Source organism: Cetorhinus maximus, chromosome 4, assembly GCF_964194155.1.
Source record: "Cetorhinus maximus chromosome 4, sCetMax3.hap1.1, whole genome shotgun sequence".
NCBI lineage: Eukaryota > Metazoa > Chordata > Chondrichthyes > Lamniformes > Cetorhinidae > Cetorhinus > Cetorhinus maximus.
Genome location: NC_135882.1, coordinates 78,692,244 through 79,707,823, shown reverse-complemented (window position 1 = coordinate 79,707,823; position 1,015,580 = coordinate 78,692,244). Strand labels below are relative to the sequence as shown.

The following is a 1,015,580-nucleotide window of genomic DNA, read 5'->3' as shown; positions in this document are numbered from 1 at the left end:
TTTCAGTATCAGAAAGCTCAGTGAGAACAATACGACCCCAGAGCCATCATTTGTTAAGATCATAAATGTGATTTTATATTCATACAGTTCAAAGAGATGAAACGGATGAACATAAAATACTTTTCTTCAAGGAGTATTACGGAACTGAACCGGGATTTTTTAGGAAAGGGAGATAGCACAGTCGCCGTACAAATCTTTAAAACAGGGTAGGGTGTGGAAGAAATAACGTTGAAAGGTAAATTCAATTCAGCAGCAGATGAGGTAAGGCAGGGCGGGACAAGGCGATATTAGTGAGGTGAAAATAGGCGGTCTTAAGTGATTGCTTGGATAGTGACCGGAAGCTCATCTTTGTGTCAAATATGACACCAAGATGCAAGAAATGGGCACGGTTCTTAATAAATAAACCTGGTTTCACGAAAGTGGGGAACAAAGCAGACATTGTACTAAGGAGTGTAAAATATTCAATGGGACATACATCGTGAGGAAGGAACTATTAAGGTGCTTAACATCCTTGAAAGTGGATAAATTACCAGGCTGGATGAAATGCATCATAGGTGGCTAAGAATTGCAAGGGAAAAAATAGCAGAGCTTCTGAGCATAATGTTCCAATACCTTCTGGCTACTGTATACAGTACCATTGTTTAAAAAGAGAGGAAGGGATAACCAAAGTATTTACAGGCCAGTCCACCTTGGTCATGGGCAAATTATTGAAAAAAAATTCTGATACACAGTATAAATTGTCATTTAGAAATGTATGACTTAAGCACAATGGATTTGTTAAGGGAAAGTCTTGTCTGACTAACTTGAATTTTTTGAGGGGGTGATAAGGGTAACACATCTGATAGCATCAACATGGATATTAGCAATGCCTTTCACAAAGTCCCACATGACAAACAGGTCAGAAAATGATAAATGCATGGAATCTAAGGGAAATTAGCAAGTTAGACCCAAAATTGGCTCAGTGGCAAAAAGCAAAGCATAATGGTCTACGGGCGTTTGTGAATGTAAGATGGTTTTCAGTGGGACAGAGATAGACATTTTTAATCAGTAAGAGAATCAAGGGTTATGAGGAAAAGGCAGGAAAGTGGAATTGAGGATTATCAGATCAACCATGATTTCATTGAATGGCGGAGCAGACCCGATGGGCTGAATGGCCTACTTCTGCTCCTATGTTTTACGGTCTTATTGACTCAGTGCTGTGTCACTTGCTGTTCATGGTATATTTTAGTGATTTAGACTTAAGTGCAGCGGGCGCAATTAAGAGGTCTTCAGATGATACAAAAATTGGTAATGTGGAAGAAAGTTGTGGACTGCAGGTCAGGTGGGCAGAAAAGTGACAAATGGAATTCAATCTGGAAAAGTGTGAGGAAATGCATTTGGGGAGGATAAACAAGACAAGGGAACACACAATCAATGGGAAATGTAGAGGAACAGGAAGCTTGAAGTGCACATTAGCTTGTATATAGGATACTTTATTAGCTAATGCATAGTCAAAGAGCAGGGACGTTATGCTAGAACTGTATAAAGCACTTGTTGGATGTTATGACCCAGCAGTCAGTAAAGCTGAGTTATTTAAAAATCCCAGACGGAAACTTTAGACAACTGTCATAACCTAGATTTTTAAGTGGTATGTTTAAGATGCAACTCTAAATTCAGGAATCAGACCACCAGTTCTTGAGAGGTTTTATTTTAAACTAAATGAATCATTTTATTAATTTGCACAAGTGAAATATATACACATGGCTACAAATTACTACTATCATAACTTTTTTAACAAATTCCCAAACTAATCTTCATTAAGGCAACAGCAATCAATAGATTTCTTAAGCAGACACCCAGGCAAGGCATTTTCATCTTACAAATTCAAAATGAGGTTCCTTTCACTTTGGTTTCTTGCAGACACAGTGGTAGGCTTACAGTTGCTTTGATCTTACATTGCCTCTACCCTGCACACACAAAACTGCTGCCTGTTATACCTAGCACAGTTCATTGAATGTTAATTCTCATTGTATCACCAGCCCTTTTGAACTCCACCTCTTCTAACAATAAAACCTCTTTCATAGTACCAATTTTATTATTAATAGAAACATATTGCTTGGTCTCTGCTAGCTAGGTGCCAGATTTCACCCCACTTCTTGAATGCTCTATTCAAAAAAAATGCAAACACACTTACCTCTCTTACATCTCAAAACTAGTACACATCAAAGCACCCAGACTAGCTGGCGTTAATCCAATTAAGACACACCCACAGACTAAACCTCTATTTTAAAAGAAAAATATTTTCCAATAATCCCTTAATAGCTTTGTAACATTGGACCACAGCTAAAGTAATTTTAATCACTGCGTTACAGTAAAGATGTGGTTGCAATTGAGAAGGTCCAGAGGAGATTTATGAGGATGTTGCCAGGAATGGAGAATTTGTCTCTGGGGAAAGATTGGATAGAATGGAGTTGCTTCCTTTGAAACAGAGGGGCTGAGGGAAGATAGGATTGAGGTGTATAAAATTATGAAGGGCCTAGATAGAGTGCATAGAAAGGACCTATTTCCATTAGCAGAGAGGTCAATAATTAGGGAGCGTAGATTTAAAGTAATTGTCGGAAGGATTAGAGGGGATTGAAGAAAGATTTTTCACCCAGAAGGTATTGCGGATCTGGAACTCTCTGCCTGAAAGGGTGCAAAAGGCAGAAACCCTCATCACATTTAAAGAATATTTAGATAAGGTCTTGAGGTGCCATAACGTACAGAGCTATGGACTGCTAGCTAGAAAGTGAGATTAGGCTGGATAATTCTTTTTCGGCTAGCATGAACACAATGGGCCAAGTGGCCTCCTTCTGTGCTGTAAGTTTTAAGAGTTTCTATGTTATGACATCGAGGTTGCAAATAGTCTGGTTCAGCCTCATCAGAGTTGCCTTGGAGAAGGGTAGAATTGGTGGTTAGGAACAGAGTTTCTGACAGGGGTTGAAGGCATGGCTTCACTCTGCCCAATATTTAGTTGGAGGAAATGTCTGCTTATCTAGTACTGGATGTTGAACGAGCAGTTTGACAACTTAGAAACATTGGAGGTGTCAAGAGAGGTGGTGATGATTTAGAGTTCTGTCAATATATGTATATATAGAAACTAACAAAAGGTCATCAACCTGAAACATTAACTCTGTTTCTCTCCACAGATGCTGTCTGCCCTGCTGAGTATTTCTAACTTTTTCGGGGGGGTTTTTTCAGGTTCCCAGTATCCGCAGTATTTTGCTTTTATATGGAATTAACACTGTTTTTAGACAATGTCACTGAGGGGCAACATGTAGCACGTAAATGAGAAATAGAATAGATCATCACGGGACACCAAAGATAATGGTGAAGGAAGAGAAGCCATTGCATTTGATTTTCTGGCTATGAACAAATGGATAAGAATGGAACCAGATAAGTGCAATCACACTCAGCTGGATGATGGTGGACAGCATTAGACGAAAATGGTGTGGTTAACCATGTCAAAGGCTGTGGACAGGTTGAGAAAGGCAAGAGAGATAGCTTACCTTTGTCAACGACATATAGGATATCATTTGTGACTTTTATTAGTGTCATTTCAGAAAGGGCGAAAGCCTGATTGGTGGGATTCAAATATGGAGTTGTGGGGAAGATGGGCACATTTTGGGACACATTCAAGGACTTTGGAGAGGAAAGGAAGATTGAAGATGGGGTGGTAATTTGTAAGGACAGAGGAATCATAGAAAATAGGAGCAGGAGTAGGTCATTTGGCCCTTCGAGCCTGCTCTGCCATTCAATATGATCATGGCTGATCCTCTGTCTCAGCACCATGCTCCCATTCTCTCCCCATACCACTTGATGCCTTTAGAGTCCAGAAACCTATCTATTTCCTTCTGAAATATATTCAGTGACTTGGCTTCCACAGCCTTCTGTGGTAGAGAATTCCACAGGTTCACCACCCTCTGAGTGAAGAACTTTCTCTTCATCTCAGTCCTAAATGGCCTACCCCATATCTTGAGATTGTGGCCCCTTGTTCTAGACCCCCAGCCAGAGGAAACATCATCCCCGCATCCGGTCTGTCCTTCCCTGTCAGAATTTTATACGTTTCAATGAGATCCCATCTCATTCTTCTAAACTTCAGTGAATACAGGCCTAGTCAACCCAATCTCTCCTCATACGACAATCCTGCCACCCGAGGAATCAGTCTGGTGAACCTTTGCTGCACTCTCTCTATGGCAAGTATAGCCTTTCTTAGGTAAGGAGACCAAAACTGCACACACTACTCCAGGTGTGGTCTCACCATGGCCCTATACAGCTGCAGTAAGACATCCTTGTTCCTGTACTCAAGTCCTCTTGCAAAGAATGCCAACATATCATTTGCCTTCTTAACTGCTTGTTGTGCCTGCATGCTGGCTTTCAATGATTGGTGTACAAGGACACCCAGGTCCCTTTGTACATCAACATTTCCCAATCTATCACCATTTAAATAATACTCTGCCATTCTGTTATTCCTTCCGAAGTGGATAACTTCACACTTATCCACGTTATACTGCATCTACCATGTATTTGCCTACTCCCCCAATCTGTCTAAATCGCCTTGAAGCCTCTTAACACCCTCCTTACTGCTCACATTCCCACCAAGTTTTGTGTCATCAGCAAACTTGGAAATATTACATTTGGTTCCCTTATCCAAATCATTGATATATATTGTGAATAGCTACAGCCCAAGCACTGATCCCTGCGGTACCCCACAGGCTTATAGGTTATGGCATTTCAGGTGCATAATCCAAATATTTTTTTAATATGATGAGGATTTTTGCTTCAACCATCCTTTCAAGCATTGAGTTCCAGATCCACACCATGCCCAGGAAAAAAACTTTCTCCACAACTCCCCTCAAATCCTGACAATTACTTTAAATCTGTGCCCCTTGGTATTGACATTCCTGCTGAGAGAAATAGGTCCTTTCTATCCACTTTATCTAGGCCCCTCATAATTTTATACACCTCAATCGAATCTCCCCTCAGCCTCCTCTGTTCCAAAGGAAACAACCCCAATCTTTTCTCATAGCTAAAATTCTTCATTCCTGGCATATCCTCATAAATCATCTCTTTACCTGTTGGGCATGATGGGAGGATGGACCAGTGTGTCAGGGAGGAACGGTCCCTTTGTGGGTGGGGTGGAAAGTGAGCACAAGGGTCCTACCTCTGAGAATAGCTGGAGCTGAGGAAAATTCTCCAGAGGACTGTGGCATACTTTATGATTGTTCTCTATAGTAATAAATAACTTTAAGGCCTGAATCTTCTGGTCGGTATGCGGGGGCGGGCCCCGTATGCTGAAGGGTAAAATGACATGCAGTGACGTTGGGCGTGCATCCCGATGTCACCACGCATCATTCTGATCTTCAGTTCAGCGGGCGCGCACCAGAGTCGGCTGACCTTAAGGTTGGCGGACAGGCGAAGAACCAAGGTGGCCTTCACATTTCTCATGAAACCTCATCCATGGACGGGATGAGGTTTCATGAAGGCGTTATAAATGAAATAAAATATTTTATTGAAATACATAAACACATCCCAGCTCATGTGACACTGTTGCATGAGGGGACATGTCTGAGTAATTTTGTTTTCTTTTTCGCAATGCTTTATTCTTAAATTAATCTCTCTGAGGCAGCAACATGCGTCAGGGAGATTTCTGCGCCCTTTCACGCGCATGCACACAGGTAGTGCTGAGCACTTCTGGGTGCGCGTCACGCTGGGCGGGCCTTAATTGGCCCGCCCACATAAAATGGCTGCACGCCCGCCCGCACGCACCTGCTCCCGCCCAGCCCACCCGATGGGGAGAAAATTCTCCCCTAAGATATCATAGCATATAAGAGATTCTGGGGGGAAGGAGGAAATAAACCTGAGTGTATACCATACATAGTTTTAAGCTATAGTGTTAACTTACTCATATTTGCTTTGTTCAATTTGTTCTATATATTTAAAAAGAAGTGAAATCCTGAGACGTACTTCTATTGATTAAAACAAGGTGTTCAGATTTCTATTTAAATGTTAATGGTCCCTAACCAGATCGTAACATTATGCCTCTGTCAATATAATGTTGTAGTAAATGCACAACTTCATCAATATATAGCCAGTATATAATTTTTAAGTCATAATTTTCTGCCATGCTCTCCCAGCCATTGTCACTTGCTGCTGCAAGTTTAGGGGTGCTAAATCAGCTCTTATGTCCAATCAGCAAGCTGGCAGTGTCGCAGCTGGTGTTGAAAGGCAGCCAAACAAACCCTCTGAAATATGGAAGAGTGGTACAGTACTTCAGCCGGGAGTGTTTATAAAATGTACGGAATAAATGTGAAATCCTCTACTACTGAAGCTAATAATGAGTTTTATCAAGTACATTTTATCTTATTCAACATCTTGGTCAATTAGCATATTAGAATCTATTATTAGAAACATACAATAATAAATCCTTATGATATGTATTAAGTCATCAAGTAGGACTACCAATAAATAAATGTTCTGTTGATATTGACATAAAGCTGCACTTCAAAAAGGTACATCTCTGCATAATATAAATCTAGATTTTACCATGTTCAAGAATACTTAATCTCCTGCTACAAACAATTCAAAAAATAAGCACCAGTACAGGGATTGAGTTACACCCATTTACATATGAATCACCACCATATGAGCCCATCTTGTGTAGAGGACATGGTATTTCCATTACTAGATTGGTGGAGAAATTACCAAGGGTTACAGGTACTACAGGACTGAAAAATCAGCGAAGAGGTCAGTGGACAAAGAGGCCTGTAGTATGTAAGGGTGTTCAAGCGACAGATTATTCACATTATTGTTGGTCAGAAGCATGACATGGTTAAAAATAACAAAATCTGGACAAATCACCTGAGATACAAACTGTAATGGAACAAAGATGTGTCATAATATGCCACTGAAAAATATTAAAATTAAGTAAGCTTTGAAATGGCTTACTTAGTCCAAAATTACTGTACTAGTCCCATTTGCTTTTGTAGGTTCTTGACTATATGGACGAAATGTTATAAAATTGTGATGGAATCATAAGTGAATCATAAGTAAATTTAGAGAAGTACAGGCATTAATTCATACTGCTCTGGCAGAGCTGTGTAGTCAAGGATGGCAAAACTTGAGGAAAGATTGAAGTCAAATGTAAGAAAATCAGACATTCATCAATCTGTCCCCAGTTAGGTTAATGCTAATGCTAGGGTGTTTGCATCTTCACAACATCCACAAAGGTCTGTAGATTCTGGTCAATTAGAGCATCCAAAACTGAGATTTTTTTGTACACTAAGGGTATTAATGGATATAGAACTAAGGCGAGTAAATGAAGTTTAGGTACAGATCAATCATGATCTAATTGGATGGCCAAGGTGGCTTGAAGGACTGAATGGCCCGTTTCTATATAACATCTAGATTGACATCATCTGAATAATATGTACATGATCCAGGCGTGGGACATGCCTGTGAGTGGGAGCTCTCCTGTTGATGGCCATGAAATTGCATGCTGCTGCAGAAGTTGCAACTTGTGCTTCTAATTTCCATTATATATTGGTTCATATCTCTGTATGCTCCCACACCACTACCTCTATCACAAGGACAGCAGACACATGAGAACAACTCCATCTGCAAGTTCCTCTCCAAGCCAATCACCATCCTGACTTGGAACTATATCGCCGTTCCTTCACTGTTGCTGGGTCAAAATCCTGGAACTCCCTCCCTAACAGCACTGTGGGTGTACCTACACCACATGGACTGCAGCGGTTCAAGAAGGCAACTCACCACCACCTTTTCAAGGGCACTTAGGAATGTTCGACAAATGCTGGCCTTGCCAGCGACACTTACATCCATGAAAGAATAAAAAAGAACAAGGTCACCTATGTCAGAGGAGTTCTCAATCGGGGAAAGGGAATCCCCTCGAGCAGACCTTTAATTGCCAATGCAGGGCAGGTTCGGATGTGGGTGGGGAGAATGCCACTGAGTCGAAAACTCACCATGATCCCACCTAGTCCTGCCTCCACTATCATCTGGTGTGACATCAGCATTGCACCTGCAGGAGATGAAAGACTGCATGTAGTGCTGCATGTAGGGGAAATAGGGTTCCAACTTAGCATTGTGTAGATCATGACAATTGATATATAGGTGACATCGATTTAACATAAGTGACAGTTCAGTGCCAAGTGGCAGTATAATGCTTTCACCAAGTCTCTTGGCCTCTCTGCGTCTCCATCAGCAATGGTGCCACCATGTCGATGTCCATGGCATCCTCCTCCATCTCTGTTAGGCTGGCCATGCATGCAGCTCCGCCCCCGCTTCTCTGTCACTCCGAGCAGCTATGAGCAGAGTTAGGACTATGAGGAGTTAAGTGACTGCTAAGGATGCAGGTAAGACGTTTGAGGAGGGTGAATGTGGAAGGGAGAGCAAGAGGGCGCCAGATTGTGGGTGAGTGTTAGTGCTGTTTGTTGAGATGGAGACTTGAGGAGCCTGGGAAGAAATGATTATGTGTGGTAGCACAGCGTGCAGCTCTGATGATAGCTGAATGGAGGACTCTGAAGAGGACATAAGGAGCCTACAAAGGGACATAGACAGGTTAAGTGAGTGGCCAGAGATCTGGCAAATGGAGTATAATGTTGGAAAGTGTGAAATTGTCCATTTTGGCAGTAAGAATAAAAAAGAAGCACATTATCTAAGTGGTGAGAGATTGCAGAGCTCTGAGATTCAAGGGGATCTGGGTATCCTAGTGCATAAATCACAAAAGGGTAGTATGCAGGAACAGCAAGTAATTAGGAAAGCTAATAGAATGTTATCATTTATTGTGAGGGGAACTCAATATAAAAGTAGGCAAGTTATGTTTCAGTCGTGCAGGACACTGGTGAGACCTCATCTGGAGTACTCTACAGTATTGGTCTCCTTATTTAAGGAAGGATGTAAATGCATTAGAAACAGTTCAGAAAAGGTTTACTAGACTATTACCAGGAATTCGTGGGTTGTCTTATGAGGAAAGGTTGGACAGGCTAGGCTTTTATCCACTGGAGTTTAGAAGAATAAAAGGCAACTTGATTGAAACCTTTAAGATCCTGAGGCTGTCTTGACAGAGAGGATGTTTCCTCATGTGGGAGAATCTAGAGCTAGGGATCCCTGTTTAAAAATAAGGGGCTGCTCATTCAAGACAGAGATGAGGAGAAATTTTTTCACTCAGAGTCGTGAGTCTTGGAACTCTCTTCCTCAAAAGACAGTGGAAGAAGAACCATTGAATATTTTAAGGCAGAGATAGATAGATTCTTGATAAACGAGGGTGAAAGGTTGTAAGGGATGGGTGAGAGGCTATAATCAGATCAGCCATGATCTTATTGAATGGCAGAGCAGGCTTGAAGGGCTGAGTGGCCTATTCATGCTCCTAATTCGTATGTTTGTATGTATGTATGAGGTGAGAGAGAGATAGCTGCCAGCTGAGAGTTGCAGGGCAGTCACCTTGCCAGACCTCAGAGATCATTGAAACATTTATGGCACTGTATCCACATGTTCTGCACAACACTCTGCTGCTCACATCCTCCAAAACATTAAATCAAGCCTGTTTGGAGAGACTGGCTGGCCTCCACCAGCTGTCAACTAGAAAGAGGACATCTCTGCATGACCTGATTGCTTCTAGCATTACCTCCAGGGATGCATTTATGAACTGGACGGGGTAGCTTTCCCACGATTTCCATCTGTTTTCCTCCCCTTTTGTGTCTCAATTAGTGAATCCTATTGCATAGTTCTGTCAGTGTTGTCATGGTCTCTTTTAATGCACTTGGGCAGGACAAACAAGGCATGGGAATACATGATGAATGGTAGGACCCTGGGAAGCATCAAGGATCAGAGGGACCTTGGTGTGCATGTCCACTGGTCTCTTAAGCTGGCGGGACAGGTAGATAAAGTGGTTAAGAAGGCATATGGGATACTTGCCTTTATTAGCCGAGGCATAGAATACAAGAGCAGGGAGGTTATGCTGGAACTGTATAAAACGCTGGTTAGGCCACAGTTAGAGTACTGTGTGCAGTTCTTGAATCAACATTACAGGAAGGATGTGATTGCACTAGAGAGAGAGTGCAGAGGAGATTTACCAGGATGTTGCCTGAGCTGGAGAGTTTTAGTTATGAGGAGAGATTGGATAGACTGGGGTTATTTTCCCTGGAGCAGAGGAGACTGAGGGGGGACATGATTGAGGTATATAAAATTATGAGGGGCATAGATAGGGTAGATAGGAAGGAACTTTTCCCCTTGGTGGAGGGATCAATAACTGGGGGCATAGATTTAAGGTAAGGGGCAGGAGGTTTAGAGGGGATGTGAGGAAGAATTTTTTCACCGAAAGGGTGGTGGGAATCTGGAACTCACTGCCTGAAAGGGTGGTAGAGGCAGAAACCCTCATAAAATTTAAGAAGTATTTGGATATGCACTTGCAATGCCATGGTATTAATGGAATGCAGTTGAAGGCCTGACCAGTATCGTACCCCACCATGCCCAATCATCCATGCCGCCAGGAGATTGTCACGCTGGTCCAGAACACGTCTGGACCAACATGGAGTGCAAATGTTGGCACTTACCTGAAGAAGGCCTGGGGCAACCTACGGAGATCAAGATGGAGGCCTTCAGCGACTATGGACCCGTGGATACCACATGCAGCAGTGAGCGGGTGGAGCATCTTCTCAGTGCAGCAACTTCCAGGAGATGGGTGTACTTGGTGCAGCAGTTTCCAGGAGTTGCACCTTCAAGCAGCAGGTGGAATGCTGCAGGAGACACTATTGGGCAGCAATGGTCTGTGCTGGGTGGGTGGGAATTAGACTGGGAGGAGAGGAATGAAGAGGTAGGGCAAGTGGGGAGGCCTAGAAGGGGCGGGGAGGTTGGGGTGGTAGGGAAAGAGACAGATGCTGCAGGTGTCATCAAATGGGTATAGAGAGGGAGGGTGGGTTGGGCCGTGCTGGAGTGCGAGGGGTGGTTTGCAGGTATGAACGGGCATGGGGGGCGGAAACAGAAATGAGGAGCAGGAGTAGGTCATTCAAACCTTCGAGCTTGTTCTGTCATATGAGCACGGCTGATCCTCTATCTCAACTCCATATTCCCGCTTTCTCTCCATACCCCTTGATGCCCCTAATATCCAAAAAATTATCAATTTCTTTCTTGAATATACTCAGTGATCCGGCCTCCACAGCCTTCTATGATAGAGAATTCCATAGGTTGGCCACCCTCTGAGTGAAGAAATTTTTCCTCATCTCAGTCCTAAATGGCCTGCCCAATATCCTGAGACTGTGGCCCCTGGTTCTGGACTCCCCAACTATGGGAAACATCCTCCCTGCATCTAATCTGTCTAGCCCTGTTAGAATTTTATACGTTTCAATCAGATCTCCTCCCATTCTTCTAAACTCTCGTGAATACAGGCCCAGTCAATCCAATCTCTGCTCATATGACAGCCCTGCCATCCCTGCTATCAGCCTAGTGAACCTTCGCTGCACTCCCTCTATGGCAAATATCTACTTTCTTAGGTTGGGAGACCAAAACTGCATCTCCAGGTGTGGTCTCACCAAGGCCTTGTATAGCTGCAGTAAGACATCCCTACTTCTGAACTCAAATCCTCTTGCAATGAAGGCCAACATACCATTTGCCTTCCTAATTGCTTGCTGCAGCTGCCTGTTTACTTTCATTGACTGTACAAGGACATCCAGATACCTTTGTACATCCACATTTCCCAATATATCACCATTTAAATAACACTCTGCTTTTTTGTTTTTCACACCGAAGCGTACAACTTCACATTTATCCACATTATACTGCATCTGCCATGTGTTTGGCCACATACACAACTTGTCTAAATCGCCCTGAAGCCTCCTTACATCCTTCTCACAATCCTGCCCAGTTTTGAGTCGCCAGCAAACTTGGAAATATTGCATTTGGTTTCCTCATCCAAGTCATTTATATATGTCGTAAATAGCTGGGGCCTAAGCACCGATCCCTGTGGTACACCACTAGTTACCACCTGCCATCCAGAAAAAGACCCATTTATTTCCACTCTCTGTTTCCGGTCTATCAATCAATTCTCAATCCATGCCAGTATATTACCCCCGATCCCATGTGCTTTAATTTTGCCCACTTGCCTCTTAGGTGGGACCTTATCAAAAGCTTTCTTGAAATCCAAATACACCACATCCACTTATCTCCCTTATCTATTCTACTGGTTACAACCTCAAAAATTCCAATAGGTTATTTAAGCATGATTTCCCTTTCATTAAATCCATGCCGACTTTGTCTAATCCCATTAATGCTTTCCAAGTGTTCTGTTACCACGTCTTTTATAATAGACTCTAGCATTTTCCCCACTACTGACGTCAGGCTAACTGGTCTGTAATTCTGTTTTTTCTTTCCCTTCTTTTTCAAATAATGGAGTTTCATTTGCCACCCTCCAATCTGTAGGAACTGCTCCAGAGTCTATAGAGTTTTGGAAGATAACCACCAATGCATCCAATATTTCCAGGGCCACTTCCTTTTGCACTCTGGGATGTAGATTATCAGGTCCTGGGGATTTTTCAGCCTTTAACCCCATTAATTTCTCTAGCACCATTTTTTTACTAATATCAATTTTCTTCAATTCCTCCCTCTCACTAGACCCTTGTTTCCCTAACGTATCTGGGAAATTATTTATGTCTTCTTTTGTGAAGGCAGAACCAAAATATGTGTTCAATTCTTCTGCCATTTCTTTTTCCCCATTATAATTTCCCCTGTTTCTAACTGTAAGATGTTTGTCTTTGCTAATCTTTTTCTCTTTACATATTTATTGAAGCTTTTACAGTCAGTTTTTATGTTCCCTGCAAATTTACTCTCATACTCCATTTTCCCCTTCTTGATCAATCTTTTTGTCCACTTTTGCTGAATTCTAAACTGCTCCAAATCCTCAGGCTTGCTGCTTTTTCTGGCAATTTTATGTCTCCTCTTTGGATCTAATACTCTCCCTAATTTCTTTTGTAATCCATGGTTGAGCCACCTTTCCTGTTTTATTTTTGCGCCAGACAGGAATGAATAATTGTTGTAATTCATGCATATGCTCCTTTAATATTAGCCATTGCCTATCCACCATCAACCCTTTCAGTAAGGTTCCCCAATCCATCACTGCCAACTCGAGCCTCATAACTTTGTAGTTCCCTTCAGATTCAGGTTTCAACTTTTTCACTCTCCATCTTAATGGACAATTCTATCATTTTATGGTTGCTCTTCCCCAAGGGACCCCACACAACAAGATTGTTAATTAATCCTTCCACAATACCCAGTCTAGGATAGCCTGCTCTCTAGTTGGTTCCTCAACGTATTGGTCTAAAAAAACCATCATCTACACACTCCAGGAAATCCTCCTCCACAGTATTGTTGCTAGTTTGGTTAGTCCAATCTAAATGTAGATTAAAATCACCCATGATTACAGTTGTACCCTTATTGCGTGCATCTCTAATTTCCTGTTTAACGCCTTGCCTTACATCTCTATTAATGTTTGGAGGCCTATAGACAACCCCCACCAACATTTTCTGCCCCTTGGTGTTTCTTATCTCTACCCAAACAAATTCCACATCATGATTTTCCGAGCTAATATCCTTCCTCACTATTGTATTGATTTCCTTCTTTATTAACAGTGCTACCCCACCTCCTTTCCCTATTTATCTGTCCTTCCTAAATATTGAGTACCCCTGGATGTTCAGTTCCCCTCCTTGGTCACCCTGCAGCCATGTCTCTCTAATTGCAATTATATCATAACCACTTATATCTATTTGCACTGTTAATGCATCTACCTTCTTGCGAATGCTCCCCGCATTAAGATACAATGCCTTTAGACTTGTCTTTTTAACCTTGTTAGTCATCTTCGCTTTATTTTGCATGATGGCCCCATTTGCTTTTCACCCTTGTTTTTTATGCTTTCCACTTTTGTTTCTTATTTTTCTGTCTTTCGTTTCTATCTTTGTTTCCCCCTCCTCTGTTTCCCTGTGCAGGTTCCCATCCCCCTGCCAATCTAGTTTAAACCCTCCCCAACAGCACTAGCAAACACCCCACCCCCGAGGACATTGGTCCCGGTCCTGCCCAGATGCAACCCGGAAGAGGGGAAAGGGCTTCAGAGGGAGGGGTCTATAATGTCAATTGAGGAGTCCTGGGGGGCATAATCAAGGAATTGATGATAGGAAGGGATGGTGAAGTTAAAGGGGGCAGTGGGAGCTGGAAGGGTGAGGTTTCGGCGATGGCGGGTGAAGGGACACAGGTTGTTGGAGGGGACCTGGAAGGAGAAGTGGATTCTAGGGGTCAGCAGAATGCGGGACGGGGGCCAGATCTACAGTCATGGGGGTGGGCTCCTGGGAAGGTAGGGGACTTTGACATTCACCTTCACAGAAAGGAGGGCGATGGGGGAGGGTTGAAGGGTAATGGTGGGGTGGTGGTCACTGGTTATGGGGGGGGGTAGGGTGTGGGTGACGGGGGAGGGGTAGAGGTATTCAACTGGATGCTGAAGGTCATGATAACCATGGCTGCTTCAAACTTTGTACAGACTTGTAATGGAGTTGGGTCATTGGGGATGATACAAAGTATCTCAACTGGACAACTGAAGGGGGATGCCAGCATGTAGTACGTACACTGCTAGGGCATTGGGACAGACGAACATGTGAAGGGAAAAGAACGTGTGAAGGATGTGTGCAGGAGACTTCTTACACATGGTTTGCAAGGGCCCTGGCAAATACCTTTGCTTCCCTGCACATGCATGATTCCAGGGTACATGACCCAGGGGGTGTCCCTTGGAAGGTGTTGGTGGGGGCATTGTGCACACACTTAAGGACTACATAGCAATTAAACCACATCAGATATCATTTAAGTGCAAGTGGACTATATTTACAAAAGTGTCATAAGATTAACAGAGTGCACCCATGCAACCACATGTGAAATCAAAACTTCTTAATCTTTTGTTCGCCACCACTTCTTCTAGGTGCTCCCCTGATATCCGCAGCAAGGGTGGAGGCAGCCTGCTGACCACTTAGCCCAGTGTCTCGGGGCTTGGCAGCTGTCCTCTGGTGACCCAAGGCCTGGAGAGCCCTGGTTTACTTTGGCTGTCCTGCTGTGGGGCAGTTGCTCCCTCTGTGATCACAGAGGACAAGGCTGAAGGGCTCATAGGCAAGATGGATTCCGAAGGGCCGGACACCCTCAGGGAGTCCTGAATGGAGGTCCAAGTGGTGCCCAACAGCTGCTCCTCCTCCCTTTAGGTGCTCTAGAGGCCCTGCCAGACTCCTTGAGGGGTAGAGGAACCTAGAGGGGGATCGAGGTGCCCCATTCCCCTCTCACATAGCCACTGCAAAAGCTCATCCATGGTTACAGTGATGGAGTGCAGGTCTATGCACATCTCTGGCAGAATCTGCTGGACCAAGTTCTCCATGGCATCCACCGCCCTCCACATGTAGACCTCCATGCATCCACAGGTTGGAACCACTTCATCAGAGAGCAGGTGGATGGATTTCCCCACCTCACTTACCGCTCTGTTAAGGGCCTCTGCCACCCCTGTCAGTTTTTCCCCGCCTCTTGTTGCCTCTCCAACACCTTGTGCAGGGCCGATGCCAAAGGCTCGTCATTGGACATCGCAGATGCCTCTTTACCAGCAGTCCTTTGAGTGCCAATGAACTCTGCTGACCCTGCTGCAGACACATGTCTGTGAGGTAATCACCAGAATTGGAGACCCTTCCTGAAGGGTTCTGGGGCAGCACCCTCCATAGCAGTGAATACATCAGCTTTTAAGGATAAGGCTCACAGAGGCATGTCATTAGCAGTGCTTGCTAATGCCCTCAATGCCTGAGCCCATTCACCTTCTCTCCACCTCTCCACCAAAACAGCATGTGAGCTCTCTGTGTGCAAGGGTCAGGGACCCACAGTGGCCTCTCCATCTGCAGACTAGATGGATTGCAATGGAGCTATGAGGCATCACCTTATCGTGTTGCCATGAGGACCGTGTCCCCTGTATCATTCAATGAGATGAGTGTGAGCAGTTGAGGTTTCACTAACCTTGGCAGACCGGATTAGGTTTTTCATGTGTCTCCTGCATTGCAGGCAGTCCTATGGCACCCAGGTATGACAGTGGGGCGTTCGCCATCCAGTTAGCTCCACTGCGCAAAATGGTGGGAAACTCTCGACTGCATAATTAATTAGGCCAATGTCGCACAATATGGTGCAAATTCCCACTGGCCTCCGCAGTGTCTGTTCCCGCCTTCCCCCCACCCCACCCGCCCCAACCACTGGCTTTAGCCCGGAATGGAAATTTCCGCCCATTGGCTTTCAGCATTTAAAGATTATTTCATATAAGTTTCAATATGTACCAAATTTTCATTTGTCCTTTCACACACATTCACTGTTTCTCTGGAAATATTCAACATCCACATGTGCAATGGCACATATTTTGCACTTATTTATTGTGTTATGCTATGTGTAAAATAAATTGAGATACAAAGGGGGATTTTAACCATCAAAAATGGCTGGATTTGGATCAAATGTGATGTTAAATCTGAGCCCCAAACCCACCTGCTCACTGCCAGTTTTAACAGAGTCGGAATGGGAAGCAGGCAACAAACACACTCCCCGGAGAGTGGTTGCTCATTTAAATATTTTAACTAGGCTGTGTGCTCAAGCACTGGGCTGAATATTACCGGGCATGGACGGTTCCCCCGTAATATGCAACAATTCCCCAGTGATTGGATACCCGTATTGTCACATCTAGGAGATGATATGGTTTGGAGTCAGGCCTTCTGCTTTTGGAGGCAAACCCAAGGTGGCAACAGCAGCAGGTGATGGTGAGGCAGACAGGGTAGAATACCCACCTCCATTTACTGAGACATTGGCCCAGATGTAGGGATGAGTTTCAGGCCCTCAAACCCTCCCCTCTAAACCCTCTCACTCCCATGCCCCCTCATAACTCCCATTTATCCACCATAGTCACTCACCCAGTGTCCACCATGGGAAGACCTCAGGAGCCATGTGTTCAAGATGGTCATTAAAAAAATTAAATTTATAACAATCTAATAGAGCTGTCATTCAAACACGTTATGTACTTAAAAAAAACTCTCATTCAAAAAACCCAAACAGACTTCACGTGGTCATTTTGTTGTATAAACAAACATCTATTCAGAATCCACATCAAAGACAGGAAATACTTTTATAACCTCCTAAAACTGTCAAACTCTCTACACAGCCCCCAGCTGTGATGTGGTTATGTGGCTTTTGAAACTCAGCCAAGCATTCATAATTGACTCATCTATCATAATACATCATTATAGTCTCAGACATTGTAGTCTATTGAAATTGCAAAAACAGAAGGCTTTGTTTTTTCTAAGCTACACCAGATGGTCTGTCGATTAATGCAGTCCAGCAGGTGCAGACAGTGTTCTTTCAATTTTATAGCGCTGGGGATTTAAATCACTTCAGCTCATGACACTTAGAGTTACCAAGCAGTGTTTTCTACATTCTTGAATGCATAATAGCACTTTTCCCAAACGGAAAGGTGCTCTAATGCATCTGAACATTTACACAATGCTGGTACATACAATTGTCAACTTGCATTTGCAGGACAGAACCCTATAATCAATCACTGAAGTAAAATCAGATCTACCATACAATACATCATCAAACTATTGGAATTAAAAGAACAGAATTTTTTTGCATTTTAAAGCCCTTCAATGAAAGAATTCCAGGAGCAGGTGGCGTTTTTTTTTTGGTTCCTTACTTGGGATTGGGGTTCCTCCATGGTTCACAACTCCTGTGAGGTGCTGTGACCCATGTATTCTTACAGAAAGGGCCTGACTCCACAAAGATTGTGGGGAGTGTGGTTGGGCTGTCCGCTCCAGCAACAGAGCCGACAAGGGTAGAAGTGCTGCATGCAGGCTGGCTACCCACCCCCATGTCCTGTCCTCGCAAAAATAGCTGGAAATGGCAATGTAGGCAGGACTCCCGGAATCTGATTCTGCCCACCATTTTTAAACGGCTTCCACGTCAGCCCAACTCGGTGAAAATGTGGGACTAAATTTTTTTGAATGCTGAACAATTTTTCCTGAAATATCTTTCAGAGATCTTCATGAATCCACTTATGAGGCTGCTATGCATAACAAACACTGCAGTTCTGCAACATTACAATTGTTTCCAAACACAGGCAGATTATTTTTAAGTGAAACTGTTTAAGTAATATCGTTTCCAGTGATTGGATGCTTTACCATTCATTTGAAAATGCAGCTTCAAAGCTTATTTTAAAAAAAATTTTCTGACCCTTTTTGGAAATTTTACTTCTGTAAGCATGGATGATAAGACGCTCTGCCAACACTTAGGCTACTGCATAGATCTGTGTTAATATTCGGACGTTTTTAAACACTTGGACCTGAATTTTGTTGATTGGGGCAGACAACTTGACATTGGCAGGAAATGTGTGTAGCCAGCATGCATGGGTGGCTAGCAAGACTTCCCCCTGAATTTTATGGGCGGAAGTCAATTAAGTGGCTGCTGTCAGGGCTGCCATCATATTAAGGACAGCAGTCTGACCCCAAGGAGTGGTGGCCACTGCTGAGGCAGGTGGGGGACTCTGCAGCCTGCAGTAGGCAAAAAAATATATATTTTTAAAAATGCAGGGCCGAGGGCTGGAGGGGAAATGCCTCTGGGGATATCGTTGGTGCTGTGGGTCAGCCTTCTCTGCCCTCAGCCCCCTCTTTGCTTTAAAAAAACCATCCACTCCCGCACCCCCGGCTGCCATTGGGAGGCCACCTCCATTTAGCTGGTGGCTGCTTCTCATGCGGCAGGTGGGTCATTGGCAACAGCCCCATTAAATGGCCCCTAATTGGGCCTTTATTTATGGAAATTAACTGCTATCTGGAACAGGTGCCCTGTCCAATTCTGGTCCTGCCGTCAGTAAAATTCTCAGATAGCAGGAAATCGTTGGACAGCCAATCTGATATGGCTCCTTGTAATTTTTATCAATCTGCCTCTTCCCTCCCTGCCTCCTGGGGGGGTTGGCAAAAGCCCTTGTTTTATGTAGTTTGATATAGCCTCAATATTTCAGACTTAACTAAAATTACAAAGGAAACATCCATCCTTGTTGAAGACAACCAATATATATTGTATTGTCATTTATTTTGACAATGTTATAGATAGTCTTAATTAAGCAGGCAATTTCTCTTGCAATACAAGGAGTTTCCATTGAAATGCAAATGAAGTAGATTATTATTTAACATCACAATACACTTACTACAGCAGTCTCATTGTGGTTTTGTAAATAGCTTAAAAATTGTAATGTCAAAATTTCATTTAGGAAACCAAGTATGTTGCTTTTACCAACCATGTAATATCTCACCATATTGTGCTTTCCATATAATTTGAAATTTCTTATCTCCGCATATAAACGTTTCTTTATTTGTTCAAGAGATGTGTGCATTGCTGCTAAGGTCAGCAGTTATTGCTCATTCTTAATTTTCCCTAGGAAGGTGGAGGTGAGCCACATTCTTGAACTTCTGCAATTTGTGTGGTTTAGGTATACCTAGGCAGGGAGTTCCAGAATTTTGACACAGCAGCGATGAAGAAAATACAATATATTTCCAAGTAAGAATGGTGTGTGACTTGGAGGGAATTTGCAGGTGATGGTATTCCCATGCACTTGCTGTGATTCTGTAGATTCTGATTCTCCTTCTAGGTGGTAGAGGTTGTGGGTTTGGAAGGTGTAGCCAAAGGTTTGGTAAGTTGCTGCAGTGCAACCTCTAGGTGGTACACAGTGAAACCATGGGACACTGGTGGTGGAGGGACCGCGTGTTTAGTGGAGGCAGTGTCAATCAAGCAGGCTGCTTTGAACTGGATGGTATTAAGTTTCTTGAGTTTTGTTGGATCTGCACTCTCCAGGTAAATGGATCCACAAGCAGGTAATTCTCATTTATGTTCTCTTTGGCTGTCTGCAGAACCCATTTCTCTGGGTCCCTGCACTTGGGATGCTGCCCACAGATACATGTAAGAGCTTAGAACACCCCTGAGTTGTGCTTTGTAGCTATGGGAAAGGATTTGGGAAGTCAGGAAGTGAGTCACACAGCTCAGAATACCCAACCTCTGACCTAGTCTTGTCACCACAGTATTTATGTGAAAAGTCCAGTTAATTTTCTGGTCAATGATAACCACTAGGATATTAATGGTGGGGGATTCAGTGATGGTAATGTTGCTGAATGTCAAGGGGAAGTGGTTAGACTCTCTCTTGTTGGAGATAGAGATTGCCTGGAACTTGGCTGGTGTGAATGTTCCTTGCCACACAGCAGGCCAAACCTAGGTGTTGTCTAGGTTTTGCTGCATGCAGGCATGGACTGCTTCACATTGGAGGATGGAATGTGGTGCAATCATCAGCAAACATCTTCTGACCTTATGATGAGGGAAAGTCATTGTTAAAGCAGTTGAAGATGGTTGAGCCTAAGACCCTGACCTTAGGAACTCCTGCAGCAATATCCTAGGGCTTTGATGATTGCCTTACAACAAACTTAACCAGCTTCCTTTGTGCTAGGTATGGCTCCAATCAGTGGAATGATTTCCCCATGATTCCCATGCACTAGAGCTCCTTGATGCCACACTCAGTCAAATGCTGCCTTCATGTCCAGGGCAGTCACTCTTACCGCACCTCTGGAATTCAACTCTCTGTCCATGTTTGGACCAAGGCTGTAACCAGATCAGAGTCGAGTGGCCCAGGCAGAAGCCGAACTGAGCAGGTTATTAATGAGTAAGTGCCACTTAATAGCACCATCAACATCTTCACTTTGCCGATGATGGAGAGTAGACCAATAGGGCAGTAATTAACTGATTGGATTTGTGCTGCATTTTGCAGACAAGAAATACCTGGGCAATTTTCCACTTTGTCAGGCCAATGCCAGTGTTTTAGCTGTACTTGGCATGAGACATGGCCAGCTTGATCAGTAGTGTTGCTGCTGAGCCATTCTTGGTGAAGGACATTGAAGTTCCTGACCCAAACTACATTATATAGCCTTGCTATCCTCAGTGCTTCTTCCAAGTGGTGTTCAACATGGAGAAATACTGTTCATCAGCTGGGGGGGGGGGGAGGCGGTAAGAAGTGGTAATCAGCAAGAGATTTACTTGCCCTTCCTTGCCTACCACTACTGCAATTAACAAAGTCCTTTAAAATATCAAGGTACACTTTAGTCTTCTCTCCCAGTCTTTCGAGTCATTATCTAATTGTATCACAGGGGAAGATGAACAACCTGTTCCCATGTTGGTGTGAACTGAATATTTGGCGTTACTAAGTGTTGCTGGCAATCAGAGAACGTTTACAGTAAATGTTCAATTAATGTTTCAGCCTTTGCATCCTTGCTGCAAGGATAAAAATAAATATAAAAAAATTGAGTATTTTACTATTTTAATTGGCATTTCTATAGTGGAAGCGGAAAGCAGTAACATTTTCTGCAATGGTTCTTAATCTTAAGTCCCTTTGACCACTTGAGAAGTTTTTATAAAATAAACTTGTTCAAAAAAATCTGATTTTCCACCTGTATTTTGCAGCCATTCTAGTAATTACACTAAAAGTATCAATGAATTTATTTTCATTTTGGCAATACACCATGGAATATGATGGTCTTCTTCACCTCATTAATAAGATAAGAGAGGAATAAGACAAAGTATGTTCTTTTCATTGATACTTGTTTGAAAATTTTAAGTTCTTGAGAATCATTTGTGACAATCCTGTCTGGATTCAGATGTGTTCTTAAAGCTTTACTATCCAGAAACATTATAGGCCCGGATTTTGCAGTCACTGATTAAGCACTTGGTGCTCAAAGAAAGCTGCCCACAAATATCCAGCGACCTCTATGGTGTGGAATCCCCTTTCCCTACATCAGTCTGAATCTGGCGGCAATTCAAGGGGTTCTCCAGTTTACAACAACAGTGATGTCATCAAACTGAGTAAGCAGCCAATCACACTGAAGTATTCTCATAGACTCCATAGCAGGAAGTAAAATTCTTAGCTAAAGTTTTACAGAAAGCAAAATAAATGATTGGGACAGAAACATGGGATTAAGGTAGAAGCTGAAGAATCATAAACTTTAAAAAAAATTAAAATGTGATTTTCTTTAACATAACAGATAAATTAGACATTCCATAAATATAGCTTTTCAAGGACAGTGAGGCTGTTCATTAGTAATTATGAACTTAGTGCATCATCAAAAATACAATTACACTTCAACCAACAGGATGTAACTTTTTCAAGAGTTTTGATAGTGTACTAATGTACTAATAGTCTCAAGGGCAATTAGGGATGGGCAATAAATGCTGGCCTAGCCAGCGACGTACACACCCATGAACGAATAAAAAGGACACGTTTTAATCAGTTCAGTGATTAGGACTTGTCTGCACTCTAGAACGGAGTTGGGGAAAGGGAGGAACTTCAACAATGCACCCAATGAGGAAACGTACAATCACAAAGCAACTTCTGGATTTCTGCATATAACTGTGCATGTCTGAGCTCTAGGACTTGCTGTCAGTTTCAGAGTAATAATGATGGTGATGTTAGCCTTCTTCAGCATTACAGCTGCAAGTCCAGGCCGTAATTTCCAAAATCTTTAATTAGACAATAATCCATACAGAACTCCACGTTGTTATGATTTGGTGCAACAGTATATTTGAAGATTGTGGTGATAAATTTTTGCCATTTATGGTCACCAAAATACTTATTTAATTTATTTTTAAAATAATTCATTGTCGCTGGCAAAGTCATCATTTATTGCCCATCCCATCTTTCATATGAAGAAAACGTATGGATAGAGATATAAATCTATGGTCAATTTAGCTTATTTAAGCAAAAAAGGTCACATTGCAAAATGGTTTGTATTAGTTTAAAAAAACATAAATCAGGTGGTGATGAATAGCTCATCTCAATGGGCATTTCTTAAGAATATTGTTTGTAATATTTTTTACAGCTAATGTTGTTTCTGTACATGTGGGTTTAATTAGAGATTCTGGCAGCAAAAACCCATAATATCCAGTATCTCGCAGTTCAAATGCAAATGCGTAGGGAATGCCATGTTTATAGGCCCAATCCATAGAACTACCAGAAGTGACATCTGAAATGTAAAGGAGAAATGTATTATTAGAACTTACATTTCAATGTATATCACAAGATATTTATGGATGAAGATGACCATTTGTCTCATCTGAGTTCATCCGTCCAGTAAGTCTAACATCCTCAAAATGCTATTTTTTAATGATTCCAAGGATTTCACCACCAATGCACTATGCAGAAGTCCTTTCCTTTTTTTAAAAAGTCACTGTGTCTAAACAATTTCTTGAGATCAGCTCTCAATTTACACCATAGGAAGCCATTCCATCTATCATGTCCGTGCTGGCTCTTTTCTTGTGCTATCCAAAAATAATCCTGCTGCTCTTGTCTCACCCCATAGCCCTGTACCTCTCTCTTTTTCAACTATTTACTCAATTCTTCTTAAAGGAAACAATAGCTTCTGCCTCAATCACTCCATGTGGCTAAGCATTCTTTGTTGTAAGAAAATTTCTCTAATCCTTTCTCCTCACTGTCTTACTATTACTTCTAAATTGAAGACCTATATTTACTGACACCCAAACTAGGGGAAATAGTGTCTGGAATTTTCCGGTGTCATGGCAGGCTTGGCACGGGGGGCGGGGTGGGGGGGAGGGATGGAGAATATGACACGAAGGCCAAAATTCAGTTTTATGCCGTCGTGAAACTACTTTGCTAATCATCTGCTCCACCCGTCAATGGCGGGCCACATTTCCCACCGCCGCACATCAGGAGCATCATTTTAATACATTTGCATCTAATTATATGCCCTGCTCACTGGAATCAGCCCCCCACATCAAATTTATCGCTCACGTGGCCATGCACTTGGAAAAGTTCGTCAAAAGTGAGCAGTCTTCTGCAGCTGAGACTGTTCAGCTGCAGCTCCATTGACATGCTTGGAGTTGGGCCTCTGAAGCTTTTCTGCCCACTTAAGCAACGCAAAAGCATAAAAGTGCCACCAAATGCTATGAAGTTTTCATCCCTCGGGCACAGATTGCAAATTAATGTGCGTTTTAAGAGGCAGCAGAGCAATTGGCCAACTGGGCAAGTAGTACAATCCCCTTGTGATAGGTGGCCATGGTGCAGTCACTGGTAGAGGCACTCACAGCCCCTTGCAATGTTTTTATTAAAGTGTGGACCAATATCCATTATAGTTCAAGCTAACAGCACAGACTTGCAATTCAGGTTAGGAGAATGCCTGTGCCTGAGCTGAGAACACAGCATGCAGTCCAATGGCCGAAGCTGCCGCCAATCGGTCAAGTGGAATGGGGTGAATGTGGGTGGGGTTTTGGACAGCCAATGAGCGCACTACACGCTGGACACCTAAGTGGTGGGTTAGCACTTTCCTGCATGTGTGAAGGGGCCTTCAGACTTAACCAAGAGAAGCTCTTAGGACACATGTGCTAACCCTCCATCTCTCACTTTGATCCTGCAGGAGGACAACATGAGGATCATGGAACCTGGTGATTCAGCAGTATGCCTCATGGCTTTCAGAGATCAGAGAAGTAGAAGCAGAGAGCGGCGGAAGCACCTGGCTCGGTAAAGGGAGGAGCACCTCCCTCAAGATGAAGGGCCTGCAGTGTGTGCAGCTGAAGATCCAGAGTGAGCCATCACTCATAGGCGCCCTGCTAGACCCAGGGTCTACAGACTACGCCTGTCATTCCTGCAGATGACAAGGAACCAATGCCACCGAAGACTGTGCATGTCTAGGGATCTGGTCAGTCACATGTGCCACCTGCTGCAGGATTTGGTGCCATGGGGACATGGAAGGCATCTGCTGCCAGTGGCCATGAAAGTGACTGCAATGCTCAATTTTTATGCCAGTGGCTCCTTCCAGGGCTCCACAGGTGACCTGTGTGGGATCTCGCATGCCTCCAAGCACAAGTGTATCCAGGAGGTCACGGATGCCATCTTCACAAAGGCACAGAGCTTTGTGCATTTTGTCTGGGATCAGGAAAGCCAGGAAACAAGAGCGCTGGGATTTGTGCAGATATCTGGTTTTCCACAGTTGCAGATGCCAACAACTACATTCATGTGGCACTAAGATATCTGTAACAACAAGCAGTCAACTATGTCAACCGCAAAGGCTTCTACTCACTGAATGTTTAACTGGTGTGCGACCACCACAAACACATCCTGTAAGTCTGCACACAATTTCCAGGGAGCGTCCATGACTCCTATATCCTTAGCAGGTCTCAGATCCATGACATCTTCCAGCGTCCAGAGAAGCTACAGGGTTGGCTCCTTAGGGACAAGGGAAGACGTGGCTGATGTCACCCATGTAGCGGCCTCAGACTGCAGCAGAGTGACGGTACAACGAGGCTCATGCTGCGACCCAGACTTTGGGGGAGCAAACTTTTTTGAAAATGAGGTTCCAGGTCTGGTGGAACACTGCAATACAGTCCCCAGAGGGTGTCACACATCAGCCCAGTGAGTGTTAAGCCAGACCATCACTTTGATCTGAAGGTTACACACTGCGCAGAGAAGAAGCCCTGGACTGAGACACTTGCCTTTATCTTGTGCAGGAACCAAGGTTTCACATCTGTGTGACACGAACACTGTTCATCATAACAAGGAGCCATAGGCAAGGAAACATTCTTGGGAGTTTATTTACAATAGTGAACATTCTGTACAAATGATTAATACCCATGCCCAGGCTGTGCAGCTACACCTTCTTAACCTTCCTAACCCTGCCACTATGTTTTGGTGCTCCCCCAATCCACAGCGGAGGTGGAGGCAGCCTGCTGACAGCTATGTCCTGTCTATGATGACCTTGACGGACGTCCTCATGGAGTGTTGAGACCTGGAGGGTCCCGGCCTGCTTTCGGGGTCCTATTATGTGGCAGTGACACCCTCCTCGGCCTGTGGAGCTGGAGCTGCTGGGATCACAGGAAGAGGGCATTCGGATGGGCTAGACGCTCCCGGAGTCACCTAAGTGGATGGCCCTGGGGTGAGCATCTGCTGATTCTCCTCCCTATGGGTTCCCGAGGGCCCCTGGCTGACTCCTTGAGGAGAAGGGGAAGCTGGAGTGAGATCAAGCTGCCCCGCACCCCTCTCACATTGACACTGTTGGAGGCTAACAATGATGTCAGCGATGGAGTTCAGCCCTTGCAATGGTGCAGGACCGATGTCCTAGGCCTAGGTCTCCATGGCGGCCGCCATCCTCAGTGTTGACCTTAGTGCATTGGCACGTCAGCACTATCACCCCAACCTGATGGTGGACGTACTCCTCTATCCTGCCTTGCAATCTCAGGAGTGCAGCAGACATCCCTTCCTGATGTTCCCGAGCTTGCCTTTGCAGCTCCAGCAAATGAGGTATGACCGAGTCCAGAGGCTCCTCATCTGACTCGGACTCAGCAGATTTCTGGCCTCCAGCAGTCCTCTGAGTGCTGGAAAACTTGGAAGTCCCTGCTGCCACAGACAGTGCGGTGTGCTCACCAGATTGTGAGCTCGAGGCTACTTGAGAACTAGGTCCCACCGAGGTGTGTGTCTCTGCGCTGTTGGAGAGTGTGGGTGAGCGCTGTGATGAGTCTTCAATTAGGTTGTCATCAGATTCTTCTTCCAAGATGCCTTTGGGGCTTGAGATGACGACCTGGGTTGTGGACCCCCTTGGCTGTTTCCCAGATGTGCCTTGGAAAGCAAGGAGAGATAATTAATGCATGGCGGGAGACTGCGGAACAGAGGAACTGAATCACAGTATGGTTGTCTGATGGATGTTGCACTGTTGGATCCTCACTTGGTTGAGCACCACCGACCTCACTGTCAGCACAGGAACAGTCCAGATCACTACCGGCCGGTTGGAAGACTCCATTTCCAAAGTCTGTGAGGAGCAAGTCAGACACTTCTCCATCAGTCTGCGACCTCTCCCTTTTGTTGTGTGCTAGCTTGTCCTGCAAGACAGGAGATGGGGAGAGTGTAAGCAAGACACCTGCCAAGCCCGATGATAAGGATGCCTGGCATGTGTGCGTGGTGAGTGGTGCAATGGACGGGATGAGGACACGATCCGCAAGGCTAATGAAGGTGTGTGTGAGAGAGTGAATGGTGATGTCCCTGGATCTGGCAGTGAGTGAGATCCCTGTGGATATGTGATGGGTTTGTGAGTGTGTGAGTTGAGAGTGATGAGAAGAATGACTTACCCTGGCGGAACAGAAAAGATCATTCATCCTTTTTTGCACTGGGTGGCTGTCCTCTTTTGCAGGGCTTTGACACTGACCACTGCTGCCACCGCCTCCCATGTTGGATTGGTGACCTTGTTTGTTGGTCTTCACCCAGAATGGGGATAGAGGACTTCACCACAGGCCTCCACAGTATCCAGCAGGTGTCCGAGGGAGATGTCACTAAATTTGGGAGCAGCATGTTTCCTCCCTTTGTCAGCCATGACTTTCCAGCAGTTTCCAATGCCTTAGAGAGAGCTAGCTCTGTGCAAAGGCGCCCTTTAAATATGGTGCCCAGATTATTGAAGGCCTGCAGTGATGGCGGTGGGGGGGGGGGACAAATCAGAGACCACCCGGCTAGCGATCCGCTGTGTTTCCCAGAATCCATTGTTAATGAGGCGGGAGGCACCAGGAATGAGACAATACGGCGCAAAAAGCCGCCATTGCGGCCAGTGGGTAAAACATCCTTTCTCCCGCCCGTGTTTTGTGCAAATCTGGGACAATTCCGCCCAGTATTTCCTTACTGCGCAGGAGAACTGGAAGGCTGCTAATGTCATGCCACTATTCAAGAAGGGAAGGAAATAAACCAGGAAACTATACAACCTAACTGTGGGAAGTTATTGGAACAATTATCAGGGATAAATTAACTTTCATTTTGAAAGGCAATGAGCAATTAAGGAGAGCCAAGCAAACCATGTCTGACTAACTTAATTTACATCTTTAATGAGATAACAGAGAAGGCTGATCAAGGTAGTACAGTAGATGCATATATGCACTTTCAGAAGGCACTCAACAAAATGATATACAGGTTTGTTAAGAAGCTAGGAGCTCACAGAATTAAGAGAAAAGTGGCAGTGTGAAAGTACATAGAATAACAAAAATGAAGGCCATTTGGCCTGTAAGCGTTTATGCTCCACTTGAACCTCTTTCAATTCTTCCTCATCCAAATCTTCCACCATAGCCCTCTATTCCCTTCTCCCTCACATGCTTATCCAACTTCCCCTTAAATGCATCTATGCTATTCACCTTATTCCCTATGATTCTCACCACTCACTGGGTGAAGTGTTTCTTCTGAATCCCCTATTTGATTTCTTGGTGACTATCATATGTTGGTGGCCTCTAATGTTCTTCCCCACAGTATAGAAACAGAATTGGCGTAAGTGACAAGAAGCAAAGCATGGTGGTGCATGGAGTTTTTCAGACTGGGAGGTGGATTGCACTAGCGACCCTCAAGAGTCAGTTTTTGGTCCTTTACTCCTTACCGTTTTTATAAATGGCCTAGACTCAGGTGCAGAAACTAGCAGATGATATGAAATATGTCAACATAGTAGATAATGAGGTGAATAGTCACAGGTTTCAGGATGATGAAATGGATGGAAGCATGGTAGATAGAGTCAATGTGGAAAAGATGCACTGGGAAGGGACTAAAATGGAAGAACAGTAAACTATAAATGGGCAGAAAGTACACCTATCCTTAAAGGTGGTTAAAAAAGTATACAGGCATTTGGGTTTATAAAGACAAACATTGAATATAAAAGCAAACAGATCACACTAGAATGTTATAAACCACTAGTTTAGCCTCAGTTGGCAATCTGCAACCCATCCAACTTGAACCAGAAATGGATCCAAGGTCCCAGAAATCTGAAGGTCTTCATGTGCCATTTCTCCAGCTACACATTACCTATTTTATCCCACTATTTCTATATTCACTGGTGTGTGACACCATGAGCAATCCAGAGATGGCTATCTTTACAGTTCAGTTTTTTAACTTTCTCACTAGCTCCTGAAACTGACCGCAGGAAATCAACCCTTTTCCTTCCTATGTCATTGGTTCCAATTCTAACGCTGAATTTTGGCTGGTCCGCTTCCTCCTGTTCAAAGTGTTCTCAGTGATATCCTTTAGAGAAGCAACACACCATGCAGGACTCAGGTCATCAATTGCAAACCTATCCAATCCTCAATGATTATTGCATTTCTGGATGATGCCGTAACCCCTATGCAGTTGTTTGCCCAACACTGCCATGCATCTGCTCTAGACTGTACTTCTTCAGGGTATCATCACCCTTACTGGCATTCAACACTGAAAACCGGTTTGAGAGTCACACACTCCCAAAGGATTCTTGTGATGCCTGCCTCTTCCTACCCTTCTGGATGGCCACTCACTTACTATTCTCCTGAGCTCTCTGTAGCTGCAGGGTGACCACCTCCTGGAATGTACACTCAAGGAAATTCTCAGCCTTGTAATGAGTCCACCTGCTCCTCAAACTCAAACCATGAGCTTGAGCAACTGGAGGCATTTCCTGCACATTTTTCTTTTATTCATTCATGGGATGTGGGCTTCGCTGGCTATGCCAACATTTATTGCCCATCCCAAATTGCCCTTAAGAAAGTGGTGATGAGCTGCCTTCTTGAACCGCTGCAGTCCATGTGGTGTAGGTACACCCACAGTGCTGTTAGGGATTAAGTTCCAGGATTTTTACCTAGCAACAGTGAAGGAATGGCAATATATTTCCAAGTCAGGATGGTGAGTGGCTTGGAGGGGAACTTCCAAATGGTGGTGTTCCCATGTGTCTGCTGCCCTTGTCTTTCTATATGGTAGCAGTTGTGGTTTTGGAATGTGCTGTCTAAGACATCTTGGTGAGTTCATGCAGTGTAGATGGTACATACTGCTGCCACTATGCGTCGGTGGTAGAGGGAGTGAATGTTTTTGGATGGGATGCCTATCAAGCGTGCTGCTTTGTCCTGGATGGTGTCAAGCTTCTTGAGTGTTGTTAGAGCTGCACTCATTCAGGTAAATGGAGAGTATTCCATCACATTCTGGACTTGTGCCTTGTAGCTGGTGGACAGGCTTTGGGGAGTCAGGAAGTGAATTACTTGCTGCAGGGTTTCTGGCCTCTGATCTGCTCTTGTAGCTAAAGTATTTATATGTCTAGTCCAGTTCAGCTTCTGGTCAATGGTAAACCCTAGGATGTTGATGGTGGGGGATTCAGTGATGGTAATGTCATTGAATTTCAAGGGGCAATGGTTTGATTCTTTCTTGTTGGAGATGGTCATTGCCTGGCACTTGTGTGGCACAAATGTTACTTGCCACTTGTCAGCCCAAACCTGGATATTGTCCAAGTCTTGCTGCATTTGGACATGGACTGCTTGAGTATCTGAGGAGTCACGAATAGGCTGAACATTGTGCAATCATCGCTGAACATTCCACTTCTGACCTTAGGATGGAAGAAAGGTGATTGATGAAGAAGCTGAGAATGGTTGGGCCTAGGACACTACCCTGAGGAACTCCTGCAGTGATGTCCTGGACCAAGATGATTGACCTCCAACAACCACAACCATCTTCCTTTCTGCTAGTTATCACTCCAGCCAGTGGAGAGATTTCCCCCTGACCTAAGTTTTGCTAGGGTTCCTTGATGCCACACTCGGCCAAATGCTACCTTGATGTCAAGGGAAGTCACTCTCACCTCACCTCCATGTTTGAGCCAAGGCTGTATTGAGGTCAGGAGCTGAGTGGAACCCAAACTGAGCATCAGTGACCAGGTTATTGCTAAGCAAGTGCTGCTTGATTGCACTGTTGATGACCTCTTCCATCACTTTATTGATGATCGAGAGTAGACTGATGGGGCAGTAGTTGGCCAGGTTGGATTTGTTCTGCTTTTTGTTTGCAGGACATACCTGGGCAATTTTCCACATTACTGAGTAGATGCCAGTGTTGTAGCTATACTGGAACAGCTTGACTAGGGGTGCAGCAAGTTCTGAAGCACAAGTCTTCGGTACTATTGTTGCAATATTGCAGGGCCCATAGCCTTTGCCGTACTCAGTGTCTTCAGATGTTTCTTGTTATCAAGTGGAGTGAGATGAATTGGCTGAAGCCTGGCATCTGTGATGCTGGGGACCTCCGGAGGAGGCCGAGATGGATCACCCACTCGGAACTTCCGGCTGAAGACTGTTGCAAGCGCTTCAGCCTTACCTTTTGCACTGGTGTGCTGGGCTCTCCCATCATTAAGGATGGGGAGCCTCCTCCTCCAGTGAGTTGTTTAATTGTCCACCACCATTCACAACTGGATGTGGCAGGACTGCAGAGCTTAGATCTGAGATCCGTTGGCTGTTGGATCTCTTAGCCCTGTCTATCACTTGCTGCCTATGATGTTTGGCAAGCAAGTAGTCCTGTGTTTTAGCTTCACCAGGCTGACACCTCATTTTTAGGTGTGCCTGGTGCTGCTCTAGGCATGCCCTCCTGCACTCTTCATTGAACCAGGGTTGATCCCCTGGCTTGATAGTAATGGTAGAGTGGGGGATATGCCCGGCCATGAGGTTACAGATTGTGTTCGAGTATAATTCTGCTGCTGCTGATGGCCCACAGCACCTCATGGATGCCCCGTCTTGAGTTGCTAGATCTGTACGAAATCTATCCCATTTAGCACGGTGGTAGTGCCACACAACACGATGGAGGGCATCCTCAATGTGAAGACGGGACTTCATCTCCACAAGGATTGTCCTGTAGTCACTCCTACCAATACTGTTAAGGACAGATGCATCTGTGGCAGGCAGATTGGTGAGGATGAGGTCAAGTATGTTTTTTCCTCTTGTTGGTTTCCTCACCACCTGCTGCAGACCCAGTCTAGCTGCTATGTCCTTTAGGACATGGCCAACTCAGTCTGTGGTGGTGCTACCAAGCCACTTGTAGTGATAGACACTGAGGTCCCCCACCCAGAGTACATTCTGTGCCTTTGCCACCCTCAGTGCTTCTTCCAGTGGTATACAACATGGAGGAGTACTGACTCATCAGCTAAAGGGGGTGGGGTGGTACATGGTTTCTCACACATGTTAATGAGAGATTTAAAACTTGTTTAAGGGCCCCATAGTATTAAGGTTTGTAAGGGTCAATGTGTGGGACTGTGTAAATCGCACCTTCCATAATGATGAGGTAAGAGAACACATGACTAGGAGAGAAGAGGGAGTATGTTCATCATTGTAACACATAGTCATGGATAGCTGTACATAGTTCAGCTGTATAAAATAAACCAGCTGCTGTTTGAACATACCAACATCTCAGTAATCTTTCAAAAGTTAGACCAACCAATATACAACATGTTGGCAGTGGTGATGGACCCCAAAACACTGAAAATTCAACATTAAAGAAGATTAAATGTCAGACCTGTAAAAGTGGCACCAAAACTGCAGAACCCTGTAAGACATAATTGAAGAACTCCAAAGCTGCTCCATAGATGAAGTGGAGGCAGCAAGAGTCAGAAAATCAATTTTCAAAGTCATTCATGGCTGCACCATAGCATATGCTGTGAAGAAAATTCTGATTCAACAATCGTAGGCTTTGAATCAGAGAACCAAGCAAAGATCGTGGAACTGGTGAGTAACCCTTAAAAAGGGTAACAATCGATTTTAATGGAGCACTGGGCAGGCAGCACTGGAAAACCAGATCCTGAGCAAGGACGGGATACAGGTCCAAGGTCGGCGTCGTTACATCTGGTGACTGTGAGGCAGCATAAAAGAAAAGGTGCCACAAACATTCGCTGATCCAGGGGAAGGGAATGAAGAGATTATTGAAATAATGTAAAGCAAAGCAGTTGTAACAGTTTTGCAGCATTCAGGAAATAAATACCAAGTCTAGCTGAGAGGTCCCCGAAGGAGAGACAGTGACCGTAGCGGGACTCAGTGAGAGGCTGTACAGCATGGGAATGCTTTAAATACTGGAAGGAAAATTTAAAATTTCAGGTAAATCACCTAAAAGCTTAGAAAAGCCATGGATCTGCAATTTATGCTACCTGAGAAGGTTAGACACATTGGAGGACCAAATCAAACTCAAAACTGGGTACTTGGGAGGAAAAGATTCTTGAGGTTCCGAATTGCTTCAGGATTGGAAGCTGAACAGGTCAACACATTACTTTCCTCCATAGGAACAGTAGTAGATGCTGTTATTGCAGGACAGGGCATCAATGAGACCTCTGATAAATCTGAAGAAGTCTTAAAACCCTTTGATAACTATTTCAACCTGAGGAGCAATAACATTCTGGAAAGAGCCAAATTTAACAAAAGGGCAGAAACCAGACGAACCAATAGATGCTTTTATTAATGACCTTTACAGGCTGGGTGAAGGATATGAGTATGGTGACCTAAAAAGAGAATTAATATGAGACCGCATTCTAGTCAGTGTTACTAATGAATCCCTATCAGACTTATTGCAATCTAAGGAAGACCTCACCTTCGAAAAAGCACTGGTAAGACAAACAGAGGTCTGTAAAAAGAACAGGGCAATACTGAGAAGTGAAGATAAACCTTGGCTCAGGAAATCTCCAGTGACCATACAGTTCTTTAAGCCTAGGAATGCAAAAACAAAAATCAGAAAAGAAGGTATAATTGGAGGCAAAGTACAACACGCCATAAAACCCCACCAGCGCTGTGGCACCAAAAAGAACCACAGGTGCGAACAGTGTCCTGCAAACTTGCAGAATCTTTCTCTGCAAAAGAATTGGCCATTTTGGGAAGACGTGCTAAAGTAAAACCTCTAACTTCGCAGGTTTCAAAGAAAAAGTCTTCATGCATAAGACTATTCTTCAAGTTGAAGAATTTCTGCCAGACGAGGAACAAAAATATTTCCTGACTGAGATCAATGACCTTAACCATGCATTCTGGAACACAGATATATATGTCAATGGACATATCATCGACTTTAAACTAGATACTAGAACGAGTGTAATGGTTTCATCAGACAACGAACCATGGCTACCAACCTATTGCCTGCAGCCAACGGAAACCCAGCTACACAGTCCAGGAGGGATTGAACTAAAAGTCAAGGGAAAGTTACAGGCAACACTTTAATACAAGGGAAAACAGATATTGGTAACATTATATGTTCTACAGAATCAGGAATTCTTTCTTAGACCTCAATCTTATCAGGAAAGTGGATGAAGTCAATCAACAAGAACCCAGATGTGACTTCAGAAAAAACTTCCCAAAATTATTTACAGGTCTGGGAAAACTTAAGACGGAATATAGCATTACTTTGCAAAGCGATGCTAAACCTGTGTGTCTTTTCACACCTAGGAAGATACCACATCCACTAATGAAACAGGTCCAACTACAGCTGGAAGAAATGGCCAGGATGACAGTCATCTCTCCTGTCACTAAGCCTACAGAGTGCTGCGCTGGAATGGTTCCGGTTTCTAAACCTAATGGATCCCTTCACATTTGTGTAGAGATAACTCAACTTAATAAGACCGTAGCGAGGGAAATCCATCCAGTTTCCTTACTGGATGAAAGCTTGGCGAAGCCAAAATTAGATGCCAACAGTGGCTTTTGGCAAGTGCCTTTGGATGAGAAATCAAAATTACTAGTGATCTTCATATTCCGTTTGAGAGATTTTGGTTTAAACTTTTTTTAATTTGGTATGACATCAGCATTGGAAATTTTCCAAAGAACCATGTCTAACAGTCGACAGGGCCACAAAGGGGTAATATGTCAGGTAGACGATATCTTAGTCTATGGTGAATCTGCCGAAGAACATGCCCTGAGGGTTAAAGCAATTTTAAACCACCTGCAAGAAGATCTGACACTTAATGAAAGTGTGAATTCTCAAAAACATCTATAAGGTCTGACACTTAATGGAAGTGTGAATTCTCAAAAACATCTGTTCATTTCTTGGGGCACATTGTTAATAGCAATGGCATAATGGCAAACCTGCAAAAACAAGAGTCATTAGTGAATTCCCAATCATTACTTCCATCCCAGACCTTCAACGATTTCTTGGTATGATTAATCAGCTGGCAAAATCCCTGCCTAACCTAGCAAAAGTTACTGAACCCTTAGGGCAGCTATTAAAGAAAGCCCAAGCATGGTGTTGGGATGCACATCAGGTACAGGCATTTCAAAAAGTTAGATCCATCTCTACCGACCACAATTGCAGCCAACACCTCATTCTACAGGGGTGGGGGCAGTCCTTTTTCAAGACCAACCAGATGGGTGTCATAGCTAGGTTTACTGTGTGTCTCAGGCATTGTCTGATACTGAGAGAAGGTACACAGTCATAGAGGAAGAGGCTCTCTCAGTCACACACACACAGGGGAGTTCTTGATTATATCATTGATTTAAAGGTCATCATACAGACAGACCACAACCCCCAGTTTCTTTACTTGATGAAAAAGAACTTGCCAGAATGTCCCCTGAGGATTCAGAGATTCCGATTGAGATTAATGCTCTTTGCCTATGAAATGGTATATGTCCAGGGCAAGCTGCAAACAACAGCAGACACATTGTTCAGAGCCACCGTTGACCAACCTATACAACAGGATGTTAACCTCAATAATGAATTGAGTCATATTTTCAGCTAGTTGCAACATGATTGCTGGCAAGCTCAAAAAAAGTGCAAGAAATTTGTCACACGCAGGATGAGAAATACATTCGCATTCACCAATACTGGACACATGGTTGTCTGTCCCCAGCAGTGTCCCAGTGGTACGGTGATGAAAAACTACTTCCAGCAAAGGAAGCACTTTACCATGGTGGATGAGTTGCTGGTATATGATGAGAGGCTGGTGATTCTGGTCTCACTTCGGCCAGAGAGCTTGGAAAGAATATACCAGGGCAACATGGGTATCACGAAAGAGCACGGGATGTCTTCTGTGTGAAGGGAATATCGCGATCTTTCAAAGAAATGATTTCTCAGTATCACGTGGGCGCAGTACACAGACAGAACAAAGGGGAATCCCTTTATCTCAATTCAATTCCCATCCAGACTGTGGAAATGTCTGGGGATGGATTTATGTTTAATAGAAAAGCCTTCTTTATTGTCATTGATTACTTCTCCAGTTGGATCGGCATCAAACACCTATACACTATGACCACTGAGACAGTTATTCGGGCTTTAAAGAGAATCTTTGCAACACACAGCATTCCAGACCAGGTTGTCTCTGATAATGGTCCATAAGTTGCCAACAACTGCTTCACACATGTTGCAGATAGCAATGGGTTTGTGTGTAAGAAATTGAAGCCTTTAATAAGCAGGTATTTTCTAGATTTTATGGGATCAACTAAACAGCCTTGATTCTCTCTCTGGGGAGAGGATTTCTAAACACTTTGACCTCTAAACAGTCTTAGTTTAGACTGCCATGTTGACATTCCTAAGCTGGCAGGATAGCGTTTTGTGCATTCCCTTATCTATGCAAGTGATTAGAAAGGGCCAGGATATGACCCACAGCAAGATGTAAACTAAAAAGCTGACCTCGACCAGGGTGACGAACAAGGGAGGGTGGTAACCACCCTGACGTTTTGAGTACCTGTCCTGTATCCATTGGTCAGAATAGTTAGATAGATGATTGGCACTGGGTAAGCTGCAAGCCCCCCAAAAAAGGGTATATATATTGGTGTCATATTGGTGGCAGGGGGCTGAGATGCTGGTGAGGCGGCAGTGCTCACTGGGCAGCTGCCTTCTTCAGGTGGAAGATGGACCAGGGGAGAAAGATGAAGTGAAGAGTTTCCTAACACTTTGACTAGAGAGCAGAATGTTGTTATCACAATCTCCTGAGATCAACACACTTTAAGAACCGTCCATTTGTCCTCCGGATTTGATAAACTGCTCTCAACTGTTACGAGTTGTATACTTTTTCTGTAAAATTAGTTAATGTATCATATCTAAATTCTTGTTTCTTAACAGACTTAATAAACCATCTTAAAATTACTTATGACAAGTCAACTGCCTATTTAGGTATCTTTGGGCCTGAACCCAGAAATCATACATGTGCATCTCACAAGTTCCCCAAGATATCCCCAGTCCAATGATGAAGTCGAAAGGAGCATCCGAACCATCAATTCACTGCTAAAGAAGAACAAGGATTGTCCAACTGCACTCCTAAATCACAGGTCTACTCCACTGCAATGTAGATTGGTACCATCAGAACTGTTGATGGGCAGAAAGCTCTGAACACAGATTCCCATGCTACCCAAAAAATTACTTCCAGTGCTAGAAGTCCAGGACTATCGAAGAGTTCAAGAACAAGAGCAGTCCTATCAAAAATAACGGCTTACAAGTATAACCAAAGGTACCATACCAGGAACCTACCAGGTTGATGGAAGGAGAAAAGGTATGGGTACAAGACCAGGGGAAAGAAGGAGTAACAATCCAGAGAGATGACGATCTACATACTTCAGAAGGTACTATACATAGAAACTGGAAGAATCTTATTTCTATTCATGAAGGAGGACAATCAGTCATACATTTGGGAGAACGATGTTGAGTCAAAAATTAATAAAGAACCAGATACTACAACTCTCAATGAAGACTATCCAAGTCAAGAAAAAGGAGTTCAAAGAGGGACTACTGATTTTCTATCTGACAAGAGCGCAATCAGGGAGAGTTGTGAAGCCTCCTGACAGATAAAATCTTTTATGTTAGAGACTTCGGGGGAGATGGGGTAGTATGTAAATATGAATATAAAAAGTATGGATGAAGACTTGGGGGGAGATGCCCTTCTCAAGGGCAGTTAGGGATGGGCAATAAATGCTGGCCTAGCCAGCGACGCCCACATCCCATGAATGAATTTTTAAAAATGAGGGTTTGTAAGAGTTAATGTGTGGGACTGTGTAAATAGCACCTCCCATAATGATGAGGTAAGCGAAAAAAAGATTAAGAGAGGAGGGGGAGAATGTTCATGGCTTCAGCAGTGTAACACCTAGTCATGGATAGCTGAGCATAGTTCAGTTATATAACTGAACCAGTGTTGTCTGAAGTCTCAGTAATCATTCCGAAGCTAGACTAACCAACATAAAACAGGCCCCTGTCTGAAACTGATCAGAAACAGCCAAACATTCTCCACTCAGTTTTCTGGTTTCTTCTACAGCCCAACCAGCAGTCCTTAAAGGAACTACAGGAGGCCAGAAACCGAAAGATTTTTTTTTCTCTCATCTTACTTTACCTTACCATTACTTGCTGGCATCCATCACTCCTATATTCTTCCTCTCCCTTTAGGACCTTCCAGGGGGCCTATAATTTTTTGTTTAGTGTCGTGCAAGTGGCACAAAATATCATTCTCCTCAAAACTACCTCATGCACTATCAAGTCCACTTCTACAGCCATCAAACAAAGGGTGAGGTACTGGTTTGCTCTTCCATTTGCCTCACTCTCATGGCAACACATCAGATTTCCTTTGCCATCATTTTTGTTGATCATTTCTTAGCCTTCTTGACAAAGGTTGCTAAATGAATTGAGACAACCTTTGTTCCTTTTCAAATGCTTCCAGAATTTATGTTTCACTGTAGTCTAAAATTCACCTTTAATTGTTGCATTCCTTATAAATTTCGCATACACAATTGTTGACTCCCATCGAGCACTCTCTGTAGTTGTCCAAAGCCACCCTGAAAACCGTGCTAATGAGCCAGCTATGAAAATTTGAGAACAACAATGCACTTTTATTTGAGTTTGTCTAAAATCAGCTGATAACCCTTCAAGTCTGAACTGCACCATTATTTATTTTGCAACAGGTATGAATGGGACTAGAAGACAGAATAGAGGTGGTCGACAAAGGAGAACTGTTGGAGAAAAAAAGTTTGGAAGGAGGGAGAGCTGGTTGGTGTTTAATTGTAGACTTTTATCAGAATGAGCTGCTTATTCGCTGGTGACCTTATGTGTCTGGCATTTAAAAAATACATTTTACATTTTGAGCATTTGTAATTTTTGTTTTTTTAATTTTGTATGCATCTTTCCTATATCTTTATTGACATTTTATTTACCCATTTTTAATTATTTTTCAATGTCTCCACAATATATTTAGGTATCACTTACCAGTTCTTTAACTTCCTAAATTTTCAAAAATCATTTTTGTTGATCATTTACCCAGTTAACTCCACTTTACAACAGCTGTTGGAATTCTTGATCCTTGAAAGTTACCTGTTTTTCTTGTTCCCACCTTTGTTTTGTTCAGACCTATCAAAGCGCTCACACAATCAATTTTGACAACAGCCCAAACATTAACCTATCTTTTCCCCATGGATGCTGAAGAACCTGATGTGTATTTTCAACACTTTCTATTTTTATTAAGGAAATAGTCACTATGACTATTCATAACTTTCAATTCATTTGACGTTATACTCGCTTTTGTATTACTTTGGTTAGAATTATCTATTGTACACGTGATTGCGCTTTTGTTCCCTTGAGCCCAATTCAAACATTATCAATTTTAAAAACTTACACAAAGTGCTAGAAGCCGGCCCATATTTGTATTTGATACCATACGCTGAGTAAAGAGCATTGACAGCACTAAATGCTACAGATTCCTGAAAAATGAAACAAAAAAGTAAAGCTTGTTAAAGAATTTTAATCTCAGTTGAATAAAAAGCCTGCATTGTTTGGTGAAGCTGTTAACATCAAAGTAAATCACAATGAGTGATTTTAGGGAGCACCATATGCCATATAACTCATTAAATTAATATAATTTCAATTTATGGGGCTATACACAAACAATACTTTAATCTTGTTTATTTTGGTTCCATTATTTTGTTTTAGACAACAATTCATAAAGAGTGTCCAATTTTGTAATCATTTAAATAATTTGACTATTTCCATACTAAAATTATTAGTTTCTGATTTTTTTGTAAAAAATCTTTGCAATCAATAACTGAAACTCACACTGCCATGTGTATTTTTTAAAAATAAGTTCACATAGAATCTAAAGTTCAAAATTTCAAAGTATACCCAAAAGACGAGCTCAACTCACCTCTAAAATGTTGCTTATTAATTGGTAGTACATAAATTGAAACTCACTCTGTGAAATCTGCAATGAACAAAGGATGACTAAAGTATCACTGAAATGTCTACTTTGAAGCTTCCAGTCGATGTTTTGTTGCTGCAGTATACGATGGATATTTAATAGTGGAGCTTAAGCAACTTATACTGGCCAATGTATGCAAATATTTAATCTATAAATATTCAACCTCAACTGGTGGGGTTATTCACTCTTGAAATACGCTCTGGCCCAAATATTGCTGCTGGAGCGGGTTCTCAAAAACAACAGAACAGGGAGGTTGAGGCTGAGCTGCTGTTTATGCAAGGCAATGGGTGTAGCAATGTAAATTAACTATCAAGTTATTGTGATTTGTAACTCAGGGCGGAATCGTCTGGTCCCATTGGTGGTGGGTGTCATGGTGGGCATGAGCAGGCTATATGGCAAGAAGGCCAAAAATCGGTTTCACGCTATCGTGAAACCAGTTCGTGCTCGACCACTCCACCCGTCAATGGCGGGCCGCATTTCCCACCGTTCAAGATTGGGAACTTAATTTTAATGCATTTGCATCTCATTATTATGCCCTCACACCAGAATCATGCCCCGTCAAATTTACCATTCAGGCCTGTGAGAGTTCAGGACAGCATGCTTCACGGCTGCCTTTAAAAGGTGTGCACCTGGTGAGCTGAACTTTGAGGGGAAGTGCACACAACCTTGTGCTGCGACGGCACGAGGACCTGGCTGCGGGGGAGATGGAAGAGCTGCACGTCTTCTCCGATGAGGAGGACGTTGAAGGGGATAATGGTGATGAGGTTCTCGAAGGCGAGGATGCCGGTGATGAGGCCATTGCACTGGCCAGATGAGGCAGGAACACTCAGGAGGCCCTCATAACATTAAGATTCATGGACGATGATGACGAGATGCAGTGGAGACAGTCCTGGCATCTTCACCTTGCATCTGTGAACATTTAACTCCTGTGTGGCTGATGGCAGCGCACATACACTCAGTGCCCAGGCTCATGTCATGGAGACATAGCGGCGGCCCTAATAGTCGCTAGATTCCAGGAGGGTGATGACCACATGCAGTGAGGACACTCCATAGATCTTCACATTGCCTCCGTGAATGTCTGACTCCTGTCTAGCTGAGGGCAGCTCGCTTGTATTCTGTGATCAGGGTCATATTATGGAGACTCAGCCATGGAACTTTAAATGCACCTGATCATTTGTCAGCCTTCAGCACCTGTCCCATTCAAGAGCACACTGTCACCGGACCAGCCCCACCTCAAAGGCACAGAGAGACTGACGGAACTCTGTGACGCCTGCCCACTCTGGCAGCAATGACAGGCACCATTGAGGTGCAGGCATCACTAATGTGTCCAGTGAGTGTGAAACTGGGCTATCATTTGTTCTGAAGGTTACAGCTGCACAGGGAAGAGGCCCTGGACTGAGACACCTGCCTTAGGAACCAAGGTTTCACATCTGAGTGACACGAACACTGCTCATCATAACAAGGAGCCATGGGCAAGGAGACCTTCTTGGAAGTTTATCTACAATAGTGAACGTTATGTACAAGTGATTATCACCTGTGCCCACGGTGTGCAACTACATTTTCTTTACCCACCCAGTGTGGAAAGGGGTGCCGAGAGGAAGGAGGACCTCCTTGTGAACTTACTCCTGGGCCTGGCCAAGTTGCCCATTAACAGGTCCAGGCAGCAGGCGATCAAGGGGGCTGTCCAACCCGACTGTCTGCCCGTCTTCCGCAGCTATATTCGTGGCCGATGTCCTTGGAGAGGGAGCTCGCGGTGACCACCGGCACCCTCGAGGCCTTCCATGCTTGCTGGGCACCTCGGGGACTGGGATGTTTTATCAACCCTTTTAATCGCATTTTGGTTTAATGTTTGTAAGTTTCCTTTGAATTTTGTCTTTTGTTTTTGCAGTTTCCTTTAAGGGGCTGCTTTTACTTTGTCCCTGATTTTGTTAATTTAGTTTAATCAAAAGAGTTACATTTTCTTTACCCACTCAGTGCGGAGTGGGGCTGGGAGGGGGGAGGACCTCCTCGTGAACCTGCTCCTGGGCCTGGCCAAGTTGGCAATTAACAGGTCCAGGCAGCAGGCAATCTAGGGGGTTGACCAACCCAACTGTCTGCCCCTCTTTCACGGCTAAATTCATGGCCGGGTGTCCCTGGAGAGGGAGCACGCGATGTCTGCCGGCACCACTGAGGCCTTCCATGTTCGGTGGGCACTGTGATGTTTTATTAACTCCTTTAATCACATTTTGATTTAATGTTGGTAAGTTTCCTTTGCATTTTGTCTTTTGTTTTTGCAGTTTCCCTTTGAGGGGCTGGCTTTTACTTTGTCCCTTGAATTGTTGATTTAGTTTATTTGTTTTGTAACAAATGAGTTACATCTTCTTAACCTTCCTAAGCCTGCCTGTCTTGGTGCTCCCCTGAAATCCACAGTGAGGGTAGAGGCAGCCGGCTGACTGTGACAGCCTGACTATGATGACTTCGGCATGCGTCCTCTGGAGGGCCAAGACCTGGAGGGCCCCGATCCTTGCTGTGGGCCAGCTGCACCCTCCTCAGCTTGTGGAGCTGGAGCTGCAGGGGTAACAGGAAGAGGGGATATGGATCAGCTGGGCAGCCCCGGAGTAATCTGAGTGGATGGCCCCGGGGGGTCGAGCTGCTGGTCCTCTTCCCTATGGGTGCCCGAAGGCTCCCGGCTGACTCCTTGAGGAGAAGGGGAAGCTAAAGTCAGATCGAGCTGCCCTGCACCCCTCTCACGTTGACACTGTTGGAGGCTAACTATAGCGTCAGTAATGGAAGGCAACCCTTGCAGCAGGGCAGTACCAATGCCCTGGACCAAGATCTCCATAGCTGCTGCCATCTTGCCAGTGTTGACTTTGGGACATTAGCATGCCAGCACTATTACCTTGGACTGAAGGCGGACAGACTCCTCCATCGTCCCTTGCGATCTGAGCAGTGCACCAGACATCCCTTCCTGATGTTCCCATGATTGTCTTTGCAACTCCACCAACTGAATGAGCACCAAGTCCAGAGACTCGTCATCTGCTTTGGATTCAGGAGATTCATTGCCTCCAGCAGCCTTGTGATCCCAAGGCTGCTCTACATCTAGGTCCCACCGAAGTATGTGTCACTGCGCTGGTGGAGGGTGTGGGTGAGCACCATGATGGGTCTTCAATGGTGCCGCACTCAGGGTCCTCAGCTGAGGTGCTCTTGGCACTGGGGCCGGGACTAAGGTTGCCTGACGTGGCAGATGTGCCTAGGACAGCAAGTAGAGATTATTAGTGCTTAGCTCATATTTACACACAGAACAGTGGGCTCAGAGTAGCTTTGAGATAGAGATGATGTGGTGCAGGATCCTTACATGGCTGTTCACCGCCGAACTAACCGTTACAGGAACAGCCCACATCCTCTCTGGTCAGCTCCAATGCATGACTCTGGAGCGGAGTAAGGACCTTGATGTCTGGCACTCCACCCCCTGTCTGGGACCTCTCCTACTGATTGTGTGCGATCTTGTCCTGCATAAAGACAGGTGGAGGGAGTGTGAGCCAGGTGCAAGCCAGGCCAAATGAGAAGGATGGCAGGCGTGTGTATGTGCTGAGTGGAGCCATGGACAGGATGAGGAGGCAGTCTCCAGAGGAGATTAGGCCTGATGGAGATGTGAGGGTGTGTGTGTGAGAGTGAATGCAGATGTCCCTTGAGCTGGCAGTAAGTGAGATGCCAGTGAACATGTGATGGGCTTGCGAGTGGGTGAGTTGACAGTGAAAAGGTGGTTGACTTACCCTGGCAGCACGGATGAATCATTCATTCTTTTTCTCCATTGGATAGACGACCTCTTGTACGCAGCATTGGCACTGACCACCTCTGCCACCGACTCCCAAGCCAGAGTGGTGAGACTTATGGGCTTCTTGCGGCTAGAGTGGGGGTACAGGACATCACGGTGGGCTTCCTGTCATGAAAGTATAATAATTCTCATAATATGATTGTGATTTATTGTAAAAGTAGGTTAATAGTGGGGTTTGGATAGTTTCTCTGTGTGTGTGGAATTTAATTGAATTGGATACAGCTGGTCTGGAGGCTTTGACTCATCAAAAGAAGCTAGGTTTGAAATGCTAAATACATAAACATGGCTGAAATCTTAGAACGTAAGGTGAGGAGAATTTGCTTTTTTAGATAAATCAGGGCAGTTTGAATTTCGAAGAGATAGCAGGATGTTTAACCTAGCCAGAGAAGCTAGGCCAAGCAATGTGTTTATTTTTCCCAAAGATGACTAACAATATTAGCACCATGAAAAGACTTATATTATGAGATACGTAAAGTTCAAAAGAGATATGGGAACAATAGAATTTACATTAAAAGGGAGAAACATGTATAAAGGAGAATGAGGCTATGTGTCAGGGAAGGCATTGTAAGATTTTACAGAAGTATGAGAGGTCTCCAGTATTTGTGCATTAAGCCTGCTGTCTACAGAAACAGAAGCTGGGGAAAGCCACTATGAATTCTACTGTCCAGGGTATGTGTTGACTTGCCTGGATCTGTTTAAAATCTATTTGTTTTCACTGTTGCCTTAATGGGGGTATAACTGGAAGCCAGATTAATTAAGAGTTTTAGGAGTTATTATAATAGTAATTTGTAGACCTATGTATGTGCTTGAAATCTTTTCTTTTATTAATAAATGTTTAATTTAGTTTTCTAAAACATCTCTGAACTTTTGGTGGACTTATTACTTCTGAATTCAGGGCTTGCATTTCAAAATAAATACAAATTGCAAAACTGTTGTGATAGCGTGATCAAGTTTCCCTCATGGATTTGCTCCAGCTGGCACATATCATCTGCCACGTCATAACACTCCACAGTGTCCAGAAGGTGTCTCAGGGCTGAGTCACTAAATTGGGGGGGCCACACTCTTCTTGGCTTTTAGGCCATCTTTTCACTGGAGCAGTCCTGGGCTGCAGCTGCGTTTAAATATGGCACCCGGCGTGAGGAAGCGGCGACGTAATGGTGTGGTGGGCAAATTGGAGGCTGGCCACCGACGTGTTTCTTGTGACTGCATAATTTATGAGGTAGGAAGAGGATGATGCGGAGTGAAATCCACCATCATGGCCAGCGGGTAAAACATCTTTTTTCACACCAACTACCGTACTTAGTGCAAATCTAGGGCAATTCCCTTCTCCTCTTCATCTGCACTAGCTGGCCAACTTGCACTTTAGTAACAGCATGTGTTGTGAACCCACCATTTGGGGCTTTGTTTATGCAATGATAATAATGCTTTATTTTCCATAGATTCTCAGCACTGATTACTGTGGCCAATGTGTATTGAAGCAATTGATCAATTTATAAACCATATGCTTTCAGTTTTTAACCAAATAGAAGTAACTGGCATTTTCCAATCATCTTTAATGTCACAATGCACTTCACAGCCAATGACTTTTGAAGTGTTGACAAAATAGGCCCACAATCAGTAATGACCAGTTAGTCTGTTTTTGGGGTATCAATAATAAATGTTGACCAGAACACAAGGAGAAGTCCCTGCTCTTCTTTGAATAGTGTCAAGTAATATTTTACACCACCCGAGCAGGCAGATGGCATCTCGGTTAATATCTCATCCAAAAGGCAGTGCCTCCAACAATGCAGCCTTCCCTTGGTACTGTACTTAAGAGCCAGCTTGATCTATGAGCTCATTTCCTGAGTAGGGTCTGAACTTTCTGATTGAGAGGCAAGAGAGATACCACCCTGCCAACCTAACATTGAATGTTTAAGGGTGGATTTGTTCATCATTTGTAGGGAAATCATAAATGAATATAAAGAGGAAAATTTTCACATGATTTAAAACTTTTTACAAAACAGAGTACTTAATTTTCAAAGATGGCATTTCAGAATAAAACCGATGCTGAAGGTTTACAAAGATATGCAGAGCAAAACTGTCTTATGAAGTGACAGCACTTTATTGCCCATCCCTCCAAAGGTCACAGTAGGATTTCTCCTTGAACCATTGCACTCCCTTGGTAATGATGCTCCCATGAAGGGACGAAATTCCATATCCATGACCCAAAGATGATAAAGGACTGACAGAACATGTACAAGTCAGGATGGCATGTAACTTGGAGGCCTAATACTCCAATAATATTGCTGTTCTTATCCTTCTTGATACTGCAGCTCACAGGGCTGGGAGATGCTATTAAAATAAGTATTAATTCCTGCAGTTCACAGTGTGCCAAAGGTGGAGGAGATGACACTGAGTTCAGTGGATATATTGCTGGTCAACTTAACTGTTATACAATCTTGCTGCTGCTGTTTCCTCAATGCACTTCATGGATGCATGATTTTAATATGTGGAGCTCTCCTTGTTCTGTCTCACTTAACATGGTGATAGTGCCACATTAAAAAATGGAGGGTGTCTTCAATTTGAAGATGAGAATTTGTCTTCACAAGCAACGTACAGTGGTCACTTCTATCAATGCTATAATGGACAAATATATCTGCAATAGCGCAGGTAGGTTGGTGAGGGCAAATGGAAATAGGTTATTCCCTTGTGTTGATTTCCTCACACCTGATGCAGACTCAGACTGGCAGATATGTTCTTCAGGACTTAGAAGTATAAAGTCAGTCCTGCATATTTACATGCTTGTTGTTGGATGACTATAATGATAACTTGTACTTATAGGAAGCTTTTAATGTAGTAAAACATCTTAAATGGGTTCACAGGAACATTATGGCTGATATTGAGCCACAAAGGAGATAGTAGACCTTTGGTCAAAGAGATAGGTTTTAAGGAGTATCTTAGAAGAGGAAAGAGAGGAAGAAAGGAGGAGAGGATTAGGGAGGAAATTCTAGAATTTAGGACTTAGGCAACTGAAGCAAGTCCACCAATGGTGCAGCGATTAAAATTGGTGATGTGCAAGAGGCCAGAATTGGAGAAGTGTAGATATCGGAGGACTGTAGTGCTGGAGGAGATTAAAGAGATAGAGAGCGGGGAGGCCATGGAAAGATTTGAAAACAAGGATGAGAATGTTAAAATTGAAACATTGCTTAACTGGGAGCCAATATAGGTCAGCAAATACAGGGATAATGCGTGGATGGGATTTGCTGCATGTTAGGACACAGTCAGCAAAGATTGGGTGACCTCAAGTTACGAAGGGTAGAACTTGGAGACCGAGCAGGAATGTGTTGCAATATTTAAGTCTATGGTAACAAAGGCATGGTTTGAACAACAGATAAGCTGAGGCATTACAGAGGTGGAAATAGGCAGACTCAGTGATGGTGCAGCTGTATAGTTGGAAGATCATCAAATATGACACCAAGGTTGCAAACCGATAGCTGTTGTCTTTCCAATACTTAATTTGAGGAAATTTCTGTTCATCCGATACATAGGAACATAGAAAATAGGAGTAGGAGTAGGCCATTCTGCCCCTGGAGACTGCTGCGCCATTCAACCAAATCATGGCTGATCTTCCACCTCAATGCCATTTTCCTGCACTATCTCTTGATGTCATTAATATCTAGGAATCTATCAATCTCTCTCTTCAACATACTCAATGACTGAGCCTCCGCAGCTCTCTCTCTGGAGCAGAGAATTCCACAGATTCACCACTTTCTGAGTGAAAATATTCCTCCTCATCTCAGTAATAAATGGCCTACCCCTTATTCTCAGATGGTGCCTCCTGGTTCTGGGTTGGGATGGGGGGTGCGTGGTGAAGAGACTCACGGCCGGTGGGGAGGGGGGTATTTGTGTGTGTGTGAGAGAGAGAGAGAGCAGGAGAGAGAGTGAGTGAGTGAATGTGTGTGTATGAGAAAGAGAGAGAGGCAGAGAAAGTGTGTGTGTGTGTGTAATTGACTGTGAGAGTGTAACAAAGTGAACAGGTTTCAACAAGAAACAAAGAAACTTTATTACAGAGTGCTTTTCAGGTGCTACACACTCGATCAGGACTCCTGTCAGGAAGCCCCACCCCCAGATTTGGCCTAGTTCCAGGGAACAGAGTCGGAGATTGGAGTTCCAGAGAGGTTAGTATAAAAACCTTACCTCGGGGATTCGCGGCCTAGTTCCAAGGAGCAGAGTCGGAGGGCGAAGTTTCAGAGAGGTTAGTATAAAAACCTTACTTCGGGGATTCGCGGCCTAGTTCCAGGGAGCAGAGTCGGAGGGCGGAGTTCCAGAGAGGTTAGTATAAAAACTTTACCTCGGGTCTTTTAAAAAAAAATTAAAAGTGGCGTCATGGTAAATCTGTTATCTGATTGGCTGGTAGAGAATCTACACTGAATTTGAAACTAAAACATTGTTAAACTAATTAAACCAAATAAATTAATCACTTAATTAATAAGTAGAGGGTATCTAGACCAGAATCAGGGGATTACTGTTCTTAGAATTTAGCATTTATAGTAGAAATCTTGCCCTAGGGATACATATAGTTAATAATGAGTCAATAAGCAGTTATTAGATTTAAATTAATTTATTAAATAGTTCTAGACATGGCAGTTGCTGGGGTGAAGTGCTTCACCTGTGGGATGTGGGAAATCTGTGACGCTTCAAGTGTCCCGGACAACTACATCTGCAGGAAGTGTACCCAACTGCAGCACCTCATAGACCACTTGGATCGGTTGGAGCAGCAGTTGAATGCACTTAGGAGCATTCAGGTGGCGGAAAGCGTCATTGACAGGAATTTTACAGATGTGGTCACACCCAAGGTACAGACAGATAGATGGGTGACCGCTAGAAGGGGCAGGCAGTCAGTGCAGAAATCCCCTGTGTCTGTCCCCCTCTCTAACAGGTATACCATTTTGGATACTGTTGGGGGGGATGGCCTATCAGGGGAAATCAACAGCAGTAGTCAGAGTAGTGGCACCACGGCTGTCTCTGTTGTTCAGCAGGGGGGGTCAAAGCACAGAAGAGCAATTGTCATAGGGGACTCTATAGTCAGGGGCTCAGATAGGCGCTTCTGTGGTCATGAAAGAGACACCAGGATGGTATGTTGCCTCCCTGGCCAGGGTCCAGGATGTCTCTGATCGGGTACGGGACATTCTGAAGGGGGAGGGAGAACAGCTAGAGGTCGTGGTACACATTGGTACTAATGACATAGGCAGGAAGAGTGACGAGGTCCTGCAGCGGGAGTTCAGGGAGTTAGGCAGAAAGTTAAAAAACAGGACCTCTAGGGTTGCAATCTCAGGATTACTCCCTGTGCCACATGCCAGTGAGGCTAGAAATATGAAGATAGTGCAGCTGAACACGTGGCTGAACAGATGGTGTAGGAGGGAGGGTTTCCGATATCTGGATCATTGGGATCTCTTCCGGGGCAGGTGGGACCTGTACAAGAAGGACGGGTTGCGTCTAAACTGGAGGGGCACCAATATCCTGGCTGCGAGGTTTGCTAGTGTCACTCGGGAGGGTTTAAACTAGTATGGCAGGGGGGTGGGAACCAGAGCAATAGGTTAGCAGGTGAAATAAAGGACTGGGAACCAGTGAATATGGCCAGTAGGACTAAGAGGAAGGGCAGGCAGGGAGAAATTACTGAACACAGTGGGACTGGGGGTCTGAAATACATTTGTTTCAATGCGAGAAGTATATCATGCAAGGCAAATGAGCTTAGAGCTTGGATTAGTACTTGGGACTATGATGTTATTGCTATTACAGAGACTTGGTTGAAGGATGGACAGGATTGGCAGATAAACGTTCCAGGATTTAGATGTTTCAGGCAAGATAGAGAGGGATGTAGAAGAGGTGGGGGAATTGCACTGCTGATTAAGGGGAATATCACAGCTGTATGACAGGAGGACACCTCATTGGGCTCATGCAGGGAGGCAATATGGGTAGAGCTCCGGAATAGGAAGGGTGCAGTCACAATGTTGGGGGTTTACTATAGGCCTCCCAATTGCCGGCGGGAGATTGAGGAACAGTTATGTAGGCAGATTTTGGAAAGATGTAAAAGCAATAGGGTTGTTGTGGTGGGTGATTTTAACTTTCCCTATATTGACTGGGAATCACTTAGTGCTAGGGGTTTGGATGGTGCAGAATTTGTAAGGTGCATCCAGGAGGGCTTCTGAGACAATATGTAGATAGTCCAACTAGGGAAAGGGCAATACTGGACCTGGTATTAGGGAATGAACCCGGCCAGGTGGTTGAAGTTTCAGTAGGAGAGCATTTCAGGAAAAGTGACCATAATTCAGTAAGTTTCAAGGTACTGGTGGATAAGGATAACAAGCGTCCTCAGGTTAAGGTGCTTAATTGCAGGAAGGCTAATTATAACAATATTAGGCAGGAACTGAGGAATCTAGACTGGAGGCAGATGTTTGAAGGCAAATCAACAACTGACATGTGGGGGGGCTTTCAAACTTCAGTTGATAAGAATTCAGGACCGGCATGTTCCTGCTAGGATGAAGAATAAGCATGGCAAGTTTCAGGAACCTTGGATAACGAAGGCTATTGTGAGATTAGTCAAAAAGAAAAGGGAAGCATTTGTAAGGGCTAGAAGGCTGGGAACAGATGAAGCCCATGGAGAATACAAAGAAAGTAGGAAGAAACTTAAGCAAGGAGTCAGGAGGGCTAAAAGGGGTCATGAAAAGTCACTGGCAACCAGGATTAAGGAAAATCCCAAGGCCTTTTATACATATGTAAAAAGCAAGAGGGTAGCCAGGGAAAGGGTAGGCCCATTCATGGACAGAGGTGGGAATCTGTGTGTGGAGCCAGAAGAAATGGGAGAGATACTAAATGAATACTTCTCATCAGTATTCACCAAAGAGAAGGACTTAGCGGTCGATTTGTCTCGGGAAAAGTGTGTAGATAGCCTGGATCATGTTGAGATCAAAAAAGAGGTGTGAGGTGTCTTGAAGAATATTAAGGTGGATAAGTCCCCAGGGCCAGATGGGATCTACCCCAGAGTACTGAGGGAGGCAAGGGAGGAGATTGCTGGGGCCTTGACAGAAATCTTTGTATCCTCACTGGCTACGGGTGAGGTCCCAGAGGACTGGAGAATGGCAAATGTCGTTCCATTGTTTAAGACGGGTAGCAGGGATAATCCAGGAAATTACAGGTCGGTGAGCCTTACGTCAGTGGTAGGGAAATTATTGGAGAAGATTCTTCGTGACAGGATTTACTACCATTTGGAAGCAAATGGGCATATTAGTGAGAGGCAGCATGGTTTTGTGAAGGGGAGGTCGTGTCTCACTAACTTGATCGAGTTTTTTGAGCAAGTGACAAAGATGATCGACGATGGAAGGGCAGTGGATGTTATATACATGGATTTCAGTAAGGCTTTTGACAAGGTCCCTCATGGCAGACTGGTACAGAAGGTAAAGTCGCACGGGATCAGAGGTGAGCTGGCAGGATGGATACAGAATTGGCTTGGTCATAGAAGACAGAGGGTAGCAGTGGAAGGGTGCTTTTCTGAATGGAGAGCTGTGACTAGTGGAGTTCTGCAGGGATCAGTGCTGGGACCTTTGCCGTTTGTGGTATACATAAATGATTTGGAGGAAAATGTAACTGGGCTAATTAGTAAGTTTGCAGATGACACTAAGGTTGGAGGAGTTGCAGATAGTGAAGAGGATTGTCAAAGGATACAACGGGATATAGATCGGTTGGAGACTTGGGCAGAGAAATGGAAGATGGAGTTTAATCCGGACAAATGCGAGGTAATGCATTTTGGAAGGTCTAATACAGGCAGGAATTATACAGTAAATGGCAGGACCCTTAAGTGTATCGACGGGCAGAGGGATCTGGGTGTACAGGTCCACAGGTCACTGAAAGTGGCAACGCAGGTGGATAAGGTAGTCAGGAAGGCATATGGCATGCTTGCCTTCATTGGCAGGGGTATTGAGTATAAAAGCTGGGAAGTCATGCTGCAGCTGTATAGAACCTTGGTTAGGCCACACTTGGAAAACTGCGTGCAATTCTGGTCACCATATTACCAGAAGGGTGTGGAGGCATTGGAGAGGGTGCAGAGGAGGTTTACGAGGATGCTGCCTGGTCTGGAGGTTATTAGCTATGAGGAGAGGTTGGAGAAACTCGGATTGTTCTCACTAGAGCAACGGAGATTGAGGGGCGACTTGATAGAAGTTTACAAAATGATGAGTGGCATGGACAGAGTAGATAGTCAGAAGCTTTTTCCCAGGGTAGAAGAGTCAATTACTAGGGGACATAGATTTAAGGTGAGAGGAGAAAACTATAGAGGAGATGTGCGGGGCAAGTTTTTTACGCAGAGGGTAGTGAGTGTCTGGAATTCGCTGCCAGAGGCGGTGGAAGCAGGTACGATAGTGGTGTTTAAGAGGCAGCTTGACAAATACATGAATAGGATGGGAATAGAGGGGTATGGACCCCGGAAGTGCAAAATGTTTTAGTTGATGGGCAATATGATCGGCGCAGGCTTGGAGGGCCGAAGGGCCTGTTCCTGTGCTGTACTTTTCTTTGTTCCTTATTCAGATTGCCCACGCTTAGGGCTCACTGGTCAGAGCCTTAACAGAACATCATGTGACCCCTGATAGACAGCAGAAAGGGCTAAACCCTCAGTTACCACAGAGAGAGGGAGAGCGAGAGTATGAGAATGTGTGTGAGAGACAGTGTGAGAGAGATAGTGTTTGTGAGAGACAGTGTGTGAGAGTGTGTACGAGAGAGTGCATATGAGAGCAGAGTGCGGGCGTGTGTGATTGAGAGAGGGGGTGAATCTATGAGAGTGTGCGCGAAAGAGAGCATGTGAGAGAGAAAGTGTGTGTGAGAGAGAGAGAGTGCGTGTGAGAGAGAGAGTGCGTGTGGCTGAGGGAGAGTGTGTATGTGTGTGTGTGACAGAGTGAGACAGAGTGTGAGAGAGTGTGCGTATGAGAGAGAAAGAGACAGAGAGGGAGAGTATGTGTGTGTGAGAGAGAGAGTGTGTGTGTGCATGTGAATGTGTGTGAGCGAGAAAAATAGTATATGTATGTGTTTCTGAAAGGGCGTGTGAGAGAGAATGTGCGAGAAAGAGAGTGTGTGCGAGATAGAGAGACAGAAAGAGAGTGGGAAGAATTTTCCCGTCGGCAAGCGGGGGTGGGGTCCACTCGTCGACACGTAAAATGACGCGCGGTGACATCGGGCGGGCATCCTGACGTCACTGCGCGTCATTTAGATTTTCAGTTCGGCGGGCACGTAGCTGACTCAGCTGCGCGCCCACCGAACTGTCAAGGGCCTATTAAGGCCTATTAGAAACTAATTAATTCAATTTAATGAGCTTCCCGTCCAACCTTAAGGCTGGCGGGCATGCGAAGAGCCCAGTCGGCCTTCGTGTTTTTCATGAAACCTCATCTACGGGCGGGATGAGGTTTCATGAATTGTTTTAAAATCTAATAAAAATGTATACATTCTTTGACATGTCCCAGCTCATGTGATAGTGTCACATGAGGGGACCTGTTTTAAAAGTGTTGAAAACCTTTATTTAAAACTTTAGCATTGGTACAAATCTCCCTGAGGCACCTCTGTGCCTTGGGGAGATCTCTGTGCTCTTTCGAAAGAGCGCAGGGAACCTCTCAGAGAATCCCCCCCCTACACCCGCACAGGGAGCGCTCAGTGCTTCCGGGCGAGCATCATGCTGGGCGGGCCTTAATTGGCCCGCCCACATGAAATGGCGGCACGCCCCCAATTGGAGGTGCCGATCGGAGGCGTGACCGCTCAAGCCCGCTCCCACTCATCCCCCCAACGGGGGGAACATTTTTCCCAGTGTGTGTGTGTGTGTGTGTATGTGAGAGTGTGTGAGAGAGTGTATGTGAGAGATTGTGTGTGTGTGTGTGTGTGTGTGTGTCTGTATGTACGAGAGTGTGTCTGTGTGTCAGTGATAGTGAATGTGTGTGTATGGCTCACTCCCAGCCTCAGGACTCTCACACCCTCATCTCTACACACCAACACATACTCTCACAGTGGATGAAAGTGAGAGTGAGCACCCTGAGATTGGGAGTGAACCGGACACACACACTCTGACCCTCTCACATTCTAATGGTCATTTTTATTAATTTTTCATTTTAAAAAATTATCAATTTATTGCTTTGCCATTGTTTTATTTTTGTTCAGCAATTTGTTTCTTTTGTTCATCCATCAGCTTTTTTTGGAAATTCATGTTTAATATTGTGCCAAACCTTATCTTGACAAAATTTGCTCATTGGTCCTTTGAGGAGAAAAAAAATGGAAATTTAGCTCCCCCACGCAAATGGTTGGACAAGCCTGCTCTAGAGAATAAAATTCCAGTCTCCTCAATCTCGCCTAATAGGACAATCCCGCCACCCCAGGAATCAGTCTGGTGAACCTCTGTTGCACTCCCTCTATGTCAAGTATATCCTTCCTTAGGTAAAGAGATCAAAACTGTACACAATACTCCAGGTGCAGTCTCACCAAGTTTCTGTACAATCGCAGCAAGACATCTTTACTTATGTATGCAAATCCTCTTGCAATAAAGGCCAACATACCATTTGCCTTCCTAATTGCTTGCTGCAGGAGAATATTAGCTTTAAATGACTCATGAACAAGGATACCCAGGTCCTTTTGGACATCAACACTTCCCAATCTCTCACCATTTAAGAAATACTATGCATTTCTGTTTTTCGTACCAAAGTGGATAACTTCATATTTTTTCACTTTATTTGTATCTGCCATATTCTCGCCCACTCACTTAGCCTGTCTAAATCTACTTGAAACCCCCTTGCATCCTCCTCGTGACTCATATTCCCACCTAGTTTTGTGTCATCAGTAAACTTGGAAATATTACATTTTGTCCACACAACCAAATCACTGATGTAGATTGTGAATAGCTGGGGCCCAAGTATTGATCCTTGCTGTACCCCACTAGTTACGGCCTGCCAATCTGAGAATGACACATTTATTCCTACTCTCTGTTTTCTGTCCATTAACCAATTCTCAACCCATACCAGTATATTGCCCCCAATCCCACGTGCTCAAATTTTGTTTAATAACTTTTTGTGTGGGACACTATTGAAAGCCTTCTGAAAATCCAAATACACCACATCCACTAGTATCCCTTTATCTATTCTGCTGGTTACATCCTCAAACAACTCCAACAGATTTGTCAAACATGATTTCCCTTTCATAAATCAATGTTGACTCGGCCCAATCCTACCATTGGTTCCTAATGCCAAGTTATCACATCCCTGATAATAAGTTCTAGCATTTTCCTGCTACTGATATTAGGCTAACTGGTCTGCAGTGCCCCATTTTTCTCTCTCCCTCCATTCTTAAATACTGGAATTACATTTGCTATCTTCCAATATGCAGGAATCATTCCAGAATCTATAAAATTTTGGAAGATGACCACCAATGCATCCACTATCTCTACAGCCACCTCTTTCAACACTGAGATGTAGATCATCAGGTCCAGGAGATTTACCAACTTTGAGTCCCATTAATTTCTCCAGTACTACTTTTTACAAAATTCTTTCAGTTCCTCATTCTTGCCAGTCTCTTGGTTCTCCAGTACTACTTTTTACAAAATTCTTTCAGTTCCTCATTCTTGCCAGTCTCTTGGTTCTCTAGTACTTCTGGAAGGTTTTTTGTATCTTCCTCCGTGAAGGCCGATACAAAGTATCTGTTTAGTTTCTCTGCCATTTCCTTATTCCCCATTATAAATTCTCTCCTCTCTGCCTCTAATGAGCGCACATTTGTCTTTGCTAATCTTTTTCTTTTTATATACCTAAAGAAGCTATTACAGTGCATTTTTATGTTTTTCGCTAGTTTATATTCTATTTTCTTTATCAGTTTCTTGGTCCTCCTTTGTTGAATTCCAAAATGCTCCCAATTCTCAAGCTTACTACTTGTTTTGGCAATTTTATGAGCCTCTTCCTTTTTTTAAATTCAATCTTTAACTTCTCTTGTTAACCACTGTTGGATCACTTTTCCTGCTGGGGTGTTGTGCCTCAAAGGAATGTACATTTGTTGTAAACCATATATTAATTCTTTAAATTATTCTTGCATGTCTACCGTCATTTCTTCTCATGCAGTTTCACCAATCTGCCACAGGCTACTTGCCCCTTATAACTTTGTAGTTTCCTTTGTTTAGATTTAAGGTCCTAGTTTCAGATTGAACGATGTGACTTTCAAACATAATGGAAAATTGCACCATATTATGATCACTCCTCCCTAAAAGCTCCTTTATAGTGAGATTAATTAGCCTTTTCTCATTGTACAATACTAGATCTAATATAGCCCGTTCTCTAGTTGGTTCCTCAGCATACTGTTCTGGAAAACCATCGCGTATATATTCAGGAATTCGTCCTCCAAAGCATTAGTGCTAATTAGCTTTACCTAGTCTATATGTAGATTTAAGTCACCCCATGATTATTGTATTACCCTTTTCACATGCGCCATTAATTTCCTAATTTACATTGTGCCTTACATTACCATCACTGCTTCGTGGCCTGTAAACAACTCCCACCAATATTTGCTGCCCTTGCTGTTTCTTAGCTCCACCCAAACTGATTCTACATTTTGATCTTCCGATCTAAGATCCTCTCTCACTAATGCACTGATTTCATCCTTTATTAACAGCGCTACCCCATCTCCTTTCTCTTTTTGCCCCTCCTTCCTAAATGTTGAATATCCTTGAATACTCCCAGCTTTGGTCACCATGTAGCGACTTCTCTGTAATGGCAATTAGATCATATCCTGTTTACTTCTATTTATTCCGTCAATCCTTCTATCTTGTTGCGAATATTGCGAGCAATCAGATAGAGTGCCTATAATTTTGCCTTTGTAACATTTTCTGTATTTATTTGATGCAAGCTTTTGTTTCTGCTGCCTTCCAATCTTGCTTACTACTTTTCTTCCTACCATTAAAATCTTTATTTCTCTCCTATCTGAAATTCCTCTCAGATTCCTATCGCCAGCCAAGCTCGTTTAAATCCTCCCTAACAGCACTAGCAAATCTCCCTTCGAGGATAATGGGTCCCCGTCCTGCTAAACCTGTCCTCCTTGTACAGACCCCACCTGCCCCAGGACCGGTCCCAATGTCTCAGAAATCATAAGCTCTCTCTCATACTATCTCTCTAGCCATGCGTTTGTTTGTTCTCTCCTCTTATTTCTCTATTTACCAGCACGTGACACTGGGAGTAACCCTAAGATAACTGTCTTTGAAATCCTGCTTTTTGGTCCCGTTCCTAGCTCTCTAAAATCTACTTTCAGGATCTCATCCCAACTATTTACAATCTATATTAATGACTTGGATTCAGGGATAGAAGGTACTGTAGCTAAATTTGCAGATGACACCAAAATAGGTGGGAAAGTAAGTTGCAATGAAGAAATAAGAAACTTACAACTGGATATGGACAGGTTAGGTGAATAGGCCAAAATTTGGCAGATGGAATTTAACGTGGATAAGTGTGAGGTTATCCATTTTGGTCAGAAGAATAAAAAGGCGACTCATTATTTAAATGGAGAGAAACTTCAGAATGCTTCAGTGCAGAGGGATCTGGGTCTCCTTGTGCATGAATCGCTGAAGCTAGAATGCAGGTACAGCAGGTAATAAGAAAGGCAAATGGAATTTTGGCATTTATTGCTAAAGGTATAGAGTATAAAAATAGGAAAGTGTTGTAGCAACAGTACAAGGCATTGGTGAGATCGCACCTGGAGTACTGTGCACAGTTTTGGTCCCCTTACTTGAGGAAGGATGTAGTTGCATTGGAGGCGGTTCAGAGGAGGTTCACTAGATTGATTCCAGAGATGCGGGGCTTGTCTTATGAGGAGAGATTGAGCAGTTTAGGCCTATAAATTAGAATTTAGAAGGATAAGAGGAGATTTAATTGAGGTATATAAGATGTTAAAGGGGATAGACAAAGTAGATGTGGAGCAGATGTTTCCCCTTGTGGGGCATTCTAGAATGAGAGGCCATAGCTTTAGGCTAAGGGGTGGTAGATGTAAATCAGAGATGAGGAGGAATTACTTTTCTCAAAGGGTCGTGAATCTGTGGAATTCACTACCTCAGAGTGCAGTGGATGCCGGGACACTGAATAAATTTAAGGAGGAGATAGACAGATTTTTAATTAATGACGGGTTGAAAGGTTATGGGGAGAGGGCGGGAAATTGGACTTGAGGCTGAAATGAGATCAGCCATGATCGTATTGAATGGTGGGGCAGGCTCGAGGGGCTGAATTGCCTACTCCTGCTCCTAGTTCTTATGTTCTACCTTTGTCGTTGATACCAATCTGCACTATGACCTCTGGCTGTTCACCCTCTTCCATAAGATTGTCTTGCAGCCACTCAGTGACATTCTTGACCCAGGCTTCAGGGAGGCAACATCCTGGAGTCACATTTAGGATCACAGAGACATCTGTCCACAACCCAAACTATTGAATTCCCTACCACAATTGCTCTTCCAGTGTTCTTCCTTCCCCCCTGTGCAGCTGAGCCATCCGTGCTGCTATGGACTTGGCCCTGGCTGCACTCCTCTGAGGGACCATCACCCTCACCAGTAATCCAAAATGGAAAACATGTTAGTGAGCGAGATGGACTCAGGGGACTCATGTATGACTGGCCCAGTCCTCCTAGAATGTCTGGTGGTCACCCATTCCCTCTCTGCCTGCATTCTCTTAACTGTGGTGTGACCACTTCCCTAACGTGCAATTCATGTAATTCTCAACCTCGTGGATGCACAAGTGACTCCATAGACCACGGGAAGCATCCACGACTTCCCACTTGTCACAGGATGAGCATTCCACATGGCCAAGCTACCCTGCCATGCCTTAACTTTACTTGACTTTACAGACTACTTCTTATAAATGGGAGACTAGAAAGTAGAATTACTCACCAATCAGCTCTTTGCACTGTGCCAACATCACTTTTTATTTGTGATGTGATGTTTCTTTCTCTGCCTGTGCTCTGCTCCCACCGGTTGCTTTTTATGCCCTGCTCAGCTCTTGCTCCTTCCTGCCGCTCTCCAATTAGCTAATTACTTATTTTCTTAATGATTTTTAATTAATGCCTCTCCTCACCACTACTTAATGTGCTACTTTAAAGCTACCACATTAAAAAAAAAATAAAACAGCAGATTCACCAGCTTCTTAATTCCCTTCTGCTTGCGTCTCTTAATTAATTATAAGGTAGCTACTTAAGGGTTATTTAATTGTTTTACATTTTTCTAATTTTCAGCCATTTACACACACTCCCAAACCGCAGCTGCTCACCAACCATCTAAATTACAGTTTTCCTTTGATGTCACAGTTTGATTTTATTTTTCCAAACACAGTCAGTTCCTGAAAGCTCTTGATTTTAGTTGCTCCCATGCAGGTCCGGATCCCTTTCCACTCACTGAAGGTAAGTGAAGTGAAGGACCCAACTCCCGCCTTCTATGTATCCACTCCCAATTTTAGCTGTTCCCATGCAGTCCAGGTTCCTTTCTGTTCCCTGAAGGTAAGTGAAGCTAAGTACTGGATGTTTGACAAGCGGTCTGATAATAAAGCTAGACTGGATAAGTTGAAAGTGGTGATGGGGAAGTAAAGCTGGATGTTTTTTTTATTTGTTCATGGGACAGGAGTATTGCTAACTAGGCCAGTATTTACTCACATTCCTAATAGCCCTTGAGAAGGTAGTGGTGAACCATCTTCTTGAACTGCTGCAGTTCATATAGTATAGGTACACCCACAATGCTGTTAGGGAGGGCAAACCAGGATTTTGTCCCAGCAACAGTGAAAGAAGGGGTGACATAGTTCAAGTCAGGATGGTGTGTGATTTGGAGGGGAACTTGCAAATCATGGTGTTCCCATGCATCTTGCTGCCCTTGTGCTTCTAGATGGTAGAGATCACAGGTTTGAATGCGCTACTGAAAGTGCCTTGGCAAGTTGCTGTAGTGCACCTTATAGGTGGTACACATTGCTACCCCTGTGTATCGGTGGTGGAGGGAGTGAATGTTTAAGGTGGTGGATAGGGTGCAGATCAAGCAGGCTGCTTTTTCCTGGACAGTGTCAGGCTTCTTGAATGTGGCTGTGGATGTGAATGAGTGCACTCATCCAGGGAAGTGGAGAGTATTCTATCACACTCTAGATTTGTGCCTTAAAGATGGTGGACAGTCTTTCATCAGTCAGGAAATGAATTACTCGCTGCTTAATTCCCAGTCTCTAAGCTGCTCTTGTAACCACATTATTTATATGGCCAGTCGAGCTAAGTTTCTCATCAATGGTAATCCCTAGGATGTTGGTGGTGGGGGATTCAGCGATGGTAATACCAAAGAACATCAAGGGGAAACGGTCAGATTCCCTCTTGTTGGAGATGGTTAATGCCTGACACTTGTGTAATGTGAACGTTGCTTTCCACTTATCAGCCCAAGCCTGAATGTTATCCAGTCTTACAACATGCGGGCATGGACTGCTTCCGTATCTGAGGAGTTGCGAATGGAACTGAACATTGTGCAATCATCAGCGAACATGCCCGTTTCTGACCTTATATAGGAGGGAATGTCATTTATGCAGCAACTAAAGATAATTGGGTCTAGGACACTAATCTAATGAACTCTTGCAGTGATGACTTGGGACTGAGATGATTTCCCTCCAACAACCACAACCACTTTTCTTTCATGGGATGCAGGCATCACTGCCAAGACCAGGAAAAGCAAACATTTGTTGCCCATTCATAACTGCCCTTGAACTCAGTGGCTTGCTAGACCATTTCAGAGGGCAGCTAAGAGTCAACCACATTGCTATCGGTCTGGAGTCACATGTAGGCCAGACTGGGTAAGGATGGCAAATTTCCTTCCCCAGAGGACATTAGGACATCTTCCTTGTGCTCGGTATGACTCCAGCCAGTGGAAAGTTTTCCTCATTCCCACTGACTTCAATTTTACTCGGGCTCCTTTATGCCACATTCCGTCAAATGATGCCTTCATGTCAAGGGCAATCACTCTCACCTCACTTCTTGAACTCAGCTCTTTGTCCAAGTATAGACAAGGCTATAATGAAATTTGGAGCCAAGTAATCCTGGCAAAACCCAAACTGAGTATCAATAAGCAGGTAATTACTTAGTAATTGCCACTTGGTAGCATTGTTGAGACACATTCCATCAATTTGCTGATGATTGAAAGTACACCGATAGGGCAGCAATTGGCCGGAATGGATTTGTCCTTCTATTTGTGGACAGTGCATACCCGGGTAATTTTCCACTTTGTTGGGTAGTGTTGTAGTTACACTGGAGCAGCTTTATTAGGGGCACAGCCAATTCTGGAATTCTTCAATTCTTCAGTATTGCAGCCTGGATGTTGTCAGGGTCCATAGCCTTTCCAGTAACCAGTGCCTTCAGCTCTTTCTTGAGATCATGAAAATTGAACCGAATTGGCAGAAGACCTGCACCTGTGATGCTGGGACCTCAGGTGGAAGTCGAGATGGGTCATCCACTTGGCACTTCTGGTTGAAAATGGTTGCAAATATTTCAGCCTTGTTTTTTGCACTGATGTGCTGGGCTCTGCTATCATTGAGGATGGGGATGTTGGTGGACCCTCCTCCATCAGCAAGTTGTTTAATTGTCCACCACCATCTAGAACCTGATGTGGCAGGACTGCAGAGCTTTGATCTGATCTGTTTGTTTTGGGATCTCTTAGCTCGGTCCAAAGCATGCTGCTTCTGCTCTTTAGCATGCATGCAATCCTATGTTGTAACTTCAACAGGTTGACACCTCATTTTTAGGTTGCTTGGCAATGTTCCCGGCATTCCCTCCCCCACTCCTTGTTGAACTAGGGTTGGTCCCCTTGATGGTAATGGTAAAGTGTGGGATATGCTGAGCCATAAGGTTTCAGGTGGTGGTTGAATACAATTCTGATGCTGCTGATGACCTACAGCGCCTCATGGATGCCCAGTTTCGAGCTGCTAGATCTGTTCTGAATCTATCCCATTCAGCAGTGGTAGTGCAACATAAGACAACGCCCTCAGGGTGAAGCCAGGATGTTGTCGCCACAAGGACTGCGTGGTAGTCACTCCCATCGACACTGACATGGACAGCTGCATTGTAGATTGGTGGGGGCAAGGTCAAAGAGGTTTTTCCCTCTTATTCCTGGTTTCCCTCAGCAGCAGGCAGAAGGTCCAGTCTGGCAGATATGTCCTTCAGGGCTCGACCAGTAGTGATGGTAACAAGCAACACTTGGTGATGGACATTTAAGTCCCCCAGCTGAATACATTATGTGACCTTGCTACCCTCAGTACTTCTTCCAAGTGGTATTAAACATGAAGGAGTTTTGATCAGATGAGGGAGGGTGGTAGATGATAAATGGCATGAGGTTTCCTTGCCCATGTTTGACCTGATGCCATGAATCTTCATGGGATCCGCAATCAATGTTGAGGATTCCCAGGGCCACTCCCTCCTAACATTATACTACTGTGCCATCACCTCTGATGGGTCTATCCTGATAGCACAACAGAATATACCCAAGGATGGTAATGAAGGAATCTGGGATATTGGCTGTAAGGTAATGATTCGGTGAGTATGACTATGTCAGGCTACTGCTAAAACTAGTCTGTGGGGACAGCTTCACCAATTTTGGTACAAGTCCCCAGATGCTAGTGAGGAAAACTTTCTGGGGTCAATTGCGCTGTGTGTACCTTTCTCATTTTTGGTGCCTAAGAGAGTTGGGCTAGTGCTGGTGGTGAAGGGGTGGTGGGGGAGGGTATGAAAGGAGCAAGGGGGGTTCGGGGGTGGAGGGAATGAGAGCAGGGCTGGGAAGGGGGCTGGGATGCAGAAAGGAGCAAGAGCAGAGCCGGGGTGGGGCGGTGAAAGGAGTGAGGGCAGGGGAGAGAAAAGGGCAAGAGCACAGTCGGGCGGGAGCCAATATGAGAGCAGGGCCTGGGGGAAGCCAGAGCAAGAGTGGCGCCTGGGGGGGGAGCCGGAGCAACAGCCGGGCTGGAGGGAGCCAGAGCCAGAGCTGGGGCAAGGGGGCTGGAGTGAGACCTGGGCCGGGGGGAAGGGTGGGGGCGGGGAGGCAGACTGAGAGCTGGCCCAGTGGGGAACCAGATGGAGAGTGGGGCCTGGGAGTCTTTGTGCGTGAGGGAAAGGAGAGAATGTGTGTGTGGAGCAGAAGCAGAACCTGGAGCAGGAGAGGGGCCTGGGGACCTGGAGCGAAAGTGGGGCCCAGAGTGGAAGCATGGTCTGGAGTGGAAGCGGGGTCCACCAGATTGAGAGTGTATGTGTGCGCGTATTTCTGTGAGAGAGAGAGTGACGAGATTGTGTGTGAGAGACAGAGAAATTTGGGAGTGTGAGAGAGGGGAATGTGTGTGTGTGAGAGAGAGGGAGGAGGGTGTGTGTAAGAGGGGGTAGAATATATATGAGAAGGGAGAGAGTGTGTGTGAGAGAGAAAGGAGAGAATGTGTGTGTGTGTATGTGTGAGATAGAGAGGGGGGACAGTGTGTGTGCAAGAGAGAGAGGGGGAGTGTGTGTTTGAGGGAGAAAGAGGGGAGTGTGTGTATGTGAGAAAGACAGAGGGGGCAGTGTGTTTGTGAGAGAGAGGGGTGTGTTTGTGTGAGAGAGAGAGGAGAGTGTGTTAAAGAGATGGGAATGTGAGAGAGGGGAGTGTGTTGAGAGAGGCAAGTATGTGTGTGTCTGTATCTGTGAAGGAGAGTGTGAGTGAGAGAGGGGGGAGTGTGTTTGTGTGTGTGTGTGTGTGAGAGAGAGAGGCAGAGAAGTGGGGGGGAAGCGTGTTTATTTTTCATTCATTCATGGGATGTGGGCTTCGCTTATTGCCCATCCCATATTGTCCTTGAGAAGATGGTGATGAGTTGCGTTCTTGAACCGCTGCAGTCCACATGGTGTAGGTAGACCCATAATGCTGTTAGGAAGGGAGTTCCAGGATTTTGATCCAGCGACAGTGAAGGAACGGCAATATATTCCCAAGTCAGGATGGTCAGTGACTTAAGAAGGGTACTTCCAGGTGGAGGTGTTCCCATCTATCTGCTGCCTTGTCCTTCTAGATGGTAATGGTTGAGAGTTTTGGAGGTGTTGTCTAAGGAGCCTTGGTGAATATCTGAAGTGCATCTTGTCGAAAGTACACACTGCTGCTACTGTGCGTCGATGGTGAAGGAGTGAATGTTTGCGGATGTGGTGCCAATTAAGCGGGCTGTTTTGTCCGGGATGGTGTTAAGCTTCTTGAGTGTTGTTGAAGGTGCATTCATCCAGGAAAGTGGGGAGTATTCCATCACACTCCTGACTTGTGTCTTGTAGATTGTGGACAGGCTTTGGGGAGTCAGGGAGTCATATTTTACATGTCCCTGCTCATGTGACTCAGTCACATGAGGGGACGTTTTCATTATTTTAAAATTCTTTATTTTTATTGATAAAAATCTTCAGCTCCCTCAGGGAGCTCTTACTGCATGAACTTCAGCCCTTGCACTCCTCCCGCCCCCCACCCCCCTGCTGCAGTGCTTAACACTGCAGCATGTGTTTTGCGCTGGCTGGCCAACTGCAGTCAGGGCGGCAGTCTGTTTCGCTGAGCCCACCTGACGATTATGTGTGTGTGCACATGTGAGAAACAGACAGACATCAGGCACCTCCCCAGTGCCTTCCTGTGCCATTTTATTTATTTATTGATTCCTTCATGGGATGTGGGTGTTGCTGGCTAGGTCATCCCATCCCTAATTGCCCTTGTTCAGAGGGCATTTTAAGAGAGTCAACCACATTGCTATGAGTCTAAGGATGGAAGATTTCCTTCAAGGACATTCATGAACCAGATAGGTTTTTACAACAATCAACATCATCAGGCTTTTAATTCCAGATTTTTATTGAATTCAAATTTCACCATCTGCCATGGTGGGATTCGAACCTGGGTCCCCAGAGCATTATCCTAGGTCTCTGGATTACTAGTCCCGTGACAATACCACTGTACCATCACGTCCCCCAACCTCCCCCATTTTGCTAGCCTTCCTGCATCCCAGCCCGATCCCAAGGGCCCAGAAAATTCTGGCTGATTATTTCCATTAGAGGGGGAGTCCAAAACTACGGAATAAGTTTAAAATAGTTACTAATAAATCCAATTTCTTTACTCACACAATAGTGAGAATGTGGAACTCGCTACCAGATGGAGTGATTGAGGTGAATGATATAGATGTACTTAAAACAAAGCTAGCTAAGTACATAAGAAAGAAAGGAATAGAAGGACATGATTCTGGGTGAGATGAAATGAGATGGGAAGCAGCCTGCGTGGAGCATTAACACTGGCAGAGACCAGTTGGGCTCAGTGACCTGATTCTGTGCTGTATAATTCTTGTGGAATTTTAGTTTTGAACATGGAAGAGTATTGATGAGTGAGAGGAGTGGGGAACAGAAGCAGCCAGTAACCAGCAAATCATTTCCTTGGCTTTGTTCAACCTGAAGCTGTGAAGTTGATGGAGTCCAGAGTCAACGTTGAAAACTCCCAAGGACACACCCAACTGCGTATACCATTGTGCTCCCTGTGGTGAGTCTATCATGCCATGAGTTCAGACAAACCCAAGAATGGTGATGGAGGATGTCAGTTGATAGATACAATTCTGAGAATATGATTATTTCATGCTGTTGCTTTATTAATCTGTGGGACAGCTCACCATATATGGGCACCAGTCCCAAAAGTTTGTAAGAAATAGGTATCTTTAAGAAATGGTGTTTTATTTTAAAATTGTACAAAACTCTCATGGAACTAGCTGGCACAGCATTTAATTCTCTTTCTCTGAACGAAACAAACAATTCTAAGGAGTCAGGGACCAAGACAAGTTAGAAATAAAGGTCACAAAGATTGCACTCCCAGCATTGAGGTCACTAGACTCTCAAACATTCCTGAACCAATAGCAGAAAGTTGCTGGCACCCTGCGTACCCCAATGACCTCAAGCCAAGGTGAAGAACAGGGGGTTTGAGGTGACCACCCTCACATCTTGGGTACCTGCCCTATATCCATTGGTCAGAAGGATTTGAATATGTGATTGACACTGTGTAAGCTACCAGCCCCTAGAAATAAAGTGCTCTGAGACAGGGGGTAGTCCTTATCAAGTGGCAGTCCTCACCAGGCGTCAGCCTTCATCAGATGGAAGATGAATCAGGGAAGATGGAGGAAGACCAGGGAAACAGTTCCATAACATTTCAACTAGAGAGCAGAATGGTGTGATCACAGCTACTGGGATCAATTGCACTCTGTGCCAACCATCCATTCATCTTCTGGGATTAGTGAACCGCTCCCACCTGTCATGGATTGTATACATTTTATTTAGCTATTAGCCTATTTAGTGAATGCATCATATCTAAACTGTTACTTCTTAATCTTAAAACCACTTATGAATACTGGACTAACTTAGGTATCTATGGGTCTCGAACCCAAAACCTTACAAGTTGTAGTCACTTCTCCTTGACTATGTCCTAATGAAGTTGGTTGGTTCCAGGTCTGAAATCACATCTCTTTTGAGATGCATTTCTTTAAATAAGTGTAGACAGGTGCTAATTCAGCAATGCTCAAGGTGTATTGGAAAATAACAAGTCTTCAAAACCTGTCTTACAGTCTTGAACTTTTTAGGCTGTGGCATTCTACTCTCCCTATTCCCTCTCCTCTAAACTATTTAGCACAAATGATAGTTCCAAACCTATGCTGCCATCTTCACTGAAAGATTCCTTGTTCACTAGATTGGCGAACGACCCATGTTCTGCTGAGCCTCACAGCAGTATTTGCTCCCTCTGGGGCTTTTACAACAGTTTCAACTCTGAAATTAACAGAATGTGCAAATCAAATAAATCCTATGTGAATTTACATGCTGCTACATTAATTATTGCTTAATAAGTAATCAACAAACAAATTAAATGTTAGTTTAAAAATCAATGCATTAAAATCTATTACTCCCAAGAACAATTATGTAAATATGTTGTATAGAAACTGAAACTATCTGGTAACATTTAGAGTCAATGAGTTTAAATTACTAATTCACGTTAATTCTACTTACCACACATTTGAAATTGGGAATGAATGCATCCTTGTAGGCGTACGGATACAGTAGCATTTGTGAATATGCATGGAACGAAATGTATGCTTTAATTTGTTTCTTGTGTTTACGTAGGAAAGTTACAACAGCCTTTACTTCTGGCTCAGATTCTGGCACGGGTCCACAGTATGTATCAGAACAAGGATGCAAGGAAGCACCTTCGCCTAAAGAGTTAGGGAAAACGTTATAAGTAAAAGAGATAAACAGAAACCTGGGAATGATTAAAAGGCATTAACTTTATTGAGGAATTGTGATGATGCCATGAGCCAAGGGTCAAGCAAAAGTTGCAGATGAGATGAATGCCTGGAAATCACTCCCATATGTTTAAAAATGAAAGAGAAAGTTAACTTAATGGTTCAAGTATAACCCTTCATCAGAATTCCCACATTTCGATGTTTAAATATATGCTAAGTTTGTGGGGGGAGCGTGCATTTTACTGCATTTTTAGGCCCCGTTTGTTTTATTGGTGGTGGGTATCATAACAGAAACAGATGGCCAGAATGCTTCATGTTGTTGTTGTATTATGATATCCCTACCAAAAGAATAATGATTGTGATGTAATCATTGCAAATTTATTATGGAAAAACTTACACAGCTTTACAGAAAATAAGGCTAATAAGTAACTTTTATCAAAATTATAAACACACATTGCAAATATAATAAAATGCATTTTGCATATGTAAATAAAATTCGTTTTCAATTTACTTTGGAGATTTATTTTCTGGATTTGCATTTGTTTTACCCTCTTTCGCTTTCCTACTTGCAGTCCACTTTCAGTTTTTACTTTTGATTTAAAAAGGAAATATTTAAAAGGAAATTAAAGGCTAGTTAATATATCACCTGTCCTGCCAAAATTTGTTTAAAGTATTTTACAGGATTTTATTAACATTGTCAAAGCATAAAGGTGACTTTTTTTGGGTGACGGTAATTTTACATTGCTGTTGTGTCAATTAGGAAATAGAAGACTTGTCTTAAAACCATGTCTACAATATTTCCAGCATGTTCAATTATTCTGCTAATTCTGTAATTTAAAAAAATGGGCATTTGGGTAAAGTGGTGGTGAGCTTCTTGTGTCCATGCATTAATATGATCAAAAGAAAGAAGCCACAGAATGCTCATAAGAGACAAATGGATGACTAAGTAAGGCCATTCAAATATCATTAATTGATATCAACTTTCATCACACAATGAGATTTTTGACGCAGTGTCCAATTAGATAGATAATGGAAATGTGGTAGATGTAGTGTATATGGATTTTCATAAGATATTTGATATGGTATCTCACAAGATGCTTTTTAGAAAAAAATAGGTGTATGAATCAGGACGAAATATAGTATCATGGACAGAACAGGCTGTATTAGAAACAACACCTAGGAAAAACTGATATTTCTCAGGCTGGAAAAAGTTGAATGTGGTATGCCTCAAAATCATGAACAGGTGATTTGGGCTTGGGCATGTGAATTTTGCCAATGATACAAAAATAGGAGATTTTTTCCAAACAATTAGGAGGACTGCAAAAGATTCCACAAAAGCAGCAAGCTTAGCAGAATTGGCAAGCAGGCAGCAGATACAATTTCATGCAGACAAACGTAAAGAAATTATTTTTGGAAGATGAAAACAAGCAGTGGTAGCATGCATTTAATGGAAACATGTTGAAGGATGTCAATGAACAGAAAGACATGGGGTTCAAATATATAATTTCTAGAAGTCTAATTGCAAGAAGAGTGCGCCATAAATAAAAGCCGGTAAGATTTTATGAATGGGGTATACAGTTCAATAGTGAAGAATTTTGGACCAAGACATTGATAGATGTGATGAATAATTGAGGCCCCACTTCAGATCCATGCACGACACCATGAGTTACATATTGCCAATTAGAGTACCCTGCCCATTAGCTTTACTGCGTCTCCTGACCTTTGAGCCAAATTCCTAACCAGTTCAATAATTTGTCTTCAATTCCATGGGCTTCAACTTTACCTAACAGTTTGTTATAAGAAACTTTGTTAAATTCCTTCTGGAAGTCCATATAAATAATTTCCACAGGCATTTAACCAGCTTAGTCACTGCCACAATATTTAATATTATTGGAAAATATTTTTCTTTTAAAATAGAGGTTTAGGCTGTGGGTGTGTATTAATTGGATTAAACCAGGTAGTCTGGTTGCTTTGATGCGTACTCGTTTTGAGATGTAAACACAGAAGTAGAGTGCATTGAATAAAGCATTCAAGAGGTGGGGCGAATTCTGGCACCTAGCAAAAGCGACCAAGCAATGTGTTTATATTGCTAATAAAATTGGTACTATGAAAGGGGTTTTATTGTTAGAAGAGGCTGGTGATACAATGAGAATTTACATTCAATGAGCTGTGCTAGATATAACTTCAGCAGTTTTGTGTGTGTAGAGCAGAGGCAATTGAGATCAAAAGCAGCTGTAAGCCTCCAGCTGCCTCCACAGGAACCAAAGTGAAAAGAACCTCATTTTGAATTTGTAAGGTGAAAATGCTTTGCCTGGTGTCTGGTTAAGTCTATGGGTTGCTGTTGCCTTAATGGAGATTAGTTTGGGAATTCGTTAAAAGTTATGATAGTAGTAATTTGTAGCCATGTGTATACATTTAACTTGTGTAAATTAATAAAATGTTTCATTTACTTTGATATAAAACCTCTCGAGAACTGGTGGTATGATTCCTGAATTTAGAGTTGCATCTCAAACATAACACTTAAAATTATAGGTTATGACAGTTATTTAAAGTTTCCCTCTGGGATTTTTAAAAAAATAACTCAGCTTTACCAACTACTCGGTCATAACAGTCACCTCTTTAAAATAAAACCATCAGGGCTTCATCGGGCATGACCTCCTTTGCAAATCCATTTTGGCTCTGATCAGCTGAAAATTTTCAAGATATTCCATTACCCTTAGTTAGTCTCTTGTTAATTCCCGACAGAGCTGTTAGGCTAAGAAACAATAGAGATACAATTATACTACTGAGTATATTCCAAAGGCCACCGTCCAGTAGGAAAGATATAGAGGAACACATTTACAAGAAAATTACAGAGAGATGCAAGAGCTATAGAATAGTTGTAATGGGATGATTTCATTATCTGAATACAGACTAGGATAGTAATAATGTAAAGGGCAGGGGGGGTGATATGAAGCGTGTTCAGGAGAATTTTCTAGATCAGTATGTTTCTGACCCACTTTGGAAGGAGGCATTGCTGAATCTGGTTCTGGGGAATGAGGTGGGTCAACACTTAAGGGACAGTGATCATACTATCATAAGGTTTAGGTTAGCTATGGAAAAGGTCGAGGAGCAATCCAGAGTAGAAATAATTAATTGGGAAGGGCCAATTTTAATGGAACGAGAACGATTATGGTCCAGATAAATTGGAATCAAAAATTGGCAGGCAAAACTGTAATGCAACAATGGGCTGCCTTCAAAGAGGAGATAGTTCAAGTACAGTCAAGGCACATTCCTACAAGCAGGAAATGTAGGACAAACAAATCCAGAGCTCCCTGGATGACAACCATAATAGAGAGTGAGATAAAGCAGAAAAAGTGTGCATATGACAGATGTCAGGTGGATAATATAACTGAGAACCAGGCTGAAGAGAGAAAGTTCAGAGGGGAAGTGAGAAAACAAAAGAGAAGCAAAGAGAATGGGAAGAAACTGGCAGTTAACATAAACGGGAATCCAAAAGTCTTCTATAGGCATATAAATGATAAAAAGGGTGGTAAAAGGAGGAATGGGGCCAATGAGGGACGAAAAAGGAGATTTACGAATGGAAACATGGGACATGGCTGAGATACCAAGTGAGTACTTTGCCTCTGTCTTTACCAAGGATGAAGATGCTGCCTAAATCATAGTGAAAGAGAAGGTGGATGAGACACTGGATGAGCTAAAAATTGATGAAGAGGCAGTACTGGAAGGGCCATCTGTGCTTAAAATTGTTATGTCACCAAGGCCAGATGAGATGCATCCAAGGATACTGAGGGAAGTAAGGGTGGAAGTTGGAGGCACTGGCCATAATCTTCCAATCCTCATTAGGTACAGGAGTGATGCCCAAGGACTGGAGAATTGCAAATGTTACATCTTTATTCAAAAAAAGGGGTAAAGCTAAGTCCAGCAATTAAAGGCCAGTCAGTTTGACCTCAGAGATGAGAAACATAATTTGGGACAAAATTATCAATTGGACAAATGTGGATTAATTAAGGAAAGCCAGCACAGATTCATTAAGGGAAAATCATTTAACTAACTTGCTTGAGTTTTTTGATGAGGTAATAAAGACAGTCAGTGCGAGTCAGGCAGTTGATGTGGTGTACATAGACTTCCAAAAGGCATTTGATGAAGTGCCACATAACAGGCTTGTCAGCAAAGCTAAAGCCAATGAAATAAAAGGGACAGTAGGCTGAGTGAAAGGACACAGGGGGTAGTGATGAATAGCTGTTGCTTGGACTGGAGGATGATATACAGTGAGGTCCTAGGGGTCAATCTGAGGACTCCTGCTTTTACTGAAGTATATTAATGACCTAGAGTTGGGTTTATCAAATAGCAAAATTTGTGGATGACCCACAGCTCGCAAACATTGGCCAGCATTTGCTGTTCAGTGTGCAGGGGCGGGCCGCGCTCGCTGACGCGTAAAATTACGCGGTGATGTCGGGCGTGTGTCCCGATGTCACTGCGCGTCATTCCAAACTTTCGTTCAGCGGGCGCACACCGGAGTCGGCTGCGCACCCACCAAACCGCCAAAGGCCATTAACAAGGCAACTGAACTAATTGACCGGGCTGCCCGTCCAACCTTAAGGTTGGCAAAGAGCCCAGGCGGCCTTCGCATTTTTCATGAAACCTCATTCACGGGTGGGGTGAGGTTTCATGAAGGGTTTATTAAATTAATAAATATTTATTAAACATTTGATAAACATGTCCCAGCTCATGTGATGCTGTCACATGAAGGGACATGTGTAATTGATTTTTAACTTTTTTTATTTTGAAGTGTCAAATTCAACTTAATCTCCCTGAGGCAGCTCCATGCCTCAGGGTGATTTTTGCGCTCTTTCGCGCATGTGTGCGAAACAGCGCAGGCCCCATCTCTCCTTCCTCCTCCTACCCGCACAGGTAGCGCTGAGTGCTACCGGGCACGTGTTATGCTGTGTGGGCCTTAATTGGCCCACCCACATAAAATGGAGGCGCGCAGCCGATCACAGGCAGTGATCGGCTCTGCACCCACCCGCACCCGCTCCCAACCAGCCTGCCCGACGGGGAGAAAATTCTCCCCTTTGTGTATTTTGAGGAGGAGAGTGATCAACTTCAGGAGGATTTAGACCGATTGATGGAATGGGCAGACAAGTGTCAGATGAAAGTTAATACAGAGAAGTTTGTATCATGTTGTATCTCCTCGTTCCTCTTACCAAAGGGTACAATATTGAAGTGGGTGAAGAGGAAGAAGGACCTTGGGCTATATGTACACAGATCATTGAAGGTGGCAGAGCAGTTTGATAAAAATGGTTAATGAGGCACACAGGGTCCTTGGCTATATAAATGCAGGCATGCAATACAGAAGCAAGCAGGTTATAAAGAACCTGTACAGTGCTCAGCTTTGGCCTAACTGGAGTATTATGTTCAGTTCTGGGCACCACACTTGTCAAAGCATGTGAAGGCATTAGAGATGGTATAGTAAAGATTCACAATAGTGGTTCCAGGGATGAGGGTCTTTCAGTTAACTGAATAGATTAGAGAATCAGGGCTGTTCTTGAAGATAGGAAGATTTAAGACGAGATTTGATAGAGGTTTGCAAAATCATGAGGGGTCTGGACAGACATAGAAACATAGAAAATAAGAGCAGGAGTAGCTCATTCAGCCCTTCGAGCCTGCTCCGCCATAATCTCGCTCTCTCCCCATATCCCTTGAAGCCTTTAGAGTCTAGAAATCTATTTCCTTCTTATATCACAGAATCACAGTGCAGAAGAGGCTCTTCGGCCCATCAAGTCTGCACCGACACGTGAGAAACACCTGACCTACCTACCTAATCCCATTTACCAGCACTTGGCCCATAGCCTTGAATGTTATGATGTGCCAAGTGCTCATCCAGGTACTTTTTAAAGGATGTGAGGCAACCCACCTCCACCACCCTCCCAGGCAGTGCATTCCAGACTGTCACCACCCTCTGGGTAAAAAAGTTTTTCCTCACATCCCCCCTAAACCTCCTGCCCCTCACCTTGAACTTATGCCCCCTTGTGACTGATCCTTCAACTAAGGGGAACAGCTGCTCCCTATCCACCCTGTCCATGCCCCTCATAATCTTGTACACCTCGATCAGGTCACCCCTCAGTCTTCTCTGCTCCAACAAAAACAATCCAAGTCTATCCAACCTCTCTTCATAACTTAAATGTTTCATCCCAGGCAACATTCTGGTGAATCTCCTCTGCACCCCCTCCAGTGCAATTGCATCTTTCCTATAATATGGCGACCAGAACTGCACACAGTACTCCAGCTGTGGCCTCACCAAGGTTCTATACAACTCCAACATGACCTCCCTACTTTTGTAATCTATGCCTCGATTGATAAAGGCAAGTGTCCCATATGCCTTCTTCACCACCCCACTAAAATGCCCCTCCGCCTTCAGAGATCTATGAACACACACACCAAGGTCCCTTTGTTTCTCAGAACTTCCTAGTGCCATACCGTTTATTGAATACTTCCTTGTCAAATTACTCCTTCCAAAGTGTATCACCTCACACTTATCAGGGTTAAATTCCATCTGCCACTTATCTGCCCATTTGACCATCCCATCTATATCTTCCTGTAGCCCAAGATACTCAACCTCACTGTTAACCACCCAGCCAATCTTTGTGTCATCCGCAAACTTACTAATCCTACCCCCCACATAGTCATCTATGTTGTTTATATAAAATGACAAATAATAGGGGACCCAGCACAGATCCCTGTGGTACGCCACTGGACACTGACTTCCAGTCACTAAAGCATCCTTCTGTCATCACCCTCCGCCTCCTACTACTAAGCCAATTTTGAATCCACCTTATCAAATTACCCTGTATCCCATGTGCCTTTGCCTTCTTCATAAGTCTCCCATGTGGGACCTTGTCAAAGGCTTTGCTGAAATCCATATAAACTACATCAACTGCACTACCCTCATCTACAAACCTGGTCACCTGAAAAAATTCAATCAAATTTGTTAGGCATGACCTCCCTCTGACAAAGCCATACTGACTATCCCTGATCGAACCTTGCCTCTCCAAGTGGAGATAGATTCTCTCCTTCAGAAATTTCTCCAATAGTTTCCCTACCACTGACGTGAGACTCACTGGCCTGTAGTTCCCTGGCTTATCTCTACAACCCTTCTTAAATATATATATATTCAGTGACTTGCCCCCCACAGCCTCAGTAATAGAGAATTCCACAGGTTCACCACTCTCTGAGTGAAGAAGTTTCTCCTCATCTCAGTCCTAAATGCTGTATCCTGAGACTGTGACCCCTTGTTCTAGACCCCCCGCCCCCCCCAGCCAGAGGAAACATCATTCCTGCATTCAGTCTGTCCTTCCGTGTCAGAATTTTATATGTTTCAATGAGATCCCCTCTCATTCTTCTAAACTCCCATGAATACAGGGCTTGTGGACCCAATCTCTCCTCATACAGCAATCCTGCCATCCCAGGAATCAGTCTGGTGAACCTTCGCTGCACTCCCTCTATGTCAAGTATATCCTTTCTTGGGTAAGGTGACCAAACCTACACAGAATATTCCAGGTGTGGTCTCACCAAGGCCCTGTACAGCTGCAATAAGACATTCTTGCTCCTGTATTCAAGTCCTCTCGCAATGAAGGCCAAAATACCATTTGCCTTCTTAACTGCTTGCTACACTTGCATATTTGCTTTCAGTGTTTGGTGTACAAGGACACCCAGGTCCCTTTGTACATCAACATTTCCTAATCTATTGCCATTTAAATAATACTTTGTCATTCTATTTTTCCTACCGAGATGAATAACTTCACATTTATTCACGTTATACTACATCTGCCATGTATTTACCCACTTACTTACATTGTCTAAATCGCCTTGAAGCCTCTTAAATCCTCCTCACCACTCAACATTCCCACCAAGTTTCATGAGCAAACTTGGAAATATTACATTTGGTTCCCTCATCCAAATCATTGATATATATTGTGAATAGCTGCGACCCAAGCACTGATCCCTGTGGTACCTCACTAGACACCACCTGCTATTCTGAAAAAGATCCATTTATTCCTACTTTCTATTTCCTGTCACTCTTTAATTGTCAATTTTTCATTTCTGTTATTTTGCTTATTTTAATTTTGGTGAGCCGCTGTCCCTCATTCAATATTATTTTCCGTGAGATTTCCAACTTGCTGATCTCTTCCTCAACTGTAAATACTAATATAAAGTAATTATTCATCATATCCATCATTTACCTATTTTTCCATTGACAACCTCATTGTTATCAGTTTTCAAGGGGCCCATATTGCTTTTGACCATCTTCACTTGCCTAATTATAAAGATTTAGCATGGGTTTTCATATCCCTTGCAAATTTTTCCCCATACTCCTTTGCATAGCTCCCATCATCTGTTTTGCTTTCCTATGTTGTTCTTTGTATCTTTTCTATTTGCCAGGTTCCAGGCTACTTTTTGTACTTTTGCGAGCTTTTCCTTTTAGTTCTATGTTGTCTTTAGTTATAACCTTTTTCGTTATCTATGGCTGCTCTTTTGGCAATTGGAGCTCTTGCGCCATAGGGATATAAATTGGTTCCGTATTGCATCAAATTCTTTTTGAACACCTCCCACTGACCTTCTGTTGTCTTCCCATTTAGAGGACTGCACAGTTTTGGATGCTTCGTTATAGAAAGAATATTAAATAGGAACATAGCATAGGAATCTTAAGCATGAATTCACAAGTATAAAGTCAGTGATGCCAAACTGCAGTTATGAGAATGGACTTCATACACTAGGGGCAGAATTTTCCATCTGACAGGGGGGCGGGGGCACGCAGGAATGGGCGGCGACCAGGTCTGTGCCGCCATTTTACACGGCCGGGCCAATTAAGGCGCGCCCAGCATGTTTCATGGCTCCCGGGAATAGCGGGAGTGGGCGGGCAGCAGCGGATCGGCAATCACCACCGGGTCCAATGGCGACACGGTGGCCTGTTTAAAGGGCAAGCTGCAGCCACTCCAAGGCTGCTGTACATGGCCAGAGGTCGCGGTCAATGCAGATCCAGGCTGGCCATGCAGGAGGATAGGGCAGGTGGTCAAAGTGCGCCCCGGTTTTCGGATGAGTGCCTTGTTGCCCTCCTCGAGAAGGTGGCAGCACGGCAGGAGATGCTCGTCCCCCAGGACGGGAGGAGGAGGAGGCCCTCCCACATGACAAAACGTGCGTGGGAGGTGGTAGCGGAGGTTGTAAGCTCCCACGACGTGCTGCGGCACACATGGATCCAGTGCCGCAAGTGCTTCAATGACCTGCTGTGCACGGGAAGGGTGAATAGCATGTTGGCATCGTTCACTTCACCCATCATGTAAGCTTCTTCCCCCCTCCCCCGGCACCCCACCCATGCCTGGCTGGCCTGAATACAATGAGTCATTGACGGCATGTGTCCTTAGCGTGGCGGGCCAGCAGATATTCCCTATGCATTGGTCAGCCTGAGAGGGTGGTGATGAGATGGGTTCTGCACCCACAGCATGTAGTGGACTGAGACCCACATGACTGTGGTGGGGGCAACCTGGAGGATCTGCATCCAGTCACAGTGCTCGAACTCCAGGACATGTCGAAGTCAAGGTGATGACATGCTGGGAGGGGGTCTTCAAGGTGGCATGGCACAGATCGATCTGCTGCCCTCAGTGATCCACGTCATTGTGCCTCCTTGGTTAAACTGTGTGCTCGCAAGTGTGATGAAGGCAGCATGTGGCTGGGGGGAGGACACACCTGGCATAGTTGAGAGTGTTCAGCATCAGTGGGGTAAGGATGCACTGGTCCCCTGCAATGGCCAACTGGGCTTGGGGTGGGCTGGCCACGAGGAGATTTACAGTATAAGTATCACTTATCAATGCTCTTTTCTCATTTCTAGGAGAAGAATTCTCACAACACCGCTGGGAAGGTGAGGACTGGCGGTGGGCCAGCCCAGGTAGCGCTGCTTAGCCACTTCGAGCAGGAGTCTCTCGACCTGGAGAAGTGCCACGCAACCAGGTCCACCGGAGCCAGAGAGGCTGGGGTTCCACGGGCAGGTATGTATGGCCAGCACTCACATCACCAGTAGTCTCCCAACAGCCATGGCAGTGCTGATTGTTGAGTGAGTGACGTTACCAACATGGCTTGCTCATTGCGTATGGAATGATGAGCACATTATGATCCAGGGGACATGCATGTACATTGACATTGTCCGCACGCTAACTGATTGAATTTCCTTCCTTTTCCTTTCAGCATCAGTGGCGCAGGGCCAGAACCCGGAGCAGCAGGGGCCCCCTCTGACACCTGAGGGCCATGAAGTTCCAACATCACAAGCGTCTCACCATCTCTGCCAGGCAGGCACCAGCACAGATACTGGCACCTCGGTGGGCATCAGATCTTTGGCTAGTGCCCCAGGGCACAGCGGTGAGGGCACTTCACAGTCGCTGGAGAAGCTGGTGGAGGCAGAGAGTGCCCATGGCACCAGCAGTCAGAGGACTGCATTGGCCCAGGCATATGCTCAGTCCGTGGCTGATAAGCTCTGGAGTCGTCTGTGATGCAGCCAACTCATGAGATGCAACCGGGTGTGTGAGACCACCTGGCGGAGATACATGGGGCTGTGCTTGGCTTGGTGTCAGTGGTGGAGTCTACACAGACTGTAACCAATGTATTGAGCCTCATGCTTGAGCGCCAAGCTTCCTCCATGGAGAGAGCGGCGACTCTCAAGGAGAGGCAGCTCCAAGGACAGGATCAGGGGCTCCTGGGGTTGCAATTGGACCTGCAATCCTTCACAGTTGCATTGACCTCAGGTGGTTTGGGCACCAGGTCTCCCACCTCGGTGCCCATCCATCTACAGTGAGCAGGGAGCGCCAAACGGACCTCACGCGGCGGAGCAGCTGCCTGTCGTCTCTGTGGGTGCCTCTTAGAGCACTCCGGATGAGGCTGGCAGCTCCTCCGCTCCTCTGTCAGTGACCACGGCACCCAATGAGGCTGCGACGTCTGGGGAGATGCCAGCTGCGGAGCTGGCAGCCCCCTCCCAGGCGGGACAAGCACAGGCTCCATGGGCCAGAGGATGTCTGCCAAGGTCATCGAGGCCAACTGGACAGTAGAGTGAGCAGGCTGTCTCAGATGCCAGTGCCAGCGAAGGGGCACCACAAAGATGTAGCACCTGCAAACGTAAAATTAAGGCACCTTAGGCACACCCTGGGTTCATCACTGGTGGTTTCTTGTTGGCCCCATTATGAGTTCCTTCTGATTGTGTTTGCAGTGTGACACTATTTTATTTGTGTTATGTTAAGAGACTTTTCTGAAAGCATTAAATTAAGATCGTAAAACATGGCTGGGGGTGCCTCTTTTCTTGGCCAGGTGGATGGATTCCTGAGATGCTATGAGTGATTTGTGTGTCATTGACATTTATTGACTGAGCCCATCGTCAATGCTCCTATCCTGACGGATTTGGCACTAATGTCTCCAGTATTGAGGCTGCAGCCCAGGCTTGTTTTGGAGCCCATATGTGCTGTGCTAGCTGAAAGTTCCTTGGATTAGAGCATCCCGGGTGTCCCTGCCTCCCTGGAGTAGTCCTGGGTCAGCGTCTGCCCCCTCAGCATTTCCCTGTGCATGCTCATCCTCGGACTCACTGCTGGACTCATCGTGTTCAGCCGCAGCCGCTCCATCTACATCATCTTTGTCCACAGCGTTCCCCCTTTACAGCGCAAGATTGTGGAGAGCGCAGCATGCAACCACTATCAGGGACACTCGATCTGGGGGGTACTGGGGTGCGCCCCTGGAATGGTCCAGGCATCGGAAGCGCATTTTGAGAAGAATGATGGTTCTCTCTGCCACAGCCCTTGTGGGGTCGTGACTTCTATTGTACCGCTGCTCAGCTTCTGTTCTTGGATGGAGGAGAGGCGTCATCAGCCACCTTCTGAGGGGGTAGCCCTTGTCACCCAGCAGCCATCCATCCAGCTGGGCTGCAGCACTGAAGAGTCCCAGAACCTGGGAGTGTCTGAGGATGGAGGCATCATGGGAGATGCCTGGGTACCTTGTATAGACTCGCAGAATCTGCATCCTGTGATCACACACTATCTGCACGTTCATGGAGTGGAAGCCCTTCCTGTTGACGAAGGCACCGGGCTCACCTGCTGGCACCTTGATGGCCACATGTGTACAGTCTATTGCACCCTGGACGCGGGGAAGCCAACAATCGCCGCAAAGACTCTGGCTCGTTGTGTCTGGCTGGCCTCGTCCCAGCAGTAGTGGATGAAGGTCAATGAATGCCTGAACAGAGCATTTGTGACCTGCTTGACACAAGTGATTGGGAGACACCGCAAGGATCACCCGCCGACCCCCGGAAAGAGCCGGAGGCATAGAAGTTGAGGGCAGCTGTGACCTTTAGAGCCATGGGCATGGGGTGTCCACCCACACGTTTACCTGAGATCTCAGGCCCAATCATCTGACAGATAGTGTTGACTGCCTCCCTTGACAAACGGAGCCTCCTTCAGCATTGCACCTCAGACATATTGAGGTAGCTGCTTCACCGCCTGTATACCCTATCAACAGGATAATGGCATCTTCTGCAGCCCCTTCTGCCTTGGACTACCTCTTGGACCTGCACCCCTTATGTCTGCGCCTGTCCTCCCAAAGGTAGCTCCCCTGGAGGCTGAATGTGCACTCCTGGCCTCCTCCCCCTTCTTGCCTTCCCTTCCTCCTCAGAGGAGGTGCCTCCAGTGGAGAGATCACCTCCCATTTCCAGGTTCAGGGAGGCTTCCTGAAACCTACAGGCCCCAAAACAAATCCTCACTGCAAAGTGCTGACCTGAAGGTTGAGTCCAGTCCAAACAGCTGATATGCATTTTGAATTTTTCCAGCTCACACAGGCAAGTTTCAGTAACTTTTGCACAAGAAGTTTTAAATTTGTAGAATAACGACCCAACTGAGCCCTCTTCTCCCACTCGTGGATGAGGTTCATTCAAATTTCTGCTACCCGCCTGCCTGTTGCACCCATGCGACAAGCCGAAGATCAACGGGCACCACAAAATCCCCGTCAATTGGAGCCTCAAGGGGCCGTTCATTAATGGCGAGTGCACAACGGAGATCGTCGCACGCCCGCCCACCGAAATATCACGATGGCGCGCCGTGACGTCAGAACGCTCGCCCGATGTCACCGTGTGTCATTTTACGTGTCAGCACGCGGGTCCCGCTCCCTGCACATCTAACAGAAAATTCTGCCCTAGAAGTAATTCAGGGGAGCAAAGAAGGCTAAAAGGAGAATTAATAGAGGTTTTTAAATTATGATGAGTTTTATTATAGTGAATAAGAGGGGTTGGGGAAGGGGGCTTTGCTGTTAATCACAGACCTAAACCAGAAATTAACAGTGAGACAATACTAGGGTAAGTACCCAGGTAGGTATCGCACACCAGGCCCAAGTCTCTGACATTGACCTCAGTGTTCCTTAACAGTGGCAGGAGATTGCATGGCAGGCCAGCTAATGCTCACAGCATCTCGGTGTGCATGTGCATTCAACAACAACTATTTATATAGCTCCTTTAACATAATAAGACCTCCCATGGGGCTTCATAAAGGCATTATAAAACAAAATATGACAGGTGTGGGGGCTACAAAAGAAAGATACATCGGCAGATGACCAAAAGCTTGGCCAAAGAGTTAGGTTTTAAGAAATGACTTTAAGGAGGAAGGTGAGGTAGAGAGGTGAAGAGATTTAGGGAGGGAATTGCAAAGTTTAGAACTCAATAAGCTGGAGGCACAGTCAATGTCGGAGAGATTAAAATTGGGGATGCTCAAGATGCCAGGATTAGAAGAGTGCAGGTATCATGGAGGGTTGTGAGGCTGGAGGAAGTTACTGAGATAGGGAGGGGCAAGACAACGGAAGGATTTGAAAGCAAATATGAGAATTTTAAATCAAGGTAGAGTTAAATCGGGAGCGAGGGCAGGTCAGCTTCAGACAGCAGCCAGGGAGAGGGATGGAGTTGGTGGCTAGGGAACTGAGATGTGGGACCAAAGACAATGGTTTCCCAATTTTTAATTATGGGCAATATATTCTCATCCAGAACTGGATGTCAGACAAATATCTGACATCAAATTGGAGAGGGTAGAGGGGTCAAACCAAGAGGTGTTGAGCTAGAGCTGGATGTCATGTGGAAACTACGTTGAGATTTTGAATACTGGTACAGATGAATGACTGTTTTGGCATTGTGGCAGGGGTAGAAACCTAATTGGAGGGATTTAAGCATGGAGATTATGAGGCAAGAAAACCTTCAAGGACTTTTGAGAAGAGAGGGTGGCGGAGAGGGGGACAGTATCAGCTAACATAGGAACCAGAAGGGAGGTTGGCTTGTCAGCATTTTGTGGGCTAGGGTCGAGAGAGCAGGATGTGGGTCTCATGGACATGATGAGCATGGAGAAGGCATTTTCATCAATTCACTCCTGGAATGTGAGCATTGCTGGCAAGCCCAGCATTTGTCGCCCATCCTCAGTTGCCCTTGTGAAGGTAGTGAACAACCCCTTGAACCACTCTAGTCCATCTGGTGTAGGTACACTCACAATGGTATTAAGGGAGTTCCAACTTTTTGACCAAGGTGGGAGGGCCAGCGACTGGCAGAAAGGAAATGAGTAGGAGGGAGGTGGTAAGAGAGAGAGTCGCCGAGCAAGAGAAAAGTGACAAGTGGGCCGCAAGAAAGACAAACGAGGGCTAGAAGCAACCCTTGGCCACATAGTGAGTACCATTAGAGATGGTAGAAGTCCCTGGTTTGGAAGTTGCTGTTGAAGGTGCTTGCAGTGCATTTTGTGAATGGTACACACTGCTGCCACTGTGCATTAGTAGTGGAGGGAGTGAATGCTTGAAGTGGTGTATTGGGAGTTGATCAAGTGGGCTGTTTTGTCCTGGATCATGTTGAACTTCTTGAGTATTGTTGGAGCTGCAGTCATCCAGGCAATTGGAGAGTATTCCGTCACACTTCTGACTTGTGCCTTGTAGATGGTGGACAGGCTTTGGGGAGTCAGAAGGTGAATTACTCACCGTAGAATTCCTAGCTTCTGACCTGCTCTTGCAACCACAGTATTTAGATGGCTGGTCCAGTTAAATTTCTGGTCAATGGACATTGATGATGGGAGATTCAGCAATAGAAGTTCTACTGAACTTCAAATGAAGATGGTTAAATCCTCTCTTATTGGAGATGGTCATGCCTGGCACTTATAGAGTCATAGAGTTATACAGCACAGAAACAGGCCCTTCAGCCCATTGTATCCATGTTGGCCATCAATCACCTATCTATTCTAATCCCATTTTCCAGCACCTGGCCTGTATGCTATGGTGTTTCAAATGCTCATCTAAATACTTCTTAAATGTTGTAAGCATTCCTGCCTCTACCACCCCCTCGGGCAGTGTGTTCCAGATTCCAACTGCTCTGGGTGTAAACATTTTTCCTCAAATCCCCTCTAAACCTCCTGCCCCTCATCTTAAATCTATGCCCCCTGGTTATTGCCACCTCCGCTAAGGGGAAAAGTTTCTTCCTATCTATGCCCCTCATAATTTTGTATACCTCTATCAGGTCCCCCCTCAGCCTTCTCTGTCCTAAGGAAAACAACCCTAGCCTATCCAGTCTCTCTTCATAGGTGAAACACTCCAGCCCAGGCAACATCCTGGTGAATCTCCTCTGCATCCTCTCCAGTGCAATCACATCCTTCCTATAGTGTGGTGACCAGAACTGCACATAGTACTCCAGATGTAGCCTAACTAGCATTTTATACAGCTCCAACATAACCTCCCTGCTCTTATACTCTATGCCTCGGCTAACAAAGGCAAGTATCCCATTTGCCTTCTTAACCACTTTATCTACCTGTGCAGCTGCCATCAGGGATCTACGGACATGTACACCAAGGTCCCTCTGATCCTCTGTACTTCCTAAGGTCCTTTGTGTATTCCCTTGCCAAATTAGTCCTCCCAAATGCATCACCTCACACTTCTCAGGATTAAATTCTATTTGCCACTGCTCTGCCCATCTATATCATCCTGTAATCTAAGGTTTTCCTCCTCACTATTTACGACGCCACAAATTGTCAGTGTCATCTGCGAACTTAATGATCATACCTCCTGTATTCACGTAAAAATCATTAATGCACACTACAAACAGCAATAGTCCCAGCACAGATCTCTACAGGACACCACTCGTCACAGGCTTCCAATTGCAAAAACAACCTTCGACTATCACCCTCTGCCTCCTGCCACTAAGCCAATTTTGGATACAATTTGCCAAATTGCCCTGGATCCCATGGGCTCTTACCTTCTTGACCATTCTCCCATGTAGGATCCTGTCAAAAGCATTACTGAAATCCATGCAGACGACATCAACTGCACTACCCTCATCTACACAATTAGTCACCTCCTCGGAAAATTAAATCAAATTTGTTAGACATGATCCCCCCTGACAAAGCCATGCTGACTATCACTGATTAATCCCTGCCTCTCCAAGTGGGGATTAATCCTGTCTCAGCATTTTTTCCAATAGTTTCCTTACCACTGATGTTAGACTCACTGGCCTGTAATTAGCTGGTTTATCCCGACTACCCTTTTTGAATAATGGTACCACATTCGCTGTCCTCCAGTCCTTTGGCACCTCTCCTGTGGCCAAAGTGGATTTGAAAATTAGTGTCAGAGCCCCTGCAATCTCTTCCCTTGCCTCATATAGCAGCCTAGGATACATCTCATCTGGGCCTGGGGATTTATCTACTTTTAACCCCGCTAAAACCGCTAATACCTCCTCCCTTTCAATGCTAATTTGTTCAAATATATCACAGCTCCCCTCCCTGATTTCTATACCCACATTGTCCTTCTCCATAGTGGACACAGATGAAAAGTAATCATTTAAAACCTCACCTATGTCCTCCGCCTCCACGCACAGATTGCCACTTTGGTCCCTAATGGGTCCTACTCTTTCCCTGGTTATCCTCTAGCCCTTAATATATTTATAAAATGCCTTGGGATTTTCCTTTATGTTGCCCGCTGGTGTTTTCTCATGCCCCCTCTTCGCTCTCCGATTTACTTCTCGGTCTCCTATTTACTTTTTTAAGTACCCCCCTACACTTTCTACACTCCTCTAGGGCTTCCACTGTTTTCAGCCCTCTGTATCTGCCATAAGCCTCCTTTTTTTCCCTTATCCAATCCTCTATATCCCTTGACATCCAGGGTTCCCTGGACTTGTTGGTCCTACCCTTCACCTTTACAGGAACATGTTGGCCCTGAACTCTCACTATTTCCTTTTTGAATGACTCCCACTGGTCTGATGTAGGCTTTCCTACAAGTAGCTCTCCCAGTCCACTTTGCCCAGGTCCTGTCTTATCATATTGAAATCAGTCTCTCCCCAATTCAGGATCTTTATTTCTGGTCCATCTTTGTCCTTTTCCATAACTACCTTAAATCTTACAGAGTTATGGTCACTATCCCCAAAATGCTCCCCCACTGACACTTCTACCACTTGCCCGGCTTCATTTACTAAGATTAGGTCCAGTACCATACCTTCTCTTGTAGGACTTTCTACTTGCTGGCTCAAAAAGTTTTCCTGAATGCACTTAAAGAATTCCACCCACTTTGAGCCTTTCACACAAAGACTATCCCAGTTAATATTGGGGAAGTTGAAATCCCCTACTATTATTACCCTTTTACTTTTACACTTCTCTGAGATTTGCCTGCATATCTGCTCCTCTATCTCCCCCTGACTGTTTGGACGCCCAGCAAAGTGATTGCCTGCTTTTTTTTTTTAAGTCCTACCCATATGGCCTTATTTGAGGAACTTTCTAAGATACCATCCCTCCTGACTGCAGTAATTGACTCCTTAATCAACAGCGCAATGCCCCCTCCTCTTTTACATCCCCCCCTCCCCCCGTCACACCTGAAGATTCTATACCCTGGAATATTGAGCTGCCAGTCCTGCCCTTCCCTCAACCATGTCTCTGTGATAGCAACAATATCATATTCCCATGTGTTAATCAACACCCTCAATTCATCTGCCTTACTTGTAAGACTCTTTGCGTTAAAATAGATGCAATCCAGCCTTGCATGATTCCCTTATGCCTTAACAGGTCTATATTTGCTCTGCCTTCCAGACTGACTTAGTTTCTCTTCTATAGTTTCCCTTCCTTCCATCATAAGGTCAGAAGTGGGGATGTTCGCTGATGATTGCACACTGTTCAGCACCATTCGTGACTCCTCAGATACTGAAGCGTCCATGTCCAAATGCAGCGAGACCTGGACAATGTCCAGGTTTGGGCTGGCAAGTGGCAAGTAACATTCGCGCCACACAAGTGTCAGGCAATGATAATCTCCAACAAGAGAGAATCCGACCATTGCCCCTTGATATTCAATGGCATTACCATCACTGAATCCCCCATTATCAACATGCTGGGGGTTATCATTGACCAGAAACTGAACTGGTCTAGTCATATAAATACTGTGGCTACAAGAGCAGGTCAGAGGCTAGGAATAGTGCGACGAGTAACTCAACTCCTGACTCTCCAAAGCCTGTCCACCATCTACAAGGCACAAGTCAGGAGTGTGATGGAATAATCCCCACTTGCCTGGATGACTGCAGCTCCCACAACACTCAAGAAACTTGACATCATCCAGAACAAAGAAGCCCACTTGATTGGCACCACATCCACAAACATTCACTCCGTCCACTACCAATGGACAGTAGCAGCAGTGTGTACCAGCTACAAGATGCACTGCAGGAATTCATCAATGCTCCTTTGACAGCACCTTCCAAACCCATGACCACTACCATCTAGAAGGACAAGGGCAGCAGACGCATGGGAACACCACCACCTGGAAGTTCCCCTCCAAGTCACTCACGATCCTGACTTGGAAATATATCGCCGTTCCTTCACTGTCGCTATGTCAAAATCCTGGAACTCCCTTCCTAACAGCACTGTAGGTGTACCTGCACCATGTGGACTGCAGCAGTTCAAGAAGGCAGCTCACCACCACCTTCTCAAGGGCAACTGGGGATGGGCAATAAATGCTGGCCCAGCCAGCGAAGCCCACATCCCAAGGATGAATAAACAAAAAAGCCAAAAAATGACTGGGCCTAAGACACTATCCTGAGGTACTCCTACAATGATGTCCTAGGGCTGAGATCATTGACCTCTAAAAACCACAAACATCTTTCTTTGTGTTATGTATGACTCCAACCTGTGGAAGTGTTTTCCCCCTGATTCCCCTTGACTTCAATTTTGCTAGGGGTCTTTGATTAACTCCTCAAACTTGTCTTTGGAGGTGAGGATGGAGGAGTTAGGGACAAGGAGTTAGGGACAAGGGGTTTAAGAACATGGTTTGCAGTACAGAAAAGGCAGCTATCGTTGTGAGCAGTTTTTGCAGATACAGTCAGAACTTGGTAAGACTTTATTTGGTGCACCTAAATCCGATGGCGAATGGTTAAAGCAGCTTTCCACTATATCTGTTCAAGCTTGTTCAGTTCTCATTTCTTGAGTTGTGAGGCGCCAATTAAGTGAGACATTGACAGACTGAGTTTTTACTGAAAAGAGATAGGATTCTAGCTTGAATAGGCATTCAGTACTGAGAGAGATTCCATGATTCTGCAAGATTAGGCAGTTAACTAAGGACTAGTTCAGGTTAATTAAATCTAGATTAGAAATATGTCCCTTGACATTGAGGATGATTTGTTTCTATTCTGGTTGGATGGGTTCTGAGATGGCTGGTAACAGACTCTACCAAATGCAAGGCAGGTGTTGCTTGGAGGGTAAGGTAAATGAGTTATTTGGAGGTCTGTGCGCTCTCTCCAACTCCTCGATTTCGCCTCTGTGTGTTCATGAAGTATTTTGGTGTGTTTGGTGCCTTCCTGAATGAACCTTCTCCATTTTGATCGGTCACAAGCAAGGGACTGCTTGAGTTGGCGGGGATATTTGACCTCTTCAGGGATGCTTTGAGGACATTCCTAAAGTGTTTCCGCTGTCCTCCTGGGACAGGGCCCAGGAGAGTGGGGTGCAGCTAGTACAAAACACTTGAGCCCAGAGGCTTAGGGTGTTGTAAAGGGAGTTAGTCCAGCTTGAGGCCGGCTTATTAAAAAAATTGGAACTATCAGCCTGATAGTTCCAATTTTTTCAAAGTTGGTCTTTCAGGTCAGTTTCACTGAGTTGCTGCTCTACTGTCAGCTTGATCTTCGGGCGGTTTCATGGTTCCAATTTTTTAAAGCCAGTCAACCACAAAGCTGCACAAAGGTCTAACTGACAGCAGAGCAGTGATTGGATGACCAGCAGTCGGGGGAAAGATAGAGCTCTCCTCCAATAACAGATCCTGCTTCTCCCACTTGTGCAGTGGCCTCCAAAATTCTTCTAATAACCTTCAGTGACGATAAATTATTTCTTTATTTAAAATCAATTACTCCAGGATTTATCAATTCAACTCATGGGAATAAAAGAAAACAAGGGCAATCAGAAAAGGAGAATGTACATTTAGAGATGGTAAGGCAAAGGGAGAGTGGGGTGGGTGTAGAAAGAGGGAGAGGGAGGGTTGGGATAAAGCCTCTGCCTACAATCACGTTGGCCATGACAAACTAGAAGTGGAAAAAGGTTAATATGGAAATGTGTGCAGGGATGAGTGACAAAGCAGCAAAGGTTTCTTTGGCTCTCCGATTTTGCAGGTATTTTTTGGGGAGAAGGTGATTAAAACAGCTGGAACTGAAACTAGTCTGGTTTAAGGTTTTAATGGAAACCTGTCTGATTATGGTTTCAAGGGAATCAGATAAATAATTGCGTTTTTGAACTTAAAAATGCATTAAAATAGAACTAATATTCTTGATGAACCAGCCCTAGGGCATGTTTGCATAATGGTGTTTCTGTTGACATAATTCCTTGCACACCTATTATACATCACTGGGGTTTTCAGCAGCATCAAATTCATGGGCCTAAAAGGTTAAGGCCACCATGCAGGAGCCTTTCAGCTGCACTGAACGACTTGTGATGACATCTTTCAGGAGGCCAAGAAGAAGCAGGCAATGAAAGAACAGCAGGGAGTCTCCGCTGGTAATGAGGCCAGAGCAGGCCCAAGGGAGCTCAGGCTCATGCCAGGCCAGACCCGGCTGTCATCCACATCGCAGCAGGAGCCACTCCCAGGGTATTGGATCTTTGTGTCTAGGGATACTGAGTTATCTTGAGCGAGGTGAGTGAGTGCTGTGTCAATGTGTCAGAGGAGGGAGGAAGGAGCTTAGGCAGGAGCAAGTGAATAGGATCGTCCCCTCTTTCCTTCCCTCCCTCTTTCCCTTCTACAACTCTCTAGCAATGAAACAAAGCAAGCTGCAACATGGAGAGGGTCTTTCTTTTCTATACAGAACAGGTAACCAAAATATATAAAACAAAGCCTGAGAGGTTTTCTTGCAATTTGGGTTGCAAATATTGAGTCTTTCCCCCAAATTTCAATTTACTCTCATTGTGTACATATGGTGCAATGTACAGGATATGCTAATGAGGCAGTCACTAAAATCAGTGTTAACGTCTGGAGTGTTATAAATAACTAATGGGATATTTTCTTGTCAAATTAATAATATTGCACGATGCTGTTAAACTAAAATTTGTACTCGCTGGTTAGTTTAATAGTCGCAGTGGGATCACCTTTAGGGTACACACAAAGTAACACTGCATTATATCATTGCTGCTCTTAATATTAATGACAAAGAGTGGCAACCATGGTGTTGTGAATGATCACACTGAGTTCAACCAATAGACGTTAGGAAGATATTTGACACTGTTACACATAACCAACTATAAAAGGCTCTAGCCCATGGGACAGGAGGTAAGGCATGACTGAATTAGTAAGTGGTAAGTTGATAAACAACGGTGAGTAGTAGTACATGGGGATATGACTGGGTGGCAGCCATTTAGTGTTGTGCCACATGGGTCGGAGCAGGGATTGTTACTGTTTAAAGTTTATTGGAGGAATCATCATGCCCAAGGTGTCTAATGATGATTATCAATGCCCACAAAATGGTAATATGCTAATGCTTCACAATAGCAGAAAAGTCTAAAGATTTGGTAGATATTCTAGACCTGGTATTGTGCAACAAGATGGGATTAATTAATGACCTCAGGGTGAAGGTGCCCTGAGGTAGCAACAACCATAATATGATTGAATTTTACATTCAGTTTGAGGGAGAGAAGAGTGGGTCTGAGACAATGTTTTTAAACTTAAATAAGGGCAATTATGAGGTCATGAAAGCAGAGCTGGCTAAAGTGAATTGACAAATTAGGTTAAGGGATAAGTCAATAGAGATGCAATGGCAAACATTTAAGGGGGTATTTCAAAGTACACAGAATAGACACATTCCAACAAGTAAGAAAAAGTTCAAGGGAAGGACATACCATCCATGGTTAACTAGAAAGGTTAAAGAAAGAATCAAACTTAAAGAAAAAGTATATAATTGTGCAAATATAGGCGGAAGGCCTGAAGATTGGGCAGAATATAAGGAACAGTAAAGGCTGACTAAAAGATTAATAAGGAGGGAAAAATTAGAGTACTAGAGAAAGGTAGCCAGAAATATAAAAACAGAAAGTAAAAGTTTCAATAAATATTTTTAAAAGAAACCAGGTAACAAAATGAGCACTGGTTCTAGAGAAAGTGAATCTGGAGAGTTGATAATAGAAAACAAGGAAATAGCAGATGAATTGAAATTGAATTTTGCATCAGTCCTCATTATAGAGGATACAAGTGGCATCCCTGAAGCAGCTATAAATCAGGAAATGGAAGGGAGGGAGGAACTCAGGAAAATTACAATCACCAGAAAAGTGGTACTGAGTAAATTGTTGGAGCAATGGGCAGAAAAGTGCCCGGGTCCTGATGGACTTCATCCTAGGATCTTAAAAGAAGTGGCTAGTGAGATAGTTAATCATTGGTTTTAATTTTCCAAAATTCCCTAGATTCAGGGAGGGTCCCATTAGATTAGGAGATAGCAAATGTAACACCATTATTCAAAAAGGGAGGGGGACAGAAAGCAGGAAACTACAGGCCAGTTAGCTTAACATCAGTCATAGGGAAAATATTAGAAGCTATTATTAAAGAAGCTATAGCAGGGCACTTGGATAGGCAGAGTCAACATGGTTTTGTGAAAGGGAAATCCTGTTTAACCAACATAATGGAGTTCTTTGAGGAAGTAACATGTGCTGTGGATAAAGGGGAACCGGTGGATGTACTGAACTTAGATTTCCAGAAGGCATTTGATAAAGTGGCGCATTAAAGGTTATTGCGGAAAATAAAATCTCATGGTATAGGGTGTAACATATTGGCACGGATAGAAAATTGGCTGGCTAACAGGAAGCAGAGTGTAGGCATAAATGGGTCTTTTTCAGGTTGGCAAGATGTAACGAGTGGTGTGCCACAGGGATCAGTGCTGAGACCTCAACTGTTTATAATTTATAGAAATGACTTGGATGAAGGGATGGGTGGGATAGTTGCCAAATTTGCTGATGACACGAAGATAGGTAGGAAACTAAGTTGTGAAGAGGACGTAAGGAGGCTACAAAAAGGTATAGATAGGTTGTGAGTGGACAAAGATTTGGCAAATGGTGTATAATGTGGGAAAATGTTAAATTGTCAATTTTGGCAGGAAGCACAAAAGGGAAGCATATTATCCAAATGGTGAGAGATTACAGAGCTTTGAGATGCAGAAGGATCTGGGTGTGCATGAATCACAGGAGGCTAGTATGCAGGTACAGCAAATAATTAGGAAAGCTAATACCATGTTATCATTTATTGCGAGAGGAACTGAATACAAAAGTAGGGAGGTTATGCTTAAGTTATACAGAGCACTAGTGAGACCACATTCGGAGCAGCGTGTGCAGTATTGGTCACCTTATTTAAGGAGGGATGTAAATGCATTGGAAGGAGTTCAGAGAAGGTTTACCAAACTAATACCTGGAATGGGCAGGTTTTCTTATGAGGAAAGGTTGGACAGGCTAGGCATGTTTGGAGTTTAGAAGAGTAAGAGGCAATTTGATTGAAACATATAAGATCCTGAGGAGTCTTGATAGGGTGGATGTGGAGTGGATGCTTCCTCTTGTGGGAGAATCTAGAACTAGGTGTCACTGTTTAAAAATAAGGGGTCGCCCATGTAAAACGGAGATGAAGCGAAACTTTTTCTCTCAGAGGGTCGTAAGTCTTTGGAACTCTCTTTGAAAAGGTGGTGGAAGCAGAATCTTTGAATATTTTGAAGGCAGAAGTGGATCGATTCTTGGTAAGCAAGGGGTGATAGGTTATTGGGGGTAGGTGGGATGTAGATTTGAGATTATTAACAGATCAGCCAGGATCTTATTAAATGGCAGAGCAAGCTGGAGGGGCCGAAAGGCCTACTCATGTTCCTTGTTCGTATGTTCGTAATATATGTAGTGTTCACAGGCAGTTAGAAGGCTGAACAGGATGGTGGTATGTATAGCAATATATAAGTCAAGAATGGTAAATTGAAAATTAGAACTGGATTTGTGAGAGAGGATAATCTCCTATTTTAAAAAGATCAAGTTGTTGCAGAGAAGCACAGGAGGGATATTAGAGTAATTCCAGAAATTCAGGGGGCAATTTTAACACCCCAAAAGAGTGAGTTTCATTCAGGTGGGATGTTAGAAGTCTCAAACCAGAACTCAATCCTCCCACTTCGGGTTTTAACAAAGGAGGAACGGGGACAGCAGCCATTCTGCGCCTCAGAGCCATATTGTTCATTTAAATATTTTAATGAGGCTGTACATCTCAGATTTTACCTCCATTTTAAATTTAACACTGTTCAACTGGGTTCCAGCAGCTGAAGGGGGGGCGAGGACTGCTTCACCCAGCAGGTATGTGCCTTTCCAGCATTGTTTGTAGGCAAGGAGGAGCAGAAACTTTTCCATCTGGCCCATCAACCTAACCTATTTCCTCTCCTGTTGTTCCCCCACCATAGTGATTTGATCTCCACCGCCACCCTTCCATCAACAACTATTTCTCCTGAAAACTAAGATAAAAGCAAAATACTGCAGATGCTGGAAATCTGAAACAAAAACAGGCAATGCTGGAAAAACTCAGTAGGTCTAACAGCATCTGTGGAGAGAAAAACAGATTTAATGTTTCGAGCTCTGAAGAAGAGTCATAAGGACCCGAAACATTAACTCTGTTTTTCTCTCCACAGATACTGCTACGGCAGATGGTGGAATTTGAACTCAATAAAAATCTGTAATTAAAGTCTAATGGTGCCCATAAAACCATTGTTGTAAAAACTCAACTGGTTTATTAATGCCCTTTAGAAAAAGGAAATTTGCCGTCCTCACCTGGTCTGGTTTATGTGACTCCAGAGCCGGAGTAATGTGGTTAACTCTTAAACTCTTAAATGGCCCACACAAGTCATCCACTCAGTTGTAACAAACCGCTAAAAAGTGAATAAAAGGAATGAAACTAGATGGCCCACCATTTGCACTGGAAACGACAACAGCAAACCGAGCTCTTTTGAACCTGCTTACAAACACATGGAGGCTTGTGCCAAAATTGGGAGATTTGTCTCACAGTCTAGTCAAGCAACAGCCTGGCACAGTCATACTCACAGAATCATACCTTACAGATCATGTCCCAGACCCCATCATCACCATCCCTGGGTATGTCCTGTCCCACTGGTAGCACAGGCTCAGCAGAGATGGTGGCACAGTTGTATACAGTCAGAAGGGAGTTGCCGTCGGATCCCTCAACATTGACTCCGCCCCCATGAAGTCTCATGACATCAGGTCAAGCATGGGCAAGGAAACCTCCTGCTGATTACCATGTACTGTACTGCACCGCACCCCCCCCCTCCCCCTCCCTAGATGATGAATCAGTGCTCCTCCATCTTGAACATCACTTAGAGGAAGCACTAAGGGTGACAAGGGCACAGAATGTTCTCTGGGTGAGGGACTTCAATGTCCACCAAGAATGGCTCAGTAGCAGCACCATAGACCAAGCGGGCCGGGTCCTAAAGGACATAGTTGCTTGTCTGGGTCTGCAGCAGGTGTTGAGGGAACCAACAAAAGAGAAAAACATACTGGGCCTCATTCTCACCAACCTGCTGGCCACAGATGCATTTGTCCATGACAGTATCAGTAGGAGTGACCATTGCACAGTCAGTCATTGTGGAGACGAAGACCTGTCTTCACATTGAGGATATCGTCCGTTGTGTTGTGTGGCACTATCACTGTGCTAAATGGGATAGGTTTCAAACAGATCTAGCAACTCTCGACTGGGCAGCCATGAAGCCCTGTGGGCCATCAGCAGCAACAGAATTGTACTCAACCATGATCTGTAACCTTATGGCCAGCATATTCCCTACTGTACCATTACCAGCAAGCTAGGGGATCAACCCTGGTTCAATGAAGAGTGCAGGAGGGCATGCCAGGAGCAGCACCAGGCATACCTAAAAATGTGTCAACTTGGTGAAGCTGCAACGCAGGACTACTTGCATACCAAACAGCATAAGCAACAAGTGATAGACAGAACTAAGCAATTCCACAACCAATGGATCAGATGTAAGCTCTGCAGTCCTGCCACATCCAGTCGTGAATGGTGGTGGACAATTAAACAAATCACTGGAGGAGAAGGCTCCACAAATATCCCCATTCTCAACCATGGGGAGCCCAGCACATCAGTGCAAAAGATAAGGCTGAAGCATTTGCAACAGTCTTCAGCCAGAAGTGCTGAGTGGATGATCCATCTCAGCCTCCTCCAGAGGAGCCCAGTAAGACAGATGCCAGTCTTCAGGTAATTCAATTCACTCCACGTGATATCAAGAAGTGGCTGAATGCACTGTAAATTGCAAAAGCTATGGGTCCTGACAATATTCCGGCAATAGTCCTGAAGACTTGTGCTCCAGAACTTGCCGTGCCTCGAGCCAAGCTGTCCCTGTAAAGCTACAACACTGGTATCTACTAGCCAATGAGGAAAATTGCTTAGGTATGTCCTGTATACAAAAAGCAGGACAAATCCAACCTGGCCAGTTATTGCCCCATCAGTCTACTCTCGATCATCAGTAAAGTGATGGAAAGGGTCATCTACAGTGCCATCAAGCAGCGTTTGCTTAACAATAACCGGCTCACTGATGCTCAGTTTGGGTTCCACAAGGGTCACTCAGATTCTGACCTCATTACAGCCTTAGTTCAAACATGGACAAAAGAGCTGTACTCCAGAGGTAAGGTGGCAGTGACTGCGCTTGACATCGAGTGTAGCATCAAGTAACCCGAGCAAAACTGGAGTCAATGGGAATCAGGGGGAAACTCTCCGCTGGTTGGAGTCATACCTAACATAAGGGAATATGGTGTGGCTGTTGGAGGTCAATCATCTCAGTTCCAGGACATCACTGCATGTGTTCCTCAGGTAGTGGGCTAGGCCCAACAATCCTCAGTTGCTTCATCAATGACCTTTCTTTTATCATAATGTCAGAAATGGGGATGTTCGCTGATGATTGCACAATGTTCAGCACCATTCACGACTCCTCAGATATTGAAGCAGTCCATGTCCAAATGCAGCACGACCTGGACAATATCCAAGCTTGTGCTGACAAGTGGCAAGTAACATTTGCGCCACACAAGTGCCGGGCAATAACCATCTCTAACAAGAGAATCTAACCATGGTCCATTGACATTCAATGGGATCACTCAATTCCCCATTATCAACATCCTGGGAGTTACCATTGAACAGAAACTGAACTGGAATAGCCATAAAAATACTGTGCCATAAAAATACTGTGCCTACAAGAGCAGGTCAGAGGCTAAGAATCCTGCAGCAATTAACTCACCTGCTGACTCCCCAAAGCCTGTCCACAATCTACAAGGCACAAGTCAGGAATGTGATGGAATACTCTCCACTTGCCTGGATGAGTGCAACTCCAACAACATTCAAGAAGCTTGACACTGTCCAGGGCAAAGCAGCCCACTTGTTTGGCACCACATTCACAAACATTCACTCCCTCCACTACTGAAGCACAGTGGCAGCAATGTGTACCATCTGCAAGATGCATTGTAGAATCTCACCAAGGATCCTTAGGCAGCACCTTCCAAACCCACGACAGCTACCATCTAGAAGGACAAGAGCAGCAGATACATGGGAACACCACCACCTGGAAGTTCCCCTGAAAGTCACTCACCGTCCTGACTTGGAAATCTATCATGGTTCCTTCACTGTTGCTGGGTCAAAATCCTGGAACTCCCCCACTAACTACTGTGGGTGTACCTTCACCACAGAGATTGTAGCAGTTCAAGAAGGCAGCTTACCACTACCTTCTCAAGGGCAAGTAGTGATGGACAATAAATGCTGGCCTCACCAGCGAAGTCCACATCCTGTAAATGAATAAAAAAAACATCTTGTCTCTCTGCTCCCTTCATCCCTCCTCTGTCATCACCAGCCGTGGCTTCTGACCTCCCCCGGATTTTTCCAATCTCCCGCCATTGTTCTCTTCCCCCCACCCACCATGCCCTCAAACTTTCGATTTCCCTTGTAACCCTGGTTTCCCACCTGGTGTCGATGGCCTATCTGTCCTATAGCCAGCCAACCTATTAACCTGGCTGGCTGTGGCCAGGAACAGAGAATAATATATTAATGTGGTCCTGTCTTTAAATTCGGCAGGAGCCAAGGGAAACTCCTTCTTCTGGGTTTCCTGAATGCAAAGCTGTGTAATTTCCCCTCCCCACCACCCACCCCCAACCCCCACCTCCCCTTAAATATTGGAACCTAAGGAACAGAGTTATAAAATGATGATAGTTCACTTGGGACATTTCTTTCTCGAAGAAAGGCTGAGGTTTGGTTTGATACATGTTTTTAAGATTATAAGGATATTGGAGTTGGTAAGTTTTTTTCTGTTGTATATGCAATTCAAGAACAAGGACCTGTGGGATCAAACAAAAGATGAAAGAATTGAAAGTTCATCATGTCTTTTATTAATAGGGTGATAACTATTTATAATGGACCACGGACAAGAGTAGTAGAACAAGAAACTGTGATGGTTTCAACAAGGGACTCTTCTCAACAAATACCATTCATGGTTATTAAACTTAGAAACTTAGCACTAGGCTTTATTTCCAGAGGGTTAGAATTGAAAAGCAGGCAAGTTATGCTGAACCTGTACTGAGCCTTGGTTCGACCACACAGAGTACTGCAAGTAATTCTTTTTGTCATCTTATAAAAAGGATTGAGGGGCACTGGAGAAGGTGCAGAGAAGATTTACAAAGATGATACTGGAAATGCACGGGTATATGTACCATGAAATGATTGACAGGCTGGATCTCCTTTCTCTTGCAGAAAGAAATCTGAGGTGACCTAATAGAGGTATTTAAAACGCTGAAAGGTTTTGATAGAGTGGATAGAGAGAAAATGTTTTCTCTTGTGGGGAAGAGCAAGAATAGAGGCCATCAATATAAGACAGTCACCAAGAAACCCAATAGAAGGTTCAGAAGAAACTTCAAAATGATGAGAATGTGGGACTCACTACCACAGGGAGTGGTTGAGGTGAATAGTATAGCTGCATTTGAGGGGAAAATCGAGGGTTATGTTATGATCCCCAGCTGAGGTTACCACTGGACAAACCTGATCCCAGGGTGGAACCCAGTCTGAAAGATCCTAACTTTTATTTGTTTGCTTAGATACATGGAGAGGGTCGACTGAACAGAGTCCCTGGAGTTAGCTAATGAACTTTCAACAAAAGCATAAAGTATTTATTAAACAAGAAGAGATAAACCATACTACAATACTCATTCACCCACAACTATACCTTCAGAGATATATAGAGATTTGTAAGGTTAACACAAATTACAAAAGCTATCTAAGATTCTAATGTTCACAATAAGTACGCAGTAAGTAAACCAATTGCCAACCTATGGGCAGACATACCACACTCTGAAACCAAGTGACAGGTGCTACCCCAGACAGATGTTATGGATTTCTCCTCAATTACCCCCAGATGCTTGTTGCACCATGAGCCAACCAGTCTCACTGAACTCCGCCTTTCACATGAGGGTTTCCAATCTCCACTTTCCAAGAACTTGCCTTGGAATCTTCTCCCAAACCAATGCTTTCTCTTAGAAGCCTTCCATGAGGGTTCACTTCTAGGGTGTTGAACTCTCCTTCCCGTGTTCATCTCTCCTGGATTGCCACATCCATTCAAGCTTTCTTCCATGCACTCTCTCTCATGGACTCAGCTGTCAACAGCACACCACTGCTTCACATATCCATAGCAAAGAGTTACAGACCTTCAGTTGCCTCTTTGGACCTTCTGACTTCGCACAAGCCTTTATATCGCTTTGACTCTGGCTCCTGCAGCTTGGAGCTTTAAGCTTGGAGCCTTTCTCTGCCCCTCACTCTTAAATTCACTTAACAGGACCTTTCCCAGGTTCCAGTCCTTCCTTTGACTAGAAGGTCTGCTTGGGACTTTCTCCTGTTCCATTCCCTGAATTCCTGGGGACTTTCTTCTTTAGCTTGGGACTGGCTATCTGTCCCTTTAGCTCCAGTCTCTCCCTGGCAGCTACTTTCAACCAACTTTAGCTTGGAACTGGCTATCTGCCCCTTATAGGCTGCTTCTGCCTGGCAGCTGTCTTCAAAACTGAACTCAAAAACTACTGTTTCTAGTTTCTTGTGTGTGTGTCAGTGGGACTGACCTGCCTCTCTGGACCCTTGTTGCTAAGCAACAGCCCAGTTTTTCTACTCGTATTTGCTTAACTTCTCTTAAAGTCATAAACTCTCATTAGAAATGCAGGCACTTTTTAAAGTGAAACAAACCCAACTTGACCTTTCCTTAACACAAGAAATACAAATCAAACTTAAACATTAAAGCTAAAACTCATTCCTAACACCCACAAATACCAATATAACTTATTTAAACTATCTCTATTTCCTAACAGGTTACAGTAATAGATTTAGATGAGAAAAGATGGGAGGAGGCTTTAGTGGAGCAAAAACACACATGGGCTGGTTGGGCTGAATGGCCTGTTTTTGTGCTGTATATCCAATGTTATGTCTATGTAAATGCATCTGGATAGTGTGTGGGCAATGGATAAGTAAGTTGCATGGACCAATGATCTATTCTAGCATGAAACTATTAATATGTATGTCATAGTAATTAGTGGAATTCTTATCTCATAACATTTATTAAGACAGAACAGGAATGAATAGAATTCAATGTTTGAACTTACCACACCACTTGACCTTCCAATTACGGTTGGCATCAACTCCATGACAATTGAAATTGGTATTATTAGAACGTGTCTTTCTCCAGAAACGATCCTAAACATGAAGCAAAATTATTCACATTTCAAATTAAAATGATCAAAGTTCAAATTTCTAAAGAACTTCTCCACTTTAATTGTAATGACTGATAAAATAATATGTCACTTGACTATACAGAGCCATGTGATCGCTTTGTGCTACAGCTCTGCCCAAATTTTCTTTACGTAATTATGTGGCTAAAAAAAAAATAAAGTTTACTAGTTCTTTGAATTTATTAATTAATTTATGAAGTCGTAGACCTGTATGAGTTCAAACTGTTTGCTTAGAAAAAGGACAACAACTAGAATTGGAACTAATCTTTGGAAGACTTGCTTTAAACAAAACATGATTCACTTACGGTTGTCCAGCTATAATGGTATCCATCTACATTAAAAACAGGCATGATGTAGAAATACAGTTGTTTTAGAAGTCGTCGCATTGCAGGGTCATTACGGTATGTTTGCACAGCCTTACACAGAAAAAAAAATTAAACCACTCAGATGCATTTTATAAAATCTGATGTAATTTGTAACTGTAAGCTTGCACTGTGTATGAAGTATACATTTATATATATTATCACAGAATGACTTACTTTACTATGGCTATTCCCATATAAAACTATGTATTTTATATACCATTCAATTGTAAAGTCAAGAACATCTGTGAAAACAAGGATAATTTAAACTACTTTATTCTTGAGGCTAGATTGAAGGCTTATAACATTACGCTAACAAAAGTTGTGATAAGAGGAACAAGGAATAGGTGCTTTTCAGCTGGGAACGGCAGCCACGCTCGCAACAACTAATCTACAATGTTTTGATGATAATTTCACAGACAGAAATGTTTTATGCCTGCCTCCATAAAATCACAGAACTGGCAGCATGTTTCTGGGATGATTACCTGGATAGCCCAAGAATTCTGCTCAACTTGTCCTGATAATCTCAATCAGATCTACATCTCATGAAAAGTGTAGCTTCTGTTCTGGACCTACATGTTTGTGGGTCTTATTAATTCACAGTGTAGAACATTTTTCAAAGAAAAACACCATTTAAATTTTGAAGCAAGCACAAAACCTCTAATTATGTCAGTTTGAAAATATAAATATTCTATTATTGACACCTGTGAGAGAGAAAGAAACAAAGACAAAATATAGAGAGAATGGCTGACAGACTACCTCTCTCCTTATTGTAATTTGATTCTTTTTCTAAAAAGTGGGAGTTTCCACAAGGTTGCACCAAATCTTTTCCATGCAATTCGCCCAATATCGGTCTATTCAGCGCAAAGGATTGAGAAATTCCAAGCACAAATTGTCTCCATAGCAAATCGAGTTTCCGCAATCTTTTCCATAAATTTTTAAAAAAACACGCTAGAAACATAATTAAACTGGTCAGATTGAATTAATAACCATGGCAAGTTGCCTGTGGGCCTAAGGAGGCTCTTAAAATTAAGCATTTTGTAAGCGCAAGTGCTCTAATGGGCACCTTTTAAAAAGTAAACATTTTAGTTTACTAAGAAACTGACTACTGTATATCAATGAAACCAATAAATGGTTCTGTATAGTTTTTTTAAAGACATTTTCATTTATTTAAAATTAGTCACTCTCAGGTGGTGGACTAGCCAGTCTTATTAAAAGCACTAATTTTTTTGTGATAAAACAATTTCAGCTGCATTAATAAAACTATACAAGGTTGCTACTACCAAGTAGGTAAAGGATATTTTTTACTGCAAGAAAAAATTATGTTCTAAAACCCTGCAGGATTGAGCAGGTTCAAAGACATGCAAATACGTTTTGAATAGAAAATTGAAAATTGAGAGGGAAATATAATAAATTTTGTTCTTATATTTATTTGGGGGATGAGCGCCGCTGGCTGGGCCAGCAGTTATTGCCCATTCCTAACTGCCCTTGGGAAGGTGGTGCTGAGCTGCCTTCTTGAACCGCTGCAGTCCATGAGGTGCAGGTACACCCAGAGTGCTGTTAAGAATGGAGTTCCAGGTTTTTGACCCAGTGACATGGCAATATAGTTCCAAATCAGGATGACAAGTGCCTTGGAGAGGAACTTGCAAGTAGTGGTGTTGGCATGTGTCTGCTATCCTTGTTCTTTTAGGTGTTCGAGGTCATGAGTTAGGGAGGTTCTGTCGAAGGAGCCTTGGAAAATTGCTGCAGTCTTATAGATGGTACACTCTGTCACCACTGTGCATCAGTGGTGGAGGGAGTGAATGTTTAACATGATGGACAGGGTGCTGATCAAGCAGACTGCTTGATCCTAAATGGTGTTGAGCTTGTTGGATGTTGTTGGAATTGCACTCACCAAGGCAAGTGGAGAATATTCTATCACAGTCTTGACTTGTGACTTAAACATGGTGGACATGCTTTGAAAAGTCAGGAGAATAGTTATTTGCTGCATAATTCGCAGCTGCTGACCTGCATTTGTTGCCACAGTATTTATATGGCTGGTCCCTTTAACTTTCTGGTCAATGGTGACCCTGAGGATGTTGAAGCTGGCGCATTTAGTGATGGTGATGGTTGAATGTCAATGGGAGATGGCTAGATTCTCTATTATCGGAGATGGTCATTGCTTGGCACTTAATATTACTTGCCACTTATCAGCCCAAGACTGAATTTTGTCCAGATCTGCCTGCATGCGAGCACGGAGTGCTTTAATATTTGAAGAGTTGTGCATATTATGAACATTGTACAATCATTACAAACACCCTCACTTCTGACCTTATGATGGTGGGAGGGTCATCGATGAAGCAGTTAAAGGTGGTTGGCCCTAGGACGCTACCTTGAGGAATTCCTGCAGTCATGTCTGGGACTGAGACAATTGGCCTTCAACAACCACAGCCATCTCCCTTTGTGCTAGGCATGACTTCAGCCAGTGGAGAGTTTTCCCTCAATTCCTATTGACTTCAGTTTTGTTAAGGCCCCTTGATGCCACACACAATTAAATGTTGCCTTAATGCCAAGGACAGTCACTCTCACCTCTCCTCTTGAATTCAGCTCTTGTGTCCATGTTTGGATCAAGGTTGTGATGTGACCTGGAGCAGATTGGCCCTGGCGGAACCCATACTGAGCACTGGTGAGCAGGTAAATGCCGCTTGTCAAAACTGTCAACAAGACCTTCCATTATTTTGTTGGTTAGTTGATAGTAGACTGAACTGCAGTAATTGGCTGGATTGGATTTGTCCTGCTTTTTGTGGTCAGTACATAGCTGGGCACTTATCCACATTGACAGTTAGATGCCAGTTTTTTAAATAGACTGGCGCAATTTTGAGCACAGTTTGAGCTCAGATTGCCGATTGTCCCAAAATAGAAATTCTACCCTAAAAGTATGTTGAATAATAAAATTAAACAAAGCCACTTTGATGTAAAATTATAGGAGATAAGGGTAGGAATGGGAGGTAAGAAGGGAAATGGGTTGAGGGGAAAGACCTCAGATGTAGAACCTATCCTTGAGGTTAGTGAATGAATGGAAAGCTCAGGATAATGTAAGAGGGAAGAGAACAATACAGGGATAGAATGGATAATTTAAAAAGAGAAAGGTAAGGATGGCCATCTGAGTGTGTAGGGGCAGTAATGGGTGTGTGTGTGTGTGTGTGTGTTTGGACAGTAGATAGAGGAAAGGCAAAAGGCAAGGAATTTCATAGGAGGAAGAAGTGACAGAAGAATGAATGGTGAGGGGGGGGATGGGAAAGGAACCACTAACCACACATTTTTCTCCAGAACATGCACTGTAAAATACACTGTTGATGGCATATTTCTACATCGCAACACAGTTGGAGCACATGTACAGTCCTGTGCATCTCATTATAGAAAGAATCATGGAGCAGCATTAAAAATACAATGTAGATTCACTCAGGTGATAACAGAGATCAGAGAATATAGTTCCAATGGGAGACTTCAAAACTTAGGCAATATGTGCTAGGGTGAAAGACATGGAATAGGTGGATAAACTTTTCAGTAGGAGTACTGTAGATAGCAGCCAAAAATCATCCTTCATGTTGGAACCAATGCTCTAAGCAAAAGTTTGTTTGAGGTACTGCAGCGAGAGTTTAAGTTATGTGTTAGATTGAAAAGCAAGACCTGAATAACAGATGACTTTCATCCAAACTGGAACAGAACAAATGTCTTTGAGATTAAGTTGAGCAGTGACAGGATTTGAATGAATATGGCAGAGTACTTCTGTAAAGACTAGGCTTGAGGCTAGAAAAAGCAGGATAAATAACAGTGGCGGAAGAGAAGCAGAAGGCTTAGCTGAAATTAATAGTGAGAAAATATTACCAGCAAAAAAGGAAAGTGTCTTTGGGCTCATGAGAGATTTAAAAAACTGTTGTAGAAGGAACAAGGGACATCAAAAAGCTAAATGAGAAAGGTAAGAAAAAGAGAACGAGGGCCAACATTCCAAAAAAAGTTAGGATGAGATAATAGTAGGTATGTGCAAGCAAAGTAGAAAAGCTAGAAGCACCATTAAGTATGGATATGCTATAATAGCAATTGCAGAGGCTTAGTTTAGGTTTTGACAGAGGAACTTAATATTCCAGCAAGAATATATTCAGGAGAGATAGAGGGATGGAACTGTGAGGTGAATAGCAGTAATAATCAAGGATTTAATTATAGTGCTAGAATGTAAGGATGGGCCAACAAGCTGAAGGTGCAATTTAATGTGGACAAGTGTGACGTATGTATCTTGAGGTAAAAACAAGGAATAGGAATATACATTTAAAAGAAAGACACTTGAGGCTGTGGATGAACAGACAGAATTATGTGTTCAGAAGATAATTCCTTTAAAATGTTGGTGCACATTATAAAAATGATCAGTAGCATTTTGGATTTTATAAGCAAGGGTGTGGAGTGCAAGGATAAAGAAGTAATGATGCATTTATACAAAACCATTGGTTAGACCACAGTTAGGGCATGAGTGCATAGCTTTGGATGCTCCATTACAGAAATGATATTAAAGCAATAGAGCATGTTCAGCTCAGCTTTACCAGGAAAATGCTAAATATGGAAAATTATCGTTGTGAGGACTATTCCCAGTGGAGCAAAGAAGGTAATCAGGAACGTAAATAGAAATTATGAAATTATTAATTGGGTGAATAAGAAAATACTAGTACTGGACAGTATATAATGAAGAAAGCATTTAAAATTAAGAGATTAGGAGTAATTTATTTGCACAGGTGTTTATTGGAGAATGCAATTATTTGCAGCAGGGAGTAGTTAAATCAAAGAGCCTTTCACCACTCACTGAGGCTGCCATTGAAGGCTGCGAACGCAGGGCATGTTCTGGCAATATCACTTGTACTGAAACCCAGAAGTTGCAGTGCTCTTCAATGGGCTCCGGAGGAGTGCACATGCTCAGTCCTGCCGTTTGGATGTTTGAAGTGGCAGGGACCGATAGTGGGACAATTTTGGCTATTTTCCCCCAGCATGCATGGATTTTTACAAGCAAGGAGTGATTCCTGATAATCACAGATACAGCAGGTGTTAGAGTATGGTTTTAGATGGGAGAGGGGATGGAGAGCGTGTTGAACCTGTTACTTGGAGATGTGTTAACCTGAGTAAACTCCAACTAAATATAGAAAAAGAAATTAACCCCAGCCTTTTTGATCAAAGTCATTGCAGGGCTGAGTATTAATCGAGGCAGTTCTGCTGTGTTTTTCACCTCCCATCAAGCGCTGAGTGATGTTTCCAACATTGACAAGACTGAGGAACGGGGGAGCATGGGTGGGCGAAGCAGGGTGGGAAAGAGGAGTTAACGTCACCTGCCATAATGTTATAATATGCCAGATGGTAATTGACAGGCTGACCAAATCCCAAAGGGAAACTTGGGGGAGAATTTTCCTCCCATCGGGTGGGCTGGGCAGGAGCAGGCGCAGGCAGGCGCGCAGCCGATTGCCGCCCACGATCAGCTGCGTGCCACCATTTTACATGGGCAGGCCAATTAGAAAGAGCGCAGAAATCTCCCTGAGGCACGGAGCTGCCTCAGGGAGATTATTTCAATTTTTCATAATCAAAGTAAAGAAAACAAAATTATTCAGACATGTCCCCTCATGTGATAATGTCACATGAGGTGGAACATGTAAATTAATTTTAATTAAAAATTTTATTAAACTTATGAACCCTTCATGAAACCTCATTCCGCCCATGGATGAGGTTCCATGAAAAATGTGAAGGCTGCCTGGGCTCTTCGCCTGCCCGCCAATCTTAAGGTTGGACGGGCAGCCCTGGTAATGACTTTAATGAGAGGATTAATGGCCTTAACTGGCCTTTGACAATTCAGCGGGCACACAGCCAATTCTGGTGTGGGCCCGCCGAACTGAAGATCAGAACGACGCGCGGTGACATCAGGATGCACGCCCGACGTTACCGCGTGTCATTTTACACGTCGGCGAGCAGGGCCCGCCCCCGCGCACCGACCAGAAGATTCAAGCCATGCGATCACAAGGATTTTGCCATTTATATTTATTAAGAGAAGGTATATACACTGAAGTCAGAAGTAAAGCGTCCACTACCATCTTTGGACATTTTAAAGATTAAATTAAAACATTTATTAATGAAAGAAAATAAGTTAAACACACAAGCTTACAGTTATACAGCTAAACTTAGTCTTATAACATTTCCCAAAAGATATCTACTTAACCAGACTCCCAACTATATACCCCTTTCAGGAAACAGTCCGAATAGATTCTTAATCTATAAAAACATCCAGCAATATTGCCACAAGCTCCCACTGTTGTCATAAGGAAGGTATTTCACAGCTTCTCTCTCCCTCTCACTCTTTTTCACAGGGCTATTTCACACAGTCTACCTCTTAAGATCTCACAGGGCCACTCCCCACACAGCTTTCTATCTTTCTTTAAATATATTTCCTCCCTTTTGATTTGTAAATCCCACTGTTTCATCCTTGCTTTGGAAGTTAGTTTTCCCGGAATATAAAAATCTTTCATGTTGTCCTTATGGCCAGCACTGGGGGGAAAAAAAATGTAATAACTTTGCCTTGTTTATCTTGCCAGTTGTAAAATATCTTATCATGTCCCTTTGAAAATCAAATAACTTCTCAACGTATCTACAAATGCAAATTCCATTCACACTGCATCTGCTGAGACTTCATCTTAGCTCACCCATTTCCATTTCAAAATGCCTGTTTTACACTTAACCCCATTGATGATTGAAACCTTTCAGTCTGACCATCTTTACTTTAATTAAATTAATCATACAAACACACACACACACAAAAACCTGTTTCAGTAATCGACAGTAATATTGGGAAAAAATATTTCCTTTACACCTCCATCCTTATGGACAATGAACTGTCATAATTCTAAAAGACAGTTTCATTTTCTCAACCCATTTCGCATTATTTACCATACTTACCTCTATACACAAACTATTACAGTACTAAGCACATGCATTAACATGACTAAACAAGGCCTCCATATCAACAGAGATCATTCCAGTCAATTGTCCATGTTTTAAATGCCAATTTCCTTTGAACTTTAAACTCTTGACAACGCACCTGCAACTAAATTTTCTCGTCCAGCCACATGTATAGTCTGTAAATTAAACAGTTGCAGTAATAAACTCCATCTGAACAGTCTGGCACTTTGGTCTCGAAATTTGACAAGAAATTTTAAAGCATTGTGGTCTGTAAACAATTGTTTCTGAAGAATTGCTTGCAACATAAACCTCAAAATGCTACAACACTAACACCAGACCTAGAGTCACTTTTTTGATGGATGAGTATTTTCTCTGATGTACATTCAGCTTTCGTGAAAAATATCCTACCAGCTTTTCAATTCCTGCTTCATTCTCTTGTAACAACACAGCACGAATACCCAAATCACTTGCATCAATTGCCAACTTGGCATAATGAGCCAAAACTAGTGTAGTAGTCAACACAGTTTTAAAACTGTCAAATGCATTCTGACACTCCCATGTCCATTGAAATTTCTTGTTCTTTTTTAGTAGTTCAGTCAATGGAGCAAGCACATTGCTAAAATTTGGTACAAACTTCCGATAAAATCCACTCATGCCTAAAAATCTCAAAACTTCCCATTTTGTTGTAGGCACTTGGAAATTCATGATGGCTTTTACTTTTACATCTCGTGAGGCCACCTGACCGGGTCTAACGGTGTGACCTAAATATGTAGTTTGCACTTTCACAAATTCACTCTTAGCCAAGTTCACTACCAAATTAGCTTCTTGCAGTCAATCAAACAGTTCTTTCAGATGTTGTAAATGCTCCTCCTACATTTGACTGAAAACTACCAAATTGTCAATATAAACAGCGCAATTGCTCAGTCCTGCAATTACTTTATTTGTCAATCTTTGAAATGTTGCTGCTGCATTCTTCATACCAAATGGCATAACTTTAAACTGATATAGTCCATCTGGTGTTACAAAAGCTGATATCTCTTTCGCTCTGTTTGACAAGAGCACTTGCCAATATCCTCGCAGCAAGTCAATCTTTGTGATAAATTCTGATTGTCCCACTTTCTCAATACAATCTTCCAATCATGGAATAGGATATGAATCCACTTTTGTCACTACGTTTACTTTTCGATAATCCACACACAGTCCTTGTGTTCCATTTGGTTGCAGTACCATCACAGTAGGTGAACTCCTGTTACTGCAACTAAATCCCATAATGTCATTCTGAAGCATGGATTTGATTTCTTTTTGCACTTGAACTAATTTTACTGGATTAAATTTAAGGATGTTGCCTTATTGAAATTGAATCTCCCACATCCACAGCATGCATAGCCAAATTTGTTCTTCCCAGCTTATTCCCACAAATAGCTTTGTGTGACTGCAATTGTTTTTCCAAATCATTCTGACACTTGTCTGTTGAAATGGAAATGGGTGAGCTAAGATGAAGTCTCAGCAGGTGCAGTGTGAATGGAATTTGCATTTGTAGATACGTTGAGAAGTTATTTGATTTTCAAAGGGACATGATAAGATATTTTACAACTGGCAAGATAAACAAGGCAAAGTTATTAAGTTCCCCCCGCGCCCCCCCAACTGAGTGCTGGCCATAAGGACAACATGAAAGATTTTTATATTCCGGGAAAACTAACTTCCAAAGCAAGGATGAAACAGTGGGATTTACAAATCAAAAGGGAGGAAATATATTTAAAGAAAGATAGAAAGCTGTGTGGGGAGTGGCCCTGTGAGATCTTAAGAGGTAGGCTGTGTGAAATAGCCTGTGAAAAAGAGTGAGGGAGAGAGAAGCTGTGAAATACCTTCCTTCTAACTCAGCATCACTTTTAATTTTTTAAGTACCCCCTCATTGTTCAATTTAGTTAGAGGAAAGTCAATTTCAGAATCCTTCATTTCTGCCTCCTTTTCCTTATCTGTCACTACTAATACCTCCTTATGGTTACCTTCCCTGTCAAAGAGAGAACAAAGGAGATATCAGCTTTTGTAACACCAAGTGGACTATATCAGTTTAAAGGAATGCCATTTGGTATGAAGAATGCACTTGCGACATTTCAAAGGCTGACAAACAAAGGAATTACAGGTCTAAGCAATTGAGCTGTTTCTATTGATGATCTAATCGTTTTGTCAGATGTGGGAGAAGCATTTATGGCATCTGGAAGAATTATTTATTCAACTACGAGAAGCTAATTTGGTGATGAACTTGGCTAAAAGTGAATTTGCAAAAGCGCAAGTTATGTATCTAGGCCATACCATTGGACATGGTAAGGTGGCTCTGAGAGATGTGAAAGTCAAGGCTATCGTGAATGTTCCAGTGTCTACAACAAAATGAGAGGTTTTGAGATTTCTGGGCATGAGTGGGTTTTACGGGAAATTTGTACTAAATTTTAGCTGAGTGGTTGCTCCACTAACTGAACTACTAAAAAAGAACAAGAGGTTCCAATGGACACTGGAGTGTCAGAAGTCATTCGATAGTTTGAAAAATGTATTAACTACGACACCAGTTTTGGCAGTACCCAATTATGCCAAGCAATTTAAGTTGGCCATTGACACAAGCAATATACGCATTGGGGCTGTACTGTTACAAGTAGATGACACTGGAATTGAAAAACCGATAGGATATTTTTCATGGAAGCTGAATATACAACAGAGAAGATATTCAACGATCGAAAAAGAGACTTTGTGTTTGGTGTTAGCATTGCAACATTTTGAAATTTATTTTGCAAACAATTCATCAGAAACAATTGTGTATACAGATCATAAATCCTTTGAAGTTTCTGGACAAATTTTGAGACAAAAGTGCAAGACTTTTCAGATGGAGTCTGTTATTATAGCCATTTAATCTACGGATTATACATATTGCTGGAAGAGAGAACCTGTTTGCAGTTGTGTTACCAAGAGTTTGAAGATTAAAGGAGGATTGGACATTTTTAAAACCCTGGACACTGAACTGGAGTGATTTCTGTTGATACCAAGGACTTGAGTATGTATATTGTTATGTTAATGCATGCATCTGGTAATGTAATAGTGTAATAAATATAGAAGATAGTGTGAGATGGGTTATTAAAAAATAAAGCCGTCTTTTAGAATTATGACAGTTCATTTTTTGATAGGAAGGGGGATGTCATGAAGCTATTAATGTATATAATGTTATTGGGAATTATTTTTTTTAAATAGAGATTTAGTCCACGGGTGTGTCTGCATGTGTTTTATTGGATTAAAGTGAGCTAGTCTGGTGCTTTGATGTATAATTTTGAGATGTAAACAGTAAGGTAGAATGCATTTGCATTTTGTTGAATAGAACATTCACAAAGATGAATGAAATCTTGCACCTAGCTAGGAGACACCAAGCAATATGTTTATATTACTAATAAAATTGGTACTATGAAAGGGGTTTTATTGTTAGGAGAGGTGGAGTTCAAAGAGCCTAGTGATACAATGAGAATATATATTCAAAGAGAAGTTCCGGGTATAACAGGAAGCAGTTTTGTGCGTGCAGGGTAGAGGCATGTAACATCAAAGCAGCTGTAAGCCTACAACTGTCTGCAAAGGAACCAAAGTGAAAGGAACCTCATTTTGAATATATAAGGTGAAAATGCTTTGCCTGGTGTCTGCTTAAAGTCATGGGTTGTTGTTGCCTTATTGGAGATTAGTTTGGGAATTTGTTAAAAAGTTACGATCATACTAATTTGTAGCCTAATTTGTATACTAATGTGTATATGTTTAACTTGTGTAAATTAATAAATGTCTCATGTAGTTTGATATAAAAAACCTCTGAAGAACTGGTGGTCTTATTCCTTAATATTGAGCTGCATTTCAAACATACCACTTGAAAGTACAGGTTATGACAATTGTTTAAAGTTTCCCTCTGGGATTTTAAATAACAGTCTTTACCAACTGCTGTGTCATAACACTCTTATCTGCACTTATCTTTATCACTTGCTGTGTTCCTTAGCCAACTCACATGCTCTGCCCATCTTTCTCTGAATTTTGTCACATAATCCAGGAGTAGTTTCCAAACCTTGACCCACTAGTTTCTCCTGAATCAACTTAAGTGGTCCCCTTACTTCATGACCATAGACTAATTCAAAAGGACTAAACCCTGTCAATTCTTTAGGGACATCCCTAATAGCGAATAACAAGAATGGAACCCCTCGATCCCAGTCCTGTGAGTAGTCTTGACTACATGCTCTCATCATAGTTTTTAAAATTTGATGCCAGCTCTCTAAAGCACCTTGTGATTCAGGGTGATAAGCTGATGATTTAAACTACTTTATCCTCAGGCTGTTCATTACTTCCTTAAACAGCTGCCACATGAAATTTGAACCCTGATCTGATTGTATTTCTTTTGGTAACCCATTTCTTGTAAACAATTTGGTCATCTCCTCCACTATTGTCTTTGCTGTAATATTTCATAAAGGTATTGCTTCCAGAAATCTGGTGGACTGTACTATCAGTAAGTATTGATTTCCACTTTTGGTCCAAGGGAGGGGCCCTGCACAATCAATCAGGACCCTGCTAAAACATTCCCCAAATGCCTGAATTGGAATCAAAGGTGCAGGTTTAAACACTGCTTGAGGTTTTCCTATCATCTGACTTGTGTGACATGTTCTACAGAATTTGATTACATCCTTATGCAGTCCAGGCCAATAAAAATGTTTTTGGATTTTAGGCTGAGTTTTCCTAATTCCTAAAAATGTCCAGCTATCGGAATTTCACGAGCCACTCTTAATATTTCATATCCATATCCAGATGGAATTATTATTTGATGTACTGGTGCCCGCTTTTCATCTGCCGGAATATGAGACGGTCTCCATTTCCTCATTAACATATTATTTTTAAGGAAATAGCATTCTGGAATACATTCTGCCTCTGCTTCAGAATAAGCTGTCTGGTATAACTGCTTTATTGATGGATCTTTCTGCTGTAATTCTACTAATTTCACTGAGCTAAACACTTCAGCCTCACTTTCTTCAACCTTCTCTTCCTGCACAATCTTTTCAAAGACAGATCCAGCTAATTGAATGTCAGCATCCTTCCCCTTTCTTTTAGATTCTTTCTCTTCCTGTTTCAACCTGAGAGTTTGTGATCTCATTACCACATGATTTGGAAACAATCCAGGATGCTCTTTCTGCCACGTCTCTATTGATTGCGTTGCCGCTGGCTGCTTGACTACAGTAGGCATCACCAATATTTGTGACCCAGATATATCATTATCTAGGGTAAATTGGACCCCTGCAATATGCAATTTTTCCACTACTCCAACTATCACCTTGCCTGTTTTCAATCTACTTTTTAAATTACCTTACACAACAGACTATATTTAGTATCTCCATGAATTCCATTTATTACTACTCTTTCCAGCAATACCCACTCTGGACAACAAATAGCACTATCCCATAACATTAACGGCTGACTAGATCCTGTGTCCCTTAAAATTTTGATATATTTGGCTGCTCCACACTGTACACATGGATAGACTTTCCCTTCACATACAAAATCTTTAAACATTTCTGTAACCTGCCCTTCAGAACTTCCTTGGGTAAATTGTGAACATATTCCCACTTCTATACCTACCACTGATTCTTCCTGCACCATCTGAACACAAACCATTGTTTCTTTCTTGCCTCTGGATCTCAGAACCCACAGTACTCTTATTTCCAGGACTTTTCTGTGTTCCAACTACTTCAATAGGTTTTCCCTGTAACCTCCAAAACATTGACTTCGTATGCCCCACCTTATTACAATGGAAACATATAAGTTTTCGAGTGTCACTTCTAACCTCAGCACCTTCCTTTCTGGTCTAATGGGAAATTTCGAGAGAATTTCCAGCGGTCGCTTCTCTTCCCTGACTTCCTCTTACCTTCCCACTTCCGATCCTTCTCCGATTTAAATGGATGATGGAAAGAAAGATTTAGATCTATGGGTGAGCTCATAATCATCAGCTATCTCTGCTGCTTGCCTTGCCATTTTAACCCTCTGTTCTTCCACGTGAACTCTAACTACTGAAGGAAGTGAATCTTTAAAATCTTCCAAAAGGATTACTTCTCTAAGAGCTGCAAATGTCATCTCTACCTTTAATGCCCGCATCCACTGGTAGAAATTACTTTGTTTTACTCTCTCAAACTCAATATAAGTCTGACTAGGCTGTTTCCTTATATTCCTAAATTTCTGCCTGTACGCCTCAGGAACCAACTCATATGCACTCAGAATAGCCTTTTTTACTGCATCATAATCCACAGATACTTCTTCTGACAGCGATGCATATACCTCATGAGCTCTACCTATCAACCTAGATTGTAAAAGCAATATCCACATTTCTTGTGGTCATTTCATTTGCTGAGCTATCTTCACAGATGAAACAAAGAACACCTCTACATCCCTTTCTACAAACTTCAGAAGAGCCTGTACAAATTTAAACATCTCCCCACTAGCTTTTGGGTTGAAACCATTTGTTTCACCATCAGAACCTTCCTCAGCCTCTGAGGTCTCTTTTTAAGGTCCAGCTTTTTAAGCTGGCATTCTCTTTCTCTCCCTTTTTCTCTTTCCTCTATTGCTAACTTCTCCAGTCCCAACTGCCTTTCCTGTTTTCTTTCTCTCTCCTGCCTTCTGCTTGCTCCCTTTGAAATTCTCTCTCTTTTTCTTTTGCCTCTAATTCAAGTTTTTCATTTCCATTGTTTGTTCAAGTTTCTTTATTTGTAACTGAAGTCTCACTACATCCAGCTGTGACTTACTAATTTCAGGTATCCTTTCCAATTTCAAATGCTATGCTATTACTTCAATTATGTCTGCCTTCCTCAGTCCCTGCGGTTAATCCTAACTGCAATTTATCAGCCAATTCTGTTAACTTAGCCTTAGTTACTTGTTGTAAACCAATCAGGGTTACATCTTCTACTCTCAGAAAAGTCTTAGCAATCATTAAAGCCATTTTTGCAGTTTAACCGCTTTAAAATCCCTCAACACCAACTCCTGAGTTCAATGTTCTTCTCACACTCGTAGCCTTCAGATTCACCAACTCCAAGCCAATCAAGGAATTTTAAAAAAACCCCGCATCAGCCCCCAATTTTGTTATGATATAGGAGATGGTAATTGACAGGCTGATCTAATCCCAAAGGGAAACTTGGTCAAGCTATCACAAAGATTTTTGCAACTTGTATTTAATACGAGAAGGTATGTACACTGAAGTCAGAAGTAAAGAGTCCACACCACCTTTGGGGCAGAAATTTTCACTCAGCGGGCAGGCCTGCACCCAACCCGCTCGAGCATGAAATGATGTGCGTTGACATCGGCTGAGCGTGCCAACGTCAATGCGCAGTCGTGCGATAGTTTGGTCGGTGAGCGCGCGCCAGAGTCGGCAGCGCGCCCGCCGACAATTAAAAGGCCTGTTAAGGCCATTAAATAATCAATTAAATTAATTTTTCTGCTGCCCATCCGACCTAACAGTTGGCAGGCAGGCAAAAAGGACAAAGTGGCCTTTTCATTTTTTGGAAACCTCATCCATGGGTGGGGTGAGGTTTCCAAAAGAAAATAATAATAAGTTTTAAAATTTAATTAAAAACAAGTCCCTGCTCATGTGACAGAATCACGAGGGGATACGTTTCATTTCATTAAAAAAAAAATTTTTTTTTCATATCTTTTCATCTCCCTGAGGCAGTTCCGTGTCTCAGTGAGATGATACAGCGCTCACTCACTTGCACGAGTGAAATTCATGCTCGGCCTGCTTGCCCTCCTCCCCCTGCCTGCACAGGCAACACTTAGCACTGTCGCTCGCGTTTCACGCTGGGCGGGCCTTAATTGGCCTGCCAGCGTGAAATCGCGATGCAGTGCCAATCACGGGCGGATTCCCGACCACCCCCTGCCAAGCAGCCCCACCAAGGGCAAAATTCTGCCCTTGGAGATTTTAAAGATTAAATTAAAATATTTCTTAACAAAAAAGAAGTTAAACACACAAGCTTACAGTTATACAGTTAAACTTAGTCTTATAATAGTTCCCAAAAGACTTCTAAACTAGACTTCCAACTACACGCCCTTTTCAGGCAACAGTCCAAATAGATTCTTAATCTATAAAAACATCCAGCACTATTACTGCAAGTGGCCACCGTTGCTATAGGGAGGTATTTCACATCTTCTCTCTCCCTCTCACTCGACAATGGAACTCTAAAGCTTTTAATAAAACCTTGCACTCTGGATCAAATCAGCTCTTCTCAGGGGTGGTTAGTGACTGCTTTTTCACAGGTCGATTTCACACAGTCCACCTCTCAAGGTCTCACAGGGCAACTCCCTGTGCAGCTTTCCATCTTTCTTTAAATATATTTTCTTCTTTTTGATCTGTAAATCCCATTGTTTCACCCTTGCTTTGGGAGTAACTTTTCCCAGAATATACAAATCTTTCATGTTGTCCTTATGGCCAGCACTACACCCACACACAGAACTACAGTTACACACACCCCCACACACACACGATAGAAAATGTTTGCGCCAAAATGCATAGCTCACTCGAAGAGTTGGACAATCAGATCCTCACACTCCTGGTCCTGCACAGTTTGCAGCTGCTCCCTGTCCAAGTCTATAGTTAGGTTCTATCCATGGCAAGTTTGTGCAGCACATAGCTGCAAATCTGTCTAAAGGGGCAGTGAGGGACTAGGTATGAAGGAGGAGGCTACCAAAGCCTGAGTGAAGGCATTAAGCAGAGGGGAGACTGGATGGACTGGCGACTCAGGATTGTCTCCCTCTGTGTTTCTGGGTTTCTCCCTCTCAATGGTTAGGGTCTCTTTGGGTCAGTTGTGCCAGTCTCTCCCTCTGTCTCATTCTCTCTGGGTCTGGGCCTCTCACTCTGTCTCTCAATGTTTGTCTAGGGTTTCTCTCTCTCTATGCATCTGCTGTTTAAGTTTCTCTCTCCCTCTGTGCATCTGAGTCTTGATCCACTCCCTCATTGAACTTTTCTCTTTCGGGGTCTGATGTCCATGTCTCAGTTTCCCTCTGTCTCCTCCTCTCAGTCTCTCCCTTTTTGTATCTGTCTCAGTGGCTGGAATTTTCCAGCCCAATTGGCAACAGGCATCATGGTAGGCGGGAGGAAATGATATGGTGAGAAGGCCAAAAATCAGTTTCACACCATCGTTTGCGATCGTCCACTCCATCCGTCAACAGCGGGCCACATTTCCTGCCGCCGCATATCAGGAACGTCATTTTAATACATTTGCATCTAATTATAAACCCTGCTTGCCAGAATCATCCCCTATGCTGGATCATCTGGGCACGCAGGCGTGATTGCACCCCAACGTGTTTCACAACTGTACTTAAGTGACGTGCTTGGACTTCGAGTTTGTTTGTCAATCTTGTTTTGGGCAGCACTCGCAGTCATCAATGCCAGGCTTTGCAGGTAGCACCACATCACTTTTAGGGGGGCTCACGGGAAGGTCTCTACTTCGCTGCAAGGTGAGGGCTGTGCTGGGGAAGGGGGTTATCCCAGAGTGTGTGTGAGGGCACATATTGATCTGTGCAAGTGGCCTCAATATGGTGAGAGCTGAGGAGGAAGTCTCCAGAGGAGATGAGGTCAGGTGGGGATGTGAGGCTGTGTGTTAAAGAGTGAGTGGTGATTTCCCTTGAGCTGACAGTGAGTGAGATGCCAGTTAATGTGTGATGGCCTTGTGAGTGTGTGATTTTAGAGTGATAAGATGACTTACGCTGGCAACAAGGATGAGATCATTCATCCTTTTTCTGCACTGAATGGCCGACATCTTGCGTGCAACATTGGCATTGACCACCTCTGCCACCGTCTCCAAAGCTGGAGTAGTGAGACTGATGGGCCTCCTGTAGCCAGATCAGGGGTAAAGAACATTGTGGCAGGCCTCCACGGTATCCATAATATGCCCCAGGGATGCGTCACTGAATTGTTGGGCGGGGGGTCTGCATTCTTCTTGGCTTTTGGGGCCATATCTTCACGGAGCAGTTCTGGGCTGCAAGCATCGAGAACTGTGAGCGCTGCTGCAGCTTAAATATGGCGCCCTGTGTGAGGAAGCGGTGAGCTAACGGCGTGGCGGGCAGATCGGAGGACGCCCACCAGCGAGACGGCGTGTTTCCTGTGGGTGTATAATTAATGAGGTGGGGATGGAATGATACAGTGTGAAAAACTGCCATTGAGGCTGGCAAGTAAAACCACTTTTTTCCCAACCGTTACCACACTTTGTGCAAATTTGGGACAGTTCCACCCAGTGTCTCTGCTCTCTCTCTCAGGCACTGTTGCCTTAATTTTCACAACGACGGAAGGGCTCAATGCCTTAGCTAAAATCGTGCAAGAGCTGCGATTATGGAAGTCCTGACCCCAATCCCGGCACCCACCATTTACATCGGTTGGAGTGGGGAAGGGGAACAGGGCCAGGTTGTTGTTTGCATATTTGTGGTTCACTAAAACTGTAGCTGTCTTCAAACAGATGTGCTTTTCATTAGTGGGATGTCCAAAACACAACTTGTGGGCTTCAGACTTTTGAACAAAAGGTCTAAAGCTGCCAAAGTTATTTAGAGAGGTCCAGGTGCCCCTTTGGAAGAGATAAAGTTTCCCTTTGGGACAGGTAAGGTTTCCCTTTGGGAGAGATAATGTGCCCTTTGGGAGAGGTAAGGAGTCTTTTGGGAAAGGTCAGGTGCCCCTTTGGGATTGTTAAAATTAGACATGAATGTACATAAAAAGTGGATAAACTCAGTGGAACTGTCAAACTGCCAAGGCATTTAAATCCCCAAACTATATATATATATATATATAGAAAAAAAAGGCCTGCAGTTGAAAAATAAATCAGTACTTGCAATTTCAATAACTGCCTGTTGATATAAGTCTGAGGACTATCACTATAGGATTAATACTGCGTGACTGATTCCACAACCTATTATTACAGTTGGGGGGAGGGGGGTTGTAAGTTCACAGTTTGACAATTCTTGGCTACAATTTGTGCCTTCTACTATGGCGACTGGTACAAAATACTTGTTCAAAGTCTCTGTGATTTCCATGTTTCCAATGATTAATTCCCCAGTCTCACCCTGGAAGGCACCAACGCTCACCTTCACTACTATTTTCCACTTTATATACTTATAGAAGCCTTTACGGTTTGTTTTTATATTTCTTGCTAGTTTTCTCACATACTCTAATTTCTCTCTTTTTTTTTAGTCATCCTTGGCTAGTTTCTAAAATCTTCCCAATCTTCTGCAGCATTGTACATCTTTTTCAAGTTTGTACCATTCTTGACCCCTTTAGTTAGCCGCAGATGGTGCATCCTCCTGGTAGAGTCCTTTTTTCTCAATAGAATATATCTTTGTTGTAAATTATGAAATATTTCTTTAAATGTCTGCTACTGCTTTTCAGCATCTTACCTTTTAACATATTTTAACATTCCAATTGAGCCAACTCTGTCTTCATACCCTTGTAATTGCCTTTATTTAAGACACTAGTTTCAGACTCAAGTTTCTCACTCTCAAACTGAATATGAAATTCTAACATGCTGTGATCGCTCTTACCTGGAGGATCCATTACTATGAGGTAATTGATTAATCCTGTCTCATTACACATTACCACCTTTCTTACAAGCCCCCATTATTTCTTGATTTATACTCTGCACTATAGTGTAGCTACTGTCAGGCGGCCTATAAACCACTCCCACCAGTTACTTCTTTGCTTTGCTACTTCTTATCTCCACCCAAAACTGATTCTACATTTTGACTCCTCGAACCAAGATCATTTCTCACTACTATACTGATCTCATCCAAAATGTCAAAAACGCTCGAAAATTCAGGTCCCAGCTATGATCCAGCACTTTGCAACCATGTCACTGTAATGGTTATCATATCTTCTTCCTGTCTCAATGTTTAAAAGATAACAGTTTTTAAAAGTTTAGAGTTTTAAGAAGTTTCATAACTCTTTAAATTAAAAAAAAATCACCTGCCTTTGAGCTGAAGACACGCCTCAAGGGGCGTGTCTTTAGCTCTTTAAGTCACTAGGTGGGATGGCTTCACCAGCAATGCACTGTGCTGAAAGACCTTACTGTTTTTCAAAAGAACACAAGAGATGGGAGCAGTAGAAGACTGCTATGAGCCTGTCGCGCCTTCTCCGGTATCCAAAATGATCATGACTGTTCTTGGGCTTCAATTCCACTTTCCCTCTGCTCCCCATATCCTTGACACCCTGACAGACCAAAAGGTTGTCTCTCCAATCCTTCAATATAATCAACAATGGAGCATCCGCAACACACTGGGGTAGAGAATTCCAAAGATTTACAACTCTGAGTGAAGAAATTTCTCCTCATCTCTGTCCCAAATTACTGACCCCTTCTCCTGGGACTGTGCCCCATTTTCTAGATTCCCCCACCAGCAGGAACAACTTCTCAGCACCTACTCTGTAAAGCCCCTTCATAATCTTGTAAATTCAATGAGATCTCATCTTATTCTTCTAAATTCATCATAGGACAACCCCCTGATCCCAGGAACCAATCTAGCGAAAATTCAGTGTACTGCCTCCAATAAAATGCACCCTAGGAAACTAATACTGTACAATACTCCATTTGTGGTCTTACAATTGGAGCAAGGCTTTTTTTTATTCATTCAGGAGATGGGTGAGGAGGGTTGCGTCGCTAGCTAAGCCAGCTTTATTGCCCATTCTTAATTGCCCTTGAGAACTGAATGGCTCACTAGGCCATTTCAGAGGGCATTTAAGGGTCAACCACATTGCTGTGGGTCTGGAGTCACCTGTAGGACAGGCCAGGTAAGTATGGCAGATTTCCCTCCCAAAGGAAGGACATTCATGAACCAGATGGCTTTTTACGACAATCAGAAATGGTTTCATGGTCTTTTAGACATAATCTTAGAATTTTAATTCCAGATTTTTTATTGAATTCAAATTACACCATCTGTCATGGTGGGATTCGAACCCAGGTCCAAGAACATTACTCTGGGTCTCTGGATTACTAGTTCAGTGACAATACCGCTATGCCACTGCCTCCCCTAACTTCCTTATTCTTGTACTCCAATCCCATTGCAATAAAAACCACATGCATTTGCCTTCCTAATTTTTTCAACGTTCTTTCATGGGATGTGGACATCGCTGGCTAGGCCAGCATTTATTTCCCATCCCTAATTGCCCTTGAGAAGGTGGTGGTGAGCTGCCACCTTGTTCCGTTGCAGTCCATGTGGTGTAGGTACACCCAAAATGCTGTTACAGAAGGAGTTCCAGGATTTTGACCCAGTGACAGTGAAATAATGTTGATATGGTTCCAAGTCAGCATGGTTTGGAGGGGAACTTGCAGGTGGTGGTGTCTCCATGCATCTGCTGCCCTTGTCCTTCTAGGTGGTAGCGGTTGCGGGTTTGGAAGGTGCTGTCGAAGGAGCTTTGGTGAGTTGCTGCAGCACATCTTGTAGACTGCACACTGGTCTCACTGTGCATCTGTGGTGGAGTGAGGGGGTGTTGAAAGTGGCGGGTGGACAATAAACTTAACTGCTTTGTCCTGGATGGTGTCGAGCTTCTTGAGTGTTGTTGGAGCTGCACTCATCCAGGCAAGTGGACAGTATTCCATCATACTCCTGACTTGTACCTTGTAGATAGTGGACAGGCTTTGGGAAATCAGGAGGTGAATTATTCTCTGCAAAATTCCCAGCCTCTGACATGCTCTTGTAGCCACAGTATTTAAATGGCTTGCCCAGTTCAGTTTTTGATCAAAGGTAACCCCCAGGATGTTGGTAGTGGGAGATTCAGCAATGGTACTATTATTGAATGTCAAGGGAGATGGTCACTGCCTGGCATTGTGTGGCACAAATGTTACTTACCAGTTATCAGCCCAAGCCTGAATGTTGCCCAGGTATTGCTGTATATAGGCATGGATCGCTTCAGTATCTGAGGAATCGCAAATGGAATCGCAAACATTGTGCAATCGGTAGTGAACATCCCCACTTAACTTATGATGGAGAGGAGGTCACTGATGAAGCAGCTGAAGATGGTTGGGCCTAGGACACTACCCGAAGGAACTCCTACAGTGACGTCCTGGGACTGAGTTGATTGACCTCCAACAACCACAACCATCTTCCCTAATGCTAGGTATGACTCAAACCAGTGCAGAGTTTTCCCCTGACTCCCATTGACTCCAGTTTTGCTAGGGCTCCTTGATGTCACCTTGGTCAAAAGCTACCTTGATGTCAATGGCAGTCACTCTCACCTCACCTCTTGAGTTCAGCTCTTTTGTCCATGTTTGGACTAAAGCTGCAATGAGGTCAGGAGCTGAGTGGCCCTGACAGAATCCAAACTGAGCACCAGTGAGCAGGTTATTGCTGAGTAAATGGCACTTGATAACACTGTTGATGACCTTCCATCATTTTGCCGAATTCCTTGCTGCACCTGCATACTAACTTTGAGTTCCTTGGATAGCACACCCAAGTCTCTATGAAGATCAATATTTACAAGTTGCATATCTTTTAAAAAATATTCTGCTTTCCTATTCTTACAACCAAAGTGAATAGCCTTGCACTTCCCCACGTTATATTCCATCTGCCATCTTGTTGCCTGTCTCTTAACCTGTCTATATCTCTTTGCAACCTCTCTGTGTCCTCTCCACAATTTACATTTCCATCTTGCTTTGTATCATCAACAAACTTAGACACATTACTCTCTGTCTCTTTGTCTAAGTCATTAATATAGATAATAAATAGCTGAAGCCCCAGCACTGATTCCCAGTAGCACTCCCATTGTCACAGCCTGCCAACCTGAGATTGCCCCATTTATCCCTACTCTTTGCTTCCTTCCTATTAACCAATCCTCTATCCATGCTGCTGCATTATCCACAACTCCATGAGCACTTATCTAGCCTATTAAACACCTTATCAAATGTCTTTTGGAAATCCTGGAATACTACATCTACTGGTTCCCCTTTATCTATCCTATTAGTTGCATCCTCAAAAAAACTCTAATAAATTTGTCCAACATGATTTCCCCTTCATAAAGCCAAGTTGACTTTGTGTGATCATACTATGATTTTCTAAGTGCACTGTTAAGACTTCCTTAATAATAGATTCCAGCATTTTCCCGACAACTGATGTCAGGCTAACTGGCCTGTAGTTCCGTTTCCCTCTCCCTCCTTTCCTGAATAGCGGTGTCACATTTGCTAATTTCCAATCTGCTGAGACTGTTTCAGAATCTAGGGAATTTTGGAAAATCGTAGTCAGGTCGAAGCCCATGATGTAGGCCACAAGGTCCTGGTGATTCATTGGATTTTAGTCCCATATTTTTCTCAAGTGCTTTTTGATGCTGATATCAATTTCCTTAATTTCTTCCCTATTCTCCCAACACTCGGTCAACATCAGAAATGCTGTTGCTTTGCTGCTGATTGCGATATCTGGGCCAATAATTGTAGTTGCAATAATAATGCAGTTTTGTAGATCCATTCAATCATTAAACAAAACCAATGCTTCAAATCAACTCTTAAACACTGCAAAGAGAAAATTCTGATAATCTTAATTGGTTAAGTGCGAATACTTACTTCTTTGACAAACCATTGACAAAAAGCTGGACCAATCCATTCTCTAGCATGAATGCCACAATCTATCCATACTGCTTTCTTAAAAGAATGTGATCTCTTGCCAAGCTGAAATCAAAATTAAACAGTAAATGCTCAGTTTGACTGATGACTTCAGTATTGTAATAGATTTGGCAATCCGAGTTAACTACCTGAAGAACAAAGAGAGGTCGTCCTTCATAGGATTTTCCAATGGAGAAAAGATGAAGGAGATGAGAATGTGATTGATTCATCTGATGCATCCAGCTTTGAATCTGAAAAAAAGTCATTAAATTATTTAAAACTTAAGCCACAAAATAAACTGTTAGATTTTACACAACAGATTTCAAAACCTGAGGATGTGGAATAAATAGACACATGATCCTGACTTGTAACTTCTCATCCTGACATTCAAGAATTATATTTTCATAACATGCATGAAATATGCAGAACACATTAATAAGTGACTGAAGTTCAAAAGACAGTCTCAAATCTGATGCACCACCCTCAAATAGTTGACAATTAGCAACCATACAGTTCAAACATTTATTTGTACGGCTAAAGATGATACAATGTTCTTTCTATTCTCTGTATGATGCCAGCTGACAACTGTTGTCAGACACTGCCTAATACAGGCTTACACCACAACTGAAACACATATTGCTGCATTAAAATTATCTTCAGCAGAGTCAGAGATTTGCATCAGAATTTCAAAACCGTTTGTTCTCAATTCAGCCCATTGCTACTCTTAGGCAGATGAGAATAGATGACAGTTGACTGGAGCTCTCCCCCTGCAAAATGTAGGGTAAATTGAAATTTTCATGATTGCAATAGATAGAGCTTTTTTCAGGATGGGTAACAAGGAACATGGGAAAAGACTGGGTGAATGGAGTTGAGATAGAGATCAGTCATGATCGAATGGAATGGTCTATTCCAGTTCATATGACATGCTTTGGTCAGGAACAAACAAATGTAAACAGACAGTATGAGAATGTCCAAAGTTAAAGTCTGGGACCCAATGGAGGTGTGTAGTGGCCTCAGCTGTTAAAAGTACATACACTGTGGATCCAGTATATCCGCACTCGGGTATAAAACAGTCATAAATTGATGAGAGAATGAAATAAAACTACAAAATTAATGCTGATCTGAAACCTCTCTCCAAGGGCTTGTTGGGTGGCATGTTGAGTACAATTAAAGGTAATCTCTCATGGAATACATTCAAAATAAAATACCATGTGGCACTGTGGTATAATGTATTTACCAAAATGTTAGCAATTGAACTGTGGAATATAAACAATGTTTTCTAGCATTGTTACCTGCCATTGAGAACCTTAAACAATAAATCTGAAATAAAGTTTCCATCCTATATTTATGCATATGTATCAAATAAAATTTTATGAGATGTTGGATTATAGTTCTTGAGATTCGAAGTTTCCAACCAAAATGTTGGCTCACGTTAATTAATTTGATTGAAGAATGAATCCTGATCAAGACACCAGGAAAATTTAATGGTCTTAAATTTGGGCCATGGCAGATTAATGCCCACCTGAGCCACCAGACAGGTTGGTGAGATATGTGTTTAACACCTCATCTGATTGTCTGAACTTCTAGCAAAAAGGTGCTCCTTTAGTACTAGGATGACAACCTGAATTATGAACTCAAACTGAGATATGATCTCAAACTGATAATCTTCTGACCCAGTACTGAGAGTGCTATCAACTAAGCCAAGCTGATGTGAAGCGAATGTTAGCTAATTGATGACAATTTGAAGATTTCAGTTGCCTGTCATCTTTATCCATAACATATATATAAAATATATTTAAAAAAGATGAAGGTTGACCTTTCTTCCTTTCCTGGATGCATTGGTGAGATGGAGTTCCATTGATATTGCAACCTTCCGGTGCCAAAACAAGTGCCCAATTTTCATGTATGAGCCATAACAGCAAATATCAACTGGGTGTTCAACTCTGGATGGGGGCTAGTTAGCTCAGTTGGGTAGATAGCTAGCGTGTAGTTTGATTTGTGTTCCAGCTGAGGTAGAGTTGGGTCCTGCCTCCTTGCCTGCCCTGAGTGTGGTAGGCAATGGCAAACCACCACTGACAAAAAGTGTCAAGAAAATGGTTTAGGACGAAGCACCAGCAGTCAATGAGCCAAAGACTTGCCTTTGTGCAGAACACATCTGAATGCATTCAACTCTGGGCAGAAATCAATGTCCAAATATCCTCCCCTGTAAGCAAATTTGCGCACTTCCAGTGGAGGTTACTGGTTCAAGACCATGGGCGGAATTTAATGCCCTTCTCCAAGGCAAGATTTGTGGTCAGGGGAGGGGGGGGTAGGATGTGTGGGTAGAGAGCCTACAACCTTCCACCCTACTGTCAACTGAGGCTCTTAAGTGGGCATTAATGCTCCCGGTATTCAATGCTATTCAACCAGTGGTGGGTGGGGGCATGTCCTGACCAATGGAACTGGTTTTGAAGGTTGAGTGCTTTGATGCTGGGAAAGTTGACTTGGGAGAAGATGCTGCTGTTGGACTGCCTTTCTTGCCACAGGATTTGGAGGATCTTGGTACTTCTCTAGTGCTTTGAGGCGCTTTCTGTAGTTGTCTAAGTCTCCAAATCATATCCGAGTGTGGGGATCACTGCTGCAAATCTAAGAAAAACACAAGGAACAGCACCAAATGCTAGACACGACCTTTATCAACCTCATGGAAATCTTTGACTATGTCAACCATGAAAGCTTAGGGAGTATTCTCCTCAAATTTCGCTGCCGTCAGAAATTTGTCATCACCCTCCACCTACTCTATGATCACATGTAAGCCGTGATTCCTCACCAATGGAACCACCACATAAGACCATAAGACATAGGAGCAGAAATTAGGCTATTCGGCCCATCGAGTCTGCTCCGCCATTCAATCATGGCTGATAAGTTTCTCAACCCCATTCTCCACCTTCTCCCCATAACCTTTGATCCCCTTACCAATCAAGAACCTATCTATCTCAGTCTTAAATACACTCAATGACCTGGCCTCCACAGCCTTCTGTGGCAATGAATTCCATAGATTCACCACTCTCTGGCTAAAGAAGTTTCTCCTCATCTCTGTTCTAAAAGGTCTTCCCTTTACTCTGAGGCTGTGCCCTCGGGTCCTAGTCTCTCCTACTAATGGAAACATCTTCCCCACGTCCACTCTATCCAGGCCTTTCAGTATTCTGTAAGTTTCAATCAGATCCCCCCTCATCCTTCTAAACTCCATCGAGTATAGACCCAGAGTCCTCAAACGTTCCTCATATGTTAAGCCTTTCATTCCTGGGATCGTTCTCGTGAACCTCCTCTGGACCCTCTCCAAGGCCAGCACATCCTTCCTGAGATACGGGGCCCAAAATTGCTCACAATATTCTAAATGTGGTCTGACCAGAGCCTTATAAAGCCTCAGCAGTACATCCCTGCTTTTATATTCTAGTCCTCTCAAAATAAATGCCAACATTGCATTTGCCTTCCTAACTACCGACTCAACCTGCAAGTTAACCTTAAGAGAATCCTGGGCTAGGACTCCCAAGTCCCTTTGCACTCCAGATTGCTGAATTTTCTCCCTATTTAGAAAATAGTCTATGCCTCTATTCTTCCTACCAAAGTGCATGACCTCACACTTCCCCACATTGTATTCCATCTGCCACTTCTTTGCCCATTTTCCTAACCTGTCTAAATCCTTCTGCAGCTTCCCTGCCTCCTCAATACTACCTGTCCCTCCACCTATCTTTGTATCATCTGCAAACTTAGCCAGAATGCCCTCAGTTCCTTCATCTAGATCATTAATGCATAAAGTGAATGACTTTATATGAATCATAAATAAATAAATAATGAATCACATACCCTATATCTCAGTGAAGACTAGATTCAAACAAGCCTGTCATTGCAACAACCCTCTTCTCCATCTTCCTCACTGCAATACTGCACCTCACCTCCAGGAAATTACCCACTATCGTGGAGATAATTTACAGCACAGACAGGAAGCTGTTCAACCTACACCGTGTTCAATCCAAAACAAAGATCACTCTAACTTCAGTCACTGAGCTCCAATATGCAGATGATGCTTGTGTGTGCGCCCACTTAAAACTGAACTCCAGGTCATTGTAAGCTCCTTCTCCAAAGCATATGAGAAAATGGGCATTTCATTAAACACTAGAAAACTAAGGTCCTCTTCCAACCAGTGCCCACAGCACAACACCTCCCCTCATCGATTAAGATCAACAGCAAGATCCTAGTAAAGATGGATTATTTTCCATATCTTGGGAGCTTCCTCTCGACAAAAGCACAGACAACAAAATTCACCAACACCTCCAATATGCCAGCTCAGCCTTTGGCTTGTATTTGAGGTCTGGGATCATAAACCCGATACTGAGGTCATGATTTTCAGGGCAGCAATGATCCCTGTGCTCCTTTCATCTAAAGAACAAATAAAACCACTGTTAATAGTTGTTGTGGCTTCATCTACATACCTCTTCTAAAGAATGATAGACTTCATAGCTGTAGAGAGGATTTGATCGGCGCAAGCGAGGTCTGGAGACACTTTGCATTTCAATTAGTTCCTGCAGATCAGAAACAAGGATCCTAAAAAAACAAATGTAGACAATAAGTACTTGCATTTAAACAAACTGCCTCCAAAAATTTGCAGGATATGTTTCAGACTGTTTCGCAAAGATTGTGCCTGCTGGTGCCCTTGGAGTTTGTGGAGTCCATGAGAGGGAACTTAATTTGCATGGACCAGGTAGGCACAAGTGTATGTGTGCATTTATCTGGCACCAGGCCACCAACTGGGGTGGATTGCCAAGCTCTCTACCCTCAGCTGTCAGCCATGTCCCTTGGCCCCTTGAGTATTTGGGCAGATCAAGAATTAAAAACAAGTGTTAGCAGTCCCCTCCACCAACCAAACCCCCGCCACCCATCTCAGCTAACTGGACAAAAGGCTGACAAGTTCCCTGGACTTGAGGCCTTGAAAAAGTGGCTGCAGGGATAATGGATGCATTAATTGTGATTTTGAAAAGTCATTCAATTCTGGGAAGGTCCTAGAAGATTGTAAAACTGTAACACCTCCTTTCAAGAAAGGATAGAGATAGAAAGCAGGAAACTATAAGCCAGGTCACCTAACATCTGCCATGTCATTAGGAAAATGTTAGAATCCATTATTAAAGAGGTAATAGCAGGACATGTAGAAAATCATAATACATTCACACAGAATCAACATGGCTTTGTGAAAGGGAAATCATGTTTGACAAATTTATAAGAGTATTATGATAATGGCAGGTTGCCAGGTTGACAAAATCCACAAGAGAAACTTGGCCTCGCTATCACAACAGTTTTGCAATTTGTATTTATTATGAGAAGTTTTGTGCACTGAATTCAGAAGTAATGAGTCCACTAATACCTTTAGAGATTTTAAAAATTAAATTAAAACATTTATTAACAAAAGAATAAAACACATACACAAGATCACAATTACACAGTTACTTAATATTATAACAATTCCCAAAATTCCTAGTTAGCCAGACTCTCAACTGCGCACCCCCTTTAAGGCAACATTGCAAAATAGATTTTAAATTTATAGCAACAATCCAGCAAGAACCCACTCGAAAATGGAATTCCAAGGGCTTTTAACACAACTTTGGTTATTGGAACAGCAGACTTCTGCAAAGTGGCTAGAGGCTTTTCCCCCAAGCCTTTTTCACATGGTGTATCTTTCAGATCTTACAAGGCCACCCCCACACAGCCTTCTATCCTTCTTTAAATATATTTTTCCCTCTTTAATCTGTAAATCCCATTGTATCCCCATGTCTTTGGAATTTACTTTTCCCATAATATAAAAATCATTTATGTTGTCATTGTGGCCAGCACTTTTGGAAAAATAAATAATAACCTGCCTTATTTATCTTATTAGTTGTAAACATCCTACCATGTATCTTTGAAAAGCAAGCACCTCTCCACTTATCTTAAAATGCAAATTTCACTTACATCCTAGCTGCTGAGACTTTACCCTAGTTCACTCATTAGCATTTCAAATGCCCTTTTACACCTAACTCTTTGGATAATTTTAACCTTGCAGTCTATCTGTCTCTAATTTAATTAAATCAGCCACATAGACAGAACCATTCACACACACACACAAACATAAGCCTACTCTACAATACCCCATAATAATATTATGAAAATATGAGTTTCGTGACACCTCCATCCTGATGGAAAAATGAACTGTCATAATTTTCTCAACCCATTTTACATTACTTACTATACTTACCTCTATACACAGACTACAACATTACCAGGTGCATGCATTAACATAACAATCTATACACATCCTTTGTATCAACAGTCATTTTAGTCCTGTGTCCACGTTTTAAATGTCCAATTTCCTTTGAACTTTAAACTCTTGACAATGCATATGCAATTAAATTTTCTCATCCAGCCACATGGATAATCTGTAAATTAAAGGTTGCAGTAATAAACTCCATTTGAACAGGCTTGCACTTCAGTTTCAAAATTTGTCCATAAATTTTATAGGATTGTGGTCTATATAAATAATTGTTTCTGATGAATTGCTTGCAATATAAACCTCGAAATGCTGCAAAGCTAACACCAGACCTAGAGTCTCTTTTTTGATGGTTGAGTATTTTCTCTGATGTACATTCATCTTCTGTGAAAAATATCCTATCGGCTTCTCAATTCCAGTTTCATCTTCTTGCAACAACACAGCACCAATACCCAAATAACTGGCATCCACCACCAACTTAAACTACTTGGCATAATTAGGTACTGCCAAAACTAGTCAACATTGTTTTAAAACTGTCAAATGTATTCTGACACTCCTGTGTCCATTGAAACTTCTTGTTTTTTTTAGCAGTTCAGTCAATGGAGCAACCACACTGCTAAAATTTGGTACAAACTTCCGGTAAAATTCACTCATGCCCAGAAATCTCAAAACTTCTGGTTTTGCTGTAGGCACTGGGAAATTCACGATGGCTTTTACTTTCATATCTCTTGGAGCCACCTGACCATGTCCAACAGTACAGCCTAGATATGTAACTTGCGCTTTTGCAAATTCACTCTTAGCCAAGTTCACCACCAAATTAGCTTCTTGCATTCGATCAGTTCTTTCAGATATTGTAAATGTTACCCCCACGTTTGACTGAAAACTATGTCATCAATATAAACAGCACAATTGCTCAATCCTGCAATTACTTTGTTCGTCAGTCTTTGAAATGTTGCAAGTGCATACTTCATACAAATGAAGTAACTTTAAACTGATATAGTCCATCAAGTGTCACAAAAGCCAATATCTTTTTTTCTGTCTCCGATAATGGCACTTGCCAAAATCCTCACTAAAAGTCAATCTTTGTGATAAACTCTGATTGGCCCACTTTCTCAAAACAATCTTCCAACCATAGAATAGGATATGAATCCACTTTTGTCAGTGTGTTTACTTTTCGATAATCCACACACAGTCTTTGTGTTCCATCTGGCTTCGGTACCATCACAATAGGTGAACTCCAGTTACTGCACCTAAATCCCATAATGTCATTCTGAAGCATGAATTTGATTTCGTTCTGTCCGTGAAATAACTTTACTGGATTTAATCTTTAAAGATGTTGCCTTATTGAAACTGAATCACCCACGTCTACATCATGGGCAGCATTTTGCTCCTGTCAGGGGTGTTGTGCGGGAGCGGGTGGGCGGATTCCTGATCGGTGCCCCCAGCTGGGGGCGTGCCGCCATTTTACGTGGGCGAGCCCATTAAGGCCCGCCCAACGTGACGTCTGCCCAGAAACGCTGTGCGGGCGGGGGTGGGGGGAGGGATTCCCTGAGCCAGGAATGCGCGAAAGACCGCACAGATCTCCCTGAGGCAAATTGCTGCCTCAGGGAACTCGGCTCAAGTTTGAAAACTTTATTAAAGGGAGAAAAAAATATTCCTGACATGTCCCCTCATGTGACACTGTTACATGAGCAGGGACATGTCAATTACTTTTACTTAAAAAGTTTATACACATTTTAAATCCCTCATAAAACCTCATCCCGCCCATGGATGAGGTGTCATGTTTTTTCTGAAGGCCACCTGGGCTCTTGGCCTGCCTGCCAATCTTAAGGTTGGACGGGCAGGTCCATTAATTGGGTTAATTACTTTTTTTAAAGGCCTTATGCAGCCGTTGACAGCTCGGGAGTCATGCAGCCGACTCTGGTGCGCGCCTGCCGAACTAAAGATCAGAATGACGCGTGGTGATGTTGAACAGACCCAGAAAGGTGATCAGTGGTATACAGTCGGGAGAGAGTTGCCTTGGGAGGCCTCAACATTGACTCTGGAGGCCAGGAAGTCTCATGGCAGCAGGTCAAATATGGACAAGGAAACCTCCTGCTAATTGCACCTATGGCGCCCCCCCACCCCCCCCACCGCCTCAGCTGATGGATCAGTATTCCTCCATGTTGACAACCATTTGGAAGAAGCACCGAGGGTGGGAAGGGCACAGAATGTGCTTTGGGTGGGGGACTTCAATGTCCATCACCAAGACTGGCTCGGTAGCACCACTACTGACTGAGCTGGCTGAGTCCTAAAGGAAATAGCTGCTAGATTTGGCCTGTAGCAGGTACTGAGGGAAACAACAAGAGGGAAAGCTCTACTTGACCTTGGCCTCACCATTCCAGCAGTTGCAGATGCATCTGTGCATGACAGTATTGGTAGGACTGACCACCATACAGTCCTTGTGGAGATGAGGTCCCATCTTCACATTGAGGATACCCTCTACCGTGTTGTGTGGCACTACCACCATGCTAAATAGGATAGATTCCAAACAGACATTGCAATTCAAAACTGTGAGGCAATGTGGACCATCAGCAGCAGCAGAATTGTATCCAGCCACAATCTATAACCTCATGGCTCGGCATTTCCCCAATCTACCATTACCATCAAGCCGGGGGATTAATCTTGGTTCAATGATGAGTGCAGGAGGGCATGCCAGAAGCAGCACCAGGCATACCTAAAAATGAGGTGTCAACCTGGTGAACCTACAAAACAGGGATACTTGCATGCCAAACAGTGGAAGCAGCATGCAATAAACAGAGCCATGCAATCCAACAACCGATGGATCAGATCTAAGCCCTGTAGTCCTGCCACATCCAGTCGCGAATGGTGGTGGATAATTAAAACAACTCACTGGAGGAGGATGCTCCATAAGTATCCCCATCCTCAACAACGTTGGGAGCCCAGCACATCAGTGTGAAAGACAAGGCTGAAACATATGCAACCATGTTCTCCCAGAACTACCAAATGCATGTTCCATTTCGGCCTCCTCCTGAGTACCCAGCATCACAGATGCCAGTCTTCAGCCAATTTGATTTGTTCCAAGTGATAGCAAGAAATGGCTGAAGACACTGTATATGGCAAAGGCTATGGGCCCTGACAACATAGCAGCAATAGTACTGAAGTCTTGTGTTCCAGAACTAGCTACGCCCCAAGCCAAGCTATTCCAGTACAGCTACAACACTGGCATTTACCTGGCAACGTGGAAAATTGCCTAGGTATGCCCTGTCCACAAAACGTAGGACAAATTTGACCCGGCCAATTGTCGTCCCAATAGCCTACTCTCAATCATCAGGATAGTGATGGAAGGGGGTGTAGACTGTGCTATTAAGTGGCACTTGCTCAGCAATAACCTGCTCATTAATGCTCAGTTTGTGTTCTGCCAAGGCCACTCAACTCCTGACCTCATTACAGCCTAAGTCCAAACATGGGCAAAAGAGCTGAACTCCAGGTATGAGGTGAGAGTGACTGCCCTTGACATCAAAGCAGCATTTGACGGAGTGTGACATCAAGGAGCCCTTAGAAAACTGAAGTCAATGGGAATCGAGGGAAAATTCTCCACTGGTTGGAGTCACAAAGAAGATGGCTGTGGTTGTTGGAGGTCAATCATCTCAGTCCCAGGACATCACTGAGGGTAATGTCCTAAGCCCAATCATCTTCAGCTGTTTCATCAATGACCTTTCTTCCACCATAAGGTCAGAAGTGGGGATGTTTGCTGATGATTGCACAACATTCAGCACCACTCACGACTCCTCAGGTACTGAAGCAGTCTGTGTCCATATACATCAAGACCTGGACAATATCCAGGCTTGAGCTGACAACTGGCAAGTAACATTCATGCCACACAAGTGCCAGGCGAAGACCAACTCCAAAATGAGTGAATCTAACCATTGCCCCTTGACGTTCAATGGCATCACCATTGCTGAATCTCCCACTACCAATATCCTGGGAGTTACAACTAGCCATATAAATACTGTGGCTAAAAGAGCAAGTCAGAGGCTAAGAATTCTGTGGTGATTAACTCCTGATTCCCCAAAGCTTGCCAAACATCTACAATGTACAAGTCAGGCATGCAATGGAATACTCCTCACTTGCCTAGGTGACTGGAGCTTCAACAACACTCAAGAAGCTCAACACCATGCAGGACAAAGTAGCCCACTTGATTGGCATCCCATCTACCACCTTAAACATTCAGTCCCTGCAGCACCAACACACAACGGCAGCAGTGTGTGCCATCTACAACATGCTCACTTACAGCAATTCACCCAGGTTTTATCGACAGCACCTTCCAAACTACCACCTAGAAAGACAAGAGCAGCAGATCCACGGGAACACCATGACCTGCAAGTTTCCCTCCAAGTCACACACCATCCTGACTTGGAACTATAGCGCCGTTTCTTTACTGTTGCTGGATTAAAATCTTGGAACATCCTTCCAAGCAGCACTGTGGTTGTACCTACACCACATGGACTGCAGCAATTCAAGAAGGCAGCTCACCACCACCTTCTTAGAGGCAATTCGGGATCCGCCATAAATGCTGCGCTCGCAAGTGACGCCCACATCCTATGAACGAATAAAAAAAAGTCAAGGGTTATCGGGGAGCAGGCAGGAGCGTGGGGTTAAGGCCATAATCAGATAACCCATGACCTTATTGATGGGCTGAATGGCCTACTCCTGTTCCTATTTCCTATGATCACCACAGGGAACTTAAGAGTAGGTTCCAGAAAGGGAAGGTGAAGGCTCTGCAGTACCCCATAACATAACGTAACATAAAACATAATACTACATAGTAACACCTCTTTTCCCTCTCATTTGATTCCCATTACTAACCTGAAGGCCCTTATTTCAGCAAGGCCTTCAGCAGGGCATGCATTCTGATCCTTGGGAAATTTTATGCCCTTAAATTCCCAAGATGGCTCTTCTGGTGCTGCACCAGCATCACCACTGCATTGTTTTGACCTTTTTTTATTGGCAGGCTCCCTCTTGGCAATCCTACAATGTATTTCCAGTGGCTGTCAAACGAGGGAAATGGGCTGGGTTAGGGTGGATTTAGATGCAAGTGCTAAAGTCCTATCTTCCCAGAATCCTACTGGAAGAGGTGAATGATGACCAGAATATATTTTGAAAATGCAACAAAAGCAACCAAGAAAATTAAATAAATCACTATAAAGAAGTAATTCTCCTCACAAATCAATATTCCAGGCATGGAAAGGAGTAGAAACGCATTGGTAGTACAGGTTTTCAATTGCTGCATTTTCTCTTGCTACTCAATGGTTTTACACATCAGTCACTTTGACAATTATTTCAGCAAATGCGATCCAGTGAAGCTCAATTATCATTATCTTGTAATTACTTGCAATTATCATTTTTTTTAATGCTATAATTCTTTTCAATATAGGTCCCTTTGTTACTGTTTGGGCAGCATATGGGAATGGACTAGAGGTGGGGGAAAAGAGTAGGATCACCTAGCCCAATTCACTGTGTAAACCTTTTCCATTTACCTTTTCTGTTACCAACTTAAGATGGACTGCCAGACATGATTGAGTGAAATTGCCCATAACTTCTAGACTGCTGCCAGGTCGAGGTTCCCTGAAGTAACCATTTTAATGACAATGTTATAATGAAACAAACCCAATATTAAATCAAATTTAGGTGCCAAGAGTAGCTTTATTTCACAATATTAATACTAAACTACATTTCTTTCAAATGAAAATATCTAATTTTTATAACTTTTTTGCACTGATTTACTCTATTCTTTGTTGGACTACTTTTTTTTTATTCGTTCATGGAATGCTAGGCCAGCATTGATTACCCATACCTAATTGCCCTTGAGAATTGAGTAGCTTGCTAGGCCATTTCAGACTCAACCACATTTCTGTGGGTCTGGAGTCACATGTAGGCCAGACCAGGTAAGGACAGCAGATTTCCTTCCCTAAAGGACAATACTGAACCAGATGAGGTTTTACAACAAACAACAATGGTTTCACGGTCATCATTAGACTTGTAATTCCAAATTTTTTATTGAATTCAAATTCCACCGCCTGCCATGAATCAGACTCGAACCTAGGTCCTCAGACCATTACCTTGGGTCTCTGGATTATTAGTCTGGTGACAATACCAATATGCCACTGCCTCCCCGATCTAACAGATATGCCATATATCAACTGTTGTAACCTTTTATTGAGGAAATAAAAAGAGAGGGTGTTTTTATATTTCACTACTTTTGGCTGACTTAACGTGGGTTTTGCACAGCTGGGCGCAAGTCAAATGTAAAACTGTCAGGACTGACCAAGACCAGCAACACTAACGTGGATCTAGCATAACATAAAGCTGCATTTAAAATGCTTTATTTCACTATATTAATGAAGAATCTATTTTAGAGATGATACCTCTATTGAAACATTAGTTGAGCAATGGTTCTGGAGACACCAAAGCAAATACTTCTCCCAGGGGAAAAATAAGCCAATTAACAAGACTGCTGTTTAGTTGTGAGGCTAATGCCTTTTGTGGGGTGGGGGGTCAACCAGTTACAGTTCATAGAAAAGATTTCTTTAAAAGCAATTGCTACAGTATCAGGAGTGCAGCTGCATTCTGAAATTGTTCTCTAATTTGAATGCAGAATAAAGTCAAATTTCTACATTTAGAACATCATTTTTTCTAGTTTTTATGGAATAAAATGCTGAAGCTGTATAGTGCTGTTCAAATTATACCTTGAGAATTGTATTCAGTTTTGGTCAGACACAACTAGCCTATCCAAGCCCTGGAAGAAACTTAGTGCAAAGAAGGGTCATGAGGTTTATCCTTTATATCAGAGGATTATGTTATGAGAAAAGGTTAGAAAACTCAAACTGCAGTCTGGAAAGCAGGTTAATGAGAGGGAACTTTATAGAGGCATACAATATACTAAATAAAATAGAAACGGTCAATCTGAGGTGTTTCTGCAAAGTAAACCACTGCTACTGGAAGGAGGACATAGGTACAAACTAGCAAATGGCAAATTTAAAACTAATATCAGGAAGCACATCTGCATTCCAAACGTAATTAATAAATGGAACGGTTTTTCAGGTAGGACAGTGGAATCATTTAAGAAACAGATGTTGTGATGGGAGATTGCGGGTTTCTGTGAAAGAATGTACTAGATGGGCCAAATGGATTCCCTAGTCTGCAATTATATTTGTATTTTGTGTGATCTATATTCCTATGGCCATCGACATACTTTAATTTTGAAATTATCTTCTTTGGAATGAGGCTGAGGCAAAGAATCTTCATGTCTTTCTGAGGAGTGAAGAGGGTAAAATTGCTCTTTTAATTGTGGTAAAAAGATTGGGGAGGAGTCCAAAGCAGGATTCAAAACTTATTCATGAAAATTAACTAGAGGAATTTCACTCCCATAGTGCTCCTCTTTAAGAAAGCAATGTGATCAACATCTTTAGAGAACTATAAAATTGTAAATTAATTGATAAAGAGTTTATTCAACACCATATTTCTTGAACTTTTCCTTATGAAACAATATACTTCAATTGGAAAGGAGGGTACAAAGTTCCCTTATTTTCTCCCCTATCCCTCTGGCCTTCATGAGTCATTAGCAAACTAGAACTAACAGGGCACCTGCTCCTCTGATCATACCTCTATCTGTTCTCTCTCTAGCAGCAGGATTCTGGAAAATGTGAACCATTTTCTGTATCTTGGGAGCTCCTTTCAATGAAGACAGACACAGACAATGAAATTCATCATTCGGCCAACTGAGGAAAAGAGTATTTGAGGACCAGGATCTCAAGCCTGAGACTAAGGTTATGGTTTAACAGGCAGCAGTGATCCACGTGCTCCTATGTGTTTTGGAGATTGGACAATTTACAGCAGGCACTTAAAAGCACTTGAGAAGTACCTTTAGCAGTGCGTTTCCAAGATCCTCCAAATCCAGTGACAAGAAAAGTGGTCCAACAGCAATGTCCTCTCTGAAGCCATCATGCCCACCATTGAGGCACTAATCACTCAAAATCAGCTCTGCTAGGCAGGACATGTCGTTCATGCCTGACACCAGACTCCCAAAGCAACTTCTGCTTGAAACTCAATCGTGGCAGGAAACTCCCAGGAGGATAGCAGAAATGCTTTAGAGGTATCCTCAAAGCATCCCTGAAGAGATCAACATCCCCACCGACTCACGAGAGCCCTCGGCTTGTGACCGATCAAAATGCAAAAGGTCTATTCGTGAAGGAACTGAACACATTGAGAAACTTCATCAGGAATATGCAGAGGCGAAGTCTCAGAGGTTCAGAGAGTGCACAGAAACCTCCAAACACCTCATCTGCCTGAGCCTTCAAGCACCACCTGCCCCTCATGTGGCAGGGTCTGCAGGTCGTGCATTGGATTTATCAGCCATTTCAGAACCTGTTGAACTGGAATGGATGCAAGTCAAACTCAATCTTGAGGAGCTATCTAAGAAGAAGAGCAGGAGTTCTGTTTACTCTTTCATTCTGCTGCCTCTCCTCCTTGAAATTAGATTTCGAGAATGCCCTCATTAAGAAACAACTGCAATGCTTGAAGCAACTTATTAATTCAGAGCCTAAAAGGGTGACTATAAGTGATATAAAATGAATAATATCCATTATGCACAAATAAGAACAGGATATAATGATTGGGCTCACAGCCTGTTTTGCAAAATTGTGTATAAGTGATCAAGAAAATTTTAATTCACTCTCTTACTTTTCTTCACTTCTGAGCCTAACAGTACATGAGTCAATCTTCACTTCTTTACATTTCTTATTTCTTGATTGTTTTACATCCAGCAGTTTGAGGTCTGGGTTGTTTCTGTAACAAAGCCCATTTTTCTGCAGACAGGTGGTTAGCCTGAGCCATAACTCCCTACCAGAAGAACCGGCTAGTTGCGATGTGGGATTGCCCCACATATGGGAACATGGGTTGTATAAATAGAAGTTTAGAGTAGAAACGCAAGGAGGTTAAGCTAAACCTCTATGAAACATTGGTTGCACTGCAGTTGGAGTGTTATGTCCAATTCTGGGAACTTTATAACGGATATCAAGCCCATAGAGTTACTAGACTGATACCACGGGCCAAGGAAGAATCTTGGATTGTCCTCCTTAGATTACAGAAACCTAATGGGAGATTTAATAGAGATGTTTGTATTTAAGAGGAGTTTAAGAGTAGATAGGGAGAAACTGCTTCTACTGGCAGGGGAGTAAATAACCAGAGAACATAAATTTAAGATAATTGGCAAAAGAACCAGAGAGTCAAATGAGAAAGATTTTTAATTTTACACTGAATTGTTACAATCTGGAATTCACTACCTGAAAGATTCAATAGTATCTTTCAAAAGGAAATTGGATATATACTTTAAATGGTGAACTTGCAGGACTCTGGGCAAACAGCAGGGAAGTGTGTTGAATTGGATAGCTGACAGGCAGCTAAGGGCCTTCTATGGTCCTATGACATGCCCTGTTGGATGTCAACCCAATAGCCATCGACCAGAACTTTCTAGCTCGCCAACACTGTCTTGAGCGGGGATAAAATCTGTTGCCTTCTGACTCAGAGGTGAAAATGCTACTTCTGAATAAGGGCTCATCCTTCAATTCACCATAGTTCAGATTTTAACTACACTGCCCCATTGGAATGAAGCAGATTTGGGTCAATGGAATATAATATGAGATGGTCTGACCCAAAGACAACTCTTTAATGCCATGTAGGTTAAATTAAAATCAAGGGTTAACGCCCAAATTAAACTGAAAGCTTTTTGGGTATTTTTCAAAATCCGATCATTGTCACTTTCACAAAGTCCAATACTGGTTGGTCATTAGCTTTCAATCAAACTCTTGAATTTTGAGAGAGAATCTAAACAATACTCAATTTAATACTGTATACATGAATAAGTCCTGCTTGAAATATGAGTGATAGTTTCAGACTGCTCGTATGGCTACTATCACCTTACAATTACAGATACAATGTTTTGGCATGTGCGACCAAATTGAATGGTCTTTCAGTGTTCCTAAAATGATCTTTCATATTCTATGTGAAGAATGAATTGATTTTGCATGTAGGTATTTATAGCAGATAAAGATCAGCAAGCAGGCAAAATTCATTAGACAATCAAGGTTCATGGCAAGGACAGATGGCAATCCATAAGAAATATAACAAAGCCTAAATTACCTGCCAGCTAACACTGAATTTGCAACTAAAATATATACAGCACAGCACCTGGTTCAGATGAGCAATGTGTGAAATTGGATGTTTTTTCTAATGGAAAATTCAGATTGGTAAATGGAATTAGAATGTTTGTTGCTTAGCTCTTTAGAAATGACATTGTCAAAGCTTGAATGGGGGCATCACTTCCACTCCTTCAATCGTGAAAAACTTAACTCTACAAATTTAGTTCATAATATTAGCCAAATATTTAATACAAATGAACAAAGGAGTACAAATATGTGTAATCCTCCCACACCTTCAAACTCACCATTTGCCATAAAGCCTTATTCTCTGCACATTATTCACTTTTGCTTGATCTTCACACTTCTCTTCCTCTAATATAAATCAGGGCCAATGCCATCTCCTGAACTAGTTTTGAAAGCCTGAGAGGGATTTTCCATTTTTGTTTTTCCATGATTGGCCTTGATTTTTAATCTGATTTTTCTCTTCTCTCTTGAGATTACATGGCTCCAGGTGGATGGGGAGTGCAGTATTGTGATGTATAAGGCATCACTACTGTGGGAGACAGGCTGGATAGACCAGTAGGTCATTCACTGTGTGTCATTTTCATATGCTTGTATGTTCATATTTTCACACCTGTCAGCTTTTTTACAAAGAAAACTCTCTACATTTTCTACATATATTCCCTTCTCACACATAGGACAGGATTTTCCGCAGGCTTCAGCACTGCAATGTTAGGACCAAATGGGGGTCCCTATCCCGCACTTACCGACAGCAGCACCAGAGCAATATAATAGCCTCCTAATGGTCACTTCCAGGGGAATCCCAATTATGGCAGCATCAGGGGGCTGACAGCCCCACCAGAAGAGCTGCTGAGACAGGTAGGTGACCTTGTGGGTGCCTTAAAATAGAGGTGTCCTCAGAAGCATAAAAATATTTAAACATTTCAGAGGGGAGAAGGTTGCAAGCTCCTTGGGTCAGAGAGAAAATCCCTTGCCTTGGATTGTTGGGGATGGCTTTTGATGCCTACCTTCGTAATAGAGCCTCCAGTTCTGATAGTGCAGCACCACCCCCGCCCACCCCTCCCCAAACAGGCGCAGGAAGGCTTCCATCTCTAAACTGGCAGTCTCCCAATGTGGCAGGGGCCACTCAACTGCAGGTAAAATGCTGGTGAGACTGGAAAATCGGTCCTAATTGGGGCCTTAATTATCTAATTTGGCTGCCTGTCTCAGTGGGGCAGGCAGCCAATCCACATTCTTTCCCATCCCTGGGTAAGTTCCCCGCTGGTGGGAATGTGTCAGGGAGCCCAACAAGGTTCCCCACTATTTTCCCAGCACCCTCTGCCCTCGCCTCCAAGCCCACCACCCTTTTTAGTGCCTGTAGGAACTGAACTTAAAATGCAGTACTCTACTATCTATTGTGCCTGAATTTGCTGGAATGATGCAAGCTGTTATTTTTCAGCTCACCATTCATACAGATATGTACGTTGTTATTTACTGGAACCCCAGCCCATCTATGGCATGGTGAGATCAATGACGAAATCAGTGACCTAGTCAACACGAGCAATGGTTCACCTCGTAGACAAACTACATGGCACTATAAATCGCTGGGAACAGATGCTGAAAGTCAGATAAAAGCAAAATACTGCGGATGCTGGAAACCTGAAACAAAAACAAAAATTGCTGGAAAAACTCAGCAGGTCTGACAGCATCTGCGGAGAGAAAGACAGAGTTAACATTTCGAGTCTGTGTGACTCTTCTTCAGAGCCAAAGAGAAATAAAAATGTGCTGAAATATATACTGTTTAAGGGGGGGTGGGACAGGTGAAGCTGGATAGAAGGCCAGCAATAGGTGGAGGCTGAAAGCCAGCTATAAGTTAGCTGCAGCTTCTAGACAGTTAGTTACACTTTTAAAAATAACCTTCTTACATGGCTGTGAAAAATAATCTCTGATGTCTGTACATCTGCTTTGGGAGTGCTTCTCTGATGTTGAGTTGACATGCAGAATCATTAATTGACATTGCAGACAATTAGTTAATTTAGTGAGTGCTAATCCTTCCTGATGAAAATAATAATCAGTTCCAAAAGCTGAGCCTTCAGCAGCGTGTCCATCTCAACAATAGCTCCCTGGAGAAATCTGTGGAAGTTGATGGACCTATTTTTTGGCTGTGCAGAGACATATGTTTAATGTAGTGAGATGCCCCGAAGAAGTATAGTGTTGATGAATGCTGGTCCTTGCAACTGATTGGCTGATGTTAGAATGATCTCCAAAGCCTAACTGGAGGAATCTGTGAATAATTAAATGGTGAAATCATCATCTCAGTCCAGAGGCATCGTTGCAGAAGTTCCTCAGGGTAGTGTCCTGGGCCAACCATCTTTAGCTGCTTCATTAATGACCTTCCCTCCATCATAAGGTCAGCAGTGGGAATGTTCTCTGATGTTCAGTAACATTCGCAACTCCTCAGATACTGAAGCAGTCCATGTCCATGTGCAGGAAGACCTGGACAACATTCAGGCTTGGGCTAAGTGGCAAGTAACATTCGCATTATACAAGTGCTGGGAAATGACCATCTCCAACAAGAAAGAATCTAACCATCTCCCCTTGATACTCATTGGCATTACCATCCTGGAGTTACCATTGACTAGAAATTGAACTGAGCCAGCCATATAAACACTGTGGCTACAAGAGCAGCTCAGAGGCTAGGAATTCTGCAGAGAGTAATTCAGCTCCTGACTACCCAAAGCCTGTCCACCATCTAGAAGGCACAAGTCAGGAGTGTGATGGAATATACTCCAACAACACTCAAGATGCTCGACACTATCCAAGACAAAGCGGCACCCCATCCATTAACTTCAACGTTCACTCACTTCACCACTGATGCACAGTGGCCGCAGTGTGTACCATCTAAAAAATGCACTGCAACAACTCACCAAGACTCTTTTGACAGCATCTTCAAAACCCACGATTACTACCACCTAGAAGGACAAGTGCAGTAGACACATGAGAACATCACGTGCAAATTCCCATCCAAGCCACACACCGTCTTGACTTGGAATTATATCACCATTCCTTCACTGTAGCTGGGTCAAAATCCTGGAACTCTCTTCCTAATGGCACTGCAGGGTGTACCTACATCACATGGATTGCAACAGTTCAAGGCGGTGGCTCACCCCCACCTTCTCAAGGACAATTAGAGACAGGAAATAAATGCTATTCTTGCCAGCAACGCCCACATCCCGTGAGCGAATAATTAATAAATAAATAAATAACTGAAGATGCCTTCATTGCTACTGACAAGTCCCTGTGAGGTGAATGGTAGTTTTAGGTCTTCATGGAGCATCTCATATTGATGGCCAATTGCTTCTTTATGAAAGCATGGTCTGTGCTGAGTAGCTCCTCTGATAGATGCTATTCATTCCCCGTACACTCTGAGAGGGAATTAGTAGCAACAGGTTCAGTTTCTGGCCATGGTGGCTAACGCAAAACACCTGTTCCCTCTGCTCTCCAGATCATCCATAATAATATAGATCAGGGGGAAAGTCCAGTGGATAGGCCAGGGGATAAGTAATGGTCAAAATAAAAGCAAAATACTGTGGATGCTGGAGGTCTGAAATGAAAACCTAAAGTGCTGGAAAAACTCAGCAGTTCTGGTAGCAACTGCGGAGACAGAAGAACAGATTTAACGTTGAGTCCAATATGATTTCCAAAGAGGAGTCAAATTGAACTCAAAACAGTTTCTCTATCCACAGATTCTGCCAGACATGCTGAGATTTTTCAGCATTTCCTGATTTTATTTCATTATAAATAAGGTTTTCACTTTTGTTTTATGCAGAGAAATAGATGGTAGCCCGGAAATAATTGACTGCAGAGATAAAAAGTACATTGGATGCCAAAGCTGTCAACTACAATATAAACTGTCAAAAATGAGATTTAGAAAAAGAAAAGACTGCTGGGGTGAGGTTCTACAGCTTTAGTGGTCCTTCTGTTGGCCTCCAAGGCTGAGTGTTATGTGTCAGCCATAAATTAAATCATTGCCAGGTCATTGACTCATAGAATGGTTACAGCACAGCATTCAGCCCATGTCTGTGCTTGCTCTCTGAAGGAGCAATTCACCTAGTGCCAGTCCCCCACCTTCTCCCTGTAGCCCTGTGCATTCTTCCTTTTCAAATAATCTAATTCCCTTTTGAATGCCTTGATTGAACCTACCTCCACCACACTCTTAGGCAGTGAATTCCAGATCCTAACCATTTGTTGCATGAAAATTATTTTCCTTATGTCGTCATTGTTTCTTTTGCTAGTTACCTTAAATCTGTGCCCTCTCATTCTTGATCCTTCCACCAAAGGGAACCATTTCCTCCTATCTACTCTGTCCAGAGCCCTCATGATTTTGAATACCTCAATCAAATCTTCTCTCAACCTTCTCTTCCCTAAGAAAAACAATCCCAACTTCTCCAATCTATCTTCATAACTGATGTTCCTCATCCTTGGAACCATTCTCATAAATCTTTTCTACACCTTCTCCAATAACTTTACATCCTTCCTAAAGTGTGGTGCCCGGAACTGGACAGAATGCTCTAGCTGAGGCTGAATCAGTGTTTTATACAAATTTAACATACTTCCTTGATTTTATACTCTATTCCCCTATTGATAAAGCCTAGGATGCTGTATGCAGTATTAACTGCTCTCTCTACTTATGATTGCTGCACTTATGCAGCCAGGTCCCACTTCTTTGGCACCCTCTTCAGAAATGTACCCTTTATTTTATGTTGTCTCTCCATGTTCTTTCCACCAAAATGAATCACTTCATAGTACCCTGCATTAAATTTCATCTGCCACTTGTCCGCCCATTCCAACAACCTATGTCCTTTCGAAGTTCTACGCTATTCTCCTCACAGCTCACAATACTTCCAAGTTTGGTTTCATCTGCACATTTTGACATTACATTCTATACACTAAGGTTTCGGTTATTAATATAGATCAGGAAATGCAGGCGTCTTAACACCAAGCCCTGAAAAACTCCGCTATAACCCTTCCTACAGTCCAAAAAACAACAATTTAACCTCTGTTTCCTGTCACTCAGCCAGTTTCATATCCATGTTGCTACTGTCACTTTTATTCCATGAGCTCTAATTTTCTTACAGGTCTATTAGTGCATCGCTTTATCAAATGCCATTTGGAAATCCATGTACACCACATCAACAGCATTGCCCATATCAACCCTCTTTGTTACCTCATCAAAAAACTCAAGCAAGTTAGTCACACACGATTTGCCCTTAACAAATCCACGCTGGCTTTCCTTAATTAACCCACATTTGCCCAAGTGACAATTAATTCTGAAACAAATTATTTTTCCAGAAGCTTCCCCACCACCAAAATTAAACTGACTGGTCTATAATTGCTGGGCTTATCTTTAGACGCTTATTTGAATAAGGGTGTAACATTTGAAGCTCTCCAGTCCTCTGGCATCACCCGAGTCGAAGGAAAACTTGAAAATTATGGCCAGTGCCTCCACAAATTCCACTCCCACTTCCCTCAATATCTTTGGATGCATCTCACCAGACAAACTGGCTGCAGCTGAATAACTGCATAAATCCAACAAACTGGCAATGAGAACTGACTTTCAGCATCTTTGAAGGAACTATATAATGACGAAGCAAATCAAATGTACCAGTAAACAATGGTGCAATGCAACTCATCGAGTGCAAAAGCTCTGAAGGGTCATACGAACTCGAAACATTAACTTTGTTTTTCTCTCTCCACGGATGCTGTCAGACCTGCGGAGTTTTTCCAGCATTTTCTGTTTTTGTTTCAGATTTCCACAGTATGTTGCTTTTAACTCATCATGTAATTCACTTAATCCATCATTACACAGAAACTTTATGTATTAACATTGGTGAATGCCATTATTACATCATTATTATGGCACAACTTGTAGTATATTCAGGACCTGTATCTTCTAATAGTAATAAAATATCACAGAAATGTGGAATGCATGGGGCTAGATTTTGTTGAGTGCTGGGAATGCAGTTGGACCAACTTCTACCTGACTACAACACAGCTGAAATCTCACTCCATCTTATTAAAGTGGAGCTGATTTCTTAGTGTAGATTTGGAGCAGTAATTCTTCTGTTGGGAGAGAGGAAGGATGTTGGGCAGTTGCTGGAGTGTAAATTTGCGAATCTATGATCCAGCAAAAATGCTGTGCTGCTCATACCAGGAACCTCTGCCACTGACCGTGCTAGAGTATGTGAAATCTGAATGAAGTTTCCCAATTTAATTATCCCAAGTTTCTTCACAGCTATGGAAGTATCTTGGCAGTTGTTATGTCTTGTGGTTCCCAAAGTTTGAAATAATCACACTTTTAGATGCAAGTACAGAAGCTGACATCAAGCATTTTTTTTCCAGCTCTCACCATGTACTGCAGTATGATATATTGTTATTTCAGTACACAGTGCAGTAGTGAGTGATGTGGCATCCCAGATACTTACGTATACATATGCATAATATAGTTCCTAACTCTTTTCAAATGAAATAACGATATAACAGCAGCCATGTTGTGAATCGTGCAAAATTGAAGTCAATGTGAATCGGGGGAAAAAGCTTCACAGGTTGGACTCATACCTAGCACAACAGAAGTGGTTGTTGCAGGTCAATCATCTCAGCCCCAGAATATTGTTGCAGGAGTTTCTCATGGCTGTGTCCTAGGACCAACCATCTTCAGCTGCTTGATCAATGATCTTTCCTCCATCACTACAGAAATGAGGATGTCTGCTGACGACTGCACAGTGTTCAGTTTGAATGGGAATGCCTCTAATAACGAAGCAGGCTGTGTCCACTTGCGGCAAGAGCTGGACAACATTCAGGCTTGGGCTGCTAAGCGACAATTAACATTCACATCATACAAGGGCTAGACAATGACCATCTCCAACAAGAAAGAATCCAACCATCTCCCCTAGACTTTCAATAGCATTACCATCGCTGAATCCCTCTACAATCAACATCCTGCTGGGGAGGGACACCATTGACCAGAAACTGAACTGGACCAACCATTTCAATAGTGTGGCTACAAGAACAGGACTACAAGGGCTGCAGCAGTTCAAGAAGACAGCTCACCATCATCTTCCAAAGGGCAATTAGGGATGGGCAATAAATGATGGCCTAGCCAGCGGCACCCACATCCCATGAATGAATAAAAAACAACAGGTCAGAGACTGGGAGTTCTGTCGAAGGGTCATGAGGACTCGAAACGTTAACTGATTTCTTCTCCACCGATGCAGCCAGACCTGCTGAGTTTTTCCAGGTAATTCTGTTTTTGTCTGGGAGTTCTATGGTGAGTAACTCACCTCTTGAATCCCCAAAGCCAGTTAACCATCTACAAACCCAAGTCAGGAATATGGTGAAATCATCCAACTTCCCTCGATGAGTGCAACTCCAACATCGCTCAAGAAGCCCGACACCAAACAGGACAAAACAGCCTGCTTGTTTGGTACCCCATCCACTACCTTAAACATTCGCCTCCTCCACCATGGTGCCGGCAGTACCATCTACAAGATGCCAAGGCTCCTTCGACAGCATCTTCCAAACCCCTGACCTCTACGTCCTAGGAGGGCAAGGGCAACAGGTGCACAGAAGGACAATAACCTGCAAGCTCTCCTACAAGTCACATATATATAGTCAGGATGTTTCCTGTGCCATAACGACTTTATGAAACTCTATGAAACATCTTGCCTTGGAAATATATCACTATCCCTTCACTGTCATTGAGCCAAAATCCTGGAGATCCCTCCCTAACAGCACAGTGGGTCTACCTACGCCACAAAGATTGCAATGGTTCAAGAAGGAAGCTCACCACCACCTTTTGAAGAACAATTTGGGATGGATAATAAATGGTGGCCTTTCCACCAACACCACATCCCACGAAATAATAAAAAAAACTCTCAAAGTTGGCCAATGCAAGGCCCATGCTCCTCCTGGTAAAATGCTAACAATATGACTCACTGCCACTTCTAAAGGCACTCACAGTTTAAATGAAATGAATTTTTCAGTTAATATACATGAAGGATCTCATGCGTGACCTGCACACTTTGGGCAGAATTCTCCCATGCCTCCGCCAGTGAGAGCAATGACGGCGGGAGGTGGGGAGAATTTGGCGGGAGGTTCAAAAATTGGTTTCACGTTGGCGTGAAATTACAGCAAGATCTTCCGATGTTGCCTGACATGGTGGGTTGGGAATCCCGCTGGAGGCTGGCATGAGACCAATTTACATCCCGCTAATGGGATGCAAATGAAGGCCCGACCAGAATAGCCACCCCACGCCCGATTTTCTGTTACGCCAGTGGGAAAACACACTGGTCCAGAATACATCAGGGCTAGCGTGGCATGCAAAAGTCGGGACTTACATTGAGGGCCATGTTCAGCTCGATGACATCAGAGGAGAAGATGATGATGAAGGTCTACTGCTGCCAGACCCTGGAGGAACACGTGCAATGCATGGTGGGTGGAGCCTCATCCACATGGCTCCACCGCAAAGCAGCTTTCAGGAGGTGGGGGGAGATATCTACGCAGCAACTTCAACTTTGCTGAGGTTTCAGACTTCCAGGGTCTTCGGCACAGGCTTCAGCATTCTTCCAGGGACTTTGGCATGGACGGGTACAGGTGGGCGGCGAAAGGGTGTGGGGTGGGGGGAAATGTCTAGGTTTGAAGGTGGGGAATTTCCAGGTGAATGTGCTCAAAGGGATGGGTCAGTGGAGTCAATATCTGACTCCTGGGGAGGTAACTCAGGTTGGGCATGGTAGGGCAGGATGGTTAGGGTAACAGGGGGCAAAGGGAGCTGGAAGGGTGGGAGGGTGAGGGTTCAACGGTAGCAGTAGAAGGGGTGGCGAGGGTTGTTAGTGGGGACACAGAGGATCACACAGAGGGTGGGAAGGAGAAGGTCGGGGAGGTCATTGTAGATGGGGATGGGATTCTCCGGGAAGAAGGGAACTTGCACATTCACCTGGACTTTCCGGAATGCAAAGGGTGCGGCCTGGAAGGTGATGGTGGGGTGTTCGAAGGTTATGCCAGGGGGTTGATGGTTGTGTGGGAAAGGACATAGGTGACTGGGAACGGGAAATGGTGGGGGAGCTCATAAAAAATGTCATGACTATCATGTTGGTCAAATCGAAATTGAGAGGAGCCTTGTGTTGGACAAGCACAGGTGCTCCATAGGAATGCAGTGCATGCGGAGATGCAGATCACTTCAGCTGGACAACTGAATGGGAACACCAGCAGGCAGGATTGAAAGTGCTCAGGACCAGTGAGATGAGTGCAATGAACGAAGGCTCCATGTGCACGGGAGAGTGCTTGCACGAGGCTTCGAAAGGCCCTGTCACAGACACTTCTCCCTCCTGTATCACTCGTGGTCCAGCTGCATGCAGCCGAGCTCCCAGTGTGGGGTGGGGGAGACCTCACGAAGCCCATGTAATGATGCTGAAAGAAAACAGTAGACATTATGCAGTGAAAATGAATATAATTGCAGATTAATCAGTGACAATATTGTGTTCACCCGTGCAACCACTTGTGATAAAAATCTCGTGATTTTTCTTGGCCTATCACTTCTTCTAGGTGCTGCCCTGTCATCCGCAGCAGGGGTGGAGACAGCCTATGGAGTTGTTTGCCCTGTTACCTTTGATGACTTCAGTGGTTGTCCTCTGCACTCAGAGATACGAGGCCTGGAGGGCCCTGGCTTCCTTTGGCAGTCCTGAGGGCCAGCTGCATCCTCTGCGGTGACAGAGGACGAGGTTGACGGGGTCACAGGCAAAGGGGAATCAGAGGGATCTGTCAAACTCAGATTCCTGAGTGGATGACCCAGGGTGTCCAGCTACCGCTTCTGCCCCCTGTGGTTGCCCAAGGGGGAGGGGCACCTGGAGGGAGGTTTAGGTGCCCCATTCCCCTCTCGCCATGCCACCGCAGGAACTCACCCATGGCTACCACAATGGAGTGTAGGTCTGCGCGCATCTCCAGCAGAAACTGGGTATCTGTTAGACCTGGGTCTCCATGGCATCCGTCATCCTCCCCATGGAGGCCTCCATGCGCGCACAAGGGCACCACTTCATGAGAGAACAGGCAGATGGGACGCCTCCAATTCAAATGCCGTTCTGTTGAGCGTTTCCAACAGCACTGCGTGATGTTCCCCACCTCCAGCTGACTCTCCACCATGTGTTTGAAGGCCAATTCCAGAGGCTCGTCAACTGACTCGAACCTTACAGATTCCTCTTCCTAAGAGCCGGGGAGCTCGGCTGAAGCTGCCTCCTTCTGCTGCGGACATGTGTCCATATGATGGCCACCAGACTGTGAGACCCTTCCTAAACTAGTACTAATACCCACCGAGGTGTGTGTTTCTGAGCTGATGGAAGGTGCAAGTGACTGCTGTGACATCACTACAGGTGTGGAGCTGTCTTCTTCTGCTCGCTCCTGGCTCATCTCTGGGCTGGGACTGGGGCTGAGGCCTGGTAGGGAATCCTCCTCAGGCCTTGATCTCTTCCTGGAGACTTCTGTAAGTGAGAGAGGAGAGTGCAAATGACAGCAACAGCTGCTTCCAACAGGGAGACACAATCGATTTTCAGGTTTGCATTGAATAGTTGAATCCTTACTAGACGGATGCCCAAGTCCGAGCTCCCCATCGCCAATTGCTCAGTCCTGCTCCACTCCTGTGAGCTCAGATGCCCTCTCCCCAAACTGTATGAGACCCCTGAGAAATGGGCACCGCGCCCTCCCGTCTTCTCACATGCTCTTCGGTTGTGTTGGATCTTTTCCTGCTCAAACAGAACAGCATGTTTGAGAGGAGCTGCATGTTACATAGATTGGCGCAGTGGAAATTGGTTCATTTATCATACCACCCCTCATAAGATATCCCACTTTTGTGACAGGTCATCACTGGTGCGAATTGGGCAGAAGAGTTGTGGACCAGCTCCCTCCAGAGTGCTGAGCACATCCATATGCAAGGGGAAGGCTCAGACAGGCGTGCGATTTGTGGAGGTTGCTGGTTCTCTCTAAGGTGGCTCCTCCCCTTCCTCCTCCACCCCACTTCCATGCAGTGTTCCATGTCTGCTGAAGGGTGAAGGTGGCAGAGTGGTCACTCCACCACAGAATGAATGCATTGGAGTGGCGTTGTGTGGTAGGACATGCCATTGCCATTGCACCTTGGACCCCAACATATTGGAGTCTTCATGGTTTATATGAACATCTGATGAGACTTACCTTGGCGGAGTGAATAAGGTCGATTATCCTCTTCCAGCACTGTGTTGCCGACCTCTTGTGCACCGCCTAGACAATGAAGGCATCAGCTACCTGCACCCATGCAGCGTTGGTATCCCTGCTTGGCCTCCTCTTCCCATCAGGCAGGTAGAGTACATTCCTGCGCACATCGACATGGTCCAGGAGCACACGCAGGGAAGTGTCACTAAATTTCTCAGCTGGGCCGGCGGATGACCTTGCAAACAGCTCTGCTTTTGGCTTGACATTGTGGATGCTCTTGCGCCTTTTAAGTATGGCATCCGGATATGATGGTGGGGCATGCGCCATCAAGTCCGCCCGCCAAATCCCCAGATGCATAATTAATGGCATCGGGGCCAGAAGATAGTGGGATTTCTGCCATCCTCGCAGCAGGAAACATTTCCCATCCCCGGCACGGGACTTAGTCCCGGATGGGAGAATTCCGCCCTGAGTCTTTTTCCAACAGATTATTATGCCATCTCCTAAGACCTGAGACCAAGGTTGGTGGCATGAGGCTCAAATAAGAGATAGCATCTGCTAGTCTGCAACAGGCAAAACTTGAAAAAGCTGCTCAACAGCTTTGGAAAAGATGACAACTCAAAAAACAACATGCAACTGAGAAACAGTGCTGAAATAAGGCCAATGACGAAGATACCTGTTCAAGACAATTAAATTCCTCTTTAGATCACTTTGGATTTCAGAAATTCTTTTATTATTTTGGCATCACGTTCTATAATTCAACTTTTCTGTTCTTTTGTTGTGCTCTTTCTTTTCCAAATAAACTTCTGATTTTTTTTGTCCAGTTGAAATTCAGCTTAATCATGCGTCTCTGCCAGTTTCTACTTGCATGTGCTGACAGAGCCCCATTTTTTTCAACCCATGTGACCTGTACCAGTTAAATTAAAGATGTTAACACATTCCAAAACGGGTGGATCCAAAACAAATAAACACACATGTGCTGCACAGTATAAAGAGAAAATTGCCATTGAACAAATTATATTCTGTAACCATTATGTTAATCCCTGATTTGTATAAGTTTTGACAAAGTTTTGGTTATGGTTGGAAAATAAGAATGCAACCAAGCAAGGAGAGTTACATGGAGTTGGAAAATGGAAGAAAGGCATTCAAGAACAACATGGTCAACTGGAGTTAAAGGCTGCAGAGAGGTGGGAGGGAAAATGTACCACAGTTATAGGATCTCATTTGTGACTGATAGGAACTATTTCAGTGCTGTGGCAGTGGCAGAAACTTGACTGGAGATCGAGATTCAAATGGGGCAGCTGTTACCAAGGATAAAATTGGTTGAGTGTGGGATTTTTTTCAGGGTTTGTAATGATAGCAATAATGAAAGGAAAGGGTCAGTATCTGAGGAGAATGAACCATTTACAGTGTCAATGAGCATGGGGGCCAGGAAGGGAAGATGGAAGTCAGCAGTTTAGTGGGAATGGGGTTAAGTGAGCAGATGGTGGATACTTTGTACTCTGCCAAAGGATAATAGGTGCAAGTTTTTGTGCACAATCTCCCACACAGCAAGGTCATAATTTCCTCAGTGCCACTAGGAGAGATGCTAAGCCAAGGTGAATCATCTGCTCCATGGGAAAATGAGATATATACGAAGGAGGGACAAACAAGACCAGTCAATTTGTCTTCTGGCAGCTGGTTATAAAGCCATATTGTGGAAAGTATTGAGAAAATTGGCCTGCCCCCCCCACCACCCCACCCCAACCCCACCCTGATGGGGATATGATGTGTTACGTAGAAAACCCTGAAAATGAGAAGTACAAAATAAGTTACTTTGTCCGGACAAGAATATGCAAGCTTAAAAGATAAATTATAAACTTACTTAAACTTAATTCCAGTTTGAAGAAGTGACCAAAAGAATTGTTGAGAACTGCTTCTGGATACATGTATATCTACAACAACACCAAGTTTAACAGAAGGGACACTGCTGGGCTGCCATAAATCCACCTGTAGGCAGAAAACAGCTTGTAATTTTTATGCATTTCGGTTCCAGTTGTAAAACAATACTCTGTTATATAACAGTTCTTGTGATGTATTAATGGATTGTAGTTTATTTAATGATGCTTAAAATGCATGGTGATCACCTTGAAAATAACCTGACAACTCAATAAAATCACTTCAATGGGAACAATAAGCTTCACTTTAACAGTGCATCATCCCATCCTTTTAACTTCTGTGGCCACCTTTACATTGCTGATTACATATGAATCACTATTCATATTCCCTGCTCAGTCAGTCTCTCTTCATTTCTCCTGTTAGCTTTTTAAAAATGACTTTAATTTAAATTGCCAGTGGGATAACACCAGGCCTTACAGGAGTTACCAAACTCAAAAGTGTGACCAATAGATTATCAATAAGATGGGTTCAGATCTACAATGCTTTATTAAAATGTCTGTCCCTGTATACAATATGCTAATCAACACATTCCATTAAGTAGAATAGAGTTTTTTTCCATTGGTGTAAGATTATAACATATTCAACATTAACATTAACAAAATTGAGTGGGCAATACCTATTGCCTATGTTCTTATAATTTCTCCTGTGAATAAGTTTAATAGACATGGCAGATTAGATTTGCATTAATGGTGCTTGAGATTGCTAAACCCACGTTCAGCAAATAACAAGTAATGGAAAGCTAAAAAATATGCTGCATTCACACATCATGCTAATTTCACAGGAATTAAATGTCTGTAAAGCACCAGAGGAGTGCAGCCAGATTTTAAAGAATGAACAGAGCACGAGTTACTTTATGGAACTCTCAGGAGGAGTCTTTTGGTAAACACAGTTGCATGGGTGTTGCAGGATCAATTTTTTGTTGCTGAAAGATTTGAAGGAGCACAATCAGGGTCAGCAGGAAACCAGGGCCCAAATACATCTACCTAACACAACTGAAATAGCAAAAATGTGCCTGTAATTCAGTGAGGAGCAGAGTATATGGAACCTGTGCCTCAACAAGAATGTTATCTCTGCCCTGGGGGCAATTCTTGAAACTGGACCTGCAGCCAAGAAGCAACATATGCTCTTGGTAGAAATGAAAGGAATCGTAGCACTAGACTTCTGTACCACTGAGTTGGCCTAGGCACCAAGCAGATGCCTTCAGTTTACAGTTCTGTCATCTAACACAAGCCTCTTTTCACTACATGTACAAATAGATCAAATTCAGCACAAGCATCAACTGGACAGGTACACAATTTTTTCATTCTTCCGATACAGTTGAGCACAATCTAACATTGATACTCTGATTGCTATTTTTGCGCATTGTTATGAACACTGAACACTGAACGTTACATGTGCTAAAATGATCGTTTTAACTTAAGGTGAAACAGAATGCTCTTAAAACACCTTAGCTTAAAAGCATATGCATGTGATCTGGTTGGCATCGGGTGAGAAACTTGAATAGAAACCCATTGAAGTGTTGGGTGCCAGTTCTAACACCTTTTCACAGTATCTCAGAAAAAGGAAAGATGCTGTTTGAGAAACAGAGACAAACAAGCTACTGCAGTTGGGGAACTTTTTCTGTTAACAAGCAAGAAAGATGCTTGAGAGGGTTAGGTTTCTGTTAAAACAAAAGGAACAGAACACATAGAACTCTTGAAGATTTAAGGAACGGAGAGTTGCCGAGGTTTGCATTGCTGGTGGCAATCAGATTTGAAAAATTCGAGCAGAAAACAAAACAATTGCCAAACGACACAAAGATTTGAACTGGCATGGCAGGGAGAACTGAACATCCGCTGGTGAGCTGGGAGTGACTGTGAGAAGGTCCTGTAATTCTACATTTCTGCCAGAAGCGTGGCGCATGGTGAAAGGATTTCACAAGGCACAGTTGATTGTTAGTTAGTTAGTCAATACGAAAGTATCTTTTCTTTATTTCTATGTATTAGTTGCCTGTTAAATAATGTTTGATCTATGTTGGTTTTTGGGCTTTTTTAAAAGCAGTAAAAGTTTTATAAAGTGAAATCTTGTTGTTCGGTTCTTTCCGTCGGGTCATTGAGAAATTCATCTCTTTTTAATGGTCTCTACGGGAACACTGGGGGCTTTTGTGGGATTGAACCCAGAGATTGTAAAACATGTACACTGCAATTTTCCAGAGTTTAAACAAACAAGAATACACATTTACTTTAGTTGCATTCAGTGAGAAGTCAACATGGCTACTTTTAGTACTGAGGCATTTTTGTGAAGAGAGGGCCCACCAGGAAGACCATAACGTTTTTAAGGTAAGAGGAGATGCAGTAATGGCAGATGACTATGAGTTGTCTCACAAGCATATTGGTAACAAGCCTTTGTTTCAAAACTTAAGAGAAACTGGAGATCAGAAAACTAATTTTGGTGGGGAATATAGCCCGAGGGAGGAAACGGATCCTCCTTGGTGGGGGTGGGGGGGGGGGGGGGTGTGGAATCGAGTGTTGGGGGTGGGAGTTTTGTGGGTAGTTGGTGGGGTGTGGGGGGATGTTGAGGGGGTGGAGAGGGGTCGGGAGGATGTGAAGGGTAGTCGGGGATTGGTCGAGGGGGATGGTTGAGGCAGTAATTGGGGTGTCCGAATAGGGGTCAAGGAGGGGTCAGTGCCATAGCTACCCAGGAGTTAGAGGTGGTTTCAATCCTTCTAACTTGTCCTGGGTAACTATTTTCCTAAGAGCTGGAACCACCTGAAGTCTCTGATTTAAATTGAGTATCGGATGATTCCCAGTGCAGGATAATTGCTCATTGGAAGTTTAAACTTTTGTTGCGTGGGGACCTCCACGGGGTTCGCCAGCATATCTTCTGCTGTAACCCTGGAGTACGACTCCCCAGGCAACAGAAGTTCTGGGTCAATAACTTTATATATAACTACTGCGACAATTAATGTTTCAACTAAAGATGTGTCCAAAGAGTGAAAAACTCAGTTGACTAATTTTAAAAGAACTTTGGAGCATCAGGCTGAAAAGAAAGAGCTAATGACAGTTGGAGATGAGTTAAAGGTGTGGCAAAGCAGACAATAACAGGGCTCAAAGTTAATGATGCAAGGAATGCTTTGAAGGAGAGTGGAAAAGATGAATCCATTGCTGACATGACAGAACTGCAAGGAAAGATACATGTTCTTGAATGTAAATGAAAGCTTCACAATGATGAGGCAATTGCTCATGAGAAAGGAATTAGACAAAGCCTGAACTCAATGGAATGACGAAAAACAAAAAGAATTTTTTTAAAATTGTGAACCGAATAAAAAGGAATACTTCTCTTCGCTGAATATGGAAATAATCCTAGGGCAGAAATTTCCCCGTTGGGGCGGTTGTGCAGGGGCGGGCGCGAACCCGATCGGCGCCCCGATTGGGTCCGCACCGCCATTTTATGTGGACAGGCCAATTAAGGCCTGCCCATCGTGACATGTGCCCAGAAGTGCTGAGCGCTCCTTGTGCGGGTGGGGGGGGGAATTCCCTGTGCTCTTTCGCGTATGCGCGCGAAAGAGCGCAGAGATCTCCCTAAGGCACGGAGGTGCCTCAGGGAGATTTGTTTCAGTGTTAAACTTTTAAATAAAAGGATTTTTAAACTTTTAAAACGTGTACTCTCATGTGACACTATCACATGAGCTGGGACATGTCAAAGAATAAATGTATGAATTTTTATTAGATTTTAAAACAGTTGATGAAACCTCATCCCGCCCGTGGATGAGGTTTCATGAAAAATGCGAAGGCTGCCTGGGCTCTTCGCCTGCCCGCCAACCTTAAGTTGGACAGGCAGCTCATAAAATTGTGTTAATTAGGTTTTAAGTGGCCTTAATAGGCCTTTGACAGCCGACTTGGCTGTGCACCCACCAAACTGAATATCTAAGCACCTTGCAGTGACATCAGGACACCCACCCAACGTCACTGCGCGTCATTTTACGCGTCAGCGAGCGCCCCCCCACTCACCAATGGGAAACTGCTGCCCAAAAGTTCTTAAAACAGCTGAAGAGGTTTTTACTCAACAGAAAAATGAAATTACTGCACAAAGGAGGCTGTGCCAAATCCTTAAACCTGTGTCCCCTGAAAAAGAAAGCTGAAGGGTTAAATCATGAAAGAGAATTTAAAATGAAAAATAATTCTGAATTTAAACAGAGTGAGATATAATGGTCAAGGCAATCCTGAATTTAAACAGGATGAGGTGAATTCAACTGTTATGCAGGACAATTTGGATATTTATGAATATATGAAACCGGAGCAACAGTACAGCTCCCACTTTCCCCAGTACTGGTGCCAGTGCCCCACAAACTGAAACCCACTCTCCCACACCAGTCTTTGAGCCATATATTCATCTCTCTAATCTTATGTACTGTATGCCAATTTGCATGAGGTTCAGGTAATAATCCAGAGTTTACAACCTTTTGAGGTTTTGCTTTTTAATTTAGTGCCTAGCTCCTCATACTCTAAATACAGAACCTCTTTCCTAGTTCTATGTATGTCTTTGGTACCTACATGAACCATTTCAACTGGATCCTCCGCCTCCCATTGCAAGTCCCTCTCCAATCCTGAGCAGACGTCCTGAACCCTGGCACTGGGCAAGCAACAAAGCCACCTGGACTCTCGCTCTTTGCTACAGAGACCAGTGTCAATCCCCCTCACTATACTGTCCTCTACTACCACTATATTCCTTTTTGCTCCCCCACTTGATTGGCTTCCTGTACCATGGTCAGTTTGCTCATCCACCCTGTAGCCCCAACTCTCATCAAAACAATCTGAGAGAACCTTCAACCTATTGGACAATTGCAGGGGCTGACACTCCTGTCCTCTGGATCTGTTTCCTGCCTCACTTGCAGTCACACCCTCTTGTCCCTGATCACTGACCAAATCAAAAGACCCTATCCTAAGTGATGTGACTGCCTCCTGGTACAAAGCAGCCAGGTAACTTTCCCCCTCCCTGATATGTCTCAGAGTCTGCAGCTCAGCCTCCACCTCGATGTCTCTGAGTCGAAGTTCTTTGAGCCATAAACACTTAGCGCAGACGTGTTGGCCCTGGATCACAATGTTATCCAGGACCTCCCACATGTTACAGCCATGACACATCACCTGTCCTGCCATCCTTAATGTGTTCTAATTAATTACTTAATTATATTATTCAATTATTTATGTTGCATTTTTATATATTTTATTAACTTTACCACCAATTTATATACTATTTTAAACCTTAGGAATAGAATAGACCTTAACCACTTTTGAGAAATTCACCAAACAGCCAGCTCCTTTCCCTGTAGTAGGATAAGAACCAACTCCTACGGGGTGAGGAAGGTAAAAAGCAAAGGAAACGAACACCTCCTCCACCCTTCACCAAACTCCCCCACTCACCAAACTCTCAGGTTTGCACTCAGTTTCTTCAGCCATACTTGTTTAGCTGCTTGAAACTTACTTCACAGATTTGGACAAGAAAAAATATGCAGACATTAAAGAAAATAGAGATCAGAAATTATAACTGAAAAGAGTGGTTCAGAGTCTGCCGAATCTAGAGAGTAAGAAGCAATATTTCAGGGGATTTCTCCTTGGATTCCAATTCACAGCCGGAAGTACCCAGAAGCCAGATGGTTTGTCAGCAATCTGCAATGCAGTTCTTGACAAGTTAATCAACCAAACAAATTGTAAAATCTTTGGCTCATTATGAGTACTGTCCCGAGATCCAGACTGTGCACAATCTAAGACAGATTTTAAAAAGCGACATGAAGAATGCAAAACCACAATACCGTCTTTTACTAAGGAAATGGAAATGCCGTTAAGGCTACTCAAAATGAAAAAGGAAACTTTTTGTGAGGATTAAAAGATAATGAATCAACCAGTGGTAAAATAAAGTCTCATTTGCAAGAGTTGGGATTCTAAGAGCTCATGCAAGATGGATTTTAAATCCAAATTGTCACATTTGGTTGGTTTTGTTATAGGTTAAGCCTTATGGAGTTGCCAAGACAGAATGTTTTAAAAGAGGGAAAATGTTAACTGTACTGTTTGAAGGAGAATTGCAAAGCTGAATCCATTTCTGACACTACAGAATGAAAACTTCAAAATGATTTCAATCACTCTTGTTAGAAAGGATTTAGACAAAGTTCAAACTCAATGAGAAGTCAAAAAGCAAAAATAAATTTTTTAAAATTGTAAATTGAATAAAAAGGAGTATCATGCTTTCTTACGCTTTGACATCTGCCAGAAGCAAGGAACATGCTGAAAGGGTTTCATAAGACATATTTCAGTTGCATTAGTTAGTTAATGTGAAAATACCTTTTCCTTAGTTCTATGTATTAGATTCCTGTTAAGTGACAAATGATTATGTTGATTTTACTTTAGAAGTCTTAACATTTGAAATCCTGTTCTTCAGTTCTTTCTGTCAGTTACTGGAAAAGTCTTTTTTAAAAAAGTTATCAGTCTCTAAGGGGATCAGAACAACATATAAGCCGTGCCTTTTATTAACAAAATAATTAGTTCCCTTAACAGTGAAATACTAAGCAACCAAATCATACAAGCTAATGCTCAACTATGAGCATGTGCACATATCTTCAGGAAGTCAGAGTTCCCAACCAGTTCAAGGGAGAAGACAGAATTCAAGGTCGGCTCTTGGATTGTTCAATCCAAACATCGCACGTTCTGCAGAATCTTCAAACTTCATAAGGAAGGGCTATAATGATGGACATTTGCAGAGCAGAAATATAATCTAACAAGTCTTTAGTTTGTCAAAATAATTCTAATGTTTGGTTTGCTCTTGTAATATCTTGCAGTACAATCCTGGATGAGCTGGCAGAGTAACTGTTGAAAACTGCATGTTACACAGCCACATAATATTGTCACTGAAAGATGCAAAGGGATCTTTGCTGAACAATGAGCTACAAGAAGACAGGTTCCAGGAAAAGGATAGTGCAAAATGTGTATCCCCTGTGCTATATAAGTCACTGTGCTAAATGACAGATGTTTGACAGATATTCAACACCCATGAGGCCTGGACGCAACACTTCTACAAATGGAAGCTATGAAAGGAATCCTTGGGCAACAATTTTGTTTTCATTCTGAACTGTTCATTACCGCAAGCTACTACTCAAATGTTTGCATGCAGCTGAAAAACAGCTAGTGGCAGTCAACAGTTCAGCATTAATTTAGCATTTCCTTCCATCCTATTTTTAACAAAAATGAATAAGTTCTTTGCATAATGAATAAAATGAATTTTTTATTTAGTATTTCATTTCTTTACACTGACAAGTGCCACAATATCAGTTAGAGCAATAATAGCTGATCAGCCATACAATAATATTTGAAGATGCAATGAAACCGCTTGAAAGGCAATTTATAAATTTACATAATTAATTTAACTGCAGATTAGAAGTGGAGTAAACATAAATAAAATTGATGGGAACTTCCTCACCAGTGTATAAAGGAGTGTAGCTGATCTGCTGCTCCCAGATTCTTGCAATCTCCATCCACTCTACACCAATAACTCAGATAAGATTGTTGATTCTGCTTCTAGGAGAACAAAACATCCAAACTGATCTGCAAAACTAAATTAGAATCTAGAGCTACCTATTCATAGCGGGAGTACTGAAGCAATCTTCTGCCAGGTTGCCTCCATGTCAGCACTATTATGCAGCCATACGCACTGATCTGCAAACTTACACTTCTTAAAGTCAGCAGGCTCTTTTCATTTCTGTGCATTCCTGTCAGCTGTGTTCAAATGTGGCAAGACAAACAGTGACAAGAATTCTATTCTGGCAGACAACAATACTTCAAGAATCATGTCTGATCAAAGGCAAATGACAGCTGGAGGCTGAATTTTGAAATGTAGTCTTCCTTTTGGATGGCTGGATCATGAATTACCCAATGCCAGCTATTATTTGCACTCACATATAAGTATATACACTTATGTATAAAAAAAACTTGAATTTTAAACACATTTGCTGCAACACACTGATTTAAGTTTGCAACTATTTTTAAAGCATTTTAACAACTCACACCACTTAATTAAAATAATACTTGCATATTAGGCAGAATTTTCCCTTCTAGCTGGCTGAATACTAAAGGTAATTTTACCAAAAAATACTCAACTTGAGTAAATTAAATCTGTAACACTGGGCTTGCTCTGATTAGAATTTTTATAATACTATTATCTGCACGCATTTGCAGTAAAAACCTAAGCTATTATTAAGGAAAAATGCAATGTGTATAAACAACCAATTTGTCCAGAAGTAATGCATAATAGATTCTTTTGTCTCATTAAGATCCAAAGACTTGAGTCAACTTAATTTTAAAAATATTCTCATCAAATAAAGAGTTTTGCAGTCAACAGGATTAATTACACATGGACAATGAAGTTAGCAACAGTTTTGAAGGGCTGCAGAACCAAACTGCAGGGAATAGAATATTATTATTTAACCATTCAAATTACTTATCATAAGAAATGGGAAGAGTAGGACATTCGGCCCATTTAGCCTGCTCCGTCAATCAATAAGTTCATGGCTGGCCTGGTTGTGGCCTTAACTCCACTTTTCTGCCTGCCCCCCATAACCATCAACTATCTGGTAAATCAAAAATCTGTCTAACTCAGCCTGGAATATATTCAGTGACCCAGCCTCCACCGCTATCTGTGGAAGAGAAAGCCCCTCAGAAGAAATTCCTCCTCATCTCCATCATAAATGGTTGACCACTTATTTCTAAAGTTACCTAGTACTAGATTCCCCTATGAGGGGAAACATCCTCCCAGCACCTACCCGGTCAAGCTCCTTCAGAATCTTACATGTCTCAGTAAGCTCATCTCCCATTCTTCTAAATGCCAATGTTTATAGGCCCAAACTATTTAACCTTTGCTCGTAAGATGACCCCTTCATTCCAGAAAACAACCTAATAAGCCTTCTCTGAACTGCTTCCAATGCAAGGATATCTCTCCTCAAGTAAATAGACTAAAACTGTACACAATACTCTAGGTGCATTTCTCACCAATGCCCTGTACAGTTGTAGTAAGACTTCCCTACTTTTATACTCCATCCACCTTGCAATACAGGCCAATATTCCATTTGCCTTCTTAATTACTTGCTGTACCTGCATGCTGACTTTGTGATTCAAGTACAAGGACATCCAGATCCCCTGCATCACAGAATTTCTCTATTTAAATAATATTCTGCTTTTCTAGTCTTCCTGCTAAAGTGGACAACTCCCACTTTCCCACATTATACTCCATCTGCCAAATTTTTGCCAACTCACTTAACCTATCTATATTAATTTTGTTAACCATCCTTTTGTGTGGCACTTTGTCAAATGCTTTCTTAAAATCTATATAGGCAGCATCCACCACATACCATTCATCAACCTTCTCTGTTAGTCTATCAAAACAAGTCAGTTGGATTAATCAAGCACGATCTTGCCTTGTTTAAACCCATGCTGGCTCCCTTAATTAACTCAAACTTCTCCAAGTGCTACTCCTTTCCTTATCTACTTGTTAAAGTTCATACTGTATGCTTGTATATTTCTTGCTAGTTTTCTTTCATGCTCCAATTCTCTTTTATTTTAGTCATTCCTTTGATGGTTTTCTAAAATTTCCCAAATCTTCTGTTCTACCCCTAATCTTTGCAGCATTGTATGCCTTCTATATCCAATTTGATACCATTCTTAACTTTTTTAGTTAGCCACAGATGGTCCATCCTTTGTGCAGAGTCCTTCTTTCTCAATGGAATATATCTTTGTTGAGAGTTGTGAAATATTTCCTTAAATATCTGCCACTGCTTCTCTACCATCTTACCTTTTAATCCATTTTCCAGTCCGCTTTAGCCAAGTCTGGCTTCATACCTTCACAACTGCCTTTGTTTAAGTTTAAGAAACATATCTCAGACCCAAACTTCTCACCCTCAAACTGGATGTGAAATTCTATCATGCTATGGTCACTCTTTTCTAGAGGACTCTTTACTATGACGGAAATAATTTATTCAGTCTCATTACATATTACAAGTTCTAAAATAACCTGCTCCCTGGTTGTTCTAAAACCTGCCCCAAGTGCTCATCCTCCAAACTACCTTTGCCAATTTGATCCATCCAACGTATATGAAAATCTCCCATGATTAGTGCAGTACCTTTCTTACAAGCCCCCAATATTTCTTCATTTATACTCTCCTACTGTGTAGCTACTGTCAGGGACCTATGATCTATTCCCATCAGTGATTTAAAAGCAAAATACTACAGATGCTGGAACTCTGAAATAAAAACAAAAGTGCTGAAAAAACTCAGCAGGTCCTGCAGTATCTGTGTGAAGAGAAGCAGAGTTAAAGTTTTCAGTCCAATTTGACTCTTCTTTGGAACTGAAAAGAGGTAGAAATGTGATGGGTTTTATGCTGTTGAAAAGGTTGGGGAGATGGTCAGGTGCAGCAAAAGGAGAGGTCAGGGATAGGTTAGAGGGCAGGGGAGATTAAATGACAAAGATGTCATGGAACAAAAGGCAAATAATGTGGTAATGTAGTAGTAAAGGAAAAAAGCATTGGTCCAGAGTAGATGTTAAATAGCAGAATAAAGGCCAGTGCTGTCTGAAAGCAAAACAGGACAACAAGATACACACTGCAGGCACTAGATAAACAAAATAGAAAATGGGGAACAAGATTTCATGGTCTGAAGTTGTCAAACTCAATGTTGAGTCCAGAAGCTGTAAGGTCTGTAATTGGAAGGTGATGTGCTGATTCTTGGTTCAGGAGATTGTTATAAAGTGCTCTGCCCAATGTAAGAGAATATCCTGCCTGTTTATTAGGAGCTGACTGCTGAGAGGATTGGGTGTCATACCATTGGTTTTGGAGCCATAGTCAGATTGGAGGCCTTCATGGGAGAGTCTTCAGGCTATGCTTATCAGCAGCTTCCTGAAGCTCTGCAGCCTTGTTCTCCTACCATTAGTTCTTCAACTCTTAGTTCAGCCTGCAGCCTGCATTTTGTTGACAGTATCTGGCTTTTCTTGCTGGTGATTTTTTGTGAGGTATGTAGGTTCTGTGAGCAGTGTGCACATCATCTAGTAGCTTAGTTATATCTTGGTTGTTCTTGTCAAACAAATCTGGTGCTTCTGTTTGATAAAGGACATCAAATGCCATGCTCTGAGTGACATCCCTTAACATCTTCCAAGAATCTTCAATGCCCCTATTACCTTCGGGGATACCAGCAAGCTCTATGACTATTTTTTGTTCCTGTTCCTGTCTCTTGGTTGAATCTTTCAGTATTGTTACATCAAGCTTCCTTTGTGGTTTGACTCTTGCGTCATAGTGCTTTAGGTGCTGTATTCAATGATATGATGCTCTTGACAAGCCAATGGTCTGGCCAGTATTCAGCACCTTAAGGTAGAGCACATGTCCTCTGTCATATAATAATATCGTCCAACATGTGCCAATGTTTAGATCTGGGGTGCTTCCATGTTGTTTTCAGTTTATCAGATTGCATTTGTGATAGCAAGGTCAAACTCACCGTATTTAGAGAAAAGAAGCTAGCAGTTGGAGTTTACTCTACCAGGCCGTGTGTCCCAGTACTCTCCTCCATGCATTACAGTATGTAGCAACACAGCCACTGAAACCACCTAGGATGATGAGTTTGTCTTGCTATATTTCTCCTCTGATGATCCTACTGAGATTGTCGAAGAATGCTTCTTTGACCTCATGTGTGTGTGGCATTGCTGGTGTACAGTGCTGATGTGTGTTATTTTGCATTCTTTCACAGGATGTGGGTATCACTGGCAACACCAGCGTTTGTTGCCCGTTCCTAATTGCCCTTGAACTGAGTGGCTTGTTAGGCCATTTCAGAGGGCAGTTAAAAGTCTGTGGGTCTGGAGTCACATGTAGGCCAGGCCGGTTAGGGCAGTGGATTTCCTTCCCTAAAGGACATGAGTGAACCAGATGGGTTTTTACAACAATCATGATAGTTGTCATGGTCACTATTACTGAGATAAACTTTCATATTACAGATTTATTAATTGAATTTAAATTCCACCAACTGCCATGGTGGGCTTTGAACCTGTGCCCCCAGAGCATTAGCCTGGGCATCTGGATTATAAGTCCAGTGACATTACCATTACTACGCCATCGTCTCCCCTAAAAGCATACTGTTTTCTAGCAAGACTCATTCAATGAACCATGAGTTGGTCATTGATAGCTTTGCAAAGTGAGCAGCTATGTCAATATTATGCCTGCCCAGCATTCTGGCTATGAGGATAGTTCTACGCTCTGGTCTTGCATTAATGCTTAGAAGTGTTCTGATGTTCCATGAGCTGAGTATCATCCAGGAATTAGTTGACTTTATCTTTATTTTCAACTGCAGTGATTGGTGCCAAACCAGAGTGGTGACCTGGCTGGTGCAGCAAAAGAAGGCTGTGTTTAGGGTTTCTTTTCTTCCCCTTCCTGAGAGTGGGAGAGCAGAATTGTACCTAAAAAGGTCTGATCTGTCACCTTAGGATAATAAAACTCCACATCTGCCCAAGGACACCTGTATGCAGTGTTATGACTGAAGACCGCCAGTAGCTTCCTCTGCCTGGTCCATCATCACTTTCCCCATCACCAAAGGTGGTCTGATGTGTTGGCTGATGTTTGTGGGTGAGGTTAGCACAGAGCAGCTCTCACTCCCTCATTCAATGCAGCTAATACTGCACTGGTTGCAATGTGTGCCATGACCGCAGCAGCTGAAAGGGTGCAGGTTTTAATTTTAGGAGTTGGCCTTCTCCTAGGTGAGGTGCTAATGAAGCTGGCAAGTCTCACCTGCTCTTTCTACATCTCCATCCAATCTGTTGGCACTGTCAGCCGGCAAAGACTTTACTACTTGACCCTTAGCTGGGGTTTTAAAATCAGAGTTCCCTTCTGCTAGGTCGGCTGCCAAACAAGGCTGATGAGCCCCATATGCCCAGAGCTATCTGGTTCTGAGGTGCCAGACACTCGTCTACGCACCTCTGCCCACAGTTCTAAACAGGGATTGGTATGTACACCCAGCAACAGGGGTTTTATTAGGAGAGGCTATTTGAGATGCTGACCATATGGAACTTTTATAGATGAAGACCTTCTCAATTCTCCTCACTATCCCAGCCCTTCCTAACCCATTGACTCCACAATTGAATGAATTCAAATACATGATAAACCATGATTATAAATAGAACAATATATATTGTAATCTGAAAGCAACTTTATTTTTAATATTCCCAGTCAACAGCAGAGTTTGGAATACGGCAAAAAATTCATGAATTGTCTCGGTGATCACTAGTCCATATCATACTTAATTGCTTTGTGAAAAAAATTAATTCACCATATTAAGACAAGAGCTTTAAGGCTTGCTGATGGTCAATGGGTAAACACACTGCATGACATAATCTAAATCATATACCAATCTAACGATATACTAAAATCTTGATATTTCAAATCCTCCTTGTCTTCATCTCTAGTTTGGTTTGAATTAGCAGTTTTCAAATGAGCAGAGTGGTAGGGGCTGAGGTATTACAATTGATTCCATGTTCCCTAGTCAGGCAGAAAAATAATAAGGTCTTCTGCATTCTGGAAAAAAAAACAAATTCCAACTATCAAATAGTAGCGATATTAGTTACTGGGCCAATCACCCAACATGTTGGTGTGTAATGCTGCACTACAGAAAGACACAGATGTGCTCTCATGTTGTCATAGGTAGCTCTCAATCTCTTCTAATTGTACAGAGATATCTATGAAAAAAAAGTATGACATGTCATTATCGTGCACACCCTAATACTGACTCACAGGCATTAAATTCTTATCCAGTTTCTGAGTCTGAGATATGTACCTAAATGGGAGACAAATATCTCAACTAAAATAATAGTGGAGGTAGGATGGGCAATAGCCAAAACAAACTGAAATGATTCCTATTATTCACTCAGAAGGATTATACCATGATGGTTGTTAAACTGGCTCCTCTCACAAATACAATGACGTACTGATGAACGGTTCCTTGTCATATGATCATAAAAAGGTGTGAAAAATTAGACTGGAATTAGCTAGAATTATGAGAGACAATGAATTACCAAAACTTCAACACGGTAATAAGGGAACATATAAATTTTATCCCATTCACCATTTCTCTGTGGCTATAGTGTGTATCATCTATAAGATGCATTGCAGCAACTCAATAAGACTTTTTCAACAAACCTGTTCCTTCATCATCGCTGGGTCAAAAACATGGAACCTCCTCTCTAACAGCACTGTGGGAGGACCTTTGATCCACAAACTGCAATGGCTCAAGATGCTGGTTCACCACCATCGTCTCAAATGCAATTAGGGATGCGCAATAAATACTGCCCTTGATGTCCATGCCCTGTGAAATCAAATAGAATTGGATATCTATCTTCTAATAAGGAGGACGTGTCTTAACTTTCAGTCGCCCCAGCAACCATGCCATTTTTTTGGTGTGGGGGGGGGAGGAGGAGGAGGAGGAGGAGGAGGAGAAGGAGAGAGAGAGTGAGAGAGAGAGAGAGAAAAGGGAGTTCCAAATTTCCAAAGTCCCATATGTGCCCATTTCCTGATTTTGCTCCTGTATAGCTTGGATCTGGTTTTGAGAGTTAGCCCCCTTGCTTTGGAGAAGACCCAAGTGTGAAACTATGTTCAGGGACAGAAGATTACAAGTTTGAGAATTCTCTTTCTATATGTTTGTGCGCTTTTTTACCAAGATCCCTGCCAGTGTTACGCACTTTCATATAAAATGTGAGAAAGCATCAATTAGCATTCAAATCCAACACAAATAAGATGGCAATGTGAGATTCCCAGTTTCTCCCACAATGCATACAGTGCACTAAGTTAGTCCAATTATACTGGCATTATAGGGCAGCCAAGTTCTTGGCCAGTGACCCCTTAACACTACAGGGTGGTATTATGGCACAGCGGATGGTAAATGCCTAGCTGCTTAAATCCCAGAGGGAAACTTGAAACTGCTGCCACAACTGATTTACAATTTGTATTTTATCTCGAGATGCGTGCCTTGAATTCAGTAGTCATAAGTCCACTGAGTCTTAGGGTTTTTTTTACAAAACTAAATTAAACATTTATTAATAGAAGAAAAGATTTTAAGCACATACACAGGTCTACAAATTACTAATATAACTCCTAAATCCCCTAATTCATCTGACTCCCAGTTACACCTCCGTTAAGGCAACAGTAAAAACAAATAAATTTCAACAGGTCCAGGCAAAGAACACAATACCCTGGACAGTGATATTCACAGTGAGTTTTCTTAGCTTCGGTTCCTGTAGACCGCAACTTGATGCTGGAGGCTGGAGGCTTTTCACAATTGTGTTAGAACTTAGAATTCCTTTTCCCTTATACACAATTTCATCTCCTTTATACATGTTTCTCCCTTTTTAATGTAAATTCCATTGTTCCAATATGTCTTTGCAACTTTGATAGTAGTACTCATTATCTGTAACCTTTAGGAAAAATAAACACACTGTTTGGCTTAGCTTCTTATGGCTAGGTGTAACATCTTACCATCTCTTTGAAATTCAAACTAACCTAATTTATCTCAAAATGCAAATGTTCTCCACACCTCACATTCTAAAACTTCAGCCATGTTTACGTATTTAGCATTTCAAACCTAGCTTCCCTTTTGATAACTCAAAAACTCAGGCCATCTGTCTCCAATTCAATTAAATCCCCCCACGCACATCCACACAGAGAAACTAATCCAAACCCTGCTATTAACCTACCTTTACAATAAATCACAATAATATTCTGAAAATTATTATATTTTGATGACAGGTGGACATCTTTCTGGTGCTATTCATTTTCAAGCTATGGGATTGCTTTTAGTGTTCCTCTCTCACTGCATTTAATGGAAAGGAACAGAGGATAGAAACACTTGCATTTATAAATCACTCCACAGCATTACTTAGAAATGTTTCAAAACACTTTACACACAATGATTAACTAAATATGACTACAGCAGCCACCTGTGAACAAGATTTCAAAAACTGAAATGAGATACATGATTTGTTTGGTCAATTGTTAGCCAGTACAGAGAGCTTCCTGAATTCCTGCAATTAGTACCACCCCAGAAGAAGGTAAGACCCTGATTTAACGTCTCTTCTGAAGGCTAATGTTTCGGTACATTGAAGAACAAAGCACCCTGTTGATGGACACTCCCTTTGCTGCCATCGAATCTGTGGTCATGCTATATAAGAGGGAATGGAATAAGCTTTCTCTTCTCTATTATTTTTAAATTATGAGCTTTTCCTAATAGTGTGAGTGAGAATGAACTGTGATTTAGGATTGTCACATCAGTTGTAAATGGTGTAACAAACAAAAATAAACTGTTGAAAAAAATGCATGTAAAGAAAGCAGAGCTGAAGAACAAATGTTTCCTTGTGTTAACAAGTGAGAAATGAATGCCACATGATATGATAAGATTTGTGTTTTCCTTAAAAATGAATGAGATTAACATAGATTGATTTACTAATAGTTGTTTTACTGATTCATTTACTGTTCTTCCTGTATGTTTGAATGGAGGTTGTTCTGGCATCTGGGTACGTTCCTCAATATCTCTCCATTGCGCAGAGGGAACAGGCAGTCTAGGAATGAGGAGGCGACTTCTCCTAACCATGCCCTCTGCGGTGCCAACCAGGTGGGAGCGAGGTTGGTCCTCGTTCTTTCTAATGACGGTACCTTTTCTCTCGAAATCTTTAATCCAGACCTTGTCACCTTTCTTTAATTGAGGTAAGTGTCTGCTGCAGTAGCTTCTGTTGTAGGCAGAAACTTGCTTCTGCCTGGAAGGCTGCTCTCTTGCTTGGATGACCTGATAATCCTTGGTTACCAACCCTAGTATGAGTTTTTCGGCAGGATTGGAAATTGTGTGTGGAGTTTCCAGCCTATCAGGAGTTTGGATGGGGACAGGCCACGTTGTGAAGAGATAGACCTGTAAGTGAGCAGTGCTGCAGGGGGAGTCCTCATTTTTTTTTTCAAGAGGGCATTTACTGTGCAGACATTTCTTTCAGCCTCCCCATTTGACTGTGGGTATCTCGGGGAGTTGGTCTGGTGGTGGAAGCTTGGTGCGGTGGCAAAGTGCGTGAAATACTCATTTGAAAATTGTGGGCCGTAATCATACATGACCTCATCCGGGATGCCGTGGCTCACGAACATCTCCTATATGTCTTAATTGCTCCCTCTGTGGAAGTTATTTACAGTTGCTTCACCTCAACCCATCTGGAGAAGTAGTCCACCACTATAAAGAACCACTGCTGTTGAAGACAAACAGCCAAGCTTTTCCATGGCCTGGTGGAAATTGTGTGGGGATGAGGGGCTCTCTTTTGTTCATGCCTATGTGACACACACACCTGGCAATTTGCAATGGTGTCTTCACTCGCCTCAGAAATGCCTGGCCACTAGACAGCGGATTGGGCCATGCTCTGCACTTGGTGATGCCCAGGTGGCATTTTTGAAGGATCTCTGGCCGTAGGGAGACTGGGTAGACCAGGAGGTCATCTATAATCGTAAAGTGTTTTTGTTGTTCGAACCAGGTGTTTATGTCCCTCCTTTTGGTGTCTGCTGAGGCCATCCTTGTTGGCAGTATCTATGGATGCAGGTGCACTTCTCATCACACATTTGCTCCTGGCAGATCTGTTGGAGTTTACATGTGGTCGCTGACGGGTGTCTCCTTGGCAATTGGGAGTATGTTTCCAGTTGTTTGATGAGATTGATGTCTTGTTTTGTTGGGATCACTGTGGTCCTTGAAAGTGAGTCTGCTGTTGCCTGGTTTTTAGCTTGGATGTATAGCATCTCATAGGTGAACCTCATGAGGTGCAGGCAAAACCTCTGGATTCTAGGAAGCATCTTTGCTAGCTCCTTCTCATTCAATAAGGAGACTACTGGCTTGAGGTCCATTTTGATTGTTACCTTGAGGCAGACGATATAGTTTGAAAACTTCTCACATGCCCACGTGACTGCGAGTGCTTCCTTTTCTTTGACGGCATATTTCAGCTCAGTGTCTGACAGCCCTCTGGATGCGTAGTACACAGGTCGACGACTTCCATCAATTTGTTCCAGGAACAGGATCGCTCCCAGGCCTGTGGACAAAGCATCACCGCAATGGTGGCGGGCAGGGCTGGGTCGCGATAGGCCAGAATGTCCCTGGAGAGCAGCACTGCCTTGATGTGAGTGAAAACTTGCTCTTGATGTGAGTCCCAGCAGCATGCTTGGTCCTTCTTAAGTAGATGCCTCACGGGTTCTGTGATCAGTGCCAAATTCGTAAAACATTTTGCTAGCTGGCTCACCATCCCCAAGAATTACTGGAGGTCTGGGATGAGGATGGGGTTGAGAACTCGCCAATAGCCTTGGTTTTTCGTGGTTCTGCTGTGGTGCCTTTATTGCTGATGATGTGGCCCAGGAATCGAATTGATGCTTTGAAAAACTTGCATTTGTCATTTAGTGTCAGCCCTGCTTCCTGTATGTGCTCTAAGACTGCTGCGAGTCTCTTGTCATGTTCATCCACCATTGCATCATGAAGCAATACATCGTCCATGTGGCAAATGACCTCCTTGAGGCCCTGCAAAATGGCCGACATTGTACGTTGGAATATTTCTGGGGCTGACGTGATTACAAACGGCAGGCAGTTAAAGCAGAATCTGCCAAAGGAGGTAATAAATGTTGTCAGCAGCCTGCATTCTTCATCAAGAGGGGGCTGCCAAAAGCAGTTGGTTGTGTGACTGGGGAGATGACTCCCATGTTTGTCAGCTCATCCAGATGCTGCTGCACCTGCTTCAAGAGTGGGTGGGGGGATCTTACCCGGTGTGAATAGGCACACGGGTTCAGCATCCCCTCTGTGTGATCCTGTATGCGTTTTCCAGTCGCCCCAGGCCTGTGAAGAATTTCGGGAACTCAAATTTGTACTTGGAGCCAGACCATTGCTGGTTGACCTCAATCTTCTGTAACAGGTTAAATTCAACAGAGGCTTTATGGCTTAGTATTGAACAGCCGCTGGTTGTAGATCACCAACAGGGTCTCATGGATTGCTTTATTCTTGTATCTCAGTGTCACCTACAGGGTGCCTTTCACTGGGAGCTTTAAGCTTCCTGCCTTGTGGGTGGCGTCAGCCACTGGGTTATCAGCCATAGTTCTTTGTCCGACAGGACTGTTACGCTGGCTCCTGTGTCTAATTTAAAATTTGTTAAATGGCCATTGAATGAAACATCCGCTTTCCAAAATGAGAAGCCAAGATCTTTGACCTCATCCAAGAAACAAGGTCGCGTGCTTTCTGGGCTTGTAGTTTCAACCTCGTAGATAATCTTGGGCCTTGTGTGTGTTTCAGAGTTTCTGTCTTGCACAGTTTGCTGTAATGTTCAATCCTGTTGCACTGGAAGCATTAGGCTGAAATTGCAGGACATTGATCTCACCTGTGGGAGCTCTTTGCTCCATAACGTTGGCATGGTTGATCTGTTGGCTGGTTCAGGTTTATCTTTCCCTGGCCTGGAGTGTCTCTGTACCTTTGTTTCTTCACTAGCTGAACTTTGGGTTGGCCTCTGCACCATGGTTTATTTTCCCTCCGTAAAATGGTTCTGTGCTGCTCACAGAGTTCAGGTGCCTAACTATCAGGATTCCCTTTCCTAGGGTTAGATCTTCCTTCGCTTGCATGAGGTCAGGGTGTATCATCCGCTATTTCCACCGCTATTCGGTCTCTGGTGAGTTTAGATTTTAAGACTCCATATTCGCAACCTTCTGCCATCCTGTACGGATCATCGATGAATGAATCGACTGGTTCCCCTGGCTGTTGGGTTTCTCTTATTGAATTTAGCTCTTTCGAGTATTTTGTTGCTTCTTAGATTAAAATAAAGGTCAAATGATTTTAGTACCTCTTTGAATTTTGCGGATGATTCATCAATTCCCTGTCATGCAATAACGCTGTCCGCAATTGGGCCTACCAAGTAAAGCAGCGCGTTAACTGCTCTTCTTCTGACTTTTTGTCGAAATCTGAAGTGAAGCTGTATCTTAGGAATCTTTTCCTCCAAAGTCTGCAATTTTATTATTGATCCCGGCCTTGGATTAGTCCAAATTTGTCAGGAAGTGTAGAATTCTGATCCGCGGCTAAATCTTTTAAAGTGTAAGGTCTGCTTTAAGAGCCTTTTGGATTTCAAGATGACATCATCATTCAGAGACAAAAGGATTTCCCGCGCTCTGCTACAATGGCAATCACACTCAACCTGAAAAGATTTTCAACAATGGCTACCTGGAATGGCTGCCTTCAGAGTTCTCTTGCTAAACATTTATGTTTAAAGTTGTGAATTCGTCGAGTCCTAGCTTTTGCGTGCATTTAGCTGGATTTTAAAATTTGTGATATTCTGGATTAATTAATGAATTAACTTTTCCATTTCAGAGCAAACTCGGACACGTGCCGCCTCAGGGATCGGGTTTTTTCAAACTGCATTACTGATGCTGAACTATTTAAAGATTTCTCAGGATTTGCTGTAGCCTGGAGTTTTAAAAGATTTAGCTCATCATGTTGACTCTGCACTCTGAGATTTGAAGATGGATTTCCAAAGGAGCTGCAATGAAGTCTTCTGCTGCACTAAGGAGTTTTAAATTTCTTCCTTAAGTTTCCAAGCCTTTCTTTGGAGCTTTATCTTGGTGACTTTTCCTCTGTGCCTCTGCTTCTGGAGCTTCTTTTCAGGTCAGGATGCTTTGTTGAGTTTTTTCTCAGTCTCCCAATATTTTAGTTTTTCTCTGCATTTCCTGCGAGGTTTTGGATTTTTCACAAGCTGCTATGTCGTAGGGTGTTGGTTACATCTCGGAAGGTTTGATGAAATCTTCATAGTCTTTAGCAGGTTAAATGTAAGTCTTTATAAACTACTAGAATGATTTACAAATATACAGTAAAGGGTACATGCTAGGAGCTGTCTCTGTGCTTAGGTCTGCACACAAAGTTCAATGCGGAGTAATGTGAGGTCATTCATTTTGGTAGCAGGAACATGAAGAGACAATATAAAATACAGGATACAACTCTAAAGGGGGTGCAGGAGCATAGAGACCTTAGTGTATATGTGCGTAAGTCATTGAAGACCGGTTGAGAGAGTGGTTAATAAAGCATACGGTGTCCGAAGCTTTATTAACAGGGGCATAGAGTACAAGAGCAAGGAAATTAGGTTGAACTTTTAAAAGACACTAGTTCGGCCTCAGCTGGAGTATTGTGTCCAGTTCTAAGTGCTGCACTTTAGAAAGATGTGAAGGCATTGGAGACAGTGCAGAAAAGATTCACGAGAATGGTTCCAGGGATGAGGAACTTCAATTACGAAGAAAGATTGGAGAAGTTGGGACTGTTTTCCTTGGAGAAGAGAAGGCTGAGAGGAAATTTCACAGATTTATTCAAAATTATGAGAGGTCTGGACAGAGTAGATAGGGAGAAACTGTTCCCACTCATGAAAGGATCAAGAACAAGGGAGCACATAGTTAAAGTTATTGGTAAAAGAAGCAAAAGCGATGCAAGAAAAAGCTTTTTTAGCCACCGGGTGGTTAAGATCTGGAATGCACTGCCTGAGAGTGTGGAGGAGGCAGGTTCAATTGAGGCACCGTTATTTGAAAAGGAACAATATGCAAGGTTACGGGGAGAAAGTAGGAGGATGGCACTATGTGAAATGCTCATTTGGAGAGCCGGTGCAAACACAATGGGCTAAATGGACTCCTTCTGTGCCATAACAATTCTATGATTCTGTGAATAAATTTTAAAGGTGCCTAATTAAAATAGTTTTAGAAGTACGATGATTTGAGTAGTTCTAAAATGTAAGCTGCATGTCTGAACAAACCTTGCTGTCAAAATAGGACAGGCTCTTAAGGTGCAAGTACCAGTAATTAATAACTGCAGCTTTTCAGCAAGACCAGCAATTGTTATTGCTTTAAAGGATCGCTAATAAACGTAACAATGGTAGTTTTTGGTTCAGTCCAGACAAGGGCAAGAACAGAAAAAGTCTTTACAAAATTTTGATTGTACGAAGGAAATACCTATATAAAATTGAGCTCAAGATATTTAAACTTGCCCGATAAGCAGCAAAATCAGAGCTTGATTTGGTGTGGACAAAAATGACTGGTCTTATTGAGTCAGATGACCAGTATGTTTCAGAATTACAGGATTTTGACAGCCAAGCACAAGAATAGAAAACAAGGAGAAGATGTGTTACTTTGTTTAGGCAAACAATAATGCTGGCTATAGGCTAACACCTATAAAAAAACAGAACAAGAAGTAGACAGAGCATGCTACTCTGTCTAGTAACCTCGCAGGTGATATATAATCTTGATTGAAATTGTAAATTATTGCACTGTAATGTTAGTTTCTGCTCTGTGCCAATAAAAGGTTTGTCGTGACCGTTTGGTATCAAGGTTGAATTCTTTGGCATTTGATAGCAATGAGGTCCATGAAGCCCCACTCATAAGTTTTCTCCATTAAATCCTTAAATACAATGTAACCACACAAAATATCATCTCTTGAATATTAATTCCTACAGCAGCAGTGTGCACACCAATTACAGCTGAGACCTGGGGCCTGTGCCATCTGCTCCATGGAAGGCTGCAAGAAAAATTCAAGTTGCTAATGTACACGGGTTAGCTTAAACAGCATTTTCTTTCTATTTTCAGATTTTACGAGGTCCGGATCCTGAGGTATTACAGCTTGCGCAGATAGCGAGCAAGGTTAAGGCCTATAAATTCTTACTCTTCTGCTAGTACCATGTTTATCCTCAGATACGTACTATGCCTCGGCCAATGTTGCTTCCTCAAGCTCAATAACTAAATCCTCTGTGGTGGTGTAGCTGACGGTTATGTGATGGGGTGACAATGGGAGTATATTAGTGCTTATGTGTCCAACAGGTCGATGTGACGTGTCTAGTATGTGGGTGAAGAGAGTTAGCATGCTTCCCACTTGTGTGTGTTAGTCTACTTCTTATTTTCAGCTGACACCGCTGGCTAGCAGCAATGCAAAAAGAGAGCTAAATGTGTAAGTCTCTCCCTGACAGTATTCAGCCTCACCATCACTGGCAAGTGCGCAGTGCCTCCTTATAGCGACACATGAAAACTGGGTCCCCTATGGCCCCAGACGAAAGCTTTAGGGGAACTCAGGGGAGGTTTGGTCCCCAGACATGTAGTATGCAGGCCCACCGGCACGTGGACACATCCTGGCTCTCATGAACCGAATTCCCAGCTATGGGTGAATAGGTCCAAAGCCTTGGGAGAGTGGAAGGCTAAGGGAGTAAACCCTGACAAAAGATCTGGAGTGGAACCCAAAGGTGGACTGATGTCTAAATATGTTATCTTTCCAGCAACTCCTGCAACCAAGCTGGTGCCAAACATATAGCTTTGCATTCCTTTGGACTCAACCGTGGAGGTTGACAGAGAACCCTGACGTTTGGGCAGCCCAGGGTCCCTGTAAATTTTGCCCACACTTGTGCCCTGCAGCGACTGACAAGTGATAAGCCCAATTCAACTGGCGCAGAGAACGGGTACTCTGATGGTGGGAGGGACCATCACGTCCCACTGGTCAGCCACCGGCCACCTCAAGTCAGGGAGACCCTGATCAGTAAGGTGTTGACCTGCATGGTCCATTTGCTTCAAATGAGTGCTTGGAGATCAGTGTCTCTGCTCAAGTGGATGGAATCCATTGCATCAGGCAAACAAATGAAACAAACAAGAAAGAAAGATGCTGCTGACTCGATTGGCAAGCTGGAACATCAGGACCATGTGCACAGGATTGAGGGATGACTTGCAGCTGGTCAATAATGTGCACAAGACAGCTGTGATTGTCATGAAACTTGCTTAGAGTAGATCACTGAAAGGAAAAATTACATGTTTGTCTTTTTTTATTCATTCATGGGATATGGACATCGCTGGCTAGGCCAGCATTTATTTATTTATTATTGCTCAGAGGGCATTTAAGAGTCAACCACATTGCTATGGGTCTGGAGTCACATGTAGGCCAGGGCAGGTAAGGCTATTAATTCCAGATTTTTATTAAATTCAAATTTCGCCATCTGCCGTGATGGAATTTGAACCCAGGTCCCCAGGGCATTACCCGGAGTGTCTGGATTACTAGTCCAGTGACAATACCACTACGGGGAAGAGTTCAGAGGAAACACATGAACAGGGTGTAGGCTTTACTGTAAGGAACTCACTCCACTCAATGATAAAACCACCCACAAGCATTTCAAAATCCGTCTCTCAACTCAAACAGGACTAGTTAACCTCATGAGTATCTATGCTCCAACACTGTGTTCTACTACTGAGGCAAAACACCAGTTCTATGAGGAGCTTGACACTGCTATCAGCAGAATTCCCAAGTCAGAATATCTTCATTTATTGGGGAATTTCAACACAAGAGTGCGCATGGACTGAGGGGCATGGCCGCCCTGCATCAGATATCAAGGCCAGGGAAAGATAACTATGGACAGAGACGACTTGAGCTTTTCTGCTACCACAAGATTTATATAACTAACACCTTCTTTCAGAACAAATCATGCCACAAGGTGTCATATTGACATCCAAAATTAGGGCATTGGCACCAGCTGGATCCAATCATCACCAGATGTGACTCAACAGCATTCTCGACACATGCAGCTACCACTGCACTGACTGTGATACAGAACACTCCCTGGTGTGCACTAGGGTGAGGATGCAAACCTTCAGGTTTTTCATTCAATGCAGAAATGCAATCCTTCTTTCAACGTCAGCCATACTGCCTCCCAGATAAAAAACCAACAGTTTCTCAGCTTGATTGAACAGGAGCTCTCCAGCACTCTCAGACAGAGCGCAGAAGTGAAATGGAACATACTTCGAGCCACCATCTACAATACCACACTCTCAACTTCTGGGAAGCAAGAGTGGAAAAATGCTGACTGGTTCGAGGCTAAAATCCACGTGACAGAATAAAAACAAAGTGCTGGAAAAACTCAGCAGGTCTGGCAGCATATGGGGAGAAACACAGTTAATGTTTCATGTACAACATGAGTCTTCTTCAGAATGTCAAATTTCTGAAGAAGTGTCATATTGGACTCGAAACATTAAGTTGGATGGAATTTTCCATACCCGCTAGCAGCAGGCATGATAGGCGGCATGCGTGGGCAATATGGCATGATCAGTTTCATGACTATAGTTGGTTCAGCCCGCCAACACCGGGCCGCGTTTCCCACCAACGATCGCCGAGGAGCTCATTGCAATATATCAGCATATAATTAAAAGACCAGTCCGCCAGGGTCTTGGACCCCACCAGATCGTCCATCCACGTCAGAGGAAAAACACGTCAGCGTGTTTCACACCAGCGCACAGGCGGTGGTGATGGTGTCTGGGGGCAACTGCTGCCCAGCCTCGGAGGCGGCTATTGCTGTTGTTGGGGGTGAGGGGGGGGGGGGAGGGAGGGCAACTGTTGCCCAGGAGTTGATGCTGCCCAGGCTATAATGCCCTAGACATCATAGAAAGCCTAAAAACAAAAAGCTAAAAGCTACTGCGGATGCTGGAAATCCAAAACAAAAACAGAATTACCTGGAAAAACTCAGCAGGTCTGGCAGCATCGGCGGAGAAGAAATCAGTTAATGTTTCGAGCCTTCATGGCCCTTCGGCAGAACTGAAGCATAGTTAGAAGAAGGGAGAAATATAAACTGGTTTGAGGTGGGTGGGGGGGTGGGGGGGGAAGAGAGACATTGAGGGTGTGGTGATTGTGGAGATGAGCAGATAATCAAAAGATGTCACAGACAAAAGGGTCAAAGAGGTGTTGAAGGTGGTGATATTTGTCTAAGAAAAGTGCTAATTAAGAATGGAAGACAGGATATTCAAAGTACAGCTCTAGTGGGGGTGGGGTGGAAAGACTAACAAGCTTTTAGTTTTAGATTTAAAAATAATGGAAATAGGTGGGGAAAGAAGAATCTATATAAATTATTGAAAAAAAAGCGGCGGGGGGGGGGGAGAGAAACGGGGTGGGGATGGGGGGGAGGGGGAGTTTAAGATCTAAAGTTGTTGAATTCAATATTCAGCCCGGAAGGCTGTAAAGTGCCTAGTCGGAAGATGAGGTGCTGTTCCTCCAGTTTGCGTTGGGCTTCACTGGAACAATGCAGCAAGCCAAGGACAGACATGTGGGCAAGAGAACAGGGTGGAGTGTTAAAATGGCAAGCGACAGGGAGGTTTGGGTCTTTCTTGCGGACAGACCGCAGGTGTTCCGCAAAACGGTCGCCCAGTTTGCGTTTGGTCTCTCCAATGTAGAGGAGACCGCATTGGGAGCAACGAATGCAGTAGACTAAGTTAGTCCCCCATCCACCTTAAACCAGTTTATATTTCTCCCTTCTTCTAACTATGCTTCAGTTCTGCCGAAGGGCCATGAAGGCTCGAAACGTTAACTGATTTCTTCTCCGCCGATTCTGCCAGACCTGCTGAGTTTTTCCAGGTAATTCTGTTTTTGTTTTGGATTTCCAGCATCCGCAGTAGCTTTTAGCTTTTTGTTTTTACCTTTGTGTTTAATTGACTGCCACCTCTCTTCAAGAAATGCCCTCTTTGAAGAAGTACGGTTCTGTCCTCCGACAGGATTCCCGACTGTCTCTTCTGCCCTGCTCACCTTCATTGCTTTCCATTTCTCTCCTGGTGTTTGACAAGGTGTTTACTAAAACCCGCTTTCACAGCCATATCTCCTTTCTCAGTGACTGTCTCCGTCTCCGACTCACCCCACATGGATTTCAACTGAAATTCCATCCCTCTTGTTTCGAACCCACCCAGGATTACAGGTATCTCCGGGACATAAAACGTTTCTCGGACTGCTGTTCCCGTCGCATTCTGAGATCCACACTCAGTGCCATGCGCCGCCATATGAACACACTCGACCTCTCCCTCCAGCAGCACCGCCGCACCCTTTTTCAAAGCTGCGCGTGCCCCCAGTTTCATTTTATTCTTCGCCTCATCCATCGCCTCAACAAGAAACTTTTTCTCTTTCTCTCAAGTGCTAAGGAACGCAAGCTCCAACAACTCATCGACTCCAACACCCATCTGGGACCCTCCACCCCTGCTTGTCCCTCCGTCCTCACCCCATCTTCCAATCCCAGCCCCAGCCGCGTATTCACTATACCCCCTGACCTTCCCCTCTCCGATGCTGAACGTTCAGTGCTCAACAAAGGACTTAGTTTCATACCCTTACGCCCTCATCTCAATGAATTTCGGGCTCGGCATGATGCTGAACTCTTCTTCCGCCGTCTTCGTCTCCATGCTCACTTCTTTGGGCAGGAGTCCTCTCCCCGTTCAACGGATCCTTTTACTCACCTCCAATATTCTCCCTCCACTTGGACCCCTCCCTCTGGATTCTTACCTTCTCTTGATCTTTTCATTGAGAACTGTCGGCGTGACATTAGTCGTCTCAATTTCTCTGCTCCTCTCACCCATTCTAATCTGTCTCTCTCTGAACTCACTGCACTCCGTTCTCTCAGGTCCAACCCCAACATTGTCATCAAACCCGCTGACAAGGGTGGTACTGTTGTTGTCTGGCGCATTGACCTCTACCTCGCGGAGGCTGAGCGTCAACTCGCAGACATTTCCTCCTACCTCTCCCTGGACCATGACCCCACCACAGAACATCAAGCCATTGTTTCCAGGATTGTCACTGACCTCATCTCCTCTGAAGATCTTCCTCCCACAGCTTCCAACTTGATGGTCGCCCAACCTCGGACGGCCCGCTTCTACCTCCTACCCAAAATCCACAAACAGAACTGTCCTGGCAGACCGATCGTGTCAGCCTGTTCCTGCCCCATGGAACTCATTTCTCGTTATCTTGACTCCCTTCTCTCTCCTCTTGTCCAGTCCCTTCCCACCTACATCCGTGATTCCTCTGACACCTTACGTCACATCAACAATTTCCAGTTCCCTGGCCCCAACCGCTTCCTCTTCACCATGGATGTCCAATCCCTCTACACCTCCATCCCCCACCAGGATGGTCTGAGGGCCCTTAGCTTCTTCCTTGAACAGAGGCCCCAACAATCCCCATCCACCACTACTCTCCTCCATCTGGCTGAACTTGTTCTCACACTGAACAATTTCTCCTTTAACTCCTCTCACTTCCTCCAAATAAAAGGTGTGGCTATGGGTACCCGCATGGGCCCCAGCTATGCCTGTCTCTTTATGGGGTATGTGGAACATTCCTTGTTCCAGTCCTACTCCGGCCCCCTCCCACAACTCTTTCTCCGGTACATCAATGATTACTTCGGTGCTGCTTCATGCTCTCGTCTGGACCTGGAAAAATTTATTAATTTTGCTTCCAATCTCCACCCCTCCATCATCTTCACATGGTCCATCTCTGACACTTCCCTTCCCTTCCTTGACCTCTCTGTCTCAATTTCTGATGATAGACTGTCCACCAATATCCATTACAAGCCTACCGACTCCCACAGCTACCTCGACTACAGCTCCTCACACCCCGCTTCTTGTAAAGACTCCATCCCATTCTCTCAGTTCCTTCGCCTCTGTCGCATCTGTTCTGATGACGCTACCTTCAAAAACAGCTCCTCTGACATGTCCTCCTTCTTCCTTAACCGAGGTTTTCCATCCACGGTCGTTGACAGGGCCCTCAACCGTGTCCGGCCCATATCCCGCGCATCCTCCCTCACGCCTTCTCCTCCTTCCCAGAAACATGATAGGGTCCCCCTTGTCCTCACTTATCACCCCACCAGCCTCCGCATTCAAAGGATCATCCTACGCCATTTCCGCCAACTCCAGCATGATGCCACCACCAAACACATCTTCCCTTCACCCCCCCTGACGGCATTCCGTAGGGATCGTTCCCTCCGGGACACCCTGGTCCACTCCTCCATCACCCCCTACTCCTCAACCCCCACTTATGGCACCTCCCCATGCCCACGCAGAAGATGCAACACCTGCCCCTTCACTTCCTCTCTCCTCACCGTCCAAGGGCCCAAACACTCCTTTCAAGTGAAGCAGCATTTCACTTGCATTTCCCCTAACTTAGTCTACTGCATTCGTTGCTCCCAATGCGGTCTCCTCTACATTGGAGAGACCAAACGCAAACTGGGCGACCGTTTTGCGGAACACCTGCGGTCTGTCCGCAAGAAAGACCCAAACCTCCCTGTCGCTTGCCATTTTAACACTCCACCCTGTTCTCTTGCCCACATGTCTGTCCTTGGCTTGCTGCATTGTTCCAGTGAAGCCCAACGCAAACTGGAGGAACAGCACCTCATCTTCCGACTAGGCACTTTACAGCCTTCCGGGCTGAATATTGAATTCAACAACTTTAGATCTTAAACTCCCCCTCCCCCCATCCCCACCCCGTTTCTCCCCCCACACCCCCCCCCACCCCCCACTTTCTTTTCAATAATTTATATAGATTCTTCTTTCCCCACCTATTTCCATTATTTTTAAATCTAAAACTAAAAGCTTGTTAGTCTTTCCACCCCACCCCCACTAGAGCTGTACTTTGAATATCCTGTCTTCCATTCTTAATTAGCACTTTTCTTAGACAAATATCACCACCTTCAACACCTTTGACCCTTTTGTCTGTGACATCTTTTGATTATCTGCTCATCTCCACAATCACCACACCCTCAATGTCTCTCCCCCCCCCCACCCACCCCCCCCACCCACCTTAAACCAGTTTATATTTCTCCCTTCTTCTAACTATGCTTCAGTTCTGCCGAAGGGCCATGAAGGCTCGAAACGTTAACTGATTTCTTCTCCGCCGATGCTGCCAGACTTGCTGAGTTTTTCCAGGTAATTCTGTTTTTATCATAGAAATCCTGCCTGATATGGCAAAGCTGGAAATAAAATGAACACTGGAGGAGCTTAGCAAATTGACTCACTTGCCATGGACAAAGCTCCAGGTTCTAATGCCACACCACCTGAATTCATCAAGAACAAGAAACCAGCGTTCCTGCAGAATCTGCACTAACTTCTCTATCTCTGCTGGAGGGAGGGGACAGTGCACCAATATATGCATGGTGCAAAGATTGCAACCTTGTACAAGAACAAGGGCAACCACAGCGATTGAAACAACAATCGAGGCATCCCCCTGCTGAGCATTGTGGGAAAAGTGTTTTGCTCGTGTTTCCGTCGTCAGACTGCAGATCCAGGCTGAACGCATCTGCCTTGAATCCCAACGTGGTTTCAGAACTGGATGATCTGCAATTGACATGGTCTTCTAGGTCCGGCAGCTGCAAGAGAAATGCCAAACCCAAAGGAGACCACTCTTTATTGTCGTCATCGATTTCACCAAGGCAACCAACCATGAAAGCAGAGGTGGTCCATTTAAGCTGCTGGTGAAAATTGGCTGCCTGAAGCTGCTCAATGTGATGACCTATTACGAAATAGAGATAATTTAAGTCAGCTATATGTGTATTTGGGCGTGTTAAGAATAAGGTATATCTTTAAAGTTTAAGTTTAATTTGTATTTCTCTATTTGTGTATTAAGAAAAAGTTGAGTTTTAGTTTCACTTCAGAAAGAGGAACTTGGGATTTAGTTTCATTTTTGAGGGAGACAGCAGGTCTAAAGCTGTTTGTATGCTTGCATTTCTAATGAGTTTTACCACTCTTGGGGAGAAATTAAAGCAAAGACTAGAGTAGAAAAAACTGTGCTGTCGCCCAGCAACATGGGTCCAGGGAGGAAGGACCCACCCACCCCCACACAAACACACAGGAAAAACAGCAGGAAAAACAGCAGTTTGAGTTCAGTTGGAAGAAGGTGCCAGGACAGGCAGGACATGAAAAGGAACCGATAGCAAGTTCCAAACTAAAGAAGTTCCAAATCAAGGGGCGTGGAACAGGAGAAAGTCCCAAGAAGACCTTCTAGTCAAAGGAAGGACAGGAATCTGGAAAAGGTCCTGTTTAGTGAAGTTAAGAGTGAGGAGCAGAGGAAGGCTCCAAGCATCGAGGGAAGAAAAGCTGCAGGAAGCAAATTTAAAGCGAGAGGCCAGAAGGTCCAAAGAGATGGCTGAAGGTATGTAACTTGTTGCTCTGGACATGTGGAGCAGTGGTGTACTGGAGATGGAAGCCCTCATGTGAAAGATGGAGTTCAGTGAGACGGTTGGCTCATGGTATAACTAGCGTCTGGGGAGAGTTGGAGAGAGATCCATTGCATCTGTTTGGGGTGGCATCTGTCACCTGGTTTCAGAGTGTGATGTGTCTGACCACTGGTCACCTATTGGTTTACATGGACTGTGTGCTTACTGTGAACATTAGAGTATAGGATAGCTTTTGTAACTTGTGTTATCCTTATAAACCTGTATATATCTGTAAAGGTATAGTTGTGGGTGAAAGAGTATTGTAATATAGTTCATCTTTTCTTGTTAAATAAATGTTTTATTCTTTGTTAAAAGTTCATCAGCTGACTCCTGTGACCCTGTTCAATAGCTATTTTCAACGTATCTAAACAAAAAATAAAAAGTTACGATCTATCAAGCTGGGTTCCACCCTGGGATCAGGCTTGTCCAGTAGTAACATCAGCTGGGATCATAACATTTTTCTTTCCATGACAACATGACAGGTAAGGTCAGCTATGACTATACAACATTGGAACCCTTTGAGATCTGCAGCAGGGGTCAAACAGGGTTGTGTTGTGGCACCTATACTCTTTGGGCATATTCTTCACTTTGCTGCTGTCATATGCCTTCAGATCATCCACAAAGGGTGTCTACTTACATACCAGAGCTGACAGAAAGCTATTCAGCCTTGCTCATCTGAGATGCAAGACAAAGGTGCACCAAGTCCTCATAAGAGAGTTCCTCTACACCTATGAGGATCATGTTCAACAACAAATGGACAGACTCTCCTATGCCTGTCAAGAGTTTGGTTTGACCATCAGTATCAGGAAGACAAATATCATGGTCAAGGATGTTGCCATATCACCATCTATCGGCATTGACAATGTGCCACTGGAAGTTGTTGATACCTTCACTTATCTACAATCATCAGCAACCTGTCAATTGATGCTGAAATCAATACACAAATTGCAAAAGCTGTTATGTCCAAGCTGAGTAAGAGAATGGCAAAACAGTAAACTGACCGAGAACTGCAGGTCTGCATCCTCAGCACATTCCTCTAAGTGGCGAGACCTGGACAATATATGCTAGGCACTGCCTAAGATGTAACCTTGGCATTTCTTGGCAGGACAAGTTCACCAACTCAGAGGTCCTGGAGCATGCTAATTCCATCAACATTACTAAGCCAACGACGTCTGTGCTGGCTCAGCCATGTTCATCAGATGGATGATGGCTGCATTCCCAAATACCTTCTATATGGTGCACCGGTCATTGGGTCACAAGCTCTTGGGTGTCATATCTCCATTGCCAGGACACCTGCAAGCAAGATATGAAGATGGCAAACATTGACAGTGCCAATTGGAAGATAGTTGCTGATGGCTGTGACCTCTGAAGGCTGGTTGTTTGGAAGGGTGTTGGAAAAGGCAAGCAAAAACAAAAAGCTCAGGTGGCTGAGAAGGGGGCCCAGCTAAAACAGAGGCCAGTGAATTGTGCACCTTCTCAGTCCACTGTCTTCCTCTGCAGCAAATGAGCCATACCAGGCAATGCTTAACTCAGAGTTGACTACCACGGCATAAACCAATTTCCAAATTACCTAGCCTCAACAGCTTTTTGAAAAAGAAAATCCCACATTTCCATTACTTTTTGTGTGAAGGAATGCTTCCTGTAATCAACCCTAAACTGCCTAGCTCAAATTTCCAGGTAAAAGCAAAATACTATGGATGCAGTTAATCAAAATGAAACATTAACTTTGTTCTCTCTCCACAGATGCTACCTGACCTGCTGAGTGTTTCCAGCTTTTACTACTAATTTAAAGGTTTATGCCCCTTGTTCCGGATTCCTCCATCAGAGGAAACAGTTTCTTTCAACTGACTCTATCAAGTCCTTTATACCATCTTAAACACATCAATTAAATCACTCCTCAGTCTTCTATATCCAAGGGAATATAAGCCTCATCCATGCAATCTGTCCACGTAATTCCATGTTGCAACCCCAAAGTGATAATATCCTTCCTGAGGTGCAGTGCTCAGAATTGAACACAGTACAAAAGATGAGGTCTAACCAAAGCTTTACATTGCTGTAAACTAATTTCCACTTCTTTATATTTTGTGCCCTATAAGTATGGATACATGAATTTATAATGAAAACAACCAAAGTAAACATGCTACATTTTAATTACACCCTCCTGCCAAAAAATGATGATATTGAGCCTCAGTTTTGCATCTTCTAGCTCTTTAGTATGTGTTGCAGAGAAGCTCCTATGCGCCAAACAAATCTATTTATCTGCTTCTCAAAGGTATGACATTTAAAGATAAATCTATTATAGATTAATATACTGGATTGGTCACACTGTTTCATTTCAAAATGCCATGAAGACGCTTCTATTATGTTACGTACAATATCAATTTGCCTGTAGGTGACTCCGTGATGGAAATTTTCTTAAGTCAACATTAGTGACATCTCCACAGCTAAATTAGTTAAAAGGCAGGATTAAAACAAAGTCTGGTAAACACGCATGCAATTATAGGCTTGAGCCAAATGGTGCCCCTATGAATCAGCCAAAGGCTTTGAGCCTGTAGTACTGTCAGCCATGTTGGTATATGTAAGAAAAAAGACCTGGAGGAAATTGTACAATTAATTTAAATTGATTTGAACTTCAATTTTCACTTTAATTATATAAATACAACTAACCCTTTTCATTATCTCCTCCAGATAGTGTGCCCTTGCACCTTTCAGCTGTACGTTTCCCTGTTTCATCCCCCATTACCTGTGAACCTGACTTCAATGTGTCTGTAGCCTATATTAGTGCCATTCTGTTTCTTTCCCTGGATTCATGTGGCTGGACAGAAAAAAAAGAGCCTTCCTACCCAGTGCAGTTTTTAACTGTGGTGTCTGGAGAGGTACTCCATCTCTCCCCTTTTTGCTTCTCACTGTTTTCCCTTACTCTCTCCCATTGTTTTCTTCCTGCGTCCCTTGCCTATTACACTTCTCCCACCTCCTTGCTTCACTTTCCTCCTGATTTCTCTGCAGTGTTACAATTAGCCCCATTAACCTCTAACACTTCTTGGCCTGGGAACAGCATTTGGCCTTAGCTATATGAGATTGACTAGTAATAAAAACAAAATATCTAAAAATAAAAACAGAATATCTGACATCAAAATGGGGAACTGAAATTGAGCCCCATTCCAACTATCTCCCATCCACGAACCCTGCTTCGCTCCACTTGATCTCAACTCCCTGTGTGCAGCACCGTAAATGATGGACTAACATATCTAATTTATTTATTATGATTTTCTTTATTTTGAGCTTTTAAAATATATATTATGTACACAGGATAAGGTTCTTTTTATTATCATGCACTGTGATCAAGTCTGTCTCTTAGCTCATTACTCAAATTAATAGTAGAAGCTCAATACCAATATTGACAGATAGTTTCCTCTTAAGGATTTATTAAAACAAATATGAAAAATTAGCTACCTACCTTGACCTGTTCAATGATGTGCTTTAATGCATCCACTTCTTGTCCAGTTTTTGGAACTAATCGAATTACTTGATCTCTAGCATGTTTTTTAAAAAAAAGCAAGTTTTATTTTCTTGTAAATTTCTCTTCAAACAGGCAGAATATCAAAGCTTTGCTAATCATGCGTTACCTTAACAACAACATTTTGACTTTTCATTCTTATTATTAAATCTATGATTTCTGCAGAATATATCTACTTCCCACAACGTAATTACTTAATTTAATCACGCAGAATATGGACCATTTCTGGAGATTATAACATTAAATTTGGTTTGGCCCCTATTTTTTGCTTCATTGCAACCCATATATTACTATAATTGGTGATTAATGGAGTGTAAATATGGCCAAGGATCACTTGTACTTGATATCTGCCCATAACACCCATTTCCATTGGTCATTGTGACAAGTGCAGGAAGTTCTCACCAGAAAGAGACTATTACTTCCTGGTTATAACAGAACAGAGTTGATGACATTTTGACACCCATGTTTTTCACAACACCTACACAAGATCATCATCAAAAAGGGCATTCAGGTTATGAAGATACAGATTTAAAGGGACAGAGGAGGGGAAATATAGTCTTTGAAGACAACTTTGTAAACATTCTTGTGCTTTTTTTTTAAACCAATTATTGCCTACTTTTGCATTCAGATACATTTGGGAAAGGCTTTGTGAAGTTGTCATTTTTGCTTATGTCTTCAAATTTGCACAGTGGGTTTTTCTATAAGTTATAATCATGGATGACGAGGATGATCAGCAACAGACAGGTAAGGTTACACAACTGTTACACACTGACTGAGACACAAAAGAAGGGTACACAAATGGGTTTGTCCCATGAATTCTATGTCCCAGCACTCTGGTTTAAAAGGAGACACAAACAGAGTTACACTGCCTTTGTAATCTGACTGGCATCCAAACTCCAATACAATTATGGCATTGTGAGTGGCTGGGAAAGGCATGTGAGCTTTTCATTTTAAACCTCAGGTATATTCACACAAGAATTAGGAACAGGAGTAGGTCATTCGACCCATTGAGCCTGCTCTGCCATTAGGTAAGATCAGGACTTATCTGATGGTGGCCTCAGCTCTGCTTTACTGTCTGCCCCCCATAACCCTCGACAACAAACTAACTCAACCTTGAATATGTTCAATATATTCCATGACTCAGCCTCCACTTCTCTCTGGGGAACAGAATCCCACAGACGAACAACTCAGAAAAAACTTCTCCTTATCTCAGTCATAAATGGGCGACCCCTAATTTTTAAACGATGTTCCCCAGTTCTAAACCTTCCTTCAGCATCCACCCTATCAAATCCCCTCAGGATCTTATATGTTTCAATTAGATCACCTCTCATTCTTCTAAATTCCAATGGCTATAGTCCCAACCTGCTCAAACTTTCCTCATAATTTAACACCATGGGCAGCATTTTCTGGCTGACGTGCGGGTGGCAGAGCCCACACGTCAGCGCTTAAAATGTCGCGCGCTGACGTTGTGCGAGCGTCCCAACCTCAGAGCACGGCATCGCTATATTTAGGTGGGCAGGCGCGCTGTGCAGCGGGACGCACACCCGCCATTAATTAAAGGCCTCGTTAAGGCCCTTAACTTGCCAATTGTCGATGATTTTGAGGGGCCCGTGTGAACTTCAGCTCAGCGCACGGGCCCAACGGGCAGGCGGGTAGGAGATTTTTTATTAAAACTCATGCACTGGCGGGGTATGTGGGCTCAGAGGGGTTGTTCATGGTTTTCATGAAGTATTTAATGCAGAAAGTGTTTTAAACTTGCCTGTGCGATTGTTACCAGTTCCAATCGATTTCCAAGAGGTTTCTGTGTACTTTGAAGCTTCAGCTGACCAGTCTGCAGACAGTTATCTTTACCGGCCTGCAGCTTTCCGGAGGTCTCTATTTAGCCTGGGTATGGGTTCTAACATCGCCATTGGAGGCAGCTCTTCTGAGGAGGAAGGGAGGGATAAACTAAGAAGGAGGCCAGGACTGGGCAAACAGCCTCCAGGGGATCCACCTTTGGGAGGCCAGGCGCAGGCACAACGGGCGCAGGGCCAAGAGGTTGTCCAAAGTGGAAGGGGCCGCAGAAGACGTCACTATCCTGCTGCCAGGGTATACAGGCGGCGAAGCAGCTACCTCAATAAGACTGAAGTGCAGTGCCGAAGGAGGCTCCGTCTCTCAAGGGAGACAGTCAACTATATCTGTCAGATGATTGGCCCTGAGATCTTCCCTAACTGTGTGGGTGGACACCGCATGCCAGCGGCTCTGAAGCTCACAGTTGCCCTCCACTTCTATGCCTCTGGCTCCTTCCAGAGGTCGGTGGGAGATCTGTGCGGTGTCTCCCAATCAGCTGTCCACATTTGTGTCAAGCAGGTTACAGACGCTCTGCTCAGACAGGCATTGACCTTCATCCACTTCCACTGCGACCAGGCCAGCCAGACACAGCGAGCCAGAGGCTTCGCGGCCATTGCTGGCTTCCCCCGTGTCCAGGGTGCAATAGACTGTACACATGTGGCCATCAAGGCGCCAGCAGGTGAGCCCGGTGCCTTCGTCAACAGGAAGGGCTTCCACTCCATGAACGTGCAGATAGTGTGTGATCACAGGATGCAGATTCTGCAAGTTTGTGCAAGGTACCCAGGCAGCTCCCACGACGCCTACATCCTCAGACACTCCCAGGTGCCGGGGCTCTTCAGTGCTCCGGCTCGGCTGGATGGTTGGCTGCTGGGTGACAAGGGCTATCCCCTCCGAAGGTGGTTCATGACGCCACTCCGCCATCCAAGAGCAGAAGCTGAGCAGCGCCGCAATATGAGCCACGGCATCACAAGGGCTGTGGTGGAGAGAACCATCGGTCTTCTCAAGATGCGCTTCCATTGCCTAGACCGCTCATGGGGGCGTACTCCAGTACCCCCCAGATCGCACCTCTCTGATAGTGGTAGCATGCTGCGCTCTGCACAATCTTGCGCTGGAAAGGTGGGATGCAGTTGACGATGAAGACCTTGACGCCCTGGATGAGGCTGCACATGATGAATCCAGCAGTGACTCAGAGGATGAGGAAGCACAGGGCAATGATGAGGGGTAGCACGCCGACCGGCTACTACACCAAGGAGGCAGGGACACCTGAGACAATTTAATCCAACGAACCTTCAGCTAGCTCCACACACATGGATCAGCAGGACCAGCATTGCGTGGTGCTTCCGTACGTAGCACTTAGGTGCTACATCTTCCACCTCATCAGCTGCACTTGGTGCCCAGAACATCTCCCACATTGCGAATGACCACCCGTGGCCATTACCGCTGTGAGGGCTTGCAGGTCAGAGCGTAACCCAATCAGAAGAGTCTCCATCCGATCGAAGCCCCTCTCCATAAGAGTCGCCAATCGGAGGAAGCGTGAAGCTCTGTCCTGAGGTTCATGCCTTCACTTACACTCTGCCTGGACTCCTCCGTCGCAGAGACCAACTGAAGCATACCCTCATGCAACCCTGCCAGATGCAAACGCGGTTCCTGCCGCTTGTCCTGCAGCTGCTGCATTGGTGAAACTCCAGAGGCACATCATCAGTGCCGGACCCAGCATGTGCCTGGTCCCCTGCAGCCCTCCGGCTGCTGGCGCCATCGACACTCTCTGTCCCTGCCATCTCCTCCAGCGATTGTGAAGTGCCCTCTCCACTGTGATCCAGGACACGAGCCGACGTTAAGTTCCCCACCCAAGTGTTTGTCACTGTGCTGGTGCCTGGCTGGCTGAAATGATGTGCTGAAAGTTGCACGTCTTGGCCCTCAGGTGTGGAGGGGGGACTCCGGTGGTGATGCTGAAATTACCAACAAGGACAGTGCATCAGTTAGCGTTCAGTCAGTTAAACCTTTCATCCCTTTCCCCCCCAGCCTCATAAGTCACTCACCCTTCAAGACCCTAAGGAGAAGAACATTGGTGGGGTGGAAAAGAGTCAAGAGGAGGCCCAAACATTAGACGCGCATACAGACAGGCTGGTCAGATGGCCTCAGGATAGCCACATGGCATGTTATGTGCCATTGGAGTGGGGAGAGTGCAGAGGTACCTGACCTGGATGCATGCTGGCCTGGATCATTGCGGTGCTGAGGAAACATTGCAAACACTTGCGACATTTGCCGTGGATCACAGGAGATTGACCTGGTGGCATTTATTTAAGTTGAGTGCCATGAGATTCACAGGTGAGGTGCTGAGGACCTTTTGGACAGATTAATGTGGGGCACACTGGCTGAAAAGGTGATGGAGGTACCAACCCCCTAAGATGCAAAACGTCTTTGGCTGTACAGCAGCGATGCCATGGCGTGTTAGGCCATGGGGATAGTGGTCACAAATGGGATAAGGCGACTTTGGAAGGTGCTGGAGACGCGCATCCTCAAGGGGACGAGGGACATTTGTGTATGACCCACATGTCATTGTGTCTCAGTCTCTGAATGAGCCGTGTTGCAGCATTAACGATTACAGCAACCATCAGTGGTTTGGATGGTGGGCGGACAGAGTGGATGGGGCTGCGGACCTGAAATATCTGGCAGCTGTAACCTAGCCTCGCTGCCAACTGCCGCCCTGGCCGCCTGCCTCCTCCCCAGCTCCATGGCCTGCTCCTCAAAGGTTGTGAGGTGATGGAGCAGGGCGTGCCCACCTCCAGTCCTCTGGCGCTCCCTTTGTATGTGCTCAGTTTTTGCCTGCAGAACAGAGAAGAGGATTTATTGGGGCTGAGCACTCATGTACTCTGCACGCGCACGCCGCACCCCAACCACAATGGCCCATCTGAGGCCTCCAGCGGCTCCTGTCCACACTATTGGTGATCAGTCCCCAGAATATAGTACGGCTGCTCCCAACCCCCTCCCCCAACAGACACCTTGGACACTTTCGGCGTCCATCACTTTGAATAACAAAGTCTTAGCGCTCATGGCAAGGAGGCGCAACTAGGTGCGGCACCGAAGCCAGCACATGGCTCTTGGCCACGACACCTTGAGGCTCCCCTTCCACCATCTCATCACCATCAATATGACATGTGTTGGAGTTCTGAGTTTGTGTCTAGCAGCCTCCCCTGCAGGTTGCCCCCAGACTACTCAAATGCCACAAACACCAACATATGCTGCGGGGAGAACCCATCTTCTCATCAACCACTAAGGCTGATGTAAGCATGGTCAGTACCCGTTTGCCCACCCAGCATGCGCCAAATGCCCAATGCAGTAACGACAGCAAGACGTGGGGGGTGGGGGGGTGCTCAAAGGCTAAGGCTACCTTCTGGGTCAAATGCCCAAGGCCAACATGGTACTCGCCCTTCTAGTGCTCAGCAAATTATTGAATCGTTTGCGGCACTGCGTTCTTGTGTGCCACACATCATCACGGGCGCTTACTGCGTCACCCACCTCCTCCCATGCTTGCCTGGTGATGTGGGGTTCCTCCTCCTCCCATCGTCTGGATACAAAATATCCTGATGGCTGGGCACCTCTTGGAGGAGGACAGCAAGGCATGCATCTGAGAACCGAGGGGCACAGTGGCCCCCCACTGGCCTCTCCTGCAGCCTGCCCCCCTCCTCCTGCTCCAGCTCCTGTCCTCTGAGAGCAGCCTCTCTCTCTTAGAGTGGCCATGGTGCACTGCCTCAATGAGGCTGTGTGGCCAGTCTTTATACAGACTGCCGGTTCCCCATTGGAACCGGCGGTCTGAACACGCCCGCCTCTGCGACGATTTTCCCATTCTACATGGGAGTTGCTAACCCACTGGGCGGGCCTTAATTGGCCCACCTGCGCAAAAGGCGACGCAGCCCATTTCGGTGGTGGCAATCGGCTGCCCGCCCGCCGCCGAGTCAGTTGGGCCCACCCGCCCATCAAGGTCAAAATTCTGCCCATCATCCCAGGAATCAGTCGAGTAAACCTTGTCTGAACTGCTTCTAATACAATTGTATCCTTTCTTAAGTATGGAGACCAAAATGATACACAGTACCCTGTATACAGTCTCACTAAGGCCCCATACAGCTCTAGCAATGGTTCCCTACTTTTGTATTCTATTCCCCTTCCAATAAACACCAACATTCTACTTGCCTTCCTAATCACTTCCTGTACCTACGATTCATGTGTCAGGACACCCAAGGTCCCTCTGCACCGTGGAGTTCTGTCTGCAGTCTCTCTCCATTTATATCCTCTTGACAACTTGCTTTCCTACCTACCTTAGTGTCATCAGCAAATGAAGCTACCACACATTCGGTCCCTTCATCCAAGTCACTGATATAGATTGTAAATATAGTTGAGACCCCAGTTGTGCACTCCATTAGTTATAGATTGCCAATCCGAAAATGATCCATTTCTGCCTACTCTCTGCTTCCTGTTAGCTAACCAATCCTCTATCCATGTTAATATGCTACCCCCTACACCATGCACTTATTTTGTGTAGTAACCTTTGATGAGGCACCTTATCGAATGCCTTTTGGAAATACAAGTACAACAAATCTACAATTCCCTTTTATCCACTTTGCTTGTTATTTCCTGAAAGAACTTTTATAAATTAGTCAAACGTGATTTGACTCTGCCTAATTGTATTATGATTTTCTAAATGTCCTGCTACTACCTCCTTAATAATGCATTTTCCCTTTGACAGAGGTGAGGTTAACTTGCCTTTAGTCTCCTGCTTTGCCTCCCTCCTTTCTGGAACAGAGGTGTTGCCATTTGTGATTCTCCAATCCGCTGGGATCTTTCCAGAATCTAGAGAATTTTGGAAGATCACAACTAAATTCATCCACTATAGCTGCAGCCACTTCTTTTAAAGCCCTAGGGTGCAGGCTATCCGGTCCAGGAGACTTGTCAACTTTTCGTTCGAATAGTTTTCCCAGTATCTTTTCCCTAGTGATTGTGATTGTCTTAAGTTCCTCCCACCCTTTTACCTCTTGATTTTTAAGTATTCTTAGGATTCTCTTAGTGTCTTCTACAGAGAAGACAGACACAAAATAACCATTTAACACGTCCTCCATTTTCTTGTTTCCCATTATTAATTCCCCAGTCTCACCCTCTGGGGAACCAATGCTCACCTTAATTACTCCTTTCCTTTTAAATACTTATAAAAACTCTTACTTTCTGTTTTTATATTTCTAACTAACTTTCCTTCACTCTAATGCTTCTCTTTTTTAACCATTCTTTATTGGTTTCTAAAATCTGTCCAATCCTTTGACCTACCACTAATCTTTGTAGTATTATATGCAATGAACAATTTCTGAACTGGAAAATCAGCCTGGATTTTGTTGAAAACTTGGGAATCGAATTTGAACCTATGACCTTCCGACTCGGAGGAAAGTGTGTTAGGCTGACACTTAACTATGTGAAGGGGACTAACGTTCATTAAGAGTAGGATTGTGGACTTTATAGATATATAGTGCAACTCTGAAATACAAAGGAAATCATACTGAATTTGGTTAGGCCGCTGTTGAAATATTCTGTACAGTTTTGAGCAAGAATATCAGACGCATGGAAAGGATACTGTGAAGATTTGCCAGAATTATATCAGAAATGATAAGTTACATTTATAAAGAAAGGTTTGAATAACTTGGGATGTTTCCATAAATGGAACTGCTCTTATTGAAACAATTGCAATCACTAACACTTTAGACTTGGTCCTCTTGAACTAATATAACTTGCACATTTCCTTTCAAACATCTCTGCAATATTATCTTGTCTAAATTCAGTATGTTTTACAAAATTTACAAAAATTTCTTATTTGGTGGTGTTTGGTGGTGGGGTCATGGTCCGAGGGTGGTAGGAAGAAGTGTCTGAGAGTTGGCGCTCAGCCTCTGCGAGGTAGAGGTCAGTACACCAGGAAACAACAGCACCACCCTTGTTGGCAGGTTTAATAACAAAGTCAGGGTTGAACCTGAGAGAACGGAGTGTAGCTAGTTAAGGGGAAGACAGGTTGGAGTGGATGAGAGGAGCAGAGAAGTTAAGACGCCCGATGTCATGCCAACAGTTCTCAATAAAAAAAGATCAAGACCAGGTAAGAGGCCAGAGGGAGGCGACCAGGTAGAGGAAGAATACTGGAGGTGGGTGAAAGGATCTTTTGAACAGGGGGAGGACTCCTGCCCAAAGAAGTGAGCATGGAGACAAAGGCGATGGAAGAAGAGTTCAGCATCATGCCGAGCCCAAAATGAGGGCGTAAGGGGATAAAACTGAGTCCTTTGCTTAGTACAGAACATTCAGCATCAGAAGGGGGAAGATCAGAGGGTATGGTGAATACATGACAAGGGCTGGCATTAGATGAAGGGATGAGGTCAGAGGGACAGAAAGGGTTGGAGGGCGTTGGTATCAATAAGTTGTTGGAGCTTGTGTTCCTTAACTCCTGAAAAGGAAGACAAAAAGTTTCTTGTTAAGGCATCGGATGAGATGAAGAATAAAATGAAACTGGGGCAAGGACAGCTTTGAGATAGGGCGAGTCAGTGCTACTCGAAAAAAAGGTCATTACATATTACCAGATCTAAAATAACCTGCTCCCTGGTTGGCAGATCCTGTTCTAAGAAATTGTCCCAAATATACTCAACTTCATCTTCCAGGCTACCTTGGCCAATCTGATTCATCCAATCTATGAGAATATTAAAATCACTCATGTTTATTGCAGTACCTGCCTTGCAAGCCTCCATTATTTCTTCTTCTATACTCTATCCTACAGTGTAGCTATTGTTAGGGGGCCTATAAACTACTCCCACAAGTGACTTCTGTTCAAGACATATCACAAAGCTATCCTATGCAAAGTGCATCAGGAGTGCCAAAAAGGGCAACTCTCCTCACCCACCTCATGCATTATACTATCCTCTTTATGGGATTAGGTGTTTAACTGCTCTGTTATCTATCCATAGATTACTTTTCATGACTTCACATTGTGCTTTTATTCACTTTATTTATGCCTCTTCATCTTTCCCCTCTCTCCCTTCATCCTGGGTAAAGGTTGCCAACAAGTTTAATGTCCAAAAACGAAGAGCAGAATTTTACCGTCGGCGAGCAGGGGGCAGGACCCCCTTGCCGACACGTAAAATGACACGGGATGACGTCAGGCGGAACCCCCAATGTCATCCCACCCCATTTAAATTTTCAGAAAGGCGGCCCGCAGCAAAATCATCTGCAGACCCGCTGACGTGTCAATGGTCACTTGAGGCCATTGACAGGATCAATTATACAATTAAAGGACCTGCCCATCCAACCTTAAGGTTGGCAGGCAGGCCAGGTGCCCAGGCGACAAATAGATAAAACACAAAACCTCATCCACCGGCGGGATGAGGTTTCATGTAGGGTTTTTAAAAGTTTAATAAAGTTAATATGTAAATTATGGACATTGTCACATGAGGAGGACATGTTAGGGAATTTTTTTTTCTATTTTTCGAAGTGTCAGCAGTCTCCCTGAGGCAGCACTTAGCCTCAGGGAGATGTGTGCTTTTTTGTGCGCATGTGCGAAAGAGCACACTCTCGCTTTTGGGGAATCCCCCCTGCCCGCACAGGAAGCGCATAGTGCTTCCCGCCGGACGTCATGCTGGGCGGGCCTTAATTGGCCCGCCCATATAAAATGGCAGCGGGGCCCGCTTGTCCAGCAGGGATCGGCTCCCCGCCCTCCGGAGATTGGGTTGGACCCACCCGCCCGACAGGCAGAAAATTCTGCCCTAAGAATGTTTGCTTCCTATATGGCCACTTAACTTTAAATTTTAGCACCATTTAAATTTCATCTAAAGTGTGATTAGGTGTGATAGATGTTGCATTTGATTTTTTTTAATGTTCTGCATCAAATGGGGCAGGTAAACCTCTTATGTGAATAAAAGCAAAATACTGCGGATGCTGGAAATCTAGAACAAAAACAAAAATAGCTGGAAAAACTCTGCAGGTCTGACAGCATCTGCAGAGAGAATACAGTTAACGTTTCGAGTCCGAATGACTCTTCATCAGAACTAAGGAAAAATAGAAAAGAGGTGAAATATAAGCTGGTTTGAGGTTGGGGGGGGTGGGGACAGGTAGAGCTGGATAGAGGGCTAGTGATAGGTGGAGATAGCCAAAAGATGTCATAGACAAAAGGACAAAGAGGTGTTGATGGTGGTGATATTAGCTAAGAAATGTGCTAATGGAGACATTAAGGGTGGAAAGCAGAACAAGCAAGGGACAGATAGCCCTAGTGAGGGTGGGGTTGGGGGATGGGATCAAAATAGGCTAAAAGGTAGAGATAAAACAATGGATGGAAATACATTTAAAAATAATGGAAATAGATGGGAAAAGAAAAATATATATAAATTATTGGAAAAGGGGGGATCAGAAAGGGGGTGGGGAAGGAGGAGACAGTTCATGATCTAAGGTTGTTGAACTCAATATTCAGTCCGGAAGGCTGTAAAGTACCTAGTCGGAAGATGAGGTGCTGTTCCTCCAGTTTGCGTTGAGCTTCACTGGACCATTGCAGCAGGCCAAGGACGGACATGTGGGCATGAGAGCAGGGTGGTGTGTTGAAATGGCAAGCGACAGGGAGGTCTGGGTCACGCTTGCGGACAGACCAAAGGTGTTCCACAAAGCGGTCACCCAGTCTGCGTTTGCTCTCTCCAATATAGAGGAAACCACATTGGGAGCAACGAATGCAGTAGACTAAATTGAGAGAAGTGCAAGTTAAATGCTGCTTCACTTGAAAGGAATGTTTGGGCCCTTGGACGGTGAGGAGAGGGGAAGTAAAGGGGCAGGTGTTGCACCTTCTGCGGTTGCATGGGAAGGTGCTGTGGGAGGGGTTGAGGTGTAGGGGATGATGGAGGAGTGGACCAGGGTGCCCGGAGAGAACGATCCCTGTGAAATGCCGTCAGGGGTGGTGAAGGGAAGATGTGTTTGGTGGTGGCATCATGCTGGAGTTGGCAGAAATGGCGAAGGGTGATCCTTTGAATGCAGAGGCTGGTGGGGTGATAAGTGAGGACAAGGGGGGCCCTATCATGGTTCTGGGAGGGAGAGGAAGGTGTCAGGACAGATGCGCGGGAGATGGGCCGGACACGGCTGAGGGCCCTGTCAACTATCGTGGGTGGAAAACCTCGGTTAAGGAAGACATGTCAGAGGAACAGTTGTTGAAAGTGGCATCATCAGGACAGATGCGACGGAGGCGAAGGAACTGAGAGAATGGGATGGAGTCCTTACAGGAAGCAGGGTGTGAGGAGCTGTAGTCAAGGTAGCTGTGGGAGTCGGTAGGCTCGTAATGAATATTGGTGGACAGTCTATCACCAGAAATTGAGACAGAGAGGTCAAGGAAGGGAAGGGAAGTGTCAGTGATGGACCACGTGAAAATGATGGAGGGATGGAAATTGGAAGCAAAATTAATACATTTTTCCAGATCCAGACAAGGGCATGAAGCGGCACCGAAGCAGTCATCGATGTACCGGAGAAAGTGTTGTAGGAGGGGACCGGAGTAGGACTGGAACAAGGAATGTTCCACATACCCCATAAAGAGACAGGCATAACTGGGGCCCATGCGGGTACCCATAGCCACACCTTTTATTTGGAGGAAGTGAGACGATTTTAAGGAGAAATTGTTCAGTGAGAGAACAAGTTCAGCCAGACAGAGGAGAGTAGTGGTGGATGGGGATTGTTTGGGCCTCTGTTCGAGGAAGAAGCGGAGAGCCCTCAGACCATCCCAGCGAGAGATGGAGGTGTAGAGGGATTGGACGTCCATGATGAAGAGGAGGCAATTGGGCCCAGGGAACTGGAAATTGTTGATATGATGTAGGGCGTGAGAGGAATCGCGGATGTAGGTGGGAAGAGACTGGACAAGGGAAGAGAGAATGGAGTCAAGATAGCAAGAAATGAGTTCCGTGGGGCAGGAACAGGCTTACCCGATCGGTTGGCCAGGACAGTCCTGTTTGTGGATTTTGGGTAGGAGGTAGGAGCGGGCCGAGGTTGGGAGACTATGAGGTTGGAAGCTGTGGAGGGAAGATCTCCAGAGGAGATGAGGTCAGTGACAGTCCTGGAAACAATGGCTTGATGTTCAGTGGTGGGATCATGATCCAGGGGGAGGTAGGAGGAAGTGTCTCCGAGTTGATGCTCAGCCTCTGCGAGGTAGAGGTCAGTGCGCCAGACAACAACAGCACCACCCTTGTCAGCGGGTTTGATGACAAAGTCAGAGTTGGACCTGAGAGAACGGAGTGCAGCAAGTTCAGAGAGAGACAGGTTAGAATGGGTGAGAGGAACAGAGAAATTGAGACAACTGATGTCATGCCGACAGTTCTCAATGAAAAGATCAAGAGCAGGTAAAAAGCCAGAGGGAGGGGTCCAGGTGGAGGGAGAACATTGGAGGCTCTTATGTGTACCTGCATGCATCAGAGATAAAACACAAAAATAAGAACTTAAAGGAAATAATTAAGGGATGGAAATCTTGAACGACCTTATCTTTCAAATAAGAAACCTTTTTGTAAAACATGCTGAATTTAGGCAATGTGCACAAGACAATATTGCAGAGATGTTTGAAAGGAAGTGTACAAGAGTTAGTTAGTTAGTTAGTTAAAGAAGACCAAGTCTAAAATGTTAGTGATTGCAACTGTTTCAATAAGAGCAATTGGGAAACATCCCAAATTATTCAAACTTTTCTTCATAAATGTGACTTATCATTTCTGATATAATTCTGGTGAATGTTCACAGTGTCCTTTCCATGTGTCTGATATTCCTGCTCAAAACAACACAATATTTCAACAGTGGCCCAACCAAATTCAGTATGATTTCCTTTTTATTTCAGAAGTGGCACTATATATCTATCAAGCTCAGAATCCTACTCTCAACGAACATTTTAGTCCCCTACACATAATAAAGTGTAAGCCTAGGCTCAGTGTTAACACACTTTCCTCTGAGTCAGGAGGTCATAGGTTCAAACTCTATTCGAGTTGTCAGCAAAATCTAGGCTGCTATTCCAGTGCAGTGTGAAGGCAGTTCTTCTGGCTTCCTGGACAATGTTTATCTTTCACTCAACATTGCTAAAACAATAGTCATCATTGTGTTGATCTCATTGCTGTCTATGAGATTTTGCTATGCATAAATTGGTTGCCAAGTTTCTCGGCATTAGGACCATATCTACACTTCAAAACACATTTCATTGCATTTAAAGTGCTTTGGGATGTCCTAAAGTTATTAAAGGTGCTATTTAAATCTACGTAGTTTTTCTTCGGCAGTATTTCCATTTTGAGGCAAATTACACTTGGATTTTATTATTGAACCAACTCTTGATGTGTTACAAAAATGCACAAAGTCATTGAGCAAGTGTTTTTTTTAAATATAGCACACATCAACATTATATCACTGGGCTGTCACAGAAAAACACAAGTTACTAAAAGTGAGAAGGACTGAGTAAGAATTCCAATTCGTATACTGTTTTTTGTTGCCAAATTTGCCTTACACAGGTCAAATGTGACTATGAAGCCAAGAAGCAGAATGCTTTGAAGGCGATTTGCAATCTCTGGAGAACTGCACCAGCAACTTTACAATTGAATTTGCAATTCAAAGGCTTGACAAATATGCTGAGCATCAAAAGATACACTTAGGTTCAGTCATGTACTGAAAATGTTACAAATCAACTGATTTGCTCTGAAGCCAAATTAGCAACCAGTTTTTCATCCATTATGCTTTTTACAAACTTTAACATATTTGGCATGAGGGATATTAGTAATTATCAAAGATTTCAACTTTTGGCTGGCTGGTCATCCAAAGGGATGGGAGGTCCATTTTGACAGTTAGGCCAAGTACCTCTCACAGCTTGCAAAGAGGGTGGTGGGTTCAGGGTAAGAGGAACATTCCTGACCCCACAAAAATAATTTCCTACTTACTTTTTTTTGGGGCCACTTGCTCTTCACCACCCAGGCCACACCGCTGAGAAGCATGTGAAGCACATGGCATCCAGCGGCCTTCAAAATTCCATTGATGTACATAAGACCCTGACTTGCATGCCAGAATAAAGTTCCAACCTTATTTCAGGCAGGCATCTGGCCAGAAACCAGAGGGTTAAGTCCAGCATCCATTACCTCCCATTCCACTGGGTGGACCAAATTAAAATCTGCACTATCTGCCTAACTTTATTCCCATCTCGGAAACAGGCAGAAAGTTGCTACTTATCATTTAGGTTGGAAATTAGCTCTACCACAATTGCACCCTCCAGACAGCCAAATCTAATATTTCCCACAGGTGAATAACAGATCTGTTTACATAGGCCATTTATTCACTGAATCTAGCCATCTGATAGTAAATTCAACTAAGAATCAGGTGTAAATAGAGATGATGCCAATTTTAGTTCATCGCAATTGAAAAATGCACGCATTCACTTCATGAATTTTGATGAATTTTATATAGTGCATAGGGTCCAAGTTAATTCTAAAATCATTCCATTACATATTAAATGGAGCCTTCTGTGCCACGTGGAACAAAATGTGACCCACCAAAGTTTCTTAAGCATGACCAACAGCAACAGTCATCCTGTTCATTCTGATCTTGTTAATCTGATCTTCCCTTGCTTCCCTGTGTGAGCCACTTTAGCACAAATGAATTCAAAGTTTCTGATTTTGTTTCCTCAAAGATTGTGGCTTCACATATGCCTGACTTTCATGCATGTATCCAATTGAGTCACAGTGTAGTATAAAGAACCCCAGTAATTTTAAGACACTTGCAGCCCTGTAAAATTGAAAATGCTGGAATTCACAATAGATAAATCAGTATTTATAAAAGGTAAAAAACAGGTTATTGGCATTTTGGGTGTGTAACTTTAAATTCTATACTGAAAATGTCAATAATCTGGTGTTTTCTCGACTATCTTGGTGCACTTTGTTTTTCTTTTGGCTGTTCAGCATTATCATTCTTGATCATTTGTAAGCAACACTACCTATTTTTTCTGAATTCGACTTATTGTTTTCTGCCTGTGTCTCCTTACAATTTCTATGTTTACAAAATGTACTGGACTGCAAGAAATTATTTTTGGGTGGGGAGTAATGAAGAGGAAAAATTTGTATTTATATAATGCCTTTGGCATACAAAATGTCCCAGAGTTTTTCTTAAAATTTTGAAGTATAATCATCTTTGTGTTAATAGTCCTTTGGTAGTACAGAACTTGAGTATTGCTGAAAAAAATTGACTTTTTAGTCAAAGCTTTAGGTCTTGCACTCATCAGGACAATTCGCAAGGGTATCAATATAAGGGAAACAACACATTTATACTGGACGAGAAGAGAGTGCTGACTGGCTGGCAAGTGGACTTTGATTGGTAGAGGCATTGTCATGGAGAATGCACCAGTTGATAGTGACTGACAGTTAATTACCAAGCATTATTTGAAATCTAAATCAGGCAGCTTGACCCTGATTGGCCAAGGTATTGCACTGGGGAATGAACCAATGAATGGCTGTCACTTATTTTGTTTAGCTGAAACAGGCACGATGTGTGTTACATATTCTGTCTGTCTGCAGAAAAAGAGGGCCCTGTGTATTAATAGATGTAGCTTCCATTACACGCAAATGCGCCACACTGCAAACCCGGCTGACAATCTTAAATTGGTTGTCAGTGTAATTTTTAGCACACTGAGGATTATTTAGCAAATGTTGTCCAATCGCAGAATCACATCTAATGTTGGACACTGTTTTGAGTTTTGCAAGCACGGGCTGGTTGGGTACAGTCTGTACCCTGCCCATTGCAAACAGTGGAAGGCACATGTTGTTTGATACAATCTACCAGCCTTTAGGATGCATGACCTACATACCTAGCATCACACTGGCACTGAAATTACTCATGTGCGTGATAGGCAGTACATCTGTTTGGCTTGATGGCAGCATCCTGTTAGTGGCAAATACCACTCATGTTGCTACAATATAGTAGCAGTGTGAAACAGCTAGTTTCACCTGTTTCTCAAATTTCTGAGATACCTTGCCCTTCCAGGGTAATCTGATGTAAATTGAGCACTTTTCAGGGCCAAAGCAAAGGCCTTAAGCTTGTTCATGAGTTTGCATGTTATACAGTGCAAAATGATCTGATCAGGGCAGCCATTATTCTGCAGGATGCCTTTGATGCTTACCTTCACCGTGTTGGAATTCTTACCGTTCCACATGCTATAAGGTTGGTCATATCGGCAACCTCGTCGATAGGGCCCGAGCCATTTGCCCACCATGCAAGCTTGATGATTAAATAAGGTGCATCAAAGGCATCCTGTGCGATAATGGCTACCCTGGTCAGATCATTCTGCGCTGTATAATGTGCAAACTAATGAACGGGCTTAAAGCCGTCACTTTCGGCCCTGAAAAGTTTAAGGTTAGTCTAGCCATTTCTCCATGATATTACCTCTACCAGAGTCCTATTGCCAACCATTCAGTATAAATTTGTTGCTCCCCTTATATTGGTATTCTTGCAAATTGTCCTGATGAGTGCAAGATGAAAAGCTTTGACAAAAAAATCTTTTTCAGCAATACTTTTGTTTTAGGTAAATGTGGCAGACAATTTGCACACAAGGATCCACAAACAGCAACTGAGATAAATGACCAATCTATTTTGATAATGTTGGATGATGGAGAAATTTTAATTAGAGCACTGACAGAACTTCCTTATTAGAATAATGAAATGGGATCTCTTATGTCCATTTGAAGAAGCTTCAGGTTTTGGCTCAATCTCTTATCTGAAAGGTGCGCTGCTGATAATGCAATATTCCCTCAGTACTGCATTGAAGCGTTAGCCTAGATTATGTGCATTAACCCATAACTTTCCAACTCAAATGAGTGTTCCACTGAGCAAAGGTGAAAAAATGTAATGATGTTACTATTCGATATAGGAACGGAGGAGGAAATTTGATATCAGAGCAGAAAGTATTTGCATGGTAACATTGTAGCATAAGAGTCAAAGTAAATGATAACAAACAATAATCCTTAAATATGGATGTTATAACGAATCAATTAAGAATGAAACCCACCAAAAAGTTACATTTTGATGTGCCTTTATTGTAAGGAAACATACCAAGATTGATAGGGGGGGAGGCGGTGGGCAGCGGCGGCGGGTATGATGGGTGGTGGCAGGGGCCAGAACATGATACCAAGAAGAGCTGGGGAGTTGATAGAAGATGTGGTCAAAGACATAGATTTTGATACAAAAGCAAAACACTTGAGATGCTAGAAATCTGAAATAGAAACAGAAAATGCTGGAAATACTCAGTCAGTCAGGCAGCATCTGTGGAGAGAAACAGAGTTAACATTTCAGATCAATGAAAGGTCATTGATCTGAAACATTAACTCTTTCTTTCCGCAGGTGCTGCTGATCTGCTGAGACAGTTTTTGAGGATGTTTTTGAAGATTAGAGGACATTTTGCAACATTGAGGGATGTGCAATAAGGATTCCAAAATCTAGGATACAAGTACCAAGTGTCTACCACTAATGGTGGTGCAGAGGGTGAAAAGGATGCACCACAGAAAAGAATCACAATGGCAGAGGATATCAGCTTGAAATATAGGACCAAGGATTTTCCAGAGGTAACGTGGAGTGATTTGTAAACAAGGATAGGATTTAGGATAGACAAGGTTGAGGCTAAGGGTTCCCTTTCTCTCAAAAAAATGAAAGCCAAGTGGTGACTTAATCAAGGTCTTTAAAATTCTGAAAGGTTTTGATAGATTGGTTAGAGAGAGAATGTTTCTTCCTGCGGGGAAGATGGCTTTGAGTGTCAAGAAATTATCATATTTTTCCTATTGTGGGATATTTTAAAGCAGGTTTATGTGTGTGTGGGTGTATGTTTCTATGTGTGGGGGTAATTTAATTAAACTAGAGACAATTAGACTGCAAGGTTTAAATTATCAAAGAAGTGAGGTGTAAAACAGGTGCTTGAAATGCAGACGAATAAAGCTAGGGTGAAGTCAGCAGATATGGTGCAAATGAAGTTGCATTTTTAGATAAGTGGGGAAGTGTTTGATATTCAAAGGGACATGGAAAATGTTTACAACTGGCAAGATAAATAAAGCAAGGTTATTACGTTGATTTTTCCCAAAAATGCTGGCCATAATGAGAACATGAAAGATTTTTATATTCTGGGAAAAGTACCTTCTAAAGGCAAGTTGAAACAATGGGATTTACAGATCAAAAAGGGAGAAATATATTTAAAGAAGGATAGAAGGCTGTATGAGATATGGCCGTGTGAGATCTTGAAAGGTGACTGTGAGGCTGTGGGAAAAGCCTCTAGCCACCCTGCAGAAGTATGCTGTTTCAGAAACCAAAATTGTGTTACAAGCGTTTGGAAGTCCATTGTCCAGTGGGTGCATGTAATAAAATTGCTGGATGACTTTATAAATTTGGAATCTATTTGGACCACTGCCTTAAAGGGGATATATAGTTGGGAATCTGGTTAAGTAGAAATTTTGGGAACTGTTATAACTGTAACTGTAATCTTGAGTGTGTTTACGTTTGTTCTTCTTTTGTTAATAAATATTTTAATTTAATCTCTAAAATCTCTAAAAGTAGTAGTGGACTCATTACTTTTGACTTCAGTGCACAAACCTTCTTGTAATTAATACAAATTACAAAATTGTTGTGATAGCATGGCTAAGCTTCCCTTGTGGACTTGGTCAGCCCAGCAAATACCACCTGCCATATCATAACACGAGTTATGCTCAATACAAGGTAGTCACCAAAAGATCTAATTGGGAATTCAGAAGAAACTTCTTTACCAAAGAATGGTGAGAATGTGGAACTCGCCATCAGAGGAATTGGTTGAAGTGAATGATAGAGATTAATGTAAGGGGAAGCTAGGCAAATATTTGGCGGAGGAGGGAATAGATTGTTATGATGATAGATCAGAAAAGATGAGAGCATAAACACCGGCATGGCTAGTTGGGCATTGGTTTCTGTGTCATATGTCCTATGCAATCCTATGAAACATATTTAGAGAAATCCTTTTGTGCAAGGTTGCCTGTTGGGTACTGTGGCTTGCCATGGTCACATGGAACATGGTGTCATGAGCATGCAGCTGAATTGGCGTGGATTTTGATACATGTAAAAGACCCAGCCACTGTAAAAAAATAGAAGAGAATAATTAAAACTTCAGTTTGCAACGTTTTGCAGGACATTGACTACTGGGTCAGTCATTACAGCTTTGAATATGCCAGTACTGGTTTCTATGGAGATGAAGGCAGATTTAAGAATAAATTGGAAATTCTTCCAGTCCCAGTGGCAGAACTAGGAAATTGCCAAAGAGTTAAACAAGAAGCCTGAACAAATGATAGTAGCAACTGTGTTATCAGTGCTAGGGAAAAGGTGCTATAAGATGCACCCTGGACCTCAATGAGGAGCAGAAAAGGTGGTCTTGTGAAATTTTGGAGGCCTCATGAAGACCCACTTTGAACCTGCGTCTGACATTATTTATGAACACGACATGTTCAACATTAGAGCTCAGGAAGAGGGGGAGAATATTGACAGTATGTGACTGCACTGAGACATCTAGATGAATCTTGTGAATTTGAGCAAATGAGGGGTGATCTGCTCAGAGATAGGATTGTCTTAGGAACAAGAGGTCCTGCCATGAGGGTATGTCTACTGAGAGAAGAGAAACCTACTCTCAAGAAAGCTATTGACATGTGCAGCAACTTTGAGGTGGTTAATCATCAGCTGAAGAATGCTGATGGGGGAACTGAAGAGGCTTTGAACGATGCAGAGAGGCAATCCAGGCCTTTCAAGCACAAGACAATGGAGAAAAGGAAGACCAATTTACTGAAGAACCAGCAGAAAGATCAAGGCTAGAATGTAAATATTGCAGAGAACACCACCCAAAAAAAAAGGGAAGCATGTCCACTGTGGGGAAAGCAACGCTCTAACTGCACCACGAAGCTAAATCACTTCGCACACAAGTGTTTTGCAGGAAGGAAGGAAAGCAAGCCTATAAAGATGGTTGATGGAGAGATGTCAGACAACGATTCAGACAAATCACTCTACACAATAGAACAGGTTAGCACCATCAATTCTCATGGTAAAAAATGATTTGTGACTGTTGGAATGATAACGACAGAAGGACAGCATCGAGTTAATGTAAAGTGTCAGCTAGACACTGGTTTTATGTACAAATCTTGAGCTTCATAGAGCTGTGTGAAGTTTTCCAAGATGGTGACCTAAAAATGAAGCCATCGAAGGTAAAGCTGAGGCTACATGATGAAATAATGCTCACCCCAAGAGGACAAATTGAGCTGAGAGCCCAATGCAATGGAAAGAAAGAAGATCTACAGTTCCAGATAGTAGACTTTAGGCAGAATCCTCTCATTTCGGTTGGGCCAAGTCAAAAGCTTGGACTGGTAACCCTCCAATTACCAGGGGAGATTTGCAGTGTTTCGTATAGCACAAAGACATCGACTGCTGAACAGATCCTGACAAATTACAAAGATATCTTGAATATCTACCTGGTGAATATCATCTTGAAGTAGATAAGGGCATGAGACCAACTCAGCATCTTCTGATGAGAGTTCCAGCTGCCCTCTAGTTCAGCCTGAAATATAAGATAGAGAAGCTTGAAAAGATGGGACTAATCAAGAAAATGACAACTCAAAAGACTAGATTAGCAGTATGGTAGCAGTGGAAAAACCTGGAAAGCTGACAGTGTGCGCAGATCCAAGGGATTCCAATAAAGCTTTGAAGAGATCTCACTAACCCCATGCCAACCATTGAAGAAACTTTGTTGCATCTTGCCCAGGCAAAGTTCTTTACGACCCCAGATGCAAAGGATAGCTAGTGGCAAGTGAAGCTGGATGAAAGCACCAGTTTTCTAACTATGTTCTGGGTGCCTTTTGCAGGTGGTTGTGCATGACCTTTGGCATTTCTACTGTTTCAGATGAGTATCCACACAGACAGCGTGAGATAGTCCAGGAGTGGCAGCGACCACGATGATCTGTTAGACTATGGGTGTGGAGAAACAATGGAAGACTTCGAGACCATGATCAGAATCTAGTGAGACTGATAGAGAGCTCACCAGATGAACCTGAAGCTGAACAAGAAAATACTGCAGCTGAATATGACTGAAGTCAAGTACATAGGTCACGTACTGACCGCAAAAGGACTTTGTCTTATCCTGGTTAGAAACTTCATAAAGAGTACGGGAGGGAGAGGAGGAGACAATTGGTCAATGACAGGTGAGTAAATACTTTATGTAAAGTTTAAGGTATGTCAGTGCCGCTCGGCCATGTGGAATATGCATCTTATGGGATGTGGGAAGTCGTGCAGGCACAAATTGCCCTCAATGACTACATCTGCAGGAAATGTCACCAGTTGCAGAAACTTGAGCTCCAGGTTGCAGAACTTGAGTGGCGGCTGGAGTCACTGTGGTGTATCTGCAAGGCTGAGGATTACGTGGATAGCAGGTTTAGCGAGGTGGTCACACCGCAGCTAAGAAGTACACAGACAGAGAGGGAATGGGTGACCACCAGAATACCTAAGAGAAACAGGCAGGTAGTGCAGGACTTCCCTGAGCCTATCTCGCTCTCTAAACATTTTTCCATTTTGGATAATGGTGAGAGAGATGGTTCCTCAGAGGACTGTAGCAAGAGTCACGTTCGTGGCACCATGGGTGGCTCAGGTGCTCAGAGGGGAGGAGGAAGAGTGGAAATGCTGTAGTGGTAGGGATTCCACAGTTATGGGAGCACACAGGGGTTTCTGTGGCCATAGATGTGACTCCAGGATGGCATGTTGTCGCCCTGGTGCAAGGGTCAAGGATGTCACAGAACTACTGCAGGACATTTTTTTGGGGGAGGGTGAACAGCCAGTGGTTGTGGTCCACATTGGGACCAATAACATAGGTAGGAAAAGGGATGAGGTCCTGAAAGCAGATTTTAGGGAGTTAGGAAGAGAATTAAAAAGCAGGACATCAAGAGCAGTAATCTCAGGATTATTCCCAGTGCCACATGCTAGTGAGCATAAGAGTAGGAAGATTGAGCAGTTCAACATGTAGCTGGAGAAATGAAGTAGGCAGGAGGGCTTTAGATCTCTGAGGCATTGGGATTGGTTCTGGGGCAGGTGGGATCTGTACAAGAAGGATGGGTTACACCGTAAAAGGACTGGGGTAAATGTCCTCATGGGGAGGTTTGCTAGTGCTGTTGGGGAAGGTTTAAACTAGATTGGCAGGGGGATGGGAATCTTAGGGGAAATTCAGTGTGCAGAGGAGAAAAACAGGCAGTGGGAAGTATTGAAGTATCAAGTGATAATGAGGATATGTCAGAGAGTAGTATCAAGGTAGATCAAATACTTGGGGAGTTTGATAGAATTAAGAGTCAGCTATAGTAGGATATTAAGTGGGGTCAGAATAAGGGGGAAAGTAAAAAAGCCCAAATCAGGGCTAATGTGCATTTATGTGAATGTACGGAGTGTGGGTTAATAAGACTGGTGATCTGTGGGCACAGGTTGACAATTGGAACTATGATCTTATTGCTATAATAGAGATCTGGCTCAAAGAAGGGCAGGACTGGGCATTAAATATTCCTGGGTACAAGGTGTTTAGGAGAGACAGGAAAGGAAGAAAGGTTTTGGGAGGTGAGGGAGGGGGGAGAAGAGGGAGTGGCAATATTGATTAAAGATGGCATTATGGTACTAGAGAGACAGAACGTCCCAGAGGGGTCAAGGACGGAATCTCTTTGGCTAGAGAGAAGGAATGAAAAAGATACAATAACATTGACTGGTGTAATATATAGACCACCAACTGATGGAAGGAATGTGGAAAAACACATTTGCAAGAAATTATGGAGAGGTGCAAGAATTATAGAGTAATTATAATGGAGGACTTCAATTATCCAAATATAGACTGGAATAGGAATAGTACAAATGGACTAGAGGGCCGAAAGTTCCTGGAACGTGTTCAAGATAATTTTCTGCTGCAGAACATTTCCAATCCAACGAGAGGACATGCATCTTTGGAACTGGTTCTGGGAGATGAGTTGGGCAAGATGGATCAAACAACAGTGGGAGAGCATCTAAGGGATAGTGACCACTGTATCATAAGGTTTAGTTTAATCATGGAAAATAACAGTGAATAATCCAGATCAGGAATAATTAATTGGGGGAAAGCCAACTTCGATGGGATGAGAATGCATCTGAGTTGAGCAAGTTGGAATCAAATGTTGGCAAAAAAGATGGCTGAACAATGGACCACCTTCAAAAGAAAAAGTATTGCAGTCAAGGTATATTCCCTTGAAAGGGAAAGGTAGGACAAATAAATCCAGTAAGCCCTGCATAACGAAAGAAATAAAGATGAAAAGGAAGAAGCGTGCATATGACAAATATCAGGTAGAAAATACAATGGAAAATCAGGCTGAATATAGAAGAACCAGAGGGGAACTGAAAAAAACTAATAAGAAAAGCAAGGATAGAGCATGAAAAGAGGCTGGCAGTGAACATAAAAGGGAATCCCAAGATCTTGCCTAAGCATGGAAATAATAAAAGGGTGGTAAAAGAAAGAGTAGGGCCAATTAGGGACAAAAAAGGGGACTTGCATGTGAAGGCTGGAGAAATAGTGGAGATGTTGAATGAGTACTTTGCATTCATCTGTCTTTAAAAAGGAAGAAGATGCTACCAGGCCGAGGTAAGAGAGGAGGTAACTGGTAGACTAGAAGAACTTACAACTGGGAGAAAAGAGATGTTGGAAAGGCTATCTTTACTTAAAATAGTTAAGGTACCAGGGCCGGTTGAGATGCATCCAAGGGTACTGAAGGAAGTGAGAGTGGAAATTACAGAGGCACTAGTGGTAATTTTCCAGTCTTCCTTAGACACAGGGGAGGTTCAGGGGACTAAAGAATTGTGAATGTTACACCCTTGTTGAAAAAGGGGTGCAAGGATAAAGCTGGCAACTACAGACCAGTCAGTTTGACCTCAGTCGTAAGGAAACTTCTGGAAACTATAGAACGGGATAAAATCAATAGTCACTGAGACAAGTGCACAATAATTAAAGAAAGCCAGCATAGATTCATTAAGAGAAAGTCATGTTTAACTAACTTGCTGGCGAGTTTGAGGAAGTAACAGAGAAGGTTGATAATGGAAACGCTGTTGATGTGGTACATGGGTTTTCAAAAGGCATTTGATACAATGCCACGCAACAGACTTGGGAGCAAAATTCTAGGTCATGGAATAAAAGGGAAAGTAGGCACTTGGATAAGAAATTGGCTGAGTGATAGGAAGGAGAGACTAGTGATAAATGGTTGTTTTTCAGATTGGAGAAAGGTTTGCAGTGGAGTTCCCCAGGGGTCCGTGTTAGGACCCTTGCTCGTCCTGATATATATTAATGACCTAGACTGTGGTGTGCAGGGCATGATTTCAAAATTTGCAGATGATACAAAAATTGGAAATGTTGTCAACTGTGATGGGGATAGTCTTGAACTCAAAAGGACATGGACATTTTGATGGATTAGGCAGACAAGTGGCAGATGAAATTCAATGCAGAGAAGTGCGAGGTGATTCATTTTGGCAGGAAAAACATAGTGAGACAGTATAAAATAACAAGAGAGACTCTAAAGGAGGCGTAGGAACATAGGGACCATGGTGTATATATACATAGATCATTGAAGATGGCAGGGCATGTTGAGAGAGCTGTTAATAAAGCATATAGTATCTTAGACTTTATTAATAGGGGCATTGAGTACAAGAGTAAGAAGGTCATGTTGAACTTCTATAAGCCATTATTTAGACCTCATCTGGAATACTGCATCCAGTTCTGGGTGCCAAATTTCAGGAAGGATGTGAAGGCATTGGAGAGAGTGCAGAGGAGATTCACAAGAATGATTCCAGGGATAAAGAACTGTAGCTATGAGGATAGATTGGGGAGGTTGGGACTATTTTCCTTGGAGAAAAGTAGGCTGAGGGGAGACTTGAGGGGTATTCAAGATCCTGAGTGGTATGGACAGGGTAAATACTGAGAAACTGTTCCCACTCAAGAAAACACCAAGAACCAGATGGCACAGATTCAAAATAATTGGCAAAAGGAGTAAATGTGATGTGAGGGAAATTTTTTTTCACTCAGAGGGTGGTTGGAGTCTGGAACAAATTTCTTGAAAGGGTGTTGGAGGCAGGTTCGATCGAGGTATTCAAAAGGGAATTGGCTTGCTACCTGAAAAGAATGTGCAAGGTTACGGGGATAAGGCAGGGAAGTGGGACGAGGTGGAATGCTCTTTCAGAGAGCCAGTGCAGACTCGATGGGCCAAATGGCCTCCTTCTGCACTATAAAGGTACTGTGATACTGAGAAGGTGTGAGTTGTAGCAAAGGTGCAGCAATAAATGGATGTGAAGGCGGTGCAACAATTTGTTGAATTTGTGAACTACTTGGCCTATTTCTTGCCCAATTTGTCATCAGAGTGTGAACCTCTACATAAGCTCACTGCTAAGGATGTTCAACGCTTTCGGGGCACTGAACAAGAACTAGCTTTCACTCGCATCAAACAACTAATGATGACAATGGCAGTGCTGAGGTATATGGTGTCACTTCTAAATGATATCTCTGCAAATGAAGTAACATCCTTTGCTGATGCTTTGGAGCAGATAGAAGTGGTTTGAGAAAGATGTTTTTAAATAGCTTGTGATCAGATTCTTCCATCGCTTTGTCTCTCCTAAACAGGTACTGATTAAAATGCTCAGAAGCAAAGGTAATAACCAGGCACTCATTCTCAATCTGTGCAATGTCAACCAACTCACCCTGCAATGTAATGCCAATGAAGCAGGAACTTGGAGCGACATGCTCTACTAGCCAAACCTGAGTAGTGAGATTGAGGACCACATCAGCCAATGCAATGTTTGTAATGATAATCAGGCTAAGCAAGTTAAAGAGCCGCTCATGCCTCATGACATCCCAGACAGACCATGGGTGAAGGTGGAGTAGACCTCTTCACTTGCTTTGGAACTGACTATCTCGTCACTGTCAACTACAATTCAAACTATTCGGAGGCAGACAAGCTGACATCAATGACTGCCACTGAGATTGTAAAATGCCTGAATGCACACTTCAGTCATCATGGCATTCCTGAAATTGTGATGAGTGACAATGGTTCTCAGTTCACCAGTGAAGAATTCAGGCATTTCATGAATGATTGGGAAAGTCAACATTACACATCACCTCCACACTATCCCCTATCAAATGGAAAGGCTGAGGCACTGGTGAAAATTGCCAAAACAATCATCAAAAAATCAATTAGATCCAGCACAGATGCGTACAAGACAATCTTTGAATGGTAAAACACACCTAATGAAGTGGTTTAGTCCAGCGATTAATGCCACATTGCGCCCAAACTACTCTTCCAATAGCTAAAAAACACTTGAGCCAAAAATAGTGACAGAAGTGAGACACAAAATCAAGTGAAACAACAGAAAGTCAAATTTCACTTTAATCAAGTGGCCAAATCATTGCCAGAGTTGAGAGTTGGAGAGCCAGTCAAAGTGAAAACATTCAATGCACTCAACAAAAGTCAGCCACTTGGCAACTTGGAAGTTGTGTAAAGCAGTGACTCCTCAAATCTACAGGGTGGAAGTGGATGACCAGATATAGTATCATAACTGCAGACATGTACATGCAACCAGAGAAGCTGCTCCTTCACAGCAGACAGCTGATGAGGGATTTTGGCAACTGAACAAGGAATGGAACGACCATCAGTCCCAGAGGTCAACTGGTCCCCAACAAATGCAATGGATCAGCAGCAATACTTGCCACAGTCACTACATTCCCTGGAGAGGCATCATCACCCTAGGAACCAGCAGACACCAGATTAACAACCAACGATCCACGTATACCATTAGAAGACCTGAATGCTTTAAAGATTATGTATGCAATGAGTGCGTAGAAACGGACAAAATTGAGACAGACTAGAATGTTCACCGTGATGACTTTCTTTATAGACCTTAACTTGCAACTGCAAATGATAGTTAATGCAATGTGTTTTATTTATGAAAAGGGGGATGTTTGGATAAATGCCTTTGCGCACAGTTGCCTGTTGGGTACTATGGCTTCCCAGAGTCATGTGGCCTCTGATGTCATTCCTTTGTGAGAAAAGCATTCAGGGAGGAGCCATTTTATGCAGCACATGGAACAAAACCTATAATGTTAAAATCCATGTGCTGTAGTACATGGAACCAATGGAGGCTGGGATAGGTCAATAGATGAGCAGTATTACAGTTTGGGTATTTTTCTGCTGCCCAGCCTCATATCTTTCCCATGTTCATGGCCAGTTAAAGTTTTCACAAGTCTTATGAACTGAAACTGCATCCTTAAACACTCCTGTCAGCACAGCCCAAGTCACTGAATCATAGAATCAAAAAGCACAGAAGGAAACTTTTCAGTCTATCAGGCATGTCAGTTCTTTGAAAGAGATATACAATTATTCCTCCTACCCTGCATATACACTTCTGCATAGCCGAGCAATTTTTTCGCTCAAGTATATACAATTCCCTTTTCAAAGTTACAATTGAATCTGCTTCCACCACCCTTTCGAGCAATGCATTCCAGATCATAAATCGTTACGTAAAAAAAATCTCATCTCCTCTCTGGATCTTTTGCCAATTATCTTTAAAGTCTAACAAGTTTAAAAATTAACTCAATTTGGATTTCTGTAGAATTGTTTACTGCAGAATCCATGGGGTTTCTATTGTCTTCTCCCATCACCTCAGAAAGCAGAAAAATAATACACAGCTAGACCACTGCATATAGATTAAAACATGCCCAGGTTTTAACCAAAAACCGAATGATCAACAATGATCAAACTTACACTTCACACAAACTGGGTTGCTGTTTAAAAACACAGCACCCATAACATTATAGATCCACACATATTGTTTTAAAAGCTGTTTCCAATTATATATACTTAAGATTTATTTATTTTAGGATTCCTATACCACCCCAACGCACAAAAAAACACAAGGCAAAGAGAAGACTGAAGATTGAAGAATATTCCTAGGCTTTCATAGTTTCTTACTGTGTGGGGGCAATTTTCCTTTGGTAATGATATGACAACAGCTGGTGTTAATTGCTGCACAAACCAAATCCCAGAGGGAAACTTGGCTTGCGGGCCACAACCTTTTTTTCATATTCTAATAACAAGAAGTTGGTGCGCCAATCGCAATAGTAAGAGGTCCAGTCACACTTTTGGGTTTTTTTTAATTAAAAGTAAAAAAGTTTCATTAACAAAAATAAAAGAAAACTTAAGTCATTAACACATTATTCTTAATGTAATAACATTCTGGAATGCAGAGATTACACAATGAAATTGGTTTCACTAAGCCATGGATTACTTTAATTAATATCTTATCCTGCAACAACTCTTCTGGACAACAGATAGCACTATCCCATAACATTAAGGACTAGCTAACCCCAGCATCTCTTAAAATTTTGACATCTTTTCCTACTCTTTCCTCTACACACGGATATATTTTCCCTTCACAAATAAAATCGTTAAACATCTCTGCAACCTGCCCTTCAGAACTCCTTTTGGTCAGCTGTGAACACATTCCCACTTCTTTAGCTACCACTGATTCTTCCTGCTCCACCTATGCACAAGCCACTGGTTTTTATTGCCTCTGGATCTCAGAGCCCAGAGTACTCTTACTTCCAGAACTTTTCTGAGTTCCAATTACTGAAATCGGTTTCCTGTTTAACCTCCAACAACATGACCTTGTGTGCCCAACCTTATTACAATGGTAACATCTCAGTTTTGTCCCTTCAACTCTACTTTCTATCTTTCCATCTGTAATAGATTGGTGTCCTTCAGCTTGATCGGAATTACTAACTTTTTTACCATCACTAGGTTTTCTAAATCTCCAACTTTCCTGCTGATTTTCTGTAGTAACCTGATTGTAATACACCTTTAAAGACAGGTATTGTAATGTAAGATCACACGATCTTAATGCCAGAGTAGCAGAGTAGCACGGGCTACCTCTATGTGAGAGTCTTGAATTAGTCACTGATGAGTGAAGACAGAGTTTTATGTTGTGAGCACACAAGTATAGTTGTAGAGTTTAGTTTATAAATAAACAGCATGTGCTTATTCTAGCAACAATCTCCTGATGTTCTCTGTCTCTGTACCGACTCAGTCACCCCAAACAAAGCATGCAATCGGGATCCTTTAGCCCCAAGGGCACTGGATCCAGCAAACTGATGAGAGTAAAGGCACGAAGAAAATGAGGTAAGAGCAAGAAAAACAAAGGAAATCAGAAGAACTGAAATTGGGTAGTACCTCGCATGGTAGTTGTAAGTAAAAGAAAATTTCTTCTGAGCGTTGAAGTAACCCCCAAGAGCATGCCGCAATTTGCAAGAGTGGAGCCATTCGATCCAACCTCGGATGACTGGTCTCACTATGTTCTTCCAAGCGAATGACATTGTGGGGAAGGAGAAGAGGCGCGCGACCCTTCTGTCCATGTGTGGGAGTAGGACAAGTTCATTTGGAATCTGTTGGTGCCCAGTGTCCCAGACTCCAAAAGTTTTGACGATTTAGTGAACCTCATAAAGAATCATTACCAGCCCAAGCTGTTGGTGACCATACAACCGTTTAGACTCAACTCTAAGAATAAGAGCTGCGGGGGAGACAGTTGCTTCTTATGTGGCGAGTCTGAAGCAATTAACTGAACACTGTGAGTTCGGTACTTCTATCAATGATATGCTTAGAGATCGTTTGGTGTGCAGTATAAACGAAAATGTGATTCAGAAGAGATTGTTGGCTGAAACAAATTAAATTTTCAGAAGACGTTGGAAATCTCTCTTGCAATGGAAGGTACAGTGCAAGAATCAGAAGCCATTTAAGGAGCGCAAAATGGCACCATCCTCCATGTTGGGTGGGGAGCTTCAACCAAAAAGAGCGCGAAAGTTCAGAGCTTTGTTCCAAAGCGGGAAGCAGCCACCGCTAGCAAACAAATTAAAAAGGAAAACTTGGCAGCAAAAGTATGGCATTATAGTAACAGAAATGGAAGTAGATAGCCCTATGATAAAACACAATTTAAAAAGATTGAATGCTTCTTCTGCCATAGATATGGATACCTCAAGAGAAATTGTAAAGATAGAATCAGGCAAACTGTCAGACAAAAGCAAAAGCCCATTGAGATAAACAGCATTGAAAAGCCTGAAATAATAGATGCTGATATCTATTTGCTATATAATTTAAAAGTAGGAAGATCAGAGCCTATCCATGTAACAATGAGAGTCCTATCAGAATGGAGATGGATACTGATGCAGCTACTACGGTGATCGGTAAGCATTTTTTTCAATACCCGAAGCATGGAACACATAAGCTGAATTTAGAAGAACCTGTTGAAAAATTAAAGACTTACACAGGAGAAGAGATACAAGTCCAAGGGTGTATGTAAAGTCATAGTAAACTATGAAGGTCAAACAGTGAGATTACCCTTGACGGTAGTAGCAGGCGAGGGACCTTGTCTCCTCAGACAAAACTGGCTGAAAGAAATTAAACTGGAATGGAATGAAATCTTCCAACTAAAAACTAATGGGTTTTTACCCAAAACTACAAAAACATGCCTCAGTTTTTAAGGAAAAGCTGAAGAGCTACAAGCAAAAATTCCTGAAGATCCAGAGGCAATACTAAGATTCATGAAGGCAAGACCAGTACCTTATGCAATGCGGGATAAGCTAAACGCAGAACTAAACAGATTAGAAAAGCTGGGAGTGATACAATTGGGCAGCTTCAATTGTACCTGTTCTCAAACCTGACCGAAGCATTCGAAAATGTGAGGACTGTAAATCAATATAGTTGCAAAATTGGATAGACACCCCATACCTAAAATTGAAGATTTAAACTGGCAGGTGGAAAGGCTTACATGAAGTTAGATTTGAGTCATGCCTACCAGCAATTGGAATTAGAGCAGGCATCCCAAAAATTTGTTACCATAAATACACATAAGGGATTGTATCAATACACACCTTTACCATTTGGCATATCGTCTGCTTGAGCCATATTCCAAAGAACCATGGAAAGCCTGTTATAGGGTTTGCCCCATGTTGCAGTTTATTTGGATGATGTTTTCGTGACTGGACTTACAGAAAAGGAACATCTGATGAACCTGGAAGAAGTTCTGAAACATTTTTCACAAGTTGGAGTGAGATTGAGAAAGGAAAAGTGCACATTCCAGGCAAAAGAGGTAACTTACCTAGGTCACAAGGTCAATTCACAAGGCCTACATCCAATTGAAGAAAAAGTGAAAGCAATTAAAGAAGCCCCTGGACCAAAGAATACATCCAAATTGAAACCATTCTTGGGGATGATCATATACTATGGACGCTTCTTGCCTAATTTACCAACAGAACTGGCACCATTGTATTGCTTGCTCAAGAAAAACTAGAGATGGCCATGGCAACCACCACAAGAAGCAGCTTTCACAAAAGTGAAACAGTTGTTACAGTCATCTAAACTTCTAGTACATTTTGATCCAAAGAAGGAGTTGATATTAACATGTGATGTTCACCTTATGGAGTAGAAGCAGTGCTTTCCCATCGTATAGATGTTGGATTAGAACGACCTATAGGTTATGTGTCAAGAATGCTTAGTACTGCAGAGAAAAAGTACTCAAATTGAAAAAGAAGGCCTGGCGATCGTTTTTGATGTTAAAAAGTTTCATCAATATGTCCAGGGTCGTCATTTTACTATCATAATGGATCACAAGCCATTATTAGGACTATTCAGTGAAGGCAGGGCTATACCCCCTATAGCCTCAGCAAGAGTAAAAAGATAGGCATTGATCTTGGCAGCTGTTGAGTATACTTTTATTCATAGATCCGGAAGTCAAACTGCAATTGCAGATGCACTCAGTCGTTTACCCTTGCAGGTAAAAGATGAGGATGTTCCAATTCCTCAGGAGTATGTCTTGTTATTGAACTTCCTGGACTCATCACCGCTATGTGCTAAACAAATTAAAGATTGGGTGAACTGAGACCAAAGTGAGAAATCAAGTTTTTTATGGTTGGTCACAAACACAAGAATCTAATGAAATGAAACCGTATTTCCAGAGAAGATACGAGGTAACCAGCCAAAAAGGTATTTTACTGTGGGGAGCTCGTGTGATTGTTCCTCCAAATGGACGAAAGCCATTGTTATTTGAACTTCACAGTGCATATTCCGGAATTTCCAAAATGAAGGCAATAGCACGTATCTATATGTGGTGGCCAGAAATGGGTGGAGAAATAGAAAATCTAGTGAGAAGTTGTATGCAGTGTCAACAAGTACAAAAATTACCTGCAACAGCCCCACTACACCCCAGAGAATGGCCAGGAAGACCATCGGTATGAGTACACATCGATTATGTGGGGCCTTTTCTGGGAACAATGTTTCTCCTTATCATAGTTGCTCATTCGAAATAGATGGATATATACGAAGTAAGTTCACCCACATCTTCAGCAACAATAGACAAGCTAAGACAAAGCTTCGCTGTAAACGGATTACCTGAGGTGCTAGTATCAGATAATGGAACAGTATTCACAAGTGCTGAATTTAGCGGATTTACAAACCTCAAATGGTATTGTGCATGTGAAAACAGTTCCATACCATCCTTCTTCAAATGGACTTGCCGAGAAAGGGGTTCAGACGTTCAAATCTGGTATGAAGAAATTGTCTGGAGATTCGTTAGCAACTAAATTAGCACGATTTCTATTCCATTATCGAACCGCCCCTCATTCGACAATCGGTGTCACACTTGCTGAACTGTTAAAGAAGCGCTGTCTCCGATCGAGACTGAGCCTAATTATGCCAAACTTGGGAGGGGGGGTGGTAGGTGGGGAAGGTAGAAAGAAGGCAGGAAAATCAGAAAATGGAACATGATTATCACAGTTGGGACAGAACATTTAAAGTAGGAGAGAAGGTATTTATGAAAAATTTTAGAGAAGGACCAGCATGGTTGTTCGGTGAAATAAGTGCTATAATGGGACCTCTTTCCTATCATGTGAAAGTCGAAGATTGAATAATAAGAAGGCATGTGGATCACATACAAAGTGGAGAAACCAAATATCCAGAGGTGATTCCACCAGTGTTTGAGACTGGATCAACATTTCCTTGGTTGAACTCAACCAAGTACAAATGTATTTGAAGGGCCGATTGTACCTGAAAGAGTCAAAGAAACAAATTTACAGCTATCTGCTGTAGAACCTGATGCTCAGACGACTTTAGTAAGGGAGACTCCAAAACAAGCTTCAGGAGCTGTAGAACTGATATGTTTTACAGGCATAAGGAAAACCCAGAGAGGCTGACTTTATAAATAATTGAACTGTGTAAATAACTTGATATATTGAAAAGCTGTAAAATGTATTTTTCAATAGAGGTGGAGGGATGTAGTAACCTGATTTGTAATACCTGGAAGTCAAGCATTGTACTGTAAGATCACATGATCTTAATGTCCAATAGCAGAGTAGCACAGGCTACCTCGACTTGAGAGAGTCTCGAGTTAGTCACTGATGAGTGACAACAGAGTTTTATGTTGCGAGCACACAAGTATAGTTGTAGAGTTTAGTTTGTAAATAAACAGCATGTGTTTATTTGAAAAACTTTCTCCTGACGTTCTCTGTCTCTGTACCGACTCGATCACCCCAAACAAAGTGTGCAACCCGGATCCTTTAGCCCCAACCAAACCAAGGGCACTGGATCCAACATGTTCATATGACCCTTTTCCTACACTCAACTGCTTGTGTGAAATGTCAGACATATTGGCTAAAACAGCAGTGTTCCTGATCTTTTTGTTTTGTCTTTCATCTAAATATGCCTTACTGTTTACTGGAATGCAATTTCTAAATTCTTCCATAATCATAACCTCTTACATTTTCAAAAGTCTTATCTAACTTTAATGCCCTGGACCACTGATCCCAGATTATTTCTTTTTCTCTTGCAAATTCTACATAAGTCTGATTAAGTATTTTCCTTAAAGTCCTAAACTTCAACTGATAAGCCTCAGGGAAAGCTCATAAGCATTTAATATTGCCTTCTTTACTATTTCATAGTCTGCAGACTGTTCCTCTGATAAGCTTGCATACACATTCATTGCTGTACCTGAAAAACACTCTGCAACATGATAACCCAAGCATGCCTTGGCCAATTAAATTTTGTAGTTATATTTTCAAGTAAGGTTAAATATCTTTCAACTCCATCCTCTGTAAATTTAGGTACTAACTGCAGATTTTTAGTTAAGTCAAGCTCCTCCAAGGAATCAAAGTCACTATTTGAATCACTCTATTTCCTTTCTTCCTTCACGCTAACTTTCACTGTAGACAATTCATATTGTCTGGCTTCTTTCTCTCGGTGAAGCTCCCTATCCTCTCTCCCTCTTGTTCCTCAATTGCTAACTCTCTGAAGTTCAAGTTCAAGTTTCGCACTTCTATCTCTTGTAATCTTTTCTTTTCCTGCTCCTCTCTTTCCCATTGAAGTTTCTTTATTTCTAATTATTTTAATCTATCCTTTTCTTTTCCAGTTTTGTCATTTCTCTTTCTTTCTCCTTCCTTTCTAACTTGAGATTTTCTATTTCTCTTTCGTTCTCTTTCTTTCAATTCAATTCTTTTCAGTTCCATTGCTTGTTCAAGTCAAGCTTCTTCATTTGCAACTGAATTCTTACTATCTTCAGCTGTGACACATTAGTTTCAGGTATCCCTTCCTCCAACTTTAAATGCTGGGTAAGTACTTTAACCATATCAGCCTTAAGAAATCCCACTTTTATCCCCACCCTCGCTTTCTCTGTTTATTCTTTCAACTGAGTTTTAGTCAGAGATTTCAATACTCCACAGATACATTTTCTACTCCCAGAAAAGTCGTAGCAATTGACAAAGCCATCTTGTAGTCTAACCACTTTAAAACCTCTCAACACAAAACTCCTGAGTCCACTGTTCTTCTCATACTCGTATCCCTTGGGTTCACAAACTCCAACCCCATCAAGGAATTTTAATCATCCCGCAAAGAGCCCCCAAATTTGTTATGACCAAAGCCAGTGTAAATTGCTGCGCAAACCAAATACCAGAGGGAAACATGGCTTACAGGCCATGACCTTTTTTTGTATTCTAATAACGAGAAGGTGCCAATCAAGCTGGCTGCTTTGTTTTGTATGGTGTCAGGCATCTTGTTGTTGGAGCTACACTCATCCAGACAAGTGGAGAGTATTCAATCACACTCTGGACTTGTGCCTTGTAAATGGTGGACAGGCTTTGGAGAGTCAGGAGGTGAGTTACTCGCTGCAGGATTCCCAGCCTCTGACCTGCTCTTGTAGCCACAATATTTATATGGCTAGCCCAGTTCAGTTTCTGGTCAATGGTAACCCCGGGGTGTCAGTCATCAGTTATTAATTTGATGAATTCCACAAGATGCAGGAGTTATAAAACATCCACAGCTTCCTTGCCAATAACGGTGATGTAGATCTCCTTAAGTATTTTGCAAATATTCATTGCTAACCCAGACAACCCCCAATCGTATAAAACAACTTTTAAAGCTAACCATGTGAAGATATTCTAGATCTTAAGCCAGTATTACGATTGAAATTTTTTAAAATTGCGCCTTTCTCACAATTTATAACAGTATTCAAACCCCTAGATCAAATTGCCATCATAATCCCTTTCAGGTATTCATGTAATGATTAAACTACAGAAATTAATTTACATTTCCACCTAAACATCTACATATGCTTTTACAGAACTGTCATATGTCAGAAAACTGAGCACCTGCGAGATACCAAAGAAAATATAGAAAGCTGAACCACAACTTTAACAGCGCTCAGAAAATAAAATACTTACCCGTCATACCGATTATTATAGAGTAAGGTTTGTACGACACTTCGTAAACTCAAAAAAATTACTGAAGCGAACATTAGAGCGGCCATTGCAAGTCGTGCATTTCCCTCCATGTGAATGGGAAGCTGGAGGCAAGTTTTTTAAATATGGATGTTAATTGCCCTGATATTTAGTTTTCAACTTTCTTTTTCCGACTTGATTTCCGAAGTCAATTTTCCAGCAGCGCAAATATGCAGAAGTGGGATAGCACGACAAAGAATTGCTTCAGCAACGAGAGCAGCAACTGGAAGCAAAGTGTGAAAGGCGGGGGTGTGTTTGCAAAGTGGAGACTGGGCGGCTGCACGTGACCCAGCGGCTGCGGCTCGAGCTCCGCAAAGCGGCGACTTTGAAGAACGAGAAGCGACAAGACTGGGAGGAAGGGGAGGCTCCTTCTTCTGCCTGTCACACAAACAGAGATGTGCAAGGGAAGAAGAAAATAATAAAAACCTATTATAGGTACATGTGCTGAAACTCTCACTGGGGAGTGTGTTGTGTCTGTTGACCTACTTCAGTGACTGGTGGAAGATTTGCGATCTGAAGCCAAGTTCCAGCTGCGCGGCCGCATCAGGGCGGCAGTAGCATTATAAGGATGAGTAGATGTGGGGGTTACAGACTGAGTCGAGGTATCAGCTGTGGCTCAATCCATAGCACCCTCGCCTTTGAATCAGAGGGTTGTGGGTTCATGTCCCACTCCTGGAAAACCAAGAGCTGTGATTGTACTTGAAAGAAGTTGCAATCTGTGACTGTTGGTAACTCAAAAGAGTTCCTGGAAACCAAGAACTGTGAATGTACTTGAAAGAGTTACATGCGATCTGTTGATAACTCGAAAGAGTTACAGACTGAGTCACCCGAAGATGACCCAGACGCGATATATGAATTATTAAACATTGTTTTAATATACATTCCGTAATTTCTGCTGGGAAAATCTCATCTGAAGCGTATCCGAACTAAAAGTGACCCAATTCTTCGTTGAAAGCTATAATATTAAATTAGATAAAAGCAAAATACTGCGGATGCTGGAAATCTACAACAAAAACAAAAATACCTGGAAAAAATCAGCAGGTCTGACAGCATCTGCGGAGAGGGATACAGTTGACGTTTCGAGTCCGTATGACCCTTCATCAGAACTAAAAAATATAGAAATGAGATGAAATATAAGCTGGTAGAAGGGGGTGGAACAGGAAGCAATTAAATTAGATACCTGCCTCCGAACGTTTTAAGTAAAAACAAAACATCAAACATCTTTCTAAATAAAAATTTGGCCCTAGACCTCATGACGTTGAACATTTATTTACGGACACTTCACATGATCATGTGAAATTCCTTTGTGTAAAAATTAAATCCATCGATTTAGTTTGAGTTATTGAGTCATTATAACAGCGAAGGAGGCCATTTGGCCCATTGAATCTATGCCTCTTCTGTAGGGCAATCCAGTCAGTCAATTCCCCCACTCTGTACCCCAGCCTGCAACATTATTTCCCTCAAGTTTCCTTTTGAAATCATTGTATTGGCTAACTCTTCCCAAAAGTGTGGACAAAGCAATTTCACACAAACACACTGGTATATGAACATTTCCACGTGTAATTTCAAATGTTAGTTCCCTATTAATTCTCTTTTTAACACAGTTCAGGTAACGTCAGATGGAGTTCAATGTGGGGAAGTGTAAGGCCATGCATTTTGGATCTAAGTATGGATCGGAGTATTTTCTAAATAGTATTAATCTAGGAACTGTGGAGGATTAAGGAGTATAAGTGCAAAAATTACTAAAAATGATTGGATAGGTACAAAAAATAATTTCATTGAGTAATATAATGTTGTCCTTTATTTCATAGGGTTTGGAATGCAAGCAGGTGAAACTTATATTACATTATGTGAAGTTCTGGTTAGACCCCCCTTTAGAGGACTGTGCTCAGTTCTGGGCACTTTGCATTAGGAATTTGGCTTGGGACTGTGCGGGCAGGGGGCGGAGGGTGGCGGCTGTGCAAATTGATCAGAATGATACCTCGAGCTAAAAGTGTTACATTACAAAAAACAGTTTTCATATACTAGGCTTCTATTTTCTTGAATATATAAGATTAATATATAAAATGATAAGATTGAGGTGTCACATGAGGATTAAAGGAGTTGGTAGAGTAGAGAAAGAAGGGAACTATTTGCTCTGATGGGAGAACCCAGATTAAATGATGATACCTTAACATTAGAGCTAGGTTATCAAGGGATGATGTCAGGGAACACTTCTTCACACAATGGGTAGTAGAAATTTGGAACCCTCTTACTCCAAAAACTGTTGCGGTTAGACTAATTGAAAATATAAAAACTGAGATTGATAGACTTTTGATAGGCAGGGAAATAGAGTGTATTAAAGATGACAGAACCAAGGTAAGTGGACTGAGTTAAGTTACAGATTAATCATAATCAAATTGAATGGTGGAACAAACTCAGCGGGGTAAATGGCCTACTCCTATTCCTGTGTTCCTACCCTAGGCTGCTGACCAAGCGGGACTCAGTATTTTTTTTGCATAAACCGTGGAGTCTTCTGTCCCTATTTGGGTGGCTGTTGTTCATGTGTGAACCCAAAAACTTGAATGTTGTCACTAATAAAACATCATACTGAGTCCCATGCTGCCTTCACCTGCTCACTTCCCATTGGAGCCATTGAATAACAATCACCATCAGGAACTTTGATTCATAGCTTTAGGCCATTGAGTGCAATTGTAAAATACTTACTGGCTAGCTGGCAGAGTAGGGATTGATGCAGAAGCTGCTTATCTGTACGTTTGTGCTCTAATATGGGCTTTGCATTTACCAATTGAACAATTGGGGCAAGCAAAATTTCTTGTTCAGATGAGTTAACTAATAACTAAGATAATCAGTTTTCCTTTTTTCTTAGAAATTTCACAATGTTTTAGCCAATTTCAGTTACATGAAATCCAGGTTTTACCATTATTTTAATTTTTTCTTTTTATTAATAACTGGTCATTTCAGAATAATATTGAGTTTAAAAAACCTAATGTGGGGCATTAGTGTTCCATCCTTGATCTGGCAGCTTCAGTGTTATTTAGCAGGGAGCTTGAACATTTCCACTGTATCCCTGTTGAGGTAAGGAAAATAACATTTATTCCAGAAAAAGCACTATTATCAAAATCTTACAAAATATAAGTAGGTGGATTTTGTTTTACCTTTTTTGCCTTAATGGTTTTGATTGACAAAATCAACAAAAGAAAATTCATTTGGGGCATTTTATTGGTTTAAGCCTAAATACAGCTAATAAAACACTGGTTATAATTTTTACTCTGAATAATCAACCATACTGGTCTTGATAATATTTAAACCTCAAACAAGGCAAACAAAAACAGATTATCTGGTCAATATCTTGTGTGCTGATTTTAGCATCGAGTGATGGATTACACATTATTGTAGAATCTAGATATATAAAGTCTTGCTGATGCTGATGGTCAAATCAATCTCTTTACAGGTATCAGAGAGTCTGTCCATTTGCTGAGGGTGTTCCTCAGTATGGAGTTGCTAGTGTGGCATTGTCAGTGTAGAACAACTGTCTGAGGAATTGCTGCACTTTTTTCTTGGATCTTAGGCAAGAAAGGCTGAACAGCTTTACCATCAGTTTTGGTGTGCAAGTAGACACCCTTGGTAGATGAACTGAAGGCATATGACAGCAACAAAGAGAAAATGCCAGAAAGTGTCGGTGCCAGAATGCAATCTTGTTTGACCCCATTGCAGATCTCAAATGTTGTCCCATCCTAGCTGGCCTCACCCAACATGTTGTCACGGAAAGAGATTACACTGAGCAGCTGGGAGGGCGGCAGATTTTCTCCAGCAACTTAAAAAGACGCCTCTAGTCACATGGTTGAATGCCTTGGTGAAATCGATGAAATCAATGTATAGTGGTCTCCTTTGTCAACGACATTTCTCTTGCAACTGCTGTACTTAGAAGATCATGTTAATTGCTAATCTTCCAGTTCTGAAACCACATTAGAATTCTGGATAAATGGGCTCAGCCAAGATCTGTAGGAAAATCACAGAGATGTGCAAGAACAATAGGGTGGGTGATATTAGGGGGCCAATATTAATAGTGTTAGTGTAAAGGATAAGGAGGGAGAAGAAGTTCTGAAATGTGTTCAGAAGAGCTTCCTTGATCAGTATGTTTTTGGCCCAACTGGAAAGGAGACATTGCTGGATCTTCTGCTGGAGAATGAGCTGGGCCAAGCGGAACTAGTGTCTGCTCAGGGGCACTTGGTAAGAGTGGTTCACCAAGGTTCCTTCGACAGCACCTTCCCAACTCATGACCTCTACCTCCTAGAGGGACAGGGCAGCAGATGCATGGGAACACCATGAGCTGCAAGTTCCCCTCCAAGTCACACAGCATGCTGACTTGGAACTATATCACCATTCCTTCACTGGTCACTAGGTTAAAATCCTGGAACTCCCTTCCTAACAGCAGTGTGGGTGTTCCTACAACAAATGGACTGCATTAGTTCAAGAAGGCAGCACACCAACACCTTCTCAGGGGCAATTACAGATGGCCAGTAACATCCACATCCTGTGGATTAAAAAGTAAAAAAAAAATCATGTATTACAAGGTTTAGACTAGTAATGCAGAAGAGCAAGGAACAATCTGAAGTAGAACATCTAAATTGGAAGAGGGCTGGTTTCAATGGGATGTAAATGTATCCAGCCATGGTAAAATCAAACCAAAGACTGACCGGAAAAACTGTAACAGAACAATGGATGATCTTTAAGGAAGAGGTGCTTCAGGTACAAGGTACGTACATTCCAATAAGGGCAAGATGTAAGAGAACCAAAACCAGGGCTCCTGAGATGATAGGGTGAAAGAGAATATGGTGAAACAAAAAAAGATGGTGTATGATAAATGTCAAGTAAATTCTTCAAGTGAGAACCAGGTCAAATACAATAGGTTGAGAGGGAAAATGAAGAGGAAAATAAGACTGGCAAAGAGAGAATATGAGAATAGGATGGCAGTCAATAGAAAAGGGAAACCAAAAATCTCCTAAATAGTAATGAGATAGAGTTGATGTGTGTCTAATTAGGGGCAAAGAGGATGATATATGCTCACATGCAGAGCAAGGCTAGGATACTTAATTTGTTCTTCATATCAGTGTTTACTGAGGAGGAGGAATCTGACAAAATATCGGTAGAAGTGGAGATAGTACAAGTAATGGATGGGGTGAAAATTGAGAGGGAGGAGATATTTGAAAGGCTGGTTATGCTTAGAGGGAATAAATCACCTGGTCTGGATGGCTTGCATCCCTGGTTGCTAAAGGATGTGGGGGGGCTGCAGAGACATAATCTTCCAATCTCCCCTAGATACAGGGGAGGTGCCAAAGGATTTGAGACTGGCAAATGTGATACCTTTATTCAAGAAAGGACGTAAGGACAGTTCTAGTAACTATGGGCCAGTTAGTTTAACATCACTGAGGGGGAAGGTTTAGAATCAGGGAAAAATCAACAGGTACTTGGAGAAGTTTGAGTTAATGAAGGTTAGTCAGCACGAATTTGTAAAAGGCAGATCATGCTTGACAAGTCTAACTGAATGTTTTGATGAATTCAAAAAGAAGGTTGATAAAGGGAATGCTGTGATGTCATCTATATGGATTTTGAGAAAGTGTTTGACAAAATACCACATAAAAGGCTGGTTAACAAAGTTGAGGCTTATGGAATAGGAAAGTCAGTGTCAACATCGATAAAAAATTGGCTTAAGGGCAGAAAACAGCGAGTTCTGGTAAATGGTTACTTTTCAGACTGGTGGATGGTAGACAGTGGTATTTCCCAAGGGTCAATGCTAGGACCACTGCTTTATTTGAAATATGTAAATGACTTGTATATTAGAATAAAGAGTAAAATTTCAAATTTGGTGACGATACTAAACTTGAAAGTGTGGCAACAGTGAGGATGATAGTCATCGACTGCAACAGGACATAGATAGGCTAGAAAAATGGTCAGACAAGTGGCAGATGGAATTTTATGCAGAGACGTGTGATGTATTTTTGTAGAAGGAATAGGAAGAAGCAACATAGACTTAATGGTATAGTTCTAGAGTGTGCAGGAACAGGGAGACCTTGGGGTGCACGTACATAGATCTTTGAAGGTGGCAGGGCATATTGAGAGAGTAGTTAGTAAAGTATATGGGTCTTGGCTTCATAAATAGTACAATAGCATTGAGTACAAAAGCAGGGATTTTAGCTATAATGTTAGGTTGGAGAAGCTAGGATTGTTCTTCTTGGAGCAAAGGAGATTGAGGGAAGATTTGATAGAGGTATACAAGACAGGTTTGGATAAAGTAGACAAGGCAAAACTGTTTCCATTAGCTGATGGTACAAGGACTAGGGAACACAGATAAAAGGTTTTGGGCAAGAGATGCAGGGGGAATGTGAGGAAAAACTTTTTTATGCGGTGAGTGGTAATGACCTGAAACTCTCTGACCGTAGGTGGTGGAAGCAGAGACAATCAATGACTTCAAAACAAAATTGGATGGGCATTTGAAGGAAATGAACTTGCAGGGCTACAGGAATATAGCAGGAGAACGGGACTGATTGGATTGCTCCACGGAGAGCTGTCATAGACTTGATGGGCTGAATGATCCTCTTTCTGTGCCATAAACGACTTTATGACTTTTTGGTGATAAAGCTAGGCTCCAGTCATCTTGAAAATTTGGCCATATTTTCATTTGCAATTATCTAACGAGTCTCACTGGATGTGTGTGCACATGTGTGAGCGCATATATGTGTGAGTGCTTAAAAACCTGCCTGATTTTAATTTAATTGAAATTAATGGAAATTAATATTAGGAGGTTTCCAAAGCAATTAGTCAGTGCCTCCAAGAGAGAAAACTGGCAATATTATAGGGTTAATTTTCCAACTTAGCGCTCCTGTGAAGTCATTCTGGATGGAAAATAGCGAGGTGTGTCTGTGCAACTATCAAATATGCATTCACAGTGGGTGGACTGTGCACACAGGGCACAGTTGGAAAATTTACTCCTGTGTTTATTGCACACGTTAGCAGAAGCCACAATGTCTTACATGTGCTAAAACTTTTGTTTTACTCCTCATTATTGCATCCTGGAAGATCAACGAGATTATGTTTTGTTCTGCATCATATTTCTTCATTGCAAAAATTTACAGAGAAGCTTCTAGAAATAACTCCTGTTTTCCAGAAATTCCAATGAAGAATTTGTTTACAGATTGAGCCACAGGAATGTTCTTGCAACAGTAGCGTTTTGAGCTCTGGTCTTGCATGGATTACCAGCAAGTAGCCAAGCAGACTTGGCTGACTGCTGTACTGAGTTCTGGAACTAACTCTGTCACAGGTCTAAAGATATAGTCTTTCACCTATATCAGACACATCCAACCTTTTGCAGCTGGCACCAACACTTATGTCAAAACCACTGAGTGGACCACAGAAATAAGAACCTCGATATATTGAAAATTCAACATCCCAAGATTCACTATAAACAAAATGAAAACAGGTCAGAGAGCATCTGTGGAGAGGGAAGCAGAGTCAACATTTCAACTTGATGACTTTTTATCCAAACTGGAAAAGGTTAGAGAGAGATGTAGTTATTTTAAATACAGAGTTGGTTGCAAGATGGCTCCTGGGCAATCAGTTCCCTCGGGAGCTCCTCACTCTGCACTTCTATTTGTACCCATCTGCTGCTCTTTATTCCCATAAATTCTCTCGTCTGCTGTTTAAGTTCCCCCAATTCTAAAAGTGGGTGCACTTTAGCCCAAGCTTCAAGATAACTGTTAGTTTAAACAGCCTGTATATCTGTCCCTGGAAAAAACCTATCCCCAATTCACTTATAACTGTGCTTTTAAAATCCCAACAGTTGAGCATCTGGTTCTCCATTCACTTCAACATTTCTGCACTTATTGATATACTCATCTGCACCCTCACATCCACCCATGATGTCCTAGCCTTTAATAAAACCATTACCCTCTCTCACCCTGACTTTCTCCCTGGTACAGCCCTCATATCTGCTCCCTTAGGTCCAAGGGAAGCAGACTTGAAAGGATATGGTGGCCAACTGGCTTAGCCATCCACCGCCAGATCTGGCTGGACCACAACATTATTGGACCTGCTCTTGTTTGTTCACAATTCAGGGATCATCCTGGAATGCAGTAACTCCTGGCTTCTTTCTTCTACTGCCAACTATCATCTTAAACCCCTCTCCCGTCTCGCCTCCAAACTTTCCTCCAACAATAAGCATCAGGATTTCATTGACTTCATTGCTACTAAGATCAAGACAATCCGATCAGCTGCCTCTGCCGCATCCCTCCTTTCCTCTAGCCCATCTGACCAAACTTCCCCTAATGTTCCCTCTGCCCTTTCTCTCACATCTTTCTCTAGTTTCTTTCCTCTCTCCCCTCATGCCCTCTCTGATCTTCAGTTTCCTTGATCTTATTCCCATTAAAGCAAGCCTGATGTATCCATTCTCAAGGAAGGTCAGAATCTGCAACTGATGTGTTCTGAATCTGACAGTACGGCGGTATATTCCATTATGGAGAATAAGTTGGGTGGCAAGAGCAGAAATGAGAGTAAAATGAGGGCTCAGGAGTGGGACGGTTGGCCATGTATGATCTCGTACTGTTCAGCTCATTACATATGCACGCACAAGCAGCTCGGTGGGGGCACGCAGGAAGTCACCGTCCCTGCCCTCACCTCAGGGGTTGAAGGTCTGGTTGCCATATTTAAAGGGCACCTGGACAGCCATTCACTCACTGCAAGCCAGGAGCTCTAGATTATTCATCCAGAATGTCCCAGAGCAAACAATGTGTGGCCACACCGTTCAGCAATGCCTCCCTTCAGGTTCTCCTGCATGCTGTCCAGGAAAGGCAGAAGATGGTAGCTCATGTTTCCCAGAGATGGCAGCAGGAGGCCCTCCTGTGTGACCATGGTGGCCTGGACAAAGGTCACAGCAGGGGTTAGTGCACACGGGGCCCACAAAAGAACCATACAGCAGTGCAGAAAAAACATGAATGATCTGATGTACTCCACCAAGGTAAGTGGCATTGTCTATTCACTTTGAAGTGTCACTCATAAGGGCATCGAGCAGTGTAAGTGTATGAGTGCACAGGGATGTCAGGATGTGTTATGGAACTCAGCAGCAGATGGGAAATGTGTACTGAATGTGTGACAGTCACTTCATGCTCTCAATGTTCTATCAGTTGCAGTAATCAGTAATACTATTAATTTTTAGGTTTCTATGTTGGTTTGAATGAACATTTATGGATTTTATCTTGATCACCTTTTAAATAGTTCTCTTTGAATTTCTGCTGGTGAGAAAATTTACAGTTAAGGCAAGCTGGGAACAGGATGGCAGCTGTTGGCAAAGAACCAGTGTTGATGGCTTGCTGACTTTTTGTTAGCTTTGAAGAAATAAACAAAGGGTTTGAACGCAGCAGCTTGAACTTAGTATGACACCTTGTCTTTAAACAAGAGTTATGAGTTTTAATAGGTTTTGGTTTGCTAAATGCCTTAATTAATTAACCATATCTGTAGGAAAGAACATTTACATTTTAAAAGAAAAGCATTTATTTCCTGACATTATGGTAGGAATTCTTAATAACATTTGTTCTTAATGGTTTTAGTATCCATGGGAATGGCTTAAAATGTGGTGATGAGAATTGTTTACCATAGATTGTATTATTGATTAGAGGATGTAGCATTGTTTGTAAAACTGTTATGCACCTACAAGGATGTGTCATTTGTTCACAATGGAATGTACTTCTGGGGACCATGGAATAAGAGATAGATATTTGCCTTCAGTCCACATGACTCTAGTTATAGAGGTGGGGTGACATCAGATGACCTTCACCCTAAGCCAATGCAAGAGATTAATTTGGACTATTTCCAAAAAAGGAAGAGGGACATTCAGAATTAGGGATAAAAATTGAAAAATCAGAGTCTTCATTGGCACAGGTTTACCATTGCTTCTGTGGTATGATTCTTGAGACACAGTTCAACATAACATCACTTCAGAGACAGAAGAAGAGAGGCATTGCTTGTGCTGGCAGCCCTTAAGGGATCCTAGGGCCTTAAGGGATAAAAACATTCCATGTTGTTTTCACTGCTTTTTGTTAAATATGTGCAACATCTTGCTTAATAAATTCTACTTGATTGATGAAAAAACAGCTATTCATACCTTGATGGGTCAGGCACAACTGAGGACACCATTGTTATAAATTAAGAATTCGGAACTTAGTTATTTTAAGTAAAAGGGTTTTATACCTCAAAAACCCTAAAAATTACAGAACACCATGCTTGTTAATCACTTACTGAGGAGGGCTCAGGACCTGGCATTGGCTTGCATGCTCCTAAACTGCTCATGCACCCATTGGGATGGCACTCATTCCTTCTGTCTGTCTGCAGGACAACAATTCTTACAATTAAAGGGAGTAGACCAAGACCAGTGTCAACATGCCAGACCTCAGAGTCTTCACCATCTTTGAAGAGGAAGCTGCCAAACTAGTCAGGGAGGTCCAGGACTGTGCATGCACCAAAAGTAAGACAGGGCTCCCCTAGCAAGCTGGCGAGGATGCCTTCAGTCAGCAGTTGTTAGATGCATTGATAGAGTGAGACATTGTTTTAATAAGGGAGGCCTGCTTAGGGATCCACAAAATGTTTCTCTTTTCCAATCCAGGTACAAGCAGGAAAAAGGGGATCAAAAGAACTCACACGCCGCACAGCTCCAGCTCCAACCCCACCTCTGAGGATGATGCCTCATCATCCTCAGAGGATGCACCATCACAGCATTCAGCTACACCCTCCACCAGCACAGAGACATTCAACTCAGTGGTACACATTCCAGACCAGGCTCAAGGTCACAATCTGATGAGCACATGACTGTCAACAGTCCATAGCCGACAGGGAAAGTGACAGCTGAAGTCTCTGACACTTTAAGGACTGCAGGAAACCAGGCCACTGCTGAGGCCCATGCAGATGCTAAGTCTCTGGACTCAGCCATAAAGGACATGTTGGAGATGCAGAGATAGGCAGAGATGCCAGAGAATATGTGCAGACTGGGCCGAAGACTGGAAGAGTCTGTCCACATTGTTGTATGTTGCATGTTCAGGAGGCCTCATGAAGAGGCCCTGAGTCTTGTATTGTTAAACATTAAGTGTTTATTTTAACACTTAACTATGTACATATATATTGGGTATAGCCCAAACTATGAGCTAACTCCATGCTTGCTTCTACACAGGTCTCTGTCCAGTCCACAAATTACCCTAGTCTCAGGTCATGTGTCTCTTTACATCACATTGTGGCTGGTACAGTTTTCCAGTCCTACTTTAACCCTTGCTAAGCCATACACCCTTATACTACATACATTCTGTCTGGTGCCATGGCTCCAACATGCATGTGCTTGACTGCCTCCATGGAAAGGGTGGTGACTGTCTTGGAGACCCAGGTCCAGTAGAACTCACAACGGCTGCCGTATATGTGCTCGGACCTGCATTCCGTCACTCTAGCCATGGGTGCAGTGCAGCAGTGGCTAAGCGAGAGATGGATGGGGCTTTTCATCCTCCCTCCAGTGCCCCATCTCCTCAAGAAGTCAGGAAGTTGCTATTGCACACCACAGGGAGGAGGAACACCAGCAGGACACCCAGGAGCTTCATCACAGGCCACCCTAAGAATTGACCTGTTGATCAAACTCTCCTCTGCCAGTGACCCCATCACCTCCAGCAGGTGAGACTGAGGAGGGCACATCTGCACTTGTGCAGGAGTCCCTTTGCAGGCTGGGGACACCTGCCAAAGTCCTCACAGTCAACAGGGCACAACAGTCAGCAGGCTGCCTCCACCTCAGCTGTAATGTTGGCGCTGCACCTGTAGTGTTAGTGTAGGTTTAGTGCTAGGAAAGGAAAGATAAAGAAACATTAAGGGCATAAAGGTGGCACAGGTATATAATCACTGTAAATATCAATCACAATTTAAATCTATATTTAATTGCACCATGATTATGCTTGTTGTATTCTCATTATGCTGCTAGTTGCCTGAAATGATCGTGTGCACATAAGGGCATCACACTACATTCCTGAGCACCAGTGGATGATGTGGGCCTACGCAATCACCATTTATTATCTCACATCAATAGTTGTGGAAGGTATGAGGATCCTTAACTATGCAGGAGGCATTCTTGGGCATAACTGTTGAAGTTGAGGCCTTAGTAAAAATCTGGTCATCCAGCAGGTACTGGTTAGGATCCCTCTCAGAATGTTTTTGAGCAGCTTCTGCAGCCACTGCCTCTTGCTGCTCCTGCCATTGCTGTTCCTGGCACTTGGCCACCCTGCGCATGAATACATGCTGTTTGGATACATGCATGTGCATGGATACATGCTGTCCAGATTGGAGTCATGAAAACTATCTCTGCACATGCTCCCTCAGACATTATTGAGTTTCATTCCAAAATGCTCAAGACACATTTGGTAGACCTTGTCCTTCCCATCATAGATGTAACACCCTCCCCCTTATCTGTAATATTATCTACCTGCTTCCAACCCGTCACTCACACTGGCCATCCCTACCTTGGTCAAGGGGATATGGTCTTCAGCTCGAGCTTCACTGCTACTCCAGACCTTGCTAGGATGACACTGCAATGAGGTTCATGAGTTACGGAGGAATGCTGCTGTCTTGGGGGTTTGACCACAGTGATGAGAATGCATATGAGCATGGTTCTTTATCTAGTTGACCAGTGGTTATTAGAGTGCCCCTTTACTTGGCTCACAGAGCACAGCAGTATCTCTACCCAATACTGAAGACCCTCCTCCCGCTTTGAGTCCTGGGTCTCACCATGGGACTGCGTTGCAACATTGCAAGTAAAACAAATGCTGCACATCTTGTATCGATGAAGCTCCAGCACCTTCCAACCTTCCCCTGTCACCCACCAAGTTCCCCCTATCTTCCTTCACCAACACCACATTATTCTTCAATCTCTCCCATGTTTGCCTTGCACCTCCCCCACATTACCCTTGATCCTTTAATACTTTATGCCTTCATCTCCGCTCTCCCGCCTAAGCCCTTAGCCATCGAAGAGCACATGCCAATTTGGACCCTGAACCCTCCCATCTTCGAGGTCACAGTTAACCTGACTTTTTTATGACCACCCCCATGAAATTCTACCTGACCATGACCCTGCCTCTCCCACCCTACTGGATCTAACTCCCCCCTATCATCATCATACCCTCTGCCTCTCAGCTCCCTAATCTTAAGCCCTCAGGACCAAAACCTCGACATCCATGGCCCCACCCTTTAGACCAATGCCCGCTTGCCTTATCCCTCCTCAGACTATCCCTCCCCGGCCAGCCCACACTATCCCTCCCCAGCCAGCCCACGCTATCCCTCCCCAGCCAGCCCATGCTATCCCTTCCCGGCAAGCCTGCGCTACCCCTCCCCAGATAGCCTGCATGATCCTTGCCTCCCTTGACCAACCATTGCTCCACCTTTTCCCGCTAATCCTTCCACCTTTGCCCGGCCACAGCTGCACCCTGCCCGCATGGGTATTGTTACTGGACTAGTAATCCAAGGACTCAGGGTAATGCTCTGGGGACCTGGGTTCGAATCCCACCACAGCAGATGGTGGAATTTGAATTCAATAAATTGGAATTAAAAGTCTAATGATGACCATGAAACCATTGTAAATTGTCATAAAACCCCATCTGGTTCACTAAAGCCCTTTCAGGAAGGAGATCTGCAATCCTTACCTGGTCTAACCCACAGCAATATGGTTGACTCTCAAATGCCTCCTGACATGGCCAAGCAAAAGGATCAGTAGAATCAAACCATGACAAAATTTGGGTAAGGAATGAAACCGGATGGACCACCTGGCATTGACCTCGGCACCAGAAACAACAAGGGCAAACTCAGCCATATCAAACCTGCAAAGTCCTCCTTCTTAACATCTGGGGGCTTGTGCCAATATTGGGAGAGTTGTCTCACAGACTAGTCAAGCAACAGCCTGAGATAGTCATACTTACAGAATCACACCTTACAGATAGTGTCCCAGACACCCCCATCACCATTCCTGGATATGTCCTATCCCACCAGCAGGACAGACCCAGCAGAGGTGGTGGCACAGTGGTAGGGAGGGCGTCCTCAACATCAGCTCCAGATACCATAAAGTCTCATGGCATCAGGTCAGACATGATCAAGAAAACCTCCTGCTGTTTACCAGATACTGCTGCAACCCTCCCCCCCACCCCACCCTTCAGCTGATGAATCAGTACTCCTCCATGTTGAATCCCACTTTGAGGAAGCACTGAAGACAGCAAGGACACAGAAACTCCTCTGGTTGGGGGACTTCAATATCCATCACCAAAAGTGGCTTGGTAGCACCATCACAGCTGGCTGAGTCCCAAAGGACATTGCTGCTAGACTGGGTCTGCAGCTGGTGGTGAGGGAACCAACAAGAGGGAAAAACATACTTGAACTCATCCTCACCAACCTACCTGCTGCAGATGCATCTGTCCATGACAGTATTGGTAGATGTGGCCATCGCACAGTCCTTGAAGAGACAAGATCCTGTTTTCACTTTGAGGTGACATCCTCCATCATGTTGTCTGGTACTACCACCATGCTAAATGGGATAGATTTCAAACAGATCTAGCAACTCAAGACTGGGAATCTATGAGACACTGTGGGCCATCAGCAGCAGCAGAGTTGTACTCAAACACAATCTGTAACCTCATGGCCTGGCATATCCCTCACTCTACCATTACCACCAATATCAGATGATCAACCCTGGTTCAGTGAAGAGTGGAGGAGGGCGTGCCTGGAGCAGCACCAGGCATGTCTAAAAATAAGGTGTCAACTTGGTGAAGCTACAACGCAGGACTACCTGCGTGCCAAACAGCATAAGCAGCAAATGATAGACAGAGCTAAGCGATTCCACAATTAACAGATCACATCAAAGCTGTGCAGTCCTGCCACCCCCAGTCGTGAATGGTGGTGGACAATGAAACAACTCACTAGAGGAGGAGGCTCCACAAATATCCCCATCCTCAATGATGGGAGAGCCCAGCACATCACTGCAAAAGATAAAGCTGAAGCATTTGCAACAATCTTCAGCCAGAAGTACCGAGTGGATGATCCATCTCGGCTTCCTCCGGAGGTCCCCAGCATCACAGGTGCCAGTCTTCGGCCAATTCATTTCACTCCATGTGATCTCAAGAAATTGCTGAAGGCACTGGACACTGAAAAGGCTATGGGCCCTAACAATATTCCAGCAATTGTACTGACGACTTGTGCTCCAGAACTTTCCACACCCTTAGCCAAGCTATTCCAGTACAGCTACAAAGCTGGCCATCTACCTGACAATGTGGAAAATTGTCCAGGTATGTCCTGTACACAAAAAACAGGACAAATCCAACCTGGCAAATTACCAGCTCATCAGTCTACTCTTGATCATCAGCAAAGTGATGGAAGGGGTCATCAACAGTGCTATCAAGTGGCACTTGCTTAGCAATAACCTGCTCACTGACGCTCAGTTTGGGTTCCACCAGGATCATTCAGCTCCTGACTTCATTACCTGAACTCCAGATGTGAGGTGAGAGTGACTGTCCTTGACATCAAGGTGGCATTTGACTGAGTTTGGCATTAAGGGGCCCCAGCAAAACTGGAGCCAATAGGAATCAGGGGGAAAACACTCCGTTGGTTGGATTCATACCTAGCACAAAGGAAGATGGTTGTGGTTGTTGGAGGTCAATCATCTAATTTCCAGGATATCACTGCAGGAGTTCTTCAGGGTACTGTCCTCGGCCCAACCAGCTTCAGTTGCTTCATCAATGACCTTCCTTCCATTATAAGGTCAGATAAGGGCAGAAGTGGGGATGTTCTCTGACGATTGCACAATGTTCAACACCATTTATGACTCCTCAGATACCGAAGAGTCTATGTCCAAATGCAGCAAGACCTGGACAATATCCAGGCTTGGGCTGACAAGTGGCAAGCAACATTCATGCCACACAAGGGCCAGGCAATGACCATCTCCAGCAAAAGAGAATCTAACAATTGTCCCTTGACATTCAATGACATTTCCATTGCTGAATCCCCAACTATCAACATCCTGGGGGTTACCATTGTCCAGAAGGTGAATTGGACTAGCCACATAAATACTGTGGCTGCAAGAGCAGGTCAGAGGCTGGGAATCCTGCGGCGAGTAACTCACCTCCTGACTCCCCAAAGCCTGTCCTCCATCTACAAGGCATAAGTCAGGAGTGTGATGGAATAGTCTCCACTTGCCTGGATGAGTGCAGTTCCAATAACACTGAAGAAGCTTGACACCATCCAGGACAAAGCAGCCTGCTTGATTGGCACCCCATCCACTAACATTCACTCCCTCTAGCACTTATGCACATTGACAGCAGTGCGTACCATCCACAAGATGTACTGCAGCAACTCACCAAGGCTCCAAAGACAGTACCTTCCAAACCCATGACCACTACAATCTAGAAGGACAAAGGCAGCAGACACATGGGAACATCACCACCTAGAAGATCCCCTCAAAGCCACCCACCATCCTGACTTGGAAATATATCGCCATTCTTTCACTGTCGCTGGGTCAAAATCTTGGAACTCTCTTCCTAACAGCACTGTGGGTGGACTGCAGCGGTTCAAGAAGGCAACTCACCACCACCTTCTCAAGGGCAATTGGGGATGGGCAATAAATGCTGGCCTAGCCAGTGACACCCACATCCCATGAATAAATAAAAAAAGTCTGCCTTCTTTCCTCTCATTCTCCATGCAACATGCACTGCCACCATCCAGTCTCAAGCATAGGCTGGCATTTACAGATATTGCCCAAAAAGGACAATGCAGCAGCTATTCATTGGTGATCATGGAAGAAGTCTACCTCACCAGTTGCACGGCACTTATATGCAGTCATAAATGTGAACATCCAAATTTCTTGCTGGTGGAGAGCTTAATTCTGGCGATCTGTCCTTTTAATGAGCATGCGTGACATACAAATGCATGCAAAAGGACTTCCCGACACTGTCTGTTGGGAAGCTCAACCTGCCTTTGAAGTCCCAAGAACTTAATTGCAAAAGTTCATCCTGCCATTGGGAAACTGACTTTTGGCTTCCCGTTAAATTAAGCTCCCCACTCACCAAGCTTCCTGCTGCAGGTGGGTCCAGAAGACTCCAGCCTACATTCCAGTTTATTTCAAAAATATAAATTTCTTGAATAGTCAATTGTCTCTATTTTATCAAATTTTATATATTAAGAGACTCTGGGCGGGAAAAGAATCAATAACTCTCTATGTGTTGGCTACTGTGCTCTGACTCCTTCCTTGCTTATCCTCTCACCTGCCATTTCTAAATACAGTATGTGGACATCAAATAGACTTTTGGCTCATGGCCATTCGCCCTGTAATCTCTCCTTTTATACTAATAGTGCCTTATTTCTTTCAATCACTTGTTTCAACAGGTCTATTAAGGTGAAGACTGAACATATTTGGATGTTGCTGCACTGATCCAGCTTGCCAAAATTGCACATTTCAACCTTCATTGGCAGCCATGCAGCAGGCATCCATCACACACTCACCTCAACTGTTTTACAAATCTTGCCAACTATCAGTTAAAAACCAAATTCTTCAGTTAGTATCCCCTGTCTCACTAGATTCCCCAAGAAAATTTCAAGAGTAATTGGACTGCTGTTCTGAAGGCCAGACCTGCTTTCACAATATTTCACAGAGTAGTCCCGTCAATCTAAATGTATCATCATTTAGAGGCACCCAGAGAGAACAAGAACAGAGAAGGTAACAAACAGCAGACTAGTTTTCCTGTTTCATTAAGCAAGTGGCCCTCCAGCTTCTAGCTCACTAGAAACCCACCAGTGAACAATAATCTGATAAACATAGTCGCAGTCTGACAAATATGTCACTCCTGTCTAACAATAATGTGGTTGATTCTCCCTTAATTAGGGATGGACAATAATAGCAGCCTAGTTATCGACACCCATACTCAAACCCACCGGTGCAGCTTTAACAGAACTCCCTATTGTGTGACTCTAAAAATGAACAGCATCAGTTCACCACATAATTTGCCACAGGAGGCAATTGGCAATTGGACAAAACATGTCTGGAGGAGTTGAAAATGACAAAAGCAGAATCATTACCAATAACTGCTGTGCAAAAGAAATGAGATAAATGGTTTTGAGCTGAAATTGTTGAACTCAATGCTGAGTCTGGAAGGCTGTAAAGAAAGATAACGTGCTGTTCCTTGATCTTCTGTTGAACTTCATTAGAACAGTATAGGAGATCAAGGAGAGAGAGGTCAGATTCGAAGCAGGACGGAGAATTAAAATGACAAATGAACAGAAGTTTAGGGTCACTCTTCCAGACTGAAAGAATGTGTTTCACAAAGTGATCACACAATCTGCATTTGGTCTTCCAAGCATAAACAAGACCGCATTATGAGCAGCAAATATGCCATACTAAATTGAAAGAAGTGTATGTAAGTTGCTGTATTCCCTGGAAGGAATGTTTGAAGTTCTTGATGGGGGGAAGGAAGGAAACAAAAGGACAGGCGTTACATAGACTGCGCTTGCACAGGAAGGTGCCATGGGATGGGGAGGAGGTGATTGAAGAGTAGATCAGGTCATCGTGGAGGAAATGGTCTTTTCAGAATGCTGAAAAGGGACGAGAAGATGTGCTTGGGGGTGGCATCATGCTGCAAGTGACAGACATGGTGGAGAATGCTCCATTGATTGTGGAAGTGGGTGAGGTTGAAGGTGAGGACAAAAGGAACTCTATTTAGTTCTGGGAGGAAGGGGAAAGGGTCAGAACAGCAGTGCGGGCAGTAGGATGGATACAATCAAAGGCCCTGTCAACTACAATGGAGAGGAATCTGCGATTGAGGGAAAAAGGAGACATTTTGGAAGCACTGGTATGGAAGGTTGTATCATCAGAATAGATGCAATGGAAATGGAGAAACTGGCAGAATAGAATATAGTTCTTGAAGAAAGCAAGATGAAAGGAAGTGTAGTCAAGGTAGCAGTAGGCTTATAGTACATATTTGATGACAGTCTATCCCTAGAAATGGAGATAAAGAAGCTGAGAAATGGAAGGGAAGAGTCGGAGTTAGACCAGGTGAGGGTGAAGGTGGGGTGAAAATTGGAAGCAAAGTTGCTGAAATTTTCTAATTTAATACAAGAACAAAATGGCACCAATACAGTCATCGATGTACCAGTAAAAGAAGTGAGGACCGGGACCTGAGTAAGACAGGAACAAAATATGTTGGACTTATCCCGCAAAAAGGCAGGAATAGATAGGACACACATTGGTTCCCACTGCCACACCTTTAATTCAGAAGAAGTGAGTGGAGTCGAAAGAGAGGTTGTTTGATCTAAGAATAAGTTCAGCCAGGTGGAGATGAGTGGTGATGAATGGGGACCAGTGAGCCTGTTTAAGCAAGAAACGGAGAGCCCTCATACTATCCTAGTTGGAGATGGAGATGATTGGGATTGGGTATCCATAGTGAAAAGGAGATGTATAGGAACTGGAAACTGTTAAAGTGGTGGAGGGTGTCAGAAGTGTGGCAGATGTGGATGGGAAGAGACTGGACCAAGGGAGAAAAAAATCGGCTTGAAGTAGGAAGAAGAAAGACAACAGTTTGTTTTGGAAGCTGTTTGAGTGCAGTTGGATCTGAAAGTAGCTGCTAGGAGAGACTGGAGCAAAGGGGTCAGATAACCAGTCCCAAGCTAAGGAGAACCCCAAAAACCAGAAGAGTGGAAGAGGGGAAAGTCCCAAGCAGGCTTTCTAATCAAAGGAAGGACAGGTACCTGGAAAATGTCCTGTTAAGTAAATTTAAGAGTGAAGAGCAGAGAGAAAGGCTCCAAGCTTCAAATTTAAAGAGACAAAAGCTGCAGAAAGCAGATTTAAAGTGAGAACAGCTTGCAAGAGGAAAGAAGGTCCAAAGAGACAACTAAAGGTCTGTAACTCTTTGATATGGGGTAGGAACAGGCTGAAATGCCTTGGACCTATCAAGACAGTCTTGTTTGTGGATCTTGGGAAGAAGGTGTTATGATCCCAGCTGAGGTTATACCTGGACAAACCTGATCCCAGAGTGGAACCTAGCTTGATGGATCCTAAATTTTAATTTGTTTGTTTAGGTACATGGGGAGTAGCTACTGAACAGTCATAGGAGTCAGCTGATGAACTTTTAACAAAAGAATAAAACATTTATTGAACGAGATAAGATAAAGTATATTACAATACTCCTTCACCCACAACTATACCTTTACAGATATATACAGATTTGTAAGGATAACACAAGTTACAAAAGCTATCTTATATTCCAATGTCCACAGTAAGTACACAATCCATGTACCAATAGGCACCACACCACACCACACTCTGAAACCAAGTGACAGATGCCACCTCAACCAGATGCTATGGCTCTCTCCTCAACTCCCCCCAGATGCTTGTCACACCGTGAGCCAACCAGTCTCACTGAACTCCCATCTTTCACACGAGGGTTTCAAATCTCCTCTCTCCAAGACTTCACCTTGGAATCTTCTCCTAAACCAATGCTTTCTCTCATATGCCTTCTGCAAGGGTTCACCTCCAGGGTTTTGAACTCTCCTTTCAATGTTCCTATTCCCTGGATCACCACATGCATTCAAACTGTCTTCCATGTACTCTCTCTCACTGATTCAGTCATCAGCAGTACCACTACTGCTTCACATGCCCATAGCAAAGAGTTACAGACCTTTAGTTGTCTCTTTGGACATTCTTTGCTCTTGCAAGCTGTTCTCACTTTAAATCTGTTCTCTGTAGCTTTTGCTTCTTTAAATTTGAAGTTTGGAGCCTTTCTCTCTGCCCCTCTCTCCTAACTTCACTTAACAGGACCTTTTCAAGGTTCCTGTCCTTCCTTTGATTAGAAAGTCTGCTTCCCCTCTTCCACTCCTTAGCTTGGGACTGGCTATCTGTCCCCTTTGCTCCAGTCTCTCCTGGCAGCTACTTTCAAACCAACTGCGCTCAAACAACTTCCAAAACAAACTGCTGTCTTTCTTCTTCTGTGTGTATCTGTAGGAGGGACCTTCCTCTCTGGCCCCCTGTTGCTAGGGAACAGCCCAATTCTTCCACCCTTGTTTGTTTACCTTTTCTTTAGGAGTCATAAAACTCATTAGAAATGCAGGCACCTTTTCAAAGTAAAACTAAAACTCAATTTGACCTTTCTTAACAAACAGAAATGCAAATCAAACTTAAATTTTAAAACTAAAACTCATTTTAACACCCACAAATACCAATATAACTTTTTTAAACTATGTCTATTTCCTAACAAAGGTGAAAGGGAGACTTTTAGATTGAAGGCTATGGGGAAAAGATCTCCAGAAGAGATTCGTTTTTTGTCAGTTTGGGATGTCATAGCCTGATGTTTGTTGTTGGGTCTGGGGGATGTAGGAGGAAGTATTGGAGAGTTGGCCTCCACATTGTAGAGTTTGGTTCACCAAAAGACAGCACCACCTTTGACAGGAGTTTAATGAAAGTGTTGAGGTTGGACCTGAGGGAACAGGGTGCTTCAAATTCAGAGAGCGGTAAGTTAGAGTGAGTGAGCAAGTAGACTGGAAAATTTGAGACAACCAACGTCTCAACATGACCATGCCAGTAGTTCCCAGTGAATAGATTTAGAGAGGTTAAGGGAGCAGAGGAGGGGTCCAGGTGGAATGAGAATTCTCAAGTTAGGAAAAAGTGTTTGCTGTGTGGAGGAACAGTTCTGGGCAAAGAGGTGGATATGGAGATGAAGGCGATGGAAGAACTCAACATCATTCTGATCTTGAAATTCAATGAGGTGGAGATATAAGGGGGTAAAGCTGAGGCCTTTGCTGATGACTGTTCATTTGGGTGAAAGAGTCAAAAGTCAGTGGAAATCCAATGGGGTGGTTGGAGGGTTGTTGGGGTGGGGAGCACAGCCGTTGGGATCAGAGGAAAGTGAAGGTGAAGAACGATTCAGAGGGTTGTTGCTATCCAGAAATTGTTGAAGCTTATGGTCATTGGCACCTGAAGGGAAGAAAAGAAATTTTTGTTAAAGTGTTAGATGAGGTGAAGGATGAAGTAGAACTGTAGATCAGGCCAACTTTGAGATAGAATGAGTCAGTGCAGCTGAAGAGAGAGATTGGGAGCATGGTTGTCGCATGGAAGTGAATCTCAGGAAGTGGCGAGAGCATTGGTTAAAGGAACACAATATCTTTGTGATATCTGAAATTATGGGTGGATCCATAAAGTTTGAAATTTCAGTCGGAATCCATATAGAATAAATTAGTGTTAGAGGCTATTACTGAGGAAAAAGATGTGGCTATAAAAGCAAGTTTTGATTTATATTTGATCAAATACGAGGAGATGAATAAGGTAGAAGAGACAAACCTGCTGAGTATTTTCAGCATTTCCTGTTTTTATTTCAGATTTACAGTATCCACAGTATTTTCCTTTTGTAACACTGTAAACAAAAATATGAAACCATCAACACACAAAAATCGAGACCCTACCTATACACACAAAAGCTAGACCAATATACACAGCAAATGCATCATCACCTAAAGACTTCCTTATACACACACAAACATAGACCCATGAGACACTTAAAAAATTGAGAGCCTACCCAAACAATTCCAAGCTCTCTCCCACTGTCCATGCTCCCATCCTTATTCCCCTCTGCACCTCTCCCCACAACTTACTTTTATTCTCATCTTTTCCTGCCCTTGAACTTGAATGCTGGGAAGGTACAACCTCAACTTATCAAACTTCCCAATCTGGAGAACTAATTGACAGAAAAAGACAGTCTTTGGTCTCAGTTTATCAATTAATGAGAAGGCTTTCCTTGGCTTCTATACAGAATTTTATAGGGTTTTAACTAAACTGTGTCCAGCCTTCACTTCTCATATTAGATGCAGAAAACTAAATTCAACTAGGTAGTTTCAGCAGCAGTGAAACTACTTAATGGCTGAATTTGATCTGTGGGCCGCACATTGGATCTTTTCATCTACAAATTCAATTCCCTAAACATCTCAAGCGTGTGTGTTTGTGTGTGTAGATTACCGCTGGAAAACATTTTCCCATTCGACCTATTCCATTTAATATGCCTAAAGTACACTGTGGGCTGAACTATACTGAGCACCAGATTCCTCGTTTTCCTGGCTAAAAAATCAGAGGGACGGAGCTGGCTGAGGGGAACACTGGCTGCCCCACATAGGTGGCGGCCGTTCCGCCCTTCTGGATCACAAAGTTCTGCCTCAGAGAGTTGTTGACCAATCAGAAGCCGGCAGCTCTCCAGCACTTTGGGACAGAGGCATAGGCTGGGTCTCAGATTTGGACAAGTGTTTGGGGGTTTTGCTGCGACCAAGTGAGGTGGATGGGGTCTGGGATTTGAGAGGCCCAGGGAGGGCAACTTGGGGGTCGGGGGGTGGGGGTACTTTTGCAGGCCCTCCAATGGGCCCTGGGAGGCCTTTAAGGAGGGTCGCCCCCTTTCCCACCACCAGTCTGTGCAAGGAAGCCTGGTAGCTGTGGGATAAGGCCTTTAAGTGGGCATTAATTGCCCAACAGCTGGTAAAATTGCAGTGGGGCCAGGGGCGGGCAGGTAGGTGGCTGCCGGGCTGCTTCTTTGATTTTACGTTCCCCCCATCTTCAAAACCCAACCTGAGAGCGTAAAATCTAGCCCTGTGAATAATTATGTAAGTGAGCTGACTTAGAAAAATTGCACATTAAAGGCCTCTTAAAGTTCTGGCAATCTTTTTACTGGTTCTTAATTAATTTGTAGTCCACTTTACTGGACACAAAAATGAATTCCAAAATTCCAATTAAACAGCCATGTTATTTGAATGTATGATATACTGCATTGCTAAAACTCAAAACCAGAGTATCATATTGACATGTTGCAGTGTACAAATGGTAGGTAAGGTTTTGGGCGATGTATCTCATGGGCATTGTAAACTTCTGTAACTCATTTTGGTCATTTTGTGTAAGTACTTCTTATGTGGCTCCAGATTGAATGCTTTTTGAAAATCCAAATACATAACTGGTTTCCTGTGGCAACTTCAAAAAACTCTCATACAACCTCGAAAAGATTACTTAAGTTTTCGCTAAATTGTGCTTTAACCATTAATTGTACTTTTAAAATTTAAATGTTATTTTTAGCATTTGTCTGATATTTCCAAAGGAAAATGAAAGTTATAATGTGCAGTAAGCTACATATTTATGAATGTAATTGAACATGTGAAAAATAAAATAATCAGGGGTTAAACTCATAAATAATTATGTCACATTTTGTTTCAAGCTATGCTTGAGACACCTTCTCTTGCTGAGGACAGATATACTAACAGATATACTATGATTGAGGGCCACAATTCCAATTGCCTGCTTGGGGGCCATTCTCACAAACTGACAAAAGCAACTCAAGCAGGAGCAGGTGGAGTGGACTTCAATTTAGGTCGATTTGTTATCAACCTTGTTCTCTCAACCCTTTTCCATCATATCGGAGTTTCTCTTTCAAAGTATTTTTTCTTTATCCATGGTTGCTTAAGGTCTTGTGTGTTTGGGACTTCAAAGTGAAACCTGTCTGCATTTGGGCAGAGGTTCAGAATCTTCAATTTCTATTGCTTGCAGGCCCTTCAGTATTTCAGATGTCCAATGTTTGTGATGTTTTGAAAGTTGTCCTGTCTAGGTCTAATATTTGTTACAATCTCTTTAGAGATCAATAAACTAAAAAGAAAGGAATCCCAAAACAACCCTGACGAAAGGAATCGATGGATAAGATTTCACTTTTTTAAAACTTCTACTGTAACAGTCAAATCCAAAATCAACATAAAATTAAGCAAGCATTAACAGACAAATGGTACTTCACTCTAAAAGATTATTTGCCCTTTAAATAGTGAATACAACAAAGATATACCTCACATAATTACAAGCACTCGCTTCACTTCTTGCACAAATGTGGAACCATGTGCAATCTTGCAGTCTTTGAAACTCAGCCTTAGGTAAATATGATCTCTCATTTTTCCTACTCATTGAGTTTGACCCTTGAGTCCCTTTCATTGGCAGCTGTATTCTATCCAACAAGGGACATGCTTACGAACTGTCTCTCTTACATCAGTCCCGGTGGTATCGTTTTCCAGAGTTCCTTTTCAACCAACCAAACAACCAACAACACCTGGTTCTTCTGGTCCTTTGATACAAAGCCTGAGATTTTCACACCACTTTTAGGATCCAGTCCCTTTTAATTTGCTCATACCTTGCTTCCCTAAGAGATTTTGGAGTTCTATTTTTTCTTACTGCCAAACAGAAAACTGATCTTTTCATAGGGAGCTTTGCTTGCTCCTCCTCAAATGAATTCTGTGTTCTGCAACTGTCCTGCTCCAGCACAACAAGTTGAAACATGACACCATCCAATTAGCTTCAAAAGGGATATCTCACAATTACAAGTTTTTTTCAAAATACAGAGTTCATCACACACCTCTAAAATTTAGTGAGCAGCTGTTTGCTGTTCTTATTCTTGCTTCAAGTTGTCTTAACTTGGGAAAGTGAAGACTTAGGGAGGGGTGCCTGGAGGACCTTAGTCAGAAGTAGAAGGGAAGAGTTGAGGATTATCACATTTTAATTATTTTAACCACTGTTGTGACAGGAACAATGGAACTTCATTAGATCCAGTCCAAATGTTGCAATGAATGTTTAAAAGAGATCTGCTGACCTTATGGTGAATATTTCTAGCCTAGACAGTTTATTTCATTCATCATTTTTAAAAATAAATTAGTTAAAATAATGGATAGACAAGCTTGATAAAATGATAATTTGGTGCAGTTGATCCTAAGCTTTAATTTACTGTTCATGATTGTATGATAAGTAATTATGTGCCATGAAAAGACAGTCATACAAATGTGTCCAATATCACCACTGAATTATTATTTGCTCCTAGCAAATTGCTTTTCTCACAACAGAAAGCTTATAGATGCAGAATTTATGTTCTATAATCAGAAGAAAAATCTACTTCTCCTTCCCTTTGCATTTTTATTTTGTTTTATTTGGGGAAAGCAACCAGCATTCACTGTTACCTCTATATGTGGTACATTTGAGATCAAGAAATCAGAATTAGTAATTATCCTGCTGCCACCTTCAGGTCCACCAACACATTAACAACTCCATCACCACACACACATCATAAATGTTTTTATTTCATTTTGAGTGGATAAATTGAAGCAAGTGGAAAATGCCATAGTCGGGGAGCATTTTGGGAATAGTGATTATAGTATTGTAAAGTTTAGATTGATTATGAGGAGAATAAGGAGCAATCTAAAACAAAAATGCTTAACTTGAAGAGGGCTAATTTCAGCAAACTGAGAAGAGATCTGACCTGGTAAATTAGTGTCAAAGACTAGCAGGCAGAAACATAATGGACATATGGACAAACTTTAAAGAGAAAATGTTTTGGGTAGTCTAGATACATTCCCACAAGGGGGAAAGAGAGAGCAAACAAAGCCATAGCTACCTGGATGACAAAGAAGAGAGTGGGATGACGCAGAAAAAGAGGCATGTGACAGATGTCAACTAATAAAAGGTCGAATCAGGCTGAATATAAGAAGTACAGTGCAGAAGTAACAAAGGAAATGAGAAGGGCAAAGAGACAGTACAAAACTAAATTGACAACTAACATGAAAGGGAATCCAAAATTTTTCTCTTGGAATATTATCAGTAAAGGGGTTGGGACCAATTAGAGGCCAAGTATAATCTATTAGCAGAGGCAGAAAGCATGGCTGAAGTACTAAATGAGTACTTAGTATCATTTGCCAAGGAAAAGAACTTTGCCAAAGCTATTGTAAAAGAGGAGGATGTTGGGATACCGGATGAGAAGAAAAAAGATAAAGCGGAGGGACTAGAAAGGCTGAAGGTGCATACAGTGGATAAGTCATCAAATCTGGATGGGATGTATCATACATTGCTGAGGGAAGTAAGAGTAAAAATTACAGATATGCTAGCCACAATCTTCTAATCCTCCGTAGATACAGGGGTAGTGCCAAAGAACTAGAGGATTGCAAATGTTGGATTGCATATGTTGCACTCTTGTTGAAGAAAGGGAGAATGATAAAGGAGAAGGTAAAGGATAAACCTAGCAATTACAGACCAGTAAGTTTAACATCAGTGGTGCTCTCCTTTAAAAACATACGGGTGAAAATTAACAGCCACTTGGAAAAACATGGACTAATGAAGGAGAACCAGAACAGATTTGTTAAGGGCAAATTGTGTTTGACTAATTTGAGTTTTTTGATGAGGCAACACAGAGGTGGATGAGGGCAGTGCAGTTGATATTGTCTATATGGAATTTCAAAAATGGCATTTGATAAAATACCATGTTATTGGCTTGTTAGCAAAATTGAAGCACATGGGACAAGAGGGGCAGTAGCAGAATGGATGCAACTTTGGCAAAAAAAAAGAAAACAGAGATGTGATGAATATCCGTTTTTTGGGCTGGAGGGAGGTTTACAGTGGCGTTCACTAAGGTTCAGTATTAGGACCACAGCTCATTTTGATATGCATAATGATTTTGACTTTGGGCACAATTTCAAAATTTGTAGATGACACAAAACATGGAAGTTTAATAATAGGCAGATAATGATAGGCTTCAAGACGATTTCGATAAGCTGGTGGATTGGATGGACTCATGGCAGATGAAATTCAATGTTGAAAAATGTGATGATAAACTATATGTTTTGGTAGAAAGAATGAGGAGAGACAAATGGCACAATTATGAAGGGGGTGCAAGAACAGTGAGACCTGGGGTGTTTGTGCACAAATCTTTGAGGATGACATATGGGATCCTGGGCTTTGTAAATAGAGGCATAGAATACAAAAGCCAGGAAGTTATGCTAACATATATAAGAGACTAGTTCAGCCCCAGCTGGAGTATCTGATTCTAGGCACCACACTTTAGAAAGGACATGTGATTTTGGAAAGGGTGAGGAAGAGATTTATTAGAAAATTCTAATAGATCCCAGGGATGAGGGATTACAGTCATTTGGTTAGACTGAAGAAACTGTGATTGTTCTCCTTAGAGTAGAGAAGGCCACAAGAAAATTTCATAGAAGTGTTTAAAATCTTAAAGGGTCTAAATAGAGTAAATAAAGAAAAACAATAGCAGAAGGGTTGATGACCAGAAAGTACATATTTAAGGTCAAGGAACCAGAGGCAAAATGTATAAAAGCTTCTTTATGCAATGAGTGCTGAAGATTTGGGATGCACTGTCTGATAGGGTGGCAGATACAGATTCAACAGTTGACATCAAAGGGGATGGAATAAATATTTGAAGGAGAAAAAATTGCAGGGAAAATAACAGGTGAGTGGGATTAACTGGATTTCTCTACAAAAGTGCTCGTGCAGACTTGATGGGCTGAATGGCCTCCTTCTGTGCAGTATTTTTCAATGATTCTAAATAGAATATCTAATGCTTTGAGATGTATATTCAGCTTCTCAAAGCCTAGGTTGTGAGATTTTTCCCCCTTCTAAGATGGACAGTAGGATTGAGGAGGCAATGGAAAACCAGTAAGCAACGTATTTAAAATATGTTTTTAATGTAATTGTATCAAATAGATTGGCCTACATTGTGCTAAAATGGATATGACTTGCCATTAAACTTGAAAAAAATACTACCTGCAAAGATTTAGCAGGCGCTGTGGCATAGATTTCCCCTATTGCAATGCCAATTTCATTCTTACACCATTTATAGGGGATCTTGGTGTCCAGGAACAGTGAAATCATCAAGTAGGCTCATCAGTCTATCAGATTGAGGAATGCTCACCAACAACAAACCAGTAAGTAAAGAGCACAGATTATAATTTTTAATCATTTTACAGGAAGTGGAGAATTGATTAGAACATACATATGAGATTACAGTAGAAACTGGAATATCATTAATTTTACAAAAAATAAAAAATAATTTTTACTATTTTAAAAAATCAGGAAATTTTGAATTGCTATTCTGAGGAAATTACATCTCATGCTTGTAAAATTAGGTTTTCAGGGCCAGAGGGGTTGTACTGCTATGGTTATGACTTAGTACATTTGTAAAAACTCAGTGACACCTCATTGAACAAGGCCTAACTTTTTCAATGATTTATACAATGAGAATAATGTGTAAAAGTTGAGGTCCATATTGGATCATCGACTGGATAGTGGTGAAGTGGCGGTGTTTGCCAGAGTGGCTCTGCTGCACAGAAAGAAACGAACTTACCTATTTGATTGGCTGCAGGAAGAATTCCAACATGGTCAATGTTGAGAGAGACAATGAGGTTATAAGACCATAAGACATAGGAGCAGAAATTAGGCCATTCGGCCCATCGAGTCTGCTCCGCCATTCAATCATGGCTGATAAGTTTCTCAACCCCATTCTCCCGCCTTCTCCCTGTAACCTTTGATCCCCTTACCAATGAAGAATCCATCTATCTCTGCCTTAAATACACTCAATGACCTGGTCCCCACAGCCTTCTGTGGCAATGAATTCCATAGATTCACCACTCTCTGGCTAAAGAAGTTTCTCCTCATCTCTGTTCTAAAAGGTCTTCCCTTTACTCTGAGGCTGTGCCCACGGGTCCTAGTCTCTCCTACTAATGGAAACATCTTCCCCACATCCACTCTATCCAGGCCTTTCAGTATTCTGTAAGTTTCAATCAGATTCCCCCTCATCCTTCTAAATTCCATCGAGTATAGACCCAGAGTCCTCAAACATTCCTCTTATGTTAAGCCTTTCATTCCTGGGATCGTTCTCGTGAACCTCCTCTGGACCCTCTCCAGGGCCAGCACATTCTTCCTGAGATATGGGGCCCAAAATTGCTCACAATATTCTAAATGTGGTCTTAGCAGAACCTTATAAAGCCTCAGCAGCACATCCCTGCTTTTATATTCTAGTCCTCTCGAAATAAATGCCAACATTGCATTTGCCTTCCTAACTATTGACTCAACCTGCAAGTTAACCTTAAGAGAATCCTGGACTAGGACTCCCAAGTCCCTTTGCACTCCAGATTTCTGAATTCTCTCCCCATTTAGAAAATAGTCTATGCCTCTATTCTTCCTACCAAAGTGCTTGATCTCACACTTGCCCATGTTGTATTCCATCTGCCACTTCTTTGCCCATTCTCCTAACCTGTCTAAATCCTTCTGCAGCCTCCCCACCTCCTCAATACAAGTGTCCCTCCACCTATCTTTGTATCATCTGCAAACTTAGCCAGGATGCCCTTTGTTCCTTCATCTAGATCATTAATGTATAAAGTGAAAAGTTGTGGTCCCAACACTGACCCCTGCTGTCACCAGCCCCCATCCTGAGAAGGACCCCCTTATCCCCACTCTCTGCCTCCTGCCAGACAACCAATCTTCTATCCATACTAGTACCTTGCCTCTAACACCATGGGCTCTTATCTCACTGAGCAGCCTCCTGTGCGGCACCTTGTCAAAGGCCTTCTGGAAGTCCAAGTAGATAACATCCATTGACTCCTTTGTCTAACCTACTCGTTACCTCCTCAAGGAATTCTAACAGATTTGTCAGGCATGACCTCCCCTTGATGAAACCATGCAAACTTTGCCCTATTTTACCATGCACTTTCAAGTATTCTGAAATCTCATCCTTAATAATGGACTCTAAGATCTTACCAAAGACCGAGGTCAGGCTAATCAGCCTGTAATTTCCCGTCTTTTGCCTCCCTCCCTTCTTAAACAGTGGGGGTTACATTAGCGATTTTCCAGTCCTCTGGGACCCTCCCTGACTCCAGTGATTCCTGAAAGATCACCACTAACGCCTCCACTATCTCTTCAGCTATCTCCTTCAGAACTCTGGGGTGTAATCCATTTGGTCCAGGTGATTTATCCACCTTCAAACCTTTCAGTTTTCCTAGCACCTTCTCCTTGGTAATGGCCACCATACTCACCTCTGCCCCCCAACTCTCTTGAACTTTGGGGATGTTACTCGTGTTTTCCACCGCGAAGACTGATGCAAAGTACCTATTCAGTTCCTCCGCCCTTTCTTTGTTCCCCACTACTATGTCTCCAGCGTCATTTTCCAGTAGCCCAATGTCCACTTTTGCCTCTCTCTTACCCTTTAGATATCTAAAAAAACTCTTGCAATCTTCTTTTATATTACTAGCTAGTTTACCCTCATATTTAATCTTCTCCCTCCTTATTTCTTTTTTAGTTATCCTCTTTGTAGGCTTCCCAATCCCCTGGCTTCCCACTGCTCTTGCATTGTATGCTTTCTCTTTTAGCTTTTATGCTGTCCCTGACTTCCCTTGTCAACCATGGTTGCTTCATCCTCCCTTTAGTGTGCTTCTTCTTTCTAGGGATGAATTTTTGGTGTGTCTCCCAAATGACTCCCAGAAACTCCTGCCATTGCGTTCCACTGTCTTTCCTGCTAGGCTCATCTCCCAGTCAATTCTGGCCAGCTCCTCCCTCATGCCTCTGTAGTTGCCTTTATTCAGCTGTAATACCGTTACATCTGATTCCAGCTTTTTCCTCTCAAATTGCAGGGTAAATTCTATCATATTATGGTCACTTCCTCCTAAGGGTTCCTTCACCTTAAGCTCCCTTATCAAATCTGCCTCATTACACATCACTAAATCTAGAATTGCCTGTTCCCTGGTGGGCTCCACCACAAGCTGCTCCAAAAAGTCATCTCGTAGACATTCCAGAAATTCCTTTTCTTGGGATCCACTACCAACCTGATTTTCCCAGTCTACCTGCATATTGAAATCCCCCATGATCACTGTAACCTTGCCTTTCTTACACGCCTTTTCTATCTCCTGGTTTATCTTGTGCCCCACATCCTGACTACTGTTCGGAGGCCTGTACATAACTCCCATTATGGTTTTTTTTACCTTTGCGGTTCCTCAACTCTACCCACACAGATTCTACATCATCTGACCCTACGTTGTTTCTTGCTATCGATTTAATTTCATTTCTTACTAACAAAGCAACCCTACCCCCTCTGCCAACCTGCCTATCTTTTCGATAGGATGTATATCGTTCGATATTTAGCTCCCAGTCCTGATCTCCTTGCAGCCATGTCTCCGTGATGCCCACCACATCATACCTGCTAATTTCAATCTGCGCCACAAGCTCGTTTACCTTATTTCGCATACTGCATGCATTCAGATACAACACCTTCAGTCCTGTATTTCCCGTCCCCCTTCTCATTGTCGTCCCTTTATCTGATGTGCTTGAAGTTAGATTCCTAGCCCTTTCCAAACACTCTGTCCTATTTTGTGTTCTGGAGACTTTAATAGCATCTCCTGGGCTCTCCTTTTCAGTTTTTTCATAATTTTCCATGAAGTTGAATCCAACACCCCCACATGCTAACCTGCTGCTTTGTTTCCCATTAGTCATACTTCTTGGAGTTTTACCCTTCCCTTCCCCCCCACTTTCTAGTTTAACGTCCTGTTGACTACCCTATTTACCCTTTTCGCTAGAACATTGGTCCCAGATCGGTTCAGGTGGAGACTGTCCCAACGGTACAGATCCCTCGTGTTCCAATACTGATGCCAGTGCCCCACGAAATGGAACCCCTCTTTCCCGCACCACTCCTTTAGCCACGTGTTTACTTCCCTTATTCTCCCGTCCCTATCCCAATTTGCACATGGCTCGGGTAGTAATCCGGAGATTATAACCCTTGAGGACCTGTTCTTTAATTTAGTTCCTAGTTCCTGATAATTCCAAACAGGTCCTCTTTCCTAGTCTTACCTATGTTATTTGTCCCGACGTGGACCACAACAACTGGCTTCTCCCCCTCCTTCTCCAATATCCTTTCAAGCCGGTCAGAGATGTTCCTCACCCTGGCACCGGGCAGAAAACATACCATGTGGGACACTCGATCCTGCTTACAAAGGATGCTATCAATTCCCCTAATTATAGAATCCCCTACAACTACCACATGTCTTTTTGCTGCCCCCTCTTGAATGGCCTCCTGTGCCACGGTGCGTGGTCAGCTGGCTCATCCTCCCTACAGCCCTGTTCCTCATCCACACAGGGAGCAAGTACCTCGTACCTGTTGGACAAGGTGAAGAGCTGAGGCTCCTCTGTTCCTGAACACAGGATGCCTCTACCTACCCCACTTGCAGTCACACCCTGATGACCCTGGCCACTGACCGAATTTGAGATACTTAATCTACCGGGTGTGATCGCCTCCTGAAACAAAGCATCCAGGTAACTCTCCCCCTCCCGGATGTGCTGCAGCGTCCGGAACTCGGACTCCAGCTCATCAATTCTGAGCCGGAGTTCCTCCAGCAACCAACACTTGCTGCAGATGTGGTCACTGCGGCTCGCAATGGGATCTGCCAGCTCCCACATCATACAGCTACAGCACATCACCTGTCCAGCCATCTCTACTTAGTTAATTAATTTATTAATTAGCTTTGCAGTGTTTTTTTTTCAAATTTGGTGCAGATTTCCTACCAACCAATCAGGTCACAGCTTTCCTGTGACGTCACTTTTCCAGTTTTGGCTTTGCCGCTCTGGTGGTCCTCCCTTCGAGTCTGCTCCCTGGAGACAAGGCCGTGAATCCCCGAGGTAAGCTAGATTTATACTCACCACTCCGGTGCTCCTCCCTCCGAGCCTGCTCCCTGGAGACAAGGCCGCGAATCCCCAAGGTAAGCTAGATTTATACTCACCACTCCGGTGCTCCTCCCTCCGAGTCTGCTCCCTGGAGACAAGGCCGTGAATCCCCGAGGTAAGCTAGATTTATACTCACCGCTCTGGTTCTCCTCCCTCCGATTCTGCTCCCTGGAGACAAGTTATCCAACATAGTGGATGGCCTGTGAAGCCTGAATGACATCATGTCCCTTGGGGTCAGTCTTCAGCTCAATCGTATAAGGTAGCTTTTGTAACTTGTGTTATCCATAAAAATCTGTATATATCTGTGAAATGGGTGAAGGAGTATAGTAATATAGTTCATCTTTTCTGGTTTAATAAATGTTTTACTCTTTTGTTAAAAGTTTATCAGCTGACTCCTGTGACCCTGTTCAGTAGCCACTCTCCAAGTGTCTAAACAAAAAATAAAAGTTAGGATCCACCAAGCTGGGTTCCTCCTCCATGGGATTTGGCTTGTCCAGTAGTAACATCAGCTGGGATTGTAACAATGGACATTGAAGTACATGGTAACCAGCAAGTTTGACCAATGCCATGAGACTTCATGGGGGACGGGGTCAATATTGAGGACTCCCAGGGCAACTCCCTCCCACCTGTATACCACTGTGCCATCACCTCTGCTGGGTCTGTCCTGCCAGTGGGACAGGACAGAGCCAGGGATGGTAATGGTGGTGTCTGGGACATGATCTGTAAGGTCTGATTTGATGAGTATGACTATGTCAGTCTGTTGCTCTCAGGGTAATCTGTGAGACAGCTCTCCCAAGTACAAGCCCCCAGATGTTAGTAAGGAGGACTTTGCAGGGTTTACCCTAGATCCTTTTTATTGGATTTTTAGGCCATTTCAGAGTCAACCACATCACTGTGGATCTGGAGTATGATGTAGGCCAGAGGTAAGAATGGCACATTTCCTTTCCTAAAGGGCATTAGTGAACTAGATGGGTTTTTATGACAATCAACTATGGTTTCATGGTTATCATTAGACTTTTCATTCCAGATTTTTATTGAATTCAAATTCCACCATCTGCTGTGGTGGGATTTGAACCTGGGTCCCCAGATCATTATCCTAGATTTCTGGATTACTAAACTAGTGACAATACCACTTTGCCACCGCCCATCCTAGAACAGTTATGACACTTTCCTCTTTGTGATCCTCTTTCAATCATGGCAGTGAATTATGAAGAACTGCGAAGCTCAGAGTATGGCTAGATAGTTACAACAAATTGTTAACTGGTTCAAACAATAATTTCAATAATATGAATAAGAATGGTGTAATTACATAATTCTACTAATATTTCTAAAATTTAGTTTAACTCAGTATTTCAATGCAAATGAATGCATTTTTGATAACTTCTATTTAACCATTGAATGAAATTAGCACCTTCTGTTCAGAGATATTTCTTTAGTGGAGCAGAAAAACGCAATGAATGTCCCGGTAACAGGCTTTTTGGTGCATTAAAGGCAGCCTCTCTAATACTCTAATGTCCCATTATACCTTACAACAGTGATTTGAATATTGTGATATTTTCATCTCTACTACCCTGCCTGACAGATTATCACCCCTCGAATAAACCAGGACATCCAAATATGTCTGCATTAAAATTAGTTTTCACTAATTTCGTGCTTAGCTGACTTACGCCTGTGATTATCAGCCCTTTCCATCCTGGAAGAATTTTTGACAGGCAGTGAAAGAGAAAAAGGACTTGGCCTAACTGGATCCTGCTCCAAATTGCACTCTTGTCTATCCAAATGATCACTTTTCCATCCCCAGCCACCTGGAATTTTTGGAGGAGTTAATTTTCGCAGAAAAATGCGCCAAATTGTGGAATGTGACCTCCAAAATCCATGCAATGGGCAGAATTTTCTGGCTGACGTGCGGGTGGCGGAGCCCACACATCAGTGCTTAAAATGTCGCGTGAGCGTCCCAACATTAGCGCGCGGCATCGTGATGTTTCGGTCGGCGGGCGCGCTCAGCAGCAGGACGCTCGCCCGCCATTTATTGAAGGCCTCGTTAAGGTCCTTAACTTGCCAATTGTCCAGGATTTTGAGCGGCCCGTGCAAAATTCAGGTCGGCGCACGGGCTCAGCAGGCGGGTGGGTAGGAGATTTTTTAATAAAACTCATGCACTGGTGGGATATGTGGACTCAGAGGGGTTGTTTATGTTTTCCATGAAGTTTTAATTGCAGAAAGTGTTTTTAAAGTTGCCTGTGTGATTGTTAGCAGTTCTCATCGATTTCCAAGAGCTTTTTGTGTACTTTGAAACCAGTCTGCAGACAGTAATCTTTCTCGGGCCTGCAGCTTTCCGGAGGCCTCCATTTAGCCTGGGGATATGGATTCTGACATCTTCACTGGAGGCAGCTCCCCTGAGGAGGAAGGGAGGGATAGAATAAGGAGGAGGCCAGGACTGGACAATCAGCCTCCAGGGGAGCCGCCTTTGGGAGGCCAGGTGCAGGCACAAGGGGCGCAGGGCCAAGAGATTGTCCAAGGTGCAAGGGGCCGCAGACGACGCCACTATCCTGCTGCCAGGGTATACAGGCGGTGAAGCAGCTACCTCAATATGACTGAGATGCAGTGCCGAAGGAGGCTCCGACTCTCAAGGGAGACAGTTAACTATATCTGTCAGATGATTGGCCCTGAGATCTCCCCTAAATGTGTGGGTGGACACCCCATACCAGCGGCTCTGAAGCTCACAGTTGCCCTCCACTTCTATGCCTCTGGCTCCTTCCAGGGCTCCGTGGGTGATCTTTGCGGTGTCTCCCAATCAGCTGTCCACACTTGTGTCAAGCAGGTTACAGACGCTCTGTTCCGATGGGTATTGACCTTCACCCACTTCTGCTGCGACCAGGCAAGTCAGGCGCAGTGAGCCAGAGGCTTCGCGGCCATTGCTGGCTTCCCCCGCGTCCAGGGTGCTATAGACTACATACATGTGGCCATCAAGGCGCCAGCAGGTGAGCCCGGTGCCTTTGTCAACAGGAAGGGCTTCCACTCCATGAATGTGCAGATAGTGTCTGATCACAGGATGCAGATTTTACAAGTCTGTGCAAGGTTCCCAGGCAGCCCCCACAACGCCTACATCCTCAGACACTCCCAGGTGCCGGGGCTCTTCAGTGCTCTGGCTCAGCTGGATGGATGGCTGCTGGGTGACAAGGGCCATCCCCTGCGAAGGTGGCTCATGATGCCTCTCCGCCGACCAAGAACAGAAGCTGAGCTGTGGTACAATAGGAGCCACGGCACCACAAGGGCTGTGGTGGAGAGAGCCATCGGTCTTCTCAAGATGTGCTTCCATTGCCTGGACTGCTCAGGAGGCGCACTCCAGCACCCCCCCAGATCGCGCCTCTCTGATAGTGGTAGCATGCATGCCCCCTGCACAATCTTGCGCTGGAAAGGGGGGATGCAGTTGACGATGAAGACCTTGACGCAGTGGCTGCACATGATGAATCCAGCAGTGGCTCAGAGGATGAGGAAGCACAGGGCGATGATGAGGGGCTGCACGCCGACCCGCAACTACACCAAGGAGGCAGGGACACCCGGGTCAATTTAATCCAAAGAACCTTCAGCTAGCTCCACACACATGGATCAGCAGGAACAGCATTGCCTGGCGCTTCCACATGTGGCACTTAGGTGCAACACCTTCCACCTTATCAGCTGCAACTAAGGGCTCAGTACAGAAACATCAATGTCCACTCAAACACTCATGATATGTCTGTGAAAAAGAAAAATGCACCACAAAGGAAACACCCTCAGCCATGGTCAGAAAAGTGGACTTTATTATGTCCAAAAAAAGTACACATACTTCTCCATTCCAATAAGAAGAATTTTGTTCCCTATTCTAAGGCCAGCACAAAATCACCAGTGACATACCTGTTGAGTGCCTAACGTGACTTATGCTTACGTTTGCAGGTGCTACATCTAGGTGCTGCCCCATTGGTTGGAGTGGCTTGTGAGACAGCCTGCTGACTCTGCTGTTCTGTTGGCCTCGATGACCTTGGCGGGTGTCCTCTGGCCCGTGGAGCCTGTGATGGTCCCACCTGGGAGGGAGTGGCCAGTTCCGGAACTGGCACCTCCCCAGTTGTCGCAGCCTCAACGAAAGCAACGTTGACTGGCAGAGGGGCGGAGGAGCTGTTGCCCTCATCCGGAGCACCCTGAGAGGAGCTCACAGTGACGACAGGCAGCTGCTGCGCCGACATGAGGTACCTTTTGACCTCCCTGCTCACTGCAGATGCATAGGCACCGAACACCGAAGCTTAGTGCCCACAACATCTCCCACATTGGGAATGACAACCCGTGGCCAGTACCGCTGTGAAGGCTTGCAGGTCAGAGCATAACCCAATCAGAAGAATTTCCATCCGATTGAACCCCCTCTCCATGAGAGTCGCCAATCTCTCAGTGGAGGAAGCCTGAAGCTCTGCCCTCAGGTTCATGCCTTCATGTGCACTCTGCCTAGACTCCTCCATCGCAGAGACCAACTGAATCATACCCTCAGCAAACTCTGCCAGATGCAAACGCACTTCCTGCCGTTTGTCCTGCAGCTGCTGCATTGGTGACAACTTCAGAGGCACGTCATCAGTGCCGGACTCAGCATGCGCCTGGTCCCCGGCAGCCATCCGGCTGCTGGCGTCATCGGCACTCTCTGTCCCTACCATCTCCTCCAGCGATTGTGAAGTGTCATCTCCACTGTGACCCGGGACACTAGCCGATGGTAAATTCCCCACCGAGGTGTTTGTGTCTGCGCTGGTGCCTGGCTGGCTGAAATGATGTGCCGCAAGTTACACATGTTGGGCCTCAGGTGTGGAGGGGGGACTGCAGTGTCTATGGGCGCAGCGATCTGGTGGTGATGCTGAAATTACCAACAAGGACAGTGCATCAGTTAGCGTACAGTCAGTTCAACCTTTCATCCCTTTCCCCCATCAGCCTTATAAGTCGCTCACCCTTCAAGACCCTAAGGAGACGAACATTGGTGGGGTGGAAAAGAGTCAAGAGAAGCCCCAACCATTAAACGCACATGCAGACAGGCTGGTCAGATGGCTTCAGGAATGCCACATGGCATGTTATGTACCATTGGAGTGGGGACAGTGCAGAGGTACCTGACCTGGATGCATGCTGGCCTGGGTAGTTGCGGGGCTGAGGAAACATTGCAAACACTTGCGACATTTGCCGTGGATCACAGGAGATTGAGAGGTCACATTATTGACCTTCATTCTATTAGGAGGGGCATAGACCGGGTGGACAGAAGGCAACATTTCCCCTTGGCGCAGGGATGAGTTACATGGTGGCATTTGTCTAAGTTGAGTGCCATGAGGTTCACAGCTGAGGTGCTGAGGACCTTTTGGCCAAAGTAATGTGGGGCACACTGGCTGAAAGGGTGGTGGAGGTCCTAAACCTCCTAAGATGGAAAAAGTCTTTGGCTGTGCAGCAGCGATCCAATGGCATGTTAAACCATGGTGATAGTGGTCACAAATGGGATAAGGTGACTTTGGAAGGTGGTGGAGACGCGAATCCTCAAGGGGACGAGGGACCTTTGTGTATGACCCACGCATCAGAGTGTCTCAGTCTGTGAATGAGCAGCGTTGCAGCATTAACGATTGCAGCAACCATCAGTGGTTTGGATGGTGGGCAGACAGAGTGGATGGGACTGTGGACCTCAAATACCTGGCCGCTGGACCCCAGCCTTGCCGCCCCCGGCCACCTTGGCCTCCTGCCACCTCCCCAGCTCCAAGGCCTGCTCTTCAAAAGTTGTCAGGTGCTGGAGGAGGGCATGCCCACCTCCAGTCCTCTGGCGCTCCCTTTGTATGTGCTCAGTTTTTGCCTGCAGAACAGAGAAGAGGATTTATTGGGGCTGCTCGCTCACTCTGCACGCGCACGCCGCACCCCAACCACAGTGGCCCATCTGAGGCCTCCAGCGGCTCCTGTCCACACTACTGGTAATCAGTCCCCAGAAGATAGTATGGCTGGTCCCAACCCCCTCCCCCAAGGGACACCTTGGACACTTTCGGCGTCCATCACTTTGAATAGCACACGGGTCTTAGCACCCATGGCAAGGAGGCACAACTAGGTGCGGTGCCGATGCCAGCAGATGGCACTTGGCCACAACACCTTGAGGCACACCTTGCACCATCTCATCAGCATCAATATGATATGTGTTGGAGTTCTGAGTATGTCATGCGGCCTCCCCTGCAGGTTGCCCCCAGACTACTCAAATGCCACAAACACTAACATATGCTGCAAGGAGAACCCTTCTTCTCCTCAACCACTAAGGCTGATGTAAGCATTGTCAGTACCTGTTTGCCCACCCAGCGTGCGCCAAATTCCCTATGCAGTAACAACAGCAAGACATGGGGTGGGGGGGCTCAAAGGCTAAGGCCACCTTCTGGGTCACTGTGTGCCAGTGCGCCGCACATCATCATGGGCACTGACAGCGTCACCCACCTCCTCCCACGCCTGGCTGGTGACATGGGGTCCCTCCTCCTCCCATCCTCCGGATACAGCAGGTGCCGACTGATAGACACCTCTTGGAGGAGGACAGCAAGGCATGCATCAGAGAATCAGGGGGCACAGTGGCACCCCGCTGGCCTCTCCTGCAGCCTGCCCCCCTCCTCCTGCTCATGCTCTTGTGCATACAGACCTCCCTCCCTCGCTACCCGAGTGGCCATGGTGCACTGCCTCAAGCAGGCTGCCTGGTCACTCTTTATACAGACTGCCGGTTTCCCATTGGAACCGACAGTCTGAGGCCGCCCGCCTCTGCGACTATTTTCCCACTCTCCATGGGAGTCGCTAACCCACTGGTCGGGCCTTTACTGGCCCGCCCGCGGAAAATAGCGGCGCAGCCCATTTCAGCGGTGGCAATCAGCTGCCCGCCCACCGCCAAGTCGGTTGAGCCTGCCCACCCGTCAAGGGCAAAATTCTGGCCAATGTGTGGGCAATAGGCAAAATTCTTTTTCAAAAACAGAAAATGCTGTAAAAACTCAGCAGACCTAACAGCATCTGTGGAGAGAAAAGAAACAGAGTTAACGTTTCGAGTCCTTATGACTCTTCTTCAGAGCTGCTATGAAGAAGAGTCGTAAGGACTTGAAACGTTAACTCTGTTTTTCTATTTCTCCACAGATGCTGTTAGACCTGCTGAGTTTTTCCAGCATTTTCTGTTTTTGTTCCAGATTTCCAGCATCCACAATATTTTGCTTCTATCTTAGGCAAAATTCTTTCACTACTGGTCCCTGCCGCTTTAAGCATCAGAATGGCGGGACCAACAGGGTGGCTCCTTCGGAGTCCATTCAGGCATAATGCACATTCGCCCTGGTTGGGAAAGGAAAATCTGGGCCATTGATTATGTATTGATTGCATCTGCAAGGACTACAACGGCACACAAATTCTGTACAGGAGCAAGGACAGTGTTATGATCCTTGGCCAGACTCAGGGTCGTGGGGTAAAATCCAGTTAAGGACTAATAACATTTTCTTTAAAGTAGATAAAGTTTGAGTTACAAGATGCTTACTAAGTGAATAAAACCAGAAGATTCCATGGGTTTTGAACAAACAAAAATAAACTTTACAAGTTAACAGAAAGGTAAAACAATTCACAATATCTATCTTATATTCTAACACTCATGAAAAGTATGAGGTACATGTGAATTAACATGCTAAACTGTGGTCGGACACACCACACTACACAATAGATGACAGATGCAGCCAAACCCAATTCCATGGATTCCTCAACAAACCTGCCCAGACATTTGTCAAATTGTGAGCCAACCAATCTCACTGAAACTTCGTCTTTCTCACGAGGGTTTCCAATCTCCACCTTTGAAGATCTTGCCTTGGAATTCTCTCCAGAAGGCGCTCCCACTTGGATGGCTTCAACAATGACTCACCTTTCAGGTTTTCAATCTGGCTTTCTAAGATTTCTTTCCCCTGGATCTCCAAGTACACTCAAGTTTCACTTTCCAAGCACAATTTCAGATCTTTGGCCATTCCAAGCCGAACACCACAGCTCCAAAGGGGTACCTTTGCTCCAATGGTCTGCAGCACGGAGTCACCAAACTTCAGCTGTCTTCTTAGATCTTTAGGGTTCCTCCCATGTCTAGTTCACTTCAAGTCTGCTCCCTGCAGCTCTTTCTTGGATTCAGAGCCTATTACTCCACTCCTTTCTTTTAACTTCACTTAACGGAACCTATGTCTGTCCCTTGGCTTTGTCCCTTAACTGGGACTTTTTTTGGGGACCTCCCCCTGTCCCCCTCCTTGGTTTAGGACCTTCTCCCTGTCCCTCTCCTGTGTCCTGCTCCCTGGGACATCTACAAGATGATGGCACTCTGTATCAGGTCATCTGACCTGCCTTTCCACACTGCTTTCTCTTTTCCCTTCTGCACAGGTGTGCAGGACCAGTCCCCAGCCTGAAGAATGTGAAAAAAAATGAGCTGTGCATGTGTGGCCATTTCCTGGCCAGTGCATACTCAAGAGATCAGAGGTTCATCAGGATCCAAAGTTCCCGACCTACAAACTAAAGAAGGTAAGTATTTGAGTTTCATCTCAACAGCAACTTCCAGATATGTGTAAATGCCAGAAATTTCTGCCAGTTTTACATAGAAATGACGTAAATTTTTTGACACTTTTACCATCAGTACAACTACAAATTTCAGTCCATTAAGATTAAATAGAATGAATAAATGTTGAAGTAACTTGTACAGTGGGGAGAAGAGAATGGGGAAAATAGGAAAATAGAATGTAGAGGACTTAAAGACAACTTTAAATAAAGATAAAAAACCTAAATGTTCATTTTAATGGCTAAGTTTTCCATTCGGCCTGATTTGTGCTATAATGACCACAGGGAGGCTGTGGAACAAGATTAAAGAAAAAATTAGCATTATCTCAAATGTGGATTGAAGTAGCACCTGTAGTCCTAATGCTAAAAACTACTAACTCTATAGATCTGTGGGGATTACTAACTGGAAGTAAACCTGTGTATAGAGGATGTACTTTTACAAATATGGAAGATTTCTTTACAATACTACCCAGAGGCACCAGAATGAACTAAGTTTGTCAAATGATTACCAACAGATAAAACCACTGATATCTCCCAGCCATATTTTGGTCATCAGTACTCACTGGGGGACTCTATCAATATCATATTCTGTTGTATCAAATCTTGAGTTCAGCAACAATATTTCAAACAGTCATGAATCTATTATTTTTAGATCTACACCAAATAGTTTATTTTCTCATCAACATTGAGTTTACAGCTCTGGTTTACTATCGTACTTGATTTTAGTTCCATTTAAGTTCACAACTATCAGTATGGAGTTACATCGATCACCATATTGAAACAAGCAAGAACAAAGAAACTGCCGACAAAAGATGTAGTGAAATAGCATTTATTTTCACCCTACATCAAACAACATACTCAATAGTGGACTGCAATATTGCAAAGCCATCACACAAGGCTGTTCTCATATAGCTAATGGATTCCTTCACCCAAGCTGCTATCTTGTAGTGTGCTGCTCAGCATGGTCCACAATGCTTACATCAATGCCTGATGCTTAGAAAGCATTCTTTTTTTAAAAGAAAATGTTCCATGAGATCCAGATTCCACATTTCCTCATTTTCTGCCCATGCACTTCCCTATAGCTCTGTGGAATTTATAAATCTAAACCAGTTTTAGGGAGAGGCAGGGAGACAAACAGTGACAGAGTGTGCTGTAAAATACCAACATGACCAGATCTTGGTGGGTACTGGCTAGGTTTCTTGTGGCGCCTAGACAAAGAGAAGTGGAACACAGACTAATTTCAGTGGAGTTCAGTGCTATTTACTGTTCCAGTGGAGCACTTACCACAGGCTGGAGGTTGGGGAGTTGCTGCTAGGGGAGTTGGGGACAAGGCGAAGTGACCTGCCGAACTGTAGCAGCAGCAATAACTTTTTTAAAATGCTCACTTCATGATTCTACTCGTTCTTGTAATGCAGTTAATTCTTATGTGCTCAACTGCATTGCCAAAACCAGCTTTTGAATTTTAATTCACCCGAAGACCATTTGCACCTCAAGAGATCAGGGCAAACAAGTAGCTCTTGTGCCCAGCTTTGCTCAGGTGGTAATAGTAGGAAATATATTGTATGATGTATTTGCCTAAACTGTCAGAAATCCTACCCTTTCCATTCTGGCAGAATTTTTGACAGGCAGTGAAAGAGATAAAGGACTTGGCCCACCTGGACCTTGCTCCAAATTCCATCCCTATCTATCCAAATGACCACTTTGCCATCCCCAGCCCTCTGAATATTTTGTGGGGTTTAGCTTTCATGGAGAAATGCGCTGAATTATGGATAATGAACTCCAAAACATTGGTGAAACTTTTGGTGTCCCAGGTGGAGGAAAACAGAATTTAAATGAACGTGTAAGCGTAAAAGCAATGGTGTTAGTCACGGGCTGCTTTGGATTTATGTGGTGTTTTTGTTTTGTCAAATTTTCAAAGCCGTTTATTATCTTCTTTTAAGAGTTCTAGTTTGGCAATGCACGTGACTTGGAAGGGTAATCTAGAGCTGGGTGGCGAAATCATAGCTTTTGTTGACAGACTTGGCCCTCCAGGTTAAGCTAGCTAGCCAATCAATAGTGTTTCAAAGTACTGTGGACTTGCCTTCAAGCCTCCCACAGAAGCTTAATTAAATTCCAATCTCCTGTTGCTATGCATTTCATTTCGAATCCGAAGAGATGCTTCTTACTTCCTCTAGGGTGATAGTAACTGGATGGCCATTGAAAACTGACAAATCTGGATTTGAGCTCTGAGTAGGATAACTGGTACTCCTCCCAAGCATTGTGGTAGCAAAACTTATGATAAAACACTTGAGCACATTCTTCCTGAATACAACATCAGTACATGCTATATGCCATTAAACACTGGTTCCACCAGATGGAGGTGTGGAGCTTCAGCAGTACAAAAACAAAACTACCTGAAAAAACTCAGCAGGTCTGACAGCATCTGCGGAGAGGAACACAGTTAACGTTTCGAGTCCGTATGACTCTTCAACAGAACTAAGGAAAAATAGAAAAGAGGTGAAATATAAGCTGGTTTAAGAGGTGGGGGTGGGGAACAGGTAGAGCTGGATAGAGGGCCAGTGATAGGTGGAGATAGCCAAAAGATGTCATAGACAAAAGAACAAAGAGGTGTTGAAGGTGGTGATATTATCTAAGGAATGTGCTAATAGGTGACATTAAGGGTAGAAAGCAGGACGAGCATGGTACAGATAGCCCTAGTGGGGGTGGGATGGGGAAAGGGATCGAAATAGGCTAAAAGGTAGAGATAAAACAATGGATGGAAATACATTTAGAAGTAATGGAAATAAGTGGGAAAAGAAAAATCTATATGAAATATTGGAAAAAAGGGGATTGGAAAGGGGGTGGGGATGGAGGAGAGAGCTCATGAACTAAAATTGTTGAACTCAATATTCAGTCCATAAGGCTGTAAAGTGCCTAGTCGGAAGATGAGGTGCTGTTCCTCCAGTTTGCATTGAGCTTCACTGGAACATTGCAGCAGGCCAAAGATGGACATGTGGGCATGAGAGCAGGGTGGAGTGTTGAAATGGCAAGCGACAGGGAGGTCTGGGTCATGCTTGTGGACAGACCGAAGGTGTTCCGCAAAGCGGTCACCCAGTCTGCGTTTGGTCTCTCCAATATAGAGGAAACTGCATTGGGAGCAGTGAATGCAGTAGGCTAAATTGAGGGAAGTGGAAGTGAAATGCTGCTTCACTTGAAAGGAGTGTTTGGGCCTTTTGACAGTGAGGAGAGGGGAAGTAAAGGGGCAGGTGTTGCACCTTCTTCGGTTGCATGGGAAGGTGCCGTGGGAGGGGGTTGAGGTGTAGGGGGTGATGGAGGAGTGGACCAGGGTGTCCCGGAGGGAACGATCCCTGCGGAATGCCGCCGGGGGGGGTGAAGGGAAGATGTGTTTGGTGGTGGGATCATGCTGGAGTTGGCGGAAATGGCGGAGGATGATTCTTTGAATGCGGAGGCTGTTGGGGTGATAAGTGAGGACGGGGGGACCCTATCACGGTTCTGGGAGGGAGAGGAAGGTGTGATGGCGGATGCGCGGGAGATGGGTTGGACACGGTTGAGGCCCCTGTCAACCACTGTGGGTGGAAAACCTCGGTTAAGGAAGAAGGAAGACATGTCAGAGGAACTGTTTTTGAAAGTGGCATCATCAGAACAGATGCGACAGAGGCGAAGGAACTGAGAGAATGGGATGGAGTCCTTACAGGAAGCGGGGTGCGAGGAGCTGTAGTCAAGGTAGCTGTGGGAGTCGGTAGGCTTGTAATGAATATTGGTGGACAGTCTATCACCAGAAATTGAGACAGAGAGGTCAAGGAAGGGAAGGGAAGTGTCAGTGATGGACCACATGAAAATGACACTTCCCTTCCCTTCCTTGATCTCTCTGTCTCAATTTCTGGTGATAGACTGTCCACCAATATTCATTAGAAGCCTACCGACTCCCGCAGGTACCTCGACTACAGCTCCTCACACCCCACTTCCTGTAAGGACTCCATCCCATTCTCTCAATTCCTTTGCCTCCGTCGCATCTGTTCTGATGATGCCACTTTCAAAAACAGTTCCTCTGACATGTCTTCCTTCTTCCTTAACCGAGGTTTTGCACCCATGGTGGTTGACAGGGGCCTCAACCGTGTCCAGCCCATCTCCCGCGCATCCGCCCTCACACCTTCCTCTCGCTCCCAGAACCATGATAGGGTCCCCCTTGTCCTCACTTACCACCCCACCAGCCTCTGCATTCAAAGGATCATCCTCCGCCATTTCCGCCAACTCCAGCATGATGCCACCACCAAACACATCTTCCCTTCATCCCCCTGGCGGCATTCCGCAGGGATCGTTTCCTCCGGGACACCCTAGTCCACTCCTCCATCACCCTCTACACCTCAAACCCCTCCCACGGCATCTTCCCATGTAACCGCAGGAGGTGCAACACCTGCCCCTTTAATTCCCCTTTCCTCAACGTCCAAGGGCCCAAACACTCCTTTCAAGTGAAGCAGCATTTCACTTGCACTTCCCTCAATTTAGTCTACAGCATTCGCTGCTCCCAATGTGGTTTCCTCTACATTGGAGAGACCAAACACCTTCGGTCTGTCCGCAAGCATGACCCAGACCTCCCTGTCACTTGCCATTTCAAAACCTGCTCTCATACCCACATGTCCGTCCTTGGCCTGCTGCATTGTTCCAGTGAAGCTCAATGCAAACTGGAGGAACAGCACCTCATCTTCCGACTAGGCACTTTATAGCCTTCTGGACTGAATATTGAGTTCAACAATTTTAGATCATGAACTCTCTCTTCCATCCCCACCCCCTTTCCGATCCCCCTTTTTTCCAATAATTTTTATAGGTTTTTCTTTTCCCACCTATTTCCATTATTTTTAAATGTATTTCCATCCATTGTTTTATCTCTACCTTTTAGCCTATTTCGATCCCTTCCCCCCACCCCACCCCTACTAGGGCTATCTGTACCTTGCTCGTCCTGCTTTCAACCATTAATGACACCTATTAGCACATTACTTAGATAATATCACCACCTTCAACACCTCTTTGTTCTTTTGTCTATGACATCTTTTGGCTATCTCCACCTATCACTGCCCCTCTATCCAGCTCTACCTGTCCCCCCCACCCCCAACCCCACCGCCCCCACCTTAAACCAGCTTATATTTCACCTCTTTTCTATTTTTCCTTAGTTCTGTTGAAGAGTCATATGGACTCGAAACATTAACTGTGTTCCTCTCCGCAGATGCTGTCAGACCTGCTGAGTTTTTCCAGGTATTTTTGTTTTTGTTTTGGATTTTCAGCATCCGCAGTTTTTTGCTTTTATTTGATCTTCAGCAGTGGTTTGTTGCATCTCTGCAGTATAAATGTATGTGCGCAGTGAACCATATATATATATGAACATGTTTTGAAATACCTAGCTTCCAGATTACACTTTGCACCATCTTTTATCACAAGCAGCAGAGCTTCACCAGTTATCTGATAGACACATGCCTTCCATAGATGGAAGAGCTACACGGCTTGGAATGTACCAGCACCATGGCATTCTAGATGTGCAAATTCAATCATCTGTGCTAGGCTGAGTTGTGACCAAGTACTTACTGCAGACCCTCCTAGGCAAGACTTTGGCAAAGATACCTGCTTGTCATGAGGCTATCGAAGATGGTTTTGAGCAAGGGATGGTAACAGGTGCTGTTTTTGTAGACCTGTCAGCAGCATACGATACAGTGAACCATAGACGTCTCCTCTGCAAGATCCTAGAGATGACAAAAGATTTTCACTTAATAGAGCTGTTAGAAAGCATGCTTCAGAATCACCGGTTCTATGTTGAACTAGGTGGGAAGCGCAGCAGGTGGCATATTCGGAAGAATGTTCTTCCTCAGGGAAGTGTGCTTACACCGCTGCTGTACAACATCTACACGAATGACCAACCTATAGACGGTGTCACACGCCGTTTTATATATGCTGATGACTTATGTGTCACTGCCCAAAGCACTGATTTTAACACCGTGGAGTAAACGCTTTCTGAGGCCTTGGAGGGTCTAACATCCTACTATGAAGAAAACCACCTTCACGCAAACGCATCAAAGACGCAAGTTTGTGCATTCCACCTCAGAAACCGTGAAGCCAAACGCCAGCTTAAAGTAACCTGGCGTGGAGCAATACTGAAGCATTCCGAGCGCCCTATCTACTTAGGAGTCACCCTTGACAGATGCCTTACCTTCAAGAACCACATCGAAAAGACAAAGGCAAAAGTGAGTGCACGAAACAACATCCTGAATAAGCTCACTAACACAAAATGGGGAGCAAGCTCTAAAACGTTGCGAACCAGTGCACTTGCTCTTTGCTATTCCACTGCCGAATATACCTGCCCCGCATGGGAAAGATCTACTCATGCTAAGAAGATGGATGCCGTTCTGAATGCAAGCTGCCGACTTATCACAGGTTGTTTAAAACCAACAAACACTAACAGCCTACATATCCTGGCGGGTATCGCTCCCCCTGATATAAAAAGAACAGTAGCCAGCAAGAAAGAGCAACTCCGTCAAACATCAGATGAGAGGCACCCTCTACATGGTCATACACCTACACCCAGCTGCCTAAAGTCAAGGAAGAACTTCATGAACAGTGTTGTTCCATTACAATCAACCCCATTTGAAGCCCGCATCGCCTTGTGGAAAGACCGGCTCGAACAACCCCCAGCGATGGAAATTCTACCGGATGAAAGCCTTCCCCCAGGAGCTAATTGCAACTGGGCAACCTGGAAGTGCCTTAACAGACTTAGGACTGGTGTAGATTGTTCAAAGGTGTCACTAAGCAAATGGGGATATACAACCAGCCCGACAACTTGTGAATGTGGAACTGAGCCACAGACTATGCAACATCTTCTGCAATGCCTATCGCTAGGGGAACCCTGCACTGTTGCAGATCTTGCCGAATTCAACAACAAGGCGCAAAAATGTGTCCAGTTCTGGCTGGGCCATGTATAGACTGTCCGTGGACACAATAAGAAGATGAGGCTGGCTTCCCTGAAGGGTGTTGGTTGATAGGTTAGTGTGAGTTGGAGCCCTTAGTCCAGGCAACTGTTTTCTGTTTTGTCACAAATTAGCCTTACAGCATGGTCCTAAAATGAAAATATGATCTGAATGACTTGTCATTAATGCTTAGTGGTATGTTTGAATACCAATACACCGTTCCCTGTTGGTTGAAATGTATATACATTGTGTGATGAAGAAAAATAGATTAGCACTAGCCAACTAGGGTAGGCTTGACAAAGCAGTCTATGGTCAGGATGTAGGTGAATGTGCAACTGTGCTCACCTTTCCTGACCTGGTTAGACCATTAAAGCTTTACCTGCACTGAAGCCAGGAGTGTGGCACAATGTTTCTGCTACTGACTTCCTTGGTCACCTTCAGCCATGCCATCTTTGTTACAGCAGCACATTTCTTCCTCCCACAGCTGGGGAAGAGTATCTTTCTGACTCCTCACTGTACCCAATAGTGCTTCAAATGATGCATCGTTAAATTGAAGTGCAGCCCTCAACTGTCTTGAATTCATAATGAGACTTCTCCCTCTTAGTTCTTTCATTGGTTCAAATACCAAATTCTCCAAATTCCATATCTGGATTGGCTCTTTAAATACTCGTAACCCTTGCACACCCCCCACCATTACACCTGCTCTCCTACCCCCAACCTGACTCTAAATGCATCTTGAAGTTATTATCAGCACCATACTGTCAATTGAACTATAAGAAGATTGAAGACAGGTTATTCCCATTTCAAGTGAAATGAGCAGTTGGATAGATTCTCAAAATGATGTGTACAGAAGCAACATAATCCGTAGGCAGAAAGGTGTCAAAGGAAGCAGAAAAAATGATTTTACATGTAAGGTATCAAACATATAAGCAGCAGTGTTGTGATCAGGGAAAGATTTGTGTGCACATAGCCATGGTGTGAATAATTGTACATGAATAGTGGGGTCAAATTTTACAACCAAAGTTCCTCCATCTGGTTCGAATAGTCTATTGTTACAGGAAAAGCTTGATCTGGGGTAAATTTAGCTGGGGAATAGGTCTTCAAGGCCTGCAGTTTGCCATTGCAAAGGAAATTGTGATAATAGAAAAGTGAGTTAATTGATCACACTGGTGCAATAGACACTGGGTAAACACTGATTCATTTAGGGGTCTGCTGCAGGGGACGCACCAAAGAAGGGTGGCCCTAAATGAAATTGAATATTACCTCCAGTAAAAGCACAAGTGCAGCTGCAGTAGAGGAACATTGCTTACTAGGTCATTGTTGTCACCCATCCTTCATACCTGACTGCAAATGAGGAACATGCTAAGATGGCCTATTTCCACCTCCATAATATCATCCTGTCTCAGCTCATCTGTTGCTGAAACCCTCAGTCATGCCTTCATTACCTCAAGACTTGACGATTCCAATGCATTCCTGGCTGATCTCCCACATTCTACCCTCCATAAGCTTGAGGCCATCCAAAACTCTGCTGCCCTTGTCTTAACTTACAGCAAGTCCTTATCGTCCCTGCACTTGCTGACCTACACTGGCTCCTAGTCAAACAAAGTCTTCCTTTTAAAATTCTCAACCTTGTTTGCAAATTCTTCCATCACCTCGTCCCTCTCTATCTCTGTAATTTCCTCCAGCCCCATAACCTTCTGAGATATCTGCTGTCCTCTAGTTCTGGCCTCTTACGCATGTCTACTTTTAATTGTAACAGCATTGGTGGCTGTGCCTTCAGTTGCCTAGGCCCAAGCTCTGGAGTAGCCTACCTACACCCCTCCATCTCTCTACCTCATTTTCCTCCTTTGACAATCCTCAAAACCTGCAACCAAACTTTTGGTCATCTGACCTAATATCTCCTTATGTGGTTCGGTGTCATATTTTGTTTTATAATGCTCCTGTGAAATACCTTGGGGTATTTTATTAAGCTGCTATATAAATATAAGTTGTTGATATTGGTATCAGGAGCAAGCTCCATTATTTTTCAAAAAGCATCTTAAGGACAATAAATCAAGCATGGTGGCACTTGTTCCGGGGATGGCAGGGCTGTCTTATGAAGAGAGATTGGGGAAACTGGGCTGTATTCTCTAGAGTTTCACAGAATGAGAAGTGATATCATTGAAACCTATGAAATACTTAAAGGAATAGACAGGGCAGATTCAGGTAAGATATTTCCCCTGGCTAGGGAGTCTGGAACCAGGGTACACAATTTCAAAATAAGGGGGAAGCCACTTAGGACTGAGACAAGGAAAATTTCTTTACTCAGAGGGTTGTGAATCTTTGGAATTCTCTACCCCAAAGGGCCATGGAAGCTCAGTCATTGAATGTGTTTAAGGTAGAGATTGATTGATTTCTGATTAACAATAACGTAAATGCTTATGAGGATAGTGTGGGTAAAAGGCATTGAAAGGTCCGAGGAATACTCTGGTACAAAATTTCAACACTCGGAGTCCAGATGCAATATTCAAGTGGTTCCTTTATTACGCATACGGGGAACAAACGCTGGGCAATCCAGGCGCTTCTCCGCCGAGGTTCAAATGAGCACAGTTTATATATCTTTTATTATCAGTTACAACTTAATGGTATTGGTTAGACAAAGGCCACAGCACAATGACCCCCGGTGGGCTGATAATTGTGTTCTTGTACAGCAATTGCAGTGCAGAGACTAGGCATTGTCTTTTTTGAAGATGGCTATCAGACGGTGCGAAATGGCCTTCCCCATTTCTTGATTTAGTTATCCCATGTCCCTGCCCATGTGTCTCCCATTTCCTAATTGCAAATTTACAGCTGAGCCTTTTGTACAAGTTTTTAGCTTTCATGTAAGGCTGTGATTGCCTGTGTATGCTTTGGTGCCTTAGCTGTTGGTCCTGGCTAGCACTTTAAAATAAATCCAAATTTTCTGCATCTTCAGCATTGAAGTGTTCAATCAGCCATGATTGTATTGAATGGCGGAGCAGGCTCAATGGGCTGAATGGCCTTCTCCTGCTCCTATGCTGCTATGTTCCTATATAAGTTAGGAACTCCTGGAACTATTTGATTCATTGTGTAGATATATTGACCATTTGCATGCATATTTTCATTGTACCAAAGCTGAACGGAACACTTTTCTTGAAGATGGTTGCAATATCTGAGAAATAGCAAACAGATACTGGGGCATTCAGGTTGAGCGGATCCTCTGCTAAAAGATGTTTCACAATGGCATCAACAGCCATGGTTGCAGAGAATAATTCTATTATCCTAAGAACCATCCAAGGTTTCTTCTAATAATGCGGGCACCTTGGAGTGCCTCATAATGACAGCATCATAGCTGCTAGATGACCATAATGATGTTTTGATGGCCAGGTGCTATTTGAACAGTGAGCGCAAATTCATTCTACTCATGGAAGGCGGTGACTAATCTTATTTATGCAAGTACCATGTGCAACAATTTGCATCCACAGAAACATTGCTATTGGGTGCAAGCTGTGCACTCATGTCCAGCTGAAGCTTCCTTTCTGCAAGAAAGTTGACAAGGGTATTGTCACTTGCAAACATAGTGGTTGCCATTTATTTGACATATGTATACACTGTAGACTGTTTGATCTGGCAGATGTCTCTGTGGTGTCTTGGAAGGTTCCTGAATTGTAAAAGTTTCATACTATGGTAACCTTAATTTTTACAGGAAAAACCAACTCTGATCCAGATGTGTGCAGGTGATGATGCAGCAGACAGCACAACTATGGCAGCCTGCGTTGTAAGGAGGTGACTCTTTGATATGTCCAGATTCATGTACAGCAGTCTATAACTGTTGAATCTGGGGTGGTGGCATGCATAATCAAACTGCTTGGTTGATCATTGTATCTCATGAACTGCTCTTTTCCATTTAATTCAGCAGCTTGTTTAGAATCCTTCATTTTAAAAAATTCATTTATACAATGTAGGTGTCGCTGGCTAGGCCAGCATTTATGGCCTATCCCTAACTGCCCTGGAGAAGGTGGTGGTGAGCTGCCTTCTTGAACTGCTACTGTCCATGTAGTGCAGGTACACCCACAGTGCTGTTAGGGAGGAAGTTCCAGGATTTTGACCCAGTGACAGTGAAGGAACGGCGATATATTTCCAAGTCAGGATGGTGTGTGGCTTGTAGGGGAAATTCCAGGTGGTGGTGTTCCTATGCATCTGCTGCCGTCTTTCTAGATGGTAGCAGTTGTGAGTTTAGAAGGTGCTGTCTAAGGTATGGCATGGCTTTAAAGCCAGCAGCAGCAAAGAATAATTAAGCAAAGTATTGGCAATTATGGGCCTGAATTTCTTGTATGGTCCCAGTGAATAAGTCTCTCTGTCAGCAACATTGTCTTAAGATTACTTCTCTAGTTTGAATAGCTGGGATGGTGTGGAGCAGTAAATCCAGTGAGATTGCTTTCACAGGGCTTTTTGCTGGAAAGGTCAAAGGATGCAAGGTGGAACATCAACAGAACTTTCCCTTTTCAGGCTCTTACCTTTGAGGTTAAACTGTAAAAGGCGTTTCAAAGTATGGTAACCTATCTAGAGAGATGGTCACGTTTCTATCAAAGCAGGGGTTAAATTCCTTAGATAGAGGTAAATGAGAGAATGGATGGAGTTTGCAAGTGCTATTGGACCTGTGAACAAATGAAGGGCTTGTTTTGTGGCATCAAAAGGAATACCAAGATAAGGGTTTACTGGATGGGCATAATTCACATGATACAAGCCAAAATTGGGAACCACAACACACCCAGGGACATAGAATGCAATGCGTGGATAAACCTTAACCCTTCTTTAGCATGTTGTTATGATCAGGTGAGGAGGGGTAGAATGGTTCCCCTTGTTTCCCCTTCTTTGTTTGACCGCAACAGGGATTTCTTTTAAAAAATATGCTTGCCAATTCAGTTAATGTTTAACACTGTTTACATGTTGTGACTGTAGAAGGCACAGAGAGACAGGTTTCCTTACAAATTTCAAAAAAGAGGAAGATGTTCATTGTACTTAACCCAATTTAAGTAAAAACAATAAAAACATCCGACTTTCACACACGCACACTTGACGTTCACACACACACACACACAAAATAAGTTAGAGTGGGAGGAATGATTAAGTGATGTTTTAAAGTCTGATAAAGATGAAAGTTATACGGATCTCGTAGGCTGATGACTTGGGTGGCTTCAGAGTGAGCTCAGTGGTCCCTCAGGATTCAGCATCGAGGCTGTTTAAAGATGTTGACAGTCGAGTTATCTTCCAGAGACACCAGTGGCTGCATTGATTTCTTTAAATATCTCTGCCTGTGGCATGTGTATGTCAAACAACAGGCAGGGTTCAAATTTGTCATTTGGATGGAGGGAGAGAGAGGGAAGGAAACCCACATAGGGATCTTGCCAATTCAGCATCTTTTCTGCTTCTGTCTGTGACATGGAGAAAATTGTTTCTTAAAACACAGAAGAGGGTTAGCTGACTTGCCACATGATCCCTTCTTTCTAAATGACCAGTGACCTAAATATGGTAATAGCTAGTGGATTCTAAGTGTAATTTGATTAGACCATGGCTGGGTGAATTATTCTCTTGGCCAGAGTCCTTTGCCTGAAGTGATTTTGGCTAATGCTTGTTCCTCAGCTGAGTCTGCATGTCCTGTGAATGGCTCAGATAGTTCATTCACATTCTTCTCAGGTGATTATTGTTGATGTGTTCCTGCAGGCAGGTTGGCAATTGCTTTGGAATTTGTCAGGTACTGTGATGCAAATGTTAAGCCATCTTAGAAACTGCAGTTGCCTCAGTCTTTTTAAAATTCAATCAATGGTTTTCAGCCAGTAAATACATAAAGTCATTTCGATATAAAGTATGGCTTTGTGACAATGCCCCTTTATTGCAGGGAAGATGAAAGGTATACTTGCGCTAGTGTATATGCATACAATGTGACACAAGTTCTCCTCCTCCTTCCCCATGCTATTGCTACACTTTCGTTTAGCCTTGTGCCTCTACGTATTTATATTCAGCTGCTGTTCCAGTTTTGTTTTTCATCAGGCCCTTAGCCAGAGCAGCAGATGGTAACCCTATTGGAAATTCAGTGCACTGTCCAAAAGGGAAGTGTTGAACTGATGTCCCTTTTAAATCTAATGTAATTTACTTGATACATCAATGCTCTGTAGACTGGCTGATCTGGCTCATGTCTCCTGCAATGACTTTGATGAATTTAGTACCATAAGAGCTTAATGATTAAGTAAGCTTCAAGCTACAGAAAGAGCTTTGTGATAGAAGTTTCCTCCAGGCCATCGTGGAATAGATGGCATTGCTCAGTGAAAGCATCATTAATTAAATGGAAGCAGCAAAGACAGATTTCCTGTGACATTTCCAGTGAATAATGTTAAGATCTGTTAAGACCTTCCAAACCCATGACCACTACCACCTAGAAGGACAAGGGCAGCAGATGGATGGGAACACCACCACCTGGAAGTTCCCCTCCAAGTCACTCTCCATCTTGACTTGGAAATATATCGCCATTCCTTCACTGTTGCTGGATCAAAATCCTGGAGCTTCCTTCCTAACAGCACTGTGGGTGTACCTACACCACATGGACTGCAGCAGCTCAAGAAGGCAGCTCACCACCAACTTCTCAAGGGCAACTAGGGATGGGCAATAAATGTTAGCCCAGCCAGTGAAGCCCACGTCCCGTGAATGAATTTTTAAAAAATGAGGATTGTGGGGTGCTAGTGAGTCCAGACAGAATGCTTTGGATATCATCACACATGCACTTACCTTATAAACTCACCTTCCTCACTTGAATTTTAAATTACCATGGAAATCCCAGAAGGAATTCTGACCCTCAGCACTTTGTTTGCTTCAATTTCAGTTCTGTGACGACAGTCAAATGATTCTAATTGGGTGTAATGTTCGGGATGTCCTGAGGTTATGAAAAGGTGCTATATAAATTCTTTCTTTTCAGTTACAGCTGGAGTAAAATCTTGTAAAAAAAAATTACTATCCAAAATCAGCACTTTCCACTAATGCTAATACAGAACAAAATGCAAGTAAATATTGACGTGCATTTTTAAAAAGTCAGTTTAGTATTGTATTGACTTCCAAAATAAATCTAGCTTTAAGTATCCAAGGCCAGTGAATGAATTTATGTGCCCATTTTTGGCTCTCGGTTTACCATAACATTTCTGCAGTTATTGATTTACTCAACCACACCCTCATCCCCACCTTAGATGCCTTAGTCCCCTTTAAAACCATTACACTCTCATTCTGGCTGTTCCCCCTTGTACGGCTTTCATCTCCACTCCCTTAAGTCCAAGGGACACAGACTTGAACAGAAATGGCAGACTTCTGTTTTAGCTATTCACCCTGAAACCTGGCTAAACAACAAAATACACCATCAGGTCCTGCTCTCTTGCGCTAAAAACGCTCACTATTCCAGGATCATCCTGGAATACAAAAATAATCCCTGGCTTTTTTTCTCTACCATAAACCGTGTTCTCAAACCCCTCTCCCTGTGTCCACCACCTTACCTTCAACAACAAGTGCTAGGAGCTCATGGATTTGTTTGTCACCAAGATTGAGACCATCTGATCAGCTACTTCTGCTACATCCCTCACTTTCCCTAGCCCACTGGGCCAAACTTCCTTTACGGCTCCTTTGTTCCCTAACCTTCAACTTGTATTTGTGTTAGCTGTGATTCAGTTGGTAGCACTCTTGCCTCTGAGTCACAAGGTTCTGTGTTCAAATCCCACTCCAGTGGTTGAGCACAAATAGCTACACTGACACTCCAGTGCAGTACAGAGGGAGTGCTGTACTGTCTGAGGTGCCTGTCTTCCGGGTGAGATATTAAACCAAGGCCTGATCTGCATGTCAGGGTTTGGTTACCGACTGATGCTCTCAGAGTCTGAAGCTATTGACCAGTGTTAGAATGAAGTGAATATGTAGACAGGAGTTGTACCCTACCAAAGAAGAAACTTGCCTTGGCATACTGTCGCTACTGAACAAAAGTAAAATCAGAAGCAAAGTATTTTGTGAATTGGATACTGAGGAAGATTTGGTTTCATGGATGAAATTTACCAGAAGGATCAGGCATGGTCAGACTTTAATGGATTTCAAAACTCAGACAGTCATTCTATGGAGGAATGTATCATGTTCTTGAACAGACTGTATAAAAGATTGTAGCAGTTCAGTTTGGAGATTCCTTGTTCAGTGCTAACATTTAAGTTGCTTGATTGTGCTAAGGTGTTGCATATGGACAGGCCTCAGGTCTTAACTGGAGTTCGGTTCTTGGAAAGCGATTCCCTTTTGGAGCAGATCTCTGCTACTTTGAAAAAATTTTTGTGGAAGCAATCATTTCCAGCAGCCTTGTTAACACAAATGGGACATTCCGCAGTGTTACTAAGGATGGAGGACTTGATAATTGTGGTATTTCAAGATCGTCCAGACACTGGACAAAGGCACTGGTGCAAAGGAAGAGTTACAGCAAGAATAAAGATGAAAGCATTTTTAGCAGATCTGGATATGATAGAAGACAACAGGAGCTGCAATAGTTGGCAAATTAACCCCAGGAATGCCCAGGGAACAGTTAACAGATGTTTCAAGTGTGACTCAAAATATCATTATACAATGAACTGCCCAAAGTGGAAAAGCAGGATTCTTAAAGTGACACATGACACAGAGACTTCAGAGTCGAAGAGTAATGATGATCTGTCTGAAGGAATTGTACAAGTCACAAGAAGCTTTAGTATGGTGATAAATGTATTAACCGCAGATTAATTTCACTGTGTGATATTAGATAATGGTTGGACATCAAAAGTGTGTGGAATGGATGTTATCTAGATTCACTGGGTGTGAAGATGGACATAAGGTCAGGGTGTATGAAAGTTCCACTTGTTTCAGGTTCAGAAATGACAACACATTGAGGTCACAAAAAAGAATGGTGATTCCATGCAAAATAGCTGGAGTAAGCCACTTTATTAATATTAATGTAATCTCTAGTGAGATACTTTTGCTATTAATTACGCTTTCCAGGAAAAAGGCACAAATTAAGCGACATGGAGCATGATAAAGCAATTGTTTTCGGCAAACTGCAGATCCACTGACTTTCCCATCAGCATTATTATATCCCCTTAATAGAATCTTATGTTTCTAATCATTACGTTATAGAAGTATTTATGGCATCAGATGACAAAAATCAGAGAGAGAAAAAACAAACCATCTTAAAGCTGCACAAACAATTTGCTTAATCTTTTCAAAAATTACAAGTCTTGCTAAAGGATGGGAGTGTAATGATGAAGAGTATATCAGTCTCATTGAAGAGTTGAGTGCAAAATGTGAAATATGTAAAAACTATTGGAGGACAATGCCTTGTCCTATTGTAATCTTTCATTGCCATGTGACTTTAATGAAGTAGTGTGGGACAAAGACGGAAATATTATCGCTTTTTATTTTATAGACGTGTTAACCAGATTTAGTTTTTCTACGCTAATAAATGGCAATGACAAAGGGTGATTGTAGATAAAGTCATGGAGAAATGGAAATGGACCGGACTTGGGGCACCAGCTAAGTTCCTAACTGATAATAGAGCGGGATTTGCCAATGAAAAGTTTAGAGATGTGTGAAAACCATGAATGTTGTGGTTATGAATACTGCAGCTGAAACTCCTTTTAGCAATGGACTCTGTGAAAGGAATCACATGGTGATCTATCAAATGCTGCATAAAATCTTAGCAGATCAACTAAATTGCACGCCGACAACTGCACTGGCATGGGCGGTTCATGCAAAAAATGCACCTCATGAAGGCTGGAGGATATAATCCCTATAAATTGACCTGTGGGAAGTGTTGTAGGGTTTTGGATACTGTTTGGTAGATCTTAATGAAGTCCTCGTAGTTTTAAGTAGATTAATAAAAAGAATATGTACGTATGTACAATAAAGATTTCAAGCTAGGAGCTGTCCCCATGCTTGCTTGTGCACGTGGCTCTGTCCAGCACTAGGCTGACTCCTAGGTGCAGGTCATGTGTTCTCTTCCATTATGGTGGGTGGTACTGTACTAGGTCCCACATTAACCCTATATGTCCCAGACATGTACTACAGGAGAAATCCCAAATTACCTTCTCTGCTGGGTGATAGCCCCCTGCCCTAGAAGGGATTACAATTAGTTCCACTTTTTCTACACATTTGAATGCTTTATATGCAGGGAGAAAGGCTTTCATCAAGGTGGCATATTGGAGAAAATTTGGAGAGCTCTAAGGTATTGCATAAGACCATATGAGGTAGACTAATTCTGGGGATATGTTGTATTACAAAAGAGAACGTCATAAAGAATGGAAAAGTCCTGCTAAGGTAATAGGGCATGATGGTAAAACAGTGGTTATCCAACATGGTAATCAAATGATTAAGGTTCATTCCTCATGGTTAATTGGATTGATGACAAACTATCAGAATCGGAACAGCTAACAGAAGACAATGATGCACCCTGTACCTCACTCACTCATGTATTTTGCGATGTCAGTCTTAAGGAACTGAAGACGTTAAATCAGGGGCTGGATGGTGGTATGCTAAGTGATCATGATGCACAGGACAGGGCTATCACATCCAAAGGCCAAATGCCTAAAGTGGGGATTCTGGTGACATATGTTCCAAAAGGGTACAGTGAATAAAAGGAGGCAACTGTCATGAAAATGACATAATTTTCATAATATTATTGTGATTTATTGTAAAAGTGGGTTAATAGTGTAATCAAGTTTCCCTCATGGATTTGATCTGTCTGGCACACATCGTTTGACATGGATTAACAGCAACTATTTTGGGATGTGCAGGAAACATTACTGGCAAGTTTAAATATTGGTGAAATGTTCAAGATGATGGCCAAGTGTGAGGTCCTTGGACTGGCAGAATGGGGTAAAAGATTGGAAAGTAAGAAAGTGCAGTGTAAATTCTGACAGTGGCTCTAGTGACTATTGCGTTAGAAAATTATTACATACTGGAGTGTGTCTCTGATCGCGTGAGGGAGAGTAGTAGTCCCAAAAAAAAATTAAGTGCCAGTAGAGACCACAGCTTGAATAGAATGCACATGAAATGGCATCAGAACAGTCTCACGATAGGACTAGAAGCAGAAGTCCTCATGACCATGAAGTTCTGGTGGCTGCCAATAAATTAGGGCTTAAACTAATAAGAGAGGGAAAACAAAGGGAATTAGGTAGTTGGAAGGAATTTGGAATTTATTCTGAAGTTCCAGATGTGGGGGACAGTCAGCCTTGTCACATAGATGGATTTGTACAGAAAAGGTCCTTGCAAATGGAAATTATAAGACTAAAGTGAGTCTAGATTTGAAGAGCGACTGAGTGATACAGATAGTTTCAGAATTGTCCACAGCAGGGTAAGCAATCCTGAAAGATTTTGTATATCTCTTTTGGCCCCATATTAGTGGGAATGTAGATCAATTGACATAACAGCCATGTTCATGCAGGGTGAAAAATTTCCGACAAAAGTGTATTTGAAGTCACCTAAAGAGGCAAGTAATGTAGTATGTAAACTAAACAAATATGTTTATGGCCTGAGTGATGCCTCGCAGATGTGGGTATTTTTTTTGTGAGATCTGTTTTGCTGAAAGTAGGCTGTGTTTAACTAAAAGCAGTCCTGCAATGTTTTATTGGTATCAAAAAGGGGATCTTGCAGGCATATTCATGATGCAAGTTTATGATTTCTTATGGAGTGGTAGTGTGGAGTTTGAGAATGTGTTGTTAATAAGATTAAAGTGAAATTTAAGATTGGAAGTCAGGCTTCAGAGGCTTTTATATATATTGGTTTAAACATTGAGCAGAATAGGTCTGGAGTAACTTCGAATCAGCAACCTTAGTTAGAGTGTGTTACTCCTAACCCAGTTAATTGTGCTAAAACATCACAGAAAGATGATAAAAGCAAAATACTGCGGATGCTGGAAATCTGAAACAAAAACAAAAATAGCTGGAAAAACTCAGCAGGTCTGACAGCATCTGTGGAGAGGAATACAGTTAACATTTCGAGTCTGAATGACTCTTCATCAGAACTGAACAGAAAGATGATATCTCATCTAAAGAAGAAACAGAACAGTTGTGAAGCTTGATTGGTCAGTTGAATTGTTTATGCACTCAAAAAGACCAGATGCTAGTTTTGATGTATGGAACTGGGTGCTACAATGAAGCACCCTAAATTCGAGAATGTTTTAAGGGCAAATAAAACATTAAAAACATTAAATATGGAGAAATGTGTACTTAAATTTCCATCCTTGGGTGACCAAAAGAACAGAAATTAAGTTATTTTTGGTGATGCTTCTCATGCCAACCTTCCTGATGGGTATCCAAGTGCAGTGGATTTCATAATACTTTTGGTGGTGAAAATGGGAAATGTTGTCCCTTAGCCTGGGAAGCCAAGAAAATAGTGTTGGTAGTAGTTTGGCTGCAGAAACACTGGCTGTTGTGTAAGCAGTAGATATGGGATTCTATTTGTCAAATATTTTGGGAAAAATTTTATGCAAGGGATGTGCTGAAAGTAGTTTTCCAACTGAATGTTACATAGCTAATCATTCAATCAACAAAAAGTGTAAGTGAAAAAAAGATTAAGGATTGACTCTACTACCAAATGTTAGAAAAAAAGGAAATCTCCAAAATCAAATGGGTTAAGTCTTCAATTATTTGATTGCTTTAAGAAAAGGAGTGCTTGCACCAAGAAGTTATTGGGGGCCCTAGAAGGGGGGCATCTTCTATTGTAATACTTTATATATAGAATATGGAAAATCATTTTTCTTAAATTTGTTTTGAAGTACCGTTGTGAGCATTAAATGTTAAGTTTTAAAAAGGGAATCTGTTAATTGTATAAATTAAGGGTAAGGATAAACAGGTGGAGGGCATTCATTATTTGAGCACATATAAAGAGACATTTACCATCACTGGAGTGGTGAGTAGGGTTAGAAGCTATCTGTTTGTAGTGTTTCACTTTGTGAAAAAAAATCTAAATTAAGTGAAGACTTCTGAGCTCCTCCTTCACCAAATAGATGTTAGAAGTTTAATACATCTCAGCATCTTCCCTGTCAAGCCCCTTAAGAATTTTGTACATTGAAATTCGATTACTTCTCATTCTTCTAAATTCTGAGAGCATCAGCCTTGCCTACTGAATCTCTCTTCATAGAACAATCCTCTGATCTCAGGAATCAGTCTAGCGAATGTTTGTTGCACTCCATCTGAGGAGGTTTATCTGTCCTTAGTTAAGAAGACTAAAACTGTACATAGTATTCCAGATGTGGTCTCACCAAGGCCCTAGAGAATTATATTAAGATTTCTGCACTCTTATACTTCAATCACTTTGATATAAAGGCTAACATACATTTTGCCATCTTAATTTCTTGCTCTACCTGCATGTTAACTTTGTGATTTGTGTACATGGAATCCCAGGCCTCCTGAATACCACCACTTCCCAGTCTCTCACCATTCAAAAAACATTCAGTTTTTCCGATCAAAGTGGATAATTTCACATTTCCCTTCATTATATTTAATTTGCCATGTTCTTGCCCTTTCATTTAACCTGTCTAAATCCTTTTGCAGTTTCTTTGTGCTCCCCTCAGAGTTTGCATTCCCACCTAACTTTGTATCGTCAGTAAGCTTGGGTGCATAACACTTGGCAATCTCATCTAATTCATTAACATAGATTGTAAATAGTTGAGGTCTAAGAACTGATCCTTGTGTGTATCCTGTTAGTTACAACTGCCAACCTGAAATGACCCTTTTATTCCTATCCTGTTTCCTGTCCATTAACCAACCCTCAATCCATGCTAATATATTATTCCCAATACAATGATCCCTAATTTTGTGTAATAATCTGAGAGGCAATTTATTAAATGCTTTATGGAATTCAAAGGATGTTACGTTCACTCGTTTCTTATTGATCCCATTAAATGCACTCTCAAAAAACATCGGAAGGTGATGGTGTAGTGGTATTGTCGCTGAACTAGTAATCCAGAGACCCAGGGTAACGCTCTGGGGACCTGGCTTCGAATCAGCAGATGGTGGAATTTAAATTCAATAAAAATCTGGAATTAAAAGTCTAATGATGACCATTAAACCATTGTTGTAAAAACCCATCTGGTTCACTAATGACCTTTAGGGAAGGAAATCTGCTGTCCTTACCTACATGTTAAGGTAGACATGTCCACATGCCCAAACCCACAGCAATGTGGTTGACTCTTAAATGCCCTCTGAGTAAGGGCAATTAGGGCAATAAATGCTGGCTTAGCCAGCAACACCCACATCCAATGAATAAAAACTCTAATAAATTTGTCAAACACGATTTCCCTTTCATAAATCCATGTTGCCTAATTACATTATGATTTTCTAAGTGTCCCATTACTCTCTCTGTCCTCAAGTACCAGGCCCTGAAAGAGTGTTGGAAACCATGTACTTCTGTGTTGGTCTACGGTTATGCCTGGCAAAGCACTGCAGTGGTTTGCTGTTGCCTTCTGCAGATGGCTGACCAGAAATCTTTCCACTCTTACCAGCTTCTATTGATGTATGTTGGAAAGATTTATAAGTTGACACTCAACCCATTTGGCTACATTATGAACATACCTTTCTTGAACATCAAGTCCTGGAAGGGGACTTGAACCTGGAGCTTCTGGTTCAGAGGCAGGGATGCCACCAATTGCGCCACAAGACCTTAGTGTCCTGTTACTATGTCCCTAATAATAGATTTTAGCATTTTTACCGACTACTAATTTCAGGCTAGCTGGCCTATAGTTCCTCTTTTCCTCTCTTCTTCCTTTCTTAAATAGTGCGGTTACATATTCTTCCAATGCATGAGGACTGTTGTGGAATCTAGGGAATTCTAGAAGATTAAAACCAATGCATCCACTATCTCCATAACTATCTCTTGCAAAACACTAGGATGCAGGCCATCAGGTCTGGGGATTTATTGACTTTGAGTCTCATTAATTTCTTCAGCACTATTTCTTTAACCATTCCAATTAGAGTTCCTCATTCTTGATAGGCCCTTGGGGCTGAATTTTATGGCTGACTGGAGCTGGATGGCAAGGGAGGGGGGTATGGACAGGCCATAAAAATGAGCACCGTTCCTGGTGCATACCCACCCCTGCCCCTGCTGTAATTTAACAATTAGTGGCCACTTAATGGCCTCCTTCCACCACTGCTGGGATTTTACCTTTGGCAGTGGGAGGCCAGTGCTAAGTGCCCAGCCTTCCCAATGAAACCGGGTGACCAGGCAAGAGGGAGTGTCCTTTCTGCCCCTGTGCCAATGAGGCCCCTCACCGCACCCTCCCCCTCCCCCTCCCCCCCACATTACCCTCCCACCTTGCCCTGTTAACCCTTGCCCTTATATGTCCCTTGAGTCCGAGCTAGCCTGGCAAAATCGAGACACTGAACTCATTTTCAAGTCCAGCTTGAATGCAGATCACTTCTCCCTGGGATGCACTGCAGTTCCAGCAGTGGCCACCATTCCTACTGGTGCTGTTAGGACCAGAGAGTTGCCAGCCATTTGATTGGCTAGCAGCTCTCTGAGGCGGAAGTCTCACCTCAAGCTAATTAATGACTCTATGGCTGTTAAATAGCTGTGGCGGATTCTGCATCTAGTGTAAACATCAGCAGTTGGTTTTGCACTATTTCCAGATTTTTTTTTGTCTTCTACCATGAAGACAGGTATAATGCATCCGTTCAATGTCCGCTGTTTCTTTATTCCCTACTATAAGTTATTTTGTCTCTGGCTCTATCCCTTCCTTTTTACATACCAACAGAACCTTTTAACATGTGGTTTAATGTCTCTTGCTAATCTACTCTCCTATTTACTTGTCCTTTTTTAAAATCAGTTTCTTGGTTATAATTTGCTGACAGGTCAGTGGGGGATGGTGGGGGTGGGGGTGGTAAGCTTATATATCCAATTTCATGACATGTGTTCAAAAATTCATAATAGTTGAGGTTTCAAAAGAGACTGTGACGAACCTTGCAATACACCATAGATAATATCCTTGAAACTTCCTGTTATGTAATTAAATTGTGTTAGAAACTGTGACACTTTGTGTTCTTGTTTGTTTGGTACTTTGCTTCAGAGTCATAATTGAAGACTCATCCATCTATTATACTGCAATTTTACACCAAAATTACACCATACTTTAATTTTTTAAAACATTTGTAATGATGGCAGTGAGTTAGTTATCCTGCCATAAACAGTTAAGTTGCGGAAACAGTGCTGTTCAAGTAATTGTCTGGATGCTAACTTCCTTCACTAAAACGAGCGAGGAGAAAGCAGTAGGAGTGATTTTCTGAATTTTATAAAAATGTCAAGAAGGTGGTTTGAAAAAGAATCAAATACTTGACTGTGCTACAGAGGAAAGAAGTAATTACTTTCCAGAGCTATTTTCTTCCTTTCAGTGTTAGATATCCACAAGAGGGCAAAAGATTTACTTTGTAATGCCAATAGTTTTTTTATATTTGTTCATGGGATGTGGGCTGGCTAGGCCAACATTTGTTGCCCATTCCTAATTGCCCTTGTTCAGAGGGCATTTAAAAGTCAACCACATTGCTGTGGGCCTGGAGTCACATGTAAGCCGGACCATACAAGGACAGCAGATTTCCTTCCACATTAGTGAACCAGATGGGTTTATACGACAATTGGCAATAGTTTCATGGTCGACATCAGACTTTTAATTTCACCATCTGCCGTGGTGGGGTTCAAACCCCGGTCCCCCAGAGCATTGCCCTGGGTCTCTGGAATGCTAGTCAGTGACAATACCACAATGCCACCGCTTCCCTATTGCTCATTAAATCATAGTCAAAAAGCCATTCCTCACAATTTCCATATTTTCATCAGTTTATAATTCACCAAAATAAAACTTAGACTACCTAAATCATCTTGAAAGATAGATAGCTTTAAAAAATCCATACAATTCTTATTTCATATTCATAGTGGTTAAACCTAACAAAATATATCCTATCCATTAATAGTGTGTTCTGACAGCTTATATTTTTCAGCGCTTGTTAATTTGTATTTTACTTCCTACCCACCCCAAACCCACCACCCCCGAACCCCAACCCTCCCAATCCCATTTTGGGAATAATTTGGGTAGTTTTATTTATTGAGGAGGGAAAATCCAAAGAATTAACTGAATAAAAGATATATTATCAGACCTGCTTGGACCACATCAAGGGGTATCAGGTATCACTTTTCTCTGCCAACCCTGCCCACTTACTCCAGGATCATTTTAGAGAGCAATGATAATCCTCAGCTTGTTTTCTATACCGGCAGCTATATTCTGAAACCTTTTTGTCCCATCCCTTTCACCCTCACTTTTAATAACCGGCAACTCATAGACATCTTTGTCACTAAGATCAAGGATCCAGGCTATCCATACATCTGCTTCTATAGATTCCATATTTCCTCTCAATCGTCAAACCAAATTTCCCACCTGCTTCCCCCTGCCCTAGCCCTGTTTCTGCAACAGATTTTGAAACCACTCTTGATTTGCATAAAAGAAATTCAGCCTGTCCTTGAATGCTGCCAAGACAAAACTTGAATAGCAACCCACAGCTGGTCAGCCAAATATTGCACATCCCATATATGTTGAAGGAGAAATTCTGGAATATGTCAAGCACTTTCCATACCTTGGCAGCCACCTCTCTCACCATTGATGGGGGGGATCCAACACTGGGTCAGTTGTGCCAGTTCAGCCTTCTATAAACTATGGCACTGAGTGTTTGACAACAAAGACCTCTGCAAGTCAACAAAAGTTTGTATGCAAAACAGTTGTCATCACCATACTCCTGTACTGTAGTGAAACCTGCACTGTGTATTAGAGCGACACATGGGATTTCTCTAGAACTCTTATCTGCAAACCCTTCACTGCATCCTCCGGATTCAACGTGAGGGCAGTCGAACAAATGCTAGTGTCTTTCCTGAAGCCAGGTCCACAAGCATTCAGGTAAAACTCCTGAAAATTCAGCTTCAATGCACTGGACACTGTGTCCGGATGGCTGAAAACCGTCTTCCCTGCCAGGTCCTGTTTTCTCAAGCCTCAAATGGCCAACATTCCAGGGGGGAACAAAGAAAACATTTCAAAGACTTATTGAAGCTCTCCTTGACATTAATGACCAGGAAGACCATGCTACCAATCGTTCAGAATGGCAACAACTTGTCCATCAGGCTGCATCATACTTTGAATTCCCCAGCTTATGAAGCAGAGCGACAGCAGAGAAGGAAAGAAGGGGAAGTAAATCCTGCACTCCAGATCCCACTGCCTCATGGAACATCCTGCCCCATGTGCCCAAAGATATCCGGGTTGAGAATTGGCCGTTCAGTCACAAGAAGACCCATGGCAGAAACTCACAACTTTGAATAGCCGTCATCCTTGAATTGAGGGACAACTTACTGATGGCTGCATATAGGAATGGAGGTCCCCACTCATTTAACCTTCTAATAATGTGTGAAGAGAAAAAGAGACACCTGTTAAGGGGAGAGAGAAATTTTGTCAACGGTATGGGGAAAAAGTGCCCCATTGTGGGGAGGTCTTGAAATTGGCTCTGGGTTTAATGCATCCATGTTATAAAACACAATGGTGTAGATTTTCCCGTGGGGTGAATTTACTGTCAAAAAGGAACCAAAAATGTAATTAGGCCCTTCAGTGCAACTCCAATGAGAATCAGCTCATTTTTCATCAGTACATTCTTCATACACTGAGCTATAACGTCGATCATTTTGAAGAAGTTTGGTAGCATCCCATGAGACTACCTGGAAGTTCATTCTATGTCTTTATCATTCTTTAAGAACAAACTTTTGGCATCAATCTTAAATTTGCCTTCCACTAGCTTGAACCTCAGCCTCCTGTCCCACTGTCAGAGCTTGGTTTACCTTTTAAATATTGTTTATCATCTTAAATATTTCAAAAGCTCACCTTTCAGTCACCTCTAATCAAAGCTGAAATACTTGCATTTATCCATTCCTTTCTTTGTTGTTTGGCTTAGTTGCTGCCATTTTCACCACTGAACGGAAATAGGAGCAAGAGTAGGTCTTTAGGCCCTTTGAGCCTGCTCCACCATTCAGCTAGATCACAGCTGATCTGCTACCTCAATGCAATTTTCCCACACTATCCAAATATCCCTTGATCTCTTTAACATCTCAGAACTTGGAATACATGATTTAGGCTGGCATTTCAGGGCAGTACTGAAGGAGTACTGCATTGTTGGATGTGTCATCTTTCAGATGAAATGATAAGTCTATAAATGATCACATGACATCACTTCAAGAAGGGAAGGAAGTTCTCCATGTGCTGATTAATATTCTTCAGCCAACCAATACCATAAAAATCAAGTTAATTATTAATTTATCTCATTTCATATTTGTTGAATTTTTCTGTGAACATATCGATTGCTGTATTTGCCTCCATAGTTACAGTAACTACATTTCAAAATTAATTAATTGGCTGTGAAATACTGAGATATTCTAAAGCTCCTGAAGGATGCTCTATAAATGCAATTTCTTTCTTCATTCATGTTTTGATGTTGAGGATCAATCTTTTCTCCATACTGCCTTCAAAGCTTGAATAGCCCTTGTGTCCTGGTGACCAGAAATTTGCACAATACTTATTTGCAATTGATAAAAGAACAATAGATGCACCAAATACAATATTGAATAATTCCAAAAGGTATTAAAACTTGCTGTGACAATATCACATACAAAAGAACAAATCATTTCTTTCACATGAAACATATAATGTTGCTATGCCATCAGAACTTTGTTTGCTTGATTTAATGAAGTAAATATAAAACCATCAATTCAAATTTCATTACAATCAGATAAAGTTACAAACCAGCAAAGCTTCACACAGATGAAGCTGTTTTGTATTTATTTTTGCTGTTAAAAGATTTGTATTCATACATTCTTCTCCGAACTGAGATAAAACTTAGAACCATAGAAAGTTTATGGTACAGAAAGAGGCCACTTGGCCTATCGTGTCAGAGCCAACCAAATAACGAGCCACCCAGCCTAATCCTACTTTCCAGCATTTGGTCTGTAGTCCTGCAGATTATGGCACTTAGGTGCATATCCAGACACCTTTTAAATGAGTTGGGGGTTTCTGCCTCTACTACCCTTTCAGGCAGTGAGTTCCAAACTCCTACGACCCTCTGGGTGGAAACATATTTCCTTATCTCCCCGCTAATCTTTTTACCAATCTATACTAAATCTATTCCCCTTGGTCACTGACCTATCTGCTAGGGGAAAAAGGCCCTTCCCATTCACTCTATCCAGGCCCCTCACAATTTTGTACACCTCAATTCAATTTCCCCTCAGCCTCCTCTGTTCCAAGGAGAACAACCCCAGCCTGTCCAATCTTTCCTCATAGCTGGAATGTTCCAGTCCTGGCAACATCCTCGTAAATTTTCTCTGTACCCTCTCTAATGCCATTATGTCCTTTCTATAATGAGGTGACCAGAAATGCACACAGTAATCAAGTTGTGGTCTCCATATGCCTTCTTACCAACCTTATCAATCTGTCCTGATAATTTCAGGGATCTGTATACATTCACTTCAAGGTCCCTCACTTCCTCTCAGTATCCTCCCATTTATTGTGTATTACCTTGCCTTGATTGACCTCCCCAAATACATCATCTCACACTTCTCTGGGTTGAATTCCATTTGCCACTTTTCTGCCCACCTGAGCAGTCCAGTTCTTCCTCCTCTTAAAAAGTAAACAGGATACAAATCACCTTCAGTTTAAAAAAATTTTGGAGTCTGTTTTGACCTGCACCAATGCACACAAACGAGGCGGTAATGGAGTTAAAACGTTGGTGCAATATGTTTGCGCTTGCATGATTCTCGCTTCAATCTTGACTGAGGTTAGGACCCAGGTGGCTGTAATGAATAAAAAATTTAAGCATGCTGTGATTCAGCTATGAAGCTACCACTGCACAATGTCAACTGTTGCAGCCAGACCTCAAGCCGACAGTCAGATGTTGAATAATGTGTTGCCTGCAGCTACCACGGTTACGATCGCTCTAAATCTTTTTGCCTCTGGCTTATTCCGGCTGCAGCATGTGATATGGCATACTGAAGGGTCAGCCCCTGCAACACCATCCCTATGGACGGCAGGAACCAACATGCACGGGCTCAGCTTTGCTACCATATAATTCTTCAGCAAAATACAGGGAGTGAGTAATTGCACTCATATTTCCATTAAAGCACTCTCCATGAGCCAGCAGCATCACTAAACAGGAATGCATTTCAATTACTCAAGGTCCAAGTCTTCAGTGATCATTCAATGAAAATCATGCATGGATGTGTGTGCTTTCTGGGGAAGGTCCATGATGCCACCAGGCTCAGTCCAAAGTGTCATCACGCTTTCAACTGCAGAGCAAGTGCATGGGTGGTTGCTGGGAGCACGTTCTATGCTCTGAACATATGGATGATAATCCTGTTAGATCAGCTCTCCAGAAAAAAAACACACCAAACAGAGTAGCAGCAGTGCCCATGCTGTGATAAATTGGTGTTTGGTGTCCTGAAACAACACTAAATTTCCTTCATAGGGAGTCCTCCAATACAAGCCATAGCAAATTGCCTGCATGTTGGTAGCATCCTCTGTATTGCATAATATTGTTACTCACAAAGCAAAAGTGTAGACCTTGACTATGAGAAAGCTGCACATGACACCAAGGAAGAGAATGCTGAAGAGGAATGGGATGACTTTCAATAGCACCCATGAGTAATGGGCCTATAGGCAGTGATTTACATGAAGTTTTCCCTCCCACAAGATCTGCCAGCAACAGTTCTCTTCAACATCTTTTCCACCCTCCTCAAATGAAATCAGTGCCATCCACCATTTACATGCTACCTGAAACGGAGGGCCAAACCTTCTTCTGGGTTCACAAAAATCTGACATGCGACTTGCAAACTACACACCTGACCCACATGTGACTTCACATGGCATTTTTGTCTTTTCACACCAGGTTAGGTGTGAAGTGCAGTTTGTGAGCTATGCTGGAGTGCATGAGGAATGTAGGTGTAGGAATGGCCTGGTTAGAAGGCCTGCCTCAGTTCTCCAACATAATATTCCTGCTTCCAACAATGTTTAAAGGCCCTTAAACCTCACCCCCCCACCCCCATGCCTGCCTATGCCCCGTCAGATCACCCATGTCACCTCCATACTCCCATGTACCCTCCATGCTTTGTCAGCTCACTCATGCCACGCATATATCCTCCAGAGCCACTCACCCAAATACACTATGTACCTCTCATCATCTAATAAAAGCCTTCATATCACTGCTTCTGAGAAAAGGTATGCATTCTGCTATGTGAAAATAACATTGTAATATTTATAATCCTTATATAAGTGGCAAGATTTCAGTGAGAGGGGCTATAAAAACGGTGAGAGTTCGGTGAGAGGGGCCATAAAAGTGGCAGGAGTTTGGTGAGAGGAGCCAAGCTGTGCAGCCTGTGGACAGCCAGAGGCCACGAATGGAAATAAAAATCGAGGTGTGACATCTCAGGGAAGCAGGTAGGTGACTGGCTGATGAGAATTTCCTATTTATCTAATCAAAACTAAGGAATTTCCATCAGGATAAGTAGAACATTTACTGAAATAATAATATAAGCACAAACAAGACTAGATGGATTGATTAAAAATTTAATTAAGAAAATAATGAATTACTTAATTAAAACACAATAAAGATGGCAGGGCAGGTGATGTATTGCAGCTGCAATGTGTGGGAGCTTGTGAATGCCTGTGTGATCCACGGTAAACACATCTGTAGTAAATGCCTGCAGCTTGAGGAGCTTCAGCTCAATAGTAACAGGTAGTGCAGAGGGTATAGAGAAGGAGGAACTTAGAACAATCACCATCACTAGAGAAAAAGTACTGAGCAAACTATTGAGATTAAAGGGTGACAAGTCCCCAGGACCTGATGGCCTACATCCCAGGGTCTTAAAGGAAGTGGCAGCGGAGATAGTGGATGCATTGGTAATAATATTCCAAAATTCCCTGGATTCTGGAAAGGTTCCAGTGGATTGGAAAAATGCTAATATAACACCCTTATTCAAAAAGTGGGGGAGGCAGAAAGTAGGAAACTATAGACCAGTTAGTTTAACGTCTGTCTTTGGGAAATTGTTGGAATCCATTATTAAGGAAGTCGTAATGGGGCATTTGGAAAGTCAAAATGCAATCCATCAGAGTCAGCATGGTTTTATGAAGGGTAAATCGTGTTTGACTAATTTGCTAGAGTTCTTTGAAGATGTGACAAGCAAAGTGGATAATGGGGATTCTGTAGATGTAATATGTCTGGACTTCCAGAAAGCCTTTGATAAGTTGCTGCATAAAAGATTAATACACAAGATAAGATCACACAGAGTTAAAGGTAATATATTACCTTGGATAGAGGACTGGCTAACCAACGGAAAGCAGAGAGTCGGGATAAATGGGTCTTTTTCTGGATGGCAAGCTGTAACTAGTGGGGTGCCACAGGGTTCGGTCCTTGGGCTCCAACTATTTACAATCTATATTAATGACTTGGATTCAGGGATAGAAGGTACTGTAGCTAAATTTGCAGATGATACCAAAATAAGTGGGAAAGTAAGTTGCAATGAAGAAATAAGAAATTTACAAATGGATAAGGACAGGTTAGGTGAATGGGCCAAAATTTGGCAGATGGAGTTTAACATGGACAAGTGTGAGGTTATCCATTTTGGTCGGAAGAATAAAAAGGCGACTTATTATTTAAATGGAGAGAAACTTCTGAATGCTTCAGTGCAGAGGGATCTGGGTGTCCTCGTGCATGAATCGCTGAAAGCTAGTATGCAGGTATAGCAGATAATAAGGAAGGCAAATGGAATTTTGGCATTTATTGCTAAAGGAATGGAGTATAAAAATGGGGAAGTGTTGTTGCAACTGTACAAGGCATTGGTGAGACCATACCTGGAGTACTGTGCACAGTTTTGGTCCCTTACTTGAGGAAGGATGTAGTTGCATTGGAGGCGGTTCAGAGGAGGTTCACTAGATTGATTCCAGAGATGTGGGGCTTGTCATATGAGGAGAGATTGAGCAGTTTAGGCCAGTACTCGCTAGGGTTTAGAAGGATGAGAGGAGATCTAATTGAGGTATATATGATGCTAAAGGGGATAGACAAAGTAGACGTGGAGCAGATGTTTCCCCTTGTGGGGCATTCTAGAATTAGAGGCCATAGTTTTAGGCTAAGGGGTGGTAGATTTAAATCAGAGATGAAGAGGAATTACTTTTCTCAAAGGGTTGTGAATCTGAGGAATTCACTACCTCAGAGTGCAGTGGATGCCAGAACGCTGAATAAATTTGAGGAGATACAGATTTTTAATTAGTAACGGGTTGAAAGGTTATGGGGAGAGGGCAGGAAATTGGAGTTGAAGCCGAAATGAGATCAGCCACGATCGTATTGAATGGCGGGGCAGGCTCGAGGGGCTAAATTGCCTACTCCTGCTCCTAGTTCTGAGGTGGAGGCTGGGGTACAGACATTGCGATTCATCAGGGAAGGGGAAAGTTACCTGGATACTTTGTTCCAGAAGGTAGTCACACCCCTTAGGACAGGGTGTCCTGATCTTGTCCTTGGCCAGGGACAGGAGGGTGTGACTGCGAGTGAGGCAGGTATGGAGACCAGAAGGTAGAAGTGGAAAAGCCTCAGCCCTTTTATCCAACAGGTTTGAGGTTCTTTCAGTTTGTATGGATGAGTGTGGGGCTGCATGGTGGATGAGCAAACTGATCATGGCATAGTTATTTAAGTGGGGGCAGTAAGTAGGAATGCAATGATAGTAGGGGACAGTATAGTTAGGAGGATAGACACAGTTGTCTGCAGCCAATAGCAAGAGTCCAGACAGCTGTGTTGCCTGCCTGGTGCCAGGGTTCGGGACATATCGGGGCTGGAGAGGAACTTGCAATGGGAGGGTCAGGATCCAGTAGTTGTGGTCCATGTGGGTACCAATGACACATGACTAGGAAAGAAATTTTACATAGGGATGAGCAGGTAGGGGCTAAATTAAAAAGCAGACCCTCAAATGATTATTACCTGAGCCACACTAAAATTGATGTAGGGCAAATAAGATAAGGGAGTTGAATGCATGTCCCGAAGATTTGCGTGAGAGAAATGGGTTTCGATTCATTGGGCACTGGCACCAGTATTGAGGAAGTGGAAGCTGTAAAGTTGGGACAGCCTTTACTTGAACTGTGCTAAGACCAGTGAACTGGTGAGTCATATAACTAGGGCAGTATATAGGGCTTTAAACTAATTAATGGGGACAAGAGATCACATGAGGGACAATGTGGTAAATTAAAGGAAAAAGACAAGGCAAGAGAGCAGAGTAGCAATGAGTAAGGACAATCAGAGCATGGTAGGAAGGGACAGAGTGTACAAATGTAATAGTGTGACAGTAGATAAGGCCAGGGTTTGCAAAAATAGTAAAAAGTCAGAGCTAAAGGCTTTACATTTGAATGCCCATAGCATTCATATTAAAGCAGATGAATTGTCAGCTCAAATAGAAATAAATATGTATGACCTGATAACCATTACCGAGACATGGCTGCAAGGTGACCAATGCTGGGACATAAATATCCAAGGCTATTTGATGTTTCAGAAGGACAGGAAGCTAGGAAAAAGTGCTGGGATTGCTCTGTTAATGAATGATGACATTAGTACAATAGTAAGAGATGACCTTGGGTCTAATGGTCAAGACGTAGAATCAGTTTGGGTAGAGATAAGAAATAGCAATGGGAGGAAGTCCATTGTGGGAGTAGTTTATAGGCTCCCTAACAGTAACAACACTGTAGGACAAAGGCAGGATGAAAGAAAGAATACAGGAAGAAATAATAGGGGTTTCTAAGAAAGGCACTGCCATTATCATGTGTGATTTTAACCTACATATAGATTGGACAAATCAGATTGGCAAAGGTAGCCTGGAAGATGAGTTCATAGATATTTTCAGGACAATTTCTTGGGACAGCATGTTCTAGGGCCAACTAGACAGCAGGCTATTCAAGACCTGGTAGTCTGCAATGAGGCAGGATTAATCAATAACCTCAAAGTAAAGGAGTGTCTATGCAGCAGTGGTCATAACATGATTGATTTTTGCATTCAGTTTGAAGAAGAGAAGAGTGGGTCTAAGGCTAGTGTTTTAACTTAAACAAGGGTATGAAGGTGCAGCTGGCTAAGATGAACTGGGAAAATAGTCTAAGAGGTAGGTCGGGAGAAATGTAGTGACAAACATTTATGGAGATACTTTATAGCTTAGCAGTTCAGAGAATGTTCATCAGCAAAGATACATTCCAGTGAGAAAGAAAGACTATAGGAGACAAATGTACTATCCATGGCTAACTAAGGAAGTTAAAGATAGTATCAAATTGAAAGAAAAAGCATACAATTCTGCAAAGATTAGTGGCAGGTCACAAGATTGGACAGTATTTCAAAACCAAAAAAGAATGAATAAAAAATTAATGAGGGAGCAATTAGAATATAAGAGAAAGATAGCTAGAACTATAAAAACAGATAGCAAGAATTTCTGCAAGTGTTTCAAAAGGAAGAGAGTAACAAAAGTGAGAGTTGGTCCCTTAGAGGATGAGACTGGGGAATTAATAATGGGAAACAAGGAAATGTCAGAAGCTGTGAACAGATATTTTGTGTCTATCTTCACTGTAGAAGACACAAATAATACATGTAAATCAAGAGACATAAGGGAGGGGAAATGTAAAACAATTAGAATCACCAGGGAAGTGCACTGAAAGAACTATCAGAGCTAAAGACTGACAAGTCACCAGGACCTGATGGACTTCATCCTAGGGTCCTAAAAGAAGTGGCTGCAAAGATGGTAGATGCATTGGTTCTAATTTTCCAAAATTCTCTTTATTCTGGATAGGTTCCATCAGGTTAGACAATAACAAATGTAACACCTCTGTTCAAGAAAGAAAGGAGACAGAAAGCATGTAGCTAAAGGCCAGTTAGCTTAACACCGGTCACAGGGAAAGTGCTAGAATCTATAATTAAGGAGGTTATAGCATGGCACTTGGAAAATCTAAATGCAATTAGGCAGAGTCAACATGGTTTTGTGAAAGGGAATTTGTGTTTTACTAATTATTAGAGTTCTTTCAGGAAGTAACATGGATAAAGGGGAACCTGTGGATATGGTGTACTTCCAGAAAGTGTTTGATAAGGTGCCGCATCAAAGGTTACTATGCAAAATAAGAGCTGATGATGTAGGGGGTAACATATTGACATGGATAGAGGATTAGTTGGCTAAAAGGAAGCAGAGAGTAGGGATAAATGGGTCACTTTTGTATTGGTAAGTGTGACCAGTGGAGTGCCACGAGGATCAGTGTTGGGATCTCAACTATTTACAATCTATATAAATGACTTGGATGAAGGGACTGAATGTATGGTTTCTAAATTTACAGATGACACAAAGATGGGTAAGAAAATAAATTGTGAAGGGGACATAGAGTTTACAAAGTGATTTAGGTAGGTTAAGTGAGTGGGCAAAAAAATTGGCAAATGGAGTATAATGTGGGAAAATTTGAACTCATCCACTTCAGCAGGAAGAATAGAAAAGTAATATATTATTTGAATAGAGGAAGATTACAAAACTCAGCTGTACAGAGGAATCTGGGTGCCCTGGTGCATGAATCACAAAAAGTTAGTATGCAGGTACAGCAAGTAATTAGGAAGGCAAATGGAATGTTGTTGCTTATTGCAAGTGGAATGGGAATATAAAAGTGGAGAAATTTTGCTATAATAGTATAGGATATTGGTGAGACCACATTTTGAGAAGCATACACAGTTTTGGTCTCCTTACCTGAGAAAGGACACAATAGCATTTGAAGCAGTTCAGAGAAGGTTCATTCAATTAATTCCTGGAATGAGGGGGTTATCTTATCAGGAAAGGTTGGACAGGTTGGGTCTGTGTCCGTTTGAGTTCAGAAGAATGAGAGGTGATCTTATTGGAATATTTGAAATTCTGAGGGGAATTGACAGGGTGGATGCTGAGAGGATGTTTCCCCTTGTGGGAGAGACGAGAGCTAGACTACATAGTTTAAAAAAAGGGGTCTCCCATTTAAGATGGAGATGAAGAGAATTTTCTTGTCTGAGAAGGTTATTAGTCTGTGGAATTGTCTTCCGCAGAGAGCAGTGAAGGCAAGGTAATTGAGTATTTTTAAGGCTGAATTAGATGGACTGTTGATTGGTCAGAGAGTCAAAGGGTATGGGGGTAGTCAGGAAAGTAGAGTTGAGGCCACAATCACATCAGCCCTGATCTTATCAAGTGGCGGAGCAGGCTCGTGGGGCCAAATGGCCTACCCCTACTCATAATTCATATGTTTGTATTAGCTTGTGTCAACAAACCAGAAACCACATCAATGGGACAATCTGTTATTACAACTTCTTGAAATTGTCATTCATTCTCAAATGAATGGAACACTACTGTATTTTGAACAATAGGTTAAGCAAGCTGCTTCACGCTGCTACTATGCAGTGGCTACATGAGTGGTCTTTTCCACGAACAGGGTGATACCGTCAGTACGTAAAGACATTCTGTCTACCACATAATTGAGCAATGTCATGTATGAATTTCAGTGCCAGTGCGAAGCCAGGTACATAGGTCATATGTCTCAGCAACTGGCTGATCAAATCAAATGGCATGTTCCTTTGGTTGTTCATAATAGGCAGAGCACAGATCAGCCGCACTTGCAAAACCCAAAACAAAACATCTGTTAGATGTGATTCTGTAATTGGGGAGCATTTGTTAAACAATCCTGTGTGTGCTAAGAGCTCCACCAACAACCATTTTAAGATAATCAGTCAAGCTGATAATGTGGCTCATTTATGCTTGCTAGAAGCGACATATGTTCATATGCAGGGACCCGTTCTCTGCAAACAAAATTAATATGCTTAAGCCTTGCACCTTTGTAGTTTGAGGAGCCATATGGTTCCCTGTCACTTTCTCCATGGCAACATCTTGGCCAATCAGAGTCGACTTGCCAACTTATCAGTGCCCTTTTCTCCTGTTGTATAAATTGCTGTGATAATTTTGTAGGGGTACATAAGTACAAAAATTAATTAGACAACTAGATAGATATGTGGAAGGGTATATAGGTACACAGCGGGCTGGGAGCTTAGTGTAAGGGTGGTACAAGGTTGAGGCGTTTAGAAGATTAAAAATATATTTAATTCAAGCTTAATTCAGAAGCTGCTCAGACCCAGAGAGGAGACTTGAGCAGTTTAGCTTCACAAGGCGGCATAACCACGATAACGTATGTAAAGTAGAAACTCGTTTAGCATACAGATAGATAATTGCTGCGAATAGGAACCTGTTTGCACTCACAAGGGACATGGTCACTGTAATGTGAGTGCAGCAGGAACTTGATTAGCTTTACAAAGGAAATGTGTACTTCAACCGGAAACTGGTCTAGTCTTCTTAAGAGGCATCGATACTGTAATTGCCTAGTACTGTTTGTGGTCATGTAACAAGCTGGATACCTGAATAGCAAGCACAGTTGTAAAGTGTATAAATATGTAAAGCAAACTTTGTTCGTTGAACAGTCTCTGTTGAGCTGTATTGCCATATGCATACTGGTAGAATAAAGTCTTCATCTTCCGCAAGCATGACCCAGATCTCCCTGTCGCTTGCCATTTCAACACGCCACCCTGCTCTCATGCTCCCATGTTCCCTTGGCCTGCTGCAATGTTCCAGTGAAGCTCAACGCAAACTGGAGGAACAGCACCTCACCTTCCGACTAGGTACTTTACAGCCTTCCGGACTGAATATTGAGTTTAACATCTTTAGATAATGAACTCTATCCTCCATCCCCACCCCCTTTCCAATCCCCCCTTTTCAAATAATTTATATATATTTTTCTTTTCCCACCTATTCCCATTATTTTTAAATGTATTTCCATCCATTGTTTTATCTCTACCTTTTAGCCTATTTCAATGCCCCCCACCCCACCCCCACTAGGGCTATCTGTCCCTTGCTCGTCCTGCTTTCTACCCTTAATATCCCCATTAGCACATTTCTTAGCTAATATTACCGCTGTCAATTAAATCACTCTTTGTCCTTTTGTCTATGACATCTTTTGGCAATCTCCACCTATCACTGGCCCTCTATCCAGCTCTACCTGTCCCCCCCCACCCTCCCCCCCTCCCTTAAGCCAGCTTATATTTCACCTCTTTTCTATTTTTCCTTGGTTCTGATGAAGAGTCATTCAGACTCGAAATGTTAACTGTATCCCTCTCCGCAGATGCTGTCAGACCTGCTGAGTTTTTCCAGGTATTTTTGTTTTTGTTCTAGATTTCCAGCATCCGCAGTATTTTGCTTTTATCTTCGTCTTGTTGGGACATTTAACTGTCTCCGAGTCAAGTATTGCTTGATACATTACTACAATTGCCGCTCCTGGCAGGGTAATCTACATGTGGCTGGAGAATCGGATGACCAGATGCACCAAGTGGGTGAGTACCTTTACTTACCACCCATAATAGGGTGTCAGTCTGTCGGCTGGATGAACGGACCACTGAGATCAAATTTGGAGACGCCAGGGTGAAACAAGACAAAGGGGTAGCATACAGAACTGAGAGCCGCTGGGGTAGATTACAGTCATCACAGGACAGGTAGGCCAGAATCATGGGGGTAGATCAGAGCCGTTGTGTAAAATGGGCGAGAATCACCATAGGGCAGGGGCCAGAGGCAAGGTATGGCTGAGAGAATAGGAAAGGGCTATACAGGGTGGTGATTAGTGAGAATTTGGTGACATGTCAGGGAACGACACCTTTAGTTGGGAACCTGAGGGGTCAATAACTACATTTCTGGTGGATGTTAGAATGAAACTTATAGACAAAATGAAGAAAAAGGATTGGAATCCCAGAGACCCACCGGAAGTGCAAAGGACCTGGTGGGATGCACAGCGTAAGGATAAGTAAAGATAAGGGGATGGTGATCATAATTAGTAGTTACTTGGAATTGAGGAAACGGGTATGAGAGCTTACCAACAAGAGAACCAAAGTTGGGGCTATACAGGCACCTGGACCACGGTTCACGACTATAAAAACAACCTTGACTGGACTAACGCAGACAGGGAAGCCGCGCAGTGTGACAGTGACGATGGGTGGAATTCACCCCCTCCGTACATCGGGCCCAGTCCCATGGCACTGCCAATGGGCAGAAGCTGTATGGACATGACCCCAATAATACGTGAACAAAGATGGGACGGACAGGATAGTGTAGTACAAACACTTGCGAAACACATGCCATTCACCCTGGCCGAGAAACAGATGATAGGGAACGAGTTGCCCATCCCAAAGCAAAACCATGCTAACACTGAATTTTGGGGCACAGCTTTCATGAGGAAGATGTCCAGGTCTTGGTCCGGTCCAAAATACCCAGACTCCTATGGTTAGAAATTGACAATTTGATGACTAGTGGAAGGTGGATAAGCATAGCTGGGTTAAACTCCTGGGGCAGATATCAGAGATTTAAACAGCCAGTCAAAGAAGGACTGGGAGACCCCTGATCCAATTGATTGGTGGTGATGGGGGTGGCTCAGAATAAAGGAGAAGGGGCCCATGAATATGCTAAAAGGAAGCATACTGCATATCGTGATTTTTTTGGGTTTAAATAATTGTAGCTGAGATGATCTTGTATTTCTAAAAATGTTGAAGGTAGGGTTAAGTGGAGTGCACCAAAAGGTTCTAGAGTTGGGCATTCCAGTGGGACATGATTTTATACCAGCAAAAAGGTAGCGGCTGTGAGTGGTTCAGCGGCAAATTGCTATGTGTGTGGAAAACCAGGACACCTGACCAGGAAGGGTGGTACGACTAAAGGCGCTAAGGGACTCCATGCAGTAATTGCCGAAAGTTAGGGCACAGGGAGGTGGTATGGAAGGTCAGGGACCCGTCAGAAGGGGACAACTGAGATCCCCCTGACTAAATCTAACATCATGGAAATGATCAAACTGGCATCTCAGAAGGAGGTAGCTTCAGCCCCCAGAAGCGATGACTGAGGGGATCCTAGGATGTTTGTTGACGCATTGTTAGGGGGCCGGCAGTGCAGAATGTTAATAGACACCACAGCCTCAGTATCCATCACCAATCTACCATTTCCGACTGCTGAGCATTATATCACAGTATCAGGAATAGGAGGGAAATCCATAAGAGCATATCAGAGCGAAACCACCTTGTTAGAAATAGGACCCCTCATAACCCTTGCATACCTCTGGGTATGCCAAACCACAGAAGGAACAGTGTTAGGGATAGACCTCCTGAGGGAACTTGTGGCGTTAATCAATCCAAAGGGGAGCCAAATAACATGGCCATTGAAAAGGGAGCTGAGGGTCCATTGGTGCCCCGAGGACAGGAAATTACATGGAATGGCAGACATAGCCAGCCTCCTAGAGGTGGACTGGGGGGCGGTGAAGAGGACATGGGGCCTGATTTGCCAGCAAGTTCCCGACGTGTGGGCACTGGACGAGCAAGATTGTGGGTTAGTACGGAGAGAACCCATATTCGTCAGAGGACCAGCTCACAGGCCACGTAAACAGTACCCAATAAAGACTGAGGCCCACCAGGCCATCACTACGACAGTCCAACAGTCAGTAGAAAGTTAGGTACTGGGACCCACTACTTCCATCACCCACTCCCCAGTGTGGCCAGTGAAGAAGCTCAACAGGTCGTACCGACTGACGGTCAACTGCACCGCTCTCAATGAAGTAACCCCGAAAGATTTCTCCATCTTAGCCAGCCCCACAATTATCTTTCATGGGCTGACACCCAAGTACCAGACCTTCAAAGTGTTGGATATAGCTAATGGGTTCTGGACAATACCCCTGGCCAAGGAATCCCAGGAGAAATTTGCATTTACCCTAGATAACCAACAATACAGTTGGACTCGGGTGCTCCAGGGATTCCACAACAGCCCGGCAATATTCCACCTGGTCATGAGTAGCATCATAGAGGCACAGGACTTAACCCCATATGATAGCATAATCCTAGCCATAAACAAAGATAATTTACTTATAGCCTCTGCCACACACATTGGGGCAGTAATAACCACTTTGGAGGCCCTGGCAGGTGCCAGGTTTAAAGTCAACCCCAAGAAAGCGCAGATAGGCCAGGCAAAACTTCAGTATTTCGGATACGGCAGAGCAGGGGAAGCGATCTATGTACGTAGACCAGAAGGAAGCGATCAACAAGATGCCCCGACCGACTAAAGTACAAGGGGTAAGGAACGTTCTGGACTTTTTAACTATTGCCACAATTTTATTGAAGGCTTCTCACACATAGCTGATCCTATACACAGCCTGGTAAAAGGTGGGTGAGTAGCCATGTACCCCATTGAGTGAGGAGTGGACCAGGAAGAGGCATGAACTCGCCTGAAATGAGCCCTCACCACAGCACCCACCCTAGGGCTACCCAATAAGGGGAAGCCATTTAATTAATTCACTAACAACAACAGTGGCTATTATAGTGCAGTGGTAACCCAGGTACACAGGAATTGAATGAGACTGGTAGCATAGTTCGCTACAAAGCAATCACCTGTGGTTTCCTGAACACCATGGTGAGTGGCAGCTATCGACTGTGCCACATGGGCAGCCCAAGTGAGTAAACGCATTGCAATGACTGGGGAGATTATCTTACATACGGGTGTCGCTAGACGCATTGCCAAATTTAAAACTGGTATTCTTATGCTTGTCCTGATGAGTGCAAGATGAAAATCTTCGACATGTCTCTTTTTTCAGCAAAAAAAAGAGAAGTTGGGATGGGTATAAGGCCATTAAGAGGGGGTCAGGATAAAATCACAATCAATCAGTGACAGAAATGGCAGGAATATTAAATAATATTTTGCTTCAGTATTTAACAGGAAGACAGATCAAATAGGCGTGGCATCAGAAGATTAGATTAAAAGTTAAAAAACCACACTTAAAATAAAAAAAGAATAATATTAAATAAACTAATTAAACTTAAAGAGAATATAACTTCTGGTCTGAATGGGCTGCAAACATGCGTTCTAAAAGAATCTAGGGAAGAGACAGCAGAGGCACTATTCCACATATTTAATAAGTTGTTTGGAAAAGATGCAGTGTCAAAAGACTGACAGATAGCTAACATTGTACCTACATTTAAGAAGGGAACATAGGAATGTAGAAACAGGAGTAGACCATTGAGCACTTTGAGACTGTTGCATCATTCAATGAGATTCTGGCTATTCTGTGACCACCTCCAAGTGCCCATTTCTGCCCCTTATCCATTAGTATCTTTGAAAGATTTTTGTTACACAATCTCAGATTTTAAATTAACTATTGGTCTCGCATAAATTGCCATTTGTGGGAGACAGTTCTAAACTTCTGCTACCCATTGCGTTTAGAAATGTTACCTAATTCAGATACGGAAAGGATATATTGTCCTTAGAGGGAGTGCAGCATGTTTAATTTACCAGAATGATACTGGACTCCAAGGGTTAAATTTTGAGGAGAGATTACACAAACTAGGGGTATGTTCCCTGAAATTTAGAAAATTAAGGTGTTATTTGATTGAAGTTCATGAAAGATCTGGCTCTAATTTTTCAGCTATGTCCCTCAGTTCTGGATTTCCAAGCCAGTGGAAATAATTTCTCTCTATTGACCCTATCAGAGCCCTTTAATATCTTGAAAACCTCAATCAAATAACACCTTTTAGGGAACATACCCCTAGTTTGTGTAATCTCTCCTCATAATTTAACCCTTGGAGTCCAAGTACCATTCTGGTAAATTAAACATGCTGCACTCCCTCTGAGGACAATATATCCTTTCCGTATCTGAATGAAGCAATACTTCTACCCCTTGTATTCTCGTGCTCTTGATATAAAGACCAGCATTCCATTGCCTTCCTAAAATATTGTGCCCAGAAATACTCACAGTACTTCTAACCAAGGTATTGTACAGCTGAAGCATGTCTTTTACGTACTTTGGTTAGTAGAAATCTTTCAATCCCAGGTTTCAAATTTATAATTGATCTAGCATCAATTGTGGAAGAGAGAAGCATCTTTTGTCTATAGAAATGTTTCCTAATTTCACTCTTGAAAGGTCTGGTTCTAATTTTAGATTATGCCCCCTAGTCCTGGACTTCCTAACCAGCAGAAGTAGTTTCTCTCTAGTACTCCATATGCTACCCATAATATATTGTAATCTTTGAATAATTCATTCCCTAACCTTCTAAATGCCAGGGAATACAATCTCATAACAGCTCCTTATAATTTAACCCTTGAAGTGGAGGTAACATTCTGGTAAATCTATGCTGTGCTCCATTCAAAGCCAGTATATCCTTCCCAAGGTGTGGTGCCCAGAACTGCGCACAGTACTCCAGGTGTGATCTACCTAGGGTTTTGAATAGCTGAAGCAAGACTTCTGCCCTTGTGTTCTAGTCCTCTAGACATAAAGGCCAGCATTCAATTAGCCTTTTTGATTATTTTTTGTATCTGTTCAAGACATTTTGGTGGTCTATGTACCTGGACCCCCAAGTCTCTTTGGACCTCCACAGTTTCTAGCTTTTCATCATTTACAAAACACCCTGTTCTATCCTTTCGAGATCTGAAGCGGATGACCTTACATTTTCCTATATTGAAAAGCATTTGCCACAGTTTTGCTAATTCAATTAATCTCTCAATATCTCTTTCTAATTTTATGCTTCTATCTACATTGTTTACAATGCTACCTTTTTTTGTGTCATTAGTAAATATTGATAAGTGACTTTCTAACCCATCATCTAAATCATTAATAAATATGGTGAATATTTAAGACTTTAGTACATATCCTGTAGGATACCACTAGTCACATCCTGACAATTAAAATACCTGTCCATTATCCCTATTCTCTGTTTCCTGATGCTCAGTCCATTTCCTAACCAGATCAATAATTTGCTTTCAATTCCATGAGCTTCAACTTCAACTGCCTTTAAATGAGCGAATTTATGAAATGCCTTCTGGAAGTACATGTAAATACCTCCATAGGCATTCCTGTATCCACTATTTTAGTCAAAAGGGAGATACAGCATGTCCTGGAAACTACAGACCAATTAATTTAACATTGGTATGGAATTCCTGCTAAAAGGAGAAAACAGAAAAATATCTAGAAACCAAAAACATAATAATGTATAGCCAATATGAGTTTCAAGAGGAAATGTCTTGCTTGACCAACCTTATTGACATCTTTGAAGCAAGTAGACAAGGGTGATGTATTAGATATAATATATCTAGATTTCCAAAAGGCCTTTATTCAGGTTCCATATAGTAGACTAATGAATAAAGGTCAGAGCATGTGGAGTCAAAGGACAAGTAGCAGAACGGACAGAAAGCAGAGAGTAGGGATAAAGGGTTACAGATCAGAGTGGCAGAAGATCTTGGGGATCATGGGTCAGTGCTGGCTTGTTCACAATTTATATTAATAAGTTAGACTTTGGAACCCAAAACACAACTGCAAAATTTGTGGGTGACACCAAATTGGATGGAATAGTCAACATTGGACAGAACTGGAAAAAAATTACTAGAAGATATCAATACATTTACAGAATGGGAATATAACTGAAAAATGAAGTTCAACATATAAGTATGAAGTATTACCCTTACGGCAAAAGGAATTAAGGAAGTCACTTATTGCTTTGAAAATGAAGTAAAGGAGTAAAGGGAGTACAGATACAAAACCACTAAAAGTTGTAATACACGTCAGTAAGGCCATAACTAAAGCAAACCAAGCACTAGGGGTAATTTCTAGAGGGAATGATTTGAAAAGTGGAGAAGTTATACAAAGGTCGTATCAAACCTTGGTTAGACAACACTTGGGAGTTGCATATAGTTCTACTCACCACTTTATAAAAGGATAGAGGCTCTGAAGGTGAAAAAAGGATTTAAAAAGATGATACCAGAACAGAGAGGTTATTAAGTAAGCACAAACAGGCTAGGTCACTTTTCTCTTGAAAAGAGAAGACTAAGGGGTAACCTAATAGAGGTCTTTAAACTTAGAAACCTTTTAATAGAGTACACACACAGAGAGTGTTTCCACTTATAGGCAAGAGTAAAACTTGATGTTAACAATATAAGATACTCCGAAGAAATTAAATAGAGAAGTCAGAAGAGTGGTGAGAATGTGGAATTCACTACCACAGGGAGTTGTTGAGGCAAATGGCATAGATGCATTTAAGAGGAAGCTAGATAAGCATATAAGGAAGAAATGTAGACAGTCATATAAACAGAGTTAGATGAGGAGGATGGGAGGAGGCTTGTGTGGAGCATAAACACTGACATGGACAGTTTGAGCCAAATGGTCTGTTTCCATGTTTTATACTCTACATAATATAGTTTTATTCAAAATAATGCCAAGTGCTGAAAGCTCTTTGATAACATAGTTCATCTGATGGCCTCACCAACCTCTAGAGATGACTTGGTGTCGTTTTGAAATTCTACTGATCAGAGATTATGAAATTCATACGGCTGTGTTAGCCTTAAATGCTATCTAATTCACTAGCGAACGATCCAGCCAGTGTGAACTTCATCACGTCATATAAATTCAAGAAGTCACAATGACAATGAAATATGATCTATTTTTCCATGACTTATCTTTCTCTCATTCTTTAGCATAACATTTTCATTCCATTTGTTTCTTACTCTGTGATGGTGATTTTTTTTTTTAATACTGATCAAAATTTAGGCATTTTACTGCTGGGGAAGGGAACACTTTTTCTTGCTTCCATTTAGTGTCAGCATCAAAGCCTTGTTCTCTTTTCGAGAAACGTGTCAACTCCTGGTTTCTCCACAAGTCTTGTGAAATATTAACTTTCAATTGTCCTGGTCTTCCTTATTATCCTTTATCCCAGAGTTACTCCAATCTCTTTATAATGTTCTTTACTTTCACACTAGTGAGAAATAATATCTGATAGTCCAGTTATTTCTAAAGGAACAAATACACTGTTTTCAGGGAGCTGGGAGAAGCCAGGCTTGCGTGAGAGCACCTCTACTCTGCAGGTGGCTGAGCTTGAAAAATGTTGCTTCCCTGGTACCAGGATCAAGGATGTCATGGAATGACTGCCGGACATTCTTCTGGGAGAGGGCGAACAGCCAGAGTATGTGGTCAACGTCAGTACCAATAACTTAGGTAGAAAGGAGGATGAGGTCCTGAAAGCAGATTTCAGGGAGCGAGGAAGGAGATTAAAAAGCATGGCCTCAAAAGCAGTCATCTCAGGATTACTCCCAGTCGCACATGCTAGTGAGCATAGGAATAGCTGAATTGAGCGATTGAACATGTGGCTGGAAAACTGGTGTAGGCAGGAGGGCATCAGATTTCTGAGGTATTGGGACCAGGTCTGGGGCAGGTGAGACCTGTACAAGATGGAAGGGTTCCATCTTAGCAGGACCGGGACTAACATCCTCACAGGGAGGATCGCTAGAGCTATTGGGGAGGGTTTAAACTAGATTGGAAGGGGGATGGGAACCTGAGAGGCAGTTCAGATTGGAGGGAAGCAAAACTGGTAACACGAAGTAGGAAAGTAGTAAGTGTAATTGGAAGACAGGCAGAGAAAAGGCAAACATCAAATAGGATCAAAATGCAGGATAATGTGAAAAAGGCAGAATTAAAGGCACTCTATCTGAATGCATGCAGCATTTGAAACTAGGTTGATGATTTGAACGCACAAAGAGACGTAAATGGGTATGATTTAATTGCCATTACAAAGACGTGGCTACAGGGCAACCAGAATTGGGAACTGAATATCCAAGGATGTGTATCATTTAGGAGGGAGAGGCAAACAGGAAAAGAAGGTAGGGTAGCACTCTTACTAATGTACTGATCTTGTTCCTTATTGAGAGGATCTTAGATCAAAGGATCGAGATGTAGAATCAGTTTGGGTACAGCTAAGAAACAGCAGGGGGCAGCAAACATTGGTGGGAGTTGTTTACAGGCCACCAAACAGTAGTGGTAATGCAGGGCATGGTATTAATCAGGAAATTAGAGATGTATGTAATGTGGATAATACAGTAATAATGGGTGACTTCAATTTACATGTAGACTTGATAAACCTAATCAGCACTAATGCTGTGGAGGATGAATTTCTGGAGTGTGTACAAGATGTGTTTCTGGACCAATATGTTGAAGAACAAACTAAGGATTGGGCTGTTTTAGATTTAGTATTGTGTAATGAGAAAGGAGCCTTCACGAAATAGTGACCATGATATGATACAATTTCAGATTAAGTTTGAATGTGATATAGTTCATTCTGAAACTAGGGTCTTAAATCTGAACAAAGGAAACTATGATGGTATGAGGGGCAAGTTGGCTATGGTGGATTGGGAAAATACACTAAAATATTTGACAGTAGATAGGCAATGGCTAATATTTAAAGAAGTACTACATGGTCCACAACAGATGTACATTCCTCAAAGGCACAAACACTCAAAGGGAAAGATAAATCAACTGTGGCTAACAAAAGAAGTTAAAGATTGCATTAGATCAAAGGAAGTGGCTTATAAGGCTGCCAGAAAAAGTGGTAAGCCTGAGGATTGGGAGCCATTTAGAACCCAGCAAAGGAGGTCCAAGAAACTGATAAAGAAAGGGAAAAGAGAATATGAATGCAAGTTAGCAAGAAACAAAGGTGGACTGCAAAAGCTTCTTTAGGCATGTGAAAAGGAAAAGATTAGCTAGGATAAATGTGGGCCCATTACAGCTGGAGGCATGAGAATTTATAATGGAGAATGGGGAAATGATGGAAAAACTTAACAATTATTTTGTGTCTGTCTTCATGGAAGATGATACAGAAAATCTCCAAGAAATACTAGGCAACCAAGGGAAACTGAGGGACTGAAAGAAATTAGTATCAGTAAAGAGGTAGTACTTGAAACATTAACTGGCTTGAAGGTTGATAAATCCCCTGGACCAGATGAGCTACATCCCAGAGTGTTGAAGGAGATGGATACATTGGTGGCTATCTTTCAAAATTCGATAGATTCTGGAGAGGTTCTTTCAGACTTGAAAAGTAGCAGATGTAACCCAGCTATTTAAGAAGAGAGAAAGAGGGAGAATGGAGAACTACATACTTGTTAGTTTGACATCAGTGGTAGGGAAAATGTTAGAGTCTATTATAAAGGATGTGCTAACTAGGTACTTAGAAAATAATGATGAGACTGGGCAGAGTCAACATGGATTTATGAAAGGGAAATCATGTTTGACAAACCTGTTGGAGTTCTTTGAGAATGTTATTTGTAGCATTAAGGAGAACCAGTACATGTGGTGCATTGGATTTTCAGAAGATTTTTGATAAGGTCCCACACAGGATGTTAGTAAACAAAATTAGAGTACATGGGATTGGGGGTAATATACTCACAAGGATCAGTGCTAGGGCCACAGCTGTTCAAAATGAATATGAATGATTTGGACTTGGGGACCAAATGGAATATTTTCAAATTTGCTGATGACACAAAATTAGCTGGGAACGTAAACTGTGAGGAAGGTGCAAGGGGGCTTCAAGCAGACTTGGACAGGCTAACTGAATGGTAAAGAGCATGGCAGATGGAATATAATGTGGATAAGTATTAAGTAGGAAAAATAGAAAGCCAGATTACTTCTGAAATGGTGAGAGGCGGGGAAGTGTTGGTGTCCAAAGGGACCTGGGTGTCCTTGTTCATGAATTGCCAAAACCTAGCATGCAGGTGCAACAATCAATTAGGAAAGCAAATGGTATGTTGGCCTTCATTGCAAGGGGATTCGAGGACAGGAATAAGGAAGTCTTGCTGCAGTTGTATCAGGCCTTGGTGAGACTGCACCTGGAGTATTGTGTGCAGTTTCGGTATCCTTGTCTAAAGAAGGATATACTTGTCATAGAACAAGTGCAATGGAAGTTCACCAGAATGATCCCTGGGACGTTGGGATTGTTTAATGAGGAGAGATTGAGGAAACTGGGCCTGTATTCTCTAAAGTTACGAAAAATGAGAGGCGTTCTCATTGAGACTTACAAAACTAAAAAGGTTGTGATGGGTTGATGTAGGTAGGATGTTTCCCCTGGCTGGTGAGTCTAGAACCAGGGGAGACAGTCTCAGGATAAGGGGCAGGCCATTTAAGGCTGAGATGAGGATGAATTTCTTCACTCAGAGGGTGGGGAATCTTTGGAATTCCCTACCCCAGAAGGCTGTGAAGGCTCAGTCATTGAGCCTGTTCAAAGCAGAGGTCAATAGATTTCTAGATACCAATAAGATCAAGAGATACAGGGATAGTGCGGAAAGATGGCATTGAGGCAGATCAGTTATGATCTAGTTGAATAACAGAGCAAGCTCAAGGGACTCAATGGCCTACTTCTACTCCTATGTATCTTTGGGTGGTGATTAGGCACGTAAACCCTTCTGCATTGATAATATGTCCGAAGAACTCATTTGCCTTTTGACATAAGCAAAATACTGTGGATGCTGGAAATCTGGAACAAAAAAAAAATTGCTGGCAAAACTCAGCAGGTCTAACAGCATCTGTGGAGAGAGAGACCGAGTTAATGTTTCGAGTCTGTATGACTCTTCTTCAGAAGAATTTTTGTTTTTGTTGCCTTCTTTCGATATTTGTTCATTGCGATGTATCAAATCACAAAATGCATATTATTTTCCATATAATGCACTCTGTTGTGAAAATGACTTGATATATGGAGAGCAAGAAACATATGCCAACATCTAAAAGGTTTAACATGATAAGCATGCAAATCAACAATTGTGTTCTTGATTTAAGCAGGATGTCATGATCACCACAGGAGGCTTTAAAAAAATCCCTTTTAAGTTACTTGTCGGGGGACGGTTACTCAGTTGCCTAAATGGCTAGCATATGTTTCAGAATGACACCAACAAAGAGGATTGAATTCCCGTTCCGGCTGAGGTAGACGTGGGTCCTGCCTCTTTGCTCTGTCCCTGAGAGTGGAAGGCAATGGCAAACCACCACTGACAAAAGCTGCCAAGAAAATAGCTCAGGGTGAAGCATAAGCAGACAATGAGCGACTTTGAACAGAACATACATACCAAGATAACTTACACCAGTTTAATTTCCATTTTGTTTCTTCAGCAATATTTCTGTGCTGTGTTATGTGGCACAATGTAGCAGCCTACTTTAAATGGAATATTTATATAAATATAAAAAATGACCTTACCTGAATTCGCAGCAATTTTAGAATGTAAATTAGTCTGTTGCATTCAGAATCTAACTGATTCTAAAAATGGCATACTTCAGTGAAAATGCAAAATGTAACTGATGCAATTTAGTACATGCCCAGTGTTGCTACTGATAATCTTCTGGGGAAGGTAATGGTGGGGGAGGGGAGGGAGAAACAGAATACAATACTGGCTAAGTGCTTAAAGTATTTCAGGTTGTTTTATCAATAATGAAACCCAGTCAACTGAAAATTTTGACAAGTTGCTGCTTTAATCTTAAGGCAGCCATTGGGAGGTGTCACCCCTAGGTTGGACAATATTTTAAGTTTTCAGTTTATCAGGCTTTCAAATACTTAGATAAAACTAATATTTCTGTAATATATTCAAGTGCCAGGTGTCCCTTTATTTCAGGAGCAGGACATTTCTGAAATGAAATCAGTGCTTCAAACTATTACTAGCAATTGCATTTGTTTGGTACCTTTAAGGTAGAAAAAAAATCTAAGTGCCTCACAGAGGCTAACCTTAAATGTAAAAGGAGGAACTGCATAAGAATTATATTTCCTCCTTTGATACGAGGGTGGTGCCAGAGAACTGGAGGGTTTCAGATGTTACACCCTTGTTCAAAAAAAGGTTTTAAAGATAAACCTAGAAGCTACAGGCCAGTTAGTTTAACCTCAGAGGAAAAGCTTTAAGAAACAATAATCTGGGACAAAATGAACACTCACTTAGACGAATGTGGATTAAATACAGAAAGCCAGCACATATTTGTTAAAGGCAAATCATGTTTAACTAACTTTATTGAGTTTTTTGATGAGGTAACCAAGAGGGTTGATGAGGGTCCCCGTAATCTGGTTGATCTGGTGTATGTGCACTTCCAAAAGGCATTTGATAAAGGTCCACGTAATAGGCTTGCCAGCAAAGTTGAATCCTATGGAATTTAAAGGATAGTGGCAGCATGGATATGAAGTTGTCTGAGTGGCTGGAGGAAAGTATGCAGTGGTGATCCCCAGAATCGGTACTAGGACCACTACTTTCCTTGATACATATTATTAAATTAGACTTGGGTGTACATGGTACAATTTCAAAATTTGCAGATGTCACAAAGCTTGGAAGTATTTTGAACTGTAAGATGGGTAGTGAAAGGCTTCACCACAGCCTCTCAATGAAGTAGCACACCCACTGTGTACTCAGCTTGGTGGCCCTGGCAAGCAGCTGACAGCTCAGGGAATTGGGTCCACTGGCCGTTAAAGACAGAATCCTTGATTAAAACACAGCTAAATGAGATTTTGAGTATTGAAATACATTATTTAACAGATGCAAGGGAGTTCCCCACTTGCCTTCAAATACACCCAGGTGAAAGCCAGAAGAGGGTGGGATGATGTTGGGTCCTGACCAAATGTCACTTTTAGGGAGTTTAACATCCTGCACACTCCCAAACCCTCCTTCCCTTGCTTTGAAAATTCCATCCCCTCCTCTCAATTCTCTGCCTGCAATAGGCCCACATTTATCTTTACTAACATTTTCCTTTTTACATATTTATAGAAGCTTTTACAGTCTGTTTTTTTACTTTCCTCACTAGTGTAATTTAATATTCTATTTTCTTTTTCTTTACCAACTTCTTGATTTTCTTTTGCTGAATTTTAAAATGCTTCTAATCCTCGGGTAGGTAGCTTTATATGACTCTTCCATTGATCTGATAGAATCCGTAACTTCTCTTGTTAGCCATGGTTGGATCACTTTTCCTACTGGATTTTTGCACCTTAAAGGAATGTAAATTTGTTGCAAACCATGTATTCATTCTTTAAATGCTAGACATTGACTGTCTACCATCATACCTTTTAATGTAGTTCTCCAATCTACCTCATCCAACTTGCCCCTCATACCTTCATAATTTCCTCTGTTTAGATTAAAGACCTTAGTTTTGGATTGAAATACATCACTTTCAAATTTCATGTAAAATTCTGCCATATTACGGTTGCTGTTCCCTAAAGGCTCCTTTACAATGGGATTATTAATTAGCCCTTTCTCATTGCACAATACTAGATCTAAAATAGCTCGTTCTCTAGTTGATTTCTCAACATACAGTTCCAGAAAAACATCACGTATACATTTTCGGAATTTGTCCACCTTAGCATTACGGCTAATTAGGTTTACCCAGTCTATAGGTAGATTGGAGTCTCCTATGATTACTGTGTTATCCTTGTTACATGCGCCTCTAATTTCCTAATTTATACCGTGTCCTACTCCACTACTATTTGGTGGCCTATAAACAACTCTTACCAAAGTTTGCTGCCCCTTACCGTTTCTTAGCTTCACTCAAACTGATTCCACATCTTGATATTCCGATCTAAGACCCTCTCTCACTAATGTACTGATCCCAACCTTTATTAAAAGTGCGATCCCATCTCCTTCTCGTTTTTGTCTATCCTTCCTAAATGCAAAATACCCTTGGACTTTCAATTCCCAGCCTTGGTCACCCTGCAGCCACGTCTCTATAACAACAATTAGATCATACCTGTTTACTTCTATTTGTACCTGCAATTTATCTACCTAGTTGTGAATGCTGTGTGCATTCAGGTAGAGTGTCTTTAATTCTGACATTATCTTCGCAATTTCTAGCCTTAATCGCTGGCGCACTCTTATGTTTGTCTACTATTGTCCCTTCTTGACACACTCTGATAACCATTTCCCTTATTACTATCCTGCTGTCTTTTTACTTTATGACATCTTCCCTCACCTCTACTATTTAGTTTAAAACCCTCTCTCCTGCCCTAGCTATATGACTCACCAGAATACTAGTCCCAGCACAGTTGAGGTGAACACCATCCCAGCAGTGCAGCTCCCACTTTGCCCAATACTGATGCTAGTGCCCCAGGAATCGAAACCCATTTCTCCCACACTACGCATTTGACTCTCCAATCTTATTTGCCCTATGCCAATTTGCTTGTGGTTTAGATAATAATCCAGAGATTATCATCTTTTTGGTTCTGCTTTTCAATTTACCCCCTTGCTGCTAAAACTCTCTGAGCAGAGCCTCCTTCTTGGTCTTACCCATGTCATTGGTACCAATGTGGACCATGACACCTGGATCCTGCCCCTCCAGCTTACAAGTTCCACTCCAGCCCAGAGCAGATGTTTTTGACCCTGGCACTGGGCAGGCAACACAGTAGTCTGGACTCTCGCTGTCGACTGCAGAGAACGGTATCTATCTCCCTAGCTATGCTGTCTCCCATCACTACCACATTCCTCTTCGTTTCCCCCACTTGAATGGCGTCCTCCAGGTGATGCTGCCAGACCTGCTGAGTTTTTCCAGGTAATTCTGTTTTTGTCCTTCACCTTTAATTTATGAATGAATTTTTTTCCAAACCTGTTGAAAAAAACACTTAAAATATCTTGAATCATGGAATGGTACAGCACAGGAGACCGTTTGGCCCATCATGCTTGTGCTTTTGGAAAGAGCTATCCAATTAGTCTCATTCCCTTCTCTTTCCCATAGCACTTTTTTTCTCCTTCAAGTTATCCAATTCATTTTTGTAATTTACTCTTGAATTATCTTCCATCACCCTTTCAGACAGCACATTACAGATCATTGCAAGCTGCAATGACTCCTCCAATTCTTTTTCAGTTACTTTAAATCTGTACCTTGCCGATCCTTCTCTCACTGGAAATCCTATCAAAGCATGATATATAAATGCGATTTCCCCAATAAATTTAGTTGATCTTAAAATCATGCTCTGATAAAGATTATCCCTCCTTCAGGTTTCTAATTTTTATGACATAATCCCATTAACCTCAGAAATCTCAACATTTTGGGCGAAAGATAAACTGTTCCTCCTATAAATTTAGCAATGCGAAAGATTCCCGGATATCCCTGACATCTTCCTCCAGTTAATGTAGGTTCAGTAGCCCCAAACTAGGATTGAGAGCAAGTTTCATGCAAACATTGTATTGGGTAAGGGTTTGGAACGTGGACATGTCATGAAACGGGACTGTATTCTGAATGACATGTGTCGCACGCTACAGTTTCCAGGTTGTTTTCCTTTCCTCTTTCCTGATACCACCAGGGTCACATTGGAAGTTTTTGATGAATGTGTAAACATAACAGTGCCTTTCCCACAGCTTATTCCATGTGGCTTCTCCCTGCAAGACGGAGCACCTACCGAGCCCCACGCACTCCCCGACTCGCCTGTTTCCTTCAATTATTCGAGTCTCCCAGCTCACGGAAAACAGCCGTACCGCCATTCCTCCTCCTCTTAAAACATCAAACTGTAAGTCGCCGAAATCCGAGGAAAATATGTTTACATTCCCTCGTATTGACAGATTGATCCCCCTCAAGTGACGAGAAAAAACATACATTTTTTTAGAAGGAAACGAAGCGGTGGTACTTCGGTGCGAGCTGCTGGCAATTGAGTGAATAAAAAGGTATCGCTGAAGTAAAATGACTGAAGAAAGGTCGGAGAGTAAAGGGGAAATTAGTGGCAAGGATTTGGAGAAGCAGCTTCGTCTTCGAGTTTGTGTTTTGACAGAAATTCTGAAGACCGAGAGAGATTACGTAGATACACTGGAGTTTCTCGTCTCCGTAAGTTTACGAATACTTACATGTTTACTTTTTAAACCATCTCTAACTTGAACACCTCTCATGGAGCTGTTTTAGTTACAGCTGTATTGATGTGTATTTTTGTCAAGTTAGGAGTAGCATGAAGATCTTCAATGATTCATTGCATGAAATTTGGTTCAAGTTAAATGATAGCTTGCTCGAATGTGGGGTGCTATTAATTTGTTAATAAGCCACGTGAAAGTTAATAAGTCTAGCTGGACGCTATAATTATATTATTGCAGTCTTTAATGTCAATTGGCGAAATCGTTGGAGTAAAATCTGTCACGTGTTTAATTTTGCCTACATGCTAAGTATAACAATGTGAATGAAAGTGGAACCTTTTGATCGTTTCTGAAGACCTGCCACCCACACATTTTAAGTGTTGCAGTAGAAGTTCTGGAGTAACTTTTAAGTCCAAACATGTTGGTCATCATACAGCAATACCTGAAAACTGCAATCTATATCCAGGGCATATGGTGGCACAAACTTCTTTCTTACTTTTTTGAGCGCCAATTAAATTAAATGCTCGATTTGGTCCGGGTTTTCTTGCTGTGCTAGTTAAGGTCTTGTGCACCGTTTCAAAGCTTCTAACAGTTGCATTTCTGATTGCTGTGGCTGGCGTGGTGCACAGCTTCCCCCATGTGATTAAAAGTCCTAATCAGTTTTATAATTCAGAGCAGCAGCCTTGCTGATCCACATTATAACAATGTAGTCTGCAGAATAAACCAAGTTCAGGTGCCTTTTAAGAAATAGCGAAAATGACAATGTTTTATCAGCAGAAACTGTGCAGATGGTGAGAAACTTTGCACAGTACAATGAGTAGCCCTGCGGGAAATGCTGGGAAAAGGCGATTTGGCTTCTCTGTGATTAGAGAGGAAATGACGCGAATCCCGGGAATTTGGTGCCTATTTATATAAACTTTATTTCCTGATTTAAGGGAGCCCCGAGGGAAAGAGACCAGACAATAGGCTGTGAAATGGTTGATATCCTGAAGGAAAAATGCAACAAAACAAAAACGATTTTTTTTTTGGAAGCTTTTAACTGTTTCGTACATTTTAGAGATAACATGGTCAGCTTTTAACTGTTTCGTACATTTTAGAGATAACATGGTCAGTTGAATAACATTCATATAGTAATAACTTTGCAATTTAGGAAGCCATGTGTAAGGTGGGGAAGGAACCGATTTCCAACCAAAATGCTCAGTTAATGAGAAGAGATAGTTTAGACATTCCATGTACATTGTTAAAATTGCAGTGTTAAACTAGCCCATTCACAAAATTAACATTCATACTTGGAAACTGACGTGGGCAGGTACTTGCATATCGTGCTACAAATAAACCTGATTGAACTAATATGAATCTGCTATCAGGTTTATTTTCTGATATCAGATTCATATCAATTCAGTCAGAAACAGGAATGAAAACAAAATGCTGGTCTCTGCAGGTCAGCAGCACCTGAGGAGAAAGGAAGAGACTTAATATTTCAGATTCATTACTTTCAGGCAAATCTGGTTACTTCTCCCGCTATAAATGCTGTAAGACCTGAGTATTTCTATTATTTTCTGTTTCCATTTCAGATTTCCAACATCTGCAGTATTTTGCTTTTGTAATTGGAAACAGGATTTAACTTATTTCAGAATTTGGATTGGATAGGCAATCTTGCCTAGCCAATCAGGTAACTTGGTTTTGTTTTAGAAACTTGCGAGATATAACTTTTAATTTTAAGAAGTTACCTTGGCACTTGACTCCTGTTGGTTTTTCATGGCAAATTGCCATGACCATAATTATAATGGAAAATGTCAATGTAAAATTCTCATTGTAATTAGACCCACCTACCAGTGGTGGTGCCAAAGCACCTAAGCTTTGTGTCATAGCTTCTGAGCCTATATTGCAGAGAAATATTTCATGCAACTTTACTTTTGCTTCTCAAATTCTTGTGTTTTGCTACTTAAATATAATGGCATAGAACTTAGGTTCCCCAAGGGATTGTACCCTGGAGGTACCCCAGAAGATGTACAGGGAGATGTCCGCCCCCCCTCAAAAGTCCTCATGTGAGGACTGCACATGAGTTTCTCAGGAAGTTTAAACTTATAATGGGCAATTACCCGAAACCTGGAACTATTTAATACTCCGATTTAAATTTCGAATGGTTCTGACTCTCTCTTAGCAGAATAGTTACCCAGGAGAAGTTAGAAGGATTAAAACCACTTCTAACTCCTGGGTAACTATGGTACTGACCCCCCTCAGACCCCCTGGCTACCTCCTCAACCACACCCTCCCATTACACCCCCGACTACACCTTCACTCCCAGACCACGCCACCAAAACCCTGACTACCCTCCTGACCACCACACCTTCCCAACTATCACCACCTCCCCCCAACTAATGCTCCCACCTCCTGACACCCCCACCCCCTGACCACCCGACTGTCCTAACCATCCTAACCTCCTCCACCCGACCCTCCCCCTCCCAACCACACTAACCCCTCCTAATGTCATTAAAAGGAAGCATGGCTTCACTCCCCTGATGTTGCTGCCTTGCACAGGAAGGATCCCAGAGCTGTTGCACTGCACATTTCTTAACAGACCTGGGAACGAATATCAAGTGAGAAATGTGCAGCTCCTGATCGAGCTAAGTAAAAAGGAGCAGAATGGCAATCTGACAGCGATTGCAACTCCACGGAAGTTCTGGACCAATATATGAAAATAGGCACAGCATGTATGAACATAGTGATGGGTGAATTATGTTTGCACTTCCCCTACTGCCAGTGCACAGTTGCAGCAATGTGTACCATCCATAATATCCACTGCAGAAATTCGCCAAGCCTCCTTTGACAGCACCTTCCAAACCCGTGACCTCTAAGGAAAAGGGAAGCAGATGCATGGGAACACCACCATCTGCAAATTCCCCTCCAAACCACACACCAACCTGAGTTGGAATTATATTGCTGTTCCTTCACTGTCACTAGATCAAAACCCAGGAATCCTAACTGGGTGTATCTACACCACATAGACTGCAGCAGTTCAAGAAGGTGGTTCACACCACCTTCTCAAGGGCAATTAGGGATGTGGGAAGTTACTGAAATCTCTCATCAGAGATGGAGTACTTGAACAAGCGTGAGCTGATAAAAGAGAGTCAGCATGGATTTGTGATGGGTGCACCGTGCCTGGCTAATCAATAATTGGGCTTTTGAGGTGGTCACTAGCATAGGGGAGTGTCTATATTGTTGTCTCACAAACCTGCCTCCATGGCGAAACTGGAACCAGCAGCGATTTTCCCTGGGTTGGGGCCTTAATTAGGGTCTGCCGTCCAATTAGCTGCCGGGACATGGGAATGGAACCGGGCTGCTTCTGGAGCATGCAGGCTGAAAGGGCTCCTGTAACGGGGCTCTGTAAGTGTCCCTATATCTAAAACTGGAGAATTGCTGATTTCAAACCATGTTGTCAGCTAATCATCAACATGCATTATTTCCTTGGTAAACTCCGTCCTGCCTTTCCCAAACTCAGTATCCTAGTGAATATTGCTGTGCATCCACTTTGCTGGAGGTTTAAAGCAAGCCTTATGTGTAGGACATCACAATTGCCTCTTCCTGTGTATATACCACTACATGAACTACTACTATTCCCCTTCCTGCTACCTTCAATGGCCCTTCTACCCTTTCCTTGTTATGTACAGCTCTAAGGAAGGTAGGTAGCTCACCATCTTATTCCATGGAACTAACCTTCATAAAGTTTTCTTCTCTCCTGACTCACCTCCAACTTGCTGCACATCTGCCCTCACTGTGTCTGAAACTCTTTCGAGTTATCAGCAGTCACAGATTGCAACTCTTTCGAGTACAATCACAGTTCTTGGTTTCCAGGAGTGGGACATGAACCCACAACCCTCTGATTCAAAGGCGAGGGTGCTATGAACTGAGCCACAGCTCCAAAACCTCTGAAAATTGGGCTTATGTTCATCCTTTTAAGTAACCTAATTGGCCTGTTAATAGGCATGAGTCAGTTCTGTGGCCTGCTCACTCCCCTCCTGACGACCGAAACAGAAGTGGGATTTCAGGCTGTGCGATGTACTGGCCATTTTTTTTCACAGAATCACACAGTGCAGAAGAGGCCCTTCGGCCCATCGGGTCTGCACCGACACGTGACAAACACCTGACCAACTTACCTAATCCCATTTACCAGCACTTGGCCCATAGCCTTGAATGTTTTGATGTGCCAAGTGCTCATCCAGGTACTTTTTAAAGGATAAGAGGCAACCCGCTTCCACCACCCTCCCAGCAGCGCATTCCAGACCGTTACCACCCTCTGGGTAAAAAAGTTTTTCCTCACATCCCCCCTAAATCTCCTGCCTCTCACCTTGAACTTATGTCCCCTCGTGATTGACTCTTCAACTAAGGGGAACAGCTGCTCCCTATCCACCCTGTCCATGCCTCTCATAATCTTGTACACCTCGATCAGGTCGCCCCTCAGTCTTCTCTGCTCCAAGGAAAACAACCCAAGTCTATCCAACCTCTCTTCATAACTTAAATGTTTCATCCCAGGCAACATCCTGGTGAATCTCCTCTGCATCCCCTCCAGTGCAATCACATCCTTCCTATAATGTGGTGACCAGAACTGCACACAGTACTCCAGCTGTGGCCTCACCAAGGTTCTATACAACTCCAACATGACCTCCCTACTTTTGTAATCTGTGCCTCGATTGATAAAGGCAAGTGTCCCATATGCCTTTTTCACCACCCCACTAACATGCCCCTCCGCCTTCAGAGATCTATGAACACACACGCCAAGGTCCCTTTGTTTCTCAGACCTTCCTAGTGCCATGCCGTTTATTGAATACTTCCTTGTCAAATTACTCCTTCCAAAGTGTATCACCTCACACTTTTCAGTGTTAAATTCCATCTGCCACTTATCTGCCCATTTGACCATCCCATCTCTATCTTCCTGTAGCCCAAGACACTCAACCTCACTGTTAACCACCCGGCCAATCTTTGTGTCATCCGCAAACTTACTAATCCTACCCCCCACATAGTCATCTATGTCGTTTATATAAATGACAAATAATAGGGGACCCAGCACAGATCCCTGTGGTTTGCCACTGGACACGGGCTTCCAGTCACTAAAGCATCCTTCTGTCATCACCCTCTGCCTCCTACTACTAAGCCAATTTTGAATCCACCTTATCAAATTACCCTGTATCCCATGTGCCTTTGCCTTCTTTATAAGTCTCCCATGTGGGACCTTGTCAAAGGCTTTGCTGAAATCCATATAAACTACATCAACTGCACTAACCTCATCTACACACCTGGTCACCTCCTCAAAAAATTCAGTCAAATTTGTTAGGTATCACCTCCCTCTGACAAAGCCATGCTGACTATCCCTGATCAAACCTTGCCTCTCCAAGTGGAGATAGATTATCTCCTTCAGAATTTTCTCCAATAGTTTCCCTACCACTGACGTGAGACTCACTGGCCTATAGTTCCCTGGCTTACCTCTACAACCCTTCTTAAATAGCAGAACCACATTAGCTGTTCTCCAGTCTCCTGGCACCTCCCCCGTGGCCAGAGAGGAATTAAAAATTTGGGTTAGAGCCCCTGCGATCTCCTCCCTTGCCTCCCTCAGCAGTCTGGGACACAAATCATCCAGACCTGGAGATTTGTCCACTTTTAAGCCTGTCAACACCTCCAATACCTTGTCACTCCCTATACCAATTTGCTTAAGAACCTCGCACCTCTGTTTTGGCACAATCTGGGACAGGAAAACCTGGACTCTGTGTTCAGTTTTGGCACTGGATCTCAAGAAAGATATAGCGGCCTTGGAGGAGTATAGTGCTAATTCACCAGAACGATACCATGGTTAAATTAAGGGAACAAGTTGCAAAAACTTGCTTTGTGCTTCTTTGAATTTAGATGTTTAAGGAGTGATCTATTCAAGGTCTTTGAATAAATGGTTAAGGGTTTAAATAGGGCAGATACAGAGAAACTATTTCATCTGGTGAGGGATTCCAGAACAAATAAATATAATCTAAAGAAACATAGAGCTAGGCCATTTAGGAATGAAATCAGAAAGCATCTGGTTATACAAGTAGTAATGGAAGCCTGGAACACACTTTCCCCCAAAAGACTAAGTCAATTGAAATTTTCAAGACTGAATAGATGATGGATCTTTGTTAGGCAAGGATATTGATTGATCTGGATCAAAAGAGGGTAATTGAGGTATAGCACAGCCATAATTTGATTGAATGGTGGAACATACTTCAGGGACTGAATGGCCTAATCTGTTTCAGTGTCACTACATCAGTAGATCTTTGATGGAGGCTATTATATCCCAGACATTCCAGAAACCCAGTTCAATAATGACATGGAGATGAAGATATTTTGTGTGGAAAATCTGGAAATCCTTTTGATTGGCGCAAGTGACATAAGAGAAGGAAAACTAATTGTGGGTATCTGCTATTGACCGACATGTCAGGAGGAGGAACTGGGCCAAGAATTTTGCAGTTAAATAAAAGAACCTGGTGCAGGGATAGAAGCATTTATTATGGGGGACTTCAAATTACAAGAAAAAGATTGGGGAAATTATAAGATGTGCATTGTTGGATCCCAGACTCATTGTTGGATTGTTTATGTGGAACAGTAGTCAATGAACTGGCATGACTAGTGACACTATTGGACCCGATGTTAAGTAACAAACAGGTGGTAAGCAACCCAGAACAAAAACAAAAATACCTGGAAAAACTCAGCAGGTCTGGCAGCATCTGTGGAGAGGAGCACAGTTAACATTGAGTCCGAATGACCCTTCAACAGAACTAAGTAAAAATAGGAAAGAGGTGAAATATAAGATGGTGTAAAGGGGGGGGGGGGGCGCACAAGAAGAGCTGGATAGAGGGCCAGTGATAGGTGGAGATAACCAAAAGATGTCACAAACAAAAGGGCAAAGAGGTGTTGAAGGTGGACTCAAAACGTTAATTGTGTTCCTCGCCACAGATGCTGCCAGACCTGCTGAGTTTTTCCAGGTATTTTTGTTTTTGTTTTGGATTTCCAGCATCCGCAGTTTTTTGCTTTTATCTTAGTGGTAAGCAACCCAGATTCAAATATGAGTGACCACAATTAAGGTGAAGCTCGAAGGTTAAGTTTTTGAAAGAAAAGTGCATTATTACCACAGTAATATTCAGAGAGCAGATTTTGACAGGATGTAATGTAAGCTAAGGAAACTGACTGGACAGTACTGTTAAAGGATAAAAAGGCCAGGTGAAAAGCTCTTGAAATACTGTCTAAAGCTACACATAGCACAATGTCCTGAGATCAATAACATGGTAAAAGAGGGGAGCTAAAAAAGAGTTGGAGGTTAGGGTGGCAGGAATATTCTATGCTCACAGAGGAGAGCACCATTAGTCATCCTCTCATCCTCGCTGAATTTCAGGGATAGATGAAAATCAGAGAAAGCAGTAAAAAAAATACATCACCTGAAGAAATCAAAGGAAGATAAGACATGAGTTTGGATGGCTAGCAAAATTGGTTCTTATGGTGAACCAGCAGAAGGCATTGTCCAAGGAGGCAGTAGAGAATAGATTAGCTATTTCAAAGTGTGAGTGATGAGAGGTACTAGTATTTGAGACTGCAGAGTCAATTAAAGTGCTATATTTTTCCATGTTCTTGGATTTCTCTATGGAAAAGTATACATTGTGTTTTGGCAGTTTTGACGTTTTTGCTGCAAACATAGTCCACTGCCTCAGGAATGTAGCTTTTCAAAGGAACAGAACTCATTACTAGGAAGCTATCTTGTAAATTCTGTGAAGGTAGGCTGTCATTTTTGACTGACCAATGACAATGTCTGTAAAATCTGAACCCAGTTCTTATGGTGGAGTTGTCCCACCTACTGTGTTTCAAGGAGGGGGTCGATTGGTGGCTCTGTGCTCGTGCAGAGAAATCTATTCTGGAGCTTCCTGCTAATTCTGCAGTTCTTGTTCTATTAATATAGAAGTGAATACTTGAAGGCTCTGTGGAAGTGGATTCAACCTCAGTAAGTTTTCTGTGTTCGAATGCTGGTTCCTGTTCAATATTATCAAAAGTGAATTGTGGTGTCTTATTATTTTGTGAACTGTGAAGCTGTAACTTAAATGTTGTAATTTAATGGAATCTCCTTTGCTAATTGATCTTCTATAAGTGTTTAACTTATACTTTTAATAAATCTAATTTCTAAGTTATAGCCATAATAAGTGTGATTATTTTCTCACTATCCGAAGACTAAAGGAACATGAAACAGGTTATCGCATTTCCAGCAACCTAGACAATGCTTCATTACCAGACTATGCATGAGTTTGGTTCATAGGGAGTGAAATCTCTTTTATGGACATGTTATTTGGTACTGAGCATAAGTAAAATAGCTGGAGAGATTCTGAAAATAATATCTCTTTTATGTGTGTTCTCCTGACAACTCAAATTCCACCTTCTAATGCTCTGGGGTTGATTGTATTGCTGTACACAAATCCCTCATGACACCAGTCAACCTCTTCTGAACCTCCTAGAACTGATGGGGCAGCAGGATGTAGGAAGCCAGGTTTGGATGGTCACAGTTTTAGGCACAGAGAAGGCCTGATGACAAAGAGCTACTATCTCCGTAATCACAGAAATATGCATTCCAGTTGTTTTGATGGTTAATTGCTTCTCACTGATATGCACAGATGTCTGTTAAGTTCAATGAAGGATGCAAAGCATTGGAGGGAAGCAAGATGCCGCAACAATTGAATATGGTTTTAAGGAGCAGTGTCCTTGGCAAAAGACGGGTAAAAGGGCCAAATATAACATTACCTACTATTGGCATGATCAAGATCACTTCAGTAACAGGTCCTGTACTCCTATTTGATCTATTTTATGAATATAAAATATATTTTTGCAATCTTTCTCATTTAATTATATACACTACCTTCTATTCAGTTGATGTTAGCCAGTCATTGTGATTGCATCCCTTCGAGTTCTCACTTCAATTAATACAATAGCCACAGACACCACAGACACTAAAAAAAAAATGGGGACTCTTCCTGCTGCTGAATCCCAGCCATCATCAAGGCTCTTCTCCTTTATTCATTGTTGGCAGTCTTTCACTCCCTGTGGTATGAGTGCACAAAATACATGTCTGTTAATCATCTGCAGTGTTTTAAACATGGCAGCACAATGTGAATTCCCTCCCTCCCAATGTTGGTAAACCAAGGACCAGTAGCTGCATTGCTCTAAACCAATCTTGCATATACAATTAGAGCCACTTCAGGAAGAAGCAGTGGATTAGCAGCTGGGTCACATGCCAAGTATAAGTCCTGCCATACCATTATCTCACCGATTTGAGGAAAATCCAGCCTAATAATTTCTGCATAAGAATAAGACTTCACACTGAGCATTAGTAGGTATGCTGAAAGGAAGAACTAGATATCTGGATAGGACTATTTCCTGAATTATCGTGGCCTCCAAAACTTCACTATGCAGAAAGGCCTTGAGATTGACATGCCAGAGAATGCAGAGGGTGAGGGAAAATGAGATGGTGGACAACTGAATATTGGTTCTGGGAAGAGGAACAATCATAGCAGCTGCAACACCATTAGGAGAACTATAATTGAGATTTACTCAGGACATTTTCAGTGAAACCTAAACCAGTGATGGTCAAAGCATATTTCCCTCCATAGAGAAGTTCCATTTTGATCAACAGGCTTTAATTTTAAGTCCCTCCATTTCTGCTTGCATGAAACAGTGACTGGAAAACATAAAATCACCACTGGCGTTAGAAAAACAAATATAAAGTCTGTTCAGCATTTACAAGGCACTAGTCAGGAGTGTGAAGGAATACTTTCCACTTGCCTGGATGAGTGCAGCTCCAACAACACTCAAGAAGCTTAACCCCATCCAGAACAAATCAGCCCACTTGATCAGCACTCCATCTATTAACATAAACACCCCCTCTCCCTGCGACTGACACACAGTGGCAGCAGCGTGTACTATCTACAAGATGCACTGCAGCAACTCAGCAAGACTACTTTAACAGTACCTTCCAAACCCAAGATCTCTACCATCTAGAAGATCAAGGGCAACAGATACATGGGAACACCACCACCTGAAAGTTCCCCTCCAAGCTAAACACTCTCCTGACTTGGAAATATATAGCCATTCCTTCACTGTCGCTGGGTAAAAATCCTGGCACTCCCCAACAGCACTCTGGGTGTACCTACACCACATGCACAATGGCAGCACACCATCACATTCTCAAGGGCATTTAGGGGTGTGCAACATATACTGGCCTTTCCAAATGATGCTCACATCCCATAAAAGAATTTTTAAAAACCCTTTATAATAATTCAACAAAACTTGTTATTTATATAAACAATTTTCACTCTGCCAACCATTGACGACTTTTCTAATTTTCATGACGTCTTAAGTGCCAGTTTGGGTTCAGGCATCTGGGATACCAAGGGCTGTTCAGAAGTACTAAGAATGTCTTGGGATGGAGATGACTGTACACCGAGCTGCTTAGTGCGGAGATGGATCCAGAACAGTTTGTGTATTTGGCATTGACTCATCCTCACATTGGCTGCGCTCTATTTCTTCCGCTTGTGAAGACATCTGGGGGATGCTGTCCAGAGAGATCTCCAGTGCAACTTTGCTCAGGGAAAGCCACCTCATCAGTATGCTGTCCCGTTATCCTCCCTTGGCTGGAAATGAGATACTGGTGAGCTACAGCCTGAGAGAAAAGGGTCTTAATGGAAGCACTAATATCCCTCAAATTACTGGAGTGGAATTGTGGAGGAAAACTGTCCTACGTTTTTAGTGTATTGCCTCCCTGTCTATTGGAGATCACTTATGACTGATGCAGTTGAGTTATTAAATCCTAGATGGAAACTTTAAACAACTGTCATAACCTATAATTTTAAGTGTTATGTTTGAGATGTAACTCTAAATTCAGGAATCAGACCCCCGGTTCTCGAGGTTTTACATTAAACTAAATGAAGCATTTTATTAATTTACACAGGTTAAAAATGTAAATAGACATGGCTACAAATTACTACTGTCATAACTTTTAACAAATTCCCAAACTTATCTCCATTAAGGCAACAGCAACCCATAGACTTAACCTGACAAAGCATTTTTACTTTATGGATTCAAAATGAGGCTCTTTTGACTTTAGTTCCTGTGGTGAGAGTTGGAGGATTACAGTTGCTTTTTGATCTGACATTGCCTCTACTCTGCAAAGGCGAAAACTGCTAAAGTTATACCTACCACCCCCATTGAATGTTAATTCTCTTTGCATCAACAACCTCTGAACTAAACCTCTCTAATAATAAAACCCCTTTCATAGTACCAATTTTATTAGTAATATAAACATATTGCTTGATAGCTGCTAGATAGGTATCATTTTTGACCTCACTTCTTGAATGCTCTATTCAAAAAATGCAAACGCACGCTATCTCTCTTATATATCAAAACTTGTACACATCAAAGCACCCAGGCTAGCTGAAGTAAATCCACTTAAGACACACCCACAGTCTAAACCTCCATTTAAAAAAATTTTTTTCCAATAATATTATATACACTAATAGCTTCATGACAATCAGACAAGGTAAATAACTAGAATTTGGAGGTGACAGTGATCGTATGACATTGCAGGGATTAAATTGGGTTATGTTTCAGCTGTTCTAGATGTTAATTGGCCACCACTAGTGTCTAAATAATGTCCCAGATATGTGTGTGCACTTTCAATGGGAAGTGTGTGGGACACCATCTTGGAAAAGGTGTTTTTATCCATGCACCTAATGAAAGTCAGCAGCATGCAGAGCAACAAGACCATATCATGAATCAGTGAGCAATGTTCATTTTAAACCACTGTTGCCATTTTGGTATTCCACACTCACTCAACATTAAATGGCATGAAGCACCTCCTCACCATGCCCCTGCAGTGCTTTTTAAAGGAATTATCAAATGTTTTCATATTAGTTGTTGAATGATTCCTGCTGATTGGTGCATGTTTTTGGAAGTTTCCTATTCTTGGTTAAAGTGTAATTACTCTACAGGGAGTGGTTTGGCTGGTCTTGGAGTACTTTTTGTCTCATTTAAAATATTGTGCTGAAAGATAATGCTTCCAGATGTGGCTGGTCTAGTATGGCTTGTTCTAGGGATTGAAAATAACTGGGAAAATGAAGAGAGGTCATGGAGAGTAGGACAAGCTGCTTCAAAAGACAGAAGGAAGTGGGGAGAAGAGCACTGAGTTGAAGCTATATCCCTGGAAGGTCTTCAGGGAGCAATTCTCTTACCTTAATTTTGGTGATAGCCAATGGACGAGATGTTTTCAGTTCACAAAATGGCTTGTAACTGATGTATGTCAACTGCTGCAGCCACAACTGCAGCCTCAAAGTAGGGAAAGGACACCATAGTCTGCATTTGTTAAGGTCACTGTGGCTCTTAATTTTTATACCTCTGGCTCCTTTCAGGCTATTACTGGAGATTTATGCATGATCTTGCAGTTTACATTGCAAAGCTCTATAAGTGAAGTCATTGAGGCTCTGTGTACAATGAGAAACACATACATCTCATTCTCTCTTGCTACTGATAAGCATAAGGCTATGCACAGATTGCAGGCTTCCCTATGGTGCAGGTTACCACTGACTGCATGTGCATTGCCTTCCGTGCTCCTCGTCTGAGTTCAGCCATTTTAACCAATAGTAGGGGTTCTACTCCACAATGTGCATCATGCAGATTAATGCCCATTATCATGGCAGCAACTTTCTATCTGTAGTTGTCCTCTGTTCCACCTATAATTTGAACCAGCATAGCAAGCCAAAAGCTGGCTACTGGACAACTAGGGCAATGCCATCATGATGTGTCTCGTGACTCTGGTCAGGAACCCTCACACATGTACACAGCAGGCCTACAATGAGAACTGTGCTGCCACTAAAATCATCATTATAGAGCACACAATCAGCTTCCTCAAGCATTGCTTCCACTGCCTGAAAGAACCCCCTTAATTGTCTTTGTTCAGCAGAAAAGTCCTGTTTAAAAATAAAAAATAGTAACAAGGATAAAGTTTTTAAATATATGCAGGGTTGGGTTTCTATTGCATGTTGGAGGAACTCAACAGTCTATTTACACAATTAACCTTAGTCAGTTCTAAGTAATTACCTTTCAGTTTAAGCTTCTTGTTTTGGACTGGAGTATTTCACTTTCACTTTCAGACTTAATATGGAATTCAGTTGTAATATGATCACTTTTTCCCAGAGCATCTATTACTATTAACCCTGCCTCATTACACAATGTTAGATCTAAAATAGATTTGCCCCTAGTTGGTTGCACAATGTGTTGCCTGTTTGATTTGTCCACATTCCAATTATTACACTACCTTTGTTACAGCTGCAGACTTTTGATGAAAGCTGTTTGTGCTGCAGTTGGTGCTGTAATTGCACGCGACATTGGCAATTAGGCAGTGCATCATGGTGGGTTCCACAGGTGCACTGATGGAGATGGCCACATGTTCTATTATTGAAAAGGATGGGCTCCAAGCTCTGTGCTAAGTTGGAGCTGGACTTCTCTGTGTTCCTTGATATTGTGCGCAAGCTTCCCAGCAGACTTCACAATGAACCAAGCATTTTGTTGTGTACATCATCAGCCTTCTTCTGTAGCTTGGCTCATTGAAGTCATTATCTGAATTCTCTGTAGCAAAACAAGTATGCAGCCCCACTCTTTGGTGAGTTGGCACCTGTGCTATCCTTTTCCCCTGTTGGGGAAGGAGGTATTTTCAATGCAGAGCAGTGAATCAAACTCTTTCGAGTTATCAACAGTCACAGATTGCAACTCTTTCGAGTACAATCACAGTTCTTGGTTTCCGGGAGTGGGACATGAACCCACAACCCTCTGGTTCAAAGGCGAGGGTGCTATGAACTGAGCCACAGCTGACACCTCCTGTTGGGGAAGGAAACAGTTAAAGGAGTTCAATTGCTAATTATTAGTTAACAACCTAAGTACCCATTTGGTTGTATAAAGGAGGTGTCAGCTGTGGCTCAGTTCATAGCACCCTCGCCTTTGAATCAGAGGGTTGTGGGTTCATGTCCCACTCCCAGAAACCAAGAACTGTGATTGTACTTGAAAGAGTTGCAATCTGTGACTGTTGATAACTCGAAAGAGTTTGGCTGTATAAAAGGGATAACAGGTGAGAGTAGTTCTGTCTGGGAAGTTTTATGACCAGCAATAAAACTCTGTCTTGGGTTTGGTCTTCATTTTTAAACAACTGTTGGTGCTTAACAGTGGTAGTAGAGGATGATTGTTGCTTGTAAGTAAAAGCTTAGAAACTAAGCTTTCTTTGGATAAAAGACTATTTGGAGTTAACTTTAAAAGAGTGGTTTGGAGTCACTCAAAAAAAAATGGCTGAATGAAAATGTAAAGTTTCAGAGTCTACCCTTAGTGAGGGATTTCAATGAAGTTGTGCCGATGGACTTAAAGGTGTGGGATAAAGAAAACCCATCGATGTTTTCTGAGAGTGAAACCTATGAGCAATGGAAGAATGAAGTAACTATGTGGACACAGGTTACAACTTTGCCAAAGAAAAAAAACAGGGAATGGCCTTGGCACTTTTGTTATTGTACTAAAGCAAAATAAGATGCAAAGTATTTTCGGAGTTGGAGCCACGAATGAAGGTTTGGAAACATCATTGATTTAGTAAGTGCTTACGCAGCATGGTCTGATTTTGACAAACTTAAAAAGCTGGAGGATAGTTCCATAGAAGATTACATAATGGAATTCCGTAGTCTATATGTAAGATTGGGGAATTTATAGACAGAACTTTTGCAATCAGTGCTGGCATTTAAATTACTAGACTATGCCAGAGTTTCGAATATGGACAGGCTTCTGGTCTGATAGGAGTTAAATTTTCAGAAAGACGCACACTACTAGAACAGATGTCAGAAGTTCTTTTTTTTAAAAACAACTTCTTGAAAAACATTCCTTTCCGGCCGTGTTCATGGCGCAAATGAGTCAGTTGGTGTTAAGACAAAAAATGGAGGATGCAATGTTAACGGGATGGTGAGGTCCTCTTGAAACAGGATGCAGGCGTCAGTACGAAAGGAGATTTGTAACTAGAAACAATGAGGACAGAAACAACTTTGACAACTATGGCAGGAGAAAAGAATTGAGGAATTAAGACACAAAAATGAACCCCAGAAATGCCCAGGGTGTGGTCAATCGGTGTTTTAGATGTGATTCAAACTACCACTATGCAATGAACTGTCCTAAACGATATGTGTTCGAAATTAAACATGAGACAGCAGACTCAGAAGAAGTTGGAGATATTGACCAAAGAGAGGGCCTTGTATTAGTTACAAGAAGTTTCAGCCTGGTGATGAATGTCTTGGTTGCAGAGTCCTTCAATTGTGCGGCGCTAGATAGCGGATGCATGTCCACAGGCTGTGGAATAGGCCGGTTAAAATGCTACCTGGATGCCTTAAATGACAAGGATTGATATAGGGTTAAAGAATTTGAGAGTTCCACCAGTGTTGGATTTGGAGATGATAATACTCTCAAACCTTTAAAAAGGGTAGTGAGTCCCTGTAAGATAACTGCAATCATTTCATCAGATGTAGTGACTAGTGAAATACTGTTACTGTTGAGCAGGCCATTGATGAAGAAAGCACAAATTAAGCTGGACATGGAGAACGACAAGGCCATTGTATTTGGAAAACCTATGGATTTGCAGTTTATGCAATCTGGGCAGTACTTTATTTCCTTCAATGAAACCTAACTTTTCTACTAAGGAGATTGAAGAAGTGTTATTAGCGTCAGGGGATAAGAATTTAGAAGACTTAAAGCTAATTGTGTTAAAATTGCATCGACAGTTTGCCCACCCTTCTTCACAAAGATTAAAAAAAAATTGTAAGAGATGGAGAGTACACTAAACTTATAGAGGAGATAAGTGATAGGTGTGATATATGTAAGCAATACAGAAGGACACTGTCACGGCCGTTAGTGAGTCTACCCTTAGCGAGGGATTTCAATGAAGTTGTGGCGATGGACTTAAAGGTGTGGGATAAAGAAAAGAACATTTTTATTTTACATTTTGTAGATTTGGCAACAAGGATTAGCCAGTCGACAATCCTATTCAGTAAAGGAAATAATTGTGGATCAGGTAATGGAAAAGTGGATTGGGACCACCAGCAAAATTCCTCACTGATAAAAGGAGGAGAAATTTGCTAACAGTGAGCTCTGGGGTATGTGCAAAAACATGAATATAACAGTTATGAATACCACAGCTGAAAGCCCTTTTAATAACGGAGTGTGTGAAAGGAATCATGTGGTTATAGATGAGATACTTGTAAAATATTGGCAGATAGACCAAACTTTAACATCAGCTGTAGCATAGGCTGTCCATGCCAAGACTTTCCTACAGATGGTTGGGGCTATAGTCCATATCAGTTAATTTTTGGTAGAAACCCAAAAATTCCTTCAGTCCTGAGTGACCATCCCCCAGCTTGGGAGGGAACTATGATTAGCTCTACCTTTTCTGAGCATTTAAATGTGATACACGTGGGTAGAAGAGTGTTCCTTAAAGCTGAAGTTTCAGAAAGAATGTACGACCATTGGAAACTATCTTCAATCAGGGAGACATGGTATACTATAAAAGAGAAGGACTTAAATATTATAGGTAAAGATGGTAAAAGAATCATTTTATAACATGGGAACCAGGCTATTCGGGTACACTCATCGAGGTTAGTTGGCGTGGACTACAAATTTGCGGGTCTGGAAAGGGTTGTAGGAAGCATGTACTTCCCATACCCACATGTTGCATGATTGTGAGGACCAGGTAGCTGAAGTTGACAGGGTATCTGAGGAAGGAGACAGTAATTCGCACAAACAAGATGAGGCAATTTTTGTCCCAGAGGACAACTGCCGAAAGCTCGCACTAAAGTTACATACTTGCCAGAAGGGGCCAGTCAATGAAGGGATGCAATGATTGTAGGTAGAGTAGGGAAGGGCACTGGAAAATATAAAAACTGGTTAAATGTCCGAGATAATGGACAGGAGGTTAGGCTTATAGATTGGGAACATGAAGTACAAAAATGGAAGGCACAGAAACGCAGTTTCCGTTCAGACAGTAGGTTTAGGAGTGAACATGCCTCTAGGAAGAGATCGCGAGCTGTTGAAAGAACATCTATAAATGGGAGAGGGAGATCAAACAGTAACAGTCCGGAGCGTGATAGAAGGCATGATAGAGGGCACAGCTTAACAAGGTCGAGGAATGTGGCACAGACTGGTAATGCTACAAGGAGCAGAAGTCCATGTGATCGAGAAGTCTTAGTAGCTTCAAACAAATTAGATGATGAATTAATAAAGGATGCCAAACAACAAGAACTACATAGTTGGGAAGAATCTAGGGTATACATAGAAGGGCCAGATAGGGGACAACCAGCTCTGCCTCATAGATGGATATGCACGGAAAAGGTGCTTCCTGATAGGACTTGTACCACTAGCCTAGCTTTAGCTTTATGAGGGTTTGAAGAAAAATTGGGTGACTGGATTATGAGTAGGTTCACCGATGGCAGGAAAAGTTATGGTGAAGCCTTTTCTTGGCTCGATTAGTGACAAATGCTTGGGACTGTTATTCCATTGATATTAAAGCTTCTTTTTTGCAGGGACATCAAAGGGAAGTTTTTCTCCATCCACCGAAAGAGGCACCAAACGCAGGAGGGGCTCTCTGGAAGCTAAATAAATGCGTGTATGGTTTAAATGACGCCTCCAGAGTTTAGCATTTCTCAGTGAGGTCAGTTTTGTTAAAATTGGGCTGTTTTCAGTTGGAAGCATACTTGGCAATGTTTTATTGGCACCATGGAGGGGAACTTGCAGGCAACTTTATGATGCATGTGGGGAGGTAGCAGCGAATTTGAAACGGTTGTCATTAATGGGGTCAGAACAGAGTTTAAAATTGGAAGTCAGGCTCCTGGTGCATTTAAGTACACGGATTGGAAATCAGGCAGAGCGGATCACACGTCCTTTTTACATCAGCAATCCTACTTGGAGAACGTCAATCCCATTGCAATTAGTTGTGGCAGGGCTTCCCAGAAAGAGACGGTGGCTTCTGAAATAGAAAAAGAGGAACTCTGAAGTCTAATTGGGCAACTCAATTGGCTAAACAAACAAGGCCGGATGCCAGTTTTGACGTTTTGGAGTTGTGCACTAAAATGAATGATCCCAAGATTGAAGAAATCATTCAGGCAAACAAGACATTGACAAAATTAAAAATGGAGCAGTGTGTTTTGAAATTCCCATCTTTGGATGATCTTAGAAAAATGAAACTGATTGTGTTTAGTGAATTGTCTTATGCAAATCTGTGTGATGGATTTTTGAGTGCAGGAGGATTTATAATATTTCTCATGGTGGGGGGGTGGGGGAGAAAGACAAATGCTGCTGTTTGGCATAGGAATCTAAAAAGATACGAAGAGTTGTAAAAAGTATGTTGGCAGCTGAGACTCTCGCCCTTGTTGAGGCGGTAGATATGGCATTCTTTATATCAAAGATATGAGCAGAAACTTTAAGTGGAAAAGAGTATTTAGGAACAGTACCTATCGAATGTCTTATAATAAATTGCTTTGGGGAAAATGTTCACTCTACAAAGTATGTTAACGAGAGAAGATTGTGAATTGACATTGCAAGCTTAAAACAGATGCTCGAGAATAAGGAGATTGCCAAGATCAAATGGATTGATATCAGCTACCAATTATTTGACTGCTTCTCCGAAAGAGGAGCGAGCTCCAAAAAGTTATTAGAGATCCTCAAAAAGGGACATCCTTTTTCTTTAAGGCAAAAAAAACCCTCTTTTTTTTTTGTGGACATATCTATACATGTGTTTTTTTTAAAAGAGGGGAATAAGGTGAATATATCGAATGAAAAAATATATATTGATTTTTTTTTGTGTGGTTATCTAAACTTATGGATTACTTTCTTTTTAAGAAGAGGGGAACCTGTTGGGGAAGGAAACAGTTAAAGGAGTTCAATTGCTAATTATTAGTTAACAACCTAAATACCCATTTGGTTGTATAAAAGGGATAACAGAGGAGACTAGTTTTGTGACCAGCATTAAAACTGTCTGAAGGAGTCTGCCTTGGTTTCAGTCTTCATTTCCAAACAACTCTTGGTGCTTAACATCCCTTACCCTGTCTTCTACACACTTTTGCTCAGAATGTCACACCATGCAGATTCCTTCTCTATACCAACTTCCTAAAGTATGCCCTGTCAGTCTCTGAAATTGTGGCTGCAAGTGTAAGACTGAGTGACTGTGTGTCTCTTCATCACTGTATTCTTCCTGTTCTCTGACTGGAAATATTCTGGTTGTTGGGTACCTGAAATGAGAGGGGCTGTGGTGAGCATGAGGTGAAAGTAGGAAGTATGTGCACCTTTTGAGGCAGAAGAGATTGTGGGATGAGGGAGAAGTGGAAATGAGGAGGAGGATTTGCCATGCAGAGGGCCTCCACAATGCCCCTTTCTATAATAGTTTGCACTATTTCCTCCATCAGGGTTAGGAAGTGTAGACACGCTTGTCCTCCTCTTTGTTGCTACCCCCTGTAATGCACCACCACCTTCTGGGGAAAAAAAGAGGGAAGTATGACATTGAATGCCTTGCAGTATGTTTAGCTGATGTGGCTGTCATGTTTGAATAGCTGCATCTGTCTGTGTATTGGCAGGTGGGTGATGGGGATGCTGTGACTCGAGCAGTATTGATGCTCATGCTGCATTGGTAGGGTATTCCATTTGAAGATTGAACTCTTTCACCTTGACAACTTGGGTCAGATTGATAAGTTTGTTCCTGCATTGTATCCATTCTGTAGGAATACCCCTGGTATTGACCTCCACCATCATGTAGGCTTGAGCCTTATTTACGAGGTTGCCAAAAGGCCAATCCCAACGCTTATATTGACCAGTGAAGGTAGGCTTGTGGTAGGTAGACAGTAGTAGAGAACCCATTAGTAGATTTCTCAACTAGCATTTCTCAACTAGCATATCGAGGAAAGGAAGCTGATTTGACAGCTCGATTTCAAAGGTGAACTTGAGCGCAGCATGAAGCCCAAGCTGTATATCACGCAAATACATGAATGGGCCTACTTTTGATCTTGAAACTTTCCCAGTCTACCTCAGATTACCCTGTATTTAAGATTATCAGCCAGGCATGCAGCGTGGCTCACTTGCGCATGCTAGGAACCATGTATATTCACACACCGGGCCTTGTCCTTTGCAGACAGAAGTAGCATGTCCATGCATTGTCTTTTTCAACTAAAAAGCTCAGGAGCAGCCATTCCTTGGTTCATTCCTCCCGGCAATGACTTAACCAATCAGTCAACCTGCCTGTTTTGAATTTGAATCAAAGCTTGGCAGTTACCTGTTCCCTGCTGCATTCTCCACGGCAACGCCTTTACCAATCAGAGTCCACTTGTCAACCAGTCAGCACTCTCTAATGCAGTATAAATTGTTGTCCCCTTTACTGTTGGTAATCTTGTGATCCGTCCTGATGAGGGCAAGACGAAAAGCTTTGATAGTGTCTTTTTTTTTTCAGCAGTACTCAAGTTCTGTACTACCAAATAACTATTTCTCCCACTGACTTCTGATGAAAGATCCTTGAGATGAATCAGTAACTTTGGGCAGAATTTTGCCCTTGGTGGGTGGGCGGGCCCCACCGGCTCGGCGGCGGGTGGGCAGCCGACCCCTGCTGCCGAAACGGGGCCTGCTGCCATTTTGAGTGGGCGGGTCAATTAAGGCCCGCCCAGCAGCTGCCCGACGGGAAGCGCTATGCGCTTCCTGTGCAGTGGGGGAGGGATTCCCCAACTGTCAAAGTGCGCTCTTTCGCTGAACAGTGTCAAAAGCTTTGGCACAGTCTGACATGAGCCAGAGCTGGGTTTCCTACTTATTTTCACATATCTCCATGAGATTTCTAGCAAAAGCATAATGTCAGTTGTACGCTTTCCAGGAATTAAGCCAAACTGCTCCTCTGCTACTTCTCTGTTCAACAGGGGGGGGCGGCTCTGCCTCATGCATGATTGATGTTATGACCAGGACAGGAGGAGTGCACAGTTTGTCCAGCTCCACTACTCCACTGGTCATACCAAAAGTGTAAATGTTTTATTCACTCACCAAAATGGCCAATCGTTTACTTTTTCTATTGTTAGAACCAGAATAAGAGACTTTAACCAGACTTCTTTCAATAAACTCAGAATGATTGATTTATTGTGAAACAAAACTTCTTTTTACGAAACAAGGTGCAATAATGGTTAACATACAATTTGTAATCTGGAAGTGTAACTATATACCCCTTTAAATTCCAACACACATACACAAAGGACCAAACAAATAGGGTCTCTGCAGCAATTGGCGTTAAAGGGAAAAAACATCTTTTGGCCAATGAGAAAACTTTATGGAAAAAAGGATAATGTTCAAAGGGTTTTAATGCTGTCAATCTGGTGTACCTGTTGTGAAGACAAATTGCTGGTCCAGTAGTTGTCTGGAAGTTCTTTCCAAAGGAGCTTGGGCATGAAGGAGAACTTTTTAAAAAATTCATTCACGGGATGTGGGCTTCGCTGGCTGGGCCAGCATTCATTGCTCATCCCTAGTTGCCCTTGAGAAGGTGGTGGTGAGCTGCCTTCTTGAACTGCTGCAGTCCACGTGGTATAGATACACCCACAGTGCTGTTAGGAAGGAACAGAATGAAATAAATGTCTTTGAGAATTCTCCCTCTCTCTCTCTCTCTCTCTCTCAGCTTCTCAGGTTTTGAAGTACAGGTGAGTTATACTGAGATGAGGATTTCTAGTTGGATACTGATAACTACACTGAATTTTAGTGGAGACGGGGAGAGAGCAAGTTGGGCAACCTTTTTTTTCAGTTGTTCTCAAAAATGAGTCCAAAAAACAAGTTCAAAACAAAAACTCATTTCAGTCAGGTGGTTTCTAGAAAATCACCAGGGCCTCGCAGCCTGAAAATGGTAGTTCCTATTTCTCCAGCAATTAAAGTTCAAGTAAACAAATAGTTTTTATGTCCTAAAGTACCTTGTTGGTCAGTTAGTTGAAGTGATGTGACTTCTTGGAAAAGGCAGTTTGCTCACAGTCCAAAGTGAACTTATAACCTTTTTTTAAAAAAAGCTCAGGTGAGTTCCCAAAAAAGCATCCAAATACTCAATGTCATTCCAATTTGAAAAAAATATATAGGTTGGGATTTTCTGCACCAACCCCCTCGTCCTCCCCCCCCCCCCCCCCCCCCCCCCCCCGCCCCATTCCGTGGGACCATAAGATCCTGCCAGCAGGAGGGGACGAAAAATCCCACCCACCGTTCTTGGAGATATGTATTTATAACACTTGTATGTTGTTTTGGAGAGTTCTGTGTGTCTGCTATCTAGCCCATTGTGACCATCTCAGATATAGTCCACTTGCAAGGCCATTCACCTGTTGTCCATATCTCATTAATAATCTCTTTCATTACATCTACCATTGTTTCACCTCCCACTTTCAGTGTTTCTGACTGGTATCTGACTTTCCACTCTTGATGTTCTTTATGGCTTTTCTTATCTCATCTTTCAGTACCTCAGGTTCTAGTTCTTCTTTTAACTTCTAATCTTGGTTTATCTTTTCTGCATGAAGCTGAAAAAACGTCCAGTACACTTATGGGTATGGAGTGTTGCATGCTATGGATGCAAGAGTTAGACTTTTGCAGAAAGAGGATGAAAGGAGAACAGCTTTTTGAAATGTGGTCATGGTGGAGGATGCTATGAATCCACTGAATGGACAGAAGGGTAAATGAGTGGGTTGATCAAGAGAAGAAATTTAGGAATCAAAATGATTGGAAAGTACAATTAGAGAGAGAAAGATAGTCAAGTATGGACATTGGAAACAAAGATCTAACAACCTTGTGCTGGCAACAACTGAAGGAGAAATTGAGGGTAAAAACAGAAGAGGAAGAAGAAAAATTGGATGAATGGATAACAATGAGACGTGGATGGAGTGAGGCTTGAAGAAGCCAGAGAAGAAGCAAGATGATGCCAATGGCCCCACTAAGGCTATGATGAAAATAAATGTACGAACAGGATTATTCCTCTATTGGTTTAAAAGGACTGCGCACACATTCACAAGCATGTCACACTCATTGCAAAAGCTACAGCTATTATTTCCGAGCTGAGTAAGAAAGTGTGGAATAACAGCCACCTGATTGAGAACATTGAACTGTAAGTCAACCAAGCCTTCATCCTTTGTGCACTCCTGTACTGTAGTGAGACCTGGACAAGGTATGCTAGGCAGGAGAATGGGCTGAACAGTTTCCGCCTTCGCTGTCTCAGACGTATCTTTGGCATTACTTGGCAGGACAAGGTCACCAGCTCTGGAGCTTGCCAATTCCATCAGCATACACACATTGCTAAGCCAACAATGCCTGCGCTGGCTCAGCCACGTTCATCAGGTGGATGACAGGTGTGTACCCAAAAACCTTCTGTACGATGAAATGGCCACTGGATCATGATCTGCTGGGCATCCATACCTCCACTACAAGGACATCTGCAAGTGAGAAATGAAGATGGCAGATTCTGCCACTGACAACAGGAAGGCATCGCCAACGGCTGTGATCTCTTGAGGCTGACTGCTGGAAGGAACATTGGAAGAGGCAAGCAGAAAAGGAAAGCTCAGCTGGCTGATGAGGTTCTCAGAAAACAGCATTAAATTCTGTACCTTCTCAGCCCACTGTTTCTCTGCATCAAATGCAGCAGAGATTGCCATCCCAGAGTGGGGCTCCTGAGCCACCAGGCAAGCGATGTTTAACAGAGTTGACCACTGCGGCACAAACCATCATCTCGTGAGATAGAACGCTGCCAAGAGAGTACTCGTGTTCCCACCAAATAAAGCTCCAGATGTCTTAGTCGTCAAAATATTGCTGATTTTTTATTATTATAGTAGCAAAAAAGTTGGTAGATTTCAGACAGGCCCTAAAGAAATCAATGAAGCTCTAAAATTTCCAAGTGACAAGATCAAAAGAAATTGGAGTATTTTTTTATTTGTTCATGGGGTGTGGGCTTCACTGGCTAGGCCAGCATTTATTGCCCATCCCTAATTATCCTTGTTTTTGGAGGGCATTTAAGAGTTAACCACAGTGTTGTGGGTCTGGAGTCACATGCAGGCCAGAACAGGTAAGGACGGCAGATATCCTACCCTAAATATTAGTCCAGTGACAATGCCACTATGCCACTGCCTCCCCTATATTGTGGCAGCATACTTTTGAAATGCACCCAGAATAGGTCACTGGATGGTATGGTATGCTAGCAAACTGTTCTGTCATCTCTAATATCTAAGCTCAAATTTTATTAACCCTGGCTACAATGGCACTCTGAGTGATACCCCAAGTTGTTTGTGGGTATGAATTCACTGGAAAAAGATGAGTGGTGTGGAAAGTGGAAAATTTGCAATAATCTGATGGAGGATCTTGCATATGATTTGTTTCCCTGTACTGATATTCTAATCCTTCAATAATACAACAACTTTTAAGTTGTACAAACAAACAGGAATGCATCAAACAATCAATGTGTTCGTCTTTATAATCTGTGATAGGAATAGGATTACCCTTTTGCTTCTGGTTTACAAAATTTCCTGCATGGAATAGCAATGAGATTTATTATTTTATAACAGCATGCTGAGATATTACCTTTTATGTTGGGACTGCATTATAACACTGTCATTGTCATGTGTACTCTGCCCAAAGGCAGGTCCTTGGCCCATCGTCTGCTGATGCTTCACCCTGAGTTGTTTCTTTGGGAGATTTTTGTCAGTGGTGTTTTTCCATTGCCTTCCACCCTCAGGGAACAGGGTGAGGTGGCAGGTCCCAAGTCTACCTCCAGCTGGAACGGGAATCGAACCTGTGCTTTTGGCTTTATTCTGAACCACGTGCTAGCCATTTAGCGAACCGAACAAACCAGCCCCCAGATTATGATATTACTGATCTGGAAATGTAAGATGTTTTGAAGTACTCTTGGTGAATTGAAGTTTCAGAATAAAGATGTTGAACAACTGAGGAAACGCTTCCTGATGCAGGTAAAAAAAAATTAGTGTATATCAGCTCTCAACACGAGGAAAGGGTGCCATGAGTAGTGAGAATGAACTGTAATCTTGACAGAGGACTTTTCAATGCATTTTGCATTGGAGTGTTTATAAACCACATTTTAAAGATTACATTATACCGTACCCTCATTCCTTTTCCTCCAGCCACTCTCCTACCTCCCCCTACCTTTCTCCCTTTCGTCCTCTTTCTTCCCTGCTTGTTTTCGGCATCTTGGCTGTCATAGTTACTTAAAACAAGGTCAAATTAATCTCTGCCCTCTGACCCTGCTTAATTTGAAGATCTTATTTGGGTCTTGACTTGCTCTCTTTATCTGTGTGTATTGTCATAAGAGGTCATATGTTTTGAATAAACTGCTATGACTAATTGTTTGTTTATGTAGCTATAATAGTTGGAATTTCAATGATAATCAGAATGTGAAACTTATTTTGTCTGTCAAGTAGATTAGGTATTGTCACTGTTTATCTTCAGCTTAAATATTTAAAAATGTCACTCTTAATGGTATTTGGATATTTATGTAAGCATCAGGTCACACCATGTTTCTGCCTCCTGTTTTGGATGAGCTACAGGCTCATACAGTACTGTCTGTGTCTAGTTGGCTGTTTTGAAGTTTTCCATGAGCAGTTCATTTATCTGCAGCATTTGAGCTCATTAATAATTGGCACTTTAATGAGATTCCACCACAAGCCAAGCTGCATTTAAGCCTTTTGTCTGAACAAAGACTTTCGGAGTTTTTTTTCTAGGCTCTTACACTGGTTTACATATTTTAATAGCTATTCCGCATTTGAATTATGCAGCACTTTGATGGGTAAACATCACTGATGTAAGGAGTATGTTGGCGGTTGCAAGCTCATATTGTAAAATTACAAATGCTGCTCTGATGAAACACTTAAACAAATCAATATTTTAAGGGACACTGGGGCAGTTCTGTCATTGATGGTGGCTGATAATCTGATTTGGGCCCTGGATGGTTTGATGAAAGAAAGTATTAATAGGAGGTTATGCATGGGATTTATGCACCTGTTCCTGTGTACAAAGTTAAAACATGAAGTGACTTAGTAAACAGAGTTATCGTGGGAATTGTTTCTAGTTAACCTATAGAATGGCCAGACTTTATACTGGGTAATGACTTGGCAGGCTTGAAATTCTTAACTGGCTCTCTTGGTACTTTCGGAGATGCTGAGGTGAGAGAAACAGATTTTGCAGAAGGAACATCCTGGGCTGTTCCCCATTTGCATAGTAACTAGAATCCAAGCTCATACTGCCAGACTGAATGAGGTGAAAAACAACTAGCCCAGGACCGAGAAAAGTTAGTATCAGAGATGCAAGAATGTCCATGAGGAACTAGGCTCTGCTAAAGAAAAACTGATCAGTGTGACGAACCAACTTTCATGCACGAAAGATTAGTTTGGTAATGAAAAACGGGAACCGGTGAGGACACTTGACCATCAGTCACAGGAAGTAGAACACTTGAGCGAGGACTTGAAAGATCTAAATGATAAACTTATGGCATTGGAAGCTCATTAATAACTGGGTACTTTAATGAGATTCCACCATAAGCCAAGCTGCATTTAAAGCTTTTTGTCTGAACAAAGACTTTCGGAGCTTTTTGTTTTTTTTCCCAGGCTCTTAGACTGGTTTAGATATTTTAATAGTTATTCCAGATTTGATTTATGCAACACTTGTTGAGCAAACGTTATTGATGCAAGGAGTATGTTGGATTAGAAGCTCATATTGTGAAATTATAAATGCTACACAGGACTTCCCAAACCGTGAGATGTGATTTTGAGATTGCGAGCTCCGTGGCAGCAATGGCCACCGTGGAGCTCAAACTGATTCTTGACATCTGTGAGGCCCCTTTAAATCCTCTTTTTTTAGTTGGTGGGCACTGCCTGTTGGACTACTCTGTGAGGCCTGATTGCTGCTGCAAAAAAAGCCTGTAAAAAGGCAGGTGGTTTTTTTTTGTAGAAAGTCTATTTCTAATCGGGATCGTCTTGCATCAATAATCAAGAAGCTAATACATTAATAATCAGAATTATTTTAATTATAGTGCTACTGCATCAATAATCAGGATCCTATTGCATTAAAGTTATTCGTTAATTGTGTCAATAATCAGAATGCTATTTCATTAATAATGTATTTGGACTCATTATTAATCTGTACTATTTTTTATTAATCACTAACCTATTGCCTCAATAATGAGGATCCAATTTCATTAATCAGAGTCCTCTGACATCAATAACCAGGATCCTAATACATTTATTTTTAATCTATCATTTATTAGAGTGCTATTACTTTATCGTTCAGGATACTATTACACATTCAACACCCCCCCCCCTCCCAAACCGCCCTGTCAAGAACTAGCTCATGCCCCCCGGTCAACATCTGAAGCCTCTCCCCAGCTCAACAGCTGAACCCTCGCCTCCCGTTCAACAATTCTTGTACCCTCCAAATTTATTCACTCTGAGGTCACATGCATTAAAATGGAGTCACACGGAAAAAGTTTGGGAAGCACTGTGCTACGATAAGGGCTTTTTTCATGGTGGTGACAATGGAAGGGAAGAACTAACTGAACTTGGGGACTTAGGAATCATCTTGCCTTGTTTAGGTTGGTTATATGGTTAGAGTGTGTCCTCAGAGCATCCCTGAAGAGATCAAACATACCCGTGGACTCCTGGGAGATCCTGACTTGTGACCAACCAAAATGGTGAAGGCTCATTTGGACAGGCTCCGAACACATTGAGAGACTTCATTGGAAACATGCAGAGGCAAAGTTGAGGTGTCGGAGGGAGTGCACAAAGCACCAAATAATTCATCAACCCAACCCTTTAAGCACCACCTGCCCAGCATGTGGCAGAGTCTGCATATCGTGCATTGATTTTATCAGCCTTTTCAAACCCATTGATTCAACTCTGATTCAGAGTGGAAGCAAGTTATCCTTGATGCCACGATACTGCCTAAGAGGAAAGTGTGTTACTGTTTTCTGTTTCCTGTTAGCACGCTCCCCTTTCTGAAGGAGTATTCTCTGGTGGTGTTTTATAGATATGTCCATCAGTTACTTCATCTATCGGTATCAGTAGCCCTATGCTCCCATCATGGACAGCTCACAGTTTATAAATTAATGTACTTACTTGTGTTGCCACTTTTGAAATAGCTTAGAAAATTTTTATACTAATACCTATATAATTTACTAAAACCATGGTGTTGTTTCTGTCTTTGCACCTCCCAATCACTTGCTCCGGAAACCACATTTCCAATTTATATCTTTTTTTATTGTAAGGATAATTTTCTGCCATAATGTTTTGGCAGCAGTGAAATAATAATCATTGGCCTAAAATTGGGCTACCTGACCTCAAAATAACAGACAGGACCTGTGTGTACACTTCTGGTCAGAAGTGTGCTGAGCATTATATTAGGTTAGGACAAATGAGGTGCCCTCTGCCTATGCCTGAAGTAGACAACAGAAGTTTTCATAAGCATTTAAGGGGGTCTAACACCAGGTTGAGTTCCCATCTCATAGGATGGTTTGCCCTAAAGCAGCCAGTGCCATCATGGGCGGCATTCAGGGCAACCAGGACTATGCAACGCCTGCAATGAAGAAGTTAAGTATTTTAACTGAGTGGGGATCGGGGCTAGTGCTGATTCCACAATCATTGATGTTCCTAGCCTCCTTCCAAACCTTGATCATCCTCCTACACCGTCCCCATGATTCCAGGCCCTTGACCGGACCCACAGCCCTGAACGCTTGGCTTGACCTGTGGATGCACATATCTGATGTAATTGGGTTTCTTCCTCTCCTCCCTTTTTACCATGCTGGTTCTAGGATAATGAGGTCTGAGATCCAATATCTGACTTGATCAGCCTGGCACTGCTGAGTACCCAAAGATGGGTCCTTACAAATTTCTCGCCAATAAAATCTTCTTCAATAAGGAACTTAATTATGATCTATTTTGAGTAGCTACTTCTTGTGACTGTAAGAAACACTGTTGTAAGGAACTTGGAGAATGTGATTGGAGGTTTCTGAGGGTGGGATTTTCCGCCCCTGCCCACCTTGGATTGTTCAGTCCTGTTGAAAGTCGGTGGACTTTGGCTGGGCTGCCGAATCTCTTGCGGTGGATCCTGCTGCCACAGGGCCGGAATATCCGTCTTTGTTCCTTTGTCTGTGACATCTTTTGATTGTCTGCTCCTATCACTGCTTGCTTGTCCCTACTACCACCCCCGCCGCCCCCACCTTCTCTCCCCCAACCTTAAACCAGCTTATATTTCACCCCTCTCCTAACTTCACTCAGTTCTACTGAAGGGTCATGAGGACTCGAAACGTCAACTCTTTTCTTCTCCGCCGATGCTGCCAGACCTGCTGAGTTTTTCCAGGTAATTCTGTTTTTGTTCCGGAATATCCTGGCCTGGCCAGCCTGAGTTTCTATGAGAGAATAGGCCAACTGGTCACCCTAATTTTTCTGAATTCTTTGACGAAGATTGTGTGCGTGTGTCAACTATGTAATCTAATAAGTGTAAAAATGTTCCACATAATGCATGATTTACAGGTTAGAATAAAAAACCCTTTATGTAATATTATGCATTGTCACAAAATTTACAATAATATTTCAGGTTTATGATCTTAAACATTTACCACAAACTGTTTGCTTTCAGCCTGATTCTGTGCTCTCCTGATACTAGGATATTACTAAATTCTACCAAACGCTAGGAATTTGAAAGAAAGAGATTACTACCAGAGCCTTTTTCTGAAAAATTCCAATAAAGTCCTCTAGCTAGGGTTACCTTCATGATTTAATTCTTGGATTTTTCTCTGGATGCTTCCATTACTACATATGTTTCTGCTATTGATAGCACGTATGTCAGATCACAACATAATTACGGATCAATAAGGTTACACAGGAAATCTTAACTTCTCTGTCTAGAACAGTTAACAAACCTTTTGTCAAATGGTTTAATAATCATTGACACCCACATCTAAATTTTAGTGCTTAAAATACCTGGACTAACTTTTATTTTGGAGCCCTTTCTTTTAGCTTATGTGGTCTAAATTATTAAAAAACACTCCCCTCTCTTGAACATGGCTAGCATCCACTACCAACCTGAGTAACTGCAGGTCTGTCTGGCTTTCTTCCTACCGTTCTGGATGCTCCCTCATGCACACTGCCCTTGAGGTGAGACAGCCAGCCCACTCCTGTGCTGAACGTTTGGTGCCTGCAGTATGCTTCTGCCTCCTGGCTTGCAAGCAAGCTTGTGGTTTTCGATCATTTGTGTACTGCTCAACTATTTCACAGACCTCCAGGAAAGTCTGTACCGACCCCAGTTTGAGAAACACTGATCTAGAAAGATTCTAAAGGGCCCTAACTGCAGCTCTAAAATGTTTCATTTCAATGATTCTTTTTGGTTTTTGCCTCCACTGTTCCGTCCTGAAGTCTATTTCATGTATTTTCACTCTGCAGAATTTCCAAATGTCAGTCCTAAATCTGTCTGTACCAAGCTTGAATCTTGAACCCCCTTGTCCTACTTTCACAATTTTCTAGATTAGGAGCCATACTAACTTGTACACCTCTATAAGATGATCCCTCAGATGCCCCTGTCAAAACTACGTTTTCTGCATCTCACCCCATAACTGAGACCTTTCACACTAGGGGCAGGGTTTTGGTTTGGGACCTGAGTGTCAGGTTCAAATAAGAGGTTCAACCCTGCACACTGTGTGGGGAAACAGTCACCCCACAGTGATTTTCCCTGAGTTGGCTAATTAGTGGCCAGGGGGTGGGTTCGCAATCCAATTAACGATGGCAGATGGGGTCTCAAAGCTGGAGGGCGAAAACAAAGTGCTCCAGCTGAAGGAGCAGCATTCTGCAGTTCAGATAAGAGAGAGAGAGTGCCTCCATCTTGAGCAGCCTTCTCTGCAACTATTAAAAGATTTAAACTAAAAAATAGCCTCAGCCGCTGAACCCCAGAGGTTCCGGTCGAACCTCTCCACAGCATGGTCTGTGGCTGCAGCAGTGGCCAGGCAGGCAGGGAGGGCCTCAAAGCCTGCCTGGCGTGCTGGCCCTCCCCTGTCTACTGCTAGGAGGCCCCCTGCAGTCAGATGGTTGAGTCCCAGTTTCCCAGTCCCAAATTCCAGTTGGCCTCTGACAATTGGCCTTAATAGGCAATTAACTTAACTTGATTGGCTACCCATTGTGGTTGGACAGCCCTTCCAATCCACATCCCACCTCTGGGAAAATGAGTGGCAGGATGGTGCCAGCAAGCTGGTACACCGGCAGGTGGTGTGAATTTTCATGCCTGCATTCACCCCATGTGGGGACAAAAACCCAGCACCAGAAATCTGCCTCATGGCTTTTCTTGGTATTGGCCCAGCCCTTGAAAAGCTCCTTTTGTGTCTCAATGATTAGTACTGGGCACAGTCCTGAGGGTGTAGTCTGACCAGACCACTGTACTGTTTGCTTGTCTTCCTCTGACATCTAATGTTTTGGCTACAAAGATCAACATTCAATTGGCTTTTTGCTGCTTTTCATTGGGTGAACACATTGTGTTGAATACAATTAGACTTTTCCTTCCAACTCCATTCTAGCTGTTTTGGTAGCATTCATGCAGCATTTATGTTGGCTAGTTCTGTTTCCGATGCAGTGTTTTACACGTCCATATTAAATGTAATCTGCCATTGTTCTGCCTATGCATTCTGTAATTTTTGAGCTACTGCCTCCAATTTCACCACCCCTCTGAGTTTGATATTATCTACAGCATGGAACAATTTGTATTGAGTTTCTGAATTCATGTCAATCACAGTTGGGCCCAGCTTGCTATTAAGAAATAAATGTTAATTGTATTCTAATTGTGTTTAATCATATGCAGGTGATGAGCAGTAATTGTGTCCTCTGTAAACAGACGCAGGCTAAAACTGTGTTTGTTGGGTTTAGGAGGTGTCTGCAAAACTCTGAATACATATAATCTTGTATAAAAATTGTTTCCAGTTTTATCCTTCATTAGCTGGCTTTCTGGAGTAGAACAAGATGGCAGAGATTGGTTGCCTGAAGATGAAGATTGGAAGCTAAGAGAAAAATAATTCTGAGCGAAAACTACAATTCTAGCAGCCATTGTGAAAAATGGCAGAAAGAAACTGTAAATTGTTGGGGCATTCACTACCCTCCGATGTTCTCTGAGAGTAATATGACCAGTGGATAAATGAAGTGGATACTATATGTGGACACCAGAAGAAACATCAGAAGTGAAGTATTTTGTGACCTGGCTGCCCATCAGTTGGCTAGAGATGAAGGTTTGGACCTACAATTGAAGCTCTTGGATAAAATTTACAAAGAAGATGCTTTGTTAAATGCCTATGAGGCATGGTCAGATTTCGAAAAACAGGTGGTAAACTTTCTAAGGATGCAGCTTCCACTTCTTACTCACACCACCTGGACTGCAGCATTCAAGAAGGTGGCGGTGAGCCACCTTCTCGAGGGCAAATAGAGATCGACAACAAATGCTGGCATTGCCAGTGACGCTCAAATCCCATGAATGAATAAACAAAACCTCATCTTTCACAAGGCTATTTTATGCTAAGAGGATGTGGATTGTAGGAACTCTCTGCATTTACATAGACCCTGTGTATGGTTGGGTGTGCCTTGTCACATTATGTGTACCCCCCAACCTATCTGTGGATGTGGGGACTAAAGGGTGGGATTGGGTTCTGGAAGCATGAATACCTGGTCACAATTTTAAAAAAAAATATTTGTAGTGGATTCCTTTTTAAGAGGGCTGTGGGATACACCTACAGATTTTTCTGGGGAGGAGGGCCTATCACGGCACTGCAGAGTTTTTCATTGAGAGCACTTACTACAGCAGCAACAATCATGTTATGGGCAAAGGAATTCAAAGTGCAGAACTTCCTCTGAACCCAGAAACTTCACTGGGAGTGGAAATGATCAAGATCATTGGCACATGGATTTTTGGGGCCAATAAATCTGCTTACATGATTGTCATATTAATGTTCCTGTTTAAAGAAGTTACATGTATCTGAGAGGAGATCAACTTCTCCCCTGAAATATGGCTAGCAAAAATGTAAGTTCATGGAATTAGAGGTAACACATCTTGACACGGATAGGGAATTGGTTAGGAGGTAGAAGGCAGAGTAGGGACAACGGTTATAACCTCCAGTTGGCAGGATGTGACTAGTTGCCTCCCCTATGGAACTGTACTGGGACCTGAGCTTTTCACTAAGAATAGAGAGGAGTACAGTATATCCAATTTTGCTGATGACACTGAGTCAGGCAGCACTATAAGTTTATACAGATGGGAGCAGAAGGTTCCAAAGGAACATTGATAGATTTAGTGAGGGGGCAAAATGGAGTTCAAAACAGGAGGTCTGAGGGCATCTGCTTTGGTCCTAAGAAGATAAATCAGAGTATTTTCTAAATTCTAAGAAGCTAGGAATTGAGGAGCAGCGATTTAGGGCCCACGCACAAAAATCACCTAAATGCTAGTATGCAGATACAAAAAAACATTTTAACAAGGCTAATGGAAAGTTTGCATTCCAATTTCCTTGCGATAAAAGCAAAGGAGTGGAAGCTATACTACATTTGTAAAAAAGCTTTGGTTAGACCGCACCTGAAGTAGTGTGTTCAGTTCTGGGCACTGTACTTCAGAAAGAATTTATTGGCCTTGGGAGGGGGAAAGTGCAGATTCAGAAGAATGATACGGGGGCTGAAAGTACTATTTTATGAGGATAGGTTGCGTAAATTAGTCCTATATTTCTTTGAGTATCAGAGATTAAGGGTGATATAATTGTTATGCTGAAGATGATTCAAGGATTTGATTGGGTAGATAGAGATAAATTATGCCCTATGGTAGGGGAGTCCAGAAGAAGGGAGGCATAGTCTTAAAATTAGAGCTAGACCATTAAGGGGTTATGCAGGAGGCACTTCTTCACACAATAGGGGGTGGAAAGCTGAAACTCTTTCCCTCAAAAAAGCTGTTGAGGTGAGGTCAATTGAAACTTTTAAAATTAAGATTAATAGATTTTTGTTACCTCTATTTCCCATAATATCTTTACCTAAAATCGGTAAATGAAATTAGCAGAGAGATCAGCATGACCTCAGCAAATAGGCTCTAGGGGTTGAACTGCAGACTCCTGCTTCTATAGTCATACAATAATAGAAATAATCAAATAGTCTATAACTAATTGGGTATAAATGGATGTGTAAATGTGTCCCTGGGTTCCAAGATTTATTTACAGAAGAACCATCAATGTTTTGCTTAAATATGACCTGTGTCTACACATTTCTCTCTCTCTCTCTAGATTTTAAAGTATATGCTATCTTGAACAGTTGATTATTAGTGACCTGTTTGACAGGATGGGATTTCTAGTATTTACCAAACTGGAAAAAATTAGCACATAATATAATATTTAAACATAGATGTATTTTCTCATCAGAACTTTAAGAGGAGGTGATGGCGTAGTGGTATTCTCACTGGGCTAGTAATCCAGAGACCCAGAATAATGCTCTGGGGACCTGGGTTTGAATCCTGCCACAGCAGATGGTGGAATTTGAATGTGGTAAAAATCTGGAATTAAAAGTCTAATGATGACCATGTCAATTGTTATTAAAAATGTCTTTTATTTAAAAAGCATTAAAAATGTCTTGAGGAAGGAAGTGCTTATCCTTAAATGCTCTCTGAAATGGCCTAGCAAGCCACTCAGTTGTATCAAACTGCTACAAAGCCTCAAAAAAGAAATGAAACCGGATGGACCACCTGGCATCGACCTAGGCACCAGAAAAGACAATGGCAAACTCAGCCTTGTCATCCCCATTACTAACATCTGGGGGCTAGTGCCAAAATTGGGAGAGCTGTCTCACAGACTAGTCAAGCAATATCCTGACATATCCTCACGGAATCATATCTTATGGCTAATGTCCCAGACACCACCATCACCATCCCTGGGTATGTCCAGTCCCACCGGCAGGACAGACCCAGCAGAGGTGGTGGCACCATGATATACAGCCTGGAGGGAGTTTCCCTGGGAGTCCTCAACATTGTCTCCGTACCCCATGAAGTCACATGGCATCAGGTCAAACATGGGCAAGGAAACCTCCTGCTGATTACCATGTACCACCCTCCCTCAGCTGATGAATCAGTGCCCCTCCATGTTGAACATCACTTGGAGGAAGCCCTGAGGGTGGCAAGGGCACAGAATGTACTGTGTCATCAACAGTGCTATCAAGCGGCACTTGCTTAGCAATAACCTGCTCACTGACGCCCAGTTTGGGTTCTGCCAAGGCCACTCAGCTCCTGACCTCATTACAGCCTTGGTTCAAACGCGGACAAAAGAGCTGAAGTCCTGAGGTGAGGTGAGAGTGACTGCCCTTGACATCAAGGAACCCTAACAAAACTGGAGTCAATCAGAATCTGGGAGAAAACTCTCCACTAGTTGATGTCATACCTAGCATAAAAGAAGGTGATTGTGGGGGTTGTTGGAGGTCAGTCATCTCTGTTCCTGGACATCACTGCAGGAGTTTCTAAGGGTAGTGGCCTAGGCCCAACCATCTTCAGCTGCTTCATCAATGACCTTCCTTCCATCATAAGTTCAGAAGTGGAGATGGTCGCTGATGATTGCACAATGTTCAGCACCAGTCACAACTCCTCAGATACTGAAGCAGTCCATGTCCAAATGCAGCATGACTTGGGCAATATCCAGGCGTGCTGACTAGTGGTAAGTAACATTCACACCACACAAGTGTCAGGCAATGACCATCTCCAACAAGAGAGAGTCTAACCATCACCTCATGACATTCAATGGCATTACCATCACTGAATCCCCCTCTATCAACATCCTGGGGATTACCATTGACCAGAAACTGAACTGGACTAGCCATATAAATACTGTGGCTACAAGAGCATGTCAGGGGCTAGGAATCCTGTGGCAGATAACTCACCTCCTGACTACCCAAAGCCTGTCCACCATCTACAAGGCACAAGTCAGGAGTGTGATGGAATACTCCCCACTTGCCTGGATGAGTGCAGCTCCCACAACACTCAAGAAACTTAACACCGTCCAGGACAAAGCAGCCCGCTTGATTGGCACCACATCTACGAATGTTCACTCTCTCCACCACTGACGCGCAACAGCAGTGTGTGCCATCAACAAGATGCATTGCAGGAATTCACCAAGGCTCCTTTGACAGCACCTTCCAAACCCATGACCACTACCATCTAGAAGGACAAGGGCAGCAGATAGATGGGAACACCACCACCTGGAAGTTCCCCTCCAAGTCCCTCCCTGTCCTGACTTGGAAATATATCGCCGTTCCTTCACTGTTGTTGGCTCAAGACCCTGGAACTCCCTTCCTAACAGCACTGTGGGTGTACCTACACCACATGGAATGCAGCGGTTCAAGAAGGCAGCTCACCACCACCTTCTCAAGAACAATAAATGCTGGCCTAGCCAGCGAAGCCCACATCCCGTGAATGAATTTAAAAAAAAAAAGATCTGACTTAGTGTTTCCCAGTAGGTTTGATTTATGAATTGCAGTTAGTAAACAGAAATTCTTTCACACTCTACCTTAGTTTTTAGTCTCTAACAGTAATTATTCTATCATGGCAACAGCTTTTGTGGAGGAAAATTTGTGGAAAAAAATCCTGTTTCAAACTTGAAATTACAATAGTAAGAAAATGAAATCTAACTTTTTGTCATGTTACATTATCAATGCTGCATGAAAATATTATCTGATGTAGACTGCTTTGTCTAATGTTGGGTCTCTTTAAGGTGGATGCATGTGTAATGAGCAGCAATTTGGAACATACACCTCGCAACAGGGAGATTGAGAGAGGGGTCAGGGCTAAACGTCAAACCCAATGGCAAAAAGCAGTTGTAGAGAGCAGAAAAAAAAGTGCAGCGAGGGGGAGCAGCGAATGCAGGAGAAAGGGTTCTGGATTGAAAGAACTGTGAGCTCGAGGGGGCTGAAAAGGAGGTGTGTCCAGAAATGAGCGGCAAAGGGTGGGAGGTGAGGAGTGGGAAAAGTCCTCTGAACCCCAGGAAAGACTGAGCTTCAGAAGCTAAGAATGCTCCCAATACACTGGCCAAGGTTTATGGGCAGAGACTTGGCAAAATCCCCCAGTAACTGGTTGGCCTGTATTTGGAGTGGCTGAGCCGCACGAAAGTGATTGTGACCTCAGAGCATCTAAGTGCTTGCCCTAGGAATTAGAGCAAGAGTCAAGAGTGCTTCCTATTCAGCAGAGCTCCGTGGCTCAGAACTCAACCTAGTGTCAAATGGCCCAGAAAGTCTGACAGCAACTGAAGGTTACAAACCCAGTGGGTATGACCATATAAACACACACAGTTTGGGGTGCAGTTGATCCATGGGTTTAGTCTCAGTGACGGTTTGACAGGAAGCCTAGGAGAGCTGGAGGCAATCTTTACACAATTTTATAACATTTTATTTATAGAGATACATGTTACAAAACATGCACCTCCTAACCCAGCCATCACATTTTAGTCTTTTCCTATTTTACAGAAGCACAAGTTAAGCTGCAGTTAGTGCACATTGCTTATGTAGAATAAAATACAATTACCAGATCCCCTTCTCTCTCTAAATAAAAATTAGACTTTATAAGTGCAACCAAAATTTCAAAACAAATTAAGACAATGACGTGTTTATTCTGTATAAAGCATTGCATTGTGGGACAGCCACTCTCGAGGACCCCTAACAATTTTCTTTGTACATGCACTCCTGTATGAAGAAAGTCTATTTTCCCAGCCTGCTTTAGACAATTCTAAGGGGAAGGTCGGTGAATGAGCAGTGGTAGATTTAAGCAGATATTTCATAACACTCAGCAAAAATTTATCCCGGTTAAAAAGAAGGATTTGACGAGAAGGATAAACCACCCATGGTTAACAAAGGCAGTCAAAGAGCATATCCAATCAAAAACTAAGACATACAAAGCAGTGAAAATTAGTGATAGGCCGGAGGATTGGGAATTTTTTAGGAACCAGCAGCAGATGACTAAAAAGCTAATAAAGGGGAGAAAATTGATTATGAAAGTAAATTGGCAAGAAATATAAAAACAAACAGCAAGAGCTTCTACGGTTATATAAAAAGAAAGAGTAGCTAAAGTGAGAATGCGACTGGAGAATTGATAACGGGGAACAGGGAAATGACAGATAATTTAAACAAATATTTTACATCGGTCTACATGGTGGAGGACACTAGACAAACATCCCAAAGGTATCAGATAAGCAAGGAGCTAATGGGAGGAAAGACCTTGTATCACGAGGGACAAAGTATTTGAGAAACTAATGGAGCTAAAGGCAGACAAGTTGCCAGGACCTGATGACCTACATCCAAGGGTTTTAAAGGAAGTGGCTGCAGTTGATCCATGGGATATAGTGGAGGCATTAGTCGAAATATTCCAAAACTCACTGGATTCCGGGAGGGTCCCAGCGGATTGGAAAGCTGCCAATGTGACACCCCTGTTCAAGATGGGAGGGAGATAAAAAACAGTAAACTATAGGCCAGTCAGCCTAACACCTGTCGTTGGGAAAATGCTAGAGTCCATTGTTAAGGAAGAAATAGCAGGACATTTAGAAAAGCTTAATGCAACCAAACAGAGTCAACATGGTTTTGTGAAAGGGGAATCATGTTTGACAAATTTTCTAGAGTTCTTTGAGGATATAACAAGCAGAGTTGATAAGGGGGAACCGGTAGATGTAGTGTATTTGGATTCCCAGATGGCATTTGATAACATGCCACATAAAAGGCTTTTGCACAAGATAAGAGCTCATGATGTTGGGGATAATGCATTAGCATGGATTGAGAATTTGTTAACACACAGTAAACAGAGAGTCGGGATTAATGGGTCTTTTTTCAGGTTGGAAAGACGTAGCTAGTGGAGTGCCACAAGGATCAGGCCTAGGGCCTCAATTATTTACTATCTATAATAATGACTTTGAGGAGGGGGCAGAGTGCAATGTATCCTAATTTGCTGATGGTACAAAAATAGATGGGAGGGCATGTTGTGATGAGCACATAAGGAAACTGCAAGGGGATATAGAAAAGTTGACTGAGTGGGCAAAAGCTTGGCAGATGGAGTTTAATGTAGGAAAGTGTGAGGTCATGCATTTTGGTAGGAAAAATCAAAAGGCAGACTATTATTTAAATGGAGAGAGACTCCAAAAAAGTGCAGCACAGAGGGACCTAGGTGTTCTCGTGCATGAAACACAAAGTTAGCATGCAGGTGCAGCTTGTCATTAAGAAGGCAAATGGAATTTTGGCCTGTATTGCTAGTGGCTTGGAGTTTAAAAATAGGGAAGTCTTGTTACAACTGTACAGGGTGTTGGTGAGGCCACACCTGGAGTACTGTGTACAGTTTTGGTCCCCATGTTTAAGAAAGGATATACTGGCATTGGAGGCAGTTCAAAAGAGATTTCTGGGATGAAGGGGTTGACTTATCAAGAACGGTTTAACAGGTTAGGTCTTTATTCATTAGAGCTTAGAAGAATGAGGGGTGATCTTGTTGAAAAGTACAAGATTCTGAGGGGAACAAAAACAAAAATGGCTGGAAAAACTCAGCAGGTCTGACAGCACCTGCAGAGAGGAATACAGGTAACGTCTTGAGTCCGTATGACTCTTCATCAGAACTAAAGAAAAATAGAAATGAGGTGAAATATAAGCTGTTTGAGGGGGGTGGGACAGGTAGAGCTGGATAGAGGGCAAGTGATAGGTGGAGGCAAAGAAGAGATTGCCAAAGATGTCATAGACAAAAGGACAAAGGGGTGTTGACGATGGTGGTATTAGCTAAGGAATGTGCTAAGAATTCTGAGGGGGTTTGACAGGGTAGCTGTTGAGAAGATGTTTCCACTACTGGGGGAGTCTCAAACTAGGAGACAGAGTTACAGAAAAAGGGGACACTCATTTAAAACTGAAATGTGAAGGAATTTCTTCTGAGGGTAGTGAATGTCTGGAATTCTCTACCTCCAAGGGTTGTGGAGGCTAGATGACTGAAGATTTTTGAAATATCGGGAGTTGAGGGCTCTGAGGAGCTGGCAAGAATGAGGAGTTGAGGCCTGGGGCAGATCAGCCATGATCTTATTGAATGGCGGGGCAGGCTTGAGGGGCCTTATGGTTCTACTCCTGCTCCTATTTCTTATGTTCTTTACGTTCTTTCTGTAAGACAATCTGACACTAGAACATTAAAAAAAAGGAACAGAGGTAGGCTCTTTGGTGCCTCGAGCCTGTTCTGCCATTCATTGCGGCCTTAACTCTATTTTCCTCCCTGCCCCCCCTATAATCTTTCATTCCCTTGTAGATCAACAATCTGTCTAACTCAGCTTTAAATGTACTCCATTACCCAGCCTGCACTGCTGTCTGGGATAGAGAATTCCAAAGATTATCGACCCTCTGAGAGAAGAAATTCCTCCTTATCCCTGTCTTAAATGGAGACCCCTTATGTCAAAACTGTAGCTTTAGATTTCCCCATGAGGCAAATCATTCTCTCACCATGTACCTTGTCAAGCCCCCTCAGAATCTTATGTTTCAGTATGATCACCTCTCATTTTTCTAAACTCCAAAGGGTACAAGCCCAACTTGCTCAACCTTTCTTCATAAGACATCCCCTTCATCCAAGGAATCAACCTAGTGACCCTTTTCTGAAGGGCTTCCAGTGCAAGTATAACCCACATTAAGGAGACTAAAACTGTACACAACACTCCAGGTGTTGCCTCACCAATGTCCTGAACAATTGTAGCAAGACTTTCTTACTTTTATAGACCAGCTCCCTGCCCTTGCAATAAAGGCCAACATTCCATTTGCCTTTCTAATTACTTGCTGTACCCACATGCTAACGTTTTGTGATTGATGACTTGCATCCACCCATGTAATTTTAGCGATTTCCTTTCTCTTCAGCATTTATTATAAGCCAGCAAGGTCAATCCATAACCTTTTCTCACTCACACTTTTTCTAAAGTGTATATTGCCCCACAAAGAATGATTATCTACATAACATTCACAGATTCAGTATGCCCTTGTATAAATTCTCACTTAAAATATTTGAAACATCAGATTGTTGATTTAAAATTATTCCAAACTCCACTTTGCTTAATATCTAAACCAATATATTTATAATCCCCAGCAACCTGACTCCCAATTTTAAATACTCTAATCTTATTAATAACTCATTTCTTAAATTCTGCAATACCACCCGTAAGAAATTATCTACCATCATCATGAAAATGCCTGAAAGTCACCCCTTATGTAATCAAGAACTGCTGTCAGTTGAACGCCATCTATTTTCAGCAAAACAGATCTGACTGACAAATACCATACCCTGGAACAATCCATAGATGCACTTGATTCGTTTCCATAGTGTTTTTTCTGTGTCTAGTGCCTCTTTGGATGATTTCAGAAATACCTTTCTCTGAAAAGTATTGCCCTATAGAAATAAGGTTTTTATGTCAATTGACCTGCATCCCCAGGAATGTGTGGCCAAAGAGGTAAAAAGCTTTTCAAAATTACTTTTCCAACTGAGTGTAGCAAGGACTTTTTCAGTTCAAATCCACCAATGTAACAAAGCTGGTTGACCCTTATCTGGTACCTCAGAATAAACTCCATCTCTTTCAAACTAGATAACTCCCTTTGTTTTACATTCCTTATTAGTTTATCCTCAAATTTATTGACAGCCACCAAAAATTTCACAATCATGAGGACTCCTTCCAGTTCACTTGTGAAACTGTTCTGTGGTCTGTATTTCATTATCTAATCCATTCAAACAATGGGTTCCACTACCACTTCTAAATCTCTTGGGATTACAACTACTGAGATCCCCCTCTTCCATTTTCCCAACTCACTATCACTGTTTGCACTGCAGCTTTTTACTTTCCACTCTTGACCCCCATTTTTTCAGACCATGCACTTCACTTTTTGGCCATCAGCCTGAACATTCAATTGATTTGTAAACTTGCCATCAGCTTTTCTTGCATGCCCTACAATTGCTGCATTGCTCCATTCATTGGACCCTCCCTGGAATATATATCACTCGAGCACCCAGAATCACAGAATTGTTATGGTAATGAAGGAGGCCATTCAGCCCATCGTGTCTGCATCGGCACTTTGAGAATTTTAACTTGGTGCCAATCTCCTGCCTTTTCCCCATAACCCTGCACATTGTTAAATGTCTCATCCCTGGAGCCATTCTCATAAACCTCTTCTGCACTTTCTCCAATGTGTTCACATCCTTCCTATAGTGTGGCACCCAGAACTGTACACGATACTTAGCTGAGGTCTAACCAGTGTCTTATATAAGTTCATCATAACCTTTCTGCTCTTATACTCTGTGCCCTTATTACTGAAGCCTAGAATACTGTATGCTTTAGGAGCAGCTCTCTCTGCCCGCCCTGCCACCTTTAAAGACTTATGTACATATACACCCAGGTCTCTCTGCTCCTGCACACCCTTTAGAATAGTACCCTTTATTTATACTCTTTCCATGTTCTTTGTACCAAAGTGTATCACCTCACACTTCTCCGCATTGAACTTCATCTGCCACCTATCTGCCCACTCCGCTGATGTCCCAATACCGACCCCTGGGAAACTCCACTACAAATCTTCTTCCAGCCCAAAAAATACCCATTAACCATTAGTCTCTGTTTCCTATCCCTCAGCCAATTTTGTACCCACGTTGCTACTGTCCTTTTATTCCATGACATATAACTTTCCCCTCAAGCTTGTTATGTGGCACTGTATCGAACACCTTTTGGCAGTCCATTTACACCATATCAATAGCCTTACCCTCATCAACCATCTCTGTTACCTCTTCAAAAAAATTCCAAGTTAGCTAGACACGATTTTCCTTCAACAAATCCATACTGACTCTTCCGAATCAATCCAAATTTTTCCATGTGACTGCTAATTTATCCCGAATAATTATTTCTAGAAGTTTCCCCGCTATCGAGTTAAAGTGATTGATTTGTAATTGCAGGGCAGATCTTTACAACCTTTTTTGAACAAGCGCGTAATGTTTGCAATTCTCTAGTCCTCCGGCACCTCCCCCGAATCCAGGGAACATTGAAAGATTATTGCCAATGCCTCTGCAATTTCCACTCTCACTTCCTTCAATATTCTTGGATGCATTTCATCCAGTCCCGATGCCTTAACAACTTTAAGCACCAATACTTATCCAATACCTCCTCCTTATCAATTTTAAACCCTTCTGGTGACTGGGTTTCCTCCTCTGTCACCATGGCCTGGGCAGCATCTACCTCATCGGTAAAGACGGATGCAAAGCATTCATTTAACACCTCAGCTATGCCCCTTGCCTTTAAGTGTAAATCCCCTATTTGCTACTTAATCGGCCTTACTCCTCCTTTTACCACTCTTTTACTATCGATGAGCTTTCATAAGTACACATTTTTTCTTAACTTAATTTCTATCTCCTTTGTTGTTCAGGGAGCTCTAGATTTGTTTGTTCTACCCTTCCCTTTTGAGGGAACATACCTCGACTGTGCCCAAACCATCTCCTCTTTGAAGGTAGCCCATTGTGTTCAGCTACTGTTTTTCCCACCAACCTTTGGTTCCAGTCTATCTGGCCCAGCTCCATTCTTGCCCCATTGAAGCCCGCTCTCTGCCAGTTGATTATTCTTATTTTGGATTGACCAATGTCATTTTCCACGGTTACCCTAAACTTTATGATACAATGATCATTGTCCCCTAAATGTTCCCCCACTGTCACTTGACCTACTTGGCCCACCTCATTCCCAAGAACCAGATCTAGTAGTGCCTCCTTTCCTTTTGGACTGGACACATACTGCTGTAGGAAATTCTCCTGAATACAATCTAGGAACGCTTGTCCCTCACTGCCCCTGACACTACCACTATCCCAGTCTATATACGGGTAATTAAAGTCCCCCATTATAACTATTATATGATCTTTACACCTCTCTGTGACTTCCTTGCAGATTTGTTCCTTTTATATCCTTCCCACTAGCTGGTGGTCTATATATTACACTGAGCAATGTAATTGCACCTTTTTATCCCTTAGCTCTAGCCAAATCGATTCTGTCCTTGAATCCTCTGACACATCCTCTTTCTCCAGTACTGCAATACTCTCCTTAACCAAAAACAGGACCCCATCCTTTTTTCCCTCTCCTATCTTTTCTGAACGCTTTGTAACCAGAAATATTTAACAACCTGCCCTTCCTTAAGCCAGGTATCTGTTATTGACACATCATAACCCCACAAGGCAATCTGTGCCTGTAAGTCCCCAATTTTATTAACTATACTCCGTGCATTCACATACATGCACTGATTTAGACTTCATTACCTCTCCCATACTCTGACTCCATCTATTAACTTACTATTCTCTATTTTAGTGCTATCTGCCTCTCTCAGCATTCCGTGCACCCTGATATTACTTGCTAACACTCTCTCCTGGTTCCCACACTCCTGCTGAGTTAGTTAAAACTTTCCCCAACAGCGCTAGCAAAATGACTCTGGGCAATTGGCCTGTGGATGTGATAACTCTGTCCTTTATGTCATGATCACTCACATCATTATCCAGCCCTTTAAACTGCTATATTCTGTTCTGCAGAATCCTCATCATAAAATACATGAACATTTCAGGTGCCTCTTTCACTGCTATCAACTGCTCAGAGTCTGAGATTTTTGTAATCAATTCAGATTACTCATGAGGCATTAATTTAACAGTTTGACTCTGCTAAGTACTGTCTTACTATCATAAATATTAACTTAACAGGGCCTTTCCATTCACTATGAACCTTTCTTTCATAATATACTAAATCTCCTTAATTGAATTCAGTCTCAGATATCTTATACAATGCCTAAGTGCTCTCCAAGTATTTTTCAAAACCTCAGCCTTAATGAAAGCATATTATGCCCCTGCATGTAAAGCATTCAGGTGTGGAGAAAAAAGTGAACTAATTGCTAGAGCAAGAGGACTATCACACAGTAGAGAAAGCAATTTTAGATTTTGCCGACAGACTAATTGGAAGAAACTATATCCTCCAGCCATATGGAGTGAATTCTTTGCCTCAACTTGCAGTTTGGTTGATCAGTTAAAAACTTTATGCAGCTGAAACGACTTTCATCTGCTGAGAAATATCCCAAGGATACAGCAATGTTCTGACTGGGTAAACTGCAGATCAGTTGACTTTTCAAAAATAATCGCTATATCATGCTCCATTCCAAATTTAATTTATGCCTTTTACATAGGTTTACTCAATAGCATCCCTCTAGAAACTACAGTAATACTCATAAAATGACTTAGCCCAGCTCTTTTACATGGAATTACAACTTCTTCCTTTTGACCAAAATATGTTGTCATCACTAAACCTTAAAGCAAGTAGTCCTTTATATTCTTTAACTTTGCATTGATCATTAATACATAGTGAATCAGGGTAACATTTTACCCAATCTGTTCCACGTACTGTTGGCATACATTCACTATCTAGTACTTCGCAGTTAAAGGAGTCTGCTTCATTACTGGACTCCTTCAACTATACAGTACTTGATAGTCCAACTTCAGCACTTTTGAACATTCATCTCACTTAAGTGTTTTACTTCTGATTTTATGTCGTGTAGAAAACGACAATGCCAAGGCTATACCTTGTTTTCTCCTTGGTAAAATACCTTTGTTCACATATGCATTTCTTTCTTTCACTGGTCATATCGGTTAGACATTCGGAATATCAGAGAGTAAACATGCCCCAAGAATTTATTGGTTTCTGCCAGGTTCCAGAATGGCCAATGGATTTTAGTTTAACGCTGATTTTTCTTGTCTTAGTTTTCAACCTTCACCATGTTCCACTATCATGTTTAAATCTAGAAAGCTGAATGGTGAAGGATAGAACTGGAGCTTAATCTTTACACAGTTTATAGACTTTTATTTGCAGAGGTGCACAAGAACATGCATGTCCTAATCCTACTACCAGTTTCAACCTGTTCCTATTTATATAAACCATAAGTGCATCCCCAGTTAATTCCCACCTGTATAAAATTAAATACAATTAATGTGCAATTAACAATGAGCACCAAAAGTTTTTGATGGATGGGCTTATGATGCAGATTGGGATATTGATCATATATATTGTGCATGGCCAACGAAATCCTACCTTTAACATCGACTGTACCTAGCTGGAAACTGCAGGTCTAATTCAGGTGTCTAAGCAAATGGATAACAGATGGTAGACAGTGTAGGTGAGTTTGACTTCACTGTTTGGCAAGATGAGTGGATTTTCTAGGTTATTTATGATCCCAGTCCAGTCTAGGCTTTCAAGCCAAGTGCATCATCCCAGTTCATTTCATATTTCACCTACTCTCATGCAAGTGCGAGCTCTTGTGTCAGGAAAATGGAACAAACAATCCAGGTATTTTATGTATGAGGAGAGATGGTTTGGGGTGCGCAAGTGGAAGGGTGGATTGGAGCTTGCGAGCAGTGGAGTGGATTAGGGCTAATGAGCAAAGAGGTAGAACTGTTAGAGGAGTGTTGGATTAGGATCAGTGAGAGTTGGAAGTAGAATGAGACCTTCAAGGAGTTAGGAAGGATGGTACCTTCTAAGCTGACTGCAAGTGCATCCTCGCAGAGATGTGGAATGTACTGCACAAAGAAATAGACATGCTGTTCATGGTTTCCTGAAAGTTCAGTGACTTTTAAGCTGCCCATGGGCCAAAATGTGTCATGCTTAGAGGAGTTCACAGCCTGCCCAGTAAAAAGAAACATTCTGATGACGTTCAGAATAACCAAACTTTTGAAGTTGTGAATAGAGCAGATGGACCACCCGGCATCGACCTAGGCACTGGAAACGACCTGATGGCAAACTCAACACTGTCGACCCTGCGAGCCCTCCTTAATAACACCTGGGAGCTAGTGCCAAAATTGGGAGAGCTGTCTCACAGACGAGTCAATCAATAGCCTGATATAGTCATCCACATGAAATCATGTCTTACAGATAATGTCCTAGACCCCACCATCACCATCCCTGGGTATGTCCTGTCCCACCAGCAGGATGGACCCAGCAGAGGTGGGTGGCGCACAGTGGTATACAGTTGGGAGGGAGTTGCCCTGGGAGTCCTCAACATCGTCTCCGTATCCCATGAAATCTCATAGCATCAGGTCAAACATGGGCAAGGAAACCTCCTGTTGATTACCACATACCGCCCTCCCTCAGCTGATGAATCAGTGCTCCTTCATGTTGAACAACACTTGGAGGAAGCACTGTAACACTTGGAGGAAGCACTGAGGGTGGCAAGGATGAAGAATATACTCTGGGTGGGGAACTTGAATGTCCATCACGAAGGGTGGCTTGGTAGCACCACTACTGACCGAGCTGGCCAAGTCCTAAAGGACACAGCTGCTAGACTGGGTCTGCAGCAGGTGGTGAGGGAACCAACAAGAGGGAAAAACATACTTGACCTCATTCTCACCAACCTGCCTGCCACAGATACATCTGTCCATGACAGTATTGGTAGGAGTGACCACTGCACAGTCGTTATGGAGATGAAGTCCCGTCTCCACATTGAGGATGCCCTCCACCGTGCTAAATGCGATAGATTTCGAACAGTTTCTAGCAATTCAAGACTGGGCATCCATGAGGCGCAGTGGACCATCAGCAGCAGCAGAATTGTACTCAAACACAATCTGTAACCTCATGGCCTGGCATATCCCCCACTCTACCATTACCATCAAGCCAGGGGATCAACCCTGGTTCAGTGAAGAGTGCAGGTGGGTATGCCAGGAGCAGCACCAGGCATACCTAAAAATGAGATGTCAACCTGGTGAAGCTATAACACAGGACTACTTGCGTGCCAAACAGCATAAGCAGCAAGTGATAGATAGAGCTAAGCGATCCCACAACCAATGGATCAGACTTGAGCTCTGCAGCCCTGCCACATAAATAAAAGGGCATAACTTTGTTAGAAACGTGCATCTTGTCTGAATTTCATAAAAGGTTACAGGAGCAAAATGATAAAAAATAAAGCTGAACATTCCAGTTTAGTATGCATAGATTGTGCAGGCAGAAAGGTTGGACAGACTATTACGTGACCTTTGCTTTGGAATGTATAACGATGCCTACAAAAAATTGAAACTCCATTATGCTGTTGAATTACCCATCAATTGGGAGTTCTAGTGTACTGTTGGTCAGTTTTGATCCTGGGGCTACTTGTTGCTCAAATGCATTGACTCAGTTTGCGTCAGTTTTTTCTCATCATAGTTTAGCTAAGCCACTGGGTTTAGTTGAGATACTGGATACTGGATAGAGCATCATGTGGTTGGAAAGCACTCTTGTGTGTCTGTATGTGAATTAGGGCAAAAAGACCACTAAATCCTGGCTGAATCAGTACTTGGTTGATGAGCTACCAGCCATTTAAAAATGGAGATGATCTTGGTCTTGACCACATCATTGTACTTTTGATTCCTTGCTTGTGTAACCAAATCTCTATTCTATAATTGTCCTGGGAAAGTCAGTCCTAAACCATTCATAAGCATTGGCCATTTATTGGGCCTGATTCAAATTGGATTATATTTTGTTAATCTAGACAGTGGCAATTACTGCTAGGGTATAAACATTTCAGAACTTCCGTAATGATGAAAGGGTAGGACCACCTGAGAAATGCAGAACAGTCTCCTTATTAATACTGACTACTGGCAAGTGAGATGTAGTTCTCCAGGTAGTCACTTACTCTTTGTTTTTCCTTTTTTTGAAAACTCAGGTGTTGGGAAACCGGGAGCTAAAGTAGGTCAGTGAATGTAGGGGGTGGATAAGCTGGGCTTGGTATGGAATAGGATATGGGCATCAGAATTTTGCATGAATTTATGTTATTGGAGGACAGAAGCTTGGAAGCAGGAGAGTATTAAATCATTTGAGTCTGGAGATAACAGGGTCATGGCTTAGGGTTTCAGCAGCAGGTGGGCTGAGGCAGGGTTGGCATCTAATAATGAGGCTAATTTTTGTTTACCACTAATAGGTCTCAGAATTGTGCTTTCTGAAACAGAGCTAGTGTGATCCGACACAGTATGTTCCTGGCCATGCTTGATTTTAACACACATCAATATCAATTGCCAGCAGACTTAGAGTACTGTTCACTGGCTGCAGCAAGAATTGCAGTATGGTCAATTTTTGGGAGAGACTACGAGCTATCCAGCATGGTGGATTGCCTGTGAAGCCTGAATGACATCATGCCCCTTGAGGTCAGTCTTCGGCTAAATGGCAGGTGAGTTTTTTTTATCGCAATTTTAAATACTTCTTTTACTTTGTTTATGGGGATGTGGGCATCGCTGGCTAGGCCAGCATTTATTGCCCATCCGTAATTGCCCTTGAGAAGGTGGTGGTGAGCTGCGTTCTTGAACCACTGCAGTCCATGTGGTGTAGACACATCGACAGTGTTAAATTCTTCTCTTACCCTGACTTGCCCTCTTTCTGGGAACCACGATAGGTTTTTCTTGTCCTCACCTTCCATCACACCAACCTCCCCATCTCCCAATTTAATGGATCATCATTTTTGTCACCAAACTCCCCTCCATTTCAGCATTCCAATGGGACTGTTGGCTCTGTGACACTCTCCTACTCTACAGTCACCACAACACCTACTGCCTTTCCTACAGCGCCTTTCTATGCAAGTGCAGGAATGCAACACTTGCCCTTTTACCTCCTCCCTTCTCATCCAAACACTCCTAAGTGAAACAGTGAATTACCTGTACATCTTTTAATTTACTATATTGCATTTGCTGCTCATTATGTGGTATCCTCTACTTTAGGGGGACCAAATGCAGACCAGGTGACTATTTTGTGAAACATCTCTGTTTAGTCCTCAAGCATGACTCCGAGCTTCAAGTCACCTGTTATTTTAATTCTCTGCCTTGTTCCCACTCTGTAGCAGGCCAAGGTCAGATAGGTCAGTGTTTCAGTGAAGCTCAAACAAGCTTGAGGAGCAACACCTCATCGTTTAATTGGACACTTTCTATCCTTCTGGGCTCATCATTGAGTTCAACGATTTTAGGTCATAATCTCTGACATGTTTTGTGTTTCTTTGCTGGTTTGTTTTTTCACTCTTGTTTCTCTCTTATTTCCTTTAGTTATACATTCGGACCTCAGCTATCCTGCCAATCATTCTTCCTTTATACACATTGTTTGTTTGTTTCTTTATTTGCTCAGTTACTACTCCCTTTGGCCTTACAACATGGGCAGGATTTTTGGGTGGTTGGGCAGGCACAGTGGGCGGACCCGGGAGCAGCTGGGAAATGGTCCGCCGCCCGCAATCGGCCTCTGACTGCAATTTGACGCTGGCTGGCCAATTAATGGCCAGCCAGCGTGAGGCACAAGTTGAAAAGCTCAGCACCGCTTGAGTGGGGCTAGGAGGAGGGCGAGCGCTGAAGTCTGCGCAGGCGCGGGAGAGCACGCAATGAAAGTTCCCTGAAGGCAGAGAGCTACCTCGGAGCTGAAGAATTTCAAGATCAAAAATAAAGATTTTGAAAATCTGAAAAAAATGTCCCCACAAAGGACTCGCTCATGTGAACATAAACATAATAAAAATGATGTCAAACATTTAAAATTTTGTTTTATTTAATGTTGGAAACCTCATGCCACCCATGGATAAGGTTTCCTCAAAAATGCAAAGGCCACCTGGCCGATTCTCCCACCCGCCAATGTAAGGTTGGACGGGCAGTGAAAAATCTGTCTTAATTAATACTTTAATGGGCTTAATAGGCCTCTTTAATTGTCGGCGGGTGTGCTGCCGATTCTTGCGCGTGCCCACAGAGGAATTTTGTGCGAGTGTGTGATGACGTTGAGACGCTCGGCCGACGTCATCGCGCACTTTTTTATGCCCGATTGGGTCGGGCACGTGTCTGCCCACGGGATGTAAAATTCTGCTGCAAGAAACCTTTTGTCATTTAATCTCTCATGTCCTCCACTTACCTTCCCCTTTGTTCCTCCCACCCACCCACTCCACACCCATTTACTTGCTCAAACCTATTACATTTCTTACTTTGCCCAGTTCTGATGAAAGGTCATCAACCTGAAACTTTTTCTCTATTTCTCTCTACAGAGATGCAGCCAAATGTGTTGATACTTCCAGTATGTTTTGTTCAGGTTTCCAGCTTCCACAGTGTTTGACTCTGTCTTAAATCCGTTCTGTCTGTTTATTAATACTTCAGCCATTGGAAACAGTTTCTTATCATTTATTTTTTAACTAAATAATTCATGATAGTGAACACCTGTATCAAATCTCCTTAGTCTTTTCTGCTGTAATAGAACAACCCCAAATTTTCCATCTTATCCACGTCATAGTAATGCCTCACCCTGGAACCATTCTAGTGAATCTCCTGCCCCCCATTCAAAAGTCTTCATGTTCATCCTAAACTGTCAGGAAGGGGTCCAGGCTCTGTAGCCAGAGAGACAGAGACAGATTGGGAAAGGAGAGAGAGAGAGAGAGAGTGAGAGTGAGACAGGCGGCGGGAAAGGAGAGCGAGAGTGAGACAGGCGGCGGGAAAGGAGAGCGAGAGTGAGACAGGCAGCGGGAAAAGAGAGCGAGAGTGAGACAGGCAGCGGGAAAGGAGAGCGAGAGAGAGAGAGAGAGTGAGACAGGCGGTGGGAAAGGAGAGCGAGAGAGAGAGTGAGACAGGCGGCGGGAAAGGAGAGAGAGAGAGAGTGAGACAGGCGGCGGGAAAGGAGAGAGAGAGAGAGAGTGAGACAGGCGGCAGGAAAGGAGAGAGAGAGAGAGAATGAGACAGGCAGCGGGAAAGGAGAGAGAGAGAGTGAGACAGGTGGCGGGAAAGGAGAGAGAGAGAGTGAGACAGGCGGCAGGAAAGGAGAGAGAGAGACAGGAGGTGGGAAAGGAGAGAGACAAGCGGCGGGAAAAGAGAGAGAGTGAGACAGGCGGCAGGAAAGGAGAGAGAGAGAGAGACAGGCGGCGGGAAAGGAGAGAGAGAGAAAGAGAGACAGGCGGCGGGAAAGGAGAGAGAGAGAGTGAGACAGGCGGTGGGAAAGGAGAGAGAGAGAGAGAGAGTGAGACAGGCAGCGGGAAAGGAGAGAGAGAGTGAGACAGGCAGTGGGAAAGGAGAGAGAGAGAGAGAGTGAGACAGGCAGCAGGAAAGGAGAGAGAGAGTGTGAGACAGGCAGCGGGAAAGGAGAGAGAGAGAGAGAGAGAGAGTGAGACAGGCAGTGGGAAAGGAGAGAGAGAGAGAGAGAGTGAGACAGGCAGCGGGAAAGGAGAGAGAGAGAGAGAGTGAGACAGGTGGCGGGAAAGGAGAGAGAGAGAGTGAGTGAGACAGGCGGTGGGAAAGGAGAGAGAGTGAGACAGGTGGCGGGAAAGGAGAGAGAGAGAGAGAGTGAGACAGGCAGCGGGAAAGGAGAGAGAGAGAGAGAGAGAGTGAGTGAGACATGGAAGCTGTGCTACTCAGGGCTTGTTTGGCTGATTAATGTTATCTCATTTCCATGTAGATAGCATTTCTGTTAAGTTTGGTGATTCATTTTATTTTGCAAGTTATTCCAGCTAGGAATGCACATTGCTGCACAAGTACGGTACTGTATTTCAACTTGTGCATTGGTTTTTCGGGCAAGAAATGTTCGAAGAGATCTAACTCTGGCTTTACCATTGAATCCTGTGGGAACCCATGATTCACATAAAAGTGTTTCACTTAAAAGTTGCGATTTTCAGGAACACAACCACAACTTATAGTGAGGACTTATTGCAATTTAAAGTTGACTTGCCAAAAATGCCTGAGTCTTTAAGAGCTCCCTTCCACATAATGCTGAACTTTAACATCCATTGTGAATGGACTGAATTAACACTGGGTTGGACTTTCAGCTGAAGATTGAGAATCCTTACTTTTACAAAAAGGTTGTTATTTGTATGCCAAGTGCATGATTTATGAAGCTCTTGAGCAATCTATGTGACAGCACCACACAGCAGTGTAAAGCATAGCTGAAAATTTGTGTGGGAGTGGGTTTCAAGTGGCGATTGGATGTGATTGTGGAATGTGAGATTTCCTAGTCTCTGCACACCCGATTCATGAGCATTCTCATCAGTCGGAAATTTTAACACTAATTTTGATACGTTTTTCTCTTTTTTGCTTCAGCCTGTCTTGTGTTTGTTTCCTCCTGTGTCTATTTGACACATTCCTTTTGTGATTGACTAAATTTGTAACATTTTAAAGCTAGGCATGTATTTGGAAGCATTATTGTCTGAGTGTCAGTGCTTTTAGTCCCAAACACAAATTTCTTTCTCCTTTGCCACTAAGTCTATCAGTTCACTGTGCCAGGCTGAATCAGACAATTCGGTCTGGGTATCCTGTTCAGTCCTAAACATGAGTTTTAAATCCTACATCCTATTGATCAAAAAAACTGCTTTTACACCTCCACAATGTGGCCTCCTTCACTCTGACCTCAGCCTCACCATTGAAAGCTTTATACATCCTTTGTCAAGTCCAAATTTGATTTCTCTAATTCAATCCTTGCTGTTCTCCCATCCTTGACTGTAAACTCTTGTCCAATGCTGTGTGGGATGTATCTTGTTCTGCACTAAGTTCCTTCACACTATTCTTGCTGAAGTACACCAGCTCTTCCTCTCCCAAAACAAATCAAAATCTTTGGCATTATACATAGATCCCACCATGGCATTGATCCAACAGATCTCTGCAACTTTCTCCAGCTCTGTATTGCCTCCTGAATGCTAATTTCTCTGACTCCGGCCTTTTATGTATCTGCCCTCCCTTTACGTCAACATAGACAGTTGAGCTTTCAGCAGTTTTAGTCCTATTCCGTGGGTAGCCCGACTTTTTTGTTTTCATCTCTGCACCTCTTTCTCCATCTTTAAAACCTCTGCCAAAACCCCCAAATGAACTAAGCTGCCAGTTAGTTTTCTAAATCTCTCCTTTCCTCGAGAGCCTCAGTGGTCTCCCTTACCCAACAGTGGATGGCAAACTGCAAGACATTGCAAATATCTTGAGGCGCCAGCCTCGAAGGAGACAGGCATATAAAAGTTCAGGGCCATGGCCACCTTCACAGGCACTGGCAATATGGTCCTTCCCCTGCTTTGAGGTTGTTTTTGTGGTTACAGCAGATGGAAGATTTCAGTGAGGGTGTCCTTCCTGAAGCACAGACATCTCGCACATTCCTACCTGAACCTCCATGAGGAACAGAATTGCTCTGTGAACATGCTGGCTGGATATGGCCTCCTCCTGAGAGCCCTTCTCACCCTTGTCCTCCCTCTTTGAGCAACTTGACCTACTCTGTATGCTCTAAGCCTCTTCTCCCAGTCATCCTGTAGTCCAAGGGGAATGCCAATTACGCACCCATGTCTAGGAGCAACTGGTTTGTGCAGAAACCTCGAAGTCGGGGCAAAGTCCTTTAGCGTGTGCCATAGCATTCCCCTGTAGCTTTTAGTAACTTTAAAGAACTCTAGAAACCTCAAAGGCTTATACAATCATAGCAACTGCCAGTAGAAATGAATGAACAGCCAACCAAAAAGAGTTAATAATCCCCTTAAGTTGTGCTGGGGTGGAACCTTCCCTCTGCTGAGCGTATGATTAAGGGGCGTCATTAGTTGGAGTGTTGAGCTCCATAATCCTAGCGTTGGCGTCAAATCAGGGTTTCATGTTGAATGATGTCATGATCCACCTACTTTGCATATATCCAGTGGATGACCACTGCACATGTACTAACGCCCTTACTAACGTGGTGTCCGGTGTGGCTCCAGAAGTGTGCATGTGCCACAGGCATCATTTTGGATCTCTAAAGACCACTTGAAGAGTCCAGTACTCATCTGAATTTGGCAGTTTGTATATTTCCTCATAATTGAGACCATTGCTATCTGGAATCAACCTTTTTGGCACTTCTGTGCATCGCCTCCAGTATTTGAAAGTCTTCCTTTTGTCTCAAGGTGGAGTTGGCTCCCAGACGCAAGGTACATCTTGCCTAACGCACTGTATAGTTTGATCATATCCTCCTCGTGCTTAAATTCAATTGTTTGGCAGTGTAGTTCAATATTCTGTGAGCTTCATTAATTCTGTGTTCCATTCCTGGACATCTTTAGCATTGACTCTATTGAGACTCCTAGATCTCATTTGTTTACTTTTGCAACACTATTCATGGAGTATGTGTATTGCACACTTTCCTTTCCATGGTGCAGTACCTTGCATTACTGTTCATTGATCTACCTATGTACATATTTTGTTTAACTCACTCAGTAATTTCTGAGCTAGTTCCCCCTCCTTCCTTCCCTTGTTTGATATCATCAGAAAATTTGACCACTCAACATTGAGCTTCTGAGTTTATGCCATTTAATATAAATGATTCAACACTGATTCATAGGCATTTAACTCACTAGTTTTCACACCCATCTTGTCATAACTCCTATGGTGACATAGATTCAAGATAAATGGCAGAAGGTGTAGGGGGGACATGAGGAAGAACTTTTTTACGCGGAGGGTAGTGGGTGTCAGGAATTCGCTGCCCAAGTTGGCGGTAGAGGCAGAAACTAAAAAGTACCTGGATCTGTACCTAAAGTGCTGTAAGCTGCAGGGCTATGGGCCAGGTGCAGGAAGGTGGGATTAGAAAGGGCACCTGGGTGTCCTCGGGCTGACATGGACAAAATGGGCCGAATGGCCTCCTGTGCTGTAGCTTTTCTATGGTTCTATGTGACTGCTCATTGGTTTCTACCCTTCACCTAGTACTTCATCCATTCCTGTTCTTTGCTCTAATTCTCGCAGTGTTCTCCTCCAGAAAGTCAGGATAGAACTGAAGTAAATCTTTACACACTTTTATCAGCATTTATACACAGAGATACAGATTACAAACATGTAGCTCCTCACCCATCAACCACAATTTTAGTCTGTTCCTTCTTATAAGGGCACAAGGTAATCTTCAGTTAATACTCGCAGCCTTCATTCAATTAACAGCAATTAAAATATAACTAACGTCCAGTGTTGAACTTGACTCATACAATTTCATGCAGGTCAAATGCCATTTGGAAGTCAAGGTATAAAATATCATTTGGCCTTTCTACAATTCACTAGGGATGCTACTTCAAGAAATTTGAGGCAACAAGTCACTTACAATCTTCCCCTTTGAATTCATACTAACTGCTGTTTATTTAGATTATTATTTATGTATGTTGCTCAAAGTTACTTCTGATAATCCATTCCATTATTTTACATGGGATGGAAGTGAAGCTAATGGGCCTATTGTTGACTGTGTCTGTTTTATTCCCTTTTTGAATACTGTTTTCAATTCACTGCCATCTCCTCAGTGTCCTTTGATTCGCTTACCATTGTTGTCAAAGCCTCAATAATCTCTGGCATGCATTTTTCAGAACTCTTGGAATAAATTTCATTTGTTTATCTTAACTCCTTTCAACCCATCTAGGATTTCCATCTTATTTGTATTGAAATCATTTATTTTATTCAGGCCATCTCTGTTTGGAGAGGGGAAGCCTTCACATGAATATTTGGAGAAAGTAATCGTTCGGGATATTAACTGTTATACAGTCATCTTCAGTTTTGATTATTTTAAGGTTTTCACTTATTTTCTGATTCTTTTCTAGGTAAGCTACAAATTAATCCTAGATATTTAGGTAAATGAAAAAAAACTAGGAGAAAATAATCTCGAGGAGATTGGGAGTGAGGACTCAAATAAATCTGCATTAAACGGGTAAAGAAACCTAAAATCATGAAGGATAGCTTGGGCAATTCTGGAATTTGGAGCAGTAGAAAAAGGGGACATGTCAAAGAAATTCCCTCATTATTTGCACCAGCTGCCTTCTCTCCCCCTCTTGACCAATTGTCCTGTAAGGTTTTAAACTGCAGTGGAAAGAGAACAAATTGTACCCTGGGGCCTGACGCTGAAGCAGCGATGGACTGAAGTTGGGCCTGATGCTGGAAGAAGAAGGGAACTTTTTTGATGTTGTTACTCTGCACCTTTGAGCATTTGCTGGTAGCTGAATTGGCGGTATAGCTGATCTTGGTGCTTCTCTGCATTGAGTTTTAGAAGCTGCTGTGTGACAGTACTTAGATACCAGCTAGTCTCAAAGTTGAGCAAGACTGTCCTTGTGCCTTAAAACCTACAGTCTTTACTTATAGTCACATACTGCTGAGCAGGCAATGGTTAGAAGAACATGAGCTAAGGAGAAAAGCCGGTTGGAGAAATTGTACTACAGAGAGTGATGGAAACTGGGGCAACTCTTAAAAACAATTGGAAGGGAGGGACAGAATGGAGAGACGTACTATGGAGGGGGTTTGTGTTAATGTCTTGTCAATTATACTGTTAAGGTTGAAAGAAGCAGGTGATGGGTATTAATTGACTTTGACCACATACAAATAGGGGATAGCTGGGATACTGGGGGAAGTGGGAGGAGAGCTGTGAGATTGAACAAGTCAATAAATACTCTTGATAAAAGAAAAGCTCTGTATCTTGATTTTGGCTTCACCAATTGGCTTGGATCCCATTTACAGATTGAGCAGGAGCAGAGCAGACCTGGAGAAGTTGCTGCAGCTCTAGAGCATAGAATCACAATTGGATTCCTTGGTTTCAGTCTGAGGGAGCCTCTGTCAGGGTGGAGGATTAATATGGCGGGGGGGGGGGGGGGGGGGGGGTGGGGAGAAATGAGGAACTACTATATGAGTTGAAAAATGTTGATTTTCTTCAAATGACTGCCTGATTGGTTTTAGATGTGGGGGTTAGCATGGAGTTATGTTGGGATCTGACTATCTTGTGGTGTGAAGAAGTTGGCATTGACAAAATAGCAATGCTAAAGGCATACTACAATATTATAAACATTTGTGGAAACATATAATGTCACAGACATCGAATATTGCTGTCATACAGCATGTGATTTTTAATTGTAAGTCTGACCTGTTCAGTATTTCCTGCATTTTGGTTTTTATTTCTGTTTTTATGCCTCCATCATCACTTGTATATCATTCACTGCTTCTTCATTGCCCTGGGGTCAAAGTCCTGGCATTCCTGATCTAATACCATTACAAGAGTATTATCACTACAAGTGCAAGGTTCAAGAATAAGGTGCACCACAAATTTTTGGATGGGCATTAAATATGGCCTTGCCACCATCACACACATTTTGAGAATAAGTAATTTTTAAGAAGACTGCTCTCTGTTGTTAACATCAGCTTTCTTCTTCCTCTCTGGTTGACTGTCTTTTGTCATTGCTCATGATTAATGCTTGGGAACAACTTGAGAGAAAATCGTCAGTGTTACATCATGGAACTTCTTTACAGGGGGGATGGGAGTTCCTCAACTTCAGAACAGGGCCAATGTAAGCATCAGAACTCATATTCAAGGCTGAATACTATCTGTGAATAATGTCTTGGGAAATCTACTAAGTACAGAACTTGAGTATTGCGGAAAAAGAGATTTTTTGTCAAAGCTTTTCACCTTGCACTCATCAGGACAGTGCACAAGAATACCAATGTTATGGGAAACAACATGTTTATACTGTATGAGGAGAGAACGCTGATTGGTTGGCAAGTGGACTCTGGTAGAGGCGTTGCCATGGAGAATACACCAGTTGATTGTGACTGACAGTTAACTGCCAAACATTGACATTTAATCCAGGCAGCTTGACTCTGATCGGTCAAGACTATGCCCTGGAAATGAACCAGTGAACGGCTGTCATTTATTTTTTTTAGCTGAAAAATTGCAATGTGTGTACATGTTCTTCCTGTCTGCAAAGAACAGGGCCCTGTATGTTATTATATGAAGCTTCCAGTACATGTGAATGCGCCACAGTGCGAGCCTGACTGACAATCTTAAATTGGATGTCAGCGTAATTCTTAGCGCATTGAGGATTATTTAGCAAAAGTTTTCCAATTGCGGAATCACATCTAATGTTGGACACTTTTGAATTTTGCAAGCAAGGGCTGGTTGGGTATGGTCTGTACCTTGCTCGTTGCAAACAGCGGAAGGGGCATGCTGTTTGATACGATTACTGTTTGATAGCATTACACTGGCACTGAAATGTATATTAACTCTACCACATAGCCGCCAAAGGCATATTTTCCAAAAGATTTGTATTTTAGCAGGTCAAAGTTCAGTTGATCATACAGACACCAAGTAAGAAGATTTCCTTTCTCTACTTATGTGTAGCAAAATCATAAATGTCTATAAAGAAGACAATTTCTTTTTTCCTTCATAACAGTACAAAGGAGAAAGTCACTCCTTTCTGTATTTATTAGTAAAATCACTAATCTTGTCGTTTTGAAGTTATTTTTCTCCCCTTCCCACCCCACCCTTGTAGGCCTTAACATCCAGTCCCACATATGCCATTTCTCCTTTGTTTAACGCGGGACCATCCTTTATATATGAGCTTGGAGCATGAATGTTTGCTGCCTATCTGACCGTTCATGACATCAAACTGACTCAGTTCTGACATCATTTAATATCCACACACACATACTTTCCAGCATGGATCAATGAATTGTGTCCCAGAGTCCTTTTTTTTTTAATGGTACTACACACTGAATCTGTTTATTTGAGTGATGTTCAGGTTCCAGACTCTTTCATTTTGTTTAGTTACCCACAGTCCCAAGTTCTGCTCTTTGGAGGAAGTCTCGGGTTCACTGTGGTTTTGTTGGAAGCTCTATTCTCAAGACTCCGTCGATAACACCTTCAAAATCTATGACCTCACCTTCCAAATCTATGGCCTCTACCACAATCTTTTGCTCTTCAGAATGCCTCTTTCTGCGCCAGTTGTTTGGTTTGCAGTTGCAAATCTGGGCCATATTGTCCAACCAGAGCAAAACGATGCAGTAAACGGCTCATGGAATTTTTCTCCTAGGCTTGCTCGCAGACATGTCTGGCAGATTAATCTTTTTATCCCGGAAATTCTGGGACATTTATTTTCCTGGTACTCCTTGCCTCTCTTCCTGTGTGACTGGCTTTGGATGGAAATGCTTTGCAGCTTGGGAGAATGGGGTTTCCTTGTTGGATATTCCTTGCCATGGTCCATGATCACTGTGGCGAATGAGTCTCCCTATTGCTAACTTACCTCTACATTACTTTTAACAATATAGTTAAACAAGGAAACTTAATTAATATATTCAAATGAACTTGTAGCTGATTGATTAGCTGTGATCCACTAAGGGCATAACTAGGAAGTAAATATATAACTTCTGCATCTAATCAATGCTAAATTTGTATTGCCCTGTTAAACTTGAAGTTAAATTGGAACTAAGAATAAATTGGCTCCATCTCATAATCACAACACCAGTGTACTTAGAGAAATATGGCAATTAGCTTCTGAAAATAATGTGACCTATTGCACTTGGTACAATCGGTTGCTCAGCAATTTTATCAACAATAGTAAATCATCAAACTGTAGGAATTCTGGAATAATGAGTTATTTGCTCAAGCAAAGATAATGCCATCAGTGCATCAGATTGCTGCTATTCAGTAATGTCAGCGTGTTTGTTGCACTCATTCATATGTTATATAGTATTTAGCAAGTATAATACGCCTGCTAACAATACACAGTAAAGCCTTGCAAATCCTTTGCAAATAATGTGGTCCAAGTAAATAGTGTAATGATCCTCTTTCACTCTTTAGATGCAGTCTTGTTATTAAATGAACATTGGAACATAATGCATAATTCAAGATATAGTAATGTCAGTTGTCTCTAGAACTGCAGAGATGAGTCTACAACATCCAATTTTGAAGAAGTAAATGTATGAAGTAGACCATGATCATTTCCAAGTGTAAGGTTGACATTAGTACAGGTGGCAGTGGGAATGAGAGTGCAGGAAGGTGAAATTGAGGTAGAAGATAAGCCATGATTCTTTTGAATAATGGAGCAGGCTCAAAGTGCTGATTGGCCGCCTCTTTTTTTAATTTTTTTATGTCAGGATGTTGTTTAACTGGTCTATGGGACAGCTTTCCCAATTTTGGCACAAGTCTCCAAATGTTAGTGAGGATGACTTTGCAGGGTTGTGTAGTTTATTAGGATAGAAAGGTGTGCCTTTATTGTGTTGGGCAGCTAGGTCAATGCTGGATGGTTTGTCTGGTGCTTGTTATCTTGCATCTTTTCATAGTAAATGCAACTGAGTTGCTTGATAGGCCACTTAAGGGGCAGATAAGATTCAATCGCATTGCTATGTGTTTGGAGTCACATATAGGTCTAACAAGGCACAGAAGGCAGACTTCCTTTCGTACAGGACATGAATAAACCAAATGAACTTAATGGCAATTTGATAGTTATCACGGTCATCAATACTGATACTAGCTTTTTATTCCATATTTATTTAACAAACTGATTCCGCAGCAGCTATGGTGGAATATAAACTCATGTTTCTGGATTATCAGTCCAGGCCATTTGGATTACTAGTCCAGTAACATAACCAACGTGTTCTTGTTGCTTCATGAGCTGCGCTATTCCTATCCAAAACAAAAACAAAAATAAAAATACCTGGAAAAACTCAGCAGGTCTGACAGCATCTGCAGAGAGGAACACAGTTAACGTTGCGAGTCCGTATGACTCTTCAACAGAACTAAGGAAAAATAGAAGAAAGGTGAAATATAAGCTGGTTTAAGGGGGTGGTGGGACAAGTAGAGCTGGATAGAGGGCCAGTGATAGGTGGAGATTGCCAAAAGGACAAAGAGGTGTTGACGGTGGTGATATTATCTAAGGAATGTGCTAATAGGTGACATTAAGGGTAGAAAGCAGGACGAGCAAGGTACAGATAGCCCTAGTGGGGGTGGGGTGGGGGGAAGGGATCGAAATAGGCTAAAAGGTAGAGATAAAACAATGGATGGAAATACATTTAAAAATAATAATAATAAAGGGGGATCGGAAAGGGGGTGGGGATGGAGGAGAGAGTTCATGATCTAAAATTGTTGAACTCAATATTCAGTCCGGAAGGTTGTAAAGTGCCTAGTCGGAAGATGAGGTGCTGTTCCTCCAGGTTGCATTGAGCTTCACTGGAACATTGCAGCAGGCCAAGGACGGACATGTGAGCATGAGAGCAGGGTGGAGTGTTGAAATGGCAAGCGACAGGGAGGTCTGGGTCATGCTTGCGGACAGACATTTCCTTTCCCTTCCAACGCTCCTGGCTACTGAAATACTGACCTGTTTTATTCCATGCTTTTTAACAAAAGCTTGGTCTCAGGTTAGATTCCTCCCCCTGCACACAACCCCCCCCCACCCCCACCCCCACCCCCATACAGAAGGTTATTAGAACATGGAATGCTTTGCCATAAGTGGCTACTGAGGCAGCAATTACAAAATCATTTCAAAGAGAATTGGATATGTGAAATAAAAACAGAAAATGCTGGAAAACTCAGCAGGTTTGGCAGCACCAGTTGAAGAGATCGAAGAAAAGTCATGCTACACTCAAAACGTTAACTCTCTTTCTCTCTCCATAGATGCTGCCAGGCCTGCTGAGTTTTTCCAGCATTTTCTGCTTCTATTTCACATCTCCATCCACAGTATTATGCTTTTATTATAGAATTGGATAAGTACTTGAAAAGGAACAATACAAAAGTATATGAGCCAAGGGCAGGGAAATGTCAGTAGAGTGGACAGTTCCAATAGAAGAGCTAGTGCTAGTACCGGCATAGTGAGCTGAATGTCTCCTGTGTTAAAAATTCGACTTTTGAAGGTGGATTGCATTTTACCACGTCAGATAATTTTTTTGTAAATTGCTGCAAATGAAAATCTTGCCATAAATTCACTGACAACAAATTTGAAATGAGCATATTTCACTATCAGTTGTATTAAATTGTAGTTCAGAAATCATAAATGTTGCAAAATTTTGTATCGTTTTATGCGTAAGATGTTATATCATAAGATAGCAACTGAGTTTTCATTATTTTTGTAATATCCATTAATTCTCAATGATATTAAGTGTGGTAGCGTGCAGGTAAAACGATGTTTAACCAGCTGGCTGCAATGGCGGTGTTTCATGCCATATTGCCCCATTAATGCATTAGTTATGCATTCCCAGGAAACATGCCCTCTCCGGGGTGGAAGGGCTTTCATTCGCCCGCCATATCATCACCTCGCCACTTCATCACACCAGGTGCCATATTTAATGTCCAACTGCGTGCTCACATCTCAGTGGTTCTGCTCCAGGACAACTGCACGGAAGATATCCACTAAAGGCAAAAAAATTTTAGCCTCCAGGTTTAACTGAAATGCCTTTTGGATGTGCAGGATGGGCAGCAGCGTGACCAGTGACCAACCAGGTTTGGGAGGCGGTGGCAGCGGTGGTCAGCGCCAACGTCCTTCAAAAGAGGACAGCCACCCAGTGCCGCAAGAGGATGAATGATCTCCGTCTTGCCAGTGTAAGTCACTCTTCTTATCACCCTCAACTCGCACACTCACAAACCCATCACACATCCACAGGACCCTCACTCACTGCTGGTTCAAGGGACATCACCATTCACAATGTCACACACACCTTCATTGTCCTCATCCTGTCCATAGGACCACTCACCACCCACACATGTCAGGCATACTTATCATCTGGTCTGGCAGGCATCCTGCTTACCCTCTCTCCATCTCTATTCATGCAGGACAAGCTGGCACACAAGAGGGAGAGGTTGCATACTGGTGGCAGAATGCCTGAAATCAAGGTCCTTATGGACTTTGAAAACAGAGCCATGCAGTTGGCCGGTGAGGATGTGGGCGCTTCCTGCGCTGATGCTGAGATCGGCGGTGCTCTGCCAAGTGGGGATCCAGCAGTGCAACATCCATCAGAAAACCATGCTGTAAGGGATGTGTCCTGTTTCACAGGCCACTGCCATGCATTAATTGTCTCCCCTTGCTTCTGCAGGCACACCTGGGAATCAGCAGCTGGAGTCCACAACCCAGAGCGTCCAATCAAGCCCCGAAGAAACCTCTAAAGAGGAATCTGGAGGCTCCCTCCTTGATGCCCCATCACAGCACTCACACACACTGTGCTGGAAAATTATGAGAGTGACGGTTCCTCTGGGGAATGCAGCCACGCTCATGGCACTGTGAGTGGCTCAGCTGCATTGGGGGGGGGATGAAAAAGAGGGGAAGAGCAATAGTGGTAGGAGACTCGATAGAGGAAAAGACAGGCATTTCTGCGGCCATAGACATGGCTCCAGGATGGCATGTTGCCTCCCTGGTGCCAGGGTCAAGGATGTCACTGAACGGCTGCAGGGCATTCTAAAGGGGGAGGGCAAACAGACAGTGATTGTGGTACATATCGGTATGAGCGACATAGGTAGAAAGAGGGATGAGGTCCTGTAAGCAGAATTTAGGGAGCTAGGAAACAGATTAAAAAACAGGACCTCAAAGATAGTAATCCCTGGATTGCTTCCAGTGCCATGCGCTAGTGAGTATAGAAATAGGAAGTTAGTCCAGATGAATGCGTGGCTGGAAAGCTGGTGCAGAGGGGAGGGCTTTAGATTTCTGGGATATTGGGACCATTTCCGGGGGCAGTGGAAACTGTACAAGGCGGTCAGGTTGCACCTGATCCGGAATGGGACCAACATCCTTGCAGGGAGGTTTGCAAGTACTGTTGGGGAGGGTTTAAATTAACTTGGCAGCGGGGTGGGATCCTGAGAGGAGGTTCAGCAGGGGGAGATGCACAGCCAAAATTAGTCTCACCTACTAATGGAAACATCTTCCCCACGTCCACTCTATCCAGGCCTTTCAGTATTCTGTAAGTTTCAATCAGATTCCCCCTCATCCTTCTAAACACCATCGAATATAGACCCAGAGTCCTCAAATGTTCCTCATATGTTATGCCTTTCATTCCTGGGATCGTTCTCGTGAACCTCCTCTGGACCCTCTCCAGGGCCAGGACATCCTTCCTGAGATACGGGGCCCAAAATTGCTCACAATATTCTAAATGTGGTCTTAGCAGAACCTTATAAAGCCTCAGCAGCACATCCCTGCTTTTATATTCTAGTCCTCTCAAAATAAATGCCAACATTTCATATGCCTTCCTAACTACCGACTCAACCTGCAAGGTAACCTTAAGAGAATCCTGGACTAGGACTCCCAAGTCCCTTTGCACTCCAGATTTCTGAATTCTCTCCCCATTTAGAAAATAGTCTATGCCTCTATTCTTCCTACCAAAGTGCATCACCTCTCACTTGCCCACGTTGTATTCCATCTGCCACTTCTTTGCCCATTCTCCTAACCTGTCCAAATCCTTCTGCAGCCTCCCCACCTCCTCAATACTACCTGTCCCTCCACCTATCTTTGTATCATCTGCAAACTTAGCCAGGATGCCCTTTGTTCCTTCATCGAGATCATTAATGTATAAAGTGAAAAGTTGTGGTCCCAACACTGACCCCTGCGGAACTCCACTAGTCACCGGCCGCCATCCTGAGAAGGACCCCCTTATCCCCACTCTCTGCCTCCTGCCAGACAACCAATCTTCTATCCATTCTAGTACCTTGCCTCTAACACCATGGGCTCTTATCTTACTGAGCAGCCTCCTGTGTGGCACCTAGTCAAAGGCCTTCTGGAAGTCCAAGTAGGTAACATCCATTGGCTCTCCTTTGTCTAACCTACTTGTTACCTCCTCAAAGAATTCTAACAGATTTGTCAGGCATGACCTCCCCTTGATGACACCATGCTGACTTTGCCCTATTTTACCATGTACTGCCAAGTATTCTGAAATCTCATCCTTAATAATGGACTCTAAAATCTTACCAACGACCGAGGTCAGGCTAATTGGCCTGTAATTTCCCATCTTTTGCCTCACTTTCTTCTTAAACAGGGGGGTTATATTAGCGATTTTCCAGTCCTCTGGGACCCTCCCTGACTTGAGTGGTTCCTGAAAGATCACCACTAACGCCTCCACTAGTTCTTCAGCTATCTCCTTCAGAACTCTGGGGTGTAATCCATCTGGTCCAGGTGATTTATCCACCTTCAGACCTTTCAGTTTTCCTAGCACCTTCTCCTTGGTAATGGCCACCATACTCACCTCTGCCCCCCAACTCTCTTGAACTTTGGGGATGTTACTCGTGTCTTCCACCGTGAAGACTGATGCAAAGTACCTATTCAGTTCCTCCGCCATTTCTTTGTTCCCCACTACTGCTTCTCCAGCGTCATTTTCCAGCGGCTCAATGAACAATTTCGCCTCTCTTACCCTTTTATATATCTAAAAAAACTCTTGCAATCTTCTTTTATATTACTGGCTAGTTTACCCTCATATTTAATCTTCTCCCTCCTTATTTCTTTTTTAGTTGTCCTCTGTTGGTCTTTGTAGGCTTCCCAATCCCCTGGTTTCCCACTGCTCTTCGCCGCATTGTATGCTTTCTCTTTAGCTTTTATGCTGTCCCTGACTTCCCTTGTCAGCCATGGTTGCCTCGTCCTCCCTTTAGTATGCTTCTTCTTCCTAGGGATGAATTTTTGCTGTATCTCCCAAATTACTCCCAGAAACTCCTGCCATTGCTGTTCCATTGTCTTTCCTGCTAGGCTCATCTCCCAGTCAATTCTGGCCAGCTCCTCCCTCATGCCTCTGCAGTTGACTTTATTCAACTGTAATACTGTTACATCTGATTCCAGCTTTTTCCTCTCAAATTGCAGGGTAAATTCTATCATATTATGGGTACTTCCTCCTAAGGGTTCCTTCACCTTAAGCTCCCTTATCAAATCTGCCTCATTACACATCACTAAATCTAGAATTGCCTGTTCCCTGGTGGGCTCCACCACAAGCTGCTCCAAAAAGTCATCTCGTAGACATTCCAGAAATTCCTTTTCTTGGGATCCACTACCAACCTGATTTTCCCAGTCTACCTGCATATTGAAATCCCCCATGATCACTGTAACCTTGCCTTTCTTACACACCTTTTCTATCTCCTGGTGTATTTTGTGCCCCACATCCTGACTACTGTTCGGAGGCCTGTACATAACTCCCATTATGGTTTTTTTACCTTTGCGGTTTCTCAACTCTACCCACACAGATTCTACATCATCTGACCCTATGTCGTTTCTTGCTATCGATTTAATTTCATTTCTTACTAACAAAGCAACCCCACCCCGTCTGCCAACCTGCCTATCTTGTTGACAGGGTGTATATCCTTCGATATTTAGCTCTCAGTCCTGATCCTCTTGCAGCCATGTCTCCGGAATGCCCACCACATCATACCTGCCAATTTCAATCTGCGCCACATGCTCATTTACCTTATTTTGTATACTGCATGCATTCAGATACAACACCTTCAGTCCTGTATTTCCCGTCCCCTTTCTCATTGTCGTCCCTTTATCTGATGTGCTTGAAGTTAGCTTCCTAGCCCTTTCCAAACACTCTGTCCTATTTTGTGTTCTGGAGACTTTAATAGCCTCTCCTGGGCTCTCCTTTTCAGTTTTTTCATAATTTTCCATGAAGTTGAATCCACCCCCCCACACGCTAACCTGCTGCTTTGTTTCCCATTAGTCATACTTCTTGGAGTTTTACCCTTCCTTTCCCCCCCACTTTCTCGTTTAAAGACCTGTTGACTACCCTATTTACCCTTTTTGCTAGAACATTGGTCCCAGATCGGTTCAGGTGGGGACCGTCCCAACGGTACAGATCCCTCCTGTTCCAATACTGATGCCAGTGCCCCACGAAATGGAACCCCTCTTTCCCGCACCACTCCTTCAGCCACGTGTTTACTTCCCTTATTCTCGCGTCCCTATGCCAATTTGCACGTGGCTCGGGTAGTAATCCGGAGATTATAACCCTTGAGGACCTGTTCTTTAATTTAGTTCCTAGTTCCTGATAATCCCCAAACAGGTCCTCTTTCCTAGTCTTACCTATGTTATTTGTCCCAACGTGGACCACAACAACTGGATCCTCCCCCTCCCTCTCCAATATCCTTTCAAGCCGGTCAGAGATGTCCCTCACCATGGCATCGGGCAGGCAACATACCATGCGGGACTCTCGATCCTGCTTACAAAGGATGCTATCAATTCCCCTAATTATAGAATCCCCTACAACTACCACTTGTCTTTTTGCTCTCCCCTCTTGAATGGCCTCCTGTGCTACGGTGCCGTGGTCAGCTGGTTCATCCTCCCTACAGCCCTGTTCCTTCCACAGGGAGCAAGTATCTCGTACCTGTTGGACAAGGTGAAGAGCTGAGGCTCCTCTGTTCCTGAACACAGGATCCCTCTAACTGCCTCACTTGCAGTCACACCCTGCTGACCCTGACCACTGACCGAATTTGAGGTTCTTAATCTACCGGGTGTGACCACCTCCTGAAACAAAGCGTCCAGGTAACTCTCCCCCTCGCGGATGTGCCGTAACGTCCGTTGCTCGGACTCCAGCTCATCAATTCTGAGCCGGAGTTCCTCCAGCAACCAACGCTTGCTGCAGATGTGGTCCCTGCGGCTCACAATGGGATCTGCCAGCTCCCACATCGTACAGCTACAGCACATCACCTGCCCAGCCATCTCGACTTAGATAATTAATTTATTAATTAGCTTTGCAGTTTTTTTTTTTCAAATTTGGTGCAAATTTCCTACCAACCAATCAGGTCACAGCTTTCCTGTGATCTCATTTTTTCAGTTTTGGCTTCAGTTAGTCGTAGTGTGATAGATTTAGAGAGAACGGAATTTTTAAAATGCATCCAGCAGAGCTTTTTAAGCCAATACGTAGAAGGTCCTACAAGAGAGGGGGCAGCCCTGGACTTAATTTTAGGAATGAAGCCAAGCAAGTGTTAGATGTATCAGTGGGGGAGCATTTTGCCGATAGTGATCATAACTCCATTAGATTCAAGCTTGTTAATCGAAAAGGACAAGGATGGGTCAGAAATCAGAGTTCTAAATTGGGGGAAGGCCGATTTTAATAATATCAGATATAATTTGGCCATAGTGGACTGGGAGCAGCTCCTTTTATGCAAATCTGCGTCAGAGCAGTGGGACTCATTCAAGAAGGAAATAGGGAGAGTACAGGGCCAACATATTCCAGTAAAGACAAAGGGTGGGACCATCACATCCAGGGAACCCTGGGATGTCGATGGGTATACAGGATTGGATAAATAGAGAAAGGGAGGCTTATGGCAGATACCAAGGACTCAAAACAGCGGAAGCCCTAGAGGAGTAATGAATGTGTAGGGGGTAACTTAAAAAAGAAATTAGGAGTGCAAAAAGGGGGCATGAAAAGACATTGGCGGGTTATTTTACAAGTACATTAAGAGTAAGAGGATAACTAGGGAAAGAGTAGGGTCCGTTAAGAACCATAGTGATAATTTGTGTGTGGAGCCAGAAAACGTAGGTAAGGTTCTAAATGAATACTTTGTGTTGGTGTTCACAAGTGAGAGGGACGACGTGGGTATGGAAATCAGGCAGAAGGACTGTGATATGGTTAAAGAAATTAGCATAGAAAGGGTGGAGGTTCTAAGTGGTCTGGCAGGCTTAAAATTAGATAAATCTCCAGGCCCGAATGAGATATATCCCAGGCTGTTGAGTGAGGCAAGGGAGGAGATAGCAGGGGTGCTGGCAATAATTTTCAATACCTCTCTGGCCACAGGAGAGGTGCCAGAGGACTGGAGGACAACCCATGTGGTACCGTTATTCAGGAAGGGAGGAAGGGATAAACCAGGGAACTACAAGTCAGTCAGTCTAACCTCAGTGGTGGGGAAACTATTGGAAGCAATTCTGAGGAACAGAATTAATCTACACTTGGAGAGGCAGGGATTGATCAAGGACAGTCAGCATGGTTTTGTTAAGGGGAGGTCATGTCTGACTAATTTGATTGGATTTTTCGAAGAGGTGAGCAGGTGTGTAGATGAGGGCAATGCATTTGACGTAGTCTGCTTGGACTTCAGCAAGGCTTTTGATAAGGTCCCGCATGGGAGACTGGTAACGAAGGTAAGAGCCCATGGGATCCAAGGCAATTTGGCAAATTGGATCTAGAATTAGCTGATTGGCAGGAAGCAGAGGGTGGTGGTCGAGGGCTGTTTTTGCGACCGGATTTTTGAGCCCAGTGGGGTTCCAGAGGGATCGGTGTTGGGTCCCTTGCTGTTTGTGGTGTATATAAACGATTTAGACTTGAATGTAGGAGGGTTGATCAGTAAGTTCGTTAAATTGGTGGAGTGGTAAATTGTAAGGAGGATAGCCTTAGATTACAAGAGGATATAGATGGGCTGGTCAGATGGGCTGATCAGTGGCAAATGGAATTTAATCTGGATAAGTGTGAGGTGATGCACTTGGGCAGGACAAACAAGACACGGGAATACATGATGAATGGTAGGACCCTGGGAAGTACTGAGGATCAGAGCGACCTTGGTGTGCATGTCCACCGGTAGGTAGATACGGTGGTTAAGAAGGCATATGGGATACTTGCCTTTATTAGCCAAGGCATAGAATATAAGAGCAGGGAGGTTATGCTGGGACTGTATAAAGCGCTGGTTAGGCCATGGCTAAAGTATTGCATGCAGTTCTGGAATCCGCATTATAGGAAAGATGTGTTTGCATATAGAGCGTGCAGTTTATTGCCTGGGCTGGAGAGTTTTAGTCATAAGGAGTGATTGGATAGACTGGGGTTATTTTCCCTGGAGCAGAGAAGATTGAGGGGGTACATGATTGAGGTGTATAAAATTATGAGGGGCATAGATAGGGTCGACAGGAAGGAATTTTTCCCCTTGGTGGCGGGATCAATAACCAGGGGCATAGATTTAAGGTAAGGAGCAGGAGGTTTAGAGGGGATGTGAGGAAGAATTTTTTCATCCAGAGGGTGGTGGGAATCTGGAACTCTCTGCCTAAAAGGGTGGTAGAGGCAGAAACCCTCATAACATTTAAGAAGTAATTGGATGTGCACTAGCCATGCCATGGCATACAAGGCTGTGGGCCTAGTGCTGGAAAATGGGATTAGAATAGTTAGGTACTTGTTTGACCGGCGCAGACTCATTGGGCTGAAGGGCCTTTTTCTGTGCCGTCGACCTCTGACTCTATGACATACCCCCCACCAGTGCAGAAACACATGCCTTGGTGGGACCTAGCTTTGGAATAGCCTCGGGATCACAATCTGGTGAGCACTTGCACTAACTGATCCACTGCAGGCGGCACCAGGGACTTCCCAGGTGTCCGACACTTGGAGGACTGCTGGAGGCCAGAAATCTGCTGAGTCTGAGTCAGATGGTGAGCCTCTGGACTCGCTCATGTCACAGTTGCTGGAGTCTCAAAGGCAAGCTCGGGAACATCAGGAAGGGATGTCCGCTGCACTCCTCAGATTGCAAGGCACCATGGAGGAGTCCGCCCACCTTCAAGCTGAGGTGATGGTGCCAGCATGCCAATGCACTGAGATGAACACTGGTAGGATGGTTTCTGCCATGGAGACCTTGGCCCAGGACGTCGTTCCTGCACTGCTGCGTGGACTCAGCTCCATCGCTGACGCCATAGTTGGCCTCCAACAGTGTGTACCCAAGAGGGGTGCGGGGCAGCCCGATCTCCCTCCAGCTAGCCCTTCGCCTCAAGGAGTCAGCCTGGGGCCCTCAGGCACCCATAGGGAGGGGCATCAGCAGGTTTACTCTCTGGGGCCATCCATCCAGGTGACTCCAGGAGTGTCCAGCTCATCCAAACCCTCTCTTCCTGTGACCTTAGCACCTCTGGCTCCACAGGTCGAGGAGGTTGCCACTGCTACACAGCAGGACCTGAAAGCAGCCCGGGGCCCTCAAGGTCTTGGCCCTCCAGAGGACACCTGCCAAGATCATCAAAGAGAGGGTGTAGCAGTCAGCAGGCTGCCTCCACCTCCACTGTGGATTGCCGGGGAGCACCAAGACATAGCGGCAGGGTTAGGAAAGTTAAGAAAATGTAACTCTTTTGAGTCAACCAAATAAACTAAATTAACAAAATCAGGGACAAAGTAAAAAAGTAGCCCCTTAAAGGGAAACTGCAAAAACAAAGACAAAATTTGAAGAAAACTTACCAACATTGAATCAAAATGTGAGCAAAAGAGTCTATAAAGCACCCCAGCTCCCCCGGTGCCCACTGAGCACGGAAGACCTTGGTGGTGCCGGCAGACACCGTGTGCTCCCTCTCCAGGGACACCCAGCTGCGGAAGCGGGGCAGACAGTCAGGTCGGATGACCACCTTGATTGCCCACTGCCTGGACCTGCTAATGATCAACTTGGCCAGACCCAGGAGCAGGTTCACGAGGAGGTCCTCCTCCCTCCCGGCCCCCTTCCACACCGGGTGCCCGTCAATCAGGAGTGTGGGACTGAAGTGCAAACAAAACAATAGTATAAGGTTTTTCAAGAAACTAAAAAGGGGGTGCAACCTACAACAATTAACATAGACATGGTCCACGGACTCCACAAGGCCGCAAAAGGCGCAGGTATCTTGGGAGTCTGTGAACTGATACGTCCTACGGCTATAGGGGACCGCTGCATGCATCATCCTCCAGCCCAGGTCCCCGATGGAAAGTGGAAGGACACCCTCGTGGAAGGCCCCCCCCAACTGGGGACTTCCACCGCCAGACGGCAACAAGGCACACCAGGGTATGTCCAGACGGCGGTGAGGGCAAGGAAGTGAAAGGTGTGTAGCAGCAGCCCATATAGGAAACCCCTCTGCGCTGTGTTAAAGGGCAGAGAGGGCATTTCCGTGAGGTGACTCTGGTTGCGGGTCTCCGGCTCTCGAGGGTGGGTTTGGGACTTGGGGCCAATATGGAATTCCGTCCGAACAGGGTACACTTGGATGGAAGACCACGGCGCGCCTGCGCCACCTTGAGACCCAGAATAACGTCGGGGCTGAGCACGACCCTCCTAAGGTCTTGAATGGCATTGGCCGTGAGCTGGACGTCCACGATGCGCCAGCTCCTGTGGTATCATCCAGCCCATCCTCCGCCACCCAGCACGAGCCCGATCCTGTTCACCCCAGCAGCCACAGCCCTCCTCTCCACCAGCCACTGAAAAGGCCAGAGGTGCGGATTCCTGAGCAGCGGCACTCTGACGATAGCTGCTACTCCTGACGGGGGAGAGCTGCGTCGCGATGCACCCATGTTCCAGGCTTTGATCAGGTCCTGGTAAAAGAGGGGCAATGCCTGCAAGGATCTACGAAGGCCCCTCCAGTCTACACACAGGAGTTGCATATCATAATTCAGGCTGTACACCTGGCAGAAGAAATACGTCGCCAGGGCACACCATCTCAGATGGGGCTCAACGTAAAGGTATCGCTGCACGGCCTGAAGGCGGAAAGTCGCCACCTGGGTGCGTAGGCACACCAGCTCCTGACCGCCCTCCCTGCGCGTGAGACTCAGAACCTCAGCAGAGACCCAGTGCAGCCTTTTGCCCCAGAAGAAGTCGACAAGCATTCTCTAGATTTTCGTGACAAATTCTGGGGGAGGGGTCAAAGTAACCAGCTGGTTCCACAACATGGCAGCAATCAACTGGTTTATGACCAGAACTCGACCCCGGTAAGACAGCACTCGGAGCAGTCCTGTCCAGCGCTGCAGGCGAGTGGTGACTTTGGCCTCCAGCTCCTGCCAATTCGCTGGCCAGGATTCCTCAGCAGGGCAGAGGTGGACCCTCGGGTGGAGGCTGGTGCTGCTTCAGGTGAAAGGCCTGAGCTCTTCAGGTAGGGGATTCACCTGCTGCTGATTTACCAGGAGTCCGGAACTTGTCCCAGTTGATCCTGGCAGAGGATGCGGCAGAGTAGACCTCCTGGCACTCCCGCATCCTGCACAGATCAGCTGGGTCGGTGAACATGAGGAGCACGTCATCGGCATAAGCCGAGAGGACCACCCTGATGTCCAGCCCGTGCAGATCCAATCCCGACAACCTCCTCCGCAAGAGGCGCAGGAAAGGCTCCACACAGATGGAATACAATGGGCCAGGCAGGGGGCAGCTCTGATGCGCTATTCTCCCAAAGTGAAGGGGCGCCGTCAGGGACCCGTTAACCTTAACTAGACACTCTGCAGCAGCGTACAGAAGTCGGATCCGGGCGATGAAATGCATCCCGAACCTGAATGCTCACAGAGTCCCGAATAAATATTCATGATCCACTCTGTCAAACGGCTTCTCCTGGTCAAGAGACAGGAAGGTGCTCAACAGAGCAGTCCTCTGGGAAAAGTGGATGATGTCCCAGACCAGATGGATATTATCGAAGGTGGTATAGCCCGGGACTGTGTAGGACTAGTGAGGGTGGATCATGTCGTCCAGCATGGTGCCAAGGTGAGAAGACATTGCCCTGGCAAACATCTTGTAGTCCGTGCTGAGGAGGGAGACCAGGTGCCAGTTTTTAAGGTGGTGGAGATCCCTCTTCTTAGGTAGCAGGGCAATCACGGCCCTGCGCCACGAAAGGGGCATCTCCACGGTTGCGATACTTTCCCCCAGGACCCCCACGTAGTCATTCCCCAGGATGTCCCAGAACGCCCTGAAGAACACCATGGTCAGCCTGTCCAGCCCCGGGAACTTGCCCCTGTCGAGGGTGCCGGTCAGCTCCCCCAGAATTATAGGGGAGTCAAGCTTTCCGGCGCCCTCCGGGCCGACCTGTGGCAGGTCCTCCCACAAAACTCCTGCGAGCATCCTCGCTGGACGGATCCGGAGAGAACAGGGCAGTGTAATAGTCTCGGGCAATGCCCCTGATGCCCTCCGGATCCGAGACAAGAGATCCATCGTCGGCCAGCAGCGTAAGGAGCTGCTGACGGACCCCGTGCCTTTTTTCCCAGCGAGTAGAAGAAGGGGGAGCTGTGGTCCAGGTCCTGAAGGAACCGGATCCGCGACCTCACGTACGCGCCGCGGGACCTGACGATTTTCAGGTCCCGCAGAGCGCCCTTCTTCTCTTCATACGCCGGCCGCAGGGCCGGGTTCCACATCGGGCTGACGGAAACGTGCCTCCAGGTCGAGCACCTCCTTCTCCAACTCCTCGACCCTGGATTTCCGCCTCTTTATTGACCCCTTCGCGTACTCCTGACAGAAAACTCGGACGTGAGTCTTGCCCACGTCTCACCATAGCCTCAAGGAGGGGAAGCCTCCCTGCTTCCTTCTCCAGCCGGCCCAGAAATGACGAAACGAGTCCAGGAATTGCTCATCCTCCAGCGGCCGGTTGTTAAAGTGCCAGTACGCGGACCCCGTCCGAGCGCAGAATGGAACGAGTTCTGCCCTCACCAGAAGGTGATCCGTGCACGGCACCTGTCGCACAGAAGCCAACAGAATGCAGGACAAGAACGCCTTGGAAACGTAGAGGTGGTCGAGCCTGGATGCTCCGTCTCCGGGTGACACAAAAGTGAAAACGCTGGAGTCAGGATGGGGATGTTGCCAGATGCCCACCAAATCGAAGGACCCGACCAGGTCCCTCACACCTAGCGAGCAGTGCTAGGCACCGAGACGGTTCCTGGCCTCAAGGGTACATTTGAAATCCCCCCCCACTAAGGATGATACACTCGCCCTCGTCGATAGAGCCTAGATGAGTGGACACTCCCTCAAAAATGCTCGCAGTTCTTCTGATCTGGTTAGGTCACAACTGGAATTTGTGGTAACCACGTTATAGGAAGGACATAATTGCAGAGGAGATTTATAAGAATGTTGCCAGGGCTTGAAAACTGCAGCTATGAGGAGAGATTGGATAGGGTAGGGTTGTTTTCCTTCGAATAGTGGAGGCTAAGAGGTGACCTAATTGAGGTGTACAAAATTATGAGGGGCCTAGATAGAGTAGACAAGAAAGACTTGTTTCCCCTAGCTAAGGGGTCAATAACCAGGGGCATAGATTTAAGGTGATTGGTAGAAAGATTAGAGGGGACATGAGGAAAAGCTTTTTCACTCAGAGGGCAGTGGGCATCTGGAGTTCACTGCCTAAGCTGGTGGTTGAGGCTGAAACGCTGAACTCACTTAATAGGTACCTGGATCTGCACTTGAAGTGCTGTAACCTGCAAGGCTATGGACCAGGTGCTGGAAAGTGGGGTTAAAATGAGCGTCTAGTTTCTTTTTTCTCTTTTTGGCTGGCGTAGACACAATGGGCTGAATGGCCTCTTTCTGCACAGTATCTTTTCTGTGGTTCTGTGGTGTTGTTATTTTTCACATTTCAAAATGACCACCCACACCCATACCAGCATTTCACATTTTATGCCCAGCACCTTAAGTTGATCCCTATTTTTGGAGGCATCAAAGGTCGACTTATATGCTGCAATCTACAATACAGCATGTCTTGATCAGAGAAATCCTCTATGCTGATGATGCCACACTGGCTGTCCACATGAAAACAGATACAAAGACTCATGGATCATCTCTCCCATGCCTGTACCTTTTCCTTTCTTACTTAAAACGTCAAGAAAACCATGGATATTGGACAGGGTGTCTCACCTTTGCCCTTGATCACACTAAGTAACATCCCACTGAAAGTGGTTAGCAAATTCTGCTATCTTGCATCCACGGTGATGATTTGCCTCTTGACTCAGAACTTGATACAAGCGCAGAGAAAGCAGCTACCATCTTTGATTCACATAACTTGCATGAAATAACATTAAATTGACTCTTGGGACCAAGATGCTTGTTTATGAGGCTTGTTCTGTCAATATCTTTTTTGTATTGCTGTGAAACATGGGCAGCGTGCAGCTATCAAGAAAGGAAGCTTATCAACTTTCATCTTTGCTTTTCGTCGCATTCTGGGCATCTCATGGAGAGAACAAAATCATGAACGCGGCAGCCATTTCAAAGGCAAACCTCCCAAGTTATGTTGGCACTCATCAAGCAGAGGTGACTTTGCTGGCTTGGGCTTGTTCTCAGGCTATGAAGATGGCTGTATACCAAAGGATTTTCTGTATGTTGAGGCCGGAACTAGAAGACTAGTTATACACCCAAAGCTCTGGTTCAAGGATAAGGTCTTGTAAAAGCCCTAAACATTGATTTTCGCACCTGGCAGACACGAGCTGATAACAAAGGGAAATTGCGACTTCACCAGTGGGCTGGTGTGCGCCACCATGACAAATCACAGGTTGCAGCAGCTTGGCAACAGGCTCCAAAACTGAAAACAACATTCCAGAACAACATGTGATAACCACTTAATATAGGACACTTATGCCAGAACCTGCTTGTCATGGATTGGTCTCTTCAACTGTCACCAAAAGTGCACCAAATTAGGCTATCCCATCCCCCAACAAATTTGATTTGCTGCATGTCCATAATCTTAGGTAGATGGAAGGATGTCAACCCAATTTTATGCAGTTCCTACCATCATTTTGTGACCATTTAAGGAGTCATCCTTCCCTCCTTTGCCATTTTTGTTACTTCTCGCTGTTTTTCTCCCTACTGATGCTCAACAGAATTCAGGAACTCTCAATGTAAGGAACCCTGGATGTTAGTCTTATTACAGCAGTGTGCTTTTGTCCCCTGTTTTTTCACATCCTTTGCTGAAGGATGTAATTTAGGCAGGAGTTCAGGTTCATGAGTGCCAGCAGTAATCTGGTATCTCAGCCAACTCTCTACTCATGCTGAATTTTCACCCCAGGTAAGAATTCCTTCAGTTAACCCCCACGCCAGGGGGCAGCAGAACCTTGGGCCTCATTTTTACCGGTGGCGGCCAATTAAGAAGCCACCACTGGGACCTGTGCCTAGTTGAGGAGGGTGACCTGCTTCCAAGAACATCAGGCCCCACCCAATCAGAGGAACAGCACCTCAGCAACCTCAGCAGTGTCACAATTAGAGATAACCACTACTGAGGCTGCAGGAATGCTAAGGTGCCCTCGAAGATGAGGTAAGTTTCTTTACGTATCATGCCTGATCCCAGCAATTGGAGGTAGGGAGGCACCTTCTAGCGATAGTGCAGTAATCACGGCGGTGGCCATTGCTACTGGGAGACTATCAAAGTTTACCTGGCGATCTCCCCATTCAGCTATGGCCCTCCTAAAATGCCAGCTGGAGCTGGAAATGGCCCTTGGGCACTTAACTGGCCTAGCAGGTGGCTGTGCCACTGAGGATCTCACTGGTGGCAATATGCCTGGTGGTGGGACATCTTCTGCTACTATTTTGTCAGCCTTCCTGCCTCCCAGCCCATCTCCATAGGGCTGGTGAAATCCAGCCCAGAGAGTCATTTTACTGATTTCACTATGAGTAAATTGGAGCAATTGCGAATATCCTCACCAAAATTTTGACAGAAGTGCACTTTCTTCCTCGGGTCAATGGATAAAATCAGAAGGGTTGATTAAATTTTCCAGAGCAATAAGAGAATTGGCTCATAAGATTGGCAACTAACCTTTTTTGGAGTATAACATTACATATAAAGAAAAATGTTTCAGTTGTTTTGAAGTTTGGTGTTCCTGTAAAATTAACACGATTAGGTATGGTAGCATTGTGTTTTTTACCCTGAACTAGTCATCTAGAGGCCTGGACTAATGATCCAGAGACCCGGGTTCATATTTCACCACAGCAGCTGGGGAATTTAAATTCTATTTATCAAATAAATAAATCTGGACTAAAAAGTTGGTTTCAGTAATGATGATTATGAAACTACCAGATTGTTGTAAAAACCCATTTGGTTCTCTAATGTCCTTTATGGAAGGAAATATGCTGTGCTTATCTGGTCTGGCCTATCTGTGAAATCAGACCTGTGTAATGTAGTTGACTCTTGACTAGCTTCTTAAATGGCCTAGCAAGTCACTCAGTTGTGTTCAAGAAGGTGGCTCACCACCACCTTCTCAAGGGTAATAAACGATGTGCAGTAAATGCTGGCCTTGCCAGCACGCCCATATGCCATTAATAAAAATTTTACTGTGTGGGGAATCCACTGCAAATGTTTGACACATTTTGAACACTCTTGAAAATAATGGCATACTCTCTAAGATTTTGTAAACATTTGACAATATGATATCCAAATTTACAAAAATAAATGTACAAATTAAGTTTTACAAATATTTTTTGGATTTTTATTATGGATTAGATGCACTCCTAGCATCACCAGTCCCAACTTCTAAAAGAAGAATCTGCCATTATTGCAGAAAATGTCAAAGAAAAATTAACATGGCAAAAATGTGTTTTATTGGTATATTGTAAAAGAAAAAATACAATAATACTATATTTGCGAGTAAGCAAATATAGAAAAATACAGGCTTCAGTGATCACCTCAGATCCGCTTGTGGATCCTTGAAGGTCCAGGGACCTTTGTTTGACCTCTGTTTTAAGCAATTTGACACAATAGAAGTCGTAACGCTTTGCTTAGTTTTATTGATACAATATGAATGTTTGGCACTGTTCCAGTGACCCAAACCATGGATTTTTTTGATGTTGCTATTTTGGGTACATAAACATGATCTGGTTTTAAACTTGTGGCCAGCAAAGCTTTCAAAATATGCATGAATGAGTGAGCTCTGGGTATTTTAGAACTTTGCTTCAGTCCAAGCCCATTTCCTGGAATGTTGGAACATCTGGGTTGCAAAAGAGTTGGACGTATTCCTTCCACTTTCTACGATTTGAACTTAAGAGACTTTTGAAGCATTCCTGGTAATCCTGTAATCAGTGACATGAAGCAAATGGAAATTGAATTAGTTTATTTTGTTAAAACATTAATCTATTGAAATGATTGCAGGAAACAAATGGTTCCAGGGATGAGGGATCAATTACGTGGATCAACTAGAGACGCTGGAGCTGTTTCCATTAGAGAAGGGAAGAAAGAGATCTTTTGATAGAGGTGTTTAAATTCAGTTTCTCATTAGTTACTCTATTTTCAATGGCTGAAGTGTTGATAAGCAGAAAACACAGATTTAAGGTGATTGGCAAAAAAAAACAGGCAAAATGACGATCAATTTCTTTCTACACCGCCTGCGTAGTGTGGAGGATGCTGATCCAATAGTAGACTTCAGAAGGAAATAGATAAATACTTGAAGGAGAAAAAATTGTGGAGATATAGGGAAAGAACAGGGAGTAGGACTAATTGGATTGCTGTACAAAAGAATGGATGCAGACTTGATTGCCTAAATGGCCTGCTCCTGTGCAGTAGGATTCTGTATTTCTATTGAATTTGTGATGCTCTTATAAAGGGTTTTGATTCAAATAAAAGCATGGCTTAGAATAGGTCAAAAAAAGCTAAAGGATCTCTATTTTGTCCAGAGTAATACTATGCCCAAATGGATATTTCTTGTGTTTAAAAGCAGAGTTAAAGTTCTTCTCCTGTAGATAAGCTAATTTCTAAAGGAGTAATTTGGGCAATATTAGCTCATTAGTAATGGAGATCATTATACGAACTGCAACTGATTGCCTGTCTGTTTCTCATCTGAAAAACAGGTGCGTGGAAAAGTAAAATCAGGGAAGGGGGAGCAAAGCCTGCTCCTTGGATGCCTAAGATCTGCCTGATATTCAGGCGAGCTGTATGTGGGTGAATAGCACCTTTTGTGTTTTGGGCAGTAAATTGCTTAAATATGCAAATTTGGGGACCTGTGGAGCTGTTGGACCCCCAAATGCAATTTTGAAATACAGCTGGGGTCAGCTCGTTCCTCCTTTCAAGGCCCAACCTATTGGCCAGCTCAGCAGAACAGCTGGTTGATTTTCTGCTCTCCCACAACTGGTAAGCAGCACCCTTTTGGCAATGGCAGCTCATTTGCTGCATTCACACAAGGCCCAAAAACAATAATAGTTTTGGCCTCAAGCAGGTAGCGCAGCAGCACAACAACAGCAATATTTTTAATGTCTTTAATGTAGTAAAATGTCCAAAGGCATTTCACAGGAGAATTATCAAACAAAATTTGACACAGAGCCACACTAGGAGATATTAAGGCAAATGACTAAAAGCTTGGTCAAGGAGGGAGATTTTAAGGAGTGTCTTAACGGAGGAAAGAGAGGTTGGGAGGCAGGGGGGTTTAGCGAGGGAACTCTTATGTGGCTCGGGTGTCAAATTTTGTTTGATAACACTCTGAGGAAGTGTGCTGGAACATTATGATGTTAAAGACACACTGTCGTTCTATAATGATGATAAAATTACCCTTATGGGCGATTTCAATGCCAGAGTTGGACGTGACCACATCAGATGGGCAAACATCCTCAGCCAACATGCAGTTGGAAAAGAAACATCAAATGGAACTCTCCTATTTTCATTCTGTGCCAAGCATGACCTTGCAATAACCAATACCATATTCCACCTGAAAGGAAAATAGAAGACAGCCCGGCAACATCAACAATCTAAGCACTGGCACCTCTTTGACTGTGTGCTTTTCAGACAGAAGGAAAAAGGCTGACCTCAAGGTTACTTGTGCCATGTGAGGAGTGACTGCTGGACAGACTACCGCCTGCTGCACACTGTGGTGATTCTAAAGCTCCAACTGAAACACCATAAATCAACCTTCCTGGCACAGCCAAAGCTAGATGTCAAACTCCTCAAGAACCCCACTATTGCCTTAGGCCTTGCTGCACAACTTGACACCATTCTGCAATTTGAATTTGTTCCCCCAAATTACATAGAAGATGAATAGAAGCAGCTCAGTGATCAGATCCTCAAGACTTCAGTAGGCATCCTGGGATACTGCAAGCACAAAGCACCAAGGTTGGTTTGATGAGAATGATGAAAACATCTCCTATCTTCTCGAACAGAAACAGCTGGCATTTGCAACTGCTCTAGGAGTCCCAAAGTCAACAACCAAACATCAAGCCTATAAAAATGCTAAACACAAGCTCCAGTGTGCTTTGAGAGAAATGCAGAATGACTGTTAGAATATGGAAGCTGATGAGCTGCAACATCTAGCTGAGAGAAATGATCCGTGTTTTTACAATGTGCTGAAGATTGTATATGGGCCTTCCACCACAACCTTTGCTCCTATCCTAACAGCGGATAGAAATGAATTATTCACTGATAAGGCAACAATAAGGGTAAGATGGTGTGAGCACATTGCCTGAGAAAGAAAGCCTGTCTCTTCCTCTTTGCACTGTAGATATGACAAAGGCAATTAAACAAAGCCAGACCCTGGCCCAGATGCCATTGCAGCAGAGATTCGGAAGTGTAGTAGTACAGAGCTTGTTAAACTTACAGCTGCCTTCAAGTGTATCTGGGATCAGGAAAAAGTTCCACAGAACCTCAAGGATGCCAGCTTCTGGATGGGAAAAGCACCCAAAAATGTATGCAGCAACTATTGAGGAATAAGTCTTCAGTCGCTGGAAAGATCCTCACATAGGTCCTATTAAACTGTCTATTAGACAGACTCATAAATAATGTCTTCCCACAATCACAGTGTGGTTTTAGGGCTAACCGTGGGATAGCTGATTTGGCGTTTGTAGCAAGAAAACTGCAAGTGCATAGGGTAACATGAGGATTTATGTTTGCTGTTCATAGGCCTAATTAAAATTTTTGACAGTGTGAGTCGATCTGGTCTATGACACTTGCTCTCCAAGCTGGTATGTCCCAAAATCCTGCAGATACTGCATAATGGCATTGTTGGACGTGTTTGTGCCTGTGGTGAGATGTCCGATGCCTTTGCAGTAACCAGCAGCATAAAGCAAGGATGCGTCATGTCTCATAACTGTTCACCCTTTTTTTGTTGCTGCAAAGCTTAAGGGAGCCAGTAGAGGCATGCCTGCAGGCATCAACATTAGGTCCCAATCAGGGAAGCTCTTCAATCGCTCCAGACTGTGTACTTCTATTGATGTTCAGCATATTTCGAGGACCATCCACGCCAAACTTGTAATATGCAATGTGCCCTGAGGAAGGCCAGAGATGGCTCACCTGCAGAAGTTCCCCCAGGCACCAACAACAACAATATGATCTGCCAGTTCTGTGGATATCAATGTCAATCCTGCTTGGACTCCTCAGTCATGAGAGGACCCTCTGAAGATGATTTTGCAGCATGGCCATGCTTGAACAACAATGAGCCTTCCATAATGTTGCATGGCTATACTGCCTGTTTGAGGCTTCAGCCATCGCAGGTATGGCGGCTAAAATTGGAGACGTGCAAGGCTTCAGAATTGGAGGAGTGCAGGTAACTCAGAGATTTGTGGGGATGGAAGCGATTATAGAAATAGGGAAGGGCGAGGTCATGGAGGGAAATGAAAGCAAGTATGAGAAGTTTAAAATCAGGGCATTGCTTAACAGGGAGCCAATGTAAATCATGAAGCACATGGATGATGAATGGGATTTGGTGTGAATTAGGACAGCACAGCAGAGTTTTGGATGATCTCAAGTTTATGGAAGGTGAAAGATAGGAGGTAGGTCGGGAGTGAGTTGTATTATGATATCTGTAGAGACAGTAGAGACACTTCGGGAAGAAATTCAAACTCCCAGTTATTAACTGAAAGAACTATGCCACAAGATTTCACATTTTAAACAAAAACCTTTACGGTAAAAGTGTTAAAGCAAGCACTACTAACATTACACTATACTTTTGTGATCACTTGTACTTTAAACTGCAAATTTCTACAGAGCACTCCTTATTCCATTTTCACTACCCCCCCCCGCCAAAGAATTTCCCTGACTTTATGGGATCTTGAGGGTCATTCATTTCTCCTGGGACTAAACCAAGATACGTCTCAGCTTTCCGGAATTCACTTTGATTAGTGTTCCATCTATTCCCTGAAGTATGAGATTTCCTGGGACCCTTCGACTAGCATCCAGCCAGTCCAACCTTCCAAAACTCCTTCAAAACCTTACAATTCTGGACTCCCCAGCTTAAGCATGTGTCTGTGGCATTCTTGCACAGAGATTTCAAATCAGAAATTATCCTTGGTTTCTGATAGCCCTCTGCTACTCGTTCCACTGCTTAATAGGTCCTGGAGATTCTTTCTCTGCCTTCTCCAAACTACTCTGGAGCCAAACTTCAATTGCCTCTTTCTGTGACAAATCACACAGATAAAACCCAAAACCAGAAAAAAATCTCCCTCCCTGCAAGCTAGCCCCACGGCAATGCAACATGCCTGTGACATCTCAGGTAGAGATTTAAACTAATTACCTCCAATTCCCAAACCTCTTTGTTTTTAGAAACCATATGAATAATTTAAACTGCTTATTGAGATAGCAGTGGACATCCTGTCTCCACCAAGAAGCTCAGAGAAGTAGTCCATTGTTTAGTTTCCAATACTTCCTACTATAATAATCTTAATAAATAAACATAGACCACCCTTTGATTTATTTAGGTTTATTCATTTAGGTTTATTTACCAGCTTCTCAAACCAAGTGTTCCATTAACCCTACTTTTAAACATTTAAATTCCCAAACTAAATGTTACACTCCTAAAACATATCAATCATAAAATTAGATATGTGTAACAATTATAATAGCCAAGACTAAAGGTAATAAAGTTAGCAGATGGGCTGAGGCAGGGGAGGAATTTAATGGAGGTGGAAATAGATGGCCTTAGTAATGACATGATATGTGGTCATGAGCTCATCTCGGGAATCAAATATGACGTGGTTGCTGGAAATAGTCTGGTTCAGCCTCAAATAGTTGACAGGGAGAGGAATGAAGTTTGTGACAAGGGAAACAGAGTTTTTGGTGGCATCAAAAACAATGGCTTTAGTCTTCCTGATATTTAGTAGGAGCAAATTTCTGCTGATCCAGCACTTGAAATAGGGCAAGCGGTGTGACACTTTGGAGACAATGGAGAAGTTGAGAGAAGTGGTGGTGAGGTAGAGCTTGGTGTCATTGACGTACATGTGGAACCTGACATTATGATTTCAGATGATGTCGCTGAGGGGCAGTATGTAGATGAGAAATAGAAGGGGGCCAAGTATTGATCTTTGGGGGACATCAGAGGCTACTGCATGGGAACAGGAAGAGAAGCCATTGCAGGAGATTCTCCTGCTACAGCTGGATAGATAAGAATGAAACCAGATGGATGCCAACCCATCTGCAATCAGGCAAAGTAAACATGGTTTTGTGAAAGGGAAATCATATTTGACTAATTTATTGGAGTTCTTTGAAGAAGTAACAAGCAATGTTGGTAAACTGTGGATATGCTGTACTTAGATTTCCGGAATGCATTTGACAAGATACCACATCCAAGGTTACTATGTAAATTCAGAGTCCATGATGTAGAGGCTAACATATTAGCATGGATAGAGGGTTGGTTAGCTAACAGGAAACAGAGAGTAGGCATAAATGGGTCATTTTTGGGTTGGCAGGATGTGACCAGTGGAGTGCCACAGGGATCAGTGCTGGAGCCTTAACTATTTACAATTTATATCAATGATTTGGATGAAGGGACCGAACGTATGGTTGCTAAATTTGTTGATTACATAAAGATAGATAGGAAATTAAGTTATGACGAGGACATAAGGAGCCTGCAAAGGGTCAGAGTTTAAGTGAGTGGGCAAAAATTTGGCAGATGGAGTATAATGTGGGAAAATGTGAACTTGCCCACTTTTGCAAGAAGAATAGGAAAGCAGCATATTATTTAAATGGAGAGAGATTGCAGAACTCTGCGGTACAGAGGGACCTGGATGTCCTGGTACATGAATCACAAAAGGTTAGTATGCAGGTACGGCAAGTGATTAGGAAGGCACATAGAATGTTGTTGTTGTTTGTAAAGGGAATGGAATATAAAAGTAGGGAGGTTTTGCTATAGTTATACATGGTGTTGGTGAGACTGCATCTGCAGTACTGTGTAAAGTTTTGGTCTCCTATTTAAGAAAGGATATAAATGAATTAGAAGCAGTTCAGATAAGCTTCACTTGACTGATACCTGCCATGGGGATTATCTTATGAGGAAGGGTAGACAGGCTAGGCCTGTATCCATTGGAGTTTAGAAGACTGAGAGGTGATCTTATTGAAATATATAAGACCCTGAGAGGATTTAACAGAGTGGACTCTGAAAGGATGTTTCCCCTCATGGGGAGAGACTAGAACTAGGGGGCACAGCTTAAAAATAAGAGGCTTCCCATTTAAGACAGACATGAGAAGAAATTATATAAATTATTTCTCTCAGAGCGTTGTGAGTCTTTGGAACTCTCTTCACTGGAGATCGGTGGAGGCAGGATCATTGAATATTTTTAAGACAGAGGTAGATTGACTCACTTGTTAGTCAAGAATCTAAGATTATTGGGAGTAGGCCCCCATGAGGTCTCAAGGCATTAGGTCAAACATGGGCAAGGAGACTTCTTGCTGATTACCAAGTACCGTGCCCCCCCTCATTGATTAATCAGTGCTGCTCCATATCAAACACCACTTGAGGAAGCACTGAGGGTGACAAAGGTGCAGAATGTACTCTGGGTGGGGAACTTGAATGCATTCACCAAAAGTGGCTCAGTAGCACCACCACAGACTGAGCAGGCCGAGTCCTAAAGGACATAGCTGTTAGGCTAGGTCTGTGGCAGGTAAGAGGGAAAAACACACTTGACCTCATCCTCACCAACCTGCCTGCTGCAGATGCATCTGTCCATGACAGTATTGGTAGGAGTGACCACCACACAGTCCTTATGGAGATGGAGTCCCGTCTTTACATTGAGGACACCCTACATTGTGTTGTGTGGCACTACCACCATGCTGAATTGGATAGATTTTGAACAGATTTAGCAACTCAAGACTGGGCATCCATGAGCCGCTGTGGGCCATCAGCAGCAGCAGAAGAATTGTACTCGAGCACAATCTGTAACCTCATGGCCTGGCATATCCCCCACTCTACCATTACCATCAAGCCAGGAGTTCAACCCTGGCTCAATGAAGAGTGCAGGTGGGCATGCCAGGAGCAGCACCAGGCATATCTAAAAATAAGGTGTCAACCTGGTGAAGCTACAACACAGGACTACTTGTGTGCCAAGCAGTATAAGCAGCAAGTGGTAGACAGAGCTAAGTGATTCCACAACCAATGGATCAGACCTAAGCTCTGCAGTCCTGCCAAATCCAGTCGTGAATGGTGGTGGACAATTAAACAACTCACTGGAGGAGGAGGCTCCACAAATATCCCAATCCTCAATGATGGAGGAGCCCAGCACATCAGTGCAAAAGATGAGGCTGAAGCATTTGCTATAATCTTCAGCCAGAATTTTCAAGTGGATGATCCATCTCCGCCTCCTCCAAAGGTCCCCAGCATCACAGATGCCAGTCTTCAACCAATTCTATTCATTCCACGTTTATGAAGAAACGGCTGAAGGCACTGGATACTGCAAAGGCTGTGGGCCCTGACAATATTCCAGTAATAGTGCTGAAGATTTGTGCTCCAGAAACTGCTGTGCCCTAAGCCAAGCTGTTTCAGTACAGCTACAACACAGGCAAGGCATCTACCCAGCAATTTGGGAAATTGCCCAGGTATGTCCTGTACACAAAAAGCAGGACAAATCCAAGCTGGCAAATTACCACCCCATCAGTCTGAACTCCATCAGTAAAGTGATGGAAGGAGTCATCATCAGTGCTATCAATTAGCACTTGCTTAGGAATAACCTGCTCACTGACACTTAGTTTGGGTTCCGCTAGGGTCACTCAACTTCCGACCTCATTATAGCCTTGGTTCAAACATGGACAAAAGAGCTGAATTCCAGAGGTGAGGTGAGAGGGACTGCCCTTAACATTAAGGCAGCATTTGACCGAGTGTGGCATCAAGGAGCCCTAGCAAAACTGGAGCCAGTAGGAATCAGGGGGAAAACTCTCCGCTTGTTGGAGTCTAGCCTGAAGGAAGATGGCTGTGACTGTTGGAGGTCAATCATCTCAGTTCCAGGACATCACCGCAGGAGTACCTCATGGTAGTGTCCCGGGCCCAACCATCTTCAGTTGCTTCATCAATGACCTTCCTTTCATCATAAGGTCGGAATTGGGGATGTTTACTGATGATTGTACAATGTTCAGCACCATGTGCGGCTCCTTGGATGCTGAACAGTCCATGTCCAAATGCAGCAAGACCCGGACAATATCCAGGCTTGGGCTGACAAATGGCAAGTTACATTCGTGCCACACAAGTGCCAGGCAATGACTATCTCCAACATGAGAGAATCTAACCATCGCCTCATGTTATTTGTGATTTTGATAACGGGCATTGCAGGGGAAGAAACCTGTTTGGAGGGATGACAACATAGAATTCTGGGAAAAACAGCCAAAGACTTAGGAGACGACAAGACACTCAATGACTCGGATCACTCAAGTGGTACGTCCGATTTGATGAAAATCATAAAGCTTACTGTGCCCGTTGAATTGTCGATCGATGTAACAGCTGTTTGGAAAACTAGCATTGGGACCTGCTGAACAGAAACAATTGGATAAATACTTGTCCTTATCATGCAGTATACTAAATACTCACCACTGAAAATGCTAAGGAAGGCAATTGTTTAAGGCAGAAGCTGGCACTTTAAGAAATTTCGCACTAAAAAATTCTGAAGTAAAATGCCAAGTTGTTTTTTTAGTTTCTATCCATTACAACAGACTGTTGAATATTTGGGTATGGAGCTGTTTGGAGGCGATATATGCTTATGTAAATCATTGGCCAAAGATACAGGGCCAAGTAAAAAATCCTTGAGGACTCAAAAGCATGTGGATGCTTGTGGGGTTTCTCTGCAGATCCAATGCTAGATGACAGGGAAAAGAGGATTTATTAAGCATGCTGTTTATTGAACTGTTTCCTCACTTAGACAATTTAGAAGCAAATGGTTGTCAGTTCACAATCCAATGAGGAAGCTAGAGTTGTTGCAACAGTTAGTGGGGGACCACTGCCAAGACCCCTTTTAACAGAGTGTGACGAAGGGATCTGGCTGGGTGAGCTGGGTCGCATTCATCCCACGAACAAACACACTGTTCCATGACACTCACAACAGGAAGCTGCTGGATTCCCTGGCTGCATCAGCAGTGGGGGCAGAGGCCGAACTGCACTTTCATTCACAGGCAGTGGGATGGCGTTGGGCCCAGGCTCTAACTGTGAGTGCTGTCAGTGCAGCTTTTCAGTTCAATTCATGATGCAGATCAGATTTTATAATCCTTTTTCTTTCGTTGGCGCCAGCTCTCTCCTGTGAGCCAAAAACATGCTTTGTAAAGACAAAAAAGAATAATTCAGTGCCGATTTCTAAGCAGATCAAAAATGATTTACAGTTATACCATCTTTATTTTTCTCCTTTGTATATGTTTGTATCCAGATGTTATTTATATATTTCATATTTGTATATGTGTGTTCATTTATATAACTTCTATATACCTAGATTTAACTAAAAGCTTCGAAAATATGAAGATTGTGGTGTGGGTGAAATGTATTGAACCTGGACTTTGCCACTACTGCATTTTGCAGCATTGGAAATATTTGCATTTCAATAGCACAGGAGGGGGTCTGATCTTCACTAGCACCAAAGAGGTGGTCCTAGAGTTTGGTAGTACGAATATTAGGATCCTCAGGTTTAACAGCCTTATGGAGTATCATAAGGATTGGCAATGCTGAGGAGGGAATCTTGGGTCTTCAGTTGCTAGAGAGGACTGCTTCTTACCAGCACGGTTGTGGGGATAATGGGGTTTTGTTGAACTCAGGGGTGGAATGAGGACCTGGCAGTGAAGATGTCGGACAATATCTCGGGGTCTTGCAAAGGGTGACCAATTGTCCTGTTTTATATGGTGCAGTCCAGTTTTCAGCTGGCCTGCCCCCTGCCTGACACTGGATGCCTTTGTCTGATATTTTTATTTTGAAATTCCCAGTTCCCAAGAACCACAATTGAACCTTGTATTGTCTATCTACATTGGATAAGAATAAAGTTAATTTTTTAAATTGCAATTTTCTAGGAACTTTCAGAGCATAATGAAATTGAGATGCAAGAGCTGCAGTTTATTAAAAATAAAACTGGTACATGTCTTTTTGAAATCATATATTTTGTGTTGGTTCAACTGAATGGAATAAATTTTGCAGCTTCTTGCTTCCAATTTACATCTGCTAGACCGATGGGTAGAAGGGGAGCAGGGGAAGGGTAATTTAAAAATCCAGTCCATGGCTTTACTGTGCTCTGTTTAAGTAGATCAGCAGAAACACACTGCAACACAACAGAAGGGAAAAAAGTGTGTACAGTGTCATAGCTGAAGTCCTTTTAAATAGGAATGACCAACCTAAGAATTGGTTCTTAATCTCTGGGAACTAGGGGGTATGATTTGTGAAGAATAAGCATGTGGAATCACAGGGAGTGAAGGTTTTAGACTATGGGCTGGGTCTCAAAAAATGCATTTCTGGAGCCCTCTTCTTGTAAGTACTCCAAATTTGCACCATTATTAGTTTAGAGATGTCTTATCACAAAAATCAATGTTCCCACCTTCAAAACGTGAGCATTTTGTTGGAAATATTATTTTGAAATATGCAGAAGTCATATGAAAACCCAGCATGATGATGTAATTGTGAGTTCCTTATATGAAGAATGGCAAAATCTCATTTATTCCTAAAATTTCTCAGATCATCTCATAGTAATGAGAGAAATCTTGTCTTGTTGAGGATCTTGCGACAGATGAAGTTGTTGAGGCGGCAGTGGATATTTGCCTTCGGAAGCAAGCACAAGCAAGACCGTTACAGACGCAGCTACCAACTTGGATCCTGAAGCCACAGTTCCTGTCAGGGTATCAGATTCAAACTCTGATGGCCGGGTCTAAAATCATGCTGCACTGACACTGAGGCACTCAATTCAAAAAAACTTGATGTCGTTCCTCTACTTAGGTCATCAACAATTGGTTAACATCTAATTCTAGATGCGGCAAAGAATTTGGTACCTAATGAGCTGTTCAATTTCCTTGCACGGATAACAGGAGTAACAAGTGAGCTTCCAGATGACAACTCACAGGTACAGGTAGATGACATCAACAACCACAAGATTATTTCCATATACCAAGACATCATAAACCTGGGATTCGAGGGAGGTGGTCGTGCCAAAGCATTTGACTCTGGCAATGTCTGCCAGACACATGACCAGCTCAGCGCAGTTAATTGGATTTCTATAATAAAATAAAAGCAAACTACTTTTTTTATTCATTCAGGGAATGTGGCTTTACTGGCGAAGCCAGCATTTATTGCCTATCCCTGGTTGCCCTTGAGAAGCTGGTAGTGAGCTGCCTTCTTCAACTGCTGCACTCCATGTGGTGTAGGTACACCCGCAGTGCTGTTAGGAAGGGAGTTCAAGGATTTTGACCCATCGACAGTGAAGGAATGGCGATATATTTCCAAGTTAGGATGGTGAGTGGCTTGGAGGGAACTTCCAGGTGGTAGTGTTCCCATCTATCTGCTGCCCTTGCCCTTCTAGATGGTAGCGGTCGTGGGTTTGGAAGGTGCTGTCTCAGGAGCCTTTGTGAATTCCTGCAGTGCATCTTGTAGATGGTACATGCTGCTGCCACTGTGTGTCGGTGATGGATGAAGTGAATGATTGTGGATGTGGTGCCAATCAAGCAGGCTGACTTGACCTGAATGGTGTCAAGCTTCTTGAGTGCTGTGGGAGCTGCACTCAGCCAGGCAAGTGGGGAGTATTCTGCAGATGCTGGAAATCTGAAATATAAACAGAAAATGCTGGAAAAACTTAGCAAGTCTAGCAGCATCTGTGGAACGAAAAACAGATTAATGTTTCGAGTCCAGTTAAAGAGAAGTAGAAATGTGATGGATTTTACACTGTTTAAGAGGGGGTGAAGCAGGTGGAGCAAGATAGAAGGTCAGGGGTAGGTGACAGCTAAGGAGAGATTGACAAAGATGTCATTGGCACAAAACAAATAGAATGTTAATGGTAGTGGTAAAGAGTAAAGAAGATGCTATAGTGGCATAAAGGTAAGATTGCAGAATGTGTTAATAGCAGAACAAGGGTCAGTGCTCTGTGAAAGAACAACATAGAACAAGTGACAGATGGCCCTGTGGTTGGGGGGAAAGGATAAAAAAAAAATAAATGAATAAATACATTTTAAAAATTGGATTAAAAAAGGGGTAAAGATAGAGGAGAGAGTTCACGGTCTGAAGCTGTTGAACTCAATGTTAAGTCTGGAAGGTTGTAAAGTGCCTAATCAGAAGATGAGGCACTATTCCTTCAGTTTGCGTTTCACTTCACTAGAACATTACAGCAGGCCAAGGACAGATATGTGGGCGTGACAGCAAGATGGTAAGTTGAAATGGCAAGCAACTGGAAGGTCTGGTCATGCTTGTGGACTGAGTGAAGGTGTTCTGCAAAACGGTCACCCAGCCTATGTTTAGTCTTCCCAATGTAGAGGAGACCGCATTGGGAGTAGTGCATACAGTAGACCAAATTGAAGGAGGTGCAAGTCACCTGAAAGAAGGATTTAGGGCCTTGCTGAGGGAAGAGGTAAAGGGACAGGTGTTGCACCTTTACGATTGCATGGGAAGGTGCCGTGGGAAGTGGATGAGGAGTTGGGAGTGATGGAGGAGTGGACCAGGGTGTCACGGAGGGAACGGCCTCTATGGAATGCTGGCAGGGGGGGTGAGGGGAGGATGTGTTTGGTGGTGGCATCATGCTGGAGTTGGCGGAAATAATGGAAGATGATCCTTTGAATGCAGAGGTTGGTGGGGTAAAAAGTGAGAGCAAGGGGGACCCTATCATGGTTCTGGGAGGGAGGGGAAGGGCTGAGGGCAGAGGTGTGGGAGCTGGGTCGGACACGTCTGAGGGCCCTGTCAACCGCAGTGGGGGGCAGCCCTTGGTTAAGGGGAAAAGAAGACATTTCAGAAGCGCCATTTTGGAAGGTGGCATCATCAGAACAGATGCGACGGAGGCAAAGGAACTGAAAGAATGGGATGGAGTCCTTACAGGAAGCCGGGTGTGAGGAGTTGTGGTCTAGGTAGCTGTGGGAGTCAGTGGGCTTGTACTGAGTATTGGTGGACAGTCTATCACCAGAAATGGAGACAGGGAGCTCAAGGAAGGGAAGGAAAGTATCAGAGATGGACCATGTGAATATGAGAGCGGAGTAGAAATTGAAAGCAAAATTGATAAATTTTTCCAGGTCCAGACAAGAACATGAAGTGGCACCAATATAGTCATCAATGTATCGAAAGAAGAATTTAGGGAGGAGGCCCGAGTAGGACTGGAACAAGGAATGTTCCACATATTCCACAAAAAGACAGGCATAACTGGGGCCCATAGCCATGCCTTTTATTTTGAGGAAGTGAAACAAGTTAAAGGAGAAATTGTTCAATGAGAGAACAAGTTCAGGTGGAGGAGAGTGGTAGTGGATGGGAATTATTCAGGCCTCATTTCAAGGAAGAAGTGGAGAGCCCTCAGACCTTCCTGGTGGGGGATGGAGATGTAGTGGGATTGGATGTCCATGGTGAAGAAGAGGTGATTGGGGCCAGGAAACTGGAAATTGGTGATATGACAAAGGGCATCAGAGGAATCATAAATGTAGGTGTCAAGAGACTGGAGATGGGGAGAGAGAATGGAAGAAATGAGTTCCACAGGGCAGGAACAGACTGATATGAGGGTCTACCAGGAGAGTCCTGCTATTGGATTTTGGGAAGGAGGTAGAAGCGGGCTGTCCAAAGTTGGGAGACTGAGGTTGGAAGCTGTGGGGGAAAGATCTCCAGAGGAGATGAGGTCAGTGACAGTCCTGAAAACACTGGCTTGATGTTCGGTGGTGGGGTCATGATCCAGGGGGAGGTAGGAAGATTCTCTTCAAACTCTCAGGTATTAGACCACAACACAACACTGGCTGAGCTTCAGATTTTAAAGATGTGAGTAGTCCATCCCACACAGTATCAAGTCCAATGTACACTCAACATTGGCCTGGAATAGCAATAACTTTGGGGATATAGACATTGTCAGGGAAGGACACAACAAATGGCATAATAATTCAAAGGGATGAGCCAGCCAGAACAAGGCGACTAAACTAAAAAAAATGACCCTACCAACAACCACCCACCCCTCCCCACCTCTGGAAATATTGGTTTGTATGGTGAAGGGCAGAGGCCTGGATAAACTAGTTTCAATACTGTGCTTCAGAGATCTTCAACCTCACAGAAGTCAAACTATAGCTACCTCCCAGTCATCGATGCCAGCCCTACTGAGCTCAGTACAGTGAAAACAATCTTGCCACCAAATATTGGTATTGCAGACAAACTCAAAGTGGATATGATTGTCCTAGTAATGGACCAGACAATTTACATGAAGGTCCTGGAGAGCCATTGGAGGAATTTCCTCTTCATGCAGAGACTTATTTTTCACATGGGGGAGTTTCACAATGACGTGGCATTTAAGTTTTGAGTTGGAAATGATTTGCAGATGCCGGTCTTCAGGACATCTTCATTGAAATTGAACTGGTTGGGCAGGTTCAGGCAATGGTGTTGTAAGCGAACATCCAATAGGAATGTTGGAGCTCACAAGATTATGTGTGAAGCTCTACAGAGATTGAAGCTTACATGCACACTCTACCAGTGGATGAGCAAGACCTGACCTAAAATCCAGCAGTTGAGCTTCAGACATCCATCCTTCCCCAATGATGATTTTGCTGATATTTCTGGCATTCATTAGTTGCCAAAACAACAACTGTTAATAATAGCAAAAACAGCATGACTTTTCAGTTCCTAAGCAATTACATCAATATGGATTAGAATTGTTCCTATTTATCAGAGAAACCAGCTGGGATCTTCATCTTTCAAATGTTCGCTTCATGCTGCCATTGTTCTTTGCTTTCTTTTTTATTTATTCTTTCATGGGATGTGGGCATCACTGGCAAGGCCAGCATTTGTTGTCCATCCCTAATTGCCCTTGAACTGAGTGGCTTACTAGACTATTTCAGAGGACAATTAAGAGTCAACATAGGCCAGACCAGGTAGGGATGGCAGATTTCCTTCCCTAAAGTACATTAATGAACTAGATGGGTTTTACGACAATCAATGGTAGTTTCACGTTCACTATTTTTGAGGCAAGCTTTATATTTCAGATTTTATTAATTGAATTTGAGTTCTACCAGCTGCCATGTGTGCCCCCAAAGCATTAGCCTGAGCCTCTGGATTAAGTGTTCAGTAACATTGCCACCATCTTCCCTCTTATCATCGAGTCAACTACACTAAGTATCTTTCAGTATATTGGCTTGAGATGTGCAGCTTGAAAGAAAGTCATCCTGGTGTCAATGCAGAGTTAGAAGCAGAACAATTTGTTGCCCCGAGACAACAAGAGTATGGCTCCTCGCAGACTGCATGCAACCAAGTTATTGGACAGATGGCCAAGATAAAGGATGGTTTGACATGATTTACTCAAGAAGGGAGTTTTATAGAGATGGACCTTTATAGAGATGGACCTTGTCACCACATGAGGGGGCTACTGTAAGCAGAAATTGTCAATGTCAATGAGATTTTGCATTGACTTAGACAAGACAAGAAAGGAGCTTGAGGAAAAGGATGTGAGGAATGTGATGGACACCTCTGAGGATGATGGTTTCCAGTAACTGTGAACGGTGGTGCTGATGGCCTATAGCTCTTAATGTACATGTATTTCCAGTGCATTTTTACTGCAGCCACAAATCTCCTCTAGCTTTATAGGGCACTGAGCTTGAAGTGCTTGAAAATGGCAATTTTAATGAAAGAGAAAAGATGAGCCTTCGGTGTAACATTACTTGGTTCCAAGTATGTTTCATTTGAAATCAGCTAAGGGAACAGAAAATTAGGAAAAAAGATCAATAACAGCACAGTTAGTGCTTTTTTAAGTGTGAAAGGTAATCCTTTGCAAATCTGAAAAAAAAAATATTTTCTTCAGTACTTGGCGAATAACAAATCAGAGTTGTCCACACTGTCAGGAAATGCTAAACAGCTGTACATACTACCAATTTCCAGGCCCTTTACACACATACTGAAAAGCTTGATGAGCTGGCTCAAGGTTAGCCTCAAACCCTGCAATAGACTATGAGGTGACTTGCCAGTGAAAATTAGCTGTGTTTCAGGTCCCAGTCTGAACAGCACCTGGTAAAGCTGATGCCCATATCAAATGAGGATGGTTGGAGTTGACGTAAATGCTATAAAGTAGAGGATAAGGCTCATGAGGAAAGTGCTGCCTCTTCAAATAAGTGATCAATAGAGCTGTAAGTCAGGAAAGAATGTAGAATGATAAAAGGAATTAAATTCACAGGAATAGAGATTAGAAAGAATGGAGCATAGACAAAATGAAGATAAGCAAATGGAGGCAGAGACAAACAAAGATAACAACCTGGAAGAATGCAACACAACAAAAGGGGACAGGAATCAAATTAACAAATGAAAAAATGGGCCTGAACTTTCTCGGAGTGACAATCGGTGTCAGATTGCCACTCCATTCCCAGTTTCTTACCTGATTTTCTTCCCCTGCCAACCTCGTCCAAACCTTCCAAAAGTTCTTTTGCCTCCGTCGCATCTGTTCTGATGATGCTACTTTCAAAAACAGTTCCTCTGACATGTCTTCCTTCTTCCTTAATTGAGGTTTTCCACCCACGGTTGTTGACAGGGCCCTTAACCGTGTCCAGCCCATCTCCTGCGCATCCGCCCTCGCACCTTCCTCTCCCTCCCAGAAACATGATAGGGTCTCCCTTGTCCTCACTTATCACCCCACCAGCCTCCGCATTCAAAGGATCATCCTCCGCCATTTCCGCCAACTCCAGCATGATGCCACCACCAAACACATCTTCCCTTCACCCCCCCGGCGGCATTCCGCAGGGACCGTTCCCTCCGGGACACCCTGGTCCACTCCTCCATCACCCCCTACACCTAAACCCCCTCCCATGGCACCTTCCCATGCAACCACAGAAGGTGCAACACCTGCCCCTTTACTTCCCCTCTCCTCACCGTCCAAGGGCCCAAACACTCCTTTCAAGTGAAGCACCATTTCACTTGCACTTCCCTCAATTTAGTCTACTGCATTCGTTGCTCCCAATGCGGTTTCCTCTACATTGGAGAGACCAAATGCAGACTGGGTGACCGCTTTGCAGAACACCTGCGGTCTGTCCGCAAGCATTACCCAGACCTCCCTGTCGCTTGCCATTTCAACACTCCATCCTGCTCTCATGCCCACATGTCCGTCCTTGGCTTGCTGCATTGTTCCAGTGAAGCTCAATGCAATCTGGAGGAACAGCACCTCCTCTTCCGACTAGGCACTTTACAGCCTTCCGGACTGAATATTGAGTTCAACAATTTTAGATCATGAACTCTCTCCTCCATCCCCACCCCCTTTCCGATTTCCCCCCCTTTTTGTTCCAATAATTTATATAGATTTTTCTTTTCCCACCTACTTCCATTATTTTTAAATGTATTTCCATCCATTGTTTTATCTCTACCTTTTAGACTTTTTTGATTCCTTCACCCCACCCCACCCCACCCCCACTAGGGCTATCTGTACCTTGCTTGTCCTGCTTTCTACCCTTAATTAGCACATTCCTTAGATAATATCACCACCTTCAACACCTCTTTGACCTTTTGTCTGTGACACCTTTTGGTTATCTCCACCTATCACTGGCCCTCTATCCAGCTCTACTTGTCCCACCCCTCTTAAACCAGCTCCTCTCTTCTATTTTTACTTAGTTCTGTTGAAGGGTCATTCGGACTCGAAACGTTAACTGTGCTCCTCTCCGCAGATGCTGTCAGACCTGCTGAGTTTTTCCAGGTATTTTTGTTTTTGTTTTTGTTTGAACTTTACCTTTTAACAATGGAACCCCATTCATTGTACCAATTTTATTAGTAATATAAACATATTGTTTGATAGCTGTTAGAAAGGTGTCAAGTTTTCACCCCATTTCTTGAATGCTCTATTCAAAATGCTCTGTGCAAATACACGCTATCTCTCTATTTACATCTCAAACTGATATATCAATGCACCCAGCTTTAATCCAATTAAGACCTACCTGCAAACTAAGCCTCTATTTTAAAAGAAAAATATTTTCCAAAATATTATGTACATTAGTAACTTTATGACACTAGCTAATCGTGACTGATCCCTCCTCAAGACAAACAAAGCAAAGTTCTTAGACTTTCTTTAGGGGTCAGTCAATGCACCCCCTTCCATTGATTTCATATTGGATGCTATTGCATTGATGCAAGTCATAAATCTACAATCAACATTTGGACAGTTTGCTCATCAGGTACTGAGAATTCTTGTGAGACAAGCGAAGATGGATGAGTTAAGAGTTGATCTAACATAAAAAAAGCTTCCAGTAATCTCTCCAAAATTAATTAATCTTTGAAAATAAGTGGTAAAACACAAACTTTGAAATGTCATATTTACTGTTGAATGTAACATAACCAAATGTTGATGTGTTCTGTAGACAAAACAGTCGTCTCTTCATAAACAAGTATTTGACAAAACTTTATTTCTTTGAAGCAGAAGTACCAAGACAACCAAGCATTATTATAATGCCATACTTTGCAAGTTATACAATAATGTATTTCAGTGCGATTCATGTAATTGTTTAGAGTAAATGAAAAAAAGGTGCTAAGCCACTTCTTGAGAAGATGGTGTCCCTTTAATTAGAATTTTTCAGAGCTTTGAAATTTTCTTAAAATACTCATTGAAATGCTCCTTTAAATACTTACGTAATAATTGACACGTCTTGTATTAGCACTTTGATATTATGTGGCTTTGGATCAGTTTCAACATGTTAGATTGATTAATCAGTGAAAATTAAGAAAAGTCATGTATTGGTAATTTTCTTCAGAATCAAAATATTTATTAAATCAAGCCATTTAGCATGTTAATCCTAAGAATGGGTGAGTTGACTTTGAAACAAAATTCACTGTCTCGGTGTGCTTTTCTGATAGAGTTGGTGGCTTGTGTTAGTTTCTCAAAAAATAACGAGTGGTTTGGGAATAAAGTTTTAAAAAAAACCTAAGAATGATTTTGAAGAAAAATATTTCAAAAATAGTAGAAAACATAAATGACAATTATTGTAATAATCTTGAAATAAATAGCGCTTTCCACTGAGGTAGAGAAAACCAGTTTGTGCAGTTTGCAACTCTGATTCAGATGTTGCAAAACACAGAGGGTGGGATTTTCCAGCCCCGTCCGCCAGCTTTTGGCTGGGCCACTGAATATCCCGCAGCAGGTCCCGCCAGGGCGGTGCCAGAGAGTCCCTGCCATAACTTTTAAGTGAATCCATGGATTGAACTTTATATACAATTTCACTCTTAAAGCAGTAAAACTTAGTTATTGTTTTGAGAACTGAAACATTTTTTTATTCTTTCACAAGATTTGGGTGTTGCTGGCTAGGCCAGCATTTATTGCCCATCCTTAATTGCCCCTGAGAAGGTGATGGTGAGCTGCCTTCTGGAGCTGCAGCAGTCCATTTTGTGAGAATGGGTGTTACATTATTCTGTAAAGAAGGCTGTGCGTGTGTGCGAGCGATTTAATTAAGCTGGGCAAGAGATTGATAGGAGCCAGGTTGTCTGGGGGGTTCAACACATGAAAAAGATAGAGGTGTTAAGTTTGAGGTACAAGTAAATAGGTTAGGTCTAACATTTGTATTTTTAGATACATTGAGTTTGTTTGAATATCAAAGAGAAGTCAGAGGTGAAAAGAAACATGTTTGTACCTTGCCGCAGCTCCATAGGTAAATAGCAGTGGGGTATTATATTTTATTGACCCAAAAGCAAAGACAAAGTAGAGGCATAAAGATTTTATAACTGGAAGCATTTTAATTTCAAAGAGGTGTGAGAACAATGGAACTGGAGATGAAAGGGAAAAAAAGGTATTTTAGAGTTACTATGGAGTGCTTAGCGAGAGATAGCTGGGAGCTGTTATCCCTGAGCTGGGAGGAATTGCAGTTTGAATCAACCATCCAGTCAAGCCAGGGAAGTATTGGGCTGCAACAAGCAGTTTTATTCTGAAGTAGATTCTACTGCAGAGTGGATGAGGGTAGAGATCATGTGGTATGCCTTTATTGAAGCTACAGCGGTTTGTCTTGCCTTACAGGATTTTTTATAGTTAGCATCTATAAGGGAGTGTTGGCTGGAGGTGTTTACTTGCGGGTCTGGCCAAGAAGAGAGTCTTTTGGGAGAATGTTTTGTAAGGCTAAGCTTAATTGTGTAACTGTAATCTTGTGTGCTTAAGTTTTCTTTTATTCTTGTTAATAAAGCATTTACTTTTAATTTTTAAAGTTCCAAAAGTGTTACTGGTCTCAGTACTGAGACCTTCTTCTCATTTTCAGAATACGGAAAAACAAGGTACGGCCCAAAATCCAAGTTTTCCTCTGGGATTTCGTTTGTGCAGCAATTAACATCAGCTGTGGTTGTAACAATGTGGTGAAGGTACACCCACAGCATTGTTAGGAAGGGAGCTCCAAGATTTTGACCCAGTGAAAGAGAAGGAACGGCTATGTAGTGTGTGGCTTGGAGGAGAACTTGAAGGTGGTATTGTTCCCATGCATCTGCTGCCCTTGTCCTTGTAGCTTACAGAGGTCCTGAGTTTGGTAGATCTTTGGTTATTATAATTTGGGCTAAGGGGCATAATTTTACTCAGATCAGGGTATTTTCTGGGCTAATCCTTGTGCTATGCATCCATCATCTGTGAATGGCAAGATTTTTTAATGCAAAGCAAAGCAATGAAAAGCAAAAATCCTATATAATTATTAAAGGGATTCTTTTGGTGATAAGAGGTAACAGGTGCTAAATAGATGGTGCTGTGCTGATAAGATGTACCTGTTTGAAAGTCTGGTTTTAGCCTACATCTTTGGGACTAATTGGTGATTGTGATTTCTCAAATGTGCATGGAGGCACTAAAATCGACAGCTGGAGATTTAGCACTGATGTGCTGTTTATAAGCAATTTTTATGAATGTGTAAATGTAGCCTCAGTGCACCCACTACCTCGGAAAGCTAGGATATGGCACTGGAGCTCCAGGTAGAGGAGGTTCATAGGAGGAGGGATGCCATGTACCTGCAAAAGGGAAGAAACATCATCCTTCATTCCATCTCTCCCGTATCAGTTGGTGCTGTTCTGCCTGGCTCCATTCCCCCCCATTCCTCCAAACCAAGGTGGATCCCCAGCAAGGTACCCATGACCAAGCACTCCTTTGCTTCTGGTGACTCCCGTAAGGTGTCAAATAAGGTAGATTAGCACAGAGTTCATTGATGTCATCAGAGAATCACCAGTTTTGAAGTTTTGTCAAAGTGTCCTAGGAAGTCCTCTGCACATTCACCAACAACTGAATGATTAAAAAATGGAACGCTGAGCATGGCTTTAAGTAGCACTCAGAATCTCCAGTAATGATTTGTTTGCTCCTGTTCAGCTGGTCACTATTGGAAGAGGTCATTAATTGAAAATCTAACCACCAAAATGTTGTGCAGCCTCTTCCTTGAGCATTGGCAGGCCATTTAATTTTCAATCAGACCCTTGAGATCCTCAGGGCAGCTGTTCCTAGCATGTGCTTCAACTCCTTTGCCAAGATGTCATTCTGAACCAGTGTTGCAGCTCATGTGAAGATGGATGTTATTATTTTAATATTTTTGGGAGTATGGTGGTATACTGTAAAGAAGGCTGTGAGAGTGTATGTCCATGATTAATTAAATTGGGGGAAGGTTCACAAAGATAACTAACCTGTGGGAACCGAGAGTGAACGGCAAAGGCGCTAGATGTATACATTTGTAATGAGAAGCTATGGTGAAATTGGAATTACGAGTAAATAAGTTGGGTTTTACAAGTTGCATTAGGTGATAGGTAAGGACTTGACTTTTCAGCTGCTGAATTTGAAAAGGAAACAAGGGAAAGTTATTACATTTTATTTATGTCTTCCTATTGCCTCCCAAAAATGGAGGCAATAGGAAGACATGAAACGTTTTTATATTTCAGAAAAGTTGAGTTTGAAGAGGTGCTTAGAACAATGGAGTTTAGGATGAAAGGGGGAAAAATATATTTAAGGGAGATAAAAGCAAAATACTGCTGATGCTGGAAATCTGAAACAAAAATAGAAAATGCTGGAAAAACTCAGCACCTGTGGCGAGAAAGACAGAATAAACGTTTCAAGTCCGTATGACTCTTCTTCAGAGCAGCTGCATTTTTCCAGCATTTTCTGTTTTTATTTAAGGGAGATGTTTAGTTGAGTTAGTGTGGCTGTGTGGGGGAGATGTCATGAGACCAGCTCTTTGCTGAAAAAAGTTGGAATTTGAAGCAGCGATCCAGTTTAAAGCCAGAAAAGTCTTTGTTTTCAGAAAGCAGTTTGTTTCTGAACTTCCTTCGGATTTTCCCAATAGGGTGGAAGAGAGTGAGAAGTTGTGTGGTATACTATACTAAAGTAGCAGCAGTTTTTGCCTTGGGTAATATTACTGGATTTTTATGGTTAATAATCTATAAGGGAGCTGTTGCTAAGTAGTTTATTTGTGTGTTCTGACAAAGTGAGCTTTTTTGGGGGGAAGGTTTTGTAAGAATATTTCAGCTGTGTAATTTTACTTTTGTGTGTTTGAGTTTTTTTATGTTAATAAATCTCCTAATTTTAAAATCCTAAAAGTGTTACTTGGATTCTATGCTCCTGGGATCAACAGTTTTCCCCTTGGTTTCAAAATGCAAAAATAAATTATGATCGGTAAGACAAGTTTCCCTCTGGGATTTGGCTTGGTCCGCGAATAACATCGGCTGCGGTCTACCAAATTTGGGGAGTCTTTGCGGGATTTAAAATTCCTTGATTGACTTGGGATTTGTGATTTTAAAGGATATGACTATGAGGGGAGGACTGAATTCAGAAGCTTAGTGTTGAGGGATCTTAAGCTGGTTGGACTGCAGCATGGCTTTGGCACTTGCTAAGACTTTTCTGGGAGTGCAAGATGTGACTATGAAGTGTTTGAAATTTCTGACTAAAACTCAGCTGAGGGATTTATCAGATAAAGTGCAGGTTGAAGTAAAAGCAGAATTTCGTAAGGCTGATATGGTTAAAGTACTTACTCAGCGTTTAAGTTAGAGGAGGAGAACACCTAAAATTAGTATGTCACCGCTGGAGGTAGTAAGACTTCAGTTGCAAATGAAGCAGTGTGACATGGAAAGAGACAGAGAAAGGCAGAAGTTTGAACTTGAGAAAGAAATAGAACTGAAAAGACTTGAATTGAAAGAAAAAGAAATGAAAAATCTTAAAAGAAAAAGACAGTTTAAAAGAAATAGAAATAAAAAAGCTTCAATGGGGAAAGGAGGAGCAAGAAAAGGAAAAGAAAAGATTGCAAGGGGTAGAAATGCAAAAGCTTGAACTTCAACGTCAGGGAAAGAAGTTAGTAGTTGATGAAAGAGTGAGGGAAAGAGATAGAGTGCTTCAGAGAGAGGAAGAAGCCAGACAGTATGAATTGTCAAGTGAAGGTTAGAATAAAGGAGGAAAGGAGAGATAGTGATTCAGATAGTGACTTTCATTCCTTTGAGGAATTTGATTTAGCTAAGAGTCTTCGGTTAGTGCCTAAATTTACAGAGGATGGAGTTGAAAGATATTTCACTTCATTTGAAAAGATAGCTATAAAATTGAATTGGCTAAGAGATGCTTGGACTATAATGTTGGAATGTTTTGTCAGGTACACCAATGAATATGCATGCTAGCTTATCAGGGGAGCATCCTGCAGATTATGAGGTCGTAAAAAAGGCAATACTAAATGCTTATGAGCTTGACCCTGAAGCTGATCAGTTGAAGTTTAGGACAGTAAGAAAGATGCCTAATTAGACTTCTGTAGAGTTTGCAAGAGAAAAATAAACTCTGTAGGGTCAATGTTTTAGGGCATTAAAGTCAGGCAAGGATTTTGAAAATATAAGAGAAATTATGATTATGGATGAATTTAGAAATAGTAGTCCAGTAACTATCAAGATATTTTTAGAGGAAAGACAAAGTAAAAAGATCAGGGAAGCTGCTGTTTTAACCGATACTTATGATATTTCACACAGGCAATTAAATGTTTGTGAGAATGGATGTTAGTTTTAAAAAATATATTTGGTGGAATATTGTGTTATCCTGTGAAGATGTGTGTGTGTGTGTTGTCTGGGAGATTGAAAACATGAAAGGATAGAGGTGTTAGGTTTGAGGTACAAGTGAACACGTTGGGTCTAGCATTTGCATTTTTGGATAAGTTGGGAGTTTGTTTGAATATTAAAGGGAAGTCAGAGGTGTCAAGAAATATGTTTGCATTTTGCAGGAGTTCCGTAGGTAAATAGAAGAGAGTTTATTACATTTTATTGACCCGAAAGCAGAGACCAAATAGAAACATGAAAGATTTTATATTGAGAAGGATTTGAGTTTCAAAGAGGTGTGAGACCAATGGAACCTGAAATGAAAGAGGGAAAAAGTTACTGTGGAGAGCAGGTAGCTGTTGGCAGTTGAGCTGTTAGCTGTAGCTGTGGGCTATTGTCTGTGTGAGGAAGATCGCCTAGAAACATCTCTAGGCTGGGAGCAGATGCAGTTTGAATCAGCCATCCAGTCAAGCCAGAAAAGCCTTGAGATGCAACAAGCAGTCTTGTTGTGAAGCTTTAGATTTCCACAGCAGAGTGGGAGTGAGTTTGAGGTCATGTGTTATGCCTTCATTAAAGCTACAGCAGTTGGCCTTGGGTAATATTACTGGATTTTTATAGTTAAACATTTATAAGGGACTGTTGTCTGAAAGGTTTTTACTTGTGGGTCTGATCAAATGGAAGTCTTTTGGGGGATTGTTTTGTAAGACTGATTTTGACTGTGCAACTGTAACCTTGTGTGCTTATGTTTTGTTTTATTCTTGTCAATAAAACTTTTATTTTTAATTTTTAAAATCCCAAAAGTGTTACTGAACTTCTTGCTGCTGAATCAGTATATTTTCTTCTATTTTCTTATGGGATATGGCCCATAAGCTAAGTTTTCCTCTGGGATTTGGTTTGCGCAGCAATTAACATCTGCTGTGGTCATAACAGTTTAGGAAAAGGATCCTTTGTGAGTCAGAAATTGGAGGTATAGAAAACCTAGTGATAGTAAAAGTGTTAGTAGCAAGGAGCCAGTTGAAGGACACCAGTCTATTAAGAATGGAAAGGTAGAAGGCAAAGATGAAGGAAGAAAAGTTGTATTTTACAATTGTAACAAAGTTGGACATACAAGGTCAAATTGTTGGAGGTTAAATGGGAAACCGATTGCAGTAATAGGAACTCAGAAGATTCTGTAAGTAAAAGTGCTGTGAGCTCTGAGACCCAGGTGCAAGACAGACCAATAACCTTTGTACAGGTGAAAAAGGGTCAGTATTAGCTAGAGAGGTGAGAATGTGTTCACAACCTACCCAAGGAAGTTCTGAAGAGCAAGTTATAGAGACGTTTAAAGATTTTATATGCAAAGAGAAAGTATATCTTCCAGGAAGAGCAAGAACAACTGTTAAGATCTTAAGAGATACAGGGGCTAACCGGTCACTAATGCTATAGGATAGCGCCATCTGCTGTCCAGAATGGTTATTGCAGGAGAATGTGTTAGTTAGTGGAATTTATTGAGGGTTCAAGCCTATTTGATTAGATAAAATAAATTTAAAGAGTAAGTTAAAAGGAATGGTGATCGTTGGAGTGGTGGAGAAATTGCCTATTGCAGGGGTTCAATTTATTCCCGGGAATGATGTAGCTGGATCACGAATATTGACGACGCCTACTATAACAGATGAACCTGTTAAGATACAATGAACAGAGGTTTTACAGAAAAAGCATCCTGGATTATTTCCAGATTGTTTGCTGATGAGGTCACAGGCATACAAACGTAAACAGGAAGGGGAAGAATCTAAAAGACGGGGAGGACACCAAACCTCTGTTGGCTGGATCAATCTTTGAAAAGATTACTCAGGAAGAGGAGATTAGAGCAGATGAGGCTGAGGTGTTTAGTTCCTTGAAGTTACTGGAGTTACAACAGCAGGATCTAGACTTAAAACAGTTATATTTTGACAGAGAGGCTAAGCAGAAGGAGATACTGGTAGTTGTAGGTAAGGAGGAGGAAACAGAAATTAAAGATTCTGAAATTGATCTTCCTCTGATTAAATTGGACAATAAGGAAGCACTTAAGAATCTAAATGTGATATTAAGTTACCTTTTAGAAAACTGTTGAAGTGATTTACAAGAGCTGTTGCAGCCACAGAAAGCAATTTGTAGAAATAGACCAGGGAAGTCAAACTTGGCTTTGCATGATGTTGTTGTGGGGCATTCAGTTTCAATGCAGCAACACCCATATAGATAAAATCCAGTAAAATTGGCTGAAGAGTGGAAAGAAATTGAATTTATGCTTGAAAATGACATTATAGAACCCAGTCACAGTAATTGGAGTGCACCCATTGTAATGGTGCCAAAACCGGATGGGTCGCAAAGATTATGTATTGATCACTGCAAAGTAAATGCAGTAACAAAGGCAGATTCATATCCTATTCCACGATTGGAGAATCGTATCGAACGAGTAGGAAGTCAACTTTTATCACAAAAATGGACTTACTACGAGGATATTGGCAAGTACCCATATCAGAAAGGGCAAAAGAGATATCAGCTTTTCTGACATTGGATGGTTTATATCAATACAAAGTGATACCTATTGGAATGCAAAATGCAGCAGCCACATTTCAGAGACCAACAAACAAAGCGATTGAAGAACTAAGCAATTGTGCTGTCTATATTGATGACTTAGTAGTTTTCAGTCAAACCTGGGAGGAGCATCTATGACATTTAAAGGAACTGTTTGACCGAATACAGGGAGCTAACTTGGTTGTGAATTTGGCTAAAAGTGAATTTGCGAAAGCATAAGTTACATATTGAGGCCACCCTGTTGGACATTGTCAAGTGGTCTTACGAGATGCAAAAGTAAAAGCTATTGTGGAATTCTCAGTGCTACAAGAAGACGGGAAGTTTTGAGATTTCTAGGCATAAATGGATTTTATTGGAAATTCGTGCCAAATTTCAGCAGTGTAATTGCTCCACTGACTTGGATTGTTAAAAGAGAATAGCAGATTCCAATGGAAAATGTCAGACTGCATTTGACAGCTTGAAAGCTGTACTAACCACTACACCTGTTCCAGCAGCATCTGATTATACAAAGCAGTTTAAAATGCCTGTTCACACCAGTGATATGGGTTTTGGTGCTGTGTTGCTGCAGGAAGATGAACTTGGACTTGAGAAACCAGTGGGGTATTTCTCACGGAAGCTGAATGTGCGTCAGAAGAAACATTCAACTATGGAAAAAGAGACTTTAAGTTTGGCCTGATTTTGAAGTGTATATTGCAAACAACTCTTCAAGGACAGTTGTACATACAGACCACAATCCTTTGAAGCTTCTGGAAAAGTTTTGAGATAAAAAAGCCATACTGTTCCAGTGGAGTTTGTTATTGCAACTGTTCAATTTAAAAATTATACATGTGGCTGGCCGAGAGAATTTAATTGCAGATGCGTGGTCACGAGCTTAAATTCAAAAGGGCTTGGATGTTAGGAAATTGAGAATGGACTGGGATGACCTGATGCATGTAAGACAAGTTTCCCTCTGGGATTTGGCTTGCTCACCGAATATCATAGGCTGTGGTCGTAACACTCAGCACCATATCTTGATCGACTCACAGGCTCTTGAGTACTTAAAGTACCTGGGGGAAATCGCTCCCTAAGAATATTTTGCTGAACTTAATTGAATCGGACAATGTTCCATTGATTACCATGTCTTGAAAACTAAAGGGTTGAAATTATTGTCTGCTATCTTAGTAATAGATGGATTAATATGTTTACAAAATTTTTCTCATCTGTTATTTTAACAAAAGCATAACTCTTTTAAAATAATGGTTAAATATATTTTTAAAGTTTTTCCACTCTTCAAGTGGTTGGATGTGTACAAGCTGTCAGGTCTTTGCCAAAGCTACTCTTTCGCTAACCTCTAGGCAGTGCAGGAGAGCAGCTTGTTAACAGCTGTTACTTTGATTTTTCCCTCTCCAGAGTGATTTGTTTTGTTTATTGAATTTTAATTTTTTTCATAAAAACTAAGAACCTACTCTTCATTTCTGCACTCAAATTTTAATTCATCCTTCAGATTAGGTGGAATGCTGGCTTTACACCCCACCTGATTTTACACTCCTATTGGATGGAGTTTAAAACTGGTGTTCCATTTGATCCTGTGGGTTTCGTTCCCAATGTATTAGTCTAAAATTACCTACCTTAGTCTGACTTAATTTTAACAGTGATGGCGGTATGGGGCTCTAATTTGTCAAAATGTCCTCAGGCTCTGAAGTCAAACTAATCAACCAGGATTTTGACAACAGTAAGAACCACTTGCATTCCTATAGTGCTTTAATCGGAGACATATCCCATAAGGCCAGAGTTGGAACACCTGAGATTTGTAGTTGTGGTTGTAGGGCTGGAAGAGGTTGCAATGATGTAGTGGTGCAAGGGATAAAGGCATTTAAACATAATGATGAGTATTTTAAATTGGCTCCTGGTCCCGCAACAACTTCAATATAAGTCATCAAGAGCTGGAGTGATGGGTAAGCAGACTGTGCAGGCTGCAGAGTTACGAATCAGCTGAAATTTACAAAGAATGGAATATTGGAACCCAGTGAAAAGATATTGAGCCTGGAAGTGGCAAGGCACAGATGAGAGCTTCATCAGTAGATTGGCTGAGACAGGGATGTAGGTGGTCGAAATTATGGAAGTGCAAGTGGCTGGTCTTTGGGGTGAAGGACATATTGGGCTCGAAAGCTCAGTGTTTAATAAGACAGTGGGGGAATGGCATTTGGCAAAGTTACAGTTCATGCTGCAGGCTGAAGATGTTTGCCGTCATCTTCCCAATGTTTAACTGGAGGAAATTTCGTTCATCCAGGACTGAGAGACAGACAAAGCATTCTGAGAGCAAAGAGGCAGTGGAGAGATTAAGAGAGCTCGTTGAGGAGGAGCATACTTTGGAGGCTAATCCCTTTTTTGTGTATGATATCATCAAAGGGCAGTATGTAGATGAGAAAGAGGAGAGGACAAGGGATAGATCCTTTGGGGAACGTCATTCTTAAAGGTGCACGTTTGGAAAGAAAAGCTATTGCTGCAGATGCTCTAACTATGATTAGATTGATATGTGGGGAACCCAGGGAGGAAAATCATGTAGCTGGACAACAGAAGTAATACATTGAAGGAGGAGATAGACAGATTTTTAATTAGTAATGGGTTGAAAAGTTATGAGGAGAGGGCGGGAAATTGGAGTTGAGGCCGAAATGAGATCAGCCATGATCGTAATGAATGGCGGGGCAGGCTAGAGGGGCTGAATTGTCTACTCCTGCTCCTAGCCCTTATGTTCTTATGTCAAAGACTGCAGAAAGGACAAGGAGAGAAAATGCACCTTGGGCAGTCACGGACAATGTTATTTGTCACTTTGATTAGAACCGTTCAGTGCTATAGCAAGGGTACGACCTGATTGCAGAGATTCAAACATGGAATTGCATGTTTGGGAGGTCAGAGTATGTTCAAGGAATTAGGAGAGGAGAAGGAATTTGGAAATGGGGCAGGAGTCAAGCATGTGCTTTTTTTGAAAAAAGGGGGTGATGGTAGGGGCTTGAAAAAGGTTGGACAGTGGCCATTTACAATGTCAGCTGGTATGGCAATTGGGTGGGCAGAAAGTTTATGGGAATAGTGTCCGAGAACCAGGAGGCTGGTTCTTCATGGTTAGGATGAGCTTGGAGATGGATGAGGGAAAAAACATGAGATCAGGAAGAGAGGTGAGGTGGTCTGGGGGGAGTTTTGGCTTGATGGGCAAGGTGAAATGGGGGAAGCAACAGAGATAGCTGAATGGATGGTTTCAATCTTGTTGACAAAGAAGTCCACAAAAATGCACCTCTTCATTTCCAGCATGATGTGTGCTTGAAGGGGTTTGGGTCAGAGAAGTGGGGCTGAAGTTTTTATAGCCCTGTCTGCTAGGAACGGGAGAGTGTCTTTAATGCTTCTGAAGCAACCAATGAGTCAGTTTGCTAGTGTAGATGCAGAAAATTGCTTAACATAGATGCTGAGTGTGCAATTGTTTTCAACAATGGCTTTACAGCCAAAGCAAAGCCTGCTTCAATGACCAGATTCTAAATCAGCTTCCAAAGTATGCATTGAAAAAAGGATGTATGGTAATTTTCAACTTCAGCAGGGATGGAGTACAGGTGTTAGCAGATTGGCCACCTATTATACATATTTCCTTTCAAGAAGGAGACCTTTTTAGTTGCTGGGCAACATGTTTGTTCAAAAGCAGGTTGCATATTTATTGATCTCTGATCTCAAATGTATCCATATCCTCTGAGAGGGGGAGAAAATTAACGTATAATGGGATTGCAATTTTCTTTTGCTGAAGTAAATGTCATAGTTGATTATGTCTAATCCAAAATTGTTGTTCCAATTTTAAAAAAAAGATCAATTGATATACTTCTGTTGACATATTTATGTCAACTTTCAATACCTCACTAGTGAGGCTATCCTTTTCCTATGACGGTTTTCATCAGCACAGTGTCTTGTTTCATGATAGACCAAGTAAAAATATAATTAAGCACAATAGAATTTATTATTTGAATCAACTATGATTTTATTAGTAAAATCAAATGTGAAAAACGGTTTTGCTTAAAGTGTTGTATTATCAAAGATGCAGGACTGATTTTAAGGTTCTGGGTGAAACAATGGTGTAAATTTTGAGGCAGGAATGACTGCAAAATTATTATTGTTCACTGTTGTTCTGAAACTGACAACAACTTCTGGAAACTGCACATGCACAGTCAAACACAGAACTCTAGAAGTTGCTGTCAGTGATTCTACAATTCCTCATTGGACAAACAATCCTATCATGGAGTATGCAAGTATCGTTTGGGATCCTTGTATGGCAAAATATATAAATGAGGTGGAAGTGATCCAGAGATGTGCTGCAAGATACTGCCTGATTCAGTATAGGAAATACACCAGTGTCACATCCTCGATCAAAGATTTGGAGTGGGGGCCACTACAGCAAAGGAGGAAGGAAAATAGACTGACCATGTTCAATGAAATGTGTAATGGACTGGTGGGAATTCACGGAAACAAGTACCTGGTGCCCTCTGACAATACCAAGGTAGCCATCCACACTAATTACTTAAGACCATTTGTTTCCAAGACAGTGCACCAACAATCTTTCTTCCCAAGGACAATCCCACAATGGAACAATTGGCCAAAGGAAATAGTCACAGCCTCACATCACTTTAAATCTTCAAGACCACCTTTAGATTGTTTTCATTATCAGGGCTACCATTTCAGCAGCACATGCCTGGTTAGCTAGCGCTACCCCGATAAATGTTGGTAGAATACAGATATTAGTCCGTGATGTCCAGACAACTGAAGTAGTAGCAGAAGTAGGTGTGCTCTTGCAGTCTCCCCAGACTTCAATGAAGCAGATATTGCTGGATTGATAAAAATTGCCCTTTTACACAATTAGTCTCACTGTAAAGATCCTTGAAAAAGTTACATCTTGTTGAATGTTGTGTACTAGGTTTTAAGCAGTGTACTAAGTTCATTGTACTAAGTCTCATTGACCTGGAAAACTAATTTTATGTTGTAGTATGTCAATTTTCTCCATTTCCCCTTTGATAAAGGTTTGCATTTTGTTTTTTAAGTTTGTTTATGACATTTCAGCCTCTACTTTAACCCCACATATATGTCCCAATCATTTATTTCACTTTCTGTAAAATTTTAATTTAAATATGAAAATTTAGGTGCACTTTGCTTCTGATTTGCTCTCTATCAGAATACTTCACTGCGTTTATCTGCTGACCCTGTTTGATGAAATCACGGTTGCTGGACAGCTGGAAATCATCTTGACTTTGGTGTCAGATTCAAACTGACTTCAGGAAGGGGGAAATCCATGTCACAGAGGTCTTTGTGGGAGCTTTCTTTGAGATCAATAGTGAGCCCTGTCACTTTGTCACTGACCACAAAATCTGGGCCTTTGCTTTGTCAAATTTCAGGAACATTTTGGAAGATGGAGAAAAAAAAACTCAGCATTTTCTGCTCAATGATTCTGTGCATCCATTTGAGAATTTGAGCCAGTAGATTAGAGCATTTGTCAGAGAATGCCAACATAATTGAGAAACACTGAAGTTTGTATCACAGAAAGAAGTCCTTTGGCCCATTGTGTTTGTGCTGGCATTGCATGCAAAAGCTCATATCAATACTTTACTAGTTCTGTACCTTCCTCTGCTTCATATACTTAGCTAATTTTCCCTTTAACGATACAGTGGTTACTGCCTCAACTGTTCCCTTTTGCAAACTATTTCCATGTTCCAACAACTTTAAGAGTAAAGAGAATTTTCTTATCCTCTCTCCTCAATCCCTTACTGATAATGACTCCTCAGCATTGAATCCCCAACTAGAGGAAATAGTCTTTCCCCGCTCTATTAAATCCATTCATAATTTCTAATTAATCTCCTCTTAACCTTCTCTGCTCCAGTGGAATTACTGCTAATATTTCAGCTCTGCCTTCGTAGCTATACTTTCCCATGATCATAGTGTATCTACACTGTATCATCTCTATGATTTTAATGTTTTATTTTCTATACTGTGGTGCCAAAACTCCACTTGACATCCTAACCAATGTTTTGTAAAAGTCCTAGTTTATTTTTGTGTTCTATTCCTCTATTGAAATGCAAAGGTTCCATTGACCTTAATCAGGGAATTATGTGTTGGAACCCCCATGCCTCTTAATCCACAGCAGCTTTAATTTCTTGTCTTTGGGCATATATAATCTCCCATTTTTTTTCCACACAAAATATATTATCAGGTTATTATCATATTGCAGTTTGGAGACCTCGTTGCACAAATTGGCTATGTGTGACCTATTTTGCAACAGTAACTAAATAAATGCAAGCCTTTCTACTTCTATCCTTTTTTTGTTTCTACTTTTTAGCTTTACTACTTTCCACCTTTTTTTACTTTCTCCTTCTTTCTACTTTCTTCTTTCTTTCACATCTTCTACTTTCCCATCATCAGCAAACTTTGAGAATATTTTCCATATAACCAAGTCAAATTTATCTTCATATACTGAGAACAAAATCTCCTGGGTTACACCACTTCTCTTGTCTGAGCACTTCCATTTATCCAAATGCTTTGTTTCCCAGTCATTAACACTTCATTTTTTAATTCATTCATGGGATGTGTGCTGTGCTGGCTAGGCCAGCATTCATTGACCATCCCTCGTTGCTCTTGAGAAGGTGATGGTGAGCTGCCTTCTTGAACTGCTGAAGCCCATGTGGCGTAGGTACATCCACAGTGCTGTTAGGAAGAGAGTTCCAGGATTTTGACCCAGCAACAGTGAAGGAATACCATTTGCCTGAACTTTTGTAACAAGTCCCTTGTGAGACATCTAATATGAGAAATATCTTGCAGCCAATGAAGAAAATTAGTAAGGTTCTCACAAGCTCATTTGGAGAACTTGAATCATTAAGAAATAGGTGGGAGCACTCAAAAATAGGCATAGCAATATTCTTATGTTAGATAAGGACATGGCAAATTTGCTCAATGCATATTTTGCTTAATTGCAAGAAAGCCTTTAAAGGTTATGCATGAATAGAATGATAATAGATAATAGGGTTTGGGGATCTAAATATTGATAGATGTACAGGACCACAATGCTGAAATGAAATTAGTGAGGAAGTAGTGGAGAGACTGTTGGTAGGTAAATCCACACCTCACCTGTTATACTCCTAACTCTAAGATTCGACCTGAATCGGTCCAGTTGGTGAAAATGGTCAACGCTCAGAACTCTTCTTTTTAATAGTACATTGTAACATTGATAAACTTACAAACACCAGTACCCTGCTTCCCAGGTTAGAACAGTATCGTACTGTCAAACACTGTTCCCGTAGCTTCTGAACTACACTCAATGCTGCTAACCTTTGATTTGCTGCTTCTGAAAAGTTGCTGCTTCGGTTCCTAATATTCCATTTTAGTTGTCCCATTTTAGTTCATGCAATCCCTTATTAAACTTATTTTCTCAGAAGCTCTGTATGATGCAGTGTTGTCACTGCTGCCTGCTGCTGCTTTTGCTATTGCCTGCTTCTGCTGTTACTGCTATATGCTACTACCACTAATCTTACCGCTAAACACACGTTTCTCAAAGCTACCATAAAAAGCTTGCACCTTTGACAATGATTGCTGCAAATCTTTCCCCAAATCTGTGCCTTCTTACATATTGTAACAATCTCACATCCTGTTTCATGAATAGCCCATTAACATATGCAGATCTTTCGATGAGGAAGACCCTGGTCATCATATCATGTAGGTTTCTCTCTAATCAAACAAGTTCTTGAAGATTAGTATTTCCAAGGAATGTGGGAACACATTCAGATGTAGTGGTTCCATGAATTTGTAAGCCCGTAGCTATTATTTACAGTTCTATAGTTTTGGCCACAGGAGTTCAATCACAGAATCACACAGTTCCGAAGAGGCCCTTCGGCCCATCGAGTCAGCACCAAGACGTGAGAAACACCTGACCTACCTACCTAATCCCATTTACCAGGACTTGGCCCATAGCCTTGAATGTTATGACGTGCCAAGTGCTCATCCAGGTACTTTTTAAAGGATGTGAGGCAACCCACCTCCACCACCCTCCCAGGCAGCGCATTCCAGATCGTCACCACCCTCTGGGTAAAAAGGTTTTTCCTCACATCCCCCCTAAACCTCCTGCCCATCACCTTGAACTTATGTCCCCTCATGACTGACCCTTCAACTAAGGGGAACAGCTGCTCCCGATCCACCCTGTCCATGCCCCTCATAATCTTGTACACCTCGATCAGGTCGCCCCTCGGTCTTCTCTGCTCCAACGAAAACAACCCAAGTCTATCCAACCTCTCTTCGTAACTTAAATGTTTCATCCCAGGCAACATCCTGGTGAGTCTCCTCTACACCCCCTCCAGTGCAATCACATCCTTCCTATAATGTGGTGACCAGAACTGCACACAGTACTCCAGCTGTGGCCTCACCAAGGTTCTATACAACTCCAATATGACCTCCCTACTTTTGTAATCTATGCCTCGATTGATAAAGGCAAGTGTCCCACATGTCTTTTTCACCACCCCACTAACATGCCCCTCTGCCTTCAGAAATCTATGGACGCACACGCCAAGGTCCCTTTGTTCCTCAGAACTTCCTAGTGTCATACCGTTCATTGAATACTTCCTTGTCAAATTACTCCTTCCGAAGTGTATTAAATCACACTTTTCAGTGTTAAATTCCATCTGCCACTTATCTGCCCATTTGACCATCCCGTCTATATCTTCATGTAGCCCAAGACACTCAACCTCACTGTTAACCACCCGGCCAATCTTTGTGTCATCCGCAAACTTACTAATCCTACCCCCACATATTCATCTATGTCGTTTATATAAATGACAAATAATAGGGGACCCAGCACAGATCCCTGTGGTACACCATTGGACACGGGCTTCCAGTCACTAAAGCAGCCTCTGTCATCACCCTCTGTCTCCTACAACTAAGCCAATTTTGAATCCACCTTATCAAATTACCCTGTATCCCATGTGCCTTTGCCTTCTTTATAAGTCTCCCATGTGGGACCTTGTCAAAGGCTTTGCTGAAATCCATATAAACTACATCAACTGCACTACCCTCATCTACACACCTGGTCACCTCCTCAAAAAATTCAATCAAATTTGTTAGGCATGACCTCCTTCTGACAGAGCCATGCTGACAATCCCTGATCAAACCTTGCCTCTCCAAGTGGAGATAGATTCTCTCCTTCAGAATTTTCTCCAATAGTTTCCCTACCACTGACGTGAGACTCACTGGCCTATAGTTCCCTGGCTTATCTCTACAACCCTTCTTAAATAGCAGAACCACATTAGCTGTTCTCCAGTCCTCTGGCACCTCCCCCATGGCCAGAGAGGAATTAAAAATTCGGATCACAGCCCCTGCGATCTCCTCCCTTGCCTCCCTCAGCAGTCTGGGACACACATCATCCGGACCTGGAGATTTGTTCACTTTTAAGCCTGCCAACACCTCCAATACCTTGTCACTCCCTATATCAATTGCCCAAGAACCTCGCAGTCTCTCTCCCCGAGTTCAGTACCTTCATCCTCATTCTCTTGAGCGAAGACAGATGTGAAGTATTCATTCAACTCTCTACCGATGTCCTCTGGCTCCACCCATAGATTGCCCCCTTGGTCCCTAATGGGCCCTACTCTTTCCCTGGTTACCCTCTTCCCTTTGATATACTTATAGAATACCTTGGGATTTTCTGTACCTTTACCAGTCAGAGCTCTCTCATATCCCCTCTTTGCTCTCCTAATTGCTTTCTTAAGCTCCACCTTGCACTTTCTGTACTCCACTAATCCTCCGCTGATTTGATTCTCTTGTACCTGCTAAAAACCTTAATGGTCAAGGCAAATCATTTAACTGGATAGACACATACCCTTTGTGTGGTCTGATGGCTTCATTAGCTGTCTCTTGACTAGTATATTGAAAAAGTCAATTGTTGTGTCTGTGTCAGGATTTTAAGGTCCCATGGAATGGTGGGAGACAAAGTTTGGCAAATTTCTCAAAATTGTCCTTTACAAATAACTTTTGCAGTACCTTTTTTGGGCTTTTAAATATTGGCTCCTTTTAAACATTCTTCAGCATTCTTGCTGAAGGACCAACTACAGGCCTTGACCCCTAAGTGACTGACGTCTGATTCTTTAGATCATCTCTCACTTTTATACCACTTCTCCTGTTTCCTGCTGAGCCAAGACCTCACACATTAACCTTCGTTGTCAGCTTTTAAAATTGAATGCATTTTTGCTGAAGGACTGGCTATAAAGCTAATCATTACTTTTTCAAATTCACTAGAAAAAGAGCTGTACCAAAGGACTGGAGGGTGACAAATTTTAAATCTTGGCTAAAAAAAGAGAAGAAGGAAAACGAGGAAAAAGAATAAACCAACAACTATTGAACAATTAGTTTTATGTCAATAGTAAGAAAATCATTAGAGGCTTTATTAGGGATAAAACAAAGTAATAGAATGGTGTGAACTGTTAAAAATAGTCCAGTTGGATTTGTGAAGGTAATTCATGTTGATTACACTGATGATTTTTTTTGACAAGAACAGAGAATATAGTTGGAAGAATGTGCCAGACATAGTTGATGTGAATTTCCAGAAGGCATTTGATATGATATTGTGCTGCATAAGTAACAAGCGGGGAAAATGAGGGACGTGGCACAGAAGAAAAAATAGCAGTATGGATGTAGAAATAGTTAAAAGGTGAGCAGCTTAGTGTTTCAAATATCTAATTTCATAATCCATATGTTTTAGGGCTATTTTTTGGTTTGTTAGAGGCTGATAGTTTGGTACTTTATCTTTAAATTTAGGGTAAATGAAAGGGATCATGTGGTCTGTACTGGAATCTACTTGACTAAGATCTGGGTGGTAATTAGTAAGGATCAAAGGGAAGACTCAAATTATATTACTCAAAGGGAGGTGACAGATGTTTACATTTGAAGACAATCATAGCTGTTGCTATGTGCACAATTAAAAGACTTCAAGTCTCCAGAAACCTATGAAGATTTTGCTGGGATCAAGATTGTAAATAGTTGTGCTGAAACCTGTTATTTTGTTTCTAAGATGAAAGGGTGTTGTGGCCAGAGATAACTAATTAACATTTCTACTTGGAGAAGAGTTAAGGTGTTTCCGTTGCCATGGAGAAGGGGATAGGTGAAGCCATTTTTGGGATTGAGTTACAGGCTTTCCTATAAAGCGAGGAATATCACAGACAGAGGCATCCTGGCTCTTGTGCTTATATTTCACCCCTCTCCTAACTATACTTCAGTTCTGTTGAAGGGTCATGTGGACTCGAAATGTCGACTCTTTTCTTCTCCACCGATGCTGCCAGACCTGCTGAGTTTTTCCAGGTAATTCTGTTTTTGTTCTGGCTCTTGTGTGATTTGCAGCTCACTAACTCAAGGGAGTAAAAGAGGTAAATATTAGCCAGTCCTTCACTTTAAGCAGAGAAAACACTAACTTTATCGTTCATTGCACAGAATGCAGGTGGGAGCTCACACTCAGTTGAAGACAGAGTTTGAGAGGGAAAAAGTGACTGGAAGATTTACCTAGCTTGGAGCAAAAGGAAGAAATTTACATTAACCCTCATTGTGAAAACTTGGAATCAGGCAAAGAAGCAAAACAGCCAGGAGCTGTAAAACAGCAGTTGACCAGGAGAATAGAGCTATTAGAAACCAGGGGCATTTCTCATTTTATGTTGAAGCTACTGTGCAAGAATTGTGATTGAAGATCAGGCTTCAGATAAGAAAAGTTCTAGACCTTATAAGGTAGCTGTGGTAAAACCTGGAGTTAATCCCAAGTAAGTGGATAACCTTCAAGAACCTAAAAAGTATCCAAAGACTTCCTGGTGGGGAGTCATGGAAGAAAGGGTAAGATTGTGTTGGGGATTTTCATTTAAAGAATATGTGGCTGTGTCTTATTATGCTTTTTGATGGAGAATATAAGTAATTACCGAAGACAGTCTTTATGTAGTAGTTTTTGTTTTACTTGATTCCTATATAGCAAAATTAATTTCTTTTAAATAATGGAATTTTGTGGCTTTATTCTTTCTCCAAATATCTGGGTGTTTGATTTTCTTGTTAAACATTAATGGTTGCTATGGGGATCATAACAAAAGGATGTGTAAGCATATGCTTCACAGATGAGGTAAATCCATGGGTAGATAAATCAAAGTCACAAGGGCATCTCGATGCAGGTACATACAGGGGGAAGTGAGAAGAAACCTTTTCACACACAGTTATAAGAATATGGAATGCTTTCCCAATATGTGGTGATTGATATTAAGCTGATTACAGCATCCATAAAGGGAATTGCTCAAAGAAAGACTACAAAAGGATAAGAAGAAAAAGTAAGAAAGTAGGTCTATATGAACTGAAACATCTCGAGGGGCCTACATTTCAGCACAGGCAAGGACTGTGAAATGGCTTCCTTCTGTGTTATAATTTCTATCTGCTTTCTTTCCAGGGGAAGGACAGCTGGAAGCTGGGTTGATGGGTTAGTGAATGCAAGTATGTTGGCAAGCATCAAGAAAATTAAGGCTAACTTTTCATTCACATTCAGATAATGGTGTCTCACCCAATAAGAATACAAAGCCAAAAATTTGCCATAACTACAAATCTTTTTATTGTGTACCCTTCAACCTTCTGATGTGAACATCGAAGCCAAAATTTCTATAGTGAGAGAGGGTACACCTTGGGCCAATTGCCTGTGGAATTTTAGTGCAGCACTGAACCTACTGGGTTTCTACTTTATTTATAATCTAGACCAAATTCTGATTCATGTGGGTGGTGAGTGCTCCACTCATTCTCCATGGGGCATACCTTGGAGCATTCTCTGGCTACTATGAGAATTCTACTAAGTATACCACCAAATAGGCCCAGCTCTGAGGAGGCATTGATTATGTATGGGCCATTGGAGGGACCCAGATTTTCCAAAAGAAATACTGCCCTTTTTCACCCTTAAGAACATTGAAAAAAAATGCAGCCTCACTTTTTTTTACATAGGATTTGTGTCACAGAAACAGGCCATTCGGCCAACCAGTCCTTGCCGATGTTATGCTACACTCTGAAACTCCTTCTATCTTTTCTACCGTTATGACCATCTATTCCCTTCTCCAGCATATGCTTGTCCAGTTTCCCCTTAAATGTGCCTGTACTATTCAATTCAACCATTCCATATTGTAAGAGTTTGGACCTGATTAGAATTTAGGGCTGCCAGTAGCTTTAGTCAATTTAACTTTGTATCCCAAATTCACTTTTTATAGGTCTTGCTGAGCTGTGTACAATCAAATGACGGAGACAATCAGGGGTAGTGAATCAAAGTAGACTTTATTAAGCAAGAATGGTAATTATACTTAACAAAAGGCAGTTGATGTCTTTGTCTTTCTCCTGATAGCTCAGGAGAGTCGTCGCCATAGCAGCGATGGTGATGATGTGACATTATGTCTTGAAACCGTTGATATTTAATTTAAGTTCTGAAAGTCCTTGTGTCATATTTCTACATTGCCGGTATTAACCTGAGGGTGAAGTCACTTGCTTTCTCTCCTCACCTTTATGGCTCAAGTCACATAACCAGTAACTTAAAGCAGATAAAAGCAAAAAAAACTGCGGATGCTGAAAACCCAAAACAACTTAAAGTAGATGTTCATTCTTTGTACTCAATGCTATCTCTTGGTGTTGCAAGAATGAGAAGTGCAAATGGCATTCCCATAAAACTCATTCTTATCATAAAATATGGCTAGTTAGCCTTCTCAAACTAGGGACATACATGGGGACTAGTCATGCATGTTCTGAAAACTATTAGCACCAAGATTAAGCAGTGTCTCTTAGGGTAAAACAGGAAAAATAAGCAAAGAATTTGTTTTAAATGGCTTACTCTATACGCTTAAATAATCAATATGTTAAAAAAATTATTCTAGTTAAAAGTTATATGTGTTGGCACTAGCTTTTATGACAAAAGGGAGGGATTCATGTTGAGATTTCTTAGAAGGCCTTGAGTGTGACTTTAAAACAAAGATGTGATGTTTGTGAGCAGCTTAGACAAGCAGTCAGCAAGACAGTTCTTCACACAGTACTGACTGCTTGAGTCTCACAGCTGTACATTGCTAGCAGCCTGATCAATTACCTCTCTCTCAGCAGGCAAGAACTTAAGCTAGTCTATCTAAAGTGTGGTTAGTATAAAATACCAAAAATAGTTTATTACAGAAATCTTACAATATGGTACTGAGTTCCAAGTTCCTACCGCTCTTGGGAATTCAGAAGAAACTTCTTCACCCATATTGGATTGGGTGACTATTTTAGATTGCCTCCAGTTATGTTCTTCACCCACAAGAGGAAATATTTCCTTTGCATCCGCTCTATCAAAACCTTTCATAATTTTGAAGATCTCTATCAGGTCACCCCTCAGCCTTCTATTTTTCAAGAGAGGAGACCCAGTCTGTCAATCATTTCCTGATACATTTACCCACCCGTTTCTGTTATCATCCTTGTAAATCTTCCCTGTACCCTTTCCAGTGCCTCTTTATCATTTTTGTAATATTGTGACCAGAATTGCACACAGTGCCCTAAGTGCGGCCTAATCAAGGTTTAATACAGGTTTAATATAGCTCCCTACTTTTCAATTTTACCCCTCTAGAGATAAAACCTTGTTCTTGTTTTGCTTTTTTTATGGCTTTGCTAACCTGTGGCACAACTTTTAGTGATCGATGTATTTGTACCCTGAGATCCCTTGGTTCCTTTACCACCCCAGATGCTGCCTGTTGGAGTGACAGGTGGATGAGGGGAGTTATCCCTGGTGCCTTTGTCAATATTTTCCAACATGGAAAAAACAGATTTTCTGGTCATTATCTCATTGCTGTTTGTGGAAAGTTGTTATGGGTAAATCGGCAGCTGTGTTTCCTACATTATACCAATGCCTACACTTCAAAAGTACTTCATGTTTTGAGACGTCTGATGGTCGTAAAAGACACTATGTAAATGCAAGTCTTTTTTTATTGCCACCAGTAACACCACTGCAGGAGTAATTAGATCACCAGCCCTATTTAAGTGACTGTGCAGTTTGGGATGGGTTAAATCAAAGGTTATCGGAGGTAGATGGAATGTGGAGTTGAGGTCACAATCAGACCAGCCATTATCTTACTGAACGGAGGAACAGGCTCGACAGGCCAAAAGGTCTACTCCTGGACCTGGTTTGGGAATGCCAGATCACAGTAATGACCTGAAATCACTGAGGGCCCAATGGCAGAGGAGGGACTTTGATTTAAGCGATCTCTGATCCCCAAATATCCCTTATTTTCTTTACAGCAAACAATTCTGGTGATCGGCAGTGGGTCTGTTGGCTTTTGGAGTGAAGGAGGCAGGTTGACAATCCTTTGTCAGAAATCAGCTTCTATGATATTGTCACATTTATCCCCCATCCCTAGTTGCCCTAAGAAGGTAGCTGTGGGACACCTTCTTGAGCCACTGCAGTCCTTGCAGTGATGGCATTCAGACAATAGTGATAGGTTAGAAATTCCACTGTCCATATGAAAGAACATGCTAGGATATTATCTGACTTTGAGGTGAAGGTGTTCCTCTGATATTACTTCTAAATGAGGGAAGAAGTCATAGAGTCATTACAGTACTGAAGGAGGCCATTAGGCCCATTGAGTCCATGCCAACTCTTTGTCAAGCAATACAGTCAGCCTCTTTCCCCCTCTATCCATGTAGCCCTGAGAGTTGTTTCCCTCAAGTGCCTGCCCAATTTCCTTTTGAAATCATTGGTAGTCTTCACTTCCACCACCATCATAGGCAGAGGGTTCCAGGTCATTGACACTCGCTGCTTAAATAAGCTCTCTCTCACATCCCCTTTTTTTCTCTTGCCTGAAACCTTAAATTTGTGTCCTCTAATCCTTGTGTTATCAACTAATGGGAACGGCTTTTCTTTGTTTACCTTATCTAAACCTGCCATAATCCTTGTTTTGTACTCTTATGCCTCCATTGTTAAAGTCCAGGATCCTGTATACCTTTTTAAACACTTTCTCAACCTGCCCTATCACCTTCAATGATTTGTGTACATATACCTCCAGGTCTCTCTGCACCTGCAGCCCCTTTAGAATTGTGCCCTTTATTTTATATTTTATATTTCTTTGCCTTGCTATTCCTACAAAATGTAACACTACAAATTTTACCTGTTTTGTTGTGTGGTAGATGCTTAGATGGGGTTTTGGGGATTGTCTCGTCTCCTAAAATATGCTGCTTACATCTGTAGTTTCTTAACCATAACCATTTATTTACAGAGAGTATTTACACATTTAGACCTCTACATGAGATTAGAGCTTCTCCTCTTCTAGATGTCTCTTACTTCTCAGTCATATGATCTGACATCATTATTACATCAGCATCATCTATGCTTCTGATGTTAACCCTTTACACCTCCCCTCAAGTCTCTATCCCGATCATATTTATATTCCGCTACATCTCCCCCCAAAGCGTCAGCCTTCACAGGATTAGCCTCTGAGGTGCCTTGACCAACCTCCCTGATCTTGTTCTGATCTATTATGATTGAGGATATTCAGTGCTGTCCCTCCAGTTGGTGTGAGTGACCTTTCCCTGGACGGCTGCAGAGCTGTAGTAAGTCTTTCTTCTTCTTCAGCATCTGAGTAACAAGCCCCAAGTTTCGATAGGCTTTCTTTCCAAGGATATTAAGGCACTGTGGTTTCTTTTTATGATACCCTGGCCTGCCTCAATGCTGTACGATCTTGGTTGTGGAGCTTTTTCAATGATTGTACCTACCTTCTGTTGGTTTCAGATTCATGGGGCAGAATTTTCCATTTGACGTGTGGGGGGCGGGTCCCACACGTCTGCACATAAAATGACGTGCTGACAATTGGGCGAGCGTCCCGACGTCACTGTGCACCATCGCAATATTTCGCTGGGCAGGCGCGCAATGAAGTCCGCGCGTGCTCGCCATTAATTAATGGGCCACTTAAGGCCCTTTAGTGTTCAATCGATGCCGATTTTTTTGGTGCCCGTGCGATCATCAGGTCGGTGCATGGCACAATGGGCAGGCGGATAGGAGACATTTGTATTAACCTTATCCATGGGCGGGATAAGAGGGCCCAGTGGGGTCATTAATCTGGTCTGTGAAGTATTTATTATTGAAAGCTTTTCAAACTTGCCTGTGTGATCTGCGGTACTTCAGAACGCATACCAGCTGCTTTTTCTGGACTCTTAACCTTCAGGTCAGCACTCTGCAGTGAGGAATCTTTTCTGGGCCTGCAGGTTTCAGGAAGCCTTCCCTTAGCTTGGATATGGGAGCTGATTTGTCCACTGGAGGCAGCTCCTCTGAGGAGGAAGGGAGGGCTAGAAAGGGGAGGAGGCCAGGAGTGCACATTCAGCCTCCAGGGGAGCCACCTATGGGAGGACAGGTGCAGGCACAAGGGGAACAGAGCCAAGAGATAGTCCAAGGCAGGAGGGGCCGCTGAAGACATCACTATCCTGCTGCCAGGGTATACAGGCAGTGAAGCAGTTACCTCAATATGTCTGAGGTGCAGTGCTGAAGGAGGGTCCGTGTCTCAAGCGGGACAGTGAACTATATCTGTCAGATGATTGGGCCTGAGATATCCCCTAACCCCATGCCAGTGGCTCTGAAGGTCACAGCTGCCCTCAACTTCTATGCCTCTGGCTCCTTCCAGGGGTCAGTGGATGATCTTTGCGGTGTCTCCCAATCAGCTCTCCACACTTGTGTCAAGCAGGTTACAGACGCTCTGTTCAGGTGTGCAGTGACCTTCATCCACTTCCGTTGGGACCAGGCAAGCCAGACACAGCGAACCAGAGGCTTCGTGGCCATTGCTGGCTTCCCCCACGTCCAGGGTGCTATAGACTGTACACATGTGGCCATCAAGGCGCCAGCAGGTGAGCCCGGTGCCTTCGTCAACAGGAAGGGCTTCCACTCCATGAACGTGCAGATAGTGTGTGATCACAGGATGCAGATCCTGTAAGTTTGTGCAAGGTACCCAGGCAGCTCCCATGACGCCTACATCCCAGGTGCCGGGGCTCTTCAGTGATCTGGCCCGGCTTGATGGATGGCTGCTGGGTGACAAGGGCTATCCCCTCAGAAGGTGGCTCATGATGCCTCTCTGCCATCCAATATCAGGAGCTGAGCAGCGGTACAATAGGAGCCACGCCTCCACAAGGGCTGTGGTGGGGAGAGCCATTGGTCTTCTCAAGATGTTCTTCCGGTGCCTGGATTGCTCAGGGGGTGCTCTCCAGTACCCCCCAGATCGTGTCTCAGTGATAGTGTTTGGATGCTGCACTCTCCACAATCTTGCACTGGAAAGAGGGGATGCAGTGGATGATGAAGACGTCGATGCAGTGGCTGCGGCTGCACACGATGAGTCCAGCAGTGATTCCAAGAATGAATATGCACAGGGTAAAATGCTGAAGGGGTAGATGCTGACCCGGGACTACTCCAGGGAGACAGGGACACCCGGGATGCTTTAATCCAACGAACCTTCAGCTAGCACAACACAAATGGATCACCAGGACAAACCTGGGCTGCCACCTCGATACTTGACACCGAAGTGCAAAATCTGCTAAGTCAGCAGCACTAACCAAGGGCCTTGTAAATAAAGCTGAATGTCCAACAAATCATTCATTACACTTTTGCCTACCATACACATGCAGAAGAAACGAGGCACCCTCAGCCATGGTCACACACCTGTATTTAATGTGTGAAGCAAAGGAACTTATAAAAAAGAGAAAAAAATAGTGTTAACAATGACACAGAAATCATAAGGACCTCATCTTGGGCCAACACAAAAGCACCAGTGAAAAACCCGTGGTGTACCTAAGGTGCACTATGCTTTTGTTTATGGGTGCAATGTCTTGGTGCTGCCCCATCGCTGGGAGTGGCATCTGAGACAGCCTGCTGACTCTGCTGTTCTGTTGGCCTCGATGACCTTAGCATTCGTCCTCTGGCCCGTGGAGCCTGTGCTGGGCCCGCCTGGGAGGGAGCTGCCAGTTCCACAGCTGGCATCTCCCCAGTCGTTGCAGCCTCAATGGATGAAATGGTCACTGGGAGAGGGGTGGAGGAGCTGCCACCCTCATCTGGAGCTCCCTGAGAGGAGCCCGCAGAGAAGACAGCTAGCAGTTGCACCGATGTAAGGTCGCTTCGGACCTCCCTGATCACTGTGGATGGATGGACAATGAGTTGGGAAGCTTGTTGTCCAGACCATCTCCCACACTGGCAGTGACCAATTGAGATATTTGCTGATGTGAGGGCTTGCTGGTCAGAGCACATCCCCAGGAAGCTCCACGCGAGTGGCCACTTCCTCCATGGAGGACGCTTGGCGCTTGGACATGAGGCTCATTGCTTCGGCAAGCGTCTGCGTAGACTTCTCCACCACGGAGACCAAGCCAAGCATAGCCTCATGTATCACCCCCAGATGCTCCCGCACACCCGGCCGCATTTCCTGCACCTGCTGTGTCGCAGATGACTCCAGAGGCACATCATCAGTCACCAACTGAGCATGTGCCTGGTCCCCTGCAGTCCTCCAACTGCTGGTGCCATGGGAACTCTCTGACTCTGCCAGCTCCTCCAGCGAGTGTGAAGTTCTGCCACCACTGTGCCCCGGGACACTAACTAATGTTCTAACTCCCACCGAGGTGCTATTATCTGCGCTGGTGCCTGCCTCGCAGAAATGATGTGACGCTGGTGAGACTTCAGGGCCCTCAGGTGTGAGAGGGGGCATCTGCTGCTCCTCCTCCTAGCCGTGCTCTGATGATGCTGAAAGGAAGAACAAGGACAGTGGATCAGTTAGCGTTCAGACAATGACAAAGTTCATTCCTGTCCCCCTGGCTCATTATGCGCTCAGCTTTCCATAACCAATGGTCCAGCAATGTTGCAACAATAACTAATTTAACAATAATCAGTGCTACGGCTATTGGGAGGACAATGCTGACCTCACTGTTGGGCATAAATACCTGGCCGTGGCACCCCAGCCTCACCGACACCAGTAGACCTGGGTGCACGGCGCCTCTCCAGTTCAAGGGCCTCCTGCTCGAAGCGGCTTAGTATGGAGAGTTGCACCAGGCCGCCTCCAGTCCTCACATGCTCAGCCACATCCTGTGCATTCTTCTCCTGAAAAAGAGAGAAGAGCATTGATTAGGGCAAACTGCACATGAACTCTGTTCGCCCATGGCACACCCCAACCAGAATGGGACATATCAGGCCTCCAGTGCCTCCTCACCCCGCTGCAACCAATCACTCTCTCAAAGATGCTAGGCCTGGCTCCCTACCGTCCCCTTGGACACATGCTGCCTACATCACATTAGGAACCACATGGTATTTCCTCCGATATCAAGGAGGCGCAAACACGTGCAGTGTAAAGGGCAGCAGATGGTTTGTTGCCACGCCACCTTGAAGCTCCTGTTCCACCATCTCATCACTCTGACTAGGACATGTCCTGGAGTTCTGAGTCTGTGCCTAGGTGCAGCTCCTCCAGGTTGCTCCCAAACCAGTCATGTGGGACTAAGAGCAACAGATGCTGTGGGGGAAAACTCATCTCCTCATGACCTACTCAGGCTGATCTTAGCATGGGCACTATCTGCTTGCCCACCCAGAAAGGAAAAATGCTGTCAATGACTCAATGCAGTCACGACACTGAGACTTAGGGAGGGGGCTGCAGAGGGTAAGGCTACCTGCTGGATTAAATGCCCAATGCCAACATTGTACTCACCCTGCCAGAGCACAACAAATCGTTGAAGCGCTTGCGGCACTGGATCCAGGTGCGCTGCACCACGTTGCGGGAGCTTACCACCTCCACTACCTCCTCCAGGCACGTTTGGTCATGTGGGGGGGGGCCTCCTCCTCCTATCCTCGGGAATTAACACCTCCCGCTGTACTGCCACCTCCTCGAGGAGGGCAGCAAGGCAGTCATCAGAAAAATGAGGGGCACACTGGCCTACCCTCCAGCCTGGCCTACTCACCTGAACACCTCTGCTGCGGCCTAGCACTGGCCATTGTGAGCAGCCTACAAAAGATTGCCGGGCCATCTTTTAAACAGACTGCCACGTCGTCCGCACACTCCTGCTATCCTCGGGAGTTGGGAAATATGCTGGGCGGGTCTTAATTGGTGCCCCTCTCTCTCCGCCAAACACAAAATTCTGCCCATTCTCTTTCACCGGGCTTCAGCACTGGTAACTCACGTGCTGTGTGCCTGTGATTAAATTTCCAAGCCTGGTTGTTTCCCTCTTGTCCCTCACGCTGTTTTACACTCTCATGGTCATTTGCGGTGATGTTGAGTTTGAATTTTTGTGTCACAGATGGAAGCTGTATTCTCAATATTCTATCCATTGGTAACTCTGATGGTGAGAAACCATCCTGTGTTGATGAGTATCGAAAACTCAGAAGAGTGAGATTAAGATCTACTCTCTAAGATTTACTCTCTTTTCTCTATTGAATCCTTAATAGTTCGTACCTCTCTCTCAGCCTCTCTATTTGCTTGAGGATAGCGAGGTGAACTGGTTACATGAACAAAGCTTTATTCATGTGTGAAATTTTGGAATTGCTCATTTGCAAATTCTGGCCTATTGTTGGACACTACAATATTCAGAATGGCATGTGCTGAATAAATTCTCTTAAGGGATTGAATGACTGTTTCTGCTGTGACACTATGCAATTGGTTTACTTCAATCCACTGTGAGTAGTGATCACTGACAAGAAGGAAGGTTTTCCTCTTGAACCCAAATAAGTCCATTCCCAGGTGTTCTCATGGCCTTGATGGAAAGGTAGAAGGCTTTTTGTCCTTAGCTGTTTACGGCACAAATAAGACAGTTAGAAATCATTTCTTCTATAGAGCCAGTAAGGCCTGATCATTGCACCCTCGTGTGACACTTTACAAATCCTAAATGACCTTGGTGAAACTTTTGAAGAATGTCAAACTGAAGTGCTCTTGGTATGACTATTCTCTCATTGAAGGCTAGTAAGTTGTCATTAACAGGGAGGTACTTGTGCTGTTCAAAGTACTGGCATAGTATCGGATTAGTGGGGATATAGTCTGTCCATTCTTCTAGAAAATATTCTGGGATTTGAAGACATTCTTCTTATTACTGGGCTGGCTTTATTTCTTGCAACTTTCTTGCAGTAGCTGGTAAATGCTGAGTGATTAAGGGTGTATATGCGTCAACTCCTCCACGGAGTGCTAATCCTCTTGTTTGGGTCCTTCTGATAGTATTCATGACAGTGTGTCCGCTGTTGTTTGACATTTTCCTTGCACATACTCTGTGATGGAGTCATAACTCACCAATCTTAATCTGAACTGCTGGATTCTGGGCAGCATCTTCGCAATTTCCTTCATGTTCAGAAGGGTGACTAGAGGTTTATGGTCTGTTTCGATTTTGAAACGTAATCCCGTAACAGTTTGAAATTTTTTTTTGCACGTATATGTTGCTGCCAAAACTTCTTTTTCTGGTGTCTCATTGTTCAGTTTCTGTTAATGACCTTGAGGCATGGCGGACTGGTCTACCCTTGCTGTCTCTCTGCACATGAATTAGCACTGCCCTCAGACTTGCATCTGCCACTACTTTGATCGGTAATTCTGTATCGTAAAGTGCCAAGATTTCAGGAGAGATTCAGAGTTGTTTAATCCTTTCAAAAGACTTTTTGTTGCTCCACATTCCAGTACCACTGTTGACCTGTCTCAACAACTCTCACAAGGATTCGTTGATCCTTGCTAAATTCGGTAGGAACTTGCACCTCAGAGGCTAATCCTTTGAAGTTTGACGTTTTGGGGGGAAATGTAGGAGAATGTAAATATAGGGATAAAGACTTAGGGGGGACGTAAAGGGTTAACATCAGAAGCATACATGATGTTGATGTAATAATGATGTCTGATCACATGACTGAGAAGTAAGCGAGATCTGGAAGAAGAGAAGCTCTGAGCTCGTATGGAGGTCCAAATGTGCAAATACTCACTGTAAGTAAACAGTTATGGTTAAGAGACTACAGACATAAGCAGCATACTTTTAGGAGACTTGACAATCCCCAAAACCTTGTCTAAAGCTCTACCACACAACAAAACAGATAAAAGCTTAAAGTAATATTTCATTTTGTTAGGAAAAGCAAGACAAAGAAATATAAAATAAAGGGCACAATTCTAAAGGGACTGCAGGTGCAGAGAGACCTGGAGGTATATGTACACAAATCATTGAAGGTGATAGGGCAGGTTGAGAAAGTGTTTAAAAAGGTATACAGGATCCTGGACTTTAACAATGGAGGCATAAGAGTACAAAAGCAAGGATTATGGCAGGTTTAGATAAGGTAAACAAAGAAAAGCCGTTCCCATTAGTTGATAACACAAGGATTAGAGGACACAAATTTAAGATTTTGGACAAGAGATACACAGGGTATGTGAGAGAGAGCTTATTTAAGCAGCAAGTGTCAATGACCTGGAACCCTCTGCCTATGATGGTGGTGGAAGTGAAGACTACCAATGATTTCAAAAGGAAATTGGGCAGGCATTTGAGGGAAACAAACTCTCAGGGCTACATGGATAGAGGGGGAAAGAGGCTGATTGTATTGCTTGACAAAGAGTTGGCATGGACTCAATGGGCCTAATGGCCTCCTTCAGTGCTGTAATGACTCTATGACCTCTTCCCTCATTTACAAGTAATATCAGAGGAACACCTTCACCTCAAAGTCAGATAATATCCTAGCATGTTCTTTCATATGGACAGTGGAATTTCTAACCTATCACTATTGTCTGAATGCCATCACTGCAAGGACTGCAGTGGCTCAAGAAGGTGTCCCACAGCTACCTTCTTAGGGCAACTAGGAATGGGGAATAAATGTGACAATATCATAGAAGCTGATTTGTGACAAAGGATACACAATCAAATTGTCAACCTTCCTCCTTTACTCTAAAAGCCAACAGGCCCACTTGCTAATTTCAGTCGGGACTTGCCGTCTTGGTTCACCATCTCGGGGAATCTTCGAAGCTGAATTATGTTACCTGGGTTGCAGAAATTCTCTTATAGATTCAGCTTTTTGTGGATTGACTCTGATTTCTGTAGCTTGTATTATGTGACCTAGAAACTTGATCATAGGTTTGACGAACTCACATCTTTCAGGCCTACATCCTGCAAGACTCTCGAGAGTGCTCTGACCTTGCAATTATGCTCGTCTCTCATGGATCCATGAACAAGTATGTTGTCCATATGGCATATTACTCCTTCCATGCCTTCCAAAGTGTTAGACATCGTTTGCTGGAAAATATCTGGAGCTATTCCAAAGGGAAATCTGTTGAAACAGTAACAACAAAATGCTATTATAAATGTCAGCAACCTGGATTCTTCATCCAGATGCAACTGCCAAAATCCCCTGTTTGCACCCAATTTGTTAAATAAAGTGCTCTTTGCTCATTTGGCGAGGCTCTCATCCAATGAGGCCATTGGGTGGACCTCACCTTCCACTGATTAGAGTGGTTGTTAAGTTAAACCAGATTCTTATGGAGCTGTTTGGTTTTAGGACCACAACCATACCTGAACACCATTTTGTTGGTGTGGTGACTGGTGAATAACTCATTGTTGCTGTATCTTCTATTTCGACCTTGACTTTGTCCAGGAGTGGGTGAGGGACTTTCCTTGGTATAAAGAGGTAAACCGGTTTAGCATCAGCTTGTAGGGTGAGGAGGTACTCAGTCTTTAATTTCCCAGCCCTATAAACAATTTTGCGAAATCATTTCGGAATGCATTCCTGTAATTCTCACCAGCAACTTCGTCCACCTTACAAATTAATTTCAGTTTTCTGCTTAGAGAGTATTCTTCATTTTGAATGACATACAAAAGTTTGAGGATTTCTAGCTCTTTATTTTTCAGCTTCGCCATGAGTTGGCCTTTCACTCTTAATGTCCCCCCAGAACACTAATTTAATTGATGTAATTGGGTGCAATGTAATCTGAGCCATTGGACTTTGCCTGATAAAATAGAAACCCCTGATCCTGTGTCTAATTTAAACTTGGTAGGGTGTCGACCCACTTTGAGTTTAGCACTGAAATACATTTTTCTCAATGTCATCTATCTCCCTTATGAAGGTTAATCCCTGTTCTTGTGCTTCCTCCACTTGGATCTGTTTTAAAATGTTCTCCCCAATTTTGCAGGCTGTCGGCATTTTTGAGTGTCACGACTCACTGAGGATAGTGCACTGTAATATCAAGCCCCATTGTTCCCCGAGCTGCAACAAATGTAAAAAAGTTTGATCAAATCACCAGGTTGTTCTAATTCTACCTAATATGAGCACCAGGTTTGTAAACTTAATAAGTAAATAACTGTTTATTGAACAAATTTTCTTAAACTAGTGGCAAAAGAAAGAAATGTGAACTACTAACTTATAACTCAAAAACCTAAACTCTACCTCTTAATTCCCTATACACATAGACAAGACACATAAGGCACACAAAACATGGATTTTAAGGGTGGAATAAGACAGTTCAATTGCACCATTCGGAGTACAGGATTCAATGGGTTGATTTTGATTGATGTCTTCCAAATTCCTTTCAGCTCTTGATAATGACACAAGGTGGTCTTCCAGAACTTTCAGTATTTAGCTCACTGGTTGCTCACTTGCTTTTCAATGTCACTAACTGTGGTTTTCCCCTTTCCCTCTTGACAGGGGTTTTCAGAGAGAGACCAGGTTATAGAGACATGAGAAGAAAAAAAACAGCCAGCTATTATTGTGGAATTACTAGAATCTTCCACACACAGGAGAAGGGGTTTTAAGTCTTGTTCCTTTCCGGTTGGGAGCTATTCTGCTGCACTCTCAAAACCTTGTCACCTGGTCAGTAGCCAATTAAAATGCTGTTGTCAGGCAGCTCCCTTGGTCCAGGACTCCTTTCCAGCACCATCCTGTCTTTCATGGCATACTCTGTTCCAGGACGCAACATTGTATATATCTCTCATCCTGTTCCAGTGGACATGTCTTTCAACCTGCAGCCATTGTAATTTTACCACAGTCCAACAAAAAATAAAAAGATATGTTCTTTACAACAGTTCAACTGAAATAAAAGGATACATTTCTTACATGAGCGACAACCAGTTTTGAAGTTGCCTATTTTTCCATTGTTGTGGCGCTTTGCCCTCTCTGCATTCTTCTCATTTATGTGGTTTGTTCCCGCCACACCAGAGACATTTCAAAATAACAGTTGGCATGCTTTTCCCTGTTTTGGTGGGCTTAGGCTTTGGTGCACTTTCCCCTTCATGGCCTACACCTAGTCACACTTGATCCATCATGTATGCTTCTGATGTTAACCCTTTAATATACATTATCTGCCATGGTTCACCCATACCACTAGCTTGCCTAAGTCCTTTAGAATTCTGCACTAGCTTACCTATTGCCTTCTTGAAGTGTAACACTAGCTTGCTCACAGTTGACAATGCTTACTCGTTTTTTTGTCATTTGCAAATTTTGAAGTTGTGCCCCGTACACCCAAGTTACAACTATTAGCATAGGTCAAGAAAAGTGGTGGTCCAAGTACCAGCCTCCAGCAAGCACCACTGTATACCTTGCTCTAGCTGGGAAACAACTTCTCACCTGCCACTTGTTTCCTGTCACTTAGCCAGCTTCATATCGATGAAGTTTCCTTATTTCCCCATAGGGACTTCACCTTGCTGGCAAGTCTATAATGTGGCACTTTATTGAACGTCTTTTCAAAGTTCATGTACACCATATCAACCACGTTATGCTCATCAACCCTATCCGTTACCTCAAATACCTCAATTAATTTAATTAAACAGGATTTGCTTTTAACAAATCTGTGCTGGCTTTCCCTAATAAATTTGCAGTTGTCCAAGTGACTGTTAATTTTTGTCTCCAATGTCTAGCTTTGATTTCCCTTTGATGTGGATGGAAATATCCTGTTTGTATCAAATCTCAGCAGAGGCTTTATAGTTGAGTTTTCTGCATTGCTTGGAATATTATAGAAGATAACTAATAATTACAGCTATACCTATAAACATGATAACTCCTAAAAGAAAGTCAGACTTGCATCTCACGATCTTAGGATGTCCCTAGGTACTTTAGTCAATGAAGTATTTTTGAAGTGTACTCACTGTAATAATGTAGGGAGCATGGCAGCTAAGTTACTCAAAGTCGAACAGAGAGCAACGTGATAATGAGCAGATAATTTGTTTTTAGTGATATTGCTTGAGGGATAAATATTGGCTAGGACAGCAGGGCAAACTCTCCTGCTGTTCTTAGAAATAGTGTAATGCACATCTGAGAGGGTAGACGTGACCTCAGTTTAACAGCTCACCTGGCAGTTTAGTGCTCCCCCAATACTCTACCGGAGTGTTGGTTGAGATTTTGTGCTCAAGGTTCTGGAATGGGAACTCTCAACCTTCTGACTCACTACTATCTTCGCCATGGCTGATGCAACAAAAATCTTTTAGCTTCATATCAGAGAAACTGAAACCAAATGAAATGAAAATAATTACCATTGAGTTCCTATAATTGTTACTCAATAATCGAAGAAGCCAAATATTTATTCCTCAACCAACATCCCTGCTAAAACAGATTATCTGGTCATTATCATATTGCTGTTCTTGTGACTATATAATAAAAGAAATATCCCCTGATTCACGTTTTTTTTAAAAAAAAATGATAATTACTTTGTCTTGCCAAACTCTGATTCAAATATTCAGATTTAAAGAAAAATTGAGAAACCAAGTAGTAGGGCCAGGGTCCTTCACTCTCTGAAATAACATCACCAATTGTCCTCTTCACTATCTTAGTTACCATTGATGTCCCTCCATCCTTTACTAAATTGCCACTATTAGAAAAATATTCTTGGACAAGGGTTGGGTTGGATAAAGTACAGCACATTTGTTTTCTAACCATCATCATCATATTGTCTGACTCTGTCTCACTTCTCCATTCTCCAAACCATTCTGTATTGTAGTACTCTCTTCAATTCTCCAAATAAACTACCATTCTCCAGATGGCTCAGAAGCATTCTTTGTTCCCTCCCTCTTGAGATTTGTCCTTCAACCTTCTATTCTAACGCCTCCTTCAACATATCACCCCCTTTCAGTGCATGCCAAATCCAAATAATTTTTCTTTTTTCTGATAACATTAATCAAATTATATTATTTTATATCATTACTAACACTTACTTTTGACTTTTCTTACCTATCAATTTGCATGTAACTTCCCATTTCACATGAAATGTAGGTTAAAATTGATAAGCAAAGGAAATGGCAAATTGTAAACACAGTTGAATACAGAAAAACATATGGGAGCTTAGATGAAAGACTGAGGCTAGAGAAATCAGGTTGAAGGACTATTAAGGTGTTTGAGGAGTTGGAGAGTAAAGTGAGAAGAATAATGCAGTAAACATACAAGGAAAGCAAATTAAAGTAATAAAAAGTAAATCTGGACCACTATTAACTGACCCAATTGAAGTAAGAAACAGATGACACGAATATGTTGAAGAACTCATAATAAAATCATAAGATCCTAAGAAATAGGAGCAGTTGAAGATTACGCAGCTCATCGAGCCTGCTCCACCATTTGATAATATCATGGCTGAATGAATTGTTGCCTTAACTCCACTTATCTGCCTGTCTCCATAACCTTTGACTCACTTGCAGATTAAAAATCTGTCTAACTCAGCCTTTAATATATTCAATATCCCAGTCTCCACTCCTTTCTGGGGAAGAGAATTCCAAAGACTAATGAGAGAAGAAATTCATCCTAATCTCTGCCTTAAAAGGGAGACCCCTTATTTTTAAACTGTGCCCACTAATTCTAGACTCCCCCATGAGAGGAAACATCCTCTTAGTATCTACCCTGTCAAGCCCCCTTGGAATCCTAAATGTCTCAATAAGATCACCTCTCATTCTTTTCAACTCCAATGAGTACAGGCCCAACCTACTCAACTTTTCCTTATAAACCAACCCCATCATCCTAGGAATCAGCCTAGAGAACCTTTCCTGAACTGCTTCCAATGCAAGTATAGTCTTCCTTAAGTAAGGAGACCAAAACTGTACATAGTACCCCAGGCATAGCCTCACTAATGCCCTGTGTAGTTGTGGCAAGACTTTGCTATGTTTATACTCAACCCCCTTGCAATAAAGGCCAACATTCCATTTGCCTTCCTAATTACTTGCTGTACCTGCGTTTTAACTTTTTATGATTCATGTATAAGGACACCCAGGTGCCTCTGCACCACAGAATTCTGCAGCTTCTCTCCAATTGAATAATATTCTGCTTTTTCTATTCCTCCTGCCAAAGTGGACAACCTCACATTTTCCCAAATTATACACCATCTGCCAAACTTCTGCCCACTCACGTAACCTGTCTATATCCCTTTGCAGGCTCTTTGTATCCTCCTCACAACTTGCTCTCCTATTTACCTTTGCATAATAAGCAAAGTTGGCTACAATACAGTCAGTTCCTTCATCCAAGTCATTAATATAGATCCTCAACTGTTGAGGCTTCAGCACTGATCCCGGTGGTACTCCACTTACAGATACAGTTTGCCAATCTGAAAATGACTAATTTATCCTGACTCTCTGCTTATTGTTAGTTAGCTAGTTCTCTATCCATGCTAATGTATCACCCCGAACACTCTGAGCTCTTTCTTGTGCAGTGACCTTTTGTGTGGCACCTTATCGAATGCCTTTTGGAAATCCAAATACACTACATCTACTGGTTCCCCTTTATCCACCCAGCTTGTTACATCCTCAAAGAATTTGTCAAACACAATTTCCCTTTCACAAAACCATGTTGACTCTGCTTGATTGTTTTCTGATTTTCTAAATGTCCTGCTACTACCTCCTTAATAATAGATTCTAGTAATTTCCCAATGACAGATTTTAGGCTAAACATAGTGTCCTGCTTTCTTTCTCCCTCTCTTGAATAGTGTTGTTATATTTGCCATTTTCCAATCCGCTGGTACCTTTCCAGAATCTTTTGATTATTACATATGAACATATGAACGAGTAGCAGGAGTAGACCATTTAGCCCCTCGAGCCTGCTCCGCCATTTAATAAGATCAAAGCTGATCTGATAGTAAGCTGAAATCTGCATCCCACCTACCCTTGATAACCCATCACCCCCTTGCTTCCCAAGAATCTATCCACCTCTGCTTTAACAATATTCAAAGACTCTGCTTCCACCACCTTTTCAGGAAGAGTACCACCAAAGGCTCACAATCCTCTGAGTGAAAAAATTTCACCTCATCTCTGTTTTAAATGGGCGACCCCTTATTTCTAAACAGTGACCCCTAGTTCTAGATTTATCCACAAGAGGAAACATCCTCTCCACATCCACCCTGTTAAGATCCCTCAGGATCTTATGGCCAGAAACTTACCTGTGTCGGGCGGGCTGGGCGGGAGCGGGCGGGGACGGGCGCAGAGCCGATTGCTGTCCGCGATTGGCTGTGTGCTGCCATTTTACATGGGTGGGCCAATTAAGTCCCGCCCAGTGTGACGCAAGGCCGGTAGCGCTCAGTGCTACCTGTGCGGGCGGGGGAGAAGAGGGAGAGTCGGGGCCTGCGCTCTTTCACGCATGCGCGCAAAAGAGTGCAGAAATGTCTCAGGAAAATTAAGTTCATATTGAAATTTTTCAATAAAGAAAGGGAAAAATAATTTACATATGTCCCCTCGTGACAGTGTCACATGAGTTCGGACATGTTTGTCATTGTAGCAAAATTTCTTTATTGATTTTATTAAACGGGCAGGAAACCTCATCCCGCTCGTGGATGAGGTTTCCTGAAAAACACAAAGGCCGCTTGGGCTCTTCGTCTGCCTGATTGCCTGAAGGTTGGACGGGCAGTGCTGTTAATTACCTGAATTACTTCCCTAATGGCCTTAATAGACCTTTGACAGTTCGGCGGATGCGCAGCTGCCTCCAGTGTGTGCCCGCTGAACGAAGGATCTAAATGACGTGTGATGAAGTCATTTTGCGTGTCAGCGTGTTGGGCCTGCCTCCTGCACGCTGACGGCAGTATTCAGGCCTATATGTTTCAATTGGTTGAAAGGTTACAACCAATGCATCCACCGTCTCAGCAGCCACTTCCTTTAAGACCCTAAGATGCTGGCCATTAAGCCTAGGGGATTTGTCAGCCTTTATTCTCATTAGTTTTCCGAATACTTTTTCTTTAGTTTGTTGCGTTAAGTTCCTCCAACACCACCACCAACACCCCCCGACCCTGCCCCCGCATGCGCGCTTTTCTACTATTCTGGAATGCTTTTCGTGTCTTATACTGTGAAGACCGTTACAAAATACTTGTTCAATGTCTCTGTGTTTCCCATCATTAATTCCTCAGTTTCACCCTCTGTGGGTCCAATGCTGATGATCGCTACTCTTTTCCTTTTTATATTTTGCAATTTACACTGCCAGTTTTTATATTTTTTATCAGTTTTCTCTCAGACTCCAATTTCTCCCTCGATTATTTTTTTTAGTCATTCTTTGCTGGTTTCTAAAATGCTCCCAATCTACTGGCCTCCTTTGCAGTGTTGTACATCTTTTCTTTTGAACTGAACTGTATGCTAAAGTGTAAAAAGCCAGTTGAATTGAAATAAAAGAAGGAAGCAGGAGATGAGAATTGATTTTATGTGCCCTGAAGTCCCTGAGTGTGAAATGAGAGTTGCAGTGAATGCGTTTGAGCATAAAATGGCTGCAGACAATGGTTAGACTCCGCAGAAATAATTAGACACACAAGAGAGGAGGCAATGCATGATTTCTTTGATTTATGTAAAATCAAGTATTTAAAGGGGAATGGACAGATGATTTCATGAAAATAATCATATTACTTCTGTGGGGGGAAAAAGCTAAATATTAGCAAATGTGATGTATTTTGTACCATAAGTTTAATTTCAGCTGCCTCAAAGATTATGGGGAGAATTTTCTCCCCGTTGGGGGTGCTGAGCAGGAGCGGGCGTGAGCTGGCTCGCAGCCGATCGCCACCTGCATTCAGCTGTGTGTTGCCATTTTACGTGGGCAGGCCAATTAAGGCTCCCTGAGCGCTCCCTGGGCGGGCAGGGGGAGGAGGCTGAGTTGGAGCCTGCGCTCTTTCGCACATGTGCACGAAAGAGCACAGAAATCTCCCTGAGGCACAGAGCTGCTTCAGGGAAATTAGTTTGATTATCAATAATTTAAATAAAGAAAAAAAAAAATTTAAGACATGTCCCTACATGTGACAGTGTCACATGAGCTGGGACGTGTCAATGAATTTTATTTAAAAACTTTTACCAAAAATTTTATTAAAGTTTAAAAACCTTCATGAAACCTCATCCCGCCCATGGATGAGGTTTCACGATAAATGTGAAGGCCGCCTGGGCACTTTGCCTGCCCGCCAACCTTAAGGTTGGACGGGCAGCTCTGTTAATTCTTTTAATTGATATTTAAATGGACTTAATAGGCCTTTGACAGTTTGGTGGGCATGCAGCCAACTCCGGTGCATGCCTGCTGAACTGAAGATCTGAATGTCATGCGGTGATGTCGGGACGCACGCCCGATGCACCGCTCGTCATTTTACGCGTTGGCAAGTGGGGCCCGCCTCCGCATGCAGCCCAGAAGATTCAGGTCTATGTTCAGAGCACTTACAAGAGTAAGTGAAACCGTCTTGGTAAAGACTTGGGTTTTGCAGAGGATGTGGTATGAAAGAGGGGCTAGAGAGTACAGAACACACTTAAGAGGTGTACATTTGCTTTGTAGATTTTTAAAAATCTGAAAAAAGCTCAATAGGGTGAACTGGATTAAACTAATATAGGTAGTAAAAAATATTTGGCATAGGTTGATGGATTCCTATTAAAAGTTTTGTGTGTGGCAGAAACTGTAAGCATTTGAGTAGCAAATGGAGAGTCAGAACCTATGGTGGAGGCTAGCTTATCCTACCAGCTTTTTGGAGCATTAACTGTCCTTTATAGAGGACAGATAAGTGTGAATGTGTTCCCCACACCGCCAAAAACGACAATCCTTCTGCTTCTCAAGATAGACAAAAGAGCCTGTCGTACATTTGAGTCAAGAATAGCAGTGGTCTGTGCAATCACGAAAAGGGACTTCTGTCACAGATAGAATTTATACAGCACAGAAAGTATGGTGCCCAGAAAATTGTACATAATAATTAATTCAGCTGAAGCCTCACCAGTGATATAAAAGATATAACCTGACTTCCTTAGTTTTCTATTTACAAAGTCAGTTATCCTGTACTCATCCTCAACTGCATTATCAATTTGCGCTGCCAGCTTCAAAGATTTCTGAATATGAATCCCAAGTTCTTCTGCTTTTGTACCACCTTCAGAATAGTATTGTTTATATGACACTGCATGTCCATGTTGTTCCCCCTGAAGTACATCAAGTCACACTTATTCACATTGCCATGTGTCTGCGCATTTCACCAGTCTCTATGGCCCTGAAGTCTGCTGCTATCCTGCTCACTATTACATTGTCAAGTTTTGTATTTTCTACAAACTTTGAAATTTCCACGAACTTTGAAACAAAATTATGTGGCATAATGTTGGCTGGAGGAAAGCACTTCCAACAATGCTTAACCAGCAATATGTTTCTGTATGTGATGCCACCATGGTTTATTTTTGCCTATGTGTGAGAGTAAGTGAGCAAGCAAATTAGTAAGCTGTTGTATTCCAGAAAGCCAATTGGTGAAGGATAGAGTTGGAGCCAATCTTTACACACTGTTATATTTATTTCCATTGCAGGTATATACTTCCAAACCCAACAACCGCAGTTTTAGCCTGTGTCTAATTACAGGGGGCTCAAGTGAATGCTGAGTTAATGCCCAGGACTTGCATACAATTAAACACACTTAATATACACTTAACAGATTCCCTTCTGTCTCTTTAAATAAAAATTATAGTTAATATGCACAACCAAAATTTTAACAAATTAAATTAAATTTGAAACATCCATCTTCTGTACAAAGCATTACATTGTGTGATGCCCCTCCTCTAGGATCCTGAATAATTGTTTTGTACTTGCACTTTTTATAAGAAATCAGATGATTGGACTTGTATCTACCCATTTAATTTTAGAGATTTTCTTTCCAACATTTGTTTCAAGATGGAAAGGTCAATCCGTAACCTTTTCTCACTCACATTTTTCATTTGAGTGTACATTATCCCACAATGAATGATTATCGACATAACGTTCAATGGGTATGCTATCTTCAGTACGTCCTGTTATACAGAACCTCACCTAAAATGTTTGACAAATCGAATCCTGTATCTACTGCCTCCACAAGAGCCTGGATTTCAGTTGCTAAAAGTACTTTTGACACCCACATTGTAGTTTCCCAAGCTAAAGGGCAACATTTCCCATTTTCACCTATAAGGAATATTATGAAAACAACTGCACTCATTAGAGAAATTAGCATATGAAGTATTATCAAAAATTATTAGTTTCATGTTCTTTGGGTCACCTAAGAATGGCAGCTTAAGAATGCATTTCTCTAGATTTAATTTTTTAAACGTTTTATTTGCCCTTAATACGTTGATTTGAGGGTGTTTCATAATAGTACTTAACTCTCCGCCCACGCACAACTAATCCAGGTCAGTTTATCCAGGAACCATTACAGACCATCCTTCGAGGCAGACATCCCACACTTGACCGCATTTGGTGTCCTCTTTTTGGGTGCGTCGAACATCCTAGAGCTTTGTGGCAGTAATGGTTAGTAGGCTCATGACATTCGAGAAAGATGCTTCTACTTCTGACACCAATGTAGAATTGAGAGCAACAGTATGGTTGACCGTGGCTCTGGAGAGAGCATCAGCTGTGGTTTGTGACTTTGCTGTAGATGGCTGTGTATCGGTATTGCACCAATTGGAGGCGAAGCCGTTGAATACAGATGGGCATTTTAACGATCTCCATGAAATTGAGGGGTGTTGTGAGGGGTTTGTGAGGGGTTTGTGGTCTGTTTCCACGTGGAAGAGCAGCCTCATCAAGAAATCAGGAAAGCTCTCAACAGCCCATGTAACCACCAGTGCCTCTTTCTCAATAGTGGCATACTTTCCTTCAGTTTCTGTGAGGGCTCTCAAAGCAAAATAGGCAGGTTTTCTATCATTGTTCTTTTGCAGCTAGATGAGAACAGTGCCGAGGCTGGTGGAGAAAGTGTCAGCAGTGACAACAGCAGGCAAAGTTGGGTCGTAGTGCACCAGGACATCCGAGGAGACTAGTCAATCTTTAATGGATTGAAAGGTTGTTCTGCAACCCCGAACCATTGTTGGCCTCTTCTTAGGAGGTACTTTAAGGGCTAAGTGAATGTTGCCAAATTATAAATAAACTTTCCCAGCTGGTTTATCATCCCAAGGAAACATTGAAAGTCGGCGATGCACGTTGGATGGGGAAACTCAGTAAATGGCCTTTGTTTTCTGTGGATCGACCGTAATACCGTTGCATTAGATGATGTGTCCTAGGAATTTAATACAAAAACAGAATTACCTGGAAAAACTCAGCAGGTCTGGCAGCATCGGTAGAGAAGAAATCAGTTAACGTTTCGAGTCCTCATGACCCTTCGGCAGAACTGAATTTAATGTTGGTCCTGGTGAACTCACACTTGTTTTTCAGCATGAGGCTTACTTCCTGGAGAGCCTTGAGAACCTCCCTTACCCTATGATCATTTCTGCTCTTGTAGAACAATGTATGAGGATGTCACCCAGAGGGCAGGTAACCCCTTGTTGCCCTCAAGGATTGCTGATACGGTACACTGGAATATCTCAGAGGCAGACAAAATGCTGGAAGCGAGGTTAAAGTAAAATCAACTGACCATACCAGGGCGGTGGTCAGCTTGCAGTCCATTTGATCACCTAAAATGCTACACAGCATTTCATAGATCACTGCATGATTCATTTTATAGAGTACACTGCTGAAAGGACCTGCAGGTAGAGTATTCATGACCATACCGTTCATGTTTTCACACATGTCTGTAAACTTGCTATTACAAAATGTGAATGAAAATGTTTTTGTATTTGTCCTCTGCTTTTATATCCATCTTCTTATTAAAGTCACATTGCAGTGGAAGTCTTACAATCGGATGTAGCTGTGTCCTCCAATACTTCTACAGATTTCATACTTCTCATTACACTTTTCTATTAGCCTCATACTCTTCATCAGCCTCACCTGCATCTTTTGACCAGTAGGGTGAGCAAATTGCCAATGTAACTTTAAGACAATTTACTTTTTTCTGTCTGATTTTTATTGCCTGATGCAATTAATACTTGTCTGGTACTCTGATGAGAAATAAGGGGAACAATAATTTCCTGACTGGGTAAACTGCAGATCAACTTATTTTTTAAATAATAATTTCCTTATCATGCTCCATGTTAAGTTTCATTCATGCTCTTTTCAACAGCATAGGTATTTCACTAACGACTACATCAGTACATAAAATGGCTTACTGCAGCTATTTTGCATGGAGTTACAACTCTCCTTCGTGACCTCAATATGTTGTCATAAGCAAACCTGAAGCACATAGTACCTTTATTTTCCTTAACTTTGCATCTATCCTCACTGCCTAGTGAATCAAAGTAACATTTCAAACAGCCTGCTCTGCATTATGTTGAAGTGCAAGCACTATCGTAGTTAAACTAGTCCGTGACTAACATGTTCATCACAGGACTCTTTGCAACCAATATAATTTGTACAGATTATCATCATCTTGACCTTCTTTCTCATAATGCTCTGTGACGTGTGCCATTTTCAGGATCCTGTCTTTCCCCTTTGGAATGTTAATCGTATAATGATACTTTGCGTCACGCCTGAAGTCTGCACACCTATTAACTATTCCTTGGGCATTCCTGGGATTATTGCTGTTACAATTCTGTCTTCTGCTGTAATAATCCTTCTCTGCTACCATGTTTTATTCCATAAAGCCAGTTGGTAAAGGTAGTGTCAGTCCCCGTGTCCAACCTACTTCCCTCATTAATGTGAAGATATGAACGTACATCATGAGGCTGGGTTATGTTGGAAGGATATTTGGTGTAACCCGTTAATCATAATGATAGAAGTTCCAGTTGGAAGTTAAACCTTGAGTTTGGCCATAAATTTTAAACTAAGAAAGAATCGTGAGGTTGATTGCTCTTTAGGAGACAGAGTAAACTGGGTGGCTGGCAAAGCTTTGCAACATGCATTCTTGAACCAGCAATGGTGCTGTTGGTTAGTATGATCTTGACAGCTTTCTTAGCATGTTCCCTGGCTTTGTGGCCACTGGACACAATGCAGTGAGGTAAGACCTGCTTGAGTTTAAAAATCTTAAAACTGTAGAAGAAATGAAAAATTAAGGAAGGCAATCAGATCCACAGTTTAGAAGCCTTGGAAAAGAGCATAATGGAGTGGGAGATTGCAATGCATTTTAATTTAAACACAATGTGGATGTGTGGAAGAGTAAGAGCATGTAAGAGAACATATTTGCTTTTAAGGTTGAATGACTTAGAGCTCAGATTTGGAATGACCATAGTTGTATTCATAATGCAGAGAGAGAGATCAGAATGGTTGGGATTGATCGGAATACATTAGTGGTGAGAGGTCAGAGGGGTCACTTGACACACTTAGCTTTTTCCATTGAAAGAACCTCCCAAGAACTGGTCAGTGATGTTTGTTGGTTGATAGAACTTTAAACATTTCAATTTAGGTGTGATTTCTGACAGCTTATGTGATCAGTGGTGCTCTAAACTCAGTGGGGAAGTGTCAGAATTCAGTGTGAACAATGTGTTCACTGGCTATTTGTCCATATCATTCTGCTTAACAACTTATGGTTGGGGGGATTTGAAGGCTCAAGATTCCTACCAAAATCAATTGGTAGCTTCACTGCAGTAGTAAATTTACATGCAGGCATATAAAGGCATATGTAATGTCCTGTCTTCAGTACTGGGGTGTTGCTGTGCATTAAGCATGTCTGCTGGTGTCCATTATTAAAAGACTGTCATTTTAAAATTGCATTGCCATTTTTATGTTTCCCAGCTTTTCAACCTACAGTAGCTTATTGGGTAGGTAGGCGGGTGGGGGTTAGCTTTATGTTGTCAATACCATTTCAACTAATAGCATGAGTAGCATTGAGTGTTTTAATGGGAATGTCAATGTGAGGTTGCTTATTGCATCTCATATCTATCCACAAAAATGCACTAAAATCAATTAGTCTAAGAAATCTTCTCCACAGGCAGTGCTTTGTGATAGAGACTGTGACCAAGTGAAGTTGTATGCTACAAATAGACCTTCAGCTGAATTCCACCTCAGGCATGGCACTGTTGCTGGCTGACAAGATCAGTGCATCTATCAATTTTCATAAATTAGATTCTTCCAGGGTATCTCAGGGGACATCAGTCACATAATTAATTCAGTGAGAAATGGGAATGTAAATAAAACTGCTGGGCAATGCTTTGTTTGCAAAAGCAAACTGATTCATCTCATTCCTCTTTGATAATCAACAGAAGCATGTAAGAGCCCTGCATATTGTTACTGTTATGATCCCAGCTGATGTTACTACTGGTCAAGCCTGATCCCAGGTTGGAAGTCGGCTTGATAGATCCTAACTTTTATTTTTTGTTTAGGTATGTGGAACAGAGTCACAAGAGTCAGCTGATGAACTTTTAACAAAATAATAAAATGCTTAATAAACAAGAAAAGATGAACTATATTACATTACTCCTTCACCCACAATTATACCTTTACAGATATATACAGATTTGTAAGGATAACGCAAGTTGCAAAAACTATCTTATACTCTAATGTTCACAGTAAGTACACAGTCCATGTAAACCAATTGGCAACCTGTGGTCAGGCACACCACACTATGAAACCAAGTGACAGATGTCACCTCAAACAGATGCTTTCAATCTCTCAACAACTCTCCCCGGACACTTGCCAAACCGTGAGCCAACCAGTCTCACTGAACTCCATCTTTCACATGAGGGTTTCCAATCGCCACTCTCCAAGAACTCGCTTTGGAATTTTCTGCCAAATCTGTTTTCTCTCAGATACCTTCTGCAAGGGTTCACCTCCAGGGTTTCAAACTCTCCTTCCAATGTTCCTCTCCCCTGGGTCACCACATGCATCCAAGCTGTCTTCCACACACTCTCACTGATTGAGCCGTCAACAGTACACCACAGCTTCACATGCCCATCGCAGAGAGTTACAGACCTTCAGCTGCCTCCTTTAACCTTCTGACTTTTCACAAACGTGAAACTTTTGACTTTTGACTTTTCTCAAAGGTGAAATTTTGAGAGTGCTGAGTTTGCATGTTCCTGTCAGGATTAAAGGCAAAGTTAACAGGCATAGGGAACCTTGGTTTTCAAGGGATATTGGCGATCTGGTTAAGAAGAAGAGAGAGGTGTATAGCAGGTATAGGCAACAAGAAGCAAATGAGGTACTTGTAGAGTATAGAAAATGTAAGAAAATACTAAAAAAGGAAATCAGGAAGGCAAAAAGAAGACATGAAGTTGCTTTGGCAGATAATGTGAAGGTAAACTCGAAGGGTTTCTACAAGTATATTAAGAGTAAAAGGATAGTAAGGGACACAATTGGTCCCCTTGAAGATCAGAGTGGTCGTCTATGTGTGGAGCCTCATGAGATGGGGGAGATCTTAAACAGTTTTTTTGCATCAGTATTTACTCAGGAAACTGGCATAGTGTATAAGGAAGGAAGGGAAACAAGCAGTAGTTTCATGGAACATATAGAGATTAAAGAGGAGGAGGTGCTTGCTGCCTTACAGCGAATAAAGGTAGATAAATCCCCCGGGCCTGACATGATATTCCCTCGGACCTTGAGGGAGACTAGTGTAGAAATTGCAGTGGCCCTGACAGAAATATTTAAAATGTCCTTAGCCACGGGTGAGGTGCCGGAGGATTGGAGGGTAGCTCATGTTGTTCTGTTGTTTAAAAAAGGCTCCAAAAGTAAACCAGGTAATTACAGGCCAGTGAGCCTGACATCAGTAGTAGGTAAATTATTGGAAGGTGTTCTGAGAGATCGGATATATAATTATTTGGACAGCCAAGGGCTGATTAAGGATAGTCAGCATGGCTTTGTGCATGGTAGGTCGTGTTTAACGAACATTGTAGAGTTTTTCGAGGGAGTTACCAAGAAAGTAGATGAAGGAAAGGCTGTGGATGTTGTCTACATGGACTTTAGTAAGGCCTTTGACAAGGTCCCACATGGGAGGTTAGTTCAGAAGGTTCAGACACTTGGTATCCATTGAGAGGTTGTAAACTAGATTCGAAAATGGCTGTGTGGGAGAAGACAGAGAGTGGTAGTGGTTGATTGCTTCTTAGACTGGAGGTCTGTGACTAGTGGTGTGCCTCAGGGATCTGTACTGGGACCATTGTTGTTTGTTGTCTATATCAATGATTTGGATGATAATGTGATGAATTGGATCAGCAAGTTTGCTGATGACACTAAGATTGGAGGTGTTGTGGACAGCGAGGAAGGCTTTCAAAGCTTGCAGAGAGATCTGGACCAACTGGAAAAATGGGCCAGAAAATGGCAGATGGAATTTAATGTGGAAAAGTGTGAGGTGTTACATTTTCGAAGGTCAAACCAAGGTAGGACGTACACAGTAAATGGTAGGGCACTGAGGAGTGCGGAGGAACAAAGGGACCTGGGAGTTCACATACATAATTCCCTGAAAGTGGCGTCACAGGTAGACAAGGTTGTAAAGAAAGCTTTTGGCATACTGGCCTTCATAAAACAAAGTATTGAGTATAGGAGTTGGGATGTTATGGTGAGGTTGTATGAGACATTAGTGAGGCCAACTTTGGAGTATTGTGTGCAGTTCTGGTCGCCTAACTACAGGAAGGATATCAGTAAGATTGAGAGAGTGCAGAGAAGATTTACTAGGGTGTTGCTGGGTCTTAAGGAGTTGAGTTACAGGGAAAGATTAAACAGGTTAGGACTTTATTCCTTGGAGCATAGAAGAATATGGGGAGATTTGATAGAAGTTTACAAAATTGTGAGGGGTATAGACAGAGTAAATGTGAGTAGGCTCTTTCCACTTAGATTAGGAGAAATAAACACGAGAGGACATGGCTTTAGGGTGAAAGGGGAAAGGTTTAGGGGGATCTTCTTCACTTAGAGAGTGATGAGAGTGTGGAACAAGCTACCATCTGACGTGGTAAATGCGGGCTCACTCTTAAGTTTTAAGAATAAATTAGATGGATACATGGATGGGAGAGGTCTGGAGGGTTATGGACTAGGTGCAGGTCAATGGGACTAGCGGAATAATATTTCGGCACAGACTAGAAGGGCCAAATGGCCTGTTTTCTGTGCTGTAATGTTCTATGGTTCTATGGTTCTAAGCCTGTATATGGCTTTAAATCTGCTTCATGCAACTTTTGTCTCTTTGAGCTGGAAGCTTGGAGCCTTCCTTTGCTCCTTGCTCTTAACTGCATTTAACAGGATCTTTTCCAAGTTCCAGTCCTTCCTTTGACTAGAAGGTCTTCTTGAGGTCTTTCTTGTTCCGTTCCCATGGATTTAGGGACTTTCTTCTTTAGCTTGGGACTTGCTGTCTGTCCCTTTGCTCCAGTCTCTCTCTGGCAGCTACTTTCAACTAAACTTGAACTGCTTTCTCTTTTAGTTTTTTCTGTGTGTGTGTGGGTGGGGCCTGCCTCTTTGGACTCCTGTCTATTCTTGTGTTTGCTTTAACTTCTCCCCAAGAATTGTAAAACTCATTAGAAATGCAGGTATACAAACAGGTGTAGACCTGCTGTCTCCCTCAAAAATTAAACTAACTCCCAGGTTTCACCTTTTAAAGTGAGACTAAACCTCAGCTTGACCTTTTCTTAACACACAAACACAGAAATACAAGTCGAACTTAAACTTTAAAGCTAAAACTCATTCCTAACACCCATTCCTAAATGCAATTATAACTTACTTAAACTGACTCTAGTCCCTAACATTACAAATTACAAGATTTCCCAGGGAACAGAAAATAATTGGTGGCACAGATGTGGCCATATGGACTTCTAACCAGAATTAATCCATCTACATAAACTGCAAATGTGTTAATTCCTGAAAGTGAAGTTTAATTATGATCATCAGCATCGACTAATGCAGGTCAATACATGGTTCATCTTCTCCCACACCAGCCTCCATATCTGACAGATCATTTTAACTACAGTTCCTGTTTTCCCTCTGGCAGTAGATATGGGCAATGTGACATGGGTGTGTCATCATAACCCAGGATGCCCTTTGGTGAAGATGTGTGATTTACATGAAATACTTCTGCTCAGTGTTTGCTGTGATGCAGCAGTATCTAAGGTGGGTGAGTGCTGTGTGTCAGTTGCAACCATTTGGGAGTGAAGTGACCCTTTACTTATTTGTGAACCTACCGAGAAAATGGTTTTTGTACCTGGAGGGTCCATTTGTTCTTCTAAACTGAGAAGAGGAGTTCAGGGCTTGAAGCAGGTGGAACGACAGAACTTGAGAACGAAGTGCCATCCTACAGTGATTACAATCCCATACATGCGAATGTGCATCACACAATTATGTTCAGATGAGATGAATCTCATTAAAGATATGACTGAAATTACAGGTCTTGTTGCTGGTACACAGTTTGTCTGGTATAGAAAATCTATGGATGATAAGAAATGAAAATACTGTTAGTTAAAATGAGGGGCAGGAACCACTTTGTGCCATAGCTAGTTAATGAAAGGAACCGGTGAGTCAGCCTACCTTGGCTGATTTGATCTGATATTTAGACATCTTAGTCACTTAGACACCCAGCTCCTTTTGGGTATTGCTCTCTGTATTAACATGCTATGTCACCTTCCACAGAGCATTCTATGCTCCTTTTCTCTGGCCTGTAGTGCTAAAGAAAGTAATGTCACTGCTTTGTTTGCTCAATTGAGACTTCTGAGGCCCATATTATTTGAGGCCTCTGTTCCATTTTTGTGGAATTTTTTGATTGAGTGAGAAAATAGTCATTTGTGTAAGTGAATCTTACAGTCAGTGAAATAATTCTGACTTTCTTTTTGTTATTACAATATTTAAATTTGAATACATTTATTGCTCATTGGGAGAATTCTTGTGCGTTATTGAAGATGTTTCATTGGCTCTTAAATTTGCTAAGTTAACATTGAACGTTTCCAAATGGCTCAAAGCTCAAAAACCAGTGCGAAAGCAAAGCAGTATGAGATTATGGGCAGAATTTTCCATGCCCACTGGCGTCGGGCGTGTTTGGTGGTATGAGCGGGCAATATGGCGACAAGGCCTAAAATCGGTTTCACGACATCATGAAACCAGTTTGCAATTGTCCGCTCTGCCCGTCAATGACAGTCCGCATTTCCTGCCGTCAGATGTCATTGTAACACATCTGCATATCACAGGCCCATCCTACCAGAATCATCCTCTCTTGCTGGATCATCCACCCACACTGGTGCAGAACACGCCTTGACAAGTGTGACTTGCAGAGTCATGCAGACTCGAAATGTTAACTGTGCTCCTCTCTACAGATGCTGCCAGACCTGCTGAGTTTTTCCAGGTACTTCTGTTTTTGTTGTGACTTGCAGAAGTTGGGACTTACTGTCAAGGCCTTGCTCATATCGCGGACACCCGAGGAGCAGAAGATGCTAGAGCCCGACAGCAACAGGACCCTGGAAGAACATCCGTCGCATGCTGGGTGGATTCTGATGGACATGGCTCCGCCGCAAAGCAGCTCACGGAAGGTGGAAAATCACCGTTGAGGGTCTGCTCACAACGGATGATGGTTGAGGAGGTGGAGGGGAAGGTCCAGCTGTGTTTGGGAGAGGCAGATGTACTGGGGGGTGGCAGAGGAAGTTCTAGGATCGAGTGGGAGAGGAAGGTGTGTTGGGGGTTGAGGTTGAGAACAGGGAGATTAAGGTGTCAGTGTGGTGAGGTTTGGAGGGGGGAACGAAGGCGTTGGCGGGGGTAGAGATGGTGGGGGGGGTACGAAGGCATCGTGGGGTTTGTCAAGGAACTCATATTTTTCGTAATATTACTGTGGAATATTTTAAAGCAGACTTTGTGTGTGTGTATGTGTGTGTGATTTAATTAATCTAGAGACGCTTAGACTGTAAGGCTTAAATTACCAAAAGAAGTTAGGTGTAAAACGGGCATTCGAAATGGAGATGAGTAAGAATGTGAGGTCTCAGTAGAGACAGTGTGAATGAGATTTGCATTTTTAGATAAGTGGAGAAGTGTTTGATTTTCAAAGGGACATGGAAAATGTTTACAACTGGCAAGATAAATAAAGCAAGGTTATTACGTTGATTTTTCCCAAAAGTGCTGACCATAGTGATAACATGAAAGATTTTTCTATTCTGGGGAAAGTAACTTCTAAAGGCAAGTTGAAACAATGGGATTTACAGATCGAAAAAAGAGAAATATATTTGAAGAAGGATGGAAGACTGTGGGAGGTGTGGCCATGTGAGATCTTGGAGGCGACAGTTTGAAACAGACTTGGAGAAAAAGCCTCTAGCCACCCTGAAGAAGGTTGCTGTTCCAGTAACCAAAGTTGTGTTCCAAGCCTTTGGAAGTCCATCGTTGAGTGTTTTCTTGTGGTAATATTGCTGGATGACTTTATAAATTTGGAAGCTGTTTGGACTGTTACCTTAGAGCGGGTGTGTATTTGGGTATTTGGTTAAGTGTAATTGTAATCTTATGTGTGTAAATTTTTTCTTCTTTTGTGAATAAATGTTTTAATTTTGATCATTAAAATCTCTAAAGGTGGTAGTGGACTCATTACTTCTGACTTCAGTGCACAAGCCGTCTCATGATGAATACAAATTGCTAAATCATTGTGATAGCGTGGCCAAGTTTCCCTTGTAGATTTGGTCAGCCTGGCAAATACCACCTGCCATATCATAACAGGTTAAGGCTCGGGGGAGGAGAGGGTTGGGGGATGGAGTATGGGGGGAGGAGGGGGCATTGGGAGATAAAGATGGCAACTGGGGAGGTAGTTGTAAGGGGGAGGAAGGTGTACGGAAGGAGCTCGAGGAGGGAAGGAGTCTGGGAGAGGAAGAAGTCTGGAGAGGGGAAGGTGTAAGGGTGGAGGATGAAATAAGTGTGGAGGAAGGAGTCCGGAGAGGGGAAGGAAGAAGGGTGGTGGAAGAAGTAAGGGTGGAGGAAGGAGTCAGGAAGAGGGAAGGACTAACGTGGGGTGGAGGAGCCTGTGGTGGGGAAAGGAGTTTGAAGAGAGGAAGGTGTGCCAAGGGGTAAGGAGATCCAAGGGGGGAAGGAGTTTGGATGGGGGACATGTCCAGGTGAACGTGCAAGGGAGGGCTCTTTTGAGCTCATGACTGCCTCCTGGGGAATGAACTGAGGTTGGACGTGGTAGAATAGAATAGTGAGGCGGTAGGGTGGGAGGGTTAGGGTGCGATGTTGTCGGTAGAAGGGGCGGTGAGGATGATTGGTGGGGATTCGGAGGCAGACACGGACACTGGAGATGGGAAGCAGGAGGTTGGGGAGGTTAATGTGGATGGGGGTGGGATTTTCGGGAAGGAAGGGAATGTGCACGTTCACCAGGACATCCCCGACAGAAAAGGCTGTGGCTGGTAGGTTACAGTGGGAAGGCGGAAGGGGATGCCGGAGGGGTCGACATTGATGGGGGGAAAGGGTGGGGGAGGGGAAAGGATGGGGGAGCGCAAGAAAAATTGTAGCACTACCCTGCTGGCTAAATCAAAAGTTTAACGAGAGTAGTGGTGGGCGGGAACAGGTGCTGCATGGGCATGTGATCAGTGGGTGGGCGGAGATGCAGCTCAGCTTGGATGAAAGCGAACCCAGCAGGCAGTATTTAAAATGCTCAGGACATTGAGATGAGTGTGATACGGGGAGGACCCATGTGTGTGGGACAGTGCTTGCATGAGGTTCTGAAAGGCCCTGCCACACACATACTTCTTGCGCTAGAATCACTCATGGGCTGACTGCGTGCAGCTGAACTGCTAGTTGGGGGTAGTGGGGTTGGGGTGGGGATGCATTGGGAGAACTCGCGAAGCCTGTCAATGAAGCTGAAAGACACCATTACATGTTATTTAGTGAAAGTGAATATATTTTCAGATTGTAAAGTGACAAAATGTGTTCACCCGTGCAACTGACTGTGATCAGAATTTCTTAACTTTTGAGTGCCTTAGACTCCAGGTGTTGCCCTGACACCCGCAGCAGGGGTGGAGACAGCCTGTGTAATGGTTGGCTCTGTTGACTTTGGCATAGGTCCTCTGGAGACCCGAGGCCTTAGAGGCCCCAGCTTGTTTTGGCTGTCCTCCTGTGGGCCAGCTGCTCCCTCTGCAGTGATAGAGGACGAGGTTGAGGGGGTCACAGGCAAAGGCGACTCAGAGGGAGAACACAGACTCAGAGATTCCTGAGTGGATAAGCCAGGGGTGTTCAGTTGCCACTCCTTCTCCCTTCGAGTGCCCGAGAGTCCTGGCCTGACTCCTTGAGGGGATGGAGCACCTGGGGGGATGTCAAGGTGCCCCGTTTCCCTCTCGCATTGCCACTGTAGGAACTCAACCATGGCTACTGCAGTGGAGTGCAGGTCTGCGCGCATCTCTGTGTTCTGCTGGACCAGGGTCTCCATGGCATCCGCCTCCTTCCCATGGAGACCTCCAAAAGCCCACATGTGGGCACCACTTCATCAGAGAGCAGGTGGACACACTTCTCTGGCTCGTGTGCAACTCTGTTGCGAGCTTCCAACAACCCTGCATGATGTTCCCCCACCTTCTGCTGACTCTCCACGATAAGTTGGATAGCCAAATCCAGAGGCTCTCTGACTCAGACCTCAGAGGTGCCTTTTCCCCAGCAGTCCTCCAAGTGCCATGGAGCTCAGCTGAACCTGCCTCCTCCTGCTGCGGACATGAGTCCACCAAACTGTGAACCCGAGCCTGCTCTAGATCTAGGTCCCACTGAAGTGTGTGTTTCTGCGCTGGTGGAAGGCGTGGGTGAGCGCTGTGATGGATCTTCCAGGCTGCTTATTTCCAGCTCTTCAATGGAGGAGGTGCTCTCTTGGCTGGAGGTGAGGACATGGATGGAACTGAGGGACTGGCTGGCTAAGGGTGTCACTCACTTGGCAGAGCTCCCTGTGAACTGAAGTAAGGATAATTAGTGCATGGCTGCAGAGTCAAAAGCAGGAGAGAGAGCACTCACATTTGCGTTGAGGGAAGGATGATGTGGTGCAGAATCCTCAGGTGGGTTTTCGTCGCTGACGTGACCGTTGCTGCAGGCAGGGTCCATATCCTCACCAGTCAGCACGATGGCACGCTCCTCAAAGTGAGTGAAGGGCCTAATGTGGACCACTCCACCCACGATCTGGGACCTCTCCCTGCTGAAGTGAGCCAGCTTCTCTTGCATGAGGGAGCGAGCAGGACACATGGCACTGCATGGAATGTTTTTGTGGTGAGTGGAGACATGGACAGGATAAGGACATGAGCTCCAGAGGATATGAGCCTGAAAAAGATGTGAGGGTGTTTGCGAGTTAGTGGTCTTGTCCCTTGTGAGATCCCTGTGGATGTGTGATGGGTTTGTGAGTTGAGAATGATGAGAAGAGTGAGTTACCTTGGTGGAGCGGGTGAGACCATTCATCCTGTTGTGGCATAAAAACAAAAAACTACTGTGGATGCTGGAAATCCAAAACAAAAACAGAATTACCTGGAAAAACTCAGCAGGTCTGGCAGCATCGGCGGAGAAGAAAAGAGTTGACGTTTCGAGTCCTCATGACTCTGAAGGGTCATGAGGACTCGAAACGTCAACTCTTTTCTTCTCCGCCGATGCTGCCAGACCTGCTGAGTTTTTCCAGGTAATTCTGTTTTCATCCTGTTGTGGCACTGGATGGCTGTCCTCTTTTGCAGGGCACTGGCGCTGACCACTGCGGCCACTGCCTTCCATGCTGAAATAGCGATGTTGCTGCCTATCCTGCGGCCAGAGCAGGGTTAGAGCACATCACAGTGGGCCTCCACTGCATCCAGTAGGTACTTGAGGGATGCGTCATTAAACTGAGGGGCTGTAGTCTTTTTGTCTTTTGAGGCCATGTCTTCTTTGCAGTCGTCGTGGGCTTGAAGCACTGAGAGATGTGCACATGGCTGCACTTTAAACATAGTGCCTGACATGATGAAGTGGTGAGGTGATGGCATGGCAGGCGAATGAGAGCCCGCTCGCCATCGAAACGCCGTGTTTCCCGGGAATGCATACTTAATGAGGCAGGATTGGGATGATACGTGAAAAGTCGCTATTGTGGCCGGCGGGTAAAACACCCTTTTTCCCAGTGCAAATCTGGGGCAATTCTGCCCAATGTCCTCAATTGGACTCACAGCACTTGCCTGACTTCAATTTGGGTGACTTCACACCAGAATTGCACTACACGATTTGGGTCAATACTAAGCTGAATGTGTTTCTCGTCAAACATAGAGACTAGGAGCAAGTGTAGGCCATTCGGCCCTTCGAGCCTGCTCCGCCCTTCAATATGATCATGGTTGATCCTCTATCTCAATGCCATATTCCCGTTTTCTCTCCATGCACCTTGGTGCCCCTAATATTCAAAAAATTATCAATATCTTTCTTAAATATACTCAGTGACCTGGCCTCCACAGCCTTCTCTGGTAGAGAATTCCATAGGTTGACCACCCTCTGAATGAAGAAATTTTTCCTCATCTCAGTCCTAAATGGCCTCCCCTGTATACTGAGACTGTGGCCCCTGGTTCTAGACTCCCCAAACAAGGGAAACATCCTCCCTGCATCCAGTCTGTCTAACCCTGTTAGAATTTTATACGTTTCAATCAGATCCTCTCTCTTCTTCTAAACTCTAGTGAATACAGGCCCAATCTCTCTGCATACGACAGTCCTGCCATCCCCGGTATCAGCCTAGTGAACCTTTGCTGCACTCCCTCTATGGCAAGTATATCCTTTCTAAGGTAGGGAGACCAAAATTGCATGAAATACTCTAGCTGTGGTCTCACCAAGGCCCTGTATAACTGCAGTAAGACATCCCTACTTCTGAACTCAAATCCTCTTGCAATGAAGGCCAACATGCCATTTGCTTTCCTAATTGCTTGCTGCACCTGCCTGTTTACTTTCATTGACTGGTGTATAACGACACCCAGATTCCTTTGTACATCCACATTTCCCAGTATATCACCATTTAAATAATACTCTGCCTTTCTGTTTTTCACACCAAAGCGTATAACTTCACATTTATCCACGTTATACTGCATCTGCCATGTGTTTGACCAAACACACAACTTGTCTAAATCACTCTGAAGTGTCCTTGCATCCTCCTTGCAGCTCACAACCCCACCCAGTTTTGTGTTGTCAGCAAACTTGGAAACATTGCATTTGGTTTCCTCATCCAATTCATTTATATATATCATGAATAGCTGGGGCTCAAGCACTGATCCCTGCGGTACACCACTTGTCACTGTCTGCCACCCGGAAAAAGACCCATTCATTCCCACTCTCTGTTTCTGGTCTGTCAACCAATTCTCAATCCATGCCAGTATATTACCCCCAATCCCATGTGCTTTAATTTTGCCCACTAGCCTCTTATGTGGGACCTTATCAAAAGCCTTCTTGAAATCCAAATACACTGGTTCTCCCTTATCTATTCTACTAGTTACATCCTTAAAAAACTCCAGTAGATTAGTTAAACATGATTTCCCTTTCATAAACCCATGCTGAGTTTGTCTAATCCCGTTAATGCTTTCCAAGTGTTCTGTTACCACGTCTTTTATAATAGACTCTAGCATTTTCCCCACTTCTGATTTTAGGCTAACTGGTCTGTAATTTTCTGTTTTTTCCCTCCCTCCTTTTTTAAATAATGGGGTTACATTTGCCACCCTTCAATCTGTAGGAACTGCTCCAGAGAGTATAGAATTTTAGAAGATGACCACCAACGCACCCAATATTTCCAGAGCCACTTCCTTTAGTACTCTGGGGTGTAGATTATCAGGCCCTGGGGATTTTTCAGCCTTTAACCCTGTTAATTTCTCTGGCACCTTTTTTTTTAGTAATATTGATTTTCTTCAATTCCTCCCTCAAACTAGACCCTTGGTTCCCTAACATTTCTGGGAGATTATTTGTGTCCTCTTTTGTAAAAATAGAACCAAAATATGTGTTCAATTCTTCTGCCATTTCTTTGTTCCCCATTATAATTTCCCCCATTTCTGACTGTAAGGGACCTACATTTGTCTTCACTAATCTTTTTCTCCACCTATTTATAGAAGCTTTACAGTCAGTTTTTATGTTCCTTGCAAGTTTACTCTCATGCTCCATTTTCCCCTTCTTGATCAACCTTTTTGTCCGCTTTTGCTGAATTATAAACTGCTCCCAATCCTCAGGCTTGCTGCTTTTTCTGGCAATTTTATATGCTTCCTCTTTGGATCTAATACTATCCCTAATTTCTTTTGTAAGTCATGGTCGAGCCACTTTTCCTGTTTTATTTTTGTGTCAGACAGGAATGAATAGTTGTTGTAATTCATGCACTCTTCCTTAAACATTAGCCATTGCCTATCCACTGTCAACCCTTTTAGTAAGGTTCCCCAACCCATCATTGCCAACTTGCACCTCATACTCTCGTAGTTCCCTTTATTTAGATTCAGGACCCTAGTTTCGGATTCAACTTCTTCATTCTCCATCCTAATGAGCAATTCTATCATTTTATGGTCGCTCTGCCCCAAGGGACCCCACACAACAAGATTGTTAATTAACCCTTTCTCATTGCACAATACCCAGTCTAAGGTTGCCTGCTCTCTAGTTGGTTCCCTAATGTATTGTTCTAAAAAACCATCATGTACACACTCCAGGAAATCCTCCTCCACAGTGTTATTGCTAGTTTGGTTTGTCTAATCTATATATAGATTAAAGTCACCCATGATTACAGCTGTACCCTTAATGCATGCGTCTCTCATTTCCTGCTTAATGCCTTCCTTTACATCTCCATTACTTGTTGGGGGCCTATAGAAAGCCCCCACCAACGTTTCCTGCCCCTTGGTGTTTCTTATTTCTACCTAAACAGATTACATATCATGATTTTCCGAGCCAATATCCTTCCTCAGTGTTGCACTGATTTCCTCCTTTACTAACAATGCTACCCCGCCCCCTTTCCCTATTTGTCTGTCCTTCCTAAATATTGAATACCCCTGGACAGTTCCCATCCTTGGTCACCCTGCAGCCATGTCTCCATAATTGCAACTATATCATAACCGTTTATATCCATTTGCGCTGTTAATGCATCTACCTTATTGCGAATGCTCCGTGCATTAAGATACAAAGCCTCTAGACTTGTCTGTTTAACCTTGTTAGTCATCTTAGCTTTATTTTGCACTATGACCCCATTTGTTTTTCACTCTTGTTTTTTTCTGTCTTCCACTTTTGCTTCTTACTTTTCTTTTGTCTTTTGTTTCTATTCTTGTTTCCCCCTCCTCTGTCGCCCAGCTCAGGTTCCCATCCCCCTGACATTCTAGTTTAAACCCTTCCCGACTGCACCAGCAAACCCCACCCCCCACCCCCACAGCCTCCGAGGACATTGGTCCTGGTCCTGCCCGGATGCAACCTACCCTGTTTGTACTGTTCCCACCTTCCCCAGAAACAGTCCCAATGTCCCAGGAATCTGAATCCTTCCCCCTACACCATTTCTTCAGCAATGTATTCATCTGATATTTCCTGTTATTTCTGCTCTCGCTAGCACATGGTACTGGTAGTAACCCTGAGATTACCTTTGAATTTACCTTTGAAGTCCTACTTTTTAAGTTACCTCCTAATTCCCTATATTCAGCTTGTTGGACCTCATCCCTTTTTCTATTTATGTTGTTGGTACCAATATGTACCACGACCACTGGCTGTTCACCCTCCAAATTCAGAATGCCCTGCAGCCTCTCTGAGACATGCTTGACCCTGGCACCATACCATCCTGGAGTCTATTTTGCGGCCGCAGAAATGCCTGTCTGTTCCCCTTACTATTGACTCCCCTATCACTATAGCCCTGCCAATCTTCTTCCTCTCCTCTTGTGCAACAGAGACAACTGTGATGCGATGGACTTGGCTCCTGCTGCTTTCCCCTGAGAAGTCGTCTCCCCCAACAGTATCTAAAACGGCATATCTGTTAGAGAGGGGGATGGCCACAGGGGACTCCTGTACTACCTGCCTTCCTCTACTCTGCCTGGTGGTCACCCACTCCCTTTCTCCCTGTTCAGTCTTTATCTGCTGTGTGACCACCTCGCTGAATGCGCTGTCCATGATAATCTCAGCATCGCGGATGCTCCACAGTGAATCCACCCGCAGGTCCATCCCGGAAATGTGGCTATCCAGTAGCTGCAGCTGGACACACTTCCTGCACACATGGTCGCCAGGGACACTGGAAGTGTCCATGACTTCCCTCAAAATGCAGGAGGAGCATATCACGGGTGCGAGTTCTGCTGCCATGACTTCCCTTTAGATTAAGCTCGTTAATTACTCCCTTTAAAGAATACTAACTACACTAGGGGCCTTATTCCACTTCAAACACTCCCACTACAGTCCAAAGTCCCCACCTTATTTTGTTTAAGCTAATGGACTGCAGCAGTTTAATTACTGGAAAAAATAGAAGTAGAAGCACTCGCCTGATCCTACTTACCAATCAGCTGACTCCCCTGCGTTGTGTCACTTTTTGGGTTGTGACGGCGTTGTGCCACTTTCAGCCTCGAGTCTCCTCTGAACTCTCACTCTGTCCTTGCCCCGCTTTCAGCCCTGAGTCTGCCCGGAACTCTCACTCTGTCCTCGCGCCGCTTTCAGCCCCGAGTCTCCCTGGAACTCTGGCTCAGTCCTTGTGCCACTTTCAGCCCCAAGTCTCCCTGGAACTCTCGCTCTGTCCTCATGCCGCTTTCAGCCCCGAGTCTTCCCAGAACTCTCGCTCTGTCCTTGCGCCGCTTTCAGCCCCGAGTCTCCCTGGAGCTCTCGCTCTGTCCTCGTGCCGCTTTCAGCCCGGAGTCCAGCTCCTGCTCTTTTTAAATCTTAGCAAGGCCGCCGCTCCTCTCGCATTGCTTCCAGGTCCTGCTCTGGGGGAAGCGCCAGCTCTTTTATCTACTCTGCCGCTCTCGCGCTGTTTTATCTGCTCCCGCCTCTCATACTGTTTTATCTGCTCCGTCGCTCTCGTCCTGTTTATAAAATGTAAGGCATAACTGCCCTGTACAAAATAATAAAATTTATGTTATTGCTGAACTAATTCCAGTGAGCATATATCACTGTTGCATGCAAGTTTCCTTCATGTTCTGATTGCTAGATAGTAATACAAGTTATCCCTTTCTCTTCTTCACTTCTGGTTGAAAGCAATATTTTTAACTTCCTCTTGGGATGCTGTGAATGCTAGGACCCTTTTGAAATTTCTAAAGATTAGCTGGCAAGAGCTGAGAAGCAGTGCATTACAGAATAAAAGAGAGAAGTTGGTTTTGTCAAGGAATAGACAAATGCTGCAATAACAAATGTTGGAAAGGGAGACTCTGAAATGCTGTCACCCTTGTGTCATATGAAGATGATGGACATTTTTACTTTTTACAAAAGCATCATGGAATCTGGACAATCTACCTTGATCCAAGATGGAGTTCAGGTCATCAGGTGACTTTTTGTAATTTCCATACAGACACGAGCTTACTCTGGAAAGTCATTAAAATGTAAATGACAGTGCGGAGAACACTCCCTTGCATAGACAGCCACGATGCAAGATCACTGGTGGAATTTACTGGTAATTTACAGAAACTCAAATACAATGGTCACCCCAGACTCAGTATCTGCAAGCTCAAAACCTAACAAAGAGAGATGTGGAGATACAATTTTATTACAAGTGTGAACAGCCACCATTCATTCCCCATTGTGTAGCAATGGGTTATGACATTAGATCATTTGTGTGGGTAATGGAAGTATTGATTTTATGGTCACATAATTGAAACTGGCTTGAGATAACAAATCTTATTATTCCAAGGACAGGCCAGATCAAGTCAGTCTTGGAGCACTCAGGACAGAGAGATCATCATTTCCCCTGCAAGAAGAAAGGAACCTTGCCTAAAAAGACAGCCAACTCAGGCAGTGAGCAGAGGGGCTAATTTGCTTTCACTTGCAAGATTGTATTTCTTCTCAACAGCAACTTGGCCACAACCTCATATGAAAACCCAACCTCTAGTTTAAAGAACTAGGAGAGAGAAACCCTGCAGGCCTGCAATGTTTTCAACTTGGACACGTGATTTGTTTCTTGTTATTCTGTTAATAATCTAATTGCATGCGTCAGCTCTATTACTCATCTTTTCTTGCGTGTATGTATCTGTGTGTTTGAGGGAGGTAGTGTTTCATTGCGTTCACATATGAGGTGCTGTGTAAAATAAACATTTATTCTTTCTTCTAACTTAATCCTACCAAAAAGCTTGCTTGTGTCTATTCTTTAACATTCAAAAAGTTAAAACCACACCGTGTAGAAAGTATATCTTGTTGTGAACTGAGAGGTGAGGACAAAGAGGAAAAGTTATCCTACTACCTCTTCCCATCCATAACAATACATAGAAGGCAACTGTTGGTAAAAAGCTGACAGGCAATTAGATTATTTAAGAAGAATGTATCAGCTCACAATTGACGAATAAAGAAAAGAGCACACAGCTATTTGTTAGCCCTGTTGATTTTATATAAAGAAAAACAATTTCTTCTGTTTTTCGGATGACTTTATATAGCTAAGTTTTATTATTAGTTTTCCTGTTATGCCCAGAGGTTTGTTCCATGCGTAGATCTTTAGTTCTTAACAACTATGTTAGATTAGCAAAAAATATAGTTCCGCAAGTTAGCAGTAGAAGGATCACCCGTGAATGTCTGTAACTTGTATTTTAACATCTGGTATGTAATGTTACAGTAAACAAAAAAAATTCAATTTTATCAAATCTATCAAACATTAAGGTTGCATTATGCAGTCGCTGCACAATCATTTGTTGTCTAATGATCTCACAAAATCACATTGTCTCTCAGGACAAGACTTTACTTTTGGTGAATAGGAATTATCACCATGAGGAAAGAAATACATAACTTAAAATGTCAATATTTGACTTTAATGGGCCAAGAGGAACAAAGGAGAAATAAAATTGTTGGCCAATGGAAATGCACAGCATGTTGAGAAAACAAACCATTAAAATTGCCTGGTGTGTGCATGTTGTAGCCAATGAACATGGCACACTAATGCTAACAACTGAGAGTTTCCATCTCTGTGCCCTAATGAGAAAGCAACTAAATGGAAAAAAGACTAAGGGAGGCTTGGGCAAAAATTAATTTAATATTTCAAAATGTTTTTATTTCAATTGTCCAAAGCATTTAAAAATAGTTCAAAAAGTGACTGAAAACCATGGAAACAGGAAGAGAATGCACCTGGATCAAGAAATATTATTTAAAAAAAATCATAATTGAAGAAATATAGAAATCATTTATTCCCCAAAATTTTATACATTTATATAATTTTATATATATTTTTATTTAAACAGCTGTTAGAATGAATAAAAATCCTGGAGAACTAGTAAAGTCAAACAAGGGTCATGTGCGATATGTGTGGAAGATTTTTACTTCAAATAGATTCTGACTAATCTGATGCTCAACGTTAATTAGAAAACAGTTTTCTTTAGCCTACATGTAAATCTGGCTCTGCTGGTTATTATAGTGTTGTTCTGTTTTTAAATTCCTTTGAAGCATTAATTTCCAGTTACTTTAAAGCAGTCTTGCTTCCTTTCCCTTTTGCAAAAATTGCCCTATCAGCTTGAGTCCATAGGCATTGTATCCCCACAGTACACTGTTATCTTACACATGTGCGTTGTCAAGGCAGCAAGGCTGTGCGTGCATAAGAAAGTTGTTGGCTAAGTTTGTATAGGAAGGACAATTGGGTGGGGATCCTGAGTTAGATTGTCCACCTTTATAGGTCATTAGGAGCTATATCTCTGTGCTAGTTGACAGCTGAAATGTGACTTTCAGTAAGTAGAAGAATAATTACAAACCTTTTTTGTGAACAGGCTTCCTGTACATAAACTTTTGTAAGTCGTCCTCACTATGTGGATTGAAAAAAGTTTATGCTGAATGTATTAATTTCAGCCCATCATCTGTCAGCATAGGTGGAGTGTGAGTTCTCTGTGTTTAATGACATGACAATTTTATTTTCCAATAGACATTTATTATTCCTCTTAGTCGCATCAAATTGGCTAAATGCTGCATTATTTTAGTATAGTTCCTGAGTGATTTAATTATATCCTAATAATACAACAATTTTCATTATTATAATATAATAATCATGGCTAATATTAATATTTTTGAGGTAACTTAGTTTTGGGAAGATTAAATTTAAAGGTAATTAATAAATAAATAAAGGACTTTAGAAATTGCCAGAACACCTCTAGTAGCAGTTCTAAGGGACTTGTGAGGGGTAGGAGGGTGAAAGCCATAAAACGGCAGGTGGCCGTCATTTAGCTGGGGAACTGCAGACGCTAAGTCTGAGGAGAATTTCCCTGACTTGTTTAGAAGTTTAAATTATTCACATAGGCCTCAGGTCTAGACTTTTGGTTTTGAAGCTAAAAGTTAAAAAATCTAAAAATCTATCGAACATCTCAACTAACTTCTGTAGCCATGAAGCTGAGTAATTCAGGGTGGAGATTTGGTTGGAATTCTGTGCATTTTTCTGTGGAAGTTTTCCAGAAGGTCTTTGGAGTTGGAACTAAAAGTACCCAAGTTGCTGGGTGTAAGTCCTGAGTTCAACAGGCAGAGAAAGAAAGAGTTTGCAAAGAGCTGAAAAGCAGCTTTAGGCCAGGAGCAAAAGGGATATCAGAAATCAGGTATATTTTTGAGGCGGAGGGGCTAAGAAAGAATGCAGTGAAGCCTAGGTTTGAGCTGGGCAGTCCACAGCAATGAGGTTTTCAAGAGAAATATAGAAACATAGTGCAGAATTTTACCCTTGGCATGTGGGTGGAGGCCCAATACGCCCATGCGTGAAATAAAGCACATTGATGTCAGATGAGCATCCCGACGTCAACGCGCACTCTTGTGATATTCCGCTAGGTGGGCATGCGATGAAGATGGAGGCGTGCCCGCCATTAATTAAGTGGGTAGTTGAGAGACCAATTGACTCCGAGTTTATGTAGCCCGTGTGATTTTCAGGCCGTCGCACGGGCAAAACGGGCAGGTGGGCAGGCCACAATTTGCAAAACCTCATCCATGGGCGGGATAAGAGGTGTCAATGGGCTTGACAAAGTGAATCATGAGTATTTTTTGATATCACTTGCTGCTGGTTGCTTCTGTGAACAGGACAGCTTCATTTTGCTTCAGTGCTGCATTTAGAGGCTTCAGTTCAGGACTCAGCATTGTCTTCCAGGGACCCGAAGGATTCACACCACGTGGGGCCTTCCAGGTATCAGACAGCCTTCCCTTACCCTAGTAAAGGGGATTGTGGTCTCCGCTGGAGGCACCTCCTCTGAGGAGGACAAGAGGGCCAGAAGGGGAAGGAGGCCAGGTGTCCCAATTCAGCTTCCAGGGGAGCGATCTTGGGAGGAGAGGCGCAGGCACAAGGGGCACAGGGCCAGCAGGAAGTCCAAAGCGGAAGGGGCTGCAGAAGACGCCACTATCCTACTGCCAGGGTTTACAGGCTGCAATGCAGCTACCTCAGTATGTCTGAGGTGCAATGTCGAAGGAGGCTCCATCTCTCAAGGGAAACAGTGACCTCCAGAGGACCGGCCCTGAGATCAGCTGTGTAAGTGGACACCCCATGCCAGTGGCTCTGAAGGTCACGATGGCCCTAAACTTCTATGCCTCTGGCTCTTTCCAGGGCTCAGTGGGGGATCTTTGTGGAGTCTCCTAATCAGCTGTCCACAGTTGTGTCAATCTGGTGACAGAAGCTCTGTTCAGGCATGCATTGACTTTCATTCATTACCGTATGGACGAGGCTAGCCAGGCAGAGTGAGCCACAGGCTTTGCAGCGATTGCTGGATTCCCCGTATCCAGGGTGCCATCGACTGCACACATGTGGTCATCAAAGCGCCAATGGGTGAGCCAGGAGCCTTCATCAACAGCAAAGGATTCCACTCCATGAATGTGCAGATAGTGTGTGATCACAGGATGCAGATTTTGCAAGTCTTTGCAAGGTACCCTGGCAGCTCCCATGACGCTTATATCCTGATACTCTCCCAGGTGCCGGGGCTCTCCAGTGCTCCAGCCCAGCTGGATGGATGGCTGCTGGGTGACAAGGGCTATCTGCTCAAAAGGTGGCTTATGACCCCTCTCTGTCACCCACGAACAGAGGCCGAGCAGCAGTACAATAGGAGCCATGCCTCCACAAGGGTGGTGGTAGAGAGAGCCATAGGTCTTCTCAAGATGCGCACCCGATGCCTGGACCGTTCAGGGCGTGCACTCCAGTACCCCCCAGATCGTTTGTCACTGATAGTGGTATTATTATTGTGCTCTACACAATCTGGCACTGGAAAGCGAAGACACAGTGGAGGAAGAATACCTTGACGCAGCTGCACAGGTCCCAGATGATGAGTCCAGTAGTGAGTCTGAGGACGAGCATGCTCAGGAGAACGCTGAGGGCATAGACACAGACCTGAGGGCATATCTCTTTTTACCAGCAATGCTCAAGCTCTGTGCAACCAAGTTGCTGTTTAGTAGTGACACTGCCACATGAGCTGGGACATGTCCATTACTTTTATTTAAAAATATTATGAAAATTTTAAATCCCTCATGAAACCTCATCCCGCCCGTGGATGAGGTTTCATGCTTTTTCGGGAGGCCGCTTGGGCTCTTCGCCTGCCCACCAACCTTAAGGTTCATTAATCATGTCAATTACTTTTTTAATGGCCTTAACAGGCCGTTGGCCGGTCGGCGGGCACGCAGCCGAGTCGGCTGCGTGTCCATCGAACTGAAAATCTAAATGACACGGGGAGACGTCAGGATGCATGCCCGACGTCACCCCGCGTCATTTTACGCGTCGGTGAGTGGGCCCCGCCCCTGATCGTCGACCGGAAAAAGCTGCCCAATGGCTTCAGTCTCAATAATTAATTGGAGGTAGTTTTTGTTTATCCAGTACAAGCAGTCTGACAATTTAGCTACAGTGGTGGAGTCGAGAAAGATAGTTGTGAAATAGAGTTGGGTGTCATTGGCATACATGTGGAACCTGGCATTTTGTTTTCAGATGTAGCTGAGGGGCAACGTGTAGAGAAGAAATGGGAGGGGAGAGGGATCGGTTTTTGGGGGACTAGAGGTCATGGTGTGGGAACAGGCAGATAAGACACTACAGATGATTATTTAACTGTAGCTAAACAGACCATAATAGAACCAGGTGAATGCAGTGCACCCAGCTGGACAACTGAGGAGAGGTGTTGGTTGGAGGAGGATAGTGTGGTCACTCGTGCTAATGGCTGCAGATGGGTGAAGAAGTATGAGGGGGGATAGTTTACCATGTTAACAGTCACATAAAATATCATTTATGACTTAGGGGCAATTTAGTACTGTAGCAGAGATAAAAAAAAATGAATTAGAAAGGCTTAAAGATTTTTTATCTTTTAATGGATCACTTGCACACATAAGGAACCTTAGCAAAGATCAAGTCTTCCAGAGTACATCTTAGTATTTTGATGACTATAATGGCCACTGAATCATTAATATGTAAATGTTTTTGTTATAACTGTAAAACTAAATTCTGAACTTGATACAGTAATTAAATCTATTGAATTCTCCCAATGGTATTGTCTGCAACTCCAGCCTCTGCGGTATTATATACAAGAGAAGAATGCTGCAGGTAAATTAAAGCATGTTGAGAGCGATTCCTCTTAAAATGAAACAACGTAAAACTGATGAAAGAAACCATTTGAAATTTAGAATATGCTTTCCTCTGCTTGCTATTATTAGTTAAAAAAGTCTGCATACATATACATTGGGTCTTCCACTTGAAGCTTAGGCTGACCTTTTTTTTGCTAAATTAGTAAATGGAAGAAAATATACCCATTCCACAGAGTATACTTTGCCTGTCTTTACAATCATGACTGCTACAATTAGGATTACCATGACAGGTAGTAAAGCATTTATATGACTAGCAAAGCATTAATAATACTATCTCCAATCTGTATCTAAAGATAATGTAACACAGATATGTATTTTTATCAGGCATTTCTGCAGCGAATGATCCAGCATGCTGCTTCTAGAGTTGACAGGAACGTGACTGAAGAAACCGTTAAGGTAAGAAATGTATAACTAGGAATAGGAGAGGGTTGTTCAGCCCCTTGAGCTATCTCCACCATGAACCCACTACAGGAACCCTACATATCTAGAAGGCTCCAAGTTGGTTACCTATTATCAATACTGAGTGAATAGCTGAGGCAGTAGTTTAGACTCTATACATGTCCTTTGAAGCCCTTTTGATAGGGAGCTGAAAAGATACCCACCCAGGGTCCCTGTTTCTATTTGTTCACTGTTCCCTGAAAGTGCATAGATGTGCTGCGGGTGTAGACAGAATTAGCTCAGCTATGGTGCCCTCTGTGGTCAAAAATGGGAGAGCGTTCACAAATAAAGAAAACCACTTAGGTGATGCACTCACTGCATCTGGGACATGTGGAACAATGTTTTGGCATTAATTACTGTTTTCAGTGATGTAAGAGAAGTTAAATGTGTTGGTGGGATGGCAGAGTCAGTGGGGTAGTGTGGATGGGAGAAATTAGGCTTTTAGAAATCTGGCTTCAAGGGAAGCAATATAAATTTCATAACACAAAGTTGCTAATTTCAACAGCTCTTTGCGCATAATGTAATTTTTGATATTTGCTTTCAGACATTGTTTTCTAACATTGAAGACATTCTTGTAGTCCACAAAGAGTTCCTGAGTATGATTGAGGAGCGCCTGCTGCCTGAACCTAGTGCCCACCATGAATTGGGAAGCTGTTTTCTTCAGTTTGTACGTATCATTGGCTCTGGCTGGACTGACTGACAACAATATTTTCTTGCGCATTGACTAACTGGTTAAATCTAGTTTTCAATTGAGGTTAAGTTAATTATAATAAGCAGTAATACTACCAAATGTCTCTATTTCACACTGTATATATGGTTGTATGTAAAACTATTTTGAATAATGAATAGTGTTATTACTTCATTTTCTTTGCCAAAAAGCCAGTAACAAATTCTGAAGCACATGTTAAATGTAAGACCTGGAAAATGTTGATTGCATGGCCTAGTCCAGTAACTATAAAAATTCCATTTGCAGCATTTTCATACATCCTTAAATGTATAAGATTCACTCCTTATTTGGGCATCTGCCTTTTGTGACACAGCCGCATTGTAGCTGCAACCTTTTACCTCTAGATGGAGATACATAAGTATTAAAAGCTGTAGATCCTCATAGCTTTATCTAATAATCCTCTAATATCCTCTGAAGGAAATGTTTTTTTCCCTGCTATTACATGGACAAAGTCACAAGAAATCCACGAGTTTAAGGAAACTAATATAAAAATAAGCAATTGACATAATTTTTGATTCAATTTGGTATGTATTGAAATGTTAAATAAAACCTCCGGGAAATATTTGCAGCTTTGTAAGGAAGAGAAGATTACCATTTTCCATCTGGAAAATTAATTATAACTTTTCTAAGCCAATACAAACAATGTACTGAACTGTTCTCTTTATCAGGCTGTGCTTACCAGCAGCGATACTGGCAGAAAATAAATTATATCTCACAAGCCGTGTTTTCCTTTGTAGATTCCTGTCAAGCACCTTACAGGCTTTAAAAATAATCTGACCCTCAATGTATTATTACTGAGACAAATGATTTGTTGCATGCTGCATTCATGACAAAGTATTGTGAATTGCCCCCTTTACCAAATGGGGTTTGATTTGATGACAGAATATTGCTTTAAAAAAGCACAAGGCAGTGAAAATGTATGTTTTGATTGGCTTTGATGAATACTAAAAAACTTGCAGTAACAAATTATTTGTTTTTATTTATTATTATTTATTTCCTTCTACATTTCTATACACTGCAATGGCATCCTTCTAGGAAACAGGGCTCTAATTGTGTGATGTGTCAAAAATTCCCAGGGTATACAAATTATACACTGTAATTGAGATGAGAGTGACATCATTTTAGTTCATATTTCATAATTTCACTAGCATAATTGTGAGAAATGGATGTTATTTTAAAAATATTTTGGGGGATATTGTGTTATTCTGTGAGGAAAGCTGTGTGTGTGTGTGTATGATTTAATTAAGATAGACAGAGATTAATAGGAGACAGATTATATGGGGGGTTTAAAAACATGAAAAGGATAGAGGTGTTAGGTTTGAGGTACAAGTAAATAGGTAGATCTAACATTTGCATTTTTAGATAAGTTGAGAGTTTGTTTGCATTTCAAAGAGAAGTCAGAAGTAAAAAGAAACATGCTTGCATCTTGCAGGAGTTCCATAGGTAAATAGAAGTGGGAATATTATATTTTATTGACCCGGAAGCAAAGACAGAGTAGAGACATGAAATATTTTATATTTGAAAGGATTTGAGTTTCAAAGAGGTGTGAGAACAATGGAACCTGCGTTGAAAGGGAAAAATGGCATTTCAGAGTTACAGTAGCTAGGAGCTATAGCGGTTTGAATTGTTGAACTGGAGCTGTGAGATGCAGCTGTAGCTGAGTTTTGAGCTGCTGACTTAGTGGCTCTGGACTTGGAAAAGATGCAAGTTTGAATCAGCCATCCTGTCAAGCCAGAAAAATCTTGGGCTGCAAAAAGCAGTTTTGTTCTCAAGTTTGGATTTCTATAGCAGGGTGGGAGAGAGTTAAGAGGTCATGTGATATGCCTCTATTAATGCTACGGCAGTTTGTCTTGGGTAATATTACTGGATTTTTATTGTTAAACATCTATAAGGGAGTGTTGCCTGAAAGGTGTTTACTATTGGGTCTGACCAAGTAGAGAGTCTTTTGGGGGGAATGTGTTGTAAAACTAACCTTAATTTTGCATCTGTAATCTTATGTGCTGAGGCTTTCTTTAATTCTTGTTAATAAAATTTTTACTTTTATTTTTTAAAACCCCAAAAGTGTTACTGGACTTCTTGCTGCTGAGGTCAGTACACCTTCTTCTCATTTTCAGAAAACAAAAGTAAAAGAGTATGGCACGTAAGCCAGGTTTCCCTCTGGGATTTGGTTTGCGCAGCAATTAACATCAGCTTTGGTTATAACATAATACAAGAATAATTGATTGTGGGTTGGTAGACCTGCCACATTTAAGACTGGCCTGATCATTTTTCCCAACCACACTCTTTGCAGCTGGTGTTTAGAGGGGAAAAAATTGGAAGCTTGATGTTAACCCAGGTGTTGTTAGTCTACAAATCAAATTGACAAAGGTGGCAAAGCTACGTGGTTATGATGGGCAAAATTCTATCCATATATGGCTATCCCCTTGTGAAAATCAGTCTTGTATTTAGAAAGAAAATGGCATCTCTTTGGGTTTGAACTGCTTATCTGATAGCATTGTTGTTCATCCATCTCACCACCCCCAGACCCATACATTTTAATTTTTTAGAAAGCTCTAATAGGCTTAATTGAATACTTTTTCCTATCCCTTGCATGTTCCATTTACATCACCTTAAGCAATAAAAAATGTCAAATGGTATTCTTGCTAAAAGTCCTTCCTCACTGAACAAGGCCGCTGATTATTGGATTGTAATTTGGTATGATTAGAGATTTTATCTACAATATTCTCAAGTATTCTTCGGGATTAAACAATAATTCAAATGAGTTGCTTATTGTGCTTTTTTTTGGGAATACAGAAACATCGATTTTCTATCTATGATGAGTACTGCAGTAATCATGAAAAAGCACAAAGGCTATTATTGGAACTGAATAAAATGCAGTCTGTGCGGTCCTTTTTACTGGTAAGCATTCCTTTCTTTATTTCAGAATTGAAGAAAGCATTTGATAAAATATTTGAAAGCTAAAAAGGAACTAAACATTATCCTATATGACTAGTAATTCTCTTTCAGTGATAATGTGATTTTCAGATAAAGTGCCATTGAAGTGTGAGTGGGTGGTGATGGAGAAGATTGGTGCAGGCAAGTCTTCCTGCCCATGGGTTGGCCAGGTTAAAAACATTCAGTAGATCTGTAGGTTGCTGTTGGTGTTTAATTAATAATGTGCTATTCTGGGATTATGCACTTGTACTTATGGGAATAGAAAATGATCTACATTTAATAGCTCATTGTCATAAACTTCTTGTTGGGACTGATCAATGACATAGGCAGGATGAGGAAGGAGGTCCTGCCCAGTCAGTATGAGGAGTTAGGCACCAAATTAAGATGCAGCACCTCAAGGGAATAATCTCTGGATCATGACCTGAGCCACGTAAAAATTGGCATAGGGTAAATAAGATTAGAGAAATGAATGTGTGGCTCAGCCACTGGTGTGGGAAAAGTATGTTCCGGTTCGTGGGGCACTGGCACCAGTACTGGGCAAAGTGGGGGCTGTACCGTTGGGATGGTCTACAGCTGAACCATGGTGGGGCTGCTGTTCCAGTGAGCCACATAACTAGGGAAGTGGAGAGGGCTTTAAACTAAATAGTGGAGGCAAGGGATCAAATTTGGGAGGACGTGGGAAACCAAAGAGTAGAGACAAGGCAAGAAAAGTAGAGAAAGGTACTAATATGGGAAATGATAAACAGAACGTGACAGGAAGGGACAGAGAGTACAAACCTAAGAGCAAATCAGCAGATAAGGATAGACATAACAAAAATAATAAAAGGACAAAGCTAAAGACCCTGTATCTAAATGCATGTAGCATTCAAAATAAAACAGATGCACAAATAGAAATAAATAAGTACGATCTGATAGCCATTGCCGAGTCATAGCTACTGGATGACATAGATTGCAACCTGAATGTTGAAAGGTAAATGACATTTCAGGAAAGACAGGAAATTAGGAAAAGATGGAGGGGTGGCTCTGTTAATTAATGATGATATTAGCACATGAGAAAGGGATGACCTAAACTCAGGAAATCAGGATGTAGAAGTAGTTTGGGTAGAGATGAGAAACAAAAGGGCAAGAAATCACTTGTGGGAGTGGCGTACAGGCCTCCCAATTGTAACTACATGGTAGGACAGAGTATAAAGTAAGAGATAATGGAAGCCTATCAGAAAGGTACAGCGATATTCATGGGGGTTTTAATCTACATATAGACTAGAAAAATCAGATGGGCTGAGGTAGCATAGATGAGGAGTTCATAGAATGTTTTCAGGATAGTTTCTTTGAACAGCACGTTCTGGAGCTAACCAGAGAGCAGGCTATACTACACCTGGTGTTGTTCCATGAGATAGAATTAATTGATAACCTCATAGTGAAGGCACCCCTAGACGGCAGCGATCATATGATTGAATTTTCCATTTAGTTTGAAGGAGAGAAGAGTGGGTCTGAGAGTAGTATTTTAAACTTAAATAAGGGCAATTATGAGCTGATGAAGAGTCATACGGACTCGAAACGTTAACTGCGTTCTTCTCCGCAGATGCTGTCAGACCTGCTGAGTTTTCCCAGCTATTTTTGTTTTTGTTAAAGAAAAAGCATATAGGCCAGAAATTTCCCCTTGTCAGGGGGATTGTGCTGGGTGGGCACGAACCCGATCAGCGCCCCCGATCGGGTCAGCGCCGCCATTTTACATGGGCGGGCCAATTAAGGCCCGCCCATCGTGACGTGGAAGTGCTGAGTGCTCCCTGTGCGGGCAGTGGGGGGGGGATTCCCTGAGTGGTTCCCTGTGTTGGCCTGTGCAGATATATCTTTGAGGCACGGAGGTGCCTCAGGGAGATCTGTTTCAGTGTTAAACTTTTAAATAAAGGATTTTTAAACTTTTAAAGCATGTCCCCTCATGTGACACCAGCACATGAGCTGGCACATGTCAAAGAATAAATTTTTATTCGATTTAAAAACATTTCATGAAACCTCATCCTGCCCGTGGACGAGGTTTCATGAAAAATGCGAAGGCCGCCTGGGCTCTTCGCCTGCCCGCCAACCTTAAGGTTGGATGGGCAGCCCTGTTAATTTGGTAAATTTGTTAATTAATGACTTTAACAGGCCTTTGACAGTTCGGCAGGCGCACAACCGACTTGGCTGTGCTCCCGCCGAACTGAAAATCTAATTGACCCGCTCGCCAACGGGAAAATGCTGCCCATGATTGCACAAAGACAAGTGGTAAGTCAGGAGATTGGACAGAATATAAAGAACAGCAAAGAACGACAAAAAGATTAAAAAAGTGGGAAAAATTGGAGTACGAGAGAAAGATAGCTCAAAATATAAGGATGGATAGAAAGAGTTTCTATAGATATTTAAAGAAGAAAGAATTTTTCAAAAGTGAGCATTGGTCCTATAGAAAATGAGTCTTGGAATTAATAATGGAAAATAAAGAGATGGCAGGTGAATTGAACAGGTGGTTTGCATCGGTCTTCAATATAAAGGTGACAAGTAACACCCCAGAAATAGCTGTAAATCAGGGGCAGGATCTTCCGGTCGGCAAGCGGGGGTGGGGCCCGCTTGCTGACACGTAAAATGATGCGGGATGACATCAGTTAGGACTCCCGATGTTACTCAGCGCCATTTCTATTTTCAGGTCGACAGGGGCGCAGCTGCACCCCTGCCGACCTGTCAACGGCCTATTGAGGCCACTGGAAAACTGATTAAAATCATTAATGGACCTTCCTGTCCAACCTTAAGGTTGACGGGCAGGCCAGGAGCCCTGGCGGGCTTCGGAAAAAGCATGAAATCTCATCCACGGGCAGGATGAGTTTTCACGAGGGTATTTAAATTTTTATTAAAGGCTTTATTAAAAGTTATGGACATGTCCCAACTCATGTGACAGTGTCACATGAGGGGGCATGTCAGGAAAATTTTTTTATCATTTGCATTACAAATTTTAAACCTGAGCCGATCTCCCTGCGGCAGCACTTTGCCTCAGGGAGACCTGTGTGCTCTTTTGTGTGCATGCGCAAAAAAGCGCACTCCTGGCTGAAGGAATCTCCCCTCCGCCCGCACAGGGAATGCATAGCGCTTTCGAGCAGACGTCACACTGGGCGGGCCTTAATTGGCCCACACGCATAAAATGGCGGCGCGCCTCCGATCGGGGGCGCCGATCGGACCCACGCTCGCCCGCTCCCGCACTTCCCCCCAAACAGGGGGATAATTTTTCCCCAGGGCATGGAAGGGAGGGAGGGACTCGAGAAAATCACAATCATCAGAGTAGTGGTATTGAGCAAATTGTTAGAGCTGTGGGCCAACAAATCCTCAGGTCCTGATGGACTTCACCCTAGACTCTTGAAAGAAGTGGCTAGTGAGATAGTTGGTGCATTGGTTTTAATTTTCCAAAATTCCTTAGATTCAGGGAAGGTTCCATTAGATTGGAAAATAACAAATGTAACTCCTTTATTCAAAAAGGGGGAAAGACAGAAAACAGGAAACTACAGGCCAAATGGCTTAACATCTGTCATAGCGAAAATGTTCAGAGCTATTATTAAAGAAGTTATAGCAGGACACTTTGAAAAATTCAAAGCGATTGGGCAGAGTCACGATGGTTTTGTGAAAGGGAAATCATGTTATCCAATTTATTGGAGTACTTTGAAGGAGTCATATGTGCTGTAGATAAAGGTGGATGTACTGTACTTAAATTTCCAGAAGGCATTTGATGAGGTGCTACATCAAAAGCTGTTGCGGAAAATAAAAGCTCACGGTGTAGGGGGTAACATATTGGCATCGATAGAAGATTGGCTAACTAACAGGAAACAGGGTAGCTAAAAATAGGTCTTTTTCTGTTGGCAGGATATAACAAGTTGTGTGCCACAGGAATCAGTGCTGGGGCTTCAACTTTTTACAATTATATAAATGAATTGTAGAATGGATGAAGGGACCGATGGTATGGTTGCTAAATTTGCTGATGACACAAAGATGGGTAGGAAAGTAAATTGTGAAGAGGATGTAAGGAGGCTACAAAGTGACATAGATGGGTTAAGTTTGTGGGCAAAGATCTGGCAACAGGAGTATAATGTGGAAAAATGTGAAATTGTCCATTTTGGCAGGAAGAATAAGAAAGAAGCGTATTATTTAAATGGTGAGAGATTGCAGAGCTCTGAGATTCAGAAGGATCTGGGTGTCCGAGTGAATGAATCATAAAAGCCTGGTATGCAGGTACAGCAAGTAATTAGGAAAGCTCTTAGAATGTTCTTGTTTATTGTGAGGGGAATTGATTACAAAAGAAGGAAGGTTATGCTTCTGGTGAGAACACATCTAGAGGACTGTGCACAGTATTGGTCTCCTTATTTAAAGGATGTAAATGCATTAGAAGTAGTTCAGAGAAGGTTTACTAGACTAATACCAGGACTGGGTGGGTTGTCTCATGAGGAAAGGTTGGACAGGTTAGGCTTATATCCACTGGAGTTTAGAAGAGTAAAAGGCAACTTGATTGAAACCTCTAAGATCCTGAGAGGTCTTGACAGAGCGGATGTCGAGAAGATGTTTTGTGTTGTGGAAGAATTATGAACTAGGGGTTAAAAATAAGGGGCCGCTCATTTAAGACAGAGATGAGGAAAAACTTTTTAGCTCCAAGTGTAGTGAGTCTTTGGATCTCTCTTCCTCAAAAGGCAGTGGAAGCAGAATCTTTGAATATTTTTAAGACAAGAGCTAGATAGATCCTTGATTACCAATATGGCGAGTGGGCCAGAAATCGGTTTTACAACATTGTGAAACCAGTTTGCAATCATCAGCTCAACCTGTCAGTGGCGGGCAGCGTTTCCCACCATCGTATGTCGGGAACCTCATTGTAATACATCTGCATATCATTATAAGGCCAGCCCGCCGGAATCATCCCACCCCCACCGCTGGATCGTTGCCCATCACACCAATGTGTTTCACAACAGCATATATAAAGCGTAGTTAGTGGCTGCACTTTGAGGGGAACTTGAAGGTGAGTGCACAGTTACATTGCGCAGCGCTCGCCAGGGTCACTTGTTGGACTTAAACTTTGAGGTGTGTTTGAGGGATGGGGGGAACGGCTGCCCTGCGGCTGAGGTGACTTCGGGGTGGGGGCAAGGTCTGCCCTGCGGTTGAAGCGACATGGGAGCGGGGGCAAGGGCTGCCCCGTGGTTGAGATATGTTTGTGGAGGGGGAACAGTGCAAGGGCTGCCTGGTGGTTGAATGTAGTGCACAAGCACTTGTGGGGTGGTGGGGTGGGAAGCGGGAAAGTACCAGGGAAACCTTGCATGAAGTGACCATTCCTCTGCAGCTGAGACAGTTCAGACGCAGCCACATTGACATGCGTGGAGTTGGGCCTCTAGCATATCTGTCCACTCAAGCAACGCAGAGGCATGAAAGTGCCACCAAGTGCTCCAGAGCTTTTCACCCCTTGGGCACAGACTGCAAAGTAATGAGCGTTTTAGTGGACTGTAGAACAGTTGGACAACTGGGCACATTGTACAATCTCCTTGCTAAAGCTGGCTGTGGAGCAGTCACTGCAGCTCACAATCCCTTGCAATGTCAGCATTCAGGTTTGGACCAGTCTCCCTTATGGTTCAAGTTAACAGTACAGCCTTGCAGTGTGGGTTATGAGAATGCCTGCGCCTGAGCTGAGAGCACAGCATGCAGTCCAACGGGCAAGGCTGCCACCAATCAGTCAGGTGGGCTGGGGCGGAGGTGATTGCCATCTGGCCATCCAAGTGATGGCATTCCCCGGGATGTGTTAAGGGACCTTCAGACTTAACCAAGAGAGGTTCTTAGTATACCCAAGCTAACGCACATGTCTCTCTTTCATCCTGCAGGAGGAGTACATCAGGAGTATGGAGCCCGGTGAACTAGCTACATGCCTTATGGTGTACAGAGAGCGGGGGCAATGGAGGCACCTGGCTGCACAGAGGGAGGAGCAGCACCCCTGGGAAGAAGGGGCGGCTGGGGCTCCCACACCCGCCACTGAAGAGCCACAGTGAGCTGTCATTGGTCGACATCTAGCTAGACCCAGGGTCTATAGATACCGCCTTTCATTCCTGCAGATGACCGAGAACCAGTGTTACTGAAGACTGTGCATGTTGAGGTCAGCCACATCTGCCAGCTACTGCAGGATTTGGCGCCATGGGGACATGGAGGGCATCTGTTGCCAGTGGCCTTGAAAGTGACCGTGGTGCTCAATTTCTATGCCAGTAGCTCCTTTCAAGGCTCCTCAGGTGACCTCTGTGGGATCTCACAACCTTCCACCCACAAATGCATCCATGAGGTCATTGATGCCATCTTTGTGAGGGCACACAACTTTGTGCACTTTGCCCGGGACCAGGAGAGCCAGGATGTAAGAGCGATTGGATTTGCCCAGATCTCGGGTTTCCCACAGGTGCAGGGTGCCATTGACTGGACTCATGTGGCACTCAGATCTCCGTTGCAACAAGCGGTCAACTATGTCAACCGCAGGGGCTTCCTTGGGGACAAGTGCCCGCAGAGGACGTGGCTGATGACACCCGTGTGGCGGCCTCAGGCTGCAGCAGAGCGAAGGGATAACGAGACTAATGCTGCAACTCGTAACTTAGTGGAGCAAACCATCGGGATGCTGAAAATGAGGTTCTGGTGCCTGCACTGGTCTGGTGGAGCCCAATATAGTCCGCAGAGAGTGTCATGCATCGTTGTCACCTGCTGCATCCTTTACAACCTGGGGCTGCAACGGGGAGAGGAGCTGGCTGAGGAGGAGATGCTGAGGTGGATGTCGATGGTGATTAGGGTGAGGAGGCCCTCGAAGGCGATGATGACGATGATGAGGCCCTAGCACTGGCCAGAAAAGGCAGGCGTACTCTGGAGGCCCTTCTGTGATTCTATAGCTGCTGGATTTGTGGAGAATGAAAGCAGCGTGCAGTGAGGAGACACAATAGATCGTCATATTGCATCCATGAACATTTGACTCCAGTCTGGCTTATGGCAACACACATACCCTCTGTGATAACGCTCCTGTCATGGAGATGCAGTGGAGGCCCTAATACTCACTCGATTGCAGGAGGGTGATGACAACATGCAGTGAGGACACTCTATAGATCTTCACATAGTCTCTGAGAATGTCTGACTCCTGTCTGGCTGAGGGCAGCTCGCTTACACTCTGTGATCATAGAGACGCAGCCATGAAACTTTAAAAGCATCTGATCCTTTGTCCGACTTGGGCACCTGACACCTTCAGGAGCACAGCATCACTGGTCACAGATGTTGAAGAGATGGGGGGCCAGTCCCATCTTAAAGGTGCTAAGAGCACAAAGAGAGAATGACGGAACTCTGTGATGCCTGCCCCCAACATTCTGGCAGCAATGACAAATGCTGCAGAGGTGCAGGCATCACTAATATGTCCAGGGAGTGTGAGGCCAGACCATCAGTTTTATCTGAAGGCTGCACAAAGCACAGGGAATAAGCCCTGGACTGAGACACCTGACTTTATCCTGTGCAGAAAGGTTTCACATCTGAGTGACATGAACGCTGCTCATCAGAACAAGGATCCATAGCCAGGGAGACATTCTTTGGAGTTTATTGACAATAGTGAACATTATGTACAAGTGATTAACACCCATACCCAGGCCGTGCAACTACATCTTCTTAACTTTCCTAACCTGCCGCTATGTTTTGGTGTTCCCCAGCCATCCACAGTGGAGGTGGAGGTAGCCTGCTGACTGCTATGTCCTGTCCGTGATGACCTTGGCGGGTGTCCTCTGAAGGGCCGAGACCTGGAGGGCACCAGGCTGCTTTCGGGGTCCTGCTGTGTGGCAGTGGCACCCTCCTTGTGGAGTGGAGCTGCTGGGGACACAGGAAGAGGGGATTTGGATGGGCTGGACACTCCCGGAGTCACCTGGGTGGATGGCCCCAGGGAGTACACTTGCTGATCCTCTTCCTTATGGGTGCCTGAGGGCCCCTGGCTGCCACCTTGAGGAGAAGGGGAAGCTGGAGTGAGATCGGGCTGTGCCACACCCCTCTCGTGCACACACTGTTGGAGGCCAACTATGACGTTGGCGATGGAGTTGAGCCCAAGCAGCGGTGCAGAAGTGACATCCTGGACCAAGGTCTCCATGGCAGCCACCATCCTACCAATGTTGACCTCGGTGTGTGGCATGTCGGCACTATCAACTGAACTTGAAGGTGGACAGACTCCTCCATCGTGCCTTGCAATCTGAGGAGTGTAGCAGACATCCCTTCCTGATGTTCCTGAGCTTGCCTTTGTAGCTCCAGCAACTGTGACATGACCGAGTCCAGAGGCTCCTCATCTGATTCGGATTCAGCAAATTTCTGGACTTCAGCAGCCCTCCGAGTGCCGGGGACCTGGGAAGTTCCTGCTGCCACTGCCTGCTGTAGATCAGACAGTGCGATGTGCTCACCAGATTGTGATACTGGGGCTACCCTAAAGTCAGGTCCCTCCGAGGTGTGTGAGTCTGCGCTGGTGGAAGGTGTGGGTGAGCACTGTGAGGGTCATCAGGGAGGGTTTCAGCAGATTCCTCCTCTGAGCTTCCAACGGGGCTTGATTGGAGGCCCTGGGTCACAGACTCTCCTGGCCATTTGGCAGATGTGCCTGTGAAAGGAAGGAGAGATAATTAGTGTGTGGCAGTGGCCTGTGAAACAGGACCCACCACTCACAGCATGGTTGTCTGATGGATGTTGCACTGCTGGATTCTCACTTGATAGAGCACCACTGATCTCACCGTCAGCGCAGGAACGGTCCAGATCCTCACCGGCCAGCTGAATGACTCTATTTTCAAAGTCCAAGAGGACCTTGATATTAGGCATTCCTCCACCGGTAAGCGACCTCTCCCTGTTGTGTGCCAGCTTGTCGTGCAAAAATAGAGAGTGAGAGAGTGTAAGCAGGATTGCTGCCAGGCCAGATGATATGTATGCCTGGCATGTGTGGGTGGTGAGTGGTCCCGTGGATGGGATGAGGATAATAAGGGTGTGTGTGAGAGAATGAATGGTGATGTCCCTTGAACCAGCAGTGAGTGAGGGCTCTGTGGGTGTGTGATGGGTTTGTGTGTGAGAGTTGAGAGTGATGAGAAGATGGCTTACCCTGGTGGCACAGAGAAGATCATTCATTGCCTTTCTGCACTGGGTGGCTGTCTTCTTTTGCAGGGCATTGGCACTGACCACCATTCCCACTGCCTCCCAAGCCAGATTTGTGATGCTGTCGGCCCTCCTGTCACCAGAGCAGGGGCAGAGGACATCACGGCGGGTCTCCACGGCGTACAAAAGGTGCTTGAGGGACATGTCACTAAACCTGGGGGCTGCAGTCTTTTTGCTTTTTGGAGCCGTCCTGTCTTCTGCATGGCATTCCTGGCTGGAAGTACTGAGAGTTGTGCGCACAGCTGCACTCTAAGTGTGGCGCCTGGTGTGATGAAGCGACGAAGTGATGGTGTGGCGGGCAAATGAGAGGCCGCCCGCCATGGAAACGGCGTGTTTCCCGGGAATGCATAATTGATGTGGCGGATTTGGGATGATACAGCGTGAGAAGCTGCCATTGCAGCCAGCGGGTAAAATGTTATTTTCCCCGCCTGCTACCACAGTTAGAGCAAACCTGGAACAATTCTGCCCAAGGTAGAGGTCCTGCGTTTGGGTATTCCCGTTGATGAGTTGGTGAGTTACAACTGTACATCTTGTAGAAATACACATGTTTTAGTCACTTACGCCAGTGGTGGATTGGGCTGCTTTGTTCTGGATGGTGTTCAACTTCTTAAGTGTGGTTGGAACTGCACACAGGCAAATGTAGAGTATTGCATTACACTTCTAACTTGTGCTTTGTAGATGGCGGAAGGGCTTTGGCGAGTCAGGAGGTGAGTTACTTGCCACAGATTTCCTAGCCTCTGACCTGCTGTTGCAGACACAGCTGGTCCAGTTAAATTTCTGGTCAATGGTGACTGTAGGATGTTGATTGAGGGGGATCAGCAATGGTAATGCTATTAAATGTCAAGGAGAGGATGTTGTACTGTGTCTTGTTGGAGATGATATTGCCTGGCATTTGTTTGGTGTGGATGTTATTTGCTGAAGCCTGAATGTTACCCAGGTCTTGCTACATGCAGGAACAGACTGCTTCAGTATCCGAGGAGTTGTAAATGGAACTGAATATTGCAATCATCAGTGAGCATTCTCACTTAGGGCCGTATGATGCAGGAAAAGTCAGTGATGAAACATTTGAAGATGGTTGGGCCTAGTGCACTGCCAGCTGTGATCTTTAGGCCTGTTCCATCAAATATATACTGGTTAAGCTATATGTGCTGGTAATTCCTCCCTTCACACAGCAGTAATCAGACGCTTAGGGCATGCAATTGGCCAATGCCAGGAGTGCAAAATAGGCTCATGGGGTTTGACAGCCGATATTTCAGTGGGCCCGATCTTCTTTCCACTGAAGTTCATAAACTGATATTTCATTCTCTTTGTTGAGGCCTATTTCCTGTCATTTTAACCTGGTTTGAAATTAAAGATGGTAATATTTACCAAGTCAGTGAAGAATAAACGCTGGCATGGTGAAAAATCAACTGCCCATTTGCTACAAACTCATTTTTGTGCAGCTGGTGGAGATCAATTTCACTCCCATAGTACAAAAGAGAACAGTTTCTCATGCATTGACTAATATGATCAGTCACCACGCTCCAAATTTTAAAAAACAATTAATTCACGAGATGTGGGCTTCACTGGCTGGGCCAGCATTTATTGCCCATCCCTAGATGCCCTTGAGAAGGCGGTGGTGAGCTGCCTTCTTGAACCGCTGCAGTCCATGTGACATAGGTACACCCACAGTGCTGTTAGGAAGGTAGTTTCAGGATTTTGACCCTGCGGTAGTGAAGGAACGGCGATATATTTTCAAGTCAGGATGGTGAGTGGCTTGGAGGGGAACTTCTATGTGGTGGTGTTCCCATGCATCTGCTGCCCTTGTCCTTCTAGGCAGTAGTGGTTGTGGGTTTGGAAGGTGCTGTCAAAGGAGCCTTGGTGAATTCCTGTGCATCTTGTAGATGTTACACACTGCTGTTACTGTGTGTCGGTGGTGGAGGGAGTGAATGTTTATGGATGTGGTGCCAATCAAGTGGACTGCTTTGTCCTGGATGGCGTCAAGCTTCTTGAGTATTGTGGAAGCTGCAGTCATCCAGGCAAGTGGGGAGTATTCCATCACACTCCTGACTTGTGCCTTGTAGATGGTGGACAGGCTTTGCGGAGTCAGGAGGTGAGTTACTCGTCGCAATATTCCTAACCTCTGACAAGCTTTTGTCGCTACAGCATTTATATGACTAGCCCAGTTCAGTTTCTGGTCAATGGTAACCCTCAGGATGTTGATAGTGGGGGATTCAGTGATGGTAATGCTATTGAACATCAAGCGGCAATGGTTGGATTCTCTCTTGTTGGAGATGGTCATTCCCTGACACTTGTGTGGCACGAATCTTACTTGCCACTTGTCAGCCCAAGCCTGGATATTGCCCAGGCCTTGCTGTGTTTGGACATGGTCTGCTTCAATATCTGGAGTCGCAAATGGTGCTGAACATTGTGCAATCATCAGCGAACATCCCCACTTCTGACTTTATGATGAAAGGAAGGTCATTGATGAAGCAGCTGAAGAAATCCAGATCAGTCGTCACTGACACATTGTCAACTGTGCTTCCAGCTTTCGGCCGGCTTCACTCGTCTCTGCTCAATCTCTTTCACTTCATGACCTTCCACTCCTTGTCAAATGAAAATTTCCTGTCCTACAGATTTTTCTCCCTTCTTACAACCTCACTTGTATTAAATTAAAACTCACCACACGTTCTTGTACTCCTGTTTGTTCTCTTACAAAAAACTGCTGAATTCCTTACCTCGTTTACTGTATCTTTCCTGCTACAATCTTCTAACATACGAAAATAAGCTTGGTGTCAACTTGTCACTGCTATGTAATTTACCTCATCTCTCACACTCTTTTCAACCTTCTTCAGAGCTGGGTCATATGGACTCGAAACGTTAACTCTGTTTCTCTCTCCACAGATGCTGCTAGACCTGCTGAGTTTTTCCAGCATTTTCTGTTTTTGTTTCAGATTTCCAGCATCCACAGTATTTTGCTTTTACCTGATTAAAATGACTTTAGTTTTAAAGTTCTCATTGCTGAACTTTAAATTCCAAAACATGTCACCTTCATGTGAAGAAGCATATTGGAAACCTGCTATACTAGTGTGTCATTAAAAATATGAATTATGGAAATACAAAAGGGTGGCTAGAATGAAAGGATATTTTTGATAATACCAGCTTTGACTTAATGCATGTGTAGTCATTGCAATTGCTGATGATTCTTCAGCACAGGAACTGTTTGATAACTGCGGAATAGACTATGCAATTATCAATTTATGTATGATCTAATTAGTCATTTTGCATCTTGAAACACAAGGGCTGCATGCTGCTGGCAGGACGGAAGAACCCTGACGTTCCACTTGAAGGATATCTAGTTGCTCCCATACAAAGGATATGCAAGTATCCACTTCTGCTAAAGGTACTAAAGATAATGATATAAGTTGTTACCTGACACCGATTTTCTATTTTGAATATGTTAATGTACTAGTTCCCCTCCCACACCGAAGGAATGAATTAGTATCCAGGACAGGATTGATCTTTAGATATTTTTAAATTAATATTTGCTATTTTGCATGCACTTTCCTTAATTTGGTGTCTTTTTCATAACATGGTTTCACTGTTACTTGGCAGCGTTGCTGGTGTAGTCTCTTATGTATAGAGTACTGGGATATTCATAAATCTGCAGCACAAGTAACCCTGCTGAAAAATTGTAACTTAAAAATTAGTGCGGATGCATCTGCCTAGACTGTGGCTCAGCTAAGTAAGCCTAACAAAGTCAAGTTCCACAAGTAAGGAGAAATAAATGGAACAATGTGTTTTTCTGACTTTGGAATTGCTTAAGGCTTAATTATTTAGGCAAGTGTATATTTTTGTTGAATGGAATATTTTTGGAGGCTAGTATCTATAGTTGATATTGGGTGTTTAAGTTACTATACTTAATTAATTTTCTAGTTTTTAATGTAAGAATTATGGATGTTGGTTGCTGTCTTTGTCTCTTTTTCTATATTTTTAATCTGGAACAGCCATGAATTAATCATTTTTTGCAATTTATAGCAGAGTGGGAAGTTTTGGGGTATGGTAGAATAGTGGTCATGTTGCATCTATAATTAGCCATAGTCCATAAGGGGCCATAGGCACCTCCCTCTATTCACTGTAATTCTGCGTTCCACTGTCATTCCTCCCTCCGCCCAGTTTCTGATGTTGTCCGCCTATCCAGTCCTTCTCTGACCTGACCTGTTAATTCTTGATGTTTCACCTTCTATTTTTGCCAGCACCAGACTCTTCACCCCACATTTTCCAGTGGTCATAGTGTCCCAATTTCCACTTCTTCACTTCAGCTAAAAGCCCATGAAATGTTTGGATTCTGATTTTCCGGCAAAGAAACTCATTGGTTCTTCATTCTGCCCAGCTGATTCTAAGGAGCCTCTGCCACAGCCACAATTCTAAAGCTGTATTCCTTTTCTCATCAACTTTTTGAGGCTCCAGCGGTCATGTCACTGGACTGGTAATCCAGCGGCCTGGTCTAATGATCAGGATCTCAACTCCCACCATGGCAGCTGGGGAATTTACATTCAGTTAACTAAATAAATGTGAAATAAAAAGCTAGCATCATATATGAAACTATTAGATTGTCTTAAATACCCACATGATGTCACTGATGTCCTTTAAGGAAGGGAACCTGCTCTCCTTGCCCTCTCTGGCCTATATTTAACGCAGTGCGCAGATAGGTGGCAGATAAAGTTTAATATGGAGAAGTGTGAGGTGATCCATTTTGGTAGAAAGAACATGGAAAGACAATATAAAATAAAGGGCATCCTCTAAAGGGTGTGCAGGAGCAGAGGGACCTGGGTGTATATGTGCAGAAGTTATTAAAGGTGGCAGGACAATTGGAGAGAGCGGTTAATAAAGCATATAGTATCCTAGGTTTTGTTAATAGTGGCATAGAGTACAAAAGCAAGGAGGTTATGCTGAACTTGTAAAAGACATTAGTTAGACTTCAGCTGGAGTATTGTGTACAATTTTGGGTGTCACACTTTAGGAAGGATGTGAACGTAACAGAGAGAATGCAGAAGAGGTTTACAGGAATGGTTCCAGGGATGAGAAACTTCAATTATGAAGATAGATTGGAGAAGTTGGGACTGTTCGCCTTGGAAGAGGAGAAGACTAAGACAGATTTGGTAGAGGTTTCAAAATTAAGAGGGGGTTGGACTGAGTAGATAGGGAGAAACTGTCTCTGCTTGTAAAAGGATCGAGAATGAGAGGGCACAGATTTAAACTGATTTGCAAAAGAAGCTAATGTGACGTGAGAGAAAACTTTTTCACAGAGCAAGTGGTTCGAGACTGGCGTGCACTGCCTGGAAGCGTGGTGGAGGCAGGTTCAATTGAGGCATTCAAGAGGGCATTAGGTGATTACTTGAATAGAAACAATGTGCATGGTTACATGGAAAAGGCAGGAGAATGGCACTAAGTCATAATGCTCATTTGGAGAGCCAGTGCCTCCTTCTGCACCTTAACAGTTCAGTGATTCTCTGATTTTGTGATCCACAGCAACATGGTTATTTCTTCATTGCTCTCTGAAATGACCGAGAAGCCATACTGTTGTATTCAAGAAGGTGTCTCACCACTGCCTTCTCAATTAGGGATGGAGAATAAACACTAGCCTTGCCAGCAGCTTGCCACAACCTGCAAAGAAATAAAAAGACATACAATTGGGTACCATAATCGGGAAAAAGTCAGCAAACATTTCCATTTGCTTGCCAATAAAAAATGTAGAGAATTGTGTCAAAGCGCATAATTGGTTATTATTAAAGTGGTTGTAATGAAATTACAATGAAATTATGCTGGCTTCTCAACCTTGCCAAATCAAAAAGTGTTTACCAAATGCTTCTTCATAAAGAAATAACTCCATGAGGAAAACTAACTCATTTCCTTTGCTTTGCCAAAAGTTGTTAACATTTTTAAGAATTAGTTTTTTGAGGAAATGCACCTTTACTTTTATTTAGGAACTGATGAAGAGGACACCAAGAAGGCATAATGACTGTGCAGCAGTAATTGAGGCTTTGCAGGCCATGAAAACTGTGTGCTCCACTATCAATGAAGCCAAGAGACAAATGGAAAAACTAGAAGTTCTGGAAGAATGGCAGTCTCATATAGAAGGATGGGAGGTATAAATATTTTTCCTAGTTTAAATTTTTACAATTCCAAATTTAAAGCTATGATTTGAGCAGGTTCCAGACACCTTTCCCAGATTGAATTTTTAGCTGATCTAGAGATTTGAAATTTTAGAAATGTCTGATTTATGACAAAATATGCCAATGTTTTAAAGATCATTATTTTCTTGTATGGCAAAATATGCTTTCTTTGAATACCTTTCTTTGAATAATAGAATGATACAATACAGAAGGAGGCCATTTGGCACTTTGTGTCTGTGCAAACTCTTTAATAGAGCTCACCAGTTAGTCCCACTCTATCACTCTTGTTCCATAGCCCTGAAATTATTTCCTTTTCAAGTATTTACCCAGTTCCCTTTTGAAGGTTATTGTTAACCCTGCTTTCACCACCCTTTCAGGCAGTACGTTCCAGATCATAACAACTCAGAGAGTAATTTTTTCCCTCTTGTATCACTCTGGTTCCTTTGCCAATTACCTTAAATCTGCGTCCTCAAGTTTTAACCCTTCAGCTACTAGAAACTGTTTCTCTTTATTTGCTGTATTAAAACCTTCATGATTTTGAGCATTTCTGTCTAATTGCCTTTAAGCCATCACTGGTCTAAAAACAACAGCTCCAGTTTCTCTCATCTATTTAGTCTCTGAAGTCTTCCATCCCTAGTACCATTCTAATAAATCTTCTGTGCACCCTCTTCAAGTCCTTGACATTCTTCCAAAGTATGGTGCCCAGAATTGGCCACAATATTCCAGATAACTCACTTCCTGACTCCTCAAAGTCTGGCCACCATCTGCAAGGCATAAGTCAGAAGTGTGATGGAATGCTCTCCACTTGCCTGGATGAGTGCAGCTCCAGCAACAGTCAAGAAACTCAATATCATCCAGGACAAAGTAACTCATTTTATTGGTACCCCATCCACCACCCTAACCATTCATTTCCTCCGCAGCCAGCGTACAGTAGCAACGGTGTATACTATCTACAAGATGCACTGCAAAACTTGCCAAAGCTCTTCCAAACACTTCTAACACTTAGAAGGACAAAGGCAGCAGGTACATGAGAACACCACTTACAAGTTCTCCTTCAAGTTGCTCACTATTCTGAGTTGGAACTATTTTGCTGTTGCTTCACCGTCACTGGGTGAAAATCCTGGAATCTCTCTCTAACAGCACTCTGGGAATGCCTACATCATATGGACTGCAGATGTTCAAGAAGGTGGCTCCCTGCAACCTTCTAAAGGGCAATTAGGGATAGGAAATAAGTGCTGGCATTGCCAGTGACACCCATATACCATGAATAAATTTTTTAAAAATGGGGGCCAAGCCTGTGTTGTATAAAGATTAAAATAACGTCCTTGCTTGTATACTCTATGTTGTATGATATGCCTGCATGCAATTGTATTGTAAAGGTGCCATTGTAATGTAAAGGTGCTCAGCAGGGCAATGGTTAATGTGGGACTGGAGAGTAGCACTGTCCATGGTATGATGCATAGTGTCACATGGTAATAGATTCAGAGGGAATAGTCTAGAGAGAACACTCTGGAACCAGCCTGCATGAAGACAACAGCTCCATGCATGACCACACCTTGGATCTATAAATAGGTAAAGGTTAACAATAAAGGATCCATGTTCAATTATCCAAGTTTCAAGATCTCACCATTGAGATAACTAAAGAACCCATATTACAACATTCTGTGGCTGTTCGTAAAGCGAAGGAATCTTGTGTGCCTTTTTAACAGCCTTCTGAATTTGTTTTGCCAGCTTCAAAGATTTGTGTACATAGATCCTCGGGTCGCTCTGTTACAGCACCCCCTTTAAATTTGTGTTATTTAGTTCATAGTGCATCTCCTCTTTCTTCTTATGAAAATTAATTACTTTGCATTAAATTTCATATGGAATCCTTTCATTTATTAGCTGAGGCAGAGGATATAAGAGCAGAGGGGTTATGCTGGAACTATATAAAACATTAGGCTATAACTTGAGTACTGTGTGCAGTTCTGGCCATCTCATTACAGAAAGGATGTAATTGCACTAGAGAGGGCACAGAGAAATTCACGAGGATGTTGCTAGGACTGGAAAATTGCAGCTATGAGGAAAGATTGGATAGGCTGGGGTTGTTCTCCTTGGAACAGAGGAGGCTGAGGGGAGATTTAATTCAGGTGTACAAAATTGTGAGGGGCCTGGATAGAGTGCCTATTTATTTTAGCAGAGAGGTCAGTAACTAGGGGGCATAAATTTAAAGCAATTGGTAGAAAGATTAGAGGGAAGGTGAGGAAATATTTTTTCATCCAGGTGGTTGTTGGGGTCTGGAACTCACTGCCTGAAAGGGTAGTAGAGGCAGAAACCCTCAACTTATTTAAAAGGTGCCTAGGTATGCACCTCGAGTGCCGTAACCTGCAGGGCTACAGACTAAATGCTGGAAAGTGGGATTAGGCTGAGTGGCTTGTTTCTCGGCTGGCACAGACACAATGGGTCAAGTGGCCTTTATCTGTGCCGTAAACTTTCCGTGATTCTATGTGCGTGCCCTTTGTACCAGTCTGCGTGATCCTGAAGGCTGTTTCTATCCTCTACATTTCTGAGTTTCATATCAACAACTATTGAACTTGGCAATACAGGTCATAAATATGTATCAAGTAGAGCAGTGGCCCTAACACCAAGCCTTGGGAACACCAGTGTACACTTCTCTCCAGTCTGAAAAACAATTGTTCACCACTACTCTCTGTTTTCTCTCCCGTAGCCAATTTTGTATGCATGGAGATACTCGGCGAATTTCCCGTTCCCACCAGTGGTGGGAATCGTGGCGGGTATCGTGGCAGGTGGGGCACTTAAACTGGCAGGAGGCAAAAAATCTGTTTCTCGGGATAAATTGTGCAAAGTTTGTTCTCTCAACTCCCAAGGGGGGTCGAGTTTTCTGATAAACAATGCCGGTAACCCCGTTTGCATTCATTAGCGTCTCATGCATGCTAATTAAAATGTCAACCCGCCGGAATTAAATTCGTCTTCCAAATTAAGTTCCCCGTCAACTGGTTAACAGACAGAAAACAGAGAGTAGGAATAAATGGATCATTTTTAGTTTGGCATGCTGTGACTAGTGGGGTATTGCAAGGATCAGTGCTTGGGCCCCAGCTATTCACAATCTATGTCAATGATTTGGATGTGCAGATTAAATGTATATTTCCAAGTTTGCAGATGACACAAAACTAGATGGAAGTGTGAGTTGTGAGGAGGATGCAAACGTTTCAAGGGGATTTGGAGAAGCTAAGCAAGTGACCAAAAATTTGGCAGATGGAATACAATGTGGTAAATTGTGAGGTTATCCACTTTGGTAAGAAGGACAGAAAGGCAATGCATGTTTTAAATGGTGAGAGGCTGGGAAGTATTGAACTTCAAAGGGAATTGTGTGTCCTTGTTCACCAGTCACTGAAAACTAACGTGCAGGTACAACAAGCAATTAGGAAGGCAAATGGTATGTTGGCCTTTATTGCAAGAGGATTTGAGTATAGGAGTAATGATGTCTTCCTGCCATTTTATAAAGCCTTGGTGAGACCTCACCTTGAATATTGTGGTAGCTTCGGTCTCCTTAACAAAGGAAAGTTATACTTGCCATTGAGGGAGTGCAACGAAGGTTCACTAAATTGATTCCTGGGATGGAGGGATTGTCCTATGAGGAAAGATGAAATAGACTGAGCCTTTATTCTCTGGAGTTTAGAAGAATGAGAGGTGACCTCATTCAAACATACAAAATTCTTACAGAGCTTGACAGGGTAGATGCAGGAAGGATGTTTCCCTTGGCTGGGGTGTCTAGAACAGGGGACACAGTCTCAGAATAAGGGGCAGGCCATTTAGGACTGAGATAAGGAGGAATTCCTTCACTCGGGGTGGTGAATCTTTGGAATTCTTCTCCCCAGAGGGCTATTGAGGCTCAGTCACTGAGTATGTTCAAGACTGAGATTGATATGTTTCTACATAGTAAAAGCATTAAAGGATATGGGAATAGTGCAGGAAAATGGTGTTGAATTAGAAGATCAGCCATGACCTCATTGAATGGTGGAGTGGGCTCGAAGGGCTGAATGGCCTAATCCTGCTCCTATTTGTTATGTTTTTATGTCAGCACAAGTGGGTGACTAAAAGGGCACCTGACTATTTATAAGGCAACTGCATGTCAACCTTGCTCAGTTGTGTTTTCATCTCCATGGTGAAGCCTGTGTTGCAGCAGATAAGTTCCCAACTCATGGCTCTCATACCATCGAGATCCCAGCAAGGTGTGGAGCTGCCGTTCATTCTGTGCCATTTGCCATTGGCTGCAGTCAGGAGCAGAGATGAAAGGTGGGAAGGAGGTGGATGCCTCTTAGGGGCACATCTGGTGGAGGGCAGCCAACTTGTAACTCCAAACGTCCATCCACCTGGTCTTTCTATGCTGCTAAGGCGATGGTCTCTCTACAGAGTCTTGGTGGTATTGAAGACAAGTGGAAAAGTGTCTGTATGAGGCTTCTTGCACGAGGCTCTCATCACTTATACGCATTCATGTACAAATGGGAGGAACAACCATCTTTGGTCCTCCAGGATGTTCTTTACCTGGAAGGGATGGAATGGGATGGGGATGCCACAACATGGGGATGCCATGTCCAAATGCAGCAAAACCTGGATAGTATCCAGGCTTGGGCTGACAAGTGGCAAGTAACATTCGCGCCACACAAGTGTCAGGCAATGACCATCTCCAACAAGAGAGAACCCAACCATCGCCCCTTGATGTTCAATACCATTACCATCACTGAGTCCCCCATTATCAACATCATGGGGATTACCGTTGACCAGAAAATGAACTGGACTAGCCATATAAATACTGTGGCTGCAAGAGCAGGTCAGAGGCTAGGAATCATACGATGAGTAATTCAGCTCCTGACTCCCCAAAGCTTGTCCACCATCTACAAGGCACAAGTCAGGAGTGTGATGGAATACTCCCCACTTGCCTGGATGAGTGGAGCTGCCACAACACTCAAGAAGTTTGGCACCAGGACAAAGCAGGGCACCACATCCACAAACATTCACTCCCTCCACCACCAGTGTACAGTAGCAGCGGTGTGTGCCATCTACAAGATGCACTACAGGAATTCACCAAGGCTCCTTCGACAGCACCTTCCAAACCCATGATTGTCACCATCTAGAAGGACAAGGGCAGCAGATAGATGGGGACACCAGCACCTGGAAGTTCCCCTCCAAGTCACTCACCATCCTGACTTGGAAATATATCGCTGTTCCTTCACTGTCGCTGGGTCAAAATCCTGGAACTCCCTTCCTAACAGCAGTGTGGGTGTACCAACACCACATGGATTGCAGCGGTTCAGGAAGGCAGCTCACCACCACCACCTCAAGGGCAACTAGGGATGTGCAATAAATGCTGGCCCAGCTAGCGAAGCTCACATCCCATGAATGAATTTTTAAAAATGGAGATCAGGCAAAAGGTTTGGCACTGGCCTACTGGCTTTGAGTTGGAGGGAAGCCTGGAAAGAACATGCTCACTCAATGTAGCACTTCAATTCGTTCACACATCCACTGAGGTGTTGATGATGCAGGCTGCAGTCAACCCTGCCCTGGTAATGGCTCTCATCCAGATGGGGAGAAGGAGGACTCATCGCTGGTTGGCACAGGGCCAGGAGGAGCAAGGGCATGAGCAGCAAGAGGCAGCAGCGCCTCTTTAAGGTCAAGAGGCTGGTGAAATAGACCACTGCAATGACGAGCATGGCCCAGCCATGGATGTATCGTAGGCAGTGCTCTTAAAGGCAATGCCGGAGGTGCCCTCGTATGTCTTGGGATGTGGTTGCTCACATCTGTGAACCTCTCTAGTACGAACTGAGGCTGCAAGGACCCTAGAGGAGTAGTGTGGAGCTCCTGTCCTGCAATGACTGAATGTCTATCTAGGTACACTTGTAAGATGGCACCGTGATCTTTGACCCTATGAGGTAATGGCGGGGCAGGTGACTTTGAGCCTGTTCCGGCATGAGATTCATCCAGCTCCTCACTGATGCATAATTAATGAGTTCATAAAGCAGAAGATCTCATGCCTTTACCCGCCCTGCTGCCAGCTGGGATCATGTTGACTTTCCAGCCTGCCACCGGACTTAGTCTCCAGAATGGAAAATTCTGCCCACTGTCCCTTTAATCCCACGGGCTTCAATTTTTCAACCAAGTCTATTATGTGGTTCTGAAGAAGGCTGGTACTTGACTCAAACTGTTAAGTCTGTTTCTGTCTCCACAGATGCTGGAGACCTGCAGAGTAGTTTTATTTGTATTACATGGTCCTTTGACAATGATTTTTTGAATGTCCAAAGACACCATATCAACTAGGCAAACATAATTAAATCTCCCTGTTACTACATCAAAGAATTCAATCAAGTTGGTCAAACACACTATGCCTTCAACAAATCTGTGCTGGCTTTCATTTATTAACCCATATTTTTCCGTGTGAGAATTAATTTGTACTGGATTATTGTCTCAAAGTTTCCCACCGATATTATTGGGCTGACTGGCCTGTAGTTGCTGGGTTTATCTCTCTCTTTTTGAGTAGGGGTGAAACATTTGCAATCCGTCAGTCCTTTGCACCACTCTCATATCTAAGGATGATTGGTAGATTGTGGCAAGAGCATCCACAGTTTCCACTCTTACTTCCCTCAGCAAGCTGGGATGCATTCCATCGAGACCAAGTGACTTTTCTACTTGGAGGACTGTCAACCTTTTATACATCTCTTCTTTATCCATTTATATTCTGTTCAATTTTACTTCTACCTTCTCCTTTACTGTTTCTGCTTGATTCTCCACCGAATTATGAACCTAACGTTTATCACAACCCTCATTTTCTGTTTCATTTTAATCTCTATATCTTTTGCCATCCAGAGATCTCTAGTTTTGTCACCCTTCCTAGCCTTCCTACTCCATGGGAATGTGTCTAGTCTGTATCTGAACTATTTCTGCTTTGATGCCCCTCCACTACTCATTTACTGTTTTATCTGCTAATCTTGATTGTATTCCACCTGGGCCAGATCCCTCCTGTTTTGGTAAGGATCTGTTTTAATGTTAAGTGTTGTCAGAGTTCTAGAATTAGCTTGCCCTTTACAGCTGTTGTGGTCAAAAAATCTAACCACAGAAAGCTCAGTATTCACTCCTGATACTTCAATCACAGTAATTTTGTGCTCGTAGAATATGTTATATTCGGCAGGCGATGGTGTAGTGGTCATGTCATTGGAATAGTAATCCAGAGACCCAGGCTAATGCTGTGGGGATGCGAGTTCAAATCTCACCATGGCAGATGTGGAATTAAAATTTAATTAATAAATCTGGAATTAAAAGTTAGCCTTGGTAATAGCGACCACAAAACCATTGTCATAAAAATCCACAACAGTTAACGTTTCGAGTCCATATGACCCTTCTTCAGAGCTATAAGTTTTATATAAGTTAACTGTTTTTTTTCCTCTCCACAGATGCCGTTAGACCTGCTGAGTTTTTCCAGCATTTTCTGTTTTTGTTTCAGATTTCCAGCATCCGCAGTATTTTGCTTTTATAATGTCACAAAAACCCATCTGGTTCACTAATGCCCTTTAGGGCAGGAAATCTGCCGTCCTCACCTAATCTGCCCTATATGTGACTCTAGACCCACAGCAATGTGATTGATTCTTTAATGGCCTCTGAAATGACCTGGCAAGCCACTCAGTTGTATTAAAGCGCTACAAAGACTAAGCCCCCCGACCTGACCCTACTAACCCCTGACCCGACCCTACTAACCCCTGACCCAACCTAACTACACCCAACAACTTTGCAACATATACAATAACAATTCGTGATTGGGGGTTGGGCCGGGGGTAGTTGGTTGTTCGGGGTGGAGGGCCGTAGTTGGGTTGTGTAGGGGGTTAGCCGGGTCAGATCAAGTTGCAGTGTAGTCGGATTGGATCGGGTCAGGGTGTGGTCAGGTTGGGGGTTAATTGGGTGGTCGGGGTTTAGGCAGGTTGGGTCAGGGAGCTGGTTGGGTCAGGGGGTATTTGGGTTGCGTTGCGAGTGGTAGTTGGGTAAGGTCGGATCGTGGGAATGGTCAGGTCAGGGAGTGTTAGTTGCATGGATGGGGTGAGTCGGGTGATTGGGTATAGTTGGATCGGGTTGGGGTAATCGGATGGTTGGGAGGGGTGATTGGGGGGGTGGTGGTTCGGTTGTGAAGTTACCCAGGTGATGGTCTAGGTTTTAATCTGTCTAAAATTCCCCGGGTAAGTACTGAGGAACTGTTCAAAGTCTCCAAATCTAACTCAGAGTTGGAGTCATTCGCAAAGGGTCCTGGTGAGCAGGGGAATTGCCTGTCGGAAGTATTAACTCCCTGGGCAATTCCCATGTTGGCCCACGTGTCAGGGCTTCCACAGCGTCCTGATGTGCATCTTCAGTCCAACAATCTGGTGACAGGAAGCTTTGACCCAATGTAATAAATGTAGTATCTTTAATCAAAATAGATTATTATTGCTTGGTGGTAATTTCATAACATGAGGGGGTGAAATTCAACTTCAGCTGAGATGCAAAATAGACAATTAGGAAGCAGTTGCACCTCACCTAACTTTCCTTTCCATTAGCATTGTACAATGAATGGCTAATCTTCCACCACTTGTCTTTGTACTATCATCAAGGTTGAATTTCAGTCCCACTGTTTTCTTAGTTGGTAAGCTCATGCAATCATATAATGGCTATTGGTGGGAGATTTGGCAATGGCACCATCATTTTTTGGACCAAGGCTGGAATATGAGGTGAGTGGTTTTGCTGGAAAACAATCTGAACATTTGTGAGCAGATTATTAGTGAGCAAGGGCTACCTGAAATACTGTTGATGACTCTTTGCATCACTTTGCTAATGGCTGATAGTAAGCTGATAGGGCGGTAATTGAAGGGGTTGGATTTCTCCTGATTTTTTTGGACAGGACATACCTGACCAATTGTCTACCTTGTTGGTTAGATGCTACTGATGTAGCTTTATTGTAACAGCTTGGCTAGAGGCATGGCTAGTTCTAGGGCACATGACTTCAGTATTACAGCTGGTATGTTGTAGGTTCTGTTTTCTGTGCTAGGCTGAAGGCATCTGGCTTTGGAGAAGTTAGAGAAATGGGTGACTAACTAATATTGGTGATTTGGCACCTGTCATTTGAGCTCTTGCAAGATATTAAAGAAATTTGTTATTTTATACCAGATAAGAGAAGACTCAGGGGAAACTTGTCAAGGTTTTCAAGAATTAGGGGTGCAGTTAAACCAAATCTTAATAAATTGGAAACAAAAACAGAATTACCTGGAAAAACTCAGCAGGTCTGGCAGCATCAATGGAGGAGAAAAGAGTCGACGTTTCGAGACCTCACAACCCTTCAACAGAACTGAGTATAGTTAGGAGAGGGGTGAAATATAAGCTGGTGTAAGGTGGGGGGGGAGAGAGAAGTTGAGGGAGGGGGGTGGTTGTAGGGACAAGCAAGCAGTGATAGGAGCAGATAATCAAAAGATGTCCCAGACAAAAGGATCAAAGAGGCGTTGAAGGTGGTGATATTATCTAAGAAAATGTGCTAATTAAGAATGGATGGCAGGACACTCAAGCTACAGCTCTAGTGGGGTGGGGTGGAAAGACTGACAAGGTATTAGTTGTAGATTTTAAAATAATGGAAATAGGTGGGAAAAGAAAAATCTATATAAATTATTGAAAGAAACAAAAGGGAGGGGGAAGAAACGGGGTGGGGATGGGGGGAGGGAGTTTAAGATCTAAAGTTGTTGAATTCAATATTCAGCCCGGAAGGCTGTAAAGTGCCTAGTCGGAAGATGAGGTGCTGTTCCTCCAGTTTGCGTTGGGCTTCACTGGAACAATGCGGCAAGCCAAGGACAGACATGTGGGCAAGAGAGCAGGGTGGAGTGTTAAAATGGCAAGCGACAGGGAGGTTTGGGTCTTTCTTGCGGACAGACCGCAGGTGTTCTGCAAAGCAGTCGCCCAGTTTGCGTTTGGTCTCTCCAATGTAGAGGAGACCGCATTGGGAGCAACGAATGCAGTAGACTAAGTTAGGGGAAATGCAAGTGAAATGCTGCTTCACTTGAAAGGAGTGTTTGGGCCCTTGGACGGTGAGGAGAGAGAAAGTGAAGGGGCAGGTGTTGCATCTTCTGCGTGGGCATGGGGAGGTGCCATAAGTGGGGGTTGAGGAGTAGGGGGTGATGGTGGAGTGGACCAGGGTGTCCCGGAGGGAACGATCCCTACAGAATGCCACCAGGGTGGGTGAAGGGAAGCTGTGTTTGGTGGTGGCATCATGCTGGAGTTGGCAGAAATGGCGGAGGATGATCCTTTGAATGCGGAGGCTGGTGGGGTGATAAGTGAGGACAAGGGGGACCCTATCATGTTTCTGGGAGGGAGGAGAAGGTGTGAGGGCGGATGTACGGGAGATGGGCCGGACACGGTTGAGGGCCCTGTCAACGACCGTGGGTGGAAAACCTCAGTTAAGGAAGAAGGAGGACATGTCAGAGGAACTGTTTTTGAAGGTAGCATCATCAGAACAGATGTGATGGAGGCAAAGGAACTGAGAGAATGGGATGGAGTCCTTACAGGAAGCGGGGTGTGAGGAGCTGTAGTCGAGGTAGCTGTGGGAGTCGGTAGGTTTGTAATGGATATTGGTGGACAGTCTATCATCAGAAATTGAGACAGAGAGGTCAAGGAAGGGAAGGGAAGTTTCAGAGATGGACCATGTGAAAATGATGGAGGGGTGGAGATTGGAAGCAAAATTAATAAATTTTTCCAGGTCCCGACGAGAGCATGAAGCAGCACCGAAGTAATCATCGATGTACCGGAGAAAGAGTTGTGGGAGGGGGCCGGAGTAGGACTGGAACAAGGCATGTTCCACATACCCCATAAAGAGACAGGCAGGCATTAATAAATTGGAGATGTACACAGGTATAAAAGATGGATTTACTGTAATTACTTCACTTGAAGATGATGAATATGTGGGACAGGCTGCTGAGGGAGATGGTGGAGGTAGCTGTGTCTAGTGCTGAATAATATTTTGTGAAAAGTCAAGATTTGAAGAATCTGAATATGGTATAGTGTGGTATTATTTTGGACTGTGTTTGACAGATTTTTGCAATTGTCTTTTTTTGGCCCTGTAGATTCCTAGGTTATTGTAACTCTTTCGAGTACATTCACAGTTCTTGGGTTTTTTTTTTCCGGGAGTGGGACATGAACCCACAACCTTCTGACTCAAAGGTGAGGGTGCTATGAACTGAGCCACAGCTGATGTGCACACACACCAGAATAGTCTAAACTAATAAAACAAATGGTGGACGTCTACATTACCAACATCAAAATTAAATTTTAGTAGCCAATTATTTAGTTAATAAGCAAATTGTTGGATAGTAACACAGTGCTGTTAATGGAGGGGGAATTTTGCATTGAATCAATTAGTGCCTCACTGACCTTTTGACATTAGCCATATGTAACAATAATGAGTGCCATCTGTATAAGTTATTTTCTTTCTTGCCTGGTTTTTAGGATTTATAATTACATTGAACTTTTAACCTAAGAGTGTTTGAGTAAATGTTGTAATCAGCTGATCAGAGATAGTTTTTGCTGCCACAAAGACTCTTCGAAAATGCTGCTAATAGTTGATGTGCAGCATCACAAAAAAATCAGCTTAAAGATACAGAAAGTGAATTCAGTAGATGCTGAAGTGTAGCACATGGCAATTCAGTGAGAAGAACAGTAAATGTGAATAGCAGGAGAATGGGCTTTTGGGGGACCAGTAAGCCAACAGTGTGCTTAATTGAATGACTTGTGGCCAAATAGAATGTAATGGTCAGTTGTAACAGAAAATAGTTCCCAGCATAAAAAATGTGGTTAACAAATCCTCAGACCTGTAAAGAAACAGATAATTTTTCAAAGAAGTCAAATTAAAACCAGAGCATGGTCTGGAGCCACTACAGGGATAGATTAAAATCTTGAAAGAGCTTTTTATGTAGTACAGTTGATTTCAAATAACTTAGTAAAACACATTTTCCATAAGATCAGTTGAATTTTACATTTTTTATAGTATTTTTCATGCATAAGTGTTTATTAGAGGCAGATAAGTTTCACTACATATCAAAGAATTTAAAAGTAAGTGGGAAGAGACAAGCATTAAAGAATAAATAGCATTTATTATTAACCAATTACTTTTAAGGATCTATGGTGAATTTTTAATACCCACTGGATTATTCCACATTAGCTGTGTAAAAATGTATCAAAAATTAGAAGTTTCCTCAAAATCTTCTTATAAAGATGTGCCATTTGCCACTTTTCTTTCTACATATTAAATGCCCATGGTTTAAAATAAGCTACAGGACATGACAAAAACATTAAAAAAGACAAATTTTATAATAGCACCTTTAATCTGCTTCAAGTTCATCTCTATTATTTACTTAAAAGAGCCAGTATTCTCTGTCACAACTATTTCGATGGAAGATGAAGAGGATATCTTTCATTTTTCTCACAAAAAGCTAAAGGGAGAAGTTAGTGATTTTTAAATGCCGATCACTGTGTTAACATTGGGAAATGAAGCAATAGGCAAACAGAATTTGTTTTTAACAGTCCCACCAAATGCCATCCTGATTTGATTTCTGAATGGGCCTTAAACAAATGGCAAATGTTCCTAGCCAAAACGGGCAGTCGTCTTCTTTTAATGCACCCATCATAGGTCCTCAACAAGATCAATGGATGGAGCACATTCCCCGGATAATGTTTTTGTAGGTGATGGTTCTATACCGAAATGAGCTGGAGACGTTTCTGAGATCTTTGATACTGATCTCAGACATTAAAGTTGGTGACTCCTAAGATATTGATGTTGAAGGACTTGCACAATAGTAGAAGGTTAAGGAAAGGTGGTTTTAGCCCAAATGTTACCTATCATTTATTAGCTGAAGACGGAATGTTATCCAGGTTCTGCTGGGATAAACTGAAGGAATAGCAATTGCGAAGAGGATTGTTGAAGATTGCAGGATGATCTTGTCTTTTTTGTCCTTCGAAGCAAAGATGCCCATTTTCTGGAGTGTTTGGAAGGGTTTGGAAGGGTTCTGGTGGGTATGCAGGTGGCTGCTAAGGCCAATCTGCATGCGGAAGGTTCTGCTGTAAATAGGACATGATACCTCAGATGACTGAGTAGATTTCCTCTCCTTGCATTTTCTCTCTACCTCTGACATGTGCTTGGAGGAGGAGGCAGCACTGTTTTTACTTGGTTGCACCAGGTGCAGTGTTCCTGGGCCAGCTTCTCCCAGGACTCAGAGTCAATGTTAAAACTCATAAGTGAAGCCTTCAGAGTGTTCTTGTAGCACTTCATTTGATCGCCATGGGAGTGCACCACAGACTCAGGCTCTGCTCGGTAAATGAATGTCAGGAATTCTGGCTACATGACCAGCCCAGTTCATTTGTGACTGGCTCAATATGGTTTGGATGCTTGGATGGAGGGATGGGGCAGTGGTGGGAGTAGGGGGGGTCGGGGTGGGGGCTGAAGTGGGGATTGGGGTGGATGGTGTCACACTAGAACAGGTTGGGTTTGTCTATTTGGGATGGGTGGTAGCAGAGGGTGGTGGATGTGATGCTGAGGTTAGAAAAGGGATGGAGATAGCCAGGGGTAATTTTGTGAAGATGAAGGATGTGTTAGCAAGAAGTCGGCTGAAGCTTGTAACAAGGAAGGAACCTATGGAATGCTACATTCTATCTACTTTCCTGTCTGTTTTAGAAACCTGGACAATAAATAGGACCTTTGGAAGAAAGTGGAGGGCTTTGGGTTGTGGATGCTGAGATGTGTGCTAAGGGTTCCACGTACAGACCATGGGATTATTGAGGAGGTGCTTGAAATTGCAAGAACTAAAAGAACACTGAGGGGTGTCACCCAGAGGAGAAGGTGCCAGTATTTCAGCAACTTGATCAAAGCTGAAGGCCTGCAGAGATCTCTTCTGGAGGGTTGGGTGGAGGGCAGCGGGGTGGGGGGAGGGAGTGGGTGGGGTCAATGTTGTTGGATAACGGACGCCACTGAGTGGTTGCAGATGAGCAACAGTGGATGCGTAAAGATAGCACAAGACAGATGAGCGTGACATACCATGATAGCAGATCTCCTGGTAGGAGTAGCTACAAGCAGCAGCAACAGCACCTTGACATGCCAACTTGGATGAACACCTTAGTGTCTGGTATTTTATCCTGACATCTTACTTTCAGAAGCTTCTGAAGATAACTCAAATGAAAGTGGTTGAGCTCCTTGGCATGCCTCCCTGGTGCACATCCAAGTCTAACATGTGTAGAGCAGAGTGGGCAGAATAGACTTTCAGTTTGGTAGGGAGACTTATTCCTCTTCATTCCCACACTCATGTTTGAAGTCTGCTGAAGGCTACACTTGCTTTGGAAATTCTTGCCTGTGTCTTGTCATCAATATATTCAGCCCAAGAGAGTGTGCTGGCGAGATAAGTGAACTTATCCACTGCTGACAGGTTTTGGTCATGGACTGAAACCTCGGTCCCATGATAGGGCTTTCCTGGAGTGGGTTGCGACATTACTTCAGTTTTTTTCATTCTGATTGTGAGGCCAAAGTTGTCCCATGCATTGGAGAACAAGTCAATGTTACTTTGCACCTCCCGCTCTGAACCAGCAGTTAGTGCACAGCCATACGGCTAATTGCGAAATGTGCCCTTGGCGACTTTAGTCTTTTCCCAGAATCATCTCCGATTAAGCAGCCCCTTGTCCATGTGATATCTGATTTTGATGCAAGGATCACCATCATCGAAGGCATTGGAAAGCATGGTGGAGAAGAACATGTTGAAGAGGGCTGGTGCTAGCATGCAGCCCTCTTTAACTCCGTTAGTGACTGCGAATGGGTCAGAAAACTCACCATCATCCAGGATAAGCACAAGCATGCTGTCATGGAACAGTCAAACTATTGTGACAAATTTCACATGGCAGCAGAATTTCTCCATTACCTTCCAAAGGCCCTCATAGATCATTATGCCAAAGGCTTGGTCAGGTCAACTAACATAGTGTAGAGGCCCATGTTTAGTTCTTGACATTTCTCCTGGAGCTGTCTAACTGCAAACATCGTATCAGTGGTTCCTCAGCCTTTTCTGAAACTGGACTGACTCTTTGGCAGCAGATCCTGATTGAGATGTTGCACCAAGTGGTTCAGAAGGATTCTGGCAAGGATTTTACTGGTGATGGAAAGGAGTGAGGTTCCTCTATGATTGTAGCAAGCTTGATGAGTTCCTTTCCGCTTGTATATGTGGACAATAGAGGTATTGGAGATATTTTTGTGTTCTTGCTGGATGGTTCCTTGTTCCCAAATAGACAGGAAGAGTTCAGTGGGCTTCTTGTTCAGCCTTGTAGACTTCAGCTGGGATGGCATCAGCTTCTGGAGCTTTGCAGTAAGACAGGGATTTGATTGCTTTCATTGTTCCTAACAGGGTGGGAGAGTCATTAAGAAAATAGTCAATGACAGTCTGTTGACCTCTTCTCCATTGATAGATGAAAGCCAGTTTAGAAGCTGTTAAGGTGCTCTGCCCAACCTCTTAGAATTTGGGCTTTGTCTGTGAGCAGTGTGGACCTGTCGGCATTGAGGATTGGTGATGAACCAGTAGGTTGGGGCCTGTAGATGGATTTCAGAGCATTGTGGAATCTCTTCCAGTCTTTGGAGTCAGCATATGACAAAAGTTTGCTTTCTTATTTAGCGAAATGTCTTGAACCTCTCAGAGCTTGCCTTGGACAGTGCTGTGGATGTTTTGGTAGACATCGTGTTTGGATAGTGATGGCTTGTCATTGAGGTAAACCCTGGAGAGGCGGTGTTTCTCCTCCAGTAGTTTCTGGATTACCTCATTGTTTTCATCGAACTATTCCTGATGCTTATGACAGGTAGGGCCAATGGCCTGTAGAGCATTGGAGTACACGATATCCCTGCAGGTTGCCCAGTCATCCTCAATGCAGTGAGTGTCCATTTTTGCTGTACACTGATGACTCTTGAGCTTCTCTGGGAGAGATTCCTCATGACTACCTGTTTGAACCTTGAGACATTAAGATGCTTCTGGACCTTAATGCCTTGAGGACATCTAGGGGGATTTGAACTTGATGTTTAACTTTGAAATGATAAGATGGTGGTCAGTCCAGCAGTCAGTGCCTACATCCTGCCTGTTCATCTGCCTGGTGATGACATAGTCGATTAGGTGTCAATGAATAGCGGTGCATCCAAGGTGTCCTGTTGCGATTAGGGAGCGGAAATCAACTTACTGGTGAGATAGTTCATGACAGCAAAGCCTATGCCACTTTCACTCTATTCTTCTTTTCCACGGCTACTCCAAAGGAATGCATAACTTGCGCTGCTTTCCTTGAGCTGACCCTCCTCAGTAGAAGAGTTTCATTGAGGGCTGCAATCTGGACATTGTACCTAGCCAACTGTCTACTGACAAGAGCAGTTCTTCTCTCAGGTCTGTCAGCTGTGGGGTTGTCCATGAGGTTGCGTACATTCCATGTGCCAACAGTGACTGGTGTCACCATTATTTTCTTTTTTGAGATTGACTTAAGACTGCATTGATGGAATCCTTGCCAGTTGTGGCCTGCTGGCCAGGGAAGTGAAGCAGAACATGCTCAGGTATCTTTTCTAGCCCTTTCTTCATACTAGGAGGTAAGCACTGTGGTTGTGAAAAGGGTTGTTCAGACGCTCAGGGGGCTGCTGAGTTCCACTTCTTTGTCCTGCTGGTGGAAAAACACTCTATGGCTTGAGCAGCCTGTGTGCGAGTTAATGGTTACAGTTCCCAGTGAATTCCCATCTGCTGCTATGTCACTCGCTCATCGCCACAGGTGCTAGAAAGATAATGAACATGAATTGCTCCTGAATTGGATTATACTGAGGGAGAGTTGCGCATCATCACCTTCGCTCTGTCATTCTGACCTATCTTGGTCCATTGGTAAGACGAGCCTGGATGGCTGGAGATGGATCCGGATGCAGTGGGTGATCAGGACATAGTCTGTATCTTGTCGAGCTCTACCTGTAACACAACACACTTTTGGCCTGCCTTTAAGACTGTTGTACCTCAGGTTGGTCTCATCTACCCAGTCTGCCAGAATCAGTCTTCACGTGCCAGGGTAGACAAATTCCAAAGTCGGAGGGTAGGAGACCTGACGTCTACCCTCAACTGGTTTGGCCTGCCCGTTGAAGCAGTTTACTGGGGTGTAGCCGCTGTCACATGTTAACATTCACTTGGAACCACAGGTGAGAGCTGAAGGTGAGGACCAATAGAGGGTGAGCCACTCTAACGAGTGTGGTGAGTCCACCTGTGAGGGATGCTATCCCTTTCTTACATCACTTAGACCTGCAGGAAGATATAATATATCTAGGTTAGTAGGATGGGCAGATAGGTGACAGATGCAGTTCAATTTAATTAATATATTTTGTATATAGGAACAGAGAAAATGATTATACCTTAAATGTAGCATTTTAAAGGGAGTTGAGGTGCAGAAGGAGCTTAGTGTAAATACACAGGTCATTCCCATGTACCCTGAAGACAGACCAAGTTGTTAAGGCAAAAAAAGGCCAATTGAATCCTTGGTGTTATATCCAGTAGTTTTAGAATATGAAGTAAGAAGATAATATTGCCCTTGTCATTGACCTTAGTGGGATCACATTTTGTATTTTATGTATAGTTTTGGCATTCTTTTAAAGGAAGCCTATAAATTCAAAGGGAAAGGTATATTCACTAAACTGAAGGGATAAAGTTGTGAAGAGATCTTTGAGAAGTTAAGTTTTTTGCAGGAGAACTGAGAAGTTTAAGGGGTAACCTGACTAAGACATTCAGAATTATGATAGCTTACAATAGGATAAATAGTGATAGATAATTTGTTTCCACAGGCAAAACAGTAACAAGAGAGTACAGTGGAATATGAAAAGATATAGATGACTCATGCGAAGAATTCACCTACAGCAGCGTGATGAATCAAATGACTCTGCACCATTTTAAAATTCATATGCACATACTGCAAATCACCATGGGTAGTAGAGTGAAAAATATAAGGACTGATTTTCCAAGTCTTCGTCCATGGTGAAGTACCTTGCACACCATGAGCCAAATCAGAGTGGTGGGTGGGCAGTCTGCGAGTTCCAAATACATGTGCATTGGGCAGGTGGAAGGGGCGGAAGTGTTTTTATCTTCACATGCACTTTTTTCCTCTTTGAAGAATAGTGGGGAGGAGCTGGAAGGATTCCTGGGCTGGTTATCAGCCTGCTGAACTGTGTCATGAACGCTCTTTCCATGGCCCAATATGTCCTGGCATGGGACTTAAACCTGGAGCTTCTGGTCCTGAGGTAGGGATGCTGTCACTGTGCCACAAGTCCTCCTTAGGGGCATCAATGTGAGAGCATTTTGGTGGTAGTGATTATAATTCTGTTAGATTTAGAGTAGTTATGGAAAAGAACAAAGACAGACCAAGAATAAACGTTTTAAATTGGGGAAAGGTCAATTTTGCTAAACTGAGATGTGATACGATCAAAGTGTACCTCCTGCTTTACGATGAGCCAATGAGCCAATGTGACATGGTTACCATGGGGACAGAGGGTCCAGATCAAGTGCTATTGAAATTCATGTGCCAAGTTTAACACTTATCAGCACCCTGGCGGTTACCAATGAGCAGAAACTAAATTGGACCGGCCATATAAATACTCTGGCTACAAGATCAGGTCAGAGGCTGGGAATTCTGCAGCGAGCAACTCACTTCCTGACTCCCCAGGCCTGACCACCATCTACAATGTACAAGTCAGGACTGTGATGGAATACTCTCCACTTGCCTGGATGAATACAGCTCCAGCAACACTCAGTAAGCTCAACCCCATTCAGGACAGAGCAACTTGCCTGACTGGCACCCCATCCACCACCTTAAACCTTCACTCCCTTCATTACTGATGCACAGTGGCAGCAGTGTGTACTATATACAAGTTGCGCTGCAGGAATTCACCAAGGCTCCTTTGACAGCAGCTTCCAACCCTGCGACCACTGCCACCTAGAAGGACAAAGGCAGCAGATACATGGGAATGTCTTTACCTGCAAATTCCCCTCCAAGCCAGAGTCCACCCTGACTTAGAACTATATTGCCATTCCTTCACTGTCATTGGGTCAAAAACCTGGTACTCTTTTCCTAACAGCACTGTGGGTATATCTACATTATATGGACTGCAGCAGTTCAAGAATGCGGCTCACCACCACCTTCTCAATGCCAATTAGGGCTGGGCAACAAAACAAAAACAGAATTACCTGGAAAAACTCAGCAGGTCTGGCAGCATCGGCGGAGAAGAAAAGAGTTGACGTTTCGAGTCCTCAGGACCCTTCAACAGAACTGAGTAATATTAGGAGAGGGATGAAATATAAGCTGGTTTAAGGTGGGGGGGTGGGGGGAGAGAAGTTGGGTGTAGGGACAAGCAAGCAGTGATAGGAGCAGATAATCAAAAGATGTCACAGACAAAGGTACAAAGAGGTGTTGAAGGTGGTGATATTATCTAAACGAATGTGCTAATTAAGAATGCATGGCAGAACACTCAAGGTACAGCTCTAGTGGGGGTGGGGTGGAAAGACTGACAGGGCATTAAAGGTATAGATTTAACAATAATGGAAATAGGTGGGAAAAGAAAAATCTGTATAAATTATTGGAAAAAACAAAAGGGAGGGGGAAGAAACGGAAAGGGGGTGGGGATGGGGGAGGGAGTTCAAGATCTAAAGTTGTTGAATTCAATATTCAGTCCGGAAGGCTGTAAAGTGCCTAGTCGGAAGATGAGGTGCTGTTCCTCTAGTTTGCGTTGGGCTTCACTGGAACAATGCGGCAAGCCAAGGACGGACATGTGGGCAAGGGAGCAGGGTAGAGTGTTAAAATGGCAAGCGACAGGGAGGTTTGGGTCTTTCTTGCGGACAGACCGCAGGTGTTCTGCAAAGCGGTCGCCCAGTTTAAGTTTGGTCTCTCCAAAGTAGAGGAGACCGCATTGGGAGCAACGAATGCAGTAGACTAAGTTAGGGGAAATGCAAGTGAAATGCTGCTTCACTTGAAAGGAGTGTTTGGGCCCTTGGACGGTGAGGAGAGAGGAAGTGAAGGGGCAGGTGTTGCATCTTCTGCGTGGGCATGGGGAGGTGCCATAAGTGGGGGTTGAGGAGTAGGGGGTGATGGAGGAGTGGACCGGGTGTCCCGGAGGGAACGATCCCTACATATGCCACCATGGGGGGTAAAGGGAAGATGTGTTTGGTGGTGGCATCATGCTGGAGTTGGTGGAAATGGCGGAGGATGATCCTTTGAATGCGGAGGCTGGTGGGGTGATAAGTGAGGACAAGGGGGACTCTATCATGTTTCTGGGAAGGAGGAGAAGGCTTGAGGGTGGACGCGCGGGAGATGGGCCGGACACGGTTGAGGGCCCTGTCAACCACCGTGGGTGGAAAACCTCAGTTAAGGAAGAAGGAGGACATGTCAGAGGAAATGTTTTTGAAGGTAGCATCATCAGAACAGATGCGACGGAGGCGAAGGAACTGAAAGAATGGGATGGAGTCCTTATAGGAAGCGGAGTGTGAAGAGCTGTAGTCGAGGTAGCTGTGGGAGTCGGTAGGTTTGTAATGGATATTGGTGGACAGTCTATCATCAGAAATTGAGACAGAGAGGTCAAGGAAGGGAAGTTTCAGAGATGGACCATGTGAAAATGATGGAGGGGTGGAGATTGGAAGCAAAATTAATAAATTTTTCCAGGTCCCAACGAGAGCATGAAGCAGCACCGAAGTAATCATCGATGTGCCGGAGAAAGAGTTGTGGGAGGGGGCCGGAGTAGGACTGGAACAAGGAATGTTCCACATACCCCATAAAGAGACAGGCATAGCTGGGGCCCATGCGGGTACCCATAGCCACACCTTTTATTTGGAGGAAGTGAGAGGAGTTAAAGGAGAAATTGTTCAGTGTGAGAACAAGTTCAGCCAGACGGAGGAGAGTAGTGGTGGATGGGGATTGTTCGGGCCTCTGTTCAAGGAAGAAGCTAAGGGCCCTCAGACCATCCTGGTGGGGGATGGAGGTGTAGAGGGATTGGACGTCCATGGTGAAGAGAAAGCGGTTGGGGCCAGGGAACTGGAAATTGTTGATGTGACGTAAGGTGTGAGAGGAATCACGGATGTAGGTGGGAAGGGACTGGACAAGGGGAGAGAGAAGGGAGTCAAGATAACGAGAAATGAGTTCCGTGGGGCAGGAACAGGCTGACACAATTGGTCTGCTGGGACAGTTCTGTTTGTGGATTTTGGGTAGGAGGTAGAAGCGGGCCGTCCGAGGTTGGGCGACTATCAAGTTGGAAGCTGTGGGAGGAAGATCTTCAGAGGAGATGAGGTCAGTAACAGTGCTGGAAACAATGGCTTGATGTTCAGTGGTGTGGTCATGGTCCAGGGAGAGGTAGGAGGAAGTGTCTGCGAGTTGACGCTCAGCCTCCGCGAGGTAGAGGTCAGTGCGCCAGACAACAACAGCACCACCCTTGTCAGCGGGTTTGATGACAATGTTGGGGTTGGACCTGAGAGAACGGAGTGCAGTAAGTTCAGAGAGAGACAGATTAGAATGGGTGAGAGGAGCAGAGAAATTGAGACGACTAATGTCACGTCGACAGTTCTCAATGAAAAGATCAAGAGAAGGTAAGGATCCAAAGGGAGGGGTCCAGGTGGAGGGAGAATATTGGAGGTGGGTAAAAGGGTCCGTTGAATGGGGAGAGGACTCCTGCCCAAAGAAGTGAGCATGCAGATGAAGGCGGTGGAAGAAGAGTTCAGCATCATGCCGAGCCCGAAATTCATTGAGATGAGGGCGTAAGGGTATGAAACTGATCCCTTTGCTGAGCACTGAACGTTCAGCGTCGGAGAGGGGAAGGTCAGGGGGTATAGTGAATACACGGCCGGGGCTGGGATTGGAAGATGGGGTGGGGACGGAGCGACAGGCAGGGGTGGAGGGTCCTAGATGGGTGTTGGTGTCGATGAGTTGTTGGAGCTTGCGTTCGACAAATGCTGGCCTAGCCAGTGATGCCCACATCCCATGAATGAATATATAAAATACCATGGAGTTTAACTGACTATATACAAGATTGCAATTATTCCACCTGGAAATTCCTAAATCAGTACTTGCCTTTAAATTATTGGACTGTGTTAGGGTATCAAACATGGGTAGGCTCTTGGTTTTAATGGGAGTTAGGTTCGAAGAGAAATAAACCTTTTGGATCAAGTGTCCAAAGCCTTAAAAACATTTCTGTGAAAGCATTCATTTCCAGCCGCTTTTATGGTGCAAATGGGCTCTTCAGCAGTGACACCAAAGATGGAGGATGCAATGCTAGCAGCATTTTGAGATTGTTCGAATATAGGGTTCAAACATCTGTACGAAAGAAGAGTTACAAACAAAAAGTATGAGGACAGAGACCCTTTTGGGAGCTGTAATAGGTGACAGGATTGGGCAATTATGGAAGGAGGATGAACCCCAGGAATAACCAAGGGGTTCTTAACAGATGCTTCAAATGTGACTCTAAGGTTAGAAACTTGGGCGGGCTGGGTGGGAGCATGCGGGGGCGGGCACGGAGCTGATCGTCGCCCGTGATTGGCTGCATGCCGCCTTTTAATGTGGGCTCAGCGCCACCTGTGCGAACAGGGGGAGGAGGGAGAGTCGGGGCCTGCGCTGTTTTGCACATGGGCAGGAGTCTCCCTGAGGAACGGAGCTGCCTCAGGGAGATTAAATTGATAGTACAAATTTTTAATAAATGATCTGAAAAATTATTTAAACATGCCCCCTCATGTGACAGTGTCACATGAGTTGAGACATGTTTGTGCATCTCGCAAATTTTATTTAATTAAACTTTCAGGAAACCTTATCCTGCCCGTGGATGAGGTTTCCTGAAAAACGTGAAGGCCGCTTGGGCTTTTCGCCTGCCTGCTAACCTTAAGGTTGGACAGGCAGCGCTGTTAATGAGCTTAATTAGTTTCCTAATGGCCTTAACAGGCCTTTGGCAGTTCAGCGGGCGCACAGCTGCCTCCGGTATGTGCCCGCCGAGCGAAATATCTAAATGACGCACGATGATGTTGGGCGTGCGGCCCGCCCCCGCACGTCGACAGCAATATTCTGGCCTAAGTATCATTATGTATTGAATTGTCCAAAAATGAAAAGCAGGGTTTTTGAGACAACACATGACATGGAAGGTACAGAAAGCGAGGAGGACAACACTGACCAATCAGAAGGAATCATATTGGTCACCAGAAGTTTCAGTCTAGTAATGAATATCCTAGTCGCAGATTCGTTCGGCTGCGCAGTTCTCGTGGATGTTCGTTCACAGTATGTGAAGTGGACTGGCAAAATTGTTACATGGATTCTTTAAGTAAGGAAGACCAAAGTAAAGTCAAAGAATATGGCACTTCTACTTGTTTCATGTTCGGTGATAGTAACAGGGGTGAATCACTTTATCAGTACTGATGTGGTATTGAATGAAATACCTTTACTGTTAGGTAAGCCTTCAATGAAAAAGGCCCAAATGAAGTTATATCCAAATGAAGGTGATTGTTTTTGGGAGATCTGTAGATTTGCAATTCACACAGTTGGGGATTATTATATTCCTTTAAGGCCTATCATCTCTAAACAGAATGTTAAAGAGGTATTAATGAGAGCTGGGGATAGGGGTTTAAAGGGGAAGAAACAAATTATTACCAAATCACATTGACTCATCTCTCTGGCCATAGGTTGAAGATTCTGTTAAAGGATGCAAGGGTACTGGATGAGGAATACACTAGGCTTATCAAGGATATTAGTGAAAAATGTGATATTTGTAAAAAGTGCAAGAGAACACCATCATGACCAATATGAAACTTTAATTAAACTGTAGAGATGGACCTCAATGTATAGGATAAAGGAAAAAATATTTTTCTTCTACATTTTGTAGATAGAACAACTAGATTTAATAGTAATTAATGGTCAATGGTAATTTTAAAAAATTCATTCACAGGATGTGGGCTGCGCTGGCTGGGCCAGCATTTATTGCCCTTGTTGCCCTTGAGAAGGTGGTGGTGAGCTGCCTTCTAGATCTGCTACAGTCCATGCGGTGTAGGTGCACCCACGGTGCTGATAGGAAGGGAGTTCCAGGATTTTGACCCTGCGACAGTGAAGGAATGGCGATATATTCCCAAGTCAGGATGGTAAGTGACTTGGAGGGGAACTTCTAGGTGGTGGTGTTCCCATCTATCAGCTGTCCTCGTCCTTCTGGATGGTAGTGGTCGTGGGTTTGGCATATGCTGTCTAAGGAGCCTTGGTGAATTCCTACAATACATCTTGCAGATGGTACACATTGCTGTTACTGTACATCGGTGGTGGAGGGAGTGAATGTGGATGTTGTTTTAGTAAAGAAGAAAAGTGATTATTAATACAATAATGGAAGGATTGATAGGAACGGGGCTGGGAGCACCAGCTAAATTCTTTACGGCCAATGGAGGAAAATTTGCCAATGATGAATTCAAGAGTATGTGTGAAAATGTAAATATTGTAGCAATGCACACAACAGCAGAAAGCCCTTTTAGCAACGGGATATGTGAGAGAAATCATGCCGTGATTGACAAAAAGCTCCAAAACATTTTAGCTGACCAACCAAATTGTAAATTGACAATTGCTCTGGCGTGGGCAGTACATGTAAAAAACACATCTATCAATTAGAATCCAAAAATACCTTCAATAATGTCGGACCAACCTCCAACTTTGGAGGGGAGTACCATCAGTTCAATTTTTTGCACAACATTTGAATGCCATGCACGCAGGGAGGAGAACATTTATTGAGACGGAGGTTTCAGAAAAAATCAGGAGAGCTTTGAGGTATTGAATCAGGCCGAGAGAAATTAATTTTAAGCCTGGGGACTTGGTGTATTATAAAAGAGAAGGGCAGAAAGAATAGAGAGGCGCAGGAAAAGTTATAGGCTCTGATGGCAAACTGATTATCTTGCAACATGGTAATCAATCTGTTACATTTCACGTGGTTTACTGGCACGGATTGCACATTGATGGAATCTGAACAGAGGATGGAAACTAATTGCACCATGCACTTTGCACACATATGTGCCAGACCTGTATAAACAACAGATTGTGACAGATAACGGGTTAACTGAAAGTATACCAAGTGACAGTGAAGATCAGTGGTAGAATTGGGGGGTTGTGCGGGGGCGGGTGCAGGCAGGCGCGGACCTGATCGGGCCTGTGCTGCCATTTTATGTAGGCAGGCCAATTAAGGCCCACCCAGTGTGACACACACCCAGAAGCCCTGTGCGCTCCCTTTGCGGGCGGGGGGAAGGGGGGGTTCCCTGAGTCGGGAGTGCATGCGTGCGAAAGAGCGCAGAAATCTCCCTGAGGCACGGAGGTGCCTCAGGGAGATTAGTTTTAAGTTTAAACAGTTTAGTAAAGTGTTGTAAAAAATTTTTATGACATGTCCACTCATGTGAAACTGTCACATGAGCTGGGACCTGTGCATTAATTTTAATAAAAATTTTTCTGAAAATTTTAAATCATTCATAAAACCTCATCCCATCCGTGGATGAGGTTCCGTGAAAAATGCGAAGGCCGTCTGGGCTCTTTGACTGCCCGCCAACCTTAAGGTTGGTTGGGCAACTTTCTCAATAGGCTTAATTAGTTCATTAATGGCCTTAACAGGTCTTTGACAGTTTGGCGGGTGCGTACCCGAGTTGGCTGTGCGCCCACTGAACTGAAAATCTGAATGATGTGTGGTGTCGTCGGGACGCATGCCTGATGTCACCTTGCGTCATTTTACGCCTCGGCGAGCGGGGGCGGGTCCCGCTCACCAGGCTGAAGATTCTGTCCCAGGTAGAGGTCATTTATCGCAAAGATCAACTGCCGAAGATTGGAGCTAGGGTGGCATATATGCCAGAAGGGGCTAGTAAGTGGAGGGAAGCCGCCATAATAGGAAGGGCAGGACAAGACAAGGAGCAGGATATCAGCTCCATGGGTTCGCAGAAGGAAGTAAAAATGTGGAAAGCCAAGAAATGTAAGTTCAGACAGAGGACCTACTGGTGATCACAGCCCAAGGAAAAGGTGAAGAACTTGTGAAAGGGAGTCTAGTCGCAGGAGGGACAGGTTGAATAGTAGCAGTACAGATAGGGGCAGGAGATCGAGTAGGGGATGCAGTTTGACAAGGGCAAGGACCAAAGAACAGGCAAGGAGTGACACAAGAAGTAGGAGCCCCTGCGATAGAGAAGCTCTAGTGGCTACTAACAAGTTAAATGGTAAATTGGTAAAAGAGGCAAAGCAAAAAGAACTCGACAGTTAGAGAGAGTGTGGCGTTTACACAGAGGTGTCAGACAAAGGATAGCCAGAGTTGTCCCATAGATGGATATGTACAGAGAAAGTACTTCCCGATGGCCATAGCTTTGTATGTACCAGACTTGTAGCCCAGGGATTTGAGGAACAGCTGGGTGACCAGGAAGTTAGAGTAGGCTCCCCAACAGCAGGAAAAGTAAGTTTGAGGATTTTCCTAGCACTTTTAGTGACATACTCATGGGAATGTAAATCCATTGATGTCAAAGCAGCATTTTTGCAAGGGGAACAATTTGAAATAGAAGTATTCTTAAAGCCCCCAAAAGAAGCTGGAGGTAGAGAGGGGAAATTTTGGAAGTTAAATAAGTGTGGTTACAGGCTAAACAATGTATCCAAGGTATGGTATTTTTCAGTTAGCTCCATCCTACTAAAAGCTGGTTGTCTTTAGCTAAAAGCAAATGCAGCAATGTTTTATTGAAACTATGAAGGAAGACTAGCAGGCATTTTTTTTAATGCACATAGATGATTTCCTGTGGGGGGGATCTGTAACATTTGAGTAATTTGTGATAGATAAAATTATAAAGGAATTCAAAGTTGGAAGTCGGGCTTCTGGAGCATTTTAGTATATAGGGTTGGACGTTAGGCAGGTAAATTGGGAATAACCCTAACTCAGCAGTCTTACCTAGAGAATGTTAATAGGATCCTGATAAATTGGGCCAGATACTCACAGAAAGAAGACTATACAACCAAGGAAGGAAGAAGTAGATCAATTAAGAAGCTTAATTGGGCAATTAAACTGGTTTTGCTCAAAAAATATGCACGCTATGATGTATTAGAATTGAGCACCATGTTGAAATATGCTACTGTTGGGGAAGTGCTAAAAGCAAATAAGACATTGAAGAAATTAAGTTTAGAAGAATGTACACTTAGATTTCCTGGTCTAGGTGACCCAGAAGGGATGAATTTGGTCGTTTTTAGTGGTGTCTCACATGCTAACTTTACTGATGGTTATTCGAGTACAGCAGGATTCATTATATTTTTAAAAACAAAAAGCTAAAAGCTACTGCGGATGCTGGAAATCCAAAACAAAAACAGAATTACCTGGAAAAACTCAGCAAGTCTGGCAGCATCGGCGGAGAAGAAATCAGTTAACGTTTCGAGCCTTCATGGCCCTTCGGCAGAACTGCAGCATAGTTTCAACAAGGGAGAAATATAAATTGGTTTAAGGTGGGTGGGTGGGGGGGGAAGAGACACATTGAGGGTGTGGTGTGAGCAGATAATCAAAAGATGTCACAGACAAAAGGGTCAAAGAGGTGTTGAAGGTGGTGGTCTTTGTCTGAGAAAAGTGCTAATTAAGAATGGAAAACAGGATATTCAAAGTACAGCTCTAGTGGGGGTGGGGTGGAAAGAATTGTCCATGAGCTTGGGAATCGAAGAAAATAAAGAGAGTGCTTAAAAAGCTTTTTAGCTTCAGAGACACTTGCACTGGTAGAAGCAACAGATATGGTTATGTATTTATTGAGTATTTTAAAGGAACTCCTATATAAGGGGCAACCGGGGAAAAATGTGCCTATAGATTGCTATATAGACAACCATTCGCTCTGGGACAATGTCCATTCGACAAACAGTGTTACGGAAAAGAGGTTAAGGATTTATCTTGCGAATATAAAGGAGATGTTGGAAAGGAAGGAGATTTCAAAAATAAAATGGGTCGCACAAGACACCAGTTATTGGATTGTTTCACAAAAAGAACTGCTTGTCCAAAGAAGTTGTTGGATATCTTTGAAGAGAGACACCTTGTGTTATGGATTATGAGAACATGGAAATTTTCATGTTGTAACCTTATCTTTGTTTTGTTTTCAAGATGGGGGAATATGGAGTATGTTAAAGATTGATTGTATAATAGGAAACATGTATTTAATTTTGTATTTTATCTTATGAATAGTTTTTGTTTGCATAACAATTTAATTTAAATGAAAAAATGGGAATCAATTAATATCTAATAGGTTCTGTTGTTGGATATTGAATGCCTAATGCTCTAAGGTAATAAGGTGAACAGGTGTTGGTATTGATTAGCTAATTACACTCAAATATGTATATAAAGAAGAGTCAGGCAGCACTGAGGGAGATTGTGTTAGAGTGGAGAAGTAAGCTCTGCAATAAACAGCCTCTACCTAAAGCATCCTAGTCTCAGTGTTTTCTTCACAATAAAGCTTTGGAGTTTCTCTAACAAGTGGGAAGGTCACTGAGATGGAGGGTCAGAGGCGAGATGGAGGATTGGCAGCTACTCGGATGGTTGGCGAGAGGGGGGATGACAGCAACTGAGAGGGTTGGCAAGAGGGAGGATTGGCATTGACTGGAAGGGTCAGCACAAGGGAGGATCAGCAGCACCAGGAAAATCGGTGAGAGCAAGGATAGGCAGCAACTGGGAGAATCGATGAGAAGGAAGAGGGAGGATCAGCAGCGAGTGAGAGAATTGGCAAGAGGGAAGGTCGGCGAGAGGGAAGGTCAGCGAGAGGGAAGGTTGGGAGCAGGTGAGGCCATTCAAAAATGTCACCGATTGGGTCCTGCAACCCTACATCTGACCCAGCCCGAAATGACATTAAAAGAAAACTCCCAATGCTAAATGCGAATACTAGCCCTGTTAATTGACTGGTGTTAAAGCTGAACAACTTAAAACAGGATAACTGGGACTTACTGTATTAGAAAACTATTGTTTCTTCTTGGCTGAAGCTCCATGTGCCTCTTACCTCTCATCTCAGAGCATAAGAGTAGGAGTGGGAGTAGACCATATGGCCCTGCGAGCCTTATCCCCCATTCAACAAGATTACAGCTGAACTTCTCCATCAATTTCACTGTCCTGACTTATCCCCAAATACCTTGTTTCTGTTAGTACAAAAAGATCCACTGGTGGGCTCTTCTGTGGGTCATCAAGCCTCCAGAAAAGGAGACTTCACCACCCCATTCCCCCCACCAACCCTCTGCTGGCAAGTTGCTGGGTGGATGCCTTGACGAAGGTGGTGAATCCTCACAATGTGTGGGGTGGCTGCTCCTAAGCTGGTAAAATGCCAGTAAGGTCATAAAATGGCTGTTAATCGGCCAATTAATTGTATTAATTGGCTGCCAGCCTCTGGTAGGTGGGCGACAGAGCCGCTCCCCTCCTGATGCCTTCCACCACCATTTTACCATCTCTCCCACCTCCCAGACTATCTGCAAAGGGCTGATAAAATTCCAGCCAACATTTTTAAAGATACCACAGGAGATCAACTGGTATCTTTTCAGTAAGTAAAAGATGGATTTCATACTATAATGAAATGCCTGGAAACATGACAACAGTTAGAAAGTAATTATAATTCAGTATTAATATCCTTGACTATATAAGGGGTAAGAAAAGCATTTATTTTCATCCTTCCCAACAGCTTGGTTAAAGGTTATGAGTTTTGCTTGTTAAAATGGATTGAAGTGTCATGGTGAATTGTACACTGAGATAAAGAAAATGCAATTATAAGAAATAGTGTGCATGCACAAAATACAATTTCCTGCTTTCCTAGTAAATAAGAAAGAGAAGATGAAACTAAGCAAGTTTTTTGCTATTTCTTAGTTTGCTATTTTCAGAAGTAACAAATAGTATAAGATGTTAATTGTACATTTTGAGGTGAATTTCTGTGGGGATTCTCTGGGTGGTCTGTGGCACAAATAGGCCAGAATTTTCCGTTTGCCCGCCCGCCCGACTCGGCGGTGGGCGGGTGGCTGATTGCCGCTGGAGAAACGGGCCATTTTCCACGGGCGGGCCAATTAAGGCTCACCCCGCAGGTAAGTGACTCCCGTGGAGAACAGGATAATAGTTGCGGGGGCGGGCGGTCTCAGACTGCTGGTTCCAATGGGGAGCCGGCAGCCTGCATAAAGAGTGACCAGGCAGCCTGCTTGAGGCAGTGCACCATGGTCACTCGTGGAGAGAGAGAGGGAGGTCCGAGCGGAGAGCAGGAGGACGGGGGCAGGCTGCAAGAGAGGCCAGCGGGGGGCCACTGTGCCCCCCCCGATTTTCAGATGCATGCCTTGCTGTCCTCCTGCAAGAGCTGGGCATCCGTCGGCACCTTCTGTATCCGGAGGATGGGAGGAGGAGGGCCTCCCGTGTCACCAGCCAGGCGTGGGAGGAGGTGGGTGACGCTGTCAGCGCCCATGATGATGTGTGGCGCACTGGCACCCAGTGCAGGAAAAGATTCAATTATTTGCTGCGTTCTGGACGGGTGAGTACCATGTCGGCCTTGGCCATTTGACCCAGAAGGCAGCCTTAGCCTTTGAGCCCCCCGACCATGTCTTGCTGTCGTTACTGCATAGGGCATCTGGCGCACGCTGGATGGGCAAATGGGTACTGACCATGCTTAAATCAGCCTTAGTGGTTGAGGAGAAGAAGGATTCTCCCCGCAGCATGTGTTGGTGTATGTGGCTTTTGAGTAGTCTGGGGGCAACCTGCAGGGGAGGCCGCTAGACACATACTCAGAACTCCAACGCATGTCATATTGATGGTGATGAGATGGTGCAAGGGGTGCTTCAAGGTGTTTTGGGCAAGTGCCATCAGCTGGCATCGGCGCCGCACCTAGTTGCGTCTCCTTGCCATGGGCGCTAAGACCCGTGTGCTATTCAAAGTGATGGACGCCGTAAGTGTCCAAGGTGGCCGATGGGGGAGGGGGTAGGGACCAGCCGTACTATCTTCTGCAGACTGATCACCAGTAGTGTGGACAGGAGCCGCTGGAAGCCTCAGATGGGCCACTGTGGTTGGGGTGTGACGTATGCGTGCAGAGTACATGAGCGAGCAGCCCCAATAAATCCTCTTCTCTGTTTTGCAGGTAAAACGTCACCACAATCAGCGGGAGCACCTGAGGACTGGAGGTGGGCATGCCCTCCTGCAGCGCCTTACGCCTTTTGAAGGGCAGGCCATGGAGCTGGGCAGGAGTCAGGAGGCCAGGGCGGCCCGGGGCGGCGAGGCTGGGGTCCAGCGGGCAGGTATTTGAGGTCCACAGTCCCATCCACTCTGTCTGCCCACCATCCAAACCACTGATGGTTGCTGCAATCGTTAATGCTGAAACACTGCTCATTCACAGACTGAGAAATTCTGACGTGTGGGTCATACAGAAGGGACCCTCGTCCCCTTGAGGATTCGCTTCTCCACCACCTTCCAAAGTCCCCTTATCCCATTTGTGACCCCTATCACCATGGTCTAACATACCATTGGATCGCTGCTGTCCAACCAAAGACTTATTTCATCTGAGGGGGTTTGGGACCTCCAGCACCCTTTCAGCCAGTACGCCCCACATGACTTTGTCCAAAAGGTCCTCAGCACCTCAGCTGTGAACCTCATGGCACTCAACTTAGATAAATGCCACCATGTAACTCATCCCTGCGCCAAGGGGAAATGTTGCCTTCTGCCCACCTGGTCTATGCCCCTCCTTACGGAATGAAGGCCAATAATGTGACCTCTCAATCTCCTGTGATCGACGGCAAATGTCGCATCTGTTTGTGATGTTTCCTCAGCCCCGCAACAATCCAGGCCAGCATGCATCCAGGTCAGGTACCTCTGCACTCTCCCCACTCCAATGGTACATAACATGTCATGTGGCATTCCTGAAGCCATCTGACCAGCCTGTCTGCATGTGCGTTTAATGGTTGGGGCTTCTCTTGACTCTTTTCCATCCCACCAATGTTCGTCTCCTTAGGGTCTTGAAGGGTGAGCGACTTATAAGGCTGGTGGGGGAAAGGGATGAAAGGTTGAACTGACTGTACGCTAACTGATGCACTGTCCTTGTTGTTAATTTCAGCATCACCACCAGATCGCTGCGCCCATAGACACCGCAGTTGCCCCTCTGAGGCCCAACATGTGCAACTTGCGGTACATCATTTCAGCCAGCCAGGCACCAGTGCAGATACACACACCTCGGTGGGGACTTTACCGTCGGCGAGTGTCCCGGGTCACAGTGGAGAGGGCACATCACGATCGCTGGAGGAGATGGTAGGGGCAGAGAATGCTGATGGCTCCAGCAGTTGGAGGGCTGCAGGGGACGAGGCACATTCTGAGTCCGGCATTGATGACGTGCCTCTGAAGTTGCCCCCAATGCAGCAGCTGCAGGACAGGCGGCAGGAAGTGCATTTGCATCTGGCAGGGTTGCATGAGGGAATGCTTCAGTTGCTCTCTGCGATGGAGGAGTGCAGGCAGAGTGCATGTGAAGGTTTTGCCCTCAGGGCAGAGCTTCAGGCTTCCTCCAATGAGAGACTGGTGACTCTCATAGAGAGGGGATTCAATTGAATGGAACATTTCATGATTGGGATACGCTCTGACCTGCAAGCCCTCACAGCGGTACTGGCCATGGGTGGTCATTCCCAATGTGGGAGATGTTGTGAACACCAAGCGTCGGCACTCGGTGCCCATGCATCTGTGGTGAACAGCGAGGTCGAAAGGGACCTCACGTCGGCGCAGCAGCTGCCTGTCATCGCTGTGAGCTCCTCTCAGGGCGCTCCAGATGAGGGTAGCAGCTCCTCCGCCCATCTGCCAGTCAACATTTCTTCCGTTGAGGCTGCGACAACTGGGGAGGTGCCAGTTCTGGAACAGGCCACTCCCTCCCAGATGGGGCCATCACAGGATCCACGAGCCAGAGGACGCCCGCCAAGGTCATCGAGGCCAATAGGACCGCAGAGTCAGCAGGCTGTCTCTCAAGCCACTCTGAGCGATGGGGCGGCACCTAGATGTAGCACCCGAAAACCTAAGCATAAGGCACCTTAGGCACTCCCCGGGTATGTCACTGGTGATTTTGTGTTGGCCTTAGAATAGGGACCCATATTTTTGTGATCATAAAAAAGTGCTGTGTGCTTTTCTTTTGGACAAAATAAAGTCCACCTTTGTGACCATGGCTGAGGGTCTTTTGTTTGTGGTGCATTTTTCTTTTTCACATATATATCATGAGTGTTTGAGTGGACATTGATGTTTCTGTACTATGCCCTTATTTGAGGCTGAACAGGTGGAAGATGTGGCACCTAAGTGCCACGTGTGGAAGTGCCAGGCAATGCTGTTCCTGCTGATCCATGTGTGTGGAGTTGGCTGAAGGTGCTTTGGATTAAATTGTCGCTGGTGTCCCTGCCTCCTTGGTCTAAATGCGGGTCATCGTTCTGCCCCTCATCATTGCCCTGTGCTTCCTCATCCTCTGAGGCGCTGCTGGATTCATCATGTGCAGCCTCATACAGGGCATCAAGGTCTTCATCGTCAACTTCATCCCCCCTTTCCAGCGCAAGATTGTGCAGGGCTCAGCAGACTACCACTATCAGAGAGACGCGATCTGGGGGGTACTGGAGTGCGCCCCCTGAGCGGTCCAGGCAACGGAAGTGCACCTTGAGAAGACCAATGGCTCTCTCCACCACAGCCCTTGTGGTACTGTGGCTCCTATTGTACCACTGCTCAGCTTCTGTACTTGGATGGCGGAGAGGCGTCATGAGCCACCTTCATAGGGGATGGCCCTTGTCACCCAGCAGCCATCCATCGAGCCAAGCCAGAGCACTGAAGAGCTCCAGCCCCTGGGAGTGTCTGAGGATGTAGGCATCGTGGGAGCTGCCTGGGTACCTTGCACAGAATTGTAAAACCTGCATTCTGTGATCACACACTATCTGCATGTTCATGGAGTGGAAGTCCTTCCTGTTGACGAAGGCACCGGGCTCACCTGCTGGCACCTTGATGGCCACATGTGTACAGTCTATAGCACCCTGGATGCAGGGGAAGCCAGCAATGGCTGCGAAGCCTCTGGCTCGCTGTGTCTGACTTGCCTGGTTGCAGCGGAAGTGCATGAAGGTGGATACCCGTCTGAACAGAACGTCTGTAACCTGCTTGACATAAGTGTGGACAGCTGACCTCAAAGATCACGCACCGAGCCCTGGAAGGAGCCAGAGGCATAGAAGTGGAGAGCAGCTGCGACCTACAGAGCCGCTGGCATGGGGTATCCACCCACACAGTTAGGGGAGATCTCAGGGCCAATCATCTGACAGATATAGTTGACTGTCTCCCTTGAGAGTCGGAACCTCCTTCAGCACTGTACCTCAGTCATATTGAGGTACCTGCTTCGCCGCCTGTATACCCTGGCAGCAGAGTAGTGGCGACTTCTGCAGCCCCTTCCACCTTGGACAACCTCTTGGCCTTGCGCCCCTTGTGCCTGCGCCTGGCCTCCCAAAGGTGGCTCTCCTGGAGGCTGATTCTCCTGTCCTGGCCTACTCCTTATTCTATCCCTCCCTTCCTCCTCAGGGTAGCTGCCTCCATTGGTGAGGTCAGAACCCATAGGCCCAGGCTAAATGGAGACCTCCAGAAAGCTGCAGGCCCGAGAAAGATTACTGTCTCCAGACTGGTTTCAAATTACACAAAAACCTCTTGGACATCGATGAGAACTACTAACAATCACAAAGGCAAGTTTTAAACACTTTCATCAATTATAACTTCATGTAAAACATGAACAACCCCTCTGAGTCCTCATATCCCGTCATTGAATGAGTTTTCTTAAAAAATCTCCTACCTGCCTGCCCGTTGGGCCCATGCGCCGACCTGAAGTTCGCACGGGCCCTCAAAATCCTGGATAATTGGCAAGTTAAGGGCCTTAATGAGCCCTTCGATTAATGGCGGGCGAGCATCCCGCTGCTGAGCGCGCCCGGCGTTCGAAATATCGCAATGCTGTCCACTGATATCGGCACGCTCGCGTGACGTCAGCACGCGACATTTTAAGCACAGACGTGTGGGCTCCGCCACCCGCACATCAGCCGGAAAATTCTGCCCACGGTGTCTATGCTATTTTTCTTGGATTTTCCTGGTTTTTCTGCCCAAGTTATGGCAGAACAGCAAGAGAATCTCTGTCCAAATTTACCCACTTAAGTTTTATTTAAAAGCAAATTAGGAAGTATGGAGGCGATTCATTTGTTTTTAAAATGAGGCCATTATGAATGAAGGGCACTTTTTAAATTAGATTATTAGTGCTATTGAAAATCATTATTCTTAATTTAATTTTCTGTGTTTTTTTAGGGTTCCAACATAACTGATTCATGCACTGAAATGCTGATGCAAGGGATTTTGCTGAAAATTTCAGCTGGGAACATCCAGGAACGAGTTTTCTTCCTCTTTGATAACTTACTGGTATACTGCAAAAAGAAGCATAGGTGGGTGTTGTAGCTTCTGTATTTATGATTTGGAAATACATTCAAGTGCATTATGCTTCACATTGGGGTACATAATTTAAGAATGGCTGTTCTGTGTGAGTAAGATTTGCAAGTCCTTGATTGGGTTACCAGCTGAAATGGTTCACTGTAGTGGAATACCTTGCTGGAAGTGACTCAAAGTCAGTTCGAAAAGCTGGGGCTGGAGCAGGTAATAGGGGTTGGGGTGTGGGTGAGGGAGAACGGGTTGACAGTGACTGTGGAATCAGGGGAGCAGTCCTGTTTCTACTGGTTTTACAGAAAGGGTTTGAAATCTATGTTTAGGCTGAGGCGGCCACTTCAGTATCCCAAGGGGGGCAGGGCCAATGTCTGCTCTGGTCATCACCATCAAATTTATGTGAACTTTAAAAACTATTATGGATTCTCCTTTCGCCAGTGGTTTTGATGGGGCATTTTGTATTCTGACAACACGTATGCATTTTAAAAAACTCTTCAGTTCTTTCCCTTCATTTTTATTTGGTAAAGGTGTTAAATTTTTATCCACTAATTATGAACTCACTGATCAGTAACCTCTCTATTTACCTTATCAAAATTCCTTATAACTTTGAACAGCTCTGTTAGATTGACTCCCTTTGATAGAAGGAGTCATGGTTTCTCTAATTACTTGTTACAACCAAAGCATCATTTTAGTTGCTTTGAAATCCTTTGTAACGTAGACCTTTCAAAGTTAGATACAGGCATATTTCCTGAAATGCATCATCTTCCTGTTTAGTTTGAAGTTTTGCTCATCTTGCCTCACATGTTGATTCTTTACGGCCTCATGTTAAATCTGTCACCGGAAAATAAAAATAGTACAATTTTCTCATCAGCCCAAATAAGAACTTAAACACAGTTGTTTGAAATATGGATCAGCAGAGCAGCTAAAGCTTCAATGTCAGCCAATCACACAACTAATTTAATTTTCTCAGTGTTGCTTCTCAGTTTTTTTCTGATCCAACTGAGTATATGCCATTTATAACAATGTGAACAAATTATATTTCATATAAGTTACTCATATTTTACCTTTGTGCTATTGTTACTTTCTCACATAATTACTTTACCATCTCTTTCTAGAGGCCTATGTGTGTATGTACATGGGTCTCCTTAAATTCAATTTTCTTTGATTGTGGCTTGTTTCTACCTCAGACTTTGTCCTTTATCATCTTTGACGGGTATGAACCATTGTTCAGTATCTCTCACCTCTTGGTCAGAAGGTTGTAAGTTCAATTCCCACTCCAGAGACTCAAACACAAGATCTAGGCTGACAATCCAGAGCAATACTGAGAGAGTGTAGTCGTGAGGGAGTGCTGCACTGTAGGAAGTGCCATCTTTTGGATGAGACATTAAATGGAGACCTGTCTGCTCGCTAAGGTGGACATAAAAGATCACATTGCACTATTTGATGAAGTCATAGCCCATTCATATCATTGGTGTCATGTCATTATTTTAACTCTGGAAATCGAAGGCCTGCATGGCACCAAGACCATTAGTGGAAGCAACTGAGTGACCATAAGAAGCCAAGCAAGGTTTCCTTTAAATTTCTGTGAGGATTCCTTGTAGATTAGGAGGAGCAAGAGTACTCCTCCAGTTCCTGCATGGAATCTTTAGACGTCCGTAGCCCTAGCTTTCTCTCTCCCTCCCAGCACCAACACCTGTTTGGTATCTCCTTCCTCCACCCTGTCCTTACTGTATGCCGGGAATCGGTCCTTTGGGTCCCACTGATGTCCATTTAGTGTTGCTGTCATTTCTGTCACCTTATAGTAGGAGACAGTTTAGTGCTATCATTAAGAAGCCCAAGTGTTAAAATTTCCTGGGCCTTACGCTTTGGGGGCTGGATAGTCGGCAGCCACTTCCTAGGTTGAAATCATGATTTTAGTCATTGGTGCTCACTTTTCAAGTCCAATTTCTGTGTTTGACAAGTTTTGTATAATTCTCTTCAGGTAGGTTTTGTTTGCAATTGTGTATGTGTAATATATAATCATTTACTGTTTTTGCTTTTATTTGAACTGGTACAAATAATGTTTATTTAACATTGTCTTATCATCCATCAACTAATTGCTCACAAATAATTGAAGTGATCAGCTGACTGAAATATACCTATCATATTTGGTGTGAATCCATCCTGAACAGTTGTACTCAACTGGAAAGAACAGGAAATAAATGTAAAACTCAGTTTATTAAAGTTCAGTTTTATTTAAAGCTAACCGGTTTTAGTTCCCCACCTCTGAAAGTTTCATCATTTTCCACTAGTGCCAAACAGCTTGCCATTTATTTACTGCACTTTTAAGATTTGTTCCAGTGAGAAATTGGTCACACAGGAAGCATTAGAGACAATATTGTAAATACCCAGTTAAATTGTTGATCCTCTCAAAGCCATTGTGAAACCACAGTGGGAAATTGGAGAAAGCATCTTGCTATTTTTAAAAATATTTTAATGTTTGCCTTTGTATCGAGGAGATTTGTGGAGGTTGGGCATGGCTGCTGCTCTTCTAAGTCGAGTAAAATAACTTTAGCCTTAGCTAAAAAAAAACTTTCAGTGTCCCAGTATGGGATTTTCATTTCACATATTAGCCATCCTGTGTCTAAATGAAATTGCAAAGTCATTTCTGACTAATGGACAATTTTGTGATATACTCCTGGTGACTGGGACTTTGAGAGAGTTTGCATTATCCAAATTTACTTAGGATCTGTAATAACCATCAGACAAAGTCAATTTTTATCCTATTTGCCTGTGTTAGATTCAGACTAAAGTTCCATTAGTGAAAGGACAGCGTGCTAACCTACTGTAACTACTATCTTCCATTTATAACATCATAATCTCCAAAAACACCAGTTCAAACTAAATACTGTTCCTATATATGAATGATATCTTATTAAGTAACAAATTAAGATGCTGTGCTCATGATGGCTCACATGGAAAGGAAAACTCCATAAATTCTTTTGATAATATGATTGGAATACACTCAGTAAAAAGTAAAGGTTTCTAACCTAAATGAAAAAATGACGATGTTACTTCATTTTCAGGCGATTAAAGAATACCTCACACCCTAAGAAAGTGGCTGATGGACACCGATACCTTTTTCGTGGTAGAATAAATACAGAGATCATGGAAGTGGAAAATGTGGATGATGGAACAGGTATTTATTTTTTGAATTGACCAAACTGATGTTAACAAGTTCTTATTTATGTGATGGCCTCAAAATGTTCCCATGTATAAAGAATATGACTCATTTGGGAATATCAACAATCAAATGAAATAATTTACTTCTGCACATAATAAATATATTAATTTCAAATATTCATTCAATAATGATGAATTGCTGATTCAACAGTTTATATGGGTTTGAATATTGAGCAGTATTTAGCATCTTGGTTAATCGCAAATGAACTGCAACATTCTTCATGATTTTGTTTTGATCAATAGAAGGCCTGGAGTTGTAATGTAACATTCTACTAGCTGGAGAACACTTAGGCAACTGTGAGACAGGGCTTTACAGAAATCATGGCAGACCACTGTCAATACGTAAATAAATTAGCAGTGTTGTTAGAAATGCATCTTAGCAGTAGCATGCATATTGAAGAACATGAGCAGTAAGTTGACTCTCATGTCAGTGTCATTTCTGTGCCACCATTGATCCCCATAAGTGATTAGAGCTGACAACTGTGAAAGAAAATGAGCCCTTTTTTTCTCCAAATAACAGAAATATAAAGGTGATCCCATTGGTTGACCGTGGCTAAAAATTAACTTGTAGAAGCTGCGAATATCAAAAATTCTGGCTATTTTTGGCACCACTTCATTTCCATAAACATCCAAGAAACATTTACAATTTCTCCTTGTAGGTTTCACAATCCAAAGTAAGTAAATGTCTGTACTTCTTTAAACACTGATGTCCTGGCACAAGATAAACAACATTTTACATGGGTGGGATAAATGTACATCACATTTACATGGAGCTGCCTCAGGGAGATTAAGTAGGCAAAAAAATTTTGTAATAAATAGTTAAAAATTGTTTAAACATGTCCCCTCATTTGACAGTGTCGCATGAGCTGAGACATGTTTGTCAAGTGGACCAAATTAATTAATTTTATGGAGCCTTCAGGAAACCTCATCTCGCTGTGGATGAGGTTTCCTGGAAAACACGAAGGCCGCTTGGGCTCTTCGCCTGCCCGCCAACCTTAAGGTTGGATGGGCAGCAGTGTTAATAAGCTTGATTACCTTTTTAATGGCCTTAATAGGCTGTTGACGGTTCGGCGGGCGTGTGCCCGCTGAATGAAAGATCTAAATGACGCGGGATGACATCTGGATGCACGCTCAGCGTCATCTCGCGTCATTTTGCGCATTGGCATGTCGGGCCTGCCCCCGCACGTCGACAGCAATATTCTGGCCTTCGTTATTCTTTCTTGGAGACAGTGGGGGAGACAAGTATTTCCCTACTTTGATGCACAGCAACGTTCACTGGATATTTAGCGTATTGGAGCTGGCAGGTAGTCAAGATGCTTTCTTAATTGTGCCACGGCTTACTGTTAACACAATAATTAAGAAATCCCCCATTGACCCCATAAGCTTTTGTGGGTCAGTAGCAGAAGTGGGAATATCCTGGCAACTATGCAACAATGAGCCACCCAGGGGATTTTCAGTCTTAGGTTTTCTTGCACTGACCCATTTTTAGGAATTCATAAAGCTTGCAGCCAAAAGGAGACCCCAATGCATGGGGGACCCCGAGTTTGCCAGTAAATGGTGTAGTTTGTAGTTACAATATACAGTTCCTTTGGTGAGCTAATTGGATTGGAAAGTTGCAAATGTCACTCCATGTTTTAGGATGGATGGGAGAGAGAATCCAGTTAACTATAGACTGGTCAGTCTGAAGGCAGTTGTGGAGAAGTTACTAGAATATGTCATTAGGGACAAAGTGCTTGAAAACTTAGGCAAATATGAACTGATCAAAGCAGAACCAAGGGGCAGAATTTTTGGCTCGGTGAGCGGGCCCCGCCCCCGCTCGCCAAGGCATAAAATGATGCATGGTGACGTCGAGCGTGCGTCCTGATGTCACCGTGCGTCATTTAAATTTTCAGTTTGGCGGGCCCACAGCTGAGTCGCCCGGCAAACTGTCAAAAGTCTATTAAGGCCATTTAAATATCAATTAAACTAATAAACTGAGCTGCCCGTCCAACCTTAAGCATTTTTCATGGAACCTCATCCACGGGAGGGATGAGGTTTCATGAACGTTTTTAAAGTGTTTTAGAAGTTTTTAATAAAATTAATGGACATGTCCCAGCTCATGTGACAGTTTCACATGAGGGGACATGTCCTTAAAATTGTTTTTTTTACCTTTAATCAATGTTTTATAAGTGAAAGTAATCTCCTTGAGGCACCTCTGTGCCCCGACTCAAGCAACCACACCCCCTCCCCCCCGCCAGCCCGCACAGGGGGCGCTTAGCGCTTCCGGGTGTGCGTCATGCTGGGTGGGCCTTAATTGGTAAAATGGTGGCGCCCAGCCAATGGAGGGCACTGATTGGCTACGCACCCGCCCCCACACAACCCCCCCCACCCCCCACACCTCCCCGAGGGGGAGAAAATTCTCCCCAAGGTGTATTTGTGAAGGGTAAGCTACCTTGGAGTAACTTAGTTTAATATTTTGAGGATGCCATTCATTTGGTGTAATTCAAATATCGTGTTCCAAATAATTTAATATGGTGCAATTAGTTTGACTGCCTCGAGTGTGAATTAGTAAAGTCAAATAATGAGAAAATAGATACATTAGTTACATTTTACTTTTTTATATTACTGTTGAACAGCATTATATCTTCTAATGCATAATAGAATAATCTATGCTATTCATGACTCGATCAGATTGATGCAGGTATTCATCTTTTCCATTGTTTTGCATTTATCCTATTATGCAATTCAAACAAATGGATTAAGACCTTTCAATTCCCTTTTTTAACACTGGTTAGTTTCAGTGTTAGTCAACTGACTTAGCATCTCTTGCAGCTTTACACATGGTCATGCTACACATTCTGGATGTTCAAAGAAGTAGGAGAAATATAATCACAATTTTTCAAAATGTTTGTGAAATTTTAAAAAATAGTACCTTTGGCGTGTTTCACACTATGACTAAGACCACTTATTACCACCACCATAACATTTTCCAACTTCACCCCTGCATCAGCTCATCTGCTTCTGAAACCCCCATTCATGTCTCTGCTACCTCTGGACCTGACTACTCCAGTGCGCTCCTCGCTGGCCTCCTGCATCTTGCTCCCTGCAAACTTGAGGTCATTGAAAACTCTGCTGCCGATGTTATTCACAATAAGTGCTTGTTGTGGAAGAACAAATCCAAACCTAGTCTTTTTCCACAAGTTGGTTTATTCATAAGACAGCTCTTCAGTGCAACAGACTTCCTAGTATCTCCGACCCCAGACTGTTCCAGCTGTATCTATTTATACTGTTTTGATGGGAGAACCAATGCCCATCTCCGTTTTAACTCGCAATTGTTTTCAACAATGTAATTGATATGCAACGCAATGACTGATACATTGAAAGCCATGCCCTTACTCACACCAGGTCCTGGTCACTCATTACTCCTGTCTCGCTGATCTAGCTTGGTTCCCTGTCAAGAAATGCATCAATTTTGAAATTCTCATCCTTATTTTCAAATCCCTTCATGGCCTTTCTCCTTCCTCCTCTGTAATTTCCTTCCATAGCCCTCCAATATATGCGCTTGTCAAATTCTGGCCTCTTGTGGATTCCTGATTTAAATTCCTCCACCACTGGTGTTCATGCCTTCTGCTGCCTAAGCCCTGAGCCTTAGAATTCCCCCCCGAAACCTCTCAGCCTCTCTTTCTTCCTTTTAAGATGCTCCTTAAAACCTACTTCTTTGATCAAGCTTTAAAATTAGGGATCGCCCTTTTAGAACAGAAATGAGGAGAAACATTTTCTCTCAGAGGGTAGTGTGACTTTGAACGCTATGCTTCAGAAGGCAGAGGAAGCGGGGTCATTGAATATCTTTAAGGTGGAGGTAGATAGATTCTTGTTAGGCAAGGGAATCAAGGGTTATCAGGATAGATGGGAATTTGGAATATGAATACACAAACACATCAGCCAGGTTCTTATTGAGCAGCGGAGCAGGCTTGAGGGTCCGAATAGCCTACTTCTGTTCCTATTCTGTATGTTTGTCTGTTTGTAAGCCTTTGGTTATCTGACCTTTTGTGACTCAATGTCTAAATTTGCTTCGTAATGCTTCTGTGAAATGCCTTGGGATGTTTTATTCCAATAAAGGTGTTATATAAATACAAGTTGTTGTTTTACAGTAGAATGCCGTGGTGTGTACAGTTAGTATTGTTTTCTCTTTTAGCGGATTATCACAGCAGCGGTCATACTGTGATCAATGGTTGGAAAATACACAATACTGCCAAAAATAAATGGTTTGTCTGCATGGCAAAGACATCAGAAGACAAACAGGAATGGTTGGAGGCCTTTCTGAAGGAACGAGAACGAAGAAAGAGTAAGATGTAAATTTTTTATACTTATTTGTGCATTTTGCTTATCTCAGCCAGGATTAATCAAGGAAAATGAAGCTGTATTATATTAGTTTTGACTTCCAGTTTCAAAATGTTAACATCATTTTATTGAAGGTATAGTGGCAGATAGATCTGAATGCTGGTTTTCAGTATAAGTTACAACATGTAGAAGAGTACTAACAGTATTCTATGCAAACCGGAATTCACCTACAAACAATATGCAGGACCTTGAACGTTGTAGCTTAAATGCATTCACATTAGCTTTAATGGGAAATATTACTGTGATTTCACAAATGCAGCCTATAGAGTTTAATTTTAAAAGTGTGCTACAGAGTTGGTGTAGTTTGTGACTGTGAATATTTCTGCTTACATCAGCCAGATGGCCATTGATTTATTTTTTCAAATAATAAAAATAGACAAGTATTTGTAAGAATAAAAATTGACTTAACTATTCTTATAAACTGATTATCATTATCAGTGGTCTGCCTAAGACAGGTTGGAACTCCCTTCTCCCTTCTCCAGACTAAGCTGTCTGTGATTGTTTCTATTTCTCCATAAAATCTCCTCATTCTTCAGGTTCAGAGGTATATTTTTCTCCCTCTTAGTTTTTATTCTTTCCACCTATCCTAGGACTTTTTCAACATCCTATGTCATCTTTGTTCTTATCTATCCACTTCACTTTCTCCATGCATCTCCAGATTCACATCTCAAAGCTCTCTAAAAGTCCAGCCTCCCCTTTCTTCAGCATTTATATTCCAGTGCCACACAGCACTACAAATCCTTAACTAATCTTTTGATTGATTCTCTATTCAGCCATCCAGTCAAAATCTTCTTCTTTACATTAAATGCAACTTTACCCATTGTTATCCTTATTTCCTTGACATACCTGCAATCTTTAGTTACTAAACGTCCCAGAAATTTCAGATTATATGTTTCAATAAGATCACTTCTCATTCTTCTAAATTCCAATGGGCATAGGCCCAACCTGCTCAACCTTTCCTCATATGACAACCCCTTCATCACAGGCATCAGTCAAGTGAACCTTCTTTGAACTGCTTCTAATGCAATTATATCCTTTCTTAAGTAAGGAGACAAAAACTGTACACAATGCAGTACTTGAGATATGGTTTTACCAAGGCTTTGAACAGCTGTAGCAACTGTACATATGGGAATTGACATGGTGGATGCTGAGAGGATGTTTGCCCTTGTTGGGAAGTTGAGAACTAGGGAACACAGTTTAAAAATAGGACATTTAGCACTGAGATGAGGAGAATTTTTTTTCTCAGAGGGTCATTAGTCTGTGGAATTCTCTTCCACAGAGAACAGTGGCGGATAGGTTATTGAATATTTTCAAAGCTGAGTTAAATAGACTTTTGATGGACAAGGGAGTCAAGGGCTATGGGGGGTGCAGACAGGTCGGTGGAGTCGAGGCCACCATCAGATCAACCATGATATAATAGAATGGTGGAGTAGGGCTGAATGGTGTGGTCCTGCTCCCAATTCTTGTGTTCTTGTGTTCAATGGTTAGTTTGGAAGGAGCTGCACAGAAGCTGTGGGAATAGACTCAGGGGAAAAAACAGTCTATGTTTGTCCAAAGCCAGCACATGGAGCTGAAGAGTCCACAGCCATGAGGTGAATTAAAGAAAATTAGACTATCGCCTAGCCAAAAACTAAAGGAAGAATCCCCATGTAATTTGTACCTCAAGGAATAGCTGGAATACAAAGGAGAATTTAAGTAAACTCTGGAGGGCTGTGACATATCTTTTGGGTTGGTCCCAGGAAAACTTAATGAGCCTTGAAAAGGAAAGTAAAAAATAGAACTGAGTTTATAGCCTAAGTCTTTATAAACTATAGTGTTAAGTTCGTGGTACTTGCTTTGATTAATTTCTCTAAATATACAGTAAAGTTTGTTTTTGTTCAAAAACGTGAAATTTTGTGGCGTAGTTCTGCATTGTTGTAATTTTGCAATAATTTGTACATAATCGTTGAAACACGTGGAATCAAACTGATAGTTGTCATGAAAGTATAATAATTTTCATTATATTTTTCTGGATTGTTATGAAGTAGGATTATGGGGGTAAGCAGTTGGGTCTGTCTGTGTTTGATTTAATTACATTTGAAGTCAAGTAGACTGCAAGCTTTAACTCATTAAAAGAAGCTAGGTGCTTGACATGCTAATGATTAAACATGGTTTCTGGTTTAGCATGTAAGGTGTGAAGGGAATTTGCATTTTTAGATATATGAAGGGAGATTTGGATTTCAAAGAGATTTTAGTCTGTTTACAACTAGCCAGATAAGCAAGGCTAAGGAATGTGTTTATTTTTCCCAAAGGTTACCGGCAATATTGGCAATATTTGTTATGATGAAGATACGGTTTCAAAGACATAAGAAGCAATAGAATTTACACATTAAAGGAGAGAAACATATATAAAAGAGAATGAGGCTATGTGTCAGGAGAAGGCCCTGTGAGATCTAACAGGCATGAAATAGCCTTAATGAAGCCTCCAGCATTTGTGCATAAGCCTACTGTCTACTGAAACTGACACTGGAGAAAATCCAGTTGGAATCCCATTATCCAGGGTATTGTGTTAATTTGCTGGATTTGTTTAAAATCTAAAATCTATTTTTGGACTGTTGCCTTAAAGGAAGTTTAACTAGGAGTCAGGTTAATTAGGAATTTTAGGAGTTGTTATAATAGTAATTTGTAGTCTTAAGTATGTGCTTGAAATCCTTTCTTTTGTTAATAAATACTTTAATTACATTTTTTAATCTCTAGAAGTCTTGGTGGACTTATTACTTCTGAATTCAGTGCACGCATCTCTTAATAAATACAAATTGCAAAACCGTTGTGACAGCACGACCAAGTTTCCCTCATGAATTTGGTCCGCCTGGCACATATCATCTGCCGTGTCATAGCATGGTACAAAGCTCATCACATTTATAAGCATTTATCTTTTATCCCAGAGATGATATGATTATTTTGATGAAATCATCTGGCCATTGCCATTTCAACTACACAAATTAATGTGTTTTTCTGTTGTCTCTTCATTTTTCATGAATTCTGCAAGAATCTCACCAAAGCTTGCAATCTTTTTATTCTCAGACTTACTTATTACAACTTCTACTTCACCCTCAAGAACTTCAGAGCTCATATAATCAACTTCCACCTCCTCTTCTTTTATTATTTCAATGTCAGTGGGCTTTTTGGCATGTGATTCTTCAACATATTCTTGACTTCTGTTCCTTCTTTCAATTGGGTCAGTTAATAGTTGTCCATCTTTATTTATCAAGGAAAGAACCAAGCATACTGTAGATCTGGTAAAGGGCAAAGAAATTATGGGTAACTAAATAAATGCTTGTTAAATTAGATGCATGAAGGAAATGGAAAAATATGAACAGTGAAGAGGGCAAAAGAACATACCAAGGATTGAACAAGGGGATCAAGAGAGAGACTGATGAGGCTGGTGAAATCTGTTGGAAGGGATCATGTAAGGAGTTGGAAGAGGTTGATAAGAGTTTCAGAGCTGATTTATGTTAAAGCAAGGATAATGGATGATTTAAATAATAGAGGTAACATAATCAAAAATAGAGTTGGACATGCATGAACAGTCATACGTCATAAGTTGAAGTATAGAGAATCTATTCAAGCAACCAAGTATAACTTTGCAGCAGATGTTTGTGACATAGTTAGTGTAAAAGATGATACTGGTTTTATTAATTAGTTATTAGGTGGTTGTGGTGTATGTGCACATCTACCCATCATTGTTTTCTATACCTGTGTTGAGAGTAGCGCTGTTTTCTTGTTTGCTGATTGGTGCAATTATGTCACCAAACCAAACCCAAAAATGTTTTCCTTTCCATTTTCACAAATCGAACCTGGCAAAAAATTAGCCTATGACAGTTCCCCTGGCTTTCTGAGCAAAATCTCTCATTTGCCCCAGTTCCCCAGCTGAAGGTCCTGATGCTGCCATTCTGCTGTCCATTGCCCACTGCCACAGTCAATATCTGCTGATCCTCCCTGCCCCATTCAAACCATCCCTTTCAGAGTACCTGCTTGCTTCCACCTACTCCACACAGCCCCTCACAAACCCAGGCAGGCTCCCACTATCCCTTCTTCTCCCTTTACGCCCATTGGCAAATTTCTGAGTTCAAAAACAATAGGGAAATAGTAGTTGGGGACTTCAACTACCCTAATATCAACTGGGACATGAACAGTGTGAAAGGCACAGAGGGCACAAAATTCTTGAACTGCATTCATGAGAACTTTTTTTTAGCTAGCGCACAATAAGCCCAATGAGAGGGGGTGCAATTCTAGATTTAGTCTTAGGAAGTGAAGCTAGGCAAGTGAATGAAGTAGCAGTGGGTGACCATTTTTGAGGTAGTGACCATAATACAGTTAGATTTAGCATCATTATGGAAAAGGACAAAGATAGAACAAGAGTAAAAGTCCTAAATTGGGGGAAGTCAAATTTTATGAAGCTGGGAAGCGATCTGGTGAAAGTGGACTGGATGGAAAGTCAGTGACAAATCAGTGGGAGGCATTGAAAAGTGAGATTCCATGGGCACAGTGTAGACACATCACCACAAAGAAAAAGGGTGATACTGCCAAATCTAGAACCCCCTGGTTATCCAGAAGCATACAGGGTAAGATAAAGCAGAAAAAGAAAGTTTATGACGGTCACAAAAAACTTAATGCTGTAGAAAGCCTAGAGGAGTACAGAAAGTATAGGAGTGAAGTAAAAAAGGTAATTAGTAAAGCAAAGAGAAAAAAATATTGGCAAGTAAAATCAAGGAAAACCCAAAAATATTTTATCAGCATATCAAGAGCAAGAGGATAACCAAGGAAAAGGTAAGGCCTATCAGAGAGGTACAACAAAATTTATGTGTGGATGCAGAAGATGTGGGCAGGGTTCTTAATGAGTACTTTGTTTCTGTCTTCACCTAGGAGAGGGATAATGCAGATGATCTAATTAAAGAGGAGGATTCTGAAATATTAGATACAATAAGCATAATGAGAGAGGAAGTACTGAAGGGACTGGCATTATTGCCAAATGGATTGTATCCCAGGTTGTTAAACGAAGCCAGGGAGGAAATAACGGATGCTCTTGAGGGTCATTTTCCAATCCTCACTTGATACAGGCGAGGTACCAGAGGATTGGAGGTCTGCAAATGTTACATCATTTAAAAAGCAGGCGAGAGATAGGCCAAATAATTATAGTCTGGTCAGTCTGACTTCGGTGGTGGGCAAATTATTAGAATCAATTCTGAGAGACAGGATTAACTGTCACTTAGAAAGGATGGATTAATCAGGGATAGTCAGCATGACTTTGTTAGGGGAATGTCATGTCTTACTAATTTAATTGAATGCTTTGGGGAAGTAAAGGGAGGACTGATGAAGGTGGTGTAGTGGATGTTGTCTACATGGAATTTAGTAAGGCATTTGACAAGGTCCCACATAGCAGACTGGTCAGAAAAGTAAAAGCCCATGGGACATGGGGGAATGTGGCCAGTTGGATCCAAAATTTGCTCAGCAACAGGAAACAAAGGGTAATGGTTGCTGGATATTGTTGCAAATTGAAAGCGGTTTCCAATGGCGTTCCAGAGGGCTGTGTTGGGTCCCTTGCCGTTTGTGGTGTGTATTAATGATTTGATCTTAAATGTATGAGGCATGATTGGGAGATTTGCAGATGACACAAAAATCGGCTATGTAGTTGATAGTGAAGAGGATAGCTGTTGAATCCAGAATGATATCAGATGTTTGGATGAGTGGGTAGAAAAGTGGCAAATAGAATTCAATCCAGAGAAATGTGAGGTAATGCATTTGGGGAGGGCAAACAAAGGTAGAGAATACACAATAAATGGGAAGATATTGAGAGGCGTAGAGGAAGTGAGAGACCTTGGAGTGCAAGTCCACAGGTGAAGGTGGCAGGACTGGTGGATAAGATGGTAAAGAAAGCATATGGAATGCTTTCCTTTATTGGATGAGGTATTGAATAGAAAAGTAGGGATGTAATGCTGGAACTGTATAAAACGCACAGCTGGAATTTTGTGTACAGTTCTGCTCACCACATGCTAGGAAGGACTGGAGAGAGTGCAGGGGAGATGTGGAAGAATGTTGTCAGGGCTTAACAATTGCAGCTATGAGGAAAGATTGGATAAGCTAGGGCCGTTTTCCTTTGAACAGAGGAGGCTGAAGGGTGACTTAATTGAGACGCACAAGGTTATAGGGACCTAGATAGAATAGACAGGTAAGAACTGTTTTCCCTAATGGAGAGGTAAGTTACCAGGGGGCACAGATTTAAGGTGACTGGTAGAAGGATTAGAGGGGACATGAAAAACCTCTTCACCTGGAGGGTGTTGGGCATCTGGAATTCATTGCCTAGTTTGGTGGTGGAGGCAGAAACCCTGAACTAATTTAAAAGGTACCAGGATCTGCACCTGAAGTACTGTAACCTGCAAGGTGTTGGAAGGTGACATTAGAATGGGTGGCTAGTTTTTTATTTTTTATTTGTCGGCCGGCGCAGGCACAATGGGCTGAGTGGCCTTTTTCTCTGCTGCAACTCTTCTATGGTTCTAAATATCCTTAGAGGAGTTGGCAAACACAGCGGCCTATTTGTTCACAGCAAGATCTCACAAACAAAAGTGAGATAAATGACAGATCTTCTGTTGAGGTATTGGTTATGTGATAAATTTTGGCCTGGATGTAAAGAGAATCCCCCTACCCTTTTTCGAATTATGCCACGGGTTCTTTAACTTCCACATGGGTTCAAAAACACTGCCGTACAAAAACTTTGATTTTCAGTTTTGGCACCTGACCTAAATATGTACCTTTTATAGCCTCAGACACTGGCTTATATAGCTGACCATGCAGCACCCTTATTTTTCTGGTACCGACCAACCTACAGAGTCGCGGGAATGGCTGTCATTGAATGAGTCCTAAATCCAGATCTAAAGAGAAAGGATCACAGCCACTCCCATTTTCCCCTCACCCCCAGCACTCCTCAATCCTCCTGATCTCCATTCTTAATTTTACCCAACCAGCCTTCAATCACCCCAAATCTACTGGCTCCCAATCACCAGGTCTTTGAGTCCCCGCAACCCAATTCTCACTTAACTGAGGACCACTGCAATGCTAGCAGCAAGCTGATCTTTGTGGACTTTTCTCCAGTTGTCTCTTTGTGCCATGTCAGCTCGATGGGAATGAGGCCCGAGCCCAATATTGCGGATACCTCTGGCCTCAGCATTCTGGTTCAAGGAGTGTACCCTGTGCCATCCATGGGCCCAAAAATGGAAGTACTTGAATTTCTACCCATGAATTTCTTACAGAAGTTTTCAATCACCTTCTGTCTTCCCAGATCCTGGAATCCTTACCTTAGCCACCATACAATAAGAGACAGTGGCATCATTGAGGAAATCTGAAACCTTGAGTAGATGCTCATATACATCAGCTGCAACATAGCCATCTGTTTTCCTTTTACTTCCTTCATAACTGGGCATAGCTTTTGCACCCCTGGTGCTTTCAGCATTTCTTTCTGCTTTTATAAAGCTGCCCCTATATTCTCTATAAAGTATATTTTTGTCTTGACAGTGTTTATGCCAAACAAAATTAAGCAGTTTTCTGAAAGGTTGCTCCAATTTCCCTGCCCATTTTGCTTTAGTGATATGTTCCAGATTAAATCTTGAAAGTTGAATGACAGGTTTTTGTCGTTCTTGTCTCGTATTATTACTTTAACCTTCTCCTAGTTTATGTCCAGGGGTTGCAATACCCTCCTAACATATGAAAGAACGGCGACTAAAAAGACCACCTAATATATTGATGCTTCTCCTAAAAAAGAAAAGACCCATGGTCATTTTCAGGAAAAGCTTTAGGAAATTCCCCTCAAACTCCCTAAGGCAATCTCTTAATGAATTTAATGAACATTGTGGGATCTGATAGCCTCACTGCACCTTTCTCTCTATATATTTGCATTCAGGATGGCTCCAGTGACCACCATTCCTATAAAGTATCATTAAAGATATCTAACCAACCCATTCCCATCTTTTGCTCCCCTATATCCCAACATTGGAAACAGAATTGTAGATGGCCAGGAGATGAGGTGCTGCAATAAAGTGATATCAGAAATAGGTTTTTGTCAACATTGTACATCATGAGTACTGTCTTCTCAGCAGGTAGCCCTAGGACTGCTCTGGATGTGGAAGCTTTGGGGTGACTAAGTGGCTGGTCCTTAGGAAGAGGTCCCCTATCTTCTGGTGTTTCTCCAGTTCCATTCTACTACAGAGTGACATGGTGAAACAGGTTCTGCTCCCAAGAGCCATGTGGGTTTTATATGTTGCCTGGGACAGTACCATGGGCTTAGGCCCATCTGTGGGTCAACTGCGTATTTTAGAGAGCCAACTTTAACAGGATTTGTTTGCGTTGGATTTTACTGAGTGCGATGAGATCTTGGATGTAGTAAGTGTTTTAAAGATAGTAGAAATAATTATGTTGGGTGAGATGAAACCTGTTGAACAATTGCTGGGGGTACATGATCCAATCCTGGCCAAACAATTTTTCCATTCCAGTGATGGGCTTGTTTACGTCAAATCCGAAAGCTGGTGCAAGAAGATCCTCTGATTCTTTCTGGATTACTAAAGTCAGAGGTACAATTTGGGTGCTCCTGTGCATGCATTGTTCTTTTATGCATCTTATGAAAGGAGAGAGTCAAACCACAGATTTTGAGGAGGCTTTGTCCCAAAGATGCCCTGTAGTTTTTCACCCACTAGGAGTGGTAAAGCTACCTTTTTAGTGAGTTGCAACTATTGTAGACATTTTCTTTTTGTCTTCCTGCCCAGTAAATACTGGCAATATGGATCTGAAGGTATAGGAGGAATTGTCCCATGTATTTTGTCAGGGATTACACACAACCAATTGTTGATTGTCATAAATGAAGCACATAGCATCATTCATGGATGCCAAAGAGGTGAACGTTGTGTATTTTCATGCTGCTAAGGCCATCTATTTTTGCACCATCTCATGGTTTCTACCCTATAGGTTAAGTTACTTGGGTTCTGGTTTCTGAGATCTGTACCTAGGCTGGGTTCCAGCATGTTAAGCCAGTTTCCATGCTGACTTCAAAAGATTTTTCCCAAATATTTCCCAAATGAGTTTCTTTAAAAGTTTCTACAGTGTGGTTTATGGGCTGTTAATGTAATGGAAAATGTCCTGTAGTATCACCACTTCCGTTTTGGCTTGGGATCTATGCTTATTCTCCTTTTGTATAAGGAGTTGTAAAAAGCCATGTGACTTTCAGAGCAATTAGAGTTAGGATTTTACTGGTATGCATGTATTGATGGAGAAGCATTTTTGAATCTATGCTGTGGTTAAAAAGTTTAATTTCAAAACATTATTTTAATGAAATGTCCTTCTATTTTCATTTGGTATGCCTACAGTAGTATTTTCTTTATTGGCTGAATCTGAATGTTGTTCATTTTCTCATAGTCATTACTGAGAGATATGCAGCTTTCTATGGTTCCCCTTTGTTTCTAGGTATTGTGATATATTCCTCTTTGGTCTTGTTTGGCTACTGGGGCATTTGCCAAATTTTATAGTTATAACAGACCTTCACAAGGGTATTGTTTTAATTTAACCCTGTGTCTACTTTGTGAGTCTCAACAGTTAATGAGAGAGGTGGCAGAAAAGCCAGCAAGGCCACTTTAAGACCACAAATTTGTTGTCAGCTTCCTGTTCTTTGGTGGAGTATTTATAATTTCTGTTACAATGGAAGACGTTTTTTATGCCTCAGATGGCCGAAGACAGCAGAAATCATATGCATTTTTTTTAAGAGAAAGCATGGTTCTAAAACATGATAATTTAGCATGATTTTACTGTTGACTTGATTTTGTGATTCTCAGAATTTTACTTGCATTAATGGCATTTGGCCATTAATTGGATTCCATGGTCCAAGAATTATAAAGCCAGAATATCCATTTTCATCAGGGTGGTCAACATGGAAATGCACAAATAACCTTAAGGGAATGCCCATGATTCAGCTGTACCAGCTGCAGCATAACCAACACTTCTTTTGTTTTATCTCTTCCGCAGTGAGACACCACCTGGTTCTACAGCTTTTAAAAATGTTTCTGATTAGCGCTTGTTATATTAGTGTTTAGTGCCAAAAAAACTAATTTGTAAGAGAATATTAAACACTTCTGCACACTCTTTGATCTGCCTCTATGCTGCATTCCCTGAGTGTTAGCCAGTGAGAGGCTCTCTAATCTACAGGTTGCAAGAGTAATTGATGGACCTCATTTATTTTCTGAATATTTTCTGATTCAGGGACTCCATTTAGCCCTTCTGTTCCATGAAGATCCCAGATATGATCAAACAGTTCAACAGTGGGAGTTTCGGCATGCATCAGCTACCCTGGTGTACAGCAGTAAAGGAAACTTCTCAACAATGACAAATACAGTTATCATGGGTAGACAGGATTGCAACACATTATTTGTTAAGAGTTTTAAATGTGCAGAATGGTAAAGCCTTGTAATGTGCTATCATAAGAACTTTTTCCTTTGGCTAACTGAAGAGCTGAGTACCCTTAAAAGAGTCCCCTTAAAATTACTTCAAACCAAAATGGAAAGCCTGGATGTCATGTAATAGATATTCCTCATTCAAAATAGTAACTTAGGCAGGAATTTTTCAGGCCCCCCCTCCCCCCCCACTCCCGGCGGGTTTTTCTGCAGCGGGACCAACGAGCTATTGAAATCTCCGTTCACATCGGCGGGATCAGAAGGTCCCGCTGTCATGAGGGGCTGGAAAATTCCAGCCTTAGTCTTATAACAACAGAAAATGGAAGCATTCAGAATCTGTGGGATAAGAAACAGAGTTAATATCCCTTTCTTCAGGTCACTCTGTATCTTTCCCCACCGATGCTGCCAGATCTGCTGAGTGTTTCCAGCGTTTTCTGTTTTTATTTCGGATTTCCAGCAGCCACAGTATTTTGCTTTTGAAGCTTTTGTGCTCCTGGTTTGAGAATTCGGATTCTACACCATACCTGCCATTTGTTTTCCATTGAGGTTCCAAGTAAGATTAAGTCACAAAAGACAGATGTCCTTTTAATATTTACTCTGTGGCAGAAGAATGTATCTCAGACTTTTGAAAATTGCTTCACTTTACAACTGTCCTGATGAAGCAACGCAGGATAGACAAAGAAGCAAATCCTTCCTGATCTATGTGGTTCGGTTACTCATTATCAACATTCACTGAACCATTGAGAGAAGCCAAAATATTTTTATTATTTAAAGAGAATTTGCCTTCAATACTTCAAATGTCTTGGGTAGGGGTAGCTCTGTGTCTTCTATTACCAGTACGGTGAATCACTGAAGTATGGAAAAGCAATTTTGATCAACAAAATAATTGCATTTCCCAATTCAGCTGCAACAAATAAAAACCAGGTGCTTCCTGAAGTTAGGAAGGATGGGGAAACCATTCTACATGGATGACAAAGTCTTTGTAATGGTTGGTCCTGAATGGCATGAGGAAAATCATGGGAGGGAGGTGAATGGAGAATAAAATAGCAGGATGTCAATTATTTGTCCGACTCCTCCTGCCCCAAACAACTGGCTTCTGCTGGATTGGTTAGGTTAAAATTGAGGTTAAAGTTTTCCTTCTAAAGAGGAGATTTTCCTGTTCAGAATTTGTTTTCTTTTGCTGAATGTAAGCTGCCCAGTTCAGTGAACCTCTTAAATTCTGAAGTAAGGAAACGCTTTTCACTCTAAAATTATGGGGATTCATTGAAGATCCTTATTTCCATGGGGAATATGAATTATTTCCTTAGTTATTCTAGAACTAGGGGACACTGTTTTAAAATTATGGGTCACCCTTTTAGGACAGAGATGAGGAGAAATCCTTTTCTCTCAGAGGGCTGTGCAATTTTGGAACTCTGCCTCAGAAGGCGGTGGAGGCAGGGTCAGTGAATGTTTTTAAGGCGGATGTAGATAGATTCTTGTTAGGCAAGGGAATCAAAGGTTATCCAGGGTAGATGGGAATATGGAATTCAAAACGCAAACAGATCAGCGATAATCTTGTTGAATGCAGTACAGGCTCAAAAGGCCGAATGGCTTACTTCTCCTATTTCGTAAGTTCGCATGTTTATTAACATTTCCGATATTTTCTCCATAACTTCGGCTATTAATGGGATACCATGGCCTGGATTTTCTCTTTCAGTTTGGGAAGCACATGTCAGGCCATTTCCCAATGTTGCATTCCCAACTTTGGAAAGTCAGCCCGTTCACCCAGAACTTTTGTCTACAAAAGTTGGGTACAGGCTGGAGTTACCCATCCCCATGCCTCCTCCTGACAAACACCACACACCCTCATATCCCCCATGACCTTCCATTCCCCGCATACAGCCTTTATATCCCCATGTCCCCTCCATACCCCTATGCCCACTCACCCAGTATCCACTATGTACAGAACTGATGAGCCATATAATAGCATCTTTGAAACGCTGAGAAAAAAAAATCAAACTCTTCCTGAAAAAGCCGCCCTTAGAAGCTCGTAAAACTGTCAATCAAAACACTTAGCCATAGAAACACGCCTTGAAAAAAACATTCTCTCATCCTAAGTGCTCACTAATTTGTCAAAATAGGCAAACAGCCTTTCAAAAAGCTATTCAAACATTTAATCCTGCTATTTGCTGATAAAATTGTCAGTCATACAAAGCACACAGTTCCCTTACAGTTGTCTCAACAGCCCCTGCTGAGCTAGATCTATTTATGGGGCTTGGAGCTCAGCCATGCATTCATGATGAGATTACATTACACAAACTTAATAAACAGACCCTAAACAGTTGAATAGAATAGATTCTATTGAAGTTGCCTCAGTAGGTATCCAGCCATCAGCTCCACTTTTTCAAAGGCTCAATGGAGCTTCATTCAGAGAAGTCTGGCAACCGTTCAACTTTCCTCAAAGTCTGAAAAAATCTCTGGATTTTAAATCACTGTAAGACTAAAAACCACAGTGTCCAGCTGACCTATTTGAATCAGATTTTCAATACTGTTGAATACAGAAAAGGACTTTATCCATTGGAGAAAGTAATGAAGCATGGGAATACATAACCCATACTGGTCAATTTAATGGTTAATTACCTTTTAAGGACAGAGCCCTATGATCAATGACTACATAAAAACATACTTAAATCATCATACACCATTACATTATAATATTTGAAGTTAGCAAGACCTTTTAAACTTACCTATCAAAAGATTCTCGACTCCACAATTTCACAAGTCCACAATTCATGAATTGATTTACCTGGTGTGGTTCCCACAGGCTTCAGGAACCCACCCATCCTGACGAAAATACTGACGTCAGGGAAAATTGCATTTGTAGCAGGCATTTAAATGGTGACCCCGATGTCACTTTACATGAGCCTCAAGACATGACCTGTCATGTTGCCTGCCCCAGGGGAAAATGGTGTCTATTGGGAATTGGCAGTTAAATTTAAATTTGTGGCCCCACAGGCCACCACTTTGGACCCCCCGTCGCAGGCTGGTTCAGCGTCGAGAGGGGAAAATTCAGCCCCTTGAGTTTGTTGAGGGATTTTCAGCATATTTCCATTAGTAGGGCTCTTTTTAATATTTTCTGAGTCTTCAACAATGCCTCAAGTGAGTGTTAAGTTTTGATTTGCTGGGTCCATAATGGAGGCAATGTTTAAAGATGACTCTGGAGATTCTGTTGTGCACCCCACATTCTTTCATCTGAATTCCTGTGTAATTCAGTAAGGATGTTTGTGGATCAACAAAGAAAAACTCTAGAAATTATTTTCTACGGATAAGTGGAAAATTTATTTAATTTAACAGAATTCCATAGCAAGTTGCATACGACAACTTCCAGGATAACTTTTTAAAAACAAAATATGTTAACTCTTTTTAACTAGGTTTAAAACTAGGCGTGGAGCAAGATACCTGGCTGATGATCTCTGAAAAAGGGGAAAAGCTCTATCATATGTTGTGCAAACAGGAAAATGTTATCAAGGACAGAAAACGGAAACTCAGCACTTTTCCAAAATGCTTCTTGGGCAGGTAAGTTTTGAGGGTTCAAAATTAAATAATGCAACACTTTCTTTACCCTAATTTTTCTGACAATTTTCTCTCTTTCTCTCCTGGAAATTTTGAACCTGTCCTAAGAAAAGTTTTTATGGCATCAGTACCCTTGGAATCTTCATTGAGGTACCTTTTCTTGATATCTGAGCCTGGACGGTGAAAATTCACAGACTATTCGACAGTGTCTGTTGTCGTAGCTGAGGTCAAACCACTCCTCACCCAATGCCCATGTAACTGCTTTATAGCAGGAATTAGTCATTAGGAAGAGGAAACATGCACAATTTTTCCTAACTCGGGCAGTGGGGCTAATTTAGCTGGCTAAGAGTAGCCAAATGACCAAAGACATCGTGTTGACTTTTTGTGGTCTGTACAGTTTAGGTATTTACTGGAAAAACCTGCTGGAACCGATAATATTATTCCCTTACGAAGGTTGGCGGGCAGGCGAAGAGCCCAGGCGGCCTTCGCATTTTTCATGAAACCTCATCCATGGGTGGGATGAGGTTTCATGAAGGGTTTATTAAATTAATAAATATTTTTCAAACATTTGATAAACATGTCCCAGCTCATGTGACACTGTCACATGAGGGAACACGTGTAAATGATTTTTCACTTTCTTTATTTTGAACTTTGAAACTGAACTTAATCTCCCTGAGGCAGCTCCGTGCGCTTGAAAGAGTGCAGGCCCCGACTCTCCCTCCTGCCCCCTTCATGAAACCTCATCCCACCCAAGAATGAGGTTTCATGAAAAATGCGAAGGCGCCTGGGCTCTTCGCCTGCCCGCCAACTTTAAGGTTGGATGGGCAGCCCTGTTAATTTGGTAAATTTATTAATTAATGACTTTAACAGGCCTTTGACAGTTCGACGGGTGCGCAGCCGACTGCGGTGTGCACTCGCTGAACGGAAGTTCGTAATGATGCGCGGTGACGTCGGGATGCATGACCGACATCATCATGCGTCATTTTATGTGTTGGTATGCGGGGCCCGCCCCCACTCGCCGAACAGAAAATGCTGGCCCATTTGTTCAAGTATTTGTTACTGGTTTTGTTGATAGCAGTATTGTTCATGAGGTTTCATGAAAAATGTGAAGACTGACTGGACTCTTTGCCTGCCCACCAGCCTTAAGATTGGACAGGCAGCATTCTTAACAACTTTAATTACTTTGTTAATGGCCTTAATGGTTGCGTGCACACCAAACTGACAATCTAAATGACACGCGGTGACATTGGGACGCCCACCCGATGTCACCAGGCGTCATTTTACGTGTCGGCAAGTGGGCCCCGTCCCCGCTCGCCGATGGGAAAACTCTTCCCTTTATTTCTTGGCGCGTATACGCAGGGCAATATAAATGGAAGGCAAATAGTTAAATAGTTAAAATCATTGCAAAAAATGCACTCACAGAATGCATTGGTTATTTTTGGAAAAAAAAGATTAAGGGGGGAAGATCCAGTTCTTTCGTGTGCTAAAGGGCATGGATGCAATCAAACTTAACGTGGAGACTGATGTACAAAATTAACAAACTTCGAGCATAGGTAGATAATTAAAAGATATTTCTTCCTGAATAGTCAGTAAATATGTAAGATATACTTTGAAGATGATTATAATTACATCAATCTCTTTAACAGAGAGCAGGAAAATACTTATCGAAGTGATTGAAGCTAACTGATATGTAGGATATGTGCATTTCTCTTCACTTGCCAAACAAATCCAATTGTGACCCCAAACCATTTTCTCGGGCCTGGCACTTTATACAGGCAGGATAGGATCCTTGTCATCAGGAGGCATTGTTTTGCTCCTAATGAGTCCCACTGCAGCACCAGAAAAAGGAGGGAGACCATTGAAAAGAGGAACAAGAGCCCTGACGATCTTAAGGTTGAGTTTTGTTTTGGACCTTGGAATTGGCCCATCTGCCACTGTCCTGTGGACCAACACCCTTGTCTTGGATATCCTTGGGTTTGAAGGTATGGAAGATGGAAGGCATGCTTCCCAAGCTGCTGTCACTTAAATGCAGAGGTCATTTAGTGGCTGCCAGTGCATGTCATGGTGGTATGAGATGAGGAAAAATTAGGTCAGGGTGGAGATTTGTGGGTAAGACACCCTGCGTGATTTCTCACCCATTTGTGGTGGCATAGTAGAGAAAAATCTACACTTCTATCTCGCCAAATTCAACAAAGCTTTCATGTTCTCAACTATCCCAGTGTAACTTTGAACATTACAAAATTATCAAAGATAATTAATCTACGCAATAGCAACTCCCAATTAACCAAGGTTATGAAGAATTTGGAGTTAACAAATTTCTGACAGGATAAAATGTAGCATGAGGCAAAGTGCTGAATGACTATTCGGGAGTCATATTATTTTAAGAAGAACCAAGGTTTAAATCCTGTTTCTGTTTCTTGTTGCTTTGACACTTTAGTGAGTTTGTCACCTGGTTGATGGAAATTAAAGAGATCAGTAAACCTGAAGAAGGAGTTCACCTGGGCCAGGCGTTGCTAGAGAATGGAATCATCCATCATGGTGAGTGATTGTGGGGTTAATATGTGTGCTGACTGGATTTATGGAGGGAGATGCAATCTTTGAAATAAATAAGATGCAATTTAGTATGTAAAGTTTCACTGTTTACTATAATCCAGGTTGGCCTGAAGGAACTAGTTCAACATCTGGAGTATTGAGAATAAATTAACAGATTTTCAATATACTCTTTCAAATTCCCACCTTTAGGGGTTCATTTAGTTACAATAATGTGCTTGTCTAGATCTACCATTGAATTCCTAATTTGGAAATCAGTTGGTTCTTCTCTCTAGCATGGTAATATTATCTTCCTGCTTTGGGATGTGTGGTTGTTTCTCCTTCCTGTAAGGGTTGGATTTTCCTTTGACATACTACCAGTTTCAGAATGATTTTGGGGCGCTAAACTGAATGGAACAGCAATTGGGACAACACCTGAAATCCATTTCTAAAATGGTGTAGGAACATCAGATGTAAGAGCAGGAGTAGGTCATTCACGCCTTTGATCCTGCACTGCCATTAAATAAGATCATGGCTGATCTGATTGTGATCTCAACTCCTCTTTCTTGTCTGCCACCCATAACCCTTGATGCCGTTGTCTATCAGAATTTTACTCAGCCTTGAATAAATTCAATGATCCAGTCTGCACTGCTCTTTGGGGAAGAGAATTCCACAGACTAAAGATGCTCTGAGAGAAAACAATTCTACCCAGCTCTCTTAAAAGGAAGGCCTCTTAATCTTAAACTGTATCCCTGGTTCTAGTTTCCCCAAGAGGAAATATCCTCCCTGTATCCACCCTGTCAAGTCTCCTCAGGATCTTATATGTTTCAATAAGATCACCTCTCATTCTTCTAAACTCCAATGGATATAGGCCCAACTTGTTCAACCTTTAAGATAAGCCCTTCACCCCAGGAATGAGTTGAGTGAACCTTCTCTGAACTGCTTCTAATGCATTGATATCCTTTTTCAAATAAGGAGGTCAAAACTAAGCACAATACTCTAGATGCGGTCTCACAAAGGCCTTCTACAGCTGCAGCAAAACTTCTTTACTTTTACATTCCATTCCTCTTGCAATAAATGACATTTAATTTGCCTTCCTAATCAATTGCTGTACTTGCATACTAACTTTTTGTGATTCATGTACCAAGACACCCAGATCCTTCTGTACTACCGAGTTCTGCAATCACTCTCCACTTAAAGAGTATAGAAAAGCAGCATTCTTTTTGCCAAAGTGGGCAAATTTACATTTTCCCAGATTAAACCCTTTCTGCCAAATTTTTGCCCACTCACTTAACCTATCTAAATCTCTTTGTAGACTCTACCTCCTCTTGATAACTTACTTTCCTACCTATCTTGGTGTCATCAACAAATTTAGTTACCTTACATTCAGTCCCTTCATTCAAGTTGTTGATATAGATTGTAAATAGTTGAGGCCAGAGCATTGATCCCTGTGGCACTCCACGAATTATAGCTTGACAACTCGGAAATGAAGCATTTATGCCTACTCTCTGCTTCCTGTTAGCTAATCAATCCTTTATCCATGTTACCCTCTACACCATATGCCCTTATCTTGTGTATCAACCTTTGATGTGGCACCTTATCGAATGCCTTTTGGAAATCCAAGTACACTATGTCTACATGTTCCCTTTTATCCACATTGCTTGTTACTTCCTCAAAGAACTGTAATAAATTAGTTAAACAGAATTTCCCTTTCACAAAACCATGTTGACTGTGTCTGATTGTATTCTGATTTTCTAAGTATCCTGCTATAAAACTCCTTAATAATGGATTCTAGAAATTTACCTACGACAAATGTTGGGCCTATTTGGCTTATAGGTTCTTGTTTTCTGTCTCCCTCCTTTCCTGAATAAAGATGTTAAACTTGCTATTTTTCAATCTGCTGGGACCCTTCCAGAATCTAAAGAATTCTGGAAGATTGTAACCAATTCGTCTAATATCTCTGCAGCCACTTCTTTTAAGATCCTAGGATGATGGCCATCTGGCCCTGGGGACTTGTCAGCCTTTAGTTCTAATAGTTTTCGCAGTAGTTTTCCCTGGTGATGATGATTATTTTAAGGTCCTCCCTCCCTTTCAACTCTTGATTTTCAAGTATCTTTGGGAAGCTTTCTTAGTCTTCTAAAATGAAGACAAACACCTCCACCACTTCCTTGTTTTCGATTATTAATTCCCCAGACTCACTCTCTAGAAGACCGATACTCGCTTTAGCTATTCTTTTCCTATACAAATACATATAAAACAATTACTAGCTAGCTTTCTCTCATGCTCCACTTTCTCCCTCTTTATTATTTTTTTTAGTAATTCTTTGCTGGTTCTTAAATTCTGACCAACCTTCTGACCTACCACTGATCTTTGCAGATTTGTACAGTGTTTCTTTCAAGTTGGTACTATCCATAACTTCCTTATTTAGCTCAGGATAATGCATCCTTCTCAGAGTCTTTCTTTCTCCTGGTATAATTCTTATCTGAGTGTTATTAAATATCCCCTTAAAAGACTGTCACTGCATCTCTACTGTCCTACCCTTTAACCTGGTTTCCTAGTTTACTTTAGCTAGCTCTGCCTTCATACCCTTATAATTATCTTTATTTATGCTTAAAATACTAGTCTTAGGCCCACACTTCACCCCTTCAAATGTGAGTGTGAAATTCTATCATGTTATGATCATTAGCACCTAGAGGCTCCTTTACTATTAGGTTATTATGAATCCTGTCTCATTGCTCATTAACAAGTCTAGAATAGCCTGCTCCCTGGTTGGCTCTATAACATACTGATCTAAGAAATTTTCCTGAACATACTCTATGAACTCATTTTCCAGGCCAGCTTTGCCAATCTGTTTCATCGAATCTACATGTAGACTAAAGTCAACCATGATTATTCTGGTACCTTTCTTACATGCCCCATTTATTTCTTCCTACAGTATAACTACTGTCAGAAAGCCTATAAATTACTCTCACAGTGATCTCTTACCTGTCCTATTTTTTATCTCTACCCAAACTGATTCTACATCTTGCTCTTTTGAGCTAAGGCCTTCTCCCCCTCCTGTACTAATGTCATCCTTAATTAACAGAGCCACCCTTGTAGCTTTCTGTCTTTGGGAATGTCAAATACCTTTCAGCATTCAGACCCCAGCTTTGGTCACCTTGCAACCATGCCTCTGTAATGGCTATCAGGTCATACATATTCATCTGGATTGAAGCAGGACTGTTCACTGAAAAATGCACCATCCCCCTCTAACCCAGTCACAGGACATTTTGCTACAAGTAAATGGATGTGATCAAATCCCTTTCCCCTTTCATTGCCCAACCCATCTTTCCCAAATTATTACTGCCATGATCTAAGTGGTAGTATGAACTCAGAAGGAGTATCCCTGAGGCAGATTCAGCATGGAGCAGGTTATATTGATTGCTATAGCTGAAGGTTTGTTCTAATTGGTATCCATTGTAGATTTTCATTGTTGTTGCTCTGGAGGGTCTTAGGTTTTTACTGCCATACTTAGTCACCTCCACAGAAAGTACAGATTTTTCACTGGGGATGTAAATTTCCCATTGGAAACCCTTCAATTCCTCTGTTAACGGTGTGGAACGCAGAAAGAGATGCAATGATTTCTCAAGGATGCCCAAGGTTAGTCGATCCTCTTGCTGTACCTCTGATAGAACCTCTTTTTCAATATCTGAGTATCCTAGAAATACACTTTATCAAAGTGCAACCTCTTCAAACACTCAAGCACCCCCTTCACTCAAAATCACTTCACTCAAGATAATTACTAGACCAGAGACTAGCTACTTGCGAAGAAGTAGTTACAGATTTGAAAGAGTTTATATCACTTTTGAGCAGAAATGAACTCTGAACTCTTATCTTGCTTAATTTTTGGCCCTGGATGATGATGGGGGATGGTAAATGGTATGAAGGAAATAGATTGAAGTTTGATTATGGAGGACTTTGAGAGAAGGTAGCAGGCAGATGTGAAGTCACCTCAGTGTGCACGACAGCTTTTATTCATTGAAAGCACTGAGCTATCAATTACAGCCTTCTTTCTCTGGCTGTTGGCAGTCTTTCTTGGGTACTCTTCTCATGCTGTGGGGAGGAAGGCCCTACCATCTGCATCCTTTATCATAATTTCTGTCAGTTTCTAGAAGCAGCAAACCTTTCTTCTTCACAATATCTAGTACAAAGCTGAGACATTAACTGAGGCCCTATCTGCCCTTTTAAGTAGATGTGAAAGATCCATGGCATTGTTTTGGAGGGTGTTTAGCCCCAGTGTCCTGGCAATCTTGATCCCTCAATCAACATCAGAAAAAGAAAACAATTATCTGGTCATTATTACATTGCTATTTGTGGGAGCTTGCACTGCACAAATTGGCTGCTGTGTTTCCTATGTTTAAAACAGTGACTACTTTTCAAAAGTACTTAATTGGCTATAAATCATTTAGGTCGTCCTGAGTTTGTGAAAGGCGCTATGTAAATGTGAGTCCCTTTTTAAGCTGCAGTGATTCTCCAACCTCTGGCTGTGGTGTATTGCAGGGCTTCACCAGATTTATTCAGGCATCCCTAAACTCAGATTCCAAAATGTCTATCATCTCCACAAAGGGTACCTGGATCTTATTGGGAGGATAATTCTAATCCAGTTTTAGTCTGGTTGCCACCCTTCCCTTTACTCTGTCAGAAAACAGGTGGGAATTCAGAGGAAAACCAGCCCTTGATGTGATGATCTCTTCAATGTCGTATTTGCATATTTCAAGTTAATCGTGGCTTCCCAACATGTATACTCAACTTGCCGGTGGCATTTGGAACATTTGTTCAATTGTTTTCACCCGAGCCTTAGTGGGACTGTTGGTATCATCATATTTCTTCTCTGGCTTTCTCCAAGGCACTCTCAGTCCACATCTTAATGCTATTTGAGGTTTCTTCTTCCTCTTCTGTTTTTACCCTCAATTTCTCCTTCGTTTTTTGCCAGGACAAGGCTGTTGGGTCTTCGGGTGGAAGCTTCCATTCCCGCCAGCAACGGATATTGTGGCAGGCAGGGGCACTTAATTTGGCGTGAGTCAAAATATCAGTTTTCTGACAGCTGGAAAAAGGTTTGGAATTTTGTTCTCCCGACTTTCAAGGCTGGTTAAAGGCAGGTCGAACTTCCCGACGAGCAATGTCAGGAACGCAATCTTGCTAATGCCCCACAGTCACCACTTGCTCATCATTAAACTAGAAGCCTCGACATCTTGATCATGCAGTCACTTTTGAGATTTTATTTCGGTGTCCACACTCAAGTACCTCACCAGGGCTATGGTTTGCTGAGGTGCAGCCACTCGGGACCCTGTTATCATCGTAAGCCTTACTAGATGCCTTAGGATGATACAGGGTGACTTCCTGCCCACCCCACCGTGGAATTCACTGAGCTCCATGCAGATGCTTAATCAATGAGCTGAACAGCAGAAGAATCACACATGTTCAGCCATCCCACCGCCCAGCAGAAATTACTCCCAACATCTCTGCCTGCCACCAGATATAGACTCCAGAATGGAAGATTCTGCCCTTCATTTCCAATGTCCGTACTCAGCCATCATTCTCTCTTGAACTGTACTTAGTAATCCTTTTTGATTCCTTAACTTTTATCTTGATCTAACCCACTCATTTGTCTTTCTGACCATCCAGTGGATTCTGAGCATCCTCCACCATACCCACTTTTCAAAAGCTGTTTTCCTTTCATCCCCTTTCTTCAGAGTAAAACTCTCAATTCCGTAGAGTGTGACACTCTATACTAGTGACTGTATTAGCCATTTTTTTCAGTTTCATGCTGGTGCTTTTGTATTTCCAGTTGCAACTCAAGTCACTGGTCATACCTCTTGTCATGACTAATCTAACCTGGATTTCATTCTTGGATGTAACTTTGGTGTTTAGCATCGAGCCAAGATACTTGAAATTGTCCACTGCCTCTATCTCGGTGCTTCCAATCTTGACTTTTCCATTACCATGTAGAACCATAACTTTGGTCTTTGCTTCATTTATGTTCAGTCCAAAACACTCGCTGTGTCTTTTGACTAGGCCTGCCATAGTCTTCCTTTGTTCTGGCTATAAGTGTGTTGTCATCTGCATACCTGAGATTCCATATGGTATGACCTCCTATGATGCAGCCATATCTCTCTGGTACCTGTTCCTACACTATCCTCATTATCTCTCACCCACAGCAGTAAACAGCATGGGTGACAGAAGATACCCCTGCCTGACTCCCTTTTCAAACTGGAATTGGTTTGTATGACCATCTTGACGACTCCTGAAGCATTTCTGAATAGCTCTTGTATAAGCCTCACAAGATGTTTGGGTACACCAAAGTCTATAAGTGTCTTGCATAGAGCATCATGGTGAACAGTGTTGAAAGCTTTGGCATAGTCTGTGAACATGAGCCATAGCTGGGCTTCTTACTTATTTTCACATTTCTCCATGAGATTTCTGAGCCAGCATAGCGTCAGTTGTACACTTTCCACGAATGAAGCCAAGCTGCTCCTCTGCCACTTTTCTATTCACACAGGGGCAACTCTCTGCCTGATGATGTCAATTAGTACTTTAGATGCATGACAGATGAGACTTAGCATACGATGTTTTGGACGGCCCTGTGTGCCTTGTCAGGGGGCTAAGACCTCACTCTATATTTTCACCATGGCTAATTTATAAAATTTAAAGAACTGGGCAAAGATTTTAAAATGCCATGGCCTGCTATGACTCAAACAAAAGGAACTTTCTGGCATTCAGAGAAGCTGTGACCTCGTTATCTCTGAAGAGATGCTAATGACCCAGTGAGCTGCAGAAGACCAACTTCCAAGGGAATTATATAAAGGCCATTTTCATTTCTTATGCCAGGTCTGGCCTATAGAGACTGCCAGTCTCCTAGGACAGAGGACCCTGAAACCTCTGTTCGTGTTTCAACCATTAAGGATTTTAAAAATCTCCAGAATCCGGACTAAGGAATAGGCATCCTTTGTCAAAGCCGAAGTGGGGAGTTGGAAGTTGCATGATTCCTCCCCACCTCTCACAAGCTGGAGGATCCAGCAATACTGCTTTGTGGAGTTGCAGAGGAGTTTGCCATTTTCCATCCACTACGCGGAAGCTCAGAACCCAAGCTCTGTTCAGGTTTGAATGCCTGACCCCATCAATGTTATTTTTACTGGTACTTCTGTGCTTCTATACCATCACCTGTAAGACTAATTCATCTCTACATACCTGTCCCGTCATGGAAGTCATCTCTACTGGAAAAGTGGGTTATCCAGCATCAGTCTTCAGCTGGCTGACCCCTGAAAGAATACACCATTAGACTTTGATTCTGGACTCACATGAAACAATAATTCTTATTTTCTATGTGATTTTTGCCCCGTACCTCATTCCTTTCTGTATACCTCTTTTACTGTATGAAGGCAAAAAAAAGTGGGCTTGGGGAGGGAATATTGCAAATCCTTTTCCTGCATTTTGAGTGTGTGTAAAATAAACCAGTCCTCTAAGTTTATCCTATCACAAGTTTGCTGTGGGGTTATTAATAGAAAATTGGATCACACCAAAACCGAAGGATTGGGAAATACACCACTGTTATATCCAATTTGTGAAACTGCCCATTTCATGAAATATTTAGGCGAATTGCCCATTTCTTGAACTGGGCAGCCGACCTGCACAGTTCATGAAACTGGCAGTTTTGCCACCCAGTTCAAAAAATGGGTGTTGGAAAACTTGTCCAGTTCATGAAATGGCCAACTTTCATGAATGAAAAATTTTATTCACAAATGTATAATCTGCTTAATTCCCTTTACTGTCCCCTTATATTTCATCCAGTATTGTATCCAAACCATTCATTGGTTTATGCTCTGTTATATTTCATTCAGGATCACACCCAAACCATTCAGATAGCTTATACATCAATGTTAGAAAAATAGCATAAATACGATTCATATATATTTAATATGCCAGCACTGGTCAACGTTGTCACAGGACCTGTGGCTGTGACAGGCACTGTTGCAGTGGAGACCTGCTTTCAAGCAGGCACGTCATCTTGATAAGCAGTTACTCCTGCAGTGACATCTCTGGAAGCCTTGCCCATCACAAACACTTTGAGCACGTACAATCTCATGAAGGCTGAGTTGTCCTGGTGGAATGTCTTCTGCACTCAATCCACTGTACTGCATAAATTCAAACTGATTCCTGGCAAGTTTGCCTTTCACAAACCCCTTAGCTGTTCCAATGATATAGCCAGTCCCATCTGCTGCCAGCACCACACCTATAATATTTGGTGGGTCTGCTTTGCTGCGGTCAAATGCTGACACTGGGACAGCCATATTGTCACCAATACCAACAGCCCGAAGTGACCTTGTGCTGGGTGCCATCATCACTTGGCTTGCTGTGTAATGCCCTGGTGTGCCACCTTCCTTGGATGTCTGGCAGGATGAAGTTCTTCATCAGATTTAGGGTCATCTGTAATGGGTGATCCAGAGGCTAGCTCAGGGTAATTCATGAGGGGTGGTCCTGGGGATGTCGCAAGGTTGTCCATGTTGAATGATCCAGGGGCTGGCTCAGGGTTGTCCATGTTGGGTGGCCCAGGGGCCAACTTGGGGTCATCTGTGGTAAATGGTTCTGGGACTCGCTCAGGATCTTCCATGTTGGATGGTCCAGGGGCTGACCCGAAGTCATCTATGGTAGATGGTTCTGGGGCCAGTTCAGGATTGTCCAAGGACGATGGTACAGGGGCCAGTTTAGGATCAGGATTTTCGCTGTTCTCCTCAAGAAGTCTTTTCAATTCTTCTCCAAGGCTGTGGAGATTCTGTTGAGGAACTCATCTGGCAGCTTTGATCTGAGGCCACACTGTGGCTTGTTTCCAGTGAGTGCTTGGTAAGGAGCCTTCTTTATAACCTCGTGGTAACTGCTGTTCATTGCCCACTGAACAAAACGGACATTATAGCTCCATTGAGCATGGTTGTTGTCAGGCATCCAGGCCATTAGCTTCAATTTCATATCACTATTACTGCATTCCACAGAGCCTTGACTCTGGGGATGTTTGGGGCGCCTGCTGACCAACACCAGTTCTTCTCAGAGTGTTGCCAGTCGTGGATGACCTATGCTGTGAACTCCCTGCCGTTATCTGACTGAAGAATATCTAGAATGTCTAGAAATATGAGAAGTAGCTCATGGGCAACCTCAGCTGCTGCCATGGATTTCAGAGGACAAATGACGTGGAACTAGGTCAGGTACTCCATGTAGTGCAGTATGAAACAATAACTTCCGTCGTTCATGGTGTGCATGTCAACCAGGTCTACTTGCCCCAAATTGTTTTGCTTTCCCAAATTTACAATGTTCCTGCTGTTATTGAGCAACTTAGTACATGATGTTAAGCTTGTACACTGCAACAGGCTTGAGAAACTACTCCATGAATAAGACTTTAAAACTCATATGTAGTACTGGCCATTTCATGAAATGAGCAGTCAAACTGCCTATTTCATCTGTGCAATGAGTTTGCCCAGTTCATGAAATGGGTTCCACCAGTGCCCATTTCATGAAATGGGCTGTTTCACCGATTATAAAAGGGGAAATCAAAATCAAAACACCTTTCCATTTATGGATGGATGGTAAGAGGAGAAATCAGGGCTGTTTAAATTAAACCCCCTCCTGTCCGTAACAGCCTGCTGTCTTGGCCATCGTGACCATTTCGGATATAGTCCATTTGCAAGGCTGTTCACCTGTTGTCCATATCTCATCAATAATCTCTTTGATTGCATCTATCACTGTTTCATCTCCTGCTTTTAGTGCTCCACTAGGATCTGATGTTTCCTTCTGGCCTTTCCACTTTTGATGTTTTTTATAGCCTTTCTCATCTCATCTTTCAGCGCTTCAGGTTAGTTCTTCTTGTAACTTCCAATCTTCATTGTTTATCTTTTTTAGTTCTTCAGTTTCCTGCAATACTTTGCAACATAAGCTTATGTGAATTTTCAATAGTAAATATTACAGAGCAGATTCTGAGAATCACACAAGAGTTGCACATGTTTTTTGGTAATATTGAAAAAACATATTTGTGTTTATCTTTAGCTCTAATTTACTATATCAGAGGTGCTTTGCTTAGGATATACAAGGCATCTCTCATGGCAAATACAGATGTGCACACTTCAATTTGTTAATTCCATTAGGCTGCAGGCATACTTTTTTAAAAATACATTTTCTGTCATTGTGTGTAATTTCTCAACTTTGTAGCAGCAACTCTATTGGCAGCAATTAAAGGTCGAATAAAATTGAGTAGAGTAGATTTATTAAGTGACACAGCACACAGACAACCACAGTACGATGACATTTATCAGAGTTTAAATGTTAACTGGCTTCATTTAAATCTGTGAACTGCCCACAAGTGTTCAAATCCTACCTTCAGTTTGTCTAAATGTAATTGGCATTTACAAATTATTAATATTAATATGGATATTAGAAATTATGATGGTAGTAAAGTTATACCAGATTATGCATACTTATTCTCAAAAAGTGACGATCATATTGAATTACTTTACTATTGTTAAATTGTCTGAGATTGTCAAAATTGTTTAATAATGTTTCAGCTGTGCACTGCTTTGAAATAACAGTGATCTTATTATTTTTGTGGCTGCTCCTTTTTGACTAATACACTTTGGTATTCAGTAACAGACAAACACCAGTTTAAACCTGATCATATGCTGTACAGATTTCGATATGACGATGGGACATACCATCCAAGAAGTCAAATTCAAGATGTTATCTCCAAGGTACTGATCTCATAAGGAACTTACTGAGACTGCATATTTGTATTTTATACAGGTCAAAGGCAGAAGGAGTAAAAGCTAATATAGAATTCATATCTGGCATTTAGTTTTCTTGGAAGTGAATATTATTTTAGGGGAAGTGATGTCAATGTAGATTGCTGCACTCATATTGTGCAATTCTTCATGTAATGAGAAGCTATTGCTCACATTTTCTTTAATTTGCTGGATACCCATTAGGGCGTGTTTCACTGACATTATTGACCTGTGTGGTAGATCCATCAGTGATTGCTGAAATTTAATGGATAGATTGGGCAGCCTTACCACTAGCTTTTCAAAGCAATTTTAGTAATAGCTAGGATCTGATAATTGACTCACAGTTGATGTGTAATCAGTTGAAAGAGAATGTTATAGAGAGGAAACTGGGTGTCACAGTGGGTTCACACATGCACTTTCAGCTCTGAGACTTGTATTTTAATATGGCCCAGGATGATGGGAATAAAGTCTGCTCTTTCTGTTTGTTTTAATGGCTCTTTCTCTTTTAAATAGTTTAGGATGTTTTAACCAAGTTTCTTTGGGGTATGGGACAGTACTAAGTAACCCATACTTTGACAATAAACTGGAAATTGGCAGTAATTAAATAGTTGTTATAAAATGGAAGAAGTCAAACCGAATTAGTAGTGGATGTTGTTCTAAAAGTCAGATAAAGATATACGTTGTTGGAGCAGAATGCATCCTGTACTATATATGACTTATACTTGACATATTAGTTTATACTGGTTCTTCACATGGTGATGTGCTATATGAGGAAATAGACTAATGGCCGAATCAATAAAAAGATAGTACTGTGGAAATTCATGCAAATTTTTCAGGGCTTCACTATAAAGGCTTGAAATGAATACTGGGTGTCCAAATTGGAAAATTATTCTATCCCCCAGCATTGACATTTTCTCATTGTATTGTTGAAAATAGAGACATTTTTTGTCGATGCTTTTCATTTTGCACTGTTCAGGAAAATTCACAAGAAATACCAATACAGGGAAACAACATATTTATACTGCATGAGAAGAGAGTGCTGATTCGTTGGCAAGTAGAATGTGATTGATAGAGGTTTTACCATAGAAAATGTACCAGTTGATAATGATTAGCAGTTAATTGCCAAGTATTGTTTGAAATTTAAACAAGGCAGCTTGACTCTGATTGGTCAAGACATTGTCCTGGGGAATGAACCAGCAAATGGCTGTCACTTAATTTAGTTTAGCTGAAACAGGCATAATATGTGTACATGTTCTTTCTGTCTGCAAAGAAAAGGGCCCTGTATATTAATATATGTAGTTTCCAATACACGCAAATACACCATACCGTGAGCCCAACTGACAATCTTAAATTGGTTGTCAGCGTAATTCTTAGCACACTGAGGATTATTTAGCAAATGTGGTCCAATCGAGGAATCATATCTAATGTTGGACACTGTGTTTTGAATTTTGCAAGCATGGACTGGTTGTGTACAGTCCATACCTTGCCTGTTGCAAACAGTGGGAGGGGCATGCTGTTTGATAGTATCAGCCAGTCTTTGGGACATACGGCCTAAATACCTAGCATCACACTGGCACTGAAATTCATACACCACATTACTCATTTGTGTGATAGGCAGAACATCTTTTTGGCTTGATGGCAGCAACCTGTTAGTAGCGAATACCATTTGTGATGCTACTGCATAGTAGCAGTGTGAAACAGCTAGTTTCATCTGTTGCTCAAAGTTTTGTTGGGTTCCATGAGAAACGTGTTTTCGATGGGATGCCACCCAACCTCCTACTTCTTGCATATTTCCAACATGTACATGATATGTTTGCTATATTTAAATCCGCAGCTGCGTGTAATAATTTCCTTGCATATCTTAATGGGCTCCATCCATTCACCTTTGAAATGGAGCAGTCAAATTAACTCCCTTTCCTTGATGTACTAGTTGAGAAATCTGCCAGGGGACTCTCTACTACAGCCTACCGCAAGCCTACTTTCATTAGTCAGTGTATGCGTTGGGACTCCTACAGTTCCACAAGCTACAAGATTGGTCTTATAGAGCATGAGCCATTTGCTCACCATGCAAACTTGATGCTGAAATAGGGCACATCAAAGACATCCTGCGAGAAAATGGCTACCCTCATCAGATCATTTCACGCTGTATATCGCACAATCTCATGTACAGGCCCAAGGGCATCACTTTCGGCCCTGAAAATTGCGCGGTCTATCTCAGATTACCCTGGAAGGGCAAGGTATCTCAAAACCTTGAGCAACAGGTGAAGCTAGCTAGAGGTCAGTATTGGGACCCTTGCTTATCCTGAAATATATTAATGATCTAGATTTTGGTGTGCAGGGGACAATTTCAAAGTTTGCGGATGATACAAAGCTTGGGGGTGTTGTAATCTCTGAGCAAGATGATGTGGAACTTCAAGAGGACATAGACAAGTTGGTAGAAGGGGCAGATATGTGGCAGACGAAGTTCAATGCAGAGAAGTATGAGGTGATGCATTTTGGTAGGAAGAACAGGGACAGACAATGTAAAATAAGGGGTGAAATTTTGAAGGGGGTTCAAGAACATAAAGTCCTGGGTGTGTATATATGCATAGATGATTGAAGGTGGCAGGACAGGTGGCGAGAGCAGTTAATAAAGCATATAGTATCCTGGGCTTTATTAATAGGAGCATAGAGCACAAGAGCAGGGAGGTTATGCTGAATTTATATAACACACTTGTTAGACCTCAGTTGGAATATTGTGTACAGTTCTGGGCGCCACACTATAGGAAGGATGTGAACATATTGGAGAGAGTGTGGAAGAGGTTTACAAGAATGGTTCCAGGGATGAGAAACTTCAGCTATGAGGATAGGTTGGTGAAGTTGGGACTGTTCTCCTTGGAGAGAAGAAGGCTAAGAGGAGATTTGATAGCGATGTTCAAAATAATGAGGGGGCTAGATAGAGTAGATAGGGAAAAGCTGTTCCCGCCCGTAAAAGGATCAAGAACGAGAGGGCACAGATTTAAAGTGATTTTCAGAAGAAGCAAATGTGACGTGAGAAAACACTTTTTCACATGAGTGGTTGGGGTCTGGAATGCGCTGCCTGGAAGTGTGGTGGAGGCAGGTTCAATCGAGGCATTCAAGAGGGCATTAGATGATTATTTGAACAGAAATAATGTGCAACGATATAGGGAAAAAGCAGGGCAATGGCACTAGGTCATAATGCTCATTTGGAGAGCCAGTGCAGACATGATGGGCCAAATGGCCTCCTTCTGTGCCATTAAAATTCTGTGATTCACGCTGCTGCTATGCAGTAGCAACAGGAGTGGTATTGGCCACAAACAGGATGCTGCCGCCAAGCCAATAAGATGTGCTGCCTGTCACACAAATGCGTAATGTGGTGTATGTATTTCAGTGCCAGTGTGATGCTGGCCGAACGTCCCAAAGACTGGTGGATCGTACAAACTGCATGTCTCCTCTGCTGTTCGCAAGGGCAAGGTACGGACTGTACCTAACCAACCCGTGTTTACAAAACTCAAAACACTATGTCCAACATTAAGTGTGATTCCGTGATTAGGCAACCTTTGCTAAATAATCCTCAATGTGCTAAGAATTACACTGACAATCAATTTAAGATTGTCAGTTGGGCTTGCAGTGTGGCGCAATTGTGTGTACTGGAAACTACATATATTAGTACACAGGGCCCTGTTCTTTGCAGACAGAAGGAACATGTACACACATTGTGCCTGTTTCAGCTAAACTAAGTAGGTGACAGCCATTCACTGGTTAATTCCCCAGGACAATGTCTTGACCAATCAGAGCCTAGCTGCCTGGTTTAAATGTCAAACAATGCTTGGCAGTTAACTGCCAGTCACAATCCACTGATGCATTCTCCATGACAACATATCTATCAATCAGAGTCCACTTGCCAACCAATCTCATATAGCATAAATATGTTGTTTCCCTGGACTTCGGTATTTTCTTGCGAATGAGTGCAAGATGAAAAGCTTTGACAAAAAATCTCTTATTTTTCAGAAATACTCAAGTTCCGTATTACCAAATGACTATTTTCACATTGCTTTGAGAAAGATTCAATAAAAACAACATTTCACAAAATATAGAGCACAGTATTTTCTATTACGTTTTTGTTAGGTTAAAAACTGCCTAACCTTTTTACATAAGTGCATCTCTTAATAGTTATTAGAAAACTTTGAAAAAGTTGCTGATTAGTTTGTTGATTTTAGATAATATTTCTTTTGAAATGTGCACATTACCTGTTAGAAAATAATGCAGTTTATTCCACCTCAAACATGCTGTTTGGTTTAATATTAGACTTTTTAAAGAATTAAGTTATTGCTAAGTAATTTCCTCAGCATCTGTCAACAACATGATTCATTTTTTAAGCATATTAATACAACTTTAACAGAACGATTGCTATGTTTAGTGGCATTTTAAACGTTTTCATGCAAGTCTATTTGTTTGCATTTTTAGCAAAGTTGTGTATACATTCTCAAAGAAAGTATTTAAACATGTTTACAATGTTGCTATTTCTAATGACCAAAATATTCTTTATGTGGTTGTAATATAAATACCTTGGCAATCTGAAAACTAACTTGTAGAATCACACATTTTTTGGCTCAAAGTCAGTGAAACATACACTAATGTATTGTACATAACCCCTTAGGCTTCCATGTTATTCAGATAAACTCCAGGAATTTTACATTTGCTGGAGTCATGCCTCATAAGAGTATACTATTGTGAACATTTTGGATACTCACAAGTTCTCCCAGATTTTTCAAGCTAGGTATTCTAGAATAGATTTGGTAATTCTATTTACATTTTTTGTAAACATCTTGACTGTTAGTTTGATATAAACTTTACCTTCAGATTTTTTTATATTTGTGAACCTAAATTATGGAAATAGATGCTGAAAATGCAGAATTGATTATTTTCAAACAGAATTAATAAGCACTTAAGAACATTAGAAATAAAAGAAGGAATAGGCCAGTCGGCTGCTCCAGCAGTCAATAAGATCACGGCTGATATGATGTGGCCTTAACTCCACTTTCCTGCCTGTCCTCTATAATCCTTGACTCCCTTGTCAATCAAAAATTTTGTCTAATTCAGCCTTGAATATATTCAATGACTCATGCTCACTGATGGAGAGAATTCTAAATATGAGTGAACTTTTGAAAGAAGAAATTCCTTCTCATCTCAGCTTTAAAAGGGAGATTCCTTACTTTGAAACTGTAACCCCTAATTCTAGATACCAGCATGAGGGGAAATATCCTCTCAGCATCTATCCTGTCAAGCCCCCTCAGAATCTTATATGTTTCAATAAGGTCACCTCTTATTCTTCTAAACTCCAATGCGTATAGACCAAACCTGGTCAACCTTTAAGATAAGCCCTTCATCCCAGGAGTCAGCCCAGTGAATCTCCTCTTAATTGCCTCCAATGCAAGTTATGTCCCCCCTTCAGTGAGGTGACTACAACTGCACACAGTGCTCTAAGTATAGTCTCACCAATGCCCTGTGCAGTTGTAGCAAGACTTGCAGACTTTTATACTCCATCCTTCTTGCAGTAAAAGCCATCATTCTATTTGCCTTCCTAATCATTTTCTGTACAGTACCTGCATGCTGACTTTTTGTGATTCATGTACAAGGACACCTGGATCCCTCTGTATTGCACCATTCTGCAACCTCTCTCCATTTAAATAATTCTGTGCTTTTTTATTCTTCCGGTAAAGTGGACAACCTCACATTTTCCCATATTATACTCCACCTGCCAAATTTTTTCCCATTCATTTATCTATAGTCCTTTGTAGACTCTTTGTATCCTCTGCACAACTTGCTTTCCTACTTATCTTTGTAACATCAGCAAATTTAGCTACAATATAGTTGGTCCCAAGTCGTTAACTTGGATTGTAAATAGCTGAAGCCCTGGCACTGATCCCCATGATACTTTAAACCTGAAAATTACCCATTTATCCCTACTCTCTGTTTCCTGTTATCAATTTCCTTAACCATCCTAATATATTACACTCAACACCATTTGCTCTTATCTTGTGTAGTAACCTCTTATGTGGCACCTTATTGAATGCCTTTTGGAAATCCAAATATACTACATCTACTAGTTCCCCTTTATCCACTCTCTTACATTCTCAAAGAAATCTAATTAATTTGTCAAACGCGAGTTTCCTTTCACAAGACCACGTTGACTCTGCCTTATTCTATTAGGATTTTCTAAATTTCCTGCTATTATCTCTTTAATAATGGATTCTAGAATTTTCCCAATAATAAAAGTTAGGCTAACTGGCTTAGAGTTTCCTGCTTTCTGTCTCCCTCCTTTCTTGAACAGAGGCGTTACATTTATGGTTTCCAATCTGCTGGGACCTCTCCAGAATATAGGGCATCTTGGAAGATTGCAACCAATGCATTCACTATCTCTGCAGTCACTTCTTTTGAGACCCCAGAATGCAGGCTGTCAGGTCCAGGAGACTTGTCAGCCTTAAGTCCCATTATTATTCCCATTACTTTTTCTCTAGTGACAGTGATTTTTCTAAGTTTCGCCTTTTCTTCTGCATCTTGATTTTCAACAATTCTTGGGATGCTTTTTGTGTCTTCTACTGTGAAGACAGATACAATATACTTGTTAAAGCATCTGCCATTTTTTTGCTTCCCATTATTAATTCCCTAATCTCACCCTCTTAATGGCCACTTTAGCTAATCTCTTCCTTCTTATATACTTGTAAAAGCTTTTATTGTCTGTTTTTATATCTTTTGCTAGTTTTCTCTCATAATCCAACTTCTCCCTCTTTATTTTTTTAGTCATCCTTTGCTGGTTTCTAAAACTTTCTCAATGTCTTGCCCTACAACTAATCTTCACAGCATTGTATGCCTTTTCTTTCAATTTGATACCACACTTAACTTCCTTAGTTAGCCACAGATGGTGCATCCTTCTGATAGTCTTTCTCCCTCAATGGAATATATCTTTGTTGAGAGTTATGAAATCTCTCCTTAAATGTCTGCCACTGCATTTCTACTGTCTTACCTTTTAACCTATTTTCCCAGCCCACTTTAGCCAACTCTGTCTTCATACCCTTTTATTTGCTTTTATTTAAGTTTAAGAAGCTAATTATGGACCCACATTTCTCACTCTCAAACTGAATGTGAAATTCTATCATGTTATGATCACTCTTGTCTGGAGGATCCTTCACTATGCTGTCCTTAATTAATCCTGTTTCATTACGCATGACCAGGCCTAAAATAGCCTGATCCATGGTAGGTTCCAGAATGTATTGTTCTAAAAAACCTTCCCAAATGCACTCAATGAACACTTGTTTTTCTCATTGAGTGCTGTATATATTAAAATGAACTCCCCTCAACTGACTCTTCATCAGTTAGTACCTTTAAAAATAAACTGAATGACTCAGTGATTTAGAAACTGATTGAACTTTTAGGGGTAAGTATAGTTCTAAATGGCCAATTGTATGCCAAGGAAGTGCTGCTGGAAGCATAATGTCACCAGTGAAATACAACTGGTCAGAATTGAACAGTTGAAGGATTGATAACATGCACATTCACTCAATTATTTTTAGGAGTCATGGAGGACATCACAGAATCTATCTGTGGTTAGATAACATTCTGACATAATTAGTAAAATAAAACCTGCAATGGTGCCTAGTATACATGGTCTCTTGGAAAGAATAGGCTGAATACACAAATCTCCTCCCACGTTATATACCATCCTGCCTTGGATGTATATTCATTGTCTCTGGGTCAAAATCCTGGAACTCCCTACCTAGCAACACTCTGGCAACAGCGTTATCACAGGGACTGCAGTGGTACATGCAGAAGGCCCACCACTACCTTCTCAAGGGCAGCTAGCGATAAGCAATAAATGCCAGCTTTGCCAGTGCCATCCACATCTAATTAACTACTTAATAGGACACATGAGCTTTTCATGATCCATACCTTCTATAGACCTTATGCAGCTTTTAGGAAAAATTAATCTACAGTATGGAATTTCCAAGATTTTTGATGAATTACAAATTGAACAAACTATTGATGTAATGTGTGGCACATGTTCAAACATGTAAGATAGAGATAATTACAATAGTCAATAGGTGAAGCTTGGAGGTCAATTTGGAGATGGTGGTGTTCCCATGCATATCCTGTCCTTGCCCTTCTAGATGGCAGAGGTCCTGGGTTTGGAAGGTGTTGTTGAAGGAGGCTTAGTTAGTTGTTGCAGTGCCTCTTGTAGATGGTATACACTGCTGCCACTGTGTGCTGGTAGTGGAGGGAATAAATATTTAAAGGCATGGGTGTGTGCTGATCAAGTGGGCTGCTTTGTCTTGGATGGTGTCAAGCTCCTTGAATGTTGTTGGTGCTGCACTTATCCAGCCAAGTGGAGTGTATTTTGTCACACTCTTGACTTGTGCACTGTAGATGGTGAACAAGCTTTGGGGAGTTAGGAGATGAGTTACTTACCACAGAATTCCAAGCCTCTGACCTGCTCTTGTAATCACAGTATTTATGTTGCAGGTAAAGTTAAGATTCTGGCCAATGCCAACTCCCCAGGATGTTGATGGTGGGGGATTCAGCAATGGCCATCCTGTTGCATTTCAAGGAGAGATGGTTAGATTCTCTCTTGTTGGAGATAGTCATTGCCTGCCACTTGTGTGGCATGCATGTTACTTGCCATTTATCAGTCTAAGCCTGAATATTGACCATGTCTTGCTGTATGTGTGCATGGATTGTTTCAGTATCTGATGAATCATGGATGTACTGAACACTGTGCAATCATCACCACTTCTGATTTTACGATGGAGCGAAGGTCATTAATGAAGCATCTGAAGATGGTTGGGGCTAGGACACTACCCTGAGAAACTCTTGCAGTGGTGAGCTGAGATGATTGGCCTCCAACAACTACAACCATCTTCCTTTGTACTATGTTTAACTCCAATCAGTGGAGATTTTTTTTTCTGAGTCCCATTGACTTCAATTTTGCCTGGGCTCCTTGATGCTACACTTGGTCAAATTTTGCCTTGATGTCAAGAGCAGTCACTCTCATCTTAGCTCAAATTCAGTTATTTTATCCATGTTTGGACCAAGGCTGTAATGAGGCCTGGAGCCAAGTGGCCTTGGCAGAACCTACCTTATTATTTTTTTGACAGTTGTTGAGGGAAAAGTTGAAGAACTTTAAATGCACTCTGCATGGAACAAAGCTCTATTCAAATTTGTCTGTTGAACACCTTTTATAAAACTCATGTGAACTCTTATGTTGCCGAAAAATCAACTTGGTTCATTAGACATATTGAACAGAATTATGCAGTGGTCTGAGAACTCCCCCAGCTATGCCAAAGTCGTTGGATCTAAAAATCACAGGTCAAAGATCATTTATCTCATACAACAATTTGGCTTTGCGCTTCAATTAGATGGAGCCATTACATCTCACATACTCAGTGCTTGAAGAGCGATCGGCTCACTTTGAACCAAAATCTTTATTTGGCCTCTTAATAAATACTACCGTTTCCAGTAAAGGAATATCCAGACTTAATTCTTTTACACTGGTGTCATTTACAGAAGACCCAAGAGAATCCAACATTTGCTTCTATTATTCAACATTAGACTAAAGTTATAATACAGATTAATCAATTTGCTATGGTATTACACACTGGGAGTCAAGACTAAATTCAGTTTTCAGGAGAGCAGGGTACAGGAGATAAGAAGGTGAGAGAAGGGGATATGGTGGGGACAGGGTGAGGCAGAACATGGTGAGGTGGGCAGGAGAGAGAGGGAAAGAGGACAGGCGCAGAGGATGGAGGGAGGGAGGACAGAAAGGATGAGTATGGGTTGGGCAATTGGGATAGTTGAAGTGGAAAGGGGATGAGGAGAGGGGAGTTGGAAGTATAGAGATGGGCATTAAGAAGGGGAGAAGTGGGACAAGGGAGGAGGGAGGGAGAAATGTATGGATGGGGAAGGGAAGGAGCAGAGGCAAAGGAAGAAAGGAGAGAAGTTGGATAGACAGGAGGAGAGAAGTAATGGACAGCGGAGTGTGAAAGGCAGGGGTCAGAGGAGGGAAGGGAGGGAGAGGGTAAGGCGAACATGTAGTTTGGATGGAAGGAATGAGATTTGTAATAATTAGTGCAAATGTGAAATGAAAGGGCAAGACTTGCTAAAAGATGAAGGAATTTCAGGAAGTACTTAGAATCTAAGGTACAGAAGAGTAATTAGGGAGTAAAAGGCCACAACGATGCAGTCCACAATGACAGAGAAGAATAAGCAACAGGAAAGTAACAAATACTGCACTGCTGATTGGAGTGTCTAAATAACTTGTGATCTTTTGCTAGCAAAATGAATAATGTTTTCTTTCATTTGACAGGGCGTGAGGCTTTACTATCGACTTCATAGTCTCTTTACTCCCGTGATCAAGTAAGTAAATTAAAGTATTTTTCCAATTTTTGTTTTAGTTTGAATAGAATTATAATCAAACCTGTCGTATGTAATGAGCTGGTACACAATAAGCATTTCATTGGCTTGCTGCCTTTAGAGCTAGTCCCAACAATAATTTTCTTCAAACATTTTATTTAATGATTAACATGAAAAGGAAGTTTGAATTCTGGTCCAGATTAGCTGATTAGTCCAGAACACATTAAACTTTTGCACATACACCTTACCAGAGACTCTGGAATAGCCCACTCTTGTTCCTATATAGTCTAATTATTACAACTTTCACAAAAACCTTTCCCATTAAAATTGAAGTTTAAGATTACAGTATTATACATCATTGTATGTTTAAAATGTTGACAAGCCCAATTCTTTCTGTTGGCACTGGTTGTTACAACTGGCGTTACAGTTATTAACATACAGTAAAGTGCTGCTGCTCGCAGGGGTTACATTCCTGCAAAACCTCACAAACGGTGAAATTGCGAACGTTAAACCTGCTTTTCAATGGGAGTCAATTAGATAGGTTCCAGCAATTCGAGGGCAACATTGGTTTGTACAGTTACTGTACTGCAAATTGTGGTACCTGTATATGAAAGACAGAGGGAGACTCTGAGCAACACAGGACATGTATTGAAAATTTTACAAAGAGACAATCTCATTTAAGAAAAAAAAAATCACCTGAAAACTGGCAGACAGAATTGATGAACATTTCAAAATTGAACAGTCGTTGCAGCTTTGGACTGAGCGATTCGGACGTTTCCAGGATAATCTCTCAGTTCGGGTTGCACTTCAGCTGCAACCATTCCAGGCTCTGCTTCTCACCCCTGTTGGAAAGGTGCTTGAAAAAAGGAGAATTAAATGTCCACGGCCAGGACTAATGGAGGAATGCGCTTCCAGAGACTTCGACATCATCTCTCTGTCAAAACGTACCGAAGTCTCTGCTCCATCCTGGCTGCCGTCTCCTTGGGGAAAGGGGAGTGAGGGTAAAGAAAATATGCAAATGCTTCAGTAACTTAAGGTGAAGGCAGATGCACAATTAAACATGCAAATCCAGAAATTGCTGTTAGAGCTGTGGTGTTCTGCCATTAACTTCATGAAATTGGCACCTCTCTGTTTGGTTCACCAATGAAATGCATTGATTGGCATGAACTTACTGTATTTGCCTCATTAGATATGAACAAAATTCACTACCGAAAGCTAGCCTTTTCCCTTTCAGCCCAAGTTCCTTTTTAATGATGTGATGTTAATTACTAAAAATAAAGTCTCTGTCTTTGCAAATGAACTATTACAAGTGTGAAGTCTCATTCCTTTAACTTATAATTGTTGTTAAAATTGTGAAGTTTTTTTTAAACTTCTACTTTTTTCCTTTTTTCCTCTCTCAATCCAATCTATTGTTCCTTCTTTTTATTCTTTTCCTGTATCTGATTTGGCATTGAATTTGCACAATCTAATTTCCACTTCTTTCATAGACTTTGCACTGTTAATTTCACAATCTTTCAATCTGGTTGGTTAAGGGGAGATATAATTGCCCTCACTCAGGTCTCAGATGCCTGGTTTCACTCACTGCAACTCACAGGTTTCAGCAACTTGCCACAGAAAAATTTAAAAATCTAAACATTTAGGGGCTAACTTACAGCAGATGCCATTAGATTCACTCTACTGAAATTTATAGAATTTCGAAATTATAGACATTTTCAGTGTTCACCCTACTAAGAGATGTAGCCTTAGCTTGCTGCTGCACTACACAAATCTTCTATGAGAGGTGAGACACCCCACTGACCCAAACCATAATTCCAGCCTCTGGGTTAATATATATAAAGATGGGGACCTTGGCCTCTGCTGGGTAGTTGTTGCAACTCACCTCAAGGCCTGCTGCATTGCAAGAGAGATAACCAGTGAACTTCTTTTGTAAAACCACAAATTATCTCAACAATATGACATTACACTTATGGGTGTTGTGCTGGCCCTTGTACAGGTCCCTCTTCAGTTTATGCCGAATGCTGGTGCCTAACAGACATTTGCAACGTTACCATCTGACATTGCAAGTGAGCAAATGATGGGAAACACATTAGAGGCCCTGTTTCCTCCATTTATACATCTTTACAATGCACCAAACTACATAAGGGTAGATGAAGTTTGCCTTTAAAGTACAGGGCACTCGCTTGATGGGAAGGTATCCCTGAATTTCATCTTTGCCAGCCTCATTTGGGGATGGAAGGTGGAAAGTCAAGGTTGTAATTTGTGTATATCTGCACTTGAAACATTTTAGACAAATAGCACCTGTAGGGTGCCTACAATGCCCCACTGCCTATACACAGGATAAAATCTACTCTTTAAAAATAAGCTGCTAAACTGGCTCAATGGCTCATTTGCGAGGGGCAGCATGTAACAGTAATTCAGACAGTAAGATCCCAGCTTTTATTTCTAGATTGTGCTAAGTTAGTTGAGCTGAGTGGCAATAGATGGTTGATGATGGCAGTGTTGAAAGTGTGTGGGGCAGCGTCTGAGGAGAAGGATTGTCATCTAGCATGGAGGCCAGGAAGGGATGTTAGATGGTCAGCAATTTACTAGGAATGTGGTCAGGAAAGCAGGAACTGGTCTTGTGGACAAGAGTTCAGGGAGGGAATGAGGGGAGATAAAAAAGAGAATTGAGGAAGAGATACGTGTTCAGTTCTGAGACAACAGGTAGCAGGGGACATAAAGTTGACTTGGTGGGCAAGGGGAAGGGGTGGGGTGCAGTCGAGGGAGCTAAATGGATCACCTCAATTGTAATGGCAAAAGGTCCGTGAACTTATTTAAGGGGATTGCTCAGGTACCAGTTGAGGTTCCCATGCATTACACATCGTTTTTTGAAATAGATGCATTTATTAAATAAATGTTTTATTTTTCAAGAAAATGCTTCATGAAGAATTTCTATTGTAATGTGTTATGCTTGATGAAAGTATGCAAAAGCTTTAACTCCCTGTATTGAAATAAGAAGCTGCTCTTGGCTGAAATTCTGAAATATTTTGGAATTTCTCATGTCTTAGAAATAGTTATGTTGTCTTCCAATAGAATACTGATAAATAATTTAGAAAAGTAGTAATATTAAGACCTTCGCATAAGCCAAGAAACAATCCTTAGAAGTTTTTTTAATTCATTCATGGAACCTGAGGCCAGGATTTTTCCTTCATCGTCTGGGCTCGGCGGGGGTGGGCGGGAGTGGTCAGGAAGCCGACTGCCACCCGCGATCGGGGCTGGGCTGCCAATTAAGGCCCGCCCAACATGAAACGCACTCAGCAGCACTCAGCACTGCCTGTGTGGGGGGAGGAGGAGCGCGAGTCCTGAGAGAGAGTGCACAGAGCCGCCTCAGGGAGATGAAGACATGAAAAATTAAAACTAAAGATTTTTAAAATGTTATAAAACATGTTCCCTCGTGACTCGGTCACATGAGCAGGGATATGTTATTAATGAAAAGTTAAAGTTTTTATTTTATTTTTAATTGCTGTTAGAAACCTCATTCCGCCCGTGGATGAGGTTTCCTAAAAATGCAAAGGCCGCTTGGTCTTTTTGCCTGCCCGCCAACTGTAAGGTTGGACAGGCAGCGAAAAATTTCTTTCAATTAGAGCTTTAATGGCCTTAATAGGCTTTTTAACTGTTGGCGGGCGCGCTGCTGACACCCGCGTGCGTCCGCCGACCGAAATATCGCGCAAGTGCGCGATGACGTAGGGACGCTCACTCAACGTCATTGTGCTTCACTTTATGCTTAGTCGGGTCGGGCACGCGCCCGCCCGACGAGTGTTATATTCTGAGTGTCACTGACAGATCCAGCATTTGTTACTGTCCCTAATTGACCCTGAGAAGGTGATAATGAGCTGTTTTCTTGAACCGCTACTGCCCAGGTGTTGTAGGAACATATACCGGTGCTATTAGGAAGCGAATTCCAGGTTTTTGACCTTGTGACAGTGAAGGAATGGCGTTAATGGTTCCAAGTCAGGATGCTGTGCATCTTAGAGGGGAGCTTGCAAAAGATGGTTTCCCATTTGTCTGCTACCCTAGTCCTTTTAGGTATTAGAGATTGCAGCCTTGGAAGGTGCTGTCGAAGGAGGCGTGCTGCTGAATGGCATCCTGTAAATGGTACACACTGCTGCTACTGTGTGCTGATGGCGGAGGGAGTTAATGTTTAAGGTGGTGGATGGAGTGCCGATCAACTGGGTTTCTTTGTCCTGAATGGTATCAAGCCAGTTGAGTATTGTTAGAGCTGCACTCATCTAGACAAGTGGATGGTATTCCCTCATATTCCTGACTTGTACCTTGAGATGATGGACAAGCTTTGGGGAGTCAAGAGATGAGTTATTTCCTGCAGAGTTCCTAACCTCTGACCTGCTCTTGCAAACACAATATTCATATGGCTCATCCAGTTAAGTTCCTGGGCAGTGGTAACCCCCAGCATTGATGTTGTATTCAACAATGCTAATGCTGTTGAATGTTAAAGGAGATGGTTAGATTATCTCTTGTTGAAGATGGTCATTGTCTGGCATTTGTATGGCCTGAATGTTACTGGCCTCGTATTAGCCCAAACCTGAATGTTGTCCAGGCCTTGCTGCATCTGGGCATGGACTGCTTCAGTATTTTAAGAACATAAGAACATCTTTTAAGAACATCTGCTGGGTATGACTCCAACCAGTGGAGAGTTTTCCTCTGATTCCCATTGACTTCAATTTTCTTAGGGCTTCTTGATGCCACACTCAACCAAATGTTGCCTTCAAGTCAAGGGCCGTCACTCTCACTTCATCTCTACCATTCAGCTCTTTTGTCCACATTTGAACCAAGGCTGTAATGTCGTCTTGAGTTGAGTGCTCAGTTTGGATTCCACTAGGACTATCAGTAAGCAGGTTATCGCTGAGTAAATGCTGCTTGATAGTACTGTCAATGACACCTTCCATCATTTTTCTGATGATTGAAAGTAGACTAATAGGGCAGTAATCGGCTGGATTGAATTTGTCATGCTTTTTGTGGACAGGACATACCTGGGCACATTGTTGGGGAGATGCCAGTGTTGTAACTGTACTAAAACAGCTTAGCTAGGGCCATGGCTAGTTCTGTTCACAAGTCTTCAGTACTAGAGCTTGCATGTTGTCAGGGCCCATAGTCTTTGCTGTGTCCAGTACACGAAGCCATTTTTTTTATATCATGTGGAGTGAATTGAATTGACTTAAGAATGGCACCTGTGATGCTGGAGACTTCAGGAGGAGGCAGAGATAGATCATCCACTTGGCACTTCTGACTGAAGATGGTCGCACGTGGTTCAGTGGTTCAGCTCTGCCTTTTACACTGATGTGCTGGGCTTCCCTATCTTAAGGATGGAGAAATTTGTGGAATATCCTCTTCCAACCAGTTAAGCAGTCAACTGAAAAGGGCATCATGAGGGTCATTCGCTGATTTTGCTCTCGAGATGGAGAGACTTGCCCATTTGGGGTTTCCACTGAATTGATGCCAGGAGATTGGGAGAACACTCCTGCAAATTTAACTTGAGATGTTTGTGCAGTCTTTGTTGAGCTAACTATTAGTAAACATTTGTCAGACTGAAATGTGATGTCTGTAGCACAGGCTGTATTGAGTTTTCATGTATAACCATATTGTTAACTGATATGATTCTCATATCCAGGGATAAAGACTATCACCTCAGAACCTATAAGTCAGTGGTCATGGCAAACAAGCTGACAGACTGGTTAATTGCACAGGTAAAGTAACAAAAATATTTTTTGTGTAACTTTGGTAATAGGATTTATCTGATTGATTAGTTTGAAATATCCTAAATAAGGAAATCTATCTCTGTATTTTGAAATAATGGAAGTACAGCAGAGGTTATTATTTAAATGATGCACAGTGGAACTGTTGGAAAATCAACTAAAGTGACATTTGCTGCATAAATCAAGGCTTTTTGAATCATGTGACCAAATTCACAAAGCTGAAGTTATATGCCTTATTTAGACTGCATATCCTTTTTTTTTAGTGATTTCAGTTTCAAGGGAGGATTTAGCAAGGAGATGCTAAAGGGTATGCTAATGAGTCAGAATGGTTGGGTCTGGAGCCAAAGGGAATAGAATCAGGAGGACAGGGAGAGTAAGGATCAGTGATGGCAAGCAAGTGAAATCAGGATTGTAGACAGGGTAAACATGTGAATCAGGAGGCCAAGTGTGCTAAATCTAGATTAAGAAGGAATACAGCACGGGGCTGACACCAATAGGGTTTCAGGCTAATGCAAGCAATGAATTGGGAAGGGAAAATAGCCATGTTAAGTTATGGAAGTGATACTTTTTCCAAGGTAATTACAGACTCTTCAGGCACCAATTAAATACTGCTTCAAGTAGGTTATCTGCTACATCATAGCTAAGAAATTTATTTAAAAGACTTACTAGTAGCAGCTCTGCCTTTGCAAACCTTTGAATTAATAATGCACAGACAAAATAATTTGTGCAGTGTCCTACTTTTCATTTCTTAATTGAATATTTTAATTCTTCCTGCATAAGTATTTTAAGCAGCCTTATCGTAAGCTCCTTGGAAACTGATTATGAAGCCACCTTGTTGACATCTCTGCAGCTGACTCTCCCACATTGTGAGAAGGAAGGTGTCACACATGATTTCATATTAAATTGTCAAGTATTCAGAGATTATGCTGACCCTTCTTTCACTAACCTGCAATTAAACTCAGACTCCCTTTGTGGTTTAATTTATAAATATTTGATACTTTTTGAGTATCTTCTGTCCTTTAAAAAATTCAAAATGTGCCCAGGTTTTTTTTTAGCCAGAGCAGTATACATATTTTTTTCTCTAATTTTTCTTCATAACTTTTCTGCATTTTTGTCTTAATTAAGGTGGAATCGTGGAAAAATGAAGCGCTTTTTTTTACCATTTTAGGCACCCACTGTTAGTATCAGGCACTGTGAGGTTAGCATGGACCAGAGGCAGACTGAAGTTGTAGCAATGTGCCTTAATCTCAACGAAAGAACAACCCAAGTTGTATCTTTTTTTCACTTCTGATACCAGCTGGATTCATTGCCTCTCAGAATGAGATCGCTATTAGATCCTTTTTTTCTGCAAATTCCTCCCCTTACTTTTTTCTGAGTGCCAGTGATATCTCAACTTTATTACTTTCTCCTCTTGTAATCATAAACAGTGAGTGTATTGGACCCTTGAACCGTGAGGCTGTGACACCTTTATCTGAATCAGGACTCACCAATAAATCATATAGGTTAGAGTTATGGAGTAGCAGTTAGAAATTGGATCTGTAGCTTAACTTTTCCCATTAATAGTCTAGAGATACTAAAACGAATTGTCATGATTTTTCCTATATGTCTGGCTGATGTTGCTTAACTCAAAACAGGTGAGGGATTAAAATTGAAATCGTGATCTGTGTGGTTCAGTAGTACATTGAGAGTTGTACTTCCTCAGTGAAGCACTATTTATGAGGTTGGCAACTTATTGCTGGTTTGTGTTAAATTCTGGGCAATCCTGTGCTCTGGTACAATGTCCACGGGGAACTGGGTTGAAAGTTTCCAAACTCACCTGGAACCTTTAAACTACGAGAGAGTATATGTTCAACTGATCAATCTAGACTGGATTCAAACCAGAAGGTGAAGTGATAGCAGGTATTAAACCACTACACCAGCCAGTCCTCTTGGTAAGGTACGGTGCTTCTCTTACTCATTATTTCCAACAAATTTTCAACAAAATCTTAAAATTAAGTATCTTAAATTACGATAGTTTCTGGCTAAATACTTTTCATTTCTATGCAAAAATAATACTGTTTACTTCAAAGGATGAAAACTGATAAATACATTACTGTTTAGAAGGGTAATTTTTTGGTCCTACAGTCCCAGTAAGGAGCCATGCTCCCAGGAAGGACAGTGGTAAACCATCCCTCCTTGTCCTTCTCGATATGTCAGCAACCTTTGACACAGTTGATCACAACATCCTCCTCAATGCCTCTCCACTGTCGTCCAGCTGGGTGGGATGGCACTCGCCTGGTTTTATGCTTATTTATATAATAATAACCAGAGAATGGCTTGCAAAGGCTTCTCTTCCTGCTCCTGTGCCATTAAACCTGGAGTCCCCCAAGGTTCTTTCCTCCTATTTCTTATCTACAAGCCACTCTTCGACAACATCATCCAAAAACATGTTCCATATGTTTGCTGATGACACCCAGCTCTGCCTCACCACCATCACTCTGTCTCTACCCCTCCACCATCTCTAAATTGTCAGACAGCTTGGCTGACACCAGCACTCGATGAGGAGAGTTTTTTTCTGAATAAAGTTTGGGAATATCGAAGCTATTCTCTTTGGTCCTCACCACATACTCCATTCCTGAAGCATTGGCTCCATTCCTCACCCTGGGGCTGTACCAAACTGTTCACAACCTTGGTGTCATATTTGATCTTGAGATGAACATTGGGCCACATATCCATAACATCACTAAGACTACTTCCCCTGTATCATTGCCTGACTGCGCCTCTGCCTCAGCTCATCTGTTGCTGAAATCCTCATTGATGCCTTTATTACTTCTAGACTTGGCTATTCCGACATCGTCCTGGTGGAACTCCCACTTTCCATTCTCCATAAACTCTGCTATTTGTATTCTAAGTAGCACCAAGTCCCATTCACCCATTACTCCTATGCTTGCTGATCTCCATTGGTTCCCATTTGAGTGATGTCTCGATATTAAAATTCTCATCCTTGTTTTTTGACCCCACCATTGCCTTGCTCCTCCCTATCTCTAACCAACTGCAGCTCTACAATAACTCGAGATATCCTACTCCTCCAATTCTGGTCCCTTGCACGGCCCTGATTTTAATAGTTGCCGAGGCCTTATCTCTGGAATTCCCTCCCTAAACTTCTCTACCTCGGGACTTCCCTTTCCTCCTTTAAGACACTCCTTAAAATCTATTTCATTGACCAAGTTTTTGGTCATCTACCTTAACATCTTACGTGGCCTGGTATCAAATTTTGTTTGATAATGTTCCAAGAAGTGGGACATTTTGCTATGCTAAAGGTATTATATAAATGCAAGTCGTGGCAGAGAATGAGGGTTACAGCACACCCTATCTTGATCCTGTGCTATCCTTGAGTAATGTTTTATCTACTGGCAGTGCAGGATTATGGAAGTACCCCTTGTATTACATGAAAATGTTTCTAATATAATTGACTTTATGTATAAGGTACTGATAGAACTCAAAACAGGAATTGGTACCGTGTTATTAGAATATGAAATGTAGAATCTCTATTACTTTGTCACCAGGGGGACTGTAAAACCAGAGAGGAAGCAATAATCCTGGGTGTGGAACTGTGTGACAATGGTTTTATGCACCACGGTAAGGTTAAATTCAGCGCATTATTCAAACATCCTTCTGACATCAGTTCTTCTTAGAACAGTAAAATGGTACAAATTTGTTTTGTTGAATCTCATTAGTTAATGCTACATATTAACTATAATATGACTTTTTAAGTTTAAATTAGTTTTGCCTTTCTTTGTGAACTGCAACTTTACATGCATTTCATTCCAAAGCCCCTTTTGTTGCAGTGGACCTCACTTTCTTATGTCATAAATATGGTTGGAAACTATCTCATTGAATAAATTATAACTATCTAATTTAGGTGCTGTGGTAAAAGACAGTAGACACCCTTTAGCCACGGAACATCACTGACTATAGCGTTTAACTTTATTTAAGATAAATAAAGGCCATCTGTTATAATAGCTGATGTACTTTGAATTGTACCTGAGATTTATTTGGAACTTACATGCTTTTCTTTATAGTACTGGAAAAGAGCGAATTTAAAGATGAACCTCTATTATTCCGTTTTTTTGCTGATGAGGAAATAGAAGGCTCGAACTTAAGGCAGAAGCACATGCGACATGACTTGAAAATAGTTGAAAATGTTGTGGCCAAGTCATTATTGGTAAGTCACACTGATTCATGTAATGGGGAATGGTGTTGAATGAGAGGCATTTGGATGATAAATATAAGCATTCCAAGCAGAAACAATAGTTATTTTAATGTGTAAATTAAAGAAAAGATGTGTCTTCCCTTAAGGATACAATACAATTGTATATAAACTCCTTAGTCACAATACTCAAAATATTTCCAAGTTATTTGTAAGTGGTTTTCTGTAAGTATAATTTTTTTAAAAACAAACGAGCATTCAGAGAAGAAATCGCTGTCAGTCTGACCTGTGCATTTACTTGAACATTTTAAGATTGGTGTTACCACATTAATCTGGAGTGTGTATTGATGTAAATAGGGATCCTCCTCCCTCTTCAGGGTACCATGCCCTAAGACGGTCTTGGCGATCATGGACTTCCATTGGATTGGTCCATGATGATGCTTGGCAAAGTACTGCCGTGGTTACCATTGCCTTCTGTGGTATGGCTGACCAGGAAACTCTCTGCACTTACTGCCTGCCATCAGGTATATTGGAATAATTTACAGACAGATAATCACTCTGTTTAGCAATGTTATGAATGCGCCTTCCGTGGCTATCAAGCCCTGAAGTGGGACTTGAACCTAAAGCTTCTGGCCCAGAGATAGGGATGCTGCCACTGCATCACAAGACCTGTAAATATGGATATACATTAATTAAAATGAACATACTTAGAAAATATAAGAAAAACACTTTGAAACTCCAGTGAGTTTGAATGTGATGAATACTGTCTTCTAGCTCAATCCTGCCTCCTTCCAGGAAATTCAAGATGTCAGTCTTGGCGAGTGGCAGTACTCGCATCTGATTCAGAAGGTTGTGTTTTTCAGGGATTCTGAGAGTTCGCCACATCTGAAGTTAGATTAATTATTCTATATTTACCTACTTTCTCTCTTGAAGAATGTGGGTGTTAGGCTGATGGCCTTCCAGCCCCAGCACAATTTTCATAGTTAAGGCAATTGAAAAATTATGATCAAAACCACTGGTGTCTCTTTGATTTTGCTGCAATAGCTCTATGATTGGGAGCACATTATAAATTGTGGGTCATTTGCATCCCGCCAGAGGGTGAATTTTACAGCCCCTCCCACTGGCAGGATTTTACGCTCCTGCTGAAGTTAATGGACTTATGAATGGCTTGCCGCATTTTATAGCCCTGCCACAACAAGGTCTTAAAATCCAGCCCTGAGACTGTAACAGCAGCTCATTGGTGCCTGTCCCAGGAGGAACTGATTCTATCCACCTTACATGATGGAGCGGTGTTTTACCACATTGCCTGACGTCTATCTGAGGTTCAGCTGGTCCAAAGCGTATATATGTTTAAAGCCTTTGGCTTCTACTCTGATGCTGGACAAGGTAAGTAATCCCCTCTGGAATTAGTAACCTTATTCCAGTAAAGGTTTGGGTTCTTCAGAAGACTGATCAGGTCCTGGGCTATATCCTGGGCAGAAATCAGACTTATGGCATTTCCCAATCCAGGAATTTTGGGTCCTATGAGTATCACACTATTATTATTGTCTTCTAATCTGACAGCAGGCTTGCTCTGCTGTAGTTAACAAGTAAATTGCAGCAAGGTGGGATTTTAAAAAACAGAGCTTGTTGATTTACAATTTTCTATTGTAAATTACTTGGTTTCATGTAATTTCTCCTCTTCCTTTACTATGTAGGATGCTCTGTTCTAAGATTTTAGTCCTTCAACAAGCATACCAGGATATACCAACTAAATAACAGTAATTGTACTTATAAACTAATTGGTTGCGTGAAGTGTTAGGAGACGTTTTTGCAAAATAATGTTACTAGTTCAAGGGGGAAGTGGTGGCATTGTGCTATTATCACTGGAATAGTATTCCAGAGACCCAGGGTAAAGCTCTGGGGACTAGGTTCAAATCCCACTATGACAGATGGTGAAATTTGAATTCAATAAAATTCTGGAATTAACGAATGCTGGTTGTGGAGGTGGGCTAGGCGGAAGCCCTGCCTCTGTGCCCTGACACTGTGTTGAAACAAAAAAAAGAATAAAACAAAAAAATGCCTCCAGCCCTCACCCTTCCCACCCACCCCCCAAGGCAACTCATACCCACTATGCCAACCATGTCCCTCTGCACACTTCCAATGGTCCCTCACACCCCCTATGCCAACCCATGCACCTCTTCCCTCCCTCCATGGCCCCTCATATCCTCTATGCCCCCACAGCACTTTATAGCCCCTGTGCCCTCCACCTATCACCCTTTGCCCCTGTACCAACTGACCTAGTATCCTTTAACTGCTCCTTGACAGCTTTGACAGTTCCTCGACAGCTGGACAGTTCTTTGTCAGCTTGACAGTTCCAATGAGTTTGTGTGTAAAATGTGTATAATCATGTTCACTTTTAACAATCCCAAAGGATGTCTTACCTCTCCCAAAGGTGTCCTGGGAGCATATCTAAAGGGCTGGCTTACCTCTCCAAAGGGGTACTCTAGCTATCAAAATGAATCCACCAAGTTCAGACCTCCTCTCGCCTGGTCTAATCTGCACACTCCTGGCCTCACAAAATTCGACTTCAGTGGAGGCAGCTGGTTAAGTGAGTGGGCAAAGATCTGGCAAATGGAATATAATATCAGAAAATGTGAAATTGCCCATTTTGGCAGGAAGAATAAAAGAGAAGAATAAACCATGCATGCGTGAGCCCTACAAACATGTGAACAAAGAGCAGGAGTAGGCCATTTGGCCCCTGGAGTCTGCTCCGCCATTGATCATGGCTGATCTGATAGTAACCTCAAGCCTGCATCCTGCCTACCCTACGACACTCTGAGAGAAAAGTTTTTGCCTCATCTCCGTTTTAAGTGGGCGACCCCTTATTTTTAAACAGTGAACCCTAGTTCTAGATTCTCTGACAAGAGGAAATATTACCTCCACATCCACCCTGTCAAGACCCCTCAGGATCTTTTATGTTTCAATCAAATCGTCTCTTACTCTTCTAAACTCTAGCAGATACAGGTCTAGCCTGTTCAACCTTTCTTCATAAAACAACCTGCCCATTACAGGTATTAGTCTGGTAAACCTTCTGAACTGCTCCCAACGCAGTTATATCCTTCCTTAAATAAGGTGACCAATAATGTACACAGTATTCCAGATATGGTCTCTCTAGTGCTATGTATAACTGAAGCATAACCTTCCTACTTTTGTATTCAATTCCCCTCACAATAACTGATAACATTCTATTAGCTTTCCTAGTTACTTGCTGCATCTGCATACTAGCCTTTTGTGATTCATGCACTAAGACACCCAGATCCCTCTGCATCTCAGAGCTCTGCAATCTCTCACCATTTAGATAATATGCATCTCTTTTATTCTTCCTGCAAAAATGGACAATTTCACATTTTCTGATATTATACTCCATTTGCCAGATCTTTGCCCACTCACTTAACCTATCTATATCTTTTTGTAGCCTTCTTATGTTCTCTTCACAATTTACTTTCCTATCTATCTTTGTGTCATCAGCAAATTTGGCAACCATCCCGTCCATCCCTTCATCCAAGTCATTTATATAAATTGTAAACAGTTGAGGTGCCAGCGCTGATCCCTGTGGAACACCATTCGTTACATCTTGCCAACCTGAAAAAGACCCATTTATGCCTACACTCAGCTTCCTGTTAGCCAGCCAATCTTCTATCCATGCCAATATGTTACTCTCTACATCATGAGCTTTCATTTTCTGCAATAACCTTTGATGTGGCACTTTATCAAATGTCTTCTGGAGGTCTAAGTACAGTACATCCACCGGTTCCTCTTTATCCACAGCACATGTTGCTTTCTCAAAGAACTCCAATAAGTTGGTTAAACATGATTTTCCTTTCACAAAACCCTGGCCCAACTCTGCCGCTGCTGTGTTCGGGGGCAGGACTTAGAATTTTCGACCATTTCTGGCATTTTTGCCACGATAGAGAGCCTCTCCCATTGTAGGAAAAACCGGACCTGAGTATCTATCAAGGGTCTTGGAAATTTTTGCACGAATAAAGAATTCCTAAGTGTAGGCATGAATTTCCCTATAGAGGTTTTTTATTTGCCCTTTTAGTGGGGGAGAAGGCAAATAGAGGAAGGAGAGGCAAGTGAGGAACCATCTGAGGAGGTTGCAGCCCATTGATATTCTCCCCACAAAGTTGATAGACCATGCAGATCACATCCACATCTAAATGAGAAACTATCGTTAAACTCTGCAAGCTTATGCAAGAAAAACGTGCTTGAACAGTTTTGTCAGAGGTTGCAAAGAACAGTTTCTTGATTATTATTTTTCATCTCTGGTACATTTCAAGCAGCAACAGATGATATTTCAAAATCTTCCAGAAAATACTAGTAATTTAATGTGACTTCCTCCAAGAAATCTGCATGTAAATGTGAAATTTGCAGACAGTGCCACCTCCCTTTGTGCTGAAAACTGCAGCTTCTCTGAAAGGATGAGAAGCCTTTTTATTTATTCATTGGATCTGGGCATCACTGGGAAGGCCAGAATTTATTGTGCATCCATAACTGTCCTTGAGAAGGTGGTGGTGAGCTGCCTTCTTGAGCGGCTACAATTCTTGTTGTTTAGGTACACCCACAGTGCTGCCTGTATGATTATTAGGTTACTGACAAAATACTAATTGTTAAAATCTAACTTTATTATTAGCAACTAGCATTTCACTTTATTAAAAACTTATCTTGGTAGTATAGTAGTTTTGGAAAAGTTAGAAATATGGTGCAGTATAGAAAGATATCAAGGTAGTGGGACCATGGGAAAACAATGTCAAGTTCTACAAAGCTAAGACCTTGAAGGCTGTAAGAAACCACTTGTGTAAGAATGGAATGTAGATGTCTCTGTTTACGAGATAAGAAACCACAGGATGTAAAAGCCTTGCGACACAGTGGTAAATATGAAAGACATTACATAAACATGTAAGGTTAGCAACAGCCACATGAACTCTGCCTGGTTGGTCAACAAAAGCATGTTCAACCACTGGGCTGAAGATGATTGGTGAGAAGCAGGGGTTTATTGATTAAAAACCAAGGTAAAAGAGGCCCTCCCGATCAGACTTGCATGGCAGAAAAATCTAGAAATGAGTAAACGAGACGAGACAAGGAAGAGGCAGACAAAGAGAGAAGCTTGAAGACCAAAAGGACTAAAGCTGCAAGAAGAGAAGTCTTTGTGCACTCTCCACACAGAATAATATGGCAAGTATATAGCCGGCTTTAGACTGTAAATCACTGCCTGAGCTTATTGCTATAGTTTTCCCAAAAACTATATAAACTTGTTCTAGATTTGTCTCATTAAAGTAGTCTCATGACAGAACTTTGCTCCCAGTCTGTTTCCATAACAATTAGGGGCTCAAAACCCCTAAGAACAGACACTCCTTTGTTCTTCTAGGCAGTAGAATGATGGATTTGGGAGGTGTTGTCGAAGAAGCTTTGCAGAGTTGCAGCAATGCACCTTTTAGATAGTGGTGGCAGCCATGGTCTATCAGTGTTGGAGTGAGCGAGCATTTGAGGTGATGGATAGGGTGCTAATCAAGCTGGTTGCTTTGGCCTGGATGGTATTGAGCTTCTTGAGTTTTGTTGGGGCTGCACTTGTCCAGGCTTGTGGAGAGTATTCCATCACACTCCTGACTTCTGTCTTGTTGATGGTGGAAAGGCTTTGAGGAGACAGGAGATGAGTTACTTGCCACAGAGTTCCTAACCTCTCATCTGGTCTTAAAGCCACAGTATTTTTTAAACTCTTTCACGAGATATGGGTGTCACTGGCTAGGCCAGCATTTATTGCCTCCCCCTAATTGCCTTTGAGAAGGTGGTGATGAGCTGCCTTCTTCTACCGCTGTAGTCCTTGTGATGTAGGTACACATACACTGCTGTTAGGAACTGTTGTACGGCTGGTCCAGTAAAGTCAATGGATATGGATGGTGGGGGATTCAGCAAAGGTAATACCATTTAATGCCAAGGGGAGATAGTTAGATTCTCTCTTGTTGGAGATGGCCATTGCCTGGCACTTGTATGTTTTGAGTGTTACTTCCCACTTATCAGCACAAGCCTGAATATTGTCCAGGTCGCTCTGCTTGCAGGCTTGAGGAATTACGAATGTAACTGGACACTCTCTAATTGGCAGTGAACATCCATACTTCTGACCTTATGGTGGAGGGAATTTTATTGAAAAAGCAGCTAAAGGTGATTGGGCATAGAACACCACCATGAGGAACTCCTGCAGTGGCATCCTGGGGTGAGATGATTGGCCTCCAACACCAACAACCATCTTCCTTTGTGCTAATTATAACTCCAACTAGTGAAAAGATTTTCCCCTAATTCCCATTGACTTCAGTTTTGCTCCTTGATGCCACTATCAGTCAAATGCTGCCTTGTTGTCAAGGGCAGTCACTCTCACCTCCCCTCTAGAGTTCAGCTCTTTTGTCCATATTTGGACTATGGCTCTAATAAGGTCAGAAGCCAAGTGGCCCTGACAGAACACAAACTGAGCATCAGTGAGCAGGTTATTGGTGAGCAAGTGTTACTTTATAGCACGGTCAATGACACCATCCATCACTTTGCTGTTGATCAAGAGTAGACTGATGAGATGGTAATTGGTCGAATTGGATATGTTCTGCTTTTGGTGGATAGGACACATCTAAGGAATTGCCACATTGTCCAGTAGATGCCATTGTTGTAGAGATAGTTTTGCTAGTGGTGTGTCTAGCACTGGAGCACAAGCCTTTAGTACAATAGACGGGAAATTCTCAGGGCCTAAACTATTGGAAAAAATTCTGAGGGACAGGATTAACCTCCACTTGAAGAGGCAGGGGTTAATCAGGGATAGTTAGCATGGCTTTGTCAGGGGGAGATAATGTCTAAAAAATTTGATTGAATTTGTCGAGGAGGTGACTAGTTGTGTAGATGAGGGTGGTGGAGTTGATGTAATCTACATGGACTTCAGTAAGGCTTTTGACAGGATCTTGCATGGGAGAATCATCAAGAAAGTAAGAGCCCATGGGATCCAGGGTAATTTGGCAAATTGGATCCAAAATTGACTTAGTGGCAGGAGGCAGAGGGTGATGGCCGAAGGTTGATTTTGCGATTGGAAGCCTGTGACGAGTGGTGTACCGTAGGGATCGGTGCTGGGACTTTGCTGTTTGTAGTGTACATTAATGATTTAGGTGTGAATATAGGAGGTATGATCAGTAAGTTCGCAGGAGACATGCAAATTGGTGGTGTTATAAATAGTGAGGATGAAAGCCTTAGATTACAGGATGATAAAGATGGGCTGGTAAGATGGGCAGAGCAATGGCAAATGGAATTTAATCCTGAGAAATGTGAGGTGATACATTTTGGGAGGACTAACACGGCAAGGGGATACACAATGAATGGTAGCATCCTAGGAAGTACAGAGGATCAAAGGGACCTTGGTATACATGTCCATAGGTCCCTGAAGGCAGCAGCACAGGTAGATAAGGTGGTTAAGAAGGCATAAGGGATACTTGCCTTTATTAGCCGAGGCATAGAATATAAGAGCAGGGAGGTTATGTTGGAGCTGTATAAAATGCTAGTTAGGCTATATCTGGAGTACTGTGTGCAGTTCTGGTCACCACACTATAGGAAGGATGTGATTGCACTGGAGAGGGTGCAGAGGAGATTCACCAGGATGTTGCCTGTGCTGGAGTGGTTCAGCTATGAAGAGAGACTGAGGATAGGCTAGGGTTGTTTTCCTTAGAGCAGAGAAGGCTGAGGGGGGACCTGATAGAGGTATACAAAATTATGAGGGGTATAGATAGGGTAGATAGGAAGAAACTTTTCCCCTTAGCGGAGGTGTCCATAACCAGGGGGCATAGATTTAAGGTAAAGGGCAGGAGGTTTAGAGGGGATTTGAGGAAACATTTTTTCACCCAGAGGGTGGTTGGAATCTGGAACACACTGCCTGAGAGGGTGGTAGAAGCAGTAGCCCTCACAACATTTAAAAAATATTTAGATGAACACTTGAAACACCATAGCATACAGGGCTGCAGGCCAAGTGCTGGAATATGGGATTAGAATAGATAGGTGTTTGATGGCTGGCATGGACACGATGGGCCAAAGGGAAGGGCCTGTTTTGTGCTGTATAACTGTATAACTCTATGACCTTTGCTGTACCTAGTCTGTTCATCTGATATCATGTGGAGTAAATTGAATTGGCTGAAGACTGGCATCTTTGATGCTGGGGTCCTCAGAAGGAGACCAAAATGGATCATCAGCTTGGCACTTCTGCCTTGAAGATAAAACCTTAAGACCATAAGACATAGGAGCAGAAATAGGCCATTCGGCCCATCGAGTCTGCTCCTCCATTCAATTAAATCATGGCTGATCTGATGATCCTCAACTCCACTTTCCTGCTTTTTCCCCATACCCCTTGATTCCCTTACTGATTAAAAATCTGTCTATCTCCGCTTTGAAGTTACTTAATGACCCAGCTTCTGCAGTCCTCTGCGGTAAAGAATTCCACATATTAACTACCCTCTGAGAGAAGAAATTCCTCCTCATCTCTGTTTTAAATGGGCGACCCCCTTACTCTGAGTTTATGCCCCCTGGTCCTAGACTCTCCCACAAGGGGAAACAACCTCTCAGCATCCGCCCTGTCAAACCCCCAAAGAATCATATATATTTCAATAAGGCCGCCTCTCATTCTTCTGAACTCCAGTGAGTACAGGCCCAACCTGCTCAACCTCTCCTCATAAGAAAACCCCTCCATACCCGGAATCAACCTAATGAACCTTCTCTGGATTACCTCCAATGCCAGTATATCTTTCCTTAGATAAGGGGACCAAAACTTCACAGTATTCTAGGTGTGGTCTAACTAGTGTCTTGTAAAGTTTTAGCAAGACTTCCCTATTTTGTTGGACAGTTGCAAGGGCTGAGGCTCCTCGAATGCTACCCCCTCGCCCCCCACACCTGTAGTCACACCCTCCTGTCCGTAATCACAGACCAAATTTGAATTACCTAATCTGAATGGTGTGACTGCTTCCTGCAAACGCTTAAGCCTTGTCTTTTGCACTCGTGCTGGGCTCCATCATCATTGAGAAGGGGATGTTTGTGGAGCTGCCTCCTCTGGTTAGTTGTTTAATTGTCCACCCCCATTCATGACTGGATGTGGCAGGACTGGAATACTTTGATCTAATTTGTGGATTGTGGGATCGCTTAACTTTGTCCATAATATACATATAGTCCTGTGTTGTAGCTTCACTAGATTGGTACATCTTTTTCAGGTATGCCTGGAGCTGCTCCTGGCATTTTCTTCTACACTCTTCATTGAACCAAGATTGGTCCCCTGTCTTGATGGTAATCATAGAGTGAGGGATATACTGGGCCACAAGGTTACAGATTGTGGTGGAACACAATTTTGCTGTTGTTGATGGCTTCTTGGATGGTCAGTTTTGAACTGCTCGATTTGTTCTGAATTTATTCCATTCAGTATAGTGGTGGTACCACACAACAAAATGGAAGTTGTTCCCTGTGTGAAAATCGGACTTTGCCTTCATAAGGACTGTGAGGTGGTCACTCCTACTAGTACTGCCATGGACAGATGCATCTGTGACAGGTAGATTGATGAGGCCGAGATCAAGTAGATTTTTTCCTCTTGCTGATTCTGCCTCGGGCCCAGTCTGCCAGCTACATCCTCAGGACTTGGCCAGTTAGTCAGTAACTTGTTATTCAGCTCCAGCGATGATCTCCATTGGGGACTGCCTGTTGTCCTAGCAGTGGCCACCGTTCCCACCTAGCTTTGCTGGGGCTAAAGAGCTGCTGGCTATCCGATTGGCTGGCAGCTGTCCAAGGTGGGTCTTCCTGACTAGATGACAGCGAGGCAGCCGTTCCTCCCATGGGTTGTTTTCCCACCAACCTTTTAGCTGTGGGTGGGAGGGAGCAGGGACCATGACACCTGTAAAATCCAGCCCCTTGTTTTCCATGGAAACCATGCTGCTTCAACATCGATCGCTGTGCAAGTTAACCGACTTCACAAATTACAGTAGAGGCAGCTCTGTGACTTATCAGTGGATTTAGATCTATACACTGGAATGCAAGAGTGGTATAAGCAGCCTTATCTTCAGTCTTAAGTAGAGGAGGGCATCTGAAAAAGGAATTATGATTTAAAAAAACATGAGTTGACTTTATTTCTGCTCAGATGGCAATTTGAAAAACAACTTTTGAGTTCTCCCTCAAGTAATGCCACCCCGCCCCATCCACCCACCCACCCACCCCTAAAAAATACAAATTGGCTACTCCATCTTATTTCTGGCAAGAAACTTATTGAATTAGGTTTTCAGAGGAACCTACACTATTGTAACGTCATAGGGACTCATGAACTGCACAGAAGAGAAAATTATGGAGTAAATGATTAATGTCATTGGTCATGCCACTTCATATTTTCCTGGGCCTTTTATGGAATGCCACCTTTAACCACAGTGTAACTAGTTAGAAGGTAATTATCATGACTCTGCCCTGATTCAAATCAATGGGCATCTCTATTTTCCTGCATTTAAGCCAATTCTCAGACTGCACCCACTTAGACTTAAATATCATGGCCTGGCAGCAATATGATTTATTATTTAAAGATCAGCATGGAAAATGGAGAAACAAAATTAAATTTCATTCTATTACATTACTTACCCTTTAAAGGAAAAGACTTGCTTTATATGGTGCGCTTCAAGAATTCCGAAATGCAATAAAGTTCTTTTAAGTAGTAGTACTCAATAGTTTGTTGCCATAATTTTGTAATGATGACTATCCTGGCAACATTTTATTTGCCTCAAATCCCAATGCCATAAAGACAGCTTTTACGTATTCATTTAGTTAGTCCATTTAGTCAGTTGTTTAATTTGTTTGCTTAGAAAAGTCTGTTATTTTTATGTCATGGACCAGTCGTACCAAGACTCCTTCAACAGCGCCTTCCAAACCTGCAACCTCTACCACCTACAAGGTCAAGGGCAGCAGACACTTGGAACACCACCACCCACAAGTTCCCCTCCAAGCTACACACCAGCCCGATTTGGAACCAAATTACCATTCCTGCAGTGTCCTTGGAATTCCCTTCCTAACAGCACTGTGGTGTACCTACTCTAAATGATGTACAGCAGTTCAGGAAGGTCGCTCACCACCACCTTCTCAAGCGCATTTGAGGATGAGCAACAAATGCTGGCCTTGGCAGCAACTCTCAAACCACATGAAAGAATAAAAAAAAGGTGTCTTTTAGCAGGAAATCAATGGTTAATACAAAGCTTGATTCTAGAAAGAAGAAACTGCACTTCAATTCACTTAAACAATCTCAGGGCACTGAAAGATAAACGTGCTGTCACCTCATGACTTAGTTCACTGCTTAATACCCAACTTGCTGCTCTGATTACTATAGTGTGTTTTAATTAGAAAACCAGTAAAATTTGGCACAAGTTAGCAACACCAAGGTTGGTGCACAAGATGGCAAAATTTACAAAGCGCTAAATCTTCAGCTCATCGAGCGGGGGTGGGTGTGCGTCACAACGTCACTGTGCGTCATTTAGATTTTTGGCTGTGTGCCTGCCGAACTGTCAAAGGCCTGTTAAGGCCATTAATTAACTAATTAAGCCTATTGAGAAAGTTGCCCGTCCAACCTTAAGGTTGGCGGGCAGGCGAAGAGCCCAGGCGGCCTTTGCATTTTACATGGAACCTTATCCACGGGCGGGATGAGGTTTCATGAAGGGTTTATAAATTAAATAAATTTTTTCATTAAAGTTCATTGACATGTCCCAGCCCATGTGACACTGTCACATGAGGCGACATGTCTTAAATTTTTTTTCTTTATTAAAATTTTTAAAACTTAACACTTATCTCCCTGAGGCACAGAGGTGCCTCAGGGAGATTTCTGCGCTCTTTTGTGTGCACAGCGTTCCCGGGTGTGTATCACGCCGGGCGGGCCTTAATTGGCCCGCCCACCTAAAATGGCGGCGCTGATCGGGTCCGCGCCCACCCCTGCACAACCCCCTGATGGGAGGAAAGCTCTCCCCAATGTAACTTTGTTAATGCTGAAAAGTCTGGGCCATCATGTCAAAGTGTTTTGAAATATTTTGATGTGATAAGGAAATGTAGAAATGCAAATAGCATGTGGAATGCTTTTAATTGAATGCAAGTTTTCTATTAAAGCATCTTAAAATGAGAATAGTAGCAATGACGTGTGTGCAAATGCCAGCTTTAACAATTAATAGTAAAGTAATTGGTACAATATACCATACTTAAGAAAGCAACGTATGTGATCCATTGGTGTCAGGCTACACAGGTGTTTAAATGTTTAATAAATTACTGAAGCTATGGCCTAACACTCAAGTATGGTCTTTTACTGTCATTAGATTAAAGCTCAAGATGGAAGCTATGGTTTTACTTTGGAGGAAAGAAATAAGGTTCCTATTGTGAAATCTGTGGAGAAGGGATCTTATGCTGAGGTAATTTCAACAGATTTTTTAAAAAACTGTTCTTGCGGAACCTGCTAAAATTCTGAATTGTCATAATTTTGTAAAATCTGTCACAAAATAGTTAATATCGGAGAACTGTAGAGTTAAAGGATTTGTATCTGTCTCTATTAATATCCTCAGATGTATGATGCTGGGCTGATCTGGAAATTGTGTTTCAGTTGCTGTCATCCACTGAGACTTCAATCCTGTAGCAGCATATTAAACTATTTTATGGTTCAGTTATTCAGATTTTTTTTTCATTGTACAATATGTCGATCTCCCATGGCACTGCACATGGAGAGTGAAGATCAAGAACAATATTCATATGAAGTAAGGCCATTAAAGGGGAGAGGAGTGAGCAACAAGACAATGTGGGATTGGGAAGTGAAGAACAAGGGGAGGATGATGGAAAGCAGGGGGATGATGGAGGGAGCAGAAGAATGATGGTGTTGGGAGGAGAACGGGGGGTGGGGTGGCGGGGGGGGGGGGGGGGGGGGGGGTTGGGGGGGTGCGTGCAGGAGGGGGAGGAAAGTGAAAGAGGAGGGGAGGGCTATATAATGGCAGCAGGAGTTGGAGGAAGGTATGCCTGAGGTGAATACCACACCGTGCTGCTACAGAAGATTGGTGTTACCGTGCCTGCATATCAATGCCTGGAGGCCTATCAAGATTTTTGCTGACATTTTTTACTAAATTACACTCAAAATACTGCTTCACTTTGTGGCTGTAGATTTTCAAATGGAATTGCTTGTTTTGTGCTATGAACAAGGAGGATGGTGACATGGAACAGGTTGGATTGGGGGGTTCTTTGCGTCAAGTATTACAGAAATTGTCTCTTTTGTACATGCCTTTACCCACTCACTCTACAGACCAAGAAGTTTTTACTTAGACTTTCCCAACTGTAAGTGCCTTAGAAGGCTGCACCCTTCCCATGGGTTAATGGAGAAATATGATATATCAGGGCTGGGCCCTCAAGAATTTGCAATCTCTGTAAATGACTTGGATGAAGGGACCAAATGTATGGTTGCTAAATTTGCTGATGGCATAGAGATAGGTAGGAAAGTGGAATGAGGAGGACATAAAGAGCCTAGAAAGGGATATAGATAGGTTAAGTGAGGCAAAATATTGGCAGATGGTGTATAATGTGAGAAAATATGAACTTGTCCACTTTTGTGAGAAGAATAGAAAAGTAGTATACTATTTAAATGGAGAGAGATTGCAAAACTCTGCAGCACAGAGTGATCTGGTGTCCTGGTACATGAATCAAAAAAGTTAAGATGCAGGAACAGCAAGTGATTAGGAAAGCAAATGGAATATTGTCAATTATTACAAAGGGAATGAAATATAAAAGTAGGGAAGTCTTGTTACAATTGGACAGGGCATTGGTGAGACCAGATCAGGAATACTGTCTACAGTTTTGGTCTCCTTACTTAAGAAAGGATATAATTGCATTAGGAGCAGTTCAGAGAAGGTTCACTTGACTGATTCCTGGGATGAAAGGCTTATCCTATGAAGAAAGGTTGAACAAATTGGTCCTATACCCATTGGAGTTTTGAAGAATGAGAGGTGACCTTATTGAAACATATAATATCCTGAGAGGATTTGACAGGGTGGATGCTGAGAGGGTGTTACCCTTGTAAGAGAGACTAGAACCAGGGGACACATTTAAAAACAAGAGGTCTTCTTTTAATACAGAGAAGGCAATTTTTTTTTTCTCTCAGAGGATCACTAGTCTGTGGAATTTCCTTCCCCAGAGAGCAGTGGAGACAGGGTGATTGAATGTTTTTAAGGCTGAGCTAGAAATTCCTCCCTTGTCAATCAAGAATCTAAGGGTATAGGGGTAAACAGGAAAGTGGAGTTGAGGCCACGATTAGATCAGCCATGATCTTATAAAATGGCAAGGCAAGCTCAAGGGGCTGATTGGCCTACTCCTGCTCCTAATTCATATGTTCTTATGTTTGTATGTTGATATGAAAATTTGCAGATTACTTCCACCAAGCAACTTCATGCAATTTCAGTGGAGTTTAGTCTGTAATTGTCTGCACTGTCAGTTGCCTATGTCAGCCTCTTGAACATGTGCCCGGGGAAGCACAGGCTTTCCCCACATAGAGTTCAAGAAAATTTGGAATTGAATCATCATGGGTTTATCTCCAACTCCTCCTGGGGACTGGTTATAGATGAGTTCGGCAGAAGACTGGAATAGATCACCTAGCTGTCATCAGCTGGCCGTAGTGTTTGAAACAGACAAAGGCTAGAAAACAATGAATGACCATTTAATTTTTAAAAAACCCAACAAAAAATTGTACAAATTACTGAGAAAAGGAAAGAAAAATCCTGAGAAAATAGAAAGGTTCCAAGACTGTAATCAATTTTTAGAAAACTTTATGGGGAATTCAAATATAGTGGAAGTGTAGATTTTTCAAATAAGTTTATTATTTCAACATGATATTTGACAAAATGAATGTCTACACCCATGGAAATGTCTGTAAATACGTTTTAAATGAACTGTAGAAATTTTATATGACAACTTATTCTGTTGTTTATCTAACAGTTGTGTGTAAATCTTCTGTGCATTACACTTTTTGTGATTTCACTCCAGATGGCAGGTCTAGAGGTTGGAAAAAAAATATTTGCTATCAATGGAGATGTGATTTTCCTGCGACCCTTTCAGGAAGTTGAGTGCTTCCTGCAGCAATGCTTCAGTAGCAAAAGGCTTCTCAGGGTACTTCTGAGCACAAAGCCACGAGAGTAAGTTATGCATCATATAAGTGTTTAAGTTTAATAATTGAACAATTGCCACAGAAAGTCATTTTTTTGATTTTATTTATTAAAGACCAACTCCAAGAAGCAGTCCTGCAAAACTCATCAACAAATCTCCATTAGAGAAATACCATTCATCCAATTCAACAAGACAAAGTATATTTTCAAAACTCAGCATGCACTGGCTTGTTTCCAGTTTACAGCCAATAACCTTGTGCTGTTTCTCAGATTTGTGTCTGATTCCAGCAACTCCTGCTGCTAAGTTGAAATTATGAAAATGTTGAAAGTGCAGAGAATATGTACAGAGACATCACGGCTAATCTTCCTCTTCTGAACTCAATGTGTAGTCATTACCAATGTACCAGAGGCAATAGTAATGAAGACCTGTAATGCTGGGTCTCTGCCTCCTGTGTACTTGACAGGCATCTCCTGGGGAGCTCCCATCAGAAGCTGACAGAAGTATTTAATTTGATGTAATTGATGCAGAAGTCATAATGCAGCTGTCATTCTCTGAGACCTTCCCTGGAAGATGCCTGTGCCAAGAACTGCACAAAGACACTGGGCAATAGAGGTTGTTTGTTGGGTTTTCAGATAAGAGAGGTCTTCAGTGACCTCTGAGGATCTCGGGATTGTTTTTCTCCCATTAGGGTGAAGCAGCGCCGGACCCTGATTACTTGCTGTTTCACAACGAGGTGGCCAAAATGTCTCCTGGTTTTGGCCTCCTGCAGCACCAAACAGCTTGACACTGATTCCAATTGGGTGCTTGTAAAAGTTCCCAACCCAACTCTGTTGAGGTCAGAGGAGGAAAGAAAAAATCAGGTACATTGTGTTACCACGCCCAACCTTAGGATAGTGGAAGTGCTGACTTTGACTGGGCAGCCAGCCATGATGTGATTATTTTAAAATGTATGCAGATTTTTGAATTACTAATAAGTGACACCATAGAATGGTGGTTTGTGAGTTTGTACCCATAATGTTTGTGATCTCAACTCTGTTGCTAGGGAAGCACACCAATAGCAGAAGATAAATTAGGGAGATTGATTCCAGGGATGCTCCCCTTAGCCAACTTCGACAGACTTTGGCTGATGTCTGGGATCCAATCAACTGCCCTATTCACTTTCACTTTGCTGGTACAAGACAAGACTCAACATAGGGAGAACAATTTGATATTTTACTCCTGACAAAAATAAACAGTTTTGCTCAGCAGCAATAATTCTGATTGAAATTGAACACAAGGGGGAAGGTATTTTTCTGATGAATATTTGTGCATAATACCACTCTAAGTCCTATTTTGATTAGTTTAGATACAATATTTGTTTCCATTTTTATTTCAGTGCAGTGGTCTTAAAGAAGCATGATATTTAGGGAAAGTAGTTTGTTACAGTTTCTATCATTTTATATGTGTGCCATTTTCAATCCCATCATACCATATGGACAGCACATGGTCATTGAAGTGCTGGCCCACCTGACATAAATGTAACTGCTGCTGTACAATTCTCCTGTTTTTCTCCTTAACCCACAATTATGATTTTTAAAAACTCTTTTTGCAATGATATAGCACAGTCCCTAATGACACCATACAGGACAAAGCAGCCCGCATGATAGGCACCACATCCACCTTCACTCGCTCCACCGCCAATGCACAGTAGCAGCAGCAACAAGATGCACTGCAAGAATTGACCAAGGTTCCTTAGACAGCACCTTCCAAACTCATGACCACTACCATCTAGAAGGACAAGGGCAGTAGATAGATGGGAACACCACCACCCGGAGGTTCCCCTCCAAGTCACTCACCATCCTGACTTGGAAATATACCACCATTCCTTCAGTGTCGCTGGGTCAAAAACCTGGAACTCCCTTCCTAACAGCACTGTGGGTGTACCTACACCACATGAGTGCAGTGGTTCAAGAAAGCAGCTCACCACCACCTTCTCAAGGGCACCTCGGGATGGGCAATAAATGCTGGCCCAGCCAATGAAGCCCACATCCCATGAATGAATAAAAAAAATTATAAAAATAAAATCAATGCTGGCAGGAATCTGGTATAATTATGTTCTTTGTTTGCATTTAATATGAACACTTTATAAATATGCAGTGGTACTTAATGAAGTACATATTATAAGAACAAAAGTCTTGCATTTATATAGCACTTTTTATGACCACTGGATGTCTCAAAGCACTTTACAGCCAATTAAGTCCTTTTGAAGCAAAACGTGGCAGCTAATTTGTACTCAGTGAACTCCCACAAACTGCAATGTGATAATGACCAGATAATTTGCTTTTTTGTGATGTTGATTGAGGGATAAATATTGGGCAGGACACCCCGAATAACTCCCCTGCCCTTCTTTAAAATAGCGCCATGGGATCTTTTAAACCCACCTGAGCAAGCAGATGGGGACTTAGTTTAACCTCTCATCCAAAAGATGGCACCTCCAACAGTGCAGCGCTCCCTCAGTACTGCACTGGAGCGTCAGCTTTGAATTTTGTGCTCAAGCCCAGAAATGGGACTTGAACCCAGAACGTTATGACTCGGATATGAGAATACCACCAACTCAGCCACGACTGAATTATATTTGTTGGTGTTTTCATAGAATAAAATAATAAGCATACATCCTATTTAGTTTTGTGTTGTGTGGCACTAGCTCATGCTAAGTGGGATAGATTTCGAACAGATCTAGCAGCTTGAGACTGGGCATCCATGAGGCGCTGTGGGCCATCAGCAGCAACAGAATTGAACTCAAACACAATCTGTAACCTCATAGGCCGGCATATCCCCCACCCTACCATTACCATCAAGCCAGGGGATCAACCCTGGTTCAATGAAGAGTGCAGGAGAGCATGCCAGGAACAGCACCAGGGATACCTAAAAATGAGGTGTCAACCTGGTGAAGCTAAAACACAGGACTACTTGCGTACCAAACAGCATAAGCAGTGAGTGACAGACAGAGCTAAGCGATCCCACAACCAACGGATCAGATCTAAGCTTTGCAGTCCTGCCACATCCAGTCATAAATGGTGGTGGACAATTAAACAACTCACTGGAGGAGGAGGCTCCATAAATACCCCCATCCTCAATGATGGAGGAGCCCAACACATCAGTGCAAAAGATAAGGCTGAAGCATTCGTAACAATCTTCAGCCAGATGTGCTGAGTGGATGATCCATCTCGGCCTCCTCCGGAGGTCCCCAGCATCACAGAGGCCAGTCTTCAGCCAATTCAATTCACTCCATGTGAAATGAAGAAACGGCTGAAGGCACTGGGCACTACAAAGGCTATGGGCCCTGACAACATTCCGGCAATAGTGCTGAAGACTTGTGCTCCAGAACTTGCCGCGCCCCTAGCCAAGCTGTTCCAGTACAGCTACAACACTGGCATCTACCTGATTTTGTGGAAAATTGCCCAGGTATGAGCTGTACACAAAAAGCAGGACAAATCCAACCCGGCCAATTATCGCCCCATCTGTCTACTCTCGACCATCAGTAAAGTAATGGAAGGGGTCATCAACAGTGCTATCAAGCGACACTTGCTTAGCAATAACCTGTTCACTGATGCCCAGTTTGGGTTCTGCCAGGGCCACTCAGCTCTTGACCTCATTACAGTTCTGGTTCAAACATGAACAAAAAAGCTGAACTCCGAGGTGAGGTGAGAGTGACTGCCCTTGACATCAAGGCAGCATTTGACCAAGTGTGGCGTCAAGGAGCCCTAACAAAACTGGAGTCGATGAGAATCAGGGGGAAAACTCTTTGCTGGTTGGAGTCATACCTAGCACATAGGAAGATGGTTGTGGTTGTTGGAGGTCAGTCATCTCAGCTCCAGGACATCACTGCAGGAGTTCCTCAAGTAGTGTCCTAGGCCCAACCATCTTCAGCTGCTTCGTCAATGACCTTCCTTCCATCATAAGGTCAGAAGTGGGGGTGCTCGCTGATGATTGCACGATGTTCAGCACCATTCGCGACTCCTCAGCTACTGAAGCAGTCCATGTCCAAATGCAGCAAGACCTGGACAATATCCAGGCTTGGGCTGACAAGTGGCAAGTAATATTTACACCACACAAGTGTCAGGCAATGACCATCTCCAACAAGCGAGAATCCAACCATCGCCCCTTGATGTTCAATGGCATTACCATCACTAAATCCTCCACTATCAACATCTTGCAGGTTACTGTTGACCAGAAACTGAACTGGATAAATACTGTGGCTACAAGAGCAGGTCAGAGGCTAGGAACTGTGTGATAAGTAACTCACGTCCTGGCTCCCCAAGTCTTGTCCACCATCTACAAGGCACAAGTCAGGAGTGTGATGTAATACTCCCCACTTGCCTGGATGTGTGCAGCTCCCAAACACTTAAGAAGCTTGACACCGTCTAGGACAGAGCAGCCCGCTTGATTGGCACCACATCCACAAACATTCACTCCCTCTACACTGACGCACAGTAGCAGCAGTGTGTACCATTTACAAGATGAACTGCAGGGATTCACCAAGGCTACTTAGAAAGCACCTTCCAAACCCACGACCACTACCATCTAGAAGGACAAGGGCAGCAGATAGATGGGAACACCACCGCCTGGAAGTTCCTCTCCAAGTCATTCACCATCATGAGTTGGAAATATATCGCCGTTCCTTCACTGTTGCTGGGTCAAAATCCTGGAACTTCTTCCCTAACAGCACTGTGGGTGTACCTACAGCAGATGGACTGCAGCAGTTCAAGAAAGCAGCTCACCACCACCACCTTCTCAAGGGCAACCAGGGATGAGTAATAAATGCTGGCTCACATCCCGTGAATGGATAAAAATAAATCTGGCCATTATCATGTTGGTGTTTGAGGGAGTTTGCTGTGTGAACCTTTCCTATATTATAATGGTGAGTACACTTTAAAATTACTTCATTGGTTAAAGTGTTTTGGGACATTGTGAAGTTGTGAAGGGTGCTCTATAACTTAATATCTTTCTTCCTATTCTTTTTGTCCATTTACTTAACTGAGATGATCTGTTATATCGCTCTGTGGATGATTCATTTCCATATATGTATTGTTTGCCTCTTAGTTTTCAGTTCTTCTGAATGTTCAGACCCATAATGTAAACTGGCTTGTAGAGATGCTGATTGACTTGTTCATTCCCAGCAATTTTTGTTTGCCTCAAATAGATCGCTTGCTTCCTCCTGACTTGAGCCATGGGACATAAAGAGAGAGGCACAAGGAGCATTGCAACATTAACGAAAATATATTTGAATCTCAGTGTAGTGTCAATCCATTTATAGAAATTATCCAAATTATTTCTTGTTGCTCTGTCAAAGTTTTTCATTAATCTGTGACCTAATCTGCATTTCTGGAAACCAATTTTAAATGGTTTATTCACTTATAAAAGTTTATATCTCATTTAGTTTGCCATAAAACTGAATTAAATAGCTGGTGAACTTTTCTTTGATCAGGACAGTGAAGATTCCAGACTCTGCAGATGGACTTGGATTCCAGATTCGAGGATTTGGCCCGTCAGTTGTCCACGCTGTTGGCCGAGGTAAAAAAAAGAATGGTTTCTAGACATATTTAACACAAGCTACTTGCAAGCAGCTGGCTAAAAGCTGTGCCCTGAGGCCAGTTAAAGGTAGATTATTTTCAGCTACTGTTTTATACCAACCACAAGCCTAGCACATATTCTCAAGGGTTGACACTGCCAAGTTGTTTTCCTTCATGGTGTGCTGTTAAAACTTGTGTTCTGTGGATGTGTTGCATACAATTGGCTATTGATTCGTTTTAAAGCTTTGTTATTGATGATAAAGTATAATTTGTAAACAGCAGAAGACTGCAAACACATATAAATCAATTTCTTTCAACAAATGTGTGACTTTAGCCAAACAACATCCATTTTCATATAACATATAACTGTTCTCAAAGCAAACAGCTGAGATCTTTTTTATAAACAACCAGAAACATTGGAATGGATAGAAATCTGATTTGGTTATCAGAATACAGGTAACAGCTGCTAATATTAGTTGTTCCTGTACATCTTTTCTGCCTTATATTTATTGATATATCAAAACTGAACAAATTGCCCTCCATACAGAATGAATAAATGAAAAAAATACAATGGGACAAGATTTCCTTTGTAGCAAAACTGTAAATGCATTCTCCAATCAAATAGATGATCCGAGCTATTTAGCCAAGAATAATGTTTATTATTCTCCCTTTGTAGACTATTCGACATAATGAATGAGTCTAGGCATTGAATGTAAGGACGGAATTTCCGTGCCTGCTGGCATCGGCGTGTTTGGCGATGTGAGCGGACAGTGTGGCGAGAAGGCCAACAAACGGTTTCATGACATCGTGAAACCAGTTTGCAATTGTCCGCTCTGCCTGTCGATGGCGGGCCACATTTCCTGCCATCGGACATTGGGAACGTCATTGTAATGCGTCTACATATCATTATAAGGCCAGCCCGCCAGAATCATCCCCCCCCCCCGCCACTGGATCATCCGCGCACGTCAGCGGGAAAACACATCGGTGCAAAACATGTAAACATGTCTTGACAAATGTGATGTGTAGAATTTGGGACTAATCATAAGGGCCTTGCTCATATCACGGACATCCAAGGAGCAGAAGACGCTGGGGTCCAACAGCAATGGGACCCTGGAAGAACATCTAAGGCATGCTGGGTAGATTCTCATGGACATGGCTCTGCTGCGAAGCAGCTCACGGAAGGCGGAAAGTTACCTTTGAGGGTCTGCTCACAATGGACGACGGTTGAGGAGGTGGAGGGGAAGGTCCAGCTGTGATTGGAGAGGAAGATGTACTGGGGTGGAGGAGGCCAGGAGAGGAAGGCCTAGGATCGACTGAGAGAGGAAGATGTGTCAGATGGAGGTGAGGTAGGGAGTGGGTGAACATATGTGTTGCGGGGTGAGCTTGGCAGGTGGGTGATCGGAGGTGTTTGGGGTGGTGCGATTGGGAGGGTGGGGATGATGGTGTCGGGGAGGTTGGGAGGGGGGTGGGACAACGGGGAGAGGAGGGAGTGTCAGGGGAGAAGAGAGAAACTGGGGAGGTAGGTGTAAGGGGGGTGGAAGGTGTAATGGAAGGAGTTCCGAGGGCGGAAGGAGTCCAGAGAGGGGAAGGAGTCCAGATAGGGGAAGGAGTCCAGGGGCAGAAGGAGTACGGTGGGTGGAAGATGTAAAGGTGGAGGAAGAAGTAAAGGTGGAGGAAGGAGTAAGGGTGGCGGAAGAAGGATGTCTGAAGGAGTTAGAAAGGGGGAAGGACTAAGCCGGATAGGGGGGTCTGGGGTGGTGGTAGGGAAGGATTAAGGGTGGGAGTCCGAGGGCGGGAAAGAGTTCAAAGGGGGAAGGAGTCTTACGGTAGGGGGGCGGGGGCGAGGGAATGTCCAGGTGAACGTGCAAGGGAGGGCTATGTTGAGTCCATGACTGCCCCCTGGGGAGCAAAGTGAGGGTGAGCGGGTACGAGGGAATGGTGAGAATGACCAAGGGCAGAGTGAGGTAGTTGGGTGGGAGGGTGAGGGTTCGATGGTATTGACAGAAGGGACGGCGAGGGTGGTTGGTGGGGTCTCGGAGGCAGACATGGACCCTGGGGGTGGGAGGGAGGAGGTCGGGGAGGTTAATGTGGTTGGGGGTGGGATTCTCAGGAAGGAAGGGAACGTGCACATTTACCAGGACATCCCCGAAAGCAAAGGGTTGTGGCTGATAAGTCATGGTGGGGAGGTGGAAGGTGATGCCGGTGTGTTTGACAGTGTTAAGGGAAAGGATATTGGTGAGTAGGGGAGGGGAAAGGACGGGGGACCTGAAGGAAAATGTTAGATGCACCATGCTTGCAAAATCAAAAGTGAAATGAGAGTCGTTGGGGGGGGGGTGGGGCGAGATCAGGTGCTGCATGGGAGTGTGATCAGTGGGTGGGCGGAGACGCAGGTCAGCTCAGATGGACAACTGAATGCGAACCTCAGCAGGCAGCATTGAAAATGCTCAGGACATTGAGATGAGTGTGGTATGGGAAGGATCCATGTGTGTGGGAGAGTGCTTGCATGAGGCTCCAAAAGACCCTGCCACACACACACTTCTGCCTCCAGAATCACTCTGCGTGCAGCTGAACTGCGATTGGGGGGGGTGCGGGGAATGCAGTGGGAGGACTCACAAAGCTTGTCAATGAAGCTGAAAGGCATCATTACACATTATTCAGTGAAAGTGAATATATTTCCAGATTGTAAAATGGCAGAATGTGTTCACCCATGCAACCAACTGTGATCAGAATTTCTTAACTTTTGAACACCTTAGGCTTCTAGGTGCTGCCCTGACATCTGCAGCAGGGGTGGAGACAGCCTTTGCAATGGTTGGCCCTGTTGCCCCTGATGCCTTTGGTGTGGGTCCTCTGGAGGGCCGAGGCTTGGGGGACCCAAATTGCTTTGGCTGTCCTCCTGTGGGCCTGCTGCTCCCTCTGCGGTGACAGAGGATGAGATTGAGGGGGGTCACAGGCAAAAGGGGCTCGGAGGGAGAGGACAGCCTCTGAGATTCCTGAGTGGATGACCCAGGGGTGTCCAGTTGCCGCTCCTCCTCACTTTGGGTGCCCGAGGGCCCCGGCCTGACTCCTCGAGGTGAAGGAGCACCTGGGGGGATGTTGAGTTGCCCCATTTCCCCCTCGCATTGCCAGTGCAGCAATTCTGCGATGGAATGCAGTTCTGTGCACATCTCCTCGTTCTGCTGGACCAGGGTCACCATGGCATCTGCCATCCTCCCCATGGAGATCTCCATGCATGCACATGAGAGCACCACCTCATCAGAGAGCGGGCAACATTCTCCTCTGACGCGTGTGTCACTCTGCTGAGGGCTTCCAACAGCTCTCTGTGATGTTTCCTTGCCTTCTGTTCACTCTCCAGGATGAGTTGGAAGGCCAAATCCAGAGGCCTGTCCTCTGACTCGGACCTGACAGATGCCTCTTCCCCAGTGGCCCTCCGAGTGCTGGGGAGCGGGGCTGAGCCTGCCCCTTCCTGCCGCAGACACATGTCCATGTGATGACCACCAGATTGTGAACCCGAGCCTGCTCTCGATCTAGGCCCCACCAAGGTGTGTGTCTCTCCACCGGTGGAGGGTGTGTCTAAGCGCTGTGATGGGTCTTCCAGGCTGCTTATTTCCAGCTCTTCAATGGAGGGGGTGTTCTCTTGGCTGGAGGTAAGGACGTGGATGGAGCTGAGGGACTGGCTGGCTGAGGGTGTTGGTTGCTTGGCAGAGCTCCCTGTGAACCAAAGTGGAGATAATTAGTGCATGGCAGCAGAGTCAAAAGCAGGAGAGAGCACTCACAGTTGTGCTGAGAGAGGGATGATGTGATGCAGGATCCTCACGTGGTGGGTGAATGAGAGCCTGCCTGCCATCAAAATGGCGTGTTTCCCGGGAATGCCTGATTAATGAGGCGAGATTGGGATGATATGGTGCGAAAACTCACCATTGCGGCTGGCGAGAAAAACGTTTGTTTTTCCACCCACTACTGCACTTAGTGCAAATCTGGGACGATTCTGCCCTAAGTCAGATGAGAGAGGAACACTGACATATTGGTGCTGCAGAGCCTTGTGGTGGCTATCGCAGATTTTTTAAGGGAATGTAAAGCCGATTCTTAAAATAGTTCAGGTATAGACACCTTCTGAGTCCAGGTTATCAGCCGGAGAGTGTGGAACAATAGAAATAAACAAGGACAAATTACTGAAGTGGAGTCACAAAATTACTTCGAAATATAGAAGCAAGAGTCAGCACAGTTTTACTCTAAGCGAATGGAACCAGGCCATAACTTTGATACATGGGAATATCAATTTTCAACATATCAAGAGTAAAACTGCTGGTCTTTCAACATTCATGCTGATTAAATGCTGAAGCATTCACAACAATCTTCAGCCAGAAGTGCCAAGTGGATGATCGATCTCGGCTTCCTCTGGAGATTCCCAGCATCACAGAGGCCAATCTTCAGCCAATTCAATTCACTCCATGTGATATGAAGAAACGGCTGAAGGCACTGGGCACTACAAAGGCTATGGGCCCTGATAACATTCCGGCAATAGTGCTGAAGACTTGTGCTCCAGAACTTGCCGCGCCCCTAGCCAAGCTGTTCCAGTACAGCTACAACACTGGTATCTGCCCGGCTATGTGGAAAATTGCTCACGTATGTCCTGTACACAAAAAGCAGGACAAATCCATCCCGGCCAATTACCGCCCCATCAGTCTACTCTCCATCATCAGTAAAGTAATGGAAGGGGTCATCAACAATGCTATCAAGCGGCACTTGCTTAGCAATAACCTGCTCACTGATGCCCAGTTTGGGTTCTGCCAGGGCCGCTCAGCTCCTGACCTCATTACAGCCTTGATTCAAACATGGACAAAAGAGCTGAACTCCCGAGGTGAGGTGAGAGTGACTGCCCTTGACATCAAGGCAACATTAGACCGAGTATGGCATCAAGGAGCCCTAACAAAACTGAAGTCAATGGGAATCAGGGTGAAAACCCTCCACTGGTTGGAGTCATACCTAGCACAAAGGAAGATGGTTGTGGTTGTTGGAGGTCAGTCATCTCAGCTCCAGGACATCACTGCAGGAGTTCCTGAGGGCAGTGTCCTAGGCCCAACCATCTTCAGCTGCTTCGTCAATGACCTTCCTTCCATCATGAGGTCAGAAGTGGGGGTGTTCGCTGATGATGGCACAATGTTCAGCACCATTCGTGACTCCTTAGATACTGAAGCAGTCCATGTCCAAACGCAGCAAGACTTGGACAATATCCAGGCCTGGGCTGACAAATGACAAGTAACATTCAGGCCACACAAGTGTCAGGCAATGACCATCTCCAACAAGGGAGAATCTGCCCATCGATGAACATTCCCTTGATGTTCAATGGCATTACCAAAACTGAATCCCCCCCTATCAACATCCTGGGGGTTAACGTTGACCAGAAATTGAACTCAACTAGCCATATAAATACTGTGGCTACAAGAGCAGGTCAGAAGCTAGGAATCTTGCGATGAGTAACTCACCTCCTGTCTCCCCAAGCCTGTCCACCATCCACAGGGCACAAGTCAGGAGTGTGATGTAATACTCCCCACTTGCCTGGATGCGTGCAGCACCTACAACACTGAAGAAGCTGGACACCAGCCAGGACAAAGCAGTCTGCTCGATTGGTACAACATCCACAAACATTCATTCCTTCCACCACTGACGCATAGTAGCAGAAGTGTGTAACACCTACAAGATGCACTGCAGGAATTCACCAAGGCTCCTTAGACAGCACTTTCCAAACCCACGACCACTACCATCTAGAAGGACAAGGGCAGCAGATAGATGGGAAAACCACCACCTGGAAGTTCCCCTGCAAGTCACTCACCATCCTGACTTGGAAAGATATCGCCGTTTACTGGTTCACTGTCGCTGAGCCAAAATCCTGGAACTCCCTTCCTAACAGCACTGTGGGTGTATCTACAGCAAATGGACTGCAACGGTTCACGAAGGCAGCTCATCACCACCTTCTCCAGGGCAACTAGGGATGGGCAATAAATACTGGGCCAGCCAGCGAAGCTCACATCCCGTGAGTGAATAAAAAATATAAATCTTGCTTCAAGTATTTGTGACAGACTCTTCAGTTTGCTGCTGTATATATTGTGGTGGTGATATCTCTTCTTTCACTTGATATTTTATTGCATTTTGTTTTGAATATTTTACTGAATGTAGCAATTGCTATATTATTCAAAATGATCGAAATAACAAGCTTCAGAAAGCTGGAAGAGGAACACTATTTGCTCTGTACATTGCCAAAGTGTTGATCAATTCAGTAAAATGAAATTTTCCTTATAATACGAGAGTTCACAATAAATGGCTTTGAAAGCAAAGTAATTTGAAACCTATTAACCAATCTCAAAAAGCAGCTTGTTATTGTTTAAGAGAAATATGAATCCTTACCATTTTTAAACCTCAAAAGCATTATGCCCACTGAGAGCATTTTAAAATAATTGTTGTATTCCCATAAACTAAAGCTTCAGCTGCATGAGTTTTGATCACACGAATATTCATGATCAGAGTAACAATCTTCTGGTTCATTTTGGTTTCACTGAGCTTCCATTCTATTTGCTGCACCCTATGTGTCACCTATGTTATTCTGTTCTCATGAAGGTTATCTCTTCTGCTGTGTGTTTTGTACTTTGCCAATTGTTTATCTGCAGCAATTTTAATTATGATGCACAGGTTATCTTTTTTCCTTATTTGTGAATATTGTGTTCATTGCAATTTCTGTCTTTGTTTCAGGAAATAAAATTTCTCTTAAGTATTGGTAATTTTTAGAAACATTAGGCCTAATAAAATTGTCTCTTTTTTGTGAAAAAGTGCTACAATGTTAGTGAAACACAATACCATATTTGCTTGCACCCACTATACCTGGATACCCCTATACCTGGATTTCCAAAAGGCATTTGATAAAGTGCCATACCAAAGGTTTATAAGCAAGATATGGGTTTTGGTGCTGGAGGTAATATTTTAGCATGGATAGAGGATTGGTTAACAGACAGAAAGCAGAGAGTGGGCATAAACGGTGCTTTTTAAGTTGACAGGCAGTGAATAGTGGAATGCCGCAAGGGTCAGTGTTGGGGCCACTGCTATTTACAATCTACATTAATGACTTAGATGAAGAGACAGAGTGTAATGTATCTAAGTTTGCTGATGATACCAAGTTAGGTGGAAAGGTACAATGTGGAGAGGTCACAGAGAGGCTGCAAAGAGATCTAGACAGGTTAAGCGAGTGGGCAACAAGATGGCAGATGGATTATAATGTAGGGAAGTTTGAAGTTATTCACTTTGGTCATAAGAATAGAAAAGCAGAATATTTTTTAAAAGGTGTGAAACTTGTAAGCATTGATGTTCAAGATTTAGGTGTCCTCATAGAAGAAACACAAAAGGTTATTATGCAGGTGCAGCAAGTAATTAGGAATGCTAATGGCATCTTGGTCTTTATCGCAAGGGGATTGGAGTACACGAATAAAGAAGCCTAACTACAATTGTGCAGGGTTTTGGTGGGACCACATCTGGAATACTGTGTGCAGTTTTGGTCACCATATTTAAGAAACTATATACTTGCATTGGAGGCAGTACAGCGAAGGTTCATTAAATTGGCTTCTGGGATGAGGGCTTGTCCTATGATGAGAGGTTGAGTAAATTGGCCTCGTATTCCCTGTAGTTTAGAGAGGCAATCTCATTGAAACCTACAAAATTCTGAAGGGCTAGATAGGGTAAATGCTGAAAGATTGTTTCTGCTGGTTGGGGAATCTAAAACACGGGGGCACAGTCTCAGGATAAGGGGCTGATCATTTAGGACTGAATTGAGGTGAAATTACTTCATTCAAAGGGTTATGAATCTTTGGAATTCTCTATCCCAGAGGGTTGTGGATGCTCCATTGTCGAATACATTTAATGCTGGGAGAGAAAGACCTTTGGCCTCTGAGGGGATTAAGGGATATGTGGAGCTTTGGGGACAACGGAGTTGAAGCCCAGGATCAGCCATGATCATATTGAAGGTTGGAGAAGGCTCGACGGGCCATATGGTCTACTCCTGCTCTTATTTCTTGTGCCCAAGTATTCCTGCACCATTGATAATTTTTGGAATCTCTGTTATTACTTTTGCAATTTTCCAGTGAAGCAGCAGTGACTTGCATTTGTAAAGTGCTTTCAAGAATGTCCCAAAATGCTTACAGAGGTGTGAGATAACTTATTCATAGCCAAAGAAGGGGTGATTAGGAGTATTTTAAAGAGGAAACGGAGGAAGAGGAGCTGGATGGGTTCAGGGAGAGAATTCTGGAGAGTGGGATCTAGACAACCAAAGACATGGTCTTCAAACTGGGGCAAGGGTAGGATTCAAAGAATGTTTAAGTAAGTGGAATGGAGAATTCTGGGGGAGGGCTATAGAGTTGCAGGAGGAGGTTACAGAGATAAGGAAACCATGGAGGCATTTAATACAAGAACAAAAATGTTACATTTGTGAAATTGTAGAGTGTAAATTTAGATTAATGAAAATGGAGTGACAAATGAGAGACTTGAGCTGGAGTTTATGGAAGGCGGAGGATGGGAGACCAGCAAAGAGATTGTGAGAGTAATCTAGTCTATCAAACTGATAGGCCAGTTTGACGGTTTCAGTGACAAATTCAAACTGTCTTCTCTAAATAATCCAAGGATCCTAAAGGAAAGGGGGAAGAAATAACAAAAGCTGCAGAAATAATATTGTAAGATTGTATTGAGAATGGGTGTGTGTCAGAGTACTGGTTTTTTGAAAGGGAGGCAGAATTACCTGAGGTACTCATTGGCCAGTTAGTTTAATGTTCTGTGGTTGGGAAAATTTTGGAATCATTATTTAAAGAAAAGCTTACTAAATATTTAGAAAAGTAGAAAATAATTAAGACCAGAAAATTGCAGAAATATGTATCATGCTTGGCAAACCTTGAGTTCTTTGACCAGGACCCATTTTCAAAACTTCCTCTGTGACATTGCTTGACTCTGCCCTGCCTCAGCTCAACTGCTGATGAAATCCTCACCTGTGGCTTTGTTACCTCTATATTTGACTATTGGTCTCCTGGCCAGCCTCTGACCTTGCACCCTACATAAACTTGAGCTCATCCAAAACTCTGCTGTCCAATTCTAACTTGCACCAAGTCCTGCTCATTCATCACCCCTGTGCTTACTGACCTACATTGGCTCTCAGTCTGGTAATACTTTGGCTTTAAAATTCTCATCCTTTTTTTCAAATCCTACCATGGCCTCCCCCCCTCCCTATCTCTGTAATCTCTTCCAGTTCTACAACCCTTTAATATATCTGAGCTCCTCCAATTCTGAACTACCCCTGAATTTAATTGCTTCACCATTGGTGCCCATACCTTCAACTGCCAGGGCCTCAGCTCTGGAATTCTCTCCACCTCTCTACCTCTTTCTCTTCCTTTATAGTGTTTCTTAAAACTTACGTCTTTGAGCAGTTTTTTATAATCTATCCTGATACCTCCACTTATGATGACGCTTTTGTGTCAAGCCTGTGGAGGTTTTACTACATTAAAGGCGCTGTATAAATGAAAGTTATTGTCATATGATAGAGTGGGAAAATGAAATGGTTTATATGATAATAATAGCTGCACCTTAGATGAATAAAAAAGCTAATGTGAAACTGGGTTTATGCCAAAATGTATAGCGTATAGAACCATAGAATCATAGAAAAATTATGGCACAGAAAGAGGCTATTCAGCGTGTCTGTGCTGGCTGAAAAAACTAGCCATCCATTCTAATCCCACCTTCCAGCACCCGGTCTATATATAACATTGACTTTCAGAAATGCTTTGAAAATATTCTGCAAATTGGAGAAGATTAATGGGTATAGAATTAAAGGGTAACAAATTGAATATAAAAATGAGTTAGTATGGAGGAAGTGGCAGATTCTGAGGACAATTTCTCAGAGAGTTGGAAGTGGGGAGTGCTTTCTAACATGATTCTGTTCTAGCACTGTTTCTGTTCATTGCTTGCATCAATAATTTGGATATAGTGCTAGGGAAAGTGCTGTCCAAACTTGCAGAAACTCTAAAACAGGAGGTGTAGTAAATTACATTAGTAGATTCAATTCAACTAATTAATTCAACTAATGATATCCCATCTCCATACTGAGGATACCATCCATCGTGTTGAGTGGCACTACCACCATGCTAAGTGGGATAGATTCAGAACAGATCTAGCAGTTCAAAACTTGGCATCCATAAGGCAGTGTGCAAACTTCCTCCCGCTCCAGTTGTCACTTCCTGCTCTGATCACGAATCCTTCTATTCCCTTCTCTTTCACGGATGTAACAAGCTCCTCTTAAATACATTAACTGTATCTGCTGAGACAAGTCCATCTGGCAGCGAATTCCACATTCTCACCACTTTCCAGGTAATGGAGTGCCTCTTTTATTCTTTGTTGCCAGCATAGACTCAATGGCCTCCTTCTGTGCCATTATGATTATGAATATGTTAATGTGCATTTTCTACTTCTGCCCACTTGTTTTGGACTCACCTACAAGTGGAAATAGTTTCTCCACATTCGACCCATTGATCCCCATTATAATTTTAAAAACCTCCATCAGTTTTCCTCTTTCAATCTTCCCTGATAGTTACAACCTCCCCATTTTATACCACCCATGCAAATATTTCTGTACTTGCTTCAGTGCTCCAATTTAATTTTTTGTACTAAGGATTTCAGAACTGCACATAATGAACGGAATTTAATTCCCCCTCAGGGCACGGGCTGAGAGGTGCGAAGGGTCATAGAATTGGGAGGGAAGGCAGGGGCTGGAGTCCCCTTTGCCTTCCCAATTCCCTGAATCAAGTCAGCGGTGGGGCAGCTTGACTTGTGTTGCTAATTTAACAATTGGATCAATCTGTATTTCCAGACCTCTTTACTTCTCTGCACCATTTAGTTTCTTACCTTGCAACGAAGGATGAGGAGAAATGTCTTCACTCAACGGTTGTGACTCCTTCGAATTCTGTACCCTGGGGAGCTGTGGATACTTAGTCATTGAATATATTCATGACAGAGGTCAAAAGAATTTGGCTACTAAGGGAATTAAGAGGTATGGGGATAGTATAAAAGTTGGAGTTGAGGTAGAAGATCTCTTCAGAACAGGCTCAAAGCGGAAAAAAGTAATAAGAATATGAGAGCATGTGGGGAGGAATCTTGTGCAGGCAAAGGGGGCCTTGACAGCTGGCTGGAGAGCTGGTGTGATCCCCACTTCGCCTCTTTTTGAGATGGCCTGCCAGGTTTTGTGCCATTCAGTCATTTAACAGGCCAGTGGCGGGTCACCCCCCAGGATCAAGGATCCTGAGGGCAGAAGTCCTGCCTGCTGATAGCTGCTAACTCTTCTGTACTCAGCAGCATCACTGGGCAGGTGATGGCTGCTGGTAAGACACCCACCTGAGGCCATCGATTGAGGAGCGACACAGGCACAGATGAGTGATGGCGGGAGGGTGGGGATTCATGAGTGAAGGTTGCAGGAGAGAAGGCGGGAGAGGTTCAGAAGCAAGGGCAGTGGGGTGACTTTCAGCACCCCTCCACCTCCCCCAGCCCTTACCAAAGCCAGGTCCATCGATCAAGCACTGAGTGCCACCCCTAGAAGATCACAAGCCAACACGTGACGGTCTGCTTGCCGTTTTACGCGCATGATGAGCCCCACACCCACCACTGGGTTAATACCAATAACGGTGAGAAGAAGCCCTTATCCACTTAAGGGCCTCAATTGGTGGCAGGACAGGAAGGCTGTCCACAGGACTTTCCCACCCCAGACTTAATTGGGATTGAGGTGGGAAGGTGGTGGGATCTCCAACTGGCATCCTTCCCACCAATTAAATGCCTCCCAACCACCAAACTTGCCATGGGATAGGTCACAAGATTCCTCTTACCAAAATGAATCATTTCACACTTTGGAAAATGAAATTCAATATGACATTTACCTGCCCATTTTTCAAACCTATTTATATTTTCCTGTATTTTGGTGCAACTCTGCCACTTTATTAGCTGTGTTTCCCTTTCATAATATTGTACCATCGACAAATTGTGATCTCTTACCTCCAATTTCTGAATCCAAATTATTAATGTTCAATGGTGAAAGGACAAGTCCGAGCATAGATCCCTGGGGGATATAAATTTCCACTTTCTGCAAGTCCAAACAATATCACTTACCCCCGACCCTTTTTCTGTTTTAAAGGCATCTTTCAATGCATTCAAATGTCCGGCTCCTGATTCTACAAATCCTGATCTTTATATAATAGCTTATGAAAGACTTGGAGCTGTGGATGAGCAAAGAGATTTAGGTTCCTTGTAAACAAATTAGTAAAAGCTAGTGCACAGATAAAAATTGTCTCCCAAGCTCCCTGTAAAATTTCATACTGGTCGGGGGTTGGGGGGATTCGAACGCCACACGCTGGATTTTACAAGCACCTTTGACTTCGAACCTACCAGTGGGGGAGTGTAAAGATCAGCCCAAGGTGGTTTAAAATTATTATAGAATTCAATTGAGTAGATATAGAAAAGTATGATCTCTGGTATGAGAATCCAGAACAGGGGAACATAATATTAAAATTAGAGCTACACCTTTCAAGTGTAAAATCAGGAAGCTCTTGTCTATAGAAGTGGTAGTGAGGTTCTGGGTGAACTGGAACTTTCAAGACTGACATTGATACCTTTTTGTTAGGTAAGGGCATCAAGTGATATTTAACACATTTGGGTAAATGGAGTTGAGGTCAGCCATGATTTAGTTGAATGGCAGAACTAGACCCCATAAGCTGGACTGGCCTGCACCTGTTGCAATGTGTCATATTTACACATGCATACCAATAACGCAAGGCTATCATACAGAGTAAGTAAGTATAGTATCAATAAGATGTTCTCGTGTGCTGGTGCCAATAGATGAGGGGTGGTGGGCAAGAGGTGAGGCGGGTAAGGATTATCCTGGGAGTAATTAATTCATTAAGTAATTAGCAAGGCAAATGGAATGTTGGCATTTATTGCAAAGGGGGATGGAGTATAAAAGTACAAGGAAGTTTTGCTACAACTGTGCAGGGCATGGGTGAGACCACACCAGGAGTTCTGTATACAGTTATGGTCTCCTTACTTAAGGGGAAGCACATATTTGCTTTGAAAACCGTTCAGAGAAGTTTCATGAGGCTGATTCCTCAGATGAAGGGGTTGTCTTATGAGGAAAGGTTGAGCAGGCTGGGCCTTTACCCATTGGAGTTTAGAAGAATCAGATGTGATTTTTTTGAAACCTTTAAGATTCTGAGGCAGCTTGACAGGGTGAATGCAGAGAAGATGTTTCCCTCATGGGGGCACCTAGAACTAGGGGGCACAGTTTAAAAATAAGAGGTCTCCTATTTAAGATGGAGATGAGGAGGAATTTCTTCTCTCAGAGGGTTGCTAGTGTTTGAAATTCTCTTTCCCAGACAGCAGGATAGGCAGGGTCATTGAGTATATTGAAAACTGAGTTAGATAGATTTTTGATCAACAAGGGAGTCAAAAATTTTGGGGGACAGCCAGGAAAGTGCTGTTAAGGCCACAATCAGAGCAGCCATGATCTTATGGAATGCCGGAACAGGCTTGAGGGACTGAATGGCCTACTGCTCCTATCTCTTATATTCTTATGTTTTTAAAGTCAATGAAGTACTTCTGAAGAATATTTATTATTGTAAAGTAGGCAAAAGGTGCACAGAAAGTTCCCTCAAGCAGCAATGTGATTCTGACCAGGATATCTGTTTTAGTGATGTTGATTGAGGGATATTGGTTAGGATTCTGGTGATAACTTCCCAGCTTTTCTTTGAAATAGTGCCACAGGATCTTTTGTATCCACCTGAGAAAGCAGCATGATACAGCATGACATCCCATAAGAAATCTTTACTTTTACCACATGTAGCACGTCCTGCTTTCTAAATACTGCAATTGACAATAAACGGTCCCAGCATGAAAAAACACCAATTTCTGAGCAATAATAAATCACTTGCCTAAGTATAGAATCATAAAATGATAAAACATTGATGGAAACCATTGTGAACCTATCTAACTAACCTTATTTTTTCCCATTCATGTATTTATCCAATTGCCTTTTGAATGTTGCTATTCAATCTGGTTCCACTACCCTTTCAGGCCGTGCATTCCAGGCCACAACAATTTGCTGTGAAAAAAAAATGTTTCCTCACATCCCTTTTCTTTTCCTTTGCACATAACCTTAAATCTGTGCGCTCTGGTTACCAAACATTCGGCCAAAGGTAACAGATTCCCCTTACTTTCTCTACCTAAACAGTTAACAATTCTGAGCACCTCCATTAAACCTTCCCTGCTTGAAGGAGAACTTTCCTTAGAGCAGAGGAGGTTGAGAAGAGATTTTTTTTCTTTATTCTTTCATGGATGTGGGCTGGGCATCACTGGCAAGGCCAGCATTTGTTGCCGATCCCAAATTGCCATTGAACTGAGTGGCTTGCTAGGGCATTTAAGAGGCAACCACATTACTGTGGGTCTGGAGTCATATGTAGGCCAGACCAGGTAAGGGTGGCAGATTTCCAGAATGAGTGAACCAGATGAGTTTATAAGCAACAATCAATGATAGTTTCATGGACACCACTATTAAGACTAGCTTTATGTTCCAGACTTATTAACTGAGTTCAAATTCCACTAGCTGCTGTGGTGGGATTTGAACCCTTGTCTTTAGATCATTAGCTGAGTCTCTGGATTGCTAGTCCAGCAACATTACCACTACGCCACCGTCTTCCCAGGGGGTGTTCAAAATAAAGGGGGATTAATTCAGAGTGGATAGAGGGAAACCTTTCTCACTTTGTAGAATCAGCATCCTGTGATCACACACTATCTGCATGTTCATGGAGTGGAAGCCCTTCCTGTTGACGAAGGCACCCGGCTCACCTGCTGGCACCTTGATGGCCACGTGTGCAGTCTATAGCACCCTGGACACGGAGGAAGTCAGCAATGGCCGTGAAGCCTCTGGCTTGCTGTGTCTGACTTGCCTAGTCCCAGCAGTAGTGGATGAAGGTCAATGCACGCCTGAACAGGGTGTCTGTCACCTGCTTGACACAAGTGTGGGCAGCTGATTCGGAGACACTGCAAAGATCACCCACCGACCCTGGAAAGAGCCAGAGGCGTAGAAGTTGAGGGCAGCTGCGAACTTCAGAGCCATTGGCATGGGGTGCCCACCCACACAGCTAGTGGAGATCTCAGGGCCAATCATCTGACAGATATAAGCGACTGTCTCCCTTGAGAGACGGAGCCTCCTTCGACACTGCGCCTCAGACATATTGAGGTAGCTGCTTCGCCACCTGTATACCCAGGCAGAAGGATAGTGGCGTATTCTGCTTCCCCTTCCATCTTGGACTTCCTGTTGGCCCTGCGCCCCATGTGCCTGCGCCTCTACTCCCAAAAGTCACTCCCTTGGAGGCTGAATGTGCGCTCCTTGCCTCCCCCCCGCTTCTGGCCTTCCCTTGCTCCTCAGGGGAGGTGCCCCCAGTGGAGAGCACAACTCCCATTCCCAGGCTAGGGGAAGGTTTCCTAAAACCTGCAGGCCCCAAAAAGGATCTTCACTGTAGAGTGCTGACCTGAAGGTTGTGAGCCCTGTTCAAGAAGCTGGTATGAATTTTGAAGTATTTCTGCTCACACAGGCAAGTACCAGTAACTTTCAAAATTAAATACCTGACTGAGCACATTCACGACCCCACTGACCCCTCTTATCCCGACCTTGGATGATGTTTATACAAATGTGTCCTATCCGCCTGCCCGTTGCACCCGTGCGATGACCCGAAGATCGCACGGGCCCCGAAAAATTGCTGTCAGTTGGCGCCTCATGGGCCTTAAGTTGCCCATTAATTAATGGCGGGTGTGCATCGGAAATCATCGTGCGCCCACCCACTGAAATATTGCAATGGCATGCGGTGATGTCGGGTCGCTTGCCTGACATCACCGCTCGTCATCTTACCCATTGGCGTGCGGGGAAAATTCTGCCCCCTGACAGGTTTCGCTTTTCAGTATCCCCTCATGGCCTACCAATGGCAGGCAGAATGAGGCTCTTAAATAGGCATCAGTTGCCCACTTAGGGGTCTCAATTGGCAATGGGGTAGGAATGATGTCCACGGGCCTTCCTGCCATGGATTTAATTGGGGAAATGGCAGAAGGCAGCAGGGGCCCCACTAGCCACCCTCCCATCTGATTAAATGTCACCAAACCCACTACGAGGGAGGGCATTAAATTCCGCCCAGCATGTGGGTATGAACTGGAATGCACTACCTGAAAAAGTGGTGGTGGAAGTTTCAAATGTGGTTTTCAAAATGAAATTAGCTAAGTAATCAAAGGGAAAGCATTTGCACTTGCAGAAAGCTGGCATGGACTTGATGGGTCAAATGGCCTCCTATGTCTTGTACCATTCTGTGATTCCGACAACCAATTTCTCCACCTAACCGAAAGCCCTAATCGCTAGTTCCAATTTAGGAGTTTTCTTCTGCACCCTCCCCATGGTTTTGATATTCTTCCTCTAATGGGTGCCCAATATTGAACACTGCTCCTGCTGAAGCCTGACCAGTAATTTATAAAGCTTTAGAAAAAGTTCCTTGCTTTTGTAGTCTATTTCTTTTTTAATAACTCCAAGGATTGCATATGACTATTTTTACAGAATTCTCAATTTGTTCTTTCCCCGTCAAATATTTGTGTGCGTACACCCCTCTTCTCTGTTCTTACACCCTATTTAAATTTGTACCATGTAGTTTATAGTGCTTCTCCTCATTTTTCCTGCCTAAATGTATTACTTAACACTTCTCAGCACTAAATTTCATGCCTGTCCGTTTCCCCAATCTGCCATGTCCTCCTGAAGTCTATTATCTATCTCATTATTTACCACATTTCTGAATTTTGTATCATCTGTAAACATTGAGATTATGCCTTGTGCACACATGCAAACAATTCCGTAATTTGGTACTTTGTCAAATATCTTTTGAAAGTCAATCGCACTACCCTCACCTCCCTCTCTAGTACTTCATCAAAGAACTCGATCAGATTAATCAAACAGGATTTGTCTTTCACAAATCCATGCTGACTTTCATTTATTCATGAACACTTTTCCAAATATCAATTAATTTATCCTGGATAATTGTCTTTAAAAATATCCTGTTTGCATATAAATGTCATTCAGTGGAAAATAGAAGGTAAAGTCATTTGTCTGGGATTTTCTAAAATGCTCTCAGGTTAATTTTGCAATTTGCATGCCACTGGTGGCATCTCACATGCCAGCAAAGGTTATAAAATTAGATGTCCAATCGTTTTCAATCAATCATATTTTATAATGCATGATTTGAGGCAATAAAATGACATTGCACGACTGGCATACGCCAATATGTCAAATTCCCAGGCCTGAATAGCATGGCTGAGGCTGAGGCTCTACCAGCAACGTAAGCTTTGCCTATAGACACACACTGAAACGTTTGAGAGCTTGCCAGCTCAAGAAGAGAGATTCATTTTTAATTTTTTTTTGTTATTTTTGTGCCCCCTTGGCTGCATTTTACTCCATTTTTGCACGATTGTTTCTGTTTGCTTTGATCTGATATATTAGGCAAAGTCAAGGATGCATATTCCTTTGGGCTATTCATACCGTATAATTGAAATGAAGAAAAGGCCAACAAATCAGCTTGAAATGCTTTGGCCACACCTATTACTACCAAAGACCTACTAGGGGCTTCCTGTCTTCACAAACTTGCACAAACTAAAATGCACAGACTGCTAGAGATACGCTTTCTGTTTCCCCTTTGACCGACAGGGAATATTTGGACCAGGGATGGTTTTGCCCCTAGAAATCAAGGTTACCATGGAATTCAATTTCATGCCATCCTAATCTTCCAAGCTGCCATAGGAGACATCTGTCATATCCAGCTTTGTATTTTGTTCCCTTGTTAAAAGGATGCAAGTGCTGAACTAATTGGACAGTTGTCACCAAATGACAAGGTTTCTTTGCGTGCAAAGAGTCACATATAACACCCATGTGGGCATCAGAACTCTTGGTATCTATCTCATGACCTTCATGAGAAAAAAGATTTTAGACTCAATTAATATTTAGGTATCTGATTGTAGAAACATTTGGTGTTGGCATGATTCCGGTTGAGTCGAAGAACTTTTTTTGAAAAAAAAAATCCAAAATCCTGGTTATTCACTGAAAGGATGAAGCCACAAGATTCCCTGGTTTAAAACAGAAGAATTTTTACTATACAAGAGTCAAACAAACGAAAGGCTAAATGCTATCTTGGGTAACCATCTATACTTTAAATCTCAGAACCAACATTAAACATGAATTAACAGGCAAATTGCAGTCCACTATAAACTATGAATGACACAATGGCAGATCTTACGAATTGGCTCAGCAGTACACTCAACATAAATGTCATCAATCTCGGTCACAAAGCCTTTCAAAACTCTGTCTTCCTCACAAAGGATTTCAGCTCCACTTCTTCTAGGATTTAGCCTGATTCCCAGTTGACAAAAGTGCACAACCAGCCCAAGTTGGATGAAGGGACCGATGGTATGGTTGCTAAATTTGCTAACGACACAACGATAGGTAGGAAAGTAAATTGTGAAGAGGACATAAGGAGGCTACAAAAGGACTTAAGATAGGCTAAGTGAGTGGGTAAAGATCTGGAAAATGGAGTATAATGTGGGCAAAATGAAATTGTCCATTTTGGCAGGAAGAATAAAAAAGAAGCTTATTATCTAAATGGTGAGAGATTGCATAGTTCTGAGATTCAGAGGGATCTGGGTGTCCTAGTGCATAAATCACAAAAGGCAAGTATGCAGGTAGAGCAAGTAATTAGGAAAGCTAATAGAATGTTGTTGTTTATTGTGAGGGGAATTGATGACAAAGGTAGGGAGTTTATGCTTCAGTTGTATGGGGTATTGGTGAGACCACATCTGGAGTACTGTGTACAGTTCTGGCCTCCTTATTTAAGCAAAGATATAAATGCGTTATAAGCAGTTCGGAGAAGGTTTACTAGGCTAATGCCAGGAATGGGTGGGTTGCCTTATGAGGAAAAGTTCGACACGTGAGGCTTGTATTCACTGGTGTTTAGAAGAGTAAGAAGCAACTTGATCAAAATCTTTAAAATCCTGAGGGGTCTTGACAGGGTGGATGTAGAGCGGTTGTTTCCTCTTGTGGGAAAATCTAGAACTGAGGGTCACTGTTTAAAAATAAGTGGTCGCTCATTTAAGACAGAGATAAGGAGAATTTTTTTCCCTCAGAGGGTCGTGAGTCTTTGGAACTCTCTTCCTCAAAAGGCGATGGAAGCAGAATCTTTGAATATTTTTATGGCAGAGCTAGATAGATTCTTAATTAACCAGGGGGTGAAAGATTATTGGGGGTAGGTAGGTATAGGTAGGAATGTGGGGCTGAGGTTACAATCAGTTTAGCCATGATCTTATTAAATAGCGGAGCAGACTTGGGCCGAGTGGCCTGCTCCTGCTCCTAAGTTGTATGCTCGTATGAGTTCCAAGGGCCTGGTCTTCACCAAAAATGGCACATACCTCCTCAAATCTGCTTGTGATGATCTGGATGGCGTAGATCCACCAATGTTAATTTCAAGTAACAGAAACAGCTGCAGCAACTGTATATTTGCCTATTCTCAGCTTCTGGATCTAGCCCTTGTCGTCTTTTGCTTGTCAGTTACGAACCACTGGGATCATTATCTTATCTGAGTTCTGATGGCTCTGTGTCCTTTTATATGGTTTCAAAAAGTTTCAATCTCCCAGAAGTTCTTGTTTCTAAATCTCAGTTTCAATCTTAGTTTCCTTAAAAATTAGAAAGGTCAGTTTCCTGCCTGTTTCCCCTTTCAGTCGAAGTTTTGTCAATGTACTTCAGTATTGTGTTTGATTGCTGTTCTGTATTAGTTGGGTATATCGAATACTAAATCTAGTCGCTTTCACCTTCATCCTTAACTATTCCAACACCATTCATGGAATATGCATATCATCCTTTTTCCTTCCAATGTGCAGTATTTATCCATGCTAAATTCTGTCTTTTATTGTTTTACCCACTTACATGACTTCTTCTTGAACTATCTCCTCTGAGTCCACCACTTCTAACCGTATCTGCAAATTTGACTAATTTGCATTTATTTTCTGAATTCAAATCATTGATGTAAAGTACGAACAGGAAATTAACCCAATGTTAACCCCTGGGGAACTATGCTCAGCATTGTCTGTTCTCCACTTCAAATCATTTTTCTTATCCATTCCTGATACGAACAATGAGTTCACTTTAACTTTGGGCTTAACCGATATCCTTTGATATGGGACTTTTGTCAAATGTCCCATTGTTGTACAGGTACACCGTATGTTAGAGCATTCTAAAGTCTACTTCAGTTGCCTCTTCCTCAAAAGATGGGTCAGGTAGGATGTTCTCTTTCGGAATCCACATTGCCTACAGTTTACAAAGTTATTGATGTGCAGATAATCATCAAATTTACCCTCGATCGTATATCTCATAATTTTACTTAGGCTGAGATTTTCCCTGCCCGCCGGCATCACAAGTGTTCGGTGGCTTGAGTGGACAATATGGCGCAATCAGTTTCACGATGGTATGAAACCAGTTAGCAATCGTCCGCACATCCTGCCAATGGTAGACTGCATGTCCTGCCATCAAACGTCGGGAACTTCATAGTAATACATCAGCATATCATTATAAGGCCAGTCCACTGGGCTCATCCCACCCCCCCCCAGATCGTCTGCCCACATTGGCAGGAAAACCCGCCAACGTGTTTCACAACAGCACATAAGCGATGTGCACTTGACGGGCTGCACTTCACTCGGATTTCAAGGTTTGTTGGCTACCTTGCTTCGGGCAGCACTCGCAGTCATCATCGCCAGGCTTTTACAGACAGAACCACGTCACTTTTGGGGGGCTCACGAGTCGGTCTCTACCCACCAGATCAGCCATATGTGGGGGGCTTTTCAATGGCTGCAGGACTAGGCCTTGCTTGGGGAAAGGGGAAAAGTGGCCTCAGGCAAGGGAAGAGGCTGCAGGGCGAGGGCTGTACTGGGGAAGGAGGGTATCCCAGGGTGTTTGTGGGAGCATATATTGATCTGTGCAAGTGGCCTCAAGATGATGAGGGCTGAGGAGGCAGTCTCCGGAGGAGATGAGGCCAGAAGGACATGTGAGGGTATGTGTGTGAGAATGGATGTTGACGTCCCTTGAGCTGGCAGTGAGTGAGATGCCAGTGAATGTGTGATGGGCTTGAGTGTGTGAGTTTAGAGTGATGAGATGGTTACCATACCCTGGCTGCATGGATGAGATCATTCACCCCCTATCTGTATTGGATGGCCAACTTCCTCTGTGCAGCATTGGAACTGACCACTGCTGCCACCACCTGCCATGCTGAATTGGTGATGTCACTGCCCGTCCTGCGGGTGGAGCAGGGGTAGAGGACATCGCAGCGCGCCTCCAAGGCATGCAAATGGCATTCCAGTGATGTGTCATTAAACCTGGGGGCTGTAGTCTTTTTGCCTTTTGTGGACATCTTCCCTGCAGTAGTCGTGGCCTGGAAGCACTGAAATGTGTGCGTGTGGATGGATTTTAAATATGCCACCAAGCATGGTGAAGCAGCAAGGGGTGCTGGCATGGTGGGCAAATGAGAGCCTGCTCACCATGGAAACGGCGTGTTTCCCTGGAATGCATAAATAATGCGGCGGGTTTGGGATGATACAGCGTGAAAACCCGCCATCGCATCTGGCAGGTAAAACGTCATTTTACCTGCCCGCTACCGCACTTAGTGCAAATCTGGGACGATTCCGCCCTTAGGTTTCAAGTAAGACAGAAGGACCTGTATTTGCCTTTATTTACTTCATTTGTAAATGGACACTATATTAAGCTGTGTTTGATCTGCTAGTATATCTCCAGTGTCCAGAGCTTCTTCATAATTTTTTGTTTTTATTTTATTCACTCACGTGATCTGGGCTTCGCTGGTTGGTCCAGCATTTATTGCCCATCCCTAGTTGCCCTTGAGAATGTGGTGATGAGCTGCCTTCTTGAAGCGCTGCAGTCCATGTGGTGTAGGTACACCCACAGTGCTGTTAGGAAGGAAGTTCCAGGATTTTGACCCAGCGACAGTGAAGGAACGGCGATATATTTCCAAGTCAGGGTGGGGAGTGACTTGGAGAAGACCTTCCAGGTGGTGGTGTTCCCATCTATCTGCTGCCCTTGTCCTTCTAGATGGTAGTGGTCATGGGTTTGGAAGGTGCTGTCTAAGGAGCCTTGGTGAATTCCTTGCAATTGTATTGCAAATGCCCTTCCTAATCTCTCAGTACCATGGGACAATTACAGTCTATTTCTTGGGATTTATTTGTTTTGAGCTCTTTTAGCTGAACACACCCATTTCATTTATATCAAAGTCATTAATTCTGCCTAGGGGGGCACGCATTTCTGTTCCTGTGATTATATGTAAGAAGTAATCATTCAGAATTTTAACTACCTTGAACACTTGAACTCAGTCTTTAGGTGAGAATATTAACTCCTGGGCAGAAGGCTGGTGGGTTGTGTTGGGTTCCTGCAGTGAGACACTGTAGAGCCTCATTAACACCCCATTAGCCAGCCATGCACTCAAAATGGGTGTGCAGACACAATTTTCTAACTTTAGGGCCATGTAGATCATACAGCCCAGAGGCCACCAGTCAGTTAGTTAAGTAAGTTGCATGTGGGGGATTGGAGAGGGTTTTGCAGGTCAAATGAGGGAAAGCCTGAGGCGGTATTGGCCCAGGTGTTTCTGTGCAAGTGGAGGGGTGCTTATCAGGCCCCACAAAGATTATTTTAAATTTAGCTGTGTTACAATCCTGGCTGATGTTACTGCTGGGCAAGCCTGATAGATCCTAACTTATATTTATTTTTGTTTAGATATGTGGAGAGTGGCTATAGAACAGAGTCACAGGAGTCAGCTGTTGAACTTTTAACAAAAGAATAAAACATTTATTAAACAAGAAAGGATGAACTATATTCTTCACCCACAACTATACCATTACAGATATATACAGATTTGTAAGGATAACACAAGTTACAAAAATTATCTTATACTCTAATGTTCACAGTAAATACACAGTCCATGTCAACCAATAGGCGACCTGCGGTTATACACACCACACTCTGAATCCAAGTGACAGATGTCTCTCCAGACAGATGCTATGGATTTCTCCTCAACTATCCCCAGACGTTTGTCACACCTTGAGTCAACCAGCCTCACTGAACTCTGCCTTTCACACAAGGGCTTCCAATCTCCACTCTCCAAGAACTTGCCTTGGAATCTTCTCCCATACTGATGCTTTCTCTCAGGCGCCCTCTGCAAAGGTTCACCTCCAGGGTTCCAAACTCTCCTTCCAATGTTCCTCTCCCCTGGGTCACCACATGCATTCCAGCTCTCTTCCACGCACTCTATCTCAATGACTCAGCTGTCAACAGTACGCCACTGCTTCACATGCCCATAGCAAAGAGGTACAGACTTCAGCTGTCTACTTGGACCTTCTGGCTTCTTGCACACCTGTATTGCTTTAAATCTGCTTCCTGCAGCTTTTGTCTCTCTAAGCTTGAAGCTTGGAGCCTTCCTTTCTGCTCCTTACTGTCACTTCCAAAGAACAGCACTTTTTCCAGACTCCTGTTCTTCCTTTGACTAGAATGTCCTCTTGGAACCTTTCCTGTTCCACTCCCTTGGATTTGGGGACTTTCTTCCTTAGTTCCTGGAACCTGCTTCTACAATTTCCTCTCCTGTCCAGCCTCTCTTAGCTGCTATCTTCAGCTTTAGTTTGGGATTTGCTTTCTGTCCCTCTGCTAGGCTGCTCCCGCAGGCAAGTGCGTGTGTGTGTACGTGTGTGTGTGTGCGTGTGCGTGCGTGCTAGGCAACAGCACAGTTCTTTTTTACTTTGGGGGCAAGGTCATCGAGGCCAACAGTGAACAGGCTGTCTCAGATGCCAATCCCAGTGAGGGGTCAGCACCAAGACGTTGCACCCGAAAACATAAACATAAGGCACCTTAAGCACACCACGGGTTTCTCACTGGTGCTTTTGTGTTGGCCCGCAATGAGGTCTTTATGACTTGGCGTGATTTTTAACGCCTTTGTCATTTTGTTTTCTTAAGTTCCTTTGGTTCTAATATTAAATTCAGACATGTCACCATGGCTGAGGGTGCCTCTTCTGCAGGTGGATGGTTTCCAATAATGTTATGAATGATTTGTGGGACATTCAGCTTTATTAACAAGGCCCTTAGTTAATGTTCCTATCCAGGCAGATTTAGCACTTAGGTATCGAGTATGGAGCCTGCAGCACAGGCTTGCCCTGGAGGTCCATATGTGGTGGGCTAGCTGAAGGTTCGTTGGATTAAAGCCTCCCAGGTGTCCCTGCCTCCCTGGAGTATGCCCGGGTCAGCATCTACCCCCTCAGCATTTCCCTGTGCGTGCTCATCCTCGGACTCACTGCTGGACTGATCATGTGCAGCCGCAGCCACTGCGTAGACGTCTTCATCGTCCTCAGCGTCCCCCCTTTTCAGTGCAAGATTGTGGAGAGCGCAGCTGCAACTATCACCGAGACACGATCTGGGGGATACTGAGTGGTCCAGGCATCGGAAGTGCATCTTGAGAAGATCAATGGCTCTCTCTAGCACAGCACCTGTGGAGGCGTGGCTCCTATTGTACCGCTGCTCAGCTTCTGTTCTTGGATGGCAGAGAGGCGTCATGAGCCACCTTCTGAGGGGATAGCCCTTGTCACCCAGCAGCCATCCATCAAGCTGGGCTGGAGCACAGAAGAGCTCTGGAATCTGGGAGTGTCTGAGGATGTAGGCATCGTGGGAGCTGCCTGGGTACCTTGCGCAGATTTGTAGAATCAGCATCCTGTGATCACACACTATCTGCACGTTCATGGAGTGGAAGCCCTTCCTGTTGACGAAGGCACCAGGCTCACCTGCAGGCGCCTTGATGGCCACATGTGTACAGTCTATTGCATCCTGGATGCGGGGGAAGCCAGCAATGGCCGCGAAGCCTCTGGCTCGCTGTGTCTGGCTTGCCTGGCCTCTACGGTAGTTGATGAAGATAAATGTACATCTGAACAGAGTGTCTCTAACCTGCTTGACGCAATGTGGATAGCTGACTGGGAGACACTGCAAAGACCACCCACCGACGCCTGGAAGGAGCCAGAAGCATAGAAGTGGAGGGCAGCTGTGACCTTTAGAGCCACTGGCATGGGGTGTCCACCCACACAGTTAGCAGAGATCTCAGGCCCAATCATCTGACAGATATAGTTGACTGTCTCCCTTGAGAGACAGAGCCTCCTTCAGCACTGCATCTCAGATATATTGAGGTAGCTGCATCGCTGCCTGTATACTCTGTGGCCCCTTCTGCCTTGGACTACCTCTTGGCCCTGCACCCCTTGTGCCTGCGCCTGACCTCCGAAAGGTGGCTCCCCAGGAGGCTGAATGTGCACTCCTGGCCTCATCCCCCTTCTAGCCCTCCCTCCTCAGAGGAGTTGCCTCCAGAGGAGAGTTCCGTTCCCGTTCCCAGGCTAAGGGAAGACTTCCTGAAACCTGTAGGCCCAAAAAAGATTCCACACTGCAGAGAGCTGACCTGAAGGTTGTGAGTCCAGACCAAGCAGCTGGTATGTGTTTTGAAGTATTGCAGATCACACAGGCAAGCATCAGTAACTTTGAAAAAACAACATTTGACAGAGAATACTCTCGACCCCAGTGAGCCCTCTTATCCTGCCGGTGAATGAGGTTTATACAATTGTGTCCTACCCGCCTGCCTGTTGTGCCCATGCGCCGACCCGAAGATTGCACGGGCACCGACAAATCGCTGTCAATTGGCGCCTCAAGGGCCTTAAGTGGCCCGTTAATTAATGGCGGGCGCGCATTGGACGTCATCGCGCGCCCACCCAACGAAATATCGCGATGGCACACAGTAACGTCGGGGCGCTCGCTCGCCGTCTCTGCGTGTCATTTTACAAAAATTCTGGCCTTTGTGTTTGTTTGAAGAGTCATTAATATCTCATTAGAATGCAGGCACCTTTGACAGTGAAACTAAAACTTAGCTTCCCCTTTTCTTAACACACAAATACAGAAACACAAATCAACCTTAACTTAAAGATATACCTTATCCTTAACACACCCAAATGCACATATAGCTTATTTAAACTATCTCTATTTCCCAACACCTGACATGATCTCTGCTGAGCGTCTGCCAGATTTCACTGAGTGGAGCACATGCTGCGGATAGTTTTTTATTCGTTCACCGGATTTGGGCCTCACTGGTTAGGCCAGCATTTATTGCCCACCACTAATTGCCCTTAAGAAGGTGGTGGTGAGCTCTCTTCTTGAACTGCTGCAGTCCATGTGGTGTAGGTACACCCACAGTGCTGTTAGGAAGGGAGTTCCAGGATTTTGACCCAGCAACGGTGAAGGAAGAGCGATATATTTCCAAGTCAGAATGGTGTGTGGCTTGGAGGGGAACTTGCACGTGGTGGTGTTCCCATGTGTCTGCTGCCCTTTTTCTTCTAGGTGGTAGTGGTCATGGGTTTCAAAGATGCTGTCTAAGGAGCCTTGTTGAGTTCCTGCAGTGCATCTTGTAGATGGTACACACTGCTGTCACTGTGCGTCGGAGGTGGAGGGAGTGAATATTTGTGGATGTGGTGCCAATCAAGTGGGCTGCTTTGTCCTGGATGGTGTCAAGCTTCTTGAGTGTTGTTGGAGCTGCACTCATCCAGGCAAGTGGGGAGTATTCCTTCACGCTCCTGACTTGTGCCTTGTAGATGGTGGAAACACTTTGGGGAGTCAGGAGGTTAGTTACTCACCACGAAACTCCTAGCCTGTGACCTGCTCTTGTAGCCACAGTATTTATATGGCTAGTCCAGTTCAGTTTCTGGTCAATGGTAACCCCCAGGATGTTGATAGTGGGGGATTCAGTGATGGTAATGCCATTGAACATCAAGGGACAATGGTTGGATTCTCTCTTGTTGGAGATGAAAGGAGATGTGGCACGAATGTTACTTGCCACTTGTCAGCCAAGCCTGGATATTGCCCAAGGTTTGCTGCATTTGGACATGGACTGCACACTGCATGTGCAGTTAACGATGATCTGGGGTTTGAATGCAATTATAGGAGCTCGATTTACATGTATTCATAAAATTTCTGCCTGAATCTTAACTGCTGAAGAAAACAGTAGAATTTAAAGGATGTCGGGCAGGGTGATAAGCCAAACACTTATGGGATTTGTGTCAGGTGGAGGGAGATAAATTCCTTTTCATCATTGCACCATTTATGATTTTTATCTCTTCTCTGGCTGTTCACTGATTGTAAAAGTTCTGATAGATTATTTTTACTGTTACATTTGCATCTACAAGTATGCTTTCCTAAACGTCTCTTGTTTCTCAGATTACCCTTTTCCGTGGTTTCTTCAAGTTCCTATATTGATAGGATCATAGAATGGCTACAGCATAGAAGGAGGCCATTCAGCCCATCATGTTTGTGCCAGCGCCCTGCAAGAGCAACTCTCCTCGTCCCACTTCCCTGCCTTTTTCCCATAGCCCAACAAATTGTTTCTGTTCAGATAATTGTTTAACCACGATTGAATCTGCCTCCACCACACTCTCAGGCAGTGCATTCCAGATCCTAACCATTCGCTGTTCTAAAAAGGTTTTCCTCATGTTGCTATTGTTTCTTTTGCCAATCACTTTAAATATGTGTCCTCTGGTCCTCGTTCCTTCTGCCAGTGGGGACAGTTTCTCCCTACCTCCTCTGCCTAAATGCCTCATGATTTCAAACACCTCAATCAAATCATCTCAACCTTCTCTTCGCCAAGGAGAACAGTCCCAGCTTCTCTACTTTATCCATGTGTAACTGAAGTTCTCATCCCTGGAACCATTCTTGTGAGCCTTTACTGCACCCTCTCTAGCGCTTTCATATCCTTCCTGAAGTGTGGTGCCCAGAACTGGACACAATACTCTAATTGAAGCCATACCAGTGTTTTATGTAGGTTTATCAGAATTTACTTCCTTTTGCACTCTAACCCCTATTTATAAAGCCCAGGATTCTGTATGCTTTATTAACAACTCTCTCAACCTGTCCTGCTTCCTTCAACGATTGCACTTTTAACCCCAGGGCGAGGATTTTCAGCTCGGTGTGTTGGCACACGCCCAACGTGCCCGAGCTTGAAATAGCGCACGATGATGTTGGGTGAGTGTCCCAACGTCATCGCGCACTTGCACGATATTTCGGTCGGCGCGTGCGTGCAATAGCTGACAGCATGCCTGCCAACAATTAAGAGGCCTATTAAGGCCCATAAGCAGCTAATTAACCAGAATTTTTTGCTGCCCATTCAACCTAATGGTTGGCAAGGGGGCGAATAGGCCAGGCTGCCTTTGCATTCTTAGCGAAACCTCATCCACGGATGGGATGAGGTTTCCAACAATGAATGAAAAAACAATAAATATTTTCAAATTCAGTTTTAACATGTCCCTCATCATGTGACCAAGTCACTTGTGAGGATATGTTTATATTAATTGTAGATTTCTCTTTTCTCATTTTAAAAATCTTCGGCTCCCTGATGCAACGCCATGCCTTCAGGGAGCTTTCAGTGAACGCTCCCCCGCGCATGCGCAGACTTCAGCGCTGGTGCTCCTCCTGCCCCCGCTAATTGGCCAGACAGCATGAAATTATGGTCAGGGCCTGATGGCAGGCGGCGGACCGTTTCATGGCGGCTCCCAGGCCCGCCCGCCGTGCCCGTCTGATGAGGGGAAAATCCTGTCCCAGGTCTCTCTCCTCCTGCACTCCTTTTAGAATTGTAGCTTTTATTTTATATTGCCTCTCCTCATTCTTTCTACTAAAATGAATCACTTCACACTTGCATTAAATTTCATCTGCCTCTTGCCTTCCCATTCCACCAGCTTGTCTATGTCCATTTGAAGTATCCTTCTCACAATTCACAATACTTACCCAAGTTTTGTGTCATCTGCAAATTTTGAAATTGTGCTCTGTACACGAACTCCACGCTTTTCCAAAAGTTGGTCTGCTTGTCTGGAGCTGAAATAAGCATGTCATCCAAATATCACACTATTCCCTGAATTCCTTGCAAAATTTGGTTCATTACCCTTTGAAAATTTCAGGTGCTGAAGAAACACCAGGTGATAGTCGATGAAACTGAAATAGACCCATGTGTGTATTAATAGTCAAATCTGACTTAGACTCGTCATCTAACTCAAGCTGCAGATAGCCATTTGTCACATTTAATTTCGAAAAAATCTGGCCTTCTGACAACATTATGAACAGATCCTCCACGTTTGGCAAAGTATAGGGTGGATTACATTCCAGTACCTGATTCACAGTCACGTTATGATCACCACACATTCTTAAACTACCATCTGACTTTGGTGCTATCACAATGGAAGTAGCCCAATTACTCTGCTCTCCAGTACAGATAATGTTCTCAGTTTCAAGTCTTTTCAGTTCTTGGTCTACTTTCTCTCTTAGAGCATAGGGCACTGGACTACTGACTAAGCAGAAGGCCCTAACAAAAGCAGTGAACTGGTCTCGTGTTCCTTTGAATCCATACATTTGCCTTGTATCCTTGAATTGGTTTGCCAGCTTCACTAAACACCTGAGTGTACTTGGCGATTACATGGTCTTGCATTGTGAATTTCACTTCTCTGTGAGAAAGCTTATTCCAATTTAACAGAAGTGCTGTTAACCAATTTCTTCCTAACAAGACTGGTTTTTCACCTTTCACCACAATGAAGCAATTTTGCACATTGCTATTTGTATGTGACTGGAACTGACACACTTCCCATTATGAGAATTTTCTATCCTCCATAATTTTATAATTCGATACGTGATTTCTCCAGTTGATGTTGACTCAACTTTTCACAGTATAGCAATTCAGGAATCACACTAACCAATGCACCCGTGTCAACCTCCATGTTTACCAGAGCTCCATCTAATGCAACTTGGACTACGATGCCCTGTGAATTTCCACCGGACATCCTTGTGCTTCGGTCTATGGGTCTCAACTGACCTCTCATCAATCTCGTACTGTTTGACAACAGTATGTAGTAACTGCCACTTCCTCCAGCCAGTGTTTTCTCCATTTACATTGCTTTGACATGCCTTGGCAAGATGACCCTTCTTGCAGTTTTAGCACTCTGGGCACAGAATTGTCCATTTGTGAAGACAATGTTAGCCTAAGCACCAGTAACAGGACTTAGTCGTACCACTGCTTCTACTAACTGCTTTTGTTAGGGCCTTCTGCTTAGTCAGCTGCAGCTTATTTAGAGCCATAGAGGTTTACAGCACAGAAAAAGGCCCTTCGGCCCAATGAGTCTGTGCCGGTCAAACAAGTACCTAACTATTCTAATCCCATTTTCCAGCACTAGGCCCAAAGCCTTGTATGCCATGGCATCGCAAGTGCACATCCAAATACTTCTTAAATGTTATGAGGGTTTCTGCCTCTACCACCCTTTCAGGCAGTGAGTTCCAAATTCCCACCACCCTCTGGATGAAAAAATTCTTCCTCACATCCCCTCTAGACCTCCTGCCCCTTACCTTAAATCTATGCCTCAGGTTATTGATCCCTCCACCAAGGGGAAAAGTTCCTTCCCTTCTACCCTATCTATGCCCCTCATAATTTTATACGCCTCAATCATATCCCCCCTCAATCTCCTCTGCTCCAAGGAAAATAACTCCAGTCCATCCAATCTCTCCTCCATAACTAAAACTCTTCAGCCCAGGCAACATCCTGGTAAATCTGCTCTGCACTCTTTCTAGTGCAATCACAACCTTCCTATAATGCGGATCCCAGAACTGCAGGCAATACTCTAGCTGTGGCCTAACCAGCATTTTATACATTTCCAGCATAACCTCCCTGCTCTTATATTCTATGCCTTGGCTAATAAAGGCAAGTATCCTATATGCCTTCTTAACCACCTTATCTACCTGTCCCGCTACCTTAAAGGAGCAGTGGACATGCACACCAAGGTCCTTCTGATCCTCGGTACTTCCCAGGGTCCTACCATTCATCGTATATTCCCGTGCCTTGTTTGTCCTGCCCAAGTGCATCACCTCACACTTATCCAGATTAAATTCCATTTGCCACTGATCAGTCCATCTGACCAGCACGTCTATATCCTCCTGTAATCTAAGGCATTCCTCCTCATTATTTACCACCCCACCAATTTTCATGTCATCCGTGAACTTACTGATCAACCCTCCTACATTCAAGTCTAAATCGTTTATATATACCACAAACAGCAAGGGACCCAACACCGATCCCTGTGGAACCCCAATGGACACAGGCATCCAGTCACAAAAACAACTCTTGACTATCACCCTCTGCATCCTGCCACTCAGCCAATTCTGGATCCAATTTGCCAAATTGCCTTGGATCCCATGGGCTCTTACCTTCGTTATCAGTCTCCCATGCAGGACCTTATCAAAAGCCTCGCTGAACTCCAAGTCAAATGCATTGCCCTCATCTATACACCTGGTCACCTCTTCAAAAAATTCAATCAAATTGATCAGCCATGACCTCCCCTTAACAAAACCATGCTGACTGTCCTTGATTAATCTCTGCCTCTCCAAGTGTAGATTAATTCTGTCCCTCAGAATTGCTTCCAATAGTTTACTTTAGCAGACAACTGTCATTTGTTAATTCTGACATCTTTCAAGACAGGTTCCGCCATGTCCATAGACAATGCTGTTTGGCAAGCTATGTCAAAAGTTAACTTTGGCAATGTCAGAATCTTACTGCAAATGTATTCACCTTGTAAACCATTTAGACATCTGTCCTGGAGTGCTCTCTCTAAAATTATAATGAATGGACAGCTTTTTCAAAGCCAATGTCCTCACTGGGCAATTAATTCCTTGTTCCAAACTAATAACGTTAAGCAATCTCCAATGACTTGGGATTGTACTGCTGCCTAAGCTTACACAAAATGTCTGACAGTGGCGTGTCTTTTGGCTTAACAGGCGTGAACAAATTCTTGAGCATTTCATACACTTCTGGGCCTGGTTCCTTTAAAAATATTGCCCTTTCCTTCTGCCCCCACTGCCTGATTAACAGCTGGATTATCAGGATCTTCGAGGATATTATTATCAGTTAATAATAATATCTCAAGCTGCTCCACATATGCATCCACAGATTGTTGGTCATGGCTGACTTTCCCAGACACCCAATAATACCTATCAATGAAACCATTTTCGAAAGTCAGTCAACTCACATGTACAACAGCTTTTTTCTAAACCCGATTTTTAAGCCAATTCCTCAGCAAAAAAAAACTCTCAGTTCCTCTGCTGGTTTGCTGGAAGCTTCTCCAACACAAATTTGTTTGGCTAGGGAAATCCCACAATCCCACCAGTTTGCCAGACTGTAATACCTTGCAGGACAAAGACTGTGCCACATGGAAGTCAAGTACCCAGCTGAACTGGTTTCCTCTGGTTTACTTATATACAGACATACATAAATGGCCATGAGAGGGAGCTATTACATCTCCTATGCTTCCAAATTCACAGGTTGGTATTGTGAGACAACACTCACCCCAGGACAGCTTTAAAAGCAACCAGCAACCCTTCAAGAGCTACTGATCCTTGATAATCTTCCCCTTACATTGCTGAGCTTCCAATATGTAATGTGTTCTTTTAATTTCCACTGTTTTCATACATTTATCTGTTATTGAGATGGTTCAGACCTTTCATTTATCTTTTCTTTATAGCCAGTCGCTCAAGATGGTTGGGCCTGAGGCACTACCCTGAGGAAGTCCTGCAGTGATGTCCTGGAACTGAGATGACTGACCTCCAACAACCACAGCCAACTTCCTTTGTGCTAGATATGACTCCAGCTAGCGGAGATTCCCCCCACCCCCCCATGATTCCCATTGAGTCCAGTTTTGCTAAGGGCTCCTTGATGCCATACTCATCAATGCTGCATTGGAGTCAAGGGCGGGCACTCTCTCTCACCTCTGGAGTTCAGCTCTTTTGTCCATGTTTGAACCAAGGCTTTAATGAGGTCAGGAGCTGAGTGGCCCTGGTGGAACCCAAACTGAGCATCAGTGAGCAGGTTATTGCTAAGCAGGTGCCGCTTGATAGCACTGTTAATGACCCTTTCCATCTCTTTACTGATGATTGAGAGTGGACTGATTGGGCGGTACTTGGCTGGGTTGAATTTGTCCTACTTTTTATGTACAGGACATAGCTGGGCAATTTTCCATATTGCTGAGTAGATGCCAGTGTTGTAGCAGTAATGGAACAGCTTGGCTAGGAGCGTGGCAAGTTCTGGAGCACAAGTCTTCAGTACTATTGCCAGAATATTGTTAGGGCCTAGAGCCTTTGCAGTATCCAGTGCCTTCAGCTATTTCTTGATATCATGTAGAGTGAATCGAATTGGCTAAAGACTGGCATCTATGATGTTGGAGACCTCTGGAGGAAGCCGAGATGGATAATCCACATGGCACTTCTGGCTGAAGATTGTTGGAACTGCTTTAGCCTTATCCTCTGCACTGATGTGCTGGGCTCCCCCATCATTGAGGATGGGGATATTTGTGGAGTCTCCTCCTCCAGTGAGTTGTTTAATTGACCACTATCATTCATGACTGGATGTAGCAGGACTGCAAAGCTTAGATCCGATTCGTTCGTTGTGGGATTGCATGCTGTTTACCCTGTTTGGCACACAAGTAGTCCTGAGCTGTGGCTTCACCAGGTTGACACCTCATTTTTAGGTATGCCTGGTGCTGCCCCCCTGCACTCTTCATTGAACCAGGGTTGAACCCCTGGCTTGGTGGTAATGGCAGAGTGGCAGATATGCTGGGCCATGAGATTACAGATTGTGGTTGAGTATAATACTGCTGAAGAGGCACGCAGCATCTCATGGATGCCCAGTCTTGAGTTGCTAGATCTATTCGAAATCTATCCCATTTAGCACAGTGGTAGTGCCACACAACACGATGGATGGTATCCTCAATGTGAAGGTGGGACTTTGTCTCTGCAAGGACTGTGCAGTGGTCACTCCTACCAATACTGTCATGGACAGATGCATTTGAGGTAGACAGATTGGTGAGGATGAGGTCAAGTATGTTTTCCCCTCTTATTGGTTCCCTCACCACCTGCTGCATACCTAGTCTAGCAGCTATGCCATTTAGGACTCAGCCAACTCGGTCAGTGGTGGTGCCACTCTTGGTCATGGACACTGAAGCTCCCCCACACAGAATACTTTCTGTGCCCTTGCCAAGTGGTGCTCAACATGGAGGAGTACTGATTCATCAGCTGATCACATATTATCAGGTGTGGTTGGCGGTGGTACGTGGTAATCAACAGGAAATTTCCATGTTCATGTTTGACCCAATGCCATGAGACTTCATGGGGCCTGGAGTCGATGTTGAGGACTCCCAGGGCAACTCCCTTCCGACTGTATACCACTGAGTCGCCACCTCTGCAGGGATGGTGTTGGTGGTGCCTGGGACATTATCTGTATGACTATGTCAGGCTATTGCTTGACTAGTCTGTGGGACAGTTTTGCCAATTTTGGCCCCCAGATGTTAATAAGAAGGACTTTTCAGAGTCGACAGGGCTGAGTTTGCCGTTATCATTTCTGGTATCAGGTGGTCCATCCGTTTTCATTCCTGCTGTCTGCCAGTTTGACACAACTGAGTGGCTTGCTAGGCCATCTCAGCGGGCATTTAAGAGTCAATCACATTGCTGTGGGTCTGGAATCACATGTAGACCAGACCAGATAGGGATGGCAGATATCCTCCCTAAAGGGCATTCATGAACCTTTTTACGACAGTCAATTCATGGTCATCATTGCCAATTCCAGATTTTTTTTATTCATTGAATTCAAATCCCATTGTGGTGGGATTTGCACCTGGGTCCCCAGAGCATTATCCTGGGTCTCGGGATTACTAGTCCAGTGGCAATACTGCTACACCACCACCTTCCCAGTAGGCGGAATTACTTTTTCCCAGTTTCCTGTTTCTGAAAGTCTTATGTTCCTCCTAAGTGACTTTCAGCCTTTTAATTGTATCGTCATGTCCTCTATCACCACTGTCAATTTTTATTTTGATTATCTTAGATAAAGTCATCAACAGGATTTTTAACAACTTCACTCATATTGCTAACATTTCTCCAAAATGGCTAACCCTATCTGTCTAATTCAAGTCTTGTGGCTAGGAGCATAACTTGAAACACCAGGCTTGTTACCTTCTCTGCATACTCTTTGCCACCTCAATGTCTATCACTTTTATTAGAAAGGGATGTTATAATTGGTGTAAGGAAGGAACAGTGGTACAAAGGGAATTGTGCTGGTATCAGTATAAATCCTGCTTCAGTTTTCAATCGATCACCCTTGGTGAATTGCCAGTTGTAACTTTCCAGCACTTGTTGGCATTTTATTGTTGGTATGAATATTAGAAATAATATTGGTTAAATTATTGATGTATTGAAGAGAAAAAAATACGTAATGGCTTGGATTTTTCAATCAACAGCGAAGGGACTTGCTGTTGACCTTGAAAAAAGTTGTCCACAAAGATTTAGTGAGCTCGTTAGCATTGATTTCACATCAGTTTTATACTGGCTCCATCTATAGGGGATCCCTAATATCCAGGAACATTGAAGTCATAAAACAGGCTGATCAGCCAAACAGATTGAAGAATTAGGGCCAGCAAACCAGGAAGTAAAAAGCATGGATTATGTTTCAATTTTTAATCGTTTTATAGAGAGCGAAATAAAGATTGGGACATACATACGGAATTAAGGCAGAACCTGAATTATCAAGGACTTTTAAGAAAGCAAAGTAAAAATTAATTTTCATTAATTTAAATATCTGTAGAATTTTCATCTTAGGATGGAGTATGGACTCTCGACTTCTAAAATTATTTGTTGAAGGCCGAAGAGATTGTTCAGCAGTAATTATGACAGAGTAAGCTGTTAAAAACTCAGTTGCACCTCATTCAACAAGGCTTAACATTTTCAGTGGCTTTAAAAGCAAGAGTGGTGCATAGATAGTTGGGGCAGAATTTTCCCATTGGCATGCGGGGGCGGGCCCCACACGCCTACGCATATAATGACATGCAGTGACATTGGGCGAGCGTCCTGACGTCACCGCGCGCCATCGCGATATTTGGGAAGGTGGGCGCTATAAGTTCGAATGCGTGTCCGCCATCAATTAACAGGTCAGTTAAGGCCATTAAGGCAACAATTAAATTTGATTTTTCGCAGCCCGTGCGATCTTCAGGACGTCACATGGGCGCAATGGGCAGGCGGGTAGGAGACATTTGTATAAACCTCATCCATGGGCGGGATAAGAGGAGTGAGTAAGGTCACGAATGTGTTCTTTCAAGTATTTAAGTATGAAAGTTACTTATACTTGCCTGTGTGAGCAGGAATAACTTCAAAACTCATACCAGCTGCCAGGACAGGAGTAAAAGCCTTGAACAGGACTCTACAGTAAAGATCATTTTTGAGTCCTGCAGTTTTCAGGAAGTCTTCCCTTAGCCTGGGAATGGGAGTTGTGCTCTCCACTGGAGGCACCTCCTCTGAGGAGGAAGGGAGGGCCAGAAAGGGGAGGAAACCAGGAATCCACATTCAGACTCCAGGTAGCCACCTTTGGGAGGAGAGGTGCAGGCACAAGGGGCGCAGGGCCAACAGGAAGTACAAGGCAGAAGGGGCCGCAGAAGATGCCAATATCCTGCTGCTAGGGCATATAGGCGGCAAAGCAGCTACCTCAATATGCCTGAGGTCCTGTGTCAAAGGAGGCTCTGTCTCTCGAGGGAGACAGTCACCTCTATCTGTAAGATGATAGGCCCTGAGATCTCTGCAAACTGTGTGGGTGGGCACCCCATGCCAGTGGCTCTAAAGGTCACAGTTGCCCTCAACTTCTATGCCTCTGGCTCTTTCCAGGGCTCGGGGTGATCTTTGCGGTGTCTCCCAATCAACTGTCCACACTTGTGTCAAGCAGGTGACAGATGCTCTATTCAGGCATGCATTGACTTTCATCCACTACCACTGGGACGATGCCAGTCAGGCACAGCGAGCCAGAGGCTTCGCAGCCATTGCTGGCTTTCCCCGTGTCTAGGGTTCAATAGACTGTACACATGTGGCCATCAAGGCACCAGCAGGTGAGCTGGGTGCCTTCGTCAACAGGAAGGGCTTCCACTCCATGAACGTGCAAATAGTGTGTGATCACAGGATGCAGATTCTACAAGTCTGTGCAAGGTACCCAGGCAGCTCCCATGACGCTTACGTACTCAGACACTCCCAGGTGCTGAGGCTCTTCAGTGCTCCAGCTCGGGGCTTGATGGATGGCTGCTGGGTGACAAGGGCTACCCCTCAGAAGATGGCTCATGACGCCTCTCTGCCATCCAAGATCAGAAGCTGAGCAGCGGTACAATAGGAGCCATGCCTCCACAAGGGCTGTGGTGGAGAAAACCATTGGTCTTCCCAAGATGTGCTTCCGATGCCTGGACCACTCAGGGGATGCACTCTAGATCGTGTCTCAGTGATAGTGATTGCAAGCTGCACTCTCCACAATCTTGCGTTGGAAAGGGGTGACACAGTGGACAAGGAAGACATAGACGCAGTTGCTCTGGATGCACACGATGAGTCCAGCAGTATGTCCGAGGATGAGCACGCACAGGAGAACGCTGAAGGGAGTAGACGCTGACCCGGGCATACCTCAGGGAGGCAGAGACACCCGGAAGACTTTAATCCAAAGAACCTTCAGCTAGCCCACCACAGATGGACTTTCAACACATGCCAGGACTGCAGGCTCCACACTCGATACCTGAGTGCTAAATCAGCCTGGATACTAACATTAACTAAGGCCCTTGTCAATAAAGCTCAATGTCAAACAACTCACTCAAACATCATGGCTTCTCGTACATTTGCAGAAGTAAGGAATCACCCTGAGGCATGGCAACGTGTCAAAATTTATTGAGTGAACAAATAACTTCATAAAGCAAAACAAAAATGGTGTTGGACATCACACCAAGTCTTCCACAACTATGCTTCAGTTCTGCTGAAGGGCCATGAGGGCTCGAAACGTTGACTGATTTCTTCTCCACCGATGCTGCCAGACTTGCTGAGTTTTTCCAGGTAATTCTGTTTTTATTTTGTTTTGGATTTCCAGCATCCGCAGTAGCTTTTAGCTTTTTGTTTTTATCTTTCCACAAAGTACTATGGGCCAACATAAAAGCATCAGTGAGAAACCCGTGGTGTGCCTAAAGTGCCTTAAATTTATGCTTATGGGTGTTATGTCTAGGTGCTCGCCTCTCACTGGCACTGGCATTTGAGACAGCTGCTCATTGTGCTGTCCTGTTGGCCTCGATGACCTTGGTGGACATCCTCTGGCCCACAGGGCATTTGATGGCCCCGCCTGGGAGGGAGCCAGTTCCACAGCTGGCTTCTCCCCAGTCGCCGCATCCTCATCGGATGCCATGGTCACTGGCAGAGGGGCGGAGGAGCTGCTGCCCTCACCTTGAGTGCCCTGAGAGGAGCCCACAGAGCATTCAGCAGTGCCATGGCTTTTGGGACACACATGGTGACCTGACTGCCTGCCAAACATACCACCCCATGGCACCCCGGCCTCACCACCACTAGTGGACCTAGGGGGCATGGTGGCTCTCCAGATCCATGGCCTGCTGCTCGAAAGCCGTAAGGATGGCCAACTGGGCCTGCCCTCCACCAGTCTGCTTTCGTTCAGAGGCATTGTGCGCAGTCTTCTCCTGAAAAGGAGAGAGGAGCATTGATTAGTCCAGCCTGCACCTGAATTCCCATCGCATCCCTGCCAACCCAGCCAGAGTGGGACATTGCAGGACTCCAGTTCTTTATCACCCCGCAGTTGACACACACTCACCCAAACAAGCCGGGCTGACTCCCGCCTCCATTGCCCAAATGCTGCCTCCTTTACAAGGTGTCACTTTGCTAAGCAAGGAGGCACAAGCACGTGGAGCACAAAGACCAGCAGTTGGTTGGTGCCCCGCCAACTGGAAGCTCCCCTCCCACCCTGACTTTGACATGCTTCCCAGTTCCAGCACTCTGCCTAGATGCAGACCCTTGACTTTCAAACCCATTCTATACTCTGGTTGTCAGTGTCACACATGCTGCAGATCCAGAACTCAACCCTCTCAGGGTGAACTGGGCATGGGAAATCTGTACTATCACACCCAGCGAGTGATACATGCCGTGAGGGATTCAATACCGTTACTGTACCCAGAGCTGTCCGGGGAGGGGGCGAGTGGGGGTGGCTGTGGTTGTGGGGAAAGGGTGACGGCTGCATTAAGTTACTTGAGGCAACATGGTACTCACCCTTCCCAAGTGCAGGAGATCATTGAATCTTTTGCAGCACTGGACCCATGTGCGCTGTATCACATCATGGGAGCGCTTACCCTCGGCCACCTCCTCTCACGCATGTTTGGTCAGGTGGGGAGGCCTCCGCGGAAGAAGGGCCTCCCGCTGTGCTGCCACCTCCTCCAGGAGGGCAGCTAGGCACTCGTCGGAAAAATGAGGGGCACACTGCCCCGCTAGCCTACCCTCTGGCCTGGCCTGCCCTGATGGCCTGCCCTCCAGACTTGCGTCAGGCACATTGCCTCTCTGATGTGCTCTTTGCCCAGCCATTGTGAGCAGCTTTGCAACGGCTGCCAGGCCTTCATTTAAACAGGCTGCTGGGTCACCATTGGACCTGGTAGTCTGAGCACGCCCACCGCTGCTGGCCCACTCCCGCTATCCACGAGAGTCGTGAACTACACTAGGCCCGCTTGTGTAAAATGGCAGCGCGGATCCGATCACCATCCATGCCCACCCACACCCGCTCCTGCATGGCCCGCCCGACATGGGGAAAATTCTCCCCTTGAAGTTCACACCAAATCATTCTATATTGATTGCATCTGCAAGGACTGCAACAACGCATGCTGTGGAGGTAGAGGATATCATGTATGGCAACTTCTGGAATTTCGTGTTTAACCGCGCATGTATAGATGACATGAGTCGCCATCAGTTTTACACAGTAATAGGGCAAATGCTGGCAGTTTCAGCATCACTGCAACCACAAATTGCGGGCCATAGAATCCATTTCTTTATAGTTGTTGGGTAGTACAGAACTTGAGTATTGCTGAAAAAAGAGAAATGTCAAAGCTTTTGTCTTGAAACTCATTAGGACATTTCACAAGAATACCAATATAAGGGGAAAACAACGATTTATACTGCTAGAAGAGAGTGCAGATTGGTTGGCAAGTGGACTCTGATTGGTAGAAGCGTTACCATGGAGAATGCAGTAATGATGGTAACTAACAGTTAACTGCCGAGCATTGTTTGAAATTTAAACCAGGCAGCTTGATCCTGATTGATCAAGGCAATGCCCTGAGGAATGAGTCAGTGAATGGCTGTCACTTATTTTGTTTAGCTGAAACAGGCGCAATGTGTGTACATGTTCTTTCTGTCTGCAAAGAACAGGGCCCTGTGTATTAATCAATGTAGCTTCCAGTGCACACAAATGCACCACACTATGAGCCCAATTGACAATCTTAAATTTCATTTATCTGAGAAAAAGACACCAAGTTCAGCTGTGAACTGAAAGTCTTCAAATGTCCTTTTTATATCATATAGGAACTGTGGCATCTGTAGCTGGCCTGCATCCTGGTCAATGCATCATCAAAGTGAATGGGATCAATGTGAGCAAAGAGAGTCACGCAAGTGTGATCGCACACGTCACAGCATGTCGGAAATACAAACGCCTGTTACAGGTAAGTCACTGTATCTTCTTTCTATCTCTAGCATATAAATTTGTTCATTTAAAAAAAATACTGTCTGCTCAAAATACTGGTTCAGTTACATTTAATATGTATCTTTAGAGTTTTCTTTACATTTTGGGATAAAAAAGAATTGTGTCCGAGTTTCATGTGGGCCATATAGGCATTGGATGGTGGAGGTTTGGGAACCCATGTAAAGCTTAAATCAGCATGTCTATTAGTTAGTAAATATCTGAAGTTGCTGGTACTAGAAGACCGTGGTGTTCTAATCTGGATCTATCCACTAATGAAAAAGCCGTGTTTAAAAAAAAGGACCACAAAATTCAAATGGGATAAACCATGTGAATAGCCTATAATTTTGCATTGCCAAGATCGGGGCCACAAGTTCAATGCCTCAGCTTTGTTGAATGTACTTCAGACATATTATGTTAGAAAGTACTTGCTGAAGCACAGATTTCTCATTCACTGAAGTAGAATTTCACTTCAAGGACTTTCACACAAAGCATCTAAGTCTAGTTAGCAATAATGAAAAACTAAAACGTGTAGTATAAAGGTAACTGAAGGACCCTAATAAATGTGCAGGTAGCAACTTTTACACATCTAGGGTCATGTGATAATATGGTACCATGCACTCCCTTTAAGTATAGTGAAAACTTCATAAAATCACAGGCATTGGATGAAATTCTGACTTTAAATAATAAGATATCTTTTATTTGAGCGTTTGTTATACGAACTAGGATGCAGCTGCAATGGAACTGTGACACAAATACACATTTTTATCCCAAGGTTTAAAGTAATTCTGTCACAGTAATGATGTGGTTAAAAACCAGCATCAATCGTAGAAAATATGGTCTGCTTTATATTTGATAAAATGGTTGCAACAGTTAGTAATTTTGACCTAGTTAGATTTCTAATCGGGGAACCTAATTTTTCCATCAACATATAAAGCTTTTGAGTGTTCTCAGCAACAAATCGAAATTCACTGATAATGGCAGCAAGTTGCACCATATGGATGAAGAATGAGAGAGGGGCAAGAATGGAATATAGAAATGCACAAAAATTACGAGCGGAATCTTGTGGGGGCAATGGAGGTCTTTGCCCCCAGCTAGACAGCCAGTGAGAGTCCTTCAACACCTCTTTTAGGGAAAGCCTGTCACACCTTGTGTCACTCAGGAACTTGGCAGGCCAGCATCACAGACACTGGGGACACAAGCCCTGCCTACTTGAGAGCTGCTGGCCAATCAGAGGTCAACAGCACTATTGAATAGCAGCACTACTGGGAAGATGGTGGCTGCTGCCGGTACTACGCTCACCCGTGACCAAGGATCGTTGTTGGATCCCAGGCCACTGTTGAGTGATGGGGTGAGGGGGGGCTCACGGGGCAGGGATTGTGGGGAGGGGGATGGGGTGGGGGAAGTCAGCCAGTGCAGGGATGTGGCTTTCAGCAGACATCCCTTTTCCAGGTGCTGGGCCTCTCAATCAATTTCCCACTTAATGGCCTCAATTGGTAGTGGGGCTGGGCGGCTGTCCGTGGGTCATCTCTCCATGGATTTAATCGGGGTGGAGGTGTAAGGCAGCGGGGTCCCAATCCGTCACCCTTCTGCCTGATTAACTGCCTGCTGCCACCAAACAGGAACGCCAAAAGATTCTGCCCTACATCTCAGAAACAAGTCATTAGGTCCAACCCAGCCATATGGGTGTTAATCCTTCACGTGAGCTAAAACATATTTACCCATCCTGTTCTCATTTCTCTTCCTCCCTTTTTCCTTCCAATCCAGTCTAATCTTGAAAGATGACATAATCCCTGACTCAACCACAATCATTTAATCTTGCACTCGTTCAAAGCCTTCTAACTAAAACAGTCTGCTTCTAATTGTTTTTTAAATTCATTCCTGGTTGTGGGTGCCATTGACAAGTTCAGCAATTATTGTCCAGACTATTTTGGCCTGAGCTTCTTGAACTGCTGAAGTCCATAATAAGAAGATGATCTCAGAAAACTGTTGGGTGGGATATTTCAGTATTTTGACCCAACAACGATGAATATATGGTGATTCATGCCAAAGCAAGATGGTGTGTGCCCTGGCTCTTACAATTGGTGCATTCCAAAACACCTCTTACCCTTGTTCTTTGAAGTGATACATGTTTGGGAAGTACTGCTGAAGCAGGCTTGGCAAGTTGGTCCAGTGTAACCTGTGGATAATACCCACTGCAGCCAGGGTATATTGGTGGCTGTGCAGACATGTGGATGAGGAGCCAATCAAGCATACTGCTTTGTTGTGGATGGCACCAAGCCCCTTGATTGTTGTTGCAGTTGCACCAATCCAAGTGAGAACATTCCATTTTGTTCCTGACTTGTGCCTTGTAGCTGGTGGAGAGACTTTGGGAGTCGGAAGGTGAATTATTTACCACAGAATACCCAGCTGTGACATTTATGTGGCTAGTCCAGTTGACTTTCCCATCAATGGTGATCCCCATAGGATGTTCATAGCAGAAGTTTCAGCAATGGTCAGGTAGTTAGGCTGCCTTTCGTTGGAAATGTTCATTGCCTGACACTTGTGTGCCATGGATATTACTTGCCATTTAACAGTCCAAGCTTTGATGTTGTCCAGGTCTTGACATATGTGGGTATGAATTGCTTCATTATCTGAGGAATTATAAATTATGATGCGCGCTCATTGGCAAACATCCACAATTCTGGCCTTATGTTAGGAGGAAGGTCATTGATGAAGTAGCTGAAATGGTTGGACTCAGGATGCTGCACTGAGGAATATCTAAACGCTGTCTTGGGATGATTGGTCTCTAATAATTACAATCATCTTCTGTTTTGCCAGGTAATTTTCCAATCACTGTAGAGTTTTCCTGCTGATCCTCATTGATATCAGTTTTACTAGAGTTTCTTGATGCTAAACTTAGCCGAGTGCTTAAGCATTGCATTTTCTTTCTCTTTTGGGCTTGTATAGTGGTTAAGTGCTTTCATAGCAATGTGCAATATGACGTACAATATCATGTACAAGTTGTTCCTAACTGCTCAAGTGAAGTATGAAATTAACATCTTGGACACCTTGATTAACATGAGCAGCTCTGAACCCCTTTATTCAGTCTGTACAAAATAGCAACAACAACAACTTTTATTCATGTCGAAAACATTCTAAGATGCTTCACAGTGCACTTTGGCTTGCTGTCAGCCTGATTAGCACCCTTTGCTTTCAGCTCCAGAAACCATAGTTAAAATTCTTCTCCTTTCAATAGGATACATAGTAACTTTAAAAAGTTCGTTATTACATAGGAGGGAGGGAGAAAACAAGGAATTACAGACCAGTTAACCTTAACCTCAGTAGTAGGGAAAATGCTAGAGTCTATTATAAAGGATGTGATAACAGGACACTTAGAAATTGTCAATGGGATTAGACAAAGTCAGCATGGGTTTATGAAAGGGAAATCATGTTTGACAAACCTGCTGGAGTTTTCTGAGGACGTAACTAGCAGAATAGATAAGGGAGAACCAGTGGATGTTGTGTACTTGGATTTTCAGGAAGCTTTTGATAAAGTCCCACATAAGAGATTAGTGTACAAAATTAAAGCACATGGGATTGGGGGTAATATATTGGCATGGACTGAGAATTGGTTAACAGACAGGAAACAGAGAGCAGGAATAAATGGGTCTTTTTCAGAGTGGCAGGCAGTGATTAGTGGGGTACCACAGGGATCAGTGCTTGGGCCCCAGCTATTCACAATATATATCAATGATTTGGATGGGGGAACCAAATGTAATGTTTCCAACTTTGCTGATGACACAAAACTAGGTGGGAATGTGAGTGGTGAGGAGGGTGTTAAGAGGCTTCAAGGTGATTTAGACAAGTTGAGTGAATGGGCAAATATATGGCAGATGCAGTATAACGTGGATAAGTGTGAAGTTATCCACTTCGGTAGGAAAAACAGAATGGCGGTGTTATTTAAATGGTGATAGATTGGGGAATGTTGATGTACAAAGGGACTTGGGTGTCCTTGTACACCAGTCACTGAAAGCAAACATGCAGGTGCAGCAAGCAGAAGGCAAATGGTATGTTAGCCTTCATTGCAAGAGGATTTGAATACAGGAGCAAGGATGTCTTACTGCAGTTGTATGGGGCCTTGGTGAAATGACACCTGGACTATTGTGTGCAGTTTTGGTCTCCTTACCTAAGAAAGGATATAGTTGCCATTGAGGAAGTGCAGCGAAGGTTCACTAGACTGATTCCTGGGATGGCAGGATTGTCATATGAGGAGAGATTGGGCTGACTAGGCCTGTATTCACTGGAGTTTAGAAGAATGAGAGGGGATTTCATTGAAATGTATAAAATTCTGACAGGGCTGGACAGACTGGATGCAGGGATGATATTTCTTCTGGTTAGGAGGTCTAGAACAAAGAGTCACAATCTCAGGATATGGGGTAAGCCACTTAGGACTGAAATGAGGAGAAACTTCTTCACTCAGAGGTTGGTGAACCTGAGGAATTCTCTACCACAGAAGGATGTGGAGGCCAAGCAACTGAACATATTTAAGAAAGAAATAGATAGATTTCTAAACTCTAAAGGCGTCAAGGTGTATGGGGAGAGATCGGGATTATGGTGTTGAGTTAAAGGATCAGCCATGATATCATATTGAATGGCGGAGCTGGCTTGAAGGGTCAAATGACCTACTCCTGCTCCTATTTTCTGTGTTTCTGTGTTTATATTATTTTATGTATTTATGTATGTCTTTGTCCCGAACTTTTTCCACCAGAACACTGCTGCAAGTTATAAGAAAGAAAGTATGCAGACTTTCCTCATTCTAGCTCTGACTGGGCAGCTCTGCCCACATCTCTGTTCTTAAAGTTCTGTCATCTTATGACAGTAAATTAATCATGTAGTGTGGAATGAAAATGATAAAATGGATTGTAGTCACATTATATTTCTGTTTTGGTTAAACAGCAAGACTGCATTCAGTGGGTGTATAATAATACTGAAAGTGCCCAGGAGGAGCTGCAGAAAATCAGTTTAAAGGCCCCAGGTTCAGGGGGAAGTGACAGTGGAATGCAAGATGGATTTAATGAAGGTATGCCAGAGGTAGATATTATGTGAAGTTGACACTTTAAAGGCACTTTGGATTCCAATTTGCATTATGTTACTTCTTTATTCTATTTTAAGTTTAATTCACTCCAGCTTTGCTACTTCAATTCTCTTTTCCAGCTGAGACTAATCTTTCTCTACTCTGTTTAAAGTATCTGATGGTATAATTAAATGACATTCTTCACAGATACTGTGTTTTTGTTTTTAAGCCATCCTGAGATATGATTGGAATCCAGCCTTATAGGTCTTGAAGTTTCCTGCTGACGCAGTTGAATGCAAATTCACACTAGTATGTGCACCAGCATGCATGTTCACAACATAAGACAGTTTGAAACCAATATAGCATGGACTATGTTTATACTGTACTGCAGCTGATATGCAGGAGTACCTGATGTGCCACAACCTCCTCTTAATGGTCTAACTAGTTTTTAGATAGAGCACGTTTGTTGTGTTTGTATTACATATTGGCATTCGCTCAATGCCCCTGATAACATGGCATCAAGCTATTTGACACCGGCAACATCACCCACCGGAAGAAGCCCAAAGAAACACTATTTAATCTATAAAATACACCCAAATCCACACATTAAATTACAAATGCACTGTTACATACCAGTTGATTCGTAAGTCTGCAAGATCCTTTCTTGCCTCTCTTTTAAAACACAGAAGAACCGCATCCTAAATTAATGGATATTAAAATCACTAGCAAGTCGTAAATAAAATGAACTACTTATTAAAGTTAGTTTCTTTTGTAATTTTTATGATAGCGTAAGTGAGGAAAGTGAAATTCTCCTCTAATGTTGTGCCTTCTGTTTAGGTTTAATATATGGGTGTTTTGGGAGATGAAAGATGATTCTGCGCATTTGAACTCAGCTGGATGTTTTCACTGCTGCTGGCTGACACCATTTCCTTAGTGGTATTTAGTACCATGACTGTTGAACTGTTAGTTTCAGTTTACTTAATGTCTTACGACTTCTCATTTCTGGGAATCAAATAGACATCAAAGTGCACCATCACATTCACATTTACAGAATTAAGCAGATAGCCAATTTTGTTTATTTGAATATATCACAGGTCAAAAGAAGGATATTAATTTTTTAATGAAATTCGTATTTCTCATTCCAAAATTCAGGATTAAAAATAGAATTCACTAGTTAATTTTCAGAAATAGTGGCATCTGTGGCAATTTTAACAGCATCCTCCCCCCACACCCCTCCCCATCAGAACTGGCAGGACAGAGTTGGGGGGTTGAATTTTAAAAATGGGTACCCCAACCCTAAAGCACCTACAAAAACAAACATTGTGGTTGCTGGAAATCTGAAATAAAAAGAGAAGATGCTGGAAATACTCAGCAGGTCAGATAGCAACCATAGAGAGAAAAATCAGAATTAAGATTTCAGGTCAATGACTTTTCATCCGAACCAACGTACCTAATTTTGGTTTAACCAAGACAGATTTGGGGTCAGATGAATAACCTGATCTGTAGTGACTGGCTGCTAATTAACAATATTTAAATGAAACTCGGTGCCTTAAATTTTATTAGTGATTTGGATTTAACGGCTGGGCTGGGTTTCCTCGGGCCCAGCAGCTAAGGAGGAGCAGGACCTGCCAGGTCTAGCAGGTAAATGTTTTTCCAGCAGCTTGTGGTCCACATGGATCAGGAATGCTTCTCCCTGATGCCTCAGGTAAACCTACTGTGATTTTCCTCCCTTCCCACAATTACTGTCCAGGCATCTCACCATCTCCACAATCTCTTCTCCCATTTTCTCTTCCCCCTGATCTACAGACATCTAGTGCACCCCACCAGCCACATTCGTCACTGCCATTGGTCAGCTACCACACCCCGCTCCCCAGGCTAATCCTCTCTCCTACAATCTCTTCAACCCTATAGCCTCCAGCAACCCCTGCCATTGGCTGATCACTTCCATGACCTTTCACCCCATTATCTAATCTCCCTCGCTGCTTCACTCTTTGCTGCTGTGCTCTGAAATGCATTTCCTTGTCCACATGACCTCCCAATCTTCTTGATTTCCCATAGCATAGGATTTCCCACCCAACATCTGGCCTTGAATCTTGTTGGCTGTCAGGAGGGAGATGGAATGAAAAAATTCTAATGAGCTCCTGCTGTCAAATTCGGGAGGACTTTTGTACTCCTCCCATTTCTAGGTTTCCTCATGCTGACAGGCCTTCCTATCCCTCTGATAAATATTGGGATCATGGAGTTCCAAACAGCAATTGCAATGGATAGAATCTTGTATTATTAGATAACTATAAGAAATATGCATAAGTATACTTGTTATGAAGAAGTGGCATCTGATTATCAATAAGAAAGATTGAAATTTCTGTCACTGTAAACATGCTATTCATTTGGAACTTATCAAAAAATATACATACAATGTGAGAATTTTATCTTCAGGGTTTGCATTAGAATATAAATTGGTGGCAGGAGCAGGTTGTATATCTGAATACTGTCTGTACTGTGCGAGGTATGATATTGTAATTGTGCTCGATTGCACAATTTGGTTCTGGACAATAATTTTCCCTTGTTTTAATCATTTTCAAACTTAATACTATAAAGAAGAGTAGTTATTTTATGAGTGGAAATGGAAACAAATGGCTGCTTCTTGATGCACTAATTTGTAGTTTAACTTCAAAAGTGTAGCTGCATGTTAATAATATTGGTATAAAAACATTGGGCCCTAACTTCCAAACTCCCCAGCGTCGGATTTGGGAGTAACCCCAAAAATGCCTTGGGGGATCCTTCTTGGAAGTTCCCAGCTAAGTGTTTGCATGCCAATTGCCTAGAAGAGCAGACTTCCTCTAGATAATTGCCCTGCACTGGGAACTGTCTGAAAATGCAATTTAAAGTGTAAAGTTCAGATGGTTCTGCCAGGGTTACACCAATAGTTACCCAGAAAAGGTTAGAGGAATTAAAACCACTTCTAACTTCTGGGTAACAATTGTAACTCCCAGACTGACTCCCACAGGACTCCCCCCACACCCCCAGCACCCCTCATGGAACACCCCCACACCGCTGACCCCTCCCTGCAGACCCGCAATGCCCCCAACCTCCAAGCGCCCATGGGCCTGACCAGACCCTCACAGACGTCCAACACCCACTGACCTCCAGTTCCCCCGCCCCCCTGACCTAAGACGCCCCCCACCCCCAACCTCTGACCCTACCCGAACCCCATACCTCTGACACCCCCACCCTCCACCTGAACCCACCAACATCCGATCTCCTCACCCCGACATCTGACCTCCCCGCATCCCCCTCTCTCCCGACCCATCATTTCCTCCAAAACTCCGACCCCCTAACCCCCAGCCTCTGACCCCCCCACTCCCTTGTCCTCCGACCCCTCCACCCGAACACCCCGACCTCCAATGCCCCCACACCCCCAAATCCTGTACATGTACCTTAGACACTGGCCTGTCAATTTCACTGGGCCCTTTAAGCTTACCTGGTTTATGGCAGCTAGTGCCATATAAAGGGGGCATGGCCTCCTTGAATCTGCCGGAGCTGCACTTCGCTGGGGCCTGTGAGGAGTCTTTCGAAGTAGGCCCCAAGCAGCTCCGTCAGCCAGATTTTCAAGCGTGGGTATGTACTTATATCTTCTAATTACTGCGGGCCATCTCATTCCGACCCTAGTTGGAAGTTATGGCGCATTAATAGATTTGACCTCAGTTTCTAAAACCAGAAAGTGTATTCCTTTTAAGTGCTCACCACATGCACATAGATTCTGTATTTATTTTGTTTTGTTTCGTCTTGAAGTAACAGATTGTCAGGATGATACTATTTCTCCCCCCCCAGAAGTCTTCGATAAGTTTAATACAATGGCTTTAATTGACGGGAAGAAGGATCATGTGAGCCTAACAGTAGATAACGTTCATTTGGAATATGGTGTTGTATATGAATATGACAGCACTGCTGGAACAAAATGCCATGTTCTGGAGAAAATGAGTGAACCAAAAGGATTCTTCAACCTAACTGCAAAGGTATGATTAGAAGGTTGAATGAGGACACCTATTCCTAAAATATAATGCTTTATAAACAAGAATTGGCTTATCAACAACTGATGTGTAGAATTGGCATACATTGTTAGTGTTGGTGCCGTTCAAGCCCACTCTTTTGTCTCGATTGATGGAGGTTGGTGCACCACATTGACTTCTATTGATGATGCCTCCCATAAGTGATGCATGGGTTATAAAATCAGTGGGCAAGGTTGGTGGAGGTTGGTGGAAAAGGCTGGGAACATTAATCTGTGCATGGAGGGAATGAAAGCCTGAGTTTATTATTTATTAGGGAGTTTTTTGTCAAGATTCTAATCTGCTTGTAAAGGTAAATCGCCACATGAGATACAACAATGTAACTTTGTTTTGGTCTAGGAGTTTCTCTGCAGCAGGTAAATGCAAAATAAAGGTGTTACAATGTCACTACTAATTCATGAGGTATTAACAATATGACAAATTTACATAGGCAAGTTCTATCATAAATATCAACACAGGAATTAATAATGGCAAAAATTTACAGCAATTGCGTACAGATGTAAGATTTTAATATATACTTTTACTGATATTCTGCTATCCACTGTGATGACAAACCTGGAAAAACTGCTTCCTTTAGCATCTATTAGCCATGCAAACTTCTGCCCATTTTAATGTATTGGTGCCACATTTTGGTTAGACTGAGGACTCAAATGAGGGTCACACATGGTTCTGCCAGATTTCTGTCTTGTCGGGAACCTATCAGGATTTATGTTGGAATTGGGCAAGGGGCAGGTGCCACTTGCACCTACTCTTTCTCTGTGCCATTAGTAAAAAAAGGAAAGTGAAATTGGTTGGTGTTATGCGGCAGAATTCCTGCCAGAAGTGCTCTCATCACTGTGAAGCAGTCGTTCTGATGTGCCCCAAGCATATCCTGGCAGGGTAGAGCCCTCAAAACCTTGAAAGACGAGATCCTGCAAGGAGGATGTTTCTCTCTTTTTTTTGGAAATCAGTTTTCCTGCTATTAAAACTGTCTGCCTAGCATTGCCAGCACTCTGACCGTGTACTCCAAAACACCTTCCCATCTCCTTACCCTAGTGGGTAATCCGGCTGTGTTTTAATAAGGCATGGCTGCCTGCCTAATCTGTCTAAATGTCCCTCACCCCAGAAATCCTGCTCTGGCATTGTTATGGTGAGGGATCAAGACTGACATTTCTGGTACAATATGTTTTACTGTACTTTTTTAAAAATAATGAAAAAAGGGATGAGAGATTTACAGAAATATTCCATCATTCTAAAATAAGGGTCAAATTAAGAAATATTAGGTAAATGTGGGAATCATGTGGAAGTGTTAGGAGAAAATCACAGGGAAATGAGAAATTGCTGGACAGGAAATAATTAGGTGTTACAATTATGAGGTTTATGAGATTATATTTTGGGACTGCATCTTTAAATTTGGGTAAATGAAGGAGGTCATCTGACCTGTTCCGCAGTCTATCTGACAGTAAGCCTTGTTGGTTTGATTGTTAGAGATCAATGGAAGGCTTAGATTGTTTTACTAAGAAGAAAATGCAAGATATTTATGATTTAGTTGCAACCTCCATAGACACCGATAACTTTTAAAGAGAAATTCGAACAGCTGAAAGAATTACATGTCAGGTTTCAAGTTTTAAACTTTTTCTGTAACAAATGACTAAAAACACTAATTACAAAACTCTATTTTCTTTTTGTAGGCAATGTATACTTTAAACTACAGAAAAGAGATTCACCATTTAACTTTTAGAATGATCGAAAGTCTCACGCTACAGTTATACATGATGCTGTCCCTTAAATGGTCCTCCAGGAACCAATCTAAAATTATTCTCTGATCCTGATGGCTTGTTTCCTTTTTACTTTCCTAGCCGGGTAACTTCTGCTCACAGAACTGGCTTTCACTGTGTAGGTTACACTGTAGAATCTTTCCCTCCAGCTCAATCTATGTGAGTCTTCTGCCATACTTTAATCACAAACTCGGGCAGTTCAGTCTTAGCGCAAGCTCTCACACATGTTCTGCATGGTGAACAACAGAGTTAGCGTTTTCACTGCTTCGGGTGCATGACTGGCTGCCTGTATCAACTGCTCTCAGTCTCTTAGATGGCTGCAGAGCACTCCAAAACAAACTGTGTCTGTCTGTGATATTCATGGATTTGTAGGAAAGCCTGTAACCTGATCTTAAAAATGGCTTCCTCTTCCATCTTCCACACGGCAATGTGAAACACATTAGCCTTGTATATAGGTAGAAATGCTATTTAGCTATCTTTGATCCCAACTCCTTTTCACCTCAGAAGTATATGGATAATTTACAGCACAACTGTTTACAACTCAATTCCTAAAGCACCTTTCTGGAATTTGGGGAGATTTAGGGTCTATTCATTGTATACTCAAGGTATTGTCTCCAAGTGTAAATACTTTGCACCTGCTTCTTAGTAAAACAGTCTAAGCCTTCCTTTGATCTCTAAGAATCAAACCATCCAGACTTACTGTCAGGCAGACTGCAGAACAGTTCACATCTCCATTCATTTACCTTAAATTTAAAGAGACAACTCCAAAATATAATAATCTTATAAATCTCATAATTGTAACATAAATAAATTATATTTAAGAATGTAGAATTTAATAAAACAGCACAAATAACAATTGAGACCTTTGCCTGAAACAGATTGAAACACATTGGTGTTTGATGTTCTGGGATGGATAGATTGATTGTATATTACTCCAGAAGTTAGAGCAAGTTTTTGGCTGATTCCTAGTGTTGTGCTCGACGAGCAGTCCCTCACCAGCAGTATGCAAGATCTTCTGAATCAGCTGGTAGGTGAAGTTAAGGTATAGATCAGTCACGATCTAACAGAATGATGGACCAGGCTCCATAGGCTCTTCTTGCATTCTTATTCGAAGGAGCTGGTGAAATGGGCAGATGGCCGCTGGGATATCAGTGATATCCCTTGTTGTCCTAGTTATTAACACTGACCAGGAGTCCTCACTCCAAAATAACAAAAGTACTAAATGAAGCTAATGCTGCACTTGTACTTTAGTGGAACATACAATGAGTATGTTAAAGCAGTACTTCCGATATTTGGAAAGATTAGCAAGGATCCAAATCTTCAGTGCTGAGAAAGTATCCTAGATCATTTGCACCTTCTTCCTGTCTTTGACTAGTTACTCGATAGCCTTCGGACTCAACATTGAGTTCAACAATAGCAGACTGCAATCTCTGCACCCATTTTGTTTCCCTTTTCTTTGCATATTTTGGTTTTGCTCTCATTTTTTGCTTCATTTTGTTTTCAGAAGACAGCTTTCATCATTCTGCTAGTCACACCTCCTCTAGATATATCTTTTGTTTCTTTACTTGCCCCGTTACCACCCCTTTGGCCCTACACCACTAACTCTTTTGTCATTTAACCTCTCCTGTCTTCCATCCTATCATAGACATTCCGTTTTGGTTTTTTTCCCCACCCTCACCCCTTTTCCCTTGCTTTAAACTATTGAATTTCTAACTTTTCCCAGTTCTGATAAAAGATCATCGGGACGAATTGAGTGCTGGACTGAAATCAAACCTCTATGTCATCAGGTTACTTGCAACTTATTTTCCTCTTTACTTTTATTTTATGATGGCATCCACATCAAGAGATGGCCTACACTACACCTAGGCTGTATAACACACTTGCTTGGAAATGGTGAGAGTAGGCCTGGGAGCAGTAACTTGGTTTTTCCTCACTGTGCTGTGCTTTGGCATAATGAAGAATGGAAAACTCACTTCCTGAGAATTGTTGGAAATGTTCCGTGCAGCTCCACTGTATTTTTATCTTGAGAAATTAGCTTGTTGCATGATAATTTCATTCGGTGCACTTTCTTTTTTCAGTCTATAGCTTGGAATGAAACTACAATTTATTATATAACATTTCTTTAACAGATCCTTGAATGTTTGGCTAAGAATGATGAGCAGTTTGTAGAACATTGCAGCAGACTAAGCTGCTTAGTTGAAGGAATGCCTCCTGAACTGCATTCAAAATTCAGCATTATGCGCAGTGAAAAGCTTGAGCACATTAACCGAAGGATCACAAACTATAAGAAGGTAAGCAGATTTTTGAGGTGCTGAGATTTCAAGGAACCTCAACTTTCATCTGCAAAACTGCAGACATCACATGGAGAATTTAATGGAAACACAATTTAATGCTGATTATGCCTGTGTTTAAAGCTACTGATCTCATATAATTCTAAGAATTCATATGAATTTGTGATAAAATGAGTTTGGTAAACATGGAGAAGCTTCTTTATTATGTGGATCATAATGCAGGTAAAATAGTCATCTCTTTCACTTCGCAGTACAGAACTTGTATATTGCTGATTATGGAGACAAGTTGCTGAAGCTTTTCATCTTGCACTCATAAAGACAAATGCAAGAACGCTAAATTTCAAAAGATCACAATAATTTAAATGACAGAAAAGGGTGCTGATTGTTTGTCAAGTCAACTCTTATTTGCCAAGGCAACAGGGAACTTTTGGCTCCCCAAGCTCCCGGGTAATTCAGAAAAGACATCAGGCTTGAACATATTCCTTTTGTTTGCAGAAACTGGGTCCCTGTGTATGAATGTATGTCGCTTCTAGCAAGGATAAATGAGCCACATTACGAGCTCAACTAATTATCTTAAATTGGTTATTAGTGTAGCTATTAGCATACTCGGGATTGTTCAACAAGAGCTGCCCAATCATGGAATCGCATATAACACTGGACATTTTATTTTGGGTTTTGCAAGCGTGGGCTAGTTGAATACAGGCTGCACTCTGCCAATTACAGACAACCGAAGGAACAGGCTGTTTGATTCGATAAGCCAATTGTTGGTCCCTGGTAGGTTCCAGAACATGCTGTTCCACGAAACTGTCCAGAATACACTCCATAAATTCACCCTCCAGGCTACCATTGCCTATTTGATTTGTCCAATCAATGTGAAAATTAAAGTCACCCACAATTATTGCAGTAACTTTCTCCCCAATTATTTCTTGATATATACTCTGTCCTACTGTGTACTTACTGTTCGGGGGCCTATAAACTACTCTCACTTTTGAATTCTTTCCTTTTCTATTTCTTATCTCCACCCAAACTGATTCTACATCTTGATCTTCTGTCCCCTCATGATTTTGAATACCTCTATCAAATTTCCTCTCAACCTTCTCTTCAAGGAAAACAGTTCCAACTCCTCCAACCTTTCTACATAACTGAAATTCCTCATCCATGAAACTAATCTCGTAAATCTTTTCCACACTCTCTGTAATGCCTTCACATCTTCCCTAAAGTAAGGTGCCCAGAACTGGATGCAGTACTCCAATTGAGACTAAACCAGTGCTCTTTATAAATTTAACATAGCTTCCATAATTTAAGTCTCTGAATTAGTCTAACTTTTACAAATTAACTTATTTCCGATGATTTTTTTTCATCTCTTTCGTCTTTTCAAGGACACTGAGTTGTCTCAACTCACGGCTGCCACTGGAACCTTCCTTGTCTGTATGCTTCAGTGTCATAGTATATGGTGCAATTAGTTACAGAGCCACTGGGGGTCTTTGATGCAGTTTTCATATATTTTGGCTTTATTTTTGTTAAAAGTGATGGAATTAAAACCAAGATAGTTTTTAATGTAACATCAATAAGTATAATTTGTGACTGTTTCAATACTTGTGGTTTAGTTTTCACGAGTTCTGAAAAACCGAGCCTGGCCGACTTTCAAGCAAGCCAAGTCCAAGATTTCACCATTGCACAGCAGTGATTTCTGTCCCACCAATTGCCATATAAATGTGATGGAAGTGTCATATCCTAAGAATGCTGCATCACTGGGCAGTGCATTTGGTGTACAATTGGACAGTCGGAAACAGTCCAGCAATGATATTGACCAGAAAAGCTTAAACCAAGGTAAGATCTCTGCTCTCATCTCTCATTGACTTTGCTGAAAATATATAATGCATGTTTGAGCTGGGCAATCCAAACCTGGCAGATGTGCAAACTGCATAATTATTTATTACCCAACCTTGAAAGTCCACATATTATTCACAGTTTCTGTCTTCCCATCCAAAATTCTTGTTTACACAAATTCTTTGCTTGATGATACTGCTGCAGACAGAATTGCCAATGTAGCAGAATCAAAAATATAGGCAGTCAAATGAAGTTTTCCGTAGTGTTTATATTGACATAATTTGTCTGATTTCAAGAGCAGGAACATGTTTATAGTGAAAGCGCAATACTAAGGATGGAATATTGTGCCCTCCACCAAGGCATGTTTGCTAGTGGGGAATATTTAATCAAGCAGGAGGCTGGTGGGTGAGAACCTGCTCTGCAAAGGGAGAAGACAGTTCAGAGCTTAAGTCCCAGTCAGGATACTCTTTCTTGTTTGAGCTCTTGGGAACTTGCAATTCTCTATAAAATATGACACAGGTTGTCTTGACCTCTTCTATCATTTTGAGGAGATACAGGGCTACGCAGGCCTCTCTGCTCAAGAGAGAAAAAGAATCGTTATGGAAGACGCACATCAGCTCAAAGATTTGTTTGCTCCCATATCTTATTGGTTCCAGAATCATGTCTATGACCGGGTTACTCCGGGCCTATAGAGTGGTGCGGCTGATGTTTGAAGCCAGAAGTTTCTCAGGCATAGTTATTTGTTCAATAGGACCGTAACACTGGCTCCTGTGTCCAGTTTAAAGTTTGTGAGGTGGCCATTAACTGAAATGTACGCATTCCAATATGAAAATACTGGGTCTTTGACCTCACTTGTGAAGCATGGCTGTGCATTCTCTTGGCATGCAGTCTTGACTTCATGAGTTATCTTTGGGTCTTCTGTGCATGTAGATGTATTGGCCTTGCACAGTTTGCTGAAGTGTCCAGTCCTATTACACTGAAAGCATTGGGCTGAAATTGCAGGAGATTGATTTCGCCGATGGGGGCGCTTTGCTTTATAGCGCTGGCATGATTCCTCTGCTCAGCGGTTAGAGTATCGCTTCTCTTTTCCTGGAGTGTGCCTATTTTTGTGCTGTTTAACTAACTGGACTGTGGGTTTCCTTTGTACCACAATTTACTTTCTCATCTTAAAATGGACCTGTGCTGCACACACAGTTCAGACTGCCTAACAATTTGGATAGCTTTTGCGAGGGTTCGATCTTCCTTCACTTGCAGCATATCTAAGAGTGCATCATCCTGCGACTATTCTATCTCTGAGAAGTTCAGATTTTAGGTCTCTGTATTCATAGCCTTCAGCCATCCTGTACAGATCATTAATGAATGCTTCTCTTGGCTGCTGGACACATTTATGAAATTTAGCCTTTTTGAGGATTTTGTTGCTTCTTAGTTTAAAATAAACATCAAATGATTTTAGTACTTCTTCAAATTTAGCAGATGATTCGTTGATTCTTTGTCTAGCAATAATGTCATCCACTATCGGGCCTACCAAATAAAGCAGTGTGATAACTTGTTGAGCTTCTGTCTTTTTATCCAAATCTGAAGCAATCATGTATCTAAAGAATTTTTTTTCCAAAGTCCCCAATTATGTGATTGATCTGGGCCTTGGATAAGTCCAATCTGATCTGGAAGAGCGGATTTCTAATCCATGGTTAAAAAATTTTCAAGGGCAGTATTTTACATCCCGCGGGCCGGTGCGCCCGACCCGATTGTGCATAAAATAGCGAATGATGATGTCGGGCGAACATCCTGATGTCATCGCGCACTCGCACGATATTTTGGCCGGCGGGCTCGCACGAGAGTCAGCAGCGCACCTGCCAACAATCAAGAGGCCTATTAAGGCCATTAATTTATTAATTAAGAAAGATTTTTTGCTGCCCGTCCAACGACCTGAAAATCCTGCCCCAAGTAGGTTCAACTTTAAAAAGTTGCTGAAATTTAAGATGGCGCTGCTGTTCCTTTAAGGATAAAGGGCTTACTGACTTTGGCGGGCTCTCGCTACAATGATACTCACATTCTGCCTTGACATTTTAAACAATGGCTGTTTGGATCGACTGGCTGCAAACTTCCCTGTTTCAGCACAACGCATTAAGGTCACGAAAGCGTCTAATCCTGCCCTTTGCTGGACTTTAAAGCTGATTATTTAACCGCGATTCTTCCAAATTGATTCATTAATTTTTTTTCTTCTTTCAGAGTGAGCTCGGGTGCCACATTTTCAGACTCTGATTCAAGAATCCGCCTGGCCCGGTGCTTTCAGAAATGGGCTGCTCTTTTAAAAGACCAAAAACATTTTTAAATTGGTTCTGGCCAAGAATTTAATTTTTTAGCTCACCCCTGCTAGGTCCTTTGACTCTGTAATACGTGGGAATTCAAACTAGATCTCCACGTGATCTCAGGAGGCCTCACCTGCACAGTGGAGCATTTTTCTTCTGCCCTCTGCTTCCAATTCTGCTATGGAGCTTCTCTCACGTGACCTTTCCCTGTGTCTTCACTTCATCTGCTTTCAGTCAGGTCAGAATGCTGCTACTTCAATTTTCCAGCTTTTGAATTTCTGCTCCAGATTCTCTGAGGTTCTGTGTTTTTCTAAGAGCTGCCACCATGTTGGATACTCTTCGGTAGGCCTTAATGAAGTCTTCGTAGTCCTAAGTAGGTTAACTGTTTGCACTTATTAACGACAAGAACTATCTACCTACGTACAGTAAAGAGTTCAAGCTAGGAGCTTTCTCCATGCTTGCTTGTGCACTCGGCTCTGTCTAAGACTGGATGACTGCTAGGTGTGGGCCATGTGTTCTCTTACATCACTATTTGGGTGATACTGTACTCAGTCCCATATTAACCCTATACATGCCAAATTCTTATACTACACCTGCTTCCTCTGACCTTTCCTTGCATTCTCATTAAGTTTTCAAATCCCAGATGGCACAGCAGTGAAAGGTGAATGATGGATCTGAAAATGAAGAATGGAGGTTCCGCTGAAGTCTGCCTCTGGCACCTGAGCCATTGGTCTCAAATCTGCTCTAAAAAGAAAGTTGGATGATCATTACTCTCACATAGATGCATTGAAGACCATTTTAAAGCACCCAAGACAGATAGCAGGGGTCACCATGAAGTTCCTCTCTGCCAGTACGTGAGAAGGAAAAAAACACAATGTATGTGGTGGTTGGTGGTACCTGGAATATCTACATTCATTCCGTCTTACAGAGATGCCTCCAACCTAGTCAGTGTATCCAACATTGATACATCAAGCACTGACCTTCAGGTGAGGTCGATCGGAGAGTGTGATGTGAAGCAGCTTCTGGGAGCTTTGGGGTGCTGTCTCTTGAGGTCTGCCTGATGCAACTGATATAATTAGATCTTCCCTTCTGGCGAATAATGGGCACTCAGATTCAGAATTTAGCACAAGTGGTTTGCCTAGAATTTTCCTTTGTTATAGAAATCTTTCTCTTAATAGGAGTCTTCACACTGATGACAGCTTAGGTGCCTTATCCAACCAGTCCTCTCAAATGACTGATCATGTAGGTGTCAGGATGCAGGACCAATCTCTCCAGTCACCTATAGCAGTGATCCAACCTCCCAGGACTTAGAAGCATTGAGATGTGGGCCACCTCAATCCCTAGAGGCCCACAATGAAACAGCACAGCTAAGATCCACTCACATCCTTGGTACTTGGGTAGCACCTTGATGTAGTATCAAAATTAGTTTAGTAACGGAACAAAGAGGCATCATGGTAGTCATGACAGAAACGGAAGCATTTGTTGTAAATATGCGACAAAACCTCTTTGGGATCTGAAGTCCAGTGTTCTACCGTATGTCTGTTTTCTCATCTTTATGTTTGAGAGAATGTTCAGAAGTTAGTTTGTAATGGGTCACACATGAGTCTATTTTAACTTATCCTGTTCGATGGAAGCTGGGGTAAATCATGAGTTGTTTTCTTACTTAAAGAAGAATAATTTCTGAATAAATGCTGCTCCTGTCTGGGTATGCTAGATTGCATAATCACTTCCTTTATGGGATAACAAACATTTACTGACTGACCTCTAATGAAAGACTTGACAGAATATGACTTTTAAATATTCTTAAAATTTATCTTACTGGTCTTTTAGTCCTAGCACACAAATAAAACCCGTGCAAGATGCTAACCCCATCGATTGGCAAAAAAAGTCTTACTGTATTTGAATGAAAATTGCTGACAAGTAGATACATTTAGGAGTTTTGCAAGCATTCATTGGTAATGTCACCGAGCAGTGCTATGTATGTGGTTATTTCATCAGACAGATGAAACCCAAGTCATTTATTAAATGACTGGAATCATACTCTTATTTGACAGGTATTTCATGTTGACATGAAAATATCGTCAGGTACTCTTGTCAGTACCCTTACAATGAAGGAAATTTAACATTTAGCACTCAATTTTCACATTGCTGTTATTTTGTAGATGAATTGGATCCAGTGGAGTATGTCCATCATTGCATCACCACCATGGCAGCTCCCTCTGGACATAGTTTGGGTCAGCAAAATGGGCCTGGTCTGCACTTCCTCCTAAAGGAAAAGGATGTGGAAACTCAAGATGCATACCAAAAGCTTTTGAATAAGCTACAGACAGTTGTAAAGGAACTGGAAATCTATATTGCTCAGATAGATGAGTGAGTACACTAGACTTTCTTATTTAATACTGATGAAGATACAGGGCTGACAACTGTAAGTTATGGTTAAGTAACTTTCCTCTGGTTACTATAAAATGCAATACTCAACTTATTAAAACTTCTTACAGCGAATCTACCTGGTGTTGTCCTTTCTCCCATTTCCATTCAACAATGGATGTTTCACTCACCTAACTAAAAAGGCCCGAGCACTATAGCAGTTTACCCCTGGAAACCATTCTTGCCTCCATGAGCTAGAGCACAGCATATCTGTGACTTATTTTATGCAAGTTATATAAAGGCCTGGCCAGCTTTATCAATGGTGGGAAACCAAATATACTTTAAAGTAACCACTGAGCATTCTGGTGTTAAACCTCTTACATTTCACAGGTAGACTCAGCAGTCAGGCAGCACTGAGTAGAATATTAAACAGCAGCTTCAAATATGCCAATCTGAATGAAATTAAACCCAGAACCTCCGGGGATGAAAGCGAAATATTAATCAAAATCTGAAGTCATCAAAATGGGCCATTGGGGATTCATTCAAAAGTAATTACATGTTGCTCAACTTGAATGAATTTCTAATTCACAGTGCTGTTCCTCTTTGAAAATCAGGAATGCAGGTGTAGAAAGTAAAAGTGTTATCAAATGTTTACCATCATTTCTGCTGTTTATGTAGCTGCTCTGTTCTATGTGACACAGAGGTGGTTTGTTGAAAATTTTAGTTGTCTGGTTGGCTCTTGCCCTGCTTTTGTGAGGGCTGAGTCCTCACCATTCCACAAACTGAGAGCTTTGTGATCCCTAGAGGTCTATTAAATATGTGGGCAAAAATGAACTAAAAGAGGTAAATACATTGTTTTTTCTAGAACATTAATGGCACGATAAAACAACTGAAGAACATCGATTTTGATTTGCCCTTGCCAAATATCTGTTAGAAAAGCAGGAACCTGTCTTAAGTTTTTGGTTTAGTTCAAAAAAGTTGGTAAATGTTCCTGAGCCTTACAGAGGCTGATAGTACAATCCTGGAATTGCATTTACCTGCACCCTACATTGCTCACTTCGAGTGACATTGCAAAATCCAATGATTTAAATAATTTTGTGGTGCTCCTGATGCTGGGAGCACCAGGTAGGGTGTTGGAGTAAGGGGTAGGGGGGACATTGTTTAGGATAACTAATGAATGGATGGTCAACTGCCAGTAGCTGCTGAATGCACTTAAAGCTGAAATAATATTCACGACAGAGGAATGAGGCAAAAAGGTCCCGGTGATGCATCAATCTATGAATAGTTAATGAACACATAACAACTAATGTTGGAGCATTTTAATGAGATAGCTGTTCTGAAGTAGCTGTATGTGTAATATCTGTCTGACCAGAAAAGAGTGCCCATCTGGAACATTTCCTTGTTAAATGTATCCTTTTGGAGAGACCGTTTCAGTTCACAACGGCCTTAACAATTAGAAATATTAGGCTTATTAGTTAACGGCAAAGACAATCAGTGGAAATGATATTCGTAACTTTGAGTGGCTTAATGATTTATAGATTTTGGCTGAAATGTATGATGTATGCAAATATCATGTGTAGTATTGACTGCGATAGGGAAGTAAAAAAGAGCATTTTGTGAAATTAGGTGATCTTCAAAAAACAAATTGTAATGAGGTATAATCGTACATGTATTTGGGTAAAGTCTAGTAATCCATAGGAAAAATTGGATGCTAGAAATCTAAATTAAAACAAGAATGCTGGAAATACTCAGTAGGCCTGACAGAATCTTTATATTAGCAATCCAGTGGCATGGAATACTGATTCGAAAATACAAGTTTGAATTCCTGGAGAATTTAAGTTCAGTTAATCAAATAAATTTGGAATAAAAAAGTGGTATCAGCAGTGGTGACCATGAAACTTACTAAATTGTAAAAATTCCCCTAGGTCCTTCAGCGAAATGTCCTTTAGTGAAAGAAATCTGCTATCTCTAGCTCGTCTGTCTATATGTGACTCCAGATCCACAGCAATATGATTGACTCTTAACTGTCCTTTGAAATAGCCTAGCAAGTCACTCAGTTTATGGGAACTCCACACCTACAAGTTCTTATCCAAGTCACAGACCATTATGACTTGCAAATATATTGCTTCGCCGTCACTGGGTCAAAATCCTGAACTCCCTTCCTAACAGCACTGTACCTTCACCACATGGATTGCAGCTGCTCATGAAGACAGGTCACTACCTCCTCAAGAACAATTTGGGATTGGCAATAAATGCTGGCCCTTGAACAACATCCACAAAAAAAATGATAAATTTAATAGAATTTGGTGTCCTAGGAATGGTTTTACAAATCTGGAGGTCTCTGCAACATGCAGGTTTTCTGATTGGCTGTGAGCCCAATGGGCACAGAATGATGCCAGAATTGGATTTGCTCAACATGTAGTGTGCTGATTCGAATGTGGTTCTGGTGTCAGTCCCATTTTAGTACTCTGGGTGAACTCCAGATTTGGAAAAGATCTGTGATTGGACATTCAGCTGTTAGTGGGTGGGAAATCACATACTTCTGCTAGATTTAAAGTTCTGCAGGACTTTAAAGGGACAGGCTTTGTGACATTTTATGTTTGAAAGACCAATGTAACATATCAGAAACGAGTAAGGGAAGACATCCAATATCTGTGATAGAATGAGGCCCGGAAATATAACCAGAGTAAGCGAGGCAGGGGAGAGGGCCCTCTTTCAGCAATGAGTGCCACAGGCCTACAGTAGAATATGCAACGTAAATGAAGCCCGTGACCACCAGTGTAAATGCTACCTCCAATTCATAGCACATCTCAAAACAGTGCTGAAATAGGTTTAGTAACCTCAGCAGCTCAGCCAAAATAGGAGAATCCAACATGTTTTTCCATGAATGTAGCACACTGAGCATGTACGGCACTTACAGTTTCTTTGCATCTCCTATTGTTGTTAACAGCTTTCAAACTTATCATGAATGTCTCTAACACAGAAAGGTATATATCTACGACTGTTCCTTCACTTCATTATAAATATTCAGCCCAAAGAAATCCTCCTATCTAATGTACCTGAATATTGCACCCATTATCCGCTCATGACAGTTGGGCCCTTATTTTAACTCCAGGCAGGTTTTGGCGGGTGGATGGTGGATTCAGTTAGAAACAGGTCAAGGTATTTTAACTTCCCAGTCTTATTAACATGCTTTTGTTTCAAGTGAGGGGTGGCAGCTGATCTCTGAAAAATTGGCCAATCTTTGGCTGTCCACTGGCATGTAGGTAGTTGTGGGAAAGGAGGTTCTGAAACGATCCAGTGGGAGGTCAGGGGTGGGATCCAGTGCAAGAAAAGCCCATGTGGGACCAGAAGGAAAGGTCTGCCTGTGCCTGTTCATCTTTCTCTCTCTTCAGCCTGGAAGGCCATGGTGATACACCCCTGCTCAGGGGTGATTTGAAATTGCAGTTGGGACCTGCCATATGGACTTCATGGCAGGAGCAGACAGGTATGATGCTACAGTCTCTCAAAGCAACAGTACTGCAGGCACTCTTAGCACTCTCCCAACACAGAAAGCAGGCAGATACAATCAGTAATGTTGACTATGAAACAAAGGGATGGTCATTACAAATCCATTCGGCTCATTAATGTTCTTTAGGAAAGGAAATCTACCATCCTTACCAGTACAGCCTACATGTGATTCCAGACCCACAACAATGTATCTGACTCTTAATTACCCTCTGAAATAGCTAAGCAAGTTACTCAATTGTATCAAAACAGCTATGAAAAGGTCAAAAACCGGAAAGGCCACCTGGTATCGACCTCGGCACTGGACATGACAAAGGGACACCCAGCCTAGTTGACCCTGCAAAGTCCACCTCCTTAACATTTGGGAACTTCTGACAAAATTGAGAGAGCTGTCCCACAGACTAGTCAAGCAACAGCTTGACATAGTCACACTTAAAAAATCATACCTTTCAGCCAACAGCCCAGACCTTTCCATCACTATCCTTGGATATGTCCTATCCCACCAGCAGGACAGGCCTACCAAAGGTGGCAGCACAGTGGTATACACTCGGGAAGGAGTTGTCCTGGGAGTCTTCAACATTGACTCCAGACCCGTTAAGGCTCATGGCATCAGGTCAAATCTGGGCAAGACAACCTTGTGCTGATTACCACCTATTATCCTCCCCCAGCTTATAGATCGGTACTTCTCATCTTGAACACCACTTGGAAGGAGGAGCAAGAGCACAAAATATACTTTGAGTGGCACACTTCAATGTCCGCCACCAAGAGTAGCCCTGTAGCACCATTACTGACTGAGCAGGTTGAGCCCTGATAAACACCCATCTGGGCTTGTGACAGATGGTGAGAGAACCAACATGAGGGAAAAAAATCATACTTGACCTCATCCTTAGCAATCTACGTGTCACAGATGCATCTGCCCATGGCAGTATTGGTAAGAGGGACCATCACACAGTTCTTGTGGAGATGGCCATCCCACCTTCACACTGTCCACCCTCCATTGTGTTGTGTGGTACTAGCACAATGCTAAATGGGATAGGTTCAAAACGGATCTAGCAACTCAAATATGGGCATCCATGAGCAACATCAGCAACAGCAGAATTGTATTCCAGCACAATCTGTAACTTCATGGTCTGACATATCCTTCATTCTACAATTATCATCGTGCCAGTGGAGCAACCCTCATACAATGAGCAATGTCATAGAGTCATAGTGTTTTACAGCACGGAAAGAGGCCCTTTGGCCCATTGTGTCTGCACTGGTCACCAAGCCCCTATCTACTCTAATCCCATTTTCCAGCACCTGTAGCCCTGCATGCTATGGCATTTCAAGTGTTCGTCTAAATACTTCTTAAATGTTGTGAGGGTCCCTGCCTCTGCCACACTTCCAGGCAGTGTGTTCCGGATTCCAACCACCCTCTGGGTGAAAAAAAATTTCCTTAAATCCCCTCTAAACCTCCTGCCCCTTACCTTGAACCTATATCACCTGGTTATTGACCCCCCACCCCCACGAAGGGGAAAAGTTTCTTCCTGTCTACTTTATCTATGCCGCTTATAATTTTATACACCTCAATCAGGTCCCCCCTCAGCCTTCTCTGCTCTAAGGAAAACAACCGCAGCATTTCTAGCCTCTCTTCATAGCTGAAATGCTCCAGCCCAGGCAACATCCTGGTGAATCTCCTCTGCAACCTCTAGTGCAATCACATCCTTCCTATAAGGTGGTGACCAGAACTGCACACAGTACTCCAGATGTGTTCTAACTAACATTTATACAGCTCCATCATAACCTCCTTGCTCTTATATTCAATGCCTCGACTAATAAAGGCAAGTATCCCATTTGCCTTCTTAACCACCTTATCTACCTGTCCTGCTTCCTTCAAGGATCTATGGACATGCACACCGAGGTCCCTCTGATCCTCTGTACTTCCTAGGGTCCTACCGTTCATTGTGTACTTCCTTGCCTTGTTAGTCCTCCCAAAATACATCACCTCACACTTCAGGATTAATTCCATTTGCCACTGTTCTGCCCATCTGACCAGCCCATCTAATCGTCCTGTAGTCCAAGGCTTTCATCCTCGCTATTTACCACACCACCAATTTTCATGTTATCTGAAAACTTACTGATCATGTCTCCTACGTTCATGTCTCGATCATTAATGTACACTACAAACAGCAAGAGACCCAGCACCAAACCCTGCGGTACGCCACTGGACACAGGCTTCCAGTCACAAAAATAACCTTCGACCATCACCCTCTGCCTCCCGCCACTAAGCTAATTTTGGATCCAATTTGCCAAATTGCCCTGGATCTCATGGGCTCTTACCTTCTTTACCAGTCTCCCATGCGAGACCTTGTCAAAAGCTCTCTGAAGTCCATGTAGACTACATCAACTGCATTACCCTCATCTACACACCTAGTCACCTTCTCGAAAAATTCAATCAAATTTGTTAGACATTATCTCCCCCTGACAAAGCCATGCTGACTATCCTTGATTAATTCTTGCTTCTTTAAGTGGAGATTAATCCTGTCCCTCAGAATTTTTTCCAAAAGTTTCCCTGCCACTGATGTTAGACTCACTGGCCTATCGTTCCCTGGTTTATCCCTAACACTGTTCTTGAATAATGGTACCAATTAGCTGTCCTCGAGTCCTCTGGCACCTCTCCAGTGGCCAGAGAGGATTTGAAAATTAATGTCATGGCCCCTGTAATCTCCTCCCTTGCCTCCAGCAGCAGCCTGGGATACATCGCATCTGGGCCTGGGGATTTACCATTCCGGTTCAGGTGCAACGCGTCGGACTTGTACAGGTCCCACCTTCCCCAGAAGTGGACCCAGTGATCCAGGAATCTAAAGCCCTCCCTCCTGCACCAACTCTTCAGCCACGTATTCATCTTCTCTATCCGCCTATTCCTATACTCACTAACACGTGGCACCAGGAGTAATCCAGAGATTACAACCTTTCAGGTCTTGCTTTTCAGACTGCTACCCAGCTCCCTAGATTCTTGTTGCAGGACCCTCTTTCTACTATGTCATTGGTACCAATGTCAACCATGATCTCTGACTGTTCGCCTCTCCCTTCAGAATGCCCTGCAGCTGTTCAGTGACATCCTTGACCCTGGCCCCAGGGAGGCAACACACCATCCTGGAGTCACATCTGCAGCCGCAGAAACACCTGTCTGTACCCCTCACTATTGAGTCTCCTCCCACTATTGCTCTTCCTCATTTTCTCCTCCCCCCTTTTGCAGCAGGACCCTGGCTGGACTCCCAGAGAAATCGTCATTCTCACTGTTTTCCAAAGCAGAAAAACTGTTCTTGAGTGAGATGCATTCTGGGGCTTTCCTGACTACCTGCCTGGCTCCCTTCTTCTGACTGATGGTCACTCATTCCTTCTCTGACTGCACTTCTTTAAGCTGCAGGGTGACCACGTCTAAAAATGTGCTATCCCTGTAACTCTCAGCCTTGTGGATGCACTGCGGTGCTTCCAGCTGACGCTCAAGCTCTGAAATCCGGCGCTCAAGCTGGTCAAACTGGTAGAACTTCCTGCAGATGTGGTCAACCAGACAGCCAGGAGCGTCTAAGACTTCCCACATACTGCAGGCCGTGCAACACACGGGACTGAGCTCCATACCTTTAGTTAAAATACTCTTACCCTAAATTTAAGCCAAGTAGAAAATTATTTGAGTTTCTTTTTTTTAAAAAGAAAGTTAGAACTCTTGCCTTTCCTTAATGTAGTTTTAAAGTGGAGAAAAACAACTTACCCCCTACCTACCAATCAGCTCTCTGCTTTGTGCTGACATCACTTTTGTCAGCCTTTTTGAATTCTGGCAGGGTTCCTGTTTGGGTTAGCTGCTGCTCTGACTGGTTCGATCTGGGCTTTTATTGAGAAGCTCCGCTGGCACTGCTCGCCCCCAGGTTCACCCCACACCGTTCCCGCTGCCGCTCCAACTGGCTCTGACCGGCAGAAGAGCCAGACAATTGCGCCAGGCATACCTAAAAATGAGCTGCCAACTTGGTGATGAACAACATAGGACATCATGCATGATAAACAACAGAAGCAGCATGCTATTGACAAAGCTATGTAATCCTATAAGCAGCGGATCAGATCAAAGCTCTGCATTCCTGCCCCATCCAATTGTGAATACATTAAACAACCAATGTGAAGAGGAGACTCCATGAACATTCCTATCCTGAATAATGCAGAGAGCAGTGTATGAGTGCCAAAGACACAGCTGAAGCATTTGTAACCATCTTCAGCCAGAGGTGTTGAGTGGGTGATCCATCTCTGTCTCCTTCATCACAGAAACCTGTCTTCAGCCAGTTAAATTCACTCCACGTGATAGCAAGAAACAGCCAAATGCACTAGACACAGAAAAGGCTATGGGCCCTGACAACATCCAGGCTGCAGTATTAAAGTCTTGTGCTCCAAGAGTAACTATGCACCTAGCCAAGCTGTTCCAGTACAGCTACATCACTGGCACCTACCAAATCATATTGAAAATTGCCTGTTGTAAGATGTCGTGTGTGTCTGCATGCTGTTCTAATGTGAAGGTGGTCAGCAGAGCAGGGATTAATGTGGGACTGGAAACTAACACTGCCCACGGTATGATGTATAGGGTCATATGGTAATAGACTGAGAGAATAGCATACTAAGCACACTCTGGAACCAATGTGGATGGAGGTTAAAGCACCATGCATGACAGTAACCTGGGATCTGTAAATAGTTAAAGGCTAACAATAAAGGGTTTATGTTTAAATATACAAGTCTGCAAGAACTCATCATTGAGACATCTAAAAAACCAATATTACAGCATGGTTGCCAGCAGTGGGATATCAGCATATTACAACATGTTTGGCAGCGGTGTTCACTTCTACAAGATATCACATCCGAGATCGTACCATAATCCAACATGATGTTCCATGAAAATATGAAAGGTGGCAGCTAAATGCATGAATGCAGAACTGCATCCCAAGGTATGAACAACTAAAAGCAACTGAAGCCTAACTAGACAGACATGCACCTAAGAAGATAACTTGAAAAAAAAGTTGAAGAAGCTTCACTACAGTGTGAGTTGAAGTCCATTACAGAAAATTGCAAGAAGCTCAGTGACACAGTTCACAAGATGGTGAGCAAAAATCAAAAGAGTAGCTGTACTTACATTTTATAATAGATGGTGGTCCCAAGGGCTTAGCATCCAGAGGGCAGGTGAAAGAGAGTTGCAAATAAAAAAAAAAATTCAAAAAAAAAGCAAAGCTGTAAAAATCGGGTGGCAGAGTCAAAGGTTTAAACAGAACCTGCAGCGTTTTAAAAAATGCTTGCAGATTTTAAGGACAAAGTGTTGTCACTTTAAGTTTAAAAAAAGGACCCTGATTGGGCAGTGAGCCTGCCAAAACTCCCACAGTGTGGGACATTCAAAAAAGCCATTCTGGAGTAAATGCAAGAATTGCCCAGAAAAGAAATGCTCCTACCTTAAGAGTTTAATACAGTTTTCAAAAAGAAGGCCCTTGATTGCCGGGGAGCCTGCAACATCAGGAAGAGTGTTGGAAACATTTACAGAGAAACCTGAGAGGAAAAAAAAATAGTTACTGCACTGACAGCTCTTAAAGCGGTAACAAAATTTAAAGTAGGAACACCAAGAGGAAAATACAGCCATGGATGGAAAATTAGAAGAGTCAGATGCATTTGTGCAATGGAAAGGGCTAAACCAGACAAAAGAGTGGGAGCTTTTATCTTGTGCGTGAAAAGAGTGGGAGCCTTGGAGAAGACAGTTTTTAGTTTACAAAAGAACAATAAGATTAAATAAGGAATCAGAAGAAGTACAAGTTGATAAGTTTTTATTCATCTTTGGTTCATTTGCTGGTGAAATACTCCACAGCCAACATATAGATCCATACTCAACAACATTTCATGAGATACTTTAAGGCTTTTATAACTATTTTAAACTCCCAATAAAGCGCTGAGGGCAACAAGAGACCCCAGAGAGAGGGAAAATCCCAGTAAAGCGCCAAGGGCAACAAAAGACCCCAGGGAGAGGGCAACAAAAGATCCCAGAAAGAGGGTGACAGAAAACCTAGGGAGAAGGAGCCAAAAGACCCCAGAGCAAGGGAGACAGATGACAGTGCAGAGTGAGCAGATGGCTGTGAGTGAAGAAAAGCTATCTGAGGTAGCTCAAAAGAAGCAAAATGTGCAAAAGGTAAATGAAGCTGTTCTGTAAGAAAATGTTCGCATCAGAGCTCAACTGAAAGACCTGAAGTGCAAGACTCAAGCGCCTCTGATAAACTGAAGTCTTCAATGAACCAAGCTATTCGAGATCTGAACAAACAACTTTGTGTCATCTCTGAAATTTACCAGGAGGAAATAATGGCCCTCAATTCCATAGTTGGCAAATCAAAGCATGAGTTGGAAAAACTCAACCATATGTATAGCCAGGAAAAACAGCAGGCAGAAAAGACACGCAAAGATGTTGCAACCCTGAACGACTCCTTGAAGAATCTATATGTGGCCATGGAAAAACATGAGGAGCTAAAAAGGATGTTGAATATTACTTAAGAAAAAGCTGCGTTAGAAATATCAGTAGCAACAAAACAATGCACTGGAGTTCAGTGAGTTGGGTCAACAAGAAAATAAACACTTGAAAGAATAGTTGATTACCTTTCAAGATCAAATGCAAAAGGAATGTGTAATCATCCAGCGAAATGAAGACCATCTTAAACAGCAGAATGGAAGCACGGTAAAAGAAACTCAAAGAGACTCTACTGAATTACAGGAAAGCTCAAGATGAAACAAGTGACCTTCACAAAGAAAAGGAAAACCTGATGAAAGACCATCGCATGTTACAAGAATCGCTCAGGACAAAGTTTATTCTCCTGGAAAATTACGAAGAGAAGTGAAATGAATTTAACATCATTCTGAATAAACTGAAGAGCCAGTTGGCAGAGAAGACTCAATATTGCAGGAGGAAGCCGAAAGCTACAAGAAAGAGATGGAAAAACTGAAGAAATAGTTGAATGGAAAAGAGGCGGCATTGAAATGAAAAGCTGTAGAACTTTCCAAGCTGCGAACAGATAATGAAGCTCTGAGAAGCACAATTACAGAACTGAAACAAGTTAGGCCTTCACCGGAGACAGATCTGGCCAACAGTGAAACCAAAATGAAGGACAAGGACAAAGTTAGAAAGAAAAGTCAGAAATAAAATTGGAAAATATAAATCTGACACTGAAGTGCAAGGAACTAGAAGAAAAGAGGACTGATGCTTCAGATGTTCTGAGAAGCATTGAGCTGAATTAAAATATTCATAAGCTTGTAAAATGGCTTGAAAATAAAACAGCAAAGTTTTGGCTGAGATTGTGAAACGAGTGGAAATGAAGGTACCATTTGCGAAATGTATACGTCCAGCAAGAACTTGGCGGATGCTGTGGAAAAAGAAAATTCAAGTCCACTCTAGGAATGAATGAAGTGCACATTCCCTTCAGAAGGAACTGGACAAACCTGAAAAAAGCAGACAAGTTGTTAATAGGGAGAAACGCAAATTGAAGGCGTGTCAAAAGTGAATCAAATGCAGATAACCAAGTACCAGAAACACAGAGTACGATTACCATTTCTCCAAACGCGATAACTGAGATGTGGAAGAACTGTCAAACCTCAAGGCCATCTGAATTTATAAAGTCAGAGACTTGAGATGGGGCAGAAGGGATTGCAAGTTAAGATTATATTACACTCCTTTCAAGTGAAGCAGCATTTCACTTGCACTTCCCTCAACTTAGTCTACTGCATTCGTTGCTCCCAATGCGGTTTCCTCTACATTGGAGAGACCAAACGCAGACTGGGTGACCGCTTTGCAGAACACCTTCGGTCTGTCCGCAAGCATTACCCAGACCTCCCTGTCGCTTGCCATTTCAACACTCCACCCTGCTCTCATGCCCACATGTCCGTCCTTGGCTTGCTGCATTGTTCCAGTGAAGCTCAACGCAAACTGGAGGAACAGCACCTTATCTTCCGACTAGGCACTTTACAGCCTTCCGGACTGAATATTGAGTTCAACAATTTTAGGTCATGAACTCTCTCCTCCATCCCCACCCCCTTTCCGATTTTCCCCCTCCTTTTTGTTTTTTCCAATAATTTATATAGATTTTTCTTTTCCCACCTACTTCCATTATTTTTAAGTGTATTTCCATCCATTGTTTTATCTCTACTTCTTAGCCTATTTCGATCCCTTCCCCCCACCCCACCCATCTGTACCTTGCTCGTTCTGCTTTCTACCCTTAATTAGCACATTCCTTTAGATAATATCACCACCTTCAACACCTCTTTGTCGTTTTTGTCTGTGACATCTTTTGGTTATCTCCACCTATCACTGGCCCTCTATCCAGCTCTTCTTGTCCCACGACCTCCCCCCCCCCCCCCCGCCCCCCCCTTTAAACCAGCTTATATTTCACCTCTTTTCTATTTTTACTTAGTTCTGTTGAAGGGTCATTCGGACTCGAAACGTTAACTGTGCTCCTCTCCGCAGATGCTGCCAGATCTGCTGAGTTTTTCCAGGTATTTTTGTTTTTGTTTAAGGTTATATTACAAATAGTTATACCTCGTTGAAAAGGGACATTTTCTTTGGAGAAGAAAGGGGGATATTGTACGATGTTGTATGTACCTGCATGCCATTGTAATGTAAAGGTGCTCAGCAGAGCAAGGGTTAACATGGGACTAGAGAATAGCACCGCCCATGGTATGATGTATAGAGTCACCGGTTAATAGACTGAGAGAACAGTCTAGAATGAACTAGTGTGCATGGAGGTACGGCACCATGCATGACAGTAACCTGGGACCTGTAAATAGTGAAAGGTTAACAATAAAGGGTTCATGTTTAAATATACAACTCTGCATGGTCTCATCATTGAGACATATAAAGAACCCATATTACAACATTGCCCAGGTAAGTTCTGTCCACAAAAAGTAAGGCATATCCAATCTACCCAACTACCTATCCTCTCAGTCTTTTTTTATGTATTTGTTCATGGGATATGACCATTGCTGGCAAGGCCCATATTTATTGCCCATTCCAAATGCCCTGAGAAGGTGGCGGGTTAGCCAATGCCTTCATCTGGAGCAGTCTGTGTGGTGTAGGTACAGACTGGAGTGCGTAGAGACTTGGGAGTCCGAATCCAGGATTCTCTTAAGGTTAACTTGCAGGTTGACACGGTAGTTAGGAATGCAAATGCAATGTTGGCATTTATTTCAAGAGGACTAGAATATAAAAGCAGGGATGTGCTGCTGAGGCTTTATAAGGCTCTGGTCAGACCACATTTAGAATATTGTGAGCAATTTTGGGCCCCGTATCTCAGGAAGGATGTGCTGGCCCTGGAGAGGGACCAGAGGAGGTTCACGAGAATGATCCCAGGAATGAAAGGCTTAACATATGAGGAACATTTGAGGACTCTGGGTCTATACTCGATGGAGTTTAGAAGGATGAGGAGGGATCTGATTGAAACTTACAGAATACTGAAAGGCCTGGATAGAGTGGACATGGGGAAGATGTTTCCATTAGTAGGAGAGACAAGGACCCGTGGGCACAGCCTCAGAGTAAAGGGAAGACTTTTTAGAACAGAGATGAGGAGAAACTTCTTTAGCCAGAGAGTGGTGAATCTATGGAATTCATTGCCACAGAAGGCTGTGGAGGCCAGGTCATCGAGTGTATTTAAGACCGAGATAGATAGGTTCTTGAATGGTAAGGGGATCAAAGGTAACGGGGAGAAGGCGGGAGAATGGGATTGAGAAACTTATCAGCCATGATTGAATGGCGTTAAAGACTCGATAGACCGATTGGCCTAATTTCTGCTCCTATGTCTTATGGTCTATCAACGATGCTGTTAGATAGGGAGTTTCAGGATTTTGACCCAATGGCAAAGAAGGAACAGCAATATATTTGCAAGTCGGGATGGTGCATGACTTCTAGGTGGCGGTGTTCCCACGCCCTTGTTCTTCTAGGTGGTAGAACTTGCAGCCTTGGAAGGTACAGTTGAAAAATCCTTGGTACATTGCTGCAGTGCATTTTGTAAGATGGTACACACTGCTGTAGGGTGTGTTGGCGGTAGGTAGTGAATGTTTAAGGTGGTGGATTGGTCGCTAATCAAGCGGGCTGGTTTGTCCTAGATAGCGTGTAACTTCTTGAATGTTGTAGCTTGGAGCTGCACTCATCCAGACAAGTGGAGAGTATTGCTTCACACTCATACTATTTTATGCCTTGTAGATAGTGGAAAGACTTTGGCGAGTAAGGAGATGGTTGTGGTTGTTGGAGGTCAATCATCTCAGTCCTAGGACATTGCTGCAGAAATATCTCAGGGCAATGTCCAAGGCTCAGTGAATTTCAGCTGCTTCATCAATGTTTTTCCCTCCATCATAAGGTCAGAAGTGCGGTTGCTTGCTGATGGTTGCACTGTGTTCAGTTTCATTCATGACTCCTTAGATACTGAAGCATTCTGTGCCCAAATGCAGCAAAACCTGGACCTGTTTTGCAGTTAAAAAAGATGCTCACAATATTCTAAAGCCAGTGGAAAAAAAATGAGGCAAAATCTAGTAATGTAGGAAACAGGGCAGCCAATTTGAACACAGCAAGCTCCCACAAATAGTACTGCAACCAGATAATCTGTTTTAATGAAATTGTTTGTCAGATAAATATTGGCCGGGATACAAAAGAGAACACATGTTTATTTTTGAAATAGTCTCGTGGCACATTTTATATCCAACTAAGAGGGCACCTTTGACAATACAGCACTTGCTCAAGTACTGCGCAAAAGTGCCAGCCTTGATTACGTGCTCAAGTCTCTGTGGAGAGAAATGGCAGCACAGATTTTATAGGTCCATTGGCCTATTTCCTTGCTTTCACATTCTGTGTCTCTACAAAAGTTTGCGGGCTCAGGAGGAGATTCCTTTATTTTAATAATGGCTATCGGCACCCATGTCTCTAGGTTGTATTAGGTGCCCTTCTGCCAGAAGAGTTAAGAAACTTAAAATTCTGAAGAGGTTGACAGGATAGGCACTGAGATGTTGTTTCCCCTGGTTTGGGAATCTAAAACACAGGGGCACAGCCTCAGGTTAAGAGGCCGAGCATTGGATATGGGGTCGAACATTTAGGACTGAGATAAGAAGATACTTCTTCACTAAAAGGTTGCAAATCTTTGAAATTCACTCCATCGTTGAGCATATTCGAGGCTGATAAAGGTATTGGGTGGAATTTTCCATTCTGGGGACTAAATGTGGTGGTGGATGGGAACGTAATTCCTGCTGGGTGACGAGTTGGCTGAGACCACATGATCTTCAGCTTTTCAGCCCATTAATTATGCACCAGCAAGGAGCTCGACAAATCTTGTGGCGGGGTGGGCAGGGATTCGGCACCTGGACAGACATTCATTCACAGCAGGCCAGGTGTCTTTTGTCATTCAGGTTCTCCATGGCACCCAAACCCTCTACTCCACGGTTCAGCAGGGCCTTCCTGGGGATTTTCCTTCAGGCTGACCAGGAAAGGCCGGAGGTTCTCTTTGCTTGGGATAGGAGCTGGAGGTCCTCTTACCTGACCACGCTGGCCTGGGAGATGCTCACCCAGGGCGGTCATTGCCTATGGGCAACAAAAAAGGACCACTCTGCAGTGCAGGAAAAGGATGAATGATCTGATGCGCTGCGCCAGGGTAAGTGAAACTTCTACTCACTCCAACCTCACACTCTCATAAGGGAATCAGGCAATCTAAGGGTTAGAGTCCACAGGCAGTCACACATGACCAACAGATGGGGCATCAGCACTGAATGTCTGTCAGCCATGCTAAGCTTGCCATCTCATGTAAGTCCTTGCATAAACAGCATCTTAATCCCTTAATGGGGAGGACTCAGTGCACACAACAGGCATACATGCTTCTGAATTGCTCTTTCATCCATAGTGCTCACAGAAAATCCATCTGCTTTTATGCAGGACAAGATCGCCCACAACAAAAGGCAGAGAGTCAAAGCTGGAGGGGGGATCCCAGAGTTGAGGATTCTCCACCCATGAGGAACAGGTAGCAGAGCTGGCTGGGGAGGATAGAGATAGTTCCTGTGCGGAAGGTGAGATTGGTCTCCCCCAACAAGGCAGTGAGGATGCATCCAGTATATATTGGCCACACACAGACAATGGCTGTGAGCGACCTAAGTGGTACTGAGTAAATTGTTGGAGCTGCAGGCTGACAAGAGCCCGGGTCCTGATGGACTTCATCCTAGGGTCTTAAACGAAGTGGCTAGTGAGATGGTTGATGGATTGGTTTTAATTTTCTGAAACTCCCTTAATTTTCTGAAACTCCCTAGATTCGGGGAAGATTCCATTAGATTGGAAGGTAGCAAATGTAACTCCATTCTTCAAAAAGGGAGGGAGTCAGAAAGTGGGAAACTACAGGCCAGGTAGCTTGAGATCTGTCATAGGGAAAATGTTAGAAGTTATTATTAAAGAAGCAATAGCAGGGCACTTGGATAAGTTCAAGGTAATTAGGCAGTGTCAACATGGTCTGGTGAAAGGGAAATCATGTTTAACCAACTTATTGGAGCTCTTTGAGGAAGTAACATGTGCTGTGGATAAAGGGAAACCGGTGGATGTACTGTACTTAGATTTTCAGAAAGCACTCGATAATGTGCCATGTCAAAGGTTATTGCGGAAAATAAAAGCTCATGGTGTAGGTGGTAACATATTGGCACGGATAGAAGATTGGCTGGCTTACAGGAAGCAGAGAGTAGGCATAAAAGGGTCTTTTTCAGGTTGTTGAAATGTAACGAGTGATGTGCCACAGGGATCAGTGCTGGGACCTCAAACGTTCACAATTTATATAATAACTTGGATGAAGGGATCAATGAGTTGGTTGCCATATTTGCTGATGACGCGAAGATAGGTGGAAAGTAAGTTATGAAAAGGACAAAAGGAGTCTACAAAAAGATAGACATAGGTTAGTGAGTGGGCAAATATCTGACAAATGGAGTATAATCTGGGAAAATGTGAAATTGTCCGTTTTGGCAGGAAGAATAAAAGAGAAACACCTTATCTAAATGGTGAGAGATTGCAGAGCTCTGAGATGCAGAGGGACCTGGGTGTCTTGGTGCACGAATTGTAAAAAGCTAGTATGCAGATACAGCAAGTAATGGGAAAGCTAATAGAATGTTATGATTTATTGCAAGGGGAATTGAATTCAAAAGTAGGGAGGTTATGCTTCAGTTACACAGAGCACTAGTGAGACCACATCTGGACTAATATGTATAGTATTGGTCTCCTTATTTAAGGAAGGATGTAAATGCATTGGAAGCAGTTCAAAGAAGTTTTACTAGACTAATACCTGGAATGGGCGGGTTGTCTTATGAGGAAAGGTTGGACAGGCTAGGCTTGTATCCATTGGAGTTTAGAAGAATAAGAGGTGACTTGATTGGAACATCTAAGATCCTTAGGGTACTTGACAGGGTGGATGTGGAGAAGATGTTTCCTCTTCTGGGAGAATCTAGAACTAGGGGTCACTGTTTAAAAATAAGGGGTTGCCCATTTAAAACGGAGACGAGACTATTTTTTTTCTCTCAGAGGGTCGAGAGTCTTTGGAACTCTCTCCCTGAAAAGGCAGTGGAAGTAGAGCCTTTGAATATTTTTAAGGCAGAGGAAGATAGATTCTTGGTAAGCAAGGGGGTGATAGGTTTTCGGGGGTAGGCGGGATGCAGATTTGAGGTTACTATCAGATCAGCTATGATCTTATTAAATAGCGGAGCAGGCTTGAGGGGCTGAATGGCCTTGTTTGTATGCTCGTAATGTTGGAGCCTAGTCAGTCACTAATTACCTCTTCTCTCTGTTCCAGCTGCCAGCAAGGAAAGGCGAAGGACGGCCTCCAGCAAGTGCCTCAGCCCCAGCCGCCAGACCAGCTCAGCTGAGGTTGCTGAACACCCATCTGACGAAGATCCATCACTGCATTCACCTGCACCCTCCACCAGCACAGATAAAAGCACCTCGGATAGTCCTAGTTCAGGAGTAAGCTCGGAGTCACAATCTGGTGATCACCTTACTGACAGGAGTCCACAGCAGGTGGAAGTAGTGTCAGCCGAGATCGCCGACACCCAGAAGACTGCTGGAGACCAGGCCCCTGCAGAGTCCAAGTCCGACGATGAGCCTCTGGAGTCAGCCCTAAGAAAAATGTTGGAGATGCAGAGACAAGCAGGGAAAAAATCAGGCAGTGTTGTCAGAAGCCGTAACCAGACTGGAACAAAGGATGGAGGAATATGTCCATGCTCTGTCTGATGTCGTGGCTCATGCGAGCACATCGAAGTTTCCATGGGAAGGGCGGCTCAGGTCCTAGATTTGTGCTCAGACCTGCACACCATCACTATAGCCATGGGTGCTTTTCAGCAGTGGATAGGTGAGTAAGGGATAGAGCACCTTAATTTCCTTCCAAGTGCCTGGAACTTCCAAGATCTAAGAATCTTAGATGAGTTGCTCCAATGTTAAAGTATCAATGAATGTTGAATGAGCTCTGGATCTCAAGTTGTCAGCAGTCTACTGGGAGAGGGAACTGCAGGAAGCAGGTCCTAAAGGAAAAAGAGAAAGGTGCCAAGAAGACCTTTAAGTTAAGTCAAAGGACAAGGACAGGAATCTGGAACAAGATCCTGTTCAGTGGGAGTGAAAGCAAGGAGCAGAGAGGAAGGTTCCAAGCTTAGAGAGAGAAAGCTGCAAGAAGCAGACTCAGGGCAAGGTCGGCTTGCGAGAATCCAGAAGATCCAAGGAGACAGCTAAAGGTTGGTGACTCCTTACTATAGGCATTTGAAGCAGTGGTGTTCTGTTGGCATGGCTGAGTATCTGAGAGCGAGTGTGTGGCAGGCAAAGCTTGAATGCACATGCCGATCCAAGGTAGAGGAACATCAGAAGGAGAGACCAAAACCTTGGAGGTGGACCCTTGTGGAAGGTGTCTGAGCGAAAGCGTCATTTGGGAGAAGATTCCAAAGCCGGTTCTTTGAGAGTGGAGATTGGTTGGCTCATGGTGGGACAAGCGCTTGGGGAGAGTTGATGAGTGATCCATAGTATCTGTTTGGGGTGGCATCTGTCACTTAGTTTCAGAGTGTGGTGAGCCCAGCCACAGGTCGCCTATTGGTTTTATGTACTTACTACGAACACGAGAGTATAATAGCTCATAAGGATAACTTGTGTTATCCTTACGAGCCTATATATATATCTGTAAAGGTATAGTTGTGGGTGAAGGAGTAATGTAATATATTTCATCCTTTCTTGTTTAATAAATGTTTTATTCTTTTGTTAAAAGTTCATCAGCTGACTACTGTGACTGTTCAGTAGCTGCCCTCCACATTTCTAAACAAAAAAAAAGTTAGGATCTATCAAGCCCAGGTTCCGAGATTTGTCCAGTAGTAACATCAGCTGGTATCATAACTATATGGAATTTATTCCATGACTGTGCACTCATTGACTTAGGGCAGATAGAAAGGATTGACCTTTGTGAGATGGGCAATGTTGAGAACAGTAATGCTATGGCAGTGATGCTTTGGCACATTTCCTGAGTCCTCAGCAGGATCTATGAAGGGAAGAAGTTGTCATTAACTGCTGTGTTAATACTGACTGGGGCATGTTTCCCCAAATGCCAAGGCAATGTTGACTTGACAAGCTTCCAACGAAAGCAGGGTCATGAGTGCTTGTAAATAATCAAACTATGGTCCTGCTGAGCCACTCTCTGTGAGGGCAATGCAAACATAACTTGCAGCTTTGGGTGCATACTGTAGAGTGACAGGTCACTGCATCCTGATGTCCAAAGGCATATTGGGGCTCACTAGCAAGATGATGCCTCTGCATTATTCATCCATGAGAGCTGGTGTTTGGAGAGATCTTGCTGTCCGGATGTTGCTCCCTCTTGATATGGTCAAGCATTAACCATTGACAGATGTTTTTCGTGTTAGTGCTGCCTTGCTAAGCTGCTGTCATACTGGTATGAGTGCACCCATCTGTGCAATAGCATCAAAGCCTGAAGAGAACTTCGATTGTGAAAATTTGTTTCACTGTATTCCTCTTGAAATCTTGTAGTTGAAATCAGTCCTGCCTCTGTCTTGTCCCTTCCCTCTCATGTTCACCCCCAGTCCTACCTTTGTCTCCCCCTCCCCTCTCATCTTCACCCCTTGTCCTACCTTTGTCCCCCCCATCCCCTCTCATGTTCACCCGCCTTCCCCTCACCAGTCCTGCTTGTGTCTCATCCCTCCCCACTGGTCATGCCTCCCTTGCCTAGCCTTGATGCAGCTTGTGCTGCAGGCACCTGATATTTCACAGCTATGCTCTTAAAGGTAGGCAAAAGCAGTGTCTACTGACCTCTAAGTCCTGGATGAACTGTAGCTTACCAGGTGCACACCACTTATATACAGTTGTGAAACAGACCATTCTAATTATCCACTGGCGGGGCAGTTAATTTGGAGGGGGAACCTAATTTGTGCGAGTTGGCTTTTTAATGAGCATTCATGAGATGCAAATGAATGCAAAGATTGTTCCAACATGGATCAGTGTGAAACTCGGCCAGCCTTTAACCTGCCATTAAAGCAGGAAGAATAAAATTCCAAACTAATTTCCAGCTGGCTGGAAATTGACTTTCTCCATCACGTCAAATTTAGTACCCCAACCCGTCTTTATTTACCTCGCTGGCATTTGTGGAACATTTCGCCCAGTGTGTTAAAACTTACAGTGTTTTAAACGGCAATTACAAAGGTAGGAAGACAGAGTTAGCTGAAGTACACCTGGAAAATAGGTTAAAAGATAAAACAGTAGATTCGCAGAGGCAGACATTTAAGGAGATATTTTATAATACTCAGCAAAGTTATATTCCATTGAGAAAGAAAACCTCTGCAAGAAGAATGAACCATTTGTATCTAAGGAAGTTAAAGATAGTATCAAATTGAAAGAAAATGTTGCAAAGATTGGTGGTGGGCCAGAAAGTTGGGAAAATTTTAGAAATCAGCAAATGGTAACTGAAACAAAAGGGAGAAATTAGAATATAAAGATAAAGGAATATAAAAACAGAAAAAAGAGCTTCTACGGTACATAAAGTAAAAGAGTACCTCTTAGAGGATGAGACTGGTGAATTAATAATGGGAGACAGGGCAACGGCAGAGACTTTGAACAAGTATTTTGTATCTGTCTTCATGGTAGAAAACACAAAAGCATCCAAGAATAGTAGAACATCAAGAGGCAAGGGGAGGGAGGAACTTAATCCTTGTTATGACCACAGCAGATGTTAATTGCAAACCAAATCCGAGAGGGAAACTTGGCTTACGAGCCATAACCTTTTTTTTTGTATTCTGAAAACAAGAAGAAACTGTACTGATCTCAGCAGAAAGAAGTCCATTAACATTATAAATTTAATGTTATATATAACCAATATAAATATAAACAATAAAACATGAATAATAAAAATTAAAAGTAAAAGTTTTATTAACAAGAATAAAATAAAACTTAAGCACACAAGATTACAGTTACACAGTTAAAATTAGTCTTACAAACATTCCCCAAAGAAGCTCCCTACTTGGTCAGACCTACAATTAAACATCTTCCAGGTAACACTCCTTTACAGATGTTTAACTATAAAAATCCAGTAATATGACCCAAGGCAAACTGCTGTAGCTTTAACAAAGACATACCACATGCCCTCTTAAACTCTCTCTCACACTGTGTGGAAATCTAGGACTTTAGAACAAGACTGCTTGTTGCAGCCCAAGACTTTTTCACCTTGACTGGATGGCTGATTCAAACTGCATCTTCTCCCAGCCTAGAGTTGGGGAGATCTTCCTCACATAACCAATAGTCCACAGCTACAGCTAATAGCTACCAGCTCCAGCTACCTTAAGCTTTGCACAGTAATTCTAAAATACCTTCTTCCCCTTTCATCTCAGGTTCCATTGTTCTCACACCGCTTTGAAACTCAAATCCTTCCCAATATAAAACCTTTCATATTTCTATTCTATGTCTCTGCTTTTGGGTCAATAAAATATATAGACTCTTCCGTTTACCTATGGAACTCCTGCAAGATGCAAACATGTGTCTTGATACCTCTGACTTCCCTTTCATATTCAAACAAACTCTCAATTTATCTAAAAATGCAAATGTTATGTCCAACCTATTCACTTGTACCTCAACTCCTCATAATATCTTATTACAAATATACAAACATAACACCTCTACCCTTTCATGTTTTAAACTCCCCAGGCAACCTGTCTTCTAGTAACCTTCCCCTGCTTAATTAAATCATTTACACACACACACAGACACACAGCCTTCTTCACAGAGTAACACAATATTCCCCAAAAATATATTTAAAAAAAATCCATTCTCATATCATTATCACAAGAGAAAAAGTACTAGGAAAACTAATGTGACAAAAGCTACAAGTCCCCTGGACCTGATGGCATGCATCCCAGGGTCTTAAAAGGAGTGACAACAAGGATGGTGGATGCATTGGTTGTAATCTTCCAAAATTCGTAGATCTGGAAAGGTAAACTGGAAAACTGCAAATGTAATGCCTCTATTCAAGAAATGAGAGACACTGAAAGCAGGAAACTATAAACAAGTTAACCTAAAATCTGTCATTGGGTAAAGCACTGGAATACTAAGTAAGTAGTACAGTGGCTGGACATTTAGAAAATGATAATACAATCAAGCAGAGTTAACATGATTTTCCTTTCAAAAAACTAAAAACTATGTTTGACAAATTTGTCAGAGTTCTTTCAGTATGTAACAACATACTGGGTGAAAAAGGGTGAATCAGTAGTTGCAGTGTATTTGAATTTCCAGAAGGTATTCGGTAAGATGCCACAAAAAAGATTACTATACAAGATAAGTGCTCATGGTGTTTGGGGTATTATATTAACATGGAGAGAGGGTTGGCTAACTCTCAGGAAACAGAAAGTCAGGATAAATGGGTAATTTTCAGGTCGGTGAACTGTAACTAGTGGGGTGGCACAGGAATCAGTACTGGGGCCTCAACTGATTACAATCTATATTAATGACTTGGATGAAGGGACTGAGTGTATTGTAGCCAAATTTGCTGAAGATAGAATAATAGGTGGAAAACAAATTATGAGGAGGATACAAAGTTTTCAAAGGGATATAGATAGGCTAAGTGAGTAGGCAAAATTTGGCAGTTAGAGTATTATGTGGGAAAACGTGAGGTTCTCCACTTTAATGGAAAGATTAGAAAAGAATGCTGTGGTAGAGAGGGATTTTGGTGTCCTTGTACATGGATCCCAAAAAGTTAGCATGCAGCTACACCAAGTAGTTAGGAAGGCAGATGGAATATTGACCTTTACTACAAGGGGTTGGAAGTCTTGTTACAACTGTACAGGATGCTGGTGAGACCACACTTCGGGAAAAATTTTCCCCCCATTGGAGGGGGATGAACGGGAGCAAGCGGGCTCCCAATTGGCAGCCCCAGTGAGGGGCGCGCCCCCATTTTACGTGGGCGGGATAATTAAGGCTCACCCAGCGTGACGTCCGCCAGGAAGCGCTATGCGCTCCCTGTGTGGGCGGGGGGGTGGATTCCCTCAGCTGGGAGTGCGCTTTTTTACGCATGCGCGCGAAGGAGTGCACAGATCTTCCTGAGTCTAAGTGCTGCCTCAGGCAGATTGGCTCAGATTTGAAACTTCTAAGAAAGGAGTTTAAAAATTTTCCCTGCCATGTCCCTTCATGTGACACTGTCACATGAGTAAGGACATGTCCATAACTTTTATTGCAACCTTTCGTTAAAATTTAAAAACCCTCATGAAGCCTCATCCCGCCAGTGGATGAGGTTTCATGTTTTTTCACAAGCCCGCCTGGGCTCCCGGCCTGCCCGCCAACCTTAACGATCTATTAATAAGCTGAATTGGTTTCTTAATGGCCTTAATGGACTGTTGATAGGTTGGCGGGGGTGCAGCCGACTCGGCTGCGCGCCCGCCAACCTGAAAATTTAAACGACATGGGGTGACGTCGGGTGGAACTCACTCCAGCACGCTGACGGAAAAAATCTGCTTTTAGAGTATGAATGCAGCTTTGGTCTCCTTATTTAAGGAGAGATGTACAATTGGAAGCATTTCAGAGAAAGTTCACTAGGGTGATTCCAGGGATGGAGGTTGTCTCGCAAGGAAAGGTTGAGCAAGTTCGGCTTAAACTCTTTGGAGTTTAGAAGAATGAGCGCTGATCTTATTAAAACATAAAAGATTCTGAGGGGGCTTGGTGGGGTAGATGCTCATGGGGGATTCTAGAACTAAGGATACAGTTTAAAAATAAGGAGTCTCCCATTTAAGATGGAAATGGGAAGGAATTTATTTTCTCAGAGGGCCTTTAATTTTTGAAGTTCTCTACCCCAGAAAGCAATATATTCAAGGTTGAGTTAGACAGATTTTTGATTTACAAGAGAGTCAAGAGTTATGGGGGGGCAGGTGGGAAAGTGGAGTTGAGGTCACAATCAGATCAGCTATGATTTTATTGAATGGTGGAGCAAGCTTGAAGGGCTGAATGGCCTACTCTTATTTCTTACATTCTTATGTTTGATCTCTCATGTAATTAAGGGAGATGGTGAGCAGGCAGGAAAGTGGAGTAAAGGCAAAAGATCAACCATGAACATACAGAATGGTGGAGCAGGCTGGAGGGACCATATGGTCTACTCCTGCTCCTGTGTATTTTGTTCTTATTGCCTTGGTTGCTGGGTGTGGGGATGGGGTGCAAAGGTGCCCAACCCATAAAGATAACTCATGCACACTGGCCTCTTTTAAGGACATAAGAAATATGAGCAGGAGTAGGCCCTTGAGCTACTCTGCTGTTCAGTAAGGTCATGGCTTAACTTCTACCTCACCTCTATTTTCCTATCCTATTGTTTCCCTTAGTGTCCAAAGCCCATCAATCTCAACCTGGGCTGTACTTAATGAATGAGCATCCACAGTCCTCTGGGGTAAAAAAATTCCAAAGAATCGCAATACCTCCTTATAAGGAGATTGAGAAAATTTATTTTAATTTTTCTGATCCTATGGGGAATCACGTCTGAGTGATAACTCACATGAGCCCTATGTTCTCTGATCGAGTGACTGCCATGCCCACTCGGTGAATGTATTGACCCACTGATGCTTCACCAAGCCAAAAGCTAAAAGGCCTCCAGCCTGGGAGGGCCTATCCTTGGCCACATCCAATTTTATTTTGGTATTCTTGCTCCCATCAAGTCCTACTGGAAACTGCTGGGGTTGTGTCAAGGTCCTGGCCTAGTTTGTGACCCTTTTTTTGCACCAGATTGATGGGTAGAGTGCAACTGAGGGGATGTTGGTTTTCAGCCTTTTACCATTTTGGAAACGTAAATGAAATGTTACCACGTTTGGTGAATTTTAGGGTTGGTTCCTCAAATAGGTCAGAACTTGATTGTTTGGAAAACACTCGTGTGTGGTAAACTCTCCCTCTGGCCTTCTGAGTTGTTACTGAAGTTTTGCTTTATTTCATTTAAAGGTTTTCAATATTTATTATATAGGCTGGTGTAACACCATCATCACACAGCACAATTTCACAACATAAAACAAGAACTGCATATGCTGCAAATCTAAAACCCTTGAAATGCTAACTGTTTTGCTGTACAATTTCAGAACTTTCTATATCATACCTTTGTTTACAAACTGGCTTATTGTTTGGCAACCTGTTCAAAATCACTGATCTTAGGATTCATGTGATCAGTAGTGGTGTAATGGCAGCTATGGGTTTCATGCGAGCAGGTTAATGGGAATCAGGCTCTTCTTACCCATCCTAATATCTCCTTCTCTGGCTCAGTGTTTGCCATAGTCGTTGTCTGATTATGCCTCTATGAAATACCATGGGATGTTTTTCTCTGTTAAACGCATAACGTAAATGCAAATTATCATTGATGCTTCTTCAGTATGTTGAACTGATCTATTTAAAATCCCTATCGCCTCATCAATGAAATGGAGCACTTCACTGCAGCACAGGAAGTGGATTAGTTGCAAATTCCTGTGGTGCAAGAGATTGAAGCCTGAAAAGTTCTTGCTGCCATTGCATTAAGCGTCTGCGTTTATTGTGTCTTGGACATTACTAATATAGGAAGTGCAGAATATTGTCCAATGAATGCAGAATTTTCACATAGCCAAGTTGCTATTTGGAATAATTCCTGTCAGCACAAGAGACATTTAAACCTCAAGTGCACAATATTTCAAAGCTCACATTTTGCCTGAGTGATGTAGTCCTAACTCTCTTGTGAGATCTCAGATTGACAGATGACCTGCTACATGGTTGAGCAATGGCCTGTAGTGATTTGTCCATACTAAGAGTTGGATCTGGTGCCTCACTACTGCAGTTGGCTTAAAGCGGATCACCAGGAACAGGAAACAACAGTCTGTTATGAAAAGTACATCAATCATCAGGTACCTACAGCAAATTGTAGGGTTGAATGCCCATAGAGGTTGGAGTTTTGAATCAAAATGCTTTGCACTGAGAATTGAGTACTGTACCACAGAAATTAACAAACCAAATAGTTTGAATTCAGTTGCATTAGAAGTGTCAATTAATATTCAAAGCTGGTGTTCAAAACAATGTCAGTGGGACCAAAAATGTATTGAACAATCTCAGCACATGAATTGACTATTCTGTTATATTCTACCTTTTTTCCCTCTGTGGTCATTTGTATGCATAAATTTATTTGTTTGAAAGAATAACGGTGTCCAACAGGAAACAGGCTAGTCAGAGGACCTGCTTGTAAGTTCCTCTGACAGGAAGGGTAAGAATGACAAACGCTAAACCTTGCAAGTGTTGGCTGTTGATGCTTTGACATGACAAAAAAACAGTTTTTCTCAGTTAATTTATGTCTTATTCAGAAAGACTAAAATTCTAATTATCTGAATACATTTTATATAATATATTATTTTTTCCAAAAAAGTTCTCAATATTTTCAGATTACTCTGTCAGAATAGACACTGATTTTAGAAATAAAACTAAATAAGTGAATCAATCTGCAGAACCACACACTCAATCGTGAACTGTAGTCACAGGGAGAATTGGGGCTACAGTGTTGTGGTTTTATTTCTGACCCATTCTCCTATCAAGCTCAGCTTCCCTGATCATTTTGTACATCTTCTTTGCTGTAACTGTGGGCTTGATGAACCTACTGTTGTATTCCAAACCACTGCAAAGCAATAAAAGGAATGTATTTATCTTCTTATGCTACACGCACGTTTATGTAAACGTGCAGATTAATATATTGTGTGGTGCCATATTCTCAAAACCTCCCAAAATGTCCAGGAGGCTATAGAAAATTATAACGCCTTTTCCCACCTTACATGACAATCTAACCAGCCAAAATTTAAAAAAAATTATTTTTGTATCGCCGCCCTTTTTGAACAGGTCGCAGGTCATCAATCAATTTAAGATTTTACAAGAGAGTGAGGATGGCATCACTCATGCAAAATGCAGGCTTTGAAATATTGTTCACTTGAGGTTTAAATGCCTCTTGTGCTGACAGTAATTATTCCAAATCGCAACTTGGCAGTGTGAAAATTCTTGTTAGGGACACTCTGAAGGCCTGGAAATATTCAGGGCCAGGAATTTAACACACTGATGTTGTCTTTTAAAAGTTTGAAGGCATGTACTATTGTAAATAGGATCTTTCTATGTTTCCCAGATCAGTACAGATCCCTCTATTTAATTTAGAGCGTGTCCCCAAATTTTTTCTTTTATCCATTTGTGGACCATTAGCATTGCTGGCAAGATTGTACATCCCTAATTGCCCCTGAGAAAGTGATAGTAAGCCACATTCTTGAACTGCAGCAGTCCATGTGGTGTAGGTGTATCCACAATGCTTGTTTGGGAGGGAGTTCCAGGATTTTGACTGACAGTCAGTGAGGAACATTGAAGGATTGTGTGTGACTTGGAGGGTGCCCGCAGGTGGTGGTGTTCAAATGCAGCTGCTGTCCTTGTCCTTCATTGTGGTAGAGGCTATAGGTTTGGAGGGTATTGTTGTAGGAGCCTTGGTGAGTTGGAACAGTATATCTTACATAAGGTACGGACTGCTGCCACTGTGTGCTGGTGGTGAAGGAGTGAATATTAAGATTGTGGATGAAGTGCCAATCAAGCAGACTGCTTTATCTTGGATTGTGTCGAGCTTTTTGAGTGTTGTTGGAGTTGCACTCATCCAGGAAAGTAGAAAATAATTCATCATACTCCTGATTTGTGCCTTGTAGATGATGGATAGGCTTGGGGAGCCCAGAGGTAAGATACTTGTGGCAGAATTCCAAGCCTCTGATCTGTTCTTGTAGCTACAGAATTTATATGGCTGTTCCAGTTAGCTTTCTGGTCAATGCTGACACCCCCCCAGGATGTTGATGATTGGGATTCAGTGATGATGGCTGCAATTTTCCAGTCCAGCCAGCAGTGGGTTTCATGACGGGCAGGAGCAGAAAATTCGGAGTGAGACCAAAAGTCAGATTCCCGCTGGCGGAAAAACGAGTTGGAATTTTCCCCTCCCCACTTTCATGGCAGGATGATGATGTGTCGACTTTCCCGCTGATTCATGTCAGGAGCGCCATTTGCACGCATTAGCATGTCAGGAATACTCATTAAAAATGCAACTTGCCGGAATCATGTTCCCCCTCTGGGATCTTGGGCTTCATAAATAGAGGCATTGACTACAAAAGCAGGGAAGTTATGCTGAACTTATATAAAGCTCTGTTAGGCCCCAACTGCAGCATTGTGTCCTGTTTTGGTCACCACATTTTAGGAAAGACATGGAAGTCCTTGAGAGGGTGCAGAGGAGGTTTACCAGAATGGTTCCAGTGATCGGGGGTATTAGTCATGAGGTTAGGTTGGAAAGGCTGGGGTCGTTTTCTTTGGAGCAAAGGAGATTGAAGAAAGATTTGATAGAGATGTATAAGATGATGACAGGTAGAGAAGGAAAAATTCTTCCCATTTGCTGATTGTATAAGGACTAGAGGACACAGATTTAAGATTTTGGGCAAGAGATGCAGGGTAATGCGAGGAAGAATTTGGAATGTAGAGAGGCAGTCGGGAGATTGAAAACAACGCGAGCGGAGGGGTAGTCAGGAGATTGAAAACAGCATGAGAGGAGAGGCAGTCGGGAGATTGAAAGTGGTGGGAGTGGAGAAAAAAAATCTAAAAGTGATGTCAGAGGAGTCCCGTAAGTTGATTGGTTGGTAAGTATAGGCCTTTCCAGACTCGGCACAGAGGAGACGATTGGTGAGTGACAGGTACATTATTATATTATACCATATTGTAATAAACACTTTATATAAAGTTTAAGGTATGTCACTGCAGTTTGACCATAGGGAATGTGCATCTTGTGGGATGTGGGGAGTTGTGCAGGAACAAAGTGCCCTCGATGACTACATCTGCAAAGCTCGAGCAGTGGCTGGGGTCATTGTGGTACATCCACAAGGCTGAGGATTACGTGGGTAACATGTTTAGAGAGATGTTCACACCACGGCTAGGAAGTACACAGGCAGAAAGGGAATGGGTGACCACTGGAGTATCTAAGAGAAACAGGCAGGTAGTGTAGGAATCCCCCAAGGCTATCTCGTTCTCTAACTGCTTTTCTATTTTGGCTACCGGTGAATGAGATGGTTTCTCAGAGGACTTTAGCAAGAGCCAATTTCTTGGCACCATGGGTGGCTCAGCTGCACAGGAGGGGAGGGAGAAGAGTGGAAAAGCTATAGTGGTAGGAATTCCATACTTAGGGGAGCAGACAGGCATTTCTGCGGCCATAGAAGTGACTCCTGGATGGCTTGTTGCCTCCCTGGTGCCAGGATCAAGGATGTCACAGAGCAGCTACAGGACAGTCTTTTGGGGGAGGGTGAACAGCCAGAGGTCGTGGTCCACATGGGAACCAATGACATAGGTAGGAAAAGGGATGAGGTCCTGAAAGCAGATTTTAGGGAGTTAGGAAGGGAATTAAAAAGCAGGACCTCAAGAGCAGTAATCTCAAGATTATTCCCAGTGCCACGTGCTAGTGAGCATAAGAATAGGAAGATTGAGCAGTTCAATGTGTGGATGGAGAAATGGAGTAGGAAGGAGGGCTTTAGATTTTTGAGGCATTTGGATTGGTTCTGGGGCAGGTGGGACCTGTACAGGAAGGACAGGTTACAGCTTAATAGGACTGGGACTAATGTCCTTGTGGGGAAGATTGCTCATGCTATTGGGGAGTCTTTAAACTAGATTGGCAAGGGGATAGGAACCTGAGGGGAAATTAAGAGTGGAGAAAAACTGACAGCGGTAATTAGAGAAGGAGGATATATCAGAGAGTAGTATCATGGTAAACAGAATACTTGGAGAGTTTGATAGAGTTAGAGTAGGCAAGAGTAGGTCATTAGATAGGGTCAGAGTAGGGGGGAAAGTAAAAAAGCCTAAACCATGGTTAATGTGCATGTATGTGAACGCATGGATTGTGGTTAATAATATTGGTAAACTACAGGCACAAGATTGATAAATGGAATTATGATATTATTATAACAGAAGGAAGTGGCAGTATTGACTATAGATGGCTTTACAGGACTGGAGAGAGAGAATGTTCCAGAAGGACAAGGACAGAATCTCTCTGGCTAGAGGTAAGGAATGAAAAAGGTGCAGTAACATTGATCGATGTAGTATATAGACCATCAACTACCTGAAGGGATGTAGAGAAACAGATTTTCAAAGATATTACAGAGAGGTGCAAGAATTATAGGGTAATTATAATGGGGGGCTTCAATTATCAAAAAATAGTTTGGGATAGGAATAGTGCAAAGTGATAAGAGGGGTGAGAGTTCCGGGAATGCGTTTAAGATAATTTTCTGTAGCAGTACATTTCCGGCTCAACAAGAGGGCAGGCACTGTTGGACCTGGTTCTGGGAATGAGTTGGCCCAAGTGGATCAGATATCAGTGGTAGAGCATTTAGGGTACAGTGACCATTGTGTCATAAGGTTAAGGTTGGCCATGGAAAAGGGCAAGGACCATACCAGAGCAGGGTTAATTAATTGGGGTAAGGATGGGATGAGAATGCATCTGAGTTGAGTGAGTTGGAATCAAATGTTGCCAGAAAAGACAGTGGCTGAACAATGGGCCACCTTCAAGGAAACAGTATTGCAGGCAGTGTCAAGGTATATTCCCTTGAAGGGGAAAGGTCGGGTAAATAAATTGAGTGTCCTGGATGACGAGAGAGATAGAGGTAAACATGAAAAGGAAGAAGTGTGGATATGATAGATGCCATGGAGAAAATGTGATGGAGAATCAGACTGAATTTTTTTTTTACTCACTCTCGGGATGTGGGCTTCGCTGGCTAGGCCAGCATTTATTGCCTGCCCCTGATTGCCCTTGAGAAGGTGGTGGTGAGCTGCCTTCTTGAACTGCTGCAGTCCATGTGGTGTAGGTACACCCACGGTGCTATTAGGAAGGGAATTCCAGAATTTTGACCTGGCAACAGTGAAGGTATGGCGATATATTTCCAAGTCAGGATGGTGAGTGACTTGGAAGGGAAATTCCAGGTGGTGGTGTTCCCATTTATGTGCTGCCCTTGTCCTTCTAGATGGTAGTGGATGTGGGTTTGGAAGGTGCTGTCGAAGGAGCCTTGGTGAATTCCTGCAGTGCACCTTGTAGATGGTACACACTGCTGCTACTGTGTGTTGGTGTTGGAGGGAGTGAATGTTTGTGGATGTGGTGCCAATCAAGCGAGCTGCTTTGTCCTGGATGGTGTCAAGCTTCTTGGGAACTGCACTCATCCAGGCAAGTGGGGAGTATTCCATCACACTCTTAACTTGTCCCTTGTAGATGGGGAGTCAGGAGGTGAGTTACTCATGGCACGATTCCTAGCCTCTGACCTGCTGTAGTAGCCACAGTATTTACATGGCTAGTCCAGTTCTGTTTCTGGTCAATGGTAACCCCCAGGATGTTGATAGTGGGGAATGCAGTGATTATAATGCCATTGATCATTGAGGGGCGATGGTTGGATTCTCTCGTTGGAGACAGTCATTGCCTGACACTTCAGCTTCAGCTGTAGAATGCGGATTTGAAGAAAAGAAATGGAGAGTGACATCACTGGAAAACCAAAAGTTCATTGTTTGGTGAGAAATTGCTGTTAAGGAGTGTTTTAAAATAGCTGTAAATTAGAAAAGCATATTATTTTTAAAGAAGTAGCTACTTGGATTTAAGTAAGAAATGCTAGGGATAGGAGAGTAAATTTAAGTCAGGGCCAGTAAAATAAAATAATATAAGTAAACCAACATACATTAAAGTTAACATAAGGGAAGCAAAGTTAAGACAAGGCAGGGCAGCTCGGTCATGTGGAATGCGTGTCCTGTAATTTGTGGGAAGCCATGGACACTACTGGTGACTACATCTGCAGGAAGTGCTGCCAGCTACAGAAACTTGAGCTCCGGGTTTCAGAGCACAAGTGGTGGCTGGAGTCACTGTGGCACATTCGCGAGGGTGAGAGCTACATAGATAGCATGTTCAGAGAGGAGCAGAAAGGGAATTCATGACTGCCAGGCAGTCCAAGAGAACTAGACAGGTAGTGCAGGAGTCCCCTGGGATCTGCTCTCTAATCGGTTTTCCGTTTTGGATACTGGTGAGGGTGTTGGTTCGTTAGACGAGTGCAGTCAGAGCCAAGTTTGTGGCACCACGAGCACTGCACAGGACGGGAGGAAGAAGAAAGGAAGAGCAATAGTGATCGGGGATTCATTAATTAGGGGAACAGATGGGCATTTCTACGGCTGCTGAAGTGGCTCCAGGATGGTATGTTGGTTCCCCGGTGACAGGGTCAAGAATGTCACAGAGCAGCTGCAGGACATTCTTCTGGTGGATGGTGAACAGCCAGAGGCTGTGGTCCACATTGGTACCACTGACTTAGGTAGGAAGGAGGATGTGGTCCTGCAATCAGAATTTAGGGAGCTAGGTTGAAAATTAGCAAGCAGGACCTCAAATTTCATAATCTCCAGATTACTCCCAGTGCCGCATGCAAGTAAGTACAGAAATAGGAGTATAAAGCGGATGAATGGGTGGCTGGAAAGATGGTGCAGCAGGGAGGGCTTTAGATTCCTGGGACACTGGGATTGGCTCAGGAGAAGATGGCACCTGTAGAACTCAGACGGGTTGCACCTGAACAGAGCCAGAACTGAGTTCCTTGCGGGGTGTTTTGCTGGTGCTGTTGGGAGGGCTTTAAACTAACTCGGCAGAGGTGTGGAAACCAGCAGAGAGTATTAGAGAGGGTATTAGAGAGGGTGCACAAAATAGCGGGAGAGACAGATAGCACTAATATAGAGAATATTAAGTTAATAGGTAGAGTCGGAGTAAGGGAGAATGTCATGAAGCCTAAATTAGGGTTATACTGCATGTATGTGAATGCACGGAGTATAGTAAATAAGATTGGGGAGTTATAAGCGCAGATTGCCATGTGGAAATATGATGTTGTAGCGATATCAGAGACCTGGCTCAAGGAAGGCAGGACTGGGTGTTAAATATTCCTGGTTACAAGGCAAGATAGGAAAGGAAGGAAAGGAGGAGGGATGCAATGTTGGTTAAGGAGAGCATTGCAGTGCTGGAGAAAGAGGATGTCCCAGAGGGTTCAAGGACAGAATCAATATGGCTAGAGCGAAGGAACAAAAAGTGTGCAATTACATTGCTTTGTATAGACCATAGGCCACCAAGTAGTGTGAAGGATGTAGAGGAACAAATCTGCAGGGAAATTCTAGAGAAACGCAAACATTATAAAGTAGTTATAATGGGGGGCTTTAATTACCCGAATGTAGACTGGGACAGTGGTGGTGTAAAGGGCGGAGAGAGGCAAGAGTTCCTCGATTGTGATCAGGAGAATTTCCTACAGCAGTATGTGTTCAGTCCCAACAAGAAAGGATGCACTGTTGGACCTGTTCTTGGAAATGAGGTGGGCCAAGTAGATCAAGTGTCAGTGGGGGAACATTTAGGAGACAGTGATCATTGTATCTTAAGCTTTAGGATGATGGTACAAAAGGACAATGTTCAATCCAGAGTAAGTATAACTGGGGGACAGCTGACAATAATGGTGCAAGAACGGAGCTGGTCGGATGGACTGGAACCAAAGGCTGGCGGGGAAAACCGTAGCTGAACAATGGGCTGCCTTCAAAGAAGAAGTCAAGGTATATTCCTTGAAAAGGGAAAGGTAGGGCAATCAAATCCAGAGCTCCCTGGATAAAAAGGAGATAGAAATTAAGATAAAGAAGAAAAAGTGTGCTTATGACAGGTGTCAGGTAGAAAATACAACTGAGAACCAAACGGAATACAGAAGCTTCAGAGGGGAGGTGAAAAAACAAATAAGAGAAGCAAAGGGGGATTATGAGAAAAGACTGGCAGCCAATATAAAGGGGAATCCCAAAGTCTTCTATCAGCACTTAAATAGTAAGAGAGTGGTAGAAGGATGAGTAGGACAGATTTGTGACCAAAAAGGGGATTTACACACAGAGGCAGGGGACATGGCTGAGGTTAAATGAATATTTTGCATCTGTCTCTACCAGGGAAGCAGATGCTACTGAGGCCACGGTGACAGAGGAGGAAACTCTGTCACTAGAAGGGTTCAAAATTGATAAAGAGGAAGTGTTGGATAAATTGCTGGTACTTAAGGTTGACAAGGTACTGGGACCGGATGAGATGCATCCAAGAATACTGAAGGAAGTAATGGAAATTGCAGGGGCGTTGGCCATAATCTTTCAGTCTTCCCTAAACACAGGGGAGGTGCCAGAGGACTGGAGAATTGCAAACATTACACCCTTGTTCAAAAAAGCTTATAAGAATAAGCCCAGCAATTGCAGACCAGTCAGTTTAACTTCGGTGGTGCGCAGGCTTCTAGAGACAATTATTCGGGATAGAATTAGTAGTCACACGGAAAAATGTGGGTTGATTAGGAAGAGTCAGCATGGATTTCTAAAGAGAAATCATGTTTAACTAACTTGCTAGAGTTTTTTGAAGAGTCAACATAGAGGGTTGATGAGGTAATGCTGTTGATGTGGTGTACATGACTTTCAAAAGGCAGTCGATACAATGCCACACAACAGACTTGCGAGAAAAGTTATAGCTCATGGAGCAAAAGGGACAGCAGCAATGTGGATACAAGACTGGCTGAGTAATAGGAAACAGAGGGTAATAGGCATTGGATATTTTTCAGGCTGGAAGAAGGTCTGTAGTGGAGATCCCCAGCAGTCGGTATTGGGACCCTTGCTTTTCCTGATATATATTAATGATCTAGATCTTGGTATGCAGGGGTCAATTTCAAAGTTTGTGGATGATATGAAACTTGGAAGCATTGTAAACTGCGAGGAGGACAGTGTGGAACTTCAAAAGGACATAGACAAGTTAGTGGAGTGGGCAGATGGAGTTCAGTGCAGAGAGGTGTGAGGTGATTAATTTTGGTAGGAAGAATATAGAGAGACAATATAAAATAAGGGATATAATTTTTAAGGGTGTGCAGGAGGATGAGGGACCTGGGTGTGTATGTGCATAGATCATTAAAGGTGGCAGGATGGGTGGAGAGAGCAGTTAATAAAGCATACAGTATCCTGGGCTTTATTAATAGGGGCATAGAGTACAAGAGCAGGGAGGTTACGCTGAGCTTATATAAAACACTAGTTAGACCTAAGCTGGAGTATTGTGTATAGTCCTGGGCGCCACACTTTTGAAAGGATGTGATCGCATTGGAGAGAGTGCAGAAGAGGTTTACAGGAATGGTTCCTGGGATGAGAAACTTGAGATATGAAGATAGATTGGAGAGGTTGGGACTGTTCTTCTTGGAGAGAAGAAGGCTAAGAGCAGATTTGACAGAGATGTTCAAAATCATGACGGGGCTAGATCGTGTAGAAAGAGAGAAACTGTTCCCGCTCGTAAAATGATCGAGAATGAGAGGGCACAGATTTAAAGTGATTCGCAAAAGAAGCAAACGTGATGTGAGAAAAAGCTTTTTCACACAGCGAGTGGTTTGAGTCTGGAATGTACTGCCTGGAAGTGTGGTGGAGGCAGGTTCAATCGAGGCATTCAAGAGGGCATTGGATAATTATTTGAATAGAAACAATGTGCAAGAGTAGAGGGAAACAGCTGGAGAATGGCACTAAGTCATGATGTTCAGTCGGAGAGCTGGTGCTGACACAATGGGCTGAATGGCCTTCTGCACGGTAACATTTCTGTGATTCTGTGACCCAGCATGGATTCATTAAGGGAAAATCATGTTTAACTAATTTGCTGGAGTTTTTTGAGGAGGTAACAGAGTCGGGCAACGTTGTTGATGTATATATGAATTTTCAAAAGACATTTGATACAGTGCCACACAACAGACTTGTGAGAAAAATTCTAGCTCATGGAATAAAGGGGAAAGTAGGCATTGGATAAAACATTGGCTGAGTGACAGGAAACAGAGAGTAGTGATAAATGGTTGTTTTTCAGATTGGAGAATGGCTTGTAGTGGAGTTCCCCAGGGGTCCGTGTTGGGACCCTTGCTCTTCCTGATATATATTAATGACCTAGTCTGGGGTGTTCAGGACATTATTTCAAAATTTGCAGATGATACAAAGATTAGAATCGTTAACTGTGATGAGGATAGTTGTGAACTTCAAAGGGACATGGACATGTTGGTGGATTGGGCAGGTAAGTAGCAGATGAAGTTCAATGCAGAGAAGTGTGAGATAATTCATTTTGGTAGGAAGACTATGGAGAGACAGGATAACATAAAGGGAGAAACTCTAAAGGAGGTGCAGGATCAGAGAGACCTTGGTGTATATGTACATAAACCATTGAAGATGGCAGGGCACATTGAGAGAGCAGTTAATAAAGCAAATAGTACCTTAAGCTTCATTAATAGGGACATTGAGTACAAGAGTAAGGAGGTCATTTTGAATTTGTATAAGACACTAGTTAGGTCTCATCTAGAGTACTGTGTCCAGTTCTGGGTGCCATACTTGAGAAAGGATGTGAAGGCATTGGAGAGAGTACAGAGGAGATTTACAAGAATGATACCAAGGATAAAGAATTGAGGGTAGATTGGAGAGGTTGGGACTGTTTCCCTTGGAGAAAAGAAGGCTGAGAGGAGACTTGAGAGATATTCAAGATCCTGAGGGGTATGGACGGCGTAAATAGTGAGAATCTGTTCCCACTCAAGACAGCATCAAGATCAAGAATTGGAGGGCACAGATTCAAAATAATTGGCAAAAGGAGTAATAGTGATTTGAAGAAAATGTTTTTCACCCAGAGGGTGGTTGAAGTTTGGATTGAACTTCCTGAGAGGGTGGTGGAAGCATATTCGATCGAGGTATTCAAAAGGCAATTAGATTTCTTTCTGAAAAGAAAGAATATGCAATATTACAGGGTTAAGGCAGGGGGGAGTGTGACTAGGTAGGATGCTCTTCTAGAGAGCCAGTGTAGACTCAATGGGCCAAATGGCCTCCTTCTGCACTGTAAAGATTCTGTGATTCAGTTGGAGCCACTGACATTTGGGTGCTTTAACATTAGACTGCAGGAATCATTGAGTTCACAATGAAGTTGATCAAGTTGATCATTAACAGAAAGAAATGCGAGAATGCAATATGCAGCCAACCATGAACTGAGCACAACTGCAGGATATCTGCAAGATGATCAATGAAAGCCTCTAAGGTGCTTCCTGAAATTGGCTTGGTTAACGGGCCAAAGAGCATGCAGTCATTTCAAAAGTGCAGGTTAGACATATACCAGGTCAGACATAGTAGGAGTGCATTAACTAAGGTTGAATATATCCTGGATGCGCTCAAGCCTCTTCCAAGCTCTCTGGGATTAAGATGTCAAGTAGCTGGGGTGGCATCTTGGTCACCTAGATCTGTGAGGTTGCGCCTCAGCTGGAATGTCGGATCAGGGAAAAGCAAGTAGCATAGACGCAGCTGTAGGGAATGACGATTGAAGCCGCAAGATGCACTCATAGCCACAAGGTTTCAAGAGTAAAGTACAAGTAAGGATACCCAAGCGCATTTTTCCTATCCCTTAGTGGCATGTCAGTGATCTGAAAGACCTTTACAACACTAACATCGAGAGCAATGTCAGCATTGGACATTGAACCTCCAACTCTCATGTTTCACCAAGCCCTAATCTTTAGAAAGGTCAGCACCAAAGTTGTGTGTAGCTGCTCTGGGAAGTGAAAGGCAGCATGCCAGCACAAAACCTGCGTCAACTTGATGCAGTCATGGTCTCCTTAATGAGATACTTCTTGGTGCCACAGGGATGCACACATGGCTGGTGAGATCACCAAGGCTGCAGTTCTTGTACTTTGGCACAAACAATGAATCCAGCAGTTTGATGATGACACAACATGAATGGTAACCCTCCCATGCAATTGAGCATGCATAACATATTTAAAGTCCAGCTATGTGCACATCCCTCAGTGCTTTTAACCCACGACTGCTGCATGGAAGTCATGGCCCCGAAAGGCGAAATGACTGCAGCCCCCCCACTTCAGTGACGAGTCCCTCGAGCACTGCAGTGGAGGCCCGCCGTGATGTCCTCTATCCCCAATCTGGCCACAGGAGGGGCAGTTCATCATCAATCCAGCATGGGAGGCGGTGGCAGTGGTGGCAAAAGAGGACAACCACCCAGTGCCAAAAAAGGATTCTGTTCTGCTAGGGTAACTCACTCTCCTCATCACTCTCAACTCACACACTGACAAACCCATCAGGCTCATGTCCTCTGGAACTTGCGTCCTCATCCCATCCATGGCTCCATTCACCACACAAACATTCCCCACAGTGCCATGCGTCCTGCTCACACTTTCTCCATCTGTTTCCATGCAGGAGAAGCCTGTTCACATCAGCTGGGAGAGGTCCCAGACTGGGGGTGGAGTGGCCCACATTAGGCCCCTCACTTTGAGGAGTATGCCATCACACTAGCTGGTGAAGACATGTACCCTGCCTGCGGCAATGGTAACGTCGATGGCAAACACCCACCTGAGGATCCTGCACCACATCATCCCTCTATCAACGCAATTGTGAATGCTCACTCTCCTGTTTTTGACAGTGCTGCCATGCACTACTTTATCTCTAGTTTGGTTCACAAGGAGCTCTGCCAAGCGGCTGACACCCTCAGCCAGCCAGTCCTCAACTCCATCCACGTCCTTACCTCCAGCCAAGAGGACATCTCCTCCATTGAAGAGCTGGAAAAAAGCAACCTGGAAGACCTATTACAGCGCTTATCTACACGCTCCACCAGTGCAGAAGCACACTCCGCAGTAGGACCTAGATCTAGAGCAGGCTCGTGTTCACAATCTGGTAGTCACTGCATGGGCATACATCCGCAGCAGGAGGAGGCAGGTTCAGCCGAGCTCCCCGGCACTCAGAAGATTATTAGGGAAGAAGCATCAGTGAGGTCCGAGTCAGATGAGGAACCCCTGGATTAGGCCTTCCAACACATCCTGGAGAGTCAGCAGAGTGCGTGGCAACATCACGCAGAGCTGGTGGAAGCCCTCAACAGAGTGGCTTGCGAGTTGGAGGAGGGTGTCCGCCTGCTCTCTGATGAAGTGGTGCCCACATGTGCACGTATGGAGGTCCCCATGGGGAGGATATCGGATGCCATGGACACCCTGGTCCAGCAGGATGTGGAGATGCACACAGACCTGCACTCCATCGCGGGAGTTCCTGTAGTGGCAACACGAGAGGGAAATGGGGAACCTCGACATTCCTCCAGGTGCTCCTTCCCATCAGCTAGTCAGGCTGGGGCCCTCGGGCACTCGAAGGGAGGAGGAGTGGCAGCTGGACATCGCTGGGTCACCCACTCAGGAATCTCAGAGGCTATCCACTCCCTCCGAGTCACCTTCACCTATGAGCCCCTCTACCCTGTCCTCTGTCACCACAGAGGGAACAGCAGGTCCATAAGTGATTCTGGAGGGTGAAGTGTGTGTGTGGCAGGGCCTTTCAGAGCCTCGTGTAAGCACTCTCCCACGGATGTGGATCCTTCCTGTATCACACTTGTCTCAATGCCCTGAGCATTTTCAATGCTGCCTGCTGGGGTTCGCTCTCAGTTGCCCATCTGAGCTGACCTGCAACTTTGCCCACCCACTGAACATACTTTTGATTTGGACAGCATAATGCTAATTAGGTTTTACTTTCGCTCCCCCATCCTTTAACTCCCCCAGTCACCTACTTCCTTTCCTCCATCACTGTGGACTCCCTGGCATCACCTTTCACCTCCCCTCCGTGACCCACCAGCCACAACCCTTTTCCTTCAGGGATGTCCTGGGGAAAGTACACATTCCCTTGCTTCTTAAAAATCCCACCCCTACCTGCATTAATCTTCCCGACCTCCTCCTTTGCATCCCAACAGTCTGTGTCTGCCTCCGAGTCCCCACCAACCATCCGAGTCCCCACCAACCATCCTCGCCGCCCCTTCTACTGCTACCGTCGAATCCTCACCCTCCCACCCTACCGCCTCACTCTGCTCTCGGTCATCCTCGCCATCCCCTCGTACCATGTCCACCCTCAGTTTGCCCCCAGGAGGCAGTCATGGACCCATCAGAACCCTCCCTTGCATGTTCTCCTGGACATCCCCCCTCCCCTGACTTTCTGGACCCATTCCTACCCTGGAACCCCTTCCTCCCATTGAACCCCTTCCCCCACTTAGTCCTCCCACTACCCCCACCCCCCACCGGTCTTCCCACCCCGCCACTTAGTCTCTGCCCCTTCCTGACTCCCTCAGACACCCTTACTCCTTCCTCCAGCTTTAATCCTTCCCCCTTCCCAGCTCCTTCCTCCACGCCTTCCTTCTTCCTCCACCCTTACTCCCCCTACTTCTTGACACTCCTTTTTTCCCCTGGACTCCCTCCCCTCTCCGCACTCCTTCATCCCCCTAGACTTCCTGCCCTCTCTGCACTCCTTCCTCCGCCCATACTCCCTCCCTTCTCCACATTCCTTCCCTCCTCTGAACTCCTCTTATACCTTCAACCCCTCTTACACCTACATCCCCAGTTGCCATCTTCTCCCTCGTTACCCCCTCCTACCCCCATACTCCCTCCGCCCTCCCAACCTCACCCCCCCGACACCTTCTATCCCTCCCCCAACCTCACTCTGCTAACACCTCTTCCTCTCCCAGTCGATCCTAGACCTTCCTCTCTACCCTCCACGACTATCAACCATTGTGAGCAGACCCTCAACAGTTACTTTACAACTTCCGTGGGCTGCTTTGCAACAGGGCCATGTCCATGAGAAACCACCCAGTATGCCATGGATGTTCCTACAGTGTGCAATTGCTGTTTGGCTCCAGCACCTTCTGCCCCTCGCATATCCGCAATGTGAACAAGGCCCTGGCGGTAAGTCCTGCCTTCTGCTCGTCACACTTGTCAAGATATGTTCTGCACCAGCCTGTTTTCCCGCTGATGTGGGTGGAAAATCCAGCGGGGGTGGAAGGAGTCCAGCGGGCTGGCGCTGATGTATTACAATGAGGTTCCCGATATCCGATGGTGGGGAACGCGGCCTGCCATTGACAGGCTGAGTGGACGATCACAAACTGGTTTCATGACATTGTGAAACCAATTTTTGGCCTCCTTGCCATATTGTCCGCTCACGCCACCAAACATGCCCGATGCTAGCAGGCACGGAAAGTTCCGCCCTTAATCTCCGGAGCGGAAAATTCCGCCAGGTAATACTGTTGAACTTCAAGGGCAGATGGTTGGATTCTCTCTGTTGGAGATGATCATTACCTGTGCTTGTGTGATGTGAATGTTAATTGCCAGTTACCAGATCTGAATGTTGTCCAGGGCCAGAATTTTATGTTGATCGGGTGGACATGTGCCCAACCTGAATGCACGTGCAATTGCGCAAAATGACATCAAGCATGCGTCCCAACGTCATTGAGCATGTGAGCAATATTGAGGTCAGCAGGTGGCGTGCGGGAGTTCGAGCCATGGCCGCCGACAATTAAAGGGCCAATTAAGGCTATATAAAATCCTATTGTCCATGATTTTACATTGTCCGTGCGATTTTGCACTCATCGCATGGGCAAAATGAGCAGGCAGGCAGCCCGTCTTTAACGAAACCTCATCCAAGGGCAGGATGAAATGTCCGGGGTGAAATATAATAAAAAAGGATACCTGGGGTCTGATGTTTCTTGAGTCCTGCTGTCAGGTGCTTGAATGTGTCACATAGACACAGTTTGGTGCATTTTTTTCTTGTCATTTAATCTGTACAGGTCTGCAGCTCCCTGAGGCAGCTCTGTTGCAGATAGAAACACTTTCCCGCTCCCTCACTTTTGCCGGCGCCCGCCTTCTTCCTGTCCCCTTCGGCAGCGCTGAGGCTTTCTCAGCGTCTGTTTCACGCTGGCTGCCCATTAATTGGCCAGTCAGCGTGAAATTGCGTTCGGAGTCCAATCGAGGGCGGAAGCGCATTTTGCATCTGCTTTCTGGCCCGCTGACTTGTTGCGCATGCCAAGCATGAAATTCAGGCCCAGGTCTTGCTTGTACGCTGGCATGGATTGCTTCAGTATCTGAGGATTTGCAAATGGGACTGAACACTGTTCAATCATGAGTGAACATCCCCACTTCTGACCTTATGATGCAGGGAAGCAAATGAAGATGGGTGGGCTGAGGAGACTACCCTGAAGATCTCCTCCTGCAATGTCCTGGGGCTGAGAAGACTGACTTCCAAGAAGCACAACCATTTTCCTTTGTGCTTGTGACATGATTCCAACCAGTGGAGAGTTTTTCCCGATTCCCATCGAGTTCAGTTTTGCTAGGTGTCCTTGATGTCAGACTCGGTTAAGTGCTGCTTTGGTGTCAAGGTCAATCACTTACCTATTCGGCTCTTTTTTCATGTTTGGACCAAGGCAGTGATGAGGTCTGGAGCCCAGTGGCCCTGGCAGAACCCAAACTGAGAATTGGTGGGATGATTATTTGGTGATTAAGTGCTGCTTGTTAGCACTGTTGTTGACCTCTTCCATCACTTTGCTGATGGCTGAAAGTAGACTGATGGGCACTAATTGGCAAGATTGGATTTGTCCTGCTTCTTTTTTAGAAAGGACACACCTGAGCAATTTTTCACATTGTCAGATAGATGCCACTGTTTGGAACTGTACTTGGCAAAGAGCACAGCTAGATCCGGAGCACAAGTCTTCAGTATGACAGCTGGGGTTTTGTCAGGGCCCATATCCTTTGCTGAATCTAATGCATTCAGCCGTTTCTTTATATAAATGTATGAAGTTGGAAATGCTAAAATATTGTTCTTTGAGTTTTTATGGAAATTTGTCTGGTTGATTTCATCATTTCATGACCATAGCCTCAGTTTCTTTACATTATAACAATTTGTTGAATGTTCATCTCAGTAGGCCTGTTTATTGTTATTGATGGCTCCTGCTGTATGGCCACTGTAACTGTTAGACTCCTGAAACATTTCTGAACTGCTCTATTATAACTGTAATGCAGCACTTTCCAAATCATAGGATAGCGTATTACATTATGCTTAAAATGCTACACTTTAATTGATACCTTGCAAAACAGTTGCAACATTCAAATATCATAAGGAGTAGTGCAATGTGTATTAGATTTTCTCCTCCTCTCCCAGAATGATGTATTTATTAAAAAGCATTACGAGAGAGTGTGTGTGTACTGGTGCCTCACTAACAGCTTATTATCTGTCTGTGGCACTTTGAATCTGGGATGTATTGCAGAACTGATAGGAAATATCATCCTCCATCTGAATGTAAACAGGATCCAATTTTGAAACTAGCACTTCTAGTTTAATCAGGAATGGCAGTCTGTACATATTTCTTCTTTGCGTAGCAAAATGTCATAACAATTTCATTGCTTTTATACTTTCATTGGCGTTTCTGGGCACACAGGAAAAATAAAGAAAAACCATGAAAACAAGACAGGGGTAAAATGCACTGTCTGCAGGAGCACAGTGCAGAAGTTAACAATTTGACTCATCTTGCCTACACTGACAGGGAGGGCAGGAGGTGAGGGGAAACTTCTTTGTTATGATCTGAAATGGATTGCTTAAAATTTCTGGGGATCTGCCTGGAAATGATCCCTAGCAAGGTAAGTGAAGAATGAGAGGACATTGAAAAGTCTGAATTTGGGGCAGGGGAGATGCTGGGAAATCTGAGATATCCTTGTGAGGCCAGGAGGAGCACTGCTGGATCCTCATGGTCCATAAGGAACTGTTAAATTAAAACAAAACATCTCCAGTAGGTCTCCTGTTGGGTTTGAGACTGTGTTGACCTTAGTCAAGCTTTTGGTTAAAATTGTGTGTGCGTCCCAGTGGAGTCATTGGGACTCAACTTTGCCACTGAAATGGAGCCCCTACTCTTCTGGGGAGAGAGTCCTTCCTGATCTAAATTCAGGCAAGTTAAATTGGCAAGTGTGTAGGAATGCAGAGCAAGCCCACCCTTAAACTGTCCCTACCTCCACCACCCCAAGACTTGGCTAAAATTAACCCTTAAATATTTAAAAACATAAATTTCAAAATAGAACAAAAATACAAACAAAATATAAAACACAAAAATGTGCTCATAAGAGTGGTGTTATTCCTCTAAATTCATGGGTCCTGTGAGATGGACCAGCTGACACTTGTTACCCTATAGGCAAGTTGTAGCTTGGTTTTGCTACAGTGGCACAAACACTAACTTGCTGAGATGTAGACAAAATAAATAATAAAAACAGTTGTAAAAGCAGCTCTTGCTGCTCATGAATGTAAAAGCCACTCATAACCTTTATAGATTCTCAGTCAGTGCTTACACTAATATCAATATCAAATGAGGACAAAGGAAACCCTATCGTGGTTCTGGGAGAGAGGGGAAGGGGTGAGGGCAGAAGTGCGGGAAATGGGTCGGACATGTTTGAGGGTCCTGTCAAACACAGTGAGGGGAATCCTCGGCTGAGGAAAAAGGAAGACATGTCAGAAGCACTGTTGTGGAAGGTAGCGTCATCAGAACAGAGATGGAGAAACTGGAAGAATGGAATGGGGTCCTTACAGGAGGCAGGGTGTGAGGAAATGTAGTTGAGTTAGCTGTGGGAGTCGGTGGGCTTGAAATGAACATTGGTGGACAGTCTATCGCCAGAAGTGGAGACAGAAAAGTCAAAGAAGGGACGGGAAGGGAAATGTTAGAGATGGACCATGTGAAGGTGAGAGTGGGGTGGACATTGGAAGCAAAATTGATTAATTTTTCCAGTTCCAGATGATAGCATGAAGCAGCAATGATACAGTCATTGATGTACCAGAAAGAGAGTTGTGGGAGGGGGCCTGATTAGGACAGGAACAAGAATGTTCCATATTCCCCACAAAAAGACAGACATAACTAAGGTCCATGCAGGTACCCATGGCCACACCCTTTATTTGGAGGAAGTGAGACAAGCTAAAGGAGAAATTGTTCAAGGAGAGAACAAGTTCAGCCAGATGGAGGAAAGTGGTGGTGGATGGAGATAATATCCCTTGGCTTAGCTTGTGGTGCTTCATTCAGGCTTGTATTCTATGCCATACCATAAATAAGTTCACAATTCTGAATGTCTGCCCAACCATCTGAGCCCGTGTTCAGCAAATCTGTTATGGGTGAACAACTTTGACCAGCAAGTCTCAAACAGACACTTGGGGCAGAATTTTACATCCCATGGGCGGGTATGTGCCCGACTCGATCGGGCGTGAAATTGCACGATATGATGTTGGGCGAGCGTCCCGATGTTATTGTGCACTCATGCGATATTTCGCTCAGCAGTCGTGCGCAAAAATCGAAAGCGCATCCGCCGACAATTAAGAGGGCAATAAGCCCATTAACGGCGCAATTGTCTCCGATTTTTTGTGGCCTGTCCAACCTTACGGCTGACGCATGAGCGAATCGGCCAGGCGGCCTTTACGTTTCTCATCAAACCTCATCCAAGGGTGGGATGAAACCTCCATTATGAAATAAAATAAAAATAAATATCTGTGGACATCATTTTTATGAGATATATTTTCAGGTGCTTGATTGTGATGCATTTTTTTTGCAGCTCTTTAAACCTTTATTTCATCATTTGAATGTCTGCAATTCCCTGAGGCAGCTGTCTGTCTTCGGGAAGCTCTCTCACAGCGCTCAACTGCGCCCATGGTGACATCATCGCCCGTCCTCTTCCCACCTCCACCCCGGCAGCGCTGAGCTTTTCAGTGCGAGTTTCACACTGGCTGGCTGTTAATTGGCCAGCCAGTGGGAAATTGCGGTCGGGGGCCAATCGCAGTCGGGGTCCATTTCCCGGCCATTCTCAGGCCTGCTGATTGTGTGCACCTGCCAAATGTAAAATTTAGGCCTTGGAAACTGCATTTTACCATGTAAATTACAAAAAATAGTGATACTAGAAAATGGACATTGGAGGTTGTTTTGTATTATCAGAGCGTATTTGCGATCTGGAATTTCCCTTAAATAATGAACAAAGTATGGATAAATAGCAGCTTTGGTATTACAGAAAAAATACGCTATTGTAATTTTTTTACTAAGTGTCTGTCCACTTGTAAATGTAACTGCAAATATGTGAGCACCGACTTTAATTTTGCAATGTGGAGTGGGGGTTTCAATATTGGGTGGGAAACCCAGAAAAAAGTGCAGCGCATCTGTTGGTGGCTTTTTCGCTCAGCCACCTCATTATCATTTTACTTCCATCCCATCAGTAGCAGCAGTCATGATGTGGCCCCACATGACGTGATCTCAACTCCAGTATTAAAATGGACATTCCAAAGATGTAATTTGAAGGAACTGGGAACTGAAAATAAACAAGTGCTACACAGCCACGCTTCAGTGATGCCTCACTGAACATACTGCTGGCGCTGTGCAGAATAGGAGAGAGAAATACACTTCTCTAGCAATGGGAAGAAGAATCTGGCTGCTGAGACAAAGGAGGTATGGTCGGAGATTGTGGAGGAGGTTAGCAGCAGGAGCACGCTGCCATGCTCCTGGATTCAGTGCAGAAAGCATTTTAATCACCTAAGCAGGTCAGGATAGATGAGTACAGTTTGCACATTCACCTACATCCCATTGCGCACATCACTCCTCGCCAACAACACCAGTGAACCTTGACTCAAGCACATGGTCACAGTCCTGTTAAGATCCTTTTGAACTGGTATCCTCTGCCCCAGAAAATCTGATGGCAGGACCTCAGTATCTGTTTGCTCAATGTCATTGGTATCGATGTGTTTCGCAACTTCAGGCTCACTCCCTTCACCCTGCACACTCTCCGTGATATCATTTAGCCAGACAACAGGGAGGTAACACACCATGCAGGACTCATGATGACCGTTAGTCCCCTTAACTATGGAATGTAATCGTGTGCTCCAATCAAATGAGCTTGGATATAAACATGTCTGCCGCCTTAGCTAGGGTGACAAATAACTTAGCCTGGCTTTACAGGGCTGCACTGATCTGCACCAAAATGCTCTCCACCACAGTGGTAGTAGTGAGCTGCAGAGCCATGAGAGCGATGATTGTAAGAAGTGGGGACTCTACTCAAAGCACTTCCACTTCTCACCCGCAGCCCACCTCTCAGTTAGTACCCAGCATGCTGCCTTATGTCCCACTGGCCGATTCTGCCCCTGACTGGGTGCATTTGGAGCAGTCTTTGGCGGGACTCTCACAGGTTCCAAAACCCAGAACATGTCAGCCATGAGCATCTTAAGAGTCAGAATAGGGATCTGAGCAGCCTGCCCCTACCTCTGCTGAAGCCACATGGGTTACACCAGATAGGGATAGCAGAAAAAGGAAGAGTAATGCTTTTACTTGCATAATGGAATGCACACAGCTGTCTGAGAAAATGTTATTTTGATAAGTTTTTTGTTCTTTATTTAGCTCTCATAAATGTTGTTCTTTAACAACACTTTCCCATCCTGTCCATTCTTTGGTGTTGGGTGGTAAGTGGCCTTCTAATTTATTTGAGGATGAATGTGAAGGCATGAACCAGTGGGGGGAATTTCAAGTGGTAGCTTGTTGACTGCATGTCTGCTTTGTGTCGATGGCATTGTTGGAAGGACGGAAAAGAATAACTGTTACATTTTCTAATGACATGGGTGCTCTGGTGTGGGTTAAGAGAATCTTGCATATGTAAGGACATCCCTGACACCCTGCGCTGCACAATATGAATAGCTGGAGGTGCACTGGCCTGTCATCTCGCTCTTTTTTTATCTCTGCTTATCCTCCTCTCTAAATAATCCTGAGAGGATCTGAGCTCCTTGCCTTGTCCATACTGTAGACCCAAACCATGTTGCTGTGCAATGTTGTGGAGAGCACACCAAACCACAACCATTCTGGAGACCCTGGCTGATGTGCACTAAAGTGAGCCTCCAGATCTGTCCAGGCACTTGAACTGGCCTGTACAGTCACACAGCTGCTTTAGTAGCATTCATTTGTTTAGCTTTGTATTGGGGTTTCTGATGGGTGTCATGAGGCAAGGTTGAAGTGGTTATCTATTGCCACCTAGCAGCCCCTGCTTAAGTCCGCTTACACGTTCAAAAAGATAAGGAAGCTTGGATTGCGCAGAAAAAACCCCATCATTGCAGCCCTCTGGGAATCTTGCGCACACCTGCAGAAACATCTTCTTTTGGTGGTGCACCAGCTGCAAGTTGATGGAATTGAAGCCCTTGCAGTTGCCGAACACTCCTTGATCTGGGTTTCCATGATTGCCAAGTGTGTGCAACTGATGACACCCTGCACCTGTGGGAAGCCAGCTAGAGCTGCAAAGCCAAGTGCCTGCTCATTCTAACTGGTGTCATGGAAGGCAAAATTGATGCTGCCAGCCCTGGCACACAAGCCATTAGTGAACCGTCCAATGCATTTGTGGGCCATGAGGAGATCCTGGATATGTCTCCAGTACAGCTTTTGATGATTCCAGCTCCAAAATGCTAAGGGCAGAGTCAGAGCTGTCTCTAGGGTACGGCAAATCAGGGTGACCATTCTGTACCCCGCACGTTGACATCAGGGTGTCAGATGTAATACTATTCCGAACTAGATAATATCTTTAAAGTGGGCATATAGCGCGTAGTGTCCAACCTGCTGGGTAAGTCACTCACTTGCTGTGTTTATTTTCGATCCCGTGCAATTTAAACCCTCCGCTTCTTATTTTATTTTTCCTCCAGTACGCCTTAGCAACTAACATTTGCTTAATGTTGGAAATGGACAGTCATTTTTTAAGTCGAATTATTTATTGCGTTGTGCCTGTAAGTTTTTTAAAAAGTTAAATTAGTGACAACCCTCACTCTGACATTTAGGCTGGAATGTTCCAGCCCCCTGTGGTGGGTTCTCCTGCAGTGGGGCCAGTGAGCCACTGAAATCTCCGTTCACATCGACGAGGCCGGCAGATCCAGCCGGCATGAGAGGCTGGAAAATTCCGGCCTTAAAGTTTCCTCTAGCTGGGGTGTGGGGTGTGTTAGTAAAAATGTTATAACGGAATCCCATAGAGATTGTGGATTTCTCCTTAACAACAGGAGAGCTAACAATTATGTTCAGCCTTGGAAGCAAGGTGTAGTTTTACATGTGACACTGTTATCGCAGTCAGTAGTGCGGTACCTGCTTGTAACCGAGTATTCAGTAGCTGGGAAGCTGCTGGTGCTCCTTTTCACACACATGTTCAGGGGCCCAGCCGTCAGAGGAAAACTTGTATAAAAATATTACGAGGGCTAACACAGTGTGATTTCCCCCGAGTATCATATCAGTATGATCAGTATGTATGCTGATCATACATCCCCTTTGGGGATGGCCCTGGGCAGCAGCGACTTTGACAGCCGCTGGTAATGCTTCAGGTCTAGCAGGCAGCAGGTTTTTTCAAAAGGAGACCGCAGATGTCTGCCACTACCTGACACGATAACACTAGTGTTCAGACATGTCAAGGAAACTGAGCCTCTGCCTGTAGAGTCTGTTTTGTGGGAATTGTCTGCTGTGAGCTGCTTCTCTCTGCTGCTCCACTCTCTGCTGTGCGGGTGCTGGTGTGTGACCAGCAGGCTGCAGATGCTCTTGCTGGTACTGTTGCCGTTCATCTTGGTTCAGATATGTGGTAATTATGGTTTTGTTTAGTATATAATGTACCTTTAAGAATAATGCTTGTTAAGGAAGATCACATGATCTGTAGTAACCAAGAGGAGAGTAGTGTGGGCTACCTCAGCAGCCAGTGTAGAGATAGAGTTAGAGTTAAAAGCACACGTGCAGTTGCTGCTGGGTATGTTGTAAATAAACTTAATGTTTCCACTCAAGAAGTGTGTGCAGATCAACTCTATCAACAATAGCAGCAGCTCAGCCACCCTTACAACAAACTGGTGAAGAGGATAAAACAGGATTGATCAGAAGGAATCAAGTTAAAAGAAATCAGCATTGTACCTCACCCAGTGATTGTAAGTAGCAAGCTCTGTTAGAATTGAAGAAGTTAACCCCTCTCAAAATTCCACAGTTTGGGAGAGTTGATCCTTTTGAACCAGCCACAGATGACTGTTCTCATTACATAGAATGTCTCACATTCTTTTTACAAGTGAACAAGATTATGGGGGAAGAAAAGAGGCGAGCGATCCTCTTGAGTACAGTCTGATTCAAAGTTTGACAGTGCCCAGTGCCCCGGATTCAAAAAATTTTGATGAATTGGTGGACTACATGAAGGGTCAACCCAAGCCCTTAGTCTGATGCAGAGGTTCAGGTTTAATCGCGAAATAAAGCCTCGGATGAGACAATTGCATGTTATGTGGCAAATCTGAAGCAGCTAACGGAACATTGTGAATTTGGTATGACTCTAAATGACATACTTAGAGATTGTTTAGTGTGTGGTGTGAATGAGGACACTGTTCAGGAAAGATTATTATCCAAAATGAATCTGGATTTTAAGAAGGCACTAGCACTGGCCATGGAAAGTACAGTAAGAGATTCACAAGCAATACAGGGTGCGCAAAATGGCGCCGTCCTCCACATCAGGCAAGAAACCCCAGCCAAAAGTGGCGCGAAAATGCAAAACTCTGCTGAGGAAATAGACCCTGCTAGCCAAAGAATAAAGGAAAATAACTTAGCAGTGAAATTGAAGAATAATTTTAATAGAGGTGAAAACAAGCAGTCTTTTAGTGATTGGCAGTTTAAAAAAAAAGAATGCTACTATTGTCACAGAAATGGACATATGATGAGGCAGCGCAAGGAAAGATTCAAGTAGGCTTGTAAACAAAAGAAGGAGCCCGATGAAATCTACAATGAGAAGAGCCTGAAACAACAAATTCATACATTTACTCATTATTTAATCTAAAAGTTGGAAAGACAGAACCAGTGTTTGTTCACAGTGAAAGTAAATGGCAAACCTGTTAGTGTGGAAATGGACATGGGAGCTTCCACTACAATAATTGGGGAACATTCAGATATCTGAATAATGGTGAACATCAATTAAGTTTAGAAGAAACAGCTGCCTAGCTCAATACATATATTAGTGAAGACATTCAAGTGAAAGGCATAAGCAGAGTAACTGTCCATTGTGGAAGTCAATCAGCACAGTTACCCTTGATGGTGGTACCAGGTGAAGGGATTAAAGGAGGTTAAGTTAGAATGGGCTGAAATTTTCCAGCTGAGAGCAATGGGCTACCAGAACTACTTTGAAAGTACGTCAACATCTTCAAGGATGAACTTGGGAAAATCCAGGGTTTGTAGGCAAAGCTTCATGCGGGTCCGGAAGCAACCTCTCGCTTCATGAAGGCGAGACCGGTGCCGTATGCCCTGCGAGAAAAAGTCGACACTGAACTGAACAGACTAGAGAAATTGGGTGTTATATAACCTGTTCAGTTCTCACAATGGGCAGCATCCATAGTCTCTGTCCTTAAACCTAACCAAAGTGTCCAAATTTGTGGAGACTACAAACTGGCAGCTAATAAAGCAGCTAAGCTAGACAGGCACTCCATTCCAAAAATTGAAGACCTGTATGCCAAGGTGGCTGGAGGGAAAACGTACACAAAGCTTGACATGAGTCATGCTTATCAACAGCTAGAGTTCGATAATGCCTCCCGGGAATTTGTCACAATTAATACCCACAAAGGGTTGTACCAATATACACGATTGCCTTCCAGTGTCTCCTCCGCTTGTGCCATCTTTCAGAGAACAATGGAAAACTTACTGCAGGGACTGTCCCAGTTGTAGTCTATTTAGACAATGTATTAGTGACAGGATTCACTGAAAAAGAGCATTTAGCAAACTTAGAAGAATTCTTAAAATGTTTCTTGCAAGCTGGAGTGTGTTTAAAAAAGAAAGGTGCACGTTCCAAGCGAGGAAGATAATCTATTTGGGTCACCGGTTAGATTCGCAGGGCCTCCAACCGGCTGAGGAGAAAGTGAGAGCCATAAGAGAGGCACTTGAACTAAAGAACACCTCAGAGCTCAAATCATTCCTAGGAATGATCAACTATAATGGGCAGTTCTTACCTAATTTGTCTGCAGTTCTGGCCCCCCTGCATTTTCTACTCAAAAAGAACCAACATTGGTCTTGGGAGGCGCCCCAGAATGAAGCTTTCATAAAGGTGAAACAACTGTTGCACTCGTCCAATCTATTAGTGCATTATGACCAGACAAAAGAATTGGTGCTGACATAAGACCCATCTCGGAGTGGGAGCAGTGCTTTCTCTTCGGACGACGAGGGCACGGAGTGACCAATAGTTTACATATCAAGAATACTCACCACAGCAGAAAAGGGATACTTGCAGATAGAAAAAGAGGCCTGTCCATCATCTTTGGTATCAACAAATTTCACCAGTACATACACGGCCGCTATTTTACAATCGTTTCAGACCATTGCTAGGATTGTTTAGTGAGGACAGGGCTATACCACCCATAGCCTCAGCAAGAATACAACGATGGGCTTTAATTCTGGCAGCATACGAAGACATTTTCTTACATAGGCCTGGCAATCAACATCAGATGTCCAATCTAAGGTTGCATAAGCAGCATACATACTGATATGATACACCAAATCTCAAAGTACAAAAAGAAAGATCCAAAGAGTAGAAATTCACCCTCAACAAAAGTTATGTGAACAAACCCTTTCCCACCAGCAGGCAAAAAAGCAGCTGTCAATATGGAGTACTTATATGGTTATATCCGTGAGATTGATTCAGTTCCCTCAATTATGGCCATGTACTCACCTTGTTTTCTCTAGGAAGCCAGGGGAACCCATGGATCCGACGCTATTGTCATAAGTGTTTTGAAATAGTGGTCTTATTGACTGAATAACCTATGGTAATTGATAACTTGTCTCTCCCGAGGGAGTTGCATGCATGCAGTCTCACACACTGCAATAAAATACGGAAGTTGGGAATTTGGACATGCTGTCAATTTCACCTGTTTTAACACCGCCCTCCATCCCACCCCACCCCAAACCCACATGTTCCTGTAGATTAAAATCCACCCCATGGCTTTTCAGTTTAGCCATGGGGAAGAACTTGCTGTATTATTTTATTTACTGAAAAATGGTAAGCACTCTGAATTGACTATTTTATTTCCCATTTTATAGCCTCCTTTCATCAATAACACATCCAAATACATCAGAGACCAAGACGACTGAGTCGCTAGTAACAGGGGAGAATGACACTGACAAGGCAGAACGGAATAGCAAAAAAGTCTGTTTTGTGGTAACTGGAGATGACCAAGAGGATTCGGGCCATGATACAATAAGCAACAGGGATTCTTATAGGTATAATATGCTTTGGATTACTCTTTAATGTAGTTGGACTGAATATTCAGTTTGAAATGAATTCAGAGAAATTAAGAAGAATTAAGCACCATTATTGCAGCTTTCCTTAAAAGCATTTATTTTGGTCATAGTTACAAGTTTTTCTGTGCCTGTTGCTGTATTTTATGTCCTGATTTGCTTATTTTGAGCCTCGTGCTCTGCCTGCTTAGATTTTTTTAGGGACACTTCCTGCATCTTTCTGTCCCCAACAACCCAAGCACTCTTATCCCCCAAACAGAATAATATTGTGGATATATTGAAAGTGACTTATCTTAGTCTTGAGGTCTGACATCATCTTCCTGTTGCCATGCCAGCTCCTGTGATGCCTGGACACTGCATGCACTTTTCCTGCCAACTGTTCCTGTGCGTGTTGCCTTTTGTGTTTGTCTTTTGGAGATGGGGGGAGAAGTGGAGTCGTTATTAATGTCACACCATGTGGCCCTCCTCCTCCTGACTCCTTCCATCACCAAGCCAGCAAACATGGCTTTTATTACTGGAACTAGGGGATAAAGTTTAAAAATTAGGGGGGTCCCATTGAGGAGAATTTTTTTCTGAGGGTCAATTTCTCCAAACTATCGACCCTCAGAAAAAAATTCTCCTCAATGGGACCCCCTACTTTTTAAACTTTATCCCCTAGTTGTAGACTCACCCCACAAGGGGAAAGATCCTCTCAACATCCTGTCACGTGCCTTCAGGATCTTATATTTCAATAAGATCACCTCTCATTCTCTCAATGGGTATAGGCCCAATCTGCTCAACCTTTCCTCATAATATAACCCCTTCATCCCAGGAATTGGTGAAGTGAACCTTCTCTGAATGCTTCTAATGCAATTGTATCCTTCCCTAAATAAGGAGACCAAAACAGTACATAGATGCAATCTAACTGCATTTGACAGGCAATTATCAGGAATATTAATAAAGTAATTTTGTGGATAGTTCACCATGCAGTATTAAAACATATATTTCAGCACTTTAATGGCATTCGACCATCCTTTGAAATAGGAAATGATAATGGACTAGCCTGCAAGCTCATTAATGCTGAAAAACCAAAAGTAACATTCAGTTAACTCATCAATAGTGCACTGACAGCAATTCAAAGCCTTTAGTTACAAATGCCATCAGCACAGGCTATATTTTTCAGTTGGTGAAGCTCAGTTATGAACTCTTAATCTATTCATTTTATTGCCTCTGCACTAAGTTTAGGCAGGCATCAGCACGTTTATTTTTAATGGGTTGACGCCTGCCTAAGATTGCACAGAGAAATGTAGTACAAGTGTATTCAGCATTTATATCTGAATTTCACCTGTACTCCAGTATTTGAAAATTGAATCTTGATTACATCATAGCAGAGCTGACCTGGAGGAGAATCAGCAGCCCACATTGTGTTAGTGAACTGAATTAACAGCAAGATTTTAAACAATTCAAAGCATCTCAGTGATTATGCTAATTGTTCATATTCCACTTATTATGTTTAATGCAATGCTCTTGATGCTGCTGACAGCACTCAATAAAACTACAGAGAGGGAAAGCAAAAAAAAAATTGCAGGATTATTAAGTTATTCATAAATTGATTATTAGAGACTCAATGATGTGACTCTATAACACATTTTTGATAGCTTTGTTAGTATAGTTGATCAAACAATATAACTACAAGAGAAGGCATCAAAAGAAAAAGCAATTTCTAAGATAAGGTAGCGGTCAAAATAATGAGAATTAACAATCTGGAGATAGCAATGATTATGAAAAAATACTGATTGCTGAAATATGCCACAATATAAACCTTAAGAAAATACTGAGCAAGATAAATTATATTTTGTGTTAGACATCTGTCAAATTATGTATAATGCATAATTTATCAGTGTTGCATCCATCTCCATTGGAATATAGCCCCAACTGTGTATAAATACTGAAGATGCACCACCAGTCAAAGTATACAGTGTAAAACAATATTCATTTTAAACTGCACCTGATTTTTTTTAAGAAAAGGAGGCTTAACGTGTTTTCTTCCTTCCACAGTGATTGTAACAGTAATAGGAATTCGATTGCTTCCTTTACAAGTATATGTAGCAGCCATTGTGATTCCTATGTGCACAGCGATGATATGGACTCTGGTAAGCTCCACAAAACACAATGGGTGGAATTTTTGGGTGGGTGGGCGGCTGCGATCAGCAGCACCGGGAACAGCTGGGGAGCAGACCACCGACCCCAATTGGCCCCTGACTGTGATTTCACGCTGGATGGCCAATTAACAGCCAGCCAGTGTGAAAGGCACGCTGAAAGGCTCAGCGCTGCCGGGGTCGGGGCGGGAAGAGGGTGAGCACTGAAGTCAGCGTGGACGCAGGAGAGTATGGATGGAAAGCTCCCTGAAGACAGAGAGCTGCCTCAGGGAGCTGACGAATTTAAAATCAATAAAGAAAGAATTTAAAATCTGGAAAAAATGTCCACGCATCAGAATGTGTTGCCTGTGCATGGACGTTATAAAAATTCTGTGCATAACTTTTTAAAAAATTTAATTACAGAAACCTCATCCCGCTCTTGGATGAGGTTTCCCGAAAAATGCAAAGGCCGCCTGGCCGATTTGCCCGCCTGTCAACTGTAAGGTTGGACGGGCAGTGAAAAATCCCTATTAATTAGTATTTTAATGGCCTTAATAGGTCTCTTCATTGTTGGCGGGTGCACTGCCAACTCTCATGTGCGCCTGCCGGCCAAAATATCACGCGAGTGCGCAGTGACGTTGGGACGCTTACCCGGCATCATTGCGTGCTATTTCACACTCGAGCTTGTCGGGTGTACACCCACACGCTGAGTGGAAAATTCAGCTCGGTGCGTACAATACACAATATTGCCTTGGGTGGAGAGCCCTTTGAATGCAAGTAGGAGCTTTGTCTGTAGCAGAGTTACAGAAGTCATAACGAAAATGGGATTTTTCACATAAGAACTTTTTTTCAACAATTTTTTAATTTGACTTTTGACCCACATTTGTCATTTTTTTTACACATCCTTTTAATTTTATAAATATTTTTGCTATTTTCTTTGCCTTTTGTTTTACTGCTACATTGATTATATTTTGTACCTTTTACTTCCATGTTTTTAAAATTCCTGTGGTTATGTTGGGTTGCAGATGATAAAGCTAAAAACTATGTAAAAATAATTTTGAATAAAATATGTATAGTCATGGTAATCCAAATATGTAACACACAAAATTAAAATTAAAATTACAAAATAACCGAAAGAGGTTTTCAAATGAAATTGCACTTAATGCACTGATTCAGTACAGATTTATAAACACATTAATATGTGCCAATATATTCTGCAGCAATTTGATTTCTCCCCTCCCCCTCCCATTCAACTTCACTACAATAGGCACATGTAGAGGAAAAACTAGAATTGGGTGCCTTTGCACCTCTAACTGGCAAAAACAGAAAATATTCAGACAAATATGTGGATGATGTGCAGCCATATTGAGTTGTACAGATGTTGTTTAATGACATAGACACAATTATGACAAAATTAGTACAACTAGATTGTGATTAAGTTATGAGGAAAGGCTAAAGTGACTGAAATTTTAGCCGGAAAGTAAAGACTGAGGAAGAACGTGACACAGGTCTTTAAAATAATAATTTGGAACCAGAGGGCACATGGAAAAAATGCACAAGGTTAGAGATGTGTGTTAAGATATGTGGAACTGACTTCAACAGTAAGTGATCACTGGGTCAATATCCATTGAGAATGGAGTATTGAAGGCTATAATCATACTACTTTTTAAAAAGCCTTCTTCGGCATTCCGTCAGGATCTGGGATAACTTCTTCCACTCCGATTCGATGGGTTCTGAAATGGCTGATAAGTCTAGTGTGCGATCTGCAGACTCTGTCACATGTGAGGCAGGTGGTGCTTAAAGGGTTGGGTAGATAGGCTGTTTGGAGGTTTGTGCACTCCCTCTGATGCCTCGCCTTCACCTCTGCATTTTCCTGATGAAGTCTCTCAATGTGTTGGGTGCCTTCCCGAATGAGCCCTCTTCATTTTAGTCAGTCACAAGCCAGGGACTCCCATGAGTTGGCGGACATGTTTGACCTCTTCAGGGTTGCTTTGAGGACATCCCTAAACCATTTCTGCTATCCTCCTGGCAGTCTCCTGATGCAACTGAGTTCCAAGTAGAGCGGTTGCTTTGGGAGTTTGGTGTCCAGAATCACAGTGCAATTTTTTCCTATCAAGAGGGGGACACAGACATGATCTTCACTGTGCAACAAATTCAAGAAAAGTGCAACAACATCATTCACTGTACATGGCCTTTTTCAACCTCACGAAAGTTTTGATTCTGTCAACCAAGAATGATTATGAGTATCCTCCTTAAATTTAGCTGCTCTCAGAAATTTATTGCCATCCTCCACGCTGATATATCTGCTGTGATCCTCATCAACGGAACCGCCACAAACCCTATCTCAGTGAAAACTGGGGTCAAACAAGGCTATGTCATTGCACCAACCTTCTTCTCCATTTTCCTCAATGCAATACTGAATCTCACCGTCAGCAACCGACCCACAGGAATGAATTAATCTTTTTAAAGTAAGGTTGAGAGGAGTTGATAATAGAATAATCGTACATCTAGATGGAGTGGACATGATGTTTTGAATGGTCTTTCTGATGTTCTTACTGTTTTGTGAACCATATAATTGGTGCCAAAGATTTCAATGTTTGATGCATTGATTTTTTGATATGTTAATTTCTTAAAGTTCATTCACAGGATATGGGCTTGAAGAATACAAGAACCAGGAGCAGGAGTAGGCCATTCGGCCCCTAGAGGCTGCTTTGCCATTCAATAAGATCATGGCCACAGCTCCACTTTCCTGTCTGCACCCCATACCCTTGACTCTCTTGTCGATCAAAAATCTATCTGCCTCAGCCTTGAATATATCCAATGACCCAGCCTCCACTGCTCTCTGAGGAATAGATTTCCCCAGACTTTGAGAGAAAATAAATTCTCCATTTCTCAGTCTTAAATAGGATATCTCTAATCTTTAAATGGTGTCCCCTCATTCTAGACGCCCCAAAAAGGGGAAATTTTCACTCAGCATCCACCCTGTCAAATCACCCTGAGGATCTTATATGTTTCAGCATGATCGCCTCTCATTCTGCCCTCAGATTTCCTTTGCAGCCAGAGACTGGTTTCTAATGTAGCTTGCTCTCGGCCCCAGTTTTTCATGTGGTTAATGTTTGCTACTGGAGTTTCATTTCCATTTGGTCTGGGGTTACAAGTGACATTAACCACATGAAAAAGTGGGACTGGATCATAAACTCCATATAAACTGAGTACTATGTCATTCAAGCCAAAGAAAGGTAAACAGATCATGTTCACATTTACATTTAACATTGCAATCTGGACTTCACTGGATTAATGACCGCTATAGTTGAGCAGTGGAAAGCAGAACATAGATCTGCCAGCATAGAAAATTTTGCGCAGTTTGTGTAGCATGCCATGAAAATCAGCAGCTTGATATTCCTTCACCATCATTATCTTCTCAGTGATCAGGGAACTTTTTATAGAGGATATTAAAGCTTAAGTATTTATTTTTAGTACAGCCAACAAAAAAGAAAGAAAAAGAAGAAAGGCAGGCTTGAGTAGAGGAGGGGGAGGGGAGAGATCGTGGATTGGGCATCAGGGAGAGGGGCCTGGAAAGCTTGGTGGGGGAGGGCGGTGGTGATGGTGAGAGGTCAACCAATTTAAGGGAAGTGGGTGGAGGATTCCTATCAAAGGGAGATTAACAGGTATGCTTGATAGGCCCAAGGAAAGAATTCCTGCTCCTCCTGGACTACAAACAAGGCTGGGAAGGCACTTATCTGTACAATCCAACTGTTCTTGCCGCTCATCAGCTGTTTGGTTTTCTGAGGACTAAGAAACTCAGCTGGCCAGTATTAAATCTGAAATGGAGGTAAAATCAGAGATTTGCAGCTTCATTTGAATATTTAAGTGAGGGACCTGCCTCCAAAGTTCAGGTGAAACATCTACACCTACCCCCACACCTGCCTCTGTTAAAACCAGAAGTAGGTGGGTTGGGTTTATCAATTTAAAATTTTTAACTTGCGCCCAGGCTACCCTTTCCCCATCCTCAGTAATAAAAGTACCCATATGTGTTAGATGAGAAGGAACTAAATAATTGGGGAAAAATGGCTTTTCTATAAGGGCCGAATTTTGCCCTTGATGGGTGGGCAGGCCCAACCAGCTCGGCGGCGGGTGGGCAGCTGATCGCCACCGCCAAAACGGGCCCCGCTGCCATTTTACGTGGGTGGGCTAATTAAGGCCCGCCCAGCGTGATGCCCAACGGGAAGCACTATGCGCTTCCTGTGCGGGCGGGGGGGGATTCCTCAAATGTGAGAGTGCGCTCTTTCGCGCGTGCACATGAAAGAGCGCACATCTCCCTGAGACTAAGTGGTGCCTCAGGGAGATCGCTGAAAGGTGGTGAAAGTTCAAAACTAGAAAAATAAAAAAATCATTAACATGTCCCTCTCATGTGAAAATGTCACACGAGATGGGACATGTTAATGAAGTACACAGAAACTTTACTAAACTTTTTTTAACCCAAAATCAAACCTCATCCAGCCAGTGGATGAGGTTTGTTAAAAAATCACTTGGGACCGTGCACCGAGCCGAAGTTCGCACGGGCCCCTCAAAATCATCGACAGTTGGTGACTTAATGTCCTTAACAAATCCTTTAATTAATGGCGGGCGCGCATCCCGCTGCATAGTGCACCCGCCGACCTAAACATCGCGATGCCACGCGCTGACGTCGGGACGCTAGCGCGACATTTTAAGCGCTGATGTGCGGGCTCCGCCACCCGCACGTTGGCCAGAAAATTCAGCCATAAGTGTTTGCTTCATCAAAGTATGAAATTGTAAATCGGACCCTCTGAACTGCACCAGTAGCTGATATATGTTGAATGCAGCCCAGTAGGTTAATGAAATATGATCAGCATAATTAAAAATATAAATGATTCAATTTAAAATGAATGTTTTGCAATGATGAATCATTAATAAGTTTTTTTTGCTTACATATCTAACAGGGGATGAACTACCTTGCAGTGTTCACATTTCACATGATAAGCAGGATAAACTGCATGGTTGCTTAGAACATCTCTTTAGCCAGGTGAGTCAAAGTAAACCAAATGCAACCTTGTTTACAAATGTTTGTTGGTATTCTGTCTTTTTTCTCCCCAGAGAGAAGTTAAATTCTGAATATTATTTAAAGCAATTTGTGAAAATACCGGATTCCTATGAACATTCTCAGTATGTTTTAATATTCTTCTAAAAGTATCTATGCTACAGAATGTATTCCTGCAATAAGACACCTGTACAATATGCAATTCTATCTGCTTGTGAGAACCCAGCTTATAGAGATGTTCCCTTTGCTTTGTGGGTTTTATTGGAGGCATTATAAAGCATTCATTTAACAATTTTACAGTTTTAACCACTATGGAGGAGAAATTCAACTGGTCAACCTTATGCGTCCCTTAGTCCTGACTTCATGTGTCTTTACCGGTCCTAGTTCTCTGATGCAAAACTAGCCCAGTAGCTGCAGCATGGCCGGTGGAAGACTGCTGACTTTCAGTGGTGGAGACCGCACATACCCTTGCAGCACACCCTGAAGCAACTGTGCGCCTTGAGGGTCCAGCTTTATATTGCACCCCATGGGCAGCAGCAGTCTGGGTTGGCATTGACTGCCTTAGTCGCACGTTTCCATTCCCTGTGGAGGCTCAATCTTGAAGGCTTCTTGCCCTCAGGTGGAAACATGGACTCCTTCCTGAATCCCACCTCTCTGCATAGTGCATCCTGGGCAGTGTCACTAAAGCAGGAGTCCTTTCCTTCATGTGGTCCATCCTCCTTCTCCCTCTGTGGCAAAATGTGATTATCAAGCAGCCTGCAGTGCATTGCTGCAGCTCCCTTTTATAGGGACTGTGCTATGAAAAAGGGAAGGCTGCTTGGAGAAAGTGGTTTTTCCACAATGCTGCTCAGCCCTCTGCAGTGCATCGAGGACTCCAGAGCAGCACAGAGCTGCTTATGGTCACATATATAGGATCAGAGAAATGTGAATTGCAGCCCCAGCACCCAAAGATTAGTTTAACCCAATTTCCAGTTTAATCTGATTTTGTGATATTGATTGTCTAAAAAATTCAATGCAAGGATGATTTCTTGGGGTACAGGAGTACATGAGATGCTTTCCAGCAAGGTAGGCGGCTATCCCAGTGCTTGAAAGTGTATTCATAGGCGGATAGAATTAATGTCCATCATTTAATTCTTGCCGAGGCTATCGACAGGATAGCCTTGTCTTCTTTGAAAAGGCCCAAAAGTGGTTTATGATCAGAAACGAGAGTAAAGTGCCTGCTATGTAAGTACTGGTGGAATGTTTTAACTCCGAAGACTATTGACAGTCCTTCCTTATCGATGTGCGAATAACCTTTTTCGGTCACTGAGAGGGTTCTTGAAAAGTAACCTCAGAAACGTCATCCATTTCCTGGGACACGACTGCACCAACACCATATGGAGAGGCGTCGCAGGTCAATATCAATTCTCTGGATGGGTTGAAGTGCACTCACAAGGTTGAGGAGTGCAATAGTTGTTTTACTCTGTTGAAGGCTTCCTCCTGTGGAGCCTTCCAGGACCAATGATGGTGTTCCTTCAGCAGTATGTGCAAAGGAGTCAGTACAGTCAATAAGTTGGGTAAAAATCACCTGTAGTAGTTTACCATCCCTAAAAATGATTTGGGTTTGGCGATATTTATGGGTCTACACAGTGCCCCAGACAGGTAAGCTCAGTGGCTTGGAAAGTGCATTTCTCCTTTTTTGACAGACTCCAGCTTCCAGAAATCCTTTTAATACCCCCTCTAAATTTGCTAAATGTTCAGCCTCTGTCGATCCAGTTATGAGGGCATCATTGAGGTATACTACAACTCATGGTAACCCCTGTAGCAAACTCTCCATTATCCTTTGAAATATTGCATATGCCGAGGACACGCCAAAAGTTAAGCGTGTATACTGGAACAGGCCTTTGTGTGTGTTTATTGTGTTATACCCCTGGGATGTGTTATCTAACTCAAGTTGCTGGTTCGTGTGGCTCATCTCCACCTTAATGTAAGATTGACCTCCTGCCAGCTTTGCATTCAAGTCTTCGATTCTTGGAATTGGATATTTATCCAACTTAGTGGCCCGATTAACTGTTAGCTTATAATCACTGCAAATGCGGACGGTCTTATCTGGTTTCAGTACGGGGATGATAGGTGCTGCCCATTCTGCAAATTGAACCGGTTGTATGATGTCTAGTTCCTCTAGCCTGCTTAACTCAGCATCCACTTTTTCTCTTAAGGCATATGGTACCAGTCTTGCCCTAAAAGAAAATCGGGGAGTTGCCTCTGGATCAACATAAATCTTGGCTTGCAAGCCTTTGATTTTTCCTAATTCATTATGAAAGATGCTGTCGTTTTTTTTAACAATTCTAGCAGTCCTCCTGCCTGCACTTGAAAAATTCCAGACCAGTTTAACTTGATTTCTTTTAGCCAATCACGGCCCAGAAGGCTTGATCCTTCCCCAGTTGCTTTTATTACTAGGAGTTGGGCTAACTGCTGCCCATAGCTCACAGGTACCATGGCAGTGCCATTTATTTTTATGGCTTTTTCTGTGTAAGCCTTCAACTAGGCAGAAGTTCCCTCCAGACCTAATGGTTGGGTACCTTCTCTCAGGTACTGAAATGTGCATTCACCCATCACTGAGGCTGATGCCCTCTATCCACCTCCATAACTAGAGGCTTCCCGTTTATGAGGAGTGTGACAGTATTAGACTTTGCCTTGAATGCTTTAAGATTAAAAAGAGAGTAAGTTCAGAATCAGTTATTTCAGGCTCTTTCACATTATTTACTTCTAACATCTTTGCTGGCTGGTTACTTTTCAGTCTGGACTTAGCTCTGCACTGCTTTATCAAATGTCCTCTCTTGCAACAGTAATAGCACTTGGCCTCCTTAAACCTACAGGTTTCAGCAGTGTGGTTACCCCACATTGGTAACATTTCAACTTCGGGATCACTATCTGACGGCCTCTGGTATATTTTTTTGATTTCTGGGTGATTGGGAATGGTTGCCACTTCGTGGCTGCGTCTGTGGTTTTGGTGCCATACTTGGCTGCAGGCTCCCACCCTAACTGGTAAATGAAGCTATTTTGCAAGCTCTGTAGCTCCTGCGAATCTTTTTCAGCGCTTTTCACGGCCAGTGCTATCTCCAGTGCCCGTTTAAAATTTATGTTGACTTCTGCCAGCAATCGATACTGAATGGTGTCGTTGCGCATGCCACAAACTATCTGATCCCTTAGCATATCGTTCAAGGTCGTTCCAAAATCACAATGCTCTGACAATTGCTTCAACTTAGCAATATAAGTCACAATTGATTTGCCTGGGGCCCTCACCCTTGCATTAAATTTGAATCTTTGAATAATGACTGATGGGTTGAATCTTTGAATAATGACTGAAAATGGCCCTTCATCAAATCCATGAGCTCACTGAATGATTTGGAGTCGGGTGCGCTTGAGGCTGTGAGACTGTGAATAAGGTTGTAGGTTTGACTCCCATAAACACTTTGCGCTCTGCCTCTTCCCCTATTTCGTTGGTCTGGAAATAAAACCTGAGGCACTCGATGTATCAAGTCCTGCCCTCCCTGGAGGTGTCAAATGGGTCAATCCTCCCAAGAGAGGCATCTTGGTGAGTATATATTTTTTCCTTCTTTAAAATGAGATACTCACAGTCGTAGGGCAAGGGGTAGCGCCAGGATCATTTATCCTTCTTGTCAGATGTAGAGGTGTACTACTGAGGGGCTTCTTTAGTTGAACAACAAACTTTGTTTACAGAGCTGCAGGCCTCTAGCAAGGCTACAATACACCCTCTAGACTAGGAAAACTCCGCCCCTTATAAGCTACCCTGTGCTCGGTGCTGACTGGCTGTTCTGACCACATGACCCTTATCCAGGAAGGCTGGACTTAAAGCAACTATCACAGCAACAATTGTCAAGAACTCAGTATTGGACCTCAACATTTTCATTCTGCAAATATGGCCACAAGCCACCCCGCACTGCAAACACAACCACCCACTTAAAAAGAAAAACTAAAAGCACCATTTAATTATTTAGTTGATTTTACATAGCATCTACTTTATTCATTTAATTTGGAACGAGGACTGGGAACCATAGGGATATGCATGCAATACTGGCCCTAGCATTGGTGGGATCGAGACTGAGCACCAGGCACCAGCAAACGATACAGCTATGAAATAACGTGGTCTTGAGATATAATCAATGTATGAGTCATGATTGATAGAGATTGTTGGTAGTTGAGTGATCTGAGTTTGTGAGGCTAGTGGTGCTGTTCATGCGAATGGCATTTGCAGATATGGTCATTGACCTCGAACATTCGTAGAAGGTCCTTGAGTACCTTGAGGTACTGAATTCATGTTCTCCTGGTATTCACCGCCATGGCTATCTGGTCCCACGACCTTCATAAAATTTGTCTGGAGAGCCTCCTGGCCTGTTGTGGATAGAGCCCATCTCTCCTCCCCTCCACCTCCTGCACCACGGACTCCAATGCAGCATTGGAAAATGGAGCTTGCTCTCTGTCACGTTGTACAAGTCTTGTGCCTTTCTAGAGTTAAAATTGCTTTTACGCTGATTTCCAGGACCTGCTGCAGCCCAAATCCAAGAAATACAGGCTGGCTGTCTATAGTGGAGGTTAACTTGAACTCGTACTTCTCTTTAACAACTTTGAGCCCTTTACTGAGGCCTGCAGCCACTCAAAGCTTGCTTAGTGCTGGTTGTACCTGACACTTATTTAAATGAGCAGGCTGCAGGAAGTTGGCATGTTGCCTGCATCGGTAGCAACAATCTGGGGTTAATTGCAATTCCCACACCCCTTTTGGAGGTTATAGAGTTTTGTAGCCTATTGTGTATATGAAGTGCTGAAGGGTGCAGTGTTGGCTCTATTTTCACAGCCCTCAGTGGGAACCATGTGTTGTGACATTGCTTTAAGTGAGAATTTGCTAATAAGTGAGTAGCCAGGGCGTAAACCATGTGACCATCAGACATTCTTCAGAGTAGCTTACAGTTTAGCTTTCAGCATGTGGTGTGAAGGAGTTGCAGCTGTACTTTCCTTTTAACAGCTGTTAAATCTATATAGTAAATCTGTCTGTTGAGCAATCCTGTACCATCTACAAGATGCACTGCAGGAACTTAACAAGGCTCCTTAAACAGCACCTTCCAAACTCACGACCACTACCATCTAGAAGGACAAGGGCAGCAGACACATGGGAACACCACCACCTGGAAGTTTCCCTCCAAATCACTCATCATCGTGACTTGGGAATATTTCGCCGATCCTTCATTGCCACTGAGTCAAAATCCCAGAACTCCCTCCCTAAAAGCACTGTGGGTGTACCCACACCACATGAACTGCAGCGGTTCAAGAAGGCAGTACACCACCACCTTCTCAAGGGCAATTAGGGATGGGCAATAAATGCTGGCTTGGCCAGCGACGCCCACATCCCATGAATGAATAAAAAAACCTCCAGATAAAACAAACATACATTTAGTTTACCAGTCCTGTGTGAAATTGGTCAGCTTGTATTAAGCAAACATAGAAGTAAAATATGGTGGACAGCAATGGTTCTTCTTAAATAACTTGATGAAGATTTGAAGATCACAGGAAAAGACAAGATTTTGTACTGTACAAAAGCTAGTTATGTACTGAAGATCCCGGGGCAGAGAGTCCCTCTACAGAAAATGCTTCACAGACCAACGAGTACCTGATTTATGGGAAAGGTGGATTGGTGGTGAATCAGGCAGTCAACATTGAGTCAGACAGTACGAGCTGCAGGGGCATTGCGATGTACTTGGGTGCCATTAGTCTGCGCATTGGCGGCACAATAGACAGGAAGCAAGTGAAACAGAAAAAAAACAAGCGCCAGCCAAACAAGAGAGAGAGAAAAAAGAAACCATACAGCAGTTGCATTGCTGAATCTTCCCCCTGAGTAGAGAAGCTACAAATCCCCTACACATCGACAGCATTCGTAACAGGCAGGAAACATCAGGAAGGTGACCACCAGATTCCCCAGCATGAATTGGAAGACCACAGATGCCCCAACCAAATTTAGACTTTTTGAACAAATGATGGAGCTATACTTTTTAGATTTACCTGTCACAGAACTGGATAAACGAGGAATGAAAATAAAGCTAGCTATTGGAAACGAAGGCTTGCACTTCAGGAAGGATCAGAAATATCCTGCTAACCTGTGGATCAGTTTTGTGTAAAGGTAAACTTTAGAAAACAACAGACATTGGCCACAAGAATCAATCCATCAGTTCATCCTCAGGTGCCATGATAAGGGCAAGGACTGATTTCTCAGCAGCTGAGCTGTCTATATGAATGATGGAGCTGGATGTACCCTCTGGTAGCCAGGATGCAGAAAGTAACAAGTTGTGTATTCTGCTGCACGCACTGTGAAGCTGTCTTGCATTCCAAGTTCTTTGTATGTTACGTGGTGTAGAAGGACATTGGGTTCACCTATGCAGGAAATCTAGTTCTGAAGGTTTGACCAGAGGTGAGATGCAACCAAACAAAAAGCATGTGCCATGTACTGGCAGCAACAACAGCAAATGCACCAGAGGCCCACATAAGCGCAAGCACATACACATGATTAGCGGCCAGACAGACCAGGGTGAAGATGCAGAGTGGAAAGATCTTCAACTGGAAAAACGAACAGGCTTTCCACATTGTGTCACATTCACTATGTGCAGATGAAGTCAAATGGTTAGAAGCTTTTGTTACTATCAACATCACATGCCCAAAGAAAAGCAGCAAACACATGCTCACAACCAAAGTAGACACGGGAGCAAGTGTAAATATCTTATCAGTCAGAATCCTGAAGGATATGTATCTGGATTGCTGGAATCAATGCTACAATCTATGACAGAAAAGCAAACATAAGGTCACCTATTCATTGCATAGGTGCATTGCCATTGAAATGCAGCTATGGTAAGTCTGCATGAAAACCACAGGGATTCTACCTGGTGGACAAGAACAGACCAGCAGCAGCAGGGTTACTGGTGTGTACGGAACTCAACATTGTGACAATACACGAGATCATCAAGATACCAATTGCAGTAGAAGAGGCCAAGAATAATCGCATTGAATCAGTTGATGACCTACAACAGATGTCCCCAGACAGATTCAATGCCATAGGAAACTTCAGAGGTTAAGCTATACTACACCTCAGAGAAGATGCAACTCCACCAATTGACCCTCCTAGAAAGTGCAGTGTGTGCATACAGGAGAAGGTGAAAAGTGAGTTGAATGACATGGAGCATCACAGCATTATTTGTCGTGTGCATCAGCACACTGACTGATGCAATTCCATCTTGTGCGTGCTGAAAAATATTGGCATAATCCAGGTATTCTTGGACCCAAGATATCTAAATATCGCTCTAATGAGGTGCCCACACAAGATTCCAACATTAAAGGAATTGAATCCCAAATTCACAAGAGCAAGGTTTTTCTCCAAGTTGGATGTCAAACACTGATATTGGTTGGTTCACTTGGTAGAAGATCTCAAGAAATCACTGCTTTCAGAACTTTCAGAAGATACTGCTTCCAGAGATTTCCCTTTGGTTTATCATCAGTCAGGATCTGTTCCAGTGGTATATCGACAGAATTACAGAAAATATCCCTGGATGCATCGCTGAAGACATTGTGATGGGCAAACCAAAGAAGAACATGAACGAAATTTACGCTCACTGATGGCAGCAGCTCGTTGTGAATGACTCATCTTCAACAGTAAGAAATGCCAGGTGAATGTGGATCCGATTAATGTTTTCAGTTCAATCTATTCAAGGTCTGGGATCTGTCCTGGTCTAGGGAAACTTGAAGATGTAGGAGACATGCCAAAGAGGACTTGCAGAGATGCCTTGGATTTTTCAACTTCTTAGCATCATACATATCCAGCTACCAAACTTTGCTGATGGAGCACCATCACCTAGAAAGCTGTTAAGGGAGGATGTTCCATATGTATGGCAGGAAGACCATCAACACATGTCCAAATCACTTAAGCAGGCGTTGTCAGGAGAGACATGTGTCCCACAATACTACGACCCAAGAAAGGAGGTGATCTTAGAGGTCGATGCATCTCAAAAAGGGTGAGGAATGTGCATTGTGCAAGATGGCAAACCAATTGCATTTAGTTCCAAAAGTCAACACAAGTCCAATTATTCGAACATAGAGCTTAAGGCACTCACTCTGGTATTTGTTATCACAACTTATCTATTTGGTAAACTATTCATTGTGGAAACTGACCACAAATCATTGGAAATTATTTGGTGCAAGCCACTGATGAATGCTCCATCCAGACTATGGGCTGAATTTTATGTCCCGCGGGCGGGTGCACGCCCAACACAATCAGGCATAAAATCGCGCGAGAAGATATTGGGCGAGCGTCCTGACGTCATCGCACACTCGTGTGATATTTCACTCGGTAGGCGCGCGCAGAAGTTGGAAGCGCGCCCACCGACAGTTAAACTGACAATTAAGCCCATTAATGGCACAATTGTCTCCTATTTTTCGTGGCCCGTCCAACCATATGGTTGGTGGACGGGCAAATTGGCTAGGCGGCCTTTGCATTTTTCATCAAACCTCATCCAAAGGCGGGATGAAATTTCTATTATAAAGTAAAGTAAAAATAAATACCTATGGGCAACATTTTTATCAGCTATATTTTCGGGTGATTGATTATGATGCATGGACACTTTTTTTTTGCTGCTTTTTAAACCTTTATTTTAGTATTTTCAGGTCTCCGGCTCCCTGAGGCAACTGCCTGAAGGCAGACAGCTTTCTCGCAGCGCTCACCCATACCCGCGGAAAAGTCATCGCCCGCCCTCTTCCCACCCCCACAGCACTGAGCTATTTAGTGCGCGTTTCACGCCGCAGGCTGGCCATTAGTATGCCAGCCAGCGTGAAATCGCAGTCGGGGGCTGATTGCGATTAAGGCCCTGTTTCCCGACTGCTCCCGGGCTCACCAATCACGCGCATCCACCAAAGATAAAATTCAGGCCTGTGATTTATGATAAAAATACAGGGTTACATCTTTGAAGTCCATTACAAACTTGGTAACAAAATGGTTACTTTAGGCACACTTGAGTTGGTTACCCAATCCAAAAAATACACTGCAGAGATCTTGCCAGACCTACAAGTGGATGGTGTAGACATTGATGTAGAAGATGTCTGATTTTCAAGGGAAAACAGGTGCTTGTACCTGAAGCTCTTTACCAGGACATATTTTCACAGTTACACTAAGGACTTACGAGCATAGAGTGTGCAAAGCCCCTGGTGAGGTATTCTGGGTATTGGCCAACAACGCTATCAAGAAGACAGCGAGGAAGTTCGAAACATGCCAGAGACACCAGTCAAATCAGCATCAGAACCTTTGCACCTTCAAGAAGCTCCACTTCTAAGATCGCAACAGGTCTATTCCCTATCCATAGCGAGAACTTTCTCCTAGTCACTGACAATACCAAGCTTCCAATCATCAGACAATTCAAGGATACCTCAAGTACACTCATGGCAGACACAATGAGGTCAATTTTCAGCTTGTTCGGTACGCCTGAAAAGAACATATTGGACAATGAGCCAATATGAGACAGTGAATGTTGCTGGCTAAGCCAGCATTTATTGCCCACCGTGAATTGTCCTTGAGAAGGTGGTGGTGAGCTGCCTTCTTGAATTGTTGCAGTCCATGTGGCGTACATACACCCACAGTGCTGTTAGGGAGGGAGTTCCAGGATTTTGACCCAGCAACAGTGAAGGAACAGCAATATATTTCCAAGTCAGGATAGTGAGTGGCTTGGAGGGGATCTTATAGGTGGTGGTGTTCCCATGTGTTTGCTGCCCTTGACCTTCTAGATGGTTGCGGTCGTGGGTTTGGAAGGTGCTGTCTAAGGAGCCATTGTGAGTTCCTGCAATGCATCTTGTAGATGGTACACACTGTTGCTGCTGTGTGTCAGTGGTGGATGTCAGTGAATGTTTGTGGGTGGGATGACAATCAAGCAGGCTGCTTTCTCCTGGATGGTGTCAAGCTTCTTGAGTGTTGTTGGAGCTGCACTCATCCAGGCAAGTGGAGAGTATTCAATAAAACTCCTGAATTGTGCCTTATGGATGGCGGACAGGTCTTGAGGTGTCAGGAGGTGAGTTACTTGTCGCCTCTGACCTGCTCTTATAGCCACAGTATTTATATTTCTAGTCCAGTTCAGTTTCTGGTCAATGGTAACCCCCAGGATGTTGATAGTGGGGTATCCAGTGATGGTAATGCCACTGAATGTTAAGGGGCAATGGTTAGATTCTCCCTTGTTGGAGATGGTCATTGCCTGGCACTTGTGTGGCATAAATGTTACTTGCCACTTGTCAGCCCAAGCCTGGATATTGTCCAGGTCATGCTGCATTTGGACATGGACTAACTCAGTATCTAAGTCATCGCGAATGTGTTGAACATTATGCAATCATCAGCAAACATCCCCATTTCTGACCTTATGATGGAAGGAATGTGATTGATGAAGCAGCTGAAGATGGTTGTGTCCAGGACACTACCCTGAAGAACTCCTGTAGTGTTGTACTGGAACTGAGATGATTCACCTGCAACAACCACAACCATCTTCCTTTGTGCTAGGTATGATGTTATATAGATTCTTAAATTATTAAATCCTTAAACTCTTGAACAGCGATTTATTTGTTGTGTAAATAGTTTTTGCAAATACCCTAACATTTATGTATTTCACTCTTAATGTATGTAATCTTATCTTGGAAAATAAAAGGGATGTTATGATATCACTTGAAGAGAAAATATGCTCATGTGTAAATAGCCATGATGTATACCATGTGACCTGCAGAAATTATTCTGAGTAGCTTTCAGTTTAGCTAGCAGAATGTGGTGTGAATGAGTTGCAGCTGTACTTTCCTGTTAACTGTTGAATCTTTATAGTAAATCTATCTGCTGAGCAATCCTGTACTACATCTTCAAATACACTGAACCTACGTTTAGTTTACCAGTCCTGTGTTAGATTGATAAATTTGTAATAGGCAAACATAGAAATACAACACCATGCTTTCAGTGGCTGCTCACATTGCTGTAACGGTGAAGAAGGCAGAGTTCAAAAATTGAAAATAGCCAAGATAATTTCTTCCTTTCAGTCATAATAATATAATCAGTAGGCTACGAGTTCATTTTTACTTTAAAATTTATCATTCGGGGACAAACAGGGGACTTTACACCAATTCCTTTTATAGTGCAGCACATACTTGTTATTCTAAATACTGGTGATGCCTGATAGATAATTGGCCAATAATGAATATTCTTGTACTTACTATGAAAGTTCAGTGTAACAATGATCTTGATGGCTACAGGGTGTGTCGTCCATGCCCTGGTTTGAGGCTGCAGTTCTGGTGCAGCATGTCACATATCTTGGTACCAACCTCCTTTTTAAATTGAGGGTACCTTCTATATTTATATTCAGTGATATTGAGGTGGTGGCATTACGAACATAGGAAACAGGAAAGGAGTAGACCATCCAGCCCCTCAAGCCTGCACCGCCATTCAAGTAGATATGGCTGATGATCTACCTTAAAGGCATTTCCCTGCACTATCTCCATATCCCTTGATGTCTTTACTATCTAAAACTCTATTGATCTCTGTCTTGAACATACTCAATTACTAAGTCTCCACAGCCTCCTAGGATAGAGAATTCCAAAGATTTACCACCCTCTGAGTGACGAAATTCCTCATCTCAGTACTAAATGGCCTACCCCTTATTCTGAGACTGTGTCCCCTAGTACTAGATGCTCCCCAACCACCCCAGCCAGGGGGAACATCCTTCCTGCATCAACCTTGTCAAGCTCTGTAAGAATTTTATATGTTTCAATGATATCACCTCTCATTCTTCTAAACTCTAGAGAATACAGACCCAGTCTCTCCTCATAGGACGATCCCATGAACCCAGGAATCAGTCTTGTAAACCTTTATGCACTCCCTCTATGGGAAGTATATCCTTCCTTAGGTAAGGAGACCAAAACTGTAAGCAATACTCCAGGTGAGGTCTCACCGAGGCTCTATAGAATTGCAGCAAGATATCTTTATTCCTGTACTTAAATCCTCATTGGAAGAATTACTTCCTGTAGGCCGTCTCTGGATGACCCCCTGATGAATGCCTTCCTCCTCCTCTTCCCTTTTTTGGCAGCTTGTCCTACTCCCAGTTTTGCTCTACATGCAAAGGTGCCCCTGCCAGACCTCTCCTGTTTGCAAAAAGACAATCTGTGAAGTAAACAACAATAGCAATGGACAAGAAGACAAACCTCTCCTTTTGTGGACAGAAGTGAACTCAGAGGACGAGTAGAACGGAGCAAAAATGCCTAGAAGTCGAATAGTAGTGAGAAGTAGTGAACTGGTAACTAATGTTTAAGTATTGTATGATTCCTTTAAGTTTCACTGACAAGTGCTCCTTCACAGTAGTTAGTGCCTGGTTGTGCTGAGTAAGGTCAGCACATGATGTCCAATTAGCTGGGTGGGTCCAAAATGGCAGTTACATCCTGCATGCAGCACATGACCATCATCTCAATGATATTCTGGCTGCTTTAAGCCTAATTTGATTTGTAACTCCAGAACTACAGGAGATGATGGCACAGTGGTAATGTCACTGGACTCATAATCCTGAGGCCCAGGCTAATGCCCAGGAATGATGAGTTCACATCCCTCCAAGTCAACTGGTGGAATTTAAATTCAATTGATAAAAAAGTCTGGAATATAAAGCAAGTTTCAGTATTGGTGACCATGAAACTATCATTGATTATCATCAAAACCTATCTGATTCACTAATATCCTTTCGGGAAGGAAATCTGCCATCCTTACCTGGTCTGTTCTATATGTGAATCCAGATCCACAGGAATGTGGTTGATTCTTAATTGCCCTCTGAAATGGCCTAGCAAGCCATTTAGTTCAAGGGCAATTAGGGATGGGCAACAAATGCTGTTTTTGCCAGGGACGCCCACATCCTATGAAAGAAGAAAAAAAACTAAATGGTGGACTGCGCACTCCTGGTTGGAATTCTGCATGTGCATCATCAGTCCTGCCATTTTGGGTTCTTGTGTGACCATGCAGTGCCTGGAAAATGTGTGCTCCATGGCCCAATTTCTAGGCTACAATGTTTAGGTTAGCTTATAACAGGATGCTATTGTCACATCCCATAGTTGTTCAATTGTATAATTAGATATTTGGCAGTTTGGACACACCACAGAACAAAAGCTGCTCAGCCTGTTTATAAAAGTGACCAGCACAGTTATACCCAAGCAAATGGGCCATAATTTGTTGTCAAAATAATGGAGAGGGTAATGGTCCTCATTTGTTACTTACGAGAACATATTACAGCAATTTCAGGTGAGGGCAGATGTGTGGCTAAATGTGGAAATTCAAACGTTGCTGTCCGAGTTACGCAACTCTGTTGTTAGCTTCTAAAAACTGCATCTTGCTGTTTGCCTCATCATTAAAATGCATTGAACAGTATGAATTTGGTATACTCAGTAGACGTACACGCACCTTGCCACAGAAAGCTAATTCATGCCATTTTAAGTCCAAGTACCCTCTTAATGAAGCAATGTGTAAATTACTAACAAAGAACTTTTCTGGTGCTGATAATTAGTTATTACAAATGTGGAGGTCCCTTCCTTTGGATTTTAATTGTTGTTGGATATTTTTAAAGTACAAACTTTAAAACTAAATTTAATTTTACTTCTTGTTTCATTCTCTTTTCACTCTTTCAATCCAACCTTTCTTTCCCTCTCTATATATCTGATTTGGCATTTAATTCACCCAATAGTTTAGACACCCATGTCCGTCATTGCACTGAAATTTTACAACCCTATATTTTGAATGATGAAGGGGCTACACAGTTGTTCACTCATTTCCAGATGCCCAGCTCCCTTGCTATAACGTTAACAGCTCACGCTGTCAACAAATTATGGCACAAAATATCAAGCTATTAAACAGGCAAGGGTTGCTGCCATCCATTTCCCTGCCACAGCAAATTATAGTCATTTTTTGAAAGCACTTCTAAAATTGGTAATATTACTATTAGGGCCAGGGTGTGGTTTTCCACTCTGTATTCACAGGTGTATTCCCAAAGGTTTAAATGTATGTGTGTGCAGCAATCCTAATTATTGACTCTTGTACATTATATAACCTTCCTCCTCTGGACTTTTATAAATCTTTTAGGTTTTCTATGCAGCACACTGTCCAATGGCCTGGTGTAAAATCACAGAATTTGAACGGCACAGAAGGAGGCCATTCGACCCATCGTGTCTGCACTGGCTCTCCAAATGAGCATCATGACCTAGTGCCATTGACCTGCCTTTTCCCTGTACCCCTGCAAATTGTTTCTATTCAGATAATCATCTAATGCCCTCTTGAATGCCTTGATTGAACTTGCCTCCACCACACTTCCAGGCAGTGCATTCCAGACCCAAACTCGCTGTGTGAAAAAAGTTTTTCTCCCATCGCATTTGCTTCTTTTGCAAATCACTTTAAATCTGTGCCCTCTCGTTCTTGATCCTTTTATGAGCAGCTCAGTTTCAGGTTGAAAAAGGCAGGAGCATCAGGTAGAACAAAGGGGAAGTTCAGGCAATGGTTGGAGGGTGGGGGAGATTAAATACCAAAGATGTCAAAGAACAAGAGGCAAAGAGAATGGTAATGATAGTAGTAAAGAAACAAAACATTGGTCCAGAGCAGGCGCTAATAGCAGAATACAGGTCAGCCCTGTTTGAAAACAAAAACAATGGAACAAGGTACAAATTAGCCCTTGGGAAAAAAAAATCAAAATGGATGATAGAGTTCATGGGCTGAACTCAGTGTTGAGCGCAGAAGGCTGTAAAGTGCCTAATCAGAAGATGAAGTGGAGGAAAAGTGTTGTTCCTCCAGCTTGCGTTGGGCTTCACTGGAACGTAGCAAGAGACTGAGGACAGAAATGTGAGCATGAGATCAAGATGGTGAATTGAAATGGCAAGTGACAGGAAGGCCAGGGTCATGCTTGTGGACTGAATGTTCTGCAAAGTGGTCACCCAGTCTGCATTTAGCTTCTCCAATGTAGAGAAGACCGCATTGTGATCAACGAATACAGTAGACTAAATTGAAAGTAAATCGCTGCCTAACCTGGAAGAAGTGTTTGGGGCCTTGGACTGTGAGGAGAGATGAGGTAAAAGAGTAGGTGTTACATCTCCTGCTATTGCATGGGAAGGGGATGAGGTATTGGAGGTGATTGAGGGGTGGACTGGGGTGTCATGGGGGAACGGTCCCTTCAGAATACTGACAGGGGAAGCAGTGGCATAGTCGTATTGTTGCTGGACTAGTAACCCAGAGACCCAGGGTAATGCTTTGGGGAGCTTGGTTCGATTCCCAACATGGCAGATGGTGAAATTTGAATTCAATAAAAATCTGGAATTAAAAGTCCAAAAGTTTAAACCCATCTGGTTCACCAATGTCCTTTAGGGAAGCAAATCTGCTGTCCTTACCTGGTCTGGCCTACAGGTGACTCCAGACCCACAGCAGAGGTTGACTCTTAAATGCCCTCTGATTAGGGATGGGCAATAAATGCCGGCCTAGCCAGCGATGCCCACATCCCATGAACGAATAAAAAAATGGGGAGGGGAAGATGTTTTTGGTGGTGGCATCATGCTGGGGTGGCGTAAGTGGCAGAGGGTGATTTTTAAAATTCGATTATGGGATGTGGGCATCGCTGGCTAGGCCAGCATTTATTGTCCATCCCTAATTGCTTTTGAGAAGGTGGTGATGAGCTGCCTCCTTGAACCGCTGCAGTCCATGTGGTGTAGCTACACTCACCGTGCTCTTAGGGAGGGAGTTTCAGGATTTTGACCCAGCGACAGTGAAGGAATGGCGATATATTTCCACTTCAAAATGGTGAGTGGCTTGCAGGGTATCCCATGGTGGTGTTCCCATGTGTCTGCTGCCCTTGTCCTTCTAGTTGGTATTGGTCGTGGGTTTGGAAGGTGCTGCCTCAGGAGCACTATGAATACAGAGGCTGGTGGGTTACAAAGTGACTCCACGATCGTGGCTCTAGGGGAGGGGAAAGAGTGAGGGGAGAGGTGCGGCAAATAGGTTAGACATGGTTGGGTGCCCTGTCAACTACAGTGGTGGGGAATGCTCAGTTTAGGAAAAAGGAAGTCATGTCGGAAGCACTGTAGTGGAAGGTAGCAATATCAGAACAGATGTGGCAGAGATAGAGAAACTGGGAGAATGGAATGGAGTCCTTTCAGGAAGGAGAGAGTGAGGAGAGGTAATCGCGATAGCTGTAGAAGTTGGTGAGGCTTTGATGAATATTAATAGACAGTGTATCTCCGGAAATGGAGACAGAGACATCAAGGATGGGAGGGGATTGGAAGCAAAACTGATGAATTTTTCCAGTTCCGGACAAATGCACCAATCCAGTCATCAAAGTATAGAAAAAAGGGTCTGAGGGTTCTCCACTTCCACCCTGTCCACCACCGCTCTCCACTTCCTCCCTGTCCACCTCCGCTCTCCACTTCTTGCCTGTCCACCACCGCTCTCCACTTCCTCCCTGTCCACCACCGCTCTCCACTTCCTGCCTGTCCACCACCGCTCTCCACTTCCTCCTTGTCTACTACCGCTCTCCTCCCCTTCCCTGTCCACCACCGCTCTCCACTTCCTCCCTGTCCACCACCGCTCTCCACTTCCTCCCTGTCCACCACCGCTCTCCACTTCCTCCTTGTCCACCACCGCTCTCCTCCCCTTCCCTGTCCACCACCGCTCTCCACTTCCTCCCTGTCCACCACCGCTCTCCGCTTTCTCTCTGTCCACCACCGCTCTCCACTTCCTCCCTGTCCACCACCACTCTCCACTTCCTCCCTGTCCACCACTGCTCTCCTCCTCTTCCCTGTCCACCACGGTTCTCCTCCTCTTCCCTGTCCACCACCGCTCTCCACTTCCTCCCTGTCCACCACCGCTCTCCACTTCCTCCCTGTCCACCACTGCTCTCCTCCTCTTCCCTGTCCACCACCGCTCTCCACTTCATCCCTGTCCACCACCGCTCTCCTCCTCTTCCCTATCCACCACTGTTCTCCTCCTCTTCCCTGTCCACCATCGCTCTCCACTTCCTCCCTGTTCACCACTGCTCTCCTCTTCTTCCCTGTCCACCACCGCTCTCCTCCTCTTCCCTGTCCACCACCGCTCTCCTCATCTTCCCAGTCCACCACCGCTCTCCACTTCATCCCTGTCCACCACTGCTCTCCTCCTCTTCCCTATCCACCACTGTTCTCCTCCTCTTCCCTGTCCACCATCGCTCTCCACTTCCTCCCTGTCCACCACCGCTCTCCACTTCCTCCCTGCCCACCACTGCTCTCCACTTCCTCCCTGTCCACCACCGCTCTCCACTTCCTCCCTGTCCACCACCGATCTCCATTTCCTCCGTGTCCACCACCGCTTTCCACTATCTCCCTGTCCACCACTGCTCTCCTCCTCTTCCCTGTCCACCACCGCTCTCTGCTTTCTCCCTGTCCACCACCGCTCTCCACCACCGCTCTCCACTTCCTCCCTGTCCACCACTGCTCTCCACTTCATCCCTGTCCACCACCGCTCTCTGCTTTCTCCCTGTCCACCACCGCTCTCCACCACCGCTCTCCACTTCCTCCCTGTCCACCACTGCTCTCCACTTCATCCCTGTCCACCACCGCTCTCCACTTCATCCCTGTCCACCACCGCTCCCCTCCTCTTCCCTATCCACCACTGTTCTCCTCCTCTTTCCTGTCTACCACCACTCTCCTCCTCTTCCCTGTCCACCACCGCTCTCCTCCTCTTCCCTATCCACCACTGTTCTCCTCCTCTTTCCTGTCCACCACCGCTCTCCTCCTCTTCCCTGTCCACCACTGCTCTCCTCCTCTTTCCTGTCCACCACCACTCTCCTCCTCTTCCCTGTCCACCATCGCTCTCCACTTCCTCCCTGTTCACCACCGCTCTCCTCATCTTCCCTGTCCACCACCGCTCTCCTCCACTTCCCTGTCCACCACCGCTCTCCTCATCTTCCCTGTCCACCACCGCTCTCCTCCTCTTTCCTGTCCACCACCACTCTCCTCCTCTTCCCTGTCCACCATCGCTCTCCACTTCCTCCCTGTTCACCACCGCTTTCCTCATCTTCCCTGTCCACCATCGCTCTCCTCCTCTTCCCTGTCCACCACCGCTCTCCTCATCTTCCCTGTCCACCACCGCTCTCCTCATCTTCCCTGTCCACCACCACTCTCCACTTCCTCCCTGTCCACCACCGCTCTCCTCCTCTTTCCTGTCCACCACCACTCTCCTCCTCTTCCCTGTCCACCATCGCTCTCCACTTCCTCCCTGTTCACCACCGCTCTCCTCATCTTCCCTGTCCACCATCGCTCTCCTCCTCTTCCCTGTCCACCACCGCTCTCCTCATCTTCCCTGTCCACCACCGCTCTCCTCATCTTCCCTGTCCACCACCACTCTCTACTTCCTCCCTGTCCACCACCGCTCTCCACTTCCTCCCTGTCCACCACCCCTCTCCTCCTCTTCCCTGTCCACTACCATTCTCCTCCTCTTCCCTGTCCACCACCGTTCTCCTCCTCTTCCCTGTCCACCACCGCTCTCCTCCTCTTCCCTGTCCACCACCGCTCTCCACTTCCTCCCTGTCCACCACCGCTCTCCACTTCCTCCCTGTCCACCACCGTTCTCCTCCTCTTCCCTGTCCACCACTGCTCTCCTCCTCTTCCCTGTCCACCACCGCTCTCCACTTCATCCCTGTCCACCACCGCTCTCCACTTCCTCCCTGTCCACCACCGCTCTCCTCCTCTTCCCTGTCCACCACCGCTCTTCACTTCCTCCCTGTCCACCACCGCTTTCCTCCTCTTCCCTGTCCACTACCGCTCTCCTCCTCTTCCCTGTCCACCACCGCTCTTCTCCTCTTCCCTGTCCACCACCGCTCTCCTCTTCCTCCCTGTCCACCACTGCTCTCCACTTCCTCCCTGTCCACCACCGCTCTCCACTTCCTCCCTGTCCACCACCGCGCTCCACTTCCTCCCTGCCCACCACCGCTCTCCTCCTCTTCCCTGTCCACCACTGCTCTCCTCCTCTTCCCTATCCACCACCGCTCTCCTCCTCTTCCCTGTCCACCACCGCTCTCCTCCTCCTGGCTGAACTCGTTCTCTCCTTTAGCTTGTCTCACTTCCTCCAAATAAAAGGTGTAGATATGGGTAGCTGCATGGGCCCTAGTTTTGTCTGCCTTTTTGTGGAGTATGTGGAACTCTCCTTGTTCCAATCCTATTTAGGAAGGAAGAAGCGGAGAGCCCTCAAACCGTCCTGGTGCGGGATCGAAGTGTAAAGGGATTGGATGTCCATAGTGAAGAGGAGGCGGTAAGGGCCAGGAAAGTGGAAATTGTTGAAATGACATAGGGCATCAGAAGAGATTTGACAAGAGCAGAAAAAAAGAGTCAAGGTAGGAAGTGGGCAGGAACAGGTTGAAACAATGGTCTACCAGAACAGTTCTGTTTGTGGATTTTGGGAACGAGGTAGAAGTGGGCTGTTTGAGATTGAGGGGACTGTATGGTGGGGAGCTGTGGAGGGAAGATTTCCAGAGGAGAAGAGGTCAGTAACGGTCCTGGAAACAATGGCTTGATGTTTGGTGATAGGGTCATAGTCCAGGGGGAGGTAGTGTCTGAGAGCTGGCACTCAGCCCCTATGAGGTAGAGGTCTGTATGCCAGATAACAACAGTACCGTCCTTGTCAGCAGGTTTGGCAACAAATTCAGGGTTGAATTTTTGAAGATCCCACCCCCGCACGCCCGAGTGCTAGTTTGCACCTTGTTTTTGTGTTTTTGCTTTCAGACAAAGCTGACCTTTACCCTGCTATTCATACCTACTCTGGACCACTGTTCTGTTGCTTTACTATTACCACTCCCTTTGCCTCTTGTTCCATGACATCTTTGGTATTTAATCTCCCTCACCCTCTAACCTTGACCTGAACTTCCCCCTTGTTCCAGCTGACCCACTCTTCTTTTTCAACAGCATAAGCCAATCACATTACTATCTCTCTTCATTTCCGAAGAAGAGTCATTTTGGATTCAAAATGTTTACTCTGTATCTCTCTCCACAGATGCTGCCAGACCTGCTGAGTTTTTTCAGCAGTTTCTATTTTTATTTCAGATCTCCAGCATCCGCAGTAATTTCCTTTTCTTTAATGTAAGGAACCTAATTTCAGATAAACCTCAAATCCATTATGTTACAGGCCAGTCCTATTTCAATGCAGTAGTTTGTTCAGCCTGTGCAAAGAATGATTTGCTAGTGATATTGCTTTAATCCCAACAGGTGGATGCGGTCAGTAACCTTCTGAAGGGACCAGCTGTGGCAAAGGCATTTGAACAAACGAGGAACTTAATCCCAAAACGAAGTTTACAAGGTAACATTTGGTATTGGCTATGAAAAGCTGCAGGTTCCTATTAAGTTGCAGGGATAATGTTCGTCACATGTTTCAAAATTTGCTAAATTAGTTGTATTTATCATTAAAACTTGAGCTGCTCCAGAATTTCTTTAAGTGGAAGATTAAGTTCTTTGCTTTACTTCAAGGGCTTTAACGTAGCAAAGTCAGTAAGACTTGAATTTATTTATTCTCCTGAACCATTAAGTTATTTCTGTTTATCTGTGGGTTTGAATAGGTTGCAACTGCTGCATTAATGATATTAGCCAGAGATGTTGCTTATAGCTGACTATAGAGAGCAGGATTACTCATGAGTTATCAATGATTTCTTTGAAATCATTTGCACAAACTATTTTTATAAGTTTGTCAAAATATGAATTAATCTTTACTCTGTAATTAAAATTAAAGTGTATTACAATTAGTACAGTGAATACTAGTGTCTTGCAAATCCACTGATCAGCAATCCTGGTGCCCACTGGGACGTTTCACTATTGACCCTGGCAAACTTTCTGGGCTTCAGTAGAAGATTTTCATGCCATTAAGACAACTGTAGCACATGGCCATGACCTGTTATATCAGAGGCCCATCTTAATTTCTAGCCATCTGGTCTACACATGCTAGGCTTACCAGTGGGAGTGTACTAGATTAACCACAGATTTATGAAAGCTGCGACTACAAAATGGACAACAGATCCTTCATATAAAATTCCAAAAAAGCTGGAATCTGATTAACAGCACAACAAAAAAATCTAATTGCTGTAGAAAAAGATTAACGATCAAAAGTTTCCCATTATCAGTGAAGAAATTTCAATCCTCTCAGAACATAATTAAGAATAAACTGAAATCACATAAGGGATGGTTTCCTTCCCAACAATGTGTTGCAAACTGTAAGTATACTCTTTGTAGGTGGAAAGTAATTTCACTCACAATGCATGGAGGAAATCTTTCCTTTCCCCTTTGAATTTTAATACTGTTCTTAAAGGTTCAAGTAAACTTCTGAAGTAATTATATTTCTATAATGCATGAAGAAAATCATTTAAATTGTATTAACAAACATTACCAATTCTCCAAAGGCTCAGTGGGTAAAGGCAACACGTATTGAGATGCAAAACTAGAAAGGCCTAAGGCTCGATTGTGTGGAATCACCTGATCTCAGCTGGGGTGATGAGGCATCTTATCCTTGTAGCCTACTGGACAGCAACTCCCTAGGAGACTGGAGCACATCTGTGGCTTTGTTCAGCATATCAGATTCCTTCTCTAAGCTTGTGATGTTCAAAGGTTGTCATGCTTTGGTGGCAAAAGCAATTTGAGGGTCAGTATTTGGTCCATAAATCAGATATGCCAGAGTTCTACCCATTCTAAATACATGTGACATTCCAGTTGAACTGGATGCTATCAGAAAATAGGCCCACCCTCAAAGTGCTGTGTGTATGAAATGACAGAATAATGAAGGAAAAGTAACTGTACATGAAATTCAGATACTTAAACAGAATTGCACTTGACTTAAGCCCAGAGAAAAGAGGGCGTTTTGCCTGTGTGACATTGAAGAACTGGCTGAGTTGAGAGATTTCGGCTGTCAAACAAACTTTGTGTGCAATACCATTCTTTCATGGAGGCCATTGCATAGGACTCAGTATGGGAATTCCCATGCATTTTTTTAATTGCAGGTAGAGGAGGAGGAAATGACAGAAGAACGGAATGACACAAAGAGGTTGCTCCATTGAGATTGTATCTAGAGAGGTCTACTTAAGGAGGCAATAGCCCTCATGTTTGCAGGTGTTGGACAGGGTGGGTGGAGGTGTGGGAGTCATTGTGGCACAATATGGATAACTCAGGAGTCCTGCCAAATTTAATAGCAGAACCTCATTTAAATCTTTTGTTCCTTTTTGCTGACCAGCAGCGAGCCAGATTGAGAGGCTGCTTTTAAAGAGGTTTTACTGTGAGATGTATTCTACATCTGCTTAGCTTCATGCCTCTCTGGTCTGTTCTTAAATCCATCCCAGCACTCAGCTGAGGAGCTACATGAGAACCAAGGATGTTGGTGGTACTGAGCTATGCTGTGCTACAATGTGCCTCTTGAGACAAAGGTTGCCCTTGTATTAGATTTCTGAGTCATGGGGAGTCTTCAGCACTGGAAATATTTGGCAACCTGGTGCTGTATCCTGCCACCTCCATGAGCAGGCATCTGTGGGGATGGTTAGAACAGGGCATATGAGGGTATGGCATCACAAGTACAGATACTAGTCATGTCCTGTATCTGAGCACCCAAAGTAAAATTGGAGAAAACTCCTGATGGCATCAGTTGGCTCTTGATGATCCTGAGTGATGTCACCTTGAAGCTCTCTGAAGCTATTCTCTCCAAAAGTTTCCCAGAGACCTGGATGTTAAAGATGAGGGGGAGGACATTAGCAAAATTTAACCCCAATAATGTTATAAAAGGGGAAGAAAGCAAGAAAGAGCAGGCGTGGTGAGCTCTTGAGCCTTTTGTTGAAAGGTGAATTTGTGGGTAGCTAGTGAAACTGGATGGGAGAAGTATCACAGCCTCCAAGTACAGTCCTACAGCAAGAGCAGGTCATGAATGGAAGAGTCTTAACATATAAAGGCACTGCAAGGAAGGATCAATAGGAGCAGATACATTCCCAGTTGCTATGGTGAGGCCATTAAATCTCTTTTTTGACTGAAAAGGTGTCCTAAGAATCTAGGAAGTAGCACAGCTGCCTCCTTACACAATAGGTTGAATTTTATGGGGCTTTGAGGACAGGCTCAGAGGTGGTAGTCTGGAGGGGTGCCTAATGCCTTTCTGCTGCCATGCCATTTTGCAAGTGGCAGGGAAGGTGGCACACAGGCTGCCAGCCCAAGCTCCAGTTGAGCCACTTAAGTGGCCAATTAATGGCTTCTTCCCACATCTGCTTGTATTTCCTCAGCGTCAGTGGACCATCCGCCAGGCCTATGAGCTCCAAAGTGGGAGGGACCTCCATTTTGGGCACTTTTTGGCCCCTGAAAGAGCTCCCCAATGGCAATAGCCACATCTGCAGCATTGGTGCCCTCTGCCCTCAACAACTCCTGGCCACTCCTCACCAGGGCATGCTGGACGGATGTTGGCAGCATTTGTCAACCAATCAACACCCTTTTCTCATGCAATATAAATTGCTTCCTTTGAAATTGGTATTCTTGTATCTGTCCTGATGAGTGCAAGACAAAAAGCTTCGACAGTGTGTCTCTTTTTACAGCAATATTCAAATTCTGTATTACTATGTGACTATTTATATTCAGCTCTCTCAGAATAGAGAGCCTCAGTGAGCTTTCTTATGCAAATTAGAAGGGAAACTGGGAGATATTGCAAATATCACTTGCTCTAGCCTAGAAGGAGCCCAATGCATAAAGGTTCATGGCCACATCACCTTCATGATTATTGGCAATGCCGTCCTTGCTCTGCTTTGAAGTTGTAATTGTGGCTGATTTAGGTGGCAGATTTGATTGAGGCCATCTTTACTGAAGTGCAGATGTCGGACACACTCCTCCTCACTGAGGTTCAGGTTGGCGAATTGCTCCCTGAACACCCTGGGCACACATGACCTACTGAGAGTTCACTTAATTCGCTTTTCAACAGTTTGCCTTGCTCTGTGTTGCCTCTGCCCATCTTCCCTGTCATGCTGTAGTCTAAGGGGAATGCTTATTAGTGTATCCATAGCAGGGAGCAGCTGGTTTGTGCCCTTGAAGCTAGGACAGAGTCCTTCAGTGCATGCCACACCACTCCTTATAGACTCTAACAACTTTGCAGAACTCTAGAAACCATCAAGCGTTTCTACAATCACAGCAAGAATCAGTAGAAATCAATCAGCGACTAACCTGAAAGCAGTTTATAAATAGCGCTGATGGGGTGTGTTCAGCTAGGCATCTTTAAGTGATGACATTAGCATGAGTGTTGAGCTCGAAAGTAGAATTGCTAGTGTCAAACTAGCATTATACACTAATTGACTTTACAATCTGCCTACCCGGCACACTTCCGGTGGACACCCCTTGTGCATGTGTTAACACCCTCACCAAAATAACATCTGGAACGACTTGCACCAGAAGTGTGCATGACTCTGTGGATACCATTTTGGAGCTAAAATAGCACTCACAGCACTGACAAATCAGGTGCCAGCGGGCCAAATTTTTCAAATTAAATGTCTTTGTAGCAAAGGAATACACATTCATAACTCATTAAAAAGTAGCGACACAGGTTAATAATGCCATAAAATGGCAAAGTGTCGATTTTTCTTTATTGGCAAATGTCCTGCCTTTCAGCGGAAACTTCATTCTGCGCTTGATGAACTTGTACTAAAAATTTGATGTTAAATTACAATGTTGTATCAAAAGCCTCCACAATTTGTCAGAGAAATCACTGCAGAAGCAGAATTTACTGGAGCTATTATTTTCCACAATATTTAAAAAACAATTATCTTGTGGAATGGCACTTGCTTAAACCAGCTTGTTGTTCTTCCACAAGCAGTATATTTACAAGTTTTGATTGACCTGTGTCCTTTGTTACGACCGGGATAGGAGGAATGTGCAATTTAAATAGCCCCCCTGCTCCACAAGTTTCATCGTTAGTTTAAAAGTTTGACTCACTCACCAAAATGGCCAGTTGTTTACCTTCACTACTGTTACCCAGAATAAAAGAGACTTTAACCAGGTTTCTTTCAAGAAACTCAGTATGATTGATTTATTGAAAAACAAAACCTATTTTTCTTTAAACAAGTTGCAAAACTGGTTAAGTACTCTGGAAGTATAACTATCTATCCCTTTTAAAAATACTCCAGAACACATATATACACACGCACACACAAATACAAAAACAAGCAAAGGACAAACAGATAGGGTTTCTGTAGAGATAGGTTTTGGAGAATATGCTTTATAAAATAAAGGATAAAGTTTCCAAGCTTTCGGCACTGTTGATCTGGAGCTCCTTTGTGTGAAGATGGGCTGCTGGTCCCAGTAGATGTCTGGAGGCTCTCACCAATGGAGCTTCAGCATGGAGGAGAATATAGAGCTGGATCAATTCTTCTTGTCTCAGCTTTGCAAGTTTCCAAATGCAGAAAAGTTATACTCAAATAAGGATTCTCTGGCTGCAGGCTGATAACCACACATGGAATTTCAGGCAAGACAGGGAGAGAGCCAGTTAGGGCAGCCTTCCTTCTCAGCTTATTCCCCAAAAGACTGAGTTCAAAACCAATAGGTTCAAAAATTAAAACATGTCTTTGTCATGTGATTTCCAGTAAATCACACATTTTCTCTCCATCAATTAAAGTGATTGTAGTTCAAAACAAACAAACAGCTCTTCCCCTTCAAGTACCATGCTGGTCAGGTGATTTCTTGGAAAAGGCCTACTTGTCGATTGTTCCAAGGTGAACTTATGACCTATTTTAAAAAAATCTCCAGGTCAGCATACAAATGTCCAGATAATGCAATGCCCATATTTTAAAAGAAAAATATAGTTTTGAAAGATATGATTCTAACACCTTATCTGATTTATCTGGTAGGCTGAATATCTGTGTAATTCCAAATTAGGGAGGCGATGGTGTAGTGGCATTATCGCTGGACTAGTATTCCAGAGACCTAGGGTAATGCCCTGGGGACCTAGAATTGAATCCTGCCACGGCAGATGGCAGAATTTGAATTCAATAAAAATCTGTAATTATAAGTCTGACGATCATGAAACCATTGCCGATTGTTGTAAAAACCCATCTGGTTCACTAATGTCCTTTAGGGAAGGAAATCTGCTGTCCTTACCTGGTAATGCCTACATGTGACTCCAGACTCACAGCAATGTGGTTGACTCTTAAATGCCCTCTGAAATGGCCTAGCAAGCCACTCAGTTGTATCAAACCTGCTACAAAGTCCCAAAAAAGGAATAAAACCGGAAGGACACCCGGCATCGACCTGGGCACCGGAAATGCCAACAGCAATCACAGCCCTGTCGACCCTGCAAAGTCCCCTTTACTAACATATGGGGGCTAGTGCCAAAATTTGGAGAGCTGTCTCACAGACTGGTTAAGCAACAGCCTGACATAGTCATCCTCACGGAATCATACCTTATAGATAATGTCCCAGACACCACCATCACCATCACCATCCCTGGGTATGTCCTGTCCCACCAGCAGGACAGACCCAGCAGAGGAGGCGGCACAGTGGTATACAGTTGAGAGGGAGCTGCCCTGGGAGCCCTCAACACCAACTCTGGACCCCATGAAGTCTCATGGCATCAGGTCAAACATGGGCAAGGAAACCTCCTGTACCGTCCTCCTTCAGCTGATGAATCAGTGCTCCTCCATGTTGAACACCACTTGGAAGAAGCACTGAGGGTGATAAGGGTGCAGAATGTACTCTGGGTGGGGGACTTGAATGTCGATCACCAAGAGCGGCTCGGTAGCCCCACTGCTGACCGAGCTGGCCAAGTCCTAAAGGACATAACTGCTAGACTGGGTCTGCGGCAGGTTATGAAGGAACCAACAAGAGGGGAAAGCATTCTTGACCTCATCCTCACCAACCTGCCTGCCGCAGATGCATCTGTCCATGACAGTATCAGTAGGAGTGACCACCGCATAGTCATTGTGGAGATGAAGTCCCACCTACAGATTGTTGAGTGGCACTACCACCATGCTAAATGGGATAGATTTCAAACAGATCGAGCAATTCAAGACTGGGCATCCATGAGGCACTGTGGGCCATCAGCAGCAGCAGAGTTGTATTCAACCACAATCTGTAACCTCATGGCCCAGCATATCCCCCATTACCATCAAGCCAGGGGATTAATCCTGGTTTAATGAAGAGTGCAGAATGGCATGCCAGGAGCAGCACCAGGTATACCTAAAAATGAGGTGTCAACCTGGTGAAGCTATAAGACAGGACCACTTGCATGCCAAACAGCATAAGCAGCAAGTGATAGACAGAGCTAAGCAATCCCACAACCAACGGATTAGATCTAAGCTCTGCAGTCCTGCCACACCCAGTTGTGAATGGTGGTGGACAATTAAACAGCTCACTGGAGGAGGTGGCTCCACAAATATCCCCATCCACAATGATGGGGAAGCCCAGCAAAAGATAAGGCTGAAGCATTTGCTACAATCTTCAGCCAGAAGTGCTGAGTGGATAATCGATCTTGGCCTCCTCCGGAGGTCCACAGCATCACAGATGCCAATCTTCAGCCAATTCGATTCAATTCACATGATATCAAGAAACAGCTGAAGGCACTGGATACTGCAAAGGCTATGGGCCCTGACATTATTCCAGCATTGGTTTTAAAGACTTGTGCTCCAGAACTTGCTGCGCCCCTAGCCAAGCTGTTCCAGTATAGCTACAACACTGACATCTACCCGGCTATGTGGAAAATTGCCCAGGTAAGTTCTGTGCACAAAAAGCAGGACAAATCCAACCCGGCCAATTACCACCCCATCAGTCTACTCTCCATCAACAGTAAAGTAATGGAAGGAGTCATCAGCAGTGCTACCCAGCAGCACTTGCTGAGTATAACTTGCTCACTGACACCCAGTTTGGATTCCGCCAGGGTCACTCAGCTCCTGACCTCATTGCAGCCTTGGTTCAAACATGGACAAAAGAGCTGAACTTCTGAGGTGAGGTGAGAATGACTGCCCTTGACATCAAGGCAGCATTTGACTGAGTGTGACATCGATGAGCCCTAGCAAAGCTGGAGTCAATGGGAATCAGGGGGAAAACCCTCCACTGGTTGGAGTCATACCTAGCACAAAGGAAAGTGATTGTGGTTGTTGGAGGTCACTCATCTCAGCTTCAGGACACCACTGCCGGAGTTCCTCAGGGTAGTGTCCAAGGCCCAACCATCTTCAGCTGTTTCATGAATGACCTTCCTTCCATCTTAAGGTCAGAAGCGGGGATGTTTGCTGATGATTGCGCAATGTTCAGCATCATCCGCAAATCCTCTGATACTGAAAAGTCCATGTCCAAATGCAGCAAGACTTGGACAATATCCAGTCGTGAGCTGACAAGTGCAAGCAACATTCGCACCACACAAGTGCCAGGCATTGACCATCTCCAACAAGAGAGAATCTAACCATTGCCCTTTGACGTTCAATGGCATTACCATCAATGAATGCCCACTATCAACATCCTGGGGGTTAGTAATGACCAGAAATTGAATTGGACTAGCCATACAAATACTGTGGCTACAAGAGCAGGTCTGAGGTTAGGAATTATGCGATGACTAACTCACCTCCTGACTCCCCACAGCCTGTCCACCATCTACAAGGCACAAGCCAGGAGTATGATGGAATATGCCCCACTTGCATGGATGAGTGCAGCTCCCACAACACTGAAGAAGCTTGACATCGTCCAGGAGAAAGCAGCCCGCTTGACTGGCACCACATCCACAATCATTCACTCCCTCCACCACTGACGTACAGTGACAGCAGTCTATACCATCTATAAGACACACTGCAGGAATTTACCAAGGCTCATTAGACAGCACCTTCTAAACCCACAACCACTACCATCTAGGGAACACCACCACCTGGAAGTTCCCCTCCAAGACACTCACCATCCTGACATGGAAATATATTGCATTTCCTTCACTGTCGCTGGGTCAAAATCCTGGAAGTGCGTTCCTAATAGCACAGTGGGTGTACCTAAACCATGTGGACTGTAGCTCACCACCAGCTTCTCAAGGGTAACTAGGGATGGGCAATAAATGCTGTCCCAGCCAGCGAAGCCCACATCTCGTAAGTGATTAAAAAAAAGAATAAATTTCACACTGAAGCAGAAGATGTGTAAGTACATAACCACATTTCCTTCATTAGAAGGGATCACAACATGTAGCCTGTTTGATGTGAGGCATTCCTTTGATGCCCAAAACTCCTCCTAGTTATTGCCTGCCAACAAGGTTCATTCAATTAATTAACACAAGAGCCCTGCACTTTGTCTGCCAAACACATCTAAGTCTGTCAAGAGTCTTTAATATTCATAAAGATTGAGGCTCCATCTGCAACAGATTAAAGCCCAGTTTTATCATCGCGGCATAGTATGGTGAATTACTTGTCAGACCATGGGGCCAATAATGCAATGCTCAGCTTCCCTGCTGCACATCAGGTGCCAACTTCCACATTATGGGGTGCTGATGCAAAGCACATTGCTTAGCAGCAGGCACATACTGTTGTTCACATGCCTGGGGTCAGTCTGACTCAAATTCATTAAGCTTCCGTTGGATGAATCAAAGTACATGCTGCTTCTGGAGCCGACACCAAGTTTCACAAAAATCTACTAACTTTAACAAAGAGTACAGGGGTGATAGGTGCTGTGCAGTTGTGTATATCATTTGGGGAGTGTATGATCCTCATTTGTACAGTGTTGCATGTCAACTTGATTGTGCTACAGATCACAGTGGAGAGTGCAACCACTCCAAAGCTCTCTGCAGTAGATCCCCCTACCTAAGTCAAGGTCCTATCCACAACCATGGTTTCTTAATCGGTGCTGTGACTGAGGTTCTAGGTAGAAACATAGGGTGATATTTTAACTCATTCAAAAGCCATCCATGTATGTAGAGTTAAAACCAGGCTTGTGGAAAATTTAAAATATAGAAGGAAACCATTTGGCACATTGAATGGAATCTTAATGCCTAAGTCTCTGGTGCAACAGCAGGACCACTTCCAGGTTTGGAACGCAATTCCTCAATATATGGACTCTGTGGTTGCTTTTTATCAGAGCTAACCAATACTCTTTCCTCCTCTAGGCTCCCTGGCCAGCTATGGAGAGTGGGGAGGATGACATAGCCATTTTGTCAAAGGACTATAGCATGTTTCAGAACAGCTCACCAGCACTTGGAGCTGCTGGAAGCACAGGAATGGAAAGGAAACCTAGCTAGGAAGGCTAGGACTTGCCAGGTCTCCCATTCTTAATTGAGGTCAGCCAGGATATAAGGGGCTGCAATGAGGTGATCTTTCCTGAGGACAGAAGGAAGAAGACCACCTCTGCAACAAAGCAGGCATGGACGGAAGGGACCAAAGAAGTCAGCATCTGGAGCATGGTCCTCGCAACTTGAAACCGTGCACCAAGAAGATCCAAGAGCTCAGGAGGTCATGACAGATGAGTAGAATAATACTTTCAGATAACAAGGCCCACATTCTGACATTCCCAGCATTCTCCAGCACAGCACACCTCGTGCAACACACTTTGCAACTGCACTCATTCCTCTACCTGCACATCCCCACCCGAGCAGCCAATACTCAGCCTAATGCCCTCTCGCACCCATGCCTCATAATCCCACTCTACAAATGGTGCCTTTCCCTCTTCTGAACACAAGCCATTACCAGAACTCACATCTCTCTGCTTTCCCGCCTTGTGGGTGAAAAGAGCACAGTTTGGCAAGAAGCAGAGATGCGGTATGGGGGAATGTTGGCCTCCAGTGGCAGACGCCTTGTCGGCCATTGGCTATGTGTGCCCACCTGATCCACTGGGGAGGAGGCATTGTTTCAGGAGGCTGCAGATGTCGACAGCAATCTGCTGTGAAAGCCTGAGGCTCGTGAACCCCTTTACACAGACCTGTCGAGAGAATTGATCCTAAGCCTGTAGAGACCCCCCTGTTTTGGGGGTCTAGTCTCCTTCCAGTTGGATCTTGTGTCCATTCCATCTGCCATGTAGAGAGGCATGCGGTTGAGGAGAAGGCAGCTGGTGCTGCTGCTGGATCAGTTGAGGGTTGCTGTACCCCCTGCCCTTGATCCTCAGCGGAGGTGGATGATAAAGACGCATAAGAGAAAACTCTGGGATAATGGAAGCTGATGAAAAGAGGAGAAAAAGACCCTAAGATTGTGAAACTTGGCAACACAAAAGCTGCCTTTGTCTTTTATTTGGTTCATTTGAAATGACACTTCTCATGTTCCATTCTATTCCATACAGGTGCCACAGAAAAGGTAGGACTGATAAGATAATGTCACCTGTGGATATCCCACGGGCTCCACCTAGCTTGCCCACCTGCAGCAGTTATACTATTGGGACGGAACTTGATTCTGGCAGAAATTGTTTTTTTTTAACGTGGTGTTTCTTCTCAACAATTAACCTTGTGAGAATTTGAAATGAGATTGTTTATAAAGAATATTTATTTTATACTCTGACCCCACTTGTTCTGGGGTTTAATACGACAGTGATATCCCCGAGTGCTCCAACTATACTGAAAATGACATGGTTGCCTGCCTGAAATAGGCAAATTACCCTGACTCTGATACTTTGGACCAGGCCAGGATGCATCCAGGAGAAGGGTACAAATTCCCCTGAGGCTACACCTGGAATTTCCAGCATAAATTTTTTTTTCAATCAGGTGAAGAGGAAAGGTCTTGTGTTTATCATGTTAAACTTGCAAAATTACTAAGCTGCAAAATTACATTTGTATGAAATAGCAACATCATTAAATAGTTTTCCCTCAATTTGAGACGTTCTCTGCAACTGCCATTATGCACATGATCTTTGAAACCATAAGTACCTTGTACTTATAGTTGAGTGCAAAGCTGATTTGAACATACTTCAACGTGGGCGGAATCATCCGTGCCCGGTGGCTTCAGGCGTGCTCGGCGGCATGAGCAGACAACATAGTGAGAAGGCCAAAAATTGGCTTCACGAAGGTGTGAAACCAGTTTGTGATCGTCCACTCAGCCCGTCGATGGCGGACCCCGTTTCCCACCATTGGACATTGGAAACCTCATTATCATATATCTGCATAGCATGACTGCACGCCAGTGTTTCATGGCAGCATGTAAAAGGCATGCATTTGGTGGGGTGCACTTTGAAGGGAACTCGCAGGTGAGTGCACAGTATCATTGCGGAGCGCTCATGAGGGATGCCTGTTGGACTTCAAAGTTGAGGCGTATTAGGGTTGTGGCGGCAAAGGCTGCCCTGCGGTTGAGGTGACTTTGGTGGCGGGGTGGGGAGACAAAGGCTGCCCTATAGTTGAAGGTAGCGCACAAGCACGTGCGGAGTGGTGGGGGATGGGGTGGCCGAGGGAAGCGGCCATGCATTAGGGAAACCTTCTATAAAGTGACCATTCGTCTGCAGCTGAGACAGTTCAGGCGCAGCCACATTAAAATGATTGGAGTTGGGCCACCAGTTTATCTGCCCACTCAAGCAATGTTGAGGCATCAAAGTGCTACCAAGTGCTTCAGACCTTTTCACCCCTCGGGCACAGGCTGCAAATCAATGAGCATTTTAATGGACAGCTAACTGGGCACATTGTACAATTTTCTTGCGAAAGCTGGCCATGGAGCAGTCACTGGTGGAGGTGCCCACAGCCCCTTGCAATGTCGTCATTCCAGTTTGGACCAGTCTCCCCCATGGCTCAAGATAACAGTGCAGCCTTGCACCATGGATTGGGAGAATACCTGTGCCTGAGCTGAGACCACAGCATGCAGTCCGATGGGCAAAGCTGCCGCCAATCGGTCAGCTGGGGTGGGGCGGAGAAAGCTGGAGTTTCGGACAGCCATGCAGAGCACTAATCTCTGGCCACCCAAGTGGTGGCCAGCACTCTCCGGGATGCATTAAGGAGCCTTCAGAATTAACTAATACACGATCCCAGTACACCCATGCTAACCACACGTGTCTCTCTTTCATCCTGCAGGAGTACATCAGGAGCATGGGGCCTTGTGAACTAGCCGTATGCCTCATGGCGTACAGAGAGCGAAGACGAAGGAGAAGAGAGTGACTGAGGCGTCTGGCTCTGCAGAGGGAGGAGCAGCACCCTCTGGAAGAAGGGGCGGCTAGGGCTCCTGCACACGCTGCTGAAGAGCCACAGCGAGCTGTCATTGGTCGGCGCCGAGCTAGACCCAGGCCCTATAGATGCTGCCTTTCTTTCCTGCAGATGACTGAGAACCAGTGTCATCGAAGACTGCGCATGTCTCGGGAACAGGCCGGTCACATCTGCCAGCTACTGCAGGAATTGGCGCCACGGGGACATGGTCAGCTGCACATTCAGCGAATGGAATCCTTTGAGTTTGACATGGTTAACTGTGTGTTATACCCTCTATGAAAGTGACAGCGGTGCTCAATTTCTATGCCAGTGTCTCCTTTCAGGGCTCCACAGGTGACCTCTGTGGGATATCACAAGCCTCTACCCACAAATGCGTCCATGAGGTCACGGGTGCCATCTTTGCGAGGGCACACAACTTTGTGTATTTTGCCCGGGACCAGGAGAGCCAGGATGCAAGAGCGATTGGATTTGCCCAGATCTCGTGTTTCCCACAGGTCAATGGTGCCATTGACTGCATTCACATAACGCTCAGATCTCCGTCGCAACACACGGTCAACCATGTCAACCTCAAAGGATTCCATTCGCTGACTGTGCAGCTGGTGTGCGACCACCACAAACACATCCTGCAGGTCTGTGCACGGTTTCCAGGGAGTGTATACAACTCTGAAATTCTCAGTCGGTTACAGATCCTTAACGTCTTCCAGGGTCAACAGAAGCTGCAGGGATGGCTCCTTGTGGACAAGGGCTACCCACAGAGGCCGTGGCTGATGACACCCGTGCGGCGGACTCAGACTGCAGCAGAGCGAAGGTATAACGAGGCTCATGCCGCAACTCACAACATAGTGGAGCAGACCATCGGGATGCTGGAAATGAGGTTTCAGTGCCTGGACTAGTCTGGTGGAGCCCTGCAATACAGTCCACAGAGAGTGTCACGCATCATCATTGCCTGCTGCACCCTTTACAATCTGGCGCTGCAACAGGGAGAGGAGCTGGCTGAAGAGGACATGCAGGAGCTGCAGGTCTCTTCCAATGGGGAGGACGTCGACAGTCATGAGGGTGAGGAGGTCCTTGAAGGCGACGATGAGGCCGTTGAACTGGCCAGATGAGGTGGGCGTGCTCAGGAGGCCCTCATACTGCTTGATTTGTGTAGGATGATGACAACACGCAGTGAAGAGACGCCATAAGATCCTTACATTGCACCTATGAACGTTTGGTCCCAGTCTGGCTTAAGGCAGTGCACATACCCTCGGTGATAGTGCTCCTGTCATTGAGACGTAGTGGAGGCCCTAAAAGTCCCTTGATTGCAGGAGGATGATGACAACATGCAGTGAGGACACTCCATAGATTGTCACTTAGCCTCTGAGAATGTCTGACTCCTGCCTGGCCTAGGGCAGCTCGCTTGTGCTCCGTTATTAATGTCATATCATGGAGATGCAGCCACAAAACTTTAAAAGCCTCTGATCCTTTGTCTGCCTTTAGCACATGAGCCCTTCAGGAGCACATTGTCACTGGTCACAGATGCTGAAGAGATAGGGGCCAGTCCCTCCTTAAAGGTGCTGAGAGCAGACAGAGAGAATGACGGAACTCTGTGACGCCTGCCCATGACATTCTGGCAGCATTGACAAGCACTGTAAAGGTGCAGGCATCAGTAATATGTCCAGGGAGTGTGAGGCCGGACCATCAGTTTGGTCTGAAGGCTGCACAAAGCACAGGAAAGAGGCCCTGGACTGAGATACCTGCCTTTATCTTGTGCAGAAAGGTTTCACATCTGAGTGACACAAATACTGCTCATAAAACAAGGAGCTGTAGGCAGGGAGACATTGTTGAAAGCTTATTTACTGTAGTGAACATTATGTACAAGTGATTAACACCCATGCCCAGGCAATGCAACTACATCTCCTTACAATAGGAGGATGTTTAGGTTCACGGACTCCCAGGACACTTGCCCTTTTTGCGGTTTTGTGGAGTCCGTGGACCATGCATATATAGGGTGTCTTAGGCTGCACTCCCTTTTTAGTTATTTAAAAAATCTTTCATTACTATTTTGTTTGCACTTCAGTCCCACGCTCCTGATCTACGGACACCCGGTGCGGAAGGGGGTCGGGAAGGAGGAGGACCTCCTCGTGAACCTGCTCCTGGGCCTGGCCAAGTTGGCCATCAACAGGTCCAGGCAGCGGGCGATCGACGGGGGAGTCCCGCCCGATTGCTTGTCCCTCTTCCGCGGCTACGTTCGCGGCCGGATGTCCCTGGAAAGGGAGCACGCGGTGTCTGCCGGCACCATCGAGGCCTTCCGTGCTCGGTGGGCACCGCGGGGTCTGGGGTGTTTTGTTGACCCCTTTAATCACATCTTAGTTTGATGTTTGTAAGGTTCCTTTAAAGTTTTTCCTTGATTTTACAGCTGACCTGACTTAGGGGCTGTGCTTGTTTTCTCCCTTGTTCCTTTTTGCTCATTTAGTTTATTGTTTTGACTCAAAAGAGTTACATCTCCTTACAATAGGAGGATGTTTAGGTTCACGGACTCCCAGGACACTTGCCCTTTTTGCGGTTTTGTGGAGTCCGTGGACCATGCATATATAGGGTGTCTTAGGCTGCACTCCCTTTTTAGTTATTTAAAAAATCTTTCATTACTATTTTGTTTGCACTTCAGTCCCACGCTCCTGATCTACGGACACCCGGTGCGGAAGGGGGTCGGGAAGGAGGAGGACCTCCTCGTGAACCTGCTCCTGGGCCTGGCCAAGTTGGCCATCAACAGGTCCAGGCAGCGGGTGATCGACGGGGGAGTCCCGCCCGATTGTTTGTCCCTCTTCCGCGGCTACGTTCGCGGCCGGATGTCCCTGGAAAGGGAGCACGCGGTGTCTGCCGGCACCATCGAGGCCTTCCGTGCCCGGTGGGCGCCGCGGGGACTGGGGTGTTTTGTTGACCCCTTTAATCACATCTTAGTTTGATGTTTGTAAGGTTCCTTTAAAGTTTTTCCTTGATTTTACAGCTGACCTGACTTAGGGGCTGTGCTTGATTTCTCCCTTGTTTTTGTTAATTTAGTTTATTGTTTTGACTCGAAAAGAGTTACATCTCCTTAATGGAGGCCCCCGATGGGAGGCCCTCTACGGAGGTGACCTCCCACTTTCTATCGGGGACCTGGGTTGGAGGGTGTTGCATGCAGCAGTCCCCTACAATCGTAGAATGTATAGGTTCACGGACTCCCAAGACACCTGCCTCTTTTGTGATCTTGTGGAGTCCGTGGACCACGTTTATATAGGGTGTTGTAGGCTGCACTCCCTTTTTAGTTATTTAAAAAACCTTTTGTTACTATTTTGTTTGCACTTCAGTCCCATGATCTACGGACACCCGGTGCGGAAGGTGGTCGGGAAGGAGGAGGACCTCCTCGTGAACCTGCTCCTGAGCCTGGCCAAGTTGGCCATTAACAGGTCCAGGCAACGGGCGATCAAGGGGGGAGTCCCGCCCGATTGTTTGTCCCTCTTCTGCGGCTACATTCGCGGCCGGGTGTCCCGGGTGTCTGCCGGCACCATCGAGGTCTTCCATGCCCGGTGGGCACCACGGGGACTGGGGTGTTTTGTTGACCCCTTTAATCACATTTTGGTTTAATGTTTGTAAGTTTCCTTTAAACTTTGTCCTTGGTCTTACAGCTGACCTGACTTAGGGGCTGTGTTTATTTTATCCCTCATTTTGTTCATTTCGTTTAATTGGTTGACTCCTAAAACAGTTACATCTTCTTAACTTTCCTAACCCTGCTGCTACGTCTTGGTGCTCCCCGGACATCCACAGCGGAGGTGGAGGCAGCCTGCTGACTGCTCACCCTGTTTGTGATGACCTTGGCGGTCGTCCTTTAGTGGGCTGAGACCTGGAGGGCCCCAGCCTGCTTTCACCTCGAACTGCTGTGTGGCAGTGACACCCTCCTCGGACTGTGAAGCTGGATCTGCGGAGGTCACAGGAAGAGGGGAGCCAGATGGGCCGATCACTCCCAGAATCACCTGGATGGATGGCCCAGGACTGTGCACCTGCTTATCCTCCTCCCTATGGGTGCCCGAAAGCCCCTTGAGGAGAAAGGGTAGCTAGAGTGAGATCGAGCTGCAACGCACCCCTCTCATGTACACACTGTTAGAGGCCAACTATGGCATCAGCGATGGAGTTGAGCGTGCGCAACAGTGCAGGAGCGGCTTCCTGGACCAAGGTCTCCATGGCGGCCATCCTACCAGTGTTGACCTCAGTGCGTTGGCATACCGGCATTAACACCTCAGCCTAAATGCGGACTGACTCCTCCATCGTGCCTTGCAATCTGAGGAGTGCAGCGGACATCCCTTCCTGATGTTCCTGAGCTTGCCTTTGTAGCTCCAGCAACTGTGACATGACAAAGTCCAGAGGCTCGTCATCTGACTTGGACTCAGCAAATATTTGGCCTCCAGCAGTCCTCCAAGTGTGGGACACCTGGGAAGTCCCTGCTGCCTGTTGTGGATCAGAAAGTGTGTTGTGCTCACCATATTTTGATCCCAAGGCTACTGTAAAGCTAGGTCCCACTGAGGTGTGTGTTTCTGCGCTGGTGGACGGTGTGGGTGAGCGCTGTGACGGGATTTCAAGGAGGGTGCCTTCAGATTCCTCTTCAGAGGTTTCTACGGGGCTTGATTGGAGGGCCTGGGTCCTGGACTCTGTCGGCTGTTTGGCACATGTACCAAAGAAAGCGAGGGAAGATAATTAGTGCATGGCAGTGGTCTGTGAAACAGGACACACCACTCACAGCATAGTCATCTGATGAATGTTGCAATTCTGGATCCGCACTTGCTAGTGCACAGGAATGGTCCAGATCCTCGCCGGCCAGCTGGATGGCTCTGTTTTCAAAGTATATTGAGGACCTTGATTCCGGGCATTCCTCCACCAGTCTGAGACCTCTCCCTCTTGTTGTTTGCCAGCTTGTCCTGCATAAATAGAGATGGAGAGAGTGTAAGCAGGACACCTGCCTGGCCAGATGACAAGTATGCTTGGCATGTGTGGTTGGTGAGTGGTCCCATGGATGGGATGAGGACAACGAGGGTGTGAATGGTGTTGTCCCTTGAGCTGGCAGTGAGTGAGGGCCCTGTGGATGTGTGATGGGTTTGTGAGTGTGTGAGTTGAGAGTGATGAGAAGACTGACTTACCTTGGTGGAATGGAGGAGATCATTCATCCTCTTGCTGCACTGGATGACTGCCCTCTTTTGCTGGGCATTGGCATTGACCACCGGTGCCACCATCTCCCAAGCCGGATTAGTGAGGTTGCTGCCCATCCTGCGGCCAGAGTGAGGGTAGAGGACATCATGGCAGACCTCCCAGCGTCCAAAAGGCGCTTGAGGGATGCGTCATTGAATGTGGCGACTGCAGTCTTATTGCCTTTCAGGGCCATGTCGTCTTTGCAGCATTTGTGGGCTGGAAACACTGAGAGTTGTGCGTGTGGCTGGAGTTTAAGTGTGGCACCCGGCGTGAAGAAGCGGTGAGTTGATGGCATGGCGGGCGAGTGAGGTAGGAAACGGCACGTTTCCCGGGAATGCGTAATTAATGCGGCAGGTTTGGGACGATACGGTGTGAGAAGCTGCCAATGCGGCTTGTAGGTAAAATGCCGTTTTACGCACCTGCTACTGCACTTAATGCAAATCTGGGATGATTCCGCTCCATGCCAAATGAGTTAAGAAAATGATACAAAATAAAACTAATAAAGTAAGTAAAGTATGTGTTTTTCCAAATAAAGTAACAGAATAAAATATACTCGTAAAAGTGACTGTTTTGACCAATTTCCCCCGAATGGGGAATGACACATGTTAAAATGTGTCATGGCTATGCCATGAAAATGGACATGATAACAGAGTGAGAGCCACCTACAACTTCACCAACTAATTACAGGCATCTTGAACTGTTTAAAGAAGTCAGTTTTTTTAAAAATACAAGTAAAGACACTGAACAAAAGTTGGCTGACACTGTAAGGTGACCACTTCCTGGAAAATTGCTATGTGGATTGTACTGACAGACCTGTCGCTGAGAATACTGGAATTTTGCACTTGAGGAGGTGTCAAGGCCCACTTCAATCAGAGACACTTGAAAGAAATACATGAAAAATGGATAAGGCTGAACTTTAAACTTTAATCTCCTGTGTTTGAGGGCAATGGAAACTTTCTCCCCAGCCAGCTACATTCATCAGACATCTAAAAACCCATCTCCTGTTGACTTATATCTCAGAATGTGTCCGAGATGAAAGCTAAGGCATGCCTATTTCCCCCTCTTGGGAACACACAGGGAAAATGGGTTAAAACTGGCTGAAGACCACTGTTTTGGGAGTGACGGAAGCAAGAAGAAACACCAGTCTAAGACACCACTGCAGAGACAAGCAGGATATCTCTCTCTTTCTCTCTCTCTTAGTAGAAGCAGGTGTATTTTAGCAGCGACAGACAAGCAGGAAGAAACAGGACAGCCGCCTAAGTCAACTCTGCAGAGACGAGCAGGTCATCTCTCCCTCTGGGAACAATCCAATAAGTATCTCCAACAGACTGTGAAACTGCCAAAATCAGCTCTAGAGTTATACCGAAATCACCCAACTAATGACCGCAACTTACCACCATCTATGGCTCACGGACAAGCCAAGGATTGATTCTTTTCAACTTTTATTTGGGCTCTTACTCTTTCTTATTTTCTGGTGTGCGTGCATGCGTGTGTGTGTGTGGTCTTTTATTCTTTTTTCTTGGGTTTTTAGTGACTAATAAACTTACTCAATGTTTGACTGAAGAAAGCCAGGCTGATTGGCTCCTTATTAAAAAGTAAACACATTTGGATTGGGAAAGGATTTTAGACAAACCTTTGTTGTGGCCAACTGAGGAGGTTGGAAAGTAGGGGAACCAGCTCACTCCTCCTCACCCTGTTGTAACAGCTGTCTGCACTGTGATTTTTGTGTCAGTATGACATGTTTGGTCTTCAAATTTATCAAACGTCATTGTAATAAAATTAATTTGTTGCATATGATTTCATAGGAATCCTAATTGTTAAATTGATAATGTGGAGCTTGAATATCATTGCATTCATTGCAGTAGATGGCAGTCTGTTCCCTCAGTTACTGACTGAAAAGTGGTTACTCCCTGAGTTGTATTTAGTTCAGTTCATCTAACAATATTCTCCCTTGGTTGTCTCCCACTGGATTTGTGTGAAGTATTTCTTCACTAATTTATCCACTGATCTTCAGTGCTCATTTCAGAGTACGGAGACATAAGCAAGGCATTCAGGCAATGGAGGTTTTGATGAGAAAGTATAAGAGGAATAAATTATAATGAAAGACTGGAGAAATCCAGGCTTTTAGAAAACAAAGTTTATCTCCGATAATAAATAAGTGACTGGGCATTTCCATTCATACTACTTTCTACCAGGCGTCCTGAGAAGCCTGTCTAGACACTTCTGACTATTAATTGGAAAGAAGGCTTTTTTACTCTGGTGCATTTGCTCCAATGAAATCTAAAATATCCCAACCAAAATCGAGGTTGTGAGGACTTGATGAAGGTAACATTGTAATTTGCTAAATTTGATGATTGTCCTGACATCAGAAACAGTAATGCTGCTTTAAGCTATATTGCAGGTCCTAAAGGGAACCTATCCACTAATATAAATGAGATTTTCTTTGGAAATAGAGATTCAGGGAGCTCTCTAATGTTTGGGCACATGCTAATGAGACACTGCCAACTTGCACTTGAATGATGTACCCAGACAAAAATTGGAGCTCCTGTGCCAATTCACGGATTTAAATTGTTCAAATTTACTTATGGCCTGAGTATTTTTGCTCAGTTTGTGATTCTGTGGGGGAATGGCACTAGGTATATTGCTCATTTGGAGAGCCGATGCAGACATGATGAGCTGAATGGCCTACTTCTGCGCTATAACAATTCTCTGATTCTGTTTGGCAATTGCTGCTGTTCAGTGTGAACATTTGATCAATGAGCATAACCAGTGGAGAAGTCGTACTTTCTTGGCAGAAAACCTAACTCAGTCAAAGTGGTGAGATCGTTGAATCCTAACCAGCAGATGGTCCCGTGGATAAAATAAAAAGCTTAACTACCATTCAGAAATATGAAAAGTCACTGTATTTTCATTTCCTTTTATATGGATTGAAGGAAATAGATAGATAATTGGTTTAATGAAAAATCGTATGTACTGAAGTGATGATACAAATAAAATAAGTAATCCTAATTCATAGACAATCATTAAAATCAAAATAAAGCATAAAATTATAAAAGGATTGCACAGTTAAGAACATTATAGTCTATAAATAATTGTGATGCATTGCAAGCAATACATTGCAAAATGCAGGTCTCATTAATTTGCAGAATAAAAATGAAAAGCCCACTGCACGCTGTATTTTCTATTAAAGTCCATAGATCATATCTTGTCAGGTTGAGTTCATTAAATTCTCAATGGCTAAATGTTTTTTTATGAGTTTTATAAAGTCAGGGATTAGGCTGTACCGTAGCCTATTTGTTCTATATCTTAATTGCGGAATGATGTCTAATCCCCTTCATTCCACTACACATTTATTTTCGTGTGGTTGTGACAAGAGATAGTGGCAGTGGGATGTGGGATTCAAGAGTTTTTGAGCAAAGTCCAGACAGAGCTTTTTCCACCTTACAGCAAGGGAACGCGTATTAAGCTGTTTGATTGTGTCAGAGTAGCTTTGGTACACATTACCTAGGATTAGTTTCAGCGCTCGTTTTTAACACACGTTCGAGCTTGTTCACATGCTCTTTGGTAGGTCCAACATTCTAAACTGGTGCTGCGTTTTCATCAATGGGTCTTATGTACCTATTGAACACATTGAATAGGTCAGTTTAAGATACATTGTCAAGCTTGAGAAGACGTAGCATGTGAAGTCATTGATTTTCTCTCTTAACAATTTCATGCATTTGGTAATCCCATTTGAGATCATTTTTGAATGTAGATTTCTAATAGTTTAATGCATGCTTGTTGTGCAAGCTTAGCATTGTGTAAGTTGACGAGATGAGAGTCCCAAAGGTTGCACTTTTGGGGGTTCAGCCTCATGTGACTCACTGTTGCCCATTCACTCTGTGAAGTGATTGCCCCTTAAATGTGACCCTTGATTACGATGAGGGTCAGGTCATCCACATATTTATAGCAATAGATAGGTGCGGTGTGCTATGACACAGCAGTTGGTAAAGCTGAGTTATTTAAAAATCCCAAAGGGAAACTTTAAACAACTGTCATAACTTATATTCTTAAGTGGTATGTTTGAGATGCAGCTTTAAATTCCGGAATCAGACCACCAGTTCTCGAGAGGTTTTTATATCAAATTACATGAGACATTTATTAATTTACACAAGTTAAATATATACACATGGCTACAAATTACTACTCTCATAACTTTTAACAAATTCCCAAACTAATCTCCAGTAAGGCAACAGCAACTCATAGACTTTAAACAGACACCAGGCAAAGCATTTTCACCTTACAAATTCAAAATGAGGTTTCTCTCAATTTGGTTCCTTTGCAGACACAGTGGTGGACTTACAGGCTTTGATCTTACATTGCCTCTGCCCTGCATACAAACTGCTATCGGTTATACCCAGCACATCTCATTGAATGTATCACCAGCCCCTTTGAACTGTAACTCTTCTAACAATAAAACCCCTTTCATGGTACCAATTTATTGGTAATATAAGCATTGCTTGGTCTATGCTAGCTAGGTGCCAGATTTTATTCCCTTTCTTGAATGCTTTATTCAACAAAATGCAAATGTACACTACCTGTCTTAAATCTCAAAACTAATATACATCAAAGCACCCAGACTAGCTGGCTTTAATCCAATTAAGACACACCCACAGACTAAACCTCTATTTTAAAAGCAAAATAATTTCCATAATATACGTTAATAGCTTCATGACATCCCCCTCCCTATTGAAAAATGAACCGTCACAATTCTAAAAGACAGCATCATTTTAATAACCTGTCTCACACTATCTCCTATATTTATTACACTGTTACATTACCAGATGCATGCATTAACATAACTATGGGCAACATTTTTCCCCCGTCGGGGGGGTTGTGCAGGTGCGGGTGGGCAAGTTCCCAATCGGTGCCCCATTTTACGTGGGCGGGCCAATTAAGGCCCGCCCAGCGTGACGTCCACCAGGAAGCGCTATGCGCTCCCTGTGAGGGGGGGTGGGGGGGGGGGGGGTGGGGGATGGTGGTTCCCTGAGCCGGGAGTGCACTCCTTCGCGCATGCATGCAAAAAAGCGCACAAATCTCCCTGAGGCAAAGTGCTGCCACAAGGAGATCGGCTCAAATGTGAAAAGTTGTTTAAACAATAGGAAAAAATTCGCTGCCATGTCCCCATATGTGACACTGTCACATGAGTTGGAACATGTCCATAACTTTTCAAATATTCTGAAATTTTAAAATCCCTCATGAAACCTCATCCCGCCTGTGGATGATGTTTCGTGTTTTTTCAGAAGCCTGACAGGGCTTCCGGTCTGCCTGCCAACCTTAAGGGTTGGACACTGATGATTTCAATTACTTTTTCAGTGGCCTTAATAGGCTGTTGCCAATCTGAAAATGTAAATGACGTGGGGTGACGTCGGAACACCCGCCCGACGTCACCCCGTGTCATTTTACACATTGTCGAGCGGGCCCTGCCTGCCGCTCGCTGACTGGAAAATGCAGCCCACGTACACACAAACCCTTGGTATCAACAGAAATCATTCCCGTTCAGTGCCTAGGTTTTAAAAATGCCCAATTTTTCTTCAAGCTTCAAATTCTTGGTAATGCATCTACGAACAGATTTTCTCTTCCAGCAATATGTATAATCCGTGGATTAAATGGTTGTAATAATGGACTCCATCTGATAAGTCTTGCACTTTTGTCTCAAAATTTGTCCAAAAACTTCATAGGATTATGATCTGTATAAACAATTGTTTCTGATGAATTGTTTGCAGCATAAATTTCAAAATGCTGCAATGCTAACACCAAACCAAAAGCCTCTTTTTCAATCGTTGAATATCTTCTGTTGTACATTCAGCTACCGCGAAAAATATCCTATCAGTTTTTCAATTCCAGTGTCATCTTCGTGTAACAGTACAGCCCCAATGCCTATATCACTTGCGTCAATGACCAACTTGAATTGCTTGGCATATTGGATACTGCCAAAACTGATGTCGTATTTAATACAGTTTTTAAACTATCGAATGCCTTCTGACACTCCTGTGTCCATTGAAACTTCTTGTTCTTTTTTAAGAGTTCAGTTAGTGGAGCAACCACTCAGCTAAAATTTGGTACAAATTTCCTGTAAAACCCACTCATGCCCAGAAATCTCAAAACTTCTCATTTTGTTGTAGGCACTGGGAAATCCATGATAGCCTTGGCTTTCACATCTCTCGGAGCCACCTTACCATGTCCAGTGATGTGGCCTGGATACACAGCTTGTGCTTTTGTAAATTCACTTTTAGCCAAGTTCATCAGCAAATTAGCTGCTTGTAGTCGAGTAGGTAATTCTTCCAGATGCTGCAAATGCTCCTCCCATGTCTGATTGAAAACGATTCCATCATCAATATAAACAGCACAATTGCTTAAACCTGCAATTACTTTGTTTTTTAGTCTTTGAAATGTCACAGGTGCATTCTTCATATCAAATGGCATGACTTTAAACTGATATGGACCACTTGGCTTTACAAAAGCTGATATTTCCTTTGCTCTCTCTGACAATGGTACCTACCAATATCTTTTGAGCAAGTCAATCTTTGTGATAAAGTTCAATTGTCCCACTTTCTCAATGTAATCTTACAACCGTGGTATGGGATATGAATCCGCATACACCTTTCGATGGTTCACATATAGTCTTTGTGTTCCATCCGGTTTTGGCACCAGTACAATAGGCGAATTCCAGTTACTGCAGCTAGACTCAACAATATCATTTTGAAGCATGAAAGCAATTTATTTTCGTACTTGTGGTAACTTTGCTGGATTTAATCTATAAGGATGTTGCCTTATTGAAGATGAAATTTTCATATACACATCATGTATAGCTGAATGAGTCTTTCCCAACTTATTTCCACAAACAGGTTTGTGTGACTGCAATAGCTTTTCCAAATCATTTTGACACTTGCTTGGAAGGTAACTCAATATTTCATTTAAATTTTCAAGCACCCCTTCATTATCTAATTTGATTAGAAGAAAATTAATTTCAGAGTCCTTCACTTCTACCTCTTTCTCATCATCCACCATCACTAATACCTCTTTTTGTTCCTCTTCCCTGTCAAAGTACTTTTTAAGCATATTTACATGATGCACCCTCTGCTTCTTTCTTCTATCTGGAGTATTTATTAAATAATTTACTTCACTCAATTTCTTTTCAATCCTGTAAGGTTCACTAAATCTTGCATTTAATGAATCACCTAGTACTGGTTACAAAACTAGTACTTTCTCTTCAGAAACAAAACTGTGAGTGTTAGCTTTCTTGTCTGCTTTCACTTTCATCACTTGCTGTGATGTCTTTAAATGTTCCCTAGCCAACTCAAATGCTCTGATCATTCTTTCCCTGAAATTTGATACGTAATCCAGGAGAATAGTTTCTGGATTTGACCCACTAATTTCTCACAAATCAATTTCAGTGGTCCCCTTACATCATGACCATAAACTAGTTTATAAGGTCTAAAACCAGTTGATGCATTAAGAGCATCTCTAATAGCAATTAATAAAAATGGAATTTCTGTATCCCAATGCTGTGCAAAATCCTGACAGTATACTCTTATCATAGTTTTTAAAGTTTGATGCCATCTTTCCAAAGCTCCTTGTGACCCCGGATGATAAGCTGTTGACTTAAACTGTTTTAACCCCAAACTGTTCATTACTTCCTTAAACAGTTGTGACGTGAAATGTGGCCCCTGATCTGATTGTATTTCCTTAGGTAAACCACATCTTCTGAAAAATTTAATTAACTCCTCCACAATCTTCTTAGTTTTAATATTTCTTAAAGGTATCGCTTCAGGAAACCTGGTAGACACATCCATTATTGTCAGTAAGTACTGATACTTTTAGTCTTAGGGAGGGGTTCTGCACAATCAATCATGACCCTGGTAAAAGGTTCTTCAAAAGTTGGTATTGGGAGTAAAGGCGCCGACTAAATCACTGCTTGTTGCTTTCCTGTTATTTGACACGTATAACAGGTTCTACAGAATTTGACTACATCCTTATGCAATCCTGGCCAAAAAAATACCTCTATCTTTTCCTGTGTTTTCCTAATTCCTAAATGTCCCCCCATTGGAATTTCGTGAGCAATCCTCAGAATCTCATTTCTATACCCTAATGGGATCACAATCTGATGCACCTCCCTCCAGCTTTTATTTGCTGAGACATGATCCGACCTCCACTTGCTCATTAACATATCTCCTCGAAGATAATAACATACTGGAATACATTTTGCTTCTGTTTCTGAATAAGCTTTCTGATGTAACTGCTTTAATTGCAAATCATTTTTCTGTAACTCCACTAACCTCTTTGAGATAAACACTTCAGCTGAACTGTCCTGTAATCCTTCCTCCTGAACAATGTTATCAAATACAGTACCAGCTAATTGAATTTCAACACTTTCTTCTTGCCTTTGAACTGCTTGCTTATCTCATTTGTCTTGTTCTTCCCTATGAGCCTTTGATCTCGTTACAACATAATCGGGCAACAATCCAGGATGTTCCTTCAGTAACACCCCTGTTGAAAACACTTCTACAGGCTGCTCACCTACCATAGGCATCACCCACATTTTCGATCCAGCTACATCATTACCCAGAATAAACTGAACCCCTGCAATGGGCAGTTTTTCCACCACTCCAACTATAACTTCACCTGTCTTTCATTTGCTCTTTAAATTTACCTTCCACAACGGAATAGATTTAGCATCTCCATGAACCCCCTTTATTATTACCTGCTCCTGCAATACTCCCTTTGAATAGCAAGTATCACTATCCTACAACATTAAGGATTGACTAGCCCCTGTGTCTCTTAACATTTTAACATCTTTACCTACTCCACCCTGTACACATGGAAAGACTTTCCCTTCACATACAAAGTCTTTGAACATTTCTGCAACCTACTCCTCAGAATTCTCTTGAGTAAATTTTGAACACACTCCCACTTCTTCACCTTTGATTGATTCTCCCTGTTCACAAACCATTGGTTTCTCCTGTGCCTGAACCTCAGAACCCACAGTACTTTTACTTCCAGAGCTTTTCATTACCCCCAACAATTCCAACAGATTTTTCCTACAATCTCCAACACACTGACTTCGTGTGCCCCACTTTATTACAATGAAAACACCTCAATTTTCGAATGTCACTTCTACCTTCAGCACCTTCCTTTTTATTCTGAGGGAAAAAAACTTCCTGGGAACTTCCAGCTACTCCTTCTCTCCCCCGACTACCTACCTTCCTTTCACCTTCCCACTTTTTATTTGAAAGGGTGATGAAAAAATGTTTTAGCTCTATGAACTAACTCATAATCATCAACTATCTCTGCTGCTTGTCTTACAGAATCAACCCTCTGTTCTTCCACATGAGTTCTCACTACCAAAGGGATTGAATCTTTAAATTCTTCCAAAAGAGTTACTTCCCTAAGAGCTGCATAGATTGTCTTTGTTTTTAACTCTCATATCCACCAATCAAAATTACTTTATTTTACTCTTTCAAACTCAGCATAAGTTTGCCCAGGCTGTTTTCTCATATTCCTAAATTTCTGCCTGTATGCTTCAGGGACCAACACATGTGGGCTCAAAATAGCCTTTTTCACCACATCATAATTCACTGATATTTCTCCTGAAAGTGAAGCATATACCTCAAGCGCCGTGCCTAACATCTTAGACTGTAATAATAACATCCAGTTTTCCTGTGGCCATTTGATCTGTTTAGCTAGTTTCTCAAACAAAATATATGTCTTTTTCCTCAAACTTTGGAAGAGCTTGTACAAATTTAAACATCTGCCTGCTGGGCTCTACTCTGAAGATAAGCCCTTCACCACCTATTGGCATCTCTTTTTTAACTGCCAACATTTTCAGTTGGAATTCTCTCTTTCTCTTTCTTTTTCTCTTTCCTCCTTCTCTATCTTCTCAATTTCTAATTCCCTTTTAAAAGCCATTTCTCTGTCCTTTGCCTCTAATTCAAGTTTTTCCCGTTCCTTTGCTTGTTCAAATTCAAGCATCTTCATTTGCAACTCCAGCTGTGACTCACTATTGTCAGGTTTCACTTCCAACTGTAGGAGCTGTGCTATACTTTTAATTATATCTAATTTCTTAGCACCCTCAGGTAACCCCAATTTTAACTTATCTGCCAACTCTGTTAACTTACTTTTGGTTATTTTTTCCAACTCAAGCAGAATTACCTCTCCTACTCCCAGACAAGTCTTAGCAATTGTCAAAGCCATCTTGCAGTCTCACCACTTCTAAAATACCCCACCAACTCCTGAATTCAAAGTGCTTCTCGTATTCTTAACCTTGAGATTCAAGACCAATTCCAAACCAATCAAGGAATTAGAAATATTTTTATCCTGCTAGAGCCCCCACTTGTTATGACCCAGCAGTTGGTAAAGCTGAGTTATCTACAAATCCCAGAGGGAAACTTTAAACAACTGTCATAGCCTATATTTTCAGGTGGTATGTTTGAGATGCAGCTCTAAACTCAAGAATCAGACCACCAGTTCTCGAGAGGTTTTTGTATTAAACTAAATGAAACATTTTATTAAATTGCAATACATTAAACACACACACATGGCTACAAATTTCTGCTATCATAACTTTTAACAAATTCCCAAACTAATCTCCACTAAGGCAACAGCAACCCATAGACTTTAAGCAGACACCAGGCAAAGCATTTTCACCTTACAAATTCAAAATGAGGTTCCTTTCAATTTGGTTCCTTTGCAGACAATGGTAGGCTTACAGGCTTTGATCTTACATTGCCTCTGCCCTGCACACACAAAACTGCTATCAGTTATAGCCAGCACATCTCATTGAATGTAAAAGCAAAATACTGCGGATGCTGGAAATCTGAAACAAAAACAAGAATAGCTGGAAAAACTCAGCAGTTCTGACAGCATTTGCGGAGAGGAAGACAGTTAACGTTTCGAGTCCGCATGATGAAGAGTCATACAGACTTGAAACATTAACTGTCTTCCTCTCCGCAGATGCTGTCAGACCTGCTGAGTTTTTCCAGCTATTTTTGTTTTTGTGCCATTGAATGTAAATTCCCATTGTATCACCAGCCCCTTTGAACTCCCCCTCTTTTAACAATAAAACCCCATTCATAGTACCAATTTTATTAGTGATATAAACATTGCTTGGTCTATGCTATCTAGGTGCCAGATTTCACTCCCCTTCTTGAATGCTCTATTCAACAAAATGCAAATGCCTCTCTTAATCTCAAAACTAGTATACATCAAAACACCCAGACTTGCTGGCTTTAATCCAATTAAATCCAATCACACCCATAGACTAAACCTCTATTTTAAAAGAAAAATAATTTCCAATGATATACATTAATAGCTTCGTGTCAGGTGATATCAATACAGGTATTTGTTATGATGGCTAAAAATATAATAGGGCCTAATTTGGTTCCTCATGGCACTCTAGCATGTAGTGTTATCCAGTTGGAAACACTTATTCCTATCAAACTTATTGCTGCTGTTTGTTGAAAACGTCTGAGATCCAGTGTATAGATGACTGGCTCATTCCTAATTGAATGAGATCGTTGATTGTGATGTTATAATCTACACAGTCAAATGCTTTATTAAAATCGGTTATCACTACTGCTGAAGATGTTTTCTGTTTGTCAGCATTAAGATCCAGCTGATTGAGAAGATCCATGACACAAGGAACTGTGGATAATCCCTTTCTATTACCAAACTGCTTATGGTCTGAATGTTTCGTCATATCGCTCATCATCCACTTTGCAATGAAGCTTTCTAATCTGGCAAAATGATCAGTGAGAGAAATGGGCTGCTCACTCTTAACAGTAGCCAGGGTTGACTTTGGCACAGGGATGGTGATCGCTTATTTCTACTTACTAACAGGATATGATTTGTTGAGAGTACATGTCAGTGGTACACATATTTTGATTGCAAGTTCTTGTATCAAGCTTACAGGGATGCTGTCAGGTGCTTCTTCTCTTGGTACGTTTATGGCTTATAGTTCAAGGTAAACCTGCCATGATTGCACTATTGGGCAAAGTTTTGCGGATGGCATGTAAGCTGGGTTCTATGTCCAAAGAGAGAGAGAGATGGGATGTCATGAGGACTTAGTTACTTAGTCTTAGTTCCTCCAGTTCCTGTGGAACAATGGACAGCAAGACTCTGCCACCAGACCTGGTCCATTGCAATTTCTTTTGCTGCAGCCCAGGTGGCGTCCTGCTCTTAAAGGTCATCCTTAACTGTACTTCACCTGCTGTTCTTTGGCTGACCCAGTCTTCTTCTCCACTTTCTGGTGTCCATTCTACTGTTGCTCGGGTGGAGCATACATCTGGGAAGCGAAATGTGTGTCTCACTAGTCTCAGTTGTTTCTCCGTCACGATATCCTGCAGGAGCTTCTGACCAGTTCTCTGTAGCACTTCTTCATTGGTGACATTATCTCACTATGTGATGTCCAGGATCTTGTGTAGGAAAGCTATTGAAAGTTATCTAATTTAAGTGACACCTTTGCTGTTGTCTTCCATGCTGGCATAGATTGCAATTGGTACTACTAAGGACATGTGGAGTTGAAGAGGAGGCTGCTTCATGAGGAATTGATGCAAAATGGCCATTGATACAGTTCGTGATATCCACAAGATTATCGTTATGTACGTTGATCGGGAGTTGATGAGGGATGTCAGATGTCATCAAACGTATCCCTCTATACCATTCCACTGGATCATTCTGCCTAAAGCTCTGGATTCGCTCAGAATAAAAAATGTGCTTCACATCGATAATCATATGGTTCACACCTTGATTTGCCAGTGCCTATACAGACTGGTGTTATCATGGTGATAAGCAGACTGCCATTTGTGAATCATCCTTTTGATGCTGTCATCCAGGGCATGTCAGATACATGACGCTTTGTATTTTGTGTCGGGAAATGTTTCTCAACTGCACAGCTTAAGGGTGTTGTAGTATATCTGGTACTGTTGATCGGCATCTTCATTATGGGTGATCTTAAACCAGCCATGAGTTGTGATCCATCTGCTGAATGCTGACATGCCACTGTCTTTCACCAGGCATGTTACACATGTTTGTCAGTCTGATTTGGGAGACTGCAGGCACTGTTGTGGCTTCCAACAAGCAGTGGTGTGATCACTGTTGCCAAGTGGAACTAGAGTTTCAACCTCTTTGTACAGTGATAACATAGCTTTGTTTGTAATGATCTTATCTAAAGTGCACTCTTCACCTGTTGGGTTTTTTACAATCTGTACTAAATTCAGGTCACGTAGAATTTGATCAATGTTAAGCTGATTAAATTCTCTCATTATGACAATGGAGGCATATGTGTGACGTGAATTAAGAGTGTCCATTGTTAATTGAATATGATCAATCACCAATTCCACAATAGCATTATCTGGCTGGGGGTGGTAGACTATCACAATGAAGACAAAATACCTCAAGGTAATCTTGCAGATCTCACTTTAATCCAAAAAACTTCAAGGTGCCCTGAATTTCAGTGAAAAGTGTTACATCTATATCATTATTTACGTAAAATGTCACTCCATCTCCAATGTGATGAACCCTTGGTTTCAACAAAACAGTGTAATTTGAAATGGATATATAATCAGGTGGTAGATCTGATCGGTTCCATGTTTAAGTCACTGCCACAATATGGTAATTTCCTTAAATTACAGTTGATCAAAATTCATCAAATTTATGTTTGAATGTTGAGCATTACACAGCAAAAAGGTGGGCAGTCTTACGGAGGTTCTTGTTGTAGTTGGGATCCTAGTTAGGTTTCTTAGAGTAGTGTGTTGCCAGGGAGTCCAAGTGGGCCTGTAGCAATAGCAATAGAAGTATGGCATCGGATATGGTGTCCTGCCTTTCTTCCACTATATTGTTGTGTGTTGTCAGGCAGGTACTCCAGGTTGAAGGCGGTTCCATGGGTCACTTAAATGCCGCCTCTGTTTTAACAAAGATAATGTGCTCATCACTGCTCTTGCTGTCTTTCTCATTCCCTTGTACTCAAGTCCTTTTAAATTCAGTTGTGAAGATACACTGGAGCCAAAAGTGTACCCTGAAAGAGCAGACACCCGGGACTGTATTCACCTCCTGCTCTGGCCTTCTGTTCTCCCCCGCTGGCCTCCAGCTCTCCCTCATTGGTTTCTGGCACTCCCTGTCTGGTTTCCTGCTCTCCCCCACTGGCCTCTAGCCTTGCCCCGCTGGCCGCCAGCTCTCCCCGCTGGCCACCTGCTCCCCGCCACCACTGCCCTCCTCTCCACTGCTCGCTCTCTCTTACATGCAGAATATATTCTATTCGGCTTTGATAACTTCAGTTTTGCATTTGAAATAGAAAATAATTAACCTGAGAGTGGATGAAAATTGCTATAATAATGCAGCCATGCAATAATTATCTATTAGTGCAAAATTAATTGATGTTATCAACAACTGTTATTCTTTTTACAAACAATGTTTGATCTACTGAAGAGCAACAACATAATTGTAGGGTTGATGCATGCAAAGGAAAAGCACATTCCTTTTAATAATGAGCCATTACGAGGAATTTTAGATTATGTACTCCCCTAATCACCTTTTAAGTTTATACATGTATGGTTTGTAAAGCTAAGATTTTTTTGAATAAATTACAATTTTGAAGATGATGTTTTGAAAGCTTGCCAAGTTGAACTGTATTATTTTGATTAATAATCTTACTGGTAGTCTTTAAGAAACCTAGAATTAAATTTAAGTAACAGTAATGATGCAAATCGCACTGCTTGGCATATAAGAATCTTTTCTAAGAGGTTCCATCTTCAAGGTACAATGAACAATGAAAAAATGGACCAGTTATGATTATTGCTTTCTATTCCCTTCTGTTCACATTTATTGGAACTGCTCAATTGAGCCACACAGCCAAAGAATCTCCAAAGAATTGAACAGCAACCAATCCAATTCTACTATTTCACTGCATCTTGGAATGTTTATTTGAAGATGTTGATTTATTTTTCCTTTATAGCCTTTTTATTACCTTTGCTATATCATTATTTACTCTACAGTCCCTATTCCTACATTTTTTTCGAATGTGTAACAGCAGCTGGGCCTCAGTTTAACGTTTCATCTGAAAGAGAGCACCTCCTGCATAGCAGGAGTCAGTACTGCAGTGACAGCCAGGATTATCTGTTCAAGCCTCAGGAGTGGTACTTGAACACACAATATTCTGACTCAGAGGCAAGAGTCACACTGGCACCTATATATTTATGTAATAGAACACTGTTATGATATGAAATAATTAATTAACGTTAAAGGTGAAAAGGAAGAAAATGAATTGATGAGCGTCTAATCTCTTATTCATTCCTGGACATTTTATTGGTTTGCTGAATAATATTCTTGGAAAAATCTGAGGAGCACATGGTGTTCTTACAGAGAAGAGTAACAGTATGGTTTGCTGCTGCAGTACAATGTCACGTCATAAAACCAAACACTAATGAAAAATGTTGATAATTCTTAAATTTTCATTGTTGGATAGAATTCAAGAAGGAAATGGAGTCGGAGGTCAATTGCACAACGCAGCTCCGGATTCATGTGCAGAGGGATCCATGGAATCTACCTAGTGGTGTGCACAACCTCATACAGGCTATTACAAGATTTGTGGAAGGTTTGTAACAAATGCTCACAAATTCTGAAATTTATTATGATAGTTATAAAGGATAACATTTTTGCGACGATGACTTCAAGGCCAGAATTTTCCAGGACTTCTGGCTGGGCCGCCGAACTTCCCGCGCTAAATCTTTAAATATGTAACAGACAAGATGTGCTCATTTAAGAAGCACCAATTAATAATTTAAAAAATAATTTTGACATTGCTTACAGATAAGGTAGGTTGATTTTTAATGTTAAAAGCATTGCTATTTAAAATGACTTTTTATATAAATGTTGCTTTCTTTAGGCCACACTTTTTACTGTTGGCACAGTAAACAGTATATCATAATATGCCATACAACCTATGTTATTCAATTTTTATCCTGATTGCATTGGTTATGACATCATTCTGAAAACATAAGAGGGAAAATTTATGATGACAAACAGATTGTCTTAAAATAGAAGTATTTATAGAAATATAGTAAAGTGACAACAATTTGATAAGAATAATAGTGTTTGGTGGAGATTTGTGCTATATTGTGGCTCCTAACAGCCTTCTGCTTTGCTTACACAAACCTTTTGCAATGTGACATATATAATTAATCATGCCTTTATATGAAACAAATAATCTTGAAATAGATAGCCAGAGTGACATACTTCCTTGTTCCAGCAGAAGGTACTCATGATAAAGAGGGAAGGAAAGTGAGGTGAGCCAGCAGTATAGGAAAATGGAGCAACAGTACTCTCCGATGAGTTTGTAAATATTATTATTGGCTGTTGTTGTGCATACTACTGACACAGTATAGTTCATGCACTTTCTGAGAACTCCTGGATCCTCTGATTGTAAGATGAAGGCCATAAAAATCTGATTCCAAACTCTAATTATTTCTGTCAAACTGAAAATTTAATATTTTTTTCTGTATTCAAATTTAATATTCACCTGATGATCTATTGATTAACATAAATAATTCTCACAAAACAACATAACATTGAAGGATTAGAATAAGGAAATGAGCAGCTTTCAGTTGACGTCTCACATTCTTTATATTTGTATATCTTTTTGAAGAAAATTGCTCTTCAGGAGGGTTTACTTAGACAAACTGCTACAGAAATTGGTTTAAGGCAGATTTGGTGGCATTAGAGAATGAATTGTGCACCCATACATGGAGGCCTGAGGGTCATGAGGAATTAGTCCTTGAACCTCATTTAATAATAGCATTGAATTGTGGGTTTTTTCACTTTTGGCTGGCTTGAATGTTGGGCTATCCTGCAGGTACGTCTAAGGGAGCCAGTGGTAGTGTGAAGAGGAGTGGTGAGCACAGATGGGCAGCATTCCTCAGTTTTGCTGCGGAGAAGCACATCTGCTCTCACTGGCTCCACATCAAGGTAAATAAAAAAAACTTACATTTTTTTTCTGTGACATTCAGCAATTCTGTTAAGGACTTTTGGTCAAGTTACCAAAGAACTGGAAAACTTAATTTGAGCATCATGAATGTAGCAAAACAAGCAAAGTACCAGTCATTGGGTATTTAAATTCAGTCAATGCTACTTTTGGACAGGTGCCAGGGAAGCCTAAAAAGAGCAAAGAGCAATATGGTGGCAGCGATGCCACCAGTGTAAGGTCTGTGCTCCATATCCTTTGATATCCTTATCCAAATAAAAATTGATTTCAGTTTTTAAAATTTCAATTGATCCAGCGTCTAGAGGGTTTTGGAGAAGAGAGTTTGAGATTTTCAACAATATCCATGTGAAAAGGTGCTTCCTGATTTCACTGCTAAATGGCCCAGCTTTAATGTTAAGATTATGCCATCTTGTTCTGGATTCCTCCACCAGAAAAAAAAATAGTTTCCCTGCATCTTCCCTATCGAATCTCTGTCATTTCAAAAATTTCAATTAGATTGCCATCAACCTTCTGAGTTCAAGTGAATACAAATCCAATTTATGCAATCTGTGCTTGCGGTTGATACCTGTGTCCAAAATGAAAAACAGTTTCCTTTCCCAGCATTTGGCATGTTGACTAACATAAACATGCAGATGATATAAATAAAACTGAAAAACTTGCATAAATATTTTTCCTTCTAATTGTGCATGTCACTATATAAATAAATTATTTTCTGTGTAAGAATGAGGGTGCCTGATTGTTATCTACTGTGAAGCTAGGTTTGACAACTTGAAAAATGTAATCAGTGCTAATGATGTGCCATTTTAATCTAAGAAAGTATCTCCAGTCACTAGTGATATAGTAGCTGTAAATGTATGCACTGCATTTAAATGTGTCTCAGGGGTGGAAGGGGATAGCATTTGATTCCTGTAGTCTCATGGGCAACTCTCCAGTATAATGATGAAGAATGTGGCCCATCTACAATTTAATGGAAATCCCCTGTTCACACACTAGCCAGTTTGAAGTTTGCACTTTGGATTACCTGGATTCAAATTTTAGATGGATTGGTTTCCCCTTGTGATTTACATCACCCAGTCGAAGCTTATGTAGATATTTTTGATTTTCATCTGCAATTAGTATATATTCTATAATAAAGTTGTAGAAGATGTTTATAATCTGTCTTTATTTGAACTGAAGTTTCTGAATCAATGTTCAAAGAATAGAACATACTCTAAGTCTGCCTGGTGTCACAATCATACTTGTACAATGTGCAGTATCTTTGATCTTGGATGAAACGTATCTGAAATTACCCTACCTTTTCAAAGAGAGTCCATAAAAATCAAAAGGATTAAATCAATTTGCCTTGTTTGATTGTAGAATGTGCTTTTCAACTCAAGCAATATGGAACATTATAAGGTCCTAGGCTCAGTCCCCAGTGTGATCTGAATTAGCTGATATTAGAGGAGGTGGCAGTAGTTAAAATACAATTGGCCTCAGCACGGCTGAGCAAGGGAAGGGAGGGTTAAAAACAGCTACAGTGATGTGTAGTGGAAAATATATCAGATTGAGATGTGATGTCACTTCAGTCAAATACCCACAATCACCCACTGCCTAGGTAGGTACATAGGTGGGTGACTTACCAGAAGAATGTCTTCAGAAGAAAGAAAATTTGAAAGAAATAGGCTGGAATTTTCCATGAGTTGCACTAAGTGCAGTGGTGGGCATGAGAAAAGATGTTTTACCCACCAACTGCAATGGCGGGTCTTTGCGCCATATCATTCGCTTTCCACCTCATTAATTATGCAGCCACAGGAAACACACTGTTTGACTGGCGGGCAGCCTCTGAATCGCCCGCCACACCACTGCCTCATAGTCTCCTCACTCCGGGCGCCATATGTAAACTGCAGCCGCGCACACAGTTCTCAATGCTTGCAGCCCAGGACTGCTCCAGTGAAGCCATGGTCCTGAAAGCCAAGAAGAGTTCAGTGACCTGGACTGGACTGCCTTTTGGAGGCCCGCTGTGATGTCATCTACCCCTGCTCTGGCTGCCGGAGGTCTAGCAAACTCACCACTCCGGCTTGGGAGGCAGTGGCAGTGGTTGCCAGTGCCAACGCTGCACAGTAGAGGTCTGCCATCCAGTGCAGAAAGAGGATGAATGATCTCATCTGTGCCGCCAGGGTAAGGCAATCATCTCATCACTCTAAACTCACACACTCACAAGACCATCCCACATTCACTGCCAGCTCAAGGGACATCACCACTCACTCTCTCACACACACCCTCACATCTCTATCTGGCCTCATCTCTGGAGACTGCCTCCTCAGCCCTTACCATCTTGAGGCCACTTGCACAAATCAACATATGCCCCCTACACACACCCTAGGATAACCCCCTTCTCCAGTACAGCTCTCACCCTGCAGCCTCTTCTCTTGCCTGAAGCCACTTCACCCCATTCCCCAAGCAATCCCTAGACCTGCAGCCATTGAAAAGCCACCCCTGCCTCACCGCTGGCCTGGTAGGTAAAGACTTGCCGGTGAGCCCCTCTAAAAGCGATGTGGTGCTGCCTGCAAAGCCTGAAGCTGATGACCATGAGTGCTGCCCGAAGTAAGGTAGGCAAACAAACCTTGCAGTCCCGAGCGAATTGCAGGTTGCCAGGTGTACATCGCTTGTTGTGAAACACGTCAGCATGAGTGAGCTCATGATCCAGTGTGGCGAGCAGGGCTTATAATGAGATTCTAACGTATCGAAATTAGCTTCTCAATGTGTGGCGGTGGGATATGAGGCCTGCCATTGATGAATGGACCAGATAATCGCAAACTGGTTTTATGACAACGTGAAACCGATTTTTGCAATCTCCCAATATTTTCCGCTCCCGCCCGCTATGACACCCACCACAAACGGGAACGGAAAATCCCAGCTATAGTGTCAGGTTAACAGAAATTTATTTGCAAAACAGTTTATCAGGCAATGCCCTATAAATATTATACCATTGTATTTGATGCTTTTATTACAAAATCGATACCACAAAACTATTCACATAAGGAATGATAAAAGTACATAAATCGTATAATAATTTTCCCACACCATGTGGATAAAAAAAATTGATTGAAACATCACTCAGTGGATTCAGAAATAATAATTATTCTATGAATTTTTATAATCCTTCTTCCAATTTCACCATTCTAAAGAAAGATATAGAAATATAGAAAGGTTTATACCTCAGGTGGAGACCATCGTGTCTGTGCCAGCTAAAAAGATGCGTAGGTGGGCGAACCCGCACCTCTCCTCTTTTACGCTTAACTCTAAAGTCCAACCTGAACCCATTGGGGTGGAGAAAATGGTCAAAGTTCACAACTCAGTACACCTTGGCATTCTTTTATTATTCCATCAGTAACTTACAAACGTCAGTACCCTGCTCCCTTCAAGTTAAATCAGCACTTACCAATGTGGTTCCCTTAACTTCTGAACTGCACTCACTCTGCTGATCACTCAAAGAAGCATGTTTGCATGTGCGTGGATGTTCAATCCCGTTCATGGTTAACTTTGCAAGCTGCTGTCCCTAAACTCATGTTTCTCATAGTGCAAAAATCACACCTGTGACAATGATTGCCGTAAACCCCTTTCACTTTTGATTGTAGCTTCTTAAATCTTGCAACAATCCCACATCCTGCTTTTGTGAATAGACCATTAATGTATGAAGGTGTTTTGACAGGAAAGATTCTGGCTTATCAGCATCATCAGGTTGGTGAATGAGTTACCCTCTAATGAAACAGCTTTTGAGATTAGCATTTCCAACCAATATGGGTTCACACCCAGACATCCTGGAACCCACAGCTTGTTAGCTTGTAAGTACTAATTACAGTTATACAGTTGAACACTGGAGTTCAATGGTTGGGACAAATCATTTAAATCTTGTACAGATGCATATAATTGTGTGGCCTCTGCCATCTCTTGAGTAGTATATTCAAGAAGTTACTTCATTGTGTCTGTATTTTGTTTCATTTCAAGGTTTTTTAAAGTCCACTTGCAAAGCCCCATGAAATGCTAGGAGGCAATACTTAGCCAATTTCTGAAAATTGTCCATAACAAATGGCCTTTTTCTTTGCAATGATGTCTCTTAACTTTAAATGTTGGCTTCCTTTAAGTTGAATGCATGCTTGTTAAAGAACTGGCTACAAGAGTTATCCAGCCTAACCCCACCTTCTTGTAACCCTATGGATTATGGCACCTCAGGTGCATATCTAGGTGTTCTTTAAATGCGATTAGGGTTTTTGCCTCTACACTCTTTCACACAGAAAGTTCCAGACTCCCAACACCCTCTGGTTGAAAAAAATTACTCGATAACTCCCCCCAATCCTTCTCCCAATTACTTTAAATCAATGCCCCCTGGGTATTGACCTTTCTGCTAATGGAAATACGTCCATTTCACTCTATCAAATCCCCTCATAATTTTACACACCTCAATTAAATCTCCCTCTTTTCCAAAGAAAACAACACAGCCTATCTAACCATTTCTCAGAAATAAAATTCTCCACTCTTGCTAACATTCTCTTGTATTCCCTCTGTCCCCTCTCAAGTCTGAACACATCTTTCCTTTTTTCATTCTTTCATGGGATTTGAGCATCCCTTGCAAAGCCAGCTTTGGTGCCCATCCTTAGATGCCATTGAGAAAATGGTGGTGAGCTGCCTTTTTGAACTGTCCTGAACTCCTTGCCTCATCTTACTTGATTGTCTGGCGGTTATCTATTCCCTCTGTGCCTGCACTCTTAAGTTGCAGCCTGATCACCTCTTGAAGTGTGCTGCCTATGTAGTTCTCAACCTCACAATGCACTGCAGCATCCAGCGCCTGTAGCTCAAGCTCCTCCAGCTGATGACACTTGCTGCACATGTTGTCATCCAAGACACAATGGGCAGAATTTTCCATCTGGCGGGGTGGGGGGGCGGGGTGGGGGGGTGGAGCGGATGTGGGCATGCGCGGTGGCGATTGGGTCTGTGCTGCCATTTTACGCGGCCGGGCCAATTAAGGCCCACTCAGCGTGTTTCGCAGCTCCCGGGAATAGTGGGAGTGGGCGGGCGGCAGCGGATCGGCAATCACCACTGGGTCCAATGGTGACCCGACAGCCTGTTTAAAGGGCAAGCTGCAGCCCCTCCAAGGCTGCTGTACATGGCCAGAGGTCGGGGCCAAAGCAGGTCCAGGCTGGCCATGCAGGAGGATAGGGCAGGTGGTCAAAGTGCGCCCCAGTTTTCGGATGAGTGCCGTGCTGCCCTCCTCGAGGAGGTGGTAGCACGGCAGGAGATGCTCGTCCCCCAGGACGGAAGGGGGAGGCCCTTCCACATGACAAAACGTGCGTGGGAAGAGGTAGCGGAGGTTGTGAGCTCCCACAACGTGGTGCAGCGCACATGGATCCAGTGCTGCAAGTGCTTCAATGACCTGCTGCGCACGGGAAGGGCGAGTAGCATGTTGGCATCATTCACTTCACCCATCATGTAAGCTTCTTCCCCCCCCGCCCCCCACCCCCACCCCGGCACCCCACCCATGCCTGGCTGGCCTGAATGAAATGAGTCATTGACGGCATGTGTCCTTAGTGGGCGGGCCAGCAGATATTCCCTATGCGTTGGTCAGCCTGAGAGTGTAGTGATGAGATGGGTTCTGCACCCGCAGCATGTGGTGGACTGAGACCCACATGACTGTGGTGGGGGCAACCTGGTCCAGTCACAGTGCTCGAACTCCAGGACATGTCGAAGTCAGGATGATGGCATGGTGGGAGGGGGTCTTCAAGGTGGCGTGGCACAGATCGATCTGCTGCCCTCTGCAATTCACGTCATTGTGCCTCCTTGCTACGGCAGGTTAAACTGTGTGCTCCCAAGTGTGATGAAGGCAGCATGTGGCCAAGCGGGGGGTGGTGGAAGGACACACCTGGCATATTTGTGTGAGTGTTCGGCAGCAGCGGGGTAAGGATGCACTAGACCCCTGCAATAGCCTACTGGGCTTAGGGTGGGCCGGCTGCAAGGAGAATCACGGTACAAGTATCACTTATCAATGCTCTTTTCTCATTTCCAGGAGAAGAATTCTCACAACACCGCTGGGCGGGTGAGGACTGGCGTTGGCCAGTCCAGGTAGTACTGCTTAGCCACTTCGAGCAGGAGGCCCTCGACCTGGAGAAGTGCCACGTGCCCAGGTCCACCGGAGCCAGAGAGACTGGGGTTCCACGGGCAGGTATGTATGGCCAGCACTCACGTCACCAGTAGTCTCCCAACAGCCATGGCAGTGCTGATTGTTGAGTGAGTGACGTTACCAACATGCCTTGCCCAGTGCGTGTGGAAAGATGAATGTATGATGATCCAGGGGACAGGCCTGTATATTGACATTGTCCGCACGCTAACTGATCGAATTTCCTTACTCTTCCTTTCAGCATCAGTGGCGCAGGGCCAGGACCCGGAGCAGCAGGGCCCCCCTCTGACACCTGAGGGCCATGAAGTTCCAACATCACAAGCATCACACCATCTCTGCCAGGCAGGCACCAGCGCAGATACTGGCACCTCGATGGGCATTAGATCTTCGGCTAGTGTCCCAGGGCACAGCAGTGAGGGCACTTCACAGTCGCTGCAGCAGCTGGCAGAGACAGAGAGTGCCCGTCACGCCAGCAGTCAGAGGACTGCAGGGGACCAAGCACATGCTCAGTCCATGGCTGATGATGAGCCTCTGGAGTCATCCGCGATGCAGCCAACTCATGAGATGTGGCCGGGTGTGAGGGACCATCTGGTGAAGATACATGAGGCTGTGCTTGGCTTGGTGTCAGTGGTGGAGGAGTCCATGCGGACTGTAGCCAATGCAATGAGCCTCATGGATGAGCGCCAAGCTTCCTCCATGGAAACAGTGGCGACTCTCATGGAGAGGTAGCTCCAGGGACAGGATCAGGGGTTCTTGGGGTTGCGCCCGGACCTGCATTGACCTCAGGCAGCTGTGTGGGCGGTGGTTTGGGCACCTAGTATCCCACCTTGATGCCCATCCATCTACGGTGAACAGGGAGGGCCGAATGGACCTCATGTCAGTGGAGCAGCTGCCTGTCATCTCTGCTAGTGCCTCTCAGGGCGCTCCAGATGAGAGCAGCAGCTCCTCCGCCCCTCTGCCAGTGACCGCGGCACTCAATGAGGCTGGGGAGATGCCAGCTGCAGAGCTGGCAGCTCCCTCCCAGGCGGGGCCAGCACAGGCTCCACAGGCCAGAGGAGGTCCGCCAAGGTCATCAAAGCCAACAGGACAGCAGAGAGAGCAGGCTGTCTCAGATGCCAGTGCCAGTGAGGAGGCACCACAAAGACGTAGCACCTGCAAACGTAAAATTAAGGCACCTTAGGTGCACCCTGGGTTCATCACTGGTGGTTTTTTGTTGGTCCCCCTATTAGTTCCTTCTGATTGTGTTTGCAGTGTGACACCATTTTATTTGTGTTATGTTAAGCAACTTTTGTGAAAGTATTAAATTAAGATCGTCAAACATGGCTGGGAATGCCTCTTTTCTTAGGCAGGTGGATAGATTCCTGTGATGCTATGAGTGATTTGTGTGTCAATGACATTTATTGACTGGGCGCATCATCAATGCTCCTATCCTGATAGATTTTGCACTAAGGTCTCCAGTATGGAGGCTGTAGCCCAGGCTTGTGTTGGAGGTCTATATGTGCTGTGCTAGCTGAAGGTTCCTTGGATTAGAGCATTTCACGTGTCCCTTCCTCCCTGGAGTATGCCCGGGTCAGCTTCTACCCCATCAGCATTTCCCTGTGCATGCTCATCCTCGGACTCACTGCTGGACTCATCGTGTTCAGCCGCAGCCACTGCGTCTACATCTTCTTTGTCCAAAGCGTGCCCCCTTTCCAGTGCAAGATTGTGGAGAGCGCAGCATGCAACCACTATCAGCAACACTCGATCTGGGGGGTACTGGAGTGCGCCCCCGGAACGGTCCAGGCATCGGAAGCGCATTTTGAGAAGACCGATGGTTCTCTCTGCCACAGCCCTTGTGGGGGCGTGACTTCTATTGTACCACTGCTCAGCTTCTGTTCTTGAATGGTGGAGAGGCATCATGAGCCACCTTCTGAGGGGATAGCCCTTGTGACCCAGCAGCTATCCATCCAGTCGGGCTGGAGCACTGAAGAGCCCTGGAACCTGCGAGTGTCTGAGGATGTAAGCGTCATGGGAGCTGCCTGGGTACCTTGCGCAGACTTGCAGGATCTGCATCCTCTGATCACACACTATCTGCACGTTCATGGAGTGGAAGCCCTTCCTGTTGACAAAGGCACTGGGCTCACCTGCTGGCGCCTTGATGGCCACATGTGTACAGTCTATTGCACCCTGGACTTGGAGGAAGCCAGCAATGGCTGAGAAGCCTCTGGCTTGCTGTGTCTGACTGGCATCGTCCCAGCGGAAGTGGATGAAGGTCAATGCACACCTGGACAGAGCGTCTGTAACCTGCTTGACACAAGTGTAGACAGTTGATTGGTAGACACCGCAAAGATCACGCACCAACCCCTGGAAGGAGCTGGAGGCGTAGAAGTTGAGGGCAGCTGTGACCTTTAGAGCCACTGGCATGGGGTGTCCACCTACTCAATTAGGGGAGATCTCAGGCCCAATCATCTGACAGATAGTGTTGACTGTCGCCCTTGAGATACAGAGCCTCCTCCAGCACCTCAGACATATTGAGGTAGCTGCTTCGCCACCTGTATACCTGGCAGCAGGATAGTGGCATCTTCTATGGCCCCTTCCGCCTTGCATTACCTCTTGGCCCTGCACCCCTTGTGCCTGCGCCTCTCCTCAAAGATGGCTCCCCTGGAGGCTGAATGTGCACTCCTGGCCTCCTCCCCCTTCTAGCCCTCCCTTCCTCCTGAGAGGAGGTGCCTCCAGTGGAGAGATCACCTCCCATTCCCAGGCTCAGGGAGGCTTCCTGAAACCTACAGGCCCCAAAACAAATCCTCACTGCAAAGTGCTGACCTGAAGGTTATGAGTCCAGTCCAAGAAGCTGGTGTGCATTTTGAAGTTTTCCAGCTCGTACAGGCAAGATTCAGTAACTTTTGTACAATAACTTTTAAATCTGTAGAATCACGACCCCACTGAACCCTCTTCTCCCACTCGTGGATGAGGTTTATACAAAGATCGCACAGGCGCCACAAAATCCCTGTCAATTGGAGCCTCAAGGGCCTTAAGTGGCACGTTAATTAATGGCGGGCGTGCAACGGAGATCATCGAGCGCCCGCCCACCAAAATATCACAACGGTGCGTGGTGATGTCGGGACAGTCGCCCAACGTCATCACGCGTCATTTTACGTCAAACAGAAAATTCTGCCCAAAAAGTTTCTGTAGTTCCCACGTGTGACAGAATATGTATTTAACGGGACTGAGGCACTCTGCGTGCCCCTATTTATTAGACTAACTTAGCTATGCAGAAATAAACTAAAGACTTGCAAACACATTCACCAGCTGTTCACCAGTGAGTATCTTATCTTGTGCTGATATCACTTAGGTTTTTTTTTAACTTCAGTCCCTCGCCCTTACATTCCTTCGAGCTGTGGCCAATCTCCTCTTGGTTCACACCTGAACTCTGTCAGATCTGGTTTCCTTACCCCTGGGTTCTCTGATTCTACTGTTGTAATCTTTATAATATTTTGCATTAAAGTGTTATCATTAAATTAAAGTCACTGTGCTGAAAGTAGTGAAAATAAATGTATTGAATATTTTCATTCCCATCATTGTATTTTAAAAATCAATGACACTGAGTGTAATCATGCTTGTAATTCTGTAAAGGAATCTATGTAATTTGAAAATCAGCAAAATTGAGTATAATTGAATCCTATTCCAATGAGGTAACTGAAATTTGAAGTATTGACTATTTCTGCAGAAATGAATGCTCACTAAAAATAAATTAAGTTATTTTCAAGAAGAAAATTGCCTCATCTATGGATTTTCTCAGTTTTAACCCTAAATCTATAGGTTAGCTAGAATAGTTCTAGGGTTGAGGGATCTTAGCTACATTGTCAGGTTGGAGAAGCTGGAAATTCCTCCTTGAAGCAAAGGAGATTGAAGGGAGATTTAATAGATGTGTAAACAACTATGGCAGGTTTAGACAAGGTAGTCAAAGAAAAGCTGTTTCATTAACTGATGGTCCAAGGACCAGGGATATAGATTTAAGATTTTGGGTAAGAGATACAGGGAGAATGTGTATTATTGTTTTATGCAGTGAGTGTTGATGACCTAATGACCTCACTGTCAAGAAGGTGGTGGAAGTGGAGACTATCAATGATTTGAAAAAGAAATTGGATGGCTCTTGAGGTACATACATTTGCAGGGTTATGGGGATAAATTGTGAATTGGGACTTATTGTATTGCTCTACGGAGAGACAGCCTGGACTCAATTGGCTGAATGGTCTCCTCCTGTGCCGTTATGACTTTATGATTGTAAAATTTATGCAGTTGATGTTACACTGTGTGTAGTAGTGTATGAAGACAGTAGAATTTCTCACCCAAAATACCCTTTTTAATAAAGTTGTTTTTTTCAGAGGTGAAGATACGAGTATTCCTGGCTCTCCTTGAAAACACAGGTAATGCCAGAACTTATTAAATTGAAACAAATTATTTCAGAGGTGGTATGTATCTTACTAGGGTAATACAGATCATGCAGCCAGCTGTAAATTGCCCATAGTCTTTTTATACATGCTGAAGCTAAGGAATATCCTGTTGGTATCAGAGTAATTTAATACTCCTTTATTCTAAGTGTGAATCAGACTTGAAAAGTGTACAGGCCAGGGTCTAATATTAGCCTAATTTATGAAACTCTTGCAGTCTCGTCCCATGCTGGGATGCAGGTTTGCTGCCACTCAAAATTGTTTTTTTAATGAAATTTATTGCACCTCTGTTGGATTATTTAAACATTATCGTCATTGAATAAACTTTTCTGATATTTACAGATAAATTAATTCTTTCTTGTCATTTTTGGAATTTACTTACACAACCTGAAACAGAATGGATCACTGACTATCAAAGGAACAGTAATAATAATATTCTTATTGCCAATTTGCTACAGCTATTGTATCAACATGCAAGTCACAGTGATACAAAAACTAGAATAGTTGGGGAATGTCATTATTGTTTTGATCTCATATTGAATTCTGATAAATGAGGATGTGGTCTCATACTGCTTGTGCTTGACATTGGAAATCCATGTAAAGCTATCTTTTAAAATCTTCATCATAAAAAGATTCTCGGTCTTACACTGAACCCTGCTTCATAAGTTCAAAATTCTACTAAAGAACTGACAGGGCAATCTATTCTTGATTAATGTAAGGAAATAAATACATTCTGAGGAAGAACATGTATTGCTCCACTCAAAGGGAACCCAGATGGGAGCTCACTAGTGTTTCGGAATATGGCTCCTTTAAAGACAACAGCGATTTGGCAGCAGCAGTATTAATCACTGCTTCTGCTCTCACTGCCCTAATGCAGCTACCAGTTTCAATATAAATAGGCTATTTATTCCTCAGTGATGTACTCTTTTGCTATATTTGCAGAAGTGCTGAACCAACTTGGCACATTTGAATAGTTTTTTTTAAAGTGGCACTTACTATGTTTCAATTATTGCAAAGCTTTTTGTTCAGAATAAGTGGTAATTTATAGGATTACAGGGTGCCACAAAAAATCCTTGTGATCTTGGCCCCTTGAATAGTTACAGTAATTCAATCTTCCTACCTGATTTTCCCATATAAATTTCTTATCGAAGTGAAAGTGATCCTGGAAGGGAGGAGGAGGGTGATCTCATCTCCCCTGCAATGTGGAACCAGCCAATCCGCAGAATAATGATAAATAATGCCCAGGAGGGTGAGATAGTGCTTCTTCTCAACTGTGTTCTATGACAGCAGGACTGAGCAACATTGTATTTTTTTATTGCCACTGTTTTCAGTTACAATACTGCTGTAGTCTGTTGCAGCAATACACATTTGATATTCTTGGCTTTGCCACTGTAATTTTGTAAACCTTCATTGGTTGGTGGATTGGTGCATATTTCTCTGACACGCTGCTTTCATAATGTGAGCAGGTACATATGTAGGCAAATTTAAGCATGAGTAGGAGAGAGATATGAAAGTAAGGGAGAATCAATTACTAAAACTGAGACATGAAAGAGTGAGAGGAAGGTAGATTGGCAAACATACAAAAAAGACAGAACAGGCATAATAGGACATTGGCATTCACAAACGAGACTAGGAGGGAATGAAAGCAAAACAGAAAGGAAAGGTGAAAAACAGCAATGAGAAATGAAAGAGGAGAAAAAGAAACACATATGTCAGAGAAAGGAAGAGCTATAAAACAGCAAGGAAAGCCAAGGATTGAATGACTGAACTAGTTTGAGCTGACTGCATGTTATAGCATTGTAACATAGCTGTAGGATTAAAAATCTTCATTTATATAGATTTTAAAAATCAAATAAAAGTAGGCATGCTTTTTTCATTGTTGGCATGCTTTTTCATTGTTATATATTGAGGAAATCATCAGGAAAACCGATTGCAAATACAACAAAAAAAAGTGAAAAGTTTGGGATTTTTAACTAAAGTGTGACCAAAGTACGGTGTCAGTAATGTGATTGTCGTACTTGTCTCATCAGAGAAACGTAAAACCTGCAGCAACATGGCACAAGCCCACAGGTTCCCTCATGTCACTGCAGCACATATACTGCAAATACAGATACATTATAATTCCCAAGCAGCAGAATAAAGAGCCCTCTACTGAACAATCTTCCTGAGCAACTAGGCAGAACTGAATACAATCTTTGGAATGCATGCAAACTGCTGATGTCTGTAATATATGCATTGTTTTTTGTTAATACAAGATAACTAATTTAATTAGATATTTTAATGCACATTCTTTAATCCAGTGTCCTCAGCATTCTAATTATGGTGGCAAACAGATAGCTCTCTGGTGAGAATAGTTCAAATTACTATATTACACATAACAAAATTGGAATTGGTATTAAAAACTTTGCAGAGGATAAAAGCTGAAAAAAAAACTGGCGTTTGTAAAGCAAATAAATTAAACTCATTGGACACATTACTGTTTATAGGATTGTGAAGAGCAACAGTTCCAAGATTTATCATTCAGACTTGATTCAAGGACAACATCAGAGCCAATTCTTATACTGCCTCGTTGTTTCTTATTCAATGACTAAGGTCTGGATCTGGTAGAAATAGGCGTAGCCTGACGGTAAAAGAAATTAAGAGATGAGAGTAAATGTCAAACCATGAAAAGGAATAAGGGTAATATAAACAGTCAGGGATCAGATAAAATAATAGACCATAAGTATAAAATATATGTTAAGATGTGATGAATGAATAATAAAAACAAATTAAATTGCCTATAATGCAATATGTAAAGCATCTGAAAGAAAACAAGAGAACTGGAGGCAATAATTCACAGAAAGGAATGAGATGTAGTAGCTTTAACTGAAGCATGGCTGCATAAAGAGCAGAATTGGCAATCAGATATTGCAGATTATAACATATTTAGAAAGGACAAGGGAGGAAGAAGGTATGGTAGGGTAAATGTACTATTTAGAGATAAATAGTAGGAAAATAGGCTGTAGGAAAAAAGGACATAACTAGCATTCAGATAGAAACAAAATCCATATGGATTGAGATAATTGATAAGAAGGAGTTGGTCATGCTAATAGGAGTATATTTCAGACCACCTAATAGTGGACAAGAAGGGGAGTGAGAACCATGTAGGCAAATCCATAGAAATAGCAAAAGATATAGAATAATAATATTTTCATCTTGCACTTATCAGGACAAAGTTGAAAGGCTTTGGGAACATTCCCATTTCAGCAATATTCAGGTTTTGTACTACTAAGCGACTGTTAGAATAATAATCATTCGAGATTTCAAGATTCTAATTTTCTCCAGCAAGAAGAGGGGAAAAATGAAAGGTCTAATGAGGGCAGAAGTGCAAAGCGATTGGGGTTACAAAGACACGAATCATTAAAAATAGCAACACAAGTTAACAAAGCTATAAGAAGCGCAAACAAAGCACTGGGGTTCATCTCGCAGGGAATTAAATTCAAAAGCAGGGAAGTTATGTCAAACTTATGTACAACATATGGAGGAGGTGTTAGAAAGGCTGATTGTACTTAAAACTGATAAGTCACCAGGACCAGATGGGATGCATTCAAGAATACTGAGGGAACTAAGGGTGGAATTTGAGGATGTACTGTTCTTAATCTTCCAATCCTCCTTAGATACAGGGGTGGTGTCAAGGGATTGAAAAATTGCAAATATTACACCTTTGTTTAAAAAAGGATGCAAGGATTTATCCAGCAACTATAGGACAGTCAACTCAACCTTGGTGATTTGAAAACTTTTAGAAGTGATTATCCAGGACAGAATTACGACAGCCACTCGGACAAGTGTGGATTAGTTAAGGAAAACCAGCACAGATTCATTTCTGGCTAGCCTATTTGAGTTTTTTTGATGAGGTAACAGAGTGATCAGGGTAATGCGGTTGTTGTGATGTAAAGGGCATTTAGATGAAGTTCCACAGAATAGGCTTGCCAGCAAAGTTGAGGCCCATGCAATGAAAGAAACAGTGGCAGCATGGATAGAAAGTTGGCTGAGTGACAGGAAACATAGAGTGGTAGTGAACAGTAGTTTTTCAGACTAGAGGAAGGCACGTAATGGGGTTCCTCAGGGGTCAGTACTCGGGCCCTGCTTTTCGTGATCTATATTACGGACATGGGTGTACTGGGCACAATTTCAAAATCTGCAGCTGACACAAAACTTGGAAATATTGTTAACTGTGAGGAGGATAGTGATAGACTTCAAGTGAACATAGACTGGTGGAACGGGCAGACGTGTGGCAGGTGAAATTTAATACAGGCAAGTGTGAAATGTTTTTTTTGTAGGAAGAACGAGGAAAGAAAATACAAAATAAAGGGTACAGTTCTAACGGGACTTCAGGAGCAGAGGGACCTGGGGGTATGTGTGCACAAATCGTTGAAGGTGGTGAGCAGTTTGAGAAAGTGGACAATAAGGCATAAGGGATCCTGAGCTTTATAAGTAGAGTGCAAAATTAAGGAGGTTATGGTGAATCTTTATAGAAAACTGGTTTGGTCTCTACTCAACAGAATTGTGTCCAATTCTGGACGTCGCACTTTAGGAAGGATGTGAGGGGTTTAATGAGGGTGCAGAAATACAAAAATGGTTGCAGAGTTCAGTTATGCAGATAGATTAGAGAAGCTGGGGGTGTTCTTAGATAAGAGAGGTTGAGAGGAGATTTGACAGGGGTGATCAAAATCATGATGAGCCTAAGCAGAGTAGATACAGAGAAACTATCTCCATTGGCCAAAGGATCGAGACCACAGCATATTGATTTAAGGTGATTGGCTAGCTGAATTGCTTTTGCAGAATACTGGCACAGACATGGGCTGAATGGCCTCCTGTGTGGTAATATAATTCAGTGATCTTCGTATATTTTTGCAACAAAAATGTCTTGGGATAGTCTAGAACTATCTCAATGTATTGTAAAATTGTAGCAATATCATGTGATGTAATAGTTATATATGTTCAATTTTTTTCCAGCTATTTTAGACTTGATTTCTTTATCAAGCATCATTGTTGGCTCGCATAAATTTGTTGTTAGGAGGCAAGTTAACTTGCTTTCAGAGAAAAAATAATTGAAAGGCATTTTGCAGTCTGTTAATTCACCTTTATCTTCTTTTTTCTTCCCTTTTGTTTCTTTTTTAACCCTCAGATACTGAAATTCAACTCAGGCAAGACATGGTGCTTTGCCAAAGTCTAGTGGCCACAGTTTGTGCTTTCTCAGAACAGCTATTGGCTGCGTTGCATCAAATGTATGATACCAACAGTGAATATGAAATTGAGACACAGGAAGCCAGTAGAAGATGGTTGGAGCAAATTGCCAATGTAGGAATCCTCTTTAACTTCCAGTCACTGCTCTCTCCTAATCTGGTAAGATGCTGCAATGTGCAAAGTTTAGTACTAAATTATGTTAGTAATCTAATTGATGTAATTGACTTAAGATATATCAGGCTTAGAAACACCACTTACAGTTTCAAAACTGAATACATTATAGATTGCAGGTGTGGTATCGGGGCATACTGTACACTGGCTACAAAGTTATTGAATGCAATTTTTAGTTCACAATTAGAATAAATCTCATAGGACACGTAGTTGTGAAGTTATACTCTGGATGGTTTAGCTGGCAAGAGGAAGAATGAGGATGTCACCTGTGTTAGCAAAGATGTAAAAACACGGGCAGCCTGCCACTGTCCTGAATTTTATGAAGTAAATTTGTGGAACCTACTGTGCTGGATGTTGCTCTAATTAGGAATGTAAAGGAACAGGAGAAGGCCATTCTGCCCATTGGATCTGCTCCACTGTTCAATTAGATTATGGCTAATCTACGCCCCAAATCTATTTTTCCAGTTCTGAAGAAGGGTCATTTGGACTTGAAACATTAACTCTTTCTCTCCACAGATGCTGTCAGACCTGCTGAGTTTTTTCAGCAATTTTTGTTTTTGTTTCAGATTTCCAGCATCTGCATTATTTTGCTTTTATCTATTTTTCCACTGTTGCTCCATATACCTTGATACCTTTACCTATCAAACATTTATCTCAATCTTGAAAATTCCAATTGACTCAGCATCCAACTTTTTATGACTTTGAACACATTTTCCATCCTCACTAGTGTTGATCCCTAGGTAAAGATTTGGTAATGTGCCTGGGATAATAATCAAATACACCCGCCTATTAATTATTTTAGCTACAAGAATTGTTCTTTGCTTCCATAAAATTTCTCTCCCATCTTCAATAAGTAATTGAACATGACAACATCAAACCAGTGAAACAATTGAGCATATTTATATCACAAAATATGAACAAGTGAGTAAATAACAATAATAATCTTCACATAACTTTCAAAACATGCAACATATTGTGATGGAATCTGTGGTTTCAAAGCTTGTATTATTTGGGTCAAATCCTAACTGAAAGGGAAACCGAACGTTCAGATTTCTTGGGAATCTAAAACTGGAACTGAAATAAAAACTTTGGGGAAACTGAAGTTGGTTGAAACTGGATAAAAAGACACACAGCCACCCAACCTCAGGTTCCAGCAGTGCAGTGCAATCAGTTGATAAAAGGTTACTGCCACTGCTTCATTATTTTGAAGAAACCGATTGAGCGGTACTGGCCATACAGTGCACAACGTTGTTACTGAGGGTTCATATCGAGGTGTTTCTGGCGAGTCCACACCATCAAGACTGTTGTGAACAGAGCTGAGGAGGCTCTGGAAAAGTCTGCCATAATGGTGAAGACTGTACCTGTAATGTTGGCTTGGAGCTGCTCTTGGATGAGAATCAATGGCGAAATCCTTGAAGAGAAGGAGCTGAAATTCTACCTGAGGAGATTCAGAGCTTTGAAGGGCTTTGTGGCTGAAATTGGTGTGAGATATGCTAAGGGGACTGCCCAGTCAATTTGTGAGACCTATCTTTGTTGAATCTGCTATTTAATGTGTAATTTATAGTTTATATTGAAGGCAATTTGCCTGTTAATTCATATTTAATTTATGTTGATTTTGGTTTGATTGTTAAAGTAAAAATGATAAAAAGTGAAATTTTGTCCATTGATTTTCTCGTTGGGGTCACTCAGTAAATTTGGTTCTTTTGGTTTATTGGTCTCCGTGGGGGTTACAACTACATATATACTATATATATATATATATATATACACACATACGTACACATTCATTGAAAAAGGAACAATAAAAGGCCACATCTAAATAGTAAATTTGAAAGTGGTTGTAACTTCAGGAAGAAGGGGCAGCTGGGGGCTCCCTCACAAGAACCACAGCAAGCCATCACTGGTTAGCGCCTAGTAACATCCAGGGTCTATAGACAGCAACTTTCATTCCTGCAGATGACTGAGAACCACTGTTGCCGAAGACTCCGCATGTCCAGGGAACTGCTCGGCCACATCTGCCAGCTACTGCAGGATTTGGTGTCATGGGGACATGGAGGGCATCCACTGCCCGTGGCCGTAAAAGTGACCACGACACTCAATTTCTATGCCAATGGCTTCTTTCAGGGCTCCATAGGTGACCTCTAGGGGACCTCACAAGCCTTCACCCTCAAATGCATCCATGAGGTCAAGGATGCCACCTTTGCGGGGGCACACAACTTTGTGCATTTCACCCGGAACCAGGACAGCCAGGATGCAAGAGCGATTGGATTCAACCAGATCTCGGGTTTCCCACAGGTTCAGGGTACAATCAATTGCACCGGTGGCACTCAGATCTCCGTCACAGCACACAGTGAACTATATCAACCACAAGGGGTTCCATTCGCTGAATGTGCAGATGGTGTGCAACCAACAGAAATGCATCCTGCGGTTGTGATGCATGGTTTCCAGGGAGTGTGCATGACACCTACACCCTCAGTCGGTCACAGGTCCCTGGGGTCTTCCAGGGACCACAGAAGCTGCAGGGATGGCTCCTCAGGGACAAGGACCACCTTTAGAGGCCGTGGCTGATGACACCCATGCGGTGGCCTCAGGCTGCAACAGAGCGACATTTTAATGAGGCTCCTGCTGCAGCTCGCAGTTTGGTGGAGCAGATGATCAGAATGCTGAAGATGAGGTTCTGGTACCTGGACCGGTCTGGTGGAGCCCTGCAATACAGTCCGTAGAGGGTATTGTGCATCATCATTGTCTGCTGCGCCCTATAAAATCTGGCGCTCCAACAGCAAGACGCGCTGGCTGAGGAGGAGATGGAGGAACTGCACGTTTCCTCTGATGAGGAAGATGCCGATGGGGATGAGGATGAGAAGGTCTTTGGAGGTGACAATGATGGGGATGTCACTGGTTAGATGAGGCAGGCGCACTCGGGAGGCCCTCATAGCTGTTAGTTTTGTAGAGGATGATGATGACATGCAGTGAAGTGACCCCATAGATCTTCACATAGTATCTGTGAACATTTGACTCCAGTCTGGCTTATGGCAGCACGAATACCCTCTGTGAGAATGTTCCTGTCATGGAGACGCAGTGGAGGCCCTATTAGTTGCTCGATTGCAGGAGGATGATGAAGACATGGAGTGAGGACACTCCATAGATCTTCACATAGCCACTGAGAATGTCTGGTTCCTGTCTGGCCGAGGGCAGCTCTCTTGCGCTCTGTGAGCAGGGTCATATATAGAGACGCAGCCATGAAAGTTTAGAAGCATCTGAACCTTGGTCCACCTTCAGCACCTGAGCCTTTCAGGAGCACAGAGTTAGTGGTCACAGATGCTGAAGAGATGGGGGCCAGACCACCTTAAAGGTGCTGAGAGCACACACACAGAATGAGAAAACTCTGTGGCGCCTGCCCACTACATTCTGGCAGCAATGTCAAGCACCGCTAAGGTGCAGGCATCAGTAATGTTTCCAAGGAATGTGAGGCTGGACCATCACTGTGTTCTGAAGACTGCACAAAGCATCCTGGACCAAGGTCTCCATGGCGGCCGCCATCTTACCAGTGTTGACCTCAGTGTATTGGTATGCTGGCGCTATCACCTAAGCCTGAAGGCTGACGGACTCCTCCGTCATGCCTTGCAATCTGAGGAGTGCAGAGGACATCCCGTCCTGATGTTCCCGAGCTTGCCTTTGCAGCTCCAGCAATTGTGACATAACCCAGTCCAGAGGCTCATCATCTGACTCAGACTCAGCAAATTTTGGCCTCCAGCCATCCTCAGAGTGTCGGACACCTGGTAAGTCCCTGCTGTGGATCAGACAGTGTGACGTGCTCACCAGATTGTGATCCTGAGGCTATTCTAAAGCTAAGTCCCACCATGGTGCGTGTCTCTGCGCTGGTAGAAGGTGTGGGTGAGCATTGTGACGGGACTTCAAGGAGGATGCCTTCAGATTCCTCTTCAGAGGTGTCTTCGGGGCTTGACCGGAGGCCCTGAGTCATGGACTCTCTTGGCTGTTTGTGTCTGTGGAAGCAAGAAGAGATAATTAGTGCATGGCAGTGGCCTGTGAAACAGGACACATCACTCACAGCATGGTTGTCTGATGGAGATGGAGAGAGTGTAAGCAGGGTGCCTGCCAGGCCAGATGATAAATATGTGTGACATGTGTGGGTGATGAGGACAATGGTGGTGAATGTGAGGGAGTGAATGGTGATGTTCTTTTAACTGGCAGTTAGTGAGGGCCCTGTGGATGTGTGATGGGTTTGTGAGTGTGTGAATTGAGAGTGATGAGAAGAGCGACTTACCCTGGCAGAATGGAGGAGATCATTCATCCTCTTGCGGTACTGGGTGTCTGTCCTCTTTTGAAGGACGTTGGCGCTGACCACCACTGCCACTGCCTCCCAAGCTGGGTTAGTGCTGATGCTGCCCATCCTGCGGCCAGGGCAGGGGTAGAGAACATTGTGGTGGGCCTCCATGTTATCCAAAAGGTCCTCGAGAGACGTGTCGCTGAACCCGAGGGCTGCAATCTTCTTCAGTTTTAGGGCCATGTCTTTCGTGCAGCAGTGGTCATCTGGAAGCACTGAGATGTGTTGCGGCTGAACTTTAAATATGGCACCCGGTGAGATGCAGCGGCGGGGTGATGGCAGGTGGGCGAATGAGAGCCTACCTGACATGGAAACGGCATGTTTCCCAGGAGTGGGTTTGGGACAATATGGCGTGAAAACGCGCCATTGCAGCCGGTGGGTAAAATGTTGTTTTATCTGCTCGCTACTGCACTTAGTGCAAATCTGGGACGAATCCACCTTATATGTGTCAAAACTTTACTCTTTTTGCTATTTTAAAAATGAACTTTCTGCTGAACCCAAAAAAGATGGCTGCTACAAGTCACATGACCAACAGGAGTTACAAGAACAAAAGAATCCTCTCATCATCGTGGAATCTCACACCCAATTGTAAGGACATCATATTCACAGAACTAGAAGAATCGCAGATTGAAAATCATTATGCCTGCAGTGCTGTTAACAGACTCATGTCACACCAGGAACTATCCAGGTCCATTTCGAAAGGGGTCCATTGATGAGATAATAGATGTCATTTGCTTCTTGATAAGCTTACTCCTCTATCAAAGTCAGAGGGTCTGCTGGACAATGGCTTCCTGACATAAGACCCTTAAGATTGATGGTAACTCTTTCCAAAGCTAATGGCTGGGACATTATCAGTCCTGAAATCAAAGCCAGTTCCATACACTGGATAAACATCCCTTCTAAACCATTTTGGAGGAAGGAGGTCACATGACTCAATTCCATTTGAAATCTCTGTATTCCTTTGAGAACTGAGAAAACGTCAGTCTGCTGTTGAACATCCAACCGGTGAACCACCAAGAAGCAGAACCCCAGGCTAAACAACAGCCTGCTCCTGGAAGGCTGTCTCTGCAGAACTGACCCAGTCTCTGTTTATCAACTTTACCTGGCGGTATCAGCATCAACTGTAAATAGAACTCTGACTCTGGCCTCTGGTCTCTGACTCTGGAATCTGATAATCACGTGAACTAATATTCATTTCTGTGGTTCTTATGCTGTTACTATCCATTGTTGTAAAACTTTATATTTTCTATCCCCTCTTAAGGAGCTGTTGGAATGGGAATGTGTGTGTGTGCATGTGCATGGTCTGTGTGCGTGTGTTTGTGCGTGTATGTATGTGTAGTAGAGTGGAACATTGCAAACACTGCTCCCCTGGGCAAAAACAAAAACAGAAACAGAACAGAAATACCTGGAAAAACTCAGCAGGCCCGGCAGCATCGGCGGAGAAGAGCACAGTTGACGTTTCGAGTCCTCGTGACCCTTCAACAGAACACTGCTCCCCTGGGTTTTGAATGTGAGTAAACCAACCCTCTGAGTTAATCATAATAAGAGTTTACTGCGAGCTGTTAGTAAATTGGATCACACAAACCAAGGATTCAGGAAAACATGCCATAGCATACTTTAAAAATAATTCAAAACACCTCATGCTTATGGTGAGAGGAAAGACGCACAGTTTGCCTGTCTCTTGTGTTTGTAACAGTGGTGCTTAAAATTAAAATGCTGTGTCAAAGTAGAGAGAAACTACAGTGAGTTAATAATTGAAACTGAGACCATGGTCGACAGCCAAGAATAAGTTAGGTAGCTGAAGGTTTGGGGAATAATTGGATCGACACGTGGAATCAGAAATACTAGTGCTCGTGTGGAGGATCAGCACCAACACAGACTGATTGGGCCATATGGACTTATTCTGCCTTGTAATTTCTTGGAATGCTAAGCTATTCCATGACTTATAATTCTTAAATGGGTATGTTTCTTTTTTACTTATACTTCTTTTAATGTGGGAGTTCTGCTTATCTGACCAATACCTGTTGGAAGTTCCAAACACAATTTCTGATTCCCATTCCAACAGCTCCTTAAGCATCCCCAAAATAGTTCCTGAGACTTCTTGGATTTGTGTAACTGATGACCATTTGAAGGTAACTGTCACTTGAAGACGTATTAAAGAAAACACAACGTTGTGTTTGTTCAAAAGTTATTTGCCTTCTCTCTTGACCTTTGCACATAAATGACAAAGCTTGCAACATTTGTATTAATTTAAGTTTGGGACAAGATTCTAAATGTAGCTAGCTTTTTTTATCTTATGACTATTGACTGACTCAAAGAAACATCTATAAAACTAAGGCACAGAAGAGCTGCTTTGTTTTTGTTACAAAACATGTATAAGTATGTTAGTGTGAAATGCTGGCTGTAATTTTATCTGTTACAGAATATTTGCAACACCAGTTCAAATAGCTTCATTACATCATCTTTGGACTCCCTTTTGTATGTGGAATGGATCCTTGAGGATCTCTCTGTCATTTGCATAACATTTTTCGGTAAACGTCTAGATTGCGAATGCAAGTAATGAGAACAGAAGCTAGCTCAGCTGAGACTGCTGAAACCTTTTAACCTTATCACAACTATTTTGTGCTGAAGGGTTATTAATTGAGAAGTGTCATTTTCACTAATAAGTGCTTTGCATAACTTTTTGTCAGGATTTCTAATAATCATTTCTTTGCCCACAAGATTTCTTTTGTTACTACATACACCAGTTTGTTCAATTTACTGCAATAGGGTTACATAAGAACATAAGAAACAGGTGCAGGAGTAAGCCATTTAGCCCCTGGAATCTCCTCCAGCATTCAAAAGACCATAGCTGCACTGATTCTTACTTTAACTCCACTTGCCTGCCCGCTTTCCATAATCCTTGACTCTTTTGTCAATCAAAAATCTGTCAGATTGGCCGGCAGCTCTCGAGGGTGCGACTTCCCGAGCCTGAGGGGCGGAAGTGCCACTCTTAGCTCATTAAAGCTCCCCTCAGCATATTATCACTGCAGGGCAGCCAGCTTTAAAGTTGGTATGGTACTGAGCGAGCAATACTTCCTCCCGTAAATTCAGCTCTTTATATCCTCCTCACAAATTGCTTTCCCACCTATCTTTGTATTGCCAGCAATTTTGGCACAATACACTCAGTCCCTTCATGCAAGTCATTACTATAGATTGTAAGCCAAGTCATTAATATAGATTGTAAATAGTTGAGGACCCAGCACCGATCCCTGTGGCACCTCACTAGTTACACTTTGCTAACCTGAAGTTGACCCATCAATCCTGATTCTCTATTTTCTGCTAGTTAGCCAATTCTTTATCCATGTTAATATATTGCCCCCAACACCATGAGCTCTTATCTTGTGTAGTAAGATTTTAAGTGACACTTTATGGAATGTATTTATAATATATTACAGCTACTGGTTCCCCTTTATCCACCCTGCTTCTTACATCCTCAACGAACAAATGCCATTTCCCTTTCATAAAACCATGTTGGCTCTGCTTGATTGTATCATGATTTTATAAATGATCTGCTACTAATTCCTTAATAATGTATTCTAGCATTTTCCCAATGACAGATGTTAGACTAAATTGGCCTATAGTTTCGTGCTTCCTGTCACCTTTTCTTGAATAGAGATCTTCCAATCTTTTGGGACCTTTCAAGAATCTAGGGAACTTTGGAAGACTACAACGAATGCATCCACTGTAGCACCACTTTTAGGACCCTAGATTGTAGGCCAACAGATCCAGGGGACCTGTCAGCCTATAGTCCCATTAGTTTACCTAATACTTTGTCTCTAGTGATAGTGATAATTTCCTCCCCCTTTTTTGTCTTTGATTTTCTACAATGCTTGGGTTGCTTTTTGTGTCTTATACTGTAAAGGCAGATAAAAAGGGGTGAATTTTCACCAAGTTGAGATTAATTAGGAGCCCTTTAAAAATGGCAGCCAGGAGCTGATTGCGTCTCTGATCTGCACTGTCAATTTCACAATGTTTATTTACATAGGATAAAGAGATTTCAAGTGCTTAAAGTTTCTGCTATTGATAATTTAAAGGGTCTGGGTGATTGACACTTTTACTGGGCTGGAGTAAAAAGGGTTTTTTTAAGAAACTGGAAAGTTTGACTTTTAAAAGCTTCTTTTTACACATTCTACTGTTACTATAGGGTTCATTAGTTCTATACAGTGAACGGGCATGAAAGTGCCTTACCTTGGCATGGGGGGGAATGCATGAGGGGCCATTGGGATTGTTTGGGGCAACATAGCTTGGCATGGGGAAACGAGGGGCCTTGGGGATGAGCAGGGTGCATGAGGTGGTATGGCGGGTGAGGCATGGTGAGTGTGAGGGGTGGTGAGGGCTGGAGGCCCCATCTGTTTTTAGTTTAACTCGGACAAAGTCCCACAGCACCAAGGTGGGCCTTTGAAATAGCCCACCTCTGCATCTCGCAACCCCTGTGGCTGCCTTTGAATTTTTTCCCAGATCAGCTGGCATGTGTGTAGTCCAGATCCGCCTCTCCCCCTCCCCTCCACAATGAAAACCTCGTCCTTGAGGGCACTTTCTCCCAAGGTGAGCAGGGCAAGCTGGAAATATACCTGATTCCTGCTACTCACTTCAAAGATGAAAATCCAGCCCAAAATACATGCTCAAAGTCTCTGCCATTTCCTTGTTTCCCATTATTAATTCCCCAGTCTCATCCTTTAAGGGACCAATGTTTACTTAAGCTATTCCCTTCAGTTATATATACTCGTATAAGCTTTTACTGTCTGTTTTTATATTTCTTGCTAGTTTACTCTTGCTAGTTTACTCTTGCTAGTTTACTGCTAAGCGATCCCACAACCAACGAATCAGATCTAAGCTCTGCAGCCCTACCACATCCAGTCGTGAATGGTGGTGGACAATTAAACAGCTCACTGGAGGAGGAGGCTCCACAAACACCCCCATCCTCAATGATGGGGAATACCAGCACATCAGTGCAAAAAATAAGGCTGAAGCATTTGCTACAATCTTCAGCCAAAAGTGCCAAGTGAATGATCCACCGAGGCCTCCTCTAAAGTCCCAGGCATCACAAATGTCAATCTTCAGCTAATTCAATTCACTCCATGTGATATCAGGAAATGGCTCAAGGCACTGGATACTGCAAAGGGTATGGACCCTGACAATATTCCGGCAATAGTACTGAAGACTTGTGCTCCAGAACTTGCTGCACCCCTAGCCAAGCTGTTCCAGTACAGCTACAACACTGGCATCTACCTGGCTATGGGCAAAATTGCCCAGGTATGTTCTCTACATAAAAAGCAGGACAAATCCAACCCGGCCAATTATCACCCCATCAGTCTACCCTCAATCATCAGTAAAGTGATGGAAGGGGTCATCAACAATGCTATCAAGCGGCAGTTGCTTAGCAATAGCCTGCTCACTCACGCCCAGCTTGGGTTCCACCAGGGCCACTCAGATCCTGACCTCATTACAACCTTGATTCAGACATGGACATAAGAGCTGAACTCCCGAGGTGAGGTGAGAGTGTCTGCCCGTGACATCAAGGTAGCATTTGACCGAGTGTGGCATCAAGGAGCCCTAGCAAAACTGGAGTCAATGGGAATTGGGTTGGAGTCATAGCTAGCACAAAGGAAGATGTTTGTGGTTGTTGGAGGTAAGTCATATCAACTCCAGGACATCTCTATAGAAGTTCCTCAGGGTAGTGTCCTTGGCCCAACTATCATCAGCTACTTCATCAATGACCTTCCTTCCATTATAAAGTCAGAAGCGGGGATGTTCGCTGATGATTGCACAATGTTCCGCACCATTCGCGACTCCTCAGACACTAAAGCAGTCCATGTCCAAATGCAGCAAGACCTGGACAATATCCAGGCTTGGGTTGACCAGTGGCCAGTAACATCCGTACCAGACAAGTGCCAGGCAATGATCATCTCCAACAAGAGAGAATCTAACCATAGCCCCTTGACACTCAATTGCGTTACCATCACTGAATCCCCCACTATCAACATCCTGGGGGTTACCATTGACCAGAAACTGAACTGAACTAGCCATATACACATTGTGCTTTTAAGAGCAGGTCAGAGACTAAGAAAAATGCGATGAGTAACTCACCTCCTGACTCCCCACAGCCTGTCCACCATCTACAAGGTACAAGTCCGGAGTGTGATGGAATACTCCCCACTTGCCTGGATGAATGCAGCTCCCACAACACTCATGAAGCTTGACGCTGTCCAGGACAAAGAAGCCTACTTGATTGGCACCGCATCCACAAACATTCACTCCCTCCACTACCGACGCACAGTAGCAGCAGTGTGTACCATCCACAAGATGTACTGTAGGAATTCACCAAGGCTCCTTCGACAGCATCTTCCAAACCCACAGCCACTACCATCTAGAAGGACAAGGGCAGCAGACAAATGGGAACACCACCACCTGTAAGTTCCCTTCCAAGTCACTCACCATCCTGACTTGGAAATATATCGTCGTTCCTTCACTATCGCTGAGTCAAAATCCTGGAACTCCCTTCCTAACAGCACTGTGGGTGTATCTCCACCACATGGACTGCAGCAGTTCAAGAAGGCAGCTCATCACCACCTTCTCAAGGGCAGCTAGGGATGGGCAATAAATGCTGGCCCAGTCAGTGAAGCCCACATCCTGTGAATGAATAAATTTAAAAAAGCCTCTCATATACAAATTTCTCCCTCTTTTATTCATCATCCTTTCCTTGTTTCTAATATCTTCCCAAACTTCTAGCTTATTCCAAATCTTAGAAACATTATATGTCTTTTCTTTCAATTTGATACCATGCTTGACTTGCTTAGTTAGCCACAGATGGCGCATCTTTCACATGGAATCTTTCTTTCTCAATGGAATATGTCTTGAGAGTTATGAAATATCTCCTTAAATAGCTGCCACTGCTTACCTACCATCTTCCATTTTGACCTCTTTTCCCAGTCCATTGTAGTCAACTCTGTCTTCATACCTTTGTAATTGTCATCATTTAAGTTTAAGATGCTAGTTTCAGACCCAAGTTTCTCACCCTCAAACTGAATGTGAAATCATTAACTGTTATAATCACTCTTGCTTATAGAATCCTTCTGTATAAGATCATTAATTAATCCTGTTTCATTACAGATTACCTGGTCTAACAAAGTGTTGTATCTCAGATTATCTTAGTTCTATGAACTGAATGTAAAGGTCCATACTTTGCAGTGGTAATGATAAGGAAACTGCCAATATTCACCACTAAAACTAAGAGTAATTTCTGGAGTCTGTACATGCACAGAATAATGTGGAAGTCAGAAATTGCTGTCATTTTTTCTACACTGTTTCAGAGGGTGTGCTGTTGAGGCACTCCCAGATAGCAATCGCTGAGAAATCTTATAACTTGATGAAAACTTCCACTCTTAAGCTGTTAGTCTCACTCTAAAAATCCTTGAAAAAATTGCATCTTGTTGAATGAATATGACTGGGTTTTTAACAGTATACTAACTTCATAATTACTGCTGAACACCTCCACTTGCCCTGAGAAACTGATTTTATATTTGTGGAATGCTAAATCTCTCTACAATGCTTAAAAAATTCCTAATTTTTACTTATTTTTTGTTTGTCTTAGCTTTTTTCTTAAACTAATCATAATCGCTTCACTAAATGAAACTTTAAATTAAGAGTGAAGGATATTAAGTGCTTTTAACTACCTGGTTTGCTGTGTGTGAATACTTAAGAACATAAGAACTAGGAGCAGGAGTAGGCAATTCAGCCCCTCGAGCCTGCCCTGCCATTCAATACGACCATAGCTGATCTCATTCCGGCCTCAACTCCAATTTCCCGCTCTCTCCCCATAACCTTTCAACCTGTTACTAATTAAAAATCTGTCTATCTCCTCCTTAAATTTATTCAGCGTCCCGGCATCCACTGCACTCTGAGGTAGTGAGTTCCACAGATTCATGACCCTTTGAGAAAAGTAATTCCCCCTCATCCCTGATTTAAATCTACCATCCCTTAGCCTAAAACTATGGCCTCTCATTCTAGAATGCCCCACAAGGGGAAATATCTGCTCCACATCTACTTTATCTATCCCCTTTAGCACCTTATATACTTCAATTAGATCTCCTCTCATCCTTCTAAACTCTAGCAAGTATAGGCCTAAACTGCTCAATCTCTCCTCATAAGGCAAGCCCTGCATCTCTGGAATCAATCTAGTGAACCTCCTCTGAACCACCCCCAATGCAACTACATCCTTCCTCAAGTAAGGGGACCAAAACTATGCACAGTACTCCAGGTGCAGTCTCACCAATGCAACAACACTTCCCTATTTTTACACTCTATTCCTTTAGCAATAAATGCCAAAATTTGCCTTCCTTATTACCTGCAGTACCTGCATACTAGCTTTCAGCGATTCATGCACGAGGACACCCAGATCCCTCTGCACTGAAGCATTCTGAAGTTCCTCTCCATTTAAATAATAAGCCGCCTTTTTATTCTTCCGACCAAAATGGAGAATCTCACACTTATCCACGTAAAACACCATCTTCTCAAATTTTGGCCCATTCACCTAACCTGTCCTTATCCATTTGTAAATTTCTTATTTCTTCATTGCAACTTACTTTCCCACCTATTTTGGTGTCATCTGCAAATTTAGCTATAGTACCTTCTATCCCTGAATCCAAGTCATTAATATAGATTGTAAACAGTTGGGGCCCAAGGACCGAACCCTGTGGCACCCCACTAGTTACAGCTTGCCATCCAGTATCCTGACTCTCTGCTTTCTGTTGGTTAGCCAATCCTCTATCCAAGCTAATATATTACCTTTAACTCCGTGTGATCTTATTTTGTGTATTCATCTTTTGTGCGGCACTTCACCAAACACCTTCCGGAAGTCCAGATATACTACATCTACAGGATCCCCATTATCCACTTTGCTTGTCACATCTTCAAAGAACTCTAGCAAATTAGTCAAACATGATTTACCTGTCATAAAACCATACTGACTCTGAAGGATTGCATTTTGACTTTCCAAATGCCCCATTACTAATTCCTTAATAATGGATTCCAACAATTTCCCAACGACAGACGTTAAACTAACTGGTCTATAGTTTCCTACTTTCTGCCTCCCCCACTTTTTGAATAAGGGCGTTATATTAGCATTTTTCCAATCCACTGGAACCTTTCCAGAATCCAGGGAATTTTGGAATATTATTACCAAAGCATCCACTATCTCCACTGCCACTTCCTTTAAGACTCTGGGATGTAGGCCATCAGGTTCTGGGGACTTGTCACCCTTTAATCCCAATAGTTCGCTCAGTACTTTTTCTCTAGTGATGGTGATTGTTCTAAGTTCCTCCTTCTCTATACCCTCTGCCCTACCTGTTACTGTTGGGGTGGTGCCCTCCACCGTGAAAACCAAGGCAAAATATTGATTAAGCGTCTCTGCCATTTCTGCGTTCCCCACTATTAACTCGCCAGTCTCATCCTCCAAGGGATCAACATTCACTTCAGCTACTTTCTTTCCTTTTATATACTTGTAGAAGCTTTTGCTATCAGTTTTTACGTTTTGCGCTAGTTTTCTTTCATAATTCATGTTTGCTCTTTTTATTTTCTTTTAGTAACCCTTTGTTGATCTTTAAAAGTTTCCCAATCTTCCAGCCTGCCACTGACCTTTGCAATTTGGTATGCCTTAGTTTTTGCCTTTATGTTATCTTTAACTTCCTTAGCCATGGATGCTTTTTCCCCCCTCTTACCATCTTTCTTCTTCTTTGGAATATATTTTACCTGGGAGGAATTGAATATCTCCTTAAATAACTGCCACTATTCATCAACTGTCCTACCTTGTAGTCTTCCTGCCCAATCCACTAGGGCCAAATCTGCCCTCATGCCTATGTCGTTACCTTTGTTTAACTCCAGGACCCTAGTGTGGGACTCAAGTTTCTCAGTCTCAAACTGAACTTGAAATTCTAGCATGCTATGATCACTCTACCCTAGAGAATCCTTTACTCTGAGATCATTAATTAATCCCATCTCATTACACAAAACCAACTCCAGAATTGCCCTGCTCCCTGGTTGGTTCCACAACATATTGCTCCAAGAAACAATCTCTAATACACTCTATGAACTCTCCCTCGAGGCTACCCTTGCCAATTTGATTAGTCCAGTCTATATGCATATTAAAATCACCCATGGTTATTGCCGTGCCTTTCTTACATGCTCCCAGTATTTCCTGGTTTATATTGTGCCTACTGCTGAACTACTGTTTGGGGACCTATAGATTACTCCCACCAGGGACTTCTTTCCCTTGCTATTTCTTATTTCTACGCAGACTGACTCTACGTCTTGCTCTCTAGTGCCTATATCATTCCTCACTATAACACTGATCTCTTCCTTTACTAACAAAGCTACACCACCTCCTTTTCCTTCCTTCCCAACCTTCCGAAACACTGAGTACCCTTGGATATTCAACTCACATACTTGTTCTCTCTGTAACCATGTCTCAGTAATCGCCAGCAAATCATATCTATTTATCTCCATTTGCGCTGTTAACTCATTAGTTTTATTCCGAATGCTATGCACATTCAGATACAAAGCCTTTAAGTTTGCCCTATTGTCAATTTTCCCTACCTTATATGATTCTGTGGTGCAATATGGCATTCACACACTCTGTCCCTTCCTTTCACTTTTTGGTAACAATCAGCCTCGTCACTAACCCGCACTCTTACCCTCTCCTTATACTTTGATTTTTTATATTTCCATGCAACTGAACTCTCCCCCCCACTATTTAGTTTAAAGCCCTATCTACAACCCTAGTTATGCAATTTTCCAGGACACTGGTCCCAGCATGATTCAAGTGGAGCCCATCCAAATGGAATAGCTCCCTCTTTCCCCAGTACTGGTGCCAATGTCCCATGAATTCAAACCCATTTCTCCCACACCAATCTTTGAGCCATTCATTTACCTCTTTAATCTTATTGACCCTGTGCCAATTAGCTCATGGCTCAGCTAGTAATCCAGAAATTATTACCTTTTTGGTTCTGCTTTTTAATTTAGCCCCCAGCTGCTCGTATTCCCTCAGCGGAACCTCTTTCCTCATTCTACCTATATCTTTGGTACCTACGTGGACCACGACAACTGGAGCTTTCCCCTCCCACTCCAAGCTCCTCTGCAGCCCAGATGAGATATCCTTAACCCTGGCACCAGGTAGGCAACACAGCCTTTGGGACTTTCGATCCTGGCTACAGAGAACAGTATCTATTCCCCTAACTGTATTATCCTCGATTACAACTACATTTCTCTTTTCTCCCCCCACTTGAATGGCTCCCTGTACTTCAATGTGCGTGGCTGCTCACCATGATATCATTGCTGCTGTACATCAAGGAATCCCCTTGACTTGGTGCCAGATTTAAACTGCTGTGGGGAATGGGGATCACTACGCCTTAGAGATTGCTAGATCTTTGTGGGCAGTTTTGTTTGAGGTCAGTGGCGAATGCTGTTATTTCGCCACTGACCACAAAATTCTGACCAACGTTACTATAACATTGGAGAAAATTAGACCACAGACGAGGTTGGAAAATGATAATTACAGACTGAACTTTCAATGTGGTGTCTTTGCATGTCAATTTCAAACAGAACCTTATATGTTGAATAACAATTGTGGCCTGGGGTCCTAAGTAGAAAATGCTTGAACCACAGGGATTTCCACCATTTCAAAATAGAATTGTGATTAGTGTTTCATCGAAGCATTTAGCAGTCTACAGGGAGTTCATAAATAGCACTGATTGACAAAAAAACTGCATGCAGAATCTGAATCTCACAGAGTACACAAAGTGGAAGTTCATGTGTCAGAATTTTAAAAGGATTACATGCTGGCTTTCTTCTTTGGCAATGGGCTTTATTCTTCCCATGCCATGAATAAATACACGCTCAAAAAGTAAAGCCATCAGCTAGAAATATTTTAACCGTCCCAACTGCTTATATGTGAATATTTGTAAAGATGTACCCTTTACATTTATTTGTATTTCGGATATGTACTCATGCAATTTTTAACACTGATGGTGAAAGAAAATCAATTAATCATTCAATGCCTGTTTTTACTTTAAACATCTCCTTTTACAAAATGTAGAGACCATATATGAAATGCTGTCTTATCCTTCGATGCAATTGTTCTTTCATGACATAAATTTACAATAAGAAAAGAGCTTTTTGAGGGGAGGGTTGCCAAGAATGTGGTTCAATTGATTCCATGCTTTTCGAGAACAAGACTATATTTTTACCTTAACATACATAATGCAAGACAGATTGTAGATTTCACAATGTTCCAGCTGGAGTTCTGATGGTAACACATAAAATTATAACCACAATATTCACATTATATTATCAGCCACCTGTTTAAGGAAATCACTGCAAAAGAAAGTTTATTTTCTACTTGAACACAATGACCTAGAAATTAATTTACCAAGATGAACCGGGTGTAAGAAACACTCCCTGCAGGGAACACTCCTGCAAGTAAATGGGTAGGTCGAAGGTGCACCTGATATTAAACCTCAAGTCTCATTTACATGATACTGACAAGCGTGTTGGGTATCCTGAAACAGTTCGTCGTCAAAGTTGATTGGATTATCAACCCACTGCATCACCGGCAACAGCCTCAGGACAGTGCTTAACGGGGATGGGAAGTTGTGAGGAGATAGTCAACAATGGTGTGCAGGACTGCTGTAGCACTGGGGTAGTACTCATGCACCTCACAGCTCCACATTCAGGTAAGCATTTAAAAAAAACTTTTGTTGGTGACCTGCAGTGTTCTCTTTAAGGTCACATGTAGACCATCCTCAAGACAAAACAATTTTGTTCAGATGTTCTCAAACAATATTTGCCATTTTATTTGAACATGCAAAGGGACTAGTAACTATACAGGCAAGTTGTGGACTTCTGGTTCATAATAAGTGTGTTGCTTCCTGCCTCCACGTTGGAAGTTTAGGCACCTGTAAAATGGACGCAGCACCATTTAATTTCTAGACATTATATTAAAAAATGAACTCCCTTTTCATCTTTAAAATGACTTCTATCTTGTTACTGCTGCTGGCATCTCTTTTTTATGGTAAATTTTTATGTGAGCAATTCCTGTTAGCGTGGAATTTAAACTACTGAATTTGAGCGGACTCTTCCGTTCTGCACTCTAAATCTGGTGACAGGCGGGAAAGTCAGTGTGATTCCCGCTGGGCGGAGGTTGGCTGAACTCGCATGATCTTCCACTGTTCATCTCAGTAATTATCCATCCACAAGGAGCATGGTGAATCTCGTGGCGAGACAGGCAGGAAGTCGCCCGCCCTGTCATTACTTCATGTGGTTGAAGGTCCTGGTGCCATATTTAAATGACACTCAGGCAGCCATTCACTCAGAGGAGGCCAGGAGCTCTGCGTGACTCCTCCAGAGTCAGAGAAGCTGGCAGATGTGAGTGTCCATATGCCGGGACATACAAAGGCACCTTGGTCATTGCCTCTCGTCCATTTCTAGATAAGAGCGCCGCCTGTGATACATCCATGGTCAGGCCAATGATCACCGTTGCAGTGGACTCTGTTCACCAGCATCTCGACCTTCTTGAGGCCACGTTGCCCCTTACTGCTCAGGCCCTTGCTTCTCCTGGCCCTATGCCAACCTGGGATGGGCCTCCTTCTCCTCATCTGGATGAGAACAATGTGCAAGGAACCTCACTCTAACACTATTCCACTTGCCTCCACTACCCTCAAGGCTCCATAGAGAGACGATTGCCTTGGCAGCATAGAAAGACTAACCATATGAGCCCTTGTCAGCCAGGACAATTCAGCTGGGTGGATAGACGTTTGGTGTCATGTATTGGCTGCTGTCCACCAGCGTGCCCCTTGGAGGCATCCGCCTCCCTCCTTCCCTTCATCCCTGCCTCTGACTGCAGTAGATGGCAAATGGCACAGAATGAATGGCAGCTGCACACCTTGCTGGGATCTCGATGTTATGAGACGCATGAATCAGGAACAAAACTGCTGCTCTATGGGCTTCACCATAGAGAGGAGAACACTACTGAGTGTGGTTGACCTCCAGTTGCCTCATAATTATTAGGGTGTCCCTTTAGTCAGCCACTTGTGCTGACCTTGAACTCCGCCCACCCGAAAAAACCCTCCTGCACTTTGAGGCGATCTCACTGACTGACTGACTGCATGATCAAGGTCAGATTTGAAAAATGTTGTGTGTCACCTTTCAAACTCGCTCCAGTACCTGACCCACCCTATGTCACGGTTCCTCTCTTCTCTGTCACCCTTGAACCTCCCCCCGTTAACCTGGACCCTATTTCGACCCATCTCCACATGACTTCCCTTCCCTCAGAGCCAGCACCCAAACCGTCCCCATGTCCACCTTGACCCTGGCTTCTCCTATTATCCGAGCCACTTGTCTAGTCCTCCTTCGTGACCGCCCCCATATGAGACCTTCACTGACCAAACTCTCAACCTGGACCTGCCACACTACTGCATCTGAGCTTCCCCCCTCTGCCAACACCCCTAAATATGACTGTTCCCACCCATCCCCAGTACCTTAAGTTGACCCCCCAGGTCCCCACCGTCAACATCACTGACCGCATTCACTAAGACAAACTCTTCCACCCGTTCCCCAACCTTCCTCAGGATTCTCCACCTTACCCTTCCCTGGACACTCTCCCCCTCTTCCCCAGACGCTCTCCTCCCTCCTTACTTGGACACTCTCCCCCTGCACCTTGCCCGCTTAGCCTGCCTCCCAAGTCCAGCCTTGGTGCAGCTTTTGCTACTGGCACTTGATATGAGTGAAGTTGTGCGAAGTCTCCAAGAAGGTAAAACTAGCTTCTACTGACCTCCACTGACATTGAAGAAGTGAAGCTTGCCAAGTGTTCGCCACTTATATACAGTCATAAAACTGAATGTTCCAAATTCTCATTGCCAGGGAACTTAAATTTAAGTGGGAACTTACTTGCAAAAAAAATTGAGTGCGGCAGTGACCTTCAGGGGCACTGTCAGGGGATAGCCTCCCAGTCCACGTGGCATCAGATCCTCCAGCAGAATGTGGCAGATATGAGCCACCATCTCTTGACAACGTAGACCTGCGCGACACTGTCTCTCCCTCATCTGCAAATAGGAGAGGCGCCTTCAGTATACCCTTGATTACACCAGTTACCTTCATGGCATGGGCCTGACCTCCTCAGCCTCTGGGTCTGCTTGGGGCATCTCTGGACCATGCACTTAGGCCGGTGCTCTTCTCTAGGCTGTGCTAGACTGCGCTGGGCCCTTCTTCTCCTCCTCAACCTGAGCACTGTCATCAAGAAGGCAGCATTGAGCGCAATCTCCATTCAGCAATCCTCCTTCTTCCTGTGGACAGATAGACCCAAGACATGAATGTAGCTTACCCAGCAATTACAGACCTTCCACTCCAAGCCAGAAAGCCACTGTCATGTCCTTGGACTGCACTTTCCCTGTTCTACCCTTGCAGCTGAGGCGCTCCCTCACCGATCATAGGTGTCTAAGAAGCCACCCCAACAACTTGACATCTTCATCACATATAGGATGGAAGGGGGTTGAGCACAGCCATGAAATTTGAGCCTCACTGAAAGCACTCACACCCTGCCTAATCTGGATTTGAGATTACTCCTGCTGTGCACTTTTGGAAAGATTGGCTGCCTTGTGCCCTTTGACCCATGTCAAATGGACAATGCAGTTTGTAGGGTTTGATAGAGTTTCTTGCATATATCCAGCAGCTGTGCTCCCTTAATGGCTGGCAGCCTCTTCCCATCTCACATTCCTCTGTTGGTTAAATCCTCAATGAGACCACCTCTAATATGACTCTAATGTCTAGCGTCGTATCATATAAAAGCGCACCATGAATTACTGGTTCCAGCTTTTTAATAAAGTCTTCATGAGTTCTCTCAGCTGAGCCTTTGACTCCATGTTGAAATTCTTAGAAGTATGAAGTTGCCCCATGAAAGGGCCCCAGAGTCCAGTTCTGGACTCTTCTCACATTGCCTCAAACCCAACCTGTGGTGATTTTTAAAATCTAGTTTCATTTTTAAACTGCGTCATTGATTCGGGGGCTCAACATAGTGGTGCTGCAATTATACTTCAAGACCAGTTTCAACCTTCTTTGTCACCATTCACATCCCTCCAATCATCCTGGAATCCCATGGTGTGCAGGTAGACCTCCGTCCGGTCACTCTCCAGGGTTCCCCCGTAGCCCTGCAGCCATTGTGATGGTTGTGGACATTTATGCCCTCCCCTCTGGAATCCATCACTGTGGATGTCCCTTTGCTCCATGTGGATCTCACCCCTCCCCATCTTGAGGCCATCTGCAGAGTCACATACAGAGGCACCACCCACCCCCACCAACCCCCATACCCCACCCCACCACAACACCAAGAGAGCTTCAATTAACCCCTCCCCACCCCCTCTCTTTATTGCATTTTCCCCATTTACAGGCTGCAGATGCTTCCCCTGACCATGACTATTCCATCTCCAGCCCTGCACTGAGCCAGCCACCTCCTCGACCACCGTGTGTGAGGCACTGACCACACCCTGCAAACCATGCAGTGCACGATCTCCATTGAGCTTACAGGTCTTGTCCCTCCCTGGGCCGGGACCATGAAGTGCGTGCCATGCATAGCCCTTTAGAATGGGACTGCCTTTAATCTTTCACCCCAATAATGAGGTCCACAGAGCACCAGGACTGCCTTTCACCTCTCATCCTGACTATTTGGCCACAGTCCCAGGACTATGACTGTCTAACAGTCATCCCCCTGCTTCCTTCAGGACTTATTCCCCGCCCATGCACCACCCCCCCACCCCACCCCAATCATGAGTCTGCATTAACCCCTTCCATGTTGGACTCCAGCTCCCCCACCCCCAATCATCGTGCTTCAGCCTATTCTCTCCCCTCCCACTGGTCAATGCTGGTAGAGTGCAGACCAGCTTGCAAACCCGCAGCACCCAGTGCGAGCAGCCCTGACTGTGCCCTGCAGCACCCAATGTAAACAGCCCTGACTGCGCCCCGCAGTACCCAGTGTAAACAGCCCTGACTGCGAACCCGCAGCACCCAGTGTAAACAGCCCTGACTGTGCCCCACAGCACCCAGTGTAAACAGCCCTGACTGTGCCCCACAGTACCCAGTGTAAACAGCCCTGACTGTGCCCCACAGTACCCAGTGTAAACAGCCCTGACTGCGCCCCGCAGTACCCAGTGTAAACAGCCCTGACTGTGCCCCACAGTACCCAGTGTAAACAGCCCTGACTGTGCCCCACAGTACCCAGTGTAAACAGCCCTGACTGCGCCCCGCAGTACCCAGTGTGAGCAGCCCTGACTGTGAACCCGCAGCACCCAGTGTAAACAGCCCTGACTGCGCCCCGCAGCACCCAGTGTAAACAGCCCTGACTGCGCCCCGCAGTACCCAGTGTAAACAGCCCTGACTGTGAACCCGCAGTACCCAGTGTAAACAGCCCTGACTGCGCCCCGCAGTACCCAGTGTAAACAGCCCTGACTGCGCCCCACAGCACCCAGTGTAAACAGCCCTGACTGCGCCCCGCAGTACCCAGTGTAAACAGCCCTGACTGCGCCCCGCAGTACCCAGTGTAAACAGCCCTGACTGCGAACCCGCAGCATCCACTGAGAGCAGCCCTGACTGCGCCCCGCAGTACCCAGTGTAAACAGCCCTGACTGCGAACCCGCAGTACCCAGTGTAAACAGCCCTGACTGCGCCCCGCAGTACCCAGTGTAAACAGCCCTGACTGCGAACCCGCAGCACCCAGTGTAAACAGCCCTGACTGCGAACCCGCAGCACCCAGTGTAAACAGCCCTGACTGCGAACCCGCAGCACCCAGTGTAAACAGCCCTGACTGTGAACCCGCAGCATCCACTGAGAGCAGCCCTGACTGCGCCCCGCAGTACCCAGTGTAAACAGCCCTGCCCGCGAACTCACCTGAGAGAGCAGCTTTGGCAATGGTGACAAGTTGGAGCAGCGGCAAGAGAAGGCACCAGTGCTGTTGCAGGTAGGCTTACAATGTTGTACGCTCCTCAAAGTCACAAGTGAAGTGAATGTAGGCAGGTGCACGCCACTTTTGTCTGGTCATGAATCAGACCGGTCTAATTTCTCATTGGCGTGGCATGTAATTATGAGAGGGAACATGATTCCAGCGAGTAGCATTTTTAATAAGCATTCATGATATTTTAATATATGCAATTGGGGTTCCCGACATGGATCAGCGGGAAAGTCGACCAACCATTAGGCCACCATGTAAGTGCTGAGGGGAAAATTATGACTTGTTTTCCCACTGGCAGAAATCCGTTTGGCCACACTCCAAATTTTCTGCTCCCGCCCACCATGACTCCCGCCACTGGCAGGACCAGAAAATTCTGCCTGTGTCTTTGTTGTTCATTAGTTATGATTCTACTGAGCAAGGCTGTTATCATTGACCTAGGTTCATAAGCTGAGTCATGTATTTTCAAAGTCATATTTGGTTCTGCTCAATTATTCGGAACAAATATGTCTCATAATTATTCTGGCTATCATTTTATGATACCACTCTTTTTAGTTTGTGCTCATCAAGGTGAGAGATATTGATCCAGGGACTAGACCACTTTTTAATTTTGTCATACAACATTAGCATCAAGCACTCCAAGGGTAAATAAACAATAGTTAAATATAAGTTAAAGCTGTATTTATTCTGCCTAATGTTGAGCAACACTATCAAAACTGGAGCCAGTGGGAAACAGGGGGAAAACTCTTCATTGGTTGGAGTCATACCTAGCACAAAGAAAGATGGTTGTGGTTGTTTGAGTTCAGTCATCTCAGCTCCAGAACATCACTGCAGGAGTTCCTCAGGGTAGTGTCCTAGGCCCAACCATCTTCAGTTGCTTCATCAATGATCTTCCTTCCATCATAAGGCCAGAAGTGGGATGTTCGCTGATGATTGCGACTCCTCAGATACTGAAGCAGTCCATGTCCAAATGCAACAGAAACTGGACAATAGCCAGGCTTGGGCAGACAAGTGGCAAATAGCATTCGTGCCATTCAAGTGCCAGGCAATGACCATCTCCAAGAGGAGAGAATCTAACCATCGTCTCTTGATGTTCAATGGCATCGCCATCACTGAATCCCCCACTATCAACATCCTGAACGTTACCATTGACCAGAAACCGAACTGGACTAGCCACATAAATACTGTGGCTACAAGAGCATGTCAGAGGCTAGGAATCCTGCAATGAGTAACTCACCACCTGTCTCCCCAAAGCCTGTCCACCATCTACAAGGCACAAGTCAGGAGTGTGATGGAATACGCTCCACCTGCCTGGATGAGTGCAGCTCTAACAATACTCAAGAAGCTTGACACCATCCAGGACAAAGCAGCCCACATGATTGGCACCTCTCCTACAAGCATTCACGCCTTCCACCACCGGCGCACAGTGGCAGCAGTGTGTACCATCTACACAATGCACTGCAGAAACTCACCAAGGCTCCTTAGGCAGCATCTTCCAAAACCTACGACTGCTACCATCTAGAAAGACAAGGGCAGCAGGTAAATGGGAACGCCACCACCTGGAAGTTCCCCTCCAAACCACTCACTGTCCTGCTTTGGAAATATATCGCCGTTCCTTCACTGTTGCTGGGTCAAAACCCTGGCACTCCCACCCTAATAGCACTGTGGGTGTACCTACATCACATAGACTGTAGTGGTTCAAGAAGGCAGCTCACCACCCCCCTCTCAAGAGCAATTTGGGATGGCCAATAAATGCTGGACTGGCTAGTGATACCCACATCCCGTAAACGAATAAAAAAAAACCCCAAACATAAAAAAACATCGTTAATGCTCTTAGCGTGATATTTTTCAGTTTGCGTATAATCCTGCCGCCTTTTTAATTATTCCTTTAATTATCACCTTTTATATTAGTACTGAATCAAAGTTGTTAATGTGCTGTTGATTAATGCCCATAGAATCTGGTGGAAAATCGAGTAAGGCCTAAAAATTGATGCAGGTATGGTGATGCGTGATTTATCCGGCCCTGTTTGTTGTGATGCAAGCTGCACAGTTACCAATTTCATGCTACTTGCTAATTTTAATGATATCTTATGGCCCACTGATAAATGCCTTGCTGAATGGCCGCACATCACAGCAGGAGGCCCAAGTGCATGCAAGGCTAGCACCACTTAAACCTAAAATAAAAACAGAAAATGTTGTAAAAACGCAGCAGGTCTGGCAGCATCTATGGACAGAGGAGCAAAGTTAACGTTTTGACTCTGAATGACTCTTCTTCAGAGCTTAAACCTAGCTGCATATCAAAACCATCCTCACAGAATCGTTACAGTGCAGAAGGAGGCCATTTGGCCCATTACATGCGCACTGGTTCTCCGATTGAACAGCTCACCTAGTTCCATTTCCCTGCCTTCTCCCTCTAACCCTACACATTCTTCCTATTTTTAGATAACAGTATACTTCCCTTTTGAATGCTTCAATTGAGCCTACCTCCACCTCACTCACAGAAAGCGCATTCCAGACCCTAACCACCTGCTGCATAAAAAAGTTTTCCCTCATATCGCTTTTGCTTCTTTTACTAATTATTTTAAATCTGTGCCCTCTCATTCTGGATTGTTTCATGAGTGAGAACTGTTTCTCCCTATCTATTCTGTTCAGACCCTTCATGATTTTGAAAAGCTCTATCAGATCTCCTCTCAGCCTTCTTTTCTTCAAGGAAAACAGTCCTAACTTCTCCAGCCTCACTTCATAACTGAAGTTCCTCATCCCTGGAACCATTCTCGTGAACCTTTTCTGCACCCTCTCTAGTGCCTTCATGTCCTTCCTAAATAGCAGCCCTTGGAACTGGATGCAATACTCCAGCTGATGCTGAATTAGTGACTTATATGAGTTCAACGTAACCTTGTTGCTCTTATGCTCTTTGCCCTTATTAATAAAGCCCAGGATACTGTATGCTTTATTAACCACTCTCTCGACTTGTCCTGACACCTTCAATGACTCATGCGCATAAACACCCAGGTACTTCTGCTCCTGCACCTCATTCAGAGTTATCTTTATATTATATTGTTTTTCCATGTTCTTCCTACCAAAATGAATCACTTTGCATTTCTCTGTGTTGATCCTCATCTGTCACCAGTCCACCCATTCCACCAACTCATCTATGTCCTTTCAAATTTCTACACTATCCTCCCCACTGTTCACAACGCTACCAAGTTTTGTATCGTCTGCAACTTTGAAATTGTGCTCTGTAAACCAAGGTCTAGGCCATTAATATATATCAGAAAGAGCAAGGCTCCCAATACTGATCCCCGGGGAGCTTCACTTCAAACCTTTCTCTAGCCCAAAAGACATTCGTTAATCACTATTCTTTGCTTCCTTTTATTCAACCAATTTCGTATCCATGTTGCTACTGTCCTTTTTATTCAATGAGCTATAGCTTTGCTCACAAGTCTGTTGTGTGGCACTGTGCCAAATGCCTTTTGGAAGCCCATGTACACCACATCAACAACATTGCCCTCATTAACCCTCTCTGTTGCATCTTCAAAAAACTCCAGCAAGTTAGTTAAACATGATTTCCCTTAAGAAATCCATGCTGGCTTTCCTTAATTAACCAGCATTTGTCCATGTGAATATTAATTTTGTCCTGAATTGTTATTTTGAGAAGTTTCCCCACCACCAAAGTTAAACTGACTGGTGTGTAGTTGCTGGATTTATCTTTAGCCCCTTTTTTGAACAAGGGTGTAACGTTTGCAATTCTCCAAGCCTCTAGGACCACCCCTGAGTCTAAAGAAGACTGAAAAATGATGGCCAGTGCCTCTTCAATTTCCACATTCATTTCCCATTGGGTGCATCCCATTGGGTCCCGGTACCTTATCAACTTTAAGTACAGATAACCTAACCAATACCTCCTCCTTTTCAATTTTAAACCCTTCTAGTGTCTGAATTACCTATTTATTTTTACCATGGTCTGTGTTGCATATTCTTGGTAAAGACAGATTCAAAGTATTCATTTAGCTATGCACTCTGCCTCCATACGCAAACCCCCTTTTTGATCCTGTACCTCTTAAAGGAGAGGTACATTCTGACCACAGCACGTGTGCTGGAAGTGGCAGAGGGAGTTGTTCAGTGCAGGAAGAAGAATGGAAATGACACCAAAGTTAGCTTAAAGATATTACGGAAAAAGGGGTAAAGGCAAAGGAGTTAACTCACAGATCAACCATGATCCCACTGAATGGCAGAACAGACTCAAAGAGCTAAGTAGCCTACTCCTGTTTTTATGCTTCTGAAAGGCCAATCGTTCTAAGGTTCTAAGCACTTGAAGCCTTGATGCAAAAGATGGGCCATAGGAGAGAAGTCTTCCAACCACGGTGAGCCAGGAGGCCCTTAAACCAGCCACTGAGCAGGATATGGGAGTAAGCAGCCATTCGAGTCAATGCCACTAGTCTAGCCCCAAAAACCTGGATGTAGTGCCACAAGTAGTTCAAGGTCGTAACAGGTCAAGGTTAGAGAGAACATAAACCCTAATCTCCAGACATTAAGAATGTCTATCACCTTTCTTATGCAGCAATGGACATAGCAAGGGTAGTTAGAGGAGAGGTGGGGCCAATTAGGGATCAAAAACACAACCTATGCACAGAGGCAGAGGGCATGGCTGATGTGCCAAGTCAAAACTCTGCGGTGGAGGCAGGTTGAGGTCATTAAGTGTCGGTTAATTGGCCATTTAAGGGCCACAATAAGTTCAAAGGCCAGCGACAATTTGCAAGCTCTCTTTGCTTAGGAAGAAGATGCTGTCAAAGTAATAGTTGAAGAGGAGATAGTAGAGATACTGGATAGGCTAAAAATTGATAAAGAGGAGGTGCCATAAAGAGAGATTGTACTTGGAGTTAATAAGTCACCAAGACGGTATAGGATGTGTCTGAAGATATTAAGGAAAGTAAGGATGGAAATTAAGGAGGCAATGGCCAGAATTTTCCAATCCTTCATAGATACAGGAGCGATGCCAGAGGACCTGAAAATTGCCGCCGGCCTTTGGACTTATTGTGACCCTTAAGCGACCAATTAACTGACACTTAATGGCCTCAACCTGCCTCCGCCGCAATTTTTCGGTGTATGGGGGAAGACGGGGTCAAAATGAGGAGCCCGGCTGCTTTGGCTGCATGGGCTGCTTTCAGGCAGGAAGGGGGCTACATTCTTTGGGTGGATCGCCTGTACCCATTGGGGATGGACCCCTTGTGCCCCCCTCACCGCCCAGTAGATCGTACTCTGCCTCTATCCCTTCCCCTACCTCCCGCTCCAGCCCAGCCTGTAATTCAACCCCCACTTCCCTTTGCACCTGCCCAATATCCTCAGGCTCACCTCAAGTCTGGGAGATATCTTTATTTCTTTGGGATTGCTTGTAGTCTCAGCAGTGAACACTACTCTCTTCTGGGACTGTTGGGACTGTGGGACTTCGTCCCTGATGTCGAGTGGAAGTCACACTCTGACCCAATTAAGGCTGCCCCCAGCAGGGTTCCGACCGACTTTTAGATCAGAGGGGCTCGTCGAATCCATCCCCGCTGTAAAATCCACCTCGATAATTCAGGATCAAATTAACTGTAACTTGAACAATTGTGGATTAATTAAGGAAAGCCAGCATGGATTCAGTTGTGGCTTTCAAAGAGAATTGACAATTATCTGAAGAGAAAAAATGTGCAGGGCCAAGAGAAAAGGCAATGGGGGTGGGAATAGGTGAGTTCCTCTTGCAGAGAGCCGGTATTGACATAATGGGCCGAATAGCCTCCTTGTGCACTGCAACCATTCTATGATTCTAAGCTGGAGGGCTGCCATGGCACCTAGCTCTTTGCGCATGTACCCTGTGCCACAGCTCACAGGCAAATCTGTAAGTTACTCAGTTACATCACATCGGCACAACTAGGGTGAACAATAAATGCCACCCTTGCCAACAATGCTTGTCTCCAAGACTGAATAAAAACTAAAAGCTAATACAGCAAGTGTTACAAGACAATGGGTAAATTACAGGATTTTATTTTACAATTTATGGGAACCATGTGGATAAGTTCCCAAGTTGCCCTTCTGGCAGGCAACTCTCTCAACTGGGAGCACAATGTTCATGTTTAACGTCACCTTTAACTATTCAGCAGGATTATGGGTTACTTAGTATGATCATAATTGGTTTCTATGAATGAGCATTTCTTTATATTTGGATTCGAAGTTCCAAATTTAACATTTTCTAAAATTCAAATAATAAAGTCAAGCGGGAAACAGGAGCTGTTTCAAACAGACTAGCAAGAAAGAGGAAGGCAACAGGAATTTGAAGGTATTTCTATTATTATTACCAAGAGTTCAGATGTGGGCTTACTAAGTTATCAGGGCTTAGGCTAGCTGAAAATAATGTGGGTGCCACAGAGTCCTGAAATGAGTATGACAATTGCAGTTGTAACAGCTTCCTCATTTTGTAGCCATTCTCCAAAAAGAGAGTGACACATGATGAGCACAGATGCATTGTTTTACATACTTTAGTGGCAACTACAGTGGATATCATGTTTTAAAGAAGAACACAAACACTGCTTTAAACCTGAAACAGTGAAAATAATTGCTCTAGTGAATGTGTGCTGTTATTGCACCAAATGAGCAGCATTACTGTTCACACAGAGTTCAGAATCTTCCATGACTCAAAGATATGCCTGGCACATGGATATCTAAGGATAAACAATGGAGTACATGAGCTTCCAGAAAACAGAATGTATGAGGAGATATTTTCCATTCATGTGCCAAGTACATGCTGAAAGTCATAAAGATAAGCATATGTCCAAGCATCAGAAATGCTCATGGAATGTGTTGCCTCATATTTTCTTACTGGGCAACTCTGAGGGAGAAAGGGATGCATGCTGCTGGAGTTTGACAACCTCATTAAAGTCGAGAAAATTATGTGACTGAAGGTATGACATCCCTCCCCTACATATTCCCTCATTTGCTCCTGGAATATAACTCCATCACTTTGAGCCTGTATCAAAGGTTTCTAAATTTAGTGGCCTTGTGATCTTTGCCTTTTTAGTTTTTTGCTCTACACCATCCATCATTCAAACAAATTTAATTCTGATTTGTAACTGCCAGTGTTGCTAGAATGGCAAAGCTTCTACAAGTATGTGAAGAGAAAGTAGCTGAAGTCCCCTAGAGGGTGAGGCTGGGGTGTTAATAATAGGAAACAAGGATATGGCAGAGACTTTGAAAAAGCATTGACATGTAAAACATTCCAAGAATAGCAGAAAATCAAGAGGCAAAGAGGGGGAGGAATTTAAAACAATCACAACTGCTAGAGAAAAAATACTAGTAAAACTAATGGAACTAAACGCTGACAACTCCCTGTAACTGATGGCCTGCATCCTTGGGTCTTAAAAGAAGTGGTTGCAGAAATAGTGGATGCATCACTTGTTATATCTCAAAATTCTCTAGGGCAGAATTTTCCCGTTGGCGTGCGGGGTCCACGCATAAAATGACATGCAGTGACGTCGGGTGAGCGTCTTGACTTCACCGCGCGCCATCGCGATATTTGTCTAGGCGGGCGCACAATGATGTCCGACGTGCCCCCACCATTAATTAACGGACCACTTAAGGCCGTTAAATCACCAATCAACGCCGATTTTTCAGCGCCCGTGCAATATTCGGGTCGGTGCATGGGCGCAATGGGCAAGCGAGTAGGAAAGATTTGTATTAACCTCATTCACGGGCGCGATAAGAGGGATCACTGGGGTTACAAGTATGCACAGTCAAGTATTTATTTTTGAAAGTTTTTGAAACTTGCCTGTGTGATCTGCAGTACTTCAAAATGCATACTAGCTGCTTTTTCTGGACTCCTAACCTTCAGGCCAGCTCTCTGCAGTGAGTAATCTTTTCTGGGTCTGCAGGTTTCTGGAAGCCATCCCTTAGCCTGGGAATGGGAGCTGAACTGTCCACTGGAGGCTGCTCCTCTGAGGAGGAAGGGAGGGCTAGAAGGGGGAGGAGGCCAGGAGTGCACATTCAGCCTCCAGGGGAGCCACCTTTGGGAGGTCAGGCGCAGGCACAAGGAGTGCAGGGCCAAGAGGTCGTCCAAGGCGGAAGGGACCGCAGAAGACGCCACTATCCTGCTGCCAGGGTATACAGGCGGCGAAGCAGCTACCTCAATATGTCTGAGGTGCAGTGCCGAAGGAGGCTCCGTCTCTCAAGGGAGACAGTCAACTATATCTGTCAGATGATTGGGCCTGAGATCTCCGTTAACTGTGTGAGTGGACATCCCATGCCAGTGGCTCTTAAGGTCACAGCTGCCCTCAACTTCTATGCCTCTGGCTCCTTCAAGGGGTCGGTGGGTGACCTTTACGGTGTCTCCCAATCAGCTGCCCACACCTGTGTCAAGCAGGTTACAGACTCTCTGTTCAGGCGTGCATTGACCTTCATCCACTTGCGCTGTGACCAGGCAAGCCAGACACAGCGAGCCAGAGGCTTCATGGCCATTGCTGGCTTCCACCGCGTCCAGGGTGCAATAGACTGTACACATGTGGCCATCAAGGTGCCAGCAGGTGAGCCCGGTGCCTTCGTCAACAGGAAGGGCTTCCACTCCATGAACGTGCAGAAAGTGTGTGATCACAGGATGCTGATTCTACAAGTCTGTGCAAGGTACCCAGGCAGCTCCCACGACGCCTACATCCTCAGGTGCTGGGGCTCTTCAGTGCTCCAGCCCGGTTGGATGGATGGCTGCTAGGTGACAAGGGCTGTCCCCTTCGAAGGTGGCTCATGACGCCTCTCCACCATCCAAGAACAGAATCTGAGCAGTGGTACAATAGGAGCCACGCCTCCACAAGGGCTGTGGTGGAGAGAACCATTGGTCTTCTCAAGATGCGCTTCCGATGCCTGGACCGCTCAGGGGGCGCACTCCAGTACCTCCAGGTCGTGTGTCACTGATAGTGGTTACATGCTGGAATCTCCACAATCTTGCGCTGGAAAGGGGGGGGACGTAGTGACGATGATGACGTCGACGCTGTGACTGCGGCTGCACACGATGAGTCCAGCAGTGAGTCTGAGGATGAGCACGCACAGGGGGTAGACGCTGACCCGGGCATACGCCAGGGAAGCAGGGACACCCACGAGGCTTTAACCCAACAAACCTTCAGCTGGCACACCACAGATGGACCACAAGGACAAGCCTGGGCTGTAGGCTCGATACTCGACACCTAAGTGCAAATTCTGCCAGGCTAGGGACAGTCACTAAGGACCTTGTTAATAAGTTGAATGTCCAACAAAGCACTCATTACAGTTTTGGAAACCATACATATAGAAGAAAAGAGGTAGCCTCAGCCTTGGTGACATATCTGAATTTAATATGTCAAGCAAACCAACTTATTCCAAAAATAAGACAATAGTGTTACAACTCAAAACAAATCATGAGGACCTCATTTCGGGTCAACGCAAAAGCACCAGTGAAAAACCCGTGGTGTGCCTAAGGTGCCTTATGTTTTCGTTTCCGGGTGCTATGTCTTGGTGCTGCCCCATCGCTCGAAGTGGCATCTGAGACAGCCTGCTGACTCTGCTGTCCTGTTGGCTTTGATGACCTTGGCGGTTGTCCTCTGGCCCCTGGAACCTGTGCTGGCCCCGCCTGGGAGGGAGCAGCCAGTTCCACAGCTGGCATCTCCCCAGTCGTCGCAACCTCACCGGATGATACAGTCACTGGGAGAGGGGAGGAGGAGCTGCTGCCCTAATCCGGAGTGCCCTGAGAGGTGCCTGCAGAGACGCTAGGCAGCTGCTGCACTGATGTGAGGTCGCTTCGGACCTCCCTGCTCACCATGGATGGATGGGCACCAAGCTGGGAAAATTGATGCCCAACCATTTCCCACACTGGCACTGACCAGCTGAGGTCAATGCTGATGTGAGGGCTTGCTGGTTAGAGCGTATCCCCAGGAAGCCCTGATGGGTCTCCTGGAGGAGCCTCTCCACGAGAGTTGCCACTCTCTCCATGGACGACTTGTGGCGCTCGGACATGTGGCTCATTGCTTCGGCGATCGTCTGTGTAGACTCCTCCACCACGGAGACCAAGCCAAGCATAGCCTCATGTATCTCCCCCAGGTGCTCCCGCGCACCTGGCCGCATTTCCTGCGCTTGCTGCGTCACGGACAACTCTAGAGGCACATCATCAGGCACCGACTGAGCATGTGCCTGGTCCCTGCAGTCCGCTGACTGCTGGCGCCATGGGCACTCTCTGTCTCTGCCAGCTCCTCCAGCGACTGTGAAGTGCCCTCACCACTGTGCCCTGAGACAATAGCCGATGTTCGAATTCCCGCCGAGGTGCTAGTATCTGCGCTGGTACCTGCCTCGCAGAAATGTTGTGACACTGGTGACACTTCAGGCCCCTCAGGTGTGAGAGGGGGCATCTGCTACTCCTCCTCCTGGCCCTGCTCCGATGATGCTGAAAGGAAGAACAAGGACAGTGGATCAGTTAACATGGAAACAATGTCAAAGTGCATCCCTATCCTCCAGATCATTATGCGCTCATCCTTCCATAAGCAATGGTCAAGCCATGTTGCAAAATTAAATCAATTAACACTCAGCACTGCTATAGCTACTGGGAGAACAATGCTGACCTCACTGTTGGGTATAAATGCCTCGCCGTGGCACCCCAGCCTCACCGACACCAGTGGACCTGGGCGTATGGCACTTCTCCAGATCCAGGACCTCTTGCTCGAAGCGGCTAAGAACGGCGATCTGCGCCTGGCTACTGCCAGTCCTCGCACGCTCTGCTGCGTTATGTGCTTTCTTCTCCTGAAAAGGAGAGAAGAGCATTGATTAGTGCAAATTGCACATGGACTCTCTTTGCGCACGGCCCACCCCAACCAAAGTGGGACATACCAGGGCTCCAGTGCCTCCTCACTCCCCTGCTGCCAAACACTCACACAAAGATGCTAGGCCTGTTCCCCAACCCCCACCACCCCCTTGGACACATGCTGTCTACATTACATTAGGCATCACACGGTATATCCTTCCATAGCAAGGAGGCGCAAGCACGTGGAGTGCAGAGCACAGCAGATGGTTAGTTGCCATGCAACCTTGAAACTCCCCTCCAAGTATGTCATCACCCTGACTTTGACACGTCCTGCAGTTCAAGCACAGCCCCTAGGTGCAGGTTGCCCCCAAAACAGTAAGGTGGGTCTCAGTGTACCACATGCTGCGGGGGCAGAACCCATCTCTGCACCACCTTCTCAGGGTGACCTCAGCATGGGCAATATCTGCTGGCCCACCCAGCAAAGGACAAATGCCGTCAATGATTCAATGCAGTCACTCCATTCAGACTTGGGTGGGGGAGGGGGAGGCAGCAGGAGATAAGCCGACCTGCTGGGCTAAATGACCAATGCCAACATGGTACTCAGCCTGCCAGAGCGCAACAAGTCGTTGAAGCACTTGTGACACTGGATCCAGGTGCGCTGCTCCACATCGTGGGAGCTTACCACCTCCACAACCTCCTCCCAGGCACGTTTTGTCATGTGGTGGGGGGGGCCTCCTCCTCCCAATCTGGGGAACCAGCACCTCCGCCATGCTGCCACCTCCTCGAGGAGGGCAGCAAGGCAGTCATCCAAAAAACGAGGGGCACACTGCCCTTCCCTCCAGACTGGCCTGCCCTCTGGTGAGCCCTTCCACTCGCCATTGTGAGCAGCTTTGCAAAAGCTGCCAGCGCTTCATAGAAACAGGCCGCCGGGTCGCCATTGGACCCGGCGATCAATGCACTCCTGCCGCCGCCCGCCCACTCCCGCTATCCTCAGGAGTTGCGCATTATGCTGGGCGGGCCTTAATTGGCCCTCCCTTGTAAAATGGTGGTGCAGACCCGATCATGGGCGGCGATCGGGTCCACGCCAGGCCGTAGCCGCTCCCGCTCCACCCCCCCGCCTACCAGAAGATTCAGCCCCTAGATCCTGGAAAGTTCCCAGAGGATTGGTAAACCACAAATGTAACACCACAATTCAGAAGGGAGGGGAACAGAAAGCAGGAAATCATTGGCCAGTTAGTCTAATATTTGTCATTGGGAAAATGGTAGAATCATTATTAAAAAAGTAGTAGCAGGACATTTAAAAATTGTAATACAATCAGGCAGAGAAAGCATGGTTTTATGATAGGGAAATGGTGTTTGACAAACATCTCTTTGAGGATGTAGAAAGCAGGGTGGACTTAGGGGAACCAGTCGATGTAGTGTATTTGGATTTCCAAAAGGCATTCAATGAGATGCCACCTGAAAAGTTACTACCCAAGATAAGAGCTTATCTTTTGGGGTGATATATTAGCATGGATGGAGGATTGGCTAACTAACAGGAAACAGAGAGCTTGGACAAATGGGTCATTATCAGGTTGGTGGACTGTAGCTAGTGGAGTGCCATAGGGATTAGTTCTGGAGCCTCAATTATTTATAATCTATATTCATGACTTGGATGAAGGGACGGACTGCTTTGTAGCCAAATTTTCTGATGATACAAAGATAGTAGGAGAGCAAATTGTAAAGAGGATACAAATGTTAATGGAATATTGTTAAGATACACAGGTGAAGGGCATTGTTTAATTAAGTACCTAGAGCACTTATAAAGAGAGATTGGAGGAGCTCCTCATTCGCCCGCACCTGGGGCTGGCCAAGGTGGCCATCAACAGGTCCAGCAGCAAGCGTTTGAGGGGAGTGATCGACCTACCTGACTGACTGACTGACCGACCGACCGACCGACCGACCGACCGACCACCCGCCCCTCTTCCATGTTTATGACCTCAGCTGGGTATCCTTGGAGAGGGAGCACGCGGTGCCCGCTGGTATGCTTGAGATCTTCCACAACTGGTGGGCACCACAGGGGCTGGAGTGTGTTATCTCCAATTTAAATGTCGTTTGATATTTTTGTTTCAGTTACAAGGCCCCGGAAGGGATTGTTCTTTAGTTAATTGGTGTATTTGATTATTTGTTTTGCTCAAAAGAATATAAAGAGAGATTGTTGGAACACAGGTAGTATTAGTGTCTAGCTTCATACTTCACCAACTGGCTTTGGGTTGAGCAGGCAACAGAGTCTAGAAAGCAATATAAATAGGTTAAGTGAGTGGGCAAAGATTTAGCAGATGGAGTATAATGTGGGAAAATGTGAGGTTGCCTGCTTTGGCAGGAAGAATAGAAAAGCAGAATATTACTTAAACAAGGAAGACTGTAGAATACTGTGGTACAGAGGGATCTGGGTGCCCTTCTACATGAATCCTAAAAAGTTAGCATGCAGGTACAGCAAGTAATTAGGAAGGCAATGGAATGCTGGCCTTTAATGCAAGGGGGATGGAGCTCATAAGTAGGGAAGTTTTCCCCAGCTAGAATACTGTGTACAGTTTTGGTCTCATTACTTATGGAGGGATACATTTTTATTGGAAGCAGTTCAGAGACGATTCACAAGGCTGACTTCTGGGATGGACAGGTTGTCTTATGCGGAAAGGTTGAGTAGGTTGGGTCTATACTCATTGGAGTTCGGAAGAATGAGGGTTTTTGACAGGGTAGATGCTGAGAGGATATTTTCTCTTGTGGGGGAATAAGGCGTCTCCCATTTAAGCCAGAAATGAGGAGAATTCTTTCTCTCAGAGAGTCGTTGGTCTTCGGAATTCTACTCCAAAGAGAACAGTGGAAACTGGGTCATTTAATATATTCCAGGCTGAGTTAGACAGATTTTTGATCGACAGGGGAGTTCAGGATTATAGGGTCAGGCAGGAAAGTGGAGTTAAGGCCTCAATCAGATCAGGCATGGTCTTACTGAATGGTAGAGCAGGCTTGATGGGCCAAATGGCCTACTCATGCTCCTATTTCTTATGATCTTTTGGAATTGCTCTTACTCTCAGAACGCTGAGACAAGGAAGAGTTCCAGATATGTCCATAAAACTGGCCAAAACTTGTCAGATCAGATATGCTTTTACTAGCTACACTTGAATATAAAGGCATTTTCCATGTTGGACTGTGCCTTTTATTGCAACATTTACTGTAAGCGGAAAGCAGTCTTTAGATACTGACATAGCAAGGATTGATAGCACATATCAATGTGTACAATCTGCACACCAACCTGGATGTCATTAGGTGACCACATATCATACATCTTGATTGTTTTTCAGTTTCTTGAGGTATATAGGCCTTGAGATGATGCAAGTCAGTCAAGGTCTCAATGCATTGAATCTCAAAGTTGTGCCTGACTGAGGTATTGATATTCTTAAGATGCACTTAAAAGGCTGGAATCATGTGTGAAGACTTGGCATGGATGAGCAGTAAATGTGGAAAAGGTTGACAGGCAACACTCCGTGTACTTTGTAGCAATGAATCTTGAATTATATAATAAAGGTACTAAGAATGAATTATGTAGATAAATGTGCATAGCAAAACAAAATATTTATTTAACAAAGGACCATAGCAATCCTGTATTAGCTGAGGCCCAAACACAGTAGTAGCAACATAGAGTGAAGTCTAAGAATTTCCTTGAAGTTGCTTCTGCTCCGCCATCTCATCAATAATGTATGGTAAAAAAATCTTCAAAACAAGATTTGGTTACTCTAAAAGGTGGGAGTGCCTTAGGGAACCAGCAAACAAGATAATTAGTGTTCCCAATTTACTTGTTAAGATGGAAACAAGTGGAACAAAGTGATTCTTTAGAGGCAACTAACAGCAAATGAGGACTGAGATCTAAGATAACTGTGAGGTTCTTTACATTTTATAATATAGATCTCTGAAAATTACAACAGTCATTAAGAATATTTCCTGTTTTAATATCGGTGCCTTATGATTTGTATTGGCTTTTAAAAAATATCCCGGTATATTTGATCAAAAAACCTGTGTCAATCTACTGCATTGCAAGTAGCGTTACTGTAATTCATGCAAATACATTTTAAGTTGTGGTACATTAAGTAGGTATCCAACTCCAACCGATCCCACGTTGAGCCTCTGATTTCTTTGTCTGTTCATTAATATCTTCTAGATGGATGAGCAGGCGATGTTGGAAGACACTCTGGTTGCCTTGTCTGACTTGGAAAAGGTCACATTCTACTTACAACAGTCTGAAGAAGAACTCCTGGTAGCAAGTAAGACACTTTTTTCCCAATGTGTAATCGTAAACATGAATTCTGCAGAAACCTTGTAAAAGAGGCCAGCTAGAATATCAATACGTGACTCTGTTGAAGTCCTGTTATTCAATCGTAAACCCAGTAGTTGCTTTGGTTTTAACATATTACTTTGCTGAAGTGGATACTTAAAAACATGCATTTTATTTAAATTATAAATAATCTATGCCAAAAAATTGAAATTTGGTAACTTTAGCTGAATTCCACAATACGTAGATAACATATTGGTGATAATTCTACTAGATACAATTGTCCAGTCTTTGCAGGGCTGCAGGGCTGCAAGGCCGCAGTCATTCCGCACCTATAAATCTCCAGAGTAGTATCTATGGTACGCGATGACAGACTGAAGTTCTACTGCTGATTGGGTATAATTGTGGAATCCATATAATGACACCACAATTCCCCTCCAGAATGGAGATGATTGAATTATTCCCTCATCAATCATGCCTGGACACTGCACTGCTGTAAGTGACTAAGATTGATTTTATACACATTATTATAAATAGTCGTTTGGTAGTACAGAACTTAAATATTGCAGGAAAAAAGAGATTTTTTGTCAAAGCTTTTTGCCTTGCACTATTCAGGACAATTCCCAAGAAAATACCAATGTCAGGGGAAACAAACATGTTTTTACTTTATGAGAAGAGAGTGCTGATTGGTTAGCAAGTGGACTCTGGTAGATACCATGGAGTATGCACAGTTAATTGTGACTGGCTGTTAACTACTAAGTATTGTTTGAAATTTAAACCAGGCAGCTTGACTCTGATTGGTCAAGAAATTGCCCTGGGGAATGAACCAGTGAATGGCTGTCACTTATTTTGTTTAACTGAAACAGGTACACTATGTGTATATGTTCTTCCTGTCTGTAAAGAACAGGGCCCTTTGTATTAATATATGTTGCTTCCAGCACATGCAAGCGTGCCACACTGTGAGCCCGACTGACAATCTTAAATTGGTCGTCAGCATAACTCTTAGCGCACTGAGGATTATTTAGCAAATGTTGTCCAATTGCAGAATCAAATATAATATTGGACACTGTGTTTTGAGTTTTGCAAGCACTGATTGTTTGGGTAGGTTCCGTACCTTGTCCATTGTGAACAACGCAAGGGACATGCTGTTTGATATGATCCGCCAGTCTTTGGGATGTACAGCTTACACACCTAACATCACACTGGTGCTGAAATTCATATACCACGTTACTCTTTTGTGTGATAGGCAGAATGTCTTTCTGGCTTGGCGGCAGCATCCTATTCGTGGTGACTACCACTCGTGTTGCTACTGCATTGTAGCAGCGTGAAACAGCTGGCTTCACCTGTTGCTCAAAGTGTTGAGATACCTGGCCTTTCCAGGGTAATCTGGGGTAGACTGGGCACTTTTTAGGGCCGAAAGTGATGGCCTTGTGCCCGATCATGCGTTTGCACGGTATACAGCGTGAAATGATCTGACCTGGGTAGCCATTACTCTGTGGAATGTCTTTGATGTGCCCTATTTCAGCATTAATCTTGAGCAAATGGCATGGTCCCTATTTACGAGGTTGCCGATAAGACCAATTTTATAGCATGTGTTACGCTAAGGATCCCAACGTCTGTATTGACAAGTGAAGGTAGGCTTGCAGTGGACCGTTGTAGAGAACCCCCTGCCAGATTTTTCAACTAGTACATCAAGGAAGGGGAGTTCAATTAACTGCTCCATTTCAAAGGTGAATTTGAACGCCAGATTTGACAAAAAGCTTTGACAAAAAAAAATGGGGAGAATTTTTGGCTCGGTGAGTGGGGACGGGGCCCACTCACCGAGGCGTAAAATGATGCGGGGTGACGTCGGGGCCTGTGTCTCCATGTCACCACGCGTCATTTAGATTTTCAGTTCAGTGGGCGCACAGCCAAGTCGGCTGTGCGCCCGCTGAACTGTCAAAGGCCTGTTAAGGCCATTAATTAAGTAATTAAGGCTATTGAGAAAGCTACCTGTCCAACCTTAAGGTTGTTGCGCAGGCGAAGAGCTCAGGTGGCCTTCGCATTTTTCATGAAACCTCACCTATGGGCGGGATGAGGTTTCATGAAGGGTTGATAAATTAAATCTTTTTTATTAAAGTTCATTGACATGTCTCAGCTCATTGTGAGGGGACATGTCTTAAATTTTTTTTCCTTCATTAAAATTTTCAAAACTTAAAACTTATCTCCCTGAGGCACAGAGGCGCATGTGGGAAAGAGTTGCCCGCACAGGGAGCGCTCAGCGCTTCCGTGCACACATCACGCTGGGCGGGCCTTAATTGGCCCGTCCACGTAAAATGGTGGTGCAGACCCGATCGGGGGCGCCGATCAGGTCCACGCCTGCCCCCATACAACCCCCACGATGGGGGGAAAATTCTCTCTAATGTCTTCTTTCCGTAATACACATATATTATTATGTAACTATCCTCCACATACTACATTTTGTTGGAAAAATCACCCTGTTTTTATTGGGAGAAGTTGCTGTAGTTTCTGTCATGAGCTCTGCTTTATGCAGTTCATATACTCTTTTAAGTGGAGCCTGTAAATAGTCTTTGCTTGATTTGCTGTTTGCTGAGTAAATAGTCTTTCTTTTCTGTAGAATAAACTGATATACCCTGCCATAAGTCCCATTCTGTCTAAAGATCACTGGCTGACAAAGTGCAGCTCATTTGCTGACTCTGGTGTCAATATACACTTTGATAATTGTGATGTTACATTGAAGCCTGTTCCAAATCAGTACTCTGTGTGCATCCGTGGATGCATCCACTGTGAGTCACTCACTGGCACTTAATAATTAATGCTATGAGCGAGTTGGTGAGATCACCCACTTGCTCCCAATGTTCAAAAACATTGAAGAGTTCGTTTATCAAGTGCCCAGGAAGTCCAATGCGTTGTTCTCAAGTTATAATATAAATTGGAAGCTGTGTGCCAACATCCTGAAGGGTGACTTGCAACTCCTTACTTCAATGTGTTTGAGAGACCAATTGGGCACTGACTCCTGAGTGCATTGCCACTTTTGCTTAGGTGTGTGCCCTAAACTGTTTTGTACTGATCTAAAAATGACCACATTACTGCCCTTTAAAAAAAATTTTTTTACATCTGCTTATATTTTTATTACTGAATACTAGGAGTGAAATGTTCTATATTATTGCAGTACAAAACAAATTCATTACACTTCCTGTTAAGATGACTGAGTTATTATATGATGAGTCGTAAAAGTAGGACCTAAAATCTAAATCTGGTCTGACCTAAACAGGGTATATTCTAATTTACTCTACTTGGATACAGGTTTTGAAGCTTGTTACAGAAATTGGCTGTATGTATTTAAGATACATATAAATATATAAAAAAGAGACAACAGCAAATATACCAACTCCACTGTCTCATAAGTCGATAATAAACTCTTAAAAATCAAGATGTTTTGTATAAAAGTTGTGAGTTGCTTTTTTTAAAAACATAAACCTAATATAGATTGACACTTTAATAATCTCATTAGTGGCTTATTGAATTTCCAACAGGTCAGTGCTCTTTACAAAAACTATGTACTGTGTCTGAAAGCATTTTTAAAAATCCGACTTGTCATCTCCACAGATGTTAACAATAGGATCATCACAATAGAATGGTACAGCACAGAAGGAGGCCATTCAGCCCATTGTGCCTGTGCCAGCTCTTTGGTAGAGCTATCTAATTAGTTATACTTCGCTGCTCTTTCCTCATAGTCTTGCAAGTTTCTTTCCTTCCGAGTATTTCTATAATTTTCTTTTGAAGATTACAATTGCATATTGCATATGCATTCACCACTCTTTCAGGCGGTACATTCCATATCATAATCATAGTTCATGATGGAAAATGAATAGAAGGAAATGCTGATAAAGTTAGATAAATAAGCTGGGAGGAGGCTTGTGTGGCATAAGTAGAAATACAACTCAGAGCTGTGGAATCCGATTTATGCTTTCCAATTCTAGCTTCTAATGTCATTTGAGGGATTATTTTCCATAACAATTATTTTCTATGTTTTACTCAATTTTTTGAACAGCAGATAGGAGCGCCAACTTTACATTTAAAATCTGTGACAATGGGGCATGCCAGAGTACATGTTTCTGCATTCTAATATTCTAATTCTACAAATAAAAATCTCTCTGGCAGCTACAGAAACCTTTTGTTCTGAATTATTAACTTTAGTCCACAAACACAAAAATGAAGAAATTAACAATGAAATACTGCAATAAAAACATCTTAAACTTGTACAACAGAAAAATAACTTGCAACACAAAACTGGGCCTAGTAAGGTGGACCCGAATGATTTTGTGTGGTCCTGCTTTGTATTCTATTTCCAAAGATTAGCAAGTCCGAATAAAATACCAACCACCAGAAAAGATTAGGGTAATGAAAATGACCAAAGCTAGGTGCCAGAGCTAGAAGATTAATTTCTCGTACTGCATGACTCACATCATGTGGCTCAATAAGAAGCATGAAATAAAAGGACAAAACAGGTGCTCAAATTCTTTATTGCTCCTATCCACTAGTTGGAGATGAAAATTGGGTGACATGGTATTCTGTATTGGTCTAATTTATGACTACGTAACCAGTAACACAGTGCCATCAATCAAACAAAGTGTGCAAAAGGTTGTCTGTATTATTCCAACATATATTGATTGACCTTTTTGTTGAAAAAGGGAAGGCCAGAGTACAGCTCCGCATTCTGTATCTCAGCAACTGGCCATACCTCCTCCGTTCCAGCCATCTGCCCCAACTATCCCCGCTAGCAGAGCCTAAGCACTTTTCTCGAAATTTCATCACATTTTCAGCAGACATTTCCTATTACCTCTAAAAGCTGAATTAACCGTGCCTGCCCCATTCTAATTTAATACATTGTTGATGAGGCAACAACTTTAACATGTTCCCTGGGCTAATTATGTCTTAGACAGGAGTCACTGACAGACAAAGTCACTGGCTGTGCTTGGGCCTACGACCACCGCTTTCACCCTGCTGCTGGACATATTAACACTATGGCAGTCAGTAATAGTGACGCTAAACACTCTATGTGACAAAGGATCAACCCAACATGCCAGTTCTGTGCTTGCAACCTGAATGCAACTCCAAAGTAAAGCCACTATCAGACAATGAATTTCATGCAATAGAAAAGTAGCTTTATATTTAAATTTGAATCTTCTTGTTCCTGTTTGTAAAAAGCAGCTTCCATGCAACTGTAAGAATCCTCCCTCAGTACTGTCACACATTCCTCTCAGTTCTGATTTGGAAATCATTGCTGTGTTTACTATAATCTGTGATGCATTCAGGGGAGAGCAGAACCGAGGAGCCTATGAAAGGTGTTATGAACGTCTATCAAAAATCACGAGCGACATTTAAATTTACCTAGAAATCACATTTCTTGTGATAAATTTGTGCAAGTTGACATGTCTGCAACAGTTTGTTTCCCATACCAGATGTTCAAAGGTATTTAGTTTTCTCTAAGCATGTTAAATGAGTTAATCTTGTTTTATTTTCTAGCACAATTAAGGGAGTAATAAGAAAAAACTTAGGTAATTCAGTACCATTATTCTGATACAATTCTACCCCTTTGGCATCTGCCCCTGGAAAAAAACTATCTTCCAGTTTGTTTACAACCACACTTTCAAAGTCCCAGCTGCCTTGGCTCTGGCCCTCCATTCACCACAACATTTTTGCAGCTATTGATTTGTTCAACTGCACCCTCACCTCTACTTTTGATGTTCTCATCCACAATTAAACCATTACTCTTTCCCACCCTGGCAGGACCAAGGGTTGCAGACTTGAAAGGATATGGCACAAAAATGGTTTAGCTATTAATCACCAGATCTGGCTGGACTACTTAAAACACTATTAGGTCCTTTTCCCATTTACTGATACTTCTCACTATTCCATCGTTTAATGAAATGATGGCTCCTTTTTTCCTATTGCAAATCATCTTTTTAAACCCCTCTCCCCATCTCCCCCATCCTCACCTTCAACAATAAGTGCGAGGGGCTCGTGGATTGATTTGTCTAAACTCAAGGCTATCCAATCAGTTACCACTGCCACTTCCTTCCTTCCACTCTTCCACCAGGCCAAACTCCCTATAAAGTTCCCTCCTGCCAGTCCTGAACTTGCATTTTCTTTTGTTTTCCTCCTATCTCCCCTTATGCTCTCTCCAAACTCATCTTGTGCATGAAACACACCTCCTTCTCCCTCGATCTTATCCCCACTAAACTGCTGACCACTTAACTTTCCCTCCAGGTCCCCATGTTCGCTGATAATGTTTCTTCAGGTACTATCGCTCTATTCTTTCTTCCTGCGTCATCGCCTCTCTCGGAAAACAACCCTTGACCCCACTGTTCTTGCAAGCTACAGGCCATTTCTCCAACTTATCATTTCCCTCCAAAGTCCTTGACTATGTTGTCAGCTCCCAAATCTGCGCTCATCTTTCCCAGAACTCTATGTTTGAATCCATTCAATCTGGTTTCTGCCCTGCCACAGTACCAAATTGGCTCTTATCGAAGTCACAGATGACATCTTATGTGACTGTGGCAAAAATCAACGATAAACATTTTCCCCTTGTCCCTCTCAACCTGTCTGTAGCCTTTGACATGCTTGACCACACCATCCTCCTCCCACTCCTCTCCACTGTTGTCTAGCTAGGTGGGACTGCACTTGCCTGGTTCCATTCTGATCTATCTAATTGTAGCCAGAGAATCACTTGCAATATCTTCTTTTCCAGCTCCCACACCATTACCTCTGATGTACTCCAAATATCTATGCTTATCCCGCTTCTATTTCTTAGCTATATGGCCCCCCTCAGCGACATCATCTGAAAGCAGCGCATTAGTTTTCACATGTATGCTGGCGATACCCAGCTCCACCTCACCACCTCATCTCTCAACTCCTTCACTGCCATTAAAGTATCAGACTGCTTCTCTGACATTTTAATCCTGAGGTGAACTTCCAGCTACAAATTCACAGCATCATTGATCACCAGTCTCCATAACATCGCCCAACTTCACCCCTGCCTCAGCTCCCCTTCTGCAGGAACCCTCATTGACACCTTCGTTACCTCTAGACTTGACTATTTTAACGCACTCCTGGCTGGCCTCCCACATTCTACCCTATATAAACTTGATGTCATCCAAAACTCTGCTGCCCGTGTCCTTATCGCATCAAATCCTGTTCACCTGTACCCCTGTGCTTGTTCACTTATATTGTCTCCCGGTCAAGCAATGTCTTGATTTTAAAATTCTCATCCTTGTTTACAAACCCCTCCATGGCCTTGCCCCTCCCTACCTCTGTAATCTCATCCAGCCCCCACAACCCTCCAAAATATCTACACTCATCTAGTTCTGGCCTCTTGTGCATTTTGAATTTAATTGTTCCACCATTGGTGGCTGTGCCTTCAGCTGCCTAGGTCTAATCTCTGGAATTTCCTCCCTAAATCTCTCCAAATGGCTATCTCTCTTAGTTTCATTAAGATGCTCCTTTGAACCTACTTCTTTGATCAAGCTTTTTGCCATCTGCCTTAATATCACCTTTTGTGCCTCAGTGTCTAATTTTGTTTTGTAACAGTCCTGTGAAGCACTTGGGATATTTTATCACTTTAAAGGCACTATATAAATATTTGCTGTTGTTGTCAATCCAAACAATGAGCACATGATTTAAATAATGCAGAGTACTCAATTGAGCGGTGAAGTGCATACACTTAAATGATAGAGAGAGTTAAACATAGAAAGACCCACATTACAGATGAGAATGTAGATAGTAAAGGAAATGAAGAAATGCTATCTACAGTTCAGAAGAATGACCTGCAATAAAGCTGATAAGTGTATGAGATAATTGTGTGAAATGCTAACAATTTGTGCAGAAGAAAGTACCAGTTCAAAGAAAAGCAACAAGGTGTGTATTTAGAATCAGCCTGTTATCTCATATTGTTCGATATGGACATAACTGACAGTTACTGTACATTGTGATATATGGACAGCCCAATTATCCTACTTTGTTAGAAATGCTTGTACAAGGAGGCTGCAAATGTAGCAGGTGACAGACATGTTTGGCTGTGTAATTTCACAAAGAAGTATTGCTAACCTAAATTTAACAAACACTTTGCTGAACAATACAGAAGAGAGGTAATGATGCGACTACAATAGCTAGAAAAAAAGACGTGCCTTTAAGTGGTTGCAAAGGATTTCTTCCTAACTTTTCCTTAAATACAGATATAACCGACTGCATGAAAGTACTTAGTATGTTATTTTTCCATTTTCAATTGGTAAGATTTTACACATTTCGTTCTGTGAGACTTGCAAATATATGTTTGTATTATGCAGCTTCTGTTTTTGCCTGCAAAGTCACACCTCAAGTAGAGTCAATTCTTCTTTTAGCAAAAGAAGACACCTTAAGGGTGAAATGCCATGTTGAAACTAGTAATGTTTAGCAAATAAAATCCCTTCTCTGATCTGAATGGCTCATCATGGATATTTTAGCTGGGATGCTGAAGTTTGTAGAAACAACAATGCTGTTAGTTGGTGCAAATTATAATTGCATGCATTCACTGATTTTCACTGCTATCAATTTCAAAGCAATGTTTGTGTTCCTCTGCAAAACAAAATGTCTTCTATCATTGCCACAAAATGTGCAAAATGATGCCTTGTGATGAACTTGTGTGATCCTCTTCTTGCAGAATGGCTATAAATCTGTAAGGAAGAAGTTGTTACAATTGTAATTGTCACATTCACCTCAGCGTTCTGTGACATCCATATTAGTTTCAGATATTGGGTACTGGGGTGACGATGCGCAATTAACCTGTGACCCATTTGTTGCCATGCAGGCAGCATGCAAAGGAGCTGAGGAAGACAAAGGAATGATGGCAAAGAGTGGGTTCCAAGGTTCTCTGATGCTGCACTAGAGAACTTTGTGCGGAGGTGAAGAGGAGAGAGGTCCTCTATCCATTCAGCACCAGGTGGCGCACCAGACAAGCTCTGAGAAAGCAATGGGAGCAGTTAGCTGTGCAGTCAATGTGAAGAGTGTACCCTGTTAATTGTTTAGTAATTGAATGTAATTGTGTTCAGATGATGGGCATTAACTGGGGATTAACTTGGGCTCCTGTATATAGGAGGGGACTGAAACTGGTTATTGGGTTAGGAGGTGCATGTTTGTAACGTGCGCTTTTGTAAGTGTGTAAAGATTAGACTCCAGATCAATCCTTCACTGCCTTGCTATCTGGAATAGAGCATACCCTGAGGACCTGGATGCTGTGCCGAAGAAAGTTCAATGACCTCACATGAATAGCCAAGGTCTGTGAGCATAGCTTCAAATGCCATATCCCACCAACTGCAACATTAGCCTCCAATACTATTCATTGGAACACACACCCATCCCACTATCAATAATCCCCATCAATCACAGTTCTCACCTCATATTCATAGCTTCACCTCACCCTCATGCACTTAGACCTGCTGCAAGCCTCGCACCCCATACCTTACATACACTATTCAACAAAATTAATTACATGACCAAGAAATATTGCACCACAGTCATTGACACTCTTACATGACTGGATTGCAACATAACCAAAGACAGCAGCACTTAAACAGCGAAGGACTGGCAATGCTGCATGTCCTCACCTGATGGAGAAGATGGCATGCTCCATCATTGGAATGGCCATGACTATGTCCGTGGCCAGTAGCAGAACCGAAAGGATTGAGGATATGTTCTGACTGAATCCTCCTCCTCATATCCCACTTCCCCCTCACCCCAAAATCTCTTGATTCATAAGCTGCAGATGGTGTCACCGTGCATCTCTTTCTTTCCCCTTCCCCCCAGTGCAACCCTACCCTTATGCCTTTCACTTTTCAGATACCCAACAACTGCCACCTAGCCAGGCAGTGGTGCAGGAGTATGATGGGCAGGAGGAAGAGACTGATGATGAAACACTGTCAATCAATCTCACACAGCCACCAGCTCAGATACTGGCACTGTGCATACTTAAGAGGATAGAATAGAGCTGGGATCTGTACATAGTGAGTTACTAGGCATGAGCATCCCATAGCCACAGCAGGGGGAAAGAATGGCACAGGTACCAGCTACTCAGAGGGTAAAATTGCACCTGAGTTCTGCTACAGAGGACTCGGATGAATTCTTTGATGGAGCAGCATACAGCAAGTTGCTGATGCGCATGCACAGTGAAACATTTGTTGCATTGGCAGGCCTCCAAAGAAAGCTTGCTGTCACTGTCAAGGAACATGGACGAGTCCAACACCAATACCGCACAGGTTTTTGCCCATCTTTTCTACCATGGAAGAGACGGCTAACTCATGAGCATGCTTGTGGAACCACCATCATGCAGCATCTGATGATCAGTCAGATCAATACCACTTTTCATGAGCAAGGAAATAGATTGGAACACTTTGATGGAGGAATTCATAGATTTTACAGCAATGTTATGGTGACCTATACACAAAGGTCAGTGACTGTAGACAGCACTTGGCTTCCAGAAGTGCCATGCATGCCAAAGTACAGAGAGAAGTGAGCACCCTTTAGCCACTGCCATCCCCTTGCTAGTAACTGTTACTCGGCAAGTAAGACAAGAAATACTGCAAAGCATTAAAGCCTCCAATAACCAGAAGTGCGTAAATTACACCTGGCATGTAAGCAGGATTATATGTAGACAGCCAGTGTGCTATGCATTGTGAGTGCTCTGGGGAATGAGCATTGACTTGTATAATATTTTTCCAGTGACTATGTATCTTCTGAATATTGAACAAACATAAGAACATAAGAAATAGGAACAGGAGTAGACCATTCGGCCCCTTGAGTCTGCTCCGCCATTCAATAAGATCATGGCTGATCTTCTTGTGTTTCGATTTCCACATTCCCATCTACCCCCAATAACCTGAGATTCTTGTTGGGCAGGGGAATCAGTCTACCTCTGCCTTAAAAATATTCAATGACCCCACTTCCACCGCTTTCTGAGGCAGAGAGTTCCAAAGTCACACAATTCTCTGAGGGAAAAAATTTCTCCTGCGCTCTGCCCTGAAAGGGCAATCCCTAATTTTAAAACAGTGCCCTGTAGTTCTAGACTCACCCAAAAGAGGAAACATCCTTTCAATGTCCACCTCGTCAAGATTGTTTAGGATCTTGTATGCTTCAATCAAATCACCCCTCACTCTTCTAAACTCCAGTGGAAATAAGCCCAGTCTGTCCAACCTTTCTTCATAAGACAACTCACTCATTCCAGGTATCAATCTAGTAAACCTTCCTTTGAACCGCCTCCAATGCATTTACATCCTTCCTTAAATAAGGAGACCAAAACTGCACACAGTATTCAAGATGCAGTCTCACCAGTGCCCTGTACAACTGAAGCATAACATCCTTACTTTTATGTTCAATCTCTCTCATAATAAAGGATAGCATTCCATTAGCCTTCTTAATAAGTTGCTGTACCTGCATACTAACTTTTTGTAACTCGTACTAGAACACCTAGATCCCTCTGCACCTCAGAATTATGCAGCAGGTGTCCATTTAAGTAATACTCTGCTTTTTTGTTCTTCCTGCCAAAGTGAACAACTCCACATTTTCCCACATTAAACTCCATTTGCCAGATCTTTGCCCACTCACTCAAACTATCTATATCCATCTGCAACTTCCTCATGTCCTCTTCACAGCATACTTTCCTACCTATCTTTGTGTCATCTGCAAATTTAGGTACCATGTCTTCGCTCCTCTCATCTAAGTCATTGATGTAAATCGTAAAAAGTTGAGGCCCCGGTACAGACCCCTGAGAGACGCCACTCGTCACATCCTGTCAATCATAAAAAGACCCATTTATGAATACTCTCTGCTTTCTGCTATCTTCTGTCCTTGATAATATGTTACCCCCTACGCCATGCGCTTTTATTTTCCGTAATAACCTTTTATGTGGCACCTTATCAAATGCCTTTTGGAAATCCAAGTACAGTATGTCTACAGGCTCCCCTTTATCCACCGCACATGTTACTCCTTCAAAAAACTCCAATAAATTGACTAAGCATGACTTTCCTTTCACAAAACTGTGCTGACTCTTCCCAATTGCCTTGAGCTCTTCTAGGTGCCCAGCTGTAAACTCCTCAATGATCAATTTTAACAACTTCTCCATGACAGATGTCAAGCTAACTGGCCTATTGTTTCCTGTTTTCTGCCTCAGGAACAATAACCATACATCCTGGTAAGGCACATGGCATTACCTACAGATGCATGGTTGACAATCTGATTGCAATCAGTGGTGCTTTGTATTTGAGTAATACCACATAAATAGAAAAATGGGTTTACCTCTCCAGCTATTATCTCCTGCTCTGTAAACCTGAACATTGGATCAATACATTAATAAGTTTACAACTGTTTCCAGCAGAAGCAGTTTAGCTACATAGCACCCACTTTATAAACGCAACCAAATTACTTCTACAACAGCATTCCATAGGTACTGGAAAAAGTGCTTTGTAATAAAGAGGCACTCGGCATGGGAGAGATGGTTAGGAAATCAGAGGCATAGGTTAAGAGGAGGGATTTTGAATTGAAATCAACAGAAGTGAGGGTAAGGCGGCGTGAAAGTTGATAGAAAAAGGGTAGGATCTTAATGCATGAATGAGGCTGCAAATGGAGAATCATAGGGACAAGGAGCAAAGAAAAATCCAGTATTAGAGAAATGGACAGTGCATATAGGGGCATAACTCAGGAATAAATTATTCAAGTGGTGGAGCAGTGGCGGGGAGAGGGTGGCATTGTGGCAAGTTTTGGCATTCTGGGTCATTGGGAGGTTGGTGATGATCGGGGCGATAAGCAGTGTTCCCTCTGAGTTGTGTGGCTGCACAGCAACCTGAAAGTTCCGGTGCAGGTCACATACAAGTTGGACCTTTTAAATTAACACATCTGCACAGCCGGTCAAAAAATTTAAAGGGTATGTTGTTGGTGGAAGTATTACACTTAGTATTGATGAGGATCTGAATTGTGACATTTGCATGGAAGGTTGACACAAGGGAGCCAGCTAGTCAGAGATTGGAAATGTCAAGGTTTGAAATGATGAAGATACAGACTAAGGTTTCAACAGCATAGGAGAAGAGACAAGGTCAGAAGTGGCAATATTGCAGAGGTGAATCAAATCAGTTTTTAATAAGAGAAATATGGGGAAGAATCTGATCTTGAAATGAAATAGGATGCCAAGGCTCTGCACTTCCTGACTCCATTGGAGGTGACAGCTAGAGAGATTGATGAGTTAAAGACCAAATTCTCACAAGAGCAATTATAGAAGATGGTCTTACAGTTAATGCATAGATATGCTGCAAAAGGGATGACTCCTCTATATAGTACAATAAGTAATGGGTTTGTTTGATGCAGAGTTGGTGTAATGCTTTATTGGCATATGCCTATTTTTGTGGTAATTTAGTAGGTGCACATCTGAGTTGTAGTATAGTAGGTTAATTCTAACTGTATAATATGCTAATAGAGACTGTGTACATCATCACAGGAAGTGATGCAATATCACTTGATTTGGTCTGTCATGCAGTCTCATGGAAGATGGAGCCAAGGCAATAAGGTGTGTTCTAATAAAGCTCGTGTTTTATAGACCTCTGCATATACATTATACATTCTGTATTAGTCAAACAATACCGAGAATATTATACGCTGGCAGCATGTGAAAGAGCAGTTATGGCAAAGTCGGTACCATTACCAGAAAGTTTCGAGAAAGTCAGAGGTCCAAACCAAGTAGAGACATGGCTGAATTAGTGGAAATTTTCTAGATATTGAAACCACATCGGTCCTCGCTGCGAAGGCAAGCAATGAGCTGGTTAGTACACTGTTATATGTGATGATTGACTGTGTAGACAATATCCTCATTAGGCAGGGCATAGGTGAGGCAAAAGTCATGTACTATTGTATTGTATTGTAAAGCAGCCTAAATTTAACAAATGTGCCCAACAACAAGGGGAAAGTATGGAATCTTTCATAAATGACCTGCAGAGACTTGCAGAGACTTGTGGGTATGGCAACTTGAAAGGTGAGTTTGTCAGAGACAGAATTGTCATGGGAATGTTGGATGATGCTTTGTCTGACCACTTGCAGTCAAGAGATGTTCTAACCTTAGCAAAGTCAGTCCAACTGAGCGGACAAACAGGTCAAGAAGCAAAATCAATCTGAGATTCGAGGTAAACGGGGGAACCCTATCTCAAAAACAGCTGACTCAGTAGAGTATGTCAAATTTCAAAACAGAGAAGCTGTCATAAAAATGCAGGGAGACAGGAAGAGCATCCATCAACAGCCCCAGCTAACTTTAACTGGTGGCAGGGAAAAGCACAGGCATGAAAACTGCCACACCAAAGGGCTGAATGGCATTTATGTGGAAAGATGGTGCCACTTTCAGGCTATGTGCCGTAGCAAGAAGCTTACAAAATACGTGCAAAGGGGAACTTTCAAAAGGTGGCAAAATCCATGAAGCAGTAGATGATATTTATGACATTGAGGTGCCTTTCCTGGAGAGAAGCAGGAACCAGATGGAAACTACTGAGTGCTGATACCCTAGTGGAGGAAACAAGACGCATGTTAAGTTAGACACAGGTGCAGCTGTTTTGGTTCTTTCTGATGATGAACCGTGGTTGGAGAGAAGCTCTCTTCAGCCACAATGCCAAAAACTATATGGACCAGGGGAGATAGAACTCAAGGTCGTAGGAGAACTTAAGATAACCCTCCAAAATTGAGAGAAAGAAATCACAAAGACATTGTATGTGATTGAGAATCAGAGTTGCTCACTCTTGAGCAGGAAGGCCTGTACCGACTTTCATCTGATTTGCAGAGTAGTGGAACAAGAAAGCCAAGAATATAAGCCCAAAAACTTCAGAATTGAATTTCCACAACTGTTCGTAGGACTAGGAAAGCTGAAGATAGCATACCACATCACTCTACATCCTGAAATGAAGCCTGTTTACGCACAGAAAGGTTCCTCATCCACTCTTGCCAAAGGTAAAGAAGGAAATTGACTGTATGTTGAAGCTAGAGTTATTTTACCTGCAACAGAACCAACAAGCTGATCCTCGGGGATGATCCCAGTGCCAAAACCCAATGGACCTATCATAATTTGCATAGATCTTACACAACTGAACAAAACAGTTGAACGCAAAGTTCATCCTATGGCATCTGTGGATGAGGACTTCGCTAAATTGGGAAAGAGCTTAAGCTTAATGAAGCTAGATACAAATGGTGTTTTTTGGCAACTACCCCTTGATGAAGAGTTGAAGTTGCCTATACCCTCATTACTCCATTTGGGAAGTTTGGCTTCAACAAACTAGCCTTTGGCATCATATCAGCGCCAGAAAATTTCCAGAGGACAATGTCAAGCATCCAAGAGTGATTGGATGGAATTGTATGTCAATGAATGAAGCCCTGATCCATGGATCCACTCAGACAGAACATGACACTAGAGTGTGAGCTGTGCTGCAAAGCCTACGGGAAGCAGGACTCACATTTAACAACAAATGCAAATTCTCACAGCGAATTGTCAAATTCCTTGGTCATATTGTGTCAGAGTTGATCTAAAGAAGATGAGCAATCAATGAGTTTCCAGCTCCTTGAAACATAACTGAGCTCATGACATTTATGGGTATGGTAGACCAAGTTGGAAAGTTCTTGCCCAACTTAGCTGTCATCAATGAGCCACTGTTGTCTCACAGCCAACGTCAGCTGATGTAACAAGACAATACATGGCGCTGGTAGGAAGCACAACAGAGGTTTTTTGAGAAAATCAAAAAGATGCTCTTATCACTGATATTTTAGCTCATTATGATCCAGATCTACCCACTATCATTGCTGCAGATGCACCTTCTTTGGCACTGGGGGCTGTACTCTTTCCAACACAGATGGATGGAAAGCATGGGCCAGTTTGCTATGCATCCCATTCACTGAATGAACTGAGATATACAGTAATAGAGAAAGAAGCATTAGCTGCTACATGGGCTTGTGAGAATTGTGCAGACTGGGAAAGATTTAGAAAACAGCAAAGAATGACTGAAAAAAAGGGAGAATTTGATGTATGAAAGAAAAGTAGCAATATAAAAGCATCCAGTAAAAACTTATACAAGTATTTTAAAAAGAAAAAAGTGTAACAAAAGTGAGCATTAGTCCCTTAGAGGGTGAGATTATGTTCTAGCTCTCCACTTCAAAATAAAGACAGACCACAAGCCCTCAGTGACACTGTTAAATTTCAAGAGTTAGCAGAAATGCCTCCACGAGTACAGCAATTCACACTGAGGATGATGAAGTTTGATGCAAAAACGGAATCTGTTCCAGGAAAATGGCAGAGTACAGTGGATGCTTTGTCCCGAATCCCAATGGCAAGGCCCGAACAAGGAAATACAGCCCTTGTTGAAGAGGTAGAAACCTTTTGCATCGACAACAACCACGACTTTACCATCAACAACTCAGTGACTGAATTAAATCAGATGCACAGAAATCTGATGAAGCATATGAGCTTCTCATGGAAAGAAGACTAAGAACTTAACTCACTACTCTCTCAGAAACACTCATGCCTGGGTCATCTACCAATGCTCCTCTTGCCCAGCAGAGTCTGACAGACCATCCGCAGAACTCAAAGCTCTAATCCCCTTGAGAGGAGAAGGGGACCTGTTCTGATAGACTCGTGGAACCACCTCAGCTGTTGTCCCTATAGAAAGAATGGAAGAAAGAAGAGGACCTAAGAGAAGAAAACAAGATTATGGACCACAACGCACCAGAGTTTAAAGTTGTGGTTTGTTTGACCTTCACAATATAGAAGTGGGAATCAGAGACTTGGGGGAGATGTAGTATAATGGATTACTGTAATTCTAGCTGTTTAATATGCTAATAAGATAATGTGTATATCACATGAAATGATGCAGTATCACAATATTTGCTTTCCCATGCAGCCTCATGGAAGATGTAGCCAGGGCAGTTAGATGTGTTCCAATGAAGCTCATGTTTTATAGACCTCTCCAGACTCAATATATATTCTGTATTAATCGAACAATACCAATAATATTATGATAGTGATAGAAACACCTTCAAGCATCTGGTGTCCTAGTTTGCGTTTTCTGTTTAAGGAGATATTTCATAACTGTCAACAAAGGTATATTCCATTGAGGAAGAAAGAATCTACCAGAAGGATTCACCATTTGTGACTAACTAAGGAAGTTAGTGGTGGTATCAAATTGAAAGAAAAGGCATATAATTCTGCAAAGATGAGTGGTAGCCCAGAAGATTGGGAAATATTTATAAACCAGCAAAGGATGACTAAAAAATCATAAAGAGGGAGAAATTGGAATATGAGAGAAAACTTGCAATACAAAATCTCACAGTAAAAGCTTCTACAAGTATATAAAAGGAAAAGTGTAACTAAGGTGAGTATCTTACATATGAACATATGAATTAGGGGCAGGAGTAGGCCACTCGGCCCCTTGAGCATGCTCTGCCACTCAACAAGATCATGGCTAATCTGAATGTAACCTCAATCCCGCATTCTTGCATACCCCCAATAGCCCTTCACCCCTTTGTTAATCAAGAATCTATCTAGCTCTGCCTCAAAAATATTCAAAGACGCTGCTTCCACTCTCTTTTGAGGAAGAGAGTTCCAAAGGCTCGCAAACCTCTGTGAGAAAAAAAATTCTCATCTCTGTCTTAAATTTGTGACCCCTTATTTTTAAACATGACCCCTAGTTCTAGCTTCCCCCATAAGAGGAAACATCCTCTCCACATCCACCCTGTCAAAACCCCTCAGGATCTTAAAGGCTTCAATCAAGTCGCCTCTTACTCTTTTAAACTCCAGTGGATGCAAGCCTAACCTGTCCAGCCTTTCCTCATAAGACAACCATTTATACCATGATATTAGTCTGGTAAGGCTTCTCTGAACTGCTTCTAACGCATTTATGTCTTTCTTTAAATAAGGAGACCAGTACTGTACACAATACTCCAGATGTGGTCTCACCAATGCCCTGTACAACTGAAGCATAACTTCCCTACTTTTGTAATCAATTCCCCTCACAATCAATGATAACATTCTATTCGCTTTCCTAATTGCCTGCTGTACCTGTATACTAACCTTTTATGATTCATGCACTAGGACAGCCAGATCCCTCTGAATCTCAGAGCTCTGCAATCTTTCACCATTGAGATAATAAGCTTCTTTTCTATTCTTCCTGCCAAAATGAATAAATTCACATTTGCCCACTTTATACTCCATTTTCCAGATCTTCGCCCACTCACTTAACCTATCTGTGTAACTTTGTAGTCCCCTTATGTCCTCTTCACAATTTACTTTCCTACCTATCTTTGTGTCATCAGCAAAGTTAGCAACAATTCCTTCATCCAAGTCATTTATACAGATTGTAAAAAGTTGAGACTCCAGCACGGATCCCACTGGCACACCACTTGTCACATCCTGCCAACCAGAAAAAGACCCATTTATGCCAACTCTCAACCTCCTGTTAGTTAGCTAATCTTCTAAATGAAGTGGCTGCAAAGGTAGTGGATGCATAGGTTGTAATCTTCCAAAATTCACTAAATTCTGGAAAGGTTCCAGCAATTGGAAAACCGCAAATGTAACAGCTCTGTTCAAGAAAAGAAGGAGACTGAAAGCAGCAAACTATAGGCCAGTTAGCCTAACATCTGACGTTGGAAAGTGCTAGCATCATTATTAAGGAGTTAGTGGCAGGAAATTTTAAAAATCCTAATAGAATCAGGCAGAGTCAATATCCTTTTGTGAAAGGGAACTCATGTTTGACAAATTTATTAGAGCTCTTTGAAACTAAACAAGTGGGGTAGATAAAGGTGGAGCAATAGATATAGTGTATTTTGATTTCCAAAAGACATTTGATAAGGTGCCCCATAAAAGGTTACTTACACATGACAAGATTTCATGATGTTGGGGGTGATATATTAGCATGGACACAGGACTCGCTATCTAACAGGAAACAGAAAGTCAGGATAAGTGGGTAATTTTCAGGATGGCAAATTGTAACTAGTGAAGCGCCACAGGGATCAGTTTTGGGGCCTCGACTATTTACCACCTATATTAATGACTTGGACGAAAGGACCAATTGTCTTGCAGCCAAATTTGCTGATGATATGAAGATAGGTAGAAAAGCAAGTTGTGAGGAGCATGCAGAGAGTCTGCAAAGGGATATAGATAGGTTGCTTGAGTGGGGAAAAAATGGGCAGATGGATAATAATGTGGAAAGTGTGTGGTTGTCCACTTTGGAAAGAAGAATAGAAAAGGAGAATATTATTTAAATGGACAGAAACTACAGAATGCTGTGGTACAGAGGGATCATGAATCACAAAAAATTAGCATTCAGATACAGAAAGTAATTAGGATGGCAATTACAATGTTGGCCTTTATTACAAGGGGGTTGGCGAGTATAAGTAGGGAAGTCTTGCTCCAACTGTACAGGGCAATGATGAGAACACACCTGGGCCTGGATTTTCATGCCTGAGGAGGGTAATGTGATCTGAGAAATTTCCCGACTCACCGCACTCACCTTGGGAGAAATTTCGTTGAATGGCAGGATCTTCATTCTGAGGGGGTGGGTAAGGATTGAGCCAGGCCTGCTGTCCCTGGACGCAGATTGAAGGCAGACACAGGGACTACCGAGAGCAAAGGCGGGGGAGTTAAAAAATATACCTTGGTTCACTGGGACTTTTTCCCCAGTATTTTGCTTGTGTTTTATGCCTCTAGCCCACATCTCTCACCCACTCTCCATGCCCAATCCATGCAAACACGTGCTCCCCCACCCATCCCAATGGTCCCTCCATGCCAACTTAATGCCAACCCATGCCAACCTATCCGTACCTTTGGCCCTGAAATTCTTCATGCTAACTTACCCAGTATCTGCAATGGGAAGACCTCAGGAGCCATGTTGAGATGAAATGGAATAAACATCTAAATATCTATTACAGCCTTCACCATATTAAAACAACACTCCCATTCATGAAAACCCATTTAAAGTTTTTAAATCCCCCCAAGTACTTAATCCTCATAAAAACAAACAGACATACTCATAATCTTACATAAAAGGCACTAACCCTTCAATAATCTCTTTGAGCTGTCGGTCAAACTGTGAACTTAAGACCCTCTGCTGGGATAAAAATGAGTTGTGGAAAGCAGCCAAACATTAATAATGACATAATGATAGCCCTTAGGATAATTTCAACAAGCAGCTATTGTAACTGTTAGTTCAGATTTTATTTTGCCTTTCACTGACACAGGAAACCTATATCCTTTAAAAATATTTTTAGAGGGCTAGGGATTTAGATAACTTCACTGCTTAATTTTTTTTTACCTCTCACTGACATAGACAGGTTGCCTTTCTAATTTTTAAAGGGCTGTGGATTTAAATAACTTTACAGATTGACAGTTCTATGGAACATCTCCACCCTTCAAGAGCATTTACATCTACTCTAAAAATTCATAACTACACTGTGAGCTAAGGCCCTTGTGACAACAAAAATGGGGTCTGTTTGAACTCAGTGCTAAGTTCAAAATGGCCCTGCTGATGTCAGGTTGCCCTCATGTGTGAGTCACATCCATCCCCTTTAAGCAGTTATTGCCCATCCATAATTGCACTTGAGAAGGTGGTGGTGAGCTGCCTTCTTAAACCACTGCAGTCCATGTGGTACAGGTACACCCACATTGCTGTTAGGGAGGGAATTCCAAGATTTTGACCCAGCAACAGTGAAGGAAGTGATATATTTCCAAATCAGGATGGTGAGTGGCTTGGAGGAGAACTTCCAGGTGGTGGTGTTCCCATGTGTCTGCTGCCCTTGTCCTTCTAGATGGTAATGGTTGTGGGTTTGGGAGGCTTGATAAGTTGGTGCAGTGCATCTTGTAGATGGTACACATTGTTGCCACTGTGTGTCGGTCGTGTATAGGACTGTATGTTTGTGGATGGGGTGCCAATCAAACAGGCTGCTTTGTCCTGGACAGTGTCAAGCTTCTTGAGTTGGAGCTGCACTCATCCAGGCAAGTGGAGAGTATTCCAACACATTCCTGACTTGTGCCTTTTGATGGTGGGCAGGCTTTGGGGAGTCAGGTGGTGAGTTACTCGCTGCAAGATCCCTAGCCTCTGACTTACTTTTGTAGCCAGAGTGTTAATATGGCAGGTCCAGTCCCGTTTCTGATGAATGGTAAGTCCCAGAATGTTAATAGTGGAAGATTCAGCGATGTTAATGCCATTGAATGTCAAGGGGTGATGGTTGGATTCTCTCTTGTTGGAGATGGTCATTGCCTGGCAGCTGAGTGGCGCAAATGTTATTTCCCACTTGTCAGCCCAAACCTGGAGATTTGTCCAGATCTTGCTGCATTTGCACATGGACTGCTTCAGTATCTGAGGAGTCATGAATGGTACTGAACGTTGTGCAATCATCAGCGAACATCCCCACTTCTGACCTTATGATGGAAGGAAGGTCATTGATGAAGCAGCTGAAGGTCTTTTGGCCTAGGACACTACCCTGAGGAACTTCTGCAATGATGTGCTGCAACTGAGACGACTGACCTCCAACAACCACAAACATAACCATCTTCCTTTGTGCCTGATATGACTCCAACTAGTGGAGGGTTTCCCCTTGATTCCCATTGACTCCAGCTTTGCTCGGGCTCCTTGATGCCACACTCGGTCAAATGCTGCTTTGATGTCAAGGGCAGACACTCTCACCCCACCTCTGGAATTCAGCCCTTTTGTCCATGCTTGAACCAAGGCTGTACTGAGGTGAGGAGCTGAGTGACCCTGGTGGAACCCAAACTGAGCATCAGTGAGCAAGTTATTGCTATGCAACTGTCGCTTGATAGCACTGTTGATGACCCCTTCCATGACTTTACTTATGATCAAGAATAGACTGATGGAGTGGTAATTGGCCGGGTTGAATTTGTCCTGCTTTTTGTGTACAGGACATACCTGGGCAATTTTCCACATAGCCGGGCAAATGCTAGTGTTGGAGCTGTACTGGAACAGCTTGGCTAGGGGCCGGCAAGCTCTGGAGCACAAATCTTCAGTACTATTGCCAGAATATTGTGAGGGCCCATAGCCTTTGCAGTATCCAGTGCCTTCAGCCATTTTTTGATATCACGTAGAGTGAATCAAATTGGCTGAAGACTGGCATCTGTGATGCTGGGGACCTCCGGAGAAGGCTGAGATGGATCATCCACTCGGCACTTCTGGCTGAAGATTGTTGCGAATGCTTTAGCCTTATCTTTTGCACTGATTTTCTGGGGTCCCCCAACATTGAGGATATTTATGTGGCTGCACCTCCAGTGGGTTGTTTAATTGTCCACCATCATTCACAACTGGATATGGCAAGTCTGCAGAATTTAGGTCTGATCTGTTGGTTGTGGAATCGCTTAGCTTTTTCTGTCGCTGCTTATGCTGTTTGGCACACAAGTAGTCCTGTGTTGCAGCTTTACCAGGTTGATACCTCAGGTGGAATCATCCCAAATTTGCACCAAGTGCAGTAGCGGGCGGGTAAAACCGCCGCTATGCCAGCTTCTCACGCCATATCGTTGCAAACCCACCACATTAATTATTGTTGTGGCAGAGAGATGGTAAATGTCAAGCTGCCCAAATCCCAGAGGGAAACCTGAAGCAACTGCCACAACTATTTGCAATTTGTACTTATTTTGAGATGCGGGCTTTGAATTTAGTAAAAAGAAGGCCACCAGTCTAAAAGGTTTCTTACAAAATTAAATGAAACCTTTATTAATAGAAGAAATGATTTTAAGCACATACATAGTTTACTACTATGATAAATTACTAAATAAATTGCTACTATGATAACTTCTAAATCCCCTATTTAATCTAACTCCCAGTTACACTTTCGTTAAGGCAACAGTAAGACATACAGATTTTAAAGGACCCAGACAAGTAACACACAATACCCTGAACAGTTGAATTCAAAGTAAGTTTTGCTCAGCTTCAGTTCCTTGTAGACAGCAGCCTTGAGGCTTAGATGATAGAGGCTTTTCAAACTTGTGTTAGATCTTAGAATTCCTGCCTTTACATACAGCCTTCTCTCCTTTATGCATATGTTCCCCTTTGAATGCAAATTCCTATTATTTCACTATGTCTTTGGACTTTACCTCTCTAATAATAAAATCTATCTTAGTACCAATTTTACCAGTAATCTTTGGGAAAAATAAACACACTGTTTCTTAACTTCTCCTGGCTAGGTGTAACATTTCACTCCCTCTTTTAAATTCAAGCTAGTCTGGTTTATTTAAAAATGCAAATGTTCCCTTTACACCTTACATTCTAAAACCTCCCCCATGTTTACCTACTTAACATTTCAAACCTAGCTTATCTTCTGCTCCATCGAAGCCTTCAGACCAGCTGCCTTTAATCCAATTAAGTCACTCACACACACACACGCACACACAGAGAGATAGACACAGACCTCAATATTACTCTACAATAAATTCCAATAACATTGTGAAAATTATTATATCTTCGTGACATTATGCATTTCCGGAAAACATGCTGTTTCCATGGTAGGTGGGCTCTCATTCGCCCACCACGCCATCACCTTGCCACTTCAACATGCTGGGCACCACCTTTAAAGTGAAGTCGTGTGCACACCCCTTAGTACTTCTAGCCCATCAGTGCAGAAGACATGATCCTGAAAGGCAAAAAGACTGCAGCCCCCAGGTTCAATGGCGTGTGCCTCGAGTGCCCTTTGGGCACACTAGAGGCTCACTGTGATGTCATCTAACCTCGCTCTGGCCGCAGGATGGGCAGCATCATCATTAATCCGGCTTGGGAGGGGTTGGCAGCGCTGGTCAGCCCCAAAGTCCTGCAAAAGAGGAAGGCCACTCAGTGCCACAAGAGGATGAATGATCTCCTCCGTTCTGCCAGGTACATCCTTCTACTCATCACTCTCAACTCACACACTCATAAACCCATCACACATCCACAGGGCCCTCACTCACTGCTGGTTCAAGGGACATCACCATTCACTCTCACACACACCTTCACCACCCACACATGCCAGGCATACTTATCATCCTGCCTGGCAGGCATCCTTCTTACACTCTTCATCTGTATTCATACAGGACAAGCTGGCACATAACAAGAGGGAGAGGTCACAGTTTGGTAGAGGAATGCCTAAAATCAAGGTCCTCACGGACTTTGAAAACAGAGCCATCCAGCTGGCCAGCAAGGATCTGGATCATTCCTGTGCTGACGGTGAGGTTGGCGATGCCCTACCAAGTGAGGGTGCAGCAGTGCAACATCCATCAGACAACCATGCTGTGAGTGATGTGTCCTGTTGCACAGGCTACTGCCATGCACTAATTAGCTCTCCTTGCTTTCGCAGGCACATTTTGGAAACAGCCAAAAGAATCCACAACCCTGAGACTCCAATCAAGCCCCGAGGGAAGCTCAGAAGAGGAATCTGCTGAAATCTGCCCTGATGACCCTTCACAGTGCTCACCCACACCTTCCATCAGCGCAGAGACACATAGCGTGGTGCAACCTAGCACTAGAGTAGCCTCAGGATCACAATCTGGTGAGCACATCGCACTTTCTGATCCACAGCATGTGGTGGCAGGGACGTCCCAGGTCTCCGGCACTCAGAGGACGGCTGGAGGCCAGAGATTTGTTGAGTCTGAGTCGGATGAGGAGCCTCTGGACTCGGTCATACCTCAATTGATGGAGCTGCAAAGGCAAGCTCGGGAACATCAGGAAGGGATGTCCGCTGCACTCCTCAGATTGCAAGGCACAATGGAGCAGTCCATCCACCTTCAGGCTGAGGTGATGGCGCCGGCATGCCAACACACCGAGGTCAACACTGGTAGAATGGCGGCCGCCATGGAGACCGATGTCCTGCACTGCTGCACAGGCTGAACTCCATCACCGCCATAGTTGGCCTCCAACAGTGTGTACACAAGAGAAGTGCAGGGCAGCCTAATCTCACTCCAGCAACCCCTTCTCCACAAGGAGTCAGTCAGGGGCCCTTGGGCACCCTAGTGAGGAGGATCAGAAGATGCATCGTCCAGCGTCACCCATCCAGGTGACTCCAGGAGTGTCCGGCCCATCCGAATCCCCTGTGACCTCAGCAGCTTCAGCTCCATAGGCTGTGCAGGGTGCCACTGCTACACAGCAGGAGCTCCAAAGCAGGCCGGGGCCCTCCCCAGGTCTCGGCCCTGCCAAGGTCATCACAGACAGGGCGTTGAAGTCAGCAGACTACCTGCACCTCCGCTGTGGATGTCCAGGGAGCATCAAGATGTAGTGGCAGGGTCAGGAAAGCTAAGAAGATGTAGTTTCACAGCCTGGCCACGGGTGTTAATTGCTTGTATATAACGTTTACTATTGTAAATAAGCTCCCAAGAATGTCTCCCTGCCTATGGCTCCTTGTTCTGATAGTGTTTTTGTTACTCAGATGTGAAACCTTCCTGCACAAGATAAAGGCAGGTGTCTCAGTTCAGGGCGTCTTCCCTATGCTTTGTGTAGCCTTCAGACCAAAGAGATGGTCTGGCTTCACACTCCCTGGACACATTACTGATGCCTGCACCTCGCCGGTGCTTGTCATTGCTGCCAGAACATCGTGGGCAGGCGTCACAGAGTTCCGTCATTCTCTCTGTGTGCTCTCAGCACCTTTAAGGCGGAGATGGCCCTCATCTCTTCAGCATCTGTGACCAGTGACGCCGTGCTCCTGAAGGGGTCAGGTGCTGAAGGTGGACAAAGGTTCAGATGCTTTTATAGTTTCTTGGCTGCGTCTCTATGATATGACCCTGATCACAGAGCGCAAGCGAGCTGCCTCAGCCAGACAGGAATCAGGCAGTCTCAGAGAATATGTGAAGGTCTATGGAGTGTCCTCACTGCATTATCATCATCCTCCTGCAATTGAGTCACAATTAGGGCCTCCATTCCATCTCCATGACAAGAGCATTATCACAGAGGGTTTGTGTGCTGCCATAAGCTGGACTAGAGACAAACTTTCATTGATGCAATGTGAGGATCTATGAGGTCACCTCACTGCAGGTTGTCACCATCCTCCAAAATCTAGCAGCTAAGAAGGCTTCTCGAGCATACCTGCCTCGTCTGGCCAGTGCGAGGACCTCATTGTCGCCACCGTCACCTTCAAGGTTCTCCTCACCCTCACCACCGTCGAAGTCCCCCTCATTGGAGGAGACATCCAGCTGCCTCATTTCCTCCTCAGCCAGCTCCTCCCCCCATTGCAGCACCAGGTTGTAAAGGTTGCAGCCGACGACAACTGTGCGTGACACCCTCTGTGGACTATGTTGTAGGGCTCCACCAGATCAGTCCAGGCACCGAGCCTCATTTTCGGCATCCCGATGATCTCCACCAAGTTGCGAGTTACAGCATGAGCCTCGTTATACCTTCGCTCTGCTGCAGTCTGAGGCCCCCGCATGGGTGTCATCAGCCACGGCCTCTGTGCATAGCCCTTGTCCCCTAGGAGCCAACCCTGCAGCCTCTGTGGATGCTGGATGATGTCAGGGACCTGTGACTGAGTGTGGAGGAGACGAGGACAGTCCCTGGAAACTGTGCGCAGACCTGCAGGATGCGTTTGTGGTGGTCGCACACCAGCAGCACATTCACCGAACCCTTGGGGTTCACATAGTTAACCCCTTATTGCAAAGGATGTCTGAGCGCCACCTGAGTGCAGTTGATTGCACCCTGCGCCTGTGGGAAACCTGAGACCTGGGCAAATCCAATCGCTCTTGTATTCTGGCTCCCTTGGTCTTGGGTGAAATGCACAAAGTTGTGTGACCTCGCAAAGATGGCATCCGTGACCTCATGGATGCATTTGTGGGTGGAGGCTTGTGAGATCCCACAGAGGTCACCTGTGGAATCCTGAAAGGAGCCACTAGAATAAAAATTGAGCGCCATAGTCATTTTCACGGCCACTGGCAGTGAAAGCCCTCCTTGTCCCCGGGTGCCAAACCCTGCTGTAGTTGGCCTATGTGACCGACCAGTTCCCTAGACTTGTGCAGTCTTCGGTGACACTGGTTCTCATCATCTGCAGGAATGAAAGGCAGTGTCTATAGACCCTAAGTCTAGCTAGGCACCGACCAATGACAGCTCGCTCTATGGCTCTTTGGCAGTGTGTGTGGGAGCCCCAGCCGCCCCTTCGTCCTGAGGGTGCTGCTTCTCCCTGTGCGCAGCCAGGCGCCTCAGTCACTCTCTTCTGCATCATCTCCGCACGAGTCATACAGCTGTTTCACCACGTTCCATACTGCTGATGTACTCCTCCTGAAGGATAAAGAGAGAGATGAGTGGGTTTACTTGGGTATACTAAGAACCTCTCCTGGTTAAGTCTGAAGGCCCCTTAATGCATCGCAGAGAGTGCTGGCCACCACTTGTATTGCCAGAAAGTAGTGCACTGCATGGCTGCCCCAATCCGCACCCACCTCTGCCCTCCTCCACCTGACCGATTGGCGGTAGCCTTGCCCATTAGACTGCATGCTGTGCTCTCAGCTCAGGCGCAGACATTCTCTTAACCCGCACTACATGGCTGCACTGGTAGTTTGAACCAAGGGGACGACTGGTCCAAACATGAATGATGACATTGCAAGGGGCTGTGAGCACCTCCACCAATAACTGCTCCATGGCCAGCTTTAGCCCAGTCGTCCAAATGTTCTTCAGCCCACGAAAACGTTCATTAGCTTGCCGTCTATGCCCAAGTGGTGAAAAGCTCTGGAGCGTTGCTTGAGTGGGCAGGTAAGCTAGAGGCTTATGCATTTCAATGTGGCTGCATCCGAACTGTCTTAGCTGCAGAGGAATGGTCAGATATACAAAGTTTCCCTAATGCGTGGTTGCTTCCCTCCCCCCTGCCCCCACCACCGTATGCTTGTGCATTACCTTCAACCAAAGAGCAGCCCTTCCCCCCCACCCCCAAGTTGCCTCAACCGCAGGGCAGCCCTTGCTCCCACGCCTCCAACGCGCCTCAACTTTGAAGTCTAACAGGCAACCCGGGTGAGTGCTGCGTAACATTAGTGTCCTCAGCTTGGAGTTCCCCTCAAAGTGCAGCCCGCCAAGTACTCACCTTTTATATGCTATTGTGAAACATGTCGATGTGCAATGGCGCATGATCTAGCGGGGGATGATTCCAGTGGGCTTGCCTTATAAAGATATGCAGATGTGTTACAATGAGGTTCCCAACATCCAATGGCAGGAAATGTGGCCCACCATTGATGGGCTGAGTTGACGATTGCAAACTGCTTTCACAACGTCCTGAAACCGACTTTTGGCCTTCTTGCCATATTGTCCACTTAAGCTACTGAGCACGCCCAATGCCAGTGGGCACGGACGATTCCACCCCTCATTTTTAGGTATGCTTGGTGCTGCTCCTGGCATGTCCTCTGATACTCTTCATTGAACAGGGTTGATTCCCTTGCTTGGTGGTAATGGCAGAGTAGGGGATATGCCAAACCTTCTTTAAAGCTTCTTTAAATATATAAAAAATAAGAGAGAGCCCAAAGCCAATAGTAAAAGTCAAAGGCCCCTTAGAGAATGAGGCTGGGGAAATAATAATGGGGAACCAGGAAATGGCAGAGGAGTTGAATAAATACTTTGCATCATCCTTCATGGTAAAAGACAATAATAGCAAGCCAAAAATACTAAATAATCAAGGGGGTGGAGGGGGGGTGGAAATAAATACAATAACTATTACTAGAGATAAAGTACAAGGGAAACTAATGGAGCTAATGGTTGATAAGTCACCTGGACCTGATGGATTGCATCCGAGGATATAAAAGGAAATAGCTACAGAGATAGTGGATGCACTGGTAGTAATCTTCCAAGGATCCTTAGATTCTAGAAAAGCCCAAGAGGATTGGAAAACTGCCAATGTATCACCCTTATTCCAAAAGGAAGGGAGACAAAAAAACAGGTAACTATAGGCCAGTTAGCTTAACATCTGTCATTGGGAAAATGTTAGAGCCTATTACAAAGGATGTAATAGCAGAATATTTAGAAATGCATAACATAATCAAGCAAAGTCAGCATGGCTTCATGAAGGGGAAATCATGCCTGACAAATTTATTAGAATTCTTTGAGGAGGTAACAAGCAGGATAGATAAAGGGGAGCCAGTAGATGTAATATATTTGGATTTCCAAAAGGCATTTGATAAGGTACCGCACACAAGGCTACTTAATAAGAAAAGAGCCCATGGTGTTAGGGGTAGTATTTCAGCATGGATAGCAGATAGGCTAACTAATAGAAGATAGAGAGTTGGGATAAGGGGCGCATTTTCAGGATGGCAACCTGTAACTAATGGAGTGCCACAGGGATCAGTGATAGAGCCACAATTATTTACAATACATACTAATGACTTGGAAGAGGGAAGTGAATGTACTATCGCCAAGTTTGTGGATGACACAAAATTAGGTGGGAAGGCAAGTGGTGAGGATGATACAAAGTCTACAGAGGGATATAGACAGGTTAAGTGATTTGGCAAAAACTTGGCAGATGGAATATAATGTGAGAAAATGTGAGGTTATGCACTTTGGCAGGAAGAATAGAGGAGCTGAATATTATTTAAATGGAGAAAGACTGAAGAAAACTGCAGCACAGAGGGATTTGGGGGTCCTCGTGCATGAATCCCAAAAAACTAGCATACAAGTTCAGCAGGTAATAGGAAAGGCAAATGGAATGTTGGCCTTTATTTCAAAGGGAATGGAGATTAAAAATAGGGAAGTCTTGCTAAAACTATACAAGGCACTAGTTAGACCACACCTAGAATACTGCGAACGGTTTTGGTCCCCTTACCTAAGGAAAGATATGTTGGCATTAGAGGCAGCCCAGAGAAGGTTCACTAGGTTGATCCCGGGTATGGAGGGATTTTCTTATGAGGAGAAGTTGAGTAGGTTGGGCCTGTACTCATTAGAGTTTAGAAGAATGAGAGGTGACCTTATTGAAACATATAAGATTCTTAGGGGACTTGACAGGGTAGATGCTGAGAGGTTGTTTCCCTTTGTGGGAGAAACATAGAAAATAGGAGCAGGAATAGGCCATTTGGCCCATCAAGGCTGCTCCGCCATTCATGGCTGATCATCCTAACTCAATAGCCTGTTCCCGCTTTCTCCCCATATCCTTTGAGAGTTTAGGACCAGAGGGCATAATCTCAGAGTAAGGGGTCACTCATTTAAGACAGAGATGAGGAGGAATTTCATCTCTCAGAGGGTAGTTAATCTGTGGAATTCTTTCCCACAGAAGGCTGTAGAGACTGGGTTGTTAAGTATATTCAAGGCTGAGATGGACAGATTTTTAATCAGCAATGGAATCGAGGGCTATGGGGAAAAGGCAGGAAAGTGGAGTTGAGGATTATCAGATCAGCCATGATTTCATTGAATGGTGGAGCAGACTCGATGGGCCGAACAGCCTGCTTCTGCTCCTACGTCTTATGGTCTTAACCATGAGGTTACAGATTATGGTTGAGTACAATTCTGCTGCTACTGATGGCCCACAGTGCCTCATGGTTGCCCAGCCTTATGTTACTAGATCTATTTGAAATCTATCTCATTTAACACAGTGGTAGTGCCACAGAACACGATGGGAGGGTATTCTCAATGTGAAGACAAACGGGACTTCGACTTCACAAGGACTGTGCAGTGGTCACTCTTACTGATACTGTCATGGACAACTGCATCTGTGGCAGGCAGGTTGGTGAGGATGAGGTCAAATATGTTTTTCCCCCTTGTCTCCCTACCGCAGAACCAGTCTCACAGCTATTTCCTCTAGGACTCTGCCAGCTCGGTCTGTAGTGGTGCTACCAAGCCTTTCTTGGTGATGGACATTGAAGTCCCCCACCCACAGTACACACCCTCAGTGCTTCCTCCAAGTGGTGTTCAACATGGAGCACTGATTCATCAGCTGAGGAGGGTGTGGTACATGGTAATCAGCAGGAGGTTTCCTTGCCCACATTTGACCTGATGCCATGAGACTTCATGAGGTCATGAGGACTCCCAGGACAACTCCCTCTCAACTGTATTCCATCGTTCCTTCACCTCTGCTAGGTCTGTCCTGCCTGTGGAACAGAACATACCCAGGGATGGTAATGGTGATGTCAGGGATATTATCTGTAAGGTTTGATTCCATTGAGTATGACTACGTCAGGCTGATGCAAGACTAGTCTGTGAGACAGCTGTCCCAATTTTGGCACTAGCCCCCAGATGTTAGTAAGGAGGACTTTGCAGGGTCGACAGGGCTGACTTTGCCGTTGTCGTTTCCGTGCCTAGGTCGGTGTCGGGTGGTCCGTCGGTTTCATTCCTTTTAGACTTTTTAGCAGTTTGAAACCACTGAGAGGCTTGCTACGCCATTTTGGAGGGCAGTTAAGAGTCAACCACATTACTGTGGGTCTGGAGTCACATGTAGGCTACACCAGGTAAGGACAGCAGATTCCCCTTCCCTAAAGGACATTGGTGAATCAGATGTGTTTTTATGACAATCGACAATGGTTTCATGGTCATCATTAGACTTTTAATTCCAGATTTTTATTGAATTCAAATTTCACCATCTGCCATGGTGGGATTCACACGTTGGTCCCCAGAGCATTACCTTGGGTCTCTGGATTACTAGTCCAGTGACAATGCTACAACAGCACCGCCTCCCTTCGAATTTGCCCACATGATACCCATGATTTTTCTGTTTAATTTTCTGTTTAATTTTCTGTTAATTTTTTTTATTGTTTTGTAATACTTCTCAACGTAATCCTTTTTATAAAATGCTTTTGCAAGGCAGAGATGCAAAGGAGTTCTTTGTATCTTGGCAAATAATTTAGAAAATTATGAATGACCTCTTAGTTGATCTTTTTGAAGAGCAATCTTGTTTCAACTCAGTTGTTCAGAAAATATAGTGCAAACTGTCATGAGCAGTAACAGGATTAAAAAATAGCATAGTTATCGGGGTAATAACACAACAATAGCCACTGCGGCATGGTAAAGTAACTGCTGGCAGTATAAAGCAGCTACTTTGTTTTGGTGTGGAAAAGCATCTTTGGCAAAGAAATGAAAATTATGCAGAGTAATAATTTTGAGGGGAAACTTATAGCAGCACTGCAGAAAAAGTGGGTGAAATCTTATGGACTTTGTTTTTGACAGTGCATTGGGACCGTACTTGGTTTGGTGAATATGACCCTGTGAGTCGTGTGTCTTCCAGGTGAATTTTGAGAGGGTCAACCAATTAAGAGGGCGGCTCTGGAATTGGCATCCAATTAAGTGCAGCAGGCAGGAAAAGCAATCAGAAAATCAAATTAAAGCTGAGTATTTAAAGGACACTGCCAGCATGCACAATGGCAGAGTTGTACATTGTCGGTAGCAAATTTGCAGAAAGAGAAGGAAGGAAGATGGATGCCTGAAGGGGTAGGGCAGCCCCCCGATTCACGAATGTGACAGTTGAGGCCATGATGGAAGCTGTGAGGGCGCGGAGGTCAGTGCTTTTTCCAGAGGATGGCAGAAAGAGGCCAGACACCCTTACGAAACCGGCATGGCTAGAGGTTGCAGAGGAGCTGAGCAGCCAGGCTGCGTTTTGAGGGAAATGGACCCATGTTCAGGAAATGCTTCAATAACCTGAGATCTGGCAAGGTGAGAACAATGTGACCTTCGGCTGGCAGCTATCACTCTCCCTTCCGTAACCTCATGCAGCACACATATCCTTTGATGCACTCCCATTTGCATCCATCCATGAGAATGTCTGCCTAGGCTCCAGCTTAACTCTACATCTCCATAGACAGCAATGCCACTCTCCCTCAGTTTGCTGACCTAGTTCTTCCCGTCCCACAGTGAGCCTTCTCAAATGTCGTGCCTACATTCTAAGAAAATACTGAATTCAACTGTCCTCATTCTCTAAATTTTCTGTTTGCTGGCGAAGAGAGCATTCAACTCCTGCCACAAATGGAGGAGAATACCCTGCAAATCGGAAGGAATTAATGCAAGCTGTCGCCAATGGAAAGATTGGTGTGTCACAGCGACTGGATGAAAACACTGCAACTGCTGAAATGTGAATTATGTGGAGCCCTGTTCATTGATATAAGAAATATTATGTTCAACGAAGTGCAAGGGCTTGATCTCTCTGTTGCCTACATGTAGCAATGACGATTGTCTTTTATGAACCAGAATGGCATTCTGGAAGCACAGCAAGAGAAGAGGAAGAAACTATTTCAGTCTTCAGAGGAGGAACAGCATCTTGAGGAAGCACTGTCACCCTCCACCAGCAACAATCACTTTGTTGCGTCCGACGTCTCAGATGAAAACGGTGGCACAGGGTGAGGAGCACTTCATGTGTGAGCAGGAGCAGATGCTGGGCACAGAGACTTCCACGGAGCATCCCATTGGAGTCCTGAGGAAATATATAGCTATACTCAGCTAGTCACAGATGCTGATCTTCGGGTGGTCATACACTAAGCAGTTATCTGCCGAGCAGCGAAAGGAAATGTGTGGTCATATGTCAGAATTCCCAGAAGCAGTTCGGTGCCTAACGTTTAAGATGGATGAGTCCATTGCAGTCATGAGTGCCTTTATTATGTCTCTGGCAGATGAGCTCCATTGAAAGTGTGGCTAATCCGATGGAGAGTCAGATGCAGCAGACCAGTGAGTGGATGGAGGCATTGAACAATGGCCTCCAAATAATGGCAACTACTTTAAAAAGCAGTGAGCAAACAGTCGCCTTATTTGCTGAACACGACAACCAAATGCATCCCAGTGCTCCCCCATACTTGGTTAGAAGGGCAGTGCAGTTCAGCCTGGTGGTGTCTCAAATGCAGCAACGACTATAAAAAGTGGAACTTACAAGTTATATACAAACCCCTTCAGACTGAAGGATCTCAGAGAGGGCTGGCACCTTCTCCTAACTCAAGAAGGGCATATTTTTCTTCCATGTACAGCAATGAGAATCTTTGTGATTTGAGGCCATCTAGCTGCTGTTTGTGGATAGTAGCCAGGACACCATAAAACTGTTGGCTTTGGTCGCTGTTTCAATGGACACTCCTGCGCCAGCAGACCATGGGATCCTGATAATGACTTGAATCCGCTAATATGAACAGGTTGAGGGCACTTCAACTTGGGCTCAGGCAGAAAGTAGGGAGGAAGATCAACTCCCAACATGTCTTTGGATTGACAACCAATTAGATTAACGCAAATAAAAATCGTTACAATTATTTAATAATTCTGCTGCAGGGAACAATTCAAGTTCAACAAACTTTGACAATCTCAATGTTTCTTCAGCCATTTTTTTCAGGTCAGGGTTATTGAAATAATTTGGCATGTTTCTTGTTCCTGTCAGATTAAGGTGCTGGAAAATGGCTGTGCCAGGCCTCAGCAGCCTGCTGTGTGTGGTGTAAAGTAGCTAGTGACCTCTGGATCTGACTACAAAACATCCTTGGCCACTGTATTGGTCTTCCTGTGATCATTTGCAAAGGCTGTTGTGGCCCACTAAAATCTAAATTTCTGCCTTGTCATCCACAACCTTGCAGAACTGGAATTTACAGGTATTTCCATCATAGCAACACTGGGGCACAAATAGTTGAATTAAATTTTTAAAAATTCTTTCATGGGATGTGGAGGATGCTGGCATGGGCAGCATTTGTTGTCAATCCCAAATTGCCCTTGTATTGAGTGTCTTGCTAGGCCATTTCCTAGGTGGGCAGTTAAGAGTTAACCACATTGTTGTGGGTCTGGAGTCACACGTACGCAGACCAGGGAAAGATGGCAGATTTCCATTTTGAAACAACACTAGTGAACAAAATGGATGTTTACAACAATCAACGATAGTTGTCACTATCACCATTACTGAGCCTAGTTTTATATTCTAGGTTTATTAGTTGAGTTTAAATTGCACCACCTGCCATGGTGGGATTTAAATCCACGACCCCAGAGGATTGAACCTGGGCCTCTGGATTACTAGGCCTATGACATTACCACTATGCCACCATCTCCCCTAAATTGAATTATGTCTTCCTCTAATTTCCAAAGCCTTTGAATACACCTGGTCATATTTGGCAAATTAAATGTATGGCCTTAATCTCCTTAAGTGGAGAAGAGCAAGAATGCCTTCGGGAACACTATCATCTACATGTCATCTTACAATCTTGACTTGGAGACATACGGGCATTTCTTCATCATTGATGGGTCAGAATCTTGGAATTCCCCACCTAACCCCATATTGGATACACTAACAACACCACCACAACAATCTTTCTTTTATATGATACTTTTAAAATAGAGAAACGTGAAGATGCTTTACAGAGATGTCATTAAAACAAAATGGATATCAAAACAAATGTTGCTGTATTTATGGGGGTGGGCTGCCTACCTATCCTACTGAGTTATCATTAATGTATTGCGCAAGCAACCCAATACGGAAGGGATAAACATTATCTTAAAAAGGAGGGATTATTAGCTTCTCAAAAAAAATCTAAACACAGTATTGCTGGGATCACAGCAGTAGCTTCTAGCAGTGTTAAAACATATTTTAACCCTATCCACCTGGCGCTAAACAAGGTGAGATCATGCAATGATAACTGCCTTTGGGCTCATTTGCCGAAGTTGTTGGGCCTCACACTGCCAAACTCAGGATGGTTTTCCACTTGTCTCTGCTGTTGGCCTGAATTAAAATTGGGGCCACCAGTAGAGTAAGGAGAGTATAGTGACTTGCATTTACTTGTTTCTTTTCTCTGTTTTTTGCAGATAATCCTATCATGTACAAAGTAGAAGGGAATCGACAAGCCTTAAAAGTGTTCTTCTACCTTGACAGCTACAACTTTGAGCAACTTCCTCAGAGGTTAAAGAATGGAGGAGGTATTAAAGTTCACCCAGTGCTCTTTACACAAGGTAGGAAATACTTTCTCTATTTCATAGTTTTACAGTTGCTGCATTTTGTCAGATCCTACTTAATGCTTAGAATTCATAAATCTGAAATATGAAATGTCTCTCCCATACAGCAATGGAAAGTATGGAGGGTTATTACTACACGGACAATGTGTCTGTGGAAGAATTCCAAGCACAAATCAATGCAGCTTCTCTGGAGAGTATAAAACGATACCGTCAAAAGCTCAGGTAAGGGCAAGATTGTTCAAAATTTTGTGATAAATGTTTGTAGTTGAGTCAAAAGAGACATTCTCTTCTTGTAAATTATCTTGTGATACCATTCAGCATTAGTAAATAGAAAAAAGCACAGTAACTGCAATTAGTAACATGTTTACATCATGACAATCCTGTGTGGGTGGATTACTGAAAAACAAAATCAGTTTACACTATAGCAATACTGTGGCCAATTTGTTTTTTCTAGAAATCTGCCATAATAGGCAATTAGCCAACCAAACTCTAAACCTGGACTTTTTGACACCTGCTGCTTATTATTTGATGGAACATAACCATAGGAATAGGAGCAGGAGAAGATCATAAGGCCCCTCGAACCTAATTCACCATGCAATACAATAATGGCTGATCTGAAGCAACTCCACTTTCCTGCCCACTCCCCATACCCCTTGATACCCTGAGAGACCAAAAATCTGTATATCTCGGCCTAAAATATATTCAATAACGGGGTATCCATTCTCTAAGGTTGAGTATTCCGAAGACTCACAATCCTGCAAGTGAAGTATTTTGTCACCTTCTCAGTCCTAAATGATCGACCCCTTATCCTGTACCCCCGTGTTCTAGATTCCCCAGCCAGGGGAATCAACACCTCAGTGTTTTACCTGTCAAACCCCTTCAGAATCTTGTATGTTTCAATGAGATAACTTCTCATTCATCCAAACGCCAGAGAATATAGGCCCAATTTACTCAGCCTATCCTCAAAGGACAACCCTGTCATCCCAGGAACCAATCTAGTGAACCTTTACCCTACTGTATTCAAGGCAAGTATATCGTTCCTTAAATACAGAGACCAAAACTGTGCACAGTATTCCAAGTGTGCTATATAGCAAAATAGGACATTGGAGCAGGAGTAGGTCATTCAGCCCTTCGAGTCTGCTCCACCAATCTCTCACCAAAGTCCTTCTGAACATCAACATTTACATGTTTCACACCTTTTAAAAAATATTCTACTTTTGTATTCTTACTACCAATGTGAATTAGTTCACACTTCTCCACAGTATACTCCATCTGCCATCTTGCTGCCCACTCACTTAACCTATCTATATCCCTTTGCAGCCTTATTGTGTCCTCCAAACAGACTACACTCCCACCTAGCTTTGTACCATCAACAAACTTAGATATGTTACTCTCTTTCTTCTCAAAGTTGTTAATATAGATTGTAAATAGCTGAGGCCCCAGCACAGACCCTTGTGGCACTATACCAGTCATAGCCTACCAACTTGAAAATGCCCATTTAACTCTTTTCCTTCCTCTCCACTAACCAATTCTCTATCCATGTTAATATATTACTCCCAACTCAACGAGCCCTTGAATGGAATTTTCTGTGCCTGCTGGCGTCGGGCATGTTCAGCGGCGTGAGTGGACAATATGGCAAGAAGGCCAAAAATTGTTTTTCCTCCATCGGACGCCGTGAACCTCATTGTAATACATCATTATTAGGCCAGCCCGCCGGAATTGTCCCCCCACGCTGGATCGTCTGCCCACTCATGCTGAAGTGTTGCACAACAGCGTATATAAGGTGTGCACATGGTGGGCTGCACTTTGAGGGGAACTCGGAGTGAATGCACAGTAATGTTGCACAGCGCTCACGATGGTCACCTATTGGACATCAGGGTTGAGGCGACTTGTGGGGGTGGGAGGGGGAACAAAGGCTGCCCTGCAGTTGAGGTGACTTGAGCGGTTGTGGGGGAGGGTGCACAAGGGCTGCCCTACTGTTGAAGGTAGTGCACAAGCACGTGCGGGTTGAGGGGGGGTGAGGGAAGCGGCCACGCATTAGGGAAACCTTTTTTAAAGTGACCATTCCTCTGCAGCTGAGACAGTTCAGACACAGCCACATTGATATACATGCAGTCGGGCCTCTAACTGATCTGCCCACTCAAGCAACGCAGAGACATGAAAGTGGCACCAAGCCGCCTTTCATTCCTGCAGATGACAGAGAACCACTGTCACCGAAGACTGCACATGTCAAGGGAACTGGTCGGTCACAGGCGCCAACTGCTGCAGGATTTGGTGCCCCAGGGACATGGAGGGTATCCACTGCCAGTGGCCTTGAAAGCGACTGCGGCACTCCATTTCTATGCCAGTGGCTCCTTTCAGGGCTCCACAGGTGACCTCCGTGGGATCTCGCAAACCTCCACCCGCAAAAGCATCCATGAGGTCACAGATGCCATCTTCACGAAAGCACACAACTGTGTGCGTTTCACCCAGGGCCAATGGAACCAGGATGCAAGAGCGATTGGATTTGCTCAGATCTTAGGTTTCCCACAGGTGCAGGGTGCGAATGACTGCACTCAGGTGGCGCTCAGATGTCTGTTGCAACACGTGGTCAACTATGTCAACGCAAGGGCTTCCATTCGCTGAACGTGCAGCTGGTGTGCGACCATCACAAACGCATCCTGCAGGTCTCCGCACTGTTTCCAGGGAGTGTCCATGACTCTTACATTCACAGTCAGTAACAGATCCCTAAAGTCTTCCAAGGTCCATAAAGGCTGTAGGGATGGCTCCTTGGGGCCAAGGACTACCAGCAGATGACACCCGTGCGGTGGCCTCAGACTGCAGCAGATATGCAAAGGTATGACAAGGCTTATACTGTAACTCGCAACTTGGTGGAGCAGACCATCAGGATACTGAAAATGAGGGTCTGGTGCCTTGATTGGTCTAGTGGAGCCCTGCAATATAGTCCACAGAGGGTGTCACGCATCATCGTCGCCTGCTGCGCTCTTTACAATTAGGCGCTGCAACAGGAAGAGGAGCTGGCTGAGCAGGAGCTGCACGTCTCCTTTAATGATGGGAAGTCAACGGGGATGAGGGTGAGGAGGTTCTCAAAGGTGACGATGATGGCAATGATACCCTCACACTGGCCAGATGAGGCAGGCGCGCTTGGGAGGCCCTCATAGCTGCTAGATTTGTGGAGGATGATGATGACATGCAGTGAGGAAACACCATAGATCCTCACATTGCATCTGTGAATGTTTGACTCCAGTCTCGCTTATGGCAACGCACATACCCTCTGTGATAATCATGGCTCCTATCATGGAAATGCAGTGGAGGCCCTAATATTTGTTCAACTGGGGGAGGATGATGACGACCTGCAGTAAGGACACTCCATGGATTTTCAAACAGCCTTTGAGAATGTCTGACTCCTCTCTGGCCGAGGGCAGCTTGCTTGTGCTCTGTGGTCAGGCTCATATCATGGAGGTGCAGCCATGAAACTCTAAAAGCACCTGATCCTTTGTGCACCTTCAGCAATTGAGCCCTTCAGGAGCACAGAGTCACTGGTCACAGATGCTGACGAGTTGGGGGCCAGGACCACCTTAAAGGTGCTGAGAGCACACAGAGAGAATGAAGGAACTCTGTGACACCTGCCCACGACATTCTGACACTAATGACAAGCACCATCGAGGCGCAGGCATCAGTAACGTGCCCAGGGACTGTGAAGCCGGACCATCACTTTGGTCTGAAGGCTGCACAGAGCACAGGGAAGAGGCCCTAGACTGAGACACCTGACCTGATCTTGTGCCAAAAGGTTTCACATTTGAGTAACACGAACACTGCTCATCAGAACAAGGAGCCATAGGCAGGGAGACATTGTCGCGAGTTTATTTACAATAGTGAACGTTATGTACAAGTGATTAACACCCATGCCCAGGCTGTGCAACTACATCTTCTTAACCTTCCTAACCCTGCACTACATCTTGGTGCTCCCCAGACAGACACAGCGGAGGTGGAGGCAGTTTGCTGACTGCTACGCACTGACTGTGATGAACTTGGCAGACGTCCTCTGAAGGGCTGAGACCTGGAGGGCCCCGGTCTGCTGCTGGGGTCCTGCTGTATGCAGCCTACTTGAACTGTGGAGCTGGAGCTACCAGGGTCACAGGAAGACGGGATTCAAAATGGGCTGGACATTGCAGGAGTGGATGGTCCCGGGGTGTGCACCTGCTGATCCCCATCCCTATGCGTTCCCAAGGGCACCTGGCTGACTCCTTGAGGAGAAGGGGTAGCTGGAGTGAGATCGAGCTGCCCCATACCATTCTTGTGTACACACTGTTGGAGGCCACTTATGGCATCAGCAATGGAGTTCAGCCTGCACAGCAGTGCGGGAGCGACATCCTGGACCAAGGTCTGCATGGCGGCTGCCATCCTACCAGTGTTGACCTCGGTGCGTTGGTATGCTATCGCCTCAGCTTGAAGGCGGCTGGACTCCTCCATCTTGCCTTGCAATCTGAGGAGTGCAGCAGACATCCCTTCCTGATGTTCCTGAGCTTGCCTTTGCAGCTCCAGCAACAGAGACATGACCGAGTCTGGAGGCTTGTCACCTGACTTGGACTTAGCAAACTTCTGGCTTCCAGCAGTCCTCCGAGTGCCAGAAACCTGGGAAGTCCCTGCCGCTGCCTGCTGTGGATCAGAAAGTGCAATGTGCTCACCAGATTGTGATCCTGAGGCTACTCAAAAGCTAGGTACCACTGAGCTGTGTGTCTCTGGTCTGTGGGTGAGCGCTGTGATGGATCTTCAAGTTGAGTGTCCTGCATGAATAGAGATGGAGAGAGTGTAAGCAGGACGCCTGCCAGGCCAGATGATAAATATGCCTGATGGGTGTGGGTGGTGAGTGGTCCCATGGATGGGATGAGGACAATGAAGGTGGGTGAGAGAGTGAATGGTGATGTCCCTTGAACTGACAGTGAGTGAGGGCCCTGTGGATGTGTGATGGGTTTGAGAGTGTGTGAGTTGAGAGTAATGAGAAGAGTGAATTACCCTGGCGGAACGCAGAAGATCATTCATCCTCTTGCGGCACTGGGTGGCCATCCTCTTTGGCAGGGCATTGGCACTGACCACCGCTGCCACCGCCTCCCAAGCCGGATTGGTGATGTTGCTGCCCATCCTGTGGCCACAGTGGGGTAGAGAACATCGTGGCAGGCCTCCACTGCGTACAAAAGGCGCTCGAGGGATGCATCATTGAACCCAGGGGCTGCAGACTTTTTGTCTTTCGGGGTCATGTCTCCCATGCAGCAGTCGTGGACTGGAAGCACTGAGAGGTGTGCAGGCAGCTGCACTTTAAGTACGGCTCTGGCATAATGAAGTGGCGAGGTGATGGTGTGGTGGGCGAATGAGAGCCTGCCGCCATTGAAATGGCGTGTTTCCTGGGAATGTATAGTTAATGTGGCAGGATTTGGTTGATATGACGTGAGAAGCTGCCAGCGGGTAAAAAGTCGTTTTTTCTGCCCGCGACCGCACTTAGTGCAAATCTGGGACAATTTCGCCCCTTAACTTATGTATTAACCTTTTGTGTGACACCTTATTGGATACGTTTGGAAATCCATTCATACTGCTTCTATTAGTTCTCCTTTACCCACTCTGCTAGTTACATCCTCAAAAAAACCCTATACTTGTCAAAACATGATTTCCCTTTCATAAAACCATTTTGACTTTGTCTGGATCGTACTATGATTTTTATGAGTTCATTGTTGAATTCCTTACTAATAGATTCCAGCATTTTCCCGATGACTGATGTTAGGCTGACCAGCCTGTAATTCCTTTAGACAAGGAAAGCAATTTTAGCTCTGTCCAGTAGCAAAAGCCTCTCTCTTCACTGGTTTTAAAATGGTCTCTCTGCTTCACCCAATGTAAAGTCCCACAGCAGGCACACCTGGGGCTGCAAAATTAAAATCAGCTTGCAATATCAAAAAAATGGGCGTTTTCTGCATAGAAATGAGAAGCCCAGGCTTCAACTTCTTCCTTGCAAAGAAAAATTGTTGGTTTAATTATTTTTCGTGAAAATTTTGCTTCAAAGTTTTTTGATAAAAAAGTCATGATTCTCTCAAGCCCAAAAAAATGCCTCTGGTTGGAGTAGCTTCGTGGGACTCAACATCAGATTGACGCAAAACAACAAAGTGCAACGACGATGCAAATAGCGCAAAATTACATTAAATTGAAACTGAAGACGCAAATCAGGAATACCAGCCCCAAAAACTGTGTAACTTCAAAGCAGAACAACTTAAAGTGGGGCAACTTAAAACAAGTACTTACTGTACTCAAGAAGTTGCTATCCAATTGAATCTATAATAAGTGTGACAGTAGCTTCACCATTATTCTCAATGCGCACACCAGGCCATTCAACAATTGAGCTCCAATATTGCAATTGAAAGCATGATATGATTTAATAGTTGCCTTGCAGGTTTCTTAGAACTCTGGAAACCTGGAAGTGAAAGGAAGGTGAGGTTTGCCAGTTCCAGAAGGCAAGTACCAATTATAGCCCTCCTTGTAGGCCAACAAGAGTTGGAGCGCTGCCTTGACCCCTTGAGGAAGCCTTTGGCCTCACTTCTGCTGATCACAGCCTTGATCTTTCCCCCTCTTTCTGTGATCACAGGTCTCCACCTTCCCTAAGTACAGGTGTCTTTTGTTGTGGCTAAAGTCACCAATGAAGATGGTCGATAAAACTCATACTGGAATAAGTTTTGAGAATTGTCTTAAATGGAGAACAGAATGGGCATTTGTAAGATTTAAGCAATAGGAGTAAAGTAGGCTATGTGAGGGCCCCTCAAGCCTACTCAACTATTCAATAAGACCATGGCCTAACTTTTACATCAACTCCATTTTCCTGCTCTATCTCCATCTCTCTGATTCCCTTAGTGCCCAAAAATCTATTGACGTCAACCTTGAATATACACAATAATAGAGTATCCACTGCCTTCTGTGGTAGAGAATTCCAAAGATTCACAAACTTATGATGAAGAAATTTCTCCTCATCTCAGTCCTAAATGGTTAACCCCTTATCCTGAGACTCTGGGCTGGATTTTCACAGAGTTGTGAAGACTCTGAGAACGTTTAAAAATGGCGGGCATGACCTGGATCTGCAAGTACCACCCCCATTTCCAAACATCCTTTATTCGCATGGCTGAATGTTGGGGAACAGGAATGGGAAATGACTCAAACATGAGGGAAACCCAAACTTTGCAGGGCTATTTGAACTCAGTGCTGAGTTTAAACAGACCCTGTTTTCACTGCAGCAAGTGCCTTACCTTGCAGTGTTGGAGTTATGAATCTTTAGAGAGGTTGTAAATGCTCTTGGAGGGTGGATAAGGCCTGTAGAACCGTCAAGCAGTCAAGTTATTTAAATGGCCAACTCTTTAAAAATGAAATAAACTGCCAGTCTGTGCCTGTGAGAGTTTAAATACATCTGTTCTAGCAGTTTCAAAAGCTGTTTGTTGACATAATCCTAACCGCTATCATTATAGAATTATTAATAGTTAGTTAGTTTCCACAACCGATCATTACCACAGTTAAAATAACGATTGGGATGAAATCCCAGAGAATTAGAGAGAAGCCTTTTAAACAGCCCATCTCAGCACTTGGCAGCCCTGTGGCTGCCTCAGAACTGTGTTTGGGAGCAGCAGGCCGATTCCATTGGCAGAATTTATTCCAGCCTGTTGCAGTTGGAAACATGGTGGTTGGCCCACTTAATCGTGGGAAAGGCAACATGTCAGCCTGCTGGCATTGGGAAAACCTCCCATGATTAAGTTGGAGGCAGGGAGGAGCCCATACAAAAAATCATTATGAGCCAATTGACACCATTCATTATGAGCCCACTGGAATGTAGTGGTGGCTCAGGGATTACACACAGTTTTCCTGTGCCTTCTGAAGGCCGCCCACCAAACCCTGTCAGATTTGCCAGCGCCTACTGGTGTGGGGAGTGGGTTGGGGGGCACGGGGCGGCTGCAGGGGGGCAGGGGGGATTGTTAATGGTGGGGCCCTGAAGGACCTGGCGCTGCCAAGGGGTTGGTTGCTGAAAGCCGCGCCCTTGTTCATTCCTCCAGCCCCCCTGCCTGCCTCCTCACACAACCCTCTCCCCACAACCCACATCCTGTCCTCACTCAGTAACAATTACCTCATACCTGTTGGACAATGGCAAAGGCTGAGGCTCCTGCACTACTTGCTCTGCAGTTCCCTTACTTGCCTGAGCCACAGTCACATCCTCCTTTCCCTGACTATTAACTAAAACTAATCCATTACCTAACCTAATAGATGTGACTACCTCCTGAGTCAAAATGTCCAGGTAACTCTTCTCCACCCCCCTCCAATGAATCACAATATCTCAATATCTTAACCTTGCACTCCAGTTCAATAACTCGGAATTGAAGTTCCTCAAGTTACATGCACTTACTACAAAAGTGGTTGATTGAGATCACACTCTTCTCCACAAACCCCCATATGCTGCTGATGTGGGATACCTCCTACACTGCCATCTCTATCTAACCTTGTTTTATATAACTAATTAAAGTTTTATGTAATTAATTGAGGTGGTTTATTTTTGGTGTTTGAAAAAACTAATTAATATAACTAGTTTAAGTTATTAACTTAATGAGGCATTTCTTACAGGTTCCTAGTTTACACCACTCCCTACTGGAGAGAGCCCAAAAAATGTATGATTCACCAACTTGCTGTCCTGTGACATCACCAGGTCCAGGAATTATTTATAAAAACAAAAATGCTGCAAAAAATCAGCAGGACAGGCAGCTCTGTGGAGAGAAACAGAGTTATCATTTCAGATTGATGACCTTTCATTAGAACTGGATGTTACTGAAAATCTCATGCTTTTGAAACCCAGTTATCATAATTCTTTGTCTTTGGTCCTTACTTTATCTAAGTCTGTATTTATTTGTAGTTAATTACCTCATACTCTATTTTAAACTATTTTTGTTTGCTGCTTCCCTGGAAAGCCTCTCTCTAATTAAATTCTCAAGTTACAACTGCTCAGTCAGCTTTCAGCTCTCAGTAATTTCTTCCTATTCAGGAATCACTTACAGTTGTTTGACTGCCAACCTGACTGGCACTGTTAACTGCCAACTGTTTTGCAGTTTTTAAAGTTCTAAGTTGAATTCTAAATGTTCCGACTAATGGCTGGATTTTACAAGCTCATGATGTGCAGCGCCTGATCTTCATGTGCACTCAGGGTTTTCACCAATGCTGTTCCTACACTAGTTGTATTTCTTTGATGCTGGTTGTTGGTCATCTTTTCCTTTGCAGGTAAAGAAGACAATGTTATGGGCAAATGAGTGGTATAAACATTTTACTCATAAAAATACATGCATTCTATGATGATGAGGTACAGAGGTATATTGCCCATTTAAGTTAATTCACCTTGAAGACTAATTATATATTAATAATACTGCCTTTGTGGCTGGTGATCTGAGTTGATAGAATTGTTTTGAGTATGGAAAGTGAGTGCTTACCGAAGTTGCCCTTTGTAGAATTGAGGTCCCCTATTGCCCAGATGCTGAGGCAAAGGAGAATGAGAGGTAAGGAGGTCAGTGAAGACTGTCTGAGTTGTAATGAATATTTAGTGACAAGAGTGCCCAGACATACTTTAGATACCCTCATGAGGTCTTGAAACCTGTTCTGGCACTCTGAGGAACTTCTAAGGATGGTTGAGGTTGCACTGACTACTCTGCTATTTGGCCCATAAAATTGGCACAATGCTTTTATAGAGTTTTCTGCCCAGTGTCCTCAACAGTCTTGCACTTTTGGCCTGAATCCTGTCAAAATGACATTCAGGCATGGTCATTTTAACAGGAGTGAGAATCAGGAGAGCAAGACTGGACTGAGGTCAGGTCAGAGCAACGTGACAGAAGTGGAAACATGTAGTCTTTATGATGGAGAAGACATGGGAGCAGAAGTTGAACTCCAGCATGAATCAGATGCAATGGATTTGAACAACCTGATTCAGCATCAGAAAGTGGCGAGGAAGGGATGGAGTATGTAACAAAGGTATGAAGTTTGTGGCAGAGCTAAAGATGATGGCTTCAGTCTTCCTAATGGTCAGCAGAAGGAAGTAAGATGCATCCAAAATTGGGGCCTAGGGTTCCCTCCCTCTGGTAGGTTCATGGTGGAGCAGGGAATACTACCAAAAACTCACTACAGTTTGCTCTCGGGTTCCTTATTGCCATGTCGGGCAGGTTTGAAACAGGGATACTGCTCTTGCTTGGGTTACCACTAGGATGGAGGGGTAAAATTGTGTGGTTTCTGCATTCCCAAAACCTTCAGCCCTATCCTTGAATTTTAATCGGAGGATGTGTGTCATGGAGATAAAAGACCAGGGAGCAAGAGATATGAGGCTGGAGAGCAGCAGATGGGAAGCCTGTGAGCTGATAAGGGAGTACTTCACTCACTCAATAGCAGAGCTCCAGGCCATCAGGAGTCTGCACCCCAGAATATTCTTCCGAAATCCTTTTGTCTTTGTCTCCCATATTCAAATGTTCCTCAAACCTCCCTCTTTCACATGTCTCTTCAGTCACCTCCCATAACTACTCTAACACTCAGTGTCACCACTCTTCCTCTAAAGCAACTTGGGGTGTTTTATTAAGTGAAAGATATATAAATGTAAGTTACAGTTATTTATGTTGAAGTAGCGTTTGAACATTTACTATGAAAATGTGCATTTGTAGCGAGTCATCAGTAATCAAGAGCTCTTCAAATTCTATGTTATATTATATCTATAAGGGAATTTATGATCCAGTGCTCCCAGTGGAAATTGGTGGTTACGTATACTGCATCTCAAAAATTATGCTGGCTCTTTCCTGAAATGCACTATCCCTGCAAGTGCGCTTCCAGACTCTTGCAAAATCACCTTTAAGAAGCTGCTCTCATTAAATATTAGGAATTTTGTTAACTGTTGACTCATTGAAAATCAACATTTGCTGGGTGTACTAAATACATAAGGAAATGGCTGGAGCTGAAGAAGGTGGAGAACAAGCCCATTATACACAATTTAAGGCGGAACCAGGTTTATTTTTTATTAATTCATTCCTGGGATATGGGGATCAGTAGCAAGACCAGCACATTATTGTCGATCCCTAAGGATAATGGGAAAAGTTAAACTTTATTTGGTCAAAATTAACTTCTGACCTAAATTCAGAAGCCGAAATGAGTTCTGTTGAGGACCTTAAAAAGACCCCAGAGCTTGCCAAGAATAACATAATTGAATCCGGGGTTCTGCTAATCAGTCATTGGGATGGATGCCACAAGTGCATCCTTACAAATGTGGGCTGTCCATTCTAATAAATGTCAAAGACACCATTCCCACAATTTGGGGTAGGATGTGTGCCCACACGCTGGGCAAATAAGAACTTCCATTTTCACTCCACTTCCCTTCTACCAGAAAAGCAGGACTCCTGGAATTATCTTTTCTGCATTTTTTATTTAGCTTGTTCTGGGAACTCTGTCTAATGGCTATATATTCTTTAAACAGGGCTTTCTATCTGGCCAAATCAAATTTGCCTCCGAATTCATCCAAAGCTGCTTCAATAGATAAGGTAATGAAGACAAACATGAGAATGTTTATATTTAAATTCATATGAATTTCATTAATTCACTGAATGGATTAAAATTTGTAAAATTGCTTTTTTGTAAAGAAAAAGAAGTTTTTTTAAGTAGAAGTTAAGCACAATGCATACAGTTATGGCACTGAACAATTTTTGTTCTCCATCAGCTTCCCTATCTCAACTTGTTGTCCCTTATCTACCTGAAGAAAAAGTATTGACTTTAGTGTTTTCTTCCTTCTGTCTGCAGTTTATGCGGCCCCTCAATGCATTGGATGAACTTCACCGATTGATGGATTCCTTTATCAGGTCAAAACGTACAGCATCCTGTGCTTACACAGCCTATAGTGCCTCTGGCGTTGGTTTGTTGTCGGTCTCTTCTGAACTCTGTAATCGTTTGGGAGCCTGCCATATCATGATGTGCAATAGTGGAGTTCACCGGTATGAGAGCCTATATCTTTTACATTCATATTATAAACTGTATGGTTAAGATCATCTTTTTCTGGCACATGAGATTTAAATGGACATTTCCGATTTCTAAAATAAATTAAGCTGAATTTCTTCACCTCTTATATCAGCATTGTAAACCAGCATTGGAAGCTTGCCAGTGTAAGTGTGGCAAATCTTGGGGAAATCTCAGACTCCACCATCACCATCCCTGGGTATGTCCACTGGCAGCACAGACCCAGCAGAGGTGGCGGCACAGTAGTATACAGTCGGGGGGGGAGTTGCCCTGGGAATCCTCAACATCGACTCTGGACCCCATGAAGTTTCATGGCATCAGGTCAAACATGGGCAAGGCAACCTCCTGCTGATTACCACGTACCGCACTCCCTCAGCTGATGAATCAGTGCTCCTCCATGTTGTACATCACTTAGAGGAAGCACTGAGGGTGGCAAGGGCGCAGAATGCTCTCTGGGTGGGGGACTTCAATGTCCATCGCCAAGAGTGGCTCGGTAGCACCACTACTGACCGAGCTGGCCGAGTCCTAAATGACATAGCTGCTAGACTGGATCTGCGGCAGGTGGTGAGGGAACCAACAAGAGGGAAAAACATACTTGACCTCATCCTCACCAACCTGTCTGCTGCAGATGCATCTGTCCATTATTGTATCAGTAGGAGTGACCACCGCAGAGTCATTGTGGAGACGAAGTCTTGCCTTCACATTGAGGATACCTGCCATCATGTTGTGTGGCACTATCACTGTGCTGAATGGGATAGGTTTCGAACAGATCTAGCAACTCAAGACTGGGCATCCATGAGGCGCTGTGGGCCATCAGCAGCAGAATTGTACTCAAACACAATCTCTAACCTCATGGCCTGGCATATCCCCCACTCTACCATTACCATCGAGCCAGGGGATCAACCCTAGTTCAATGAAGAGTGCAGGAGGGCATGAGGTGTCAACCTGGTGAAGCTATAGCACAGGGCTACCTGCGTGCCAAACAGCATAAGCAGCAAGTGATAGACAGAGCTAAGAGATCCCACAACCAACGGATCGGATCTAAGCTCTGCAGTCCTGCCACATCCAGTCATGAATGGTGGTGGGCAATTAAACAACTCACTGGAGGAGGTGGCTCCACAAATATCCCCATCCTCAATGATGGAGGAGCCCAGCACAGCATTACAAAAGATAAGGCCGAAGCATTCGCAACAATCTTCAGCCAGAAGTGCCGAGTGGATGATCCATCTCGGCCTCCTCCGGAAGTCCCCCCCATCACAGATGCCAGTCTTCAGCCAACTGGATTCACTTCACGTGATATCAAGAAACAGCTGAAGGCACTGGATACTGCAAAGGCTATAGGCCGTGACAACATTCCGGCAATAGTACTGAAGACATGTGCTCCAAAACTTGCCGCTCCCCTAGCCAAGCTGTTCCAGTACAGCTACAACACTGACATCTACCGGCTGTGTGGAAAATTGCCCAGGTATGTCCTGTACACAAAAAGAAAGACAAACCCAACCTGGCCAATTACCACCCCATCAGTCTACTTTCCATCAGTAAAGTAATGGAAGGGTCATCAACAGAGCTATCAAGTGGCACTTGCTTAGCAATAACCTGCTCACTGACGCCAAGTTTGGGTTCCACCAGGGCGACTCAACTCCTGACCTCGTTACAGCCTTGGTTCAAACATGGACAAAAGAGCTGAACTCCCGAGGTGAGGTGAGAGTGACTGCCCTTGACATCAAGGCAGCATTTGACCGAGTGTGGTGTCAAGGAGCCCTAGCAAAACTGGAGTCAATGGGAATCAGGGGGAAAACTCTCTGCTGGTTGGAGTCATACCTAGCTCAAAGGAAGGTGGTTGTGGTTGTTGGAGGTCAGTCATCTCAGCTCCAGGACTTCACTGCAGGAGTTCCTCAGGGTAGTGTCCTAGGCCCAACCATCTTCGGCTGCTTCATCAATGACCTTCCTTCCATCGTAAAGTCAGAAATAGGCAGGTTCGCTGATGATTGCACAATGTTCCGCACCATTTGCGACTCCTTAGATACTGAAGCAGTCCATGTCCAAATGCAGCAAGACCTGGACAATATCCAGGCTTGGGCTGACAAGTGGCAAGTAACATTTGCGCCACACAAGTGTCAGACAATGACCATCTCCAACAAGAGAGAATCCAACCATCACCCCTTGATGTTCAATGGCATTACCATCACTGAATCCCCCACAGTCAACATCCTGCAGGTTACCATTGACCAGAAACTGAACTGGACTTGCCATATAAATACTGTGGCTACAAGAGTAGGTCAGAGGCTAGAAATCCTGCGACGAGTTGTTCACCTCCTGACTTCCCAAAGCCTGCCCACCATCTATAAGGCACAAGTCCGGAGTGTGATGGAAAAACCCCACTTGCCTGGGCGAGTGCAGCTCCCACAACACTGAAGAAGCTTGACACCGCCCAGGACAAATCAGTCCGCTTGATTGGCACCACATCCACAAACATTCACTCCCTCCACCACCAACACACAGTAGCAGCGGTGTGTACCATTTACAAGATGCACTGTAGGAATTCACCAAGGCTCCTTGGACAGCACTTTCCAAACCCACAACCACTACCACCTAGAAGGACAATGGCAGCAGATAGATGGGAACACCACCACCTGAAAGTTCCCCTCCAAGTTACTCACCATCCTGACTTGGAAATATATCGCCGTTCCTTCACTGTCGCCGGGTCAAAGTCCTAGAATTCCCTTCCTAACAGCACTGTGATGTACCTACACTACATAGACTGCAGCGGTTCAAGAAGGCAGCTCACCACCACCTTCTCAAGGGCAACTAGGGATGGGTAATAAATTCTGGCCCAGCCAGCGAAGCCCACATCCCGTGAATGAATATTTTTAAAAATGAGCCATTAAAAATGGTGATTGTAGAATGATGGAAACTTGTTGGGTAGGGGAAGAAAGCTAGCTCTGGAACCGATCCCACTGGCTTTCCTCTGCTGCCTAAAACCATTTTCATGATTTCCTGCCAGAGGGGATCACAGTAATATAAGTCGGCATATTATGATTGTGGTGGGGGTGTGTTAAAGATCACTCAGGGAGCCTGAGCTGACCTGCACTTTTACATGTTGTAGTCTGGAGCTAGGATAGTTATGATAGAGGTTCCAACTTTCTTTCCATCACAAGGTTGAGCAGGAATCTCTCCAACTCCTACCACCTGCCATTGGGCATGCATTGGAAGGACTTGCAGGTTCATAATGAACCTTTTTGACCACATTATGAATCCACCTCCTGGATCAACTCCTGGATTTGGACTGAAATCCAGGGCTTTTGACGCTACCCAGTGCACCATCAAGATATTGCGTTAGCATATTATAATAGGGTGCAAATGGTTACGTGATATCCTACAGTGCATTCCCATCATTTGATCCTTTACATTGCTGGTGCATTCCGAAGGATCCAGCACTGTTGTTGGCTGCAGGTGTTGGAAGAGTGGTGTCAAATTTTAAAAGGGCACTTTGACTAAGGCAGATTGATTTCCTTCGTCAAAGTAAAAAAAAAAAGTTCAATCTTTTAAAAAGTTTTCTTGGTTTTTAGCCAAAAACACCAGCCATCCTACATTGCTATAAAACAGTTAATCAATTTCTGTCCTCTTCACTTGAGACGGGCATCTGAGCAGAGCTGTAAATGCCCCAGTACCTGTCCTAGGTTGGAATTAGGAGTGCAGGCTAGAACCAAGCTAAAGTCTGGTCCCTAGGAAGACCCACCACCATTGTGGCCAAAGAGGAAAATTGGCTTTAGTATGTTAGCAAATCTTTTTTGTATTTAGGTTGTGAGGAGAACTCTTAAATTCTTGCATTATTTTTGTCAATGGTACATATACATATAATGAAGTGATATGTTTCTGCTCGTCATTGCGACAGTGAAGTGAATGACGTAGTGTGTTGCAAAATGTTGGCTCCATCTAAGGTATTGGGAGTTATGACTAGATTTTGAAGTTTAGCAGAAATAGGGAAATGTGTTATGAAAGGAAAATAATGTTTGACAAATTTATTTGAGCTCTTTAAGGATGTACGATGTAGGGTAGATAAAGGTTAACGAATAGATGTATCATATTTGGATTTCCAAAAGGCATTCAATAAGGTGCCACTTAAAAGGTTACCACACAAGATAAGATCACATAATGTTGGGGGTAATATGTTAACAAGATAGAGAATTGGCAAACTAAAATAGAGAGTGTGGATAAATGGGTCATTTTTAGGGGGGATCAGGGCTGGGACCTCAACTATTTTTGATCTATATTAATAAATTGGATGAAGGGGCCGAGGGTATTGCGACCAAATCTGCTGACTATACAAAGATAGAGAGGAAAGCAAGTTGTGAGGAAGATACGAAGGGTGGAATTGTCCCAGAGTTGCACTAAGTGTGGTAGCAGGTTGGTAAAACGATGTTCTACTGCCGGCCGCAATGACGGCTTTTCACAGTGAATCCTCCCAAACCCGCTGCATTAATTATGCATTCCCAGGGATCATTCACCCACCACGCCATCACCTCGTCGCTTCAACACGCTGGGCGCCATATTTAAAGTCCAGCCGCCACACACCTCATCGTGCTTCCAGCCCATGACCACTGCAAAGAAGACATGGCCCTGAAAGGTAAAACGACTGCAGCCCCCAGGTTCAATGACACATCCCTCGAGCGCCTTTTGGATGCAGTGGAGGCTCACCGTGAAGTCTTCTACCCCCACTTTAGCCACAGGATGGGCTGCAACCTCACTAATCCGGCTTGGGAGGCAGTGGCAGCGATGGTCAGCGCCAATGCCCTTCAAAAGAGGACAGCCACCCAGTGCCGCAAGAGGATGAATGATCTCCGTTCCACCAGGCTAAGTCACTCTTCTCATCACTCTCAACTCACACCCTCACAAATCCATCACACATCCACAGGGCCGTCACCACTGCTGGTTCAAGGAACATCACCATTCCCTCTCTCACACACACCTTCACTGTGCTCATCCCGTCCATTGGACCACTCACGACCCACATATGCCAGGCGTACTTATCATCGAGCCTGGCAGGCATGCTGCTTGCACTCTCTCCATCTCTATTCATGCAGGACAACCTGGCACACAACAAGAGGAAGATTTTGCAGGCTGGTGGAGGAATGCCTGAAATCAAGGTCCTCACAGACTTTGAAAACAGAGCTATCCAGCTGGCCGGCGAGGATCTGGACCAGTCCTGTGCTGACAGTGAGGTAGGTGGTGCTCTACCAAGTGAGTAGTGCAACATCCATCAGACAACCATGCTGTGAGGGATGTGTCCTGTTGCCATGCACTAACTATCTCCCCTTGCTTCAGCAGCCACATGTGGGAAACAGCCGACAGAGTCCACAACCCAGGGCCTCCAACCAAGCCCTGAAAAAACCTCTGAAGAGGAATCTGAAGGCACCCACCTTGAAGTCCCGTCACAGCGCTCACCCACACCCTCTACCAGGTTAGAGACACACACCTCGATGGGACCTAGCTTTAGAGTAGCCCTGGGATCACAATCTGGTGATCACCTGGCACTGTTTGACCAGCAGCAGGCGGCGGCAGGGCCTTCCCAGGTGTCCAGCACTCAGAAGACTGCTGAAGGCCAGAAATTTGCTGAGTCCCAGTCAGATGATGAATCTCTGGACTCGGTCATGTCACAGTTTCTGGAGCTACAAAGGCAAGCTCGGGAACATCAGGAAGGGATGTCCGCTACACTCCTCAGATTGCAAGGCAGGATGGAGGAGTCCGTCCACCTTCCAGCTGAGGTGATAGTGCTGGTATGCCAACACACTGAGGTCAACACTGGTATGATGGTGGCCGCCATGGAGACCTTGGTGCGGGACATCAGTCCTGCACTGCTGCGCGGGTTCAACTCCATCGCTGAGGCCATAGTTGGCCTCCAACAGTTTGTACGCGAGAGGAGTGCGGGGCAGCTCGATCTCACTCCAGCTACCCCTTCTCCTCAAGCAGTCAGCCAGGAGTTCTCGGGCACCCATAGGGAGAAGGATGAGCAGGTGTATATCTCGGGGCCATCCATCCAGGTAACTCCGGGAGTTTCTGGCCCATCCGAATCCCCTCTTCCTATGACCTCAGCTCCAGTTCCAGACGCTGAGGAGCGTGCCATTGCCATACAGCAGGGCCCCAAAAGTAGACTGGGGCCCTCCAGGTCTTTGCCCCCCCCCCCACCACCACCACCAGAAGATGCCCGCCAAGTTAATCACAGACAGGGCGTAGCAGTCAGCAGGCTGCCTCCACCTCCGCTGTGGATGCCTGGGGAGCACCAAGTAGCGGCATGGTTGGGAAGGTTAAGAAGATGTAGTTTCACAGCCTGGGCACAGGTGTAAATCACTTGTACATAATGTTCACTATTGTAAATAAACTCCCAAGAATGTCTCCCTGCCTATGGCTCCTTGCTTTGATGAGCAGCATTCGTATCACTCAGATTTGAAACCTTTCTGCACAATATTAAGGCATGTGTCTCAGTTCAGGGCCTCTTCCCTGTGCTCTTCAGACCAAAGTGATGGTCCGGCTTCATACTCCCTGGACACATTACTGATGCCTGCACCTCGATGGTGCTTGTCATTGCTGTCGTGGGCAGATGTCACAGGGTTCTCTCATTCTCTCTGTGTGCTCTCAGCACCTTTAACGTGGAGCTGGCCCCCATCTCCTCAGCATCTGTGACCAGTGACTCTGTGCTCCTGAAAGGGTCAGGTGCTGAAGGCAAACAAAGGGTCAGATGCTTTTAAAGTTTTATGGCTGCATCTCCACGATATGACCCTGATCACAGAGTGTAATGAGCTGTCCTTGGCCAGACAAGGGACAGACATTCTCAGAGGCTATGTGAAGATCTATGGAATGTCCTCACTGCACGTCATCATCGTCCTCCTGGAATCGAGCGACAATTAGGGCCTCCACTGTGTCTCCATGACAGGAGCATTATTACAGAAAGTATGTGCGTTGCCATAAGCCAGGCTAGAGTCAAACGTTCACAGATGCAATGTGAGGATCTTATGGTGTCTCCTCACTGCATGTTGTCATCATCCTCCACAAATCTAGCAGCTATGAGGGCCTCTCGAGCACGCCTACCTCGTCTGGCCAGTGCAAGGGCCTCATCCACGTCATTGACGCCTTCGAGGACCTCCTCACCCTCTTTCCCTGTCAGTATCATCCTCAATGGAAGGGAGCTCCAGTTCCTCCGTCTCTTCCTCAGCCAGCTCCTCTCTAGGCTGTAAAAGGCACAGCAGGTGAAAACGATGCATGACACTCTCTGTGCACTATGTTGCAGGGCTCCCCCAGACCGGTCCTGGCACTGGAACCTCATTTTCAGCATCCTGATGGTTTGCTCCTTCGCTCTGCTGCAGTCTGATGCACAGGTGTCATCAGTCACGTCCTCTGCTGGTAGCCCTTGTCCCCAAGGAGCCACTCCTGCAGCTTCTGTGGATCCTGGAAGACCTCTGGGTTCTGTGACCGACTGAGAATGTAGGAATCATGCACACTCCCTGGAAACCCTGCGCAGACCTGCTGGATGTGTTTGTGTGGGTCACACACCAGCTGCACATTCACCGAATGGAATCCCTTGTGGTTGACATAGTTGACCACTAGTTGCGACGGAGATCTGAGCGCCACGTGAGTGCAGTCGATGGCACCCTGCACCTGTGGGAAAGCTGATATCTGGGCAAATCCAATTGCTCTTGCGTCCTGGCTCTCCTGTTCCCAGGCGAAATGCACAAAGTTGTGTGCCTTTGCAAAGATGCATCTATGACCTCATGGATTCATTTGTGGGTGGAGGCTTGTGATATCCCACAGAGGTCACCTGTAGAACTCTGAAAGGAACCACTGGCGTACAAATTGAGCACCGCGGTCAATTCCATGGCCACTGGCAATGGATGCCCTCCATGTCCCCATGGTGCCAAATCCTGCGGTAGTTGGCAAAAGTGACTGACCAGTTCCCTAGACATGCGCAGTCATCAGCGACACTGGTTCTCGGTCATCTGCAGGAATGAAAAGCGGCGTCTATAGACCCTGGGTCTAGTTAGGTGCTGACCAGTGACAGCTCGCTGTGGCTCTTCAGTGGCTTGTGCAGGAGCCCCAGACGCCCTTTCTTCCTGAGGGTGGTGCTCCTGTCTCTGCACAGCCAGGTGCCTCAGTTGCTCTCTTCTCAGTCGCCCTCACTCTCTGTAAGCCACGACGCATACAGCTAGTTCACCAGGCTCCATGATCCGGATGTTGTACTCCTGCAGGATGAAAGAGAGAGATGCATGGGTTAGCATGGGTGCAATAAGAACCTGTCTGGTTTAAGTCTGAAGGCACCTTAACACATCCCAAAGAGTGCTGGCTACCACTTGGCTGGCCAGAGACTATTGCGCTGTATGGCTGCCCAAAACCCGACCCACCACTGTCCCACTCTGCCCGACCTATTGGCAGCAGCTTTGCCCATTGGACTGTATGCTGTGCTCTCAGCTCAGGCATAGGCATTCTCCTGACCTGCACTGCAAGGCTGTGCTGTTAGTTTGAACCATGGGAGAGACTGGTCCAAACCGGGATGATGACATTGCAAGGGGTTGTGAGCGCCTCCACCAGTGACTGCTCTATGGCCAGTTCCTTATATTTACCTAATTAATATTTCAAAACTACTATACATTAAAGCACCTAGAGTAGCTGGCTTTAATCCAGTTAAGGCAGACACAGACACACACATAGACACAGACGCCACTAGAACTCTATCTTAAAAAATAATTTCCAATAACATTATAGACATTAATATCTCTTCCTGACAGGGGGATCAGCAATGTTAATGCCATTGAATTTCAAGGGGCAATGATTAGATTCTCTCTTGTTGGAGATGGTCTTGCCTGGCACTTGTGTGGCATGAATGTTACTTGCCACTTGTCAGCCCAAGCCTGGACCTTGTCCAGGTCTTGCTGCATTTGGACATGGACTGCTTCAGGATCTGAGGAGTAGCGAATGGTGCTGAACATTGTGCAATCATCAGTGATCATCCTCATTTCTGACCTGATGATGGACGAAGGTCATTGATGAAGCAGCTTAAGATGTTTTGGCCTGGGACACTACTCTGTGGAACTCCTGCAGTGATGTCTTGGAACTGAGATGATTGACTTCCAACAGCCAGAACCATCTTCCTTTCTATTACGTATGACTCCAACCAGCGGAGAGTTTTCCGCCTGATTCCCATTGACTCCAGTTTTGCTAGGGCTCCTTGATGCCACACTCAGTCAAATGCTGCCTTGATGTCAAGGGCAACCAGTCACACCTCACTTCTGGAGTTCAGCTCTTTTGTCCATGTTTGAACCAAGGCTGCAATGAAGTTAGGAACTGCGTGACCCTGGTGGAACCCAAACTGGGCATCAGTGAGCAGGCCTAAGCACGTGCCGCTTGGTAGCACTGTTGATGACCCTTTCCATCACTTTACACTTTACTGATGATCGAAAGTAGACCAATGAGGCGGTAATTGGCCAAGTTGGATCTGTCCTGCATTTTGTGTACAGGGCATACCTGGGCAATTTTCCACATTGCCAGGTAGATGACTGTGTTGTTTGCTGTACTGGAAGAGTTTGGCTAGGGGCACAGCAAGTTCTACAGCATGAGTCTTCAGTACAATTGCTGGATGCCGTTAGTGCCCATGGCCTTTGCAGTATCCAGTGCCTTCAGCCATTTCTTGATATCAGGTGGAGCAAATAGAATTGGCTGAAGACTGGCATCTGTGATGCTGGGTACTTCCGGAGGAGGCTGAGATGGATTATCCACTCGGCACTTCTGGCTGAAGATTGTTGTGAATGTTTCAGCCTTATCTTTTGCACTGATGTGCTGGGCTCCTCCATCATTGAGGATGGGGATATTTGTGGAGCCTCCTCCTCCAGTGAGTTGTTTAATTGTGCACCACCATTCACGACTGGATGTGGCAGGACTGCGGAGCTTATATCTGATCCATTGGTTGTGGGATTGCTTAGCTCTGTCTATTGCATGCTGCTTTCACTATTTGGCATGCAAGTAGTCCTGAGTTGTAGCTTCACCAAGTTGCCACCTCATTTTTAGATATGCCTGGTGAAGCATTTTTCTTGTCTTCCCCTGGAACATTGACCATTTGAGAGTTGAGAAAACAGGATCTGATGGGGAGATGATTTTTGGCTATCCGGACACAGGATGGAATTCTCTATAAATGAGACTAAGTGGGGTGGTGGGCGGTTTCGGCACCACCCACCCTGCCAGCTGGAATTGCGGGAAATTGCACCCGATTCTGCACTTGGCATCTCATTAATTATGCAAAAGCACCAGGCCCTCCAGGTCTTGATCAGAAGGGTGCTGGCACACAGGCAAGTGCACTATCCCTGGGATGGCTGCAGGAAGCACAGCAGCCTCACTTCTCCTGCCTGGGAGACCTTTGCAGAGCACCCAGGCCCGAAATGCCACCCAGTACAGGAAGAGGATGAATGATCTCATCCGCTCTGCCAAGGTAAGTCATCCTTCAACGCCCTCCAATATCAAACTCTCAAGGCATAATGCACTCAAACAGCTACTCTGTTCAGGGGTCTCACGCAGCCATTAGCTGGGGGGACACATATCAATGCGTGTTCTCTCACCGAGACTTCCACATCACCGCCATACCATCTGTCATGTTGCTCACATTCCATTCTCTGTCCCTTCTGGGGAGAGCTCACCACACACAGGGATCATGCATCTCACCCTCCGGGTGGATAAGGTCTATTTAAGTTTCATGACCTGAAGTTTTTTAAATCTCCTGCTTTTAAACATTTATAAACCATACTTAAATCTGTCAGTGAGAGCTTAAAAAAATCCTCTGCTGGGCTGATTTGATTGGCAGGCCACCTGATGTAGGTCATTAAAAAATCATTACCATCTAGTTGTGCAGTTTCAACAGAGGTCTCTATGGACAGTTCCCCAAGGGCTATTGCTGTGTCATTACGAATGCTTGGCTGAGTTTCATAAGCTACATTAATCGTAGCAGGGGCTTATGAGTTCACGGTTGGACTGACAGTTTGAAGAAGTTATTAAAGGATTAGCTGTCTTGATGTGGGGTCTGAATGGAAGTTTGTTTTTATATACCACTTGAGATCTAAAAATTTTGAATGGGTTTCCTGAATGGGAGTTTTTTTTTCACCACCAAGTGTAAGAACTGTATTAGATTTTTAGAAGTTTATTTTACATGGCTTCTGAGGCTTGGGCATGATGGTTACTGTATGAGTAACTATGGAGGTGGCATGGGATATGAGAGGGTATGAGGACAAATGGGGGCTTGAGTTGGCATGGAGGTGTTAATGGTGGGTATGAGGGGTTGGTGGAGGCATGAGTTGGCATGGAGGGAGCATGGGGCAGGTGGCTGGGTGTGTGAGGGCCAGAGGGCCTAACAGCATCTAAAAAATGGGGATGGCGTCCCAGAGAACTGAGGCTGGCCTTCTAGAAAAAGCAAGAGTAAGGTTTTGTAGTTGCACAAGGGTTTGTACATGGATGTCTGAGAAAATATGATGTTGCTTAGTTTCTGGTGTTTGTTCAGATCACATAAATATTATTCTTTTTCACTATTTTCTCATCTTGTCCATTATTGAGTGTTTAATGGTAATTCACTTTCTAATTTATCTGATGACGAATGGGAAGATAAATTGATGGAACCAATGGTGAGATGTTCAAGGGATTGTTGGTTGTTCACAGGACCACTTTGTGTCAGTGGGCAAGAGTGGCCGTTGTATTTCCTTGTGACATGGGTTTGCTGATGCAACCTTGCATTAATGAGGGTATTCTTGCCATCCTGGGTGGCACTGTAAGCAGCTGGAGGTGAATTGCCCTCATCTTCCTCCTCTCCCTCAGAATAGAGTGAGGAAGATCTGAGCACTTCGCCTTATTCCCCTTGTAGGTCCAAACCTTGCCTCTATGCAATATTGTACAGAGTGTAGCACGTCATGACCATCCTGGAGATCCTGGTTGTTTTGTACTGAAGGGCGTCTCCAGGTCTGTCTAGGCACAAGAAGCGATTCTTCGCATGCCAATGGCTTGTTCACTCATAGATCTGGCTGTGTTATGGCATTTGTTGTGGTGTTATTTGGCTTCATTGCTTGGAGTTTATGACGGGTGTCGTTAGCCAAGTTTGAAGTGAGTATCCCTTGTCTCCTAGCAGCCACCCCTGAAATCTGCTTGTAGCTTCAAAGAGGACAAGAGATTTGGACTGCCACAGGATGAAAGCATCAATGCAACTACCTGGGAATCGTACAGAGTTGCAGAAATAACTATTTGTGGTGGCACACCAGCTGCATATTAATGGAATGGAAGTCCTTACAGTTGACAAATATTCCTGGTTGATCTAGGGGTCTCTGATTGTCACATGTATGTATGTCAATATGGCACCCTGCATCTGTGGAAAGCTAGTCAGAGCCACAGTCCTGAGTACCCTCTCATTCTGACTGGTGTCATTGCAGGTGAAGTTCACATAATGGCAAGCAAGCCATCAGCCACCTGTCTTGTGCATTTGTGGGTCGCTGATTGTGAGATCTTGGATGTTCACAGCAGAGCCCTGGAACAACCCAGAGGTTAAAAGGATGAGAGTGGTGGTGATTTTGATAGCAGCTGGCAAAGCATGGCCAACAGGCCCAGTAGGAACAGGTCTTCTAGAAGGCTTTAGATGGCTGCCATATGTTAACCTGAGCCTCCTGAGAAACTTCTGTTCAGACATGTCAAGAAAATTGAGCCTTTGCCTGTAGACCCTGTTTCGTGGGTAGTGCCTGCTGCAACTGCATATCTACTCTCCCCATCAATAGCTGCAGCTACAAGTCTATGACCAGCAAGTTCCTGGTGCTGTTGCTGTTGCTGGTCATGTTGCTGCTCATCTCAGGACCAGTTTAAAGCAGCATAAGCAGTACCTATCCTCATGTGATAGAACAAAGCTTCTAAGTGTGTAAGAAACCCACAAAGTGTAGACAGTCGACTCTCAGTAAATTTACCATGAACACCCTTTCCCATGAGCCGGTAAGAAAGCAGTAGTGAGTAGAGTATTTATTGCTATATTTCCATGGGATTGATTGGCCCCCTCCATTGATGCTGTGTACCCGCCTTGCATTTATTGGCAAGTTGCAGGAAGCTCAAGGAATCTGTGGACTTGGCGATAAACTAACAAGTGAGTTAAAATATTGCTCTGAGTAATTAGCATATATTAATTAACAACCCACTTCTCCCAAGGGGGTTGTGTGCATGCAGCCTAAATTGCTTAATTTAAATATGTAAATCGACAGTTACATTGGATGCTGCAAATTTTACCTGCTTTACCTCACACGAAATCCATGCACTTTACCATGTAAAACCCGCACCCCTCCCAAAAATGCATTACTTCACACTTTCCTATGTGGAACTCCATCAGCCTTGGTTTTGCCCACTCACTTAGTCTATGGCTGGGATTTTCCGTGCCTGCTGGCATCGGGCGTGTTCAGTGGCATGAGCAAAGAATATGGCGAGAAGGCCAAAAATCGGTTTCACAACGGTGTGAAAGCAGTTTGTGATCGCCGCTTCCCTGCCATCAGACGCCGGGAACCTCATTGTAATACATGAGCATATCAGTATAAGACCAGTCCACCGGACTCACTACCCCTGCTGGATAGTCCGCCCACATCAGCGGGAAAACATGCTGACGTGATTCACAGCAGCATATATACGATGTTTACTTAGTGGGCTACCATCGGCTCGGTACTTCGAGGTTTGTTTGCCCACCTTGCTTCAGTCAGCACTTGCAGTCATCAGCGCCAGGCTTCACAGACAGAACCACATCACTCTTGGGAGGCTCATGGGCAGGTCTCTACCTACCAGATCAGCCATATGTGGGTGGCTTTTCAATGGCTGCAGGGCTAAGGCTTGCTTGGGGAAGGGGGAGAAGTGGCCACAGGCAAGGGAAGAGACTGCAGGTTGAGAGCTGTACTAATGAAGGAGGGTACCCCAGGGTGTGTGTGGGGACACATGTTGATCTGTGCAAGTGGCCTCAAAATGGTGAGGGCTGAGGAGACAGCCTCCACAGGAGATGAGGCCAGATAGACATGTGAGACTATGTGTGTGAGAATGGGTGGTGATGTCACTTGAACTGGCAGTGAGTGAGATGCCAGTGAACGTGCGATGGGCTTGAGTGTCTGAGTTCAGAGTGATGAGATGGTTGCCTTACCCTGGCTGCATAGATGAGATCATTCATCCTCTATCCGCATTGGATGGCCAGCCTCTTCTGTGCAGCATTGACACTGATCATCACTGTCATCGCTTACCAAGCCGGAGTGGTAATGTTGCTGTCTCTCCTGTGGTCAGAGTGGGAGTAGAGGACGTCACAGCGGGCCTCCACAACATCCAAAAGGCACTCGATGGCTGCAGTCTTCTTGCCTTTCAGGGCCATGTCTTCTTTGCTGCAGTCCTCAGCTGGAAGCACTGACCGCGGCCGTACTTTAAATCTGACACCTAGTGTGTTGAAGCGGTGAGGTGACAGCATGGCAGGTGAATTGGAGCCCGCCCGCCATCAAAACAGCGTGTATCCCGGGAATGCATAATTAATAGTGGGATTGGGATGATACGGCATGGGAAGCCACCGTTGCGGTCAGCAGGTAAAGCAAGTTTTTCCCGCTCACTACCACACTTGGTGCAACTCTGGGACAGTTCAGCCCCATGTCCCTTTGTAACCGCCTGACTCCGTCCATACAACCTAGTACTATCAGTAATTAACTTGTATATATAATTCTCTATTCCTTCCTCCAAGTCATTAATATATGTGAACAGCTGAAGCCACAGTACAGATCACTGGAGAACATCACATGCTATATCCTGCCAACTAGATTACTAAATGTGACTTACCCTTCACAAACCTATTCTCTTTGATCAACTAATACTTATTCAAGTACTTAGTCACTCTGTATTTGATGATAAATTCCAGTAACTTCCCTACACTTGGTGTTAAATTGACACATTTGTAATTACTGGGTTTCTCCCTCCCTCCCTTGTTATTCGTTTCATCTGGGACTAGGCTTAATCTTCTGCCTAGGTTTTTATATTTATCAGCAAAGATGTCTCTCCTATCATACAGCTGTTTCGTGTTCTCGACAAAACATAGTATTCACTTAGTTGCTTCCTTTCACCAAAGTCCCAGAACAGGATTTGTCATTTGTGACTGACATTTTGATGAAGCTCAGAGCGATGGACTGCCAGACTCCTAATTGAAAACTTTGGATGAGCTTTCAGATTTAGCCTGCTTTATTAACCTTAGGCATCCTGCCAGCACAATTCATTGACCACAAGTCAATGTGAACAACAACAGGAGCAGTGACAGATTAAGTTAGCTATATTGCCTCCTCCATTTTAAGTCAATTTTCTTCATGTGCCATAGTATTCAAGAGAAGCATTTGTTGGTGATAGATGATGAATAGTTTATTTATTAATCTGACTATACTGTGTTATAATAGCCCCAGAATTCATTGGTAAGATATGTTTTCTGTGGATTTTAACATTTTAAAGATTACACTATCTATAGCATTGGTGAGTAGATTTAAAAGGCTATCAATGGAACATTGACAGCATTATTCCAAGTGTCACTGATTTTAAAACATTTTTCTTCAAGTTCAAACTTCTATTTTAACTTTAAGTACTGAAAGAGAAGATAAACATTAGACTAAGAAAAACATAGGGGGAGAAATTTGTTCTTGTTGCACTGTGCAGACCATGTTGATCCCCAGGCAGCCCACGTAGCATTCTTCAATGATAACAATGATGAATGCTGGACAAGCTGCACAGGTAGCGACCTGTAGTGCTGCCTCCCCCCTGGGGAATCAACCTAAAACACAAATGAATTTTACCCGAATAATATTGTAGAAAATTATTGTAATTGAAACACTGCATTCAAAATTTCTCAATTTTGAAGCCTAAGCATCAACAAAAGGTTAACTATTTTAAGTAGTGGTGTAGCTGTTTGCCACAGGGGCATTAATTACACCACTCTGCTTATATCAGCTGCAGCAGATAGATCAAGCCTGTCATTGTGTTTGGAATGGTTAACATCTGAGATCTTTATGTAGTTATCTGGTTACAAGCAGCTCACTGTCACAATTGTAGCTGTCCAAATTAGAGTTGCATTTGTATTTGTTATCTTTTTACTATTTGCAAGCGTGAAAATTAACAAACCTGTTGAAAGAAGAAAGAGAGACTTGCATTTGTGTGGTGCCTCTCATGAACACAGAACATCCCAAAGTGCTTTACAGCCAATAAAGTACTTTTTGAATTGTAGTCACTATTGTAATGTAGGAAATGTAGAAACCAGTTTGCACACAGCAAGCTCCCTGTTGATTGAGGAATAAATATTGGCCTGGGCACAACTCCCCTGCTCTTCTTCAAAATAGCACCATGGGATATTTTACGTCCACCTGAGAGGGGAGATGGGGCCTTGGTTTAACATCTCATCTGAGAGACAACACCACACTCCCTCAGCGCTGCAGTGTCATCCTTGATTTTTTTATGCTCAATTCCTAGAGTGGAGCTTGAACCCACAATCTACTGATTCAGAGGCGAGAGTGCTGCCAACTGAGCCATAGCTGACACAGTTGCTTTAATGATAAAGAAGTACATGTTGGAAGTTAACGGGCCAATCTTCCAGTCTCCGGATCATCGGAGACCGGACGTACAACTGAAGATGCGTGTGGAGACCCTGTGGAAGTGCTGATGCTTGGACTTACATGGGAATTGCTCAGGAAGTTTAAACTTCTGATGGGCAATTTCCCTGCACCCTGTGATCCTACATGAATGTCTCCAACTCTGACTTAGAGTCGGAGACTTTTGACAATTCCAGGGCACTTACCTGAAGTTACCCTGGAAATGTTAGTTAACCTAGCCTAACAACTGGAGAACTCCACAACTGACTCCTCAATCACTCTCCCTGACCCACTGACCACACCCTGAACAATCGATCAACCCCCCCCACCTGACTACCCCCTGACCCAACCCAACTACACCACAACAAAAACAAAAATACCTGGAAAAACTCAGCAGGTCTGGCAGCATCTGTGGAGAGGAACACAGTTAACGTTTCGAGTCCGCATGACTTTTCAACAGAACTAAGGAAAAATAGAAAAGGGGTGAAATATATGCTGGTTTAAGAGGGGGGGAGGGGGGGAGACAAGAAGAGCTGGATAGAGGGCCAGTGATAGAGATAACCAAAAGATGTCACAGACAAAAGGTCAAAGAGGTGTTGAAGGTGGTGATATTATCTAAAGGAATGTGCTAATTAAGGGTAGAAAGCAGGACGAGTAAGGCACAGATAGCCCTAGTGGGGGTGGGGTGGGGTGAAGGAATCGAAAAAGGCTAAGAGGTAGAGATAAAACAATGGATGGAAATACATTTAAAAATAATGGAAATAGGTGGGAAAAGAAAAATCTATATAAATTATTGGAAAAAACAAAAAGGAGGGGGAAAATCGGAAAGGGGGTGGGGATGGAGGAGGGAGTTCATGATCTAAAATTGTTGAACTCAATATTCAGTCCGGAAGGCTGTAACTACACCCAACTACACCCCTTGATCACCAGACATCCCCCCAGCCCGACCTGACTAATCTCCAACCACCCATCTACTCTCCTAACCACCTGACTACACCCCTGACGGAACCCCTTATTCAACTACCACCCAACTACTCTCCCCACCGCCAGCCCGATCTGACTACCACCCAACTATTCCCAAACCTGACCCAACTATCTTGCTGACCACCTGGCAATCATACCTCCAGGCCCCCTTCACATCCCCCCACTCCCCCAACCGTCGATCCGATCTGACTAACCCCTAACCACCTGACCACCCAACCATCACCACCTCCCCCACCGCCCCCTGCCCCCCCATTAATCCCCGGAACTGACCCAACTAGCCCCTGACTATCCCCCTGACCCAAACCTACTACCACATGATCACCTGACTACCCCCACCCTGATCACCCAACTGCTTCCCCCAACCCGACCTGACTATCCCTCGTCCACACAACTACCACCTGAGTATCCCCCCCCACCCCCACCGACCCAGCCCAATTACCACCCGACTACCTTCATGACCCAACTCAACTGCCACCCAATGACCTCCAGACCCAACCCGACTGGCCCCTACACCCCTTCCCCCAGCCACTCGACTATCCCTCGATCCGAACCAACTAACCCCAATCCCTGGAGCCTACCCAACTACTGACCCCCACTGATCACCCAACTACCCCTGGACCTGACCCAGCTACCCCCTCAACACCTGTCTACTGCCTGATCTGACCAGACTACCCTACGACCATCCAACTACCCACTCCCCCCCCCCTCCCCCGACCTGATCTGACTACCCCACCGGACTACCACCCTGATCTAACCCGACTATCCCCATCTACCGCCTCACCTACCTACTTACCCACCTATCCATCTTCGAGCACAGCGGCAATCCACTCATCATTGCTGTTGCATGGAAGATTTGGGGCATTACTTCTTTCCATGCACTTCTTGTTTCTTGTTATGAGTAATTGTAACTAAGAATTCATGACCAAATATTTATAATTAATAATGATCCTGTGTTGCTTTGGATAATCTGGGTATTCTAGGATTGATTTTAGCAATGTTAGTGGCAGACAGGGAGCTTCACACTGTCTGTACAGAATGGGAGCATGGTGCCAGGATCTTGCTGGTAGTACACACTCGTAAATATAAAATCCCCCATCTGACACAACTCTTTCAGATCATTTCATTTCATTTCCTCAGTGTTCTGAAGATTAAATTTAGTATGAATTGTAGTATTAACATCAGATTTTCAGAGATGCCAGAATCTTTGTAAGATTTGCGTAGTTATAGGAAGGTAGGAACAGGGGTTGGCCTCTTCTGCCACCAGTTAATTAGTTAATGGCTGATCTGCAACCTAACTTGATAAACTCGCCTTTTCCTCATATCCCTTGATACCTTTGAATAACAAAAATATTTTAATCTCAATTTTAAAATGAACAATTGACAAGCATCAATTGTCGTTTGTGAAAGAGGGTTTGAAAACTCTACCATTCTTTATGTGAAGAAACATTTCCTAATTTCACTCCTGAGAAGTCTGGCTCTAATTTTTAGACTATGCTTCATAATTCTAGAGTCCTCAACTGGTGAAAATAGTTTCTTTCTATCTACCCTTTCTGTTCCCCGTAATATCTCGAAAACTTTGATCAAATTACACCTTAACCTTCCAAATTCCAAAGAATACAATCCTAGTTTGTTTAAGCTCTCCTTGGAGTCAAAGCATCATTTCAGTAAGCCTACTCGCATTTCTTCCATGGCCAGTATATCTTTCCTAAAGTGTGGTGCCCAGAATTGCTCATAATTTTCCAGATGTGGCCTAACCAGGATTTTGTGTAGCTGAAATATGACTCCTACCTCATTGTGTTGTATTCCTTTTGTTATGACCCCAGCTGGGGTGACTCCTGGACAAGCCTGATCCCAGGGTGGAACACGGCTTGATAGATCCTAAATTTTATTTGTTTGTTTAGATACGTGGAGAGGGTTTACTGAACAGAATCACAGGAGTCAACTGATGAACTTTTAACAAAAGCATGAAACCTTTATTTAACAAGAAAAGATATCACAATACTTCTTCACCCACAACTATACCTTTACAGATATATACAGATTTGTAAGGAAAGCACAAGTTACAAAAACTGTCTTATACTCTAATGTTCACAGTAAGCACACAGTCATGTAAACCAATAGGCACCCTATGGTCAGACACACCACACTCTGAAACCAAGTGAAAGATGCCACCCCAGACAGATGCTATGGATCTGTCCTCAACTCCCCCCAGATGCTTGTCACACCGTGAGCCAACCAATCTCACTGAACTCCGGCTTTCACACGAGGGCTTCCAATCTCCACTCTCAAAGAACTCACTTTAAATCTTCTCCCAAACTGACGCTTTCTCTCAGACGTCTTCTACAAGGGTTTACCTCCAGGGTTTCAAACTCTCCTTCCGATGTTCTTCTCCCCTGGATCACCACATGCGTTCAAGCTTTCCTCCATGCACTCTCTCTCACTGACTCAGCTGTCAACAGTACACCACTGCTTCACATACCCATAGCAAAGAATTACAGACCTTCAGTTGTCTACTTGGACTTTCTGACTTTTCCCAAGCCTTTATCTCTTTAAGCTTGAAGTTTGGTGCATTTCTCTGCTCCTCACTCTTAACTTCACTTAACAGGACCTTTTCCAGGTTTCTGTCCTTCCATTGACTAGAAGGTCTACTTGGGACTTTCTCCTGTTCCACTCTCCTGGATTTTCTTTAGCTTGGAACTGGTTTTCTGAGCCTCCTAGGCTGCTTCTGCCTGGCAGCTGGCTTCAAAACTGAACTCAAAACTGCTTTTCTAGTTCTTTCTGTGTGTGTCTGTGGGAGGAACCTGCCTCTCTGGACCCCTGTTGCTAGGAAGTGAGGAAGCACAGGGAGAGGAGGGAAGCAGAAACTTTCTCCATGGAGAGCAGAAGAGTAGGCCATGTTCCTCAAGACTGAGACCAGGAACAAAATATCAGTTTCTTTTGAGCTTGCTTAAAGCCTTGATGTTTCTGCAGGTAAATACCTTAAAAGAATGTGAGAATTTAGTTCACAAATCTGGCTCGCTGTTTGTAATTTGTTGCCTGAGTTCCTGACAGGATTTTGGGGAATTTTTTTAAAATATGGGAACTGTCATAATCATAGAGTCATTGAGGTCTACAGCACAGAAAAAGGCCCTTCGGCCCATCGAGTCTGCAGCGGTCAAACAAGTACCTAACTATTCTAATCCCATTTTCCAGCACTAGGTCCATAGCCTTGTATGCCATGGCATCGCAAGTGCACATCCAAATACTTCTTAAATATGAAATGGCACTGCTCAGACCATTATCCAACTGATATTCGACCTTTATCATTTAACCAATTGATATAGTGGAGGTCATCTACCAATATGGACAATAACTATGGGTAAAGGGATATAGTCTGCATCATGTCTATGAGAACAGTAATGATGACCGTGATTCTAGGAAACTGATATGTGAACTTGTTTATGGTCTCCATAGAGACCATAAGTAAACTTATTAGAACTTATTGTAAACTTATTGGAACTGTCAAACACATGTCAAGGTGTCAAAGAACTGCCAAAACTTATTGGAACTGTCAAAGCAGTCAAGGGATTTAACTCCACTGGAGTATTTTAAAATATTTTAAAAATGTGTGGAATTTTTAAAAAAATCAGTGCTTGCTATTTCACTCTGTCTGTTGACATAAGCCTGAGTGCTATCATTACAGGATTTGTGCTGCATGACTAATTTTACAACATAACATTATCACAGTGGGGTGCCTGTAACGTGAACAGTTTGATAGACAGCTCCAAGTGGTTATAGAATAGAACTGTTTGTTTTCCTAAGAGATTAAGTAATTAAGTGAAATGTTTGTTTTCATAAGGAATGCGATTAAGTACTTAAGTGAAATATTTGCTTTCCTAAGAGATTAGTTGAAGGAACTTCAATGCATTACATGTTTTGTTTATCAGTGAGTGTTCTTTAAATAGTCACATCATCAATAGACACATAACTTTATTTTATATCAACATGGCTCCTGAGATTTGTCCTTGGTGGATACTAGGTGAGTTGTCATGGAGGGGATAAGGGAAAAGGATGCTGGATCGGGGGCATGAGTTGACATGAGGTGGCACTAAGTTAGTATAGGGGCTGTAAAGAGTCATGGGGATTAATGGGGGGCATGGGTTGGCATTGGGGGTATGAGGGTTTATGGGGGTTGGGTGCAGAGCCTAGGTTGTCATGGATGGTATGAGCAATTATGGGAGGGTGGGTGGGGGGCATGAAGTGGCATAGGTGGACATGGAAAGGGCATGGACGGTGTGAGGGGGAGTAAGGGTTGAGGGCTGGGTGGATTTTTTTTGTCTTATTCATTTTTTAAAATAGCTCCAACGCAGTGCCAGGGCACTGAGGCAGGCTTATCACCCAGCCCGTCTCTGCACCCAGCAGCTTCTGCACTCATTCGGGGCGGCGGGCCTGAATCCAGAGAACCCCACCACCCTGGAATTAAAATCTGACCTTCTGGGGCACTTTCTCCTGGGTCGGGTTTGCAGAGCCGCAAATTGCCCCGACTCTGCACTCCCAACCCGGCAGCAAAATTCAGGCTCATGTGTATTTTTACATTACTGGAAATGCATTTGAAAGCACTTCCAAAGCACATATATTAGGAACAAACATATTCTGCTTAATAGATGCATGTGAATTTACTAGAACATGGCAATAGTGTGAATGACCTTGTAACATACACCAGCTAATAACTTGTAGCTGAGTCCTTCTCAGCAAGTAAGGAAATTCATTTATTTTATAGGGAATCAAATCCACCTTCATCTTATTCAGAAAAGCAATCTGTATTGTTTACCAGCGCTCCATTTATTTCCTTATCTGATCCTTCAGTAACTGCTTTGAATAATTAATATTTGTTTAGCCTGTTGTGCGGTCATAACTTTCCTCTTATATTGTAGAATTGTATTTTGGCCAAATGAATTAGATACAAAGTTGTATGGAGAAACACATATTTATGAAGTCTGTATGTAAATGTATTTCAAATGTCCTGAATTAAAGCAAAAAAAGCCTCTTTCATTGGCACACTGATGACAATCAGCAGGCAATGCAGGAAAGGACCGGACAGACACCTTCCCGTTCAAACAGCGTCCAAGATGTCCGACAACAAGCTCCCAAAAGAATGTAGGCCCTGAAGACCTGATATAGGGGAAAGTCTCAGGAGGAATGCTGATTTATGTATGCTAACATTTGGACAGACCATTGAAATTTGTGTTCATCATTTATGACACAACCAGAACTTGTAATGTGGTGCACCCTCAGGGAGGCAGTATGCAAAGCATGGAGATCTTTACAGTAAAGCCACAGAACATTGAGTAGCTTTCACTGCTGCGCATAAACCTTGTAAGATGTGACTTCATGCACATATTATAATGACTGCTGCTTGGATATAAGGTGTGATCTCCTGTGCTTTGTACTCTTAGAAACCCTATCATGCTGTAAAAAAATGTGTTCTGTCTAGCTGATGTCTTCTTTTGACAGAGAAAGTGATGAAAATGCTGCCTCTATAGGATCATGCCATTTGCTTGGTATCCTAATGGAGTAGCTGATCTGCCATATGTCACCATGATGACTTGGAAGGATCTGGCTGTGTTAAACCTTAATGCAATGTTACATCTATGGAAAGAGCCATCCTTGTTCTTAAAGTTTGTCTTCAGGGCAGCTTGGAGCAGATGGTTTAACATTGTGCCAATCTTCTTTGTGAAGTGTTGAATACAGATCTCATTTGAGCTTCCCAGGTGGGTCTGTGTTGATCTGTAAATGTGTGTCCTGGAGTGAAATTGGGTGTGTACATAATGTAGTAGATGTGATCACATCTGTCTCTCTTGTCTTATTATCTAAGTTTTGCAGTGTGATTAGGAGCACAAGATGAATTCCCAGTCTGAGAATATTGTTTGCTGCAGATGAACTTGCAGGGAGCTAGCATGACTGTTTGCAGGAAAAGAATAAATTAAACAAAATTGCTAGGCAAAAATGTGTCAAATAAGGAAACAGGCTTTAAGAAGCCTACGTTGACAGGACAGGCCAACCAAACAATCATGGTCCATTTGATGTGGGTGAGCTATGGTATGGAAAGATCCTGTTGAGAATAATGTGGAAGCCACATGGGTCCAATCAACAACAATTTTACAAGTATAATGATTCTTGCAGTGAAGCCCAGTGCAGCTTTCTAAAAGCTGTCCTTTTTCATTACTGTGAAATACAATATGCAGGGCATACTGTGCACAGGCCCACACACATTGTTAAAGATGTCCAATGCTGTTAGCAGAGTCTTATAAAATTGGGGCTATTAAGTGATCTTTGTCATTGTATATTACCCTGTCATTCAATTCTAGTACCTCCACTGATACTATGGCTGATTTCACAAGCAGTCATTATCAACAACAACTGATATTACATAGCATCTTTAACATAATAAAACATGCCAAGGCACTTTGCAGGAGCATTATAAAATAAAGTATGACACTGAGTCATGTAAGGAGATATCAGGACAGATGACCAAAAGCTTAATCAAAGAGCTAGGTTTTAAGGAGCATCTTAAAGGAGGAAAGCGAGGTGGGAAGGCTGAGAGGTGTAGGGAGGGTATTCTAGAGCTTGGGGCTTAGGCAACTGGAGGCACAGCCACCAATGGTGGAGCAATTAAAATCAGGGATACATAAGAGACCAGAATTAGAGGAGCACAGATATCTTTGAGAGTTGGGGGGATTGAGGAGGTTACAGAGATAGGGAGGGTGAGGCCATGGAGGGGTTTGAAAACAAGGGTGAGAATTTTAAAATCAATATAGTTGCTTGACCAGGAGCAAGTGTAGGTCAATGACACAGAAGTGGTACAGGAACAGAATTTGGTGCAAGTTGAGACACAGGAAATTTGTATTTAGGATAGTTCTTTAAGTATATTTTTCAACTACATGGAATAACTTATGGTTATGTTGCTACAGAATAACGACATGACCTTTTATTGGACAGAATGTGTAAAGATGTTTCTCATAGTGTCCACCTGCTAAACATGAGACTTAGCAAAAGAAAATTCCTAATTAGTGAAGAGTTTTTATTCATGCCATCTCAAAAAATGTCAAGGAAACCTACAGAGGTGCAAAGGAGTGACAAAGTATTGTAATTTAAAGTGGGTGCCTCATTATTAAGGTACCTTCTTAACCTCAAACTTTCACAAAGATTACGATTTTTCTTCAGTAAGTCTTTATGAATGAATATATATTTAAATCCTTTTAATATGGAACAACAGAAAATAAGAAATAATATAATAATAAAAGAAGGCTCCCTCTGGAAGAGCATGTTATTTACACACATGTTTAAAAGACATCAGATTTAATGAAAATTCACATGCCAAATGTATAACTATGGTGCCAATTTTTCTGGACAAGGTTTTGGGGGAACAGGGAGAACTATAGGAATAATGAGTGCTGTTGGAGGATTAAGCCTGGAAAACTTGAGCTGGCTACAAAGAAAATGAATTGATGTTCACAATTGATATGACATGATCAGTGATGCATTTTAGAACAATAACTGTATCTGTTTCGCCCTCACATGAGTGTGCACAATAACTGTTCCCAGCCAACATCATTTTTTTCCTGCTCTGCTTATTTTGCTCAATTTATCTGTATTGAATTGTTTTGACTCTGAAGGTTGGTAACTCAATTAGGGATAAGACTGAAAGCAGTCATTGCCACTGCTATCGAAACATTGCTCATGCAAGGCTCTATTGGAAATAAAAACAGAAAATTCTAGAAAGGCAGACTAGGCGGCATCTGTGGAGAGAGAAACAGAGTTAACATTTCAGGTCAATGACCCTTCATCAGAACTGGAAAAAGTTAGAGATCATGGCAGCTTCCAGCATACTTGGAGGAAGCTCTTGTTGTGGTCACAAATCAGTTTAACGTTTAGACAGTGGAAGCCCTTCCTGTTGATGGATCTCACTGGATGCCCACTGGGTGCCTTGAGGGCCACAATCAGTGATGCCCTGGAGTTGGGGGAATCCAGTGATGGAGGTGAAATCCACTGTCCTCTGTCCCTGCAAGGTCATGTCTATGGTTAAGTGAAAATACTCCAGTTCTGGCAAAGCGGGCATCAGTGACCAGTGAGATGCAGTGCTATTTTGAGATGCTACTAAAGTCAGCAGCTGATCCTTGGAAGGAGCCAGAAGCAAAGAAGTTCAAGGTAACAGTGATTTTGACGGCCTATAGCAAGGCATAGTGACCATTGCTGTGGGATGTGAGGTCTTTGGCGATGAGGGAACAGATATCTGTGACTATCTGCCTGGAGAGTCACGGTCTCCTGCAGCATTGGTTCTCGATCACTTCCAGGTACCTCCATCTTCAGCGGCTGATCCTGTGTTGAGGATTTGACCTTTATTGCTTTCCTGTGCCTCTTTCCTCTCCTATGCCCTCCTGATACTTGGGGTTCTGTCTTTTCTATGAAGGATGACAGCCCTCATTGCCACTGGGCCAAAAGTCTGACAGTCATGCTTTCAGGCCTTCCTTCTGGGCAGGTGGCTGCCCGAATGTCCTTGGCAGCCTTAATTCCTGCTTTTCTGCCCCTGCAGTGTGAGGAGCTCGATGACGCTGTTCAAAGCCTGGGTGCTGAGTACCTGTTCTCCCTGCCACCTGCACAGTTCCAAGGGAACCACTTTCCCAGCCCCCCTTTGCCCTGCTGACTTGCTTATGTAACTAGTGTGATCCCACTGTGTGCCTGCCTGCCTTCAGATAAACTGTTCATTTAACCTGTCAGACCCTTTCACAATTGGAATTGCAACCTCTTATAAGGTCTTTTAAACTACCTTGATTGGCCTCAATTAAAGGAAGAATGGGATTCCTGTCTCATGCACCCCCTCCACTCCCCCACCGCCCCCAGCCCTGCTCATTGATGTTGGATCCAGGATTGGTGCCTTGAAATCGACACATTGCTCAATGCCGGTATTTTTGGGGTCCCCAAGCCTCTGTCCCCCTCTTCAGGAGCCCTGAAAATTCAGCTCCATGTTTCTGTGGGATTGGGTTGGGAGAGGGGATGCTGCTGGTGGTGGTGTTCAGGGTACCCTGGAACCAATAGGAGCCGGTGACCAGTGAGGTCAATTCCTGACCTGCGGGCCTGGCAGCAGCACCACAAGTGGTTCAACAACCTCACACGGGTAGTCAAGGCAGTGAATGCATCTTCACATGACATCTCCTACCCACTGCATGACCAACCTCTTATGTGGCACAATGGACCACACCCCCATCACCTATCAGTAGTCCTGGGCAGGCAAGACTCAGGCCTATAATTCAGGTACACCAGTTTGCCCTTACCCATTCATCAATGATGCCAGCCTGAAACCCACCTCTCACTACCTCCACAAACCTCCAGCTTGAGGTCATCTTCAATGCCAAATGCAGTATTGCTCAGTGAAATTCAGCAGCTTTCCACCAGCTATACGGACATGCAAAGGCAACTGCAAGACAAAAACTATGGGGATGCACAAGGGTGGATAGTTCAGTTTTGGGTGTATTATTGGAAGTGATGTTGGATAAAATTATAATGGACAGATTTTTGGTTAGTGGTTTATCTTTTCACTGTGTCTCCTGCCAGTGCAAGATGGCTGCCTATACATGTCTGCATATACACATTTGGCCGTGCATGCGCAGAATCCTTTGCAGTCATCATTTGCAAGAGACATGGTGCCGGTTGGAAGCCGTTCACCCAGTTTCTGAGCCCTGTGGCGGACGGGCAGTCAGGGTGCAGTCTCCCCACAATTTCCGGGGATTGGGTTGGGGAGGGAGGGGAGGCTTCTGATCCACGCAGTACGGCCGCAATATCATTTGCAGCTCCAGGGCTTGTTTCTCACAGCACAGCACTTTTAAGCATGAATAGGCAGGCAGATGATGAAATACAGGCTTAATTACATACCATCCCTTCCACACCACTGGGATATGCTGCTATGAAAGATGGTTTTTTTGGAAGAAAGGTGCCTTCCCAAAAGAATGGGGAAAAAATGGCAAGAAAAATGTTAAGGAAATTGAATGGGATAAAGGAAACTGTGGGAAGCCTGAGAGATTCTGCTGCCAGCGTTGTAATATTTGCAATTCCAGGGCCAGTGATCACCGCACATGCACCCTGCTGCACATTACCACCCTATAAAGATGGCATTGGCACATAAAACTGCGCATGCACAGTATTGGCAGCAAATGCAGCCTTCATTTTTAGGATTTTAGCTGAGAGGATGCTGTATGGTCTGTGGCAGATGAATTGGAAGGTGGAGAGTTCTGGATGGTATTGTGAAGAGATAATGCCCTAAGGGAACCAGAGCCTCAGTAGCTGCTCACAAATAGCCCGTCCAGAGTGAAGGTGTTCCGGACACCTCCTCCCTTCCTCCTCGTCCTCTTCCTTCGCCTGAACTGGTTTCCCTGTGCACTGTGGCAGGGGCTGCACCTTCATAATAGCAAGGTTGTGGAACCTGTTGAGCGTGAAGTTGGTGTGGTGAATTGAGCAGTGTGTGAGACTAGTGATTCTGTAGTACGGATTAGCATTTGAAGAAGACTTCACTGACCTTGACCACTCGTGTGAGGTCATTAAACTTCTTCCTGCACTGCATCCAGGTCCTCGGCGCTAGGCTGCTGGCATGAATGGTAATGATTACCTGTTCCTTCTGCCATCTTGATGTCTGTCTGAAAGTTCTGGCCTCTTGTAGACAGAAGACCTTTGTCATCTTGTCCACCTCTTGCACTACGTCCTTCAGTGTTGCATCAGAGAACTTTGTAGCATGCTCTCTGGCATGTTTGTGCCATTTCCACTCTTCTTTCTGCTCAGACTTTTCCATACCCAGTTCCAGCACCTGCTGAACCCAGAATGCACCTGACCTTTAAAACGAGCAGGCTGACTTTAGGTAATGCAGGCTAGCTCTAAATGGTGCTAGCCTTGCATAAACTCGGGACCCCTGCTGAGGCGTTCTACCACTCAGCAGTGTGTGTTGTGCTGGTAGCATGCCACTATCATTTAAATTAGTTGAGGCAACACAAAGTTTGTGCACTGTCTGCATCTCTAGGAACAAGAACGGGTTAATTGTGTACTGTGATCCTGTGCCCGTTTTCTGGCCTAATATAATTTTTTCCCCCGGATGCTTTTATCAGTCCATTTTATAAAAGTTAGCTTGAAATTTAATTTTTTAAAGGCATAATTAGGGCTTTCAGTTCATTTTGGGACTAATATGATTATGGAAATCTTATTGCTTTCATGAAAGATTTTAACTTCTGAAAAATATGTTTTTTTAAAATGCACTTTTGCAGAGGCTCTCTTTATTTATTCATTCACGGACAATGGGCATCATTGAGCATTTATTGCCTTTCTCTCGTTGCCTTTGAGAAGTGCCTTCTATTGCAGTATGTATAGTGAAAGTGGTCCCAGAGTGCTGTGAGGTTGGGAGTTCCATGATTTTGGCCCGATGACGATGAAGGAGCGATGTGAGACTTCCAGTCAGGATGGTGGGTGACTTGGATAGGAACTTGGATATGGTTGTGTTCCCTTGTCAATGATGTTACAGGTCATGGATATATAATTTCTTATGAAATATTAAATAATGATTATCAAAAATATGGAAAACGATGCCGGTCTACTTTGTGAACAATAATGTCTATCGGACTATTGAATACACAATCCTTCTTTTATATAAGATAATTTAGAAAAAGAGACCAAGGCCAAAAACGTGCAGGCCATTGATTCAAGCATTATTCTCTCTCATTTTTCTTTGTTATGCATGGCCTATTTGTTCCCTGTGCTGTATGTTCCAAATTGCTGCTCATCCATGTAACTGTGGATCCCGCACCCACCAGTAATCTCTGACACAGTTTGCAGGGATCAAGGAAATCACATAATCTAAATATCACAGAGGATTCCTGTGCTAATTGGGCCGCATTGTGGATTCCCATCTGTCCCAAGATGCCAGGAAATCTGGTCATCTTGTGCTGGAAGAAAAATACACTTTTTGCCTCCTTTATAAGTGACCAAACTTTACCAGGAAAATGCAAACTGGAGTACATTTTTCCTGTTCAACAGACCAGTACACTTGCTTCCACTCAAGGCAGTAGCTGCTAATGTTCTGCCTGGCTGGGAATTCCCACTCTCTTCCTGTGATTATAACCTTATAAGGAGTTAGCCCTTTGGGAAATCCCATGCCAGATTGAGACTCAGGATCTCTGGGTCCTGACCATTTTCCAGGGGTGGAATCATCCCAGATTTGTACTAAGTGCGGTAGCGGGCGGGGAAAGCGACGTTTTACCCGCCGGCCGCAATGGCGGCTTCTCATGCCGTATCATCCCAAACCTGTCGCATTAATTATGCAATCCCAGGAAACACGCTGTTTTGATGGCGGGCAGACTCTCATTCATCTGCCACACTATCACCTCACTGCTTATGTCTTTTTGTCCTTGTCCTTCAGTATTTAAGCAACTCATGTCTTTTTCTTTAGATTCAATTTCTCTTTACTTATTCATCTATGGTGCCCCATAATTAGCTTACTTGCATTTAGCTTTTAGAGGAATACAATTCTCTTGATCTTTACTGATTTACTCTACAAAATCTTTCAACTGTTTTCCTGCCTCTTTGATTTTCAAGGTTTTCCCTAGTTTACCTTCTTTAGTTCCATCTTCATTTCCTCATAATTTACTCTTTTCAATCAATTAGCTTAATCTTGGTCTGATTTAAGATATTCTCAATCCTAACCTTGCATATCTGTGCTATGATCACTACTACTATAATGCTCTTACTTTGAAAAATAAGAATCTAAATGGCATAGAGGGTCAAAGAGACCTGAGAGTACAAATACCCAAATCACTAAAAATTCTGAAGCATTTAAATAAAGCCATAATAAAAGCAAATCAAGCACTAGGTTTTATTTCCAAAGAGGTAAATAGAAAATTTGTGAAGTCTACTAAACTTGTATTGTACCTTCGTTAGGCCACACTTGGAGTACTCTGTATCAGTGGTAGACACTCATTATTCAAGTATGTTGAAGCTGTAAGTGACTCCATTGTCTTCTGTGGATCTTCTCATGATTTTTAAAATGTATTCATTCATGGGATCTGGACGTCGCTGGCTATGCTAGCATTTGTTACTTAACCGTAATTGCCCTTGAGAAGGTGGTGGTGAGCTGCCATCTTGAACTGCTGCAGTCCATGTGGTGTAGTTACACCCACAGTGCTGTTAGGCAGGGACTTCCAGGACCTTGACCCACTGACATAATTCCAAGACAGGATGGTGTGGGGCTTGGAGGACGACCTGCAGTTGGTGGTGTTTCCATGCATCTGCTGCCCTTGTCCTTCTAGCTTGAAGAGGTCATGGGTTTGGAAGGTGCTGCCAAAGGAGCCTAGGTGAGTTGCTGCAGTGCATCTTGTACATTGTACAGTACACACTGCTGCCACTGTGCATCATTGGTGGAGGGAGTGAATGTTTAAGGTTTTGGAAGGAGTGCCAATCAAGCAAGCTGTTTTGTCCTGGATGGTGTGAAACTTCTTGAGTGTTGTTGGAGCTGCACTCATCCAGCCAAGTGGAGAATATTCCTTCACACTCCTGACTTGTGCCTTGTAGATGGTGGACAGGCTTTAGGTGTCATTTATCAGCCCAAGCCTCAATGTTGTTCTGGTCTTGCTGCATATGGACACAGACTACTTCAGTGCCTGAGGAGTCACGAGTGGTGCTGAACATTGTGCAATCATCAGCGAACATCCCCACTTCTGATCTTATGATGGAGGGAAGGTCATTGATGAAGCAGCTGAAGATGATTGGGCTTAGGACATTACCCTAAGGAACTACTGCAATGATGCCCTGGAGCTGAGATGACTGACCTCCAACAACCACAATCATCTTCCTTTGAGCTAGGTATGACTCCAACCAGCAGACATTTTTCCCCGATTCCCATTGACTCCAATTTTGATAGGGCTCCTTGATGCCAAATTCGGTCAAATACGGCTTTGATTGCAAGGGCAGTCACTCTCGCCTCACTTCGGGAGTTCAGCTACCTTGCGGAACTCCTGTAGTGATGTTCTGGGATTGAGATGATTGACTTCCAACAACGGTGCCATCAATGGTTACGTCTGGTGCTTCATAGCATAGACTGGCTGAAACATAACCTCAGTCTTGGAGAAACTGATTTGGAGACTGAAGTATTTTGTCACTTCATAATAATTAAGAATACACACACAACTATCTGCTCCTGAACTCCAACTTCCTGTATGAAAAAACAGAAGGTTCCTTTATTCCTTATTCTTCACCAGAGGGCAATACATCTGGGATTTAGCACACCCTACTTTCAGGTTTTATATAACAATTATTTTTAACTAAAATGTCCTTTTACAAAAAAGCACAAACCTTAAACACAAACATCACATCTCCTCCCCCTTTAGCCAGGAACAAATCGGTCAGGCAGTTTGCAGATTCGCTTTGGTCTAGAGAGGAGTGTTGGCTTAGGTATCTCAGTTTGTTTGCTTAGAAATGGAAGGTTTTGCTGTTCCACTTGTTTCTGTTCAGGTTCAACAGTTGCAGCTACAGGTTTGTCATTTGAATCAAGTTGAGTTTCACCAACTGGAGCAGATGTTTCCCAGAAATCTTCCACTGTGACTGGAGATCCCTGGAGATTTTGTATCTCTAATCTAGTCAGTGTGTCTCTTCCAGATTCCACAGAAAGATTCAACATCATAGGTCAGTGGTCCTCGACGCTTGATGATTCTTCCCAGGAGCCACTTGAGTGTCCCACAGTAATTTCAGACCCAAACAGACCGATCCAGATTAAGCTCATGAGCTGGTTTATTTGTGTCATGTGACCTTTTCTGATCAAGTTGCCTTGAACCAATCTTTCCTTTCAAAGCTGGACACACCAAATTCATTCTGGTACGCAGTCGTCTTCCAAACATCAGCTCAGCAGGAGATACACCTTTTGTTGAATGTGGAGTGTTACAATACATCATCAAAAGGTTCTTCAGCTTCAACTTCCAATCTGTTTGCATCCCTCCCTTCAATATGGCTGTTTTGAATGTTTGGACAAAGCGCTCCGCTTTACCATTTGAGGATGGGTGGTAAGACGAGATGACCATGTGCTTGATCCCATTATTTTTCAGGAATGTTTGAAATTCACATGATGTGAACTGTGTGCCATTGAAAAACACAATCTGCTCCGGAAATCCAAAAGTAGTGAACACATTCTGGAGAGCATCAATGTCTTTGCTGAAGTAGTCGACTTCATGGGAATAACATGACGCCATTTTGTGCGGGCATCTACCGCAAACAGGAACATATATCCGAGAAGTGGTCCGGCAAAGTCCGCATGAAGTCTCTGCCATGAAGTCAGGCCAAGCCCACGGAGGTAATGAGGCAGGTGCAGGAGAAGACTTCATTTCTTGGCATGGGAGGCAATCACTGACCATGCCTTCAATGTCTTTATCCAGGTGTGGCCACCATATATGTAGACAAGCTAATGCTTTCAGTTTGACGATTCCCATGTGGCTGAGGTGAAGTTCTTCTAACACTCATGTTTGGAATTTTGGAGGAATAATAACTCTGATTCCCCATAACAAACAACCGTCTTGCAGAGTCAGCTCAAATCTTTGCATGTAGTAAGGTTTAAGCTCAGTAGTCACTTCTTGAGGTGCACACCAACCCTTCTGTGTGTGCAGGTAAACTTTGGAGAGCACAGCATCCCTCTGCATTTCAAGTCAAATTTGATCTGCTTTAACAGATAACGTGTCTATCTGTTTCACATTGAAAGCAATGACTTCACTTCAGGTTGTGGAACTATGGTGTAACGGAAGTCTGGAAAGTACATCCACGTTTCCATGATTTTCAGTAGAGTGAAATGTAATTTTGTACTGGTAAGCAGATAAGATCAGTGCCCACATTTGTAGGCATGCAGCGGCAAGTGTCGGGGTCTGTGACTTTGGACTAAGCAACCAGGTCAAAGGCTTTTGGTTTGTAATTAATGTGAATTTATGCCCATACAAATATTGGTGGAATTTCTTGACCCCATAGACTAATCCAAGTGTTCCCTTCTCAATTTGGGCATAATTTTGCTCTGCCTTGGACAATGTGCGTATGCAATGGGCCCTTCACTGCCATCAGGAAATGAGTAGGAGATGACAGCTTCAACACCATATCCAGATGCATCACAAGCCAGGCTGACAAGTAACTTTTCATTGAAATGTGCCAGGACTTTATCAGAAGTGAGCTCTTGCTTAAGTTCCTTGAAACTTCCCTGACAGGCTTGTGATTAATCCCATTTTGCATTTTTCTTCAGAAGATTATTCAGTGGCGCTGCCTTGGTGGCCAAACTGGGAGTGAACTTGCCATAATAACCCACAAGTCCCAAAAACAAACAAAGCTCCTTAACAGTTTTGGGCTATGGTGCATTCATCACTGCCTCCAGCTTTCTGGGTGAGGTTGAGAGGCCAGTTTGGTTGATCACATGTTCCAGGTACTCCACTGAAGGCTTCAGGGACGAACATTTGGATTTCTTATAGTGGATGCCGTATTTTTCCAGTCTACGCAGGACCCTGCCTAGGTTCTCTAAATGAGTTGGGAGGTTTTTCCCAGTGATGCGCATGTCGTCTTGGAAGCAGATTACACCAGGAAGGCCCTGCAGTATTTTGTCCATGGCCTGCTGGAATAAGGCTGGTGGTGACGCGATTCCAAATGGTAGTCGTTTGTATTGACGTAGACCTCTGTGTGTGCTGATGATTGTATACTTCCTGGAATCTTCACTCAGTTGTATTTGCAAAAATGCCTGCGATAGGTCAAACTTTGTGAATAATTCACCTCCATTCAGAGCAGCGAACAGGTCCTCAATTTTCAGTAGTGGGTACTGATGCACTTCCAGGAAAGGATTAGTGGTGATTTTATAGTCACCACATATTCTGATAGACCCGTCACCCTTCACTACTGGGACTATTGGAGCTGCCCACTCTGCATAATCAACTTTCTCAATTAACTGAAAGTTTTCAAGTAGTTCTAGTTCCTGCTCGATTTTCTGTTGCATTGAGTAGGAAACTGAATGTGGTTTGAAGAACCTTGGAGAAGCTTCGGCCTTCACAGCAAGTTTGGCTTCATTGTCTCTAATAACTCCAAGACCTTCTTTGAAGACATCAGTGTGCTTGTCTAACAAGGACTGCAGCATGGAGTTGCAATGCATTTTGTTTATTTTATTCCAGACCAGCTGAATTTCTTTTAGCCAGTTCCTGCCCATAAGCGATGGACGATTCCCCTTTTACAATGATACGTGGCAACCTTGCTATTTGATCTCCATATTTAGCTTGGACGGACATTTTTCCAAGTATATTCACAGGCTCACCAGTGTAGGTGCTAAGCTGGAGGAGGGTTTTCTCCAGTGGGTATTTCTTGAAAATTTTCTCTCATGTCCTCTCTGAAGCAATAGAAACAGATACTGCAGTGTCAACCTCCATTTCAACCATTTTACATTTAAGGCAATGCCACCTTTTAGTCCTTCATCTAGTTTTAGATCAGACTGAATGCAATCCAATTGCTTTTCTACATTGTCGCTGTTAGTTTCATTTTCTGTATTATCTGAATTCACATTAATTTTGTATTTTGTTTCCAAGTAGTGCGTCTTTTTAAACTGCTTGTTTGGTTTCAAGTGTGACTTGTCTGTGTGTTCCTTGTGATGCCCTTTTCTTGGTGGTATTGCTTTACTGTGATCGGCCTTTGATCAACATGCACACTGTATGTGCCCTTTTTTTCCACAGTAGCGACAATCAGCGGTTTTCCATTTACAGGCTTCTGCATTATGCCATATTCCATTACAGTGTTAACGTGTTTGAAAGCGAGTATACCCTTTACTATTTTAACTTTGGCATTGTTAGAATGCGCTTTCAAATCTCCAGCTTGTTTCTCTGCTATTTCTATGCTTTGCGCAATCTCGAACGCTTTTTTCAGTGTCAACTCTTGCTCTAACAATCTATGCTGAATTACCAATCTACCAAATGATCACCCAACATTTCTTCCAGGTAACCTTTAAAGTCACAATGTTCTGCTAATTTTCTCAACATAGCCAGGAACTGGGAAACTGACTCACTCTCATGCTGTTCTCTTCAGTGAAACTTGAATCTCCCGGCAATCTCCCTGGTCTGGGATTGAAGTGCTTTTTCAAAACGTCCACAAGCTCTTCAAAGTTTTTATCTGCTGGCTTGTCAGGAGCAGTGAAATTTCTCAGTAAAGTGGAATTTTTCACTCCGATGACTGTAAGAAACACTGAGGCCTGCTTTTCCTCTTCAATCTCATTTGCAATGAAAAACTTGCATTTACTTGACATAATTACAAAGTCCATCGTAGATGGATCAAAAGCCCCTAATAATGATGACCCCATCCTCATCGCCATTTGAAGTGTTTTGTCACTTCATAATAATTAAGAATACACACACAGCTATCTGCTTCTGAACTCCAACTTCCTGTATGAAAAAACAGAAGGTTCCTTTATTCCTTATTCTCCACCAGAGAGCAATACATCCAGGACTTAGCACACCCTCCTGTCAGGTTTTATATAACAATTCTTTTTAACTAAAATGTCCTTTCACAAAAAAGCATAAACATTAAACACAAACATCACAGAGAATGAAGCTTTTGGCAGCACTCGAGAATTTGTTTGCCATAGTCTGGATGTCTTCCTTATTGTAGGTAGCTAGGGCACAGTCATCTGCATACAGAAGCGCTCTGATTGCTATCTCTGTGACTTTGGTCGAGTACATAGTTGGAGAGATTGAAGAGCTTCCCTGAATGAAACCTAATGTTAATGCCTGTAGGCAAATCTCTGGTGTCTTCCTTAAGCATTGCAACAAAGAAGAAAAGAAGAGTTGGGGAGTCTTGACACATCCTGATCACCTCCAGTTCTGATCACCATATTATAAAAAGAACATAGAGGCATTGGAGAGGGAGCCAAAATGATTTACAAGGCTGACGCCAGAAATGTGAAATTATGCGAATCAGAAAATGATGACCATGCTTAGTCTCCTTTCTCTTGAAAGGAGAAGACTGATGAATGACTTAATAAAGCTCTTTAAAATTATGGAAGGTTTCAATAAATTAGACACAGAGTGTCTTTCCCCTCATGGGTGTAGAACTAAACTAGAGGCCTTCAATATAAGATTGATAAAAAGCCAAATAAGGAATTCAGAAGAAACTTCTTTCTCCAAAAGGTGGTGAGAAGATGAAACTCTGTATTGCAGGGCATTGTTGAGGCAAATAGTATAGATGCATTTAGAGGGAAGTTAGATAAGAAAATGAGGGAAAATAGTATTAAAGATTACATTGATAGAGTTAGATGAGGAAGGATGAGAGGAGGCTTGAGCGGGAGCATGGACTTGTACTGAATGTCCTGTTTTTTGTGCTGTTTATTCTATGTAATTTGTGATATTTCTCCCATATGTTTTGATCTATTACTCATTACAAGATCTAGCAGTAATCATTTTCTTGTTGTACTTCTTACACACTGACTGAGAAAGGAATCCTGTATACATTGTAAAACCTTTCTCCCTTTGCTACTTCTTCCTACCATTTTATTTGAGGGCAGTTGAAATGCAGGGTAAGGAAGCAGCATGTGGTAGATAAAACATATAAGAAGACTAAAAAGAAGGAACTTTTTATGACCACAGCTGGTGTTAATTGCTGCGCAAACCAAATTCCAGAGGGAAACTTGGCTTATGGGCCACAATCTTTTTTATTGCATTGTGAAACTGAGAAGAAGATATACCGATCTCAGCAGTAAGAGGTCTAGATTTTAAAATTAAAAGTGAAAGTTTTATTAACAAAAAAAAAAGAAAACTTAAGCACAAGAGATTAGAGTTACACAATTAAGGTTAGTCTTACAAAACATTCCCAAAACTCTCTGCTTTTTCAAATCGACAAATAAATACCTTCCAGGCAACACTCCCTTATAGTTGTCTAATTTGAAATCCAGTAATATTACACAAGGCAAACTGCTGTAACTTCAGTAAAGGTGTACCACATGATCTTTACCCTCTTCCACTCTGCGGTGGAATCCACTTCAGTATAATACTGCTTGCTGCAGCCAAAGACTTTTTTGGCTTGTCAGGATAGGTAATTCAAACTGCATCCTCTCTCAGCCCAGCGCTCCAGCTATCTCAACAGCTCAAACAGTTCCAGCCATTTCCAGCTATCTCTCCCTCAACAGCTATCCACAGTAACTCTAATATACCTTTTTTCCCTTTCATCTAATTTCCATTGTTCTCACACCACTTTTAAACTCAAACCCTTCCAAATATAAGATCTTTCATGTCTTTGCTTTTGGGTCAATAAAGTATCATATCCCCACTACTTGTTCACCTATGAACTCTTGCAAGATACAAACATTTTTCTTGTTACCCCTGACTCCCCTTTGATATTCAAACAAACTCTCAACTTATTTAAAAATGCAAATGTTAGATCTAACCTATTTACTTGTACCTTAAACTTAACACTTCTTTTTTTTTCATGTTTCCAAATCCCCAGACAACCTGATTCCTATCAAACTCTGCCCATCTTAATTAAATCACACACACACACAGACATCCAGTCTCCTTTACAGAATAACACAATATTCCCCAAAATATTTTTAAAAAATAACATCCCTTCTCACAACTTGCCTTTATGTAATTCTGTACATCACTCAGAATGTCTCACATTAGCTCATTTGCAACTGCTATCAAATGATACAGGCTTAATGTAATTCTCTATTTTTCTATTCTATCCTTCCAGAAATAAACTCCAGGGTTGGAATTAAAAATGCAATGGGATCTTTTATAAGTGAAACCTTGCGATGAACTTTTGTTTTTGGTTGAGACCCCGATGTCAGAAGCATTTCTGGGCCCCAACTCTGTACCCCATCAGCATCTGACACCCAATGCAATTTGCAAGATGGCCAATTTGTGGCCATATGGTCTGTTTGCTGTCCAATTAAGGATGGCGGGTGAATCCCCAAGGCTGCAGGGCAAATAGGAAACCCTCTAAGAATGAAGAATCGGCAGCTCCATCATTGAAAGTGGGAAGTAACGATGTAAGTAGGAAAGAGAAAGGGCACCTCAAAATGGAGGCACCCTCTGAAGAATCTTCAAAATGTTAAAATAAAAAGCGGCCACAGCTGTCAGACAGTAATTGTGGAGGAGAATCCCCTCCATAGGGCACTCTGTGACCCTATGGTTATCACACTTAAGGGGATGCCTAACTTTAATCATGGAGCACTGGCTCCTTGGTCTGCCACCAGGAGACTGCCTCTATTCATAAGCAAGGTTTTGGTCTCGCAGGGGGCCCGCATGCTGAATGGAAAGTTTCAACTGTTATTGGGAATGTGGCTTCAGTAGGGCCTTTAATTCACTTAAATGGCTGCCTGCCAGTCCTGCCTCCTGAGCTTACTGATAACCCTGCCCCTTGTGCCACGATATAGTTTTATCATATCAAAAAATTCATTGTTTCTGGAGTTTTCTATCTGAGTATAATATTTGTTGAAATGGAAAAAAGTAGCAAGTTCAAGTTATAACAGTGCCATCAAGCAACCTTGATTCATCAATAAGCTACTTTGTCAACTCTGATTTTAGGTTCAGCCAGAACACCTGGCTCCAGATGTCATCACAATCTTGATCCTGGAATAGCTGAATGCTAGAGGAGGGGTGAGGGTAGCTGTTCTCATCTCAAGGGCATCACCCTGTTCTTTGATATCAGACTGCTTCATTATTGAAGCAACACTATATCCAGTTACAGGTATACACGTCCTGATGCAAATCCTGTACAACTTTTAATAAAGGCTGTGTCCAAGTCAAGAGGTGCTGGAAGGGAGTCAGTTACTGAGTACCAATGCTGAGTCAAATTTTCAGGGTACGTGATAATTATGAATTTACCTAGTGTGTAATATACCTGTAAGAAGAATGCTGTTAAGGAAGATCACATGATCTTTAGTACCCAATAGGAGAGTAACGCAGGCTACCTCTGTAGTTAGTAGTTAGTAAAGTAGAGATAGAGTTTGAAGTGAAAGCGCATGTTTAGCTGCTACTGAATACCTTTGTAAATAAACTAAAATTTTCCACCTAGGCAGTTTCTGCTGATCAACTCTATCAATAGTACCAACTCAGCCACCACTCACAACAAACTGGCGACAAGGATCCACAGGATCCAAAAGGGTATATATATCAGGACATGTAATTCAATATAGTCCTAGGGCAGAAATTTCCCCCTGTTGGGGGGGGTTGTGCAGGGGCGGGCGCGAAATCAATCGGCACCCCTGATCGGGGCCGCACCGCCATTTTACGTGGGTGGGCCAATTAAGGCCCGCCCAGCGTGACGTGCGCCCAGAAGCGCTGAGCGCTCCCTGTGTGGGTGGGTGGGGGGGATTCCCTGAGTCGGGGCCTGCACTGTTTTGCACATGCGCATGAAAGAGCACAGAAATCTCCCTGAGGCACGGAGTTGCCTCAGGGAGATTAAGTTCGGAATGAAAGTTTTTATTAAAGACAGAGAAAAATTATTTAGACATGTCCCCTCATGTGACAGCATCACATGAGCTGGGACATGTTTATCAAATGTTTGAAAATTTTTTATTTAATTAATAAACCCTCCATGGAACCTCATCCTGCCTGTGGATCAGGTTTCATGAAAAATGTGAAGGCCGCCTGGGCTCTTCACCTGCCCACCAACCTTAAGGTTGGACGGGCAGCATTCTTAACTGCTTTACTTTCTTAATGGCCAGAATAGGCCTTTGACAGAGTCGGCTACGCGCCCGCCAAACTGAAAATCTAAATGACGCGTGGTAACGTCGGGACGCCCGGCCAACGTCACCGCGCGTCATTTTACATGTCGGCGAGAGGGCCCCGCCCCTGCTCACTGACCTGAAAATTCTTCCCCTAATTCATTTTTAAAGAAACCAAATATAAAAAGAGCATTTTGACTTGCACTAGAGAAAAGGCTTGAGTTTTTATTCTGATGTATGATCACATAAAATAACTTGGTTCTTTATACTGTGTTTCACAATGCTGAAAATTAAAATCTGTAGCTATAGTGTAATGGCAATTGAAGACAATTAACCAACCAGAGATCAAGTGCTTTTTGGGCTACATAATGGTTCTTGTAGAATTTTGAGGCGCAATCACTCCTCTATGCACAAGGTAATGAAGATTGACATTCATTCTAAATATGATAGTTTCACTGTATCAGGAACTCATTCATTTTTTGCAGAGTATATTAATTGAATTTACTCATGCCATAAGGAGTTTTCACTGCATCCCAGTTGACTATAAATAGCTTCCATTTTCTGAGATAATACAGTGATGCTTTATAAACAACCATGGTTGTAATCTTTTGATATTATAGAGGTCATATCTAAAAAAATTAAAGGTGATAAATAATTAAATTGTTTATGGAAATATTGAGTGTAACATTTGCAGCAAAATATGAATAGTTTTTCAGTCAACACATCCTTTCTCTATTAGTATGCAATAAGTGTGAAATATTGAAGTAAAATAATTAGTTAATATGTACTTTTCTTGTTGCTTGGTAATAGATTTGAAAGCAATGTTTGATGTGTAGATGTTCCAAGTGGTGGCTCAAATGGTTTCTGCTCTCAAGCAGAACACAAAGGATGACATCAGAGTCACATGATTATGGCAAGCCAAAGTGCACAAACATCATCATTCTCCAAACGTCATCCCTTTCATAAAAACAAACAACAGCCTGCAAACAGTATCATTTGCAGCTACAAGTACTTGGTCTACAATGAAAAGCAACGCGCATGTAAAAAAAAAACTGTTCATTCCAGTCTGTCCCACTTTCACCTGTCACTACATGTGCATTACACACATAGAGCTGAGTTTTACATGCCCCCGGTGGGGTTGTTTCCATGGGGGGGGGCATGTAAAATAGGGTGGGCGCCCTTCCTATCACATTCCCGCCCACCCCCGAGCTCTTCCCCATAACACATGGTGGGATGGAGAGGGAGTAGGTGGGTGCTGAAAATTGGCAGACTGCCTGCCATATTTAACTGAATAATTAGGGGTGAATTAGGCTTGTTTTCAGGCCAATTGACACTGATAATACGTTGCCCACACCATAAAACATTTGGTGTGGGCAGCAGGGTGGAGTGGGAAGCCCATTTTTTAAACTTTAAATGTTTAAAAGGCGGGAAGGAAGGGGGGCGGTCGCTCTCAGGGGCTGCCCTTGGCCAGTTGCAGGCTGCCCCCCGATTAGGTGGAAACCCCCCTTCCTTCCTACCCACTCCCTCACTTAAACTCCCTCCCCCCACCACCCATCTACTTAACCTACCAAAACCCTCCTAACCCCAGACTTAACTGCTCCTGGGCCTTGATCTTACATCCATGGGCTTTGATCTTCTTTTCCTTCTGCAGTCCCAGCAGTGGCCACTGACACTGCCGGGACTGATGGAGGTGTCAGCCAGTCGGATTGGCTGGTAGCTCCAGAGTGTAGGATCTCTGCCCCAATGAGGGGTGGAAATCCCACTCAGCCCTCATTAGTCTGTCCCGCAGTGCTTTAAGGCTGCGGGGCGGGTCGGCTTCGAGCATGTCGGCTCCACCAACTTAGTTTCCAGGGAGACGTGCCATCCGCCATCCCCCCCGCACAACCCTTTATTATTCAGTTCCGCCCATAATTGTTCCAATGTTCAGGTCTTCTAATGATACACATGTGGTTGTTATTGACAGCCCATCTGGTGTCCGCTTGTTTCTGGGGAATGTCACTACCATGACAAGTGTTGCTGCTGTGGTAATTGTTGCTGCTGATCAGTTGCCTTTGTTGGGGAATGGTTGACCTCTGGGACTGATGGTCGTTCAGTTCCTGTACAATTGGTGAAATCACATCTTCCTCATCAGCTCCCTCCTGTGAAGGAGCAGCTTCTCCAGTTGCACGTATATGTCTGCGGTTAAGACAATACAACTAGTTATTCTTTTTCACTAGGAACCAAGTTGCCAAGTGGGCAGACTTTTGTTGAGAGTGTTGAATGTTTGCATTCTGACCGGCTCTCCAGCCCTCAGCTCTGGGAATGATTTGGCAGCTTTAGTAAAGTAAAATTTGGCTTTCTTTTGTTTCACTTTGATTTTGTCACTCACTCCTGTTACTACTTCTGGCTCCAGTAGTTTTTTTAGTTAACGGAGGAGTGGTTTGGTGTGGTTAAACATTTATTACTGAATTGGACTACTTACCATGCCTTCAATAGGTGTGTTTCTCCACTCTAGGATTGCCATCTGTGCTGGATAGTCAATTTTTGGTGATCCCTTTGGCAATTTTCACTGCTGCCTCATGGTGTGGGGATGTAGTGCTGAATTTCACAATTATTTACAATTCTTCACTCATGAACTGAGGACCATTATTGCTCATCACAGTGTCAGGAATGCCATAATGACAGAGGTGTGCTTTCAGGCATTCTACAATTTCACTGGTAGTTGTTGATGTCAGCTTGTCTGACTTCCAGTAGTCTGAATAGTGGTCGACGGTAACGAGATAGTCAGTTCCAAAGAGAGTGAAGAGGCCTACTTCAAGCTTCATTCATGGTCAGTCAGGGATGCCATAAATGGTTCGTTGCTTGCTTAGACTAATATTCATTACAATCAGCTGCACAGGCTGATATAGTCCTTGATCGCATTGTTCATGTTTGGCAAGTACAGCACTTCTCTTGCATTCCTCAGATTACACTCGGAATTTTCTGTGCCTGCTGGCATCAGGCGTGTTCGATGGCGTGAGCGGATAATATGGAGAGAATAGGGAAGGAGTAGGGCTGGAGGAGGAAGTAAGGCTGGAGGAAAAAGTAGGAGTGTATGAAGGAGACAGGAAGGGAGAAGCAGTAAGGCTGGAGGAAGGAGTAAGACTGGAGGAAGGAGTCGGGTGGGGGGAAGGACGAAAGGTGGCGGAAGAAGTCAGGCTGTCTGAAGGAGTCCGGAGGGGGCGGGGAGGACTAAGTGTGGGGAGGGAGTCCTTGGGAGGAGGAAGGAGTTCTGGGGTGGGGTGGGTGGGTGGAGTTCCAAGAGAGAAGGGGTTCCAAAGTGAGAGGGTTCGATGGTATTGGTAGAAGGGATGCAAGGGTGGTTGGTGGGGACTTGGAGGCAGACAAGGACCCTGAGGGTGGGAAGGAGGAGATTGGGGGATTAATGTGGATGGGGGTGGAATTTTCAGGAAGGAAGGGAATGTGCAGATCCACCTGGACATCCCAAAAGCAAAGGTTTGTGGCTGGTAGGTCACAGAGGGGAAGTGGAAGGTAATGCCAAGGGTGGTCAACAGTGATGGGAGAAAGGAAATGGGTGACTGGGGGAGGGGAAAGGATGGGGGAGTGAATGAAATACTACTCTGCTGTTGAAATTGAAAATGAAACGAGAGTCGTGGCAGGAAAGATTAGGTGCTACATGGGAGTGTGATCAGTGGGTGAGCGGAGATGTCAGCTCAGATGGACAACTAAAAGCGAACCCCAGCAGACAGCATTGAAAATGCTCAGACATTGAGTTGAGTGTGGTATGGGAAGGATCCATGTGTGTGGAAGAGTGCTTGCATGAGGCTTCAAAAGGCCCTGCCACACACACACTTCTCCCTCCAGAATCACTCGTTGGCCAGCTGCTCCCTCTGCAGTGACAGAGGACAAGGTTGAGGGGCTCACAGCCAAAGAGGACTCGGAGGGAGAGGACAGCCTCTGAGATTACTGAGTGGATGACCAAGGGGCGTCCAGCTGCTGCTCCTCCTCCCTTCAGTGCCCGGGGGGCCCGGCCTGCCTCCTTGAGGGGAAGGTGAACCTGGAGAGAGGTTGAGGTGACCCGTTTCCCTCTCGCGTTGCCACTGAGGAACTCGCCCATGGCTCCCATGATGGAGTGCAGGTCTGCGCGCATCTCTGCATTCTGCTAGACCAGGGTCTCCATGGCGTCCAACATCCTCCCCATGGAGACCTCCATATGCACAGTTGGGCACCATTTCATCAGAGAACAGGCAGACACAGTCCTCCGACTCACGAGCAACTCTGTTGGGAGCTTCCAGCAGCTCCGTGTGATGTTCCCCCGCCTTCTCTTGACTATCCAGGATGAGTTGAAAGGGCAAATCTAGAGGCTCATCATCTGATTCGGACCTCACAAATGCCTCTTCCCCAGCAGTCCTCTGAGTGCCAAGGAGTTCGGCTGAACCTGCCTTCTTCTGCTGCAGTCACGTGTCCATGCGGTGATCACCAGATTGTGAACCCGAGCCTGCTCTAGATCTAGGTCCCACCGAGGTGTGTGTCTCTGCGCTGGTGGAGAGTGTGAGTAAGCGCTGTGATGGGTCTTCCAGGCTGCTTATTTCCAGCTCTTCAATGGAGGAGGGGAGGGCGTGGATGGAGCTGAGAGACTGGCTGGCTGAGGGTGTGACTCACTTGGCAGAGCTCCCTGTGAACCAACGTACAGATAATGTATAGTTTTAAGGTAAGGGGCAGGAGGTTTAGAGGGGATGTGAGGAAGAAGTTTTTCACCCAAAGGGTGGTGGGAATCTGGAATTCACTGCCTGAAAGGGTGGTAGAGGCAGAAACCCTCATAACGTTTAAGAAGTATTTGGATGTGCACTTGTGATGCCATGGCATACAAGGCTATGGGCTTAGTGCTGGAAAATGGGATCAGAATAGTTAGGTACTTGTTTGACCAGCGCAGACTCGATGGGCCGAAGGGCCTTTTTCTGTGCTGTAAACCTCTATGACTCTATGGGCTGAATCTTCTGGCTGATGTGCGGGCGGTGGAGCCCGCTCGCCAGCGCTGAAAATGTCGTGCGAGTGTCCCGACGTCAGCGCGTGGCATTGCGATAGTTAGGTCGGCGGGCGCACTATGCAGTGTGACGTGCACCCACCATTAATTAAAGGCCTTGTTAAGGCCATTAACTCACCAATCGATGAGGATTTTGAGGGGCCCGTGCGAACTTCGGTTCGGCACACGGGCCCAACGGGCAGGCAGGTAAGTGATTTTTTTACAAACCTCATCCAGTGGCGGGGTGAGGTTTGATATCGGATTCAAAAACGTTTATTAAAGGTTTTGAGTACTTCATTAACATGTCCCATCTCGTGTGACATTTTCACATGAGGGGGATGTGTTAATGAATTTTTTACTGTTCTATTTTTAATCTTTGACAGCCTTTCAGCGATCTCCCTGAGGCAGCACTTCGTACTCTCGCAGTTGGGGAATCCTCCCCCCCACCACAGGAAGTGCATAGCATTTCCCGTCGGGCGGCCCGCCCACGTAAAATGGCGGCGGGGCCCGTTTCGGCAGCGGTGATCGGCTGCCCGCCCGCCCATCAAGGGCAAAATTCTGCCCTATAAGTAGTGCATGGCAGCAGATTCAAAAGCAGGAGAGAGAGCACTCACATTTGCATGGAGAGAGGGATGATGTGGTGCAGAATCCTCATGACAGTATTCATACTGACCTCACCGTCACTGCAGGCACGGTCCATGTCCTCAACAGTCAGCGCAATGGCATGCTTCTCAACGTGAGTGAGGGGCCTAATGTGGGCCACTCCACCCCCGGTGTGGGACCTCTCCCTGCTGATATGAGCCAGCTTCTCCTGCATGAGAACTGATGGAGAGAGTGTGAGCAGGACACATGGCACTACATGGAATGTTTGTGTGGTGAGCGGAGCCATGGACAAGATGAGGATGCGAGCTTGGGACGATATGAGCCTGATGGAGATGTGAGGGTGTGTGTGAGAGTTAGTGGTGTTGTCCCTTGAGGTGTGAAATCCCTGGGGATGTATGACGCATTTGAGAGTGATTTGAGAGTGATAAGAGCGAGTTGCCCTGGTGGAACGGATGAGACCATTCATCCTGTAGTGGCACTGGGTGGCTGTCCCTTTTTGCTGACCACCGCTGCCATCATCTCCCGTGCTGGATTGGTAATGTTACTGCCCATCCTGCGGTCAGAGCGGGGGTAGAGGTCATCACGGCAGCCCTCCACAGCATCTAAAAGGTGCTTCAGGGACACATCGCTAAACCGTGGGGGGGCTGCAGTTTTTTTTGCCTTTCAGGGCCATCCTGTCTTCTGTGCAGCAGTGCAGCAGTCCTGGGCTGGAAGCACTGAGGTGTGTGTGCGCGACTGCGCTTTAAATGTGGTGCCTGGTGTGATGAAGCAGAAAGCTGATGATGTGGTGGGTGAATGAGAATATGCTTGCCATTGAAATGGCATGTTTCCTGGGAATGCATAATTAATGCGGCGGGTTTGGGACATACGGTGTGAGAAGCCACAATTGCGACCAGTGGGTAAAATTATGTTTTTCCCGCCCTCGACCGCACATAGTGCAAATCTGGGACAATTCCGCCCTCAATTCCTTGTCGGCTTGCATGAATGCACTTCAGCATCTCTTTTCTCATCTCCTTCAGGATAATGATTTTAGTTCCATTGTACAAGCTGCCATCTTGGGCAATCACTTCATTGCTGTATGCTCAATAGTATCTTATAGTAATAGGTATGTCCTTGATGGTTTCAGACCATCTTTTCATCATAACTTCCTGTTACATTTGGAGAGTTACATCTCATTTAGTAGGTTGCTTGGCTTGAGCAAGACGCTTGTCTGTCAGATTCAATGGGCTGAATTTTACGTGCCTCCACCGAGCGTGTTTTTGGTGGTGGTGGGGGGCACATAAAATAGGGCAGGTGCCAATCCCACCACCTTCCACCTATGCCAGAGCTTACCCCCATAATATGGAGGATGGGTGGGCAAATTTGGCAGCTTGCCCACCATATTTAAATAAGTAATTAAGGCTTAACTGGGCTTGTTAACAAGCCAATTGACCCCAACAATACGCTGCCGACGCCATAATATATTTGGCATGAGCAGGTGGGCAGGAGTGTGTAAGCCATCATTTTCAAAAAACTTTTTAAAGGGGCGAGAAGGAAGGAGGGGTACTATCTTCTGGGGCAGCCCCTCTAAGACAGTACCCCCCTTTTCTTCCTACCTGCCTGCTCCATAAAATCCACCAACTCCACCCCTCTCAGTCCCCCTCCCTAAACGTTTTACTGCATTGAAGATGTTATAAGTATGCAGATTGTTTTTGAAAAATTATTTCACTGAAGTGGCATTTTTGTCAAAAGTAAGTAAACAATACAGCATACATCATAATGGATCAACATATTTAGCCATATTCCTTTAAAATGGGAAAAGAGAGGGAAAAGTATGCAATTAAAATTCTCTCATTACAAAGAGAGAACATAGCCATGTTCCATAAACTTCCAAGATATGAGCTGGTCCTAAATTTAAATGATAAACACAACCAAAAAACTCATCATTATGAAAACATTGGAAGTAATTCAGCCATGCCAGTACAAATTGTTCTTAGTGAAGATAACACAATCATGTTTGCAGTGACCCTGATTTGAAAACATTGTCTTTGACAAATGTTGCCCGATAACTAAGCACAGTGAAAGATTTTTTTCATTATCTATACTCATAAATTAACTTCCTAAGTAAGTTAGATAAGACAGAACTATATAATACTTGGAATAGCTCTTTTCTGCCTAAAGAAGTCTAGCCAGTCAGATTAGATGAAATGGTGCTATGTAAAAGAGAAGCGTTCTATCTGTAGAGAGATCAGAGCTTTAAAGAATTTAGATGGACCACATGCAATGATAAGCTCTATACTGAAAAATATTATGGGTCACAGTTTCTCTTGGTTGGCTGTACTTATTCTGTGAGGAAATAGAACCAAAGGTTTTATATCATTAACCGCAAGTGGCCCTTTGAGCTCAACAGCAAATAAACCAAACGACACATCAAAATATATCATAATGGATCTACAAACATATTTAATCACATTGTTTGGAATGGGGTAAGAGAGGGGAAAGGCATAACTAAGTCCAGGGCAAAGAATTAAATTTACCTCATTACAAAAAGAGGACAAAAATATTAACATAAATTATGAACCTGAACTAAATTCCAACATTGGAAGTAATTCAACAACACCAAGTCCAGTGCTCTCAGTGAAGGTGACACAATCTTCTTATGTACCTCTAGCAAGTGTTTGGATTAATTTTCATCAATTTTATCCCCTTTCTCTTTGGCAAAAATTGCCAAATAATTAAATTGCTTGGGAAAAAATATACCCTGCCACAACCTCCATCATTGCTTGCATTGAGCCTGCAGAAAGATAAACAAACCTTCAGTTTCCAATTAAATACAATTGTATTTGTTCCAAAGAGTGAAACATTAATTTAATTGTTATTAAGCAAATGCAATTAGCAGTCAAAATACAGAATTATGTTTTATACCAAAAACAACAGATTTTTTTTGGACTGTGACTGATTAAATGAGATCAAATGACTTGGATGAGATACTGTATAATAAAGGAAATGTGATCTTGTTAGAGTAGTGAGTGAAACAGAATGACTGATGCAATGAAATGGAACTGATAAGGTATGAAAAACATAGCCTCTATAAGGGGAAAAAAAATCTGAAAACTTGTTGCCAAAAATGGTTTGCTTCAAATTTTAGGACTAATAAGATTTATTTTCATTTCCACAAAGTTAATTTTGTATAAGACTAGAAAGGACTACAAATTATATCAATATAACATTTTCAACAAAATAAACCCCAACCCCCCACCAATGCTCTTTGGCGGTAATATAGATATTGTGCATTGGTAAGTGAAACATTAGGATAAATTATTGAATGCAAAGTGATAAAGGTTGTTTTCAGGCTGCTTTCAAAGTTAGGGAGAGGTAGTAATGTGTATGGGTTTAGAGAAAGTATTTCAGAGTGTGGGGCTTAGGTGGCTAAAGGCTGAACAGTTAATTTTTAAGAACATGGTTATTGAAGTCTTTTGATCTGGAGAAAAGATGATTTTGCTGAAGTTATTTTTGACATACAAACATACAAATTAGGAGCAGGAGCAAGCCATTCGGCCCCTCGAGCCTGCTCCGCCATTCAATAAGATCATGGCTGATCTGAATGTAACCTAAACCCCACATTCCTGCCTACCCACGGTAAATGCAGGAAGGATGTTCCCGATGGTGGGGGAGTCCAGAACCAGGGGCCACAGTCTAAGGATACGGGGTAGACCATTTAGGACTGAGATGAGGAGAAATTTCTTCACCCAGAGAATGGTGAGCCTGTGGAATTTGTTACCACAGAAAGTAGTTGAGACCAAAACATTGTATGCTTTCAAGAAGAAGTTAGATATAGCTCTTGAGGCGAAAGGGATCAAAGGGTATGGGGAGAAAGCGGGAGCAGGCTATTGAGTTGGATGATCAGCCATGATCATAATGAATGGCGGCGTAGGCTTGAAGGGCCGAATGGCCTAATCCTGCTCCTAGTTTCTATGTTTCTAACCTTTCACCCCCTTGTTAATCAAGAATCTATCTAGCTCTGCCTTAAAAATATTCAAAGACTCTGCTTCCACCACCTTTTGAGGAAGAAGGTTCCAAAGACTCTCAACTCTCTGAGAAAAAAAAACTTCTCCTCATCTCTGTCTTAAATGAGTGACCTCTTATTTTTAAACAGCGACCCTGAGTTCTAGGTTCTCCCACAAGAGGAAACATTCTCTCCATGTCCCACCCTGTAAAGACCCCTCAGGATCTTAGATGTTTCAATTAAGTCGCCTCTTACTCTTCTAAATTCCAATGGGTACAAGCCTAACCTGTCCAACCTTTCCTCATAAGACAACTGCCTATTCCTGGTATTAGCCTAATAAATCTTCTCTGAACTACTTCCAAAGCACTTACATCTTTTTTTTAAATAAGGAGACCAGTACTGTACACAATACTCCAGGTGTGGTCTCACCAGTGCCCTGTACAACTGAAGCTACTGAAGCATAACCTCCCTACTTTTGTAATCAATTCCCTTCACAATACATGGTAACATCCTATTAGCTTTTCTAATTACTTGTTGTACCTGCATACAAGCCTTTTGTGATTCATGCACTAGGGCACCCAGATCCCTCTGAATATCAGGGCTTTGCAATCTCTCACCATTTAGATAATAAGCTTCATTTTTTTATTCTTCCTGCCAAAATGAGCGATTTCACATTTGCCCACATTACACTCCATTTGCCAGATCTTTGCCCACTCACTTAACCTATCTATGTCAGAAATGTTATAAAAAATGTGAGCTTCATTTAAAAATTAATCTAATTTCTTTGGACATTTAAAGACTATTAGTAAGGTTGCGTACCACTTTTTGCCTTAGCAGTACAAAATGCTCTCAATTTCATTGCCGGTTATTGTATCAATGATTTGCTTATCATCTGCAACCTTAGTTATAGAATTTTAGAATACAGAAGCAGGTTATTTGGGCCAACATGCCATTGCTGTAATCCTGGCACTTATTTGACATCAGCTTTCAGTTAGTGGGGTTGAATTTCCTCAGGGGGCTTCCACTACTCGACCACCATAACTGCCATACAAGTTCAATAGAAACCCCATTTAATTTATTTTCTCACCAACTTGTTGGATTCTCATAGCATGAATATTAAAGATGCCTGCTTTATATTGCTGCACAACTGGGATGAAATTCAGATTCAATTTCACTAGCTATGACATGGCTGAGTTTCTTCATTTCAGTGTTTGTAAATAAAGTGAGATTACTTTTGGAAACATAATGGCCAGGGTTTGCTGGTCAGTGAACGAACATTGCTAGCTATTTATTACAACTAGGGTGGAATCATTTGTGCCTGCTGGCTTTGGGCGTGTTTGTTGACTTGAGCAGACAATATGGTGAAAAGGCCAAAAATTGGTTTCACAACGTTGAGAAACCAGTTTGCAATTGTCTGATCTGCCCGCCAATGGCGGGCCGCATTTCCCACCATCGAACTTCGGGAACCTCATTGAAATACACCTGCATATCATTATAAGGCCAGCCTGCAGGTATCACCCCCCCACCCAAACTGGATCGTCCGCCCATGCCGACATGTTTCACAACAGCATACAAAAAGACGTGCACTTGGTGGGCTGCGCTTTGAGGGGTACTCCGTGGTGAGTACACAGTGATGTTGCTGAGCGCTTGCCTGGGTCGCTTGTTGGAATTCAAGGTTGAGGCACATGAAGGGGGGGGCGGCAAAGGCTGCCCTGCTATTGAGGTGTGTTGTTGGGGGATGCAGGGTCTATAGACGCCGCCTTTCATCCCTGCAGATGACTGAGAATCAGTGTCACCGAAGACTGTGCATGTCTAGGGAACTGGTCAGTCACATCTGCCAGCTGGTGCAGGATTTGGTGCACAGGGACATGGAGGGCATCCATTGCCCGTGGCCTTGAAAGTGACCACGGCACTCAGTTTCTACACCAGTGGCTCCTTTCAGGGTTCCACAGGTGACCTCTGTGGGAAATAACAAGCCTCCACCCACAAATGGATCATTGAGGTCACGGATGCCATCTTCTCAAGGGCACACAACTTTGTGCATTTTGCCTGGGACCAGGAGAGCCAGGATGCAAGAGCGATGGATTTGCCCAGATCTCGGGTTTCCCACAGGTGCAGGGTGCCATTGACTGTACTCACGTGGCACTCAGATCTCCGTCAGAACACACAGTCAATTGCAAGGGCTTCCATTCGCTGAATATGCAGCTGGTGTGCGACACACAAACGCATCCTGCAGGTTTGTGCACAGTTTCCAGGGATTGTCCATAATTCCTACATTCTCAATTGGTCACAGATCCCTGACATCTTCCAGGGTCCACAAAAGCTGCAGGGATGGCTCCTTGGGAACAAGAGTTACATGGCTGATGACACCTGTGTGGCAGCCTGACTGCAGCAGAGTGAAGGTATAACGAGCCTCATGCTGCAACTTGGTGGAGCAGACCAGCGGGATGCTAAAAATGAACTAGTGGTGCCCTGCAATATAGTCCACAGAGGATGTCACGCATCGTGTGCTGCGTCCTTAACAACCTGGCTGCAGCAGAGAGAGGAACTGGCTGAGGAGGAGGACACCAACAGGGATGAGGGCGAGGAGGTCCTACGAAGGCAACAATGATGGGGATGAGATCCCTCACACTGCCAGATGAGGCAGGCGTGCTCAGGAGGCCCTCATAGCTGCTAGATTTGTGGAGGATGATGACAACATGCAGTGAAGTGACCCCATCGATCCCCTCATTGCATCTTTTTTAAAATTCATTCATTGGATGTGGGCATCGCTGGCCAAGCTATATGGTCTTGTTCAGAGACTGGCTCTGGAGTCACATGTAGGCCAAACCAGGTAAGGAAGGTTTCCCTCCCTAAAGGACATTTGTGAACCAGATGGGTTTTTACAACTATCATGGTCATCATTTTATTGAATTCAAATTCCATCATCTGCTATGGCAGGATTTGAACCCAGGTCCCCAGAGATTTACACTGGGTCTCTGGATTACTAGTCCAGCGACAATACCACTACACCATCACCTCCCCTATGAATGTTTGACTCCAGTCTGGCTCATGGCAATGCACAAACCCTCTGTGATAATGCTCCTGTCATGGAGACACAGTATAGGCCCTTATAGTCGCTCGAATGCAGGAGGATAATGACGACATGCAGCGAGGACACTCCATAGGCCTTCACATTGCCTCTGAGAATGTCTGACTCCTGTCTGGCCAAGGGCAGCTCACTTGTGCTCTGTGATTTCATATCATAGAGACACAGCCATGAAACTTTAAAAGCACCTGATTCTTTGTCTGCCTTCAGCACCTGAGCCCTTCAGGAGCACAGCGTCACTGGTCACAGATGCTGAAGAGATGAGGGCCGACCCCACCTTAAAGGTGATGAGAGCAGACAGAGAGAATGACGGAACTCTGTGATGCCTGCCCACAAAATTATCGTAGCAATGACAAGCATCGTCGAGGTGCAGGCAACAGGAATGTGTCCAGTGATTGTGAAGCTGGACCATCATTTTGGCCTGAAGGCTGCACAAAGCACAGGGAAGAGGCCCTGGTCTGAGACACCTGCCTTTATCTTGTGCAGAAAGGTTTCACATCTGAGTGACATGAACACTGCTCATCAGAACAAGGAGCCATAGGCAGGGAGACATTCTTGGGAGTTTATTGATAATAGTGAATAATATGTACAAGTGATTAATGCCCAGGCTGTGCAGCTGTGGCTCAGTTCATAGCACCCTCGCCTTTGAATCAGAAGGTTGTGGGTTCATGTCCCACTCCCGGAAAGAGTTACATCTTCTTAATTAGGGTGTGATAGGCTGCACTCCCTTTTTAGTTATTTAAAAAACCTTCTGTTGCTGTTTTGTTTGCACTTCAGTCCCACGCTCCTGATCTACGGACACCCGGTGTGGAAGGGGGTCGGGAAGGAGGAGGCCCTCCTTGTGAACCTGTTCCTGGGCCTGGCTAGGTTGGCCATTAACAAGTCCAGGCAGCGGGCGATCGAGGGGGGAGTCCCGCCCGATTGTTTGTCCCTCTTCCGCGGCTACGTTCGCGGCCGGGTGTCCCTGGAGAGGGAGCACGCGGTGTCTGCCGGCACCATCGAGGCCTTCCATGCCCGGTGGGCGCCACGGGGACTGGAGTGGTTTGTTGACCCCTTTAATCACATTTTGGTTTAATGTTTGTAGGTTTCCTTTAAACTTTGTCCTTGGTTTTACAGCTGACCTGAATTAGGGGCTGTGCTTGATTTATCCCTTGTTATTGTTAATTTAGTTTATTGTTTTAACTCTACAAGAGTTACATCTTCTTAATTAGGGTGTGATAGGCTGCACTCCCTTTTTAGTTATTTAAAAAAACCTTCTGTTACTGTTTTGTTTGCACTTCAGTCCCACGCTCCTGATCTACGGACACCCGGTGCGGAAGGGGGTCGTGAAGGAGGAGGACATCCTCGTGAACCTGCTACTGGGCCTGGCCAGGTTGGCCATTAACAGGTCCAGGCAGCGGGCGATCGAGGGGGGAGTCCCACCCAATTGTTTGTCCCTCTTCCGCGGCTACGTTCGCGGCCGGATGTCCCTGGAGAGGGAGCACGCGGTGTCTGCCGGCACCATCGAGGCCTTCCGTGCCCGGTGGGCACCGCGGGGACTGGGGTGGTTTGTTGACCCCTTTAATCACATTTTGGTTTGATGTTTGTAAGGTTCCTTTAAAGTTTTTCCTTGATTTTACAGCTGACCTGACTTAGGGGCTGTGCTTGATTTATCCCTTATTTTGTTAATTTAGTTTATTGTTTTAACTCTGAAAGAGTTACATCTTCTTAATTTTCCTAACCCTACTGCGACATCTTGGTGCTCCCTGGATATCCACAGCAGTGGTCGAGGTAGCCTACTGACTGCGATGTCCTGTCTGTGATGACCTTGGCGGGTGTCCTCTGGACGGTCAAGACCTGGAGGGCCCCGGCTTGCTTTCGGGGTCCTGCTGTGTGGCAGTGGCAACCTCCTCGGCCTGTGGGGCTGGAGCTGCAGAGGTTACAGGAAGAGGGGATTCAGATGGGCCAAACACACCCAGAGTCACCTGGATGGATGGGCCCAGAGTGTGCACCTGCTGATCTTCCTTCCAATGGGCATCCAAGGGTCCATGGTTAACTCCTTGAGGAGAAGGGGTAGCTGGAGTGAGATTGAGCTGCCCTGCACAACTCTTGCGTACACACTGTTGGAAACCAACTGGTGCAGGAGTAACGTCCTGGACCAAGGTCTCCATGATGGCCACCATCTTACCAGTGTTGAGCCCAGTGCATTGTCATGCTGGTACTATTGCCTCAGCCTGAAGGCAGATGGACTACTCCATCATGCCTTGAAATCTGAGGAGTGCAGCGGACATCCATTTCTGATGTTCCCAAGCTTTGCTTTGCAGCTGCAACAACTGTGACATGACCGAGTCCAGACTCAAAAATTTCTGGTCCGCAGCAGTCCTCTGAGTGCCGGACACCTGGGAAGTCCCTGCTGTCACCTGCTGTCGGTCAGACAGTGCGATCTGCACACCAGATTGAGATCCTGAGGCTACTGTAAAGCTAGGTCTCACCGAGATGTGTGTCTCTGCGCTGGCGGGGGCTGTGGGTGAGCGCTGTGATGGGAATTCAAGGAGCATGCCTCCAGATTCCTCTTCAGAGGTTTCTTCGGGGCTTGATTGGAGGCCCTGGGTCGTGGACTCTTGGCTGTTTCCCAGATGTGCCTGCGGAAGCAAGGGGAGATAATTAGTGCATGGCAGTGGCTTGTGAAAGAGGACACATCACACACAGCATGGTCATCTGATGAATGTGGCACTGCTGGATCCTCACTTGGTAGAGCACCGCCGACCTCACCGTCAACATTGGAATGGTCCAGATCCTCTCCGTCCAGCTGGATGGCTTTGTTTTCAAAAGTCCGTAAGGACCTTGGTATCAGGCGTTCCTCCTCCGAGCTGTGACTTTCCCTCTTGTTGTGTGCCAGCTTGTCCTGCATGAATAGAGATGGAGAGAGTGTAAACAGGATGCCTGCCAGGCCAGATGATAAATATGCCTGACATGTGTGGGTGGTGAGTGGTCCCATGGATGGGATGAGGACAATGAAGCTGTTTGTGAGAGAGCAACTCGTGATGTCCCTTGAAAGGCAGTGTGTCAGGGCCTTGTGGATGAGTGATGGGTTTGTGAGTGTGTGAGTTGAGAGTGATGAGAAGAGTGACTTAGCCTGGTGGAATGGAGGAGGTCATTCATCCTCTTGTGGCACTGGGTGGCTGTCCTCTAATGAAGAGTATTGGTGCTGACTACCACTGCCACTACCTCCCAAGCCGGATTAGTGAGGTTGCTACCCATCCTGCGGCCAGAGTAGGGTTAGAGGACATCGCGGCCAGCCCCCACTGCATCCAAAAGGCGGGACACGTCATTAAATTTGATGGCTGCAGTCTTTTGGCCTTTCAGGGCCATGCCTTCTTTGCAGCAGTCATGGGCTAGAAGCACCGAGAGGTGTGCACACGGCTGGACTTTAAATATGGCACTTGGCATGCTGAAGTGGCGAGGTGATGGCTTGGCGGGTGAATGAGAGCCCGCCCGCCATGGAAACGGCGTGTTTCCCGGGAATGCATAATTAATGCAGCGGGTTTGGGACAATACAATGTGAAAAGCTGCCATTGCGACCGGCGGGTTAAATGACGTTTTATCCTCCCGCTGCTGCACTTAGTGCAAATCTGGGACGATTCCACCCGTACATTTTCTTGGGATTTTGCACTGACTTGTGTTATTAGAAATCCAGCGTGATGCCCTCTACAGGGAATTTGGGTTGTGTGTGTACAGGGCAAGCAACTGTGTAGCTCTTTAACCAATCAGATTGAAGAATCTTCACTGAAACATGCAAGCTGCAAATTTCAGCTCCTTTGTGCCCAGTTTTTTTAGCATGTTGAGTGCTATTTTGGCCTCAAAATGGCATCCGCAGGTGTAAGCCGTGCTGGATGTCATTTTGGTGAGTGCATTAGCAAGTTTGCAGGGAACATCCATTGTATGCAGAGCAGCAATGAGTCTTTTCCCCTGCCAATCCCTCTACCCCCAGTGGCTAGTCTGTTCCCCTCCTCCATCCCCAGCAGTGTGTCTCTTCCATCCAATCCCCATAGGCGAGTCTCTTCCTCCCCCAAAAAACTCCTGAGCACACTCACCGCTGCCAGTCATTGCTGTTCCTTCAATCATATACTGTTTCTCATTGTGAGTGTCTCAGCAGCAAACTTGGGAGAGAAATGGCCTGTCATTGGTGGAGCAGCTCCTTGCAGATTCTTTTACTCCACTTACCCACCTTACTGGCTTTTTGACAGTGGCTCTGCGAGCCAGGATAGAGAGGTATGGGGGCGCTGCCTCTGTGCCATGGGTGGGGGTTGGAAAAGCCTGCTCTAGATTATGTGTGATGTTAGTATATGCGCTGGGAGCTGTGAAACTGACAGTAAGTGATGGTATTTCTTCTTCATCTTCTTCATCGCTCTTTCCTGCCCTTATATCTCTTGCTCTTCCACCACTGCCAGGCTAATTTGCAGTTCTTGAGTATCTGGAAGGAAAAAGGTGCAAGGGGGAGGGGAAACCGAGAGGTGCATGATTACACCATATGTAGCTTGTGAATCAGAAGAGATTGTGGGGTGATGGGGAATTGGGATGTGATGGTATGAGGATATTGTCATCTTTGATGGTTTCAGCTCTGCTCCTGGCCACAGACTGAACAATGACAGCTCCAATGCTGGTGCCTACCTTCTCTTCCATTGGGATAAGGACATACAGCCATTCTTGTCCCCCTCTGATTAGCTCCTGCTACCTCCAGTTATGTTCCAACTTGCAAGTGTGAATTAAGTATGTCAGAGAATGTGATGCAATCTGTTTGGGTAATGTGGCTGACAAAGTTGAATACTTGGCAGTGTCCATGAGATGTGGGTGTGAGGCTTGCAGCAGTGCTAAATATGTGAGGATGAAGTGAAGCTATGAATGCTAGAAGTGAGAATGATTATTGGAAGGTGAGTGATGGGGGTGTGGTGCATTGTGCAGTGTGTGAGGCAGGTGGTGCAGTTTGTGAAAGATTGAATTTAAAGATGCATTCACTGATCTTAACCACTTGTGTAAGGTCTTTGGACTTTTTCTGACACTGCATCCAGTCATTGAGTCATCCAGAAATGTGCCGTGCTTACCAGGTCTGGTCTACATGTGATTCCAGATCTACAGCAATGTGGTTGACTCTTAAATGCTCTCTGAACAAGAGCAAATCGGGATGAGAAATAAATGTTGGCCCAGCCAGTGACATCCACATCCCACGAATGAATATAAATCCATTCACTTAACAGCACTTTTAGCACTGACTGCATGCAGCATTCATGCACATTAGCCAGCAGCTCAAAGTTAGTGTGCTCCTTGCTTCAAAAACAATAGGCATGGGTTAATTGTGCACTGCAATTCCTACAGACATTTTTGGGGACTATCAAATTTTGCCCCTGTAGATTCTGAAATAGAAATTAGAACAATTAATTGAATGCCAAATCATAAGCATAAACTAAGTAGAAGGAAAGGAAGATGGGATTCAGATAGAGAAATAAAAGAGACCGTAAGAAACAGTTTAAAACAAATTCTATTTAAAAGTTTTAGTTTTTTTCTTAATCTCCAATATTAATTGAAATTTGATGGAATGAGACTCCACATTTAAAATGGTTAATTTTCAGTGCCAGAGAGATTGTTTCACACTAATCAAGATTCTGTCGTGTTGTAAAAAAAGATACTTATATTTGAAGACAAACCATACTTGTTAATATGTGTATTTTGTGGTTAAGTACCTAACTTCAAATCCTTCATGTATTTGAATGCTGATGCTCTGGGTGAGATACTGTTATAATTCAGCTTCTGAAGGAGCAGGGTATCTGAAACAGCTACTTGCCGCTTTCTGCATATAACTGCGCATGAGCAGTCGCTCGACGTTGCTGTCCGATTTACCTTAAATAATGTTGATTGCTGAAGCCTTCTTTGTTATTTCTATGACAAAATACGGACCATAGTCTTCATTTATCAGACTGTCTGACAAGTGTGTGGCTGCTAAGTACAGTGGACATTCAGGTCAGTTGTTTAGAAATCCTAATAAGCGGTTGATACCCTTTCAGATGAAGATGGACATATACTGGACAAATACTGTAATTTCAGCAGAGCAGCCAAAAAAATTATTTTAAAACTGGGTAAACTTCAAATTGCTTAATATATTTTTAAAACTGCAATGTAGCCTTTGTGAAGGACTATATTTTGTTGACACCATAAACAATTTCCTAATTCCCATTGTCTAAAAAATGTATACAACCCCGCAGGAATATCCTTTGATTTAATATCTTTCTCTTCCAGATGTACACTAAGCGTCACTCTAGAACAGGCAATTGTTCTTGCAAGACGTCATGGGCTACCTCCACGCTACATAATGCAAGCTACCGATATGATGAGGAAGCAGGTAGACCAATGGAAAATTATATGCTTTTCAAGATGCACCATTTTTTATTTATAATATAGTATGTAGTATTTGCTGATCCCTCATACCTTGTGACAAAATATATTGGTCATCATAACAAACTTGAAAACTCTGATTTGTTCCTCTTTGAGTGAGTTCTAACTAAAGCAGCAGACTTATCAACTGAGGCATTCATGGAGCTTGATTCAGTTCTTTTGAGCAAGAAGCCTTTTATCATACAGTTCGACACTGCCAAGCTGCACGTGTAAAAATGAGCTATGAAGTTTTCAAATTGTTGTATGAAGTTGGCTAAAACAATGCATATTTGTTATCCGTGAGATTAGTGCAGATGATCACACCATAATGCTGGGGTGGGTTTTTTAAAAAATATTATGATATAAATAGCCATTTGGTAGTACATTTTGTCACAGCCTATCATCTTGCACTCATGAGGACAATCACAAGAATACCAATGCCATGGGAAGCAACAACTTTATACTGTATGAGAAGAGAGTACTGATTGGTTGTCAAGTGGACACTGATTGGTAGGGGAGTTGTCAAGGAGAATGCACCAGTTAATGGTGACTGACAGTTAACTGCTCAGCATTATTTGAAATTTAAACCAAGCCGCTTGACTCTGATTGGTCAAGGTATTGCCCTGAGGAATGAACCAGCGAATGGCTATCACTTATTTTGTTTAGCTGAAACAGGCGCAATGTGTGTACATGTTCTTTCTGTCTGCAAAGAACAGGACCCTGTGTGTTAATATATGAAGCTTCCAGTGCACACAAATGTGTCACACTGCGAGCCCAACTGACAATCTTAAATTGGTTGTCAGCATAATTCTTAGCACACTGAGGATTATTTAGCAAATGTCCAATCACGGAATCACATCTAATGTTAGACACTTTGTTTTGAATTTTGCAAACACGGACAGGTTGGGTACGATCTGTACCTTGCCCGTTGTGAGCAGCAGAAGGGACATGCTGTTTGACATGATCCATCAGCTTGATGCTGAAATAGAGCACATCAAAGACTTCCTGCAGGATAATGGCCACCCTTATCAGATCATTTCGCGCTGTATATCACGCAAGCTCATGAATGGGCCTAAGGTGGTTACTTTTGGCCCTGAAAAGTGCCCAATCTACCTCAGATTACCCTGTAAGGGCAAGGTATCTCAGAAATTTGCGCAACATGCGAAGCCAGCTGTTTCACACTGCTACTATACAGTAGCAACATGAGTGGTGTTCGCCACTAATGGGATTCTGCCGTCAAACCAAAATGACGTTCTTCCTATCACACAAATGAGTAATGTGGTAAATGAATTTCAGTGCCAATGTGATGCTAGGTCTGTAGGCTGTACATCCCAAAGACAAAGATAAACTCAAAAACAAAGAATCTCACGAAGCTCTAGCCATCTCCATGGCAATGTGACACACAAGACCTGTTCCCAGGTAGAAATGCAAATTAACTATCTTTTAATTCCAAAGCTTTCCTAAATTCTGGGAAACCACATTAATAACTTATCTCTTTTACTGGAATAACTGCAGACATCATGGCCAGAATTTTTACCTTGATGGGTGGGCGGGCCCCACCAGCTCGGCGGGGGGCGGGCGGACAGCCGAACTCTGCCACCGAAACGGGGCCCGCCGCCATTTTGAGTGGGTGGGCCAATTAAGGCCCGCCCAGCGGCCTGCCCGACAGGAAGCACTATGTGCTTCCTGTGTGGGGGGTGGAGGGATTCCCTATCTGTCAAAGTGCGCTCTTTCGCGCATGCGCACAATAGAGCACACATCTCCCTGAGACTAAGTGCTATCTCAGGGGGATTACTGACAGTATAAAAATCTTTAAAAATAGAAAAATATTAAAATTATTAACATGTCCCCCTCATGTGACAATGTCACATGAGATGGGACATGTTAATAAGAAGCACATAAACTTTATTGAAGTTTTTAAAAATGGACATGAAACCTCATCCCGCCAGTGGATGAGGTTTCATGTATTATCAGAAGCCCGCTGGGGCTCCTGGCCTGCCCGCCAGCCTTAAACTTGGATGAGCAGGGTCTTTAATTATCTTAATGATCCTATCAATGGCTTTAATTGGCCATTGACAAGTCAGCGGGAGTACAGCTGATTTCGCTGTCCGCCCGCCTTCCTCAATATTTAAATGGACCGGGATGATGTCGGGGGTTCCTCCCGACGTCATCTCGCGTAATTTTCCCGTCGGCAAGCGGGCCCCGCCCCCAAATCGCCGATGGGAAAATTCTGCCCGATGTCTCCTGTTCTTTAGCTAAGTAAGACCATCTGCTATTTTATGACTTACACTAACTCTGACTTTATCCAGTAAATAGAAGTTATCTTTTGATTATAAGTATCTTTAGATCTGTGTAGTTTGCCAGCCCCTAGATACTTACCAGGGTTTTTTTTTCCCCACTGAACTTACATTTAAAATTTAATTTCTAAAACTAAACAACTATACCTCTAAAACATATGAATTATGACATTAGGCAGAAGGAACAAGTTGCACAGGATAACCAAGTTCAAAGCATTAGACTTAAAAATACAACTGAAAAAAAGAAATATGATTGTCAGTGCAACATTTTTGTTGCGCCATCAAATGAGCATGAGAGGTGGAAGGAGAAAGAGGACCACAGAGTGGAGGTTGATGGAGGTGTTTTCCAGGTCCACTATAACCATTGCTCTCAATGCATTCACAAACTTTCTTGCATCACCACTTGTTTGTGGCTCTTTTTCTCATTTTTTCTTCCTGTAAGTATATTTTTCTCTCTGTCTCCTCTCTCTCCCGTATTTCTCTCAATCTATGGCCAGAATTTTCCAGCAACGCCCCCCCCCCCCCCCCCCCCCCGCCCCCTCCATGGTGGGCTCCCCCGTGGCAGGGCAGGCGAGCCATTGAAATCTCCATTCACAGCAGCAGAACTGGAAGATCCTGCCACCGTGAGGGGCTGGAAAATTCTGGCCTATATGCCTCTCTCTGTGCCTCCCTCATTCTTTCTGGTTGTTTTTTTTTTGCCATGTCTCACAAACTCGGTTAGATAATGAACAGGGCAAGTGATTTTCTTAATGCTCAGATCCACTCAGAACTTAATACTGTAAAGTCCTCCCAAGACTTTTTATGGAAATTTCCAGCAAGTTTCAGTAAGTGCACTAAATATAGAAATTCATGAGACGCGTCACCCAGTGACAAATTACTAAGCTTAATAATTAATTATTTCATACTCATAGCCAACTCTAAGAAAATGAGTTCTTCTGTAATTACATTATAGGTAATTTAGAATTTGTGTGCTTGGCCTGGCCTGCCAGAAAAACAGAAAGAAATTTGGGTGCTCCCAATGGGTGAGGCACTGCCCAGAAACACTGGGTTATATTCTCATAATATAACCCAAATTTAATCAGGTAGTACCAAATTATTTCATATATGCACCTCATTTTCAGATAAAATCTTATTATAATTTACAAACAACTTAACAAATTATGCCAAATAAATGAATCGCAAAGCTATTTCCACTCACTGCAACAGATATTTGACAGGTTAGTAAATGTTACGACTTTTAGCGTTAAACCAGCTTCACACTTCATTCATTTTGTTGGAAGACTTATTTCTCTTCATCGTTTGCCATGCCGTGTTTGCTTTGTATGGGTGTGTCTTAAACTCCCGCGCATCTTTGCAACACAGCCCTTATCGCCTGTTCGATACCTTGCACCCAGTTATAAGGTAAAGAAAACATGCATTTGCAAGACAAAAAATGGAGGCTGACTACTACTGCATGTATAGCAGGGCATAGCTGAAAGCAGGGGGGTGGTGGTCAACTTATACGCCAAGTATATGCAAAAACACGGTGGGGAGGATTTTCCCTCGTCAGGCGGGCTCGGTGGGGGCGGTCAGGAAGCCGACCGCCGCCCACGATCAGGATTGGACCGCGATTTCACACTGGCGGGCTAGTTGAGGCCCACCCAGTGTGAAACGCGCACGGCAGTGCTCAGTGCTGCCAGAGTGCGGTGGGGGGGGAAGGAGGGTGAGAGCGCAAGTTCACAAATGTGCAACGGTGCATGCTGGAAAAGCTCCCTGAGGCACAGAGCTGCCTCAGGGAGATGAAGAGTTTAAAACATTAAAAATAAAGGTTTTAAGAATGATATAAAACATGTCCCCTCATGTGACTTTGTCACATGAGCAGGGACGTGTTATTGATGAAACGTTAAAATTTTCATTTTATTTTTATTTACTGGTGGAAACCTCATCCTACCCATGGATGTGGTTTCCTAAAAATTGCAAAGGCCGCTTGGCCTTTTCACCTGCCCGCTAACCATAAGGTTGGACAGGCAGCGAAAAGATTTTTTCAATTATAACTTTAATGGCCTTAATGGGCCTTTTAATTGCTGGTGGGCGCACTGCCAACTCTGGTGCATGCCCGCCAACCGAAATATCACGCGTTATATTCTGGCCGATATTTGGGGCCATAAAAATGGGGCTGCATTATGCACTGGGGTGATTTATATGCTGCTGTGAATGGTTATGGACAACCTTGTGTTGAGTAGGCACTGGTAAAATATTGATAGACTTAAACCAATCATTCAGTTTGGTGTAAAGAATATTAGTTTTTGGTAAGGCTGTAACACCAAAACCAAATGCTAAAATCTGGATAGCTGTTCTGATATTGTGTGCTTACATCCTCACCAAAATTAGCAGTTCTGGCAAAAGTAGCAGAGAGAGAAATGGCTACCCTAACCATGGATGTTTGACCGATTGATGTGGCTAGAGGTTCTATCATTTTGGTGTGGATGTGATCCATAGCATCTTCATGCAAACAATTCTGAATTTGTAACAGTGTAACATTGACAATAGTATACCCTAGAATTATCATCAATGACCAAATAAATTATTTTATTAATGTATATCAGTGAAATGACATGCAAGTCAACAATGGTCAAATGAGAACCAAATTACAAAACAACAGTGGACAAGACTCATTTAACAGTTGACAGTACAAACAGAAAAGCTGATGATTCTAATCAAACCAGATTGTCGCACCTCTGACCTGTGAAAAATGGTCTACAACTGTGTTATGAGTTGCATTTGGATTCTTGACTAGCTCCTTCATAGTTTTGCTAACAAACAGTTTATGCAAAGGTGGCATCATTCTCTTAATCTATCAATTTATCAACAACTTCTCATTACTCTTTGCAAAATCTATAAGCAAAGGAAACCAAATACCAGTAAAAAGAATAGGCAGAACTTTTTGCTTGGCACACGCCTGACATGCTCGAGTGTAAAATGGCGTGCAAAGTCGTCAGGTGGGCGTCCCGGTGTCATCACACATTCACACGATATTTCACTTGGCAGGCATGCGCAGGTTTGGGAGCCGCACCTGCCATTAATTAAGTGGCCAGTTAAGACCATTAAAAAGGCAATTGACACCGATTTTTTGTTGCCCGTGCGATTTCGCACTCGTCACACAGGCAAAATGGGCAGGTGGGCAGCCGACAATTTCAAAACCATCATCCACGGGCGGGATAAAAAGGGTCAGCAGCATTTCCAGTGTGAGTAGTGAGGAGTTTGGTAGATAGTTTGCTGCTGGTGAATTATTGGTATATGGCAGCTTCATCTCTGTTTGGGGCTTCATTGTTAGCATTCCTAGGCTTCATTTCAAGACTCCTTGGTGTGAGCATTCAGACCTTGTGGACCCTTCCAGGTATCAGACAGCCTTCTGTTACCCTGGTAATGGGGGTTGTGGTCTCCATTGGTGGCACCTCCTCCTCTGAGGAAGAAAGGGGTAGAAGTGAGAGGAGGCCAGGTGTCCCAATACAGCTTCCAGGAGAGCGACCTGTGGGAGGAGAGACGCAGGCACAGGGCCAACTGACAGTCCAAGGTGGAAGGGGCCACAGAAGACACCATTATGTGCTGCCAGGGTTTACAGGCGGCGATGTAGCTACCTCAATATGTCTGAGGTGCAATGCTGAAGGAGGATCTGCCTCTCAAGGGAGACCGTGACCTCCATCTGGCAGATGGCCTGAGATCACCTCCGACTGTGTGGGTGGACACCCCATGCCTTTGGCTCTGATGGTCACAGTGGCCCTCAACTCCTATGCCTCCTGCTCTTTCCAGGGGTCAGTGGGGGATCTGTGTGGAGTTTCCTAATCAGCTGTCCATAGTTGCGTCAAGCTGGAGACAGAAGCACTGTTCAGGTGGGCATTGACTTTCATTAATTTCTGTACGGACGAGGCCAACCAGGCTGAGTGAGTGCAGTGATTGCTGGGTTCTCCCGCTTCCAGGGTGCCATCGACTGCATCAAGGTGCCAGCAGGTCAGTCGGGTCCACTCCATGAACATGCATATAGTGTGTGACCATAGGATGCAGATTCTGCAAGTCTGTGCAAGGTACCCGGGCAGCTCCAATGATGCCTACATCCTGACGCTCTCCCAGGTGCTGAGGCTCTTCAGTGATCCAGCCCGACTGGATGGATGGCTGCTTGGTGACCAAGGGCTATCCCTTGAAAAGGTGGCTCATCTCCGCCACCCAAGGACAGAGGCAGAGCAGCGTTATAATAGGAGTCATGTCTCCACAAGGGCAGTGATAGAGAGGACCATAGGTCTTCTGAAGATTCACTCCTGTTGCCTGGACTGTTCAGGGGGAGCACTACAATACCCCCCAGAACGGGTGTCACTGATATTGGTTGCATGCTGCGCTCTCCACAGTCTGGCCCTGGCAAGGGGGGACCCACTGGAGGAAGAGGATGTTGACGCAGCTGCACAGGCCACAGATGAATCCAGTAGTGAGTCAGAAGAGAAGCATGGTGAGGAGAACGCTGAGGGCATGGAGGCAGACCTTGGTAACCTCCTGGGAGGCAGGGATGCCTTGATCCAATGCTCCTTCAGCTAGGCTGCCAAATAAGCGCTTCCACCTCATGCCAGGGCTGCCACCTCCAACCCAGATGCCTGAAATGACCCTTTCCTTTGACCTCAAAGTGCACTCAGTGCCTGTACAATAAAGCTTTGAGCCACCCACGTCCAGCATTACATACTGGTCTACCCTGCACCACATTAAATAAAAAAGGTGAAGCGTACTCAGGCCACTAGACAAAGAAAACTTATCTCATGTTGACAGTCAAACAAATTAACAGAACCTTCTCTAGTCTTCAACCCCAGACTGGTTAAATTAAACAAAAAATTGCACAATAGAAGATCACCCGTGACCTGTCCCTCTTGTGCTCATGGTGCCTTAAACTTACGTTTGCAAGTGCTACGTCTTGGTGCTCCCACCTCGCTGGCACTGGCATTGGAGACAACCTGCTGCTTCTGCCGTTCTGCTGGCCTTAATGACCTTGGCGGTCGTCCTCTGGCCAGTGGAGCCTGTGCTGGCCCCGCCTTGGAGGGAGTGGCCAGTTCCACAGCTGGCATCTCCCCTGTCTCTGCAGCCTCATCAGATGCCGCAGTCACTAGCAGAGGGGTGAAGGAGCTGCTGCCATCATCTAGACCGCCCTGAGAGGAGCCCGCAGAGATGACAGGCAGCTCATGCACCAACGTGAGGTTGCTCTGGACCTCCCGGCTCACCATTGATGGACGGGCACCTAGCTGAGATACTGGGTGCCTCATCCATCTCCCACACAGACACCTGAGGTCAGTGCCTGAAGTCAGTGCCTGTGTGAGGGCTTGCAGGACTGAGCATAACCCCAGGAACCCCTGATTCTGTTCCTGGAACTGCCTCTCCATGACAGTCGCCACTCTTTCGATGGAAGAGGCAGTGCGCTCGGCCATGAAGGTAAACGCAGTGCTAATGCTCTGCATGGACTCCTCTACAACAGAGACAATGGCACCCATATCCTCCTGGATCTCTGCCAGATGCTCCCGCACATCTTGCTGGACATCCAGCATCTACCGCCTAATGGACGAACCCAGAGGTTCATCATCTGCCTTTGACTGAGCATCGTCCTAGTCTCCAGTAGTCCTGTGACTGCTGATGCCCTGGACACTCTCTGCCTCCACCTGCACCTCAAGCGAGTGTGAAGTGCCTTCACCGCTGTGCACTGACATTCTAGCTAAAGATCTAGCGCCTGCCGAGGTGCTGGTATCTGTGCTGGTTGTCTGGTTCAGAGATCTGGTGTGACGGAGGTGCATCTGGAGCCTGGTCCTCAGGCATCAGGGGTGGGTCTTCGGGATCCTGCGATTGGGTGTGTGGTGGCAAACCTAAGGGAGAACAATGACGTCATTAGTTTAAGTCATTACACTGTCACTGTGCATACTAGGCACCCTGGTGAGACCATGGAGCTCTGCATCATGGTGCCATCGACTTTCAATGATCAATGCGGAATCCAGTTTTGAGGCTCCCACCAATGATAAGACTACACAAGAATGTTTGCACCATCTGAAATCTCAGTCTGTGAACTGCACTATTTGTCTGACACCCCAGCCTCTCCGCGGCCAGTTGACCAAGGTGTGTAGCACCTCTCCAGCTCAAGGGCATCCTGCTCAAATCTGGGTAGGAGTAGGAGGTTTGTGGTGCCTCCTCCTATGAGCTGTCTTCCTCTGAAAGGACAGAGGAGCATTGATTAGTCCACTCTCTACCTGCAGCGCCATTGCAGCCTGGCCAACCCCACCTGAGGAACACCTTGCAGGGTACATCCAAGTCGTGGCCCTCGAGCCACAAGGCACTCAGGCTAAGCAGCCAGGGCTCACCCCCTTGGTCAGCTCCGGTGTCATTGACAAGTGGCACTCAAGACTCTTTAACACCCCTGAGCTCCATGCAGGGGTGGCCAGCCCTTAACACTTGAACTCACTGATCCATGCCAACACAGTACTCACCCTTCCTGAGCGCAGCAGTTCATTAAACCTCTTGCGGCACTGGACCCAGGTGCACCACACCACATCATGGCTGCTGACCAGCACTGCCACCTCTTCCCAAACTCTTTTTTTAAAGGTGCGGAGGCCTCCTCCTTCCATCCCTGGGGACAAGAGTGCCCCTCTTGGCAGCCACCTCCTCCAGGAGGACCACATGGCACTTAACAGAAAAATGGGGGGCCGAGTGCCTGCCCGATCTGCCCTCCCGCCTGGCATCTGCAGCCGTGTTTTTATCCATAATTTTTTGTCTCCTGCTGACAACACCGAAGATGTCTTTATCGCTGGCAGCCTTCCAGGGCCTGACTGTGCCAGTTTTAAACCGTCTGCTGGGTAGCCATTGGATCCGACGAGCGACAGGCCCCCACCTGCCCCTTCCCGATCATTGGGGGGTTGCCGTTCACGCTCGGTGGGCCTTAATTAACCCGCCAGCGTGAAATCACGGTCAGGGGCCAATCGCAGGCAGCAGGTTGTTTCCCAGCCGCTCCTGGGCCTGCCGACCACACCCACCCGCTGACCTCAAAATTCTGGTCAATGTTTATTTTTACATCAAACAGTGGACGTAGTTTAAATTAAGATTAAGAAAGATCTCTTCATTGCACTCTGATTTCATTGTGTGTACTCAAAGTGAGCCTAGAAGGCCAAGAAAATACATATATTTATTACAATGCAGACATGAAAATGTAATGATTCTGCATAGAAGTGGAATAGACCCATCAGTTTTTCAATTTAGTCAAAAATTATTAATGACTTAATGGTATATTTACAGCTATTACAAAGAGCTCTGAGCTACAGATAATTAATTATGTCCTTAGACGCATTGATTACATTTCCCCTGAGTCTTTTGTAAATAATCCTTTGGAAAATGTATTACAGTGCAGTGCCATCATACATTATATTTAATGACGAATCCCTTTTCATTACTTAATATTAACCAATGGCAAAATATAGAGTGATTCTAGGTATGGGTTACAGAACTCTAAATTGCTGGAGGACAAGAAGAAGTCAACTTGTGTAATGAATATATTTTAAAATTCATTTTCTAACTCAAATTAATTTACAATGTCTAGGAAATGAAAAATTTGGAAACTTTTGATGAAAAAGTAATAGAGCCATGAATATTTCAATTACTGCTCTCATGATTACACATTCAGTATATTACCTTAAATAGCATATTTAATTTGCAAACTTGTGAAAAACCAGGTTAAAACAGAAATATTTCACTGTGACAATCTTATAATAAGAAGATAAATGAGCCATTGCTATTGAATTCGATGTAAATGTTAATCAGCAACTTTCTAATAATTCCATATTTCAAGAAGAACTGAATCAAAGAACATGTTGTAAAATATTATCCATAAATTTTTTTGCTATAAAAGTGCAAACATGTTGAGATTATAAAAAAGAAACTTCTTGCAAACTTCTTGAAGCTGGCTGTCATTTTTCCTCCTAATAATTTAGCCCTTTACATCCTTACAGTTAATTCTTATGTAGGGCAAGTTGACCTGTTCCCTTTTTGCAAAATCATATTGATTTAAAAATTCTGTGACCATTGAAAACCGTGAAAGTTGTTCATAAGAACATAAGAACACAAGAAATATGAGTAGGAGTAGACCATATGGCCCATCGAGTCTCCTCTGCTATTCAAATGATCATGGCTGATCTTGGGCTTGAACTCCACTTTCCCACCAATCCCCATATCCCTGGTTTCCTGGACCAAAAATCTGTCTCTGCCGGCCTTACATATATTCAACAATGGAACATCCACAACCCTCTGGTGTAGAGAATTCCAAAGATTCATAATAACCCTTTGAATGAAGTAATTGCTCATCTCAGGCCTAAATGATCCGCCCTTATTCCGAGGCTACGCCGCCGTGTTTTTGACTCCCCAACCAGCAGAAACAATCTCTCAGTGTCTACCCTATCAAGCCCCTTCAGAATCTTGTATGTCTCAATGAGATTGCCTTTCATTCTTCTAAACTCATACGAACATATGATAAGGAACAGGAGTAGGCCACTTGGCCCCTCGAGCCTGCTCTGCCATTCAATAAGATCATGGCTGATCTAATTTTAACCTCAACTCCACGTCCCTGCCTACCCTCAATAACCTTTCACCGCCTTGCTTATCAAGAATCTATCTACCTCTGCCTTAGGGATATTCAAAGAACCTGCCTCAACCGCCTTTTGAGGAAGAGAGTTCCAAAGTCTCACAACCCTCTGAGAGAAAAAGTGTTTCCTTATCTCTGCGTTAAATTGGCGACCCCTTATTTTTAAACAGTGCCCCCTAGTCCTAGCTTCTCCCACAAGAGGAAACATCCTTTCCACATCCACCCTGTCAAGTCCCCGCATGACGTTATATGTTTCAATCTTGTTGCCTCTTACTCTTCTAGCCTGTCCAGCCTTTCCTCATAAGACAACCCACCCATTCCAGGTATTAATCTAGTAAACCCTCTCTGAACTGCTTCCAAAGCATTTACACCCTTCCTTAAATAAGGGGACCAACACTAAACACAATACTCCAGATGTGGCCTCACCAATGCCCTGTGTAACTGAAGCAGAACCTCCCTACCCTTGTTTATTGCAAGGGGAATTGAATATGAAAACATTTCATTAGCTTTCCTAATTACTTGTTGTACCTGCATACTAGCCTTCTGCGATCCATGCACTCAGACATACTCTGCATCTCAGAGCTCTGCAATCTCTCACCATTTAGATAATAAGCTTCTATTTTATTTGTCCTGCCAAAGTGGACAACCTCACATTTTTCCATGTTACAATCCATTTTCCAGATCTTTGCACACTCACTTAACTCATCTATCTCCCTCTGTAGTGTCCTTATGTCCACTTCCTACCTATTTTCCTACTTATCTTTGTGTCATCAGTAAATTTAGCAACATTACCTTTGGTCCCTTCATCCAAATCATTCATATAAATTCTAAAAAGTTGAGGCACCAGCACTGATCCCTGCGGTACACCAGTCATCACATCTGTCGTGATAATAGTTGGTTGTGGTAGTGGACTCCAGTATTAGTTATTATACGGTACGCTGTACTAGATATGGGGTCACCTGACCTGGTGTTTGAAGGTCAGACAGCACATGTTGGAGCCTGTCTTGGTAGAATTCAGTTACTGCAAATGAGTGTTTATGTTAGGAAAATGTGTTATCACTAAAAAGTTAGCTCAGCTACAATATCGACAGCCTGTGTGCATCATTGAAACAAAAAACAAGACATGGGCCGGAATTATCACGTCGGTGTGCAGGGGCGGGCCCGGCACGCCGACGCGTAAAATGATGCGTGGTGACGTCAGGCGTGTGTCCCGACGTCACCGCGCGGCATTCAGATCTTTCGCTTGGCAGGTGCGCACCGGAGGCAGCGTCGTGCCCGCCGAATTGTCGAAGGCCTGCTAAGGCCAATAAAAGACCAATTAACGTAATTATCAACACTGCCCATCCAACCTTAAGGTTGGCGGGCAGGCGAAGAACCCAAACGGCCTTCGCATTTTCCAGGAAACCTCATCCACGGAAGGGATGAGGTTCTTGAAGGTTTTATTAAATAGATAAATAAATAAATGTTTCACGTTTCATAAACATGTTCCAGCTCATATGACACTGTCACATGAGGGGACATGTCGAAATAATTTTTATCTTTCTTTATTTAAAACATTCCACATGAACTTAATCTCCCTGAGGCAGCTCTGTGCCTCAGGGAGAGCAGGCCCCGACTCTCCCTCCATCCCCCGTCCGCACAGATAGCGCTGAGCACTACTGGCTGTGCGTCCATAAAATGGCAGTGCACAGCCGATTGCGGGCGGCGATTGGCTCCGCACCCGCCCACGGCCACTCCTGACTGGCCAGCCCGACAGGCAGAAAATTCTGCCCATAGTGTCAAAAGTAAAGTAAATGCAACAATGGAGGTTCTGAAACCCCAACAGAACTCAGTTTGGAGGGCAACCTTGCCAAAAACTGGAGGAGGTTCTGGCAGTGATTCAAGCTGTACCTCACAATGACGGACAGTGATAAAAAAGACCTCAAGTACAGTCTTCCATCTTTCTTCTCATGGCAGGGGAAGAAGCCCTTAAAGTCTATAACACATTTACGTTTGAAAGTGATGAGAAACAAAATGACTTGAAAGGAATGATGGAAAAATTCGAAGTCTACTGCGTCCCTAAGAAAAACATCACATATGAAACATTCTGATTATTTACGTGCATGCAAGGCAGTGGCAACATTAGTCAGTTGGTAACTGAGCTGAGAAAATGAGCTAAATTGTGTGAATTTGGAGAGCTTGAGGAATCACTCATCCAAGATAGAATAATTTGCAGAATCACAAATGACACTCTGAGAGAACGGCTTTTGAGAGAATTTGATCTCACGCTGGAGAAAGCAATAAATATCTGCAAAGCGGCAGAGACAACGAAATGCCAAATTAAAGGGATGACAGAAGGTGATAAGTCACATACAGTCAAGCATTTAGATGCAGTTAAACAGAAACAGCCCCGGGAAAGAACAAATAGACAGTCTGAATGTAAAAAGAACAAAACTGCTATTAAAATATTTAAATGCAGCCGATGCAGAACAGAGCATTTACCACATAGTTGTCCAGGCTATGGAAAGCTGTGCAAGAAGTGTGATAAACTAAATCATTTCACTAAGATGTGTAAATCGAAGAAAGTGCACATGATTACAGACGCTGAAAGTGAACTTTTCAATGGTGCAGCAACAACAAATTCCAAAGAAGACGAATGGAAGGTTGATTTAAAAATTGCCAACATGATGGCGAATTTCAAGCTTGACACAGGTGCACAAGCAAATGTCATTCTCATAAGCCCGTATTGTAAGATAAGCAAAGAAAAACAGCTAACTAAAACAAAAGTGAAGCGGTCTACTTATACAGGTGAAAAAAATTGCAGTAGAAGGCAAGTGCACACTTAAAGTGAACTACAAAAAACAGTGCCAAGCACTTCCATTTGTAGTGGTGAAAACTGATGCAAAACCCATTCTTGGAATCAAAGCTTCTGAATATCTGAAGCTAATCAGGAGAATAATGATTGTCACCACTGATGACATCCTGAGCGAGTAAAAAGATGCATTCCAGGGGATTGGTTGCCTCAAAGGAGAACACACCATCAAAAGTGATGAAACTGTGACACCCAAAATACACCCACCCAGGAAATTACCAGCAATGCTGAGAGATCGACTGAAAGCGGAGCTGGATAGAATGGAGAAACTTCACATCAGGAAAACAGAAGAACCGACAAAGTGGGTTAATCCAATTGTAATTGTAGAAAAATCAGATGGGAACCTGCGAGTCTGTTTGGATCCCAGAGACCTAAACCAAGCAGTACAATGAGAACATTACCAGCTGTCCACAGTAGAAGAAATCATGCGTAAGCTAGCTGATGCTAAATACTATTCAGTCTTGGATGCAACTTCAGGCTTCTGGAAGGTCAAGCTGAATAAATGCAGCTCCTATCTCTGTACCTTCAACACACCATACGGGTGATACAGGTTTTTACGCTTACCTTTTGGCATAAATTCAGCCCCGGAGGTGTTCAACCGAACAGTGAAGCAGCTGTTTGAAGGGTTAATGGGCGTGGAAGCCTATATCGACAATGTGCTCATCTAGGGAGCCTCACGAGAAGAACGCGACCACAGACTGAGGCAAGTGCTGGCCAGAGCTAGAGAAAGGAACCTCAAGTTGAAGAAGGAAAAGTGCAAAATAGGTCTTCATGAAATCAAGTACTTGGCACATGTGGTAAAAGTGAGGGACTGAAGCCAGACACAAGTAAAATTGAAGCAGTCATGAACATGCCACCCCCAGAATGTAAAAAAGACTTGGAGAGGTTTTTGGGAATGGTGACCTATCTGGGGGAATCCATTCCAAACATGTCAGACCTGACAGCACCTCTCAGAGAACTTCTACAAAATGATGTGGAATGGCACTGGGAACAAAGTCACCAAGAAGCTTTGACCAGTCTGAAGAGAACACTGACCCAGGCACCAGTGTTAAAGTATAATGATGTCAATCAACCAGTCAAGATCTCAGGGGACTCTTCAAAGACCAGCCTGGAAGCTGTCCTCTTGCAGAATGAGGCACCAGTGGCATATGCTTCAAAGGCAATGACCAAGCGGTATGCCCAAATAGAAAAAGAAACACTAGCAATTGTGTTTGGCCTAGAACGTTCCCACCAGTTTGTCAATGACAAAGACGCAGAGGTAGAATCTGATCATAAGCCTCTGGAAGCTATACTTAAAAAGCCCCTGAACTGTGCACCAGCAAGAACGCAAATATTACTAATGCGTCTGCAGAAATACCAGGTCAGAGTTAAATACAAACCAGACAAGGAAATGTGCATCGCAGACATGTGTATACCTACCCATCACGGAGGAAGAGGATAAGAAAACAGAAGCACAGGTTCATATGCTCACAAAGAACATACCTGTGGCTGTAACCAAACTGGATGAGATTAGGGAAGCAACCAACAACGACACCACCCTGAGAAAACTGCAGCAGATTGTGCAAACTGGCTGACCCACACATCAGAGTGGAGCCCCTCCTGCTGTACAAGAGTACTGCAACTTTCATAAGAAACTTCATGTAGCAGAAGGAATACTTTTCAAGGGAGAAAAGATCATAATTCCTGCAACACTAAGGAAGGAAATGCTGCAGCGCATACATGAAAGTCACCTCGACATAAAATAATGCAGGAGAAGAGCTCGAGTTGTAATGTATTGGCCTGGAATGGGAGCACAAATCATGGAAATGGTGAATGTATGTGCAGTGTGCCAAAAATACAGTAAATCGCAATAAAAAGAAACACTTCAACCACACAGTGTTCCAGAGAGGCCCTGGCAGAAAATTGCAGTGGACTTGTTCAGATTTGACAACAGTGAGTACCTACTAACAGTAGATTATTATTCAAAGTTTTTTTGAGTCTGTGCTGCTGAGAAATGATAGTAAGAGCATCACTGTAATAAATTATTTAAAATCAGTTTTTTCTCACCATGGCATACCTGAAGTGCTCATATCAGACAACGGTACACAATTCTCAGGCATTGAGTTTCGCAAATTTGCACAGGATTGGGAGTTTTGCCACACTATGTCAAGTCCCAAATATACACAATCCGAAGGAATGGTGGAACTTGCTTTGCAAACCTTAAAACACCTGTCAAAGAAGGCAAAGGTGGACAGAAGAGACTCCTATCTGGCTCTGCTGGATTTCAGGAATACTCCTTTAGAAGGTATTGGATCATCTCCAGCATAGCTCCTGATGGGGAGAAGACTAAGAGCTAAGCTACCAATTGTGTCACAACTGTTATTTCCACAGCCAGTGGGCTACAGTCTGCAAGACCTGCTCAAACTGAGACAGCAGAAGCAGAAACAGTGCAGTAAAAAAGCATATCTTTTTATTTCTGTTGGACTTTGGATTAAAATTACAATGCAGTTTGAAAGACATGTCTACTGGAACAGTGTGAGGGATATATACAATATTGCTGTCCTGGAACAGAGTGTGCCATGAACGACAGGATGATGCTGAGGAGGAGTCCGGTCTAACGGGGAACTGTCTGGCAACAACATTTTAATTGGCTCCGAACCAGATACCCAGAGTTTGTGTGAGAGCAGTGCAGCAGAAAAGCTCCTTGCCTGAAAAGAGAAAAGACTTAAAACCTCTTTCTCCTATGTGTTAAGATTCCAATAATTCTACAATAATAGCAGGCTGTTTTTTTCCCTCATATCTCTATAACCTGCTCTCTCTCTGAAAAACCCCTGTCAAGAGTAAAAGAGGAAAATCACCATTAGATACATTGAAAAGCAAGTATTCAACCAGTGAACTAAGGACCGAAAGTGCTGGGAAGACCGCCTCGTTTCATCAACAAAGAACTGAAAGGAATTTGGAAGACATCAATCAAAATCAACCCATCGAGTCCTGTACTCCGGAATTGGTGCTATTGAACTGTTTTATCCCACCTTTAAAATCCATGTTTTTGTGTGCCTTATGTGTCTCGTGTGTGCATGTACAGAGATTTAAGAAGGTTATAGAGTTAGAAATTAGCAGTTCATATTTTTTTCATTTGCCACTGGTTAAAGGCAATTTGTTCAATAAACAGTTATTTATTTATTAAGTTTACAAACCTGGTGCTCATATTCAATTAACCTAAATTAAACAATTAGGTGGTTTGATCAAACTTTTCATATTTGTCGCGGCTCGGGAACAGTGAGGCTTGATATTGCAGTGCACTATTCCCAGTGAGTCACAACAGCACTTTGATCAAGGCACCCAACCTCTGCCTGATCTGAACATGGGAGAGGCAGTGAGGATTCAGCATGAAGGGATCTGGAATCCTGCTGTTGTCACAGGAATTACAGGAGAACCAAGGTCTTACATAGTGCAGACTCCAAAGGGACAACAGTACAGGAGAAACCGGAAATTCTTATTTAAAACAAATGAAACGCAACCCTGCTCTGAACCAGAAAGTGTCGCTGAAGATCAAAAACCAGAATGCACCAGTGAATCAACAGATAACCAGACAAAGCCTGAGAGTCCTGAAAACTATCCAAGGGGTGATAGTGGCACAGAGCTGGAGAAGGCCCCTTATCCTTCAAAATCACCTCTGTCACCATTCCGAACATCCAGTGGAAAAATTGTGAAAAAGCCACAGAGATGAGTAAAAGACAAAACAGACTGATCAAAACAGAGTGAGAAAGAATAGATAAGGGACTTGGTGTACTTGAGTTGTATAAAAGTTTGTTTTTTTTAAAAACGGGAAATGTCATGATAATAGTTGATTGTGGTAGTGGACTCCAGTATTAGATACTATATGGTACTCTGTACTAGATATGGGGTCACCTGACCTGGGGGTTTGAAGGTCAGACAGCACATGTTGGAGCCTGTCTTGATAGAATTCAGCAACTGCAGATATGTGTTTATGTTAGGAAAATGTGTTGTCAGTAAAGTTAGTAACAATATCGAGAACCTGTGTACATCATTGAAACAAAAAACAAGACAACATCCTGCCAACCAGAAAAAGACCCATTCATGCCTATTCTCTGTTTCCTTTTAGCTAGCCAATCTTCTATCAATGCCAATATGTTATCTCCTACACCATGAGCTTTTAATTTCTACAATATCCTTTTATGTGGCACCTTATTTACCAGCCAATTTGATTGGCCGGCAACTCCAGATGTCCTAGCGGTGCCAGAACTGAGTAATGGGCGCTGCTTGGGCTGAAAGCAGGCCGACAAAGGAGGCAGCCATGGCATCCGGACTCAGTTAAGTTGGGGGTCTTGGATGGGGAGGAAACAGACAGCCAAGGGAGGTATTGCGGGAGGTCGGAGGGCAAGTTAGCATGTTTTGGATGTCAGGTGAGGAGGAACAAAGTGGAGGTATTTCTTGTAGCTTATGTTCCTCTGTATTATTGGTGACAGCTCAGGGACAGTCCTCGTATTTTACGTGCCATCCCACTGAAAACATACCCGGCTGGGGGCTGTAAAATCAGTCCTAAAACTTGATTTCTCTCCACTGATGCTGCCAGATCCTGTTGAGTATTTACAGTGTTGAAGCTCTCCTTGTGCCAGGGCCAACATTCCTCCATCACCAATTGCACCAGAAGCAAATTAGCTGATCATTTATCTTATGTTTTTTTTTGTTATCTTATGCTCTGAAAAGTGGCTGTAATGTTTTCCTAAATGGCAATGATCACTGCATTTCAAAGCTATCAATTGTATGTTAAGACCTTTGAAAATTTTATGACATTTATGGTAAAGTGGTATTCAAATGTATGTTTTCTTACTTTTGATTGATTATCATTTATCTGCATATCTTCTTAAAAATAAAATGACAATTTACTTGAAGGAATCAGTTAATCTACCGTAATGCATTAAACTCTGCACTGCAGATCCTATAGATTATCAATGAGCAAAGTTAATTTGATTATGCATTTTTATCAATGTGGCTTCTTCCAAGAAATGCATTAAAACAATTGGACTGATTTTTATGTGCCAGTAAGAAAGTGCTTGCTTTATTTCAGGGAGCAAGAGTGCAGAACTCTGCTAAGAATCTTGGAGTGAGGGATCGAACACCGCAGTCAGCCCCAAGGTAATAGCTCTGCATAACTGAAATAATGAAATGTCATATTCGTTAGTTTGTTATTACCCTATAATAACAGCAGCCACTGAACTAGAAAGATACGTTTACAGTCTGATTATGTACATGCAATTTATCATGCATTTATTTACACAAATGTGGATATCATGGACTAGTGATTATTATAGTGCAGAGTGATTATGGTACTGCACTCACAACCAAGGACTCATGACATCAAATACCATGGAAAGTTGTTTGATACTGACTTGTTGACTGGCACCTGGAGAAAAAACCCTGAAAGCTTCTGAATTATCTCTAAAAACTCAGCCTTTTCACCAATGTCCTTCATAGAAGGAAATGAAACACTTCTTTGTAGTCTGGCCAATACATGACTTCTGTGCAATACCACATGGTTGACTGAATGCCCTGAGGTGGCATAACAAGACATTTGGTAGCAAAATAATTACTATCAGGCAAATAGAAGGAACGCCAGCACTTTTACAGGGCACAAGGAGTGAGCAATAAATATGACCTTGTCAGCACCCCATATCCTGAAAACGAAAACAAATGTCTTGTGATACACTATCGTCCAAATTGATCTTCTGCTTTCAGGTGTTTGATATGCAAAGAGACCCACTACTATGTTTAAAATCTCCAAAACAAGGTTAAGTTTCTGTGTATTCGATATGAAGTGAACAGGTTTGAAATCATATAATGGTATTGTGCAGAAGAAAACCATTCAGCCCATTGTGCATGTGATGGCTTTTTGATAGTGCTATCTCACTAGTCTCACTGGTCCTGTCCTTTCCCCACACGCAGCAATTTTGTTTTTCTTCAAGTATTTATTCAATTCCCTCTTGAAAATTTCTATTGCTTCTGCTTCCACCACCTTTTCAGACAGGGAATTCCTGAACACAGCAACTCACTGTGTTAAAAAAAAGTTTACTCATGTCACTTCTGGTTCTTTTGTCAATCACCTTCACTCTGTGACCTCTGATTATTGACCTTTCTACCACTCAAAACAGCTCCTCCTTATTTACTATATCAAAACCATTCATGATCTTGAACAGCTCTATCACATCCCCTCTTAACCTTCTCTGCTCTAAAGGTAATAACCCCAGCTTCTCCAGTCTCTCCACATAATTGAAGTCCCTAATGATCATGAATGGTAATGGACAATTAAACAACTAACTAGAGGTGATAGCACAAACATTCCCATTCTCAATGATGGGGGAACCCAGCACATCAGTGCAAAAGACAAGGCTGAAGCATTTTACAACTATCTTCAAGCAGAAGTGCAGAGTGAATCATCCAACTCAGCCTCCTCTTGAGGTCTCCAGCATCACAGATGCCAGTCTTCAACCAATTCGATTCATTCCACGTGATGCCGAGAAGCATCTGAACGCATTGGATACAGCATATCTGTGGATCCTGACAACATCCTGACTGTAGTACTGAAGACTTGTACTCCAGAACTAGCTGCACCTTTAGCCAAAGTGTTCCAGTACTGCTACGGGCATCTGCCTAGCAAGGTGAAAAATTGCCCAGGTATGACCTGCCCACAAAAAGCAGGACAAATCCAATGCAACCACTGCTTCGTCAGTCTACTCTCAAGCATCAGCAAAGTGATGGACAGTACTACCAAGCGACACTTACCCAGCAATAACCTGCTCACTGATGCTCAGTTTGGGTTCTGTCAGACCCACTTGGTACCAGAGCTCAGTAGGTTCTTGGTCCAAAGATAGACAAAAGAGCTGAATTCCAGAGGTGAGATGAGAGTGGCTGAGTGTGGCATCAAGGAGCCTAGGAAAATTGAAGTCAATGGAAACCAAGAGGAAAACTCTCCACTGGCTGGAGCCATAACAAGTACAAAGGAAGATTGTTGTGATTGTTGGAGCCCAAGGACATTGCTGCAGGAGTGCCTCAGGATAGGACCTTAGGTCCAGCCACCTTCAGCTGCTTCATTAATAACCTTCTCTCCATCATAAGGTCAGAGGTGGGGATATTTGTAAAGTGTTCATTATTATTTGCAACTCTCCAGATACTGAAGCAGACAGTGAAGCTGTAAGCAGCAAGACCCAGACAACACTCAAGCTTGGACCGAAAGGTGATGAGCAACAATCACGCCACATAAGTGTCAGGAAATGACCATCTCTAACAAAAGACAATCTAATCACCCTCCCTTCATGTTCAATGGAATTACTGAATCCCCTACTATCAATATCCTGGGGTTTACAATTGACCAGAAACTGAACTGGAACAGCCATATAAATACTGTGGCTATAAGAGCAGGGAATTCTTCAGCGAGTTACCCACCTCCTGACTCCTCAAAACCTGTCCACCATCTACAGGCACAAGTCAGGAGTGTATGGAATACTCCCATTTCTCTGGTGGACTGCCGCTTCAGCAGCACTCAAGCAGCTTATGCCATACAGGACAAAGCAGCCCACCCGATTTGCACCCCATCCACCACCTTAAACATATATGCACTACACATTAGTGAAAAATGTCAGCGTTGTGCTGCAGTACTTTGCCAAGGCTCCTTTGACAGCACCTTTGAAACCTGGCATCTCTACCAGTTAGAAGAACAAAGGCCACAGACACATGGGAACATCACCACCTGCAAGTTCCCCTCCAAGACACACACCACCCTGATTTGGAATTTTTATTCCTTCACTGGCACTGGGTTAAAAACCCTGGAACATTCTCCCTGACACCACTGTGGGTGTACCTAAATCACATGGACTGCCGCAGCTCACCACCACCTTCTCATGGGCAATTAGGGATCAGCAATAAATGCTGGCCTTACCAGTAATGCTCACGATCCATGAACAAATAAATAAAATGTCCCTATTCATTGGTACCATTCTAGTAAATCTCTTCTACGCCCTCTATAAGACCAGAGTCAGGAAGCACAGAATAATCCAAGTAAAGAGTGCTTGATGAATCAAGTGCTAAGTCAAGAATTTTGTGCAAGTGTGAATTTGGCGCAGAGGGGCAAGGTGGTGCTGCCTTTTATACCTTTTTTAAGTCTCCAATAGCTGGTAAGTGTTCTTTTGTCTGCAAGCTCGGAGACTATAATTTACTATTATTTTAGGTAACTAAATTAACAACTAATTAAATAAATAAGGTCAGGCAGACATAGCAGGCATGGTGCTGTGCCATGACTGCAACCTGGGGGAATCTGCAGAATACACTGCAATCCCAGACAACCATATCTATTCTAAGTATCTATAGCTTGAGCAACTTCAGCTTGGAGTTGTTGAGCTGGAATCTCAGTTGCATACATTGGAGGGCATCAGGGAGGGTTATCTGGATACTTTGTTCCAGGAGGCAGTCACACCCCTTGGGTTAGGTTAGGTTTAGAGTTGATTAATGGTCAGGGACAGGCAGGTATGGGGATCCAGCATGTAGTGATGGAGGAGCCTCAGCCCTTGACTTTGACTAACAGTGGGCATACATATTCCTGGAGGGAAAGTCCAATGGACAGGGAAGCAAAGGGCGGGGGCATTAATGCTGGAGGAGGTTGGTGGTGGTTGGGGGGTGGTGGGGGGGAGGCTCCATTTATTTTTATGTCTATTAAGTTGGAATTGTGTAGTTGGAGAATTATTCAGGTGTTCCAGCTGCATTATGGAATGAGTACCTCAAGTAAATCAAACTTGTATCCAATGAATCCAGCATACAACATGTGAGATGCATGGAGCACCTTGGGTGTATGATGAGCTTCGGGGCTCTTTGTCTGATTTTTCCAGAAATGGATGCCTGATCCACTTTAATGTACTGAGTGTCAACAATCTTATTATTGAAACACTGATCCTTGTTCAATATATATCTTTAGTGTTAGCTTTGCAGAATTACACAGTTGGCATGAAGTGTCCCCGTGATATCTCTTCAACTATTTTTATGGTGGAAAAACAGTGCGGACAATGTTTGAATTTCCAATAGATGATCACAGTGGGAAAAGTTCTTGATCAGGATCTACATTTTATAAAATTAACAGAGTATTGATAATTCTCCCAGTATTATTGAAAACAGAGTCTGTTTCTCTGTTTTTAAAATTAAACAGAAGATTTGTGTGTTTTAAAAAATGCAGGTTGTAATTTATTTTTGTAACCTGTCTTGCATAAATAATCAAAAAACTGTCATAAAACATTTTCTTTGCTTTTAAAGTAATAGAAAGAGAGATTTTCTTCTCTTACAAAGAGGGCATCCTAATGGAGTTGTTGCAATATTAATAAAATCCAGCATCATGACCATTCTTTGGTAAGGACTGGAATTCCAAGCTGCTAATTAGTATTAAAATCTGCCACTCAGTCTTTTTCCCTCATTAATACTCAAGTAACAGATTGAACAATAGTCACTTTCTGCTATCTCAATTTCTGGACAGGAATATTTTATCCCAGCAGAGACCTTCAAAGATTCAGTCAGGAGCCATGTCCGCCTATACTGTTCATGACCTAATTTCCTCGAACTTCAACCATGCATATCTGATAACATGATTATTTTGCCTCACGTACTTATAAAATTTTGAATACTGCCTGTCTGACATGAAGCCATGGATGAGCAAAAATTTCCTCTACTGGGGAGACCGATGCCTTCATCATAAAATGCACTCCAATCACACTGGCTTCATTTCCCTCTCCTAACTGCTAATCAGGTTGAATCAGGTGGCGCAGTGTCCTTTTTGACCTAGAACTGAACTTCGAACACCAAGACTACTTACTATAAGACATGGTGAACATTAAAGAGTCTCTAAAACGTCAATATGGACAAATTAGTAGATTGGGAAGATAGATGTCAGATGAAATTTAAGGCACAAAAATATGAGGTGATAAATTTTAGGAAGAAGAATGACAGCAGAACATTTACACTGAAAGGTAACATTTTAAAAAGAATAGCAAAACATTGAAACTTAGGTGTTTTGATATGCTTTTCTTTAATTTGAGGAGGGAAAGTTGAACAAGTTATAAGAAAAAAAAATGTAGGATTCTGGGTTTTATGTAAAGAGTTACAGGGTACAAAATAAAAGAGGGAATGCTAAGCTTGCTGAAATCATCAATTAGGCTTCTAGAATATTGGGGGTGATTTTTCTGGGTAGAGTCCAAATAGTAACTGAACACTACATACTAATCCTTTTGCCCATTCTGTGCTCGAGTATCACCACAATAGAATTTCCTTCATGTTTTTTCAGGAGGTTGAAGCTGACTGCACCTGAAGAGGGAACAGCAGTGTATACTGCAAATGAATGCCAGGCTCTTGTATGATCAAATCTTCTCTATTTCTGGCTCTAGTTAAGGAGAAAACTACTCCCAGAGAAGCCTGAGCTACAGCTTCCAGAGCTGCTGTTTCAGTGCTATCTGTCTTAAAAGATGTTAGTGATGGCAAAGAAGTGTCATTTTGAATATAAGATAGTTTTACTACTATTCTATCTTTTTACGAATGCCGCAATCCTTTTCAAATTTATGAATGCTGTGGTTAGTACTATGCCATTCCCATTTGCAATATGGCTTATTTGGAGGCAGAAAGTTGAAACAACTACAACTGGATTAACAGCAGCTGAAATAATTCACCAGGTCTTTCCTGAGCCACGAACAACCAGATTTGAAGATCCTCCCTTCACAACTGCTCTATGCCATGTATAGTACAACAAGAAACCACACAATCAAATCAACACCTTCCTCCTAGTCCCACACAGTAATTCGTCATACCCACACTTGTTTCACCAATCCTCTATCTACAACCTAGCTCCTGTAAAGCAGATGGCAGGGATACCTGCTTGACTCCTCGACATACTGCTACTATTTCAGCCATGGAACATCAGTACGCACTTGACATTTTACCCGCCAGCCTCAATGGCTGCTTCTTTCGCCTTAATTATGCATTCCCGGGAAACACACAGTTTTGATGGCAGGCGAGCTTTCATTCACCATGTCATCACCTCGCTGCTTCATCACACCGGGTGCCATATCTAAAGTGCAGCCATGCGTATGCCTCTCAGTGCTTCCAGCCCACGACTGCTGCACAGAAGGCAGGATGGCCCCGAAAGGCATAAAGACTGCAGCACCCACATCAGTGACATATCTCTGGAGCGCCCTTTGAACACCGTGGAGGGCCGCCGTTATGTCCTCTACCCCCGCTCTGGCTGCAGGATGGGAGCTGCACCACCAATCCAGCATGGGAGGCCGTGGCAGCGGTGGTCAGCGCCAATGCCCTGCAAAACAGGACAGCCACCCAGTGCCACTATAGGATGAATGTTCTCATCTGCCAGGGTAATTCACCCTTCTCATCACTCTCAACTCACACTCACAAACCCATCACAAATCCACAGGGATCTCACACCTCAGGAGACAACACCACTAACTCTCACACACACCCTCACATCTCCATCAGGCTCATATCCTCTTGAGCTCGTGTCCTCATCCTGTCCATGGCTTCGCTCACCACACAAACATTGCACGCAGTGCCATGTGTCCTGCTCACACACACTCCATCTATTTCCTTGCAGGAGAAGTCTTCTCACATCAGATGGGAGAGGTCCCAGACCAGTGGTGGAGTGGACCACATTTAGGCCCCTCACTCACTTCGATGAGTGTGCCATCGCACCAACTGATGAGGACACGGACCGTGCTTACAGTGACGGTTAGGTCGGTTGCGAACACCCTCGTGAGGATCCTGCACCACATCATGCCCCTCTCAACGCAAATGTGAGTGCTCTCTCTCCTGCTTTTGACTCTGCTGCCATACGCTAATTATTCCTACTTTGGTTCACAGTGACCAACACCCTCAGCCAGCCAGTCCCTCAGCTCCATCCAGGTCTTCACCTCCAGCCAAGAGGACTCCTCCTCCATTGAAGGGCTGGAAATAAGCAACCTGGAAGACCCATCACAGCGCTTACTCACACCCTCCACCAGCACAAGAGACACACACCTCGCTGGGACCTAGATCTAGAGCAGGCTTGGGTTCACAATCTGGTGTTCACCAAACAGATGCATGTCTGCAGTAGGAGGAGGCAGGTTCGGTTGAGCTCCCCGGCACTTGGAGGACTGTTGGGGAAGAGGCATCTGTAAGGTCTGAACTAGATGACGAGATTCTGGATTTGGCCTTCCAACTCATCCTGAAGAGTTAGCAAAAGGCGGGAGAACATGATGCAGAGCTTTTGGAAGCCCTCTACAGAATGGCAAGTGAGTCAGAGGAGTGTGTTTGCCTGCTCTCTGATGAAATGGTGTCCACATGTGCCCGTATGGAGGTCTCTATGGGGAGGATGGCAGACGCCATAGAGATCCTCGTCCAGCATAACGCAGAGATGCGCGCAGACCTGCACTCCATCGCTGCAGCCATGGGTGAGTTCCTGCAGTGGCAATGCGAGAGGGAAACAGGGCACCTCAATATCCCTCCAGGTGCTTCTTCCCCTCAAAGAGTCAGGATGGGACCCCCGGACACCCGAAGGGAGGAGGAGTAGCAGCTGGATACCCCTGGATCATCCACAGAGGTGTCTCAGTGGCTGTCCTCTCCCTCTGAGCCCCCTTTGCCCTTGAACTCCTCAACCTCGTCCTCTATCACCACAGAGGGAGCAACTAGCCAAAGAGTGATTCTGGAGGGAGAAGTGTGTGTGTGTGTGGGGCAGTCCCTTTCGGAGCCCCGTGCAAGCACTCTCCCACACATGCAGATCCTTCCTGTATCACACTAACCTCACTGTCCTGCTGGGGTTTGCTTTCAGTTGTCCATCTGAGCTGACCTTCATCTCCGCCGACCCAATAATCACACTCCAACGCAGCACCTGATCTCGCCCACAACAACTCTCGTTTCACTTTCAATTTAGACAGTACGGTCTTGATTCAGTTTTTCATGCACTCCTCAGTCTTTCCCCTCCCCAGTCACCCATTTCCTTTCCCCCATCACTGTTGACCCCCTGGCATCACCTTCCACCTCGCCTCTGTGACCTACCAGCCACAAACCTTTTCCTTCAGGGATGTCCAGGTGAACGTGCACATTCTCTTCCTTTCTGGAAATCCCACCCCCATCCACATTCACTTGCCTGACCTTCTCCTCCACACACCCAGGGCCTATGTCTGCCTCTGAGTCCGCACTAACCACTCTCTACCACTACCTCACCCTCCCACCCTACAGCCTCACTCTGCCCTTGGTCATTCTCACCATTCCGTTGTTCCACACCCGCTCTCAGTTTGCTCCCCAGGAGGCAGTCATGGACTCATCAGGGCCCTTCCTTACACGTTCACCTCGACATCCCCTCCTCCGGACCCCTTTCCCCCTTGGAACTCCTTGTCGTCCCCCGGACAACCCCACCTTGGTCCTACCCCCGGACTCCACCCCTGCTTAGTCCTAACCCTTCCTGACTCCTTCAGACACCCTTACTTCTTCCACCACCCTTAGTCCTTCCCCACTCCTGGCTGTTTCCTCCAGCCTTACTTCTTTCTCCACCCTGAGTCATTCCCCCTTCCTGACTCCTTCCTCCACCCTTATTTCTCCCTTCAGCCTTACTCCCCCCTCCTCTCCATACTCCTCCTTCCCCCCGGACTTCCTCCCTTCTCTGCACACCTTCCCCCCCCCAACCCCCCTCTCTGCTCTCCTTCCTCCCCCTGGGCTCCCTCCCCTCTCTGCACTCCTTCCTCCCCCCTGATTCCCACCCCTCTCTGCACTCCTTCCCCCCTCCAAACCCCTATGCTTACACCTTCAACCCCCGCTTACACCATCTCCTCAGTTGCTGCATTCTCCCCGTTACCCTCTCCTCCCCCTGTACTCCATCCCCCGCTCCCAACCTCTCCAATGACACCTTAATTCCCCCACACAGTCCTACCCCATCCTGAAGTCTTCATTCCCCCCCTTCCAACCACACCCAATCCTGACACCTCGCCTTCTCCCAGTTGATCCTAAGCCTTCCTCTCCCACCACCGCCCCCCAGTACATCTTCCTCTGCCAAATACAGCTAGACCTTCCTTTCCACCCCCTCGACCATCATCTGTTGTGAGCAGATCCTCAACCGTGACTTTCCACCTTCCATGAGCTGCTTTACGGTGGAGTCATGTCCATGAGAATCCACCCAGCATGCCATGGACATTCCTACAGGGTCCCGTTGCTGTGGGGCTCCAGCATCATCTGCTCCTCGGATGTCCGCGATGTAAGCAAGGCCCTGGCGCTAAGTCCCGACTTCTGCACGTCACATATGTCAAGACGTGTTCTGCAACGGTGTGCAATCAAACGACACTGGCAGATGATCCAGCGGGGGAGGGGGGTGCAGGGCGGGGTGGGGCGGGGCATGGGTTGGTGGTTGGGGATGATTCAGGCTGGCCTCATAATGATGCACAGATGTCTTACAATGAGAGTCCCGATGTCCGATGGCAGGAAACGCAGCCCACCATCGACGGGCTGAGCGGCCAATCACAAACTGCTTTCACGACGTCATGAAACTGATTTCTGGCCTTCTCGCCCTATTACCTGCTCACGCCACCGACACGGAAAATTTCTCCCATAGTCTAAAAACTTATCACAAGACATCAGAGCTGACACTCTGATGATAGGTCATTGACGTGAAACATTGGGTTGGACTTTTGCTACTGAGGCAGGTAGCTCGAGTCGGGAAATTTCCTGACTCAGCAGACCCACCTTGGTATAAAGCTCCCCTTTATACACTATTTTCACTCTGGGGTTGCAGGAGCGAGATAGAGTCAGGCTTCTGCCACCGGAAGCAGATTGGACGCAGCCGAGTGACAAGATGGGCTGCAAGGCCCACCTCAGTTCTATGGGACTTTGTCCCAGTTGTCTGGTTACAATTTAGGCCGTCTAGCCCTCACCCCTCACACCCCATCACTCCCACCCACTCCCCATGTCTCATCCATACCCCTATGCCAAATTATGCCGCCACCCACTCTCATGGCCCCTTATAGCGCCCATGCCAATTCAGTGCCAATTCATGTCTCACCCACCCCCAATGGTCTCTCATACCATCCATGCCAACTCATGGCCCTCCCATGCCTATTCACCCAGTATACACTCTGTACAGAACCAATGAACCCGGTAGTAACAATGACCTGTGTGAAATGGCTTAGAAATAAACATCCATACATAATTTTTTAAAAAAGAATTGTGGGCAGGATTTTTCACTCGGCGTGCGGGCATGAGACAATTAAGAGGCCTATTAAGGCCATTAATGTATTCATTAACTTGGAATTTTCACTGCCCATCCAACGTTACGGTTGGCGGGCGGGCGAATCGACCAGGCTGCTTTTGGATTTTTGAGGAAACCTCATCCAAGGACGGGATGAGGTTTCTGACATTAATTTTTAAAAGCAGAATTTTTATAATCTATATGTTTAGGTGAGTGATTCCGATGTGTGGACATCTTTTTCTGCATTTTAAAATCTTTATTTGATGGTTTTAAATTCTTCAGCTTCCTGAGGCAGCTCTCTGCCTTCAGGAAGCTTTCATTGCTTGCTGCCTCGCGCCCATGCTGAGTTCAGAGCTCGCCCTCCTTCCACCCCCACCCCAGCAGCGCTGAGCCTTTGAGCGCATGTTTCACACTGGCGGGCTGTTTCCCAATCACTCCTAGACCTGCCCACTGCACCCGCCCGATGACTTCAACATTCTGCCTGTATTCCTACAACCATTTAAAAGCTTCAATCAAACAGACCATTAAAGTATCAATAACAGAAGCATTAAGCACTTAAATTTGTACAACTAAACATTGAAACATTGACAGAAGATATCATGGAAAAAATAGCTCATTATAACCTCATAGAGATCTCAATCAAACTCTCAGTCAAACTTGTCTGCACCTTGTGTAAACAAACTCACTCACGTAATCCTTTTATATGAGTCTGGGCTCTCAGCCACATGCTTTGCTGAGAGAGTCTGAGAATCAACCATTCACCAATATCTCTTTCCTGTCACTGCCACATTTTTACATTTAAAAAAATCTTCTGGAGATGATTTTCAACTGGAGACTGGCTGCTTTTCGCCTTGAAAAATGGACAGCAAGCAATTAAAATATGATTTTAGGTGGGTAAAAATCACTTTGGAAGCCCAGGGCCTGTATGATGCAATTTCCTTGGGTGGGGGAGGGGTGCTTGTAAATGGGCAAGCAACCTGCCTGATCAAAACAGGAATAAGATTGATTACATATGCAAATCAAGTTCGAGAACCTCCCATGCAATATTCAGGTACAAAAAACCCCACTTCACTGCTGACCTGTTTGAGGCCCCTCCTCCTCCCCTTGACTGATCACTTTCCTCTCCAGACCTGACCTGCCAGCTGATTTTTCTATCCGCAACCCCAGAACTGGTCAACTTAGATGGGACCTCCACTCACTGACCATGGGCAGCGTTTAAATTAGATTTGGGCATTAAAATAGCTCGAGCCTCATGTTGGCATTTATATAAGGTTAGTAGAGCAACTGTTCAACTGCTTTTGGCACCAGATGAAAATCACCCCCTCCCTGTCTCTTATGGAGCTTTTACTTTTTACTTGTTCCTTCCTCTTTCATGATGCTACCACCTTTTAAAGTCTGAATTACTCCCAATTTTCCTGCTGTCACTTGCCATGCTCTTTAGTGACTGCCTCATGCATCACCTGGACTCTATCCTCTTCTTTATGATGAAGACCAGCAGGAAATCCTTGCATTCTATTACTACTTCAGGCAGAGTGAATCTCCAGCACCTTCCCAGGAAAATTAGTTGTTTGGTTTTGGGTGCCCTACTTTAGAAAGGATGTGAAGGCCATGGTGAGAGCGCAAAAAATATTCAGTAAAATTATATCGGAGATTAGAGTATTTAGTTACGAAGAGAAACTTGTAAAACTGGGTCTCTTTCTATTAGAACATAGAAAGTTAAAAAGAGATGTGGCAAAAGTGGTCAAAATTACGAGGTAAATTAGCAAAATCTATCATCACCAAAGAGAAATTAGTAGAATCTCTTTCAAGGTAGATCATTACTAGGATATGGAATGTCCTCCCTGAATTAATGGTGGACACAAATGTCATAACAGCTCTTAAAAGAAAAATGAATAAATATTTAATAGAAAAAAATGTAAAAAGGTATGAGGAAAGGGCAAGAGAATGGGACTAAGTTAATAACTCTTTCAGAGAGTCAGCACAGGTACAATGGACCGAATAGCCTCCTCCTGTGTTGTAAAACTGATATTACTTCGGCAACACCATCCATATCTGTCCCCACCTCAACCCACTATTGAAGAATTCCTCAGGGACATTTTAGTGAATTCGCGAACATCCTCCTTACCAACTCTTTAATCACCTCCTCTGTAAACTCCAACTTATCCAAAAATTCCACTGCCCATATCATCCCACAAAGATGCATTCACCATTATCTTTGCCACACTTAGGATGATCTAACTGGCTGCACTTACACCTTGAATTCAAACTCCATGTCCTCATCTTCAAAACACACCATGGCATTGCCCTACCATATCTCTGTAACCTCCTACAGTCTTCCTCTTCTGACTCAAATCTTCTGTGCATCCATTTATCTACAGAGCCTCAAACCTACTCTCAGAAGTAAAAGGGTTCTGGAAGGAGCTTCAATTTCTCTCATTGTATGAAAACGTTCAAAGGAAATCTATCTCTTCAACAAGGTTTTATGAAAGAAAAATCATGTAGGGCAGATAAAGGGGAACCATTGGATGTGATATTCTCGGATTTCCAAATAAGGTGCCACAAAAAAGCAAGATAAAAGGGGGCTTGGAGTTAGGGGCATGGATAGAGGATTGATTAATGGACAGGAAACAGACAACATGGATAAAAGGGGCATTTTCAAGTTGGCAGGCTATATCTAAAGGATCCGTTATTTACAATCTATATTATTGACTTAGAGAGAGACTGAGAGTAATGTATCTAAGTTTCCTGACAATACAAAGCTAGGTGGGAATGTAAGCTGTGAGAGAGGTTGAAAACAGATATAGGCAGGTTAAGTGAATGGGCAACAAGGTGTCAGATGGAGTATAATATGGGGAAGTGTGAGGTTATTTATAAGGTCATACGAAATGGGAGCAGGAGTAGGCCATTTGGCCCTTGGAGCCTGCTCTGCCATTTGATATGATCATGGCTGATCTGATTGTGGCCTTAACTCCACTTTCCTGCCTGTACCCCACAACCCTTAATTCCCTTGTTGATCAAAAAAAAAGTCTAACTCTGCTTGAATATATTCAATGACCCAGCCTCCACTGCTGTCTGTGGAAGAGATTTCCCAAGCCTAACAACTCTGTGGGAGAAATTTCTGCTTATCCTCTGTCTTAAATGGAAGACTCCTTATTTTTAAACTGTGCCCCCTTATTCTAAATTCCCCTACGAGGGGAGCATTCTCTCAGCATTTACCCTGTCAAGCCCCCTCAGAATATTTTATGTTTCAATAAGTTCACCTCTCATTCTTCTAAACTACAATGAGTATATGCCCAAAGTGCTCAACCTTTCCTCATACGACAACCCCTTCATCCCAGGAATCAGCCTAGTGAACCTTCCCTAACTGTTTCCAATGCAAATCTATCTCTCCTTATGTAAGAAGACCAAAACTGTACACAGTACTCCAGAGGCAGTCTCACCAATGCCCTATACAGGTATAGCAAGACTTCCCACTTGCAATAAAGGTCAACATATTCCATTTGTCTTCCTAATTACTTGCTGTCCCTGCATGCTAACTTTTTGTGATTCATGTACATGGACACTCAGGTTCCTTTGCACCTCAGCATTCTGCACATTTTCTCCATATAAATAATACTCCACTATTCTGCTCTTCCTGCCAAAGCAGACAACCTCACATATTCCCACATTATACTCCATCTGCCAATTGCCTACTCACTTAACCCATCTATATTCCTTTGGAGGCCCTTTATAGCCTCCTCACAATTTATATTCCTACATATCATTGTATCGTCAGCAAATTTGGCTACAATACAGTCTGTCCCTTCAACAAAGTCACTAACATAGGTTGTAAATAGCTGAGGCCCCAGAACTGATCCCTGTGGCACTCCACCAATTAATTTGCCAGCCTGAAAATGACCCATTTATCCCTGTCAGTTTCCTGTTAGCTAGACAATCCTCTATCCACGCTAATATATCATCCTCAACACCATGAGCTATTTTCTTGTACAGTAACCTTCATGTTACATTTGTATGTTCCAGCCTTTCCTATCACACTCTGGTTATCATTACTTGCATCACTGTCTTGTGCTACTGTATTGTCTTTTCTCTTTCACTTTCCAAATCTCCCCTCACTTGAAACCATGCGCCCCCCCACCCTCATATTTAGTTTAAAACCCTCTCTAGAGGCCTAGTTATACAATTCACCAGTACACTGATCCCAGTGTGGTTCAAATGAAGGCCATCCCAGCAGGACAAGCTCCCTCTTTCCCTAGTTCTGGTGCCAATGCCCATGAATCAAAATCCATTTCTCCCACACCAATCCTTGAGCCATGCGTTCAACTCTCTGCTTTATTTACCCTATGCTAATTTGCCCATGACTCAGGTAATAATCCAGAGATTATTACCTTTGTGGTTCTGCTTTTTAATTTAGTTCCTATTTGCTCATACTCTCTCAGCAAAACCTCTTTCTTAGGTATCAATGACATAGCTATGACTATGAGGACCACAACAACATGATTCCTCCCCTCCCACTCCCAAGTTCCTCTCCAGCCCCGAGGAAATGTCCTTAACCCTGACACGCGGCAGGCAAAACAGCCTTTGATATTCATGCTATTGGCTGTATATCTCTAACTATATCGTGCCCTACCACAACTACATTCCTTTTTACTCCCCGCTTCCCAACTTGAATGACTCCCTGCACCACAATGCCACGTTCATTTTGCTCATCCACCCTGCAGTTGTGCTGTCATTCACACAAGCTACAAGAGCCTCAAATCTGTTGGATAATTTCAAGGGCTGAGACTCCTCGATTACTACCTTCTGGATACTCAAACCTACCTCACTTGTAGTCACGCCCTCCTGTCCCTAACTACGGATCAGATCAGAAGTACCTAGCCTAAGGAGTGTGACTGCCTCCTGGAACAAAGTATCCACATAACTTTCCCCTCCCTGATGCATTGCAGTGACCCAAGCTCGGACTCCAGCTCATCAACTTGAAGCCAAAGTTCCTGGAGCTGCAGACACTTACTGCAGATGTGGTTATTCTGGATCACACAAGTGTCCACATAAACCCACATGCCACAGCTGCAGCATATCACCTCCCTTGCCATCATTATTGTGTTTCATTTAACTAATTAAGTTTCAAGTTTAGAAATATCACTCAACTGATGCCTGTAGTCATACAAAGTAGTTTAATTAGTGAAACTACAGTTTTAATGCATTACTTATATCTCTTTAATACCAGTTTAAACTACTGCCCATATTTAGAGGGGTAAATTCTTAATGGAAACTTTACGGCCCCATTTTGGCGGGGACGGGGCCTTAAAATGCGGCGAGACATTCTAAACTTCATTGGCTCTGGCGGGAACGTAAAATCCCGCTGAGTAAAATTTTGCCCAAAAATTCACCAATCACCAACCTGCTCACCTAATTAAAACATTGGACATTCACTAGTTTCTGGAAGCTGAAAGAAGATGAGCACCTCCTTTTCCCTCTGCACCAAATTCCCAAGTTAGCACACATAACTCAGTGCAATCAAACCTCATCACACTTTGTGCAATTGTAAAACCTGTCTACTTTTATAGAAAGCTGATGACTCACACCCAACTTGCAAGTGCTAAGTCAGCTTCCTACTACCTATTCACTTTCAGTTGGTTGACAGATAACTGCCACTGCTGCAGGCAGCTTCTGTTAATTAGGTTCCTTAACTAGCTTGCAATTTTAGCATTCTAAGTCAGAGTCTGACTTCTGAGCTAAATTATAGCTTGAGGAAAAGTCACCAGTGAGATTCCCAGCTGCACTAAATTCCCAAGTTAGCACTCGTGCCTCATCACACTCAGGCCTTTGTCACACTCTGTGCTCCCACAAAAATCAGTAAGGATAGAAAAGCAGAATATTTTTAAAAATGCATGAAACTTCCAAATATTCATATTCAGAGAGACTTGGGTGTACTTGTCAGCATGCAGGTACAGCAAGCAATTAGGAAGACAAATGGCATTTGGCCATTATTACTAGGGGATTGGAGTACAACAATTAGGAAATCTTGCCATAATAACGTGACTCCAGGATGGTATGTTGCCTCCCTGGTGCCAGGGTCCGGGATGTCACTGAACGGCTGCAGGGCATCCTGAAGGAGGAGGGTGATAAGGCAGAGCTCATGGTACATGTTGGTACCAGTGACATAGGTAGAAAGGGGAATGAGGTCTTGCATCAAGAATTCAGGGAGTTAGGCAGTAGACTAAAAAGCAAGACCTCTTGGGTTGTAATCTCTCGATTACTCCCAGTGCCATGTGCTAGCGAGCTCAGAAATAGGAGAATAGTGCAGATGAATACGTGGCTTAAGAGTTGGTGCAGGAGGGAGGGTTTTAGATTCCTGGATCACTAGGACCGTTTCTGAGGAAGGTGGGAACTGTACAAGCGGGACAGTCTACATCTGAACCAGAGCGGGACTAACATCCTTGCGGGCGGGTTTGCTAGTGCTGTTGGGAGGAGTTTAAACTAATTCGGCAGGGGGAGGGGACACAGAATGTTAGCAGAATAAGGACACATCATAATACAGTAAAACAATCAAGTCAGAGGGTGTACAGCTGCAATAAGCTTCAAGGGAGTAAGGCAAGGCTGGTTGGTGTCTACTTTAATGCCAGGAGTATTACAAGTAAAACGGATGAGTTAAGGGTAAGGATTGACACATGGAATTGTGATATAGTAGCCATCACTGAGACGTGGTTGAGGGAAGGGCAGGATTGGCAGCTCAACATTCTGGGATATAGAATCTTCAGGCAAGACAGGGGAGGGGGTAAAAGAGGAGGAGGCATTGCATCATTAGTTAAGGAATCAGTTACTGCAGTAAGGAGAGATGACATCTTGGAGGGGACATTGAATGAAGCTTTGTGGGTAGAGTTTAGGAATAAAAAAAGGGGCAACCACATTATTAGGTGTTTATTATAGACCACCAGATAGTCAGTGGGAAATTGAGGAGCAAATATGTGCACAATTTGTGGAGGTGTGTAAACACAATAACAATAGGGTAATTATATGAGGTGATTTCAACTTTCCCAACATTAATCAGGATAGACATAGTGTTAAGGGCTTGGATGGAGTGGATTTCTTGAAATGTGTACAGGAGAACTTTTTAGGTCAATATGTAGAGGGTCCAACAAGGGACGGTGCATTGCTGGACCTAATTCTGGGGAATGAAGCCGGACAGGTGGCTGAGGTGGCAGTGGGCAAGCATTTTAGCGATAGCGACCACAACATGGTACAGTTTATGTTTGTTATGGACAAAGAAATAGACAAGTTGCAAAAAAATGTTTTGGATTGGGGGAGAGTGGATTTTAGTAAAATAAGGCAGGATCTGGCCAAGGTTGACTGGGAACAGTTACTTGTGGGGAAATCTACAGAGGAACAGTGGGGGGTGTTCAAAAAGGAAATGGGGAGGCTCAACATGTTCCCTCTAGGGTGATAGGAAGGAGTAACAAGCCCAGAGAACGATGGATGACCAGAGATATTCAGGTTATGATGAGAAGGAAAAGAGAGGCTTTTAGCAGGTACAAGGGAAGCAAATCAGCAGAGATTTTAGTGGAGTACAAACAGTTAAGGGTGGAGCTTAAGAAAGCAATTAGGAGAGCAAAGAGGGGATATGAGAAAGCTCTGGCTGGTAAAAGTAGGGAAAATCCCAAGATATTCTATAAGTATATCAATGGGAAGACGATAACCAGGGAAAGAGTAGAGCCCATAAGGGACCAGGGGGACAATCTATGGGTGGAGCCAGAGGACATCGCTAGAGTGTTGAATGAATACTTCATGTCTGTCTTCACCCAAGAGAATGAGGATGAAGGTATCGAACTCGGGGAGAGAGACTGTGAGGTTCTTAAGCAAATTGATATAGGGAGTGGCAAGGCATTGGAGGTGTTGGCAGGCTTAAAAGTGGACAAATCTCCAGGTCTGGATGATTTGTGTCCCAGACTGCTGAGGGAGGCAAGGGAGGAGATCGCAGGGGCTCTGACCCAAATTTTTAATTCCTCTCTGGCCACGGGGGAGGTGCCAGAGGACTGGAGAACAGCTAATGCGGTTCCGCTATTTAAGAAGGGTTGTAGAGATAAGCCAGGTAACTACAGGCCAGTGAGTCTCACGTCAGTGGTAGGGAAACTATTGGAGAAAGTTCTGAAGGAGAGTATCTATCTCCACTTGGAGAGGCAAGGTTTGATCAGGGATAGTCAGCATGGCTTTGTCAGAGGGAGGTTATGCCTAACAAATTTGATTGAATTTTTTGAGGAGGTGACCAGGTGTATAGATGAAGGTAGTGCAGTTGATGTAGTTTATATGGATTTCAGCAAAGCCTTTGACAAGGTCCCACATGGGAGACTTATAAAGAAGGCAAATGTACATGGGATACAGGATAGTTTGATAAGGTGGATTCAAAATTGGCTTAGTTGTAGGATGCAGAGGGTGATGACAGAAGGATGTTTTAGTGACTGGAAGCCTGTGTCCAGTGGCGTACCACAGGGATCTGTGCTCGGTCCCCTATTATTTGTCATTTATATAAATGACATAGATGACTATGTGGGGGGTAGGATTAGTAAGTTTGCGGATGACACAAAGATTGGCTGGGTGGTTAACAGTGAGGTTGAGTGTCTTGGGCTACAGGAAGATATAGATGGGATGGTCAAAAGGACAGATAAGTGGCAGATGGAATTTAACCCTGAAAAGTGTGAAGTAATACACTTTGGAAGGAGTAATTTGACAAGGAAGTATACAATGAACAGCATGGCACTAGGAAGTTCTGAGGAACAAAGGGACCTTGGCATGTGTGTCCATAGATCTCTGAAGGCAGAGGGGCACATTAGTGGGATGGTGAAAAAGGCATATGGGACACTTGCCTTTATCAATCGAGGCATAGATTACAAAAGTAGGGAGGTCATGTTGGAGTTGTATAGAACCCTGGTAAGGCCACAGCCGGAGTACTATGTGCAGTTCAGGTCGTCACATTATAGGAAGGATGTGATTGCACTGGAGGGGGTGCAAAGGAGATTCACCAGGATGTTGCCTGGGATGAAACATTTAAGTTATGAAGAGAGGTTGGATAGACTTGGGTTGTTTTCGTTGGAGCAGAGAAGACTGAGGGGCGACCTGATCGAGGTGTACAAGATTATGAGGGGCATGGACAGGATGGATAGGGAGCAGTTGTTCCCCTTAGTTGAAGGGTCAGCCACAAGGGGGCATAAGTTCAAGGTGAGGGGCAGGAGGTTTAGGGGGGATGTGAGGAAAAACTTTTTTACCCAGAGGGTGGTGACGGTCTGGAATGCACTGCCTGGGAGGGTGGTAGAGGCAGGTTGCCTCACATCCTTTAAACAGTATCTGGATGAGCACTTGGCACGTCATAACATTCAAGGCTATGGGCCAAGTGCTGGTAAATAGAATTAGGTAGGTAGGTGAGGTGTTTCTCACGTGTCGGTGCAGACTTGATGGGCCAAAGGGCATCTTCTGCACTGTGTAATTCTGTGAATTGTGCAGGGCTTCGGTGAGACCAGACCTGGGATACTATGTGCAGTCTGATCTCTGTATTTAAGGAAGGATAAATTTACTTTAGAAGCAGTAGAGCGAAATTTCACTAGATTGGTTCCTGGGATGAAAGGATTGTCCCTGATGAGAGACAGAGGAAATTGTAAATATATTCTCTGGAGTTTAGAAGAATGAAATATACATGATTCTGAAAGGGTTTGACAGGGTAGACACTGAGAGGTTGTTTCCCCTGGCTGGGGAATTTAGAACAGAGGGGGACAGTCTCACTCAAGGGTTGATCATTTATGACTGAGATGAGGAGAACTTTCTTCACTCAAAGGATTGGGAATTCCCCAGCGCTTATTATATTTAAGTTTCAGATAGACAGAATTTTGGTATCCCAGGGAATCATGGGATATGAGGAGCGGGCAGGAACGTGGAGTTGAGGCAGAAAATCAGCCATAATTGTATTGAATGGTGGAACAGGCTGAATGGGACCATATTGCCTAATCCTGCTCCTATTTTCTAAGTTCTTACATTCTTATTTTCAAGCAAGCATTCAGTCACTACTCCTAACTTTCCCACTCTGGATTGATGTTGATTCATTTTTTCCCCTATATTTTTGAGGTTAAAGTAGTTGAACCTACACTGACGATGATAATTATTGCGAAAACACCAGCTCCAACTAATGTACTCCTTGAACCAGCTATTCGATGAGTTTCACAGAAATGAAACTTTAGGCTTTGGCGATGTTCCACTATGAATTTAATGTGGACTACTTCTTGACTTGCTGTGTCTACTATTTTCAACTAGCTTTTTCAATGTAAAGAAAAGCTCCAATCGCTTTTGATTATTTGTTGAACTAGATGATTCAATGATAGGTGATGTGATTCATATAGTTGCAGTGATAATTTGGGCATCAATGGACACAATCTTATTCCTTGCTACACTTTTTTAAATGCATAACTAACATTTCAGAATCTACTATAGTATTTCATATTAATTCAGGTGAAGGCTAGTGATATGACATATGATAGTGATAAGGATTTTAAAACGTGAATGACTGCTTCTCTTTATAGTTTTGAGTCACCTCTCTTTAATTCATTGTGTTGTAAGCAAGGTCAAAGAACTCAATGAGAATAATGACAGTAGAAAATCTGATATGATGCCATGCAAAATAATAGAAAGTTTATTTATTTTCCATGAGTTGATTTATTTTCATGGCCCAGGCAAGTTGCTTTTTCCACAATAATATTCACATTAAATTTATGTTCACTGATGTTTTGTAGCTCCATGACCAGCAATGCAGTTTATAAGGTTTGTTATAAAATGTAGTGGACTGTGATATACTTATTGTTGGCAGACCTTTCTGTGGTATAGTTACTGTTTACTTCATTTTACTGTTCTATAGTGAATGCTCAATAAACTTGTTAATCATAGATGCATTTAGCCTATTCACTATGTAACATCCATTTGTTTCTACTAGATTGTACAAGCTATGTCAACCACCACCTGATGGAGATGCATGAAGGTCCTGCCTCATATTTAACCCAGGGATACCTAGATGTAGACTCTTCAGTAACAATAACTACAAGTTGTTGAAAGTGCTGGTAAAATGATTTGCTCGCCTTTATGAACTACACCAAGATAAACCTTGGCCACTCATACAACTGGAATAACTGTTTTCTTTGTTATACTGAACGGACTCAAATTAGGGTTGCTGTTTAGTAAACTTCTTCGTTGAACTGTAAAATTAATTAAAATTGCTTAGTGTAAATGTAAAAAACATAATATTTTAATTAACTATCAATTTAAGAAGCTATACTCAGCTTGAACAGTTACAACCCTTTAATCCTTACCTCTAATTATTAAACTATAATTTGTTGATACTATTTTGTAAATTTGAACTGTTCACTATTTAAGATGATATCCTGCATTGTAGCTGTCTTTTGTCAGGCATAGGCACATTTACAAATGCATACTACAGTTAGATGTTGCCATAACCAGTTTAATATTGAGAGTATGCGACAAAAATGTAATATAACCAAGGGGTTCAGATAATATTTTATATAGTACATAGTTTCATCTTGCCACATTATGGCTGTGATTGGGTTATAATCTTCCAGCCATTCCCCATCATATGTTGTTTTATACGTGCTGTAAAGTTTGATTTGTCTTTAATGTAATAAAAGATCACTGACCTACTGCTTTCTTCCCTTGTGTGTGGAATACTCCATGGTAGTATGTGTCATATGATGGGAAAGAGGGGCAATGAAAGTAGTATCAGTACCTCAGCACAACATAGGACAAAAGGACAACATGATACAATTATCTTTTTACAGGATATTAAACACACAAAAATTGGATATTCTTTCATACACATCTATATATGATATAGATTTAAATAAGCGAATATATAAACTCCAAATTTTTATTGTGCCTTTTCATAAGATTGAGAAAACATTTACATTTGCATAATTAACAAAAATATTGGATAACATTTTCTCAGTATTTCTTTTGCTTATGACTAGTATAATGTGTGAACTTAAACTTAAAAAAGTATTTTATTATTTGTATGCTTCTTAACCATTGACCTCAAACTATTTTACCCTCCAATTTCAATGTAACATTTTAATGCTTTATTTTTTCAACAGATGGTAGGTTTCCTTCATGTGATGAAATAGACAATCATATTAATAGTACCAAGGCGTTGCCCTGGTTTAGAATAACAAACTATGTTTCCAGATAGGTGGAAAGCTGAGAAACTATTGCCACCTACAAACACACATGCATGCAAACATACTTGTGCATAAAAACATACACATAGAATCTAGTAATACATTCTTACGTTCAGTCAAACCCATTGCCTGTCAATTTCCAAATCATCAAATGTTACATTTGGCTCAACAAGTCTGCATCAGTGATTTTTTTCCACATGAGCCAGCTAGTTCAATCCCACTGCTGTTCACTCCCAAAATTCTTTACCATGCTTTTTTTTATAAACACATGTCAAAGCACCATCTTATGTTCCATTGAGATGTTCTTCAATAAGTAGAAGGTTGGTGTCCTCATAAATAAACAACATTTTCCTTTATGAATCAGCTAGAAATCTGATGTGGTGTTTTGTAATTCATCACATGTCACATGATAATGCCTTTCTCAAAGCAGATGAACTTTAGCCTTGACCCTTAAATAGTTTATGGTTATTAGTGGGGTTTGTGGTTCCTACCTAACTAAGAGTAAATATAATCTCATGAGCAGAGTTAAGTTGGTTGTGTTTCTATTCAGAGGGTGAAATTCATTTTTCAAAACTTCTTTATGCTAATTTCATTTCTGTAACTCTTTCTGTAAGATGCTCTATCTACTAACAAGGAGACACATAATCTGCTCTAAGCCTCTGTCGGTGATGCTTTATAGCCAGGTGCTAGGAGGTGTACAAGTGTACCCCGAGAAAGCACTCTGCCTGATCTGTCTTTCCATGTGGAGAAGTGACTGATCATTGCTTGGTACCTCCTCGTGACAGCATGCAAATTGAAGTTTTATAATTTATTGATGTTGTTTGTTGGCTCTGAAATGTTTGTAGAACAGTGCACTGCCCTTGTTTCTTTGAATTTGTGAAACTCCAGCGCCAAATTTTTGTCTGGATGCAGAGGCCCGTTTTGGTGCACGAATGGCTGCACTTTGATCTTTTTTGGAGGAAATTCAATTTTCCTACGCATTCCCAACCCCACACCATTTTCCTCTGGCCGTTTTGCAGGTCAGGAATGCCTAGAGTGTAAAATACATACCACACCCTCCCCATTTTAAATGGGAGGCAAAAATCAGATTCTCTGTGCACATCATTTTTGCTTGGTGGTGTGTGGTTTTGAAAGCCCTTTGATAACACGCCCAGTTTGAGAGTTGGTGAAGAAAATGGAAAGCCTGCTGATGAATCAAGAACATTCTGAAAGGGAAAGGTAAAATGTTTTGACACCATCAAATGCCACAATTAGGTGCTGTAATGTAATTTAGAAGTGGTTTTAATGCAGTGATCTATCATAGAGATTTATCCTGCAAAGGTAGGTTGACCCTTACATTGACCAGCATTGTATATTGGTTCACATGTATTGCCACACTTTTCCAATGGAGAAGGTACCATAATACAGTAAAAAAAAATGTATGTGCTCTGTTGTCATGTTTTTGTGCTCTGACTTAATTGGACTGGAGGATCAGGCTGCTTTAAAAAAAACATGCTTCTGAAAGTAGAAAAAAATGGTCTGCACCTGCTCCACCTCCATTGATTGACTAGTCATTCTGCTTTGAAATGGAAATAGATATCTGTCTGGCAGTGGAACTGGAAGTTTTTGTTATGATAGCTATCAATTAAGAATGCTTGGCTGGGTTTCAAATACTTCAGTTCAGCAGGTGGTCTTATTGATCCAAGAACTATTGAAACTTTAATGAGCCTATGTATTATGTATTTGATGTGGCTTCTTGTTTGTTTACAAACTGAATAGGCACTTTAAGGATTAGAACTATTTTTCCTTTGGATATTCAGTCCAGTATTGGTGATAGTGAATTTGAATTCAGGAATTTCTTAGAGTTTTAGAGGTTTAGTGGCTTTCCAGTGATGTAAAATAATTCCCATTACTTTACATAGCTCCTGAGAACTGTAGAGAGTACAAACTGGGTGAGTGGCCATGGAGGATTCATGGGGAGCATAGAAGTGGCAAGGGGTGGCATGGGGGAATGTGTAGGTTGGTATGGAGAATGAGAAAGGGCATGGGATTGTATGGAGGAATGTGAAGTGGCATTGGGAGACATAGGGAATCTGAGGGGCCATGGGATAGCACCGGGGCATGTGGTGTGGCCTAGGGGTGGGTGAGGCACGAGGTTTAGGGTGCCTTTAAACAATGTTGAGAGCTGGATTGCTGTGTTCGAGAACCGAGATGAGCTTTCTAACCGCGCCGCCACTGCATGTACCCACACACCTTATGCACTCTATCGCAGCTAACAAAATGCACTATGAACCCAACCCATATGTGAAAAGATGAAAATCCCTCGTAAAGTCACACATAGGCCAGGCAAGCTACGAAAGTGCGCAGGCCGGGTTTTCCAAAGTCCAGACATAAATTCAGCCCATTGAGTCTGATGTTAACTTGACTCACCTGGAAGGAAACAGTTGGGATCACATGACTGCCTGGTTTTACATACTGCTGCATTCTACCTTCCATTGAAACCAATGGGCAATGTGTAAAACAGATGATCAATGTGACCCTGTCAGTTTCTTGCCAGGCAGGTTAGTTTTAAATTAGCCCCATTATTTCACAGGAAGACTTCCTGCTAAGTTTTTAAATGTTCCTATTCCTGAAAATTAGCCTGCCAAATGCACATAAGTTAACCTTAAAATTTTTTTTCAAGGGCTGGATTTTATATGAGCTTTCTAGTATTTAATCAATGCTCCAACTTGTTTACTGCTTCTATAATCAATCTTTTTTCCGTATTTTAATTTTGTGTTAACCTGCATAAGTAGAAGTTGGGAGATGGCATTAGAGTCAGAAAATAATGATAAAACGTGGTCAGATTGGACTCGAAACAGAGTCTGCCTAACAAAGGGCTCTATTTATTCTTACATTGAGGTCTTATATTATAATCAAAATGGAGAGTGATAAAAAGTAAATCTGTAACACATTTAGAAGAAAATTCACCTAACCAAGGATTGAACGTATGTAGGATTACATTGTATACTCAGCACATAAGCAGACCACTCAGCCGAACATGTCCATGCCGGCATTTATGCTCCAGTCCAGCTTCATCCGATCTTTCCTCATCTAACTCTGCCATTGTAACCCTCTATTCCCTTCTCTTTCATATGTTTGTCTAACTTCACCTTAACTGCATCTATACTATTTGCTTCAACCACTCCCTGTGATACCGAGTTGCACATTCTCACCAGTCTGGGTAAAGAAGTTTCTTCTGAATTCCCTTTAGGATTTCTTAGAGACTGTCTTATATTGATGGTATCGAGTGATGCTGTTCCCCATAAGAAGATACATTTTCTCTGTATCCATTTTATCAATACCTTTCACCCCTCAGCCTCCTTCTTCCAAGAGAAAAGAGACCCAGCTTGTTCACCCTTTCCTGATGTGTATACTCATGCATTTCTGGTGTCATCCTTGTAAATCTTTTCTGCACCTCGCCTCTTATCCTTTTTATAATATGGTGACCAATACTGGGTGCAACACTCTATGGCTGTGCTTCCCAAACTTCTCCTGGTGTGACCCTATTTTAATCCCTCAGACTTCATGCAACCCCAGAGTGAAAATTCGGGGGTGTACTGTTGTGGGGGTGGTGCCATGATCCAATTTAGTTTTAAGCCTTTTAGATTTGCCAACAACATTAGTTTTGCAGTAACTGATCTTTTTGCTAAATTTTCTCTATTGGTTCTGATATTGTAATGGGTGAGGTGGTGCTTCAGTTCTTGACTGACTTGTGCAGGGAAAGAGGGGTTTCAGGGGTAGAACAGAAATGGGTTGGGGGGTTAGTTTAAGGCCAGTGGGGCTGTTACAGAGGGGAGTACCATCTTGGGGGATGCCCCCCATGGGCACAGGGGTCCCCAAAGGAGGTACCCCCTCTCTTCCTTCCCACCTTTAGCCATTGCTGTGAAACCTGCTGGGCTGGCCCCTTCCTTCTGCCTTCTCCAGATTCACATATTAAAGCAGTGGAGGTGGAATGAGGTCCTTAAGTGACCATTAATAGATCCAAGGGTGGGTGGGCTGCCTGACATCGTACCTGTTGATCATAATATGTTGGGGAAAGATCCGAAGTGGGTGGAAGGTGGTGGACTGGCTACCCACTTCATTATACATAACCTCCTGCTTCAAATACCCCACCTTGCAGAGTTTCAATCTTGCTCTCCGAGATTCCTTCTCCTGGGTTCCCGAGTAACTCAAGCACTAGTTTACAAGCACACTTTCATATCTATGGCCGTTCCAAGCAGAACACCACTGCTGCAAAGGGGTACCTTTGCCCCTGTGGTCCTCTTTACTTAAAATCTGCCTCCCGCAGTTCTTTAACTTAACTGGAATCTATGCCTGTCCCTGTCTCTGACACTTCTTAGCTGGCTCCCCGAAGCTGACTGTTCTGTTAACCTAACTCCCAGAGTGTCTCACCCTTGTTACTAGGCAGAAAACAATGTAACAAGCATTCGAGCATCCTATACCTTAAATGTTACGATTTCCACAGATCAATAGATTTCATGACATATATTATGGTCACTATTGCCTTGATGTTCCCTGACTTTTACTTCCACGACATTCCTGGTTCGTGTGGCTCAGAGCCACATCACACAGTACATTTGCCATGATCCAATTTAGTTTTAAGCCTTTTAGATTTGCCAACATTAGCTTTGCAGTAACTGATCTTTTCCCTAAATTTTCTCTATTGGTTCTGATTTTGTAATGGGTGAACTGGTATAGAGCAGGAAGGAGTGAAGGCCTGTGTTGAGTTGCGGGCTGGGTAGGGGGAGGGGGCTTGTGCTGGTGTGAAGTAGCATGGCGGTTGCAAAGGTGTGGACAGGCATGGAGAGGCTACAGAGGGGAAAGGGGTTCAGAGAGAGTGGTCAGTGGAGTCAATGGAGGGTTCCTGGGGGGCATACTGAATGTTCTGATGACAGGATGGGGTGTTGATAGTTAAAGGGAGCAGTGGGAGCCAGTAGTGTGAGAGGGTGAGTGTGCGATGATGTCGTGTAAAGGGGCGCTGAGGGTTGTTGGAGGGGATGCGGAAAGTGACTCGAATTCAGGGGGTTCAGAAGGATGAGGGCAGCATGCCTTTTGTTACAGGAGTGGGATTTTCGGGTAGGGAACTTAAACATTTACCTGGACTGGATGGAAGGTGATGGGGGAGGTTTGAAGGGTGACCATAGGGAGGTCCAAAGTGATTCCTGGGGAGTCAGTGGTAATGGGGGGAGGATGTGGGTGATGGGGAGAAGGGAAATGGTGTCAGATTCTACCTCAAATGTTACTATCACCATGACTGGGCGCAACTATGCAGAGCCTCATGATGGAGATCTCGAGAGGCTGCATGCAAGTTGGATCATCAGGGGTGGGCAGAGATGCAGGTCATCTCAACTGGATGACAGAAGGAGAATGTCAGCATGTAGTATTTACAATGCTAGGGCCTTGGGACAGATGAGGGTATGAAGGGCGAAGGCTCAGCATGCCCAGGAGATGTCTTGCGCATGGCTCACAAGAGCCCTGGCAAAGAACTTTGCCTCATTGCACATGCCTGATTATTGCTGAAGAGACATGTCTAAGCTTTTCATCTTTGCACTCATCAGGACACTCACAAGAATACCAATATAAAGGGGAAAACAACAATTTATACTGCATGTGAAAAGAGTGCTGATCGGTTGGCAAGTAGCGTTGCCATGGTGAATGCACCACTGGTGGTGACTGACAGTTAACCACCAAGCATCGTTTGAAATTTAAACCAGGCAGCTTGACCCTGATTTGTCAAGGCATTGCCCTGAGGAATAAGTCAGCGAATGGCTTTCACTTATTTTGTTTAGCTGAAACAGGTGCAATGTAAGTATATGTTCTTTCTGTCTGCAAAGAATGGGGTCTTCTGTATTAATATATGTAGCTTGCAGTACATGCAAATATGCCATATTGTGAGCCCAACTGACAATCTTAAATTAGTTGTCAGCGTAATTTCAAACAATGCTTGGCAGTTAACTGTCACTCACCATCAGTGGTGCATTCTCCTTTGCAACGCCACTTGCCAACCAATGAGCGCTCTCTTCAGTATAAGTTGTTGTTTTCTCCCTTCTAATGATATTCTTGCAAGTAACCTGATGGGTGCAAGACGAAAAGCTTGGACATGTCTCCTCTTTCAGCAATACTCAAGTTCTGTACTACCAAATGACTACATGCCTGATTCTGGGGGACATTCCTCAGATGATGATGGGCGTGGGGTGTGCAAAGGCTGAAGGGCTATCACAAGTAAACCACATCAGATTTAAAGTGCAACTGAACAATATTTACAAAAGTTTGATATGTGTAACATTCATAGTGCACCTGTGCAACCACTTGTGAGTTCAGAACTTGTTAACTTTTCTTTCCCTAACACTTCTAAGTGCTCTCCCCGACATCCACAGCAGGGATGGAGGCAGCCTGCTGACCTGTTGGCCCCATTGCCTTGGATGACCTTGGCGACTGTCCTCTGGAGACCCAAGGAGTGGAGGAGTTGGCTATCCTGCTGTGGGGCAGCTGCTCCCTCTGCGGTGTCAGAGGACGAGGCTGAAGGGATCACAGGGAAAGGGGGTTAGGAAGGTCTGGACACCCTCAGAGTGTCCTGAATGGAGGTCCCAGGGGTGTCCAACTGCCACCCCTCCTTTTTGGTGCTCAAAGGTCCTGCCTGACTCCTTGAGGGGAAGGAACACCTGGAGGGAGCTTGAGGTGCCCCGTGAACCTCTTGCATAGCCACTGTAGAATCTCACCCATGGCTGCAGCGATGGACTGCAGGTTTATGGGCATCTCCAGCAGAATCTGCTGGACCAGGTTCTCCATGGAGTCCATGGAGACTCCTCTCCTCACGTGCCATCCTGTTGAAGGCCTCCAACATCTCTGCCTGATTTTCCCCTGTCTTTTGCTGCCTCTCCAGCATCTCTTGGAAGGCTAATTCCAGAGGCCCGTCATCGAACTTGAATCTCGCAGATGCCTCTTCCCCGGAGGAATGACGCAAAAGGATGAATGACCTCATCTGTGCTAACGCTGCCTCCTCCTGCTGCAGGTACATGTCCCTGCAGTGACCACCAGGATGTGAGATCCTTCTTAAATTCAAACTAATAGCCACCAAGGTGTGTGGCTCTGAGCTGGTGGAGGGTGCAGGTGTCTGCTGTGACTCATTTACAGGTGCACTTTCTCCATCTGCAATATCCTCGCTCCTCTTCGGGCTTATACCAGTGCTGGACAGGGCTTCATCAGTTTTGGGTCTTGCCTTCTCCCTGATGGCACCTGTAAGTGAGAGAGGAGAGAGCGAATGACTGCATGAGTTGCTTCCAACATGGAGGCACCCTTGACCATGAGGTTTCTATGACCTGCATGGATTCCTACTGGATGGAGGCTGAAAGCCAATCTCTCCATCTCCAATGGATCTGTCCTGCTCCACCCCTGCCAGCTGGGCTGCCCGCTCCTCAAAGTCAGTGAGCTCTTTTAATTGAGGCTGACCCCCTTCCGTCTTCTTGCTCTCTCTTCTATTATGGTTTAACTTCTCCTGTGAAAAGAGAGAAGCTGGGGTTAAGAGCAATTGGGTTTGATGTATCTTTCCCATGCTTCCACTCTTACAAATAACCCACTGGATTGTGTGCCACGTGACTGATGCACTGCAGGCTGTCCAGAAGGTTTCTGGGCCAGCACCCTCCCGAGCGGTGAGCCCATGTAGATAGAAAAATAACACTCAGAGAAGCATGTCATTTGCAATGCTTGCTGGTGCCTCAATGCCCGAGTCCCTTTCCATCCCACCTCCCAGATAGCATGTGAGCTCTGTGTGTGGAATGGAGAGGGACCCACAGTGGCCTCTCTATCTGCAGAGTGGATGGACTGCAGTGGGGCTATGAGGCATGACTTTATGACGGTACCACTGAGGCCCATGTTCCCTGTAGAATTTATTGAGGTGAGTGTGAGCAGTTGAGGGTTCACTTACCCTGGTGGCACGGATGAGGTAATTCATCCTTTTTCGGCATTCCTCTGGAGGCCCTGGGCACTGACTGCCCTGGAGACTTGCTCCTGTTTAAGGTTCGTCTCCCTGCTCCGCCTCCTCCTCTCATCCAGTGGATAGAGGGCATCCCTCTTGGCCTCCACTTGGTCGAGCAGGTGTCCGGTGAGGCGTTGCTGAACGCCTTGTCCTCTTCTCAATCAGCATGGTGGGTAAGTTGCTGTCCGGGCACCTTTTAAATACGGTGCCCAGTTCTGATGGCAGGACCATCCAGGCCGCCCCACCCCAAAAGATGTGGGAAAGCCTGTCTGCTGGGATGGTGCAATACCACCTAAATTCCTGGCGCCTTCTGCGGCTGGAAACACTCTCTGTCCCCATTAGGGGACTTAGTCTCGGAAGGGAAAATTCCAGCCTATATAAAAGTAAAGTATTACATTCTCTAGGGATTTAGAATGAAATAATTTATTGTCTTCTACTATAGCTAAAGAACAATGTAAATAGTTACATACTTTTAGGGTCTAATTTTATGGACCACCAGTGGGTGGGAAAGAGATGGGTGTGGACCTATAAATTACGGCGCCATGCAATTCCTGGCAAGCCCGCCCACCCCGCCACGATCTTATAGGGAACAGGGGAGACATCAGGTGGGCTGCCAACCCATGGCCCAGTTGAGGCCCTTAAGTGGGCAATTAATACACAATTACTTATTTATTTTTTATTCATTTATGGGATGTGGGCGTCGCTGGCTAGGCCAGCATTTATTGCCCATCCCTAATTGCCATTGAGAAGGTGGTGGTGAGCTGCCTTGAACCGCAGCAGTCCATGTGGCGTGGCTAGACCCACAGTGCTATTAGGAAGGGAGTTCCAGGGTTTTGACCAAACCACAGTGAAGGAACGGCGATATATTTCCAAGTCAGGATGGTGAGTGACTTGGAGGGGAACTTCCAGGCGGTGGTGTTCCCATGTGTCTGCTGCCCTTGTCCTTCTAGATGGTAGTGATCGTGGGTTTGGAAGGTGCTGCCGCAGGAGGCTTGGTGAGTTCTGCAGAGCATCTTGTATATGGTATACAGTGCTGTCACTTGGTGGAGGAGGGAATGAATGTTTGTGGAGGGGGTGCCATCAAGCAGGCTGCTTTGTCCTGGATGGTGTTGAACTTCTTGAGTGTTACGGGAGCTGCGCTCATCCAGGCAAGTGGAGAGTATTCTGTCACACTCCTGACTTGTGCCTTGGAAATGGTGGACAGGCTTTGGGGAGTCAGGAGGTGAGTTACTGACCAAAGGATTCCTCCTCTCTGACCTGCTCTAGTAGCCACAGTATTTATATGGCCAGTCCAGTTCAGTGCCTGTTCAATGGAAACCCCCAGGATGTTGATAGTGGGGGATTCAGCGATCATAATGCCATTGATTGTCAGGGGGAGATGGTTAGATTCTCTCTTGTTGGAGATGGTCATTACTTGGCGCGAATTTTACTTGCCACTTGTCAGCACAAACCTGCATATTGTCCAGGTCTTGCTGCATTTGGACATGGACTGCTTCAGTATCTGAGGAGTCGCAAATTGTGCTAATTACTGTCCAATCATCAGTGAACATCCCCACTTCTGTCCTTATGATGGAAGGAAGATGAAGCAGCTGAAGATGGCTGGGCCAGGGACACTATCCTGAGGAACTATTGCAGTGATGTCCTGGAACTGAGATGATTAACCTCCAACAACCACAACCATCTTCCTTTTTGCTAGGTATGACTCAAACCAGCGGTGAGTTTTCGCCCTGATTCCCATTGACTCCAGTTTTGCTAGGGTGCCACACTCGGTGAAATCCTGCCTTGATGTCAAGGGTAGTCACTCTCACCTCACATCTGGAATTCAGCTCTTTTGTCCATGTCTGAACCAAGGCTTTAATGAGGTCAGGAGCTGAATGGCCCTGGCAGAACCCAAACTGGGTGTCAGTGAGTAGGTTATTGCTGAGTAAGTGCCGCTTGATAGCAATGTTGATGACCCCTTCCATCACTTCAGTGATGATGGAGAGTAGACTGATGGGGCGGTAATTGGCTGGATTGGATTGGTCCTGCTTTTTCTGTATAGGACATACCTGGGCAATTTTCCACATTGCTGGGAAGATGCCAGTGTTGTAGCTGTACCGGAACAGCATGGCTAGGGGCACGGCAAGTTCTGGAGCACAAATGTTCAGCATTATTGCTGGAATATTGTCAGGGCCCATAACTTTTGCAGTATCCAGTTCCTTCAGCCATTTCTTGATATCACGTGGAGTGAATCGAATTGAAGGCTGGCATCTGTGACGCTGGGGACCTCCGGACAGGGCCGAGATGGATCGTCCACTCGGCACTTCTGGCTGAATATTGTAGCAAATGCTTCAGTCTTATCTTTTGCACTGATGTACTGGGCTCCTCCATCATTGAGGATGGGGGATATTTGTGGAGCCTCCTCCTCCAGTGAGTTGTTTAATTGTCCACTGCCATTCACAACTGGATGTGGCAGGACTGCAGAGTTTGGATCTGATCCTTTGGTTGTGGGATTGCTTTGCCGTGTCCATCACTTGCTGCTTATGCTGTTTGGCATGCAAGTAGTCCTGTGTTGTAGCTTCACCAGGTTGGCACCTCATTTTTAAATATGCCTGCTGCTGCTTCTGGCACACCCTCCTGCACTCTTTATTGAACCAGGGTTCATTCCCTGGCTTGGTGATAATAGTAGAATGTGGGTTGAGTATAGCGGTTGAGTATAGTTCTGCTGCTGTTGATGGCCCACAGTGCCTCATGGTTGCCCAGTCTTGAGCTGCTAGATTTGTTCAAAATCTATCCCACTTAGCACGGTGGTAGTGCCACGCAATACAATGGAGGGTATCCTCAATGTGAAGATGGGACTTCGTCTCCACAAGGACTGTGTGTTGGTCACTCTTACCAATACTGTCATGGACAGATGCATCTGTGGCAGATAGGTTTGTGAGGATGAGGTGAAGTATGTTTCTCATTAGTGTTGGTTCCCTCACCACCTGCCGCAGACCTAGTCGAGCAGCTATGTCCTTTACGATTCAGCGAGATCATTCTGTGGTAGTGCTATTCAGTTCCTCTTGGTGATGGACATTGAAGACCCTCACCCAGAGGACATTCTGCACCCTTGCCACCCCTCAGGGCTTCCTCCAAGTGGTGTTCAACATGGAGGAGCACTGATTCATCAGTTGAGGGGTGGGGACGGTATGTGGTAATCAGCGGGAGGTTTCCTTGCCAATGTTTGACCTGATGCTGTGAGACTTCATGAGGTCCAGAGTCGATGTTGAAGACTCCCAGGGCAACTCCCTCCAGGCTGTATACCACTGTACTGCCACCTCTGCTGGGAATGTCCTGCCAGTGGGACAAGACATATCCAGGGATGGTGTGGCTGTTGTCTGGGACACTGTCTGTCAGGTATGTTTCCATGAGTGTGACTGTGTCAAGCTGCTGCTTGACTAGCCTGTGAGACAGCTCTCCCAATTTTGGCACTAGTCCCCAGATGTTAGCAAGGGGGACTTTGCAGGGTCAACAGGGCTGAATTTTCCATTGTCGCTTCCGGTGCCTAGGTCGATGCCAGGTTTTCCATCTGGTTCCATTCCTTTTAGACTTTCTAGCAGTTTGATACAACTGAGTGGCTTGTTGGGCCATTTCAGAGGTGAGTTATGATTCAGCCATCTTGCTGTGGGTCTGAAGTCACATGTAGGCCAGACCAGTAAGGACAGCAGATTTCCTTCTCTAAAGGATATGAATGAACCAGATGGGTTTTTTTGACAATTGACAATGGTTTCATGGTCATCATTAGGCTTTTACCTCCAGCTTTTTTTAAAATTCAAATTTCACCATCTGCAGTGGTGGGATTCATACCTGGGTGTCTGGATTACTCGTCCAGTGACAACACCACTCCGCCACTGCCTCCCGCATTGTTAGTCTGATTTAACAGGCAGTGGGAGGGGCCTGTGTCTGACATGTAGCCCAACAGATTTAATCCTGCGCACTGCTGGTTAGTGAAAGGGGCAGGGTGGTGACTCCTTCCCAGGTTCCCTGTGCCAATCGGAGGACCCCCCCACAGTTTTTGCTCTGTGTCCAGCCTCCCCACCCACCCTGTCCAACATTTCCCCATCACTCCCCACAACCCCTCGCCAAGGCCTGCCAACCCAGTACTGGCAAGATCCCAGACATCCATGTTAGGGGACATCCATGTTAGGGGACATCCATGGTTCCTCTTCCTCCTGGGCCTCCTGCAATACCTGGAGTGGCCACCAATCCTGGTGTGGCACAGAGTGGCAGGCCTCCAATTGGCCCACAGCTCTATGAGGCGGGCCTTCCTCCTGGAGACAAACAGGTCCCACCTCAGGCAAAATAAAGGGCCTTCACATGAAAAATTAATGCGGAGCAAGTCGGCCTATTGGAGGTGGGCTCGCCCCTGAAATTTATGCTGGGGTATGTGGGGAGTCCGCCCTCAAAGTCTAATCCAACCCTAAATAGCTATTTTTTTTACATTATTTACAGATTAAATTATAAATTTATGCTCTGCCAAGTAAAGTAAAATGCAATTTGCATATCCATACCAAAGAGAACTATGTTTAGTATGGCCTATAAAATTTAGAATCCAATTTTCTTTTGTGTTTTTGTTTCTTTAATCTTTAGAAGAGTATATACGATTTCAAAAAATGTGCACTTTGGTTGTGAGTAAATTGAACTGATTAACTTTTATTATCATGTAATAGTGCATTGTTTGGATAAAGCTACAAAGACAACTTATTCTGTAAATTATGGATGGTTCTGAATCTTATCAGCTTTACATTTGAAATGAAAGCTTGCACTCCGATAGTGTCTTACCACTGTGGATGTACCATGATGCATTTTTTATTCTTTATGTATATAACATTAGTATTTTGATCCTTTGGCATGACTTATGTTTTAAATGTAATATTTTTCCCCCTGAGAAAATTGTAAACAGTTGCCTTTGCACCTTTTTAAAAGGATATCTTCTCTGTTTGTACATAAATAGAGTATGCCAAGCTGTGTGTGAAATCTATGTAGTTAAATTATACTTACTACTTAAATCTCACTTGTTGCAGACACTGGAATGCAAAACTATGCTACATTTGTTTTATATTTTAAATTACAGCTTAGATTTTTATATTGCTGTGGAAATGCATCAGATTCAGCTGATGTTCAAAAATAAAAAGCGTAGTACATTATAATTATACAAATTTGCTAAATATAAAATTAGCTATGGTTTAAAAATGTGAGTTTGTAAAAATAAAATATCATACCTTACAAAGTAACTGAATATTATCAAAGCTTGTCACAGCATGTAACTTCTGATTTTAAAAAGTTTTGTTATTCTTTTAAATAAGTAATAACAGTTACCAGAGAATGTGACGTATAAGTTGATCTTTGAAGCTTCGAAAAATCCTCCCTAAAATGGGTTGGTCAACTTATACGGCATTTATAAAATGTGAACCACTGGTGTTGGTTCAGGTGGTTGCCATTTTGGAATGTAAAAAAAAACAGTTGAATCAATGTGTCACGTTTTAGTTAATAAATCATTCTACAAGGATACTTAGAACCAGAATCATATCATTTTAAAACTGGCAGATTCACTGTCCTCGGCATCCAACGCAAAGAGTCCATTGTTCATCCTGAGTCACCTTGGCTGTGGCATCATGGTAAAGGATCCCACTCTGGATCAGATGTGGTGCTTTCGGTTTCAGAATCACCCCTCCACCAACAAATTGTATGGCACTCCATCCACTGAATTCGATATTCTGTATTTTTTGAACAATCTGATAACAGTTTGTGCATGATTTGATGATGAAACCACACAGAACATCAAGTGGGGCAACACGCATATGTTTTTTCTCCATCAACCATCCACCTATTCCATTCGGTGCGAACATGACCTTTTAATGGCTTGTTGGGCACATATCCAAAGGTTGAGCTACAGATATTAGACCCCCTGGTATAACTGCAGTGTGGGTATTATTTCTCCACAGGTGTCTCTTGATCTAATTGATTATATGGGATCTGAACATGTCCTATGCTAACAAGTTGTACTCCTCATGTAGGCCACCAAGAGACCCATTCCTCACATTATCGACCCACAGCTTCACTCCATCCTCATCCATTCAACTGTTGTCACAGACATGCACAAAAACTCCTGCAGGGAACTTGATTTTTGGCATAGCTTTAAGTTTGAAAATTACCATAGGCTTTAATTTCATTCCGTCGACCATGCAGGGTAATATTGCCATGAATCTTGATCTTCCCATGTCCTGTGGTTTTCACTAGAACTACTTTCACACCTTCCCACTCCACAACTCAGTTGCTGGCATATCAAAATTCATGGGCATTTCATCCATGTTGCTGATGTGACAAAGTGTTTTTCCTGCTTTCTGATTATGAAATGCTGAAAACTCAATTTTGGCATTAAGGCCTTTTGGTAGCCTCTGAGAAATCTTGGTCTTCTGCTGCACCACTGACATTTTGGTTCCATAAAGCAATCATATCAACTAGCTGTTGCTCTGAAATCTTTGTTGAACTCAGGGTTTGATTTGGCCCACTTAAGTGCATTTATACGCATTGCATTTCTGGTGACAATGTAACCATTCTAACAAATTTCAAGGAGCCATTCAAGTGCATGCTTCTTAAGATCAGGCCTGAGGCTGTTCTCATGGCAAATTTGGCCTCGGGCATCTTCTTCAAGGCGGATTTCTTCTTCCATTCTCGCACCAAATTTTCACTAACACCAAATTGTCTCGCTTCAGCACAGTTCTTTGATGAGTTAGTAACTGTCATGACTTCTAGCTTGAAACCAGCTTTGTACTTCCTTTGTTTTACTGGAAAACCCATTTCTGTTTGTCACTTGTCATCCCATACGCAGTCTGCTCTTTGTGGGCTCATCTTAAGCCGCAGCGCATCTTCTTCGCAACACAGCCCACATCACCTGCTTGATCCCATGTGCTGGCTTATAGTATAAGGTAAGTAAAACATGTATTTCTAGGATGAAAAACTGAAAAAAGTAAATGGGAAGAGTTGGAACATCGGTGGAAGGGGAGATCAGGTGAGCGGTAAGAGTACCAGGACTGGGGAAAGGTGACACCAACTGGGGCTCAAAAATGCCGGCTCAGGTGAAGGAGGCTAGAGAATGGGAATTGGAAGATTGAGGATTGGGCACAGAGAAAGAGGGAAACTAGGCACTGGTTACCAGGGCTGGAGAGGAGGAATTGGATCTTAGGTGGCACTGGGGAAGGAGTGGAGTGGAGGAGGTAAGAGTGGAATGGGATGGGGATGAAGACCAGTATTTCTTGCAAGCCAGGCCCAGCAGTTATACAACAGTGACTGGGAGCGGCACTAAGAGAGCAGTCAATAAAGAGGTGAGTGATGATCTGGTAGTTTCTGGTAGTATCTAATACCAGTGTTTTAATCCAGCTTTTTTTAAAATATACCTTTCTTTGTTCCTGTTTTATTTAATTAACTGAATTTAAATCTCCCAGCTGCCATGGTAAAATTTGAACTCATGTCTCTAGATCATTAGACCTGGCCTCTTGACCACTTGTCCAGTAACATAATTACTATGCTACCATACCCCTATCTGAACAATAAAATGTAATCCATGAGATCGAGAGCTTTTATAGATATGGCAGCCCCACACATGGGCAAGGAAACCTCCTGCTGATTACCACGTACCGCCCTCCCTCAGCTGATGAGTCAGTGCTCTTCCATGTTGAACATCACTTGTAGGAAGCACTAAGGGTGGCAAAGGTGCAGAATGTACTCTGGGTGGCCGACTTCAATGTCCATCACCAAGAGTGGCTCGGTAGCACCACTACTGTCTGAGCTGGCTGAGTCCTAAATGACATAGCTGCTAGACTGGGTCTGTGGCAGGTGGTGAGGGAACCAACAAGAGGGAAAAACATACTTGACCTCATCCTCACCAAACTGACTGCTGCAGATGAATCTGTCCATGACAGTATTGGTAGGAGTGACCATTGCACAGTTGTTGTGGAGATGAAGTCCCACCTTCATATTGAGGATTCCCTCCATTATGTTGTGTGGCATTACCACCGTGCTAAGTGGGATAGATTTTGAACAGGTCTAGCAAGACTAGGCATCCATGAGGCGCTGTGGGCCATCTGCAGCAGCAAACTTGTACTTGAACACAATCTGTAACCTCATGGCCCGGCATATCCCCCACTCTACCATTACCATCAAGCCAGTGGTCAACCCAGGTTCAATGAAGAGTCCAGGATGGAATGCCAGGAGCAGCACCAAGCATACTTAAAAATGACATGTCAACCTGGTGAAGCTATAACACAGGACTACTTGCATGCCAAACAACATAAGCAGCAAGTGATAGACAGAGCTAAGCGAACCCACAACCAATGGATCAGATCTAAACTCTGCAGTCCTGCCACATCCAGTCGTGAATGGGTGGTGGACAATTAAACAACTCACTGGAGGAGGTGGTTCCACAAACATGCCCATCTTCAATGATGGGGGTGCCCAGCACATCAGTGCAAAAGATAAAGCTAAAGCATTTGCTACAACCTTCAGTCAGAAGTGCCAAGTGTATGATCCATCTTGGCCTTCTCCAGAGGCCCCCAGAATCATAGTTGCCAGTCTTCAGCCAATTCGATTCACTCCAAGTGATAACAAGAAACAGCTGAAGGCTGAAAGCAAAGGGTATGGGCCCTGAAAATATTCCAGCAATAGTACTGAAGACTTGTGCTCCAGAACTTGCCGCGCCCCTAGCCAAACTGTCCCGGTACAGCTAAAACACTGACATCTATCCAGCTATGTGGAAAATTGCCCAGCTATGTCCTATATTCAAAAAGCAGGACAATTCCAGCCTGGCCAATGACCGCCCATCTACTCTCGATTGTCACTTATGTGATGGAAGGGGTCATCAACATTACTATCAAATGGCACTTGCTCAGCAATAACCTGCTCACTGACGCCCAGTTTGTGTTCTGTCAGGGCCACTCAGCTCCTGACCTCATTATAGCCTTGGTTCAAACATGGACAAAGGAGCTGAACTCCCGAAGTGAGGCGAGAGTGACTGACCTTGAAATCAAGGCCGTATTTGACCGAATTTGGCATCAAGGAGCCCTATCAAAATTGGAGTCAATGGGAATCGGGGAAAAATTTCTGCTGGTTGGAGTCATACCTAGCTCAAAGGAAGATGATTGTGGTTGTATGAGCTCAGTCATCTCAGCTCCAGGACATCATTGCAGTAGTTCCTTAGGGTAATGTCCTAGGCCCAAACATCTTCAACTGCTTCATCAATGACCTTCCTTCCATCATAAGGTCAGAAGTGGGGATGTTCACCAATGATTGTACAATGTTCAGCACCTTTGGTGACTCCTCAGATACTGAAGCAGTCTGTGTCCAAATGCAGCAATATCCAGGCTTGGGCTGACAAGTGGCAAGTAACATTCGTGCCACACAAGTGCCAGGCAATGACCATTTCCAACAATAGAGAATCTAATCATCTCCCCTTGAAGTTCAATGGCATTACCATCACTGAATCCCCCACTATCAACATCTTGGAGGTTACTATTGACCAGAAACGAAACTGGACTAGCCATATAAATACTCTGGCTCCAAGAGCAGGTCAGAGACTAGGAATCCTGCAACGCGTAACTCACCTCCTGACTCCCCAAAAATCTGTCCACAAGTCAGGAGTGTAATGGAATACTCCCCACTTGCCTGGATGAGTGCAGCTCCCACAACACCAAAGAAGCTTGACACATTCCAGGACAAAGCAGCCCGCTTGATTGGCACCACATCCACAAACATTCACTCCCTCCACCACCGACACACAGTAGCAGCATTGTGTACCATCTACAAGATGCACGGCAGGAATTCACCAAGGCTCCTTAGATAGCACCTTCCAAACCCTCGACCACTAGCATCTAGAAGGACAAGGGCAGCAGATAGATGGGAACACCACCACCTGGAAGTTACCCTCCAAGTCACTCACCATCCTGACTTGGAAATATATCGACGTTCCTTCACTGTCGCTGGGTCGAAATCCTGGAACTCCCCTCCTATCTGCATTGTGGATGTACTTACACCACATGGACTGCAGCGGTTCAAGAAGACAGCTCACCACCTACTCAAGGGCAACTAGAGATTGGTAATAAATGCTGGCCCAGCCAGTGAAACCCACATCCCGTGAATGAGTAAAAAAATCATGTTAAGAGCATGCAGGGAGAGAGGGAATGGATGACCACCAGGCAGTCAAGAAGAAACAGTAGTGCAGGAGCCCCCTGAGCCCATCTCACTCCCAACTAGTATTCAGTTCTGCATGCTGATGAAAGTGATGATTTGTCTGGAAGTGCAAGTCCTGACACCACGGGTGGCTAAGCTGTCCACGGGGCACAAAGAAGGCTAGAAGCACAGTAGTGATAGGAGATTCAACAATTAGTGGAACAGGCAGGTATTTCTGCGGCCACAGACATGAATCCAGGACGGTATGTTGTCAACCTGGTGCCAGGGTCAAGAATCTCATGGAATGGCTGCTCAGCACCCTGACAGGGGAGGATGAGCAGCCAGCAGTCATGGTCCATATTGGTACCAATGACATAGGTAGAAAGAGGGATGTGATCCTGCAGTCAGAATTTAGGGAACTAGGCAGGAAATTAGCAAGCAAGGCCTCAGAAGTACTAATTCCAGATTACACCCGGTACCACGCAGAGTGAGTATAGAATTAGGAGGATAAAGGAGATGATTGCATGGCTGGAAAGATGGTGCAGTAAGGAGGGCTTTAAATTCCTAGGACATTGTGTCAAGCTCTGGGAGAGTTGGGACCTGTACAGGTCGAACAGGTTGTGCCTGAACAGAGCCAGGACCAACTTCCTTGCTGGGTGATTTGCTAGTGCTATTAGGGAGGGTTGAATCTAATTTGGCAATGGTATGGGAACCAGGAAGTAATATTAGAGAAGAGTACCAAGGTGCACAGAATAAAGGGAGAGACAGGTAGCACAAGAGTAGGAAAGAGTAAATTATCAGGGGGGTTCAGAGTAAGGGGGAAAGAAATGCAGTCTAAATTGGGGTTACTGCGCATGTATGTGACTGCATGGAGTGTGATAAATAAGATTGGTGAGTTGCAGGCGCAGGTAGCCATGTGGGATTGTGATGTTGAGGCTATAACGGAACACCTGACTCAAAGAAGGGCAGGACTGGGTATTACACATTCTTGGATACAAGGTATTCATGAAAGATAGGAAAGAAGGGGGAGGTGTGGCAGTATTGATTAAGGAGAGCATTGCAGTGCTGGAGAGAGAGGATGTCCCAGAGGGGTCAAGGACAGAATCTATTTGGCTTGAGCCAAGGAACAAAACGTGTGCAATTGTACTGCTGACTGCGGTCTGTAGGCAGATGTAGAGGAACAAATTTGCTAGGAAATTACAGAGATGTGCAAGAATAATAATGTAGTTATAATGGGGGACTTTAATTATCCAAACGTAGACTGGGATAGTAGTAGTGTAAAGGGCTGTAACTGAACAATTGGCTGCCTTAAAGAGATAGTTCAGGCAGGTATATTCCCACAAAGGGAAAAAGTAGGGCAAACAAATCCAGAGCTCCCTGGATAACAAAAGAGATAGAGATTAAGATGAAGAAGAAAAAAAGTGTGCATATGGCAGATGTCAGGTGGATCATACAACCACAAATGAAGCTGATTATAAAAGGTTCAATGGGTAATTTAAAAAGCAAGTAAGAGAAGCAAAAAGTGATTATGAGAAGAGACTGGCAGCTAACATAAAAGAGATTCCAAAAGTATTATATGCATATAAATAGTAAGAGGGGGGTAAAAAGAGGACCGGGGCAGATGAGGACCCAAAAAGAGGACTTATGCATGGAGGTGCCGGGCATGGCTGTGGTATTAAATGAATGTTTTGCATGTGTTTTTACCAAGGAAGAAGATGCTGCACAGGTCATGATGAAAGAGGGTTTTAAATTGATAAGGAGGTTTTAATAGGTGGGATGTACTTTAACTTGATAAGGCACCAAGACCAGATAAGAGGCATCCAAGGATACTGAGAGAAGTGAGGGTGGAAATTTCAGATGCCCTGGCCATAATTTTTCAGTCTTCCTTAGACTCAGGGGTGATGCCAGAGAACTGGAGAATTGCTAATGTTACACTCTTGTTCAAAAAAGCAACTACAGGCCAGTTATATTAACCTAGGTGGTGGGGAAGTTTCTAGAAATGATAATTCAGGACAAAATTAATGGTCACTTGGGAAAATACAGGTTAATTAAGGAAAGTCAGCATAGATTTGTTACAGGCAAAAAGAGTTTTTGATGAGGAAACAGAGGGTTGATGAGCGTATTGCTGTTGATGTGTACTTCTGCTTTTCTCTTCCCACAAGTAGTGCTGCATGAGGCAGACAAAGCATGTGCTTACATCTGTTTCCATAGTTACTTTTTCCTGGAACAGGTTGCTAGTGGCTATAGCTTGAGGGATGCCACTCCGTATCAAGCATAGATGATCAGGAGACTGTCCTGCTGTTACTACCTGCCATAGGCATATTGGAGGGATTTACAGGTTAATACTCCACCTATTGGCCATGTTATGAACACACCTTTTGTGGCCGTCAAGTCTTGGCATGGGACGCAAACTTGGAGCTTCTGACTCAGAGGCAGGGATGCTTTCCACTGCATCACAAGGCCTCCTCACAATATGGTATACACAGACTTCCAAAAAGCATTTGATACAGTGCTGCATTAAAGACTTGTGAGCAAATTTAGATCTCATGGAATAAAAGGCACAATAGCAAAATGGATACAAGATTGGCTTAGTAACAGGAAACAGAGTGGTGGTTAATCAATGTTTTTCAGATGGGATGAAGGTTTATAGCTCCCCAAGACCTGTTAGGACCCCTGCTCTTCTAGATATATTAGATTAGACCTTGGTATACAGGACAAATTTCAAAATTTGTGGATGATACAAATCTTGAAAGTATTGTGAACTGTGAGGATAGTGTAGAACTTCAGAAGGACATAGACAGGTTGGTGGTTGATTGAAATTTAATCCAGAGAAGTGTGAAGTAATTCAATTTTGTTACAAAGAATGCGGAGAGACAATATAAAATAAAGAATACAATTCTTTGTACTGGAGCATAGGCATAGGGGTATTTGTGTGCATAATTCATTGAAGGTGGCAGGACAGGTTAGGAGAATGGTTAATAAAATATACAGCTTCCTAGGCATTATTAATAGGGGCATAAAGTACAAAAACAAGTAAGTTATGATAAACCTGTATAAAACGCTGTTTCAGCCTTAACTGGTGTATTGCATCCAGTTGTGGGCACCACATTTTAGGGTGGATATGAAGGCATTAGACAGGGTGTAGAAAGTATTCATGAGAATGGTTCCAGGGATGAGGAACTTCAGTTGTGTAGATAGATTGGAGATGTTAGGATTATTTTCCTTAGAGAAGAGAAGGTTGAGAGGAGATTTTATAGAGGTATTCAAAATCATGAAGGGTCTGAAAAGATTAGATAGGGTGAAACTGTTCCCACTGCTGGAAAGATCAAGAACCAGAAGGCACAGATTTAAGGTGATTAGCAAAAGAAGCAATGGCAACATGAGGAAAAACCTTTTCATGCAGAGAGTGACTAGGATCTGGAATGCGCTGCCCAAGAACGCGGTGGAAGCAGGTTCAATTAAGGCATTCACGAGGGATTTGGATTATTTTCTGAAATAGTCACTTGATAGTACAGAACTTGAGTATTGCTGAAAAAAGAGACTCTGGTTGGTAGAAGTGTTGCCATGGAGAATGCACACGCGGACAGTTAACACCAAGCTTTTGTTTAAATTCAAACCAGGCAAGTTAACGCTGATTGATCAAGGCATTGCCATAGGGAATGAATTAGGGAATGGCAGCCCCCATTTTGTTTTGTTTAGTTGAAAAAGACACAATGCGTTGGCATGTCTTTTTCTGTTTACAAAGGACAGGGCCCTGTGTGTGAATATATGTAGCTTCTAGCATGTGTAAGTGAGCCACACTGCAAGCCTGACTGAAAATCTTAAATTGGTTGTTACTGTAATTCTTAGCACAATCTGGACTGTTGTCTAATCACAGGATCATATCCAATGTTGGACACTATGAACTTAGCACTTTTTCAGCAATTATTAGCTGAAAAGTCCTTCTTTTGGTACTTCACAGCCATCTGGCTGTAACATGACTTGAACAACCACAGCTCCCATTTTCTTTCTGACAACAGTTGATAGTAAAGTAAGGTTAACTTACCAGCATTAGAGAAGATGGGAGAAGAGCGCAGTTGATGCATTGGATGGGTATCCCCCATTGGTAGGCTACTGGGGGAGTGGTATAAACCCATGCTGTAGAGCTGCCTTGTTCTTCCACCAAATGCTTGGACCATTGGAACATATTCCACTTTGAAAGGTTACCATGCTTCCCTCTCAAAGCTACCAACTATTCACACTTTCCTTATTCTTGTATGTTTCTCACATTGTGCCTCCTTTATTCCTATGTTGGTATGGAGTAAGTTAGCTATCAACAATTCTCCACATAATCACTTTATAAATCATCCTTTTTCTTATGTATGATGTCTCCTCTCTCTTCCCTCACTCTGTTTCCGCAGATAAACCAATTATCTGCATCTTCTGATTCTGATGGAAGGCTATATTTGAATTGTGAAAATTATTCCTTTTACAGATGCTACCTGACTGTTACAAACATTTTCTGTTTTGGTTTCTGATTTCTACCATATGTAATTTTTAAATTTGGGTTTGAGTTGAAAAATATTGATTGGTTGATTTCAACTATTAACCTAATTTAGTGATATAGTTTATTTGAATGTACATTTTAAAAGTGCTATCTGGAAACAGTTAATATTTTCCATTTTGGTATCAATTACAGCACTTCAACCCGCCTTGTTCCGTCTTAGTTGTTGCAAATAAAAATTTGGATTGAAATAATTAATTCTATGATCCTGGCACAGATGAAACAACCCTAAATCTTCGTGTTTTTCCTTAGTTCGTTAGAAAGAGTTTCACCTGTGTGAGAATTACTGCCAATAAAAGTTTACAATGAAATAACAGTTGATACAATAAAGAAAGGCATTAAATTATGGGCAGGGTGTTTAGAAGATACTTGCAAAACTCTACTTGGATCTAACCTAACTCTTGTACTACGGAGAAGTGCGTTATATTTGTTCAGTGAAGGAGGATTTTGCAGGATACAGTGGAACATTCCAACAGTCTGTCCAAAACAGGGATTGGGTGTTTTCAAATGTCTGATACCTGTCAAAACGCTGTTGGGTTCAACTTCGCAAGCCTTTACAGAAAAGCGCAGTCCTTTGCTTTCTTAGCTTTATATTAATATTCTTGATAAGGATAATGCTCATACCAGCCACCAACACTGCAATTTATAGGGCGGACAACACATATAACTTAATGGAAGCAATTCGAAAATAAATTAAATGATTCATTAACTTCCCGCTTGCCCAATGTCCCTCAACAGCGAATCTTCTCTCACTCCAAACCCACAACCAAGGGTAACAATGGTGCTATTTGCAATGCAGCCAATGAGCGCACACAGGAGGCGGGGCTTAGCTTGCCGAG

The 1,015,580-nt window shown here is 43.5% G+C and overlaps 2 protein-coding genes across 4 annotated transcripts; one reads left to right on the top strand and one right to left on the bottom strand.

The window, feature by feature from the left end:
• Nucleotides 1-22,926: 22,926 nt before the first annotated feature.
• cpa6 (carboxypeptidase A6) lies at nt 22,927-159,792 on the bottom strand. The gene is made up of 10 exons (XM_078541231.1): nt 159,742-159,792; nt 150,883-151,007; nt 125,786-125,897; nt 121,466-121,567; nt 121,278-121,382; nt 98,695-98,805; nt 98,264-98,354; nt 66,865-67,067; nt 39,444-39,528; nt 22,927-23,120 (listed from the first exon to the last, which is right to left on the bottom strand). Exons 1-10 carry the CDS (start codon nt 159,790-159,792, stop codon nt 22,927-22,929), a joined length of 1,179 nt encoding a protein of 392 aa, XP_078397357.1.
• A 156,624-nt stretch (nt 159,793-316,416) lies between these two features.
• prex2 (phosphatidylinositol-3,4,5-trisphosphate-dependent Rac exchange factor 2) lies at nt 316,417-991,484 on the top strand. Of its 3 annotated transcripts, XM_078540384.1 has the most exons (41): nt 316,417-317,039; nt 483,330-483,401; nt 483,988-484,110; nt 486,964-487,068; nt 499,556-499,657; nt 502,242-502,403; nt 537,760-537,893; nt 540,954-541,066; nt 545,285-545,434; nt 559,367-559,511; nt 561,946-562,046; nt 572,700-572,803; nt 583,194-583,243; nt 588,906-588,981; nt 592,536-592,608; nt 593,052-593,194; nt 605,548-605,640; nt 608,246-608,394; nt 613,833-613,918; nt 654,536-654,672; nt 659,628-659,751; nt 663,577-663,761; nt 667,699-667,860; nt 669,468-669,690; nt 674,162-674,369; nt 727,313-727,492; nt 729,548-729,642; nt 734,589-734,671; nt 754,976-755,066; nt 788,521-788,649; nt 800,551-800,592; nt 805,784-806,001; nt 843,359-843,461; nt 879,175-879,318; nt 879,429-879,543; nt 890,828-890,891; nt 891,148-891,338; nt 950,644-950,746; nt 969,621-969,688; nt 982,178-982,276; nt 990,766-991,484. In XM_078540384.1, the coding sequence occupies exons 1-41, from the start codon at nt 316,899-316,901 to the stop codon at nt 990,806-990,808; spliced, it is 4,929 nt and encodes a 1,642-aa protein (XP_078396510.1). In that variant the 5' UTR covers nt 316,417-316,898; the 3' UTR covers nt 990,809-991,484. The 3 variants fall into 3 exon arrangements, with proteins under 3 accessions (XP_078396510.1, XP_078396509.1, XP_078396507.1); XM_078540383.1 differs by lacking the exon at nt 982,178-982,276; XM_078540381.1 differs by lacking the exon at nt 982,178-982,276 and having other exon boundaries at nt 663,538-663,761.
• Nucleotides 991,485-1,015,580: the final 24,096 nt, after the last annotated feature.

Excerpts from the sequence above, each read along its gene's own strand:
- cpa6 (XM_078541231.1), bottom strand. The coding sequence starts at position 159,792 with ATGGGAGATGAGCTTACTGAGACATGTAAGATTCTGAAGGAGCTTGAC. Across the intron at positions 121,383-121,465 it reads GACCTCTCTTTGTTCTTCAG|CTTGGCAAGAGATCACATTC; the intron begins GTAGTTAACTCG and ends TTTTGATTTCAG. Across the intron at positions 98,355-98,694 it reads ACCATTATAGCTGGACAACC|GATCGTTTCTGGAGAAAGAC; the intron begins GTAAGTGAATCA and ends CTTCATGTTTAG.
- prex2 (XM_078540384.1), top strand. The coding sequence starts at position 316,899 with ATGACTGAAGAAAGGTCGGAGAGTAAAGGGGAAATTAGTGGCAAGGAT. Across the intron at positions 562,047-572,699 it reads GAATGGAATCATCCATCATG|TAACAGACAAACACCAGTTT; the intron begins GTGAGTGATTGT and ends TTTGGTATTCAG. Across the intron at positions 788,650-800,550 it reads TATTACAAGATTTGTGGAAG|AGGTGAAGATACGAGTATTC; the intron begins GTTTGTAACAAA and ends TGTTTTTTTCAG.